This window comes from Cricetulus griseus, chromosome 5, assembly GCF_003668045.3.
Source record: "Cricetulus griseus strain 17A/GY chromosome 5, alternate assembly CriGri-PICRH-1.0, whole genome shotgun sequence".
NCBI classification, from domain to species: Eukaryota; Metazoa; Chordata; class Mammalia; order Rodentia; family Cricetidae; genus Cricetulus; species Cricetulus griseus.
Window position 1 is genome coordinate 64,521,071 of NC_048598.1, and position 1,153,433 is coordinate 65,674,503.

The 1,153,433-nt window shown below is 38.5% G+C and overlaps 1 protein-coding gene, 1 non-coding gene and 3 pseudogenes across 2 annotated transcripts; 4 read left to right on the top strand and 1 right to left on the bottom strand.

Annotated features, from left to right (window-relative positions):
* Positions 1–366,824: 366,824 nt before the first annotated feature.
* LOC103161587 lies at positions 366,825–368,377 on the top strand (annotated as a pseudogene).
* A 19,133-nt stretch (positions 368,378–387,510) lies between these two features.
* Positions 387,511–899,786, top strand: Dpp10 (dipeptidyl peptidase like 10). Its single transcript, XM_035445836.1, has 26 exons — positions 387,511–387,761; positions 391,280–391,354; positions 404,332–404,466; positions 498,366–498,513; positions 534,612–534,686; positions 741,792–741,844; positions 741,942–742,023; positions 786,893–787,013; positions 797,884–798,038; positions 807,470–807,567; positions 816,694–816,817; positions 826,666–826,704; positions 831,069–831,176; positions 845,743–845,834; positions 846,418–846,465; positions 853,735–853,856; positions 855,189–855,236; positions 864,356–864,454; positions 864,562–864,631; positions 878,880–879,074; positions 880,295–880,349; positions 888,208–888,307; positions 888,545–888,603; positions 888,726–888,798; positions 892,605–892,678; positions 897,736–899,786. The coding sequence occupies exons 1-26, from the start codon at positions 387,511–387,513 to the stop codon at positions 897,868–897,870; spliced, it is 2,634 nt and encodes an 877-aa protein (XP_035301727.1). The 3' UTR covers positions 897,871–899,786.
* Positions 738,931–739,034, top strand: LOC113835985. The gene has a single exon (XR_003485890.1). It is a non-coding gene; the product is annotated as a U6 spliceosomal RNA (small nuclear RNA).
* A 64,691-nt stretch (positions 899,787–964,477) lies between the features above and the next one.
* Positions 964,478–965,477, bottom strand: LOC113835938 (annotated as a pseudogene).
* A 93,719-nt stretch (positions 965,478–1,059,196) lies between these two features.
* LOC100762041 lies at positions 1,059,197–1,062,740 on the top strand (annotated as a pseudogene).
* The last annotated feature ends 90,693 nt before the right edge of the window (positions 1,062,741–1,153,433 follow it).

Below are 1,153,433 nucleotides of genomic sequence, written 5' to 3' on the forward strand. Positions count from 1 at the left end.
CCAGTGGCCCCATAGATTGTCCAGACATCCAAACTGATCTCTTCTTTTACGGGATCTGGGACAGTCCTATGCTGATTTCCCAGCTGTCAGTCTGGGGTCCATGAGTTTTGAGACAGGGTTTCTCTGTGGCTTTAGAGGCCATCCTGGAACTAGCTCTTGTAGACCAGACTGCTCTCGAACTCACAGAGATCGGCCTGCCTCTGCTTCCCTAGTGCTGGGATTAAAGGTGTGCGCCACCACTGCCCAGCTTCATTCATTTGTTTTATTGATGTAAAAATTATACTTGATGCTTTTATGATCTTAAATTTCGTATCAGTGAGGTAAAAATTTGAAAATGATTTTAAGGTCTTAACATTAGAGAAATCTGATGTAAGGCATTCATTTTCTAAAGTGTAATTTCTGTTTCTCTGGTGCCAGAAAATAATTTTATCTTCATTCATTTCACAAGTACCCATATCACCAATCAGAAAGTGATTGGTTACTTCCAGAACACTCCTGCCACTATTGTGACAGTGGACATATCATTAGACTTCCACACAAATGTTATAAGATGTATGCATTTGCACTCACACACATGATCTCCCATACAAACACATATCACACACACACACACACACACACACACACACACACACACACACACACACACCAAACAAGAATAACAAAATAAAGGAAGAACATTATATTAAATTAAATACTCAGACACAAAGGCCAAGAAAAATATGTAAACTTTTAAGGAGTTAAATTCTTTCTTCAGAGTTCATTAGCTTCATATTAAACCACAAAAATCAAATGAGTATTTGATAAACCATGTCTCTGGAAGTTGTCCAAGAGTGGTTTGAAAGTAATTCATTTCAATTGCTAGTTGAACTGTTGTAATATCCATCATGCATATTTCTAAGATTTAATTTAACATATTTACATTAGAAGAAAACAACTGGAATAATTTATGTGATACCTAAACCTAGGAAAAAATTTAGATGTATCTTTTATTCAGTCTACTCTACAAGGAAATTTTTCATAATTCTTTATTTAAATACTTTAAAGGGGTGGGTGGGTGGTGGTGCCCACCTTTAATCTCAACACTCAGGAGGCAGAGGCAGGTGGATCTCAGGGATTTCAAGGCCAGCCTCACCTACAGAGTGAATTTCAGTCAGCTAGGGCTACACAGAGAGACTCTCTTGAAGAGATTTTAAATGTTTCACAGTCATAAACATTAGCTACTATCATGCATTTTCTACAAAAAAAAAGCATACAATGTATGTGTTTATATACATATATAGATTATATTTAGATATAGATATATAGAAAGGATATGCATATTTCTGCATATATATTAATATATATCAAATAGCATCTAGTGTTTTAGTGTAACTCATGAAGTATGCAAAAAATTATAAAGAACATAATAGATAGAACTTTGATACAAGCTTGATAAATAAAACATTTCCAAAGGTCAAATATACTTTGTTTCTTACTTCAGAACATCTCTGGGAGAAATAAACTTGTTTTGATGTTTGCTTTTGCTTTCAGAAAATATGTCGATTATGGCAAGGAACAAAATAGCCAGGAAGCAAGAAAGTGATAAATTATTCAAGTCATGACTTCGAAGATTTCTACTTTATAAAGATTTAATGGAGAATTGGACAATAGGATTACACCAAAATCGTTAAATTTGGGATTTTGAGAGAGCCTTTGTGCTTTACTTAGGACAACACTTCCAAGGGACAACGTTTTATTTCAACTTCTCTGTAAAAAATGTCATCCAGCCACACCTCCCAGTCTGGGATAAGCTTGAGTATGTGTGGGATTTTTGAGTAGGACTGGACACAATCTGCATTCTCTCTGGTTTCTTAACAAAGCATTAAATAAGGAGGGTGGACTCTAAAGGATTCAGGAATGTTTGGTGTCTTCACAGTGAAACAAGTGAAAAAGAGAAATATCTTTTCTCATGTTTGTGTGCTCAGTAAAAGTCCCCTTTTGTCCATTCGGTATTCCATGAACATGATTTCTTTTGTTCTGAGAGGTTCTGTGTAACATCCTTCATAATGAGTAGTTGACAATTTCCTAGAATTTTCAGTTTGGGCACCCACTTCTCAGCTTTCATCTTGTAAGCAAGGCTGTGTGGGAATCCACAGTGGCAAGAAATACATTCTCTGAAGATTCTTAGTTTCTTCTGCTTTGTTCTCAGCCCTTCTTTTTAACCATACAAGGAAGCATAGTGTTCCTTAGTTTCCACAGGACTGTGATCAAATATCTGACAAAATAAACTTAAGAGACCAAAGGTTATGTAGGCTCATAGTTCAAAGGGATACAGTCCATTTTGGAGGGAAGACATGGCAGCAGGATCCTGAGGTGACTGGTGTCACTGCTCCCACTGTCAGGAAACAGAATGTGAACAAAATTTGGGCCCAAATTCCTTGCCTTTTTTTTTTTTTTTTTTTTTTTTGGTTTTTCGAGACAGGGTTTCTCTGTGGCTTTGGAGGCTGTCCTGGAACTAGCTCTTGTAGACCAGGCTGGTCTCGAACTCTCAGAGATCCACCTGCCTCTGCCTCCCAAGTGCTGGGATTAAAGGCGTGCGCCACCAATGCCCACTTTAGTCCTTGCCCTTTCTATGTGACCCCTTTCTTCTTCCAAGTTTCCACCTTGGAAGTTCCACAGGATTCCCAAACAGCACTACCAGCTGAAACCAAGTGCTGAAGCAGTAAAACCTGTGGGGACCTTTCACATCCACACAAAAATAGGTACATTTTCAATGTCCAAATCCTTTCCCTATTTTATTTTCCATCTGAAGTGACAAAGAAAAGCCATCTCTTTTGCAAGATAACTTTTTTAATTTCTGAATAAATTGCCTTCTCCACAACAGTTTCCAGGCATGGCCTTAATACTGCCATCTCCAGGTCCTGTAACACAATTTCCCGTTCCATTGTGTTCACCAGAAAGAATTTTCTCCAGTGTGTCATTGCCGGTTATGGAACACAGCTTTCCTAGTAAAGTCATTAGAGACCTAACCACTCTCCTAGACTATCACATCTTTGCTAGGAATTACCCATGTGAAGATTGGAAAATCTGTACTCATGGTAGTTACTGACTTAAATTTGTTTTAGTTTTTCTTTTAAACTTTATAGTGGTCTAAAAGTACATGTATTCATTAGAAACAATATTTTAAATTTGTATCTTTTACTGAGCTAGCAATATGTGGTATTACACTTTATGACAGTACAGGGAGAAAATATTTGTCTATTATTTACCAATCATCAATATATCTGTCTTTCAACTATTAATCATTTACCAACTATCATCTATCTTTTTATCTAGTAGCTACCTATTTTATATCATTTATCATTTATCTTTCTTTCTGTCATCTATCCTATTATCTCTCTCTATATATATCACCTGTCTGTATCTATCTATCTATCCATCTATCCATCTATCATCTATTATATATCTATAAATCATCTTTCCATTATCAACCTATCATATTTATCCATCTATTGTACATATAGGTTGTGTATTTTTCTCATAAAACAAGTTGGTGCTTTAATTTCTGTCCCTTCTTTCTTTAATCTATTTTCAAATAAATGAAAATATCCCAATAGCCTTTCCACCCAAAGACTAGAAGGCTCTTTGCATTTTGTATTATACTATCTGTGTGTATTTAGACACTATATTTAAAATATATCAGACTTAGTTATTTTCCTTTCATAAATATGAAATACTTTGAGTCTATCCTACCCATTTTTTTTACCTTTCAATAGTACAAAATGTTCCTTGGTATTGATACAAGGCTTCTTTCATAATAAATCTGCACAGTATACTTTTCTTACTATTTTATTTTTACACTTTCATACAACATTGAAATAGGATTGAGATTGTTGTTAATTCAGTGTCTTTTATCTTTTTGTGAGATTTGTTTTGTCTAATAGGACTTCTGATCTATAATAGCATGTAGGGTATTTAACAGTCTTCTTCCTAAGGTATTTCGTACTTTCTTCCTTATGACTAATTCATTTTGTTTTCCTAGACTCAGTTCTTTTTCTCACTTTTTTCTACTTCTCAAACTTTTGTCATTATACAATCAACTAAACAGTTGCATATATAACATTAAGATGTTGAAAAATTGTGAATTTTTATTAATGATATTAAACAGATGTATTAGTATCTATTTAGAAAAATAACTGGAGCATAGGTTTTTCCTATATACTTTCCCTATTGCATTCTTACCAAGTCAATTTTCATGTTGGTTCTTTCTGGCTTCCAGAAAATATAATATTTTCTCATTGTTTCTAGATAATGTCAAATAGTTATGTTGCATGCTTTTATTATATATTCAAGAAAATATTAATTTTTGAGCTCATCAATTTTCTTTGTGGCTCTAGTTTTCCTTGGTTCAGCCTCTTAATCTAGAATCCATATTATCTATTTAAAATTGGAAATTAAGAGTTGAGATCAAATGCTTAAACAGTAGTGGCTTGGAATGTACCAGAAACAGAGACATAAGTAGAGTCCAGTCTGTGCTGATCACCAGCCTGGCAAAGAACCAGGATGCCCTAACCTTCCTAGTATCAAGGGCTCTTCTTGAGACATATCTACACTACTGAACCTAACAAAAACATCTGAAAATGTAAGTTCAATTCTCTACATGTATCTCTTCATATTACCTGTAAGTTTCCTTTTTTTGTTATCTAAAATCATTTTATTTTTGTCTTTTTCTGAGTTTTTCTTTGCATTATAGTTTGTGAATTACCAAAATACAACTTAACTTCCTTTTTAAAATATTAATAATATTTATGCAGTTTATTTTTAATCTGTTATGAAAGGCTTCACAAAAAGGAAAAAATAAAGACTATAATTCTATGTACATCTATATAAACTTGTTGTGCTATTGGGTTGTAGACCTACCAGACTGCAAGCCAGTTTATTAAAATACTGTACTTTTCCCTTTAAAAGCTATTTTTTGTGACTTTACAAGGTGTAAATTTACAAAATATGTGACAACATTTTTTCCTTTTTTGGGGGGGCGGGGCAGGTACAGTTACATCCTATACAGGCATTTTATGCTTCACCAGAAATCCAATTGGATAGGTCTCCACTCAGGGTTGAATATAATTTATAATTCACCACTCCCACCCCCTAAATATACACAAGAAGCTTAAAAATTTACAAATGGATGAAGAAAGTCAATAAATAGCTTTGCTTTAAAAAATCAAAGATTCATAGTTGAATTGTGTTTTGATAATTCACAAAGAAAACCCATTCTTTAAACATGGTTGAATCTTCTCCTTTCCCTTAGAACATTCCATTTAGCGGTCCTCCGATAGGCCCTAGATCTAGGCTGTTTTTCGAATAATATTTTTCCAACTTGGCCAGTATGTGCTTCCCACATGTATATTTTCAAAGAGTAGTAATGTGAGGTCGAATCTTATGGATGTAAGTTTCCTTTTCAAAGGGTTGCTTCTGATTTAGCAGTTCTTCTAAATGCCTAGTCTGCTAATGACACTCATCTTCCCTATGCTCATTTTAAAGGTATCTGTGTATTTGTGTGGATGTGAGTGTGTGAATCGGTGAGCATACATGTCAGTGTATATATGTGTGTGCCTGTTAGTATGTGTGTGTGTGTGTGTGTGTGTGTGTGTGTGTGTGCATATGTGTTAATGTGTTTCTAATGACTATGCTCAGTCATCCTAATACACTCTCTTCTCCCCCCGTTTTTCTCTCATGCTAATTTCTCTGGTTTTCCTTCTTTCAAGTAACCTTAAGACATAACAAAGTGAAATCATAAGATTAATTTATTTCTTTGGACCAATTTCTACTTCACATTCCAATTAATTTTACATTTTTGATCTTTTAGTTTTCATTCAAATATATATGTCAAAATTCTCCAAATTAGCCAAGTAGTAGTGCACACCTTTAATTGAGAACTTTTTGGTTTATCCAACAAGTTTCAGGACAGCCAATGCTATACAAAGAGATCCTGTATTCAAAAATAAAAATGTTTCAAGTTAATTGAATTCGTAATACTTGAGTTTGTTTGATGGGTAATCTTTTTATCTTAATGCAGGTTACTTTCTCCATTCTCACACCTATGCATTTCATTCTGTTGTTCCTGAATCAGAACCATAACTTAATTATAATATATTCTCAGATTTACTTTTCATATAAATGGTTTATCATTACAGGTGGCATGATTATTTCCTGTGATTAAAAACTGCATATGTAAATATTACAAAGCAGAAACTATGTACAGTAGTTTGATATAATATTGACATCACACATAAGAATTTATTATGTAGGGATATCACAATTATAGAAAGCTTGTCATAGAATGTAAAACCTAGAGATCAATTTCTACCAATGCAAAGAGCAATAACAACAGAAAAAATAAAAATAAATGAAAGCTCAGTAATATTACAGAAAATACAACATATAAATGTGTGATTAGGTGTTGGGGAGATGATTGAGAGTATAAATTGTATACAGCTCAAGCATGAGGATGGAATTTTGCATCCACAAACTCCATGGAAAAGCTTGGCAGGTATGGCAGCCTCAGATAATCCCTGCACTTAGAGACAGAGGAAACTGGTTAGCTAAACCAGCCAGAAATGGTGAACTCTATGTTCGGTGAGAACCATCAAGGAAGGCATCCAAAGTCAATTTAAAGCTGTCCTATGCAAGTGTACATACACGAGTCCACATATATTTGATAATACAGACATATATGTATAATTGTAGTTGCTTTGTTGTTGTTTTTGTTTTGTTTTTTGTTCTTTTCTTACTTTTTTCTCTTTGGGAGGACCTTAGCTCTTTTGGGGGCCTGCCACCCAGCTCCTAAATAAATACACATGAAGGCTAATCCTTACTTATGAATGCCAGGCCTCAGCTTTGCTTGTTTCTAGCCAGCTTTTCTTAAATTATCCTGTCTACCTTATTACTTTGGGCCTTCAACTTTCTCTATTAATCTTTACTCCTTAATCTTTCTTTCAAGGCTTCTCCTTCTATTTATTCTCTCTGCCTGCCAGCCCTGACTATCCTTTCTCCTGCCTTGCTATTAGACATTCTGCTCTTTATTAGACCAATAAGGTATTTAGACAAGCAAAGCAACACAGCTTTATAGAGTTAAACAAATGAAACATGTTTGCCTCATAAAAATAAATGTAGCACATCATAAAGAATATTCTACAACATATAATACACATACATAAACACATATTCACACTGTATAATTATATGTGCACAATTATTTTTCTGGTGTGTTGTAAAGTATTGGCTGGCTGGGATAAAATATCAGGTGTAATATTATTGACCAGGAACCTGCACAAAGGCATAAATTACATAGAGATATATTTGCTCTAATTTATTTCTTTGTTTCATGAGTAGAGTTATAGTCAAGGATATTCAAAATGGCAGGAAGATTCAAGTTAGGAGCAGCAGGCGGTCATTTAGACTCACTTGGCCTAGTGTTGCATATTATTCTAAATTTTTTTGTTACCATTTTCTTAATATTGAAGGTAAATTTTTTTGTCTTTTATTTTTGTTCTTTTCAAGACAGGGTTTCTCTGTGTAGTCCTGGCTATCCTGGAACTCACTCTAGAGACTCTAGAGACTCTAAAGACCAGGCTGTCCTTGAACTCATAGATGCACCTGTTTCTGCCTCCTGACTGCTGGGATTTAAGGCATAGGCCTCCACCCCTGGCTGAGTGTTAGCATGAAAATGTATGGCCTGGGGAGATGACTCAGTGGTTAAAAATAAATGCTGTTTCTGTAGAAGCCCAGAGCTTACTTCACAGAATTCATGTTTGGCTGCTCATAATTTCATGAACTCTATCTATTTTAGCCTATGTTTTATTGCTGTGAAAAGACACTATGGCCAAGGCAACTATTATAAGAGAAAATATTTACCTAGGGATTGCTTATAGTTTCAGAGGTTTTGCTTATAGTCCTGAGGCCTACTGCTCAGTGGTCTATTGTATATTCAAACCATAATGATGAATATGGGGAAATTAATAACAACAAAATTTTATGTTTCTGAACTTTATTGTGTTATAATGTAAAAAAATTTTAAAAATTCACATTTACAACTAGAGATATAGATCAGTAAAGAGGATGTGCCTAGCATGAACAATGCACACTGTGAAATATACTTTACATTTTGCTTTATCTTATATATACAGAGAGAAAGACTAGATCTCATGTATCCAGAGCTGACCTGGAGCATAATATGTAGCTCAGGAAGGTAGAGTCCAGGAATACACTACCATACCCAGTTTCTGTGGTGTTGGGGATTAAACCTCAGGCTTTGTGTATAATAGACAAGCATTCAATGAACTGAATCACACTCAGCTCCACTATGCTATTTTGATAAATAATCATATAATCCAATGATTATTACAATCAATGAAATAAACATATCCATCACCTCACAGGGTTCCTTTTTTCCTGTTTATCTGTTGATAACAATTTAACTCTCTGTGTTAGCACAGTCTGAGTATTTAATAATCTTATTTATTATAGTTACTCTGGCACCTCTTCCTTCTATACAATTCACTTTCTGCCCTGGGTCAATAGCTCGCAATCTCTTCCACCTCCAGGATCTTGGTTTCAATCACTTTCTTCTCTTCCTATACTGCAGCTCTGTCAGGTTGTGTAGCAGAGTGAACCATGCAGTACTTATCTTACCATTCCATCTTATTTCTTTTAGGGTATCTGCCTATTTCATCCATGGCATTTCAGATAACAGTGTTTCTTATGAGAGGAAAGATGCTCCGTGTGTGTGTGTGTGTGTGTGTGTGTGTGTGTGTGTGTGTGTGTGTGTGTGTGTGTGTGTGTGTGTGTGTCTGTGTGTGTGTGTGTCTGTGTGTGTGTGTGTGTCTGTGTGTGTGTGTGTCTGTGTGTGTGTGTGTGTGTGTGTGTGTACCATAGTCTTCATCTGTTCCTCTATCAATGTTTAGGCAGATTGCATATCTTGGCTAGTTATAGAAAAGAGTGTTACAGTGAAAAGGAGACTGAGATTACATCTTGACATTTCATTTCCATTAACTCTATGCTCAGAAAAGTAATCTTTCTGGCACATAGTAGTACAATTTTTAACTTTTTGGAGAATCCACATACTATTGTCCTTCATGGGTGTGCTAATTTAATTTCCAATTAGTAGTGTGTGATTTTTTTCCACTTCATATTTTTACCAATGTATGTTAGTGTTTGCTCTTCTGTAGTGTGTGTGTGATTCATACGTATATATGTGTTTTTGAAAGTGTATGTGAATGCATGTGGAGGAGGCTAACATCAGATGTCTTCTTCCATCACTCTCCACCTTGATTCTGAGATTAGAGTTTTCACTGAACCCCATCTTGCCACCCTGGTTGTCATGGCTTCCCAGCAAACTTCTTGGATGCTCCTGTCTCTGTTTCCCCAGATCTAGGGAAACAGATAAATGCTAATTTATGTGTGGGCTCTGCAGATCTGAATTCAGAGTCTCATGCTTTGAAGGCAAGCACCTTACTCATGGAGTCATCTCCCAAGATCCCCGGCTTGTCCTTTTGAAAGTATGCATTCTTATTCATATGATGCAATGGGTTTACATTCTCTGATGATTCTTAATACTGAATATTTTCTCATATAACTGTTATTCATTTGTATGCCTTTTGTAAAGAATTGTCTATTAATACCTTTGCATATTTTAGTTATTTCCTTCTTGTCTTTAAATTGATTGCCATATATAGTCATATATACAACTACACACACACACACACACACACACATATATATGTATATACGTATATACATATGTATATACATATATATATATATATATATATATATATATATATATCACATGCCTAGTTTGAAAATTATTTATTTCATTTTACATGCCTCCTCTTCAGTGAAACTGTTGAATTTGCTGTGAGGAAAACATTCAGTTTAATACAAATATTTTAGTGGTTTTTTTTAAATGTCTGTGTATATTTTAAGAGTAATTCAAGGGGCTAGAGAGATGGCACAACAGTGAAAAGGACTCAGTTTTGGTTCAGTACCTACATCAGGTTGCTCAACTGCCTATAACTCAAGCACAGGACATCTGATGCCCTCTACTGCCTTCTGTGTGCATTGCATGCATATGTGTATACACACATGGACACATACACATAATGAAAAATAGAACAGCTCTTTTAAAGAAAAACAGATGTTGGTCTTCAGCATGGTGCTACTGTTGAATGGTGTAACCTTCAGAAAGTGGGGCCTGCTAAGAAGTCTGCAGGTCATTGGAGCATGCTGATAGCCAGGGTTTTGTGAACTTGGTCTTCTTTCTCCATGCTGACATGAAGCTTAATTCTTACTTTCCCACATACCCCTTTCCATAATACACTGTTTCACCTCAGGCCCCAAGCCCACAGGGCTAAACAACTAATGAGAGATACTGCCATGAACCAGAATGGCCTTTTTCTCTTTAGAAGCTGAGACTCTTTAGTATTTGTTCTTCTGACGGAAAGCTGAGTAGCCAAATCCTGACAGGTATCCTCCACATTGCTCGGTTACTTCCTCGCTGAAATCAGTTTGATTCTCAATAACCACAGCAGATTGCAAAGACAAATGGAAGTGCACAGTGCCTTTGTTTGTTAAAGTAGAGTAGCTCAGGATCTCTCAGTTTGCTGCAGTTGGAAAAGATTATGGGTTTTGACATTAGGAATTCCAGTTGTTTTCATAATGACATGCTGATAAACTTAGTCATTTTTAAATGGGGTAGTGGGGGGCAGTTGGCTATTGGTAAAAGCACTTGCCTCTATGCCTCAAACCTGACTACTATTCCCAAGACCCATGTAATGGAAGGAGAGAGCTGACTCCTGAAAGTGTCCTCTGACCCCCATTTGTTCACCATGACATTCACATGCTTGCCTTTATGCACACATATACACACAGTGTGTCTTATTTGAGTAAATAAGTCAAAGTTTAATAAAATTTAAAATAAAAGATAGTGCATATGTTTATGAAGCACCAAATTTCAGAAAGATTGATTTGAAATTAACCAGGAATGTCAGATTTTCATTACTGTAGTATGTTAGGTTAAAATGTGTGTACTCTAAAATAAACAGAATCAATCCTACAGGTTCATGAAAGTATAATGAGAAACATATGATGTAGTGATAGCATTTCACGCAGATGTGACATTGTGCACCTCTTTGTGTTGTGGAACTTGCTTGTCAGCTATGCAAATGCCAGCCATTATTTCTTGACTTCCTCTGATCCCTAGATAATACAAAGAATCAGATTCTCTATTTCACTTGTTTAAATCATTATGTTATATATTTTAGAGGAAACCTAAAAGAACTAAAGGCTATTACCACATTTAGTCAATTTTCAGAATAAATCCATGTAGAGAATTATTAAGCAGAACTTCAAGCTTACTTCTTACAAATGTGATAGATTATCCATCACCATGTCAAGCCACATAAGCTAATTCACATAGGATAGGTAACAACAACAACACAACAAACTATGTTTTTTCCCCAAGTTTAAATGATGGGGGTAAGTTATTAATTATTGGACACATTTATTAGCACAATAATCACTAGTTTCCATAGAACTGGCCATCTGGTAGTTTAAAAGTTGTGATGATAGGAAAAAAAATTAGCCATTATTTACAGCACTTGAGTTATTTTAGTCTAAGAATAATGACTATAAAATAAACATAGACAAACTAATTTGCTAATCAAATGTTAAGAATTGTGGGTTTCTACTGATTAGTTCTCTTTGCCTTCCTGGGTTCTAAACAAAAGCCAAATAAATACACTGTATAACTTAGAGCTTTCCTAAATTGTCACTGAACTTAAGCCTTTAATAAAAATGTTTATTTGGCTTCAGTCATAAAATTCGTAGATAGTCACAAGGAATTCTGCCACATCAATGCCTACAATCTTTTTAAGTATTTTGAAAATTAATATTTATGAAAGACTAAAGGTTACTTTTCCAAATTTGCAATTAAATGTCTATTTTATTCATAAATAGAAAATTATTAGTGAATCAATATTTATGCCATTGTCTGCTTACCAGTTTAATTCTGCCTTAGTTACTTGTAAATGGTCTTGCTTGTCAAAGAGTCAGCACATAAGATTCTTTCTTTCACTACTTTTGAAATAATCTTTCCTCTGCCTAACTTTCCCATGTTGTTCATCCTGAAGAAAGAATGTTTTCTTATCCTGTGTTCTATACATGTTGTCCTTTGCTTTCTCCTTTCTCCTCATCCTTCCTTGATTTATTGCTAAATAGTGAGCTGACATGAACCAGTATATTGAGCAGCAAAGGGGCTGAGGCAGATGCCAGGGAAGGAAGACAACACTGTCTCTGTCTCTGTCTCTGTTTCCTCTTTCTCATGTGTGTGTGGGGGGGTGTGGGGGTGTGAGGGGGGTGTCTGTGTGGGGGTGTGTCTGTGTGTCTGTGACTACTAAAGGTTTACCTCAGGACTTTGATTCTCAGTAGTCACCAACCTTCTTTTGACTCAGAGTCTCATACTTTCCTGGAACTTACCAAGTATCCCAGGCTGGCTGACTGGTGAGCCCCAGTGATCCTCTTATCTCTACGTTCCCAGTGCTAGAAGTCTAAGCTCATGTTACCACATCCTGCTTTTTCACATGAGTAGCTGTGAATCAAACTCAGGTCCATGTGCTTATAGAATTCACTTTATTGGCAGAGCCATAGTCCCAACCTGAGAGGCAGCTGTCTGCTTGAGGTTGAAGCTCAACACCTTCAGCATATGAGGCTGACCTGCTCACTGTTCTGCTGAGATGGCACCTAGGAACAGGTTCTTTTCGTTGAAGGATTACGTAAAAATATCATTCAGAAGTGGAGGGCCATTCTCTGCTCTGTAGTCTAGGAACCTTCCAGAAGGCCCCACTTCATTTTTTTGTCACATAAGCAGAAGATAGGTTCTACAAATTGCTCCATGCCGTTATCAGTGTTACTGAGGCAGGGCTTGAGAGAAGAACTTCGAAGGAAAACAACCAAGAAAGATGGCCTACTCCTGCAAATGAGGAAATTGAGGCCAGAGTTGAGATAACTACCCTATTTCTGGGAAGGACATGGAAGATAGAATGAATACAAAAAAAAAGGAGACATGATGGAATTCAGCAAGGGGCTAAAGAAAGGCTAGAAATGAGCCATGAATTGGAAGTGAACAAAAGCACACTGATGCCCTCTTTTCCCACTGTTTCTTTAAAAGCACATACATCACCAATGGGTATCTCAGCCACAGGCCGACCGAAGAGGGTGACAATCAGAATAAGCTAAGCAGACAAGCAGCAGTGCTACAGGGAACAGTTCTAGAAACTGGTTTTATGATTTTGCATAGATATGTCTTTTCTCTTAAAAGAAACAATCTTGGCTTATATTTTATTCATAGAAGCCATTCTTTACTCTGCTGCCTTGAGTGATTTGGGCTGTTCGTGGATTGGATGAGAGTGTCGTAGCTTTAAATTCACCTGTGCCCTTGAAGCAGCAGCATGGAGTGCAGCCAGTATTTCCACACTTAGCCTGCTAGCCTGCCTTTCTGTTCTGAGTCTCCTCATAAAACCGTGTTCTGCCGTTACTGTTGAGTTAAAACTGTTTGAATGTAGACATACATCACCGACCAAATTATGCAGTTAGTTCAAGAACAACAGAAGCAAAAGGCATCTCTGCATGAAGATTATTTGAAGAGTAACATTCCCAGTTTGCCCTGATGAGGAGGCAGAGTGCAGGGATTTTATTAGTGACAAATAAGCATAAATATACTAAACAGGAAGTCATATCATAGCTTTTCTTTCAGATCCAATAATAGTAAGTGTGGTTTTTCTGATTCTCTCCTCTGTTGATGGTTATTGTCTGTCCTATTTACTATTCTTTTGTAGAGAGAATTTCAATACATAAGGGTAGATTCACAGGGAGGATGTTAACTCTTTTACAAAGTTATCTTCACACTGGAGTCAATTTTTACCTCTGTAGTCACACCTTAATTAAACACAGCCAATCATCAGAGAATCTTCTCTTTCACCAGGTGGCAATCAGCACAGACATGTTTAGCTAGTCAAAGTACAAAAATTAATGACTATGACTTCTCAGCACTAAATGGGAGACCTATATCACAACTCTTGCCTCCAAGACTCAGGGAACACACATGAACACACACACACACACACACACACACACACACACACACACACACACACACACACACACAACTCAGCCACTGTCCTGAGATTCAGCACACAGGAAGTGCCCAATGCACATGAACTTCATCCTTGGTTGCTGATGACTTGTCACTTGCCTGCTATGGAGCACAGGCCAATGAGAGTGATGCAGGCAAAGACTAGACCCCTTTGAAACTTTGACAATGGTCCCTACAGCCAAAGGACACCATTGCTATTTTGCAGTTTTCATGGAAGCAAATGTGTTCATTAAACTCTCCTCCCATAATTTTTTATTTAGTAAATTATGTCTAACTTAAAACAATTATCTTTGGCACTGCAGCGACAGGTTTATGACTAAAATGTTTCTCATGAACTCCTAACAACCTGAGTTTAATACTTAGAACACACATTAGAACAGGACAAAACAGTGCCTGTGTCTGAAACCATACTGCTTGCTGGGCAATGGGAGGAAGAAGCAGAAGGGTCCTTTGGAGCCCATAAGGCACAACCAGCTCACTACAGGAGAGACCTTGTCTCAAACAAGGTGGTGGGCAGTACAAATGCCTATGATTGTCCCCTAACCTCTTTACACAGACCATGGCATATGTGTATACACACACACACACACACACACACACACACACACACACACACACACACACACACACACATACATGTAAACACACACACATACACAAATACACACACACACACACAGAGAGAGAGAGAGAGAGAGAGAGAGAGATACAAGGGGGAGAGAGTTTTAAGGGCTCCAAGACTGTCCCCAAGGTTCTGCTGTCATTGTAACTAAAACAAAGGAAAAGAGAAAAAAGAAAACCACATCCTTAAAATTGTTTTCCAGAATTTAGCGTGTCTGTGGCAAGGTGACAATCTAATGCAATGGTGGGATTCTGAGACTATGAACCTGAGGAAAACTAGGAAGCTTCCAAAGATCATAGAGATTACTTTATTTTTTTCATATATATATATATATATATATATATATAATATATATAATAGAGAGAGAGAGAGAGAGAGAGAGAGAGAGAATGTGCACATGGGTGAAGTTGCCTGTGAAGACAAGAAGAGGGTGTCAGATCCTCTGCAGCTGGTTGTTAGACACGACACAACTGAGTGTGATAAAAAGAACTATCTCTATAGCCCTGAGTTTACCTTTTAGAAAAAAAGTTTTAATCAAGCAACCTACAATTCACCATATAATGAGTTAATGGATATTGCTCAATAACAAAGATGATGGTACCAAAGACTAAAGTAGGGTGGTAGAGATGGAAAATTATAACATTATGTGAAGTATTTAGGATGGCCATGGCATTTGAATGCAGTGTGGTGTTGTGTATATTCTATATTAGAGGTAAAATCATCAGGTCTTGAACAAAGAGATTATGTATAATATATCTGACTTCAGCAATCAAATGGAAAATTAATCTTCTCAGCAAAATCCTTCTTGTGTATAGACATGTTTTGATTGTTATATTGTTTAGATGCCTTGGGATTATAAGAGCTAAAGTGTGAGGCTAAGTGCCTGAAGAAGTGACTGTCCCACAGATGACCGGTTTTATTTTAGATCCTTGGGAGATGGCTCAATCAGTAAGTCCTTCCCAAGCAAACATGGGGAACTGAATTTGACGCCCAAGAATACACATTTAAAAGGCAGGTGTGCAGGTGTGTACTTGTTATCTCAGTGCTGTGGAGCAAGAGTTGGGAGGATCTCTAGGGCTGACCAGGCAGTTAGGCTACAACAGTGAGTCTCTGACCACTAGAGAAGGTATCTGAGAGAAAGCCAAGGAGAGTGCAATCATAGTGGTGTTTACTTGGACCACCGCTGGCAGTTGGTGGGAAACAGACTTGTCATGAGTCCTCTGTCTTAGCAGTCATTGGAAATGAATGAAAGTAGAGTTGCTTTGCAAGAACTTCTTCTTGCTCACACTTGGCAGCTGCAAGCAGGAGCCAAAATCTCCAAATAGCTCTTTAATGAAAGACACAGTCAGTACAGAAGAGTCCCACAGAATCCCCAGGTTGAGTGAGTACTTTGGAGGATGCTTCACTGTGTTAGTTTAGGTTTAGTCCAGAGTCCTCAGATTTTAAACCTCTCAAGTATTATTAGCTATGATTTTTGCTAAAGTTATCTTTTTCAAAATTACTTTTGAAAATATGTTTGCCAGTTGTTGTTTGTGAACTGACGTTTAGTTAGTGTTTGTAAATCATTCCTGAACCTTTTATAACCTTACAACTTTGAAACCATCTGAGGCCACTGAGTTTCCTTCATCTAATGGCTGGGATGAAGTGAAGGTAATGGGGCTGTTTTCCTATCTTAGGAAATCCTTCCTACCCCACAATGAGGTAAACAAAACCTGTTGTCATAATTCTGTTTCTATATTACCTTCAGTAGAGTTAATCAACCCTTATTACTCAGAGTCCCTAAGTTGATATGAAACTCTAACAAGTAAAATTGTCTCTACAATTTTCTGTTTGTGGGTGTGTATGTGCATGTAATGTGTGTGTGTGTGTGTGTGTGTGTGTGTGTGTGTGTGTGTGTGTGTTTATGCACCTGTGAAGGCCAAATGATAACCTTTGGTGTTTTTACTCATATATTGTCCACCTTTCCTTTTTTGTAAAGACAGAGTTTCACATTACACTATAAAACAAGTAGCTTATTCTTGGAGGCAGGTAGGCAGGTGAGTAGGTAAGCCCCTCACTGATCTACCTGTCTCCACCTCGCAGCACTGGGATTACATGTGTTTACCAACAGTCCAGGCTGTTTTATGTAGGTTCTGGCGATTTCACTCAAGTCATCATGCATTCAAGGAAAATACTTTATTGTACATGCCTTCTCTCCAGTCCTTATTCTCTTTTTGCTCTGTGTTGAAAGAGATCCATCTAATTCAATCTGACATCTACAGACTACTCCACTCACAGCTTTGCCAGTAAACATTCTTCCCTGTTTCTGCTGATACAAATTTGGTCATTCTGTTTACTTTTATAAATATGGGAGAACATCACCACCCTTTTACATGCCTTGTGGAGCTTACATATGTGGAGGTTAGAGACGTGGGTTATAAACCTGCTCGTGTTTACTATTCCTGTAGTGGTTTTATAAATGTATACTCCCAATGGCTGTGGATAAGAGTCTTGTATTTCTGTTCCTTTTTCTTTCCTTTTCTCTCCCCAACACCTGCACTTTCATTTTTGTGTGTGTTTGCTCAACATTTGTTCTAAGACCTTCACAGATAAGTCCTTGTTACCAGGTGTCATTATTCTACAATATACCAGCAACTTCTTTTTATGTGACCAATTTGTAAACTTTTAGTCACAATGAGTGAACCAGCTATGGTATGAGAAATGGCCATTCAATTCTAACATCTAACTCTGCAATCAAAATTGCATGAATGCAACCATTCATGTACTTCATCTCCTATGTGCTAGAGAATGGCTCTGGGTCAATAATAACAATAACATGGGTGTGCCATTACTTATGAGAACATATGAGATTCACTATGAACTTCACAGAGCACAGTTATACTCTTTGCTTGACTTGAAGGTTCATGTTGACTGTCAACTTGACAGGCACTGAAACTACTTTGGGAGATGAATCTGTAAGCCTGTCTGGGAGAGACTATCTAGAGTAGGTTAATGGAGGTAGCAAAACATATCCTAACTGTGTGTGGCTTGAATCCACCAGCTGGGCTCCCAGACTGCCTTAAAAGACAGAGGGAACTTAGCATCAGCTTTCATCAGCTTCCTGTCTCCAAATGCCATATGGCCAGCCTGCTACCATGATTCCCCTGCAATGGTGAACTGAACCTTCAGACTTTAAACCAAAGTCAACCTGGCATCTGTAAGGTGGCTTCTGGCCAGGTGTTGTTATCATGGCGAGTAGAAAGCTAACTGTTACACTAGGGTTAAATGCATAGCATTCAACAGCACTGAAAAAGTAGGAAGTAGGTCAAATAGTCAAAAAGACATCAGCTCGCAGCTTTAATTCTTCTTGACCTCAAGTCATTTTACAGGAAAAGAGAAGTGCTGACAAGCTTGTCTAATCACCTGATCTAAAATGTGTGCCTTCCCCCCACCCCAAATTATGAGGCAGATACAAGCGAAAAATCCTGACCAAGTTACACAGCAGCGTCTGACCTTGAACTTTTCCTTTTCATTTTTAAAGCCACACTTTATGTAAAGCAATACAAGTTACATACCAAATAATGATAAAATAGAATGTCCTACTAGGCTTTTAGGTAGAAGTAAAGGGGGAAAAATTCAGGTTGCAAAATCTCTTCCCTGAACATTTCTTTTTTTCTTTAAGTCGCTCCTGCTAGATGGTTTCTTGATGATAGGAATCCTAAGACCCTTCAATTCTTATCTGTTGTTTTAGGAAGTTACTCCTCCATGCTACCCTGTCTGGTACAAAGAACCAGAACACAGTGGCTTGATTCCCTGCCTATCATCAACAATGCAACCTTTGTTAGCCCCTTTTCCCATTGCTATGACCAAGTAACTTACAAAAAGAAACTTGAGGAAATGCTCTCCTGGCTTACCTTTTGAGAGTATTTTCTCTATTGTGGCAGAGAAGAGGTGACACTGGTAGGCACAGGAGCTGGCTGCTCCTGTCACATCAGCAATCAGGAAGCAGAGAGTACATCGGAAGAGGGGTCTGGGTAAAAAGCCTCCATGCCTGCCTCCAATGACACAGGATTTCCAGAGGATTCCACACCCTAAAATTTCCACAAGTTTCCAAAGCAGTGCCACAATCTGGAAAACAAGTGTTCAAACATATGAGACTGTGGGAAACATTCCTCATTCAAACCACAAGGCTGCACAGGTCAGTTTTGTGGATATTTTATTTTTCAGGCTTCTTAGAAAATTGCCATTTGTTAGAGGAACCTCCTTAAACAAGAGTAAAAGCATTGTAGAGGTTTTTAAATTTATTTCTTGAGAATTTCACACATATTCATATCCTCCCATTTCCTCCTTCCAACAAATTACTCTCCCAATTTCATGTCCTTTTATTAAAAATAACATATTAGGTCCACTTAGCACTGCTCATTTGTCCACAGGTATGGGTCTACTTTCTAGAAACGGAGCGACTTATCAGTGGTCCTACCAAAAGAAGAACCATTTTCCTTCTCTTGTCAGCCATAAACTGCTAAGAGCTCCTGAACTAGAGTTGGGGCCTCCTGAGCCCCTCCCACACCCAGGTTGGAATTTTGGGATGTGTTGGGTTTCCTTGAAAAACTTTACCAGCCTCCCTTACATAAAGGAACAGAATTGTGATTTTTTTAAAAAAGCAAACCAAAAGACAAAATACATAAAGGTATCTGTTTTAATGTATATTAAGTAGTGTTAAATTATAATGAAACATTTAGGAAAATATATGTGACATTCAAATGAACACCAAATGACTTCACTTTATGCTAGTCAATATTAAATTAACTCATTAAATTACATGAAAATGTTAAACAGTCCTGAAATAAGCAATAAAAGAAAATTATGCTATAATCTTACCAGCACATCGTGGTTAGAAATTCATTCTTAAAGAAAAAAGATTTAGGCAAATATTGTAAAAGCTGCTTTAAACTCAATTATTTTTAAAAGAATTAGAGGGAAATACAGTCACTCCAGTGGTTTCATTGGGCGTTTTAAATTAATGAGCAAGGGCAATCCACTAAAGTGTAGGCAGGCATAAACAAATTGCTTTTTTTTCTATTACACAATGCTTATTAAAGTTTACCTAAGCAGAACACCAAATGTTCAACATATCAGATCAGTGGATGGTAACTTTTGACTTATATTTAAAACATTGTATTGCTAATATAACTATAAGGATCTAATAGCCAATTAACATCCAGATGTGTAATATACATGTTTGATTATTAACTTGAATCAATTAAATAGGTATTTAAATTATTTAAAAATGTAGGCTTGGTTAAAAAATTCCTTTGTTTTCTATACCCACTCCCATTATTTCCATTCTTTCATTCAAGAAAAAAGTTATGTTTAACTATTGTAATAGCTGAAATTACACAGGTGATCAGTTAAGTTGCCCAAAGAATAAAACCATTATCATTGTACAAAAATATTTTAGTTTTTGTCTGTGTTTCTAACCATGTTCAAGAGATGTTTATGAGTTACTTTACTAATGGGTAATTTTTATTTAGATTGATTCTCTGATCAAATTAATGATATCCAGACTTTTTTAGCAAACAATGTAAATTAGTAATAATATATATATATTATAATATATATTCTATTCATTGAATATTTACAAAGGCAAACAAAGGCATAATGTCTGATGGACTGTGCTTGAGAATACCAGGAAATTGTTCTATCAAACCATAGATTGTGTATCCTGTATTAGGAGACACTGCTTGCTGCTAGAAGGATCATGTGGATGGAGTCTTAAAACACTAGCACTTTTCAGTTCAATAAGTTGTAGTTTGTCAGAAAGGATAGCTCAGATAGACACACATACCAGCAGACAGTAGCTACAGTGTACTCAGGAAACCATAATCTCCCATGAAATCTGTGAGGTGAGCATAGATAGTGTGATTGTTTGAATACTGGATCCCTTGTTTAGAAAGGATTGAGGGCATGGTTTTATTAAGGAAGGTATGTCACTGGGGATGAGCTTTGAGGTTTAAAAAGCCTGCTCCTTTCCCAGTTAGCATTCTCTTATGCCCCTAGATCTAATGTGAGTGCTAAACTATTGCTTGAGTGCCATGGCTACCTGCTGCCATGCTCTCAGTCTCAATGATCATAGATTAATCCTCTGAAACAGTAAACTCCCAGTAAACTCTCTATAATTCGCTTTGGTTGGGATGTTTTATACAACTGTAGACAAGTAACTTAGACAAAACTTGCCCCCAGGATATAGGCTATTGCTGTGACAGACCTACCCAGGTTGGTTTTTCAAGGCATGTGGATGACTTTGGAACTTGGGACTAAGTGAAACAAAAAGAAACACAAAAAATACAAAATGAAGAGCCTGCAGAGAAAATAAAAAGGCACCAAGAAAGTCAATGACTGAACCAAGCTTGAGCCAAGGAGATAAGGAGAAGCTTGATATGAAATGGAATAAAGGGAAAGAGCTCACTTTGCTAATCCCACAGTTTGTGAAGGAGAAAAAGTCTAAGGAATATTCTGGCCCAAAAAGCAAAAACAAATCAATATTTATGCAAACGTAGTTTAAGGAGATGGCTTTGCTCCATCCCAAGAAGGAAGCCAAACTTTAGAATCTTGAAGGATACAGAAGTATTCCTAATTGTAGAAACTTTCTCATCAGTTAAGGAAATCCACTGAGGCCAGGCATGTGGCAGGGGAGGGCCCCTGCAGGAATGTCTTGAGAGGCCTTTGCTTGATGCTGTGAAAATGAAGACCAGATTATATTGGATGCCCCAGGATGTTGAAGATATCACAGCCACAGAGAGCTGTGTAAGGGAGTTGAAGCAGACCAAGGAAGAGAAGTGTGTTAACATAAACAAAGCTGGAAGGATGGAGCCATCTAAGTGCTTTGGCACCAGCCATGAGGCTGTAAGATTTGGAATTTGCCTTGTTAGCTTTCAGTGTTGTTTTGGTCTCCTTATACTCCCAGTCCTCCCTTTTGGAACAGTAATTCATATACTGTGCTATTGTTGGAAGTGTGAAATTTGCTTTTTAATTTTACTGGGCATTGCATTTAAGAGATTGCCTTGAGTATCAGGAGAGATCTTGGATTTTTAAATAATTTTGAGACTATAAAAGACTATGGGGCTTTTAAGTTGGACTAAATGCATTTGGCATGCTGGTATGGCTACAAGTCTATGGGATTAGGGAAGGGAAGGTGGTGGTTTGAATGCAAATAGCTCCCACTGGTTATTTGTTTAAATACATGGGCTCCAGTTGGTAGAACTGTTTGGGAAGGATCAGTGGGTGCAGCATTATTGGAGGAGGTGTGTTACTGGGGATTGGCTTGAGATTTCAAAAGCCAATGCCATTATCAATTAGCTCTCTCTGTCTTTTGCTTGTGGATCAAGATGTGAGCTCTCAGCTACATCTTCAGTTCCATGCCCACCTGCCTTGAACCTGCTGCCATGCTCTGCACCATGATGGGCATAAACTCAAACCCTCTGAAACTTTAAGCCCTAAATAAACTCTTTCTTTCCTTGTTGCCTTAGCCATGGTGCCTTATAACAATAGAAAAGTGATTCAGACAGATGTGGTGAGGTAAAAGTGGCCGCAGAACCATTAGAATGTAGAGACTTCACATCTTCTTGAGGGATCTGGGTTTGACCAAAGCTCATTTTAGAGACATAAAATTTGTTAATATTTTCGGTACTTAAATCTTAATTTCTTTTCCGGTTGCTATCATAAGATGCCCCCACCAACACCCCCCCAAGGAAAAGCAAGCTAAAGGAGAATGGATTTACTTTGGCTCAGAATTCACAATATGGTTTTCCTAATGGGGAAGCCAGGGCAACAGGAGCATACAGCAGCTGGACATATATCCACAGTCATGGAGAAGAGAAAAATAAATGCTATACTTTGCTAGCTTTTTCCTTTTATTCATTTCATCAACCTAAGCAATGGAGTGATGCTCTTAGGGTTTCCATTGCTATGAAGAGACACTGTGACCACAGCAACTCTTACGAAGGAAAATTTAAAATTGAGGTGACAGCTTACAATTGAGAGATTCGGTCCATTATCATTATGGCAAGGGTACAGGCAGACATGTTGCTGGATAAATCTTGGTCAGAAGGCATCAGGAAGTGCACCGTGACACTGAACAGGGTTTTTACATATATGAAACCTCAAAGTCCACCTCTACAGTGACACACTTCCTTCAACAACACTGTACTTACTCCAACAAGGCCACACCTCCTAATAGGTTCCACTCCCTATAGGCTTATTACACCAATTACTGTCAAACTGCCATAGGTGATGCCCACTTTTCGGTCTTCCCACCTCAGTTAATCTAAGAAATATAATCCTCTTAGGGCATGCTTAGAGACTAATTTTTCACGAGTGTTCTTGGAAGCTTGCCTGACAAATGATTGCAAATCTTGTCTGGTTGACAATAAATCCCATCAGAAATTAGGATGAGCAGATGAACACAAGAGTACACTCTCTGATAATTGTATAGGCTTTATAAAGGGAACCATCAGTGACATTGTTCATTCCTGGATACGGGTCTCACATATGTTAAACTGCAATAACAAAAGAAATTATGTGAGACTTTTTTAGGAGTGGGGATTTCTTTGTTTATTCTTCTTGGGCTTCCAAGCAAAGCAAATGGTTAGAGATGGAAGTCTCTTAACGCTAAAAGTCTGAAAATGATGGCTGCAGCATATATCCCACTATTTGACTACACAAGTAACATTTTCCTGGAACCCAGACACACTCTTGTCCCACCAATTGTCTGTGGCTGTCTCTATGCAACAAAGGCAGAATATCCTGAGAGTCCAGATGGCACACAAAGCCTAAAATACTCACAGTCAGGCACCATACAGGGACAACAAAACCAACCTCTGACTTTAGACACCACACAGCTCACAACATGGAAGCTCCTCCACACACCTTTCCACTTTTGAGGTCTGCTTTTTGTTCTTTCTTACTTACCTGGAATCAGTTATCTTCTGTGCTAATGCATGTTTCAGGTATCCAATGAAAGTCTGTCCTTGGTACCTCATGCACAATTACTTGTCCAAAAGTGTCAATTCTATTCTTATAGTCATGGAACATCCTTGGGTTATGCTCATTCTTTTTAGAGCATTGTATTGGTGCTTCCTTTGTGGTCTATTTCCAATGTTGTTTAGGTTAATGAGTTAACTGTCAGTGTAGCTCATGTTCCTTTAAAAGCTAACTTTCCTTTTTGTTCACATCTGTCCTGTGAAGACATGTTTGCTCTTAAACTTTTGGCCTTTATTTTTCTTCTTGGGCAGATTCAATTTAATGCATTTAGTTGCACTGGCTTCTTATTAATCTTGTGTAGGATATATGGACTTCTTGATTCTAAGAACATTGCCACCTTTCAGATATAGAAAATTCTCAGACATTTCTCCGACTGTATAAAACATTGTTTTGATGAAAAGCAACTTAAGGGAGAAAGAGTTTATTGTAATTCACAATTCCAGGTTTTAATTCATCTATGTGGGGAAGTCACTGAAGCAGGAGCTTGAGACAGCTGCTCACATCATACCAGTCAGAAGCAAAACAAGAATGAATGTACGTTTAGTGTTCAGCTAGCCTGCTCTACTTTACACGGTTCAGGGCCCAAAAGCAGGCAGTGGCACCACCTTCCATAAGGCTGGGTCTTCCCACATCAATTAAGGTAATCAAAACAGTCTCTTACATATGTACTCACAGATTAATCTGATATAGGCAGTCCCTCATTGACACTCTTTTCCCACATGACCATGTGAAGTTGATGATTAAAACTATCAGAGCCACCATATAACTATTTTTTGTACCTGAGGCCTCTGATCACATTTCCTAAACTTATTTTAGTGACACCATAGTTACTAGCTTTTCTTGTTTGTATTCCTATATGAGTCATTTTTAACTGAAAAGTTAGATATGTCCTTTAAATACATAGTTGTAGCTACCAAGAATACCTTACCTAACTTGAGTTTATTATTAAGCACACTAGCACACTTATAATCTTAAATATTGTGGGTTTTTTTGGTTTTTTTCCTGCTTTCTTTCAATATATATATATATATATATATATATATGTTTGCTCATGTGTGTGCAGGTGCCCATGTGTTTACAAGTGCACATTCACATAAATACCATAGGATATCCTCAGGTGGTTGTTTCCCATCTCATTCCCTACTGTAAGACAGATTTTCTCACTGGCCTGGAAATCACCAAGAAGTCTGGTATGGCTGACCAATGACCCCAAGGACTCTCTACCTTCCTACAGCAGGGATTACAAACACAAGCCACAATAATAGGCTTTTTATGTGGAGTCCAGGGTTGAGAGCCATGTTCTCATGCTTGCAAGGAAATCACTTTACCCCCTGAATGTCTGCCCAGCTCTATTCCTCTATGTATTAGATGCAGTCTGTGTCCTTCTGTCTACGTGTACCTTCTATCCTGTCTGTACCTTCTATTGGGGTTCTATTCCCATTTCTGCCTTTCATTTATTTTTGCATGTTCTCATGAAATCTATCACATATTGTCCCTAGTAATCTTTGATGTGATGAATCCTTCTCTGAAAAAAAAAAGTGTTTTTAAAATTAATTGGCAACCATTTAAAAAAAAAACTAGAATGTTCTATGCTACATCAAACTCAGCACTTGATCCAGGCAATTCAATGACTTGACTAATTCTGCCCACACCCTTGACTCATAGCCTGGTGGTAACTCTTCAGGGGTTCAACTTACCAAGGAAATAGTCCTATTACATTTCATTCTTTTTTTTGTTTGCAGATTTTTTTATTTGAATTAGAAACAAGATTGTTTTACATGACAATCCCAATTGCCTTCTCCCTCCCCTCCTCTCCTACCACCTCCTCAACTAAAACCCTACCTATCACATATTCTTTCTGCTCCCCTGGGATGGTGAGGCCTTCCATAGGGTGTCATCAGAGTCTATTGTATCCTTTGGGATAGGGCTTAGGCCCACCCCAGTGTGTCTTGGCTCAGGGAGTATTCTTCCATGTGTAATGGACTCCCAAAGTCCACACCTAAGCTAGGGATAAGTACTGAACTACTACAAGAGGTCCTGTAGATTTCCAAGGTTTCCTCATTGAAACCCATGTTCCTGGGTTCTGGATCAGTCCCATGCTGCTATCCCAGCTATCAGTCTGGGGAGCAAGAGTTCCCTGATGTTCAGGTCAGCTATTTCTGTGGTTTTCAGCAGCCTGGTCTGGACCACTTGGCTCTTCACTTGTCCTTCTCTGCAACTGGATTCCAGTTCAGTTCAGTGATTAGTTGTGGGTGTCTGTTTCTACTTCCACCAGCTGCTAGATGAAGGCTATATAAGTCAGTCATCAATCTCATTATCAGGGGAGGGCATTTAAGGTAGCCTCTCCTCTGTTGCTTAGATTGTTAGCTGGTGTCATTTTTGTAGATCTCCAGACATTTCCCTAGTGCCTGATTTCTCTGGAAACCTAAAATGTCTCCCTCTATTATGGAATCTCTATTCTTGTTATCTTCTATTCTTCCCCCTACTCAACCTTTCTGCTTCCTCATGTCCTCTGTATCCCTCCTCTTCTCCCCTTCTCATTCTCCTAGCTCCCTCCCCTGCCCGCCCCATGCTCTCAATTTGCTCAGGAGATCTTGACCCTTTCCCCTTCTCCAGGGGACCATGTATGTCTCTCTTAGGGTCCTCCTTGTTTACAAGCTTCTCTGGCATTGTGGATTGTAGGCTGGTAATCCTTTAGTCTATGTCTAAAATCCACATATGAGTGAGTACATACCATTTTTGTCTTTTTGTGATTGGGTTACCTTGCTCAGAATGGTTTCTTCTAGTTCCATCCATTTTCCTGCAAATTTCAAGATTCCATCCCCCCCTCCCCCGCCGATGAGTAGTACTCCATTGTGTAAAGGTACCACATTTTCTCTATCCATTCTTTGGTTGAGGGGCACCTAGGCTGCTTCCAGTTTCTGGCTATTACAAATACAGTTGCTATGAACATTGTTGAACAGATGTTCTTATTGTATGAATCTACAAATCTTTCAAGGAAACAGTATACTTCGTTCTTTAAGGGAAATCTTACTTTGATATTTTTCCCCATTCTCAGAACACCCATACTAGGAAATCAAATACCTTCAGGGCAAAACTCAGATTTTGTGCTGCCAGAAATCCCCAGATTCATTATTCCTTTCCTCTATCTTGGTAATTGTCTACAGGAAGCTTCTTAATTGACATCACCAGAGGTAACTCAATGTAACTCTCATGTCAGAGAGAATAAGAGATTTTATTCTGAAGCCAAATGGACCATGGTGAGAACACAAGTTTAGTTTACCACAAATTTCATGTTTCAGTGTGGTAACAGTTTAGACAAAGCATCTGTAGTAAGAGAACAACGAAAGTCATAAAGAAAGGTACTTTTCAAATATATTGGTGGATACAATGGGTAGGGGGTTACACCAAGGCTAGGAAAGCTCTGATATAGTCCTTAGAGACCATCTGCCCCCAGTCTTAGCCTTTTGGATGTTTGGAAGCTAGGGCTATGTTCATAATTCCAAAAGATTGACATAATGGTTACCAAAATACTAGGTCCTGTATAGAAGAGAGATATAAATGGCTAGTAAGGGACTAAAGACACCACAAGGTAATTAGGCTCTGTACTTACAATGTTCTGATCTCCTACATCAGTGATGTTATAACCACAAGTCAGCCATATAGGAAAGAGGTTCAGGGGTGGGTGTGGCTCCTTTTAGGAATTTTCACTCATAATCTTAGTAATCAGGTCTTTTTCATACTAGGAAAAGAAGTCTTTTGAAAACATATTTCAAAGGTGAGGTATGTTATAAAATTAAGGCTTAAATAAACAAAAGCTCTCTGCTAAGGACAACGCTTGCTCTGCTATCCCGGTAGGTAGTGGGCTGGGGTAGGGAATCTCATCCTTCAGCCCTGCTATGAACTTAATAGTTAAGTGCAGACAAATTCTCTGACTATTTTCCTCCAGCCTAGAAAAGGCCACCAGGTAAGGCTGGTTTTACACCAAAAGGCTGGGCTGCAGCAGCAAACCAAACTGTTGAGAAATGTTCTAGTGGTGCAGTCTGTCCCAAAACAGACAACTCTATGACATTTTTCACAAAATACAGGATGCATGTCTCCAGCCCTTGATTCTGGCCTGTCTTATGTCTCACTCCATGGCTACAGTGCTTCACAAAATGTGGCCATCTATGTTCTCAGCAGAGACTGGTTGGGGAACCATTGGGTTCGTTTGTTCCTTTTTGCAAAGCTCACATAAACAGGAAAGACTGCTAGGGAACAGAATTAATGTGGAAAAAGAGACATTGCTTATCCTACAGTCACAGATCCAAGAGGGGTATCAATGTTCATCTACTGTGACCAACCAGGCCACCCAAGATTCAGGACACAAAAAACTAGTTGCTATTTGAAATCCCTATATCATGAGTGGTTTGATTTGCAAAGTTAATATGTGTAACTATACTACTTTATTTCAATAACCTTGTTAAAATTATAAATGCCCTATTATGTGTAGACTCTATGTTAAATTTAACTGTCAACTTGACAGTGTAGAGTCATTTGAGAGGAACACCTTCAGTTCATTCAGAAGTTGCCTAGCTGAATTTGGCCTTCGGGCATGTCTGTGAGGGACTGCCTGAACTCTTAATTGATGGGTGATGGCCAGCCTACTGTGGGTGTTACCTGGTTCTATACTGTATGAGAAAGCTAACTGAGCCTGAGCCATAAAATGAACCAGCAAGTAGCTTTCCTTCCTGTTTTCTGCTCAGGTTCCTGACTTGAGTTCCTGCCCTAACATCTTTCAGTAATAGATTATGACCTGGAAGGACAAAGTGAAATCTACACTTTCCTTCCCAGGTTGATTTTGATCAGAATGTTTTATCATAGTAGCAGAACTAGAAATAGGTCTTATTTTAGCTCTTGTCTCAAGGACTGTTTTTTAACATTGGACAGAATAATTACTCCAAAAAATATCTCTACCTCTTTGTTACTATGCCCTTGGTCCTTATGTTGGTTAGAATTTCCTTGATACTGATTCTTGTTGCTCATTATAGATTTCCTATCTACTGGCTTGGCCTGTGTTACTATTAATCTTGAATGTTAAGTTGATGGAATTTAGAATCCCCCTGCAAACAAACTACTGGGCATGTCTGTGAGGGAATGTCAAGATTGTACTGAGATAGAAGGTTGGCCCTGAATATGGACCTTACCATCCCATAGGCTGGGGTCCTAAACTGAGTGAAAAGGAGAAAGCGAGAGAGAACCAACATCCATCTCTTTCTGCTTCCTGACTGTATGCAATTAGACCAGCTACTCCATGTTACTGTAGGCCTTGTCTGTTGTTATGGACTCCACTCCCAAACTGTGAGCTGAAATAAATCAGTCTTTCTCCCTTAAGTCAAGTTTGTTACAGCAATAAAAATCAAGATACTGTCCACTAGATTTCATTCTCTTTTCCATTTTTTCCCTACATCTTCACTATCCTCATTGGATATCTACTTTTTTATCTCCACTCCCACTTCTGTGGTTATGCTAACATAACCTACATCTTTATCCACAACTTTTTTTTTTCTGTACTACAAATGTGAATATGTGATCTGACAGAAGACAGGTATGTCACAACTAATGAGTTTCGGTATATTCCAAGATGTGTAAACTCAGTCTTCTGTGCCATCTGCTGGCTGGCTGCCTCCTTCTCAGCAGTATGCAGTGCCACAACTTGTCATGCAATCAGGCAAAGGTACCTAGGTAGAGCATCTGGCTTTCTCTATGCCATCGTGTTTCCATCCTCTTTATTTCTTTCTCACTGTCTGTTTCAGTCTTCTGCTTTGTCTTAAAACATCAAGATTCTGAACTGTTCTCCTTTATTCTGTGAGATTCTCTAATGTCCATTCTATGCTTAGATATGAAAATAAGTTATTGCACAGCCACCATTTGCAGAGACTGAGTACATACAGCAGAAGAGCTGCCAAATACTAACTAGCACATGTGTTATTGTAAGTTTATTTCTACCTCTGACAGCCATCATTAAGTGCTTGGGTCTTCCTGTCCTGTCTGCAATCCAACTCAGCCCTCACCATTGTTCTGGTTGGGTGGGATGTGATATAAAGAGAAAATGATTGATAATAAATTGTAAAGGTAAGTTTTGTCTGTGATGTATCCTGTTGCATCTCAAAAGTGTCCTGAATGGAGTTAAATCAACTTGGATGTATAGAGAGAACTGGACCTCTTAGAGGAGTGGTTCTCATGCTTCCTAATGATGCAACCCCTTAACTCAGTTTCTCATGTGGTGACCCCAACCATGAAATTATTCTCATTGCTACTTTATAACTATCATTTTGCTACTCTTATGAACAATAATGTAAATATCTGATATGCAGAAGATCTTTAACAACCCCTATGAAAGGGTCATTTGATCCCCTAAAATGATTGTTACCCACAAGTTGAGAACCACTGTCTTAGAGAAATCCTGAGCAAATAGTGAGTGGGACTTATAGAACTCCGTCTAAGTGACATCTGGAATAGAAGATTAGGAAGTCTCAAGACAAATAAGTCATCTCTGTGTGTGAGTGTGCATGGGTGAGTGTGTGTGTGTGTGTGTGTGTGTGTGTGTGTGTGTGTGTGTGTTTGTGTTTGAGTGTGTGCATTTGGTATATGTGTGTGTGATGTGTGTTAGTCAGTAATTACCAAAGTTAGGTTTCTGTTTCACCTGAATAATGTTCTAGCTTCCATTATGCTGCCTCTGATCAAAAGTAACTTATGGGTAGAAAGGATTAATCTAGTTTATACTTCCAGGTCACACTCAGTCATTGAGTGAAATCAGAGAAGAAACTGAAGCATGAGCTCAAAGGCACAAACTATGAAGAACACAAGTTGCAGGCTTGCTGATATTTAGCTAGGTTCTTTACCTGCCCACAGGAATGGTTATGTCCACAATGGGCTGAGCCATACTACAATTAATCAAGACTATCCCCTACAGACAAGTCCACATACAGATGTGATCTAGGCAATTCCCTGGTTGAAGCTTCTCAGATGACTAAAGGCTATGCTAAATTGGCAGGCAAGTCTAACCAGGGCAGAAAACAGAAACGAATTTTTCCTTGATTCTACTTCAGAGAATTGACTTTCAGTTCTTCAGGGGTAAACAAACAAACAAAAAGAAAATAAACAAGAAAGAAAGACAAACAAACAAAAAACAACTCCTGAAAAATGTGTTATATTTACACAATGGAGTACTACTCAGCAGACAAAAACAATGGAATCTTGAAATTCGCAGGCAAATGGATGGAACTAGAACTAATCATCCTGAGTGAGGTAATCCAGTTGCAAAAAGACAAAAATGGTATGTACTCACTTATATATGGATTTTAGATCTAGAGCTAAGAAGTAGCAGCCTACAATCCACACTGTCAGAGAAGCTAGGAAAGAAGGAGGACCCTAAGAAAGACACACATGGTTCCCCGGAGAACAGGAAAGGGACAAGATCTCCTAAGCTAATGGGGATCACAGGGGAGAGGAGATAGAGTTAGAAGAAAGAGAAGGGGAGAAGGGGAGGAGGATGAGGACAGGAGGGAGCAGGACAGGAGGGAGCAGGACAATCTAGTCGGGGGAGGAATGGAGGAGAGAAAGAAAAGGGATACCATCATAGAGGGAGCCATTATAGTTTTGAAGAGTATTCTGGCACTAAGGAAATGTCCAGAGATCTACAAGGTGGACCCCAACTAACAATCTAAGCAGTGGTTGAGAGGCTACCATAAAAGTCCTTCTCTGATAATGAGATTGATGATTACCTTATATGCCATCCTAATGCCTTCATCCAGTACCTGATGGAATAAGACACAGACACTCGCAGCTAAACACTGAGTTGAACTCTGGAATCCAGTTGCGGAAAGGAAGGAGTGATGAGCAAAGGGGTCAAGACCAGGCTGGAGAGACCCACAGAAACAGCTGACCTGAAAAAGGGGTTGCTCATGGACCCCAGACTGATAGCTGGGAAACCAGCATAATACTGTTCCAGACGCCCTGAAGAAGGAAGTCAGTTTGGAGGTCTGGACAATCTACAAGGCCACTGGTAGTGGATCAGTATTTACCCCTATCATACAAATGAACTTTTGGAGCCCTCTCCTCATAGAGGGATACTCTCCAGCCCCCTAGACACTGGGGAGGATCTAGGTACTTCTCCAAATGATTTGACAAACTTTGAAAATCCCCCATGGAAGGCCTCACCCTCCCTGGGTAGCAGAAAAGGGATGGGATGGGGGCTTGCTGGGGGGAAGGGGAAGAGGGGAGGGAGAGAGAACTGAGACTGACATGTAAAAGAAGCTTGTTTCTAATTTAAATAAAAGAAAAAGAAAAAACACACTCCTGGTCAGAAGAAACCTATATGTCTAAAATTGGCAGAGGTGGGATTCACAAGTACAATGCCCTTTTACTAAGTGATTAAAGACAGGGTGTTGGTTGGTAATCTACTGTCAGACCCTGAGCTCAAAGAGCAAATTCTCCTGGCATCTTTCAGTCTTCACAGGGTGGTACTGTAATGTGCTGAGTTGATCCTGAGGATATGGACTGGGCTTTCAGAAACACGTTAGTATTTGTTTAATTCTTTGAAGGTGGAGTTTAGGATTTGTTTTGAGCACCTGTAGTGACAAGACTGATTTGTGGATGCTAAGAGATCTCAGATGTGCTTGTCTGGAGTTCATTCAGGAAGAGCATCTGTGCCAAGATTAAGGTGTGAGTGTGTACTCTGTCTTTACATGGTAAGAGCAGAGAAGCACTTTATAAATACTCAATTATTTTTCACTATGTCTTATTGCTACTGTCTTGGTGACATATTTCCCATTGTTGTGTTGAAAACCCTGACAGAAGCAACTTGAGTAAGGAAGGGGTTCTTTGACTCACAGTTTAAGGGTTCATTGTGATGGGGATACCTGGAACCAGGAGCACGAGGCAGCTGATCACACTGCTTCAGATGTCAGAGAAATGAATACTGGTTCTCAGCCTGTTTTTGCCTCTTCAGTTCAGGAGCTCAGGCCATGAGATGGAGAACTCCACAATTTGGGTTGGTTTTCCCACCTCGGTGAGGGTGAGGACAATTTAGAAACTCCCTCACAGACATGTCAGGAAGTTTGTCTTCCAGGTGTCTCATGTTGGCCATCTGTACTAGCCATCATAAATATCCATGGCCTCTCATGCCAGTAATAAGTGACTTTTGAAATCGATTTGAAGTCATAACTTAGAGTCAGTAAGTAAGGCTTATCAATGTTCTTTAAAATATTACCTGGCTCCCTCAATCTTCCTAGATAGATTCACCTCAGGTGTGTTATTCACACAATTGGCCAGCTGTTGCTCTCTTTAGCTGTGAGGGACTTTATTCCTTATAATGCCCTGAGTTTCTTCATGGAACTCTCCAGGTTGTTTCAAAACATTCTGCTAGATTCTAACAAAAAGAGCTGGGCTCTGAAATCATTCTTTAAAAATCAGCCTGAGAGGAGGTTGGTGCTGTGGCTCAGTGGATAGCATGCCTTGGCTAGCACACAAAGCCTTGGGATCAAACCCCTGAACTATGTAATCCAGACATAGTGGTATACACCTGTAAACTCAGCACTTGAGAAATAGAGGCAGGCAATATGCAATTCAAGACCGACCTCAGCTACAGTGAGTTTGAAGTCATACTGGGCTGCATGAGACCCTGTTTATCTAGAAAGAAAGAAAATTCAACCTGAAAAATTCCAGAAGATAGTCTTTACTTCCTTCACATTTTATTGATCAAACCAGTGTTTTCATCCATCCAAGATTTAAGACGAAAGTCTTCTACCTACAAATGAGAAGAGCATCAAAAAAAAAAAAGGTAATTTTATTCTTCCACACTGAGCTCCTGATGGAATGTACTCAGCCAATGAAACATTGGCTGTTACCTGCATCCTATGTGTCTCTTCTGAAGTGTCTATTTCTTCCTACAGATTTTATATAGGAAATAAAGCATTACCTTACCTCCATCATAAATCACCTCTCAATTTTGCTTTTTTTATATTCTGCTTCCTCTAGAAACAATGTCAATCCATTACCCATTCTGTTATTGTGACACTTCTTTAAGATTAAATTCATTTTGTTTTCAGGTGCTCCTGTGTGTACCATCTACACTCGATGGAGTGTTCCACTCCTGCAATCATGTCACACCTGCATGAATTTTTCCAAAGACACCTGCACACATTATTGCTTTTTTGTCAATGCTGCCTTTGTTTGCTTCATTAGCTCTCCATAGGGTCAAGTGTTTTATATTAAACATTTCAAATGAGTTTTATAATTTTTTCATTATAAGATTTTTTACAGTTTTTGAATATTCATTGAGCATATTTTCCCATACATTCTACCATCTTTTTTCTCTTATCTGTCTTTCTTTTAATACCAATTATCCCCCAGACAGTTTTACTTCTACTTTCATGTTATATACATATGTATTTGCACACATATCATATATTACATGTATAAATATGCATGTATCTGTATATATACATGATTTTGTGTACATACAAAAATCTAGAAACAATAGATAATACCAAATATGTGATATTTGTCGAAGAATGGATTAATTCTATCTCCAGCTTTTAGCACAGTCCCTAACAATCAGAGCTTCCGAGTAACTCTAGAATTAAAATATGCATCCATGCTTAAAAAAACACAGAGGGGTCAGAAAGGCAACACAGGAGTTTAGGTTCTTCACTTGCAGATGACCTAAGTTTGATTCCCAGCACTCATGCTAGGCATTTCACAGCCACGTGTAACTCCAGCTCCCGGAAATTCAACCCTACTTTTGACTTCCACTGGAAATTGTATTCACATGCACATAACCCTAAGCAGACACACGGGCACATATTAAAAATACAATTTTCTTTTTAAAGAAATTCAGTGCTCTCCCCACATCCAAGGATACTTAGAAGCACAACATCATTTAGGACAAGACCATTCAGTAACAGTTTCATTTCACAATGTCTTTAACAGCTCCTTCTCCCATCTTAGGAAAGGAGGAAAAGGGACTCTGTGTGGTACACCTTGTCTGCCATGAGGATGTGAAATCAGGATCTCTCCTCTCTGCAGCTCTACCTGGCACCCTGATAATAGTGCCCAAGAAGCTTGCATTTCCCAGGAAGAAAAAGCCATGCTGTAATAATTCAGATACTGTGTTGTGTTCCTGAAACATATGGTGCCAGCTCTGACTTATCCTGGGGAAAGCTGGTCAGGAAGAGGAACTGCTGAAAAGCTGAAATCTCTCCCACAGCAAAGGAGAAAGCGGCAGGGCACTGGCATCCTTCCTCCTCCAGCTCAGGCTGCCTGCCAGTTTGTGGTCCATATGCTGAGCCTGAAGAGAAGTTTTGCTCATCATGATGATTCCTACTTGCTTGGGGCTAACATTTCCCTTAGAGTGTGCTCAAGTTCAAGGCTACACCTATTTTCACAAGTTAAAATTTACAGTCCCAAGTTGGGGAACTGGCTCAGGGTTGGCTTCCATTCTTTCTGCTAACAGTGTTGTAAGCAAGCTTCTGTTTCAACATCCCATAATGTTCAGTTGTGTGAAACATTTTTCTCTGGGGTGAACACATAGCACCAACTGTGGCAATAGATGGCAGTAGAGGAAATGTCAAATATCCCCTGTGGGGTTCTGATAATGAAGCTAAGACCACGGAACTCCGTAGCATTCTGAATCTTCAGTCTAGACCCTTATTCTCTGATGATTTCATTATGATATTGTGTATTTGAACCAACAGTTTGTTCAGGAAATAAAAAAAGCTGATTTCTTTTAGGTGAATTTAAAAATATTATTTCTTCTTTGACAGTTTCATACATGTGAAAAATGAGTGGTGATAATAAGCACACAACTCCCTTTCACACTATCACATCCTCTCTCTCTCTCTCTCTCTCTCTCTCTCTCTCTCTCTCTCTCTCTCTCTCTCTCTCTCTCTCCATCCATCCTTCTGAACCCTAAGTTCTGTTAGAGCTGCCTTGTGGAATGTTGCCTGATCTTGCTGGCTTGATCTCATGAAGATCTTATGCTGGTGCAATGAGTTCATGTAACCACTTTTATGTCCTGAAGACAGCATTGCTCAGCACTCCTCAGTCTCCAGGTATTAAATTATTTCCCCTGTTCTCTTCTTTGAACCTTGATATTCTTTGAACCTTGTTTGTGAGGGGGATGAAAGTTGTGAGAATTCAATAGTCACTTATTTTTACCAGTTCCAAGCTATGCATCTCTACATTAGCAATTAACTACTTCAGAGGAAACCTTCTCTACAACTATAACATAGACACATTTAAAATGCACACACATACACACACACACACACACACACACACACACACACACATGCGCACGCGCACACACACACACACACACACACACACACACACACACACACACACACACACACACGTGTGCTGGAGTATTTGCCTCATTTACTTAGGGACTGTCCCAAATTAAAAATACTAGCTTCCTCTCCTACCCAATCTTTTCCTTGTGCACATGAATACATATATTTATGTAAATATATAGAATATAAGAAATAGCCTTGCTTTCTTGTTGCTATTCTCACACACTGACAACATAATCCAAATAATATTTTCTTTTGTTACTGATAATCATGGGAAAACTTTGTGGCAACAATACAATGTCAGTGTTCATCTCAAAACAAAATAGTCTATGGAATAAACTGAGCAATACCTATCCAAATTCTGAGTTGGTAATTTTTTTTCCTTTTCCAAGTCTTTGTTTTAAGATTTCATCACTTATTCCTTTTTCTTACCATCCACTCTTATACTTCTCCCACATCTTTCCCACAATACCACACACATAAAATATTAATAACTTCTGCCAAACTATTTTTCACTGTACTTGTCTTTATCCTTCCCTATTTTGTACCATCACTGAGTTTTATCCTGTTTTCTTTTTCCTGTGAGTGTGTGTGTTTGTGTGTGTGTGTGTGTGTGTGAGAGAGAGAGAGAGAGAGAGAGAGAGAGAGAGAGAGAAAGAGAGAGAGAGAGAGAGAGATTTAGAGAACAAGAATAGAAGTTGGCACAAAAGCAAAGTGGGATGAGTGATCCCATTTTTCTTTAAATATCTTATCATGACCATGGTTTTATAAAGATAGAAACAAATGAATACAAAGGATCAAGGTCAAGTGATTTTGTATAAAGAGAAAAGGAGAGGCTGGAAAGATGGCTGAGGGGCTAAGAGAACATATGGACCTTTTTTCAAGGACCCCAGCTCTCAGCACACCTGTGAAATGGTTAGCAACTACTTTCGACTCCAACCCAATGGGAATCTGACGCTCTCTTCTGCTGTTCTTAGGCAACACAATTTTTCACAATGCCCCCTCACATACATATTTGACATGATGGCTTATTATTATCATCATGACAGGGGGCATAGCAGCCTGCACGCAAATGTGCTACTGGCTACATCTTGACCAGAAGGCAGCAGGAAGTCGACTGACTGCCATACTGACTGAAACTTGAGAAAAGATCACAAAGCCCACCCCCCACAGTGACACATTTTCTCCAACAAGATTGTACCTACTCTAAGAAGACCTCACCTCCTAATGGTGCCACTCCCTTTGGGGGTCATTTTCTTTCAAACCACCACAGATATTCAACTTAAAATGAAAATATGTTTATCTTAGTTCACAGTTTTGAAGGTGTCAGATCATAGATGGTTGCTATCACTTCTTTTGAGTTCATCATAAGTCATTAGGTATTTAAGATAGAAGACTGATGCTCACCTCATGACTAGAACAGAACAGAAGGTTGTTTCCACATCACCCTTCCCCATGTACATATACCCAATGACTTGAATGCTACTTATACATGCCTCTTAAAGGATCCAAAATTTCCCATTAGTGTCATTGACTAGGAACCAAGTCTCTCTCTCTCTCTCTCTCTCTATATATATATATATATATATATAGATTAAAGGCATATGCCACCACCACCTGGCCCCAAGTCTTTCATATGGACATCTCTGGGACATTCTATGTTTAAATGTTTCCATCTCCTAGTATATAAGATTTCACCATGTGCCTATTAATTTTCAGCTTTTTTCATCTTTTCTCCAACATTGTGGATTATATTATTTAGCAAATGGAACAATGGGGCTCTCCTCTTTCCTCAGTTTAAATATCTGCTGAACTTTACATTTTGATTAAAAGTTAGTCTCTCCTAGATTCTATTATTGAGTACAATGTTTTATTTTATGCTTTATTTATGTATCTCTTTGTCAAATCCTACTCCTGTCAATATAAAAGACTCATGTGTAGTCAGGACATCTATCTGTAATAAAAGCACAATGATAGAGCTGGGGGAACAACAAGGTCAAGAGTACCTTTCAGTGATACTGTGTTGGTTGTTTAGTCATGTTGTTTGTTTGTTTTTGAGACGGGCTTTCACTATGTAGCCCTGGCTTACCTGAAATCCATCCATTATGTTTAGTTTTAACTGGCAGCATGCTACAACCGAGAATCACCTGGAAAGAGAAGTACAATAGAGGAATTACATACATCAAGTTGGCCTCTGTGTGTGTCTTTGGAGGATTACCTTGATTGCTAATTGAGGTAGGATGACCCAGCCCATACCTTAAGAGGAAGGATCCTTGAAGGATACTGGAACTGTGTAAGAGAGGAGAAGGCAGGCTGAGCATGAGCATAATCAAGAAAGCAAGGATATATATGTTTATTCTCTCGCTGTTCTTGACTGTGAATATGATATTTTAGGTTCCCCACAATAATAGCTTATAACCTAGAACTGTAGTAGAATAAGTGCTTTCTTCCGAAATTTGCTTTTTGGCTGGGTATTTTTAATCAAAGCAACAGAAGTGAAACTAGGACAGACACCCTGTATTCAAACAAACAAAAAAGGACAAAAGTATTCAAGTATATAAATGCACATATGTGTAAATAAATGATATATATATATATATATCATATATTTACACTTGCCAGATTTATCTTCACTAATGAGTATCTACTAAATGATACATTAAAAAATGCTCTGTGCCTGTTTCTTCATTATTTATTATTTAGTATTTTATTGAAAATATTTTTTCACACACTATGTTATGATCATAGTTTCCCCACCTTCATTTTCTCTCAGATTCTTTCAGCTTCCCAATCCATCCAACCCATGCCTTCTTTGTCTCTCTGTAGAAAACAAACAAACGTTCTAAGCATATTTCAATTGAAGCGTTCCCGTTTATGTTCAGAGTTTGTCTTCAGGATACACATGTATCTGACAGAAAAGTTCCTTGATATGAAAAGATAACAGCCAACCACATCCCTGTGTGAGGCATAAGACTAATGACAACACAAATGGTAGGTCATCAGGGCACCATGTTCTGTCTTCCTCTCCTCTTCTTTATTGTAGATTTAGGTCACTACCAGGTCACTCTCTTTCCTCCCTGGGAACACCCCAATACTTCTGGATCTTGTTATTAGTCTCTACAGCGTATTTCTTAGTCATCATTACAGGAGCAGATCATTTTGCTTGTGAGAAGTTTCTAGTTGTATGAAGTCAGAGGCAATGAAGAGGGGGATTATTTGGGTACAAATTTTAATATTATATGACATATTTTATTTAATAACATTCCCTTTGATGTTAGGCTCCATTGGAGGAGGGTGATAATGAGTTCACTAGACCCAAGAAAAATGATAAATGGGTTTTTTATTGGGGAACATCTTACACAGACAATAATAAAGAACTGCTGCAGCATTTCTCTGCCCTTCCAATTCAATCTGCGCTCCAACAGAGAGAGAGAGAGAGAGAGAGAGAGAGAGAGAGAGAGAGAGAGAGCCCAAAAGTGAGCCCTGCTTCATGCTTCCCTCTTTCTGGCCAAAAGGTGTGTGGCCATTAAAAAAAATGCACTGGCAAGAAGATGCCACTACTCTCCATTCTTCCTTTGTAAAAGTAAAAAAAAAATGGTTTTGCTTTTTTTAACCTAATAAGTATGGTTTTATATGTTTGATTAGGCTTAAAGGAAAAGATTTAAAATGGCTGAGCTCTAACACTTTCTCTTGAATGTACTTGCCAATTTATATTAAAATTGTCTTTTAAAACAATGTACTATGAACACAAAATAAACAACAGCATCATACCTGTTGCTAGATATGCTTGGTTCTGAGAAAATTTCCTTTTGTGCCATTTATTCTGATGCTTGGTTCCACTGCTTTTTTTCTTGAGTACATGTGTTCTGTGCACCTGCCCGCTGCATTGTGGTATTTAACATGATACATTGTTTTCTTGTTTAGTTCTGTAGATTGACAACTTGTTTGAGATTCTTACTGAAAATGGTCACAGTAATGTTTGGAGCCCATATTCTAGTTGACATTTGGAAAGATGGGGGCAGTACTACAAGAAATGGGACACCTTAGTTCACAGAGAATGTACTGCAAGATCCCAAGTAGACATGAAGAAATTCAGATTATCCTTACATATACTATGAATTCCCTACACATATATACATACGACATCACTAAATTTATACATCAGGCATGGTAAAAGTAATAATAATAATATAAAAATAATATTCTGTAGTAGACATTATATAAATATGATATAAATATGGTCTTTCTCACAAAATATGTTTCTGTTATTGTTTTTGAGATAAAGTATCATTTTCCCCATGCTGGCCTTTAATGCTCTATTTGGTTATGGATGATTTGTTGGTTGTGTTTCTGTTGCTGTGATAAAATACCAAGACCAAAAGCAGCTTAAGGAAAAGGGGGTTTATTTCAGCTTACATTCCAGAGGGACAGAGTCTTCAGTGAAAGGAAAGTTATGGAAGGAAGCTTTCAAAGTGCTAGGGGAAAAAACTTGGCTGGTGTTCTTACACAGGCACACACACATACACACACACACACACACACAGAGGTGGGGGTGGGGAGAGAAGCAGGAAGTTGGACTTATCTATAGAACCTAGAAACTGTCTCAGTTGATGTACTTCCTCCACAAGGCTCTTCCTCCTAAAGATTTCATAACCTCGCTGAGCAGTACCATCAACTTGGAATGTTCTAGTACATAAGCCTATGGAGAAAATTTCTCACTCAAACCAACAATGACTTTGAACTTCTGATCTTTCTGAACATCTGATGAGTTCTTGAATTATAAGCATGTGCTAACTGCTATATGATACTGGGGCTAGAAACTATGACCTCATTCATCCTAGGGAAAATCTCTATTGAGTGATATACATCTTTAGCACAATAAAAAATATCTTGGTGTATTGGTTGCTCACTCTTATGGTGATGGAAGTTATTCTCTTATCAGGATGGTATCTTAGTTACATTTTATTGCTGAAAAATAACACCATGACCAAGACAACTTACAAAAGAAACCATTTAATTTTGGGTTGGTGGTACCAAAGTGTTAGCGTCTATTAGTATCATAGCAGGAAGCATGGTACTGGAACAGTAACTGGGAGCTTACAACTTCATCTATAAGCATGAGGTAGAGAGAGCTACCTGGTGATGCTGTGAACTTTTCAAAACCTCAAGCCAACATCAGTGACACATCTTCTCCAACAAGGCCACCCCACCTAATATTTCCCAAAAAGGTCTACCAACTAGAAACCAAGAATTCAAATATATGAGCCTATGGGAGCCATTCTCATTCAAATTCCTTTCTCAGGGCCCCAGAGAATTGTGGCCATATCATATTGTAAAATGAACTAAGTCCAACTTTAATGTTCTTCCCAATCTTTCACAGTCTCTACACAGTTTAAAAGTCCAAAGTCTCTTCTGAGATGCAAAGCAATTTCCTAACTGATCCCTTAAAAATCAAATAGCAAATTACATACTTCCAACACTCAATGGCCCAGAATATGCATTACAATTCCTAAAGGGATGAGTAAGGGCACAGTGAGGAAATAATGGACCAAAGCAAGACTGAAACCCAGAAAGGCAAATTCCAATCTTCTAACTCCCAAGTCTGAAGTTTAAGGGCTTAGTGAATCTACCATTCCAGTTTTGCTGACCATAACACATTTCTTTCTCTTGGGCTGTGTCTTAGTTAGAATTAACATAGCTGTGATGAAGCACCATGACCAAAAGCAACTTGGGAAGGAATATATATATATATATTTCCACTGAGGGAGCAAAGGCAGAGCTCATACCAGGTAGGAACCTGGAGGCAAGAACTGAGGCAGAGAACATGGAAGAGTTAGGCTTACAGACTTGCTCTTATGGTTGCTCAGCCTGCTTTTAAAGAATATGAGTCCACCAGCCCAAGTATGTCCTGGGACCAGTCTTATCAATTACTATTAAGAAAATGTCATATAGATTTGTCTGCATCTCTGACTTATGGGGTCATTTTTCAGTTCAGGTTCCCTCATTTCAAGTGACTTTTAGCTTGTTCAAATTGTCATAAAACTATCCAGAACTGGTTGGTTACACTCCCTCTATGAAATGTTCCATCACAGCCATCCATGGTTCTGGCATCTCCAATATCCTGGGATCGTCAATGCTATTGAGACTTCATTTTCACAACTTTAATTAATGACATCTCTGAGTCTTCATGCAGAGTCTCTTCTGCCACACATCTGGTCTTAGACAGCTTCCTTAAGCATGGAGGATGATTCCACAACCTTGTGCATCCTTCATGACTTTAAAGCCAGTACCATGTGGCCAACTCTACTTTGTAAATGAGCCTGGCTTCCACTTCAAATCACATTTGTGTAAGCTTTGATTAATTGTTTCTTTTAAGAGACATAAATTGCCTTAGGTTTCTCCTTTTATAAGTGTACTATAAAAATTGTGGGAGGGTAGTGTTTTGCTGTGAGGGCAGCAATCCCTTTGTTTCATTCTAGATCAGACCTCTCTTCATTTATTTCAGCATAAACTTTGGTTCCAACATTACATTTTTGGGGGGAGAGGGCGTTCCTTTTTCCCCTTAAAGTTGGTATTTTGTATTTATTTTGCCTCATTTGTTCATGTTCATTGTAAACAAGGCAGTCTATGGGACCTCTAACAGTGGAGCCAGTGTTTATCCCTATAGCACAAATGGACTTTAGGCACCCATTCCCTATGAAGGGATACTATTGCAGCCCAGATACAGAAAGGAGTGCCTGGGCTCTCCCCCAAATGATGTGAAAGACTTTGATGGTCCCCAGTGGAGGGCCTCACTATACCTGGGGAGTGGATGGGAAACATGGGAGGGTGGGAGCATGGGAGGGTGCGAGGGTGAGGGAATGGGGGATGTATATGTAAATAAGAGTGCTTCTAAAATAAATTTTAAAAAATGTAAAAAAATCTACACCCCAAAAAATTATCACTAATAACCATATAACAATACTAGAAACATACCTAGAATCAATAATAGGCTCTCCTGGAATCTCTGCCAGTGAAATTAGTCTAAAATTCTTAATTTGAGACTCAGGAAGGTTCTTATGACAAAGGCAAAAAGAAGCTGCATTCTTTGTCCAAATATCACAAAAACTGCTCCAGTTGTCAATATTATTCCCTTCTGAAACCATTTCACTTGAGTATCCATAGTCCACATTTCTCTCAACACTAGTCGTAAAACCTTCTATTTTCCTATAAAGTCCCCAAATTTTCCACATTCTTCAAAAACAAAAACAAACAAACAAACAAACAAAAAACCAGCATGGTCCGGTTTGCCACAGCAATATCCTACTCCTGGTACCAAACTCTATTAGTTATTTTTCAGTTGCTGTGACAATACATGACAAAGACATCTTTTAAAAGAAAGCATTTGATTTGTTGTTCACACCTCCAGAAGATTAAAGTCCATGATTTTCTTAGTTATAGTTCTACTGCTGTGAAGAGACACCATGATCAAGGCAACTAATAGAATAAAATATTTAATTTGGGGCTTGCTTACAGTTTCATATGGTTACTTCATGGTCAGTGTAGCCTGGAACATGGCAGCAGGCAAACAGGCATGGCACTAAGGCAGTATCTAAGAAGTTACATCTTTATCCACAGATATGAGACAGAAAGAACTTACTTGGAATAGCATAGGTCTTTGAAACCACAAAGCTTAACCCCTAGTGACACACCTCCTCCAAAAGCCTATACCTCCTAATCCTTCCTAAAGAGTCCCATCAAGTAGGAACAAAGTATAAAATATATCAGTCTGTGGGAGCCATTCTCATTTAAGCCACCAGAGATGATGTGCTGCCTAATTGGTTAAATGAAGGTGGATGATAGAGGTATTGTGATGAAAATAGGTTACTTCATAGGGGTTCTTTGATAATAAAGTCTTCAGTCTGCAGAAAGGTAACAGTTTACATGATAAATGAGGTGGTTATTCAGTGAGTAACATTTTAGTAGTGCCCTTGGAGTGGATACAAAGGAAGAAGAATGGTTCACTTCTTGGACTACACAAAGCTCTGTATTGTATTTTATTGCATTTTATTGTATTGTAACACAAGATTTTGTTCTACCATTCCCAAAGATTTAAAATATTATGGGCCATATGCTTTTGGAGCTCTGAATTTGGTATTTTCAGATGCTAGTCAACTAACCACACAAGAAAAAAAAAACTAAACAATACATAGAGATGACTACTATAGTAATTATCGTGATACGCATTGTGTACATCACACTCTGCTAAAAACTCCACAAATGTTACCATTTCTGCAGGCTTCAACTGGTCTATTATCCCGCAATTGTAAAATAAAGACATTGAATTTAAGAAAATTTAAATAATGACACTCATCAATGGCAATCTCTGTTTACTGGGCTCCAAAGTCTACATTCCCTAATGATACAAAAACTAACACAAATAACTCACTTCCAAAATGCTGCCTGTCCTTTATTAACTCACTAATTGCTTCACTCCGCTTCTCATTTCTAACATGGTTTGGCCTGGGGCTGGAGATGTGAATCAGAGATTAAAGATCTTGCTACTTTTGAAAAAGACCTGAGTTCAGATGCAAAGATCCATCATGGTAGCTCACCACTACCTGTACCTCCAGTTCCAGGGAACTAGGTACCCTTCTCTGGCATTAGTGGATACCCACATTCACATGCAAATACCACTCCCTCACCCACACATACACACAAACGAAAATAAAATAACCCTTTAAAAACTTTTAAAATGGTCTTGTCATTTTTCCTCAACATAAAATATCCTACCAATCCTTAAAAGACCAGTTTATATTTCTTCTTGTATCTCTTTGTACCCTAACTTTCCAGCATAAAGAGATTTCTTTCTCTATTACTAAGTTATGGTTATGTCTGTGTTTAGCACTTACTTGCATATGAGCTTACGGTGGAACTACTTCTGTCATATTTAGGTCTCACAGTCATATAGTCTCTTGTTTGAATTTGGTTCAGGAAGGCTCATTATTTTTGTTTTTTGTGTACTCAAGTTGAATACCTGATGTGAAAAGGGACATATGCTACAGTAAAAGAACACTGTTATAAAAAAATCCATTTTTACCCTTAGCATCTACTAAAAATGTAATATGAGAATATGTGTTAGAGACAAGTAGACCTCAACACTCTCACTGGTAAAGCTGTTAGTCACAGTGAATCTATTGTTTTACTCTTCATGGAGCTTTTAATGGTAGGCAGGGGTGTTTTACGATTCATAATGTGTCATGTTCCTGCATATTGTCATTGATAATGAAGTAACTGATTGATCAGCTGGTTATTTATTGGTTTTGGACAAGTATATAGTGAAAAGTAAAAGAAAATGAAGCTCAGACTGTGAGCTGAAGACCTGCTGCAAGAGTCCTGAGCTGCCTTTCTGCAGTTGGAGTTACCTGGTTCTACTTTGCCTCAGGGATTTTTTTTGTCACCCAGAAAGATGAAAGTTCAGAAGATAAAAAACAAGTAGAGATTACAGGGATGTGAGATAAAAAGCATTTTCGGAATGCAAGGAAATAAACCAAGATAAGCAAAGCCAAGCTTCCCCACCTACAGGCTGGGATGAAAGAAGGGTATATGACTAGCCACACAGAAAAACTAAGCTGCTTAGAAAATATTGGTCCTGGAGCTGCAGAGATGGCACAACAGTTAAGAACACTTGGTCTTAAGAGGATCTGAGTTCAATTCCCAACACCAGCAATGAGAAGTCCTTACAGTTAACTCTGGCTAGAGGGGATCCAACCTGTCTAGCCTCTAAAGGCATGAACACACCTACACACAGACACATAATTAAAAATAAAAAAATACATGTACAAAACAGAAAGTAAAATGATGGTATTGATTCCTGCACATGAATTCCATCTCATATGTGTGACATGTTTAAAAAAAACACTATTACAAATACTAATCGTCATAAACTGTTAGTGCTATCAAGAATTTCTCAGTGTTTGAGCCTTGGTGCTATTGCAAAGGACCCAAGCTCAATTCCCAGCACCCATCTCAGGTAGCTCTTAAATACCTATGACTCCAGTTTAAGGAGTTGGATATTTGTACATTTCTGGCCTCTGCAAGCACCTGCATGAATGTGCACACACACACACACACACACACACACACACACACACACACACACATTATTTTTGTTTTTTGTGTACTCAAGTTGAAGTGAAGGAGGGAAAAGGAGAGGGAGAGAAATATAAAATAAATCTTTAAAGATATATGGAAGAAAAGAAGTGAATTCTGCAAGTTATCCTCTGACCTCCTCATGCTCATTGTGGGTTCACACACATGCACACATTTATGAGCACTCACAAAATGTGGAAAAGATAAGAAAGACTTTTGGCGATCATGAGATATATGTGGTAGAGATTGTCCTATGAAAATGAATGTCTAATTTAAGAGTAAGGTATCATATACATCTCTATGTGATTTAATCTCCCACTCAGTGGGAGACACTAAAGTTATGCCTACTCTTCTCCCATCATACCTACTGGTATTAAGTACCTATGAGTTATTAAGGAGTGAATTGTAGGTAGCAGGTTTCAGGTTCTGCCTCACATGAGGAGGAATATATTTGCACAGAAGCTTTAATCGCTATTGCATTGCACAGTGATGTACAAATTAAAATTGGGAAGCTGTCATTTAAGTCGGCTTAGGAGTTATTCAGCATTAGAAATATGACACCTGCTCACCTTCAATGTGATGCTTTACCCCAGCAGCAACTGCATGAATGCTGTTCAATTTCCAGTGTGAATTGGCTGAAGGTAATAAAAGAAGTTCAATATCTGGTCGGCGATATATATTGTAGGAGATAGAAAATTACTCCTCTTGCCTTGGGCAAACTTTCTCATTGATCACAAGGCAAAAGGGGACCTTCGGTGATTTAATATTAAGCTAACAACTAAAGACTACAAAATGGAATGGACAGGTGATATTCTGTGAGTAAAATGGGTAAACTACAGAATTTTCATTTTTCATGGCTAATTCTTAGGATATTTTTACTCATGTGAAGGTATGTGTGGTTGTGTCAGTGTATGCCTCATGTGTATGGTTAGCTAAGGAGGCCAGAAGAAGGTGTTGGATCCCATGAGGCTGGAGTTACAAATGGTTATGAACTGCCTAATGTGAGTGCTGGAAACGAAACTCAGGTCCTCTGCAAGAGCAGCATCTGCTCTTAATTGCTAAACCGTTATTTCCTCAGCCTTAAATTAAATTAATCTTATAACAGTAACTTCTTTGAAATCACTGGCACCATCTTGTTTATTGAAATCAACAGAATTTAACTCTCTGAATTTGAATGTAGTTGAATTGTCAGCACAATCAATTTAGCTTAAGTACTTTTACCTAGTAACAGCATCAAGAATGACTTTAAAATAAGCACAGGAATAAGTGCAAGTCCTGTAAACATGTGTCATAAAGGGAAGAAAGCAAAAATGTCCCTTAGAGTGTGAAGAAGCACAGTCAAGGTTATTTGGTTGTTTATATAGCATGCTATAACCTAAACTCTGAAAAGCTTGTGGCTGCAGAGACGGTTCAATGGTTAAACGCACTTGATGCTTGCACAAAGTACCTAGTTAGGCTCCCATCAACCACATTCGATGGCTCACAACTGATGCCTGTAATCCCAGTTCTGGCAGATCTGACATCCCATTTTGGCCTCCATGGGTACCCATATGCATATGTGCACACTAATATACTGACTCACACATATTAACATAAATAAAAATAAAATATAAAGCTTTAAATTCACATATGTTCTATATTTTGTCACCTCCTCAATTTAATTTTTGTGTAGTATACTTGAAAATATTTTTCTCATAGTGGACATAATAGTTGCTATATACTTTTTCTGATGATGCAAATAAACACAGTCAAACGGTTTCTGATGATAAACTGGAATAGATTTCTTATGAACTTGGGTCCTTCTCCCATATAAAAATATTAGAAAAGAAAATTTTCATATATGCTGTTATCCTACAGTTCCCTTGTATTCTAACTCCAAGGGATCAAATACCCTACTCTGGCCTTTGTGGATATCAACAGACATGCTGCAATCAATCACACAAACATGTATAGATACACATAGATAATAAAAATAAATCTTAAAATAAAAAAACCATTTTGGAGATTATAATATAATCATAGCATTTCTTCCCTCCTAAAACAAAAGAAAAAGAAGTGAGTGTAGCACAATAAATTGATGGATTTCAAAGACAGGTTTTTAAAAAAGGACATATGTGGATAATAAGAGTCTTTGCTTCCAGGATGTACTAGGAAGGCATGTTCCTGAACATAATAGCTTATTAGATACAGCAAGAATGAGCTTGGGAGAGCCTTCTCTACACAACATTGATGTTCTTGAGGTGTTATGTAACAGAACCTAGCACTTGGAAAGATTCAGCCAGATAAAGTCTCCTTGAGAAATTTTCATCACACTTTCCACAAGCAAATAATGGATCTTGGACCTGCACAGAAAGCTAAAGCACTGCCCTTTAATAGTAAATTCCTGGGTCATTTATGTGACCATTGTGAACTACAAAGGCACCTGGCTGTGTCCTACTAAATGTACAATCAGAGAATACCTGCAATGACAGCAGGCTGTTGGGATGGATACATGTGACCCTTCTTGGCCTTAACTATTTAAAACAGTATTTTAAGTATTTTATTTGTTCTGACAACTTAGTGATTCTATCACTAAGACACTAGGGGTTCCATGAACTAAGGAAGTTTGGAAATCTCTGATGTTGTCTCTATTTAGTGGCTTTATTATTTTGAAATGTCTTACAAACTATTTATTGGAAAGACACAAGTCTGCATTTCCTGAACATGGATGAAGTCCTTTTTGAGGAATTTTTATGATTTCACCAAATACAGGTATATTAAAAGGCAAACAACATGGAGAAGATTTTTACTGTTACTTTAGACTCAACTGCAGCATAGTTTTTAAAGTTCACAAAAGTACATGTTATTGCGTTGGTTATATGCCGTGGCATGATTGTGCAGATCAATGACCAACACGTGGGCATTGCTTCTCTCTTTCTACTGGATAGGCCCTGTAAACTGAAGTCAGGTCCTCAGGTCTGTCAGGTAGTACCTAACTACCTCAGCCATCCTTAGCCCACTGAGCTATCTCACTGGACTACAGCACTGGTGTTTTTTATTTTTTTTTAATGAATAGTTTTGAATTTTAAAAATTCTAGCCAATAGCTAGAAACAGGAAACTAGGAAAAGCAGGTATATTGCTGGCTAGTCCTAAAATTTAAAAAGTAATGTGACAATTGTTTCAGTATGTCACTTCCCTATCAGCTCATCCATCAATAATCCATGAAAGTTTGAGTACATTAGTACAAAGAACAAACCACATCAGATAATGAATGACACAAGTTCTCAGGAAAAAAGCTTAGGCTACAGTCAGCAAACAGGATGGCAGGATAAAGTGCCAACAAGTAGCAAAACATTCCTACCACATGAATATTTCTGAGATTTCAAATGTACATATTTAAAACATGCAATTCATTTCCTGAAATTTCTGAGTACTATATTAATACAATCATTCATATATATATATATATTTGAACAGATATATTATATGGACTAAAAGATCATACATTCCTCAGATTTCTTTCCAATAAATCTGATTATTTTCTGGTCCTCCTAATAATTGGTAGAATCAATTTCTGCAATACTTTAAAAATTGGAAAGCCTCAAGATTGATGTTGGCATTGATAATTAGTGGCTGTAATTTTCTAGACCTAGGACTCTATGCTGCCTGGAAGTATGTCCTTTTATTTTCTTAGAGGGCTCTCTTGAAATCACACAAGGAACAAGTAAATGCTAACTTCTTAAAGACAAGAAGGGAGAGTTCCCAGATCTTGTCCATACCTGCCAGCAGATTCAGCAGTGTGGTTCTCCTGGACTTTAGTCAGGAGAATAGCTGACTATCACTGTACTGAGGATCCAGGGATAGACCTGCAGGAGAGACAGCCAAATAGACTCAGCTCAAATATCAAATGAGCACATATTATGGTGGCCAACCTTATTTAAGTGATGAATTAGTTTGGGCTTGTGGATCATACAGTTTCTTTTGTTAATAGTTCAAGAATAGTTCTGTTGCTATAGGACCAAAGCATATATGAATAATATCTACATACATGAGCAAGGTTGTGTTTTGGTGAAACTACTTTTAGAAGAAGTAGCATGGGGTCTGAGAGATTTCTTAGTAAATAAAGTGAAAACATGAGGACTTTAGTTCAGTTGTCCTGCACTCATAAAATAACTGGGCATGGTTGCATACATTTGTAACTCTAGTGGTGAGGGAGGCATACTTCTGTAGCTCACTGGTCAGCCATACTAAGTGAATAGTTGAGTCCTATGTTTAGAGAGAGTCTTTTCTTAAATATTAAGAGGTAGAAATGACTGATTGAGACATCTATCGACCTTTAGTTTACATATGCACACACTAGCATGCATATCTGCTTAATATGATTTACAGAAATGTATAAACATATGAAGGAGTCCACGATTTATGAAAGGAATGAACAAATAAACACTGAGAAGGAGAATAGGAAATGAAAGTGATGAGTTTAAGATGGCCTGGGTTGAAACTGTGCCATATATTAGTAATAGAAAGGAACCTGAAGAATACATCATACCTGTATTCTTTTTCTGCTTAGTCTGGAGAATGGTGTATTATACCCATAATTTTGGTTTGGGATTAGGGAGTTTATCAAGTGAGTGGCAAGCCAAAATAAAAGAATAAATAGAAAATAACATATTTTGTTATGTCATTATATATAATGTCAATATATATATATTGTATATATATATATATATTGACAGAAGACAGACAGACAGACAGACAGACAGACAGACAGACAGACAGATAATTGATAAATGAGAAGCAGAAAGAGGGAGAGGCGAGAATAAAACATCAAACTAGGTGCTCAGAACATTGAGCACTAGAGTTCCTGGTTGAGAGTTTCAGGCTAAGTAAAGTGTTCCCTCAGATGAGACTTCAAAGTAGAAGATCAAATAGTAACAGATAGAGAAGTAGGTTCATGTGGGTACCATAGCATAAATAGAGTGGGGAAGTAGAGGTCCTCTACTTGAGTTTCTGATTATGTTTTCCCCTGTGACTGAGGTTCCTATGGCTGAATTTGTGGCCTATTTTGCAAACTGTTGCCATGTTCTTGTCATGAAATGAACAACAATCATCTTTTGAAATAGTTTATCATTTAGCTGTTCTCAAGAGAACAATGTGTTTGCTCTTGAGCTGCTTTTTTTTCTCCAACATTTCTGTCACAGAGTTAGAGGATGTGAAACTATGCCCAAAGAATCTCTGTCATTAATATACTTTGGCATAAAGACTAGGGTGGGGAAACCCTGTCAATTTTTCAGTTAAGTTCAAACACGAAAAAATTACCAATATAGTATTTTTACATGTATGTACACACACATATATGTATAGTGACATTCTCAATTTTATGAAATGTGGTTTTCAATTATTTTCTTTTTGTGGCAATAGTTTATATTATATATGAAACACACACAGCTTATGTTATTCTGAAACTTGTAAAATTCTTAAGGAATAAATTTATGAATACCCTACTTCCATCAGAAACATTCCTTTTAGTTCTGTCTCTTAGAAAATACAATGAGATATTTTGTCTAAGCTGTATGCCTGCTGAATGTTGACATTACACTATTGTAAAACATAACAACTCTGATAGTAATAAGTGATCTAATTAGATCATAATTAAGCTGTGAGAGATGTATACTTATTCAGGTGACAACCAGTTGGTCATGTTACCAATATGCAAGATCTTGTAACAAGTTCTTCACAGAAATAAAATGCGCAATAGCAACAGAGTGTCACAACCTGCTGTCAGAGAACTCATGAAATCTTTCTTTCTTAGTAGTTCAGTCTAACTTCATGCTGAAGATTGCCTCTTTGATCTCAGTTAAAGATCAAATCTTAAAAATCTGGGAATGTCATATCGGTGTCTGTACTGAAGCCTGATTATCTTTGCTAGAATGCTTTAAACAGGATTAGAAATATTGATTCTCACTTAAGTACTCTCATATCACCCAAATCTCACTAATGAATTTCTTTAGATAATGACTCCTATTGGATAGTTAACAAACTATCATGAACATGTAATACATTAATCCCTCAATAAATATGTCCTGAAATCCCTGCATTAGACATGTATCACTTTGCTCCAGACTGTAATTGATTAAAGTAAAGCATTAATGAAGCATTCGGCACTTGCTTAATGTTTATATGGTCATGGTTTTTTTTTTTTTAACAAAAGTGTGGACTCCAAAGTACTTAAAAAGCCAATTTTTTCTTTACTAAGATGCTAAATAGAGGTGCAGTTGGGCCACCTTGAGTTGAAGGGAGAATGTACAAAAAATACGGTCCATTCCTTGACCTGGTAGAATTTTTTTCTTAAGGAGCTCTTATATAGTTTATTTTCTATTATGGTAATAAAGATACTCTAACAAAAGCAAATTATTCTAGGTCCCTGCCCAAGGTGAAGCTCATTATGGCTAAAAATCAAGGCAGTAGGAGCTTGATGAGCTGGCTGTATTATGTCTATAGTCAAGAGACAGAGCATCATGAAGGCTTGTCTGCTTTTGTTCAGCTGGTTTTCTCCATTTTTACAGTTCAGGATCCCCTTGCCCACAGGTTGGATCGATCTTCCATCTTGATGAACTCAATTATGACAATTCTCCACAGACAGTTTGGGATGATTCTAGATTTTATCAAGTTGGAGATTTATACTAACCATCACAGTTCTTATTATGATTAAAACATTATGGGCACTGAGGTTGAAATACTGTCTGGTTGTCTTTGTAGAAAGCAAAAATGTGGTTACTGTTTCTGGCATAGTCTTCTAGAAGTTAGAATTTGGGATAGAAATATAAATGAGCAATGCCCTTGGAATTAACACCCACAGAGAGTCAAGGAGTCTAGAATGGCCAGATGAACATAGAAACACGTAAGTCCTCAGCAGATCCCATACTTTTTACTTTTCAGAAGCCCTGGTGCTGGAATACATTTGTAGAATTATTCTTAGACTATCCAATGCATAGATACCAGGTACTTTCCTGTTGATGTGACAAAAGGCTATCACCAAGAGACACTTACAGACCAAAGTATTGATTTTGCCTTGTGGTTCCAGAAGGCAGAGTCTATCATGGGAGCCTAGGAGGAAAGCATGTCATCTGGAGCATGAAAGACAAAGATCACATTTGATCTGCACGCAGGACACAAGAGAACAGGAAGTGAGGTGAGACAATATGCTTTCAAAGCCTATTTCCAATGATCTACCTCCTCCTGCAAGGTTCCTATGTGTTCTGCAACCTCTACAAATAGTATCACCAACTAGGAACAAATACTAGGAACAAATGAGCATGTGTAGGACATCTCACATTCAAACCACATTTAAATCATTACACGTGGGGGAAAACACAAAGTGTCTTAACTCTTTGCATTAATTACTTTTTTTTTTTTTGGTTTTTTGAGACAGGGTTTCTCTGTATAACTTTGGAGCCTATCCTGGCACGAGCTCTGGAGACCAGGCTGGCCTCAAACTCACAGAGATCCACCTGCCTCTGCCTCCCAAGTGCTGGGGTTAAAGAAGTGCGCCACCAACACCCGGCCGCATTAGTTATTTTTGATGTCGTGATAAAATACATGACCCAAAGCAACATATAAGTGAAAGCATTGATTTGGCTCATGGTCCCAGAGGAAGAGAGACAATCATAGGTTGGGATGTAGAGGCAGAGCAGCTGGAGCAGGAAGCAAAGAAGAAGCTTTTTCTTACATTACATGACAAAGACAGTGTAGGGTAGGGGAGAACAGGAAGTTGGATCAGGCCATAAACCCTCAAAGCCCACACTCAGTGACATACTTCCTCCAGGAAGGTTAGACCTCTTAATGGTACTATAAGATCCCTAAACAGTACCACCAATTTGGGATCAAATGTTCAAATACATGAATCTCTGAGGGCCATTTCTCATTCAAACCACTATACTCTGCCCTGCTTACTGCCCTGAGAAAGAATCTGGCCCAGTGTCACCATTTAAAAAGAGTATCAGAACTGGGGTTGGTATGAGCCTTGTTCTTTGACCTAGTTTTATTTCTCATTGCTGTGATAAGTTAGCATGACAAATGTAATTTAAAGGAGGAAGCATATTTTGGGTCACAATTTCCAGTTATAGTTCATCTGTGTAAGAAAGTTACAGTGGCTAGAGCTTCAAAGACCTGGTCACATTATATCCACAAGAACAGGGAGGGAATGAATGATGCATACTCTGGCTCAGCCCACTTTCTCCACTCTTACCCAGGTCATGGTCTCCTGTAGATGGATGTCCCGCCTGGTCCCACAGCTGTTTAGTCCCAAATAAATACACAGAGGCTTATATTACACATAAACTGGCCAATAGCTAAGGCTTCTTATTGTCTAGCTCTCTCTTAACCCATATCTATTAATCTGTGATTCTCCACATGGTCTTGGCTTACCAGTTATGCCCAGACCTCTTCCTCCTTCAGCAGGTACATGGCATCTCCTAGAGACTCACTCTCTGTCTTCCTCTCCCTGAATTCTCCTAGTCTGGTAGCTCTGCCTATACTTCCTGCCTGGCAACAATCTTCCTGCCTATTGGCCAAACAGCTTTATGCATGAACCAATAAGAGAATCATATACTCACAGCATACAGAAGGACATTCTCCATCAGTCTCCTACCTAAGGAATAGTGCTGCCCACAGAGGGTTGAGTCTCCCAAAACTCAATTAATTAAAACAGACTCCTAGATTGCAGGTGAATCTGATATAGATGAATCCTCTTTGAGATTCTGTTCTCTTGCAATTCTAGATTTTATCACGTTCACAACATGGACACCCACACACCTATAGGCTGCACAAATAGTAAACAGCAGCAACCACTATATCCTTCTTCTCTCTGTAAAGGTCAAACCCTCAAGAGTCATGAAGGCTGTCGCATTAGCTACTCTGCTTTTCCTGGAGAAACACACACACACAAAAAAAAATGAAAGATGAGATGAACTGCCACCCATGTGTTTTAGCTAGTCTGCAGTCATGATTGACACTCACTGTTTTACTGCTTTGACATTTCCAGTTTCACCATTAGATGATGCCTCCTTTCACTTTGATAGCTTTCTGGACAGATTAATATGACATGAGAAAACTAAGAGTCTTGGGTATGGATTTTTATATGTGAGTCTCAAAATGAGGTACACTGCTTCTGAGAATATTATTTTGATTGATATTCATATTAATTGTGACCATGCAAAGAGGAAATGAATAAGATTGGCAAGTAGCACTATCCCGAAAAACTAAATTTTTTTCTGTCATTTTCTCACATTATCCTATTGTACTGCTTATATATTACCAATAACAAAATGATCATGTTGTGTCTTTCCTTACTTGCCTTTTCTAGTAATGCATAAGTTTTGTTACAATAATAATTTTATCTTGTTCTGTTTCATCCCCTATATAGTACAGTGCCTAGGTTATAATAGGAACTCAATACAGAATTGTTTAACAGATAAGCAGATTCTGTGCCTTTGTTGTGCTCCACAGATAAAATGATAGTTTTTTTTTTATTTATGTTGCATATGAGAACTGCAAAAGATCCAAACAAACTGATTTTGAGTATATGTGTATACATGGGTGGGTGTGAGTTCAAGGGAGTGTGTGCCCTCTTTTATGTACTCTGAGTTCCCAGTACAAACTCAGTGTCAGTCCTCACATTTAACTTTGATGAAGTCAGGGTCTTTTGTTCTGTGCTTCATATGCCAAGTTAGCTGGCCCATGAGCTTCTGGGACTTTGCATGACTCTACCTTCCATCTCTCCCTAGGATTACAAATACATGCTACCACATTCATGATTTCATGGGTTCTATAGACTCAAACTCAGGTCTAATTCTTTCAAGGCAAGTACTTTAACCGCTGAGCCACCATTAGTTTGCACACGCGCGCATGCACACACGTGTGTGTGTGTGTGTGTGTGTGTGTGTGTGTGTGTGTGTGTATGTTTACAATACCAATCTACCCATATTCTCAGTGACACTGTAAACCATTTCCTTGGCTCTTCATACTGAGTGAGGTATACTCAAGGTTTGAAGGAATATTGCTTTTTTCCCCCTTTTCTTTTCCAATAATTGCCCACAAATATAACATTAGAGCCATCTGCTTACCATGACACTTTCACTATCTATTCTTTCTCCTTGTGGGTAGAACCAAGTCCATTTTATAAAATAAACTTTTTCATGAATTGGTTGGATGTATTCAGGAAAAATTCTAATTTGCCAAAGACAACTTAGAAGTTATTTTCTATTTTATTTTATTTTTTCTAATTATCACTACTTGGGTTGATGTCTAGCTATACCTTAATTGTGTAGGCATAAAATTGCCCCTTTGGATGGTCTTTTAATTAACTTTTCTGTTGCTGTGATAAGAGTACCTTGGCAAAAACAATTTTAGGAAAGATTTGTTTATCTCACAGTTGGAGAGTGTAGTTGAGTGTTTCTCAGCTTCTTATGTTGTGACCCTTTAATAGAGTTCCTAATGTTGTGACCACAAGTACAAAATTATTTCATTGCTACTTCATAACTGTAATTTTGATACTATTAGGAACATAATGTAAGTATCTGATATGCAGAATATCTGATATTCAACCTCTTTGAAAATATTGTTCAACCCCCCCCCCCCCGGGGGGGTGAAACCCACAGGTTGAGACCTACTGGTATGGTCCATCATTACAGAGAAGTCATGGTGACAGTAGCATGAAGGAGCTAGACACATTTTCTACAGTCAGGGATCATAGAAAGATGTATGCTGGTGTTCAGCTTGTTCTTTTTCTCTTTATTCAGTCAATGATCCCAACCAGGGGAATGGTGCCATCAACAATGTGTAGGTCTTCTCATCTTTATCAATGTAATAACAATCAAGATAATCCTTCAGGGTCATGCCCAGAGGGCCATGTCCCAGATGATTCTTCATCTCAAGTTGAAAATCAAAATTAAGCAAGAGATACCCATATATTGACTCTAAAAATTCTTATGATCCTTTATCCTAAAGTGGGTAAACTCAGTGATGGATCACCGACTACATCCTAGAGTCTGTTCAAATAATTCCAATCCTATACATATTAAATATTTATATATTTGAACAAGTCATCTGCTGCAAAGTGCATGTTAGCTGAATCATTCACACTTAATTTTTTATTTGATTACACACATTTTTAAGTATGCAGGCAAAAGACTTCAAATAAGCTAATCCAGGACTTGGAAATAAATATTACTTTTTGATATCAACAACAAACATTTGTGTACTTTTATTTATTTTTCAACAGATTCATACATGTGTATAATGCATTTCTGTCACATGCATTCTTCCACCTTCTTTTGTCCTTTCTCACCACTGCCTTCCTCATACTGAACCTCTACCGACTTTCATGTCTTTGTCTTTGTTTTTTTTTGCTTCATGACCCAGTAGGTCCACTAGTGTACATTTTAATGTAACATATGCTTTTAAGCGCAATCAAGTACTGACATATCCCAGGTATTTACCTGTTGTTCCCCAGAATAAAGATGTGAGCATCCTTGTAATGCCCGTTACTTAAAGCTGTTTGGACATCACTACGATGACCTACTGTACTTTTGCAAATTACTTTATCTTACTTGGTGCTTTGCTATTCTCCCTGTCAGTGCCATACCTCTGATAATGTCACTTTGTACAGTGATTGCACCAATGCTTAGAATTACTGATAATTTCCACAGACAGTATCTGGGAGTGGGAAGGGAATATTTATTCCATTCTGTGAAAGAGCCTTAACAGTGACTGATTTCATACAAGATGGCTTTCCTGGCATCCAAATGCAAAGATTCTAGTCCCAAGAGAAAACCTGTGCACAAAATTAGAAATGCTAGGAAAGCTTTCCTACAACAGATATGAGTCCGGAGATGTGTTCTACTAAAAAAGAGGGGGGATGGGATACACCAATGATTTTCTCTAATCAATAATTAATATTGACAATCATGGCTGTGACCATGGTAGTTTTGAGGCAGTATATTTGAAAGGATTAAACTATAAAGAAAATAGAGACTATTTTTATGAGATCCCACAGTCAGAATTGACTGCTTGTTCAGCTGTATTTAAAAAAAATGACAAAGGTGAAAAGCAAATTGTTTATGGAGTTGGAGAGATGGCTTATTCATTAAGAAATGATATTTCTCTTACAAAGGATCCCATTTGGGTTCCCAGGATGGGCAGTTCACAAACCCCTGTAACTCCAACCCCAAGGGATCTGACACCCCCTTCTGGTATCCACAGGCACCTGCATTTCATGTATATATAGATACATGTAAACACACACATACAACAAAATAGAAGTCAATCTTAAAACAATAAGTCATTCATGAAGAAAAATGGAAAACAGGGTGCTGGTAAACAAGACAATTAAAGAGAAATAATAGCATGGTTTGGGGGTTAGCAATGGTTTCATTCTTTATTGTCTCATTTTACTTTACTTTCAGGAACTCTCAGTAAGACTGACCTTATGCACAGACCTAGAATATTAAATTCTGTATTTTAAAAGCCAGGGACATAAATCTCAATTGATATTCTTTTAAGAATGACATTTATCAAATAGATAAAGTAGTAGACAGACAGAGGTGGCCTTCAATGATCTGCATTAGCAAGTTCAAAGTACTTTATATCAAAATGCTTCCTTTGTGCTGAACATGAATACAGATTGTTTTGTGCCTTTATCTTATACATACTATAGTTGAATAGTAACTCATTAGCATTTATACTCTATTCATTACTGTAAGTAATCTGGAAATCACTTAAAGTGTGGATATAATAAAATTTATGACATTTTTATGTCAAGTTGGGTTTTGTTTGTATAAAATTTTGTAGTTTTTAAAATACTAATAGATTGTATCATGTCCCCCTTTTCTTCCCTACCCCAAGCCCCTCCCATGCATCATACACCAAATGTAGAGTAGACCCTACCAACATTTCAAGAGAACACAAAAGTCTGATTCTTGAATTCAAACCTCAGTTAAACATAGATGACCTTTGGAAATACAGATTGGGAAAGATGTGCTGACGAGCAATCATCTTTTAGCAAATATATAGATTTAGTATAGAAATGACCAATTTTACAATAGGGCGAGTCAAATTTTCATGGATTTTGAAGCCATTTTATTAATTTACCTGCCATTTATCATCTTTTATCAGTCAGTTTTGTCATTCACCTGCACTAGGCCCCATTTGGCTTGTAACCAGTATCAGCCTAATAAATGCCAGTAATCAGCAGAAGCAGGGCTGGCTTTATGGGAGAGAAAGGGAGTGAGAGATTGGAGGAACATGGTTATAGTCTGCATCAGGGCACTTTGACAACTCCCATTCTCTTCCAGTGGTGCAATTGTGCTTCCATAGGAGCATCCACAGCAGGGATTATGTCTGCTCTGGTTAGAGGTAGACAAAGTGAATAGCTGTATTTTTATCTAAGCTATATGGTGGAGTACATGAACTCTGATAGGAAGACATTTCTGGAACAGAGTTTGGGAGTTTCTTGGACTAGTGGTTTTATAGAATTATAGATAGAAAATTGTCAGTAAAAATGTGACAGGGAGGCACAAAGAAAATGCAAAGCTAAAGTGTATTAAAATTCAAGGAATTAAGTCAATGATGTCATGCATGGGGCTAGTCCCTTTCTTTAGAGTAGTACTTCTCACTAGAGGTCATCACTTTGGCCTGTCTCCTGGAGGTACATCGAAGCATCTTCAGTTGTCACATGTCTGGGGGAAGAGTACTGGCATGTAATAGAAGTCAGGAATGAATCCAGTATCCTACAACAGCCAGAGAAAATCTCAGATCAATAGTTGTTTTACCCAACTTGTCAATAATGTCAGGGTTGAGACTGCTTTAATAGAAAAATCACAACCATAAGACCCAGGTAATGTTAATGCCATTTTGAACTTCTACGGATGCCCAGAAGTAATACAGCCACTTGTCTTTCTGCTTTATTTTTATGGTTTTTCAAGACAAGGTTTCTCTGTGTAGCTTTGGAGCCTGTTCTGGCACTCTCTGTAGATCAGGCTGTCCTTGAACTCACAGAGAACTACCAGCCTCTAACTCCCAAGTGCTAGAACTAAAAGGGTATTCCACCACTGCCTGGCATTTTTCTGCTTTCTTATGCACAACCTGAGGACAATAAGATTTAGTTCTTAGTTAATGAGAAGAACTCTTTGCAAGTGCCTGCTGCAATGGAAGACAAAGACCAGCAAGAGAATGCTTAATAACTATGTATTTCTCACCCACCTTCCCCTTTTTCTATCTACTTTAGTGGTGGTGTGGGGGTTTGCTGTTCTGGACTAAGTTTATTTGGCCATCACTACCTTCTCATAGATAGGAGGAGACCTGAACATAAAAGTTCCAGGGTTTGGAGGAAAGGAAACATAACTTTATTTTCCCAGGATTACGTATGACCTTAGGCAAAGCAACTTCTTGCCTCTCTGTTTAGATTTCATAACCATTAAAAAGATGAGTGGACTTTTCCCTTCCCTTCCCTTACTTTACCTGTCTCAGAGATTAAAATAAATGTGGTACTTAGGAAAAGTAATAGTCTGACCAGAGGTGATGGAGAAATGATTTTTACTTCAGCAACATGTGTAAGTTCTTTCAGAAGTGAGACACATTATCAAAATTGAGGGATTTAAGTTTTCACCCAGATTTTCCTTGACAATGTGCTCCTGTTGCCCATGTTCCAGTGAATGGCTCTATATTCATGTGGATATAGACAGGACTAATGGGACTCAGTGATATTTGTGAGAATATAAGAGAACAGAAAATTGGGAGGAGGGCACGGTTGATCGAACAGGTGTGGGAAGAGCTGGAGGAGAAAGTTGAGGTGGATAGGATCAAAACACATTGCACATACAACTGAAATTCTTTTTTTTGCTTTTTTTTGTTGTTGTTTATTTTTTGAGACAGGGAGTCTCTGTGTAACAGCCTTGGATGTCCTGGAACTCACTCTATAGACCAGGTTGGCTTTGAATTCCTAGAGATCCATCTGCCTCTTCCTTCAAAGTACTGGGATTAAAAGAGTGTGCCATCAATGCCCAGCTCTATAATTCTTAAATAATAAATTAAAACACATTTTAAAACATATTAAGGAAATATCTTTGGAACATTTAAATGTATGTTGAAATAAATTGAACATAATTTCAATATAATTCCCAGATGAATCTAAATATTGCTCTCAAGATGATTGTGAAAGCCCATGTCCTTCATATGAGAACACAAAGGTCTGAGGCAGGCAGATTCCTGTGAGGTTAAGACTAGTCTGGTCTGCAAGGTAAGATCCAGGCCCATTAGGGATACCTACAGAGACCCTGCCTCAAAAAAGAAGACAATCTTAAGTTCAAAATTCCACACAAAATATCCATTCTATTCTATATAGTTCATTCCATTTAATATTTTCTCAGTTTTATTTATTCAACTGTCTTTTCAAATTTAAAATTCCAAGAAATTCCCAGGAATCCACAAGGATGACCCCAGCTAAGACTCTTAGCAATAGTGGGGAGGGTGCATGAACTGGCTTTCCCCTGTAATCAGATTGGTAACTACCCTGTCATCATAGAACCTTCACCGAGTAACTGATGGAAGCAGATGCAGGGATCCACAATGAAGCTCCAGACAATCTCTGAAAGTCCAGTTGAAGAGAGGGAGGAGGGATTATATGAGAAAGGGGGTCAAGAGTATGACAGGAAAACCCACAGAGATAGCTGACCCAAATTCCTGGGAGCTCATTGACTCCAGATGACAGCTAGGGAACCTACATGGGACCAAACTAGGCCCTGGGCACGTGGGTGACAGTTGTGCATTGTGGTCTGTCTGTGGGACCCTTGGCAATGGGACCGGGAACTATCCCTGGTGCATGAACTGGCTTTTGGGAGCCCATGCCATATGGTGAGATGCCTTGCTCAACCTTGATGCAGTGGGGAGGGTCTTGGTCCTGCCTCAACTTGATTTGTCAGGCTTTGTTGACTTGTTGACTCTTTATGGGAGGCCTTACCCTTTCTGAGGAGTTGATAGGGGTGTTAGAATTTGGAGAGATGGGGAGGCAGGAGGGAGGGAATGGGAACTGAGGTTGGTATGTAAAATGAATAATTTTTTAAAAAAAACAAGCTTTAAATACCTTTAATTTTTTTTCTTAATTTACTCAGGTTAGAAAACATTTGATTATAGTGTTCAAAAGACTGAATCATGACTTACCCAATCACATATCTTTTCTTTTGCCTGTAAAGATTATTGTTTGTATTATTATTTTAAAACTGTAAAGTTTATAAAATTTACATTTGACATATAGCTCGGGTTGTTTTCCAGTTTTACTGTGAGCTGATTTCAGAGACATAAGCATAATAGCATGGCATTTATTGCTTTAAAAATTATGTAAATAAAATTATGTAGATATATAACTTAAGTGGAACCTATAAAAAGAAATGCAATCTTGTTACTAAAATTCAAATGCTCAAGGAAAATATCCCAAGCACCATCCGTAGAATGCTTTTTTTCTCTAGACTTAGTCTGTCTTCATATATTTTCAATGACAATTAATTTGCAGTCATATTCATCTTCTCATTCTGTCTTCCTGGTGTGCTGTTTTTGTTGCTGCTGCAGATGGCCCTCTTGTTTTTTAACTTTCTTGTTAATTTTCCTGGAGTCGACTGGTTACCTTGGAGTAGAATCTGAAACAGCTTCATGACCAAAAAATTATTTTTTTTGAAGGCAGGATTGTACAAATGCCAACACTGGACTGTAAGGTGGTCAGAGCAGAGGCCTCCTCTGACTATAATGAGGAGCTTCTTGGGGGGAAATGCCTGATGCTCCTTAAGTTTCAATTCTAATTGACACCAAGGAGTAGGCACTGGGTTACCTTAATAAGGGTCATGACCTTGAATAAGGTGAATTTCTTCAACAAGTACAGTGTTGGGGTAGGGGGAAAATAGGGTCACAGATACAAGCCAAGTATGGATAGCCCCAGCAGGTAGTGGCCTATTAATTTGGGGCCTGAAAGTGAACACAAAGCATAATATTTTTGTGTGTGAGACTCTTGAACATTTTTTTACTTATTATTTTGTATATGTGATCACATGTAGACAAGCCTGGCCTCCTGTTGATGATATAGCCAAGAATGACCCTGAGCTTCTGATTCTCCTCCCGCTACCTTCTGAATGTGGGGATTCCAGACATGCCACCACCTACAGTGTGTGGTGTAAGGACGGAACCTACAGCCTTATACATGCTAAGCATGCAGTAAACCAACTGAGGGACATACACAGAATTGTCCTTCAGTATCATAGAAGCTGAGCTTTCACATATACTTCACTGAAGAGTTGGCCCACAAACAATTTCCCAACTATGTCTAGATAATCTCCTGAGCCCTCAGTGTTCTTGACGAAATCCAACAAAGGCTCTGCCTGTTGGACATTTGTTTGACATTTACTATCTATGGAATGACAAGCATTTTTTTTTCGTCTTTGAAGACCTAAAACTTCGAAGACACAGGTCACTCTCCACGCCAAGCTTGCCTATGTGATTCAGCATGAAGATCTTTCATTCTTTTTCGAAACTTAATCTGTTTCCAATACTTACCTCTCTCATTCATCTCACTGTTCTTTGCACATAGAATTCTTTTTATTTTTGTACCTAGGATTCTTGTTGAATAAAATGCAGTATCTTGGATCATTCTTCTCTGAAAAGAATATTCTTTTCTATTATCTTTTCCTTTATCCCTTGTTCTGATTGTCTCCTGCAACAGTTTCTCAACTTTTATTTTCCAGATCATTAGCTAGGTCCTTAGCCTTGTATTATATTTTGGATTCCATAAATTGACTTTCAAAGTGTTCAATTCTTTTCATTTTTTCTTTGTCTTTCTTTTTTCTTACATCCTGACAAGTACAGTGTATAATATCTTGTTCATGTGTTTTAAAAAACATAAACATCATGAAAAGACTAAGCTATACCAATAAACATATATTCACTTACATATTATTTTATTGTGGAAATAACATTTCAAATGGACTGTTTCAAGTCTAAATAATTTTCAAGATTAAAATGCATCTTTAGGAATGCAGAGAGATGAATATGCATTATCTCACCCATGTGTATAATTTACAAAACTGGAGGCCAGAGATTGGTCAGTACTATAAACATCAGATAAGGGGAGGAACAAATCCATGAAATGTAATGTACAAATGGGATAACTATAGAAAATTATTTTTTCATTTTTGATATTCTCTTTTTGTGAGTAATACAAATTCTTAATTTCTTCACGATGCCTTACACTTATTCTTTAGATTTTCTTCTGTAAACACTCTGCTTCTTCTTAGTCATCTGAGTATTCTTTTACATTGGTAATTGTATGCGCACATGTTCATGTGGAGTCCCAAAAAGTGTACCCTGATATCTTCCTGTCACTTTTTTCTTGGTTCCTTTGAGGCATGGTGTCTTGTTGAACTTGGACCTTCCAGTTTTCAGGAAATCAATGAGGTTGAGATTCATTGACAGGCCTTATCTCAAAACTGAGATGAAGAGCAACAGGGGAAGAGCAACAGGTGAGCAACACACACACACACACACACACACACACACACACACACACACACACACATACAAAATGAGCTTGTTTCATTTCAATGGTGCCTTCTCTTATTTAGAAGAAAATAAAATCACACTTCAATGCAAAACCTTTTCATACTGGGATACAGTCAAATAACAAATGCCCTTCACATATTTTCTTTCATTTTATCTAGTGCTATTAACCAATAATGGAATTAACAACCCATTACTTTTGGTACACCTTTGGCCAGGTCATGATGTAACAAAGCAGTGAGTTTTTACCTTGAGATTTAGAGAAAAACCATTAGCACAAGGGTGTCTATTAATTACTTGGTTCAATGAGACATAAATGGTTTGATAGGAATATAGGAACAAAAACATTTTGTGGCCCATGAGTGCATAGTTTTAGTAATGCCCCCTCTTTGTGCAGAGGTGAAAAGCTAGAGTATAGAATAACTAAGGAAGATGCAGGTAGATTTTCCTGTATGCACAATTGTCCTCATGTGGGTACATTAGAGAAGGTTGGCCAATAATATTGTGAAAAACAGCTTTCTTCATAATTTCCCAGAGTCCTCACTAGTCAGCATCACTGAATCCATTGGTAGTACAACACTATTTGAGTAAATAACCCAGCTCTGAGAAATGGGTAAATGACTTGAAAACAGTAGGTGTGAAGAGGTTTGCCTTGGCTTCCTGTGTCTTTCACTCGGTTGCTGTGGCAACCATTGCTAACAAAACAAAAACACCCATGGTAACCTTTATGATTGTGTGGAGTTGTATGTATGTGTGTGGGGGGAATTAGCAAAGAATTTGGCTCATCCATTCTCAGGAGACCCATTCAAATCATTGAAGCTTAATGTCATTTGTCGGCATCTCTTTCAACAAAGTAATCCACATACCAATTTGCTTAAATGGTGGATGCACATGCCAAATCTAATTATCCCTTATCTCACACAGTCATTAATCATTCCTATCCATTATTCATTGGCTACCCATAGCCACTACAGTCTTCAGGACATGAAACTTCAATATATATTACAGTATCTTGTTTGTAAGTGGCATTTGTCTCTGAAATAGAATGTGTAATATTTCTGAGTTAGAGGAAATATTCTTGGCATGGAAGCCAGTGATATGTTTTGTGGCATTATTCTCGTAATCTATAAAATTAATAAAGTGAAGGCAGTATGCTGGAGATCATTGTGAGGCTACAGATGACTATTACCTGGTTGTTGATACAGTGAAATGAAACTACAACCATACCCAAAGATCCCATCTATACAACCTACAATACTACCCAGGTACCCCATCAATACAATTTAAAGCAATATCCAAGGACCCCCTCAATATAACCTGTAACCATACCCCAGGGACTCCATCAATGCAACCTACAAGAATACCCAGGAATCCCATCAACACATCATACAAAAGTGACCAAGTACCCCAATGATATACCTTATAACCCAGAGACCCCACCAAAGCAAACTACAACAAGACCCAGTGATCCTCATAATACAATCTACACCAATGCCCAAGGATCCCAAATATAGTCTACAACAACACCCAAGGGTCTCACATACAACCTACAACAGTTTACAAGACCCTGCTTCATTTTGAAAATACAATTTTATGTGATGCATCAGGTGAATGTCAAATGAAATCTCTTGATGTCTGCTCTTCCCACCCCAGTCGCTTCTATTGCCTTGCCTTTGTCATTGCAGACAATCTGACTGGTGACTGAATAACTGTTAGACCATAACACAGAGTAAATTGCTTAGTTTATTTCCATTTACAAAATACAGCAAATCAAGTAATGTATTTTTATCAGTGAAAAAAAAGGCAAATTGCACATGTTATAAATTCACTATGGAGTTCTGCCTGCTTTTATGAAAGTAGGAAAGGAAAATAGTAGTTTAGCTAGTTTGTCCTGGGGCATGTTTCTAGATCAGTCAGCTCTGCCGCCTAACTCCTAACTCAAACTGTCTTTATATTGTAAAATGTGTGTCTGTACTTCACATCCTTTCTCACACCTTTGTAGGACCAATTTGATCACAGATTCCTGAAAAGATTTGTGTAACACATTCTATGGAAGACAGAGGTACAGAGTCAGTCTGATGTTGAAACAAATAAGAACACAACAAACAAACAAACAAGCAAACAAAATAAGCATAGAAGTACAGGAAGGGGATATAAAGAAGGGAAAATAAATTCAGGTGTTCTTTCTCCCCAACTGAATCCTTTTCTACACATTACTCTTTTCTAAATATGCTCATTTCTTTAAAATATTTATTATCAGGGATCTCCTGGCCTGGGGACGGGAGGCAGGTCGACTAACCTTCAGTGGTCCAAACAACACAGAGTCTGCTGACATCCCTGTGCTAGTCATGCCCCCTCTCAGGCAGAGGTCAACTAGCCCCAGGCAGGTCAACCCATCCAGAGTCTGCTGACATCCATCTGCTAATCCCTTCTCCACTCACCTGTAGAGGGAATGTCTCAGACCCACCTGCACTCATGGTGAGATCTATCAGAGTATTGGACCTATTTGCACCCACCAAAAGAGAAGCTTAGACCCATACCAACAGGAGAGAAAGAGACCCCACCTGGGCACACTGAGGAAGGGATGGGAAGACAACAATAAAAGAACACATTCAACAACAGAAAAACCAATATGATTCCACCAGACTCTAGGGACTCTACACCAGCAAGACCTGAACATCCCAACACAGATGAAGCAGAAGAGAATGACCTTAAAAACTACTTCATGAAGATGAGAGAGACCCTAAAAGAGGAATGAAAAAATCCTTTAAAAATGGAAAAAAATAAATAAAAAATTTAAGGAATGGAGGAAAAGACAAAACAAATCTTGCAAGAAACCATTCAAACAATGCAAGGTTTGAAAGGTGAAATAGAGACAATTAAAAAAAAACACAGTCTGAGAGACTTATGGACTTAGAAAAACTCAGTACAAGATCAGGAACTACAGATGCAAGCATAATCAAGATAATGCAAGAGACAGAAAGGAGAATCTCAGGTGTTGAAGATACACTAGGATAAATAGATTCATTGACCAAAGAAAATCTTAAGTCCAACAAATCGCTAACACAAATTATCCAGGAAATACAGGACACCATAAAAAGGCCAAAACTAAGAATAATAACTATAGAAAAAGGTAAAGAAACCTACCTCAAAGGTGCAGAAAACATATTCAACAAAATCATAGACGAAAACTTTCCCAACCTGAAGAAAGACATGCCAATGAAAGTACAAGAAGCTTACAGAACCCCAAATAGACTGGACCACAATAAAAAGTCCCCTCGCCATATAATAATCAAAACACCAAACATACAGAATAAGGAAAGAATATTAAGGGCAGCAAAGGAAAAAGGACAAGTAACATATAAAGGAAAACCTACCAGAATTACACCTGACTTCTTCATAGAAACGCTGAAAGCCAGAAGGTCCTGGATAGATACTGTACAAACAAAAAGAGACCATGGATGCCAGCCAAGACTACTATAACCAACAAAGCTTTCAATCACTATAGATGGAATAAACAAGATATTCCAAGACAAAACCAGATTTAAACAATAGATATCCACTAATTCAGCCCTACTGAAAGTACTGAAAGGAAAACTCCAACCTAAGGAAGTTAACTACACTCACAAAAAACATAGGCAATTGATAACCCCATTTTACCAAAAGCCAAATGAAAAACTAAATCAACACACAATTCCACCACCACAATACAACCCCAAAAGAAACAAGAATTAACATTCAATGCCCCTTAATTTCCCTCAATATTAATGGTATTAACTCACCTATAAAAAGACACAGGCTAACAGAATAGATACGAAGACAGAATTAATCCTTCTACTGCATATAAGAAATACCTCAGCTTCAAAGACAGACATTAACTCAGAGTAAAGGGTCCAATCAAATGGACCAAGAAACAAGCAGGTGTAGCTATCCTAATATCTAACAAACTAGACTTCAAACTAAATTCAATCAAAAGAGATGAAGAAGGTCAATTCATTTTCATCACAAGAAAAATCCATCAGGATTAACTCTCAATTTTGAACATCTATGCCCCAAGTGCAAAGTTAGCCTGTTCATAAAAGAAACATTATTAAAACTCAAATCACACATAAAAGCTCACACACTTATAGTGGGACACTTCAGCACCCTACTCTCACCACTAGACCGGACCACCACACAGAAACTTACCAAAGAAACAAAAGAACTAAAAGAAGTTATGACTCAATTGGGTTTAACAGACATCTAGAGAACATTCCATTCAAACAAAAAAGAATATACCTTCTCCACACCACATGGAACCTTCTTTAAAATTGACCACATACTGGGCAACATAGCAAAAAAAAATTGAAATACTCCCCTGTATCTTATCAGACCACCATACTTTAAATTTAGAATTTAACAACAACACAAATTTCAGAAAACCTAAAAACTCATGGAAATTAAACAATGTGTAATTGCACAATTCCGGGGACAAGGAAGAAATTAAAGACTTCCTAGAATTCAATGAGAAGGAAAACAAAATATACACAAACTTATGGGACATTTTGAAAGCAGGACTAAGAGGAAAATTCATAGCACTATGTGCCCACATGAAGAAACTGGAGAATAGTCACACTAGAGAATTAACAGCATACCTGAAAGCTCTAGAACACAAAGAAACAAACTCACCCCGGAGGAGTTGACACCAGGAAATAATCAAATTCAGGGCTGAAATCAATGAAGTAGAAACTAGGAAAACATTACAAAGAATAAATTTAACAAACAGTTGATTCTTTGAGAAAATCAACAAGATAGACCAGCCTTTATACCAAACTAACCAAAAAGCAGAGAGAGAACATACAAATTAACAAAATCAGAAATGAAAAGGGGGACATAACAACAGACACTGAGGAAATTCAGAGAATCTTCATATCATACTTTGAAAACCTGCACTCCACAAAATTTGAAAATTTAGAGAAAGTGGACAATTTTCTGGATATATATCACTCACCAAAGTTAAATCAAGAACAAATAAGCAATTTAAACAGACCAATAAACGCTAATGAAATAGAAGCAGTCATCAAAAATTTCTCAACCAAAAAAAGCCCAGGGACAGATGGATTTGGTGCAGAATTATACCAGAAATTCAAAGAACAGCTAATACCAATACTCCTCAAAGTGTTCCACACAATAGAAGCAGAAGGGTCATTGCAAATCTTTTTCCTAGGCTTCAATAACCTTGGTTCCCAAGCCACACAAAGACACAACTTAAAAAGAGAACTACAGACCAATATCCCTCATGAACATTGATGCAAAAAAACTCAATAACATACTGGCAAATCAAATCCAAGAACACATCAGAGAAATCATCCACCATGATCAAGTACACTTCACTTCAGGGATTCAGATATGGTTCAACATACCAAACTATATCAATATAATCTACCAAATAAACAAACTGAAAAAGAAAAACCAATGATCATCTTGCTAGATGCTGAAAAAGCCTTTGACAATATCCAACTTTCATGATAAAGGTCTTGGAGAGAACAGGGATAACAGGAACCTGAACATAATAAAAACAATATACAGTAAACCATCACCCAACATCAAACTAAATGGTGAGAAACTCAACACCAATCCTCTAAAATCAGGAACAAGACAAAGCTGTCTAGTCTCTACATATCTCTTCAATATTTTACTGGATGCTTTAGCTAAAGTAATAAGACAACAAAAGGAGATCAAGGGGATACAAATTGGAAAGGAAAAAGTCAAGCTTTCACTATTTGCAGATGATATTATAGTTTATATAAGCAACCCCAAAAACTCGATCTGGGAACTACTACAGCTGATAAACACCTAGAGCAAAATGGCAGGATACAAGATTAACTCAAAAAATGAGTAGCCCTACTATATACAGACAACAAGTGGGCTAAGAAAGAAATCAGAGAAACATCTTCCTTTACAAAAGCCTCAAACTACATGAAATACCTTGGGTTAATGCTAACCAAACAAGTGAAAGACCTGTATAGCAAGAACTTTGAGTCTTTAAAGGAAGAAACTAAAGAAGATACCAGAAAATGGAAAGATCTTTCATGCTTTTAGAGAGGTAGGATCCACATATTAAAAACGGCAATTTTGCCAAAAGCAATCTACAGATTCAGTGCACTCCCCATCAAAATATGGGCACAATTCTTCATAGACCTTTAAGAATAATACTCAACTTTATATGAAAAAACAAAAGAGTCAGGCTATCCAAAACAACCCTATACAATAAAGGAATGTCCAGAAGCATCACCATCCCTGACTTCATGCTGTATTTTAGAGCTACAGTAATGAAAGCATCTTGGTATTGACACAAGAACACACGGGTAGACCAATGGAATCTAATTGAAATCCTGAAACTAACGAACACACTAAGAAAAACCTGGTTTTTGAAAAAGAAGCTAAAATTAACAATGGAAAAAAGAAAGCATCTTCAACAATTGGTGTTGGCACAACTACACGCTGGCATGTAGAAGACTGAAGATAAATCCATAAATACATACATATATATATATATATATATATATATATATATATATATATATATATATTGCCATGCACAAAAGTTATGTACAAATGGATCAATGATGTCAACATAAATCCAACCACACTGAACCTATTAGAAGAGAAAGTAGGAGGTACCCTTGAACTAATTGGTACTGGAGACTACTTCCTGAACATAATACCAGTAGCACTGACACTGAGATCGACAATTAATAAATGGAACCTCCTGAAACTGAAATGCTTCTGTAAGGTAAAAGACAAAGTTAATAAGACAAAACAGCAGCCCACAGAATAGGAAAAGATACTCACCGACCCCATACCAACAGAGGGCTGATTTCCAATATATACAAAGAACTCAAGAAGCTAGTCACCAAAGCACCAAATATTCTAATTAAAAGTGGAGTACAGAACTAAATAGAGAATTCTCAGTAGATGAATATAAAATGACTGAAAGACACATAAGAAAGTGCTCAACATCCTTAGCCACCAGGGAAATGCAAATCAAAACAACTCTGAGATACCATCCTGTCTGAATGGCTAAAATCAAAAACTCCAGTGATAGCTTAAGCTGGAGAGGATGTGGAGAAAGGGGAACACTCCTCCACTGCTAGTGGGAGTGCAAATTGTACAGCCACTTTGGAAATCAGTATGTTGGTTCCTCAGGGAAATGGAAATCATTCTACCACAAGATCCAGCAATTCCACTCTTAGGCATATACCCAAAATATGAGCATTCATACAACAAGGACATCTGTTCAATGATGTTCATAGCAGCATTGTTTGTAATAGCCAGAACCTGGAAGCAACCTAGATGCCCCTCAGCTGAAGAATGGATGGAGAAAATGCTCCATTTTCACAAAATGGAGTATCACTCAGTGAAAAAAATAAAATAAAACAACAACAATGGAGATCTTGAAATTCACAGGCAGATGGGTAGAACTCAAAGAAATCATCCTGAGTGAGGTAATCCAGTCACAGAAAGACAAACGTGGTATTATTCACTAATATATGAATATTAGACCTAGAACAAATTGCCTTTGGGTTTTTGTTGTTTGTTTGTCTTTTGTTTTGTTTCTTTTGTTTTGTTTTGTTATGTTTTTCGGGACAGGGTTTCTCTGTATAGCTTTGGAGGCTGTCCTGGAACTAGCTCTTGTAGAACAGGCTGGTCTTGAACTCACTGAGATCCACCTGCCCCTGCCTCCCAAGTGCTGGGATTAAAAGCATGGGCCACCACCTACTGGCTACAAATTGCCTTCTTGATCAGAGCAATGTTGATGACACCTTGGGTGGATGAGAAATAGCTATTTGGGAGGCTATACCTCAAGATACTTTACTCTGGACCTGAAAGATTCCAACTATTTATTATCACTGGTAATGTGAATCATTCAGTCAACCCTTCTAGAACATTTCATGTAGGACTGGATTCTCAGAATCTTCAGTTCATACTATATCTCCTATCAAACTCCTCACTGATTAACTAAGTGCTGTCAGGTCTATTTCTAAGGTTTTTACTAAAAATCAGAAACAATTATATTGCTTTAATTGAGTTACTACAAATGTTAATGTCTGTTTATGTACATGCCCCTGAAGAGAATTAGTGTGCAGGAAGTACTCCACAAATATTAGCTGTTACTATTATTATACGCAGTGATCCCAGGAGATGCTAAATGCATTTGTGATGATTCCCCCTTTAAATGTAAACCATATTATCATTTCCAATTAATTCTGGAGTAAGTTTAAAAATTCTTTTTTTTCTCAATGGTTTGAATTTAATTAAACTTTAGGTGAAAGTCTAGAGAAAAACAAATACATAGAACATGTACAATTTTTAATATTGTGAAAACATAGTCATCTTAGAGAAGAAATACACAAATAATAGTTTTTGTTAAAGTGCTTCATGCTACTCTCTCTGATCTTAATATTCGTTATAATGATAAAATACATACAGTTTTATAATTAATTTATTAATTTTTGCATAGTATATTTAGTAAAAGTATAAAAGGCATTTGGATTTCTCCAATATCTCTTCCATTCCATCTCCCATGTCCTGACTCAGTGCAGGGTAGCACATTGCATTTTGTCATCATGTCCTCTCAGTCAATTTCAGTCTGTCTCTGCCTTTATTTGTTTCACTGTCATGACTTGAGGATAATTGAGATATTTCTTTTAGAGTGTCCCACAGTGATTGCTTGGCCATGGTATTTATGGGTAGACTAAATGTGCATGTTCATGGAGGATTTCACAGAGGTGGTATGTCCTTTCAGAGCTTCATATCACTGATGTCACGTGCCATTACTCAAGGTATTAACTATGACATTATTGTCATGTTTAAAATTATCAAAAATTATTGATAAAGTTCTAAGTGAACCTTCAAGGTTCATCCTCTCATACCATTCTAGTGCCAACTGGTTATTTTCTATGCCAACTCCACTCCCTCTCCCTTTATCCCTCTTGACCCACCTCTCCCTCTTTCCCCATCTCTCTCCCTCCCTCTCTTTTTCTGCCTTTCTCTCCACCCCTTCTCTCCCTGCCTCTCTCTCCTGCTCTCTCTCCCCACTCTTTCATTATTTCTAACATCAATGATTTAGTTTAAATTTCTTGTGCTCTCAGGACTCATTTTCATCTAAACCTTCCTGTGTGCAGCTCCGCTTCCCCTTCTTAGACTGGATTTCCATTTGTCTTTCCTTCAGTACTGACATTCTTTCAGAAACCATTATTGTATGATATGATTATGTGACTACTCAAGACTAAATCAAGTAAATCGGGTCTCCTCTTTTTGGCAATTTTAAAATATCTACAAGTGCAACTATTTGGTTACTTACGTGATTATGTACCTTAGTTTTTCATGTAAATTTCATTTGGTTATTTTTTTTTTTTTTTTTTTTTTTTTTTTTTTTTTTTTTTTTTTTTTATTTTATTAGTTCTAGTTAGGGAACAAGCTTATTTCAAGTCCCTTCTCCCTCTCCCTCCCCTCACCCCCAAACTTTCTCCCCCACCCCCAGCCCATCCCCCCAACCCCATCCACCCACTACTCCCCAGGCAGGGTAGGGCCCTCAACGGGAGCTCAGCAAAGTCCACCAAGTCTTCCTATGCTGATCCTGGGCCCTTCCCCATGTGTCCAGGGCCAGAGTGTAACCCTTCATATGGGATGGGCTCTCAAAGTCCCTTCTTGCACCAGGGAAAAATACTAATCCACTACCAGAGGCTCCCTGGAGTGCAGAGGCCTCCTTATTGACATCTATGTTCTGGGGTCTGGATCAGTCTTGTACAGGCCTCCTGGACAGCATCTGAGGTCGATGTGCTCTCCCTTGTTCAGGCCAACAGTTCCTGTGGGTTTCTCCATCCTAATACAGACCCCTTCGTTCTTCATTCCTCCCTCTCTTCAACTAAATTCCCGATTTCGGCTCATTGTATATCTGTGGATGTCTGTCTCTGTTTCCATCAGCCTCTGGGTGAGGGCTCTAGGATGGCATAAAGAGAAGTCATCAATCTCATTTTAGGGGGAGGGTTTTTAGGTTATCCTCTCCACCATTGCCTGGATTGTCAGATCGTGTCATCCTTGTAGGTCTCTGGAGATCTCCCTGGTTCCTGATCCCTTCTCGGGCCTACAGTGGCTCCCTCTGATATCGTTTCTCTCATCTTGCTCTCTTTCCTCTATTCTTCCCCCAACTCAATGTTTCTGCCCCTCCATTTCCTCTCCTCTTCTCCTCTTCTCTTGCTCTTATTGTAGCAGCTCCTTCCCCCCCCACCCTCATGCCCCCAATTAGTTCGGGAGTTCATGCCATTTCCATTCCTGGGGACCATTTAACCCTTAGAGTCCTTCATGTTTCCTAGTTTCTTTGGTGAAGAGCATTATATACTGGTAGTCTTTTGTTCTATGTCTAAAATTCATATATCAGTGAGTACATACCTTGCTTGTCTTTTTGTGACTGGGTTACCTCACTCAGGATGGTTTCCTCTAGTTCCATCCATTTGCCTGCGAATTTCAAGATTCCATTGCTTTTTTCTGCTGAGTAGTACTCCATTGTATAAATGTACCACATTTTCTCAATCCATTCTTCAATAGAGGGGCATCTAGGTTGTTTCCAGGTTCTGGCTATTACAAACAATGCTGCTATGAACATGGTTGAACATATGTCCTTGTTGTAAGTACATGCCCTATTTGGGTATATACCCAAGAGAGGAATGGCTGGATCTTGAGGTACACTGATTCCCATTTTTCTGAGCAACCGCCATACTGATTTCCAGAGTGGTCTTACAAGATCGCACTCCCACCAGCAATGGAGGAGTGTTCCTTTTTCTCCACATCCTCTCCAGCATAGATTGTCATTGGTGTTTTTTATTTTAGCCATTCTGACAGGCGTGAGATGGTATCTCAGAGTTGTTTTGAGTTGCATTTCTCTGATGGCCAATGATTTTGAGCACTTTTTTAAGTGTCTTTCAGCCATTTCAGATTCCTCTGTTGAGAATTCCCTATTTAGTTCTGCACCCCACTTTTTAATTTCGTTGTTTGGTGTTTTGGTGGCTAGCTTCTTGAGCTCCTTATATATTTTGGAAATCAGTCCTCTGTCAGATGTGGGATCGGTGAAGATCTTTTCCCATTCTGTGGGTGGTCGTTTTATCCTACTGACTGTTTCCTTTGCCTTGCAGAAGCTTCTCAGTTTCAGGAGGTCCCATTTATTAATTGCAGACCTCAATGTCTGTGCTTCTGGCGTAATGTTCAGGAAGTGGTCTCCTGTGCCAATTTGTTCAAGGGTAGTTCCCACTTTCTCTTCTAGAAGATTCAGTGTGGTTGGATTTATGCTGAGATCTTTGATCCATTTGCACTTAAGTTTTGTGCATGGTGACAGGTATGGATCTATCTGTAATTTTCTGCATGTCCGAATCCAATTGTACCAGCACCATTTGTTGAAGATGCTGTCTTTTTTCCATTGTATAGATTTAGCACCTTTGTCAAAAATAAGGTATCCATAGGTGCGTGGGTCGATATCAGGGTTTTCAATTCGATTCCATTGGTCTATCAGTCTATTTTTGTGCCAATACCAAGCTGTTTTCAGAACTATGGCTCTATAGTAGAGCTTGAAGTCGGGGATGGTGATGCCTCCAGAAGATCCTTTATTGTAAAGAGTTGTTTTGGCTATCCTGGGCTTTTTATTTTTCCATATAAAGTTGAGTATTGTTCTTTCAATGTCTGTGAAAAACTGTGTTGGGATTTTGATGGGGATTGCATTGAATCTGTAGATTGCTTTTGGCAGGATTGCCATTTTTACTATGTTAATTCTACCTATCCATGAGCATGGGAGATCTTTCCATTTTCTGGTATCTTCTTTAATTTCTTTCTTTAAAGTCTCAAAGTTCTTATTGTACAGGTCTTTCACTTTTTTGGTTAGTGTTACCCCCAGGTATTTTATGTTGCTTGTGGATATTGTGAAAGGTGATGTTTCCCTGATTTCTTTCTCATTGGATTTATCATCTGTGTATAGTAGGGCTACTGATTTTTTTGAGTTAATTTTGTATCCTGCTACCTTGCTAAAGGTGTTTATCAGCTGTAGGAGTTCCCTGGTAGAGTTTTTCGGGTCACTAATGTAGACTATCATGTCGTCTGCAAATAGTGAAAGTTTTACTTCATCCTTTCCAATTTGTATCCCTTTGATCCCCTTTTCTTGTCTTATTGCTATAGCCAGAGCTTCAAGTACAATATTGAAGAGATATGGAGAGAGTGGACAGCCTTGTCTTGTTCCTGATTTTAGAGGAAACGCTTTGAGTTTCTCTCCATTTACTTTGATGTTGGCTATTGGTTTGGTATATATTGCCTTGATCATGTTTAGATATGTTCCTGTTATTCCTGTTCTCTCCAAGATCTTTATCATGAAGGGATGTTGGATTTTGTCAAAGGCTTTTTCAGCATCTAGTGAGATGATCATGTGGTTTTTCTTTTTCAGTTTGTTTATATAGTGGATTACATTGATGGATTTTCGTATGTTGAACCATCCTTGCATCCCTGGGATAAAGCCTACTTGATCATGGTGGATGATTTTTCTGATATGTTCTTGTATTCGGTTGGCCAATATTTTATTGAGTATTTTAGCATCGATGTTCATGAGGGATATCGGTCTGTAGTTCTCTTTCTTAGTCATATCTTTGTGAGGCTTGGGTATCAAAGTGATTGTAGCCTCATAGAAAGAGTTTGGCAATATCCCATCTGCTTCTATTGTGTGGAACAGTTTGAGGAGTACTGGAATTAGCTCTTGTTTGAATTTCTGGTAGAATTCTGCAGTGAAGCCATCTGGCCCTGGGCTTTTTTTGGTTGGGAGGCTTTTGATTACTGCTTCTATCTCATTAGGGGTTATAGTTCGATTTAAACTGTCTATCTGATCTTGATTTAATTTTGGTAAGTGATATTTATCCAGAAAGTTGTCCATTTCCTTTAGGTTTTCCAATTTTGTGGAATACAGGTTTTCAAAGTATGACCTAAAGATTCTCTGGATTTCCTCAGTGTCCGTTGTTATGTCTCCCTTTTCATTTCTGATTTTGTTAATTAGCATGCTCTCTCTCTGCCTTTTGGTTAGTTTGGCTAGAGGCTTGTCTATCTTGTTGATCTTCTCAAAGAACCAACTCTTTGTTTCATTGATTCTTTGTACTGTTTTCCTAGTTTCTACTTTGTTGATTTCGGCTCTCAGGTTGATTATTTCCTGGCGTCTACTCCTCCTTGGTGAGTTTGCTTCCTCTTGCTCTAAAGCTTTCAGTTGTTCTGTCAATTCTCTAATGTGACTTTCCTCCAGTTTCTTCATGTGAGCACTTAGTGCTATGAACTTCCCTCTTAGCACTGCTTTCAGGGTGTCCCATAAGTTCGGGTATGTTGTGTCTACATTCTCATTAAATTCTAGAAAGTCTTTGATTTCTTTTTTTATTTCTTCCTCAACCAAGGAATGGTGCAATTGGGAGTTATTCATTTTCCACGTAAATGTAGGTTTTCTGCAATTCGTATTGCTGTTGAATTCTAGCTTTAATGCATGGTGGTCTGATAAGATACAGGGGGTTATTTCAATACTTTTGTACCTGTGGAGGTTTGCTTTGCTGCCAACTATGTGGTCAATTTTTGAGAAGGTTCCATGTGGCGCTGAGAAGAAGGTATATTCTTTTGTGTTTGGATGGAATGTTCTATAGATATCTGTTAAACCCAGTTGTGTCATAACTTCTTTCAGATCCTTTGTTTCTTTGTTAAGTTTCTGTCTAGTAGTTCTGTCCAGTGGTATAAGGGGGGTGTTGAAGTCTCCTACTATAAGTGTGTGTGGTTTTATGTGTGGTTTGAGCTTTAGTAATGTTTCTTTTACAAAAGTGGATGCTTTTGTATTAGGGGCATAGATGTTCAGGATTGAGACTTCGTCTTGATGGACTTTTCCTGTGATGAGTATGAAATGCCCTTCTTTATCTCTTTTGATTGCTTTCAGTTTAAAGTCTAATTTGTTAGATATTAATATTGCTACCCCAGCTTGTTTCTTGAGCCCATTTGATTGGAAAATCTTTTCCCATCCTTTTACTCTGAGGTATCGCCTGTCTTTGAATTTGAGGTGTGTTTCTTGTAAACAGCAGAAGGATGGATTCTGTCTTCGTATCCATTCTGTTAGCCTGTATCTTTTTATGGGTAAGTTAAGACCATTGACATTCAGGGATATTAACGTCCATTGTTCATTGGTTCTTCTTGGTTTTGGATTTATTGTTGGTGGTATCATTGCGTGTGGATTTTGCCCTTCTGTTTCTTTTTGTGTTTGGTGAAATTCGATTAACTACTGACAGTGTTTTTGTGAGTGTAGTTATGTTCGTTGGGTTGGAGTTTTCCTTCCAGAGCCTTCTGTAGTGCTGGATTTGTTGATATGTATTGTTTAAATCTGTTTTTGTCGTGGAATATCTTGTTTTCTCCATCTATAGTGATTGAAAGTTTTGCTGGGTACAGTAGTCTGGGTTGACATCCATGCTCCCTTAGTGCTTGTAGGGTATCTATCCAAGACCTTCTGGCTTTCAGAGTTTCCATTGAGAAGTCGGGTGTGATTCTGATTGGTTTGCCTTTATATGTTACTTGGCCTTTTTCCTTTGCTGCTCTTAATATTTTCTCTTTATTCTGTAGATTTGGTGTTTTGATTATTATGTGTCGGGGCGACTTCTTTTTGTGGTCCAGTCTGTTTGGTGTCCTGTAAGCTTCTTGTACTTTCATAGGCATATCCTTCTGTAGGTTGGGGAAGTTTTCTTCTATGATTTTGTTGAATATGTTTTCTGTACCTTTGAGCAGTATTTCTTCACCTTCTTCTACACCTATTATTCTTAGGTTTGGCCTTTTTACGGTGTCCCATATTTCCTGGATATTTTGTGTTAGGGTTTTGTTGGACTTGAGGTTCTCTTTGGTGGATGAATGTATATCCTCTAGCGAGTCTTCAGTGGCTGAGATTCTCTCTTCCATCTCTTGAATCCTGTTGGATACACTTACATCTTTAGTTCCTGATCGTTTATCCAACCTTTCCATTTCCAACATGGTCTCATTCTGTGTTTTCTTTATTGTGTGTATTTCAGCTTTCATGTTTTGAACTATTTCAAGAGCTTCCTTCACTTGCTTGGATGTTTTTTCTTGGCTTTCTTTGGATTCTTTAAGAGATTTATTTATTTCTTGAATTTTTTGGTTTGTCTTTTCCTCCAATTCATTTAATTTTTTGTTTGTTTTCTCTTCTATTTCTTTAAGGGATTTTCTTGTTTCCTCTTTAAAGGTCTCTATCAACTTGCTGAGATAATTTTTGAGGTCCATCTCATCTTCATGCTCTGTGTTGGGCTTTTCACCTCTTGCCGGAGTGGAGTCCCTAGGTTCTGGTGGTGTCATGTTGGTCTTTGTGTTGTTGAGTGAAATCTTATTCTGTCTTCTCCCCATATCCTTTTAGTGGGTGCGGGTGGGTTCTCTCTATCTCCTCTTGTGGCCCAGTGGTGTGTGGGGGCTAGGAATTCGATGTCCACAACTCTAGATGATCTCGAAGCTCCTGGTGGTCTCCTCGCTAGTTCCTAGTTTCTTGGTCGTTCGGCGGAATGGAAGAGTGGGGTGCTACCAGATTTGGGGCACAGGGAGCTCCTCCCTGCCTGGGCTTGTCTGGCCCAAGCCGGCAGGCTCAGGAGGGGGTGGTGGGATGGGGGTGGTGGGGTGTTCTGGCCTGGAGTCGGGAGCGGGCAGGAGCTCACTCACCTAGTTCCAGGTCAGTCTGCGGCGGCGGAATGTAAGAATGGGGTGCTAGCAGATTGGTGGGGCAGGGGGCTCCTCCCTGTCTGGGCGTGTCTGGCCCAAGCCGGCAGGCTCAGGCGGGGGTGGTGGGATGGGGGTGGTGGGGTGTTCTGGTCTGGGGTCGGGAGCGGGCAGGGGCTCACTCACCTAGTTCCAGGTCAGTCTGCGGCGGCGGAATGTAAGAATGGGGTGCTAGCGGATTGGTGGGGCAGGTGGCTCCTCCCTCTCTGGGCGTGTCTGGCCCAAGCCAGCAGGCTCAGGCGGGGGTGGTGGGATGGGGGTGGTGGGGTGTTCTGGTCTGGGGTCGGGAGCGGGCAGGGGCTCACTCACCTAGTTCCAGGTCAGTCTGCGGCGGCGGAATGTAAGAATGGAGTGCTAGCAGATTGGTGGGGCAGGGGGCTCCTCCCTCTCTGGGCGTGTCTGGCCCAAGCCGGCAGGCTCAGGAGGGGGTGGTGGGATGGGGGTGGTGGGGTGTTCTGGTCTGGGGTCGGGAGCGGGCAGGGCCTCACTCACCTAGTTCCAGGTCAGTCTGCGGCGGCGGAATGTAAGAATGGGGTGCTAGCGGATTGGTGGGGCAGGTGGCTCCTCCCTCTCTGGGCGTGTCTGGCCCAAGCCGGCAGGCTCAGGCGGGGGTGGTGGGATGGGGGTGGTGGGGTGTTCTGGTCTGGGGTCGGGAGCGGGCAGGGGCTCACTCACCTAGTTCCAGGTCAGTCTGCGGCGGCGGAATGTAAGAATGGGGTGCTAGCGGATTGGTGGGGCAGGTGGCTCCTCCCTCTCTGGGCGTGTCTGGCCCAAGCCGGCAGGCTCAGGCGGGGGTGGTGGGATGGGGGTGGTGGGGTGTTCTGGTCTGGGGTCGGGAGCGGGCAGGGCTCACTCACCTAGTTCCAGGTCAGTCTGCGGCGGCGGAATGTAAGAATGGAGTGCTAGCAGATTGGTGGGGCAGGGGGCTCCTCCCTCTCTGGGCGTGTCTGGCCCAAGCCGGCAGGCTCAGGAGGGGGTGGTGGGATGGGGGTGGTGGGGTGTTCTGGTCTGGGGTCGGGAGCGGGCAGGGCTCACTCACCTAGTTCCAGGTCAGTCTGCGGCGGCGGAATGTAAGAATGGAGTGCTAGCAGATTGGTGGGGCAGGGGGCTCCTCCCTCTCTGGGCGTGTCTGGCCCAAGCCGGCAGGCTCAGGAGGGGGTGGTGGGATGGGGGTGGTGGGGTGTTCTGGTCTGGGGTCGGGAGCGGGCAGGGCCTCACTCACCTAGTTCCAGGTCAGTCTCTTCATTTGGTTATTAGAAATAGTATGTGTATGGGAAATGTTCTCTTTCTTAAAAATTGTATCACTTGCATCTAAACCATTACCTGGCATCTAATTCTGGTAACATTATTTGTAAATAAATAGACCAGAGAAATACATTTAGATTTGCTCTGGTGCTTTTTTCCTCTTCTAGTGATTTGTCCTAGATTCAATAACTAGAGCTTGCCTCAGAAGTAATATTTATGGCTTAGATCTGAAATGTCCTCTGCAGTCTCATGTTTGAATGTTTATGCTTTGAGATATTGTGGAGGTTTTAGGAAATGTCCCTAAGTGGTGGAAGTAGAAAAGAGGGGCTGGGCTTTGGCAGGTGACAGCCCAGCACTTTGTACAGATGTTCTCCTCTTCCCTGGTCCAACATGTTGTGAATAGTCTTGGACTGAAACCTCCTGAAAAAGCAAAGTATTTCCTCCCATGTGTGTTGCTTCTGTTTTGTAGTCACAGTCCTAGCTAGCAAAGCAAAGTAACTGTCCGATGTAAAAGCAAAATGAGATGCCCCAGCCCTCTTTTATCAAGAATTCCATTGTTTCCCTTTCTGTTCACTGCGCTTTTAACTCAGAAATGGTCATAATCAACCTATTGTTAAGTGGTACATTGCTAAGAGAGTTAGTGTGAGGTCCCAAATGCAATTTTTTAACTTTAAAAGATTCGTTTATTTGTATTTTATGTGTGTGCATATTTTCTTCCATATATATGTGTTCCATGTTTATTCTTGGTGCCAATAGAGACCAGCAGAGGAAATGAGATGTCCTGGAACTGGGGTTACAAATGATTATGAGCCATTATATAAGTGCTGGGAACCAAGCCTGGGTCCTTGTGTAGAGCAGCAAGTGCTCTTAACTACTAAGTCATTTCTCAGATCTCCAAATTAAAATATTTGAATTAGTGAGATTGGTAAATTTGGCTTAAGTATATATATTGACATGTCAAATTAGGATTAAGTATATACACATACATATATAACCATAAATGATTTATTAAGATTAAACATACATTTATGGTGAAATCAAATCTAAGTGTTAGTGTTTCTTCTACTGCAGCTTATTAAGATAAGTCTTAGGCACACACACACATACACACACACACAAATGTAGTTTTTTTTTTTGAAGATTTCTTAAATTAACTACAAACTAGACAAAACAAGATTTAAAAAAAAATAGTGGCCTGGTTTAGGCCAATGCCCAATGTCAGGCCAATTCATACCCTTTCTATTGTAGCAAGAAGTGATGACTCCAATGTGAAGAATGCTGGAAATGCATAAGTAGACATCTTTAAAATGGACATTTGTTATGAGTATCTTTTCTCCACTGCCTTAGTGAGGCATTTGGAGCAAACAGGTCATAGTTTCCTTAAATGTATTTAAATTGGTTTTAATAAGTTGTATTATTAGGCTAAATAGTTGGTACCCCTTTCAGAAATTGGATTAAATATGGGCTGGGAAGAAGGCTCAGGGGTTAAGGTGCTTGTTATGTAAGCAGGAACATCATACTTGTCCAGAACCCACAGAAATGCTGAGTAACCTTGGCAACATGCTTGTAACTCCAGCCACAAGAAGTGGAGATGACATTCCCAGTGAAAGCTGGCTAGTCATACCAGCCATATTAGTAAGCTTTGGGTTTTAATGAGTAAGGTGGAGTACTATTCCTGCTATCAGCTGCACAACTCCACAGACACAGGCCCTCACTAATGGTCACCACACACATACATACAGATTCATTACATATTTTTATAATGAATGAGAGCAGTCTTCTCTAACCAACAACAGACTCAAACCTACTTGGAATAAATTGTCCATGAGCTGAATTTCTGCTATCATTATGTCCTTTGCTGGGGAGGTTTTGGTAAAGATGACAGAAGCAAGAATTATCTGGAAAGAATGACCTCAGTTGAGAAAATGCCTCCACCTTATTAGCATATAAGCAAGCCTGTGGGCCATTTTGGTTAATGACTGATGTGGGAATGCCCAGCCAGCTATGGATAGTATCATCCCAGGGCAACGGGCCCTGAGTTGTATAAGAAAGCACACTGGGAAAGGCATGGAGGAAGCCACTGAGTAGCTTTCCTTCATGGTGTCTGCTTCAGTTCACCCCTCCAGGTTCCTGCCCTGCTTGAGCTCATGCCTTGACTTCCCTCAGTGATGGACTGTGATCAAAAGTTGTAAGATGAAATCAATCCTTTTCTTCTCAAGTTGTTTTTTGGTCATGTTATTTTATCACAGCAATAGACAGCAAACTAGGACATTCTTCACACACTGTAGAAGTGTATCCATGTCCTACTGCTTTTACATTGCATCATGACTTATAAATCATCTAAAATTCATTTAAAGCATAGAAGGAAAGTGCCTATTCCATATAAATACTGTGTGGTTTTATATATATAAGAGTTGATAGGTGAAGAGTCCTGGAATGCCAAAGGATAGCTACATAGATTTTTCAAGACCTCTATTTGTTGATCTTTATTATAGCTCTTGTTAGTGGTGATGGTGGTGTGGGGTGATGAGGTCATACACGTGGAGGCTACAAGACCGCATCAAGAAGTCAGTTCTCTTCTACCAATCTGGTTCCTGAAATTGAACTCAAGCCAATAGGCTTGTGCCCACAAGAGCTTTTATCCCTGAACCAGCTCACTACCTTGGTTGAATATTTCTCTTTCATTTAATACTTTGTAGTTTGTAGTCTACACCATCAATGCTGCTGACAAAAATTGTATTAGCACTCCCTGTAATTTCAAGTTACTTTATGTTTTCTATACTTAGGCAATATTGACCAAATATAATGTGCTTTGTCAGCCTAGGGAAGTTGAAACATATTTAGTTAAAAGCAGTAATAATGATATAAATTAGTACAAGTACATTATGACCTGGAAAAGAATTTTCAGATGAGAGAAAGGTTTACATTCGAAATGATTTATACTATATATATATATATATATATATATATATAGTATAAATACATGTATATGCTGTGTATATATGTATATACAATACCTTCATATGCATACAATCATCTTTTATGTTTGAATTCAACTTCATTTTGTTCTTGCTGTTTAGATGATCTTTCTCTTATTCTCTTTGTGTGTCAGAGACATTTATACTTCTCTGTTCCCACTCTAACCTTTTCCTGATTACAGGCCTTGAGCTAATTAGTCATTGTGATTCCAAAGTTCATCACAAACAGCTTTGTTCCCACTCTTGCAAAGGCAGGAAGACACATCAGTATTCAGAGGGGACCCCTTGAAAACAACCCAAGATCATCTGGGACTAGATCTTCCCTTTTGAATCAACACAGCATACATTCACCATTCACCAAGTATAGTTTTGAAATTCTGTAGACTTTCCAAATGAGCCCTATTATAATGAAATATTCATAGTATGAAAATAGAAGCATAAATAGCATGAGGCCACATATAAATGATGCAGATTCTAGTAAGTAAAGATGCTTATTACTCCTGGACTTTAAGATTTCATGCTAGAGTGCATGTCCAGGAATAGCTCCCTGAACTGAAAGAGTCAGGAAGTTCAGGGCCAGCAAGGTTGTTCAGCCTGTAGAGATGCTTACAAAGCCTATAGCTGTGTGTGTAGTCCTGAGATCCATATGGGAGTAGGAGAGAGCCACTGTTGCAAGTTGTTCTCTCACCTGCATATGTGGGCTGTGACACATATGCATGAATACACAGGCATGCACACACGCCTAAAATCCAAGCAAGACACGGTTTAAAAACTCTGGGTTCTAACAGCATATCACAGAAGGCCTGCATTCCTAATGCGTGTCTTCTATTGGAGAGAACAAAGGCTCCTGACTCTGCATCCTATTTCTGCTGTATAGCAGCGACTGCAACATGTAATTGCAATAGAAGGAAGGGCTTTCCCAATTAGCTAGTCTCACCTCCGTCATTGCTTTTACACTCTGAAGCTTCAATCTCTACTGCTTTCCTAATTTTCAACTTGAAAACTGTTTTTTATCTACTCTTATTTTATCTATTCTTGTGTAGCCATCAATAGTAATAAGATTTAAAGTGAATCTACATGACTGCCTGTATCAGAGAGTATTTCTTTGTGAAAGTCAAGAGCATACCATATTTTTAATTTATAATGCATCCGTGGAAGAGATTGCATCTTTGCCATCCTACCCACCCACTTCGATATATTTATTTATATTAGCTTACTTGCTTCTTAAGTTAGTTGAAGCACAACAGCTGTAATAAGTCATATGTAGTAGGAGCTGAGCTGGATGAAAGGTTTGAAAATGTGTAAATTCTTAGAATAAAATGTCAAAGGACTTATACCTGGTCTATTTCTTTATCTTCTAGTGAGGGTCTGGAGCCATGCAAGCTTTCATGTATTGTGTGTGTGTGTGTGTGTGTGTGTGTGTGTGTGTGTGTGTGTGTGTGTGTGTGTGTGTCTGTCTGTCTGTCCACATTCACATGTGGAAGCTAAACATTGCCTATTTTCATTGATTGATAGATTGATTCTCTACCCTAATTTTGATTTTTTTTAAGGCAATATCTCTCACTGAATCTTGGCCCTAGTGATTTTCTTGTCTCCATCCTCCAGTTCGGAGGTTACAGGAGCACATCATGATATATATTATGTGGGGCTGATGACACAAACTCAGTTCCTCATGCTTGCACGGCAGTCCCCTAACTGGGCATCTCCAATCGCTTCCTCTGTTTACTTCCTCATGTTGCACATTTTTAAGTATGTGCTTGTGTTTTTTGCATGTTTACTATGTATGTATTTGTTTCATCAGGGGTCTGATGCATGTCATAACACACATGCGAAGGTCAGAAAGCAATTTGTGGTAGTTAGTTTTCTCCTTTCATTGAGTGGGACCTGAAGGTTGAACTCAGAGCATTGGCAGCAAGTGCCTTAACCTGCAAAGCCATCTCACGAGCTCTGCTTGTTATTTTTTAAAACAGAGAAATGATAAAATAAAACAAAAATAGTTATGAACAAGTAGAAAGCCAAGTATAGTTGGACATGGTGGCTCATTTGTAATTGTAGCATTTGGGGGACTAATGCAGAAGTATTGTTATTGATTCAAGGTGAGCTGAAGCTACACATAGAGTTCCAGGTGAGGTTGGATTACAGTGTGAGAGACTGACTCAAAAGTAAAACAAAAAATAATCAAATGAATCCTAACTGCATATTTCCTATGTGTACCCTTCTGGATGCAATTAATACAGACTTGGGGGCTGGAGGGATGATTGCTTGGTTAAAAGCCCTTACTTCTATTGGAGAAAACACACGTTCTGTCTCCAGGACTCAGTCAAGTCAGGCAGGTCAAAATTGCCTGTGACTACATTTTCACTGGACCCAATGCCCTTTCCTGGACTCTGCAGGAACCACTGCTCATGAGCAAATACTCATACACAGGCATGCACATACATACAAGTTTTAAAATAAAGTAGGATCTTAAAAATGATTTCCAGTCAGTGCAGCCTTTAGTATTCATAGCTCCTCTATTCAAGGGCTAGTGTGATCAGCTTCCCCAGTTAATTTCCACTCAGTCCAAACCCTGCTCTCCAGGCATATCTGTTTTCTCGTTGTCCCTTGAACACACCTGAACTCTGAGCCATTTCCCCTTCAACATTCCTATCTGTTCTGCTGACCTTCTTAATGCCCATCCCTTCCCAGAATATCTTATGGATACTTAAATTAAGAATCTCACTCCAGGCCAGTTCACTCTATTTATAATGATTTTCCAAACTTGGTAAATTGATACCACCCTTCCTAACTGGATACTGTTTTTACAAAGGACCTGAGTTCCATTCCTGGAAGCCACAATAGGTGACTTCCAACCATCTGTACCTCTAGCTCCAGGGTGGCTTCTGAGAATACCTAAAACCACATTCAAAACACATGCACATAAGCACACACACACACACACACACACACACACACACACACACACACACACACACTTAAATACAAAAGTAAATGTTTTTCTAAAAAAAAAAGAAAGCAAAATATTCAGAAATCTTTGGTTTAAATAAAGATGGTAAGCCAGAAAGATGGCTTGGTGGGTGAGGGTACTTGTCACAAAAATCTGACAATTTTAATTGGATGCCCTGAATCCTCAGGGTGGAAGCACAGAACCAACTTCCACAAATTGTCCTCTCATGGTCACACATGCACTGTGACATGTATGTATGCATACACAGGTACAACACACAGTGTAGATAAGTGTAAATTTTTCAAATTAGTAGAGTCAGACTTATTTGCTGCCTGATTTTGTACAAGCATTGCAGCCTGCATGCTCTCCTATGAACAAACATGAAAAAGTTTTGATATAGGATACAGGGTGGAGGGGCTTGATCCATCCTCAACTTGGTATATCAGACTTTGTGACTCCCTAAGGCCTTAGCCCTTCTGATGAGTTGATGGGGGTGGAAAGGGTGGAGGCAGGGGGAATGGGAGCATGAGAGGAAGGGGGAACTGGGGTTGGTATGTAAAATGAAAAGTAATTTTAAATAAATAAATAAATAAAAGGTATTGTGCAAATTCTTGTCAACTTCAAATTGTCTTTCATCTGTTGTTTTCTAACAAAATTCAGAAAACATTTTCCCTTTTATTGAAAGTAAATTCTTTCTTCATACAATATAACCTGATTATGGTTTTCCCTCCCTCCCTCCACTCTTCCCATTCTTCCTCATCTTCCCTCCTCTCTAGATCCACTCCCTTCTGGCTCTCATTAGAAAAGAACAGGCTTCAAAGATGACAAAATAACACACAAATAAGATGAAGCAAAAATTATCATACTGAAGTTGGACACAGCAACCCATCAGGAAGAAAAGATTCCCAAGAGCAAGCAAAAGAATCAGAGACCCACTCATTCTCATAATCAGGACTCCGATAAAAATACTAAGCAAATAGATATAGAATATACATACAGGAACTGGTACAGAGTCCTGTAGGTCCTGTACTATAGGGCCTTGTTCTTCTGGTGTCTTCCACTTGCTCTGGTTCTTACATTCTTCCCATCTTCTCTTTTAAAGGAGTCTCTGAGTTCTGAGGCGAGGAATATGATGGAGACCTCCAGTTTAGACTAACTCTTCATTTAGTGTCTGGCTGTGGGTCTCTGCATCTGTTCCCATCTGCTGCTGAAATCAGCCTCTCTGATGATGACTGGATAAGGCACTAATATGATTATAGCAGAATACCATTAAAAGTCATTTTATTGATGCTTTTTAAAAAAATCAATAGTGTTTGGTTTACCCTAGGTTTTGGGGGATATTTAGTTTTGAGTTCTTGGTTACGCAGGTAGGGTTGGGTATGAGTTCCTTCTTGGTGAGGGGGGCCTGAGTCAAATCAGACATTGCTTGGCTACTCCCACATGTTTCAAGTTCTATGCCACCATTTCTCTAGCATATTTTGCAGACAAATGGTTTTGTGGCTGGATTTGTGTCTACATTTTTCTTTTGGTAGCCTGAAGAGTCCCTTCCCTCACCAAAGAGACTAGAATGTAGGAGTGAAGTTTCCTGGTAGGCTCCAGCTCAACTTTTCCAATTTCAATGGGTTGGTTGTATGGGTGCCCTTCTGTCAGTTTGCAGAGAGCAAACTTATGTTTTAGCAATAGTCTGGGTTGTTTGGGGATTTCTATGGAGCTTCTTGGTTTACAACTCTATTGAATGTAAATCAATCCCACCACGGGAAGCCTTGCCTGGTGATAAGAGATGTTGCTTCTCAGGTCCTGGCTTTGTGGTAGGCATAGCCTATGGATTAGTGCAGGTGCCTGCTGGAATTAGTGGCCAGGAAACAGCAACATAGTGGAGGGTGGAGATTAGGCGATAGTGTGTGGGATCCACTTGAGATGTGAACAGGGTGGGGCAAGGAAGACTACAGCTGGTGTTTTTTTTTGTTTGTTTGTTTTGTTTTGTTTTGTTTTGAGCAGAAGGAGAGAGGAAATAGTGGAGAGAGAGAAAAGAAGTGGGAAACGGAGAGAAAGAGAGAAAGGAATGCAGCTGGAGTTCTGTTGCAGTGCTAGAGATGAGATTGGGAGACTTGTTTGGGAGGGGAAGGGAGTGGTGAGGGTCTTCACTTAGCTTACTTGTTTCCCTGTTCTGCAAAGCTGGTGCATTCACAGTGAATGCCTGCTGGTGGTGTAGGCTGATATGATGGGACGGATTTAGGGATGGGAGGCTAAGGAAAAAGGATTGCTGTGATCTTTTGGGTATTAGGACAGAGAGGGAAGGGAGACCACAGTGTGTGTGTTTCCTGCTGCAGAACTTCGAATAAGACTGACAAAACATTTTCTTAGAGATGACTTGGGACAAGGCTGGTTGTCCCAAGTAATGTAGGTTTATGTTTACTTATTTTTTCATAATCTAGCTAACAAATGCCTTAAAATACTAGGTATATTACTAAAGAGCACTCATGCTCCAAAGTTCTTAAACAACTCTGAACTCACTCAACAACCACATGAAGGTAAGAAGGGCATCAGAAGTTCACTGGCTTTTGGTTAAGATATTATTGTAATAGCAAGGGAACCCTGAGGAAACACTCAAAAAGACACCAGCTTCCTCTGAACAGTTAGCAGTTCCCTCTCTATAACACAGGCTCCTGGCTTCTCTACTGTTTGAACAAAATGATTTCAGACTCATGTTTCCTGCAGCTCTCCACTGTGAAAGAGACTCAGAGAGATAAGATGACTGCCATTCAAACTGCAACCTCATTTTTCCCTCTCTAGCTCACAAACTGATAGGAAGTTTACATTTGCCATGTCCATTTTAGAAGATGAGTATATGACTGGCAGATGACAGTGCAGTTCAATATTTAGTCAATTTCAAATTGAATGATAAGTTGAAAATCTTCCCTAAAGTCATGATCTAAAGAAATATGGAAGTTGTCTGTCTGTCATGTCTAATGGAATTGGCCTTTATATTTTAAGTACTTATGCATCTGTAATATATTCATAAAGAGGAATTTTCTTTGTATTCTCCCCTATGTATTATACATGAAAAGACCCAGAGATCCAACTCAACATCCCTTGTTCTATGATCTACAATGGAAAAACATTTGTAGGTAAGATAAGAATTTAGAATATACTAACTTAGAATGTCAAATATGTGAAGACAAACACAGCATCACACATTTGTAATTCCCAGGTACATGGGGGTTGATCAAAAGAGACACAAGTTTGAGGTATTCTATATAGCCAAGAGATAATTTATGGTAACCATATCTTCAATTTTCAAAGAGTGAGTATATAAGTATATAGCAACCCAAAATAAGAAAATAAGTAGCACATAAGTAGACAGACAAGTACATATATAGATGATGGATAAGTGAATGGATAGATAGATGATTACTAGATTCGAGATAGACAAATTATAAATAGATGATAGAAGATGATAGCTAAATAGATGATAGAATATAAATAAATGAAGACCTGATAGATGGTGATAGGTAGCAGATAGATAGATAGATAGATAGATAGATAGATAGATAGATAGATAGATGATAGATATTGGGAGAGAAAGAATAGATTTGATTTAGCTAAGGTGTGGGCTCAAGTCCAGCCAAAAGAGTTCTTTTTCCATTTTTATTTTGTGAGATCCTCCTGGCCCAGGTCCAGGCCTCTGGCCCCATTTCAACTTCTCTCTATCTGTGGTGACTGCCTATAGGAAGCTGGGCTGAAGGAGCAGTTTAAGAACAAGGTAGCATGACAATAGCTGGGATTCTGAGTCAAAACAATTTGAGGCTCCCTGGAGCCCCATTACAGGATGGTATGAGAATACCATCAAAGAGGAGGCACAGCATTCTCTTGTTAAATACATGGAGTAGGAAAGGCTTCACCTGCCAACCCATAATCTGTGCTGTGAGAACTCCCAGACTGCATACTCACTGAGTTGATTATTTTAAGTTGACTATAGTCTTGCCATTCTATGATTGGCAGTTATTCAATGATGCTTAACAGATTTGCAAGGTATTCATTTATTTATTTGGTATTCGGTATGTACATATGAGTTCCTGTGAACAAGTGTGTGTGTGTGTGTGTGTGTGTGTGTGTGTGTGTGTGTGTGTGTGTTTGTGTCTGTGTGTCTGTATGTCTGTCTGTTTGTGGGTGGCCAAGCACTGTATGCATAATGATGTAAAGAACAGAGGTCAATGATATAGAGTGCCCTCCTCTATTAACCTCCAATTTATTTTCTGAGACTGGTCTCTCATTGAGCCTGAAACTTAGTCTTTCAGTTAGACTAGCTGGTCAGTTAATTAGAGGAGAGATTTTTCTCCCTCCTCTCAGTACTGGAACTATAAGTCTTAGCTTTTTATATGGGCAGTGTAATACAATAACTTGTATTACAATAAGAAACACCCCCAACCTTTCCCATTTTCTTTTTTGAAACAGGGTCCCATGTCTCCAATATTTCAGCTCACCATGTAGCTAAATATGATGTGGAATTTCTGGTCCTCTTCATTCCACCTCTCCAGCCATGAGATTAGAGGTGTACCACCTGGTTTATCTGGTCATGGAGACTGAACCCAGGGCCTTGTGCATACTAGGCAAGCATTCTGCCAATTGAGCCTGTCCCTTGTACCCAAAGCAATATTTCCTTGGATGGCATTTGATAGATTTTCTACATATTACTATGTATTCTGTTTACAATAGAGGAGTTCATGTGTAAACTTGAGATTTAATTATGAGGATCTTGATCCCATCAAATCACAGATTATTATATGTATTTCGTGTGCCCTCATTAAGCCCTTCTACTTGGGCAGGGTTGGGAGCCTATTCAAACTGGGAGTCAAAGTCAGTAGAATCACTATACTATTTTCACAGAAGCAAATATCCTGTGTGCTATTTCTTATGTGCTCTAATACAAAGAGAACCAAGCCATCCATTAGTACTCTCTGCTTCCCTAGAACAAAAACATAATTATTAGCTCATCCATTATAGATGGTATTAATGGATAACACATAATGAAAAACTTGGCCAAGGACATTTCTCTTCAGAAGCCTAAAGTTCAAAGAGCTAAACTTATACTCAGTACTCAATAAGGGCACAGGACATATTTAGGTTCTGCTTGAGTCTTTAGATATTATCTTACTTGCTCCTCATAAAACCCTACAAGGAGGTGTTGATGATAGAGGCAAAGTGGGGAAAATAACAGCAACCAGGTACTTTCTTCATGCCAAGAATGCTAATGGACCAGGAGCTGCCTTTTATATGAAGTTAAATTGTAATGGGGGACTGGTGCTCTGAGAAGACCAGTGACTTGCTCTTGAAGAATCAACTCAAGGTTGACAATACTAGGCTTTTCTTAATTGATTTTAAGGACAAACTAATTTCACTACAACCATTTGCAGTGGTGCATGTGTGAGAGTATTGTATATAATTGTTTGTGTGGCTATGTACATGTGTATATAGGTGCTTGCTTGTTCAGATGTTGGTTGGAGGCCATCATCAAGTGTCTTTCTCCATTATCTTCAAATTTATTTTGTGGGGATAGTGTCATTCTCTGAGTCTGGAGCTTACCTATTGATTAGACTGTTTGACTACTAAGCTTTTGAATTCACATATTTCTGTACCCCTATCTCAGCAATGGGGCTTCATATGTATGCCACTGTACTTAGATTTCATGTAGGTACTGGGGCTTTGGAATTTAGTCCTCATGGTTACACAATAAACACTTTGTACAATCTTCCTATTACAATTGTTAAGGTAAATGAAGACCTTGGGGGCATAGGAGAACTAAAGTACTTAATATGTTTCAATGAGGAAAATTTTTATTCCAGATCTTTGTATTTACCCCATACTATCTAATGCTGTGTTGTACCCACAATTGATAGATAAAGGTAAACTGAGGAGCAGTGAGCAGCATATGTTAATTATACTAATGGAAAACTGGCTATGATATAGTTTTTAAAGGAAATAACCTTATTCCTATTTGAAAATAAATGTTTTAAAATGAGAATATTTTTATCATTTCGTTTTTGTTTGAAGTTACTGGTCTTGCACACAGTTAAATACCCAGAAAATTAGGAATGACTGTAGGAAAGATATCCTTCATAAAATCCCATGAAAAATAGTCACTCTGATGCACAGATTAAATAAACACAAATCCTTCCAAGGAAGCAAGTGGTTTATTGTTTATGTTTGTGGGTCATGTAATTTTTTTTTTTTGTGTGTGTGTGTGTGTGTATGCACATGTGTGGAGCTGCATGTGTGTGCACTATGATGCATGCGCATGTGGTGGCCAGAAGCTTATGCCACATTTTCTTTGATTTCTTTCCATTTTATATATTGAGGGCAAGTCTTTGACTTGAAATTAGATCATTTCTATTCAGCTAGTCAAGCTATCCAGCTCACTCTGAAATTCCCATCTTTTGCCTCTGTGACTGAAATAATAGGCAAACTTCTATGCCCTTCAGACATTCATATCTGTTCTGGGGATCTGAATTCAGGTCTTGAAGCTTGCAATATAGGTGTCTTAACCACTAAGCCATCTCTGTTCCATTAAATAGTATTTCTTGTGATAATTTCACCTATATGCACTTGTTAACTTCAAATGAATGTACCACCTGCATTCTATTGTGAAGAGTGAAAGAAAGGTGGCAATAGCTTACATATCTGCTCTATATGAGTGGTCTTCATTGATACACAGAGATGTTAGTTGATATTCAACCAGCTATCAAACTTAGGGGTCACAATCCATGCCCCAACTCAGGTCTAGCCAAAGAGCCAAGCTAAAAGTGGAAAGCAGAAAAAGGAGATTTATTCAATGTGACCACACTGGGATAAGGAATAAAGAGATCCAGTGACCTTCTTCACCACCCCCCACCCCCAACAAACTCTGGTGTCCTAAAATAAGATCACAGATTAAACAGAGTGCCAATGATATGCAAATCTAAGCAGTCTTGTCAAGGTATGGTCCTTCCCACCATGGAACCATCCTTGTCTGGGCTTCAGTCTCATCCTGTAAATGTGTGACATCTCTTTCTGAGAGGCAGGTTTCCCCTCCTTGTTGTCCTCTCAACCTGAGATTACTGAGGAAATTACCATTTCCTTTGGGGGCCATTGCTTCAGTGGTCTGATGGTCAGGTCTGTTTCAAAGCCAGTATATGAACAATGAGTGACTATAACCAGTTTAAATGGAGAAACTGAGGGGTGTTAATTGCCCATCTCATTATGAATGTGTTTAGACCTGAGCTAAAACCTGCTTTTCAGACCCCAAAATCCCTGTCCAGTATCCTTCAACCATGCCACTTACAATACCTCAAAATATAAGGAAAAGCAAGTGATGCAAATTAAGCCTCTGCCTGAAAGCATCAGCATCACATCATAATGGATAATAAAATATTTACAATATCAACAGGGTCAATGATAAGTGCACTTTTGAACAACAACAAAAAAAATGGAAGGAAGAAGCATGGTGGTATCAGTGGTTACATTATATTTTGTTTTGCTATTTTAGTAATGGAATTTTTTTAATTCAAAGCAGGAAAAGTACATTGTAGGACAAGACTGTACATTAGGTTGAAATTCTGGGAGAAGTGCAATGGGAAGCCATTTTCTGATGCTCCGGTGTGTAGACACAGGCTTTGGCATATAGTTTCGAGCTCAGAGATGAAAATCTTAACTTTGTACCCAGGTTAGGAAAAACATCCATGTATGGAGTAGAATACTGAAAAGAGATGTGAGGAAAGCTTTCACCTATGACCTTAAAGAATAGTGACTGACAGATGCTAAACTTATCAGACTGGACTTGACCTAACCTTGCAGGTGGAGGACCAAATGTGTAGGCAAACCTAATGTGCTGCAACAGACAATGCCCCCCACCCCTTCCCTGTGCTTGTAGGGTTCTGACTCTGTGGGAATGTTCTAAAGCAGGGCATTTGGGCTCTCTGGTTTAAAGTGAAGCATTTGAAAGCTTATATCATTAGTGCAGTACATGTGTGGTGACCTATCATGACATGGAAGTGTACATGAGTGTCTGTGAGTGTGAGTCCCGACATTAAAGCACCAGCTTGCTCCAGGTAAGTCCATGTGTGCCTTTGAGACTGGATATTCAACTCCATGAACTTGACACAAAATTCCTTATCACCATTATACAAAGGGCTGCTTGGGGGACTGTGGCAAAGATCAGAGGCAAGTTTTTTTTTCAGCATGATTCTTATGCTGAGGATGGATATGTGAAGGTGACAGGCAAGATCACAGCTTCCCTCCTAAGTGTCTGTTCTGAACAGTCAAGCCTGCTAATCTCACCTTGTGCTGTCATTCTGAATCTTGCTCCAAGAAAGACTTGTGTTTGTTTGTTTGTTTGTTTGTTTGTTTGTTTGTTTGTTTTGGAGAAGCAAAAGAGAAAACACTTAAGTAGAGAGATTGTGTTATTTTTGTGTTTGTTCTTAGTTTTTCTTATGCTTTTGAGACATGTACCTTCTCATTGTAGGCCTGGCTGGCTTGGAACTAACTCTGTAGACCAGGCTTGTTTCAATCTCACAGAAATCTACCTGCCTCTGCTTCTCTGGTAGTGTGAATAAATTGTGTACCACCATGCCCAGATGAATTCTTTATTTATTTATCTATTTTTAGAATATTTATCTTCCACACATGTGGAGAGTGTTCACAGAAGTAAGAAGCAAGCATCAAATAACCTGGAGCTTGAGTTACAGGCAGTTGAAACCTGGCCAAGCTGGATTCTAAGACCTGAACTCAGGTCCTCTGCAAGAGCAGTAAGCACTCTTAACCATTGAGGCTTCTCTCCTTTCTCCAAGTCCTTTGTTTCTAAGAGGCAGGAGCAACTGGGAAGGAAAGGGAAATGTCTTGAGTCTTTGATGAGTCTACCATTGAGGAAACATTAGGACACAAACAGCAAAACAGCAGCTTCCTGTTTCTTTCTGGAAAAGAACTGTGTGAATATGAATCACAATGTCACAACTACTGTGTGTGCCTAGCTTCCTCTAAGCAGGCCTAAGTGTCTTAGATGTTCCATTAGAGAAAATGTGTTTTGGTCTGTGAACAGAAGAGTGCACCTGTGTGAGCTCTGTCTGTCTCTGTGATGATGTGGGTGTGCTATTAAGATATTAGAAGCAAATGGCAATGTTTTTTTTTCAACCCTGATGTGATGCTCATGGTCTCTGCAGGAACACAGCAAGTGGTCAGAGAAGCAGGTAGGAACTGCTGTATTTCAAAAATCAATTATTCTTAAAAGTCCCTGCAAATATTCTCAAGAGGTGACCCTCAGGCAGGCAGCCATTTCCAGTAGTTAAGCTTTGGTTTGGGTTTCTGTCATCACCTATTCTGCCATACACGGTTTTCTTGTCTGGTAAGTCAAAACAGATTCAGGGGAAATATATGTAATAGAGACAAAATGATGCAAAGGGGTTGACAGGAAAGTCTCACAGCAGATGCAGTGATTTACAGCAAGAAGCAGTAAATGATTTTATATTTCAGGAACCAAAAGCACACCATACTCAAATATCTTCAGGGGCATAGAACACACATGCAAAAGGATATCCTAAATGTAGGTCCAAATTATCATATTGAAAATCTCCAGGGAGTTGTACATTGTGGTTTATGCTGGAATCCCAGATCAATGGAAGATGAAGCATGAAGATTGTGGGTTCAGGCCCATTATGGGCTATATAGCAATGCCTTGCCAAAAAAAGAAGGAGGAGGAGGAGAGAATAAGGAAGAGAAGGTGAAGGAGGAAGGAGGAGGAGGGGAAGAAGAAGGAGGAGGAGGAGGGGAAGAAGAAGGAGGAGGAGGAGGAGGAGGAGGAGGAGGAGGAGGAGGAGGAGGAGGAGGAAGAGAAGGAGAAATAAGTTAGTCCTAAAGTAAGAGAAAGGAAAGAGAAGTGTATGGAGTACTACTCGGTGGAAAAAAAAAAAACAATGGAATCTTGAAATTCATAGGCAAATGGATGGAACTAGAAGAAACCATTACGAGTGAGGTAACCCAGTCACAAAGACAAACATGGTATGCACTCACTCATATATGGATTTTACACATAGAGCAAAGGATTAGCAGCCTATAATCCACACCACCAAAGAAGCTAGGCAACAAGGAGGACTCTAAAAGAGACATACATGGTCCCCCAGAGAAGGGGAAAGGGACAAGATCTCCTGAGCAAATTGGGAGCATGGGGGAAGGGCAGAGGAAGCTAGGAGAATGAGAAGAGAATAAGAGGAGGGATGAGGCTTTCCGCAGACTGATCTACAAAGAGAGCCCTCATCCAGTGGCTGATGGAAGCAGAGACAGACATCCACAGATATACACTGAGCTGAAATCTGGAATTTGGTTGAAGATAGGGAGGAATGAAGACCGAAGGAGTCTGTACCAGGTTGGAGAAACCCACAGAAACAGTAGGCCTGAACAAAGGAGAGCACATCGACCCCAGATGCTGTCTGGGAAGCCAGTACAGACTGATCCAGACCCCTGAACATGGATGTCAATAAGGAGGCCTCTGCACTCCAGGAAGCCTCTGGTAGTGGATTAGTATTTTTTCCCTGGTGTAAGAAGGGACGTTGAGAGCCCATCCCACGTGAAGGGATACACTCTGGCCCTGGACACATGGGGAAGGGCCCAGGCCCAGCACAGGAAGATTTGGCAGACTTTGCAGAGCCCTGTTGAGGGCCCTACCTTGCCTGGGGAGTGGTGGGTGGATGGGGTAGGGGTAGGTTGAGGGTGGGGGAGGAGGGATGGGGGTGAGGGGAGGAAGAGGGAGAAGGGACTTACATGTGAAACAAGCTTGTTCCCTAACTTGAACAACAACAAAAAAAAAAAAAAAAAAAACAAAAAAAAACTAGATGGTGGATGGTGGTGATGCATGCCTTTAATCCCAGCACTCCAGAGGCAGAGGCAGGCAAATCTCTTAGTTCCAGGACTACACAGAGAAATTGTCTCAGAAAAAAAAAGAGAGAGAGAGAGAGACACCAGAAGACAACAGGCAACGGGGAACAACAGACAAGATAAATCAAGTTTTAGCAAATGAAAACCTGATGAAGGATTTAAAACTACAAAAGCAAATACAAAGCAACTTGCAGAAAATTTCAACAAGAAAAAAGCCAACTCAGGCAACAAAAATCAGAATGAATGGGGAGTTTGAAACACACCACACAGGCACAATGAGGCATAAAGCTAGAAACATGGAACTGAGTGAATTTCTGTATGAAAAAATATTCTCAGGTCCCCTCCCTCCATGCCATTTGACTAGGTGATGAGCCTTTTCCAGCCCCAGCAGGACACATGTTGTATGAAATGGAGAGTACAAAGTCTAAGAGATCAGTTTTTTGTTTTTGTTTTTTTTTTAAGTGAGGGAGGCATAGTGAAGTCAAATTAAAAGTTAAAGGAATTCAGTAAAAATTCTGAAGCCAAGTATACATCCTTGGAAGGAAATAAGATATCTATAAAACCCACAGAATCAACTAACCAGGGCCTCAGAGGAACTCAATGTAGACTGAACCAACAAGCAGGCGCTTGCATGGGGCTGACCTAAGCCCTCTACATATTTGTGAAGTTGAATAGCTTGGTCTTCTTGTGAACTCCTAACAGTGAGAACACGGACTGTCTCTGACTCTTTTACAGGCTTTTAGGACCCTATTCCTCATATGGGATCCCTTTGTCCAGTCTTAATACATGGGGATGTGCTTGGTGTTACTGCAACTTGATATGTCCTGTTTTGTTGATATCTATGCCAGGCCTGCCTTTTTCTGAAGAGAAATGGAGGAGATTTGGGGCTGGAATAGGGGTATAGAAGGAAGGTGGGAGGGAGGGAAGGAAGGAGAAACTGCAGTTGGTATGTAAAATAAACAAATTTAAAAAAAGAGGAGGGGTGAGGAGGACATGAGGTAGCAGGAAGGTTGTGTAGGGGAAGAGTAGAGGAGAGCAAAATAAGAGATACCATCAAAGAGGGAGCCAGTATAGGTTTAAAGAAAAGTCAGGCACTAAGGAAATGTCCAGAGATCTACAAGGATGATACCCACTAACCATCTAAGCAACAGTGGAGAGTCTACCTTAAATGTGCTCCCCTGATAACAAGATTATCACTTATATACTCCATCCTAAAGCCTTCATCCAGCACCTGATGGAAGTAGAAGCAGATACCCACAGCTAAACACTGAACTGAACTGGAATCCAGTTGCAGAGAAGGAGGAGTGATGAGCAAAGGGGTCAAGCCAAGGCAGGTGAAACCCACAGAAACAGCTGACCTGAACAACAGGGAGCTCTTGGCCCCCAGACTGATCACTGGGAAACCAACATGGAACTGATCCAGACCCCTTAAATGTGGGTGTCAGTGAGGAGGCCTCGGAAATATATGGGGCCTCTTGTAGTAAGTACATCAGTACTTATCCCTATTGTAGGAATGGACTTTGGGATCCCATTTCACATAGAGGGATACTCCCCCCAGCCTAGGCTCTATCTCAAAGGATATGACAGACTCTGAAGACCCCCCCCATGGAAGGCCTCATTCTCCTTGGGGAACAGAAATGGTATTGGTTAAGTAGGGTGTTAGTAGGGAGCAGGGGAGGAGGGGAGGGAGAGGGAACTGGGATTTACATGTAAAACAAACTTGTTTCTAATTTAAATTAAAACATGATTTAAAAAATCTGTCAAATTTAATAGTGATCCACCTCATAATGTAAAACACACAAATTCTAAAACACCAGCTGGCTAAAAGAGACAAGTCTTTCAAAAAGAGAGAGAGAGAGAGAGAGAGAGAGAGAGAGAGAGAGAGAGAGAGAGAGAGAGAAAGTTTAGGGCGGAAGATGTAACTCAGTACTAGAGTACTTCCCTAGCACTCGAGAAGACTTGAGTTTGACCCTAAGATTCCACATACAAAAAAAAAAAAAAAAAAAAAAAAAAAAAAAAAAAAAAAAAAAAAAAGACATAATGTCATATACTTACAACCTCAGTACTGGGGAAGTGGAGACAAGTGTATCACAAAGATTCTTTCCTCAGCCTAGCCTACTGGTGAGACAGAACAGACCTCAAAAATATTTGAAGAATGACATTAGAGGTTGTCATCTGGCCAGAACATCCATGCACTTACATGCAAGCACAAATACATGTACTCGGGAACACACACAAACACACACACACACACACACACACACACACACACACACACACACACACACACACACGATAATAGAAAATAAATACATAAAAAATAGGTTTTCTACTATCTTATATTTTAAAGCTAGTAGAGCTTAAACAAGGTATTTCTTTTATCAGTGATAATAAGATAAATTGTTATTCTGTTCATAATTCAGTTTCACTTAGCAGTAGCTAGAGATGAAAGTCACTCTCTTTTGTAGTCCTGATGAATTCATCGTGTTGCCACAAGGGACCCTGAATAGTTGGCATATAAACCAGATGCCAGTTTGTTGGGGAGATGTAGGGAGAGGATTTCAAATATGCTAATGGAAAATAAACTCAAAGTGTATCTCTTACATCATCTACATTACATGAAGGGAATCTACTCAGGATTTACATTTTCTGGCAACATGTCATATGTTTGCAGCTAACAGAGTAAATGAATGTCTTTAAAGAGTGACACCTACACTGTCAACTGTGGCAGTGATTGGATTTTCTCTAGTGTACCTATTTGATGAAGCCATTTGTTATGGAGCCTGTGTCAGAACAGCCAAAGGTGTAGCCTGGAGTTAGATTAGAAGAGGTCAGGGTGGCAAGTGAAGGGTGTGGTGTGGGTCAGTTGCCTATTATTAGAAATTTACTAATAAAGAGATGGAGAGTTGTCCCTGATTCCCACCAGCTGCAACACTCAGGAGAGCAATTCCTCCACTTCATCAGGACAGCACAATAGAGCCAAACCTGTTAGAGGAGGTGTGAGTGAGCCAGTCTCAAATTTGAGAATGGGAGCACAGACCCCATTACTCAGTTGTCCTGTGCCAACATGGTTGGGGGAGAGATGCCAGTCCTCATCAATGCCTGAGGCAGGTGAGAGAGCTGGCCCTGAGGTCACCTGCTGTGCAAACATGAGGGACTGAGTTCAGATTACAAGAAGCTAGACACTGGACATTGTCTGTAATCCAAGCACTTTTTACCAAAAGATGGCAGGCAGAGACAAGAGAATCCATATGGACCAGGAATATGTAGAGGTAAACAAGAGACCTTATGTTGGAGAGGGAGGCTCAACACTAGAGTTTGTCCTCTGATCTCCACACATGTTCTGTGTCATAAACACTGGTACTGACATACATGAAGATATACAGGTACATGTATATGTACAAACATACCATACATATACATACATATAGGCACAAAAACAAATTTATTAAATTAAATAGGGGAATCAAGATGATGATGTATTTTAAGTGCAAGGGTAGGTACCATTCAGACACCCATGCTAATAAACCGTAATAACAAAACTCTGATATTTAGTCTGTTAGTATTTCCCACTAGTTCCCACTGGGGTAAGCCAGCCTTACACAGAAAAACCAGAGTCATCACCACAACACATAAAAAGGCCAAAGCTAAGAATGGAAAATGAAGGGTGTGAAATAAGGCCAGAGAGACATTGGTATACTTCATACAGAATTAAGATGCATCTTACAGTGCTGGGTCCAACACATTTTTATTCTAATTTGTTTTCTAAACATTATATGCATGAACACTTTCAATGCCTCATTATGTACCCAACATGGGTGTCTAGGATGGCTATCTGGAGGTAGAAAGTAAAGAACTTATCAATGTTATTTCAAAAGTACTGTATTGAATGCATCACTGCATTTTAATCTGGGACAGAGGGTGGAAAATGGCATCTGGTTAATCAGGGGTTCATAGATTATTCGGTGATACAACTTAATGATGCTGAGATAAAATGAGGAATTGTGTATCTTCCCTGGAGCAGCATTATAAAGTATCCTGCCTGGTACTTAAAATTGATTGTGCATTATATTGGTTAAAGAGTAGCATTTGGAAAATAAAATTAAGGCTGATTTGCATTGCTGTAGAATACTTGAACATGCATTTAATAAGACAGTTTGTTTTGCTTTTGCTTTTAAAACACATTTAGAATTTGGATCCATTTATATTTATTCAGTGTCTTATTGAGTGAATGAATGTGTGTGTGTGTGTGTGTGTGTGTGTGTGTGTGTGTGTGTGGTGTGTGTGTGTGTGTGTGTGTGTGTGTGATGAGTTGAAATACCTACAGAAACCAGAAGAAGATATCAGATCCCCTGGATATATAGTTATAGTGTGTCTTGAACTACCCACCATGGGCCTGGGAACTGAACTCAGATCTTCTGCAAGAGCAGCAAATGCTCTTACCTACTGAGTTATCTCTCCATGTTACCTCTGAAGTTGCATTAAAGGACACAGAAATATGAGTATAATTGCTCATGGGAAAAACATCCCTCATGAGTCATATATTTCATTTAGAAACCTTGTAAAATGCAAATGTACATTTCATTAATTGGGCCACATACAATAATGCAGCAAATGTAACTAGATGGTGTTTCCAATCACATTTTAAAGATTTACTTTTATTACTTTTAAATTTATATGTCAGTGTGTGAGTATCCTGCATGGGTGTAGGAGGCTGTAGAGGCCAGAAGAGGGCACTGGGTTCCCCGGAGCTGTAGTTTCAAGGGGTTGTAAACACATGGGTTCTGGGAACAGAACTGGAGTCCTCTGAAGGAACAGCAAGCAGTCTTACCTGAGGAGCCATCTGTACCACTCTCACCCCCATTTTGAAAAAAGTGATTCTCTATTTTAATTGAAAGTTTTGAAAAGTATTGGAAGCATTCTGTTACTCAATTTGACATCTACAATCACCTGTCTGGGGTTTCCAAATCCTTGATTGACTTCTGTTGATTAAGTTTTAAGCTACAAAACTTTGTTATGCTATGTTTAATTTATGTGTATTTCCTTGCTTTGCATGCCATAGTAAATTTTTACTGCTTAGATCTTGGAAAATTTGTAAAATTATCAATAATGTTTAGGTAGTAGTATTGATGTGAGTGAAAATAAACTGCCGATTTAACACAGAGAGACTTATTAGCTAAGTAAATTATTCCTCCTTCAAATATGATTGAAAGTTATCTTATTTCTAGAAATTCTATTTTCCAGTGGGGTATTTGTGAACACAGTAGGAGTTAAAATAGCAAAGACCGGGGCTGGAGAGATGGTTCAGTGGCTAAGAGTGCTTGATACTCTTGCAGAGGATCATGGTTTGATTCACAGCACCCAAGTTAGGCAGCTCACTATTACCTGTAACTCCAGTTTCAGGGGATCCAATGGCGGCTTTCACCCTCTGTAGGTACCTGCATACACATGCTCATGCCCTCACAAAGACACACATACACATAATTAAAAATTAAATACATATTTTGAAAAGGAGAGCAACTACTCAAATAGTTACAGTGAAAATATATGCAAATGGACAGAACAGACATCTGTTTTAATTTATGGTATATTACATTATCTCTGAAAGGGGCTCAGGGGAGTTTTGGTTTCAGCATTTTAATCTTCTAAGTGAGATATATATATATATATATATATATATATATATATATATATATATATGTATATATATATATATTGATGTTATAGAATTGGTTTTGCAAATTGATATTAGAGATAAAATTACCAATGAAGTTTGTGTTTTTCTTTTCAATGTTTTTAGTTAATGTAAAAGATCAATAAACACAATAAATCTTCTCTTCTCTCCTTACCCTTATTTGCCCACTCTCTTGGAAGATTTACATTTTAAAAGGCCAGGCAAATACTACAGAGGCAGTGAGCGTATATCAAGGACCTAGTTGTAAATCTAAAGATAATCATCTAGAAAGATTGGTTATAAAATGAACATTTTGGGCTGAGTGTCAAAGATTTAATAAATTAAACTTTGTCAGGCAGAAGAAGGGATTGAGTTTCAAAGTGGCTCAGAGGTACAAAGCAAGCATCAAGAGAATTATCTCCCAAATACCCAGACATCAGTTAAAGACCCTTCAATGAGTATCAAATCTGAAAAGTGAACACAGCCGACAGGATCTTGAAAGTATTGTGTGAAAAAAAATAACCTGATGCTTCTGTGTTAAGGAACCCAAAACAAGTTTATCTTTCATGCAGTGAACTTGCTTTCATGTTAGCCTATTGTGCCACATGAATGGTAGACAGAAATTTGAGTTCTGGAAGATGAGAGCCTTTCATTTGTGTATTATGTTGCACATATGTTATGTGCCAAATAACCATGTTTTACATTGTGGTGGCTTTGCCTTTAATCCTAGCATGGGAGAGGTATAGATACATAAATCTGTGAGTTCTGGCCTACAAAGTGAGACCTGTACTAAAAAGAAAAAAATATAAAAAAACATAACAAACATGGTGCTATAGTTTGGATTATAAGTATTTCCAAAACACTGTGTATTAAAGACTTGTCTCCAGCATGAACTCTTGGGCTGAGGTGTAACTTGTAGAAAGAGGAGCCTAAGGAAACCTCCAGTTTCTTGGAGGGTGGCTGGGCAAGCATTGTCTCTTCCTTCTCCTCCTTTGCATCCTGACTGATCAGTTATCTTTCTTGTTGCCATGACAAAAGAAGTTTCAGAAAAGAAAAGTTTATTCTGGCTCATGATTTAGGGGTGAAGTTCATTGTGCCTCAGAAAGCATGGCAGTAGGAGGGTAGAGTGGCTGGTCACAGTGCTTAAGTCAGCACACTGTGGAAGGTAAATGCCTCTACCCAGTTCACTTTGCTCAGTTTTATCCAGTCTCTGACCCCTGCATACAGAATGACACCTCAACAAGTGGGTGTGCTTTCCAAGGTTAGTTAAGCAAATCTAGAAATTGCCTCACAGACACAACCTGATGTGTGTCTCCTAGGTGATTCTAAATCCTGCCAAGTTGACAATCAATATTGATTCTCATATTAACTGTAGATCACATCACTTTTGCAGTCCTGGCCCTGATGTTGTAGACTCAAAGCCACCAGATTATTGAGATAAAACTGATAAGACTGTGAGACTGAATAAACACCTTCTCTTTGTATGCTAGTTATCCTGAGTGATTATTGTAGCAAGAAAAATCTGACCAACACCCAAAGCCAGGAATAGAGATAGTAACAAAGTGCTATTTCTTAGTAAGTGGCCAGGAAAAATCTTCCAGGAAGAGGGGAATTTCACAGAGACTTTTTGGAAGGGAAAAGGGAGCCACATACATTTTTACAAAGAAATATACTGTTGTCTAAAGAACCTGCAGAAATGATTCAAAGTTCCCATGGAAGGACAACAAATGGCCAGAGGGCTGCAAGGCTGTGAGTAGAAGTGATAGGAGATGGTTTCTAAGAGCTGGTAATGGCATATGGCAAGGTGGATGATATTGTTTAAGAAACAGAGGAAGAGATACTGGTCTTCTTTTCTCTGAGACAAGAGTCTACTAAACAGTATTTGTTTGTGTTTCTATGTATGTGTGTGTGTGTGTGTGTGTGTGTGTGTGTGTGTGTGTGTGTGTGTGTGTGTGTATGCTTGTGTTTGTATGTGTACCTGCATGTGTCTGTGTGTGTTGCGGAATTGTGTGCTCATGGAATCCAGAGACTGATGTTTCATCTTCATTCACTCTCCATCTTACTTTTTTGAGACAAGATCTCTCACTGAATCAATTCTAGCTTGCCAATAGACTCTGGAATCCTCCTGTTTCTGCCTCCCAGCACTTTGTTACAGATGCTGTGCCCCCACTCCCAGTTTTCAGAAGATACTGAGAATCTGACTTGAGCTTTAATTTTGGTTTAGGAATCCCTTTACCTCCTCCCCCTACCCCAGTCCACGCCAGTCCCTACTGTAGAGTTTTTGATAGAATGATGGAATTCAGTTTCTCTTGTAAATAGCTGAGTTTACCTTTTCTGTGCAATTTGAGAGGAAGCAACCTTGTAGGAGAAGATATCAACAAGCTTCTTACGGCAATCCAGACAAAAGATTCAAACCATTCCAGACAAATTTTTAGAGGCAGAAGTAGCAAGACATAAAGATCTATTTTGAAGTGACAGTCAACAAAGATTAGATGTGTTGTAATAGGGAGACTGACGGGCAGAAAGAAGAAACTATGACTGCTTTTTTTTACTGCTACAAGTAATTTTTAAAATGGAGCTGCCAATTACGGAAATTGCATAGATGATGAAATGGGGATAAGTCAGGAGAAGCTTTGGGGCCCATAATCATGTTGAGATGTTTGTTAGTCATTAAGAGAGAGAGCAAGAAAATGCAAACTATTTATATTAGAAGGTAAAAGAATGAATGGACTAGAGGAATGCAATGTGATTATCAGACAGCTGGGGCTACAGAGATGACTCGTTGGTTATGAGAGCTTGCTGCTCTTTCAAAGAGCTCAGATCGTGTTCTAAGCACCATGCTGTGAGGCTCACAAGTGTCTATATCTCCAGATGCAGCCTCTTCTAGCCTCTTTGGCACCTTTACAAGTGTGTACATACAGAAATACAGAGAAACACCATAGACATAAAATCCAAAGATTATCAGGCAGTGTTAACTATCCATATCCATCATAGATTGCTATATTCCTCAGTGGACTTTAGTTTTTCACCATGAATGAATATAATCAAGTTAAGGCAAGAAAAGAGGAATGTTTAGTGAATTCTTTGGTTAATGTTTAGATAGATGACTTGGAAGCATTTTTCCATCTATCCATTGTAAGGATGGCACTCAATGACATGATGTGCTAATTTGTATGGATTGAGAACTTTCCTCATTGATAATTTAATAACTGTTTCCCCAGACAAAAATTGCCAATTGATAGAAACGTCGAGGATGTCCTACCAGCTTCTTTTGGAAGCATTCTCAACCACACAGAACATAACAGTTTCAGACGAAAGGGAAAGGATATTAATCTATGGAATGTCCTGTGTCCTCTCTGTTTTACTTATTTTCTTAATTAAACTTCAAAATACATATTTTTTGTTTTTGAGATAGAAATCTTTGTTTTAATTTTAGAGAAGAATGTAAAAATAAATCTTGGCTAAGGAGGTAGTTCAGTTAGTAGAATTTTTTATTTTACAAGCACACGGAACTTAGTTTGGCTCCAAGAACGGATGTTAAAAACAACAAATTAAAGTATTAGATATCACCACAACATCAGAGGTGCATGGTGCTATAAGACTATCCTGACTGGCCTTGGATGAAAGAGAGAAATAATGGGAGGGAGAGTACATTCATCAACACCTCCTGCTCTCCTATCTGTTGGGAAAATGAAACTTGGTCTTTTCAGAAACTTGAAGCAAAATCAAAGAAAGTGCAGAGATAGCTAGAATTTATGGTTTATTAGGGTAATTAACACATACAACAATAGCAATGACATTCTCCAAACTAAGGAGATATTTAAGGTATTGTGCAATATCTGGGCAAAATAAAACTGTCAATAAGGTTGGAAAATGTATAAAATCCCAGAGGAAAGTGGCTTTGAAAAATGGGTGTGATTGAAGGATAGGTCACTTATGGTTATGTAGGATAACTTCTATAAGGCTATGAATTCTACCAGATCCACTTTATGACAGGAGAAGCATGAGAAATCTAAAATATATCAGACTCTAAATATGCCAAAGGCCTTGGGGAAGCATTAGATTTGGTCCTGCTGAAGATGGGTCTAACTAAACAGAGCTTAATCTTGTGCATGTCAAATCATTTGTATAATTTAAAGTCATAAACATGAGAGGCTTCATGGGGTGGGCTGGACACCTACCTTATTGAAACAAACTTGCCAGTTGCCTAAGGATTCACTGGCACATTCTCTTCAAAGAAAAGGAAGCAGGGAACTCTGATAGGTGGCTTCTACCAAAGGCTGTATTTCTTTTTGTTGTTGTTTTGTTTTGTTTTTTGTTTTTCGAGACAGGGTTTCTCTGTGTAGCTTTGGAGCCTATCCTGGCACTCACTCTGGAGAGCTGGCTGGCCTCGAACTCACAGAGTTCCGCCTGCCTCTGTCTCCTGAATGCTAGGATTAAAGGCTTGTGCCACCTGGCCCAAAGGCTATATTTCAAGAATGACATTTTCTTCACAGCCTAGTTGCAAGTGCACTGTAAAATATAGGAAGCAAAATAGCAAGAAAATGCAACAACACTTCCTCAAGAGTAAACCTTGGTTTTGTAATGTGTCAGAGAATCTTAATGCCTTAAGGAAAATATAGGGTAGAGCTATTTGTTTTGTTTTCCCACATTTAAGACAATGAAGTGTGTGTGTGTGTGTGTGTGTGTGTGTGTGTGTGTGTGTGTGTGTGTGTGTGTAAGAGAGAGAGTGTGCATGTGCACACACACACACACACACACACACACACACACACACACTTGTACTCTGGTATGCATGTGTGCATATGGGTGTCAGAGTACCTATGTATGGACACCAGAGATAGACACCAGGTGTCTTTATCAATCACTTTCTATACCATTTCTTGTGACAATGAAACACAGAGTTCCCCCTTTCTTCTAGACTGGTTGACTAGAGAGATTCATGGTTCTTCCTGTCTTTGCCTCCCCATTGGTGGGATTACAAACACAACACTTCTGTGTCTGGTTTTTATTTATACGTTACATTTTTTTTTCTTTTAAATGCACTTACTAAACACAATTGCTCATAGGATAACTTATACTAAAAATACTAAAATATATATTAGGCAGTAGTGGTCTTTCTCCTGATTGGTAGATGCTGTAAAATATTCTCCTTGCTGACTTCCAAGATTGAGAAAAACTTAGTAATAAAAAAGGAAAATCAAAATATAACAAACCAAACCCACCAAGGCTGATTGTCACAGACCAGTGTTCCTCTGTTATAATATGAATGTCTATATCCTCCTCAATTTCATGTTAAAATCACAACTCCCAAGGTAGTGTTATAGCAGATGGGACTCTGAGACATGGGTAGGTAGAAATGACCTCCCCTCTATTTTTTTTAGTACCCTTATGAAGAGACTCTGTTAGTTGCCCTTCCACCACTCAAAGATACAAAAAAGTCATCTCAGAACCAGTGTTCCCACCAGATGCCAAATCTACCAGCCCTTTGATTTTGAACTTTAGAGTTTCAATGAATAAAAATTAAGGCTTCTGTTTAATCATACAAGTTACAGTATTTTTGTTATAGCAAAATGGACTGCTGTCCTTTGTGTTAGAGAAATTGCTTAAAAATCATCTAAAATATATCTAGTATGACCTGCATATGGTCATCCATTAACTTTTATCAAATATCCAAACCTAATATTCATATATAATAAATAGATGATAGAGAAATCAAAGATAAATAGATGGTTGATAAATAGAAAATAGGAAAATATTAGATGGATAACAGATATTTTGTTGATAAATAGATGATTTAATACATAATGTAATATGTGAGAGATGCTTGATATATAAAAGATAAGTAGGTGATAAACAAATAGATAGATAGATAGATAGATATTACATTGATAGATAACATATTTCATAGCAATTTCAAGCCAAGCAAACAGTTGATACAGCAGGCACTGTATGACATTTATGGATTCAATACACATTGTATATTTTTATATCTTTTAACTTAAGATAATACATCACTAAGTTTATAAGCAGCTGATTATGTGCTCTAGTTATGCAACCTTGCACATGGATTCTTTCAGGTCTTGGTGTTCTGACTTTAAATGGAAGCAAGGATAACATCTTCGCTCCAGAGTTATTGAATGAAAAGCACTAGATGGTGCCTGCTCACATCAAGCACTCAATAAATGTGAGCCATTATTGTTTTCACTATTATTATTATTCACAGGAAAAAATGCAAAACATGAAAATGGATTCAGTAGACTGGTGGAGTGGAAGGAATATTCCAATGGTTATGTGGTAACTAATGGCATGAGGCACTAAATGGCATGTGAGAAATGCCTAAGTAGAAATCAAGTGCCCTGCGAGTGGAAAACAGAAAACATTTCACTGAAGTAAGGATCGTGTAGCTTCTTGGAGGAGTCAGAACTAGAGAATGTCTTTATATGGAGAGACTATACCTTTGAGCAATCACCTTCAAGGAGGCAAAAACAGGATTGTAGCATTTCTTAGCAAATGAGAAGAATCCGTCAGACAAGACAGTGTACTAAGACACAGAAATGTGAGGCCAGGTGGTGCCAAGGTGGGTGCTATAGGTGAAGGAACCTTGGGTGTATGAAGAGGAGATGACTTTAAGAGTAACTAACTTGTTTAAATAGCATGCCACATACCCATTTATGACCGAAAAATTGCAGGCTGTGGACTCCAGCTCTTCAAAGACAAATAAGTCACCAAGTTCAGAGGGGTAAGAGGCATGGTCTCCTGAAAATATAGATGCTACTAATGGAGGTATTACTGTTCTCTGGATCATAGAGCTTGTGTCATTCTCTTAGCAGTAAGAGTGGACTTAGACTGTAACCCCTTTCTTTTTCCAGGTTTACCTGGAATTGAACACATTGGCATTTGTCTGCAATAAACTTGAAATTGAACAAATAGACCTCAATCTGCAATCTTTATCTATAGTGCTGAACCCAGGCTACATCGATAGTTTTTAAAAGCATGTAAATGAGTTAATGGCCTTGAATTGAGGTTCCACAGCAACATAAAACATCACCCTCTTATGTGTTGGTGTTTACTAACTCCGAAGACTTCTAAAAGCAAGGTTGACATCGGCTTTCAATGCCATAAACACATTTTGAAAAGGCGGGGGCAGTTTTATAACTGCATTCGCTGGGAAGAGAGTTTGACCCTGAAGAGCTGAAATCTCAGTTTTACTTTAAAATGGCATAGAAAGCTAGTTCTCAGTGTAATCACTGTATTTTACTTTATATTCTTTAATAGCTTCCTTATATTATGTGTTTAGTAAGAGCCAGGAACTCAATTAAGCATTTTTAAAACTTTTATTTTAAAACAAAATGTAAGTACACACACACACACACACACACACACACACACACACACACACACACACACACACACACACACACACACACACCACAAGAATAAAACACCACTGGCCTCCTAGAGAACTATCCACATGCTCTGACCATTCTCCTTCCAAAACTATCTACTATCATGAACTAAATAACAGCCATTTTGCTTGAGTTTCTTTACAGCTTATATTTAAGTATACAACCTGAAGCACTATAGTTTCATCATCACTTTTCATACTGAAATGTCTTTTAGCTATAATCTAATCAACATGCTAACCTTTCTCTCCCCTCGGACTTCTTTCCTTGAAATGAATCAGTTGCAATCTTGGGTTTGTTGTATTTGGAAGTCTGCCCTACAGTGGATCTGATGTTTGTACATTCCTTGTACCAAACTATACATTCTTCTCTGTAGTTACTACAGAGAAGACTCTCGATTAGACACAGCTTGGGACTTTGGCAACACTATAAGTAACTTGTACTTCCTTTACTCAGAAACTTATTAACAATGTATGGATCAATTATTTCATTAGACATTCCAAAGTGACAATACTTTAACTTCAAATTCATTGTTTCTATATAATGTATTGAATAATTTTGCATCTTGGACATGCTTCCTGTTATCCATGATATGGTTATCCAGGCCAGAATTAATGCTTTATCCTGTCCTTTTACCTGTTATTTATGATGGTAATTAATTGATTCCCCATTTCAGAAAAGTATCAGCATTATAAAATAACTGATGGACACCATCAATTACAGCACTTATTGGAGACCAAAACTCTCTATCTTTGCCTTAACAGAGCCTTGCCATAGTCAGTTTTACTTCTCTGGTTGGTTAGCTTTGATAGTATTTAGACTAGATCACATCAAGATATTCAAGGACAGAAATAGCTCTTATCTTCAACTAGATTTTCCCCCTTTTTTCTGAGAAGCCTTGACATCTTTTATCACCCCAATCTTTGTATGAGATCTGCTCATTTTTCCTGTGTTTGGCAGATATACTAAATAAAAATACAGGATGCCCAGTTCAGTTGAAAATGCAGATTAACAAACTTGAGATGTTCTTGTCATAAAAAAGTATATACACTGAAATTCATAAATAAAATTTCATTAGAAACCATGAATTCTATTTAACAGCTGATTGGGACTGGTTAGTCACTGTCTCTAAATATGTAAGTCCAAATCCTCTGAGAAGTAGGTGCAAATGGATATACAAGAGAGCAGCTGATAAATACCTGTTTGGTGAGAAATGTCCCCCACTCTCATGTGTTTGAAGATCTAACCTGCTGTTTGAGGAGGTTATGAAACTATTAGGAGATGGCACTTAGCTTAAGGAAGTATCAGGTTACTGGGGATGGGCTTTTAGAGCTTATATCCTGGCCCCACTTTTTGAACACTCTCTCTCTCTCTCTCTCTCTCTCTCTCTCTCTCTCTCTCTCTCTCTCTCTCTGAGATGAAATGTGATCTCTCTGTTTCCTGGTTGACAGGCTGGCCTCAAGCTACTGTTACTGCATTCTCTCTCACAACTAATTCTGTTCCTTTACAATTAAAGGCCAAAATAAGCAACTTTCTCCTCTAAGTTACTTTTGGTTATGGTATTTATTCACAGCAATAAGTAAGTTCCTAACACTCTGTCTACAAAGGAAAAATGGAAGGAATGGCAGATGTGGCTTCACATTGGCTTGACCACTGTCAAGAGGGAGAGAAGAGAAAGTTCGACAGGAACATCTTCAGATTATAGAACAGTTCTAAGAGAATTGAGGAGTCCTCAGGCTAAGGTCACCCATTCCAGGAGTCCAACAGATCTTGTGAAAAAGGCTTGAGCAGTATCCCTGCTGCACAATCACATTATTTGTGTGGTAACAGTTGTAGTCTCACTTGGAATGCAATTTGCATTCAGCACAAGGTAATAATGAGATCTCCAAATCAATTAAATGTAGGGGTGGTATGCTTTTAAAATGAAGGCTCTTTTGGAGCCTTCTTTGGGGATATTGAGAATCTTTTATTTTGAATTATTTTGTTTCATTCTTTTAAATGTATGTGTGTGTCCAAATGTGTGAATATGCATATGAGTGATGATATTCACAAAAGCCAGTATATGTATATGACTGCTGATGCCCATAAAGGCCAGAAGAGAGTTGCAGATCCCTTGGAACTAGAACTACAGATGACTGTGAACAGTCCACTATGGGGTTGGAAACCAAACTCTGATCCTCTGCAACAGCAGCAAGAACTGTTAACCACTGAGCCATTTCCCAGACACACTAATAATCTTGATTGTTATGACCTTTGAAATTGGGGAATGAGAATATCACATAATTGGCCATTTAGCTTCTAATACTACACATTTAATTTACTATGCTTTAATCTTTGTGTGTTGCCTGGTGGTGGTGGCACATGCCTTTAATCCCAGCACTCAGGAAGCAGAGGCTGGTGGATCTCTGTGAGTTCGAGGCCACCCTGGTCTCCAGAGCGAGTTCCAGGACAGCCAGCCTCCAAAGCAATACAGAGAAACCCTATCTCAAAAAATAAAAACTTTGTGGTTTGTGCATGCATGATATAAGTGTGTGTGCATTGTGTTGTGAGTGTAGGTGTGCCTGTGTACAAGATGTGCATGACACAGTATGGATCTGGAGATCATATGACAACCTTTGGTGCGATATATTACCACACTTCCATTTTCCTCTATTTTAATTTTGTTTCATTTATTTATTCATTCACTTATTTATTTATTCATTTATCTTTTGAGATGGGACTCTTACTATCTAGCCGCAGAGGGCCTAGAACTCAGAGATGTAACTGCTGTTGTCTCCTGAGTTCTGGAGTTAAAGGTGAGTGCCACCACACCCAGTATTTTCCACCTTCTCTGACAGAAGATCTCTTGTTGTTTGTGATGCTTACTCCAGGCTAGCTACTAAATGAGATTGTGAGAATTCTGTCTTTCTCCCACCTCATTTTAGGAACACTGGGATTACAAATGCCCACTACCATGTCTGGCTTTCCTTAGGTACTGGGGTCCAAAATCAGGTCTGACAGACTTTACACACGGAACCATCTCCTTAGTCCACAATGCACCATTTAATAAAAATACATTAATGTAACCAGCATGCATTAGTAAAATTAAAAATGGTACATTTTTATACATAACATCTTTGCTATTCTCCATGTGTAGACTTTGGTTATGCTAAAGTTACATGGTCAGAACTCAAAACTATTATGTGCTCTTATTTAATCATGAATTTATATCAATTCTGTAGTACCCAGACACATAACACACTCTGAATTAGTTTTCCTATTTATTTAAATTAGAAACAAGTTTGGTTTACCTGTCAATCCCAGGTCCCTCTACCTCCCCTCCTCCCCTGTCCCCCACTGACCCCATATTCCACCCCCTTTCTTCTCCACAGGGAGGGTCCTTGGTTAATACCTTCTCTGGTGGTGCGGATTGTAGGCTGGTAGTCCTTTGATCTGTGTCTAAAATCCACATATAAGTGAATACATACCATGTTTCTCTTTTTGTGGCTGGGTTACCTCACTCAGGAACGTTTCTTCTAGTTCGATCGATTTGCCTGCAAATTTCAAGATTCCATTGTTTTTTTCCTGCTGAGTAGTACACCACTGTACCACATTTTTTTTTATCCATTCTTCAGTTGGGGGGCATCTAGGTTGCTTCCAAGTTCTGGCTATTACAAATAATGCTGCTATGAACATACTGGAGCAGATGTGCTTGTTGTATGAATGTGCATCTTTGGGTATATGCCTAAGAAAGTAATCGTTGGATCTTGTGGTAGACTGATTACCATTTTTCTGAGGAACCACCATACCTATTTCCAAAATGGCTGTATGAGTTGGCACTCCCACTAACAGTGGAGTAGTGTTCCTCTCCAGCATAAACTGTCATTGGTGTTTTTGATATTAGCCATTTGGCCAGGAGTAAGGTGGTATCTCAAAGTGGTTTGGGGTTGCATTTCCCTGATGGCTAAGGATGTTGAGCACTTTCTCAAGTGTTTTTCGGCCATTTTGGATTCCTCTGTTGAGAAAATTTAGTTCTGCACTCCAACTTTTAATTGCATTGTTTGGTGTTTTGATGGCTAGCTTCTTGAGTTCATTGTATATTTTGGTGATCAGCCCTCTGTCAGATGTGGGGTTGGTGAATATTTCTCCCATTCTGTGGACTGTTGTTGTGTCTTGTGGACTGTATCCTTTGCTTTACAGAAGCTTCTCAATTTCAGGAGGTCCCATTTATTAATTGTTGATCTTGGTGTCTGTTCTAGTGGTGTGATGTTCAGGAAGTGATCTCCTGTACCAATTCGTTCAAGGGTACTTCAAATTTTCCCTTCTAAGAGTTCAATGTGGCTTGATTGATGTTGATGTCCTTGATCCATTTGGAATTAAGTTTTGTGCATAGATATGGATCTATCTGCAGTATTCTACAAGCCAGCATCCAGTTATGGCAACCCCATTTGTTGAAGATGCTTTCTATTTTCCGTTGTATAATTTTAGCTTCTTTGTCAAAAATCAGGTGTTCGTAAGTGTGTGGGTTAATATCAGGGTTTTCAATTCAATTCCATTGGTCTACCTCTGTATTTTTGTGCCAATACCAAGATATAGCTCTATTATAGAGCTTGAAGTCAGGGATGATGATGCCTCCATAAGTTCCTTTATTGTACAGGGTTGTTTTGGGTATCCTGGTTCTTTTGTTTTTCCATAATATGTTGAGTATTGTGCTGGTATTTTGATGGGGATTGCATTGAATCTATAGATTGTTTTTGGCAAGATTGTCATTTTTACTATGTTGATCCTACCTATCCAAGAGCATGGGAGATCTTTACATTTTCTGTTGTCTCCTTTAATTTCTTTCTTTAAAGACTCAAAGTTCTTACAGGTCTTTCACATTTTTGGTTAGTGCTACCCAAAGATATTTTATGTTGTTTGTGGATATTGTGAAGGATGATGTTTCTCTGATTTCTTTCTCATCGCATTTATCATCTGTATATAGTAGGGCTACTGATTTTTTTAGTTAATCTTGTATCCTGCCACTTTGCCAAAGGTGTTTGTCAGCTGTAGTAGTTCCCTGATAGAGTTTTTAGGGTCAGTTATGTAAACTATCATATAATCTTCAAATAGTAAAATGTTGACTTCTACTTCTCCAATTTGTATCCCTTTCATCTCCTTCTGTTTTCATATTGCTCTAGATAGAACTTCAAGTACAATATTGAAGAGATATGGAGAGACTAGACAGCCTTGTCTTATTCTTGATTTTAGAGTAATCACATTGAGTTTCTCTCCATTTAGTTTTATGTTGACTGTTGGTTTGCTGTATATTGCTTTTATTATGTTCCTGCTATCCCTGATCTCTCCAAGACCTTTATCATGAAGGGGTGTTGGATTTTCTCAAATGTTTTTTTTTCAGCACCTAGTGAGATGACCATGTTGTTTTTCTTTTTCAGTTCATTTATAAGTGGATAACATTGATAGATTTTCATATGTTGAACCATCCCTGCATCCCTGGGATGAAGCCTACTTGATCATGATAGATGATTTCTGTGATGTGTTCTTGGATTCTATTTGCCAATATTTTACTGATTATTTTTGCATCAATGATCATGAGGGATATTGGTCTTCAGTTGTCTTTCTTAGTGGGGTCATTGTGGGCTTGAGTAACAAGGTAATTGTAGCCTGGTTTAAACAGTTTGGTAGTGACACTTCTGTAGTAATAAGTCTTTGCTTCAAAGCCACCTGAGCTCTGCCATCACATGGGCACTCTCTGCTAGACTGCCTGAGTTCTGTCCCCTCCCATGGTAATGTTGCAAGTAACAACAGAGACTTATATTAGGTACAAATGCTGCTTGGCCACTGACTAGGATTTTTCATTTGCTAGCTCAGTCTTAATTTTCATAAATCTATATATTTTATAAGACTTATTTTATTAGACGCCTTCTCCTGGGGCCCTCTCCTGCTGGAGGATCACATGGTGACTCCAGAACAGAGACCAGGAGGCAGAGAGAAGGGAAATGACTTCCTTCTTGCCCTTGCTTATATATGAGTCTCCCTGCTATGTCACTTCCTGCCTGGATCACCACTTCTTTACTACATTTCCCAGAATCCTCCTTGACTCCTAGTCCCGCCTAACTTGCTGCCTCATTGGCCAAACAGTACATTATAATCCAATAAGACAAACACATACACAGCAGCACTTCCCCCATAACCCTTCTGCTTTTATTGTATGGAACACTTTGAGGAGAATTGGTATTAGCTGTTCTTTGAATTTCTGGTAGAATTCTGAACTGAAACCATCAGACCCTGGGCTTTTTTTTTTTTTTTTTTTTTTTTTTGGTTGGGAGACTGTTGATGACTGCTTCTATTTCATAATGGTTTATAGGTCTGTTTAAATGCTTATATGTTTTTTTATTTAATTTTGGTAAGTGGTATCTATCCAGAAAAAAATGCCAATTTCCTTTAGATTTTTGAATTTTGTGGACTACAGGTTTTCAAAATATGACATGATGATTCTCTGGATTTTCTAATTGTCCGTTGTTATATCCACATTTTCATTTCTGATTTTGTTAATTTGCATGCTCTCTCTCTCTCTCTGATTTCTGCTTAGTTTTGAAAAAGGTTTGTCTATCCTGTTGATTTTCTCAAAGAACCAGCTCTTTATTACATTGATTTTTGTGTTGTTTTCCTAGTTTTTACTTTATTTATTTCAGCCCTCAATTTGATTATTTCCTGGTATCTTCTCCTCCAGGATGAGTTTGCTTTTTTGTTCTAGACATTTCAGTTGTGCTATTAATTCTCTAGTGTGACTGTTCTCCAGTTTCTTCATGTGGGCACTTAGTGGTATGAACTTTCCTTTTCACACTACTTTCAAAGTGTCCCATAAGTTTCAGTATCTTGTGTCTTCATTCTCCTTGCATTCTAGGAAGTCTTTAATTTCTTTTTTATTTCTTCCTTGACCCAGGAATGGTGTAATTGTGCATTTGTTCAATTTCCATGAGTTTGTAGGTTTTCTTCAGTTTGTGTTATTGTTGAATTCTAACTTTAAAGCATTGTTGTCTGATAATATACAGGGGGTTATTCCAACTTTTTTGCACTTATTGAGGTTTGCTATATAGCTGAGTATGTGGCCGATTTTAGAGAAGGTCCCATGAGGAGCTGAGAGGAACATATATTCTTTTGGGTTTTGATGGAATGTTCTCTAGATGTCTGTGAATAACAATTGGGTCATAACTTCTGCTAGTTCCTTTGTTTCTTTGTTAAGGTTCTCCCTGGTAGTGCTGTCTAGTGGTGAGAGTCGGGTATTGAAGTTTTTGACTGAAAGTGTGTGAAGATTTATGTATGATTTGAGTTTTAGTAATGTTTCTTTTATGAATATGGATACCTTTGTATTTGGGGCATAGATGTTCACAATTGAGACTTCATCTTGATGGATTCCTACAGTGATGAATAAGAAATGACCTTCTTCATCTATTTTGATTAATTTTAGTTGAAAGTCCAATTTGTTAGATATTAGGATTGCTAAAACTGCTTGTTTCTTGGGTCCTTTTGATTGGAAAATCTTTTCCCAACCTTTAACTCTGAGTTACCATCTGTCTTTGAAGTTGAGGAATGTTTCTTGTATGCAGTAGAAAGATGGATTCTGTTGTCATATCCATTCTGTTAGCCTGTGTCTTTTTATAGGCTAGTTAAGACCATTAATATTGAGGGAAATTAAGGACCATTGATTGTTAATTCTTGTTTGTTTTGGATTTGTTGGTGGTGATGGTATTTTGTGTGGATTTCTCCCCTTTTTTCTTTTTGCAGTTGGTAAATTGGAATTATCTATTGACTATGTTTTTGTGGGTATAGTTAACTTCGTTGGGTTGGAGCATTCCTCCCAGATATTTCTGTAGGGCTGGATTAGTGGATATGTATTATTTAAATCTGGTTTTGTCATGGAATATCTTGTTTTACCATCTATAGTTATTGAAAGCTTTGCTGGGTATAGTAGTCTGGGCTGGCATCCATGGTCTCTTAGTGTTTGTACAATATCTATCCAGGACCTTCTGGCTTTGAGAGTTTCCATGGAGAAGTCAAGTGTAATTCTGTTAGGTGTGCCTTTATATGTTACTTGGCCTTTTTCCTTTGCTGCTCTTAATATTTTCTCTTTATTCTGTATGTTTGGTGTTTTTATTATGGACCAATCTATTTGGTGTTCTGTAAGTTTCTTGTACTTTCATTGGCATATCTTTCTTTACGTTGGACAAGTTTTCTTCTATGATTTTGTTGAATATGTTTTCTGCAACTTTGTAATGGGTTTTTTCACCTTCTTCTGTACCTATTATTCTTAGGTTTTACCTTTTCACAGTGTCCCATATTTCCTGGATATTTTGTGTTAGGGATTTGTTGGACTTGAGATTTTCTTTGATTGATGAATCTATTTCTCCTAGTGTATCATAAATGCCTGAGATTCTCTCTTTCATCTCTTGTATTCTGTTGGTTATGTTTGCATCTGTAGTTCTTCATTGTTTACCCAGCTTTTCTATTTTTAGCATTTCCTCAGAATGTGTTTATTTTTAATTGTCTCTATTTCATCTTTCAAACATTGCACATTTGAATTGCTTCTTGAAGTTTTTGGTTTGTCTTTTCCTCCATCTTTTGAATTTTTTGTTTGTTTTTTCTTCCATTTCTTTAAGGGATTTTCTCATTACCTCTTTGAGAGTCTCTATCATCTTATAAAGTTTTCTTTGTGTTGTTTTCTTCTGCTTCATATGTGCTATGATGTTCAGGTCTTGCTGGTCTGGAGTCTCTCGATTCTGGTGGCATCATATTGATCTTTCTATTAATGACTGTGTGCCTATACTCTCGCCTTCCTGTCCCTTCTCCCAGTGTCTACTGGTGTGGTCTCTGCCTCTATTGGTGGGTAAGGGACCAAAGTTCTTCTCCAGTTGGTACAAGCAGGTCTAAAACTCTGATTGCTTGCCTCATCCAGTGGTTGGAAGCAAGACTAGTACTGCGAAGTTGGCAGACTCTGGATGGGCTGTTCCACTGGGAGTGGGTCCCCTGTGTGCAGGCCTCAGAGCCTCAGGAGGCTCCAATCAGGGCACTAGAAGGCTAAAAACAGTCCCATTCTTACCTCCTCCAGTGGATGGAGGTGGGATTAGCACCTTGATGCTGGCAGACTCTGGATGGGCTGGTCTATTGGGATGGGTTCCCCAAGGTGAAGTTCCCAGGTCTCCCTGAAATATTTTGTTGTTGTTGTTGCTATGATCAGTAACTTAATAAAAGCACCTTAAGAGTGGAAATAATATATTTCAGCTTACATTTCTGTTTATCACTGTGGTAAGCAAGGACAGGAACTCAAAGCAGTAACCTGAAGTTACGCTTACTTGCCATTTCTCTACATTATTACCTCTAGCCAAGGAATTCACCCATAGCCGGAAAAAAAAGTACAACAGGAATCATGAAGCGTGTTCCTGGCTGACTTTCATGCAGTTGTTCATGTTTAGCTAGCTTTCTTATACAGCCTAGGACTACCAACCTAGGGAACAGTGCTGCCCACAATGTGCTGGAACTTCCTAAATACATTAGTATTCAATATAATCCATACAGAAAAATATATAGAACAATCACATCGGCTAAATCCTTCAACCATGACTCCCTTCTCAGGTTCTGCTAATCTGTGTCAAGTTGACAGGTAAAACTGACATTCAGATTTACTGTAGGAAACTTTTGTTCCACCTTATCTTCACTTGAATTTCTTAAGTATACCACTTCATTTCTTCTCAGTAGAATAAGTGTTGTATCAAAGCAAAAATAATCTAATATTAATTTAAAAACAAGTGTTTCCCATCCTTTTCTTGACTTCAGCATATTAAATTTTGCTTATTTTTGTTTGTTACATGCTAACATTATACAGTATAATTTTTCAAAGAGTTTTTTTTTTTTAAATTTCAGAACTGTTATCTAAATGATAGAGTTTCTTTCTAAGTTGTACGTATTTTTGTACTTGGTATTTTTGCTCTCTCTCTCTCTCTCTCTCTCTCTCTCTCTCTCTCTCTCTCTCTCTCTTTCCTCCTTCTTTTATCCACACAGGTCATATTAGTTCTATCAAAATTATTTCTGGCTAACATTGAAATGTAAAATTGGAGGCCAGTAATAGGTAGGTGAGTGCACTTAACTATATGACAGTAAAAAATTATTTACAAACAGGATTTGACTTATGAGCTGTATTTGAATTGTTAGCTAGAATTCCATAATCCCTGGTGTAGAGGGATAGTACCTGTCTCTATTAGGGTCTCTATTGCTGTGCAGAGACACCATCATCATAGCAACTCTTATAAAGAAAACAGTTAATTTGGATTGGCTTACAGTTTCAGAAGTTTACTCAATTATCTATATGGGGGCATGCAGTTAGACATGTTGTTGGAGAAGGAACCAAGAGTTCTGTATCTTGATCAGTAGGCAGCAGAAACAACTGTGTGCTACTGGGTATTGCCTTAACATATACGCCTTCAAAGCCTACCTCCAGAGTGACACACTTCCTTTAACAAGGCCACACTTGCTTATAATGACACTCCCTATGAGCCACGCATTCAAGCATATGAGTCTATGGGGGCCATTCCTATTCAAACCATCATAGTCCCTTTCTGTTTTATTTGTTTGCTTTTAAGTCTTTTTTATTAATTTAAAATTAAGTTTATTATTTAATGTGCATGAATGTCTATGTAATATGCATGTGTATATCAGAATATGAGGGTAGAGTTTAGAGGAGATCTTAGAAATGTCAATTCTCTTCTACCATATGGAACCTGGGATTTGAACCCAGTTTATCACATTTGGCAGCAAGCACCTTTACCTACTGACCTACCGCATCACTTTTTATTCTATTTTATTGGTATCAATCTTTACATGGTATTTGATCCTGATGGTATTATGGGACTTATTTTTTTAATTAATTTGTTTCTTTGAATTTATATGTAATTAAAAGTACTTCCCAACTGCAAATTGTCTACTTTTCTCTTGTTATCATATAATAGCAATATGAAAGTATGTGTGGTAATTTACATATTAGTATTGTATATAATTAACATATAATAAATATATAATAGTAATATAAATATATGTGTGTAACATATAAATATACACATATGTATATGGCTTACTCAGTACAGTTGTAAGCATGAACGCCTGTGTTAGATCCTCAGAATAATATAACAAAGGTAGACATGGTTGTGCATACTTGTAATCCCAGAGCTGGGAGGCATATACAAGGGAATCCTTAGGTCCATTTCAATAAACAAGGTAGATGGTTCTCAAGGAATGATACCCTAGGCTGTCCTCTAACCTCCAAATTACAGACACAGACACAGACACAGACACAGACACAGACACACACACACACACACACACACACACACACACACACACACACAAGTACCAATTAGTATGAGAAAGGTAACAGACAGGTCAGTATGCCTACATGGATCCTATGGTATTCACTAAACTGAATATTATCATACGCTAACACTAATGTATGGAAACATACTGCTTGTAATCTTGCCTTGGATCCCAGCATTCAGGAAGCAGAGGCAGGAAGATCTCTAAGATAAGGTCCAGACTAGTCTAGATAGCAAGTTTCAGGGCAGCCAGGGATAAACAGTAAAGTCCTGCTTCAGAAAAAGAAATTGTATGTAGAGGACATAAAACAAAGATAATATGATTGAGCATAGTTATGTATGTGGGCCTTGTGATACTTTTAATTCTATATGGACAATCTTCAAGCAACGAAAGTGCACTAAGGACCACAAAACAACTCAATACCAGTGTGGATCTTTGTCCTCCAAATACTCATAAAACATGTGCATTAGAGGAGAAAGGAACAAATTAGACGTAAATATTGTCATTGCTGCTACTCTTCTAACTTGTTTCTGAGAGTTTGCTACAGTGGTGTTTAGTATTTACCACATAGTAACTGACCACAGCCTCACAAGCATAAGCATAAGAAAATGCCAACTTAGCTCATCTTAAAATAAAGTTTACTCTGTGTGTGTGTGTGTGTGTGTGTGTGTGTGTGTCTGTGTGTGTGTGTGTGTGTGTGTGTGTATGAACATGCAAACATGTATGTGTCTTCCACAGAATGTATGTAGAGGTGAAAAGACAACTTTTGGGAATTGCGTCTCATCTTCCACCAAGTGGGTTTCAGGGATAAAACTCAGATCAGCAGTCTTTACCTGCTGAGGTATCTTAACTGACTTTCACTTATTGTTTTGCAGTCAAACAAATCTGACAGGCTCTTAGTCATAACCATCATGAGTATATAAGACAAATCTCAACATCATTGAGCCCCTACATGCTAAATACATGAACACGATATATTGTAAATCTGGAGGATAAACATGATATAGTTTATATATCTAAATCGGGAGCAATGACAATTTCCCCCTTTGGTGGCTGTTTTAGTTTTACTTTGTTGTCAGATAAAATACTTACATGGCTTACAATTCCAGGTTATGCTTAGTCATTGTGTGAAAGTCAAAGAAAGAAACTGAATCAGCAAATTCCATCCACAGTCAAGAGCAGAGAAGAAACCTTGCATGCTCATGCTCTGCTCCCTTAATCTACTCAAATAGAGCCCAACCCACAGTGGGCTCTCTCTTAACCCAGTTAAGAAAAGTCCTTCAGAGACATGCTCAGGGCCAACCTGATGTAGATAGCCCATACTGGATACTGTCTTCCAAAGTGAGTCTATATTTTATCAAGCTAATAATATAAAGTAACTATAACATTATCTCACAGTGATTCTTTTCAATAAAATTCAAAAACCAAAACACAAACCTTCACATTAGAACCTGATGGAGACTAGTATTGAGATAGTGAGAAAAGAATTTTTCTGTCAGGGGCATTCCTTACAAGTGCTTCTCTGTCCAGGTGTTGCATGCCTTTAATCCCAGCACTTGGGAGGCAGAGGCAGGCGGATCTCTGTGAGTTTGTGGCCAGCCTAGTCTCCAAAGCGAGTGCCAGGATAGGCGCCAAAGCTACACAGAGAAACCCTGTCTCAAAAAACAAAAAAAAAAAAAAAAAAAAAAAAAAAAAACAAAAAAGTGCTTCTCTGTTTATTTAACAAGGAAAACAGTTAGGCTCCTACCCAGTACTACATGCTAAAGACAAACAAACAGCAAAAAAAATACCCACAACAAAACTTTAAGCCCAGTTCCCCTCAAAGACTTGCTTTCTTCTAAGAGTTATAATTTACTGCACAAAGTAAGATTTTATTCACAATTGTGGTGCTAAATAAGTCAGTCCAGAAGACAGGTATGATTTACAGCGTAAGCAATACCCTATAGGAATAGTTAGTTAAAAAAAAATCAAGTGGACTTTAGAGTTCATGGATTGATGTCCATAATCATTGGGATAGATGGCAAATACACAGTCTGCTTCTCCATGGGGAAGGTAGGAGACCAACAAAGAGGACTACTCATCCATCCAGGAAGTGTGAAGATTAAAAATCCCTACTGTAAGTCAGTAAAAAGATAATTGCAGAGTCTTTCCCTAGTGGTTGATTTTTATGAACTGAACTATTCCTTACATATTCTTTCCACCTCCTCCCCTAGTCCTTATTGTCTGGTTATTACATTTACCAAATGATAAAATATTACAAAAATGTTAAGCTTGAAATTAATTGGTAATTTCAACTTCAAATCACCTGCAGGAGAATGAGAAAGTTATAAGCAATACTGTAAATTACAGAATTATACAGATCCATAGCATATACCCAATGTCAGAAACAATAGTTTGGAATTAACCAATGGGAGTCATTAATTTTTGATATCTTTATAATAGCATTAATAAAAATGTGAAAGTCGAGACACCCTAACAACTTCAGAATGTATAATTTTGTGCTCTACCTTTACTTTGCATCCTCCCATCCTAACTTGTCTTTTCCTCCTCTTTTCTCGTTTCTTTCTGTGACTGGGATAAGGGCATTGACATTCATAGATATATAGATTTATAAATTTAGATAGACTTAGATTATCTATTATTCTAAATTGATACAGACAGGTGGGTGATAAATAATTAAGCATGAACTCAGTTAAGTAGATGAATTATTGATAATGACAATTAGATTATAGATACACAGATATGAGTAGACAAATTATAGATAGGTAGATGGATAGATGAACAGATAGATATAGAGGAATCGATGATAGATAATTTTAGAAAGAGCAATAGATGATGTTTGAGATCCACAGTAAGTGATGGATAAATAGAAGGTAGGCAGAAAGAGACACAGATAGGTAGGTAGACAGATGAATAATGATAGATATAGGTAGATATATAGATAGATGATAATTAGATAGATGTATGGATAGATAGAGACAGACACATAGATAGATAGATAGATAGATAGATAGATAGATAGATAGATAGATAGACAGATAGATATGAATCTAAGAAGAGATCTCTATCACCAGAAGGAAACTAATCAAGATTCATAGATTAAATAAAAGTAAACATGACAGCAATTAGATAGGAATTTTAATGAACTTGATTACAATACAGTCTGTCTCAGGATATTCTGATGCTAGAGTTTTATCAATCTGAACAAATAACTGTGTCTGGAGAACTTGTCCCAAAACCTTGGCCTCCAGTTTCCATTGGAGACTATAGAGAAATAATCACCAGCCTTAGAAACCCTGCAAGTGGAAAGTGTCAGGCACAGCTAATCTGCACACAGCAGATTCTGAGAGGCCTTCACATGCAAATCTGAGGCTGCCTCTTGGTTTCTGGAAGAAAATTCATCTGATTATGTGAGTCCAATAGCAAATATTTAGTAATAAACTAAGCATGGTAAATGTAACAGAAAACAAAATATTCTCTCTACCTGCCAATATGTAGTCATGATTATACATAGAGTTCTCCTGTAAAAGAACACACATATGTAGCTAGTTCCCAAAGACAAACAGAAGACATATTTGAACTATTAGAAAAGTCTAATCTTGTTTAGGGAAATGGGAAATACCAGTTTCAAAAAAAAAAAAAAAAGGAGTCCATCAAAGGTAGGCATTATCTGAAAATGACAAGTATTTTCTTAGTGTTACTTAACGCTCATGTCTAACAGCCTTTCTGCCATTTGTACACAGAAGCCTTGCCTCCAAACAAACATGAAGATGAAAAACAAAAATTACTGCAAATATCAGCAAAAAGGAATGAAAATTCTTTTGTTTCCTGTGCCAATAGCCAATCATTGAATGATGTTCTTTGAATTGTGCCAATGAGGTGATTCAAGTGAAGAAGGCACATGCAACTGAGCCTAATGACCTGTGTTTGATCCCTAGTCCACATGGGGTGGAAGAATAGAACCAGTATCTCAACTAGTCCTCTGACCTCCACACAAATGCTGTGGAAAGTGAGCACCTACACACCCACACACCCACACCCACCACCACCCCCACCCCCACAGAGATACACACACACACACACACACACACAGAGAGAGAGAGAGAGAGAGAGAGAGAGAGAGAGAGAGAGAGAGAGAGAGAGATCCACATGCCTAGGCGCCAATGTTTGTCTGTTTTTTAAAAGTAAACTATGGCTGTGAAGATGTCTTGGCAGGTAAAGACCCTGAGGACCAGCACTTGCACCCTCAGCATGAACTTAAAAGCCATGATGTAGCAGCCTGCCTATGATCCCGGAACTCAGTTGATAAAGGCAGGATATCCCCAGACAAGCTACCTAGCCAGGTTAAACAAGAAACCCTTCCTTAATACATAAAGAGAAGAGAAATTTTGGAAGACACTCAGCATCAATGTTATGCCTCCACATACATGCACACACAATTGTACCTGCCTGCACCAACATGTTCCCCCAGATATTTATTAACATGCTTACACCCATGCATACATATGTCACACACACACACACACACACACACACACACACACACACACACACACACACACACACACACACACACACGATGTAGCAAAGTGATTATAAGGTCTACTTGGGCTTGTAGTGGGTAAAGCAATAAGAGATGATATCTTACATTTGCAAGTCATTTCGTTGTCACAGCTCAGCTCCACATAGAAAAATCATCCCCAGGAAGAAATCACCTGCACTGTTTTATTGCCTCAATGGCCTTATGTATGTCACCAAAGACTGTGAGGTGAAAGGAAGACGGTGAGGTGTGTAAATATAACAAGCAGAGAGGCTCCCTCAGACTGCAACTCAGTATGAATGAGCTGTTTGTCAATATCCCCAGGTCTCTAGTGAGCATCGGGAATGGCTCTGAGGATATTGCAACTCTGTCTCCTTCCACCAGAGATCATAATTGGGCTATGAATTTTTATAACAGGAGAGTCTTTCTGTCGCAGACAGAGAGTGACAGAAAGTTTAGTTAGCAGCAAAAGAAGCCCTGAACAGGATGAGTTGCCAGCATAGATATCACTTAAATAGGCAATGCCTCTTTTTTCCTGTCTTCATCTCTTTTTTCTTTTCTTTTAAAACAAACATCTGTTATAGTTTACTAGCTAAAGCTTCTGAAATATAAGCTGGTTTCTGAATGTTGCTTACTGTACTGTACTTTTTTTTTTTTTTTTGCCCAAGGACATGAGAGGTTCTTTGGCACTGTGGGGGAATTCGAGAAGCTGGTGAAGGTGAGGAGAGGTATTTATAAATCGAAACCAAATGATAGCAAACGGTGTGGACTAAAGTTGTGTCTTCCTTCATGTGCAATGAGCTAATTGGACCCATTTCAAGCCCTGGTCTCTGAAGCTTACCTCCTGAGCCCTGTCTCCCTGATGCTCTGCTCATTACAGACACTCAGTGGGGGACCAGCTTTTGCTGGGGAAAGCCCTCTGAAGGAAGGTTGTTTGTGACAAAGCAGATTTACTTCAGGAAAAAGAAGGGAGAGAGCGAGCAGCCATGCAAGTAGCTGCTTTCAGGGTCACATTTGTTTTATCTAGTTTATCTGAATTTGAAGAGTTTGTCTCTGCTCTGCACTGTAAAATCTCAAGGCATTTTTGTCTTTCTCTGACATATCAGAGTTTAACTGGTCCTTATTTATTACTTGGTTGCTGGTAGAGAGTAAATTTTGCTTCTTTGTCCCTGTGCCTATACTTTGAAATGGAAGATTAGAACAGATAAGACTTGCCTATTTCTGGAACAATCTATCTCTGCCACCGATGCTGCAATATTTTAATGATATCATGAGCCAATTCATTCATTATCTACTTTCATGACCTGTTCTCAATGATTCAACTTCATAATCTAAGGGGAAAGGGTGACAGGTACAGATACAAAATATAGATGTCTGTATTTCCGTACCTGGGAAGGTTTTGGGGTATCTCTAGCAACCCCAGTAAGTATATGGAGAAAGCAGCTTTGCAAATTTTTTCTTCCAAGGGATTGGAATCTGGAATCTGGAGTCATTCTGTTTTCATGGTGCAATGGTGGAGCTGTATTTGGTAAATTTTTTCTGAATGAAAGGGTCAGCTATCTATTGCAATCAATGTACATCCCTTAACAGGCATATTTTACTGGTGGCCTCATCCAGAGTTTAAAGTTGTGACAGCATGATTCCACATCATTGCAACTATAAATAACCCTCATTACCTACTCACAAGTATTGTAGTGTCCCTGATTTAGCTCCTCCTTGAAACAAAATAAGTAATAGTATTCAGAAGTACTGCAAAAACTCTTTCATTATATTTTACTTTACTTTAGTTGTGTGTGGTGTATGTGTATGCATGGGTTCCTGTGTGTGTGTGTGTGTGTGTGTGTGTATGTTTGTGTATGTGTAGTGTCCAGCAATATACATGCACCTTTGTACTTTTGTGAAGAGGCCAGAGGTCCCTATCTGGTGTCATTTTCTATTGTTTTCTGCCTTATTATTTGAGACACTGTTTCTCCCTGAACTTGTAGTTTGCTGATTCAGCAAGGCTAGCATCCAGAAAGCCCTCAGATCCTCTTCCTTCTACTTCCCCAGCACCCAGATTACAGGCATGGAATCCCACTTGCGACTTTCTATTGAGGGCATGAGATCTGAACTCAGGTCCTTGTGTGCTTGTGCAGCAAACACTTGCTAAGTAACCATTTTCTTAACCTCAGTTTAAACCTTTTAATTTTCAGTATTGTTTTGTTAATTAAATTTTAATTTTATGAATCCTAAAGAAACTAATAAAACAATGTAATTACCATACAAATAAGCCTAATAAGAACCAACTGGAAAATTTACAGGTAAGGCTCTTTTGTGAGCTAACTCATCTTTTTAAATTTAATTTTTGATATTTCGAGAATTCCATACATGACTACTGCATGGACATTACCACCAACCCTCCTTCCTCCCTCCAATTCCTCTCATGGCCCTTCCCTCCAAAATTCATGATCTTCTTTAGTTGATATTTAATATCTAGATATATACATACATCTATATACACAATCGAATTTTATTTTCCCCAATAAGTTTTAAACAGGAAAATAGTTTATCCCCCAAAGATATTTTCCTGATTTTCAAAACTCAACATATAAAACCATGAAGTTTTAGAGAAAGAAGGAATCTTTTTTCTTTTTATTTACTTGTCAATTTTATTAACTTTGTTCATTTATTGTACATACCAACCACAGTTTCCCCTCTCCTCTCATTTTCTCCCTCAACTCCCATCTACCCCCTCTCCATCCACTCTTCCTCCTCTTCTCCATTCAGGAAGGGGCAAGCCTCCCATGTGCTTGAACAAAGCATTGCACATCAAGTTGAGGTAGGATTTAGCTCCTCCCCTGATTCATCAAAGTTGGGAAGGGAATACAACACTGGGAACAGGTCCCCAGCTAAGTGCCAGGGACAGGTCCTGATCTCACTGATAGGAGCCTTATAAAGAGACCAAACCACACAACTGTCACACACATGCTGAAGGCCTAGGTCGGTGTCATGCAGGCTCCCTAAGTGTTGGTCCAGAGTCCATGTGCCCCCCCACACAAGAGTTCAGCTCAGCAGTCTCTGTGGGCTCCCCAGTCATGACCTTAATCCCCCTGGCTCTTATAATCCCTCCTCCTTTTCTTCAACAGGATTCCAGGAAATTGGCCAAGTGCTTGGCTGTGGATCTCTGCATCAGTTTCCATCAGTTACTGGATAAAGACTTAGAGAGAATCTTAATAGTGGTCCAGTGTGAAAATTTTAGTTTTACTATATAACGAAGCAGGAGCAGGTTACCCCTGGCTCCCCCTTGCTCTTAGCTCTACAATGATGCACCAGCAGCAACCCATCTGGGGTGGGTATTTGTCATAGATGCCTTTATGGATATTTGATTATGAATTACTGTTTGTGGCTTTGTCTTTAGTGACACCATAGTCAGAGACCATAGTAACCAGAATGGCAAAAGTTTCTTAGATGGAAAAGTCTTCTTTATTTTTTCTTGAACTCTATCTTTCCCTTCAGTAAGAAATTCAGTTGGAACTAGAAAGGCTAATATTGGATTTCAAGGGTCTCATTCACTTAAATTTCAGAGACAAAGAGAAATAAAGAGAGAGAATATGCTACTTGAGAAAATGAGTTTACATGTGATTAAGTTTCCAAAGTTTAAACTATAGGAATCCATCACAAAAGACAAAGACACAAAGAAGCTGTTCTTAAACATATGATTCTCTCCTAGGTGCCACAGTTAGTAAAGCATGTAGCAATTTATGTCTTGATTTGTAAGAAAAGTAAATTTTATGCTGAAAGCTAAAAATGGATGCAAGTCCAGCCATGGACTTCAATCCAATAAGTTAGTCTAAATGGAAGCTGCTATTCCTGCCGTGTGCTTGCCCCATGTGAAAGAAATCTGCCATAAAGTAAGTTCCCTTGTGTTGAGCAAATTGTCCAAAGTGGAAACGCTCGAGAAGACTCATACTCTCCAATAATGAAGAGAAGAACAAAATGTAAAGATGGAAGCATTTTCTGAATAATGCACTCTCTCTCCCCAACCACTCAAATGATATAGGAGGGGGAAAATATCTGGGTTGTCAGATTTATGGGCTAGCTATTTTACTTGTATTTCATTTTTATATGTGCTTTATACTTTTACAACACGTAAAATTATTCCCATCAAAAAGTTATTTCCAGTGAAACAGAAAAAATAGAACATTCGCAAGAAACCTGGGATCACAGATGTTTGAAAGGTAAAGGTTTCTCTTCACCTGAAATTGTTATGACTGCTTGCAGTAAACATAATTTTTGTAGTAACACAATTAACAAGACAGCCAGACAAGTGGAGACTTGATGGCCAGAATAACTGAGAAAGAAAGGGAGGCAGCCCCTAGTTAAACACACCTACGCACAGCTGCCCTATACCACCCTTAGGGGCTCTGCTCTTTTCTGCTGGACTGGTTTACCCCTCTCCCGGTACTACTGAATTTATCAACACACCGGCTGGCAAGATGGCTCAGCAGGTAAGGACCCTTGCTGAAAATCATGACCACCAGAGTTATAGCCCCAGAACTCACTTGATGGAAGGAGAAGCAACGCCTGAGTATTTGCCTCTCTCTTGCCTCTTTTACTGACAAGCAATCCTCAGTGGACCCAGAAATCAGGGACTAGGACACTGCTTGTGTTCCATTTACCAAAAGCATATTCCTCTGAGCACCTCGGACAGAGCCACCTGCAGGTGCACGTGGGTGAAATTAGTGACCTTTGATAATTATAGCCCAAAGTGCTCCACTTCCAAACTAGGCTGACTTTCTGATTTGTAATGCTGCTCCAAGTCCCAGTCTCCATGCTCTAGCTTAAGCTCTGCACACAGGTGGAGGGCGAATAGAGAGGATTGGCGCCTTAATCTCGCCCTTGTTACCCCCACCCACCCACCCACAACCTTATGTTTCTTGTGTTTGACCCAAGGCAGGCTGAGGGAAACATATTTGGAATGGGAATGGCTGGCATGGCTAGGAAGGACTTAAAATGTGAGGGGATTTTTTTTTTTTTTAATGAATCCGGGAGAAAGGATGTGGAAAGAAAAATCATGTGTGGTTAATGTCATTTTTCACAAACCTTTGGGGATTCCATTGCGTTACCCAGGCAGCCATCTGGGGAATCCAGGCTGGAGGTTAAAGCCTTTCTATTGACTTAAGTCATCCGGCGCACAGCCGTGGGTCACCATGCAGGACAAATGTCTCCGGTACAGACAGGTGTTGCACACGCCCAGTGGGGCTCCAGGCGGGGATCTCCCACTACCCATGCGTTCTCAAAGTGCTGGAGCATGCCTAGTGGCCGCTCTGGAGCCACCGAGGGTTTTTGCACAGGCTCACACTCCGCTTCTCCGGGTTTTATCCTGAGCCCGCGTGGGGTGGGGGGTGGAGGGCTGGGGGAGCCCGCAGAGCCCGGCGGCCTGGGCTACAGGAGTAGGGAGCGCGTGCGGGGCTGTCTCTCCCGCGCGCTTTACGGTTGCTCGGGAGATGCTACAGTGCAGAGCCTGGCTGCTGCTGCTGCTGCTACTACTGCTGCTGCTGCTTCTGCACCTGGCGCGCTGAGCACCGCGCAGGGAGCCCCCGAGGGCCGGTGGCGGTGCGGGTGCGCGAGTGGCGGACTGCGGTAGAATGAAAGCCTGGCTCCTCCGGCGTTGCAAGCCACCGCTCCGGCGCGATCAGGTGCTGGCAGCCAGCCGCCCGTCGCTCCACTAACTTGCCACTTGGTCGCGTCTGGTGTCTGCATTTTCGGGTGGCGGTGGGGGGGCGGGGACATTGGGGAGTCCGAGGATCTGCGGTAGCCTAAAAGGGATCCTGCAAAAGGGGGAGTCAGCTTGCCTCTGCTGCCGTTCTCCGTCCCCTCCCTGGCGCTCGCCTTCCCCCACCCCATCGCTGCTGCCGCTCTTCTCTTCCGCCAATTCCGAGAGCGACGGGGCGTCTGTGACATGCGATCGCTTGCCAAGTGACGGTCCCCGAGTGTGAAGTGCCCGCGAGGAAGTGTGAGCTCTGACGCGGGCGGCCAGGGGATGACAGCCATGAAGCAGGAGCAGCAACCCACCCCAGGGACCAGGGCAAGCCAGGCGCAGCCAGCCGACCAGGTGAGAGTTGGCCTCTAGGGACTATCCTTCCCGGGAGGGGTGGCTCCACTTAGCCATCCCTCCTTGTCCCTCAGGATGGGTTCCCACGCTTGCCTCTCTTCATCCTTTCCCCCACCCCACTCTCAGGCTCTGCTCGCCTCATCCATGGACCCAGCAGGAACTTAGAGCATCCTAGTGCGCTCTGGGCCAGGCGACGGGATGCGCAAGGTGGAGAGTCGCGGGGAAGGGGGCAGAGAGGTAAATGCTGTAGATGCCCCCAGGGAGCCCCAGCGGGGAGGCCGACGTGGGAGGGAGAGTTGATCTGGTTTCAGCCGTGGGGAGTCTTGACCTCTCATGAACGCGGTTTGGATGGGTCTAGCGCGATCCTGGAGACTGTCTCTTGCACAGGTCCAGCCCTGTCTCACTGTGGCTCGGACGCGCGCTGGCCAGAGATAATGAAGTAGGCAAACGACCTTTAAGGCATCAGAGTTTCCCTTCTATTTTCTTTTGAGGAGACCGAGATGGGAAAGCTAGGTGGGGGAAGAGACGGACTCGGCTTCTCTAGAGTGGAACTGAGCGTGGGGGAGTAGAAAGACATTTATCATTGAGGGGGGCAAGGAAGACACTGGCTTTGGTGGTTTGTTGGGTCTGGATGTATCGTGTCTGCAGAACTAAGGGACCCTGTGTTGGCTAGTTTGTTATTCCTTTCCCTTTTGAGTCCTTCGGTATCTGCCACCCTTTTTTGGTTATTATTGTTTGGGTCTTTAGAGAGTCTGTAGCCTGATGTTAGGTTGATATGTCTGTCTCCTCTGTGTCTGGTTTGTGGGAGATTTGAGAGTTGGGTCATGCTTTTTCCTAAAGTTGGAAGGGTCAGGAGCGTGGCGATGCTCCATCGAGGAGGAGGGAGGCTGTGAAGAGCCTGCTGGAGACGCGGTCACGTTTACATCAATTACAACAGGACTACAAGAGCCGGTACTTGGTCCGCGGTATGCTGTGGAGCTAGAGAACCCCTGAACAGAGATGCTGGAGGTGGAGCGCCAAGTGCTCTCTGCCCCAAGAGAGCACTGCCAGTCGAAGGCTGCTAGACGCTTTCCAGGCAGCGACACTCTCAGCTCATGGTTAGAAGTGGGGTGACTGGGCCAGGGACAGTGCACAGCAACTAGACCCTAGCTACTCAGACCTTGATATTCTAAACACCGAATCCGCCTTGGAGGAGCTGCCCAAATTGCCGAGAAGATGCTGAGGCACAGGAAGGATGTCAGGGATGCTGTTATTAATATTCCAGTCTTGGTCATCTCTCCTGGCTTGTGGTCTCTTTCCTCCCATTCTCTCTCCTTCCCATTTCCTGCACATGTATTTCACACAGGTGGTGGAGATTTTTCAGTGGTTTATCCCCTCTCTCTGTCTTTCTCTCTCTCTCTCTCTCTCTCTCTCTCTCTCTCTCTCTCTCTCTCTCTGTCTCTCTCTACCGAGGTAATGTTGAAGATTTAATAAACTGTTTTTTTTTTTTTGCCATCAACTGTCCAGTCTCTTTGCCCTTAGACAAGAATGTAAAGATTTAGAGCATTGCTCCATAATGTTTCCCTCTCTATCTCTCTTCTGTCCCCATCCCCCATCAGCACACATTACCATGTAGAGACTGGTTGTTAGACTTTTAAAATATACTATTTCAGGAGAGGAGCACGTATGTGACATTCCCCTTTCAGGCTGAAGCCCTTACATTCCATCACCAAGCCTTAGCTCCTCGACTGCTCCTGGAATGATACCACTGTAAGAATGACTAGTCAGAAGAGAGTCCCCACATGAAATTTTTGCTCACTAACCTGTGACACCAGCTGGTAACTTGAGGTGCTGCAGACAGCTTCTCTACCGGGTGGGGGTGGGTTGCAAGAGGCAAGGCAGACATACAGAAGAAGCACATTGTATATACGTGTGGTAAATGGATTTAATCTGACACTTAAAATTCATGTGGTAAAGAGCTTCAAACTTGAGTCCATTTATTTCTTAGTGTATATTTTGTGGTGGCTATTTCAGATACTCAGAGAGTGGTCATCTGCAGAACTCTAGTTCTAAGTAGGTGCTTTTAAGACATTCTGTGACTGCACATGATTCCTAAGTGTCAATGGCATGCATTCTGTGCATGCATTAGAAGAGGCTGATTTTGTAAATGCAAAGTCACATGGGTCTAACTATTGCAGTAGCCTCCTGGGAGGCTTTCACAAACTCCTGGGGAATCCCTATAGCTAGCATTCTCTTTGTCCAAAGATTAATATATGAAATGATGGCCATATAATGTGGGCAATTGCTGTGAATACTTAAGTTAGAGTCTGAAGCCCACAAAGCATTGAATAGCTTCAGTCACTATGACTTGAATTTCAATTATCAGGCAACTTACATACAATACTAGATGTGCTGGATTAATTCCGCTGGCTGCTATATAATTCAAAATAAAAAATCATCAATTTCACTTAAAATGGACCTTTATGAAATTCTACTCTGTGGTTAAAAGGGAGGCACATTCTGTCCACTCACTCATTGTGTATTGATTCTGAATGATTTAGGTTTTTGAATGTTTTCCAAAAGGTCGTTCACTTTCTGTGATAGAGATCTTCATAAGATTCAGAGATGCCCTGTCCTGTGGCTTCTGACACCTATGTGCATTTAACGCTGGCAAGAACAGTCAGTTTTCCTGGGAATGGCAGTGTTTGGGGCCATGGAATCTGGTTGCTATCAGACTGTAAAGGGCTTGCTCTCTCTGCTTCCTCTTGTCACTTGCTGTCACAGAAGCCCTGACCAGAGGTAGGCCTCTCTGAAGAAAGCAGCATGTGCTGAACACATTTTTAATACTTGCAATCATTGCTAATACATTTATCATTTTAGTCATCCCTCTTTTCAGATAGCCATTGATTCATTTATTTTTTAAAAAGATTGATTACAACATTTCCAGTAGCTGTTTTTGTTTTCATAATATTCTATATCTATAAATGTTCAGAAATAAAAACTTCAACATGGCAGGTACAATCTTCCGTTCTGTTGCTACTTCCACTGTAGAGATGATACAAAATGCCCCTTTTTAAAAGTTAAGCCACTTAACCCATTTTGTCATCAGAAATGGTGAAGTAACAGGGTTTGGCTTATTTAAATATGAAGTCCCACCTTCTGAAAACACAATCAGGACAACATCTTTTTTATGAGAACCAGGGAAATGATCACAAACTTTGCTTTGTACCTGTGTGCACAGATTATCTTGAAAGTTTAATGGGTTTAGATCTCTTTAAAGCATCAGCCACATACGTAAATGTTATCTCTTTAAACGTTGAAGTTAACTAGACATGTCCTCAAATAATCTAGATACTTGAAATAAATTATATAAACCATCATAAATATATTAGGAAGTTTAAATAAAGCTTCTATCACTGGTCTTTAATAGTGAGGGGATTCTCCTTTGTGAATACAGTCTGCAAAGCAAGGTTTTGAATTTTTTCTCATCCCACCAGGTGGAGCCCTTCTGCTGACTCCAATGGGGACAGATATGCCTAAATGCTAGACTGTCTTCTCAATGCCAAAAAACAAAACAAAAACAAAACAACTGTGGGCACACACAAGACTCAAATAAAGCAAAAGCGCACTCTCACTTTCTGGAATATAACCCAATTGTACTTTTTAAAGCAACTATTTGGCAGCAATAATAAAAATTGTCATGCATTTTTCTTTTAAAAATGCATGTTTGGTAGAAGACCAATTTTTCGAAACTCATACATGCAGGTCTCCTGATAACTAACTTATGGTCAAGTTATGATAATGTAAGGCATGTATGAGAAGAATTAGGCAAATATAGGTATTCTACTCTTGGCCATTAGGTAACACTATTTGAAAACATTTTGATAGGGAAGTTGCCATTCAATGTTTTTATTGCAGCTTTGTCTAGCAAGCTGGATTAAAATGTGAAATGTACACAAATGACAAAGTTTGTCATGTTTCTTCTACTCATATATAAACATGTCAAAATTTAGTAAAAAATTATTCTTTTTAGCATAGAGTCTTGAAACACTTTGGAAATGATTCTGATTCTGAAAATCTTATTTGAAACCAGGTCTGTAATCAGAGCCCAGGGGGACCGAACCAGGAAAATCAAGAATCCAGGCCAGTCTGGAGCTTAGAGTAAAGAGCTTTCAAAGCAAACACAACACAACAGCAAGCCCAAGTGACCCCATGCACAAACTATATAGTGGACACATTACCTTTCTTCTAACCAATGATTAAAATATACCATGATAGATCTATATAGTTTGGCTAGAAAATATAATTTTTGATTGAATAAGGATCAGCTACGATTTGAGACAGAATGTAAATTCTCTATTCTTTGCCCCCTTTTTGGTGTGTGTGTGTGTGTGTGTGTGTGTGTGTGTGTGTGTGTGTGTGTCTGTTTTTGTGTCTGTGTGTGTGCAAGATGTCAATGTCCAACATCTCCCTCTATTGCTCTCCACCTTAGGTTTTGAAGACAAAACATCTCACTGACCCTGATACTGGATCTGGCCAACTAGATTAGCTAGCCACCAAAGGCAAGTCATCCACCTGCCTCTATTTGCCAGAATTTCTGTTCCTGGATCGCATATGTGTGCTGAGGATCCCAACTAGGATTCCCACACTTGGTCATCAGGCAGTTTACTGACTACTTTAACCTAACCCCCTATTTTGGGTGCTTTTGAAATAGGGTCTTTTTATGTAAGTTTGATTTGAACTTCCTGTGCATCCAGAAAGACCTCATGATCTTCCCTCCTGAGTGCTGAAATAACAGGTATGACCAACATACCTGGAATTTTACTATCTCTTAATTTCTTATTTTATTCACTTAAACATATAACATTAAACTACTAAAAGATACAACATAAATATTTTATATATAAGTCATTTTATCTACTGAGTTAAGAACATACCACAAAAATTCCATGCTGAGAATTATCTGGTTTTATATCTATTTATTTATTTCAAGGGATGAGGAAATGACAAGTTTAAAAAATTAAATTATATTAAAACACATTAAAGGAAATTGTGCTGTTAAATATTAATGCTACATTATCTTATGCATATTTCACTGAAAACAAAATGTTTAAGCTAAGTATCTCCCAAACTGAGGAGGTAAAAATGAAGCCATTTCTAAATTTCAGTATCTTGAGTTAGTTATTATTGTAAAATATTTTGAGCATTTACTATGCAAAGGCATATTTCATGTATTTAGCATTTATCATGCTACATATAGACATCATCTATCGTGATGGCGATTGGGAACTTTTGCACCACCAATTACTAGTATTTACTAACTTTTGAGTGTAAATATTTGCTAGAAATCCTAAGTTGAAGGTTGTATGGACCTAGCTGCAATTTTCAATTTGACAGAAGCTAGAATTACCTGGGAAGAATCTCAATGAAGGATGCCCAGATCAGGTTGGCCTAAGGGAGTATCTATGGCTAATGTCTTGATCACCCTTGGTGATGTGGGAAGTGGGTGGTACCAACCCTTGGTCTTAGGCTCTGATCTGCAGAAGAGTAGAGAAAGCTAGCTGGGTACTAGCCATGCAAGCATTCATTCCCCCTACTCATTACTGTGGATGTGATGTGACTAGGTGCTTCAAATTCCTCTCACCTTAGCTTCCCTGCAGTGATGGACTGAAACCTATAATTATAAGGCAAAATAAACCCTTCTCCTGTGGTTGCTTTTTATCAAAGCATTTTATCACAGCAGCACAAATGAAGCTCAGACAGAGAGAATGACTTTATGTCTTCATTTCTTCTGTGAATGAAGGAGACTATTGGAACTTTACATGCTTCTCTGGTTGAATGAATGAAATAATATGGAAAAGAAGAATCCTCTCATTAATGTGTGGTCTGTGGACAAAAACCCAATCAAAATTTAAAAAGTAAAAAGAGAATCAAAAGCCATCTCAAACAGACACTATATTTCATAAACTCTCAGTGGGCATTTTTTTTATTAGTTCAAATTAGGAATGAGCTTGCTTCACATGTCAATCCCTTCTCCCTCTCCCTCCACTCCCCCCAAGCCCCCATCAGCCCCCACTCCCCCACCCCTCTGCTCCCCATGGAGGGTAGGATCCTCCACTGGAGCTCCCCAAAATCCACAACATCATCCTGGGCCAGGCCTAGGCCCTTCCCCATGTGTCCAGGCCAAAAGATTATCCCTTCACATGGGATGGGCTCTCAAAGTCCCTTCTTACACCAAGGAAAAATACTGATCCACTGACAGGGGCCCCTTAGAGTGCTGAGGCATCCTCGTTTACATCCACATTCAGGGGTCTGGATCCGTCCCTTGCTGGCCTCCCAGACAGCAGTCTGGGGTCCATGTGCTCCCCCTTGTTCAAGCCAGCTGTTTCTGTGGGTTTCACCAGCCTGGTACTGACCCCTTTGATCTTCATTCCTCCTTCTCTGCCACTGGGTTCCAGAGTTCAGTTCAGTGTATAGATGTGGGTGTCTGTCTGCCTCTGCTTCCATCAGCCACTGGATGATGGCTCTGGGATGTCATATAAAGTAGTCATCAGTCTCATTATAGGGGAAGGGCATTAGGGTAGTCTCTCCACCGTTGCCTAGATTGTCAGTTGGTGTCATCCTTGTAGATCTCTGGGCATTTTTATGATTACATAAGAGTGTGTGTGTGTAAGTATCTTATGTCTATTTTTGCACTTGAAGACAATCAGGTTTCAAAATATTTTTGTTGCATCCCAGAATCCAATCAATCAAATCTCATTTGGTCATTCCATTCTCTAATGGACCAAGTTGAAAAATAAATACAGGCTAGTTCCCTAACAATATAATTGGGAATCAAATATGTTGCATAGAGTTTCTGATGTAATTCACTTAGTCAGACAATTGGTATGAGAGGAAGTGTTTGAAGAAATGATGTGATTTATTGAACTATATCCTAGGGACACAACCATTGCACTCAGGAACTCGAAGCAGTTGTCTTCAAAGGAATGGGGCAATAATAGCACTATCAATATAACACTGGATAGGGGAAGGACACTTGAGGCTCTACCCTCCCTTCACTGAAGAACTGTTGGCAGTTAATAGTTGCTAAGGTGAAGAGGGGACCATTTTTCTTTCTACTTATTCTTTGAAATTTTCATATATTCACACATGTATTTGATCATATCCACCCTTCACTCCCCTCCTTCAACTCCTCTTGAAACCCACCATACCATCTTCCTTGAAACTTTACGTCCTTCCTTTATAATTTTTAGAATTAATTTGTTTTCCTCACCCACTAAATCCTACTAGTGCCTCTTCTTGGTGCATGGTCTTTGGGTCATCCACAGAGGCATAGGCATAGGCATGGAGAACTTATAAGTGGTACAGTTTTTGTTGTTGTTGTTTTGGTTTTTTTTTTTTTTTTTTTTTTTTTTGGTTTCTCAAGACTCAAGACAGGGTTTCTCTGTGTAGCTTTATCCTGGCATTTTCTCTGGAGACCAGGCTGGCCTCAAACTCACGGAGATCCGCCTGCCTCTGCCTCCTGAGTGCTGGCATTAAAGGCATGTGCCACCAACGCCCGGCTAAGTGGTACACTTCTAACAAAAAGTCACTCTCTGTCCCCTGGAAGCCATCAAGTGCCAGAGGGCTGAGCCATTTTATTTCAGTGGTTTAGCCACTGGTCAGTTGCCCAACATCCAATAAAAAAACCTCACACTCATGCACTTGCAGTTAACCCTAAGTCAACTCTATGGGTCATTTATGAAGACCCATACTTCTTGGAGAAAGAAGGTTTTGGTGACATCATCAAAAATGTGTTATACATATGTATGAAATTGTCAAAAGCAAATAATATTTACAAAAGAAAAATGTGTAATGAAATATTTTAAAAGAAATGTACCATGGGATGAGATTTCAGTGAGTATCCTGAGAGGTGATGTAAGGGAGCCTGCAATATCCCAGAATGAATGTCTCTGGTATCACTGGTGTTGGAGCATTAGAGTAAGCATAGAAAAAAAAAAAAAAAACATTTCCCACATGAAATTATTCACAATTGTTCCAATGCAATATATATATATATGTATATATATATATATATATATATATATATATATATATATATCATATACTATACTGATATTCTAATTTGGAAATTACTCCCATGTGTTTTCCTATTTGCCGAATGACTTTTTAAAGATGCTAACCAAGTCTATGTACTATATTATTATTCTCAGCACAGTATTTTTTTCAAATTACTTTAAAGATTCATATTATTATTTTAGTGTGTGTGTGTGTGTGTGTGTGTGTGTGTGTGTGTGTGTGTGTGTGCGTGTGCATGTGAATTCGGTATCTTCAGAGATTAGAAGAGGGTGTCAGATATCCTGAAGCTAGAGTTACAGGTAACTAGGAGAGTACCACCGTGAATACTGGGACCTAAACTCACATTCTACACAGGAACAGCAAATGTTTTTAAGTACTGAGCAATCTGTCTAATCCCTACTTTCAAGATTTCATTGGCCTCACTTCCGTAGTTTTCAGCAGTAATCAATATATCTGTATGGTGTGTGTGTGTGTGTGTGTGTGTGTGTGTGTGTGTGTGTGTGTGTGTGTGTGATGTTAGATTGGTGTTGGGTAGATGTATGTACACATCCATGTAAGAATGACCTCACCAGAGTAGATGTATATTGAAGTCACAAATCAGCATCAGATACCTTCCCATCTTCTCTGAGGTCTTTCAAGGTGCTTGATATTTCATCTAGCCTATCTGGCCGCCAGGCCCCTGGCATCCACCTGCCTCTGCTTCTCTAGAGCTGTGCTTACAGGTACATTCCACCACACTCACTTTATCACATGGGTGCTTGTGGTCTGAACTTGGGTCCTCATGCTGACATGCAAACATTTCACCCAGTGGGTCATCGACTCAGCTCTGAGTGAACCTCTTTTTCTCATGTAAAAATCATGTGATCTCTAAAGCATTTAAATCCATCTTCCCACTCCCTGGTAGGTAGTTTTATGTACATAAGGGGCATATAAACTTCATTTAACTAAGGGGTGATTATCATTCCTAGGCTCACACAGAGATAAGTAATAGGGTTCTGGGACATAATAAGATAGTTGAGAGATATCTGTCATATATTCATCTTTTGTCAAGCTATCCTGAAGACTCAGATTATTCTATGTAATAGGAAATCTAATATCTGTTGCCACTCCAAATAGTTACCTCTATGAAAGACTGCCATTTTTTATTTTGAATTATTTTGCTCAGGAATTATCATTCAAAGTATTTATTGTCATGTCTTTTATGTGATAAAGTGATTTTATGTTTACCATGACATTGTTTATCTGAAATGGTAAAAATGTTAATCCTTTTCCACAATAATTCAGGTAATATGCTTATTTAACTGAAAAGAGCAGAACACCTTTGTACAAACAGAAGAGGAAAACACTAAATGATTTTTTTTAGATTTGGTTATTTGGAGGCAGAGAGGTGAGACAAGATGAAGGATTAAGAGCAGAGTTAACAGATTTCAGGTTGAAGCCATCCTGTACTACCTATGGTACCAAACACAGCCCTTCTAAAATCCACATTATAGCTTCAAAAGAAAGAGGGTGAAGAGAAAAGCTGAAAAGATTGCTTGTATGGCTTGATAACAACCGAGCAAGAAAAATTAAGATGTTTACTCTTAGTATTACAAGGCTTTCAGACGTTTAGATTTAGACATTTACTTCTCTGTCCTCTCTCTGTCTCATGAGCTCTCTCCTTCTCTCTGTCTCTGTCTCTGTCTCTCTGTCTCTCTCTGTCTCTCTCTGTCTCTCTCTCTCTCTCTCTCTCTCTCTCTTTCTGTGTGTGTGTGTGTGTGTATGTGTGTGTGTGCGCGCGTGTGTGTAATGTGTGCACTCGTGTACATGTAGGTACATGTGTGGTTGCTAGAGTTCTTCATTTTGAACATCTTCCTCTATTATTCCTCATCCATTTTTTTTTTGTAGCAGAGTTCCTCCCTGAATCCAAAGCTTACTCTCTCAGTTAAACTTTCTGTCCAGTAAATCTCAATGATCCCCTAATTTCTGCCCCACTCCATAGCTGAGATGATAAAAACCCACTGACATACCTGGCTTCTAATGTGGTGACTGGAACCCAAACTCACAGTACATTCTTTTAAATTTGGAGATTTTGTCAAAAAAAATTCTCAGTAAATATGTTTTCATCTTGAATGCATATATATCATCACATGCATATATATATATACATGTGTGGTATTGAAATACCCTCCATATTTAAGTCTCCATTATTATAGAGGGTTGGAGAAAATCAACTTTGCTTACTTCCACTATTTTTGGATGTACAATTACCTGTTTTCCTAAAAGGTTCAATTAAAATCTTTGATTAAGTATTCTTGGTTGAATAGTCCCTTTCTAGAAGTGTAGGTCACAGAAATGACAGATTTTTAGTTGAGAACTTGTAATATATCTTGTGTAAGTTTCAGAAAAGTTAGTCAATGGGCTGAATAAATAGTTCAAGTAAAAAAAAATGCTAATTGTTCTACCAGAGGAGCAGAGTTGGCAGTCACAGCACCTGCATCAGACAGCTTACAAATGCTTATAACTTCAGCATTAGGGCTCTGAATTCCTTGGGGAACCCCTACACACAGAGAAAAAAATGTAAAAACCATTCAGAGAAAAGTTAGCTGAGTTCATAATAAAAACTGACTCTACATTGGGAAATGTTCTCCCAGCAAATTCCATACTATCTGACTTTAATATCATTGCAATTCCTCATACCTATTGATTTTCTTGGGTTGGAACAAATAGCTATGCATGAGGTTACAAGAAAGCAAATGAAGACAAGTGAGGGAAACAGTCATTTTTATTAGCTTCATACCCATCTCCTTTTTGAGAGCTAAATGAACATTCGATTTTTTTTTTTTTATTTCATTCGGTGGGTGTCTACTTTGAAAAGAGCAGTGTGACAAGGCTGGGTTATAATTGAGAACTTGAATGGCAGGCTAGCTGGTGGTTTATTTAGAAACTGTGAACCGGGGAACCCAATGAAAATTGCATTGATGAAGCGAGCAGGGGACTGTAAGCACCCTTTTATTGGAACATGAGGTTGTGTGCAGCAAGAGGAACTGAATAAGTAAACACCTTCAGGCTCATGCCTCTATTAACTGCTCTTCAAAGGCAGAAATAAGTTAGAAAATGCATGACATCACATTTTATATTTAGAAAAATTAGAATAGTTTTTCCCTGTATTTTAATTTTTTTAATATGTGCATTGTGTGCCTGTATGTGGGTATGCACATGTAAGTACGGTGCATGTGATGAGGTTGTCAGAATCCTTGGAGCTGGAGTTACAGGTGGCTATGAGCTGATAGATGTCGGTGCTGGGCCCTTAACCGCTCAACTTGGGCCCTTAACTACTGAGCAATCTTTCCATCCCCTTGTGTTTGTATTGATGTATGTGTTTCCTAAACATATTTTAACTGAAAAGTTCACAGATTTGCCAAACAACTTTTCTCACTTAAACAGAATAAAATTGGGAAGAAAGACCACATTCAAACTGAACTTAAAAAAAGTAAATGTTGGGAAACCATGTCTCGAAACACTCCCCCCCCCAAAAAAAAGTAATTTTTTTTAATACTGGTTCACTGAGGCAGGTTCTCATGTAGCAAATTGTTCTCCAATTTGGTGTGTAGCCAAGGATAATCTTGTATTTATGACCTCTTGCTTTTACCAGAAGTGCTGGGGTTACAGGTATTTGATACCATGCCTGGTTCCACATGGTACAGGGTTTAGAACTAAAGGATTCACACATGTCAGGCAAGGACAACCAGCTAACTTATATTTCCAACACAAAGGATGTCTTTTTCCCCAACATAATATTTTATTAGTTATTTGTTAATTTCATACAATGTACCCCAGTGTCACTTCCATTTCCTTCATGGTCCACCCTCCCACTCATGCACCCTACCCACTTAAGTAAAATGAAACAAAACACCAAGTCCAATTTGTGTTGTGTCAAATGAGTGGCCAGCCTCTTAAAGAAAATAAGAGACAGAAACAAATCCAAAGAATTCTGTAATTTTGAAATAGAATATTTGTTTGGCTACATTACTCTATAATTTGAACTTCCAGGAATCTGGGTATTTACAAAAAAATTTATATCAAGTATCTTATTCTTGGGGGCTTTATTGGAAAACACCAGACATATTACTTACTTGGTTTCTTTTTAGTGCTATAAAACTAGTACACAGATGTTCAAGAAGCTAAGTAAGTATGTGTTTAATTACCCACTATCTTATAAAATATGCACTATTTTAATTCTTTGAAATTTCATACATGTAAACAATGAGTTTTTATCATATTTAGTCCTACTTCTCCCCCAACTCTTCCCAAATCCACCCCTACTCCCTACCACCTTCTAAGTTTATGTGTCCTCTTTTCTCTCTTTTGCTTTGTTTTGTTTTTTAGTTTTGTTGGTTATTTTTATAATCAACTGAGTCAAGTTTGTGCTGATCACATACTCAGTGGAGCTGTATGTTGCAGTGCAGTCAACCTATGAGGGGCTACATCCTTAAACAAAACTCTCTGCTTTCCACAGAAGTGTTAAATTTCACTAGGTTCTGATTTGGGTGATAGTTGGTGAGCTTCTCTTCTCTCTCTCTCTCTCTCTCTCTCTCTCTCTCTCTCTCTCTCACACACACACACACACACACACACACACACACACACACACACAGAGAGAGAGAGAGAGAGAGAGAGAGAGAGAGAGAGAGAGAGAGAGAGACCATGACACACTGGTGGAGGTCAGAGGACAACTTGAAAGAATCTGTTTTATCTTACATAATGTGGGTTCCAGGTATCAAATTAATGTCATCAAACTTGGTGGCAAGCACCATTACCAACTGATCCATCCCATAAGCCTCCATTCAGCATCTATAAAAGGGTTTTTCTCTCTTTTGATCCAAGAATTGTGCATATGGTACTTCTTTTTTGTTGTCCTTAGATGTTTAAATATACTTTATTCGTACATTTTGTGAAGATGTCATGTCTTATCCTCAGAAGAATAAAATTGTCATTTAAAAAGTGCTGCAAATTAATTCAGTAGACATTAAAATTAACTTAGAAATAATAACATTAGAGCAAAGTAATGTACATAGAATTGATAAATGCAAATATAAGTAAGAGAATTAAAATGTCAAAAGTAGTGAAAAATAAAGTCAAAAGTCAGTTGACAAAGTAAGACAAAATGTGGAGATGACGATTGGAAAATCTCAAAGTACTGAGATTAAGAACTATTCACTTATTTGAATTATTCAGTGTATGCTGCTTCTATTAAATATTTGGATATATCTGTTTACTTACTTGAGTGGGGACACACACGTGTCAGTGTGCATGTGAGTGGTCAGAGAACAAGTTGTGGGCTTGTTCTCTTTTCAAAGCTAGCACCTTTTCACCTGAGCCTTCTTGCTGGCCTCAATGTAGGCTTCTTGAGGAACAGCAATAAGTGTGTGTGATTCCAACATGATATTGGAATGGAAGTGATTCACTTTGGTTATGAATTGCTGTATGATTGGGGCACCCAACCTAGTGCTTCTTGTGGTAAGATGAGGAGTTTCTTCTTACCCTTCACAGAATAAGAACATTAGAACTGTAATTATTGTTTTAAGATTGTGTGTGTGTGTGTGTGTGTGTGTGTGTGTGTGTGTGTGTGTGTGTGCACGTGCACTCTCCCATGTGTTGTGTGATATCTATGTATATGTAGCACTCTGCCTATTTCCTTGAGACTGGGATCACTGAACCTGGAGTAAGGCTGGCAGCCGTGTTTCCCTCCTATAACTCTGAGGTGACAGATGCAAGTGCAACTATGCCTGGCAATTTAAATAGATGCTTGGGATTCAAACTTAAGTCCTCATGGTCTTGCAGCAAGTGATTACCTATGGAGCCATTTCTAGGAGTCTCAGAACAATATATTTCTGATTTTTGTCTTCCTTTTTACATGTGCCATCACTAAACTCAAGTCAAGTTTCTTCTATTTTCTTAAGTTTCTGAAATTTATTTTCTACCAAATTTGATCTCCTGGCATAAGGAAGGAATATCTTGGTGTCACTGCCAGCCTTTCTTTCCCAAACTCCTCCTTGGAAATAGCCCAAACAAGAACAACAACATTCAGAGTCTGAGAAATACTTCTGTCCCTCAGTCCAAAACAACCTGGTTATCAAATTGGTAACATGAACCAGAAGTGAACAGACTGTCTCAAATCATGTACTTGTTTAGAGTTAGAAGTTGTGTTTGGTCCTGGATGTCTCTTTATGTGACAGTTGGTTGTTTACATGGATGGTGTCAGAATGCAACTTCCAATTTGCTTAGCTCTTGACATAAGTGTGACATTTTATATAAAAATGAATTATAAAGAAAGGTATTCAGAAGATTTATCATTTTATTTTTATTGTGTGTGTGTGAGTGAGTGTGTGTGTATGTGTCTGTGTGTGTGTGTGTGTGTGTGTGTGTGTGTGTGTGTGTGTGTGAGTTTGGCTATGTGCATGTGATGCAGACCCATGGAGGACATAAGAAGGTGTCAGATCTTCCTGGAGCTAGAGTTACAGGTGGGTGTAAGCTGCCTATTGTTGGGGCTGGGAACGAAATTCTGGTCTTCTGAAAGAGCAGCAAGTGCTCTTAGCTGATGAGACATCTCTCAAGCTCCATAATTTGACAGGGTACACATATAGTTTTACCATGACATTTATTAACAATGAAAGCAAATTTTCATAATAATGAGATGGATGTGCATGTGTTTTATTTTCTTTTTATTAACATAAATTAATTATAAGACACACAAAAAGCAAAAACCAACATGACAGAATGTGAGGAAATACAATGGGAGGGTATTGAGATTAAGAGGACCAGGCAGTTTGCAAAAGAGATAATGGGAAGTGAATGGGCTAAAAGTGTATTACTTTTATGAAATACCATAATGAAACTTGTTATTATGGATTTTTTAATGATTTTGTATATGTATTTGAAACGTTCCAAGTCCATAGGCAAACTCATTGGCATCTCTGGAGTCCTTACTTTCGGTGGAATAAGTCTAGGATAGTATACTTAGTCTTTTGATGATCATGAGCTATAACCCTTCATAGAATAGCATATGTGTGTCATCAATTCAGTGGTGACACCCATCATTCCAAGAAATGATGGTGTCCCCTCTATTCATATAGAAGTGATCTTTCTTAGGCTTCCTGTCTTGTGTCAGAATCCACTGATCTCCACACTTAGCCTCTTCATAAAACATTCTTATGTGTATGGCATGTGTACTGATTTGTGTATTTTAGTGAAATTTCACACAGCCCACAGTGTGGGTGTGGAAATCAGAGGACAACATCAGGTGTTGGTCCTTGCCTCCTACCATGTTTGAGACACAAGCTCTTATTGTTTGATGCTGAATTCACCAGTCTAGTTGGCATGCTGTTCTTCTTAGGCTTCTGTCTCTGCCATTCATCTCATTGTAGGAGCAGAAGGATTACAAATATACTACCACATCTGGTGTTTTAACATGATTCTTGGAGTCTGAACTCGGATGCCAAGCTTGCATGGCGAGCATGTTACCCGTGGAGTTGTTGGCTATTTGCAGTTAGAATTGTAACTCTTAGGAACTCTGAAAACTGGTATATTTTAGGGTTTTCCTAAGCCATTTATGGGACACAAATATTAACAGATGTACACACAAACACACACACACACACACACACACACACACACACACACACACACACACGTACAGACTTCTGAAACAGAAGCATGTGCATACACACAGGAATAGATGTACATGGACACACAAACACAGCCCTGAGTAGATGGGCTTCTTAGCAGGTATGATTTCATTGAAGAAACTGATTATTTTTATTTTGGAACAGAGTTGTCAGGGAACCAAGTTCCAGTACCAGGAATGAGAAATGTTTATGTGCTGAATAAACCAATCTCTATAAAGAATTTTTGAGTCACGCAGAATCCGTTTTGGTGGAAAGAACTGGGGAAGCCTATTCATTTAAGTGCACACTGAACCCCAGAAACTTGACTTTCTAGATAGAGCTCATTTACTCAGTCTCTCCCTGAATTTAATATTGTGGCTGGAAGTAAAATGGTGCTGTCTTCATAGAATTGTTGGGAGGGTAGACCATGGAGGTGCTTTTCACCTGGGAAGGACTGACAGATGCAGTATTTATCATTTGATTCTTAATGCGATGTCTGCTTGAGTGGCTCTCTGCAGTGTGATGGAAAATCAAATTGTGCTGAATGCCGAGGTTCCCAAACATGGGGGCACGGCTTTAAAGAGCCTTTCTCCATTTCTTTGACTAAATCAGAAACAGAAGGTCACCTTTAATACTGAGCTCCTATTTTGTTGATATGAAGATTATGAGGAGTCATCTCTGCTCCAGAGCAAACATGCATTGGGAATTGGTTAAGGGAATATGTAGCATTCATTTATATATTCCTTATCGGTGCCAAGAAGTCAACAGAGTTTGGGCGTTGAAGGTGGCAAACTGCATATGCATTGGCCCTCCTGAGTTTGTTATTTCCTCTCCTCATCTCATGGATAAATTCCATCTCCTGTTTATCATACATTCCATATTCGAAGTGTTGCTTCATTCCTTCCCAGAGCTACAGTCCTTGATCTGTAACAGTGAAGCCAAAAAAACCAATATGGAATCACAGATGGTGCAAATATTTGGAAATAGGTAAATACAATCTAGGATTAGCTGCCTGGGCTGGGAAATGTCACTTTCGGGTTGCTTATGGGTCACACAGGGCAATTTTTAGTTAAGACAAACCCTGGGTAAATGCATCAAGATAGAAAATTGTTGGTTTGGAGTTGGACAACTAACAAGCCCAAAATTGTTATATAAACCTCAGAATGAGTCACTCTGTATAACAAGGAACAGGTATTTCAGAGAGGTCATAACACACAAGAGGTTATACAGGGGATACAAATTTAAACAGACAGCAAAACAATGTCCTGCCATCTGCTGACTTCCCTGCAGCCCATTTTTAAAGAGAAATAGCCATTCATTTGGGTGTGTTTAAAGCAGGGAAATATGAAATGACCTGGACTTTGGAAGAAACAAACAGGTCAGTACAAAATCTATATATGTTAATTACTATTAGCAGGGGCTGTGAGTTTCTATTTCTGTCCTTGAGAGTTTTAAGAAGGGATTATGATTGTATAATTTCTCCAAGTAGTATATACCTTTTAAAAATATTTATTTTATTTTTATTTATTTGTATGTGCATGTGTTTGTGTATGGATATGTGCACAGGGGTGCAAGGGCCCATTGAGGCCAGTAACGGGTACCAGATACCCTGGAACTAGATTACAGGTGTTATGAACTGCCTGGTGTGGGAGCTGAGAACTCACTGTACCGTCTTCCTAGCCTATACTTAGACCTCTTAAAAGCCTCTTGGAACTGATCATGTGAGTGTCACCTAGTTGACTGATATGACACAGACAGTAATACCTACATAACCACAACATTGATGGATTTGGTGGATTGGTCCTCTCCCAGAGCAGAAGTTGGTAGAAGAATCCTTCCATCATCAAACAAATAGAAATCATTTCTGGTTGTCTTTGAGGCTTTCAATAAAAAAACAGTCAGTGAACATTGAAGTGGGAAGTTTATGGACAAGTTACAATGTTTTAAATAATTGCACTTATTTTCTAGAGAATAGATTTAATATGATCAAATTATATATATATATATATATATATATATATATATATATATATATGTATGTATGTATTCTGGAAGGAATAAGATCAGCTATATCATGATTTATGGAAGCTTGGGTTTATGTACAGTCTCATTTCTTAAGTAGCAAAGAGTAGGAAAACCAGCTTGAGTTCAGACAATAAGAAGGTATTTACCCATGCATGGCAAGGAATGGCTCCATTGGTAAAGAGTTTGTCTCACAAATATGAGGATATGAGTTCAATAACCAGAACAAGCATTTGGGGGGGGGATGCAAGATGTGGTGGCAACTATTTTTAATCCAAACATTGAGGAAGTAAAGACAAATGGATCTCTGCAGCCCTCTGGCTGACCATCCTAGCCTATCTGGCATGGTCCAGGCCACTGAGAAACCCTGTCTCAGGAAATGAAGGTTAGCAGCACCTGAACGGTTGACTTCAGACCTCCACACTCATGTATATATGCATCATGTACACATACATACATATACATATACATGAATGAGCCCACACATACATATACACACAAAGTCAAAAACAAACCAAAAAAGAAAACTAACAAAAACAAAGCAACAAGCAAAAATAAAAGTATCTCTCATGTAAGGACATAGCAAATGTAACTAAGTATTTAACTCATTGACACAAGAAGCATCAAGATGGCAAATTCAGCTGAAACAATTTGAGGAAGAAACACAGGAACAGAATAGCTTAAACATTTCACAGAATTGGTTCTAAAGTAGTTAAAACAAACCAGAGCATTTGAACCATGAGTTCGTGCTTGCTTTTCTGGTCTAATGAATTTGCTGCTGTTGCAACTTCTATATTATTATTATTATTATTATTATTATTATTATTATTATTATTATTACATTGTGAATAGATACGTGTATAATTATATTGAGTGGGTCTGTGTACACAGGTGTACATATACATGTGTGAAAGATAGTATCTAATCTCAGGAGTTTACACCACATTTTTTTCAGACAGCCAAAGTTGGCTGACCAGTGAGTTCCAGGGATCCACTAGTTTCTACTATCCCAATGATGGGATTACAACTTTGTGACACAATGCCCTGCTTTTCATGTGAGTCCCAGAAATCAAACTCAGTTTCTAATGCTTGCAAGACAAGTATTTTACAGAAGAAACCATTTCCCCAGCCTGCAACTCATCTGCCTTCTGCAATTAACATCTAAATTTATAAATTCTGAGTCTGTGTTAAATAATGAATAGTGAGTACATGAAAGTTCTTTAATATATTAACTAGCTTCCAGAATCCACCTGTCTCTGTGCCCAGCACAGCCCTTATATGAGCTGACTAGCTCATCCTCTTGACTGGATCTGAAAGGAAGGACCTGTTCATGCTTTATTTGAATATTTATTTTTATTTGTATATTTGTATGATTTTTTGGCATTCCTAACTTTAGAATGGGGTGCATTGTGGGCCTACATCTGGTGTCACAGCTAGCTTCTTCAGCAGTTTTATCAAAGCTCTCTACAAGCCCCATGGAGCTTCAAGTGTCAGATTTGATTCACAAACACTGAGGTCCTGGAACCCAGCCAGTCAGCCAATACTACTGGCCACTTCCCCCAAACAAATTGGTCCAGGTGTCTTTGAAGGACAGAGGAGAGCAGTATGCTCATCTCGGATAGCTTCTCTAGAGAACATGAGATGGGGTAATTGCTTACAACAGGAAGAACAGCCATTCTCCCAAACTAAAGTTCAGATCAAATTGCATGGAGCTATTGTTCCTGGGGATGGTTGTATTCACAGCTGCCGTAAGGAAGAGGGAGATAACTCACCTACCTTACCCACATGGTCAGACTTAAGATACATAAGTCTTCCTTCCTTCATGACAAACTTCCCTGGATGACAGTACCTAGTATGTTCTTCTCATCCATCTTCATATCTGGAATCCACTATGCTGCCTTCTTTTGTTCCTTTAATTTAATGTCTAGCAGAGGATTTTAACAACTTACATCTAAGTTTTGTACTTATTTCCGCATGATAGCATGGCATGACCTGTCGTCCTAAGAACTAATATTTAGGGGCAGCAGAAAATGTGGGAGTTATGAATGTAAGGTACAGAACAAGAGTAAATATTAAAATAGGGCTGGGAATTTACAAAAAGGAAAGACTATATAAGGAAGCAAGCACCTTCCTTCCCTGGCTCTCTGCTTGCTTGTATAACCATCACAGCTGTGGTTTTGTACTGGGTGTGTGCGAGTGTGTGTGTACACATGAACATAAATAAGTGAGCATGTGCGTGCATGCGCGCATGTCCGTGTGCACTTACTAACATGGGTATGAAGAGGCCAGAGGTAGACGCTGAGCATCTTCGTCAACCACTTCCCCACCTTGTTTTTTCTTTGAGTCAGAGTTGCTCAGAGAACCTAAAGCTTACTCATTCATCGAGATTTGTTGGATAGCAAGCCCCCAGAATTCCCTTGTCTCTGTCCCCCAGCATTGGAGTTACAGGCATGCATATCCATACCCAGCTTTTGCAAGGATGCTGGGGAATATAAACTTAGGCCTTCATGTCTGTACATAAAGCACTTTACGGACTCAGCTAATCTGCCCAGACATCTGTGTTTGTTTCATAAATACATTTTGATGATCATTTGCATACTCTACACAAAGAGGTTCAGTGAATAACTTGGGGCTTAAGAAAACTTACCAAATTATCAAAACTAATTTTTCTGTTACACCTTTTAATTTCTCAGAGAAACCTATCTTAGTGGATACTGAGAAATGTTATTGTATATTGACATTGTCCAAAGATGCATTCTAGAACAAGAAGTGTTATCTGTCTGTATATTCTATTCTGGTCACCACCATCCACATGTGTTACTGAACACACTGCTTATAGTTTGTTCTACTCAGAAGATGAGTTTTTCTAAAGATTTTTAAAGAATTTACTTATTTTATGTACGTGAATATTTTATCTGCATGTGTCTCTGAACCATGTGTGTATTGTGGCTGGGTAGTCCTGTAGAGGGGATTAGATGCCCTCGGACTGCAGCCCCCAACGCCAAGAACTTGAGTTTTCTATTTTATTTAGTGTGTTGGTTAGTTTTAATTATCAATTTGACATAAAACATAATTACTTGGGAAGAGATTCTTAACAATGGCTTCTTTGGATTGGTTTGGCATGTGTGCAGTTCTGTAGGAGACTGTCTTGATTGTCTTAATTGGTAAAGGGAGACCCAGTCCATGACAGCAATATCATTCCTTGGGTTTTTGTTCTTACTGTACAAGAATGCAGAGCATAAGTTTAGTAGTAGCACACATGCATTCATCTCCCTCTGCTCTTGACTTTGGACGTGAAGTTGCTTCTCCCTTGAATTTCCGTGATGAACTATAGCATGGACCTGTGAGCTAAAATAAACTCTTTCTCCCTTAAGTTGTTTTATGTCATGACATTTTAATCGAGGCAACAGAGATGAAGCTAGGATGCTCAGTTTTAATTAATTTTAACTTAGAATTGCTGTACACAGCTAGTTAGTGTATTGTGGAGTCAAACTTAAAATATTAATTATCATGAAAGTCACATGGAGATACTACCAAAAAGAAAACCTTTAGCTAAAAAAATTGGGGTGGAAATCTAAGACTCTGCATTTCCATCATGTGTCCAGGTGATTCGTGATTTCCAGACTTTATGGTCAGAAGGGAAGCTGAATTTCATACCAGCAATAATTTACTAAGCTTCATTTATATTTTTGGAAAAGATGAAGTATGTTATGAATGATTCTGAAGAATATACTATAAAATGCTTTCTTTCAGGAAATGAAAATAAAATAAATATTAGTGATGGCATTACTATCTTTGTTATCATTGAAACCAGGTAAACATTTGAATCTATACAGTCCCTACATAACATACAGTACTCAAGGCTAAATCATATTTAATCCCATGAATATCTCTTGTTAAATAGATGCTACTCTGATTTATCAAAATTGCTTACTTTAAAGGTGTTTGTCACTGAGCCTGAAAACTTGAGTTTCATCCCAGAGACCTACAGAACCCAAGGCAAGAACTGACTCCTGCCAGGCTTCCTGTGAGCTTCTTATATGCACCATAGTACCCCTCTCAAAGACACAGTCACATAAACACAGCTACAAGCACAATAAATAATTATGTCTGATACCCTGGACTTGGAGTTACCTGCAATTGTGAGCCTCCTAACATGGGTGCTGGAACCAAACAATCCTTTTACATTGCCACAAGGGTACTTCACCACTGAATCATCTCTCCATCTCCAGAAGCAATTTTATTGCAGCATCACAAATGTGGATCTGAGGTTATGGTGTTCCTATGAGCATGGCTAGTAGGTACAGATGCTGTCCTATAACAGGCAAGCATACCCACCACATTAGCCACCTTAACTGTAAGAAACAGTGCAAGAATTTCCTGTTGATGGGAGATCAACATGGCATTTGATTAGGCAGAGGAAATCAAGCCGAGATAGGCAAATCAGATGCATCAAACTGAGAAGCTTCTGCACAGCAAAAGAGACAGTGACAGAATGACAAGAAAAACACACAGAATAAAAAAAAATCTTAAAAATTTTCACCTAAGCTATAGAATATTGACAAAATATTGGGAATCTGATAATATAATTAAATACTCGCCTAAACAATCCAATTAAAAATGAGCCATATTGGAAAGTAGAGACTTTCCAAGGAAAGAAATGCTGATGGTCAATAGACTGACAAAAACAAAGCAAAAAATTTTAACTTCCTTAAATGTTAGGGAAAAAAATTCAGGTCACAATGAAGTTTGGCCTCACCTGAATTAGAACAGCTATTATCAATAAGATTTTGGGTCATGTAGAGCCTAAGCTGGTTAAAGTACTTGCCATGTAAGCCTGACAACCTGAGTTTAATCCCTAGACCCCAGGTAAAGATGAAAGGTGAGAAGGGAGTCCTCAAAGTTGTCTTCTGACCTCCACATGCATGCCATGACATACACATGTCCACACATATACAGGATACACCCCCAAAGTAATGGTAATACTAATATGAAAATCCCTACAAATGCAACTGTCTTATGATTCACAGCTCTTACTTTTGGATACAGACACAAAGGAAATCAACCAGCATATTGAAAAGTTACCTGGGAGGCCCTGTTTCCTTTAGCTCCATTCATCTATTTATAATCACTAAGAAATGGAATCAAACTTGGTGCCCAGCTGATATCATTTGTAGCAAAATGGATTTGTAGAACATTGTGTTAAAGAGTTAGGTGCTCAGTAAATTCCTCATGCTTTCTCTCACAGACAGGCATTAGAATACATTTACCAGAATGTTTCATAAAGTCAGGGAAGTGGCTCAGTGCATATAACACTTGGTACATATATGAGGGCTTGAATTTGAGTCTCCAGCACACACATAAAGCTATACACACAATGTACAGGTGTATAAGACTGGTACTTCTATAACAGCCTTGGTGCAGTTGTACAGAAACATTTGTTAGCATACAGAGGACAACAGACATGCTTTATCTGAGAACAGGATATGCCTAGTGGTGATGGCAGAAGCAGACTCTTGCAGTATCAGTGCTGTGAACTCCAGAGATTAGGCATGTGGGGGTCAGGCTGGGTCCTCCAAAGTCAGACTCCTCGAATTCACTGGCCTCAGCTGCCTTACCTATAATGGGAGAACAGCAGCGCAATCCAGTACAAGGGGCTCCTGCTGACATTCCTATACCTACTGGTATGTCTGTCCCTATTATGTCTGTGAAAGAAGACTAACTATGATTTATTCATCGGCAGTCAGTTGATCAGTCAGCATTATTAATGATCAAATCATTAGACTTAGTTTAATAATGAGAAGAGGGCTATGGTTATTAGTACCTGTAAAATGTGTGTGACCCAAGGAAGCCTTCTGTATTTCCTAGCTGTATTTCCTGAAATCTCATAACTTTGGAGCCTTTGCTTATCAACTAAGATAAACTCAAGGAGCTAATTCGCATATAGAAAGTTCTCCAATGGCTTTGCTCCTGTGTGAGAAACTTTGACTGCAACGTTTTGTTAGATTTACAGATAGAAATAAGCTCTAAGAGATGATGCTTCAGTTTGTTAAAGCTTTATACCCCATCTCCCATATCCCTACTCACACTAGAAATGTAAACATTTGCTTGGCCATTCCTTGGGATTCAAATTATCATATGAAAAGGTGATGGCATCTGAGTGCTGTTATAAGCTGCATCCATAGTCCAGGGCAGAGGTCTGGCATTCTTACTAATAAATATTTATTTACTCTTTAATAATGAAACCATGTTCTTTTCCTTCCCAGAAGCCTCCTCTCAACACAGATGCTTGTAGCCACTTTCATAATGAAGTACCCACAGGTCTTTCTGACTTGGGATTCAGAAAGGGGTAGCTTTTGCTTTTAACCTTTTCCTTCCCTTTGGCTAAAAGCTAAACAAGCTTTTCCTGGCACTCCAGGCTTTTTCCCTATTTCCTTGAGGCCTTCTCATCTTTTGAGAAGGCTACTTGCCTGCCTGTGGAATGCCAGCCTAACCCTTATAGCATACTGCTCTCTCTTTCCACCTCTCTTCTCCTGGCAATTACCAAGAACTTCAGCGCTTACTTGCTCTGTTATTTCTCTCTTTAATTCTAATAAAATTATCCTCTAAATTCCTCTTGAATCATTTCTGAATTCTTTTATTAATGAGACTAAAAACTCCAAAGGGAGTGTTGGTTTCCCCAACAGTGGGGTTTGGGAAGAGGAAGCTGAATTCTCAGGAAATAAGCACGGGGAGAACATTTGATCACTGGCACCCCCCCTTTCCTCTGCTTACCAGGAAGCAACAGTTTTGCTCTGCCACAGGCTCTGTTCCCTCCCTAATCACATGCCCCAATCAATCAGATCTAAAGGCCACAGCTCAAACACTGAAACTATAACTTAAATAGTTTTCTTTCTTCTAAGTGGACTATGCCATCAGTTTATCACAGTGGTAGGAAGATGACTGTCATCAAATGTCTGTTGGTATTCACTTCAATACTGTGTATTGTGTATGTGTATATATGTATAAGTATGTAATATGCCTGAGTATCCTCATCTCCATAGCACTGGCCTACATATTTTATATGTCTATTATAATAAAGAAAATGCCTCTGTTCATAAATATTAGACTTGAAAAAATGACATATTTATGTATTCCAAAAATTTGAAAAGCATTGATGAGCTAATCCCAGTGGACATGTGAAAGGGCAGGGACTGTTGACATAGTTAAAGAGAGAGGATACTGTGCTTTATGAAGTATTCATGTTAAAGAGATTGTTCTTGAAAACAATAATGTGAAGTTAATAGCAAGGACCTTATATTTTCTACAATAATAGATGTAAGGATACAGATTGACCATGTGATTCCCAAAGCCTGCCTTGGACAGGTTCTAACATTGTGCAATTTTATACTATTATTGAAGACTATGAGAATCCTCCACATAAGATTATGATTTCATCAAGAGCATTTTCTTATATTTTGTGAGTCTAACACAATTGATAACTGGGAACATTTATTTGAATAGCTTGTCCTGGGTCAGTGAGGTGGATGGCTCAAAGGTTAAATCTTGCCAAATAAATCTGACATCATCAATTTGACACCCCAAAATCAGTTAAAAGGGGCAAAGAAGCAACTCTTCAAAGTTGTTTTCTAACCCGCACAAATACACTGTTGAGTGAGTGTCCACTCCTTACATCATTTACACGCACGCGCGAGCGCGCACACGCACACACACACACACACACACACACACACACACACACACACACACACACACACACAAATTAAATATATCACTCTCCCAGACATGTCTTATTTAACCCCAAATGGCTCCATTTGTTCAAAACCATAGATGATTTTTCAGTGAACAAGAAAGAATATTTTGTTGAGGGAGAGATTAGAAGCTTTAATCTTTCTAGTATCCTCTTTTATTTTCCAACAATAATTCAAAAATTATCAACTCCTATGTGACTCTCCTTCTTCCTAGGGATCATTGGCTGCATTTGTCCACTAGGAGTGGGGAACAGGGTTCAGGACAGCTAGGAATGGGGTTTGGGATGGCTGTGGATACAATGGAGACAGTCCTCAGGAGATGACTTAGGTGAATCAGCTCAAATTTATTCCAGAGTATAAGGAATATATAGGATTGGGGAGCCTGGGGACAAACCCTAATTTGCATTAAGTGGCATGCTCCTATCACAAAGCTGTGTATGTGGCAGTAGGTTGCTATCAAAATGGCTAGAGCATTTGCCTGATTACCATGTGAAGAATATTTTCAGGGAACTGTGTCAAGGATCAACCTTGAGATAAGTCAGGTATCCTGGGTCTAGAGACTTCCTCTAGAGAAGGCTAAGTAGAGAGCTGGAAGCTTTTGCAGGTGTGAATTGGGGGGAGTCCTCCATGCTGCTGGATTTAAAGAAAGCTGCCAGGCTATGGTAGACTGCAAACTCTGACCAGCAGAGCCTCACAAAACTCCTGGGTTTTTATGCCCTTTGCACCCCATGTGCTTAAGAAGCTGAGACTATTTTAAATATATTAAAATATAGCTAGCTTTTTATTTTATTTTTTTCAAAACACCAGTTGTACCAGGCAGTTCTAAATTTTATCATTAAATATGCCAGGAAGAAAAATTGCAGTACTGGAATGTTTTATTGGTCCATTAATGAAGACCACAAACCATTTCACAGAAGGAATTTTTAGTTAAACTGTTTTGGCATTTCAAAAAATAAGCTTTCTGTGAATATTACAAAGTTAAAATCAAATAACCCCTTTTCTCTAAATATATTATGTATTTCTAAATAGGTATATTTCTACAAATATATCTATATGTATTAACTCTGTAAATGGATATATATGCATATATACACATACACATATAGGTACATGTTCCAATCTGTGCTACATTAAAGCATACTTAGTAGTAGATAATATATTAACACTAAAAGGTATATTCAACTTCTGAGCCAGGGATGTAGTTCATTGGTAGAATACTTAGGTGGCATATATAAAGCCTTGGATTCCATACCCAGCAAGGAATTGACCCAGTCATTTAACTCAAATACTTGGGAGGTAGAACTTCATACTTTGTCTCAAAAGAAGCTCAAAACAAAGCAAACGAAAACCAGAAAATATTTACTTTCTTATGCTTCTAAAAAAAAAAACATGTTATAGGGGCAGGAGATATGACAGAATAATAAGGCTAGGAGCATTTCATCTCTTCCAAAGGACCACAGTTCAGTTCCTAGCACCCCCTGCTTTAGATGGCTCATAGTTGCCTGTAACTCCTGCCACAGGGCATTCTTATGGCCTCTTCCACCATTTGTGGGCAGCTCTCCCACCACCAGAAGCACACACACATACACACATATGTATAAAAATAAAAACATAATGTCCTTTTGCTTGTTTTTTAATTAAAAGTTTTACATATTTTGATCATGTTTTTCTCTCTCCCACCTCCTCCCAAATCTTCCCCACTTTCTTATCATCACTCATTCTCTCTCTCTTTCAAAACAAAACTAAAAATCCAAATTAAAAAAAAACAAAAAGTAATAAACAAATAAACAAAAAACCCCACAAAAACAAAAATCAAAACAAACATGCAAAAGACCAAGAAGCCAAAAAAAAATGCTGAAACAAAGTATTCAGAACAAAAAATGCACCAAAATGCCACTGAATTTTGTGATGACCATTGACTCCTGGGCATGGGAAATGCCCTGAAATCTGGTTACTATACTTAGGGACACTCCATTAGAGAAAACTGATTTTCCCTTTGTCAAGAGACACCAATTGCAGGCAGCTTCTTGGCTGGGGTGGGACCCTGTGTCCACTTCAACCTCTCAGGTCTTTATGCACACTGCCACAGTTTCTGTGAGGTCTTATGTGCATCACCCTATTTTGTTGAGGAGAAACCCTATTTCCATGGAATCATCCATCATCTCTGGCCCTTATAATCTTTTTATTTATTTATTTATTTATTTATTTATTTATTTATTATTAGTTCAAATTAGAAACAAGTTTGTTCACATGTCAATCCCTTCTCCCTCTCCGTCTCCCTCTCCCACCCCTCTCTGTAACCCTCTCCCCAACCCTCACCTGCCCCCCACCCGATCCCCTTTCCACTCCCCAGGGAGGGTAGGGCCCTCGATGGGGGCTCCCCAAAGTCCACCACATCATCCTGGGCCTTCCCCCATGTGTCCAGGCCAAATGAGCATCCCTTCATGTGGGATGGGCTCTCAGAGTTCCTTCTTATACCAGGGGAAAATACTAATCCACTACCTGGGGCCTCATAGAGTGCCAAGGCCTCCTCATTGACATCAATGTTCGAGGGTCTGGATCTGCCCCTTGCTGGCCTCCCAGAGAGCAGTCTGGGATCCATGGGCTCCCCCTTGTTCAGGCCAGCTGTTTGTGTGAGTTTCACCAGCCTGGTCCCGACCCCTTTGATCTTCATTTTTCTCTCTCTGCAACTGGGTTCCAGAGTTCAGTTCAGTGTATAGCTGTGGGTGTCTGCCTCTGCTTCCATCAGCCACTGGATGAGGGCTCTAGGATGGCATATAAAGTAGTCATCAGTCTCATTATAGGGGGAGGGCATTTAGGGTATCCTCTCCACCATTGCCTAGATTGTCAGTTTGAGTCATCCTTGTAGATCTCTCCTCGGACCTATAATGGCTCCCTCTGTTATGGTATCTCTCATCCTGCTCTCCTCTATTCTTCCACCGACTCAACATTTATGCTCCTCCATTTCCTTCTCTCCCCTCCTCTTCTCCTCCTCTCATTCCTCCAGCTCCCTCTCCTCTACCCTCATGCTCCTAGTTAGCTCAGGAGATCCTGGCCCTTCCCATTGGTCCTTATAATCTTTCTACCTCTTCTTCACAGCTCCCTGAGCCCAGAGGGGAGAGCTTTGATGAAGATATCCCATTAAGGACTGAGTGCTCTCACTCTCTGCCCATTAGGCAGTTATGAGTTTTTGTGTTAACTGCAATCTACTGCAAGAAGCAGCTTTGCTGATGAGGATTTATGGATACAGTAATATTTCACTAGGAATTTTTGATTGCTAACTACTTTTAAGAGAATAATGATATCATCTTTTCCCCTCCATCCATAGCCTCTGGAGTCTCAAGTTCTTGGCCACTTTAATAGTATCATTTGTGTACGAGTTCCATCTCATGGAGTGGTCCTTAAACACAATAAAAAAACTGGTTTCTGGAGCCTGGAGAGATGGCTCCGAGATTAAGAGCACTGACAGCTCTTCCAGAGGTCCCAAGTTCAATTCCCAACAACCACCTGGTGGCTCACAACCATCCGTTATGAGATATGGTGCCCTCTTCTGATGTGCAGATATACATGGAAGCAGAATGTTATATACATAATAAATAAATAAAATCTAAAAAAAAAAAACATTGCTTTCTTACTCCCATAACATTTGTGCCACTATTATACCAGTATATCTCGTAAGCAGGTCACCATGGTAGGTCACAAAATTTGAAGTTGGGTGTTATACATAATATTTATATAAAAATATATAAATATGTAGTAATATAAATATATAACATGATGATATGTAAAATATATCTTTTAAAAAGAAAGAAGCCACACAGCACAACAGAAAGTAGCATTTAGACATCTGGTCATTGGTGTCTCCCAGGTATACCTGGGGGTTCTATTAAGAGAGTACACATTCATGAAAATCAACTAAGACTCCGGTAATTTCTTTTTTAAAATTTCTCTAAAGGGCTTAGAATACATAAGAAGCATGAAATGACACTATCAGAGACTCTTGTTTGTTATCAATACTGAATGAACAGGATTTAAAGTACAGCTCTATGAAAAACTAATCACACCTTCATACATGAGGGCCAGGTGTCATTCTCTTTAATGAGATAGAGGCAAATGACATTGAAGGTCAAGGTGACCCTGAGAAATTGATTATAATAATCAACATCTTACTCCCTGCCCTAGTCCCGTTCTCTTTGCTCTCCATATCTCCCCTCTCTTCCTCTGTTCCTCCTCTACTGCTCTCTTTCTCTCCTCTCCCACTTCTCTATCCCTCCCCTCCCCTCTCTTTTCTGCAACCTCCTCTCATCTCTCTATCCCTCCTAATCTCTCCTCCTCATCATCTCTGTCTCTCCCCTTTCTTTCCTTTCCTCATTCTCCCCTCTCCCCTCTCTGTGCTATTCTCTCCCCTCACTGTGTTTTCTCTCTCTCCCTTCCCTCTCATTCTTCCTTCCTTTCTTCCTTCCTTCCATTCTTTCTAAGTAAATATGAATTTGAGTGAGACAGAATCTTTTTCTCTTTTTCTTCTTCCTGAAGTTGTGTACCATTTACCTGGGCCCACCACACACACACACACACACACACACACACACACACACACACACACACACACACTCCAGTTTGTGAATATGGAAAATTATAAATCACATTATAATATAAAGCATCTTCACCTTTCACACTAAGACCTTGCAAGGCAAGGCACATCTGTTCCTTTCATTCTGAAGCATGAAAAAATATAGTTTTGGCATGAAAATTCTTAAACTGAGCAATTTTCATTGAATTGTAAAAAAATCACTAAGAAAAAGTCTGGTGAAACATTGTGCCTACCCACCTATATTGAGACAAGTGTTTAGGCAGATTGTGTTTGATTCTCTACCTCATTATGTATGATTAAAAGATCTAGAAGCTAAAGCTAAAGCCATCTCCATCTTATTTGAGAAATTTTATCTGGGTCTGGGAATGTTGTTCCATTAGTTGGTAAAGTACTTTGCTAGCACATGTGAAGACCTGTATTCCAACTTCAGAAGCACACAAGCAAACTGAGAATGCACACACCAATAATACCAACCCTGGGGAGATACAAGTAAGAGAAAATTTCAAAGTCATTATTGGATATACCAGGAATTTGATTCCAGCCTGAAATATATGAATCCCTGCCAAAAGAGAGAGCTGAGGAGGTGAATGAGAACTCAAGAGCAAGATTGAGCAAGGAGAGAGGAAGACAGACAGAATGACAGAGAGAGAGAGAGAGAGAGAGAGAGAGAGAGAGAGAGAGAGAGAGAGAGAGAGAAGACAGACAGAGATAGACAGAATGGAAGGAGAAAGAGGGAAAAGATGAATGTAGGGAAAGGTTAGGGTTAGAGCTAGAGTACATAGCGCAAGGAGGTTTAGGTGCTGAGCACACTGTAAGCATGAAAGGGGCCATATGGTGTGACTGCTGTTCTTGGCCATAGGCCATTCATCATGAGCTCTTTGGAATGTGAAATGAGTTATAATAGACAGAGAGCAGACAATCTTGCTAGTGTTACTTATGAGTGTCAAAATTCATACTTCCACTTAAAATAGACATAAATATAAAACAATCACTTTTATTGATCTTATAGCCCAAGCATGTTAATTTGGTAGTGAATTTAATGCACTGTATAAATGAGAAAGTAGTGTATTCTAAATAATATTAGAAAAAAATAATTTACTTGCTAACTTATTTATTTATTGGCAGGGAGCATGAATATGAAATGGTGCACATATGGAGGTCAGGGGACAATTTGCAAGAGTTGGTTCTTTTCTTTCAACATGTGTGACCTGGGGATCAAACTTAAGCCATCAGTCTTGCAGGCAAGAGACATTACCCACTGAACCATCTTACCAGCCCCTAAACTAATCTTTTAACTTCATGAAAGTAAGCCATCCACAGTAATTTTATAACATAAAGTAAAAAACGCAGACTTTTGAGAAAATGCACTTCATTTGTGAAAGAAGAATCTGTGCCCTGTAATGATTGTCATGCATAGGAAGGTAGGAATGTGTAATTACCCTGATGAATCTGGTTACTGTGAAATCTGGAATATTGTACTGTAAGCTAGAAAGAGCATCAAAGCCAGGAGTGTTGACAATCCAAAGTTTTCACACAGAGACTCCTCCAATAGGGAAGTGATTTAGTAGAAACTTGCCGGGTCCTCAGGAAAGTAGGGATATTCCTTCTGGAATATTTTGCTAATACTCCTTCTGCCCCCACTTAGACATAAAGAGTACATGCAAGCAGTTGTTCTAGGCACTTTATGTTTTTAGTTGCTTATTACTTTTTTAATTATATGAATGTGTGTGTGTGTTTGTAGATTATGTGCATGTGGGGTTGCAGGTACCCACAGAAACAGGAAAGGGGCATCAGATCCCATGGCACTGGGTGCTGGAAAACAAACTCAGGTTCTCTACAATAGCAGTACCCAATTTTTACTACTAAGATACCTTTCCAATCATGGTGTGACCTGTTCAAACAGACTCCAAATGAAAGGATGGTTATTCCTGTCCATATCCTGTAGCAGATATAGACATAGATGGAGTCAGCATATCAAACCCGTGTTCAGGAGTCTGAATGACCTAAGCTTTGGCTGTTATTATAGTTAGGGTTTTTTTACTATAATGTAGATTATCAAAAGGGAATTCTACACACACACACACACACACACACACACACACACACACACACACACACCACCTGTTGAGAGTTACTGGGTTATCTGCACACTTGACCCCACTGTGCCAGACAGACTACTTTTTGTAAGAAAAAGAAGCAATTTCAAATAAAGCTAGAAAGTGAAGTGTGAATACTGAGGTGACACATGTGAAATCTTATATTCTGATTCTGGTGTTTTCTGAGATGATAGCAGAGGCCTGACAAGTCTAAAATTCTCTTTGGAGGCTGCCCTTGAGGCGTGCTCCCATTCATCACAGCTGCACAGGAGTCACCCATGGGAAAACTGCAACAGGCGAAGTCAAGTCAGCTGTAATGAATGACCAAGGTCAATATTGGCCTCTGCAGTATTTGGATATTAATAATTGTTAGATAAGAAAGACAGCTATTTATCTCATCACCCAACACACCTTCAAACATTTGTACAAGAGACAGATATCTGAATGTAAGCATGTGCTGCCTCTCATTGTTTGAATCTAAATGGTGAGTGGGGACAAGTAGGTGCCCTGAGTAAGCTGTGCCATTAATAGTCTGCAAGGTGTACATTTGCAAAAAGAAACAAATTTACCACTGCATGGATGATACAATGAATATTAAAGATTTTAAGGGATAATTGATGATCAGTTTCATCACTGATTGCGGAAAACTAAGTTTTATATAGCTGTCTTTATTGTTGTAACAATCAAATTATGGAATTTATGGTGGTATAAAAAGGCATTGTTTGACGTTTTCATTTTAGAATTGTGTTAGGTATATCATATGAGGAAGATCATAGGTGGGTTGACCACTAGGGTAGTCAACTCTTAAGAATAATATAATGGCATTGTCGTATTGTGTTTGAGGCTTAAAACTGCAGTGTGCTGGATGTCTCTACAATTTTCTTCAAAGGACTGCAGAACCTGGAAAAGCTGTTGCTGCTATTGATGCATAATATATTGCCATTATTGCTCTTTTTATATAAATATAAATATATTTATATATATGCTAAAAAACTCATTTCAGGTTGCTATTTCAAGATCTTGTTTTCATAGGTGAAGATGGGTTCTACAAACTCTTAGATTATAATCATATAATGATTTTCAAGACCTCTACATTGTTCTAATATTATTAGATGCTTAACTACATCTTCTTTAACTTTGTTAGTTTTTTTATTTAAATTAAAAACTATCTTATTTTACATACCAATCCCAGCTCCCTCTCCCTCATGTCCTCCCAGTCCCCTACCATCTTCCCATCCCCCACCCCATATACTCACCAGAGATGGTGAGGTCTCCCATGGGATAGCATCAAAGTCTGTTACACCATTTAGGGCAGGACCCAGACTCTACCACCTGTATCTAGGCTGAGAAAGTATCCCTCCATAGGTAATGGGCTCCAAAAAGCCAGTTCATGCACTAGGGATACTGTTTCCACTGCCAGTGGCCCCATAGAATGCCCAAGCCCCGCAACTGGCACCCATGTACAGAGGGCCTAGTTCAGTCTTATTCAGGTTCCCTAGCTGCCAGTCTGGAGTCTGTGAGCTCCTACTTTCTCAGGTCAGCTGTTTCTGCGGGTTTCTCCAGCATGGTCTTGACCCCTTTGCTCATCACTCCTCCCTTTCTACAATTGGAATCCAAGAGTTCTACTCTGTGCTTATCTGTGAACATGAGGATTCAGGAAGGCCAAGTTGGGGAAAGAACAGAGAAGGAGAGCAAGGAAAGAGATTCCTTGATTGTGGGATTAATGAGAAACCTGGCTGATGGGGAAATTTAGTAAAGAGAGAGTCGCCTTGTGGTCCCAGGAAGAGAGGACATATGCCACTGGTGTTGTCACCAAGATAAGTCTTTAAAACATATAGATTAATGGTTATGTTTGATAACCTAGCTTAAGACAGAGCTAGCAATAAGAAATCCTAGTCATTGGCCAGCAGCATTGTAACTAAATATAAGTCTCTGTGTGTTATTTGGGGGCCCTAACGTGGCAGCAGAACACAGGTGGCTGGCGGGAAAGAGTTATCATTACAACTGGAACCAGGGAAATTTCCAGGAATCCACAAGGATGACCCTAGATAAGAATCTAAGTGCAATAGTGGAGAGGCTACCTTAAATGCCCTTCCCCTATAATGAGATTAATGACTACCTTAAATGCCACCATTGAGCCTTCATGTAGTAGCTAATGAAAATGTAACTACATCTTATTCATGAGAAAACTTGACAATTTAAATTTTGTGGGGGATTGGAGCATGTAGACAACAGAATTTGTTATATAAGCATGGAATCCTGAGTACAAATCCACAGGATCAATGTAATAAAATCTCTCTCTCTCTCTCTCTATATATATATATATATATAATATATATATATATATTCTACACACATATAATTTTACATATATCTGTTGCCCTGGTACTGTTGAGGGGATGAGCCCACAGGACAGCTAGCCTTTACTGCCTGTCATCCTAACTCCAGGTTCAATAAGTAACCTTGGCTGAACGGAATGAGTGGAGACAGATAGAGAATGGCACTTAACATCCTCTTCCTGCCTCTGTGTGCACATGGCTTAAGCATCCTCTCACATGTCTGTAGCACAAACACACACACACACACACACACACACACACACCACTTGCACCCCACACAGGAATTTTAAATTTCAACATACATTGACTTATATTTAGAGCATTTCAATAAAGAAATACTAAGTGACAAAATTTTTAATTGATCTGGCGAGCAACTGTACTAAAAGAGAACTCACAGAATATTAATGAACCATTTCACCAAATTCATTATGCATGAAAAATTAACCACTAAAGTCTTAAAAATGATAGGTTCTTTCCAAAATCAGACAGAAATGCATAAAATTTAAATGCTTATTGAGGCATATTTTAACTTTATGTCACCCTATATTAAATTGGTGAGTCTGCTGAATTTATGGAAGAAACTAAAAGAAATATGTATGTGGCTTTAGGATTATAATAAACAAACTACAAAAAATAACATAAATATAAGCATTTATTCTTGTCTAATTGGGTGTGGTGATAACTCTAGAAAACTAGGAACATTTTTCTTATGAGTCTAAATTCTTAAGGAGAGATGGTGTGAAACCATGGAACTGATGGAGTGTTCTAGGCTTCATCTGTTCAGTGGGAGAATGTTATCCAGGAAAGTTTTTTCTATTATGTATTGATGCAAGTCATGTCTATATATTCATATATATATATATATATGCATACATATTTATATGTTTGTGTGTGCTTGTGGAAGGAAACATATATATGGATGAAATAAAATATATATGAATGGAGGCCATATTTTTATATAGAAGGAAGTAATTTATATGTACATGTGTGTGTTTAATTCACACACACACATATAAATGTATATATATACATATATATATGAAAGGAAATCTTATATATGGATATACATATGCATATATATGACCAGAAGTCAAAAGTCATATAAATATAAATTTGAATAGAAATTGTCCATATATGTACATCTCATATGGAGGAGGAGAAGTTCATCAAGGTTTCCAAAATCAACTGATTAGAACAATTGGTATAAAAATCAGGACGGAGGCATCAAAGAATTCAGTGAAGTATGGCTACAGCAGGGAGGAATTTCCAAGTTAAGAATCAGAGAGAGAGTTATGTTAGAGCCAGATCTTATGGTATTTAGGGAAGAAAGGGTAAAAGCAACAAAGTGAAATGTCAAAATAGTTTCACAAGGAATAGGAAAAGAGTGAGGAAAGGGGGGGGGAGATGGAAGACATGTAAAAGTCATACCCGTGGTTCCTTATTTTCAGGATAGTGCAATGAAGGATGGTTGTAGGTTTGAGGTAATATCAGATGGTCTGAGTTTGGAAGTGTGGAAGAAAGTGAAATATAAGAAGGCAGGGTCATGGAGAATGTCTGATAGCTAGATCCTTCTATATAAAGCTTAGGCTAATTTCTAACACACATTATGGTGCTAAATGTTCATTGAATTTAACTAAAAGAGGCCATTAATGGAGCAATTTTAACCCTGCAGAGATACATTAAGAATGCAAATGGTACTGCAGAGTCTTAGTAAGGATCAGACTTTGTCAAAATACAGGAAACCCATGAGAGTTCAATGTAGAGAGTGGACAGGAAAGAGGAAACCTATGTGCCTCATAACCATACAGAAAGATTCTTACATCTGCTTATGAAAATAGAAGCAAAAATTTGAAATGCCTTCCAATAGCATTAATCAACTTTTGGATTGGCAAAACTCCAAACATTTGATAATATGCACACAGTATCATTGGGGGTTGGTATGAGTACTAACTGGCAGTAACCAAAATGAGGAGACAATTGGTAGCATCTGGTAAAACTGAATGTACTTTTATCCTTGAATGCATCAATCACACCTTTAGAAATCTATTTTGAGCATTGGAGCAAATATTAAAGGAAACATATTTAAGATTATTAATTGTAAATAATATTAAAGAACATCTTCACAAATGAAAAACTCTTGAGTCTAAAAATAATTAAGAAATATAGAGCACCGGGCAGTGGTAGCACAGGCCTTTAATCCAAGCACTTGGGAGGCAGAGGCAGGAGGATCTCTATGAGTCTGAGACCAGCCTGGTCTACAAGAGCTAGTTCCAGGACAGCCTCCAAAGCCACAGAGAAAGCCAGTCTCGAAAGACAAAAACAAAAACAAAAGAAAAGAAAAGAAAAGAAAAGAGAAGAAAAGAAAAAGAAAGAAATATATTGCACTGCACATTCAGATCTATATCTGATGGCAGAGAAAAGTCATGCAGTCAGGAATAGATGAGAGTTCACATCCTGATCCACAATACCAAGGCAGAGAGAGAGAGAGGAGAGAGAGAGAGAGAGAGAGAGAGAGAGAGAGAGAGAGAGAGAGAGAGAGAGAGAGAGAGAGAGAGAGAGAGAGAGAGAGAGAGAGAGAGAGAGAGAGAACACTGGGAATGGCCTGATACTTTTGAACTCTCAAAGCGACATGCTTACTCCTCTTATCCTTTCCAAATATTTCCACCAACTATTAAAACCAAGTATTGAATACCAAGTATTCAAACATCTGAGTCTATGGTGGTCATTCATATTCAAACTACCACACCTAGCATCCATTTAGCCCTGGGTTTGATACCCAGTACCATGCAAACCAGGAGTAATAGCGAACACCTGTAATCCTAGCCCTGGAGGAGAAGGCAGGAGAGCCACAAGCTCAAGGCCACATTTGGCTACATAGAAAATTGAAGCCTACTGGTCTGCCTGAATGCTGTCTCAAAACCACCCTGAAAATAAAATAGTATTAACACACTATGCATAATCATCCATGTAAGTTGTGTGGGTCAAGGGATATCATAAAGATGAGGATGTATTTTTTCCTTGAATATATGTTATCTTGTAGGATTGCTTTTTTCATAATTTTCATACATTTGTTTATGAAAATTTAAATTGGAAACCAATCCTGAATATTAAAAATATTAAAAGACAATAATAGGCCTAGACATATGTATGTATGTATATATAATTTTGTCATCTTATGTCATCTTTTGACATAAGATGACAAAAACTCTTTTAATGGTTTTAAAATGTAGTAACACAGGAATTTGATATTTGATGCAGATTAGAATATTCTTTGATCAAGAAAAAAATTTGCCTGTAAAGTAATATCCACTTATGTTGGTGTATTTTTATTTATATCTACATATTTATTGTGTGAGCATATACTATTGCACTCAAGGGAAGTCTGTGTTCTTTTTCTACCATGTATGTGTCTTAGTGGAGTTCAGCTAGTCAAGCATAGCAGCAATTGCTTCCACTCTCTGAGCCCTCTTGATGGCCCCTTTTGAAGTGTTATTCTTATGTCAGAATTTGTATGTGTGAGGCCAGCTGGGTATCACTGGGTATCTCATGGGGATAATGATACACACACAAACATATATATTTAACCCAGATCAGAATAGGATCTGACTCTCAGGCCAGTGAAATCTTTGTTGTTCCATGCTGTTGCCTATAGCAATGTTGATTATCATGTTAGACTGAGACAACACCTAGAAAATTAGTAAAGAACATATGTGAGTATCTGTGAGGATGTTTTCAGAGAGGGAGAGTGAAAGGAGGCAGACATACCTGAAACTGCCAAATAGCCTGGTGACCTGGTGGATTCAAAGGGTAATAAGGTGGAAAGCCAACTGGAAGAGCTCACCTTCTCTTTACCTCCTGCCACCATGATTTGAGAATCACTTTTCATCTTGCACTCTTGTGGTCATTATGTTCTCTGTCCACCCATAGGCAGAGGGCAGGGATCTAATCAACCCTGTACCTATACCAAAGCCTCTGAAAGTGAGTGAAATAAGTGCCTTTGCCTTTAAACAGCTTCTCCAAGGTTTCTGGTCAGACGAATGAGAACTTTAGGCTAATGTATCGCCTATATAGGAGTGTGAAGAAATTTTTTTTCAAGCCAATCTTTCCTGCTGCTTTAAAACATTCTGTGAGCCCTTGGGGAATCGGGATGATGTGGGAGTAGAATGGACTTGTATGTGTGATGCTTGGCATAGGGAAATATATTTTATACAACTCAAATCATACAGTATTTCTTGTAAATTATTCTTGGTAGTTACAGTGATGGTAGTCCCCCAGGATGGCAGCTCCCTCGTGTTGAATTTCCCCTCTCTGATGAACTTGAATGAAGCCTCTGTCTGCTGGGGATGAGGGGGTAAACTATAAATACTTAGTGCATGTTAATTGTCTTTTAGACTTAGTAAATGTATGATGAAGGAATAGCAGAGTAATTAGAGAATGCGAGGCTCTAATTCATAACCCATTTTGGACTCCTGAGATATTATAAAAGCATCTACTTCTGACCCCAGGAGGCTTTCAAGAAAGACATTTCTCTACAATGATGTGGTCTTTGCTCCTTTGTGATATATCACTATAGTCTACTGTGAAAGATGTTGGGATCACACATTATGTATATTCAAGTAATGAAAACACCATACCACATTACCAACAACTCTCAAAAGAAACATTTGGTTGGCCTGACAAACTTGAATCCTAGGTGGGGAAAATAAAAAACCTGTGAGCATTGATAGCCTGTATCTCTGTTTCCTGTCCATTATATGGTAAGCAACTTTGCTTCCTAATGGGAGACCTTGCTCCACTAGGGTCTGTCTCACTGGAGGCTCACAGATATAGGGGGAGCCTATTCTGCTTGTGGAATGAAGATCATCTGTCTCTTAAAATTCTGAACTTATTTCTGATGGTGATTTTAAGCATATGCCCCCATTTCATTCAGTTGTTGATTTCAATATACATGGAGGATGCACAGCTTTGACTTCACCTTCTCAGGTATTAATGTGTAAGATAACACTGTCCTGGGGCTGGGCAGCTTGATCAGTGTTTAAAGAAGTTGCTGGAAGACTTTAACGAATTCCCTGGAACCCATTTAATTGCCAAGTGACCCAATTATAATTCTAACCTTGGAGGCTACAGTGGCAGAGGACCCCAGGGCAAACTGGTTAGTGACACTACCTGTGTCTAGTAAACTGGTTAGTGATACTACCTATGTCTACAATCTCTATACTTGACCGGGAGACCCTCACTCAGAAACTAAACTGGAGCGTAATCAAGGAAGATTCCCAACATCAACCATAGGCCTCCACACACAAGGATATGCACATATACCTGCAAATACACATATTCACACATGTATAAACACAGGCAATACACTCTACACATGCATGTGGAAAGAAGAAAATGAAAAATATTGGTGTGAGAAGACATGAGAAATATATTGTGTATCCAGAAATTATTATTGCATTTTGTTCTTACTACTCTAAGTTCGATAATGAACAAAACTTGGGAGAACTTGGTCTCATGTAACACAGTGTAGCGTCAGATCTACCATATAGCTGAGACTGTCTTTGAGTAGCTGATCCTCTACCTCTACCTTCTGAGAGCTGGGAGTAGAGCCTTGCACCGTGCCTAGTTTCTGTAGTGCTGGTGACTAAATCCAGTGACTAGTATCTACTAGTGAGCATGTTTTCATCCCCAGCCCAGGGTGACTGAATTCTTAGCAACACCTTCTGTCCTGGTTCTGCTTTGTGGCTTCCCATCCTTTAATAGCCAGGATAAAGATGCACCACTCTCCCTTAACAGCAACAGGCAACAGGCTAGAATATCCTTTCATTTCTCTACATTTATCCCATTAACAATATGTAGTACGTCCTCTACTTCATTGCTTCAAGTTTGGTGAAAAACTGCATTTTCTATGACAAGTACATATGTATAGGAAGAGGAGGCTGGATAAAAAACACATCTTGAAAGGAGTCCACAGGTGCAATATCTCATGTCAATCTGAAGTGTTTTCAGAATTGAGGAAAACATACGTCTCATCCAAATGTCATTTTTCCCCAGGAACCAGATGTTCATTTTATTTATGAATTGCGAACTATCCATCAAGCCCCACAATATTTTCCCAGTGATTTCTCCCTGTGGTTTTCCAATTTATTTGACATGTAGGATAAAAAAGAATCACTTCAGCTACAACAGAAGAATTTGAGTTCAACTTAAGCATCTCTGATCATTGTAATATATTCTTCCTAAAGATGCCCAATGTTTATCAGAATATCCTTGGCTTGGCTCTGCCTGGCTTTGGGACACACCCTTCATTTCCTAGACAGGCTTGACATATTGATAGTGTCCCACTAGATAACCATTGAGGAGTTCTTCTTAATCTTGTGAAAGAACATTCTAAAGTTATCCCTGCAAAATACTTTCGTTTTCAAAACTTTTCAAAGTAAATAGGTTTCTAAGTTTGGGGTTTCAAAATGTTTACAGATTTATAGACTTCATTTACAAAGTTTTAAAATATCTATAATTGTTATGACTGAACTTGAAATTTGAAAACTGTATTTTCCTTCACTTTAGCAGATTAATTGGACCAATGAATAAGAACCTGAGTGTGGCTGGGGAGTTTGGTGGGAGTGCATGCATACATGGCTTAGGTATGGAGGTCAGAGTAGAATGTAAAATATTTCCTCAGTCACTTTCTACCTTTTATTTGTTTGAGGATCTCTTTGGCTTTGTACTTTTTCACATCAGCAAGACTAACTGCTCCATGGACCCTATAGGCATGAATAGTGCCCAGCTTCTTTACATGGATTTTGGAGATCCAAACTCAAGTCACTCTGTTTGCAAGGCAAGAACTTCCCCAACTGAGGGAGCTACACAAAGAAATCTTTAGAAAAGATTGGTTTAGCATTTGTTGTCAGTATAAGTATAATGAGGTATGACTTTTGAAATTGCAAGGAACTGATAATGTTTGTGGACCTATCTGTCAGCTCACAGCTTTCATGCATGTTAGAACATATGAAGGTGTGAGTGTGGTGTATAGTCAGACTGCTCGGAAGCAGACTGCCCAGACGCATGTTTGGAGGCCAAGCACGGTGCAGCTGAAGCACAAGGGTGACCAAAATCACAGGCTGTGGCTAGCCATGTAGAGAAAAAAGAGGAGCATTTCCTATTCCAGAGCCTAATCATTTGTTGCAAATCAATGAATAAAACATAACCTAAATATTTGTGTTGTAAAGCACATTATTGGCAAATAGAGATAATATAGGGAGAAGCTTAAAGACAGAATATTAGGAAACAAAGAGAAGATTAAGTCTTTTAGTAACTGTTCAAGTAAGACTACCAGTGTAACTCCAATTCATTCTAATCTAATTGGAGTTACACTGGTAGTCTTACTTGAACAGTTACTAAAAGACTTTTACATCAGGAAATGATCAACCACAATTAAGTAATATAATGCTGCTCTACATCTGTCACAGCTGTGTGTAGGTGCATGTTCACATTTGCATTGGAACCCAGAGGTTTATTTTACTGTCTTTTTTGATTAATCTTCATTTCATTTATTGAAGCATGATCTGTCACTGACCCATTGCTCTATGTTCAGCTAATGTTGCTAGTCATCTTGCTAAAGTGAACATCTGGCTTCACCTTCTGATTTCTTGGATCATAGGCAGGCTATCATTCCCACCCAGTACTCCCTTGGGTTTGGGGATACGAACTCTTGTCTTCACACTTGCATGGCAACTCCTTCATCTACTAAGCCATCTCCACAGCTCCAATATCAATAATTTCAACACTATAATTTAACTAAGAATTCACTTTTGGGGTTCAGTACTTCAGACAATGACATCTGATATTCTCACTGTACATAGAGCCTTCATTGAACCCCAGCAGGTGATTTGATTTGTCTTGATGCTCAGAAGTTGCGATATCAACAACTCTTGGCTATAAAATTTGATTGTTAGAAGACTAGAGAGATAGTTTAGTTGGTAAAGTGCTTAGTGTGCTAGCATAAAGACATGATTTCAGATCATCTGCATCATATAGAAGGTGGGTGTAATGTGCATGTCTATAGTCCCAGCTGGAGGACAGAGATAGGCAAAACCTCAGGGCTTTCTGGCTAGCTAGTCTAAACAATCAGTGATCTGCAGATTCAGTGTCAGACTTTTTCTACAAAATAAGATAGGAAGTAACAGAGAAGAACATCCCAAGTGTACCTCTGGCCTTCACGCGTTTGCGCGCGCGTGTGTGTGTGTGTGTGTGTGTGTGTGTGCGCGCACACACACACACACACACACACACACACACACACACACACAAGTGCATCCATTAACACACACATATGCACACACAAATGTCTACAAACAGGTAGAAAAAGGAAAAAATTGATTGTTGATACAGACCAGAAACTCTTTACTTTCTCTGGATGTGTGTATCAAGATGCTGAAGTTTAAAAGTATACTTAAGATGACGGCTACACTACATTTCTAATCGATGTGAATTGGAATTTGAATAAGTAATTCCTGTCCTTGGACTCTGCCTTATTTTGAGTCTTTGTACCACTACTTGCAGAATAGTTTCAATAATTTATAGAGAGCCTATGGCCACAATAGTTGATGATAATTTTCTGTGGCTTTGCATACACACACACACACACACACACACACACACACACACTCCACAGAGTGATTTTGGAGGTCAGAGGAGAACTCCAAGAAGAGCCATTTCTCTCCTTCTACCATATGGATCCCAGGGATTGAACTCAGAAAATCAAGCTTGATGACCAGCTGCTTCACTCATTGAGCCATCTCACCATCCCCTCTAAGATCTCAAAAAATAAAACACCCTGATCTTTTCAAATTCCTTCTCCCATCCCCTCCCCCCTGCTATCTCTCCCTCTCTTTGTATTAGGTGAGCATGTGTATGTGGTCATGTATATGTATCATGTACATGTATCTTTGAAGACCACAGGCTGATTTCTTCATATGTAACTATCCACCCAAATTTTTTAGATAAATTCTCTCAAGAAGCGTGGCCCTTACTGCTGTGACTAGACTGGATAGTCTGTGTTGCAGGAATTATTCTGTCTCGGATGACAGACACCTAACATCATGCTCAGGGCTTTTGCTTTTATTGGCATGTACATGTGCGGGTGTTTGTACATTATGTGTGTACCATGGGGTTCCAGTAGAAGTCAGAGTGTAACTTGTGACAGCCAGTTCTCTTCTTTCATCATGTAAATCTAAAGATCAAACTGGTGGTTAGGCTTGGCGGCAAGCATCTTCGCCTACTGAGTCACCTAATTGGCCTCAGATTCACAGGAGTCTCCAAACCTGTTCTTGAAAATTATCTATTCTTTGTTTTTGTGGGGCATTGGCATCAACATCTCATTCCATTAGAACAAAAGAATAAAAACAAATGAACAAACAAAACAACATCCCTAAATAATTCTCTTAACACATTCTTGCTTAGATACTATAGGTAACATTTTGTAAAGAGAGCTCTTAATCATTGATGTTGCTGCTCATGAATTCCACTTGGATATGAAAGATTTAAGATTTCACCATTTATTTAATTGATAAATGATAAAGCAGCATGCATATAAGTATAATGAAAAGCCAAACAAAAACAAAACACAGTATCAACCATCATTGATAAGAACAATGCTTCAAGATGTCTACTTTTATTATATTAATCCTCACTAACATTTCTAGGATAAAAATCTTATAACCTGATCAAATCCCATATATATGTACATATATGTAGCATTCACAAATAGATATCTTTGTTTTCTGCCTTTGAAAAATCACTATCATTATTTTCTTTGGTTGGGAATAAAAACAGAACAAAGCAAAATCACTATTCCTTTAATGAAAAAATGTCCTTGTTATAAGCCTTCATATCTCAGGTTTGCTGACATTTGTTCCTTCTAATTTTAGTGATGAAGTGGGATGCCCTGACAAAAAAAAAAAAAACAAATTCTATTTGCCTTGAAAATTTATCTATTCTTATAAGCATGTATATATATACCCATTTTTAGCTGAGATCTATTATACATTTGAACACTGTAGCCAGGAGAGTACTAGTTGCAGACATTCCATGAATTCTTTTGTAGTCCACTGACTTTTGGGAGCTAAGTACACAAACTATAAAAGATAGCTATTAATTGGTCAACTGACTTTCCTTTAACCTTCTGTGCTAAAGAAACCACTCCTGGAATCCAGTTGCAGAGAGGGAGGAGTGATGAGCAAAGGGGTCAAGACCAGGCTGGTAAAACCCACAGAAACCGATGACCTGAACAATGTGGAGCTCATGAACCCCCAGACTGATAGCTGGAAAACCAGCATAGGACAGTTCCAGATCCCCTGAATGAGGATGTCAGGTTGGAGTCTGGTTAATCTATGGGGCCTCTGGTAGTGGATGAGTATTTATCCTCAGTACATGAAGGGAATTTGAGAGCCCAGTCCACATAGAAGGACACTCTCTCAGCATAGACACAAGGGGCAGGGTCTAGGCCCTGCTCCATATGATATGACAGACGTTGGAGATACCCCCATGGAAGGCCTCACCCTCCCTGGGGAGCAAAAAAGAAATGAGTCAGAGTGTTGGTGGGGGGCAAGAGAGGAGGGGAGGGAGCGCCCACTGGGATTGGCATATAAAACAAGCTTGTTTCTAATTTAAATTTTTAAAAGAAAAAATGAAAACTCAAAAAAAATGTTCCTCAGGGGGGAAAAAAATCTCAAAAGAAAGGAAAAGCTTCATGTAGTCAGGCTGTCTCTAATTCTTGTTGCCAAGAGGAGCGAAGGGACTTCCTAAGAAGGAATGTCCATTCTGATAGGACTGAAGAGGGGCATATTTAGTTCAGTTGTACCCATTATTGGAAGGAGAGTATCCAGCTACCTGCTACCTGTAGCCATCCTTCTTGAATCCAGGAATCTAAGGATTATGTTAGAGAATTAGAGGTTCACAGACAGGCTTTCAGGAAGGACCTTGTAAGTTTTTTACAGTAGTAAGAAAGAGGCTAGGGCAGGTAGGTAGGCATGGCCAGTGAAGCCCTTTATCTCCAACCTAAGAGTCCCACTTTCTCCTGTCATCATTGTCTTTCAGTCTGCAGCACTGTGCTCCTTTTGCCTCTTAAGTACAAGGAAGAGATGGTTAGAGAAGTAGTCACCATGTTATGATTGGCTTCTCATCCTTGTCTTTATGGGATGGTTAAAAATATCTGGATTTCCTAGGGCATAATTTACAGGTATAACTCTGAGTTTAGGTACATGTCAAATAATATGTGAAAACGTCAGCTTGATATACTGAGCAATGAAACACTGTCATAACACTGGGCTTTAAAGTAAAATAGAGGGGCTGGGAAGACAGTTCAGTGGGTAAGAGTACTCTTAAGCATGAGTACCTGGGTTTTGATCCCTAGTGTCCATTTAGAAAATCATCTGTGGTTGCCCATGTGCTTCTAGCCCAGGTTCTGTAGGGAAGAGAACCTGGAGAATAAGAAAGAGGAGATAGAACAAAACACCCAACATCCCCCTCTGACCTCCATGTGGCCACAGGTGTGTGTGCATGTGCACACACACACACACACACACACACACACACACACACACACACACACACACAGAGAGAGAGAGAGAGAGAGAGAGAGAGAGACAGAGACAGAGACAGAGACAGAGACAGAGACAGAGGCAGAGACAGACAGAGACAGAGAGACAGAGAGAAACAGAGAGAGAGGCAGGGTTTCTGCCTTCTGAACAGGTGATCTATAACCAAGAGATAGTGAATAAAGTATACTGAGAGTGGAATGATTGTTTCAAGCTGAGATTATGTGGAGATGGCAGTGGCTTGAATCCACGTCCAGTGTTACTGCATAAGTTGGTACATGGGGGAATCAGAGTTCTTTTGGTTGTCCCCATCCCAGGTCATTAGTTTGAAGAAAGGATGTTTAGGGCTGCTGCAAAACAAACTGGCTTTGCAGCTGAATTCCATCTTCTCTGACAGACGGTTAATTTGGGCATTTTTTCCCACTCTGAACATTGTTGTTTCTCAAGAATGCCAGCATTGAGAGCGATCATTTGTTGTATAGACGCCTAGCCTTCAAATAACCCTACCACTGCCAATTTCTGCTGTAATTCTTGAATCTTCTATAGGTGTACAAGAAGGCCTGTGGTGAGATTAAGCATTCAGTAAATATCCCCCAAGGTCCTGAGGCACCTCACATTTAATCTTTTATATATGCAGACTAAAAATGGAGTTTGACTAAGTAACAGCAAAGAACTTCATTCAGAAATGAATCTCTGGCATTCTCTTTGGTGTGTTTGGTGGAAGTGAATAATTTATTAGGGAGGATATGACTTTATAAGAACATTGTTTCTGGAACCAGGCAGAACCCTGCAGGAATGTGAAAGGGTCTGCTCTGTTAACCAAGTTCTGCTCCTCTTTCTGTGATAGTCGTTTGGCATGTGGTGACAGAACACCCTTCTAGAACTGATATAGGAATTTTGAAGTGACTTTGAGTATGGCAGTTCCCCTCTTACTGATGAGCGAAGGTTCTGGAAAATCCAACAGCCATTAAAACCATCCTGAGTCAGTACCCCAAAGGGTACTTGCTTCATGAATTCACAAATTCATGAAGGTGAGATTCACAAAGGGTGAGATTTAGAGAGTAGTTTGTTATAGATTCATAGGCAGGGGGAGGCAGAGACAGACAGATACAAAGAACAGTTAGGGGTAGGGGTTCCAGGAAATAGAGTACCATCTAGTTGTTAGTGTAAGGGATTTTACTGGACTTACAGCAAAAACAAGAATAAGTTATGAGGAGGGTTGGGCTGGTCAGCCCAGTTGGCCCAGCCAGGTGTCCAGGTATCTCTGTGAGTTTCAGTCATGTAGTCACACAGCCCATAGACAGCATTGTTCATTTAAGAGGCATCAAAAAACAGGAACCAGAGCTGTCTTTTGGCTTTTGTTTTTTACCTCTAGCAAGGACATCTTCAGGACCGCAGCTTTGGGGGTCCCTGTCCTATCTGATCAATTTCTGACTCCTGTTCTCATTAGAACCACACTCTGGAATACATCTCAGCTTCTTGACCTTTCTTGTTCCAGTCATGATGATGAGAGTCCATGAATCTTGATGCTTTTCTATTTGAATATTTCCACATAATGGGGCAGAGTATGTTTTATATGAATTTAGGCTAACATACTGCTGATTGACCGAATATATTTCCATTTTCATAAGTAGTTCAGAGCTCTATCCCCAAGAAATTACCCTAACAGTGAAGAAGCAGGCATGCTAATTCTTCATTAGGAAATGAAGAAAGAGAACATTAATATTTGGAAATAAAAATGATTCCCTCTGTCCTTGAGTCATAACATTAGCCTGCTCCTATTTTAAAATTCTCACTTAACTGTGTTAAAGGACTAAATGGGTAATTTTCAAAATGATAAAAGAACAAACTTGGGAAGCTTTCACCATGGAGTGATAGAAGTTTTGGAAGGGAGATGTTTACACAGTGTGTTTTTCAAATGTGTTTTAAGAAGTAAAATATTACAAAACTTGGGGCCACAGTGTGTAGCCCAATAATCCAGGTTTTATCATCCATCCTTCAGGAAGCAAAATTGGGTCAGCCAAATTAATACTATAAAACAGGAAGGGAAGATTTATTCCATGTGGCCACAATCTGAAGTGGGGGAAAGATCCAGTTGTTTCCCCACTCCTGTCCATCCTTGGTGTCCTGAAGGGAGATTAAAGTCTACACAGAGGACAGGGCTGTGCACATCTAAGCAGGTGTGGTCCTGCTCACTGTTGTTTGGACTCCAGTATCTCCTGCAGGATGATCTGACAGCCTGCCAGAACTGTGTGAAATCTCCCTCCAGGAGACAAGCTCCCACTCTGGCAAATGCCAGATTCAGCCTTTTCCTCCTCCTAGCATGAGATTTCTAGAGCAATTTCCATTTGTTAGGGTCCTTGTCTCAATAGTCTGAGGATCAAGTTGAGGTTCACAGTGAGTTTTTGATTTTTTGTAACTTCTTTATTGACTCTTTAGAAATTTCACATTATATATCCCATATCTGCTCACCTCCTGATCCCCCATATCTTCGCCTTATCCCTGCCATGTCTCCCCCACATAAGGAAACAAATCAAAGTAAGCAAGCAAGTGAACAAAATTTAAGAAAACTACAACAACAGAAAAATCTTTCCTTCCCCTTCTATTCTGCTTCTCCAACTCCTTTTTTTTTTTTTGTTTATTTATTTATTTATTTATTTATTTATTTATTTATTTTCTGAGATAGGGTTTCTCTGTGTAGTTTTGGAGTCTGTCTTGGAGCTTACTCTGTAGACCAGGCTGGCCTTGAACTCACAGAGATCTCCCTGCCTCTGCCTCCCGAGTGTTGGGATTAAAGGTGTGTACCACCACCGCCTGGCTTGGCCTGGAACTCTTAATGTACACATGGCTGTCCTTGATCTCAGAGAGCCATCTGCCTCATCGAAGGGATTAAAGGCATACACACACCTAGCCCTATTAATTAATATTAGCTCACTCAACAAGTACATTTTGGAGTGATTCGAAAACTTCTTGGTACTGAGGATAGACAGACGATCATTTCCACTTTCATAGAAAATCGTCTTTACACTGCTCAATGAAACTGTCACAGCATTACATTAACTATGGATTTATTACTTGTTGTTTGAACCTTTAGATTACTCCTTATTATGATTTCATTTTGAATAATGTTGCAGTGGATATCCTTGACATTCATTTTCATGATTTTCTGATTTTTTTATGGGGGGCAATAGAGTCACAAAGCTTATAAATATTTGTTAAAGTTGGGTGTAGTGGCACATGCCTTTAATCCTATCACTTTGGAAGCAGAAGCAGGCAGTTATCTGTGAGTTCAAGGTTAGCTTGGTCTACAAGTGAGTACTAGGTCAATCAAGGTCACATAGTGAAATTCTATCTCAAAACTCAAAACAACAAAAAGTATACAGATTTTAGGGTTTTATACGTGTTCATAAACTTTCTTCCAAACAGTATAAACTTTCTAGTTTATCCTTACTCAGGAGTTAGAGGATAACCCATTTTCCTACATTGTTACTAATACTTGAAATTAACAGTTTAAAAAAGAAAGACAGAAAACCCTGTCAATTTGTGGCTTGAAATAAATACCTCATTTTAATTTGCATTTATTTGATTAGTAGTGTCAAATACATTTTAATCCACATGCATTTATTTACTGTTTGCTTTTCGAGATGTGCCTATTTTATGTTCTGTGTAGTTCATAGTTGCTTTTTTCCTTTCTTTGAGACAGGGTCTCAACTGTGTAGCTTTGGCTGGACTGGAACTCAGTGATCCACCTACCTCTGACTCCCAAATGCTGGGATTAAAAATCTTTCACTGTCACGCCTTACTCATGGTTGCTTTCTTACTTCATATACAAATGTAAAGAATTATGCTGGGTGGTGATTGGGTACGCCTTTAATCCCAGCACTCAGGAGACAGAGGCAGGTGGATCTCCATGAGTTCGAGGCCACCCTGGACAACAGAGTGAGCTTCAGGATGGGCTCCAAAGCTATACACAGAAATCCTGTCTCAAAAACCTAAAATTAAAAAAAAGGAAAATATAAAGAGTTTTATAACAAACACTCAAATTCGTACTACCAAAAAGAATATATTTTTTATCTTACTTAGTTTCTTGTTTCAGTTCTGAAGAATTAAGTGTTATAGGTATAGCCATTCTTCTATTTTTTTTGAGACAGAGTTTCTCTGTAGCTCTGGAGCCTATCCTGGCACTCACTCTGTAGACCAGGCTGGTCTCGAACTCTCAGAGATCCGCCTGCCTCTGCCTCCCAAGTGCTGGGATTAAAGGCATGCACCACCAGCTCTTCTACTCTGTTTATCTGCATTTGTGTGCTTACATTTTGTAAATGCTAGTGTAAAGTCAACATGGTGGGTGTCCCTACTGGCTAAATTTGTTTATTTTTTAAATTGAGATACAATTCACACACCATAAAAGTTACCTCTTTCCAGTATACAATTGAGTGTATTTATGATATCCAGATTGTACACTCATTGCCACTATATACAAGAATACTTTTATGAATGAATACTTTTGCATCTTGTTTGTGCCTTCTCTCAGGATGGTGTTTTTAACCTAGCCACCTTTCAGCTATAGGAGTTGATTCATTCTTTTAATGTTCTTTCCCCAGGATCTTGTCATGGGAATACGTTGTGTAGTTGGTTTTACTTTTCCCACATTAAGGAAGACTATGTAGGTCATTTTCTGTCCTCTACAGTGTGCATCTTTGCACCTTACTTTGTGTACATGGACTGAAGTTGGTAAATCAGCCTAGAAGTAGTCATTGATTGCTGACATGTCTATCTTTATTTGTACTAGATGTGTTCAGAAATGTGTTTCATTTTTTCCTCTACATTTTTGTTAGTGTAGGCTATTTATATGTTATTTTTGATGTATTTTGATGTATAATAGAGATGGAATATTTTTGTTTGTGGTTAGTTTTTGTTCATATTGGAAGTATTTTAGGCACTTCTACAGGTTGTTTACTGATCATATTTTTACTTTGTTTGGTTTTTTTGAGGCAAGACTTTGCAGTGTATTTTAGGCTAGCCTGGAACTCATCTCAAACTTGCCTTCATCTTGCCATCATGCCTTGCTTCTAGATTTTTTTTTTTTAATTTTATTTTATTTTATTAGTTCTAGTTAGGGAACAAGCTTATTTCAAGTCCCTTCTCCCTCTCCCTCCCCTCACCCCCAAACTTTCTCCCCCACCCCCAGCCCATCCCCCCAACCCCATCCACCCACTACTCCCCAGGCAGGGTAGGGCCCTCAACGGGAGCTCAGCAAAGTCCACCAAGTCTTCCTATGCTGATCCTGGGCCCTTCCCCATGTGTCCAGGGCCAGAGTGTAACCCTTCATATGGGATGGGCTCTCAAAGTCCCTTTTTGCACCAGGGAAAAATACTAATCCACTACCAGAGGCTCCCTGGAGTGCAGAGGCCTCCTTATTGACATCTATGTTCTGGGGTCTGGATCAGTCTTGTACAGGCCTCCTGGACAGCATCTGGGGTCGATGTGCTCTCCCTTGTTCAGGCCAACAGTTCCTGTGGGTTTCTCCATCCTAGTACAGACCCCTTCGTTCTTCATTCCTCCCTCTCTTCAACTAAATTCCCGATTTCGGCTCATTGTATATCTGTGGATGTCTGTCTCTGTTTCCATCAGCCACTGGGTGAGGGCTCTAGGATGGCATAAAGAGAAGTCATCAATCTCATTTTAGGGGGAGGGTTTTTAGGTTATCCTCTCCACCATTGCCTGGATTGTCAATCGTGTCATCCTTGTAGGTCTCTGGAGATCTCCCTGGTTCCTGATCCCTTCTCGGGCCTACAGTGGCTCCCTCTGATATCGTTTCTCTCATCTTGCTCTCTTTCCTCTATTCTTCCCCCAACTCAATGTTTCTGCCCCTCCATTTCCTCTCCTCTTCTCCTCTTCTCTTGCTCTTATTGTAGCAGCTCCTTCCCCCCCCCACCCTCATGCCCCCAATTAGTTCGGGAGTTCATGCCATTTCCATTCCTGGGGACCATTTAACCCTTAGAGTCCTTCATGTTTCCTAGTTTCTTTGGTGAAGAGCATTATATACTGGTAGTCTTTTGTTCTATGTCTAAAATTCATATATCAGTGAGTACATACCTTGCTTGTCTTTTTGTGACTGGGTTACCTCACTCAGGATGGTTTCCTCTAGTTCCATCCATTTGCCTGCGAATTTCAAGATTCCATTGCTTTTTTCTGCTGAGTAGTACTCCATTGTATAAATGTACCACATTTTCTCAATCCATTCTTCAATAGAGGGGCATCTAGGTTGTTTCCAGGTTCTGGCTATTACAAACAATGCTGCTATGAACATGGTTGAACATATGTCCTTGTTGTAAGTACATGCCCTATTTGGGTATATACCCAAGAGAGGAATGGCTGGATCTTGAGGTACACTGATTCCCATTTTTCTGAGCAACCGCCATACTGATTTCCAGAGTGGTCTTACAAGATCGCACTCCCACCAGCAATCTCCAACTCCTTTTAATTCATCCTACCAGCAATGGACTCTTCGGTATGCCACATAATCCCATCAGTTTTCTTAGCAAATGTTTATTGCAATGAGTAACTGGTCTGGTTCAAGGCCTCTGGTTTCTGAAATATCATCAGTGGATCCTCACTGGAACTCCTCTGGGATATCCTGTGGCTGCCACGAGTCTTGGAGATCTTGCAGGGATTGTTCTACAGGGATTGTTCTACAGGACCAGTTCCTTCACCAGCTCCATATGCGGTAGATGCTAGGGTGGGTCAATCCAAGACCTGGCTGTGGGCCTGGATATTAGCCAAGATGGCCAGTCCAACCCTTGTAGCCACCCACCTCGAAGGCTAAGGTGAACTGACCCTGAGGATATGCACATAAGTGAGCTGACTCCACAGTGACTCTTTGGATTAACTTCACTTCGTTCAGACCAGACTTAATAGTATGTCTTAAGACTAGGCATCTGTGAGCAGAAGGGTTCCAAATTTGACCTTAATATACTGTTTAGATATTCTTTTAAGATTTATTTATTTCATGTCTATGAGTGCTCTATCTACATGTATGACTTTATGCCAGAAGAGGGCACCAGATCTCATTACAGATGATTTTGAGTCACCATGTGATTGCTAGGAATTAATCTCAGGACCTCTGGAGGAGCAGCCTGTGTGCTTAACCACTGAGCCATCTCTCCAAACCCCTGTTTATATATTCTTAACATGGTAATCATCAATATGATTTTACATTTGAATAAAATCAGCCACGGGGTGGAGGTATGGCTCAGTGGTTAAGAGGACTTGCTGCTCTTCCAGAGAACCAGAATTCAGTTCCAGATTCACCTATAACTTCAACTGCAGGGGATCTGACATCTTCTGGTGTGTGTGTGTATGTGTGTGTGTGTGTGTGTGTGTGTGTGTGTGTGTGTGTACAAATAAAAATTTAAATCACAAAAGATCTGTTTTCATTATTTGCAATAATTTTTAGAAATAAAGGTTATTGAGTATAAATTAAGTAGCTTTCTATGACCAAATATCACAAGCAAAATTGTCCCTAGTCAATCACAAAATAAAAATACCTAGAAAAATCATTGGTTGGTGGCTGGAGTTCCTTTTCAATTTTATGATTAAAAGCCCTTGGAATTTTAAGTTAATCTAATTCAGTTTGTATTAAAAACTGCATAATTACTTGGCTTTAGTCTAACTGCCTGCACTGCATTTATTTGTCTCCCTCTCTCCTTTTTAATTGGGAACTCTATAACTTAGAACATTGTATTGTCTAATCAGAATCCTTTATATTCTCCAGTTTTTCTTCTTTCATTCAGAACAACATTTGATCAAACTACAAAGTAGCACTAGTTAGATATATCTGTGTGTGTTGAGAAATACATTTTATCTGTTCAGTATGTATGTGAAACCAAGAACCACTTGGAATATCGCTGGTGTCTTAGTTAGGGTTTCTATTGCTGTGATGATACACCATAACCAAAAAAGCAAGTCCAGAAGAAAAGGGTTTATTTGACTTATACCTCCATATCACTGTTCATCATTGAAGGAAGTCAGGACAGGAACTCAAATATCAGAAGAACCTAGAGGCAGGAGCTTGGAAGCAAGAGCTGATGCTGAGGCCAAAGATGAATGCTGCTTAGTGGCCTGACCCTCATGGCTTGCCTAGTCTGCTTTCTTATAGAACCCAGGACAATAATCCCAGGGATGGCACCACCCACAATGGTCTGGGCCCTCATCCATCAATCATAAATTTAGAAAATGCTCTACAGGCTTGCCCACAGCCTGATATTATGGAGGCTATTTCTTAATTAGGTTCCCTTCTCTCAGATGACTTTAGCTTGTGTCAAGTTGACATGAAACTATCAGTACAGTTGGTATAACTGAATTAACAGAATTTTGTATTTTGTCAAATAGTAGCAAGATTAAGTTGAATATGTTAATAATAATGTCATAGAAAAATTCCATCCCTCCAGGGAATATCTTTAAAGTGACAGAACTCAATAGAAGTTAACTTAGAGCAAGAGACTTCTTCCTCTGGGTTACTATGCATTTTCCTCTGTTATCTGATCCAGGCCACTTGTCAAAAGTAAATTTCACTAATTAGTGAAACTGTCTTCTACACCTAAAAAAAAATCCTTTACACTTTGCCCACTTGATTCTTCTACAATATAAAGCAGTGTATGGGCGGGCATCCTCTGAACACAAGGTGGCTTCTCATTTGTGACAGTCTGACAACACAGGTAAAAAAAAAAAAAAAAAAAAAAAAAAAGGACAACTCAGTTGGCTCCAGGAAAGTGGCTCTCTCAACAGGAGTCAAGCACCTGCTGCTCACAATTCAAAGCTAGATAAAGCTGAGTAGGCTTCGTCTTGGAACCATAGCTGTTTCTAGGTGAACCAACAGACCATGCAGGTGCATTTTGTAATAGTAACAGACAAATAAAATCATTTATTGTGACTTACTGTTTCACATTTCCGAAATTGAGTGTGGAGGTCAGAGGATTACCTGAGGAAGTGGATACTCAGGAGACTCAAGTGCATTTGGCCTTTTTTTGTTTTTGTTTTTCCTTTGGCTTTTTTCTCTTTGGTTCTTGGTCTTGAACCCATTGCCTTTGTATGGCAGGCAAGCACTCTGCCAATGAACCACATCCACTGCACTTATTGTGCCTTCTGAAAATGCTGGGATTTCACAGGGTGCATTGTAATAACCATTAAGCCCCCACAGTTTGTGTTTTGACTATCCCTTTACCGGTGGGCATTTTGTGGCTAAAAGAAGTGCTCTTGAAAGATGAATGCCTTGGTCTCTCACATTGGATTTAGAAAGAAAGAGAGAACTATCAATACTTGAAGGCAAAGCAGATCACAGGAGAAAAAAGAAGAGGCTACATTTAATCTCTGTGATTGTTAGTTTTGTCATTTTTGACACAATGTAGGATCAGCTGAGAAGAAAGTCTAGGTGGAGTGTGGTCTAGATCAGTTTTCTCTGTGGGTCTGTTGATGGCAATTTTTGTGATTATGTTAATTGATGAGACAACCCACTGTGGGCTGCATCATTCCTTAGGCAGGGGTTCTTTTGTAGAAATGGGCTAAGCACAAGAAAGCATGCAGGCATCCATTGCTTTCTCCTCTTGACTTGACTGTGGATGTGATGTGACAGCTGCTTTAAGTTCCTGCCTTGGCTTCCCTGCAATGATGGACTGGAATCTGAAATTGTGAATTACAATAAATACTTTCTACCTTAAGCTGCTTCCCCCCACCCGGGGTATATTACTACAGCAACAGGAACAAGACTAAGACTAGGACAATCTTGTGCCTCTAATCAAGTAAAGAACTGTCTTCCTCTAGAAAACAGGGAGGATATTTGTCAGTGACCAGGATCCAGAGAGAGGAGAAACTACTTTCTCCAGAGGGAAGAAATGGCTTTCCACTTCCAGGAAGCTCCTGTCAGGAATATTTTCATATGAATACAGATATTTTACACATGTGCTTAGGATAATATGGGGATAAAGATAGGTATTCTTTGCATCAGATGACAAGTCTTCTAAATGTATGTGCCAGATGGATGACATGTATGTTAGCAAAAGGCCATGAAGTAGATTTCACAAGAAAACCAATTTTAATTTTCCTTGAAAATATAACACGTTAAACCAATGTTGTCTAACATAACTTCACATTTCAGTAATTATTCTCTGAAAAAGAAGTTCATGAGGAGACCTATAATTGTAGAAGTATGTAGATGAAACATGGAATAAATAACCCCACCTCCAAATCTCTAAACAGTGCAGAAGTAGAGAAACCATAAGATAATGTTTAAAGCAAGTCTTTCCACATTGTAAAATGGGGTTGTGTTTTCTGGCCTATGTGCCTAAGTTAACCTGTGACCACATCTGATTAACACAAAACATTGAAAAGAACATGAGCTAGCTTGGTGGATGCCATGCTCAGTCTTAGGGCATGGGAGAGGGGCCTGGCCCCACCCAACCTATTGTACCTGACTATGCTGACTCCACATTGGAGCCTTAACCTGTGAGGAGGAGTGGGCTGAAGGGGGGCTAGGGGTGAGTTGGGGTGTGGGAAGAGGTGAGGGTGGTGGGAGGAGGGGTGGGAGAATTGTGGTTGATATGTAAAATGAAATAATGAAATTTAAAAACAGGGGAAAAAAAGAAAAGTACCTTTTTAATGATTCCCCATGGAAGGCCCCACCCTCTCTGAGGAGTGGATAGGAGGTGGGATGGGGAGATGTAGGGGGAATGGGAAGACAGGAGGGAGAGAGATTGGTATGTAAAATAAGATTTTGTTTTGTTTTGTTTTGGTTTTTGGTTTTTCGAGACAGGATTCTCTGTGTAGCTTTGGAGCCTATCCTGGCACTCACTCTGGAGACCAGGCTGGCCTCAAACTCACAGAGATCTGCCTGCCTCTGCCTCCTGAGTGCTGGGATTAAAAGCATGCGCCACCGACGCCGGGCCATGATTATTTTAAAAAATAAAAAAATAAAAATTACAAAAATGAAAGAAGAATGCCTCTCTAAACCAAAGTGATAGGGAGGTGGCTCAGTTGTCAATTCTTAAATATGTTTCTACCCACCAACCTGGTGAGTCTCAGATATCAGTGAGAGACTGTCCAAAAACAATATGGATGGTACCTAAGGAATGGTGCTCAAAAATGTATGTGTACATGTACTCATGTATGTGCACACAGGGGCGCACACACAATAAAGAGTTCTGTGAGGAAGTTAGGTATCACAGTGAGACCAGAGCAATATCTGTGGGAGAAGACAGGTTGTGGACATCCATGTAACAGCAGTACTCAGCAAGGCTTGCCCTTGTGTTCTACAGAATCTAGCAGCAAGAGGCTTTAATGATTCATTTTTTTAGAGTAGCAAGAACAGTTGCTCTTTTATTTACATTGTAAATGCTTAACCGTGTGAGATAGCACTGTCACAGCTAGGCATGTCTGTGTGCTTTGTTCAATCTCAAACCGGGTTTTGTCAAAGAATTGATGATCTCAGCAAGAGTGAAGGTGCTGTCTCTCTAACAGGAGATTTGTATTTGGCATTTAATTGCCATCATCATTTAGTGTGGAGTACAAGAATAATTTCTTTAACAAACTTCAAACATATGATCATAAGACTTGTGGAATGAGAAACAGTACCAAGGGAATATGACAGTTGGCAATGCTTGAAACTGCCAACAGGCATTCAGTTGACTGTTCAGACTTTGAAAAGTGCTGCAGCTTCAACATTTGAATCTCCTTTCTGTGTGCACAGTAAACATTCCAGCTCTCTGTAATTTTAACTAGCCCGAACGATGCTTACACTTTCCAGATACCAGCTGTTGAAGCAGCAACTTTCAAACAATTTTGCAGATCGGCAAACACATTATATCATTGTGCGTGTTGCAGCTGTCTCGCTAGTTACTCTGGCTTTGCATTTTGGAGAGTAACTGGTGGATAGTTACAGAAGAGTATTTGTTTTCCTCCAGCAGTCTTGGCAATTAGTGCTTTCCTAGCTCCAATTTTTCTTCAGTGCAATAGGTACATTGTGTTGTGAGGCATTTTACAAACCAAGGTGATGACTTTCACGTTGAAAAAAAGTAATTACTATACTCTCCAAAAAGAAAGGAAAAATGCTCTGTTCCGGCTTGAATCATTTTTTTTCCATCTCTTTTGTGTGTAGTGTGCAGGAGCATATGCATGATATTTGTCGTGTGTTTGTGTGTGTGTGTGTGTGTGTGTGTGTGTGTGTGTGTGTGTGTGTGTGTGTGTAGGCATCCACCTAGAGGCCAAAGATTTATGTTTGGATTGTTTGGATTGTTCTTTATTGCTCTTTCACCTTACTTTTTGAGGCAGGCTCTCTCAATAAAATTCAGAGCCCACAGGTAAGAATGGTATTGCTTGCCACCTTACTGTAGGCATCCTGTCTCCATCATCAAAGCCTGGAATGACAGGTGCGATACTGTGCCCACTTAACATGTCAGCAGTTACTGTGTCACAAATGTGGTCTTCAAATTGTTGCAGCAAGTGATTTAACCACTGAACCATCTGCACAGCTCTGGAATAATTTAACATGTATTTAATCAATGAAAATTTGAATGTTTCTTGTGTTTAAGGAAGTCAGCATTGTTTTTTACATCCCTTGAAGATTAAATAACAGAAGTCATCTTAATAGACAACCATGGATGTGTAGTTTGTTCTATGGACACCAAATTCCATAGGTAAAAGAGTGCATAATAGTTTATGAGAAGAGTAGGTTCATCAAAGGGAGTTCAGCTTTAGACCCTATCTCAGAACTGAGACTATAAAGGGGTGGAAGACTGTGTTAGAGTGTGGAATGGAACTGCCATTAATGAAAATCTTTTGAAGAATTTGTAACCGGGTAATACCAAAGCCAGGCTGGTGTTCCTAGGAAAAGAACACTCAAGAGACACAGGAGAAGAAATAGCATCAGATCATCCTAGTTTAAAAAATTAGGAAGGATGTTTTTTCCAGGCTGTGTGCAGTGTGGTAACAAGAGGTTTGGGGAAATGGAGAATCCTAGTTCCTTGTATGTTCCTCTTGCCTAATATGCCGCTATTGGTTAGAGAATGATAACATTTTAGAGCCTGGTCACCCATTAATTCAAGTGTTTAGTTTAAGATGCAAAAATAAAGTCTTGGGATAACTAAAATTTTTTGTAAGTTGTATGTGTGTGCTTAATCATATGTACAAGTCCCTGTGGTATATATGCAGAGGTCATAAGTTGGTGTCCAATATCTTCTTTAAGCCCTGAACCATTTTTTGAGACACATTTCATTGAAGCCTGATAATTACTGTTTAAGCCAGAACGTCCCAGAGATCTACTTGTCTCTGCCACCCCTGGAGGCTGGGATTGAAGATGCATGTACCCAGAATATACATAGGTGCTGGGAATACAGGTCCTCATGTTTGCACAGCACAGGCATCACCCACTGGGCCATCACCCCAGCCTCAAAATTGCTATTATTCTTAAAGCTAGTTAGTGGCAATTGCTAACTTCAGTATTCTCATCTGTGGATGTCTTCTCTATTTCTAATTTATTTTATGTTTTATTACCATCATCACTTATTTTTAAACACACCATATGGAGTAGAAGAATAATTTCCTTTAAAATAATTATTAGTTGCTAAAACAAAGATCCTATAGCAGAGAAAGGCAGAGCCTCTGGCCCTTGGACTTTGAGTGATGTTTTCATTTAGATCCAACCTCTGCTTTATATTCTTTAACTACCTCACTTGTCCACATTACTCACTAAGCAAGTATTGATCACCACTTGTGTTCCAGGGAATGTAATAGGTGCTGTGTGAGAACGCTAAGACAAGAGCTGTCCTTGAGATTCTTACAGAATAGAAGAGATGGTGTGGGAGGGAAATTAGGCATAGGGGGATCTACAACTGCAGGAGCCAGATACCCAGATTTCTGGGCACAAAGAGCAGCCTTTGGGAATATGGGCTTTATTAATATTATGGCTGATGTTACAGTTTCAAATGATGTGAAATGGCAGGTATCGATCAACTTTGCACAGCTATCAAGATAAGCATAGGTCATGTCATATCTAACAATAGAATGTCCTGATTATGTCTGATACATAGACTCTGAAATCCTTTTTGAGCTTTGCCTCGTGTATGAACGACAGTTCAGTTGTCAGAACAGTAAGTGCTTGTGGCTGTTCAACCATCTCCCCAGTTCCTTTCATAACAACTTAATTAAGTATTTTAAAGATGTGGGCATGAATCAAATATGTTAAAACAAATTACCTATGAAATATTTGACTGGAGTTTTGATATCTTTTTTAGTGACACAACTAATTCTTGGTGTAGATTTGCTACATTTGGTTGTACTTTGGTGATTAATGTCTTTTTATCTTTTATACATGTGTGTTCATGTGAGTGTGTGAGGTATGGTTCTCCAGTTGTCAGCCTAACCTAATGGTTTAGCTTCAGGCCTGTGAAAGGGCTTGTCTCATACAAAAAAACAAACAAAAGTAGAAAGTGCCTGAAGAACAATGGCTGAGGCCATCCTTTAGTTTCTAAAAGCACCTACACATACACACCACACACACACACACACACACACACACACACACACACACACACACACACACCAAATAATAAAGTAATAGACTGAATAAGCCAATTACTGTTTTCTTTACATTTGATGTGAGATAGCCAATGCTTTATTTGGGTGTTTAAATATTTTTTCTTTTCAATTTATTATTCCATCCCTTAACAAGTAAATACTAGTTGAAGCTCTTTGGTGTTCTGCTTAAGTGCTCATGCAAGAGACAGGTCAAAATCATTTGATATGTTGAGTTAACAGTGTGCTATGCAAAAGCAGTAACCCACATTGCATATCTCTGACCTTCATCTGCAATTATTTCTCAATGAAGTTCTGCCCTACCAATGTCTTTGTCAAGTACCCATGCTTTAGCCACAAATGAGCTAATTTTCAGGTTGTAAGGTTAATCTTTATCTATGTTACCTTTAAACTAAATCCTTATTGTTCCCTAAAGCACTTTAGCTCTTTAGAAAACAGGTTGAGGTAGACGTCCTTTCTGAACTCTGTTACGGCATGAGCCCTCATTCCAGAGTGTTTTGAAGATGTGAGGCAATTTAATAGTGAAAAGTATCAGAGCTGCCTGCCTTCTGGAAAGTATCAGCCCCATGGACATGAGAAGCACTAAACAGTTCTCTTTTTCAAGAAGCACACATTAATCATTGACATCACAGAGCCTGGGTTAGCGTGGTCAAAATATTCCCTAATGATCTGAATCTTTCTGGATTCAATGAACACTTTAGAATATCTTTTAAAAGTCTATTGTGGTTCTCAGAGAATCCTTAAATATTTTTAACATATGAAACAGCATGATATCAATAGGTCATCATTGTGTGTTTAATGAAATTAATGCTAATTGCATGATACCAATTTTGTCCATGGTACCTACATGAGACTTACGTATGCAAAAATCCCTTGTAACTGTATCACATATCAGGCTGGGAAGACAGCTCAAGAGATAAGTGCTTATGGAGATCTGAATTACATGCCCAGAATCGTGTAGAAGTTGACTGTCCTGCTATGTATCTGTAACACCAGTGTTGGTGTCCAAGCAGAGAAAGAGAATCTGTGAGGTTCACTGACCAGCATTTCTTGTCCAAACAGAAAAAAACATGAAGTATGAGAGAGAAGATACCCAACCTTGTCATCTACCTACACACATCCCAGGCAAGCATACCTGCACATGTGTATATTCACATGTGTAGGTATACCACACACAGGCACACACAATCATAATAGATATAAGAGTAATAATATCACATGATACTATATGTAGTTATATTTGTCCATCTGTTTTTCAAATAGCTTAGTTTATATGCTCCCTCACAACTAGATTCAATATTTCATTAATTTACTCTGAAAATGTGATAGGTATTCACACTGTTTGTTACATGTGCAATTGGAACAGTATTTTACTTCCTTTGGAAAATAATGATATAAAATTCATGGAAGAGAAGGGTGAGAAGAATGTAAGAGTCAGTGGATTGGGAGGAGTGCTGTGCAATGCTGTCCTTTGGTCATGACAAAGCTGTTGCATCCAGATCTCAGCCATTACTATTTGCATAAGACTTGCACAAAATCCAGCCAGGGAAGGAGGGTCACTCCCCTCTGTGTTCATTGCTCCTGGTAGGTTGTCAATGTCTTCTGTATGACCTTCTATCTTTGGACATGTGGACAGACTGATAGGGCTTAGCATATTATTAATTTTTTTTAAAAAATGACACAAACAATGAGGGGCTCAGGATGGGGCACTAGGTAGAGTTGTAGAAGGTAGTGAAGGATGAATATAATCAAAATATATAAATATATGAACATTTCAAAAACTGACTGAAAAGCATTTTTACATATTTGATTATGCAAGTACATAATAGAGATTTACTCCATGTTCAGCCTTAACCATTTGATACCATATAAGTCATTTCATCAATTCACCTGATCATAAATCACCCAAACAACAATCCTAGATCCTCAGTTTTAAACTGTCTTCATATGGATTCTTAAACATAACCCTTGTAAGGTTACAGAGTACATATGGAAGAAGTATAATCTGCCCTAGTGGGAGATGGTTCTATAAAGTTTGAAGGGCAACCCCAGTGAGGGCTCATTGCATTTATTTTTATCTTTATTTTATGAAACAAGGTCTCATTTAGGTCAGGATGGTCTTGAACTTGCTCTGTGGCTAAAGGGTGCCTTGAATCTCTGAGCCTACTTGATTCTCTGAACCTCCTGTCTCTACCTCCCAAGATAGTCATGTGCCTCTATACCTTGTTTGTATAATTCTGGGGATAAACACTAAGAAAACCTTCTACCAACTGAACTGCATCCACTGCCGTGAGTACTCATTTTAGATACATATATTCACAACAGTGCAAGATGCCAAACATTTTCACTCATCTCTTGTTTTTGACATTATGTGTCTGAGAACAGGAAGCAACAGCTCTTGAAGCTTCAATATGGAAAGTAACTGGCAAAGTCAAGACTATTAGGTGTCCTTTGTACACCTCTCTTATTCAAAATAAATACTGTATCTTACCCACTGTCCAGCCTAAAGATGAAGTCTGTGGTAATAGTTCTTAGTACCCATCCTTGTGACCTCAATTAGGTTTTGTTTCGTATCAGGTCTTCTTATATCCTCTACATAGTTTATCCCTTTATTTTGGCTGATCACATACAGTTCACTTCTCTTTTCATGCTAAATTGGTTTTTCTTTCTTTTTGTTTACTTCACGGAAGTTCTCACTTAGATATCCTTGCTCATGCAGTTTTCTTGAATGAATACATACAAGTGTGTGAGTGCTCACATGTGTGACCGAAAATAGGGCAAATGTGAGCCCTCCTTCTTGTTCTTTGAAATAATAAGCCATGTTTTGTTTTCATTCACTTCCTGATTATTCTTTCGTCCTCTTTTCAGTTTCACTGCTGTAGTTAACCTTTGTTTCCTAATGCCCATGTGTATTAGTGTGCTCTTAATGGATATGAATGGATGTATTGCACTGTACAGTACACACAGAGAACTGGTGCACACTGTTGCAAGCGCTAGACAGTAGTACCTAGACTGCTTTCATTTTAATACTTACTACAACCACTATATAAGCATGCTAAGGAAGTTTATAAACATAGTGCTATGTACAAATAACAACAGAATTTACAATGTTCTCTTGAACAAAAATAATGGGATGAAATAATTCCTGTAAATGGCATTTGATATTTGTTATTTGCATTTTTGTTTGAATTCTGGTGTTTGGGGATACAGCCTCCCAGGAGTCCGTGTTGGGAAGGAGGCCTGGGATGGAATTATAACAATCCAGGCAAATGTGGCTGGTGAGCAGGGAGTGCCATGCGTACTGAGAACTGAGAACAGTTGTGTGTGCGTAATGAATGGGGGTTTGGTCTATGTGCCAAGTAAACGTAAGGAATAAAAGCTACAGCACATGAAGATGGTTTAGTGACAACTCTGGCTTTCAGCAAGTTGATGAAAAGCTTGATTATCCTAATTCTGTGGCAGTTACAGGCGTCCTTTCTGGGGTTAAGCAGACCCAAGAGTATTACCTCATTTCCCAGTCCATTACAGGGTTTGAAATTGTTTAACGCTGCAGACTTTTCAGCAGACTTTTTGAAATGATCTCTGTCAACAGAAGTGATGTTAAGATGCACGAGCTCATTTGGAATTCATGGCAGTTCAGCTGACATTGAGAGGTACCAATAAGGGAATATTGATATTACTTCATTGGGTAAGTATTTTATGCTAGTCAGTAATTACTTAAAACACTAAACATGCCTTTGCCCACAGCCAGTACAGTGTTGTTTGCGACTTCCTTTTCTCTGTGTGTATGTATATGTACATGGACATGCCTGTTCATATGTGTACAGAGACAGCTGTGCATATATGTGGAGGACAATGGTGCCATTCCACAGGCAATGTCCAGCTTGTCCAGATACAGTTGCTCATTTGCCCAGAGCTTGCCAGATAGGCTAGATTGGCTGCCAGTGAGCCCTAGGGATCCATATATTTTCACTGCCCCTGTATTGGCATTTCAACTGCACACCACTATGTTTGACATTTTTCCTGGCCTCTGGGAATCAAACTCTGGTCCTCATATTTAATCTGGCAAAGAGTTTACCAGCTAAGATATCTCCCCAGCCTCAACATCATTTATTTTTTCTCCCATTGCATTCAGTGGACCTACACTGTTCTTAAGATGGGATTGGCTCCTATCTCTAAGGGTATATAGTCTTCAACCTTACTTCTCTATCAACTTGAACAGGCAGTGACATTAGCAAACTTCTTTCCTCAATATGTTATTTCTTCCCTGACAGAACTATGACCCGGACATCCTTCTGACCTCTGGGTGTTCAACATACTCTCTCTGATGGTTCTTTCATTTGCAGTCCTGTGTATCTTGCCTTTCTGTTCTTGACTATTTTGTTGGCAGCTAGACTGATAACTATAGTATAGATTTAAGTATATTAGCTATTTGTCTTGTTGCTGCAGCAAAATGCCTGATGCAAGCAACTTAAGGAAGGAAAGCAGAGTTTATTTTGGCTCACATCCTGAGGTAGCAGACTATCAGGATAGGGAAGAGAAGGCATAGCAGCAGAATTGCGAGACCACCAGCCATATTGTTTCCACAACAAGGAGGCTAACAGCTATGAATAATCTTGCTTGGCCAGCCTTTCTCTGTTTAATTCTATCCAGTACCAACCCACTCATTGTGTGATGCACACATCTGAAGTGTGCCTTCTCACCTCAGTTAATGCACAAAGTAACTTACACACAGACAAGCCTAGAGATGATTCTGGAACCCTGGTAATTAGCAATCTTATTGAGTTGATAATCAAGATTAACATCACAGTGATTTAGATCAAAAAAATCAAGAGAAGTTGTTTTTTTGTGATTTTTTTAGAAGTTTTAATCTGCTCTGTTTTGCTGCTTTATTTTTAAAATATGTGCTTTTATTACATAAGGGGTAATTATAGTCTATTTCTATACTAACTCTTTGATGTATGTTTGTAATGTCAGTACCCAGGACTGTAGACAGAAGTTTCTGTCCTGCTTGGTCCTATAGCGGTTTAGTCCCAAATAAACACACAGAGGATTATATTAATTATAAACTGTTCGGCAGATGGCTTCTCATTGACTAGCTCTGCCTTAGTTATTAACCAATTTCTATTAATCTGTGTATTCCCACCTTATCTTGGCTTACTGGAGAATGCCCAAGCCTCTTTCTTCCTCAGCAGCTACATGGTCTATCCCTTGAGACTTCCCGTATTCCTCTCACCAAATCTTTCTAGTCTGGTGGCCCCATCCATACTTCCTGCCTGGCTACATCCTGCCTGTCCATTGGCCAAAAAAGCTTTATTCTTCAACCAATAAGAGAAACATATACTCACAGCATACAGAAGGACATCCCTCATTATCTCCTCCTTTCTGTCTAAATAAAAAGGAAGGTTTTTTTACTTTACTATATTAAAATTATATGTAACAAAATAGTTATCAAGCAAGAACTATAGTAAACAATAATTTATCCACTAACATTTGGCACAATTCAGAGAAAATTTTCTACCCTCTATCTTATCTTGTGAGTTTAAAAGTTTTATGTGTAACTTATCTTTTTATCATAACTAAGAAAAAAGCATAACCATAACTATCTTCAACTCCATCAAAGACCCCAGAAGGATAATATATAAACTCCAGAATTGACAGAGACATCTTACTGCCTGTACAGTCACCCAAAGTTCTCCTATAATGTTAGATCATCCCTCTTCAGCCTATAGGCCCAAAATGTCTGGCAGACTTTTCTGTGAAGCAGGAAGCTTGAAGGACAATTTTGTCCTGGAAATGATTCTGGACCCATGGTGATTCTGAAACTTACCAAGTTGATAGTCAAGATTAATCATCAGAGTGATTTAGATCATAAAAGGCAAGAGAAGAAGTTTTAACCTTTGTTTTCCCACTTGGTTAATTTTAAAATATGTGTTTTTATTACATAAGGCATAATTATAGTCTATTTCTATAGTAACTCTTTTTTAATTTAAAATACACTTTTAATATTCCTATAAGAATAAGCAAACTGAAAGGGGATTCTTCATTATTGGAAATAAGTTGTGAGACAATTTGGTTAACAGATACTTATTTACTATTTTTATATCATTAAACATAATTGCAAACTAAATAATATGTACATCTTTGCTTCAAAAAAAGTCTCACAAACACATGAAGTTAATATCACACTTCATTTTTTTAAAAATATTGTCCAGCATAACATTCCGGAACAAAATCTGTTCTACTTAAGAAATAAAATTAAGGATATTTGAAGCAATTCTTGAGTTCCCTTCAAATTCCTAGACAATGAAATATTCAAAGCAGGTGAGTAACTTGGGTTATATTTGACATTTGATAAATATATATATTTGACATAGTATAGTCAATATGTGTACTTAATAATATATGTGAAAAAATTCACAACTGATAGGCCCCATTTTTCCTTCCACTATCAGCTATAGAAATATGTGCATTGAATGTCAATATTTGATATCATTTTATTAGAAAGAAAATTATTTTACATGTCAATCCCAGATACCTCTCCTTCCTCTCCTCCTCTGCCTCCCCCCCACCCCCCCACCCCCCGCAACTAACGCCCTACCCATCCCGTACCCTTTCTGGAAGGGTGAAGCCATCCATAGGGGGTCTTCAAAGTTTCATATTCTTTGGGATAGGGCATAGGCCAACCCCCTTGTGTCTAGGCTCAGGGAGTATCCCTCCATGTGGGATGAGCTCCAAAAGCCCATTCCTATGCTAGGGATAAGTACTGATCCACTACAAGAGGCCCCATAGATTTCCAAAGACTCCTCACTGACACCCACATTCAGGGGGGTCTGGTTTCCTAGCTATCAGTCTGGGGATCAAGAGTTTTGCCTTGCTCAGGTCAGCTGTTTCTGTGGGATTAACCAGCCTGGTATGGACCCCTTTGCTCATCAGTCCTCCTTCTCTGTATCTGGATTTCAGTTCAGTTCAATGTTTAGGTATGGACGTCTGCTTCTACTTCCACCAGCTGCTGGATGAAGGCTATATGATGGCATATGAATTAGTCATCAATCTCATTATCAGGAGAGGGCATTTAAGGTAGCCTCTCCTCTGTTGCTTAGATTGTTAGTTGGTGTCATCTTTGTAGCTCTCCAGACATTTCCCTAGTGCCTGATTTCTCTTTAAACGGATAATGTCTCCCTCTATTATATTATTCCTTACATTGCTCTCTTCTGTTCTTCCCCCAACTCAACCTCCTTGTCCCATCATGTCTTCCTCACCCCATCCTTTTCTCCCCTTCTCATTCTCCTAGTTCCAGCCCCCAATGATCCCAATTAGCTCAGGAGATCTTGTCCCTTTCCCCTTCTCCGGGGGACTATGTATGTCTCTCTTAGGGCCCTCCTTGTTTACCAGCCTCTCCAGCAGCCTGGGCTGCAGGCTGGCAATCCTTTACTCTATGTCTAAAATCCACATATGAGTGATTACATACAATGCCTGTCTTTTTGTGACTGGGTTACCTTGCTCAGAATGGCTTCTAGCTCCATCCATTTGCCTGAGAATTTCAAGATTCCATTGCCTTTTTCCCCCCGCACTGAGTAGTACTCTATTGTGTAAATGGACCACACTTTTTCTCTCCATTCTTCACTTGAGCGGCATCTAGGTTGCTTCCAGGTTCTGGCTATTACAAAAAATGCTGCTATGAACATAGTTGAACAGATATCCTTGTTGTAGGAATGTGCTTCTTTTGGATATATACCTAAGAGTGGAATTGCTGGATCTTCTGGTAGACTGATTCCCATTTTACTGAGGAATCGCCATACAGATTTCCAAAGTGGCTGTACGAGTTGGCACTCCCACCAGCAGTAGAGGAGTGTTCCCCTTTCTCCACAACCTCTCCAGCATAAACCGTCATTGGTGTTTTTGATTTTAGCCATTCTGACAGGTGTAAGATGGTATCTCAGAGTTGTTTGGATTTGCATTTCCCTAATGGCTAAGGATGTTGAACACTTTCTTATCTGTCTTTCAGCCATTTTCGATTCCTCTATTGAGAATTGTCTATTTAGTTCTGTTCCCCACTTTTTAATTGGGTTGTTTGCTGTTTTGGAGACTAGCTTCTTGAGTTCTTTGTAAATTTTGGAGATCAGCCCTCTGACTTCCGGAGGCATCACCATCCCTGATTTCAAGCTCTATTATAGAGCTATAGTCCTGAAAACAGCTTGGTAATGGTACAGAAAACAGACAGGTAGACCAATGGAATAGAGTTGAAAACCCTGTTATTAACCAGCACACCTATGAACGCTTGATTTTTGACAAAGAAGCCAAAGCTATACAATGGAATAAAGAAAGCATCTTCAACAAATTGTGCTGGCATAACTGGATGCTGGCAAGTAGAAGACTGCAGATAGATCCATGTCTATTGCCATGCACAAAACTTAAGTCCAAATGGATCAAAGACCTCAACATAAACCCAGCCACACTAACTTATTAGAAGAGAATGTAGGAAATACCCTTGAATGAATTGGTACAGGAGACTGCTTCCTGAACATAATACCAGTAGCACAGACACTGAGATCTACAATTAATAAATGGGACCTCCTGAAACTGAGAAGCTTCCATAAGGCAAAGGACACATTCAACAAGACAAAACAACAGCCCACAGATTGGGAAAAGATATTCTATAGTAACTCTTAAATGGATGTTTGTAATGTCAGTCCTCACAAGTATATTAGAAGAAACACCTGGTGTTATAATCTATGCCGACAAATACATTGTGCATCTGTTTGTGCAATTTTAAAGAGTAACTTAAGATATTGTATCAAATTTTTAAAGTATTAAAGAGCAACTTAAGATATTGTATCAAATTTTTAAAGTATTTTAAGGGCTGGAAAAATAGTTCAATGGTTAAATGTAATGACTTCTCTTGCAGTGGATCTGTGTCACAGATGCCTGTACCTTCAGCCACAGATGATCTGATATCTTCTGACTTCCACAAATAGCAGCATACATGTGCACATAAATGCATACATATATACAAAAGAATAAAATAAATCTTAATGTTTGTTTACTGCCATCATGGTTTCCTTCACCAATTATTTCAAGTTACTTGGTCAATTTGGTTGAGAGATGGTATAAAGAAAGAGGAGACAGTTTTTTTTTATATCTTCAATGTTCATGCAAAATTCTTAAATTAAAATTAAGACATATGCTACATGGCATCTTAGCTGAAGTATGTAGAGGAAAAATATTTTCCAAAGTTTATCATAAGACCATGGGACTTAGTTTTAAGCAGCTAATTTCATATATATATATATATAATATATATATATATATATATATATATATATATATTTGTAGCACAGTCCAAGCCATGCTAGCATATACTAAAGAGTTCAATTACATGCACTTTTTGATTCATTGTTTCATATACTTAGACCTATGCTTTTAGAGAAAGCTTGTAAGCTGATATTCGTTATGAAAGTCTCCTTAACTCTTTTCCCAAATTCTAGCATAGAGTTTCATGAATCCTCATATTTTTAAGTACAGAAAAAAGTAAAATAAATGAATAAATAAGTAAAAATTCTGGATCAAAGAAAAAGACAGAATAACAGATAATTTAGTTTTGAGTCTTATGTCCATCATTCACCAGTTACTTGGCCATAGGGTAATCATCTAAAGGCTTTAGATTTTAATTCCTCCATCTTTAAAGTAACTAATAGCTATTTAAATTTATCTAGTCATTTTTTGTGAATGTTAAACACTGTGCCTGGCTGACGCATATAACATGTTTACTTCATTAGTGTCATTGGATATTAATTCTGGGTTTGTGGATGATGAATATTATTATTGATTTAGAGACTAATATTTGGTGTGTGTGTGTTTGTGTGTGTGTGCATATTTAAATGTGCCTGTATGTATGTTCAATGTCAGATGTAGTATTCAATCACTTTCCACTTTATTTTTTGAGGCAAGGTCCCTCTCAGGTTGAACCCAGTATTTACAAACTCAACTTGACTGACAAACCAACAAGCCCCAGGGAGTCTCCTGTATCCACCACCCCAGAACTGGGATTATAAGTGCATATTACTCTGTGTGGCTTTTATGAGGGTGCAAGCAACTGGCCTATGCTCATGTTCCTGGCATTTTACCCGATGATCTATGTCTAAGTCTCCTTGATACTTGCTTTAACCATTGGCTTCCATGTATACTCTTTCATGTCAGTGAGGATTTGCTATAAGTCTTGCCTTAGTATCTGACACTAATCATAGGCAGAATAGCTGTTTAATTCATTTTGAGTGAATCAATGAAGAATACCATTTCAATGCCACCAAAGTGTCTGGATAGGAGACAGAAAACATGAGGTAGGTTCTAAGCACCCATGTCAGATATCAGGCAATTCACAGCCATCTCTCCAGCTCCAGGGGATCCAATGCTTGCTTCTGACCTTCAAGGGTTACTGAATTTACATATGTACACACACACACACACACACACACACACACACACACACACACAGAGAGAGAGAGAGAGAGAGAGAGAGAGAGAGAGAGAGAGAGAGAGAGAGAGAATTAAAACTAAAACTAAAAAATAAAAGTCACCAGAAGGACTCAACAGGAGGACTCTGGATTTGATTTTGCTTTGGTGTCTCCGATCATGGATCTTAAGCCATTTGACCTTGTTCTTCCCTGAAATGTCCCTCTGGTGTTCACTATATCCCTGATGTTGGTAGTTTTCACTTTCCCTCATACCTATTTATATGGAATCCAACAATGCAAAACATAGTTAGAATGTACACATCTTTCTGCTGTTGCTCTTGTCACTATTGATCCCTCAAGTCTAAAGTTGTCCTCACTTTATATTCTCTGATCTTACTTACTCAAGACTCACTTCCAGTATCACTTTTGCTGACACCTCAATGGGAGTTTAGCCAAAGAGAGATGCTCTTTAGGTAGTCAGTGTGTTGACCATTTTCTTTGTAGCTGAGAAATAAATATATGATGAGCAATTCAAAGAAAGAATGGTTTATTTTTGTTTACAATTCAAATAAGTACTGTCAGTGGAGTAGGGAAGGCAGGGCATCAGGCACATTGAGGTGGTTGGTGATATTGTCTCTCCAGTTAGGAAGTAAAGGGACAACAGAAAGTGTGGCTAGGTTATAAAAACTCATAGTAACTCACTTCCTCAAACAATGCTCCAACTCCTAACAGTTCCCAACTTTTCAAAACAGTAACACCAGCTGGGGAGTAAGTGTTGAATACATGAGCCTATGGGGGATGTTCAAAACTTAATACTCTTAGTCTATTGGCCATATGTCCCATACCTTTCATTTTTCTTATTTGTTTTTATCTCTGACTCAGGAGATTGCATTCTTTTCAAGAGCAGATGCAGTTCCTGTGACTTAATTAATTATGAATGTCTTGCCAGGGACATATTTAGTATTTCCATTACAGGAATCAGTAAACACATGTTGAACTGAACGAATGTTTTGTGTAATTTTTCTTTCTGGCTTCAGCTTCTTGACTTGCATTCAGAAGGATACCATTTGTGTATTTGTATCCTAGCAGCCAAGTGTAATTAAAAACTTGAACTCTAGAGATAAGGAGTACTGAACTGAGTTCTTCAGAATGGAATGTAAAAAGCCTTTAATTCCACTTGAAACACTGTTTCTGGCTTTATTGAGATTTTCATTTGGTTGTTTTTATCTTTTCATTATGTATTATTTGTTTATGTATTTTGTATGCCTGTATGTGAGAGAGAAAGAGAGAGCAAGGCAGAGAAACAGAGAGAGATGAAGTCAGCACCTAGGACATGTTATAGCCAATGATAAGCTACCAAGCATCTACAGCCTTCAGTTATCTCCCATTTCTAAAGTCTCCATCACCTCCCAGTAGCCTATTAACTTAATCCATTAATAGATTATCACACAAATGATATCAGAGCCTCCATGATCTCCTGATCCATCACTTCCCAGATACCCCACCTCTGAACACTCCTGGGTTGCAGTCAAGCCTTTCACTCCTAACACTTCATGAGACATTTTAAACAGACATTAATGATTTTTGTTATGGTTAGTATTAGTTCTCAACTTGTGGGGATCTATTACCACCTGAAAGATGGTCTTCTGGCCATGCCTGTAGGGGATTACCTTGGTTGAGTTAATTTGGTGGGGAGACTCATCCACACTCCCTGGTTAGGAGCCTAGACTGCAAATGTGGGAAAAGTGAGTACAACAGGAGTATGCATTCATTGCTTTCTGCTTTGTGCTTATGGACGTGACAAGATCGCCACAAAAAAGCCCTTTCTCCCTTAGCTTGCTCTTGTCAGAGTATTTAATCATAACAACAGGAAAAGAAACTAACTCAATTTCCTGTATCTAATGTTTGGTTCCTGACCATCATGATATCTGAAAATCAGTTTTATGATCATTGGTTTTCTGTCCAAAATTTGGACCCCAAAAAATCTTACTAAGGTTATAAATTCAAGATAGAATTATTAAATATTTTTACACATAAGGGTCAGTATCATGTATTCCAAGGAATATCACAGTTATCCTATTTGTTTCAGAAGTATAAATATCATACATCCTAGTACTTACCACAGCTTCCCACCAAATTTTGTTGAGTGCATCTCTCCAATAGGTTCAGTGTTCAGTGATAAAATGTATTACCTTATTTCTCTAAGTAAATTAAATAATTATGTTGTCTAGATATCAAGAAAGACACATAAATTTGTTATATTTGAAGAAATGTATTTTAGAAAGTAAAAACAACTTATAAATTATAATTTTATTATTTGTGCATATGATTTTGTATAGGTACTTGCATGCTTGCATGGCACACCATGCATGTGAAGGTTAGTCCACTTCTCAACACTTTATAAGGGTCCCAAGAATTGAAGTCAGGTATCCAAGCTTGTGTAGCAATCACCTTTAACACTGAGACATCTTACTACCCACTGAAAACAGGTTTTCATTCTTCCTTCCAAAGTAGGTACATACAACCCTTGCTAGACTTCTCTTCACACATAGATTCAAAAGGAAGAAAAATTGATATCTAGACTGAACACTATGAAATAAGCAAAAATGTATTGTTATTTATTCTTCCCACTTTCTATTCATGGCAGAGACACATTTGAATTTTGTCTCCATGTTTTCATGGCCTATTCCAAATCACATGGTCCTACATTTCCAATTTTGATTATGAGTGTTTTTTTCATATTCTAGTTACTTCAGTTTCAGGTCATGGCTCTATAACTCTACTCTTAAACCTGTCCTAATTTATGCAGACAAGAAGCTGTCTCATGGAGAACTCAAGTATGATCATTTTAAAAGCTTATTTGTTATTGAACTCTCTACAACATAAGCATTGGGACCTGATTTTGGACCTCAAGCAGCCACCAAAAACACCATGTACATACCTATAATTCCTGAACTTGAGAGACAAGAGCAGGATGATCTCTGTGGTTTGTTGGTCAGTCCTTCTAACCACTTTGGCAAGATCCTAGTTCAGTGGGAAATGCTGTCTCAAAAAGTAGGTGGAGAATTAACATGACACCTGGGTGACATTTGATTTTCACATATGTGAGCATACACTTGCACACACATCTACCCACCTCTACACACACACATTTAGAAAAAGCTAATAAAATGTTACTGTATTCTCCATCATCAAGATGATTGACAATCATCACATATAATACTTATCATAAGGATCTTTCTACATCTTGATATCTTATCCTAAATTATGAATTAGAAACTGTGGGAACAGTTATTAAAAGAGTAAAATAACCTCAAACATTATGAACTGTAACAGGGAAATAAAACTGAAGGAAAAAGCAACTGAACTGCCTTTTTCTCATTCTGTTCAATGATGGTTTCTGGATAACTCTTGTATTAATAATTATAAAATTGGATATCTGCGGAGATGACTAAGTGGGGTAAACCATTATTACAAAAATGTGAGGACTCAAGCTCAAATTTCCCAAATACATTCATAGTCTGCCCATATCTGTAATCCCAGTGATCCTACATGAAGATGTGGTATGAGGCAGGAGAATTTCAGGGGCGGGGGGTGGGGGAGATACAGGACAACTAGGCTGGCAATCACAGCAGCTAACAAGAGACTACCTTGGTGAACAAGAAAGAAGAAAGCAAAGACTGACAACTGAGGTTCTCTGATCATCACATGTGCATTAGCACACATACCCACCTACACTCACACTTTTCATCATGAGAAATATGAATGGCTGACACTTTTGTCAGAATTTATAATCTGGTATTAATAACTAGGTATTTTTGAGCCAGTTAGTTAGCTTATCACACTGAAAGGTGTGATAGGATGATGCGTAACATGAATAATAAAAACCCAGAGACAGATATTTGGGTTGAAGCTGAAGATCAGAGAAGCAAAGCAGCCAGCCCACCAGCTCTTAACCCCTACTTCAGACTGAATGAGCCATCCTTTCTCCACAAATCCTCAGATTGAATTTCCAGATTGCACTGTTCCTCACCAAATCTCAGACTGCTCTTTGAGACTGCACTGAGCTCCTTATATACTTTCCAGTGCTGGATTCAAAGGAGTGATCTCTGTTACTTGTTTAGATTGATTCACTCTCATGTAGCCTTGGGTGGCCTTGAACTGACAGAGATCCATCTTCCTTTGTCTCCTGAGTCCTGGGGATTAAAGGAGCATGCCATCATTGTCTGGCCTCTGTGGCTGTCTAGGTTGACTGGCTTTGCATTCTGTTCTTCAGTGTCTTTATTAGATCATAAACAATGTATCACTATAATGAGAGTGATTGTTACCATAACAACAACTTGTATTTACTGAGTTTTCCCTGTGATCTTTTGAAGCACCCTTCAATTTCATTTGACTTCCTTCCCATCAAGACTGAAGTTCCGATTTGAAGGCAAGGACTCTGTTGCTCAGGGAGACTTAGCTACCAGTTGTCCTTGGCCAAGAAGGAGTGGCTTGATGCTATGTCAGGCTACATAACAGTAATCTATGCTTTTAGACATTGTTCTTCCATTGCTTTCTTTTTTGGTCCATCATTGAATCTATGTGGAGCTGTCAAAATCATGGCCATTAGCACTACCAATGATGGCTTTTATGAGTCTGTGTGAAATGCAAAACAAAAATAATGCAGTGTATTTCCAATTAGTGACCTTTAGAGAGCTTTTTCATTTGATCTTGCAGAGGAAACCTTGAGTTTAATGATTTACAAAGAGAAATAAATTCAGGAAAATTGGTACCACAGAGCAGTTTGTTTGCAAATTAATATATGTAAAGTAGACATATAACATCCCGTATAGGGGAGCTGTATGTCATTTACACAAATTAGCTTGGGAAACTATTAGGCCTGCCTAAACTTGGAGTTTACCTAATCGATGGTGCTAAGAATGAGAGGAAACTTTGTGTTCATTCTTGAGGGATTCAAAAAAGAAGCTATAGTTCAGTACTTATGCACTACAATAGCTCATGAGGCTTACTTGTAATCACAATATCCATACACTCACATACATGTTTTATATGCATGTATAGATTATCTACACATATACTGTCTATTTATATGTAACTAAAATATTTTACAGTTAATGAAGTAGAAAACTACAAATAAACTCAATTAATTTTGATCTCAAAACAAATCTAATGACAGTAAGTTTCAGACGGAATGGCACAAGTGCAATATATATTGCATATATATTTCAATTTGTTTAGTTTTTGTTTTTCCAAGTGTTATATTTTGTAGTGGTGAAGCTGCAAATGTGTTGACAACATTTCAAAGTGAGGCTATTTCATGAGAAAATGGATATTTTTTAAAATTTCTTAATGTATTAGTAATCTAGCAACCTGAGCTCAATTTATTGGCTAAAGCAGATTTGTCTTTAAATAGGAATGCTCTCCTTAGTATACTGTAGTAACCACCTGGCTCACTTCATGCATCCATATCATCATATGTTAATATAAATTAGCATATGCTAATATGGATCCCTGTAGGACTACACTCAAATGAATTCAAGTAGGAATCAGCAAATCATGGCTCACAGAGTCAGTGTGCTTCTAAATCTGAACTAAGGATGACTTAGACATTTTCAGAGGGTAGAATAAAGAAGGGACATGACAGAAATTTCAGTAAACAACACTATATGGACATATGGACAGCACACTTCTGTTTATCTCTGCTAGTTAAGTCAGATCTGGGCAACAAACGATAGCTGTTCATTTCTAACTGCTCGTTTGAAGCTGACAAAATGTGTTATAAATGCTAAGTGTGACTAAGCAACTTTACTTTTAGTCTGGACTTTGGAGAGACTTGCCTTAGCTGATGGAAGGGATAATCCAATGGCTTTCTGGCTAATAGATGTTTAGGAATGCATCAGAAAGCAAGGTCAGGGCCCGGGGAGATAGTTTCATGTTACTGGTAACAGGCTTACTACACAAACATGAAGACCTGAGTTCGGATCCCCAGAATCCATGAAAATCTGAACATGATAGCCTGGGTCTGAAGTCCCAGTGCTAATGTGGGACTTCAGGAGACTAATAAGGACTAATAGGAGATGGAAATAAGAAAACGCCTGAAGCTTGTGGGTTACCTAGTCTAGAACACACTTCAGTGAAGAAGAGACCTCACTAAAAACAAGATGGAGTATAAGGACACATCAACATTGTCCTCTGGGCTTCACACACACATTTAAAAAGTAAAAAAAGAAAACAAGTTCATTAAGTGTGACGTTGATTATTGTGCATGTTACTTTGTGGGGGTGAAGATCCTCACAGAGGCCAAATAGATAATATAAATGAATAGAAGGATCCCAGAAATGAATTCCATGATGCATATATTATCCAAAGGCATTAAAACACAGAGGAAGCCAAGTAAATGGACTGTGTTCACCAACCAAATGGCTCCCTATTTCAGTTGAGCGGAGGTTTGTAGGTTGTAATTTCTAGTTTATAGTCATGATCTCTGATAAGTAGGGTAAAAGATATGTGAAGGCAATTTAATCCATCTCCATTTCATAATCAACTGAAGAAATAAAGTCCACATTTAATTAGTTTGCCCTGAGATGTGCACTTGAGCACCTATCTCTTCCAATGCAAATTTTGGGCTCTTTTCATTACATCCTCTGTGATTCCAAGGATGTTTTTCCCCTGAAGAAACTAATAAAAATCAGTTGCCTGGGTGATTCTGTACTCAAAGGCAAAAGTCTTAGCATGGGTAATCAGTTTAATGAACATTTATAAGTCTAATTGTAAATGCACTTTGACTCATACAAATAGATGCTATATATCTGCCAATAATCTCTCAATGTCTTAAGGGATGCAACTTGCCTGGGGAAGAGTCTGCTAAGTACAAAAGCTGTTGCATTATCAGTAAGACTCAAAATAGGTCATTTCAAGATTTAAAGAAAAAAAAAGAGAGAAAAAGAAATCTGTGAGAAGGCCAAGTTACCTAAGATTTTTCCCTCCAGTGAGTTTAACTTTTGCTTAAAAGTTTAATCTCAAATGAGTCTACTTGATTTTTAAGTGTCTCTATCACCATGCTTTATTAAAATTGATTAATGTACTATTCTTTAGATTATCAGATCTTGCATGCCCATGGGTATATATTTGTTGCAGAAGAAGAAAAACTTAATCAATCAAAGTTTAAATATGTTCCCTGAAAGTTAAAAATTAAAGAGGAGAGAGAGAAGACTAGAGGGAAAGAGTGAGGAGAGGAAAAGAATACTTAATTTTGTAATAATGTATACAAGAGACAGAGACCCTTGCTAAATTAAGGTTCTCCTATTTTTTCACCACTGAGATTTGGAGAAGTAATTTCAGTATGAAATTCATAAAACTGCCTAGAAATAAACTACCAATCCTTGGTACATACTACAAAGCATATAATAAACAGAATATTAGAAAGCATATGTCAAAGCCTTTATAGAAAAAGAGACTGAAGAATTTTAATAAACCATAAGTAAGTTGATTTGGGGTATTCAATGTATCCTACTGAGAAGACAGAGAAGGATTATGCTAAAAATATAAAAACAAAAAAGAACTGGTAAAAAAAAATCCTGTGCAGCAACAGGAACATCCTAGAAGTCTCCAGGACACCCTGAAAAATGAAATACTGCTGAGATCAGACTGAATGGGGGAAAATAAAGGAATCTAGTTTGCAAATTTTCTATGAAAATCATTTCTAATATATACAGATATGCCACACACTAGAATCAGTTATGGAGTATAGAAGCAATGTCAGGTCAACAAAATGTGTTGCACCGACAAACAATATCAATAATTTGGAGGAATTATAAAACCATTTGAGATGATTGTATGGGATTGTTTACCTTAATATCAAAACAGTAAACATTCAGGTAATGTATGCAATAAACCTTTACTGAACTCCTGCCAGGTTAACCACCATTATAAGGAAGAAGAGGCAAGAAGTCCAACCAACACCAACATTTTAAGCAGATATTCTATTGAATGGAACATTGACTGTCTTAGTTTCTTTAGCTGTTGTGGTAAGATACTCTAACAAAAGCAACTGAAGGGAGAAATGCTTTAATTTGGCTGATAATTCAAGTGTATTCCATCTTGGTGGGAAAGATACGACAGACAGTAGGAACTTGAAGCCCCTGCTCACATTACATCCACACCAAAAAGATGAGAACTGTGAAGACATGTTACTTCTCAGCTCTCTTTCTCTATTTAAACAATCTGGGATCCCAGCCAGAGAATGGATCTACCCTCTTTAATGAACACTATCAAGACAACCCAGCAACAAACAAGTCTGTAGGCTTGTATCCCAGGTGATTGCTGATTTTTTGATATTAACCATCACACTGTTATTAATCATGCATACATACAGACTAATGTGTTTACAGTTATAACCATGAAAGCTCTCTAAAAATAAATGTGTGGCTTTGTGAAAGAATGCAAAAAGACTTTTTCTATTTAGGGGATAACCTCAAATCAGAAAGATGAAGATGTTATGAGCTTGCTCTATGAAAGTTTTTATATTTCCTTGAAATTTGCTTGAGGCAAAATAGGCCCATATATTTTAAACTCTAGTGCTTCGGAATGTATGGTTGATTATAAACTTGAGCAAATAAAACAACTGTGAACTCTCATATAGTACAGTAGCAAGCAATCTCGTTCTTAGCTACAAAATGCTTAATAATTTAGAAATGGCATTCTATCGAGTTCTATCTGTAATGGAGTTTATTAAAATGCTCATTTTGACTAATAACAGTTGTATCAAGTCAGTAGCTCTACTAGCAGTTAGAAGAGCAACAATTTAATTAAATTATCTGGAAGGGGTAAATTGATTTCAGAGCAAAAACACTTATTTCAATTTACCTTTTTAGACCTCCGATTTTACTTGTTAATTGAGTTACCTTTGTATATGCATTTGTAATAGTCTATGCTGTTGATGATGGGTATAGTAAGACAAAACAAGAATTTCAAAACCAAGACACAAAAGTATTGACTACAGACATAAAGATATGTTTCATATCTATTTTAAGAGGTACAAAACACATTGAAATTGTCATATTCCTAGGATGCTCCTGTTAGGCAAAGTAGCAAACATTAAGTATTTTCTTTTCTTTTTTTTATTATCATCAGCCCTGTTCTGCACAATCTTATTTTATAAACCAATCCGAGTTCACTCTTCCTCCTGTCCTCCCATTACCCCACTAATCCCCACCCCTCATCCACTACCCAGGGAGGGTGAGACCTCCCATGGGGGATCATCAAAGTCTATCGCATCATCTGGGGCAGGACCTAGGCCCTCCCCAGTGTATCTAGGCTGAGAGAGTATCCCTCCATAGTGAATGGGCTCCAGTTCAAGTGGTCTGGTTTGGTCTTATACTGGTTCTCCAGCTGTCACTTGTGAGCTCCCACTTGTTCAGGTCAGCTGTTTCTGTGCATTTCCCCAGCATGGTCTTGACCCCTTTGCTCATCACTCCTCCCTTTCTACATTTGGACTTCAGGAGTTCTGCTCAGTGCTTAGCTGTGAATCTCTGCTTCTGCTTCCATCAGCTACTGGAAGAATGCTCTAGGATAGCACTTAAGATAGTCATCAATCTCATTCTAGGGGAAGGGCATTTAAGGTAGCCTCTCCACTATTGCTTAGATTCTTATTTGGAGTCATTTTCTTACTATGAATTCAAGACAAGGATGAGACTAATCTCCTAAGATTTAATTTTACACTATTGCTTAGTGCCATAATGAAGGATACATTTTCCTTTTTCTTTTCATGATACATTAAAAAGTCCATATGGATTAAAATTGCAGACATGTCAGGTATTTCAAATTTAAAGGGCTCTTTATTTATTTAAGTGTGTGTGTGTGTGTGTGTGTGTGTGTGTGTGTGTGTGTGTGTGTAGGTTTTTGCACTTGAGTTCAGGTGCCCACAGAAGCCAAAAGAAGGTGGGTCCCCTGAACCTGGAGTGAATAATGACAGTGAGCTGTTCACTGTGGGTGCTGAGAACTGAATTCAGGTCCTCTAGATGAGAAGTACACACTCATAACTGTTGAGCCATCTTCTTAGCCCTGAGGTATTAGGGATATAATGAAAATTTTAAAAAACTGGTGTGTTCATCTCAATAAATATTACTGTATGCATATGTATGTACTAACAGATACTGCTATCTGTAGTGGCATCTTGGAAGAGAACTTGTAGAGTGGCCACACCCTTTGTGTATGGTTTCAGGTTCAGCTCCTCTACATTAAAAGGGTCATGTCTGCACCTGAAATCTTACCCAAAGGGTATGGCCACTACTATAAGTTCACTGGCAAGGCAAGATGCCACTCCAGCTATCAATGTGATGTTGGCTTTCTAAATACATGAAATCATTTAGAAATATTTATCTTGTAGTAGAGGAAGACACTGAACCTTCCAGCTGGAATTCAGACTCCTCAATTTCCCTTTGTCCTATTGTCAAGACTTTGGAGATGATACATACCATAAGCCACTTTGTTTTACTGAACTATTGAGACTTTCCATGCAGCCATATAATGAGCCTCTCAATTAATACATAAGACACTTCCTAAATCCCCTTTGCCTTTCTCTTGCCCTCTGTTTAATTCAAAGTGCTTAGTAGACAGTGCTCCCTTTCTGTTCATATTGCCATAGACACATTTACAAATAGCACAGTATGTCCCTTTCAGTGACAGGTATCTTTAACGGGAAACATTTGTGTTCCGCGAGATCGTCTCGCCAGCAAGAATGACACAGGACACTCGGATCCTTCTGCAGTAAAGCTTTAATGCATCTGGAGAGACAGATGATCAGCTTCCGATTAGGGAGACCCTGAGCCAAGAATCCCATCCCCTTATAAAGGCTCATAAGCTCCGAGCAGTGTGTGTACAGCTGGGATAGGTGGAGAACTCATCACCCTATATGACGCCACGGGAGAGGCAATATGAGGCAAGTGGAAAAACACTGGGCACATGAGCATCAACATTGTTTACTTGATCCGGCAGTGGATGTCAGCGCCATCTTGTAATGGCGAATGTGAGTGGGGCTCCTCACACATTTGAAACTCCTCCATGCTGAAAGTACACCAATAACCCCTTTCTTTTTAATGGTAGATGCTATCTGCTGTGGAATTAAACCCCAGTTGGCTTATATACTTTATATTTTTATTTATAAATATAAATATTATATATTGTGGGTAGTATTTCTGCTACAAGTATGAACAGTCTAATAACTTTATAGTTTTACTGTATATTTTATCAATATTCTTTTATGTATGTTTATGAAATTTGGTATCTCAACACACACATATGACACACACTGATCAGTTCAGGAGATTTATTGATGCTTTTACATATCAGTTTTTTTTCTTTAGAATTTCCAAGCTTCAGTTCTTCATAAAATATACAATTGGTTAAATCTCTCCAGTTTCCTTCCACTTTGAGAATGCCTGTGTCTGTAATGCCTGTTCTGTTATTGTTTTGCCTAATTACCATTTTATCATGTTTTGTTTTGTTTTCTTTCTCTCTTTCTTTTGTATGATTTATTTTTATGTGCGTGTGCAGACATAAAAGTGCAGTTGATTCTGGAGGCCAGAACAGGGTGTTGGATTATCTGCTTACTGTGGCTGCTGTGAACTAAACTTGAGTTGTCTGCAAGGGCAGTAAGTGCTCCTAGTCACTGAGCCACCTTTCCCATCTCCTTCCTTTGATTTTCTACTGAGACTTTTTCTAGTGAGCTCTCATGATTTTAGTCTTTAGAAAGAAGGAGCCTTCTTTACAAAATGTATTATATGTAAGCATTTGCGGGCATGTTTCATTTAATTAAAAAATTATGCGAGGAAGGATTCTATTAAAACTCCAAGATTGAGCAATAATTGATTTGCTTCAGTCTTCTGAAATACTTTTGTTTTGGGAACCAAATCAATGGAGAAATTGGACCCCACACATGCATTCTAACTTCAATTGGAGCTTGCTGGAGAAGAGATAAATATTTCCCCCCTTAATTCTCCCTTAAAGATTGAAAACTGCTGATAAACCCTACACAAGTACTGGGGACTGGGCCTGCAGACTTCTGCATCTCTTAAATTTTCCAGGTGACTTGTGGATGTAGGGTGAGCACCTGCTCTCGACCACTCATGTAAGATTCTTGCTGTTTACTCCATTGATGTTGTGAACATAATAAGCCTTTGGAATCCCTGAACGGAGTCACACTTTGCACCTTAGTAATTAAAATCTGCTGCCTAACCTAGCTGTAGAGCACTTCCTCCAGCTCCTTTGTGGGAGGCAGTGTTTTGCTCTTGTAGCCTTGGTATAAACTTCTTGTTGCTTCTCCTGAAATAGAATGGTGTGTGACTATTTTTTTCTTTTTTTCTGGATGAAAACTGTCAGAGAGGTTGATGAATTCTTAGCATAATCCATAAACTCTATGTGTAGAGTTAATAATGTAGGGTTTGATAATCTGACAGATTGACTTCCAAAATTTCCTATTAGTTCTTTTTATATGAAATTAGTTTGTGATGCTCTAACCATCTATTTATGCATGCACATGTGTATGTCTCTGTCTCTCTCTCTCTCTCTGTCTCTCTCTGTCTCTCTCTCTCTCTCTCTCTCTCGTGTGTGTGTGTGTGTGTGTGTGTGTGTGTGTGTGTGTGTGTGTGAACACGTGTGTGTGTGTGGTGTTCACACACATATAGAGTGGGTATGTGTCTGTGTACGTGTGGCAGCCAGAGAAGGACTTCAGATGTCTTCCTCTAGCATGTACCCATTTCTTTGATACTGGGTCTTAGTGAACATGGAGCTAGGATGGAAGCAAAGCCAAAAGATACTAATGTCTGATACTCATATGTGCAGCTATGCTTGCTTTTATTTGCTAAATTTATGTATTTTATGTGTGTAATTGTTTTGTTTGTAAGTATGTAGGCTACCATATGTGTGCCTGGTGTTCACAGAAGTCATCAGGTAATGTTACAGATTCTCTACAATTAGATGGTTCTATGTCCCCATGTGGGTCATCTGCAAGAGCGACAAGTATTCTTAAACTCTGAGCCATCTCTCCAGCCTCCACCACTGGATTTTTACAAGAATGGTGGAGATATGAACTCAGGTCCTCATGCTTGCCCTCTTTCCTAATAAGACCCTGCCCCCATTTTTAATGCTTATGATGATGATGTTCTGGTTGTCTATTCTGGGCATATACACACCTTAGTCTCTAGTGGTGACTCCCAGGTACTCTAGGTCCCCTAGTTTAATGTTTCCTTTGAACATGGGAAGAATTGTCAAGCAACTTCTGTGAAGAAAGACATTCTTCTATGATGGAGGATTCCAGGTGTTCTGTTATGCTCTTACAAGGCAAAGAAATTAACTTTATTCCTTGTCATAACAACCACACAGACTCCCCTAAAATGCACACTGAATGAAGTGAATGCTCTCATTTTGAGCTCTGAATCTGTGTACACATTAATATTTCTCCATAATTATAAGAGCAGTTGGTGCTAATCTGGTAGTTATTATGTGCTGGCCTCGGTGCTGAGTCATTTATGCATATTGTCATCACTGACTATCTTCAAACAATTGTCCAAGATGAGAGCTAGTTAACTTCATTTCACATATGGGACAATTTTAATATGTGACATCATGTTATATTTTGTGATACCTCATAAGTACCAGAGCTGAGTCATTCTGATATAATAATAATCCTAGATCTGTGTTGTTTTATTAATATTTATGGCTGTTAATATTAATACATGTGAATGAAGAAACTTACATGCTACAATATACATGTGGAGATCCAAGGAATACTCTTGGCTCTCTCCTTCCACCATGGGTACCACAGATTGTCAGGCATACAAAACAAATGCTTTGTGCCTTTACCTTATGAGTCATCCAACTGATACATGTATGCATCTATACAATGTATGTGAATGGACTTAAAATAACAAGTGAGTCATCACAATGGTATATTTTAAAGATTTAACAGTCAATCAGAAACAACTGATGTACAAGATCAACAAGAACAACTGTGTGTGTGTTTGTGTGTGTGTGTGTGTGTGTGTGTGTGTGTGTGTGTGTGTGTGTGTGTATGTGTTTGTGTGTGTTTGCTTATAAATAGTCATCAGAGGCTACATAAAAACACTATCTTATCTGGTGATTGTTTTTTTAGATTAGGAATCAAAGCCTGATCCTGTAACATTTCAGGTACTTATTTAAATAAGAATCTTATGTAGTTTTGTGGTTGTTTAGGTTTCTGCTTGTATGTTGGTTTAAGATCTGTTTCTGGAGTATGGTCTTGGGTACAGTATTGGTTCTGGTTAAAAAGTGGTCATTCTCCTAAGCTTCCCTCTAGTACATGAAGAGCTACTCCATGGAGAAGTTGGGGAAAATGTCTGCTTTTCCCACTTGCTTCCTTCACTCTTGGCTTTCTCCCCATGTTACACTTCGTGGATGACACGTAAGTGTTTTTCCTGTGTAGTGCATTTTACAGATGTCTTTGAGATTCTGGGTCTCCCCTCCAGAATTTCTTTCAGCACAAATTCAATCTCTGCCAAGAACAGTCCACAGAGGGCCTACCAGTGATGTAAACTTTCTGTGTTGGCAAGCTCTGGTGGATATGAACTTGAATCTGATCCTCAGAGGATCTGACTGCATCTTGCTTACTCTTGGAATGATAATGTACCTTGGCTCTGTTCCATGCAGGAATGTAAGTTCTTATGTCCCAACTCTCACAGTTGTACCATCTCTGCTCTCCAGTTTCTTCCCTGGTCCTTCTGCTATTTGTGGTATCAAATGGAACTTAAGCTTTGGAATCAGTTCTAACATCAGCAGAACAGAATGGGAGAGATCTTTTTTATATCAGGCCAGTCTTGAATAAAAGAATGGGTTTTCCTAAGTGACAAATGAAGGGGAAAATGGCAGCTTTCTCTCACATTCATTTACCATCACTCTTCATTTATAGAGCAGAGTTTATTGTCTTTTCCTGATCCCCACATTAAGAAACATTCTATATGAAAATCTCTCTCTCTCTCTCTCTCTCTCTCTCTCTCTCTCTCTCTCTCTCCACACAAAATGTATTTTTTAAATAAACAACATACTGTTCTATACTAATTTTCATGTTGTCAGTTCTGTTAGTGTTTAAACCATTTCTTACATGACCTACTATGCTAATAGTATTATCTGACATAAGTCAAATTTCACAGTGCGTAAAACAGCACCACTGCAGCAGGTAAAAGCAATGAATATGCGTGCTGGCCTTTCTTCTCGATCTATTTTGATAACCATTCTTTTGTTTGAGTTTATTGAATAGGTTTGAAATAGTGCATTTATGGAGCATGTAGCAAGCAAAATTAAAAGAACAAATAACATGTAGCAAATAGAGGAAATAGCAGACACAGCAGAGCACATCAAATCAGGAGTAAAATTTTTTTCAAGATTTAAAATATAATATTTGTGTGTATGCGTGTTCCTCTGCATGTATGAATACTTGTATATGGGTGCCTGAGAAGATCAGAAGAGGGCATTGAATCCCCTGAAGCTGGAGTTATAAATGGTTGCATGTCTCTTGACATGTGTGTCTGGAACAAAATAGGTTCTTTGCCAAATCACTGAGTGCTCTTAACCACTGGACAGTAGCCCCTGAGTTTAACTTGCTTCATTTATTTAGTGTGTGTGTGTGTGTGTGTGTATTTACAGCATCCAGAGACAACTGGAACAGCCTGATGGATAGAGATTATAATGGTACCAAATGTAGCATTATCAAATGGAAGACTTACAAACATTCAGCAGATATCTACTAGAGAAGCTAAGGCAGCCAGCTGGAACTTCTAGTTGAACTTTCTCTGCAAGGATGAGCTTTTTACTTCCCTTTCTTTTTGTGGGAAATTTTATACCATGGGATAAACAATGGCATCTGCTGGAAAGGTTTGCTTTTCTTTCTGGTCTTGGGGACAAAATGTTTTCAGTGTCCTAAGCTGCTTGATGTTTCCTCATGCCCCTTACAGAGCCAGTGGCAGTATGACCTAGAAAGGGGAATTCGGAAGGAAACTAAGGATCAGGTTTTTGCTCACAGTGTCCCCTTTCTACAAGTATAAAGAGCACATCACATTTTAACAACATAGTTTAAATTATACTCCCCAGCCCAGTAAATTATCAGGTCATTAGCAGGACTTTCTTAAAGATGGTCCCAGAAGTTTCAGTATTGCAGTTCTCATGATGAGTTACCTGTGCTGGAATGTTTGCAGCATCAGGAACGATTGAAAACAAGAGAAATAGGTTCTTACAAGACAGGCCATTGTCTCCCGGTGTGTGTTCCAGGTAGAAGGAAGCTCTTTGTGTGTATATTTGCTATTATGGAAAATTTTTATTGTTTTATATGAATGTGATAGTCATCTCTTAAAACTGTTCTGGGTGTTAAGGACACCCAGTCTAGTACACTGTTGTTTTTTCTTTCTTTTTACTCCAGAAGCTCATTACCTTCCTACCTTTTTTCCTTTTTACCTCCCTCCCTTCCTTCTTTTCTTTTCGTTTTTATTTTTTTCCCAGTCAGAGTTTCTCTGTGTAGTCCTGGCTGTCCTGGACCATACTCTGTAGATCAGGCTGATCTTGAACTCACAGAGACCCACCTTCCTCTACCTCCTGCATGTGTGCCACCACCGTCTGGCTCTGGCTCTTTTCTGGTTGTCCTCACAGTGTTCATCTCTGGGTGAAGTGGGCTGTTGCTTTCATTGATCCTAGCACCTTTCTCTTTGCTTTCTTTTTTCTTTTTATTTAAATTGCAAACAATTATATTTTACACATTAATCCCAGCTCCCCCTCTCTCAATCCTCCCATGCCCCCCACCCCCAACCCCACCCCCATCCACTCCCCATGAAGGGTGGGCCTTCCATGGGTATCATCAAAATCTTTCACATCATTTGGGACAGGGCCTAGGCCCTCCCCTGTGTGTCTAGGCTGAGAGAGTATCCCTCCATTTGGAGTGGGCTCCCAAGTCCATTCATGTGGGCTCCCAAAGTCCATTCATGTTTTATGCCACTTTTAATTTGATTACTTGATGTTTTAGTGACTAGTTTCTGTGAGTTATTTTTATATTTTGGAAATCAGCCCTCTGTCAGATGTGGTGTTGGTGATCTTTTCCCATTCTGTGGTACAGGAGACCACTTCCTGTACATAACGTCAGTAGCACAGACACTGAGATAGACAACTAATCAATGGGACCTCCTGAAACTGAAAAGCTTCTGTAAGGCAAAGGGAAGTCAACAAGACAAAACGCCAGCCCAGAGAATGGGTACTTTTTTTTTTTTATCTCAATGGGTACATGAAAGCATGAGGACCAATCCTTAGCACCACATAAGAATGCTAGGTGTGATGGTTCATACATTTGCATTCCAGTTGTGGAAAAACAGAGACAGGAAGAGTACTGGGACTTGCTGTCAGCCAGCCTAGCCTACTGCAGGGCATTGGGAGATGCTCAAAAACAGGGACCAGAGTTTCTGAGGATGACATCTGATACTTCCTTCTTTCCTCCACATACACATGCACACAAGTACACACCAACACACACACACACACACACACACACACACACACACACACACAGAAAGAGAGAGAGAGAGAGAGAGAGAGAGAGAGAGAGACCTTAACACATGCACACATACATCCTCATTAAAAAAATAAAAATTCCCACAAGTTTTCACTATCCAAAGTAGCGTACTATTTCCAGTGCTTGGGCCATACACAGTTTCTTTTTATATATGCTTAACTTTTAGTATTCATTTCATTTCAGGATACCCTTATATTTTCCAAAAGTTGATTGTGATGAGTTGGAAGAACTTGACATAGATTGCAGCCCTTGCTCTCAAGTTGTAGCTGGTATCTCCCCATTGCTCAGAGGGTAAATTTATGCTCCCTCCAGGGTGAGAACTTGATCTTCAGACTCAATTAGCTTTTCTCCAGCTTCCTTCTCTGTAACTCGAAAATGCTTAGGTTTTCCTTATTTTTATTTTTTCAAGCTTTTATTGTCCACTTCTAATTTTATTCTCAGTGTGACCTCTTGGATATCTACAGGGAAAGGCAAATTGCTGTAGAAAACTCCTGTGAGAGAAAGTGAAGAGAAATAAGTTTCTCCTCATAGGAATAGTTGGGCTAGATATGCTTCCTGGGAGCACATACTCTGTCGTGTGCCTTAAGGAGGACAGGAAAATAGAATAACATGGAAGCCTTTTATTTGGTTGTATAAAGTAATTTCAGTAGTTAGTGAGCTATCCCTAGGTCTTAGTTCTCTGATTTAATGTGGGGAAAGAGTCTACTTGTGGCATACCTGTAATTGCAGCACTTTGGAGGCAGGTGGGTCATCCTCAGCTACATCACCAGCTTCTAAAGTTACCGAAGACCCCACCTCAAAAACACCTGTTCAGTTTTAGTTCACTTTTCAGTGATTCTTTGATGAGAGAGCTAAACTAAATAACTGGTATGCCTTTGTTGCCCTGAAACTTGTGTCACAACACTCAGTTACCTGTTTGACATGATTTCACTGGGAAAACGTAGAAACCGGTACTGTTTCTGGTATGCTTAAGACTGACTTTTGTCAATCTGCATGCTTAAGTATTCTAATAGACACTAACAGTTTCATTGTACTTGGAGAGACATGTTTCCTATGCATTCCTTCTTCCTCTCCTCCTCTTTTCTTTTTCTCCATCCCTTTGAAACACACACACACACACTGCATTTCATGTCCTACAACCTCAAAATCATGTTTTGTACAAATTAATGATGCAATGCAATGTGAATTTATTCAGAAAATCAAATGGATGTATACAGATTTTGTGACTTGCAATTAGCCAGTAACAGCACATTGATTCCTTTCCTCTTCCCACTGGCTTTGGCTCTGCCCATGCCAGGAATTCTACGAACTGTGGCATTGTAAGTCATTTATGGTTCCCTCAACTTTTCACTACATTCATTTTGACTTTGTACAATTCAAAGCCACTTCATACTTAGGTATGAAGTTGTGCTGATTTTAAATTAATTTTATTCTTTGTTAATTTGTTGACCTCAGCCCAATATCCCAGTCTTTCTCTGCTTCAGAAATTTGTCTGGAGAATGGTATGCTAAACCTGTCTTGAAATTGTAGTAGAGATGTTAATATTCTCAAAAATAATCCAGTGGGTGTTAAGAGTGTAACATAGAAAGACTGGGAAGCCCATCCTTCTCAATGCCCCAGTAAAGACAGGGAATTCTAAGGCATAAACCCTTTGCATACAAACTAACCTCCAAAGGGGTGCAGGATGTTGCTGCTGGAACTTACATTGGTGGTATTGAGCTAATGACACTTTTTGCTGCCAGATTCTGGCTACAATTAGTACTATGAGAAACAGAAGAGAAATTAAATTCCAAATTTAAAACTTCTCCTATACCATCATTAACTTGGCATTATGTCCAATGCTGGGAAATTTCTTGTATATTGAACATGTTAGGAGTTTTTGTTTTTTTTTTTTTTCATGAAAACCAATTTTCTAGTGTTATTGTGATCCTGTAATTACATCCATTCAATTTCTTGTACTAAAATTAAGGTGTTTATTTCAAAACAATAGAAGCCAACATGGAAAGTCAGGACCAGAGATGCATCTCAGTGGGAAAGAGGCTTGACCAACATGCAAGATGCCCTGAATTTAATCCTCCTACAATATAAACTAGGCAGGGTGTGTACACATGTAATGCAACAAATACCAGCAAGGATGTGGGGACAGGAGAATCCTTTTTCACTCCTGGTGAGAATATAAACTTGTGCAGCAACTGTGGAGATCACCATGGAAGCTCTGTTGCAAACTGAAAATAGACCTACAGGTACAACCCAATGCAGAACTGCCCCTGGCTCTGTACCTGGAGAAGCCAAAGTGGAATAAAATAGAATACTTCCTTCAAGATGGAAGAGGCATAAAAAAAACTTCTGCATGTGTAAATGTGACAATGGAGGTGTTAGATTTAAAAACAATTGCAAAAAGCTAAATGATATTAAAATAGGCCTTTGTTTTGGATCAAACAATGGCCTGGTGTGGTGCTTTGGATGAAAAAACTCCAAAAGTTTATATATTTGAATGTTTGGTCCACAGTTGGTGAAAATGTTTGGGAGCGATTGGAAGATGTAGCCTTGTTAAAGGAAGTGTGCCATTGGGGGTGGGCTTTGAGGTTTCAAAAGCCTATGGCACTCTTTCTGCCTTGTGGTTATATTTCCAGATGTAAGATCTCTGTTACTGCTCTAGTGTCATGTCTGCCTCTCTTCCACAATGGCCATGGAATCACCATCAGAATCTATAAATCCTCAATAAACTCTTCCTTCTGTAAGTGTATTTGGCAGTGATGTCTTTTGGTAACGAAAATCATTACTTACCTTTTAAATTTTATTTTATTTGATGTGTATGAGTATTTTGCCTGCCTGTATGTGTCTCTGGTGCCAGTAGAGGTCAGAAAAGAGCTTCTGGTCCCCTGAAAATGGAGTTATTAATAGTTGTAAACTACAATGTGGTTATTAGAAACTGAACCCAGGTCCTCTGAAAGAGCATCAAGTGCTCCTACAATGTTAGCCATCTCTCCACCCTTGTTTCTTAATGAGCAAAAGTAACAGCTTGTGAATGTTTCAGAAATTGAGATTGAGTGAGAATATGTCACACTTAAAGACTGAAGAAATGACATAGAGGAATACTCTCTCAGCCTAGACACATGGGTGAGGGCCTAGGACCTGCTCCAAATGATGTGACAGACTTTAAAGATCCCCAATCACCCTCCCTGTGGAGCAGAGGTGGGGGGCAGGGGAGGATGGGAGGGAGAGGAAACTGGGATTGACATGCAAAACATGATTGTTTCTAATTCAAATAAAAAAGGAGAGGCAAAAAATGACAAAAAAAGAAAAATTTGAAGAAATGAATAGACAATGTAAGTCCTGTGTCTCATGCTCTTCTTGTAATTCTGCTTCCATTTTAATGAGCATGGAATAAATTTAAAGCCAAGTAATAACATAGGTAATAGATATAATATTTTTCAAAGTTGCATTCCAGAATCGCCTGCTTCTTCACTGTTGTTTTATGTAGATGGTTGCCAGTGCAGATGCTCTGATACAGCAGAAACATGTTGCTTTTGTTGCTGACATTTGTGTTACTGGTTTGGGTCTTGTAAAAGCAACAAATACTACTGAGTCATCTGGCCTCCTAATGACTATCTCAAAGGGACCAGTATTAAAACATGTCATTAACTGAGTTTATGCCTGAAATGTGTAAATTATTTCAGATATAACATGTGTTTAAAATGACCTTTCTTACTTCATTTTTTCAGAGCTGTATACTCTATTAGTGTCATTTCCCACTCTTTTCTCTTACACACCCCCTCCCCCATCATGCTCTACCCAGATCCAAGTCAATTTCATGGTCTCTTTTACTTTAATTAATATTGTTTTACACACACACACACACACACACACACACACACACACACATGCTTATGTATATACAAAACCATCCTGCTTATTGAATTTAAATTTTGTCATATGTATAAGCCTTTAGGGCTAACACATAGTATTGGGCAGTTAATTAGGGGATTCATGGCTTGGAAAGATTGATTCTTCCTCTTTCAGCAGTAATGAATTGCTTGTAGCTCTTCATCTAAGAGTAGGGCCAGTGAGCTTTCCGCCATCAACAATGGCAAGACGACTACTGCCGTCACTATTCTGGTCCTGTTTAGGAAGCCATGCTGTTGAAAGTTCATTTGTGCAGCTTCCCTGACATATGTAGAAGACTCTCTAGTTCTCTAGTTCTTACCACCTTTCTGTCATTTCTTTGGTGTTCCCTGAGTCTTAGGTGTAGGTGTTATATTATAAATGCTTCTGTTGGGACTGGACATCCCACATGTCACTCTGTCTCTATACTTTAATAAGATATGGATTATTGATAAGATATGATTATTGATTTAATCTCAGTCTGCTGAAAAGGGAAGCTTATTTGATGAAGGGTGAGAGCTACACTCATCTGTGGGTATAACTATAAACATTTAGAGATTCTACTGGTTTGGGAAAGTACCAGTAACAGATTCTCCTCTAGGTTCCATGTCAATATCAGCTGAGGGTATTTGTTTAGATTTATGGTACCAGGCATGAGTTCCTTTTTATTGAGCAGGCCTTAAGTCCAATTAGGCAGCTGTTGCCTACCCCAAAATAGAAGGATCACCACTGAACTTTTGGTGATAGTTGTTTTATACAATATATATATATATATATATATATATATATATATATAGTGTGTGTGTGTGTGTGTGTGTGTGTGTGTGTGTGTGTGTGTGTACTTCCACACACACATGCAAGCATGTGTGGCACAGTGTGTTTGAGGCATTCAAAGGACAACCTGTGAGATGTCTCCCTTTTATTCACCATGTGAGTCTCAGAGATTGAATGAACTCAAGTTGTCAAGCTTGTTGCCAAGTGCCTTTACCCTTGGAGCCATCTCATAATCCCATTAGTTTTAATTAAGAGACCATAATCAACTAGCTCCAAGAGGTAAGCTTGAACATATTATAAGAAACAGATGGATATTGAATAGAAAGCCCAAAAGATGTACACTTGAAAACAAACTATTTTTAGAGTGGAGAGATCCAATTTTTATATTTAATAATATTTAAAACCTCTCCCTTGGCAGATGATTTACCAGAGTAATTATATGTTCTTCTGTCCCCAGCTACCCACAGAACTATTGCAGTTCTAGAGTACTGCCTGGGCATATAGGGATAGTGAAGCTCACTGGGAAAAACACTGGCAATGTAGATCATTTGTTAAACATGAACAGTGGAGTTATCAAGGGGTTGGCAGCAGACATCATCATGCATGGGAGAACATCAGGATTATCGATGGTCACTCATCATTGTTTCTAGCCTTACAATAGTTGATGGGCTATTCCAGGTAGAGTCGTTACCAAGAACACCAAAGCTGATGCTCAGTGTGATCAAATCCATGCCCTGAAATGGCCTAGCCATGAAAGGAAAGATGACCACCAATTACAGAATCTGTGGCAGTAGTTTAGATGAGACATAAAGAACAGAAGACAGGCGTGTGAAATGGGTGAGCAGGAGGAAGTTATAGAACAGAGGTACTCATTGTGTAATACATGACAAAATTTGAATGACCTGCCTTCCAGGAGCCTGCTTTCTTCAACACATTATGATTGATGAGAGAGACAGTGATAGCCCACTCTATGAGTGGGCAGCAGATGACCAATAGAGAGCCTACAGTCTCTAAGACTCACACTATTTATACCATGCAGCTTTATTATTCATGAAAGTAATATGTAATTGGCAATAGCTAAGGGCCAGGAGATGGCTCAATGGCCAAAGGCACTTGCTGCCAAATAGGATAAGCTCAATTTCAGTGTTCATATAGTAGGAGAAAACTGACTCCTCTAAGGGCTACTATGACCTATACACACATACACACACATACACACACACACACACACACACACACACACACTTGCGTATGTGTGAGTGTATATACACATACAAATGTTTTTATTTAAAAATGAAGCAAAATAAATAAATGGTAAAATAAATAATGTTAAAATGGTGGCAAAGGTATATGATTACTAGGAATGAGTGGAAATGGAAATGGGAGAAAGGAGACATTGAGATCTTCATCAGCTTTATTGAAATTGTTGCCAGCTGATAACAACCTATGCAGCTTAAATAATAGAAGGGAAAACTATGAGAAATAAAAGGAGAGCTAAGATACTGTCTGATTTTGTTTTTGAGTGTAAATGTAACATGCCCGGATGTCCTTGCCATAGAACTTCAATTTTTTTTCATAGGCAACCAATATACATACATATATATATTATATGTATGTATGCATACATGATACACATACAAACTATATAAATATGTATTATAAGTATATACAACATACACTATAAATGTATATGAATTTATACATGAATGTACTTGTGTTAGATAGACAGATACATACATATGTGTACACATATAAATATATGCATGCACATCCACACACGTGCTAGGTTATCAATACACATGTGTGACACTTGCATGTATAAACAGGATATGGTCCCCAGGAAATTGTGCTCATATGTACCATGATTTAAAACTTAACCAGGAAATGTAAAAACAAAAACCCCTATATGCTATGTATTCAATTTTTGGACAATATCTATGTAAGCAACTCAGATTACCCCAAACTGAACAAATTAAGGCTCACTGGCAATAGAGAGTATATGGGAAGGTAATGACAAGAAAGCTGTAAGATGGGTCTTGCTGTCTGGGGGAAGAAAAGAAGTTGCTGACCTTGCCCTTGCTATTCTGGTGATACTTTTCTTTAGCTGTGGTGAAAGCTAAACACAGGAAAATGGGTGCAAATGCTAATAGACAGGAGGAAATGTAATAGGTTTTCAAGGTGAGTGTGGAAAGCTGAAATGAACAATAAGCATATGAAAAGAACACTGAGGCTCTTTGAAGTTTACCTGTGAAACTGCGGCAAAAATGTAGCACAGTTGTGTATATTCCCATGCTAGTACGTCTCCTGGAAAGTGAAGGTTATGTAGCCTTCTTAGCAATTTCATCCTTTGAATCAAGTGGTATCCTGACTGAACATGTTAACTCACTTGGGTACTTTTCTTGGTTCTGTGGCAAAATATTTGACAAAAGCAATTGGAGAGTGTTAGGGCTTATTTTGGCTCACATTCAAGGGCACAGTCCGTCCTGGTGCAGAATGTGTGACAGTGGTCACATGAGGCAGCTGATCACATTTCACAGCAGCTAGGAAGCAGAGATTAATGCTGGCATTCAGCTCACTTACTCACTTTTCCTTTTTGTTCAGTCTGGGTCCCCAGCCCATGGATGGAGCTGTCCATATTCAACATGTCACCTCCCCTCAAACCTCTTTAGAGACACCTTCACAGACACCCCCCTGCAAGTGTGTCTTCTAGATGATTCCAAACCTGCCAAGCTGGAAATCAAGAGTGGCTATGAAGGATACCATGTCCCTTTTGCTATCAGTGGGTGGCAACAATTGTGCATGCTCATTGCAACATAGTTATCTAAGATACTAATGCACTTCCCTCCTTATGTACTTTCCTTTAGATGCTGATGCTGTCTCCAGAGGAGGTCATAATGTCTCTCTAGCACCTCTAAAGCTTTGCCCTGTGCTTTCAGAGTCTTTTAGATATTTCTGCAAAGCAGCTTTAGCTCTTTATTTTCTTTTATGCTTCAGTGCAATTTTCTGTCTCTGGGACTCAGGGATGTGTCCTGCAGGAGAAAGGCTGGCAGATGTATTAAGTGCTTGCCTGTGAGCCGCAGCCCACCTTTCTTTCATTCAGAACTGACTCCTGTTCTGAGGTGTACCTGTCTACCCTGGCTTTCTTTTTTCTTAGAAGACATTTCTCATTAGGGGATTCTTGTGACTGTAATTGCAGGCTTCTCTGTTGAGTGTCAGTTCCATCTGTGCATCAAAAACACAGAAGTTACAGTTGGGGAGAAGGTTCAGTCTGAAAGGTGCTCACCATACATACACGAGGACCTGAGTTTGGATTTCTAGCATCTATGTAAAATCCATGTAAGAGCTCAGGTTTGGTAAGAGACTGTTACCAAAACTAAGGTGGAAGAGTGGATAAGAAAACACAAGAGATCAACATTTGGCATCTGTGTGCATATGCACACATCAACCATACCTATGCACATGATATGCATATGTTCACATACCATATAGATATGTACAGCACACACATATGTATACCACACACAAGCAACACACACACACACACACACACACACACACACACACACACACACAGAGGTATACGTGTTTGGCAACAAACAAGGATAGCAGTACCATGATTAATTACACACTGAATTAGTGAGTGGGTCCAGTTCAAGCTGCTGTGAACTTGTTGGCATTGAATTAAATGGAGGTATAGTAAGAGAGGACGAAAGCCTTGCCTATTGTTGGAATGAAGAAGAATGCTACTTCCATGACTATCTAATGAAAAAGGATGCTACTGACATGACTATCTAATGAAAAAGGCCAAGCATGGTGTTTAACTTTAGGCAATAGTTGAGTTTCCATATGCAATTCTTTGGATGTTTATCCTGTAAGCTGATCAAACTCTGAAAAGACAATAGGCATAGGAAGTATTTGGCTTGTGAACTCACTATTTCAAGAATTCCTGAATGTCTTCTTTTTTTGTATTTATTCCTTTTCTTCCTTTTCGTATTTACCATGTGCTCACTACCCATGGTTGAGGTGGATGCTTAGAATGAACAGGTTTTCTCACATGCTTCAGGAGCAGGAACTCATTTTATGGGCCCCTTATCTCACCACAGTGATCTCACAAAGGTTTCCTGAGGCTATCAAAATCTCTAGTTCAATAAGTCCTTTATCTAAAGCAGTATCATGGATTAAGTACTTGCTATGCAATAGTAAGTCCCTGAGTTCAGATCCCAGGGATGCATGTTAAGCTAGACATGGTTGTGGAACACTTTGTAAGTCTAACATCCTCTGACATCTATAAAGGGCAGCTATGTCCACCACATGCCTATGCTTGATCACACATTGCACATGTACATAAAAATACATACATATTAGATAAACAAAATGGAATTCTACCACCGTATAACTAATGGCTAATTTAAGTCATCTCTAGATTATTCAAAATACTTGATATGGGGGAGTGTATGCAAGCAGTTCCTATACATAATAGTTTAGCAAATCATAAGAAACATCATACATATACAAGCACAAACATGTTTCTGAATATTTTCCCCACAAATGTGTTTGGTTATGTACATGGTTGAGGAACCCAAAGATGTTGACACGTCACTTTGCTCTGTAAAGCAGTTATTTACAGACTGGGAATGCCAGGTTCCTACCTCTGATCAATAACCTACTTAATAACACCTGATAAGATAGATTTTATAACATTTCATAATTTTATAATATCTATAAATATTATCTGAAACAGATCCCAACTTAGTGGTAGTTATCAAGAGCAAAGGTTTGTCTTAAAGAGAAGTCACAAGGAATATGTCAAGCCACATACAAAGATGAATAACAAGAGAAGGGGACAAGAATGGAGCAGAAACATATGATGATTGTCATTTCCTGTGATGAAATACTCTGAAAAGATCAACTTTAAAGAAAAGAGGTTTTGTTTAGTTCATAATTCCATCACTGAGGGAAGTCAAGGCAGGAACTTGAAGCAACTGGTCATATCCACAGTCAGAACAAAGGGAATGTATGCATGCATGCTATGCTATGCCCAGTTTCTCTTTCACACAGTCTTGTACTCAAACTCAGGGAACAGCACTGTCCACTTGTAAGCTGAGTCTTCTCCCCTCAATTAAGGTCATCAGAACAATCCCCCCACAGGCATGGCCACAGGTCAGACTGATCAAGAGACTCTATCTCTGTCCAGGAGCCTATAGATTATGTCAAAGTGATGACTAAAATTATTCCACAATGATCCATGTAGGGAACAAGGACTCAAAGCACAATGGCCAACTATGAGGTCAAGTGCTATGTCAATTGTCTGAGCTCTCATAGCCTTTATATTGGTTTTGGTTCTTAGAGAAGCTTACAGGAAAAAAGTTGATTACTATATCCTTATTTACAACTTACATATTTTTTTAGCCAAGTCCTGTCTCATAAATCCTAGAATTACCTTGTGGACAGTTGTGATGTGCCTTTATAGATATGGCTTTTATTTTGTTTTTTGTCAAGACAGGGTTTCACTGTGCATTAGCCTTATCTGTCTTTGAGCTAATGCTGTAGACCAGGCTGGCCTCAAACTCATAGGGATCTGACTGCCTCTGTCTCCCAAGTGGTGGGAATAAAGGCGTACACCACCACCACCAGATATGACTTGTATGATGAGATGTAAACAGAATTTCAATCAAGTGCCAAGTTCATATATATCATCACTATGATAGAATTGAATATACTAGATTATTTCAACGGGTGGGGCTTCAATTCTACAAAATTAGCAAAAGAATCAAAGCAAGGGGAAGTCAAGTAACTTCTGGAAAATTGTGTCATGTCTTCCCAGTGGCTTTGAGAAAAAGTTGAAAAATAAAGAGTTGTGGGGAAAAAAAGAGTTGTTGTGGAAAAAGTTATTAGAAAAAAATAGAACCTGGGGACTAGAGAGATGGCTCTGTGGTCATTTGCTTGCTCTTTCAGAGAACCAGAGTTCAATCCCCAGCGCCCATGTCAGGTCACCTGTAATTCCAGAACCAAGGAATCTAATGCTCTCTTCTAGCCTCCTTGGGCAACTGCATACACAGTGATAGAGTGCCTGTCAACCAAGAATAAGACCCTGAGTTCAATTCCTAACACCAAGATGATGAAGAGGAAGAGAAGTTAACAAAAGTCCTAAATACTACGCATCCTGAATGACTTGTTTCTACTCTTTTATTTCCTCTGAAATCCACAACTTTTGAAACACTTTTCCTCTCCCCCATTTCCAACAACTTAGCTAAGGAGACCTCCACAGCATTCCCTAAGGAAGAATGAAGAGGAGGTGTGGTTGACCTGATTTATTAAAGACAGTTTTAAAGCATGTTGAGACTGGAGAGCCAGGCTGTCAACGTGAGCTGAAATAGCTCACTTCCCCTGACACCATCTTTCATAGGTGGGGATATGTCTTTCCTGTCTCCGGTTAGCTGTCTGTGGGTTCTTTGTTGATCTCTAAATTCAGCCACAGGGGAAGAATGAGCTTATTATAATCCTCTTATTCAAAGCTCTTTCTTGAACCCCAAATCCCCCAAATCTTAACTCTAAGTCTCTTCAACCTGTATCAATGGGGGCTAATGGAAGTGCAAATTGTATGAGAAAGAATACAAAACAAAAGTGAGGAGGGTGACAGAAAGAGAACTGTGTATTAGGAGACAGCATTAGAAAGGGACAAGTCAGTGTAGCAGGATCTCTATGTGTCGGCCAGGGTTATCCCTGGGTCATTAATTAATGAGTCAGAGACTTGGTGAAGAATTCTAGAACAGACAGCAAGAGATTAGGAAGATGGTGGAAATGGTTCCCATGTCCTAGCTGGTGCCAGTGTGTGTGTGTGTGTGTGTGTGTGTGTGTGTGTGTGTGTGTCTGTGCACAGTGTTTGTGTGGCTGTGCACAGTGTGTGCCAGTGAAGGGCAGAAGACCTGGTCAGATCTTCTGGAGCTGGAATCCCATGCAGTTCTGACCCACTACACATGGGTTCTAGTCCTTCTGTAAGAACAGCAAGTGGTGTTAATTGCCGAGTCATTTTCCCATTCCAATTCCAAGTTACTACAAGTGGCCAGGGTTGGAAATGTTACAGTAAGGTATCCCTGTTTCAGGTATTTTCACTGCTGTCTTAATTTCTGGCTATTACTAAGGAAACTAACATTGAAAAATTGCTAGAACATGAGCCTAGTAGCAATATACACAAAAAGGCATCCTTCCCTGCCTATGGACCATGCATTAAATAATATATACATGTGATGTCTGAAGTTCAATACATTCCCCTTAAACAGAATGTCATAGAGGGTTAGTATTCTCTAACAAGGCACCTTTCTATTTTATTCAGAATACCTTTCTTTTTCCTAATAATATACATAGATCAGTATGTTATGATCTAAGTTTTGCCAGAAATCCTAATTCATTCAATAATGAATGTCATTTGCCCATGACAGGTGCATATATATGTCTGAGCAACTTGACTTTTACTTAAATGGTTTGGATAATTGCACCTTTCTTATCTTATTGCTATAGGCTCTCGACCTATATCCTTGTAGGTTTGATTACACCAGAAAGTATTGTGTGTATCCTAGTTGATTTTCAGCTGCATTGTTTTTGTGTGTTAATGTAACATTGTGACATTGTGGTTGTTAGCTTACCCTCTCACTCGAGCAGGTCAATTCTGGTTTGCAGGGTATGGACTTCTTCCTGTTCCTCTTTGATCAAGTTCTGGGAGGATAAATCTGGTAGACTTCATGTTCACTGCAGGTGTTGCCCTTCAACAAGGAAAGATTTTACTTGAATTTTGGATTTCACTATATAAATTATCATATTTTTCTTTAGGTATAGAAATGACTTTTGTCTAAAGCCTAAGATTGCTCTAATATTGTACTTTTCTTCCTGGTTGCATTTATGAAGATATACCTATATACATGTATATATTTCTGTTTCTAGTCATATATCTACATGTGTGTATATTGTATCTATCGTGTGTGTGTGTGTGTGTGTGTGTGTGTGTGTGTGTGTGTGCATGTGTATGCAAGCATTCATGTGTAGATAAATACATTAAGAGATTTACTAAAGCCAAAGTAATGAACAAATATTTTATTTCTTGCACTTGGCTCCTATTTTCTTTACATTTAAAAATGTACACAGACATTCTGTATCTCAGTATATATGCTATTTTATCAGGTAAGTATAGAAACCTAAGGAGAAACTTTGAGTGTTTAAGAGGTTGTTGAGGTTTTTGAAGGCTTCAGACTATCACATGCATCAATCCTTTTATATAATGATTTCATTGTTTTGAGAATATAGTCTGTAGTGAAAATTATTAAATGGGTTTTTAAGTTAGTAAACAGTAATTTATAAACAGTTATTTAAAAGAACAAAATCTAGGGAGATGGCTCAGTGGGTAAGGACTTGTTGCACAAGCATGAGATCCCTAGTTTGGATTCACATGGTGCATGAAAAGCGGGGTTTGGTAGCATTCTTCTGTAATTCCACAATTCATCTGGCAGATGGGAGTGGGAAACAAGATAATCCCTAATAGACTATAAGACATTCAATTTGGACTGTACAGTGTTGAACAAGAGATGGTTTCAAGAAAGGTGGAAAGAAGTACCAACACCTGAAGTTATCTTATGACCTCCATATAGCTCCCATGGTGTGGTGTGTACCCATACAGGTGCACACAAACACACACACACACACACACACACACACACACACACACACACACACACAGAGAGAGAGAGAGAGAGAGAGAGAGAGAGAGAGAGAGAGAACTCCCATCTGCCAGATGTCAAAACATTTAACATTATTCAGCCACTAATTTAAATACAATACAAATGTAGAGTATTAGACTGTTATTATTAAGTCATTTTATTTACTTATTTATTATTTTTACTGAGACGAGTTCCCACTGCAAAGCCTGACTAGGCTAGCCTCAAACTCACAGATCCACCTGCCTCTACCTCCTGAGGGCTGGGTTAAACGAGTGTACCAACATACTTGGTTTTAGGACATTTCTTTAGTATCAGTGTGACTTACATGTGAATTAGGATGTTAGAAGTAACCAATTTCATTTTGTTTCTCTTTCGTGCTATAAACATTTTTGTTTCTTTAGAAACAGGAAGATTGGATTGATGTTTCTTGTTCATTTGTGGGTCAGATATCCCATTCAACAAAGACTTGCTATGAGTTAAGTTACTGTTCTTTGAAATGACTCCATGAATGCAAGGCACCTGCCCCACCTAAAACATAGTATGTTGCTACATTTCACCACACCTCAGTGATGAAGGCCTTGCTTCCTTAAGTACTATATGTGTCTGTTTGTGATTCTTTCACAGTTTGTAGAGCTAGCTTTCAATCACACTCCAACTATCCTGTGATGGATGAGGCAGAAGTTTCAGGTATTAATTTCTCTTGCCTGTCATCAATACAGAGAGTGAAACATCTATTCAATGGATTGACTTCATTTCTCTTCAACACATAGCCAGTAGTGAGGTTACTGCTCTTTATGGTAAACATACCATGATCGTTTTTAAAGCAGTTTTATGTTTTCTTCTAAGCTAGCTTATAAATTAGCAGGTTCCAAATATCCTTTTCATACAAACTTCGTTCTGATTCATTCCTAGCCCTGATTCACCTCCACCTGTTTTATTTCAAGCATTATTTCCTTATTTAATATCAGAAGTGTTCTATTGCCTTCCCCACTTCCTCCTTTGAAGCCTCTTAGAATTTTACTTTTCCACTCCCATGAGTCCATTTCTAGTTTTCTGGACTTTACTTGCATTTACTCCCACCTGGATACCTATATTTAGTTAGAAGCTAGGATCTGCATATGAGAAGAAACAGGTAATATTTGTCTGTATCTGGGTTAATATATATGTTTTGTAGTTCCATCCATTTAAATTTAAATTTTCTTTGTAGCTTAGTAAAATTCTGTTGTGTGCATATACCACATTTTCACTATCTGTTCACCTGTCAATGGAAATCTAGATGTATAATTTGAAAAACTCCCTTTCAGAGATATTCTCAAGAGTTGCAAGTTACCTTAGTTTATAAACATCTAATTTGGAAGTGGTTTTATGAAAAGTAAAACTAAATGTGTGTGTGGAGGCCGGTGAGGGGAGGTGCTGTTAAAGTCAGAGTTTCTCGTGGAGTTTATTAAATTAGGAAATTAAAAGTGGAAGAAACTGACAAGGGAATTGGAACTTGCCATGGAATTATTCTCAAAGCTAACCAGGAAATCAAAATGGTGTCAAAGTCATAATTAGTACACACCCTTGAAGTGTCCTTGCTAATGGAAGTCAAACAGAAGAAAATGTTGCATAGTAGTATTATCTGGAAACTATATTCAGAGCCAGTAAATCTAAGCTACTTTATTTCATTGTAATTAAGAAGAGGGGCTGTAGGTTCTTATTTGAAAATATTCTTTAAAAAAAAACTATACTATAAGTGTTTGTTTGTTGGTTTGTGTATAGGAGTGTAGGGACCTATAGTGACCAGAAAAGGATGTTGGATTCTCTAAAGTTGGTGGTAGAGGTGACTGTGAGCCATCTAGGTGTGGCTACACCACAGTGACACAGCAGGCTGAGAAAGCCATAAGAAGCAAGCCAAGCAGTAGCTTTCCTCTATGGCTTCTGCTTCAGTTCCTTCTTCAAAGTTCCTTCATTGGATTCCTGCCCTGACTTCTCCCAGTGATGGAGTGTGACCTGAAAGCAGTTAGATGAAATAACCTCTTTCCTCCCCAAGTTGCTTTTGGCCATGGTGTTTTATCACAGCAATAGAAACCCTAGCTAAGACATCACCAAAACGATCATCCCAACGTGGGTGACTACTTGTCAATTTCTGCAAGTCTGACACCCTCTGTTCTCTGAAGTTCTGCAGGTCAGGATCCTCCCCAGCAGTTGTTTACTCCTTTATAAAGCTGGAGAAGGGCATTCCAGGATCATGCAAGCTTTTGTTTGCCTCCTATGTCCTGTGAGCCTCCTTCTTCTTCCTGAATGGAATGTCTGCATTCAGAGGAAACTGCTATACAACACGGAGGTTAACGATTAGTACACTTAAAGAAAAGGACAGGTAGCTCACGTGCATCTGATGTGAATTCGAGGTGTTGTGGTCAGGACCTGTTGGGTTGTATCACATATAAATTTGCTGACAAAACATGACAAAACAATGGGCCATGAAGATAGCCTAGTAAAGTACTTGCCTTGCAAACATGACAACCTGAGTTCCATCTTCAGAGCCCAGGGAAAGAGCCAGGAATAGTGATGCATTTTTAAAATCCCAGAAAAGTTGGGATAGAAGGCAAAATAAAGATAGTCAGACCCCTAGGATTAAATGAGCAGCAAACCTAGTCCACTTGATGAAGTTCCAAGCCATTGAGAGTTCCTATCTCAAATGACAGTTGAAATACACCTGAAGAAAGACACCCAAATCTCTTTCTTAAATCACATTCATGTGCAACACACACACACACACACACACACACACACACACACACACGGGGGGGGGGCAATCACAAGAGAATGTGCCACAGAGAACAGGGTGAGACTATTTAACTCGAAAATAATGTGGGGCCTTTGGTTGTTGAGGAATCAACTTTAAAATATATTGATGCTCACTGTAGATATTAGACTTTGATCATATTACTGCAAAATCATTCTCAAAGCAATGATCCAGGAAGCCACTGACTGTCAATCATTTAGCTTAGTTATTCCCTTGTATTCATTTTTTCTTCTTTTTAATTATTTTTTGAATGGTATGTGCACTTGTATATACATGTGAGTACAGTGCCCATGGAGGACAGTAGAGGGTGTTAGATCACCTGGAGCTGGAATTGCAGGTGGTTGTGAGCTGCCCAATGTGAGTGCTGGGAATTAAACTTAAGTCCTCTGCAAGAGCTTCAAGTACTGTTATTGGCTGGGCCATCTTTCCTGCTGCTGTGTTTGTTCTTTGTATTATTAAATTAACATATGCTTATCTAGATCCTGTAAATTATGTGTCTTTATTTCACTTTGGGGAAACAACAATTTAGTATAAAATGTCAGAATAAATGGTGCAGGTATGCCCAGCACATCCAAACTTAGTCCTCCACTTACTAGAAGGCTGTGGGGGTGCTCCCTTGGTCAGAAATGTTTTGCAGGATGTAATGGTTAATGCAGAGGTCATTATTATGCAGAGTGCTGATTATGAGAGACTGTGAGTGCTGAGTTTTAGATTATCTGCTTTATTCCCTCCTGCAAGGCTCAGGGGACCTCCTAGAAGAGGAAGCAGGGGGAAAAGAAGCCAAGAGCCAGAGGATGGTGGCTGAGCCTGCCTACCTGTCAAACAATACCTGAAACAGAGTGTGAGGATTAAAGGAAAAACAAAGAGACAAGACAAAGAGTTATACAGAAGAGGACTGTCAGTGAATACTGCAGCCCTGAGTTTTGTTGCAATGCTTCTTCCTGGTTTCCCACCAGCCTTTGAGCCCCCCTCTTCTCTGTGGAGATGCTGAACAGTCATCATGTAGCAGGCAAAGGAATTGCAGGTCCAGCATTCCCTGGTAACCTGAGACAACATGGAAATACATGGACTAATAGAAATGGGTTAATAATTAAGACAGAACTAGCAAATAAGAAGCTCAAGCCATCAGCCAACAGTTTCATAATTAACATAGTGTCCTTGTGTTCTTTTGGGGTTCAAGGGTCCCCAGACCTGCCAGGCCAGAAACATTCATGTGGCAGAGTATATTCTCCACAATGCTTATATACAGCTCAGAAATAGGCAACATTGTTTCAAATTTCTTTACCTGAAGGTACTCAGGATTTAAAACAGTTGCACCACTTCAAAATATCCTGATTTCAAGGAGGTAACCCGTGTATTGTTTTTCTTGGCAAAACGTTCTGTTGGTCCTATTTCAGGAAAGCTTGAGCAAAACAAGTATGTACTTTCACCTGTCAGACCAAGATGGAGTCACTAAGGCTTCTACAGGATGGTGTGGAGTCCTGTGCCACGCTGACTTTTGGACATAACATGGCTTTTGCACTCATGAACTCCCAGCAGCCAAATTACTTACACTAGATGAAACCACCCTACAATGTAGGAGGGAAGGGCTCCAAAGCCTCACCCCTATATGAAGAGCTAAGGCTGCTGGGGGAGGGAGAGTGTGGCTACAGGTAGTTTTCCCATGCCCACATAAATGACCCTACACCCACATACATGTAGACAGCACAAATTGGATTCAGTGAGTTAAAGAAATCAATGTATTTTTCCAACCTGGGTCCAGCAGAATGGGTATCACAAACAAGGATAGTGAGAAGAAGGTCCGTTCTGCCATCAACGAGGTGGTGACCCTAGAATACACCATCAACATTCACAGGCCCATGGCGTGGGCTTCAAGAAGCATACTCCTTGGGTACTCAAAGAAATTTGGAAATTGTCATGAAGGAGATGGGGACTCCAGATGTGCCTATTGATACCAGGCTCAATAAAGCTGTCTGGGCCAAAGGAATAAGAAATGTTCCATACCATATCTGTGTTTGTCCAGAAAATGTAAGGAGGATGAGGACTCCAAGTTGTACATATTGGTAACCTACGTGCCTGTTACCACATTCAAAAATCTAGAGATAGTCAATGTGAATTAAATCTAACCCTCTGAATGTCAAATAAAGTTGGAGAACTGTCTTCAGGGTTTGGTTTTCCTTTTTGTTGCCTGCCCCACCAGTGGCATTTTTGATATTATTTAGAATAGGATTTAAAGGGAATTGTTGGGGGTTATTTAAGAATCACTGTTCTGGGTATGTACTTTTCACAGAAGTCAATGTGTAAGAATTGTGGTTTTACTTTTCTCAAGACAAGGTTTCTATGAGTCACCCTGACTGTCCTGGAACTTGCTCTGTAGAACAGGCTGGCCTGGAACTCACAGATCCATACACCTCTACTTCCCCAGGGCTGGAATTAAAGGCATGAACAGCCATGCTTGGCTTGTTGTGGCTTTTAACAAAGAAGATACGGTGTTATGTCTCATTTTACTTCTGGGTGTATGTGAGCCTAAGATTGAAGTATGGGGTTATAAATGTTACTTGATACTGAAAATTTGTGTTGTCTGGATCCTGGGAGTTGAACTTAGGTTGTCAGCCTTGACCTTCTAGCCATCTTTGCCAACCAGTTCAACCAGTCCATTCCCTTCCCTGGAACATGCTATACTCTTGGGACAACATTTTGTTTTGTTTTGATTGAGACAGTTTCTCTATGACAGCTCTGCAGTCCAGGCTAGCCTAGAATGCAACATAGATATGCCTACCTCCTGAGTGCTATTGTTTTGTGGGGCTATTTGTTTATTTTCAAAAGTTGGCACAAAAAGAAAGAATTTTATTAAAAACCTTGGGGGCCAACATTGAAAAACAAAAAAGGGAAATCAATGCAAAAGAAAGTCATGAAGATTGGAATGAGATGACATAGTGTGTGGTAGAGAGAGTTGGAGAAAGGGAGTATTGTTTTGGTATGACATATTATATACATGAATGAAATTGTCAGAGAGCGATTAAAATTTCTCAAAATGTGTGAGTCCTTTCTATCATGTTATTGCAGCTCAAATGGGGTTTGCATTAGGTATGGGTACAATACCAAAAATCTATTGCTTATGCAGAACTAATATTTTTTTTCTTAAAGGAAACTGAATCCAAATTGATTGGTTTGATTTGGACAATTTTAAAGAATTATTAACTACATCCTATTTTCCCTTTTACAAACTACCACTGACATTTTAAGAAACCTGGGTGCTTTACTATCTGGTAAGGTTTGAAGTAAGGGGAGTTTGACAGAACTTTGAAGATCCTTCTTGATCATTTCAAACTGTGAGAACTGTATGCCTTCTTAGGAATAGACTTTAATGTCACACAAGGGATCGTGCCAGATATTGCCTTCTGGAAACTCTGCTCTGCAGGATGTTACATTTCCTTTCTTTAGTGTTGAACATTCTCTTGTAATGCCTTTTTTTTTTTTTCTTACTGGTTTCAGTCATGTGATGACAAGTTTGAACTCAGAAAGGATAACTCATAGAGATCCCAGATAGCATGGAACAGTTATGATGTCTTTTAAAAATGTTTATTTGGCTGCAGTAGAACTTCAAAATCTATCAGAAAAATGAGAATTTAACTCAGAAAACAATCAAACTTTAAATAAACTGTAGGTAGAAAAGACTGGAGTAGGAAAATCAGAACAAAAATACTTTGAATAATAATACAGTGGTTTCAGTAGAACAAGTCATAGTGTGGGCATCTTTATTTTAATTTAGCAAATAGTAATAAAACTATAATGAAAAGCAGGCACTTTTTTATTATTTATTTAGCCTCTTACTGTGTCTGTGGGCACTCATGCCAGAGCATTCATGGGGAAGTCAGAGGTCAACCTGTAGGAGTCAGTTACCTCTCTCTAGCCTTGTGGTCAAACTCAGGTCACCAGGATTTGTGCCCAGTGCTCTTACACACGAAGTCATATCATCAGACTAGATACAGGAATTGCATGGTGATAGTAAAGATGGGCAATGTTTTAGATTATTCTAATGATTTTTCTTGTTGTGAGAATATCACTTAATGAATCAAATACACATACAATATATCATTTCATCTTCACTTGTTTTAAGGCAAACACCTTAATGAATCAAATACATGTGAAAATTTCTAATCGATCTTAGACTTTTAATGAAGGTGCCATTAAAGGAAGGACATATAGCCAATCAATAATTATATGTGCATGATTTTCTAGAAATAATCTGCTAATGATGAAATACATTTGGCAGATGCATAATAACACTGAATAAACAAGATGCTCAGATAAACAGATGCTGCCATAGCACAGTTGTCACTGTTGGTGTTATTCTCTCTGTCTCCTTGATCTTCTGCCAGGCTTCTTTCTGGAACTTACCAAGCTCACACTGACAGCTTGTTTGGGGAGGTTCACAAGCAGGGGTCAGTTAGCTTAGATCAGAGTGTCTTGAAGGTCACAGTGGCTGAGATTGCCAGAGTGCCCTATGCTCATAGTTCCCAGAGTGGTTTCTCCAATTTTACACTTGTATAACTTGTGGATATATGTAAATGTTAAAGCAGTTCTCCCTTTTGAGTTGGAATTTGTAGTCTTTGAGGACTACAACTGTAAGGGCTGAGGAGAGGCTTCGTAGACAAAGTGCTTGCCACACATGTATGGGATGGAAATTTCCATCACAAGGGCCCATGAAAAAGCTGCAGCTATGAATCTTTGGAACCCCAGCACTCGGGACGTGGAGGCAAGAGACTTAAGGATGAAGTTGGCTAGCTTGATCCAGAAAATTCCTGGCTACTCATGAAATCTGCTTCAGCAAATAATGTGGACAGCGATTATGGAAGACACTCAGAATCAACTTTAGGCACACACACAGGAACACAGATAGCTTTATGCATGCACACCATGCACACATACACACAAAACATGAAAAAATGTTAGGTTTATATTAAACCCAAACTTCTTTATACATTGAGCTACTAAAAGTCAAAACAAACATCAAGACTTTTAAATTTTTACATATTTGGAGGACAGACTCATTCATGGACTTCATTGATTGGATCCCCAGAAAATTCATTAGTAAAAGTGGCCATGTGAAAATGACTAAATTCACATTCCCATAAAACATCACGAGTTTCAACATCCTTTTTCCTTTTTGAGTGGCTTTAGTTGCCAGTATAAAGGTTGAGTCTTTATCCCCAACATCTGGACCATGTTAGGGTTTCTGCAGAAGAAGGTGTACTTAGCAAGTCAGGGCCAAGCTATGCTGCAAAGATCACACCAGACTAAAGATCTCACCCAAAATATTAATGGGAGTGGGGTCAGGGAGCGAAAGACTGCCTTGAAACTGGGGCAGGAGAGAGAGGGAGAGAGACAGAAACAGAGAGAGGAGGAAGGGAACCAGGGAGAGAGAGACAGAGACAGAGACAGAGACAGAGACAGAGACAGAGACAGAGACAGACAGAGACAGAGCCCGAGAGAAACAGCTTTTCGGAAGGAACCTTTTGATGGGGTATGGTGCATGCTCGTAGGGAGGATGCTGAATTCACAGTCAGAGAGTTGAAACCTGTAGCTTTTGGTGTCAGGTAATGAGTAGGCTTATGGCATTGAGCTGCTAAAGGCAGCCCGTGGGGACCACCTGGTTTCTAACACCAGCTTTTTAAAAATTACTTTTAGATGTATATATTGTATATGTGTGAGTGTTTCACCCTCACGGATGTCTGTGTATTACATGTGTACCTGGTGCCTGCAGAGATCAGGTGTCAGAGCCCCTGGAAGCAGAGATAGAGGTGGTTGTGAGCCACCATGTGGGTGCTAGGAACCAGCCCCGAGTCTTCTTGCAGCAGCAACAGTGCCCTTAACTCCTGAGCAGATTATCCAGGCCCTCATCCTAGCATTTTTCTGATTGCTCCACTAAATGAAAATGTCAGAAGTATACAAGAGGCAGAGGCTATTATATTGGACTTTTCTTTTTATTTCACTTAGGAGCAAGATCTAAAATGCTTCAGAGTTAAATATTTATAAGTTTTGAGGTGATGTCAAATGATTATAGAAAAGGGGGTACTGGGCCGGGCAGTTGTGGCACACGCCTTTAATCCCAGCACTTGTGAGGCAGACACAGGCAGGTTTCTGTGAGTTTGAGATCAGCCTGGTCTTCAAGAGCTAATTCCAGGACAGTCTCCAAAGCCACAGAGAAACCTTGTCTTGAACCCCCAAAAAATAAAGAAAAAGGATTCCTGTTAGATTAGCACCACTGTATTGGTGTTGGGGGGTAGGACTTGCTGGCCTGTGGCAGTTACTGTTCAGCTGTTCTTGATAAAGATGAAGAAGCACATATCTTAGGAAAAGGGATTCTTTATATATGTCATTCTGAAAATAGGTGTCTAGAGGAGAAGCAGACAGACAAGAAGTATATATAAACTTGGGCTTGAGCCTTTAAAAATGGTCACATTTTGTTTTACACCAAAAGTTGTTTGGATGCTAAAATGTGCAGTGCCCTTTTTGTGTAAAAGATGGCAATTTTCCCCCACTTTATTCTTTGATTCATTCGTTCTGCCTATGCACTTGAGTGTTCTCTTAGCAGTGTCTCAAATGGCCAAAATTATACACAGTGAGGGTTTGTCGTTGTTGTTGTTGTTACTTTAGACCACACCACTTAAAGAGCACTCACTGGTAGCTAGCATTTATAACTGCTTCCTGATATAAAATAAATATGATATTTCAGAACATGTTCCTGTATGCAAGGGGGCGCAGTTCAGAAACTGCTGAAAGGGCTGCACCATTACAGGAGGAAGGTTCACATTGTGAATAAGAGAGAGCAAAAAGATTCAGAGGCAGCTAGACGAGTGCTGATTAGGAAGAAAGAGAAGTAGACTGGATATGGCCAGGCTATCTGCAAGAAAGGGACAAGATGAGAGACAGAGACAGGAATAGAGGGGCAGAGATAAAGAGAGGGAGAGAGAGAGAAATCATAAGGATTATAAAGATTAGGAGTTGCTTGGAGGAGACACTTCTGGGGACAGGAAACCTGTTTCCCAAGTTCCTGAGGAATTCTGGCTTTTATTTAACCATCAGAAATCTCTCTATAGCCCAGCTTGAGCTCATTTCTAGGTATATGCACTCCTTGAGACATAATGGTCCCCGGCAATTTGTGACGATGATTTGAAAAACCGTGAAGAGTGATGCCTTTCTATAGTTTAATAGAAACATTCATTCTGAAGATTGCATTTAGGTAGGAGGCCTATGCAGTATTCTCTAAATTGTTTTGAGTGGAACACTGCTGTCTGTCTTCAAAATAGGATTCCATGGCCAAGACTTTAGGAGTCATCAAGTTAAAACACTCTTAATAGGATGGGAGATTCCCAGTGAGCCACTTCCTTTTCTCATCTACACTTTCGAAAATCCCTAGTTAGAAGTTACCTGTTAAACCATCCTGTGTGTGAATGCAATTTCTATTCAACTAATGAGATAACTATCCCTGAAAAACAGAACCTGATCATTTTATCATTTTAGTTTCTCATTATTCTTCTCCATATATCAGGGTACAGGTTCAGGTGCATCTAAGTATATGTATGTGGTGGCAACCTTGGAGACAATCCACTTTAATTTTTTTCTTAAACAAAATTTCTCATTGGCCTGTCACTTTCCATGTAGACTAGGCTAGTGAGCCAGTGAACAGGAAGGATGCATTTGCCTCTGCCTTCTGCTCTATCTCTTCCTCCTCCTTTGCCACCTCATTCTCCTCTTCTTCTTTCTCTTATTCATGCAGGTTCTGAGGACTTAACTCAGGTCCTCAGGCTTGCAAGCCACAGTGACAGAACTGACAGGGTTATCTCTTTACCTATCTGTTTTCGTTTTAAAGGTAAGTATGGAAACTCATACTCAAGGACCCTCTCATTTCACATGGAAGTGTGTGAACACTGGAAACCCTGCCATAAACCCAGGTCTGATTTTTCACGTGCAACATTGTTACCGCACCCATCTCCCTTGTTAAATGAGAAGAGAACTTTGACCTCTCATTTGCTGTTTATCTTGCGGTCTGACCAATGGGCTCCCCTCCCCCTCCCTGCTGATTTTCATTTTTGTTTAATGGCAGAGCTCTTCAGAGACCTGATGGGCAGCACAGTGCAACACACACACACTGCCCAAGGAGCTAATAAAAAATTTACACACTGGAGCCTCACTTACATGAATTATTCATTGACAACTATCCATCAGGGAATTAGAAGTTTATGGCAATAGGAGCTGTGGAAAATAGAAGGAAAAACTAGTCACCACCAACTTTTAAAACGGAGCATTAGAAACTAAGAATTTATAGTTAACCCATTCATGTGGGAAGGTATTATGTGAAACACTGGAGGAGATTACAAATGGCATAACTCCACTTTTTATAAGTATATAACCAGCCACTAAATAGCAGGCATAATACCCTTCTTTCTTGCCTTTCTCCTCATCAAGCATATCAACATGCTCAGAACAAGCAGTGTTTGCTGACTGACCTTAGCATCCCTCTTTAACCTCACTTAGGTACAGCACCTCAGCCAGAGTTCCGGGCCCAAAATAGAACCCTGTTTTGTTTTCTTTATTAGAAACAGCATGTTGCATCCTGACAAGGTCTTATGAACCTGAGAGGAGAGGCCAACCATTTAAACCAGCTTAGTAAGCACAACATATAGGAATTGTTTCCTGACTTTCTGAAATGACTTTTAACAGCCAACCATAATTGAAAACACTTCCTGAATCAGATGCTCAAAAACACAGGGTTAACCTGTTCTGAAGGAGGAATGTTGCTTATTATTTTTGACAAGTAATGAGGGGGGAGAGAGAAATGTCAACTGATTGAATTCACTGATTAAACAGCATATTCTCTCTGTCTCTCTGTTTCTGTCTCTGTCTCTCCATTTTCACAAAGATATACCTGGTTAAATGTATTTTTTATGTAAATAATATGCTGATAAAGATTAATATATAATGGTGGCACTGAAGAGATGCCTCAGTAAATTGACTGTTGTGCAAAGTTTAAGACACAGAACCCATATGAAAAACCAAACATGTTAGTAAGAGACTTAAATCCCAGTGCCGCAAAGACAGAGAGAGTTGGATGCTTGCTTATTGCATTCAAAGCTCTGAATTCAGTCTCCTGCACCAGTAAGTAGGACAAGTTGGTGCACATATGTAATGTGTGCACTTAGGACACGGAAGGTTCAGAAGTCCAAGGTCATCTATGACTATTTAGAAATTTCAAGACAAATCTGGATTAGGCACCCTGTCAAAGTAAAACAAAAACAGAAAGAAAAGTAAAAATAACTTGCAAGGTGATTGAAGAAGACACCTTGGGGCTTGGGAGATGGCATCTCAGTTAAGATCCCTTATTACTCTTCCAGAGGACCTGGGCTCAGTTCCCAACACCCACAAGATGATTCACAACTGTCTATAACTCCGGTTCCAGGAGATCTGGAACCCTCTTGAGGCATTCATAGATACTGCACAAAAAATGATGCATGTGCATAAATGCAGGCAAAGCACCCATACACGTAAAATGTAAGTAAGTAAATCTTTTCAATACAGAAAACACCTGACACCATCCTCTGGCCTCCTCATATTCATGTCTATGCATACATGTACACAAATAGATACACATTAACCGCTCACTCAGAGTGATAGTTGTGTACTCAGCAGTCATATTTAGAGTACATGGTTTCCTATACACTCAAATTCTTCTTACATAATAAATCTATTGACATGTGTAAGCAGCTTATTGCTATTTCAACACATTTAGAATATATTATCTCATACATGATTTCAAAAGTATACAATAAACATACTATTAAAATTATTTCATATACAATAAAACTGATATTCAAAGAATTAAGATGCTTTTTAAAATTCTTATTCTGAGATAAAAAGTAACTATATGGATAATGTTCACAGAAAAAGCTCATTTTTTTGTGGCAGTAATATAAAAATATGTAGCATATTGGTGTATAAATTTAAAACTGTGTTTCTAGAGCCAACTTTCACTTTCTATTATCAACTAGTTTATACTCTCTTGGATCAGAAATGCTTCATATAGTTGACCTAAAAGTGGCTAATATAAACCACTAATTTTAAATTATTTTATTTATGCTGTGTGTGTGCACATGTGTGTGCATGAGCATGCTCTCTCTCTCTCTCTCTCTCTCTCTCTCTCTCTCTCTCTCTCTCTCTCTCTCTCTGTGTGTGTGTGTGTGTGTGTGTTTGTGTGGCATGACCATGCATGCACATGTGCATAGCATATGTGCCCCAGCATGGATATGGTGATCAGAGACCATCTTTCAGGAGTTGGTTTTCTCTTTTCATCTGTGGATTCTAGAGACCAAACTCAGGTAGTCAGGTTTGCATGCCAAGTGTTTTTACCCACTGAACCATCTCATTGCCCTTGCCCTCTATTTTGAAGTGGCTATCTAGAAATGACAGTTGTATTTTCCCTCAGGTTTTTGCTGTTGCTCAGAAAAATACTCAAATGTCAGGTAACCATTTGGAGTGGATGAGATAAAGATTTAGCAAACTGCCTTAGCTGTGTTTTCACTTCCCATATTTGTGATCAACTATGGTCCAAAATATTAAATGAAAAACTATAGAAACCAACAGTTTATTATTATGAAATTTCATGCCATTCCAGTAACACAATGGTAACCCACAGCATCCCAGGTGTCCTATCCAGCACACAAATGACCTTGTTGATTATACACATACAGTAGATGCTACCTGACTGTAGTTATTTACTTGTATTCTGCTTATCAGACCAGTTACCATAGTATCATATTGTCCATGTTAAAGCACTGCATATCTTCTTTTATGATGTTCTCATATCCCAAGAACAGTAATGCTGGCATTTCACACATACCAGAGAGAAACCACAAAATGTCTTTTCCTTGTCTGCATTGTAAAAGGGAAAAATAGATACTGAGTTTGCCAAAACCCATAAGATAATGTCTTGGGAGTCTACACTTATGCAACTTGCATTGTGGTCTATTTTTATAATTGTTGTATCTTTTGCTACATATGTGTATATGTTTTAGACAGGGTCTTTCTGGGTAGTCCTGGTTTTTCTGGAGCTCCCTGTGTAGACTGGGTTGACTCCAAATTCACAGAGATCCTCCTGCCTCTGACCACATAGTGTTGGGATTAAAGGTGTACACCACTACACATGGCTTAATTGCTGTGTTTTATTCCTGGGGAAATGTGCAATTCATAAATGATACCTTGCCAGAGGTGTATATTCATGAGTGAAAAAGTATGCAATGTAGAAGACTGGTTGCCACCATAGTTTCAAGCATCCACTGCCGCTTCTGGAATGTGATCCTCTTGGATACAAGTTCTCCTGTGCATATGACCTGAGCAATCTAAATTTGGGAAACCAAGTTTTAAAGATATTTTTAAATAATGTGACATTTATATTAAAGAAACAGGTATGTTCTACTTCTGGAAAATTCAGAAGAGAAAAAGATTACCTAGAGATGCATCATAAGATAAATGCAATCAATACTGTCATGTTATGCAAAAATATTTGCATATACTTGTTCCATAATTGTTTTTTGTTTTTATATATTTTGCATTATATTTTAATTTCATTTTAGATAAATTCATTCGTCTGTTTGTAGTTTTACACACAAATGCAATGGATCCTGATTACTTCAACTCTGCTTCTGTCTTCCAGCTCTTCCAGGATCACTCTTCCCACACCCCCTTACCAACTTCATGTCTTCCTGTCTCTTCTTAAAAATAAGCTTTTACATTTTCCATTGTCAAAATTCATTGTATATGGTATTTTCTCATATTCAAGTATTCCTTCCAGTCATATATTGGGCAGTGAACACACAACAGACAACCAATATTTAGGAAATAAGAAGTTGTCTACAGTTGCCAATGGATCCTGTCCTCTCACAAAGAATCATGGGCCGGAACACTCACTTTTCTCGGATGAGTTAACCCACATTATATTGAGCTATCTTTTTTGTTTTAATTTTCAAAAGTCTGCTCTTATGAGCCCATGAGCAAATCTATCCTTTTACTAAGTATGGGCAACTGCTTTTGCACTAAACCCATTCATGTCAGGGAGAGAGCTACATTAAGTCAAGTGGTCAGGTGTCCAAGGGGACACTATCACAAGAACTGGGATATTAATGAAAAGGAGACATTACATCAAAAGAAATTAATGATGCCATTTGTTTCTTGGTGCTCAAAGGGACAGCCCCCATTAAGATGGATTGCTTTTAGGCCTTTATTGGTGTCACTGTAAAGAGAAGCTGGGGAAATTTGGCAAGATCATCGTTTTACTCAAGAGATGCACTTATCCAGCACTGTCCCCATCTTTATTAGGGCAGTTGTGAAGACCCCCTGGGATCTTGTTCATAAAGCTCTCAGCTGAGGAAGTCTGCTCCTGACCCTTGCTCCTCTATGGTTGTTCATTTAGAAAATATCTCCACATAAAACACATGCCAAAAACCTTTCCCATTTAAAAAATTAAGATCTGCATTTCTTTCTCATTTTTCCTTGAAGTATCATAAACTGAAAATCTTGAGCTATCTCAGTGAGAATGAGAAACTATTATATTTTAAATATGTATAGTTTCATATATATATATATATATATATATGTGTGTGTGTGTGTGTGTGTGTGTATAAATGTAGATATTTTAAAAACAAGAAATGTCTTAAGCATACATTAATCAATTATTTACTTGTGAGAATGGGGTGTGTGTCACAGTGTGCATTTGGAAGCCAGAGAACAACTATAGCAGACATTCTCTGTCTCCTGAGTGGGCAGGGAAATGTATTCAGCCTGCCAGGCTTGCCAGAAAGTGCTTTTACCCACTGGACCATCCCACTAGTCAAGAAGTAAATTGTTTCTTTTAATTTAAAACATTTTAGACTTTTCAATTATGTGTATGTGTGATAGGGGGTGAGCAAGTGCATGTGAATTCATGCAGTGCTCTGAAAGGCCAGAGGGGACAAAAGACCCCCTGATTCTCACATTGCATGTGGTTGTAAGCTGTCTTGTGTGGGTGAGAGAACCAAACACAGGTCTTCTAGAGCAGTTAGAGCTTTAAACTGCTAAGCCATTGCTTCAGTCCCGGAAGTACATTCTTAAAGACGATGTTTTCTGTTTATTTCCTACCTCAAAGCTGAAATATATGCTCAGAATAAAATGCTACCGGAGGCTCCTGCAGTAACTGACCCCTGGGTCACTGAGGCTGGGGTGCCTGTGAAGTGGACAGGGCTCCAGTGCCTGGCAATGAGCACCCTTATGGAACGTCGTGCCCTCAATTTTCATTGTGAAGACAACACTATCTTTTTGCTCAGCACACCTTTGAGCTGAGTCTGGAGGTGAAAGAAAATGATAATTTCCCTTAAATCCTGTGAGATTGTTTTCTTCTGTTTTGCTAGACTCTGTAGTGCTTTCCTTATACTCCACACATGACATTATGTTACAGGGGGGAAAAGCTTTATTAAATGTTTATGAGCTGTTTGTCTCTTTAAGCACTGTTTTTCCCATCCTTATAAGAGAATAAATCATTTTATAGTAAAAGTCATCCTAACAAACTATGTTATTTCTTGGTTCATTCATATTTTTCTGTTGTAAGTTGAGTTTCAATGAAAATATAGCATGCATGGACAGCAATTTGTGATGGCATTTCTTTCCAGACAAGTTAAGGATGTGTTATGAACTATGTTGGACATGCAGGATGCTTGTGAATGCATGAAGCCATTTTGTAACATAGACTTTTAACTTTTCAGAAGTTCATTGGTTTTTAAAGTTTCTTTCTAACTTGTGTTATTAAAGATAGCAGAAAATAAATAGGGGATGATAAAGGTTTGGGGCAACATTGACTTCTGTCAAAAACCATACTCGTATACACAGGTATACACAGCATAAAATGGGTGTTACATTTTCAGCTATTTCTAAAACTGTGGGGAATTCTGTTCTGATTTCAAGCCAAAATAAATTATATATATTTCAAAACTTGGATGGATGACTGGAACATCAGTTGTTAAAATCAAACATTCTTACCACAATATAATCAGAACATAGACTGCATTGATATTTATCTGCTCTGAAATGATAGGAAAATACTAAATGTCTTAGTTTTCAGTCATTAAACAGCCATGTTTCTATAAGCCTAACAAATTAGAAATCTAGAGTTAAAACACTGTAATGTGTTACATACTTTGACACTGCAGCCAGTGTCCATTGGTCTGAGGTACTGCAACACGCAGAGTGTACAATGTATATGTTGTGTGTGTAAACCCAAGGGTGCAGTGAAGTCATAGGATACAACATGGCTTAGCACTGTCAGAAACACTTTGGATTCATTATGAAATCGGTTTTGAATTACTCTTTGTTATACATTCAGAAACATCTCATTATTTCCAGTTCTTTTGTCACATTATATTATGGGGCTCCACGGGGATCATGATCTATAGTTTAAGAAACTGTACCTTGGGAGCCGGAAAGATGGCTCAGCAACCAAAACCACAGTTACTCTTCCAGCGGTTCCTGATTGAATTCTCAACACCAACATATCCAACTATCTGTAACCCTAGTTTCAGAAAATACAACACTCCATTCTGGCTTCTGTGGGTGCCAGGCATACAAATGATACACAAACATACATATAGGCAAAGCACTCAGATGAATAAAACAAAATAATAATGAAAAGTTTTTTTAAAGGAAGAAAAAGAAACTGTGAGTCAGACTAGCCAGATTCCGAATGGGCAGAAATTTGACCTGATGGGTGGCAAGCTTGTCACTGGTCCCCTCTTAGCAAAGGGGGCTCAGACCGAAGAGTATGTGGTTGAGCTGCCTTTGGCTAGCAAGATTCTCTCAACTAACAAAACATTGTTTGGCTTTATATTATACAGCTGTATGATTGAATACCAACATTTCAATAGCTTTTTGTTTGGTTGATTCTTGCTACTCTATGTCTTATGTCTATATAATGCTCAGTGGGAAAGATGGTTTGTGCTCAGAGTATTGGTTGAATTCATTGTAGGGTAAGTAGTTAAGATTCTGAATTTTGAATTAGAGGTTTTCTTGTATGAAGAAACATTATTTTAAAATAAATTTTAATATGATTAATTAGAATGTATGGAAATGGACATTTATGTTTGGAAATACTGAAAATAGACAAAATTTATTATGATTTCAATATATGATAGCCAAAGCTTTAATTTCTGTGTCATACACCCTATGGAAGGCCTCACCATCCAGGGGTAGCAGAAAAGATATGTGATAGGTAGGGTTTTAGTTGGGGGTATGGTAAGGGAGGAAGGGAGGGAAAGGGAACTGGAATTGTCATGTAAAATAATCTTGTTTCTAATTCAAATAAAAAAACTACAACAAAAAAATTTGTGTCATATACTTTCAGACATGAAGGTGAAAAGACTCATCAATTCATAAACACATTTAAGATATTATTACTATTTGAAGATTTTCTAAAATAATGTTTATGGATGTCTGTGCTTATTAAGGATGTGAGTGCACTTGCTTATGGGAGCCAGAAGAGGGCATCAATCGCTCTGAGCTGAACTTTGGTTTGGAGCTATTCAACTTGCATTCTGAGAATTGAACCCAGGTCCTTCTGAAGAATGACTTGGGCTCTTAATGCCTGAGTCATTGCTTGTTCCAGCCTCCAAAATATTTTGTAATCAGCTTACAAAGACGCTGTTTTCCATATGGTATTTTTGTATATATTATAATTAATTCCCATTATCATTTCTCCCCCCAGCTTCTCTCCACCATCTTCCTGCCTTCCCGGTAACCCATGTCGTTTTTAGCACCCTCCCACTGTGTTCCCCCTTCCACTTTTCTATCAAGTGTATTGCTCCCTTCCCCTTTCATCTCCCTTAAGTTCACTTTACCCACACCCCAGGGTCCCCACTCTAGGTTCCTTGCTTCTACACATACTTCCACATATATACACACACATAACAATAAGAAGATTGAATCTGTGTGAGAAAGGCAGTTTTTAAAAATCTAGTCAGGATTTTTTTCTCATGGAATTGCTATATATTTAAACTTTTCTCACAGAGGTCATGAATTATTTATTTTATTTTATATTTATGTATTTGAATGCATGTGTACACATGCACACACTCTCTGTGTAGCTTTGGAGCCTGTTCTAGAACTCACTATGTAGACCAGGCTGGCCGTGAACTCACAAAGGTCCACCTGCCACTGCATCCCCCGTGCTGGGATTAAAGGAGAGCACCACCACATCCTAGCTGAAAAGAATCTTCTGCCATCAATTAGCATACCCAATCTCTCTCACAAGCATGCCCAGAGACCCATATCCCAGGCAATTCTAGAATTTGTTGAGTTCACAACTAGCATTATCATCCCAAATAGAGCCACTTTTCCTTAAATCTTACTTATTCATGGTAAATCACACAAGAAAATTCCATGGCTATTTTAAATCCACAGGAGTAGACAGATTCCCTAATTTTATATCATGTGCTAATCTGATGTCTTTCAGTTTTTCACAGCTGATGATTCTTTTTTGGGGGTTGGGGGTTTCTAGACAGGGTTTCTCTGTGGCTTTTGAGGCTATCCTGGAACTAGCTCTTGTAGACCAGGCTGGTCTCGAACTCACAGAGATCCGCCCGCCCGCCTCTGTCTCCCGAGTGCTGGGATTAAAGCCATGTGGCACCACCAACTGGCCAGCTGATGATTCTTTTGAAAGTGTGTCAACAGTTTCGTACTTTTTTATATAATAAATTTTAGCCATTTGCTTTCCCATTCCCCTCCTTCACCCCCTTCCTGCCCATCCTCCTTTGCTCCCTTTGGCGCTATTCTCAACAAGTCCCTCTTGAAAGATAAAAAAAAAAAAAAAGTCAAAGTGGGTACCTTTCAGTGGGCCCTGCCAAGGTATGCAAGTAAACGAACCCCCAAGTGCAACAGAGTTACTGCAAGAGGTTTATTGAGTGATGGGAAGAAGAACGAAAGGCTATCTCTGAATAAGAGAGGCAGTCAGGTAGGCCAACAGACAGATAAGAAAGCAAGAGGAGCAAGAGACAAGTAAGTCAAAAGTGAGAACTGTGCCTGGGGGATACATTTAAGGGGTACCCAGGTGATGATGTGACTGCCTAGGTGGCTGAGGCATGATGCTGCCATGGCCAGGACTAATTCCTCCTCCTGTCATATCTTCTCTCTGTGTGTGGCTCACTGAGTTTAGTGTCACTTTCCAGAGCAAGGGTGGGAAGCTATTCCGTGTAGTAAGGAGAACATTTCTGTGGCTCTGCCACTGAAGAAAGTGACATCTCTCTTTCAACAAGTGTTAACGGCATTTAGGCACTCCAATACATATGGGGCTTCATGGATCATTGCCTCCTCCTTGATGAAATGTTGATGGGCCCAATCTTATGCAAATCTTGGGCAGATGGCTATGGCTGCAGTTGAGATACTGTAGATTATGTGAGGATTCTCTCCAGTGTTCTCTGAAGCACAAGTTCTCAACCCGTGGCTTCCAATCCCTGGGGTTTGCATATCAGATACCCTAAATGTCAGATACTTACATGACAATGCATAACAATAGCCAAATTACAGTTATGAAGTAGTAACAGAATAATTGTATGGTTGGGGGTCACCACAACATTAGGAAGGTTGAGAACTACAGCTCCAAGAACTATAGATAAGGGTTGCAGAGGTAGCTCAGTAGTTAAGAGTGCTTGCTGCTCTTGCAGAGGACCCAAGATCAGTTTCCAGAATGAGTGTTGCAGGGCTAATCAGCACTGGGACTCCACCGACAGGGGATCCCATGCCTTTTTTGGCCTCTGCAGTTCACATGCATTTATTTCATATGCATATTGCATATAGACACACTCTCAAATAGATGTGTATATGTGGGCATGTGATAACTATACCATTTGTATCCTTAAAGTGTAGAGGTCAATGTAGAGAGAAGACACTGGATATGAGGCTCGTAACAGATCCAATAGAGTCTCTGAAACTTTGGATTATTCCTTCTAGTTTTTATGTTTGTCTAGCTACTCCCTCAAACTTGTGTTTCTCTTCTACAGTCACCTCTTTGCAGATAGGGGAGATTTTGTGTTGTTTCAGTAGAAGATAGAAAGAGATGCTTTTAATGAAGGAACTTCTCAACCCATCTGAGAAGTGCTGCATACAGCTTTTTCTTTTTTTCTTTTTTTTAATTCTGAAGCAGGAGTAAGCCTTGCAATCACTGGTGTGTGTTCTGTAGATCCCTACCCCTCACAGCTCCTACTAGTTAGCAGTGTCACAGAAATCCCACTGAGTAATTGTGTCTGAGACATCACAGACAGGAGAGCTGGCAGAAGACGATGCTTCTTCCTCAGAGGAGCTCATTTGATAATGCTGCGGGATGGATGCAGGTGTGAAGTGAAATTCTCCTTGCAGCTGTGACTGTGAAATCATGTGACCCCAGAAATAGGATATACCCATAGAAGGAAACATGGATTCTCACTTTGGCAAAATGCCTGCAGTCATAACTTTTTTTTTTCCTTGAGAGAAGGTCTTGTGTAGCTCTGGATGGCCTTGAACTTGATGTATAGCTGAGGATAATATTGAGTCTCATCTTGCTGTCTCCAGCTGGATTACAGGGGTGTACTGCCACACCCAGTGTATGTGACCTGGGGTAGAAGCAAAGGTTTCATCATGGCACTTTACCAACTAAGCAGCCTTCTGGCCTTGTCTAGTCTACCTTACAGATTTTGTCATTTTAATTGTGATTGATATATTAACGGTGATATTTGTCCTCATCAAAGCCAAACAAGAAAGGTTATTTGATAAATAGTAGTTGGCTGAATGAATACAATAACTTAATTTATATGCTTCCTAAGACCTATTTTGGTGGATGGGAGTGGGGATTAGCTCCCAAAAAGGATGTATGCAGTTGGCAGGGGGCAGACAGGATCTGAGGGTAAATTGGGATAGCTGTCCATAGTGTTTACTGAAAAATGGATAGTCTTTTATACTCTAGAGTGGCACATAGGGTTAAATGGGAGAAAGGGGCATGTGAGCTGGGATGTGGCTTGAGGAATCTAGCATTGACCTTGACACTAGGCACCAGTCATATGTTAAGGGAAAGGCTAGGAGTTCCTCTTGTCAGAGATAAGGAGAATGACTGCTCTAGAAAGCAGGAACTTTCCTCAAGCCCCCAGGGAATGGAGACCCTTATCTTAATGCCTGACCTTGAGGAAAGGACTTCTTCTGGGGACCTGATACTACACTACAATTTAAGAGCAATTTTCATTCCTTAAGGAGATAGGTACTGAGTTATCTTGTAAATGTGAATATGTGTGTCTGAGTCTTACAAAATGGGCCTGTTCCCCTCATATGCTCCTAAAAGGGAAGGTCCTGATGTCCTACCCTTTTCCCATTATTGAGTACCATTCTGATTTTCTCTATACTTATTAACTGAACTCTTGCCCTTGATGGCCTCAGGCTTTTGATTTGAATTGTAGGCATTTCATCCTTGGGATCAGGTGTGTCTAGTAAATGTCTTACTTTCCTGTTCTTGGTATAATTAAGACTGCACAATGGAATTCCAGGATCTGAGGTGGCAGGAATTTTTTTCCAAAGATTTATTTTGAATAGAGAGGCTACCTTTCATTCTTTACGAAAGCCCACACAAAATTCCTGGGGAAGGACATTAATAGTGAGAATCATTAAAAATGAAGTTAAAAGGTGCTGGAGAAATATGGTCTGCAGTGTCAAAATGCTGGAATTTTGTCAAGCAGCGATGGTCACCATGTGGTCCATGCCACAAAATACTACCAAACTAGTTGTGAAAAATTAGCACCACTTTTAAAGTTTAAAACATGAAATTCTCATAATCAGATATTCTTTAATGCTGTGAAATTTATAAAGTAAGACAAAGCTCTATGACATCGATTTCTTACTCAGGAATAAGATGATTGATTTTTAAAGACATAGTCCATGACTTAGCTGAATTAATGTAGTAATTCTAGGCTCCTTTCTCTAGTCCCAATGCAATCTTCTGAATTAGTACTCATGCCATCTACAAATAAGGGTTGCTTTTCAATCTTTTGCTTTCTGGATATCTGACAGGTACATAATGTGCACTATATATATATATATATATATATGTATGTATATATACATATATATACATATATATATGTATATATATATAAAATCACATTTCCTTTCTTTAGTAGGGGTAGAAGTGTATGCTTTGATGTGTATATAAATTCAAGACAATTTGTAGGGATTTGCTATTTTCTTCTTCCATGCCATCACCCGGATTAAACTCTGGTGACCAGGCTGAGCCACCTTGATAATATCTCATCTCACATTTTATATTTATACTTTTATGAAAATAGAAATTGGAAAAACAAGTTCTTTTGTGGTGCTATCTTGTTTGTACTCTAACAAATAAAGTTTGCCTGAAGATCAGAGGGTGGAACTAGCCACAAATTAACCTTAGAGGTCTAGAGATCTGTACAGACAGATAGGAAATGAGATGGCTTGGCAGAGACAGGAATATATAGAGGAATATAGGAGCTCTGTGTCTTTTCAGTCTGAGGATTTTTGTAGAGGTAAGAGCTCTAGTGGCTGGCAGTTCTCCTTCTCTGATCTTTCAGCTTTCACAGCCTAATATCTGGTTCCTGGTTTTTACTATTAAAACCAATTAGAACTTGTGCTACATCTGGGGCCCAATGTGGGGTACCAAATGTAGCAGAGAGATATTTTGTGTACTGCCTCATCCCACAGCTGTTTATAAAATAATCACTCATAGGCTGATGGCTCAGGCTTACTATTGGCTAGCTCTCACATTTAAATTAACCTGTTTTTACTAGTTTATATTTTACCATGAGGTTCATGGCCTGTTACTTCACCTCTTGCTTCTCCAGTGGTTTCTGGAATCTCTTCTACCCTGTCTTCTTTCTCCATGGATTTCCCATCTAGCTATCTTCTGCCCTGCCATGGGACAGAGGAGCTTTATTCATCAACCAGTAAAAGCAACACATATTCAAAGCATACAGAAGGTTATCCCACCCCATATCAGTCTTTTTTTCAAAACAGAGTTTCTCTGTGTAACGGCTCTTCCTGTTCTGAAACTTGCTTTTTAGACCAGGCTGGCCAGAACTAATTCACTGAGATCCTCCTGCCGATGCCTCCCAAGTACTGGGATTAAAGGAGGGTACCACTACCACCTGACCAAAACAGGGTCTTTTAAAAGGTTATTTCTTTCATGTGGTGTACTAGCTACCTTTTTGTTGCTGAAATCAAATACCATGACAGGAAGCATCTTGAGGAAGAAAAATAAAACTTAAGGAAAAAAGTTGCTTTTGGCTCCTGGTTCTAGAGTGAGAGTCCATTACAGTGTGAGAGTCATGGCCAGAGGGTTGAGATATCTCATGTCAACCACATATACAGGTAGCAGAGAGAGAGAACTAAGCAAGGTTATAACTCTCAAAGCTCCCTTGGTAGAGTACTTCCTCCAGCAAGCTTCCACATTCTGTTTCATAAGCTCCCTCAAACAGCCACAGCAACTGGGGACCAATGTTCCAATATATGAGGCCACAGGGGACATATTTTATTAAGCCATGACATGTATTTACTGCTGAGGTTTGCATCTAAGAAGAGTATAACCTTGAATGTGATCCTCCTCTGCAAATTGACTATCTCATACCTTCAGGCTTTCCTTAAAATTACATGAAGTGTACCAGATCCTGCTGAAATATCAATGGCTCCATGTTCTTTGGTTGGGACAGAAGATAAATTCTACTTTGAAGCCATTGTTTTTAACATTTACAAATTTTGCTCATTTGTCTCATTGGTAAAATGCCTTTTCTATCTTGTATCCTGTTTCCCAGATTGAACAGCAATGTGTGAGCCCAGTCATGAAATACTAAGGCTCTCATTTCCCCTCCACTGACACATTAGGCTCTTGCCAAAACAAAATCCACACAGGCCAGAGAGCAAGCTTCTCTGAGAGCACTTATAGTCTTGTTTAACATCTATTTCTTAATAATGGATCCTCTTCAAGTATTTTTTAATTCTTTGATTCTTTGCATTTATTTAGCTGTGTCTGTGTGTATGCACATGTATGCTTTTGTGTTTGCTCATGTGTCAAGGTGCTGGCTTGGAGGACAGAAAACATGAAAGATGAGGTTCTCCCCTTCTACCATAAGGGACTAGGAATCAAAGTCAGATGGTGAGGCTTGGTGTCAAGTGCCTCTATCCACTGAGACATCTTTCCAGACTCTCTCCTTTTCGAACTAGATTTTATAAGCTGAGCATACGTTCTCTCTTAGGCATGATCCTAGCTCAGTTTATTCTACTCAGATCATATTTCTGACCCCGACTTTTCACAAGCTAAGATAATGCAGCTTGCCATTCCTGGGATTGCCCAGAGATTATGCATGTCAGTCAGTGACCGTATTCCAGGTAGTCATTTTGAAGAATGCAATTGAAAAATCAACACTCAATAGTGTACTTTATCTCATGTGCACACAAAAATTAATCAGTGGAAAGCTTTCCAAAATATAGCATTCAGTTTCTCAATAAACAGTCTGGTTGAAATATAAGCAGTCCACAAGTGAGGTTTGGAAAAGAGAATGCCATGATATATATTCTCCCCATGCTAAGTTGTTAATTCTTGATTGTATATTGCTTTCTAATGATTGAGGGTTTTGTAATGTAGAGATAATAAGTATTCATTCTTATTATCTATTTATCATTTATAGGCCATGAATATTGGAGATTGTATTTAATTAAATATTTATGTTCAGGTTAATGTCAATCTGAAAGGTGTTACTAGGTAAGGAAAGAGAAAAATAACTGGGCTGATTCTTTGTATTTTTTAAGGTTAAAAAATGTGTGTGTGTGTGGGGTGTGGGTGTGGGTGTGCGCCTGTGTAGGTTAGAGAACATCCATCTGTTCTCTCCTTATATCAGTTGGATCTGGGGACTTGAATTTGGGTAATCAGGTTTGATATCAAGTCACTGTACCCATTGAGCTTTCATTCAGAAACTAACAAGATTGGTTTCTAATCAATCTGGTATTTTTCACACACACACACACACACACACACACACACACACACACACACACACACTTGATTTGTGATGATTTAACCAGTTCTCACTTACAAACAAATGAACTGTCTGTTTTCCTCATAATCTCAAGCTCTTATATGATTATAAAGAAAAAAACCCATGAGGAGAATAAAACATTAATTTCCATGAAATTTCTTCATAGTTTCTTTGTACTCTTGGCTATGAGTAATATGCTCTTAATTTGCGGTCATGAAGTTGAAGTTACTTGTAAATCCAAGATTCTCTGCAGCATTCTGATTTCCTTAAACTAGTCATATTTCAGTAAGACCAACTCTACTGAGTCATAGTTCATCCTCTCTCAAAAACCCTATTAATATATTTTTGATAATCTCTGTGTGGCCTCACTAAGTCATAGCTCTTCATTTTCTAACCCTTCAGAGCTTCCGGCATCAATATTTTCCCAGACTTTTAATTATCATTGCATGATATTATGAGGGAAGTATTTTAACTGGTTGCTTTGGTTTCTCTTCTTGGTGCTGTGATAAAATACTTTGATAAATGATACTTTAGGGAAAACTATTTGCTTACCTTATAGCTCAAGGTTACAGTCCATCTTGACAAGGAAATCAAAACAGCAGGAACCAATTAGTCAGATGACTTCTGTAGTCAGTAAGCAGATGGTATAGATGAATGCTAGTTTTCAGCTCTCATTCTCCACTTAGCTCAGGATTTCAAACAGGGAATGGTGCCACCTACAGTGGATGTGTCTTCCCACTCAATTAACATGATCAAGAAAATACTCCACAGGTATGCCCAGGTGATTTTATGTTTTATCAAGTTGATAATTAACACAGACCACCACATCAGATGTGATAAAATAGACAAAACCAGTTTAGAGTTCAGGAAAAAGAAAAACAAGTACATTTTGAGTGGTTGTGTGTGTGTGTTGTCTGTGTGTTTCAGTGTGTGAGAGAGAGGAGTACAAAAGGCGAGAGAAGAGAGAGAAATGGTGTGTTGTCTGTGGAAGAGTGTTCAGATGAAGCATGGGAAAGTGATGCTCAGGGAAGGAGATTTAAGCTCAGGCTTAGATCACGTGTCTTATAAACATGTCTCCAAGGTACCATGGAGAGAAAGAAGCACTGTAAGGACCAATGGGTGATCAATGAGCTACAGGAATTGGTTTTAAATCTTTGTCAGATCAATTTCTCATTTATTCTCTGGATCATTTACCTTTATTCTTCTTTCCCTTAGTGCGGATCATGCTCTAAAATTGAAACCATTCCTCATAATTTTATCAAACCCCCAGCTTCTCATGGTATTTCTAGCTCATTGTAGTTTTTATAATTAATTAAATGTATTATTTGACAATTTCAGATATATATATATATGTAATATATCCTGATTAATCTCATCCTTCACTCTCTCTTATTTCCCTCCCTCTCTTTTCAACTTTCCTTCTCCGTATATGTGTATTTCTCACACTTGTTATTTTGTGATAGCACTTTCCCACCAAGTTTAATCAGGGCCATCTAGCTAAAAAATAATGGCTCCCCCTTAATGCTCTTAATATCCTTAATTCCTCAGGGAGGGGTAAGGCTCCGTGAGCTGATGGGACCAGTCTTAGGCAGGCCCTGTGCAAGGAAACATAGCCTCTGTGAGGTCAGTGTTGCAGTGGCTGAGTCCTGCCAAAGCTAAGAGTGTCACAACCATTTTCCATACCACTTGGTGGTTCCAAGTTTTCCACCCCCTCTTTTGTGCTAATCTCTGAGATGATGAAAGGATGTCATGTCCTCTTTAGGGCGATCACTTATTCTCAACACCTTGAGCAGCACGTGGCTCTGCAGTTACTGTTCACTGTGTCCCGACAGCTGACGTGTGGGTTTGTAACTAGGTTTCACACAGAAAACTTTTCTTTCTCTTTTTCTTTAATTAATTAACTCATTTATTTTGGGTGTGTGAATGTGCATAGTGTATGCCTGTACACGTGTGTCTGTAGGCACATGCAGAGGCCAAGGAAGCATATCCAGCTCTATCACATTCCTCTTCCTTCCCTTGAGGCAGTGTTGTTATCTCCTTGATAATAGAGCTAGCCTGAAAGCCTGCAAGCCCCAGTGACCCACCTGTCTCTGCCTCCTGGGGTTCTGGAGGTACAGGTACACCTTGCAACACCCGGCCACACCTGACCAGAATGCTTAAATAGGAAATACCAATACCTACTGAGCCACTTCTGCAGCCTCGATATCAGTTAACCTTATACTTAGCGTCTGCAATATCCCAGTGTTTTAAGGACTTGGCTCTCATTATCTTATTCACTTCCCACCACACTCTGAGGTTAACAGTGTTCAGACTCTGCATGAGAGGGATAATACTTGAGGAATTTAGCCACTAATTTGGGATAAGTGGCAGAATAGACCCAATAAGACTTTCCACAGCCACATCCATACCCCCACACCGTACCGGCTCTAGCATTACCCAGGAAATCCCTACTGTGCAAATTGTTTTGTAAAAGGAGAATCAACACCTGATGTGGTGAGAGGAAGGATACAGTGCTATTGTGTTGGAATCACCCTATATCGATATGAGAATAGTACAGAATATGCAACACAGAACAAAAGGGAGGGTACATTAGGAAGTGTCTTTGTCTCTCTGTTGATTTGTTCCAAAAATCCCTATGATGTGAGCAAGTTCCTAGGTGACCTTTCTGCATGGAACTCCAATGAGAAAAAGCATCCCATTGTGGGTGGAAAGGCTTTTCATTTCTAGCATACAAACTGCTCCACACTCAGCAGATTAAAGATCGATTGCTCTCAGCAAGTGAAGAGCAACCTTAAGTTGGTTAGTCCCCCTAGCTGTCTCTCTCATTCTGCCTAAGAATGGAAGAGCAAACCTCCCTGTCTGTTGTCCTGCACTGGAGGATCTAAGAATGAAACTGTGAAATCAAAACCCAAGAACAATTAGGTCGTTGTTCCCAAGTGTAATTATATTATGGCCACTTCTCTTTGCTTTATATCCATACATACAATTTATGACTCAAGTATTAGTGGGAATGAACTAACGACATGCCATAGTTAACGAAGCACCTTCTCTATCTGTTGTTTCTTTTGTGTTTCTAGTTTGTTTTGTTCAACAGAGTAAGATGTTTATGTTAATTTTTATGCATGCTGTAGTTAGGTTTCTATATATTATTTAGGGAAACTTCTACATTAGTGCTAATAAATAAACTGTTGGGTTTTAAATCATGGTCTTTGCTCTACTTAGTTTATTTATATTTATTCCTTTTTCATTACTGCAGGAGGAAACAGAACCCATGCTTTATTTTTATAATAAAACGCACTGAGAAGAGTTATTATGGACCCTAACACGAGTATGTAAACATCATTAAAGTTTACACAGCCAAGGTTTTTAATAACATTTGGGGGAGATTTTGGCTCATGGAGTTTCTGTACTAATACTTCTACATCAGGATAAGATAGCTGGATTTTATCCTCACTAGGAACATGGAAAACACTCGTGTTATTTGTAAATGGAGACTTGCCAGTGTTTAATCAAACTTTCTGTTTGAAGTATACATAGCAAGGCACATCTTTTTCACTTTGGAATTTTAAAATATGGTTTATCTTTCTGTGTCAGGTAGCCTGTGGAGTTTAAAATATAAAGTAAGCAGAGGGCTGGAAGTTGAACCAGTATTGACTTGTTTTAACTGGTGACAGGCATCGAGGTTTGGAAAGAAAATGGAGTGGGCATGGAAGAGGAAGGTGAAGCTGTGGATTCAGTGTTGTAGAAAAGAGATGACAGGAAAGGAAGAAAACAGGTATAATATTAACTTTTTTAAAATAAAAGGTGTTCATGGGGCTGAACTAGCCCCATCAGTAAAGTACATACTTCACAGGCATGAGAACATGAGTACAGTTTTCCAGCACCCAGGCATGGTTGTGTGCCTGCAAATACAGATTAGGGTAGCAGAGGCAGGTGGATCTCTGGGATTTGCTGAGCAGCCAGTGTAGCCAAATCAGTGAGCTCCTAGTTCAATGAGCGATCTTTCAAAAAAGTATGTGAAGACTGAAAAAGACAATCAATATTGAGTCCTGACTCCCCACCACAGATGCACACAGAATTGCATGTACATGCACCCCCCTCACACACACACACTACACATTCACACACATGCATGCACATGCATTCATTTTAGCCTTAATTCACTCATTCATTAAATGCTTCTTACTTTGGAGGAATTTCAAGACATTAGCATATCTTATCCCAAAACACTTCAATGTGCCTAATAAAAACTGATTTCATATTTACCCATTAGGTATAAAGTTTTTGTGGCAAAATTTTACATAGAATGTAATATGTGCACCTTATACATTGCTTATTTCAAATTTCAATAAATGGCTCCTCTGCTACTACCCCTTGTCCAATTTCTGACATACTGGGATGGGCACATGTGTTGTTCTCTCGACCTATATACATAATAATTTCCCAAATATTGATCAATAGTATTGTATTTTCTGCTTCTCCAAAGAGGAGAAGGCCAATGATTAAACACCCATTAATTCTTGAGTTTTAGAGATACATATTCAGTTTTAAATACATATTTGATTTTATTAAAATATTATTAGTACTACTTGTTATTATGAGTTTAAAATATTTTAAATGGCTTGTGTGTGTGTGTGTGTGTGTGTGTGTGTGTGTGTGTGTGTGTGTGTGTGTGTTTATGTGCATCTAGGTAAGGAAATGTAGTAAAGACTTCTATTCAACTATTTCAGAAAGGAAGCGTTAATTTAGAATCTAGGAAATGGCACTCTATATAGTCTCCAAGTATTTTCCATGTTTGAGAACTTTCATAATATGTCTCAGTAATAAAGTTAAGCTACCTGAGACAGTGGTTTAAAAGATCTGTAAGGTAATATCTTGAAGACAAGATTTACTGAAAATTAAGTTATTTAGAAAAGTGTTTTAGTGAAGTCATGTATCTATAAACAATATTGACATCTATGAAGTCAGCTGTGTTCTGACCTTGTCAAGATCTTCACCTGGAGACAATATGCATTTGATCAAGGCTGTCCAATTTTGGGGCTGTGTATGATGTTCACTGGTAGGACACCTGCCAAGTGTCCATGAGACAATGGATTTTAATCCTTAGCTTGGTTAGAACAGACCAGGAGAGGGAAAGGTAGATGAAGGGAGATGGGGATGACAGAGAAAAAGAGGAGCAGGAGAGGGGCAGGAGGAGCTAGTGAGAGTAAGAGAGAAAGAAGAGTGAAAGGAGAGACAGAAGGGATAGAGGGAAATAATACTCATTTTATACACTTTTAATACAAAGTGTCTTAGTTAATTTTCCTATGCATGTAATAAAATATTCTAAAAAAATATTTATAAAAGGAAATGTGTATTTTGACTCACAATGCAAGAGGATTCAGTCCATCATGGCAGAGAAGGCATAGCAGCAGGGGCAGGTAGCTGGCTGGTTATATCACACCCCCTATGAGGAAGCAGAAAGCCAACAGAAAGAGGATCCTCTTCCTTCAGCAGCTCTCCAACTTCCAAAGGAGTGTCAATTTTCCCAAAAAGTGTAAACAACTGGGGGCCTACTGTTCAAACTGTCCACATGGGACTTTCCACATTCAACTCACAACAGAAAGTATTTCTAATTTGTAATTCTTTGTTAGAAAATTACCTTAGGCCACATTTCATTGATCTATTGCAGACCAGATATATAACAACAATATTTTCATTTGAAGTCCCTGTTTGGGGCAGAGATGTCTATGAGATGACTGGCTACCATTTTGAAGAGTTATTTAAGTCTAGAAAACTAAATTTGTATTTGGGATGCATTCTAAAACAAGGATGAGAACCAAGTTGAAAATAGCATCTAAGTAGAAGAGATTGTCTCAGCCCTAAAATATCACTGAGGCTGCAATGTAAGCATCTCTCTTGGGTGATGTAGTGTATATTTAGGGGAAAGACATTTATTTCTCTTTCTCTCTAAATCATGATATGTTAATAGTCTTGAGTACGCAGTGACATTATTAGTCATTTCCTGAATACCCCAGTGCCATCTGAGAAGTAGGTTATTCTATAGGTTCAGGGGTGTTCTCTCTCCTTAAATAAGATGAAGATAATGCCCATTGAGGCAGCTTCTCTGAGGCAGGGGCTCCTCTGCTGACCTCATTTGCTCATCACTCTTATCTACCATAATCTACATAAGAAGAGTAGAATATGCCACAGGACCACAGATGGATCTACGGCCATCTCTATCTTGCATCTAATTTCTTTCACCTTCCTGGACAAGGTACTCAAGGTCATTAACTGGATGTTATTAAATTTGACCATAAAATTTCTAACGGAAACCTTTATTAACCAACGTAACATATTGAATTTTCCTGCTCACAAATTTCAAGTAGCTGGTGAATTAACAGTGTGTTTTGATTTGCATCTTAAAAAGGAAGAACTGCCCAGATATATGCCGATGTCACAATCTTCATCCTCATGAACAATTTATATGGCTGGTGTGTTGATGTTCTATTTATCTACAGACTTTTCTACCTCCACTTTTACTTAAATGATGGATGTGTTGGTGCTAAGCCCATTCATCAATAAGAATAACTAGTACTGGGGAAGTTTTGTGAGTTTTATAGCCATGAGAATTTCAGAACCAGCCTTTTGTGACCATAGAATGGTCTCTGACCACATCCTTATTGTATACTCATTACTTTCCAACACATTCATCAATACAAAGGCCTTGAGGGTGACTGGATTTTACGGATCTGTAACACCATGCCACCTTGCAGCTCTAAAAACCCACTATGTATCGTGGACCATGCTTTCCCCAGCTGAAGACTGGGAAATTGATTGCCTTTCCCATGAGCTTATGTAATTAGAAAAAAAAACAACTAGAAATGGAAAGATTTTAGGCAGTATTCAGGTTAAATATTTGCTTATTTAAAGAATTTTTAAAGCATACGTGATAGGATGCTGGGGAGATGGCTCAGGGTCTAAGAACAGTTGCTGCTCCTGTGGCAGACTCAAGTTCAATACCCACAGCCCACTTCAAGTGGCTCACAACAGCCAGTAACTCCAACTCCAGGAGATTTGACTCCATTTTCTGACCTCCTTGGCCATCTGCACATATGCAGAATGCACTCATGGACATACATGCAAATAAATAAAAATAATAAATGAAACTATCCGGGACAGGCAATGTCAGGTTGCTTTTGAAAGGATTTCTGGATTAAATTTTAACTTGGGAGGGAGGAGAGGAGGTGGAAGGAGGGAGTGGGAGGAAACTGGAGCCCAGATGTAAAATAAATGAATATATTTAATTAATAAAGAAATAAAATAAAATCTGTAATTGAAAAATAAGCCCATTTAAATAATGTTACATATGTGTCCAATTCTTTCTTATGGACTGTGTTTAGTATTCCCTTTACTGCAGGTTCCCTCACTGGAACTGAAGCTAGGCTCACAGACATGAAGTCTCAGCTATCCTCCTGTCTCTTCCACTGACAGCCTGACTTGTAGGAGTATATGCAGTGACAGCAGGCATTTTACAATACTACTGGGAATTGGAACTCGAGTCTTCTTGTTGCTCAGCCAGCTGTCATACCTACTGAGTCATTTCACAGTGTCTTAGATACTGTTATATTGCTGTGAAGGGATATCACAATCAAGAGAACGTAGCATTTAGTTAGGGTCTTGCTCATAGTATCAGAGGGTGAGTTCGTGATTATCATGGCAGGAAGTATGGCAGAAGTGAGGCAGGTGTGTGCTGGGACAGTAAGTAACTCAGTAGCTAAGAGGTTACTTCTTTGTAGCTAGCCTTTCTCTATCCTGCCAGCCAGCTCCCAAATCATGGCACAGAAACTTATTAATTAAGAAAACTTGGTCGATAGCTCAGGCTTGTTTCTAACAAGCTCTTGCAATTTAAATTAGCCCACATCTTTTAATCTGCATTCTTTTATGTGACTCAGTTACCTTCACTTTGTAATATCCACACTGCTTACTCTGCAACTCTTGGTTTCTCCTGGAGACTCTGCCCTTTTTCTTGAGTGTCCACCGTGCCTGAAATACTGCTTAGCTATTGGCTGTTCAGCTTTTTATTAAACCAATCAGAATGACACATTTTTCACAGTATACAAAAAGAGTATGCCATAACACATTTTTCTGAAAATTGGACGCAGAGAGAGAGAGAGAGAGGGAGAGAGAGAGAGAGAGAGAGAGAGAGAGAGAGAGAGAGAGAGAGCCTAGCACCTAGCATAGGCTTCTGAAACCTCAAAGCTTACCCCTAGTGACATATGTCCTCCAACAAGACAATACTTCCTACTTCCTAATCCTTCCCAAAACAGTTCCACCAGCTAGGGTGGCCGTTCTCATTAATACTTCCATCTTCAACCTCTGAGTTTTTATAGTGCTATTAATATGTTAAACCTTTCTTCTAAAACTTGACATTCAACTACACAGATTTGAGTTTTTCCTAATGTCATTTCACCATGCTAGACTATGTATGTGTGTGCAAAAATGAATGGAAATATCATTAATTATATTTTCACTTAGTCATTTTTATGAAAATTTTCCAGCTTGAAGTCTTATAATTTTGTTTTAAAACAAAATTCTTTTTCACTAAATAGTAGCAGGAGTCTCTAAATAAATAATGACTATATCTTGAAATGTCTAAACTACAAGATCTGAATGTCTTTAAGACATATCAAATGGGATTATTTTACTCATTTCTCCATATTGAACTTGTGCCTTGTTTAAATCATTGCCGTTTAAGTTACTAGAACACTTTCATACACCAAATGCTCAGGCATAATGGATTATCCTTACCAATGATGTCTACCATGTGTCCCTGCTACTGGTCCAGATCTGTTGATCACACCTTCAGTGGGTTGCAACACAATAGAGTCATAAGTTAACCTAACAATGGGATATGGTCTTTGAAAGGTTTCATCAGACAACTTCATCATAGTGTAGACACCATACAGTATGCTTACCAGGTGTCTTAACCTCCTGAATACCTGGGTTGTCTATTGTATATGAAAGATCTAACCTGTAGTTCCCAGAGCCAGGAGACTAAAATCAATCCCAAAAGACTATGATGTAGTCAAGAGAGAAGATAAACACAGCTGCACAAGGCTGCTGGAGTAAAGCAGCATGTTTCTGTGCAGTAAGATTTTCTTTTAAAGGAAGGACTGTGATGTGATTAACAATAAAATATTATACAATAAATATATGAGTCAATAAGTACAACCATGTATTTTGAATCAGTTGTTATACGCTATACATAGTTATATATGGTACATACTTGGCAGCATCACCCAGCAAGAAAAAAAAATCTAGTTTCATTACAATCTTCTATGTTTTTAATTTCATGTGCATATGTGCACTTTAGTGGTTGTACATGGGGTCAGAAGACAATATCAGTCTCATCCTTTATTTCTCTCCACTATATTTTGAATCAGTGTCTCTCACTGAACCTGATGTTCACTGAGTAGCTAGACTTTATGAGCAGCAAGCCCTAAGGATCTTCCTCTCTGCCTCCTCAACTCTGGGATTAGAAAAATACATGGCACTATACCTGGCTTTTTCAGTGGTTTCTGGGCATCCAAGCTCAGGACCTCATGCTTGAGTAGAAAGCGGTTTACTGACTAGGCCATCTCCACAACCATAACTTCATCATAATCATATGAGCCATTATCATAGGCATAGTCCTCACAGCCTTAAATGTTGATGCTGTTTTATAAAAGAGAGTTTCCTATAACTGTGAAACATGTGATTGTCCAGTGGAAACACTTGCTTGAGAATCTTGTCACAATCTAGAAATCTGCTAACTGAGCACATTATTGAAGATGCTGGCTGAAACCCTGGTATGTGTCTACTGTGACAGTTAAAAGGCAGGTGAATGTGAAGGTCAGACCATCACTCCGTCATGTCAGATGGCTAGACAGCACAATTTCTCAAAGCATCCCTTTTATATTGATGGATTCAGCTAGGTAGAAGGGCTGCCAATCTGCTTTGGGGCCCAGGAACTTGAATGATATACACATGTTTAATGGATCCATCTTTTGGGGACAGACTCACAGTAACAAAAGTCACAGGAAATACTGAATAAATTATATTGCCAAACTATAGATTTATAATTAAATAAAAAGAAAATAGATCTTGCAGGCTATAGTCTATGGGTGAGTCCAGTCAAGGTCTCCCCTGTCAGGTGGTTAGGGAAGCTACAACAACAATTACAAATAATTTAGTGAACATGAAAGAAAATAGCATTGTGTCATGTTATGATTGGGTATTCCGGGGGGGGGGGACTACTATTCCCTTAGACATTTCTTTTTTGAGTAGGAACATGTATAGTTTAGGAATCACAGGATAGGGAGGGCCTCTTTGCTGTTCCCGTCTCAGTCTCCACAGCTTCTCTAGATATTTGAGGAGCATTTTGGAGGCATAGCCTGTTCCTTTCTTTGTATATTGGACCCTTTGTAGCTGTGGGTGTGCGCGTGCGTGCATGAGTGCTGCGTGCGTGCGTGCGTGCGTGCGTGCGTGCGTGTGTGTGTGTGTGTGTGTGTGTGTCTGTGTGTGTCTGTGTGTGTATTTATGTGTGTGTGTCCATCCTGTTCACGTGAGTTTGTATATGTACATGTGTGTGAAGGGCAGAGATCAATGTTCACTGTTTTCTTTTATCATCACTCCCCCCACCGACCCACCCATAGCCTTTTATTTGAGAAACTGTCTCTCCATGATCCTGGAGCTCACTCCTTGCCTAATCTGGGTGGCTAGCAAGCTTCAAGGATCCTCTTGTCCCTTCTTTTCATGTACTGTGTTTTGCTTGTATATGAATATCAGGGACTGAATTTAGGACTTTATGGTTTCAAAGCAAGCATTTTACTAACTGAGCTATCCCCAGTTCCTTGTAGTATTCTTCTGTTTTCTCATTTCATCACCAAGTAATGAAAAAAGACTTTTGGTAAGAAATGAATAGATTGCATTTGTTCACTCAGAAATGGGAGGCTGGAGGAGCAGGGGTAGTGATAAAGAAATGCACTCTATAAGCAGAAACAAAAGAACAGTGAGTTGTTGGTAGTAATAAAAACAGTGAGAAAGTGGCATTGGTGGTGCATGCCTTTAATCCCAGCACTCAGGAGGCAGAGGCAGGTGGATCTTTGTGAGTTCCAAGCCAGCCTGGTCTACAGAGTGAGCTCCAGGACAGGCTCCAAAGCAATACAGAGAAACCCTGTTTCAAAAAGCAAAACAAACAAACAAACAAACAAAAAATAGTGAGAAAGAGACAGAGGATGATTGTGTTAGATTCTTATTTCCTATAAAGGCTCATGCATGGTCATTGCTATAGTTTGGATGTACTTAATTCTCATCAATATGAAATATGGGTGTAGGATATTGAGAGGTGCTGGGGACTTAAACAATGATGATTTATTTTCTGGTTGGGGTGAGCCCTTGCTCTTGATGGACTGTCTTCATTAACTTGGGTTGCTATGAAGCATGACTGGCACTTCTGTTTCCTTGGATACCTGTATTCTTCCCCACAAACCCATGTCCCCATATTGTTCTCTTTCCCTATTTCCATTGTAAGTTGGGCCAACCTGAAGTACTCATAGATACCAAGATGATGCTGTTGGTCCTCTGGTCCTCACTACATTTAACTATATAAAATCTTCCTCAAAATGTGCCCAGTCTCAGGTATTTTCTAAGAACATCATAAAACGAGACTGAACTCAGAATCAATTACCAGTAAACCCTTTCTCTATTTTTCTCTCTTCTCTTTCTCCTCTCTCTCTCTCTCTCTCTCTCTCTCTCTCTCTCTCTCTCTCTCTCTCACCCCTCTCCTTTTCCATGATTGCTTGTATACCACCTGGACACCACCTCTCCAGTGCTTGAACTACAGACATGCAACACCAGACCTGGTTTGCTTCCCTCTGTTCTTAAAGAACTTGGCAAGGTTATAGAGATAAAACTTAATTCCACATCCATTTATTTCCTCTGATAGCTAAATAAAAGCAAAGAAATAAATAGTAAAAGGAAATTATAACATGAAAAAATTGCAAAAGAGCATCTGGAGAGATAGCTCAGTGGTTAAGAACAGTTGCTGCTCTCACAGAGGACTGGGTTCACTTCTCAGCAGTTAAGTCATATGGGTCACAGCTACCAATAAATATGGTTTCAAGGTACTCTTCTTCTGTCCTCTACACATACCCCAAACACATGCACATACCTATACATAATACTTTTTAAAAGAACATTAAGGAAAAATAGCAAAGGTAATATACTATTGGAAGAGAAAGTACTCAAGCCCATTATGAATCTGTATTTCAGGTCCTGCCAGCCTGCTCAATTAATTTGCATTGATAAAAGAGACTGTGGTAGAAGAAAGCCATGAAATTAGATTCACAGATTAAGTTTGACAAGAGGCCCTATAAAAATCACCAGTGTATGCTAAGCAGTGTTGAGGGAGACTGTGTCTAGCATTGGGGGGTGGGGGTGGGGGGCTGGCGGTCAATGTTGCTCCATGCTGTGAAAGTGGCTTTCTTGTCCATAGCCAAAAGGTGATTGTGATGAGAGACACACATTAACAAGAAGGTTGAACTATGACAGAAATATGTATCTATCTGATTTTAGAGATGAACGGTGTGTGTGTGTGTGTACACAGATGGCAGATGGAGACAGAATTGCTGAGCCTTGCTGGCCACCGACCTAGTTGTAGGTTCTGTGAGAGACCATGCCTCAAACTAATAAGCTAGAGAGTGGTAGAGCAGTGATGTCCTCTTTTGGCCTCCATATGTACACACACACACACACACACACACACACACACACACACACACACCCTTGTGAAAATCAAAATCATAACTGACAAGAAGAAAAGTGACCAGATCTACAATGGTAAACTGATTCATTGTATTGGTTTACTTGAAGGTTTTGTGCTTATGTGTTTATGACAGAGAAGGTTATAACAGAAATGAATCAGCTATTAAAACACCAACTTCTCTGAATGCTGCTGTTATGCTAATAGGCATCAACTCAAAATGAATCCTTTCTCTTGTGACCAAGCACTGGTAATTTTACAGCAGGGACAGACTTGGGATTTGTTATCTTTTCCTAACAGATGGGGCCTCACTCCCTGGTGCCTCCTCCCCCAAGGCAGACATTAGACAGAATTTGTTCTCCTCTTATGGAATCTGAATGTTAAAAAAGGAAATAAAAAAATGAAGGGATACTATTAATTTAAACAACCTGTGGTCTTATAATTCTTGCAAAAGGACACTTCGGAGCAGTTTTCCTCTAAAAGATGAATGAGGAAAGGTCTACTTTTAAATTGTTGAATGGAGGGGACATTCTCGGGACTGTGGAGAATTCTGGCTACTCTATTCACAGAGAATGGGGAAAAAGAAGGCTCTCTTCCATCCATGAATGGAAACATTGACTGGTTTGAGGCCACTCCTTGCCTGACTTCTCATACAAAGCATTTCAGCTAGAGGGACAATCCTCTAGGCAGGGCATAAATGATGTGTGCTGTATACTTGTAGGAGAAATTAAAACTCACCTAGAATTTATTTAATTATTCCTGATCCATGGAATTTCTCAAAAGTATTCAGAGAACTACTTTATTCTTGATTTAAATGAGAGTCTGTATAAACTTCTGTGTTCTGAATTGTATAATGTGTGTGCAGAGTGCTACTGTATTAGAGCTGGCTGTGATCGTGAGAGTGGTGGGGCAGTTAACAAACACATGTTCTATACACACATAGAATTTAGACCTATAGGATCATGGAATACTGATATGTATGATAGGTACAGCAGAAATGTAATTTGAAACATTCCTCCTTTTAAAATATCTGCACGGAATGGATCAACATTTTAATAGCAAAAGCAATAAAGATAATTAAAAGCACATTTAGTGTCTCTTCTGCCCTATTTCATTAATTTCTGTTTATGTTTTCCTCTTGGAGGAAAAGATTTAGTTGATATCTTACCTTTAGCTGTCCTGTTAAGGTACTTAATTTCTTTATATAAAATAGTATCAGACATAGGGTCTCCGATATAAATTCTATGTGTAAATTTAAAAGGAAATGTGACTCTGTTTCCATCTCTTTGCTATAAAAGGCAGCACTAAAATTTTAACTTTTGATGCAATATTTTGCTTTAAAGTATATTATGTCTGGTTTGTTTGAGAGTTAAACTGGTAGGTGTTTAATACTTAAATGCATTAGGGAAACAATGAATTATAAAATAAACTCTTTTAATATTGGTTTTGACTCATGAGAATGTTATAGGTCCTAGTGAAAAGGAGGACAACTACCTACCCACAGCCTTTTGCTGGATCTGTCCTCTGAGGCTTGGCACTATGCTGAGAGACCAATCGGATCCAACTAAGAAGGTCTTGGCTTACAAGCTGTGATGGTTGAGAAGTACAGTTAGTTACGATGAGAGCAGGTTTGCTGCCAAGTGCCCCTCCCCATTCTCAGTACCCTCTAAAGGTCAGTTCTGTTATGAAGAACAAATTAATAATGCCAGCCTTGAACTCGGCTGGGAGCTTCAGGGCTCCTTGGCCATCTCTAGCAGTCCTATTTTGCTTAACCTTTGTTTGGGATCTTAATTTGACTCTTGGGCAATTACAACCTTTAACTTACTAGCAGAAAAGGAAACACATTCAACATTACCTTGAAAAGACCATGGAGGGATAGGGGCTGCTTCAGCTAGGGTGACATTTATCTACTTTTTACATCCCACTCTCCCCCTCCCTGTCTGAAACCAGGGAAGGATGAGAACAGATGTGATCTTTAGCATACTTCACAATGAACTCCACTAGGGACCTCTCTTCCCTGATTCCTTTCTCATTTAACATCATACTCCATGGAGATGAGTATTTAAAAAATATGTCCCTCTTTTCATGATGAATGAACTATTAATATTCCCACAGAGTATCCTTTATTTGATGGCAATAAGCTCATCTGTAGTCTCTCCCTCCATAGCTCCCTTTGTCCTTGCCCTCCATTCTCCCTCCCCTTCCTCCACGTCCTTCTTCCTTGCCACTGTCCCCTACTTCTTCCCTCCTCCATCAAGTCAGTGCATGCAGACATCTACTTGAACAACAGTCTGAATTAAACTTAGACTTCAAAAACTATACGTTTATTGAGGATTAAAGAAGTCTTAAAACTGTTTCACAGGACCTACATTTTCTTGCCTTAAGGATCATTAATCCTTATGAACAACTTCATACAGTTGCTATTCCTTTATTTAAATTAACCGGTTATGGTTACAGAACTTACATTGATAGACCAAAGAGCTCACAGGCCCTTTTCACTACATTGGTTTGTGAAAAAGCTCACAGAAATGAGAGCAACACAAGCTCTATTTTGTGTGTGAGCAATGTGTGTTTCACGGAGGAGTTTTAACAAAGAAGTGTGAATTCTGTCACATCTTGGCTACATCGAATAATAACCAATGGCATAAATTGGCTCCACATTGTTCTTCTTGTTTTATGCTTAAAAAAATAAAAGATTTATCTTAACTCACACAAGTGATTATTAATGAGCTGACTGGTAGGCAGGCCAAGCTGACAGTGTTTCTGTGTTCTCTCATAATGAATATCCCACATTAAATGTGGATAATCTGTATTCAACTGAGCTTCATACTTTTTTATAGATTCTTAAAGTAATTTGGAAATACATTCTCAAAGTAACTTGAAAGTAAATTTGACATATGAAACAAAAAATAACCATTTTATTTGTTTAATAATATATATATATATATATTTAGTTTAATTAATTTAGTTAATATAGATATTCAACTAAATAATTAAATTTAATTGCCTGGTCTGTTAGCAATATAAGAGGGCTAACCAAACCAGAGATATAGAGATATAGGGCTGCTGACCTAGTTTGTAGAAGAGACAATTTTCCAGTCTTTTTCCTATCCCTCCTTTTTTCTTCCTCTTTCTTTTGGAGGCAGGACCTCATGGAACCCAGGATTGCCTCCATCTCACTACATAGTTGAGGATGAATTTTAGCTCCTGATCATCCTGCTTCCACCTCCCAAGTGCTGGAATTACAGGTGTGTGCTACCACACCCTGTTTGTGTAGTGCTATGAATAGAATTTAGGGCTTCCTGCACTGTAGGCAAGCACTCTACCCACTTAGCCACACATCGAGCCGCTCCCCCCCCCCAGAATCCTATATACTGCACAAAACTGCTCCTGAGATGAACTGTCAGCTGACCATATTTAAATGTCTCTGAAATTCCCATGTGGTTGATGACTGCTTCCCCAAGGCTTCACATTGTTGACACATACAGTTGTTCTTTATTCTTAAAGTAAAAAGCCGAGCAAATGCTTCAGTATAGATGTTTAGAGAACATTTTGTGTGTATGTTCCTACCTCACATGAGTATGAAAGAGCCTCTAAACAGATGGAGCTCAGTTTAGAGTTAAATACTCCATGAAAAAGTAGCATGTGCAGAAGAATATGAATCAGCCTGATCTGGTGTCTTATCGTGAGTAGGTAAGTTTATAGTTCTGCTGGCAGAGATTCAGACAATTGTGCATGAACTGAGTTAGTAAGTAGATGAGTGGAGAATAAAACCCAGTTGTACTAAGTGTGCAACCACTAAGCCATTATGGTAATGCAGATAACACCTTGCCCTGAGTCTAAAATAGATCATATTAACTTGAACATTTCCATTCTTTCTTCTGCACAGGAATCATCTAGATTATCCTTTTGTTGTTGCAGTTTGTTTGTTTGTTATTTAGCCTTGGCTTGTTTCTAATTCATCACACTGGACTATCTCGAACCCCTGTTTCCACTTGCTTAGTTCTGGAGTTACAGGCATGCATCAGCACACCCAATTTATCAGGCTCTGGGGATAAAATGCAGGAAATGATAAATGCTAGGCAAACACTGTCTCATTCTCCAACTGAGCTGCATCCCAAGGCCCTCACCTGGGGAGATTTTTAAGAACAAAGATTAACAGGACTAGCAAGAAATTCTTTGCACCTGTACATACATGCACAGGTGGCAGTGACCTTGGTTAGAGTAGCCCCATCCTCAAAGAATGCTTCTTCAGTACACAGCAGACTCCTCTGGAGAGCCAGGGGAAAGCTCTTCTGGGCTCACTCTGGTCCTGGGAATTTGCAAAGTCTGGGATTAGTTGAGTAATGTTTACTTCAAAGAAGATTTCAGGCAATGCTGATAGTGCTGTTCTGCTGACGACACCAAGGTGTGGTAAAGAATGGTCTAGAAAGGCAGAGAACAACACACTGCTGAAAAATAAGATTTGGAAAAGCATAAAAGTTCCTATCAAGTTACACAATCTAGTTAGCATGGAGTCTGCTAATTAGATGTGCAAAGAGAAGCAGAAAATTGAAAAGTCTAGGTCTCAAAGACCATATTAAGAAGTAGGTACTATTATTGGCCCCGGTATACAAGGCTGCTCTTATAGGCAGGAGAAGATTATGCTTTCAGAGAATATAGGAGTTATCTTTAGCTTTCTGGGTTCTTAGAGTTACTCTCCTTTGTGTTTTAGGCATCATTCACATTGATATAGAAAACTGGCAAAAAATTTTAATAACTTAATAATGGGTTGGGGAAGAGGCTGGGGGATTCTGGGAGAGGGACAGGTATTGTCTTTAGTTATCTAGCCAACAGTGACCCTACCAAGTTCTAGTGAACTGTTCCAAACCCATGGTCACATAGATGTCCCTGGTTAAACTTAGTGAATCACAAAACAAAATAAAAATGATGAATGTGGGGAAAGGATTTTTAAGGAGTTGGGTTGGTTGGTATGTGAGGGAGATCAGAGAGATTATGGGTGAAAAGTTTTCAGGATATGCTGTATACATATATGATATTATCAAAGAGTAAATTTAGTTAATTAAAAAACGGAGTCACTTATGAAGTGCTATTGATGAGACCTCTAGATTAAGTTTATGTAGAGAAGTAAGGGAGTAAATGGGTGATGCCCCCAGAACTCCAAAGCCTAGAGAAGACAGGGCAATGAAGAGGGTGAAGTCTTGGGCACTGTGACATCACAGCACAAAGAGGAGCTCTGAGAAAAAGACTTAGAAAAGAACTTGGATCAGCTGGCAGGAACCATTATGAAGTAATGGGAAAATTGACATAGCACAGCTGATAGCATGACATACCTATTTTCCTTCTTTAAAGATTCAGTGTGTGTGTGGGGGGGGTATATGTGCGTGCGCATGCATACACACAAACATGAGGACAATTACTCAAGGAAGTCAGAGGAACTCTTGAGCTAGATTTACATACAGTTGTGAGCCTTGTGGTCCTCTTCTAGAGTAGCAAATGCTCTTAAACTTTAAGCCACCTCTACAGCTCTGATGATGTCTCTTACTGGAGTGTTATGTGAATTCTCAGCTGTCCTTCCTTGTTGAGAGATGATAAAGTCAGAATCAATACAAATCAAAAGAGAACCAACTCTACTTATCTGTGCTTCAGTGTTTGAAGTACCTTTCTTTTCTTTAAATTTAGTTTTTCTTCTAATTCTTTTCTTGATAAGCCATCCCCCTGGTTGTTGCAGGTACTTGTGTGCATACAAAGGCCCAAACCAAGCTGTTTTCAGCAGGTGTTATCACACTTTCTGTGTCTTTGAAGGAACTTGGGCTTGCCCCAACAGGGGTGTTTCACACCAGAAGAGGGCACCAAACCTCATTACAGATGGTTGTTAGTCACCATAAGGTTGCTGGTAATTGAACTCAGGATCCTCTGGAAGAGCAGCCAGTGCTCTTAACCACTGAGCCATCTCTCCAGCCCTGAAAGACATTTTGTTTTTCATACAATATAGTTTGGTACATGATATTTAGTTATAAAAATTGCAAAAAAATTGTCATGTTTTTATTACGTTTATTAGTGTTTCATTGGGCTTCTTTCCTGTGGCTTGTGGGCTACAGGTTCAATACAGGTGGTCAGTGCTCCTAGATGGCTACTTTCCCAACTTTATATCTGATTGTTTTTATCTTTGTTACACAGATTTCTCTCTCTCTCTCTCTCTCTCTCTCTCTCTCTCTCTCTCTCTCTCTCTCTGTGTGTGTGTGTGTGTGTGTGTGTGTGTGTGTGTGTGTGTGTGTGTTGCTGCCTGCACCTATGTGCCTAGGTGTATGTGGGTGCCCTCTGAGGCAAGAAGAGGATGTAGGATCTATAGTCAAAGACAGTGTGCTGATATAGGTGCTGAGAATTAAACTGAGATCCTCAGAAAAAAAGAGCAAATGCTAATAAATGCTGAGCCATCTCTCCAGCCCCTGTTTATATCTTAATTACTTTGAAACTAATTTTAGCTGTGGTTTGGAACTTTAAGTACCACAGATGCTTAGCCTCATCTAAGAACTCCTAAGTTGGGACATTGAAAATGTAAATTCATGATAGAGTGTGTTGGTAATTATCCTTGTTTCCCTTCTGTCTCAGATAGGATTTGTATTGCTGTGAAGAGACACCATGACCACAGCACTTATATACAAGAAAACACTTAATTGGGGCTGGCTTACAGTTTCAGAGGTTTCATCTAGCTAACATCATGGTGGTGAGTAGGCAGACAAGGTGCTGGAGAAGGAGTTGAGTTCTACATCTTGATCCACAGGCAATGGAAGCAACTGTGTGCCACACTGGGTATAGCTTAAGCATAGGAGACCTTAAAATTCAGCCCCACCTCAGTGACACACTTCCTCCAAAAAGGCCACACCTACTCCAACATGGCCATACCACCTAATAAATAGTGCCACTCCCTATGGGAGTCAATTTCTTCCAAACTACCAAACCATCTAAATTAATGGTGTTCCTGCTAAAGCATGTCATCCGCAATTATAATTATTGGGGGAGAGGTGAATGACAAATGGCAAATGATACAATTTCCATTTCTTTCAGAAGCTAAGTAATGGTGAAAAAGAAAAACAAAGTGTAACAAAAAACGTTAAAACAAATAGCAGCCTAGGTCAACCTCCTTGTGTCTAGGGTCAGGGAGTACCCCTCTATGTGGGATAGACTCCTGAAGTCCATTTCTATGGTAGTAATAAGTACTGAGTCTCCTCACTTACACCCATATTCAGGGGGTCTGGATCAGTCCCATGCTGGTTTCCCAGCTATCAATCTGGGGACCAAGAGTTTTCCCTTGTTCAGGTCAGGATTTCAGTTCAGTTCAAGGTTTAGCTGTGGGTATCTGCTTCTACTTCCACCAGCTGCTGGATGAAGGCTATACAATGGCATATGAATTACTCATCAATCTCATTATCAGGAGAGAGCGTTTAAGGCAGCCTCTCCTCTGTTGCTTAGATTGTTAGTTGGTGTCATCTTTGTAGCTCTCCACACATTTCCCTAGTGCCTGATTTCTCTTTGAACTTATAATGTCTTCCTCTATTATATTATCTCTTTTCTTGCTCTCTTCTGTTCTTCCCCCAACAGAACCTCCCTGTCCCATCATGTCTTCCTCACCCCTCCACTTCTCCCCTTCTCATTCTCCTACTTCCCTCTCCCCTGCCCCCATGCTCCCAATTTGCTCAGGAGATCTTGTCCCCTTTCCTTCTCCAGGGGATCATGTATGTCTCTCTTAGAGCCTCTCTGGCAGCCTGGACAGCAGGCTGGCAATCCTTTACTCTATGTCTAAAATCCACATATGAGTGAGTACATACAATGCCTGTCTCTTTGTGACTGGGTTACCTCACTCAGAATGGTTTCTTCTAGTTCCATCCATTTGTATGACAGACTTTTTGAAGACCCCCTATGGAAGGCCTCACCCATCCTGGGGAGCAGAAAGAGGATGGGATGGGTAGGGCATTGGGGGGGGGGTGCAGTGGAGGAGGGAAGGCAGAGGGACCTGGGATTGACTTGTAAAATAATTTTCTTTCTAATAAAAAAAACAAAAAACACAAAAAGCAGCATAAGGCACTCAGTCCAGATGAGTTAGGCTGCAGCCGTTAACTTAGGTCACTGAGGTACTCTAAAGTTCTTACAAAATCCAGATTACACTGCAGCTGTTAGCTTCACCCCATCCTGTCCAACTGCATTTATTTGTAATAAGCATGTTTTTAAAAGATGTATAATTCAATCTCTCTCTCTTTTTTTTTTTTGTATTGGAAAAGGAAGGTGCCTGTACCTCTAGACCCAGGGAAGAGGTGTCTGCACCCTCTTCTTGCCTCAGAGGGCACTCATATACACCTAGCTAAAATAGGCATGAACATACATACTGGGAAGCAAAGAAAAAAATCTGGGTAATGTGTGTGGAGTAGTGTAGAGGACAGGAGTTGATGTTGTTATCTTTCTCTAATGCTTCCCACCTTATTTTTCAGTCTCCCACTGAACCTGGCACTCATGTATTCAGCCAGACTCTGCTGGCCAGTGAGCTCCGGGGGTCTCCTGTGCTTCCTAGTGTTCCCAGTGCTGGCATTAGAGGCACACTGACATGCCTAGCATTTTTATGTTGGTTCTGGCCAATGAATGCATGCCCTTGTGGCTGTGCTGCACATACTTTACTGACTGAGCCATTTCCTTGGCCCCTAATGTGATAATTTATAAAAAAATATTCACTCTAATTTCACAGAGTCCTCTCCCACAGAGAGATTAAATGGGAAAATTGTGAATGCACATGAGTACACTACAGAATTTTAAGAGGCATTGGACACTATTATTATTAACTGAAATTTAAATTTTAGAAATTATTCGCTATCATATTTTGTTATGAATCTTAGTTGATTATTGCTTATTAGTAGACTATTTCACATTATGGACTATTGACATTAAACTTGAATTTGAAATTGATTTGTTTAAGTTGACTTCTAAATTTCTATTTCAAATTTTTTAATTACATTTACATTTCTCTGTGTGTGGGTATATGCATACATGCATACATGTGTCACAGTGCACATATGTGAGTTAGAAAACACCAAGGAATATGTTCTCTGTTTCCACCTTTTGGGTCCCATGGAATTGATTTCACAAAGTCTGTCTTGGTAATAAGTGCCTTTACTTACTGAGTCATCCCACTGGTCTTCAGAATTTCTTTTGTGCTATTTTTAAAAGCATACTATGAAGATAATATGAACATAATTTTTAAGCTATGCTGAGTGGTGTATGTATGTAATCTCAGGTACTGCAGTTGCTTTGACAGGAGGATCAGGTTCATGGCCAGACTTGGTTAGTGGTGGGCTGTCTGAAAATAAAATTAAAACTAATACAAATGAATGAATGAATGATTTTATTTAGTGAAACTAACCTATGAGTTCAGTTCCCAGTACCACACACGAAAAATGCTTTAGTATTCTAGAAAACATTTACAATGATGTCAAAATTAGTAGTTTCTTGTAGACACAACACATAACCCTGGGAGGGTAAGATCACTCGTGGGAAGAGGTGCTTGCTGTTGAGATCCCTCACCAGGACACACCCAGGTGGAAGGAGAGAACTGACTCCTGCAGGTTGTTCTCTCTCCTCCACATCGTGCCATAGCGTCTGTGCCCCAACACACATGTACACATCTTGGAAAGAGAGAATGAAGTCAAAGATGTCTTCTCTCTTACCTTCACACTTGAATACACACACACACACACACACACACACACACACACACACACACACACACACTAATAAATTTATTTTTAAGAAACATTAAAAATCTTTAGTCCTGTATGTTTTGGGATTTCCTTCAATAGTATCTCAATTTCTTTTTCGTTATTTGTCTAGTTTAGCTTATAAATTATGTCCGATTTTCTTTCAAAATAAAAGAAACACACAAATCACTGAATTTTCTTAACATATAAATATTAGTTTTAGATAGACTTTCCCCTTAAAAAGACTTCCTCTGATTTATAATTCCGGATTTGGAATGACTTCAGAATTCTGCATTACCCCATAGCCACTACCAGACTGCTTCTGTACTTGTTGACTATGCATAATGATTACTTCATGTCAATTTGAAGAAATTGGTGACGTTACTCATTTCTCACAGTTGAATTTGTGGGAAATGATCAATTCAGAATATTTCTAGGTTATTTTCATATTGCCTTGTGTTATATCAGCAGTTGCCAAACTGTTGGTTGTACTCTATGCTCATTAGACACATAATATCTTAATGTCTTTCCAGGTAAATCTTGTGTAATGCTCTTACACTCAGAACTCAAGATCACGCCAGACCTTTTGTGAAATGATACAGGGTGGTTGTTTTGGAAATCTGGCTACTTGTCAGAGTTCTATATTTAGAGATTTTTTAAAAATAAGATTTAGATAAACATTTTCTTACTATACCTTACAAGCATCCCAAATGAACTGAAGTTCAAAGCAGTTGCTTTATAAAATATTACATCTAAATTCTGTTTTTCTGATATGAAATAATATAGAAAATTTCAAATTGGTTTTATTACATTTGTTTATTGTTTTTATCACATTGTGTGTGTTTATGTGCATGTGCACCAGTGTCCCACAGTATGTGTTTGGGAGTCAGAGGACAACTCTCAGAAGTTGGTTATTTTAACCACTTTTAAAGATATTTTCAGATTGTTCAGTAAAGCAATAAATTATATGAAAATATCTCATAATTCTAAGAGAATGGGGATTTTGCTAGACCTCACAGCCACAGTTTATTCATTTTGAGACTATATAAGACTTAAGACTGCTCTGTACCTATCCTGTTTGTTTAACTAGCCTTTAGCCGAACAGGGGAACAACCAACTTTAATTGTATTGACTTTTTGATGTAATCCACTCTTACAAGCCAAGCTAATGAATAGCTATAATTTTAAAATGTGCACTCTTCCAAGCCCCTGATGCAGAGAGCAATGCTTGGTTATTCATAACTGTGTTAGGACAATCATTGAGTGAAAACAACAACAACAAAAAAAAAAAAACATGTTGAAAGCAACCTTAGAAAATGAATATCCACCATTGCAGGGAGAGACCTTGATTACCTGTACTGCTGGACACTCCCATTTGGGAATAGTCACAGGTACCTAGAAGGGTGTAGGATAAAGGGAGAGGAGGAGCCAGGTGCTTTCTCTTGGCGGGGTTCAGCCAGCTTTGGGAAGCATCTGGGACTAGACTTCTCAGAGTGCTAAATCTGGTTACTGATTCCTCGTGTGAGTATATATATTTTCCAATAAATTACCAGTTAATAAACTATCTAGGGTTTCATTCTTGTTTCTCATCACACCATGAATGCTGAATTTAACATATAGATATTGCTTGATAAACAATGATGCTTGTGATATTGTTTGTTGTCTTTCAGTTGGGGTCAGATGTAGTCAGTGACTTAATTCCTCACAAAACTCAGTTAACGATTTCTGTATAGTAGTCCATTCCTTTCCCAAGTGAGGCTTTCCATGCTGTTCAATAAAGACAGAGCACAGCCCTTTGTTAGGGACACACACAGAAACAGATAGATTAGGAAAGCGGCTTCCAGACAGGCACAGATTCAGACTCATACAACAGATAGGCAGGGTCAGTGGAAGACACAAGGCAAGTGGAGAATTCAAATTTAGGCTTCCATGTAGTCAAATAGCACAGGGTGAAAGTGTTTGAATTCTTTCCCTAAAGTGACACCAGGACATTAGTAGTGATTCAGAGTTTATCATTAATGTATTAAACCAACTGAATTTGGATGCTCAATGAGAGAACAGGAAGAATCTCAAATGTGCTAAATCTACACAATTTAGTGTAAATGTCCTTGGACTACTTGTGACCAAATCATCTTTGAAATGATTTGCAGTTGAAAATGTGAACAACACTGACAGAAGAGAAACAATTCAAATAAAAATAATTTTAAAAACTTCAGCTTCCTAAGAGGGAATGATTTGGTACAATCTGTTGCCCCATTTGAAATAATTTGGACTTTTATGGGGTTGGATTTTGGGAGACTTCATGCTTGTATTTGCAGAATTCAGCACATAGGAAGGTTATTGAAGCACCGAAGTAAATACAGGGATGAGATAAAGGGCAAGGACTTTTGTTTCGGAACAGCAGGTGACTGTTCAAAGACAGACTGAAGAATCAGTGAGATAAATGCTCAGACTTTAAGCCCCAAGTATTAGCATATCTTCTTAAGCAAGAATAATGATATTAAAAAAAAATCTCCCATGTGTCTTAGACATATGGTTAAAGAAAACACTTTTTAAAGATTTATTTATGTGTGTGTGCACAGATGTGTGTTCAGGTGCATTTCCATGTGGGTGTACAAGTGTGAACATGCCAGTGATAAACATTCATTGTCATTCCTAAGAATGAAGCTCACCTTGGTTTCTTGAGGCAGAATCTCTGGCTGGCTAGTGATTCAATGATTTAGCTGGTCAGCAAGCCCAGAGATCCTCCTGTCTCCACAACCATTCCAAGAACTGAGTTTAAGTATACCAGCATCCCTAGTTACTTTTATTACATGGGCACTCTGGACCAAATGCAGATCTGCAATCCTCACGCTTCAAAGGAAACATCTCCAACCTTATCTGTTGTAATACAGGCCAACATGGCCCAGCCCTCTCACCCATCTGCACACGGCAGGTATATGTACCCTGTTTTTAAAAGAAAGGCTCCACCTACTTCCGCTGTCTTTTTACCTGTTCCTCTTGAGAGGGCAGACAGGACTTTAACTGTCTCTCCTTCCCTTTTTTCTCTTCTGTTGTCTCTTTGTGTCTGTGTCTGTTTACCTCTTTTCTCTTTACTTCCCTTATTTTCTTACTTCCCCCTCAGTAAAACTTTCATTATGAATCAGTTCTATAGGTCTCTCTTTCTCCATCTGCCCGCTGTAGTCTGTCATCCACTGTGGGAACACTGTGGGAACACAGGAACACCAGGAACCTGCCACTTGCTGTCCCAAGCCATTATGCTTTATTCCTAACATTATCTGCTTGTCCTTGAGATAAGTATTTGGTAACTTGCAGAACATTTGCTGTTTTTGATTCATGGTAGTGATTATTCCTGTCACTGTCTTTTGAGGAGCATGTGAGCATTACCAGAGAGATTACCGATCATCACATGAACTTCTTCCTATAGATCAGTGGCTCTCAACTCTCTTTATGCCACACCCTTTAATATAGTTCCTCATGTCTTGGTGACCCTGAACCATAATTTTTTGTTGCTACATCATAATTGTAATTTTGCTACTGTTATGAGTTGTAATGTAAATATCTGATATGTAGGTTAAGTGATATGTGACCCCTGGATGGTTCTCAACTTCCAGGTTGAGAGCTGCTGTCGTGTAGATGGACACCTTGAAAAACCTGTGGAATACTCAATTCCAGGGAAGAGTTTGTCATCTGTCATCACCTATTATTTGTGTTAGCTAGTCTAAAATGAATGATGCAGTAAAACACCCATTTGATTTAGGTGGAAGAAAATTAATAGAAATTCTCACAAGTATAAGAGAAAGAGAGAGCTTAGAAAACTAGAATACAACAATGTTCATAGCAACATTATTTTTAATAGCCAGATCTTGGAAACAATCTAGGTGTTCTTCAATTGAAGAATGGATAAAGACAATGTGGTATATTTACACAATGGAGTACTACTCAGTAATAAGAAACAATGACATCCTAAAATTCACAGGCAAATGGACAGAACTAGATAGAAATCCTAAGTGAGGTAACCCAAAACCAGAAAGACAAATATAGTATGTACCAACTCATAAGTGGATACCAGACATAAAGCAAAAGATATCCAACCTACAATCCACATCCCCAGAGAAGCTAGAACCCTCTTCCAGAAACAGATGGAAGCAAATGCAAAAATCCATGACTAACCAATGGGCCAAGCTTCTGGAGTACAATTAAAGTGAGGTAGGAGCAAAAATATGAACAAAAGAGTCAAGACCATGAAGGGAAAACCCACAGAAACAGCTCACTGAGCTAGTGAGAGATCACTGACTCAGGTCTGACAAATGGGGAACCTACTTAAGATTGAACTAGACTCCCTTATTATAGGTGACAATGGTGTGACTGGGACAATATATGAGGCCACTGGCAGTCGGACCCAGATCTAGCACTAATACACAAACTGACTTAGTGGAGCCCATTCTATATGAAGAGAGATACCTTGCCCAGCCTAGACACCAGAATGTGTGGGGTGGAGAGGTGCCTTGGCCTTACCTTCTCCATGGAGCAGATGGAGGGAGGAGGGAGTGGGAGAAGGGGGAGGAGAGGAGGGAGGGGAACTGGGATTGGAATGTAAAAAAATAAATTAATTAAAAAAAGAAAACTAGCATAGTTTAAGGCTAGGGAATGAGGCTCAAGGGTATGAGAACTGGGTGCAAAATTATGATGTCCTGAGTTCAGGTTCCCAGCACCCATGTAAAAAGCAGGATATGGGTATACATGCCTGTGACAACTATGAAGTGGGAGACAGACAAGAGGATGATAGGAGTGTGTGGCTCCAGCTTCGTCAAAAAAAAGTATCATGTTCAGTAAGAAACCCTGCCTAAAGGTAATAAGAGGAAGAATAATAGATTGGAACCTCTTATGACCTTCTTTAGCTTCTGCAAATGCAGTCACATGTAGGAACATGTACATCCACCCACACATGTATCACAAATACAAGCACATCATTCACACACAAAAAGAAAACAAGCAGAAGTTGAAAATTTGTGTGTGGAACGTCATTGTAATTTTTCCTCACATTGAAAGACAAATTTACTATTGCTAGGATGGCAGCTTTAAGAAGGAGAATAATTCACCATATAGCATTTCCTGTGAACTGATTTCTCCTTGTCCCAGTTGTTAACATAGAGTGTTTTTATGACAGAACTCAATGCTATAATCACAATATGAGAATTAGTGCCAGTGTGGTATTCTTTAAGAATATTTTTAGTGTGTGTGTGTGTGTGTGTGTGTGTGTGTGTGTGTGTGTGTGTGAGAGAGAGAGAGAGAGAGAGAGAGAGAGAGAGAGAGAGAGAGAGAAAGTTAAATCTTTCTTTTTATTTAGACAAAAAAAGGAGATGATGGGGGATGTTCTCTATATATGCTTCTCTTATTAGTTGATGAATAGAATACTGATTGGCCAGTAGCCAGGCAGGGAGTATAGACAGGACTACCAGACCAGGAGTATTCTGGGAAGAGGAGATGCCAGAGAGAACTCCATGTAGCCACCAAAGGAGTAATAGGTCTGGACATTCTCCAGTAAGCCAAGACTACATGGAGATACATATTTTAATAGAAATAAGTTAATAATTAAGAGAGAGCTAGCCAATAAGAAGCTTGAGCCATTGGCCAAACAGTTTACAATTAATATAAGTCTCTGTGTTTATTTGGGCCTAAACGGCTACGGGACCAGGCAGGAAAGTGACTCCATGAGAGAGAGAGAGAGAGAGAGAGAGAGAGAGAGAGAGAGAGAGAGAGAGAGAGAGAGAGATGTGCATGTGAGTGTGTGTACAGAAATGCAGGAGACTGCAAAGACCAGGAGAGAACATTGACGCCCTTGGAGCTGGAGTTACAGGTAGTTGTGACCTACCTTACATAGGTGCTAGGAACAGAACTGAGGTCCTATACAAGAGCATTAATTGCTCTTAATCCCCAAGCCATCTCTCCAGATCCAGGTTCCATATTCCATAAAACTATTTCAATGGAAATCTGGCATTCATTTCCAACTTGTGTGTTCTGGACTTTGCTTTAGCAAATTAAACTTGTGCATTTCTAGGCAACAGGGTAAAACATAGGTCACTTGGAAAAATTAGCTTGACTATGTGCGTTGTAAGAGATGTTCAAGTTTACCCTATATCATCAGTCTTATCTCTTGCCAATACCTGCACATTGCCCAGTGAAAGAATTTTTTAACCATTCATATGGAAGAACTTATTTAATTAAGCTACTATACTCTGATCTTAATGACTGTTGGAGAAACTATTTGAAATAACCTGCTTAATTGACAAATGTAATACTGTTTGATGACAAAGAACATTTTAAATATTTTTCTTTTTTCCAATCTTTTTTGCTCATACATTCAAATTAGCAGCTGACAATACTTCAAGAATAAATGTGTATGTAATTTTGTGGTATCTTCTGCAGTGATGGCAAATGCAAGTTGACATTGTTGTTCACAGCACTTTACAGAGTCTTTTGACCACAGATAATGAATAGAAACACCATCTACACCAAGACAGCAGATAAAAAACTTCGCTGCCTTCTCTGGCAGGGAAAGAATTTTCCCCATCTATCCCCAAAGAAATCCACTGAATAATTAAAGAAGTTGTTGAAGAGAAAACTGATTCTAATCAGCTTTCAAACTGTGATCATGACCATGCTGAATTTTTTCTTTATGAATGTGTTTTTCCTGGAGTATGTACAATCATGAAATGCCTTTTCTGTCTCCATAGGAACTGGGAAGTAACAGTCCTCCACAGAGAAACTGGAAGGGAATTGCCATTGCCCTGCTGGTGATCTTGGTAGTATGCTCACTCATCACAATGTCTGTCATCCTGTTAACACCAGGTAATCTATCACTGGTCCTTTCTTTGGATGATGCTATGGTGGATGCTAATGATACATTAAGAAATTGGTGGTTTCTGGTTTATTTGGGCAGATTAACACAGGCTGCATTTATTGTTTGCTTGTATTTTGAGACAGGGTTTCTCTGTATTGCTTTGGAGGTTGTCCTGGAACTTGCTCTGTAGACCAGGCTGGACTCCAACTCACAGAGATCTGCCTGCCTCTGCCTCCCAAGTGGTGGGATTAAATGTGCGAGCCACAAATTCCCAACAGGCTGGACTTTTTAAAAACACAATTAGACATTTTTGCCAATGGCATGGAGAGTATTGTTGCTTGAATGATATATGGGCATTTTGGGTGAAGCTGAAACATGAGATAGACAAAATGAGGCTGCTAAGAAGATAGGTGTCCTGTGTTACTACCAAAAGACAAATATTTGTTGGTTTTACAAATGTCTAAATCATGTGACTCTTTTTTACATTCCAATTTTTTAAAAAAAGTTGTATTACAAACCACCCCAAACTATAAATGAACCATGTGCTATTGGATTAAGGTCTCTTTATTTCCAAGCACAGCCGGGTGAAACACAGGCCAGAGCTAGGTTAAGAACCCAGCCAGCGCAGCCAGAACAAAGAGAGAGCGCGGTCCCCACGTGCAGTCCTTTAAGAAGCCCCCTTTACGTCATCCCGGCTTTCCTTCACCCCGCCCTTATGGGCGAGTCCCCAGGTCCACCTGGTACCTGCCCCAGGACTATTGGGCGGGGCTAGGGTGACTCCCTACAATGTGCCCTTCAAGTAGATAATGGATGGAAAAATATATAATAGAATAGTAGTCCACAGAGAAATAAGTCAATGCCCAACATATATTACATACACAAAGCAACATGTGTGTATAATGCTATGTGAAAAATCTAACCCCCCAAATATTATGTATTATACATACAAATTTGTATGAATGGCATTCATTAGGCTTTCTCAAAATGGGACCCATGTGTCCCGCGCAATCGCCTCGCCAGCAAGAACGACACAGGACATTCGGATCCTTCTGCAGTAAAGCTTTAATGCGTCTTGAGAGGAGAGCATAAGCTTACCAGAGCGGAGACCCCGAGCCAAGAATCCCGTCCCCTTATAAAGGCTCACAAACTCTGAGCGATGCGTGTACAGCTGGGATAGGTGCATGACTCGTCACCCTATATGACGCCATGGAATAGGCGGGGCTAGGCAGTGGAAAAACACTGGGCACATGTATACCAGCGTTGTTTACTTGCTCCGGCAGCGGATGTCAGCGCCATCTTGTAATGGCGAATGTGAGTGCAGCTCCTCACACCCATGGATATAGTTCAGTTAGGAGAGGCCCTGGATCACAGCAAGCACTACATAAAGGAGAAGTGGTGGTGCACAATATAATCCCTGAGGCAGTGATAGATACACTAAGGTTAGAAGTACAGGATTATTCTCTGATTCATTGGTTCCTGTCAGTCCAGGATACCCCCAAAGGAACATGATCTTAAGAGAGGGGCTGAGTTTGAATCTGGTAACCATATCATCCTCAGCGTTGATTGAGTTGGTTCTGAAGTCCTTTGTAAATGCAGTAAATTGGGGAGATATTAGACTTTCATTGTGAGTTGAAGATGGAAGGTGTGGATTCTGGATCTGGATTTACAGGGATGATAACCCAATATATAGACATAGAGAATCTGAGAGAGGTAGAGATAATATCACAAGAGAGTAAGCAGAACATGGAGACCTTTTCTCCCTTTTCATTTATGGTGTCTTGATACTGTAATGAGTATTGCCCTGCAATACTCTTTGGACAGGATCTTTAGACACTTTGATATGGAGATTATCATGGACTTAGTTCTTTCATTGGTACTACTTCAATCCACAGGAGTTTTGGTATTCTTTAGTAGCTATTAGTAAAGGAGGCAAATGTAGTGGACTCCTCAAGCCATGTTCCAGAAAAGGACAAAGCTGATATGCTTCTGTAGTCCACTCGAGTATCTTTTGTAAAGATGAAATAATTGTGCTTGGTGTCATGGAAACGTAGTCATTTCTTGAATAGGATTGAGTAACTTAAGTCTATTGAAGGAACAGAGTTGTGACCTGTTGCTGAGTGCTTGTATTTACACTTCAGCCCCTGCCCCACATTCATCATTATCTAAACCCATAAAGACAGTGAACTTATTTCCTGTTGAAGAAAATGTGATTAACAAGGGCTCCATTTCAGAGTCATTTACTTATGTAATTATAGTGACTAATTACACAAATGACAGTTATCAATCACTTCAGTGAGGGACTTGGTAAAATATTCCATCTTTGTAAAAATAGTGACTTTCAAATGTGTAAACTAACAAAAATAAGTAGCTGATAGATTTTATTTATCCTCTGGAGAGACTGAGAAAGGAAGGAAGGGAGCCAAAGGGAGAGGAAAGATGAGAGAAAGGTAATTGAAGAAATAAGAGATAAAAATAATTTCCTGGAAAGAACTGGCTTGCCTGGTATGCTCCATGGAGCCTCCCACTCACTGCCTCATTTGTGCATCTGTGGTTTGGTGTAATTGAGCAATGTGATGGCTCTAATAAGTGACTGCAACATGCCAAGAGGCTCTGCTCCAGGAAGAGGAGCTTCTGTTCAGATGGTGTTTCACTTAAACATAAGAATTTGAGCATAATTACAAAAAATGAACCACTTGCTCTTGCTGTCTTGAATGGGTGCCTATTACCCAGATGCGAAAACCTGGTCCCACTTTTCTGTGCTTCTTTTGAACTCATCCTTCCAATCTGATTCTACTACATTTGTCTAAGTGTTTCATTCTTTCAGATATTTTCCTCATTAATTAAGTGAATATGTATATGTACAATGAGAATCATTAGAATGGCTTACACAGTATGGGCCATATAGTCAAACATGCTGCTTAACACTGAAAGGTGGGGAGCCTGGTAGTTGCTTAGTCCCATTCTGCTGCTAAAGGCCTGGGCAATTTCAGGGTAACTGATGGTTTACAATCCATTTTGGAAGCCCAATGAAGTTTGTTCTAATATCAGTCAAAGAAGGCTGCAGCAAAAGGATACAAGAGTGTATAGATGTGGAGAACACAAGCTCTGAGTTTGATTGGCATTGCCTGTCTTACTGAATAAAGTAGAAAATAGAAGAAGACTTCTGATCAGCCTCTACCATCCAAACACATATGCACACATGTGTGCTCACATACAGGGAAACATCTATGCACATACATGTACCCCACAACATACACAGGAGAAAGGAGAAAAACCTTTGGTAGATGGATGTGGAGTTTATAACATATTCTAGATACTCAGGTGTTGGCATGCTCACCTGCTGTTTCAGATTTGAGACCTACAATCTTCTCTTCCTGTCACACAAACACAGAAGTCTAGATAATCTCCACACATACCCAGTCCAAGCACTGAATTGCATATGACATTAGGCATATGAGTGAGAGCAACAATTATTGTTTTTAATTTATGATTTTCCATGTGTGTTCCACATATTCAAATGCTATTGGAATTCCATGTTATTTTTGGTAGAGATATTATGAAATTAAAAGCAAAGTCTTTGAGGTGGATTATGGTGCTTTAGTGAATAGACGCCTATGCTACCACCACTGCCTGTTTACATACCCAAAGGGCTGAGGAGGAGATATGAGTGGTTGTAATGAATATGAATATTTTCCCCTGGCCTGGCAGGAATGAAGGTATTCTAAAGAGATACGTCTGTCCCTGCTGTTGGCTGTCAGACTAAGAAACAAAGCATGCCAGGGAACTGAAATTTACCTATGTATCACATTGTAGGATGAGGAAATGCTGAGGCCTGGTGCCAGCCATAGGAGAAAGACAGAGACAGGTGGACAGACAGACAGAAATAGAGACAGACAGTGGGTTTTCTGAGCTGTGAAGTGGTCTTTTGCTTTTGTTATTATTACATCTCAAATGCTTGTCACATATCCTAGTAAGAAAGACAAGAGCAATATAATGATGGTAACCAGTCTATAGACATATGCAGACCTAGTTTGCATACTCTCTCTCTGGGTTATATTTCACTTTGAAAAACATTGTATTTTGATTTCTATATGTGAACACATACAAAGATCACCAGAAGCTGTTTTGCTCAGAACAGCCTCCAAGTCTGCAGGTAAATGCTGAGGAATACAAGCCTATTTCCAGACAGGCACGTGTTCATTGTAATTTTGGTTTGATTACAGATTTATTACAGTAGTAATTTCAGACAGGTGCCTCAGTATCCAGCTTGTCAGAATCATCTGTGCCTTTGTGAAGAGAAGACTTGATTTTGAAAACTGAGTCAACCAATCAAGTATTTTCTTTAAAATGAATCATTTCTGAAAAGAAAGAAAAAAAACCTTACTCAATATTTAATTGAGGAGTCAAGTACTTAGGTATATTAATCAAACCTATGTACTTTTTTTGCTTGTGTCAGGTTTAAGAAATAATGGGTCTCCATGCTTTTAATTTCAGCAGTGGAAAGGCAGAGACAGGTGGATCTCTGAGTGTAAAGCCAGCCTGGACTACATAGGGAATTACAGAACAGCCATGACTATCCTACATATAGATGCACTGTCTCAAACAGATGAATAAAAAACCCAAAGGAAGAGGGAGGAGTAGTGGTTTTCACTGTAAGAAGGCAATGAATATAATGACAACAATTATACTCTACAAACATGGTACAAATACCTTTACTTAAAGGCATAGCAAACATTTAAAATAAATACATTTTCTTTCTAGTCCCAGCTTTATATCAAATGTGTAGCAGTGGCCCGAGGGACAGCTCTTTTGTTAAATCACTAGCTTTGTAACCTGTAACCATGAAGACCTAAGTTTGATGTCCACAATCTGGCAGTGGTGCCATATTCTTGTTATCTAAGCACCAGGATGGTTGGAGACAGCAGAATCCCTGGGGCTCTAGAACTATTCTGTTTCACTTAATTGTTGGCCTTTAGACTAATGAGATACCCTGTCCCAAAGGACAAGGAAATGGAAGATGTTCTTCGAGAGAACATTGGAGATTGTCATCTGGCAACCACACAATGAGCGCACACACACACACACACACACACACACACACACACACACACACACACACACACACGTGACCTTCTCACACATATATCAACATACTTGTGTGTGCACACACAATTTATTTTAAAAATGTAGAATGAAAATTACCATGTTCTGAAAAGAATTTTATGAGGAATATGGTTTACCAGTTTTGCCATACTTGTGAAATGGGTATGCCAAGTTTATTTGTTTATATTTTTAGTCATAATGTTTTGTGAAGAATATCCAACAAGTTCTTCAATTTGTCTGTCTTGTTGAAATAAAACCCTGTGGGTTCTTTATATGACACCATTATTCAGCCTCAGTGGGCTGTTGCCCTTGATTTCATGTTTTTTTTTTTTTTTTTTTTTTTTTTTTTTTTTTTTTTTTTTTTATCATGTCTGACTAAGACTGAAACTGTAGATTGCTGACACAGGGTCTCTGATGTTAGCTCTAGCTGTCATTCCTATTGGAATGTTTTTAACACTTGGTACTTGGTAGACTAGAATCTGACATAGATATTTTTTCAGACAAATCAGAAGATGAAAAGTATCAGACATTCATTTCTGATCTCAGCTTAACCAAATATTATCTGGGAATACCTTCGTTTCTACTTGCTGAAGCAGTCTCATTGATATGTGGTTCGAACGCCATGTTAGGAAATAATTTACAAAATCCTAGACTTAGCCTAGCCAGTGATGATAATGTTTAGATAGAATAGTGCTACTGATGGGGGAGGTCCTTCTGTGAATATGTTAATCATATTGGTTGTTGTTGAATAAAGCAATGAGGCCGCAAGTTAGGCTGGACTAGGAGTCAAGGAGAATTCTGGGAAATGTAGTCACTCTCTTCCTCCTCCTCTCTTCTCTGTCCCTGCTTATATTCTGAGTCTGTCTGCTATGTCACTTCCTGCCTGGATCACAAGAGTTTACTATATCATGCTACCTGGTAGAGTCTAAAACCCATCAAGCTCAAGTAGTTCACAGTAGTTAAAGGCTAGGACTGAGAATAGAGGAAACCAGCCAGATGCTCACGGCAATCATAGAACCAAAGTTGAGGTCAACACTTAGGGAATCATGCCTTTGTGTAAAGGAATAACAACTATGCTTTTCATCTCATTAAACATGTATAAAATAGAATGTTAAACAAAATAGAAGAATTTAACTTTCCTACTTCAGTCATTATTACAGCTTACAGGGTTCACATCTGGGTAAGACTGGTCATGATTTTTGTCTCCAACAGTCTGCGTAGAACTTTCCATACTATGAGAGATATCCAGCAAGGAGGAAGCTTGCTGGTCAGTACCAATGTGATTTATTTATGTCCTCTGACCAAAATATGTGCTTGTCTTAAACAATTGACTTCTATCGCCAAGTTCTGGTGGAGAACCCAGAGTGGGGGGCAATATCCTGTATTGTTTTGGTAATATCTGGAATATGACTGACTGACATCTCAAGGGGGGATTATCCCACACATGACACTGGGCATTGTATTTAGAGCAAGATAAGAGATTCCATAATAGAGGGAGACATTATAGGCTTAAAGAGAATTCAGGCACTAGGGAAATGTCTGGAGATCTACAAAGATGACACCAACTAACAATCTAAGCAACAGAGGAGAGGCTACTTTAAATGTCCTCCCCTGATAATGAGATTGAAGACTAACTTACATCCCATCCTGTAGCCTTCATCCAGCAGCTGGTGGAAGTAGAAGCAGACACCCACAGCTAAACAATAAAATGAACTGTAATCCAGTTAAAGAGAAGGAGAAGTGATGAGCAAAGGGGTCCAGACCAGGCAGGTGAAACCCACAGAAACAGATGACCTGAACGAAAGAGAGCTCTTGGTCCCCAGACTGATAGCTGGGGATGAAACTAGCATGGGAATGAACCAGATCCCATGAATGTGGGTGTCAGTGAGGAGACCTCAGAAATCTATGGGGCCCCTTGTAGTAGATCGGTACTTATCTCAAGCATAGTAATGGACTTTGGGAGCCCATCCTGCATAGAGGGATACTTCCTGAGCCTAGACATAAGGGATGAACTAGGCCCTATCCCAAAGGATATGACAGACTCAGAAGACCCCCTATGGAAGGCCTCATCCTCCCTAGGGAGCAGAAAGGGTATGGGATAGGTAGGGTGTTAGTTGGGGTGGGGGGCAAGGGAGGAGGTGAGGGAAAGGGAACTGGAATCTTGTTTCTAATTCAAATAAAAAAATTAAAAAACATAACTTCTAAAAGGAGCATTACCTCCTGTATAGGGTAAATTCAGTTAAACTTTCATATGGGAGTTTTAGAGAATTGTTGTTCTAATAGGGATTTTTCAAACCTCCATAGCACTAGTTATTCCTTCCCTATCCTGTCCTCTGTCATACTCTCCTATCCCTCTGCACACTTAAGCCTCCCTCCCCACTGATTTCTGCTTTGATTTAATGCTGGTTCCACAGGAGAAAAAACATTGCTGGGTACTGCGAACCTGGCTAAAAACCTGTAGCTGATAAGTTCACAGGTCCTAGGCATGAACATACTACTATTCTTTCACAAAATAAACATGATATCAAACTGCCTCCTAAATCCCCATATCTATACTTATAGATTAGTGCAACTCTCAGGGTCCATTTGAAAAGTGGCTTTGGTGTTCATAGTGAAACTTACAACTTATCAAAATACAGAGAATAAATGCTAGTAACTTGTTTAGCCGCAATTGGGGCCTCTATTTTATTTCTCTGCCCAACAGCCCCTAACGGCCATTGTAAAAAAGGGGAGTGAATGATAGTAAAGGCCAGAAGTTGAGAAGGCCCAGCGCCAAACAATGTCTTCTAGGCATGTTGGAACTCTTATGCTCATGAATTCACAGCAGCTGTACATGTTTACACAACATGTAGAATATCAAGCCAGTTAACATTCCAACATGGATAAAGGAGGGGTTTGTGAAGGCCCCTCCTAACTGAGGAGCTATTGACAGTTGATGGCCTCTGTGGGAGTGAAAGTCAGTTTTATTTATGGGTACAGCTCCTGGTAGTTCAACTGTGCTCCAGTGGCTGGGCCAAGACCTCTGAGTTTATAAACTGGAACTCCATGGGATCTAAAAGAATTAAAGAGAGTACATGAAGTTGGGAGGGAAGGAGGAGTAGGTTGCATCTGAGGGGAGTGGGAGGTGAATATGATTGATGTACATAGTACGCATGTAGAAAATTCTGAAAGAACATAATATACATACATACACACATTTACATATATACTAAATATAATATATATCGTGCGTATGTATGTTCTTGTAACATTTCATTGAAAACAGAAAAAAAAAAAAGAAAATAGCCAAGACAGCCGATGAAACCCTAAAACAACTATCCAACATTAATGTTGCCTGCCTTTTAGATATAGTTTCATAACATCTGTATGCTATTCTGAGGCAGTTGGGTGACTTTTTCCCTAATAAACTGTGTTACAGAGTTCTGTAGAGAATCCATCATTTCTTTCCCATGCAGTGTTTTCTGTGTTGTTCAATAAATGCTGAGCAAAGTGTTTTGTTAGGGAGAAACAATAGGGACAAAGTCAGACACACACCCCCAGACAGGTTACAGACATGCCAGTAACCATGAACTATAGGGAAATGGAGATACTATGCAATAAATTTGGAATTCAAATTCAGACTCATTCTTAGTCATTGTAATTCAAGAGCCCACCAGTGTTTTCATTCCTTAATGTGACAGTGATGCATCTTATTGTTCTCAGAGTTTATATTTAATATATGACATGATACCAAGCCTTTCTGTGTGTGACACTGAAATGAAGAAGTCTTCCTGTGTCTACATACTATGACAACAACCAGAAAGAAGCAAGTACCTTGAGCCCTCACAACAAGAACTTTTATAAAACAGGGCCACTGCACATTTTATCACGAACTGCACCCACAAGAGTAACCCTTCTTTAGGGACAATAGGCAATTGACAATTGGAGGAGCTGGGTCATTTTCTTCAATGGTGTTCACCAATGGTAAATTGCCCTTGCTTTAAATTCAGTGATCACACATAAAAGAAGACATGGAAGTAGAGGGGGGCCTTATTGAGAAGAAGGAGGCTAGTGGGGGTGGGACAAAAACAAGGGAAAGAGTCAATAAAAATGATTAAAATTCATTATAGAATTATGTAAATGTCAATAGGAAGTATTTAATTATAGTAAAACTGCTCTCTAAAATAAGGACACTCCAATATTAAAAATGCATACATTTGCTTCTGTTTGGATAAAAGTAGAGAAAGACATCTATCTATCTAAGCATAGCATTTGATGGCATAAGGACTTCATTGGACATGTGACAGATGATTTGTTTTTGTCATGCAGAAATCCAAAGTGGGTTCATACCAATGACTATTGTTTGCCATCACAATAATAGATCCTGCTAACAGTTAGTTAGAATGTCATGTTAGATTAGGCTGCAAACAATTTCTTGGCAGCTATAATTTAACAGGTGTCATTAAAGAGTGTGACCTGTGTCTTAAAATGTCAAAGCAGCAATTAAACTCTCTCATTATGCTTTTATGAGGGGAAAATAATATTTTACAGATTTTGAGATTTGCATGACCCACGCATAAACATCAACATCAAGCAAGATGCAATTTGTTTGTTTTATTTTGTTGAATTAGGGAAGGAGATTATGTTATGTTGATAGGAATTATGGAATGTCATTGCTTGTTTACTTCTCCAGGAACAGCACAGATGAGCACACAAGAATGTCACATTGCTCAGTACGATTAGCCTGCCAAAGAGAAAACAATAACAGCCTAACAGTTTCCCTCGAGTAAACTAATTGTTATTTTTACAGCTTATTCATATTTTGTATGCTTGCATGCTATGTGTCTGTGTTTGCAGTTACACACAGAGGTCAGTCAGTAGAGGGTATCAGATCTGGAGCTGGAGTTACAGGTGGCTGTAAGCCATCCAGTATGGGTACCAGGAATGAAACCCTGCTCCTCTGCAAGAGCAACAGGTGCTCTTAACGCGGAGCCATTTCTCTGAGTCTTATGTTGCTTGTTAATTAGACATATTTCTTACAGCTAATAAAAGTAGAGTGAGAATAGTTACAATTTATGTTTGTTTTACTATTGCATTTTTCCTAATATTCTTATATTGTCCATAATGTAACAGAAGGAAACATAGTTTATATAATGACGTGTTTAAGTTTGCAAAAGGTCAGCAGAAATTCTGTTTGAACACATAACATTTACTACAGTTTGCCACATCCCAGATGCTGTACTAAGTGCTTTCCATGTATGGTTTTATCTAACCTTCCACCACTAACATGAAGAAGAATATTGATTCATATTCTGTAGTACTTTCTTGAGTGTTATAAATTATGATAGTTAATATTCAAATGAAAGGTTTCTATTTTATAATTTTTATTTATTATTATTTTGTGTACCACAAAATATTTTGAAACCAACATCTGTGTTGATCACTGCAACCTTCATAGTTGCAAAGAAATGGAACCAGTCTAGAAATCCACCAGTGGATGAACATATAAAGAAAGTATGGAATTTTATGTACACAACAGAATTTTATGTGGCTGTGAAATATATGTTGGAAGAATGAATTCCTGATATTTGCAGAAAAACAAATGAAAAGGGAAATTATGATGCTAAGTGAAACAAACCAGATTCAGAAAGAAGAATCCACCTCATGATTTTCTCTCATACGCAGAAATAGGTGTGTGTGTGTGTGTGTGTGTGTGTGTGTGTGTGTGTGTGTGTGTGTGTGTGTGTGTGTTTGAGTTTGAACATGAAAGAACAACCTTGTAGAGTCAATTCTCTCCCCTTACCTTTACATATTGATCAGTCACCAGCCCTGACAGGGTGGAGAATCAGAGCAGACATGCATCTGGGTCCATCTTTGAGGGAGTACTTGGATCAGATTAACTGAGGTAGGAAAACTCACCCATAATGTGGGCAAGAGATTTCCATGCCCTTGGGGCAAGACTAAATAAAAAGAAGAAAGTAAGCTGAGTACCAGCCTTCAGCTCCTTTTGCTCTTGCTGTGGATGCAGTGTGAGCATGCCCTTGCAAACACGACATCCCCTACATGATGGACTGCAACTTCAAAATGTGAACCCAAATAAGTTCTCCCTTCTTTAAGTTATTTTTGTTGGTTTTTTTGTCACAGCAACAAGAAAAAAGCAACCATCTACATTGTTAGCTTAATGACCCATGTTCATGAAAAAATTCAGAGAAGTAGAAGCAATATCCCAGGCTTTGGGGCTGGACCATGTGTTTAGGCTTTACAAAATAGCTTGTGATTCATTCTCCTAAAGGAAGGAATATAGGGGCCAATATATTCCACAGAATAAGTAAATACACAAGCCAAGCTCTGCTTTATTCTGTTCCCCACTTTTTTTAATGAGTAAAAGTTAATGTCTAAAAGCAAACACATTGTGGAGAAATTCAATGTGACAAAGGAAAACCGAGAATTGAGAAGCTGAAAACTATAATGTGATTTTTTATTTTACCTGTCATAATTTTACTGAAAGGTCAACTTTCCCCGATGAAGTATATGTATAATATAAACTACATTGTATAAAATTGTATATCACAGTACAGTTTTATATGTTTTCCCATACTTTTAGTCTTTTCCTCTAAAATATTTTTTATTTTATCACTAGAAATATATAATGGATGGATAGAAGATAGCAATAAATGATAGATGACAAGTGAGTAGTGCATAACAATTATAGATGATACTTCAATAGACAAATGAGAAATCTATTCCCCAACCTTAAGAGTTCTTCCTCCTCTATTATGGTCACCATTCTTCATATATGTCCTACATGTATGTGCATGAACAAGCACACGCATGTGTACACACACACACACACACACACACACACACACACACACACACACACACTTCTATTTCTGCATATGACAGAAAACACGAGGTGTTCTTTCTGAATCTGGCTTGCTTCACTTAGGATAATGATTTCTCATTCTGTTTGTTTTTCTACAAACATAAGCAATTCATTCTTCCAACATATATTTCACAGCCACATAAAATTCTGTTGTGTATATAAAATTCCATACTTGCTTTATATGTTCAACCATGCATGGATTTCTAGACTTGTTGCATTTCTTTGCAACTATGAAGAGGGCAGTGATAAACATGGATGTGGGTAACCTTGTGGTATGTTGATATAGAGGCTTGCAGGTACATACCCACGAGTGGTATTGCTGGAACTTATAATACTTCTATTTCCAGTGTTCTATTTCCAGTGTTCTACAGTGATTTACATAGCAGCTTCACCAGTTTATATTCTCAGCAACATTATGGAGAAACGATAGTGGGCAAAAATGATAGGGACGTCTGTGGAATAGAGGGATAAATCCAAACAAAATACAAATAAGTATACTCATGACAATGTCACAAAAACCCATTGTGACATGTGCTGAATTATAAAAAAAACTGAATTTAAAGAATAGTGCTTCTAATAGTTTTTTCCTATATTTTATCTTTGCTCTGGAAAATGACAAGAACAACTAGAATGATTTTGATTGTTTTTATCATTTGGGCATATATATTCACATTATTTCCCATTTTCTAAATTTCTCAGACAAGCATAAATTCCTGCCCCATTCAAGAAATGTTTAGAGAAATGTGAATCCATGAGAAGGGACTTGGGGGCATCCTTCCTTAAAGGGAGAACAGTGTGCTTGTATCTATGGATCACAAATTGACTTCTTCATGCCTGACCCTGCTGCAGTATACACAGCTACAGCCTTCTGCATTTTCCTGGAGAGAAAGTCTCATAAGTAACTATAACTTTAGGAAGACAAGGCTAATGCATTTATGTTCTATGTTTATAATTCAGGAGTTGAGAATCCTAATCCTAATGATTTGAATTCCTGTCTCTCTTCCCATCACAATCTTTATTTTTTCTTCTGTGACACATTCTGGGTGCTGGTGATTTGTGTATATGACTCACACTCTGAATGATGGGATTTTTTGGGTGTGTGTGTGTGCACACACACGTGTGTATGCTTAAGTTACATATCATACAACACAGTACTTGCAAGTACTCTTTGAATGTAGCTGCACATACTTTTGTCTTTGTAGTATATACACACATATGTGTAGCAGTGAGCTTGTGCAGAATCAGAGAAGGAGATCATGTAACCTGTTCTTTCACTCTACACTTTGTTCCTTTGAGACAAGGTATCCAGATCAAACTCAGAACTCTCTAACACAGCTATTGCTGTTATCCACCTTCTACTTGTGAAGGCCGTAAACCTTCCTTCCACGGCTGGAGTGGAAACCTTCCAGATGCTCACCTGGCATTTACCTGGGTTCTGGGAACCTGAATTCAGTTGTCTTAATTTCCTGGCAAACCCTCTAGCCAATAAGCAATGTCCCAGCTCTTGTGCCTGTCTTCATTGTTAATTTCTCGAATCTCCCAGTAGTGCACATTTTCTGATTACTTAGAGTTGTAATTTAGTACTTTAGCTATCCTCTCATTTATTTTTAAATTACTATTTATTTTTCATGTATGGATGAGGCAGCCTAAGTTGCCTCTGATCTCTGCACATGCACCATGGCACATGTGTATCAGCACTCTCTCTCTCTCTCACACACACATATATACATAATTTATTATGCACATATACACCACACACGAAGACAAATAAAAAGGAAAGATACTGGGGAAATGACTTACTGGATAAAGGGCTTGCTGTACATGCACGAGAATACCAAGTTCAGTTCAGATCATTGGAGTACACATAAGAACTACATGCTACAGCATTCACCTGAAACCCCAGTGCTGTTATGCAGAGACAGGTAGATTCTGTTTGACTCACTTGTTACTCAGTTTAAACAAAATGGTGAGCTTCAGGCTGAATGAGCAATGCTGCCACAAAGGTAAAGTGAGGAGCAATAGGGGATGACATCTAACACTAATCTCTCATGTTCATGTGTGCATACAGGTGAGTGTGTACACATGTGCATATCCATGCACACACAAAATAAAAATGGCCAACTGCATACAATTTAATAATAAAGAGGAAGACAGAGTTTCTGTATCAACCTTCCACTTGGAAATAGGTTCGAGAAGAAAAGCATGCATTCAAACATGCTGTTTTAGAAAATGAATTTAGTTAGATGTTTTTTTTAAAGTTAAAATGTTTAATTTATCTTTACATACCAACCACAGTTTCTCCTCCCTCTTGCCTCTCATTCCCACCTCCTACCTCCTTTCTATGCCCTCCAGTGCACTCCTCAGAAAGGGTAAGGCCTCCCATGGAGAGTCAACAAAGTGTGTCACATCACATGGAGGCAAGACCAAGCCCCTCCCCAGGGCATCAAGACTGAGCAAGGCATCCTGCCTATTTTGGGAATAGGCTCCAAAAACCCAGCTCATGTGCCAGGGACAGATCCTGGTTCCACTGCTAGAAGCCCCAGAAACAGACCAAGCTACACAACTGTCTTCCACATGCATATGGCCTAGATTGGTCCCATGCAGGCTCCCTAGCTGTTGGTCTAGAGTCCATGCACTTCCCATGAGCTGAGTTCAGCTGTCTCTGTAGGTTTCCCTGTCATGATCTTGACCTCCCCCTTGCTCATATAATCCAGCCTCCCTTTCTTCTACTGGACTTCAGGAGCTCAGCCTGGTTGTTGGCTGTGGATCTCTGCATCTGCTCCTATTAGTTACTGATGAAGGCTCTGTGATGAAAGTGTAGTCACTAATCTGATGACAGGAGAAGGCCAGTATACCTTCCACTATTTCTAGGAGTCATAGATGTGGTCATCTTTGTGGATTCCTGGGAGTTAGATGATTGTGTGTTATATTATATAAAACATCAAAGTTAAAAGGCTTAAATTAGAAAATTGTTGAAGAATTTACTAATATCATTTTCTTATCTTTTTAAAATAAGAAATCTATTGTCATAAAGAGAAAAAATATGTAGAAATGGTTTAAGAAAAGAAGAGTAACATCGTAAATTAAACTCCTAATACATCAGAAAAAGCAAGTTGGATTTCCAGGGACTACACACAGATGTAGCTCTGTAGATTTATAGACCATTGCTCTTGGGATTGTACTTAAGTGGGTAACTTAGAATTTAACATGGCCTTGTCAAGAAGCCTAAAGTTTCTTTCACACATATATCTAATCTACAGGTTATTATTTGGATTATTCATAACTGGGGCCTATCAAACTGAGAGAGCTTAATGTTCTTCTTCCTTCAAAAAACAGACACCTGGATGAATGTTCCAGTTTAAGGCATTTACTCATAAATTATTAAGAGCTGTTAGATACTGTGTTAGATGGTGTGGCAATACATTTTTATGAAAACATCTTTTACAGTCTAAGAGACTGGAACTTCTGCTGGACCTCACAGCTGAGTTAACAACACATTTTGAGGTCATTTAAGATTTGATCTTAAGACTGCTACATATTCAGCCTGTTTGTTTAACCTACCTCTGGAAATAATATGCAACAACCAACCTTACTTTCCTTGGATTTCCTGTGCAGTCAGCTTTTACAATCTATGCTATTGTATAGCTTTAATCATAAATTTTGTATTCTTCCTTGCCCCTGACTCAGAGCAGTATATGTGTATGCATGTGTGCTATGGTAATCATAAACTGAAAACAGCCAAAGGGTTGAAAGAAACTTCACACAGCGCACATCTGGCATAACTGTTGAAATCAACATGGGGCTACAGTTTAATAATAGTATGTTTGCAGTAGCGTTTTTTCTCTTGGTCACTTGGGGTCAGTTAGAGCCAGTAATTCAATCCCTTTTAATATTTTGTTAAAGATTTCTATAAAGTGCCTCATTCCTTCCCAAAACTTTCTGTGGTGTACAGTGAATACAGAGCAAAGCCTCTGCTAGAGAGACACAGGCAATAGGAACAGATCTGAGCTACACAAGAAACAGACTACAGAGAAGCAATGCCCTCTGCTAGAGAGACATAGGTGATAGGAACAGATCTGAGATACAGATAGGCTGAAACCTGCAAACTGCAGACTGGAAGCAGGGGGCAGAAGGGGGATGGAGAATGCAGATTGGGCTCACTCTTGGTCAAATCAGGCCAAGGGAAAATGTTGAACTTCGATGTGACACTGACACATTTTGGTGCATTTGAAGTTACTTTTAACATTTTTATACAATGGATAGTGATTACAAATCTGAGACAATACACAGGCATGTTTTAACTACAAAAAAGAAATAAGCCGGGCGTTGGTGGCGTACGCCTTTAATCCCAGCACTTGGGAGGCAGAGGCAGGTGGATCTCTGTGAGTTCGAGGCCAGCCTGGTCTCCAGAGCGAGTGCCAGGATGCGCTCCAAAGCTACACAGAGAAACCCTGTCTCGAAAAGAAAAAAAAAAAAAAAGCAAAAAAGCAGGCTACATCCTGCCTGTCCATTGGTCAAACCAGCTGTATTCATTGACCAATATGAGGAACATATAATCACAGCATACAGAAAGACATTCCACATCACACATCCCCACTTCCCTCTTCCTGTCCCATTATTCACTTTAACCATTCCAGCCACTGGGCTCTATCTCTCTTCCCTTGAAGCCCATCCCATTGTCACTAATTTCCTGATTTCTATGGGTATTCCAAACAGAAAACAAATCTCTAAAAATTCAAAGTTAATATTTATAAAGGGGAGAGAAAATGTACCATCATTCTTTCTAGTCCTGGTTACCAGTTCCATCAGTTTACCTGTAAATTCCTTTTTTAAAAGCTGAGCAATAATCTATTGTGTAAATGTACAACACTTCCATTATCCATTCATTATCTGATAGACATCTAAACTGTTTCTACTTGTTGGTTGTTTTAAACAGAGAAGCAATGAACATGGATGAGCAGATATCTCTGTGTTAAGATGTAAAGTCCTTTGAGTATGTTGCCAAGAGTGGTATTTCTGGATCTTGTGGTAGATCAGTTTTCAGCAGTTGAGGAAACCCCACACTGATTTCAATAGTGGCTATAGCAGTTTGCACTTTTACCTGGAGTGAATAGCGTTCCTTTCCCCCAACATCCACTCAAGCATTTGTTGTGTTTGTGTGTTATTTTGTTTTGTGTCAGTTTTCACATTGTCTTATCCATTCGGCCTGGGGCAAGATGAAATTACAGAGTAATTTTAATTTGCATTTTTTTTCTGCTGGCTAAAGATATGGAATGTTAAAAGAAAAAAATCTGTATGTGTTTTATCTTTTGATAATGATGTGCTTAGTTTCATGTCTCATTTTTTATTGGGTTGTTTATTTGCTTGTTTTTGTGTATGCATGCATGCACAAATGTTGTCTGTGTACCCTCAGAGCATTTATGGAGGTCGAAAAATCTTCTTGAGTGAAGCCAGTTTGCTCCTTCTACCTGTATGTGAGTTCCAGGAATGGAACTTAGTTCTCTACGCTTGTATAGCAATGGACATTACCTGCTGAGCCACCTTGATGGTCCTGTTCATTTTCTAATAAATTAGGTAACATGAAGAACCATTTGTGGGGCTAGCAAGATGGCTCAAGTAGGTAAAAGCACCTGCTGCCAAACCAGATGGCCTGAGTTCTAGTCCCAGGACTATCATGATAAACGTAAAGAGAAGAAATGATACCTGCAATGTCACCTGATCTTCAGTCATGCACTCTAGCATTCAAAACCCACACATGCATTTATGTATTCACAGATATAAAAATAAATTCAAGTATAATAAAAATTTAAGAAAACAATTTGTGATGCAAATTATTTCTAATCTGTAACTTTTGACAGTTGTTAGTCTGCTGTGTAACATTACATTCAATAGTGAGAGAAGATAGTACAATAAAAACAAAGAGTAAGATGAAAATTAGTACTTTAGCTGTCATATACAGTATCAGTCAAGTTTGATTGGCTGATTAGAGGATATACAAACACCAAGTGTTTTTTTGAAAATCTGGAATATAAACTTGGCTGCTATGATGTGTGTTCTACATTTTCAGCCAGTTCTGAAGAGGGAGAAGCAGGGAGATTTTCCTTGTCATGTAAGAAAAATGCCTAAGGACTGGCAAGAAAGCTCAGTAGTTAAAGGTGCTTTCCTCAAGACAGTCTGAATTTGAGTTCCAGAACTCACATGGTGGAATGGGAGAACTGACTCTGCTAAGATGTCTTGAGATGTCTCTGACTTCCATATGAGTGACATGTCTTCTTACACACTCTCCCAATAAATACATTAAAAAATATAATTACAAAATGTTTTCAATTGGAAGCACATTGCAGGAGGACTAACCTGCTTCAGCACTAGCCAAGGGGAATGTAAACAGTCACATTGAAACACAAATGCCTAAACTATAGCAGAAGGCACTGGAGTTGCAAGTTAACTGGAAGACAGATGGAGGGACAATCCCATGCATAGGAAGCAGACTGGCTTTTTTCTCCTTGAGAAGGATACTGAATAACTTGATTAGATTTTTCCTTTTAGTCATGTTTTAGCAGGAAATTATTTCAAATGGGCTTTTAAATTAAAAGAAATATTTCAGAACCTCTGATATCAAGAATAAAGCAGATAAAAGTAACACAATTATTTCCAGTAAAGAGAACCATAGAACTGAAAGTCTATCAATTAGTATTTTGTCTATTCAATACTGAAGGATGTAACTTTTCTCTTCTGAGATTATCCAGTCAACTCATTTCAGAAGCCCATTTAAGAGCAAGATTGGATTCCTTTTTGGAAGGAAGAACAGAAATACCAATAGCAGTCTATGATCTTAAATAACAGACTATAGCCTAAGAAAGAACACGGAGTGAATTTTTCAATTTTTGTTCTAGTACTGAATTCACATTTCCAAAAGGAGCAATTTAGCTGCTTCTATACCCTGTAGCTATTTGAAAGTTATGAGTCCTTTTTATAGGTCTGTAAATACTGTTATTATTATTATATTCTCCATTTCTCTGGAGTTTTGTGGTATTCATAACCATAGCATAGTCTTGCATGGTTAGGAAATATTAATCACTTTAATAGCAATGATTATCCTGTGATAGGTTTTCAAACTGTCATGCATATATAAACACAGGTGCACACACATATAAGTGGGCTACTTTGTTAGTTTAAAACCTCCTGGGTCTTAAGGAGTTTCCACCAGGATGGAAAAACATTTCATCAGGAGGATTTTGCTATACAACAAGTGGCCAGAAGGGAAGGAAGTAGGAATACAGGAAAGAGAAATAGACGAATGGAGGAATGAAGGGATAGGGAGAGGAATAGGAAGGGGAAGTGGAGGATGTGGAGCAAGGAAGAGGAGAGGAGGGGAGGTTAGGAACAGGATATAGACCCAGAGGGAGTCCCTGAATATCTACTCCCTCCAACTATGTATTGCTTCCTGAATGCTCACATATCACCAGCACTAGATGAAACCATGGGTGAGTCAGAATTATCATGATCTAAACACTGGGTCAAAATACTTGGGAAAATCACATTTTAAAAAGGAAAGACTTATTTTTCTCACAGATTTATAGGCTTGTAAATAAAGACTCATGGTGTTTCTGACTCCTGTTTCTGGAGTATTATAAAAAGACATGGTAGAGCATGTGGGGTGCAGAGTTTCTGCTCACCTTATGCCTGTGATGTGCATGTGTGACTTTTCCTAGGAAGGCATGAACTCCTCTCAGATATGGAACTAAGTCAAGTCAAAGTGATTCTATGAAAGTCCAACATGGAAAACCCATAAGTATACCAGTATTGTAGAAATGTGACTGGTTGCTTATAGCAGCATGGTTGACAAGGCAGTGGCATATACAAAGCCAACCCTAGCATGTGTGATGACTCACAAATGCTGCATCCCAAGAACTCCATGAACAACTTGTAGGCAGATTCATAGATTAGTCTCCTCTTCCCAGTGGTCCTTACTGCTTATAAAACCTTGGGGATGAAAGAAGCTTGTTAGTCTTCTAGCTTTCAGGGACTTCCTGTGTTGCTTGAGTTGTTTACTTGCAAAGTCTTAAAGACTTCAGTTTGGAACTTTGTAACTATCAAGGAGCCCTCCTCAAGGGTGAAAGATTTTCATTTTGGAGGGTGTTGTTATAAAGCAAAAGAATATAAAGAAGAGCATGAAAGAAAAGGTTGAAGAGCAGAGGAATGAAGATGGAGGAAGGGAGAACAAGAGAGCAGAGCAAGGGAAAGAGGGAGAAGGGGGAAAGAGTGGGGAGTAAAAGAAGGAAGGGTGAAAGAGTGGAGGAGATGGGGATGGATGAAAGGAGGAAGGACCAGGGAAGAGTAGGAAAGGGGATGGGAGGAAATGGAAAAGTGTGGAGGGGGAACAAAGGGTGTGAGGTTAAGAGGGGAAGCTAGGGACATGATATAGTTCTACAGGGAGTCCCTGAAGATCTATATTCTTCAACTAGATCTTCTATAAGTTTCCATCACTCTTGACATTCATGTTATAAACCCAGCACTAAATGAATCCATGGGTAATTTAGAGTGTTCATCATCCAATCACTTCCCCAAAGTTCCTTCTCTGAATTCTACTGCCCTGGTATCACTCTTTCAACATTAAGAAATATTTTTAATTTTCCTATAGCTGGTCCCTTATAGTTAAATACTAAATAGTTTAAGAGATTTATGTTCAAACAAACTTACCAAGAAAGACAAATCCCCATAGAAGTAAATACTCAATTTCAGCAAAGATTTTTATGATTTTGGGGTAATTTAAAACTCTCCACTGAAGTTATCAATGCAGGAGCTTTGCATAACAGAGTGATATGCAATCTAATTCCAGTTTGCTTTTGGGCCATCTTGCAGTGTCCACTTCGAGTGACTGAGGTACCTGAATGGCATTCAAGATTCTCTGCTGTAAATTAGCTTTGCAATTAAACCACTGAGGCACTCATTAAAATGAATGAAATACTAAGCATTTTCAATGTAACTCTCCTTGTGTCTGATTGTCACTTAAGTTCATGAGGAATTAGGTTTCAATGTCAGTTTATATGTGTTTCCTCTTTAAAAGATGGTTCATTTATTACATTTTGTACATACATGAGTGTATATGCATGTGTATTGTAGGAAACATGAATGTGTATGCATGTGTATTGTTAGAAACAAAGAACGATCTTGATTTTATACTAAAGAACAAATGAAGAAAGTGAAATTAGCTTAGTAAGGCATCTTTTTGTTAAAGGTTGTGCAAGAGGCCAGTAAGAAAAAAATGTGAAAAAGGCAATATGAGACAAAATGTCTACAAAAATATCACTGAGTTTGTTTTGTCCTGGCCATGTACTGCTAATCATTGTGCCTACCCTTAAGGGTGATTTGTATGCCCAATGAGACTGCACTGAACAAAACTATTTTTTTTCCTTTACAAGGTATCAATTAAAGATAACTTCTTGGTTACAGATTGGAACCCATGTCCACTCACCCCTCTCTAGCTTAAACTTGTGCAGGTCCTGTGCATACTGTTCCAGTCTCTGTGAGTTCCTATATGCATCAGTAGTACTGTTGTGTAATCCGTTCCCTCTAGCAATTACAGCATTTCTGCATTTTCTTCCACCTGAGTGCTGAGGGGAGGAGTTTAATGAAGACAACCCATTTAGAACTGAGTGCTCCCATACTCTTCATTCTCTGCACATTGTCTATTTGCAGATCTCTGGGTTAGTCCCCATTAAATACAAGAGGAAGCTTCTCTCACATTCATCTATGGATGGAGCAGAATTTTCTTAGGAGTCATTTTATTGTTGTGTTCCTTTTAAAGGAACAATAGTATTAACTGGAAAATTTTTATTATTTTAACTTGACATATATTGTTTCTACATGGTACCAAGTTCCATGTAAAAATGCATAAAATACTTTGAACATATTTTCCTTATGACACCTAGGCTTCTATTTTACTCACTTCTTCCTCACATTTGTTCCTGCTGTTACTTGGATAATTCCATTTCATGTTTATACACACAGTACCTTAAGTAACTGTAAATTTCAGGCTCCATATATAAGAGAAGGCTTATGAAATTGACTTTTTGAGACTGACCTAATATGCTTATTATAATCATCTGTGAAGAATACTGGCTGCCAAAGGCAGTGGGTGGGTAGAGTTAATGAGAGGAAGAAGGTAAGGGGTTCATGAGACCCTTCTGATAATTCTTCTGCATCTTGACTGGCATGGGTGTTGTCACCAATGGCATAGAACTAAATACACTAAATGAATACATACAGTGAAGTCAATAAGGGGCATGAAACTAAACATTTCAATCCTTTTCTCTGCTCTGATTTTGCAAAATGTGTTCCATGGAGGGAAGATGAGTGAAGAGTTTTCCATTAGAATTACATATGAATCTATAATTACATGAAAGATATACATTAAACAACAGACTGTTAAAACTTAATAAAGAGAGAATATGAAAAGCTATTCAGATATGATGTTACTGAATTTCAGAAAAGTAAAAGATTCAATTATCATTAATATTTGTCAATAATTTTCCTTTATCCTCCTGAATTTTATACATATATGAATTTCTGACTTTTTGTGAAATAATACATACTAATCTTATCTATAATAGTCCCTTGCCATTGGGAGAATTCTGTTCTCAATAACATGAGGCTATTAGCAGTAAATACAATGGGAACATAAATTACATGAGAAACCAAAAATGATATATTTCAAATCTAAGAAAATGTGAGAGTGGTTGAATATCTAAAGGTTTTGAATTCTATTTTTATATATTATTTATTTTTATAATGATAATTAGACCAATTTTAAATTAGAAACAAGCTTCTTTTACATGCCAATCCTCATTTGCTCTCCTCCCCTCCTCCCCTACCTCCCCATCCTAACTCCTATCTGCTCCCCAAGGAGGCTGAGGCCTTCCATGGGGGATCTTTAAAGTCTGTCATATCATTTGGAGCAGAGCCTAAACCCACCCTGTGTGTCTAGGATGATAGAGTATCCCTCTAGGTGGAGTGGGCTCCCAAAGACCATTTATACACAAGGAATAAATACTGATCCACTACCAGAGGCTCCATAGATTCCCTAGAATTCCAAATTGGCATCCTCATTCAGGGGGTCTGGAACAGTCTATGCTGGTTTCCCAGCTATCAGTCTGGGGTCCATGAGCCACCCCTTGTTCAGGTCAGCTGTTTCTGTGGGTTTCATCAGCCTGGTATGGACCCCTTTGCTCATCAGTCCTCCTTCTCTGCATCTGGATTTAAGTTCAGTTCAAGGTTTAGCTGTGGGTGTCTGTTTCTACTTCCACCAGCTGCTGGATGAAGGCTATATGATGGCATATGAATTAGTCATAAATCTCATTTATCAGGAGAGGTCACTTAAGGTAGCCTATCCTCTGTTGCTTAGATTGTTAGTTGGTGTCATCTTTGTAGCTCTCCAGACAATTCCCTAGTGCCTGATTTTTCTTTAAACTTATGTCTCCCTCTATTATATTATCTCTTACCTTGCTCTCTTCTGTTCTTCCCCCAACTCAAACTCCCTGCCACATCATGTCTTCCCCACCTCTCCTCTTCTCCCCTTCTCATTCTTCTAGCTCCCTCTTCCTTCCCCAATGCTCCCAATTAGCTCAGGAGAACTTGTTCCTTTCCTTTTCTCCTAGCATTTCTGGCAGTGTGGATTGTAGGCTGGGACTCCTTCACTCTATGTCTAAAATCAATATATGAGTGAGTACATACTATTTTTGTCTTTTTGTGACTGCATTACCTCACTCAGGATGGTTTCGTCTGGTTCCACCCATTTTCCTTCGAATTTCAATTTTTTCTGGTGAGAAGTACTCCATTGTGTAGTTGTACCACATTTTCTCCATCCATTCTTCAGTTGAGGGGCATCTAGCTTGCTCCCAGGTTCTGGTTATTACAAATAATGCTACTATGAATATGGTTGAATAGATGTCCTTGTTACATGATTATGCATCTTTTGGGTATATGCCTAATAGTGGAATTGCTGGATCTTATGGGACTGATTCCCATTTTCCGGAGGAACTGCCATACTGATTTCCAAAGTGGCTGTATAAGTTGGCACTCCCACCAGCAGTGAAGAAGTGTTCCCTTTCTCCACATCCTCTCCCACATAAGCTATCACTGGTGTTTTTGATTTTAGCCATTCTGACAGGAGTAAGATGCTACCTCAGAGTTGTTTTGATTTGCATTTCCCTGATGGCTAAGGATGTTGAACACTTTCTTATGTGTCTTTTAGCCATTTTAGATTCCTCCATTAAAACATCTCTATTTAGTTCTGTACCCTACTTTTTAATTGGATTATTTGGTGTTTTGGTGACTAGCTTCTTGAGTTCTTGTACATTTTGGAAATCAACCCTCTGTCAGATGTGGGGTTGGTGAATATCTTTTCCCATTCTGTGGGCTGCCACTTTGTTTTGTTGACTGTGACCTTTGCCTTATAAAAGCTTCTCCGTTTCAGGAGGTCCCATTTATTAATTGTCAGTCTCAGTGCCAGGGTTTGAATTCTTGAAGGCAATGGCAATCATTCTGTTGCTGGGGTTTTCTGTGGCAACTTGGGCAAGATATGTTCCAGGTCTCTCAATTTCCTCAGCATCCTGTATCCTTAGTCCCCTTCTACCACAGGGTTTGTTTTGTAAATGTAAGCTCCTAGGAATACACAGGTCACCTGCTTCCAGGAATACTTGTTATTTGAAACTTTTCGTTAGAATTCAGAAAGTTCCATGTCTTTAGAGTTATTTTTATTCATATGTTTTTATAGTGTGTATCACGTGTGTACAAGTGCCCATAGAGGTGAGGAGAGGGCATCAGATACTCTGGAGCAAGAAGTCTTGGGCTCTCCATTATGGGTGCTAAGAACCAACCTTGGGTCCTCTGGAAAAATCAATGAAGTACCCTTAAGTGCTGAACTCTCTCTCTAACTCCAAGAAAGTTCAAATTTTGAACTTTCTGATGCCTAGGTAAACAATCAAATGTATGTCTTTGTCTACCATATTCTTTTCATATTTGCATATAATCATTTGTGGTACTAAAGTAGAAATCAGATAATTCTCACACTTTAAAAAAGTTATCTTGGCAGCCATATTGTTAGTTAATGGATACGTTGGATTTTTTTTAAGGAATTTATTTTTACGTTATTAATTATTTTTTTACATTCCAATCCCAGTTCTCCCTTCCTCCTCTCCCCCCACTCCCCACACTTCCTCCCAATCCCAACTTCCATCTGCTCCTTAGAGAGGGCAAGGCCTCCCTTTGGCATTGTGTTTTAAATGAGTGACTGTGCTCCATGCTGCAGAGAACCACAGCAAGCCCTTGGTACAGTAAATGCTGAACTTTTCAAAGATAAAAGCGTGAGATTAGTACATATCTTTGACATTTTGTTTTCAGCCAGAGGGAAGGTCATAGCTAAAAGGTCACCAAGAAGAATCCACTCATTCACAAATAAACAATGCTACCATTTTGCAAGAAAGTGACAAATTGCTTTCTATAGCCATGTGAATGCAAAGGAGTGTTACAAACACATCTTTGTAATTCAAGCCCCACTTTTCCATTTCCTGGTTTTGGAATGTAGAAAGAAATGCAGTCATGCTTGATTTTCTGAGGGTTAATGTGCAATACTTGATTTCTTTGTAGCTTTTTCCGCTTTGAACTTGGCATTTAAGAATATGATTCACTTATCATTTGCTATGTAGTAATTGTGTGGTAGAATTTTGTATTCATTCTATTTATTTGTATTTTCTTGGATTAGGATGTTCTCTCTTACCTGTGAATTGCCCTCACCTCTTTCTTATATTACTGTTTTACAAAAAGGCTACATTTTCAGTTAAATAATGTGGAAAAGCAAGGAATAGCTTATGATTAAAGATGTAAAGGTGGGTCTTGTTGAACAGTATAAAACAGTAGTTCTTGGCTGTTTTTATAGTCTGTGTGCCAATGTACATCTTGGGATAAATCTATTAAATTGATGTCAAACTAAAACAATTTTATATTAAAGCTCTATGGTTTATTTAAAAATGTGTGGTCAGGTGTGGTAGGTAGTGCATTCCTAGTATGTTAGCACATGGGACTTGAAGGCAAGATGATAGGAAATTTAAGGCCAATCTCAATTTCATAAGACCCTTTCTTACAAAATAAAACAGTCAAGAGACAATCTTTGAGTGTCAAAATCTATTTCAAATGCTCAATTCAGAGTGATGGCTAGTTAATACATATATTGAAGCAAAATATTTTAAATCTTAAGTCTCATTCTTGTAAGAAAACATCACAAAAAATTCCTGAATTTGCATTTACTTTCTTTTCAGATGAGCTAACAAATTCTTCGGAAACAAGATTGTCGCTAGAGGAGCTTTTGGGGAAAGGATTTGGACTTCATAATCCAGAAACTCGGTGGATCAACGGTAGGTGTAAAATTTTCCTGCATTTTGTTAGCTTTGAATTCCCTCTAAAATGAAAAAAAAAAAAAATGATGCTTGAAGTGAATGTACTGCTGTAATGCTTTGAGATTCACAAATGTGTTAATTAACCAGCTAAGAACTTAGGCTCATCCTAGAGAGAACCAGTTTCTCAACAATGCATCACTATAGCTACAGTTGTCTTCTACCTCTAAAACTGACTGTGGTGTATCTTCTATTCTTTGTCCTTTTTTCTGCCCAAGAAATGAAACTTCTTCAGCTTTTCTTAAATCTAAGTTTGGTATTAAATAAGAAAATAAAACAAAACCACTATGTGTGGTAACTTGAACATTTGTTTGTTTTAATGGATGTTAATGAGAGTAGTTATTAGCTAAACTAGCCAGAAAAAAATGTATTTGTGAGGATAGTTGCAAGTCTTCTTCGTGTGTGTGTGTGTGTGTGTGTGTGTGTGTGTGTGTGTGTGTGTAGCTAATTTGTCTGTGCTAATCATCTCAAGTATTAGATGTAATACTTCATTTATTTTCAACAGAAATCATTTGTATGATAAATCCAAATTTTTCCTTTTTATCAGATAAAAATAAATTTATTAGTGATTTATTTCTTCTCAAATTTTCTAACAAATCTTCAGAATGGCTATTCTAAATTTGTAGAACTATTTTCATTGGGATGTATAGATCTTGGGTTTGGTTAATTTTGCTTTATGATATGATGTTTTTCTTGCAGGTTCTTTATAATAAAGTCTTAAAAATAAGAAATTAGCCATTAGTTTCTGGACCCTATTAAAAGGATATATCTGAACTCATGAGGGCAAGGGTCAAATCAAACTTGTTTAACTGAACTCAAGATAATTGCTGGAAAGAACCAGAACATGGATATATCTTTTAAATAAATGAAAGAATGCCTTTACTTGACACCTACTGCCATTTTTTCCTAAACATATGTCAGTTAATATTGGTTGGAATATGATTGTGTGTCCTGGTGTTTGTATTATAGGTGTAGACTACAATGCAGGGATTTTCTTAATATATTTTTGCATTTCTCTTTGTAATTGTTCATAAATTTCAGCAGCTAGCTAAAGAATTTTGCCTTTTTTCTATGGTTATTAATATTGTATAGTTTTATCACAAATGAGTATATTGTTAAAGATGGCTTATAAAATATGTTATTATCGAGGACTGTCCTGATGCATGGGTGTCCCACTGATCATTATCCCCAGGGTGTGGTTACAGTTATGAAGGTTGTCCATATAATTGTCAACATTTGTTTTCATCAAAGGAGCTGATAAAAGGAATGATTCCAAAATTCTATTCTTTAAATGTTACTGTCTTTGCAAATGATTAGATTTGAAGAAATGACTCCCCCTCCTTTCTATTAATCATGATTTTGAATCAAACTGTAGACATTACTGTAGTCAGACTTTACAATGGAAGAAAAAAACATAGCCTTTAATCCCCTTCTCAGACTAGCTTGTACTGTTTAAGCATGAATTCTAATTTGTATAGAATTGACACTGTGGTATCATAACACTTAAGTCAAACAGCCCAGCAAAGAACTGTATGGTAGGTTGAAATATACTTAGTATCTAGGACACAAATTTTGCTTTTATACTGCTCAAAGTTTGAAATTCAGTGTTAATATTTTGTTTTGTAATTTCCTCCACCATCTTTGATGAACTTGATCTTGAGATGGTACATGGGGGCAGGCAGCTCTGCAGGGCTAAACCACAGCTATGACATTCTAATTAATTTAAGAAATAGTGTCTAAACTGGGTAGTAGTGGTGCATCCCTTCAATCCTATCACTCAGGAGGCAGAAGCAGGCATATCACTGTGAGTTCAAGGCCAACCTGGTCTACAAAGGTATGCAGAAAATCTGTCTCGGGGACATGGAGAATGAAAAAAGAAAAGAAGAATTAATGTCTATGAAAGGATTTGATATCAAAGTAATCCCTGAAATTGGAATACAATACACAGAATCTAGGTTTTGAGAGCAGGCAATCTGTGCAAATACCACTGAAGGTATTGCCATATTATCTGCAGCTTGTCAACAATGATTGTTTTCAGAGTTGTAGTGTTCCTGGAGTTATTATTATCAGAGACTGGGTCCTGACATTTCTCTGTAAGCCAGGTTAACCTACTCAGCCTTAATAATCTGACTAAACAAACTAGTAATAACAAAAAGAAAAGAAATTATTCAATGTGGTCACGTTGAATCTTGAAGTACGTTCCTTCCCCAGTCCATCCATCTTTCAGGTCCTCACATGAGGATTAGGCATAAATAGACAGAAAGAAATAGATCTGTAGCTAAAGGTACTGGTCAAGGTGGGATCTTGTTCATTGATGTTTCATCATTGTCTAGGTTCCGGTGTCTCATGCAAGATTCTAAGAACTGTGTGAAAATCTCTCTCTCTCTCTCTCTCTCTCTCTCTCTCTCTCTCTCTCTCTCTCATTTCTGCACATTTATCTACATGATCTGATAAGAACATGAAGCATTTGGAAAAGGTTTATTTTTAATTAAAATGTCTTTTTTATTTTTAATTACTTGTATTTCCATATCCATCCCCTCATTCCCTCACCCTACCATCCTCCCATGTTCCCCACCCGAACCCCCTCCCACAGGGATAGTGAGGCCCTCCAACAAGGACCTTCAAAGTCTGCCATATTGTTTGGCGGAGGGCCTAGGCCCTCCTTGCTGTATCTGGATGCAATAGTATCCTTCCATAGGGAATTTCCCAAAGTGAAATCTCTTTCCTTTGAGACAAGTTCCTCTTCTGTGGCATTACACTTTAGCCTTTTCCTTCTTTCATGAAGTTCATGAGGAAATTCCAAATACTTTGGGGTTCATTGTTTTAAAACTCTGATAGTCAAATGGAGGGACACAGTATCTCTTTAGAATACTCATATTCCTTTAAAACAATATTTTTCTTTGAAAGTTCCATGCATGTATAGAATGTATATTGATTGTGCCCATTGAGCACTTAGCCACCTCATATCTCATCTCCCTGACAGATTCAGTCTTAGTAGGACAGTAAGGTGGGTGGATCTGTGCTTTTTTCAAACTCACTCTCCTTGTTAGCAGTCACTAGACACTAATGCTATTTATATATTCCACACATACCCAAAAGAGTTGAATGGGAACTACCATCACAGAGGGGGTAACTTTGAACTCATTATGAGCAATTATATCTGAAAGTGAAAGATGGACTTTCTCTTTACTTTTATGATTTTCCTAACATAAAAGTCACCTGATGAATTCAAGCTCAGCTCATTTTGAAACTTCATTTAATTCTTGGAGGTCATCCTATGAACGCTTAATGCATTATCAGTCAAGAGAAGGAGGGTTGCCTGGTTGTCTCTGGCATTGCATTGTCATTATATATGCTGGTTCTCCAATGATGTATCTGAGGATGTCACTGTAGCCTTGGACCGGTGGTGGTCCATGGTTAACTAAACAATTGGCTTGTCCCAAGTTTCTTTTGTCCTTGAGATCTCCATATTTATAACATCTTCCTACTTATATCACCTTGAAGCCTAGTAATCTATCTGCTTTTTAAATTGTTAATCTCTGCACACTTATTTGGTGATCAATTTGAACACCAGTGAAGGATCTAATACTGAATGCTTTCTCTGTGCAGCACTATGATAGATGATGTTACACATGCTGCATGTAACAACAGTAGGTAACATGAAATTCTCCTGGAAACCTGAGGTTGAATCTAGAAACTTTTTCACATACAGGAACAAAATAAAGCCAGTCTTATTTTATTTCACAATATGCTAAATTTATTCTTTGAAAATTTTATACATATATCCAAAGTATTTTGTCAAAATTCATCTCTTTTCCCCTTCCTAATCCCAGATCCTCCCACTGTCCTCTGACCCCCTCTCCCAACTTTGTGACCTTTTTGTGGTGGTTGCCTATAACCAACCAGGTTCAGTTATGGCTGTCCATATGTTCATTGGCATGGAGTCATCTACTGGACTGTTATTGATTTACCAAGAGCCATACCCTCACAGAAAACTGACTTTCTCAGCCCAGCAGCCATAAGGTGTTAACAACTACTCAGCTAGGGTTGGGGCTTCAGCTTTGCAAGCTCCTTCTACTTCTGGGGTTAAATGTTGAGGGGTTTGATGATGTGAAGGTATTCATTGTGGCACAACGTATTTCAAACACATCTCTGACACACAGACTAGCCTTACCCATGACAAGTTCACTTTAGCGTGCTTTCACTCCATTCATGAATATTATAATGATGTCCCAAATTCACCAAGTACATCCATGTATATATACAATCAGTAAAATTGACATGTCTTTAATTATGTATTTATTATAGAAATCCAACAGCAGTGTCAATGTAAAAATGGAACTTCCCTCTCCCAGAATATGAGAATTTATTCTGGGCCCAAGTGTGACTGAATATGGTCTGGGAAGATCAATTTAGATTACCCCAAATTCCACATTCCAATGTGGTAACAGTTTGATTAAATTTGTGTAGTAAGAGGCCAAATAAAGTTATAAACATAAAAAGATACTTTTAAAATACATTCATGGAAATATTAAAGGGACAGGTTATATCAAAACCAGGGGGACTCTGACCTAGAGGCCTCAGATGTTATTCTTAGTCTTTGGGATGGTGGCAGCTAGGGTTTGTTAAATCAATACATTTCAAAAGGTTTTATTTATTATGGCTACTAACAGGACTAAAGATAACCCAAGGTAATTAAAAGATAACCCAAGTAATTATTCTCCTGAACCTGGACACTGCAACCTCTTCACAGTCATTGAAGTTCTTATCAGTTAAGCAGACTTACTGACATTTCAAAGTCTGAAATGACACTTTGTTTTCAGGAATTTTCATGTACCATAATGACTTCCACACAAAGCATGGCTTAGGAGCCTACACTATTACATGGCAGTGACTTGTGAAGATTATCTTTGTTTCTCTTTATTTTTTTTATTCTCAGTTTTCTTCAATAAACACATCAGTGTATATCATTTTAAAACTACTAATAAAGAACACTATCCTCTTCTCTTACAGTTTCATGGATCCCCAATCTCTCAGCAGTCTGCTGTCATACAAATATCTGAGTCCCATCAAGGAACTCCTAAGGTGCTTTTCACAGCACATGCCCGTGACCTAAATGACTGTTTCTGCTCAGATGCTCCAACATCCCTGGAGTCTGGGCACTCACCCACATTCTTTTCACTATCTGGAATCTTTTCCAATATCTGGTAGTCTAAGTTGCATACTGTAATAATATCTGATGTCCATGACAGCAACTGCTCTGTCAGTCATAACAGCATCTCTGTCCTAGTTAGTTTAGTTGTCGGCTTGACACAGGTTAGAGTCACTTGAGAAAGGATGTCTCCACTGAGGGGTTGACCAGAGCAGGCTGACTTGTGGGCATGTCTGTGGATTGTATTGAATGTTAATTTATGTTGGAGGGTACAGCCCACAGTGAGTGGAAACATTCCTCAGAGGTAGTCCTGGACTGGATAACCTTGCTAAGCACCTTGAGCAGTCTAATAAACAGCATCCTCTTTGGTTTAGACTGTGCATGAGGTTCCTGGAGAGAAGACCTGCTCCAAAGAAAAGCAATCAGCCTTTTCCTTTTGGGTTCCTGTCTTTAGCTCCTGTCCTGATGTCTCTCTGACCTGGAAGTGTAAGCCAAATAAACTCTTTCCTAAGTTGCTTTCCAATGTGTTTAACACAACAGAAGAAAGTAGAACACCCTGCCACAACACACACACATGCTCTCTCTCTCTCTCTCTCTCTCTCTCTCTCTCTCTCTCTCTCTCTCTCTCTCTCTCTCTCTCTCAGCTCTAATGTACTCTGTAGCACAGATTAGCTTTAAACTCATGGTGAACTTCCTGTCTTAGACTCTCACGTACTGGAATTCCATGCTTAATCACTATGCCCAATTTCTCCAATACAGAAATACTTGTACCTGGAAGGGCTGTAGCCTCACAGATCTTTAAATGGGAGGGGCATGCAGTCCTGTCTCTAGAGATATCTGGAGATCTGATATTTCTTTATAAATCTCCTTTGCAGCTTCTCTCCTAGGATGGGAAAGTCATGGTTATCACTTTTATGAAAAATGAAGTGCATTAATCTAAGTAGTAGCAATATTATTTGCTATGATTAGAGATCTCAGCACTGGGAAAAGCAAGCAAATACATTTACACTGCCATTGTTTGTGTTGAATGACTTTACTGGCCTCAGACTTTTGTTTGTCCCCACAACTTGGTAGAGTTATAGAATCAGTTGAACATTACTGTCCTCCTTTTAACCTCACTTAGTGCTCAGCTAAATTGTCATCTTTGATCTCTGCTTTTATCTCCTTAAGCATTCTTTCATTTTTATTCATGGGTTTAAGTTCAAGCATTTTTATAATATTTATCTATTCTCTAAGAATTTAACACAAGTATACAAAGTATAATGACCATATCTACCCCTATTTCCACCTCTAAATCCACAAAGCTGTAATTTTCATAATTATCAGTCATGCTGACATTAACATAGGGCAGAGATGAGTTTATATCTTGATGTTTTTGGAGGTGTCATGGATTTTATGCAGTGTAATTTATAAAGGCAAAAATAGTACATAGATTCACACACACAAACTTAAACATGGGCTAAGTAATTTTAAACTATATTACTGAGTGTTGGACTGTCAAAAACAATCATTTGAAAAAGCAAGAACCTTAGAAGAAGCTCACAATAAAATACTGAATGAAAACTCCACTATATATGAGTATGTGCACACTCTTCACAATTATATTTCATACATGTACATATCTATTCATGCAAATACCAGAACAGAATATGGTAAATATTAAATCCAGTTCCAATGCCATGATTATGAGTTGCTTCATTCATTCATTCATTCATTCATTCATTCATTTATTCCATACTGGCCACATTTTCAATAATTGTGCCATTACATTTTAACAAACAGAGAGTTACTAGAATTCAAATGCTAATGTAAGTAGATTCACCTATTCAAAGAATAATTTTGTTCTTATTCATGAGACTTGTTTATTCTTAAAAAAAGTTAGAGATAAGTATAAACATAAGAGTCAAGGACTGACAAGGTAGCTTGGCAGGTAAAGATGCTTGCCACATGGTAGAAGGAGAGATCTGACTCCTATAGCTTGTCCCCTGACCTCCACACATGTATGCCATGCAGGCATCCACAAATAGATAAATATTTATAATAAAAGTTTTAAAAGAGTGACAGAAAGTGAATTATTTTTATGAGGGCCATGGATCCTCTCAGAGTTATAAAAGAAGGTATTAGAAATAAAGCTTCAAGACTAAAGAGTTGACTCAGTAGTTAAAAGTGTCTAGTGTTCTTGGATCACCCATATCAGGCATCTTGTAATTGCTTGTAACTCCAGCTCCAGGGAGGTCCAATGCCCTCTTCCAGTCTCTGACTCAATATGCACTGCCTTCTCCCTCCAACATATTTGGAGAATTATGAAAATGATGCCATCCTCAGTTGCTGAATCCCATCTCAGAAAGTTAAAAATCAGGTTAGGGATCTGGCAAAATGTTCTCATGACTTACTTTTCTCCTTAGAGTAATGTGTGGCAAAGTACTTCACTAAGGACAGTAGACAAGTTATTAGCAAAACTAGCAAAAGACTAACAAAAGTGCACTATTTAGCACATTTACACCTTTCAAATGGCCAGAAGTGCTTATTTCTTTATTATTTGTTAAATTTTAGATTAAACTGCTTGAAATGACAAATATAATCGTTTACTACAGAATCTCACACCCAAGTCATCTTCCACATTAGCTGCAGAGAGTCAAACTTTTGTTTGAAATTCAAATCTAAATAGTTTGCTTAAAGCGAATATTGTAATGAATCCAGTTTATCTTAAAATAACAATGTTTACACTAAACCCAAAGAGAGAATAAGAAAGAATTGAGTCATCAAATATACTATTCACATTTCAGATTTTTAAAAAAAGCTCTCAGGAAGAGAATACATATTTGTGTGTTTTAGAGGTGAAATGATTGAAGAATTTTAGGGGAACTGGAAATGTAAACTTAGCTTCAAGAGAGCTCCATGTTCCCTTCCTTGTGTTTCTTGAAATAGAACATTGTATTTGGATAATTAAAGAAATCAGAATGAAAGTCAGCTTGCTTAAACAGGATGGCATGGGAGTGTTTAGACAGAGAATTTGTTGATTTGTAGCTGTGTGCCTGATTTAGAATATGTTGACATAGAAAGTTTTTCTAGTGAAGTAAATCATGTCCATGAAGTCCTGTGTGATCCTGAACAAGCATGCCTGGTCTCCACTGTGTTGGTGCAATAACTGGATTCCCTATTAAAACTGTAGAGTTGTAGATGCATTGAACCCAATGTCTCTATTTTTATATATCTATTTATATGTACATATGTGCCTGTTCTTTGTGTTTATCCAGTGTGTATCTGTGGTCATAGCCAAGACATTTTCTTTGTTCAAGTTTATAAACAGAAATAAACATTCTTCCTTCACTCAATAAAATTGTGAATATAAAGATTCTTTTTAAGTCATGCACCATACATTTTCATATGTCTTAGGCTTTATAAAATGAAATGACTAGTCAGAAAGGTGAGCAGGGCAGAAAGCAGAAATACATGAATTGCAGGAAATGTCCAATTCAAGTTCTGATGAGGTTTGATGAACTTTACTTCCCTCTAAATTCTAAATATGCTTCATTGCACTCATCATGCTCTCTGTCCATTATAGCATGGGACACTGGGCACATTTCCTTATTCTCTCTGACTCCTTTTCATTTGCCATTGTCTTCACATATCTGCTAATGATCATGAATCATACATCCACGTATCACTGATGAGATCAATAGACTACAATGAGGATTCTTAGAGAATATAACAGCTACATGAACATAGGGACCAAAGAGATGTCAGAGCAGATAAGAGCACTTAGTGCTTGCTCTTGCAGAGGAACTTAGATGAGTTCTCAGCATTCATGTTTGGTGGCTCATAACCACTTGTAACTCTCGTTCCCAGGGATACAGTGCTCTTTTCTAGACTTTGTAGGAACCTGCATTCATGTGCACCTACCCACATACAGAATCTCATAATAATAGAAATGAAACTAACTATATGAACCTATTGTTCTGAAGCAAGTAGACAAAATTTAAGCTATAAATGTGGAGGATACTTTCACAAACATATCGTTAGAACTATAAGGACATATTGGGGAAATAAAGAACAGCTAGCAGTCTTTGTAGAAGGGTTGGATTTGAAAATTGGTAGAGGTAAGATGTGCTTAGAGCATGAATGACAGCATTCTGGCAGAAAAAACAAGGATGTAGGAACACATCCACAGTAACTATCACGCTGTATAACGCTGGCTAAAAGAAACATGCTATGTGTTGGAAATAGAAACAGTGAGTATGCTTAGCAACTTGGATTGACACATGGCTATTTTACTGTAATTATTACACACTGATCCTCAGGATATTGATGCTTTAGATTATAATTTTGAATCAAGCAAGGTTGAAGTTTGGCTGATGACTGTTAGCTATATTGTTGCCAAATTAACATAGGAGGTTCTGGCGACAAATATCTACCTCTAAGCTTACAGTGTATCAGAATTGACATGTAATTCTATATTTCTAGAACATTTTCATGTATGGTATTTTCTTGCAGTTCTTTGTAAAGCCTTGTTTGGAAAATAAGAGCAGCATTATTTTTAGCTTTTAAAAGAGTAAATGGGACCCAGAGAGGAATCTTTTACCTCTATGTGATCCACAGGCTGTGACCATCTCTGGTTAGAAGCAAGGTCTTCCTTGCTGGAAAGGACAGGTGGGAGGAGGGACAATGTCTCATGTTAGTGCACTGAAGTATGATGACCTATGCTGATGTTAGATACTACCTATAACTTATAACCCTAATAGCTTAAGGAAACCTAAGGGGAAGGTAGATAATAAAAAGGAAAGATTTCTGGAATTTTTTGAATCATTATTAGAATGTTTTTCTCTGACTATATTTAAATGATCTTGAGAAAAATCTTATCATTTATGTATTTTTAAGAGAAAGTCTTTGTAATCAGTCATAACATTAAAATTCCTCATATAGGCGAAATATTTCCATATCACTTTTTATAACATAATTCTCTATTAATTCCTTGGGAATTTCACACCATGCAACCCAATCTTGCTTACTTCCTAGGTCCTCCAAACTCTCTCCTCGACCCTGAAGCATTTCCCCCCCAAAGAAACCCCCCTAGATCAATTAAAAACAAAACAAAATAACAAACAAACAAAGAAATCCTTATGCTTCTGTCTTTTCAAAACCTCTTCATTCATCTTAGTGATATTGGGTGCTGATCCAGACATTGCTCTTAGCCTTGGTGGCTAAGAATATGCCTTGGTAATATGGCCTTGGTGGCTCATATTACTCCTTAATTCAGTTAACTTCATCCCATGTTTCCCTCTTTCTATGTATGTATGTATGAATGTATGTATGTATGTATGTATGTATGTATGTATCTCTAAAGTGTTGCTTTTACTTAATCAAGTCATTTAGTCAATTTCAATAGTCCATTGAGACCTCTGAATAATGTAGAGTCAAATATTTCAGACATGAAGTTTATATTAATTTAATACATGACTTCTGAGATTATTAGCTGGAAAAATAACCTGAGACAACATTATTTACCACTCTGTGGTTTAATCATTTAAAGCCAAACATTTAGTCATGTGGAATATTCTACCATATTCACAGTGTTTTTTTTTTTTTTTTATGTATTTTCAAAGAAGTGCTCACAGGACCGATCTAACACATCCATTCTCTTCTCCTTTCTGCCTAGATTACCTGCGTGCTCGCAGTGAGAAAGGAAACACTGTTAATATTTGCATGGTACTGTAAGAATGTAGAAAAAGGAAGGTTACCATCTGCCTTCATTGGGTCATTATTATGCTTCTGACAACTGAAGTATTGCTTTGGGGACCTCCCTGGTAGCCGGGCACCACTTCCTGAATATTTAATTTGTCATAGATAATGTGTAAAATTCTCTGAGTTTGAGTACAGCCATGCTTATTTTATAAACAAAGACCTGCAGTTTAAAGGAAAAGAGGAACATGGTCAAGGCCACAGTACTGGAAGGGAGCAAAAAGGGAATTTGAGTTCATGTATTCGCTCTTAATGAGCACAGTACCTGTGATCAAATAGAAGCTCAAGGACCAGAATAATTAGGGAAAGATAAATGTCAGGAAGAGAAAATTACCTTGAGATATAGCATTAAGTACTTAAAGTATAATGTAGGAAAAGTGCAGCTTTGATCAACTTACACAAAAATTCTGAAACACAATGAACACAGAATAAACCTTTAAAACTGAGAGTGGAATGGGAGCTATGTATAACACCAGAATTCAGGGGACTTGTTCTCAATACTGGGTGTCTACACAGAGAACACTCCTTTCCTCCCTGAAGCTCATTTGTAGAGTGTTGCTTGGGTAATATGTAATATAGTTACAGTTTTCTTTATTTTAGAATTATCCAAATCTGGGTGAAATAGCCCAGTAGACAATACATGAGGCACATATTGGAGTAGATCTGTTCATTCTAAATTTCTCATTGTCTCTGTTGAAAGGGAAGCATGGTGGAAATCATTAACACTGTTACTGTTTTGTAGTTCTTTGTGGTCATTCATAGAATTCCCACCAATGCTTCTCTACTCCCAAAGCATTTTATTAAATGAAATCAAATATGTTAATGACCTCAATTTTAACATCATTGTTATTACAAAGTTTTTTGTTTTAAAGTCTCTCTCTCTCTCTCTCCCTCTCTCTCCCTCTCTCTCCCCGTCCCCCCCCCTCTCTCTGTGTATGTGTGTGTGTGTGTGTGTGTGTGTGTGTATGCTGGATCATGTGTATGTTGGTGGGTGTATGCCCTAAGCTAGTAGCATTAATGTCCACTGGAGTTAAAAATTGTTGAATTTCCTTCAATGTGGTTGTATTTGGAGACATATTTCTGGTTCTTAAGAGCTGCATGTAGACTTACACACTAAGATACCACTCTAGTTCCACACTTTTTTTAATGCTCACTCATGGCATAACACCTCTAGAGTCCTACATGTGCGGTGATTTAAATGTTAGTTAGTACCATTTCCAGTTAAAATGATCATTTTCAGGAGTGTTGGAAGTCCAACATAGGATATTTTAATTATGTTTTCATTTTGCCAAACTATTGTTGTGAACTTTCCCATTAAGTGTTCAGGTGTGAAGTATATGCATGCATCTATTACACTCATGTCTCTATCACCTGTTTATGAATGACTCCCAATATTTTACAAATCATGTCTCATGAAAGGATATAATATGAGTTAGAACATAGAAACAATTTAACAGGAACAGTGATTAGACACAGCATTGTGCTGGGAAATATGTTAAATGAAGGGGTTCTTTGCTGTTTACAGCTAAGGTCTAGGATCTGTAGGCAGTCTGCTAAGAACAGCAGATGCAGGGCTGCAGGATTTAGGCATTTTCAAAGAGATAAGAAATAGAAAGAGGGCTGTTTGAGAAAAGGAAGGAAACCACCTTGAAAACACAGGGCTGGGAGAGTGATATGGGCAAACATATTCACAGTATGTTATATAAATATATAAAATGATAGTGAAGTCCATTATCTTATACCATTATCATAGGCTAATAAAAGTAAATAAATTAAAATTTAAAGATGTGGGTCCTGGGAACAAAACTTGGGTCTGTTGCAAAGCAGTTCATACTCTTAATCAAAGAGCCATCTATGCAGTCTCAACTAAGACCTTGCTTTCAAGTGAAGTTTTCCCCAGCTTTAAATTAGACTACGATAGAAAGGAAGGATTTCTCAATCCTTCCTTTTGTCTGCTAGCAGACAAAAATGTTTTGAGTGACTCTGTGATGGTGATGCTTTATTTAATGAAATTATTTGTTTATCTATCTATCTATCTATCTATCTATCTATCTATCTATCTATCTCCTTCTATCTATTCTGTGTGCACCTATTGTGTCACTGTGTGCATGTGGGCACATGAGAATGTGCATTATGAACATGTGCATTGAAGCCAGGAGTCAACATCACTCATATTGTCTAATCATTCTCTATTTTATGAGACAGGGTTTCTCACTAAACCTGGGGCTTCCCCATTCAGGTAGACTGGCTGGCCACCAAGACCCAGGTATCCTCCTGCATCGAAATTACAATCATGTGCAGACATTTTCAGCTTTTACATGAGAGCTTGCCATTCAAATTCAGGTCCTCATTCTCGTAAGAAGTGACTTTAGTTACTGAGCCATATCACTTCCTATATAACTTATATGTACTTGTAAGAGGCATAATCCCATACAACTTGAGTCCTAAGAGTTTGCCATGTAATTTCCATACCTACAGAAAGGTTGCTTTCACCTACCACTTTAGCTGTGCTTTGGCTTAGGAAAAGAATTTAGAGTTTTAGGAAAACTTTCATAGAGTACCTTCTGATTCTCCTTACCAAGTGGGGAGAGGAGAGAAAACTGATAGGAGACAGCTCTCTTCTCTCTATGCTTTAACTGGACACAAGAGACGTTAGTAAATCATTTAAAACTGATCTCCTTTCTAATTCTAATCTGTAACACCTAGCCATGAGCATGGTGCTGTCAATACCCATGTCGGTTTAATGAGCTGTGACACTCATTACAAGAGCTGTATACCTAAGCCATTACTGTGTCACCACTGCCACGTCTTTACAAATAGCATTCAAAGCAGATCCTTTGCACATACCTTTTCTCTGTTGATATTGCATTTGCACAACAAAATGTACCAATTCATTGTTTACACATGCACCTCCAATGAGGGACACCTCATTGGAGTTAGAGCATTTTCTTGATCTCTGCCATTTATGACACCGCTAATCTTTAATTTGTTCATTATAACTCCATGGTATGATAAAATATTTTGATTTTATGATGTACTCGTCAGCTTTTAAGTTACCCCAGGATCCTGATATAGTGAAAGGATTGAAAATCAAGAGACTGTTTATTTACACATGTGAATGGGACCTTTGTGGAGGCCAGTGCATGCTATTGAGTGGCACATCTTGGGCATTTCAGCTCTGTTACTGTTTAAAAATCACACATCTCTCAGGTGGAGTGAGTAAGTGAGCCTGTCTGAATGGAAGCATCATGTTTCCAGATGTGGGTTAGAGTTTTCAGTTGGGTCACCATGGTTCACATGTACCCAAACTCAATGTGGTCATATCATCACTTCTACAATTGAAAGGATAATTGTTTGTTTGTTTGATGTTTAAGAACAGAATTCTTAAATTAGTTTTCTCCAAAGTACTTACAAAGCTTTCAGATTGTCTTTTTCTCCCAACCTTTTATATCAACCACAGTGTGTCCAATCTATCTCACCTCTTCTCCCTGGCCGCCATCTTTGAGAGCTTACACTCTTTCCCTTGCATTGCTTACTCTTCTTTTCTCCAATAAAACTGATCCTAATTTCAACCCCAAGTATCCTCAACACACATACTCACAGTATTAGTTCCCTGAAGTATTTCTCTATAGACTGTCTTTTTTCCTTTTATTTCAGATTCAGATATTATATTTCAGTTAATAAACAGAATATCAGGTTTGACGGCAAACACCTTTACCTACTGAACCATCACACCAGGCCCCCAAAATAAGGTTTTAGCAATTCCCCAGGATGAATAGGACTCTGAATCTCTGATGCAAATTAAAAGTGGGAAATCAGTTCAACTTTTCTTCCTCAAAAGGATAATGATTATTCATAGAAAAAAAATCACTAATCAAAGTTGGTTTGTCTTTTTATAGTACATACTTGTGTTGTTTACTTGATATTGTACCATGAGCTTTTCATTGTCAATAATATAACTGACTTCAATATTTTTGAACCAGAAATTAATACTCTATAAAAATTCAAATGGACAAAAATGTATTTGTCATTTAAAGTTTTGGATTAGAACATCAACACTTCAATTTGTAAATAATGTAAAAAAAATACTGTCCATATTATAGTTCTTCTTGCACCCAGTATGTAATTTTGAATATAAAACTGATTTATTATAAGCAATGTGATATAACTGGAAGCGATTAATGATTTGAACATACCTTGTGTTTAGCCCTTATGGTTGAATACTGTCAGTGATCGTCATTGAAGCTTTTGCTTAATTCATCACAGCACTGGATTTCTATCTCTTCTCATTCTGAGTGCTTCAACCAATGAAAGGGAGGAGGTGGAGCAAGGGATGAATAGAGAAAGGGAGGGTGGGAGAAAGGGAAAAGAAGAGGGAGGGAGGGAGAGGGAGGAGTGAGAGAAAGAGGGAGGGATGTGGAAAATGGAGGGAGGGAGAAAGAGAATGAGAACGAGCATATGAGTAAAGCTTTGAGTCCACAGGCATGCTGCCTGGAATGTACCATGAGTCCTCCACTTACAGCATAGATTTCAGCATTGTTTTTATGTTTTAAATTTTTCTTATCTTTCGTCAACAAAGTATGCTTGATAAATATTTCAAACATCTCATTGTATAGAACTTACACTTCATTTTCCGTGGATGATTTGGGTCAGTATTCAAATTAAAACAGTAATTTGAGTTGTGTTTGCTCATGGAAATCAAGAAATATTACAGGCATCACAGGGAGCAAGCTCATGTAAGAAAGAACATGCAGTTTCTATCCATAGTGTTTTGTGGATATAAGTCATTTAACTGGCCTGGAGCTCACAGTGCAGCCCAGACTGGCTGGCCAGTTAGTCCAGATATCTGTTTGCCTCTGCCTCTCAGCACTAGGATTACAAACACCACACTGCATTTTTCTTTTTCTTCACCATGTGTTTTAGGTATCAAACTCAGGTAGTCATATGTTTAAGACAAACAATTTGCCAACTTAGGTATCTCCCATCTTTTTAAAACTATTTTTAAAGTAATGTTTGAAGGGCCTAGATATATGGGTTCTCATGTAAGAGTACTTAGTACTTTTGCAGTGAATCAAAGTCCCTGTACCCAAGCTGACCAGCTAACAACCATGTCTAACTCCAGGTCCTGGGGATCTGACTATCTCTTCTGGCCCCTGTCAGCACCTATATACACAGGGCAATGTCCACTTTCAGGCACATACACATAAGCAAAAACAAAAATTAAATATTTAAATAAAATCTGTCAATCTTCTGGAAAGTTTGGAAGAACTATCTCTGAATAACTTACAGGTCAGAGCCAAGTTACCAGATGAAAAGTATACAAATTTCTTAAATTATTATGCATTCCATAGCTATACCAAATATGAAACCCAGTGAGAGGTCATATGGTTTATATTTGAAAACACTCTTCAAGGGTGAGGAAACCCAGAGGAGTTGCTAGCAACTTTATAGAGTTATAAATTACTTTCATGGTACAGAATGAGCCCAGAGGATAGACAGTGATGCTAGGACAAAGATCCTTGGGGTCACTATCTTTATTTTCAGTATCTTCCTCTGTGTTATGACTTTAATCTTCCTTATGAGAGCCAATGGGATATCTTAGCAAAGGGCTTCTCTTGTAAACTTAAGGTCCTGAGTGAGTTTGATTTCCAGAATCCGTATTAAAATGTCAGACATGATATTGCACAGTTGCAGTTCCAGCACTGGGGAGGCAGAGACAGGAAGATCCCACAGCTCACTGGTAACCAAACTAGACTACTAGGTGAGTTCCAGGACAATGAAAATCAAGCTATCTGACGCTTAAGAAATGACACCCATAGGTTTATCTTTTACCTACACAAAATGCATACCCATGCATCTGTACAAACAAGTATGGTGATGCGTATGTGTGAACATACAAACATGTGTACACACATACACATTCTTGATGAATGAAGCTTCTGTGGGATTGATGACACTTAAAGGTAGTTCCTCATTGATGGGTCCAGTGCTGCATTGGTAAGGGGACTTCAGGGAAGGCCTGTTTCTGTGTTTCAGGAGAGAAAAAGAATCAAGAGACAGGGGCTGGTAAGATGGCCCAGTCAGAAGGTTTCTTGTCATACAACTCCTGTAGCCTCAGTTTTCTCCAATGAATGTAAATGAAGATGAAAAGAGAGAAACAAATCTACAATATTCTCTGGCATCTATGTATACACTGCAGCATGCACATCCCCCATTGTGCACACACACACACTAATAATAAGTAAGTAATGTATGAAAATAAAATTTATTTTATTTAAAATAAAAATTACAAATTTAAAAATTTAAAAAGAAAGAAGGCTGGCAAGATGACTTAATGGAAAAAGGTTCCTGATAACAAACCTGATGACTTACTTGTACAGCTCATCAGGTCAAAGAGCTCTGCTTTGTGGTTTGTTTTCTGACACCTCATATCCTACAATATCTGAAAATTCTCTTGATACTGTTTTTATTCAACTGAGAGCTGATTATTCTTCCTAATCAAAAAACTGTTTTCTATTCATGTTAACTCTTGTAAATCCATCAGCTTCACACCACACACACACACACACACACACACACACACACACACACACACACACACACACACGAGAGAATACAGTATTGGGACACCTCCAAATGTCCTGATTCAAGGACACTAGTTTAAAATTTTTTAAAGATTATTTTATTTTTAGGTATGTGTTTAATGTTATTTATTTTTATATGTATGAGTGTTTTTTCTGCATGTGTGTCTGTATACCATGAGCATGATGAGCATGTCTGGTACCCAAGGAGGCCAAAAGAGGACACTGAATCTCATGGAACTGGAGTGACAGATTGTTGTGAGCTACCATGTGAGTGCTGGGGAATTAAACCGAGGACAGTTTAATTAATAAGAGCAGTAAGTGCTCTTTACCACTGAATCATTTCTTCAGTCAGGATTTATTTAATTTTAAAATGTGTGTGTGTGTGTGGGGGGGTCTGGCATGCGAGTATAAGTGGCAATGGAGGGCTGAAGAGGGTATTGGAATCACTGGAGCTAGAGTTACAGGCAGTTGTGTGCTGCATGACAGGGTGGGTATTCAACCTGGGTTTTCAAGGGAAGTAAGTACAGGATTTTAACCACCGAGTCACTCTGTAGCCTCCCCCAAACTAAATTTAATATAAACATCTTCCCTTTTGAAAAGAAATATCATTCATTTACAAAACATGCACATGTTTAACTGAAATATCCTATCAAAAACATCAACTTGTGATTGTTTTTCTTACTTGATCCATTCTAAATGATAGAATTGAGATTTTGTTTATAGACTTGGGAACACTTATCTCTTGTAATTCATGTATATTTACTTGAAGGTCATTCATCTACACTCCATGATGATTGTAGAAAATGTCAGAGAAATAGACACAGCCATTGATCATGAAGAAACGCATGCTTGACTGTGAATGGTGTAATGTATGGACGGGGATAAAGAGTAAGGAGAAGGACAGGGATAGAGAAAGAAGCATATAATCTGAGCAAAGGCTGTGCCATGTCAAAGCCTGGCATACCCGACCCTATTCAATTCTTAGTGAAAGTATCAAATGTGGCAGGGGTGTACATACAATGAGAAGAGAGATCTTAATTTCTGGATTATATGACCCATGAAGAGGGAAGATCATTTTAAGCTAGCAATGCATCCTGGAGTCTTTCCTTGTCTGTTTCTCCTAGCATGAACAAAAGTAGAGAAATCAAGATACAGCCATGACACCAAGCCTTTACACATATGATGGGTATGATTAACATGGCTTGTTGGGGCTTCCTCCAGAGCTACCAGGAAAGGAGTCAAGTGTGAGGGTATGAGAGCTTCATCCCTAAGTGTCAGATGCATCCCTAAGTGTCAGATGGTGCTCCTCATCAGGAGAAGAATTATAGCTAAGGTGAGTGAACCACATGACTTTGAGTTTCTTAAACCCATGTCTTTTTCTCTCTGAAGAGTAAGATGCTCTTTCCTATTGAATCAATTCAATACCTTTATTAAATCATTTAAAAATATAGTTAAAGAAGTGTTACCAAGCTAATACTTTGCTCTCATCTTCGACTCACAGACTCCTTCCTACTGTCAGTTTTCATAAAATACGATTAGTTTACACTTTTAATGTATTCCTCATTTTTGCTTTATTTGTATCACATCATGTTCAATTATTTTGCTTCTGTGACCTGATGGCATATTTACATTTCTGATGCTGTGATAAAATCCCCTCACAAATAGCAAATGAAGGAAGGAAGGAAGGGTTTCTTTTAGTTTGCATTTCTAGATGAATAGCACCCATCATTGCAGAGGAGGCCCAGAAGCAAGAGTTGAGGCTATTGATCATTTTTTTTCATCCACACAAAGGAAGCAGAGAGAGAGACACACAGACAGAGGGGGAGGCAAGACCTTCATAGCTGGCTCTTGTGGTAGGTTGATTGCAAGTTTTCTGAAGAACTGCCACACTGACATCCAAAGCGGGTATACAAGTTTCCATTCCCACCACCAATGGAGGAGTGTTTCCCCTGCTCCACATCCTCTCCAGCATGAGCTGTCACCTGTGGTGTTGATATTAGCCATTCTGACAGTTGTAAGATGGAATCTTGATTTGCATTTCTGTGATGGCTAAGGAAATTGAACATCTCCTTAAGGGTTTCTCAGCCATTTTATGAAATGCTTAGAATTAATGGGTTTGAAATTATCTTTAAGTTGTTAGATATCCATTTTCTCCCCTTAATGATTTCCAGTTATTTTACCTTCATCAACTGTTTTACATCACAACCGTTCCAGATTATTTAAATTATATATAAATATGTATGTATCATTTTCCTCTATCAATATTAAGCTTTATTAAATCATATTATTATCTCTAATCAAAAAATACTAAAGTGTTGCATGGAAGTAATACCCACAATCAAATCTTTTATAGAGGGAGACATTTTAGGTTTAAAGAGTAATCAGGCACTAGGGAAATGTCTGGAGATCTACAAAGATGATACCAACTAACAATCTAAGCAACAGGTCACCTTAAATGCCCTCCCCTGATAACAAGATTGATGACTGACATTTATGCCATCCTATAGCCTTCATCCAGCAGCTGGTGGAAGTAGAAGCAGACACCCACAACTAATCAATGAACTGAACTGGAATCCAGTTGCAGAGAAGGATGAGTAATGAGCAAAAGGGTCTAGACCAGGCTGATGAATCCCACAGAAACAGCTGACCTAAACAAGGGGTTGCTCATGGACCTGAACAATGGAGAACTCTTGGTCCCCAGACTGATAGATGGGAAACCAGCATGGGGCAGATCTAGACCCCAGGAACATGGGTTTCATTGAGGAGACCTCGGAAATCTATGGGGCCTCCTGTAGTAGATCAGTACTTATCCCTAGCATAGGTGTGGACTTTGGGAGACCATTCCACATAGAGGAATACTCCCTGAACCAAGGCACACAGGGGTGGGCCTATGCCCTTTCCCAAAGGATATGATGGACTCAGATGACCCCCTATGCTTCCCTCACCCTCCCTGGAGAGCAGAAAGAATATGTGATAGGTAGGGTTTTAGTTGGGGGGGGGTAGTAGGGAAGGAGGGAAGGGAGATGGATCTGGGATTGACATGTAAAACAATCTTGTTTCTAATTCAAATAAAAATATCTGCAAAAAAAAAAAAACCCTTAAAACCTAGGACATATTTTGGCTTTCTTAACTATCAATGGAGGAAATATGAGGAAGGGATTTTTACCTACATATATAAGAACATCTAACAACAACAAAACAGTGTATGGTGTCATTCTCCAAAATCCCTGTCAATTCCACAGAATGACAGACAACTCTAAGAAATGTTTTAAGGGTTTGAGGAATGGAGATGGTATTAGTGTCCTTGATCCCTCTTAGCTCTGTTCTTGGCCTTATGTGTTCAAATATTTTTCCATAATTTTTGTTGCTGTGAAATGTCATAAACCTTTGAATTTCCTTAAGTATTTAGGCATAAAATCCACCCAGGTTTTCCACTTTAGAAAACTCATCCATAGATGCAATTGTCTTGATTGTGTTGCTTGAAGTGTAGAAGAATTAGCAGCATGACTTCATGAGTAACAGAAGTACAACTAAAATGGAAATATTAGCCAGGAGAAGGAGAAGGCATACATGAAACTTTGAAGGAGTTTGAAAATATGAAGATCTGATCTCTTGTGGAAGTCTTCCTGAAAATTTGCAATTGTTTGGCTAATTCTTCCTGCCTCGAGGCTTCACTTATGAAAGTGAATGGGAAGGAAATCATTACCCTGTAGAGGTAGGGAGCTCTCTGCAGGCTATATGAACTCGACTTTATTTCAATAAGTATTAAAAGGGTCTCTAATTTTTCAGGGTTCTGCATTCATGAAAGGGTAGGATTGACTCTGTTCTGAACTCAGCGGGACAAAGCTCTTTGCAAGTGTGAAACACACTTAATTGGCACACATCCTCTCCTTGGGATGATCACACAGCCAGAGGCCATTACTTGAGGTAACCGGCTATTGACTCAGCAACTGGACCAGAGGAAAAGGTCATTAATGAACCTTGATCAGAGAACACACTAGTTGGCCAGGTCCTGAAGTTTATAATCTGAACTGCCATGTGGAAAAAGTATATACAATCACTGAAGTCAGAATAAGTTAGTCCTGCTCTCTGAGTTCAGGTGGGTAGGTTGGTGTGCCAGTAATCAGTGTGGTCATGAAGCTCTGGCTTTGTTAGTGTTCTAACCTTGAATTTTATGTTGAGTTTTTCCAAATTATTTAACTTAGGCTAGCATCTAGAGACAGGAACACAACAAAGACCAAGCAACAGCCCAAATTTCAGGCATATTTTACTAGCATAGTAGTGCGTGTTATGGTCAAGCTATTACTATTGTCATACATAATTCATACTCTAAGACCTTTAGGTTGTAGAGGATCATGCTGCTATGCTGGGGTATTTCAGTTGGCTTTGGGTATCATGGGAGGATTTGCTGATGAAAACCATTGCGGAAAGCATCCCTAGGGGATCTGAAACCAGTGGCAAAGTAAAGGAAGTAGCTCTTTACCAGTGATCTATTGATTGGTGCATCTTTTGTGTAAAAAACCCAACAACCCATGAATGAGCTAGTTTAGTGGGACAACCCAATCAAATAGGAATAGCATTGTTTCTCATATTAAAAATGAGAACATGAGTATTAGGGAAGTTCTGTAAGATTATTGCTTATACCATGGATTGAAGATGAGTTAAGAATCAAAACACACATGATGTGCCAGCAATGATGCAGTACTCTACAGAACTGTGAACAAACAATTTGCAAATCTTCCTATGGCATGGATATGGGAGTTGCAGAATGGATTATAGTAACCTCTATGTGGTAACCCATCTTTGCATTGACAGTCTGTATTAACCCATGTCTGTGCCTGAGAGAGGGAGTGTGGATTGAGAATGGCAGATAAAGATGGTAGGGAACAGACAGAGACACAGAATAGAGTTAGGAGGGCAAGCCAGTGAATATTGAATGCACCAAGTTTATTCTTCATTATTTTTATATACCCCAACCAAAAAGAGAAAATACAAGGAAGAAACAAATATTCTTCCTTAATTCTCCAAACATTTAGTAAACATACCTTAGATTAAATCTCTTGTTATTTAGATAGAAATCCGAGACTAAGACCAAACATCCTCAGCCACATGTTAGACCTTTAGATCTTATGACTTTAACCTTGGAAGAGTAAGGATAGTTTTGAACTCTCTGACCTTAAGCCAAGATGAAACAAAGCCATTTTTATGGGCCCCGATAATGGATGAGAATATCAATCAAGATCAGAGATGTTAAGAGAGAGCCTTTTGTACCTTACTAGGTAAACCCCATTGCAATAGAAATTGAAAAGAAGAAAAATGAGCCAAGTATTCTAGTGGATAATTAGAGTGGGAAGAATGTTTGAAACACAGCATACTCTGTAGAGACAGGTAGTATAGGAAGTAAAACATGGAGGGAAGTGAAGTGTGATGGGTATAGCACTTTTCAATTTACTAGTAGTGGTTTGATAGAAGACTATTCATTTGACTATTGAGACTAAAAGCCTAGAATCAAGGGATATATTCAGAAATGGCCAGATGGAGAAAGAGGGGTCAGTAGATGGGTATTCTAGAATCGTACTTTTGAAAATAGAGGAGGCAAGATACTGAAAAGAAATAGCATTTCTGTTTGTTTCTCTTTGGCCAGGCAGTTTTCAGAAGCTTTCCTGTTTTTGCTCTGCTGTTTCAGGCATGAATCTGAGTCTGGTGTGCAAGTACTGGAGTTTCCAGGTTCTTAGGCCTCTTCACCATTAATTGTACTAATCCTCTTGAATTGCTACTGGAAAAGAGATTGACTACCTGGAGTTGCACCATGCCTCCTATCTAGACTGAGGCCTGGCTCCAAGAGAACTACTCGGGGGACTGGAATAGGATCTGTGGTGGTCTTTTATGGATCTTCATCATAGCTCCCACCTCTCCCAGGTTTCTGCAGGACGGACTTTGCAGAGAATGCTCTTGTTGATTGAATGTAGCTCAGGGAGACTGAAGGCTGCAGTCTCTCTACTGACACCGTCTTGCATAAACCCATCTCAGGAACCTCCTCCACTACTGTTTCTGTTTTCTTGTCTCAACAGTACTTTGTTCTAAATTTTGTGTGTTCTGTCAGCAAAATAATATCAGTTGTATGGAAGAATTATTTAAAGTTTTGTTAGGAGTTGACATCTTGGGCTGCCCCAGGGGATTAGAAAGTCTAGCATTTAAAATATTACCTAGAATGTAGTTTAGGTTTCATATGTACTTTTAAATCTCTGCTTCTCCACACTGGAATCCAGAATCCAAATGTCACCAGTGAGGTTGGATTTAATTTTTTGTCTTGCTTTCTGTTCTTTTTCATTTCCCTCATAAAACTGTTTCCTCCCGGTAAGTTACTTTTCACCCAGTAGTGGTATGAGGTGGAAGAGTGAATTTTACACTCTTAAGAAGAGCTCCACTTGGGGAAAAAAAAGCAAGATATGAAGCCAGTTTCTCCTCTCTGTTACGTTTTGGGGTGTGGTGTGTGTGTGTGTGTGTGTGTGTGTGTGTGTGTGTGTGTGTGTGTGTGTGTGTGTGTGTGTGTGTGTGTGTGTGTGTGTGTGTGTGTGTGTGTGTGTGTGTGTGTGTGTGTCTACAGGCTATTCTTTTTTTTTTTTTTTTTGTTATTGTTGTTAGACAAGACTATTCCCCAGCCTGGAACTTGCCAAGTAGGATACGCTGGCAAGTAGGACAGCCAGTGAGATCCAGGAAGCTGCCTATTTCTGTTAGTGCCACCATGTCGGTCTTTTAAAATGTGTGTTCTGTGTTTTACATGACTTCTAGGGATAAAACTCCGGCGCCCATGCTTCCAGGGAAAGCACTGTGATGATAGAGCCATCATATTCCCAGTCTCTTGTGTTCTACCTTCTGCCCATGTTTGTCCACACTCATTCAATAAAAATAATGAAAGATGCTGAAGCACAGAATGGGAAAATTGAAGCCATGCCAGGAATGGAGGGAAAGACACTTGCGACTGAGGTGTAGCAACAGGCAGTTTAGGAAAGGAGTAGGAGTCCCAGGCTCTTCAGGGTGTACCTCCCTGCTTCTAACAGTGTGCTGGAGTAGTGCCTTCAGTATCCTCCATTGTGGGTGCCATCTTCAAGTGTTTACTTCTCAAAGACGAGAACAGAGGGAAACATGATGAGAAGAAGAAAACTGCTATTTCCTAAGTCTACTCTTGGAAGAGAATGAATGGACTCTCATCTTCAAGCAAGAATGGAGAAAATAAAACAAATTAACAACAATGCCCTTAGTCCTTGAATTAGAAAATCACAATGAGTATTATATGGAGTAAATATAAGTGATGTGGCTCAAGCCTGGAGTCTTGTTCTTCTTAAGCTTCTTCTATGTGGGTCTCTATGGAAGTCAACCAAATTAGTCTTCACAAATACACATCTTAGCTGATTTTCCTATTGCTATAATAAAATGCCCCAAAAAAGACAACTTAGGAGAGAAAGGTTTATTTTGACATTTCGATCTAGGATAATACAGTTCATTAGGGTGGAGAATGTATGTGGCAGGACAGGGAGACATCATATGTTGTCAGGAAGCAGAGAGTGAATATGAAATGGAATTCGAAGTATGTCCTAAGTGAACAACTTGTCCCAGTGGGTGTCCACCCCCAAAAGGTTTCAGGAGCTCCACAAATGGCACCACTATGTGATCCTAGAGGGGATATGTAACATTCAAACCACAATAGATGTTTAGTTGAGGTTTTCCTCACCAATGTATGTGGATGGGCCTGTTTTACCACAGTGTGACAAATTCATATACATATAATAATGTCATTTATAGTTTGCATTTCTTCTATAAAAACTCCTTGGACATACAGTGTTAAGTAAATTCATTTTTTTTATTCAATTTATTCTAGCATTTGCTCACAGCATAACTAGAAAAGGTCATAGTGACTTTCCAGCTCTCTTGTTGGAAATGTTCTTTCCTTGATTTTTTTTAACATTAACTGTAAAACACAAATTAAGCATAAGAAACTTGTCCTAACTATTATACAGAGATAATTAGAATTCTGCATCATTATCCTATATCTACACATTATATAAAATATTTGTTGTTGTTTCTTTTCTGTGACTTTGATAGAATATCCCAATGCAAAGTGCCTTAAAGGGAAAAGTATTTATCTTGGTTCAGATTTCCAGATCACAGTTAATCACTGCAGGAAGTCAAGGCAGGAACTTAGAACAGCTAGTCACATCCCATTCACAGACAGGAGCAGAGAAATGAGTGCCAGGGCACTCACCCTCAGCTAGCTTCCTCTACTCTTTTAAATGTCCTGGTTGCAAAAACCTGGGAATAGTGCTACCCATGTCCAGGTTTTTCTTTCCACATCAAATAAGGTAGGCAAGACAGTACCCACAGACATGCCCACAGATCATCTGGTCTGAACAATTTTTCCCTGAGATACTCTGGGAAGTCCCCCAGGCTGTGCTTTGTTTCTGTTCTTCCAAATTCTTACCCATTATCTTGCATTTTGTTGATATTAAAAAATGTTTGTTGAATAAGAGGCAGTTTTTCAAATATTATGCTTCTTTATTGAAATCTTTTCTATGGGTGTAATTCTTTATTCTGCCACAGTGACAGAATAACAGATGATCTTAGCAAAGACAATTTAGGTTAGCACATGATTGAAGTTATAACCCATCACTGTGGAGACGTCAAGGAAGTGGTGACTTGAAGTAACTAGTCATCCAAATTCAAGAGCAGGGAAAAACTAATTACTACATACATGCCTACTCCTAAGCTACCTTCCTTCACTCTTATACAGACCCAAACCCAAACCTAGGGAATAATGTTATACACAATGGGCTACATCTTTCTCAATTAACTAGCATAACCAATGCAACCCCCGGGACATGTCCACAGGACAACCTCATCTAGACAGTCCCTCCTAGATTCTCACTCCCTGGTGATTCCACATTGACAGTTAAAACAAAACATCACAATATGATAGACATTTTCCTAGTTGATAATCAAGAAAGTTTAATGATATTTTAATACTACCACCTGGGAGCAAACTTGACCATGGAGGTAGAACTGAATATTAATTAGGCTTCATCATATTGATTTTAAGTGTTTTAATTCTGTTCACTAATTAGGAGATAGACAATTTGTGTATCACATATTCATTATCCAGAATCCCCTAGGAAATTAATTTTATTAGACAAACTTTATGAAGAAGGCCAATGTAATTGGATACTACTAATTAATTAAAAGGATCAAGTGAAGAAGATAACTAGGCAACTTTCTTTTGAGTAAAAGCAAAAGATTCTATGTTGTGGAATACTGCTGCAAGACACCAATTTCTTTCCTCTCACCAGGACTGGGCTCACCGAGTGGAGCTCTGCAAATAGGGCTGAGGAAGAAAGAGTAAAGATAAAGAAAAAATGTGTCTTGTTTGCCTTGGTTCTACTCAGTGATGCATAAATCACAAGGGAGTCTTGGGTGCAAACTAATAGAGCACCTTACTAAAGAATATTTTATAGCTCTTATACAAATTATGTTGTAATAACCAATTTCAGTTTTGATAGCCACTAACTCCAAGTAAGACTAATGTTTGAACTTCTTGCCTCTTCCTTCTTCCCACTCTCCCTCCTTCCCACCTTGCATCTAATGTGTGTAGGTATGCATTTGTGTACGAACAACATACATATACTTTTGTGCTTTTTTTGTAGAGACTACAGGTCAATCAACTACAGGTTGATGATTCTAAGTCAAATCCTCAGGCTTGCATTTAACCTACTGAGACATTTTCCTTGCCACAAAGAAACACTTTTATTTTTGCAGATTGTTGACTTATGACATTAGACTTGCAACTCAATAAATTAATAAAACTTATTGAATAAGGAAACGATAGAATGAGCTGTATATTTCTGAGCCTTGGTATTTTAAGGTCAAGTCTGAAGTCTCCTTGAGCATTGAGAGACAAGTCTGGTTAGGGGAGTGAATTTTAGCCTTCCCCAACAATAGGAAACAATTTACAGGCTTCTCATTTCAGCTCATGAAGAGTTTGAAGAACTCCTTAAAAGTCTGGAGCATACCTACTGTTCCCTTAAGTATAGTACACAATGTGTGCTCATCTTATATCCTGTCTATTTAATACATTCTTGTTAAATATAGCAACTTCACAGAAAGAGACACCCAGTCTCCTCTATAAGTGATCACTCTTTAATTTGTTTTTTAGATTTAACTTTTTCAGTTTATGTGTATGTGTTGGTCAGTATGCATACTATATGTGGATGTGCACTAGCAGATAGAAAGAAGGTGGCAGATACCCTGGAGTCACAGAATGTTATGAGAAATCTAACGTGAGCTCTGGGAACCAAACTCAGGTCCTTTGGAAGAGCAGCAAGTACTCTCAACTGCTGAGTCATCTCTCAAGCCTCCAATTCTTTCATGATTTAAGCATAACAATTTATTGTAAAACACCTTTGTAACATCAAAGCTAATTGACTCTTTATTCCCCACAGATAGCGAGGATATAGCAAATTTTGCTGTTAGTGGTGAGTGAACTAACAACCTCCAGCAAATGTCCCCTTTTTAATAACCATCTCACATTTAAAAATCTCACACCACTCCATTATATCAGAGACCTTGTAGCGTGTCTATATCACTCAGGCGACATTTCTTTTAGGATGAATAAAGACACAGCCCTTGCACAGAAATTTTGTGTTTATGTCCCCAGAAATACTTGTTGACTACACACAATCACCATTCCTAACCATAATCATTCAAAGAAATAAAACCAAGCTAGGATGATTGCTGCAAGGGCTAATTTTAGTGGTGAATAATTACATGTTAGCCAACTGGCATTTTCTACCAAAGGGGAGATGACATTTCTGTGGATGACATGTCCCATGGCTCCAGCTGCATCTTTGTGACACTACATGCTCCCTTTGAGTCTTTGCAGAAGGAATTAATTATATGATCTTACTCTCTTTTTTGTCATTGCTCTGTCCTTTTGTACCACTTGATGGCAATAGTTTTTAAACAGTTTCCTCTGAGTATACCAGTTTTGTCCTTAAACGCTTGATTGAATGTTGACAGAGAAGTAAGATGGGCGCATCAAATTTATATTACTATATCTTATCCTGAGATGGCCAGTTTACAGAGAGAAAACATTTGTATAATTAAATAATTAAAGATTACCCACGAAAGCCAAGTGGTAATGGTGCACGCCTTTAACCCAGCACTCGAGAGGCAGACACAGGCAGATCTCTGGGAATTCGATACCAGCCTGGTCTACAAGAGCCAGTTCCAGGACAGTCTCTAAAGCCACGGAGAAATCCTATCTCAAAAAACCAAAAAAAAAAAAAAAAAAAGATTACCCATTGGAGTTCCACATGTATAAGTATCTGGCTGAATGTTAAGTTGAAAACAGAAATAATGTTTTAACAGTGTTTCCTTTGGTTTTCTAAATGAATTTGGGGGAAGAACAAGGTGGAAAGTGGGGATGGAAATGGGAGGAAGTTAAAATGTCTTTGAAATTAACAACTTATTATCTTCTTTCAATGATATTAAATAGATTTCAGTGAAATAAGCTAATATACCGTTAGTGTCCTGTAAAGGTGTGCACTGCTCTAATGAGCAGGAACATGAATTCTGTCTGTGAGTACCTGTATGAACCTAGAAACTACTACTTGTGTGCTGTCTTCTTATCTGTGTAGTAGACACTTGGTCTTAATGGTCATTAAGTCATTTTCTGGGAATTAATGTTTGACAATAGGAAACTGCCTCTATTTTTTCTTCTCTGGACAAATGGGAAGTAAAGTACTCACATTTTAATGAGATTTGATTAATCTAATTATTCATTTATTTATTTATCTCATGTGTATGTGTGTGTGTATTTGAGGTATATCCATGTGAGCACAATGACAAGTTGGCTAGCAGCTAGAGTGACAGGCAGTTGTGAGCCACCATATATAGGCGATAGGGATAAGACTCAGGTCTCTGCAAGAGCAGTATGACTCTTAACCACTGAAATATCTTTTCAGCCCTTTAATTCCACTTTAGATAATTTTGTTTTCTTGACCCTACAACCTATATTTAGTGGCAATCATCAAAGAACATTAAAGGCCTAAACATTGGGAAATTTGAACTTTATATGATACAATGCATTTTATTGTTAGTAACTAATGTATTTTATAGAAAAATAGTTTTGTTTCATGACAAAAAGGTCAAGAGGGAGAGAGAGGATATATATATATATATATATATATATATATATATAGAGAGAGAGAGAGAGAGAGAGAGAGAGAGCCAGGGAGAAGGCTCAGTGGTCCCAGCACTTACTATACAAATATAGATCTAGTTGGGAAGACTCAGGACTCATGTCAAAATCTGAGTATGAACTCATCAACTCATCAGCCTATGACTCCAGTGTAGTGGGGAGTAGAGATAAGAGTGTTAGTAGGGTTTTCTGCCTGCCATTCAAGTTCCAGGTTCAGTGAGAGTGTTTGTCTTAAGAGAATCAAGTCAGGGGAAGAATAGAGGAGAACAAGAAAAGATATACCATAATAGAGGGAGCCATTATAGGTTTCAAGAGAAATCTGGCACTAAGGAAATGTCAAGAGATCTACAAGGATGATCCCAAATAAGAATCTAAGCAATAGTTGAGAGGCTACCTTAAATGCCCTTCTTTGATAGAGATTGATGACTACCTTATATGCCATCCTAGAGCCTTCATCCAGTAGTTGATGGAAGCAGAATCAGGCACCCATAGCTAAACAGTGAGCTGAACTCTGGAATCCAGTTGCAGAGAGGGAGGAGTGATCAGCAAAGGGGTCAAGATAGGGCTGGAGAAACTCACAGCATCAGCTGACCTGAACAAGGGGTTGCTCATGGACCCCAGACTGATAGCTGGGAAACCAGCATAGTACTGTTCCAGACCCCCTGAATAAGGATATCAGTTGGGAGGTCTGGTTAATCTATAAGGCCTCTAGTAGTGGGTCAGTATTTATCCCTAATATACGAATGGGCTTTGGGAGCCCATTCCACAAAGAGGGATACTCTCTCAGCCTAGACACACTGGGGAGGGTCTCGGCCCTGCTCCAAATGATATGACAGACTTTGAAGACCCCAATGGAAGGCCCTATGCTCCCTGGGGAGCATAAAGGAGATGGGATGGGGATAGGTGGGGGCAGGGGAGGAGGGAAGGGAAAGGGAACTGGGATTGACATTTAAAACAATCTTGTTTCTAATTTAAATAAAAAAATACTTAAAAAAGAAAATATGACAGAGAGTGATAGTGGAGGACACCTGATACCCTCTGATCTCCGTATACATGTATGTGTACATATACCACACACACATACATTGTGTGTGGAAAAATCTCACTGCTTTATTGTTGTGAATCTCTGAGTTACACTTTAGTATTTTTAGTTTTCCATTTCTGAACTTCAATATTACATCTATAAAAGCTGTGCTTTTCAAAACATAAGTGTAGAATATTTCTTGAGAATAACAAAAGACAGGAATTATATATAATACTTTCAGGGTAGATATGCAATGCTAATCTTAGTAAATTTAATTCCATTGAATATTTTCAGAGTATGTCACGAATCAGGAAATCCTATTAAGTAGACAAGCTAGCTTATAAATCAAAATATGTTTAATGTAGCTATTTTAATTTTTTCTTTTAATTTCATTGTTCATCAATTAATTTCAATGACCCTAAGTATCCATACAAAATTCATTTTTCTGTATCAAGTGATTCTTTACAGGCTTATTCAACATTTAATAGAGTGTTTGGGGTGCAGTGAAAGGAGTGCTTTTTATGAAGATGCTTTAAAAAGATAGTCCTTGACTTTCTTTTAAAATGCTTGTTATATTTACAATAGTCATACTATTTTGTCTTTGCTTCCTGTGAGAAACTAAACATTGTTTTGATTCATATATGGAAATTCTCTTTGCTATTTGCTTTTTTCTAAGTCTTTCAATAGTATAGGTGAATAACTAAGAGTAAAACCAAATCTCTCTCATACTTATAAACTGCACAACTAAAAATGGTAGTTTTGTAAGGACAGGATGGACAGAGACCACTCTGATCATAGGCTACAAACAGTAACCATCTGTTGGGGTCAGAACTTCAGCCCTGGTGGATAGAACTCTACCCAGAATCTGTAAGAACTGCAGTTTGAGTTGCTATAGGGAGTGTCTTGTCAGGTGCTGTGGAGAAAGGTCATTGGCTTTTCTGAACCACTGTGCATTTCATTGACTTTTCTGAACCACTGTGCATTTCCAGGTATATCAGTTTCTTTTCATTTTGCAATGGTAAAATACCTGGGCAAATCATCTGCCTTGGTTACTTTTCTATTGCTATGATAAAACACCATGACTAAGGCAACTAAAAAATAAATAGTTTGCTTGAGGTTTACAATCTTCGATGGTTAGAATCCTTGAACATCATGGCATGGAAAATTGTAGGACACACTCATGCATGGTGCTCAGGCAGTGATGGATCCACAAGCAGTATTCAGTCACAGCTAACTGGAATTGGCATAGGCCTTTGAAAACCCAAATGCCTGCCGCCAACCCACTGACAAGCCTTCTCCAACAAGGCCACACTTCCTAATCCTTCCCAAATAGTTCCACCAGCTAGAAACCAAGCATTAAAATATATGAGCCTAACAGTAGCTGTTCCAACTCAAACAAAGGGAGAGACTTGAGAGACAAAGGGAATATTTGGTTTAATGTTCTAGGGTGCATTCCTTTATGGTAGAAAGGATGCTGTAATCACTATGAGGCATCTGGTCATATGGCATCCATAATCAGGAAGTAGAGATGAATGCTGGTGCTTAGTTCACCTACTCCTTTTGATTCAGTTTAGACCTCAGCTCATGGAATGATTCCACCTGCATTTAGGGTGTGTCTTCCAACTTCAGGAAACCCAATTTAGAGAAATTCTTCCATAACCATCCCCAAATGATTGTCTCAAAGGTGATTGTAGATCATGTAAAATTTAGTATTAATATTAAATATCACACTAGGGAAAAGGAGAGGGAACATTAGGAACTGTTACTTTTCCCAAGTCATAGTTCATGGAAGGCAGACCTTCTCTTTTCTAACATGGATAAAGACACAATTACTAGGCTGCCCCAGTCCTAGACCTGATCTGCCTGGATGGTTTCTAAAAGCAAGCAGATTATGAACTAGGCAAGATGCATGGATGGAAACTGACTGGGCTAAGCATGTGGGAATAAATATTAGATCACTTGGTCTGAAGAAATAGTACCCATGTAGGGTCACAGTTGGGAAGCACAGTGGAGAATACTAAGACTTGAAATAAGTCTTTTGTTAGAAGAATGTAGACATTGAATTTGTTAGATACAAGGGCAGGGACTGTGACCAGGTTAGAAAAGTATTCAAAAATGAATTATAGGCTACTTTATCACATGGATAAAGACATTTGGAGTTTATTCTAAAAGGCATAAAGAACCCATTGTATTCATGTGGCAAGTGATATGAACAGAGTTCCATTTATAAAGCAGGAACTTGCAACTCTTAGAGCCTTTGAAATTTGGCTTCTCAAACAGCCAAAGGTCATATTTGGCTCACAGACATTTTAAATGGAAATATGGTTCTCCAAATAAGGAAAAATTGGTTGTTTCTAATAGATTCTTCTTTAAAATATCAATGAAGAGATGTATATGGAGGCAAGCTACTACTTCTGAGGGAACTCTTTAAGGGATATGGAAATTAATATCTTTTTAAAAATAAAAACTGCATTTATAGGCTGGTATGTGTGATTTAACTCTGTACAAAGAAAAAAATCCCTATTAGATATTATATTTCCATAGCATTAATGATATGGGTGGATAAAAGATATTAAAAGCATTTATCCTAGCAGTTTAATTTCTATTTTAAGATTTAATTGATGAATTAAAGCCACTTTAAAAATACTTCCTAAGAGGTGCAATTCTTTTTCCTGAGTAACAAGACTAGGATAGGATAGGAGTCTAAACAAACAAATGTTTTCTTCTCTCTCTTCCTCTCTCTCTCTCTCTCTCTCTCTCTCTCTCTCTCTCTCTCTCTCTCTCTCTCTCTCTTGCTCCTGGTAGCAAATGAATGTCAAATCACCAACTATCCTTTCTGTTTATATGTAGTTTTCAGTAATATATTTAACCACCTTAAGTATGAGACATTAATGGCACCATGGGTAAAGTGTTTGCCATGCAAGCAAACCTTAGTTTGATTTCTATTTTTTCTTAAGAAGATTTCTTCTATGCCTGAATGCCAGAAGAGGGCACCAGATCTCACTGTGGATGATTGTGAACCACCTTGTGGTTGCTGGGAATTGAACTCAGGACTTCAGGATTTTGGGAAGAGCAGCCGGTGTTCTTAACTGCTGACCCATCTCTCCATCCCCTGAGTTTGATTTCTAGAATTCACTTAAGAAAGGCAGACTTGTGGTATGTGCGTGTTTGCTTTATTTTATTTGACTTTGAGATAGGGCCTTGCTGTGTAGCCTTGGTTGGAACTCACTTGTAAACTGGCTGGCCTTGAGCTAATAAAGATCTGCCTGCCTCTGCCTCTGCCTCTGGAGTGTTGGGATTAAAGGCAGGACTGCTCAAACTTGTAATTTTGGTACCCAGAAAACAGGAGACAGCTGGATCCCTGGGCCTATTGGCCTTCCCTTCCAGTTACCTTTTAGAGTTCCTAGCCAATGAGAGAGCCAATATCAAAAAATAAAATGAAAATGTATTTGAAGAAGACACTCCATATTAAACTATGAACCCCAGCATGTTTCCTCTAGAACCTCTCTTTTTGTCTCATGGCTGCCTGTTTCTTTACTGTATCATCACAGGTCATTCTTTCATAGCTATAGATTTCAGTGGCTTCAGTCACTTGTTTCTTTGGCCACCTTTCTTCTTTTAAGAATATCTAGTTGGAGCTGGGTGGTGGTGGTGCACGCCTTTAATCCCAGCACTCTGGAGCCAGAGGCAGGCAGATCACTGTGAGTTCAATGCCAGCCTGGTCTCCAGAGCGAGTGCCAGGATAGGCTCCAAAGCTACACAGAGAAACCCTGTCTCAAAAAAAATAAAAATAAAAATAAAAAAATAAAAAGGAATATCTAGTTGGAAAGATCTTTTATTGAGTAAGGGGCTTATTATGCATGTGTCAGGACCTGTGTTCAGTCTCCAGCAGCTACATAACAATCAGGGCCTAACGATTGATGATTATTATCACTGGGTAAGCACAGGTGGGTCCCTTGATGTATTGGCTACACAGCCTGACCAAAGCTGAGCTCAATGCCAGTTAGAGAGCTTGTCTCCAAAACAATGTTTATGTTGCCTGAAGAATAACATTCCAGGTTGACCTAATGGATCCACACAAGTACACATATGCACTACCATTCTGAGATATTCAAGTTTAGGGCTTCAACATAAGAGAGTGGAATCTGGATGGCTAGTGAGATGGCTATCAAGCATGAAAGATTTTTGGAGCCACATGGTAGAAGATAAACTTCTTCCTACAAGTTATCTTTTGACCTCCACATGTATGTTGTTGCACATACGAAACCTCCCAATTAATTGATTAGGAAAGTAAGCAATTAGGGCTGGAGAGATGTCTCAGCCGTTAAAGGCTAGGCTCACAACCAAAATTGTAAGAAAGTAAGCAATTAACTAATAGATCAATGCATATTTGAGGCAAGAAGGGTTGTTATTTTGTTGAAAACAGATCATTCAATCAGAGTTTATTACAAATTCAAAAATATTTCTGACCTTCTAAACTAGATTTTCTCATTTTACCTTACCTCACTAAAGCATGCTAATTTTTAATAAAATATTCTTTTTATTTTTTCACTTTTTTTTACCTTGCATTGAAAATATTTTTCTCACATAATATATAATGACTATGGTGTTCTCACCCTCTACTACTCCCAGCTCCTCACCGTGTACTCTCTCATCTCCATCCCATCTCATTAGTAATCACACAGTCTTCTAGGGATTATGATATAACATGAATAACATACTAAACTGTAATAAAATAAAACAAAAAACTAACGCACAGAATTGGACAATACAAACAGAAGGATGGGCGGCCAAGAGAAGAAGGGACTCAGTCATGTGTACTGAGAAATTCCCTGAAAACAAAACCTGGAAGTGCGAAGGACCTGGTGCAGATCCTGTGCATGTCAGCATTTACACATGAGGTTTTTATTTTCACAATACAATTGTACCATTTTTATAAATTATAACTGGACCTGGATTTACGGCTCAGCTTAAAGTGTTCCACACCCTCCCATTTTTTTTTCATATTTTGAATTTGTCTTTCCCATAGATAAACAGGTTTTCACTTGTTTTTTTTCTTTTTTTTCTTTTTAAATTACTACTCATATTTACATATCCATCCCCCCATTCCCTCGCCCTCCCATCCTCCCATGTTCTCCACCAACGCCCCCAAACTCATTCCCAAACTCCTCCCTAGGGATAGTGAAGCCCTCCACTAGGGACCTTCAAAATCCGTCACGTCATTTGGGGGAGGGCCTAGGTCCTCCTTGCTGTATCTGGGCTACAATAGTATCCCTCCATAGCACATGGACTCCAAAAATCCATTTGGGCTCTAGGGATAAAAACTGGCTCCACTGTTAGAGGTCCCATAGACTGCCTTGACCTCCTCGATGGCACTCAGATTCTGAGGGCTTGGTTCGGTCCAATGCTGTTTCTGCCACTTTATGACTAGGGTCTCCATCCTCTCACTAGGTCAGGTCAACTGTTTCTTCGGGTTTCTGCACCACTGTCTTGGCTTCTTTCCTCATCCCTCCTCCCTCTCCACAACTGGATTCCATGGGTATGGTTCAGTGCTTAGCAGTGGGTGCCTGTTTCTGCTTTGAACAGTCTCTGAATGAAGGCTCTAATTTATTGAGAATTTCATAAATCAAATAATCTAATTTGAACACACACACTGCCCCATGCATCACCCTAACTCTTCTCAAGTTTGTTTTCCTGTCTCTTCCCAGCTTTCTGTTTTGGCTGTATTTTTATTTATTTATTTATTTATTTATTTATTTATTTATTTATTTATTTTTATGAGCCACTAAGTCTAATTTCTGCAGTTCACTGGAGTGTGGTTAGCCTATTAGGGGGCACACTCTTAAAGAAAACTGACTTTCTTCACCCTGCCTCCCCTCCTCCACACACACAAAGCCCTCAACTATCCATTTAGTGCCTCATTTAGGTGTGAGAGCACCTGTGCCTCCTTGTCAGAATGCTGACTAGCATAATCTCGGGTGGATGTTGTACAGCTACAACAGCTGCTGTGAGTCCATGAGTCCAGCAGTCTGGACTCTGTCCCTGAGAGTTTTGCATTCTTTTTCACTGTGTTCCATATATTTCTATTATCTTTCTACGTTCATTCTCATTCATGACAATGTGAGTGATGTTACCGTTTCATATACTATTTGTGGTACTATAACAGAGAGTTGTGAGCATGCTACAGTGCTACACATTCTCCAGTGTGAATTTATGAGTAGAGAAATAGGCAGATGCCAAATTCCCTGATTTTCTGATGCTTTGAAATAAATACATGAATAAAAACACATATTCAAAAAATTCTGCATGTGTGCATACATTCTACAGTGTGAAGGTCTGAGACAACTTTCAGGAGTTTTGTTTTACTTGGGGATTGGGACTCAGGGATTGAACTTCGGACATAGGACTTGGTAGCAAGTGACCTTACTCACTGAGCAATCTTGTTGTCCCTCTGTTGATTGTTCAGTGCTACTTTAATAACCCTGGTTGGCTCATCACTTGCAGCTGCTATGTGATTTTGTAGTCCTGAGTCCGTCAGGAGTGGGCTGGATGTACCTTGCTTTCCATAGCATTCTAGCAATCTAACAGTTGCTGTTCTCAGTTACCTCATGGATTCTCAAACCCCTGTTGACTGATGAGGATGGTTAAGAGTCTCTGGCAGAGCCATTGTGCACATATACCAACGAAGGCAAAATAAACTGAAGAGACTGTCAATCCTCCATTAGTCAATGGCAACCTAAGAAAACTCTCAGCACTTCACTTGAGGAAAAGTACTCCAATTTTGTTAATAAGCAACAAAAATTAAGAAATTAGTGCTCTAAGTGGAAGTATTAGCTATATTTTCATTTAAAAAATAAGTTATCTTTAAAATGTTTTTCTTTGAGGATAGGAGAGTTGGCTCAGTGGTTAAGAGAAAACATTGCTCTTGTGGAGGCTGGACTTTACTTCCCTACTTTAATAGACCTAATATTAGGTCTATTTAAGAACATAACAACCACTTATAACTACAAATACAGAAGATCTATACCCTCTTCTGGCCTCTTCGGTCACCAGCAGTCATGAGCACATATCCTTACACAAATACACACATATACATACTTTTAAAAACTGCAAAATTGCCTAAGGCTTCCTGGTATGTGCCTTTCCATAAAGATGTCATTACCTGATACAGTAGCATGTTTTTAGTTGTATTTTCATTTTTTCCTAATAATTAATCAACAGTCTTTGTGGCCAACTTGTACTTCACAAATACTTTGGACTGTTATTAGTGAAATGAGAGATCATGCTAATTTCTATGAAACATGCAAAATGATTATATAATAAGGTTAGGAAACAAATTTTCCCCAGATCTTAGAATCCAATAGCTGAAGCAAATGCTTATTTTCTCTTTCCATTTTTCATGTGTATGTGGTGTGTATCCATGTGTTCACATGTGGGTGGGCATGCATGTCGAGGCCTGAGGTGGATGATGGTAATCACTATGGACCACTCTTCCAACTTCTTTTTTTTGAGACAGGCAAATCCAGACCACTTCCATATGGCTAGTCTTAGTAGCCAGCTAGTGTATCTACCAAATATATACATGGATTGGGGGATATGAACTCCAGCCATCATGATTGTACAGCATGCACTTTAACCACCAGGATCTCTCTCAGGTATTTCTTAAAACAGAAACTATCATCTGGCTTCCACCTTGGAGTGATGACATGCCAAATGAAGGAAAGGCCCTTGGTAATTATCCCTTCATTGTTGCTTATTCACTGTTTTTGCATAGTCACTTACTGAGAAAAAAATGCATAAGGCAAAAACATACAATGTCAATAGCTCCCACTGCATTTGATTTTACTGTCCCAACATATGCCCTAAGTTTAAAGAGCAATAAAAGGCTGCTGCTTCCACAGCCATTAGCTCTGGTTGCTACTGCCAGTCATGCATAGAGGTCAGAACTCTATCATTGCAACTTCACTTCTAGCCACTGTTCTCATTTATCAATGGAGGCACAATGAACTGAGGAGACTGCCAAGATTTCAATTTCAAATGTAGTATAAGAAAACTCTCACCACTTCAACAGATGAGACTTAACAAATTTGTGATGTACACACATAAAAATTAAGAAACTAGTTCTAGGCAGCTGGAAAGATGACTCAGCAATTAAGAGCAGTTACTAAGTTTTCCAGAGGACTATAGAGGGTTCCCAGAGTACAGTTCCCAGCACCAGATAGGGAAGCTCACACCTGCCTGTATCCCAAACTCCAGGAGATCCAATGCCATCTTCTGGCACCCACAGCTATCTGTACATATGTATGCAACTTGATTGTGTTAGAGTAGGCCATGATAAGGCCAGCCAATGGAATTATTTCAGCAGAATATTTTCTGTTATACCTATAAGGTCAACAAGTAAGAGAAAAATAAATGTTTATAATGTTTGAGTTTCCTGCTGGGTTGTGTAACATTGATGTAATTTTCACCAAACTAAGCATTTTTAGTTAGTAGGATTATTGTGGAAAAGTATATTGGAAGCAGACATTTTATCATTTCATGTATTTCATTCTCTAGGTTCAATTTAGCTCAAACACACATTGACTATACAGTTTACAATTTGCAGATTATTATGAAAAGGACTATAGTAAAACAATCTTATAATATAGCAAGGGAGTTATAGCTCCTAAGTCTTTGGATATTTGATGAATATTCTATAATTAGATATGTATGTATTATGCTTCCGTAAAGGAATATGTACTGTAAAAGGAGGATTTATTAGACTGACATATATGATTTAGGCTGAGTAGCCACAACAACCTGGGTCCTTCAGAATGGCCAATCTGGCATGGAGGATTCCTGGGGACCTCATGGTCCTCAGTCCATATAAAGGCCAAAGGATGTTCTGGTGTTCATAAAGGCCAGTGGCAGGAGTAGTAACAGGACAGATGCACTTGCCAACAAAAGGCAAAGAAGGCAAGCAAACAGCCCTGCTTTTCTCTCTTCTTCAGGTCCAGACGCCTTCTAGAAGGTTCTATGAACTCTAGGACAGGTCTTCTCTCCTCAGTTAATCATTCTGGAAAATGTGCTCATAGATCCATTTGGAGACAAGCTTTGAGTTGACTGATTTGACAATAAAGAATAAATACCACACCACAAGAAGGAAGTTACAAACCATAGGTTTAAAAGTTGTACAGCAAAACAGAGTTGTGAACACTACATTCATGTGGTCTCATCCTACTGGACACAGATTTCAGCAGAGTATCCTTCACTGGCCAGAAAGAATGGCAATGTGTTCATTGGAACTCACATGCAGCCTCTAGCTTAAACTCTAGTTAGTGTCATCTCATGCCAATCTTGTGTGTCTTGCCAGAAATGTTCTGATTATTCAAATTACAAATTACTTACCACTTTGAGTTAGGCTGTTCAGGATTAGTGTTGGTACACTTATGATTTTCTGAAGTTTGGAAGCTGTGCTGGGTATTTACCCACAAGCATGCTATCTTGTAATTTATAATTTGCATATGTCCCCATGTCTGTCCCATTCATGTTTCACTCCATAGTACATTGCTGAATTCTTAGTGTGAGAATCGATCTGTCATCCCTGAGAACAAATGTTCATGTCTGTTGTCTATTTATAGTGTTGCAGTGTGTGTGTACTTTGCTCAGAAAATAGCTCATCAAGTGTGATATTTAGTATTAATGGCAATATGACAGAATCTAGAATCACCTGCAAAAGGAGCCTCTGACCATGCCTGTGGCTGGTTTTGTGGGTCACGTTAATTGTGGTGAAGAGACCCACCAACACTGGCAGGAATCCTAAACTGTTCAGAATGGAGAAAGGGAATTGAGCAGTAGCCTGCACTCATGGCTCTCTGGGTATGACATTGTCCTCCAGGCCCACTATGACTTCCCCACATGACTGGGAACCAAAATGAATTTTTTCTTTCTTAAGTTGATTCTTTCAGTGTATTTTGTTACAACAATCGAAAAACAAACCATGGCATCACACAAAGAATTACAAATGATCTCAAGATCTACTCATGAACTTGTTTCACTTGGTTTAGAGGGACTTTTGAGTGTGTTTTATTGAACAATTTTATTGGATGAGAATGTTTTCTTGTTCCGTTTCTTCTTGGTTATATGAATCTTCTTTAGAAGGTAGTACTTAAAATATTGGAATATCTCTCACCACATAAATGTGTGATAGAATTCATTACAGCTTATATGATTTATTAAATGGAGTCACCCCTGAAGCAAATGCATTATTAACTAGTTAAAAAATTCATGACGTGTCGGTAACACACTGAGAATACCTTGGAGGCACTCATCCATCCCATAAATATGTGTTTAACAAAATTGCTTGAAATGAATCTCTCCATTTGTTCTTATTTAAGATATATATATATATATATATATTATATATATATATATATATATATAAAACAGAATACATTTTCCACATAAGGTTGTGGCTTGTTGTTGAATGCAAATAGCCACAGCTTTGTCTTTATAAGTATATAATAAAACATGTTATTCCTTTATTAATAGTGGGCGGTGATGATGTAGAACACATTCAGTGTGTGGCTTGTAGTTAATACCCTGCTTGGAAGTCACTCCACATCCATTTTTGACAGCATATGTATTATGATAGTTGATCTTGTTTAACAACATGACTGGATCTGGTAGCAATTAATAGACTCACCTTTGGGTGGGTCTGTGAAGGCATTTCCTGGAAAGATTAATGAGGTGAGAAGACCTTCCCCTGGAGTGACATTGTGTTCCTCTGGCAGCCCAGATATAAAGTTCAAGGCAAAATAGTGCTGTCTGCCATCATTTCTTGCTGGAGAGTAAATTGGACCCATTGCTGCTGCTGTTACTGTCTGATGCTGTAGGAATCTAGTGTCTTTAGTCTTCCCACATAGTCTGAAGACAAGGAGCTTTCCACAACACCCCCAGGTCTTGAGTGTCATTCTGGAACTGTTGAGACACTCAGCCTTGTGGATGGGGAGGCTACTGACTGGGTTTTTAGCTTCTGAAGTGTACAGACTAACCATTATTAGAGCACCAACTTATACTGTGTAAGCCTGTCTCATAAATTATTCTTAGCTATGTGTGCATGATATCAGTTCCTTGAAATTTAGAATAACATGAGCATTGGAAATCTTGTATGATTTCTAACTGTGCATACTGATGTTATGGAAAGGTATTCTACTGTGGTCAATTAGGTCAGTAGCAACAACAAGATTGTGATACATTAAACCTGATTATTGTCTCTCTGTAGCCTAGACAGACAGATTGATAGTATTGATAGTCACCTGTCTATGTTATACATACATACATGCACACACACACACACACACACACACACACACACACACACACACACACACACATTAACAATGAGTCAGACACACATATCTCACAGGAAAATATTAAATAATTATTAAATAAAATGTTAAAATAAATATATTTTTAAAAGAAATGATATGCCACCATAGAGCCTTCACTCAGTGGCTGATGTAAGCAGAGGCATACACCCTCAGCTAAACACTGAACTGAACTCCTGGAATCCAGTTGCAAAGAGAGAGGTGTAAAGAGCAAAGGGGTCAACACTGAGCTGATGAAACCCATAGAAATAGCTGACCTGAACAAGGAAGAGCTCATGGACCCCAGACCAACGCCTGGGAGGTCAGCATGGGACTGACCCAGACTCCCCTGAATGTGGGTCAGTGAGGAGGCCTCGGCAATCTATGGGACCTCTGGTAGTAGACCAGTATTTATCTCTGGTGTATGAATGGACTTTGGGAGCCCATTTCATGTGGAGGGATGCTACTTTCAGTCTGGACTAATGGGAGAGGGCTTAGGCCCTGCCCAGGATGATATGACAGACTTCGGGGATCCCCCATGGAGGGCCTCCCCCTCCCTGGGTACTGGAGGGAGGATGGGATGGGTGGTTGGTGGGCAGCAGGGGAGGAGGGGAGGGAAAGGGAGCTGGGATTGACATGTGAAGCAGACTTCTTTCTAATTTAAATAAAAATAAATTAAAAATAAAAGAGTGCAAAAAGCATATGATTAAAAAAGGAAATAAATAGTGTGTGTAGCATGAAAAAAGCAAAAGAATAAATGTAAATCCCATCTCTTTTCTGAACACTGTATCAGAAATTGGGAGATTACAGAATGGATAAGAACTAGAGATTTTGATATCACCATGGGAAATGAGATTCGCTTTGGATTAGAAGATTTAAAAAAGGCCTTAGTTTATATTTATGTCAAGTAATGAGGAGATATAAGAGAGCTAGAACTTCTAAATTCAAATCAACACAAGTATGCTTTATTTCTTGCTTGTGTCTATATACAGTGTGTGCATGTGTGTAGGTGTACTTGTGCAAAAGTTTGCATGTGTGTGTATGCATGTGGAGGTGACAGGTAAATGTCCATGTCTTTCTGGAGCTCTTAGATTACCGAGAGACCATTGAACCTGCCCAGCTTTCCCATAGGTGCTGGGGAGCAGGACTCTATTCCTCAGTCTTGAGCAACAAGCACTTTTACACACTGAGCCATTTATTTCCCCAGTCCCTCAAAATACATGATGAATCAGTATTGTTAATTATAAAGAATACTTTCTCAATAAAAATGCAGTCTGTATATGAGAAAATTAGAATCATCTTGAATAGATGCAATTGTAGTGTAGACCTTTTAGATTCCATAAGCCATAGGATCTCATTAGCCCCACCTTGTGCATGCTGTCACAGTCTCTGAGTTCATATGTGCACCAGCCCTGCCATGTTTAGAAGACCTTGTTTCTTGGTGTCCTCCATCCCCTCTGGCTCTTACAGGGTTCTGTCTCTTCTCTACAAGGTTTCCCAAAGATCAAGGGGATAGAATTAATGGAGATAGGCCATTTAGAACTAGGTGTTTGGAAGGTTTCTTGCTCTCTCTATATTGTCTAATTGTAGGTGTCTTTATTAGTTGCCATCTACTTCAGGAGGAATCTTCTCTGATGTAGGTTGAGTGAGTCTCTGATCTTTAGATATAGCAGAAAGTCATTAGGAGTCATTTTATTGTTATACTTAATTTAGCAGAACAGTAGGAATCAGTTTTTCCCTGGGTCTATGGCCTATATAGTTTCAGGTTCTTGGCCCCCAGACCCAAGCAACGTTGAGGATGGGTCTCATCTCATGGAATGGACCATTTACCAGTCAGATATTGGTTGGTGACATCTACAAGCTTTGTGCCACTGTTGCATTAGCATTTCTTACATGCAGGTCACCATTGCAATCAAAGAGTGTTTAGTTGGGTGGTTTCTACCTTTTTTGGCAGAATACAGAGTGCCCTCCAGTACAATGAACAGTGGTCAGTAAAGGTAAAGACTTTGGTAGGCACTAGCCTGACTGCTATATTTAATGAGTTTGGTAGGTGTTGTCTTTAGCAAGAGGGCTTCACTATAAATTTGCAGAAAGGTATAGCCTAGGTTGTTTGAAGGTTCCCATGAGGTTCATTTGGCCAATAACTGGATTAGATATAACTCAGTCCTGAAACTGGAAGCTTCACTTGGACATGAGAAGTCCAACTGGGGCCCCATCTCCCCTGTTACTTAGCAATCCCACATTCATATATGTTTGTATTTTAGGAAATGCCTAGTGTATTAGGTTTCCACTGAGGAGAAGTGGACACAATCCCACATTCCCTAACCCAGAAGCTCTCTCCAATGGATAACTGTTTAAAAATGAAAAATCAGTTTCCTCCAATGGAGTCTTACTGGATGTACAAACCACTCTTAAGGCCATGCCCCAATGTCCAGCAGTAGATGGCCAACACAAACAAACTCAATGGCATATTTAGAGATTCATTTTCTCAGAATGCTTTGCCAGGTCTTTTGTTTTTCTTGCAGGTCCTTTGCATGTAAATTATGGTTTCCAATTGTGTGTTTTTATCAGATTTCTGTATATGAGAATGTGTGTGTCTCTGTACCTGTATGTGTTTCTTTGGCTCATTTTTTTTTGTGGTTTCCTTGTTTTGTCCTATTCTGTTTTCTTTTGATTTTTAAATCAAATTGTTAATATTATTACCATTATTATTTTATATGCCTGTTTATATCCTAATCAGAGAGAGAAATAAAGGGTGTTAAGAAAAAGTGTTAATTTGGTTGAGTGGGGAAGCAGGAAGGATCTGGGAAGAGTTGGAAAAGGAAAACCTCAGTCAGAACATATTGTATTTTTTTTTAAAATCTATTTGTCAATTTAAAAAAGATTCATAGAGCAAAAACCTATCAAAACTGGAAAATAGAGATGTTTTAATAATTATAATTGAGATTTTAATACTCTCTCTGTAATTGACAAAACAAAAGCAATGTAAGTAAACAAAGATGAAGAATCTGGAAAAATATTGGAACAATCTCAAAGAAACACTGTATTTGAGACCCTAGATATAGTGTCAATATATTTTGAAGGGCAGGAATCCTCAGGAGTGTCTTCTCTGAACCCAGAAGACCATAGCAGCATCACAAGTGGCTATTTGATGATTTGAATGCTAAGCCATAAGTTTCTATGTTCATTGTCAAAGAATGTCTCATGAGAGGTACTAGACAAAGCATTGATATCAGTTTGATTGAGAACAAGAAATGGCAATATTTATGGAATTCTACTAAACTGGTGCTTAGAGAGAAATAGTTTGAAACATTAACATCACAAAAGAAAAATCCAGCATTCTAATTCTATTTAAAAACTGAAACAAAAACCCAACAGAAATCAAATTCAATGTAATTACAAGTAAATAAAAAGTAAATATCTGGTGGGAAATAATAAAAAAGATGTAAAATACTAGAGATAGGCATTGTGTTCATGCCTGCAGTTTGCACTGCTTTGCACTTGAGTAATTGAAGCAGGAGAGATTTTGAGCTCAAGGCCAGCCTGGAAAAGAAAGGAGGAGTATAAAATAACAGTAAAAATGTCTGGGAAAGTCATAAGGTATCATAGTATTCTCTAGCTACCTAAAATGCCTATAATACATGTAAGTTTGTATCTACATATTATATTTTCCCATCTGATATTGCTGCCCCCAAGAACAAACTACTTACTAACAAAAAAGCCCAACACCTGGCAAGATATGCCTTTTTTGAGCTGTTTCTCAGGTTTGTCCAAGAATCTCTTATAACATCATATCCTATTGTTATTGCTATTGGTAAGCCTCAGAGATGTAAGGTAAATCTCTATTGTTGAAGATGGAATTACTATTGGACACAGGACAAAGAGGATCCAAGCTGGATTAGACCTAAAAGCCTCCTCCTTTAGGACTATCCTTAATGGTGCGATAAGGCAAGTTCAAGCTTCCAAAGGAGGGAAGCAACCAAAAGTCCTACCTAGCTATGACATTTATGAATAACCACAACAACCAGCATGGCAGGATAAACATAAGGGTGCACTGGTGTTGTTTATACTTGGCAGTAATCAACAGCTCTCTAACTTTACTTATGGCCAGCTCAACAATAGGGAAATCATGCCTGATACTGAAGCCTACACAAGCATTCAGGGATAGTGAAGTTGTAGATTTAGAGGAGAACCCTACTATCTCCACTTTACTAAACCAGCATCACCTCTAGATAATTCCAATGATTATCCTTATATGTCCACAAGTAAGTCCATTTCTTACCCCTCATCAAGGGTACTTCTCTTAGAAAGGGATGGAAACCATTGCAGAAAATCACAACTAATCAAAATGCAAACTTGTGGAGACCATCCTCAAGGAAAACATCTATAAAACAACTCCCACACCTAAAGTTCAGGCATCATTACAGAAGAGGGGGCAGAAGGACAATAATAGCCAGAGGAAAGGGAATTTTGCTGTGAGGTTGTGTCTCCTAAAAATGCCAGAAAAGCTACACACCAACATGCTTGGCTAAAAAAGACCAAAGCAAGAATGACAGCAATAGACACCCTAATTTGGGTGAGGGAATGAAAGCTCAGGAGAACTCAGTCCTGGACAAAGTGTGAGAGGAAATAGTCTTCCCTATGGAAGAGCTCACTAATTGGTTATCCAAAACCAAATGGTCACCCATGAAATAATAATACATGTATTTACATGTGTAGAAAACACTACACTACACTACACACACACACACACATACACACACACACACACACACACACACACTTATACAACAACAATTATTGATAAAGAAACATGAATTTGAGCAAGATCAAGGGGGATGGGCTGGTTGGAGGGGGAAAAGTGAAGGGGAAAATTACATAATTTTATTATCTTAAAGAGCATTTTTTAAAGAACAGACTAGCATGGGTACCAAAACTAGTGAGGTTTTGATTTAAAAAAAATAGAAAAGTTATTAAAATTGCTAACACTTGTCAGTCTTTAAAAATTAAAACATTAAAAAATTAAAATATGAATTAAAAACCATTTTCTAGGAAAAATATAACCCTGGCAATGAAAAGGGATCTTATTATAAATATGTCAGTAAAAGAAAAATATAGGAATATTATCAAGCATTTTAATTACAAAATTGTGAGAACTAGATGAAAAATACAAATTACCCAAATTAACTTAAGGAAAAAATATGGAGAACTTAACAAACAAAATGATTAAATTAATATACAACAAGCAAAAATTGAAAATGAAGTCACTTAATGAAAGATGATATATGAATGACAAAAAGAACACAAACTATGTTTCATTTCCTAGTTTGTAGAACTTTCACAAATATTTATACTTTAGATTTTCTCTTTTCTCCATTGGAAACAGACTTTTCTTTCATATCATATATTGCAACTACAATTTCTCCTCCCTCCACTCCTGCTAGCTGCCCTCCCCTGCCTTTCCCCAGATCCACTCCTCCATTTTCCTTTCAGAAAAGAGAAGGCCTAAAAGATGGCAGTCAAACAGGATAAAACAAGATACAATAAGACAAGGCAAAACTATCTTGTGTAGGCTGAACAAGATAACCCAATAAGAGGAAAAGAGTCTCACCAACAGGAAAAGAGCCAGAGACACACATGCTCCGACAAAAACACCAAGCTAACAGCCATAACATACACAGAGAGACCTGGTGTAGACCCATGTGGGTCCTATCTTTGCCTTTTGAGTCCCTAGTGCCTATAGGGGCCATGCGTCATTGAACTGGTGGATCATGTTCTCTTGGTGTCCCCCATCCCTTCTGACTGTGACAATATTCCTCCTTCTCTACCACAGGGTTCCCTGAGCTACCAGGGGAGGAACCCAATAGAGAACTCCATTTTAGATTCGCTTACCACATAAAGTTTGGCTATGGGTTTCTGCACCCATTATTGTTTGCTGCCAGAGGAAACCTCTCTGGTGATTAATGGATAAGAAGACACTGATCTATGAATAGATCAGAATATCATTTCAATGAGTCTTTTTTTAAAAGATCATTTATAGGATTCTACCCTATGTCTCTGGCTATCCAGTCCTTGGTTTCTGGCCAGAACAGCAGTGTCAGGCAAGGATTTCCTCTTGTGGAGGTTACCTTGTTTCCCTCTTGGTTACCACTTCCATATGTTCTGTTCCAGCATTGCCCCAGTACATCTTACAGGAAGGATAGATTGTAGAGTGAGGGTTTGTGGCTGGGCTACTATCTCTCCCTCTAATACCCCTACCTGATTGTTCCTGCTCCCATAATCAACCTGCAAGATCTATACTATTTCTCCTTCCCATGGAGATCCATGTGTCCTCCCTAGAGCCATCCTCTTTACCTAATCTCTCTGGGTCTCTGTAGCTTGATTATCATTTACTTAAGAAATAATATCCACCTATATGTGAGCACATACCATATTTATCTTCCTGTATGTGGATTACTTCACTCAATGATGATTTTCTTTTAGTTACAAAATTTCGGGATTTTTTGTTTTGTTTTGTTTTGTTTTGTGATTTTTAATTTTTTTGTGAGGGTTTTATTGTGCTTCAGAGTTTTTGTTTCTTTTATTTGTTTTTTAAATCATTTTTATTTGAATTAGAAACAAGATTGTTTTACCTGACAATCCCAGTTCCCTTCTCCCTCCCGTCCTCTCCTACCAACCCCCAACTAAAACCCTACCTATCACATATCCTTTCTTCTATTCTTCCCCTGACTCAACGTTTCTGCTCCCTCATGACCTCTGCATCCCATTCTTAGGCATATACCCAAAAGAAGCACATTTCATACAACAAGGACATCTGTTCAACGATGTTCATAGCAGTACTATTTGTAATAGCCAGAAACTGAAAGCAGTCTAGGTGACCCTCAACCAAAGAATGGATAGAGAAAATGTGGTACATTTACACAATAGAGTACTACTCAGTGGAAAAAAACAATGGGATCTTGGAATTTGCAGGAAAATGGATGGAACTAGAAGAAACCATTCTGAGCGAGGTAACCCAATCACAAAAAGACAGGCATTGTATGTACTCACTCATATGTGGATTTTAGACATAGAATAAAGGATTGCCAGCCTGCAGCCCAGGCTTCCACAGAGGCTGGTAAACAAGGAGGGCCCTGGAGAAGGGGAAAGGGTCAAGATCTCCTGTGCAAATTGAGAGCAAGGGAAGATGGGGGAGGGAGCTAAGAGAGAGAAGGAAGTAGTTATAAAATTTCATGTTGTCCTTTTGTTTGAACTTCTGAGTAATACTCCTTTGTGTAAATGTAGCTTATTTTTTATCCATTTTTGATTGAGGGACATCTAGTTTCCAGTTTCTTGCTTATGAATAAAACCATTATGAATGTAGTTGAGCAAGTGTTCTTGTGGTAGAATGGAGGGTCCTTGGAGTATATGTCCAAAAGTGGTGTATCTGGGCCTTGAGGTAAGCTTATTCACAATTTTCCGAGGAACCACCATGTTGATTTCCATAGTAGCTGTATAAGTTTGCACTTCTACCAGCAATGAGGGAGTGTTCCCCTTGCTCCACATTCTCCCCACCATGAGCTGTCATTGTGTTATTGACCTTAGCCATTCTGACAGGCATAAGATGGAATAACAAAGTAATTTTGATTTGCATTTCTCTGATGATGAAAGATGTTGAACATTTCTTTAAGTGTTTCTCAGCCATTTAGATTCCTCTATTGAGAATTCTGTTTAGCTCTGTACACTCTTTTAAAACTGCATTATTTGTTTTTTAATATCTAGTTTATTTTCTTTATTTATTTTGGCTATTAGACATCTATTGGATGTGAAGTTTGTGGAAATCTTTTGGCATTCCTAGGCTGAGGAAGCTGGGGTACCTGTGGGTGGGAGACTTTGAAGATAGTGCCAAGGAAGCTTTTGGGGAGAGGGTGACTAAGACACCTGACACAACCACAACTAAAAAACCAGCAAGGTGGATGATCTGGACAAGAGCAACATAAGTGTGTGTGTGCGTGTGCGTGTGCGTGTGCGTGTGCGTGTGCGTGTGCGTGTGCGTGTGCGTGTGTGTGTATGTGTATGTTCGTGCGCACACGCGTGCATGCATGCTCATGTACTTTAGGCCCCCACCAGTTGCCCTGTTCTCATTGGTAAGCTTGAGAACGTATACAGCAATGGAAAGCCTTTCAACTCCTCCTGCCATTTTTTGATACCAAATGAACACTGAAGAGCACCAAAAAAGATCACAAGCTCCACCTGGAGTACACTGGGCCATGCAAATACGTCCCTGACTGTCTAGCTTCTGAGGTGACCGAGTTTCCCTAGAGCAAACCTGACTGGCTTAAGAACGTCCTGGTCACCTTGTACAAGACAGATGAGGGAAACAAACTCCCCAGTGAGAAGGAGAAGCTACATGTGAATAAGATCTATGGAAATGAGAAGTGTTCGGAGTCCAGAGAGTTAAACCCTTTGGAGCTGCTGGCCCAAGACTTTGAGAAGAATTACAACACATAAATCTTCCCTGTCCACTGGCACTTTTGCCAGCTGGAGCAGTACCCCATTGCTGGGCACCTGTCCCACACTGAGCTGACCACACTGCAAACTCCCTCATCCCCATTGTGTACTGCACCTTATGCTTCTTTGACACCTATGGCCTCAGCAACAAGTACATTGACCTGCGTGAGTATGCCAGCTAGATGGCATCAAGTAGCAGGGCATCAGCATGGATCTAATGATGTAACTTCACTCTTTCTACAGTCCAGGATTCTCTCTCTCTGATGTTCCTCCTTCCATCTCTCCTTCTTTGTTTAAAATATTCTGCCTGGGGATAAGGAGCTAATGTAGATTAAACTGAACAAATTAACAGTGCTTTCAAAGCGGCACGCAAGGGAGGGGTTTCCTATTCAACTCCACTCTGAGGCTGTGGCCCATTCACAGCTCCCTCAGTGCCCCCTGAACTACCCAGGAAATGGTGTTGTAGATGCTTGCCTTACACAAATTATCTTTAGCTTTTTTTTTTTTTCATTTTTTTCACCACTTGAGTCTTAACACATACCCAGTAAGACATTTTGCCTATTTCATTTCAGGATGTGGGATACCTTCAGAGAGAGAGAGAGAGAGAGAGAGAGAGAGAGAGAGAGAGAGAGAGAGAGAGAGAGAGAGAGAGAGAGAGAGAAAAGAGAGGAAGAGGGAGACATAAATAGCTCTGTCTACCCCCTGTCCAGGGGAATGTCAGGAAAGAGAGAAAGAAAGAAATCAGAAAAGAGAACGGGTAAAAAGAGAGAGGAAAGAGAGGAGTAGGAAAGAGAGTGTTCAGTGGGCAGGGATCTTTATTTTAAAGGGACCCTTTGCACCTGCGTGCACACTAGTAGTCATGGAACCCTGGGCTGACCAGGGTGCTGCCTGGGTTCATTCTGCCAGGTAATAGGGGCAGGTCAGCATAATGCCTGAATCCATTCAATACTCTAGGTCAATGGCTCAAAGAATATTTCACAGCTGTTATGGACATATGCAGACTCCCACCAGCCCAGATCTTGCTATCCTCTTCATTATTCAGGCAGTTTCTTTCCATGTTCACTCTTGGTTCAAATTTTGGCAAGCCACAGGACTAGAAGCAGAACATTCAACGGGATTCTCCTATTCCACTTTCCATGGGATTTCTGGTCTCTTCGTGGGAGTTCCAGACTGGTAGGCTATTTAATGAAAGTGAGACTCAAGAAAAAGACAAAGAAAGTTACAAAATAGAGAGAGTGAAGCTGATGTATTGGTTTTGTTTTTCACATTTAGATGACTGCCAAAGTTTCTAGCATGTCTGTCCCCCCAACCCCTTTAAATCTTCTACTCATCAAGAGAAAGTTCAGTCAAGGACTAGTCAGATCTCACAGCCTGAGAACTTGCTCACCACCAAGCATTTCATGGAAAAGCTGCTTCTTATTAATCATGCAAGCTCTCATGGAGATGTGAAGAGCTTGACAGAGATTTCAAAATAAACATAATGACTAGGAAACAAAAATAATAAGTCATAATCATTTATCTGTAAACAGGCAAATTAAAAAAAATCAACTTTTTCAGTTGGGTGTCACTTTTTTCATGGAATATTATTAGAAATCTTGGCTAATTTTCCAGATAGTTAACAGATTAATTTCAAGATATGGTAAGTGTAGAAAACAATAATTATAGCAAGGCACAGTGGTACCCACTGGTATTTGGGAGGCTGAAGCAGGAAGATTGATTATTTGAATTGGAGCACAGTCTGGACTACATAGCAAAACTCTGTCTTTGTCTCTCTGTGTTTCTCACTCTCTTTCTCATACTCTAGAAAACAACAAAAAAGCACAACAAAACAATCAAAAATTTATGTTAACAATGGTAATATGAAATTTTTGTATTTCCTCAACATTGTGTTACACAGTGTTCCAACATTCAATTGAAATATTACTCATATATTTTACACATTTCTAAACATGTTAAAATGTCTTCCTTTATTGGAAAGCAGTAAGAACATTCCCGCTTTAAAAGGTCAAGCCAATACATTTCCCCTTTCATTTTGTTAAGTGTGTATATTAATGACATGTGGTGTCCTCTGTCTTTCTCATTCTCTCTGATTTGGTCTTTTCCAGTGTCTTTATCCTCCATCTTTTCCCCTCTCCTCTGAAAATTTAACTATTTATTTATGTGTTTACTGATTATGTGTGTTCATGTGCACTCATGCACACTTCTGTGTGTGTGTGTGTGTGTGTGTGTGTGTGTGTGTGTGTGTGTGTGTGTGTTTGTCTATACTCATGAATGCTAGAGTGCCCATCAGAGGGCAACTTACAGGAGTCAGTTCTCTCTCCTGTATGGGCTCTGGAAATCAAACTTAGGCTGTCAAGTTTATCAAAAAGCACATTTACATGATGTGCCGTCTTACCAGCCCCTCCTCCTCAACAATGTTTTACTACCAGTCACAATTTCAAACTAAGAGGGAGTTTGTCCATGCCAAAAGTATATTCCTTTTAGTTGGATATAAAAAGATCATACCTGGCATTGGTGGCTCACACCTTTAATCCCAGCACTCAGGAGGCAGAGACAGGCAGATCTCTGAGTTTGGGGCCAGCCTGGTCTCCAGAGCGAGTGCCAGGATAGGCTCCAAAGCTACACGGAGAAACCCTGTCTCAAAAAATAAAAAAAATAAAAAGATCATGTATAGGGGATTTAAGGATGGACACACATATACACAATTGAAAGTCATGTATATATGTGTTTATGTGTGTGTGGGTATATGTGCATGTGTATGTAGATAGATGCATGCATCCAAGTACATGCATGAACACCGGAGAAGGACATCAGGTGTCTTGGTCATTTATCCTCTACCTTGTTCCACTGAGGTGGTCTTTCACAGAATCTGGAGTGAATCTGTGGTACACCAAGCCACAGCAATCCTCCTGTTGTTCCCCACCACTTCGCTGGAGTTACATGCATGCACAGCCATGCCCTGCTTTATATGTGGGTGCTAGGGATTTGAAATCAGGTGCCCATGTTCGTGCAACAGGAGCTCCTACCCTCTGAGCTATTTCCATAGCTTTTTTTTTACATAATTAAAAATAACAAGTTACTGTTAACATTCAAGATAAAGTGTGAGCTTTATCCTAATGAGTTTCCTTTCAATTTCTATCTCTTATCTTACCTTGAAATTCTTATGTCTCTAAATATTTACATATTACTCATTTCTATAATCCTATAATATTCATACTTGCTTCAAAATTATAATACAGTACAAATATTAAAATTCAGAAATCCTGTAAAGGAATTCAGACAATAGTCTTCTTAAATAACCCATTTGTTAAAATAAATTAAATATCACAACAATTTTCATTTCACCATTGCATTAATATTCTGATAGAAAATTAGATTGATTTGTTTGGCCTCTACTTTGTGATTTTTCTTTGCTTCATTTTGATTTAATTATATGTAAATTGTAAGACTTTCACATGGTGCAAATCTCAAAATATTCATTGAAGTGAAAATATACATGGATAATTCTATTGGACTCCATTGTGAATAACAGCTGCACAAAATTCAAATAAATTGGTAATTAAGGAGGAAAGTATACATTTTTACATGGGCAAAGCACATGAACTTCATAGAGTTTTAGTAGTATCTTGAAGGAAAGAATTTAAGATTCAGTTGTCTACAAGATTTTGGAATATAGTTTAAAAAATAAGTGACTTCAAAGAACTTGAGTAGGGATGGTCACAGATTCTGTTGCTCTGAGGTAGTATCTCACGTAACCAGGGCTGTTTGAGAATGATGACCTTGGATCATCCTTAGTACTTGGATTACATGCTTCCACCATTTTACCAGGTTTATGCAGTCATGGGTAGCAGACTTAAGGCTTCCTGTGTGTTCCAGATGTGCTCTTCCAGGGGAGTTCCTTTCCCAGCTCTGACCAAACATATGCTAATACTTTCTCTTTGGTTGACTCAGAAAGATGAATATTTTGTGGAGACTTGGAAAAATCTCAAGGACTAAACTACCATTTTATGTCTATCATTGATTTCTTTATTTTGAGACCTGGAGTTCCGAGTACTCAATATCCAAGTGTTCTTCTATTGAGCTTCCCTCTCATGTGGTCCACTGAAGAGCTGACCATTCATCTTCAATGAGATTTTTGGAAGTTCTTGACATGAATTTTCTGATTGCTATCTACATGGGCAAATTTTCTAGAAGAGTGATGTCTGCTTGATGGATGTACTGAAGGCAAACCCTGGGACTACAGACTTTATTTCTTGCAGTGTACATGGCTTAAATTTGTAGCATATGGTTTACAATCATTATTTCTTAGATGGAGGGTCTAGGTTCTCACTTTGAACTCTGGCTTATTTCCTCACATGTGTATGTTGAATTTTGTTGCCTTCATTATTTCACTAATATTTTAATTAACAAGAGACAGCACATTCTTTTAAAGACTTTTATTAAATGACAAAGGATAATTACCTGGGCACCTGCTTTGAGCATCCTGTGAGAATAGACCTTTGTTTGAAAAAGAAAAATGACTGTCCAGTCTGGTGACTCAAACCTGTATTAGCAATACTGGAGAGTCTGAGGCTGGAGGATCTTAAGTTCTAGTCTTGGATATAGTGTGAGCTCTTATATCAGAAGAAAGAAAGAATAGGGAAAGGAAAGAAAGTATGGGTAAGAGAAGGAGAGCGGGAGAGGGAAAAGTAAGGAAATAAAAGAAAAGAAATGCCAGGCACACTGGCACATGTGTCTAATTCTAGCACTCAAGAAGCAGAAGCAGGCAAGTTCTGTGAGTTTTAGGCTCACCTGTTCTACACAGAGAGTTCCAGGCCAGCCAGGGCTGCATAGAAAGAGCCTGTCACTATTCAGATCTCCATCCTAACTGTGAGTTTATCCTTCTTTTTCCATATCACTGCCTTCATTTTGTCTTTAACAAATACACTACTTACTATCATTCATATATATATATATATATATATATATATATATATATATATATATCCCATAAAACATGCATGCATGTGTGTACATTGTACTTTTTGCTCCTGAGGAATGTTATGATAAAGTTTTCACTGAACCCTTTAGTTATTGGGATGGAGTTTTCCTATTCAAGAACTGTATTGCAAAATTCTTAAAAACATCAAGATTCATTCCTGTGAAGTGAATTGAGGCCCTCCAGCCCACCACAGGCTGTCCCTAAACTGAGAAGTGCCCAGAGGGTGTCTATGTAGACAGAGCTTTCTTTGTGTTTTCTGAAATGCTAAGACTTCTACACTCCACATTGTTACCGGTCTACAGGAGAATAAAAAGCTTCTTAGATGATTGTTAAATCACTCCTAATTCCAAATACAATTACTAAAGCCTCAAAATTACAGCTAAAGGAAGATAGTAGTGACTGGTGATGATTTGGGAGGGCAGCAATGATCCTACCAAGGACATGAAATTAACTGCATGTAGATAGCTACTACCAGCTTTGATAAAATGTTTACCAATATTACAGCTTTATTATAACATAGGGAGAAATTAAATTGGGTCATAATGTATTATTTATGTGGATTTTAATAGCTTGGTGATTAAACTATAGATTTTTATATTCATGAAAAATAGATCCACTTTAAGTAATGTGGCTAAAAAGACAGACCTTAGAATTCAAATAAATCACTCTAAAACCAGGTTTGTTTATTATGGGTTTGATGGAATTTAAATTTGACTGAATGTTTCACACTGAGTTTTGAAGGAAGTACATCTTATCTGAATTCTTGCAATGTGATTTGTCCATTTTTGGAAGTGATCCTGAACAATCTGCTTTGAGTGACATCGTCTGACTTCCTCCACACTAGTCCATTGGTGGCTCCTTTGTTTGCTCTATGATGCTGAAGCAATTGGATTAGGAAATTTGCTCGGAATAAGAGACTAAGGCATTTTTAAAGTACATTCAGTACAGAGAAAATCTGTGTTGTTCATCCTTACCTATTTAATATATTGAAAGGCTTTTTTCTCAATCTTTGCTTTTGTTATCTGAGAGAATGAAGACACTAAAATGTTGCTGGGAGGGGAAGATACTTTTTTATTCCTACAATATGGTTACTCACTCAATGTAGACATAGTTGGGGGTTGCTTGAAGTGTGTTGCTGAAAATTCAGTAGGCAGTCCCTATTATAGCAAGCACAATGAAACATTTGTAGTTGTTAATATTTTTCTCTATGTTAAAACTGTAATTTGGGCAAGTGAGTTGGCTCAGTAGATAAAATGCCTTGCCATCAAACCTTTTGACCTGACTTCAGTCCGCAGAATCCTCATGGTGGAAGAAGGATACTGGATCCTATAAATTGGCCTCTGACCTCCACATACATTCTATGGCTCAAGAACACACACACACACAGAGAGAGAGAGAGAGACGAGAGAGAGAGAGAGAGAGAGAAGAGAGAGAGAGAGAGAGAGAGAGAGAGTTTGGGGAGAGGTAAAGAAAATAGATGTTATTTGTAATGTTGTGATTTTTCTTAAAATATTAATGACATCAAGGTTTCCAGGACCTGCAAAAGTTGTGTTCTGGAGCACGCAGTGTCCATGTCCCACATTTTGTGACGAGTGGTCACCAGCACTGTGTTGTCAAGTATTAGCACACTAGCAGTGGCTCATTTTCAAGAGGATGTCACCTGAGGAAAAAACAAGTTTCTGTAGCGTGGTTAAAGTATGAAGTAAACTGACCCCACATCTCTGTCCCAAAAGCTCCCCCTCCAATGCAGTGACTGGACTTCTATTCAACTACCCTTGTAATGTAGAGAAATGACACAGAGAGAAACACAAGAAACAAGTGATCAGAAAATGAAGGCTCTAAGTCAGTATAACTCAATGTACTTGAAGGATGTGGATGTCAGAGCAGCAAATAGTGTGGTCTCCAAGGTACTCAGACCCTAGAGTAAGTTGTCTATGTCTATTATGGTGGATATTGTATTGGTTTGAGTGAGAAAGCCCTCATAGGCTCATATATTTGAATGTGTGGCCTACAGTTGGAGGAACTCTTTCTGGAAGGATTAGGAGGTGTGTTTGAGGAGGTATGTCATTATGGTTGGCTTTGAGGTTTCCAAAGCCCATGGCAGACCCAATCTCTCTCTCTTTGCCTCCTGCTTATGGATAGTACGTAAGTCCTCATCTACTGCTTCAGCACCATGCCTGTGGGTCTCCTACTATGCTCCCCACCAATGATGATCAAGGATTCAACCTCTGAAGCTACAAGTAAGCTTCCAAATTGAAAGCATCCTTTATAAGTTGCCATGGTTGTGGTGTCTCTTCTCAGCAGTAGAAAAGTAACTAAGATAGGCATAAATTAGATTTCTTCTGAAAGTGCTCTATATTTTTGAAAACCATCACAATAAGTTAGTATTACTTTTGTGATCACAACAATATATTCACATAACACAAATATATCTGGATTAGAAAAATCCTATCTTCATTAAACTAAATGTTAAATGTTTACACCATGACTCTGCAAATGCGGCTGCATCTGTTGCTCGATGAATGAAATGCTGATTGGACATCAAGAATGTACTTCCCAGATCCACTGTGTATAGGCAACTCCAGGTCAGCTTAGTTTCTGACTGAAATCCAGGTGTGGTGGGCAGGAGACAGTTTGAGACGGGAAGAGCTTGTGTATTATTAGTCATCACTTTCAATGTTCAGGTATCTAAAGTTCATTTGACTTTATAGTTTTTTTTAAAAAAGTAATCACCTCTTAGTCCTCCCCTTCATACCTAATGCCTCTGGTACTCTGTCTGCAGCTGAAGAATTTTTATACATACAAATGTACAGATACATATGCACATGTATACATACATTCTTACACTGACATATGTATATGCATCCTTTCATGTATACCTACATTCACACACACACACACACACACACACACACACACACACACACACACGTAAAAATTTACAAAACATATAGATACACACATACTTATAGGCAGATTCACATAACTTTTCATACACATGCTTGCATGCACATTTGTATACATATAAAGCACATTTGTAGACAAACATAATAATGTAAAATGCATGTACCATATATGCATATTCATATATACAAACATTGATATATGAATATATTTACACATACATACATATGTACAAATGCATCAAATGCTTTTATTTCAGGGTCTAAGGTTTTACAGACACACATGTTACTGTGAGGAAAAGAATTGACCATTCCCTTTCATTTTACAAACTGAATGTGGCAGGTTTAGGAAGAGCTCTTTGGAATTGTGTTAATAAACTGTCTCATTTTCATACAACAAATTGTACTTATGTAGGATGAGATTTCAGTATCCTATTTAATTCTTAAACATACTGACTTTGTAAAATGATGTGTCTGACCTGTCATTGTTGGATGAGTGAACACATTCTAAGACAAGGGAAACACCTTGCCTGAATATAGCAAAAACAGCAATGCATACCATAGAATTCTATCTTCCTGTCAGAGTCTAGCCCTGCTAACTTCTAGGAGGGGCACTTTGTATTCATCTTTTATCCTAACATTTATGCGTTTCCAAGCATATAGCAGGGGACCAGTTAATTCCACTTAAATGGATACTGAGCAGATTTTGTACCCTAAATGACAAAAGAAATTTTCTTTGGATGAGCTGTTATTTCCACAATGTACATTTTTATGGCAGTTTTGATGCACAGATGCATTTCATATCAATAGATATTCATTAATATATTCGAGTTTGTCCCTGGAACTCTGGTAATATCTGTATAAAGAAAATCTGAAATTGGCTTTGCTTTAATAGTTAATACCTCCCATAAAGTCCAAACAAAAGGAAGAGTAATTTTAAAAGTGAGTAAGGAATCTTTAGGCTGGGCAAAGAATGTATCAGTGATCACCATACTGTAGGGAAATGTCCCAAGTCAGATCTCAAATTATAAGGTTGACTGTAGATGAGGCTTTGAAGCAAAGAGTTTAGATTGTCTTAATTTCTAATGGGAGGGCACATTGGTCACCATGGGACAGACCCCAATATTTCAGATGCCCTTCCTGGTTTCCATCCCTAGTTTGGGGACTTATTGTACAGCCCTTACTCAGCTGATTCCCAGGTAGAGGAGGATTTTATTGTCTCGCTCTTACTTCCCTACTGGCCTCATGCATCCTTCTTTCCCCTTGTCTTCTTTCCATTCTTCTTTAATCCCCTCCTCTTCTTCCACCTTTTTTCCTTCTTCCTCATTGTCCTCCTGTTCCTCATCTTTCTCATCTTCATTTACTTCCTCATTGTCATCTTACTTTTTGTCTTTCTTTTGCTGCTGCCCTTCCTCCTCCCTCTGTTAGTACTCTTCTTTTTTTCTCATCCCCTTCCTCTTCTCTCTTACATTTAGCTCCACTCTTCAGGCTGTGTCTTGGTCAATTCCATTGTTACTATTACTTAATTTGCATTACTACCTATACGAACATTTCAAGTCTTAATGCTGCCAGGGTGTTTGCTGGCCTCATTTCAGACCAAAGATTCACACTAACTGTTGCTTCTGTTTCTGTCTTGGCATTAGCACCTGTGTACATCAATCCTTTCTCTTACTAGCCATTTCTACAGGGCTCATCGTTAGTTTGTCCTTGAGTATATGATCATGGGCAAAGGGAAGTGGCAAGCACCAAGGTCTGCATTAATTAAAAGGTCCATTAAGGGCTGAATGCCAGAACCTGAACAGATGAAAGCTTGCCAAGTGCACAGGTCCAGAAACTTAATGGCACCTTTCTTTAGCTTGAGTTCTATGGACTGCAGTAATCAAGTACATGGCCTTCCCTTAATTTTCTGCTAATGCATAAAATCATGGTCTTGCTTGTCTTTGTTCTTGTCATTGACCTAAAATATTTGCAGGCTCAACCTAAGTGGAGTTTACAAATGTGTATGAGAAAGTAGGGATCTGGACCTGATGTCAGTGGAAAATAAGTCATGATATAAATGAATCCTTTTGTTCAATAAATTTTACTCAAATATGAATACTGTCATTTTTATTTTATTTCAATAGTCCAAATGTTTAATAATTGTTGTATAATATATACTATAAATTGTAGGGGTTTTGGGGGGCGGGGTCCAGACTGCAGTCTTCCAAATAACAACGCAGAGACTTATTAATTGTAAATGCTCAGCTGATAGCTTAGGTTTGTTACTAGCTAGCTTTTATATCCTAAATTAACCCATGTTTCTCATGTATGCTCTACCACAAAGCAGTACCTTTTGTCAGCATGGCATGTTCATTTTGCTTCTTTCTGAGTCTCCCCAAGACTCTGCCCTTCTTCATCTTCATATTCTTTTTCCCTGCCCACATGTTTTACCTAACATCTTCCTTCTTAGATATTGGCAATTAGCTCTTTATTAAAACCAATAAGATCAACATATCTTCATAGTGTACAAAAAGACTATGCAGTAAACATAAATTTGTAATATTTTAGAATAAATTTTAATTATAATATTTACCTCTATATCATGTATTTGTATATCAATATTTATTTATCATTTTAAGTTTAGAATTCTACATTATCTTTGAATGCTTCAAAAAGTATACAGATTCTGCAACTAAAATGGTAGCTTTGATTAGATTAATACATTAAATCATTGGCATTTATCTTCTGTTAATGTCCAACTAATTAATTTTCAAGGTATCCTTCCAAAATTGTAAATATCTTTTTTCTATTCACTACGGGGATTTCATTACAGACTTTATTGCCAAGAAACAGTCTCTCTGGTGGTTGGCAAGTAGACAATTTCCTTAGCCTACTCACAGATGTAAGTAATCAGGCAGTTTCAAGTTTGATTAAATCCAGTCTTTTTGCCTTCAATCTCAAGTATCATGGAGTGTACTTTGGGATTTCAGAGGAGGGTTAATTGGAGTAGCTCTCCCTTCAGATTGTCTTTACTTTCTATTGCCTTGATAATAATCATGTCTAGAATAAACTTGGGGAGAAAATGGTTTATTTCATCTTAGATCTTACAGTCTTTTATGAAGTGAAGCCAAGGCAGGAACTGGCATAGAGGCCATGGAGAAGTTCTGATTACTGGCTTGTTCTTCCTGGGTTTCTTAGCCTGCTTTCTTTTGCCACACAGTGCTACCCGCCTAGGAGTGGTACCACGCATAGTGAGATGGTGCTTCCCATAGCAGTCTAATGAGGAAAATACCCTCCAGACTTCTTTACTTACCAGGAAATCTGATGGAATAATTTTCTCAATTGAGGTTCTTTTCCCAGATAACTCCAGCTGTGTTAAGTTGATCTAAATAAATAAATAATAAACAAGGAAACAAACTATCCAGGACACTGATCATTGGCTGGTGCAAACATAATGCTTCTTTAAGTAAAAAGCAACTCAGCTTGAATCAATAGTTTCCTTATTAAAAAGTTAGTGCAGCTGGTCCAGTGACATGGGAGGGGCCATGGCTGAAATTAGTTAAAGCAAGTTGCCCTATTCTGATAATGAGATTGATGACTAACTTGTATGCCATCCTAGAGCCTTCATCCAGCAGCTGATGGAAGTAGAAGCAGACACCCATAGCTAAACACTGAACTGAACTGGAATTCAGTTGCAGAGAGGAATGAGTGATGAGCAAATGGGTCCAGACCAGGCTGGTAAAACCCACAGAAACAGTTGACCTGAACAAGGGGGAGCTCATGGTCCCCAGGGAACCAACATAGGACTGATCCAGACCCCAGGAACATGGGTGTCAGGGAGGAGGCCTTGGAAATCTATGGGGCCTCTTGTAGTAGATCAGTATTTATCCCTAGTATAGGAATGGACTTTGGGAGCCCATTCCACCTAGAGAGTTACTCCCTCAGCCTAGACACTCAGGGGAGGGCCTAGGCCCTATCCCCAAGGATATGACAGACTCTGTAGATCCCCCATGAAAGGCCTCACCCTCCCTGGGAATCAGAAAGGGTTTGGGATAGGTAGGGTGTTAGTGGGGGCGGGGGCAGGGGAGGGAAAGGGAGCTGTGATTGACATGTAAAACAATCTTGTTTCTAATTTAAATAAAAAATAAATTAAAAATAAAACAACAACAACAAAAAGCAGGTACATGAAAAGTTGGTAGGAACTTCCTTTTTTCTTAAAAAGCACTGTACTAATCTTGTTAAATCACAAACATACTATTGGCTTCTTCAACTCTGTAAGTTCTCTGAGTCTTTATGCCTCTCCTAGGTGGAGCTTAATTTCTCTATTAATTTTTGCATAAGCCATATGTATTTTATAGATAAAAAGTAAAGCCACCACTGTGGCTATCCCACTACTTTAGTTATGTTCTGTATTATTTGTCTGGTTCCCTAGAAACACTGATCTTTTCCTCGCTACCATTTGTGGTTTGGGTCTTGAAAGTCTGACAGATCTACTTGATAAAGTTCATGGTAGCAATGTGAAGACTGGCCATCAATCTAAATCATTTAGAAGGTAGAGTTGACAAAATCCCATGATAGATTGGAAATGATGTGTTAGAGAAACAGGAGACTCAAGGAAGATTCCACAGTATTTTTATTGTTTGTTTGTTTTTGTTTTGCCTTTTGTTTCTATCTGAGAAGGTTTATATTAACTACTGTAATATAGAAATTGTGGGCTGAGCAAGTGTTTACTGCTCTTGTTGGCAGCTGCACCTGGGAGAATGGAGCCTATAAATGAGGCAATAGCAAACTTTATTCAGAGCACCAGACAACTTATCCTTTGAGGGTTAAGGAGAATCACCTGAGTAAAATATACAATCACAAGGACAAGCCACATGTGGCAAAAAATGTTTTTTCCTGGGATGTATCTAAGTGAATGACAATTGCCAGTTGTGGTGAGTAATCTGAAGTAAACTCACTCTGATCTGCTGCACCTGTGAGGGGCAGAAAAGCACATTCCAGGAATGTTTTGAAGAAACTGAGGTCAGCAGACTCTTGATTTCTTGGTGTTTACTCACAAGCACCCAGAAATCCCAGAAGACACCATTCTTGGATCGTGTTCTAACAAGCAAGCTTACAGGAAACAACAAGAACTTGTTTTTTGGCAAGCTTATCAGTTTTCTCTCGATTAGCACAACTAATGAAAGAAGTGAGGTTAATATATAAATATGTATATTAATCTCTCTATGCTTATAGGCATATGTACATATATACACATACATGTTTATATACAAATATATAATATATACATATATATGAAAACATAGAAATACATATTTAGAGATATGAGTGAGAAAAAGAGGGAGCAGGAAGGAGAGAGATGGGGAAGGACAAGAATTCACAATTAATTTAAAATCAGCTCAAGAACTATTGGGGTAGTAGGTGACAAACCTAAACCTTTCAGATAGAGCCAGTGAGATGACTCAGAACGCAAAGTCCTCTGCCGCTGAACTTCACTTCCCGAGTTTTAGCACCAGAACCTACATAGTGGAAGGAGACAGCTAACTCCTAAAAGTTGTCTTCTGGCCTTTATGTGTACACCATGACACACATGCATGCATGCAGACACTAAATAAATAAAGTGTGATTTTAAAAAATCAATATGCAGGAGGCCAATAAGCTATAAATTCTGGCAAGAACGGTGTTGTGTTCTTGACTCCAAAGGCAGCCTGCAAGAAGGATTCATTATTCTTCTGAGACCCCCAGTCTTGAATATAAAACATTTGAATAATAAGGTATGATCACAATATAATATAAAGTAATTTGTTTTAGTCATGGTATACTCATTTAAATATTAATTGCATCTTAAAAAATAACAGCAACACCTCCAATCATGTGTGATCAAACACCTGTGCTGTACAACTTAGTCAGGTTAGTGCATAAAATCGATTACCTTTCAGAGGATATTTCAGATGCCTGACACATCCAAAGAAGAATGTCAGATCACTATCAAAATATATGTATCTACTCACAACGGAGGAGATACAGGTCCTGGCTCAATGTAGTTGCAGTGCTGAAGCCTTGCCTCAGAATCCAACAAAAGAATATGAATACAGCAGGCCAAAGCTATCTTTCTTAAGGTTGCTTCAAACAGGACACAGTCCTGAGAACAGGACATTGATAATACTGCCATAGAGATCATGATTCTGAGGTTCTCCATTAAGTCATAACAACATGATTAAAATGGAACCAAGAAAAGGTGAAAATAGAGAAGAATTAGAATCAATTATCAAGAAATTTCCATGTAGGAAGGAACAACAACAACAAAACATGGTGGCTGTTATTGAACATGGATATAGGTCAAATAAAAAACATTGTATTGATTGAGATATTGAAATATGACAATATCCTTTCCTAGTTTCCCCCTCCAGCTCCTCCTGGATAACCTCGGTCTATCCCATTCTAATTGATATTCTTTATTTTAATACAGTTAAGCAGTTAAGTTATTGCTGCTTATATGTGCATGGGTGTGGGGCCATCCACTAGATTATGGTAAAGTTATCACTTAATGCACCTTCCTTTTATGTTGAGAAGACATAAAATGCCAATAGCTCCTCTTTCATTATTGCTGAGATTTTGCCCACTTACTCCTAAGTATCCTCAATTTCTGTGAGTTCATGAGCACAGTAGGCATGTCATGTTCAGAAGAGGGCATGTCACATCATTTCTCCTGATTTCCTACTCTTACCATCTTTCCATGATATTCTCTGAACTTTAGATGGCTGGAGACTGATAAAGGCATACTATTTAGAACTGAGCATTTACAAACATGTATTCTCATTTCTTTGACCAGTTAGGAATCTCTGCATAACTGCAGAAAGAAACTCAGCTAAATTTTTTTAATAAAGTGCATTTTATCATGTATTATCTCAATAGGTATCATGTATTATCTCAATAGGGAGGCTTTGCTAATGAGGTGATATATTTGTAATAAGAAATGACAACAATTGCTAGATGGTCATCCTTAAAGATGTTAAAAGGGTGGAATTTAGTTCATACCATGAAATGTTTTTACAGAAGATTACCGGATAGTTTATAACAAAGTAGCGGCAAACCTACACAGAGCTGGGTGCACTCAGAGGCAGTGGCAGGAGGGAAGAGCTCTTCTGATTGCCTCCATTTTCTCTGTAGGGCCATACCATCGAGAGAAAGTGAGAGAGGAAGCTGGCATAGAGAACTGTAGGCAACAGGAAATGCATGATTTGAGGAAGTAATGCATTTGTACAATTTGGAAATGGCCATTCTTTCAAAGGAGACTGTCCTGTCACCTTGGAGAAATTGTCAGGGTGTGTACATGCGTCTACAAACATTATGAACACCAGCAAAGGACATCTGTAGTTAGTGGCACCCTGCAAATACATGTTAAGTCTCAGTGCTAGGAAAATATAGTGAGAGAGACCAGTGTTCAACTGCTGAATGAAGAACATCAACCATATAATGAGCATACTCTATGACAACTAATGAGACCCATTGCATTTCAGGAGGATATAGAGATTCTGAGAATAGTTTCCTCTTTAAGGATATCTGTATTAACACAGGCATTAAGTGAAGGAACCCACCATTGTCACCAGGATTATTCTGTGTTTTCTTCCTGTCAGAGCAGTATCCACTGTGCTGGAATAGAATTTCCCAGTTTTATTTAAAAATATGCCATCTCTTTCTCTTCTACATAACTTAAATGAGTAGAACACACCACATACACACACACACACACACACACACACACACACACACACAATCATTTCTATTAAAAAGAACTAAAATACCTTTAAAATATATTAATGGTCCATTAAAATGATCCCTGGTGATGTTTAAAATGAGCTATCACAAACTTGTTGGAATAGTATGTTAATAATGTGGAAATGGGCTGAACCTTTTCTTGGATTCTGGAACTTTCCATCTCCAGTGATCTATATTCAAAGACGACACAGGTTATTAACTGGAGAATGAAAAATGTTTGGGTAAAGTATTTTTCACTCAGTTTCTAAGGGTCAGGAATGTCTGACAATTTGATAGAAAAGTATCCCTTGTCAGGAAAGTAACTTGTAAGACAGTCTGTCTCATGTGGATGAAAAGGATATGTCTGGGGATGCGACATATTTAAGAAAGAACAATTTGGGGTCATTTGTTCTCATAGGAAATGAGTCTGTTGAGGTTTAATAGGAAAGGCTTTGGGTTGAGGTTGGACTTCCCTTTGCGTAGACCTCACAAACACTCCTCCCCCATTCCCTGCTGCCATTTGTCACTCTCAAATAGCCTTATGCTAGAGGCTAATACAGAACTGGATACACAGGAGTCAGGGAAAGACTTCTGTCATTATACATAGTTTAAGACTAGGGCTTGACCATGTTCCAGTAAATACCCACCCTCTGTGCTCATGCTAATGGTCCTAATTAAACTCAGTGTTTCTCTCTCACACAATAAAATTTAGAGAGGTACATTTTGGGAAGAAACATTTTAGGAAGAGAGTAGAGAGGCTAATAAAGAGTAGTGGGGAACTGTAAAAATTACCAGAATTCATTATATACATATAGGAAATTATCAACAAATAAATTGATAGAAATTATCTAAAATAATTATACTTCTAAATAAATTACAAAAGTAACATTAAAATAAAAAGGCCAGAGCTTGAAAGCTAGTCTCCTGGGTGTGTTGGTGGGATTGTAGAGAAAATAGTTTTCTTCTCTTGGACATAAGACATGTGTTACTCCCCAGTCCATAGTTTTTATTTTGTTGAGCAAAGCTGTAGAAGCTAAAAGTACCAACAATGGAGGTTTCCTGTGGGATAGAAGCTGAAGGTGTGATCTTGAGGAAAAGAAGTATTTAGGTGTCCTTCTAGCAAGGTGATGGATAGTAAGTAAACAGTATAAAGCTCACAGCAGCAGGAACTTTAAGGGACAATGAAAATAAAGGGATCAGGAAAGAGTAGATGGTAATCTACATAAATCCTTAGATTAGATGACAGGGATTATAAAAGGCCTAAGAAGTCCCAAATAACTAGAAAATAACTCAAAGGCCATCATGATTTCACAATAGTAGGTGAAAATGAAAGTCAGAAATACTTAACTAGGGGCAGATGGGCTCATCAGTTAACAGCAAGTACTCTTCCTGCAGAGGACTCAAGTTTAGTTTCCCGAAGCCATATGGAGCAGCTTACAACCAGCTGTAACTCCATTTGTAGGGGATAATGCATACTCTTCAATGCATACTCTGTGAGCACTGCCCTACCCTTAAGTGAACATATCCACGCACAGACCCGCACACTCATGCACACATAATTTAAAAAGCAAAGGATAACTTTTTTCTATATTTCTTGAAAATAGACGTTTTTATACTCTATATTCTGATGATTCGCCTCTTCCATCACCCCCCACCTTCCCACCTCCCCATCCACCCAAATCTACACCTTTTTGTTTTCTCTATCATTGGAAAACAGACATCTAAAAATTAAATTGAAGGAACCAGCTTCCCTTTCGGCAGCCATAACAACTGAACACGTGCTTGCCATAAACCTGCCTTGGTCACTTAGAGGTCAGATGCCTGTCTCGTGACAAGGAACCCATCAGAAGTTAGTCACTAGAAAGTCAGAAGCCTGTCTTGTGACAAGGAACCAATCAGAAGTTAGCTGGTGGCGCTATGCTTTACGACCCTGGGTGTGCTTTACCGACAAGCGCAAAGCAATGACGTAGAGAGCATAGCAACCACCCTGGGAGGGCCTATGGGCCATAACAACCAGTTGACCAATCAACACAGGGCAAGCCCTCCAAGCCTGGAGGCACACCAATCATGAGCCTGTGCATACCCCTAGACACTCCCCTTACGTTGCCCTATAAGATCTTTTGGGAGCCATCCGCCATGGCGGGTGGGTGAAAGACCGAGCTAACATGGGGTTAGCTCGTTAAATTACAATAAAGCCTCGTGCAGTTTGCAGCAAGCTCTCGAATCCGCCTGGTGATTGGGGTGACCACGAACGTGGCCTGGGACCCCGGATACTTGAGTTTTCGGGGGGTCTAACAAAATAAAATATAATAAAATCAGTCAAACCAATAGACAAAACAAACATAAAGAATAGGCAAAGAAAAAGCACAGGGAGAAAATAGAGATTCAGAAACATATTTATACACACAAAAATCACATAAAAACACAAAAGTAGAAACCATAATACGTAAGCAAAAGACATGTAATATTAAAAATGAAAAACCCAGACAAATAATTTAAAAAGTTATATGTATGACATAATTTGGAGATGTTTCTTTCTGGGTTTACCAGAAGTTAGAAATCGTCGCAATCACAGATTTTCTAGTTTAGGAGGAAACTGCAAAAATGGAACCATGATATGTTGGCTCCATTTAGGTTTGTTACTGATGCCATTTCTCAATGGCATTTAATTAGCTGATTTACTAATTTTTACCATGCTCTCACCATTAAAAATTTCTATTCTTATATATTACTGGGATGTCAAAACTGAAAATGATCACCAGTAATGTTAGTTTATATGAATGTGAAACAATTAAATGTAGAAAAATAACAAAATCTTGGATAGAATTCTGTAAGATATGCAAGACTAGATGTACAACCCTAATTTCTTTATACTTATTGAAGTATATGGATGCCTAATTGAGGGTCTGATTCTATTTGAAGATTTTTTTTTCCAATTCAAACATATTTAAATGAATTCCCCCATTGTCCCGCGCGCGCTCTGTATTTTCTCGCCAGCAAGAAATCACACACGGGACACTCGGATCCTTCTGCAGACAAGCTTTAATGCATCTTACCAGAGCGGAGACCAGAGCGGAGACACTGAACTAAGAAACCCATCCCTTAAAAAGGCTGGCCAGCCGCCTGGGACGTGTTACCCTATGAATGGCTTTAGCTCCTCAGGCCAAATGAGCCATGGGATAGGCAGAGATCAAAGGAATGGAGATTACCCAGCGCCTGTGAAGTAATTTACATCTTGGTGTCTTCAGGCACCATTATTGTAATGGATAATGCAGGAAACGGCCCCTTACATATCCCCCTTTTTTTATTAATTAATGAAAAGGCTTTATATTTTTACAAGCAAATAGGTCACCCATATGTTGAGGGATAGAGGCAGAGGTTGAACCTTCCCAAAATCAAACATTAAGACTGTGTACAAGAGTCGCCATCAGGCTGTTAGCTTGACCCGAAGCGCTCTTGACCTGTCCTCTGCCGTTTTTCTGGGAAAGGGAGTCTCGGGCAGGTAACCCTTATGCAGGTCAACGTACCTCTCAGAGAAGCCTGCATAATAGGCAACTCTGTGCGATGCCTTTGCTCAGCATCCCTCATTGGGGCTGCCCAAACCAGACACTCTACCCTGTGCAATGAGCCTAGGCTCCGGGTGTGCAAGAGCTGTCTGGCCGGCGGCCTATTGCTTAAGCATAGTTAGCCAAAATATAAGCGCTTGGGCGATCTCTTGGTTTGAGCCCTGGAGCTTACATGCCAGCCAAAAGTAACATCAATCCGCAAACGGCTGCATCAAACAATTCCACCCCCACCCCTTTTCTCACAGACCAGCCAAAAATAACAGCAATCCGCAAACGGCTGCATCAAACAATCCCACCCCCACCCCTTAAGCAGTGGCAATCTCTCCGCCAAGGACAGGAGTTAATCTGGATAACAATAGCGGCTCTCAACTCCCGGGGAGAAGGTGGAGTTCCGACTTTTGAAGGTCCAAAGAGGCTCTTCGGGTGAGTCTTTCTGGGATCCACAGAGGATTTTCTTCATCCTGTGGGAAAACACAATATCGCTCCCCTGGATCTTATGAGAATAGGATCCGGGCCTCTCCAAAGATCAGTTAAGATATCTATCCATTTTACCATTTCCTTTTGGCCTTTTAGGTTTTGAGGTGAGACGCTTGGCCCGAGCGTCAATGTTTATGAGGCTTTAAAGCCCCAGGCATTCCAGGCCTTTAAGAAGTGTTGAATAGCAGGCATGGCCTTTTCCCCTATCAAAGACTGGGAAAGCCATCTGTAATTTTTTCCGCTCCTCTGATGGTAAGAAGGAGTCGGTACCAAATAGTGGGGGTGCTGATGGAAGCACACCCGCTGGATTAATAGGCGATGGCCTCATATTTGTTTTCACTTTTGGCAGCCGATATCTATCGGGGTGGTATCGTGCTGTCTCCTCTAGCTCTGCTTCCTTGCTAGAGTCTAAAATCTCAGAGTCTGAGCTGCTCAGCTCCAAGGCCTCTAGTTTCGTTGTAGGGCAGAGGCTAGGTTTTGAGTCTTTATTTCTCTTAAATTTACCGGGGTGTGACCGGTTATCCCCTATTTTCTCTCCCCCTTTTTTTATATCCTGGGGAGGGCCTTTTTTCTTATTTGTTGTTGTTCTTAACAAATTATTCACTCCCTTGTCACTAGACATCCCGGGAGGTCCTTTTTCCTTATATTTTATTGTTAGGCGCGCCCCATCTCTCACTACATTCGGTTTCTGATATGTAATTCTGGACTTCTTTAAGATTGCTACAACAGTGAGAAAAGTCAAAATAGCTCCTAGTAAAAGCATAGAAGCCTCTATATTAACCTCCCACAATAGCAACATTCCCAAGCCAAAGTCCAGAAAAAACATACCTCTCCGAATTTACCACCCTGCAGTTCTGAATCCGCCTTGTAGCCAAGGGGTCTCCGCGGTGCCGGAGATGTTAAGCTTCCCGGGTTTCGGCACCATATGTCCCGCGCGTGCTGTATTTTCTCGGCCGGCAAGAAATACACGCAGGACACTCGGATTCTTCTGCAGACAAGCTTTAATGCATCTTACCAGAGCGGAGACCAGAGCGGAGACACTGAACTAAGAAACCCATCCCTTAAAAAGGCTGGCCAGCCGCCTGGGACGTGTTACCCTATGAATGGCTTCAGCCCCTCAGGCCAAATGAGCCACGGGATAGGCAGAGATCAAAGGAATGGAGATTACCCAGCGCCTGTGAAGTAATTTACATCTTGGTGTCTTCAGGCACCATTATTGTAATGGATAATGCAGGAAACGGCCCCTTACACCCCATTGTGCTGGAGAGATGGCACACAGGGTGAATGCTTCCATTTAAGTCCAAGGACACAATTTCAACCCCAGATCCCATAGAAAGAAACAAAATGAGAATAGAATTCACAAACTTGTCTTCTGACCTCTATACCTGCAGTCTAGTACACTTGCCTCCATTCTTGTAAGCATTTTTCATTGCTTTGTATATGAGTGTCTGTATGCATGTATGTTTATACACCTCATGTATACAGTGGTCACAAAGGTCAGATTATGGAGATAGGGATGATTTTCTAAGCAACAATGTGGGTGTCAGGAGCCAAATCCAGGTCCTCCAAGGGCTGTGTTTTTCCCAAGCCATCTCTAAGTCCTGTTTAAATATTTTTAAAAGCATCCCAAGGTGCTTTATGGATCTGGCTTATAAATAAGACTTTTATCTACGTAGGTTTTATTTCTGGAGCAAGTGAAATGTGACAGTTATGTGGTAAGATATCAGAGATTACTAGTGACCTTCAGGGAAATACAAGTAGAAACTTGTTGGTGCAAGCCTAGTGCAAGGGCTTTTTTTATTCTGAGGTTAAGTCAATTTTCCTAGAGACCACCTACTGTGAGAAGCAGTGTGGAAGTTATCTAAATGTCCTAGGATGTTGTGTTGATACTTGTAAAATAGCCAGTGAGGAGTTCTAAAGTTTGAGCCAGTGTTTTCTTCTGCTTAGCTTTAACAGTCAATTTGAGACAGCCCAGTGCCATCCAACAGGACAACCTTAACTGAGGAATTGCCTAGATCAGGTTGGCCTGTGGGTGTGTCATTGGGAAATTGTCTTGATTGTTAACTGATATAGAAGGACCCAGATCACTGTGAATAGGACAACCTTCAGGCTTGATGTTAGGTGGTCTGGAAGTGTCTAACAAAACTAGCAGAGTATAATTCAGTTTTTTTGTTAGGTAGCAAGCAGCATCCTCTTTGGAGCATGCTGTACAGCTTGACTGTGATGTGAGTCCCTTGGTTAGGGTTAATGCTGTATAAAATAGTAAAACTTGCCTTCAAGTACCTGCAATGAGTTCCTGCTGTGACTTCTCCCAATGATAGAATGTTGATATGGCATTGTCTGAAGAAATAAACCCTTTCATATAAATTGCTTTTTTTGTCAGACTGGTTTCTCATGGCAACAGAATAAAAAAATAAAAAACCTATATTTATTTATTTCAACCAATATTGCTTAAGAAAGCATTTCTATATGAGGGTTTCCTTAGCTTGGTGGTCCAGGTAAGAAATCTGGTTCTAGGCCTCTTGGAAAAAATATATACACACATGCCAAAAGTCAATTTCGAACTAATAAATTTATTTTTACCGTATGCAAAATATTACTATCATTAAAATGTTTAATTATCATTTAAAGGATCTTATTTTCTTATCATTTTACTCAAAAATATAACTTGTTGTATCTAGAACATTTTGTGGATCCACTCCTTCCCAACTTCATGACCTCTTTTTGGTTTAGTGTATCAGGCTTTCTTGGACTACCAGCTCTGAAATCATTACACAGAGAGTTATTATCAGCTATGAATGCTCTGCCTTAACTTATGTTTATCCCACCAGCTCTTATAGCAATTTAACCTATTTCTCTTCATCTACATTTTTCCTTGGGGCTTTTTACCTTTCTTTTCTTCTGTATGTCTGGTGGCTGCCTGGCTGCTTCTCTCTAGGCATCTCCTTTTCTTTCACCCTTGTTTCCTCTCAAGCCTAGATTCCTCCTACTTATTCTCTCTGCCAGACAGCCCCACCTATCCCTCTCCTACCTAGCCATTTGCTGTTCAGCTTTTTAATAGACCTAGCAGTTGCCCTAGGCAGACAAGGTGAAACAGCAACCAACCCATTTTTACATAATTAAACAAATATAGTATAAAAATATGCAACACACCTTTCCATAGATAATGTACTGCAACATAAACAAATATAACATATCTTTACATAGTTAAAGAAATGTTCCACAATTGTTCAGTTTTTTGTTTGTTGACTTTCAGTTTCTGAAGCTCATGCATTCATGAGTATGGGGCCACCCACTGGAACATGGTTGACTTCCTATCCTTAAAGAAAGTTGAATATCCCTCTTCTTAGAAAACATCAACTGTCAAAAACGTTTCTCAGCTAGGGGTGGCGGCACATGGGTCCTCCACGCTGGAAACTTGACTGGCTTTATCCAGTGATTTATCACTCTGTCTATACCTGTAGATACAATTTCTGCAGTGGAGGAAAACTGAGCAACTCCGAAAAGAATGACATTGACTTCAATAGTGGCAGCGAAAGGTGACAGAATTGTTGCCTGAACACTAATTAAGAAAAAACAAACAAAGTGCCAAGCCCCTGGAGCTGCTGCTGAGACATGCTGAGATGTCTCTGCTCAGTGAAGTAGCAGCATTTGAGCTTCAGAATTCCTCTACCTGCTTTACTGCTTTGTGTGGTTTTAGTTTCTCAAGATCAGTTGTGATCTGAGACTATTTAATGGAAAATCCCAGAACTATTCATTAAGCATTCAATTGAACAGAATTCTGAATTGTGTGTTAGTCTTCAGTACCCCTGCTGTGCTTGGACAAGAATGTGGGTCATAGGGTTTCCAGTATGTCTTCACTATCTCTCCTCAACTGTCGCTACTTAGTCCTGTGTTCCCAGATCAACTGCCACTGTGTCACCGTGCTGTGTGGTGCAAGTAGCTTTGTTATACTATAGTGTCATAATTGTTCTCTCACCACTGTTCTTGATAATCTTCTACTGTACCTAAGCCAGGAGTTAAGCTTTACTCATCATTATGTATATAAAGAATGTGTAAGGGTCGATAACATGAATGGATTCAGGCAGTTCTAGGAATGTTGCAATAAAACTTCAATAGATAGAAATCACTTAATTGCCATCTGTTATTATCTGAAATTGTGTCTGACAATCTACTTACCTTACGGTAATTATTTTCATAGGCAAGCAAAAAATATTTTATATTGGCTTAGCATTTTTTTTTAAATTTTTACTTGCATGAGTTTATTGTCACCTGAAAGGGATAAAAAAAAAAAAGTTACAAACAATACACAGTTTTCAGTGTGATGGAATCCCAGATGCAGGCACTAAATACCAGAAACCTTTGCCACAAAATGACCCAGAATTTACACAAGGAGCTAAATAGGTAGCTCAACAGTTATATTTTCTGATCTTCTACAAGATGCAAGTTTAATTCCAAGCACCCATTCATCAACTTACAACCTCTTGTAATCCTAGTTCCAGGGTATCATATCCCCTCTTCTGGACTCCAAGGCCAATTCCATACACATGACACACTCTCACAGATACAGATACACACAGACACAGACACAGACACAGACACAGACACAGACACAGACACACACACACACACACACACACACACACACACACACAGAGAGAGAGAGAGAGAGAGAGAGAGAGAGAGAGAGAGAGAGAGAGAGGATCTAAACAAAATCTCTCTTGAAAACTAGGCACATACAGTTTTGTTGGAACCTGTAACTTCTTTCCACCATGTGCAGTAATAAGATTTTACACAAGAAATGTTCTTTATAAAGGAAGTCAAAGCAATTAGCATCCAAAAGAGTTCAACACCAGTCTAAATGTAGTCCACATTGTTTAGTTGTCAATTCCACCAAAACAGGGGTAGTACAATATTTTAGGTTTAAGTCCTGTGTGGCAGTCAGTTTTACATTTAATCATATGTCACTTTTATTTGGGGGATATTTAGGGTTTTATAGAAATTTATACTGAAAGAGTGCATTGAATTATGATGTCTTTCTAAATAAAAAATTTGAAAGTTTATCTCAATGTCAATTTTAATATTTTTAATTACAATTTATTGTTTGATGAATTCATGTGTTTTGATTAAACTTATTCCTATTCTCTCTCCATTTAACTTTTCCTATACCCACCCACCCATTCCCCTCCCAAACTCATGGAACCTGATTTTTGACCCATTGAGGCTGCTTGTTAGGACAAGAATAATTTACATGTTCCTCAATGGTACACAAAAAGCTAGTCATTTAGTCAGCCAATTTCTGCTTTCAAAAAAGTTTCACGGAAACCCAGACCTAGCTAGTGAACACACCTAAGTAAAATGACCTGTTTTTTATTCCTTATACTGTTGGTGATTGTTCTTTATCTCATTAGTGGGAGCTAGACTTCACTGGTGTGTTTGGCTAATAAGTACAAATGGGAAAGGGGAGATTAAGAAAATATTGCTCATTGGGCTGATTACCTTTTATGAAAATTCTCATGTTCAGCTTCTTTTATTTTTTTCTGTTCATTTGTGTGTATTGTTCAACATTTAATGTTACCATATGCTAAAATGTCTGTGGTATGAATGTTAAACTAAGTATCTTTTGCATGCTATGCAAATTATTACCGAGCCCCATCTCAAGCCCTACAATGTTCTTTATTACCGGTCTTCATCTGTTGGTAAATTAGCATGATGAGTTTTATGTGCATAGGAAGAAATAAAGTATAGTAGATAAACTAAATATTATATAAGTAAAATTTTGATATGCTTTCTAGAAGTGTGTTTCAACTTTCTACTTTCTAGTTATTTTGTTTGCTCTGTTTTTTGTTGTCAACTGCACACATGATATATATATTGAAATGTTTAGATACCTGAATTTAGATAGCCCATGTATATGGTTATTAAGGTATGCCTCTCTGTTTTGTTGGCACTGGTCACTAAGATATAAGCTGTATTATTTTTGGCTGAGTTTGATTTAAGCAATTTGTGAGGCTGAGTAATAGTGTATACTCAATTGTCCATAGCAAGAGACTATATTGTGTCTGTATTAATGGACTACTTGCATTCAAGCTCTGCCTTGCCTGACTCCTTGGAAATTTAAATATATGAATGTGCAGACTAATAGAAGAAGGCAGTAGGTAGCAGAATTCTAAATGGATGGGAAGGAAAGGTGCTTTGGGAATGCAGAGTGCATCCTGGGGAAAGCAATCCCATTACCAGTTCCAAAAGAAAACATGACTGGATGGATGAGGAACCCGAGGCAGACTACTGAGGCTGGAGGTGCTGACCTAAAAGAGACTGATTCTGTTACGTAATTGGCTACTCTCAGGAGAGGATAACAGGCTCCTAAATTGAATAAGAAGAAAACAACATACTGAAGGACTATTGGGAAGCTCAGCCTAATAAGAGTTCTAGAAAGTGCTCCAGGCCTGGGTCCTGATTTTGATTTGAATGCAAGTACTTAAGATACTGGATAATCAATATAGTGACCTCATCGAAGAACATCTTTTTTCTCTGTAGACACCTCTGCAGAGAATATGTCATCCTTTCAAGATTATTTACTAATACCTTTCAATATACTGCTGTCAGAAGTAAGGCTTCCCCTTTCTGCATTCATATCAGTTTTGTTCTTTATGGGTTGGTGATGATGATGTATAAACATACATATATGGTGTGTGTGTGTGTGTGTGTGTGTGTGTGTGTGTGTTATAAACATTGGAACATTGGTTGCAGGCTACATGTTTTTTATCTGTAACTGAACTAGGCTAACTGAGCAAGCAGCAGAAAAGAAGCTCTAACTCTTTTATTCATACTCTAATTTGTAAGAGACACCGAGGTGATAAAAATCAAGAGAGGGGAGCAGATCAAGAATGACTTACAAATTAAGGTTAAGAATACAGGATAAATAGCTTTCTGTGAAAGCATAATTTTGTGTGGTTGATTTTATGATGTAGGGAGATTCCATACTGCATTCTCTAGTGTGTGTCCTTTAGCACTTAAGAAAAATTGAACTTCCAAACTTCTTACATTCATTAGCATGTTTCCTGTAGTGCTATTTATATGAAGGAGGAATTGTTATTTTAAGAAGATTTTCTTAATTATGTGCATATACACATAGGTGTTTGTAGAGTACAAGAGTGGGTTGATTTTCCTAGAGCTAGAGTTACAGGTGAGCCTCCTGATATGCCTGCTGTGAACCAAACTCAGGTCCTCTGCAAGAGCAGCCAGCACTGTGATCACTAAGCCCTCTGTCCAACCCCAAAGAGGAATTATTAGGAACTTTAGTTTGCTGACAAGTGAGTATGCAAAAGCATTAGACATCTTCTCATAGATTACTATTTTACGTTCAAATTATTAAGTATATTTATCACTTTGATAATTTTATTTGAACTGGGCAGTGGTGGCTCACACCTTAAGCCCAGCACATGGGGCGGGGGGCAGAGGAAGAGGCAGAGGCAGGCAGATCTCTGTGAATTCAAGGCCAGCCTGATCTATAGGGTTAGTTCCAGGACAGGATCCCAAGCTCCCTGTCTCAAAAAAAAAAAAAAAAAAAAAAAAAAAAAAAAAAAAAAAAAAAAAAAAAAAAAAAACCAAAAAACCAAACCAAAACAAAAAAAATTATTTGGATTTGTTTTAAAGGAGTATTATTGCCTTGAAAAAGGCAATTATTCTGCAAACTTAAACATATTGGCATTTCCTTCCTCATGTAATTAGTTAATTAATCTATTTATGCATATGTGGTGTGTGTGTGTGTGTGTGTGTGTGTGTGTGTGTGTGTGTGAGAGAGAGAGAGAGAGAGAGAGAGAGAGACAGAGAGAGAGAGAGAGAGAGAGAGCATGCACATGCATGAACTTGTACAGTTATAGGCATGTGAAATTAAGCCTAGCTTTTACATGGATTTGATGGATCTGAATTTAATCTTCATGCTTGCATAGAGAGCCATTTCTTCAGCCCATTCCTCCCCTGACTTATAAGCATGTGATTTTCATTCTCTGCTCTGCTAGATACATTAGGCTCAATATATATATATATATTATATATATATATATTATATATATATATTAAAATATATACTAAGAAAGCTGGAGAGAAGACTCAACACTTAAAAGCATGCACCATTCATCTATATTAGGCAGCTCACAACCACCTGCTACTACTGCAGCTCTAGGAGATTCAATCGTCTTCTGGTCTCTGAGGGCAACTGCATCCACATAACCATGCTCCCATAGGTATACATACACACACAGACACACAGACACAGACACAGACACACACACACACAGACACACACACACACACACACACACACACACACACTTGAATTTTTTCTTTTAAAAAGAGATCAGATTATATAAGAGTAGGAATCTGGGGTTATAATTTATACCAGGGTATCAGGGTACTTTAATTTTTTCATTAACCTGCATCTTATACAATAGGTAGAATGAAGGAGTTCTATACTAAATTGTCGATGATTTTATCTAATTATAGAAATTATAGATTTGAATATTAAAGATAGTTCTGAGATGTTCCCAGAATCACAGAGAATAAGCAATTGAAAGCAACTTAACTATTGAGAAATAGGCAAATATTGACCTGCAGTGGGTGCCATCTACAAAGAATAAATGACCAAGTGAAGGACTCAATGGATAGAAGATCAATGTCCACTGCAGGGTCTTAGCCCAACCATGTAAGGCTGAGCTGAGTACGAGGAAGTGTAAGGGAGCTGCTTGCCAATCCCTGGCCTCCTAGGATCTCAGATGCAGCAGGGAGTCTAGTCAAGCAGGAACTCATTTATTGTCCTACAGCTAGCATCTTTTAAAGCAAAAATCCTCAGAGCAGGAAAACAGCCAGCCAATGATTGCACAGATCAGTCTATTACATGCTTAGATGCCCCATGCTTTACCTAGTGAACATGAGGCATTCATGCAGTAGCCTCATCTGCTTGGATCTTGGCTACCAATCACCCTTTTTTATAAACATCTCAGGACTTGCCCTCCTGACTTCCCCTTGGTGCCATCTTTAACTGTCTCATGTGCCCTACAGTCTACCACGGGAGCATGACCTTATCTGAGGTTAAGCTGGTCATCAGATAATGCCAATTACAAATTCTGTATATAAGAAGGCTGGGATGTGGATCAAGGAGGAAATCCATGTGTCTGCCAAGAACAGACTCTAATATCATTCTTCTCAAGGATTAGTGGCCCCTAGATAGGGACTGAAAACAGCCAAGGATCTTTTAGCTTTAGAACTGGAGTCTTAAGCAAGGTAGGGAAAAGGTAGATGTGCAGGATTGAGAGTTTAAGGCAATAATTTTCAACCTGAGGGTCACATATCAGATACCCTGCATAGCAGAGAGTTACATTGCAATTTAATTAGAATAAAAATATTAGCCATACTCAATATTAAACATGGATAAAACACAGTTAACCAATGAAATGGGTCTCAAACTATATGCTTAGCATTTGTATTCAGTTTATTGGCTGAGACTCATTTTCTATCCTTGCCTTTCCTGAGAGGTCAGCCCATGGATAGATACACTTAATCATGTTAGCTGACATTCTCAGATTCTCAACAGGGCTCAGTTGTGACTAGTCTTTTGTTTAAGCTATTATAGATTTATCTAAAGTCTGAATGAAAGAAGAGCAAATTTCTAGTAGGGAACAAAGCTTGAAATTAAACTTGGTTCCAAAGACAGAAGCTGTATGATCCTAGAAAGGAATGATACTTGGGTTTTCCCAGTGGCTACCTGTACTAGGGGCATCAGTCAAGGCTTAAAGTAGTGGATATCTGGGCTTCTTTACCTGTGATATAGAAGGGCGAGGATGACAACTTAGAGGTATCACTCTTTCTATTGTCCTATATATATTCTTTATGCATTGACAAGATAATTGGCTGATTGGGGTTAATTTTGTAACCTTTAAATCACTAAAATTTACATCTGTATCCTTTTAAAAAAGAATTTTGTTTAAATTTTTGTATGTTCATGTAGGCATGGGTTTGTGTATGGACACATTCATGCCATGGTGTGAGAATGAAGGTCAGAGGACAACTCTCTGGAGTCCTCTTTTGCCTTCTGGTGAGATTTGGGGTAATGTGTTTGCTCTGCAAGTATGAAGACCCAAATTTGAATCCCGGGACCCATATAAGTGTTTGGTGAAGTAGCATATATCTGCAATCCCAGTGTGGCTATAGAGAGATGAGGGCCAGAGACAGGAGTATCCTAAGAAGCTTATAAGTCAGCTAGCTTGGTGCCTGCAGTAATGAACAACAGAGAAACTCTGCCTCAAACAAGCTGGTAACTGAGAACCAAAACAAGAGGTTTCCGCTAACCCCATGCATGTGCCATACTACATGTCTACTTGTGCTCAAATGCAAGAACATGCATCCATATATGTACACAAAAAACTGAAAATGTGTGTGAACACACATAATAAAATGAAAACACTTAAAAGTAACATGCAATTTTCTATATTTCTATGAAGTCACTAATAATATCTGCCAGAAATCATTCTTTAAGTGTCATACATATTATATTCTAATTAGGCCTCCATGTTCTTTAATTGTTCAGTATTGCTATATTTTCCTTTAAGGACTAAAATATCAGGCTAACATGGAACTATCCTTTACATTAGTGTGTCCCATAGAACCACACAGAGTGAACACATCCATGATTTTACTCTCAAATCTTTTATTAGTATCATTCATTCATTCTCCTCTCTCCAAATGACAAATGGTCTCAAGGATATTATCTAAAGTAGCTTCCTCTTTAAATTAAAAAAAAAGAAGTATGCACATCTGCATACATGCACACGTGCCAGAAAAGAATGTTGAGTCTACCAGAACTGGAGTTACAGGAAGTTACAGTGAGTCGCCCAATGTGAGTCTTGGAAACCAAACTCAAGTATTATCCAAGAATAGTAAGTACTCTTAACAACTAAGCCTTCTCTCCAGCCTTGCTTTCTTGAGCTTTTAAGATTCACTCCTTATGTAGCAGTCATATACCATGCCTACTATGTTCTAATATAAATGCAAATTGCTATTTTATAAGATTCTGTATGATTCTGGAGACAGACTTTCTAGCCTAACTCTCACAGTTATTATACTTGTATCTCCTAACAAACACTGTATTTTATGATATCATGGTCATAGCTTTTTACTTGATTTGCATCACAAATGAGTTCTGGTAACACATTCTGAACAGCCTCTGAAATATATTAGCAGCAAAACCTCATATGGGGCCTCTGGCATCAATCACATTAGCTCTAAAAACAGGCAAGTATCTTGGGTACAGTGTTTAGTAAAGTAGCTTTTATAAAACAAGCCTATTCCACGTAAAAAGGAGAAATATATTAATAGCTATAAATGTGAGTTATGGTACTAATGTAATTCATATGTCAGATAGCAAGAGCAGCAAGGATAAAATTGACCAGAAAAAATGAAAACGGAATGCTGTGCTGTGCAGAAGCCTGGTAATTTTTGTTCAGGATCCTATTAGTATTTGTTTGTTTGTTTTTGTTTTTCCAGACAGGGTTTCTCTGTGTAGCCTTGGAGGCTGTCCTAGAACTTGTTCTGTAGACCAGGCTGGCCTTGAACTGACAGACATCTGCTTCCCAATGCTGGATTTAAAGGCTTGAGCCACCATAGCCTGGCCCTATTAGTAATTTGTAGTTATGAAAATATGTATTTCTATCTTCATTATTAAGCTGGGGTACATGGCTTATGTATAGAAGAGTTTATCATGGTATTTTTCATTTAAAGTTAAAGTGGTCAGAGCAACTATTTTTCCCACATTGAATTAGGTCCTAGATATACAATGAACAGTCACATTGGTTCCGTATCCCCAGGTCACTGTTCTTTCAGTTGAAATAGGTTGGCATCCACAAAAATTATCATTTCTAGTTAAGAAGCCCGTGCAAGCACTTCCTTGTGAGTAGTGAGTGCTCAAGACAAATTTCACTTAAATAATAGACACTATGAATATTTGAGTACACTCCTAACTCCAAACTATGGTCTTTTTAAGCATTTTTTTTTCTCTAAGTGTTCTAATGATTTCAGGGATGGACAGGTAGGATTGCTTCCTGCCTTGCCTGAAAATCTGATTTTAAGCTTTAAGAAATGATAGAAGGAGACCATCTACTCCTGAAAGTTGCTAAGTGACCTCCACATCCTGAACTATACATAGGATAATAATAACACTGATAATAATATATTTTTAAAACCTCTTTATGGTCACTCCAACACTTTTGATACTTTTGTAATTGAGAGTGCTCCATGATAATGGTCAATTAAGATTTTTGTTTTAAAAGCCATCAAGAATTACTTAGAATTAGTGATTATACATAATGAAAACACCTATTACATTCCTTTAAGGTTAATGGTAAGTGAAGTATTTTCTGTTTTGTAGGAGGATATTTTATTTTGAAAAGTATCTTTGTTAAGATAAAACACCACCACCAAAAAACAACTTAGGGAGGAATGTGTTTATGTCAGCTTGATCTCTGAGGTCATACTCCATTACAGGGTAGGAACCAGGATAGGAGCCTAGAGGAAGGAAATGAAGCAGAGTAAGGCTGCTTTCTAAGTTGCTCCCTATAGCTTTCTCAGTATGCTTTCATACACAACTCAGGGCCACCTCTCCAGGGGTGGCACCACACACAGTGGGCTAGGAACTCTCACATTAGTCACTAATGAAGAAAAGTCCCCACAGGCTTACTTATAGATTGATCCTACAGAGTCATTTTCTCAACTGTGATTACCTCTCCTCAGATAATTCTAGCTTGTGCCAAGTTGACTAAAATGAATCAGCACTTTGAGAAATTGTACTTTCCCATTAGCACAAGGACATTGACAAATATACAACTGGATATATATGCATATATATTCTCTCTCTCTCTCTCTCTCTCTCTCTCTCTCTCTCTCTCTCTGTGTGTGTGTGTGTGTGTGTGTGTGTGTTATGTAGGTACATATGTATGCAAGTGTTAGGGACCAGAAGAGCACATCAGAGGTCCTACTCTATCATTCTCTACCTTAATCTTTTGTGAAGAGGTCTCTCACAGGTGTAGATATAGCTGACCAACCAGAAAGGAAGAGCAGTCTTGCCCACCTCAGCATTGGGGTAACAGGAATGCAGGGTTTTTTGTTTGTGTATGTTGTGTTCTTACCTACTGAGCCATATCTCTATCCCTATATGTGTGTAGGGCTTGAAATAACTCAGTAATTTGAAGTGTTGATAATTATATTCCTTATAAGAAAATTAATAAAGCTAATTGAAAAATATCACTTTTACTAAGAGGCATTTTCATGTTTGTGGACTTTAAAACTATTACACTGTTTGGAAAAGCAGCCCTTTCATAATTACACCAAAATAATATTCCCCACATGCTAGAGTAAAAGAGTAATAAAAGTTCCATTAATTTGAAATGTAACAGGTCATATTTTTGAATTTTTGAAAAATAAAACAAATGTGCTAAAATGATGCTTTTAACAGATAAAAACTCTTTGGAGCACATTTAAAAGAATGTTCTCCAAGTGATATATTTGAGGCACTGTTCCCTCAAAAACCAAGGGTGTGGGCTGGATTCTGAGTCTCAACCTGTATCTAAGACAAATGATTTAGGAGTCCAGACTCTGGATGTCAGTGAACTAGGGTTTCAGTTTTTATAAATCCTGGGACCAATTATATGAAATTTTTATTGCTGCTTAACTTCTCAGTGCTTTGTGTTTTGGTCACTGACTCTGAACTCTGCAGTCTAGTCGCCTGTCTGGAAAAAGAAAATAGATTTTCATCATAGGTATAAGCTGGGATGAAACTCTTCTCAAGGAAATCTACTGACTCTCTGGGATAGATCCCTGGTTATGTAGCTCTCTCTCTCTCTCTCTCTCTCTGTCTCTCTGTCTCCCTCTCTCTCTCTCTCTCTCTGTGTGTGTGTGTGTGTGGTGTGTGTGTGTGTGTGTGTGTGTGTGTGTGTGTGTGTGTGTGTGTGAGTGGTGTGTGTGTGTGTGTGTGTGTGTGTGTGTGTGTGTGTGTGTGATGTGTGTGTGTGCGGGGGGCAGAGTGGCTGTCAGAGGTTAGACTCAGGTGTCATTCCTCAAGAACACTGTGTCAGCCTTATTTTTCAGGTAGAGTCTATTTAGCCTGGAACTCAGCAATTAGTCTAAGCTGTCAGGCCAGCAAGCCCCAGGTATCTACCTGTCTTTGCCTTTTCAGAGTCAGGTGTGCATCAGCGAACTTAGCTATTTTACATGAGTTCTGGAGATCAAACTCAGGGCCTCATGCCTGCAGGGTGTATTAGTTACTTTTCTATAGCTGTGATAAAGCACCATGACCAACAGTGACTTAAAATTGGCTTTCCTTTGGCTTACATATCTAGACAGATAAGAATTGAGAGTAACAAGGGGCAGCATGCAATGTGCTGCATGTATGGTGGCAGGAGCAGGAAGCTGACAGTTCAGCTCTTCAACTGAAACCACAAAGCAGCAAGATCAAGTTGGCAGTGATGCCAGTTTATAAACTTTCAAAGCCTCTACCCAGTGGACATACTTCCTCCATCAAGGCTACACCTCCTTAACCCTTGTCAAATAACACCACCAACTGGGACCGGATGTTCAATGCCTGGGCCTATAGAAGACATTTGTCATTCAAAGCAGCATGCAAGGTGATTATAAACTTGTCATATCATGGGCCAGAGAGATGTTTCTGATGTAAGGTACAAATAAAGAAGGTTATAATGAGGGGGGGAGCATGAAGGTGTTCCAGAGGGAGTACCATGGACTTTTAATTTAACATTAAGACAATTGTCAGATATTTTATGACAGATAAGGCATAAAATATTGAATGTTGGATTCAAAGTCAAAATTAGAAATATGTGTGACAATTGAAGGAGCAGAAATGGCACTGTAAATACTTACATCACACTTGAAATAAAGTTTGGCAAGAGCTGTTTGAAATGCACTTGATATGCTTCTTACTAAACAGAAAAATCTCAATCTTTAAATTTCAATGTTTCTAGGTTTTAAATTATATTGAATAAATGTTGGTTTTCTATTTGCCATTTTACCATGTTTCATTTAATAGTTTTAAAAATATTTACAAAATTATTTTGACAACTTTATTATATACACACACATTAATTGAGTGAAATTTCAAAACATAGAAAGTATTTTGATATGCCATGAATCAATTTGAGTTTTACTCATTGACCACTGAATATAATTTTAGCTTTCAAAGCCATGTTTAAAGTCCCAGAGTAAACTGACTTTATATTCTTAAGTGACTTTATAAAAAATACAACAAGGGGCTGGAGAGATGGCTCAGTGGTTAAGAGCACTGGCTGCTCTTTCAGAGGATCCGGGTTCAATTCCCAGCACCCACATGGCAGCTCACAACTGTCTGTTACTTCAGTTTCAGGGGATCTGACCACGTCATACCAATACACATAAAATAAAGTTAAATAAATTATTTAAAAATACAACAAATGTCAATAATTTTTTGTAGATCATGAACAGAAAAATAGTGTCAGCCTGGAATCAGCAAAATCCACAGATCCTGATCTTTGAGACTATATAGGCAAGGGCATACTAGATCAGTTTGTTCTCAACCCACGGGTCACTGCTCTTTTGCTAAATCTCTATTTCCAAAAAATATTTACATTAAAATTCATAACAGCAGCAAAATTACAGTTATAAAATAGCAATGATGTGGTGATATTTTGTTTGTGATCTAACAAATAAAGCTTTGCTGTAGATCAAAATACAGAGCTAGCCACACTAGTTATCCATAGAGGCCAGTCAGTGATGGCACACACATTAAATCCCAGCAGTTGGGAGACAGAGGTAGATGGATCTCTGTGAGTTCAAGGCCACCCTGGGCTACACGAGAGTGATTGATCCAATCTGAAAGAGAAACAGAGCTCACACCTTTGATCCCAGCACTTAGGATCACAGGACTTAAACTCCAGCATTAGGGAGTTGGAGACAGGATTGATATGGTTGGGTGGAGAGAGAAATATAAGGCAGGAGAAGACAGGAGCTCAGAGGATTCATAGCGACAGGATCCTGACTATTTGGTCTGAGCATTAGGAAAGGAAAGAACTCTAGTGGCTGGTTTCTCTGCTTCTCTGATCTTCAGGCAAGCTTTATTTGTTTAGATCACAAGCTAAATATCACCACACAACAAAAATAATTTTATGGCTGGGGTCAACACACCACGAGTTAAAGGGTTACAGCATGATGAAGGTTGAGAACCACTGATACAGAGAAAAGGAAAAATATGTAAGAAAGGCACCATACGACTGTGGTCTCAGCAGAGGGAGTATTGGTACAGACTGGCCAGGAATAGGAGGTGAAATACGGAAAGAAATGAGTTTCTGAGATTCCTTTCATCTAGCAGATGAATTTTGACTAAATCAAAAGCATTTGGAAAAAGCAATTTAGACAGATGTTATCAAGAATAGAAATATTGCTTTTTTGCTTTCTGAAACAATTCTGGTCATTGTAGATACACGAAGTCAAAGAGGAAGAAAGGCTTTGCAGAGGCATCAGTCAAAGTTCTATTGCAACGCAAAATACAGGCTCTGTTGTGTGCAAAATGGGAGAAATCTGGACTCCCGGTAGAAAATGTTCCCTCTACACAGTAAGTTATGGAAAACAAATGGACTGTTCTATCAGGATGGGTAAGCTGATAGAAATGGACACAGTTGACATTATCCGGCTTAAATTTCTTTCTACAAATTCAACTCAGAAAGTTTATTTGCTTGGCTCTTGTCATTTTTTAATCTGGAGACTAGCAAAATGCAAACTCTTTTTCTGAATGTCCCAAACCTTTGAGTATAACTTACAGAAATCCTATGCCAAATGCTTAGGTGGCATAGCTTAAAGATTAAGATGTTGAATTTAATGTTCAACTGTAAGTTTCTACTGAAAGATGCCTGATTTCACATAATGGATGGATTCTTATGGACATTAATTAAAGCTCAAATATTAGATACATTCAGTCAACTACTTCTGAATATTGTTAAGTGAGGTCCCTTTGGACTCTTGATAGAATTGATTGACCTAGCATTTTGTAAAAGAAATGATGTATTACTTATGTTCCTGGTACTTATTTAAACATTGCAACCAATGACATTTATTTGGATTTACAGTTACACACAGATAAGAGCACATGCTTATAGAGCAGGAAGAGGAAGATGAGATCACAAGCATGAGGTAGAGAGAGTAAGATGCAAGTATGACAAAGTTTAAAGATATCAAAATCCACCCCCAGTCACATACTTCCTTCAGCAAAACTGAGTCTCCTAAGCCTCCCCTAAACAGTGGCATCAGCTGAAAACCAAGTGCTCAAATGCCAAGACCGTGGGGACACATCTCATTCAAACCACCACAGATACACATGAAACATCACTGTTGAGTCATTAGAATCACAAGAATACATTTCTATGAAATGGAAAGTGACTGGATAGAAGTGACTGATAGAAGTGTTCCCATTCTGAAATTCCTTTCAACTACTATATACTTGGTTGTATGTGAAGAATTTCAAGCCATATTAAGTCCAATTAACTTGTTATATCCACACAATACTTCCTAATCTATTATATGAAGTTATTTATTTTTATTTTAATTTTTTTTTGTTTTCTAAGTCTCACTAGGTAGTCCTGGCTGTCTCGAAACTCCCTATGTAGACTGTGTACTAGAATCATCGCTACCTCTGTTTATTGATTCCTGGTTTTACAGCCATGGGCTACTACACCCAGCCTAAAATGTGGGCTTAATAATATATGAGATATGTCAGGTTCACAGACTATAAGGTATGGTTTTCTCCTAAAAGCATAGTCTCCTTGCTTATTTAAACACTTGACTCTATGACCTTGAATACAAACATCACCTGGCTTGATGGTGAATGTCTATAAACTCAGCACAAATGAGATAGAGGCAGAAGGATGGAGATTGAGAGATTTGGAACACATAATAAAACCTGTCTTAAAAAGGTAAAAAGTACAGATAAATACTCCCAGAGCCAAGACACACTGGGATGGGCTTAGGCCTTATCCAATGGATAAGATAGACTCTGATGACACCCTATGGAAGGCCTCACCATCCAGGGGGAGCAGAAAGGATATGTGATAGGTAGGGTTTTAGTTGGGGGGGTGGTAGGGGAGGATGGGAGGGAGAAGGGAACTGGGATTGTCATGTAAACCAATCTTGTTTCTAATTCAAATAAAAAAATCTGCAAAAAAAAAAGGTAAATAGTAGAATGCCCTTTATATGGTATGGTAATTGCACATCATAGAAATTCAGCAGTTTAGGCTCATGAGAGGTTCCACATGTCCCCTAATTCAGCCTCCATGAATAATTTTATGAAAGATTAATGTACTTGACACAGATGATGGTTAGTATGGAAAAGATACTTCTTTCTATGTTTGAGAACACACCTCATTAATCATCTTCCCTAGTACTTAGATCAAACAACAGCCTGAACTGTTTTTCTCATGTGTAGCTGTTTTGTATTCACACAAACCACCCCTTAATTGCGAGTGCAAAGGTTTCATTATTAGAAAAAAAGTGCATTTGCCCATTTCTACACTTCATAGTGAAAACTGAAACCACCACCTAGTATTCCACTCACTCCCATTCTCAAGACCAGATTCTTTCTTCTGGTGTGAATACTGAGTTTGAACAAAATGCATATGGTATGAGTTTCTAGAGAGTGCTCTGAGCTCTCCCATAGACACTGAAGTCTTACTAGAAATATACAGTTGGGGTCAAAGTGCATGTGCATCAATGTCAAAGAATATTTTCATAATACTGCATATTGTTTCTGGAATTGTAAACACTGATCTCAGTAGGAGAGATGGCTTAGTGGTTAAGAACACAAGCCCCTCTTCCAAAGAACCCAAGCACCTATATTGGGTCATTCAAAGCTGCCAAAACTCCAGCTCCAGGTGGTTTTGTGCCCTCTTCTGGTGTCTGTCGGTACCTGTACCCACATGCGCAGTTGCCTCTACCCCATCCAGAGACATATACAGAATTTAAAAAGAAAAGTAAATCTGATAATCAAAGGATCTAAGTGCATGGCAGTCTCGTAATTCAGATGATAAAGTTGTTCAGAACAGCTTCAGTTCTGAGCTACTTGCAAAACTCTCATCTTATAAACAAATGTCTATCAGATGTTTTTATAATTAGAAAATGCGGCTGGATAGATAAAAACAATTGGTGATATATATTAATAATCTAGACACCCCTTGCCTTCATCAGGTGGCATAAACAACAGCTTGCCCTTCAGAGTATGAACTCACATTAAGACAGTGACCAGAATGTCTAACTTCACTCACTAGGAAAGAGGTGGCAATGTTGAAAGTGACAAATGACTCTCATGGAGGTATTATGAGAGCTGTCGCCACAAACACAAAAAGAAATTGTGCTTTAATGCATCCTAATTTTCACACAAATATAGAGTAATTTCCTCGGTAACATACATTTTACTTTATTGCATGTATTTTTGTCACATATTGAATAGCTGACATTAAAACATAATATTTGTGCACACATGCTTTAAAAATATAGCATGCATATTAGTTGCCTTTCTGTTGAGGAATTGTCCTGAAAAGTGCATCTCTGGTGAGAAAGAGTTTATTTTGGGTATATTTCCAGATATTCCATCATGGCAGGGAAGGGATAACAGAAGGAGAATGAAGTTGGCCTGTCACTTAAGAAGCAAAGGGAACACATTTCACCCTTGTAGAGGAAAAAGAAGGATAACAGGAAGTAGTAGCAGATGATGAATCCCCAAAGCCAGTCCCTGGTGACACACTTATTCCAGCAATACCACACATCTGAAAGATTTGATAACTTTCTGAAACAGTGCTATCTACTGAAAGCCATGTCATCAAATACACCAGCCCCATGGAGAACATTTCTCCTTGTAACCTCAACAGTACAAGTTTGGTGGCTCAAGAAGAAGGAAGGAGGGAGGCAATATATAGGTCTTTCTTTGTGGATGGAATATTAAGTTAAACAAAAAATTTGAAAACTTGCTTGATTAAGCATGTGAAGATGCATGAGTGATGTTTTCTGGGAAATGTAGTAAAGAAGAGATTCGCCATGTGAGCCCGGGGAAGAGAGGATGCATACCATTGGCATCTTCCATAAGATTAAGTCTTTATAAATATATGGATTAATGGTTAGGGTTGATACTTAAGACAGAGCTAGCAGATAAGAAATCCTAGTCATTGGCCAGCAGCATTGTAACTAAGATAAGACTCTGTGTGTTATTTTGGGGGCCGTCACATGGTGGCAGAACTTAGCTGGCAGAATGAGTTATCGTTACAAATGGCACCCACATGGTTTTACGAACTTCCACATAAAAACTTCACAAAAGATTAAAAAGGAAAGACAGTGTCTAAAACAGACATGACTTTAGTTTTAGCAATGTTGTTTAGGAGGTGAAAAGCTTGTGGCCAGAAAAAGATAAAGATTTACAGTAAAGAAGGATTCAGATGAAGAAAAACCTCTAAAGATTTACAATGTGTTTAAAAATATATGTAGGCTTGTGAGAGAAAAGAAACAAGATAAAGTAATTAAAGGAAGGAAGGAAAGAAAGAAAGAGAAGCTGGGCGGTGGTGGCACAAGCCTTTAATTCCAGCACTCCAGAAGCAGAGACAGGCAGATTTCCACAGAGAAACCCTGTCTCAGCAAAAAAGAAAAAAAGGAAGTAAAAGAAATAGAATAATAAAAAGCCAGGTAAAGATGGAAAATACTCATAGTCTGGATTCTATATGTTATACTGCTGCCTTAAAATGGTTTGGTTGTCAAAGAAAGAACTACAGCTGCTAAAAGATATTTGGTTATAAGTGCTGCTAAATTAATCCAACTCATATATTTTATAAATGCTTTGATTTCTAAATTTAAATGTAAGGACAGGTTACTTGGGATTTTGCTTATGTTTTCACAGAAAATGAAAGCTATGGGTTCCTTCCAAACTAATATGGTTTGATGAAGCAAGACCCCCTGAAACAGTCCCAGGTGATCCAACATCTAAAACAGCTGAGATGATACAATCTTACAGACTACAAAAACAAGGACCTGGTCAGGTTTCTGTGTTTTATCATGATCCCTATGGTATGGCCATCGCCCCCAACCAGCAGGAAGCAGTTTGGAATGAACAATGCCTGAATTCCCAAATATTGTTTATAGATGTTTGCTTTCATTTAAATGGGGTTGTTTATAAATGGTAATGATCAAAGTCAATATCTTCTTAAATGAAAAAAGGAGAATAGGATATAGAAATGAATACTTTACATTGGTGGATTTTCATTTGTTGATATAAATTTAAGGTTACTTTTGTTATATGTAAATTTCTCCTCTTGTTTGTTATTGTGTTTCTACAGATCTTTTAAAATGTAATGCATAATTAAATACAGATTTATATAGTCAGGTATAATAGTCAAAACTCAAAGTTAGGTTAGTTATATTTTCTACATATACAAAAATGTATTTGAGATTGATAGATATCAAAACTTTTAAAAACTTACAGAATATATGGCATTTAAATGGTTTAGGATTTTTCATGACAGTGAGACATAACTGCTCCTGGCACATCAATTACATCAGAAAGGAAGATGGGCATCAAAGAATCTTGTTATGAGTTTGCCTTCAACATGGCAAGATGAACCATTTGGGCAAGGAAATGCTCTTGCCTGGACTGTTTGATAAACTGGACATGCAGGACCCACAGGAAAGTGACTTCTGAACTTACAACACAAGACGGATAGTCCTAAAGGGTTCCTGCTTCTTGGAAGAGTCTGCCAGCCAATCTACAGGACAAAGAAAAATGACTGATAAACTGCCAATACAGATGGGACAGTTTCAAATTTCCTGCTTCACTGAGAAGCCTGCCAGACATACTGTGGTCTGTAGGCTGAAGATGAAGGCCCCAACATTACAGAGAAATTTTGGGTGACTGTCCAGATAGCGAGATTTCTCTGTCAGTTCTAGAGTTTATATATTATCCTTCTATGGTCTTTGATGGAGCTGAAGACAGATAGTTACGGTTATAGTTTTCTTTAGGTATTATAAAAGATAAGCTACATATAAGACTTTAGACTCACAAAGATAGGATAGATGATAGAATAGTCTCTTTAAAATCTTACTAAATGAGTTAATGAGTTAAATGAGTTAAATCTTACTAAATGTTAATGAACTAAAGATTGTAACTATAGTTCTTACTTGATAACTGTTTTGTTACACATTTTACTATGTTAATGTTAAAACCTTTTTTTTTATTTAGACAGAAAAGAGAAGATGATGTGGGAAGTCCTTCTTGTTTATATGTTGTCTTACTGGTCGATAAATAAAGCAATGTTGGCCAATAGGGAAGCAAGATAGGTGGGGCTAGGAGTCAAGGAGGGTTTTGGGAAATGTAATAAAGAAGAGATGTGCCATGTGAGCCCAGGAAGAGAGGACACATACCCCTGGCATCCTTGATAAGATAAGTCTTTATAAAATATATAGATTAATCGTTATGGTTGATATTTAAGACAGAGCTAGCAAATAAGAATTCCTAGTCATTGGCCAGCAATATTGTACCTAAGATAAAACTATGTGTGTTATTTGGGGGCCCTAATATAGTGGTGGGACTCAGGCGACTGGCAGAAAGAGTTATCTTTACAGATGTTTCTTAGTGAAGTAGTAACTAAAACCACAATGAGACACTACTATACATCCATAAGGATAGCTTCTATGCAGATTAATTTTCTAATAACAATGGGGCCTCTGGTAGTAGATCAGTATTTATCCCTAGTATAAGAATGGAGTTTGGGACCTGTTTCCACATACAGTGATATTCTATTAGCCTAGACACATGGGAGAGTGCCTAGGCCCTGCTTCAAGTGGTATGACAGACTTTTAAGATACCCCATGGAAGGCCTTATCTTCCCTGGGAAACCAAAAGGGGATGGGGTAATGGGTTAGTGGGGGGGCAAGTGAGGAGGGGAGGGAGAGGGAACTGGGTTTGACATATAAAACAATCTTGTTTCTAAAAATTTCTAGTAACAAATGGTTCAAAGGAAGTGGGAAGATAAAAACTTTGCTTTTAAACTGCTGGTGAAATTTAAAAAACATCATAACTAACTTCATAGAAAAGATAGCGCTACACAAAGGAAATATAGAATTGAAACTGGATGAGGTGCTGCCTGCAATCCCAGAATCAGGAAGGTATAATCAGGACAATAAGACATTCAAGGCCATTTTCAACATTCAAAACAGCATAGTGAGTTCAAGGCTAGCCTGAGCTACATGTGACTGTCTCAAAGCCAAAAAGAAATAAAAAGGAAGGAATAAAGGAGAATTGGGGAGAGGAGGGAAAGAGGGAGAAAAAGAAAGTGAAATAGAGAGAAAAAAAGAAAGAAGGAAAGAAATAAAGAGAGAAAGGAAGAAGGATTAGCTCAACAATTTAGAGAGCCTGTTGTTCTATGGAGAGCCTGAGTTTTGACTCACCTCTGATGGCTTATAACTGCCTCTGGCATCAACTCCAGTGCATGTGACACTTTTGCGTGCATGTGCACATAGTGTGTGCACATGTTCCCACACATGATTATAGGTAATTAAAAACAAAATATTTTTAAAAAAGAAAAAAATAGTGATAAGAGCAGCATGATACAGGAATCCAGTTATGATCAAACCCAGAATAACAGAAAGTAAGAAGGGAACAGACATTCTCACAACACTGATTGTATCAGTGTAACTCATAACAGTTATCATGGTGGACACAGCCAGTGCCTCTACTGATGGACACATGGGACAGCAGCACATACTGCATACTCCATAGCTACATTTAGAGGGAACCATGCTGAGGCATGGTTTACTCATGAAGACAGTCTGCTAAATGAGATGAAGCAGGCACAAAAGAAAACTAGTATATGGTGAAATTTTAATGTAAGGTATAGAAAATACGTTCATAAAGGCAGGCTGGAGAGAGGGCTCGGCAGTGAAGATGGCTGTGGCTATTCATGCTGAGGACCTGAGTTTGGTTCTCAGCACCCACATGGGGTGTGGTTCAAAATCATCTATAACTCCAATTTCCAGGAGCATCTACAATCATGTTTGCAGACCGCCCCCCCAGAAATCAGTCAATCAATCAATCAATATGAAAAGAAAAGGTCTTAAAATCAATAGAGACAGACTGATAAACAATTACTAGAAGACCATGAGGAAATAGGAGGAAGTTACTATGTAACAGCTAGAGACTCAGTTTTCTTTGTGGACTAATTAACTTTTAATTAATAGATTTGTCTTAGTGTCAGATGATTCCCATAAAAGAGACTAATTGCAGTATAGGAATGTGTCATTTAGATAAAATTATCAGAAGAGGGACAACAAAATGGCTTGAGTTTGATCCCAAAAACACAAGGTGGAGAAAGAAACCCAAATACCTTGAGGTGTCCTCTGACCTCTTCTTGTATATTGTGGCACATGAGCATCTTCACACTGAAGAAATAAGTAAGTAAATGTTTATTTAAAATATCAGTGGTGTGTGTATATATGGGAGTATATAATACTGCCACGTATTTCATGACAAGATGTAAAGTGATTGCTGTGAAAGCTTAGGACTTTGAGTTTACATCCCTGAAACACATATAAGGCACTTGTGGCAGTATGTACCTGTAACCTGAGCATAGGGAGAATGTGGGATTTGTTTCAGAAATAGAAAGGCCCATGAAATTCTTGGGTCATCAGGTTTAGATAAATCTGTGAGATTCAGGTTCAATGAGAGAAGTTGTCTCAGAAAGTAAGGCAGAGAGAGACAGGAACAGACAGCCAGTGTAAACTCTGTTTACATATATGGCTGTGAGTGTGTACAATAGAAACATAAACATACACAACACACACACACACACACACACACACACACACACACACACACACACACACACACACACACAGTAAATTATCAAACAATTTTTTTTGCTTTTCCAAGACAGGGTTTCGGTGTATTGTTTTGGAACCTGTCCTGAAACTTGCTCTGTAGATAAGGCTAGCCTTTAACTCACAGAGATCCTCCTACCTTGGCCTCCCAAGTACTGAGATTAAAGGCGTGCACCATGAATACTCAGCATAAAACAATTTTTTTAAATTGAAAAAGCTTATTTTTAAAAAGGGTATTCATTTAAGTAAGATAAAAATGGACAGCATTTTTGTCTACAAGAATTCATTCATGATGATTCACAGTATACTCAACTATATAATCCATATTGCACACTTGCATTTATTTTATTCTCTTCTTCTACTTAAAACATTTTTATTATTATATATATGTGATATATTCATGATGTATATCTATGAGTGTAACAAGCTGCAAGCATTTGGAAGTCAAACAACAGCACGACTGCCTTAGTTCTCTTTTTGTACTATGTGGTTTCTGAGTAATGTATTCAGGTTGACATACTTGGTGGCAAAGGGCTATTATCAGCTCAGCAACCTCACTGGCCATCATAGGTGATTTTTTAAAATAAATTATATTTAAATTAGAAACAATCTTATTTTGCATATCAATCCCAGTTCCCTCTCCCTCCCATCCTCCCATGCCCCACACCAACCCCCTCATCCCATCACACATCCATTTTCCAGGGAGGATGAAGCCTCCATGAGGGATCATTAAAATCTGTCAAGTCATTTGGGGCAAGGCCTAGGCCCTCCGTCGTGTATCTAGTCTGAGAGAGTATCTCTCTATGTGGCATGGGCTCCTAAAGTCCATTTGTATTCTAGGAATAAATATGGATCTACTGCCAGAGGCCCCATAGATTTCTGAGGCCTCTTCACTGACACCCATGTTCACAGTTTCTGGATCAGTCCTACGCTGCTCTTTCAGCTATCAGTCTGGGGACCATGAGCTCCCTCCTGTTCAGGTCACTTGTTTCTGTGGGTTTCTCCTTCCTGGTATTGACCACTTTGCTCATCACTCCTCCCTTTCTGCAACTGGATTCCAGTTCAGTTCAGTGTTTAGCTGTGGGTATCTGCTTGCACTTTCATCACCTGTTGGGTGAAGGCTCTAGGATGTCTTATAAGGTACACATCAATCTCATTATCAGGGGAGGGCATTTAATGTAGCCTCTCCAGTGTTGCTTCTATTGTTAGTTTGTGTCATCTTTGCAGATCTCTGGACATTTCAATAGTACCAGATTTCTCTTGAAACCTATAATGGCTCCCTCTATTATGGTATCTCTTATCTTGCTCTTCCCTATTCTTCCATGACTCAACCTTTCTGCTTCCTCATGTCCTCCTCTCTCCTCTTCTCCCCTTCTCTTCTTTTCTAGCTCCCTACTCTCCATGCTTCCAATTTGCTCAGGAAATCTTGTCCTTTTTGCCTTCTCTGGGGAACCATGTATGTCCCACTTAGGGTCCTCCTTGTTTTCTAGCTTCTCTGGCATTGTGGGTTGTAGTTCGGTAATCTTTCACTCTGTCTAAAATTCATATATGAGTGAGTACATATATTGTTTTTCTGTGACTGGGTTACCTCACTTAGGATGGTTTCTTCTAGTTCCATCCATTTGTCTGTGAAATTCAATATTGCATTGTTGTTTTTTTTCTTCTGCTGAGTGTTACTCCATTATGTAAATATAACACATTTTCTTTGTCCATTCTTCTGTTGAGGGACATCTAGGTTGCTTCCAGTTTCTGGTTATTACAAATAATGCTGCTAGGAACATAGCTGAACAGATAACCTTGTTATATGAATGTGCAGCTTTTGGGTATATGCCTAAGAGTGGAATTTCTGGATCTTGAGGTAGACTGATTCCCATTTTCTGGAGGAACCTACATATTGATTTCCAAACTGCCTGTAAAAGTTTGCACCCTGCCCTAGCAATGAAGGAGTGTTCCTTTTTCTCCACATCCTGTTATGGGATTCCCATCTGGGTCCTGTTGCTCCTTCAGGGCCCCCAAATAACACACAGAGGCTCTATTACTTACAGTGCTTCTGGCCAATGTCTAGGGCTAACTCGGTCTTAAGTATTAACCCACAACCACGAATATGTGTACTTTTACAAGGTCTTATCTTACCATGAACACCAGACTCATGAATCCCCTCCTCTTGACATACATGGTAACTCCTTACTACCTTTCCCAGAATTCTACTTCTCTCCTAGTGCTGCCTATCTTGTTTTCCTATTGGCCAACAGTGTTTTAGTAATTAACCAATAAGAGACACATATATTCAGAAGTACTTCCCCCATCAAGATACTCTCCAGCATAAACTGTCATTGGTGGTTTTGATTTTAGCCATTCTGACAGGTGCAAGATGGTATCTCAGAGTTGTTTGGATTTGCATTTCTCTGATGGCTACAGATGTTGAGCACTTTCTTATGTGTTTTTCAGCCATTTTAGATTCCTCTATTGGGAATTCTCTGTTTAGTTCTGTACCCCACTTTTTAATTGGATTATTCTGTGTTTTGGTGACTAGCTTCTTGAGTTCTTTGTATATTTTAGAAGTCAGCCCTCTGTCAGATGTGGGGTTGTTGAAGATCTTTTCCAATTTTATGGGCTTTTTTGTCTTGTTGACTATGTCCTTTGCCTTACAGAACCTTCTCAGTTTTAGGATGTCCCATGTATTAATTGCCAATCTCAATGTTGTGCTATGGGGGTTATGTTAATAAAGTGACCTCTTGTGTCAATTCATTAAAGGGTACCTCTTACTTTCTCTTAAAAGAGATTTAGTGTGGCTGGATTTATGTTGAGGTCTTTGATCCATTTGGACCTAAGTTTTGTGCATGGCAATAGATATGGATCTATCTGCAATCTCCTACATGTCCACATCCAATTATGCACCATTTATTGAAGATGCTCTCTTTTTTCCATTGTATAGCTTCAGCTTCTTTATAAAAAATCAGGTGTTCATACTTGTATGGGTTAATATCAGGGTCCTCAATTCAATTCCATTGGTCTACCTGTCTTTATGTGCCAATACCAAGCTGTTTTCATTACTATAGCTCTACAGTAGAGCTTGAAGTCAGGGATGGTGATGCCTCCAGAAGTTCCTTTAGTGTTGTTTTGTCTATCCTTTGTTTTCTGCTTTTCCATATAATATTGAGTATTGTCTTTTCAAAGTCTGTCAAGAATGTTGCTTGGATTTTGATGGTGAGTGCATTGAATCTGTAGATTGCTTTTGGTAAGATTGACATTTTTACTATGTTGATCCGAACTATCCAAGAGCATGGGGGAATTTCCATTTTCTGGTATCTTCTTTAATTTCTTTCTTTAAAGACTAAAAGTTCTTGTCATAAAGTTCTTTCACCTGTTTGGTTAGAGTTACCCCAAGGTATTTCCTGTTGTTTGTGGCTATTGTAAAGGGTGATGTTTCTCTAATTTCTTTCTCTGCCCCTTCTTTGTCTATGTATGGTAGGACTACTGAATTTTTGAGTTAATCTTGTATCCTGCCACTTTGTTGAAGGTGTTTATCAGCTGTAGGAGTTCCCTGGTAGAATTCTTCCATTCACTTATGTAAACTATCATATCATCTGCAAATAGTGAAAGTTTTACTTCTTCCTTTCCAATTTGTATCCCCTCGATCTCCTTTTGTTGTCTTATTACTGTAGCAAGAACTTCAAGTAAAATATTGAGGTCTTGCTTGTGTAGAATTCCTAGACTCTGGTGGCATCATACAAGTTTTTCTGTTGTTAAATGTTTTCTTAGTCTGTTGTCTTCCCATCTCTTCCAGTGGGTACAGGTGGAGTCTCTCCCTCTCTTGGTGGGTATGGGTTCAAGGTTCTCTCCTCTCTTCTCTCCCAAAGGTGTAAGGGCAAGATAGGAATGCTGGCAGATGGTGAATGCTTTGTTCTGCCTCCAGGTCTCTCTGGGGGTTTTGGTGGCAGGAAGGGTCTGGCAGCCACAGGCCACGGGACTGGAAGAAGGAAAGGTGGACTGGAAGAGCCCCTGGCATTCATCTGTCTCCTGGAAGGTAGAGGGGCAAAACACATATTTTTTTGTGTGATTTTTGTGGCTTTTGAAGTTCCACTCTTAAATAGATACCGTCCTTATCTAACACAAAAGATAGAAATTTATTTTGGTGTACTTATTTTTTGTTATTTGTCTGCATTTGTGTATGTGTATGTGTCTGTTTGGTTATCTGTTTGCCTGTCTGCCTGCCTGCCTGCCTGCCTGTGTGTCCATGGTGTGTGTGCACTGTAGATGTCAGAAGAAGTCAGACGACAACTTAGCAGAGTCTGTTCTCTCCATTCACTTTCATGTGGATTCCATGGGTTGAGCTCAGGTAGCCAGACTTCTGTGGCAAGAGCCTTTACCAGAGGAGACATCTTACCTACCTGGCATGATCATTTCTTTTTCTTTCTTTCTTTCTTTCTTTCTTTCTTTCTTTCTTTCTTTCTTTCTTTCTATTTATTTATTTTGGTTTTTCAAGACAGGGTTTTTCTGTGTATCTTTGGAGCCTATCCTGGCACTCACTCTGGAGACCAGGCTGGCCTCAAACTCACAGAGATCTACCTGCCTCACCTGCCTAGTACTGGGATTAAAGGCATGCACCACCAATGCCCGGCCTGGCATGATCATTTCTATCTAAAGTATTTTCATTTATATATGAGATTGTGTGGTAGTTTATGATGTACATTATATAGACTTGGTAAAACAAAAGCAGGGGTCAGACAGGGTAAAGGAATTCTGATTTTTCACCAGGCAAAAAGAAGATATATATATATATATATGTGTGTGTGTGTGTGTGTGTGTGTGTGTGTGTGTGTGTGTGTGTGTGTTTTGACACAGGGTAGCTTCGGAGCCTATCCTGGCACTTGCTTTGTAGACCAGACTGGCTTAGAACTCACAGAGATCCTCCTGCCTCTGTCTCCTCAGTGCTGGGATTAAAGGCATTGCCATCAATGCCTGGAAGATGCTCACTTTAAATATGGTTGATGTTCTAACTTATGTAAGATATCTCATTTAAAAAGAAAGTACTATTGCTATGTAGGCAATCTTCACAATTTTGTTGTTGTTTTGAGTCAGTGTCTCATAGATTCCATACCTATCATAAACTCATAATGTCATAATGTAGCTAAACATGGTATTGAATTTCTGATCCTTCTGCCTCCATCTCCTGAGTTTATGGTATAGAGATATGGGCCATGACAAAAATCTTATGCCATGCTAAATATGATAAAAAAAATAGGTGAGGGAAGCCCTCAGTCACATGGGTGAAATCTCAGGTCTTTTCATCTTTGTTGTTGTATCAGTTTTGGTCTCAGATTGAGTGAAGAATGCAAGCCAGATTCTGGGTGAGTAGGGCTCCACCCCCTCATGGTCCCTTTAATGTTTACTATATTTTTTGTCTTGCTTGACATTTAGTCTAATAAATTGATTTATGATGAAAATAGGTAAGTGATTTGCTGCTGTTTCATGGTTTGGTTGTTTTCCATGCTCATGCAGTGTCTGAGGAAATGGATGAAGCACCATCCAAGGTTATTAACATTCAGGTCTTTAAGCCTGGGTTACTGTTATTTTAACATAATATGTCTACATATGAAAGGAATGGTAATTTTGTGTTGGCCCACATTTCAGTGAATATTGTTAATTGTGTAAAAACTTTCTCAAAGCTGATAAGACAGTTTTAATCAGACTCAGGAGCCCACTCTCTTCTCCCATCACTGTAAGAGCCTTCCTTATCTTCCCTTCCTTACTCTCACATTGGGATACAGGACTAGGAGCTGAGTATATGAAATAAGCTGCAATTAAAAGCAGAGATTACTACAAGTTATAGCAGCCATTCATCTTTCTATGTGTGGAGCTATATATCCACTGTCTCATATGGCTACTATAGGGGTGAAGGGAACCGCCATTCCACTTTCTGTGGGTTCCATCTTGAATTTGCTGAAACAAACTGACAATAGACAGCATAAGAGAAGGAAGATGCACAAGCTTATTTCATGCACAATTTGCTACTCTCACACACCACATGCACACAGACATATATATGTATACACAGAGGAACATGGGGTGAATAAAGAGGAATATTTCTTCTGTGTAGGTAATATGTGAAGTATTTTTTGTTATTGTATCAAAATTCTTGACTCTCAACCTGAAAGAAACTTAAATTTGTTCCCAGGTTTAGGCATTCTTTTCTCTTCACAGATCCCTTAAATTTACTCTGTGTTCTCCCCCCTACACACTGTCTCTTTGTGTGTGTGTTTGTGTGTGTGTACGTGTTTGTGTTTGTGTGCGTGTGTGAGAGAGAGAGAGAGCAAGAGAGAGAGGTATGCAAGTGTAAGCTTTGTATACATGTATGTGAATGTGCATACTCATGTGTACACAGAGACCAGAGGAGGGTCATAAATATCCTCTTTATCACTCCTCACCTTAATACTTTGACACTGTAATGATAAGTCTTTCTGCCAAGACACCTGAGTTCTGCCCTCCATGTTGGGGCCCCAAATAACATACAGAGACTTATATTAGTTACAATACTGCTGGCCAATGACTAGGATTTCTTATCTTCTACCTTAGTCTTAATTATCAACCATAATCATAAGACATATTATGGAGGATGCCAGCAGAATATGTCCTGTCTTCCTGGGATCACATGGTGGTTCCAGAGCAGAGAGCAGGAGGAAGAGGAAGAAAGCAATTTCCTCTTTGTCCCTGCTTATATTCTGAGTAAGCCTGCTATGTCACAAGACTTCTTTTTACTACATTTCCCAGAATCCTCCTCAACTCCCAGTCCCACCTATCATTCTGCCTCTTTGGCTGAACAGTGCTTTATTCATTAACCAATAAGAGAGACATATACACACAAGGACTTCCCCCATTATGACACAGGGGCTCTCCAGTTTTTTGCTGGGCAGCCAGCAAGTCCCAACATGTGCTATCCCAGGCTCCGTCAACTTAGTATTTGGAGTAGAATACCTCAGAGAATCATTTTCTAAACTGTAATATATAATTTTTTTGTGTCACATACAGCAAGATATGCATTTAATGGTGTCATGGTGATCTGTGTTCCACGCCGAGGAGGTTCCCCAAGCACTTTTACTTAGAGGTAACTGAGATCTTGAGTCAAGTTGCAAGTGTTTCACATTGAAGCAAAATAGATGTTTATTCATGGAAGGATGGTGGTGCATGCTGATGTGTTAGGGTTGAGGGCCCTTCAGTTCCTTTCTTCAAGGAATAAATTCAGGCAAGATACAGGGACAGTTTGTGCAGCGGAGAGAAGCAAAGCAAATGCCCCTAAGAGATATTGTCATGGACTGCCCCAGGTAGGGGAACAACATTGTTGGTTATGCTTCATGTTTTTGCAAATATTTATGAGGCAAGTGACATTTTTATCAGAGAAGGTGACTCTTTTTCTGCCCCCAATTAGGGTTGATTGGATCTCCCATTTAGAGTGTTTCCTGTCAAGGTCTTCACAGAAGGGAGGTAAACCGAATGAAAGTTATATGATAACAATGATGCCAGGTCTCTTGAGGATGCAGACTCTTCCATAGTGGAAGTGAGTGTGTGACTATCACAGTGCCATAGCACATATGAGTGTAGCTGACTGTCACATACTGTGCACTTGAGTGTGGGTGACTGTTACAGTTCCATAGCGCATGTGACTGTGGGTGACTGTCCCATACTGTAGTGCATGTGAGTGTGTGTGACTGTTACAGTGCCATAGCGCATGTGAGTGTGGGTGACTGTCACAGTACTGTAGTGCATATAAGTGTGTGTGACTGCCACACTGCCATAGCACATGCGAGTGTGGGTGACTGTCACAGTACTGTAGTGCACATGAGTGTGGGTGACTGTTACAGTGCCATAGCATATGTGATTGTGTGTGACTTTCACAATCACTCAGTCTTTGATTTATCAGGAGCTAGGTAACTGCAGAGTAACACTGTTCTACTATAAGGGAGCCCCTGAGATCAGGAGGAGCAGCTACCCAAATGCAGGGCCTTGAAGCTCTCTCCATGCCCTAGTGTGCCTCCTTTCTAACAGTGATGATGCCTTTCTTAGAAACCATCCTTATTTAAAGTTTAGTCTGTTTTCTCAAAAGCTGCCGTCTTAAAGGTTTGAGGGAAAGGTACATTAATCTAAGGAAAGATATTTCTCCTATTTGTCTACCTACAAGGAGTGCCTGGGTCCCTCACAGTCTATAGTCCTGATGACAAGAAATGCCTAAACATAGCTTGCTTTCACAAAGAAAGTTCAAAACAATTCTTAGTATCTATAGGTCACAAGACCAAGACATATTTTGATTGATATTGGTGACATATTTTTCTTAGGAAAGAACAGATTTACAGGTCAGAAAGGAATGTGGTACAGTTAAATTCAAAGGTCAAGTATGTTTTTAATTTTTAGAGTGATGCAGTAACTGTTTGCTCTCCTCTTGGAAGCATCACTCTGTCTCTTATAAAAGAGAAAGATATCTTTACATTAATTTTTATTATTGTAAAAATTTCTTTACTAACCATAGTAAGAGACTTAAACTTGATCTTGGGGTAGAGGCATTCTTTTCTCTTTCCATAACCCCTAATAATGATTATCCCTACTGTTTTCTTTCTCTATGTGTGTATGTTTGTGTAAATGTGGAATGTGTGTATGACATATATTTGTGTATGTGTGTGGCATACGTATGCGTGTGTATACACACCTATGTATGTGCAGAGACCAAAGAAATGCATTGGGAAGCTTCCTGTATCCCTCTCTGCTTTATTACTTCAAAGCAGGATCTCTTCCAGAATCTGAAACTTCTCTTTTTCAGCTACACTTATACAGGTCAGCTCAAGTCCTTTTCCTTTCTCTGCTTCCCACCACTCTGGGCTTACACATGTTCAGCCATGCTTAAATTGTCATGCTGGTGGTAAGGATTTGAATTCAGGTCGTCATACCTGTGCACTCAGTGTTCATATTAACTGATCTGTCTCTTCACTCTATGTATTACCATGTTCTTTTCTGCCTCACAAACATCAGCTGCCACATGCATGATGGCATGTTGATCACATTAGTTATGTTGGCCCCCATCAAGACCCATTTCTCATCAACATTTATCTGACAGCAGCTAGCTGCTGCATGTCAGTGAGTCTCAAGATATTTTATTTGCTCAATAAGAAACTTGTAAACAGAATGACAGTAATACTTTTTGATACTAAAGCATAATAAGCATGATGACTATAGTGACAGTTATGGTAAATAATGTGTAACCAGAATAAGAATCAGAGAGCTCTGCTTCAGAGTGAGGGAATTTATAAGATTAGGATAGTTTTATAACAGACATTCTGAAAAATATGAGAGCCATGTGGAGCTGGAGTAAGTACTTCCAGAGGACTGAAGTTCTGTGCCCCACACCATGTCAGGTAGCTCATAACCATCTATATTCAAGGGACATGACATCTTCTTCTGACTTCCATATTCACTGCACCTACATGTTATACATTTATTTATACATGTATGTGTGTGCATACACATACACAATTACAAATAAAAGAAAAAAAAAGAATGCCCACCCATTGTGGCACACACTGATAATATATCTGAGTGTGGCAAATCATATCTTTGAATAATGGGAAGGTTATGGGTACAGTCTCCAGAAATGTAAAATATACACTTATTTTTAATATAATATTACTCATTATTGAAAAAAGCATATGTTATAAATTCCTAATCAGTCAGAAGAAGCCAAATATTTATTTTAAAAGTTACTATATAAAAGCAAGGTAACCAGACTGGACTGAAGGCCTAGTGGGTAAAGTGTTTATTTCTTTGACATGAGACTATAAATTTAAACCCCCCAAACCAGACACACACACACAAAAACGCTAGCTATGGTTCCACATGCCTATAACTTAATAGTGTGGAGACAGGATGATAGCTGGAGTGTCACTCCTTTAGTTTCAAGTTCAGTGAGAGACCTGTCTTGAGACAAAACAGAGAAGGATACTCATGCCCCCCTTAGGCTTTCTTACACTGACCTCCAGATATGCACATACACCATGCTCACCTATGTATATACACAAGGACAAGGTACTTCATAAACATCTATTTTAAGAGCGCCTCAATTTTTATTCAAATTCATGTATGTGAACACACACACTCTCTCTCTGTCTCTGTCTCTGTCTCTGTCTCTGTCTCTCTCTCTCTCTGTCTCTCTCTCTCTCTCTCTTACACAGACACGCGTGCGCACGCGCACACACACACACACACACACACACACACACACACACACACACACACACAGATTAAAGTGATATCAACTGAATTTCATTCTCAGTAAGGGATTTATGTTTAGGCATTGTTTTCTGGGATAGCTTCTAGCTAGCTTCATAGCAATCATTGGTTCTAGAGGTTATTCTTTAAATTTCATTTATTTTTAGTATCTTCCACTTGAGTAAATATACTAGGCATCCAGTAAGATACTTGTTTTTCATTTGCTCTCTCTCCTCCTTAAAATAGTTCTAGCCAATTAGGAAGTCCGCTATAAGCTGGACATTGTGGTTCCTGGCTGCTGCAGTCCCAGAACTGGAGAGGCTGAGGAAGAAAGATGATGAATTCAAGCCCAGCCTGGGTTACACAGCAAGAGGCTGTTTAAAAAATAACAATAACAGCCAGACAGTGGTGGTGCATACCTGCAATCCCAACACTCAAGAGGCAGAGGAGGTAGACTTCTCTGATTTGAGGCCAGCCTATTCTACACAGTGAGTTCCAGGACAGCTGTAGCTGTTATATAGAGAAACTTTGTCTTGAAAAACAAAAGCAACCAAACAAAAAAGCCCCCCAAACCCAAAACAACAACAAAAACAGTAACAAAAGCAAAAACCCAAAGTAAACAAGCAAAAAGTATTTAATAGTTCAATAAATACTTGTTGAATAAATAAATGAATTGATCCATGTAAAATATTTGAATGAATTTTCATATAAGATAAAAGTTACTCACTTTGAAGAAAAGTAAATTACACTTTTTAAAGATTAGTTTTATTCATTCAGTGTGTGTGTGTGTGTTATTTATATGTATGCATACTGGGAATAAAACTCTGAACTTCTGAAAGCATAGCAAATGCTCATAGTGACTATATCACCTCATCATCCCCTAAAGCATAATTTTGGGTAAGACTAATTATCCTCTACTTTGTTAAGAATCACATTATTTGGCTTTTGTGGCATAAGGACTAATATAAGTTCAAGCTCAGCCTAGTTTACACAGCTATTTTCAGGCCAGACAATGCTAAGCGAGACTGTCTGGAAGGCAGGCAGGCATGCAGGGAGGTGTAGTTTATAGCCATTGAAGCCATTTTCACTAGTAAAATGGTAGAACAAGAATTATTTTCTAAATAAATCAGCTAATATGTTTTGGAAAATATTTGAGCAATATTCATTGGGAGAGAACCACATGCCTTTGAGGAAAATCCATTCCTGTTAAAGGTTGAAAATTTCAATAAAACAGTAAGATTATTGATGTTTCTATTAAGAAGAATTGTAAGAGCAAAATGTACCACAAAGCCCAGTGAGAGAAAAGCAGGGCTGCTTGCTTGTAGTAGCTGGCATCATCTGCTCATGTGATGGATTGTATTCTTCTTTGATTTCTGGGCATGTGCTATACTACTGTGCCACCTGCCATTGAGCCCCCTTTGTACCCTTGCTTTGATAAGAGAGACAACATTTCAGCATGTGGCATTAGATAAGAATTAACTCTCTTTATTTTCCTGTTAGGATCAATATGGTATTTCTGTTATGCCTAAGTTTCTTGACCTGTTGATTTGATAAAATACCTGACCAAAGCTACTTGAAGAAAGGGCTGATTCTGGTTCTTAGTTAACTTACAGCCCATCATGGTGGGGAAGTTAAAGCAGCAAGAGTGTGAAGTAGCTGTTCCCTTTGCATCCATATTCAAGAAAGGAAAAATAAAAGTTGAATGAACTCATTGTATTTGCTAATCAGTTCCCTTTCTCCATTTTAGCAATCCAAGACTTTCTTTTCTAGAAATGATCCTACCCACTCATCAGGTGGATATTTCTATGTCTGAGTAATCAGTACACTCTATCACTGGCTTGTCCAGAGACACATTTCCGAGGAGATTCTAGAGTCTGGCATGTTGTCAATTAACACAATCTTTACAAGCTGCATATATCATACGCATGAATGTTTAATCTAGCTAAGCATTAGTACCTGTAGTGCCTTGGGCATTAGACTTGGAGTTCTCATGTGACAGTAAAGGAATGAATCCTATAAAATTAAAAAGAGTGATCACATGCTCATAAGGAACACAAAAGTGTTCATTTTCATCTATGTTTTGTTGTTTCAGTTAGGTTGAACAAAGAATTAATTGGAGTCTAAGGACACATACATATAGCAGAATTAAAACTACAATAACTAAAGTATATTCTTCTAACACAAATGCAAGCAAGCAAGATGTTACTCAAGGAAACCAATGGGATGTACTTACTACAATTGGACTTGGACATGAAGTAGTCACAACTGGGCAATACAAGTTTGAATCTTCTATTTGCATGATTCTGGATGTGAACTGTCAACAATGTTTTCTGTGTTAACTGTCTCCTTTTTTTATTTTGAGAGCCAACATCATGACATGTTATTGTTGTCATCTCTTTCTCCCTTCTTGCTTAAGCACATGTCCTGGTAGAGCCTCACCTGCGTTCCTCTGGACCTAATTTGGTTTCAACCTAGCTGAACAGTAGAACCCAGCTTGGAGACACCACATCAAGCATACCGGTGTTCTCTCCTACCCATATCTTAGCTAATGACCTATGTGGGGCTGGAGATGGTTTAGCAGTTGAGAGAACTTATTGTTCCTACAAAGGACCCAAGTTCAGCTCCTAAGACCTGTGTTGAGTAGCTCACCAACAGCCTGTGACTCTAATCCCAGGATTGATACTCTCTGGCCTCTGCAGACATCTGCATTTACATGTTTCATATAAACTCAAGTAGGCACATACACATAAACATTAATCCCTGAAAAGAAACATACAGGTGACATTTTATAAACTGAATATGCTATATTTAGGAACATACCTGTGTGTATATATATGAACACTTAATGATAAAGAGGCCAGAGATTTGAAGGAGAGTGGGGAGAATTTATGGGAGGGTTTGGAGTGAGGAAAAAGGAGGAGAAAAATGTTGCAAATATGTTATAATCTCAAAATTAAAACTAAAAGTAAAAGAAATTGAAAGAACTAGACTCTTTTGGAAAGGAGACAGACCTTGTTACCTACAATTAATCTCCTAACAAACTGACATGCTCTACAAAATTATACTGTTATCATGAGAGAGTAAGATACAGACCCTCCATCAGATCCTAACATTCCAAAGGACCCTGTGACAGTAAATATTAAGGCACTCACAGAAGTTAGATGAAAATTTGATATATTAAATTATACTAATATCGATGATAAAATAAAGCCTCCAATTCAAAGTCTTCTAGGCTAGAATGATGGCCCTTTTGTATTTCAGACACAATGGAATGAGTTCTTTTCCCCAAGTCTCAAGGACTATGTATTAGAAACAGAAAGAAATAGAAGCGTCCAGACCATTGACATATAGGCCTCTGAATTTAAATGTAAAATCTTGGTTTGAAACTAAACAAAAACAAAAGGAACAAAGCTGTAAACCAACACAATGCAATCAAAAGGAAACTTTCTCAGTAAGGCTCTGACAATGAGGATATTATCAACTACATAATTATGTGACATTTAATTATTTATTTTTAATTTGCTTTTTCTCTCCCTTGTTTTGTCATGTTTGCTTATATATTGTTGGAGCAAGTAAGGCCAAAATGCAATGAAATACATATATAGTTGATGACTTGTTGTTGTAACAATATAACAAATATTCCATTATTCAAGATGAAAAATTAAAACTACCCCTCAACAAATCCTAGATACCTACATTTCTTCATATGGGATTTAAGCCCTAAAAGGCGCTTCTGTTTCTTGGGAAAGTGATTCAAAGGCCATGTGGGAAGGATCCCCAAAGGTCTCCAAGTCTACTAATATCTACTAATACCAACAACACACACAAGGAACTAGCTCAGCTGTAAACAAAATGGAAGATTTAATATTTAGAGGCAAATGTGAGGAAATAGAGATCATTTTGTTAAACAGAATAAGGCAAATGCTGAAATACAAATAGCATCTTTATTTTCACATACAGAGTATAGAATTTTTGTGTGTGCATGCACATGTGTTTGTATGAGTGTTTGTGTCAGTGTATGTGCACATGTGTTTGTGTGCTTGCATATGCGGGGTACCTATATTCATTCATGTGTGTACATGTTTCTGTGCATGTACATGGGTGTGTGCATGCGTGCACATACCCACATGTATGTGTGTTTGCATGTGTGTGTTCATTCATGTGTGTGTGTGTGTGTGTGTGTGTGTGTGTGTGTGTGTGTGTGTGTGTGTGTGTGCTTGAGGTAGAAGGGACAATGAAAGGAAAGGAAGAGATCGTAGGGTAGACCAGAGGAAAAAGAGGTAACAAATACATTTGACATGCAACCAAAAAGGGGTAATATTTGGAGGAGATAAAGAACACTAATAAGTAAAGGGAAGAGGGATTGAGGAAGAAGAAAATCCAGAGAAAACTTAATGATATGTATTATGAAAATGCCATAAAGAACCATTGCTTTGCTAATTTACAAAATTATCATTTAAGCAATATGATTTGTTCTTTAAGAAATTTCTAATGAAGGAGGCTCCTTTTTAAATATAAAAACCACTCCAAAATTTCAATGAATATGTTAACACACTGAAACATTTTATCACTCTGCCAAGTTATACATATAAAAATATACCTCTTTGAAAGCATCTGCTTCTTGTCTTTAAAGTTCATTATGTAATACTCCGTTTGTAGGGTTATTACAAAATTATATGAATGCTATTCTATTTGAAATAAATTACTTAATTAAAAATATCTCATTGGAAAATGCTGAAAAAATGAGAAAGTGTGATTAGCTGCTTAGATTTAGGTATCATGGCAACCATGTCTGTTAGTTTCTCAGTCATAGCCAATGAAATATTTGGTTTGAGAAAAGTTTATTTTAATTTATGAAGGAAAACATAGAATTATATAAACAACAGTAATAAAAACTAAGATACTATAATATTCATGTTTTTACCTAGGTAAAAATTGAATAAGGTTTTTTTTCTCTTTATTATTTTATTTGAATTAGAAACAAGATTGTTTTACATGTCAATCCCAGTTCACACTCCCTCCCCTCCTCCATTACCAACCCCCCCAACTAGTACCCTATTTATCACATATCCCTTCTGCTCCCCAGGGAGGATGAGGCCTTCCATGGGGGAGGTCATCAGAGTCTATCATATTCTTTGGGATAGGGCCTAGCCCCACCCCTGTGTGTCTTGGCTCAGGGAGTGTCCCTATATGTGGATTGGGCTCCCTAAGTCCACACCTATGCTAGTGATAAGTACTGAACTACTACAGGAGGTCCTATAGATTTCCGAGGTTTCCTCACTGAAACCCATCTTCCTGGGGTCTGAATGAGTCCCATGTTGCTATCCCAGCTATCAGTCTGGGGACCACGAGCACCCCTTGTTCAGCTCAGCTGTTTCTGTGGGTTTCAACAGCTTGGTCTGGACCTCTTTGCATATCATTCGTTCTTCTCTGCAACTGGATTCCAATTCAGTTGATTGTTCAGCTGTGGGTGTCTGCTTCTACTTCCACCAGCTGCAGGATGAAGGCTATAGGATGGCATATAAGACAGTCATCAGTCTCATTATCAGGGGAGGGCATTTAAGGTAGCCTCTCCTCTGTTGCTTAGATTGTTAGGTGGTGTCATCTCATCTTTGTAGATCTTCAGACTTATCCCTAGTACCTGATTTCTCTGTAAACCTAAAATGTCTCCCTCTATTATGGTATCTCCATTCTTATTATCTTCTATTCTTCTCCCTACTCAAACTTTCTGCTCCCTCATGTCCTCCTCACCCCTCCACTTCTCCCCTTCTCATTCTCCTCGCTCCCTCTCCCTACCTCTCTTGCTCCCAATTTGCTCAGGAGATCTTGACCCTTTCCCCTTCTCCAGGGGAAGATGTATGTCTCTCTTAGGGTCCTCCTTATTTACTAGCTTCTCTGTCAATGTGGATTGTAGGCTGGTATTCCTTTACTCTATGTCTAAAATCCACATATGAGTGAGTACATACCATGTTTGTCTTTTTGTGACTGGGTAACCTCACTCAGAATGGTTTCTTCTGTTTCCATCCATTTTCCTGCAAATTTCAAGATTCCATTGTTGTTTTTTTTCTGCTGAGGAGTACTCCATTGTGTAAATGTACCACATTTTCTCTATCTATTTTTCAGTTGAGGGGCACCTAGGTTGCTTCCAGGTTGTGGCTATTACAAATAGTGCTGCTATGAACATTGTTGAACAGATTTCCTTTTTGTATGAATGTGCAGCTTTTGGGTGTATGCCTAAGAGTGGAATTGCTGGATCTTTGTGGTAGACTGATTCCCATTTTTGTGAGTAGTCACCATACTGATTTCCAAAGTGGCTGTACCAGTTGGCACTTCCACCAGCAGTGTAGGAGTGTTCCCCTATCTCCAGATCCTCTCCAGCATAAACTGTCATTGGTGTTTTTTATTTTAGGCATTCTGACAGGAGTAAGATGGTATCTGAAAGTTTTTTTTTTGATTTGCATTTCCCTGATGGCTAAGGATGTTGAACACTTTCTTATGTGCCTTTTAGCCTTTCTAGATTCCTTTATTGAGAATTGTCTATTTAGTTCGGTACCCCACTTTTTAATTGGAATGTTTGGTGTTTTGGAGACTTGCTTCCTGAGTTCTTTGTATATTTTGGAGATCATCCCTCTGTCAGATGTGGGGTCGGTGAATATATTTTCCCACTCTGTGGGTTGCTGTTTTGTTTTAATGACGGTATCCTATGCCTTACAGAAGCTTCTCAGTTTCAATTGTTGATCTCAGTGTTTGTGCTATTGGTGTAATGTTCAGGAAGTGGTCTCCTGTACCAATTAATTCAAGGTATTTCACACTTTGTCTTGCAATAGGTTCAGTGTGGCTGGATTTATGTTGAGGTGTTTGATCCATTTTGACTTAAGTTTTGCGCATGATGATAGATATGGATCTATCTGCAGTCTTCTACATTCCAGCATCCAGTTATGACAGCACCATTTGTTGAAGATGCTTTCTTTATTCCATTGTGTAGCTTTGGCTTCTTTGTCAAAAATCAAGTGTTCATAGGTGTGTGGGTTAATATTGGGGTTTTCAACTTTATTCCATTGGTCTGTCTATTTTTGTGCCAATACCAAGCTATTTTCAGGACTATAGCTCTGTAATAGAGCTTGAAGTCAGGGATGGTGATTCCTTTAGAAGTGCCCTTCTTGTACAGGGTTGTTTTGGCTATCCTGGGTCTTTTGTTTTTCCATATAAAGTTGAGAATTGTTCTTTCAATGTTTGTGAAGGATTGTGTTGGGATTTTGATGGAGATTGCAATGAATCTGTAGATTGCCTTAGGCAAGATTGCCATTTTTACTCTGTTAATCCTACCTATCCAAGAACATGGGAGATCCTTGCATTTTCTAGTTAATTTCTTTCTTTAGAGACTCAAAATTCTTATGGTACAGGTCTTTCACTTTTTTGGTTAACTTTACCCCAAGGTATTTTATGTTATTTTATGTTATGACAATTGTAAAGGGTGATGTTTCTCTGATTTCTTTTCCATGAATATATCATCTGTATATAGTGAGGCTACAGATTTTTTTCAGTTAATCTTGTATCTAGCCCCTTTGCTGAAGGTGTTTATCAGCTGTAGGCATTCCCTGGTAGAGTTTTTCGGGTCACTTATGTAGACTACCATATCATCTGGAAATAGTGAAAGTTTGACTTCTTCCTTCCCAGTTTGTATTACCTTGATCTCATTTTTTGTCTTATTTCTCTAGCTAGAATTTCAAGGACAATATTGAAGAGGTATGGAGAGAGTGGACAGCCTTGACTTGACCCCGATTTTAGAGGAATTGCATTGAGTTTCTCTCCATTTAATTTGATGTTGGCTGTCAGCTTGCTGTATATTGCTTTTATTATGTTGAGGTATGTTCCTGTTATCCCTGATCTCTCCAAGACCTTTATCATGACGGGATGTTGGATTTTGTCAAAAGCTTTTTCAGCATCTAGTGAGATGATCGTGTATTGTTTTTTTTTTTTTTCCTCAGTCTGTTTATATGGTGGATTACACTGATGGATTTTCATATGTTGAACCATCCTTGCATACCTGGGATGAAGCCTACTTGATCATGTTGGATGATTTTTCTGATATGTTCTTTGATTCGATTTGACAGTATTTTATTGAGTATATTTGTGTCTTTGTGTGGCTTGGGTATCAAAAATATTGAATCCTTGTAAAGAGGTTTGACAATGACTCTTCAGCTTCCATTGTGTGGAATATTTTGAGGATAATTGGTGTTAGCTGTTCCTTGAATTTCTTGTAGAATTTTGCACTGAAGCCATCTGGTCCTGGGCTATTTTTTGGTTGGGAGACTTTTGATGACTGCTTCTATTTTATTAGGGGTTATAGGTCTATTTAAGTTGCTTATCTGTTCTTGATTTAATTTTGGTAAGTGAAATCTGTCCAGAAAAATTTCCATTTCCTTTAGATTTTCGAACTTTGAGGAATACAGGTTTTTGAAATATGACGTTATGATTCTCTGGATTTCCTCTGTGTCTGTTGTTATGTCCCCCTTTTCATTCCTGATGTTATTAATTTGCATGTTCAATCTCTGCCATTTGGTAAGTTTGGATAAAGGTTTGTCTATCTTATTGATCTTCTTAAAGAACCAACTCTTGGTTTCATTGATTTTTTGTATTGTTCTCCTCGTTTCCACTATATTGATTTCAGGCCTCAGTTTGACTATTTCCTGGAGTCTACTCCTCTGTGGTGTATTGGCTTCTTTGTGTTATAGAACTTTCATTTTTGCTGTTAGTTCTCTAGTGTGATTATTCTCCTGTTTCTTCATGTGTGCACTTAGTGCTATGAACTTTCCTCTTAGCACTGCTTTCAAAGTGTCCCATAAGTTTGACTAAGTCTGAGTATCTTTAATTTCATTTTTAATTTCTTCCTCAACCCAGGAATTGTGAGATTGGGCATTACTTAATTTCCATGAGTTTGTAGGTTTTCTGCAATTTCGGCTGTTGTTGAATTCTAACTTTAATGCATGGTGGTCTGATAAGATACAGGGGGTTATTTCAATTTTTCTATACCTGTTGAGGTTTGCTATATTGCCAAGTATGTGGTCAATTTTAGTGAAGATTCCTTGTGGCGCTGAGAAGAAGGTATATTGTTTTGTGTTCGGATGGAATGTTCTATAGATGTCTGTTAAGGCCAATGTGCCATAACTTCTATTAGTTCCTTTATTTCTTTGTTAACTTTCTGTCTGTTGCTCTTGTCCAGTGATGTTGAAGTCTCCTACTATAAGTATGTGAGGTTTTATGTGTGATTTGAGTTTTAGTAATGTTTCTTTTACGAATGTGGATGCCTTTGTATTTGGGGCATGAATGTTCAGAAGTGAGACTTCATCCTGATGGATTTCTCCTGTGATGAGCAGGAAGTGACTCCCTTCATCTCTTTTGATTGATTTTAGTTTAAAGTCCAATTTGTTGCATATTAGGATTGCTACCCCTGCTTGTTTCTTGCATCCATTTGATTGGAAAATCTTTTCCCAACCTTTAATTTTTAGGTACCATCTGTTTTGAAGTTGAGGTGTGTTTCTTGTATGCAGGAGAATGGATTCTGTCTTCTCATCCATTCTGCTAACCTGTGTCTTTTTATAGGCAAGTTAAGACCATTAATATTGAGCAATATTAAAGACCATTGATTGTTCATTCTTGTTTGTTTAGGATTTGGTGGTGGTGGTGGTGGAATTATGTGTGTGTTTCCCTCCTTTTTTCTTTTGGCTGTTGGTAAAGTGAAATTATCTATTGCCTACATTTTTCGTGTTGTAGTTAACTTTCTTGGGTTGCAGTTTTCCCTTCCAGAACTTTTTGTAGGTCTGGATTGGTGGATATGTAGTGTTTGAATCTGGTTTTGTCATGGAATATCTTGTTTTGTCCATCTATAATGATTGAAGGCTTAGCTGGGTATAGTAGTCTGGGCTGGCATCTGTGGTCTCTTAGTGTAGGTAGAATATCTATCCAGGACCTTCTGGCTTTCAGAGTTTCCATGGAAAAGTCAGGTGTAATTCTGATAAGTTTGCCTTTATAGGTTACTTGATCTTTTTCCTTTGCTTCTCTGAATATTTTGTTTATTCTGTATGTTTGGGGGTTTGATTATAATGTGGTGAGGAGACCTTTTTTTTGGTCCAGTCTATTTGGTGTTATGTAGGCTTCTTGTACTTTCATTGACATGAGTTTCTTTAGGTTGGGGAAGTTTTCTTCTATGATTTTTGTTGAATATGTTTTCTGGGCCCTTGAGGTGGATTTCTTCACCTTCTTCTATACCTATTATTCTTAGGGTTAGTCTTTTCATGGTATCCCTTATTTCCTGATATTTTGTGTTAGGAATTTGTTGGACTTAAGATTTTCTTTGGTTGATGAGTCTATTTCTCCTAATATATCTTCAACTCCTGTGATTCTCTCTTCCATCTCTTGTATTCTCTTGCTTATGCTTCCATCTGTAGCTCCTGATGGTTTATCCAGCTTTTCTATTACCAGAATTCCTTCAGATTGTGCTTTCTTTATTGTCTCTATTTCAGTTTTTAGGTCTTGAAGTGTTTCCTTGAAAGATTTGTTCATATCTTGTATTTTTTGGTTTGTTTTTTTCTTCCATTTCTTTAAGGGATTTTCTCATTTCCTCTTTGAGGCCCTCTATCATTTTCATGAAGATTTTTTTTTAGTTTTTTATTTTTTCTATATAATTGAATTATAAACAAGATTGAATTACATGACGATCCCAGTTCCCTTCTCCCTCCCTATGTTTTTAAGGTCATTCTCTTCTGCTTCATCTGCATTGTCGTTCTGGTCTTGCTGGTGTATGGTCCCTAGTCTCTGGTGATGTCATATTGGTTTTTCTGTTGTTGAATGTGCTTTTATATTGTCTTCTTCTCATCCTTTCTTTTGGCAGGTGTAGCAGGAGTCTTTTCCTCTCCTGGTGGGTATGGGACCAAAGTTCCCTTCTGGTAGATGCAAACAGTTCCAATACTTTGATGTCTGTCCTCTTCTCCTGGATGGAGGCAGGGCTGTTACTGTGGCCATGGGAGTCTTTGGGTGTGCTGGGGCCTGCCAGCTGAGTTCAGATCCAGTGAGCAGACCTCTGGAGTCAGGAGAACCCAAACTGGAAGCAGCCCCTGTCCTACCTGGGCCCTTGGATGGAGGTGGGACTGTTACTGGGGCCTTGACAGTCTCTGGGTGTACTGGAGCCAGCTGACTGAATTTGGATCCCCTGAGCAGTCCCCCAGCACCAGGTGTCCTCAAGCAGGGCAGGGGAACCCCAGGTTTTCAATGAACTATGAAGTCTATAAGGAAGTATATCTCTATGTGTGTATTTACAGGGGAATGGACATTCATTAAATTTCTGAAGGTTCAAATTCTCTTTTGTCTTAGGTTTCCTTTTCCTGTGAAAAATTTTCTGACAAGGGTATCTTAAAGAGAAAGAATTGGTTTGAGCTCACAGGTCCAAGGAAATGCAGCCCTTTATCGCAAGAAAGGAATGATGGCAGGAGTGGGAGGCTGGCCAGTCATAGTGTGTATATTCCCAGGGGGTAGAGCATAAGGCCAGGTTACAAAACTTCAGGGCTAATACTCATTGATCCAATTCCTCCAACAACAATCCACTTTCTAAAGTTTTATGACCTTCCTAAACAGCAACTTCTGCTGGGGATCAAGGTTCCAAACACCAGTAAGTGGAAGGCACTTCACATTCAAAGTACTTGTGATGTTTCCATCATTTTAGTGTGCCTAGTCCAAGCTAGGGGACTTTAAGTCCACTTCTTGAGGTAACAGTTTGTCAGTAGCAGAGCTCAACTCACAATAGAGATTAGCTTTCTTTTGTTTTTCTGGTTCATCTTCAGTGTTATTAACATAAAATTTATTTGCAGATTGCTTGTGAATTGTCATGTGTGTGAGAATTCTATTACATCTGACCTCAAATGAGTTTAGTGGGTGGCATTTCACAGGAATAAGGCACTTTTTTTGTTTAATGGGCAGATTGCTGTATGGCAATTTTCAATGATGCCTTGCCAGTGCTGTAGGACTTCAATTTAAACAATTTGCTTTCATAGGGACAGCAACCATCCAACACTGTACTAGTCACTTGTATCCTTGCTATGAAAAAAAATGCTAACAAGAGAAACTTAAGGAAGAAAGGGTTTTTTTTTTCATAGTTTGAGGGTACAGACTACCATGGAAAGGAAGGCCTGGTGGCAGGAGCATGAAGGAGATGGTCACATTTCATCAGTGGTCAGAAAACGGAGAAAGGTTAATGATGGTGCTTGGTTCCTTCCTTTCTTCTCTTCCTTCTCCTAAGTTACTATGTTTCATTGTGTGTGTGTGTGTGTGTGTGTGTGTGTGTGTGTGTGTGTGTGTATGTGTGTGTACACATGCTATGATATAGGTGTGAAAGTAGGTGCATAATATATGGGAGGCAGTTTTCTTCTCCCCCATGTGAGACACAGGTATTGAACTTAGGTTGCCTTGGTTAGCAGCAAGAGCCTTTCCCTACTGAACCATCTAGTTGGTCCCGCTTTCTTATTTTCATTCAATCTGTGATCCCTAGTCCATAGAGTGGTGCTGCTAATATCTAGGATGTGTCTTTCCTCTTCAATTAAGCCATGAAAGAAAATTACTCAAAGATATGCCCATATGTTTGTCTCCTAGATGATTTCCAATTTATAATTTTAAAATTTATTTTATTCATATTAATGCTTTGCATGCTTGTACATCTGTATAACTCATGCATACCTAGTGCTTGAGGAAGTGGTGAGCCTCCATGTAGGAACTGGGAATTGATGCTGGGTTTCTTGTAACAACAACAAATGCTCTTAACCACTGAGCCAACTCTCCAGCCACAATGCTACATTTACAATTAATTAAAAGCATCACACTATCATCCACTTGACTTTTCTTTTCCACCTTGATGTGCTTGAATAAGCTTGGTTCATTAAGAGTAGGATTATTTTTGTAAACTGTCTTTTGTGGGCTTTGATGCTCAAGACCATGTCTCATAGTAATGGAGTTCTGTGTGTGAGTAGAAACACTCTTCCTGAGTATTTAGATTCTTATCAGTTCCTTCCTATTTGTTCTTTCTGAATTCATGAAGTTTCTTTGATGTACCATATAATCATTCCCCTGTTATTTTCATGGGTTCATATTATATTTCTATATAAATAAAATGATTGTAAATTCATATAATATTCATCAGTAATTATGAAAAATAAGTATGTTTCAAATGAGGCATGCTTGTTATGTAGGCAAGGTATTCCATGTAATTATAATACTTACCAAAGAACAAATTATGTATAAAAAATGATGTACTGGTTATTCCTTTGTATATACAAATGGAAGAGTTTTTGCTTTAGGCTAAAATCTTGGGGAGATCTCTCAGAGGAATTCTTTGGAGGGTGATAGACCAGGACATCTGATGATATGTGCAACTACACACATATGTGCTATTATACCAAAATTCTCACACACAAAATAAAAATATGGAAATTAAAGTAAAAAGCAACACACATTACTTTCACAATAGTCTGCCACACACACAGACAGCTGACCTGAATAAGGGGGAGCTCATAGACCCCAGACTGATAGCTGGGAAACCAGCATAGTACTGACCCAGACTCCCTGAATGTGGGTGTCAGTTAGGAGGCCTGGGCAATCTATGGGGCCTCTGGTAGTGGATTGGTATTCGTCCCTATTATATGCATGGACTTTGGGAGCCCATTCTACATAGAGGGATACTCTCTCAGCCTAGACACACAGGACAGGTCTAGGCCCAACACCAAATGATGTGACAGACTTTGAAGATTCCCCATGGAAGGCCTCACCCTCCCTGGGAAGCAGAAAGGGGATGGGATTGGGTGTCAGGGCAGGGCATGGGAGGAGGGGAGGGAGAAGGAACTGGGATTGACATGTAAAACAAGCTTGTTTCTAATTTTAAAAAAGCTTCCAACACAATTGAGATAAAAGAGAACATTTTAAACCAAAGCATCTAAATCCTTCCACATTGATAAAGATAGACTATGTCCCATTATAGTCTGGACTGACACAAGAATGCTATTGCTTATTCTGTTCAAAATTAGATTGGATGATCTAGCTATCCTCCAATCTAATTTTGGAGGGAGGAGAAAAACTATTAACAGCATGAAAATTGAAATGGAAATGTAAAATTATTATAACTCCTGGCTGATAAGATTCTTTTTGCACAAAATTCAAAAGAATGCACATTGAAATTACTTGATTTTCTAAATGAATCTGCCAGTGTCAAAGACACAAAATCAGCTTAAAAATGAATCACACTCTGCATTCTAGTAGGAGAGGACCTGAAAATTAAGTTATGAAAAATAGAAAAATGTTTAAGAATAAGATTATCTAAAAGAACAAAATTTGGGGTCAAAGTTACAATGGATTGCTGTGACAAATTAAAAGCTTTCTCCAAATGAACCATGCCATGTTCATTAATTGTAACATTCAAAATTGTTAAAATGTTGGTTCTGTCAAATTCAGTCTGTAAGTTTAGTGCAATTTCAATCAAAATTCAGATAAGTTTCATTTTGGGAGCTAGAAATTGATGAATTGACCTGAAAGCCATATGAAGATTCAAAGCCATAAAGTAGCCAATATAATTTTCAGATAGAAGAAAGAGACTGGAAAAATTACCTTAACTCATATTAAACATTAGTACAAAGTTATAGTCATCAAGATGTTTGTAAACATATCAATCAGTAAAATGGAATTCTAAGTACAGAATAAACTAGGTTTACAAAGTGAAGATAGTAAGAGATTTTGAGAAGGTAAAAGTATTTCAATAAGTTTTCATAAGATAATCACGTGTAGCAACTTGTAAAACTATAGGTTTGGACCATTTTAACACATTTTAAAAGAATAATTAAACAGGGAGTTTTCTGTGAGATTGTGTCTTCCAGAAATGTCAGAAGGTACACTAAAGTTGAAGGGACATGGTTACCTAAATATAATCTGAACAAGGATGATGCCAACAGACATGCTATTGTCAATAGGTGAAATCCCACATTACCTCAATCCTGCACAAAGATTACAGACAACTGAAGAATGCTGAGATATTGACAAATAGTTATCCCTAGTGGAAAGCACATCAATTGGTTATCAAATACAAAATGGGCAGCCCTGAAACACATACATAACATTATATAGATTGATCAGCTTGTACTCATATGTTGGGAATGTTTAATAGGTTTACATACATGTATATAACAATAATTAATAAAAAAGAGGTCATGACTTTGAAAGAGAGCAAAGAGAGGGATATGGGAAGGTTTAGAGGGAACAAAAGGAATGGGAAGTTGACCTAATTATATTATAATCTTGAAAATGTATCCATTGTCTTAGTTAATGTTCTATTGCTGTGAAGAGACACCATGACCAAGGCAACTCTCTTGACATACTGCCTCCAACAAGGCACACCTACTCTGAAAAGGCCAAATCTCCTAATCCTTTTTAAAAAGTACCATTCCCTGATCACTAAGCATTCAAATATATGAGCTTATGGGGGTCATTCTTTTTCAAACCACCATATTGCCCTCCCTGGCCTTCATAGGTTTGTAACCACAAAACACTGTAAAATGCATTTAGTTCAATTTCAGAATATCCCATCATCTTTCAGTCTTAACACCTGTGGTAGTTTGAATGTAATTAGCTCCCAGAAGTGCATAAGGAGTGGCACTATTAGGAGGTATGACCTTATTAGAGTCAGTATGACCTTATTGCAGGAAGTGTGTCATTTTTGGGGCAGGCTTTGGGTTCTCCAGTGCTTAAGATACTGCTTGCTCATTGTCTCAGTTTAAATCCTGTTTCCTGTCAATCAAAGATGTAGAACTCTCAAAGATGTAGAACTTTCCAGCACCATGTCAGCCTGAATATCAGTCTGTCCAACTGTGATGATAATGGACTGAACCTCTGAACTGTAAGTCACCAATGTAAATGGTTTCCTTTAAAAGAGTTGCCATGGTCATGGTGTCTCTTCATAACAATAGAAACCCTATCTAAGACAGAAGTAGGTAAAGGGGACTTGGGTGATTTTTTTGTTTTGTTTTTTGTTTGTTTGTTTGTTTGTTTTTCGAGACAGGGTTTCTCTGTGTAGCTTTGGAGCCTATCCTGGCACTCGATCTGGAGACCAGGCTGGCCTCAAACTCACAGAGATCCGCCTGCCTCTGCCTCCCGAGTGCTGGGATTAAAGGCGTGCTCCACCAACGACCGGCGGGTGATGCTGTAATAGGAATGTTGACCATGCTTGTACTTGAAGGATTATGGACCTCTGGACTGTGTATTAAAAAAACAGTTGAATGTTTTTTAAGTGTTGCTTAATGGGCCATAGTACTGGGAGTATGGAATACAGTGGTGTTGAGTGTGGTTTGAACTGTGGGGGTCTGGATCAATAGGACATGAATTTCAGAGGTAGACATGTTAGGGAAGGGTCTAGAAGAAGATGGGGATTTGGGGAGCAGATATGATCAAATGTATTCTGTGTATATGTATGAAATTCTCAAGAATAGAATTTTAAAAATACTAGATACTGAAAGTGTGATGCCACACAGATTCGATTGCAAACACCTGTTCTAACTGTATAGCAGTTCACTGAGTTGTGTAGACTTCGAGTTTAGATAATTTTGGTATATGATGCTTTTATTTATTTTCAAGGCTTGTTTGTTTGTTTGATTTTTGAGACCGGGTTTCTCTGAGTCTCTGTGTAACAGCCCTAGCTGCCCTGGAATCCACAAGTACATTTATTTTTTAAATTTTTACAAAATTATAATTTCACATAACAATCCCTTCTCCCTCTCCAACCCTCCCCACAGGCCCCATCAGCCCCCTGCCCCCTCCCCCTCCTGCTCCATGGGGGCTCTCCAAATTCTACAACATCATTTTGGGACAGGCCTAGGCCCTCCCCCATGTGTCCAGGCCAAAAGATCATCCCTTCACCTGGGATGGGCTCTCAAAGTCCCTTGTTACACCAGGGAAAAATACTGATCCACTACCGGAAGATTCAAAGGGTGCCGATGTCTCCTTGTTGACATCCACTTTCAGGGGCCTGGATCAGTCCCATGATGGCGTCCCAGACAGCAGTCTGGGGTACATGTGCTTCCCCTTCTTGAGGTCAGCTCTTTCTGTGGGATTCACCAGTCTGGTTCCGACCCCCTTAATCCTTATTTCTCCCTCTCTGCAAATGGGTTCCAGAGTTCAGTTCAGTGTATAGCTCTGGGTGTCTGACTCTGCTTCCATCAGCCACTGGATGAGGGCTCTAGGATGGCATATAAGGCAGTCATCAGTCTCATTATAAGGGAAGGGCATTTAGGGTAGCCTCTCCACAATTGCCTAGATTGTCAGTTGGTGTCATCCTTGTAAGATCTCTGGAAATCTCCCTAGTGCCAGACTTCTCCTCGGACCTATAATGGCTCCATCTGTTGTAATATCTCTCATCCTGCTCTCCTCTATTTTTCCCCTGACTCAACCTTTCTGCTCCTGTATTTCATCCTCTCCCCTCCTCTACTCTTCTCATTCTGTCAGCTCCCTCTTCCCTACCCTCAAGCTCCCAATTGGCTTAGGTGATTCTGGCCCTTCCCATTCTCTGGGAACCATGCATTTTTCTCTTAGAGTCCTTGTTTCCTAGTTCCTTTGGAGAAGAGGATTGTAGGCTAGTAATTCTTTGTTCTATATCTAAAGTTCATATATGAGTGAGTACATACCATGTTTGTCTTTTTTGTGACTGGGCTACCTCACTCAGGATGGTTTCTTCTAGTTCCATCCATTTGCTTGTGAATTTCAAGATTCCCTTGCTTTTTTCTGCTGAGTAACACTCAATTGTGTAAATGTACCACATTTTCTCTATCCATTATTCAGTTGAAGGACATCTAGGTTGTTTCCAGGTTCTGGCTATTACAAACAATGCTGCTGTGAACATGGTTGAACATATGTCCTTGATGTATAAATGTCCATTATTTGGGTGTATGCCCAAGAGAGGAATTGCTGCATCTTGAGGTAGACTGATTGATGTTTTCCTGAGCAACCGCCATAATGATTTCCAGTGTGGTCTTACAAGATTGCACTCCCACCAGCAATGGAGGAGTGTTCTTTTTTCTTCACATCCTCCCCAGCATAGATTGTCATTGGTGCTTTTTATTTTAGCCATTCTGGCTTGTGTAAAATGGTATCTCAGAGTTGTTTTGAGTGGCATTTCTCTGATGGCTAAGGATTTTGAGCACTTTCTTAAATGTCTTTCAGTCATTTTACATTCTTCTGTTGAGAAGTCTCTATTTAGTTCTGTGCACCCCTTTTTAATTTCATTGATTGGTGTTTTGGTGGCTAGCTTCTTGAGTTCATTGCATATTTTGGAAATCATCCCTCTGTCAGATATTGGGTTGATGAAGATCTTTTCCCATTCTGTGGGCTGTTGTTTTGTCTTATTGACTGTGTCCTTTGCCTTACAGAAGCTTCTCAGTTTCAGAAGGTCCCATTATTAATTGTAGATGTCAATGTCTGTGCTACTGGTGTTATGTTCAGGAAGCAGTCTCCTGTACCAATACGCTCAAGGGTATCTCCCACTTTCTCTTCTAGAAGGTTCAGTGTGGCTATATTTATGTTGAGATCTTTGATCCATTTGGACTTAAGTTTTGTGCATGGAGACAGATATGGAACTACCTGCAGACCTCTGCATGTCTGAATCCAGTTGTGTCAGAAATATTTGTTGAAGATGCTATCTTTTTTCTCTGTATAGATTTAGCATCTTTGTCCAAAATCAGGTGTTCATAGGTGTGTGGGTTAATATCAGGATTTTGAATTTGATTCCATTGCTCTAGCTGTCTATTTTTGTGCCAATACCAAGCTATTTTCAGGACTATGGCTCTGTAATAGAGCTTGAAGTCAGGGAAGGTGATGCCTCCAGAGATACAGGGTTGTTTTGGCTATCCTGGGTTTTTGTTTTTCCATATAAATTTGAGTATTTTTCTTTCAAGGTCTGTGAAGAATGTCGTATGCTTAGGTGCTGGCTACAGGTATGTCTGATCACGCCTTTGAGGGCGTGGTCAGGATAAAGTAGAGTGAGAGGTTCAGATGGCTGGGTTTCACTTTCAGTTTTGCTTTTTGGCTTACTGTATAGACTGCTGCCACGCTGGCTGGCTAGATCGTTCTGTAAGTAAGGCTTTTCCTTATTAAATACCCTTATATTTCTACTTGGCTCCATATTGGTAATTTCCCACTTTAGAATGTGTTGGGATTTTGATGGGGATTGTGTTGAATTTATAGATTGCTTTTGGCAAGACTGCCATTTTTACTATGTTGATCCTACCTATCCAAGACCATGGGAGATCTTTCCATTTTCGGGTATCTCCTTTAATTTCTTTCTTTAAAGACTCAAAGTTCTTGCTGTACAGGACATTCACTTTTTTGGTTAGAGTTACTCCAAGCTATTTTATGTTGTTTGTGGATATTGTGAAGGGTGATGTTTCTCTGATTTGTTTCTCATTCTGTTTATCATTTGTATATAGTAGGGCTACTGATTTTTTGAGTTAAATTATATCCTGCTACTTTGCTGAAGGTGTTTATCAGCTGTAGGAGTTCCCTGGTAGAGTTTTTTGGGCCACTAATGTAGACTATCATATCATCTGCAAATAGTGAAAGTCTGACTTCTTCCTTTCCAATTTGTATTCCTTTGATCCCCTTTTCTTGTCTTATTGCTCTAGCTAGAACTTCAAGGACAATGTTGAAGAGATATGGAAGTAGTGGACAGCCTTGTCTTGTTCCTGATTTTAGAGAAATCACTTCGTGTTTCCCTCAATTTAGTCTGATGTTGGCTGTTGTTTTGCTCTATATTGCTTTTAACATATTTAGATATGTTCCTGTTATTCCTGTTCTCTCCAAGATCTTTATCATGAAGGGATCCTGTATTTTGTCAAAGGCTTTTCAGCATCTAGTGAGATGATCATGTGGTTTTTCTTTTTCAGTTTGTTTATAGGGTGGATTACATTGACAGATTTTTGTATGTTGAACCATTCTTTCTTCCCTGGGATGAAGCCTACTTGATCATGGTGGATGATTTTTTTGATGTGTTCTTGGATTCCATTCACCAATATTTTGTTGAGTATTTTTGCATCGATGTTCATGAAGGATTTTGGTCTGTAGTTCTCTTTCTTAGTTGTGTCTTTGTGTGGATTGGGTATCAAAAGTATTGAATCCTTGTAAAAGGAGTTTGACAAAGACCCTCCTGCTTCAATTGTGTGGAACTATTTGAGTACTGATATTAGCTCTTGTTTGAATTTCTGCTAGAATTCTGCAGTTAAGCCATCTGGCCCTGGGCTTTTTTTGGTTGGAAGGCTTTTGATGATTGCTTCTATTTCATTAAGGGTTATAGGTTGATTTAAACTGCTTATCTGTTCTTGGTTTAATTTTGGTAAGTGATATCTATCCAGAAAATTCTTCAATTCCTTTAAATTTTTGAATTTTGAGGAGTACATATTTTTTAATGTATGACCTGATCATTCTTTGGATTTCCTCAGTGTTTATATCCCACTTTCATTTCTGATGTTGTTAAATAGTATGCTCTCTCTCTGCCTTTTGGTTAGTTTGGATAGAGGTTTGTCTATCTTGTTTATCTTCTCACAGAACCAACTCTTTGTTTCATTGATTCTTTGTAATGTTTTCCTAATTTCTACTTTATTAATTTCAGCCCTAATTTTGATTATTTCCTGGCATCTACTCCTCCATGGTGAGTTTGCTCCTTTTTGTTCTGAAGGTTACAGTTGTTCTGTCAATTCTCTAATGTGACTATTCTCCAGTTTCTTCATGTGGGTACTTAGTGCTATGAACTTTCCTATTAGCACTGCTTTTAGAGTGTCCCATAAGTTTGGGTATGTCGTGTCTACATTCTCATTCAATTCTAGGAAGTCTTTAATTTCATTTTTTTTCTTCCTTGACCCAGGAATGGTGCAATTGGTTGTTATTCAATTTCCATGAATTTGTAGGTTTTCTGCAATTGGTATTGCTAATCTTAAAGCATGGTGGTCTGGTAAGATACAGTGGGTTATTTCAATTTTTTTATCTGTGGAGGTTTGCTATGTTGCTGAGAATGTGGTCGATTTTAGAGAAGGTTCCATCTGGCGCTGAGAAGAAGGTTTATTCTTTTGTGTTTGGATGGAATGTTCTATAGATGTCTGTTAATCCCAATTGGGTCATAACTTCTGTTAGTTTCCTTGTTTCTTTGTTAAGTTTTTATCTGGTGGTCCTGTCTAGTGGTGAAAGCAGGGTGTTGAATTCTCCTACTGTAAGTGTGTGTGGTTTTATGTGTGGTTTGAGCTTTAGTAATATTTCTTTTACAAATTTGGGTGCCTTCATATTTTAGGCATAGATGTTTAGGATTAAGACTTCATCTTGATGGACTTTTCCTGTGATTAGTATGAAATACCCTTCTTCATCTCTTTTGATTGATTTTAGTTTAAAGTCTTATTTGTTAGATATTAGGATTGCTACACCAACTTGTTTCTTGGGTCCATTTAATTGGAAAATCTTTTCCCAACCCTTTACTCTGAGGTAATGCCTGTCTCTGAAGTTGACTTGTGTTTCTTTTATACAGCAGAAGGAAGGATTCTGTCTTCATATCCATTCTGTTAGCCTGTATCTTTTTATAGGCATGTAAAGACCATTGACACTGAGGGATATTAATGTCCATTAATTTTTAGTTCTTGTTTGTTTTGGATTTATTGTTAGTACTGTCATTGTTTGTGGATTTCACCCTCCTGTTTCTTTTCTTGTTTGATAAATTTGGATTATCTCTTACCTATGTTTTTGTAAGTGTAGTTATCTTCATTGGGTTGGAGTTTTCCCTCTAGGGCTTTCTGTAGTGCTGGATTTGTGGGTAGCCATTGTTTAAATCTGTCTTTGTCATGGAATATCTTGTTTTCTCCATGTGTTGTGATTGATAGCTTTGCTGGGTATAGTAGTCTGGGTTTGCATCCATGTTTCCTTAGTGTTTGTAGGGCATCTATCCAGGCTTTAAAGTTTCCATTGAGAAGTAAGGTGTGATTCTGATAGGTCTGATATGTTACTTGAAGTTTTTCCTTTGCTGCTCTTAATATTTTCTCTTTATTCTATAAGTTTGGTGTTTTGATTATTATTTGGAGAGGAGAGTTCTTTTTGTGGTCCAGTCTATATCTTGTTCTGTAAGCTTCTTGTACTTTCATAGGCATATCTTTCTGTAGGTTGGGGAAATTTTCTTCTATGATTCTGTTGAATATGTTTTCTGTAGCTTTGAGATGTATTTCTTCACCTTCTTAGATTCAGCCTTTTCATGGTATCCCTTTTTTCCTGGATATTTTGTGTTAGAGATTTGTTGGACTTGAGATTTTCTTTTGTCCTTGAATGTATATCCTCTTCAACAACTGAGTTTATTTCTTTCAGCTCTTGTATTCTATTGATTATACTCACATCCTTATATCCTGATCGTTTATCCAGCCTTTGTATTTCCAACATCTCCTCATTCTGTGTTTCCTTTGTTTCTATTTCAGTTTTCATGCCTTGAACTGTTTCCAGTGTTTCCTTAACTTGTTTGGTTGTTTTTTCTTTAGATTCTTTAAGAGAATTACTTATTTCTTGATTTTTTTGTTTGTTTTTTCTTCTATTTCTTTAAGAGATTTTCTTGTTTCCTCTTTAAGGTTCTCGAACATCTTCATAAAGTAGATTTTTAGGTCTGTCTCTTCTTCTTCCTCTGTGTTGTGCTTTTCAGATCTTGCTGGTGTGGAGTCCCTAGATTCTGGTGGTGTCATATTGGACTTTCTGTTGAATGTGTTCTTATTCTGCCTTCTTCCCATCTCTTCTTCCTATGGGTGCAGGTGGGGTCTTTCTATTTATTCTTGTTACTTCGGGTGGGGGTGGGGTGTTGGCCAAGACTTGAATGTCTGTAGCTATGGATGGTCTTGCCTCTCTTGGTAGTCTCCTCACTCAGGAGCGGTCAGGGTGTTAGAGGGAGAAGCAAGAGTGAGGTATTTCCAGATTCAGGGAGGCCCTTCCTATCTGGGCAGGTCCACTCTAAGCAGGCACAGGCCCAGAGAGATCCTGGGGTGATTGGGGCCTTGGGCAGGAGTAGGGCTCAGGAGAGGTTGGGGCAGTGGAGGGGGAAGGCAGAGTGAGCTCACAAGTGCCTTTAATCCTAGCACTTGGGAGCATAGACAGATAGATCTTGTTGAGTTCAAGCCTAGCCTGGTCTACAGAGTGAGTACCAGAACAGCCAGTGCTGTTATACAGAGAACCCCTGTCTTGAAAGTACCCCCTGAAATTCACAGGTTCTTATAAATAACCTACACATTTATCAATGGATCCTGTAATTCTATTTCTAGGCAAATATTCATTTAAAATATCGTATACAGTTATGAAAAACATGATGCTACATTTTTTTATTGTAGTCTTATTTATATAATCAAAAGAATATGGATAATCCCCAAATCTGTCTTTTGGGGAATGGTTAAATTGTGTATACCTGACATCATATATATATATATATATATATATATATATATATATAATATATGTATATCCCCTCTCTATATAAATATATGTATATATAATTATGTAGTGTAAATATGTGTATGCACATATTATAAATTGTGAATGGAAGGAATAAACAATAGATATAGTCTACATAATATAGATCTCCAAAGATTTTTGTTGAGAAAAAGAAGCAATATGATCCCTTTCATTTGAAAGGAAAGCATTCTTGAGAAAATGAATAGGTTCACATTGGGAGCTGATCATACATTAAAGGGACGACAGACTATTTGCAAGGTTGATGTAAATGACTTAAAAGTGGATTATTTTCATTATGGCCCAACTTTGAGCTTATTAGCAATAATTGAATTTCACAGATGTGATATGTGAATTTTAGGGTGTGTGCAACACAGTCACAGACAGGGAAGAGTGGAGAAGCAAAACCTTGTCCAGATGCAGTTCCAGCCTCTCAGTGTGGTGGAACCACAGTTTCCACAACATGATTATTTATATCATGACAAAAGGAAAGCAGTGCCGGAGCTGAGGAGATGGTTCAGTTGGTAAGATGCCTGTGTTGCAAACATGGGAATCTGAGTTCTGATTCCATATGCTTGAAACCCCAGTGCTTGGCAGAAAGAAACATGAGGATCCCTGGGGTTCACTGGCCAGCAAGCCTACACAAATCAGTGGGTTCCAGGTTCACTGAGAGCCATGATCTCAAAAATAATGTTGAGTGATTAAGGAAAACACCCAGTGTACAACTTACACACACATGCATACATATGCACAAACATGTACACACACTCACAGAGAGAAAGAGACACACATATAAGAAATTTAAAAATTCTTTAGGATTAAGCTCTGGTTCAGTTCTGTTTGATTTAAAACCTCAGACAGCTACATTTAAAACTAATGTTTTTTGAGACAATGTAGTTAAACTGTCTTTTTTGATAGAAAAGAGAAACATGTATAAAGTTCTATTTAGTGGTGAAAAACTTTCAACAATTTATTTTCTTTGTATTTAAAAAAACTTACGTGTCAGTGTGTGTGTGTGTGTGTGTGTGTGTGTGTGTGTGTGTGTGTGTGTGTGTGTTTGTGTATTGCATAATATAACAGCATGTGTATGGAGCTTATGGGCAACTTTTACGAGTTTGTTCTGTTTCCACCATCTGGGTGGTTGGGACTAAACTCAGGACAACAAGCTTGGCAGCAAGTGCCCTTGAGAGCTAAAGAATCTCGCCTGCCATATCTTTCTATTCTTAATATTTAACAAAGTAGTAATGTGAAAAACGTTATGGTAGAAGAATTGATTTTCAAATGACAAACTGCCTAAATACGAATCAAGTACTCAAGACTTTGCTGTATGTGCATAACTAAGCTCTTGAATGATGCCTTAATTTACATGCACATTGTGAGTGTCCTCAAGATAGGGAAAATCAAGTCAATTTAAAGAAATTATCATGTAAATAATCAGAAAAAGGAAATACACTTTTAGTTAAGAAGATGCATTACACTATGAACACATTCATTGCATGGTATAGTTAGATTCATTGAATATATAGTAGGAAGATCACATTAAAAGGAAGCATAGAAAACATACACAGAGTCATACTTTCCTATTGCTACAATGAAATACCCTAGCAACGTAACTTAAGGGAGAAAGTGATACTTGAGCTCACAGAACCAGAGCCCTATAGTTAGCTGTGATAGGGAGGACATGGCAGCAGGCAGGGAAGGCACTTCAGCAGGGACAGGAGTTGGCTGGTCATACTTCACCCACACTTTCTCACTCAGGAAGCAGAGAAGGATCCCTTTGCTCAGCTGCCTTTGTCCACCCACATAGTCCAGGATCTCAGCCAGAGCCCTGCGTGTAATTAAGATGGATCTTATCACTTACCAAAATAATCCCCACAGGCATGCCCAGTGGCTCATATCCCAGCCAATTGTAGATTCTGTCAAGCTGATAATTAACACTAACTTACTAACCGTCATACACTAGTAATATAATATACTTTGTTTATATTTTTCTGGGCTGTCCTCCAATCACAGGGATTATTAACCTAATGAAAACAGCTTTGATTTTTACCTGTATTTTTGCAACAAAATTAGAGACAGTGCAGCAACATTCTTCCTGTGTGATGGAGGCTTGCAATTGACAAGCACCTTGACAGGAACTAGCACCAGTTAGCCTTTGTTTTAAACCTTGTTATAGATTTTCTGTAACTCAATTAGTAATTTGGGTGGACATGTGACTTTCAACGTTCTATGCTTAAGATAGCTTTTTTAAAAATAAGTGTAACTTAATTGATGTTAATGCAAACTCTTTCATTTATTTATTATTAAATTTGCCTTGGGCATTTTATATCAACTACTGTTAGCCCTATGCTATACTATACTATACTTATGTTTATAAGTGATGTAAATTTTTTGATTCAGTATCATATCTATAGTTGACATTTGTGCATGGGTTGTAATACTAGTTGTAGTGGTAAACACCTGTAATCCCAGGACTTGCCAGGTAGAGGTGTGACCTCAGGAATACAGGACATCCTCAGATACATGGCAAGATCAAAGTACTGTAGGAGATCTCCCCCCCCCACACACACACAAAAAAAAAAAAAACAAGAATGAAATAAAAGGTGACTACACACAATTTTAAATGTGATATTTATTTACCCATAAAATATGTTAAACTGCCACTAACTGACTAGTTTCCATCTGTTTTAACTTTGGGGACTTAATGTGAGTCCTGTAAGTAGAGCTTAAAGAAGGTGGAATGGACTACTCTATTTTACCATCATCCAGTAGAATTACTCTCACAGTGTTCCTCCAGAGATGTACAGCTTGGTCACAGAATTATGCTAGATGCTGGAGCTACAGAGAGTGGAATAAGAAATTTGTCCTCAAGGATCAAAGCTACATTTAATTTCACTCGTTCTCTGCAGCAGTAGCAATAAATGTAGTAATTTTCCTTTTAAGAATTAGTAACCATCGTGTTCACTTGAATATTGAGTGGTGGTGGGAACTTCAATTTTTAGCTTTATAGGCCTTTCTTAGTGACTGATAGTATAGATTTCAGAGGCCCATTAACTCTACTTGGTGTCCACATAAGTAATCATGCTCTCCATAGTATGAATGGATTACATTTTTCATAACAACCTACAAATATAAAACATTCCTTTCTCTCCCTATTAGTTATTCTCTCTGGGCACATGAGTGCAAAAGACATAATGAAGCTTCAGGAGGTTTATCTATTTGAACTCAAGTAATATCTCCCAAGGTGACATTCTCATGTTAAGAGTTGCAGTGGGTCTCAGCTTGGTGTTTTACAACACTTATTTAGATGGAGATATTTTTGGAGGGATGTAGAAACACTTAATAAGTCTGATGATGTGTGGGCAGATGGCTTTGCAGGTAAAGCACTTGCTACACAGTATGAGGATTGGAATTTCAACCCCAGTACCTACATAAAGCCCAGGGGCTGTGGTAGCCCACCTGTAATGTAAGATCCAGGCAAACTGGCTAGCCAGATTGGCCGAATTGCTTAGTTTAGGGTTCAAGTGACACAGTGTATAAGGCGAAGTCACTCTGAGCCTCCATATGTACCTGCATATGCATGTACGTTCATCCACACACATGTGAACATGATTCAACATACCATAAACACATACAGACTGAAAACATAACTTGATGTTATGCATTACTATTTTTAAATATATTCTGGCCTTTAAATTTTCTAATCTTTAGGCCACTTGCCTATACAATTCTATAGGAACGTTGTATCATGGGGACTGGATAGGTGCTGTATAGAGATACTCCTACTGTGTGCTTCTGAGTCTGTCTCATATGTTTAGAGAAACAAAACAGAAGGGTCTATGGAGAGACAGACTTTCTGACCAAGTCAGACCTAGTTTTCTTTCTGTTGCTGTGATAAACAACAATGCCAAAAGCAACTTGGAGAGGAACAGGATTACTTTAGCGTTTACTCCCCCATCACAGTCCACCACTGAAGGAAGCCAAAGGGGGAACTTGGAAACAGGAACTGAAGTTGAGACCATGGAGTAAAACTGCTCACTGATTTGCTCTCCATGGCTTTATTTCTTCCCCACACCCATTTTTTTTAAAAAAAATTAAATTAGAAACAAGATTGTTTTACATGTCACCAGTTCCCTCTCCCTCCCCTCCTCCCTGTCCCCCCATTAATACCCTACCTGTCCCATACCCTTTCTGCTCTCTAGGGAGGGCAAGACTCTCCATAGGGGGTCTTTAGAGTTTGGCATATCCTTTGAGATAGGGCCTAGGCCCTCCCCCATGTGTCCATGCTCAGGGAGTATCCATCTATGTGGAATAGGCTCCCAAAGTCCATTCCTATGCTAGGGATAAGTACTGATCTACTACAAAAGGCCCCATAGATTTCCGAGGCCTCCTCACTGACACCTACCTTCATGGGGCCTGGATCAATCAGTCCCATGCTGGTTTCCCAGCCATCAGTCTGGAGACCAAGAGCTCTCCCTTGTTCAGGTCAGCTGTTTCTGTGAGTTTCACCAGCCTGGTCTGGACCCCTTTGCTCATCACTCCTCTTTCTCTGCAATTGGATTCCAGTTCAGTTCAGTGTTAAGCTGTGGGTGTCTGGTTCTACTTCCATCAGCTGTTGAATGAAGGCTCTATGATGACATATAAGTTAGTCATCAATCTCATTAACAGGGGAGAGCATTCAAGGAAGCCTCTCTCTGTTGCTTAGATTGTTAGTTGGTGTCATCCTTGTTGATTTCCAGACATTTCCTATTGCCTGATTTCTCTTCAAACCCATAATGGCTCTCTCTATCATGGCATCTCTCATCCTGCTCTCCTATATTCTTCCCCTGACTCAACCTTCCTGCTCTCTTATACAGGAACTCCTGCCCAAAGGTGGCACCTTCCATGGTGGCCTGGTCCTTCCCCACATCAACCATTCATCAAGATAGTACTCAGAGCAATGTGATAGAAACAATTCCTCATTTGCAGTTCCTTTATCCCAGGTGACTTTAGTTTGTATAGTTGACAAAAACTAACTGGCACATGCAGACTGAGTCCTGCATTGAGCAAAACTGAAGGATCTGATGAGTAATTACAGTTCCATAAAATGAATCTGACAAGGAGGTGTGGGTGACACACTTCTGCCAGCACCAGTAAATACATGTAATTATTACATGACCAGGAATCTCTTTCATAATGAGCTTAGGGATATGTGTATTCCAGATAAAAATCCAGAATTATGGAGGATTGGGTGTACTGAGGTTTCTGCAGGTATATTGTGAAGCAGGAGAATTAAATGCAATGGACTTATGTTCAAAATTTGTTCTTTAACCAATTACTATTGATTAGCTCCCCATGTAGAGTCCACATTAAGAGATATAATGCTGAATAAAAACGTATACTTTCCTTACTTCTTATCTTCAAAACCTAATGTACCCTTGAAGTTAGTAAGATTGTATTTTTTTCTTTTTCAGTCAATGTAAAACTTCTCAGAGACCTAGGGGTAGTAGAGAGGCTTTGCATTGACATTGTGGTGGTCCTTACATGTTGGTATATATTCTAATATTACTTTTATTTTTAATTTACATTTTTTATTTGTTTTGTTCTGATGCATGGATGGCAGCAGATGCCTTTACCCACTGAGCCAACTTGCTAATCCTTAATATGTTTTCTGAAATCTTAAGATTTTTGTGTGTGCCCAGTGCTCCTAGCTGACATCCATGCAGTGGAACCAGGATGTATCCCTGGTGCACAAATGGACTATGGGAGCCCAAATACATGGTTTGATTAAGAAAGATAACTTATCAGATGATAGTATACTCAAAATCCTCTATGATATGAAACTTGACTAATTTTCCATGGAAATTAGCACAATCAACTTGTATGCAGTAATTGGGATTCTAAAATATAATTACCTTCTTTGTACTTTAATTTCTTTTTTAGAATAGAGATTTACTTTACTTACATGTATGTTTGTAGGAATGTATGCCACATGTGAACAGTGCCCTAGTTGGCCAAAAAAGGGCATCAGATCCTATGTAGCTGGAGTTATGGATGGTAATGAACCCCCTAAGTGGGTACTAGAAGTCAAACTTGAATCTTCCAGAGAGCATACAGTGTTCTTAACTTCTGGGGCATTTCTATAGCCTTCCAAAATAATTTAAAAGTCCTTTGTCTTCCTCAGGAGAATAGTTGGCCAAGCTTAACATGTCCTCTTGTTCTGTTTGCATCCTTTCATAAATTCTTTCCCATACTAATTCATGCCTGAGTATTCTTCAGTCAGCTTGCCACCTAACATATTATTGGAAAATGATCAATAGATATTATGGCTTGCTGTGATTCAAGCTGATGGGCTTTTCATGCTTCAGACTTTTGAAGGCTAAGGCTTAAAGATCAATACACATGGCTATGCAGAGATACTTCAGTGGTGAGAGCACTGGATGCTCTGGCAGAAGACCTGGATCAATTCCCAGCACTCACACAGTGGCTCACAACTTCTTGTAACTCCAGTTAAAGGGGATCTGACATCTTCTTCTGGTTTCTGTTGACTGATATACACATAGAGTACACACGAACACATACAAGCACATAGACTTGAAAATAAATATTTTTTAATTATAAAGATCAATGTATCCCAAAGAGAGAATATCTGGTTCTCCAGAGACATTCATTTTTAGTGTAGCTTCCCACAGTCAAATGACCATCATTTAAAATGTGAGGATTCTCTTTGGTCCCTGAGGGTTCCCTTTCATTGGAAATGAAAAAACTACATGTGAAGGGTTGTGGGACTATGAGCAGTTCTTTTATTTATACATACGCACATATACACAAACTTTGAATATAGATGTATTTATTCATATTCACTGCTTTTACTTTCTCTCCAACATATAGAGAAGATGTAAATTATTCTTTTCTTAACTGACTTTTTTTCCCATGAGCTGATTATTGTGAAATGTCTTAATTAGGGTTTCTAATGCTGTGAAGAGACATCATGACCATGACAGTTCTTATAAAGGAGAATATTTAATTGTGGTAGCTCACTTATATTTCAGAGTTTTCCTCCATTATTGTCATAGCAGGAAGTAAGGCAGCTTGCAGGCAGATGAGGTGCTAGAGAAGGAGCTGAGAGTTCTACATCTTGACTCATAGGCAAAAGGAGGTGGTCTGTTTCACTGGGCATGGCTTGAACAAATATGTGACCTCAAAGCCCACATCCACAGTGATACTTCCTCCAACAAGACTACATCTACTCCAATGAGGACACACCTCCTAATAGTGCCACCCACTTTGGGGGGCATTTTCTTTCCAACCACCAGAAAGAGAGTTCTTTATTTTGGTCCATTTCCCTCTGAAGTGAAGTATTAAACTATCAATACTGAAAATCTAGCTATCTCTTTAAGTGATTCTGTCTGTCTGCATTGTGTCTCCTGATCAGTTCTAACATGAACATGGGAAGGGGTTGATTTCTGACCTTCAAAGTGATAAGAAGATATACATGCATGGCAATAGCCTTCAGCCTGTGAGACTTTGTCCTTTTTTCTTTTATTCCTTTCTTTTCAAATCTTGTATCAATCAATCCCTGGTTCCTTCTTCTGATCCTTGTACCTGAATTTCTAAACTAGCTCCAGAGTGAAATCTCCTGTCTGGCTGGAGGATGGGTTGGCCTCTGTTTTCACATCCCTCTTAAATTAGGACTGCTACTGAGGACTCCCAGAACAACACTGTTATTCTTTTACTTAAATTAGAAATAAAAGAAGAGGCACAGGATGACACACAAGACTAAGAGACATATTAAACATATTAACCAGATTATTACAGGCCCAGCAGAGTAAAGAGACAAAATGAGAAGAGGAAAAGGGTTAATGGCTGACTGCCATGGCCAGTCACCATAGAGAGGCAGAGAGAGCATAGGTAGGAGAAGAGAAGAGCAGAGAGCAGAGAGAAGAGTAGAGAGAGCGTAAGTGGGCAGGGGTCTGTCTTTTAAAGGGGTCCTCTGCATCTGCATGCAGACTTACTTCCCATGGAACCCTGGGCTGAGCAGGGTTCTGCCTGAATGGATTCCACCAGGTAACAGGGGCAGCCCAGCATAATGCCTGAAACTTTCAATCCCACCTTTACTTATTATTTAAAAAAAAAAGGTGGGGTGTTAGATATGGCAGATTAAGGAGTAAGGGCATTGAATTCTCAAGACTGCTTCTTGCTGACGTTGGGGGGGCATTGACCCTGGCTGACCCTGCCCCCTAACCATGGGCAGGGCACTCACAAGAAAATGTGCTATGTCATCACCACATCACCCGCTATGCATTACAGCCTGCATGAGGATTCTGTGCATGTGTGAAACCTCAGTGCGCATGTGCAATCTTCCTGTTAAAAGGTCCAGCCTCGCCCCTTCTCTCTCGCTGTCTCTTCTTGGGTTGGCTGACAATCCAACCCCATCCTTCCCCCTCTTCCTGTCAATAAACTACATGTGGGTTGTTCATCTGTAGTTTCTTTACACCGATAGCTGCAGTGAGAAAGTTTAACAAACACCACTTCTTGTTCTTGTTCTTGTTCTTGTTCTTCTTCATGTTCTTGTTGTTGTGGTTGTGGTTGTTGTTGTTGTTTTTGTTGTTGTTGTTGTTGTTGTTGTTGTTGTTGTTGTTCTTCTTCTTCTTCTTCTTCTTCTTCTTCTTCTTCTTCTTCTTCTTCTTCTTCTTCTTCTCCTTCACTTCGCAAGACAGAGTACCCTTGTATAACTGTATAACAGCTCTTGATGTTCGGGTAATCACTTTGTAGATCAGGCTGGCCTTGACTTCACAGATATCAACCTGCATCTGCATGCAGAATGTTGGGATTAAAAGCATACACTTCCAATTCCCAACACATCTTCAGTCTTTGTTGAGTCTGGATTCTTCAACTTCTGGGCTACATTAATTTCTCCCTGTACTCAAGATTTCCTTGAAAAGATTCAGGTGATATTACATGCCTATTGCTGGGAATGAGGGGAGGGGCAGTAGGGATCAGAGCTGGATCAGTAGTAATGTCCTTCAAGCTAGAGGACTAACATAATTTGAGCTATGGAGATGGGTAAATTAAAAGACTGCTTATAGGATAAGCACAGGGGCCTGAGTTCTTTACCCAGAGAACTTATGAAGGAAAAAGATACAGGTGTAGTGATACTCATTTGTAATCCCAGGGAAAGGGAGGTGATGGAGATGAGAAGAATCGTGGGCTTGTTGGCCACCAAACCTAGATTATTTGTCATGTTCCAGAATAGTGATACTCTTTGTTTTATAAAATAAGCTGTGTAATCCCAAAGTAGTTGAGGATGTTCTCTGGCCTCTGCATTGAAACAAATACACACACACACACACACACACACACACACACACACACACACACACACACAAATATAAGTATGAATACAGACAGCTGTTCCATCAGATATTTTACTCATTAAATCATGATGAATGACTATTTCTTAAATGCATTATCATTTTATCTTGAAAAAAATATCACATTACCTAGCTGAAAAACAAGGCTTTAAATTTTAAAGCTGACTGTGATAGCTACAAGGAAAATGAGTGTCACTAAAGAACCAACCCCTGATTCCTTGAGAGTATTGATACTCCTCCAGAAAACTGATGTACCTATCTCAGCATGAAGGTGGAAACATGGAAGGGTCAACAGAGGGCAAACCACCCACTGTAAGGAAGAAAGATCCAGCTCAGAAGCCATGGAGGTTTAGAAGGTGAATCTGCAAAGAACTGCCAGAGTCCTAGACAACTATCAATGGAATTCAGATAGGTCACTACCAATAGATAAAAGCGGTATTTCATTAGTATAAAAGTCATCTTCCATAGCTACCATCTCCACCCTTGTTGAAATTCTGTTATGTTGAATGATCCAGTCTAGGTCAACTTTTGTATTTTTAAAGGCACATCAGTAGTACAATTTGCCTTCAAACAGTAAGTATTTTGGCTCCATTTATAGTAGAAGAGATTCCTGTTGGCAATTATAGAATGAGAAGATATTGTTAAGTATGGGCATTACATTTTTTTCTGTCACATATATAATCATTCCCATTGCATCTAGATCATAGTAATATGGACTCATAAAGTCAACAGTGTACTGTTCTAGCCTGGAAAGGGCAGTCTGGATTATACCTTTAATGGGGTACAGTTTTCAGGACTGAGAATGTAGCTGAATTACTAGAATGCTTGCTTATCATGTACAAGGCCATGAGTTAATTTTTCAGCACTGCAAGAACAAGATGTACATGTTCCTGTAATGGCAGCATTTGGGAAATGGAGACAAGACAATCCAAATTTTAAGATCACCCTTGTTTACATAACTGCTCCTAAAAAATAACGATAGTGTTGATGAGATGGTTCATTGTTGAGAGGCACTTGCCGTACAATCCTGCCAAAATGAATTCAGTCCTTGGATACCTATAGAAGAAGAGAACAATTATTAAATGTCCTGTGACCTCAACACACAAGCCACCATATTCAAACACACACACACACACACACACACACACACACACAAATCACACAACACACAACAGATCATATACACATATTAAATTACAAAATAATAAAATTAAAGTTGAAAGTATAGTTGTCTTAATATGCAGTGTGAATTTTAGAGTAAAAATTTATATAAAAACATGCTAGAAATGAAATATCTATTCTTTTCTGCTTAGAAGGGGAAAAGCTATCAAAATAAATTGTGCAACATCAAAATACTAAGTGTAGATATAAGCACAAATGTCAATATTCAACAATAGTCAAATTGTCTTGCCAAAGTAAGAGAAATGAAAGTTAAAACTTGAGGAAATGATAGTGCTGTTGGAAAATGTTCAATAATCAATCAGTAGACCACCTGTCATTTGATGGCAGTCCATGGGTTTTGAAGTTTCCATTAGAATAGCACTACTTTTTTCAAAATATATTTGTTTTCATGATAATTTTCCATTTGAACACTTAAGAGAAAATTCTAACAAAAGTTGATTGCTGCTTAATTTTTTGTTTCCCCCCTTTTCATGTGTTTGTGTGAGTATAATGTCTGCATGTGTAGACATGTGTATATGTGTGCACATGTGCTCATGAAGGTGTACTAACCTGAGCTTAGTGTCAGGAATCATCCCTGTATCACTCTTCCATCTCATTCTTCCCAGTCTCTGTCCTACAATCAACCCCCAAACTGACAAGTTGGGTTTGCCTTCCTAGCTAGATTTCTTAGGTGAATCCTTGTCTCTGACATTCATGTTCTGGGATAACAGGAGTGCTGTACTCTTACCACAGCTCCAAGGATTGATCTGATTGAGACAGAGAGGGAATCAAGAAGAGACAAATACACAGACATACAGAAAGCTGTGGCTGGGTGAACTGTGCTCTATGATGGAGAAGCCACAGCAACTAGGCTGTTGCTAGTGTGTTTATTATATACTGTACTGCAAATTTATTGTATACAGGTGATCAAGGAGGTAGGCATAACTAATCTCAGTAAGAGCAGTAAACATCTGGGGGATAATGCTATGGTGGACTATCAGCATTCACACATGGACCAGGGGAAGGCTTTGTCATCCCCCAAAGTTTCATCCAGGGAAGGATTTACCACTAACATGAGTATGAGGAATTGATCCTAGATATAACCAGATGATGTTAATAAGATAGTTCACTCATGACTTACACACTCAGGGGTGTATCCACTCCTCACACTGACCCAGTATTTTACATGGGTTTTGGCCTCTAAATTGTAGTTCTCTTGCTTACAAGGCCAAGTGTTTAACTACTAAACAATTAACTGCTTTTATTTAAGAATGATTTTTTTCATTAGTAGATAATTATGAATATTGATTTCGTAGTGCTTAAAACTGTTTGAATATGTATTACCAAGTTGTGACACTATAACTTTCATTATGCATTTTCTATATCTAAAGTTGGCTGAATTCTGATTTATAGACTCATGAAAATGGCAATGTAGGCTGGGCATGTTCAACCCAACTGTTCAACCCTCAGAACTAGGAAGGTGGCAGGAAGATGTTGAAACCATCTGCAGCTATAAACTGAATTCAAATGAGGCCAGCCAGGACAACTCAAGAATTTCAAAACCAATGGTTCTCAACCTTTCTAATACTGAGACTTTTTTTTTTTACAGTTCCTCATACTGTGGTGACCCATCAACCATAAAATTGTGCTGTTGCTACTTCATAACTGTAATTTACTACTATTATGAATCATAACATAAATAACTAATATGCATGATGTCTGATATGCAACCCCCAAAGGGTTTGCAACCCACATTTGGGAACTGTTAATCTAACCCAACAACCAAAAACCCTAGACACTCATATTCCTGTCACTAGAGCCTCCTCAGCTTCTTTAATATGCTTTTCAAATGTTTATGGGGAGATATCAGTGCATGTTATAAGACTATAGACCCTATAACATGGAGACATATAGCAATTTTATGAGTTAGTATTCCTAAGGACATGGCTTACCTTTTTTTGTTTTTCAGTTAGGTTGGTTGCTTTAAAAAAATGGTATCTCACTAAGTAGCCCAGGGTAGCTTCAAACTTGTGGTCGTCTAGTCTGTGCTTCCCTAGTGCTGATATTGCTGTCATGTGCCATTATGCCTGGCCTAAGAACACAGTTTGAGATCCTTTTGGTAGATACATGCTCTATAAAGAGGTGATTTCAAAATCTATTAGCATTCCCCCAAACACAACTAAAAGCCTACTGCTACTGGATTCATCAATTATAACATAAGTTATTTCAGTTATTAAAGATTTATATCCAAACTCCTTTGCTGTAAAAATATCCTGTAATAAAATCAGCATTTTGTCTGGAGTTCCAGTAAGTTATACAACATAATTAACCATGAGAGATGACAGAACAACATTATGTTTTATTTGTGAAAATAGAGCAAAATATTTATTGTTTAAAAATTGACTCCCAAAGAGCCTAAAACATTATGATACAGCACTGAAGGGTAGATATTATCAGAATTATAATTTGATGATAGGCCCTGTAAAAATGAGGAAGGTGACTAGGTAGACAATATTTCTGAGACTGTTTACTCATAGATTTGATGATACTTATTTTCATCTTAAGAGAGCTGTGATCTTCAAGATATGAGGTAGGCAATTTGCCTGCCCCATGGAGGAAGCATTATACTACCCTTATTTTATAGATGTAAGTGGTTTTAACTTTTTTGCTGAGAGTACTTCCTGCTGATAGTAAGGTTCCTTAACAACAGCAAAGAGACAAAACTCATGTTCTCAGGGAAGGGAAGGAACCATTCTGTCTACTGTGGTTATAAGATATCAAAAGTTCTACCAGAAATTTAATAAAACTAAAGAAAAAATTAGAAGAGAGAAAAGAAGAAAATCAGAAATATAAATAGACTTGATGACCATGGAAAAAGGGAGAAATCCATGCACACATATGCATGAACACATGCACAAATCTATTTCTAAATATCAGGCAGCTAGGAGACATGCAGAAGAATGAGAAGAATAGCATGATTTACTGGAGTTCAAAGAAGTTCTGGGGCATTATAATTTGTAATGGTACAATTAAAGCTGCCAGGTTTGAATCAATTTTGATAGTAATTAGAGCAATGACTAATGAGCTACAGATTTTGACTTTTGCAGGAGGTTTTATTTTGTAGAACATTTTGTACATATATAAGACCTTAAGAAACACATTTTTTATCTAAATGATAAAGAATGACTGCAAAAGGAAACTAAGACAAGTGAGTCTGAATCTCTAACAAGTTTTGAGTTTCAGTTTTGCTGAATATATTTGTCTTGGTTTCTTTTCTGTTACTGTGACAAAACGCCATAAGAAAAGCATCCAAGAAAGAAATTTTAACTTTATCTCACAGTTCCAGACATAGTCTATTATGATGGGGAAGCCAAGGCAAGTGTAGTTTCAAGTAGTGGGCCTCAATATGTCCATCAAACAGTCAGAAAAGAATGAGGCAAGTCACTGCTCAACTCCCTTTCTCCATTTACACAGCAGAGAATGTCAGCCCTAGGAGGGTGCCTCCCCACCCCAACAAATGCAATAATCCCACAAAGACATTCTCAGAAGATAAATAATATTTTACAGGTATTCTAGGAGACTTGTCCTAGGAGATTCCAGATTCAGTCAGCTTGAAACTTAACACTAGCCACCAAAATTTGTTAATAGATTTGAAGAAATAATAATCAGTATAAAATGAAATATAAAGTGTGTTCAAATTAAAAATGTCTTAGGGCCCAGTGATAAGATTCTGAGAGGGTAAAAGTGATTGAAATTAAGATTTATAACCTGAATTCCATCTCTTACACCTGAATTATAGAAGGAACAAATGGATGAGCTGTGCAAGCCATCTCCTGACCTCCATATGTTCCCATGGTAAATGCATGCCCACATACATGCACATGTGCAACATAAAAACATACACAATTTTGAAAAAATTCAACCCCAGATACTGTAGCTCACATCTGTAATCCCACTGCTTGGGAGGCTGATGCAGGAAGATGAGCTTTAGAGCCTCGTGGGGTTAAGAAAAAGTTCAAAGCTAGTTTGCACAAATTGAGACTGTGTCTTAGCAAACCAAGGTAATGACACTATACAATTCCAGAATTAAACTTAGTGCCATGTAGCTTATTCAGTGATGGATGATAATGTATGAAATGCAGGGATAAAATTATCTGAGAACACTTACTATTTGTCATTCCATACAGCAGATTTTAGCTTCTGGTCAATTTTAAAGGTCTGCTATTTAGATGGTATTGGCTCTTTACCATTACAACTAAAACCTATTTTACTTTAATTTTATCTCTGTTTAAGGAATCAATACCCTTTCAGAAGTTCTACAATTGCAGATTGAAATTACTTTTGAAGACAAGATTACCTTTCCTGGCTCCTACTTAAAAGACTGGTTTCTTTAGAATGTGGGCATCACTTAAGGTCTGTGCTGCTAGGTATATTTTAAATTATTTGAAGCAAGGCTTTTAGAAACATGTCTCAAGGTGAAGGACTCTGATGGAAAAGAATCTTTGTATCCTCATATGTCTTTGAACTTAAGTATTTTCAAGACATAAATTTGGTTAATTAGACTAAACAAATTGCCCCACACCATGTTTTTTTTTTTTTTTTTGCAGGTATATGCATACCAAGGAATGAGTGTAGGAATTAGAGGACAGCCTATTGTGTTGGTCCTCACCTTTTAGCTTATTTGAGATGTGGTTGTGGTATCTTTGTTGTTCACCACTTTTTACTTCAAACTGCCAAGTCCCGAAGCTTCCAAAAGTGCTTCTGTCTCTGCCTCCCATATTAGTGTGGGAGCACTTTAATGACAGACATGTGCATAGGTGTCTGGATTTACATGAATTCTGAGGATGTGACTTTGGTCCTAATGATGTATGGCAAGTGTTTTTACCCACTGAACTATCTCCTTAGCACCATCACAATGTTTATCTCCCAAAGTATACTGGTCTAACTGAAGTCTTTTGAATTTAGACATTTATTTAAACTTAAAAAAATCTTTCACTTGATATTCTCTTAGCTACTGTGGGTTTCAGTTGCTTGATCTCTAAGAGATTAAAGAATGAATTTCAGAGCAAACATGTGAGTAGAAGGACTGCCAAGAACAGGGGCCAACCAGCCTTTCAGGGTGAAGAAGCTCATTCATCATGCTGTCTCTATTCTATCTCTGTCCAGTTTCATAATGGAACAGGGCTTCATGGCACAGACTGAAACCTGCGCATCCAAACACAGCACATGAACAAGTAGAGAGTTGAAATGTTGGAAAGCATAAATAGACTTCACACCCTGGGCACATGTGAGAGGTTTAGGTTTCATTATTTGTAATTGCAATTCAGACCAAGAGAAAACTGCCCAAATGAGACAGGATTTGAATGCCTTTGTGACTTAGTATTTGGACACTGTCACATTCCATCATGGTTTACCTGAGCATTTTATGGTCTAGTATCCCAACATCAAGGCTACAATGGCAGGATTTTTTCCCTGTAATGTGTAGTCTATGAGGTGTCTGTCTCATCTCCATCCAAAAAAGTCTCACTTGGGTTTGTAATTCAATATATGATATGCTAGTTTCTTTTCTTGCTGAAGTTGTAGAATACCTGACTAAAGTAACTCAGGAAGGAAGGGCTTGTTTTGGCTCAAGGTTCAAGGGCACATTTCATCATGGCAGGGAAGGTATGTTGGCAGGAGTTTGAAATAGCTGGTTACTGTTTGTTAAGGGATAAAACACTATAACAAGTGACTTAGTATAACATGAATTTTAAAATATTTTTCTTTCTTGTTTATTTCATATCTGAAATACTTTAGAGTAACAACACTTGTCCTTTTTTAGAAATTAAATTTGACTTCATTTTAAAGCCACTGGCTTTCAGTGTTATGGTCAATACTGAAATATAATGCACTAAATGGACACAAATGACCCATACAAAGTATTCTATAACCCTTGTTTACTTATTTATTTTGTTTATAGGTTTAGGTACATGCATAGCTCGTGTATGCCATGATGGATAGATAAAGGTTAGAACACAATTTTTAATAAATCATTTTTCTCTGTCTAACATGTGGGTTCCAGGGACCAAATTCAGGTTGTTAGACTTCTTAGCAAGTGCCTTAATCCGCAAGCAATCTGGTCAGCCAGAGAAGTATTCTAATAGCATGCTGTAGTAAATAAGTAAATACCTATTGTAATATCATCCCTAGGTAATGTATACTCTGCCATCTTCATAGAGGTTGACATATATGTTAAATAATGTCCTTGTTGGTGTGACAATAGATTCCTGAGTAGAAGCAACTCAAGGGAAGAGTCTACTACAGGCTCTAGATCCAGAGGATATAGTTTACTGTGGCTGGGGAGTTATGGTGGCAGAAGCTAGAGGCATCCAAAGTCAGAAGCAGTAGGTGATCAGAATGTGGGACAGGACTATAGAACAAACTGGCCCACTTCCTCCACCAAAGTTCTACTACCTGGAGGTTCTATAACTTAACCCCCAAAGTTCTACCACCTGAAGACAAAGTGCTCAAACACATTGCCTATGGGGGATATTTTACACTCAAACCACAATAGCATAAACCTGCTGGTATCTCTGCTGTGTTTCAAATGTTGTAGAAAAGACAGAATAGCAAAAAAGAATCATCAGAGTTGAAGCTTTTCCATCTATTACTGCGTTTGCTTGTGGGGAGAGGCTCCTCACATAAATTTAAGATACACAAAAGCCTGTCTGTAATTTAGTTTAAATATTTTTTGAATGAGAATATGTGCACAGAGGGGGTATTGCACATATGTGTAGATGGATGCAGAGACCAGAAGAAGTCATTGAATTTCCTGGAGCTGGAGCTACAGGTGATTGTAAACCATCTGATGTGGGTGCTAGAAACCAAATTAGTGTCCTTTGCAAGAGCAGAAAGCTCTCTTAATTACCGAGCCTTCTGCCATCCATTGTCTTTCATTTTTATAACATTATTTTGCATTTATAACTTAATTCACATTTACTTCTAACATTACCTTGATACTTATTGTCCTTACCATAGAACACTATAATGGCCCACAGTTCTGAGACAAAAGGGAAGTTATTCAAGTAAACTTTGCTACTTTTCTTCCTTCACCTATTGGGATATCTCTTTGATTCTGTTCTATGCTTCCATTTGGAATGTTGTCTGTTGAGTATAATAAACATCAAAATCTTAATCAGAATAGTTAAAATTACCCACAAGAGGCCCTCAGGATCTAGGCCCCTGTCTAGTCAGGGAACTGAGGAAGGCCATTAGATCCTCATCTGATATTCTAGCCACTCCCTCCTACATATTTTCCCAAGCTGCATTCTGTCCCATACATGTGGGGACTCTATATACTAGAGTATATAGAGGATGGAGGTCACCTGAAAGCTGGGTTCCCTCTGTGTAGCCAAGTTCATCATTCCTGCTGTGGTGAGAATTTTCAATAGTGCAACTCTTTTGGGGTCACACACACTCACCTAAGTATCCCCACAGCTGTACCTCTTTAATCTCAGTTAACTCATTGATTTCCCACAGTAGACTTCAATGCAGTATGTGTTTTGGTCTGCCATTGGTGCCAATTCCAGTGGACAGATGTCTGTACACAACTCCCCTGGAAAAGTTTACACAGCAGTTATCAGTAGCTTTTGAGTATTTGTAATTCATCATGATCATAATAGAATCTGAGCATGGGCATCTATGCTCCATTTCTAAAATGTGTTTTCATGAAAGATCTTATGGTAGCTAATGCTATATGGATACAAGATATGGACACTGGTTAATTTCTTACTCTCAGTCTGTAGGAGGAGAAACGTAGGCACAGTCACCAGAGCCCTTGCCTTGAGACTCAGCTAACCAGGGCATAGAAAACACATTTGCCCTTCTGAAACTCTATATTCATTCTTGAACAATCTCCTATGTCGAGACCACCCTTGACCAGCAAGAACGATGCAACACCAAGGAATCTTCTTCTCACAGTTTTACTCGGGAAACTTGATTTACAGGGAGTGGCCCCGGGTAATGGAAGACGGGGCCTGATATAGTCTACATCTACCAATCACCTAACCCCACGTGGTGCGCCAAAATAGGTTGTCTCCAAGCAGAATTAAGAGGATACGTGGCCTTTACCAAATTAGGAGTTGTTTACCACAGAGAGCACTCACCATCGGGCTGGCAGAAGGCAGAAACCGGCGCCATCTTTTAGGCTCAGTACTCTGCAGCTCCCAACACTCCTATACAACACGCTTTAGTCTCAAAGAGTTTATTATCTTTGTATATCTAGCTACCTGTCTAGCATAGTTCAGTTAATTTTAAATAGGTTTGGGAACATATCTGAGTTGGTAGAATACTTGTTCCACATGCATAAGGCCATGTATCTAATCCTCCAGCAACAAAGAAGCCAGATGAGGTGATACCTACCTATAATTCCAGCACTCTGGGGATAGAGGCAGATGGATCAAAAGTTCAAGGTCATTTTTGCCTACATAGTGAATTTGAACTATGATCTCAGAAGAAGACTAAAACAGAATGAAGAAACAGAAAGAAATTGAATAGGCAATGTGTAATTTCAGTTCTTTCTTACAAAATGGGCGCAATGCTCTGATTTCTCTTTCTATCACTGCTTCTATTTGACTTGCCATCTTGGTTAGAATGTGAAACCAGTTTCATTTCTTGGAATGAAACACTGGGTCCCCATTACTTCTCATTGACAGTGGATATTTCCATATGTTTGCTTGCTCATTATATAATAAACGTATGTATTAATTGAATATGTAGCATTATTTATCCAACATATATATTATTTATTCTACATAAAGTAGTAATAGTTTACTAATAGTTTTTTTACATGGTTCAATTGTGTCTGCGACAACTTTGTTTCTTCTTTTTTTGTTTTTTTGTCAGATTCTGTACTCTATATAAGTTGAAACTGAGGCCATAAAATATAACTTGCCTCAAGTGTCAAAACTGATAAAAAGATAAAATGACTTTTATTGACTGAAGGAGTAACATCAGAATCTCTAACATTTTCTAACTAAAATCATTGAACTAAAAATTCAAATCAATTTCCAAATACATAACTTACAAAAATGAATTAGGTGAAATCAGTTGTATTGATATAATTTAAGAAAAATTTTTTAAATATAACCAATATAAAATGCAGAATAATGACTCACTAATGTGGGTATTACGTTTACAATATCAAATGTGTGGTTTTTTTGTTTTTTTTTTTGTTGTTGTTGTTGTTTTTTGGTTTTTCGAGACAGGGTTTCTCTGTGTAGCTTTGGAGTCTATCCTGGCACTCACTCTGGAGACCAGGCTGGCCTCAAACTCACAGAGATCCACCTGCCTCCCAAGTGCTGGGATTAAAGGCGTGTGCCACCACCAATACCTGGCTTCAAATGTGTTTTAAGACAGGGTACTTGGAATTAAACCCCAGGGTATCAGGCATTTTAGGCATTCTCCTACTAAGCTACATTCCCAGGCCCCAAAGAGAGGGTATTTTTCAGAGAACAGTTCTCTATCAGGATTAGCATACAGCACTTCTAATGACTGCTTTCACTCTTAATCACAGCACTCACCTATGTACAAAAAAATTTGCTCGTTTACCTCACATATTAAAATGTGTACTTGTTTACTTTGCATAGTTTGTTAACTCATGCCACTATTCATTGCACATAGGCTAATGATTGACAAACAATAATGAACATTAAGAGTTTGGTGAAGTGTGCTCCTGGAGCATTGCCATTCCTTCAGAGCACGGAGATTTATGGATGCATGTTTTTCAGAAGCATTGAGTTGATTCAACATTGAGTGATTCAAAGATCTTGGGTACATTTCTAAAAGGCATCTATTTATATTCCTGAGCAGGTCCTAAGAAGGCAGAAGACACCAGGACATTGCTTGCTAAGGGTACTCAAGTTTTTGCTTGAATAATAATCTACAGTTAATAACTAGTGTGGGGAAACATGCTTGTTATCTCAGCACTAGGGTGTTGGATGCAGGAGGATCATAGACTATAAGATATCCATGTTTATATATCAAGACTTTCCTACCCCTCCAAAAATAAAAAAGAAACAAAACAAAAAGAACATATGTAAATTCTGTGAATATCATCACATTCACTAATACCACATTTTATCATAATTGAAATGTGGTCTAGAACTGTTCTCTAATTGTACCCCATTATTACAGAATCATCTCTTTTGTTCATAATCATTTGGTAGAACTAGGAGGCCATAGTTAGCAGTACAATGCAATGTTTGGTACAAGTGCCTTCATACCTCATGCAGAATAGATACCTGGAATGTCACTCACTAATTTATTCAAGCCAGGTTGGTAATCTCAACTCATGCAGGTGTTGATTATTTATGTCAAAACTGAGCCAACTTGCCTTCAATTGGGACAAGCTGTGGCAGTTCCTTCAGATGAACTCCATTATAGTAAAATTGTTCCATCTGTTTTCCCTGAATGAAAGAAGCCTCCCTTGCTGCTAGTCAGGGAAGGAATCCTTGACTCAGGACCAGATGAAGGCTGTACTGTAGCCTTGTGCTGCAGACCAATTACAGTCTTGGCAGCCTGTAAGGCTCAAGAGGCAAACTTTCTTATAACAATTATCAATATCAGCCAATTTCTGAGAATGGGCAGGAATAAACACCAATGGCTCCAGGATCAGTCTTCTGTCTTCCAAAGACTCCCTGGCTGACTGCCAAGGAGAATATGCAGGAGTAAAGGCTAAAGTTTATTTAACACTGGAAATCCACTAACTCTACTTCCATATTGGTTGTTTCGAGTTTATCATTGTAGATTAACTATAGTATTTTAGAATAGGATACTGTTTTAGTGGTATATGGACACTAATTTTGCATGTGATATTTCATTTCCCATGCAGAATTGCATGTGTATCTGCCTGTGGACAAGAGTTGCACAGGGAACTCTATGTACATTTTCTAAAAAGGCTTATATGTTGGCCTGTTTTCTGCTTCTCTATAAAAACTGTTGATGGAAGGCTTAAGAGATGGGTCAGCACTGCATATTGTTCTTGCAGAGGGCCAAGTTCAGTTCCTATATCTACAATGTGGCAGCTTACAGCTGCTTGAAACTCCAGCTCCAGGAGTTTGGATGGCCTATTCTGGTCTGGTAGACATCTACACTCATGTGTATGTACCTACAAACAGTCACTCACATACATATAATTTAAAATAAAGTAATTCTTAAAAAATAAACTTTTAGTGAAGAAAAAGCATATCATGGGAATGAGCTGCTAGCTCAGTGTAAACCTGGATTGGCAGGTTGGCTTATGGTCTGTTGTGTGTGTTCTAGGGTCTGGAGATTCTACGAGGAGTTGGAGTTTATGGTAATAGTGTATCCTTGAAGATAGAATGTCAAATCTTATCATTATCTAGCAATTTTTACAATTTGTGACCTCAGGTGGATCAGCCTCTAAGGTAAATGCCAATTGTAAATATATTTTATTTTAGTATCCACAGAGTGTCTGTAATAAAAAAAGAGAATTTTCCTAAGTCATCAGAAGGCAGCTAGATACTTTTTAAAATCAAATTTAAGTGAAGGTCTTATTTTTCTCAATTTCTAAAACTTAGTACATGCTTTCTTTAAAAGCTAAAAAAGAGACAAAGTGGATATGACAAAAAGAGTCCCAGAGTTACAAAGAGCCCCCCTATCCACTGCTGTTAGCCAATTAAAGTAGGTTTAGAAGACAGCAGAGGTTACAAGAATTTGAGCCTCTTCAGCCAGAGACTCTAAGGTCAGAAGAACCAGCTCTGGTTTAACCACAACCTTCACCACGGTGATCCTTCACATTTGGAATTGATTTGTTTTGTAAAACTATAGACAATAAATATGGATTGTTTTCTGAGAAGCTAACTCCCTGAATAAAAGTTACACTTGGATGTCTAAGAATTATAACTATCATTTCTAAAATAATCTATCACTAGTAAAACAAACAAGGGTCTGGAGAGATGTTTCATTCAGTGCTTAAGAGCTCTTGCTGATATTGCAGACCTACCTCCTATCCCATATTCACCAATAATCCAAACTGTACTAAAAATAGACTTGCCTATTTTAGAACATGTTATCCTGCCTGGTCAGTACTCACACTTTAAACTTAAAAACATACTTCAAAGGAAGTGTAAATCTCATAAAATTCTACTTGTAACTTTTTGATTATATTCAATGGCTATAGAATATTCATTAATTATGTAAGTATTTGCTGGTATATATTATCCTACTCTTATTTCTGCAGAGGCAAGTTATCAGTTGTTATGTTAATAAATGCTGGACTATTCCTATGCATGTTGTACCCTAGAGTATGCTATAATATATAAGAATAACATAAATGAGAGTTTAACAATCTGCATGAAATTTTATTATTTTATGAAATTTAAGCATAACAAAGCCCATATGTATGGTGTAAACTTGAGTATTAACATAATAAAAGCATTAATGATGGTACCTTTGGATATAAGGCAGGTAATTCATTTTTTGGGGGGTGAAAAACTATCTATAGATTGTAAAAATCAGCGGTAAAATCACTTAAGTCTTTATAGCCAGGGAAGGAAATTTAGGGAAATAGCAGAGCAGGAGTACCAGGAGTGTCTCTCTACCAGAAGAAAATTTCATTGGTCTGTCTGGGAAACCATTTTGGAATTCTGGAAGCTATAGAAAGCTTGCTATTTCAGAATAATGTTTTCAGTGGAGAGAATTCTGGTTAAGTATTAGTGGACTTAAGCTGCAGTGAAGCAGCAGCTTACTCTTTTCAACCCCCAACCAGCCTGATAAATTTGCCTGCAGTGTGGAATCATGGTGGATTATGGTATATATGTTTATATCCTTGAATACATACATTAATTTTTCCTTATGTGTATGCAGAATATATTTTGTGAATGTGTATGTACAGTACATGCACATGAGTAGAAAGTATGCCTTTGGGTGCATGCATGTTGGGGCCAGGGGTAGACACTGTCCACCACATTCCTTTGAAACCGGGTCTGTCTTAAACAAGAAGCTTGCTTTTTAAATTAGAGTAGCAGTTAGAGAGTTCCCCAGATGCACCTATCACTTTGTCTACAGTGCTAAGAGTATGGGAATATACAGCCTTGTACATCTTTGTACATGGGTGCTAGGCTTTTGAATTCAGGTTTTCATGCATTGCTAGTGTTCCTACCCATTTATCCACTTCTACAGTCCACAAATACATTAAAATACTTAGTCGAGACAACAACAACAACAACAAAAAAACCTTGTGCCTTAAAAAGATACAAAACTGGCCAGGAGTTGGTGGCACATGCCATTAATTCCAGCACTTGGGAGGCAGAGGCAGGCAGATCTCTGTGAGTTCGAGGCCAGCCTGGTCTCCAGAGTGAGTGCCAGGATAGGCTCCAAAGCAATACAGAGAAACCCTGTCTTGAAAAACCAAAAAAAAAAAAAAAGGTACAAAATTGTTCTGAGAGAAACCAAAACAACGTAAGCAAAAGAAAAAGAAACATGTCATTTTATTTGGAAGATTTATTGGCAGATAATTCCTTAAAATATAAACTATTTCCGAAGTAATGCATAATATAATCTGTCCAATATATAGTGGGTATTTTTTTTGGTTTGCATGAGCAATCTTTCTCTAAAGTGTATATGCAATCTCAAGAAAATGCAAATAGTCAAAATAGTCCTTAAAAGGGGGATAAGATGAGACAACTCCTCCTTACATATTTTAAAACTCAGGAAGAATATAAACTACTGTCATCTGAAGAAGTCATGGGTGTAGCACACATGAAATCAGCGCAACAGAAATTTCCTATATAAGACCTGCAGGGGATAAAGTCCATGAAAATTCCAGCAGGGAGCAGGGAGAGCTTCCTAAAGTCCTTACCCTGGCTGAAGAGCAACTGGCAGCTCATGGCTTCCAGGGAGAAAGAATAAGTTTTCTTTATGATGTGGACCTGCTGGTTGCCCAGGAGCTGGTGGATAACTCATATCCATGTGCATATGGACAGCACTAATTGGACCCAGGATATTATTTAAAAAATACAAAACAGAAGATATACTGCTGAGAGGAGATATATTGGAGAGAGAGAGTGGATGAAAATGGTAGGGATGCATTGTATACACCTATGAAATATACTAAGAATGTACTTAAAAATACTTAAAATCTGGTTAAACTTTAATACAGATCCTCATATTGTGGTGACCCCCATCATAAAATTATTTCATTGATGCTTCATAACTATAACTTTGCTACTGTTATGAATTATAATATAAATATCTTATATGCAACCCAAAGGGGTTGCAACTCACAAGTTGAGAACCACTGCCATAAAGGAATACATTTTAATACTTTGCCAATAGTCCTGATCTCTCTCTGTGTTTTTTTCCTTGTGTGTATAACCCTATTATTAATGTTTAGTTTATAAATTAGAGACTTAAGAGATTTACAATAGTAATAATAAAATAGAATATTTGTAACAAAAATTCTGGTTATAAAGCTTGAGTAATTGAGATAGTGGATGCTGAGATCCAGAAAACAATGGGATGGGATGGAGAGTCCAAAAGGTACTGAAGATCTCCACAGTTAAAGGAAGTCTTTCCAGCATATGGTAATAGGGAAACTGATGATTTGCATGGAATAAAATGGATTCTCATCTGATGCCTTATATAAAAGCAAAGAAGAATAAATCTATGACCTGAGTGTAAAGCTGGAAAATTCCAAGAATAAAACACAAGATCAATGCCTTAATATATATAGTTGGCAATTTTATTAAATAGCTATAGCGGCAAAGTCATTAATAAGTGGACATATTGACTTATGAAAAAATTTCAAATATGTCTTAAAACATAACAGATGGCTTAGCAATTAAGGTTGCTTGCTGCTCTCTCAGCGGACTAGCGTTCAGTTCCTCCTGATGTTGAACAGCTCAGAACTGCCCATACCTACAGTTCCAGGGTATCCGACTTACCTTGAACTCAAAGGTGTGCATAATAAATAAACATTAAAATTATTTTTAAAAACACTAACAGAATAAGAAGATAAATCACAGGAAGACATCTTTTGGACTAAGTGAATTAATCTGTTACTATGTGAATACTATCCGGGGAGCTGGAGAGTTGGCTAAGCAGTAAAGAACACTGGTGGTTCTTCCAGAGGACCCAGGTTCAATTCCCAACTTCTACATGGCAGCTCACGATTGAGATGTTGGACTTTCCTGATAGACTCAACGTTTCCATATGAAAATAGTTTTGGAGATGGGTTGTGATGACAGTTATTAAATAGTGTAAGTCTACTTAATATCATGGAATTAACAAAAACATCTTTATGCTTATCTTTTACCATAACAAGTGAAACATATTGGGAAGAAGGGGGATTTCATTGTCAAGGGAGGGAAGGAGAGAGAGAGAGAGAGAGAGAGAGAGAGAGAGAGAGAGAGAGAAATGGTGGAAAATCACCAAATTTTATTCTACATATTCATGAAATTATTGAAGAATAAAATACCCTGGAATGTACACAATTCTTTCTTTTAAATTTTTTTTATTAGTTCAAGTTAGGGAACAAGCTTGTTTCACATGTAAGTCCCTTCTCCCTCTCCCTCCCCTCACCCCCATCTCTCCTCCCCCACTCCCAACCTACTCCCCACCCCATCAACCCACCACTCCACAGGCAGGGTAGGGCCCTCAATGGGGGCTCTGCAAAGTCCACCAAATCTTCCTGTGCTGGGCCTGGGCCCTTCCCCATGTGTCCAGGGCCAGAGTGTATCCTGTCACGTGGGATGGGTTCTCAAAGTCCCTTCTTACACCAGGGAAAAATACTAATCCACTACCAGAGGCTCCCTGGAGTGCAGAGGTCTCCTTATTGACATCCATGTTCAGGGGTCTGGATCAGTCTTGTACTGGCCTTCCAGACAGCATCTGGGGTCGGATGTGCTCTCCTTTGTTCAGGCCAACTGTTTCTGTGGGTTTCTCCAACCTGGTACAGACCCCTTTGATCTTTATTCCTCCCTCTCTTCAACTAAATTCCAGATTTCAGCTCAGTGTGTATCTGTGGATGTCTGTCTCTGCTTCCATCAGCCACTGGATGAGGGCTCTAGGATGGCATAAAGAGTAGTCATCAATCTCATTTTAGGGGAAGGGTTTTTAGGTTATCCTCTCCACCATTGCCTGGATTGTCAGAACATGTCATCCTTGTAGGTCTCTGGAGATCTCTCTAGTTACAGATCTCGTCTCAGATGAAAGTGGCTCCCTCTAATATGATATCTCTCATCCTACTCTCTCTCCTCTATTCTTCCCCCAACTCAATATTTCTGCTCCTCCATTAACTCTCCTCTACTCCTCTTCTCCTGCTCTTATTGTGGCAGCACCCACTCCCCTACCCTCATGCTCCCAATTAGCTCAGGAGATCATGCCACTTCCCATTCCTGGGGTCCATTTATCACTTAGAGTCCTTCATGTCTCCTAGTTTCTTTGGTGAAGAGGATTATAGGCTGGCAATCTTTTGCTCTATGTCTAAAATTCATATATGAGTGAGTACATACCATGTTTCTCTTTTTGTGACTGGGTTACCTCGCTCAGGATGGTTTCTTCTAGTTCCATCCATTTGCCTGCGAATTTCAAGATTCCATTGCTTTTTCTGCTGAGTAGTAGTCCATTGTATAAATGTACCACATTTTCTCTACCCATTCTTCAATTGAGGGGCATCTAGGTTGCTTCCAGGTTCTGGCTATTGCAAACAATGCTGCTATGAACATGGTTGAACATATGTCCTTGTTGTATGAACATGAACTTTTTGGGTATATACCCAAGAAGGAATGGCTGGATCTTGAGGTAGACTGTTTCCCATTTTTCTGAGCAACCACCATACTGATTTCCAGAGTGGTCTTACAAGTTCACACTCCCACCAGCAATGAAGGAGTGTTCCTTTTTCTCCACATCCTCTCCAGCATAGATTGTCATTGGTGTTGATTTTAGCCATTCTGACAGGTGTGAGGTGGTATCTCAGAGTTGTTTTGAGTTGCATTTCTCTGATGTTCAAGGATTTTGAGCACTTTCTTAAGTGTCTTTCAGCCATTTCAGATTCTTCTGTTGAGAATTCTCTATTTAGTTATGCACCCCACTTTTTAATTTCATTGTTTGGTGTTTTGGTGGTTTTGAGCTCCCTATGTATTTTGGAAATCCGCCCTCTGTCAGATGTGGGATCAGTGAAGATCTTTTCCCATTCTGTGGGCGGTCGTTTTGTCTTACTGACTGTGTCTTTTGCCTTGCAGAAGCTACTCAGTTTCAGGAGGTCCCATTTATTAATTGCAGACCACAATGTCTGTGCTACTGGCATAATGTTCAGGAAGCGGTCTCCTGTGCCAATTTGTTCAAGGGTAATTCCCACTTTCTCCTCTAGAAGATTCAATGTGGCTGGATTTTTGGTTTGATCGTTGATGACAGGTGACAGGTATGGATCTATCTGCAATCTTCTGCATCTCCGAATCCAATTGTGCCAGCACCATTTGTTGAAGATGCTATATATTTTGCATTGTATAGATTTAGCACCTTTGTCAAAAATAGGGTGTTCGTAGGTGTGTGGGTTAATATCAGGGTATTCAATTAGATTCCATTGGTCTATCTGTCTATTTTTGTGCCAATACCAAACTGTTTTCATTACTATGGCTCTATAGAAGAACTTGAAGTCAGGGATGGTGATGCCTCCAGAAGATCCTTTATTGTAAAGAGTTGTTTTGGCTATCCTGGGTTTTTTATTTTTCCATATAAAGTTGAATATTGTTCTTTCAATATCTGTGAAAAATTGTGTTGGGATTTTGATGGGGATTGTGTTGAATCTGTAGATTGCTTTTGGCAGGATTGCAATTTTTACTAGGTTGATTCTACCTATCCAAGAGCATGGGAGATCTTTCCATTTTCTGGTATCTTCTTTAATTTCTTTCTTTAAAGTCTCAAAGTTCTTATTGTACACGTCTTTCACTTTTTTGGTTAGTGTTACCCCAAGATATTTTATGTTGCTTGTGAATATTGTGAAAGTTGATGTTTCCCTGATTTCTTTCTCATTGGATTTATCATCTGTATATAGTAGGGCTACTGATTTTTTGAGTTAATTATATAACCTGCTACTTTGCTGAAGGTGTTTATCAGCTGTAGGAGTTCCCTGGTAGAGTTTTTCAGGTCATTAATGTAGACTATCATGGCATCTGCAAATAGTGAAATTTTGACTTCTTCCTTTCCAATTTGTATCCTTTTGATCCCCTTTTCTTGTTTTATTGCTCTAGCTAGAACTTCAAATACAATATTGAAGAGATATGGAGGAAGTGGATAGCCTTGTCTTGTCCCTGATTTTAGAGGAAATGCTTTGAGTTTCTCTCCATTTATTTTGATGTTGGCTATTGGTTTGGTGTATATTGCCGTTTATCATGTTTAGATATGTTCCTGTTATTCCTTTTCTCTCCAAAATCTTTATCATGAAGGGATGTTGGATTTTGTCAAAGACTTTTTCAGCATCAAGTGAGATGATCATGTGGTTTGTTTATATGGTGGATTACATTGATAGAATTTTGTATGTTGAACCATCCTTACATCCCTGGGATGAAGCCTACTTGGTCATGGTGGATGATTTTTCTGATATGTTCTGGATTCGCCAATATTTTATTGAGTATTTTAGCATCAATGTTCATGAGGGATATCGGTTTGTAGTTCTCTTTCTTAGTCTTATCTTTGTGTGGCTTGGGTATCAAAGTGATTGTAGCCTCGTAGAAAGAGTTTGGCAATATCCCATCTGCTTCTATTGTGCAGAACAGTTTGAGGAGTACTGGAATTAGCTCTTGTTTGAATTTCTGGTAGAATTCTGAAGTGAATCCATCTGGCCCTGGGCTTTTTTTGGTTAGGAGGCTTTTGATGACTGCTTCTATTTCATTAGGGGTTATAGTTCGATTTAAACTACTTATCTGTTCTTGGTTTAATTTTGGTAAGTGATATTTAACCAGAAAATGTCCATTACCTTTAGATTTTCGAATTTTGTGGAGTACAGGTTTTCAAGGTATGACCTGAAGATTCTCTGGATTTTCTCAGTGTCTGTTGTTATATCCCCCCTTTCGTTTCTGATTTTGTTAATTAGCATGCTCTCTCCCTTCCTTTTGGTTAGTTTGGCTACAGGTTTGTCTATATTGTTGATCTCCTCAAAGAACCAACTCTTTGTTTCATTGATTCTTTGTACTGTTTTCCTAGTTTCTACATTATTGATTTCAGCCCTCAGGTTGATTATTTCCTGGCATCTGCTCCTCCTTCGTGAGTTTGCTTCTTTTTGCTCTAAAGCTTTCAGTTGTTCTGTCAATTCTCTAATGTGACTTTTCTCCAGTTTCTTCATGTGGGCACTTAGTGCTATGAACTTCCCTCTTAGCAGTGCTTTCAGAGTGTCCCATAAATTTGGGTATGCTGTGTCTACACTCTCATTAAATTCTAGGAAGTCTTTAATTTCTTTTTTTTTTTATTTCTTCCACAACCCAGGAATGGTGCAATTGTGTGTTATTCATTTTCCACAAATATGTAGGTTTTCTGCAATTGGTATTGCTGTTGAATTCTAGCTTTAATGCATGGTTATATGATAAGATACAGGGGGTTATTTCAATTCTTTTGTAACTGTGGAAGTTTGCTTTGCTGCCAATTATGTGGTCAATTTTAGAGAAGGTTCCATCTGGCGGTTAGAAGAAGGTATATTCTTTTGTGTTTGGATGGAATGTTCTATAGATATCTGTTAAAACCAGTTGGGTCATAACTTCTGTCAGAACCTTTGTTTCTTTTTTTAAGTTTCTGTCTGGCGGTCCTGTCTAGTGGTGTAAGGGGGGAGTTGAAGTCTCCTACTATACGTGTGTGTGATTTTAAGTGTGGTTTGAACTTTAGTAATGTTTCTTTTACAAATGTGGGTGCCTTCATATTTGGGGCATAGATGTTCAGGATTGAGACTTCATCTTGATGGACTTTTTCTGTGATGAGTATGAAATGCCCTTCTTCATCTCTTTTGATTGATTTTCGTTTGAAGTCTAAATTGTTGGATATTAGGATTGCTACACCAGCTTGTTTCTTGGGCCCATTTGATTGGAAAATTTTTTCCCATCCTTTTACTCTGATGTAACACCTGTCTTTGAAGTTGAGGTGTGTTTCTTGTAAACAGCAGAAGGATGGATTCTTTTTTCGTATCCATTCTGTTAGCCTATATCTTTTTATGGGTAAGTTAAGACCATTGACATTTAGGGATATTAATGTGCATTGTTTGTTGGTTCTTGTTTGTTTTGGATTTATTGTTGGTGGTGTCATTGTGTGTGGATTTCACCCTCCTGTTTCTTTTTGTGTTTGTAAAATTAGATTATCTATTGCCTGTGTTTTTGTGAGTGTAGTTATGTTCGTTGGGTTGGAGTTTTCCTTCCAGAACCTTCTGTAGTGCTGAATTTGTGGATATATTTAAATCTGTTTTTGTCATGGAATATCTTGTTTTCTCCATCTATAGTGATTGAAAGTTTTGCTGGGTACAGTAGTCTGGGTTGACATCCATGCTCCCTTAGTGCTTGTAGGGTATCTATCCAAGACCTTCTGGCTTTCAGAGTTTCCATTGAGAAGTCGGTGTGATTCTGATTGGTTTGCCTTTATATGTTACTTGGCCTTTTTCCTTTGCTGCTCTTAATATTTTCTCTTTATTCTGTAGATTTGGTGTTTTGATTATTATGTGTCGGGGGGACTTCTTTTTGTGGTCCAGTCTGTTTGGTGCTCTGTAAGCTTCTTGAACTTTCATAGGCATATCCTTCTGTAGGTTGGGGAAGTTTTCTTCTATGATTTTGTTGAATATGTTTTCTGTGCCTTTGAGCAGTGTTTCTTCACCTTCTTCTATACCTATTATTCTTAGGTTTGGTCTTTTCACAGTGTCCCATATTTCCTGGATATTTTGTGGTAGGGATTTGTTGGACTTGAGGTTTTCTTTGGTTGATGTATGTATATACTCTAGCAAGTCTTCAATAGCTGAGATTCTCTCTTCCATCTCTTGAATTCTGTTAGTTATACTCACATCTTTAGTTCCTGATCATTTATCCAGTCTTTCCATTTCCAGCATTGCCTCATTCTGTGTCTTCTTTATTGTTCTTTATTTCAGCTTTCATGCTTTGAACTGTTTCAAGAGCTTCCTTCACTTGTTTGGTTGTTTTTTTCTTGGGTTTCTTTAGATTCTTTAAGAGTTTTGTTTATTTCTTGAATTTTTTGGTTTGCCTTTTCCTCCAATTTGGGTATTTTCTTTTTTGCTTGCTTTTTCTTCCATTTCTTTAAGGGATTTTCTTGTTTCCTCTTTAAAGGTCTCTATCATCTTGCCAAGATAATTTTTGAAGTCCATCTCTTCTTCATGCTCTGTGTTGTGTTTTTCAGATCTTGATGGTGTGGAGTCCCTAGATTCTGGTGGTGTCATATTGGCCTTTCTGTTGTTGAGTGAATTCTTATTCTGTTTTCTTCCCATATCTTCTTCCAGTGGCTACAGGTGGGGTCTCTCTATCTCCTCTTGTGACCCAGTGGTGTGTGTGGGCCAGGGATTCAATGTCTGCAGTTCTGGATGGTCTTGCCTCTCCTGGTAGTCTCCTCACTCTGAAAAAGTTAGGCCTCCCTAGTGGAATGGGAAGGGAGAGTGGGGTGTTTCCAGACTCAAGGAGTTCCTCCCTGTCTGGGCAGGTCTACTCCAAGTGGTCACAGGACTAGAGAGATGGGGTGAATGGGGCTTTGGATGGGAGTTGGGTAAGAGCAGAGGGTCACTCACCTCATTATGGACCAGGTCAGGGGAAAGGGCCACAATTCTTTTAAATGAAAATATAGGTAACCCTGAACCCTCAATCAAATATAAGACCAGGGTGCCTTGATAGAATGTCTCCAATCTCCCTTTCTTATTTAGCCCCACAAACTATCTCAACCCATTTTCACTGAGTTCCAGAGGTATGCATTGCAGTCCATCAGGGACAGACTTGGCTCTTGTTCAGCTGCTGTCCCCCTTCAGTCTCCCTGAGTTTGACAAGATGGAGAGAACTGGATACTCTTGAGCTTGACATGTTCAGACCTTAGTTCTCTTCTGCAACACAGCAAATGTTACTAACTGTAAGAGTGGGCAGGAGCTGCCCCTATACTGATACTTCATCATATTGCCAATCAATGCTAGGTGGGATACCTAATAGAAGGGCACAGGAAGTCACATAGAGTCTATTTTATTGCTGGCTTCTCCTCAATGTTTTTCCCCTAAGAATAATGTCTCTCTTTTTAAAGTTTATTTTTTAATTTAATTTTGCATTCCAACCACAGTTCTCACTCCCACCACTCCTCCCACCCCCTTGACTCCTCCCTCAGTTCACCCTCTATCTACTCCTCCCACATGGTAAGGGCTCTCAAGAGGGGTTGACAAAGCCTGGCCCATTAAGTTGAGGCAGGACAAAGGTCCTCCTCCCTGAATTAAAGCTGAGCATGGCATCCCACCATAGGGGATGGGCTCCAAAAAGCTATCTCATGCACTAGGGATAGATACTAGTCCTTTGGTCAGGGGCCCTCAGATAGATCCAGCTACACAACTGTCTCCCACTTATGGAGGGCCTAGTTCATTCCCATGGAGGCTCCACAGCTGTAGGTCTAGAGTCATGACCATCCAATAACAGTCAGTATTGTAATAAAACAATGATTAGCTGGATGTCTTTCCTGTGGTTGGTAAAGCAAATGCCAGTCACTCTCAAACAACTGTATCTCATCATTGTTTACTTCCAGATTAGATTTTCACATGACCCTTTCTTCCTTATTTCCTTGTCCCATGAAAATCACTTTTCAGATAGTTGCTTGACACTGGGGTACATCCAGTGCACTAGCCTGCTACCTCTTTGTTTTATTTGAACTGGTGGATTAGAACAAAGCCCCTGTGAATAGTGTTGACACCACTCTGTGTCTGCATAGACATCTACCTCCTATATTATCATGGCTTGCAGCTGTGTCCCAGAGAGAAAACGAGAAAATTAGCATGCAGGAGAAGCAAGGCAGGGCAAGGGGCTTGAACCTCTTCTCTATCTAATGATGTGGATAGCGAATCCCATGTTTCAGGAGAGAAACAGGGGGCTTGTCTTTTTGAGGAAGAAACATAATGTTCAGGAGAATGTGCATCAGATCATGTTTTGTAAAGAATGGTGAGAGGAAAGAAACAGAAATGAAATGCTTAAAGAGTAACATCTGTTCTCTTGGGGTCTTTGACCTGCTTTCAACCCAGAGAAGTAAAAATGCAGCAACAGTTTAACTGGGATGATCTGTCAGGTCTGCGTCTGTGGCTCTCACATAAAAGTGAGCAAGCCACCGTCTGTGCAGACAGGTGGCTAGAATTAAGTGGGATTCAGAAGACTGAGTAAACAGAATATAAAATTAGGAAAAGTCAGCAAGCATTTAGCAAAAGGAAATATGCAACCTGAGTTGAGTGTTATCAATATGTATTGTAACAGCCCTAATCTTCTCTGCTCCACACGTGGCTGGTAACTGTCAACAGCATGTTCAACCCTATGGATATAGTGACAGAGAACACTGTTTCTTTTTCACCCCATGATGGACTGCTGCAGGGCAGCAAGGCCACTCTGATCCATTGAATCATAAGACAATCATTCACTCACTCTGTTATGTCATGTGATTTAACAGTGACTCTTTACCCACTAAATACGAGTCAGAGAGATGATTCAGTGAGTAAAGGGGTTTATCATAAGCTTGGTTAACTGAATTATATTTCTGGGTCCCATATCATGGAAAGAGGGGAATCAGTTCCCAAAAGTTGTCTTCTGAACATTGCATTCATGCACTAGGATGCCCAAGCACACGCACATGCATACAGATACATGAGAGCAGCTGGTGGAGAAAGCAAAGAAGGAAATGTGTGAGAAATACTCTAGAAACACTAGAAGTTAGGCTGGGAAACAGCTCATTGGTATCTCCTTTGTACATATGGGGATATTTCAGATCTGTTGAACCCATATACAAAAAGCTGGTTGTGGTAATGTATATCTCTTACTTCAGAATTAGAGAGGAGGAGACAGGTGGACCTTTGAGGCTTGCTGGAGAGTTTTGCATGAAAGAGAGAATCTCAAAAAAATGGTGGTCAGTAAAAGGGGTGATACCTGCTATCCATCATCCAGATATATACTATGTTGCATGCACCTGTTCTTATGTGTACAAAGACACACACACACACACACACACACACACACACACACACACACACACACACACACACTTGAAGTTCTGTAGAAAAGCCACTGTTATATTAATAGGATGCAAGAATATTAGCACCACTCAATCACAGTATTTCAGAGACTGACATGGGATTCCTATAATGAAACCTACAAGGGCTTAAAGTTCTCTGGAAACCCCATTTCTTCAGTAGGTCTGAATATTAGTTTTAAGTGTTGTGAAAAATCATAAGAAACCAATTTTCTCTCATTCCCAGGATCACATACTGGGTAGCTATACAAAGAAAGATTCTGCAGGTAGAATATGTATTGTAGCATTTGATCCTTTAGATATTTGGGGCTTGTATGTTTTTGTTTTTAGGTTTCAAATATAAAAAAAAGAAAATTCCAAACAGCTGGGGTGATTAGCCCAAACATTTGACAAGAAAGATTTAGTTAACCATGATCAAATGTGGACTGCTGCCACTAGCTTAAGGAAAACAATCACAGCTTGCTTTAAACTGCACTCTCAGACTGGCCAAAGGACTCAATGGATAAACATGTGTGTTGCCAAGACTGATGACCTGAGTTCAGCCCCAGGGACCCACATAGTACAAGGGGAGGTCTCAGTTCTGAACAACTCAAGTTGTCCTCTGTCTTCTGCATGGACCGTACCACTGTACCATGTGCTACTAAATAACAAATGTGCTTTTTAAATACTTTAAAAATTATACTTAACATTCTAGCATTCTCACATGGAGTGATAGTTTGTGAATAGAAGACTTAAAGCTTGTCCATGTTGGCAGGACTCTCCTGTAAAATGAATTAGTACATTTCAAGTCTGGAAAGTGTACCCCAATGAAGATTCACTCGAGAGCCAAAAGGAAGACTCTCTCTCTCTCTCTCTCTCTCTCTCTCTCTCTCTCTCTCTCTCTCTCTCTCTCTCTCACACACACACACACACACACACACACACACACACACACACAAAGAGGGACTAGTTCTGTCCCATTCAGGTTCCCTAGCTGTCAGTTCAGAGTCCATGGGCTCCCAAGAGTTCATGTCAGCTATTTCTGTGGGTTCCTCCAACATGACCTTGACCCTGCTGGCTCCTACAATCTTTCCTCCCTATCTTCAAGAGGACTCCTGGAGTCCGGCCCAGTGTTTGCCTGTGGATCTCTGCATCTTCTTCCATCAGTCACTGAATGAAGGCTCTCTGATGACAACTAGGGTAGTCACCATTCTGATTACCGGAGAAGACCAGTTCAGGCACCCATTTCACTATTACCAGGAGTCTTAGGGAGGTCAACCTTGTGAATGGATGGAGTTTCCCTAGCACCAGGTTTGTCCCTAATCCTGACTGCTCCTCCCCCATTATGATATCACTTTCATTACTCTCCTGACTGTCCCACCCATAAACTGCCCAACCTGATCCCTTAGGTTTCCATGCCCCATCTCTCTCCTCACCCCAACACTCAGTTTACCCAGGAGACCTCTTCTATTTCCCTTTCCTAGGGAAATCTATGTGTCCCTCTTTGGGTTCTCCTTGTTACCCTGGCTTCTCTGGGGCTGGACACTCACCTGCTTATAATCAGTTGTGCTGAACTTTCTCATATGAGTGAGTTACTATGACAAGGGAGTAGAGGAACTGTTTTAGTTACAACAACACACTTCTTAAGGAAAAGTAATTATCAATAGTACAAGTACTGTAGATAGATTGTTTATGTTTCCAATACAAACTTCATGGTTTATGTATTTATGTATTAATTTATTTATTTTTGTATCCAGAAAATAGTTATTATGTGCCTTAGGAAGTGGTACATACTGGCTACATATTCAGCTCTTGTCCAGAATAGATGTGGTATGACTGCTTCTGGAGAGTCTACCTTGTTTTCCGTGACAGGATGTCACGAAAATTCCTTTGGAATTGTGAGCCAAATAAACCCTTTTGTTCTCTCAGCTATTTTGTGGCGGAACAGTAACAGAAATGAAACCAGAACACAGCAGTTAAGGAAGATATCCAGCTTTGGTCAACACCAGTTTCCACACACATGCCCAGGGAGCCCATACCCACTCACAAATGGACATGTATGCCACACATGAGCATATGCCCCTACACAAAACAATGGTTTAAAAGTGAAAACTGATGAAAGGTTCTAGATGCATCTTTGAATCAAGTGAAAGGTTGAGGACTTCCAAAAATATTCCAGTAAGATTGTACCATAGTCTCATTTCAGCATTAGCCTTGAGTCTCTCATGCCTAAATTTTACTGATCTACAGTAAAATCATTTGGGGGACTAAGTCTTTCTGTCTTGGATCATTTGATACTTACAACACACTCATCTGCTTTTCCCTTATTACCTATCCAGAAACTGAACACAGGAGTAGTCGTTTAGCCATGCTTTTTAACGGCTCAATGTCCTTTTAACAGCAGAAACTTTCCTCATAACTGCTTGTAGTCAGTTTCATCACATTCCAGACAGAAGACAGAATACAACTAAACCAACTATGTGACTGTGGAATCATCAACTGTTTCTTCAATCAGCAGAGTTTTGACAGGATTCAAAAATTAAAGAAGTAAAAGAATGCTTAACAAATAATCCACCCTCCCCCGAAAGAAAAAAAAAATTACTGTCCAAAATTCCTGTCTCATTTTCTCTGAACTTAGTCTTAAATTTAGCTATAGTTCTTTTCCATTTTTATTATTATTTTGTATATATATGGGACATATATGTACATGTTTGTGTGTAACAGTATCCATGCATACATACAGGTGCAAGCACCACACATGGGTAAGTCAGTAAAGAGCATCATTTGTCCCACTCTGTCATTCTTCACTTTGTTCCTTTAAGGCAAGTTCTCTCTCAGAAACTAAAGCTAATGTTTTCCAGCTATTCTTGTGTAGCCAACAACCCTAGGTGGTCCTCCTGTGTCTACTTCCCTGAGTAAAAGGCATGCATGGGCATCAGGATCCAAACTCCTGTCTTCATTCTTGTGAAACAAGTGCTCTTAGCCATTGATCCATATACCAGTCAAGTCCCTATTTACAGTTTTCTGATATTGGTAAATATCCTCTAACTGTTCTAAAACATTCTAAAAAGTATTTCTTCTCTTCATCTCAGGGTCCAATTGTCTTTGAGAATTCAAATTTCAATCATTCTTCTTGTCACTTCTTTCAATATTTTTAAATCAATGCAGCATTTCCTCCAATTTATTCAAGTAAATCAATTTTCTGTTCAATTGTGTCTTAACCTAATGATTTAATTACATACTTGTTGGAGTGCAGTGATCAATTTTGCTCTTTAGAGGTTTAACTGAAATATGCAGAAATTGATAAACGTCTGCCATTATGCATTTAAAGAGTCACAGCATCTGTTGTTTAAAAGCATGAATTAATTTGTCAGACAACAAAACCTTCACAGATACTTTATATACTTATGTTCACAACTATATCATTGGTATTTTCTTTTTTGTCTTTTATGTATTACAACTTTTCCACATCTATATTCAATGATATGTTTCAATGTGTTTTTTTTTTCCAAATAGTGCCAGTGGTACGGGGGTTGGTCATTTCAGGAGTGAAATATAGGCAATGAGAAATTGTGTGAGCAAGTGTTCATATCTATGAGCATATGAGCATGTGACAGTGGAGGCCAGAGTTTGATGGTAGGTGTCTTTCTCATGCTTTGGAGACTGACTCTCTCTCTGAACTTGTAGCTCCCTTGTTCTGATAGGTTAAAACTGGCCAGCAGCACTGGAGATAGAGATATAAAACACAGCTAAGTATGTGGGTTCTGAGAATAAAACTCGTGTCCTCATGCTTGGGAGACAAACAGTTTACAGATTAAGCCATCTTCCAGCTCTCTATTTCTGTTTATTCTTCTTTAAACTGTGTCCATCTGGGTACATAGTGTTAGGGTTTCAAAATAGATAGTGGAGATTTTGAAGAAACAGGAAGTTTCTAGCCTACATTTTATTTTTCTTTTTTTGTCATTGAAGGAATTAAACAGTGTATTCCACATGTTAAAGCATGCTTTACCACTGAGCTACTCCCCAAAATCCAAAAGCATAATTTCCAGGGAATACATTATTATAAGATACTAATACCTCATGTGACAAGAAATCTCTTGTGGTTTTAAAAGAAAAACATTAAAAGTTTCATTTATTTTCCTTTGATAGTTTCTTTTTGCAGTTTTCTCTGTAGTGATTATATATTTCTTTAATATCAAGCTAGAATGAAGATATTGTCTTTGACCCCATATCTCTTTTTCTTTTGTCATCTTGGGTACGCTGATATTATACATAGCCAGAAGGCAAGAAAACAGGCTTAAGAAGCTAAAGAGGTAGTCAAGAGCATATGCTGTTCATGCATGAATGTCTGAGTTTGAATCCCTAGTATGTAAGATGCTGGGCAAGGCTACATGTGCCCGTAATCCCAGAGCTGTGGCGAGTAATGAAGTCCACAATGTCTCTGAGGCTTGCTGGCTTCTGATGTGATGTGTTCAGTGAGGCAGTTTGTGTCAAAGGAATAAGATGGGAAGTGATAGAGCAGGACATCTGATGCTCTTCTATAGCCTCTACATATTCATGTTCACAAATCTCTCTCTCTCTCTCTCTCTCTCTCTCTCTCTCTCTCTCTCTCTCTCTCTCTCTCTCACACACACACACACACACACACACACAGCATGCTGCCAATAGACAGACAAAGTTACAACATTCCATTTTTTGTTCATTTGGTAGACTGATTATTCTGCATCATGGTGGAAGGCTGCTGATTTTGAACAGCAAACACAGCTGGTATGACTAAACTTCACATATTATCCATGAAGGATTCAGGGATGTGATCAAAACAACTAAGCTAGGGGTAGTTCCAACTCTGCCAATAGACATTTTAACAACAGAGTATAGAATTTTTGATGAAAACCATCATGATTAAATATATAGAATTCATTATGTCTCTAATTTTTAAGTTCAACAAGGCATTTTCTAATTTATGATTAAGGAAATATCACTGTGAAATTTAATTAGTAGTGTCAAAATTAAGAAGTTTGAGAGGAAAGGGATGATTAGGATTTAGGGCTGATACCTTTAAGTGAACAACTGGAAAGCATAGATCTGAAGTTTCCTATTTACAAAGGAACAAGTGACCCTGACAAAATTTGTGTGTACAGGAATGAGGATTTTGTAGCCTAAGAGCATTTGTTACAGTTTTAAACAAGTTGTCAGCAACAGTGGGTACCACTGTCCTAACCTGCAGCCACTAGCTGTCTAAAGAATTCTTTTCAGGCCTACAGATGCAGTTTACTCTCTGGCAACATTCAGTGTTCTTTCAGAGGCCCTGGCTTTGGTTCCTAGCATCCGTAAGTTGACTCACAACAATCCATGACTCCAGTTCCAGGGGATTTTTCTCAACTCCACAAATGCACGGCATGAACATGGTGCACATACATATATGCAGGCAAAATATTCATAAAATAAAATAAATAAATCTCAAATTATTTTTCAAAAGAACTGTTTTCTAGGATTTCTACTCAGGTGAAATGAAGGAGTACTGTTGGTTTTACTTTTTATTTGTGTGTTTGTGTGTGTGTGTGTGTGTGTTGTGTGTGTGTGTGTGTGTGTGTGTGTGTGTGTGTGTGTGAGAGAGAGAGAGAGAGACAGAGAGAGAGAGAGAGAGAGAGAGAGAGAGAGAGAGAGAGAGAGAGATTGGGAGAGAGAGCAAGGTTGATGCTAAGAATCTTCTGTAATCATGTCTCCACACTATCATTGAGGCAGTATCTCTCCATCAATGCACAACTCCCATGTGCAACTTCTACCCTGCAGATGTAACTCATTTGGTAGAGAACTTCATCATGCATGAAGTCAGAGCTCATTGTCCAGACCACATAAAATGGACATGCTGGTACACCACTATAATCCCAGCATCCAGGATTTGGATTCAGTGGCCAAGCAACAAGGAGCGCAAGTTCATTCTCAGCTATGTAGTGAGTTGGAGGTCAGACTGGCATACATGAAACCATGTCTCAGTCAGTCAAAATGACAGCAGTTCCAGCCATACAATGAAGAAAGACATGGGCTTCTCAAGAGAGAGCTTTGTGCTCATTTATCTGGACAACAGCTATACACATTATTTTCATGGCTTTAAAGTTATATTGTTCAAAGTAAATAACAAATTAAATACTAATTGGAATGCTTTAAAGTTATTCTTATCGAAGAAGCTTATTTTTTCTGTAGTGTTACCACAGCATGCTGTCTGAGGTGCATTGTACATTGCATGCCCATGAAATAAGGCAGAGATTAGAAGTCAAAGCGTTCATTATTATATGGAGGTCATAAGAGCCAAGGTATAGGTTTTGACTGGTAATGTTGGTAGTCATCTTGTTTATATGCAGTTGTCTCTATTGTCAGCCTAACACATTAAGGAGTTCCTGTCCTCTCCATTTACCCTTAATTTATTCTGTCTTTCCATCTTGCCTCAGTGTCACCAGATGTTGTGAGTGTCACATAGAACCAGCACACACAGTGGAATGCAGTACTGGTGTGGTATATGAAATCTGAGATTCCAGCTTTTCACAAAAATATTATTTTTGTTTGTTTTGGGGATATGTGTGGATGCGTACTCCTACAGTGTGTACTTGTAGAGGTTAGTGGACAGCATGTAGGAGTTGGTTCTCTCCTTCTACCCTGTGAGTCCCAGAGATAAAATTTAGGTCATTAGACTCAGCTGTAAGTACCATTGCACATTGAGACATCTACTGTGCCTAGAAAACACTCATTTTGTATAGGACACATGGTCACCTGCCTGTTCTCCTGTGCAACTGAAAAATGGGATCCATTCCATTTATTCTTTTCAGATGAGAAAAAGCAAGGAAAAGAGTGGTATACACAAAACAAAAACAAAGCAGAAGAGAAAGGGAGGTTATTAGTCTATCTACCTAGCTTTCTTTACATATTCATTTATTCTATAATTTTTAGTTTGGATATGAATTTAATGTAACTGTCCTGTGTAAACCTTGGTAGTGATGATTTCTTGGCCTTTAAGACCACATAAAAATCACATTTGAATGTGTATACATGTTCATGTGTGTGTCTGTGTGTGGGGAGGGACTGTGCCCTTGTGTATGTAGCCAAAGTCAATGCTAGGTGTCTTCCACAGTCACTCTTTTCTTTATAACTTCTCCAGACAAGGTCTCTCACAGAACATGGATCTCATTGATCTGTTGGGCTGCTGGCCAGCAAACTCCACAGAGCATCCTTTTTACACCTCCTTAGAGGCAAGATTACAGGCATTCACAGTAGCACCCATGTTTTCACATAGGTTATAGAACTCAAAACTCAGGTCTTCAGGCTTATGCTTCAAGCCCTTTGCCATCAGAATTTTCTCTTCAGCCAATGAGCAATGTTTATGATACGCGAAAAGGGGATCCTCACTCCATAGTAATAGCACTGGAGACTAAGAGTAGGGAAGGTGAGGCAGTTAATTTTACATCCAGGCAAAGCCTAGCCAAGGCAGGATACTAATTGAGGCAGAGAATATAATGCATATAAACTCTACAGCAAGCAACCCACTCCTGCCTTTCCCCTTGGCTGAATAATCAGTGGGGAACAATCTTCTACACCAGCTCAGCCTTACCTTTACCTCTGCTGCTCATTGGTCTTTTTCTCAACTACATAAGAGTTTGTCTCCTCTCATAGGGTATTTTAAAACTTACCAGATGCATGACCCTGCCTAGTCTGCAGGTCATTAGGCAAGCTTGGCTCCTGGTAATTTTTCTACTCTAAACTTAAAGTTTGGGTGGTAGGGGAAGCTCTACTAAGTGGTTTCTAGTAGTTACACTACTATTAGGGGGCTAGTGTTTTCTGTTTATCTGTAATTAGACCTACACTGACCCAAGACAATTTTATTTTGAAAACGAGACAAGATTTTTATTTCTTGCGATGTTCATCTGACATGAGATGTTTAACTAAGAGAAAGCAAGACTCTGTGTAAGCCTTCCTAATGCCTGCTGATTACAACAGACTGTACACTTACGCAGAGGCCTTTGAGTGTATGTGTTTGAAATTAAGAAAGATTTGGGCACAGGTGTTGCCTAAAAAAGTTAAGGACCATTAAAGCTGTGCTAAAACTACTGTTGTTTAAAAAGACATTTTGGAGTGGGTGGGGAAAAGATGTTTAGAATTCTAGAGGAGTTTATTTTCTTCTGGATTGTTTGGCAAATAATCAGAAGAATAAAATGATCATGTGACAATTACTGCTATTCATAATTTAGTCCAAAGTCAGATAGACATCATAAGTTGAGTAGCTCTCAACAGTCCATTATGTATCCTGGAAGAGTTCTTTGTCATAGGAAGGTCAATTCAGTGGGTTGACACTTGTGTATAAATTAGTATTAATTGCTTACAGTTAACACTTTAAAATGAAGATGACTTTTCTTGTGGTAACCCTTTAGTAAAATATATTTGTGTTCATGGATTTATATTTTGATTATAGGAATTTGAATCATGAAGGTAAATATGTGTCTAATTACCTCTTGCTCCCCACCAAAATACATAGATATTTTTCAAGTGCAAATCAACTGCCCCTTGGTGGCAATGGATACTGTCCTGATCATCTAAGGGTCACCTGAGAGGAGGAACTTCAATTTAGAAACTGATCTTTGGTCTATGGGGTCATGTCTATGGGGATGTTGTGAAAATTGATAGTCTCACCCTTAGTTGGATTGGCCATCCTACCTCATTTAAAAATAAAGACAGACCCCTGCAGATATATTCACAAGCTAATATGATCTAGTCAATGCCTTAATTAAGATGATCCCCTCACAGGTGTTCCTAACCTCTGTCAACATGAGAGTTCAAACTAACTAGGAAAGCAGGTTACAGAAAAATAGGAAAATTTTTGCTATAGGTATCAGATGCTATCTAATGCCATTCTTAGCTCTTGTGTTAGAGGCCTGCTAGGTTGATAAATTCCAAAGCTGTTTTGTTAATGCTGGCTTTTGTTTTTCTCCCTGATATTGAAAGACTGGTAGGCCACACATAGAGATGAACAATGAAAGGATTTTAAAGGGACTAAAGATAGTACAAGATAGGGTGACTAAAGATCACCCTATCATGCCAGTTATACATAATCTTGAAGTTCTAATCAGACTTTTATTTTTTGCCACCCTGGGAACTACTATGGAAAAATAAATAAATCTTAGGGAGAAGGAATAAGATTTTTGATTACTTTCTCTGGTGTTTACAGCTTAATGTATGTCAAAGGTAATAAAAAGTAACATGGGACTATAACACCCCCTTTGGTATAACAAAAAGAAACAAGATATGGAAGAAAGAAGAAGAAAAGAGTATCACTATATCCCAACTCCAAGTAGCCAACTTTGGAGAAAGAAGCCTCTTGCTTGGAGGAGGAGCAAATACTTAAGTCCATGTCTTCCACTTGTAACCCAGTACTGAGCAGAACCCTATGACCCATACAAGTAGGCCAATCGATACAGGTTGAACTCGGAGAATTCCCTCAGCCAAGACATTTGACTGTAGCATCTACCCCTCTTCCAATCTCATGGATTTAGTGAAGGCAGTCTCCACAGCTTGAACAACAGGTCATGGAAGCAAGCATGAGGCTTACATTGTTACCTCATAGACAAGTGCATCCTCAATAAGAGATACACCCAACACCAGCTAAAGGCATCTTACATACACTCCAGAGCTTACAGTCTCCAGACTAGCCCAGGCCTAAGGTGGAGACCTGTGTCCCAGTGGATGAGTGTTATCTTTGAGTGAGGTCATTTCCATCCTTGGAGTAAACCTGGGTCATACCTTCCCTCCATCTGACATTACGCAGGCCTCTTAAACCTTTTAAAAGCAAAATGTCTCTGTTCAAAATAATTTTAAACAGCTTCTTCGTAAGTGTCTGAAGTTGTGGAAAACTGAAAACAAAGGCAACAAAGCTAAATAAAAATAGTAAAAATATTGAAAGAGATGATATGATCAAATATTAAATGACCAGTATAAGAGGTCAGATGATGGAGTTACTATGTGATGACATGAGGACTTATAAAGACCAGGAACATAAGGATGATTTGAAACAGACAAAAAGTGGACCTGGGGCATGTGTGAGTGAACATGGCAAGTAAATCAGAATGGAAAGGCAATCTATGATGTGGGGAACTTCAAAAAGCAGATGACACAAATATCTTTCTGTTATTGGGTGAATGTAAACATGGGAAAATGTGTTGAATGTAACTCTTTAGTTTTAGGGACCATAAGACTTTGGTTCATGACAGACAAGAAAAATGATTATGTAGAATATGATGGCATAGGCAGTGGGAATCACTGGGGGCTAAGTTGTCTTGCTGCTGACAACCATCCAAGTATGAAAAGATAAAGAACAGTATTTATAGAGGAACCAAAGAGGCAGAGTAGTGGGAAAGAGCATACACACTAGCAATTGTTTCTTACTGCTGCATAGAAAATTACCTGACAAAGCAGTTTAAGGAGGGAAGGCTTAATCTGGCTTAAGGGTACTGGGTGATAGAGTTCATCGTGGAAGGGAATCATGCAAACAGGATTGGGAGGCTTGGTGATCAACAATCAGGATGCAGTGAAGGAACAGGAAATGGATCTGGGGGCTAAAATCTTAAGTACCATCTATCTCCAGTGATCAACTTCCTCTGGCAAGGCCTCATGACTTAAAAATTCCTCAGCTTTCTCAAACAACGCCACTGGCTGCTCCAACAGAGGAGTTACAGGAAATATCACACTCAGATCAAAACTTACATATAGGCAATTTAGAGACTGGAGGTAGCTAAAGGTACAAAACATTCACTTTTAATCTACTCAATTTAGTGTACATGTTTTTAAACAATTGATTCAAGAATCAATATAGCAAGGTGTCAATAAAATGTCAGAGAAAAGCTGGTAGTCAAATATTAAAGCCTATAGCTGAGCTTGGAAGGTATCTTCTGAGAGAATGGGACCTGTAGAGATGATTCAAGAGAGAATACCCAAGCAAGGCAGAGTTCAAAGGTAAGAGAGAGATGGCTTAAATCTTTTTATTCATCTCTGTGAAGCTGAGTTAGGGTAAATTGAATGTGAAGGAAGCACAGGTTGGAATTGATAATTGAAAATCCACAGTGATATTTGCAGTTTTCAATTTTAGGAGAGAACGCCACAACTATACTACAAGAGGTATGGAGACTAGTTTGGGTAAAAGACACAGTGGCACATAAATCTTTTACATAACACTGTTATATAAAAGGTTTATTGAAAAAGTGGGAAAACTGGTGACAGAGAAGACCTAGATTAACAGGCTTCTGATACTTTCCAATATAGAGAAGTATATTCTCTATGAAAAGTATGAGTGGTTGGTCACAAGCCTTAGAAATCAAAGATATTTAAGAACATAGACTGAATTGATTTAGTTGGGGGACACTTTTTTTATTTTTTGGCAATTGTACAAGGTTTTTTTTCCCAAAATTTTGGCAGGGGATGGGGGAGAATGTGGATTTAACAAAAATTTCAAGTAGATAAATAGATGAAGCTGTTTCTTGTAGATGGTAAGGAATTATCACAGTTCTTCAAGAAGTGTTTTCCACTAGTTCAATGAACATCCTGCTGTGCTCCAATCATGAATGGCTCTGGTCCTTGATTGATCCTTGAGATGCTTAATTAAGGAATGAAATCTTAACTCAATATTTAGTAAATCATTTGTGAAATAGTTTGACTTTTTTCTGTGAAAGCAGACAATTTTGTCATTCTATAATTCCTAGCTTTGATTTCTCAGGATATTGGTTCTGTGTTTTCTTTAATAAGATAGAGTAATACAGAAAGCTTATCTTACACATATAAAAATATAGTTTTAATTTAAGATAAACGTTGGATTCAAATGCTTCAGTAAATCTTGCAATTTCATTCTATACTATTATTTCTTAATTTTTCAAAGAATTATTTATAGATAGATTTAATATTATTCTTTAATATTAAATAAGCAGATTACCTTGCCCAAACTAAACACATACTTGGATTTTTAGTAAGAAATAAAATAACCTCAACGAATGAGGTGACTTTATGCTAATACAGACAGATGCTAAATTTTTTCAACTGTCAGCTTCCCATTAAACCACCGTTATAATATATTCATGGATTGGGATATATTATTTGATACTGTATGTGAGAATATCATTTTGAAAATTCAAGACATCTGGAGGCAGGGAATTTGTATTCTGCATTAGTTCTTTTCCACATTGCTGTGACAAAGCAGCTTAAGGAAGTTTAAGTGTTTGGTTCAGTGCACAGCTGAAGGGTACAGTCCATCATGCCTAGGAAAACATAATGGCAGAAGTGTGAGGCTGCTAGTCATACTGTATCCACAGTTAGGAAGCAGAGGGAAATGAATGTTCCCATTAAATGGTTTCTCCTAAGATGTATCTTCTCAGTTAACCTAATCTAGAAGGGCCCTCATAGATGCTGGCAGAGCTTTGTCTTCAAGGCGTTTCTAGCTTTGTTCATGTTTATGATTGGTATAAGCCATCACAATTACATCCCTGTCTATTTGACATTCAAACAGATCACTTTTAAGCTAATATATTTCATGCTTTGTCCACATAGGTTCATAACTAATTCCATAATACAAAATGCATTAAAAACATCATTGGTTTTAATAGTCCAACGCTGTATAAACATTTAAAATGGAAATTTCCTCCGAGATATAAGACAATCTCTTAAACTTGGGCTATAAGATCAAGAACAACTTTCAGGGTTTCAATAGCATAGAATAAATCTCCCCACTCCAAAAGGGTGGGATAGAAAGAACAAGGAAAGATCAAAGGCAAGAAACAAGCCCAATAGGGAACACTCCAAATCCTTCAGACTCATGAGGGAATTGCCTGTGCTCCAAAGGGCTTTAGTAACCTCACCAAACTGGCTCTGCTGCCTTCATCACACATAGCATCTATCTTGGGCCAGTTTCTAGCTTCTTTCTATGCTTTGAGCTTTCCTTGTTGGACCACCCCATAATTGTGATAGTGATGACATCCTAGTGTCTACATTTCAACATAGGTTTTGTCTTCATAACTTCATGCAATGCCCCTTACCCCAGTACATCTCTTCAGAGAATATGAACCTATAATATAATACATAAGTGTTCTCCACGGCCTTTTGGAAGCTTTGTGTCTATGCCTCCATGATCCCATCATTCTTCCATGTCTATTAGCCCAGTACTCTAATGATAGTGATGCCATATTCTTCTGCCAAGTAGACATGTTACCTGAGCTCCATTGAATCAAAGTAACATCTATCTGCCTAGGTAACATCTTAGTTCAGAATCTCTCTTTTCAAATGTTTTTGTTTTCTTCTAAGTTATAATTTTTAACTAGTACACTCTCACTCTTAGGATATATTCCTATTGTCTATGACTTTTAATTTTCTCATACTTCTTTCCTGGAAAAACCTTACTTTTTCATTTTTTCTTTGCTCAATCCAACTATAGATATGAATAAACCATGCCACAGCCTGAATGTGATGTTGTCTCAAAATTTCTTCTGCAAAGCAATTGGTTTGCAAAGCAATCACTTGTTTGAAATTCAGCCATATACAAGTTCTCAGGGCATGGGCAAAATTTAACCAGATCCTTTGTCCATATGTGCAAGAATGGCCTAGTTACTCATAAAGTCCTTGTTACCCTTTAATATTCCATGAGCCAACCCTCCCCTACTTACATTTCTCCTGAAGTCTAGCCTTACAAACTCCTACAAGGATGACATGTTAAGATCTTCTTAAAATAATCTAGGTCATTTCTAGTTTTTACAGCTTTCTGCTGCAATCCCATTCAAAGGCTTGCAAATGACATCATCAGTTTATCAAATTCCTAGTCCCACTTCCCAGGCCAGATTACTGTACTAGTTACTTTCCACATTGCTACTTCAGATGTATGAAAAGAACAATTTCCAGGATGAAGAGTTTATTTCAATTTGCATTTCAGGGGATACACTCCATCATGATGGAGAAGATGTAGTATTGGGAGATGAAGCTCTTCCTGACACCTGCTCAGAAAGCAGAGATATATGAATTCTGGTGCTCAGCTAACTTTTAACTTTTAAAGAAATCTTAAGCCCATAGAATTGTGGGCTCTCACAACTTCAGTGAACCTAACCTGGAAAATCCCTGCCTCATTTTTACCTCTAAGGTGTTTCTAGATTCTGTCAACTTGTCAAGCAATATACATTTTCATAGGGGTGATATGAATCTCTTTGGGGATTGGAGTTTAAATATCCAGGGTAGCTGTTTCAGTGTGAAAGTCTGATTCTTTGAGATACATTTCATGAAATTTTACAACTGAGTTATCTCCTAGGTCCCCATGCTGGAATTATGTTTCTACCACATTGAGAGTGAAATTATGTGAAATGCTTGCTCACAGCTTTTCATACAAATTACAGGGTTTTTACCTGAAAAATCTTAAACTAGAACATACTGGTATCAATTTCTTTTCAAAAATACTTTTGTTTTTTATCTATTGGTGTTTTACTGAAACATATGTCTGTGCACATGCAGTACCCATGGAACCCAGATCTTTTGGAACTGGAGTTACAGTTATGAGTACTATGTAATTGTAGGAATTGAACCTGGGTCCCCTGAAAGAGAAGCAAGCACTTTCAACTGTTAAGCCATCTCTCTAGCTCCTGCTAAGTATTTCTTTTTGTTATTCAAGTTATAGGGGGAAAAGTATTGGCTGATGTGACAGCCATATTTGTTTATGAGTGTTAGAGACTGCAAATGTAATCACTTAGGATTGGAGAGATAGACAGTGAAGCTATCCCATCAAATATTTTCCTTTTAGGGAAATGATTGAGTTGAATATGTGTTTAGGATAATTGGCTCTTAGAATTCAGGGAGCTGAAAGGGAGGAAAGATTATTTAATCAAGGTACTGTAGAGGCATGTATAAAGCTGTGTTTTAAGGATGCTTGAAGCATACCTAGCTTAATCTTCACATGGTAAGGTACTTTAGTCATTGACAAGCCACTTATATTTCATTGCCTAATATCAAACAAGGTATGAGGCAGTTTATAAATGCTTTTGCCACAGTGCTGCTTGTTAATGTAGCAAGAGAAGTTCTGAAACCAGCGGGTGGATTCTCTAGTGATTACAAGTAAAGCAGTAAGAGAGGATGAATGCAAAGACCAGAAAACTAGATTCCAAAGAATGGCTTGAAAAACAAAGAATACACTGATTAATACAATGATATTAAATGGCTTTGTATTATTTCATAATATCGTTCCATATTGAGCTAAAGAATTACACATAGATTTAAAAAGGAAAGTTTTTCCTCTAATGAAATGTAAAGACCAGGAGTAAAAATTTGTGGGCACAGCATGAAGAGCTAACAGTATTCACAAATCTCAAATCCAATTATCCAATAAAATTGACTTTAAAGTAATCAATGTTAAGTGTAGTCCTTATCTTCTTAAGCTTCATTTCCTTCTACTTTGGTTTTAAGAGAAATAATGATTAATATTCCTACCTATATTCTTAATTAAAAAAAAACTTGTATCTTAGTGTTTTCTCTGTGAGAGCCCACATAGCATGGGTTATGTTCTCCCTTCCTTTGGCCTAGGACTGTTCATAGGGAAAGTATACTTTCAGATCTTCTTTATCTCTAGCATCTCAGGCATCATCCATGCTTAAGATTCTCCTTTGTGTTTGAGGATTTAGAGGCTATATATCTCTATGATGAAAGAGGAAAGAGGTATACAGGGTATATTAATGGTTGATAGCACAGTAAGAATCTATGGAGACATGTTTGTTGAAGGCATCTATTTTGTTCTTCTTACCAATCTATAATGATTTGCTCATGAAAATCAAGGAGTCTAGAATAGATCCATCAAGAGGAAAATATTGAGTTGTATGGGAATATAGTTATTTAATCAAGTTCATGGTCATTGAGCATGGCAAAACATGGGATTGGATCAGTAAGAACAAAGAATTCACATAGCTTGTATTGCTTTTTACAGTTTAGGAGAGGAAGAAATGGAAGAGAAGAAAGGAGCAGAAAATACCCCATGAATGCTTAATCTTAAATTGAATATGCCATTTGCTTTGCATGGATACAATGTTTATATGCAAAATGAATACTATTAATAACCAGTTCATTGTCAGTTGATTGCAGAAGCTAAGGAGGGCTATCGGCCACTTTTGGATTGATGATTGATATAGGAGTGGGAGGGTCTAGTCCACTGTATGTAATGCCACTTTGGGGATTGTCCACAGGCAAATCTGTGAGAGGCAATTCCACAATAGAAATTACCTTTTACCAGCTGCATATAGCTATGTTTCAAGTTGACAAAAATTAAAATGTAAAAATTATCCATCTAGAAGCAAAGCAATTATTTCAAATAAAGACTATCTTCTTGCTGGGTGGTGGTGGCACACACATTTAATCCCAGAACTCAGGAGGCAGAAGCAGGTGAATATCTGTGAGTTCGAGGTGAGGCTATTCTACAAGAGCTATTAGTTCTTGTAGATAGTACTAGATAGTTCTTGTAGATAGTTCTAGTTCATCCTCCAAAGCCACAGAGAAACCCTGTCTCGAAAAAAAAATACTATCATCTAACGTTCTCAAGACAGATAGGATGGTATGGGGATAGCCTTGGTGATTTTTATCTGTGCATATACAAAACTAGTAATATACCAGACAAAGGATTCTTTGAACCAAGGAGGGTGCAGTTGAGTGGGAATCATATGGAGACAGATGGCTGTAAAGAGACCCAAGTCTGCTTAAGGGTAGTTCTGCATGGGCTGGCAGCATTGTGAAATTACAGTAAATCAGCAGCTCTTGTAAGTTAAACACTGGGTTGTAGATAAAAAGAATGGCTTCCTTTGGAAGCTGGAGGGTGTTCCCTTTGCTTTCTTCCTTTAAATGGGTGGCAGATTGCCATATTATAATTAATTTCTATTTGTTAAGCCATGAAAATGAGTATCCCTCTCACTAACCCTGTGTTCGTTGCACAATCAAGCATGTGTTAGGCAGTTTTTCTGATACTTTCAAAGGATTAATGTGAGCCAAGAGCAGAAATCTGCTGGGGTTATTGAAGGCTGACAATGTTGTTTCTGGTATGTGTTCATAATGTGCATTTTCTCCCTTACAGATATTTCATTATCATGATGTATTTTCCAACTGGGTATGTCTTTGTTGTTGCAGATACAGATGTGGTATATAAAACCGACAATGGACACGTCATTAAGCTGAATACAGAAACAAATGCTACCACATTGTTATTGGAAAATACAACTTTTGTAAGTAATGAATAATTAATTTGTGATGTATTCCACTACTCATCAGCAACCTCTCTAGTGGTACTTACATATCTGTAACTCATCTCTATACCTGCACAGAATCTCAGGTAGAGAGTTGGAACTAGGATATCATAAGATATGGATAAAATGCTCTTCTCATTTGTTCCATCTTCTCCCCTAATGGGTAGTTTCAGTTTTTCCCATGATAATGCCAAATTTCCCCAGCACATTTGTTGTAGAGATGCCTTTTCTTGTCTAATGTTTGGCTTTTATGCCCTAGTAAGGGATAGCTGGCAATGGTTCTGGGATTTATTGCTGGGGCCCCTATTCTATTTCATTGATATGGATGACTGTTTTTCTATTAGGGCCATGGTGGTTTGGTTAGTCTTGTAGGATAATTTGAGAGCAGGTACTGCAATGTTTATGACATTTTTCTTGATGTTTAATATTGCAGTGCTGTTGGTGATCTGTGTGCTTATAGGAACCTTAAGTTTGCTTTTTCTTCTAGTCTTTTGAAGAATTCATTGGAATTTCTGTGCTGATTGCCTGGAATCTGTAGCTTGGTTTTTGGTAATGTAGCCATTTTTACAATATCAATCCTGATTATCAATGAGCAGATGTTTAGTGACTTTTTAATTACTTTCTTCCATGTTTTGAAGGTTTATTGTGGCAGTCTTTCACCCTTCTGTTTAAATTAGATTATTATGCATCCTCTCTCCTAAAGTTAGTTTACTACTCTTCATTTCCCCGCCTCTCTCTCTCTCTCTCTCTCTCTCTCTCTCCTCTCTCTCTCTCTCTCTGTGTGTGTGTGTGTTGTGTGTGTGTGTGTGTGTGTGTGTGTGTGTGTGTAGGCCAGGGTTTGACATCAGATGTCTTCTTCCTCAATTATTTTCCACCTCATAATCCCTTCACTAACCCTGAAGCTCACCAGTTTGCTAGCCTGGAAGGACAGCTAGCTCCAGAAATCATTGTTTCCTTCTAGCCCTGGAATTACAAGTGTTCATTATCACATGCATCTTTTTACAAGGATATTAGGAATCTAAAGTCAGGGCCTCATGTTTGCAAGGGCAACATTTTACCAACCAAGTAATCTCACTTGTTAAAAGTGTTCTTCAGACCTAAGATTTTCTGGTGTAGATATTAGAGCCTTTGAAGCATCAGATTTTGTCACCAGGAATAGGAATGCTTTTAGTTCTTCCTTTCTTATTTGTTCTGTTTTTATTTTCTGATGTTACTGCTATAATTGACTTTTGAGCATTGCATTCACTGAAACTGGAGGAAATAGACAGTTTTGTGTTCTTTATGATTTTAGTGGAAATGCTTTCAATTTCCCCATTTGGCATAGGGTTGGATATAGTCTTTCATGGGGCCTTTTTATGTTGAAGTACATTCCTTTTATTCCTAGTTTCTTCAGGGATGTTACGTGAAGCAGTTTGCCAAAATTTTGTCAAAGCTTTATCTGCACTATTGGATCATGTGATTTCTGTCTCTAATGTGTTGCATTTCATTTATGTATTAGCATATTGCTGAACTAATATTGAAGCCTTAGAATAAAAGTTACTTGGTCATGGTATATTGTTCTAGTTGTCTGTCTATTGCTGTGATAAAGTGCCATGACATAAAGCAATTGAAGGAAAGAAGGGTTTCATTCTCCTTAAAATTCTAGGTTGCAGTCCTTCATTCAAGGAAGTTAAGAAAAGAACTCAAGGAAGAACTGAAGGCAGGCCTGATTGCTACTCCACACTCCATTGTGCAAGGAAATCACTTCACAGCCAAAGTGAGGGAGGACCATCTAGGATGCAGCTTGCTGGCTCGAAGGCAGATTTATGTTCAGCTAGATTTTATGTACATAGTACATGACCACCTGCCTATGGAATGGAATTCTCAGAGTAGCTTGCAACCATCTACATATCATTTAATAATCAAAACAGTCTCCTGTAGCCTGGCCCACATACCAGCCTGATCTAAGTAATTCCTCACTCCAGGCTTGCCTTACAGCTGTTTCTACGTTATGAATGTTGAAACTTAAACCTAACAAGGACATTTGTGGTCTTTCTATTGTATTTGTGAATTTGTTTCACAAAAGTTTTATTGGAAAAATTTCACCTGTATTTATCTGGTTGATTGTACTATATACTTTCTATGTTGAATCTTATCTAGTTTGGTGTAATATTGTCTTTATAGGAAGAATTTGGTGATATTTTGTCTCTTTGTGTTTTACAATACAACATTTCAGTGTTAAGTCTTAATGCTTTGTTAAGATTCGGCAGTGAACTCTCTTGTTCCAGGGTTTTTCTTTGCTGCAAGGCAATTATTTATGCTTGAATCTCATTGATTGCTGTGAATATGTTTATAATTGTTGGTGTTTATGCTGGTTAGTTTCATTTTCTTGATACATCCTAGAGTCACTGTGCAAGAGAAAACCTCAAGTGAAGTATTGTCACTAGCAGATTGGCCTGTGGGCTTGTCTCTGGGGCATTTTCTTGATTGATATTTGATGTGGGCACGGCCATACATTATGGGTGTGTCTTAGTTGGGGTTTCTGTAGCTGTGAAGAGACACCATGACTCTGGCAATTTTTATAAAGGAAAACATTTAACTGAGGTGGCAGCTTATAGTTGCAGTAATTTAGTCCATTACCATCAAGGTGGGGTGCATGGCATCCTGCAGGCAGACATAGTGCTGACTACACCTTGATCAGAAGGCAACAGAAAGTGGATTGAAACACTGTGTAGTATCTTGAGCATAAATGAGACCTCAAAACTTGCCTCCACAGTGGCACACTTCTTCCAATAAGACCACAAATACTCTAATAAGTCCACCCCTCCTAATATTGTCATTCCCTACAAGATTATGGGGGCCAATCAAATTCAAACTATCACATTCCACTCCATGGTCACCATAAGCTGGTAACAATATCATAATGAAGAATGCATTTAGTCCAACTTCAAGAGTTCCCATACACTATCACAGTCTCGACAATGTTTAAAAGCCCAAAGTCTGAAGTCTTTTCTAAGATTCATACAACATTTTAACTGTATTCACCTATAAAATCAAAATTAAAATAAAATCAGAATACATACTTCCAACATTTAAAGGCACAGACTATACATTACCACCCAAAATCGTAGGAAGTGAGCACAGTGAGTAAATCCTGGACCAAACCAAAATAAAAATCCAGCTGGGAAAACTCTAAAGTCTGCACCTCCATGTCTGATATTAAATTACTCTTCATATCTCCAACTCCATTCCCTTTTGTTGACTGCAAAATACTTCTTTCTCTTGGGCTAGTTTCACTCCCAGTTATCAGCTCTCCTTGGCTTGTATCCCACTATCCTGGTATTGCTAACATATTGGATTTTCCAAAGCAATCTAGGTTTCTCCTTACTGTTTCAGGCAATGGGCCCTCTAGCCATTCATTCAGGAATACCCCTGACACATGCCTTGCTTCAACAGTTTTCCTTGGGTATAGAGGCAAATTCTATAACCTGTTTCTTCTATCCTTAACTATAAAGCCACAATCACATGTTCAAAGCTTGAACTTGGTCCCCTCATTCAAATATATCTTCACCAGCTTTCTGGTTTGATTGTTACCCTTGCTTCCTAAGCTTGGTTTTCCTTGATCATGCTATGTAGACCAGGCAGGCCTCCGACTTAGAGATACATCAGACTCTGAGTTTCAAATGATGGGAATAAATGTGTGTACCACCACACCTGGCTCTAAGGTTTTCTTCAATTCCTTTTCACAAGTTGAAAAATTAGCTGGGTGGGATCTTACCCAGAGGTCATCCCTCCAGTGATTCCATTTCTTAATCTGTTTATCTCCTTGAACACAAGATTTAGCTCCATTCTACTTCCTGGTTCCCTTTTTACAATCTGTACATTTTTTTAAAATCTTTTTTATTTTTATTTTTGGTTGTTCATGACAGGGTTTCTCTGCGTAACTTTGGAGCCTGTCTTGGCACTCACTCTGTATACGAGGCCTGGCCTTGAACTCATAGAGATTCACCTACCTCTGCCTCCCGAGTGCTGGGATTAAAGGCATGCACAACCATTGACCAACTCTCATTCTAAATCTTTATCAGAGTTAACAATAACAGCTACAGGACAAAGTCTATCCTAGACTGTTTTGAGATTTCTTCTGCCAATGGAATTAATCCAAAACTATTCACTTTAGCCTCAGACAGTCTCTCTTGCTTTGGACATGGGCAAAAAGCAGTCACGTTCTTCACCAAAATACCACATTTGCATCTTTAATATCTTGGATTTTGCAAGACAATCTAGGCAGCATACTAAAATTCCTCTCCTCCGAAACATCTTGATCCAACCCCCTCACAGTTCAAATAACTCTTAGCACCACTGTTCTTCCATGCTCTTACTAGTATGACACATTAAGCAGTGCTTAAAGCATTCCACTGCTTTTCTAACCCAAAGTGCTAAAGTCCAAATTCCTCTAAACAAATACATGCCCAGACCAGTCATAGCAATACCCCTGTCTTTGGTACCAACTTCTGTCTTAATTAGGGTTTCTATTGCTGTGAAGAGTTACCACAACCATAGCAACACTTATTAAGAGAACATTTAACCAAGGTGGAAGATTACAGTTACAGAAATTTAGTTCATTTTCATCATGGTGGGGAGCATGGCAGCAGGCAGGCACTCCTGGTGCTGGCTGCATCTTGGTCGGGTAGCAACAGAAAGTGGACTGACACACTGGATGATATCTCAAGCATAAAGATACCTCAAAGCTCACCTCCACAGTGACACACTTCCTCAAACAAGACCATATGTACTTCAACAAGGCCATGCCTCCTAATAGTGCCACTCACTATGAGATTATCGGGGTCGATTATATTCAAACTACTACAGGGTTGTACTGGATTATATACTAAGGAAGGTACAGTGGTTAAGAGCATTGGATGCTATTCCTGAGGAATTGGGTTTGATTTCAGTCATCTATGTGGTGGCTCCAATCTATTTAATTCCAGTTCCAGGGGATCTGATGTCCTCTTCTCACCTCAGCATGTACCATGCGTGTATTTGATTCTTGGGCGTACATGAATATAGATAAAATATCTACATATAAAATAAACCTTTTTTAAAGGAAAGAAAGCTGAACAAGCCATGGAGAGAAACCCACTAAGTAACCAACAATTTTAAGTGTGTGTGTGTGTGTGTGTGTGTGTGTGTGTGTGTGTGTGTGTGTGTAAATAACTGAGACATTAGGAACATCAAGATAGATTGGTAACATGCCCAGTTCATGAAGACCCATGTTTCATCCCCACTGGGACCTACATAATGGTAGGAGAGAACTTACTCATGCAAGTTTTCTTCTGACCTCCAGGTATCTGACATCCACACACATATGAACATTCACAAACATACACACAAAAATAATAAAAATACAATAAAAGTTGAGTTAGTAAATAAGAGAATAAAGACATTTTGTTTTAATGATAATAAATCAGTTCATACTTATCTAGGAATAATTGTTGCAGATCCCACACTTCCTAGTATTTAAGTGAGAGAAAAATTATATAAGACTGCCTACTCTCTAAGAGAATGCACCTTGTTTGGGAAAATAGTGTAAACCTTCATGAAAGGTTGTAAAAAGCAACATAGGACAGCCATTAGTATTTCTTTCTTCACTAGATGAAGGACCACTGCTCTGCAGAGACATGAAAGAAGGTACAACAACCATTGAGAGATGGTATCATAGTGGAAAAGAAGGTCTCCATAGTGCACGACAGTGAGGAGGAAGAGGAGGTTGGGCAGGGTAAGGGTATGACCATGACATCCTATATGAAATGACTGGGGTTGATTTTCTTCAGCATTCCTTTAGGGAGCAAGGATCATACACATTTTCATTGCTTTCTTCCCTATCTATAACCTTTGTAAGAAGCTTGTTGTCACAATCAAATCTGTGAGATTAGGTATAGAGCTTCAGTGAGGGAATATTCTTGTGTGTGACTGATTCCTGCTACTCATGTGACCTAGTTTAGATGAATGAAATACTTGTTTTGATCACAAATTGTTTTTATTCCTTTAGAATTTATTAGTTAATTTTAGTGCTCTTAACACCTCAAGAAAATAACTGTTTATCATTATACTATACCAATTTTTATGTTGTCAGTACATAGTCTTCCATCTCACCTCATTAATATATAGTCTATGTGAGAATTAATTAGTGAATAGTATTCCACCTCATCTCATTAATATAATCTCCAAGTAATAACTAATTAGTGCATGGTATTCCATCTCTTCATATTAATATATCTCCCATTTGATAACTAATTAGCTTGTAGTTTTCTATCTCTCCTAGTTAATATATAACCTCCTTGTGCTAGTAAATTAGTGCATAGTATTCCATCTCATTAATATATCCTCTATGTGATAATTAATGCAATTTATCTATGCTTGTGTATTTATTCTTTTAAAATTCCTTTTATGTGTGTTTGTATTCTCCTCTTTGTTACCTGTAACTCATTTTTTGTTTTGTTTTATTTTTATTTAAATTAGGAACAAGCTTGTTTTACATGTCAATCCCAGTTTCTTATCCCTCCTCTCCTCCCCTCCCCTGCCCTGACTATCACAACTGCTTTCTGCTCCCCAGGGAGGGTGAAGCCTTCCATGGGGATCTTCAATTCTGTCATATCATTTGCAGCAGGGCCTAAGCCCTCTACCATATGTCTAGGCTGAAAGAGTATCCCTCTATAGGGAGTGGGCTTCCACTGTCCATTCATATACTAGCGATAAGTACTGATCCACTACCAGAGGCCCCATAGATTTCCCAGGCCTCCTAACTGACACACACTTTCAGGGGGTCTGGAACAGTCCTATGCTGGTTTCCCAGCTATCAGTCTGGAGTCCATCAGCTCCCCCTTGTTCACATTGACTGTTTCTGTGGGTTTCTCCAGCCTGGTCGTGATGCCTTTGCTAATCACTCCTCCCTCTCTGCAACTGGATTCCAGGAGTTCAACTCAGTGTTTAGTTGTGGGTGTCTGCCTCTGCTTCCATCAGCCACTGGATGAAGGCTCTAGGATGGCATCTAAGGTAGTCATCAATCTCGTTATTGGTGAAGAGCATTTAAGGGAGCCTCTCCACTGTTGCCTAGATTGTTAGTTGGGATCATCTTTTTAGATCTATGGACATTTCCCTAGTGCCAGGTTTTTCTTTAAACCCATAATGGCTCCCTCTGTTATGGTATCTCTTTTCTTGCTCTCCTCTATTCTTCCCCTGACTCAATCTTTCTCTCCTCTCCTCTTCTCCCCTTCTCTTTCTTTGAACTCTCTTTCCCCTGCCCCCATAATTCTTAACACAGCCACCTTATCAAATGTTTCAATTATTATTCTTATATGATGCATAGGCTCCTTAAATTCATATGTGACACAATGAGTTAAACAGTTGATGAGTCCCAAGGGAGGTTAGAATGCAATGAAGAGAAGGGAGAAAAGTAGAGGGTAGGAGAAAAGAAGATGGTGTTTAGCTGCAACTAGTTAACCTAAACGAGAGAGAGAGAGAGAGAGAGAGAGAGAGAGAGAGAGAGAGAGAGAAAGAGAATAAAGATATGATTTCAAAAAAGTTTTTTTTTTTAAAAAAAAAACATTTCTTTCCAGCTCTAAGATAGTATTGTTAAGGGCAATTATGTTTTGAAAGTTCATATTAGGTTAATATTTTGATTTATCATCTTCCCTAAGTAAATGGATTACAAAGAATTTATCAGAATTAAGACGTAATTTCTTTGTATAATGAGAAGTATTTTACTTATAGTCACAATTAATCCTGATACTAATGGTATCTGAAAGGATTCTAATAAAATAATAGCAAATCAATAATTGAGAAAACTTGCTGATAAATATTGTTTTCCAGTTTATTGCAGAATAGTCTGGTATTTAAAAGACATGTTACACTGACATATGGCAATTTATCTATTTAAAAATATTTTCTTTAATTTTATTCCTGTTTCTATGTGTATGCCATTAATATTCATTGCTCACAGAGTGCAGAAGAGAGCATTAGATCCGTGGAGGTGGAGTTATCGGTAGCTGTGAGCTGCCTGATGTGGTTGTTGGAACCAAACTTGCGTCCTTTACAAGAGTAGGAAGTGTATGTTACAGACATGTCGTATCTAGCTCCTGATTTCCTTTTTAAATTAAGATAATTTGATACCATCTTTCTTCCATATTTTAAATGTATCTTGAATATTATTACTGCTTATTTTAAAGTTATATAATGGTGGGTTGAATAATCTGAATCAGAATTATATTTTACATAGCTGTCAAAAACATATAAATGTCATGAAACAAATGGCCCCACAGCGTTCTTTGTGATTTGAGGTAGGTGAGCTTCTAAGGAACAAGAGTTCTGAAAAGCCTTCCTCTCCGTAAATGTGAAGATGGAAAAGCGTTTTATCTCCAAAATTGTTACTACCAGTCTAATCATTTAGAAATGTTATTTCTGGAGCCAGAAGTAATTCATACAAAAGATCATACAGATCAACATCACAAACATCACCTAAGTGCCAGCTATGATTCTTTTTATTATTGATAATGTGAACATTGGCAGTGGTCTTAGACAAACAAACAAACAAAAGCCACATGTCATTCTGTTCAATCACTTTCTGAAATTAAAAAGGGCTTGGAAATATATATCTAAGTCATGTACCTAAGTATTAAGAGGGTTACTACTATGGAAAGTAATAGCCAAGATGATAATGTGTACATTTTAATCTTTTAAAATACATATTTAAGGGACTAGAGAGACAGGTTAGTGATTTAGAGCTCTTGCTGCTCTTCCAGAGGATGCAGGTTTGTTTCCCAGAACTCATATCTGGTGGCTCACAACCTTCTGTAACTCCAGCCTCAGGGAATGCAATGCCTCTGGCCTTTGTGAATATCAGTGTTTGTGTGTAAATACTCACATATAGACACACATATCAATCACATTCCAATATATAAACCAATGAAAATAAATCTTAAAAATACATGTTTAAATAAAGTCTTTAAAACTAATCTGAATCAGAAATAAAATCATATATTGAAAGAGAATGAATTCCAAGAAAAATTATAGCTAGACAGACTTGGTCCAAATGTCTATTGACTATTACAAAAACAGTAACACCACCTAAATCTAGTGAGTGTATATCTTTGTGGTATGTATAAACAGCATCATTCTACATTAAGACCCTCGGCTTATGACTTTCATAATGGTTATGATTTTCTTCATTATTTTCTTTGTTGCGCCATTGTGAATATAAAATGATTATGATCCTGTTTTTAGAATTATGAACATAAAAGCAGGAAAATCAGTAGTGGAGGTTTTGCTCTCCTAACACATCTTGAACACACACTAATTTTAAAATTTAAAAATGTGAGAAGACATTTCAGTTGTCTCCATGTGTTTCAAGGACAGTGTTATAGCCTTGTCTGAGTTATGCATAGAGGTCTCCCTTTGAGGAACATGGGCTAAAATATCTCCAATTATTCCACCCTAAATTATCATTGAGAATAACCTGGAGGCTAGATTTTATCTACTGAGGTATCATTCACAGGGACAATGCAGTTGGAGTTATTCTTAAAGGCAGGTAACATGAGTCTGGTAAAGAGGTTTGCATGAAAGCCTGTAAACCTGAGTTCTCTCCTTAGGACCCATGTAAAATGCAAAGAAGAAAGGACTCCACAGGGCTATCTAATGTCCTCCACACAGATGCTATGGCATAGCCACCCAGATGTACCTCTCACTCTCTCTCTCTCTCTCTCTCTCTCTCTCTCTCTCTCTCTCTCTCACTCACTCAGTACTAATAAATACATTTTAAATGAAAACATTATCAGTAGCTGTTTCTGGATCCTAACATCTCCCTTAACTTCCTCCAAATAGTGTCCATTATTGCTAATAAACACAGAAAATAGGTACATTTGAACATCTTCCTTTGATCAAAACAAGAGGTTGGAATTAACATCATTTTCCTTTATTAGACATGGAGTGCTTAATCATTTAAATGAGAGTTTAGGACGCCTCCTTCCCAGTGTTATCCTGGAGACATCCTCACATTTCCATCAATTGCCTTGGCATAGGTCTCCCTTTGATCCATTTGAGGTTGAAAGTGTGCATCCGGTCAGAGCTGGAAGATAACATGAGTCAGAATCTGACATTGTTTTTATGTTAACCTCCTGAGAGGCCTGCATGCTGCTGTGTAGCCATAGCCAGTCAGTCTATTTAGAGCAATTTGATGTTGAAGTTACACACCTTTGGGCATCTGATGGCTGGTTCTGCCTTTCATTTCACTTCTGAATAATTTCACATATGGCTAACTCCTAGTCATGGAAAGCTAATTAAAACTTTTAAAGAATGTTCACCAGAGGAAGTTTTAGTTAGACAGGAAAGTAAGTTCTTAGATTTATTGCACAGTTGGATGATCACAGTTAATGATAATAGTATTTCGGAATTATGGAGGATTTATTTCTAATGTCTTACCACTAAGACTAAGAGATAAGTTGGCAGAAAATTATGTTAACTATCTTGATTTAGTCTTTGCAAAATATACATTTGTAACAAAACACTGCATTCAACACTGTAAGTACTTGTGTACTTACAGTGTGTACATATGTGTAGTCGCTGAACTATGATAATGACAATATCTGGACATGATAACATGCACCTGTAATCCAGGACTCAAGACCCTGAGAAAGGGAAATTAGAATAAATTGCAGGTCAGCTTGAGATACAGAGTGAGACACTGTCTTACAAAGAAAAATGAAAAATGATAATTAAGACAATGAAATTAAAAGCTAATATTAAGTATGCAGTCACATATCAAATTTTATATTCATTTATGGTGATTTAAGCAAACAACATACATTTTAAAGAGACGATTGTGAGTTCTGAAGCTGGTAATGCGACTTCTCCCTCCCTTTTGGCCTTTGGGGATGTTCAGCCTCTGCAGCTAAGTGATGCAGAACTCTGTGTGGGGGTCAGGGAGGGTGGATTCTGAAACTTCCTAGTACAAAAATGCAGACATTTTGATAGCACAGTGGAAGCATAGTAAATTAATATTGAATCTTCTTGTGAGACACATGAGTTCAAGGAGGCTCTGTTTTTTAGCAAGCACAGATTGATAATAGCAGTCCATCATACTGTCACAAAGCTTTCTCAGCTCCCACTGCTGTTTATCAAGAAATTGAGGCTCAGAAAAACAGACATCTAGAGCAGTCTTGAGAAGAAGGGGAAAAAAATGCCTTGACTCCTGATCCACTGTTACTTCTAACACACACAAACCTTACAAAGTCTTTTTGTTTTTGCTTTTGGAGACAGGGTTTCTTTGTGTAGCACTGGCTGTCCTTTGTAAACTCACCGTGTAGACCAGGCTAGACTCATTCCCTGGCCTCTGCCTCCCAAGTGCTGGAATTAAATGTGTGTGTGTGTGTGTGTGTGTGTGTGTGTGTGTGTGTGTGTGTGTGTGTGTGTGTCCAATTCCAGGCTTTCAAAGTCATTTTTTAAAAAATATAAAATTAATGTTTTTGTTTTTGGTATTTTAATTTTTCTTATTATTGTATTTGATCTTTATAATGCACAATTACATGAGTGAAGCCCTTTATATACCTGGCACTGAGCTCTGACATTCAACAGCTCCTAGGTAACTGCTACACAGTCTCTACTTTCAAGAGTTTGTAACATAAGAAAAGAAATTGCTTTTTAAGATTTAATTTGTCTTTCATGTATATGGGTGATTTGCCAGAATGCATGTTTCTGCACTGTGTGCATGTATTATGAAAGGAAGGCAGAATCCCTGAAACTAGAGTTATAGATGATTTTTAGCCAGCATATAGGTAGTGGGAATTGAACTCAGGACCTGTGGAGTAGCAGCCAGTGCTCTTAGTCACTGAGCCATCTATCCAGCCAAGGAAAAGTTGTGTTGTGTTTGTTTGTTTGTTGTTGTTGTTTGAAAAAATAAATTGCCACAATACTTTTTGTGAAAATCAGAAAGTGTCTTTGAATTAAATACATTTGCACACACACACACACACACACACACACACACACACACACACACACAGAGAGAGAAGAGAGAGAGAGAGAGAGAGAGAGAGAGAGAGAGAGGTTAGGAGGACCAACATTAGCTACCAAGATAATCAATAGATAACAGACAGATGATAGACAGATAGTCCACTTAGAGGTATATAATAATAGAACTATGTGTTTTATCACCATCTAATTAGCAAAATATGACCACACACATTTAAGAGAGAGAAAGGTAAAAGCATGATTTTAATGACCTCAGTTGCCTTAATTTGACCAAACTGCATTTTTCTCATAATTTAAATTTCTCAGTCTCTACTACCCATGTCATGATTTTTTCTTTCAAATAGCTTTGAGTTTTTTGTGTGGTCATTTTCTATATTTCTCTTTTTTTTCTTTGTCTCATTTTGTCTGTCTCTGTGTGTCTCACTCTGTCTCTTTTTCTCTCTGTCTCTGTTTCTCTCTTTATTTATCTTTCTTTCTCACATAAACAGGCATACTCAAACACACACTCATGAACACTACACCCCTACCACCACTCTGAATATCGATTACTGCTCATCTTCACTCGTGTATCTTTTTCATTCCCCTGTGTAGATCTGAAAGAAATAACCTAGTTTTAATATGAGGTTTAGCTTGGTATAGATGCCCTTTCCTGTCATCCAGCATTCAGTCTTGGCTACTTGGTGTATTCTGGGCCAGTACAGACTACAGACTTTTCTCTGCTTTGCAGTAATGGAGGGCACATTCAGTTCACATCTTCTGACCACAAATGCTATGCATTTGCCCGACTCTACCCATAACTTCTGCTGTGTAGGGTATGCATGCATATAGAAAGTTGATTCTTCCTTTAGTTCTAAGCAACTCAACTTGTGCATATTTTCCTTGTTGAACTGAAAATTTCCCCATTTTCTCCAAAAGTAACACTATTATAGCTACATTCACATATATTCAGTGGCTTGCTTCACTGCTGTTGAACAATGAGTTCTTTCTTAAATAAAACCAGGGTGACCTGAACCCAAGTGTAATAGTTACTTTGCTATTGTTGTCATAAAAAACCTTGGCAAAAACAGCTTCAGTAAGAAAAAGGTTTATTTTGGTTTTTGGTTCCAAAGGCATAGAGTCACAGAAGCATGGAAACAGTAATAATGTGGCTGGTAACATTTTATCCTCATGTAGTGTTTTTGTTAGCGTTTCTATTGCTGTGAAGAAACACCATGACCACGGAAACTCTTATAAAGGAAAATATTTAATTGTGGTGGCTTTCTTGCACTTCAGAGGTTTAGTCCATTATTGTCATGGGTAAGCAAGGCAGTGTGCAGGCAGACATGGTACTAGAGAGGTAGCTGAGTGTTCTACATCTTGACTCACAGGCTACAGGAAGTAGTCTGTCTAAGTGGCCATGACTAGAAAATATATGAGACCTAAAAGTCCAGCTGCATAGTGATCCACTTCCTCCAACAAGACAACCCCTACTCTAACAAAGCCACTATTCGTAATAGTGCCACTTCATTTGGGGACTATTTTCTTTCAAACCACCACATATAGGAAATAGGAGAACATAAAATGTGGTTACTATCTAAAAATAACAAATCATGAGTTCAAAGGTACTTATTCTATTTTTAGTTACCTTATTATTTATGCATATTATAATTTTAGTCATATTCTTTGATTTATTTTGAGCTCACTCTTGTACATGATGAATGGGAAATAAAATCATTATTATGTGTTTAAGACACAGTATTATTTGAAAAGAATATTCTTTGCCACTGAATATTTTTACAGCTAAGTCATACACGAATCATTCAGAAACGTATGGATTTAACTCTGGACTCTCTTATGTTCTTATATTTCTACACATGTATATGAATTTACAGCCAGATATTTTCCCCACCCCATCTTTATTTAGCTATACCCTCTCAAGATTAGTATGTTGACTTTTAACTTTTTATGCTTGTCAGTGTATTTTCTTTTTCTTTTTAAACTATACTTTGTCTTCATTTTTAACAATTTTATACAGTGTACAGTGAAAAATAATTATATCCACTTGCCACCTCCCCAACTACTGCATCATCCCCTATCATGCCCCTTTTCCAAATTTGTTTTTTATAACACACTCACAAACAGCAATTAATTCAGCCCATATGTGTATGGATGTAATGCCACCCACTGGGTCATTAGAAACCTATCAGTGGCCACCCATTTTGACCAAGTGTGATTCTCTCTCCTCTTACAGCTATCAGCTGGCAGGAGCTGCTCAGTATGGGGTGTGTATTGGAGAGCATCTCTGATCTTGTGTAGGTAAACACAGCTGCAGTGAGTTTATGAGTGCCATGGATATGTCATATCCACAAGACACAATTTCACAGCACTACTCTTCCCCTGGCTCTTATATTCTTTTTTTATCACCATATCTGCAATGTTCCCTGAGCTTTGAGGAGCAGGGCAGGAGAGTTGATATAGATGTTCCCTTTAGGGTGGAGGACTCCCTCTCCTATTCTAAGCATTTTGACAAGGTCTGATCTGTCCACTTTGCCCACTGCAAACAAAAGCTTCTCTGACCAAATCTGGGAGAAACCCAGACCTATAAACATAAACTCAGAAAGCAATTTGATAATGTTTGTGATGTTTTCCTTGACAGTGATTATATTGGTGAGTGTTAGTATCTACATCATCGTGGAATTTCCAAATTCCTTTCTCTTTTTCATTTTCCAATGTAATTCCACTATTGTCAGAAGATATATTTTCATGCTTTTAAGACAAATGCTTATGTGTTTTTTAAGACCTGTTTGGGTGTTTGTCTTTACTATAATTAGTGAAGAAGACCTTATACTGTACCTTATACTGTCATTTTAGATTTGTTTATATCATTTATATCTCACTTCTTTCCTGTTCTTTTGAAAGTGACATTTTCTACTAAATCTTTTAATTATTTTCAGTTTCTATTTAGTCATTACTTTTGGAGTTTCAAAATGAGTTAATTATTATATGAGAGGGTAGGGTATCACATTCAGTATCCCAGGCTACTCAGACATTCACTGTGTATCCCTCAAATTCACGACAATTCTCCTGCTTCAGTCTTCCAAGTGCTGGGGTAATAGACATGAATTACAACATCTGGCTCCACAAGCAGCATCTTTCTTTTACATTTATTTATTTGTATATATGAATGCATGCATTTGTGTGTGTGTGTGTGCGTGCGTGTGTGCGTGCGTGCGTGCGTGCGTGCGTGCGTGCGTGCGTGCGTGCGTGTGTGTGTGTGTGTGTGTGTGTGTGTGTGTGTATACTGGTGTATGATCATGACACAGCGTATGTGTGGAGGTCAGAAGATGAAGATGATATGTGGGAATTGTTTCTTTGCTTCCATCATGCAGGTCCTATAGATCAATCTTGGGTAGTCAGAATTAACAACTTTTCCTATTAGAATCCACAAGTAACATCTGAAATTAGACTAATTTAAATCCAATTAAATATCTGCTTCAGTAGTACACAAAATATCCCTCAATCCCTCCATTCCATCTCTCTTCTCTGTATTAATACTTCTATCTTTGTTGTGTATGTATGCAATACAATAGAAAACCAATACTACCTTGTAATTAGTGATTATGCAGCTATTGCCTATCAATAGAAGAAGGCAATTATACCAAAGTGTTTTCTGCCTTCCATAAATGCATGTAATTTAGTTTGCATCTTCTTGTTACTGAAGCTGCTGTCCTGTGTCCCCTCCCACTTCCTCTGGGAGTCACTCACTGGATAGGTCTGATGGTCATGAGTACTCTAAAGCTTTGTATATCTATAAAGCACCTACTTTCCCATTTTGAATTCTGCTTTTTTCAGTGTCAATTTCAGTGTAAATAATATTTTTCATTGAATACTTAAGAAATGTATTGCATTTCCCTTAGGACCTAGATGGCTTCTTACTCGAGTCCTCATCTGTTAATCTTACAGGGATTTCATATATGTGTTGTCATTTTCTCTTCCTCTTTTCCTGATTATTTTTTGTTCAAATTTTTTTCCTTTTGACTCTCACAGGTTTATTTCAGGATGTTTTTAAATTTTGATCAATTTTGAATTTGTTGACCCTCTTGATTAGGACAACAAGCAGTCATTAAAAGGGAAATATTTGTCACAAGTTTTTGAAATTTCTTTTTGCTCCTTTTTCTTTCTCATCTCTTGTCTCTGGACTTTTTGTTCATTTTTACTCTATAATATTCTTTAATGAAACAGAAATTTAATTTTTCAGCTCTATAACTCAATACAATAATCTTTTTGATATTTGATGTTTTCTGCATAATAACTGCAACAGCAATTCCATTCTGTTTCAGGCATTCTGAAATAAAATGCTTTAGATGTAGCTAAATTGAGTGCTGTGTGTCGTCATCATCATCATCATCATCATCACCACCATAGTCTTAGGGTTTCTGTTGCTATGAAGAGATACAACAACCATGACAACTCTTAATTGAAGTACTAGCTTACAGTTCAGAGCGTTAGTCCATTATCGTCATGGTGGGGAGCATAGCAATGCTCAGGCAGACATGGTGCTGGAGAAGGAACTACTACATGTTGATATGTAGGCAACAGGAAGTAGATTGTTTTTCTGAGTGTGGCTTGAGCATATCTGAGATCTCAAAGCCCACCTCTATGGTCTCATACTTCCTCCAACAAGACCATATATACTCCAACAAGGTCATATCTCCTAATAGTGCTACTCCCTTTGAGGCCAATTTTCTTTTAAACCACCACAGCCATCATTATCATCATCATCACTTAGTTCTGTCACCATCATCATCATCAATCATCATTATTGTTGAATCTGTTCAAGTTAGTTTTGTCAGCTTTACCAAGCCTAAAGTTATCTAAGAAGAAAATCTTGTTTGAGGAATTTCATGACTCAGATTGAAATGTGGACATAACTGAGCAGACTTGTCTTGATTATTAATTGATGCAGGAGATCCCAGCCCAATGTGAGGGAAAGCATTCCTAAGCAAGTGATCCCAAGCTGTAAAAGAAAGCAAATTACATGCAAGCCTGTGTGTGAGCCAGAAACATCATTCTTTTTCCACAGTTTCTGCTTTATTTCCTTGCATGCGAGTGAGTTTTGTCACATGTAGCCCTGAATATAATAACAGGCAGACCTCCTTTTGAGTTCCTGATTTAAATTCCTTCACTGACTTTGTTCAGTGATGGACTATGACCTAGAAGGATAAGATCAAATAAAACTGTTCCTCCTCTAAGTTGCTTTTGGTCTGAGTGTTTTATCACAGCAACAGAGAGGAAATTAGAGTTGATGCCTTTGAGTTAACTGACTCATTGCAACCTCCTCAACCATTGTAACAGAAAATCAAAAGACAGCAACATGACTTAGGAGAGACTAAGGAAAATCCCACCTAATATCAGCTCCACAGTGTGACTTTATGAACCTTTCATAGCCTCTGTAAAATTCCTGGAGAATCCTCACATTATTTTTCTAAATTTGTATTACTATTTCAATATGCCCTTTAGAACATATGTGTTGTAAATCTGTTTTATCTTGGCAGTACAGGGGATTGAACCCATGGCCTCAGGTATGCTAGGTAAATGTTCTAGCACTGTTATGAGCCACAGCCTAAAACTATTTGTGTTAGTGCACTGGGTGATTGCATTTTTTCCTTTAAGGAGTATAAAAGGAAAACAAAAGTATCTAGGGGAAAAAGTACCTCTGGTATGTACCACTGACTTAAGCAAAATGTCAAGGAAGAAAAATGCCCAAGTTAAATAAATCATTGCATTATGTTTTAAGAAATTATGGAAAGCATTTTTACCTAAAGATGTATAATTATAAGCAGTGGAGAGTGAGGAAGGAGTGACTTGATTATGAGCAAAGATGCCAGGATTGTGTCAATTATAAAAAATAAAGTTCTCTTGTGCATGCCTAGATAACCATACATTTGCATACCCCCTTTTATGGTATTTTCCAAATCTACCCAAATAAAACAGATAATATGCACTATAAGCCCACATTTTCAGAAAATAAAGGACCCATTTGTATAAGCCACAAACAAACCTAGGGTCTATATTTCATTTGTATTTCTTTCTTTCTTTTTGGTGTTTGATAATGCACAATTTCACCCATAATTAAGTGTTGGCAGTGAAGATGGTATCTGGGATTTGCCTCAGCTGGTAGAGTGCTTGCTTAGCATGCATGAAGCTCTAGTTTCATGTACAGCATCATATAAACCAGACATGGGGGCACCTGCATACAATCCCAGTCACTGAGAGGTAGAGGCAATAGGATCTGAAATTCAAGTCATCCTCAGATACCTAGTAAGTTTGAAGCTAACCGAGGAGCATAAGAATCTGTCTTTAACAATTCAGAATGAAGAACTGGTAGAAGTTTCCAGTTCAGAGATCCAAAATACTAGTTTTATAAGTTTGGTTTTCATCTCCAGAACATTTCAGACTTCACAAGAAGTCTGTTAAACACAATTGGTCAAACGCATATATAACAAAAATATTTTCCTTGTGGTCTCTTAGTACACATTTTTGAAGGTAATTTTTGTGAATATCTGTACCTCTCTACAATACTTGTACATAAATTTGTCTGAATATGTCTTCATAGGTTTAAATATGTACAGTATATCAAGATCTATATGCTCATATGTGGACATGCACATTTTGTTGTGTATTTGGATTTGGTGGTATTACTGATGTCTGTAATGATAAGTCTTTATGCCAGTGCCCAAAATAACACACAGAGATTAATATTAGGTACATTGCCGCTGGCCAATGACTAGGATTTCTTATCTGCTGTCTATGTCTCAAGTATCAACCATAATTATAAATCTATACATTTTATAAGACTTATCTTATTGAGGACACCAGCAGCATGCATCCTCTCTTGCCGGGCTCACATGGCAGCTCCTAAGAAGAGAGGATGAGGAAGTGGAAGAGGAAGAGAAAGAGAGCAATTTCCTGATTCTCCCTGCTTATATTCAGAGTCTCCCTGCTATGTCACTTCCTGCCTAGATCACAAGAATTCTCTTACTACATTTTCCAGAATCCTTCTAGACTCCTAGTCCTCTCACTTTCTCCATATACCCCCTCTCTTTTTCAGGGTCTCATCTATTGTAGGCTTGCCTTAAACTCATTGTGTAGCCAAGGATGACTTTGAACACTTGATCTTGCTTTCACCTTCTGAGTTCTGGGATTACAAGTGTGTATCACTGTAGTCAATTTATGACATGTTGGAATGTAAACCAGGGCTTTATGAATAATAATCAAGCACTCTACCACCTATCTTGATTCCCTCAGTTCCTTCTATTCATTTACACTTAGTACTATATGTTACATGTATACATTTAAAATATTTAAAAATATTTTTCCTTTCAGTAGCATTTCATAACTGAGTAGAATTTCCTTACATGATGTATTATCATTACTTTACTTACTTATGACACAGCTTTTTCACACACAAGAGATTGTGGATACTATTTTTAAAATATGTTTGTAAGTTCCATTCATAGCAGAGTTATTGTTAAACAAAAGGAAAGATGAACCAGAAATTCAGTGTACAGTATCAAGATGCATTGACCACACCTAAGAATAGCATTTCCTATTTCCTGTTACTAGTGTCCCAGAAGTAACATAAATTCCCACAGTCATTCATTTCACTGAAGGCATATGATTTCACTCTGGCAGTGAAATAAATTCATTTAATTGTGAGATTTATCACAATTTCTACATGCTGTGGTGACTTCACTAAATTCTCAGGGGTAACTCTTTCATATTGGATTCTATGTTCTATACTTTTTTAGGATGTTTTCATTTATTCTGAAACTCATTAAAATCCTTCATTCACTAACAAGTTAAAAATCTCTGTGAGCTAGGGTTATGGTTCAATAGTTAAGAGTCTTTATTGCTCTTACAAAGGACATGGGTTTGTTTCCCAGCACTCACACTGGGCTGGTCACAACTATCTGTAACTCCTAGAGATCCAACCTACTTGTCTGAAGTTTGTGGGCACAATACACTATGGTATGTTCACACACAGGTACACATACATAAAATTATTTTTAAACCAATGAAATAATTGCCTGTGTTTTAATTCTCATAGTAGACCAATAACTGACATTCATTAGTATAAAATAAGAAGTTAGTGAAAAAAATGGAAAGAAGAATGGTGGAAGGGATTGTGTCCATAATAAACTAATTCAACTATCTGTCTGTGGTGGTTTGAATGTAATCGGCTCCCATAATTTCATAGGGATTGTCATTATTAGAAGGTGTGACTTTGTTGGAGTGGACATGGCTTTTTTGGAGGAAGCATGCCACTATGGGAAGCAGGCTTTGAGGATTTCCTTGCTCAGGATACTTCCCAGTGTTACAGCTGACTTCCTATTGCATGCAAGACAAGATATAGCTAACATCACATCTGCCTGCATGCTGCCATGCTCCCTGACATGATGATAAGAGGCTGAACATCTGAAACTATAAGGAAGCACCCTCAATTAAATGTTTTCTTCATAAAAGTTGCCATGGTCATGGTGTCTCTTCACAGCAATATAAAACCCTAAGACAGGTACCATGAGTTGGATATTGCTGTGATAGATCAGACCATGTGCTTTTTTTGAGGAATCTGGACTTTAGTACTTTTCATTGAGAAAGCAGTGGAATACTTTAAGTATTGCTTAATGGGCCATTAAGGAGTTTGAAGGACAGTGAGGCTGAGTGTGATTTAAAGAATTTTGGGGGACCACCTCAAGATGTTTCAGAGGAGAAGACTTTTAGTATATTGCCTAGAGAAAGTTCTTGTGATATTTTGGTAAAGACTGTGACTGCCTTTTGCCCCTGTCCAAAGAGTCTACCTGAAGCTAAAGTGAACAGTTTTGGATTAATTTCATTGGCAGAAGAAATCTCAAAACAGTCTATTAGAGACTCTGTCATGTGATTTTATTGGTAACTATAATGAAGATTTATAAAAAGAAGGTAATATATAAAAATTATGTGTTCAAGGAGATAAACAGATTAAGAAATGGAATAAAGGGAGTGGCAATCCATGGGCAAGCTCCCAGTGAGCTACCTTTCAAAATTGTGGAAAGAAACTAAAGAAAAGCTAAGAGTAGGGTATTTTGGGGCACACCTTGAATCACAGCACTGGGAAGGTAGTGGCTGGAAGATCTCTGAGTTTGATGCCAACTTGATTTACAGGGCAAGTTTCAGGACATCCAAGCTTAGGAGGTGAAAGTCAGAAAACTGGGGAAGATGTAATTGAACTAGGGAGGCATATTCCAGCCCCAGTAAGCAGCAGAACTTGGTAGCTTTGGTCACGTGATTCTGAATTGAGGTAAGGATAGAATAAATGGGTTATGGAATTTACCTTCAGTCCTAAAGAAAGCTGTTGAGGCCGGGAATGTGTCAGGGGTATCCCTGAATGGAGTCCTAATAGAAAGGCCAATGCATGAAACTGTGAAGTTGAGGCCTGGAGAACCTAAGATGCTAGAGATGCTAGAGTTGTGGGATACCTGCCAAGGAGAGTTGCCAGTAGGGAATAGAACCAGTCGAAGAGAAAGAAATGGGTTGTAATCAATGAATCTGAATGGCTTTAGAAATCTGAAAAACATTTTAACATCAGACATTGAGATGAGGATTTTGGGATTTACCCAGATGGATTTGGTCTTGCATTGGTCCAATATATCCTCACTGTGTCCTCCTTCCTATGATTTGGTGACTGTAATGCATACCCTGTGACATTATATGTTGGTTTTATTTTATTTTTTTATTTTATTTTATAGGTAATTTCAGTTAAAAGATTATATGGATCTCAGACTTTAAGTTTTGGACTTTTAAACATTGTTTAGACTGTGATAGATTATAGGAACTTTTAAAGTTAGACTAAATTAATTTTGTATTATAATATTATTCCATGCTTATGGGGACCAGGGCATGAAATATGGTAGTTTGAATGTAAGTGGCCCCTGTAATCTCATAAGGAGTGTCACTATCAGGAGGTGTGACTTTGTTGGAGTAGGTATGACCTTTTTGGAGGAAGTGTGTCACTGTGGAGCTGGGCTTTGAGGTCTCCTGTGCTCAACATACAGTTGACTTTCTGTTGCCTGCAAGCCAAGATGTAGCAAGTGCTATGTCTGCATGCAGGCTACCATAATCCCCATCATGATGATAATGGAGTGAACCTCTAAAACTTTAAGTGAGCCACACAATAAAATGTTTTCTTTATAAGAGTTGTTGTGGTCATGGTGTCTCTTCTCAGCAATGGAAACCCTAAGTCATTATCTGACTCAAGTACATCTGTGATAAGTACTTGGCAATGCAATATTTAAATGTTTCCTCAGCTTTGCTAATGAAATAAATTTTAAAACAGTAGAATTAAAAATCATATAAGCTAAGTAACTTATGCAAACCTTGTACTTCATTTGAGTTTATATATTTAAACAGAGGGAGACAGAAATTAAACTTACCATCTGTCTATCTCAGTGTCTGTGCTACTGGAGTTACTTTCATGAAGTGATCTGCTGTACCAATTCAAGGGTAACTACCACTTTCTATTCTAAGATTTTCAATGTGGCTGGATTTATGTTGAGGCCTTTGATTCATTTGGACTTATGTTTTGTGCATGGAGACAGATAAGGATCTATCTGCAGTCTTCTGCATGTCAGCATCCAGTTATGCCAGCACCATTTGTTGAAGATATTTTCTTTTCTTTTTTTAAATTTTATTTTAGAGGCACTCATATTTGCACATCTATCCCCCAGTCCCTCAACCTCCCATCCCCCCTACCAACCCGCCCTCACCTCCTCCCCAGAGATAGTGAGGCCCCCCACATCAAAGTCCATCATAGCATTTGGGGGAGGACATAGGCCCTCCTTCCTGTAAATGGGCTACAATAGTATCCATTCATAAGGAATGGCTCCCAAAGTCCATTTTTGCTCTAGGCATAAACACTGGCTCCACTGTTAGAGGTCCCATATACTATCTTGGCCTCCTCGCTGGCATCTACCTTTAGAGCGCTTGGTTCGGTCCAATGCTGGTTCCCCAGCTTTATGACTAGGATCTTGTGCTCTCACTGGGCCAGGTCAACTGGCCTGGTCTCCAGCATGGTCTCGGTTCCTTTGCTCATCTCTCTTCCCTCTCTGCAACTGGATTCCAGGAATCTGGCTCAGTGTTTAGCTGTAGGTGCATGTTTTTTTTTTTCCTTCATTTTATAAGTTTAGCTTCTTTGTCAAAATTTAGGTGTTAATAGATGTGTGGATTAATATCAGAGTTTTAAATTTGATTTCATTGGTCTACCTGTCTGTTTTTGTGGTAGTACCAAGCTGTTTTCATTACCTTAGCTCTATAGTAGAGCTTGAAGTCAGGGATAGTGATGCCTTTGGAAGATCCTTTATTGTACAGGGTTGTGGGATTCTGGCAAATCTAGACCATGATGTGGAAATAAATGGTGTACTGGTTATTCCTTTGTGTATACATTTGGAAGAATTTTTGCTTTAGGCTAACATCTTGGGGAGACCTCTCAAAGGAATACTTTGGAGAGTGATAGAACAGGACATCTGATGATGTGTGCAACCACACAAATATGTGCTATTACACCACAACTCTCTCACACACAGTAAAAATATTGAAATTAATAATATTAAAGTCAACACACGTGACTTTCACAATAATCTGCCACACACACAGACAACTGACCTGAACAAGGGGAAACTCATGGATCCCAGACTGATAGCTGGAAAACCAGCATGGGACTGACACAGCCCCCCTGAACTTATACTGTTTCTAAACACACACACACACACACACACACACACACACACACACACACACACACACTCATTTTTCTCCTGTGTCTGTGGTATTTACACTCATGTATGCAGGTGCACCTGCTGTTGCATGTAGACGTGGACCCAAAGCTTAACATGAGTGTCTTCCCCAATTATCTGCCCTGCCTTGCTTTTAAGACAGTACATGTAGAGCTACCCACTGGAACTACCCACTTCAACTAGACTGGGTGGCCATTTGAACCTTTGATCCCCATTTTCTCCTCACAAGTGTGTATGAAAAGAAAACCTGGCATTTACATGTGTGCTGGTGATCTGAACACAGTTTCTTGCTCTTGTGTAGTCAGCATATTATCCACTGAGCTATCTCCCCAACTCCTTACTCCCTTTTTGTGTACTCTATTATTTCAATGTGCTTGTGCTTGAATGTAACATAGCCATTTAGGAGAAAAATAGATTTGAAATATATTAAGCATTAAGATAATTTGAAAAGTCATTAGAGCAACACAAACTGAATTTCAAAAAAAATAACTTACATGAATATGCAAGTCACAATATTCCTGTCTCTCTTCAACCAGAGCCTTTGCAGTTTGTCAACACTTTCTGGTAGAGAAATGCTGGCATATTTCCCTTCAAAGTCACCCTGCTTGCTCTACTTAAGATATTGATAGAGCTTGGTGACCATTAAGTTTTACCTCCTGTTAAAAATAAAAATTGTATAGGATAGTATATGGCCTATGATCCAGATCAATAGAACATTATTATGGCTATTCACTTTTATTGAACAATGGGGATTTATGTGAAATATCCACCGTGTGTTACTAAGTATAGATTTGCTAATATGAAAACCAGAACACCTGGCCATGGAGCTGAGAATATAGCTCAGTTGGTGAAGTTACTTTTATTTTAAAAATCCATGTTTAAAAGAATAAACTGGACATGATAGTGTGTTTATAATTTCAGTATCAGGGAGACTGAGGCAGGAACATGTCCATTGTCCTATATGCAACATGCCTAGCTTACTTGCAAGTACCAGGCCAATGACAGATCCTATATGAAAAGGAAAGGTGGACAGTAATAGCAGAGGTTGTAGTCTCTACTTGCATATTTACGCAACGCACCCCACACATGTTAAAAAATGAATACACATCATTCAATATTACCTAGTTGTAAATGGAAATGTCTACATTATGTTGTTTTACAAAGAGTGCAGTATCCATAAAATGTTAAGTGCCAAGAGGAAGTCAACAATAGAGACTGATATGTTTAGTAATAAGACTCCATATTTGACAACAAAATATGCTTTTGTTTTGGAAGTTTTTCCATCTTTTATTAAATTTTTTCTTAATGTATTCTTTTTATTCATAAAGATTTCACATTCATTTATTGTGTGTGTGTGTATGTGTGTGTGGTGTCTGTATGGGTGTGTGTGTGTGATTGTGCATTTGCCACATGTGTGCTATAAAAAAGAAGTTTTGATACATGATTACTTACAGAAAAGGGGAGTATATTTCCTTCAGAGACATGGGTGTTGCTAGGTCATCCATACTCTGGTGGATGGCTTTACACCCATGCACATATGAGTAGTACTAAATAGATTCAAATTAAAAAAATTATATATATATATATATATATATATATATATATACATATATATCAAAAATGTGTATTTTACCAAAGAATTTACTGCTTTACATACATTTCCCAGTACAGAGAGCTATGGAGGATACTGTGGAAATGCCCTGACTATTTACTTCTGCTTAGTTTTGTATTGTATAAGGTGAGATAGTTGTACATGCTTTTTTAAAATTTAAATTCTTTAATTACTACTCATATTTACATAGTCAGCCCCTCATTACCTACCATGTTCCCCCTAACCCCCAACCCTTGCCCCAACTCCTCCCCTGGAATATTGAGGTCCTCCACGGAGGAACCTCAAAGTCCATCATATCATTCCAGGGAGGGCCTAGGCCCTCCTTCCTGTATCTGGGCTGCAATAGTGTCCCTCCATAGTGAATGGGTTCCCAAAGTCCATTTGTGCTCTAAGGATAAACACTGGCTCCACTGTTACAGGTCCCATAGCCTGCCTTGGCCTCCTAGCTGGCACCCACATTCAGAGGGCCTGGTTCAGTCCAAAGCTGTTTCCCCAGCTTCATGACTAGGGACTCCATGATCTCAGTAGGTCAAGTCAACTGTTTCTGTGGGTTTCTCTAGCATTTTCTTGGCTCCTTTGTTCATCTCTCCTCCCTCTCCACAACTGGATTCCAGGAGTATGGTTCAGTGCTTAGCTGTGGGTGTCTGTCTCTGCTTGGAACAGCTACTGGATGAAGGCTCTAGAAATGGTAACCAAGGTAGACATCAATCTCATTATAGGCGAATGGCATCTTCTCTACCACTTCCTGGATTCTTAGTTGGGGTCATCCCTGTGGATCCCCAACATTCCCCTTTGCCAGACCTCTCTCCAAACCTGTACTGTCTCCCTCTATCAAGGTATCTCCTTTCTTGCCCTCCTCTATTCCTCCCCTCTCTCAGTCCTCTTGTTCTCTTCCTGCCTCCACTTCTTCTATTCCCACCTCCTTCCTCTCTCCCCCCACCATGCTCCCACTTTGCTCAGGGGTTCTTGTCACCCTCCCCTTCTTCGAGGGACTATGCAGTCTTCTCTTGGAATCATCTATTGTCAGCTTATTCCAAAAATCTTGAACAACACTTACCCCAGTTGAATAGTTCTCTAATGTAGTTTCCTAATATTTAAGGCCACCACATCTTTCTTACCAACTCTTAATTTTAATCTTTTTCCTGGTTCTTTCCATTCAGTACTTTTCAGCCTAGAGTTATAAAAATGTATATGTTCCATTTCCTGGAACTTCTGACATTTCGGTTTGTGTTAAGTGATTTCTTGCTGTGATCTTCAGTATCTGACATGTTAGAACACTATCATTATCCTGTTTCTAACTCTAGTTATAATGTCTGTGACAAAGTGAATTATTGCAGTGAAGCCTCTTAGTAGAGGCATTACTGTGGCAATAAAATATGTAAATTGCAATTTCAAACAATCTACAAGAGTGACGATGGAAACAGTGATCAATCCTTTGATGAACTGCAAGTAGAATTCTATTTGGTGTGGTCAGATTTATCACAGGCTATGAAGAATAGAAAATAGTTTCTTTTAAAATTTTTAAAAATCTTATCTCTCTCGTGTGTGTGTGTGTGTGTGTGTGTGTGTGTGTGTGTGTGTGTGTGACTCTGTTTGTGTGTGACTCTGTGTATATGTATGTAGTTGCTGACAGAGGCCTAAAGAGGGCACCATTTCCTCTGGATCTAGAATGTGAACCACCCAAATACATGATGGTAATCAAACTCTTGTCCTCTGAAAGAGTGGTACACAGATAGGAATGTAAATAAGGAAAGTTAAAACAGGAGTTTAGAGAAATACTGTTTTTGGAAGGAAAAGGGAGAGGCAAAGTTGTAGAAAGTGGCGATGAACATGAGTGAGGAAAAGATAAAAAACTGTTGTCATGGTATCCACCATCTCAAAACAAAATGATTACCATACTCAAAGTACCTCCTCATTGCTTCCTGTGTATTTTTCCATCCATTTTCCAAATTCCCTCTCTCTAAGGCTACTTCTTCTCAACTAGTCTTTGATTCTGCCCCTTGACATAATGTTTGTTTTATTTAATTCTTGCTGTCTTGGGGTTCACAGTGTGATCAAATATGTTGCCAAACTGTAGCTTAAGGTAGAAATATGAGTTTGAAGACAGCCTGGTCTATGTAGAGAAACCATGACTCAAATACTATAAATTATGATATGAATAAATAAGATAGTAGTAAACAATGTTAAGAATATCTGTAGTGTTATTGATCTTACTACAGACATGTTTGCAGAGTAAGAAATGTTGCCCCCTTTTACAAAAGGGGAATTGGACTTGAACATGCCCATCCATGTAAACCTCACCCATTAAAGATGAGGCTTGCAGATAGCCCTGTTATATACATTTTTTAATATATCATTCCAAAATGTTTTGTTCTGATATCTTTCAGACACTCAAGCATACCATAGCAAAAATTGATAAATGTGGGATTAGGGAGAGGACTCAGAGATAAATTAAAGCAGTTACCTATAAGCTTGAAGTCTTAGTTTAGATACCAGAATCCATGTAAAGAAACTGGGCACAGTGTCATGCCTCTATAATTCCAGTTTTAAGGAGGTAAAGATAGGGAAATCTATAGAGATGCTGGCTAGCCAAAAGGGCTGTATTGGTGAACTCCATGTTCAATAGGAGCAGCCAAAACAATTGAAAACTACTTGAGGATACAATTCCAAAATTGACCTCTACCCTACACACTGCACACACACACACACACACACACACACACACACACACACACACACACCACTCACAGCTTACACATATATGTAAAGAAATAACATACTGTGAAAATGACACATAAACTTTTTTTTTATTTTTAATGGCAGCATTGACTTAAGAAGTTCTGATTGATCCTTCAACCACTTTTTTTTCCTGCCCTAAAATACAAATCAAATATATTGTTATATTTTCTATGTGTCTGCTGTTCAAGTCCTCACTTGTCTGTGCCTGTCCCTCCTTCCATAATGTCTTGACATTGCTTGTGTGGCTTGTCACAGGTCCTCCTAATATATAGGGTAGCCTGAGATCAATTTACTTTCAATCTATTTGCCAAAATAGAATTCTATATACAAAGCAGATTTTACTTGCTCCTTGGCTTTGCTGTCACTACTCATGATAACCTCTGCCCTAGTCAAAGAGTTGAGAAGGTGGTTTCTATATGACATGGTATTCTATGCTTTCATCTCCACCTTCCCTGGAAGCTTCAAAGCTAGTTACATGCTATCTAGAGGGTTTTCTCATAACATAATCAATGACTTCACTGAAGTGAAAAATAATAGATCATAAATCTTCCAACTGAATTTTCCAAGTATGTGATAGGTTTAGGCTTTTTTCCTTTTTTTCTTCCATTTATTTCCTTTGTTTTTTTAATTAGTTCAAATTCGGAACAAGCTTGTTCATGTGTCAATCCCTTCTCCCTCTCCCTCCACACCCCCAAACCCCACCAGCCATCCACCCCATCCCCTCTTCGCTCCCCAGGGAGGGGAGGGCCCTCTGTGGGGGTTCCTCAAAGTCTACCACATCATCCTGAGCCAGGCCTAGGCCCTCCGCCATGTGGCTAGTCGGAAAGAACATCCCTTCACTTGGGATGGACTCTCAAAGTCCCTTCTTACACAGGGGTAAATACTGATCCACTATTGGCTCCTAGTAGAGTGCTGAGGCCTCCTCATTGACATCCACTTTCAGGGGTCTGGATTAGTCCCGTGATGGCCTCCCAGACAGCAGTCTGGAGTCCATGTGCTCCCTGTTGTTCAAGCCAACTGTTTCTGTGGGTTTCACCAGCCTGTTCCAGACCCATTTAATCTTCATTTCTCCCTCTCTGCAACTGGGTTCCAGAGGTCAGTTCACTGTATAGCTGTGAGTGTCTGCCTCTGATTCCATCAGCCACTGGATGAGGCCTCTAGAATGGCATATAAAGTAAAAATCAGCCTCGTTATAGGGGAAGGGCATTTCGGGTAGCCTCACCGTTGCTTAGATTGTTGGTTGGTGTCATCTTTGTAGATCTCTGGAAATCTCCCCAGTGCCATGTCTTTCCTGGGATCTATATTGGATCCCTCTGTTATGGTATCTCTCATCCTGCTCTCCTCTATTCTTCCCCTGACTCAGCCTTTCTGCTCCTCCATTTCCTCCTCTCCCCTCTTCTTCTCCTCTTCTAATTCTGCCAGCTCCCTCTCCCCTACCCTCATTCTCCCAATTAACTCAGGAGATCCTGTTCCTTCCCATTCTCTGGTGTCCATGCATTTTTCTTTTAGAATCCTTCTTGTTTCCCAGTTCCTTTTGGTGATGAGGATTGTAGGCATCCTGAGTGTGGTAACCTAGTCACAAAAAGACAAACATGGTATGTACTCACTCTATGAATTTTAGACATAGAGCAAAGGATACCGCTTCTATTCTTAAAACTTTATCAATGGCTGCTTCCCTCTCACCCATCCTTCGGGCCATTATAACATTCCCATAAGTGAGCACACTGCCAAATCTATCCTTCCCCCATAATGAAAACTGTTACAAAGCAATTTCATTTTTAAAAACATGAAACTTTTAAGTTAGCATCTTGATTTCTAACTGTTCTGGAAAAAAGAATCAAAAACAGAAACTCTACACATTTCCCATAAAGTGAGTAAGATCTAGTGCTGAGTGCTTCTTCTCCTTTAAGCAAGTCCACTCAGCCGTTCTCACCTTGGCAGCTAAAGCCTTGCTTGAAGTGCCTTGTCTCTGCAGGTCAGCTCTACATTGGACAACAGGGGCACCTGATGCTTATCTTACTCTGCCCAATATGCCATGAAAATCCACCTAGTAGGGTTCACTCTACCTTGTAGAGCCTTCAGAGTCCTTGATGCTTGTCCTACAGTGAATGACCTTGTGTCAAGTTGAGTGGTATAAGATGTCTGAGAGGCTACACATGATTCTCAAGCACCTTATAAATTGGTTTGTTAGACCATGTGCATATCTGATTTTCTTGAGCCTATCCTTTTGTCACTCTTTAAAGGAAATTATTTGTTATATAGAAGTCATGCCTCTTAAAACTCTCCAGAACTCTTGGCTGAAATAGTCACTGGTAGGCCTTATTGTTTAAAAATGGTATACACATACCAAAATCTCTTGTTCTTCTGGTTAGGTGACTCAGTCAATAAGCATTAGAACCCAAATCCTATTCTCAGTACTACAGAAATGCCATGCAGGTGTTGCATTAGTGAAATGGGACATGGAGATGGGGTATTCTTAGAATATACCACCAAGTTAGCCCACCCTAGTTGGCTACGTTCTGGGCCAATGAGAAACACCAATGCAAACAAAAAGTAGGAGGGACCTGAGGAGTACTTACCATTACCGGATGCTGTGTTTTGGCTTCTATGTCCAACCTTCAGAGGCCTATATACCTATAGCAAATCTTTTCTATGGCTCTTCATCTCAACAAGAATTATTTGTGAGGGAAGCATAACAGTTACTATAATAAATTCCCCCAAACTCAGTTTTTTTAATAGATTTATTTTCATCCATGTGTTGGCTGAGGGGTTGCCTATGAAGTCAGAAGAGGGTTTTGGATCCCTTGGAGCTGCAGTTACAGGTTCTTGTAGATGCTGAAAACAGGACTTCAGTTCTCTGGAATAGCATAGATCATGCTTACCTGCTAAGCCATCTCTCCATTACCACCCCTAACTCTAACTTGAAGTCCTATCCAGTTAAGACTTACCAGAATTATATTAAAATCCCTAATTAAGCCAATGTCAAGCAGCTCTCATTACTGTTAGAAAGAACTTTTCCCTCAGATTCAAGAGATAACAACCCAAATGCTTTAGAGTAGTGATTCTGTTCTCAACCTTTCTAATGCTGTGACATTTAATACAGTTCTTCATGTTTTGGTGTCCACCCCCACCATAAAATTATTTTGCTGCTACATCATAACCATAGCTATGCTACTATTTTGAATCCTAAGGAAAATATCTGATACAAAGGATGGCTGATTTGTGACCCCAAAGTTGAGAGCCATTGCTTTATAGTAACATGAATTTGTGTAAGACCTCCAAAGTTCCACAGATAAATTACCATCTTATGGTATATATGTGTGTGATAGGGGGTGGGGGGGTATGTGCATGTATGTGTGCAAATGCAAGCAAGATTAGACAACCTAAAGTGTCCTGTTATAGCACTGTGTCTTATTCCACCCAGACAGTCTCTCATTAAACCTGAAGCTGACCTTGCAGGTAACAAGGCCCAGTATCCTCCTCCCAATTCCACAGTGCTAGGATTATGGGTACACATGGCAACACCAGCCTTTTATGTGGGATCTGGGATTTGAACTTATTTTTACAGTGAGTATTCTCACTCATTGAGATACCTCTGCAACTCTAGAATGAGTTTCTTATTTTATGCTCACATGAAGGATTCTTCCATTCTAGATGACCAGTGCTCAACTCTAGACTCAGCAGCTTGGGCCCCTGAAAAGACCTTTGGAAGGCTTCCCAGTTTGTGCGAAGCCTAAGCTGGAAGGAGTACAGTGATAATTAACCAAGTGTCAGACTGGATAATGGTAGGAACTGTAAAGACACTAAAATGTTGTTACCAAGGCCCAGACACACCTGTGAAAACAGGAAGTTAATTTGTGTGAAGAACATCACATGGGGGTGGAGGGGATAAATCATGTGAGATTCCCTTTAAATAATTCATAACAGACAGGGAAGAAAAGTCTCTGCAAAAGAGAATGAAAGCAAGGAAGAACAAACAACACCTTCTGGCTGGTGAGATAATTCATGGTCTGTTATAGGAGCCTTCCTTGATTCCCTTTGCCTTTCTATGACCTTGAAACAACCTGATCATCTATGATATTAGGGATTTCTAATCCCTGGGACAGAAGTGCTAACATTGTTCTGATAACAGGATTTTAAATAGCAGTGGGGCATAGGATACTGTTCATTTAATTGTCTCTTAAAACAACAGTATACTTCCCAGGACCGCAGTGCCCAGGTCAGGTGACTTTGTGATTGGATGTTAAGTTCCTTGTAGGCTAGTCCCTGTCAAATTTCACAAATGAAAACTAGGTAGAGGATGGCAAATGAGGGAGAGTTGACAACCAGGACCTGGTCACATTGGATTACCTTTCGGACCATTGGGCATCACTGACAATCAATGAGGACTGGAGAATGAGCATGTGGTGTGGGCTGCCTGATGAGAAGAAGCTGCTGAGTGGAATGTTGTTATTGTCCATCATTTTAAAATTAATCCTTTGTGAGTAAAAATAGAATTGTGTGATGCTTTACTGCCAGTGGTTATTAAGGCAAATGGTGGATTGTGGAGAACTTCTAAACATCATCTTTGTGCTATGTTGATGGCCAATCACCTAAGTCACTCTATTCTATTCATATAGCTGACTTGGGATGAACAGACTAAGTTATTTCTAGGAATGGTTCTATGCTCATGTTAAATAACAATAATAGGGCAATAACAACAAAAATATTTTTTTTACTAGGCTGTTGAATGTCAGTGAATTTGGTAAAAGTAAACAATTCAAAATTAATCAAAATTAAACTTCCAAATCAAAACCTCACCTGAATTGAGATAAAAGGAAAGATCAGCAAATCGTCTCAGAAGGACATTCCAAATATAACCTTAATAACCTTCCCTAGCACCTAATCTTCACAGGAGAGGTAACATGAGGTCACCTGATGTGAACCAGTCAGGGTTTTAATTGTCCTGTCTATTCCTGTTTCTGCTCTTAGTGATGGTGATTTGGAACTACAAGTACTTTTTCATAGTTCCTCATTTCAGCTTCTTTTTAAAGGCCTTCTGGATCCTTGAAAACAAACCCTTTGCCCCCTACTATTGGATTCCTTCTTATATTTATATGGTGAAATGTAAAATTCCAGAATTGGAAATAAAGTTATTTATGCTCTTAAATATTTTTGTTCTTGACAATACCAAACTAATATCCCACAATTCCACTGAATTCTGAAAACATGTACTAGATGCCACAACTTGAAGGGCTCAGTGATACAAGATGGCCACCCTTAGATTCTGGGTACTAATCTCATACTCCACAATCACCTGTATTCTATCCAGCTTGACTGCAAGTTGGGTATTGTCTTTACCTCTCCTAATTCTGATAAGGACTTCAGAGGTACTGGATTTTAGTTAGGAGGAGAAGGATGGAGCTTCAGGGAAACACTGAGTAATTGTCTTTCAGGCAAATAATTTAAGAATGTTGACAATATTCAGACTGGGAGAAAGGAATTTGCAGTCCTCACCCACAGACAAATCATGCTGTCCCCTTTTTAAAAATTCCAAAGAAAGGGAACAGGGGAGTTTCCAGGGTGAGGAGAAATTAGCACATTGCCTGTGCTCCAAGACTCAGGAAGGAGAAATTGGCATATGTGATGTAAGAGCCACTCCTTCTTGGGGTAGAAGAGTGGGGCTTGGTTTCGGTGTCACCCAGGCAGTGTGACAGTGGTCAGGTTCTTGACCCCTGGGCTACAGGAGTCTGCCTTGTTCATATCTTGCTTGCAGCCCTTTCTGCTTAAAGCCTTGAAACCTGCAGTGCCTGGGTTCTTCGACAAGGACTCACAGAGCTAAGCAGAGGGCAAGACTGAGAACACTATCACACAGAATGAAAATTCGGAGAAAGATGAAGAAATCTGAGGGAATGGCAGGCATGGCCTGAGCACAAGAGCCTCTGTCTTGGATTTGGAATGTATTATCTTCCTGGTAAATTGGCATTATCACCACCCAGAAGACTCCTTTAATCCTCAGCATGCCAAGTTAGATGGTTTATTTGGTTCGCATCCTTGTTTTCAATTCAAATATCATTATCAAGACAATTGAGGCTTAAATCACTTTCCACAGATTGAATGGAAGCCTCCAGCTTCCCATATCTTGGAGGTAACAAGGGGAAGGGGAAGGGTAGGGTTGGAGGAAGGAGGAAATGGAATGAGGAGAAACCTACTTTTACCCTCTTCTATGTTCCATAGAGAGCTTTGTATGGCTGTTACCTTTATATAATATGTACAAAATTATTTACATAGGCATGTCTCTGCAAATAACAAGCAAACAATCTGGTTTGCTTAAAATACCCAGACTATTTGTTTTTGTTCCTATCAACTCAATTTTCCTGTCTTCCCCTTTGATACAAATTCAACGAACACCTGTATTTCCTGTAAAACCATTTCCATTTCTCCCCCTTCAAAGTACTTAACTTTCATCATGCATTTTAAATGTCTTCTGTCACTAGATCTCGTCAGTTGTTAAATTGTAAGCTCAGAACCCATCAGGTACACTGGAGTTACAGTCATGGTTTGGTGTAAAATACAATTAGTTATTATTTGTGCTTTACCCTGGGGATTCCCTTTAAAGAAAGTTTGTCTTTGATGGATCTTTACATACAAATGCTTAATGAATTAAACAGAAAAGCACAGACAGAAAATTGCAGTATACAGAATTTCAATGTACCTTTTCTTTCTATTAATTGAGCATGTAACTGTAAAAGTATTGTGGATGCTTCAGGATTTCAATGAGCCTTTACCTCAGTGCATGCATGTGTGTATGTATGCATGCATTTGAGATATACATTTATGTGGGTGTGTCAAATATAAGTATATATCCCACAAATGCACATATAGAAAGCAACATGAGTCTCTATGTGCATTTGTATGTGTAACCAATACAAACATATCTTACAAATCCATCTATATAGAGACCAACCTACAACAGAGAAAGGGGGTAGAAGAAGAAAGACAGGAGAGCAAGAGATTGTATATATCCCAGGGGGGACATCATGTTTATCCTAGGCTAGCAATGAATTTGGGAAGCAGTCTTTCTGTTTCAATATCCCTAGGGTTGGATTTACAGGCATGGCACACACACTTGGCTCAACAATTTTTCTTCTGTTTGTAGACAGTGTCTTTTATAACCCAGAATCACCTCAAATGTGATAAATAGTTGAAAATGAACTTGAATTGTGGTTATCTTACCTCTGCTCCCTGAGTGCCCACTTTTGCAGTCATGGGATAATCCAGGGCTTCTTTCATGCAAGGCAAGCTCTGTATCAAATAAACATAATTCTAGCCCTATTTTTCCTTAATTATAAATAGACTGTTTTTTATGTATTTGCACATAAAATGGCTGTTTTTATGTCTTTTCTACTGAAATGTTAGTGAAGTTTTATCAAAACCATGATTTAAACATACAGTGAGTATGGCAGTATACACAAGACCAATACTAACCCTGGCCATGCAAAATCCCAGCATAGAGGGAGGGAGGCGGGCAAAGAAACTCTTCACTAGCTGAGAAGCTATTGGTATGTGGAGGCTCCTGGGAGAATGAGAGGGAGCTTTCTTTAAAACTTGGTAAATGAGCCACAAAGACTAGCTGGGCAATACAAACTGGACTCTATGGGAAAAAAATGAAATTTAAATGTTGAATCGGAAGGGATGGGAAAGTAGAATGGATGATCAGGGAAGGAATTGTTGGGGAAGTGAGTTAGTTCAAATTATATTGTATGAATTTCTCAAAGATTAACAAAATTCATTTTCAAAACAATGACACTATCCATTTCAGAAGAGTATGTTGACAATTTAGATTTCTCCCATATTTCATATCAATATTCAAGTCAATTTCTGTGTTATTCATTTCCTTAAAATAATCAGTTCTGTTTTTCTTTTTGTTCTTCTAGGTAACTTTTAAAGCATCCAGACACTCAGTTTCCCCAGATTTAAAGTATGTTCTCCTGGCATATGATGTCAAACAGGTAAAGGAACTCTTATTCTTCCTGCAGAATCCTTTTTCTGTGAACACTGAGAAGGCAGTTCCTAGTTATATTTAGAACCACTTGGGCATGTTGAGTGTGCTTTTGTAAACAGATTGCTGGAGGCAAAAGAGTTGACTAGCCAATAACTAGAACAAACTGTCTGGTGACAGTGACAAATGCATTAGCTTTTAGAAAATATGACAGAGGTGTGCTTGTTTCGTGGATAAGCCTATCAGCACCAGGGAAGTGTCTTTGGTGTATATAGGCCAGAAACTTTCCTACTAGCTATGTTCTGGGCTCAGTGTGTATACAAGGAGACTATTGTGTCAAATAATGGATAGCATATACTTTGGTGGTATGTTTAAGGTTCTTTCTCTCTCTCTCTCTCTCTCTCTCTCTCTCTCTCTCTCTCTCTGTGTGTGTGTGTGTGTGTGTGTGTGTGTGTGTGTGTGTGTATGTGTGTGTGTGTGTGTGTATGTGTGTGTGTGTGTAGGCATCTATGTTTTACAGAATAGTTGTGATGGACAAAGGACAACTTGAGAGAGATGGTTCTCTCTAGCATCTGGGTCCTGGAGATTGAGCTCAGGTCAACAGTCTCAGAAAAGTGTCTTTACTCACTCAGCTGTCTTGCCAAGCCAGAATTGTTTTTTTAATGTTTCATGGATATTGTGAAGAATCTGTAAATTATCTACTTGTGGCAAGTGGGGGTGTTCACATTCTGAGCCATTTGGCCAGCTGGTGGTAATTTAAAATATTTGGTGTGTGTGTGTGTGTGTGTGTGTGTGTGTGTGTGTGTGTGTGTGTGTGTGTGTGTGTGTGTACACATAAATGTAAGTGACCACCTATGTATACACTGGTATAAAGGCAGATATGTTCATGCCGGGAACACATGGATGTTAGGCACAATCTCTGTGTTAATCATCAACTTCACCTTGTGTGAGAAAGGATCTCTTTGCTAATTTCCTGCATCTATACATCAGATTTACTGTCTGTGTACTTCTTTGGATTCTCCTGTCTCCTTCCCCTATTTCCAAAGAAGAAACCAACATACAGACTTGTATTATGTATCTGTTTTTGCTGAGGTTCTAAGGATTCAAACTTGTGTTCTTAGGTTTTCACAGCCATGACTTTTACACATTGAGCCATCTACCCAGAACTGTTGTTCCCATTTGATCATAAGCTATGTAGTCTCAGAAAATACCCTAAGTAGGACAACACAAGAACTTAACTTTAAGTAAACATAATCTCAGTCACTGATTCATTATTCTTCTCCAGCTTTAGAGTACAAATAGAACATGCATATGGCAAGTGAGTGTTTTGTACATAGATAAAATTTGAACAGTTAAAAACCAAAGTAAGTGTTAAAAGGCAATTCAGCACATTAGTTTCTGTAGAGAATAAATGATGGGAGATTATTCAAGGAAGTTTTATGAGCTTTAGGACAGACAATAAAAATTTATGGAGTTAAGGCAGGAAGCCTCATATAATGCATCAAAAAACTCTGAACACATGACATTTCACAGTTCAGAAGACTTGATGTTTAATGCGTTAGCCTTTTTGATTGCACATCTGATGTGTATCTTTAACATTTATATTTTTAACTGAATATAATTTATTCTGAAAATGACAGTGAGATTGTTATTACAGGCTTATGTCCCTGTTGCGTATCTTTGCTCTCTCTATTTTCTTCATTTTCAAGTTTTGTAAGAGATATGTAACAGTGAGAAAATATATCTTTTATATGTGAAAAATAGAAAAATATTAAATATACTATATGGTTATAAGTTAATGTTTCCTAGAGGAAATTTAAATTTGCTCTGCCATATAAAAGAGATAATTAAATTTTATTCTTTTGATTATATGTTTGGTGTGCGTGTATGTGTTTCTGTGTGTGTGTGTGTGTGTGTGTGTGTGTGTGTGTGTGTGTGAGTGTGTGTGTATGTGTGTGTGTCATGGTACATGTGTGGCAGTCGGAGGAAAATTTTTGGAGTCTCTTCTCTGTTTCTACCATGTAGGCCTCAAATTTTAAATCCAAATCATCAGACTTGGTGTCAAATGCCTTTACACACTGATATCTGCTGCCATGATTCTTCACCATGATGGAAATATATCCTTCTGAAACCATAGCCAAATAACTTTTTCCTTCCATAAGTTGCTCTTGGTCATGGTGTTTTATTGCAGCAATGGAAAGGTGACTAATACAAGCAACAGACATAAATGATTTTCAAAATGGAAAACTTAACAGCAGGGAGAAAACAACTAGAAGAAAAGAAAAGTGACCCACACATAAAAAAAAAATCACAAGAGATGCTGTCCATGTGGCTGATCATTTCAAAGTCATTAGGACAAGTCATTAGGACAACCCTCTTAATGCCACAACTAACATCAGTCACCACATGTCTGTAAAAATGGATCAATTATAAAAAATATCAACAGTGTTAGCACTAAATGATAACAAACACAAAGAGAAATTAGATCACTTCAATATTGATGATAGGATTGTGTAAGAAGGTATAGTTTATCTTGATCATTTTTTATGTCTTGATAGTGGTGTCTATAAAAATAAAACTTGTGATACCACCCAATCCAGCAGGTGTGCACGATGGTATTTTTTCTAGTGATATGAAACTTAGGTTCATACATAGATATTTATGTATATCCTTACAGCAATACTTAATTATTTACTTTTTTATTTGCCTGGTTGTATGTACATAAGATCATACTATGTAGCCGAGGATTGCCTTGAAACTGTGTAACTTTATTTTTAATTATTATTTGAGGGGCCTCAAATACTATAGTTCAGTCCATAGAGTGCTCTATTAGCATATACAAATCATGGTATTTAATCACCAGCTACCACATAAATGAAGAATGATCATGCATGCTTGTAATCCCAATAGTCAGGCGTTAGGGGAAGAAGGATCCTGAGTTCTAGTTCCTTGGCAACATACAGTTTGAACACAGCCTTGGATATATGAGACCCTGTTTATCATCTTAAATAGCCAAGATATTGTTTCACTGATGAATGGATAAATTGCTGTACAGCCATATAATATTATACAACTCATGAATATGAAGGAAAACGGTTGATACGTGCAAGAAAATGGGTGAATCTTCAGTCTTACAAACGAGTTTTTTTAAAAGGCAATCCCCAAATCTATTACATTTATATAAAATTATGGAAATAAGAAATTTGAATAATGGAAAGAGGGTAAGAATTTCTCAGGCATGAAAAGAAAAAGTAAGAATGTGTCCCTTTATTTTGTGTACAATTTAGTTGTTCGTGGCCAGGAGAGAAATGTTCTGGGTCTTTCCTTTGTACCTATCAGTATCCTGGAATCATATATTAAATGTTTGGCTTATTATTTAAGTAATTTTAATCAAGTGTCAATCTATGTGCCTGTCTACCTGTCTGTCTGCCTGTCTGTCTGTCTGTCTGTCTGTCTGTCTGTCTACCTATCTATGCATGTGTGTATGTAGAACAGTATACGCCATGGTACGTGTATGAAAGTCAGAGGACAACTTGCAGGAGTCAGCTCTCTTATTCTACCACATGAGGCTCAGGGATAGAACACAGATCATGAAGTGTCAAGCTTCACTCCCCATGGAGCCATTTCACCAACTCTTGAACTATAGTTTCACATTGGGTGAAACTAGCAGAAGGATAAATGGCATCTCCAAGTTTTTTTATAGCTGCATATGAATTTATAATTAATTCAAAATGAAAACATCTAATTAGTGAAAAGGTGTATTGGAAAAACGTTTCTAAAACTTAAAATTTATAAAAATCCAAGTTCAATTTATTTAATCAAATATGTAAATTATATAATAATCTTTGAACTTGATGCTACTGTGAGTTGCTAGAAATAGATGAGAAAGATTTTCTGTACTTGTTTACATATTAAATTTTTCATGCAAATCTGATAGAATTTTAAAGATTTGTGAATGAGGGTATGTTAAAAACAGAAAAGAGGGTCAGATACTAAACACACTATATTATCACATATATTCAAAAAGATCAACATAAATTGAAACAAATATTTTTTAGAGCTTTATAGATTTTTTATTGATTATGTTTCAAAGCATGTTAAGGGAGAGGTGGCTCAGTAGTTGAGAATGCCACTGCCTTCCTGAGGACTGGAGTTCAGTTCCCAGCACTCATGTCAGGTGACTCATAACCGCCCATAAATGCAGCAATGCAGCTCTAGAGAATCTAACATTCTCTTCTGCCATCTGAGAGCACTGCACATGTGTGTGTGTGTGTGTGTGTGTGTGTGTGTGTGTGTGTGTGTGTGTGTGTGTGTGTGTCTGTGTGTCTGTGTGTGTGTGTGTGTGTCTGTGTGTCTGTGTGCACTCATATGGGCCAAAAATAAGAAAAAATAACCTAAAATACATGCTAAGTGGACTTGTTATTTTACACTATGGGTTTCTTCCTTATTATATTTTATGTTTGTGGCTAGACACTAATTAGATGTATTTAGCTGTTTCAGTGTAATTGCAGTGGTCTTTTATGCACCACAGTACATAATATCTTCAAGAATTAGCCCCTTCAGAATACAAAAGGAACAGCTAAAAGATTCCTTTACATGTGTCTAATACTGAGAATACATGGTGTCTGTGTGTACACATGTATACTTGCATTCATATGTGTGCAGTTACACGTGGAGGCTAGAGTCAACCTGTGTGTTAGGTCTTAGGAACCATCCATATATATTGTTTTTGAGATAGGGCCTCTCACTAGCCTGAGTCTTGCCTATTTTGATAGGCTGGGTTGTCCTACTATTACTACTTCCCCAGCTCTGAGATTACAAATGTATACATCACACTAGGCATCTTACATGGGTTCCGGGGATCAAACTCAGGCCTTGTGCTTCACAAGCAAACATTTTAGCAATTGAGCCATATTCCCAGTTCCAGAAATATGCCACTTCTCCTCTGCTGCTTTTGGCATATCGCTGTCTGTTCTCCACACTACAAGCTCTGAAGAGTGGATGTGCTGTTCTCCAGACTTGGCTGCATCCACACTATCCTGTAGATCTGTAGATAAAGTCCTCTTTATGATAAATATCTATTTTAACTAAGACGTAATCGCTGTAAAATGAATCAGGCACGCACTACTGCTTGAAAAAGTAACTCTTCTCTAGTGAATTATCTAATTAAATTCTGGGTCTTAATACTTCAGTGCTTTACAATTATGCAGACATCTTTAAGAAGTCTGTGGGAGTAGAGTCTGGCCATGGGATTGTCTAGGCCATTAAGCTTCATACATTTGGGTTGTACTGCTATTTTGACTAATACTCTTAATGATAAACTTACAGATAGATCTGGGAAGGTGGTGCAGTTGATTATATTATTTTCTGTATAAGTATTAGGACCTGAGTTTAGACCTCCAGCACCCACTTAGAAAGTCAGGCAAGGCTATGCATCTACATTTAACCTCAGTATTCAGAGTGGAAGTAGAGAAAGGAGGATACTGGGGCTTGTTGGATGCCAGCTTAGCTGCAGTTTCAGTGAGAGAGACTGTCTCTTAGGAATAAAGGAGAGAATGATGGACCAGGATGCCTGATGCCATATATATATTATATATATATATATATATATATATATATTATATATTCTCTCCATTTTTTATTTAAATTAGAAATAAGATTATTTTATATGTCAATCTCAGTTCCCTCTGCCCCCCTTCTCCCCTGCCCCCAACTAACATCCTACCTGTCCCATACCCTTTCAGCGCCCCAGGGAGAGTGAGGCCTTCCATAGGGGGTCTTCAATGTCTGCCTTATCCTTTGGAATAAGGGGGTGCCCTTCTGTCATACTCAGGGAGTATCCCTCTATGTGGAATGGGCTCCCAAAGTCTATTCCTACACTAGGGATAAGTACTGAACTACTACAAGGGGCCCCATAGATTTCCGAGGTCTCCTCACTGACACCCACATTCATGGCATCTGGATCAGTCCCATGCTGGTTTCCCAGCTATCAGTCTGGGAACCAAGAGTTACCCATTTCTTAGGTCAGATGTTTCTGTGGGTTTCACCAGCCTGGTCTGCACACCTTTGCTCATCACTCCTCCTTCTCTGCAACTGCTGAGGGAATGCCTGATGTCCTCTTATGTCCTCCTGGTATGCACACTTGCAAGCAACTTCATATACATATGTCCATACACAGACATATAAAAAGACATATAATAACAAGTTAGGCAACATACACTCTAAGGTAGTGAGTATATTCTATACATGGGGCAGTTTGTACCTCCTGATATCTTCCTATCTTCCCTTTCTTGTTTGTAGCTGCTATTGTTAAATTGTTTGCCTAGTACACTTTCTCCTTACTGAAGCAAGGTTATAAGACAGGAGCAATGTTAGTATAGATTATGTACACATGCACATTTGTAAAAATATATAGCTATATGAAAGAATGTAGGGAATAAAGGGTACAGAAGAATTTGAAGAAGAGTACTGGAAGCTGCTGGGCATTTTGTGAAATAAGTATTCATATATTCATTATTTTACCACAAATGTAACTACCTGATGTGAAGTAGGACTTACCATGTTTTAAAAATGTTTATTGCATTTACTTGTTTAGTTTTGTGCATATATGTGGGCAATCATGCCTGTCATGTTGCATGTGTTAAATCAAAGCATATCTTGTAGGAGTCTGTTTCATCCTAATATCGTGTACGTTTGGTGACTGAACCTGGGATGTAAGACTTAACAGCAATTTCCTTTACCCACTGAGCCATTTTGCTAGCCTTGGTTTGTCTTTTTATAACTTATGGATGGATATGTGGGAATCTGAAAACTATCTGCTTATACAACTTTGCATATGCTACAACAGTCAGGTAACTCTATGTAGGCATTGCTATAACAGGCATCTACATATGTAAATATACGAATTTATTTTAATTAAGTGAATCCCTATATGTGTGTGTTTGTGAGTGTGTGTGTGTGTGTGTGTGTGTGTGTGTGTGTGTGTGTGTGTGTGTATGTGTGTGTATACACATGTGCATGAGCATGTTGAAGCGAAGGTTCATGTTCTTTTTTTGTTTTTTGTTTTTTGTTTTTCCAGACAGGGTTTCTCTGTGGCTTTGGAACCTATCCTGGAACTCACTCTTGTAGACCAGGCTGGTCTGGAACTCACAGAGATCCATCTGCCTCTGCCTCTCTGCCTCTCTGCCTCTCTGCCTCTCTGCCTCTCTGCCTCTCTCCCTCTCTCTCCTCTCTCCCTCTCTCCTCTCTCTCTCTCTCTCTCTCTCTCTCCCTCTCTCTCCTCTCTCTCTCCTCTCTCTCTCTCTCCTCTCTCCCTCTCTCCCTCTCTCCTCTCTCTCTCCCTCTCTCCCTCTCCCCTCTGCCCCTCTGCCCTCTGCCCCTCTGCCCCTCTGCCCCTCTGCCTCTGCCTCTGCCTCTGCCTCTGCCTCTGCCTCCCGAGTACCACTACCTCCCGGTAAAGGTTCATGTTCTATATCTTTCTCAATAACTTTTTTTCCTATTTTGTCTTCTTGAGAAAGAGTTTCTGTCTGAACCTAGAATTCATCAGTTATGGTAGATTATCTGGTCAAAGAGAACCAGGATTTGCCTGTCTCAACTTTCCAAGTTCTAGAATTAAGTGTTTGTGTATCATCATACTCAGCTTCTTACATGAATGCCAGAAATATGAACTGGGACCCCCATCCTTGCAAGGAAGCACTTTACAGACAGAGATATCTCTTGGCAGCTCTGATTACAGAAATTTTAGTAAATGAATATATTATAATTCATTATGTGAAAGAAAATACATTCATTGTGTCCAAAGTTTACTAGTGTACATACTATTTATCTATGATTCATCTTACCATGTATCACTTTGAAGTTAACAGAAGAAACAATAAAATATACCATGGGTGGCCAGGTGGTGCTGACATGCCTTTAATCCCAACACTCAGAAGGCAGAGGCAGGGGGATTTCTATGAGTTCGAGGCCAGCCTGATCTAAAGAGCAAGTGCTAGGACCAGCTCCAAAGCTACACTGAGGAATCCTGTCTTGAAAAAAAAAAAAAAAACAACAAAAAGAAAAAGCCCCAAAATGACAACAACAACAACAAAAAACATATCCTGGCTAGGTAATACTAAATTAGCAAAATGCTATTATCCTATAAAATAAGGCTGTTTTGGCTATGCATCCTGACTCCAGACTAATACATTAATTTATCCTTTGAGTTCTTTGGGTATGGAATTTTTGAACGACTTGGCTTTGGAAGGCCAGCATGGTATAATTTCTGTGACTGATGACAGAGGTGACAGCTGTGACCATTGTGTACCTTGACAGAGATGAAAGAAGGGCACCTGCACTCCTTTCCTCACAAAGTTGACAAGTAGAACTGGCTGCCAGCCCAGAGGCTTGGTTGTTTCATGTGAACCTCTCCATGGGCCACTTGAGTGTCCACATGGCAAGGCATCTGGCTTCTTCCAGAGTGGTGATTTGGCAGATCCAGGTGGAATCTGCAGTGTCTTAAAATATTATCTAGCCTTAAAACTCATTAATTATTCCTACCATTGCACTCTGCCATATAGGGACAGCTGTGCTTCCAGGTCGGAAATGCTATGAGAAGATATAGAAATTCAAAGGATGACAGCCATTGGTGACTCTTTTCGTCATCATCAATTCAGAGACAGAGTGATTGAAGTGTACAAAGTCTCAGTATAGCAAACCATGGGATCACCATGTCACAGGAAAGGCAGACACAATGATAATTTAATTAATGTTTATGTCTTTCAATTTGAGTAGTAGACTTCTGAAACAATGGACTCAAGAAATGAGAATTTCAGCAGAAATTTTATACTGAAAGGAGGAAAAGCCTCCAACAAGGGGGAATACTTCTTTCCGAGAAAGACTTACAATGTGTTAGACAAACTTACAGGATGAGACAGAAGCCCAGACAATAACCAGTCAGTAGTGTACGGGACCACACCTAGACTAGGACTATTTTAATGTTCGTATCACTAGTGAACTAGTGATTGATTTAAAGCCTGGTGTCACTGCAGGACTCCGAAGATGGATTTTGAGGGTCACTGAATTCCTTTCCTTCTCTTGCCAATGTGGCTCTATTAAATAAAATCTCTTTATTCTCACTATTACTTTGACTGTTTTAAAAATATATGTGTACGTGTGTTTCTCTGTGTGGGTTTGTGCATGTGAGTGAAGTGTCTGTGAAAGCCAAAAGAGGACATCAGATCCACTGTAATGGAGTAACAGGAAGTTGTAACCCTATGTGTATGCTGGGAGTTGAACTGAGGTTCTCTGCAAGAACAGTACACTCCCTTAACTGCCAAGCCATTTCTCAGCCTCCTAACTTACCTATGTTAATTGGCTTCCCAAAGACAGTTTGCCAGTCTGTGCTTCTTGGGATCCAGACTGTGATGACAATTGGGTAACATCTGCAAAGTGAGATATAGATTCCATGGTAAATACTAGTGAAGTGAGGTAGTCTGGAAGCCATCTGAGCAGTCATAAACAGAATGTGTTTGGTGGGTGTGAGGTCCATTGCTTATCTTCCATGGGTGCTGTTTTCATGTCGTGTGGGTGGGTGGGGCAGGAGGGGGTGAAGTTAGTTTAAATAAAAAAGGGTCATCACAGGATTGAAGCAGAGATGATTTAGTAGAATATAGAAGTAATATCATGTTTAATTGAAAAGTGGTAGTTCAGGCCAAGTTAATGGTGAAAGGCTTGCTGTCTGAACTTCAAGGATAATACTGAGCCAGGTTTTCCTCTTTAGGTAAGAGATGTATTAGAAGAGATGTTAATGCCAAGGAAAAGACAGATAACAGCCTAGCAGCAACTTCAGAAGAGCTCAGGCCCATGTGGCAGATATGTGGGCAGGAAACTGAGAGTTTCCTTCTTGTGGCCCACAGTTAGCTATTGCTGATGGTAACCAGTGGTTGCTCAGTTAAAACAGCCATTCCGAGGGCTCAGTATGTCAGGTAGACAATGATCTAGAAAAACAAGTTGCCTTAGTTCTGGACACAATATTACTGTAGTTACAAAAATTGTCACAGTTCAACCAAAATAATGTTTTCCTAAGTTAATACATCCCAAAAGTCTTCACCTGATAGTTGCAATTATATTAAAGCAGACACTGATGTGGGAAAAAAACAAGGCAGAATAAGGCCCAGGATAAATTGTAATTTAATTCTGGAGCTGCAGCATTCCAACTGCACCACAGTCCCTGAAGTTCTCATCAGTTAATCAGCCTTACAGGTGGATCAGTGGAAGGTGAGGATCTTTCCAGAAACTTTTATTCACAGAATCTTCAATCTAGAGCCTGCCACAGAATAGAAATGATACATACATTTTATTCACCAATAAAATCGTTCACATCAAAGTACTGCTGGTGTAGGTTGGACACCTGCTGAGATTTTCAGTTTCTTGTGTCCTGGAACAAAGAACTGGACCAGAGATACATGGATGGTGATAGAAATAGAGATGGTTTATTAAAAAGGAGAAAGGCACTCCTGAGTGTGGGAGGAAACAGACCAGAGATCTGGGAGAGGTGAGAGGCTCTGATGACTCATCACCTCCTAAGATGAGCCTTTTTCAGTAGGTCTAGATGGGGGCATTGCTTAAGCATGCTCAGTTTTGTCCTCTGTAGCCCCATTTGGAAAAGATTTCCAGGTCTTCTGCCATCTGCTTTCTTTCCTGGGTTAGAGTTTATTGTCATCCAATTCTATTGCCAAAAAAGGGCAGCAGGAAGTTGGAGTTGGTTACACACCAGGAAGGTGTCCCTAACACTGCCATAGGACTCTGTGGATGTGGCAGTCCTACTGTGTTACCTCTAATGTGCACTGATATCTGCCCATGCTAAATGCAGGGCAACAGGATCTTGAACGTCTGTCATAGTAACATACAGCCAGGGAGAAAGTATGTCTTTTCAACTAACATGTCAAGTTTGAAATCCTACAGATCCGATAATTCTATCCACAGTGTTTAATCAGAAGGGACAGATTGTTCTATTTTAGTCGTATTCATTTTAAAGAGCATCAAATACAGAATACCATGTCCTAAATGGGTGACAATAAAAATTCTTAGTGGGAATGGAAAATCTCAAGTAAGACACAAAACAATACAGAATATGGGTCCATAGTAATAAATCCAGGAGCCATATTTTCTGATTATGCCAGCACAGCAGTGTTTGGATTTCTAATTGGAGTTAACACTAATTAACTTTGTACTGCACTGATGTTGCCTTTTAAGAAAGAAAACAGTTAAAGATTTTGTTAGGGAAATAGCTAGCTCACAGGTAGTGATGTAGCCTGGAGGGCATCTTCATTAGCCAAATGGAGAAAACCTCAATGTTTCTGAGGAAAGAGTGGGTGAAGACTATAATTAGAGTCATAAGGTCAACGTATTTTTAAAAGCCCTCAACCATAAAATGATCAAAGTTTATTGTAAAATGAATTTGCTTTTGGGCCTGGGGAGGCACAGTAGACAGAAACATAGGATCTGCTTTTGAATCTACATTGCACATGTGAACAGCTTTGGGTGCTCATGTGTTCCTGTAACACCAGCTCTGTGGGGGAGGGAACCTGGCCGGCTTGTTGGCTGTCAGCCTAGTTTAAGTTTCAGTGAGAGACCCTTCCTCAAGGCAATAAGGAAGATACTGACATAGAAGGATTCCCAAAGTCCCTCAGTGGCTTCTACACAGGAGCAAACCGGTCCACACCAGGCTGATGAAACCCACAGAAACAGCTGACCTGAACAAGGGAGAACTCTTGGTCCCCAGACTGATCACTGGGAAACCAGCATGGGACTGATCCAGACCCCCTGAATGAGGGTGTCAGTGAGGAGACCTTGGAAATCTATGGGGCCCCTTGTAGTGGATCAGTACTTATCCCTAACATAGGAATGGACTCTGGGAGCCCATCCCACATGAAGGGATACTCCCTGAGCCTAGATACAAGGGGCTGTGCCTAGGCCCTATTCCATAGGATAAGACAGACTTTGAAGACCCCCTATGGAAGACCTCACCCTCCCTGGGGAGCAGAAAGGGTATGGGATAGGTAGGGTGTTAGTTGGGGTGGGGGCAGGGGAGGAGGGGAGGGAGAGGGACCCGGGATTAACATGTAAAATAATCTTCTTTCTAATTAAAATAAAAAAGAGCAAAGGCTCAGGTAAAAGTCCCTGCCCCCCATTCACATACAGAAAGAGAAAGACTGAGTTGGGGGCAGAGAGAAAAGGGGAGGGAAGAGCAGGGGAGAGGACAGGAGAGGACAGGACAAGAGAGGACAGGAGAGGACAGAAGAGGACAGGAGAGGAGAGGACAGGAGAGGAGAGGACAGGGAGAGGACAGGGAGAGGGAGAGAGGAGAGGGAGAGAGGAGAGGAGAGGGTGTCTGGGTCACACAGCTTACTTGCTAAGAGTACTTTCTGGTCTTGCAGAAATTCCAGGACTGGTCCCCAGCACTCATATCCTGGAGAGTCAGGTAGCTCACAGCTGCCTTTCACTCCAGCTTCAGGGAATCTTATGGCCTCTATGACAACATCATTTATAATGCACCCAGACCCACAGATATACACATAAATAAAAAGAAAATTAATCTTTCAAAAAGAAAAATCAAACTTTATTTGTAACATCAATGCTTTCATTCAGGTATGAACTTTTATTTAAGGTACAGAAGTACAATCAGGTATCTCTTGTACTGTTTGATTCTATTTCATTGTGCTTCATTTGAATCTGAACGCATTCTTCTCACCCTGAGCCACTGAAACCTTGTACAGGCTATGCCTGACCTTCAATCTGGGTGTTACCTCTATGTCAATGTGATGTATATGAAGATTTTAGTCTTTTGTGTATCACATGAATATGTAAACAACAGGACTGAATGTAGCTCAGGGGTAGAGTGTGTATTCACATACACACATGTAAAAGGTATGGTTTCAATTCTCAGCACTTAAGATTAAGAACTCTAATGCAGAAGGCTAGGGGGCTGGCCCAAGGGCAGCCTTCATTCTCAAGAAAACATCCTGGACATTAGAGATACATTCCAGGCTCAGGATATGATAATGACATCTGTGTGCTTGTTGACATCATAGAGATACACATGGAGAAATTTTCACATGTAATTCATTCCTTAAACTGCTTTGTGAATCTATAACTTTAAGTTCCTGAATAATGTCAGTTTTAAAATGGCTTATCATTTTTCTTTTTGTACAAAAATTATTTCTGTTCATGATACTCCAAAATAAAGCATCACTACATCACATCATGGTCTAGATTTGTCAGAATCCATTTTCCTTAGAACGTTAAAGGGGAAGATTTGATGTTTTCTCTTGGCAATTCTAGTTCATTTAGGGTATGTGCCAATCAATACAATAGCATTTCCTCTGAGGGAGGGAAATTTGTTAATAACTTACAATATTGAATTTTGTATATTCAATAATTCAACAAAAACAAAATAACAGGATACATGATTACTTGTCTTCCCTCATAATTTTTGAACAAAATGAGTTTTATATTTATTGGTGTAATGCAAAATTGAGACTTGTTATGATAGTTATTTTGGACAAAAGGGGTTTTCTAAATGATATTGTGGATAGCGATGAGAATTAGATGTTTATGTTTGACTTTTATATTATTATGAGCAAAGGTAAATTTAGTTATTAAGTGGCAAGAGACCTGTGTTTTAGGAAAAATACTTCCCACAGTCATGCTGCAATACAGAAAGCATGTCTCTTTTTACCTGTCAGTGCACTTTTGTGACATTTCCAGTTTTGTCTCCTGTGAGGATTATTGCATTAGAGTTCTAAGAAATGATTAGATCAACAGACTAAAGCATATCCTTATACTTCTTTCTAAGTAGTTTGCCTTCAATAACAATTCTCCCTGGTATTTATTAGTGTATTATGAGTTTTAATCTTATTTATTTAATGGCAGAAATAGAAATTTATTACATGTATTGTGAACATCTGCTGTATGGAAGACAGTTGAGGGCAACTGTCTACTCTATGAGTGCAATACAAATAATAAAAATGCAGAGACAGATATTGTGGTTCAAGCTGAATAGCAGATAAGCAAAGCAGCCAGCCACTTGACAGTATTCACTTCTACCATCGCTCAGACCGAAGTGGTGAACCAACTAAGCTCAGATTCTTTTTCAGACTACATTGCGTTTCACCTATCCTCAGACTGCTGCCTGAAAGTGCAGTGAGCTCCTTATATTCTCTATAGTGCTGGGAATAAAGGTGTAATCTGTTCCTCTTTTAGACTGATTCACTCCCATCTAGCCCAGAGTGGCCTTGAACACACAGAGATCCACCTGCTGCTGTCACCTGAGTCCTTGTATTAAATGTGTATGCCACTACTTCCCAACTTCTATGGCTGTGGCTAGCATTAATTACATTCTTATCTCCAGGCAAGCGTTATTAGATCATAAACAATATATTACCATACATGTGCAATTTTAACAATTATTCCATTAATGGTACCCTGGTACATCAATCTGTAGAGCATAGGACTTAAACTTTGAACATCAAATTTTGGTATAAGAAAGCCAAATATTTCAAGTGAATTTTTTTCTTCAATAGGATCAAATACACAGGCCACATATTTGATATAATGTTAAGATGTTTTCATACATAAAACATTATATACATGAATTACAAATTCTTCCAACCATTGTCCTAGGAGGGTTTTGTGCACCACATTTAAGAACTGAGCAAAACAATGACTCACACAGGCGTGCATGTAGATGGAAAGAGACTATGAAGAATCAGTTATATAAAGAATCACAGAGTGGTAGGCGAAAGGACAATGCTTGGTTTTTAATTTTTAACTTCTACTTTCAACTACAGATTCATATGAACATGTAGAGAAGGAGTTTCCCACTGTGACTACAGCACCTTTGTGCTTTGACTGTGCTACTCCTAGTGGGCATGAGGTTTGATGAAGTGTCCCAAAATCATAATCAAAGAGATGAAAGAAAAGAGGGTATGGAAAACCCAATAAAATGAGACAACTGGGATGGAGAGGAGGCCAAATGCTAAGAGCACTTCTTCTTCCAGAGAACCTGAGTTCAGTTCCCAACACCCACATCTGCAAACCAGATCACAACCACTTGTAACTCAAATTCCAGGGGATCCAATGCCTTCTTCTAGTCACCATAGGCCCCTGTATTCACATACACACATGTATATAAATAGATTAGTTTTTTAAATGTAAGGACAGTCAGTATTCTATTGAATGTTGTTTCCCGAGTTAAATTTGTAGATGATGTACTCTTGAAATAAATGATAAGTAGTAGAGAATAATAGTGGTGTGTGTGTGTGTGTGTGTGTGTGTGTGTGTGTGTGTGTGTGTGTGTGTGTTTGTGTGTGCATGTTTGCTGGTCATAGGTATCAAACTCAGGAGACAAGTGCCTTTTATTGCTAAGCTATCTTGCCATCTCTTAATTAATTGTGATTCATGGATAAGAAGAACACTGATAAATGAAAAGCAGGAAAAAGAAGGTAATAGATTTGTGGAGTTCTTTAGATCTCAGAGGACTAGGAAGCAAAGTGTTCATCTAAGGAATTGAGAAAACATTCTTGAAATTACATGGGAGGAAAATTTCCAAGGTGGAGGCTCTCTTCTTTAGCAATGGTTTGGAATGCCAAGGAGGTTGTTTGGGAAGGTAGTGCATGGGTCAGAGATCATGCTGGAGAGGAGGGTTGCCAGAGTCTAGTCAAGCCTTGAAAACTATCCTTGACCAACCTGACTGCTGGATGACTATGCATGCAGGAGTGACCCAAAATTTACCCATAATTTTATTTCTAAGAATTGAGACAAAGTATGTTTTTTTCTTTCCTAGCATGAGGAGCTTTCTTGGAATTTAACTTTAAAAATGACTAAATGGGCTTCATATTCAATATGTGAAATGTTTGTGTTGATTTATATCAAACCTTTAAGAGATACAGGCATGAAAAGAAAAGCACAACTATTCCATTAGTTTTCATCTTCAGTAACAGCTCCTGCCTTTAGAGCTCAATCCAGGGCACAAAAGGCATAGAATTTTCAGGAAAAAAAAAGTTATCTCCTGTGACTCAGAGGATAAGTCATCAAGGTGGGGTTCCCCAGCCCATCAAAGAGCATCCTAGCTGGCACCAGAATGCAGATGAAATCTTGCTTAACAGATGGTATCTCTGGTTCTTTGAGGTCATGTCAGATGGCAAACACTAAGTGGGCCTGCCAGAAAATTCCAGTCCATTTGGGAAATTATATGACTTAAGCCAAGTCTGAGTCTTTTACTCTGTCAAAGAATAAAAGGGGTGGAAGTCGTTTTGACAGGTCTCAAAAGCATCTTAGTAAATGAACAAAGCAGAAGAAGCCACAGTTGCTGATGTTAATGGAAAGGCTGGGCTGAACTTGAGTGGGAGTCCAGGAATCATCACTGGACATTAATACATATGCACTAACAATAAAGCATAGAGTGAAATCATCCAGAAACATAGATATTCTAGATAGTCATTCATTTCAGTAAAAGCAAAAGTATGCTGCCACAAAAATATGCTTTTTGCACGTACTTGTATGGGTATGCTCATTTGGGGGAGGGGAAGCAGATATATGCGATGTGTGCACATGTGTGTGGAGTTAAAGGTTGACTCCAGGTTTCATTCCTCAGGTGCTTTCTAAGTTTTCTTGTGGCTATTTCTTTTATTGCTCTAGAATTTGTCAAGTAAAATAAACTTCTTGGTAAAGAACCCCACAGATCCACCTATCCTGCCTTGCTGACTCTGGAATCAAAGCATATGTGACTACACTAGGCTTTCTTTGTTACATGGGTTTAAGGGATTGAACTCGGGTCCTTATACTGACAAAAGAAATTTCAGTAAACAGGGTGTCTTTCGGTTGTCCAAATCGAATTTCTTTCATCCTGTCCTGTTAGAAACATGCCCTGTGATATTTAATGTTGTGATCCCACCGCTGCATGTAGGTTTGCTTCAAGTATCACTATGTGTTATACCCTTTCTTTGACATGCCTACTAAGTGCAGAGTATAATTCAGAGCAGTGAGCATTCTGGCCTGATTTGGGAACATGCACGCTTCTGTGAATAATGCCAGACAATGGTTCTGAGGAGCAATCACCTCTCATTACTCTTCTCCCTAGATAAATATAGCAGAGGATTAGGAGATGGTATCTCACACAATACTTGAGAAGAATCATGGTTCTAATTCCTATGTTGCTGTACAAGTTACATTAATGTTTTGGGGATTGTGTGTGTGTGTGTGTGTGTGTGTGTGTGTGTGTGTGTGTGTGTGTGTGTGTGTGTGTGGGGTGTATATGCATGTGTGAGTGCAGGTGCTTGCAGAAGCCAAAAAAGGGGGTATCAGATCCCTTGGAGTTGTAGGCACAAGCAGCTCCTATAGGCTGCTCAGTGTGAGTGCTAGGAATTGAACTCCAGACTGCTGGATGAGCAGCAAATGCCCTGAACCCCTGAGTCACCTTTCCCACCCCCAGTTACATTAAAGTTAAATAGGTTTTCAAAAGGAACAGAATTTGCAAACATGAGAAAATGAAATTTATTCATTTGTCCTTTCTCCCTTCTCTCCCTTCGTCTTTCCCTCCCTCCCTTCTTCTTTCCCTCCCTACCTTCCTCTTGCTCTCTCTCTCTTTCTTGTGGTGTGTGTGTGTGTGTGTGTGTGTGTGTGTGTGTGTGTGTGTGTGTGTGTGTGTGTGTGTAGACTACATACTATGTGCTAAGGTTAGACAACATGTAAATTCCTTCTACCACATGGGTTCTGGGAGGTAAATTTGGGCTGTCAGGCTTGACTAGAAAAACTTTTGTCATTCAGCCATCTCCATGGTTTTTCCAAGACACTCTTCTTTCTGAAAGTAAAAGAAACCAAGCATTTGAGAAATAGGTTATGATGTGCTCCTTAATGTCGTTCATAACATTATGTGAGGAAGAACAATAAAGATAAAAGTTCTTGATGCCCATTTGTAGGATATTAAAGTGCCCTTAGGAGACTGTTGATAGAGTCACCTTCTGGGATTCAAATATTTGTTTTTCTTGATAGAGTTGGCGTTTCTTGATTTTCCTATAAAACCCCATAGCTACCTGTTGCATGTATCTAAGATGAAGGATGAATATTTATGAATTCTGCAAATTCCTTCATGTGAAGATGACCTTTCTTACTTACTTTTTAGTAGCTCCAAACACAACAATTTTGAATGTGAGATTGTATTGGAAAGCATAACCTCCGGCAAGCTAAGTTTGGACTATACCTGTGATGTCACTTTATGATTGTCCCAGAATTCATTCCACATGTAAGAAAGCTCTTTATCCCATAAAGAGAAGAACTGTAGATGCACACTATGTCTGGCTTAGTTTAGGATCTGGCTCATGTGGTCAAAGCCAAATTCTTTCACTCATAGTAAGACAAAGTTACTTAATACATTTCTGTCCTTAGGGCACCTGAACTCATGACATTGATAAGCATACTCTGCTGAAAGCATGTACTCCACATGTATAGGTGTGTCAATCCATCCTTGCTGCTACTAGAGGTGAATGGAATTGTATTGTGGATGTACCTGCAATTATGGTCTTTTCTTTTGTTTTCTCTTATAGCCTCTGGTTGATCAATGGGAGGAAAAGAATGCTGATGCACTGAAAGCCCCTCCCATCTATCCCCTGGTTTTTGTTATGTTTTTTTCTTTCTCCAGAAGGTTCCCTAAGATAGTCATCAAGAGATGACAGCAGTTGTTCTTTTATTCCTTAGAAAATTAGGCCTCAGAAAGTCCAACGTGAAATCTAGGTGGTGGCAAAATTTGACCTAGATAAAGTCTTTCAAATTCTCAAGTAAACTATGTTTCTACCACACTGTTCTTTAAAACTTTCCATTTTATGCCAAGAAGGGGACATTTTAATTCCTCTAAAATGCTATAAAAAATCTATCTTGATCTCTTTCAAATGCTAATTACTTTGTATTTTTCACACATTTTCTCATTTATTTCTAAATAATTAAATATCAGGAAATGTGCAAGGTACCAGGAACAAAAATAGTTGTGTACACTTTTGCTTCCCACTTGAAGACTACAAATAGCAAAGGAGAAAATGTATATAACTCCAATGTTAAATACATTAAAATTAGCTAATTCTCCACATACCAATCTAAGGACATGAAAACTTTGATGAAGGTTAAGTTGGAAGTTATAATTTAAACAGCCAAACAAATAAATATGTAGGATGATGCTTTTAAGCAAACATAGGATGGAGTCATGAAAGGTCCCTGGATGCAGCAGAGATTTGCTGGGTGTCTGACTGCTGCAAATGAAGCACAAGTGAAGATCACCTTACACTGAGATGGTTAACACTGAATGTCAGTGTGAGAACATTGGAAATCAGCCATGAGACAATCTCAAATCATATCTGTAAAGGCATTTCTAGATTAGTTAAAACTGCAATGCTTGAGTTAATTTTTAAGTATTTATGTTTGAACTCAATATTTAATATATATCTCTGTGTTTATGAGTGAATACATGAATGCTTTTTGTAGTCAAATGAGATTTTCATTTAACAAGAGAACTCAATCTGATAAACCTTCAAACCAATGTCTTCTAAAATGTATTTCTTTGCATCATAATTCACTTCAGATTCTCCACATCACTTCTTTCATTTCTTTGGAAAACATTTGTTTTCTCATTTATTTCACTCTTGATCATGGCTCCTGAGAGGATCATCTACTCTAGTTAGTTCATTCTGATCAGTTAGATAGCCATGGTCTGTATAAAATATATCTGCTTTAGTAGCTAGTGAGATGGCTCTTTAGGAAAAGGTGTTTGCTACCAAACATAATGACCTGAGTTTGACTCCTGGAATGTCATGATAGAAGAGAAATGACTTTCCCCAAATTTTCCCCTGACTTACACATGAGCTCTTTTTTTTTTTTTTTTTTTTTTTTTTCTGAGACAGGGTTTCTCTGTGTAGCTTTGGAGCCTATCCTGGCACTCGCTCTGGAGACCAGGCTGGCCTCAAACTCACAAAGATCTGCCTGCTTCTGCCTCCCAAGTGCTGGGATTAAAGGCGTGCACCACTAATGCCCGGCTATGAGCTCTTATATGTACAAATAAATAAGTGCTTTTATGTTATTCATGTGTGTGTGTGTGTGTGTGTGTGTGTGTGTGTGTGTGTGTGTGTTTGTGTGTGTGTGCCTTAGTGTGTACCTTAGTGTGCCTTAGTGTGGCGAAAACAATGAAGAAGATCTTCACAATTGTACCCAATGGCCATAGAAATGCATTCACATCTTTTCTTTACATATAGGAAAAGTTGTAAATGTTGGTTGAGTTTCTACAAGTCTAAATCCTTAGAAAGTGCCATTCAAGGCAGATGATATCATAGGCAACACAAATATAACACTCACCTTGGGAAAATTCACTTCTTATTCCATTATTTCAATACTGCCAGTCTTTCCAGTCCCTCTTTGCATAATTATAACACTACCACAAAAATAAAAGTGTAATTTAATACAAGCATTAATTGTTGGACATCAGCTGATGAAACATACACCTGCTAAGATTCTTGAGATATGCATATGGAATCCTTGGAAGCTGTGACATGGTCTCTGGGAAGTTTAAAATTAGATATTCTTTCCTTGCTTTGGCTCTGTCTAACACCCTTTATTCCTGATAACAAAAGCCACTCATAACCATTGTCATCCCACTGTTGTTCTACAAAAAACCTCAAGACATGAATGATCACTTCCTATAAAATTCCCAGTGAGGTCATTCTTCACCTTTCATCGAGTTGAATAATTATAGAGCACTATTTTAAAAGCCGTCTGGCTACAACACATAAAACAGTTTCGCTGAGATGCATTTGCAGAATTATTGCACAGAAATCTTTTTTATTAGGACCTCAAGATCTTCGAAATGTCTCTGTACATGAGAATATTTAAGGCTTCCATGATATAGTAGTGGGGTGTCATAAAAAGAACTACAATGCTATGTTTCATTTGCCTTTTCTAAATTCATTTCACAATTCTTTATCAGATAGACTTTTCCTAAAATACCCTCGGAGTGATTATTAACTCAAAATATTAGTAGATTTGACATAGTTTCATAGTTCTTCACATGTCAGGAAAGCATTCACCAGCCAGTCCTGAAGGGAACTGGAATCTTAAGTTAGAATAAAATCCATTTCTTTTATGCCTAGTTGTTCAAATGCATTTTACTTAATAAGCCAATTAGACTTGAAAATAGTACTACAGCAAATGTGTGATTTTAACTTTTGCACAATAAAACCTTGATTAGTCAGATCAGAGCCAACAAGAAATATCAATTAGCCAGAAGGAACAAAATTATAAGGCATCTCAGAAGTATCTGGAATTTAGACAGCCATACCATAGAGATTGTTAGAGGAAGTGTGCTGAAGGTTATAAGCAAGCATCTAATCTAATCCCTTTGTCTTTTATGGTTTTATAATCACTATCTGGGTTTTTAAATCTTCTGGGATCATTGAAGCACATTCTTTTCTGGGCACTACATTCTTCTGACAAACTAGAAAAGTGGAATTAAGTTCCAGTCATTATCATCAAGAAAAGCTGGAAGTTTCCTACAATCCCTCAGGTAAATCAAGACTATCAGAAGCTTATTCCCTGCTGACAGACTGCAAGTCCATAAATAGACAGATGCTTGTCTCAGAATAGAGCAAGCAATGCTGAGGGTTTCGGATACGAAAGGACAGAGGGAGGTGTATTCAGGGACATTCCTCTAACTTTGTTGTAGAGAAGTCAGAGCTGGAGACAGCCAGGTGGCTTCTCAGGTCGAAGCACTTGCTAGCAGGCCTGAGAAACTTGAGTTCAATACCCAGAATCCAAAAATAGTAACAAGAAAGAACTGACTCAGAAGTTGTCCTGTGAACTTCAGGTACACTGTGGCATACACATGACTGCATGTACACACACACACACACACACACACACACACACACACACACAGAGAGAGAGAGAGAGAGAGAGAGAGAGAGAGAGAGAGAGAGATACTAATATAAATATATAAAAACAATTTTAAGGAAAGCAAGTGCTGCAGTGAGTAGCTTTGTGTTGAACCTTTAATTACATCAATTTGTATTATTTAGAACAGATTTTAATAAATTTAAAAATACATTATTTTATTTACATGTACATGTGTGTATGTGCTCATGAGAGTACAGTGTTGTACAGGCCTAAGGGTAAGCTAGAGCTGCTTGACATTCATTCCAGGATCCAGTGCTCCAAGAATGGTACCCACTCTTCAATGTTGAGTCATCTTTCTGGGCCCTAGTAACTCCTAATTAGTTCTATTACACTCCATTTTCTCACTGAGTTTGCTCTCTAGTGATGGATAATGGAATGAGGGTAGCTACTGAACTCCTAACAAAGTCATGACATTGACGTGTCTACAGTGCAATTACAAGTACACTTTGAAAGAGACATGTATGTAAGTGATAATAAATAGCACTTGTCTTATCTCAATTACAGTTTGGGGATGTCTGGCCTAGAAAGTGAGGTGTTTTCTCAAAAAACAATAACCACAGTTGGAGAGATGGCTCAGTGGTTCAGAGTTCATACTACTCTTTCAGAGCACTTGAGTTTGTTTTCCGGAACCCATGTCAGAATTCTCACAATTGCATATAATGCAAGTCCAAAGTATCTGACTCCCTTTTCTGGATTCCACTGCCACCTGCATTCACAAAGAAACAGAGGCCCTCTTCACATACACATATATTTTTAAAAATAAACAAAATGAAGACAATGAAATGTATGTATAATTAACCTCTTTATATTCACCAGGAGAATACAATTTTGTGGATTTTTCTGCTTTTGTTAAAGTCATCATTACCTAACAAAGTGCAAAGACTCATTCAGTAGCACCATGACTGTCATTAAATTGAGCAAACTCTTCCCATCTATTTCTACTACAAAGACTTCCTAAGACCCATTCAGTCCCCTCTTAGCAGTGTCTCCAGAAGCCATGCCTCTCTGCTGATGACCTTCAAACCTTGTAAGATTTGATGTTTTTATTAGAATATATTAATTGACATAATAGTGGGTTCCAGTATTTCCATGTATGTATATAACATATTTTTGTCATATTTGCCTCCTCCATTACTCTCTCTTGGCCCCCTTCCATTCTCACTGATCCTAGTCCCCTTCCTGAAATAGTTCTTCTACTTTTATGCCCCAGCCTCTGTCTAGGCTCTTTCCTTTCAAAGGGAAACCAATTCGTTCATACTTGCAGGAACATGGGTGGGGTTATTTATAGGACTGTGGGTGATGGGAAACTAACTTATCAGTGGTTAAACAGCTAAAGAAAATGTAAATTCCTCAACCTAGCAATCATTCCTTTTATAACCTCTGGTAGGGGTAAGGGTAGGGGCACAGGGATTTCTCTTGGCTTCCTATAAACTCTCATGTGCCTCTCTCCCTGTCAACTCTTAACTGCTTATAAAACCTCAAGTGTAGGAGAGTTCTCACTTGATAAATTGATGACTAGCTCAGGTTTATATATTTAGTAATATATACCATATCAAACATATAGCACAGGTCTTATGTGTTTAATACCAGCTACTGAGATTCTCATGTTGCAATAACCACATCATGCAAGGAGGACATCATTCCACAACACCCTACTCCTTTCTTCACCTTTTATATTCTATCTGCCCTCTCTTCCGTTCTGCTAGACTTAAAGAAGTCCCAATGTTATGAAAAATAGAAGAGTTGATAGTTAGGCTAATAGAAAGCTGTGCTAAAGCCAACAAGTCCTCTTACATAATTATGGAGGATTTTCTTTGGGTTTGAAGTATAGTGATGAATGTAATAAAATCTGAGGAAAAGATGATGTGAGCTTATTACATCTTATATGTGTATCAGTACAAAAGCAAACGATGTTAGCATGCTTCTTTGGTCTAGTTGGAAGTATTTATTCCTAAATCATTACATCATCTATAGTTACATCTTGTCTCTAAAATATTTATTTAAATTGATAACTAAAATGAAATAAACAAGACTCCCAAAGTGTGTTCAAAAGTATGTGAATAGGCATATGTCTAAAACACTATTCAGACATGAATCCAAGTGCAGATTCATGACCCACAAACATCTCGATGATTTTCTAAGTATTTTTTTCTGTAGAGACACTGACCCTTATTCTCAGTTTTGCATAAAATTCACAGTAGCCATCTGCTTAGGCTTTGACCTATTTTCTTTCTCAAGTTTTCAGTTAAAATGAAAATCAACTTTAAAGCATATTTAAAGGCATATGGAAAAGCTAAATATGGGGTTGCAGCTGGTTCAGGCTTTCTGTTGAAATTCTAGTGGTCTGGTACAATTTAAGATCTATTTATGCAATTGTCATGAAAATGTAAAAAACAATCAGAGAAAGCTGTGTGTTACATCATTTTTATATATATCATTGTCTTGGTATTTTGCTTAAATGGTTTGACTTCAAAATAGTAAACTAGCTAAGACTAGGCCATTCACACATGTGTTTGTGTTGACCTTCATAGTGTTGGCACATATAATGGCTTCAAAATCCAAAATTAAAAAAAGTCTCAGCTGTCAACATTTAAAAGATATAAAATGTTTTATAAAATATATTTCATTTTCTTTTATCCTTGAAAATCTGATACTGTAGGCACACTGAGCTGGGATTTTCTCAAACTGACCATTTAGAACTGCCAAATAGGTGATACTCCTTGTCATGACGCATCACAATTCTTAATATATTTCTTACTTTATGCTTTAATTTCGTATAGTATTTTACCTACTTCTGTACCATTTTCAGATGTCACAGTGACTTTGAATAGTACAAACCTCTAAAACAAAGGATTTGGTAAAAAAAAATAAATATGTCAATTTCTAGATTAAGAACAAAATATTCAACTGAATAAATCCAATCTACAAAATAAATGAATTGGAGACTTTTGTCAATGTGGCATAAAGCTCAAGAATGCCCTGATGTTGCCATCCTAGCTACTTAGGAGGTAAAGGCTAGAGGATTATAAATTCAAGACCTACCAGGGCTATGAAATATAAAATGAGTGTAGTGACAACATGGACAACTTTAAAAAGAGAAACTTGTCTCAAAAAAGTGAAGACTCATACTCCAGTGATGACTCAGAGGTTAAGAATATTGGATGCTAATTCAGAGGAACCAAGTTCAATCCCCAAATCCACATGGTGGCTCACTACTAGCTGTATAGTTATAGGGGATCTGACACCCTCTTCTGGCCTCTAAAGGAAGAGGCCTGCAAGTGTTGCACATTCATGCTGGTGTAATTCATACAAATAAAATAACATTAAAACCTTTTTAAAGGTGGGGACTCATGGGGAAGAGGAAAGATTTCAGTGGGAAAGGGGGAGTGCTTAATAGTGAGAAAAACTTAAAATAAAATCATCATATGCATGAAAAAACTAAAAAAAAATGATTGAGACAGAAAGATGGGTAGGTAGATAGGTAGGTAGATACATAAATATAGGGAGGCAATTTGCTTGGCTTATAGGTCAGATATTGAATGGTTGCTTATCCTGTGTGCAGTACTAGGTTCAGTGCTGGGTTTGATATGCAAAAAATAAACCTCCAATTAAACAAACAAAAAACAGACATCAGGGTGTAGCTATCAATTTCATATAGAAAGACATCAATGGAAAATATATAAAGACAGCTAGGGAATTTCATTCTGTAACTGCATGACAACTGAGCTGAACCTATTTGATATCCCAAACTGAGGGGAATGGAATCATTAGTCAATGACTGTCTTTACGATGCTAGTGCCCTTCTACCATGCAGAGAAACATTCCCATGAATCCCTGACTCTCTGATATTAGGAAAAGCACATTGCTGTTCAGGGTGAATGGGTTGCTGATGTCTTTGGGATAATATTTGGCTCCCACCACCTGAGTTTAAGTTTTTATTCCTGGGTTTTTGCCATGTTGAGAATTGGAGGGCCATGTAGACAACTGTGTCTATGATAGATAAACTGTCACTTAATTCTTCTCTGTTCATAGGCAATCTCAAACACTTTCACTGTAAATTTGATCTTGTCATTTAGGAAGGCTCCTTTTAAGATAGTAGTTCTCTCACTCATACACATTTGTCAATGTGATCAATATATTCTGATAGCTAAGACCGCTGAGCTATGCATTCTGTAGGCTTCACTTCTTTTTCCATTTTATCTCAGATTGTCGTTGACCCTGACAAGTGACAAGTATGTAGAAGGCAGCAGCAGAATTTTCCAAGGTAGTATCATTTTAGGATATCCTTGGGAAACCGTTACCTTATCTTTATTAATGTAAATTACACTGTCCAGTTTATACATTGGACATTCAACAGGGAATAATTGTACCAGTTCAGAAAATCCATGAGCATGGTTTTATATGGGATGATGGTTAAAAATACATTAGCTACAAAAACATGTAAGAAGGTCAGTATCTATTTCTGACTATTGTCTTTAAAATATTTCTTCTTTGGTTTCAGGCAAGAAGAAATTAAAATACAGAATTGAGATTTACTTACAGTTTAATTTTCTAGATTTTGAAGCATTGGTTTTGAAACAATGTCTCGATGTGACTCAAAAGATAGACAGAGAAAGACTTGAGTAAAACCTTCATGGAATTGTCATAGCCTATACTTGGAGATGAATGGAGTTAAAGTGAATTTGCCATGCCAAAAATATTTCAGAGAAATTGAATGTGAACATTTCAATGTACATTGCTGCATTATTCATCTGATCTCCAGACATTACATTTTTATATGCAAGTCTAGCATCATTTGACATTCAAAGGATATCCTGTAGATATCTTAGGTCTGATATACTGGGTATAAATTGTAAAATTACACTAACCCATTTCCGTGAAACTTTATATTCAAATGCAGATTATTATAGCTATCCACACTGTTCTTATAGATAATATTAAGCTACTGTAAACTACATTTGTAAATGAGAATCATCATGGTTTTAGGATAAATAACTTTATTAACTTAACCCAATTATTTTTTCAGACATCATTTTACTTGTTTTAATCCATCTTAAAGAAACACATAATTCTGGTTTTACTTGAACCTCAAGTGAATGAATCCAATAAGCTTGCAAAAAATATTCTGATTATTGGGTATAATACATTTCCATGAACTTTTCATAGGGAAAACACAGAATCTTAATTGGGTGAGGACATTGATTAAATGAACTAAAAAACATATAGCATATTTCACTTTATCCATGCTATGATTATCACACCAAAAGAAAATATTCTGATTTGAGTTGATGAATTGGAAGATAATAACAAAATCTCTCCTGGAACCCCAAGTTATTGTGGATGTGCTTTGCCTCAGTATATATTCAGTATCTTATTCAAACCTCTTCTCAAATAAACCATAACAGTGACTAGATGGCTGTCTCTGGCTATTAGCATATATTGCCCTTCCAAAGGACGATTTGGAGCTACCACTTCAATTCCTCAAAACCACATGTAACTCCAGCTTCAGAGGATTCAATACCCTCTTTTCTCTTGTGGGAACCTGCACTCGTACACAAATACAGACATATACACCACACATACACACACACACACACACACACACACACACACACACACACACACACACACACAGACGGGGGGCACAGACAGAATTTAAAACAAAGTGAATCTTTTAAAAATAAGCTTAGTTGTGCTTTGATACAGGAAGAGTGTGTCATATACAGCACCATTTTAGCCTGTGAGCCACCTTTTTTCTCCACTTCTCTCTCACACAGAGACACAGATTGTAAAAACATTCAGCTTTTGCAGCAAATTGTCTATAAGCATCCCCATTGAGTAATCCTGACTTCCCCATGATCACAGAAATAACCTTATTCAAAATGTATTATGTATCTACAATTTTTGCATTATACTTGACAAAACCCAAGTTCAAGTTGATCAGAATTTCTAAAATTATATCGCGTGAGAAAATTGACTTTAATCACAATTCACTCTCATAGCCATTTACTATAAGGAAATTCAGATAAGAACATCATCTCTCTTTTCTAATTCCATTGTCCTAGTCTCCCACAAGCACAGAATTTATCATTTTGAATAAAAAATAGCCAAGTTTAACATCTTGGGTAAGTATCCAAACACTAATATTAGTTCATAAATATCAGCAATTTGAATTTGGGGGAGGTATGTCCATCAGATGTGTTCGTTCCATACATAGAATCATCTCATGCATTGGTCAGAATAGGCTGGTATATGCTGCTTTCACAAATCAGTCTCACTCTCTTGGGAGCTACACGTAACTTCAGACTTCAGAGCTTATTGCTGTGGGCAGATGCTCATGGATCCTTCCATATCATGGGCCCTCCATTATAAAGAACTATACATTTATACCAATATATTCTTCTTCTCAATAGAACTAATGTACAACGATTCTATGGACTTCCTCATATGCCCTAGTTTCCATATGCTATCTTCCCATAATAAAATGTGGGTACAGTATCTTCATCATCAAACTGTTTAAAAATTATTGATTGGCTTTTCTGATAGTGTCTGCAAAATACCACTTTTCCCTATAAAGTAGCTATCTGCCTCAGGTTGACTATGTGCAGATGCATGTTTTTGTATGCATGTATTTGAGGTGCTGGGAACTGAATCTAAGGCATTGTGCATAGTGCACAAGCCTGCTATAACAGGGAGCAATGAAATGTACTCATATCTGAACAGAAGAGTATTCTTCCCAGAAACCCGCTCTTCTATTATAGAGGCAGATCTGACTCCTTGATGATTTGTGAGGAGTGGAAGAAAACATCTAATGTCTAGATGTTCATAATTTCATAACACAGAGGAGAGGTGGCTGGGCTGATACCAGCCACTCATTCTTTTCCTCCCTTTGGTATCTCATGTTCTAAGTGAATATTGATGATGTGGGAATTTGCTCTCGATCAAAGAATTGAGCTTTACTTGCACATCTAGATTTTTCTTTCTGTTTCATAAAGTGTTTCCTGGGAAATTAGAAAGCATTAGGGGATATTTCCCTACTCCTTACATCCAGTAGCTGAGGCCTTGAATTATAATGGTCTAAAAGAATATTAATGGAAAGAAACCATGTATTCTTATTGATGGTATTTTTTCATATTACTCTTTTATCTTTCTGTATGAATGTGTGCTGGTTCATGTGTATGAATATCAGAGTGTGCCAGAGTACACATGGGAAGGTCAGGAGACAAACTGAGATGTTGTTCCTTGCCTGTCACCTTATTTTGGACAGGGTCTATGTAAAATAGACTTGCTGGCCCATCAAATTCCAGTCATTCTCCTGTAACTGCCTCCCATCTCATCAGAGGAGGGCTGGGATTGCAAAATATGCTGTCATGTGCAGATTTACAAGGGTTCTGGGAATGCAAAATCAGCTCTTCATGTTATTGGCAAGTATTTTTGTCAGCTTCACCCTTTTTTGTATACATGGAACTTCAAAAACAACAACAAACTAGTAGAGATTCAAAGGGGCATTTAAATTCATTTTACTATAGGGTGATAAATTCTATGATGGGCATTATAGTCTGAGAAGTTATTAGAGCATATTTGGGAAAATTAATAATAGAAAAATACTTGTAATTTTTTAAATAAAGTCTCATTTTAGTGCTGTCTCTTTTTCTGATCATGGGTGGTTCTTTTCTCCTGATAAGACAGAAAAGATCCCCTCCATGAGACGAATTTTTGCCCTGCCTTTGGGGAGACTGCAAGCTCCTTGTAGCCATTTCTCTCCACTGCCTTTGACTAGTGATTTTTAGACTGAAATGTTGAAGTTTCTCTTTCTGATCTGGAATCCACAGCCTTGAAGGCATCCCTCACCAATTCAAAAAGCCATCCACATTACTACATAAGGAAATCCTTAGGAAATTTTGAAGCACAGCCCTAAGGAGACATACATCTTTGCTACCATGTGTGGTTGAGAGATCTTGTGGGAGATTATTCTGTAGTTCCTCATGGACTCTGTTATCAAAGAAGGGGTTTCTATTTCTGCACTCTTCAAAGTCATTGTCATTAGTATGTCCAGACTCTAGAGGTCCTGGCCTCATAATTTTTCATTTTTAAAATGAGATTTTTGCTGAAGGTATGGCTCAGTTTATAAAGTGCTTGCCATACAAACTTGAAGGCCTAAGTTCAATTTCCAAAACCCACAAAAAAGGACATGCATGTTGGTGTTTTCTTATAATTCCATTACTCAGGAGGTGGCATAGGGAGATCCCTGGAGTTAGCTGTCTAGGCTATATAGCTTAATAAGTAAGTTCCAGGCATGCGAAATCCTGTCTCTAAAATAATGTGAACATGACCTGAGAAGGAATAGCCACAATTGTCTTCTGGCTTCCATATTTACATGTATACCCATGTGTATGAATATCCCCATATATACCAACACATACGAAAAAGCATTCTTTATAATCTTAGTATGAAAATAAAAATATAGAAAATCAGAGAAACCTTGAGAACAGAGGTCTTACTACACTGAAGAACATGTTTTCTTCACAAACAGTGGGAATGCTAGGATCCTAATCATGTGCTCAAAGCTACAGTGCTGGTAGAAAGTGTCATGTTGCACATGACCTGTGGATAAGATGCTCATTCTGTAAAGATATATGCTGTTAAGCGACATTCCCATATTTATTTAATCCTTAGAAAACTTTTGTCCCATCCACCCATCCATCCATGCAAGGCCATTCTGAATAAATATATTTATTTAGTAAGTAACTTAATCTAGCATGGAGACATTGAATGTTTTCTCCTTCAAGGTAATATGAAATTTAGAGAGACTTCCAGTGTTGAGGTTGAAAAAGCATAATACGGATTTCTGTTTTCTACTTTATGAAAACTTTTATAAGGTTAGAAAATGTAGGTATTTCCCAGCCTTGTGATATGAGTACTCTTAATGCTATTTTCAAGTGAGAATAACAAGATATTGTGTCACTTGGCCAAGGTCACAAACCAGTGCTAACAATTGTCACCATTCTTTTTAATTGAATGCAATGACTATTCATTTTGGTAAACATACAATGAAATGAAATGCCTTTCCAGTTGCAACTTAAAGATAGTCTGAGGATTGCACAAGCAATAGCTTGTGTTCCATTAAAGTTAACTTTTATTAGATATGCAGTATGGGTGTGTATTCATGTGTGTGCTTGTGTTTGTGTGTGTATTAAAAGATAAATGGAGAAATAGATAAATACATAGAGAATCAGAGCAGATATAATTAAAAACTATAAGAGGTGTTCCAACTAATATACACGCATGCATACATACATACATACATACATACATACATACATACATAATACATACATAAATACATGCATACATGCATACATGCATGCATACATACATATGCAGGATCACATTGTATAGCCCTGCCTGTCCTGGAACACATTGTAGTAGATTAGGGTTTTCCTGCTTCCGCCTCTTGAGTGATGGGATTAAAGTATGAGCCATTACAGCTGGTTCATTTAGTTGTTGCTATAAATTTGAAATTTCCTACATTGCTCCAAAGACATAAAGGATCAAATAAGTTTAGAAGCTTTCCAAAAGTACAATAGAGGTTTCCATATAGTGGCAGGAATCAAATTCAAGTGTTTGGGTGTATATATGCCTGTGGTAGTATGAATATGGGGGTGGAATATATATATATATATATATATATATATATATATATATATATATATAAAATCAGATGACAATCTTGGCTTTCCTTCTTCAATGACTGTGTACTGTGTCTTCTGAGAGAGTGTTTCTCACTGACCTGGACTTCATTAATTAGGATAGGACAGCTGATGAGTGAACACCAGTGGTCCTCTTGTTTCTGCCTTCACAGTGCTGGGGTCACAACTGATCACCACTCAACTGATCACCACCAGCTTTCGGCTGGTCATGGTTCTCATGATTGTGAAGGTAGCCACTCACTGACAGAGTTCCCTCTGAACTTTTCTTTTATGAAGCAAATTACCAAACCAGTGTCATTTGATTTGGCAGGGTATCCATAGAATACCCATCATCAAGAATTTCTTCATCAGGAACTGTGTCTTTCTTACTCCTCTTTGCAGATTGCAGCCTCAAGTGCTAGTTGATCCAGAATCTTCTCTAAAACCTTGATTATGGCTTCTTTATTCTCCTTTCATAAACTGCCCTTCCTGTCTGTGACATTTTCTGTAACCTGTTGAGCTAGCTCTAAAGTTTATGGGAGTATTTGCTATTTTCTCTTAGATATAACCAAACTTCCACATGTTCCAGGGGTCATATATACATCCTGGATTGTAAGAAGGTAAGACAGATACAACACAGATCTTGCCCCCAGCATCATTATTCTGAAACACGTAGAGAGATTCTCCCTTATCTTGTTTTCAGGCACTTATAATATTCAGGAATCTTTCCACTGTGGTGAGTTTTCTAGCCTCATCTTAAAAGCAAGGATGGGAAAGACTATTGTGCAGTGACAATAGAATACCAATAATTTTGTGCTTAGAGAATTTAGAGTCAAGCAATGAAGACTTTACTCATTATCACTGGCTACTCTCAGGGCCATATGAGTGCATAGGATTTTTTAAATTATTGTTAATTATTTGCAAGCATGTTGGTATGTGCATGTGAGTGAAGTAGCTACAAAGCCTATAAGGGAATATAGAATCTAGAGCTAAAGTTGCAGGTTGATGTGAGCTGGCCATTGTGAATTCTGGGAACCAAGCATACGTCCTATGCAGGGCATGAGCAGTATATGCACCTAACTGTTAAGACAGCTCTCTGGCCCTTTTAGGAACGTTTCTCAGTGGGATGAAATACATATATTTTATAAAACATGTATATAAATTAAAGTGTGATCATCTCTAGCATATTGTGGTATATGCATGTGCATACATGTGTTTTCTTACCAGAAGCAGAGACAAGATGCTTTGTTTATATGTGACAATGTTTTATAAGGGAAAAATATCTGAAAATTCCAGGGGAAAAAATGACAAAAGCAGGAAAGCCCCTAGCTCTTAGTGTAAAATTAATAGAAATGAAAGGACCAATGAAGAAGGGTTTTCTAGGAGGGGGCTTTGCCCTTCTCTGAGGATCTACAAGAAGTTCATGCTTTTCTAGAAGATGAAGAACCAAGAGACATTTTCTTCAGTGGGTATCCATTGGTATGGTGCCAATGATTTTAGAAATAGCCTCCCACCCATGGTCCTATAAGCAACCACAATAAAACTCATTGAGTCACAAAACCCAAATGGACACTAACAAAAACAGGAACATGAAAGTAGAAAGACTAGTTGGAAAGGGGAAGGGAATCAGTGGGAGTGGAGGAGACACAAGAGGGTGACAAAGTGAACATCATCAACATACTTTGTATACTTACATGAAAATGTCATAGTGAAATCATTATTATGTGAAACTAATATGCTGATAAACATATGCTGATAAAACTAAGTAAATAACCTGTATATAGTAAATATTTTACAGAAATTACATCTAACTATATGTCTAACAAACTTCCAAGTAGGTGGCCAGCCAGACCCATTTTTTACACTAGCCCTTGAAGAGAGTCCATTGTGAGAAACATCTTTCCCTCTTCACTCCTAATAGCAGCCTTCAGATAGGCAGGGTCTTGTGAGTACAACATTTGGTCCACAGGGGCAGCAGACATACTGTGGTTAACTGAGCTTCCAAAACAGATCCTCAGGGTTGAGGTCTGAGTGAAGTGTTTTAATGTAGAGAGAGGCGGGGGGGGAGAAGATGGGAGAGAGAGAGGTGGGGGAGGAGATAGAGATAAAGTGTATGTATGTTGGATTTAGATTGGGAAGATTGACAAGGACTCTAGAAAGTTCTCCAAACATCAATGTCAAATAATGGTAGGAACAGTTATTAATGAAAATGCCTGTCGGCAGCTTTCAAATGGTAGGGTGATGGGAACAGTCAAAAGTTTGCTAAAATGTAAATTCCAGATTCAGAAATTATGATTCAGTATTTGCTAGTAATGATGAATAATATTCATCCTAAAAGCAGCCAAGGGAAATCTGAATGGGGGAACTTAAAAATATAAGCTTACTTAAGTTTGTTATATAGAACACACAAAACTGTGTTCCTTATGTGATGCAATGTTTAACAGCCTTTAAGTATTATGTAACATGCTCAATCTTTAAAACTCCATTCTGTCAGCAGGTGAGATAGCAAAGAGCATAAAGTGCTTGCCACAAGTGTGATGACCTGAGTTTGGATCCAAACATATCAAACTGGAAGTGGTCACATGTAACTACAATCTAAGTCAGTGTTCTGTTCCTTAGGTGTATTTGGAGTTAGAGACAAGGGCAAGCTTAGAAGCTATGAACCAAAGGTTGTATCTCAAACAAGGTGGCCAGGGCGGAGCCATGCCCAAGGTTGTCTGACTTACACATACACAGGTTGGTGGACATGTGGTTAGACACACATACTTGCACACACACACATACACACACACACACACACACACACACACACACACACACACACACACACACACCTATTCTATGAAATTAAGAGTTATTTCCTTTGCTTAGACTATCTTATGTATTATATAATATGTAATTGGAGCATCAATAGATTAGTAGATTTATGAATGTGCAGAAGGACTGTAGGTACTGACAGCTCTCCAAGGACTCCCTTTCGTTCTGCTGCTGCTATCACTCTGCCACAGTGGGTTCCATTATCTGCTTTAATCATAATGAATCATGGGAAGAGCTGCCTTTGTGATAGGCAGGCACTTACTTATGCAAATGAACCGCCACACTGAGCTATTTTAGTTGATCAAGCTTTCCAGGTCAAGTAGGACTTTCTCCCAGATCAGATAAATCTCTAGAGTGATACAGAGGAAATCATTAGACTCTGTCATTTGATCTAAAATTCCACAGGGTGCTTTTGTTCTCATTTTTTCTCAAATATTGATCAGGGGCACTAAGAAAATACTTGGGACTCTATTATTTTCCTGTTTTCATAAAAAGATATGAGAGTCAGGCTCAGTATAATTGCAAATGCTTGTTAAAATACAGCACAACACTCTGAAAGAGATCCATTTAATGGGAGCAAAATCCTTTCTCAAGTGTCCCTTCATGTTAGCAATCCTGTAATTCTTCAGTACTCTGAAATAGTAATTAGTGACAGATATTTAGCTTCATGACAATGACTTTCTTAGCCTGGGATCATTGAGTCACCTAATGGGGGAAATTCTTATTTGTTATATAATTTCATTTCTGTTTTACAAACTTGAGTGAGAGACTACTTCCTTGCTACATTAGACTTCAGCTCCTACCAATGATCAACACTATTATCTTGTGACTTACAACCTTATTTTATAGCTGAACAAAAATAATTGTAAATGCATTTTCTAATGATGTGGCCCTTGGTGAAAGGCTGCTGTTAACTTCATAGAGGCAGAGTTCAGTCAGCATCTTGAAATTTGCCCTCTGTGTAACAAGGTCAAATGGTGAGGAAAGGCAGGCTGCTCAGTAGACACTGTCATTTGTCTAGACATGGTTTAGCTCTTCTGGGACCTTATACACAACATTTCCAGCATCCCGACCTAAGTCTGTTTTAGACATTCTGTCAGACAATGTTCTACAAAGGTTTCATGGTGCCCTGGTTTTACAGTACTGGCTTTGACCTATCTGTGGGCTTATATATACACAGGCATGTAAAGAGAAAAATAATTTCCTTCCATGAGAGTTGGTAAACTCCATCTGCTTCACACACCAAACATTAGGTTTCTGGTTATTGTTCAAAGAATCCTTTGACACATGGCACATAGATGCTTTGTAAAATGATAAGGCAATATTTTATACATATATATATATATATATATATATATATACATATATGTGTACATATATATTTTTTCAAGAGGAAGTGTATTTAGTCTTTAAAGTTTGTCATGCTGATCTGAGTAATTAATAAAAAGAACTTCATAAACCCAGCCTCTGGGGAGTTGTCTTTGGCATAAGAGCTACTAAACATCATTACAGATCCTTGCTGCTTCCATGCTGATGAGTCACAGAAGAACATTAAGCAGAATGATAGGTATGCATGGAAAAGGCATAGAAGAAAGAACATGTGCTTTAATGTTCTCTATAAATACATCTTTAACGCTAATCAATTCTTTCCTTCTGAAATATGTACTTTTGAAAACTCTAGTTTCTCTCTTTCTGATCTCTGTCTCTCTGTCTCTCTGTGTGTGTCTCTGTGTGTGTCTCTGTCTCTCTGTCTCTCTCTGTCTCTCTGTCTCTCTCTGTGACTCTGTCTCTCTCTCTGTCTCTCTCTGTCTCTCTCTGTCTCTATCTATCTATCTATCTATCTATCTATCTATCTATCTATCTATCTCTCTATCTCTCTCTCCTTCTTCCTGTCACAGACACTTGGATAGCCTGAGTCCACAGAGAAGTCTAACCACTCTCACCTTCTAACAGAGAGCTCAAGAGAGCCCAGGGCCCAGTGCAGGGATGTCTCTGTAGTACCAAGGCCAAAGGCTGCAGGGATTAATCTATTGTTGCTAGTCTGTGTCCTAACTGGACCTCTATGAAAATAAGCCCATTGTCTACAAAGCTGACAGATGTGCCTGGTGAAATCCCAAGGATTACTTACTTCATACAAAACAACACTTCCACTCAAGCTTTATTTTCAGGAAATTAAAATAATTTTATGGGAAATTATTTGGAAAACATACCATTTTTTAGAAAATGTTTGTTTTACATTTATTCTGTGTATAGGATGGCATGCACATGGATGGAGCAGCATGCATCAGATGTCAGAATATTTAGCAGGAATCTGTTCTTTCCTAACACCACAGGAAGTTGTCAGTCTTGACAAAAAAAAGTACCTTTACCAGCAGGGTGGTGGTAGCTAACGCCTTTAACCCCAGCATTTTGGAGTTTAAGGCTAGTATAATATACAGAGCAAATTCCAGTACAGCTAAGACTACACAGAGAAACTCTTGTCTCAAAACAAATGAAAATTAAAAAAACACAATCAAGCTTACAAAAACAAAGTACTTTTACTGTCTCCAAAATTAACTTCTCATTTTCAACATTCTTTACTTAAGAAAATAAAGGGTTTCACACAATATATGTTTGAAACGTAAATATTCATCTACTTTATTTGTTTGAGGTACAGCCACATATTCAGGCTTAAATCTCTGATACCTTTGCCTAGCTTCTCGAGTGATGGGGATCTAAGTATACAATATCATTCTTAACAACACCTAAGTATTTATGTGTAGAAATACAGAAAACTATTGAGACAGTGAGGATATTCTTTCAAGCTCACAAAGGTTTTTTTTTATTTATTTATTCACTTTGGGACTCACTCTGCCTATTTGAGGTTGGCTGCATACCCAGGAGTGAGGTGTTACATGATCAAGGGTAACTTATTGCTGACAACACCAATGAGAATATGATTCCCCTATATCCCTTACATTGTTATTCTTCATGCCCTATCTTCTAAGATGTTCCAGGAGCCTTGGAGAAAGTGTTATAGATGTCCCATTAGAGGATGAACACTCATCAGTCACAGATTCTCAACCCTTTGACCAATTAGAGTCTCTGCATTAACTGTCACCCAATGTAGAAGAAGCTTTTTGACCAAGGCATAGAGCAGAACTGGCCTGTGAGAGTAAACATAACTCTTCTGAAGCTAGGTTGACATGAAGTCATTTTCTCACAACCTGCCCAGCCATGCGCTCTTGACCAGTGTTCCAGTACTGGCCATGAATTCTCTTCTACATAGCAAGAATCAAATACAGAAAGTGACTAATCTTACTAATGAACAAGAAAGGCTTTAGATAACATGAATGCCTCATGTACACCCATTTTGTTTTGCTGTGGTGATTTTCTTTACGGACTGAGAATATATGAACAAATTTAATTTTTGAAATAATCTGGTAAAACCTGTGTTTATGTATAGATATATGTGCATTTAGACATGCATTTATGTATTTGGAATTAGTCACTCTTCAAGATTCTCTAGAGCAAGCACAGCAAATGTCTTCTGAATCCTTATAAACCTTTCCCTGATTTCCAAAACTGATCCATACCTTTAAGTTCTTCTCTAGATACATCTCATGCGTCCTTTCTTTCCCTGAAAGTTGACAGTTGTTAGTCAAAACCATAATCTCTGTGGGCATTTCCAGATGCTGGAAGATGCTGACAGTGTTCATCTGCATCCTTACATGGTACAATGTAGCTATATATCTATACTTCAATGGACATGTGATATATGTGTATGTTCACAGATCTTTATAACTCTATATCCACCCCTGTATATCTATAAAGAGAGTGAGAATGGTCAGAGGATATCTTTCAAGAGCCATTCTCCCTTTTCTCCAGGTTAAGACAGGATCTCTTGTTATGATACCATGGTTCTAGTAGGCTGATTCGTGAACTTCTTCTCCTGTCTCTGCCTTCCACCTAACCACCGTAGGAGTTCTAAGGCTATGGATGTATGCCACCACTTGTAGCTTTTTAAGTGTATTTCAGGATCCAACTTTGGTATCTAGGCCTATATGTCAAGAGCTTTTATTCACTAAACAATTTTCCTGGTTCTGCAATCAATGTTTTTAAGGTATTAAAGCCAATTTATTCAGTTGGGCTATGTGATATGTTCTTATGATGAGGATCAGGCTATAGAATTTTGGCAGAAATGCTAGAGCAGTCTCTCAGAGTATAAAAAACCAAGAGTCATGAGGTCATTAAATCTCCATATCCATACATCTCAATATCTCTCTCTCTCTCTCTCTCTATATATATATATATATATAGATATCTATATAGATATATAGATATATATAGAGAGATATATAGATATATAGAGAGAGATATATAGATATATAGATATATATAGATATATATCTATATATGTATATATAGATATAGATATAGATATAGATATAGATATAGATATAGATATAGATATAGATATAGATATAGATATAGAGAGAGATTGAGATAGAAGAGAGAGAGAGGCAGAGAGAGTTCCTCATCTAGAGATAGTCTCACTATGTAGCATTGACTGGCTTGGAACTCCCAGACAGATCTGCCTACATGTGTTCCCAAGTGCTAGGATTAAAGGTGTTCACCTTGATGTTTGACTCTATAGTTTTCTTTACTGCTGTAAAAATCACTTCAATCATTTAATTAAATAAATATTTGAACAGAATACACTGCATCACAGCAGGCTTGGCTTCCCATTTGATAAGCTTTAACAGTCAACAGAAACTCAGTTTGAGTAAAGTTTATCTACACCCTCCTTTGCCTAATCCTCCCCCAAACTTATGAGGACTATCTGTTTCTACATGATTTTCTAAAATCTAAATGATAGATTTCTGAACAAGGCTTCAGAAACCTATGGGGCCTCATGTAGTAGATCAGTACTTATCCCTAGTATAGGAATGGACTTTGGGAGTCCATTCCCCATAGATACTCCCTCATCCTGGACACAAGGGGGAAGACCTAGGCCCTATCCCAAAGGATATGACAGACTCTGAAGACCCCCATGGAAGCCCTCATCCTCCCTAGGGAGCAGAAATGGTATGAAATACGTGGGGTGTTAGTGGGATCAGGGGAGGAGGGAAGGGAACTGGGATTGACATGTAAAACAATCTTGTTTCTAATTTAAATTAAAAAATTGGGGTAAAAATCTAAATGATAGGCTTCAGAAAAAAAAGTGATACTGGTATCTGGAGTCTACCAATAGATGATAGAACTAAGTAATGTGGTAGATTACACAATAGAATTTTATTCCAATACAATGAAATGAATCATATCAGCTGCAAGAAAATGGAGAGGATTATATTAAGCAAAATAAGCCAGATAGAATATATTCATAATGTATTCCTTATTCTTATAATTGCTGTAATAAAATAATGACAGTTGCAACTTTACAAAGAATGGGTTTATTTTGGCTCACAGTTTGGACATACAATCTATGACATCAGGAACATAAGGTGCTTCTTCACATTTTACTCATGGCCAGAAAGCAGAGAGATGAATGCTGATACTTAGTTCACTTTCTCCTTTTTATTCAACCTAGGATCCTAATGCATGGGTTGGTTAGTGTTACCCATATTTAGGGTGGGTCTTCCCACCTTGGTTAACCCAATCTAGAAACTCCCCTACAGACATGATTAAAAATTTGTCTTCTGGATGATTCTAGAGTCTGCCAACATGACAATGAACAGAAACCTGCATTCTATTAGTGTGCCTGTATGCCTGTGTATATGTCTATCTAGCTATCTGCATTGATATTCAAATACACTTAACTCCTACTCTGATGTATGTGAGAGAGTTGCCTATATGCTGTTTTGCTTGTCAGTGTCTGTGTTGCTGTGAAGCAAACTTGTGTACTCTCCATTTCTTCCAAACTCAGCAGACATTCAGTACTTCCTTTCTTCTCTCATTCTCTGCAAAATTTTCTTAATAGAAAGAGCCTTTTCCTAAAAAATCTTGCATAACATTAACCAAACTTTACCAGAATAAGATGATACAATACTACAGTGAGTCCTCATGAGGGACCATAACTCTTTTTATGGTGTTTTGTTCACTTTATTCCATTTTTATCCTCCTTAGGTTTCAACACTTTTGTGTGATCACCTGAGAGTTTTCCTAATTTCTTTCTGTGACCCATAACATAAGCATGTCTACTGTCCATTCACTAGATGTTAGAAGTACCCTAGTGCTGTACCCTTTTTTCTTGTGCTAGGTCTCCCATATTTTACAACATCCCAGGTTATAAGGACTTTTTCTAATTAATAGCAAAAAAAGAAATAAAAACAGAAAAGTAGTTGTGAGTGATAGTTCAGTACAGTGCTTGCTTTGCAAGAATGAAGTTCTAAGTTTGATTCTTCAGAACTCCAGAAGCTAGGTAGTGTGCATTTATAAACTGAATGCTAGGGCGGTGGGGGCAGGAAGACTCTATGAACTCACTGGATAGCCAGCATAGCCAAATTATCAAATACTAGGTCCTGTTTAAAAAACAGGGTGGCTACCACCAGGGAAGCTAGGAAAAAGAAGGACCCTAAGAGAGACATACATGGTCCCCAGGAGAAGGGGAAAGGGACAAGATCTCCTGAGAAAATTGGGAGCATGCAGGGAGGGGAAAGGGAGCTAGGAGAGTGAGAAGAGCAGAAGAGAAGGGGAGAGGAGGACATGAGGGACCAGGAAGGTTGAGTTGGAGAAGAATAGAGGAGAGCAAGATATGAGATACCATAATTGAAGGAGCCATTTTAGGTTTAAAGAGAAATCTGTCACTAGGGAAATGTCCAGAGATCTACAAAGATGACACGAGCTAACAATCTAAGCAACAGAGGATAGGCTACCTTAAATGCCCATATATGATAACTACCATATATGCCTTCATCCAGTAGCTGATGGAAGTAGAATCTGACACCCACAGCTAAACACTGAGCTGAACTCTTGGAATCCAGTTGCAGAGAGGGAGGAGTGATGAGAAAATGGGTCAAGATCAGGCTGGTAAAACCCATAAAAACAGCTGACCTGAACAAGCCGGAGCTCATGGACTCCAGACTGATAGCTTGGAAACCAGCATAGGACTGATCCAGAGCCCCTGAAAGAGGATGTCAGTGAGGAGTCCTCAGAAATCTATGGGGTCTCTGGTAGTAGATCAGTGTTTATTCCTAGCATATAAATGGACTTTGGGAGCCCACTCCACATAGAGGAATAAGCTCTCAGCCTAGTCACACAGGAGAGGGCCTAGGCCCTGCTCCAAATGATATAATTGACTCTGAATATCCCCCATGGAAGGTCTCACCCTCCCTGGGAAGCAAAAAGGGTATATGGGATAGCATGTTGCAGTGGGATGGGGGCTGGGGGTTAGGGGAGGAGGGGAGGGAGAGGTAACTGGAATTGACATGTAAAACAAGCTTGTTTCTAATTTAAATTACAAATGGAAGAAAAACAAACAAACAAACAAAAACAGGGTGGTCAGTACCTGAAGAATGATAATGCAGGTTGGCATCTGATCTCTGTACACACATGCATACACATACACGTACCCATGGACACACAATCACACATGCAAATCGAGCCAAGAAAGCTAGAATAGTGAGTCTGTAGATATAGTTATTATGGGCAAGGTGCTAGCACAGCAGGTTGATTTTAGACAGATGCATCAAGCCAGTGATTGATATTGTATGTGATTGATTTTACAAATATGAAAACACATAAGATCATTTTCTGAGCTTGAAAAGCCAACTACATTATATGTTGCAAATACATTGTATACAGTGTTAATTAAAATGATGATATTTGAGTGTAGTTCATATTTAAAATGATTACTGTTCTGTAGAAATATCATTGATTTTGAAAATTAATTGATACTTTATTTGATATAACAAGATTAATTATGCCTGGTAGAGGAAAAATGAATAAATACAGAATATTAAAGGCCAAATACATTGGTTTATTATGATATACTTAGTTCATATCTATGTAGTTATGGGATACTTGGGACATATTCTGTGGAAGAGTTATGTGATGAGATGGGAAATTATCACTAAAGGATGCGCTTTGATCTAATGGAGTTTATCTGGCCTGAGCCAGTGTGAATATGAATTCACAGCCATGTCCATATACCTCATACATATTGACCTGACCTGGAAGGCATTGTGAAGCCAGGGCAGAGATGAGGACATGCTAAGAAATGACCTGTTTCTTAATAGGATGAACTGCATTTTTATACTCTGACAATCCTTGACTTTTGAAAATTGGAGTACAAAATAATGGGTTTCATGATGACATTTTGATGCATATATCTTACATGTTTTGTTCATATTTGAATGAATTACTTTTAGTGAACTAAAGTTAACATGAACATTGGAGTACTTTGGGATTTCCTACTGTGTTAGATAGTTTTCCAATTATCTTGTTTACTGCTCCATAGGGATGATTGAAACACTATCACCAAGGCAACTTAAAAAATGAGCATTTTATTGGAATCTTGCTTACATTTTCAGAGGGTTGTCAATGGCCATCATGGCTGGGACCATGGAGGAAGGCTGGCATGGTGCTGATGCAGTAACTGAGAGCTTATATCTGATCTGCAAGTAGTGGAGAGTGAGAGACAGAGGGAGAGAGAGAGAGAGAGAGAGAGAGAGAGAGAGAGAGAGAGAGAGAGAGAGAGAGAGAGAGGAGAAGGACGACGACTGGCTATGGGCTTTTGAGTTTTCAAAGCCCACCCCAGTGTCACAATTCCTCCATCAAGACCATAACTCCAAATCCTTCCCAAATAGTACAATCAACTGGGGTCCAAGTATTAAAATATATGATTCTATAGGGGTCTTTCTCATTCAAACCACTACACCACTGCTGTGATAAAATACTTGACAAAAGCAAATTTATGGAAAGAAGTGTTTATCTCGTCTCATTGATCTAGGGTACAATACATCACAGTAGATATGTATATGTATTAGTACCCTGATTTCTTTACTGTTGGAATAAGAAAGTATATAAAATTCTTATATTTTATATTTTGGAGCCTACCACTGAGAGATTTTGAAATTATAGAGATTTCATAGTTTGCAAAAGACTTTGTAGTTTCAGAGAGATTTTGGAAATTTTAAAGAAATTGCATCATTAGAGATGTTTGATCTTTGAAAGAGATTGGATATTTAAAGAAACTGAACTTCTAAAGTATCTGAATTTCTAAATATATTGGTATTTTAAAAGATGGAATGTGATAGTATTATTAACATCAAATCTTGATGATAAACAACAGAGACATGATTATGCCTTAACAATAATGTGTTTCTGTGTTAAGTTGGAAAGGGGTCAATGCTACTGCTTAAATTTTGTATCAACTTGATAAAAATCAGAAGCATTTGGGAAGATGGAAACTTAATTAAGAAAATGTCACTACCAGATTGTCCTGTGGGCAGGGCTATGATGAATTTCTTCAATTAATGATTGAAGTCAGTGGGCTTACCTGATTGTTGGTGGTACCACTACTGGACAAAGGGATCCTGGGGTATACAGGATGTGAAGCTGCACAACCCTTGAGGAGCAAGCCAGTAAGCCATGTTCCTCTATCTACTTGAGTTCCTGACTCATGGTTCCTGCCCTATTTTAGCTCCTTTCCTCACTTCATTCGATGATGGACTGTGCTGTGTATAAGCTGAAATAAACCCATTTCTTCCTACATTGCTTTTGGCCAGTGTTGAACCCAAGCTATAAAAGCTAAGTAACTATAGTAATTAAGATAGCATGGTAGGATGCTGGGCATTGGTGGTGTACACCTTTAATCCCAGCACTCAGGAGGCAGAGGCAGGTGGATCTCTGTGAGTTCGAGGCCAGCCTGGTCTACAAATCAAGTTCCAGGACAACCTCCAAAGCAATACAAAGAAACCTTGTCTCTCAGGAAAAAAAAATATAGCATGGTAGGAAGTTTGAAACAGCTGGCCCTATTGTGTATGTAGTCAGGAAGCAGAAAGAAATAAAGGCTAATAGTCTGTTTTGCTTTCTATTCTGAATTCATCCCAGAAATCTAGGTTATAAGATAATACTATCCACATTTAAGATCTTTACACCTCAGTAAAACTAATCTAGAAACCCCCTCATCATCATGCCCTGAGGTTTGCCTCCGTGATTCTAGGTCCTAAGAAATTAAGAGCTGTCATTACCCATTACAGATACCACAGGCAGGTGCTAATTATTCAACATTAAATAACTAAAAATGAGAGTCATTTTTATCATCAAATCTAGGTGTGTCTCATGGTCATTTGTATTGTCAGATAATGATATGTGTCATAAATGGATAAAACACTAGATGAAAGAAAAAGCCATATAACACAATTCTCCTGGCATTAAACTGTTGCTTTCTGAGGGATCTTGATTCCTGCAGAAAGATCATAACAATTGGAAGACACATGTCAACATCAGTAGCATTTTCATATATTGTTCCAGTGGCATCTATTACTGCCAATTAATATAAACTGAGCCCTGCTTAAAAGCTTTAAGAAAGCATCTACAGAATTTTAACCAGAAAATAATCCCATGAACTCATCTAATCAAGGATGAGGGAGGAAAATCTCAAGTTTGCACTCACCTAAGCTTGCCAAAGCTTGCAATATGAATCTTGTGAAAACATGGCATTTTCCCTTGAGAGACATTGCCCATATGTTTGATCATGGATGAAATATGTGATTGGCACTTTTAATATTAAATATTTTGATATTATAAATAGTCTGTGCATATGATTGCAGGTAAGAATCTGTACCCAGAAGTTTCTTTCTGTGCCTACCTGTTGTCAGAAAATTCAGAATGGAATCTATCACAGACATTTCTTCTTAAGGAACTCAGTGTTTCTCCATATGCCACCAGCTCTGAGTTTTATGGAAATTCCAATCTCTTAGCTACACTAGAATTTGTAGGGTCAGAACTTGGGCCCAGGTGTATTTAACTAACTATTGTCAACATACCAGTCAAAGGCATAAATAGCAGTAAAAAAATAAAGCATAAAAAAGAGATTATTCAGTGTCATTACATTGAACAGATAGATACAGATGTCAAGTGACACCTTCAAGACAATTTGGGATCTGATGTAGGGTTTGGGTTTACAAGGATATCAAGGGATATACATAGCTAAGCAGTCGTGGTCAAGGTGTGGTCCAGACTGTCATCATCACCATCTCTGTCCCAGTATCTCCTGCAATGTTTGTGTCTCTGGAGTCTTAAATTTTTCCAGGAGATGGTTTCCCTTTGGCCCTGGGGCTCAATCTTTTCCTTTTCCCATCATGGGGTTCCTGGAGAGACCTTGTTACAATAGTCTGGTTGTCAAAGGCAAGGGTACCAGACTATTGTAACAAGGACTCCCCAGGTATCTTTAGGAAATCCTCATTCCTGCCAAGATATTATAATGTGACTGTGTCAGTTAATAGTACACAAACATAAAATAAGGAAATGGGACATGAGAATAAGTGCATTCTGTTAGAAGAATAGATACAGAAATGTTTTTTCCTTAAGGATAAAACTAGAAAATGAGCTGGGCAGTGGTGGTGCATGCCTTTAATCCCAGCACTTGGGAGGCAGAGGCAGGCAGAACTCTGAGTTCAGGGCCAGCCTGATCTACAGAGTGAGTTTCAGGACAGCCAAGGCTATACAGAGAAACCCTGTCTCAACTTCTCTTCCCCAAAAAGAAAACCTGGAAAATGATGGAATGATTATGCATGGCATAAGCTTCAAATGATAAGATTGAAAAAAGATTAAAAATCACCACTAAGAATACTGGGATGCTGTATATGACTGTCTACTTGGCTACTATTCTGTTGTGTTTACGTTGGGGAGAGGATGGTATGTACATATGGTGTGCATATACACATGCATATGGAAAACAGAGAGCAATCCAAAATGTCTTCCTGAGCTATACTCCACATTGTTGTTTGAAGCAGTTTCTCAGCGGCTTGGGGCTCACCAATTCTGTATAGTGCCTGCCTGGCCAGAAAGCTACAGCAATCTCTTGTTTTTGCCTTCCTAGAACTGGGGTTACTCTCATCTTTTTAACATGATTTCTGGGATCAAACCCAGATCATATGCTTGCAGAGTAAGTGATTTACTGACTAAGCCATCTCCCCATCCCCAGGATAATTCTCTGCAGAAATGGGATCACTGTTCATGCACTGGTTCCCAAGACACTGCTGAGAAGGGGGCTGATATATGTGAGCAGCACTGTAGCTCTGTGTGTGGAGCTTCAGAGACCATTGCTTGCCCTGGGCACCTTCACACCTGCTTCATGTCTGATGAAACCAGAAGCTGTTCCTATGTTGCAGACTCTCTGCCCAACGCTGTTTTCCTAGACTTGCTCGGAAGTCCAATAAGGAGACCCATGGAGATATTCGGGTTGAATGGAGGTGGTGAAGATATCATGGTACCCAATCACTCTGTTCATGACTCCTTCCATCAACATTAATCTAATATGCAATGTGTAGAAACACAGAAGGGGCATCATTCTCCTTCACTGACCGTCTCTTTGCTCTGCTGTTAAGAAAGAACAATGCCTAAGAGGGGTTAGCCTGTTTTTATTCAAGAGAACTTGCAGATAATTATCATTGTACACGTTTATTGATATTTAAAGTATTGTACATTGTACTCACTTGAGTAACAATGGAATCAATAACTTTAAAAATATTTTTTATTTATTCTTTGAAAGTTTCACACATCTAAATGATGTGTCATGATCATATCCACCCCTTTCTCTCCTCCCCCAGCTCCTTCCGAGTGACCCCAATAAATCTTCCTCTCAAATTCGTGTCCCTTCTTTGCTTTACTATAATCCACTGAATCCCATTAGTGCTGCCAATATGTACATGGATGTAGGGCCATCCACATAGGTGTGGAAATGCCTCCAAAAGAAACCCTGCTCTTCCTCCACAGTCAGACATCAACTGCAGAGGGCTCCTCGGCTAACACAAGGAACCTGTGAACAGCTTACCACAATGTAAAGAACGCCGTTCTTGATTTTGACAAATAAAACAAAAAATCTTAATAACTTCAATAATCTCACAAAATCTGTAGAAGAATTTTTATACACTTTCCTCCAAAACCTGGTGTGCCTGTTTGAGAGTTTGTGTGTGTATGCTTGAGTATGTGTCTGCCTGTGTGTATGTGTGTTTTACAAGGAAAACTTGACATTCACAAAGGGGTTGTGAAATAAATCATTTTCACCTTTGCAACCTAATTTTCTAAAGATCATTTTTCTATAAAACAATCACATCACTCTGTTTAAATAAAAGTTCTTTCCCAGTTATTGTCTGAACACAGCAATACTGTCTAATTGCAGTATTATATATTATGCTTGTTAAAAAGCTTGTTATATTTACAGATCAGAGCATGTAATGCCACACCTGGGTTGCTATAGAGATGTCTAAATTTTATCCAAACAACAAAAGCCTGCCTTTAACAATAAATGCTTCTGTAATATGTCAGCTAAAAAATATCTTACCATAACTTGAACACCCACATTAGTTTTGCATAAATACAATAGGGAAAAATACAGGTGCAAGATACTCTGTGCCTTTTAATTAGTTGTATTTTCTAGTCTCTTAACTTTTGTTCTGATGTATCCTCTTCCCTGACTCATTTCCTTGATTTATAACTGCCCATGAGGCAAGCTACTTCTTTAAGAAGTCTTTAGACTTGGCTTGTCAAGTGTATAGTGTGATGCCTGTGCCCATCTTCAGGGACTGAGGCTTGAATAGAGGGCAGGAGGCATTCATAGCTAAGCAGTTCTAGTTACGATGTGATAACACCCATCCCTGACCCATCATTGTCTGCGTTCCATCCTCCTCTGCAAGGTGTTTTGAGAAATCCCAGCTTACTTGTGGTCCATACAGCCTTTCTCTTTTGAGCTTGATTTCTAAGGAAATCCTAGCTGTTCGTGCTCAATTGTTTCAATAGTCTGAGATCTATGGGAAAGACACCCATGTTAGTTTAGTATTTTTATTCTTATGTCAACAGTTACAGGTTTACTAACCTCTACTCCAAGCCCTAAGAGGCTTCTTATTTTTATGATTTACTTGCCCTCTTTTTTCTATGAATGCTACTCTCTCACCATAGTAATGTACCTTTTAAAGCTACTGGAACAAGAATCTGGGGGGATTATTCAGCAGTTAAATCTTGAGGCGCAATGAGGAACCAGATTTCAGATCCCCAGAACTCATATAAATGCTTCCTAGAAGAAGCAGCCTATTGTCATTCCAGCCTCCTCCAAAGGCGACAAGAGATCTTCAGAGAAAACTGGCTAATGAGAGTAGCCACATGTGCAAGCTCTAGATTCAAGTGAGAGACCCTGCCTCAAAAAGAGTAAGTAGAGAGTGACTAAGACAGAATCTCATTATCAGCTTCAGGCTACCACAGGCACACACCCACATGCACTCCCACACATATGAAGGGGAATGTGAATGGGTATGCACAAGCACACCACCCCTCACATACAAATAAAAAGGGGAAAAGGAAATAAAATGAAAAAAATAAATGCACCTATTTTTCTACTACCCACTCTATTTGATATTGTCCCCCATGTTTTTATTTGACATCCGAGTCATCTAAATAGGATGGTGTATTCTGATGGAATCCTTTCACAATTTTTTTAGCTCCCACCATGATCTTAGACACCATTATTTCTGTGGCTCCAGATTTAGTTCCTTCCACAGATTCAGACAACTCTCCTCACCACTATCTCTAGACTCTCTTCCTCAGACTTACAAACATTTCATTGAATGCTCATTTTTTTTTTCATGAAGACTTTCACTTTTACTTATTTTTAAAATAGTTCTTACAATATATTGAGTCATATTCTTTCCCCTTACACGACTCATTCCAACCTCCCTTTACTGCTTATTCTACTTCATATTCTTTTTTTCTTAAAGACAAGACTGATATTTGTTGTTTATATAAGAGATTTTGTGGGACTCCTAACAGTAAGATGAGGGTGCCTCTGACTCCTTTGTCTGCACTTGGGAGCCCTTTCCTCCTACTATGTTGTCTCCTCCAGCTTTGACTTGATGGTTTGTGCCTAGTCTTATTGCATCCTATTATTCCATACACAGTTGAGATCCCTGGGATGTCTGTTCTTTCCTGATGAGAAACAGATAAACAATGGATCTGTGAGGGGTAGATTAATGGGAGACTGTTTTTGGAATGTCTTGTATAAGAAAATTATATTTTTTAAAAGGAGGAAAAAGTGAAATCAGTAGAAAAACACAAAAACACAAGACCAAAACACAAACACACAAAAATACCAAGTGTGCATGTGCACACACACATGTACACTGCAAAAATAAATAAATAAACAAAACAAAAAGAGAATAAAAGAAAGCAGGAAGTTTCTTTTATGTTGGCCAATTCTTTCTGAGCATGCCACCTGCCCTGTGATATGGTTAATATATCCAGGGACACCCTGCTAAAGAAAATTGATTGTTTTCCCTTTTCTCAGCAGGTATCAATTGCAAAAAGCTTCATGATTGTGGGTAAGAGTCTGTGCCCACTTTCACCTCTCAGGGCTGGATTATGTCTGGTTGAACGTGTGTGTAGAACTTACAGGTACTGTAGTCTCTGTGCATTCATTCTGTGAATGAATCATTCCTATTTTATCTGGAAAATGCTATTTTCTTGAAGTCATCTTCCACCTCTGGCTCTTACAATCTTTTTTTACTCCTCTTCTGCATAGGTCTCTGTGTCTTGAGGGAGCAGTGTGATACAAATATCCCATTTATAGCTGAGTGACCCATAGTCTTTCATTCTTTGTGTGTTGTCCAGTTATAGGTCTCTGGATTAATTACCATCTATTAAAGGATTTTCTCTGATGATGATTGAGAGAGGCATTAACCTCTGGACATAATAATATCTCATTAGGACTCATTTTATTACTATTTTCATTCAGCACAATAATAAGTTTTCTCCTTGGGTCCATGGCCTATCTAGTCTGAAGATCTTATCCTCATTAACAGTGTTGGATATAGGCTCCAGATGATGAAGCAGAAGTTAAATTTAATCAAAAGGTGCTTGGTTACACTTTTAACGCATATGCCACTATTGTTCTAGTAGGAATAACTTACAGGAAGGTCACTGTGTATAGCTCACAGGGTTTTTAAAGGTTAATAATTACTTACCTTTCAGCACCATGAATGCTAATCAGAAGGGTGAAGCTTTCAGTTGAGTACCATCCTGATTTCTTCATGTTTTATGTCATAAATCTATTGTGTCTTCATGAAAACTTTCCTAAACCTGCTGATTTAATTCTATTCCTGTCTTGCACATCTGTATTTCTGAAATTTGGCATATATTTTTTCTGAGCAAATGGCTTAATTGTCTAGTTAGGTAAGTAGCTCATTAAAGTAGTAGCTATCTTAGACTTCAAACAAAAACTGGAAATGCTTGGGATATGCCAGTGACCAGTAAATATTTGTTGAATGAATGTACAGTAAAGGTGTACTCTTTAGATTAAAATGACATCCTGAAGTCTCTTGGAGTGTCAGTTTGGCCCCATTGATCTTTGTAGGAAGGTTAACTCTGGCAGTATATTTACCTGCTGCACCACACCCAGTTTGTGTCTGTCACTGGACCCATGAAGTTGAGAGAGAATCGACTCAGAAAAGTTTCAAGTGGAATGTCTGTACAGTAAGTTGAACACTTGTATGGTTTCCCTGAGAGACCATGTTACTAAAAAACACATTTACACCCTATTTTTCATTCTATTTATTTATTCATTTGATTTTTATTAGTTTTCTCTTTGAAGACAGTGCCTCATGTAATGTAAGCTAGACTAAAATTTTCTATGTAGGTTAGGATGACCTTGAAATACACTCTTATATCCATCACCCCAGAGCTGGGATTGTAAGTATGCAATGCTGAGACTCTAACTCAGGAATTTGTATGTTAAGCAAGCCATTTACCAACTGAGCCACATTCACATGCTTCTTCATGTTTATCTGTAAATACCTTCCAATTTACTTTCTGCAATTGGCCATGAATTTAGAAGAAACCTTCCCAAGTTATTTATCTTTTCTCTTGTGTAAGAAACAGTTGAGAAATAAATGTTCTGATACCAAGAGTAGGGGCTGCACAATTGGGGCAGTGTGATTCAAGGCATGTGTCACCTACTCCATCAAAGTGTTCATAGACAAGAAAACAACAACAAATAAAGAAACATTCTCACTGGGCAGTGGTGGTACACACCTTCAATCTCAGCAGTCAGGAAGCACAGTCAGGCAGATCTCTGTGAGTTTGAGCCAGCCTGGTATAACAGGCTAGTTACAGGAGAATGAAGGCTGCACAAAGAAACTATGTCTTAAAACTATTCTGTTCAGTGGTACAGCCACTGGCAAGTTGCTCAAACTCCTATAAATAATTTCTTACCCTTAAAACTCATTGCTGTACACACATAAACACACACACACTCTCGCGCGCTCAAGCACGCATGTACAGACCTCATGAAAATAAAAGATGTACTGATGGAAAATAGGGAAGGAAATAGCAGGAGTGGAACAGAGATGGGAAAAGTGAATAAGAAGATACATTTTTAACATTTCTTACTCATTTATTTTTATTTTTTATATTTTAATTATTTATCTTATTTTTAGATACTAAAGGTTAATATTTTTGCTTTTTGAGACAGGATATCAGATACTCCAATACTTCCAATGTAGTTGAGGATGACCTTGAACTTGAACTCTTACCTCCATCTCCTGAGCATACATTATAAATATATATGAAAATGTCTTGACACAGCCCTTATTCCATATAATCTATGCCAACAAATCAAATAAAAAATTGCACTAAAGATAGGAAAAGCTTTCCCTATACTTTGAACTTTTATTTTTAATTTATTATATGCAATTCAGTTTTAAACTTCTTTATAGAAAAATGAATGCTTGGTTCTGTTTTAGAGTTTAAACATGAAAAGGGTTTCAAGAGTGCAGCACTGGCCTTCTCTAGAGACACTTCCTATCAACATTGTTAATGTTAAGTGGAAGGGCCTGTAGCTCCTTTGCATTTATCACTCTTATACCTGAAGGATCATATGTGGTATTTCTTTGTACATTTCCCCAGGAAGTCTCAGCTCACTGGCTGAATTCAACCTGTGCTCCAAGCTGTTTGAACTAGTCTCAGAACTAACCAACCCAAGACCTACATTCTAATCATTCTAGCTAGATAACTGTGGTAGGTAGGGTGATCCCTAAAATGACCTCACCATAAACCCCAGAAGTAAATTTGATATATAGTAAAGGGAATTAAAACTGAACACCAGTTAATCCTTAAACAAAAAGAATAGAGTCACATAAAGGATTGAAAGAAATGTTTTCATTGTTGTTTTTGTTTTGTTTCTCTCTCTCTCTCTCTCTCTCTCTCTCTCTCTCTCTCTCTCTCTCTCTGTGTGTGTGTGTGTGTGTGTGTGTGTGTGTGTGTGTGTGTGTGTGTGTGTGTTTCTCATTAAAACATGAGCAAATCCCTGTTCATTCCAGATAGGACACCAGTGATAGACTGATGAAAATTACATATAAGTTCAGCTTTTACACCAGTGAGTTTATCAGGGTTCCTTACAGGAGCACAAGTCCCTTGAAGGAAGCTGAATTACTGGAAAGCTCACCCCAGCATAGGTGATGACTCATAAAAGCTGCATCTCTTGAACGACTTACAGGCAGGGCCACTGAAAGGAGTCTATTCTTTCTGTATCTTTATTGCTTATAAAACCTCAGGGGCAGTGACTTGTGAATCTTGTACTTTCTAAACTTCCTGAGCTCTGTGGGTTACATGAAGTATTCGTCTGCCTCTGTGAGGGAATGTTTCAATTTAATACAACAACAAAAATGGCTTCAGAACACCTAAAGAGGAAAATTCATTCTAAGAGATGTGACAAAGATGCAGAAAGCTCATCATAAACCAGGAAGTGTGAGCAGCCTCTAGATATGCCGAGAGATGCCTTCAGCTTGTGCTGGTCCAGGCAGGACTGAAGATATTTAAAATGGTTGCTTGTGTCCCTCCCTTTGTCTATCACACCACTGAAAAAACAGATGCCAAGAAATTGGCTTTCCTCCATAAATCTCACATTGGGAGAAGGACACAACTGTGCCCCTGATTTCAAACAGAAAGGGAGCTTGTCTCCTATAAGGAAGACTGTAGAATAGACTGAAGCAGAGAAAATAATGATGGGTGGGACAACAACGATGACCAGGTATTAGTTATGATTCCTTCTATTTAAACTTAAATATCTCCTAAGCCACCAAGGGGAATAGGTCACTGAACTTCTTGGTTCCCCTTCTCAAGATGGCCACATTGACTGAATTTCCTATGGTGGTTTGAATAGGAATGGCTCCCATAGACTCATATGTTTAAAACACTTGGCCTATAAAGAATGGGATTACAAGGAATTGTGGCCTTGTTAGGGAAATTTTGTCACTGTAGGGGCAGGCTTTGAGGTCTTACATGCTCAGGCTATATCCCATGTGCCAGGGTCCCGCCTTGGCTTGGGTTCAGGTCCTGTGACAAGGAAGGGGCATCAGCACAAAGAAAACTTCTGATCATCAAGTGGATTGCACTCCAGTGACCCTGAATAGCTTTATTTATACTTAAACATAGTTTTGTTTTTTTTTTCTAACCAGGGTTACATAAACAGCTTTTTTATGGCTTCTATTTTTGACTTTAAGAAATATATCAAATTTAAGGAATACATCTTGATCATTATCAAAGTCCTCATTGTTCCTGTTTTGTGCTTCTCCAATATACCTTCCCACCCCATGGTGGCTTAAGTAAATATTGAGACAGACACATCCTGTTCTTCCAGCACTTATATCAGCTGGCAGCTACTTGCTGTTGCAATTTTAAGAAGTAATAGACATGAGCACAATGCTTTAAAGACAACAATATTGAAACCCAGACAATTATTTCATGTCTGTAAGATATATTTTACTACAGTTCCCTTTTCTAAAAGAGGGTCCCATGTCTCAGTCTCTCTGTAAAATGCAGACAAAACACTTTTCTCCCACTCATTATACCATGCTTCTTCCCCCAATATAAGCTCCTATGTATGATAAAGATGGATCTATCCATACTATATTTCACATCACTTTATTCCCATCAGAATACACAAGATCTTATTATTGATTCTATATGATTGGTCCCCAAGGAACTTAATTTTAATAGTTGGCACTGTGTGTATTCCTAAGGCCTTTTCCTTATTCTGTGTATGTCCTACTCTACTTTCCAGAACTGTGAGACATGGTTAATGTTCCAAGTGGTGTCATTCCATATGTACCTAACTATCTCCATGGAGTCAGAAACATTCCCAGGAGTAGGACTTGTAATTAGTAATTCCAGACAAGAGATTTGAGAAACATTAGCCCCCATTGAATTTTAATGGCAAATACTTGAAAAGGAACAGAATTTCCAGGGGAAATGACAGCTGTTGTATTTGTGTCTGACAAAGTAAAACTAAAAACCACCCAAAGAATCACCAATCTAATGAGAGAGAAAAGAGCCTTCAAGCTGCATGAATTTTGCAAATTCCTACAATGTCCCATGGGGTCGTTGCCAAGTGAGAGTCCATTTCGAGAGATTCTTTCCCCTGTGGAAACCCACTGGACGGGTAGTCTATACTTATCTGAGACTAGGCAGCATGGCTCCCACCAAATAGGGGACTCAGTTCACTTCCTGTTGGCTGTGGATCAAGATACAGAACTCTCAGCTCCTTCTTCAGAACAATGTCTGCCTACATGCCACCTTGCTTCTTACTACAATGATAATGGACTGATCCTCTGAAACTTTAAGCAAGGCCCAATCAAATACTGTCCTTTGTAAGAGTTGCTGTGGTCATGGTGTCTCTTCACAGCAATAGAAACCCTAACCAAAAAGTCTCCTTTTACTGTTTTTCTCCTTTACTTCTCTTCTTAATTGCAATTTTCAGGAAGATAGACTAGGCCAGGTAGCTCCCAACTCCAATATCAAATTAATAGTTAGCAAAGACAAGAGTGCCTTAGTATTGTAAGAGTGAAGAGCTCAATTCTGCCATTGATCTAAATAATAACAAGGCTGGGAAAATCAGGGTCCCATACAAGAGGTATTGGTGATAAAAGAATTTAAGAACAGGTTCAGATGGAAGCTCAAATAAAAATTTTTATCATTTAAAGGAACAACTCTGGGGCACTAAGCTGTAAGTCTTGGAAGCTGCCCAAAGGAAAACATAGAGAAGGAAAAGAGAAAAGGTGATGCCTTTGGAGTTAAACAGAAGTCACCTATGTGACAGACAAGCAGTTACAAAGTGGGTACAATGAGAAGCAGTGAATTGAGAGGAAGTGGATGAAGAGGCAGTATACTGACAAACGGTGCATTGAGAAGCTGTTCACTGTGAGGCAGTGCACTATGAGGCAGTGTACTGACAGTGTTATGAGAGGCAGTGTATTCAGAGGCAGTGTAATGTGCGGCAGGACACTGAGTGAGACACAGTGTACTGACAGGCAGTGTACTGACAGGAAGTTTACTGCGAGACAGTGTACTGAGAGGCAGTGGACAGACAGGCACTGTATGGATAGGCACTGTGCTGACAGGTAGTGCACTGAGAGGCAGTGTCGAAAGTCTCCCTGTTCACATGGCTCCAGGAAGGCAAATTCCTTGGAGCTGGAGACTCAAGAAAGCCACAAAGGATAAAGAAATCATGACACCATATAAAGATGAAGATGTGGCTAGACCTTCTGTATTAGAACTTCTAAGAATAGTGCTTTTTTATCCATTACCAGACCTCTTAAGACTTTAACTTCATTTTTAATGAATTTTGAAGACTTATTTTATTAATTAATTAACTAACTAGTTAATTAATGAGTGTTCATGTGAACATGTGCAATCACTCATCCAAGGAGGCCAGAAGAGGGCATCAATTTCCCTGAATCTGAAGTTCCAGACAGTTGTGAGCTTCCTGATATGGGTACTGGGTACTGAATTCCAGCAAGCTTTCTTAATCCCTGAGCCAATCTTCTTTTTCCTTTCCAATGTTACTGTTATGTAAACTTTTCTTGAGGAGATAATCAAATAACTACTTAGCCAGATAGGGCACCAATGAAATACGAAAGACATGGTTCCAACGAAGTCTACCTCAGTGAACCAATGATTTTATTTGGGTTACATAGAAGGACCATGGGTCAGTATTTACTTACAAGAATATGGGGAGTTTGTTGGCTACAACAATGAAAGTAAAAAAAACGTATCACTCATAGCAACCATTAACTGACTATAATTCCTTGTGAGGTAACAGGGTCCTATGAGTTCTTTTTTTGAGTGAAGTAAATGGGCCCAATCTTGTGGGGTAGAATTGAGTTATTACATGAATTAGCTTACAAAAGGCCAGTTTCTTCTTTGAAGACATTCCTCTTTAAGTTTTGCATTTGAGTATGGATTTCAATGAAACCACACAAAGTAATGTTGCAGTGATTATTTTTATTTTAATGTGTTAGAGTTTCTATACTAACACTCCTCAAGCAGAGTGGCTTAGGTAACAGAAGTTTATTTCCTCATCATACAGTGTCAGGCTGTCTAAAATTACCATGTCTGCAAGAATTGTTTCATGTGAGGCTTCCTGCTTTGGCTTCAATATGGCCTTACAATCCTTGTTCTCTCACACGACTTCTCCTCTGTACATATACATGACCAAAAGGCCCCTTCCTATGAATGGAACAATCACATTGAAACAAGGCCCACTTGAATGATGTGATTTTAAGCAATCTCTTTAAAGAAACTTTTCCACCACACACACACATTTGAAGTTAGAAATGCTGATTGGTTTTAACTGTCAACTTGACAAAATAAACAGTCACCTGAAAGAGTCTCAGTGAGGAATTATCTAGATCAGGTTCACCTGGGGGAGGTGTCTTTGGAGAACAGTTTGTTATCTGACCCAGTCCAATATGAGCAGCGCCATTCCCTAGGCTGTACACTGAACTGTGTAAGAGTAAAGAAAGTTAGGGGAACATAAATAGCAAGCAAGCACACAGTGGGTGAATTACTCTTCAGTCTGTTCTTGACTGTGAATATAATACATTCTTTCCTTGACTTCCCCATAATGATAGACTATATAAAGAATTGTAAGTCAAATAAACCCTTTCTTCCTGAGTTGCTTGTAGTTAGGATATTTTATCCCAGCAGTAGAAGTGAAACTAAAGCACTAGGTCAAGCTTCCACCTGTGAGCTGAGAAAAAATGCAGTTTTCCCACAGTTATTGTTACTACGAAACTGTGAACTTCAGTTCAGTTGAAAAATACATTTTTGGGGATTATAAAACTTTTAACTGTCATGTGTAAAAACGTTCATCAATATAAAAGCAAATGGTGACTAGAGAGCCGTTTCAGTAGTTTAGAGTGCTTGCTTCCCTTTATAGGACCTCCATTTACTCCGAGCATTAATACTGTGGTAGCTCAAAACCCCCTGTAGCCCCAGTTAGACAGGATCAGATGCCCTCTTCTAGCCCCTGAAGACACCAACACCCACATACTTCCTACACATATACAAATGTAAAGTAGATCCTTAAGATATAATAATAAACAAATAATCAAATGTCTATTTGTTTTCTGGAGGTTTCTTAGAGGTCCTAGTGTTACCGAGTCCCTTAACTGTGACAGGTCTCAGCATCTAAACTTTGAACAAACAACCATTTGAGTAGGTACTTCTGCCTTCTTGGATTTTGTTCCTTTACATGTAAAAATCATACCCAAATTATACTACCATTTTAAAAATATTTATTTGTTTAGGTTTTTTGTGAGATAGGGTTTCTCTGTGTAGGTTTAGAGCCTGTCCTAGAACTCGCTCTGTAGACCAGGCTGCCTTCAAACTCACAGAGCTATGCCTGCCTCCACCTCCCAAGTGCTAGAAATAAAGGAGTGTGCCACCATGTCCAGCTACAACATTTTTATTTTTTTAAAAAATATCTGTGTGTGTGTGTGTGTGTTTTGCCTTCATTTATGTACATGCCTGATGCCTGAGGAGATAAAGGAGAAGACTTCAGTTCCCATAGAACTGGAGTTATAGATAACTGGGAACTGTCATGTGGGTGCTGGGAATTGAACTAGAGTCTTCTACAAGAGCCACAAGTGCTCCTAGCTGCTGAGACATCCCTCTAGCTCTTATGGTGCTGTATTGTATATAATGTAACTCATCCAGTGCAACTGTGAAAATTGACTCTAATGACAAAATAAATATGGAGAAAGCAACAGATTTCATAGCACTTCTAAATTCCCTTCTGGAATAAAAACACACACTGTAAAAATCCTCATGTACAATTGGCATTTTTCTCCTAAAAAAATTGAAGTTGTATTTTTTATGTCAGAGCTTGTCTCATCCTTGGTAGAGTGTGCATTGGCTTTTCAGGAAAAGAGATGTATTCCAAAGTCTCAACGGCCCAGTTATACATACATTTTAGATATGCCATTATATAGTTAGAATTCTGTCTCCATCCTGGGGAATCTGATCATGGAAAAATGCTACCTGGTTATAAGCTGAGAAAAGCTGTATATTTCGATCCATCATTCTGAAACACTAACTACAGAAACATGCTTTATTGGTTCATTTAATTAGATTTGTTTGTGGAATCTCCCATAAGGTTTCTTCAGTATTTTACAGTTATAAGGCTCTAACATGTTCAGTAAGTTGGGCTTTTCGACATTAACAACACCGATGGATTCAGTTCATCAAGTCTCCTAATATAAAAACAGTGGCTTTACAAAGTGGCAGTCTTGAATTACCTGAAGACCTTACTAAGATGCTGCAGAGACAGGAGACTTGAATTAAGGCTGGGGAAGATGTTTCAGTGTATAAAATAATTATGGTAGAAGTTTGAGGGCCTGAGCTTGAGTCCTCAGAATCCACACAGAACCTGATTACATAGCATGAGTGATTGCAATACCATTGCTTTCACAAGTGGTATTTCACTAGATAAGAGGCAAATGAGAGACTCCATAGTAGTTAATGGACTCACTATCTTGGTGTACAGAACCAAGAACAAGAAGAGACTAATTATCAAGTAAGGTAGGTGAAGACTGGCAGCCAAGGTTGACCTATCACCTCCACATGCACACTGTGGTCCTTATATCCATATTCACAACCATGAATGACAATACAAGCACACATGCATACATACTCAAAAAATACATGAGAGCCAGAGAGATTGATTCTAGTACATTTGGTTTTGAGTATGATAGATAATTGGCTCTTCAACGTATGTATCTCCATTTCCACTTCAGGCAATTTTCTTTTTCTTTTTTTTTTTGTTTTTTGTTTTTTCAAGATAGGGTTTCTCTATGTAGCATTGGAGCCTATCCTGGCACTCACTCTTAGACCAGGCTGGCCTTGAACTCACAGAGATCAGCCTGCCTCTGTCTCCCGAGTGCTGGGATTAAAGGCATGCGCCACCAACGCCTGGCTGCAATTTTCTTTATGCAATTTTCTTTATGTCATCAATACTTTGAATGTTTGTTATGGATCAGACATGTTTGTAAGCATCTTATAAATGTTAACTTATTTCAAGTCATGAAACCCCATGTCTTTGTTAGTCATATTTATGAAAGACAGAGGCAAAATTCATATCCTAGAACAACAGTAGTAGGTGTGAGGATGGTATCTGAATCATCATGATGAGTTCCTGGATATAAGACCTTGGTCACTGTGTTCCATTGCTGCCTAATTCTGATGCAAGAGTTTTCTGGACACCCATTTAGAGACATCACTGAAGACTATTAGCATAGATGAAAACTGACCTTTAAAGAAAATCTTGTGGAGGGGATGGAGATTTGGTTCAGTGGCTACAACCAAGTTCTGCTATTCCAGAGAACCCAAATTCCAACACTACAATTTTAAGTGGGTAGAGTGGGAGGGAGTGAAGGAAGGAAAGAAAGGGTAGATAAAGGGAAGAAAAGAAGAAAGGGATAGAGGAAAAGAAGAGAAGGAAAAAGGGAAAGGGAAAGGAAGAAGAAATGAAGGATGGAAGGGGAAGAAACAAAAGGAAGGATAGATGAAGATATAAACTGTGACATTTTAATAGAATCTATATATAGGTATAAAATATCAATATATTTGTTCCCTTAGAAAAAGTATGGCAATCAAGTTGGTGTTGTAACTTACAGCATTTACCCAGTGTGCAGAAGTCCTGGGTTTGATGTTCAGCACCACGTAAATCAGGCATGATGATGCACAACCTACTATTCCAGCAGCGGGGGTGGGGGGGTGTAGTAGAGGTGACCTAAACACATAAAATGCAGAAGAATGCCAGTCAACGATGATCAGAATACCAGTATTCAAGAGCTGTCACATTCCAAAATGACTCTGGACTTGGAAAGAGTCAGGATAGGTTTTATAAAGCTCTGCCTGGAACAGATATGGTGGCAGAAGTTTCTCTTAGCAATGTTTCAAAAGATCCAGTTTACTAAAACAATTGTATTTCTGAAACCTACTGGTGTGGTTTGACAAGAATACAGTTAGTGGGGACCTATCAGGTAAAGAACAGAAAAATGGAGTCAACTTAAGCAAAATGGTTTCACCTCAGTCAGTTGAGAAAATTAAGAATTCTAACTCATCTTGGATACAAAGGAGTTCAAGGTTACCTTGGGGTACATGAGACTTTTCTCCAAGAAATTAAGGAAGTTTGGTAGGCATTCCTCTACCATCCCCACTATTTTGCTTAAATCACCAATGTATTTCCTAGTATATGATGAACAGTTGTCAGCTGTATGAACATATGCCCACTGATATTTATGATGTCCCATGGGCTAACATTATACTCAAATTATCCATACTAGTGCAAGTATCATAGTAAAACTATATTAGAACTCAACTATTACTTGAGTCTGCATGTATTTTTTAAATGAGTAGTTAAGAAAAAAGGTGATGATTCCAAGGCTCTGGGGGGGGGCAGGATATGCGTTACTAAATTCATTTAGAGAATATTTTCTAAGTTCTTAAAGCAGATGTGGGACAATGAGTAAATTAATCATTAAGGATTACCATTAACCAAAGTTCTAATGGCCTTCATTGTAATAAATTGCCATAATTAACCCAGACATAATTTCTGCTGCATACATGGGTAATCCAGATAAATGAGATCTTGGAAAGATACACTAAAACAAAAGCAGTACTAAAATTTGTAGGCACCTTTATATTTTATTAAGACAATTCATCAAATCTTCTGTTGAGTGGGCTAATTGAAGTGTCATCCATGGACATTATCTCTGTGTTTAAGGTACCACTGAAGTCCCCTGGCCAAAAAAAAAAAAAAAAAAAAAAAAAGAAAGAAAGAAAGAAAGGAAGGAAGGAAGGAAGAAAAAAGAAAAAGATAAACCAGGCAAATTCCTCATTTTCATTCACTTTTTATTTAACTGAAATCTATTTGGATACTTAAGATAAAAATGACTACAAAACTCAGCTTCAAATCTCTGAAATCATGTGTCTATGATGTATGAATATATATGCACATATCTATGGGACTCCATGTAGAGACCAGATGCCAGTACCAGGTGTTTTACTTTATTACTCTTTGCAATATATTTTGAGACAGGATCTCTCATGTTTACTTAGAATTCATGTATTAAGTAAGGATGCCTGGTTATCAAACCCAGGGTGTCCCCCTGTCTGTGGTTTTCCAATGTGGTAAGTAAAAGCCTACACAGTGGATTCTGAGGCAAAGTTGTAGCTCATCACACTTGAGTAACAAGGACTTTACACATTGAACCATGTCCCCATGGCTCATAGTTTCTTTTTTCACTAATTGCTGTGTTTAGACAGTCATTACTACTAGAGTACATTTTCATTTTAGTAACACATGACATAATATTTTCACTATTTAGGAATGATATATAAATTAATGGATTTGAAGGGATTGAAGTGATGTTCTGTGAGGTGTACTATCACAGCCTCAATGGGGAATCAATTAATCTGTATGAAGAGCAATAGATGGGTCTAGAAGATGGCTCAGAGGTTAGAGGTGCCTACCACCAAGCCTAACCACCTGAGTTTGAAACTTGGCATAAGGTGGAAGGAGAGAACTGACTCCTGCAATTTATAACTGATCTTAACTTTTGGAACATAGTACATGTTTAAACACACACACACACACACACACACACACACACACACGCACGCATCATTTTAAAAGACTACTTGAAATCATTGTAGAATTCTTCTATTCAGGACAGTCTAAACAGTCTGTGAAAAAACCCAGGAAGTACAGAAGCATAAAGGCAACATAAATCTCAAGTAGAGTACAATTCCTGTGAATTCTACAACCAGTATTCACAGTGAAAAGATTCAGTGTTGGCAGTAGAGCTGGGGAGGTAAAGAATAATTGAACTCTCAAAGATTGACATTGTGCATTTCAAAAGCATAATTCCAAGTACACATGAATGAGAAGATGCAGTCATGGGTCCACCATTAAGTGTTTAAACAGAACATCAATTGGAATTGATGTTCAATAACTCAAAGGATATACTGTAGGAGTCTCATTGACCACAGTCTATATAATTACAAAATTCTGGTTGATTATCTCTGCCACATGCCTCACCCCATACCATAGAAATAAACACACATGAGTACTTTACTCACAGATACACATTGACTCAAAATTTTAAAGTGTGAGCAAAAGGCATGATGTTGACCCTCTTCATATGCTAATGTTCTTTACTGTGCTTAAAGAGATTTTCTGAACTTGTCCTATGTTGATTTACTGATGATTAAATATATTTAAAAAAATGGGTGGTAGTGGTTCTGGTTGCCTACCTACCTACCTGCCTTTTTTTTCTCCTCACTCCCTTCCTTTCTTCCTTCCTTCTTTCTTTCCTTCCTGCCTTCCTTCTTTCTTCCTTCCTTCCCTACCTCCCTTCATTTCTTTCTTCTTTCCTTCTTCCCACTGTTCTTCCTTGACCTACACTTGTATTGCCTACTCTACTCTCCCCCATCTTCTTTTGCCCTCCCTTCCCATTTCCAGCCATCTGTATCTTCTGTCTTTTCTTCCTCCAACTTTCTCTCATCTGTCTCACCTCCCCTTCCCCTTTCTTTGCTCCTCTTCTCTTCCATTTCTTTCATTTTAACCCATTTTCTTATTTTTTTATTTGGATAATCTCTATTGATAAATTTTGCATGCACTGGTCTTTTTCCTCTGTCATCACCAACTCCCATGAAACTCTTTTGATGACTTTTAGATGTTTGATTCAGTTATGACATCTTAGATTGTTTCTTATTTAATTTTCTAAGTATCTGTGGTGGTTTGAAAGAAAATGACCCCTGAAGAGAGGCACTTTGGGGAGGTATGGCTTTGTTGAATTGGGTATGGCATTGTACGGCTATTTCTCCACATCATGTATGTCTACACACTGCATATGAGAGATTTCCGACTAGCATTTATCACATTTTATTTATTTATTTGTGAGTTAGAGTTTCTCTAAGAGGCTGAGACTAACATCAAATTACTATATACCCCAGGCTTGCTTCAAACTCAGAGTCCTTCTTTCTCTGTCTCCAGAGTACTGGAATAATAGATGTGTATGTATTTCCAATACCCATGTGTGAATTTTAATGGATCTTCCAGAACACAGATATATATAGTAGTTAATTTTGAATTATATATTAGGCATTCACAGTTTGTTCATGTAAATTCTGTCCTATCTTGCCCCTCAATATGAATAATGATTTTAACTTTGGTTTATACTGCATCAGCCATTATTCAATCACAGATTCTACACTTCTAGTTATTTCTGTAGATTTTTCAGAAATCTCCCAGGAACCTCATCTTAGTTATTATACCAACTAAATATTTTTCTTTGCTGTATCTTTCCTTTTCCTATGATCTTGTTGGTAATCCTTCTTATTCCACTGCTTATTATGACCAGAATTCCTTCTTTTAGCCTGTCTATGCTGATATGGTAACTTCTCTATAAGTAAATCAAAATTCTATGCTAGCCTGTATTAGACAGGGTTCTCTAGAGGAACAGAACTGATAGGGCAAGTATGTATTACAAAAGAGATTTATTAGACCAGCTTACACAGTAAGAATTGTATAGTTCAACATTGGCTGTCTATACACTGATAAGGCTGAGAACACAGCAACTGCTCAGTTGCAAAGCGGGATGCCACAGTAATGTTTACCTGGTACTTAAGGCCTAAAGACTCCTAGAGAGCCATTGATCTTTGGTCCCAACTAGAAGCCAAATATTAACATGGCACCATTGTCAGCAAGGATGGTGGCAGAAGCAATAACAGAGTAGATTCACTCACCAGCAACCAGCAATGGTGGTTACACCAGTGCACCATGGATATTTCCCTATCTAATGTACTAAGATCCTATCAATGTTAACTAATGTACAGTTCAAATGTTGTTTTGTTTTCAAATTTTATTATATCTATTTATTTTTCTTTCTTCTCTCTCTCTCTCTCTCTCTCTCTCTCTCTCTCTCTCTTTCTCGTGTGTGTGTGTGTGTGTGTGTGTGTGTGTGTGTGTGTGTGTGTGTGTGTCAGGACCATGGCACACATATGGAAGTCAGACAACAACTTGAGGAGTCAGTTCTGTCTTCTATGATATAGGCCCTGAGGATGTCAGAACTCAGGATGTCCCACACCTTAACCTGCTGGGGCCTTTCCCAGCAACTGCCAGCAAGTTTTGATACCTATAGGAACCCCCCTACTTACATCATTCTCTAAAACTCTTGCATTTTATTCAGTATTTTAGGGCTGTGATATGTGAAGATGGATCTTGTCGAAGCTTATTCTCACTCTGAAATGCACAAAGTTCATGTTCAACAATTTTAAGATAACTAAAAAGGCCATGCAATAACACTCTCTGAATGATAAATATTTAAAGACATCTTATCAGATGAATTGAAATACATTTTGACAAGGAACAATAGCTTCCATTCTTTCCTGAAACTCTCATTTCTGTATCAATCCTTTTGAATGTGATATTTGATTTCTGTAAATATATTAAGAAAGCACAGGACCAGAGTTTTCAAGTCATTTGTTCTTATGCATCTTCTCAGGGAGGAGATTTCAGCTTGAGTGCCTCTAAAGCATGGCTCATTCACATTTAATTGTCTTAAAATGAGGATCGTTCTAACATTAATCCACAAAGCTGAATCTGTCATTTGTAAGAAAAGCCAACTTTGAAGCTGACATTTCTTTTCTATCAATGAGCTCTCAGCAGCAGATGAACCACAAATGGCAAATTATGCAAAGTAAAAGTTTAATCATGAGGGAAACTTCAGTTGGATACTTCTGTTTGATTAATATTCTATAAAGAGATAACATCTAATATAAATCTATACAAAATCATAACTACTGTTGAGAAACTGCTGTCATTAACAATGACATCCATGGAATGCCCCTCCCCCATCATCTGCTCTCGCCAGCTAGCATAGTCAACTCCCACATGAATTAGCTTTTGAAGAATTAATGGCTAGAGAGTTGAAAAACAATAAAAGCTTTATTTTATCTATGCTATTTATATCCAACTCTGGCACTTATCTTTTCCAAATTCTTTAGAGGTCTTTATGAGGCTGAAATTATTTTTTAATTTTGTCCCAGATACATATGCAAAAAATAGCCATTCAAAATTGTTAAACTCTGGCTGATACTTTTTGTGAGAGTTCTAATTTTTCAAGAAATCAATTCTATATAGCCATTGGAATTGCTGTCAGAATTTATTCAAGTAAATGGTTCTGGATTTTTGTAAAGTTTGGACTTCAAAATATTATTCACTTGTGTAAGATTGGGGTTAGGATGTATCTCAGGTGGCAGAGTGTTCCATTAGCATGTGAAACCCCATGTTTAATAACCAACACTGCATCACCAAGTGTGGAGACAGCTTGTAGTGATGATTCTTGATAGAGAGAGTATCAGAAGTTCAAGGTAATATTAAGCTTCATAATGAGTTGCTTAGGGGCTGGTGGCTTGGTATTTATGAGAATTTTTCTCAGAAGTCCAAACAAACAGTAAAGAAGAGAAAGACAGAAAGATAATTTTCCTAGATTTGATTCTTTGGGGAGTAGAATGCTTTAAAAAACACACACACACAACTTTATTTATAGTATCAATATGAACACCAACTACTCAAGTGCAAACAAATAATTGGAACTCATGCATAGATGTGTTGCATTTTTTAGGTTGCATTTGTTTAACTTTGTGAAGCTATGTTATTTTGTCTTCCTAAAACACCTTATTGGTCTAATAAAGAGCTGAATGGCCAATAGCAAAGTAGTAGAAAAAAAGGAGGGGCTAGCAGGCAGAGAGAATAAATAGAATTAATCTTGGAAAAGGTGATCTAGGGATGAGAAAATGAGGAGGAGAGGAGGACATGAGGGACCAGTCACCCAGCTACACAACAAGCCACAGAATAAGAAGTAAAGAAAGATATATAGAGATAGAAAAAGATAAAGCATAAGAGGCATAAGGTAGATGGGACAATTTAAGTTAAGAAAAGCTGGTTAGAAACAAGCCAAAGTGAGGATGGCCATTTATAATTAAAACAAAGCCTCTTTGTGAGAGACAAAGAGTAAAAAAAAAAAATACAACCCTGTCTGTCTTGCACATTAAATACTGTCATGTAGAGCGTATACTATTTCAAATTCTAATGTTGACAGATACTTCAGTCTATGATCATCTTGCCTCAAATAAAGCTTATCAAACCTGATATTTGAAGCTAAGCAGGGCTGTAGCTGGTTAGTATTACGAATAGGACACACATACTATATATATGTTGCTATTAGTGCTAATTGTACCTTGAAAATGTCATTTGGTCAAATATCTATCTAGTAAATAGATACTTACAGAGAGAAACAGAGGATTAATTATTTGCACTAATGAGCTTTAGAAGATATTATAGTTTTGAATTTTAAAATGCATGATACTCATAACCCATGCAAGTGTCTAGTCTCTATTCTTTCAACTGTAACATTAAAAATGTTGTGTATAATGAGAGTAAGTGATGGGAAAATGCACAGTCCTTAGTGGGAAACCTCTAGCTCCCTTTCATACAGGGAATATTGAGGAAGAGAGCTAAGAATATAAAAGCAGAGGATTCTGAGCTATGCAACAAAAAGATGCTTTTAGGACATGACATCGTCATAGTGGTCATGAACTCACCTGTATAAAACCATCACAAGATTGGGTCCCTTCAGTGTTTTGTAATGGATGGGGAATGGATCATGAAATGTCACTTCTCCTCCTGGAGGGCAATATCAACTATTAATGCTTAGTGGGGAAGGATTGTCTTCAGTGGTATTACCACTGATACATTGTTCTTCTTCCGAGCCATTCCTTTCAACTCATATGCAAGCTAGAAACCCAACAAACACAGAAAGTCATGAAAGTAGGGTACAGAAGGAGATGTTGAAAATAAGGCCTCCAGCAGAAGAAATGTGATGACAGATGGTACTTGGGGATTGAAATTCCTAAAATTCATTGTATACCTGCATGAAATTGTTCAATAACAAATTGATTTAAAATTGCAATATGTAAAATACTTATTTCATATTGAAAGACTTGAAATTTAGCAAAGAAATAAAGCCCAGATTAGGAAACTCCCCAAACAGAATGTAGGGCGGCCTGACACTGAAACTGACCAAGGCCACTATGACTTAGTGCCTGGAATTTACTAGCCGCCAGCAATTACTCCCTTGCAGGCCATAAGATAGCTGGGTACCAAGAATTCCCAGATGGCCACCCTCCCCCAAGGGGCTCATGAAGGAAACAGATTGCCCCACTGGCCAATGTGTCAACAATTAACAATTAGGGTCCCTATGAAACAAAGAGATAGCTACAACTACCATTTGCTCAGGCAAGATTAGTTAGCACATCCTAAGGTCTTCGGGTTTTACAACCGGTGGATCAGGAGGCCATCTGATTCCCAGCCCTCCTCTCAAGACATAGGGCCTCCTAGGAACCCTCGACTTGGGTCATGTACTCAATGGCCAGAGGGTCGAGGCCCCTCCCTAAGCTTGTGGTTTTTACCTTCAAAACCGTTCATGCCTAGAGATCGGGGCTTCTCTCTAGCCCGTGTGCTGAGAAGGCCCGTTTGTACAAATGTTCACCTTTCATTAAAACCTCTTGCTGTTTCCATCTAGTTTCTGCCTCTGCCTGGTGATTGGGCTGGCCGAGGTCCTGGGAAAAGATCCTGGGGGCCTGAGCTTCCAGGGGTCTTTCAATATATACAATATGTATATCTTTTATTTGATAAAATTTACTATGAAATTCCTTGAAAATATATCAAATCATACACCCAAATTAACCAGACCCAAATTCTAAACAACTCAGTGGATTTCTATATAGTTGGAATAGGCATTTGGAGCAGAAACTATGGAGCTTCACATTAAATTTTATACTTTTACTAATGAATATATAAAGTACACAAAATGTTTTTTTAAATCACCTCAAAGTTCCATGTTTCCTCTAAAAATTGATCAATAGAAATAATATCCCTGGATAGAAGCAGAAGTGTAATAGTTGTCAAGTAAATATTTGTCTAGCTGTAGGCCACAGGCTGTAAACAATGTGGTTCTCATGGTCAAGTTAACCTATATACAGCATGTGCATATGGATGCGCATTTTGTGTGAGTGTACAAGTGTCTATGTGTGTGTGGAGGTGCGCATGTTCATGTATGTATTGCATGTGAAAGACATATATAGATATCAGGTATGATCCTCATTTACTTTCATTATTTGTGATATAGTTTCTCTGGCTGGCCAGCCTCAAGGAGTTCTCTTGTCTTTATCTCCCGACTAGTGCTATTAAAAGTCTGTGCAATACACCTTCCTTTTTAACTGAGTTCTATGGCTCAAATACAGGTCTTCATGTTTGTGTATCTCCCAGCTTACCAACTAATCCACCTCCTCAGCTCTTGCATATTTTGAAAGGTTTGAATCCAGTTGAAGAAAGGGAGGAGTGATGAGCAAAAGGGTCAAGACCAGGCTGTAGAAACCCACAGAAACAGCTGACCTGATTAAGAAGGAGCTCCCAAGATTGATAGCTGGGAAAACAGCATAAGACTGATCCAGACCCCATAAATGTGGGTGTCAGTGAGGAGGCCTCAGAAATCTATGGGTCCTCTTGTAGTAGATCAGTACTTATCCCTAGCATAGGAATGGACTTTCAGAGCCCATCCCACATAGAGAGATACTCCCTGAGCCTAGACACAAGGGGGAGGGCCTAGGCACTATCCCAAATGATATGACAGACTCTGAAGGTCCCCCATGGAAGGCCTCACCCTCTCTGGGGAGTAGAAAGTGTATGGGATAGTTAGGATGTTAGTGGGGGGTAGGGGTGGAGGGTAGGGAGAGAGAACTAGGATTAACATGTAAAACAATCTTGAGTCTAATTTAAATTTTAAAATGGAGAAAAAAAGAAAACCCTTAGCTTGAGTCTCCATCCTGAGAGTTGACTGTTCTTAGCAGTAAAAATGTTAAACTTATGAAACATGGCTCTCCAAGGAATGTGTTCATTCTATAAAATAAAAGTCATTTTAGCACCTATTTTTTTCTTTTGTTTTGATTTTAGTTCTTTTTATTGTATTTTTCCTTTTTAAATTTAAATTAGAAACAAGCTTGTTTTACATGTCAATCCCAGTTCCCTCTCCCTCCCCTCCTTCCCTGATCCCCACCTATCCCTCATTGTATCCCCTTTCTGCTCCCCAGGGAGGGTGAAGTCTTCCACGGGGGATCTTCAAAGTCTAGCATATCATTTGGAGCAGGGCCCTCCTCCATGTATCTAGGCTGAGAGAGTATCCCTCCATAGGGAACGGGCTCCCAAAGTCCATTCCTATACTAGAGATAAATACTGATCCTTACCAGAGGTTCCATAGATTCCCCAGACCTCCTAACTGACACCCATGTTCAGGGGGTCTGGATTAGTCCTATTCTGGATTCCCAGCTATCAGTCTGTGGTCAATGAACTCCCCCTATTTTTATGATGAACTCATATTAAAATTTAAAGCACATTACCTAATTATTTTATTTTTTATATTTTCTATCTTTATTTGACCATATGGGGTCTAAACAGATCTTTTAAAAATTTTGTCAGTACTCCCATTGCTCTTCTGAGTTATGAAGTCTTTGCTTTCTTGTTTTCATTTCAATATTTTCTTCTATAGAATATTGCTTATCTTATGATGCTAATATGTTATGAATGAAAGAATCATTTTCCTCTTAAGCCAAACTCTCTGCAAAAAAAACACACATCTATTAATAAGGTGGCAGCATATTCTCCAGTGAGCCACAATTAACACAGCCTGAGGACATGCACTGTTGAGCTCCAGAGCTTAAAAAATGGTTTTAACCAGATTCCTGGTGATACACTCAGCATACTGAAGAAGGCTGTGAATCACTGCTTTGGGGTATATGCCCCTTTTATTGCACTAGAAATAAATGTGTAATTTTTATCCCACTAAATGTTATGCAAAAGATATAAGAGAGTTGAATATTACTATGATTTTGATATTTATTTGAATTCTGTTTTCAGAAATTAACATATTTATTATTATAATGTTTAAGAATCATCCTTTTATCTAGATCAGAGATTCTGATCCTTCCTCATCTTGTGGCCTTTGAATACAGTTCCTCATATTGTGGTGACCCCTCAAACATAAAGTTATTTTATTGATAACTTTATAACTGTAATTTTGCTACTGTTATGAATTGTAGTGTGATATGCAGTATATCGGATATGAGACGCCCCAAAGGTTGCAACCCACAGGTTGAGATTAAATGATCTAGATCAACATGCAAGATATTGATTGTTTTAAATTCATGCTGTTACAAAAATAAACCACCTTGATCAAAAGCAACTTAGGGAATGAAAGAGTATATTTCTTTTTACACTTCAATGTCACAGTCTATTAATGACTAAACTCAAGGCAGGAAGCTGAGGCCAAGCCAGTAGACTAAACCATACAACAGTACCGTCAACTGGAGAATTTACTCATAGCCAAGGAAGTACAAGAAGAACCATGTAGGGTGCTGCTTGTTGGATGACTGGCTCCCTGGCTCACTATCAATTTATTTACTGCTTAGTTATCCTTTTACCTATCACAAGACTGCCGGCCTAAGAAATGGTATAGACTACAGCAGTTTGACCTTCCTATATTAACTAAGTAAATCAAGACAGTCCCTCACAGACATGTCCACAGACTAACATGACAATCATATTCCTTAAAGGAGATAGTTTTCAAGTGACTCTTGACTGAGTCAAGTTTATGGTTAATTCTATGTAGTACACTAACCAATTAATCAAATAGTAATTTAATACACAAACTTGCATGTAAATTTTGCCATTTTGCAAATCTCTATATTCTTTTAGAATAAAATAAATAAGACAGTGTCTGATCCAAATTTCTGTGGTCAAGATAGAATTTGACATCTTTCATTTTCTGCAGTAGGTCACAACAGCACCATATTGTGCAAATAATAATCTCACCAAACAAAGAGTACTATTTCAGCCATGAGAGTGGCAGTGACAAGAAAACCAAAATAACAGTCTGTTCTGTCAGCTTTCCGTTCTTAGAATCCAAAGATGCAAGTAGCATAGAATGCTAACCTTGTGCATGTGGAACATTTAAATTTTGCAAAGCTTGGTGGGTAGAAGTTGATCTCTCCTCAGCTTTGATTGCTTTTTTGTTTTCAGACAGCTCTGACTGTATGAGCCTAAGTATAGATAGAGGAGACACAAAAGTGGATCATTTGCCCTTGTTCTGTGCCAAGTATCTTTTTCTCTAGTTTTCCCTGTTCAGTAAAAAACAGTGAGGCTATAATTTCTTGTGAAGAAATTATCTACTTCCGAGTTAAGGTTAAATTTTCTTGACCTGTGTTGACTTTTCAGGTATTAAGATGTATTTTTGTAAGCATTAGGACCTGAGTTCCATACTTTTGATACAATTTTTTAAGGTGGGTGTGGTAGCATGTGTTGGTAATCCCAGTACTAGAGGGATGGAGACAGGAGGATCTCTGGGAATCACTGGTTAGCACACCAGTTTATTAGTGTTAGCACACACACACACACACACACACACACACACACAGCCTGAGCCTGATACATTACTCACATTTGATCTTCTATAAAACCACAAAAGATCTTTGTCCCCCTATTGCTTTGTCAACTCCACACAGCACAAGTGCTCACCTAGAGTGAATGGCTTGTCTACACCAGTTCTGTGCTTTCAGAATAACTGCCATCATGACTGATAAGCATTATCTCCTTCATTTAAAGATGATTCCAAGGTTTACCCTGTCTCTTTCTACTTCAATATCACAAACAACCTAAATCTAGATGTTGCTAATTTTACCACCCAACTTCAGCAAGATCTCCTTTTTTTCTTAAAAGGAAAGCATTTAATTAGGACTGGTACAGTTCAGAGGTTTAGTCTGTTATCATCATGGTGGAATAAGGTGGCACACAGGTAGACACAGTGCTAGAGAAGGAGCCGAGAATTCCAGACCTTCAGTAAGATCCCGTAACTGTTATCTCTTCTTCTGCTGAACTAATATCAACATCATGGGCTATTTTTATACTATTCACAGGCTCTTTTGTTTTTACATTTATTTAGAGTATATGTATATGTGTGTGTGCACACATGCAAACCAGAGGACAATTTTCAGGGCTTTATTCTTTCTTTCCATGGTGTGTGTTCCAGGGAACAAACTTAGGCCATCAGGCTATCTGACAAATACTGAGACATCTTGTCAAACCTCACTTGATATTTTGTACACACTAAGTAGCTATTTCTTTCTTGCTGTATTAGAAAATCTTTGCACAAAAAATTTGTAGTTTCTAAGCCCTCAAAATAACCAATTTCTTTTATTGTACATAATAGAAAAATCTGGAATCACTTTAGTTTATTATAAGAAATACTAATTGTTATTAACTTTAAGCTGCATTTACCTTTTAATTTTAGAGTGTTCATTTTACTTTAATAGTTGACTTTATGGCTCACTCTTTATAAACTACTGGTTAAAGAAGAGTTTGATACAGGTAATTCTGATCTCATAATGCAAGGTGAGAATGGCTTAATGATAATGAACTCAAAGGAAAGATAATCATGTGTTCATCATTTTTCAGAATTAGGTCATGAGATATTTTTGGAAACCAAGGACTTGAAGGATTCAGGGAAAGAAAAAGTTTGCATGTAATATGCACATGTGAAATCAAAAATGTTACAGTTTATGGTTAATAAGAAGCATTGTATTTGCATTATTTTTCTCATTCTGAAGATATTAACAAATTAATTTGCCTTAACTTTTCTGACATTACAGCATTCATGAGCAAGAAGTAAAAGACATATTTTTTCTGTTTTTGAAGAAACTCTGTGATTTCAATAGTAGCTGTGTTACCATACTCAGCACACAATTTGTCCCCCAAGAGCCAAATTTGGACTCCATTCTGGAGAATCCAATAAAAGAGAAAAGGTCATATGAAAAGGCAGAAAAAGAAGGTATATTTCATGTGATCCAGTGACCCTCTTCAGTCTGTTCTAGAGTCCTGAAGTGAGATTAAAGTTTAAATAGAGGGCCCAGGGATATGTACAATTTGTTGAAAATCTAGTTCTCAAGTTCTTGATTTTGAGCTACTTAAAGTTTTTCCACATGACTTTATTTAGCCCTTGAAAATTGAAGTATTGCTATATATTTGGCTTGAAAGTTGGAATACTTTGACTAAGAACTAAAATTTCTGATCTAACTTATTTTTATCACTTAAAATATTTAAAGTACAATCAATTCTTGAAAAAAAATCTTACAATTCCAAAAGGGAACAACAGTGTTAGACATTCACCTACATGTTTCTGTCAATGCTTCTTTGGTGTATATACTGAATTTGCAGAGCAAATAATACTTTTAAAATATTTATAATTTCTGCTGAAGTTGGTGGCATATGTTTATATTTTCAGCACTCCAGAGTCTGAGGCAGGGGTATCACAGGCCACTCTGGGAAATATAGTAAGATATTATCACAAAAGTAAAAAAAAAATCAAAATTCAATAATATCTCAAGAGTACTTTATTTAGATGAAAATATTAAACTTTACCTCAAGAGGATAAGATATACTTGAAGTGCAGAGCAGTAGTTAGAACAGATTTTGGTAGAAATGATCTCTGCTCTTGTCTGCTTCAACTTGTGTAGCTTCTCACTGAACACTGATTAACATTTAAAATGAGTGTTCTTTGTTTTTTAGAGTTTAATCATTGAGCATAACAGTAGAACATTTATCCACACTTGATAAAGGCACTCTCAAACTCTTTAATGGACAAAGTTAAAACGAAACTGGATGCTGGAAGTTACCTCGCCTTTTCGTGTGTAGGGAGCTGGGCTGCCTTATTGAGTAGGCCAAATTTTGCTGCTGCAAGGAAGTCACTATTTTATAGTACTTGTTTACTGACTGCTCTCAAAGAGAATCCTCTTAACCAGCCTAGGGACAGAGACAAGCCCTTATACAACAAAAAAAGGTAGTTCCATTCTTATTTCCTAAACCATAACAATCCTTTCTTTGCCACTTTGAGAGATAAGATGTGGTGAAAAGATCAGGTAAAGGAAAGGCAAGAATGGGAGCTTTGAGTCCCTTTTCTGCATGGTTAGAACCACTCAAGTGTCCTTGACCATCTCAGGTGGCGATTGCTCTCAAGTGGTCTGCCATTCCAGAAATGAAGAGAGTTCTATGGAGAAAAGCAGTCTATAAAAATATGGATGTGGAAAGAGACTCAGTCAGTATAATGCTAGCTTTGGAAGCATGAGGACTTGAGTTTGATCTCCAGAACCCATGTCTTAAAGAAAAGTATCTGACTACATTCTGAAATTTATGAACTAAAGGGTCAGAGGGTAAAACAGCTGTCACATAGATACACATATTTCGGCTAATGAAATCAAAATGACACCACCTGTAATGATGTAATTAATGGCTGAATAATGGGGGTATAGAGATGACTCAGCAGTTAATAGCACTTACTGCTCCTGCACCGTATTCAAGTTCAGTTCTCAGCACTCAAAGTAGGCAGCTGCCAAACCTGGTAACACCAGATTCAGATGTCTAACTTTCCCTCCTGCCTCCATGGCAATTGAACCTACATGCCCCCTCACAAAGAAAAGTAAGACATACAATAGATAGATAGACAGACAGACAGACAGACAGATAATAGATAAATAAATAAACATGAAATTATGATAGTAATTCATAGCTAAAAGAATCTGTCCTATACTTGTGCTGATGGATGAGAATGACAATGGAGTGTTTGGTGGGAAAGTGAGTGTTGGCTCTTCCTCTCCATGAGTGGGAATTCAATAAAGAAAATATAAAACTTCAAACACCAAGTGATGCTTGCTAGTTATAAGTTGCTTCAAGATTATTTAGAATTAGTACTCTAAACTGACTAAAGATTGACTATCACACAAGTGTTCTGTGTTAGGATTACCTGAATGGTTTAAATGTGTAGAATGGGTTCTACTAAGGTTCAAGTGGAGATATAAGCCAGTTACTAACACATTCGTATTCACTGAGGTGATGCTCAAGAGATGACTTTGAAAATGAACCTTCCTTATAGATAGCAAAGCACTGAATACAGGCAAAAGGCCTCAGTTTTCCCCTAGTGAACCAATATAGGAATTGCCTTACCTCAGGTAAAGAGATTCAAGAAAGCTTAAAAGAGAGAAATGACTGGTTTTATTTTCTTTCTACAGTCACAATATGCTATAATTTTCTGAGATTAACCCTAGGCACCATGAGAGACATGAATAAGGATACGAGGAGCAGAGGACCTTGCTAATATTCTCTCTGTGTGTGCATGCATGTGTATGAATATGTAAGTATGTGTTTGTATGTTCAACATACAGTCTACCCTAAAGCAAACCCTAACCACCAATGAAAAGTTACAAGGTCAGCCACATTAGTCCTTTAAAAAATAGCATGTTTAATAACTATCGATTTGAAAGGGGCTAGGTATCCAGTACCATCTCCTGAAACGTGGGTATGCATCGATTTGCTACATTGTCTTGCTTTGTTATCATTAACAGAACTCTTGATTTACTCAAGAGTGAACTAAATGCCTCTTCTGTATCTGCTGTTGGCATGCAGACTGCTAATATGATTCATAGTGTGCACAAGAGAGAGTACTTACAATTAACTGTTTTGTATTGACATCTTTAAGAGAACTGCAAATTCCAAATTGCCAGAAAAGAAAAGCAGACACTGGAAGATGGGAGAGGAGAGAAAATAATAATATTCAAGGTGAATGTTTTTAGAAATAAAATCCTCCTCCACAGTAGAGTATTGATAGTTCTATACACAGCAGGAAATTAATCCATACTCTTGATAATGGCTGAAAACTGGGATGTCAAGACTGAGGTCTTCCCTTGCATATCTGCCTGATAACAGATTGGTGGAGTTAGCATTCTCAAAGAAGACAGGAAATAGAATTTTAGCAAAAACTGGACTGTGTGACTAATATTCTTGAATTGTAGTGCATGGAACACTCTCATGCAGGAAATGAAAAGAGGAAAAACCAGCCAGGATTGTAACTTTTCAGTGGGGTAGTGAGATGTGCAATGATAGAAAATGGATCACCTTCACATTAGCATTCAGCACTTAAGGGTGAAAAGCATATTCTCCTCCTGAATAGATTATTTGGGAACACCTTTCTAAAATCCAATCTTCATCTTAGCAATGAACATTTTCAATAGTAAATTAATGTCTTCACGGAAGCAAAATACAGCACACAAGGGAAGTATACTCCTGTGGGATAGTGATTATGTCTTTGTCAACATGCTCTGCAATGTTAGATTCTGAGATGTTTTGCTGTACATATGTCCTTAGAAAAATTTACAATTAGAATGTACTCTTTAGCAATTTCACACATTTCAAATATATTTATATCACATTCCCTAATACCTCTAACACTTCCCAGGTCCCTCACTTCACCATCTACCCTGAACTCATCATTGTCACAGACACTCTCATCCTCTTCTTTCTCTTCTTTTATACTCCACGAAGTCCAGTTCATGCTGCCCATGTGTGTTTATTGTATATTGCCTTTCTTTGGAGAATGGGCAGCTGACTGTGGGCCACACAACTAAAGGAAACTGACTCTCCTATCTCAGGCGATGGCTATCAATTTCTTATATCTTCCTCAACTAAGGGTAGAGCATCATGAGCCTCTTTCTCTGTGCTGGGGTGTTGACTGGCTTGGTCTTCTGCAGGTCACAGCTGGCCCAGTATTTTAATGATAGTATTGAATGTCGATCCCAGATCATGAATGTAAAGTTGAGCTGTTGTTTACTTCTTCAGGTGAAACTCCTTTATAAAACTATGCTTTTCTCTCTCTCTCTCTCTCTCTCTCTCTCTCTCTCTCTCTCTCTCTCTCTCTCTCTCACACACACACACACACACACACACACACACACACACACACACAGTCACCAAATGTTTTCTGGCTGCTTATAATCTATTCAGATTCTCAGAGAAAACAATATTGCATGACTGTGAAGCTCTAAAGTTAAAATTAAAACATGTTGCTCAGGTCATATTATGAGAGATATGTGACCTTAAATATTTATTTGAAAACTGATAGACAGTTTTCTACTGTCAACTCTTTTTTCCCATTTTTATTTAAATTAAAAACAAGATTGTTTTACATGTCAATCCTAATTCTCTCTCCCTCCCCTCCTCCCCTGGCCCCCACTAACACCCTACCTATCCCATACCCTTCCTGCTCCCCAGGGTGGGTGAGGCCTTCCATCGGGGTTGTCTTCAGAATCTGTCATATCCTTTGGGATAGGGTCTAGGCCCTCCCTGGTGTGTCTAGGCTCAGGGAGTATCCCTCTATGTGAAATGGGCTCTGAAAGTTCATTCCTATGCTAGAAATAAGTACTGATCTACTACTAGAGGCCCCATAGTTTTCCAAGGCCTTCTTACTGACACCAACATTCATGGGGTCTGGATCAGTCCCATGCCTGTTTCTCAGCTATCAGTCTGGGGACCAAGAGCTCCCCCTGTTCAGGTCAGCAGTGTCTGTGGGTTTCATCAGCCTGGTCTTGACCCCTTTGCTCATCACTCCTCCTCTGCAACTGGATTCCAATTCAGTTCAGCGTTTAGCTGTAGGTGTCTGCTTCTACGTCCATCAGCTGATGGATGAAGGCTCTAACATGGCATATAAGTTAGTCATCAATCTTATTATCAGGGGAGGGCATTTAACGTAGTCTCTCCTCTGTTGCTTAGATTGTTAGTTGATGTCGTCTTTGTAGATCTCTGGACATTTCCTTAGTGCCAGATTTTTCTTTAAAACTATAATGGCTCCCTCTATTATGGTATCTCTTATCTTGCTCTCCTCTATTCCTCACTCCTTCTCTTCTCCCCTTCTCATTCTCCTAGCTTCCTCTCCCCTCCCCCCATGCTCCCAATTTGCTCAGGAGATCTTGTCACTTTTCCTTTCTCTGGGGGACCATGTATGTCTCTCTTAGAGTCTTCCTTGTTTCCTAACTTCTCTGGCAGTGTGGACTGAAGGCTAGTAATCCTTTGCTCTATGTCTAAAATCTGTATATGAGTGAGTACATACCATGTTTGTCTTTTTGTGACTGGGTTACCTTGCTCAGAATGGTTTCTTCTAGTTCCATCCATTTGCCTGTAAATTTCAATGACTGAGTGTGTCCTAGCCATTGACTGACTCCCTATGTTGTACAATTTTCATAGTGATTCAGGTGAGTGTGTCCTGGTCATTGGCTCTTCATGTATAATTTTCATGATGAATCAAAGGGTGTGCTTCCATGTAGCACCTCATTCTTCCAATATTCTGTCTTTGTTTTCATCCCAATCCCATGACTTCATCTTCATGCATATCCTAAGAGCTTGAAGAAAAAAGAATAAAACCTCGTTAAGCTGAACTCCTCCTCTGAGCAGATTTTACACTAATAGTCAATAATTTCAATATATGTTTCCATAAAATGACACCCAAATCATGCATTTGTATATAAGCAGAGTGCTTTGTAAATGACCCCAAGAAACACTCTGTTGATTTTACCATTACTGTGATAAAATATTCTGCAAAAAGCAATTTAGTAAACAAAGGGTTTATTTGGGCATTAGTTCAAGGTACAATTCATGTTAATGGGAAGGTCTTGGCAGTGAGATCTTGAGGCAATTGGTTTACTCAAACCCACTGTCAGAAACACGATTGATGAATACTTATATTTTGTGCATTTCCTCCTTCTTAAATGATCCACGATCCCAGCCCAGGGAATGGTGTCACCCTCAGTGGTTGGATCTTCCAATTTAAGTTAACCTAGCCAAGGTAATCCCCTGCAGGCATTTCCAGAAACCTGCCTTCCCAGTGATTCTTGATGTTATCAAGTTGACAACTGAGATTAACCATCACAAACTCCTCAAACCATGTATGATGGAATGAAAGGAAAATAATGGCATGATGTCGAGCATGTTAGTGACATGGGTGATAGGAATTTATTCTTTCTGGTAAGCTCCCAGGAATAAATGGAAAGAAGTCCACATGTTAGTGTGAACCCCATGGCTGTGCACTGATGTGAGAAAGATGGACTCAGTACAGGGTTAAAACCCATCTCACTGACATTAGCTTATGTGGACTCCCAACGATGAGTTTCAGGGGAGTCATGATGGAGACACACATGGGTTTCATAGTGGAATGCAATACATATATGGTGGCATCCAGAGAGCATATCTAAAGTTCCAGCACCAATCAAAACTTTATTATAAACATCCCTGTAGAGAATTGTAAAGATGGCTCCGCAGTTGAGAGGACTTTCTGCTTTTTCTAGTAAACCAGGAATCAGTTCCCAGAACACATATCTGGCGGCTCACGACTACCTGTAACTCCAACTGTGGGGAATCCACAGCTCTCTTCTGGCCTTCATAGGGCACACATAATGCATGTACCTTCACCCAAGTGCTGGCACGTGCACACACACACACACACACACACACACACACACACACACACACACACACACACAGGAAGAAAAATAAAAATAGGGAATGGAGAAATGACCCAGCAGTTTAGAGTGCTTGGTTATCTTGAACCCAGATGAGCTGGGTTCAATTCCAAGTACCAAAATTGTGTGACTCACAATTGCCTATAACTCCAGTTCCAAGGTATCTGACACCATTTTCTTTCCTTCTGGGTTACATGCATACATATACAGACAAACACGCATGCACACAATAAGATTAAATTTAAAAAGTCTTTAAAATTCTCTGTAGTCAATTTTACAATAAAAATCTATGTTACATGTAAGTTCACAGTTTACAACTCTTAAAGAAATTATTGACAGTATTTAGGTGTGACAATTATTCCCAGAGGAGCTGTGTATTTGCATTCCAAGTGAGGTCATAAAGCATGTAGTCTTCAATTCAATTATTCTGGCTGCTAAGAATATCTGAAACTTTCAACCTAGCCCTGACAGCAGTGTGACCAATGGCAAAAACTTTCTCTAAACATCATAATTTTATAAGGCATAGAAGTCACACTTTCAAAATATAAGAGGCATTTATAAAAACTCTCAGCACCCAGAAGGCAAGTCCCCTGAATTCTCAAAAGGACAGAAGTCATCACTTTGAGAGGCCATGTCAGAAATATTTTCTACCTGAAGGTAGTAAATGGCACATACAAAAAACCATGATTATGTAATTATGTAAACAACACTGTTTACATATTTAAGGAAATGAAATTATTTTATACAGTAATCTCACAGCTTTCTGAAATTTTTTTACTCTTTATTATATGCATCATAGCTCAAGTAAATTGAATCAATTTAATATTACTACAAATAAGCATGCATGACCAAACTGTAAGAAGATAGACACCCTCTCATACACATAGAAACACAGACAAAACAACAGCATGAAAATAACACATACACACACACACACACACACACATACACACTTGTGCATACAGGAGAAAATATAAAGTTTTGGAATTGCCATGCTGTTGTTACCATAAGGTTAAGATGAAACTGGCTTTTATTCTCACAAGCAAAACACTTGCACATCTGAATAACTTCCCCTAGTCAGCAAATGCATTCAGAGCATTTGTAGCCTCCAGGTGGATGATGTGGTAACCAGTATGTGCATGGGCTCTTAAGTTTCTAGAATCTGTTTGAGATGGTTGGTAAGATAACGAGTGATGTGATTTTCTTTTTCTTTTTAAAATTTTACTTAAATTTTGATTTACTCTTGGTAGTTTCTTAATCTAGTGCAATGTATTAAGATCCTCACCATCCAACTTCCTGCTTTCCATTCCTCCTCTACATGTTCTTCACAGCTACATATCATGGTGTTTTGTAATTCACTGAGTACAGTTAAGGCGACTCTTAAGCATGGGGATGCAATATAATATCCATTGGAGCCTGGGAGCCCAACATGGGCTTTGTGGCTGCAGAAAACCCACTCTGAAGTGAAAATGCACTTTCAAGTGCATTTCCAAACAACACTATCTCACCTTTCCTGCTTTCTCTTTTGCAGGCTCTTTTCTTTCTCTTATTAAAGTTTCCAAAGGTATCATTGATGCTTAAAAGAGGTAGTCATCTATGCAGTCTGAGAAAAATGATTCAGGATTATCAAGTTAGAGTGAAATCCAAGATATTTTTGGAGAAAATTAGGAAAATTGAAATCTAAAAATAGAATATTGGCTATCACATTAACAGAAATACAAAGTTAAAATTAGGTAACTGGAGTTTCCAAATGAAATAAAACTTTTAAAGTATTTTTTTCACCTTACTACAAAATAAATTAAATAAATTTAGCTATTGCAATTTGTGAAACCTACCAAAAAGAAATGCAAATGTGAACAAATAATTGTAGTTTTATAGATACAAAGCAGACCATATTTTATCATATATGTAATTTTGTCAACAAAGAACTGCATTATCAAGCACCTTTTACATACACATTAGTTTTTCATTTTACACTATCTTACTTCTAAAATTTGTGACTCACATACCTTAGAAGAATGTTACTCCTCAAAACAACAAATTCTAGAATAGCATAGAATAATGACTGTGTTGTACTTGCCTTCATGGCCTGTGCAGAAACATACCTGGCTCATGGGGTTGCAACATGAGTTCCCATTTAAAAATGCTGAGTGTAATGGCATGTGATTGTAATTCCAGCCAGCTCTGGGGAGGTGGATAGAAAGATCCATGGGGTTCCTTGGTCAGCCAACTTAGCTGAATGACTAAGATCCAGGACAGTGTGTGACACTGTCTCAATATACAAGATGGATGGCAACCTCAAGAAAAACTATGTTCTGGCCTCCAAATGTACACACACATGCACGCACTTGAGCACGCACATGTACACACACACACACACACACACACACACACACACACACACACAGAGAGAGAAAGAGAGAGAGAGAGAGAGAGAGAGAGAGAGAGAGAGAGAGAGAGAGAGAAAGAGAGAGAGACCTGAGCACTCACAAAAGCACATGGACACAAAGATTTCAACATCAAAAAAACAAGTCCTCTTTTGAGTGCCTGCAATTATCTTTTAAAACATGCATCCAAGCAGAAGGATGATCAGTGAATACAAAGGGCCAGGTAATATGTGTCAAAATGTAAAGAATTTGTGAAAATAGTTAACTTATGTGAGGCAGAAAGCAAGATATGATAGTCTCACATTGAGAAGCATTATTGAGTTGATACCAAGGCAGTTATTGGTGAAGATTAAGAAACTCTGACAATTCTAATATTTTATAAAAATGAGGGCTCAATTAATTAATCTGAGGTAGGTGGTTCTTTTGGGAATCCTATTCCTTTTGCTGTTTCAGATGGGATTGAAATTGAGGTTATATCAGAGAATTGCCTTTGACAGTTCATTTAGAAAGACGTAATGTTCTAAATATTAATTAAATAGAGGTGACAGATGTGTGAAATGAGTCATTAGACCATTCATTTTAAAAATTAGATACTTTCTTCTCTAATCCAGGACTTACGAATTTATTAACAATTCTAAGATTCTCAGACTTACTGGAAATCCAAGAATTGTACTTGGGCGTAGTTATGCATGCCTGAAATCCCACCCAGCACCTAAGAGGTGAGACAGGAGGGTCTGGAGTCCAAGGTCATCTTTTCATCTATATAGCAAGTTCAAGGTCAGCCTGTGTTACATGAGACAATATATCAAAAACTTTAAATTAAAAAATTCAGTGTAGATTAATAAATTACTCAGATTTTATACACTGTGTAAAATAACCCTGAAATTCCAAATTTGAACAATCTTTATTTTTTTCTGGCTTTGTTAGGATGTTCCTACCCTGGACCTCAGGTGTATGTGTCATGGGGGCTTTACACCCCAGCTCTTCAGGAGAGCTTAATGAATTTGGTCATGTCTTCTCTCTGGGTCTCATTATTCCACTGTCTTCAGAACCACTAGACTTCTGAATCTGATCTCTGCCAGGTAATGGTCACTTCTCTGATTCATCCACAGACTTCTTGTCTTAGAAAAGAAATGTTGGTGCTTCTCTTAAAAACAATTTTAAAGCCATCTTTTGCTGGATTACAACAACACAATTTGCATATTAAATAATGCTGTGATATAAATATTTTTGTTAGTTGACTAAAAAAGAAAATCTGGCATTTTTTTTCAGGATTCAGAACTCTTTCCCCCAGAACAAATTTTTATTCATTTTGCTTTTTTTATTTTTGATAGTATAATATAATTATAACATTTTCTCTTGACATTTCAATGCACAAACCATCCCATATACCCATTTTGTTCTCTTTCAAATACATGCCCTCTGCTTTAATTAATTGTTATTGGATTCACACACACACACACACACACACACACACATACACATACACACACACACACACACACACACACACACACACACACACACACGAGTTCCCAAATATAACCTGCTCTGTCTGTGTAATACTACTGAAGGAACCGGCTTTCCTTTTGGCAGCCAAAACGGTCGAACATGTGCTTCTATGACCTTGCCCTAGACACTAGAAAGTCAGATTCCTGTCTTGTGACAAGGAACCAATCAGAAGTTAGCTGGTGGCGCTATGCTTTACAACCCTGGGTGTGCTTTACGGACAAGCGCACAGCAATGACGTAGAGAGCATAGCAACCACCCTGGGAGGGCCTATGGGCCATAACAACCAGTTGACCAATCAACACAGGGCAAGCCCTCCAAGCCTGGAAGCACACCAATCGTGAGCCTGTGTGTAAGCCTGTGCGTAGACACTCCCCTTACACTGCCCTATAAGATCTTTTGGGAGACCCTAGGAGCTGTCTTTGCTAGCCATCCGCCATGGCGGGTGGGTGAAAGACCCGAGCTAACATGGGGTTAGCTCATTAAATTACAATAAAGCCTCGTGCAGTTTGCAGCAAGCTCTTGAATCCGCCTGGTGATTGGGGTGAACACGAACATAGCCTGGGACCCCAAATACTTGAGTTTTCAGGGGTCTAACACTACTTGTATGGATGTATCCAGGGTTGACCATTTGGTCCTGGATGACCAACTGGTGAGCTCTTTCATAAAGAAGACCATTTCTCTAGCTCCCAGCTTTCTTCAGTTGTCTATAGTTCTTTTTAAGATCAAGGCCACATGGTATTTTCCATGTCCACTTTATCATGTCCATCAGATTCATCCTTTCTCAGTTCACATTAGGGAAGTCATGCTTTTGAGATTTCATGGGTTTAATTTCTGTCATTTCTAGGAGACAGTGTCACAACAAACTCCTGAATCCTGTAGCCTTTCTAATCTTTCCATCTCCTCTTTTGTCATGTTGTATGAAACTTAGGGACATGAATGTTTTGTAGATGTGTTCATTGATATTGAGCTCCACAACTGCATTTTGTTGGGTGTGTTTTTTCTGTAGTGTTATATATATTTTGGAAAGTTTTCTTTATGAGGCTTGAAAACTACACTTATCAGTATGCCTAAATATAAATATTTAGATTATTGTTAGGGATAATGCTGGTTTAGTAAATTAATAGTTATATATTCTCCTGCAGTCACCACAATTCAACCAGCACTGAGTAAAAACCATGGCTAAACAAGCTTATTTGTTGTTAGATATTGACTTATTTAGGTATATGCCTAAGAATGATATAGTTGGATCTTGAGGTATATGGATTCCCAACTTCCTGAGGAACTAGCACAGTGATCTCCATAGTGGCTGTGTAAGTTTGCACTTCTATCAAAAATGAGTAGGGCCAGTACCCTACATTCTTGCCAGAATGACTTTTCTTTTGTTTTTTTTTTGTTTGTTTGTTTGTTTTTTTCCAGACCTCTGTCTTCAGGACTGTGAACAGAGCCAGCCAAACAGTCCTGGGTCTGATTCTGAGTGGGGGTGTGTGGACTAGGGAAATCTAATTACCCAACAATGCTAATGATGAGACAGGAAACACCATATCATCTCAGGAGGGCTCCCAGCTGTTGCCAAGAAGCCATGGTTTATTGAGAGGTCCACTTAAATAGTCTTCCAAGAGCAGGTGCATCATCAGGGTGCATCTATTATGATGTATATAGTTGCTGGCATTAGCAATACAATAGTGGGCCAGAGCTTTCCTGTGTTCCTGATTACTGAAGCTGGAGGCTGGACTTTAAGACATTCCATAATGGAACTTTTCTATGGTTCCGGACAACACCTCTCTCCTAAATTAATAAAAAGAAACTCATGCCTCTGCACCGGGACAAATGACTGTGCCTGTTGTAGGAGGTTTCCTTCAACCTACCAGGGGTACCCATCATGGAGTCATGCATTCTGTCATGCGTGTTCTGTCTTAGGATTCTCTGAAGGCAAGAAAAATACCTGTCTCTGTAAAACAAATAAGGTTAGTGGGGGATGGGCCATGGTCTAGTGCTGAGGAGTTCTGGGAGGTAGCACCTGAGCTCTCACAGCTGCAAATGTTCTCCTGTGGGATGGAGATGTATAAAGGTTAAAATGGCCTTTTAAAATCTTCCTGGGAATGAAAGTTTGCTCTCTAAAACATACTACTATCCTAAGGCTTGTAAATTACATGTTACATTCCTGTTAGAATGAACTCTGACTTCTAGTTTCTAATAACATTTGCATATCATATATAACAAGATCACAGACATTAACAATCTCATTCATCATGAGTTACAAATAGGATCAAAAGACAATAAGATATTCTCACGATCTGTGGGGTGTGAACAATTTCATAATTCTAAACCTTTTTCCTTTATTTCCTGCCTGGGACAAAATGGCCCTTGAAACTTTCTATTTCTTGCTTAAAGTCTGAAGTTCTGACATCAGGTTCCTAATATCAGTCTTTGAATGTTAGCTGAAAAGTCTTTTGTCATTGTCTTGTTTAAGCATTGTGAAGGAGCTTCTGCCACTCTCGTTTATGCCAGTATCCAACTGTCCTAAATGGATCCTTTTGCCCAATGGGAAAACTGGCAAAACAGTTTTGTGTGTCTGTTTGTGGCCAGAAGGCAAGCTGTTTGTTCTTGGCTAGAGTAGTCTCTGAGGTTGGACCATCTAAGCTAGCTACCTTGAAATTGTCCTGAACAATTTTTAATTCAAAGCCAATCTTTGGGTGGTTTCTGTCAGCCTACTGGTATAAACACAGTCCTGGTCAAATCATCATTGTTGTGGCCCCATCATCCTTTTGGAGACTTCAAAGGTCACTATTAGGCATGGTCCTCGTTCACTGCAGAAAACTTACAAATATTTTAAATATCATATGCAGCAGATCATGTAGAGGTTAAAGGACCATAAATTTTTATATACTTTTAGAGTGCAAAAACTTAATTCCTACTTAAGTGATAGAGACTCAAACCGTACAGGAAACTAGATGAAGCCCTTTTCTAAAATTAGTATTCTATATGGCCATTCATATCATGAAAAAAGATAATATTCATAACTTATGAAAAGTTTGAAAGACTCAAAATAAAGCAAAGAGTTTAAGATAATATTCATAACTTATGAAAAGTTTGAAAGACTCAAAATAAAGCAAAGAGTTATGAGACAGTAGCAATAGAATAGTCCCTTAATTTTGATTTTCTTCTGCCCATATCAAGTTGCTTTTCTGACATAATACAGAGATTTTACATTTTCCTTAAACAAGCATTCTTGGGTTTAGAGAAGGAAGAGATCCACGTCTCAACTCCAACGTCTGCTCTAATTTTTCATTTTTTGAGACAGGGTTTCTCTGTGTAGCTTTGGAGTCTATATTGGCACTCAGTCAATTGACCAGGTTGACCTCAACCTCAGGAGTTCCACCTGCATCTGCCTCCCAAGTGCTGGGATTAAAGGCATGTGCCTCCAACTCCTGCCAACTCTAATTTTTAATCAAACTGGGACTACAAACAGACTGATTGCATTATATGTCTGCATAGCACAGAAGAAACAAAAAAATTGGGAAGATATATAAGATTTTATTCTCTTGGAGATGTGATATATCAATGGGAAAATTTATTCCTTTCTTTGAACAATATTTGTGGATGATTTGTTCCATTTCTTCAGATGTGTCATTTTCCCAGTGATCTTCAGATTCCTTATCTTGATGCCCTTATTCTCTTGGAAAATAAAACCCTGACCCAAAGCTAATTTCAGAGGGGTTCCCTTTTAGAAAGTAATATCTGATCAAATGAAATGCATTTCTTAGTTTTATAAGTTAATGTAGATTGAATGGTCACTCTGTTCTAATCTAATCTTTATAATATTTGCTTTATGGTTTCTCCCAAAGTTTTTCTTTTGTCTTTGAAAACTGTTCTATCATTCAGAGCAGTATGTTGCTATTTGGGTGGGGGGATGTTTTGTTTTTTGTTTTTTTTGTTTTGTTTTAATAATAGGAATTACATTCTTTAATTGCTCTGGGAAAAAGTTTCACTCATGGTGATAGGGAATTACTGAACCAAATTTAACTTGGGGCCCTGTGAGAGACCTCAAATCATTTCCAGATGGCAAAGGGTTACCTTGTCTGTACCATGTTGATCTACATTCTTTAGTCTAATGTCAGCCTTTACCACACCTTCTTCATAGCCCTAAAGGGAGGGGTATTCTGTTTTGATTATTCTTAGAACAACAACAACAAAAAAAATTGTTTCTAGCAATACCCTGCCTAAAATCCTTTTTTAGGTGACCTTGTTTACAGCAATTAAATTACCTGACATTTGGACTTTTCCTCAAGCCCCTGGAAATCACCTGTCCTATCCATCCAAGCATCATCATGGTTATGAGATTCAATATTGAGTGCATCTCAGATTCATTCCTCTATGGGTGCTGATCTTGCCTTTAAAATTCTAATTACCCATTCACATTGTGAATTAGCATTTTCAAGTGCCAGAGATTCAATTATTATTTGTTTACCTTCTGAATTTGGTATCAGTATCTTTACTGCTCAAGTCAATCTTTGTAAAAAAATAAATCAATAAAGGTGTCTTTTGGGCCTTTAGTAAATGACTCAGCTCTCTTTTTGACTTCTTCAATTCTTTCCCAAGTATTCAAAGTTGCTGCAAGTAGTAGAGACAGGGTGTGGTCACTATGTATAGATTGTCTTTGAACATCACAAAATCAACTTCTCCAAAAAGTTGGTTGGTCTTGGGAGGTTTCAAAACCTTGTTCAATGGTCTTAGCCTCATCTTTCTTCTGGATCCTCCAGTGTAATAGAGTAACAAGCTCTGATATTGCTATACCAAAGTCTTCACAGTCTTGTGGGATAATTCTGTTACAAGTTGGCCATGTGTTTAACATCTGCTTCACAAAAAGTGGATGTCTACCATATAAGACAATCACTTCCTTAAATCTCTTGAAATCTAACGTTCCACAAGAATCCGTTAAGCTCTTACATAGCTTTGGGGGATACTTGTCACTTGGCAGCTCCTGCAAGGTAACTGAATAAATTATTTTTGGTTGTTTGAAAATGTTGGGCTGTTCCTTTCCAATGTCATAATGTAATTCTGAGACTGTTCTTTAAATTCCTCTGTATGGGTCTGAATATTTCTGTGATCTTGTTTAATAACTTCTTCTAAGATTTGTATTTTGGCACTCTTGTCAACCAACTTCTTTTAGGATAAAAAAGCAACAATGATCAAACCAATAATGTTTATAATTGACATTATGTAATATCTTCTATGTAAATTAAACCTTCATTTAATTGTCCAATTTTTAAAATAGCCTTTGTATAATCAATACAGAGACCTAGCTCCTTCCATCTTAATAGTTTTTTTTTTCTCAATTTTAACATGGGAAAAAACTCACTCTCTCTTTTTTTTAACTAATTACCCCCTCTGAGAATTCCCAATTGTCTCATCAAATCTACTGATAATGACAGTAAAAATGATGTTGAAAATGGCAATGAAGTGTGAGGTTGACTACTGATGAGTAGAACAGTGGAAGCTGGAATGGATTTTCAAGGCTGCTATCTAGTTTGGCAGTAGCCCAAGAAGGGGGTCCAGGAGAACCTATAACCCAATGAAAAAGGGAGCCAACTGTCTGAAAAAAATGCACCTAGGGGATTTTTTTGGGGGAAAGCATGTGCAGTGAAAGTTGCCTAAAGGCAGAGCTGGACAGTGATGATGGGCTAACTCCCAAATGCCTATGGAATTTCATGCAGAGGCAAAACAGAAAAATCCCAGACTAGTTCAGGGGGCTTGGTGAAAGGGGGATGTGGAAGTAAAACCTAGGCAGTGGGATGGTGACCCCATCCCTGTACAGTTCTGGCCTGTATCTGTGGATGCAAATCCATAGGCAAGCAACATTTTGCCAAATTTGTGCCCCAAAAGTTGGATGCCAGATGAAGTGTGATCCTAATTGGTCTTATCAATAAAAATCTGGAGTCAGATATTAGGGGGTGAAAGATGAAAGATCACAGAAGCAGAGCAGCCAGCCCCTAGAGTTATTACCTCTCTGAAACCTCAGACCAAAAGGGGCCAAGATCATATCTATGCCCACCCTATCATTTCCTGTCTGCACCCCATCTTGTCCCTTCCTTTTCCCTCTCTATAGAGACATCCATGGTTTACTAATGTTCATCTCTGCTCTCTGATCTCCAGGCAAGCTTTATTTGTCAGAATACAAACAAAATATCACAACAATGACAGATTTGAAATTAGAAAATAAATTACCTTTGTATCCTTTCATGACTCCTGTCCTTTTACCTGTATTCCATCCTTCTTCCTTACTTAATAGTTCCCTTTCTTGGTCTCTTTTCAGAATTTTGTAATTTAGGCACACATAACACTTGTTTATACATACATATTATAGGCTAGAATCTGCCTATGCGAAAGAACATTTCTTGTTTAATTCTGAGTTGCAGTCGCCTTGCTTAATATTATGTTTCCCAGGTCATACATTTTCCTGCAAATTTCATGATCCTTTTTTTCCTTGATCTCCTTAGACCATCTCTATGTTGTCTTTCTCATGGGTATGAGCAGTCACTACCCCATGCTTTTGACTCCATTTCTGACTCCATCCAGTTATGCTACAGATGTGGATGACTCCTCTGTCTGTCTGCTGTACATTACCACTGAGAGCAAGTATCTATAACATTGGCCTTCTCTGATCCTGAAAATCTGCTCCTTCATCATCAGTATTCATTCTAGAGTCTTGAAATTTTGCCTTGACATCACATTCTTTGTTTTATTTTATTTATTTAAATTAGAAACAAGCTTGTTTTCACATGTCAATCCTATTTTCCATACCACATTCTTTTACATATGTCCCATTACTAAATTTAGTCATCTAAATATTGGCTTACCCACTCATTATTAAGAATATTGGCACATACTCAGCCTGTAATTCCAGGTACAGGGTTGCTGTGTGAATTTCTAGATAGATGTGCACATCTATTCACTATAGTTAAGGCACTGACAACAGACAAAAGAAATGATTTGACCACATTTATCTTTTCAAGGAACAAACTTTGTTTCTTTGATACCTGTAATGTTTTTTCAATTGATTTGTACATAATTTCTTAAGCTCTTGAGATGTAGAATTAAAGTAGTTACATTGTTCTTAATTTTTAGTTTTGGGAATCACAGTCTTCTCTTCCTCTTAGAACTATCATGGCTGTTTCAAAGCTTTAGCTAACTTATATTTTCATACTGATTAAAAATTAGATTGGTTGGTTGTTTGGTTTGGGTTTTTGTTTTTGTTTTTTTCCTTTTATACTGGTTTGGCCTGCTTGTGATCCAAATTCCATTGTCTCTATTTGTCTGTACAATTTCTTTATTTTCTGCTTGTGTTGGTTTCTTATTTTATTCTACTCTGATGTCATGAGGTATAAGAGGATATTGAAATATATAATGCTGTGCTTTTCTTGTCTTTCAGAGTTTCTGCTGGAAAGTAATTCAGATGAGTTTTCCATTGCAAATTGTTTTGTGTTTTATTCTTACAGCCTTCCTTACTCTTTTTCTTCTGTGCCTGAGCAATTTAGCTACAATATGGCAGGGAAATTATTTCTTGTTTGTGTCTGTTTGGAGTTCCAAATGCCAACTTCTCTTAGACATTCAACCACCTACACACAAACAACCCTCACATTTGAGGAAATTGCTGCTACAATTACATTGAATGTTTTTCATACCTCCGGTTTATATCTTGGCTCCAATACATAGATGAGAGGTGGTAAAGGGAGAAATCTTAGAAGTGCATGGTGCATCTAACATGGCATATGCAGTGGTGAACAAGAAAACACATCTCAAACAAGGAGAAAAGACAAACACCTGAGGTTGTCTTCTGACCTCCAAATGTCAACTATGCCACACATGTGCCTGAGTGTGCATACTCTATCTCTATCTGTCTGTCTGTGTGTCTTTCTGTCTCTTTCTCTCACAAAAGTACCCATTACAGAATACAAATACATATGTATATATACATATATTGTTTATTTCCAAGTAATATAAACCTTGCATACTTCCTAAAACTGAGACAATTCTTAAAACATGATCTGCCCATCCTATTTCAAAACAGAGTGGTCACCATCCACGAGTAGTAAAACATTGATTGAACTTATGTGTGGTTTGAAATCTTCTCCATAACTTTGCTTGCTGAGACCAAATGGTACATTAGCACTGAATTTTTGTGTTTGAACATTTCTTTCTTTGAAGATTTCTTCTTGAATCACAGAATAACAATTAACTTTTAAACTATTTTAGATGCCATTGCCAACATATCATTTTGGAGGCATCTTTTTAACTTAGTGTCAGTTCTCAGAAATTGAAATGAACATAAATACTGCAATTATCCTTGTATTATAAAATATTCCAATCTTAATGGTAGTAATTATTTTCAGTGACAAAATTTCAAATGCATGGTATTTTACTTGTCTTTGATAATATATTGCCAATATTTTCTGACACATGGATAACACAATACATAGAACATATCTAAACAGGAAAAATTAGAAAATGAGTCCCATTAATTTTTGTGTTATTTTCAGTGACTTTGCTTCCTATGGGCTTCAGATTTCTTTATGCTGTGTACCTTTAATTACTTTTTAAACAATTATATTTGCATGTATTTGTGTGCATTTTTGTCTATGCACTGTGTATGTGCCTGGTGGCTGCAAAGACCAGTAGAGAGCATCAGTTACCCTAAAACTGGAGTCAGAAAATGTGTGTGAGCCACAATGTGGGAGATGGAAATTGAACCCAGGTATCCTGGAGAGCAGCCAACATTCCTCAACGTTAAGCATCTCTCCAGCACCCATTGTATACTTTTGATAGCATGAAGGAAACTTGGCACATTTGAATTTTATTTACATAGTGGCATTCCCTTATGGAACCATCGGTATTGATAATAACAATATTAAGCTGAGGTCCAGCAATGTGTCTGCAGAGGGCTGTATTGTGTTTCTGGATAATCTGTAATACTGGAGGTCAAAGCAGCTGGCTTTCAGCAGCCATCAGCTTTGTATTCTTTCCTGTCTGACATGCTTGAACTCTTTCTGCAATGGAAATAAAAAAAATATTTTATTTGTATATTTGTCCCTTTCCCTGCTAAGCTTTTTTTATGTAAAGAAAAAGGAAAATAGATAATGTCCCAAAGATAATGGGTGTCTGTGAGAATGCCTTTTTTGTTGGTAGTGATGATGCTTGTATAATTATTATCAATATTATTATGTGAACTAAAATAAATTCACTACTTTTTGTCTTATTTTTGCCAGGGGCACACTAATATTCACTTTCTTTGACCTATGAGGAAAACTGCCTCCATATAGGAGGCATCACTTTGAAAAATTCTTATGTACAAAAATAGCACACACAAGGACAAACATATTTTGCAAATACAAAATGTGTTTTGAGAAAACACATGTAGCAATGCCAGGAACTAAAATAGAACAGAAATCCATTTTATAAAAATACAATTTTAAAAATAAGGAAGCATTTTCAGAAGTATCTCAAGAAGGAAATGCCAATGACTGACCAAAGAGTAACTCTTGCTGTTAGTTTATATGGTTTCGAATATATGGTTATAGTACTTTGTTACTGATTATGAAATTGTGGATTCTCTTTAGAACCCTTTACCTGAGACTTCTGGTAATAACCAATAGCATACATATCCTGTTGCTCAGTCAGTCAGCTAAAAGTAAACCTATTTCTACTGCAAAGAAGAGAATGTGTGGTGATATATTATTTATGATTTATTAAAGCTTGTCTAAGAATTCAGAAAGCAAAATCAGTCACAAGCCAGGTACACACCTTTATTCCCAGCAGCTAGAAGCTAGGAGGTGGTGGTACACACCTTTAATCCTAGGACTCAGAATTAAGAGGTGGATCTTTCTGAGTTCAAGGCCACCCAGAGACACACAAGATTGAATCAGTCTAAAAGAGATCACATGCTTTTAATCCAAGCTCTAGAGGAGTATAAAAGATACAAGCAGGTTCCTCACTACTTAGTAGGAAACATTCATTCTCCAGCAACACAGAGAGGCAGAAGTTTGAGACTTGGTTAAGAGCTCATGCATAGATCAGGCCTTTTTAGTCTGAGCAAGAGGTGAGAATTAGTGGCCAGCTGCTTTGCTCTTCTGAACTTCATCTTCAACGTTGAACCCCGGTATGGGTCTCTGGGTCATTTATGTTTCATGTTATAAGAATTCCTTGTGGTACTGGGTAGACAACCCCACTTTCTGTGTGGCACCCTACCTGGTCTATGGCCCCATCCAGTAAGCAGCAGCTACTTTCCTTGCCCTTAATATTTATTTAGGTTATAAGTAGAAATATCTAAATACAAGTATTAGATATTTTCTTGATGGAGAGGTGGTTAGTAATATGTTGGTAATTTTTTAAAAACATTGTGTATTATCATAGACTCCTTTGAGACTATTGTCAACCTGTGAAAAGAGAAAAATGCAAAAAATATATAACACCCCATATTTGCATATGAGTCTAGAGGCTGACTGCCCTGAGCCATCTTTGAATCCAAGATTTCCAGACTGAGCTAATACAAGTAATTTTTTCTAAGCATCATGATTTTTGAAGAAAAAGTATTACAGATAATTGACAGTCCTAAAACATGCTTTCTTTTAACAATATCTAGTACTGCCATTGAGGAGATTCAATGGGTAAAGGCGCTTGCCACCAAATCTGATAACATGAGTTAGATCTTCAAAACACATGGTGGAATGAGGCAGCCAATTTCTGCAAGCTGTCTGTCCTCTGACCCCCACAGGTACTCTGTAAAAGCAAAATATGTAAATAAAATGGTAGAGAGAGGGGGTCAGACATAAATGTGTGTGCCTTTTTTCAACCCCACCAGCAATGTTAGAATATTCTATTTTCTTCACATTCTTATCCTTTTTTGCATAGTGCACAACTTATTCTAGTATGTCTATCTGTTCTTGAAAATACAATGTTATTAGAATAGAGACACACCCATGGGTTCCTTCTAATCATTCCTGGATGCTCTCAGAGAGTCAAACAACAGACAGGCATCACTCACAGAGACTGAGACTTCCTTCTTCGTCCAATAGAGATGAAGTTTTCCAAATCAAGCGTTAATAAATCAAAGACACACATCCTCATTTTATTACCAATCAATTTCCATATCTCGGATACTTAGAGTTAAAAATGAATCTCATTATACATGGATGGAATGATTGAAATCATTTTGTTTGAATACATCTGTGAATTTGTGATTGGTGTTAACTTTCTATTTATTCACTTACTCACATTCACTCAGTGTGTTTATTAAATATTCATTTATTCAATACCATCATTAAAGTCTTAGTATGTGTCAGTGGTTGTGTAACGCTCTGAGGATAATGCAATAAGACTAGATGAGGCTCCTTCCTCAGCTGAGCCTATATGTTATGTAAGTATTGCTCTTCATAGGAAGAAAATGGAAAATCTGGGGCACAGAATGGAGAGGAGTGACTGTGCAAACACATTAATGGGGAAGAGCCTTAGGAGGGAGCATTAGCATAGTATTTTCTAATGTGTGGATATTTTGTGTTTTGAGAAAAATATTTTACAAAGACCACTAGGGATTGATGATGTAGCTACTTGGTAGACTGTTTGGCTACCATGCAAGAGAGAACTCTGGGCTCCATCCCCAGCAATATGCACACTGGGTGTGGGCACACTATACCATCAGGCATGCTGTCACACACCTCTAATACCAGCACTAAGGAGGCCAAGGCAGGAGTATATGTAGGCCATTTCTGCATCATCACTCAAGTGTTTAGTATGTGAAAGGTGCACCATAGATGTAATACAGGGCTTCCTAGGTGCCTGACAATCCCATCTCATAGTTTGATGGAGCACGTTATAGCAGCTTCATGTAGCCTAAAATACGACATGGAACTTTGTTGGCCAATATATTAAGTAACTGATAAGAAGATTCGTAACTTCTGGAAACAGAATGAGACTGAATGCTTCACACCTGCAGCTCCATGGTGCTTGGTAACCTATTTGGTCCTGCAAGATTTCCTTGTGTAGATAGATGTTAGGTCTGTAATTAGGATGGTAATGCTCCATTCAAGGGAGCTTTGAAGTCTCCTTTTCTTTTATTAAGACTACCCTTTCAGATGTGGGCTTTTTAAAGCACCTTCAAGATTATGGAGAAGAAAGTTCAAGGAGAGATAATATAATAGTTATTCTTCCTTGGGCTCTCAAACTTGTGAAAAGATTACTTCCTTTTTGTTAAACTGACTTAGATGAATTTTTCAAAGTGGTGTGTTTTGGTGCTTGAAGGCTGAGAGCAGCCTTTGATCTTCTTTCTATTCTTTCTAACATCTTCCTTCTTTGACCACTGCGCAGTTGGGTAACAATCTCTGTAATATTAGCATAATTACCTTGTGAATTTTTGTCAGCCCCTCTCTGTTGGTTTATACTGAATGTAGACTTGGAAGGACATAGGATCACCTATGAAAGAAGCCTCTGGGCACATCTGTGATGAATGTTTTTCAATTATGTTTATTTACATATGAAGGCCCATACTAAATATGGGTAGCACTATGTCATGGGCTGGGGTCCTAAACAGAATAAAAAGGAGAAAGCGGTCTGAGCACCAGCATTTATTCTCTCTGCTTCCTAAGGGTATTATTATGTGAGCAGCTGACAGCTGGCTCACCCATCCTGCTGCTATGCCTTCCCCACAACATGGGTCTATACTCTTAACTATGAGACAAAATAAAGCCTTCCTTCCTTGAGTTGCTTTTTGTGGGTGATTTCCATGGCAAAGATACAAAGAAACCAAGACACGACCATAAAGACAAAAGTCAGCCTGACAGTCTTTACAGCAAGATGTGATGGTTGGATGTGCTTATAGTAAACAATCAGTAAGATCACTTCCATCCCTACTGTACACAACCATTCACAATTTTATACTATGAAAACTCAAGATCCATTTTCTCTTATTACCATTTGGCACCTGTGAACTTCCCATGAATAAGCACCTTTTACCCAGAGCTCAACTTCCTCAGTGATAGAATCAATAGTGTTAACACAGCTACTGTAAAGTTATGAGTGCAAGAAAATTTGCAAAAAATGTAATTGCTCACCTATGGCACTGGCCTAACAGATAAAAACTTCTAGGAAGATGGTGTGTGTGTGTGTGTGTGTGTGTGTGTGTGTGTGTGTGTGTGTGTGTGTGTAGCTATCAATAGTTAATCTAAGAAAGATGTGTTACAAGGAATGGCTGTACATGTCTTTAATTCCAGCACCCTAGAGGCAGATGCAAGTGTATTTCTGTGAGTTTGAATCCAGCTTGGTCTACATAGAGAATTCTGTGACAGCCATGGTTACATAGGAGACTTGCCTCAAAAAAATAAACAAATAAATATTTATCAGCCTGACTATACCAGAATGCCGGATGGATGGATACATTACTAAGATACAAACCTCAATGAATATTGGTTCCTAGTGTTATATGCATGAGATTCAGAATAGTTAGGCTCCTAAGTGACTGAATCTCTACTTGACAGAGGTGCACAAACTTAGATGAATTTTCTGTGTATTCCGTAAGTGTTAGTGTTCTTAATGTAGCCCAGTGAGCACATTTGTGAATATATATGCATGTGTGTACTAATACATACATTAACAAACACATATTATGTGTGTATAATATATATATGTGTGTGTAAATGTATACATAAAGGCATAATTTAAAGAGTACAGGAAATATATAAAGGCACTTTAATCAAACACATGAGTATATACTGAGAGCAGGAATGAGTTGATAGATTAAGAAACACAATGGATCAGGCAGTGATGGTGCATGACTTTAATCCCAGAAATCAGGAGGTCCAGGCAAGTAGATCTTTGTGATTTCAAGGCTAGCCTGGTCTGAAAAGCAAGTTTTAAGACAACCACGGCTATTACACAGAGAAACTCTGTCTTTAAAAAAAAATTTAAAAAGAAAAAAGCAACCAGCCAACCAACCAACCAACAAAAGACTATACAGAATCATAATCATTCCATACTATATGGCATGATATATCTAATTTATTGAGAACAAAGCAGTAAGAAAATGAAAGTCCATTATACTGTGTGTAGTGGCATGAGCTTGTAATCTCAGTCCTTGGGAGACAGACAGAGGCAGGGAGGGGCACAGTCCTGCAAATTTAATGAGCTGCAGGTCAGTGAAACTTCTAGCCTTAGAAAATAAATTGTATAGTTCCTGAGGAATTATAGCACAGGCTCCTCTGGCATCCACATGCACCACCCCTGGCACACACACACACTCTCATGCACACGCACATGTACATGCACACACATACACACAATGGGTATGGAAAACTTTCTTGTGAACACTTGTGAAATTTGGACTGTAAATGATCTTATTTAATTCATGTTTTCTTTCTCAGGCTTGGCATTTTAGCCTTATTTTCCTGATAAAAGCATGCTGCAATATGCTTATACAGTCTCATTAGGACATTTGAAAAAAAAGTTTTATGTGTGTGGTATTCAAATAGAGAATGATTGAAGTAGGTATGGCAAGATACTCAGCATTAATGAGTCAAAATGGTTGTTATTAGTAATCACGATCTGGTCTTTCAGCCTTTTAAAGGTTGAATATCCCAAAGCAAATAAGAATTGTAATTACAGCTTAGCTGAATATGGTAACATCATTTCTCTTTTTAAACAGATTATTTTCAAATTTTTTATTTATGTGTCTTTGCCTGATTGTAGTTACATGTGTATGCATGCAGATGCCCTTGGATTCCAGAAGAGGGTGCTGGATTCCCTGGAGCTGGAGTTACAGGCAGCTGTGAATTGTCCTACATGGAGGCAAGGAAAGTGCTTTTAAAAGATGAGCCATCTCTCCTAGAAATATTATTTCTTATGGAGAAATAACATAAAATGGGAGAAGACATCTGTCCACATGGCTTATCATGATAAAATTGCAGAATCAACTTAAAAATGACACCTTAAAAACATTTTGAAGAAAAGATAGGCTACAAAAGCTGGACAATTTAAACAGATCTTACAGCAATCAAATTGAGATGCTCAAGTGTAATTGAACAGTGTTTGACACAAGATAACTGGGTTTAAAATGATGTATTCAGCAAATACATCTTCATAATGAAAAACTTTAAATTGAATATGAATAAAGAAATACCAAAAGAAAATAATCAACAAATGAAATATATTCTATACTTGTATGAAAGTATCATAATGAAACACATTAATATTTGTAATTAATATATACTAATAAATTAAAGAATAATTACTAAAGCATTAACATAGATATAAATGGTACCACAGAGAAAGGCTGAAATAAGTGAAAAAATTATGAGCTGCTCTTCCAGTCTGAATCTCCAAATTAAAAATTATAATTAATTCACATCTTAGAAAATGGTTAAATATAAATAAAAGTTACATAAATTTGCAAGAATGTAACATACTGAGAGTAGGAAAATAATCTTCAAAAACTGTTGTGGAAATTATATTACCACCGCATTATCACAGCTCACACTATTATCAAAATGAGTAGGGATGCCAGTAAGTCAGAGCCTATAGGCTCTGCATATTTTAGAAAGTGTATAGCTTGATCATTTTAAAGGCATTAATCTAAGTTACAATAATAGCAAAAATAAGGTAAAAATACTTGAAGGCATGTAAGAAAATAGGATAAAATGAGAGAGACTGAATTGATCACTTGAAATTTGAAAAATTCCAATTGAGGTGGTACAGGAAAATTGAGCAATATAAACATTGGACAGAATGAAGGATGGGGACCTTAGGAGAATCATTTGAAATATATCATTAGGGTAATATCTTCAACATGTCCAATAGACTCAGCACCTCCAGATACAATAAAAATTTTCACAGAACTGGAGAGTTGGCTCAATGGCTAAGAGTGCTTGCTGCATAATTACAGAAGCTGAAATTAAGATCCCAACACCTACATAACATTCAGATCATTCCACAAATGCCTATTATTCCATGTCTAAGGGGTTCCATACCTTCGTTTGGTCCCTGCAAACATAAGCACACAAGCACACATGCATGTATGTACATGCAAATATGTGTGTGTTTGCTTGTACCTGCACACACATAAATAAATAAATAAATAAATAAATAAATAAATAAATAAATAAATAAATTTGGTTTATGGAAATTAATATTACTAGAAGTCCCTGGTGAAACACCAAGTTGAATCTGTCTCCTACAATTAAATTGCCCATTTCTTTTTGTGTGCATATGTGTGCATGTCCATTGGAGGGGTGTCTACATGTATGTGCCAGTATAGCCGAGTGTGTGATTGGATGACAGAAATCAATCTTGGTGTCATCCCTCAGAGGCTATCCACATTGTTTATTGGTCAGTTTGTTTGTTGAGCTGTACTCTTTTTCTGGCCTGAAGCCGACCAAGTAAGCCAGGCAGGCTCAGCCAAGAGACCCAGTGATTCATCTTTCTTTACCTCTCCAGCACTGTGGTTTTAAGTACCTGGCACCATGTTCAGTTCTTGTACATTGGTTCTGGGTTTTGAATACTGAGTCCTCATGCTTATGTTGTCAACACTATACTCTAAGTGCTTTCTCCCTAGCCACAAATTCCTCTTTTATTGGAGGGGGAAAGATCATGTGACCTTCGGTCCATTTATACTTAGAACTAACTGTTAGGGAGAGCATATGAGTACAAAGAATCTGGTATGGAGGCTAACCACTCAGAGCACTGCAGGCTGTGACCTCCAGGGGGTATCATTCAGCCACTGACAAGTTCAGAACATCAGGTGACAAGGGTACCTACCATTTAAAATGATGATCAGAGAAATCTGACTCCATGAAAGATAACTTTTTAGAATGTAGATATCTTATTTAATTTCCAGATCCTAGGAGAAAAGACAAATCAAAAGACAAACTATGAGAGGGATAAGATAAGCTATTAAGGGTTGACATTTAATTTTTTAAAATTCATTTTAGCTATTGAGACTTTTATACAGGTGTAAAATGTTTTATACATATACAAAACATATCACATTCATACTCCCTTTCCCTCTCCCCTCTCCCATACCTCCCCATGTTATAATCTTTGTGTGTAGGGATGGGCTGGGGGATGTTAGCCCACGAAGTTCAATTAGAGCTTTTCATAGGCTCTTGAGAACGTGGCCACTTACAGGAACACAGGAAACTTCTAGAGGCTACATCCCTAAAGAATATTTATTATGCCCCCTGCAGCAGCTATTAGCTGCTCATATCTCTTGCACTAAGAGTTGGGGACTCTGGTTCCCTGATACCCATGCTGGTTCCATTGGCTTGCTTGAGCTTGTGCTGAGGTCTTTCATGATTAGTGCATGCTAGTTTTAAGTTTAAGAGAGGTGAAAATCTAAGAGCACATAAATCTTCAGAATGCAGAGACCAGATGTCCTCTGAGTAAAACCTGGAGACTTTCTATGTAGGTGAAGGTTCATGTGCATTTATGATTTTGCCCAATTTTAACCAGTATGCTTCTGTGGTTCTGTTGAAAGAGAGTAATAAAGGGATTTAAAATATATCCGTTGATTGTACATTTCTTTGTTAGTCGAAAGTACTTAGAAGTAATGTGTACATTTATGAAAACTGGCTTTGAAGGACTTGTAATCGGCAATCCCTTGTGACTGCAATCTGAAAGAATAAGTCTATCTACTTTGGTGATAGCTAACCATTCACTGAGAAGGTTTGCACAATTAAAAATGGTAACTACTCCTTCAGCACATTTCACTCAACCATTCATATTTGTTGTTCAGTCATCTTTGGACTTTATCTCTAAGAACATCCTCATGTCTATAAACAATAAGCTTCCTGAGGCAAGAATTTGGCTCTGTATTCTATCACTTCTGAAATTCTACAATAGAATCATAGGGACATAGTTCATGATTGGCATATCAAAATTGATTTCCAGAAATACAGTAAGAAGTCCTGAGGGATGTGTGAATTTTACCCACAGACCATTGGGATAACCTAGTGTGATACTAAAAAACAAAATGAGCTTGGCCTTAATTGTGCTATTGAGTTCTTTGGCCTCCCTTGGCTAGACTTAAAATGTGAAGAGCTGGCAGAGGTGAGATAGTTCAGTCAGTAAAGCATTTAACTTGCAAGGTCAGTAAAACATTTAACTTGCAAGGGAAAAGATCTGAGTTCTATCTCCAAAAGCTATGTAAAGAAATCCAGACATGGAGATGTATGCTTACAATCCCAGTGATGGTGAGGAAGTACAGAAAAGGAGATTGCTGTAGTTCACTGGCCAACCATTCTGGCCTGCTTGCATTCCTGTGGGCCAGTGAGAGACTGTCTCAAGTTAAAGGATGGATGAATCCTACAGAATGATATCCAAGGTCTTCTGATCTTTACATATACACATATGTATGCACACCTGTATACATACATTCCACCATCTAAACACAAACTTATGCACATAAATAAATATACACATATGTACCTCAATGTGCATGTATATACACACACAAACACACACACAGTGTGCAGAGTAAGTGTTGAACTAGTTTGGTATTTTTACTAATCTGACTTCAAAGATGTTCATATTACCTCTGGACACAGCATTGTTACAGGTACTAGTTCTCACACAAGTGTGAGAGCACCAGACAAAGTGATAATGAGTGGGGGTTTCTAGGGTGACTACAGAAGGAAGTAATGTCTCACTTATCTTATGAGCACTGGATTTGGCAGTCAGGTCAAGACTCAGATCAGACTCCCCAGAGACTGTCCATGTTTTACATCTACACTGAGAACACAAGATGAAATGGAGCAATGGATACATGAATGTAAAGTTTAAAAGACCAGTAGAGCAAATACTGCAGTGTTTCAGAGAACATCACCACTGTGTATGGCAAAGAGATTATTCTCTCCATGTATCTCCTGAATGACTAGGCCTGTATTTTAATTCAGATCTATTTGGCTTCATGTTACTGGGAGTAACTGGCTTCCAACTTGTTGAATCCATCAAATACTTACACAGAAGGTATAACTGAGATGTTACAGGGAAGGAAAAGTAATGACAGTTTTCAAGCAATGTAGGCACATAAAGATATCTAAGAAAAGTTGGGGGCCAAGATTATCCAGAGCAAGAGGGTAAATAGCAAGTAAAGGGGAGGATAAAGAGGACACTCACAGCGGAAGTCAGAAGCAGGAACCTCCCTGCCTCTACCCCATCTCAGATACAGTCTCTCCACCATATTTTTATCTTCTGCAGTCCCATTCTTTCTTTACTCAACCCTTTCTTATCTCCAGCTACCCTCCATCTCTGTCTGTCGCTCATACATACTGTCTCTATATATGCATGTATCTGTTTGTATAGATATAGATGATATAGATAAAGCTTACATAGATCTAAATATAGTGTTGATAACAGCACACACATAGATGATGATACAGATAGACTTCTTGGTGTAGACTAGTTATTGATATCAATAAATTTCTGTCAGTATTCCCTGTTTATATTCTCTACAGAATCCAAGTTTAGGCAAATTATTAGTTATTGATGTTTAGTGTGGTATTAAATCTCCCCATAGTTTGTCCACATATGTATTTAGTTACTTCTACTAAATGTATTGTCTCTGTCTCTCTTTACTGAAGGTCTATCAGAAGTTTACTACTATGACTTAAGGGGCGAACATTTATCAATGATGTATTTTGAAGTTGTTAATCTTAAACTTGCTCTAATAAAGAAACTCAATTCAACCCACCTCTGCAAATTTACAAGTCAGAGTAAGTCTTGTCCCTATTTGGCTTATAGGGACATGTTGGAAAGGAACAAATGAAAAAATGGAAATGGCAAGGGTGAGCCCACTAGTGTTCAATGGTATTGATAATGGTCAAATCTACAGGGCTTACAGTTATACACACAAGTATTCATTGTAGATCAAAGTCATGTTCAATGAAAGTTTCCTTCCTAAATCCTCAGGACCCTCATCTGTGGCATAGGCTACTATCGCTGTAATAGCAAAGAAACATTTCTTTGTGTTTTTATTTTGCATTCAACAGGTAATAAAGAACCTAAGAAAATTAGAGAGTGAATCTATGGGTCCGGGGAGTGTCCCTGCACAGATTGAGGTGGAGTCCATATTCTGTGCTGAGATTAGAAAATGGTGCTTTAAAAAGCACAAGATGGAGTACCACAGTGAAGAGTGTCTGATTCGGCACTAAGAGACATTAGGGGAATAGAACAGATCTGAGGGTTTATGAATACAATTGCTTGCCCACGCCCTTTTAGGTTAAAATATATTATTTGTTCTCTAGCATTATTTTTCAGTTTCAGATGTGGCTGAATTCAGCTTACTTTTTGGAAAGCTCATCATACGGCTCTAGGTTCTGATCCCACAGAATGCTACTTACTGTACCCAGGGCTTTTGGTTTCCCTAAGGTATCCATTTTGGTTTCCCAAATGTATGTTTCTATTATGACATAGTTTCATATGGATTTAACAGTGGCTTTATTTTTTTTTCTGTTGTAGTTAGTTCAGGAAAAGTCAAGCTATCTTCTGATCACACCAGTGTGGAATTTTGGTAGAAGTCCTCTTGGCTGTGTCACATGTGGATCTGGGAAGGTGACAAACAAGCAAAACATTCACCTAATGTAGGGAAGGCCTGATGCTGATGATTGATTGATCTCCTGCCTGAAGACAGGAGAGAAGGAAGAGAGAGGGCACACATCAGGGAGGGAGGGGGAGATTGAGAGAGGGACAGAGGGAGGAGGAGAGGGAGGGAGGGAGGGAGGGAGGGAGAGAGGGATGGAGAGAAAGAGAGAGATAGACAGAGACAGAGACACACAGAGACAGCAAGACAAAGAGGCAGAGACACAGAAAGGAACTTGGATTCTTTTATGAGCCTCTGCAAAAGTCTAATCCTTGCTTCACACTGTATTCCAACTGTAATTTACTATTCTATAAATCGAAAAACACACTTAGCTGTCAAATACATACAAAGCAAACATTTCTTTAATTTTGCTAATTGTTGATCTGAAATGTTTGACTCTGGTCAACATTTCAGGCAGTGAAAACAAGTCCCAATTTGAAGTGGTTAAGTGAAGATGTAATCACATGTACTGAAGCATACATAGTTGGAGTCTATGTTTCTTTGGGATAGAAACAAGTCCCAGAAAACCCTGGAGAACAGCAATGTCTGGTGTTGAAGGAAGTAGCACTAGAAACACGGTCTGGGCTCTCTAGTGCTTTGTTAGGTCATGGGAAGTGTTCTACCTGGTGGTAACATGCAGTGGTATCACATAGAAAGTATCTGCATGATGGAAGCTGGGAGTTGACTCACAAGCTTGTCCTATGGTCTTCAGACATTTTATACACCCACATGAAAGTGTATATATATATATATATATATATATAAATATATATTATATATTTATATATATATTATATATATATATATATATATATATATATAAAATGAGTGAATGCACACACACAGCAAATGTGTGCACATGCATACCCATGCTTGCACAAACACACATGCATATATACACATATGTATATGCACACACAGAGTAACACACAGGCATGTGCATGTACACATGCACATATGCACACACATACCTATACACACATATGCATAGGTATGTACACACACACACACACACACACAGTCCAAGAAGTCTGGACTGAGATTTGGTCTTTGGTCATTTGTGCTACGACAACAAATGACCCAGGCTGAGTTAATTTATAAAGCTAAGAAAGTTTCCTCTGGTAGTTCTGGAGGCAGAAACGTCCAACTTCAAGCCACTGGTAGCAGTTAAACTAGTGAGACCTACTTGTATGCATTCTCACAAGACAGAAGGCAGAAAGAGCAAGACAGCAATGTATTAGAAGGTAGCAGTAAGCCTCTTTGTAATGGACCATCATTCCACAAAATGCCTCTCAACATTGACAGTCACATCATGAACAACTGACTCTTGGGAGAAATTAGGTCTGTGTGACCTGTGAAGGTGAGGGAACCATTTAATCCACAGCAGGATGTGATGAGTCAAGTGAAGAGTCATCCCTTGTACACTATTGTAGGAATGGCGTGCTTAGTTTATGCTGGTAATTTTAGTCCATAAGTTGTCCAGGCAGAGCATCCACCTTGCTGGAGAAAGTAGGGCACTTTGATCATCTAGAAGATAAGGAATAGAAGCCACTACAACAGGAGTAAAGAGCCTCTAGTAATCATTTATAATAATACTTTCTATGTGAATCTTGTGGGGGAAAGGAACTCATTGAGTCACAGTAATCTTGCTTGGTAGGGCTGGAGGAAATATGTGTCTGTGTTGGCGGGGACATTGGAGAGATGTCATTCAAAATTCAAAGCTTGGATTTTATAGGAAGGATTTGTTCAGTTCCTTTTGTGCAACTTAGTAACCTATATATAGTCAGTGACAATATAGTGTTTTCTTAAAAGTGCTGGAAAAGGGAACTACAGGTGTACTCACCAGGAAAAAAAATCTGCCACTTGTGAGGAAAGTCATAGATTAAGTGCATCAGCTAAGATAGGTTAGGAGATAGCTGGCACAGTGTTCAGATAATTTCCTGAGGTCACAAAGTACAGCCACTCCAAAGTTACCTTCATATGTCTTTCTGTCATGTTTAACTAATCCATTAATCTGTGCACAATTTTAGACATTAATTTCATAGTCAAAACATGGAGATAATAAAACATTAATATAGTCCTTTTTATAAAATATTATTTAGGAAGTAACCAATATTATTTTCTTCTTTTTGAGAGCAGGATCTTATTATAAAGCTCAAGCTGGCTCAAACTTGCTATTCTCCTGCCTCATTTTACAAAGTGCTAGAATTGTTGCTTTCTAGAGCCTCCAATGGGATTGATATTATTATAGTCATCTTACACCTGATTTTCAGGCTTGTACAGTGTTTTTTAAAACATCTGTTCTAGGTGATAGAACTCAGTCCTCATATTTGTATAGCATCTTTATCATCTGGGCCATCCCCTAGCCCCAGCAACTATTTATTAATAGCAGGAAACAAAACATCTTTCTTGGTGGGATTAGGAAACTAATGTTTATAAATGGCCATGGTACCTGTGTCAAATATCCAAAATAAACAAGCCTAGCTACTCTTCTGTAACTTACTCTGACTGCATCAACAACCAAAAGATTGACAAACTTTGAAAAGACCATGAACATTCTAAGCAATGTGAGGGTTTATGACAGGATATTCTAGGAATAACACTGAGTTCACAAAGTACACTTTAGAAACAATGCTCACTATATTCATAATTTTTGAACATGTGTTTTTATTATTTTTCACTATGCATATGTGGGAGGATATATATGTGAAGGTATGTGCCCTCAGTGGAACTGAAGTTCCACGTACTGGGAGCTGTCAAGTATGGGCACTGACAACTAGGCTCTGGTCCTCTGTAAAAACAGCAAGCACTCTCAACAAGTGAGCTATCTCTCCAGATCCTGTATTCTTATTTTTTTTTTCTTAATGATCACTACTTCTTTGAAACCAATTTATTTATATATTTATTTTTTTAGTTCAAATTAGAAACATGCTTGCTTCACATGTCAATCTCTTCTCCCTCTCCCTCTCTTCCCCCCACCCCTCACCAGCTCCCAAACCCCATCTGCCCTCGTCTCCCCAAGGAGGGTAGGGCCCTCTGTGTGAGCTTCCCAAAGTTTACCACATCATCCTGGGCCAGGCCTAGGCCCTCCGCCATATGTCCAGGCCAAAAGAACATCCCTTCACTTGGGATGGACTCTCAAAGTCCCTTCTTACACAGGGGTAAACACTGATCCACTACCAGGCGCCCCATAGAGTGCTGAGGCCTACTTATTGACATCCACTTTCAGGGGTCTGGATCAGTCCCATACTGGCCTCCCAGAAAGCAGTCTGGGGTCCATGGGTTTCCCCTTTTCAGACCAGCTGTTTCTGTGGGTTTCACCAGCCTGATCCCAACCCCTTTGACCTTCATTCCTCCCTCTCTGTAATAAAGTTCCATAGTTCAGTTCAGTATATATCTGTGGGTATCTGCCTCTGCTTCCATCAGCCACTGAATGAGGGATCTCGGATGGTATATAAGGCAGTCATCAGTCTCATTATAGGGGAAGGGCATTAGGGGTAGCCTCTCCACCATTGCCTAGATTGTCAGTTGCTGTCATCCTTGTAGATCTCTGGAAATCCCTAGTGCTAGATCTCTCATCTGACCTATAATGTCTCCCTCTGCTATGGTATCTCTCTCATCCTGTTCTCCTCTATTCTTCCCCTGACTCAAACTTTCTGCTCCTCCATTTCCTCCTCTCCCATCCTCTTCTCCTCCAATCATTCTGCCAGCTCCCTCTCCCCTACCCTCATGCTCCCAATTAGCTCAGGAGATCCTGCCATTCCTATTCTCATGGGTCTATGCATTTTTCTCTTAGAGTCCCTTTTGTTTCCTAGTTCCTAGTTTTGTTTCCTAGGTTGCTTCCAGGTTCTGACTATTACAAACAATGCTGCTATGAACATAGGTGAACATATGTCAGTGTTGTATGAATTTACATTATTTGGGTATATGCCCAAGAGAGGAATTGCTACATCTTCAGGTAGACTGATTCCCATTTTCCTGAGAAACCACCATACTAATTTCCAAAGAGGTCTTACAAGTTTGCACTCCCATCAACAATGGAAGAGTGTTCCTTTTTCTCCACATCCTCTCCAGTAAAGATTGTCATTGGTGTTTTTGTTGTTGTTGTTGTTGTTGTTTTGTTTTTCCATTCTGGCATGTGTAACATGGTATCTCAGAGTTGTTTTGAGTTGCATTTCTCTGATGTCCAAGGATTTTGAGCACTTTCTTTTTTTTTTTTTTTTTTGGTTTTTTGTTTGAGACAGGGTTTCTCTGTGTAGCTTTGGAGCCTGTCCTGGCACTCGCTTTGGAGACCAGGCTGGCCTTGAACTCACAGAAATCCACCTGCCTCTGCCTCACAAGTGCTGGGATTAAAGGCGTGCTCCACCACGCCTTTAATCCCAGCACTTTCTTAAGTGTGTTTCAGCCATTTTGGATTCCTCTGTTGAGAATTCTCTATTCAGTTCTGCACCCCACATTTTAATTTCATTGGTTGGTGTTTTGCTGGCTAGCTTCTTGTGTTCATTGTATATTTTGGAAATCAGCCCCCTGTCAGAAGTGAGGTTGGTGAAGATCTTTTCCCATTCTGTGGGCTGTCTCTTTGTCTTACTGTCTGTGTCCTTTGCCTTACAGAAGATTCTCAGTTTCAGGAGAGCCCATTTATTAACTGTAGGTCTCAATGTCTGTGCTACTGATGTTATCTTCAGGAAGCTGACTCCTGTACCAATTCGTTCAAGGGTATCTCCCACTTTCTCTTCTAGAAGCTTCAGTGAGGCTGGATTTATCTTGAGATCTTTGATCCATTTGGACTTAAGTTTTGTGCATGGTGACAGATATGCATCTATCTGCAGTCCTCTGCATATCTGAATCCAGTTGTGCCAGAACCATTTGTTGAAGATGCTATCTTTTTCCGTTGTATAGATTTAGCTTCTTTGTCAAATTCAGGTATTCATAGGTGTGTGGGTTAATATCAGGATTTTCAATTCCATTCAATTGGACTGTCTATTTTTGTGCCAATATCAACCTGTTTTTAGCACTATGGCTCTGTAATAGAGATTGAAGTCAGGGATGGTGATGCCTCCAGAGGTTCCTTTATTGTACAATCTTGTCTTGGCTATCCTAGGGTTTTTGATTTTCCATATAATTTGAGTAATGTTCTTTCAAGGTCTGTGAAGAACTATGTTGGGATTTCAATGGGGATTGCATTGAATCTGTAGATTACTTTTGGCAATACTGCCATTTTTACTACATGGATCCTACCTATCCAAGAGCATGGGAGATCTTTCCATTTTCTTGTATCTTCTTTAATTTCTTTCTTTAAAGACTAGAAGTTCTTACTGTACAGGTCTTTCACTTTTTTGGTTAGTGCTACCCCAAGATATTTTCTGTTGTTTGTGGATATTGTGAATTGTGGTGTTTCTCTGATTTCTTTCTCATTTCATTTATCGTCTGTATTTAGTAGGGCTACTAAATTTTTTTGAGTTAATTTGTATCCTGCTACTTTGCTGAATGTGTTTATCAGCTGTAGGAGTTCACTGGTAGACTATCATATCAATTGCAAATAATGAAAATTTGACTTCTTCCTTTCTAATTTGTATCCCCTTGACCTACTTTTCTTGTCTTATTGCTCTAAATAGAACTTTAAGTACAATATTGAAGAGATATGGAGAGAATGGACAGCCTTGTATTGTTCCTGATTTTAGAAGAATTGCTTTGAGTTTCTCTCCATTTAGTTTGATGTTGGCTTTTGGTTTGCTGTATATTGTTTTTTATCATGTTTAGATATGTACCTATTATCCCTGTTCCCTCCAAGATCTTTATCATGAAGGGATGTTGGATTGTGCCAAAGGCTTTCCAGCATCTAGTGAGGTGATCATGTGGTTTTTGCTCTTCAGTTTGTTTATATGGTGGATTACATTGATGGATTTTCATATGTTGGACCATCCTTGCATCCCTGGGGTGAAGGTGGATGAGTTTTCTTATGTGTTCTTGGATTCAATTCACCAATATTTTGTTGAGTATTTTTGCATCAATGTTCATGAGGGATATTGTCAGTAGTTCTCTTTTTTACTTGTATCTTTGTGTGGCTTGTGTATCAAGGTAATTGTAGCCTCATAAAAAGAGTTTGGCAATATCCCTTCTGCTTCTATTGTGTGGAACAATTTGAGGAGTACTAGTATTATCTCTTGTTTGAATTTCTGGTAGGATTCTGCAGTGAAGCCTCCTGGCCCTGGGCTTTTCTTGGTTGGGAGACTTTTGATGACTGCCACTATTTCATTAGGGGTTATAGGTCGATTTTAACTACTTATCTGTTCTTGATTTAATTTTGGTAAGTGATGTCTTTCCAGAAAATTGTCCATTTCCTTTAGATTTTCAAGTTTTGTGGATACAGGTTTTCAAAGTACGACCTGATGATTCTCTGGATTTCCTCAGTCGCTGTTGTTATATTCCCATTTTCATTTCTGATTTTCTTAATTAGCATGCTTACTCTCTGCTTTTTGGTTAGTTTGGATAGAGGTTTTTCTATCTTGTTGATCTTCTCAAAAACCAACTCTTAGTTTCATTGATTCTTTGTAATGTTTTTATAGTTTCTACTTTATTGATTTCAGCCCCCAGATTGATTATTTCCTGGTGACTACTCCTCCATGGTGAATTTGCTTCTTTCTATTCTAAAGCTTTCAGTTGTTCTGTCAATTCTCATGTGTGACTATTCTCCAGTTTCTTCATGTGGGCACTTAGTGATATGAACTTTCCTCTTAACACTGATTTCATAGTGTCCCATACGTTTGGGTATGTTGTACTTTTATTCTCATTAAATTCTAGGAAGTCTTTGATTTCTTTTTTTTTTTATTTCTTCCTTGACCCAGGAATGGTGTAATTGTGTGTTATTCAATTTCCATGAGTTTGTGGGTTTTCCGCAATTTGTGTGTTGCTGTTGAATTCTAACTTTAAAGCATAGTGGTCTGATAAAATACAAGGGGTTATTTCAACGTTTTTGGATCTGTCTAGGTTTGCCATGTTGCCAACTATGTGGTCAATTTTAGAGAAGGCTCCATGTGGCACTGAGAAGAAGGGATATTCTTTTGTGTTTGGATGGAATGTTCTATAGATGTCTGTTAATACCAAATGGGTCATAATTTCTGTTAGATCATTTGTTTCTTTGTTAAGATTCTGTCTGGTGGTCCTGTCTCGTGGTGAGACTGGGGTGTTGAAGTCTCTTACTATAAGTGTGTGGGGATTTATGTGTGGTTTGAGCTTTATTAATGTTTCTTTTACAAATGTGGGTGCCTTCGTATTTGGGGCATAGATGTTCAGGATTGAGACTTTATCCTGATGGACTTTTCCTGTGATGAGTATGAAATGCCCTCCTTTTGATTGATTTTAGTTTGAAGTCTAATTTGTTAGTTATTAGGATTACTACACCAGCTTGTTTCTTAGATCCATTTGATTGGAAAAATTTTCCAACCCTTTATTCTTATGTAACTCCTGTCTTTGAAGTTGAGGTGTGTTTCTTGTATACAGCAGAAGGGTGGATTATGTCTTCATATCCATTCTGGTAGCCTGTATATTTTTATAGGCAGGTTAAGAACTTTGACATTGAGGGTTATTAATGTCCACTGATTGTTTGTTCTTGTTTGTTTTGGATTTATTGTTGGTGGTGGGATTATCTATTGCCTATATTTTGTGAGTGTAGTTATCTTCATTGGGTTGAAGTTTTCCTTCCAGAGCTTTCTGTAGGGCTGGATTTGTGGCTATGTATTGTTTAAATCTGGTTTTGTCGTGGAATATCTTGTTTTCTCCATCTGTAGTGATTGACATCTTTGCTGGGTAAAATAATCTGGGTTGGCATCCATGTTTCCTTAGTGTTTGTAGGACATCTATCCAGGACCTTCTAGCTTTCAAAGTTTCCTTTGAGAAGTCGGGTGTAATTCTGATAGATCTACCTTCATGTTACTTGACCCTTTTCCTTTAGTGCTCTTAATGTTTACTCTTTATTCTGTAAGTTTGGTGTTTTGATTATTATTTGGTGATTGGACTTCTTTTTGTGGTCCAGTCTATTTGTTGTTCTGTAAGCTTCTTGTACTTTCATAGGCATATCCTTCTGTAGGTTTGGAAAGTTTTCTATGATTTTGTTGAATAAGTTTTCTGTACATTTGAGCTGTATTTCTTCACCTTCTTCTATACCAATTGTTCTTAGGTTTGGCCTTTTCACGGTGTCCTATATTTCCTGGATATTTTGTGTTAGGGATTTGTTGGAGTTCAGATTTTCTTTGGGTAATGACTGTGCATCCTCTATCGAGTCTTAAACAACTGAGATTCTCTCTTCCATCTCTTTTATTCTATTGGTTATACTTACATCCGTAGTTCCTGATTGCTTATCCAGCCTTTCTACTTCTATCATCCACTCATTCTGTGTTTTTTTTTATTGTTTCTATTTCAACTTTCATGCCTTGAACTGCTTAGATTGTTTCCTTCACTTGTTTGGTTGTTTTTTCTTGCCTTTCTTTAGATTCTTTAAGAGAATTATTTATTTCTTGAATTTTTGTTTTTTTTCTTCTGTTTCTTTAAGGGTAGCAGGGTTGGGAAGGAAGAGTAATGTGTTTCTGGACTCTGCTCTTACTTTTTGTTTTGATTCTTTATTCTTCCTTCAATGTACTCTAAGTATAGAAACATGATTTTAGAAATTTATCAGTTAATGTATCATTTATATTTTATTATTTTATATGACATTATAAGATAAAAGGAATTTCCTTTGAGACAATCTTAATAATAACTTTTGGATTTAGCTCAGTTATGCTTTCCAATAGTGAAGTGAAAAAAATTTAGTTAAATATTAAATTCCTATATTGTATGTGTTTTTACACACAGGTGTACTGTTCATTTTGCTGAGTTATTATAGTGGTGTGTGTGTGTGTGTGTGTGTGTGTGTGTGTGTGTGTGTGTGTGTGTGTCTGTGTGTCTGTGTGTCTGTGTGTCTGTGTGTCTGTGTGTCTGTGTGTGTTGTAAGTGTAGGTCCCTGTGGAGACTAGGAGAGGGTATCAGATCCTTTGGGGTTCCAGGTGATTGTGAACTAAGGGTGTGGGGATCTTAACTCAGGTCTTTTGAAGAGAATAAAGTGTTCTTAACATTGAGCCACTTCTCCAGGCCTCTGATGGACTGAATGTTTCATTCTGTATTATGTAACTAGAATGGATGCTTTCTCAGTTTCATAATATTTCATTTTTATTTTTTTTTACATTCTAAATGATACAGCAAACAAGAAATATGGTTTCATTCTCTTTCTTGATTCTTTCCTTTATGGTTCATTCTCAACCAGACACCCAACATTCCATTTACTTTTAATGGCAATGAAAAGCACTGGGTGTCTTTAAGTTCACTTAGCAAACAGCACATTCCCCTCCATCAGGGAAGAATTAAGGCATGGTGGTTGTTGTTATCAATGTGTTAATGCCAGTTCAGAAAGTTTGTGATTCTGTTGTCAGAAAACTGACTTCAAAGCAAGTTTTGATAGTCTCCAGGAACAGTGCTGATATGTTTGTACAAAGAGTTTCATATTATAAAAGATTTTCAGACATCCTAAAAGATGAATCTATAAGTAAAGATACTTGTATCCAAGTCAAGACATGAATTTGATCACTGGAGTCCACATGATGGAAGGAGAGATTAGGATCTTAGCAAGTATCCTCTGACCTCTACATACATGCTTTGTTATATGTATGTCCACATGCTTGCATACATATAATAAATAAATGAATATAGCTCAAAAATTTTAAGTCTATGTAGAAGCAGTTAAGAGTAGGGACTATCTTGAATAGGACAAGAATTTGAATCCCAGCACACATCAGCAGCACACAAATCCCTCTAACTTTAGCCCCAAGGGATCTGACATCTTCTGGCATTGCTTGGCACCTGTATATATGCACATAGACCATACATGTGAATAAAATAAAATAGATGTTTTAAATGGAAGGGGGCAGAAGGATGTTTTAGTGGTTTAGAACATTTTCTGTTCTCCCCTAGTATCTGGTTTCAGTTTGCAGTACTGTCATGGCAGTTCACAACCATCTGTAACTGACTTCAAGGAAATAAAACATTTTCTTCTTACTTTCTTGGCTCTGCACTCACATTGTGTACAGACATACATGCAGACAAAACACCCACCCCTACACATAAATTAAAATGGATAAATCTTTTAAATTGAAAATTATAAATAAATACTTCATTTCCTCTTTGATGTTATTACCATGAAAATATATTTTAATACACAAATCTTAGCCATCATTGTGTTTTTACTCCCAGCAGTTAGTAAATAATTCAAAAATTATATGTGTTTCATTCTCTCTCTGAGACAAGTGTCTCCCTTCAATTGTTGGAATTATAGGTGTATAGCTGGACACCTGTATTTCTAAAGTGATTTCCAATCACTTGATCTGATCCTAAATGCAGGTGTTGTTGAAATATTTCCTACTGAGGATGCTTGTTCTAGGGTAATTTCATTTTGTACTCAGTAATTGTGACAATATCTGATTTCCTTAATCTTTGGAAAGATCAGCACCAAGATAAAGGAACAATGGAACACCATCTTGGCATGGCTACAAGAGGAGGATTAGAGCACTTGACTCCAGCAGGGATAAATGTGTCTTTACTGTTTTTAAAAGCGAGGTAGCAGATAAGCCTTATTACAATTATAGTTATCCCTTTATATCTTCACAGATATTATTGGCAAGTGATGATTCTGTTACATATAATTTATCTTGTGTTGCCCCTGCTGGAAAAACAAACAGATTGGCTTGCTGTTGTGTCTACAATTATTTATATTTTTAGACTTTTGTTCTTAGGGTTTTACAAATCCTCTATCATTATGATCCCTATTTGGTCCAGGGGCCTCATTCACCCTCTTCCCTTCATGTTTTCCAGCTAACAGTATTGAGCTAGCTAGGCTAACATAATTCATGCTTCCCAGGTGCACAGCTTTAGTCAGGGTCTTTGCATTCTAACAACATTTCGAGGAAAGGGGAAGGATTAGGAAGCGGGGGTTCAGAAAGGAAAAAGTAGTGGGAAGAAAGGAGGGTAGGAGTGAGAAGAAAGAATGGAAAAGTTAGGAGTGAAAGGAGAGAAGTGAGGAAGGGAAACAAGAGTGAAAGAGAGGGGTGGGGAAGGGAGCTGAGCAGACAAGACCTAGGCATATGGGAAGAGAGGACAGAAGTTAGAATGGGTAGGGCACAGGAGGAGAGGGAAGCAGAGAGGAGAGAATTCACACTCACATCTTCAGATTACACTTCTATGTTCTCATCTCCACTCTTCATCCCATCCTTTGAGTATTCCATCCCACAGCACTCTAACCTGTGTTGCTGCTCCTTGGAAATTCATGTGATATTGCAAACATCTAAAACTTCTCTGTCCCTGAGAGAGAGAAAGAAACAGTCTTACTGTAGGTCTCTGTCTCCTATCACTTAATTACAATTCAGGACAAGGACTGTTTAGGAAAGGAAAATGAATGAAACCCCAGGTTCATTACATAGAAAAATCAAAGAGGAATGTATTTTTTCAGTACTGTGTGAGGACTAGAAGCAGACACCTAGCAGATTCTTTCTACTGGGTAAATTGGAAGAAAACTAAAGATGCAGAAAATGAAGGGCCTGGTGCCACATCAGAAACTTTCAAAGGAAGTGCTAAAACCCCTTACCCTTGTTTTGTCCACCTTTACTGCTGACAATGAATTATTGTCTGAAACACCTCAATGGAGTAGAAGGTTGGTTTTTATTAAACAATTAGAGAAATAATAATAATTTTTATTTTCAAGGCCAAAAGAAGAGTTGTCAATGGTAAGTCATTTAGACTCAATTAGATCAACACAGGAAGAAGGAACATGCTAAAGAGAGTTCAAGGAGTGATGTAGTACTGTCAATCAGAGTACAGACAGACAGACAGACATGCTCCAAAAACTCTCATCCTAACTCATATCAACTGGAAATGAGAAATCTGTCCTTATGCATATGTAGTGTGTGTGTGTGTGTGTGTGTGTGTGTGTGTGTGTGTGTGTGTGTGTGTGTGTGTGTGAATGTACTTCATAAAACCACAGTGAGTATCTGTTGGAGTCCTCTGAATTTTAGTTTGCAGTCCCATGTCTGGATAGTGGTCTGAGGTCTGGAGTAGATATGTAAGTCTCCCTTTGTGACAGGACTTCCTTTCTACCTTATTTCCATAGTGTCTCTAGGCCCAGATGCCTGACATTTTTTGGAGGATGACCTTTCACAAAAGCTCCCTGCCTGGGAATTTGAATGGGGTCATCATTAACATTCATCTGTCCTCATTCAGCACCACATATGTAAATTAGGTAACTTTCCTTCTTGTTTGTCACTCCCCACACCATTTAGTCTATATGTGTTGACCCCCATGACTTTAATAAACTGAGCTGTCTCACTGAAGCTGAATCCTGGAAGTTATTTCCATCATGCTCACAGCCATATGAACTCTGCTCTCTGCTCCTGCTCCCTTTCTCCTCTTGTCAGTGGCAAATGATGGGATGTCCCATAATACCTACCACTAGAAGTGAGAAGTAAGAGTTTAAATAAGGGATGAGGATAATAGATAAACATGAAATTGGAAAGGACATTCTGGAGTAAGGGTGGAAGCATACAAACAGGAGATGAGAAATAGGAAAGAAGAAGAAAAAGACTCAGTAGATACAAATTATGTGTGGAAAGAACACAAAGTTTAATATTTTGTATACCGTAAAAAGTAAAAATATATATAATGAACCCAACAAGTAAACAAAACAAGAAGGAAATGATGAAAGTATTTATATATAAATAAATGATGATTTTATAGAAGAAATAGCAAACTCTCCTTCTTCCAATATTCAGTTTCAGTCAGTCTCATTAGCTTTATTAGGTAGCTTTAAAGGCAATGCATTTGTCACATCACTTGGAAAAGTATTGCATAACTCCCACTATCTCAATGGAATGTAAACTCCTCTAAATCACAGTAAATGCCCCTAGAATTTCCTTTTCTCCTTACTTCTGGCCTCATTTTCTCCTGCTATCTTCCCATGGACATTAAATTTGATTTATATTTTACCAATGAGTAACCAAAGATATGACATGAGTGCTCTTTCAATTCATTTCTTCTCTCATCTAATGATACTATCTCCCTTTTCCAACTGGTCTTTTTAGTAGAAGACAAGTCTATGTTGATAAACTGGACATAGCAGCATACCCCTGACATCCCATCACTTGACAGGTAGGCAGGGGGACTAGAAGTTTCAGAACATCCTTTGCTACATAACAGGTTTGACAGCAGCCTACCTCGTCTACCCAAGATACTATCTCAAAAATCTATTACGCTGATAACAATATCAAGAACTACAGTAACATGTAGAAGATGTAGAGAATGACAGTGGCCATGAATCTTTTCTATTGATTATCTTGTTTGGCTAAAGAAGCCCTATAAAGGATAACTTGTTCACTTGCCCATTAGAAGGGAGTATAGTGCTTTTTAAATTGATTATAGACCAATCAATACCTTTCAATCCTCGTGTACAACCTCTTTGTCATGTTTAAGAAAGCAGAGGGCAAAAGCAGTGTACTTAATGTTAGCATACATAAGATGAAGTAGCTGTTAGACTCATTAGAGTAATTATCAGGGTAGAAAGTGCAGCCTCCCAATATCAATTGCCACAACTTTGACCATTCCAGATTTTCCCATAAAATGCAATCCAACTTTTCTTTGTTAAAAAATTATCTAGAACCCTGGCTTGTACTTTTAGCCAGCTTCCATAGTCTGAACCAGGCCACAGCTCCCTGCAGCTCTTTCAGTAACAGGGACGTTAAGAAGCAATGTCCTTTGCTTTGACTCTATAGCTTTCAGTTTATGGTACCTAACTCCTCCCTGCTCCTTGTCACATTCACTCTTCTGAACTCAAAGCATGATGTGAAACTTGCTCTGACCATTAAAATGTTAGGAAAGGTCATAGGATTTCTTTGTTCTGGAAATTGGTAGAAGGATCCCTGAGAAGACTGCTAAGATGTTTGATTTGGAGATGAAGGTTCATCTCTAAAAAAGCATCCTAGATTGTGATAAAGTGATGAATCCCATTACCAAAAGATACTTTAGGGTGGAAGAGTTTATTTGGCTTAGACTTCCATGTCATAGTACACCATCCAGAAAAGACATAACCTGAGGCAGGAACTGAAGAAGAGACCAAGGCAGAATGCATCTTATTGGCTGGCTCTCCATGGTCTGTTCAGTTTTCATTCCTATACAACCTACTGCCACTCACCATAGGGTGGCCCACATCAATAATTCATCAGGGACATACCCCCACAGCCTTCTATATGGGTCAATCTGATGGAGGCATTTTCTTAATTGAGGCTCTCTCTCTTCAGATGACTCTAGCTTGTGTCAAATTATCAAAAACAACTAATTAACACTATTGACCCTTTAACAATTTGACATATAAATACATCACTATGAAACCATAACCTCTCCTTTCATGTGTGTTCATAAAATCTCATGTTAATATGAAGATATAAATTAGAGCAAAACTTTAAAGTTCCACAGTCTTTTAAAAACTCACCCACTTGGAAAATCAATGAATGAGGAAGGGGCATCATGAGGAAGATGGAAAGAGGGGAGGAAGTCTACTCTCTCAGCCTAGACACACATGGAGAGGGCCTAGGCCCTGCTCCAAATGATATGACAGACTCCAAAGACCCCCATGGAAGGCCTCACCCCCTTCCTGGGGAGCAGAAAGGGGATCTGTTGGGGGTCAGGGGAGGAGAGGAGGAAGAGGGAACTGGGATTTACATGTAAAACAAGCTTATTTCTAATTTAAATTAAAAAATAGAGGAGAAAAAATGAAAAAATAGGGGAGGAATTAGAGGAAAATGGAATCCATGTTATTATAATTTTTGAAAACACAGCTCCCATGCAACAGAGTTCAAACAGAGGTTGTTTTTTTTTGTTTTTTGTTTTTTTTTTTTTAATTAGGGGAAGAGGATCATAAAAAGGGGAAAGGGGAAGGGGAACCAGACTCCAGGGACAGGGACAGGAACACACACACACACACACACACACACACACACACACACACACACACAGAGAGAGAGAGAGAGAGAGAGAGAGAGAGAGAGAGAGAGAGAGAGAGAGAGAGAGAGAGGAACAAAGAAAGAGAGAGGGGGATGGGAGGTGGGCAAGGCCCTTTTAAAAGGGGGCATAGTGAATAGGCACAGGTGGTGCTCTTAGTGGCAGCAGCTGAGAAAATAGCCTGTTAAAACTCCAAAGGCAGGCCAGTAAAAATGCCAAAATACTAACACATGTGACATGGAAACAATAGGGAGGATTATTTGTGTAGCAAAAAGGAACCAGAGATGTCAGCAAAGAGGATAAAGGAAGCAGTGTGGGGAAGGAATGAATAAGAAGGAAGCATAATGGCACACATTTGTGAAAACTCCACAATAGAGCCCACCCCTTACTTTATATACTAACTTAAAGCAATTAACAGTTAGGGCTGTGGATTTCTCAGTGGTTAAAACTGCTTGCTGCCAAGCCTGAAGTCCCCAGTTTGTTCCATGGGACACACACGGTGGAAGGAGAAAATCAACTCCTAAAAATTGTCCTCTGACCTCCACATACATGTTGAGGCACAGAGATGCATACATACACACAAGATGAATAGAATAAATGTATTCCATTAATAGTGAATGAGTGAGCAGCCATACAATGTACATGAATATAACCAGTGTTGGAGTGATGGTTTGCATTGTATAGAGGTGTAGATGTTCTGTGTCTGACTTTCACCTTTACTTAGTTCATGAACTACTAAAATAGTTTTCTATGACAAGTGTCATGGATTTGTCTTAAATTGTAAATATTCCCACCCTAAAAATAATTAGTGTTTGTGATGCTTCCACATTGCCACAAATCCTAAATGTGCACAATATGCATTCTGTAGAAGTACTGTTGCATCATCTTTTGAAATTCAATGTAAAATATTAGGGGAAACTGACAAGAACAATTTTTCTCAGAAAATCAAATAAAACCTGAAATATAGATGTCTAAAAGACATGCAAACTTCAAAAGTCTAAAACAAGACATTTAATAATTATGCCATTGCAAATTTCATTTTAGTGTGTGTGTGTGTGGTATGTAAAAACATGGGTGTTAAGTTACGTAAGTGTATAAGCGAAAGCCAGAGGTATATGCTGTGCTTGTTCCTCTCTCACTCTCCAACTTATTTTTTAACTCTTATAAAGGAAAACATTTAATTGGGGCTGGCTTATAGTTTCAGAGATTTAGTCCATTATCATCACAGTGGGAAGCAGGGCAGCATGCAGGCAGACATGGTGCTGGAGAGGTAGCTCTCCAACTTATTTTTACTTGGTGTCTTTCAATGAACCCAGAGCTCACTGGCTAGACTAGCTGACCAGTGAGATATGGTAATCCACTTGTCTCTGCCTCACCACTATGTTTGCTGGTGTATACCATTACACATGGCTTTTATGTGGGTTTTCGGATCTAAGCTCATGTCCTTATGGTTGTAGATCAGTCACTATACTGACTGAGCCCTCTCTTCAGTCTTGAGCCATCTCGTATTCCCATTCAGTATTTATTGTAGAGTGTGATTCAGAAATTACATGCAAGATAGTTCAGTTATATGAGTTGGAAATGTTGTAGTTTTTCCTTGTTCTTTAAGAATATTTACTCTGTATCTTGCTTGTATTCATTTCCCTCTCTGTAATCTTTACACTTCCCTTTTCTCCAGTCTTGCCTTGCTTTTCTGGTTTACTGTACCATCTTCTTCTAATTCCTGATCACTCGTTGAAAACAGCTACTTCAGGACAAAAATTCACAGCAGCAGTGACCGCTTGTTATTTTCTTCAGAAGTTTGTGTTTTATTTAGATGTTTCTAAGCAATCTAAACACATGGGAGATGTAGAATTACAGCATTTTAAAAAGAAAACTGATTGATGCTGTAATTTGCATTACATGCATGCTTATGCTTTTCCCATATGAATGGTAATTAAAAATAAATAGCATTCAACAGTTCCCTTGAAGACTTTGAAAACAGGCACCAAACTTCTCTAAATTAATATTTAAAGATGCATATCTGAAGAGAACCATTTTGGGGAAATTCAAATGCTGTCCTTTGTTGATTCAATATGGGCAGAATTATATATGAGATCTAAACCTTTTATTAGCTCAGATAATAAATACAAGGGTATTTTATATAATAGCTTTCTGAGATACATTGTATAAACTTTCATTGGAAAGAATTGAGCTAACATGGATTTGTAAATTATACATATTCTCCAAGTTTAGTCATGTGGATGTTGTCTAGATCTGTTTAAGTGGAGCATAATTGATTACTAATTCACATGAAGTTTGCAGGGCTTCTTCCCACCTCATTTGCATCTTCTTGTTAATTCTGACTAATGCTCTTGGATGGACCTACTTACTTGCCCTCTCTCTGCCTCTCTCTCTCTCTCTCTCTCTGTCTCTAATTTGTTTGGTTTGATTGACAACCCTTTATTTTTTATATGAACTAGGTGATTTAACATATCTCTCTCTTTATATTTATTTCACTTTGTCAGCAAGCATTAGTTATAGCATGCTATAAGTCACTCCCCAAAGTGTTAATCCTATCCATAAATTTTGACAGATAGTAGGCACGTAGGCTCCCCTTGTTATCAATCACTGGGGAATAATTGATGCTGATTGAATCCAATAAATGTGATGTTTACTGAGCCAGGACCTTGTCAATCAACTTGAATAAAAGAAATCTAAGAATCTATAGAAACAGAGCCCCAAAAGCATTGTTTTCCATTTATTTTGAAAAAGTAAAATAGCCTTTGCTTTGAAAATGATTTTCTTTGCAACATGGAGCAGTCTGAAGCCATGCAAAAACTATCTTAGCTAATATCTAATGGAACTAGCTCAATGCAGATTTCTCATCCTATTTGTCTTGAAAGAAGGCTTGTTTAAATTCCCATTGCATAAATATTATCAAGCCAACAGATAAAGTAAATCAAGAATTTAGTGAGTCATAAATCTCTTTTCCTACCTACACCCACTCCCAACAAATGGAAGTATAGGTATATACATATATACATATACATATATATATATATATATATATATATATCCTGACAAAATTGTTTGAAATTAAATCTATTTCAAAACTGTTATATAATTCAAATTAATGGCTGGAGATATGGCTCAGTAAAATGCTTCTCATGAAAGAAGATCTGAGATGAGAACACCAGTGCCCACCTGGAAATCTGCGCACACAGGTACACACCTGTAATCCCATGGCTGGGATTGTAGAAGCATGAGGATCATTGGAACTTTCTGGCCAGGTCTTCTAGCTTAAACAATGAGCACCAGACTCAGTGAGAGTCAATCCCTCAAAAAAATTATAAAATAGAAGGACTACTTAGGAAGTTACTAAATTGCAACCTTTGGCTTCATTATCCATGCACACAACCATGTTTACACACCCATATATGCATACAACACACATACATCAACATATGAACATGGACATATATATAATATAAGCTTGCATTTATGTGCATCTATAAAGGCCTAAAATTATGCCTGGCACTAAAGACTGCATTCCTGAGAAGTGATTATGTGGATTGACCTGGACACCAGTGATTTAAGTTAAGCATGTTTCTGGCCCATTGTATAGTGAACTTTATATTGAGTTATTACTTCCTTAGGATCCACACAGACAAAATATTGTGGTCTTCGAAAATGTTGGGAGTTTTTCCCATTTTGTGCATGTAATTCATGTGTGTGCATATTTGCATGTATGAGGGGAGGATATGCATTCATGTAGAGGCACTAGGTTGATGTTGGGGACCATTCCTTGTTACTCTTCCACCTCATTCATTAGAGCATTTTCTCTCAGTAAAACCAGAGTCTTATGAAAAGTCTAGTCTTGTTAGTCAGCTTGCTCTAAGGATCCTCCTAGGATGGAACCATGGGAGTCAACCATGCCCATTCAGCATTTATGTGATTTCTGGGGACCTGAGTTCCAGTCCTTGGGCTTGTGTTTTTATCACTGAGCTACTGTGAATCTTCCATATGCTGATAATGAGTTTTAATATACCTAATATACTGAAAACTGTTTGCGGACATCAACTCTGATATAAGAAATTCAGTAAGAAATTGTAGCCAGGAGAAAAAAAAATCCTTAGCTTTCATTTGTCAATTCAGCCAGCTCCAGGAAAATCACCTTCTCTTTTGCTTTTTCATTAATTAACCATATCCTGAGTTCTAAAAGCAGTTAGTCATTTGTAAAATGAATCTGTTTTCATATGACATCATTCCTAGTTTGATCATTTTGTACTCAACAAACAAACGATAAATTAACTATGTTATATAACTATATACATCAATCACATAGGACAGCAATAAAAATAGTTGTTACTTTTATTTGTAATAGCTTAATCTATGGGAAACCCTCTTGTTTTAGTGAATAAGAAGGATATTTAGTGTGTACACTTATCAATTTGTAACTGGCAACTGTTCAAGGATTATTGAGTTGAAATCTGTTCATAAGTAGAATACCAAATAGAGGATCTACACATCTGAGCACCTAAAGTTAGGAAGGAAGATCAACAAGTATTTACCTCACAAGCAGGAAGGTCAGTTATATCCTCATTCTGTCATGTACCAAAGCCAGATGTCCTGGCATATGCTTTCAATCAGAGACAGGAAGATCTCTGGGAATTCCTCAACAAATAGTTCATGTAAAGTGGGGAGCTACAGGTTTAGGGAGAGACCTTTCAAAAAAAGTGAGGTAGATAAAAACTGAAGAACATATCTGATGGTGACTCTAACCTTCACATTCATCTGTACCCTCTTGCATGTCTGAACACATGTACATACACACACACACACACACACACACACACACACACACACACACACACAAGTGAATACAAGGTTCAAGTTAAAAAAGACTAGTGAATCTACCTGGCAGCAATCATTTGAGTGGTCTCTGGGCCTGAATCTTGAGTTTTTACCTTTCCACAGACTGATTTGTTCAGCAGAAACTATAGTTGTAAGTAAATGACCCTTTTAACGGCTGCTGACATCAGCATGGGTACAGTACATGGTCTTAGAGCAACTGGGGTCTATGTTAATGTACATGGCCTGTTGTACCTCCAAAGGCCACCTAAATATTTGGAGACTGGGTTACCACCTATATTGGCCACATTGATGTCTAAGGGCCACAGTGCCATGACCAGGGACATGCAGATCTGTGTGGCCTGCTCTGCCACTTAGGGCCATAGTGCTCTCCAGGCCTGAGCTGCCTGAGGGTCATGTTGGGCTGCCTGGGCATACAGCAACCAGAATCTATGTTGATATCTGTGGCTCTTGTTACCACCAAAGACCATGCAGATATTCAGGGAATAGGCCACCACCTGAGGCCATGTTTTGGTGTTGAAGTGTCATGCTGCCACCAGGGCTATACTGATCTGAGGGGCCTGTGCTGCCACATAAGACCATGGCGACATCTAGCCTGAAGCTGCTTCAAAGGACCATGTTTGAAATCTGAGAGCAGTGCTGAGCTGGCCCTACCCCTTCACTGGCCCTGGGAGATCTGATCCTTCCCTTCAATGGCTGTTGTAGTGGGAGAGCTTGTTCTACCCCTCATGGAGAAAGCTGTCCCTGTCCCACATGGCAGAGTGGAGCCCAATGACCATACCCCCAGCCATGGGAGATTGGTCCCACCCCTCATCTTAGTTGTGGAAGAGCTGACCGTGATGGTATTGACCTAGGAAATCTGGCTCTTCTCTTCTCCTCAGACAGGTTGTCCCAGCAGAAGCCCAAACTGCCCAACTTAGTTACTACCCAGGCCCTCATCCAGTATTTTGAGTTGTCCCTTTGCAATATCTACCCTGTCTATGGCCTGTTGGAATGTGTGAAGTGCCTGGTCCTCTGGAGCCAGAGGGGCAGAACCACCATGACTCTTGGCAACAGCCAGATACCCAGGAGGAATTTTATTGACCCTTCAGTACTGATGCTGCATCGTAAGCCAGAGGCCTTGAACCAGACCAATAACTCATTACAATGAGCAAATGCACATAAAGCTGTCTGAAGAAAAAGGTATCCTGTGTGACACACCATAGCTCCCAGTGCCACTAGGAGGAATGAAGTGGTGATGGTGAGATGAGAAAAATGGAGGAGTGAAGTTTTTTTTTATTGTTTCTATTTTCTATTTTCTTTGTTGTGAGACACTGCAATGGTGAAGGGAGGATATGAAAGGGTTGAGAAATAAGTGAGATTGGCATGCATGATGTGAAATTTACAAAGAATCAATAAAAGGAATATACTAAAAAAGATTGATGAGATGCATAGCATGCGTACAAACATGCATGTGAGCACACATATACATATACACACATATGATTATTCCTTTAAGTTAGGATTAGTTGAAAGGAATAATTTGAGTGGTTAAAAAAAGCACTGCAGTAGGCATTTATCTCCTATTCCTTCTCCCTCCCCTGACATGGGATATGTGTGTGTTTCAACATTTATATAAACAGTTAGATCTATCTTGAGGCCATGATGTTGTAGAAGACATCCTCTCTTCAGATAGACCAACATGGAAAGCTCTTTACTCTTGTTACTTGTGTATACAGGCACATTGCTTGGCAAAGGCTCTTCCTCAGGGAGAATGTGGCCAGGTCAAAAATAAGCACAATACACATTTGTTTTCTGGCACCATTTATTTCCTCTACTGTATTGTTTGTGGTATAGAACACATTGCACAACTGAAAAGTCCTGCTGTGTCTATAAGCCATCTGGGATACAGTTGAGTCTCCATATAGGCAGGTCTGCATCCACAGACCATTTCTGGGGAAACAAGAAGTCTTTGATAATAACATTTATTGATTATACCATGACAGCACATTATTTCAGTTGTTTCTTTGTACCGCTTATTATTTTCATTAAAAGCCAAATGTCTTGTATGTGGCATTAGAAACTTAAACAAATAGATTTGTGGGGTTTTGTTTTGTCTGTTTTTTTTTAATGGATTTGCTTTGCATGCATATTCAAGTGTTGCTGATAAGAGATTCCACATCTAGCAGTCCAACCCAGGGCTTCATGCATGCAAAACCACTACTACCTCTCAAACTATATCTCCTTCCCTAAAATAATATAGTTGTAATTGAGATTTCGAGTTCAAAATTAAATGTGTTTGCATTTCTCAATCAAGGTGTAGTTGGTTACTTGGCCACTTGTAGAGTGCTTGTAAAATGACTATTGACACACATTGTTTTGTGTTTGTATATATTCAGTTAAATGAAAGCTGTCTTTAAAATATATTGCAAATGGGCTGGAGAAATGGCTCATTGGTTAAGAGTACTTACTGCTCTTTCAGAGGACTATGGTTTGGTTTTCAAAACCCATATCAAAAATTCATACCTGCCTGTAATTCAAGCTCCAAGGAATTATTCAACCTCTTTTGGCCTTTGTTGGTACCTGCCCACATGTTCAGATACACACATACACACACACACACACACACACACACACACACACACACAGAGAGAGAGAGAGAGAGAGAGAGAGAGAGAGAGAGAGAAAATAATAAATCTTAATAAATTATAACTACTTAGTTTTTCATGTTGTTACCAGAAATATTATCTATTTCCTACTTTGATAATATTCTGCTAATTTTAGTCTCTACTGGTATAGCCTAATCCCCGCATCTAGGAATTAAGAAACTCTACTGGACTCTATATTTTTATGCTAAAACCAATATATTTAGGTACCAATATTTAAAATAATTGATTTGAAAATCATCTTCTTTCTCTTAGTTAACTATTATCTCTGGCTGACATTTTCTTTAGCATTTGTAAAGAACATGGAAGTTACTAAAGAACATCAATTGTTACTTTTGGTACTGGAATGGAATAAAGATTTCATTGTGTTCATATTCCAGATATTTATAATCTTCTTAAAGCCATGTGGTGAGCAAAAAAAAAATGCTAGATGAGACTGCCTGCATTACTCTACTCAATACTCAGATCACACAATGCTCAATGCCACTAATATGTTTGCTCTTATGTGATGATTAGAAAGCAGAAAGGAAAATATGACTACTGTGTGTCCCAGTTATACCACTCCTGTGTCCTACAGGCATGTGCACAGCATGCCCACTGCTACTGTTTTCACACAAGGAAATGGAAACATCCTAGACGTTCATCTATAGATGAATAAACAATGAAAATATGGTGTATATACATATGCACAAAGGAACTTTATTCATCATAAAGGAAAATGAAATTTTCAGGAAAATGCGTAGCATTAGAAAAGTAGCGTTAATATTAAATATAATATTAAATGAGGTTCCCAAACTCTGAAAGACAAATACAAAACTGGCTTTCTCTTAAATAGGCCCTAACCTCTAACTCTGTAAAGGAGAGGAAACAAGAAGAGACCCTTAAGACTGGAAATAAACTGTGTGGAAGTGACTTGGGAGAATAGAGAAAAGTGGAAGAGGGAATATAGAGGTCAGGGGTCAGCAGGGAAAGGGGGGGCAGGGAAATGGGATGGGAGTATCCAAAGAATTGATCAAAACTCTGTAGGAAAATATGTGACATATATGAAAATGCCATATGGATAAGTAATTTTCAAGTTAATTTATACAATAAAAGTTAGAATAAAAAGAAGCAGTGTCCACCAAGGGAAAACATCCTATCCCTGACAATATTCCATGCATTCTTTCATGGGCCTGAATGTGCCATAAAGGTGGTATTTAAGCTACCTCTTGTTTTTATGTATTTGCTTTATTCAGTCTGTTTTGTTGTTTAAACAAATAGCAATGTTTGACTAAAGTGATATTTTGGTATCATATTTTATTATTTATATATTGATTACATAAAGAACTGTGATCTAAATTTATATGGTTTAATTGGATGTTATTATGTGTGAAAGTCCTTACAGTATGAATAATTCGTATGCATTCATGGGTAGGAATAGCACAGGGAAGAGTAAGCTGCTTACAAATAGTCTTGAGCACAACGGCCTGTGACATCAGGCCTTAGGACCAGACTGTTTCATTTTATCTTTCTGTATGTGGCTTGATTTCCTATTCTTCTGGTTATTTTTATGATCTGTATTCAAAGACCTGGTGTAGTTATGTATAGCAGAGTTGGAACAGTATTTCCCATGTCACTCCTATATAATGGTGGAGCTAAGATCTGCCTATGTAGCTCCTGAAAAAAATATCTGGGTAAATCATTTTCCCCAGTCATAGCTTTGAACACACTCGTTCATGGTCAAGGTCCCAGTGTAGTAAAACATCTTTGACTATCACTAATGCATCTGGATGTAATTTTACTATCTTCATGGCAATCCTTTATTCAACATGAGAGTGGGGTAGTTTAATTGTTTACCAGACATTGTTACATATAATTGACTTGCAGTCATGAAGAATGTGTCCAGAGAGAAATAGGACTGGCTGAACTAGAATTTTTTTAAGGCTTAAGATATTATTACATTTGTCTATCAAGTGTGTGTGTGTGTGTATGTGTGGGGGTGTGTGTTGCATAACAAGGCACACATGTGGATGGAGCTAAGTGTCAACTTGTAGAGTCAATATCTCTGTTCTTCCATGAGGTGTCTGGGTTGACAGACTTGGTCACAAGTACATTTACCTGCCGGGCCACCTCATTGGTCTATAAGGAGTTCTTACCACGCTTGTTCTTCTTCAATTATTATAATCTTGGATGTTGCAGTTAAGCAAGAATTTACTGATTAAGGATATGCCTAAGATTTCTCAGATATTTGTCTGATCAGAATTTTATTATTTAAAATAACTAAATTAATTGCTCCTACATAATTAAAATTCTAAGTAGTCAAGGAATAATTTAAAGCAGGATTTTCCTAATAAATATAATAATACTACCCAACATTCATAGGATATTTATGATATATGAAGATTTCACAGGTTATATTTACCTAAATCCATTGAATGGCTTAATTGGGTCTTATTCTTAGAGATAGGTTCCTTAATCATCCTTAGCTTTTTTGGCTATGAAACCTAGTGTTTCCCACGTCTGCAATATATTCATCTATATTTAATGTAAGATGCCCCTGAGAAGATGATCCAAGACCTTATCATATAGTGCCTTAGCCAAATAATTGCAACAATTGAATTTCTCCTGAGCAATCTTGAATTATCTCCTTGTTCCTTATGTGGCGGTACTTTCCAAATTGCATTTCCCATGTTATTCCTAAACTTTCTTCAGTTGCTTTTCAAGTATCCAAGTATTCCCTACACCAAGCCTAGATTTTTCTCTGTCTTTGTATGTTACAAGAAAGATAGATATTCTTTCATGTTTCTTGCTTTTTTCCCATGATATATCATTAGAAGACGTTGAAGCCTCATACAACTCCCTATGTGACCTGATTTACTATCATCTAAGCTACAAATTTCTATACTTTGAATATCATCTCCAAAATTAACACTTGAAAGGTTCACAATTGAGATCTCACAAAGAAAGTCAGGCAGATGGATGGAGAAGGGATGGAAAGAGAGATACAGAGGGAAACTAAAACTTTCCCCCAAATGATTTCTTAATGACTTAAGGAAGTATATAATTTTGTATTGCACTCTGTTCATATTTGTCCCCATTGAACACAAAAGTGACTATTATTTCATATAATGGAATAACATTAACCTAAATAACCTTCCCCTCTGTCCTCTCCCTTTGTTTCTTTTCTCTTCCTTTTATTTTAAATACTGCCTTTTGAGAGCTTAATATATGAGCATTCTATATCACTCCTACTTCCCTCACTATAAACCTAATACTTCTCATTTTCTTTCTTTCCTTTTCCCACCCTCCATTCCTTTGTAATACAGGGGCTTAAATAGTCCAGGCTGTCTGTGAACTCTCTCTCTCTCTCTTTTTTTTTTTTTTTTGGTTTTTCAAGTCAGGGTTTCTCTGTGGCTTTGGAGGCTGTCCTAGAACTAGCTCTTGTAGACCAGGCTGGTCTCGAACTCACAGAGATCAGCCTGCCTCTGCCTCTGCCTCAAGTGTGCCGGGATTAAAGGCGTGTGCCACCAACGCCCAGCTTGTGAACTCTTTATATAGCTTGGGATGACTTGATCTTATGATCTTCCCACACCACTTCATAAGTGTTGAGAATACAGGCATATATGACTACATCCTTCAGGAGGTGCTGGAAAAGCAAAGGATGGCTTTATGTGTATGAAACAAGTACTTGACCTCCTGAACCTCATCCCCAGCCCAGAAATCTATTCTTGTCTACTGTCATCAAACTTCTTCAGCCCCCAAATTTTCTGTTAACTTTTGTGTAAATAATGGGGCTTTTACTAGTACCAAGGAATACTTTGTAATTACAGCTGACAATAACTGTGACTCCAGACCCCAGGGACATGTGCATTTCTATGTCTATTTGAATGTAACTCCAGGGAATCATGTATCTATTTAATATTTCTAATGATTTCCAAGGTGAAAATTTGCATAACATCAGAGTAGGCTTTCTGCAGAGAAGGGAAAGAAAATGTAGGGTCATAAGAAGCAAACTTGTTAATGTTTAATAGTGGAAAGGATCAGCAACTGATACACAATAGAAAAAAAAAGATATATCTCAGTTCTCACATTCTTTTTTTTTTTTTTTTGGTTTTTCAAGACAGGGTTTCTCTGTGTAGCTTTGAAGCCTATCCTGGCACTCACTCTGGGGACCAGGCTGGCGTCAAACTCAGAGATCCGCCTGCCTCTGCCTCCCGAGTGCTGGGATTAAAGGCGGGCACCAGCAACGCCCTGCAGTTGTTCACATTCTTACCTGATCTTTTTTCTCACTTTTCTTAGTTATTAAAGAATTTTATGCAGTGAATTTGATCAAATTCACTCCTCCCTGAACTCCTCCCACATCTACCACTACTCGTGTATATACGCACAGTTTGAATCCTTTAGAAATTCCAGGAAAACTGGTGCTCCTCAGATATTCCTAGGTAAATGGCCTTCCAGTGGTGGGTCTTCATCCCACAAAGGGCTATATCCTTAAATATAGGTGACTTTCCTTCTCTCAGCAACTACCAATTGCCAATAAATAGCTTCTTAGGTGTGAGTAGAATGCAGCTGTGCCCATGCTCCCCTCCTTGCTGCGATATTTTCTGGCTTGAGATTGTGCAGGTCTTGTGAACACTGTCACAACACTCACAACACATAAGTACAACTTCACTTTTATGTCCATAAGCACTGTTGCCTTGTAGTCATCCACTGTCTCAGGTTCTTACAGTTTTTCTATCCCCTTTAATACAATGTTGTTTTCCTTGATCTTACTTTCACTATGAGCATTGCAACCATGTCACTTTTTTCATTGCTCTGATATGTTATTGGACAAGAGAAAGTTAAGAAAGGGTTTATTTTGACTCACAGTTTAAGGGTACAGTCCATAATAGTTGAGAACCCATGGCAATGAGTGTGTGAGACACCTTATTATATACCATCCACAGACAGGAAGCAGAGAATTGTGTCCTAGTTCTTAGCTTCCTCTTTTATATTTTTATGTCCTCTGAGACCCAAGTCCATAAAGTGGTGCTACCCTCACTCAGTTAAAGTGAGTCTGTCCACATGAATTAACTTAATCTAGAAAGTTCCTCACAGACATACCCAGAGTTCTCTCTCCTATGTAATAAGAGATGCTACCAGTTTGGCACCATGAGCCAAAGCAAATATCCATCCCCCCTTGCAGTTAGTAATTGCATGCTTGAGACCACTAACCCAAGAGGGAAAAGTGCAGTCCCTGAACCTCTGACCCCTTTGTCTGCTCAACTCAATGTTTTATGGAATGAAGGAGTTGGTATCTTCTAGATTTACTTGCTGTGTTGGAGCTTTGAGCTGAATGTTTCGCTGCTTCAAGAGTGTTTTGCATTTAATATTAACTGATATAGTGGGGCCGTGTTCCAGCTGTGTTGAATATACATGAGGTAGTAGATGGGGCGAGTCCATTCCTTTTCTATTTGAGTTTCCTACCATCAGAGAACTTACAGAAGGGAGAGGTCAGATGGACTTTTATGTTGAAAATCAGTTGAATGTTACCTTCACAATGGAAGAAAGCAGCATTCTCCAGATACTAATGTCACCATTAAAGTAATTGCTTAGTAAAGATCTGTCCCTGGAGTTTTATTTCCTGTTGAACAACAAACCTTTCTCGTCACCTTAGTATTCAGCTCATTTTTCATAAGCAGCATATAAAGAACACATTAATCTTTATAGATGTCTGACTGTATTTTTATTCCAAGGTTAGTTATTGTCATATCTTTTCAACCCACAATATTTCCCCTTGCCAAGAGCTTTTCTCTATTGACTTCTTCAATAACTTCCTGGCCTTTAAAAGAAAACTATTTGTTTTACTTGAACACAGTATCATTACCAGGAAACTGAGGCAAATAAAATTAAGACACACATTTCCATATGCACTCAGTGCTGGGTCCAGGGATCCACAGCTACTCACATCCTTGCTATTGTACTACACTGCAGTCTTGATTTTCATGGTGCTGAAACAAATTAATTAAAATTATAAAACTTCACATGGCAATCCATGGTCAGGAAAGATGGGTAGTTATTTTGGGGAAAATATGTAAGGTTTTACATTTTAAAATAATATTCTAAATAAATCATGCATTAGATGATATTTGAACTTTTAATTAAATAAAATACAATAAGATAACCATACGCATTTAAATAGGCAATATTTAGAATCTATCTGTTGCAGGAAGATGAAAAATGTACTAATTTTTATCAGATATTGTGGTTTTGGTGTCAGAGATGTAGCTTGATCAATGTCAGACCTATGCTTGAACAGATCTGGTGCATGCAACTGTAATTGCACTGAAGTCATGATTGCAATGGCTGTGCCATGGCTAGAATATAACACTACACCCTTTCTACCTGTCTTCTGAACTCTTACATTCATTTTACACTTGTAATTTTCATCCTTTCCGCTCTAATTTCCAAGCTAAGTAGAATTATGGTTGGGCATTTGTCTTTCATTCTGCCCTAAATTTCTTTCTACACCAATATGCTGGAAAGAAAACTAATTTATAGGAAGTGAGACAATGTTAGAATTTATTTCCAAGTAAATTGAAAACCTATTTATGCTGTCAGTAATTGACCTTTAAGAGATGTTCAGGTTATCCAACCACATATTTTCAAATGATGGTAAGTGTGAAATAGTTTAATGTCAATTGATGTGGAAGTTGCTCATTTGCATTAATTAGTGAAGAAAGGTCTAGCACATGAAAATATTTTATTACAAAGAGAGGCATTTTAAATGAGGCTGTGCTTTGAGTTAGCAATACATCCTGGTTAAAGTTATGTGTTAAATGAGAATTATAAGGACTGTGGATGTAGAAGTACTTGCTTAGTATGCATAAAGCCCTGTGGTAAGTCCCTGGCAAGCACATGAGAAACTTGGAAGGGACACATACATGTAACCCCACCAATTGGGAGGTAGAGGCCAAGAAGTTCAAGTTAATCCTTGTCTACATAATGGATAGGTTTGGACCAGTTTGGGCTACATAAGACATATTTTAAAAATTAATATTAGAAAACCTAATATAGTAGAATATCTTTGAAATGAAATTGTGCATTAAAATTAATATACTGTCCTTGAAAATGCTACTAAGGTTTTGCATCACTATATGTGAGTTATTGGTCCATCATTTTTGTTAAGATAAACAAGGTACATGAAACAATGATTAAAAAGTCACAGTAGGAGGTCACCATTTACATTTCAACATTGTTGCAAAAAACATCAGTATTCCTATGTTATAAATAGAAATCTATGTTATGAATAAAAATGACAAAACATTATGCAAGACTTTCCAGTGCAGCTGAAAAGCACAGTATTGTGATGGTACATATACACCATTCTGATAGCACCACCAAACACTGTGATGACATTATAACCCCTTGTTTTGCCACAAGATAGTACTGTGATGTCACAATGGGACATTTTTATGGCACAGTATGATACTTTTGTGGTACAGTTGTTCACTGTGATGACACAATAGGACACTGTGATTGGAAAGTAGATCATTGTGACAACTCAATAGCATTCTGTAATAACACAGAAAATTCTATGGTGGTAAATTAGGATATTGTGTAATAGCACAACAAATGCATTGTGATAGAATTGTGATTTCACAAAGGGGCACAGTAATAACACAATAGGGAACTTCAATGACACTCTGTGGCACTATGATCCCACCATGGAGTACTATGAGTTGAAAGGAGAGCACTTTAATGGCCCAATAGAACTATATGATCACATACGTGAGCACTGACTTGACACAATAATACACTGTAATATCAAAATGGGGTATTGGGATGGTATAACAGGATACTGTGATGCACAATAGGACATGGTCATAACACAATACAGTACCACAAGGGGACAAAAAACATTGATTGAACAGAAGGGCATGGTGATGGAAAAATAGAGTACTATGAAAGCACAATAGGGTAACGGTGATGAAACAATAGAGCATTATGAAAGTAAAATAGGATAATATTAGGGCACAATAGGACAGTGTAATGTCACAACATGGCATTGTGGTAGCAGAATGATGCATTGTGACATCACAATAAAATATAATGGTGTTACAATATAGCACATTCATGGCACCACAGAGTAGAGTGATGCTACAACAGGGCTCTGTAATGCAACAATATGTCATTCTGATGGTACAATAGGACATGATGATGGCAAAAAAGACATTGTGATGACAAAAATGAGACCTTGTTATGGCCAAACAGCATTGTGTTAGTAAAATAAAGAATAATGATGGCACAATAGAGCATTGTGAGGCATAGTATTGCATTGGGATGGTTTAAGAGAGGCCCCATAAAAGAACCATAGACTAGGCCAGGTGTTGCTGATACATTCCTTTAATGCCAGACCTCAGGAGGCAGAGGCAGATGGATCTCTGTAAGTTGGAGGCTAACCTGGTCTACAAAGCAAGTTCCAGAGTTGTACTGAAAAACCATGTTTAGAAAAACCAAAATACCAAACCAAAGCAAAACAATTAAAAAAAAAACATAGACAGCATGGTCATGGCATGTTAAGGCGTTGTAATGACACAGTTGGGGAGTGTTAGTGCACAATAGGACATTGCATTGATACACTAGGTCACTGTAATGACACAATATATATTGAACACAACAATGTCATAGCAGAAGAATTCATTGTGATGTCACACAGGGCATCCTGATGCCACAATTGTGCACAGTCATAACACCATGGGACATTGTTATGGCACAGCAGGCTAATTTGAAAGCACAATAGAGCTTTTCAGTAGAACAATAAGGCACAGTCATGGTACAGTAGAACACTGGGTTGAGCTGGCACAGTAAAGAATTTTGATGTCAATTAAAACACTCTGATAGCAAAATAGAGCAGGTTGTCATTGTGCTTTATTGTTATGGACATTCTTATGGCATAATACAACATCATGATAATAAAACACAACATGACAATGGCGCAAAAGGGCACAGTGGTGGCACAATAGGACAGTGCTATGGTAAAACTGAATGGTGCTGTCATATTAAGGCATTGTGAAGAGTCAAGTGATGTGATGTCAGTGTAGGCACTATGATGGCACATTAAAGTACAATGATGGTACAATATGATATTGTGTTGGCACAATAAAGAACTGCTTTTCTATAATTGTTACAATTGTTACAATTGCTCAGTGATGCAATGTCATGGAACAATAGGTCACTGTGAAAACACAGGAAGACACTGTAATGATACAATAGCATGTCGTTATAGTACCGTGTTATCATATTAGATCACTGTGAAGGCAAAATAGGACACCGTGATGGTAAAATAAGCATTGTGAAGCTTAATGTTGGATGTGCTCCAATGACAAAAAAGGCTTTTCTGTTGGCACATTAAGAAACTCTGATGTCACAAGAATGCTTTGTAGTGGAGCAAATGAAGATGATGAGATAACACAGCATGGCAAGATGATAGCAAAACAGAGCATTTACATAGTACAGTAGAGTCCTGTTATGAAACAATAAGCCATAGGCAGATGAGGCTCAGTAGGAGACTGTGTAAAGGGAATGTGATAGTCATTATAATACAGAAAACATACAGAGTATTAGGGCACCTTGAAGGTAAAACTAGGTACTATAAAACAATGTAATGGCAAGAAGGCCTTTTGATGGCACAATAGAACATTATTATGGGACAAGATAACATCAAACACAATAATTCATTGTGGATGCACAATAGGAACTCTATGATAACATAGTTGGGTACTGGAGGGCAAAGTAGGGTAACACTGTGTTGTTACAAAAGAACATTGTGATAGTATAAAGCAGTATAGTGGTACCACAATATGCCATCGTGACACAATAAAACATAGTGATGTCACAATAGGACAATGTGAACACACAACAGAGCTCATTCATAGCACAATAAAACACTGATGATACCACAGGACACACTTATGTCACCAAATGACATAGTGATAACTCAAGAGAATATTGTCATGTTACAATAGGGCCATGTGATGTCACAAAAGTATATATTGATGGCACAATTGGTCATGGTGAACATATACGAAGAAAATTTGATAGGACAGTAGGGCTCTATGAATGCAAAACAGAGCACTTTGGTTGCTTAAGACACTGTGGTGACACAGCATGTCCTGATGATAGGAACATATGCCATTTTGGTGATATAACAGTGCACCATATAATAGGGCACAGACATGACCCTATTGACCTGTATTGACACAGAAGGAGACTTGGAGGAACAATTACTGGGCACCATGGTAGCTCAATGTTATATATGATGATGTGATCACACCATAGGGTACTATGTTAGAATAATAAGACATTTGGTTAAAACAACAGATAACACATTCAGTTAATATAACATGACATGGATACACAAAAATGTGGCAGTCATGATGCAACAAAGTGCTCTGATATCACAAGTATAATACAATATTGATCATAGGGCATAGGCATCACACTGAACTGACACAGTAGAGTGCTTAAAGGCTCAACTGAGCACTGTGATGAATGGAAAGTAAATGTAATGATACAATACAAAACTCGTGTCAAAACAGGATACTATGATAATACAATAGAGCATTGTATTGACACAACAATGAACTGGAATAGAACATTAGGGCACTAAATACACCACAGGATACTTTGATGGTACAAAATGGTATTCTGATAGTCCAAAAAGAATTCTCATGGCAGCAATGAACTGGAATACAACAATAATTCAGTTTGTTTTCACAAAGGGGCACAGTGATGACACAGTAGGACAGATTAGTAGAACCATAGGACAATGTAAAAGTGCAATGCAGCACTTTGTTAGCAAGTAAGTTCATTATGATGATGTAGTATTACATAGTGATGGCAAAATGGGGTGTTGTCATGCAATAAAGTGAGGTAATAACAAAATAGGGCATATGCTTGGCATAATAGGACACTGTATTGACACATTAAAACACACAAAGCATGACAGGGAATTGTGATAACAAAAAGGTAAATGGTATGGTACAACAGGACACTGTGATGTCACAATAGGGCAATGATAGCACAATAGTGCTTTGTGATGCCAAAATGGAACATTGCATTGCCATAATAGAGAACACTGATGGCAACAGAATAAGGCCCTGTAGTGAGCAATAGAGCACAGATTAGAGTGATGGCAAAATAGGACCTTATTTTGGTAAAACACAATATTATAATGACTATACAGGATTTTTGTGTCACTACAGGACACATAATGACATAGTAATTATCACTGTGATGACATAAAAGTTCCATATGATGGCACAATTGGTAACTGAAATGGTAATATAAGGCATTATGGCATTAAAGAGGGTGTGGTTATGGCATAATATAGCCCTGTTACCGTACTATAGGATATTGTTTTGGCACATGATAGAGAAATTTCAAAATAGGAAATGCTGATGGCACAAATGTGCTGGTATTGTAGGACATAGTAATGGCACAACACAGCATTACAATGTCACTATTGGGCATTGTGATGGCACTATCAAGCATTGTTATGGCACTATCAAGCATTATGATGGTACAATAGGGAACTGATGATACCAAAGGACACTTAAGTATCATTTAAGTAACACAGCATGGCGTTGTATTGGGAGTATCATCATGGAACAATAGAGCCATGTGATAGTACAACACTCACAATAATGATACAACAGGAAATTGTGATGACACAACAGGGCACTATGAAGGTACAATAGGACATTTTGGTTGCATAAGAAGACATTGTAATGCTATAACATGGTAAGGTCTTGACAAAATAGGACATTTTATCAGTACAATAGAGTACTCCAATGGCATAATAGGGCATAAGCAAGGCACAATACGGCACTGTGTTGACATAGTTAATGACAAAAGTTAAATGTGATGGCACAATAGGGTGCTGTGATGGCTTAATCAGGTACTGTGATCCAAAACAGAACATTGCGTGGTCATAATAGATCACTTTAATAACACAAGAGAACATTGTGATAGACAATAGAGCATTGTATGAGCACAACAGAGTTGAGTGGGTGCATAATAAGACACTGTAGTGGCAAGACATGGCATTTTGATGGTACTATAGAGGATTATTATGAAAATATAAAGCACAATGATGACACAAAATGGTGCTGTCATGACAAAATATCGCAATGTAAAAGCAGAATAGAGAATTGTCAAGGCATATTTTGGCATTTATTCTTAAAAAAATTAGGCACTTGGATGGCACAGCATTGCATTGTGATGCACTCTTGATCATCGTTATAGCATAGTAAACCAAGGTGTTGGCACAATTTGGTATTGCAAGCAAATAATATGTCACTATGACAGTCAAATAGGATGTGCGGATGGCAGAAAATGGATTTGTGATGGTATGTTAGGACGTTGTTATTGTAAAAAGTAAAAATCTTCTCAGGGCTGTCATTATCAAACACCATTATGGAACAACGGACACAGTAATGGTACAACATTGCATTATGATAACCCAATAAATCATTATGATGGCAGAATATGTCACTTTTGTTGCATGGTAGGTTATCATAATTTTACAGCATAGCATTATTATCACATAATAGTGTCTTTGTGTGACAACTGGACTTTATATTGGCATAAAAGAACACAATGGTAGGACACTAAGACATCATTACATCATTACATGACATTCTAATGACAATACAATTCTGTGTAGTTCTGTGGGCACAACAGAGAATTGTGATAACAAACTTGGCAAGATGGTGGGGAAAAGAGGGCAAAAGGCACTGTTAAGGCACAACATACCAATATGAATGTAATATTGCACATTATAAAACAGGGCACAATGATAACATAATAGCAGATTTTGATGGGACAATATGTCACTGACAGTACCACAGAACATGTTGTTGGCACAACATGGAAGTATCAGATTCTAAAAAATCATTGTCACGGAACAACAGGGCTCTGTGATGACATGATTGCGCAATGCAATATCACAGTTGGCCACAATGATGACACAAGAACATTGTAAACATTCCATGGTGATAAAAAAAAATAGGGAATTTTAGTGGTACAGCAGAGAGTTCCAATAGTAAAATAGTGCTCAGATACGACACATTAAGGAACTGTATTAACAAAATAGAGGACTTGAAGGCATATATAATCAGTAACTTAAATGTGATGATGGGATGGGCCACTTTGAAGTTACAACAAGGCAAAGTGATTTCATAATAGGAAATTTTCATGGTACAACAGGGCATTATATTAGTGTAGGAGCTCATTGTGCTGACACACATTAAGGCACTATGATGACATAACAGGTTACAGTGATGCCACTATAAGAAAATGTGAAGGCATAATAGGCCATGGTGAGATCCTAACACAGCATATTGATGGCAAAATAGGGTACTGTGTTGATACAACTTAGCATAGTTATGGTGCTATAGGATATTATCATGACACAGAATCAGATGATAGCAAAATATTTTATCTTGTAGATAAAGCAGGTCTGTGATGGAATAATGTAGGATACTATGTGGGTATTTGTGATCCCTGTGAGTTATAATTGGTTATTTTCCTGGGGTAATAAGGCAATTTTCTTGCACAGTGGGGTACAAACCAAAGGCATCACAAACTAATTGAACATTGTATTGAAATGATGTTAATGCATTTTCATAGTTGGTCACTGTGATGGCAAAAGTACACTCTAGAACACTTTAGTGACGCAACATGGCATTCTCCATAGCTCAAGTATGAATTATCATGGGATAATATGGTTCCATGATGACACACCAGCGCACTGTGGCTGCACACTTTTGCATGGTGGTGACAAAAGAGGATGTTGTGCTAGAACAAGAGGAGACAGTGATTGCAAACAAGGACATGGTTATAGCACGAAGGAGTAGAGTTTAGTACAAGAGAACATTGGAAAGTCTCTTTACAGCAATATGATGACACTATCAAGCACTCTTATGGCACAATACTATGAAGGCACAATAGAATTCTGAGATAATAAGCATTAAAATGCTAAAATTAGGCATGTTGATGGTACAAAAACACTTTTATGTCACACTAGGACATTTTATAGCAGAACACAGCATTATAATGTCACTCTAGCACTATGATGACACCAGAGAAGAGTGTGTTGTTACAGTATAGTATTATGATGTAATAATATGGCATTGGGATGACAAAGTGGCCCATGGTGATGGAAAAAAGGAAACAATGATGGTACAACTGGACATTATCATGGCACATCACAGCAATATGATGGTACACCTGAGCACTGAAGTGGAATATTGGGGGCTATGACATCACAACAGGACTATGGTGACATAATAGAACACTTGAATTGTCACAATAGACAACCGAGAGCATCGTCATGATACAATAGGATCCTGTGATGACTTAATTATGCAATTGTATGTGAAAATTAGAGAAGGTAATAAGACCCTGTGATAGAACAATAGGACATAGTGAAGGCATAATAGGACTTTGTGATAACCCAACATTGAATCTTGATTACAAAATAGGACATTATAGGGTTACAGTAACATGCTGTACCAACAAAGTAAGCATAAACATGATACAATAAATTGAATTTAAAGATTAGAACTCTTGAAAAATGACTGGGAAGTGTGGTTACCAGCAGAGCAGAGCAGAGTGATGATATACTAAGACAAGTGGATACCACAATAATGCATTGGGATGGTACAGCAGGATTCTCTTGGCACAATAGAGCATTTGATGGCATAATACGATACCATGAAGGCACAGAATGGCTGTGTAAGGTGGGTATTATAATAATATAATTTTATATTATGATGAACTAATTGGGAATTGTGATGAGAAAATTGAACATTATGATGGCACAGTACAGCATTGAGTATACCCTAGAACACTTTAGTGACACAACATGGCATTCTCTTAGCTCAAGAATAAATTATCATGGAACAATCTGGTTCTGTGAAGACACAACAGTGCATTGTGATTGCACAATTATGCATGGTGGTGACATATAGGATGTTGTATTAGGGCACAGTGATGGCAAACAAGACATTGCTGTAGCACTGAGAGAGAGAGTTTAGTACAACAAAACATTGGAAATGCTCTTTACACCAATATCATGACACTATCAAACTCTCTTATGTCGTATTAGGATACAGTGACAACAGGGCACTCTAATTACACACAAAACATTCTTCTGGCAGAACATGGCACTGTTATGGCCATGATATAGCATTGTGATGCCACTAGGTCTCTGTCAAATCACAATAGGGCAATAGGGCACTGAGAGAGAACTGCATGACATAAGGATGACATAATGTGGCATCCTTTGGCATAATGCAGCATTGTGAAGGCACAATAGGGCACTGGTGACACCTTGGTAGCCCCAAATGGTATTCTAATAGCAAAAAAAAAGTATTTTCATGGCAAAGAAGGACCCTATAGTGAAACAGCAGTGCACTGTTACGACACAGTTAGTTATGGCAATAGCATGAGAACAATGTTGTAACAGAATACAGTGAAGGTATAATTAGCTGTGGTAGTAGCACACAATCCAGGCATTTTGATGACACAATAAAAGAATCTATGGTGGTTATTATCAATGAAGCCACTAAATAACTTATTCTGGAAAAAGTACTTTACTACCATTTCAGGAAAATGCATACTTATACCTTCATAGAGATTGCAAATGGCTGTATAGTGCCCTATAATGCCATAAGTATGTTTATTTTTCCATCACAGACTTTTATGTTGTACAAATAAAATGACATATTTTGTTATTACTATCCCATGCTGTGTCATCATAATGCCCTATTTTTCCATGACAGTACTCTGCTATATTAATCACAGTACCCTATATCACAGGGAAACATTGTGTCATCACAGTGCCCTGCTGTATAATTACAGTGCCATGTTGTGTCATCATAGTGTCATATTGTGACATAGTATGATTATGATATCTCACAGTACTCTATTATTCCATAACATTGCCTTGGTGTGATATCACAGTGACTTCTTCTGTCATTGCAATATTGTATTGTGCCATAACTGTGCATATCTCTCAATCTCTCATCACAGTTCCCTTTTTGATATCAAAGTACTCTATTATGAAATAAAAGTACCTTATTGTATCATCATAGTACCCTATTGTGACACAAATTTTCTTTTCTATCATTATAGCTACCAATTATGACAGCAATGTATGTTATTGTAACAGAGCATTGCTTCATTTTGATAACATGGTTACCTATTATGAAAATGTGATGCCCTCTTAGAATATCACAGTGACCTGTTCTATCAGCACCATGGCCTGTACAACATTAGTGCATCTAACTATGTCATCACAATACCCTATTGTTACATCACTGTATCCTATCGTGACATAACAATGACCTTATATTATATCACAGACAACACAGTGCACTATTGTTTCATGATGATGCCCTTTTGTTACACATAACAGTAATTTATTGTGACATTACAGTTTTCTATTGTGTCACCACAATTTCCAAGTGCAGCATCACATTACAGGGCATTTTATTTCATCACAGGGCCCAACTGTAATATCATCATGCCCTATTGTGCCTTATTGTGACATCATAAAGCTTCATTGTCCCAAAATACTCCCAATTGTGATATCGCTTTTTCCTGTTGTGCTGTCAGAGTGCACTCTGATGATTAGAATGCTTTATTGTGCTGAAGAACTTTATTGTCCTGTTGTGCTTTTGCCTTGCTCTATTTGATCTATCCAAGTAACCTGTTTTTGTGAGACAACACCCTATTGTGGCAGCAGAATACTCTGTTGTACTATCACAGTACTCTATGGTGTTATAACCATGCCCAAAGTTTTGTGATCCCAGGTGCTGAGATCACCTTTGTGTAAGCTGTTTTTTCTAAGACTGGATCAATTTTGTGTAGTCATTTTGCCCTTGAACTAACAGAGATCTGTCTACCTCTTAATCCAGAGTTCTGAGATTAAAGGTGTGAATCACCATTGACTGACCTCTATAGCTTTTGTCTCACTTTGCTTTCTGAATCCTCAGGCAAATGTTAATAAATCATAAAAATGTATCACCACAATTCCCCTTTTTTGTCTATTAGAAAAAGAGGACTACAACTAACATAAGAAAAACTATACACAATAAGTGCAATAAGTATATACAATATATACAGGCAACAAATTCATCAAAAATATCTAGTCCCTTTGGATTTGACCAATTCAGTGAAAATACTTTGTTATCTATCCTACCTTGGTGAGTCCAAAGTCTTGTGCTTAATTAGTTTTCTATTCTAATTTACATTATCAAATTATCTTTTTATATCTCTCAAATTTATATACTTTACATTTCTTTTTGTTTTTTGTTTTGTTTTGGTTTGGTTTTTTTAGACAGGGTTTCTCTGTGTAGCTTTGGAGCCTATCCTGGCACTCGCCCTGGAGACCAGGCTGGCCTGGAACTCACAGAGATCTGCCTGCCTCTACCTCCTGAGTGCTGGGATTAAAGGAGTGCACCACCAACGCCCGGCATACTTTACATTTCTTTAGTGAGATTCCTTTCTGAGTCTGGTAATCAAGGAAAACTGTAACTATAACTATTGAGTCTTCAACTCCCTCAGAGACTCAAGGAGGAAATAATATTAACTAAGTAAGCAGAAAGTACAAATAAGCAACCTCAAAGAAAATGTAAGAAATGATAAAAACAGCTGGTTGCCTGGACAGTTACCCAAGGTTCCTCTGCAAAACTGTAGCATCCATCTGTACCTACAGGCCTAGGATACAGGACAGACTTTTCTGTGAAATAGGATTATTGAAGGACTGTCCTGCTTTGTCTTGGCAACATTTTGCAGTCACTCTCTTTTGTGTCCTTCTTTGGACACTATGCTGTCAACAATTGAGGCAAGAGCACTCTCTTGACAGTGGCTTACTTTTGCCACAAAGAAAGTAAACTCCATGTGGAGTTCCTTTAATGTCCATCATCTTCTCTGTAGCAGATTGGTGCTGTCAGGAGAAGATATGTCTCCTTGTCATAAAAAAACTATGCTATTAAAAACCTTTTAAATTCCATATTCTGTACAAGTCTGAAGAGTTTGAAGATGACACGTCTTTCTAAAATATATCTTCTGACATTGAAAACATGCCTAATGTGACTACAAGTTCGATAGTAATAGGTGACTAATTACTATCCTGCATTTCCTTATTATCCTATATAGTTGGTAATAATAACTTTCAAGGACTAGAAATTTGCATTACATTGATAAATGAGTTATATAGGTACAATACATTGAACAATATTAGAAATATATTTACAGTATATTTTAACCAATTAATTTCAAATTTTTATCAATATACAATATTTGTATACAATATACAAAAGTCCAACCCAATGTAAATTTTTTTATGGTTTAGTTTAATTTTCTTTTTTTTCTATTTTTTCATTTAAATTAGTAACAAACTTGTTTTACATGTCAATTCCAGTTCCCTCTCCCCCCCTCCCTCCCCTGCTTCCCACTAACCCCCATCCCATCCTCTTTCTGCTCCCCAGGGAGTTTGAGGCCTTCCATGGGGGAGTAATTGCTTTTGAATACTAGATTCAATAATTATCTTTTTATCTTATTGTAACTATATTCTCCTTTGTTTCTTTTCTGAGTAGACTCAATATGTATCCTTTTATCCTATCATATCTGTATCCTCTTTCTTTCCAAAACATGAACCCTGAATCTAATTTCTTTGTTTAGCTTTTTTTCCTGACCATTACCAATAACAACTTGTAACTAATTCCCCTAAATAATGAGAATTATCCATAACATATTGAATTACCAAAAAATCACCATTCCCACCTCTTAGGAATATGGGCATTGTGTTCTTAAAGTTGTTTTCCACTGTCTGAGAGTGACACAATTTTTAGCAGATCCTAAATAGAAAAATTTGCATTAACTATGAGGCTGTATTATTTTTGTCCACTCAATGCATAATGGGAAAGTGTAAGGCTTGTCTGAAGTTCTGACTAGAATAGTCTGTGAGGCTGCATCATCTAAGCTAGCCACCTTGAATTTATTCTGAGAAGTGTCGGGAGACTGGTTCATCTCTGCTGGCCACCTTGAAATTGTTCTGAGAAGTTTTTAGGCCTAAGCTGATCTTTAGTTTGTGTTGTTCAATTTAATGGTGCTGTCATAATCCATAATCCTTATGGAATTGTCTTTGTGGGGTTCTATATTCTTTTTGTTGTTTTCTGGTTTTGTTTTTGTTTGTTTTTTTGTTTGTCTGTTTTTGAGACAGGATTTATCTGGGTTAATAGTCCTGACTGTCCTAATACTTACTTTGTAGACCAGGTTGGCCTCAAACTCACTGAGACCCATCTGACTCTGCCTATCAAGTGATGGTATTAAAATGTGTGTGGATTCAATCTTCTTTTTGGAGAGTTCAAATTAGGTCAGATTATTTCTTTTCTTAGTAAAATTTTCTGGGTAGTTCTCTCTTCTTCCTTGGATGTTTATTTGTCCAAAGGTATTTAAATTCTTCAAAATGGTTGTTTTTATTTTCCTGAAAAAACAAAAACAAAACCCTTCCCAAACTCTAATTTTGGGGAGGTTCCTGATCTAATATTTATCAATTTTGATTTATGGTTTCTCCTGAAATTTTTTTGTTTCTATTCTACCATCCAGAACAATGTGTTTTCTTTTGATAGGTATTAGGCTATTTAATTGTTCTGTGAAGGAGCTTCATCCACAGTGGCAGGAAATGTCTGAACTTGTTTTGGCATAGGGGCTTTTGAGAGGGCCCTCAAGGCGTGTCCCAAAGACAAAAAAATTCTTCAATAATATCTTATTGTCCTACATTCCTTTGTCCAATGCCTGCCTTTGCCATACCTTTTGCATAATCCAGAAGGGAGGGGTGTTCTGTTTCAATTATGTTTATTAAAAGAATTGTTTCTAGAATTGTCCTGCTTACAGACCCTTTTCAGGTGACTTTTCTGCCACAATTAAAACATTTGACATTTTTAAAGATAAATCAAGAATTATCAAAACAACAACAAAAATTATCAAAATGATAATTAATAGTATGTCAATCCCAGTCAAGTTGATTATCTGTTAATTTAATTGTTCCATTTTAACTCTCTTTTTTAACTATTCCTTTCCTAAATAGTTTCTATTTGATTTACCAAATCTTCTGGCAATGTCAGTAAACTATGAGGTATAGCACATCTGATCTGAGAACTGGCTTGTGGCTGTTAGCTAAGAGTTCAGCCCAAGGAAAGTGACTGTAGGAAAAGCAGCCTGAAAGCCTCCCAAGTTCTGGTGGCAGCTAGACTGTTTAGAAAACCTACAACCAAAAAAATCCCATAGTCATGTTGGTGGAAGTGTGAAGAAAAGACTTAGGAATTGTGGCCTTGTTTGAGAAGGTATTCTTTTGAGATTTCAAAACACCATACCATTTCAAGTTAGCACTCCATCTGCTTTATGGTTATTTTCTCAACAGTAAGCCCTCAGGTACTGAACCAAAGGCTTGCCTACCTTAGTCTGTTGCCATGTTGCCCACAATGATGCTGCTGATGGACTTACACTCTGAAACTTAGGCAACCTGCCAAAATAACTGGTTTCTTTTGTAATTTGCCTTTGTCATGGTGTCTCTTCTTGCTCATGTGTCAGTATTTTGGTAAAACATGGTATAGTGATGACACTGTCAAGCTCAGGTATTTCATAATACAGAACTTTTTGGCAAAATGCACATTATTTTGCACTGTTGCATAACAGGGCACTGTTATGACATATTAGAGCATTGTGATGTCACAATTATCACTATGATATCATAATGGTGCACAGTGATGACACAATAAGGCAATGCTATGTCACACTAGAACACTATGATGACACAATAGAGCACTGTCACAGTGCTATACTGTGATGTCACACTAGGGTACTATGATGAAACAATAGGGAAATAGGACAGGTACGGATTCAGGAAGATATTTCCCTGCTCCCTGCCATGATGATCATGCCTCATCCTCTAAAACTCTAAGCAAGCTAATGTTGTAAGGTGCCTTAGTCATGTTAACTCTTCAAAGCAATATAAAAGTAATTAAGACAACACAATCATAGCACAATAGCACAAAGTGAAATTGTAATTGGTCATTGTAATGAAATGATGATAAAGCAATGTGTTTGCAAAATAGGTGACTCAGATGTCAATGATTACTACTGTGATGGCACAATGGAGTACTTGGTAACATAAGGCACTATGCCAAATCTGATAAAATAGGGGGATTTGAGCTCAATACAACATAATGATGCTACTATCTAGATGGTGATTTCAAAATTGAGCAATTCATTGGCGTGTAATACATCGTAAGTAGGATGCTGTGATGTCAAAAATGGGCACTGTAATGATAGTAGAGTACTGTCACAATAATACATATGATGTTGCAGTGCTAAACTATGATGTCACAATAGGTCATTGTGAAGGCACAATGCCACTCTGTGGTGTCACAAATGGACACTGTGATAATACAAAAGCAGCTTCATATTATAATGCTACAATGTCACAATAGGACACTGCAAGGACAATATAGAGCACTGTGATGTCACTATACAACACTGTGTTGTTACAATAGGACACTGTAATGACACACAATAGGGTACTGTGATTTCACAAAGGGGTACTATGATAATAAAATAGTGCATGGTGATGCCATAGTGTTATCTTATGATGTATCAATAGGATACTTTGATGTCATAATATCATACTGTGATGTCACATTAGTGAACTGTGATGTCATAACTGGACAATGTTATATAATGGTACAACACTATGTTGACACAATATGGCATTATGATGGCACAATAAGGCACTGTGAAATATTATGTCACAATTAACTATGATGTTACGATATTACACTACTATGTTATAGGGCACTTTGATGTCACAATAGGGTGGTGTGATGATACAATAATAGGACACTGTGGTGTGATATTAGGGTATGGTGATGTCACAACTAGGCCATGTGATGACAAAATATGACTGTAATATCATAATAGGGCACTGGAATGTCAAAATAGGCCACTTTGATAGCTCTTTAGGGCACTGTCAGGAAAATATAATATGATTATACAACATGGGATCAGGAAAGCAATTAAGGGTATTTGTTTGGTACAACAAAAGTTTATGCTGGAATAATGGGATACAGTCATGACATTACAGGGTATGTAATATTTGTACTCTCTATGAAATCATAATTTACTATTTCTTGAAATGATACTCTAATGTATTTACAGAATAAGGAATTTGGATGGTTTGAATGATGGTGGCCATGATAGGCTCTTTTATTTGAATTCTTGATCCTGGTTGGTGAAAATATTTGGAAAGAATTAGGAAGCATAGCCTTGTTGGAGAAACTGTCACATTGGGATGTACTTAGGGCTTTAGAAGCCCATGAGATTCCCAGGTAGCTATCTCTCTCAGCTTCTGAACCAGGGCCTTTTTTGCTTGCCTAGTACCATGATCCCCATCATGATCACAGACTCACCTTTTGAAACACTAAGCAAGCTAGCAAATTTAAATGCTGTCTTTTGTAAGTCAAATTGTCTCAGCGTACCAACAGAAAAGTAGTTTAGACAACGACTGTCATGACATCGTAGACCACTATGAAGATTCAAGTGGTCATTGTGATAAGAAAATAAGTGAATAGTGAGCACATTTATAAAGTAGAACATGGTGATTGCACAGGTGACTAGTAATGGCACTACTTAGACATTAATATATACACTGAGATGCAAAAATAGGATATGTCATTGAGCAAAAGAGCAATTTAAGACACAATGTGACATTATTTGGGTTCAAACAGAATAATGATATCACTATCAAGCACAGTGATTTCATTATAGAGCAGTTTCTTGACATAATACGCTGTTTTGATGCAAAAATACAGCAGTGTGATGACAAGTTCGGAGGATAGTGGCAGAAAAGTGCATTGTGATGACAAATAGGATATTAGTATCATATCATGACAACATCATAGCATTATTGAATACTGTTATATTATATGATGGCTCAGCCAGGTACTGTTATTAGATGGCAGAGTCCTCTGAAGTCACAACAGATACTGTGATGACAGAACAGATTTCTGTGATGTCATACTTGGGCAATGTGATGTAACAATAGGTCAATGTGATAACCAAAGAGGTCACTCTGATATCACATCAGGCCAGTATGATGGCAAAAAAGGGTACTGTGATATAATCAGGCATAGGCAATTTGCAAAATGACATAATAGTGCAATGTAATCACATAATAGGACAATTTTATTTCATCGTAGGGCACTATGATTGCATACTAGATCATTGTGATGTAAAAGAAGGAATTATTGATCCAAAATAGGGCACTATTATGTCACAATATGAAAACGTAATGACACAATAGGGGCATTATGGTGACCCATTAGGGCACAGTTACGTCACTCTAGGGCACTATAATATCACAGTAGTTATTATGAAGTAAGACATTGTGATGACCCAATTCGACACTGTTATTACACAATTAGGCACTATATTAACACAATAGGGCACTATGATAACACAATAGAACTGATGTCATAATAGAGCATGGTGATGACACAATAGGGCATTCTTAGGTAACAATAAGACACTATGATGTCAAAATAGGTCAGTATAATGATACAGTTGGACAGTGTGATGGCACTATAGGACACTGTGAGATGACACACTAGAGCACAGTGCTTAATGCCACAGTTATATTACAACACAAGATAGGGATACCATGATAGGATACTGTGTTGTTAAAAATATAGTATTGTGTTGATGTCACAGTATGATAATGATTTCATAGTAGGATATTGTGATGGCACAATAATGAATATATATCATAATGGGACAGTGTGGTACTAAAATTGGGCACTGGTTTCAAAATCACACACTGATATATTACAATAGTACAGTAAGATTTAATAATAAAGCACTGTGATGATAGAGAAGGACACAATAATGTCCCAGTGGAGTACAGTGGTGTGAACATGATTATTATTTCAAAATTGGCAAATGTGATGTTACAAATTGGCACTACCTTTGTTCTTTTCTTCAGGGCAAAGTAATGCTAAAATAGGACATTATGAGGACAGTTCATGATTTGGTGATAACAATTACGGACAATTGTTTGGTATACCAGAAGTTGTGTTTTAATAACTGGACAGAGTCATGACATTATAGTGTTCTATTTCGATGTCAGTGATCTCTATTGAGTCATAATTATGCATTTTCCTTAAATAAAGGTGTAATTACTTTGCACAATAAGGCACCTCACTGGTTTGATTGAGAATACACCCTATGGGCTCTTTTATATGAATTCTTGGCCCCTAGGTGGTGGAAATATTTGAAAAGGAGTAAGAGGCATAGACTTGTTGGAAAAAAAGATCTTACAACTGGGATATGCTCTGGGCTTTAGATGCCATTCCCAGATAGCTTCTTCTTTCTTCTTTCTGCCTCACAGTTATCTCAACAAGTAATCTCTTGGTAATGCTGCAGAGCCATTTTGCCTGTCTGGTGTCATGCCGCCCATCAGCATGATTATGAGTTCAACTTTTGAAAGTTGCTAAATTAAATTCCCTTTTGTAAGTTGCCTTGGTCATGTTGTATCATCAAAACAATAGAAAATAATTAATTCAGGTACTGCCGTGGCACAGAAGAGAACTGTGGAAGTGAAATTGATCATTGTGAAAATACAACGGCTCAACATGTTTGTACAGTAGGTCATGTTATTGGCACAGGTGATACTGTGACAGGATGATGGGGTTCTGACTTGGTAATAAGTCATTATGTTACAAAATTTGGACATGTTGATAGTCCATTAAAGTAATTTGGCACACTATGACTTATTTTGGCACACACGGAATAATAATGGGACTATTAAGCCCTGTGACTTAATAACAGCAATTTTGGCATAATGCACTATTTTGGTGTATTAATACAGCATTTCAATGGCAAGATAGAAACAGGTGATGGCACAAAAGTGCACTGTGATGACACAATAGGACACTGCTATAACTCATCATGACTCCACAATGGCATTATTGAGCAGTTCTATGGCATATTTTGGCATTGTGATAACACAATCAAATCCTCCAATGGAAAAAGAGGATACTCTGATGACTCAGTATGGAAGTGTGGTTACACAATAGAACACTTTGGTGATTGCATTGTATAGCATGATGAAAACAAGAGTCCTGTTATGTGATACCATGGCAGGTTGGTTAGCATAAATCACTATAAAAGCAAAACAGGTCACTGGTGATACCACACCAGGGCATTCTGGGAGCACAGTAGGGCACTATGATGTCACCATTGCTCACTACTTTGTCAAATAGGGTCTTTGGACAAATACCCTATGATACATGACAAATGGCACAATAGAGCACTTTAGGTCACAAGAGGATATTGTGATGGCACGGTCTAGCATGTAGGGCATAATGATATCATAATAAAGCACTGTTATTATAGGAAGCTATGATACTCAGTAGGCAAAATTTAGATCACAATATGACTATAAGGGCACAATAGCCTCTATGACGATATAGTAGTACACAGTGAAGATAAAATAGTGAACTGTGAGAACACAGTATTTTCATGTCATAAAATGACAATGTGATGTCAAAATGGGCACTGTGATATTTTTTGGGTCACTCTGATGCCAAAATAGGGCATTAGGATGATACAATGTAGAATGATGATTAACAATTTAGGACATTTGATTGGACAAATAGAAGTCTCTGCTCAAATAAAAGGACATATTCATGGCATTTTATGGGTACTATTTTGATATTTGTGATGTCTATGAAGGCATAATTATGAATTTTCCTGAAATGACAATGCAATTTGATTGCTCAATAAGGCACTTTGGAGGTTTGAATGAGAATCGCCACCATTGGTTCTTTCATTTGAATTCTAGGCCTCTAGTTGGTAGAAATATTTTGGTAGAATTAGGAGCTGTAGTTTTGTTGGAGGAAGTATGCCATTGAGGGTATGCTTTAAGATTTCAAAGGCCATCCCATTTCTAGGTATATCTCTTGCTCCCCTTCTGTGCCATAGTTGTTTTAACAAGTAATCTCTCAGATACTAATCCAATACTATTTTATCTGCCTGGCAGCAGTATTCCTACCATGATGGTCATGGACCCATCCTCTCAAACGCTAAGCAAGCTGCCAAATAAATGCCATTTTTCTAAATTGCTTTGATCATGTTGCTTCTTCATAGCAATAGAAAAGTAATTAAGATAGCCATTGTCCCAGCACAAAACAGCACTGTGAAAGTGTAATTGGTCATTGTGATGAAATAACTCAATGTGTTTGTACAATAGGTCACCATGATGGAACAGTTAACTAATGTGATGGTACAATAGAGTGCTGAGTTGGTAATATAAAGCACTGTGATGCAAAATTAAAGCATGTTGATGGTAAAATAGAACACTTTATGGTACAGTGTGGCATTATTTTGGAACAACATGGCATAATAATGGCACTATCAAGCACTGAGATTTCACAATAAGGCAATTTGCAATTTGTACATGATTGTGATGCAATAATACAGAAACACTTTTGTGTCAAGTAAGTAAAAGGTGATGTCATAAAAGTGTATTGTGATGGTAAAGTAGGATGTTGATATGGCATATCACAACTATATGATGACATCCATTCAACACTGTTATGGCATATTAGGACACTATGATGGCAGGAAAAAAGGCATTGTGATGAAACAACAGAGTCATCTGTGGCATAATTGAGTACTGTCATGAATAAAATAGGGTATTCTGATGACATAAACAATCACTGACATATCACAATAGGGCACTGTTATAATGTACTAGGGCACTGAGGTGTCACAAAACTATACTATGATGACATGATAGGGTACTTTTAAGTTGCAAGATAATGCTTTGTTGACACAATTGTGCAGAATTCAACTGATGCACCACAAAGCAACACTGTTACGATATAATAGGCCACTGTGCTGTTATAATAGAATACTTTAATAGAGCACTGAGATAATACAATATGACGCTGGGAATTCATATAAGGCACTGCTATATCACAACAGGATATTTCGATGTCAGAGTAGGCATTGTGATATCACAATAGGGCACTATTGGGTTATGGTAGAGCACAATTATTGCAATAGGGCAGTTTAATAAATTGGGACACAGGAGTAGACTATGAAGGTCAATAGGGGCACTGTGATGATAGAGTAGGACTTCTTGATGACATTATAGGGCAGTGTTATAACATTATAGGCCACTGTGTTCAAACAATATAGCAATACTATGTGACAATATGACAGTGATGACACAAAGGTGTACTTTGGGTTTACAATAGGGCACTCTGTTGACACAATAGGGCACTGATATTACATAAAATGACACTGTGATGACACAATAGGTCACTGTTATGACAGAATGGAGCTCTCTTGAATCACTATACAATAATGTGATATCATAAAAGGGAACTTAATGAAACATTTGTACAGAGTAAGGTAATAACAGAACACTGTGATTATGCAATAGAGCAGTATGATGATGCAATAAGGTTTTATGATGACATAAGCTACTGTTATGTTAAAAAAGGGACAGTAATATCACAATAAAGCATTGTGATGACAACACAAGGCACTGTAGTGGCACGGTAAGTTCATTACTATGTCACAATAATACACTATGATGTCACAATAGGGGACTATATAATAGGACACCTTAATGACACAATAGTGCATGTTTAGTCCAAACTAGAAGCTGTAATGACACCATGTGACACTGGGATGATACAGTCAGTAGGACACATGAATGACAAAGCCAGCACTACAATAACAAAATAGGTTACTGCAAAGTCATGATAGAACACCAATTTCAAATTAGTCACATATTATACACTATGTTGACCCAATAAGGTACTGATACCTTATAAAATGATACTGTGATATCACAATAGGGAGTGGTAAAGACACATTAGGGCACAGAATATCACAATAGAGAATTTTATTTCACAATAGGACACTGTGGTGTCACAAAATGGCACTATGATGATACAGTAAGCCACTGTGTTGACAGAATACAGCAATGCTCAGTGACAATATGATACTTTGATATGACAATAGTACACTGTGATTTCATAATAGAGAACAGTGATAAAACAAGTGGTTTCTAATAAACTTATAGAGTACCATTATATGAAAATAGGATACTGTGGTGTTAGAATAGGACACTAGAATAATACAGTAGGACAATGTGGTAATACAATAGGGCACTTTTAGTTCACACTTATATTGTGGTACAATAGGGCATTGTTGTATATTATGGGACACTAATGTCACACAATGGCACTTTGGGGATACAATAGGATATTGTGGTGACAGTAGGACATTGTGTTGACATAATGGTGTACTGTTCTATAGAAATTCAATTATGCCATAGGGGGCATACACAATTGGGCAATTTGATGTCATAAAGGGGAGCTATGATTATTCAATTAGGCTCTATGATGACAAAGTAGGCCACTGTTACATAACAATAGGATACTGAAATATCACAGTTATTCATTGTTATAATACAATAAGACAGTGACTTGATATGATAGGTCACTCTTAGGTCATAATAGAATAATACTGTGATGGCATGATAGGGCATTATTTTGATTCAATAGGTCACTGATATGTCACATAACTACAATGTGATATTACAATAGGGGACTGTAATGACACATTCAAGTGCAGTAATATCACAAGAGGGCATTGTGCTATTGCAATAAGGTACTGTAATGCATGAGTTCACTGAGATAACACAATAGGGGACTGTGATGGAAACAGAGAACTCTGATGTCATTATAAGGCACCACTGTGCCACAAAAAGATACTGGAATGTCATAATAAAACACCGTAATATCCCAAGAGTGAAATACAGTGATTGAACAAAGTAGAAATGTAATAATGGACTAAGACACTGTGATGACATAATAGAGCAGAATTATATCACTATAGGCCACTCTGTTCACACAATAGAGCACTGTTGTGTGTCAATACAACACTGTGATGTCACAAAAGGACACTGTGATATACAACTGTGCCCAAGTATATCAGAGTAGAAAACTGTGGGGTCAAGTTAGGGAATTCATTTAATACATTAGGAAACTGACATATCACAAAATCCCGCTATGATGATAAAGTTGGATACTGATGACACAATTGGACTTTGCATGGATATGTCACTGTGATATTACAGTAGATCACTGTGATAAAGTAGGGGGATATGACGACAAAGTAGGTATTGTTATCTCACACTAAGAGTGTTGCCTTGTCACAATAATGTACCGTGTTGGCAACACAGGGAAATGTGAAGACACAATAGGACACTGAAATTTTGGAATAAGCCACTGTTATAATCCACTAGGACACAGTGTTGACACAATAGGGCAGTGTGATGACACAATATGGTACCACTATATCACAATAGGATCTTAAAATATCTGCATTACATCACTACTCTAATACAAGAGTACACTGTTTTGACACAATAAGACACTCTCACTTTACAAGAGGAAACTGTGAAGGTACTAGAGGTCATTGTGCTAACTCAATAGGGAACTGAAGTGTCACAAAATGATACTGTAATGTCACAATAGGACACTGTAAGACACATTACAGCACAGTAGAATGACGCAATAAAGCATTGTGATACCACATTTCAGATCTGTGATGGCACAATAGGGTACTGTTTTAATAAACTGTGAGGACACAATAAGACATCAGGGTAACACAATAGCAAAGTGAATTGACACAATAGGGCATTATTAGTTCAAAATAGGACACTGGGATGGCACAACAGGGCATTGTATTGATCTGAATGACACTGATATCTCACAAAATGACACCTATGTCACAATAGGGCACTGTGATGTCACAATAAGGAACTGCTATAACAGGACATTGCAATGTTAGAATAGGGTACTGTGATGACAGAATAAGGCACTGTTGGGTCAATATAGGAAACTATAATACTGTAATAACGCACTCTTATAATGAAATAGAATACTATGATGATGCAATAGGACACTGTGATGGCAAAATAGGACACTGTAATGATAAAGTAGGGTAACACAATGACACAACAGTGTTATGGCACTACAAGGCCACTGTGCTTATGCATTGGGGAACTTTTACATCACAATATAAAACTCTGATGACATAATAGATCTCTATTTTAATACATTAAGACACTTGATGTCACAAAATAACTCTGTGGTCATGCAGTAAGATACTGTGGTAACATAATTGGACATTGTGTTGACAAAATGGAGCACCATTTGACACAATAAGGAACTGCTATGTGAAAATGCAACACTGTGATACAATAATAGTCACTGTGATGTCATAATAGGGCTAAGAGACAGCACAGTTGGTCTCTGGGATGTCACAATAAAGGCCTGTTATATCATAGTAAGACAATGTAGAACTGCAATAGGGCTATGAAATAATACATTAAGACAAAGTGGTGACACAATAGAACACTATTCTCATATAGTAGGTAATTATGATGACACAATTGGGCACTTTTAGATGCTAATATGACTCTGTTATGGCACGTGAGGGCACTATGATCATATATAGTAAGGTATTGCATTGACACATTAGAGTGCTATTACAACAAATACAGTATTGTAAGTTCACAATAGGACACTGATAGAATGAAGGGGGCACTGTGTTGATACAATAGGGTACTGTTAGTTCATAATTGGACATTGTTATGGCATGATAGGACAATGTGTTGACCCAAAAGGCAGCTGATATATCAGAAAATAACACTGTGATGTCACAATAAAGTATTGTAATGACACATGGGCACAGAAATGTGCCACACTGTGATGGCACAATGTGTTGTTATAATAAAGCACTGTAGTAGTATACTAGACACTATGATGGCACATAAGTCACTGGCATATTACAATAGGACACTGTATTGTCAGAATATGGCACTGTGATGTCCACCAGTAGGGCAAAGTTAATGTAATAGTTCAGTCTAATATTACAAAAGAGTATTCATATGTTACAATAGGAGATTGTGATATCATTTAGATGCTATAGTAGGACTCTATGATGACATAATAGAACATTATGGTGGCACTGTCTTGACACAGTAGGTAACTGGAATGATAGAATAAGACACTGAGAGTTCACAATTGGACACTGACAGAAAAATAGGCACATATATATCACTAAAATGACACTGTGATGTCACAATTAGGTGTTATAATTACACATTCAGGCACAGTAATGCCAAAATATGATGCTGTGATGACACAATACTATACCATGATGTCATAATAAAATACTGCTGTATCAAAAGGACATTGTGATGTCACAATAAGGTCTGTGATACCAAACTATAGGGCACTGCTATGTGACAATACAACATTGTGATGTAACAATATGACTCTATGCTATGATAGGTACAGTGGTGATTTAATTTATTTCTGTTGTGTTACAACTGGTCACTATAACATCACGGTAAGATGTGACACTGTGGTGTTACAACAGAATACTGTAACAGCACACTAGGACAATGTGATGACACAATCTGGTACTTTTGATTCACAATAGGATACTGTGATGATACAACAGGGCACTGTAATGACATAATGAGGTCCTGTCTTAACACAATACTATTATGGCATACTACGATGTTAAAATAGGAGACTGTTAATATAGTAGTAAGACTAATAGAGCACTTTTCGATCACAAGTTAGGATGTGAGATGGCACAATAGTGTACTTGATGATGGAGTAGGGTACATTGTTTACAAAATAGATCTCACTTAAGATACCATATGGCATTCTGATCACAACTGCAGTGACACAAGAGATCAATGTTACCTCACAATAGGACACTCAAACATAATGATAAGCTAGTGTTGGAATACAGTAGGAAACCATGTCGATATAAAAGGGCACTGTGTTGGCAAAATAGGTCACTGATCTGTCACAAAATGATGACATAATCAGCATAGTGATTTCATGGAATGTTCTGCTATGTCACCCTGGCACACTGTGATGACAGAATGTCCCAGTGATTTTATAATAGTGCATGTTGGGTCACAATAAGACACTATTATTATAGTAAGGCACTGCTATACAGTGAGGCACTGCAAGTATTTTATAATAGGACACTATGATAGCACAATATGGCATTGTGATAAAAGAGTAAGACACTGATGACACAACAGAGCAATGTTGAAACACTGCAGGGCACTGTGTTGACTCAATATGTCTCTGTTATGTGTCAATATGACACTGTGATGTCATAGAATGACAGAGTGATATCATAGTAGAGCACTGCTTTGACACAATGGAGCATTGCTTTCATATACATAGACATGGTGATGATAGAACAGGATATTGTATTGGCACAATAGTGCACTGTGATGTCCTAACAGGGCACTGTGATGACATATAGGCACTATGATGACACAATAGAAGCCACTGATGTCACAATAGGTCAGTGCTATATCACAATAGGACACTGCAATGTCACAAGGCACTGTTATAGTAGGAAACTTTCGTGCCAATATTTGATTACAATAGGAATTCTAAGGTAACACAATAGGGCATTTTGATGACACCAAAAATAATTATGATGGCAAAGTAGGGTACTGAGATGACATAATAGAGCATTGCTATGTCACAACATGACACCAAAATATCCCTATTAGTCACTGTTATTGACACAATAGGGCAGCACATTGACCTAATAGTGCACTGATATGTCACAAAACAACACTGTGCTATAACAACAGGGCACTGCAATGACACACTAAGATACAGCAATATCAAAAGGGGACACTGTGGTGATACAGTAAGGCACTGTTATGAGATAGTATGCCACTGTGATGACACAATAGGCCGGTGTTATGATGCTAATCAGTATTCACACAACTGGGCCCTGTTATGTGACAGTACAATGCTGTGATGTCATAGAACACCATGATGTAACAATGAGGCGATTTTAAAACATACTATGTATCTGTGATACCACAATATGATACTGTGATGCCACAGTTTGACCCTGTTGATAAAATATGACAGCATGGTGGCAATAAAGGTCACTATGTTGACGCAATAAGACACTGGCATGTCACTGTTTTAATAAACTAAGACATTATGACATCACAATAGGGTACTGTGATGGCACAACTGATCACTGGTCATAATAGGACATAGTCACAACAGGGCACTGTAATGATACCATAGGACACTGTGGTGGCACAGTAAGTCACTGCTTTGATACAATAGAGCACAATGCTCACACTACAGGTTATTGTTTTGTTTCAATATGGCATTGAGATTTAACAATAGGACATTATGATGCCACAAAAAGGCGCTGTTATGTTACAATAGGGAATGTTACAACTTGGAAACTGTGCAGTCACAATAAAGCACTTCAATGACACATTAAGGGACAGTTGGTACAGAAGAGGGCACTATTATTTAAAAATAGTACATTATAATGGTTAAAATAGACCATGGTAATGACAAAATGGAAGAGTGTTGTGACGCAATAGGGCACAGTATTAAGAAAATAGGTCATTTTAATGACACAGTAGAGCACTGTGTTCACACAATAAGGCACTCCAATGACCAATATGCCAATGTATCACAATAGGCAACTTGAATTATATAATATATACTATGTTTTCATAATAAGGAACTGCTTGATAACTGGTGATATCTTGCTTGTACAAATAAAGCCTATCTGAAGGTCAGAGCATCGAGCAGGCCATTAGATAACCACAGAGGTCTGGATGTCTGTACAGACAGGCAGGAAGTGAGGTGACTGGGCAGAAACAGGAAGTGAGATAGCTGGAATGAGAGATACTATAAGCAGGGAGAAACAGGAACTCTCTTGTGTGCTAGGACACTAAGGAGGTAAAGTGTGGTTGTGGCTTGCTCCTCCTTCTTTCTGATCTCCCAGCATTATCCTGTATATCTGACTCTAGGCTTTTATTTATTAGACCTAGTAAGAACTTCTTTTACACTTAACACAACCAGTTTCTATGAGGGCACAATAGGGTAATGTTATGTTATAATAGAAGGCAGTAATATCACAATAGGGCACTGTTATAATATATTAGGACAGTTTTATGTCACATTATGAAACTGGGATGATGTAATATGGCATTTCCAGGTCACATAAGGACACTAAAGTCACAATAGAGCACTGTGATGATACAGTAGGACATAGTGGTGGTGGTGTAATAGGGCACTGCAATGATATAATAAAACACTTTCCTGTCACAAAAGGATATTGTGTTTTCACAATAAAGCACTGTGATGATATAATAGGGCACAATTAGATCATTACAGGACATTGATATCACAGAAATTATACAGTTAGATATGATAATGATATAATAGGACACTGTGCTAACAAAATAGGACACTGTGATATTATAACATAGCACTATGATGTCACAAAAGCACTCTGAGTGATCATTTAGGAACTGTTAAGTCAAAATAGGACACTGTTTAACACAACAGGGAATAGTGATAGTAAATTAGGGCATTTGATTGGTACAACAGAAGTGTGTATTGGAATAATTAGGACATAGCCATGACTTGGTGGAGTACTATATTGCCATTTGTGATCTCTATGGAGGTGTAATTGGGTATTTTCTTGAAATTAGAGTTTAACTTGTTTCCAAAATAAAGCATGAGGGAGATTTGATTGAAAATAGTCCCCATAGTTATTATTATTATTATTATTATTTGAATTCAAGTTGGTGGAAGTGTGAAGGAAAGACTTGGAGGTGTGGCATTGTTTGAAGAAGTGTGTCACTGGAGATATGTTTTTTGGGTTTCTGAAGCCCATGTCCTTCCTCTCTCTCTCTCTCTCTCTCTCTCTCTCTCTCTCTCTCTCTCTCTCTGTCTCTCTCTCTCTGTCTCATGGGTTTGTTTTGTATCAAGAAGTAAGCTACTAGGTGATCCAGTGCCATTTTTTACCTTCTTATTATCATAGTCCTGCCATGATGACCATGTATTCACCCTCTGAAACTTTAAGGAAGCTACCAAATTACATGCTTTCTTGTGTAAGTTTCCTTGGTCCTGTTATGTCTTTGCAGGAATAGAAAAGTAACCAATACAGCCACTGACATGGCATGACAAGGTAATTGGTCATTGTGATGGCATAATAAAGCAATGTGTTTTTATAATTAGTCACTGTGATGGTGCACTAGAGCTTGGGGATGACAGAGGATGGAACTTTTACTTCACAGCAGGATACTGTGATGTCAAATTAGTGCAGTGCTATAACAGACTAGTGCACAATGATGTCCTGTCACAATAGGGTGTTCTGATGACACGTTGGGGCTCTGGGTAGTTACTGTGTGTCACAATATGACACTGTGTTTTCACAATATGGCACTGTTATCTCAAAATACAACATTATGGCCAGGCGTTGGTGGCGCATGCCTTTAATCACAGCACTTGGGAGGCAGAGGCAGGCGGATCTCTGTAAGTTCGAGGCCAGCCTGGTCTCCAGAGTGAGTGCTAGGATAGGCTCCAAAGCTACACAAAGAAACCCTGTCTCGTAAAACCAAAAAAAAAAAAATTACTATATTATGATGTCTCACTGAGATGATGAAGTAGGGCACTGCCATGACATAATAGGACACTGGGATGCCACGATAGGGTGTTTTTATATCCAATGGACACTGAGTTTTCATGTTAGGGCTCAGTTACTCACAATAGGCACTATGATAACATCAAAGGGCATTGTCATGGTCTGATATGACAATGTGATGACACAAGAAGTCACCAAAATGTCACACAACAGCATTTGCTTGGCACAATATAGCACTTTGTTCATTCTGTAGAATATTGTCATGGCAAAATACACCATAGTGATGACACAAAATGGAATGGTTATGACATTTCAGAATAATATTAGTCTTATAGAACATATAATTAATTGGGTGCTGCTTCAACATTTGTGACATCTATGAATGCATAATCCAGCATGTTTCTAAAATAATAAAGTAATGTGTTTGTATGATAGGGCACTTCTTCGGTGGTTTGAGTTAAAATAGATTCCTTAGGCTCTTTTGTTTGAATTATTTTATTTTTAGGATATATCTTTTTTATTTTATGATGGGGGATGTCCAATCATTTGCATTTGCATTGATTAAATAAAATTAACCTTGGGTTGGGAGGCTGAGTCAGCAAGTAGTTGACAGGAAGTAATCATAGAGTATCAGAGGGCATCTGGAAAATAGAGAGATATATCAGAAGTAATGGGGGGTGGAGTAGTGCAGGGTTTTTTGTTTGTTTCGTCTAGCAGAAGGATAATCTATTAGGATGACACCAGCAATGAGAGAAGAATAGCTATTTGCTACTTAGCCTCTCTGACCTAGCAAGTTTACACCCCAATCTTTGGATATTAGGGCTTATTTATAAATAGAATGATAGATATTTAGTTAAACCTATCCTTGGGAACAGCAAAATAGCCAGTGCCTATGGGAACAGAATTTTCTCCAGGCTGTAGGGTAAGTGGCCAGATTACTACCTTAGAAGCAGTACAGTAACTAAAGAGTCATAATTGGGGGGCTGGAGAGATGGCTCAGAGGTTAAGAGCACTGGCTGCTCTTCCAAAGGTCCTGAGCTCAATTTACAGCAACCACATGATGGCTCACAACCATCCATAATGAGATCTGGTGCCCTCTTCTGGCCTGCTGGGACACATGTAGACAAGAAAACTGTATACATAATAAATGAATAAATAAATAAATCTGAAAAGAAAAAAAAAAGTAGAGTGTGCCAAACTGAAAACAACACTTTTATTGAAATATTACCCTTTATTGATTCTTTTCTCATATAATATATCAAATTCACAGTCCCCCCACACTCCTTATACTTCCTTCTCAAATCCTCTCCCATCTAGATACACCTACTTTCCGTCCCTCAATAGGAAAAAAAAAAAAGCTTTTAAGAGATAATAGCAGAACATAACAAAATAAAATGTAATAAGATGAAACAAAATGACCACATTGGAGTTGGACAAGACAAACCAATAGAAGGAAAAGAGCAAAAAGAGAAGACATAAGAATCAAAGACCCATCCATTTGCCTGCAAATTTCGATTCCATTACTTTTTTCTGCTGAGTAGTAATCCAATGTGTAAATGTACATTTTCTCTATCCATTCTTCAGTTTAGAGGCATCTAGTTTGCTTTCAGGTTCTGGCTATTAAAAAAACACTGCTATGAACATGGTTGAACATATGTCCTTGTTGTACGAATGTGTATTATTTGGGTATATGGCCAAGAGAAGAATTGCTGGATCTTGAGGTAGACTGATTCCCATGTTCCTGAGAAACTGCCATACTTATTTCCAAAGCAGTTGTACAAGTTTGCACTCCCACCAGCAATGGAGGAGTGTTCGTTTTTCCCCATATCCTCTCCAGCATAGACTGTATTGGTGTTTCTGATTTTAGCCATTCCGGCTGGTGTAAGATGGTATCTCAGAGTGGTTTTGAGTTGCATTTCTCTGATGGCTAAGGATTTTGAGCACTTTCTTAAGTATCTTTCAGCCATTTCAGATTCCTCTGTTGAGAATTCTCTATTTAGCTGTGCACCTCACTTTTTAATTTCATTGATTGGTGAATTAAATTAATTTCATTAATTTTGGTGGCCAGCTTCTTGAGTTCATTGTATGTTTTGGAAATTAGCCCTCTGTCAGATGTGGGGTTGGTGAAGATCTTCTCCCATTCTGTGGGCCTTCCTTTTGTTTTACTGACTGTGAGAGTGAGGTAACCAGGTCACAAAAGGATATACATGGTATGCACTCACTCATATATGAATTTTAGACATAGAGCAAAGGATTACCAGCCTATAATCCTTATCACCAAAGGAACTAGGAAACAAAAAGACTCTAAGAGAAAAATGCATGGACCCCAGAGAATGGCAGGACCTCCTGAGCTAATTGGGAACATGATGGTAGGGGAGAGGGAGCTTGCAGAATGAGTGGAGAAGAGTAGGTGAGAAGAGGAATTTGAGGAGGAGAAAGTTTGAGTCGGGGGAAGCATAGAGGAGAACAGGATGAGCGATAAAATAACAGAGGGAGTCATTATAGGTCTGAGGAGAGATCTTGAACTAGGGAGATTTCCAGAGATCTACAAGTATGGCACCAACTGACAATGTAGGCAATGGTGGATAGGCTACCCTAAATGCGCTTCCCCGATAGTGAGACTAATGACTATTTTATATCCCATCCTAGAGCCCTCATCCAGTGAAGGGATGCTCTCTTGGCCTGTACACATGAGGGAGGGCCTACGTGAAATTTGGGGAGCCCCATAGTGGGCCCTAACCTCTCTGGGGAGTGGAGGGGAATGGGGTGGGGGGCATAGGGAGTTGGGGAGTAGGGGAGGAAAAGGGAGAAGGGATTGACATGTGAAGCAAGCTTGTTTCTATTTTGAACTGAAAAAAAAATAAAAGCCTTAAACTAGCAAACAAACAAACAAACAAACAAACAGAATCAGAGACCCACTCATTCACACACTCAGAAGTTCCATAAAATAAAAAAATAGAAGGTTATAATACATATGCAGAGGACCTGATATACACCACTGTAGACCTGGTGGTTGCTGTTTTGGTATCTGCATGTTTATATGAGCTTTGCACATCTGATTTAGGGGGCTTTGTTCTCCTGGTGTCCTCCATTTTCACTGGGTCTTAAAGTCTTCCTGCTCCCTCTTCTTTTTTGAACCCTGAGGGTATGGATTTGATGGAGACATCCCATATATAGCTGTGTATTCTACAGTATCTTTATGAAACTTATGCCTATGGATCTCTGTATTTGTTCCCATCTTCTGGAGGGAGAAGCTTCTCTAATGGCTGAATAAGTTTCTTTTCTATAAGTATAGCAGAAAATCATTGGGAGTCATGCTATTGATATGTTCTTTTTTTACAACAGAAATATTTGACTTTAGTTTAGGCTTCCGAGGTATCAAGTGTCTGGTTTTTGGTCACCCAAGCAGTGTTGAATATGGGTTCCCTCCATGGAGGGAGACTTTAGTCAAATCAGACATTGATTGGTTACTTCTATGATCTTTGTGCCACCATTGCCCTAGTTTGTTTTCCAGGCAGGAGATATGAATGTTTTGGGGGTTGGCATTTACAATTCCTTTTTTTGTTATTCCACAGACTACTTTCCCATACTAAAGACTCTAGAACATTTGGATGACGGTTCTATATAGGAAACAGCTTTACCTCTCCATGTTCAATGAATTGTGGATGTTGTCTTCAACTCTGGGGCCTTGCTGTCAGTTTTTGGAGAGCAACTTATGGTCTTGGTAGCAGTCTGTTTTGTTTGATGATTTTCATGGAACATCTTTGATCAACAACTCAATTGGATGTAAACCAGTGCAGCTATTACAAGATTTATTTGGTGACAAATATGGCCAGTTGGGACTCCATCTCCCTTATTATTATCATTAAATAATATCTGTCATTAGAATCACCTTCATATATTTTAGGAAGTTTCCACTATAATAAATTTCTGTAACATTCATCAATACCCCTCAATTATATCCATATCTCTCCACATTCTCTCCTTCAAAACTATATCCCCTCCATCTCCCTCCTCCTCCTCCCATTTCCATTTTATCCAACCCCATGTCTACCTATAGAATCTATTTTATTTCCCCCACCCAGGAAGATACATGCATCTCCCCTAGTCTCTTCCTCTATACCAGTGGTTCTCAAGGTTTAGTTCACTACCCCTTTGGCAAACTTCTATCTACCAAAATATTTATAATTACAATTTATAACAGTAGCAAAATCACAATTATCATGGAACACCAAAAATAATTTTATGGTTGAGGGTCACTACAGCATGAGAAACTATATTAAAGAGTCACTGGATTAGGAATATTGAGAATAATTGCTCTATACCTAATCTCTCTGGATCTATGGATCGTAGCTTGATTATTACTTATTTAACAGATACTATCCACATATAAGCGAATACATACCATATTTACTTTTTGGGTGTCTTTATTTTCTCACTCAGGATGATTTTTTTCTTGTTCCACTCATTTACCTACTAATTTCATGATGTTCTATTTTCTTAACAGCTGAGTAATACTCTATTAATTAAATGTACCACATTTTCTTTATCCATTCTTCAATTAAAGGACATGTAGGTTTTTTCTGGATTCTGGTTAATATGAATAAAGATATATAAACATAGTTGAGCAGCTTTGGTAGGATGTCCAAATGATAGGATGGAGCATCATTTTGGGTATATGCCTAAGAATTGTACAGCTGAGTCTTGAGGTATATTAATTCCCAACTTTATGAGGAACCATTATATTGATTTCCATAGTGGCTGTATAAATCTGCACTGCTATCAACAATGTAGTAGTGTTTCCCTTACTCCATATCAAGAAACTTTATGTCAAAAATAACAAATAATCCTATTTGAATTCTTGATCCCTAGTTGGTAGAAATATCTGAGAAATATTAGGAGGCCTGGCATTGGTGGAGGAAGTGCAAAACATGAGTTATGGGTTTTGTTTGTTTGTTTGTTTTTCAAGACAGGGTTCCTCTGAGTAGCTTTAGAATCTGTCCTGTAACTTATTCTGTAGTCCAAGCTGGCCTCAAATTCACAGATATCTGCCTGCCTCTGCCTCCAGAGTGCTGGGATTAAAGGCATGCACCACCACCTCTGGGTATGGGTTTCTTTTTGATGATAACAAGCCATTCCCAGTCTCATTTCTCTGTCTATCTTTCTCTATCTACGTGTCTGTCTGTCTCTGTCTCTTTGTTTCTGTCTCTCTGCCCCCCCCATATCATTATTGCCACAACTTTCATGTTCTTATCCATGGTTACTTTTGCCCACCTGCTTCCATGCCTCTACCATGATGATGATGATAGTCTCACCCTCTGAAACACTAAGCAAGCTGCCAAATTAATTTCTGTCCTTTGTAAGTTGACTTGGTCAAGTTGAATCTTCACAACAATAGAAAAGTATTTGGGACAGACCTGTCATGGTGGTATAATACACTGTGAAAATATAATTGGTCTTCTTCTAGCATAATATGTGGATTTGTTTGCATAATAGGTCACTGTGATGATATAGGTGACTAGTGTGAAGGCACAATAGAGCACTGAGTTGGTAATATATGGCATTGTCATGTTAAATTTTGGCATGTTTATAATAGAGCAGATTATGGCACACTATAAAATTATTTTGGCAAACAGGACATAATAATGGCACTATCAAGCACTGTTATTTCACAGTAGAGTAGTTTGTTGGCCCAGTAAGCCATTCTGATGCAATCATAATAGCACTGTAATGGCAATGTAGGAGACAGTAGAAAAAATACTCTCTGGTAGTAAAATAGGATACTGGTATGGAACATCACAGATCTTTGATAGCATTATTGAGCATCGTCATGTCATATTAGGGCACTGTGATGGCAAAAAGTCAATGATAACTATGATATGCAGCATACTGTGTAACCAATATTACTGTGATAACAAAACAGAATCTCTGAAGGCACAGCAATTACTGTGATGATACAATAGGGTAGTGTAATGATAAAATAGTGGAATCTGATGACACAACAGATCACTTGATATCATACAAATGCAATGTGACTTTACAATAGGCCAACCTGATGACAAAAGAGGTCACTATGATGTCACAAGGCAGTGTAATGACATCAGAGGTCACTGTGATGATACAAAAGGGAACAGATGTATCACAAAATGACACTGTGGTTTCATGATTGGGCACTGTTGTTATACAATAGGACACTGATGACAGAAGAGGGCACTACTGTGATAACAATAGGACACTGATGACAGAAGAGGGCACTACTGTGATAACATAAGGCACTGTCTCGAAACAATAGTGTCATGTGTTTTATATACAAGAGCACTATGATATCACAGTAGAATGCTGCAATGACAAAACTGGGCACTTTTAGGTCACAATAGGGCATTGTAATGTCACAATAGGGCACAGTGATCATGTAGTAGGATGTTTGGATGGCATCCTACTACACATAATAGGGCACTGACTTAACAGTATAGGCTATTGTTACATCATAGTATAACACTGTGATGCCATAACAGGAAACTCTACTAATATAGCACTATGAAGTCAAAATAAGACGCTGCTATATCACAATAGAAAAGTTTGATGTCACAGTAGGGAATGGTGATGATAAAATAGGATACTGTAATGACAAAATAGGACATTGTGATGATATAATAGGATATTGTGTTGACACAATAGGCTATTTCTATGTCCCAATAAGATGCTGTTTAAACACACGAGGAGGAGACAGTGATGTCATAGTATGGCAGTATTTTGACATAATACAGTACTGTTGGGTTACAATATGACATTGCTATATAAAAGTATAATGCTGTGATGACAACATGGTGCTATGATATCACAACAGGATATAGTTAGGTCACAAAAGGGTAGTCTAATGATACAGTAGGTCACTGGGATTATTGAATATAACATTTTGATAACACAATAGGGCAGTGTTTTGACAAAATAGGGCCATATTATGTCATAATATGATACAGTGATGTCATATGGAACAATGTGATGACACAATCAAATATGCAATAGGGAACTATGATGACACAGTATGCACTGCTATCTCATAATAAGGCATTGCTTTTTATGGCACTGCCATAGCAATTTAGGATATCACATGATGAAACATGAGATGGTGATAACAAATTAGGATATTTGATTGGTACAACAGAAGTCTGGTATGAATAAACGGACAGTCAGGAATAGTTTTATAGGGTACTATTTTGTGATTTCTGATCTCTATAAAGGAATGTTTGGAAATTTTCCAAAAATTACAGAGTGAAGTGCTTACAGAATAAAGTGTTTTGTTGGTTTGATTGAGAATGACTTCCATGGGCACTTTTATTTGAATTATTGGTCTCTAGGTGGTGGAAATGTTTTGGAATTATTATCAGGCTTGGCTTTGTGGCGGAAGTATGTCTCTCAATGTATTATGTGAAGTTTCAGAAGCTTGTGCCCTTATGAAATAGTTCTATCTCTATTTTTTGCTCAAGGTTGTTGTTTCAAAAAATAAGTCTTCTGGTACTGATCCTGGGTCATTTTTGTCTTTCTGCTACCAAACACCCCACCATGATGACCATTAGCTCCCTCTCTGAAACTGTGAGCAAGGTGTCAAATTAAATGTTGTCTTTTGTAAGTTGCTTTGACCATGATGTCTGTCACAGCAATGGAAAAGTGATTAAGACAGCAATTGTCATGGCACAAGAGACTATAAAGGTGTACTTGCTCATTGTGATGGCCTGATATGGCAATTGGTTTGCACTCTTGGTTATTGTAATGGCTCAATAGAACACTGTGATAACATAAGATGGGTATTTTTATGTCACAACAAGATATAAGATATTGTGATACCACAATAATGCACCAGTATAATAAAGTAAAACAAAATAATGTCACAATACAGGACTATGATGACAGGACAGAGAATAGTTTTTTAACAACAGAATGCTGTGAGGTCACAATAAGGCATGATTTGACACAATACAAAACTGTGCTGACTCAGTAGGAACCTATGTTTATCCAAGGTCATTTTTACCTGCCTAATGCTACTCATCATGATGATCATAGACTCACCCACTGAAATTATTATTTTGTTCTGGTTTTTCAAGACAGGGTTTCTCTGTGTAGCTTTTGGAGCCTATCCTGGCACTCGCTCTGGAGACCAGGCTGGCCTTAAACTCACAGAGATCTGCCTGCCTCTATCTCCCAAGTGCTTGGATTAAAGGCGTGTGCCACCAACACCCAGCTTCACCCACTGAAAGTATAAACAAGCTGTCAAATTAAATACTTTCTTTCATAAGTTCTTTTGTTAATGTGACTTAATGAGAATAGTAGAGGCGCAATAGAGACTTTGGAAGGGTAATTGGTCATGTAAGGACACAATTGATGAATGTGTTTGTATAATAGGGCACCATGATGGCACGGGTGACTGTGATTGCACAACTGAGTACTGAGTTGGTAATATTAGGCACTGTGAAGCAAAAATTGGGGGCATGTTGATGTAATATTAGAACAATGCATGGGAAACTATAACATTATTTTGGCATAGGATAAGTTTAGCACTATCAAGGTCAGTGATTTCACGATTTAACAGTTTGGCACAATATAGTACTGTGACAGCAAGTTAGGCAATGTGATTGGTATGGGACATCATGACTATGATGGTGCTAAAGAATACTAGTATGGCATATTTGAACTATGTGATGGCAGAAAAAGGCATTAGAATGACCCAAGAGCATCATAACAAGGTACAGTAGATACTGTGATGACAAAATTGGGTACTGTGATAATGCAACAGATCCCTTTGATGTCATGCCAGTGCAATATCATTTTGCGATAGCTCTATGTGATGACAAAAAAAGTCACTGTGATATCATACCAAAGCAATATAATGGCATAATAGTGATCAGAGTTATCATAGAAGGGCAGTTTTGTCACAAGAATACATTGTGATGTCACAATGATGACACAGAAGGGCGATTTTACATCATGATAGAACACTGATTGCAAATTATGGCACTGAAATGATGGGACATTGATGACTTTATAGGGCACTGTGATGACAAAATATGGGCCTGTGTTAGTATATTAGAGCACTGATAGGTTACAATCAACACTATGCTGACACAAAATGGCATTATATTGACGCAACAGGTAGTGCCAATTAAGAATGGTGTTGAGAAAACAGATCATAGTCATGTTATAAGATACTATTGAATATTAGGACATATTAATGTAATCATAGGGCACTGGGATGACACAAAGGAGCTCTATTAGGTCACAATAGGGCACTTTATGTCAAAATAGGGAACTGTGACAATACAGCAAGACACTGTGATGGTGCCCTAGGGCATTGTGGTGACATAATATGACACTTTATGTCACAATACAACATTATGGTATCAAAATAGGGCAGAGTTTTGCGACAATATGGACTGTCTAGTCACAATAGGACACATTTATGTAACAATACAGCACTGTGATGACACAATAGAACATAGCCATTCTTATCATATCACTGTTATAACATTAGGAAATTTTATGAAACAATAGAGAACTTTAGATGAAAATTTAAACACAATTTAGACCACAGTTAGGGCACTGCGATCATACAGTAGGACATAGTGATGACACAATAGGGCACTGTGATGACAAGACAAGTAACTATGATGACAAAATAATGCATTTTGAATAAACAATAGGACACTGCTATGTTACACTCATGTTACAATAGGAAATTTTCCTTCCTTTTTTGTTTTATTAACATTTTTTATTAGTTCAGAACAAGCATGCTTCACATGTCAATCCCTTCTCCCTCTCCCTCTCCCTCCCCTCTTCCCCAACCCTCCCTCACAACCCCCCACCTGTCCCACCACCCCATCCTCTACTCCCCAGGGAGGGTAGGACCCTCCACAGGGCCTCCCCAAAGTCTACTGCATCATTCTGGGTGGGGGGCCTAGGCCCTCCCCTATGTGTCCAGGCCTAAAGTATATCCCTTAACATGGGATTGGCTCTCAAAGTCCCTTCTTGCACCAGGGAAAAATAATGATCCACTAGCAGGGGCCCAATAGAGTGTCAAGGCCTCCTCATTGACATCCAAGTTCAGGGGTCTGGCTCAGTCCTGTGCTGGCCTCCAAAACAGCAGTCTGGGGTCCATGTGCTCCCCTTTGTTCGAGCCAGCTGTTTCTGTGGGTTTCACCAGACTGGTCCCGTCCATATTGAACATCTTTCCTCCATCCCTGCAACTGGATTCCCGAGTTCATTTCAGTACATATCTGTGGGTGTCTGCCTCTGCTTCCATCAGCCACTGGATGAGTGCTTTATGATGACATATAAAGTAGTCATCAGTCTCATTATAGAGGAAGGGCCTCTAGGGTATCCTCTCCACCATTGCATAGATTGTCAGTTGGTGTCATCCTTGTAGATCTCTGGAAATCTCCCTAGTGTCAGATCTCTCATCAGACCTATAATGGCTCCCTCTGTTATGGTATCTCTCATCCTGCTCTGCTATATTCTTCCCCCAACTCAAACTTTCTACTCCTCCATTTCCTTGTCTCTCCTCCTTTTCTCCTCCTCTCATTCTGCCAGCTCCCTCTCCCCTACCCTCATACTCCCAAATAGCTCTGGAGATCCTGCCCATTCTCCAAGGTCCATGCATTTTTCTCTTAGAGTCCTTCTTGTTTCCTAGTTTCTTTGGTGAAGAGAATTGTAGGCTGGTAATTCTTTGCTCTATGTCTAAAATTCATATATGAGTGAGTAAATACCATATTTGTCTTTTTGTGACTGGGTTACCTCACTCAGTTCCATCCATTTGCCTGTGAATTTCAGTATTGTGTTGCATTTTTCCACTGAGTATTACTCCATTGTGTAAATGTACCACATTTTCTTTAACCATTCTTCAGTTGAGGGGCATCTAGTTTGCTTTCAGGTTCTGGCTATTACAAAAAACACTGCTATGAACATGTTTTAACAAATGTCCTTGTTGTATGATTGTGCATTATTTGGGTATATGCCCAAGAGAAGAATTGTTGGATCTTGAGGTAGAATAATTCCCATTTTCCTGAGGAAACCTCCATACTGATTTCCAAAGTGGTTGAAAAGTTTGCACTCCCACCAGCAATGGAGGAGTGTTGCTTTTTCTCCACATCCTCTCCAGCATAGATTTTCATGGGTGTTTTTGACAATTTTAGCCATTCTGGCTGGTGTAAAATGGTATCTCAGAGTTGTTTTGAGTTGCATTTCTCTGACGGCCAAGGATTTTGAGCACTTTCTTAAGTGTCTTTCAGCCATTTCAGATGCCTCTGTTGAAAATTCTCTATTTAGCTGTGCACCTCACTTTTTAATTTCATTGATTGGTGTTTTGGTGGCTAGCTTCTTGAATTCATTGTATATTTTGGAAATCAGCCCTCTGTCAGATGTGGGGTTGATGAAGATCTATTCCCATTCAGTGGGCTGTCATTTTGTCTTACTCACTATGTCCTTTGCCTTATAGAAGCTTCTAAGTTTCAGGAGGTCCCATTTATTTATTGTTCATCTCAATGTCTATGCTACTGGTGTAATGTTCAGGAAGCAGTCTCCTGTACTAATTTGTTCAAGGGTATCTTCATTAGGTTGGAGTTTTCCTTCCAGAACTTTATGTAGGGCTGGATTTGTGGATATGTATTGTTTAAATCTGATTTTGGAATGGAATATCTTGTTTTCTCCATCCATAGTGATTGAAAGCTTTGCTGGGTACAGTAGTCTATCTAGGTTGACATCCATGCTCCCTTAGTGTTTGTATGATATCTATCCAGAACCTTCTGGATTTCAAATTTTCCATTGATTAGTCGGGTGTGATTCTGATAGATCTTCCTTTATGTTACTTGGCCTTTTTCCTTTGATGCTCTTAATATTTTTCTTTATTCTGTAGGTTTGGTGTTTTGATTATTATGTGTTGAGGGGATTTCTTTCTGTGATCCAGTCTGTTTGGTGTTCTGTAAGCTTCTTATAGTTTCATAGGCATATCCTTCTGTAGGTTGGGGAAGTTTCTTCTATGATTTGAACATGTTTTCTATACCTTTGAGCTGTATTTCTTCACCTTCTTCTATACCCATTATTCTTAGATTTGGCCTTTTCACAGTGTCCCATATTTCCTGGATATTTTGTGTTAGGGATTTGTTGGACTTGAGATTTTCTTTGGTCGATGACTGTATATCCTCTAGCTAGTCTTCAACAACTGAGATTCTCTCTTCCATCTCTTGTATTCTGTTAGTTATGCTCACCTCTTTAGTTCCTGGTCGTTTATCCAGCCTTTCTATTTCCAGCATCCTCTCATTATGTGTTTCCTTTATTGTTTCTATTTAGCTTTCATTCCTTGAACTGTTTCAAGTGCTTCCTTCACATGTTTGGTTGTGTTTTCTTGGCTTTCTTTAGATTCTTTAAGAGATTTGTTTATTTTTTGAATTCTTTGGTTTGTCTTTTCCTCCATTTCATTTAATTTTTGCTTGTTTTTTCTTCTATTTCTTTAAGGGATTTTCTTCTTTCCTCTTTAATGGTCTCTGTCATCTTCCTAAGATAATTTTTAAGGTCCATCTCTTCTTCATCCCCTGCATTTTGGCTTTTCAGATCCTGCTGATGTGGAGTCCCTAGATTCTGGTGGTGTCATATTGGTCTTTCTGTTGTTGAGTGTGTTCTTATACTGTTTTCTTCCGATCTCTTCTTCCAGTGGGTATAGTTGGGGGTCTCTCTATCTTCTCCTGTCACTGAGCTGTGTTTGTGGGCCAAGACTTAAATGTCTGCAGCTGTGGATGGTCTTGCCTTTTCTGGTAGTCTCCTCACTCAGTAGAGGTAAGGCCAGGAGAGGGGTAAGGAAGAGTGAGGTGTTTCCAAACTCAGGGAGATCCCCCTTGTCTGGGCAGTTCCACTCTATGCAGTCTCAGGCCCAGAGAGATCCAGGGGTGATGGGGACACTGGGCAGGAGTAGGGCAGGAACAGACTGTACACTCACCAGAGTAGAGGTCTGGTCAGCAGAGGAGCTACAATAGGAAACTTTTAATGTTCTTTAGGGCATTATGCTGATACAGCATGGGACAGTGACAAAAATTTAGTACATTTGGTTGGTAAAACAAACTGCACTAGGATAATAGGGCATAGTCATGGAATTATATTGTAAAGTTTTAACATTTGTATCTCTATGAAGACATAGTTACACATTTTTCTAAAAAGATTTTGTAATGGGTTTACAGAATAAGGCAATTTTGTGGTTTGAATAGGATGGATCCCAAAAACTCTATTTTGAAATCTTGGTTCCTAGTTATTGGAAATAGTATAAGTATGTCACAAGAAGTATGTCAATAGAGAAGTATGTCACATGAGATTTCAAAATCCCTTGCCATCCCCAAATAACTCTCCCCTTCATCTCTCCATTCCAACCTCTCTCCCTCCCTCCCCATCCCTCTCTGCCTCATGGTTCATGGTTTTTTCAACAAATAAGGTTAATACATCAATGTAATCCACCACATAAACAATCTGAAAAAGAAAAACCACATGAGTAACTCATTAGATGCAGAAAAAGCCTTTGACAAAATTCAACACCCTTTCATGATAAAGGTCTTGGAGAGATTAGGGATAACAGGAACATACATATCTCTTCAATATTGTACTTGAAGTTCTTGCTAGAGCAATAAGACACCTAAAAGAGATCAAGGAAATGCAAATTGGAAAGGAAGAGATAAAACTTTAACTATTTGCAGATGATATGATAGTTTATATAAGTGATACAAAGAATTCTACCAGGGAACTCCTTCAGCTGATAAGCACCTAGAGCAAAGAGGCAGGATGCAAGATTAACTCAAAAAAAATTAGTGGCACTACTATATATAGAATATAAAGGGGCTGAGAAAGAAATCAGAAATATCACCCTTTACAATACCCACAAACAGCATAAGATTCTTGGGGTAACTATAACCAAACAGGTGAAAGACTTGTATGACAATAACTTTTAGTCATCAAAGAAAAAAACTTAAAGAAGATACCAGAAAATGGAAAGATTTCCTATGCTCTTTGATAGGTGGGATCAACATAGTAAAAATGGCAATCTTACCAATAGAACAGATTCAATGTAATCCCTATCAAAATCACAGCACAATTCTTCACAGACCTTGAAAGGACTATACTAAACTTTATATGGAAAAACAAAAGACCTGGGAAAGTCATAACAACCCAGTACAATAAAGGAGTTCAGGAGGCATCACCATTCCTGACTTCAGGATATACTATAGAGTTACAGTAATGAACACAGCTTGCTATTGGCACGAAAATAGACAGGTAGACCAATGGAAATGAATTGAAGACCCTGATATTAACACATACATGTATGAACACCTGAAGTTAAAACTATACAATGGAAAAATGAAAGCATCTTCAACAAATGGAGCTGGCATAACTGAATGCATGTAGAATATTGCAGATAGACCCATATCTATCTCCATGCACAAAACTTAAGTCTAAATGAATCAATCACCTCAACATAAATCCAGACACACTGAACCTCTTAGAATAGAAAGTGGGAAGTACCCTTGAATGAATTGACACAGTAGACCACTTCATGAACATAACTCAAGTTGTACAGACATTGATATCAACAATTAATAAATGAGACCTCCTGAAACTGACACAGTTCTGTAAGGCAAAGGACACAGTCAACAAGACAAAACAGCAGCCCACACAATGGGCAAAGTTATTCAACAACCCCACATCTGACAGAGTGTTGACAAAGAACTCAAGATACTAGTCACCAAAACACCAAACAATCCAATTAAAAAGTGGGGTGCAGAACTAAATAGAGAATTCTTGATAGATGAATCTAAAATGGCTGAAAGACACTTAAGAAACTGCTCAACATCCTTAGCCTCAGGGAAATGCAAATCAAAACAATTCTGAGATATCATCTTACACCTCTCAGAATGGGTAAAATAAAAAACACCAATGACAGTTTATGCTGGAGAGGATGTGGAGAAAGGGGAGCACTTCTCCATTGCTGGTGGGAGTGTAAACTTGTAAAGTCACTTTGGAAATCAGTATGGAGATTTCTTCAGAAAATGGTAACCAGTCTTCCTCATTATCCAGCAATTCCACTCCTAGGCATATACCCAAAGGATTCACATTCATACAACATCTGTTCAACGATGTTCATAGCAGCATTATTTGTTATAGTCAGAACCTGGAAGCAACCTAGATGCCCCTAACCTGAAGAAAGGATACAGACAATGTGGTACATTTACAAATGTAGTGCTACTCAGCAGAAAAAAAAATGGAATCTTGAAATTTTCAGGAAAATTATGGAAGTAGAAGAAACCATCCTAAGTGAGGTAACCCAGTCACAGAAAAACAAACATGTTATGCACTCGCTCACTCATATATGGAAATTAGATATAGAGAAAATTATTAGCAGCCTACAATACACACCTCCAGAAAAGCTAGGAAACAAGGAGTACCATAAGAGAGACATACATGGTCCCCCAGTGATATGGAAAAGGACAAGAGCCCCTGAACAAAGTGGGAGCATAGGGGAGGGGGAGAAAGAGGAAGGAAGAAGAGGAGGGGGATGAGAACACGAGGGTTCAGGAAGATTTAGTCAGGTGAAGAATAGAGGAGAGCAAGAAAAGAGACACATCAATCAATGGAGCCACTACTGGTTTAAATAGAAATCTGGCACTAGGGAATTGTACAGAGATTCACAAGGATGACCCCAACTAGGAACCTAAGCAATATTGGAGCGGTTACCTTAAATCCTCATCCCCTATAATTAAAATGATGATTACTTTAAATGGCATCTTAGAGCCTTCATCCAGTAGCTGATGGAAGCAGAAGTAGAGATCCACAAGTCAGTACTGAGACAAACTCCTGGAATCCAATTTCAGAGATTGAGGAGTGACAAACAAAGGGGTCAAGACCATGCTGGGATATCCCAAAGAAACAGCTGACCTGAGCAAGTAAGAACTCATGGACCCCAGTCTGGCAGCTGGGGAACCAACATAGGACCAAACTATGCCCCCTGAACATGGGTATCAGCTGGGAGCACTGGATAGTCTATGGGACCTCTAGCAGTGGAACTAGGATATCCCTAGGTAATGAATGGACTTCAGGAACCAATGGAGGGATACTCCCTTAGCCTAGATACACAAGGAAGGGCCTATTCCCTGCCCCACATGACTTGACAGATTTTGATGATCCCTCATGAAAGGCATCACCCTCCCTGGGGAATGAATGATGGATGGGATGCAGGGGTCAGTAGGGAGTATGGGAGTATTGAAGGGAGAGGGAACTGGGATTGATATGTAAAATAAGATTGCTTCAATTTAAATAAAATTTATTAAATAAACAAACCAGAGTGAGTGCCAGGATAGGCTCCAAAGCTACACAGAGAAACCCTGTCTCGAAAAACAAAAACCAACAAACAAACAAAAAACCAAGTAAGCTCTCCGGTACTGATACAGGGTCATTTTTGCCTGGTGCTATCATGTTTTCCAAAATGATTATCATGGACTCAGCATCTCAAACTTTAAAAAGTCAGATTAAATGCTGTCTTTTGTAATTTGCTTTGGCCATGTTGTTTCTTCATAGCAATAGGGAAGTAATTACGCAGCCATTGTTATCACACAATAAGACACTGTGAAAGTGTTATTGGTCAGTATGATGATACAATAAGCCAATGTTTTGACACAGTAAGTCCCATTATGGTACAGTTGACTACTGTGATGCCACAATAGAGTGCTGAGTTGGAAGTATAAGACAATATTATACAAAATAGGGCATGTTAGTGATAAAAGAGAACAGTTAGTGGAACAAAATGACATAACTTTGGAAAAATATGATATAATAATAATAAAACTATCAAGCTTGGTGATTTCACAATACTGTAGTTTGTTGTTAGAATATTTGATTGTTAAGTTACAGCATAGCACTCTTATAGCCAGGTAGGAGAGTGTGATGTCACAAAGGTGCACCGTGTTGGCACAATAGGACATTGGTATTGAACTTTCTTACCATATGATGGAGTTATTGAACAGTGTTAAGACATAGTAGGGCATTGTGGTGGTAAGACAAAGCATTGTGATAGTCTAATAAAATCCTATGATGGCACAGAGTGTGCTCCAATGAAACAATTGTGCATTGTGATAGACAATATAGCACTGTGATGGCAAATGTAGCACTTTGGTGACCCAGTTGGACACTGTAATGACACAACAAATGATCATAATATAATACCAATATAAGTGTGATATCATTATAGAACACTGTGATGATATAGTAGGTCACTGTGATATCACACCAGGACAATGTGATGATACAACAGGGCACTGTGGTGTCACATTTGCATACAGAGTAAAGACTCAACTTGACACTGTGATAACACAACAGGGTACTGTGATGATAAAATAGGGCACTTGTGTATCACAAAAGACATTGAGGTAGCCCACTAGAGCACTGATACATCAAAATAGATACTGGGGTTTCATAATAAGGCTTTGTGATAGCACAATAGTGCACTAAAATGATACAACAGGATACAGTAAGGTTCCAGTCAATCACTATTATAATATTTGAGGAGACTGTGATGACACAACCAGGCATGTTTAAATCACAATCAGACTCTGTGATGGCACAAGGAGGCATTGTGTTGATATAGCCAGATGTACTAATGACATATCATGGCACTATGATGTCTCAATAGACCACTATAAAGATGTAAGAAAGCATTCACATAGGACACTGTGATGATAAAATATGACATTGGGATAGCATAATCCGATACTGTGATAATATAAAAGGACACTGCAATAACACAATAGGGGACTAAAGACCATTGTGTGAACTCTTATGTGGTGATAGTACAGCATTGTGATATTACAATGCAGCACTCTTATTGTACACTATGATGGTGAGATATCACGATTGGGCACTGTGATAATGCAATACCACATGGTTATTATACAATTATGTTCTATAATGACAAAATGGTACACTGCTATGCCACAGTAGGAAATCATGAGAACTCAATAAGTCATTATTATACTATACTAAGATACAATAATGTCACAATAGGGTACTATTATGACACAATAAGGCACTATGTTGACATATAGTAACACCATGATGTCGTAACATGACACTGTGATGTTAGAATAAGGCACTATATGACACTATGATATCACAATATTGCACTGTGATCATACAGTAAGGCACTATGATATCATAGTAATACACCGTGGTGATACAAAAGGGTCTGTGTTAATATAAGGCATTGCTCTGTGATGATAGGTCACAGTGACTATCACAAATAAAAATGCAATGTTCCAATCAAGTTCTGTGATGACACAATCAGGCACTGTTATATCACAGTAGGAGACTTTGATATCATGATGGAGTACTTTTTAAATACCCTAGGACATGGTGATGCCACAATAGAGTAATGTAATCACACAATAGGGCACTGTTAAAATTAGGCACATACAATAGGATACCATGATGATACACAAGGGAACTGCTGTGATAAAATATGACACTGTGTTGACACCATAGGACATTTGTGTCTCAGTACGACACTATGATGTGAGAATAGGGCACTACTATATCAAAATAGAATACTGCTATAACATACTAGGACACGGTGATATCATATATGTCACTGGGAAGACACATCAATTAATGAATTTAGGTCACAAGAGGACACTGATTTCCAAATAGGACACTGTAATGTCACACACTATTATTTCATAGTAAAGCTGTTTGTTGGCTTAATGCACCATTGTGATTCAACCATACAGCTCTGTGATGGTGCAGTAGGAGAGGTTGACAGCACAAAGGTGCACTGTAAAGCCAAAACATCACATTGGTATGATACATCATGACTCTATGATGGAACTATTGAGCACTGTTGTGTGACATTAGGGGACTGTGAAGGCATAACAGGTACTATGATGACACAACACAGTCCTCTGATAGCAAACAGGATGATCTGATAACACTTAGAGTACTAAGATACACTATCAGGTACTGTTATGACCAATAGAACACTATGATAGATGAACTGAACACTGATGTCACAACAGATCTGTGTGATGTAACATTAGAGCAATCTGATGGCAGGAAAAGGCACTATGATGACACAACAGGTGACTGAAATGTCACTCCAGAATAATGTGATGGCACAATGGAGCACTGTGATGTCACAGATGAACACTGCTATGTACAAATAGGTCTGTGAAGACAGAACAGTACACTGTGATGACATAATAGAACACAATGATGTCACAATAGGGCACTGTTATAAGGATAAACTGATGAAACAGTGTATTGTGGTGATACAGGAGAGCACTGCGATGATGAAGCATGGTGTTGTTATATAACATTGAGACAATAAAGGGTCATAATAGGACATTGTTATAACAATAGGATACTGTGTTTAAAAAAACAGAAAAAGGACCTTGTAATGGTAGGAAACTGTTAGGTTACAATAGGACACTGTGATGATACAATACGGCACTGATAAGTCACCTAAAAGATATTTGATGTCACAAGAGGTCAATGGATGATGCAATGGGGCACTGACATACCACAACACAATACAATACTGCGATGTCATTATAGGGCAATGTAATGTTGCAGTACAGCCCTGTGATGACCAAATGGCAGTGTTATAACAAACAAGGCTCTGTGATGACAGAATAGTGCACTGTAATGGTAAACATGCAGCATGTGGGGGGTCCCTGCAATCTCCACTCTACTGCTATCAGAGAAACAAACCACAAAAGGGAAAAAGGAGTCATGGTCCAGCACAGCTTAGTCATTCTGGCTCAAAGTTGGAGTCTTACACCATGCACTTTACATTTTGCACATTTAAACATAGTACAACTTTGGGGAAAGGATTCCTTATGACAATGATCACAATAAAGCTTAGGGAATGGCTACATCAAAACTCCTTTCCACATATGTGGATTTTAGACATAGAGTAAGGATTACCAGCCTACAATCCACACTGCCAATGAAGCTAATAAACATGGAGGTCCCTAAGAGAGACATGCATGGTCCCCTGGAGAAGGGGAGAGGCTCAAGATCTGCTGAGCAAATTGGGAGCACGGGAAGAAGGGGGAAGGAGCTAAGAGAATGAGGAGAGAGGAAGAGGGATGCCGAGGACATGAGGGAGCAGAAAATATGAGTCAGGGGAAGAATACACGATAACAAGAAGGGAGATATAATAGAGGGAGACACTTTTGGTTTACAGAGAAATCAGACACTAGGGAAATGTCTGGAGATCTACAAAGATGACACCAGCTAACTATCTCAGCAACGGAGGAGAGGCTACCTCAAATGCCCTCCCCTGATTATGAGATTGATGACAGGCTTATATGCCCTCATCCAGCAGCTGGTGGAAGTAGAAGCAGACACCCATAACTAATCACCGATCTGAACTGGAACCCAGATGCAGATAGCTGGAATACCAGCATGGGACTGATCCAGACCCATGGAACATGGGCTTCTGTGAGGAAACCTCGGAAATCTACGGGACCTCCTGTAGAAGCCCAGTATTTATCCCTAGCATAGGTGTGGACTTTGGGAGCCCAGTCCATATAGAGGAATACTCCCTGAGCCAAGACACACGGGGGTGGGCCTAGGCCCTATCCCAAAGGAAACGAAAGACTCTGATGACACCCTATGGAAGGCCTCACCATCCAGGGGGAGCAGAGAAGATATATGACAGAAAAGGTTTTAGTGGGAGGGGGGGTAGGGGAGGACGGGTGGGAGAAGGGAAATGGGATTGTCATGTAAAACAATCCTCTTCCTAATTCAAATAAAAAAGTTGGAACAAAAATAAAAAATAAAATACAAAATAATGACTGTTGAAAAAAAGATAAAAAACAAAACAAACTCCTTTCCAAAGCACATCCTTTGCAAAATCTCTGTGACCTCTTCCACAAGAATGGATTCTATTGAATGAGCAACAATGTTCAGGATAAGGGTGATTAAGGTGAAGCCTGGCCCTAGAGAATGGCAAAAGATCACCACGGTATTAAATGACTTCCACTTCCAGCCTTTCTAGATAGAAAACACACACACATCACTTTCACTGAATAGGAAAGTCTGTGTATTTAACAATTCTGGCTTCTCTATTTCTATCTGCAAGCACAAGGAGCTTGTGTCCTTCTCTAAGTGTACTGTTATACTTTAGAATACTGTGATGTTAAAATAGGACACTGCAGATACAGTAGGGCACTGAAATGACATAATAAGCCACTGTTATACACTAGGACACGGTGATTCCGTGCCACACTAGGGCACAGTGATGATACAGTTGGACAGTCGGAGGGTTCAATAGGTCCCTAGGATATCACACTGGAGCACTGTAATGATACAGTTGGATGCATTCTGATGACACAATAGAGCATAGTCGTGAAACAATGTGGCACTGTTGTGTCACAACATGGCATTGTGGTGAGACAATAGAAAACTGTGATGATACAATAGGACCCTGGAATGATCCAATAGGGCACTGGTATATCAGAATAGGACACTGAGATATCACAATAGGGCATTTTGTATGTGCTGTAGGATACTGTTGTATCAAAATAGAATGCTATGATGACAAATATGAGATGGTGATAAGAATTTAGGATATTTGATTTATATAACCAATTCTATATTGACACAATAGGGTAAGGTAATGACATAAAATGGTGGAATTTTCACATTTGTGATTTCTATGATTGTGTTTACAGAACAAGGGACTTTGGTGGTTTGAAGGAAAGAATGGGTCCCACAGGCTCTCATTTGAATTCTTGCTTCCCTATTTGTTGGAAATATTTGGTAAGAATTAGAAGGAAGCAGATCCTTGGTGGTAGATATCTCTCATGGGAGGTATGTTTTGAGGTTTCAAAAGCTCATGTCATTCCAAGGTAGTGTTTTCTTTCCTTCTCCCTCCCTCTGTTTTATGGTGGTTGTCTCAAGAAGTAAGCTAACAGGTACTGATCTGCCACCATTTTTGCCTGTCTGCTGTCATCGTTCCCAAATGGATGATAATGGACTCACTCTGAAACTCTGAGCAAGCTTCCCAAATTAAATGTTGTCTTTTGTAAGTTGTTTTGGTTGCCTTCTGTATTCAAATGAATATAAAAGTAATTAACATGGCATTGTCACTACATACTATAGCAGTGTGGGTGTGTAATTGATCAGTATGATGATATAATAGAGCAATGTGTTTGCACAGATTACTGTGATGGCACAGGTGACTATTGTGATGGCAAAATAGTGCTGAATTGGTAATATCAAACATTGTGGTGCAAAAATAGGACATTTAGAAGATACAATGGTGTAATTTATGGCATAATATACCATTATTTTGGTAGACATGGCATAACAATAGCACTATCAAGCACTGTGATTTCACTACAGAGCAGTGCGTTGGCACAATACACCATTGTAATGGAACAATACAGCACTGTGATAGCAAGATAGGAAAGCGGGATAAACACAGTGTAATGTGATGGTACAACAGGATGTTGGTATGACAACTCACAATTGTATGATTGCACACACGAACCCTGTTAGAGCATATTTGGGCACTGTGATGGCAAAGGAAGGCATTGTGCTGGCATGTCATCTAATGGCACAACAGGGTGCTGTTATGACAAAATGGGGTACTGTGGTACGCAATATGGCACTAAGATGACAAAACAGGGTACTCTGTTATTTTACAATATGACACCATGATGTCACAGAGGTGCAGTGTTTGGTCAGTGCAATATCACAATAGGACACTGTTAGAATATTAGGACACTGTGATGGAACAATAGGTCACTGGATATACAGTAGCATACTGTGATGATACAAGAATTTATTGTGATGACACAAGAGGGTACTGTGTTGTCACAATATAACACTGTGAGTTCAACTTTGGGCACTGTGATACACAATATGATACTTTTATAATGTTTAGGACACTTTGGTGACACAATATGGCACTGAGTTTACATAAGATGGCACTTTTATGCCACAAGAAGACACTGTAAGTTCACAAAAGGCCATTCAGTTGACATAATTGGGCTCTGTAATGATCATAATGATCAATAGAACATTGTATTTCATAGTAGGTCACTAAGATGTGACAAAAATGGTAGTGTGATGACACAATAAGGCAATATAATATACTAATATGACCGTGTTAGGTCACAATAGGACACTGTCATGACATAATATGAAACTATTATATCATAATTCAACACAGTGATGGCACAATAGGCCACAGTCCTGTCATAAGAGGACACAGTCATGTCTAAAAAAAGCACTGTTATAGTATAGTAGGCTATTATGATGGCACAATAGGACACTATGAGGTCATGTAGCAAGAAAATAGGGCTTTAATATTAGAGAACAAGACAGTGCTGAAGCAATAGTGCATTATGATGACAAATTAGGGCACTGTGATGTCACAGAAAGGGCACTAAAATGAAACAATAGGGGATTTTTTGGTCACAATAGGAAAGTGATGATATAGTTGGACAGTCTGATAATGCAATAGGGCACTGTCATGACACAGCATTGTCATGACGCAATAGAACATGGTGATATCACAATAGGAAACTATGATGCCACTATGATTCAGTAATGACAAAATAGGACACTGTGATGTCACAAGAGGGCAATTCAACATCATGATACAGCATTGTAATGATACAGAAGATACTATGATGACATAATAGAGTGTTGTCATGACACAATGTATCATTACATTTATGATATGATACTGTGGCATCAATAAGGACACTGTGATGTTACAGAGGTACACAGTAATGGCAGAATATGACACTGTCATGATATAACTATTTCCTATGTTGTCACCCCAGGGATTTTTGATAGCATAGAATGCACTTTGATGTTGCAAAAGGGCACTGTGATTGTTGAATAAACACTATCATGTCACTATTATGATCATACAACAGTGGATCATGGTAATAAATTAGGACATTTTGTTGATAAAATGGAAGTTAGAATCATAGGGCACAGTTACAGTATTGTTGAGTAACATTTTGAAATTTATGTTCTCTATGAAGAACAATTTCTTATAATACAGCATAATATGTCAGCACAATAAGTAACTTTGGTGGTTGGAATGATGATGGATCCAATAGACTCTATATTTAATTCTTGGTACCTATTTGGTAGAAATTTTTTGTCATGATTAGATGGTATAGCCTTTCTACAGGAAGTGTGTCACTGAAAGTATGCTTTGAGGTTTCAGAAGCCCATGCCATTCTGAGGTTTCTGTCTCTTTATCTCTGTCTCTCTCTACCTGTCTTTCTATTTGTTTATGTTTCTGTCTGTCCCTCTCTGTCTTTCTGTCTCCTGGTTGTTGCCACTACATAAAAGCTCTTGGATACTGGATCAGTGCTAGTTTTGAGTGTTTGTTGCTATGCTCCCTATCATGATAATCATAGACTCACTCTCGGAAACTATAAACAAGCTGGCAAATTAAATGTTGTCTTTTGGACAAACATGATATGTACTCACTCATATGTGGATTTTAGATATAGAGTACAGGATTACCAGCCTACAATCCACACTTCCAGAGAAAATAGTAAACAAGGAGGACCCTAAAAGAGACAAACATTGTCCCCTGGAAAAGGGGAAAGGCTCACGATCCCCTGAGCAAATTGAGAGCATGGGAAGAGGGGGGGAGGGAGCTATGAGAATGAGAAGGAAAGAAGAAGAAGGATGCAGAGGTCATGAGGGAGCAGAAAGTTTGAGTCAGGTGAAGAATAGAAGAAAAGATATGTGATAGGTAGGGTTTTAATTAGGGAGATGGTAGGGGAGGACAGGAGGGAGAAGGGAACTGGGATTGTCATGTAAAACAATCTTGTTTCAAATTCAAATAAAAATGGAAAAAAATATTATTTTCTATCTAAAAAGAAATAAATTCTGTCTTTTGTAAATTGCCTTGATTATGTTGTCTCTTTCAAGCAACAAAAAAGTAATTTAGTCAGTTACTATCATAACAAAATACAGTACAATTAAGGTGCAATGGGTCATTGTGATTACACAACTGGGCAAGTTCTTTGACTAACAGATCACTATGATGGCACAGGTGATGAGTGTGATGACAAAATAGAGTACCAAGCTGGTAATATAAGGCATTGTGATGCAAAACTTGGGCATGTGGAAGAACAACAATTTATGGTACAATAAAACATTGTTTTGGCACAACATAGAATGATGATAATACTGTCAAGCACTGTGACTTCACAATAGAGCTGTTTTTTACATAATGCACGATTGTGATGCAAGAATATAGCATTGTGAAAGCAAGGTAGGAAAGGGTGATGGCACAAGAGTGCACTGTGATAACCTGATGGGACATTGTTATGGCACATCATGACACTTTGGTGGCATTATTGAGCACTGTTATGGCCTATTTGGGCACTCTGCTGACAAAAATATAGCACTGTGATGTCAAACAGAGTGCTCTTATGGCAGAGAAGGGTACTATGATAACATAATGATGTACTGTTATATACAATAGTACACAGTGATGACAAAATAGAGACCTTTGATAACACTCTTGGACAATGTGATGACATAACAGATCTCTGTGTTGTCTTTCCAGGGTAGTGTGATATCAGAATAAGGCATTCTTATCATATAAGAGGGCATTTTGATATCACTATGGAGCACTATGATGACATAATAGGACACTGTGATGACAAAATAGGGCACTGTTATCTTTTTCTTATTATTATAAATAAGCTCGTCTCATACAGTGCATACTAACTACAGTTTTCCCCCACTCTTCCCTACCTCCCCTCTCCCCAGCTCCTCTCCACCTGTCCTCTCTCCCAGATCCACTCTCCCTCCTTTTCCTTTCAGAAGAAATCCTCCAAAAGAAAACAACCAAATATAACAAAAGAGGATACAATGAGACAAGGCAAAATCCCTCATCTTGAGGCTGGACAAGGCAACCCAATATGGGGAAAAGAGTCCCAAGAGCAGGCAAAAGAGTCAGAGCCATTTCCACTCCCACTGTTGGAGATCCACAAAAAGCATGAAGTTAACATTCATAATATATATTCAGAGGGCCTGAATGCTTGCAGATTCAGATCCTTGCAGGCCCTGTGCTTGCTGTTTTAGTTTCTGTGTATGGGAGCCATGCTTAGTTGATTCAGTGGGCCATGCTCTTCTGGTGTCCTGCATCCCCTCTGACTCTTACAATTTTTCTGTCCCCTCTTCTACAGGACTCCCCATGTTCCCAGGGGAGGGACCCAATGGAGAGCTACAATTCATATTCTCTCTTTTTACATAATGTCTAGCTGTGGGACTCTGCACCCACTCCCTTGTGCTGCCAGAGGAAGCCTTTCTGATGATGACTGGACAAGGTACCAATCAATAAGTATAGCAGAACATCATTAAGAATATTTTTGAAATCATGTTTGCTTCTATCCTAGAGTTCTGCACTATCAAGTCTCCAGTTACTGGCCATCTAGACAGTATTAGACATGAGCTTGCTTTCTCCTACCATGGACATCAAGTTAAACCAGACATTGGCTGGCAACTTCCACAAGTTCTGCTACATCATTTCCACAGACAATCTTGTAGTCAGGAGAGATTGTAGGTCCAGGATTTTGTTCCTGAGTTGGTATCTAGGTATCTCTTTACATTGCCCAAAGAGTACCTCCCAAATACTATCATGCCAAAGATACTAAAACACAGTGGTGAAGGCTCCATACAGGCATTATCTTGACCTACCTATGTTCAATGAGCTGTATGGATATTATACTTGGCAATGAGGCCTGCTGTCAGTTTTTAGAGAGTGACTCTCTGTCCCCGCTTCAGCCTGGGTTGTTTAGAGATCTCCATAGCACTCTCTCAGCCAGCAACTCAACTGAATGCAACTTAATCCTACCACTGGAAGCCTTGCCTGGCTACAAAAGATGGACAGTTCAAACTCTGTACACTTCAATATTAGGAGTCCTCACTTGGGTCACACTCATAGATTCCAGGAAGTTTCTGCTGCACTGGGTTTCCATACTGCCCCCATATATCCCTAAATTCTAGCTGTCTCTTGATACATTCTCTCCCTTACTCCTTCTACCTTATTCCTTCTATTCCGGTCCCCACCCTCACCCAGTTCTCCTAAAAAAATCTATTATATTTCCCCCCCTATTCTCTTCTTCTATACCTAACCTCTCTGTGGATTGTAGCTTTATTATCATTACTTAACAGATAATACCCACATATAATTGAATAGATACCACATTTGTCTTTCTTGATCTGAATTAGCTCACTTGGGACATTTTTTTTTAGTTGCTTCCATTTGTCTGTAAATTTCATAATGTCATTTTTAAACAGGTGAGTAATACTGCATTGTACAAATATACCACTGATTCTTTATCTATTCTTCAGTTGCATGACATCTAGGATATTTCAGGTTTCTGGCTACTATGAATAAAGTTGCAGTGAACATATTTGAGCAAGAGTCCTTGTGGTAGGATGGAGCATCCTTTGAGTATAATGCCCAAGATTGGTACAGCTGTGTCTTGGGGTAGATCAATTCCCAGTTTTCTTAGGAATGACCATATTGATTTCCATAGTAGTATGAACTCCCATCAGCAATGGAGGATTGTTTCCCTTGATCTGCATCCTCCTCAGTATGAGCTGTCTCTTTTGTTATTTATCTTATCTATTTTGACATGTGTAAGATGGAATCTCAAACTAGTTTTGATTTGCTTTTGCCTGTTGGCTGAGAATGTTGAACATTTCTTTAGGTGTTTCTCATCCATTTGAGATTCCTGTATTGAAAATTCTGTTTATCTCTGTAGCTCATTTTTTTAAATTACAATTTTTGATATTTAGTTTAATTTTTGTTTTCTTTTGTGGGGGATTTTTCAAGACAGGGTTTCACTGTGTAGTACTGGCTGTCCTGGAACTCATATATAGACACACTGGCCTTGAACTCACAGGTATCTACCTGCCTCTGCCTCCTGACTTTTGAGATTAAAGATGTGCACCACTACTATATGGTGATATCTTCTTTCTTGAGTTTCTTATATATTTTGTATGTTAGTCTTCTATTAGATGTAAATATCAAGTTGAAAAGAACCTTTCCCAATTCTGTAGGCTGTCTTTTTGTCTTATTGATGGTGTGTTTTGCTTTGCAGAAGCTTTTCAGTTTCACTAGGTACCATTTATTATTGATCTTATGACTACACTGTCAATATTCTGTTCAGAAAGATTTTTTCCCCGAACCATGTGTTATCACTTTCTCTTCTATGAGCTTCAGTGTGTCTTATTTTAAGTAGAGGTCTTTGATCCACTTGGAATCAAGTTTTGTGCTGGGAGATAAACATGGATTTGTTTGTAGCCTTCTACATGAAGACATTCAGCTTGACCAGTACCATATTTGATGATTTTGTTTCAGTGTTCATTTCTGGCTTCTTTATCAAAAATACGGTATCCATAGATTTGTGTATTTATACTTTTATTTGATTCCATTGATGAACATGTTTGTTTTTATGGCAATACCACATGATTTTTACTACTATAGCTCTGTAGTAAAACTTGAATAAAGGATGATGATACCTCCAGAAGTTTTACTGATCAGAATTATTTTTTGCTATCCTGTTTTTTTGTTTTTGTTTTTGTTTTTGTTTTTCCACATCAAGTTGAGGACTGTCCTTGTAAGGTCTGTACAGAAATTTGTTGGAATATTGATGTGGGTTGTGAAAGAATTGTAGACTGCATTCAGTAAAGTAACTATTTTAACTATGTTAATCCTATTAATTTATTAACATGAGAGTTCTTTCCGTCTTGTATTTTCTTCTCCAATTTCATTCTTCAAAGACTTAAAGTTTTTATCATATAGATCTTCATGTTTGGTTAGAGTTACCTCAAGATGTGTTATATTATTAGAGGTTATTGTGAAAGGAGTCATTTCAATGATTTCTGTCTCAGCCTTTGTCATTTGTATATAGGAGGGGTTCCAACCTCTTTGAGTTTAATCTTATAACCAGCCACTTTGCTGAAAGTGTTTATCAGCTGTAGGAGTTTCCTGGTAGAGTTTTTTAGGGTCGCTATCATATCATCTTCAAATAACAATACTTTGTCTTCCTTTCCAATTTGTATTCCCTTGATCTCCTTCAGTTGTGTTATTGTTAAAGCTAAAACCTCAAGTACTATATTTAATAGATATATAGAGAGTGGGTAATCTTGTCTTGTTCCTGATTTTAGTGGAATTACTTTGTGTTTCCTTCCATTTAATTTGATGTTGGCTATAGGCTTACTGTAAATTGCCTTTATATTATTTAGACATATCCCTTAGATCCCTAATCTTCCAGTACTTTTATCATGGAGGAGTGTTGGATTTTGTCAAATGCTTTCTTACATAATGAGATGATCTTGTGATTTTTCTTTTAGTTTATTATATAATAGATTAAATCTGCTCATTTTCATATGTATCTCTGGGATGAACCCTACTTGATCATGGTGAATGATCTTTCTCTCTCTCTCTCTCTCTCTCTCTCTCTCTCTCTCTCTCTCGCTCTCTCTCTCTCTCTCTCTCTCTGTGTGTGTGTGTGTGTGTGTGTGTGTGTGTGTGTGTGTGTGTGTGTTGGATTGGGTTTGTATTTTACTGAGAATTTTTGGATGTATGTTTGTAAGGGAAATTGGCTTATAATTATCTTTTTCTGTTGAGTCTTTATGTAGTTTGTGTATCAGGGTAACGGTGGCCTCATAAAATGGAGTATGCAATCTTCCTTTTGTTTCAATTTCATGGAATAATTTGAGGAAAAATTGTCTTATCTCTTCTTTAAATTCCAATAGAATTCTGCTCTGAAACCACCTGGTCCTGTTTTATTTAGACAAATAGGGAGATATGCTGTGGAATGTTCATTTACACTGTGTGAAGTTTTGACACTAAAATTGGTTTAATTGATTTCATAAAAGGTTGGCTGATAGCCAGGCAGGAACTGTAAGTGGGAGAAGCAAACTAGGAGAATGATGGGATGAAAGATGAAGTCAGGAGAGATGCCAATCAGCCAGCTGGGGAAGCAGGATGTGTAGAAAAGGAGGTAACAAGCCATGAGCCACATGGCCAAGCATAGATAAGAAATATGGGTTAATTTAAATTTACGAGTTAGGTGGTAACAACTCTGAACTATCATGCAGCATTAATAATTTACATTAGGTCTTTCAGTCAGTTATTTGGGAAGCAGCTCCTGGCTATTTCTGAATAGGTGGTTGGGACAGAAAAACTCAGCCTACAGTTCTGGGTTTGTTTGTTGTTGTCACTGTTGTTTGTTTGTTTGGTTTTTATTTTCGTTTTGTTTTTAATTTATTTATTTAGTTTTGACTTGGCAGACTTTTAATGACTCCTTCTATTTCATTATGATTATTTAATTTATTTATCTTATCTTGATTTAACTTTGGTAAGTTGTACCTATTGAAAATTATCCTTTTCTTTTATACTTTCCAATTTTGTGGAGTGCAGGTTTTTAAGGCATGACATTATGATTCTAAAGATTTTTTCAGTGTCTTTTGTTATGTCCTTCTTTCATCTCTAATTTTGTTAATTTGGTTCTTCTCCCTCTGCATTTTAGTTAGTTTGGATAAGGGTTTGTCTACCTTATTGATCTTCTCTATTAGGCAACTCTTTGTGTCATTGATTCTTTGTATTGTTTTCTTTGTTCTTATTGTTATTGATATCATCCCTCAATTTCATTATTATAATCCTGTTGGGTGTACTTATTTCTTTTTGTTCAAGAGTTTGTGGGTGTACTGTTAAGTTGCTAGGATGAGATATCTTCTGTGGTAACATAATAGCATATTATAATGACATAGTAAGAAACTATGATGACATAGTCTCAGAAGTCCAAGATGTGTATTACTGGCTGCCATGAAAGAGAGCAGGTTCCAAGTTGTAACATCACATCCAGTACTGCCTATTTCTTAGTTATATCCTTCCATTCTCTAGTGCCTATGAACACTGCAGTAACCACATGAAAATGAGCTTGTCAGAACATTTGAAAAAGGGAGTTGTTCTGAATAAGTCAAAGTGCTTGCTTCTGGTACTTACTGTGAAGAAAATTAGATTTGGCTTATAATAGTCTCGACACTGTCTGTTTTGTCAGTACTGCTCTCCAAAAACATGGAAAGAATAAAAAAGAACTGAATAATTTTTAGATAGGTACAACTTATCAAAATTAAACCAAGATCTGATAAACAAATTAAATAGACATGAAACCCATAGTGAAATAGAAGCAGTACTCTTTTCAGTACTCTTCCTGTCTCAGTTGGGGTTTATATTGCTGTGATAAATATGAAAACTAAAAGCAACTTGGGAGTGAAAAGGTTTATTGCAGCTTACACCTTTGTTGTATTTCATCCAGGAAAGTCAGGACAGGGACCCAAGGCAGGAATATGGAAGGCAGAACTGATTTGCAGGTCATGGAGTAGTATCATGGAGTAGTGGTTCTTACTCTCTTGCTCATCCTCCTTTCCAATGGTACCCAGGGGCACTAGCTCAGGAGTGGGTATGATCACAGTGATCTGGGCTCTATCACATCAATAATCAAGAAAATTAACCACAGATTTGTCCACAGGCCAATCTGGTAGGGATATTTTATCAGTTGTGTTTCCTTATATCAAAATGACTCTAGCATGTGTTGAGTTGAAATAAAACTAGCCAGCACAGCCTTCTTAATAAGTCTCTCCTAGTTTAAAACTGAACACAGGAAGATGCTTACAAGACCAAATCTTAGACCCAGCTTTACCACTACACGAGGTATGAGATTCCATCCCCTAGAGTTTGTGAGATCTGCATTCACTGTCTTAAAAGAAACCATCATAGACTTTGAAAAAATTCTATTCTGTAGCCAGAAAAGTGTTTCCTTGGTTGACTCATTGAGGGACGTAATCTACTTCTGTGCAGCACATCTATTTTCAATATTGTGTGTTTCTAAGCATGCAGAATTTGGTATGTGTGTACCCAGTACTATCAGTAACAAGGCCTGACATTAGGACTTGATAAGGAAAACATTCCCAAGCTTAAAATGGAATCTTCTGGTTGCACTTATTAGATCTTACTAAGAGGTTAATCTTAGATCCAGCCTCACCAGTCTCTCTAAGAATGCATTTCTGAGTGCCTGCGAACACTGGCATTACTAGAAGAAAAGAAAGGCTAATATAGAGTTTGAAAAAGCAAAGTGTTCTGAAGCCAGTTAATAGGTTTCCTACTCTTATCACTGAGAAAGGGAGTTTATCCTGCATCATACATGTATCCTTAATACCATCTGTTCTTTGGGTAGTCTTTCATCAGTAAAATTTGCTTATTGTTTACTATGGTACTTGCCTGTTCTAAAACCCAACAAAGATTCTCAGAAGCCTAGGCTGGCATCTTAATTATGATTTATTTTGTTGTGATAAAACAATAAAACCAAAAGCAGATTGGGGGAGAAAAGGTTTATTTCATCTTGCATCTTATAGTTCATCATTTAGGGAAGTCAGGGCATGAACCTGGAGGCAGGAGTTAGTGCAGAGGCTATGGGAGAATGTTTCCTACTGACTTTGCTCCTCATGACCTCTAACCCTGGTTTCTTATTGTACCTGAACCACCAACCTAGGGAGTTCACCATCCACAGTGAACTGCGCCTTCCCCATATCAATCATCAACCAAGAAAATGCACCACAGCCTTGAATTTTTTTATTCTGAAATTTTTTCATAAAAATATTTTTATTCTTTAATTACTACTCATATTTACATACCAATCCCACATTCTCTAACCCTTCCATCCTCCCATGTTACGCACCAACCCTTCCAGCCCCCCCCCCATTCCTCCCCAGGCATAGTGAGGCCTACCACCAGGGACCTTCAAAGTCTGTCAAATAATTTGGGGGATGGCCTAGTCCCTCCTTGCTGTATCTAGGTACACTAGTATCCCTCCATAGGGAATGGACTCTAAAAGTCCATTGTGCTCTAGGGACAAAGACTGGCTCCACCGTTAAAGAGCCCGTAGACTCTTTTGGCCTCCTACCTGGCACCCCCATTCAGAGGGCTTGGTTTGGTCCAATGCTGTTTCCCCAGCTTTATGACTAGGGTTTCCATGCTATCAGTAGGTCAGGTCCACTGTTTCTGCAGGTCTCTCCAGCTGCATGGCTGTGAATTTTATCAATTAAAGTACCCCCCTTTCAAATGACTCTAGATTGTGTCAAATTGACATAAAACTAGCCAGCACATTTTTCTCCTTGTCAGCCTCACATGCAGAAACATCAATTCAACTTGAACCTTTCCTCTCTCCTTGTCCCAAAGTGCCTTTGGTCATGGTATCTTCTTATAGCAAAAGGAATCCTAACCCAGACATATGGGTGCTCATGTTGTACTCAGAAAGAGAAGGCACTAGGAGATAACTCTTTTTAAAAATAATTTATTTTCATTTTATGTGCATTGGTGTTTTACCATGGGAGTCAGGTACCCTGGCACTGGAGTTACAGACAGTTGTTATATTGAGTGTCATCGATGTCGGAGTGATTGTTTTTTGTTCACTAAGCCTGCTTATGCTGATCAGGGTATTTAAAGAATCAGAAGATCTGAGCTAGTGAATGTGTTTTCTTTCTTTTTTTTTTAAATTCTTTGGGAGGTTTGTTTTTGCTGTTTTTTTTTTTAACATGGAATGATATTCATGGAGCAATATTCATGGATGTGACATCAGGAAGTCTATGAGCTTACAATACACAAGTTGGTTTTTATTAGTAAAGTCACTGTTAGTTTAATTGATTTTAAAAAAGAAATACCTTTATTTGTTTGTTAGCAGTTTTAATCTTACCACCTTGAGTAGTTTACCACATCTGTGACTTATAAATGTGAGTGAGTACAAAAGTGATTGGTGGTTCCCATGCTGAAACGTAGAGAACAGGAAGCTTGCACTTTTCTTTTTTTATTGTAGCAGAAGGAATGTGAATTTTAGAGTCGGCAATAACTTTGATCCAATCCTGGCTTATGTGGTATGTGTACACAATGCACTTTTATCTGTCCATAAAGGAATATGAAATTTGCAGGAAAATATCTGGAAATGGAAACTTTATTAGGTGTGATAACCTTGACTCAGAAAGACAAACATCAAATGTTCACTCTCATATGCATATCTGAATTACATTTTATAGACATGTATTAACATGAATGTGAGGATGTATAGAAGCCAGGAAACTAGAATGGGCCAATGAGAGAGAAAGAAAGCTTTAAGGCAGAGGGCTAGGGAGGGTGATATAACACTTGTGATAAGAAGGTGGGAGGGGCGGGCATTGGTGGAGCATGCCTTTAATCCCAGCACTCAGGAGGCAGAGGCAGAGGCAGGCGGATCTCTGTGAGTTCCAGACCAGCCTGGTCTACCAGAGCTAGTTCCAGGACAGTCTCCAAAGCCACAGAGAAACCTTGTCTCGAAAAACAAAAAAAAAAAAAAAAAAGAAGAGAAGGTAGGAGTGGAGATAGGAGAGTCGGCAGAGGAGAGGTGAGGTGGTTAGATCAGCCAAAACTGAGTGAGGATTTATGAAAATGCAACAAGGAAAACTTCTAGTTTGTAATATAATAATATAATAAAGTAAATATAATAAAGTAAATGAGTATGAGAAAAGTTAGGAATCTAATTTTAAATGTTGATGAACGTTTATCGAAGTTTCCATTATTTCCTGCTCACTCTCCCTTCTATCCAGTGTTTGTTCCAGATTCACAGAGCCTCTTTGTAATAGATCTTTGAAGGAGATTTTTGTAAAGCTGTTGCTTACAATGTTATGAGCCATATTTATGACAGGAAAGACAGAACCCTCATGGATCCTGCTCTTAACACCACAATAAAAGTAAAGCCTTTCAATCAAAGGGTCACCACTAACTCCTCTTCAAAGGTGTCGCTAGAATAAACTTGGATGCATTCTATCACCAAATTCCAAAAGAAACAAATACACTTTGGTCTGTGCTGTCTGCTTGCTGTGTCATTCTCGTTCTTTATAAATGCTATTGATTCAGGCTTACTTTCCCACAGTTCAGTTTCCCTCATTCTTTGAGTTGATGGAAAATCCATAATCCCATTTGAAATATTCTCTGGATCATGAAAAAAACCATCTAATTTATATCAATTTAGCAGCTTAACAACAGTGCAGAGAAAGCTTTCCTATACCAAGATACCAACTCTGGTTCAGGCAGAAGTTATCCTATCACCTGCTCCCTTCTTCTTGTGAGTCTAATTCTCCTTGACAAAAATCCTCACAGATGAGTTAGGCAATAACTGATATTCAAAGTGTAAAATGACAAAAAAAAGCTAAAGGAAGATGAGGCCTAAGTGTTTAATCTAATATATTAAATCATCTTTCTAATAGTGAAATCTCTCTTAATTTGATAATCACAATTAATTCATGCATAGTCCTGTTTATGAATTTTTGAGCCCCACTGTTACAATGAGAATATTTTTCTACAGAAAAATCCTTGCTTACTCTACGCATGGTTTCTGGAGTTGTGGCCCTGATCATCCTGGTAAATCAAGTTTAGCCATCCATTCTCAGTATTCAAACTAAACAAACAAATCCCAGTGAACATCAGAATAAGGAGATTTATTAAGTTTGGTCACGCTGGGAAGACAAAGAGGTTCAGTGACACCAAAGTTTATCTTCCTGGTCCTATAATGGGGTTTATTTATTTTTTATACCTTTTTTTCTAATTAGTTCAAATTAGGAACAAGCTTGCTTCACATGTCAATCCCTTCTCTCCCCCCCTGCCCCCAGCCTCCCACCAGTCCCCCACTCCATGCCCCCTCTGCTCCCCAGGCAGGGGAGGGCCCTCCATGGGGCTTCCCCAAAGCCATGGGGCTACCACATCATTTTGGGCCGGGCCTCGGCCCTCCCCCATGTGTCCAGGCCGAGGGAGCATCCCTTCACGTGGGATGGGCTCTCAAAGTCCCTTCTTACACCAGGGAAAAATACTGAACCACTGCCACGGGCCCCTTAGAGTGCGGAGGCCTCCTCATTGACATGCAGTAAAGAGGTCTGGATCAGTCCCATACTGGCCTCCCAGACATCAGTCTGGGGTCCATGTTCTCCCCCTTGTTCAGGCCAGCTGTTTCTGTGAGTTTCACAAGCCTGGTCCTGACCACTTTGATTGTCATTCCTCCCTCTCTGCAACTGGGTTCCAGAGGTCAGTTCAGTGTATAGCTGTGGGTGTCTGCCTCTGTTTCCATAAGCCACTGGATGAGGGCTCTAGGATGGCATATAAAGTAGTCATCAGTCTCATTATAGCAGAAGGGCATTTAGGGTAGCCTCTCCACCATTGCCTGGATTGTCAATTGGTGTCATCTTTGTAGATCTCCGGAAATCTCCCTAGTGCCAGTTCTCTCCTCAGACCTATAATCGCTCCCTCTGTTATGATATCTCTCGTCCTGCTCTCCTCTATTCTTCCCCGACTCAACCTTTCTGCTTCTCCATTTCCTTGTCTCTCCTCCTTTTCTCCTCCTCTCATTCTGTCAGCTCCCTCTCCCCTACCTTCATGCTCCCAATTAGTTAAGGAGACACTGCCCCTTCCTATTCTCCGGGGTCCATGCATTTTTCTTTTAGAACTCTTCTAGTTCCCTAGTTCCTTTTGGTGATGAGGACTGTAGGCTGGTAATCCTTTATGTATAAAATTCATATATGAGTGAGTACATGCCATATTTGTGTTTTTGTGACTGGGTTACCTCACCCAGGATGGTTTCCTCTAGTTTCATCAATTTGCCTGAGAATTTCAAGATTCTATTGTTTTTTTCTGCTGAGTATAAATATTCTCCATTGTATAAATATACCACATTTTCTCTATCCATTCTTCATTTGAGGGGTATCTAGGTTACTTCCAGTTTCTGTCTATTACAAACGACGCTGCTATGAACATGGTTGAACATATGTCCTTGTTGTATTTGGGTATATGCCCAAGAGAGGAACTGCTGGATCTTGAGATGGACTGATTCCCATGTTCCTGAGAAACTGCCATACTTATTTCCAAAGCAGTTGTACAAGTTTGCACTCCCACCAGCAATGGAGGAGTGTTCCTTTTTCTCCACATTCTCTCCAGCATAGACTGTCATTGGTGTTTGATTTTAGCCATTCTGGCCAGTGTAAGATGGTATCTCAGAGTGGTTTTGAGTTGCATTTTTCTGATGGCTAAGGATTTTGAGCACTTTCTTAAGTGTGTTTCAGCCATTTTAGATTTCTCTGTTGAAAATTCTCTATTTAGCTCTACACCGCACTTTTTTATTTCATTGATTGGTTTTTTGGTGGCTAGCTTCTTGAGTTCATTGTATATTTTGGAAATCAGCCCTCCTTCAGATGCGGAGTTGGTGAAGATCTTTTCCCATTCTGTGGGCTGCTGTTTTGTGTTACTGACTGTGTACTTTACTTTACAGAAGCTTCTCAGTTTCAGGGGGGGCCCATTTATTAATTGTAGATCTCAATGTCTGTGCTACTGGTGTTATGTTCAGGAAGCAGTCTTCTGTACCAATTCATTCAAGGTTATCTCCCACTTTCTTTTCTAGAAGGTTCAGTGTGGCTGGATTTATGTTGAGGTCTTTGATCCATTTGGATTTAAGTTTTGTGCATGGTGATAGATATGGATCTATCTGCAATTGTCTGCATGTCCGAATCCAGTTGTTTCAGCACCATTTGTTGTAGATGCTTTTTTCCATTGTATTGATTTAGTTTCTTTGACAAAAATCAGGTGTTCATAGGTGTTTGGGTTAATATCAGGGTTTTCAATTCAATTCCATTGGTCTATCTGTCTGTTTTTGTGCCAATACCAAGGTATTTTCAGGAGTATGGCTCTATAATAGACCTTAGAGTCAGGGATGGTGACGCCTCCAGAAGTTCTTTTATTATACAGGGTTGTTTTGGCTATCCTGGGTTTTTTTCCCATATAAAGATGAGTATTGTTCTTTCCAGGTCTGTGAAGAACTGTGTTGGGATTTTTATGGGGATTTCGTTGAATGTGCAGATTGCTTTTGGAAAGATTGCCATTTTTACTATGTTGACCCTACCTATCTAAGAGCATTGGGGATCTTTCCATTTTCTTGTATCTACTTTAATTTCTTTCTTTAAAGACTCAAAGTTCTTACTGTACAGGTTTTCACTCTTTTGATTAGCATTACCCCAAGATATTTTGTGTTGTTTGTGGCTATTGTGAAGGGGGATGTTTCTCTGATTTCTCTCTCATTGCATTTATCATCTGTATAAAGTAGGGCTACTGATTTTTTGAGTTAATTTTGTATCCTGCTACTTTGCTGAAGGTGTTTATCAGCTGTAGGAGTTCCCTGGTAGAGTTTTTTGGGTCACTTACGTAAACAATCATATCACCTGCAAATAGTGAAATTTGACTTCTTCCTTTCCTTTTTTGTCTTATTGTTGTATCTAGAACTTCAAGTACAATATAGAAGAGATATGCAGAGAGTGGACTGCTTTGTCTTGTTCCTGATTTTGACATGGGGTTTAAATAGAGGGCCAGAGTTATACATAGTTAAGTAGCTCTGATCAAGTTATACCATTTCCAATGAAGTCACAGGTTCTTGCATCCAGATCCAAGGAGTTGGATGGAGACAAATGGATATTAATTTAAAAGAGGGGCAGAGTAGAGACAGATACATTTGCAAGGAAGGAAGCAGCTGTATATAAGATAAAGCTTGGCAACCCAAACAGACCCCATGTACAAACAATTAAGTGGCATTTATGTCACATTGTATGGAATTTTAAGGTTGTTTGGATTGCATGGACTTTGGGGTTCATCTGCATAGCATGGGATTTCTTAGATTTGCTCTTTCTACTATACATAGTTCCACATACAATCTCATGTGTGTGCTTTAGTATTATAATAAGCCATAGGTTACCTGCAGAGATTTCATAAAACTGTGCTATACCAGTGGGATTTAGCTAGCCTTATCCAGAGATTCCCGGCTTTTCTCTTCTCTGACTGGTTTCTTTCCGATATTAACCTCTCTGTGACCATGGACCTCCCAGACCATCCCAGCCTCCCATCAACTCTACCACCTCACTAACTTTAGGTGGCTACTAGATTACTCCTCAGTGTGAAGCTAATTTGCCTTGCCCATAAATGAAGGAAGCCAATACTAAAAGTAAATGACATAAATGTTAAACAATACCAGAAAGATTCCTTAGTGGAATTTAGTTCTTTGTGTAGGGTTAAGACTTCCTAGGCTTTTCCCCTTTCAATGAACATTATTGTGCCTATTGTTACTGTTCTTGTTCTTGCTCTGTTTTTGTTTAACCAGTCATGATGGTGAGACTTTATGGAATTAGCATCTGATATTACTAGGAGACACAAACCTGCATAAAACTCCCTAATCCTTCTGCTCTTGCAATCTTACTGTTCTCACTTCTGCAATAATTCCAGAACATAAGGTTTGGGAATTGTATTGTAGATGGATCCAGTGGGACCTGGATCCATCATTATGTGTTTTGATTGCTTATAGTTTTTTTTTGGTAATGTTCTCTGTCTTGTGAAAATAATGTAATTGTATTATAATCTCAAAAAAAGAAAAGGAGGAATTTTTAAAAGGAGTACCAGAAAGAAATATTTGAAGACAAGAATGTTGTTGAAGTCATGATAAGAGGTAAATTTAGAACAGTGCCTTTCAGCAGATGTTTACTAAAGATAAGTACACATCTCGTTGAATAGCCTGCTTTTTAAATTAATCCACTATTTTATAAATGGAAAGAGAGAGAGTGTGCATATTCTTAGCCTTATTTGAGACCTTCCTTCTTATCATCAATACTCTATGTTCTACGCTGGGTATAGGATCTGATTTTAATTCTACAAAGTTGTACCACAAGGCATATTTGAGATACAATGAGTGAAATGTACATATGGACATGCCCAGCCTCATGCATTGTGACAAAGGACACTGAACTTACAGAAAAGAGCTCTAACCTGTGTACAATGCTGGAGTCTAAGCTATTTTAGAAACTTCTGGCTTTGCAGCACATACAGATTGGCTCAAACCCTGTATTATTTCAACCTGCTATAGCTTTACAGACAAGTCAGGGCTATAAACTAAAGATAATTTAGAAGTGATGTGCCACCATGACATACCTGTAGAAAGAAAGAAATGTTATAATGGACTATGAATCAGAAAGCACATTTTTCCTGCTTTCTAATTCACACTATCTGAACGGCAGCTAAAAATTTTGCCTGTTGTTGATTTTCCCTATGTGCATGTGGTTTACATGTGTGCATATGGATGATTTGTGTGCATGTTCAATGCATGAATGCTTGCGTGTGTGTGTGTGTGTGTGTGTGTGTGTGTGTGTGTGTGTGTGTGTGTGTGTGTGTGTGTGCCTGAGTGTATGCATCTGTGCATTTGTATATACATGCATGGGAAGGTCTATCACTGATGTCAGAAATCATCCTCAATCAATATTTCATCTTAATTATTAAGGCTGGGGCTCTCAACAAACCTAAAGATCACCAAGATGGTTAGCTTTCTTATCCAGCTTGAAATTACAGGTAGACTGCCATATACAGCCAACATTTACATGGGTTCCTGGGGCTTTGAACTCTGATCCTTTTGCTTACACAGCAACAACTTTAGTCTTTGAGTCATTAAGCCAGCCCCATCTACGTATTTTTGATTCCCCTATAAGAGATGGCAACCTCTAGACTAGCTATTATAGAAAGAGACCAAGATTCTTTGGCTCTACCAACTCATGTTTCAGTGATTACTTTGCTGGTGCTGGTCTGTTTTGCTCCAGATGTTAATACAGAGGAAATGTTGCTTGAATGATTAATGTGGGGCTAGAAACCTGGGCATGTGTGCTGAGTGATCAGTGGTAAAGGTGAATGACCATATGTGCTGGCTGATCAGAGGTGAATGGCTTCTTTGCACTCATACCACAGCTCACACATTTATCTGCTGTGAAGAGAAATTGCTCGTTGACAGGTTGCTTTGGTGAATAGAACATGTAGAGATAAAAGATGTTGACATAGGCAGGCATATTTCTCATCTCTTTGTCAGCTACAATGGTGGATCCACAGTTTCAAGCTTGAAATCATCTCTTGCTTTGGCAGAATATGTGCTAAAATTGGAAAGATGCAGACAATATTAGCATGGACCCAGTGTAAGGATGACATGCAAACCCATTAAAAATTATCTTATCATTATAGTAAGGAAAGTGGCAGAGTTGGAAAAGCTGTTGCCACATAAGCATGGTGACCTGGATTTGTTCTCCAGAACTCAAATAAAGCTAGACACAGGGCCATAGAGATCTCTCAGTGGTTAAGCATAATGGCTGCTCTTCCAGAGTATTCAGGTTTGATTCCCATCATTCATATGGTGGCTAATAGCAATCTGTAACTCCAGTTTCAAAGAATCTTCTGGTCAATGTATGTACATTGTGCACAGAAGCACATCCAGGCAAACACTCATATGTATAAACAAAAATATAAATACTTTTTAAAAAGCTAGGGAAGAGGGAGCTCATGGACACCAGACAGACAGTAGGGAAACCAGCATAGGACCAAACCAGGCTCCATGCACTTGGGTGTCAGTTAGGAGACCTGGGCAGTCTATGGGGCCTCTGGTAGTGGAACAGTATTTATCCCTAGTGTACTTTGGGAGCCCATTCCCCATCGAGGGATACTCTCTTAGCCTAGATACATGATGTGAGAGACTTTGATGATCCCCTGTGGAAGGCCTCAGCCTCCCTGGAGAGCAGAAGGGGAATGGGAAGGGGGGATCGGTGGGGGGCATGTGATGATGGGAGCCAGAGGGAACTGGATTTGATATGTAAAAGTAAGATTGTTTCTAATTTAAATAAATGAAAAAGAACAACAACAACAGCAAAAAGCTAAAGAAGGTAGTTTTTTCCTGAAATCCCAGTGCTGAGGATTCTGAGACAGGAGGATCCACAGGGGCTAGTTGGCCAGCCAGGGTAGTTGAATCAGTGAGCCCCAGTTCAGACACAGTATCTCAAAACACAAAGTAGGCAGAGACGATTTTTTCAAGTTGAATAGCAACATACACACACATGCAAGTTCATGTTCAACTGCATACACACATGCAGACTGTCTTCATGCTTGCATGGCAACTGCTTTATGAACTGAATCATTTAAGGAGAACACCAAAATAGCGTGAAGAAGAGATTTAACAATAGCCCAGAAGTTCAGAGAACTTGATGTTTTTTATTTTTTTCAGGGAATCTGTGATCAGTTCAGAGAAGCCATGTTGGGTGGCTTACAACCACTTGTAACTACAGCTTCAGGAGATCCCACAACTTTTATATCCTCTGGGATCATCTGAACTAATGTACACATACTCCTACAGATATACCTTTTATGATAAATCTTTCCACCAAAGCCGCCCAGCCCCTCTGTCACGTGTGTACTTTACACCAGCTGCCCGCCCAAGTTAGGGCCCAAATGAATACACAGAAACTCACATTAGGTACAAATGCTGCTTGGCCAATGACTAGGATTCTCATCTGTTAGCTCATTCTTAATTATCATAAATCTATATATTTTATAACACTTATCGGACACCTTCCATTGGTGTCCCTCCTTGTTGGTGGATCACATTGTGCCGCTGGAGGAAGAACGGAGAGGAAAAGGACACTTCCTGTTTCTCCTTGCTTAAATATGAGTCTCTGTGCTATGTCACTTCCTGCCTGGATCACCACTTCTTTACTACATTTCCCAGAATCCCCTTTGACTCCTAGTCCTGTCTAACTTGCTGTCTTATTAGCCAAACAGTACTTTATTCAATAATCAATAAGATGAACATACACAGTACATTCCCCACCTGCATATATATAATTAAAAATGAAATTAAAAGAAATTATTGAAGGTTACTAATCAGCAACCAACTGTTTCATAAAGCATCACTATGCAATGGCAAGAAGACATTGACCCAATTTGGTTTTACTAGCAAACACTTTTGCAAAAAAATTGTGTTTTTCCCTTTTAGAAAGATTGTTCAATGAATATCATCGGAGTATTGTGTGTAAGCATAATGCTATCTAGTTAGATGAGCTTGAGAAAGTCATTAGTTCTTGTATCTGGGAAAAGTAGGTATGCTTAAAATATTGATACAATTAACCTTAAGCAATGAAGATTGTCTAAGAACCTGGGAGTAAAATATATTTCAGTGTAGTGTCACTATCAGCAGCAAGGACGGGCTGTACCCAAAGGAAATTTCCACCACTGTTGAGGATACCCTAATTCAAAAAATAAACAAATAAGTTTAAAACCATGTACATGCATGACCCACAGAAAAAGTGAATTTAATTTGCATGACACATAGGCTAGGCATGTGAGATAGAGCTGATGGGGCTGAAGGACATATAGAAACTGAAAGATGAAAGTTCTTGAGTGTCAGAGAGAAGCAGGAATGATATGGGGAACAGAGAATAAGGTAAGAGAGTTAGTAAAACTTACAAAACAGACAAGTTTAAGGAGGCTCTGCCTGGGGCACATTTCAGCCAAAAATTGGGACCAGGGGATTAGTCTGCTTCAAAAGCCATTAAGAAAATATAGATAGCACCTGAGGAACTAGAGCCTATGTTGACCTCAGGTTCCAAAGTGTAATTCACACACTTGCATGCACACACACATACACATACAGACACTCACACACACACACACACACACACACACACACACACACACACAGAGAGAGAGAGAGAGAGAGAGAGAGAGAGAGAGAGAGAGAGAGAGAAGAAGAAGAGAGAGAGCACTCAGGACAGGCAGAATGGATAATAGGAAGATGTGTTTACTGGTTAAAAAGGCACAAAAACTCAATAAACACCTTAACTGGCATATTTCATGTCTTATATTTTCCCTAAAAAGCCAATCTTTAGTGTGCATTAGGATCAATACTTTTCTGAAAACAATGATTAATTACGCTCTTCTTTTTATTTCAGATTTTTCATTATTCATTTACTGCTTCATATTTGATTTACAACATTCACACTGGGTAAGTTCTTTGCTTTTCTGCACTTTATGAGTCACTGTCAGGCTAAGTTGTCACAGATGTCAGTTTGTTCACATGAAAATATTTACATCTTTTCAAGGGAAGTGTGGGAGCTGAATCCTCCAGAAGTCGAGGACTCGGTGTTGCAGTATGCGGCCTGGGGTGTGCAAGGACAGCAGCTGGTAAGCATGCTCTGCCCAGCCCCTGTCCAGTGAGGCTAAATGAAAGGTCTTTGTAGAACTCATATCCCTGTGCAGTTTTACTGCAACCCTTGTCATTTCTCTAAGATCCTCTGCATTGGTTATCTTAAATAAATATTTCTTTATTTAAAACATTTTTCTTAAGTGCTTTCCTAAGAGTGTGTCAAATGAAGAGTGGGAGGCAGCTCAGTGGGTAAAGCCAAGAAGCATGAGATCCTCAGTATTAACTCCACTACCTATTAAAAAGCTAGGTGTGATGGTGTGTGCTTGGAACCCCAGCCCTGGAGAGAGACACACAGCTGGATCCCTGAAGCTTCTTGGCCAGCCAGGATAGCCCATTCAGTCAGTTCCACCACTTATAAAATATGTTTTCTCAAAAAAGGGTGACTGGAAGTGACATCCAAGTTTGACCCCTGGCTTACCATACACATACACACATACACACACACTGGTATATCCTCTGCTACCTGTGCATATGTGTGAACACACACACACACACACCACCCCATCACCCCACACACATGAAAGAATCTATCAAATGGCACTAGTAGTACTTGCTATTTGACCAATTTAAAAAGTGTTTAGCTAGCAGGTACTAGATGGTCAAACCCATAATTAATAATGAAAACAGAAGAAAAATCTAGGATATTAAGTCTTACTTCCACACAATTCCTACTTCCAAGTGTTGCCAGCTCTTTTGCGAAATTAATTATGAAATTCTTTATTACTGAAATAATGGAGGCAGAAATATTTGACAATCACCTGTGTATTCATATACTTACTTTGCTGTTGTATTTCTTTTGTTTGTTTAGTTTTGGACATAAGGTCTCTTTTAGTCTAGTCTGGTCTTAAACTACCTGTGTACACAAGGGTGACCTTGATGACCCTCTTGCCATCCTCTCCTAAATGCTGGGATTGCAGTCATAAACACATAAACACATAAACACATGGTTTATGAGGTGCTGGGAATCAAATTCGGGGCATATCCAGCAAGTGCTGTACCAACTGAGCCTCAACACCGTTCCTTAATACTACATTAATTTTAAAATTGTTTATGATTTGTGTGTGGGGGGTGCACATGCATGCCTGTGGCTGACTTGTGTAGAGGCCAGAAAACAGCCTGTGGGGCTTGGTTCTCTCCTTCCAACACGTGAGCCCCAGGAATCTTCCTCAGATCATTAGGCTTGGAGGCAAGCACCTTCCTGCAGCAAACTCCAGGCCCAATGATGTTCACATTCTATTTTTACTTTCTAAGACAAACATAGAAATCTCTAGAGTTCTCTAAATTCTATCTAATCCCTAACAGGTACACTTGATAATAATGTTTTAGTAAGATTTAGTTTCATTTTCCATTGTGATGTCTCCTTTCAGATGGATTAAGTTAATACTTACTTTTTAACTCATGGTGATACAGAATTGGTGTTAACACATATTATTTAGAAGCTTTTCTATACTTTGAATGTGAGATGACCTTCATGCTTCATAGTACACATTTTGATGAATGTGCTATAGGGATAATTGTGTAGATTCCCCAGTGGTGGATGTATTTCTCTACTGAGCCTGTTAGAACAATCTCAGTAATGATGCCCCAATTCATGCTTACTTGCTACTCATGTTGGGTGTGTGATATCTTTCTTTGGGGTACTGTCAATTTTACATGATACAACTGAAATATGCGCCAAGAGTAAGGGGATTTTAAGATGATTATTATATCTCTAAAATGTGAAATTTAATTCATGATGATTTAATCAGCATGTGTTTATCTTATTTATAGGCCTAAATTTAACCTTTAAAAGTCTTTTAATTGAGTTTAGAAACATCTAAATGTTTTACAAATTAAAATTGATAGTTCAGCATTAGCCAGATGGGCTGAAGTATTTTTCTGATTTTCTATGTTCCTCAATTTCTTCATTAATAAAATGAAAACATCTAATCCATCATATCACAACAAAAGTTTGAATACTATGACTCTTCCTTTCAATATAACACCCAATATTGCTGTTTTTATGAATAATTCATTGCACCATTTATAAATCCAAGAAATAATTTCTAACCCTGCTAGGTTTAAAAAAATGAAATGGCATTAGCAATTTCACAAGTAGGCTACAGGGAAAATCATGAAATTGTCTTGAAATAAGCAAGCATGAGATGAGTGACTATGGCAGAGGCTGATCATTTGACCTCAGCCAAGTCGTTACTTTCACCACTGCAAAAATTAAGACATTTAGCTTTGCCTTCAAGCCTTCCTCATTTACAATACTATATTATTTTAACTTTACATTAAAAACAACAGTTTAATAGTTTTATTTTTGTAATCGTGAGCATAGTGAGGAAAGAGTAAGGCAGGTTGGAAGGAAAGTTAGAGACCTGCACCATCCGTTCGTTTTGACAATCACAGTGTGGCACTCAGCAATATTTAGGTGTTATCTGTTTAGAACCAAGCCTCGATACATAATCAATATTACTGACAAGTACACTTTTGTGGTAACGTGGTGGATGTATTTATTCCCTGAAATGGAAACTGAGAGTTAAATATAATGTTTGAGTCACCCGCTCAAAATAGAGAGAGAATGCACTGTTTTCTACATTTTTAGCATAGTTTTATGGATCGATGTGAGAGCTAAGTTGAGCAAATAAAAGGTTTACTTTAAAATATTGAGAAATGTGTATGTGAGTATAATAGTCACTAAGTTATATTTCACAAATAAATCCTCCAAAATATTCTATATTCACTATATTTTCTACATTAAATAAGTGATTAGGCTTTTTTTTTAACTTTTATTGATTCTTTGTGTGTTTCACCCCATGCACCTGGATCTCATTCATCTCCCCATCTCCACCCCTGTGCCCTCATGACCTCCACCCCAAAACAAAACAAAATTTAAAAGTATAGTCAAAAACCAAAACATAAAAATATCAAACAACAACAACAAAATCTAGGTGTGAAATCTGTAGTGTGGCCCAGTGAGTCACACAGTATAACCCTTTGCCCTTTACATCTTTTCAGTGCAAGGATCATTGGTCTGGTTTGAGGCCTCTGGCTTCTGCTACACTATTGATAATGGACTCTCACTGGTACTCCTCTTGTATATACTATTGTTGCCTTGTTTCATGAGATCCTGTAGCTTTGGATCTTTAAGCCCAGCACCTTCACATCCTCAAAGTGGTTCATAGATGATGTGGAATATTGGAGTGGGCTAACTCATAGCCCTGGTTCTGGGCCTGGGTGGTACCTGGGTTTGTCAGCCCTCCATCTTTCTCTCAATAGATGACTAGTTGAATAAATCATTATGAAGCAAACGAGCCAGTGATTTAAAATGAAAATGAAATTCAGCTGCCTGGATACCAGTGCCATCCTTGTATGTTTGCATTTACCCTGCAGATACTTAGAGAAACTTAGAAACAATGCCTTTACTCCTCATTTATACAACTGTCTCTACAGTCACTTTTTTGCAGTAGTACAGAAAGGTGACAAAATTGCCTGAGGGCCAGGGACAAATATGCCTGTTGCTCGCAGAGCAAACATAATAAAGGTGTTTGTGTGTAGCCACAGGGACCAGAAGCAGGAGTGTTATATAGGGGAGCAGATAGTGTTAGCAGGATGTGGGCAGTCACCCAAATCTCAGTGCTTCAAGTTGGCAGCATGAACAATCATGCTGGCCATTTTTTCCAAAGTCAGGATCAATGAAATACTTGAACCTAGAAACAATCTAATTTCATGTTTCTTGTGAATCCTTAGAAATTCATTCAAACATTGGCTAATTTCAGTGGCATTCATTTTCCAATTCTGGGAGAGACCTATTTATATCTGCACTAAAATAATGTCCCTTTGGTACTGTCAATGATGTATTAATTATTTTATCTCATAATTCTTAATAATTAATTTTTCTACATAATTCTAAGATCATTATTAAAAATATTCTTGTGTCCTTTTTAGGCATATGGTGCATAGACAGAAATGTAGGCAAAATACCCAAATGCATAAAATAAATATTAAAAATTTAAAAATTAAAATTATATGTTCTCTCATGAAAGTCATTCATGAATGGTTCTAACTACTGGTAACAACAAACTGAAGTATAGTGTTTATTTTCTTTCTGGATTTCTTTTATTTTCCATTTGGCTTACCTTTACTTTTATATTTTTTGACATGAGATTTTTATTTTTATTTCTAAGATTTCATTTTTATTATTTTTGATTATGCATAACTGTAGGGGTGCAAGCATGTATATGTGGCTGCAGGTGCTTTAAGAGACCAGAAGAGTCTGCAGTTATGGACAGTTCTAAGTCTCCCAATGTGACTTCAGGGAACTGAATTCAGATCTCTAGAAAATTATAGGCTGGTAATCCTTTGCTGTATGTCTAAAATTCATATATGAGTGAGTACATACTATGTTTGTCTTTTTGTGACTGGGTTACCTCACTCATGATGGTTTCTTCTAGTTACATCCATTTGTCTGAGAATTTCAAGATTCCATTGCTTTTATCTGCTGAGTAGTACTCCATTGTATAAATGTACCACATTTTCTCCATCCATTCTTCAGTTGAGGGGCATCTAGGTTGCTTCCAGGTTCTGGCTATTACAAACAATGCTGCTATGAACATGGTTGAACATATGTCCTTGTTGTATGAACATGCACTATTTGGGTATATACCCAAGAGAGGAATGGTTGGATCTTGAGGTAGACTGATTCCCATTTTTCTGGGCAACCACCATACTGATTTCCAGAGTGGTCTTATAAGTTCGCACTCCCACCAGCAATGGAGGAGTGTTCCTTTTTCTCCACATCCTCTCCAGCATAGATTGTCATTGTCATTTTTGATTTTAGCCATTCTGACAGGTGTGAGGTGATTCTCTGATGGCCAATGATTTTGAGCACTTTCTTAAGTGTCTTTCAGCCATTTCAGATTCCTCTGTTGAGAATTCTCTATTTAGTTCTGCACCCCAGCACTCACTCTTAACCACTGATCTGTCTCTCTAGCCTTTTCCTTTTCCTTTCTACTTGGCTTATTTTTGCCTCACTGATGAAGAGCTAATAGCAATGCCTTCCCAATCACTTTTGTTACTTAATCCATTCATACAGATAGAAGGCACTCCAAATAATACCTGCTATAAGTAGTTTAGTTGTTAGTTTTTATTGCTATTTAAAAATTATGAAAGAAATGGCTTATTGAAAGCAATATTTAATTGAATTTTAATACAAATTTTTATTTAAATTAGAAACATTCTTATTTTACATACCAATTCCAGTTCACTTCCTGCCCATTCTCTAAATTGGGTGGGATTTTAAAACCTGTAGATTTGTGGGATCTAAACCACAGTTCTTCAGACTTTTTCAAAAGCATTTTTAAATGTCTTTTATAAAACTTTTGTAAGGAAATCAGTATATATCAAGGTTATGTTTTTGTACATGAAAATAAAGTAAACAACATGAACCAAAAATGAGTAATGGTGGATTTCATATGGGTATGACATCTTTGTCAATATTTGAGGCTATCAGCAAACTTAGCAGTGTGATTTTATGACTGTTGTGCCGGTGCAATACTTTAATTAGTTATGGATTCAATTAATTAAAGAGTCCTGGATTGTATACTTACTTGGGGATAATTAATTCCTGATCCCTTGTCTTCATTTTCTAATCTTATTTGCTATAAAAAAATAAGATCTTGGTTATGCAGAAGACTAGGAGAGTCATATGATGTGTGTAATAAAGCGGGTTTAAGTTAGTGCTTCATTGCTTGGCCAGGGTCTTTAATTGCTTTACTGTGATTGAAGAGATTTTGGATGTGGCAAATGTTGTGAAGAAAATACCTTGGAAGCAGCAAACATATACATCTTCTGAAGAAGATGGTAATTATGAACACCACTTTAACTTCAACTCTTGTTTTATTAGAAGAAACAGAGGACTCTAAAAAGAGGGAATATAGGAAGCAGCAGATTTCCATCTTTCTACTGAGACAGCCATTATACTAGTAGACATGTAATTATTCAGATCTCTAGAGTCTGAACGTTTGAAGATCTGTAAGAAGATCTGTAGGTATAAAGCTATAGTTAATTTAGATTAATTTCTGCTTTTGGCTGGACAGAAGATCTCTTACTCATTCAGAGTAGGTTGAAGTATATGTGGTCTTGGAGCATGCCTGGAGCATATGAGAACATTTTCATCTGAAATCTGAATAATGGAATTTTATTCTTAGTACAAAGTTCCGCTTCAGGTCTGAAGTTGCATAGACCAGGATAGGTAGCTCTCATTTCAGGCTCCTAACTACCACTACTGAAAGCCCTCTCGCCTGCCAAGTTAATCTTCAGAAGGATGGAAGAGCCCTTGACTTCTAAAGATTGTGCTGTTAGGTTGACAGGAGGATCAGCTACACATGCTGATGTGTGGACGATAGGGCTTTTAGGAGGTCATAGCACAGAACCCTAATCCAAGTGATTTAGTTGTTGCCTTAAGTGATGCATTGAATGGGAATGACCCCAAAGTCTTATATGTTTGAATTCTTCATCTCTAGTTGGTGGAACTGTTTAGTAGCTATTAGATGGTATGGTCTGTTGAAGGAAGCATACCATTCAGGACTGATTTTGAGATTTCAAAATCCCATGTAGAGTGGTTTGAGTAAGAATGGTCCCCACAGGGTCATACATTTGAATGCTTAGTCACCTGGTAGTGGCACTACTTGAGAAGAAATCAAAATACTACTGCACAACTGCTGTTAATACTAAGTTGCTGTGACCCACTTTGATTCGTTAGAATGGTTTTGTGTCTGTGTTCACTTTTTTACTTGAGCAACTTCATCCTTCTTCATCGTAGGCAAACTCACTAAATACTAATGGTTTGTGAATCTTTTATATGTTCCTTGAGGTTCAGTAATTTTCTCCACTGTGTTAGTTACTTTTCTTTGTTGTAATAAAACACCATGACCAAATGCAAGTTAAAGAAGAAAGGACTTATTTTAGCCTATGATTTGAGAAAGACACAGCCTGTGATACTGAGGAAGGCATATCAGGAGCAGGAAGCAGAGAGGTCACATTTCCTCATACCTGGGAAGGTAAGAGAAAGTACAGGAAGTGGGGCAAGGCTAGAAACTCTTGAAGCCCATCCTACAGCCTAAAGATTCCTTAACTTCACAAAACAGCATCCCCAACTGGGGACTGAGTGTTCAAATATATGGGCCAGTAGAAGATATTTATCCTTCAGTATTATGACATCTATTGTATTTTTATTCTCTTTTCCATTTAACTCTGCTTTAAAATGTATTGTTAACTTTTAGTTGCTAGTTTGGGGTTTAGCTTTTTAGGCTTTGTTATTGTTACTTTGTTTTTATGTTTTCTTAGTTTGTAAAACTGCATTGTTGGTCTGAGATTACTTTTGTTTTTTTTTAATCAAGCTTTTAATGAAAAGATCATAAAATAGCAGTTTCTCATCACTGTGCATTAAGACTGCACGCTTTTGAACGGAGAGATCAGTCATGGATAAATCACTCTGACATTGGAGAGCTGCACAGCTGCAGCTCTGACCTGAATGCATCCATCCAGACTCTGGGGAAGTAAAGTCAATGTGATGAGTGGCACTCCTGTCCTGGTCACCACTGTTGCCACTTTTGTTTTTTAATTTGAGATTTAGTTTATATTAGGGCCTGATGGCACACACCTGTAATCCCAGTCCTTGAGAGATAAGGCATAATATTAAGTGTTCAAGATGAGACTGAACTACATAGTGAAACCCTCTTAAGAAAGGCATTAGTTTTCTTTGGCTTCCTCAATAAAAGCTCAAAGACTATGAGCTTAACAACGAAAATGTATTTGCCTGCATTCTAAATTTTTTGCAACTAAAATATTTGAGTATGGAAAAGAAGGGCAGGTAAATGGAGTGTAGGAGGGGGAGGAGAGAAAGATAGAGATTGCTTGCTCCCTCTTCTTATAAAGTATGTTGGTTACTGTTTAATTGATGTGACAAAACACAATGACCAAGGCAGGTTACAAAAGAAAGCATTTAATTTGGGGCTTTTAGTTCAAAGGGTGTCTGTGACCATCATGGCAGGGCTGTAGAGATAATTTAGCAGATAAGAGTGCTGGCCTCTCTTACAGAGGACGTAATTTCAATTCCCAGAACTCAAAATCTCGATTATCAGTCTTATAATATTTTCTATAATTTTTAATCAAATGTTGGATTATTCAGAAATAATGAAGCAAGTAAAACATTATATTTTTCATTTGTTTTTCTACCATACAGTGAAAGCATTCTACCATCTCTAATTATATTCTAACCTTCATGTGAATTTCAATAGTTAATTGAAGGTGATTCAGCAACATAGTTTTCCTACTTGTAAATCAAGGTCATGTGTAATTCAGTGCACTCATATTTTGCATGGCTGCCACTAAGCAAGCCATTTAGATGGGACAACCATGTAAATGATAACTAGGAAACATTTAATACCAGCTCTTCCCATTTCATTGTAGCTCTTGCATAACTGTTATTCTTGCATCTAACTGTACAAGGATCCTGCATAATGATGTCAAGACTGGGTCAGTCAGTTGTCTAAACAATAACTTAGGAATATATTTTGCAAGATGAAATTGCTTATTATATACAGTCCCTGGGGTGAAAATATCTCAATTTAGAATAATCAGCATTTTAACAAGCTAGTAGGTTTTGAGAAATGGCATGCAGATAACTCCTTGAGGGACCCATCTTCTGTGTCAGTGTAAGGATAGTTCTCTCAGAAGTGACTCCAGGTGTCATTCAGACTGGGAGCTTCTTCCCAATAAAGAAAACAGAAATGTGAGAAGATATTCATACTTAATGATGTCACTGATAAGCTACAGCCCTTTCTTTCTTATTTAACTTTGGTCTTCATTAGTCTATGGCGTAAAGGGCTTAATTGTGTAAGCAATGTGGGAGAGCAGTGGGAGGATAATCAAACACTACAAAGAATACATGAAAAATGCCATCTCATAGACTAGGGGTTCATATGCTTAAAAAGAGAACACTAAAAATGAGGTGGGAGTACTGTAGCCAGGAGAGGAAAAGGGAATCAATTAGAGTTGAGAAGAGCATGAGAGAAGCTAGTCAGGAGGGAAACAATGAAAGAGAATAAACAACAATATCAACATGATATTGCTGCCATAATTGAATGTGCATGAGTCATTTTGCCTACAGGTATGTATGTGTACTACATGAATGTCTAGTGCATGCAGAGGCCAGGAGAGAGTGTCATGTCTCATGGAACTATAGTTAGAGACAAAACCTCCCATGTGAGTTCTGGGGACCAATCCCTGGACTTCAAAAGATCAGCAAGTGTCCTGAATTAATCTCTCTAATCCTCCCTGATTCCTTCAGAGTCATTCAAGAGGGTGTATTTTCTACTTCCCCTGCATTTGTTCTGTTTCTGTAGTTTATCTTATTATTGATTTCTAGTTTAACTGATAAGATAGAAGAGATTACTTGCACCTTGATTTGTGGGATAACCTACGGTTTACATTGAAGAATCTTCCATCAGATGCGGAGAAGACTGTAGATTGTCTTTCTTTTAGATGGGATGTTCTGTAGACATCTTCTATGATGACCATATGTGGTGTAGTCTAGTTTCTTTATTGATTTTGGTTTGAAAGATCCAGAGATGAGAGTGCAACATAAAACTCTCCCACTGTAATTGTATTAGTATCTATTTGATTTTTATGCTCACTACTGTGTATTTTATGACACAGAAAAATAAAAAGAATTATGTGGAAAATATAAAAAATAATAATTTAATAGAAAAAATATTCAGAAATTTATAAATTGATAATTTTCACTGGTCATATAAACATTTGCTTTGTGTGGAAATATAGGGAAATGAGTGAGGTTGCAAAGAACTTGATCATTACAGCCAAAAACAAATATTTGGCATTTATTGAAGCCAGTGTCTCTGGAAAGAAAGGAAAGAGAACAAAACAAAAAACAAATAAGCTCTTCTCCAAGACTCATCTGTATAGAATTTTTATGGGGTGTTGGACAAATTTTATTAAACATAAAAGACCCGAAATCACACGGAATGTACTCTATGACCATGAGCAAATTAAATTAGAAATGAAAACCATAAATTATATATATATATATATATATATATATATATATATATATATCATACATATGAGCGAAAAATACACTAGATAAAAAAACTACATGCATAACCAAGTATTGTGACTCAAATATATAATCCCAATATTTGAGAGACTGAGACAGTAAGACTTCAAGAAATTTAAGGTTAGCCTGGGCTATATATTTAGTTCAAAGTCAGCCAAAGTTACAAAATGAAACAATGTCTAAAAAGAAATCCAAATTAAATCGTATGTGTTTTTGCATATGTGCATAAGAGAACATGTGCATACATATCTATCTTCACATGTTTGAAAGCCAATGGTTGACTTCAGAAATCTTCATCAATTAATCTCCACCTTAATTTGAAGCAGAGTCTCTCACTAAACTTGGAACTCACCATTTCAACTAGATTAGATGGCCAGTGAGCCCTAGTGATCCTCCTGTCTCTGCCTTCTGAGTCCTGGATTTACAGACACATGCTTCTCTACTTGGCACACTATAAGTAGATGCTGTGGGTCTAACCTGGGTATTTGTTTAGTAAGCATTTTAATGATACAACCACCTTTTCAGCTCCTATAATGCCTCTTATATACATAAAATAATAGGAATATCACATTAGGGCCTTTTTGGATTTTCAGAGCCAACTGGGATTATAAGCAGAACAGCAACAAGAGAAAACACAGAACGTAGCCCAATGAACAGAATTTATTCTGAAGAACCATGAGAGGTTTAGAAATAAGAAGAGCTAGAGTCTGGGGAACAGTAGGAAAGCTATAGCGGGTGTGTCACATGTTAACTGGAGTCTGAGGAGAGGACAGAAAAGCCAAGAAGAAATATCTGAAGTAATAAGAAACAGAAATTCCAAAATTTCATATAAGTCAAAACATGTATAAGCAAGACGCCCACTGAACACAAAACATAATCAATTCACAGGAAGCCACATAAAGGACTTATGAAAACTACTCAAAACTAAAAGTAAGGATGACATGTTGCCATGGATAGGAGAATAATGAAAATATACCTAGTGACAAGTGTCCAAAAGCCTATGGAATTCCTCAAAGATATGGGAGAGAGGTATCATACAGAAAGATTCTGGTTGAAAAGACATGGAGGACACATACTATAAGATTTTGCTCTTGTCACATCTTCAATGTTCCTTCAACTTCCCATCTTGCCAGTATAAAGAAAAGTGACACCGGAGGAACCCACATCTTCAGGATGCAAAGATGAACACTGAAAATGATAGATCCATGAGTAACTATAAATCACTCAGTTTCCTCTTTCCATGTAAAATATATTAATGTCAAAGCCCCAAAACAACAATTTACAGGCTGATGAGATTTCCAAAATGCTGGCAAAGTACCTGATTGCAAATGTAAAGACATGAAATAGATTACTCAAAACTCATGTTAAACAAGTGTTTGTAATCTCAGAGATGGAGAGGTGTGATGTGGAGACAGTTGGATCCCTGGAAGCTAGATCATCCTACTTGGCAAAGATGTAGTCCAGTGTTAGACCTTATCTCAATAGATACATCAGTTACAGAGGAATGATACCCAAGATTGACTTGTCATGTAATATGCACATGTACACCCACACATACTCTTGTATCCCCACATAAACATGTACTCTATCTCTGCGTACACACACACATACACACACACACACACACACACACACACACACACTCATAGGTACATGTGAAAGACCCCCGAAGAGACACTTTCGTAGAGGGAGACCCACACACCCAGGAATCAGCGAGGCCACGAACTGGATGCAAAAAACAAGAGGCTTTATTGGAGACGCGGGTACCCGGGGCGACTTAGCCTTTGTGTGGCTAAGCGCGCCAAGCCAAGGGAAAGGGGTCCTTATATAGGGAAAAAGGCGCAAGCTAGGAGCAGGGATTCTATTGGATAATTCTAATGAGGCATTGTACAGAGCTATTCCCATTGGTCAATGTATATGAGGCGCTATACAGGGTTATTCAAATGAGGCAAAGTACAGAGTTATTCAAATGAGGTGAAACATAGAGTCTTTCAAATGAGGCGAAATACAGAATCATTTCCATTGGATGGTTCAAATGAGACACAGAGCCATTCCAGATCAGCATATTCTCAAGGTCTGGTGTCTGGTACAACAGACTCAATTCCCCCTCCCTCCGCGTCCAGATGGCTGACCTTGGGGGCGGAGACCTTGGGACGGAGTGTTTCTCATCGGGCGGGGCTCAGGGGCAGGGCTCCAGGCCGGCTCCCTTGGTGTTCGTTCTCGTGCCGGCCCACCTGGTGCTCGCCCTCGTGCCGGCCCACCTGGTGCTCGTTCTCGGGCCTGCCCACCTGGTGCTCGTTGCTCGGCCCCAGCCCCGAGGCGCGGTGCCAGGCGGGGCGGGCCGGGGGCGCGAGCCCTGCCGGGGTGAAGGCTTGGGAGGCCCCGGCAGCTTCGGGGCAGGGGGCTCAGGGGCATTTCGAGCGGGTCTTTCACATGTACATATGAATTTACAATACTTCCAATTTTTGGCAGAGGTTAATTTATTTATACAGGGATCTGAAGATTGCAAGCAGACTGAAAAAAATTAGGTACATGGTAAAAATAAATAAAATAAAACTGAGAATGTATGGTATGTGTTAGATATGGTAATTCTTGTCCAACAATAGGTTGAATAATGAATTCATAAATTATTTCATACATATTTTTATTATTCCCCATACACTTGAAGAGCTGAAGAAACTTGTGAAAGGTCTTCCTAAAAGATTAATGATGTAAAGTCACTTCAATTTTTTTCTGCAATTCTGTGAACTTTTGAGGTATTGGGGTTTTCTTGTTCTTATACATAAAAGTGAAGTCGTAGTCTCTTGGTAGCTAATCTGCTTTTAATTATGCAGCTCTTAAAATATTTATTAAGTAATTCGGTGTGTCTGGTACCTAGTGTTACTATAAAAGGTTATGACCTTCAAGAATTCAGTTAATAAAGTATGGAAGTTATTCCCTGTAAAGAACTGAAGAGAGATCCTGAGTTTTTTTCTAAAAAGAAAATAAGTTTGATTTTAGAATTTATAATGTGGTATTTACTCTGTAGAACTCAGTTGAAGTGAAAACAAAGAGTTGCTGATAGACTTACAATTTAGAAGTAAGAATGGGGAAATCTGCTCAGTGGGGAACAATGCTTGCACTGCAAGCATGAGGCCCCTAGCTTGAATTCCCAGCACTCCTTTAAAAAGTGTGGTTTCATGAACCTGTCAGGCCAGTGTTGGTGGAGGTAGTGTTCAAATTTTCATTTTTTCCTTTTCATTCATTTATTTGCATTTTTAATTTTTATATTATTCATTTTGAGATTTCCCTCAGTTTGGATTTTCATATTGATTCTACTTCCATTTTGATGTCTTGTACTGTTTTCTTCATTTCATTCTACTGTTTGTGTTTTCATAAATGGTATTATTCATACCCTCTTTAAGGAACTTGAACATATTCTTCATAGCTGTTTTGAAGTCCTTGTCTTGTGCTTCAGCTATGTTGCATTTCTCAGAGCCTCCTATAGCAGGGTTTCTGGGCTACAGTGGAGATGCATTGCCCTGTTTATTATTGTGGATTTTATACTAGTTTCTAGGCATCTGAGTTTGAAACAATTATCATTCTGGGTGCTGATATCTGGCCTTGTCTTTGTTGGTTGGGTGTTTTCTTCATTGATCTCTGTTGCCCTCTGGTACTTAGGAGATTATCGTAACTGTGAGTCATCTGGTAGGGAATGCTTGCTAGGATCCTGCCGGTTGTGGGCACAGGGGGGCAGGTAGAAAGCCTTTGTAGGTATTGGGAGCCAATACTAAGGAATGGGGATGGGCTATTGGAGGGCATCTGAAGTTTCCACAGGAGGGAAGAAAGCTGCATGTGCTACTGGAACTGGGACAGAGAGATAGGAGAGGTCCCAGGGGTGGTTTGCTACAAAACTTAGGATAAGACAGGGGATTCTAATAACAGGGCAAAAGAGACATCATCTCTTACCTGATTCACTTGTCTCAGAATGGCCTACCTGTGACCTCCGTGGAGGTTTCCAGATAGTGCTTGCAGGAGTTGTGGTTGTTAAATGGGAATTGGAGGCAAGATGATAGGCTACAAAACTGGGATAAGACTAGGGGTTTGGAATGTCAGGACATCAGGGGGAGTAAAGTTGGCTTACCTGATAGAAGTCAAGATTTCTTAATTTAGGTTTAAAATTAATGTCCTTATCTTTGGAGAAAATAATTATTCTATTTTAAGTTTATTTGCAAAGGCTGTGTGGGAAGATTGGATATATTTGAATACATGGTACTAAGGGCTGAGGGAAACTCTGGCCTCCACAAGCACATGCTCATGTACAACAAACTTGAAAACTCTCTCTCTCTCTCTCTCTCTCTCTCTCTCTCTCTCTCTCTCTCTCTCTCTCACACACACACACACACACACACACACACACACACACACACACACCAACTGAACTCAGGACTTCTGTGAGAGCAGCAATTGCTCTTAACCACTGAACCAGGTCTTTGCCTCCTGATTTTGTATTTTTGTTGCTCTCTTTTTTGTCTCTTCTATCATGATAACATTATAAACAACAAACTGGTGAGAGAAGCAGCCATCACTGAATACATGGGCTTTTCTGCTTTATTTTCACCTGTAACACCAGGAGACCAACCTAGAAAGACCTTGAAATGTTTGGTTGGAAATTTCCTTTTGCCTCAGTTGTTAATATTAAAATAGTATTGGGATGGATACCATCTCCTTTCACTTTCTGTTTTTCTACTGAACAAAAGAGTCTAGAATCCGTGGGTTGTTGTTTTGTCTTGTTGACTGTGTCCTTTGCCTTAAGACAAAACGACAACCCACGTATTGGGAAAAGATGTTCACCAACCCCACATCCGACAGAGGGCTGTTCACAAAAATTTACAAAGAACCAAGAAGCTAGTCTCCAAAACACCAAATAATCTAATTAAAAATTGGGGTACAGAACTGAATAGAACTGAATAGTTCTAAATAGAGGAGTCTAAAATGGCTGAAAGACACATAAGAAAGTATTCAGTATACTTAGCCATTAGGGAAATGCAAATCAAAACAACTCTGAGATACCATCTTACACCTTTAAGAATGACTAAAGTCAAAAACACCAATGACAGTTTATGCTGGAAAAAATGTGGAGAAAGGAGAACACTCCTCCACTGCTGGTGGGAGTGCGAACTCGTACAGCCACTTTGGAAACCAGTATGGCGATTCCTCAGGAAAATGGGAATCAGTCTACCACAAGATCCAGCAATTCCACCCTTAGACATACACCCAAAAGAAGCACATTCATACAACAAGGACATCTGTTCAATGATGTTCATAGCAGCATTATTTGTAATAGCAAGAACCTGGAAACAACCTTGATGCCCTTCAACTGAAGAATGGATAGAGAAAAGGTGGTACTTTTTCACAATGGAGTACTATTCAAAAAAAGCAATGGAATCTTAAAATTCACAGGCAAATGGATGGAACTAGAAGAAACCATTCTGAGAGAGGTAACCCAGTCACAAAAAGACAGGCATGGTATGTAATCACTCATCTGTGGATTTTAGACATAGAGTAAAGGATTGCCAGCCTGCAGTCCACGCTGCTGGGATAGGCTGGTAAACAAGGAGGACCCTAAGAGAGACATACATGATCCCTTGTAGAAGGAGAAAGGGACAAGATCTCCTGAGCAAATCGTGAGCATGGAAGGAGGGGAGAGGGAACTAGGAGAGTGAGAAGGGGAGAAGAAGAAGTGTGAGGAAGACATGATGGGGCAGAGAGGTTGAGTTGGGGGAAGAACAGAAGAGAGCAAGAAAAGAGATAATATAATAAAAGGAGACATTGTAGGTTTAAAGAGAAATCAGGCACTAAGGAAATGTCTGTAGAGCTACAAAGATGACACCAACTAACAATCTAAGCAACAGGGAGGCTACCTTAAATGCCCTCTCCTCAATCCTATACATTCTTTATACTCTGGAACAAAGTTGGCTGATTCACTGAAATCTGTCTCATGGAAGGCTGTCACCATTTGTGTTCATGGACCATGTACAAAGCTTTCTGTCATTGCTACTGCCTCTTGCCCTCTCAACCTGGTGGCCAACATGCTGAGAGAGAAAGAGGATCCTCCACAGTTTCCAGATGGAACTCATCTTCAGAACACTATTCCCCAGGCTTAATTGTCTCCATTGGAAAGTAATTGCCATACAAGCATGAAAAACTGATTTCAATTCCCAGCACCTATATATACTAAAGCAAACAAATAGAAAAACAAGTATGGGGGCACTGAAGTTTGTAATTCCAACATTGGGGAGAAATACACAGGTAAATATTTGGGCTTTTTGGCCAACTAGCCTAGCCAATCAGTGAGCTTCAGATTCAGTAAGAGGCAGTGTCAAAAATAATAAGGCAGAGAAGCAATTGAGGTGGACACAAGCATGTTCACACATAAAAATGAATGATGCCATCCCAAATATACATACCAAAAGGAAGGGATGTTTTAGGTAAGGAAGTGGGTCAGTCAATAATGTGCTTGCTATGCAAGTATGAACAGCTGAGTTGGTCATAAGTGGCATATGCTTTATAATCCCAGCACTGGGAAGCTAGAGACAAGAGGATCTCTGGAACTTTTTTTCCAGACTTTTTTATTTGAATTAGAAACAAGATTGTTTTACATGAAAATCTCAGTTCCCTTCTCCCTCCTGTCCTCCCCTACCACCCCCAACTAAAACCCTACCTTTCACATATTCTTTCTGCTCCCCCTGGATGGTGAGACCTTCCATAGGGTGTCATCAGAGTCTATCATACCCTTTGGGATAGGGCCTAGGCCCACCCCTTTGTTTTTTGGCTCAGGGAGTATTCCTCTATGTGGAATGGGCTCCCAAAGTTCACAACTATTCTAGAGATAAGTACTGAACTACTACAGTAGGTCCCGTAGATTTCTGAGGTTTCCCCACTGAAACCCATGTTCCTGGGGTCTGGATCTGACCAGCCAGCCTAGTATACTTGGTGAATTCCAAATGAGTAAGAAATCCTATCTCAGAAATGAGGTGGACAGTCTCTAGGTAATGACAGCCAATGTTGTCTGCTGGCCTGCATATGACATGAATGCACAAGTGAATACTCTCTCTCTCCCTCTCCATCTCCCTCTCTCTCTCTCTCTCTCTGCCTCTGTCTCTGTCTCTCTCTCTGTCTCTCTGTCTCTCTCTGTCTCTGTCTCTCTGTCTCTCTGTCTCTGTCTCTCTCTCTGTCTCTCTCTCTCTCTGTCTCTGTCTCTCTCTCTCTCTCTCTCTCTCTCTCTCTCTCTCTCACACACACACACAGGGTCTTCTCCTCCTTCCTCTTCCCCTCCATCTCCTCCTTCTTCCACTTCTTTCCCATTCTCCAGTGAAACTTTCATGCGTCCAAACTGCTCTCATTCAATCTGACAAAATGTATTTCCTTCTATATCTGTCCTCCACCCCTCCTATTTCTGTCTACTGTGTTATAGAATCTCCTGATATGCTTTCCTCTACATGAACTCTCTGCCCAGCATCTCTGGAGACTTCTATACCAGGTTCCTTCTTATGCCTAATCCAAAATCTTTCCTGGCTCTGCCTCCCTTGACAACATGCTCACCTTCTCTTGTTCTATATTTAGACTTCAGTGACACTATCCTTTTTACTTTATGTTAAAATATTATAATTTTTAAACTAACATTTACAATCCTTATCTTTCTTGTGATAAAAACTGAATTTGTTACCACAGATTTTAGTGTTGGAGCTTGGGTTCTGGCAGTCTAACAGTCAAGACCTTGTCACTCATTCTCAATAGGCCAATTAAACAAAGTTGTAATGAAAATACAAAATGGGATTTATTCAATGTGGCAAGACTGGGAAGATATACAAAGAGATTCAGTGACTTCCCAAGTCTATTTTTCAGGCACCTGGCATAAGTTCTTATTTAATATAGGAATAAACCTTCAAAGTATGATCATACCCAACACTGAGCCATCATTTTCTCAGTTCCAGTCTCTCTTGCTTTTGCTCTGACAAGTTGTCAGAACTGGGTGAAATCTCTTCCAGGAAACAGCCCCCCACTACACCAGAGTTCACCATTTCCCTTTTCCCAGAATTAGATTCCTTGGGAAATTCCATGGCTTGAGGACCATTACTTCAACAGTCTGTTAACCACAGGGAGGAACACAAATATCTTTAGGATGTCTTCATTACTACTGGGATGGTTACAAGTTCATTAGCAGCAGGGCCACAGTGTAGTGGCAGTTGCCTTTCTGATATGACACCACAAAAATGCAGCAAGATTTGAAGTAAAGTGGATACCTCTGAAGTCATCAATCCTCCATGTAGAACCCTTCCATGGGTTTCTTTCTTCTTCCCACTATACACATTCTTCATCACAGGTTTAAAAATGGTTTGCCCAAATTGCAAATATACATTACATGTTTCTGTAATTAACATGAGATTTACCACATCATTAATTATTATCAGTTAATAAAAGTGCCATGTTACCAGGAGGTCTATCTAACAAATGTGTCCAGGTTATTTTTTTTTTATTTTGTGTGTCAGTGTTGCCTAGGAGAAATAAACAAATAAAGCCAAGACATGAAAACTCTTGGTTTATATCTTATAATAGCAAGTGGATGGAATTTGCTAAAGCAGAAGATAACTTATGGTGGATTGAAGAAAATTCTTCCAGCAGTTCATTTCTCCTTAGACATTGGTCCTTTCTTCTTTTTGTTTTTGCATGATACAGAATTGCATAGAACCATTTTCAGGCAATTATTTGTTATATGTTAAACATGTTCCCTCCTTCTCCAAGGAATAAAATTGTTTGTTTGTGTGTGTGTGTGTGTGTGTGTGTGTGTGTGTGTGTGTGTGTGCGCGCGCGCGCGCGCGCGCGCACGCATTTATTTAATGTATGCCATCACAGTAAAAAATTCCATATTAGACAGACAAAAGTGTAAAGTGAATGGAACAAGAAATGTGAATGATTTATTATAAATAAGCAAATATAAACTAATGTAATGGCTATTGGTTGTCAACTTGACTACCTCTGGAATGAACTAAAACCCAAGTGACAGACCTGTGTGGGACCTTTCCTTTTTTCTTTCTTTTTTTAGACCTTGTTAGCCTCAAACTCACAAAGCTCCACCTACCTCTGCCTCATGAGTGCTGAGATTAAAGATGTGCAACAATACACCTGCCCAAGGAGTTTTTCTTAACTGAATCACTTGAAGTGGGAAGATCCACATTTTGGGGGTTGGAAGATCCATTTTTAGTCAAGGCCATACCTTCTGTTGGCAGTCTATATGAAGTACAAAGAAGAAGGAAGCTTGCTTTATTTGCCTCATTTCCCTCACTCTCAGTGACAAGTCCATTCATTTCCTGTCATTAGAGCCTACTTCTTTAGGATTCCAGAGTATACTGAATAATAGCTGAAACATACAGTCCTGTGGATTAAATAACTACTGGATTCTTAAAACTTCTGTTAATAGAGAACCACTGTTGAACTTGTTGTACTACAGCTTGTAATATATTCTAATAACTATATATATATATATAGTTGGATAAACTATATGGAATATATATGGAAATAAACTATATATATGTATATATATTGGAAATATATATACATATATATATATTGGAAATATATACATATAAATAAATATATATATTGGAAATATATATATTTCCAATAAACTATATGGAAATATGTATATACATATTTCCATTCTATAGGTTCTGTACCTCTGGAGGACTCTAACCCATACATCCACAAATTAGAAATTTCTAGATTAAATTACTTGTTCATGCTTTTTCTCTATCAAAGAATTATTATATTATGTCACAGCATAGTAATGCTTATTTCACAGGTAAGATCTATTCAGTTTTTATCATAATAGAGAAACACAATTGCAAGGGACAAGCCACTCTTGAGAACCTCAGGAGGGAAACAAAATGATATCCAACTTTGTTTACAATGAACCACCAAATATTCGTATATTTAAATGATCCCCATCCTCAACTCATCATTGGCTCAATTACATTTAAGCTCACAAAGCTATATGAAATAAATAGCATAATTCTGGATGTAGGTTTTTCCATGAGTGAGCCTGAATTACTATGGTTATTTTTACAAGTATCCAGTCATTTTGAAGGATATACTAAAAGAAGTATTGGAGTGTTTCTGCTCTGCAATAAAAAAAAAAATGTAAAACTTTACTTCATTTGTGGCCAAGGGTGAGTTAAAATTGCAGAAAGTAGAATAAAGAGCCTGGAGTAGCGAGAGAAATGTGCATGAGAGATAGCCAAGCCTGGTTCCACTTTCTGCGTTTTTCAATTTGTTTTCTTATCAGCATGCCCATAAACTGGAAAGCACTGGGCTCAAACTCACTGATAAGCATATGGGAATTTCTTCCAGTCATCTCCACTCTCTGTAGTGCAAACTCTTATTTTAAGAGTTGTGGGCTTCCTATTTGAAATAAAAGGAGTTATTATAATACAAATCTGAAAATAAACTATTTTCACCACAAAGCCTAGGTGCATAGGTGCATCACATTGTGGCGATCTTTAGATGAGTGGTTGTGAGGTCACCTAGCTGAGGAAAAGATGTTAGTCAATTCAGCTTACTGCCAGTCTAGTGACCCGTCCAGCAGGCCAGGTTATTCGCGGGTCTCGAGGGGGTTGTCACCTAAAGGGGTCATGAGGGCGAGAGAGGAGAGAGACCTTGCGGCGCAAGAAAGGACAAGAGTCCGTCTGTGCAATGTCAAGGTCTCGTTTATTGAAAGGTAAAGCTTGCTTATATGCAGGGGATTTTTACTCAGGGCGGGGTAAGGGAGCAGGAGGAATGGAAAATTTTCAAGAGGAAATAGAGGCAAGGTAAATCTTAGCCCATGGTCCCATTGTTAGCGAACCGCAGCTATTTCTGAGAAAAGGGAGAACATTTTGCAACATGTATTGTGCAGCTTAACCGGAAAAAACATCTTGTAGTCGAAGCGATTCTGGTCATCTAACAATGATTAACTCTTGATTCAGTATGAGGCCCCTTTTGGCCCTCGACATCTCCCCCTTCTGTATACAAAAAGGGATGATGAATCTTATTATCAAGAGAGCCCCTGTCTTAGGCCGCATAGGCTGCGCCCCTGGACAGGCAACGTGCCTTGTTGAGCCGGTCTTGACGACCTCTGTACGTTGTTGCCCCCTGTTCCAGGACCTATGCATACTCCCGTCATTGAGTACTCCCTTGCTGCATCAATCTTAGCATGTTGAGTTATTAAACCTGAGTCCTTGATTACTGAACCTGAGCTCTTGCTGCGACCCTCGCTCCTCCCCCGGGTCAGCTGCTACTAATTTGTGGTAATGGACCGAAATACTTTTAGGTAAGGCCGAATCAATTTGTCTTTTAATAAGCTGGGTTAGCCGTTGAAGGGCCCATGGGCCAAAAGAAAGAAGCAATAGGAAAACAATTAAGGGGACTATAATAGTTGGGAGTAAAGTAGACAACCAGGGGGATCCCTGTAGCAAATTTGAGAACCATCCTTTTTGGTTCTCAAACTCTCTCTTTCTTTTAGCCAACCGTTCTCTCAGGATTTCCATAGACTCTTTGACAATGCCAGTATGGTCAGCATAGAAACAACATTCTTCCCTTAAAGCAGCGCAAAGGCCACCTTCCTTAAGGAACAGGAGATCCAGCCCTCTTCTATTTTGCAAAACCACCTCGGATAGAGAGGTCAGCGATTTTTCCAGAGCACTGATGGATCTTTCTATGGCCTCAAGATCCGTGTTCATAGCTATTTGTAATTGCAACAGTTGATTGTTTTGTACAAGGGCAGCTGTTCCGGTTCCTATACCGGCAACAAGGCCACCAATCCCCAGCATAAGGGCAATGGTCATAGAGACAGGCTCTCTTAGCACTCTGCGCTGTGCCTGTGAGACCAGGATCTCCCCTGAATAGTATTTGATTTGAGGCAAAAGCTGTACCAAAACGCAATAATCTTTATTCTCTAGAAACTGAAAGATGGAAAAAAGGCAGTGAGTCCCTGAGAGCAAGCAAAATAAGTTCCATCAGGTGCAGCTACATATGTAGATGACTGGCTAATAATGATAGTTTGGCTGTACATTGGCTGTAAGGGTTCTGGGAAATGGAGTTCCGGTCCTCTAATACGGAGGCCTTTGCCTGAGACCTGACTTAAGGTCAAGCCCTCATGATTCACGGAATGCCATCTTAGTGAGGAAGTCTCATTAGTGAAGAGAAGATTTTTGAAAGTTAGCATGTCCTCATAGAAGGGTGGCTTAGGGGAAAAGCAAATCCAGCATTCCTGATGGTGAGAATTATTAAGGGACTGTAAGGCTAAAGCAGAAGCATTTACCATGGATTTAAGGCCTGAGAATTCCAGTCCTTTAGGACTGTGGGGGTTTTTATAGTCGTCAGGCAGCTCAGAATCTAATGCCTCTAGGAGATGGTAGAGGACTAAAAACCAGTTTTTCGAGGATGGCGTCAATCTGAAACTTAATGAATCTGGTTAGTTTTTGAAAAGGTAGAGGTGACAATTTAAGTAGTTAATCTAGTAGAACAGGCAAGGTAGGAATTAGTAAGCACCTGCAATTCCCTGATAAAGGGGAGGGGTGGAAGAATAACAGACCCAACAGTCCTCTATAAGGGAGTGGTTGGCTTGATGAAGGGGCTGAACAGTAGGGTTAATTAAGGAGAGAATAAGGTCATCGGAGGAGGGAGGTCCTGGGGGGAAAATGGTCAGGGGTTTCCCTAGTCTGGAGAGGCGCCTAAGGCTAAAGCACATAAACCAACTATCAGGGGGGAATAGGAGGGGGTGGTCGTAAAAGTTGTGGAAACATTGGCAGCATCACTGGCTTGGTTGAGGATCGTCCAGGTGTAGTTGTAGATCTGATAAGGGCTTCCAGCGGCAATGGCAGTTGAAGGTGGGAAACATAAGTAGCCAAAAAGACAGCATCTTTTATCTAGAATTAAGCAGAATTAAAAGGCTTCTCAGGGGCTTCCCCTGGGTGGATTATTTATTTTTAAAAGGCATTTAGGCAACCATCTAGCATTATTGGCCTGAGTATCAAAAATCCATGCATGTCCTTTTCCCCAAATGAGGACTGGATCTGATCTGTGCCATTTGTAAGTTAGGGGATCTTTCCATAAGGCTTGAGTACAATTTTGAGCCATTGATGGATGCCAGAGGCTATCCTCGGCTGATTAAGGCATGCCCCACCACTGCCTGGCTTGTGGGCTAGCCTCATATCTGGCCACTGCTACAGAAGCATGGAGGCAGGCGTTTCACTCCCCCAAGTCAGCGGCGTGCTGCGTCCCCAAAGGCCCAGCCATCCCAAGTTGCTACAGGCTCGGCAGGCAGGTCCATGCACGCTGGGCGGGACTAGGCCACAAGGACTGTCCTGGTAGCACCGGTCTCAGGAATTAAGCACAAAATTGCTGGAAAGCTTTGTTAGTATATCCAGACCCATTATCTGTTTTTATAACTTTTGTCATTCCCATGTAAGCAAAACATCTTAAACAGTGACTTATAACATGCCTGATGGCTTCTCCTGTTTGTGGAGTGGCACATTTTTAACTTGCCAAACTCTGTAATGTGAGTCACATCCATTTGCCATAAATGGTTGGGGAGCAGGCCTTGAGGATTCATCCTTAAATTAGCCATAGCCATATTGTGGACCTATTTTACATTGTTTGATGATTTGACCAGCAGTCTCTCTGGTTAAGCCAAATTTCTTACTTAGACTTTTGCTATTATGAAGAAAGTTACAAGCCTGTCAAGCTTTTTCTATTTGAGGCAAATCAACTGATTTTGTTAATCAGTTAATTCATTCCATTTGGCCAGTAATCAGTGAAAGGCCTATTTAATAGGTTCCCAATGTGACCCATAAACATGATAATTCTCTTAGGTGAATAACGTTTTGAATTTGCTCAAATTAATCTAATATTGGATCCTATGTATGGAATTGTCTCTATTGCCATAAGATCCTTGAAGACATAGTGACTGTCAGAATATAAATTAAATGAATTATTTACCAGGATTTAAAAGACCATTATAACAGCTTGCAATTTAATTATTTGAGCTGAAGTCAGAGCTGTCTGCTCTATCTATTTCTTTGTATTAATAACCTATATAAGTGACTCTCCCAATAGAACCATTGGTAAAAATTAACATAGCATATTTTTATAGGACTGCTTTTTACAATTTTGGAAATATAAAAATGCATTAGTGCAAACTGTAACAGTTCATGAGCTAGAAACTGATTATTAATTCTTTCTGAAAACTGAGCAAAGACAATCACCCATAAATCATTGTTCTGAAACCATCAATTAAACTGTTGCTTAGAGTAGGAGACATGTATCATACTTTGTTCTCTTTTAAAATACTTTCTAAAACATTGAACAAATGCGCATTTGGGTGTCAGCAATATCGGGGAAGCTGCACACCCCAGCAAGGGTTACAGGCTCCTTATACAGAAAAAAACACAGATCAGCATACAGGCAAGAGGCATAAAGTGATTGATTACAAAGTATGATCTCATGTTAGAGTGGTCACCCAGGTGTGACTTGCTTTTCTACAAAGGAAAAACCATAGAATGTACTCTGGGAAGTCCTTGATTGTTTGTTGGCCAGCCAGGTGTGACCCAAAGAGGATTGTTTTGGCGATTGCCCCCGTCTAAACCATAGGACGTGCCCAGGGTTGGGGCCAACCCCCTTGTAATGGGCCAAGGCCTGTGGGAAACTTTTTCTCTCTGTGAACTAAAATCTTTTAAAACTTTTTCTCTCAGCAAACTAAAATATTTCATTCCCCCATCTTTTTTTGTGAGGTTTTAATCCTAAAACCCATGGTCCTGCTTATTGCCTGAGAGCCTGATATTGCTGATTAAGAACTAGGGCTTGGGTTATGGATAAGCATTCTTTAATAAATCGGAGTAGGTGATTAAGAATATATAGCCCAAAAGTAAGCAGCAGTAAAAGAATAAGTAGGGGTCCTAAGAGGGTGGAGATTCCTTTAAACCAGCCTTGTTGGAACTCCCTTTCCTTTCACCAATGGTTGAGTCTTTCTCTGAGCTTGGCCATGGAATCCCTAATAACTCCAGAATGGTTAACATAGAAACAGCACTCCTCTTTTAGGGCAGCATAGAGTAATCATGGAATTGTTGTCTCTCCAGCGTCCCCATCAAGGAGTGAGAGATATGAACTTGTCTACCTTTCTAGTTAGTTGTTTAGGTATATCTGGATCATTATCTCCTTATAGAATTTTACTTAAAGGATTTAAATCATCATTAGATATCCAAAAAAAATACTTAACCAATGAATATTTTATAACAATTTCTAAAAAACTCATTTAAAAGATTTTTAAATTATCTTTTCTAATTGTTATCTATTAAGCCCCAATTTCTTTAGAATATAACATATGTCTTTAACAGTTCTCTAGATTTATTTAGAGTTTTTGAGTAGCCTTTTCTAATCTAATCTTTGAGGCTGACAAGCTGATAAGACCTCACTTGCATGTTAGCTGACCTGCCAAGCTGTGAATCTAACAGGTTGGCTCTTTTTTGAGGCTTCTCATAAATCCTTCTCAAAATCATGTATCAACCCTTATTTTCTAGATGTCCTTTTTTAACCATAAAATTTTAGTAAGACCTACATCCTCTCATCTGCCAAATTTTATAGTATCATAGATTCCTCATATCTCCAAGCTAATGCTATAAACTTTTGCTAACTTTTTAATTGACTATCTCCTAGGGCTCAAATCATAATTTTTCCTGTTAAGACATTGACTCATTAACTGGATGCTCTTTTGACTCTATTAAAGTGATTTTGATATTTTTTAAACAATATCCAAGGCAATGTAAATATCTCTAATCATATCCAAGGCAATTTAGGCATTTCCATTTATCCGCATTCATAAATTTACAATCACATCACGCATCCAGGTGTGGCCACACCGTTTATTTATAACTTGCATACGTCTCACATTTCTCCTTTTGCCTAGGTTATGATCAGTTTGTAGAAAAGAAAAATCCTAATTGAAATTTTTAACATAGTAGCTTATAGTCAATCATTGAAATATGAGCATCCAAAATTTGAACAATTCTAAGCTTAAATATGTTGCCTTTTCTTTTTTATAAGTCTCAAAAACAGTTTCTGTCTGGCTGTATCAATAGCATTTATATACATTAATTAGCCATCAACCATGGTGGCATCTCCCAAGGCTGTAAGTTGCAGCCTTCAAGCTTGACCGCCTCTAAGAAATGCTGCCAGCAACGAGCAGACCAGTGAGTCCTCTGTGGCTTGCAAGTATGCAGAGCCCCGGGAGGGTGAGAGCACAGGCTGAGGGAATAGGGGAAGGTCAGTCATTGGCTTCTGTACATGACAATGGTCGCGACTTCTGAAGGAAGTCTTTAACAGTCAGCAAGAGGCGAGACCTCTCACCAACGAGTTCAGGGCTCTGAATGACGTCCCTGAGAAGAGCCCAATAATTAAGAATAACTTCAGGAACATTTTTTTTTTTTTTAGGGGGGATTTAATTAATGGCGGAGGAGACTTAATCAATGGGGGACTTAAATTTTTTTCCTGAATATCCTCATCCATGAGAGAAGGTGTGCGTGACTCCGAGGGAGGGCCTTTAGCTTTTGTTTTTGTGCCGTCAATCTGACTCCCTTTTGTCTCATAGTTTTCAGACAAGTCATTCAGGAAATCTTCTGCTAGAGCAAGCAGGTGAGAAACCTTTCCTTCTGTCTCAGATTCCTTAAGAATATCTCTAATAACTCCATAAAAACTAAAGAAGGAATCTGGGATCTCCTCTCCCTTTTTGAGGAGACCATTAATATCCTTTCCCACTTTATTCCAACTTAGTGGATGAATGCCAGGCCCATGAATCACCAGCCAAGGACATTTCTCCTCCACAAAACAAACAAACAAAAAAAAAAAAATTAAAGAGATCCTTTTTCTTAACTCTACTTCCTCTCTCCCTAAGACTACTCTTTATTTCTCTGATAAAGAGGGCCTCCTTAGAGGCTGAATTGCCCATGACGATAATGGGACAGCAGTACTTACCTCGAGACAGACCGGTGCACGAGCGATGCAGGGCGTCTCCATTTTGGGTCGGCTAGCCTCTTCTTCTCTTGGCGCTGTCCGGAGACCACCGTACCTCGAGCCCCACGTTGGGCGCCACTTGACCCGTCCAGCAGGCCAGGTTATTCGCGGGTCTCGAGGGGGTTGTCACCTAAAGGGGTCATGAGGGCGAGAGAGGAGAGAGACCTTGCGGCGCAAGAAAGGACAAGAGTCCGTCTGTGCAATGTCAAGGTCTCGTTTATTGAAAGGTAAAGCTTGCTTATATGCAGGGGATTTTTACTCAGGGCGGGGTAAGGGAGCAGGAGGAATGGAAAATTTTTAAGAGGAAATAGAGGCAAGGTAAATCTTAGCCCATGGTCCCATTGTTAGCGAACCGCAGCTATTTCTGAGAAAAGGGAGAACATTTTGCAACATGTATTGTGCAGCTTAACCGGAAAAAACATCTTGTAGTCGAAGCGATTCTGGTCATCTAACAATGATTAACTCTTGATTCAGTATGAGGCCCCTTTTGGCCCTCGACAGTCTAGAACCTGGCAAACAACTTTCTATCCTGCCTTATTATGTTTAAATGGTTTCTTGCGACCTGCTAATTAAGATTCTGTGACAAGCCACTCTGAAGTGCTGCTGGACTTCTGGGGACACATGAGAAAATGTCTGTTCTCTCAGATAGAGCCAAGATCTGACCCAAGTAACAGTTCTACCAAAGGTCAGCTTGGTGAACCAATGAGTTTATAGGGGTTACTTGCGGGAGTAGGGGTGAGAATTTCCTTCCCTACAGGAACATAGCTAAAATGATGAGCATTGAATCACCAAAAAGTTCACCCCAGGATAGGTGACGACTTAGGAAAGCAAAATCTCTATAACTCTGCATTACTTGGGAAATAAATGGTGGAAAAGTCTGCAAGCAGCTCAGGTGTATAGAGGTGTCCTTTCCCCAGCAATTGCTTATGGCTGGTTTACCCTTAGGGGAGTGTACTGTGAAACTTGCATGCTGCAGCTTCCGGGGAGGTGGAAGTTTTATTTTCTTCCTGACTCTTCATGGCCTTTCTCCTCTAGGAGGGGATCATTCAATTTGGAGGAAAGGGAGGCTAGAATTCTTGAGTTGAAAAGTGAACAGAAGGCAATAAAGGCTAGGCAATTTGGATACTAGGAACTTCTTGAGGAAAAGTTGTTTAGAATACTACCTCAAAATCTGAAAAAGCGGCCTGAACCCCCATCTATACCCATGGCTGCCACTGAGGGAGCCTCTGAAGGACTGTGGATGAATTTTTGTTTGTGTGTTTTGTTTAGTGTGACAGGGTTTCCATGTGTAGCTACGGAGCCTGTCCCAGAACCATCTCTGTACACTGGGCTGACCTTAAACTCACAGAGATCCATGTGTCTCCTGAGTGCTGGGATTAAAGGCATGCACCACTGCTGCCTAGCCTGTGGATGATTTTTTGTTCTCAGAAGCATCTTTCTATTTCCTCAGTTCTTGGAGTCAGGGGAAGGGAATCTTAGAGAGCAACACGGTATCTACTGGTTGGATTAGGATTGGATGTCTGGATTTTTACCCACATTCTAGAACACCCCAAACTTGAAATCCAACTTTCTTCCAAAGGAAGAAGAAAATGACCTTAAATAAAATCTCTCCCCCTCCCTGTTTCTGTCTCTCTCTCTGTCTCTGTGTTGTCTCTCTCTGTGCGTGCGTGCATGCGTGCGTGCGTGCGTGCGTGCGTGTGTGTGTGTGTGTGTATGTGTGTGTGTGGTATGTGCACATTGAAGCCTACAGGAGACCTTAGGTGTTCTATTCTTTCCCTCCCTACCATATTCCCTAGAGACAAAGCATCTTACTGCACCTGGCAGTCAGTAAGTCCCAGAAACCTTCTTCCTCCCCCTGAAGCAGAGTTACAAGTTTGTGTAGCTTTTACACCTTTTTATGTGAATCCTGGGGATTTGAACTCTAGTTTTCATGCTTTTGCATGCTTTTATCTTTTGAGAAGTCTCCTCATGCTGCCAGGTACTGTAATTCATTAATTAAAAATCAAATATCTATGGGCTCATGTCTCTATAATCTGCTTGCCAAATGGAATGACACAAAATGTGTCTTCAAAATATCTTCATTCTTGCCAGGAAGATGACTCCAATCTGGAGAAATGACTTGAGTCCTAGACCTCTGGGAGAAATACTAGAATGACAACTACAAATAATGAAACTAAAATTTAGAAAGCTGAAGTCAGCTCACTGTTCAATACCACAAAAATTGGACTTGAGAGGATTATAACCTCAAGTTTCTTTGATAGAAATCTCATTTGAGGGTCTGGGGATATAGCTTCATGGGAGGGCAAGTGCCTCACATATACATACACGATGTTGTTCTTGGCCCTTGGCACCCAATACAAAACAAAACAAGCTACAAATTCTCTCTCTCTCTCTCTCTCTCTCTCTCTCTCTCTCTCCCTCTCTCTCTCATTCTCTCTCCTATAGGGTCAAGGAAAAATAATAGTGAGTTCACTATAAAATTTTCATATTTTTGGTGTTCCTTTTTGCTGCATTTCTTCAATATTTTAAATCTTAAATTTAATTTCATGTTTATTTTCTGGTTTAACTTCTAGTGTCATTCATATTGGGTACTTTCTGGTTTTCTTTAGCATTATCTACATGAATCTACATTGATTTGCCTGGCCCTTGTGATGATTGATATTATCAACTTGACAGGATCTAGAATACTCATAGAGATAAGTCTTAGGCATGTCTGTGAAGAGAACTTTCTAGATTAGAATAACTGTGGTAGTTAGATTAATGAGACCAGCCCATGGGTTGTGGTAGTGAATTAAATAGGCGAAACTGAGATGAGCACCAGGATACATATTTCTGCTTTCTGTCTGTATGTAATATAATCAGTTACCTCAAAATCTGCCTTTATACTTTCTGCACCATGACGGACCATAGCCTGAAACTGAAGCTACAAGAAATATTTCCTTCTTTAAGTTGTTTTTTCCCCCAGGTATTTTGTCACAACAGTGAGAAAAGTGACTAAAACACAATTCATTGGAAAGATCTAAATTAAAGTCCATGAACTATTTTTTCTCTTTGTATGTACAATACCCAAAGATTAGCCTGGAATTAAGTCAAGTGGATGGTATGGTGAGGGAACAGTGAAATAAAGAAAAACAAAGGGGAAAACGAACACAAAACACCTAAGAAATAATAGCTTTAAGTCCTGGATGATTATTGATACTAGGGAATATTTTATAGTAGTAAAATACACGTGATGATTATATCCTCTGGATTCTAGTTAATTTATTCAGATGCATAAATATGCTCATTACTGTCTTATCCAATGTGAAATCTTCATAGCATGGCCTTTAAAAAAGCTAGGTGAGTTTTTTGGACTGGTGTAGAAGGACTTGCTCACTTCACTGATTTTTATCTGATATTCATTTGTCTTCTGAAAAAAAAAGTGTGTGGGTAAAAGATTAGGCTTTGGAGTATGGAACAATTAAAATTCACAATTAAAAATTTATTGCACATTTTCTAAGTTTGTGCTATTCTGTGAAGGTTTTCAGAGTGTAGTACTTTGAAAGGGCTTTCTAAATGAAAAATCATGCATGTTGAAGGATGAGAACTACTGCATAGTGACCCTGTTTTCAGAATGTCAGAGATGGATGCCCAGTTGACATGAATGATTTGATTGGGCTGTTCTCTATCCCAGAGATGGTCTTGTAGCAAAATGAAAGTAGAACTTTATAACCAACAGAGAGATTTATTAAAGGCCAGAACATCGGAGGTAATCAAACTATTTAACTTGTGCTCATAGCTTGACTTATCACTGAGAAATGGATGGTAGGAATTTATCACATACTGGAAAATTAAGGTAACAGGATTTCATAAAGAGAAAAGCTGATGGCAACATTGAGGCTTCCAGTGAAATACTGATACAATTCTTCATGGTCATACTTAAAATGAATGATAACTACAAATAAATCCCACATAACATTTTCCTTTGCTTTAAATTGATCTCAGCACACATCCAGCAAAGTATATACAGTCAAGCACTTTAACACCCCACCTGGATGGTGGTGAGAGCAGAAAAGCAACAGGGCTCACATTCCCAAGGGTTCCTATTGTACCCTCCTTTGGGAATCATCACTCTGAGTTGAAAATGTATGGTTTGCTCTCATAAGTAGTACTACCAAATAAGATTTTGGATCTGTCTTCTTTTTGGTGATATTTGAAAAAGGTCTTATACAGGCCAAGTTAGGCTTATAATTGCTGTGTAGCTAGATGACCTTAAACTCCAGAGATTCCAGCCTTTATTTCCCAAGTGTCTGGATTTTAGCCATGCACCACTATTCCTAATTTAAGCTGTGCTAGGGATCAAACCCAGGGATTTGGGCATGCTAGGCCAGCACTGTATACATTGAGCTGTATCCCCAGATCAAGATATGCATGTTACACACAAACAAAAATACAGAAGTCTATCTGTCTATCAGGTTAGGTGCCAATCTATCCACATACACATCTCTGTTACTAATATGCTTTGGAGTGAGGTTTATGTAACATTCTGTTCTACAGATGTTCTGATCTGTCAAAAGCCAGTGAGATTTAGAAAATACACAGAGCAGTTCACCTTTCCTAAGCAGTGCATCAATTTTATTCCCTTCATATGTTTGATAACAGTTATTTTCTCATTTGTCTATTTAATTATATTAATTATAAGACCTAAGCACTTAGATTTTGTTTATTTGCACTCTTTCATATAAGCAAACTAAGTTATAAAAATCAAAATAAACTTTCATTTGTTCATGACATGTTACTTCCTGGTGTTAACCAGTAATTCCTCTAAACTTTTCATGAAAATGTTATGTTGTCTGTGGCTTGGCAAGGTCATTTTTCCTTTAATATTGAATGAAATCTGATCTGTCAAGGAAACATGACTTAAATATTTCAAAGAATTTTTCACATATTAAAAAGGTTTGGTGTTTAAAAGAACACCTCCTAGGTGTTATTATAGCTAATGACAACTACTGCATAGTGACTTGGCTTTAAGAATGTCAGAGATAGGTGCCCAGTTAACATGAATGATTTTATTGGTCTGTTCTCTATCCCAGAAATATTCTGTAGCAAAATGAAAGTAGTACTATATAACCAACTAACAGTTAGTTGCTTATAAAGTAGAGACAGTTAAGAGAGCTTGCATAGTGGAGAGGCTATCTTAATGAGATTGATGACTACCTTAATGTCATCTTAGAGCCTTCATTCAGTAGCTGATGGAAGCAGAAGCAGAGAGTCACAGCTAAGCACTGAGTCAAACTCCCAAAGTCCAATTGTAGAGAAGGAGGAGCAATAATATGAGCAAAGGGGACAGGACCATGTTGGGGAAACCCACAGAAACAGCTGACCTGAGCTCATGGACCCCAGACTGACAGCTGAGGATCCTTCATATGACCAAAATTGACTCCCTGAATTTGGGTGTCATTTGAGGATCTTGGGCAGTGGAACTGGTATTTATCCCCAGTGCATGAACTGGCTTTTTGGACCCCATGCCCTATGAAGGGATACTCTCTCAGCCCAGATACAGCAGGGAGGGCCCTGGTCCTGCCCCAAATGATGTGGCAAATTTTGATGATTCCCCCATTGTAGGCCTCACTCTCTCTTAGGAGTGGATGGGGAGATGGTGGATCACACTTTCTATGATTCACACAAGTATGCATATATGTTCTAATTTTGTTTTAATGCTGTCCATATATTGTGTTTTCCCATTTAGCAAACATATTGTAATTATTCACATTAATGGTCACAAATTACTCCAGTTTCTATAATTTCTGTAATTATGTGTGTATGTCTGTGTGAGTGTACTCCACTTCTATAGTTTAATCACTGTAGTGTTTTCTTTCCCCCTTTTTATTTAAATTAGAAACAATCTTCTTTTACATGTCAATCTCCTTTCCCTCCCCAATCCTCCTCCCCTGGCCCCCACTGACTCCCTATTCTAACCCCTTTCTGCTCTCCAGGGAGGGAGGCCTTCCATGGGGGATCTTTACAGTCTGTCATATCATTTGGAGCAGGATCTAGACCCTCCCCAGTGTGTCTAGGCTGAGAGAGTATCCCTCTATGTGGAATGTGTTCCCAAACTTCATTTGTGTACTATCGGTAAATACTGACCCACTACCAGTGGCCCCATAGATTGTCCAGACATTCAAATTGACCTCCTCCTTCAAGGGTTCTGGAACAGTCCTATGCTGGTTTCCCAGCTATCAGTCTGGGGTCCATTAGAAACCCCTTGTTCATGTCAGCTATTTCTGTGGGTTTCTCCAGCCTTGTCTTGACCCCTTTGCTCATATTATCAGTCTTCTCTCTCTGCAACTGGATTCCAGAGTTCAGCTCAGTGTTTAGCTGCGGGTTTCTGCTTCTGCTTTCATCAGCTACTATGAAGGCTCTAGAATGGCATATAAGGTAATCATCAATCTCATTATTGGAGAAGGGAATTTAAGGTAGCTTCTCAACTATTGTTTAGATACACTGCAGGGTTTTCATAAATCTCATTTACAAAATGGCGTGTTACAAGGTTTGTTCTTTTTCTTTCTTTTCTCTATATAAAAATGATATAACCTTCTGTTTTCTTCGTTGGTCTTACACTTGTGTTCCTCCTAACTTCATCTTGGTGTTGAGATTACGGGTATGAAATTATAATTGAGATTATGTACAGTCATGGGAATTGAACCTAGGACTTCATGAATGCTAGACAAGCATTCTACATGCTGTGGTAGAGCCCCAGACAAGCATTGCCACACTATAAGTGCTTAAAGAATTGACAAATTGGTATTCTAGCTTTATTCTGATGCTGGGGCAAACCTTTTGAACAAAAGCAATTAGGGAGAGGATAGAGGTTATGGACTTACATTTCTAGGTCATCTTCCATCATAATAGGAAGTCAAGGCAGGAACTCAAGTAGGAACATGAAGCAGAAACTATATGCAAAACTATCTGTTGACTCTTTCATGGGCTCATGTTTAACTACCCCCCTTTTAAGATTTTCTTTTAAATTTAAAGTTTATCTTATTTATATGAGTGTTTTATCTGCATGCTTGGTTCATACAGAGGCCAGAAAAGAGCATCAGATCCCTCCTGACCTGAGTTATAGATGCTTGTGAGCAGTCATATGAGTTCTGGTGATCAAACACGTTTTTCTGGAAGAGCAGTAAGTGTTCTTAATCACTGAAGCAGCTCTCCAGACCAAAACCTATCTTTTTTATGCAGCGCAAAACTTCTCAGTGGAATAGGTCCTCTTACATCAATTCACAATCAAGGCAGGCCTCCACAGACCTGCCAACAGATGAATTTGATCTAGGCAATTCCTTAGTTAATTCTATTCACTCAGAGGCCTGTAGACAATGTCAAGGTGATATTCAAGATATCAATGGCAGCTATGGTAACAGAAAATTAGTGTATTATTATTGGGAAAGACCAAGCGGTTCCATGCTTATATTGAAGGACTATTTGAACCATAAAATGTAGTAAGAGTAGTGTATAGACCATTGAATAAGAGTTAAAAGAAATACAAGATTTGGTTGTTTGAATATTCAAACCAATATGTTCTGAAGGATGAAAGACTCAAAGTGGACCTGATTTGAAGTATATACAACCAGGACTGAGAAATCTTGCTGGACAGATTTCTATAGAGTCTTGAAAAGACTCAACTTGCTGAACTACTACACACCTCCCTCTGCACTGGATAAAGGCTCCTCTTTCCCCATGTTCTCTCAGAATTTACTGTTCTTGGTTTTATACATGAGTCATTCTTACTGGAGTGTGATAGTATTTTAAAGTTGTTTTAGTTTGTTTCCCTGAAGACTAAGGACATTGTACACATTTAAATGTATTTATTGGCTGTGTGTGTGTGTGTGTGTGTGTGTGTGTGTGTGTGTGTGTGTGTGTGCCTTTTAAGAACTATCTGTTCATTTCATTGGGACATTTACTATGTGGTAGTTTCATTTTATTTTCATGATTTTTGCTTTTTGCTGCTATAAGACTCAAAAGACTCTAGATCCTATGAGATGCATGCACATCCATATTTATTGACGTTCTAGTCATATTAACAAGACAATGTAGTCATCTAATGTCCACCAACAGATGAATGGATAGAGTAAATGTAACACAGATAAACAATATAATTTTATTCAGCCATAGAGGACTATTAAATTATAAATTTTGTAGAAAATTGTTTAAAATGAAATGTCTTATACTAAGTAGCTAACTTAGCTTCACTTAGAGTAATGAAAATTGCATGTTTGTTTTTATGTGCTGATCTCTCTTCTGATTTCAAAACATGTGTGTTACAGGGGAGTGACTGTGCTTGTAAGTCATAAAACCAGAGGAGAAGCCCGATATGGGAAAAGAGACTTAAGGGAAGGGTGTGTGTACATGTGTGTGTGGAGGGGCAAGGCATGCTACATGAAAGTGGAAAGGAGGGTTGGCAGGGACACAGGTAAGATGCTGAGGGTAGAAAGCAACAATCATATTAAAGAATATATGGAAATGCCATGAAGAAATCTGCTACTTCCCATGTTACTTAAAACAACTCTAAAAGAACACCAAATAAAAGGTACTAATACTTCACCATTAGGACTCTCCATACCACAGTAAGTGTTTTTAGACATCCATTAGGAAAAAATTATTTAATTTGCACAATTACCATTGCTATTCCACTGACTATTTGGACTATCCTTCTGCTAGATGTCCTCTAGGTTCATTATTTAATCAAGTCACCAACAATTATTTTCCTAAGCATTTCCACATTCTTATTCAAACAAAAGCAAAATAAAAGAAAAACCAAACAAACAAAAACACTACTCCGTCAGAAGAAAATGGTTTGGTGTAGCAACCTGGTGGAACCAGGTTGGGATTTAGTAAAGAATGATGCACAAGTACACAATGGAACTCTGTCCTTAATAGCCCCACACTTGTAAGGCTTTAGCTCTTTTGCTCCTCAGCCAGGATGTTCATATCTTTCTCTTCAAAACCATGGAATCCCTGCTTGCCCTTTAGAGTGCACCCTCAATTCTGTATCTTCAAAGTCATGATGAACCAGACCACTCATCACGTCTGCATTCATGGTTTATCCTTGTAAGCAATGCTTTTCACTCACTGGCATTTAAAGGTTTATCTTAGCATTTATTCTACCATAAGATTGTATTCTTCTTGAGCATAAGGATTACTCATGAATAAATCCATAAAACCCAGGAACACTGAGCAGTGTTTTCAAACAGCAAAATATAAATGATCTTTTAAAGGCTTGGAGAAGTATAGAACATTCTTGGTCAAAGAATTCACATAACTCTAAATTATTAGTAGTTCCCTGTTCAGGGTGATTATGGACTTGCTATTCCAGTCAAGGGACATAACATAGAAAAATGTCTGGACACCATTTGATCACCAGTTACCTTTTGGGTTGCCATGATGAAAAAACAACTTAAGAGAAGCATTAATAAATGCTTACAGTTGAAGGAGTACAGTCTCTCACGGTTAGGAAGTCATTGTGGAAAGAGTGTGCAGCAGCTGGTCATATTGCATCTCTAAGCAGGAAGCAGAAAGACAGAGATATATGTGAGTGCTCATCTAGCTTTCAATTCTTTTTATGCAGCCTTAGACCGCAGCTGACAAGATGGTGCTGCACACAGGGTCTTCTTCTCACTTCAGTTAACCTAATCTAGAAAATTCCTCAAAGAGTACTTGGAAACCTTTAAGAGAATTCCAGGGCTTTCCAAATTACAATCATCATAATAAGTAGGGTACTGAAATCAGGGATGTAGTTGAACACACTTTCCTATAAAGGAAGCCAAGAGTTCTCTTTACTAAATATAAGGAGAACCAAGATTGAAAAATTGCCTTCAAATAAGAATATAGATTAATTATCATTGTTTTTAATAGGAATATGAAGAGGCTGGAGTATTGGTTCACTGGTTAAGAGTGTGTACTGCTCATGCAGAAGACCTGAGTTCAATCCTAGCACCCATACTGGACAGTTCACCACCACCTGCAATTCCATTATCAGGAGTTCTGAGGCCCTCTTTTGGATTCTGCTGGCACCCATACTTGTATATGCATACTCTCACATGTACACACACCAGTAAAAATGAAATATTTAATTTTTATAATTATTAAACATCTGTTATACCTTAGTCTATGTACTAAATTAATTTCCGCATCACAGGGATCATTCATCTCTGAAATTAGCATTGGCAATTTATTTACAGACATAGGGAGCATCTCTAATCTACATACAAATATAAATATATTCATCAATCATAACAGAAATAGCAATCAAAATAACAATGAGATCTTACCTCATACCTGAATAACTTCTAGCGAACTAACCAACTGATCAAAGAACACAAGTACTGACTATAATATGAGATTTTCAAACATATGCATTGCTTGTATGAATGAATATAGGAGTTCTCTGGGTAACAAAGTGAAAATTCCTCCAAAAATTAGAATAAAACCTCATTGTGATCCTAATAATTTCACTTCTGTGGTGGTTAAAATGAGAATCCCTTCACACATCTCCATAAGTTTTTAATTTTGAATACTTGGTCCCTAGCATGTCTGTTTTAGAATGACTGGGAGGTGTGACCTTGTTAAAGTTGGTATGTTACTGGAGGTGGGCTTTGAGTTTTCAAAAGCCCATGCCAGACCCAGTATTTCTCTCTGCTTGAGGATCAGGATGTAAAGCTCTCAGCTACTATTCCAGCACCATCCCTACCTGCCTACTGTCCTGCTTCTTGACATGATAGTCATGGACTAAACTCTATAACTGTAAGCAAGCCCCCAGGTAAATGCTTTCTTTTATAAGATTTGCCTTGGTCAAGGTATGTCTTCACAGCAATAGAACAATAAGATGAATTCTTAGACTTGACTTGAAAGAAGAAAGAGGAGGATTACCAAGAGACAGGCAATCCTTTGCTGAGTGCTGTTGGGAACATTTGGTTCATGGAAACAAGCTAAATACTCATCAGTAAGTAGGAGGGTGAAAGAGACATTCTTTATAAATAAAAGAGATTTCACCAGGCTTCATTAATTTCCATGTTGGCAATTGCTGGCATCTGGGGTTGTCTTTATTTACACATTTTCCCAAACAGCAAGCCAAAGTGGAAGATAGTCCAAACACTTTCCTAGCTGCAGTGTATCTTTATGGATTTCTCAACAGCATTACAGTCAGCAGGTGTTTTTTTTTTTTTAACAATTTGTTTTTACTTTTAATGATGTGTGCTTGTGGGTTTGTGTATGTGTGTCTGCATAGTACAGAACAGGGCATCAGAGGCCTAGAGTTGGGTTTATAGCTCCATTCCACTCACACTGTTATTTTCTTTTAAGTTTGATATTGATGGAAGATTCTCTTTCAGCCCACCAGTTCTCAAATAACCACTCTAAGGATTAATATTAATTATAATTGTTTGGCCAGTGGCTCAGGCATATTACTAGTTAACTATACATATAAATTAACCCATTTCTACTCTTCTCCTTTTTTCCATGAGGTTGGTGACATTTGCTACCTCATATCTTGCTTCCCTGGGCTGCTACATGGCACCTCCTTGACTCTATTTTTTTTCTCTCCACATCTTTGTTTGGCTTTCCTGCCTGGCCCTATTCTTCCTGGTCATTGGTCAAAATAGCTTTATCCATCAACCAATAAAAGCCACATATTTGCAGCATACAGAAGGATATCCACACCAGTTCAAGATAATGCTACCATGAATACTACATACAAAAAAAGCATTGTTGCTGGTGGAATCCATAACAACAGACTGAGACTGTCAACACTGTGATCATTCTCTTAGTTCATTTCATAGTCACTCTGATGGGCACACTGCTGTAATCATGGAAATAAATAGCTGGGAGCAAGAAGATGAATTGAAAGGCATCTTGTAATATACAACGTGTGCCTGTCACTAACTAAAGCCATTGTTTCATTTCTTGTTGTATGGCCATCTAAGTTGGGTTGCTCATAACCATTTTCCCACTAATAATTCAGGATGTTCAGAGGTCCAGCAAAGGTACTATCTGTTCCTGAATATGACAAGAAGAGGAAAAGACAGTAAAATAAAACTGGTTCATGAGGTTGGAAAGATGATTCAGTAATTAAGAGCAACTGCTGCTCCTTTTTAAAACCCCAGTTTGTTTCGAATAGCACAATGGTCAGCTCACAACCAACTGTTGCTATAGCTGCAGGGGTTTGGTTCCCTCTATTTGGCTCTGCAGGTACTTACATTCATGTTTACAGACATGCACATACACACATAATTAAAAATAAATCTTTTAAAATGGAACTTCTATAGATGCTCTGCTGTCTAGTTTTATGTCAATGTGACACAAGCTGTGGTCATCTGAGAGAAGGGAGACTCATTTGAGAAAATGCCTGCAAAAGATCAGGCTTTAAGCAGGACTGCAGGGCATTTTTTTTTAATTAGTGATTGGCTGGGGAGGCCCTGCCCATTTTAGATAATTACACTCCTCAGCTGGTGGCCCTAGATTGAATAAGAAAACAGTCTGAGCATGCCATGAGGAGTAAATAGTTCCCATCTATGGCCTCTACATCAGCCCCTGCCTCCCAATTCCTGACCTGCTTGAGTTCCTGTCCTCACTGCTTTTGATGATGAACTGTTATATGGAAGTGTGAATAAAATAACACATTTCTCCTCAAATTTTGGTCATGGTGTTTCATCACAGCAATAGTAATCTAAACTAAGACAGATTCCTACATTGGAGATGTTGAGCTTGAATCTACTTAGGCTATATAGTAAAAGTCTATCTCAAAAATTTAATGGTAACTCAATAAACTCTTCTCATCAATACCAGGTTACACCTAGTCACTTGTCAGTGAATAGTATTGACAAACCCATGGTTTAAATATTACCTTACATATTTAGTAACAGCAAAACTTTGACACTGTTTTGGTTGTACCCTCACACCCTTTAGTGGATGTAACCTTTTAAGTTATTTGGAGGTAAATTAAGAAAACTGGTCTTGCAAAGCTAGGAAGTTGACATGCTCTATGAATTTGTGACTTATCAAAACAGCTATTACTTCCTGTTTTTTTTGGCTGTTCAGGTGGCTAATAGAATGATTTAATTAAAGATCTCAAATATGGCTGTTTAATCAGTGATTTGGGGTTAAATAGTAGCAGGGAGTTTTACATACGTTTTCAGTGTGATTTAAATTTATGTGGGGTGAGACATGCATAGCTAAGTGGTTAAGAGTGCTTGCTGCTTTTGCAAAAGACCCCAGGTTGGTTCCAAGCACCTAACTCAGGAGGTTCATGACCACATGTAAATACAGCTTCGGGAAATCTGAAACCCTCTTCTGGCCTTTGCAGGCACCTCCATTCACTTTCACATGTCCCTCCATGCCCCCATGAACCCCATGCACACACAAACACACACACACACACACACACACACACACACACACACACACACACACACACACACACCATAAATAAAAAGAAAATTGAATTTAAAAAACCTAGCTGCAGCTCTCACGGATGCTCTTAGGATTCAATTTAATTTTGTCAGACTGCCCAGATGGTACCTGGGAGAGGGTGCAGCTTTCAGTTGCTAAGGAAGTATCTATGGCCTGTGATTATTAGTGGAAAAACACCAGTTAATTAAATTAAAACACTTGACAGTTAAAAATTGATTAAATTTAAATGTGCACTTTCACAAAGGCATCCACTAATTTATTTTCATCCACTGGAAAATGACAATGTAAGGGACACTCTATGGACTTGCAGCTTTGGATAGACTAGTGTTAATATTGCTGGTTCCATGTTGGTTTTTCTTCTACTATACTGGAAAAGGCCTTAGTTGCATATGGATCCTAAACCACCTCCAGTCTCTTCTTTACATATAAATTCAATTAATGGCCAATATATTTAAATATTTTATGTATCTGCTGAAGTCATTGATTTTTTATTAATTATTAGACTTGGAAGGTTTTTTTATTTCTTTTTTGAAATATAAGTGTTATTTGACTCTCCATGGAGTGAAATGAATAAACATTAAGTTTCTCTGTAACTGGCACTGGTTACAGAACAAAGAAATAACTTCATCCAATAAGACGGAGTGAACTGGTGAGTTTTCTGGGACTACATATAGGAGAATTAGTAAAAAATTACTTACATAAGAACGGGTGATTCAAAGGCAGTCGAATTACCAAAAATTTTCACCCAGTATGAATAATGCTTCATGGCATTTATACTCCTAGAACTCTCTTTAGGATTTGCATGATGGAGAGTGTTTTCTACACAGCAGTTTTCAATGCTCATATAATCTTGGGGAGGAGCATTGTAAGTCTTGTATTTTTCAGGAGCTTCCTAAAACTTATCAGTTTTATTTACTTCCTGAGCCTTTGAAGTTTAGTTTAATTCCTGATTGTTAAGAATGGAGAGATTCAATTTAGAGGAAACATCATATAGCAATAAAGATTTAAAACCATACTGCTTTATGTAAGACCTCTAGATTTCCCCAAAATAGTTTGAATGATAAGATGTGTGTGATTTGCCATCATCTTTCACAAGTCATTATAAAAGCTTCAGATGTAAAAGAGAGATTTTATCTGAGAAAGACTGTGAAAATTTCTAGAAATAATAATAATAATAATAATAATAATAATAATTAATAATAATAATGGCATGAAAGAGGTGCAAAGCTTGGGGTTCAGTTATCTAGAATAAAATAACTCTATTTTTTCTCTCTCACAGTGGAAATTATTGAAAGTTCTGTCCATTGCTGGGACACATGACAGAAGTTGGAATTTTTATGGAAGTCTAATACACTTGTGGTGGGGGATTTCCTTGTGTATATATATGTTTCTCTTATTAGTTGATGAATAAAACACTGTTTGGCCAATAAGGCAGGATGATAGGTGGGACTAGGAGATGAGGAGAATTCTGGGAAAGGTAAACAGGAGAGCCTGCCAGAAATCAGATGCCATGTAGATCACAAATGAGTAACAAGTCTGGGCATTCTCCAGTAAGCCAAGACCAAGTAGAAATACATAGATTAATAGAAATGGGTTAATAATTAAGAGAGATCTATCCAGTAAGAAGCCCTAGCCATCAGATACCAGTTAAACAATTAAAATAATTCTTTGTGTGTTTATTTGGGGCTGAGAAGTGTGGTGACAACTGGCAGGACAAGAAACTTATATCAGCATATTTGCTTTCAGTAGTGACTATTTTCCATTAGCACCTGAAAATATCATGGAAATCCAAACAGTAGATATAACTTCTTAATCTCCCTCTTTAGAAATTTTCATACATTTACTCTGTCCTCACTAGTGCTGTTGGTTCTTTTGCTCCTATTATACTACTACTACAGATATAAGCAGCTTATGGACATTTGGCCAGTTCTTGGGCTAATTTAGTTTGGAACATACAGCCTCCAAAAATTTTAGAATTTTTAAATGTACTGACATGTATGAAGTAAGAATTATGTGTGAGATAGGCATTGACGTTATGTCTTGTATATACAGAATCCCATTTATTCTTCACAGTAAATCTGTACAGTCTATAAAAATCTTACATACTTTTTATGTAACAGATTTAAAATATGGGAAAATTGATTCAAGTCACTAAGATTTTAAAACTAGATACCCTGATTATAGGAACGCTACTCGAATTCTATCCCCACCCCCATGAAAATATTTTCATTATTAGACTGTCATTGTTATGATCATATATAAGATGGAGTTATTCATTACATTTACCTACAACCAATTTTTCAAATTCTCCACATCATAATAGAGTTTCAGTGGTATTTTTTATGGTTTTTATTTCATTATACACAGAGGTATCTGAAATACAGATAAGTATTATTCAGTGAATGTTTTTGTTGTAAAATTTTCGAGTTTTCTTTACTAGCTGTTGTGTGTTTTATTATTGTAATATGCTGGGTACATGAGTACTGGATTCATAGTTTAATAGAGAATATCAATTAGTAGACATAATTATCAATTTCGTCAGTTTTAGACTCTGCTAATATGTGGAAGAAATGTGTTTCTATGAATGGATGAACAATTTCAAACATTTGGCATTAAAGACATTATCAATAATGAATAATTAACAGTTTTGTCCTGAATTTTCTGCAACAAAGACATATCATTTTTGTAAGCACTGTTGATTCTGGTATTATTATGTTTGAAATTATTTTGTAAGACTTCATGATGTATTCAAATTAAGACTCATTGGAGGCTGGGGAAATGGCTTGATGAGTAACTTGCTTGCCTTGAAATTATTAGGACCTGATTTCAATTCCCAAAACCCACTTATAAAAGTTGCACATAGTGCCACGGTTCTAGTGAGGTGGAGACCTAGAGACCACTTTGGCTTGCTGGCCAGCCAACTTAGTTGACTTGGTACATTCCAGGCCAGTCAGAGGACCAGTTTCAAAAAAATATGGACAACTCTTGGGAAAGACATGGGAGGTTGTCTTTTAGTTTCAGCGGGTTTATTCAACACATTCACTCTCATTTGAACACACAGAAGCTCACTCATAATAAAATTCTTCAGCTCTCAGTCATGAAGCTATATTAATACTATGCTCTGAAAGGACATTACAAGACCAAGTTCTCAGCATAAAGGAGATTTATTTATGCCAGAGGGAAAGAGCAGGGAACAAAGACAGGAGATTAAGAATGAAGGAAAAGGGAACAGGAACAATGGATGGTGGGTAATTAACATGGAGGGACAAAGGATTGCCTGCACATAGAGAGGAGACAGACAAGGCCCATAGGCAAATGGCAGTTTATAAAGGTAAAAGGGGGAAAGCATATGTTATGATAAGGTGTTTAATTTTGATTGGACAGGTTAATTAGGGTATCCAAAAGGGGAGCTTATCATTGCTGGACTTCAATAGTTTAATAGCCGAATTGCGGTGGTGGTCAGTTTTAAGGGGAAGAAGTGACCAAATAAAGGTATAGACCTTGGTGGCTAGCTTTAAGAATGTAATATAGGGCTTTGTAGCAAGGCAGAGGGCATTGGAGGAGGGCAAGGCTTCCCAGAACCATCTTTGTCATGCTAGAGCTTGCTAGAGCACCTTCATGCTCTTGAAGGAGTCACCAAAGGATATGGGTTTATGGAAAGCTGTGTTTTGTGTACCAGCTCAAAGGAATTTTGTTGCTGCTTATCATTAGTGAATCCACGAGTCAACATTGATAGAGTCAGGCAGAATTTCCCAAGATTATTTTATTGATCACCAAACACATTTATATAGATGCAAACACCTCATATTAAAGCTTTGCAAAGTCAGTTTGCTGTTATTAAAATAGCATTTAGTGGCAGAAATCAGTCTCTTTGAGTTTGTAAAATACCATTTTGCAGACAAAACAATTTGGCAGTATGGAACAAGCATTATTAAGCAGAAATATTATTAATGAAAATACGGATTTGAAAGGAAAAAATGCTATGTAATTTTCAAATGGCAGCCTGATACTGAAAAGGTCAAGAAAGATATAGGTATGAGTCTTTCAATGCCATATGAATATGAACATAAATGACATCAGTTTGAAAGCAGGTACAGAATAAAACCATCAGCTATCCAGGCATCATTCCCTGACACAAACATTAAGAAAGGCACATTGATATGTTTGGGTTTTCATTTCTTTCCTGTTTTCTAATCCAGATTTATATTTTTGAAAACAATATCTACTATCAACCTGATATCAAGAGCAGTTCTTTACGCCTGACATCTTCAGGAAAAGAAGGAATTGTTTTTAATGGGATTGCTGACTGGTTATACGAAGGTGAGTTGGACAATTCTAATTCCCAAATGACGAAATGACATATCTGTACATAAAGTCCAAGAATGAGCTGCTCATTACAGATGTCCATTGCCTCTCTGGTTCTTCTCCACTTTCTTTTCAAGACCATCATGCTGTCTTATTGCATGAGCTTACATGCTGCCTGATTGTGGTTCATTTATTCCTGTACACTACACTTTTTATGTTGAGTAGGCATGTGCAGATTTATTTACACTGTGCTAGACTGGTTTCAGTGCTGATGACACTTAACCTGTACTTGTAGATGGTTATATTAAGCGGGAACTAGATGGGGGAATTTCGCTCTTCTTTGGAAAAGAAGACATAAAGTCCTACTTTTTAAAAATTGCACAAAGGAGACTAGAAAGATGGCTTGGTGATAAAAAGAATGCATCGCTATTTCTGGGTACATGAGTTCATTTCCTAGCACTGATATTAGGTATCTCACAATTGTCTGCATCTTCAGGCCCGGAGGCATCAAATTAGTGGTCATCTGCACTCACATTAACATTATTAAAAATAAAAAATAAGGAGCTGAAGACATGATTCATCACTTAAGTGCAATTGATCCTCTTCCAAGAGATCTATGTTCTGGTTCTAACCCACAGGGTGGGTCACAGCTTTCTTTAAATGGAACTCTAGAAGATCCAATGCTATTTTCTGGCCTCCATGCATTGTTCAGGTATGTGTTACACATAAACTAAGGCAAACACAAACTACATCCATAAAAATAAAAAATGGAAAATTTATTTAAAAATTTTAAATAAAACTAAATTTTAAAAATTTCACAAAAGACATTTGATTTTAGTCCTTTTCATTAGGAACATTCTGTCCTGTTCTAATAATTACTACATGGGAACAAAAATGGAGTCTAACTGATGATTTATTTTTCATACTGTTAAATCAAATTTTGATAATAGCTGAGGATATCAAAGCAAATTAGGCAATGAAAACCTCTGTCCAGTTTTGACCATGGAGTAATTATTAGCTAGCTGTGTTATAAGAATTAGAGATCAGGCCTGTGTTTAATACTTACATTTACAACTATTCAACCAAGCATGACAAACTATGTCAATATTGAAAGCAAGTCAGTCTCCTTGATTGCAAATTATAAAGAAAGTATAATTGAGAATCAATTTCTCTTAAATTTTCAAATACAAATGTTCCAGTCTATATTTGATCTTTTTTCACTTAGAGAATACTTTATTTTTTTCTGTTACCAAACCCATGTAAGTAAGATGTTACATTACATATTGTGTTACCTCTTTACAAACAGGAGTTCTTAACTTTTCTACACCAACATTACTGATAACTCCTAACACAGCTGCTTCAACATTAGACAAGAGAACACTTGCTTCCAAAGTTGAAAGTTCAGCTGGAGACACTAAATATTCCAATTACACATATATTAAAAGTAGTTTATATAAAAGACCAATAATGACTTTATACTGTGTATCAATAATTGTAACTTTTTAGTAATTTGAAAATTGCAGAGATGATACATTCTCTTTAAAATTAAAAGTGAATTTAAAAAATCTCAATAAATATCAATATTCAATTACTAATATATTATCTAAAACCAATTTTTAAAAATTTCAATATTTATTTATTTTGTGTGTGTGTGTGTGTGTGTGTGTGTGTGTGTGTGTGTGTGATGTGTACATGCTACATCATGTATATGGCAATCAGATGACACTTGACAGATACAGTTCTATCCTTCTCCTGTGTCGAGTCTGGAGATGGAACTCAGGTCATCAGGCTTAGTGCAGGCACTTTTACCCATTGAGCTATCTCAGCAGTCCAGACACCACTGCTTAAATTCCATTCTCAGTGCTAACCAGGAATGAAAACACTGTAGAGTAAGATAAGAGTATACCAAACATCCAAACATCGTGATAAAGCAGGTATATCTGCTTATCACAAAGTGCTTACAGGATACTTTGTATTCCCAGCAGTATGAGAGCATACCAATATTATTTGTTGTAAAATAAAAGCAAATTATTCAAACATCCATCATTTATCCATTTTCTCACTCAAAGGTTATTACTGTTAGTCATCTTATCACAACTATATTCTAATAGTTCAGGACTACCTATATGTGTAAGTTACTATGTGGCCTTGAGAATCCTACATTCAATAAAAGACTAAATTGATCTCTCTTATTGAGTTGTAGTCTTTCAAATTTAGATGTATATGTGTGCTTAGTTGAGATCTTGATATGTGAGTATACTTGTATATACACATACATGTGTACCTACATCATATATAAGTATAGATGTGCATGTGTGAATAACAAATTTTCATATACATGCAATTATCAGGAAAAACTTTTTGCACATAACTCTATCTCGAGAAGTAGTAAGAGCTGTGGTGAATGGTTGTATCAGCAATAGTTACAGCATGAAAGAGTAAAAACAAACATGAGAGAAATACACACAATGCAAAACTAGTTCTTTGATGAGAATGATAGAAACTGACCTCAAATTTTCTCTCTCAAAGATAAATTACTAGAGATGCTGAGGATAGCAGTGGTTAATGAAGCAGGTGCAGAACAAGCCTAGCTATTTCAGGTGTTCTAGAAGACATGAACTAAGGAATAACTTTGCCTGGAGAAGCAGAGAAACTCCAAATACGGGAGACAGTTGTGAAGCCTGAACTATGTGAGGGGGCTCTGGCAGTAGGACAAGGATCTAACTCTGGTATATGAGCTAGCTTGTTGGAGTCCACTCCCCATGGTGGGATGCCATGCTCAGCCTTAATGCATGGGAGAGGGATTTGGTCCTGCCCCAACCTATTGTGCCAGACTTTGTTGACTCCCCATGGAAGCCCTTACCCATGAGGAGGAGTGGACTTAGGGGTGGGCTAGAGGAGAGGTGAAGGAAGGGGGAGAAGGGGTGGGAGGGAGAACTGAGGTTGGAATGTAAAATGAAACTTAAAAAATAAATTATTTTTTAAAAAAACATTCTCAATACTATTGCAAACTCTGAAATGATAATGAAGCCATACCCAGCTCCTAAACCTTAGTAAATGTGGGTTTGTAAATAAGAAAGCTGTGAGTCTTCACACACTCTAGGAATTTGCAAAGCATTTTCCAAGAAGGGAGTCCCCTGAGAAGATATGGAAAGATTAAGAACGATTGTGCTTCAGAGATGTGGGTAAAACACTGGCCACACAAGAATTAGAACCTGATTTAGAAACCCCAGAACCTATGTAAATCTAGTGTGGAAACATATACACAACTGTAATTTTATTGCCCCTAACAGAGACAAAAGAATATGTGGAATTTGATGAGCCAGGGAGTCTGCAGTACACAGGTGTGAACATGGGAAACCTTTGTCAAATCATATAGAAGAATGGGAAACCTTTGTCAAATGAGGTAGAAGATGAGGACTGAATTCTACAGCTGTACACACAGAGGCATGGATACACATGGACACACACACACACACACACACACACACACACACACACATACATACACACACACACACACACACACACACACACACACACACACTTGCACATGAGAAGGAAAGTCTCACCCCAGGAAACAGCTTGAAACCCCTTCTAACCCAGGAAAGGGTTGAAGAGATATTTGTGTCTAGAGAATTCAAATTGCCTTGACAGCAATGGTGTATAAAATGAGACAGAAGGGGGCAGTAAGAACCAAGATTGGCAGTGGCATGTGACTGTGAGCTAGGACTTCAGAATCTTGTTAGTGGTGTGTAGGGAGATGAGAGAAGCTGATACAGCAGCTTCCACACAGACAGGTATTTTTGGTGATGGTGTAGAGTGTGGGTCTAATGGTGGAAGAGACATGTGAACAGCTATTATATAAGGAATGTTCTGTGTTCAGCCAGCAGATAATGAGTCATAAAACTGGGGCTAAAGCAGTTAGTGGGAGGGAAGGTTCTAAAATTGATGAGGCAGTAGCATGGTTAGGTCTTAGTGGCTAAGCAGATGGGTGCATGAGGAAAAATGGAGTCTATTGCTTTGGGTTGGGGTCGCTAATGAACAGTGGTGTGATCTAGTGAGAGAACAGAGACAAAGCAAGGCAATCCCACAGAGGAGAGGGGTTGGTGTAAGTACAGACATTTCACAGCCTGTTGGCATGCTATGATGGGTGACACTTTGTTATTCTTTTAAGCCATCAAGGTAAATACTCAATATCTCTTGCATAGGTTTCTCTGCCTTGAACATAGATACCAGCTTTCTTAGGAATTCTGCGTGGAGATTGTAGCCATTCCAATTTTTGTGAAATTTTAGAATTCATATTAAAGTTTGTGTTTTGGATTTACTTGTTTGCTTACTTATTGGGACAGAGAGAGAGAGAGAGAGAGAGAGAGAGAGAGAGAGAGAGAGAGAGATGTAAAATCCCCATTGACTGTGTGTGGATGTCAGAGGAAAACTTTTATGTGTTGTTTCTCTACTTCTATCATGTAGATTCTGCAGACTGAACTCAGGACATAGGTTTTGGTAGTAAATACTTTTTACCTGCAGAGCGATCTCAACAAACCTAAAGTCCTCTACTTAATGTGATAAGAAAACTCCATGAGTGTGGATGGAATTCTGTTGGTATAGCACTTGCCTACCACACAGAAAACTCTTGGATTGTTCCCCAGCACCATAAACACAGGGCAAGCTGATACTTGTCTATAATTCCAGCACCTTAGAGGTAGGGAAAGAAAGACTGGGAGTTTAATGACATCCCCACCTAAAAAGTAAATTCAAGGCCATTCTGTGATACATAAAACCCTGTACATGTATGAAAATGTCGTAATATAATCCAATGTTATATATAATTAATGTATAAAATACAGATAAATAATATAAGCATATATGTAAATATCAGCACATGAACTAACATAAGGTAATAAATTAAAAATCAATATATAATTAAGATTGATATTGAAATAAATAATGAAAGGATTATAAATAAATTAACATAATGTAATTATATTATAAACCACATAAATAACAAAGAAATAATCAAGTCATTAGTTTACAAATCTGACTTGAGCATGAGCAGTGTGGGAGAGAGCCCAAGGAGATCAAAAGGAAACAGGTCACAGATTCCTTTCTGATGTCACTGCAAATCTGACACTTTGCAGAAGGAAATCTATACAATGACAGGCTTTGCCATTCAGGTTAAACTTCATCCTCTGGCTCCTTCACCTTCAGATATCACTAGAGGTTTCTTCAGCCAAAGGCTCTTACTGTTACTGTCCATCAGTTGCCCAGTTCTCACTCAGTTTCCAACAGGAATCCTACCAAATAGCCATCTCAAAGGATTGGCAGTGCGGATTAGGCAATTGTTGATTTCCCCAGCCTGTGTTTCCCATTGTCCCTTTGTTTCTCCATTGTGCCATCAGTCCCTACAGTCCAGCCTTCTCCTTCCTCTTCAGTATACCTCTGCACAATGGGTGGTCCTTGAGGATGCGTGCACCTGAGAGGCAAAGATTACCTTCCTCATGCTTCACAGAAAGCTATTCTGATCAAAATCATCTTATCTGGGAGATTCAGAAGGGGCATATCATACTGTCAGTTTTCTTATGTTGAAACTTGACTTTTCTAATGGCTTTTCTATGGTGGGTGGGAATAATGATAACTCACATAAAAGAGGACACAAGTTTTAAGTTAGATGGCATGGTATGCTTCTGCACTTGGGAGGCTGAGGCAGGAGAATTGAAAGTAAATCAGTCTCTGCTGTAGGGTAAGTTCCAACCACATGAGCTACATAGTAGCACTCTATCTCAAAGTAAAAGCAATTTGTTTTATGACAAATTTTAAGATGGGGTATGTTCTGTTCACTACCACATCACTTTGTGAGCACAGTATTACTGTTGCCCAGAAACATTAAGTGGAGTCCTTATACATCTTTCAAAGTGTCATTTTAAGTCTCTTTGCTTCTACTTTTATAACCATTTGATTCACAAGAAAAATATAAACACCTATTTGAAGATTTATTGAAATTCACAGAAATATACAAAATTGCCAAAATATAATACAATTTCAAATATTGTACTTATTGAAAGTCATTCTAATCTTACTCATAAACATCTCTGATTTGATATGGAAATGCAACTAAAGACACTATGTCAAAGTTTCTTTGAAAGAACTTCTAAACTGAAAAAAAAACAAGAAGAATGTAAAGCATACAATTGCCAACTTGACAGCTTGAATTGAGGGGAGAATTAAGAGAAGATAATGGAGTAATGTGATCAAAATAAAAAATATGTATTATTTGTAACTATATAAAAGGGAAATATTCACTAAGTACTTAATTTATTAGAGAAAGGTGTCTGTTACTCTCAAAAAATTGGAGTGTGGTGGGGGTCTGGAGATATGACTCATTGGATAAGGGTGCTTCCTGTTCTTCTGGAGAACCCGAATTTCGTTCCTGGCACATCAGATAGCTCTCAACTGACTGTAGTACCAGGTCTAGGGTATCCAATGCCTTCTTTTGGTCTATGTGGGCACCTGCACTCATGTTACACATAAACCACACACACACACACACACACACACACACACACACACGTAAGAATGCAGACACACATGTACCTACACATATGCTAAAATAAAGAAAATATTTAAGTATATGGAACAAGAAGATCAATTTTGCCTAAATTATTTATCATGTGTTTTAAGGGACCATTCTTTGAAATTCAATGTACATCTATAGAATGCACTCATCTGTCAGATGTGAGAACAATACTACATCAGTGGATAATAGTATTGTTTGGAATATTTACAATTCAGTGAACTGACCAGCTATGAACACCTATTACTTCTACTAATGGTAGTCAGAAGCATGAAGAAAAGTCAGGCAGGTCAGCTTATTAACTAGATTTATAAGCAGATCCCAGTTAGGTGACGTAGAGGAATTTAAGGTGTTCTATAGATGAAAAATGGTCCTTGATTTGGTCTGAAAGAACAGCAAGAAGAAAGATAAAAAATATAGTATGAACAATATCTTTTCACACACTGTTATATCAGTTTCATTAAAGAGGACAGGGCAAAATGTCTGTGTTTTTGCTACATTTTTAAGTTCTCTTGGCAATGTCTTCCTCATCAGTTTATCAAATCCTGGGCACTTGCTGACTGCCAGTGAAACTAGAAATAGAAAATAAAACAAAATCAACATAGGAAGACAGAGAGATGCAGAATTATGAACAATGTGGGTTCTCTGTGGATTCTGAAACACCTAGTGGATTCACTGAAACACCCCTGGAGACCTTCCCTCTTACACCAAAACGGGACTGCAAAAGATGGGAAAGAAAGAAGGAAGTGGGAAGGGCGTAAAGACAGATAATTCCCACAAGAATATTGACAGTAACACGACAAAAATAAGTGGGACAGAACAACCACAGAAATTGCAGTGGTGCCTCAGGTAATTTTGTCTGTCTAAATTGATTACAGGTGGATAAAAACCAGCTTGTGTTTTAGAAGAGCCTATTAATCTGAACGAAATGATTGTATCTTAGATTTGGGGAAACACTTAATGTTTGTGGCTGTGTGTTCTTAAGTGACTGTGATAAAAAAAAAATGTGTTGAAAACTCCATCTGCTCTACAGTGAAATTCTCTAAATCACAGAAATATTTTTAGAAAAAAAGCCCAAACTACACTAAATTAGAATGTCGTGTGATTCATAAAAAATAAATTGTTTGTAAATAATATAATATAATTAGCATAGGAAGCTACAATCTTTAAATAAATGCCCAGCTACTTGCAATTTAAGAAATGCTGCCTGAGGATGCCTGTTGAGGAAATTATGTTAAAGATGTTCATGTTTACCCGCTTCATAGTGTAGATGTTGGTCCTTCCTTTCAGTCAACTTGGTTGAGAAAGTCTCTGGATGTTCATTACTTAAGCATAAACCAGGAAAGATGAATCCCAAGAGTACAGGGATTGCCCATCTCCTCCTCTAGTCTCCCTAGACAAGATCTGGAATCACCAATGTCAGGGCAAATGTATCAGGCTTTTACTTGGTTTCTGGGGATCAGAAGTTGCATCAGAAGCACTTTAATTACTGAGCCAACTCCCTAGAATTTTTCCCATGTATAAGCACTAAGGGACAAAGAAGTATTTTTGAGTCACTTGTTTTGTATAGTAACAATATACTTCATTTCTGGCAGATAAGCTATATCATCAGATCAAGCAAAGCGACTGTGCTTTCTGTTAGGTTTTGGTTTTCGTTTATTTTGTTTTTCTATTATATTGAGGTCAAAGTGATTTCAAGGGAAATTTGAGCTTCTAATTCAGAGGCCTGGACTTGTGAATATGTTGCATTTGGAGTCATTATTCCTTCAGGCAGTAAAACTTCTAAACTATTAGGAGAACAGGAAACATACTATACCATGGGTTAGTGTAGTCACAGTGATAGTACATTTCCATCCCTGTGCTTTTGGTAGAATGTTGTCTCATTTTAATGTTGTTAAACAAACAAAAATACAATATTTCCATAAAACAAATGAGCCTCTTCACCCACTATTCCAGAAACATAAAGCAAATACAAATAGGATAAGACCACCGATTCCTATACTGAGTGACCCTGTGGTACTTCTTCATAAAATTTTGCCTGTTTATAGGCAGTGTAGCATAGGTAATTAAGACAAATGACAGATATTTTGGTAATGTTCCATATAGCTGTGTCCACAGACCTATAGACAGCAAATAAAGGCAACTCCCAGGACATGTGCCTCTATTTGACACAGATGCTACCTCACTGAAAGAAAGGATTCCTGTTCTGCCACTCTGGTACCAGATAGCTGTCTAGTTTAGCAGGTAATGTTTTACCAGGGACAGGGTTGTAATTACAACCTTTGTGTGTAATGTGGGAGCTAAAGACTGACTAATGCTCTAAAGGTTATATTGTCCATGTGATTATTGATAGCAATATTGATCATGGGTATCATCTATTGACATTACATGACATTCATATCCTCATAAACACATTTGTATGTAATTTATTCCTCCTGATAATTCTTCCCTACATTTCTCTGCCTCTAAATTTCAGGTTTTATTCTTCCCATATGTCTGATCAAGTGGACATTTAGTAGTTATTATCTACAGGTCAAAGCTTTTTCCATAAACATGGAAATACTTTGTTCATATTCTGGAACTAGAAGGATATGCTTATTATTGTACTTTCTTGTCCATCCTGAGTCAGAATATGGTATAGTTCTGATCCAATTCCAGCTTGCTCACGGAACTATGCTCAGGGACTTGCCTGCACTTTAAACTTGCATCCATTCCTGACTCATATTTGGAAACACAGCTTGAGTCACTGATGGGAAATGAGGCAAGTCAGAGACTGCAGTACTTTAGGCAATCCCATGAGCTCTTTCGTCCTAGCCCCTCGCATATCTAGACTTCCAATTTACAGTGGACTGGTGCTGTGTGTTTTTAGTTAGGATAATTCATAAAGGGAAGTTTGGATTACATTGTCACTTGATAATCCATTGTCAGGGTGATTGTTTTATCTTCTATTACTGGCCTTTCTTGGAACTTAGCTCTTTTTTCCAATTGCAAAAGAAATGGCCTATTCCTATGATGCTATGGGAAACTTTGTTCTACATGTGTGTTTTCAGCTTCAACATCTCTTTTATTGCTATGACATTCCTTTAGGTTTTTAGAAGAAAGCCATGTTTTCTATCTTTATGATCAGCATTTATTTTGTTCCAATCATCTTACATAAGGGTTCATTGACCTCTACTGGCATGTCTTCCCAGGTCACCACAATGACAGCTGATGACTCACAACTACATCTTGTTCTATAAATTGCCCATACTTTATTTCTTCCCTCAGGAAAAAAAGAATTTTTGCAGCACACACACACACACACACACACACACACACACACACACACACACACACACACCATAACCAAAGATACCACCTATTCTCAAAACTATAATTTCAAATATACATTTTCTGAATCTCTTTTCTAGTATTAATTACTATCTCAGGGTCTCCAAAGGAAAGACATGTCTTATTTGATAAAATGATTTGAAGGTGCCTTGTTTACAAAGAGATTCTTTACAGAGGGAATACATGGCAAACCACAGAGATTCATGCTACAATCTAAACTAAGAGCAGCCAACTCATCATTGTCCCCAAGAACATTGTGATGACCTGTTCCCAGACACAGAGTCATACAGTATAGTTATGAACAGTGGTGGCAACATCATTTAAAGTTCACAGCTGGCCTGAGGTGACATTCTAAGATGGAGCTATGAAAATAGATTACCTGATTTTACTTACTTCCTTCTAAGTGTCTATGCAGAAACCATAATAGTCACACACAGAAGGAGCCAGAGGGTACATAATATGGGGACTTTTGATGTGGTTCCTACAAATTAACTTGCTGAGTCAGAAGTATATAGTTGATCTTATGTTATATGAAAAAATGTCCCTCTTTATATTTCATTCTCTTTCCTTGGAGCTAAAAAGAATGTAACTATTATAGTGAGTCACCAACTTGTTTGATGAGAGAAAAGAAAAAAGTTGTCTGCAAATATGCTTGAATGATATCATGAATGGGCATGGTTTTAGCTGTATCTCATCTTCACTCACAGTTCTTACTCTTTTTACTCCAGCAATTCTTTCATGTGTTAAGTCCATGCTATCTCAAACCCCAACTTTGCTGTTCCATTCTCATCTTCCTCTCTTTCTGCCTTCCCTGGGATTCAAACAGCAATTTAAAAACACAGACATCTTATAGAAGTGGATAAAATCTAACATGCTGTCTAGAAAATATTCATGCCCAATGAGGATTTCAAGGACAGATGTTTGTGGGTCACTGAGCCCACATCTCTACAGTCGTTCTCAAATAACACTCATTTATTCTAGAGGAACTTCTGCATTCTCATATCGCCCACTGGTGGTCACCTGATGGAGAGAGACTTGCCTTTCTGATGATAAATGACTCCTTGGTGCCTAATATGGTCATACCTCGGTTTACTGGAGCACTGTACCCCAAAGCAAGGCAGTACCCATATCCCAAGGTAAGCAATACAAAAGAACTATTCTTTCCTTCTCTCTGCATCGGTGGCTTGATGGACAACATGCTTGGTTCAGGAAAAAGTGCCTCTGAAAGAGAGGTCTCCTGTCTGCAAATAAAGCCATCATTCTTAAGTTTGTCACTTGAAGTCAAGAGAAAGAGTGTGCGTAGAAAAAGGTTCAAGTGGGGCTGGAGGGCTTTTTCAGACAACAAATCACTTGTGCGAGCAGAATGACTTGAATTTGATCTTCTAGAAACCATGTTAAAAGCCATGCTTGCCTGTGTTATTTGTAATACCTTGGATGGAAAGATGTATATAGATGTACCTCTGGGATTCACTGGCCACCTAGACTAAAGCTCATGAAGAGTTCCAGGTCAATGAGAAACTCTATCTCAAAAAATAAAGAGGATAACACCAGAGGAATGGCAATAAGAGATTACTTCTGACCTCCATACAAATGCATATACATGCACATCACCTGAACTCACAACTAAACACAAACAATCACTCACACACAAAAGTACACAGAGATTTATCAGTTGTACAGATGATGGAAAGTATGAGACATATTGCTATACTTCTTCCCTTTTGATGTTAATTTTTGATTTTTTATCTCATCTACTGAGCTGAAAAGAGATTGAGAAGAGATGAGAGACAAACCTGGAATGAGAACAGAAGTTTCTCCAAAGAACATTCTTGGAGTTGTGAATAGATATTATAATAATATTATAATCCTACATAAGTTAGGATTTCTTAGTTTCAAAAGTTTTAGTTGCTTTTAGATGATTTCTTAGGGCAGTTAATGTACTATAAGTTAATATGTATTTTAATTCTCTCATAAAAATTGACTGAGCATAAAAAAATCTCCAGTCAAGAATAGATGAATCATAAAAGCCGTGAGTAAAGAATAGAATAAGCATAAAAATTTACTAGTAAGTGTATTCATATCAGCCTTATTTTGGCAGAAGCTGATATGGAATATGGCTTATGAAATGCTGCTGTTGAGTCCTATCCAGGGGTAGATAAGATAGATAAAAAGATTTTATAGGGCAAGAAGTGCTTGGAAATGTTGCCTAGACAGCAAAACTATTTTCAAGTGTTGAATGAGCCCTGTAGGACAAGGATATAAAGAATTGGAAGCACTCGGATGTTTCTTATAGGCCCTCCTTAATGCCTCAAGGCTTCCTGTATGATAGTGGTGGGAGGATGGTTAGTGAAGGTAATGTTGCTGATGGTTGTAGTGATGGTAGTGGTGGTGGTGATGGTGGTGCTGATAGTGGTTGTTGTGGTGGTGGTGTATGTGTGTGTGTATGTGTGTGTGTGTGTGTGTGTGTGTGTGTGTGTGTGTGTGTGAGTTATATATGCATGAGTGTGCAAAGGTATATATGGAGCCCAGAGGCAGGATGTTACATATCTTTCTCAATCACTAAACACCTTATTTTTGAGACAGCATAAATCACTGAACCTGGAGCCCAGCAATTTAGCTGGGCTGGCTGACAATTTGACTTCAGGGATACTGTAGTCTTAGCCTTTCCATATACCCCCTAAATATCAATGGCTGTGAGCAAGTTTTTGGTTAATGTGAGAATCAAACACAGATCTCCATGCTTGCATTACATTTTTTTCTGACTTAGCTATCTCAGGACACTCAGATTTGCTTAAAAAATGTAATACTGTTTATTTCGTTTTTGATTTGATCATATCTAATCCCTATTACCTAACTACAAATTCTGCAGAACCCTGCTCCAACAATTCCCCGACACAACATTGTATTCTCTTCATTTTTATAACCCACTGAGTTAAATTAGCATTTCCCATATGTTCCAGGGTATGAGGCTATCTATTGGAGACTGAGGAACCTATCTTGGCCACACTACTAAAGAAAAAACAATCTCCTTCCACTGTTGCCACCCACTGCCCATAGCTCCTCTACCACTGGTGAGGATTGACTTGGTCTTCTGCAGTCCACCTCTTTTTTAAACACCAGGTTCCTCAATAAATAACAGAGAATAAGCTTATGGTGAGGCCATTTATGTGCTGATCATGGAAAGTGGTCTTCTGAAAATCTTATTAGTATATTTTACCTCTTAATTATGCAAACCAAGAAATGGTTTTTACTCTTGGTAATGGGTAGTGGTTGCCACAGCACGAAGCTATGAAGATCAGAGGACACTTTATAGGAGGGGTATATTCTCCCTTTCCAACATATAAGTTCTAGGAATCAAACTGAGGTCATCTTGGGAGGTGGAAAGCCCCTTTATCCATCAAAACAGCTCCCTGACCACAAAACAACCCTGTTTTTGAGCCAGTGATATGGAAAAATATCTTTGCTATCCTTGAACTTGTTCATTGCATTGTCCATGCACATGTACAATATCCAGAAAAAGAAGCTATCACACATGATAACACTTGCTAGGTCTACTGAGAAACACAGAAAGATTGGAATAAGTTTTAGGCTACTTACAAGTCCCTTTTCTTAAACACTACACTCAGAAATTGTAGAGGGAAAATAAAGTTTGAGTGTGGAGAACCTTGGAGAAAATGAATACTGCTTCAGGAATAGAATGTCTGCATATCTTGATGTCACCTCATCCTTCTTCTGATGGTTGTAGTGTTAGAGAAAGGATTGACAGGAATGAGCTTCCATGATTGGAAATGATATTCTTGATATCTCTCAATAGAGCTTAGAAGGCACCATGTCAGTGCACTTCAAAAAAATGGTAATCTGTCCGTACAACAAACGATATCTGTTCACAAAATTTACCTTGTGATTTTTTCACAATTATAAGTTTTTGTGGATGATGGTTTGAGCCTGTAAACTATACAAGTCCTTTTTACTCATTAAAGACACTGAGCCTTTTTTTTTCACCATATTATTCCTTTCCTTGCTTAATTTAGTAATGGTGGTGAAATATTATCTTTTGATTATAAAAAAGGTAAAGAACTAGTGATATAAGCAGCTAGCTGTTCAGTGCACAAAAGAATTGGTTCAGCCTCATGGAAGAGATAACACAGTGATTTATTTCTCAAAAGTGGGAATTGCAATTGCTTTTCATTTTTTGAAAATAGTGTGCTTAGATGTGTCTTCAAGTAACCCTCTCAGCTATGAACAGTGCCAGGTCTCATCATGTAAGAAAACTTCATAAATAGAGAAATATAAATACTTAAGAAAATTAAAATATATCACCATGAACTTAGACACAAAACCACTATAGGTAGCTTATCATTTAATCATTTTTGGTTTCATTAATCATGATACTGTGTCACGGGTACTAGTAGACATTTTTTGTTTTATTTTGAGAGAGGCTACCATTTTCCCTCATTTAATCTTCATTGCAACCACTTACTTTTCAAAAACAGGTAAACTGAGATTTTAAAAGGTTAAGTGCTCTATAAAAGGCATAGCTATGAGCTAGATAGATGAATCAGCAGTTACCAGCACTTGTTGCTCCAACAGAGGACCTGGGTTCAATTCCTGTCACCCATGTTTGGATATAGCTCACACCTGCTTGCAACACCAGCCGAGGGGTACTGGTGTTACCCTCTGTACTCTGCAGATACCTGTATATAAATGCACACACACACATAAGCACAAACCTATATGTATAGGTATTTTTTAATATACATCTTTTCTTTAAGTCACAGCTATTTCATGACAGGAAAACAATGTAAACAAAACTCCTTAGAGCTTTTCTTAGAGGCACAGAAAACCTGAAAACATGCCTGTCAATCATAGATACTGGCTTATGTCCATTTGCACCACAAAGGTACATATACAGACTCAACTATATATAGGCAGCAGGGATTCTCACCTCATCAGCACAGGAGCACAGTGTGAGGAAGGTCCTGAGTGGTTACTGAGTGTCAACGAAAATAGTAAAAGTAAAACCTGGAGCTAGGGAGATAGCTAATCATCTGCATGCCGTGCATGGGGATCTGACTTGGAATATCCAGGTTTACCTGGATTATCTAGATAAAAGGATCCAGACCTAGTCTTGCAACCTTGTGATCCTAGCACTGGGGAGGTAGAGGAAGGCAGAACCCTGAACTCATTGGCCAGCCTTACAGAACTCCAAATAATGAGTGACTCTTGTTTCTAAGGTTGTAAACCATGTTTCTGAGGATGACACCCAAGTTTGTACCTTGTCACATACATACATACACATACATACATACATACATACATACATACATACATACATACGCCCTTTGTGCCATATGCATGCCCACATGTCTACATACATAAAAAATAAAAATGAACAAGCATTCTACCAAACAAAACTAAAGGCAGTACCCTTGCCTGGATATTGCTTCTATGTGGTATAACCACCCACATATTTAAGACATCAGTTTTCAAGAAAGAAAGTTGTGGTTTGGGTCCTTGTAATCACAAATAATTTCAGCATCTTTTAGAGTATACTGTTTAATTTTGAACCTACTTTTTTCTATCTTAGTTTTAAATGATTGTTAGTTTTCCCATAACAAAGGCAGGTTCAATTTGCTTGCATACAATAAACTTTCAGAAAGTGACACTTTAGAAATGGAGATAATGCTGAGTTCATGCTAAATTGCTGTTTGAATTAAGTTAGATTTAAAAACTGGTGCAGCAATACTCAGCACGGTCAGATGCACTGATGAAACACTTACACCAAACAAATATATTTGGATTTTATTTAATTCAGCATGATTTGGTGCTCATAAAATACCCTATCATTAGCTACTCAGCACAAAAGTGATGCGGAGTTCTCTCTCTCTAACCTCAGGTTAATCTTCTTAATTAAAACATTATCTCGTTTAATGACAATTTAGTTGCCAGTAAAACAAGGTTAATTATTATTGAGGCTTGCATTTCAGAATCATGGAGGAAGGGATTCTGTGGATTTGCAGTCTTTGTGGCAAATGGGACTGTTGAAAGCAAGGAGATGAGCTCTCTAATTTGCACAATCTCTGAATGATTCGAATATTAAAGGGTGCAAATGAACTCTCTAGGTTTGCTTAATTCCAAACCCCACGGAAAAGTAAAAATGTAACTGAGATTGTGAAATGCTGAATAGCCAAATTTATGAGGCAGCCTGATGCTTCACTGAGGTACCTTTATATAAAAATGGCCTCATGTGTACAATTTTTAATTTGGAAGCTGATTGGGGTATCAGTCATCCTGCACAGGTGCAAATTTACAGTTTCAGTGGCAGAATGATCTAAGTTTGTGTGTCTTTTACAAGGTAAAACATAAACTATTCGTAAGAGTTCACAGAAAGATCCAATCTAACTTAATATCCTTATTTGTCAAGTTAGTGTATTAAATTATAAAATATAAGCACAAATTTGTCTAACAATAAAACACAAATCATTTTAGCACATTGCCATATCCTCTTTTAGATAGCTTATTTAGACATCTCTTTGTTAGTTAATATAACAAAACTATGACATTTTATCCAAAGAAAAAAACATTTTTTTCCTCATGGTATCTGCTTTCTGACACATTCTCAGAGGACTAGTTGTCTCAGTTTTTAAAACTAAGTAAATTGTGCATCAGAATTTTAATCACATACTTTATGGTACGTTAGAGAAGAGCCAACATTTGAATTTAGATTCCTCTGACTCACATAAAACACGTTCCAGTCATAGCAGTGATCATGTCAACTATGTGCTGAAGGTAGGCATCATTCCCTCTGGAACATTCTCATGAAAACTAACTTCTAACAGATAGTGAGGTGTGCTTAGATAGAAAAATGACAGGTATATTTATGGATAGATGATAGATAGACAGATAGATAGATAGATAGATAGATAGATAGATAGATAGATAATGATATAGCAGCTAATATTTGACAGAGAAAGGATAGGCTGTATAAGATATGTAGATGAGATAGGTTATAGATGAGACATATTGGAAGATACTGGTAGATAGATTGATAATAGATGATAGATCACAGAGAAATTATAGTGTGCTGAATAGTTTTATGTCAACTTAACACAAGCTTATGTCATTTGAGGATGGAACCTCAATTAAGAAAATATCTCCATCAGATCAACTGGTAGGCAAGCTTAAAGGGCATTTTCATAATTAGTAATTAATGGGGGCTTGCCCAGCCTATTGTGGGTGGTGGCATCCCAAGCTGGTGGTCCTGGGTTCCATCGGAAAGCAGGCTGAGCTAGCCAAGGGGAGCCAGCCAATAAGCAGCACACTTCTGTGGCTGCTGCATTAGCTTCTGCCTCCTGATTCTTGCTTTATGTGAGTCACTGTCCTCACTGCCTTTGATAATGAATGGTTATATGGAACTGTGAGCAAAATAAACTGATTCCTCCAAAAACTGCTTTTGGTCATGGAGTATCATTACAGTAATAGTAATTCCAACTGAAACAGATTATATATGGTGAATAGAGAATAATATTTGATAAATAGATGTCAGACCATAGATGAATGATATTATGTGATGGATTGATAGACTATAAATAGACAACTAGATAGATGACAGATGAAACATAATAGATAAATTGATGATAGATAAATAGAAAAAACAAAGATATAATAAGATATGACAGATACAGATGATTTATGTTATAGATATGTTAGATTGTAGATAGTTGACAAATAGTAAATGTGTGACTTGGATAAAAGATTAATATGTGGCTAATATATGATGAACAGATGGTAATAGGTGAGTGACATTAGATAATAAATGACAAATAGTTGATAAATATATGATACAGATAATAGATGGTTATAGGTAACAGATAGAGGATATAAAACTTTTAAACAGTTTATTTTATCACAATAGGTTACTGATGAGGTGGCTCTGTAGTTAAAACACAGATACTATTGCAGATACAGCAACAAGGAGGGCATAGGCCCTCCCCTGAATGATATGATGGACTTTGAAGGTCCCCTGTGGAGGGCCTCACTATCCTGGGGAAGGAGTTGGGGGAAGGGTTGGGGGGGTTGTTGGGGAACATGGGAGGATGGGAGGGCAAAGGAATGGGGGGATGGATATGTAACTATGAGATATGAGTAGTAATTAAAGAATTTAAATTTTTAAAAGGTTAAAAAAAAAACAAAACAGATACTTAGTTCCACACCTGGACATTCTGATTCTGGGACCAGGACTTCTGGCAATGAAGAGTCTGTATGTTCAAGTTACAAAAGAGAACTTTAAATTTTACTTGATCCACCTTGGGAAATAATAAAACAAAAACATAAATTAATTATAGTCCCAAAAATTGTCTCATTACTCATGGCAATCCTTTAGTAAAAGCCTTTCCTGACCACTTTTTTTGTTTGTTTGTTTTGGCTCCAAAGTTCTAGTTTGCTTGTGACACATGTGAAGAGATGTGTCAATCTCCTGTGGTAACCAAATCAAACAGTCGCTAAGGGGCCTACACACTCTGAGTGGAATACATCATGTTGTCTCAAGCTTTGGCTTGTTTCAGACTTTGTGTCAGTCCCTTGAGCATGGATTTTTTTTTTTTTTTGCAGTCCTTAAACAAGCTAGATCTCCTTCTTGCAGTTTTTAACTCGTCATTTTTAATTCTTTTTCCTGTTCTCTATATCACATGCACTCTTTTCAAGCCTCACCACACCACGAGGATAGTTGCATATGGTTTAGCACCATGTTAGGCTAGATCAACTGTTTTGATGCATCATTTATCAATGCGGACACACTTTTTTTAGGTTTCCTTTACCATTTTTCATGTGTGTGTGCTGAGTGCATGTGTATATCTCTGCATGTTTCGGATGCATGTGTATATGTATGCAGAGGTTAGTGTCAGATATCATCCTATATTGCTCTTTCACCTTATTCATGGAGGTAAGGTCTCCCGATCAAACCCAGAGCTCATTGAAATGGCTAGAGTTATCTGCCAGCTTTTTCTGTGTATCCCTTTCCATTTTATGTGGCTGGAATTTCATTGCATTAATGGGCCCAATCATTTTTTTAAGCTGTACTGATTACAAAATAGATGACCAATATATTTAAATGATCCTTTGAGGGGCAGAGGTACCCCTCTCTGAGTCTGTGTAAAGAAGAGATGGCCACAAAACATTCCTGGTATTTATTTAGGTTTGGGGGAGACAAACTCATGTACTCAAGTTTGCTTGACACATGATCTAACCACTTAGCAATCTTCCCAGGCCCAGCATGAGATCATTCTTTCATTCCCCAATGCAAGTTGGTTGAGATTATTTGAGAGAGTTCACCTTAATTTGTCTATCTAGCTCATAGAGTATTTGACCACCATTTTTTTTGTCATGGCTTGGAGTTATAGAAGGCACAACTAGTATGTGTGTTTAAGACTCAGTTCTCTCAGTATTAGGGATTATACTTTAGCATCTCTATTTTCATCTAGAGAATGATTAGAATAATCTTTGTACTGAAGTAGGGATATTTAGTGACAAATCTAGGTCATGAGCCTTTAGAACATGTCACAAACTAGAAGTGTACCAACTACCATATGTTGTAGCTATTGTTCCTTTAATGGAATTTTGATTAACTGAAACCAAATTATATATGCACTTCTACTTTTCCTGCCACAGACTCAGTGAGGGCTGTTTCTGCACCTCTCAAGGGTCATTTAAAAATATGAGTCACCCATTTAGTAATCAGTAAAGCTTAAAGAGAAAGATGGCACATTAATGCAATGGACTACTTTATACTCATTTGAATTTTAAACATGTGGTATCTGATGCATGTGGGTAAGATTTTTAATATTTCTGCATTTATTTTAAATTACATTTTATTTATATCTGTGTGTGCATGTGTGTGTGTGTGTGTGTGTGTGTGTGTGTGTTGGTACACATGTCCCTTGCACATATATGGGTCAGAGGATAACTTGAAACAACCTGTTCTGGGTAAGATTTCTATAATTCTGGTGGGTGGGATTTCCCTTGCTTTCCCCCCTCCTGTACCCTTCCCTTTTTTCCCTGTCCCCTTCCCTTTCCTCTCTCTTTATATTTTCTATTCCATTTCCTTCCTTTCCTCTCATCTTTACAACTGACTTCTTTCCCTTTTGCTTTTCTTCCCTTTTCTTCCCTCTCCTTGTGGCCAGTGCAAAGCTTCGTACTCCAGTTCATGTGACCAGTCACTTGGTATACTGGCTGTTTTGCCTGCTCATTCCTTCTGAAACTCTCAGAAAGGAGCACAGACAAACCTCCTAATGAATGCAGCCACTCTGATTTCCTATAACCTTTGTCTGACAAAAATGCTCCAGAAGCAGCAATCTACAAAAAACAATTGAAAGTAATCAAGTGGTTGAATGTGAAAACCATTTCTATTTCAGAGAAATTGAACTTTTCATCCCCAGTAAAATACACACACACGTATACACACACACACACACACACACACACACACACACTTTAAAGTTTCTCTTCTTTCTTTGTTTGAATGTAGTCTAATGCTTACATATTACATATTACAACTTTTATTTTCTCAAAGGCAGGTCAAGTGAACCCAACAGTGAAATTGTACGTTGTAAACCTATATGGACCAACTCATACTTTGGAGCTGATGCCGCCCGACATTTTTAAATCAAGGTAAGCAATTTCAATTCCACTTTTAAGCAGAAATAGATATTTTCCACCCAATTATCATTTTGTTGCAATTTAGAAAATGATGTGATCAGTGCCACAATTCCACTTGAAAATGAAGTGGAGGTTGCCTCCATCGGATGGGAATGAAGTCATTCTGGTTGTCTGGCTGCTCCTAAGAAGTATTTAGTTTCAAGGTGACTAGAGGTACCACAAAATGACGAAAGCTGTTGATGATTGGGTCTTTGGCTGGAGATGTGAAGGAGAGAATAGAGAGGTTAATTTTCTACTGAATTTTCTTCTAGAGAATAGTTGTTCCATTCTTTTTAAATGGCACTCTTCAGAAGGCTGGAATCAGGGACTGGGACTGCAGCTCAGTTGGCAGAGTGACTGCCTGACACGGTCAAAGTTCTGGTTTGTGTAAATCCCTAAAAGTAACTATATATACTGATACATAGCTACAGTCCCAGTCCTTGAGAAGGGGCACTGGGATGATTAGAAGTACAAGATCATCCTCAGTTACATAAGGAATTCTAGGTCAGCCTGGGCAACTTGAGCCCTGGGGGGAAAACTAAATTAAAAGAACAAATTCTATCTGTAATGTATATAGCTTACCTTACTTTATCCCACAACTTTCCAATACACTACTTGGTGTTCTTCTGTAAGCAGAATGTTTAAATGAAATATGATTTATTTTAATATCAGAAGCCTTTATATTTATAATGTTTGAACAGGACCCAGGGAGATGACTCAGTAGGTAATCTCATGAACAAATGGTATAGATCCCCAGGACACATATAGAGATATATGTAATAATGTGTGCCTGTAGTCCCAGTTCACCTGCAGTGAGATGGGAGCCAGGAACAAGAGCATAACTGGAAGCTCTTGGACCAACAAGCCTGGAGGCCATGGTGGCAAACAAAAGGAGGGCATGCTTCAAACATGATACAAGGAGGTGAATGGCATCTAAGGTTGTCCTCTTATCCCCTCCACCAACACATACACTATGGCATGCACATACCTGAATGAGCACTGAAAATAGGTACATATGATATGTGTCCAAAGCATAAATTTTGGTATTGGAAACATCTTCAGCACCAACCAGGTGATTACTTATATGTTGAAGTCCTAAATGTCTCAAGCTTCTAAAGAGCTTCATTCAGTGTCATAGTCAAAGTCCTTGAGATGAATATAGTAGTTAATCTTGAAGAGTGGTCTCACTATTCACATGTAATATGCCTGCCTTTGTCCTTTTCAGTCTATCAAACAACCACTTTTGTGTAGGTGTGTGTTGTTTGCATTGAAGTTTCATATATATATATATATATATATATATATATGTGTGTGTGTGTGTGTGTGTGTGTGTGTGTGTGTGTGTGTGTGTGTGTGTATGTGAGTAACATAGTCCACACTCTGTGTGTGTTTGTGTGTGTGTGTGTGTGTGTGTCATAATCTACAATGTTTTAGGTGAGATGGAGCTAAGCTTAATGACTTCTATAATCAACCCAAAGTTTCTTATAGTAGAGAAAATGATTTGAATGACATATTTAGGAAAATTTAGTCAGAGTTGGGCATATTTACAGATAACACACTCTAATATATATGGAAGATATTTAAAAACATAATAGAATTCATGTAGCACTTCTGATTAAAGGCCCTCTTTATTTTTTTAATTAATGGAGAAGATGAAACTCAGAAGGAATGAATGTCTGTGATAGAATCTTAGCCTCAATTGGGAGCATAAGTCCAAAGAGATAACACCATTTCATCTAGTTTCAGAGTACTTTATCCACTTTAAAGTGAAAGCAACTTAAAGTTCAGGATTGAAAGATATGATGTAGTAGGGCTGAATGAACAAAACAGAAAGTTCTGTTTCTGGGTTTGATCTACCAGTCATGAGTAAATTAGTCACAAGAAGCATGTACACCTGTGAAAGATAGAGCCAGCTCTCATCTTATCACAGACTATACCAGGCTTTCTTTTCAGCAACCAACCAGCTCCCAAATTATGACATGGAGAAATATTATTAGTTTTGAATGCTCAGCCTTAGCTTAGCTCTTATTTTAATCTGTTTCTCTTTATAATTTGCTTTGAGAATTTTTACCCACCCTCTCTCTCTCTCTCTCTTACTCTCTCTCCATATATAAATATATCTTACTTTCCTGCTTTCTCCGAGACTGGCTGGAAGCCATGTGCATCCCTCTCTCTCCCATATTCTCTCTTCTTTTGTCTCTCTTGAGCCTGGATGTCTCCTCCTGTTTATACTCTCTGTCTGCCATCCCTGAGTAGCCCTCTCTTGCCTAGCTATTGGCCATTCAGCTTTTTAATAGAACTATCAGGGGCCTTGGGCCGGCAAGATGAAACAAATGCAACAAATATTTAGATAATTAATTTCAGGACAAACAAATGTAACTTACCTTTACATTGTTAAACAATTGAAGCATAAACCTTCACATATTTAATAAACATTCTGCAGCATAAACAAATGTAACACATCTTTGTCTAGTTAAAATAATATTTTGCAACAACAGACAGGGAGGGGCACCATAAGAGTAACCCAGCAGCCCAGGAACTATTGGTAGGCAATAGCTACTGAGGGTAAAGGAGTCACTTTCCTTAGGGGATGAGGCTTCTGAGTGTATGGCAGGCTCCCATAGGTGATCGTATAGGCATGGACATGGAGGCAGCACTAAGGGGGTTCACTGAGATTTTTTAAAATAACTTGAAGCTGGCAAGGAAATGTAGTGGGGTGGGCAGGTGAGCAATTGGAGGGGAAGGAAGGGGGTATTGATTTTAACAAAATGCATTATATATATATATATATATATATATGTGTGTGTGTGTGTGTGTGTGTGTGTGTGAGAGAGAGAGAGAGAGAGAGAGAGAGAAATTCTCAAACAATAAAAGGTGAAGCAATGCTAGAGATTATGATATATATATATATATATATATATATATATATTCTTATGTATATATTAAGTTTAAGTCCATTTCCCCTTTTCCTTGGTTGTTTTACAATCAAACTAAACAGATAATGCAGCTGTCTTGATAGGCCTTCCCAGCATTCATGAAGTCTTTGGTTTCATGATAAACACCACAAAATAGAGGTGTGGCAAGCCATGCCTGTAGCTCCAGCCTTGGGATATGCAAGCAGAAGGTTCTCAGAAGTTCAAGGTCATCCTTGGTGTTCTAGCAAGTCTTAGTCAATCTGTGATATATGAGACCTCATCTCAAAACAAAAGAAATCAAAATGACAATGAAGATGAAGGGAAAGAGGAAGAAGTTAGGGTGGAGCCCAGGGAACTTAGAAAGGGGCCACTGTGGGTGGAAAGAAATGTTGAGGAAGTGGTGTGGAAAGTGAAAGAGAGATTCCAGTTGGGAACAGCAAAGAGTTGGGGGCGGGTGGGGGGGATGCATGTAGGGCTAGCAAAAATGAACTGATGGTTGGGGTGTCTGAAAAATGACATAAGGACACTTTTCAAGACCCTTAATGGTACTCTGTTCCCATCAATTCTTAGCAGTCAACATTCCAGCTTGCATCAGGGAAGGGCTCACAGGCTCCATCTATAGTTGAAGAACTCTGGGAATTCTATGTCTGCTGAAGGAAGGAGAGTCAATTTACATCAGGAATGAACAAAATTAGGTTTCTCATATTCAAATGATCAGCCCTATGCCCATTTACATGCAGGCAGTATCAGCTGGACTCAATGGTGTGCGTGTGAGTGTGTGTGTATGTGTAGATATACAAACAAATAGAAGACATGGATTTAAGAGGAGCATGTGGGGATTCATAGAAGAGCTGGAATTGGAGAGAGAGGGGGGGTATGATAAATACACATTACACTGGTGTATTAAATTCTAGAAAGCAATTGAAAATAAACTAATTTACATTCAAGACAGTATTTGGTAACTTGGGGACATTCATTTTTTTTTCTATAACCTCTACCTCCATTTCCCTTCTTCATTTTATTTATTAATTTTCACTTATTCATTTTGTGTCATCAAGGTACATGGACCATGCATGCAGGATGTCTTCAACATCAATTATTTTTGTACACATTGTATCATTATTAAGCTTATCCCTATTTTAAATGCAGCTGTGTTGGTTCTGGATAGAATGTAGCTCAAAGGGACATAAAGTAATTGCCCAATTCCCTTCCAGTATCCCCAGAACCAGACCCAGTGGGAAGTGAGATGGTGCATATCACCTGGAGAAGTAGAGCTGTTTTCCAAATGCTTGCACTATTAGCTAAAAGTATTTCAAACACTAGTTGCTGTTTCTAAAAAAAACTTAGGTCAGAAGTTCAATGTATTACTTTAGAGCTAGTAAAAATATTCTTTTATGGTGAATCTTGAAGACATTAGTAACCATCACATTCATTTGAGAAAAATATGAGTTGTCTTTTTAAATTTTTGTTCTGTGTATACACATGTGTGGAGATGTTTTGTAGAGGCCTGAGGACATCTCTGGAATTGGTTCTCTCCTTCCGCCACCTGGGTCCTAGGTATTGAACTTTAGTTGCCACAGTTGGCAGCAAATACATCTACACTCTGAGCTGGCTTGCTGGCCCTGCATCATTATCTGTTTGGTTCTCCTCACTCAGTGTCTTTTAGCATGCATTTACCTATTAAAGGTTTTCTATTATCGCCTGCATCACTGATGTGACTCTAGGACTGTGCCTGTCATCTGTGCTTAATGGTGCTGTGCTGTCTCTTCCCACTTCCTTGGCATATGTCTAGACTGAATTTCTAATTCTTCCAAGAAGTGTCTGTACTTTTGGGAAAGACTAACTCATTCATTTATCTGTTTCCATTAATACAACTGAAAGGACCTTTTTTAGAGTGATGTATAATATTAACAAAACTTAGGATGCATCTACTCTGAGTCTGTAGGGAGAGCCATTATAATGTACTTAGGGTAGATTTCCTTCGCACGCTTAAAGACAATGGCATGTATAGGTACACAGATATTGGGAAGAGACAATAGTGATTACACAGTAAACTAATGACAATACAAGCATGAGGCTGGGGAGATGACTCAGTCAATAAACTGCTTGTTCTACAAACAGGAAGGTCTTGAGTTTGATCCCCTGAACTCAGATTAAAAAAAAAAATACAGGAAGAGTGGTCCATACTTATAATCTTAGCAATGATACAGCAGAAAAATGCAGATCCCTTGGGCTTGCTGGATAGTCTGAATTGGTGAGCCCTTGGGCTACTTAGAAACCCTGTGGCAAATAATGACGACGATGATGATGATGATGATGATGGAGAGTGACTAAGGAGGAAAATGAAGGTTGAATTATGTCCCCATCATACATATTATACTCATGTTTACACATCCACATACTTATATCCAGATAGGAAGGAAGGAAAGAAGGAAGGAATGAAGGAATGAAAGCAGACAGTACAGAAGACTGCTAACAGAGGTCCAATTGCCAGCACACCCATTTTAAAGTGATTCTACCCATCCACAAACTTATATGCAGAAAAGAAAAAAGGAAGGGAGGGAGGGTAGAAGACAGGGAGAGAGGGAGGAAGCAAGGAAGGATGAAGGCAGACAAACAGTAAGAAATACAGCTAAAAGAGATCCAACTACCAACACACACCCATCTTGAGGTAATTCTGCGACTCCATTCCACATACCCTTTGGACAATTCTGTCTCCTAAGCCAGGACACGCTGTGATAGAAAGTCACCAATGTGTAGAGTAGTTTCCTTTTAATCTTCTTGTCTTTGTTCTATGACTCAGTCTATGTTTATGATTTAACAGAGTGTCTGATAAAAATCAAGGTGAGTTGTGAACCTGAGAACTTAAGGTCAAATCAGTGTGGAATCAGGAAGTGATTCAGCTAGTATACTCGTATTTCCTCAATTCCTAAGTGTCACGTGCTCTAATTTCCATGTTGTGTGTGTGCAACAATTTAGTGAAATTTCCATTACTTGGAAACTGTTCCTTTTAAAACTGCAAATTTGTATTCAGAAATAGTTGTTCAGATTTTAGATGTCAAGTAGAAAGTGCTGCTTATGTATGAATACGTATACTAGGGTAGTCGTATTAAATTTTTGTAAGCACGAGTAACAGGTATAAAATAATCAAATCATTTAGTCAAAGATCAATATAAGTGTTGGATCACAAAATACTTTATATTGAATTTTCACATCTAAATTTACATCCACTTAAAAATACCATTTACCAGCAGTGTGCTATTAGGATTTGAGTTGTTCTACAAATATCAAAGCTTTTTTGGAAGTCACATAGACCAGGATATGCAATAAACCAGGATATGCATAGACCAGGATAAAGTGTATCTCTTTCTTTGAATAGATTTTGAAGACTTTTCTAAGAGCACTTCAGACAAATATTTGAATTCTGTTAGTTTTATTGTTTCTTTTAAAAGATATTCATGTTATTTTCACATCTCAATTTGCCCCACATGGTTCAGTTTAGGTAATTGAGACAAAATTTTATGTAGGATCAAAATCAATTTGTTGATATAGACTTTTCTCCCCAAAGCTGTAGACTCTTTGATTTTACAATTATTGATAAATACCTAAAATCTTAATGTTAATTTTAATATAATTTGTGGCACGATTTGTAAATCTTTATGGTATTCATATTAAATTTGATATAACTTTAGCCATTTATAACTGCCATTCAGGAATATCTATTGTCACAATTCAGCCTTTCTTTTCCTGGTTGTATGTGGGACACACAATTCTTTTTTCTCAAAGCATAATTGTATAACAGGTTGAAGCTTACCTTTTGTTTCTGTGTCTGTATATATTGCAATGTTTGTATGTATGAGTGTGTATGACTTCAACTCCCTTCCTGTGTTTCTGTGACACACATTCCAGAGCCACCTCTCCAGAACTTTTAGGCATATTTGAGGTTATAATGCCAAATATTGCATATTCAAAATAACTTTCTTAAAACAGAACATTGAAAGTGGAATAGGACACTCTTCCTTGTAGGACTCTTAGACCAGTGAGTTGGCCAAAGAGTATAACCAAATCAACTCTGCATGTGATTCAGGTTTGCCCTGATAACTACTTAGGGCACATGGTATTATGATTTCTCAGAGTTGCTTAGCAATTTATAAGCAAGTCTCAGCTGGTTGTGGAAGTTTCCAGATGTTTCGAATAGACTTAGAAAACAATATGTCAGACATCACTCCATAGCAAGTTATACTTGTCCTTCTGCTGACATCTTCATTTTGACAGGCTAACATAGTTTTGAGGGAACTGTAGCTGTTCAGAAATGCACAGAAAAAATGTAAGATTCATGTAGCTGGATCTCTTCCCAGAGTTGAACAAGGACAAAATATTTATTCTATCAAGTTTTCCTATCTATAAATAATACTTTTCACCAACTCACACAAAATCAATCTTATTTTAAAGATTTTAAATTATCTTTAAAGATTTAATTTTCTGTTTGTGTATATACACACACTCCACACTCTCTCTGTGTCTCTCTCACTCTGTCTGTCTGTCTGTCTGTCTGTCTGTCTGTCTCTCTCTCTCTCTCTCTCTCTCTCTCTCTCTCTCTCTCTCTCTCTCTCTCTCTCTCTCTCTCTCTCTCTCTACACACACACACACACACACACACACACACACACACACACACACACGTGAGTGCAATGCCCTTAGGGAGCAGAAGAAGGCATTGGATCCCAGAGTTGAAGTTACAAGAGGTTAGAAGCTGTCCCATGAGGGTTCTGGGTACTGAAATCTGGTCTTCAGGATAATGCAGCAAGTACTCTTAATTGCTGAGTCAGTTCTGAAGCCTTGAAAGACAAGTTTTAACACAACAAGCACAGATGACATTTTAAAGCTAATTTCAGTGATGCACCTCTGTTATGGAACTGGATACATATCTAGAAAGGTTGTTGCTTTTTCCTTTTTGTCATAAATCAAACCATGATGGCTGCTTTTTGAGGTGTTGGAGCTAGAAGTTTCCTGATACATTATGTTATTTTTCCAAATGTAAAATAAAAATGTTTTAAATAAAATTTATATTATATGTTTGCAACAATCTTCCATCACTTTCAGGAAACCATACTCACAATAATCAATATTTTCATGCTAAAAATTTAATATCTAGTCAGCCAGATGCTTCAGTTTGATCTCTTTTTTATTTTTAACTGTTTGAGACAAGATGAGTAACAATATTATGTAAAATACTATGACTGAAAGATTGACACCACTTCTTAATCAACAACTGTCTAAAACAAATTCGATTATATTAACTACTTTTCTTGTTATTGTGATAACATACATGATAAAAGAAACCAAAGAAAGGAAGGGTTTATTTGGTCTGATAGTTGAAGAGTACAGTCCATCATGGTGGGGAAGGTATGGCAGCAGGAGCAAGAAGCTGCTGGTCACAAGGCATCCACAGCCAGGAAGAAGAGAGAAATGAATGGCTGTGCTCAGCTCACTCACTCCTTTTATTCCATCAGTAACTCATGCAATGATGACACCCACGTTCCAATTGGCTCATCCCTCCTCAGTTAAAACCCTTTGGAAACAATCTCTTGGAGATGTCAGAGATTTGTCTTCTAGCTGATCCATCTAGTTGATGAGAAGATTAAACATCACACATACCATAAATACCCCTGTAGCCAAGACTTCATATATAAGGTAAAACATGAAAGTGGTGCATAGGACATAACCATTAAGAATAAGTTCTGCATTTTTATGGGCTATCCATTGTTCTTTTAACAAAAAAAAGTATAGCATTATACTATAAACAATAGTGTTAACATTATATATTAGCTTTTCACATGCTAGTCCCAATCAATAAACATTTCTCAGAAAAGACAAGTATCTGCTGGTTTCCATTGTTCCAAAAATTGGTTTTCTGGGCAGTAATTCTTTCTGATATGTTTTCTCACATCTTCTGTATATTTGTCCATACATATATGTTTATATATGTATATATATACAAACACATTTATTTGTATTTGTGAATATTTAAACAAGAATATGTGTGTTTACATATGTACACAGAATACAAAATTCTTATAATGAATGTTTCAGTTTTTGCATATAAAACAACACATGGGTCTTATCAGTAATCTACCGATTCTCAGGCTCTAAACATAAATTTTAATTTTTGTTTCCAAACTAGAGAATATTACATCACCATGGTTAAATGGGTGAGCAACACCAGGACAGTGGTCAGGTGGTTGAATCGGCCTCAGAACATCTCCATCCTCACAGTCTGTGAGTCCACCACCGGGGCATGCAGTAGGGTGAGTTTAACTTACTTCAATCTTTTGTGTAAGGTAAAGTGGTTAGGAGTAACTATTATGGAAACCAGTCCTGGTTAGGGTTTCATATAGGAACTTCAGTCTTTTACTTACAACAATAGTAGCAAAAGTAAGAAATCCTAAATATCTGTCCTTTAGTGGCTGGGGAAATGTCTCAGAGGATGAGGTGCTATTAACATAGTCTTGAGTACTTAAGCATCCAAGTAAAGTCCAGACAAGTGTGGCTGACCCCTTGTAATCCTAGTATTTGGGAGGTGAAGTCAGGGGATTAGCTACAGGTTGGCTAGCTACACTTGCTGAATTACTAAGCTCCACGTTTAGCAAGAGACCTTGCCTCAGTAGGTAACACAGAGAACAATTAAAATATTCAATTTTATCTGACTTATACATGCATATGCACACACGGGTAGGTGAATATGCATACACACACTACACATTTACACATTCAAATGGTAAATAAAAGCACACTATAATCTACTTTCTTAAATTTTCCACTTTTAAGGGAGTGGCATCAAGAATAAGGAGAACATACTCCCTTCTTAATGAAATGAATACAGATTTATAGCACATAGGTGATCTAAACCACATGGAGCTTTTTCCAACTGAGGATTCTGTCCTTATGTTCTCTTTCCCTTGGCATTACTGGAAGCATTCTTACCATTTTCTTTAGAGATGGCCACGTTCTCATATAGCTCATATTAGCACTGTGGTAGTGTTTCCTTCCCTATAGTAAGTAAACGTAGACAAAAATGACACCTGCTCCATTCTCTTGTAACAGGGAGCTGAATTTCAATTTCTAAAATTACATTTTCTAAGGTCTGCAAAAACTTAAATGTGCATCATATTTAAGGCCCTTGGTATAGAAAATTGATCAATGGTATAAATGTTTATATTATATGTTTGATAGTTATACAAAGGAGTCTAGGATTATTTAATAAGAAACTTCACAAATTTCTGCTGTGGAAATGACAGATCAAGCACTGCTGCTTACATCTGCTTCATTAAAACCCTAAGATTATATAAAACAAATGTTTCAGATATGAGATAATGAAGGAAGAGGGAATACTAGCCACATATTCTAGTGATTAATCCCATACTCAGCCTTGTATTGTTAGAGAAAAAGAGGCATAGAGGTAGAATGTAAGCAAACTATTATTGTTTCATTCATCTATGTGATCAATGAGAATCACAGGCTTATCTAGCAAGCCCCACCCCAGAAGTTGGGATGTCTAGGAAAGAATGCCACTGATCTATGAGAAAACATTCTAGTGTTTGGCTGAGTGCTTAAATATTGCTTTTCTATCAGAAGGAATTTTAAGTTTTAAATGGAAAATTAAAATTCAGTATACAATTGTCAACCATGCAAAATTTGTGACAGACAAATATTCTATATGTTTAGATAATTATAATCCAGTTTACTAGTCTGTAAGAACATAGCTTGTATAGCCATGTTGGAGTCAGCATGATTTCTGCAATTAGAAAGAACCTTAACAAATTGCCTTATGAAAAAACAGATGACATTTTCAGTGAAAATATGAAGTATTTGAGATGAAAATGTAATTGGATTAGCCTCATGTTAAACATTGTTGAATAAAGTACAAGCAACATTTAAAAAGTGTGAATTCTTGAGAGAAAAAAATGAAATTCCAATGTATATCTGAAAATTGTGGGAGACTCACAGCAGCCAGAGTTTGAAACAGCTGGTCACAGAATGTCTAGAGTCCAGAGTATAGAGAATAGACATCTGCATACATATTTTCTTTTCTTCTTAACTCAAATCCATGAAAACTTTATTTGCATGTATTGTACTGTAAATTGATATACATGTGAAATTATATGTAGAAAATTCTAAGATGAAGATACTAGAGTAAGAAAAACTGAAAATATAACAATATAACATTTTTCTATTACAAATGTTTCCATTGGGTCCATTGTGTGAAAATATTTGGTAAATCCTAATCAATATAAAAAATAATTAAATAGCTCATAATCAACTTATTACAAATCAAAGACTTAAAGAAAGATATTGAAAGCACTCTCAAAAAAAAACAGCACTAAAGTAAAAGGACATAATTATGACCCTTGTCTGCATTTTTTCAGACATAGGATAAACCAGGAAAGAACAGAATGACAGATTTCAGACTAATACACATCATTGTCAAACTTCCTCAAGTTTGATCTTTCGTAAAGGAGATGGATTTCATAATCACATAGAAAAATGTATTTTAGTTGATCAAACTAGACCAACAGCACTGGACTAGTGCTTGATAGTCACTTGGTCATGAAAGATAGATGATAGATAGAGGTACCAGTAAAGCTACAAAATATTTCAATGACAGAATATGAAAAAAATAGATAGGAAATATGTCCTCTAACAACAAAATGTGACATCTTTTTGTTTTCATAGTCTTTAATGGCTGAGCAACCTTCCAGTCCCAAAGCACATTTTGAGTGCTAAAGAATGTTTACAAGACTCAAATGATTACTGCTTTCTCAGAGGACCCTAGCTGAGTTGGCAGCACCCATGTCAGGGCTGGTGGTAAACACCTGTAACTTGAGCTCTAGGGAATTCAACAAACTCTTCTGTCTTCCACAGGTACCTGCATGCACATGTCCACATCAGACAAACAGGCATACCTGCATACATGTAAAATAAATATAAATATTAAAAATAAACCAAAGTGTGATGATAGATTGTTTATGATTTATTAAAGCCACTGGAGGTCAAAATAGCAAAACAGCCATAATAGTTATCCATAGAAGCCAGGAAGTGGTGGCACTCATCTTTAATCCTAGGACTCAATAGATGAAGGTAGATGGATCGCTCTGATGTCAAGGCCACCCAGTGCTACATAAGATTGAATCAGTCTAAAAGAGTAACAGAGCTCACGCCCTTAATCCCAGGACTCAAGAGAGATGTTTAGACAGCAACACGGTCTCAGAGCTGGCATTCATTCTCCAGCCACATTGAGGATAGGAAGGCACTGAATTCTCTTCAGCCACACTGAGGAGAGACAGCAGTCTGAGGCTTGGTGAGAGCTTGTGGAGACAGGATCAGAACTTTCAGCCTGAGGCAGAGGTAAGAATTAGTGGCTTGGCTGCTTTACTATTTTGATCCCCAGTGGCTTTAATAAATCATAAACAATATATCACCACAGCAAAGAGTCCCCTGTTTAACAATAAAGAGATTAAATTAGAAATATGTGGTAAATCATCAAATATTTGGAAATGAAAAGAAAAAAATAAAAGCAAATCATAGCCTGCTCCTGGTTTGGTGTATGTTATAGAACATATCTGTAATTCAACACTTACAACATTATATTAGGAAAATCATAAGTTTGAGGACAGGCTCACCTCATAATGTGTCTTTGTTTCCAAAGAAAACAGAAAGGAAAATTACAGATGTCTCCTGGATTACAATGTATCACTGTGGGCAAGTCACTGCAGCAATAGATTAAGACAATTGATCTCAGTGCATCTATAGTCCAGAGCAGAGTGAGGAAAGGCCTGGATAATGGTTTGCTTGCTTCTTCCCTTGATTCTATTTTTGCACTCTTATACAATTCAGGATCCCTTGCCTATGGAATGGTGCTGCTTTCAGGTCTTCTCAAATCAGTAACTTAACTAAGGCATCACACACAAATATTCCTAGAAGTCAACAAAACAGGAAAAAAAAACCTTCGTTGAGAATCTTTTCCCAGATTATTCAAGGTTGTGTCACATTAATAATTAAAGTTGAAAATCACAGTAAGTAAGTAGATGTTTTTTGAATAAATAATTAGACAAATGCATAGAGGACATGATACAACCATTTATTATTCAGTCTTTCAAATGAAAATAATTATAGACAATCAGTAGGCAGTGTGGTTGAATCTGAATGGCGTTATTGTAAATTAAATGAATCAGGCAGAAAAAGACACTGAATGGGAGCTGTAACTCAATTTGCTGGGTGCTTATCTAGCATGCATGAAGCCTTGTGTCCTATGTTCAGCTTTTCATAACTTTGGCCTGGTAATAGACCACTCTATCCCTAAGGCTCTGGAACCAGAGGCAGGGCGATTCTAGCTCAGTTGATGCAGTGCTTTCCTGGCTTGCACAAATGCCTAGGGTCAGTACTCAGAACTACAAGATTCAGATGTGGTGATAGCAGAAATATTGAAAGTTAAAGGTCACATTAGGTACACGGGGAGTCAAAGCTACCCTGAAGTAAAAGAGAGCATTTCAAAATATTAATAATGCTAAAAAATAAACAAAAACAAACAGTAAGTATGCCAGTATGTCAGTCCAGATATGATTAAAATTTTCTCATAAACATATTTACAAAAAATGACCTTTAACATACTTACTCTCAAGTATATCAATGCAAATAGAACATGATACATGTTGAGTAATGAGTTTGTCATAGGAATATAAGATTGGTTTAATATGCCTGGATTCATGGAGTATGCCCATCATCCCAGCACTCAGGAGGCCAGAGAATCACAAGCTAGAAAACTCATGGAGTGTAAGGACCAGATCTAGGTACAAGAAGCAACCTTGCCTCAAAATTTAAAATGAGGGGCTGATTGGCGAGACCACCCACTAATTAAATTTGTAGTGTTTGTGCAGTGTTTGAATTTGATTCCCAGTAACTAATTCAGCTCAGAAATTCCTTTAACTCCAGCCTCTGGGAATCAGTCACTCCATTGCAGGCTCCATGGGCCTCCACTCACAGGCATATTCAGCCTCATCTATGAGTTCTGCAAGTTAAAGATACCAATCCCCACCACTTTCCTGCAAACTGCACTTAAAGCGCCCCAAGAGCAATTCCCTCAAGAATGTAAAGAGGTTTTTAAAAATTAAGAAGGGTAACTCTTCATTCCCAGGTAATAATTTTGTGGAAATAAAAACTAAGGAGTCTATATAGACACACACATTCACTGATAACTAAAAATAACTTTTTCATCATTGAAGGCTGTTGAAATTATTTAGAAGAGGAGAAAACATCAATATTAAACAAAGAAGAAAATGTTTAAGCAATTGGTAAAAATGCACAAAGAATGAATTTTCTAAAACTGGCCATATATTTTCTCTAAGTTTAACTTGTTTCAAAATAGAGATTTCAGAAAATGAAACAAAATACATTTTCTATTGTAATAATATTAAAATGGAGGTAAACTAAAATAAGATAAAACATTTAAATATTAGGTATGCTAGGGTAAATTTAAACAACTCAGTATTTAGTTCCGCAACATTATAAAATATATTTTTAAATGCTAAGTAACTGCTCCTGAATTGAAAGGCTTAGTGCTGTTAAATAATCAGTTCCTATTCCATTTTTAACATAGTCCAAGTTAAAGACCCTTCAGTCCCCCTACCCTGGTTCCTTTTAGAAATGTCTTTATGTGTTCTTTGCTAACTTTATTATATAGTGAAGGAAGACTTTGAACTTCTTATCCTCTTGCCTTTACCAAATGAGTGCTGGGTGACAGATGTGCCCACCACACCCAGCTTTTCTCAGCTTTGCTTTCAGTAAAATAAAAGCATCCTTAACATGGTATTCAGCAAAGTGTCTTAGAAAGTAGAGGTGTCTGCTACCAAACTTGGAGAACTGAGTTCAGTTTCCCAGGTTTTATATGGTAAAAGGAGAAAAAACAACAGAAACACTGTCCTTTGAACTCCTCAAATATTTTCACACACACACACACACACACACACATACACACACACACACACACACACACACACACACACACACACACACACCACCTCTCTTATTCTCATGCTAAATATAAAAATGTAAAATAAATTTATTGGGAAATTAATAGATGTAAATAATTCAAGACAATCCTACAGAATAAAGTTAGATGCATTTGTACAACGTGACTGCAAAAATAACCAGAAATCTATGGACTCTTCCTGATGGGAGGCGAGGAGCACAGAATGGCAAACTATCAGTTGAATTGCATGATTTGCAGAAAATGGGCCATCATTTATGGTATCAGTTGATAGCTACCCTACATGGGAAATGAAACAATCTTCAACCAAATGGGAAGGAACTGTTTGCAGCTATTTCATGATAATGTTCTAAATTCAATTTGAGATCAACTACAGCTCAAATCCAAAGTAAGGTAATGTCAATCTTCCACAGGAAAATATGGACTATAACTTAGTTTGTGCTTTAAATATGAAATATTCCCCATAGACTCATGTGTCTGAACACTTTGTCACCAGTTGTTGGCACTGTTTGAGAAGGGTGTGAAATCTTTAGGAGGTGGAAGATTGCTAGGCCAACACCATTTCCTGTTTATTCTCTGAATCCTGAGTGTGGATGCAATGTGACCAGACTGTGCCCTGCTTCTGCTCCCATGCCTTACCAGCTACAATGAATTATATCCCTCACACTATAATCTAAAATGAACTATTTTCTAAGATAAATTTCTTCTTGTCAGGAATTTGATCATAGCAGATGGAAAAATAATACAATTCTACTATATGGAATAAGCCAAATAATAACCAATCATAGAAAAATACATGGAATGTCAATAAAATCAGAAACTCCCCAGAAACAATTATGTAAATGTCTAACAAAACCACAGATGATGAAACTGTTTACTGAAATGCATCTCACACAAATAAATAACACAGTAAATCCATGTACCAGCACAAAACAACAACAAAAATCAACCAATACAACAAAATACATGAACAGACACTTAAGAAGATAATGAATGATTAAAATGTAGATTAAAATCTTAACAAGGGAATGGTACATACCAGGAGAATGACTAAATTAAAACAGCAAAGCAAAGACAGAATTTGTGGTTAAAGGGGCAAAATATTAAGATTTGTATTCTTTGCAGGTTAAATTGAAAATTACTCAATTCCATTAAAATGTATTTTGAATATCAACTGAAATTAAACAAAATGTAAACATGGCATAAATAATACAATATTTTAGTACAGTATATCTATATGTATAACTGCTTGGTCATTACATTATTACGTATTTGCACAAAAGAAAAAAATCATACAATTACAAGAGCACTTGTAGGGGAAATAAAACATTAGCAAAATTTTATTCACTGTAGCTAAAAGGTAGCAGGTAGGAAACAGTCCATTAACAAGGAATGGATTAGAAAAAAATGAGTCATATTTATCTATTTTGTATAATTCCATCTAGCAAGGGAACAGTCACATGGGCTGGAGTGATGGCTCTGTGGGTAAAGTAAGGACCCAAATTCAGATGCCTATAGCCACTTAAGGCCGGATTCAGTAGTGGGCACCTGAAACACCATTTCTCACGTGGAATTATGGGAGATAGAGAATAGCAGAAGCTCACAAGCCAGATACCCTGGTGTGGACAGTAACAAACAAGAGGCCTTGTCTTAAACAAGATGGAAGGCAAGGACTGATACCTAGCATTGTTCTTTGACTTCCAAGCATGTGCCATGGCATATCCACACCTAAAGTCACACACACAGGAATGAACACACACACACACACACACACACACACACACACACACACACAGAGAGAGAGAGAGAGAGAGAGAGAGAGAGAGAGAGAGAGAGAGAGAGAGAGAGACATTCACAAACAAAAACAAAAGTTTCTTTCTAAGAACAAAAATGGAATGCTGGTACAATTAAAAAATAAAACAACGTAAATCTCAAAACTTTGGCACGAAGGGAACCTCACACCAAGAGATACATGCTTTACTTCTTTGATTTTCCACTACCAAACAAACTAATCTATAGGGGAAAAAGAAAAGAATATTGTTTTGTAACCCCCACAAGAGCCTGTAGAAATGGGAGAATCTGAGGCTCCTTATGTTGATAATACATAAATATTTAAAATTGTCAAAAGTACTGAAGTTAAGCACTCCAGATAAGTAAATTTCACTTCACATGAACATTTTAGAAACATACTTCTTAAATATGTTTTCAAAAGAGAAATTACAAAGGCAGCAATTTGTCATAGAATACTTTCAGTGTGGGAAGTGGACAGTTGAAGTTATCATCACTTATTGGATGTCAGTGATGCTGTTCATGTTACATTTGTGTCATTCTAATGTCATCCCAACCATTACGTTCCATCTGTTTATATTATAGATTGACCAGGTCTTCCTCCTGCATTTGAGAAATTATTCTAGATGGGTTGTTATTCAAAGGACAATCTAGTCATTTCAAACTTGTCCTGGACAGAGGTTTTCATGTCCTTCAGTAGTATTGCTTGCCTAGCATGTGGGAGGCAAAGCCAGCATAAACAGAGAAGCCTGTTACTATGCAAGGACTATCTAAATATGTGTACTACATGACTACAAGGATAACTCAAAATGCTACATACCATTACGTTTGTCAGTGTGCTTATTTGAAACCTTATTGAGACTCTGGTAATTGTATGCTGTGTCTGAGTTTAAAAGTTTATCTGTAAATTTAGATGATATGACAAACAACAGCAATGAGAGTTTAGGTCTGATTCGAGTCTTAAGAAAGCTCAGATGTCACTGATAAGCAGTTGTGGCCATTGTTTTATATCTTACTTGGCAGAACGAATGGCCGTTCCTTCAGTGCACATTGAATTAAGGAATAAATTTCTTTAGATATTTTCTCATGTTTGCATGAAATAATATGTAGTGAACCATTGTAAAAACATGCTTGAAAATAGAAAGTGATTGTAGCTGTAATTCTGGTGAGTGGTGAGGAGTGCTTGCTGCTCTTCCTGAGGAGCAGAGTTCAGTTCCCTGCACCAATGTTAGGAGATTCACAACTGCATGTAAGGCCAGCTCTGAGCAGCTGATGCTTTCTTCTAGACTCTGAGGATACTCATATGCATATTCCCACACACAGATAAAACATATACACACATAATTAATCTCAAATCTTTTAAGAAGAAAGGATCAATTATACAGTGTCTAATAATCTATATTTAGAGAAAACAGTGACGTAAGATGGGAATTGATGGCACACACCTTTAACCCCAACACTCAGGAGGCAGAGCCAGGCAGATCTCTGAGAGTTTGATGCCAGCCTGGTCTACAGAGGGAATTTCAAGAGAGGCTCCAAAGCAATACAGAGAAACCTTGTCTAGAAAAACCAAAAGAAAAAATATGAAAATAGTATGAACAATTTGAAGTAATCACTTCCTCCTGTAAGGGAGAACCATGTATAGTGCCATTAGTTTTCTTAATTTTCCCACCTTTTAAAATATGTCTTTGTGTCTTTCAACAAACATGAGCTTTGTGTCATGACAAAAAAATCATTATTTCTAAAATATTTTATCTACTTAACTTGAGATTAATTGGTCAAATTTGGCTTTTGCAGTGATCCTGGCTGTGACCCTTTGTAAGCTATTTCAAAGGAAAATCAAATCTGGCATGTCCTAGGTTTGATATTTTTTCCTCTAACACTGAATGACTACTAATGAGGGAATAAAAGGTTATGACTAAGAGTGAATTAAATAAAAAAAAATCCAGTTTGAATTTTATTGCTGGCTGTTTTCCCAGCTCTGCTGGAGACTTAATTTTGTTGCCAGATGATATCTACAGATGAGAAAAACAGGGTCTGGTGGCTCACAGAATTTTGAAGGAGGCAATAAAACCGAACCAGAGAGTGACCTTGAACCTTTACTACCCAGGTGATGTGCTCTTTGGAGTTGACCTCAGCAAAATGATGTGTCTCTACTTTTCATCCAGTTCAAATCAATATTGCCAAGGGATGAATCTCTGAAGGTATTTCTCTAGTGGAAGAGAGGGGAAATGTCTGAAGAGAAGAGTATATAATAATATAGTTTACATAAATGAATGTTTATGTTGGTCTTAGATGCTTCATGAATTAATTGTTCTGTTTCAGAAATACGAGATGACATCTGATACCTGGCTCTCTAAACAGGTATAGTATAGGTGGCCTGTGTCACTTGTTGACCATTATGAATATTTCCTTCCCATGTTTGTTATATCTAAAAACTGTTATCTCAAGGGACTAGGAAGATGGAGGAGAAGAGTTCCTATTGCAAGGATGCCCAGAATTCGTGTAAATGCCATGTGGGTATGGTGGCCTACATGCAAGGAAAGCAGAGAGGGGATCCCTAGAGCAAGTTGATTAATGAGACTAGTCCTAGGGCTGTGCACTGGATCTGATTGAGAGACTTCCACAATGACAAGTGGCCAAGAGTCACTGAGTCACTGAGGAGTGTTCCCAACATCAACCTCAGCCCTGGACATGCACATATGCACATAAATACAGGAGCACTTACCCACAGTACCTGTCTTCCTGAAAACAAGTGGATGTGTGTACACACACACACACACACACACACACACACACACACACACACACACAAATGGATAATACAGAGACAAGTTTTCCAGTAGTGAGGTAGTGAGACTTTAAGACTTTGGTTGATTTTTTTTTAAAAAAGTGATTCTTTTCCATTATTTATGTTGCCAGACATGGTACCCCATGCATTTCAGAAGCTGTGGGGCAGGGGAGGGAGTGGTGTAGGTCAATGACAGACAACCTGGGCTACATAGCACTTTAAAACATAGCCTGGGCTCCACAAATGCTTACAAAAAACAAGAAGTTTGTGCTATCTATCACTTTCCACAGCCTCATCCTAGAAATTCAGAAAGAAACACAGATATTAGTATGACTAAGTCATTTTCATCAGTTACTCCTCACTAGTTTACATGAAGGGCAATGTGAGGTTGTTGGGTTGGTTTGGGGGTGGGGTGTGTTTGTTTCCCTTTCCACATTATTCTTGTATATTATTGCAAGTGATATATACATCCTTAATTTTAATTTTCATCTAAATATTGAAACTTCCAAGTTTTAGCATCAGGTATTTCAATGAGTTCCAAAGCAACAAGTTCAAGGTTCTTATCTCCTAATCTATTAAAGAAACCGTGAACCCCTCTTGTTCACAGACAACACAGTTTTCTTTTGTCAGTCCTTTCTTTTTATTAGTAATTGCCCACCTAGCTGTTGACAAGGTCTTCCTATAACTGTCTGCTACCTTCACCCATGTATCCAATTTATCATTGCTCTTTAAATGTTTGCTTTCCTGTCAACTGACTTCCATCAGTTCACAGACATTGTCTAAGTTCTGACTGTGCTATCACAGTCCCTCTCAAGTTGACAGACACTCAACCTTTCATTCTCCTGCCAATCTCTTCACCTATGGGTTCACTGAATGGCTGCTCTGAAGTATAGTCTTGGATGTCACTGTAAACCTCACATTCACTTTCCATTCTCACAACTGAAACAACTTCATGTTCCTTCTGGAATTTACAGCAAATCCAACACCCTTTGATGGTCCACAGTAGTTAAAATTGAAAACCATCCAAGTTATACAACATACCATCCTAAAAATCTTTTTCTCCATCCTATTATCATTACTCTCCAATACAGAGGGTATGCTTATGTCCCCTTCAGTGAGAACGAACTTCTCTCAAAAAGTTTCTGGTCCATCTGGTTTGTAAACTTCATCATAAATCACCAATTAAAGTCACCTCCCCCTCCTATGCTAACCATTTCACATCTCCCAATGTAGTTATTTTAAAGTCACATGTAACATTTGTGTAATAAAATCTTTCTCTCTACCAAGATAAAACAACAGAAAGGATATTCTCTGTTGTTCCCATTGAAATATATGTCCAGTGCTATATTCAGCTCAAGAACACTGCCATCCATATTTCATGACTGGAAATGAGAAGGTAGAGAGATTGTTCTTACTTGCATGAATAGATTCTGAGCAGATACACAGACAACTGTACACATTGAGAGAGAAATTTTTATTGTGTGCTGTATATGCATATGCATATACAGCACACAAGAGATTGGCAGGAGCATATGCATATGTTTATTAATACAATTTTACCCTGTTACTATGCAAAATAAAATGGAAATAAAAATTTGAATTTATAACCAACAGGTTTCCATTCAATTATATTATTCACTAAAAATAAAACCAAGAGAAATTAAGAACCCAATGGATATTGATATCTTCTGAATTGTTCTCCTTCACATTTATTAGTCTATCATTTTTTAGAGCTGTGAAAATTCCTAGTAATTTAACAGGCACAACTCTATTAATTTCAACTTTATGAATGCTAAATAGAACACATTTCTTAACAACAAAACACACAGTTATCAAGTTCTCAGTAAGAAAATGCATTTGGTGGTCTGTCAGAATTGACATTTTTTCCTTCAGCAGCACTATGGGAATCTTACCGAATGCTTAGAATTTCATGAAATTGAAGAGCCAAGTATGGTAATGAGTGGAAACACCTTTCTATGACAATTGGGGCTTCAGCAGCAGCACACAGTCACTTTCACGATAGTAGAAAGCAAAGCAGATAATGGACATGGTTGGCCTAACTTCCAAGGGCCTGAAGATGAATGGCAAGTGTGTCAGACACCTGGAAGTTTACAGGAAAAAGCACAGGTCCAGTGCCAGGTTTGTTGTGAAGGATGTGCCATATGTGAAAGCAGAGAGGGAAAGAATGGGGTGAACCCAGTCGTTTGATTTGTGTTCTTATTATGTGTCAAGTTATGTGGTTTTTCTCAACCTTTGCTTAGATGTTATTTTGGAGTTTTCTGCTAACTACATTCAGCAGAACCTATTTCCATGAATATCCACAAAGTGAAAAATGACTTTATCTTGACACTGCTGTTAAGAATGCAGGAGAATGAATCACTGAAGGCTTTAATCTCCTTGCCCCATTGTACACGTGTTGCAGAGCAGTGCTACATGCCTACATGTGTCACACGCCTGTTAACACATGCACAGATATTCAGTGCATGCACTGAGTGCTCTTAGGTGGTGCAGGAAATGGAGAATTAAAGCAGACAAAAGCTGTTGGGGGCAGCAGATGATTATCATGAATAAGGTGACACTGGAGTTAAAACATGCAGACATAAGAGCAGAGATAGACACAGATAAGAAACATACGAAGGCCATGGTGAAGTAGGCATAAGCTCATGCCCAGAGAAAGGAAAAGGAGAGAGGCAAAATTCACGATAGCAAGGTGAGGACATTCGCAGGACCAAGAGGACATTTCAAAGTCTTACAACAGGGGCAGGAGAAATGGTTCGGTGGCTAGAGCACACACTGTTCCTGCAGAGGACCTGAGTTTGGTTCCCTACACCCACTTGGGTGATTCACAACCACCTGTAATTCTAGCTCCATGTGATCTCACAACTCTGGTCTCCTCCGAGACTGCCACATAGGCACATATGTATTATTAAAATAATAAAAATTCAAAATGTTTAAATCTTACATACAAAACCACACTACATACAGAATCATTCTTTATGCAGAAAGGAATGTGAAGCATTATCAGAGGCCAGCTTTCTTACTGTATTGTGTGTGTGTCCACATGTGTCCGTGTGTGTGTGTGTGTGTGTGTGTGTGTGTGTGTGTGTGTGTATACACACATATATGTCTCTGTGTAAAATGAATATATATATATATATATATATATATATATATATATATATTATACATGCACACACATGCACACACGCACACACTCACATGCACACATATGCATGCACCACACAAAACACTGTGAATGTACATATGACTAATATAATGATTTTCAAAACTTAATAATTGTATACATGTATGTCACTGAGATTTAATGAAAAAAAATCACCTGAGTTTCATAGCTGGGAGTGGGAATTTTGTGAGTGTGTTTGAGGAGAAATGAACATTAATGATAGGGGATTTAGAGTAAATGATCTTCTGTCATTTCCAAACTTGTGGCATTTTATTTTTTGTATTTTCAGCAAATGTTGTGTGCACTATCAGAAATGAAGCTCCTGGTAGTAAAGTTGCTCAGTAAAAGATTTTATATAAATGCTTCTTAAAGACTTTTATGATTTTTTTTAAATGATGATCTGGCCTAAATAATTCATTCACCTTTTTTCTTATCTTTACAAGATAAATTACCGAGTGCAAACTTGGGTCAAGATATAAAATTTCTTGTCTGTATTCATTGACACAAGTCTTCACTCTAATTTTTAATCATTTTCCTCCCTCATGCATGAAACTTCCCCATTCTTTCCACTTTTGATATTACTACACATGACATTAAATTCACTTTCTAAAATTCTAAATGCCATGCTTTTTTTAAAGCAATGTTTTTATTTCCCAAAATAATTCAAAATTAAACAATAGCCTATGCATGATGCTGAGTAGAAAGGTTCCCCATCTAAGTTCTGAGATTCTTCCTTGCCCTTCTCTGTTATAGAATGAAGAGCCTGTGTTTTCCAGAGATGGAAGCAAGTTCTTCATGACCGTTCCTGTCAAACAAGGTGGCCGAGGAGAATTCCACCACATAGCGATGTTTCTGGTCCAGGTAGGTACTGGGATCTTTCTTTGATTTAGTGTCATTGTGACTGATGGTTCAATGCTCTCCTTTTATTTGAATTTGTATGTGAACATGAACAATGGCTTACCTTTGGAGTTCAGAGGACAATGTCTAGTGTCAGGTTTTTTCCTTTCACCTTCTTTAAGACAGGGTCTCTTGTTTACAAATTCTGCTTATGTTAGGCCAGCTGACTCACAAACTTCCTGAGGTTCTCCTGACTCTACCTCTCATCTCACCACAGAAATGTGGTGGTTGCAGATGTGTGCTACCAAGTTAGACATGTATATGGGCTCTAGGTTTTGAAACTCATTTCTTCATGCATATGTGATAAAAGCTTTATCTACTAAACCATTTTACATGACCCAGAGGCACAGTTCTTGCGCCACTCAGAGCCTAGAGTGAGTGCCATGAAGCATATGGGGCTCACACATATTTTCAGAAAATAATGCCATCAACACACATCACACATATATACAAGCTGCAATTTTATTTATTTATTTAGACGAAGTCTCATATACCCCAGGGTGGCCTTGACTCACTATAGAGTAGGTGATGACCTTCTCTACTCCTCCACCAGATACCAGGGTTATAGACACAAGTCACCATTTCAGTTTGTGCAGTTTGGGGGATAAAATCCAAGCTTTATGTATACTAAGCAAGCCCTCTACCAGCTGATCTTCATTTCCAGCTCTGGGATACAGAACATTGCTTTGTTTTGAGATAGCGTCTCAATATGAAGCTCTGGCTGTCTCGCTATGTGACCCAGGCTGTCCTGGAACTTGCAATGACACACCTGCCCCTGCCTCTTGAGTGCTGAGATTCAGTGTGTGTGTGTCATCACACCCAAATGGGATGTAGAGCTTAATAACTAAAATTCATCACACCCAACTGGGATATATAACTTAATAACTAAAAATCATGCTAATCTCAAGAGACTGGGAACAATCTAGGAAGGTTTTGTTCATTAAATACATACATCCAATTTTGCACAAGTAACAATCTCCAGGTATTACATAAGTTTTGAATGTTTGGACTGGTAATTTTGCTCAGTAGGTAAAGGGAATTTCCTTGCAGACCTGGTGACCTGAGTCATGGTGACCTGTGAAACCTGTTTAAAGATGGAAAGGAAGAACAGGCTCCACAAAGTGTTGTCTGACTTGCACTTGCATGTCATAAAACGTGCAGCCACACATGTACTTAGTATACACTAAATAATAAATAAATGGATAATATTAACTTGTAAATGTTCAAAACCAAGTAAATTCCCATCAAAATAGATGGTACAATGAAGTGAAAATGCAAGTACAGTTTTTAAAATAAGTTTTAATGTGTTTCCAATGATGCAGAGATCATGCTGTACTTTAAGGACTTCTGGAAAAGAAAAAAGAAATGTTTTTCCTTCTAAATCCCAAAAGCACTTCAAAAGTTTAAATTATTTGAAAATCAGAAAGTTTGTTAATAGCTGATTTAAATATGTCAAGATTGATGAGTCAATTTAAATTTAATTTTCAATAATGAACATTCAGGAGGAAATAAGCATCCTTGGAAGTAAAATAAACATCCCACTCACATAGAGAGAGCTTTATAATGACAAATAATTGTAAGTAAATTAGTAAGTATTACGAGAGCTTCCCGAGCATGTAGCCAAAAGTATCTTTTGTATTTTTTATAAAATTTAAGTGTAAATGTTGCATAAACTCCCTCACAGACTTGGTTTAGTTAAGTTCTCAGGTCCTGCAACCTAAAGCTGATGCAAGCTTAATCAAACTCACTGAACCATACAAAACCAAAGAAGGGGACCTGGCTGGGAAAAGCAATGGTCAGTAGGAGAGGGAGGAGACAAGAGAGTAATGTAGGAGTGAATGGGAGCCACATATACGATGTGTGTTTCTGGAAATGTCACAATGAAGCCCATTATGTATAATTAACATATACTAATAAAACATAAATAGAGAAGTTACTATTATCTATACACCTATTTGTTGTATCTAGCAATTTTTACTTTGGATTCACAAAATTTGATGTCAGTACAACAACATTACCTAGAGTTTGCATTATTAAGCAATCTCCACAAATGTAGTTCTAATTTGAATCATGGTTGAAATAAAAAAAATTAGGACATATGTAATTTTACAGCAAAAATGGAGACTGATTTTCATAGTATATTATTTAGTAAGAAAAGTGGACAAGTTAATTATACACTTGTGAATAATGTGATTGCATTTATTTCTAAATAAATATATACATTTACATATGCATTAATTTCTGAGGCTTTCTGTATCAAACTATTGATTGAGTAGAAGAGTTAGGTAGGATTTTAAGGTAATATTTCCAGTTTCTATTTGAAAAATGGGTCATTAGGAAATTGCTTTATTTATCTTTTGCTAAGTAAACCTTGTGATCATTAGCGCTAGGATAATATTTCTTCCAACAAATTGCACTTTATACATATTATAAATAATCTGGGAACTTTATTGAATCTTTATTTTTAACATTCGTCTTGTCATTTATGTGTATGTGTATGTCTGTATCTGTGTGTGTGCATGCGTGTGTGTGTGTGTGTGTGTGTGTGTGTGTGTGTGTGTGTGTGTGTGCCTGCCCTTGAGGCCTGAAGAGAATGCCAGATTCTCTGGAGCTGGAGTTATGGCTGGTTGTGAGCCAAGTAACATTGTTTCTGGGACTCAAACAGAGTCCCTTTGGAAGAGTTGCAAGTCTTTTTAACCACTGAATTACTTCTTTAGTCTTTCTGAGTTGTTAAAAATGCATACTGTTACATTTAGCTACCCTTTTAACACCCAAGATGATCCCATTGGCAAAGCATCTGATATTTAGGCAAGAGGCCTGACTTTGGATTGTTGACACCTAAAAGCCAGACATGGTCAGTCACATCTGTAATGTTTGAGGGATAGAAACAGGTAGATCACTATGGCTTACTGTGTTCAGGGAGAAATTCTGTCTCAAAAGACAAAGAAGAACTGACTGTGGAAGACATCTTTGTCATCCTGCACACAGAGGTAGACAAGCACAAACACACATACACACACACAAATATGTATGTATGTATGTATGTATGATGTATGTATGGGGAGAGAGAGAGAGAGAGAGAGAGAGAGAGAGAGAGAGAGAAGAAAAGTTTTATGAATAAATTAGAGAATAAAGACTAGAAAATATGTATAATATACTGCAATGTGCAGAGTTCCAAATGAATTCAGTTCTCTTAACATATTTTAAAAGGAACCAGTATCTAGCATTGTGTTGGGAAGCTGGTATCCTGCAAGAAATGGACTTTCACATTTAGTTAAGAGCTCCTCTTTAAATTTTTTTCGAAATTTTTCCTTTATTTTCATATATGTATACAACAGAATATCATGATAGTTCCCATGTTTCCCCCATTTCCCACATTTCATGCCCTCTTTAATACATCCCTTACCTAACTTCATTTTTTGTTGTTGTGCTACAAACACAAAGTCTAGTTAGTGTTGCACATATGTACCTGAAGCATGAGAAACACACCAGTGGCCACATTCTCGAGAAAAGGATGGTTCTTCTCTGGCAACTATCTGCTGCCAATAGCTCCTTAGTATGGAATGAATCAGGAGTCTCTCTAAATGCCTTGAAAGGAATTTCATCTTCTCCCTGAGCCAGCCTGGTGTGCAGTTGCATTCATTATTTCTGCAATGTCCAGAACAACCTCATGGAGCAACTCTGTTGACTTTGTTCATCTTTCATAAAGAGTCTGAAAAAAATGTCATTAAAGTAGAAAACTTTTTGATCTTTTGTGGTTGCCACTCAGGGCTTTTACATTTGCCTCACTGAGAAGAGAACAAGACTACACTAATAGCTGTAAGATTCCTGCCATTGACTCAAATTAATTTATTTGATAGGGAGTCATAAGGTGGTATTTAAGTGAAAAAAGTTTATACTTCATGAATATGCACAGAATTCACACACACATATATGTTCACACAGGTGCAACTTCAAATACACATGTGTGGTCAAACACACATACGTGGTCAAACACACATACAAATATACACAAAAATTGGGGGACATAGTTTAAAACTTTTTGTTTCAATTTAATAACAACTATAAAATTTCTTTATAAATTGTATACAAGTGCTAATATATAATCAACACAATATTTAAAAATAACACCTGACTAAATTAATGAGAGAATAAATAAATAGACTGCAGTGGTGGTATTCCTATTATTAAGCTTTTCATTTATTGATGCATATATTTCCAGTTTCTTTTTACATAAAAATAAGAGCTTTTTCTATTTCAATTAATGTAATTTGGGTTTGCAACATTTAAAGAATGATACATGATTTTTCTGATATCCTCTAATGCAATTTTTAATATTTTGCATTTAGCACATTCTGAAATATGATTTTAATAGAACTGTAGCATTCATTCAAGCAGACTTCTTACTTTTTTGTAAATGATCCATTTTTCATCATTAAAGTTATTCTACTATTTGATAGATTCTCAGTCAAGCAAACTTATGCACAAATACTTCTATTTCCAATTGCCCAAAAAGAATACATTTCTAAACGTTAAAAGAGTCCTAAGTGTATTAGTCGGTGTTCTCTACAGGAAACGAATTGATAGAAAAAGTACATATTAAAAGAGTAATTATAAGATTGTCTTATGTGACATAGTGGGAAGGCCAACAATGGCTGTCACACACTGGACAGGTAAATAGTCCATCACTTTCTCAGTCCATATGGCTGGATGTCTCAGTAGTCTGAATCAGATACTGAAAGACCTGAAATATTACTGGAGAGTCACTTTCACTATACATTTCCTGCCTAAAAATGTTAATTCTAGTTTTAGAAAACAGATGAGACATCAATAGGATAGATGAACTTAGCTGGAAGACTGAAGGCAAGTGGATGAAAGCAAAAGCTCTCCTTTTTGCATGGCCTTTTATTTGGACCACCCCAGGAAAGTACTTTGCATATTTAGGGTGGGTATTTACACATCCAATAATCTGATCAAACTATCTGTCACAGGAATGGTCAGATGATTGCCTTCTGGTCAACTCCAGATCCAGTTATATTGACAGCCCAAATTGTGCACTCCTCCTATTTCACCAAGTCACAGGCATATGCAATGTGTTTGTTTAGGTTTCATATATAGTGTCAAGTGGCTCTTCAAACAAACCGCCAGCCATCATTTATAATAAAAAAGAGGAGTGCCCACTGCATTGCCTCTCCACAGGGCACTGTTGGCCTTGTAGCATCTTCCTGGTCTTGCCTTGGGCAGTAGTCCACTACTAATGGACATGTGCAGAATGCTGGCCATGACGGGCCCTGTTGACATGGTGACCTGCAGTCAGAACAGCTGCCATTTTTGTTTGTGGGGCTCAGTTGTGTCTAGTAGCCTCCTCACTCACTCAGGGAAGGTTCATTTGTTTGAAGTGGTTACTGAATGAGACCAGTAAATCTTTGCAAACATTTTGTTTGCTTTCACAGTGTAGATAAAAAAGTATCAGAGGGCAAGATACCCAAGTACTCTCAAGCTCTCTTCAGTTTGGAGTGTAAGAGTTGTGCTCATGAGCTTTAAGTGGATTTTTTCAGATTTATAGAATTTATATCATGTCAAGGTAATTTAATAAGGAGAAATAATTCTTTTTTAGTCTCCTATTAAATATGATTATAATTTTCTGTAAAAGGCATCTTTACATGATGATATCCTCTCTCTTTTTATCTCTTTCCCCTTCTCTGTGTGCGTATCCACAAGTGCATGTGTGGTGACCAGATGTCAACCTGAGTGTCATTCCTCAGGTTCTACCTACCTCAGTATTTGAAAAGGATTTCTCAAAACTCACCAAAGAGACTAGGATTTTGAACCATGAATCCCAGGGATCTGCTGGTCCAAGAGATGACTAAGTACTTTCCCCTATGGCAAGTTATGATTATTTGCCCCAATTTCTCCCATGGGGAATCAAACTCACATCTTAATGCTTTCACAGCATTCACTTTGCAGAGCATTTTATCTTTTTGCCTTCATGATGATTCTTTTTCATAATGCCAAATAATTATTAAACTAATTCTTTTTATTAGCAGTTAGTTGACTTGATATATCTTTATAATACCAACTGTTTGTTCAGTGTTTCAGTGAGACAATATGCTTAGTGAACATTCATTTGTATACTGAAATATTACTTAACATGTGTTAGTATAATTACAGTTTCTGCACCCAAAGTGAAATGCATGCACATCCTTATATACATGCTTCTAAATTTCTTTCATTATGAATATATGAAAGCAGAATTATGAACAGTTCCTTTAGTTTCATATAGTCTATTAAAACAATATTTGAAAACATTATTTGGAGGGTTGGTGAGGTGACTTGGTGGCTAATAGCACTTACTCCACAAACACCAGAGTTGGGACCCAGAATCCAGAAATACCTATCCCTCCAGCTCTTAGAGTAGTAGGGACAGGATAGACCTTTCTGATTTCCAAACTAGCCATAACAAGTGCCCAGGGCTCAGGAAGAGACTCTGTCTCTGTGGAATAGGAGACAAGTACTGTAAAAGGACACCCAGTACCCTCTTGTGGCCTTCAACCATGGGCATAGGCATGTGCACCTTCACAAACACACACACACACACACACACACACACACACACACACACACACACACACACACACACACGAACATAGTTGTTCTTATGAACACTGAGGATCCATTTTTGTAGAATTTGAAATTGTTCCTCTGTGCGGTTATATGCACATGGCCCCTCTACTCATCACTCTTCTCATTGCTGTGACAAAATACCCAACAGAAGTAACACAAGGAAGGGTTTCTTGGGTTCACAGCTTGGGAATACAGCCAGTGATGGTGGGAAAGCATGCTGGCAGGAGCTTGACATGATTAGCCTCCTAGTGTCCATAGTCAGGAAGCAGAGAGAGATGAGTGCTGGTGTTCAGCTCACTTCCTCTATTTTATTCAGGACAGGACCCCAGATCATGAACTTGAACTACCCACATTTAGGGCACATCTTCCTTACTCAATTAACCTATTCTAGAGACCCCATCATGGACATGTCCAGGGGAGTGTCTCCTAGGTCATGCTGAATCATGTCATGTTAAGAGGCAAGATTAACCCTCACCATACCTTTCCCACTCAGAGAAGGGTGAGCATAATTTCCTGACTGTCATTTTTCAAAACTGTTTTAAGAAAAACAAAAGAAAAAAGCTCATTATTGCATCTGCCTACTTTGTCTGTACAACAAGAAGTTTCACACAGGAGAGTTGATGGTTCCACTCACAATCATTTAAGTTTGCTTATTCATTATAAGTACCATAGAGAATAGCATGCTCCCAATTCATAATCCTATCACCTAATCAACCTAATAAAGGTTTTTCATTAAATTTCCCTAGTCTATCTGATTAGGACATTGTCTGAAAACAATGAGTTCATTTCCTGTGATGAATAGACAGTAAATTAAAGCATGCTATTCTTGAGCAGTACAGTATTTCCCTTATTTAGAGACCATAGACTTTAGGCAGAATTTAATATCAGGTATTTGAATAAACAGGGAGTTATTGGGTGACTAACACAGGCACTGCTAAATGTGCCAACATGCTTCCAGTTTTTGAATAGAAATGCATGGTTCATATTTTGCTTTTCTGCATTAGATAAAATCATCACCAATACAGCATGTGTGTATCTGGTGGCTAGTATCCAATAAAACCACTCTATTATAGATTTCCAGCCCTCTTTTGAGAAAGGATGAAGTCATATGATTGTTTGATGTTTTGTTCTGAATTTAAAGTTTAAAAGCTGAATTGAAAGTATACTGGTATGTTGTAGGCTCTTTCAGAACTACACCCATGTTGGTATCTATGCTCAGTGTTTCTATTCTGCCACGTTTATATAGAAGAGATTATGGATTCACAAAAAGATATTATTAATATGTAATAAAAATTTGCATTCTTTTATACATTTTTAAATTTACATTTCTTGCCCTGAGAATGTAAGACCCCCAGAAGCTCAGGCCTCCAGGATCTTTTCCCAGGACTGCAGCCACCCCAATCACGATGTGGAGGCAGAAACTTGATGCAAACAGCAAGAGGCTTTAATGAAAGGTGGACGTTTGTACAAATGGGCTCTCCCTGCATGCAGACTAGAGAGCAGCCCCATCCCCCAGGCACAGGCATTTTTTTGTTTGTTTGTTTGTTTAGTTGTTTTTTTTGGGGGGGGGTTGTTCGAGACATGGTTTCTCTGTGGCTTTTGGAGGCTGTCCTGGAACTAGCTCTTGTAGACCAGGCTGGTCTCGAACTCACAGAGATCTGCCTGCCTCTGCCTCCCAAGTGCTGGTATTAAAGGCATGCGCCACCAACGCCCAGCAAGGCACAGCCATTTTTAAAGGCAAAAACCACAGCTTAGGGAGGGGCCTCGACTCTCTGTCCTTTGAGTATGTGACCAGAGTCATGGGTTCCTAGGAGGCCCTTTGTCTTGAGGGGAGGGCTGGGAATCAGATGGCCTCCTGACTCACCAGTTGTAAAACCTGCAGACCTCAGGATGTGCCTGAGCAAATGGTAGCTATCTCTTTGTTTCATAGGGACCCTTAATTGTTAATCATTGACACATTGGCCAGTGGGGCAATCTGTTTCCTTCATGATCCCCTCGGGGAGTGTGGCCATCTGGGAATTCTTGGTACCCGGTTATCTTATGGCCTTGTAAGGGAGTAATTGCTGGCAGCTGGTAAATTCCAGGCACTAAGTCATAATAGTAGCCTGAGTCAGTTTCTTGGCTATATTTCTTTGCTAATTTTTAAGTTTTTCAAGAGATAGTTCAAATGGAAAAGCTACTTGTGACCAAGCCTGACATCATGAGTTTAGTCACTGGGGCTTACAGGGAAGGAGAGACATGACTCCCACAGGTTGTCCTCTAATTATCACACATATGCCATGCTATGGACACACACACACACACTCTCTCTCTCTCTCTCTCTCTCTCTCTCTCTCTCTCTCTCTCTCTCTCTCTCTCTCTCACACACACACACACACACACACACAGACACACACACACAAACCCACAAACACACTCATCAATGTTAAAAATGTAAATTTTCTTTCCATGACTTTATGTTTTCTGAAAGTATTTGGAAACTACCCTAAGTTTAGACAGCCCTTTGTGTAAATTTATCAAGTCTCAACATTTATTTTATGTGCTTTATAATAATCAAATATATTCTGATTGGTTTGGAATGAGTTGTTTGGAGTGCCAGGGTCCAGCCTGTATCAGTTCTAAGCTGCAGGGGCCATCTATTCCGGATTGATGTCATTGGTGCTGTGTTCAGAACCAGCTGAACAGCTCCTGGATCTGACCCTGAGTGGGGGAGTGTGGATCAGGAGGGCTCTCAGTCATTACTGGAGACCATGGTTTATTCAAGCATCCTCTTAAATAGCTTTCCAAAAGTGGAGCTATTGGCAGAAGACATCTATTATTATGTATAGAGTTGATATCAAATATTTCCTCTAATCCTAGAGACACACCTAAAACTGCATGTCCTCACTAGCCTTCAGGGTGGACCTACCCTTACTCTGGCCTAGGTCTTTTATTATACAAACTGGAAGCCATTCCCCACCAAGGACAGGCACTGGGAGGTAATCAACCAGCATCTGAAAAACAATAGGCTGTTCTGAACTCCTAGAATTGAGCTGAGGCCTATTTCCAAACATTGGAGTCCATACCCAAGATAATATGTTTACTGACATGGAACATAGTATTCTAATGCAAGCCATGGGAAACATTAGTGAAGCCCTAGGTGGAAAAATGGGTTCATGCTTTCCCCTAGGAGGTTATTTACCTTGTTAAAAATGAAGCAACTGGAAGTGATGAATATTGAAAATAAAGTTAAAAGGTCATGAGCTTCTTACAATGTGCCAACAATAGATTTTTTTCCATAATCTTAAAAGTGTAGTTTGTTGCAGTAATTGTTTAGGTCCCTGAGACACATTTTCACAGTTAACACAGTCTGGCTTTGGATTTATATAGTGCAGTATGTATTGAACTTCTGATCTCCCTGCTCAGCCTTCTATTTCTGGGGCTAAGGGTATGCACCACCTTAACTGGCTTTAAATGTGTAATATTTGGGATGAAATATGTCTTTGAAGTGAAGACTACATGAGTATATTCTTCTGTACACTGTATTCTGAAAGACCCACGGTGGCTCAGGCCCCAGGATTTTGGCCCAGGACCACAGAGACCCCAATCACCAGGCAGAGGCGAAAACTTTATGCAAAGAGCACAAGGCTATATTGCAGTTGTTTAACAAGGTGACCCCATGTTATGTCAGGCGTTTCATCCATCCACCATGTCGGATGGCTGGGGAAAGATGCCAAGAAGCCACATGGATAGAGATCTTATAGGGCAGCGTAAGGGGAGTGTCTAGGGGTATGCACAGGCTCAGGATTGGTGTGCCTCCAGGCTTGGAGGACTTGCCCTCTGTTGATTGGACAGCTGGTTGTTATGACCCATAGGCTCTCCCAGGGTGGTTGCTATGCTCTGTAGGTAATGCTGTGCACTTGTCCATAAAGCACACCCAGATCCGTAAAGCATAGCACTATCAGCTAACTTCTGATTTGTTTCTTGCTACAAGGCAGGCATCTGACCTCCTACTGACCAAGGCAAGGTCAGGAAACCATGTCTTAGGCTGTTATGGCTGTCGAAATGGGGAGCTGGTCCCTTCAACTCAAGCATTTCTCAAAACGTTTGAGTTTTATTCAGAACCAAACTAAAGCAACCCATATATTATATACCAAAACTTACCTAGAACACAAAAATCTGTGAACCAAAAGTCTTTACAAATATTCACAACTATGAAAAAATAATTGTGTTTTCAGCAATTTTTCCCTTGAAATTGAAACTGTAGATGAGCTAAAACCCTGATGCAATAGAACTCTGATCTTGGACCAATCAAGGCAGATCCTGAAGGCAGGTAAGGACAGCTACCTGATGTAGTTTAGGACACCAACCTGGCCTTTGGTGTGTAACTCACTAAATTAGCACAGATTTTCTGTTGTCCTTGCATTTGTACCTTTGGTCTACAAAGACTTAAATCATATTATTGCCTCAGATAGCACATAAATAACTTGATGCAAAGTGAATAGTGACTGGCAAAAGGCCATAGTATTTATAAGGACAACATGCTTTCATTTTTTTTTTCTTTCTTACTTTGAGGAATGTTCTGGTGATATGACCTGGCTTACTGTGTAGCCAGGCTGTCACATAGTTCCCAATCCTCCTGTCTCAGAATTCTGAGCTGATACATTATAGGCATGAACCTATACAGTGTCCAGGAAGATGGTAAAATGTACAAGACTAAGAATATTTTGAAGAAAGATTGTGTTACTGTGGAAACAGAGTGGCATATAGACCATGTATTTGCTTTCTGTTTTAAATAGAATTGGCAGAAAGATGTGGTAAAAACATCCCTCCAATCGTGCATCTATATTCTGAACATAGTTACATCAAAGATACCTTGGGAATATTCCTTAGGTAGTAGAATTCTGTCAGGACAATGATATAAAACTAGGAATTAATAACAGCAATTACAGCTTTTCAAAGACCAAAGTTCTTTTTTTAAAGAACTTAATATATATCTATATAGACATATAGATATAGATATAGATATAGATATAGATATAGATATAGATATAGAGAGATATAGATATTCTTTTATTCCTTTTTTAAATTTAAATTAGAAACAAGCTTCTTTTACATGTCAATGCCTGTTCCCTCTCCCTCCCCTCCTCCCCTGCCCCCCACCGACCCCCTATCTCAACCCCTTTCTGCTCCCCAGGGAGGGTGAGGCCTTCCCTAGGAGATCTTCAAAGTTTGTCATATCATTTGGAGCAGGGCCTAGCACCCCCTCCCCCTGTGTGTCTAGGCTGAGAGAGCATCCCTCTTTGTGGAGTGGGCTAACAAAGTCCATTCATGTTCTAGGGATAAACATTGATCCACTACCAGTAGCTCCATAGATTAACCAGACCTCCAAACTGACATCCTCATTCAGGGGTCTGGAACAGTTCTATGCTGGATTCTAAGCTATCAGTATGGGGTCCATCAGCTCCCCCTTGTTCAGGTCAGCTGTTTCTGTGGGTTTCTCCAGCCTGGTCTTGACCCTTTTGTTGATCAGTCCTCCCTCTCTACAACAGGATTCCAGAGTTCAGCTCAGTATTTAGCTGTGGGTATCTGCTTCTTCTTCCATCAGCTATTGGCCTAGACATAAAATAAAACAATGAATTTCTCATCGTATCATTTATCTGCATTCTAAATATCTTGGTCTACTTTATTTGCTTGTCAATTCTTTAATACAGAACAACATAGATTTTCAAATTTGACTAATTTTTTACATTTATTTCTTTGTGTGTATATGTAGTCACTGAGTATGAGGATGCATAGAATTCAAAGGACAATATTCAAGAGTTGCTACTCTCTCACTATGGGTTCTGGGATTCAAACTCAGGTCATCAGGCTTGTATGGCAAGTGCTTTTACCCACTGAGCAATTCCACTGGCTTTACCTTTTACTTTTTAAAGTATTAAAGGTTCCAAGGTGGGTACGTCTTTCATAGCCCTTACATCAGTGGCTCTCAACCCATGAGTCATGACCTAATTAGGGGTCACAAATCAGATATTTACATTATGATTCAAACAGTAACAAAATTGTAGTTATGCAGTAACAACAAAACAATTTTATGGTTGGGTCACTACAACATGAAGAACTGTATTAAATGGTCAGAGCACCAGGAAGTTTGAGACCATAACCCTGGATGAAAATCTCTGATTGTTGCGAGAGGATGAGTCAGTCCTTTCCAGACAAGCCCCTGCTAAGTGATCTTATATCAAGTGATCAGTATTAAACACATGTGCATGTGAGCAATACTAAATCAACTTATAGACATAAATATATATGTATATTTATATATGGGTGTGTGTATATATATATGTGTGTGTGTGAGAGAGAGAAAGAAACAACAATAATTAAAGAAGTCAAGAATTTGAAAGGTTATTGGAGGCACATAGGAATTGAAGTGGGAGGGATGGTTATAAATAGTGTAAATACACTATTCATTGATGAAATTCTCAAAAATTTAATGAGAACCCCTTCCCAGAAAGATGCAAGCCAATATGTTTAGAGTTCAGATACCCTCCTGTTTCCATTTTGCTTTCAAATGATTCATCAACTAAAAGGAAAAAGAATATATTCAAAACATTGCCCCTCAATGAATTAATTTTATATTTAACTTTCTCAACCTTGTTATATTTTTTGAATAAGTAGAAAATATAGTACTGTTTGACAAAAGAATAAAGGATAAGAAAAAAGTAAGTGTCAAGGAGAAAACATGAAAGATTAAGAGCCAGGGAAGTTCACAATGCCAGTGGACTCTAAATTAGGTCAGATGTTAGAAAAGCAAAGCCAGTAATGCATATTGACACAATATAGCACTCTAGACTCTAGAAGCTGAGTATGTATATTTGTATTTATGTATATTTGTGTCTGTAAACACACATGCATACATATACAGATACACAGACACACAAACACACAGACACACCACACGCACGCACACACACACACACACACACACACACACACACACACACACACACACACACACAAAGCCTATGCAGCACTTCCTGTCATCCAGCCCTCCAGAGACTGAGTCACATGTGGTACCACATGCCTGTCATCCAAAATCAGGAGGCTGAGGCAAAATGATCTCCAGTTTCAAAAACAAACACAAAAAAGTAAGCCATCAGAGGTAAAGAGTGTGTGTGTCTTATCACTAAGAGCCTCACCCCAAGTGTTTTCTATATACCTCTGGAAACAAACATAAGAAAGTTTGATTTTAAGAACAAAAATGTGGATATCATGAATGCAGCCTGAGGGTGCTTTTTGTGCACAGCAGACACAAATCTTTGACTATTTCAAAGCTAATAAGAAAAGTTTGCTAAGGAATGACATGTGTCTGCAGTGAAGGGCAGGCCATCAGCTTGATCAGATCAATGTGTGTTCGACTGGGATGTCTTGTGAGCATGCGCAAATACTCACACAGGTAGAGAGAATGCTTGAGGAGGCAGACAGCACTGTCCTAGTTTGAATATCACACATCTTTCCAAATGTTACAGTGGTACACACGTAACGAAGGTGAGGAATAAATAAGATTGGTAGTTTGGTTGCTGCAAAGTATTTTCTGAAACGTGTGTTATGGTGCTGTACAACTGCATGGCTGCTGCCAGTTTCAGTAGAAGTCTCACTTGGAACCCAGTGCTTCCTTCATGATAACTTGCAGCCACAAGGCCACCTGGCATGAACTGTTTACCTATAGCATAGGGATAAAGGCACTGTCCTGCCGTGGTCTCTTTATTAGAACACCCGTGAGTCCTTGATTTTAATGTAGGAAACTGAATGTTAGTCGAGAAAGAATTAGGTGAGACAAAGGCTGCCAGTATTCTCTTTTGTTTACCGGAAAGAAACTGTTTAAGTAAAAACAAGAAATCAATATTTTCAATTTTTTTTTTTTCAGAGTAAAAGCGAGCAAATTACAGTGCGGCATCTGACATCAGGAAACTGGGAAGTGATACGGATCTTGGCCTATGATGAAACAACTCAAAAAATGTGAATTTTTTTACTTCTCTACAATGGGCTGCCATCAGCATTGTCAAGTGTAATCTTTTCTATTATAAGGGAATAATTTTCTTAGCAAAGTTCTTGTTCAAATAAGCTACCCCTGTAATAATAACCCTTTTTTTGAAAGCATCCTTAAGGACCACATACTGCTCTTGCAGAGGACCCAGGTTCAGTTCCCAGTACCCATATTAGGAGGCTTGCAACTACCTATAATTCCTCCTCCAGGGGAATGTGACGGCCTCTGCTGGCCTCCATGGGCACATACATATACAAATATAAATACAAATACACATAAATAAAAATAAACCTTAAAATTGTTAACTTGGATTCATTCCCAGACACTGTACACAAACCCAGGCTTATCATATACTCTTAAGACTTTGGGAAACATTGCAAAGTCAAGTGATTATTTTACAAAGCAAGATACATCCATTTCCCATTTCCCAGATGAAACAAATTCCCATGAGTGAATAACAATCCAGCCCTTGCCTGTCTTTTTCAAATTCAAGTGAAAACTAAGGTTGACAAAAATAAATATACCTCTAATGCCCTTTCTATTTTTTTCCAACAGTTACTTTCTGAGCACAGAGTTTTCTCCCCGAGGGAGGCAGCTGTACAGGTAGGTGGTGTGTACTCTTTTTCATTAGGTTGGCTTTTCAGAGCCATGAACACAATACAACAGAGGTGTGGGGAAAGTTCAGCTCATTTTCAATATGGCAAGAGAAGTACCAGTCTCCACGACAACCTCACACTCTTGGTCTTTTCTCTTCAGCACAGACCTCAGCAAGTGTAAGGAGCTACACCTGGATTAGGATCTCCTCTGTTGCTGCTTAGACTTTCTTTTAATTTGTTGATGACAAAAAAATAAAAACGACATAGCTTTCACTTTCACTTCAGAGAGAATAAAAGTTTATATTGGAGCCAGACATGAGTGATCATGGCCTGGGAATACAGATTTTGGAAACCCCAAATACAGTGTTCCAAGTGGGTAACAGTTTCACAGAGCTTTTACAGTAATAGGGCAAAGAAAGTCATGACTCAGGATACTTTTTAAGTACACTGGTGATAACCTCAGGTAGACAATTTACAATAAGCTTGTGAAATCTGTGCTATAGGCTCAGATGCTGGGATCTGACAATTCATCTTAGTTTGGATGTTGGCAGAATCTAGAGTTCTGTTCAGATATCCCAAAGGGATTTACCTAATAGTCACCACAATGTCAGTTAATACACAGAGGAAACCAATAAATGGCTATTCAAGAGGCTAAAACAGTCCAAGATAATCTGGCTCTGAACTTGCAACACTCCAACTTCTCTACAATCACTGAAGTACTAAGCATTCAGTCAACTTCTGTTGACTGAATTTAGTTCACATTGCAAACACAGCAATGAAGATATAAGAAAACACGGCTTAGTTTTAAATATGGCCCATCTCTGCAAGGACCTTGCTCTCTTACTCTCTTGTCCTTTGTGTTTGATCTTCTGGGAGCCTGAGGAAAATGCCAAGAGTAGATATTTCAGTAACACTTCTTTTTGTTTATCCACTTTTATAGTTTCACAGTACTTTTTGTGCATATGGCTTTTCTCACCTCCCCACATTACAGACATTTACGTATTTTTCTAGGAATCTTTTCTTCTGGACAATCTCACATTGAGTTTTCTGTATATCAATCAATGTGGCATAAATATAATTTATTCCTGTATAACATAATATAGATGATGGACAGGACTTTGAATATAAATTCTAGCAAGAAATGGCTTCTTTCCATGTCTTTTTCTTTCTCTTTTTTGTTTGTTCTCATTGTGTTGAGGTCATAAAAATAAATGAAATTGTTGGAGAGGTAGCCTTATCTGAGTCTAGAATGTTCTTTGCTTAAGTAAAATGAAGCAATACATATGTGAATATTCACATCTACCCAGCATTCCCAAATGTGAAAGTAAATTCATCAAGGGTTTAAGAGATCAGCTACTCAGCTTTAAAATGTTTCCTCATTCTGCAAGCTCTGAACAGGACCTCAGAAGGATGACTTTTATTTGGGGCAGGCAACGGGCCTATTATTTCTAGACTCTACATGCACTTGCTAATTTCCATTTCACACGCCTATTTTAAACACTTTAAGGCTGCTGTGGTTATTCTCAGTGGAAATTCACCCTGTTTGAAGAAGTTTCACCTCTCCTCCTTATTGAGTAGCCCAGGCTCTCTTTTGAGAAAAAAAAAAAATGTATATTGTGGACAGGGGAGAATGTTCTCACTGAAAGCATGGGGACTGGAATTTGGATTTTCAACTCCTATACAAAAGCTGGGTAGATGAAAATCCTCTTCTGAGAAGTAAAGATGTGGGGTTCCCAGAGCAAGAATAGGCAAACCCTTAGTTCAGAGACAAACTATCCAATTAAATGTGGGGAGCACTTAGGGAAGATACCCACATCAACTTCTGGCCTCCACAAAAATGTATATGCACAGAAACACAAATTCTGGAGAACAGTACCTCTCACAATCAAGTTGGGTCTTATGACATCAATTAAGACAATTAAGAAAACTCCTCAGGCCGGACGGTGGGGGTGCATGCCTTTAATCCCAGCACTGGAGAGGCAGAGGCAGGTGGATCTCTGTGAGTTAGAGACAAGCCTGGTCTACAAGAGCTAGTTCCAGGACAGCCTCCAAAGCCGCAGGGAAACCCTGTCTTGAAAATCCAGAAAAAAAAATATTCCTCAGAGATATGTTCATAAACCAATTAAACCAGATTAATCGCCTTTATGACCATAGGTAATGTGAATTTGACAATGAAAACTAATTTTCACAACTATGAACAATGTTTAGAGATGTAGAAATACTTGATCATATTTTATTCCTTTCATTTAAAATAACAACAAAAAGAAATATTAACACCTATGGACACCTAATTTTTGACAAAGAAGTTAAAACTATATAATAGAAAAAAGAAAGCATCTTCAACAAATGGTGCTGGCATAACCAGATGTGGACATGTAGAAGATCGCAGATAGATCCATATCTATTGTCATGCACAAAACTCAAGTAAAAATGGATCAAAGACCTCAACATAAATACAGCCACACTGAATCTCTTAGAATAGAAAGTGGAAGGTACTCTTGAATGAATTCACACAGACCACTTGTTGAGCATAAAACCATTCGAATAGACACTGAGGTTGTCAATTAATAAATGGGACCTCCTGAAACTGAGAAGCTTTTGTAAGGCAAAGAACACAACCAATTAGACAAAACAGCAGCCCACAGACTGGGAAAAGATCTTCACCAACCCCACATCAGACAGACAGCTGATTTCCAAAATATATAAAAAACTCAAGAATCTAGTCACCTAAACACCAAATAATTCAATTAAAAAATAGGATACAGAACTAAACAGATAATACTCAATAGAGGAATCTAAAATGGCTGAAAAACACATAAGAGAGTGCTCAACATCTTTATCCACCAAGGAAATGCAAATCAAAACAATTCTGAGATATCATCTTCCACCTGTCAGAATGGCTAAAACAAAAACACCAATGACAGTTTATGCTGGAGAGGATGTGAAGAAAGGGGAATGCTTCTCCATTGCTGGTAAGTGTGCAAACTTGTACAGCCACTTTGGAAATCAGTATGGAGATTTCTCCAGAAAATGGGAACCAGTCTCCCTCAAGATCCAACAATTCCACTCTTAGGCATATATGCAAAAGAAGCACATTCATACAACAAGGACATCTGTTCAACTATGTTCTTAGCAGCATTATTTGTAATAGGCAGAACCTGGAAGCAACCTAGATGCCCCTCAGCCAAAGAATGGTTAGAGAAAATGTGATAGATACATTTACACAATAAAGTACTACTCAGTGGAAACAAAAAATGAAATCTTGAAATTCGCAGGCAAATGGATGGAACTAGAAGAAACTATCCTGAGTGAGGTAACCCAGTTACAGAAAGACAAACATGCTATGAACTCACTCATATATGGATATTAGACGTAGAGCAAAGAATTACCAGCCTACAATCCACACCTCCAGAGAAGCTAAAAGACAAGGAGGACTCTAAGAGAGACATACATGGTCCCCTGGAGAAGGGAAAAAGGGACAAGAGCCCCTGAACAAATGAGGAGCCTGAGGGAGGGAAGAGGAAGGTGGGAGAAAGAGGAGGGGGGAAGTGGATGTGGGGGAGAACTTAAGGGATCAGGAAGATTTTGGGGAGAGGAATAGAGGAGAGCAAGAAAAGCGACACATCAATAGAGGGAGGAGAACAGGTTTAAAGAGAAATCTGGCACTAAGGATGTGTAGAGATCCACAAGGATTACCCCAACTAGCAACCTTAGCAATAGTGGAGAGGCTACGTTAAATGCTGGTCCCTTATAATGAGAATGATGACTACCCTAAATGCCATCCTAGAGCCTTCATCTAGTCGTTGATGGAAACAGAAGCAGAAATCCAGAGCTTAGCACTGAGCCAAACTCCTGGAATCCTGTTTCACAGAGGGAGGAGTGACCAACAAAGCAGTTAAGACCACACTGGGAAAACCCACAGAAACAGCTGACCTGAGCAAGTGGGAACTCATGGACCCTAGACTGACAGCTGGGGAACCAACATAGGACCAAACCAGGACCTCTAAATGTTGGTGTCAGCTAGGAACACTGGGCATTCTATGGGGCCTCTGGCAGTGGAACCAGGATGTATCCCTAGTTAATGAACAGACTTCAGGATCCCATTTCCCATGGAGATATATTCTCTTAGCCTAGACACACAGGGGAGGGCCTATACCCTGCCCCAAAGGACTTGACAGATTTTGATGACCCCTCATGGCAGTCCTCAGCCTCCCTGGGGAGTAGGTGGGGGATGGGATGGGGTGTAAGTGGGGGACAGGGGAGAATAGGAAGGAGAGGGAACTGGGATTGATATGTAAAATAGGATTGTGCCTAATTTAAATAAAATTTATATAAAAGAGAAATGTTAGAGACAAGCCTTTGTCTTTGATCAAGATCATTGGATAAACATACTTGAGGCTGTTTACTCTTATTAGTCTAAAGGAGATTTGAAGTACACTAACTGCTTAGATCTGTGTGGTTACCTGTCTCAAGACTGGGGCCTAAGCAGTCAATGGTCCATGACCTGGACTAGTGCAGTGGGCTGTGCTATGAAGAGAATACAATGCTAACATGTATCCTCTCACATGGCACAGGAAGTGCCATTAGGCTTGACAGCAAGATAGAATTTGATCCAGAAAACTCAGTCATTAGCCTGCTTGAGTGTAAAAATGACCTGTGGTTGATTTAATGTATGGAAGAATCAGAACTGTTACCAAATTCAGTGTTTGTATTTTTGTCTGAAAGTGGTGTATTTTTTGTTTCAGGAATGTCATAAACTGAGTAGTGTAAAGGGTGGCTGGGCAGATAATGGGTAAAGACCTTACTGTACAAGTATGAGGATCTGAGTTCTGATCCCCAGCACACATATAAAAAGTGGGGGTATATGCCTATTATAATAGTGCTGGATGGGTTGAAACAGAGTGATGCCTGGAATTTGTCAGCCAGCCAGTATAGCTGAAAGGGCCAGATTTGAGCTCTGTGAGAAAATCTGTCTCAAAAAATAAAGTGGGGAGAAGTAGCAGATGACATCCAACATCAGCATTTGAGTCCTGTACATGAATACAAAGAAGAGTGTTCCTGAATACACATGCATATCACACATGCATACATACTAAATAAATACATCTTAAATACCAATTTGGATCTCTAAAGAGCTTCAATGTGAAAGCTTTATGGAAAAGGACAGGGAGAAAAAGGCTTTAAATCTTAGAGTTACCACTGACAAGGTAAATGCAACCCAGAAACTTTCTAAATCTCTCTGGGATAATGGTTTGACATCACTGAAGATGTATTTAGTAAAACTGAATTTAGCCCTGAAAACATTTAAATGGTAACAAATTCATAACCATAGTTCAAATAACTGTACTTGATTATCTCACAAGTCATCAGAGGGTACATTTTAAGCGCCTAACATGTCTGTGGATTGTGATGATCTCACAGCATTCCAAATATAAAGTTGTGACTCTGAGGGCTACAAATAACACTGAGTCAGGGTCCCTTCTCCCAACCTTGTGTCCCTTCTAATACCTCTTCTATTTTACCCATTATTGTCATTTACTAGGCATCATATTCAATATGGTTATTATTTGTACATTCATGTGTATCTAAATTTGTGAACCATTCTAAAATATGGTTGAGGACACTTTGTTCAAATAAGCTTTTGGTTACTGTATATTAATCATGCATATTAACTGTTATTATCAGATTTTTATAAGTGTATGTATTTTGATCATATTCAGTTATCTCCTCCCCACCTACTCCTGCTTGTCTTTTCCTCTTCTCAAGTCTCCCTCTACTTTGATGTGAGTGTTTGTGTGTGTCAAGGATGCCTTTAGAGTTCTGACAGGAACATGGGTAACTCATCACTGACTAAAACACAAGAAAATGTCTCCCCTTCCCTCAGGAGCCATTAGCTGCCCATAAATCCCCAAAACATCCAATATGAGAACTCTTCTTTTGAGGGTAAAGAAAGCATATGTTTTCTTCTACTGACTAGGCTAATATTGTGCTTGGAACTATTTGTAAAATAAAAGGTATTGGTATGTTGTTTGATCTTCAATGAATTTGTCATGCCTTCTGACCTAAAGAACCATTATCATAAAATAAAGACAAAAAGTTTCCTATTGATCTCATAGGTCAGTAGTAGTTCATGTATTATCACTACACAATTGTGGTTTCTTTATTTAAAATCTCAGTGACATCTTTGATAGCAAAATTTAAGATGCTGAAGTTTAATGTTTAGATTGTTGAGGTTATAAAATTATGAGCTTCATTTGAGGAAAGTTGTAGAAATATTTATTCATCTTTTGGCTGGTATTTATTGAAGATTACTTTATCTGTACATTTGTGAAGATTTTTTTTTTTGACTTCACATACCAATACTTATGAAGAAAATGTAGAGGCTGGAGATAACTCAGCAGTCAAAAGTTTATTTGTCCCTAAGACACAAATGTGCTTTGGGAGCCCATTCCCTATGGAAGGATACTCTCTCAGCCTAGATACACAGGGGAGGGCCTAGGTCCTGCCCCAAATGCTGTGTCAGACTCTGATGATCCCTCATGGGAGGCCTCACCCTCTCTGGGGAATGGATGGGGGCGGGATTGAGATTGGTGAAGGGGATGGGAGGACAGAATGGAGAGGGAACTGGGATTGGTATATAAAATAAGATTTTTTAAATTTAAATAAAAATGTATTTTAAAAAGTTTGTGTTGCACTTGCAGAGTACCAGAGTTCACTTCCCATCACCCCCTTCTGACCTCCTCAGGTATCCAGGCATACCTGCATATACACATGGGCATACACACAAATAAAAATAAAATAAATAATGCTGGGAAGTGGTGGTGCATGCCTTTAATCCCAGCACTTGGAAGGCAGAAGCAAGTGGATCCCTGTGAGTTTAAGGCCAGCCTGGTCTAACGAGTGAGTACCAGGACAGGCTCCAAAGCTACACAGAGAAATTCTGACTTGAAAAACCTAAATAAATAAATATTAAAAGGGGAAATGAGGTTATCATAAATTGTAGTGAATCCCATGGAAATCAGTGAATTTATTAATAGTTATACACATCTACAACATATATGCACATATCATAATTTTAATGTTATCCCCAGAAGAAAAATGTATATAACTTTAATCATAGAAAGTGATTTGGCATGTGTTGGATGAATCACAAGATAGAGGGTATTTCCAAAGGAGCTGTGAGGAAACTTTTCTGTTTCACTGTCTTTAAATGTCGATGCCATGAAATTCAAGTGTTTATATTAATAATATTTCTCATTTTGTTTTATTTTTCCAGTGCTTCTACTGAGGGACAGTTGAATCGTGATTGCATCTCATGCAACTTTATGAAAGATGATTGCACATATTTTGATGCCAGCTTCAGTCCTATGAACCAACATTTCTTGTTATTCTGTGAAGGTTAGATAGTATGTGCTTTTCAATGGGATCCATTGCATATGCTTGGTTTGACCAGTTTCATTGTTAACAGGTGTTTATAAGTTAGATATTTGCTGAGATTTGATGCTTGTTCCACTATTTACTTGGAGAAGGCCAGAAGAGGGCTTCAGATTTCCTGGAGCTGGAGTAGGTGGTTGTGAGCTTTTCACCTTGGGTACTGGAAATTGAATCTAGGTTCTTTCCAAGGACAACATATGCCCTTAACTGCTGAGCCATCTCTCCAGTTTCCTTAGACTAGAAGTCTTTAAGAGTCAAAGTGAATGTGCAATCTATAGAGACATCTGAACCTGGGGAATCTAAAGAGGCAGATAATTATTTTTGACAAAATCACAGCACAATAATGATTTGTCTATTAAGAGAATCAACAGCCACCTTCCTCCTAAACAGTCATTTTAACATTAAGAGATTTAGGATCAGTGGTGATAAAAGAGCCAACTTCATAGGTAAATTACTTTCCTTGTGAAAACGGGGACCTGAATTTGGTCCCCAGAAATAAAACTGAAAAAAGACATTGAGAATGATGACATGTACCTGTTACCCTAGTGCTGGGGAAGACCAGCAGGAAGATACCTGGAGCTGGATGGTATCCAACCTCACCTACCTGGCCAATTCAAAGCTAGAGAAAGACACTATCCCAAAAAAAGATGAATGGCAACTGAAGAGCTGTGCCCAAGATTGTCCTCTGATCTCTAACTATACACATACAGGTGGACCTGCTCACCCATGCATGTAAAGATTTGGAATTATGTGACCTCATCTCCTCTGCTCTCCTTCATTTGGTGCTGAGCAGTACTCCCACCCTTTATTCCTTCTTTTGTTTTAGGACATCATGCCACAGTCCAACATGGATATGTTATGAGACATCTTTCAAAGATGTACTAAAGACTCCTTTTTCCTTTAATGTGGTACTGTACATCTCATATATGAAATGAGATCCATACATACATCCCCTTGAAATGTAATGAGTGACATAAATTCTGTTTAATTTGCTTCTTGTTTTTTCAATTTTAGATGTAAAGTACTTCCATTGGGAAGAAGGAATTCTGCCATGTAGTCCTCATGATAAGCATAGCTTATGTGTCTTTATTATATTTATTTATTTGCTTTTGTATGTGTGTTTGCATGTATGTGTACATGCCATGAGGCATATGTGGAGGTCAGAGGACAAATTATGGGAATCAGTTCTCTCCTTCCACCATTGTCTTCACAACAAGAATCTTTGCCCATTCAAATATCTTCCCAGCCACCTTACACATCTTTAAAAACCTATTTATTTGTGTTTTTAAATTTCAGGTCCAAGGGTCCCAGTGGTCAGCCTCCACAGTACAGACAATCCATCAAGTGAGTACCAAAGAAGACAGCTTTGAAAATTGTGCTTGGCATCTATCATAGGCAAAGTTTTGTTTTGTTTGTTTGTTTTAATTCAGGGTGCCAAACACTCTGGAACCTTATTCAAAAGGATCCTTAGCATAAATAATGCTTTTAAAGGTCTTCATGTTGACTTTATGTATGATAAAAAAGTGAAGGTGGTGTTTTGATAATGTTACAGGATCGGCTACATGTTGACACCTGCTGTGTCTATCTATACCCAATGAAGAAAGATTGGCAGCTCTAAGCATTCCCACCTGCTTGCCTCTGACTTTGTGGATCATTTTTAGCTTCGTATAGGTTATATACAATCTCATGCCTTTTATAAAGATTATCACACTTCATAGATCAAAATATATCTATTTATATTGAAAACATTATTTGCTTATTTGACTTGTGGGTGGGGGTATGAGTTCTCCTCTTTTTTTCAGGGAACAGAAAACATAATTTAATCCACTGGCTAATGTAATATGAAGGTCAGAGATAGTAAAAAAAAGTTTGAAAAAATTATAAAATATTATTGGTTTATTTTCTCCTATTTGTACTAGATATGCTAATATCATATGTATATATTCACATATACATAATTATGCGTGAATAGTCTTGTTTATTCATTTTCATATTCAGCCAACTTTTTTATTGGCCACCCATGTTATCAAGTAATGCAGGAGTGGCTATAATTTCATTAATAAGATGGTTGTATGTTTAAGAACTTGAAATAGAGCTGGGCCTTGGTGGCGCATGGCTTTAATCCCAGCACTTGGGAGGCAGAGACAGGTGGATCTCTGTGAGTTTGAGACCAGCCTGGTCTACAAGAGCTAGTTCCAGGACAGCCTCCAAAGCCACAGAGAAACCCTGTCTCGAAAAAAACAAAAACAAAAACAAAAACAAAAACAAAAAACAACCAAACAAAAACAAAAACAAAAAACCAAGAACTTGAAATAGAGCAAATGAGTAAGAATTTAATTAAGTTAATCTTTTTTCAACATTTATTGATTCATTTTTATGTGTACATATGTGAGTTTGTATGCCTAGTGTATGTACTTACATGATATGCATGCAGATGTACCCATGGAGGCTAAAAGAAGGCATTAGATCTCATGGACCAGGATTTACAATCAGTTGTGAGCTGGCCTGTATGAGTATTAGGAAGAAAATCCAGGTCCTCTGGGAGATCAGTATGCACTCTTACTACTGCACCATCCTTCCAATCCCCAGTTGAGCTGATCTTAGAATGAATTTCCATATTATATTCCTTTTTCAACCCTGTCTTCTATCTTCGTTTTCTACTTTTGTTTCCCAATTTACAAAGTCACAATTCTTGTACTTGAATGACTTATCATATGCTGTATAATCTTTTAATTTTAATTTTATTTATGTGGATATGAATATATGCCATATATGTTCAACAGCCAGTGGAGGCCAGAAGAGGGTGCCAGATCAAGATTAGAACCCATTCTTGACCACTGAGCCATCTCTTCAGCTCTACAAACTATATAATCTTATCATTAAATGCTTGCTGTTTGACTCATTGAAGTAGGAGAATTCCTGAGAAAAATTGTTTTTTTTTCCCTTATACATATAAAGAAACTGAGTCACAGAGAGATTAGACTTGGAAAGAGCTATATTAATATTTAATAGAGCCAGAAATTAAATGAAGCAGTCTGAGCTTAGAACTTTTTTCTGTCACAGTTTTATCCTGAATCACATTTACTGAAGTAGCAATCTTCATTACATGTGACTATGGATGTAAATGTGTAAAACTGTGGGACATGTGCCATTCCAAGAAAAGAAAGCAGCCCATGCTCATCAAGTTTTACCATATTGAGATTCATCACCTGTTCTCACAAAGATAGGTCCTGAATTTGTGTTGTTTTCTTGTATGGCTGAAAGATATTTCAGCATCTATTTCATTTTTTCTTTCCTCCTTTATCCTCATCTTCAAAATATATCTTAAAGGAGATGTAGTAATTGATTGAATCTGCTCACTACTCAGCAAAGATAATTATTTTTTGACAGTGATAATCCTTTTATTTCTGCACATATTTAGGGTCATTTATAAAGTGTGTGAGTTAACATATTCTATATTGAATTAATTTGGAATCACCTACTTACTACTTTGATTAAATTCTATAATATGCATAATTCATAGAAATAATAAATATCTAAAAGCTTCCCATGCCTTCACTTAATGTGAAACATTTCAGTAATCAGGGCATCAGTTTTGGAGAACCTACTTATGAATGCAACATCCAAGCAGAGATGGTTATAACAACTTCAGTTGAGATAACAAAATAGAGAGAAACTTTAATTTTGCACATACAAAATCATTGTAAGAAATGACTCCATCTTCACCTTCTGAGAGCAAAAAGACAGAAGTTACTAGCTTCAAGGATCACTTTCCTTGGAGCAAAAGTGACAAATAAATACATTTACAGTAAGAGATATGTTTATGACCTGTGAGATCTGATAGCTGACAGTTCTTGATGTCACAAGATGATTCAAAAAACAGTCTTGATGACATATGGATTTAATTTTATTCTGTTGTTACAAAGTTATGTTTTTATAACATTACTGACAACTACAGAACATTCCTCCTGACAAGTACTAAATATTTTTTATGTTCCAAACAAGAAGTCAGCTATGATTGCCTCATGATCAAGAAGTAAAATTTTTAATTGTCTGAGTGGACAGAGGATAGATGCTTGCTCTTCTTTCGAAGGAAAATTATTTAGGGAGACAGAGGTTTTATTTAATGACAAATGGGACTAAGCTTGAAACATAGAAGCATACATGAGATAGTTTATCTGTTATCTGGGCTATATGAAGTAAAATATGGCATGAGCAGAAAATTGAGAAAAGAAAAGTAATTTTACCAACATGAAAACCAATGTAAAACAGAGTAAATAAAACATCATCTAATGACTTTCCTTACAAATTGATAATGCAAAAGCTTTATTTTAATAGTGACAATAGGAAGAGGCTCTCATAGTTTTCCATTAGAAACATAAAGAACAATGAACATTTAGGAACATAACAAAATCAGCAATCTCCAATCTTTCATATCTTCTTTTTTCCTTTGGCAATTAAAGCTAAGTAAATAAATCTGAATATAGAGATATTGATGATTGTAAGTCATATAAAAATTGCAAGAAGATGTTGCTAAAGTGTTAGAACACCTTCCTAGCATACACAAAGAGCTAAGTTCAATCATTGGCACCACATAACTGCGTGTGGTGTTTCGAGAGCTTCTGATCCCAGCACTTTGGAAGTAGAGGCAAGAGCATCAGAAGTTCAAGGTCATCCTTAGCTATCTAGTGAGTTCAAGGATCATGAGATTCTGTCTCAAAACAAAACAACAATAAAACAGAAGGTATTGTCTCAGATATTCAGAGATCTCACATTTACTTAGGAACCTTTCATGTAATTTTGTTGTTGTTTCTGTTTTATTATTTTCCAAATACTCTATACTGAGCATGCATTCCAGGTATAATAAAGAAGAAACTTTTGTAGACTTCATATGTGGCATAAATACCACAATTCTACATGGTTAATGTTTGAAACATGCTTTTCATCTACTGCTGTCCATTTTCATCTAGGTGAATCACAGTGAGAAATGTGTGCAGCAGGCTCACTTCTCATAAGGTTTTCAACTCAAGGACAGGGCACCTCAGATCTCCAGCCTTGAGGGTATGCAGATTTTGTTGTCACTTCCTAGGAGAAGTGCATCCCATAAAGGGACCAAGGAATAGGGCAGCTGTCTATCTGTCTGTGTCTTTACTCTGCTTAGGCAGTCAACAGCATTCCATTATGTAGGCTCCCCTTAAACACCATTTTTTTTTTTTGGCCTCTGAATACCATTAATGTATGATTTGTGGGGGCTAAGCTCCTCCATGATTTTGGTAGCTAAATCATGGGAATGGGGCTCCTGTCACTTTCTTTGCCCTATCCATCAGTTCCTTCCATGCTTTTGAATATATCTGTTTCTTTTCCTTTGTTTCTTTCTTTCTATCCCTGATCTTCCATATCTCTTTGTTGCTGCATTTTTATTCTTTTCTTAATTCTTATCATCTTTCATTTCATTTTCTTTACAAATTTCTGTTCTTGTTATTTTCTCTTTGCTTCTTTTTCTCCACACTTAACTAAATGTCTTAGTGTTGCCTCATATTTAAATCATTTGTTGAGAAGAAGCCATTTTTACTAAACCTATTTTCTAAATGTATTGTAATTTATGGTGTGCCAATATTATTTTGAAATGTTTTAAATCTTTTTAAAATTTGTTTTTTAAATGCAATTTAGTTCTCGGTGCTCATAGAGAGACATTTATTTCATGAATAAATTAATTCCATTTAACTTAATACAAAAAATTCCTACTGCTGTTACAGTGATGTAATTGGTTTACTTCTAATTATGTTTTTCCAACTGGTAATTTATAATAAGTTATATGAAATTACTACTATAATACTCTCACATTGGTCCCACTAGATGTTCTTATTTCTTTACTTAATTATTAATTGTAGCACAATAAACTAGTGCACATTTCTAAAACAAAGTATTAAAATGTAATATGTATTTAGAGGTGTAAATACAAAAATTTTACAAATTTTAATGTCATGTCATTTGTGCTAACATTGTCAAGTGATGTTGGCACCTTGTACATGCAAAAATGTGGTTGTTTTATGTGTTCAATGTGCTTTTATATTAGTGTTTAGAACACAAATAGTTAATGTTAGTGGACTATAGAGGGTACGACTTTTCATTTTTAGGAACACAGAGACTTTTCAGTGGGTAAGAGTGCCTGCTGCCAAGCTTATGAGTTCAATTCCCCAGGCATACAATGTGGAAGGAAATGACTACCAAAAGTTGTCCTCTGATCTCCTCATGTGTGCCTTATAGTATGGACCACTAAATATGTAAATAAAAATGCAATTAAAATTTTAAAATATGAATTCACATTTTAAAATATTTATTATGAAAAGTTTTTGATGGTTCTTTGATAATATTTAGAATTTAAATAACAAAAGATGGTTGAGTTTTAGGAAGGTCAGATAGCACACTCTCCACAATTTTTGTTATTGAGAAAAATTTTTAAGAAGTATAAATTAAGAAGTATACATAGAAGTCATAACTCAATTGAATAAACATAAATGTTGATGTATATTCACACTTACAATCTGACACTGATAATAAAGTTAAAATTTGAATCAAGGGGCCTAGTATACCACTGGCTGACTGGAATTAGACATAAAGTTTTGGAGGGCCAGATAGAAGGTACAGTAAAAAATTAGGAGTGGCTTAGGGAGATTGATTTATGTATCTTTTCAATCTGGTCCAGCCTGTAATTTCTCCTCTGTTTTCTTGATCTATGAGGTTTGTATCACAATATTGACTCCTGAGGTTTTATTAATAATAAAATTAGTTAGATAAACACATCACAGAAATGAATTGATTGTGGTAGAGTGTGACCCTTTCTCTTGATTCCTGAGGCTAAGGATGGGAGCCCAGGGGATGAACACTCACTTGGCATGTGTGAGGCCCTGGGCTCCATCTCCAGAACAGCAAATAACAGCAGCACAAGAAGTAGATAATTCAAATATAGAAAATGCCAGTATGGTAAGTAGAAAAGATAGGATGTGATTTTACTAAGGAAATTAATAAACACAAAATATTTGGAATAAAACCAAAATGCAGAGTGGATAATGTCAAAGAAAGTATTGAAATTTATTTACTTGAAATATTAGGAAAAAAAATCTTCCGGAAATACATAAAAAATATGTGAAATCAGTCATGGAACCTCTGTTGGTAATGGACCAGTATCTGCATCTGGCTGTACTCAGACAACAGGAGTTATAAAACTAGATTACAGAATAATAGTCAGAATCACCAAAAATAATCTTATTAAAAAATCAAAGGTTAATAAAATCCAAATAAAGTAAATCCTAATTTAAAAATAAACAACATTAATGAACAGAAAAAACAAATTGCCAAAAGTCCAAAATAAGGGGTAAAAAAAAAAAATCAACAATAGAAAATGGTTAGATCTGCTCCATTGCATATAACAGTGATAAAATGTAACTACATGTGTCTCATCTGACAATAAGTAAAGCAAATACCATATATTTAAAATGCAAATAGAACATAAAAAGCCTTTACTAATGTATTACACATAATTCTAAGTGAATGTACTACTAAATTTACCAAGCTGTTCCAGAAACTACAGACCAAGGCACACATCTAATCCTGGAAGGCAGAAGGCAGACGATCTCAGATTGGAGATTAATTTAGGTTACAAAAAGTGTCCAAATCCAGCATGGGCACATGAAATGCTGTGTGAGAAAGGAAGAAAACCTATCCCATCTATTACCTATATTCCAAATTCAGAACCAAATAAAATTAAAAGAAAATCTTGAGTAAAAAGGCTCCATTGGTGAAATGTTTAGCTTGCCAGCACAAAGACCTGAGTTCAGTCCCCAGAATTGTCTTTTAAAAAGCAGTGCTTTGTGGGAATAACTTAATCCTAATCTGAGGAGGTGGAGACAGGAGGATCCCTGGGGCTCACAGGGCAGTCAGAGACCCTGTGGACAGTAAGAGACCCTATCTCTAACAAAAACACAAAGGTGGACTGCACCTGTTGAAACATGAGGTTGTTTTGTGACTTCTGCAAGATAGATAGTGCGCCCCTCACACTCACAAAACACACACACACACACACACACACACACACACACACACACACACACACACACTCAAGAAAGAGAAAGAGACAGCAAAAAGAAAAGCAAAAGACTAAGATTCTATGATGTTCACTAACATTATACAATGTTTTCTTATTCCCTGTTGCAGAAGCAAGCACCGCTAATCCATGTGATTCACCATAGTTAGATGAGAATCACAAAAGATTTAGAAAAATAACATTTGATAAATTTGACAAACATTTAATAATATAACTATAGCAATTTTAAATGGACACTACAAAAACATGAAAAGAGAATTCCTGAAATTGATGATGGTATCCACAAAAATACTATGCCTGGCATCATGTATGACATTGAAAGACAGATGCTTCTGTGCAATCAAAGGGGAAAAGCTAGCTTTCTCCAGCCCTTTCTCTCCCTTTCTCTTCCACATTCAGTTGGAAGACTCAGCCAGGGCAAAGGCAAGAATAATAATAGCAAAACTGCCTTTATTCTTTATTTGTGTAAGACATAGTTACACACAAGAAAAATTTTAAAAGTAAGCAAAATCCTACATATTGCAAAGCAAACATGATCACAGATATATAAAGTTTAAAAGTAGCTAAAATACTGAGAATAACATTGATGCAATACTTAGAAATAAATCTAGTTAAAACACATGGCCCCTAAAATAAAAACTATATGTCTGGGAGACATCAAAGACTCAGATAAACACACACACACACACACACACACACACACACACACACACACACACACACACACACACACACACATTTTAGTATGTAAACTCTCCCCAGATGTATTTTTAAAATATAATTTTTGAGACATGTTTTCTCTGTTTATCTCTGGATGTCCTGGAACTCACTCTGTAGTCCAGGCTGGCCTTGGACTCAGAGAGATCTGACTGCCTCTGCATCCCAAGTGCTAGGACTAAAGGTGGGTGTCACCACCAGCTATCTATGTTTACATTAAACAAAATGTAAGTAAAATCTAGCAAGTTACTTATGAACTTTCAATAGTAAACTTAAAAAATAGTTACACTTATTTTATTTATTGTGTAACGTCCTCATGTCACAACACATGCATATAGGTGAGGAGACAATTTGCCCACATTGGTCCTTTGTATCAGCCTTAGTTGCTAAGGCTTGGCCACACACACCTTTATGTGCTGAGATATCTCCCAAGACCATAAGTCAAATTTAAAATTTTTGTTTGATTATTAGTATTTGTTATATTTCCAAGTTCATCGTCATCCTCTGCAACATATAATATTATATTGGTCTCACTTGCAATTTTTCTTCTTAGACTATAATTATCATGTATCTCATATTTTGCATGTTTAGTTTTGGAATATGATTTTGTGCTTTTTTCCAGCTTATTGAACAGTTGGTCTATAATTTTAACATTCTCATTTGAGACTGATACTTTGTGGGTCACTTCTGGGTTATTTCTACTGACTACATTTTGTTCTCCTCCTGAGTTTTTATGTCAGTATCTAAATTATTCAAATTTTATCTCATTTACTGCTAGATAATTTTGCAATCTTTTAAATATTCTAAAGGAGAGTAGTAGCATGATCAGACTTTTATTTTGAAATGTAAATGGTAACCCTGATGTACCAGAACAAATGGGAGGAAATTCATTGAAATGATGACGTTCAGTTGGAACAGCCCTGTGCTGATTTAAGAGACAAACTAGAGGTTTCCCTCAATGCCCAGAACAACGCCTGATGAGTAGTAGCAACCTGATGATATTTTTTGGTATTGGATTGATTCCTAGTTATTGGATAGAAGGTAGCTCTTCATATGCCCCTTTGGATTTGCAGAATGCTTAATTATAATGTTTTTATTATTTGAGAATTTCATAGATATGTACAGTGTATTCTGATCATTCTCACCCACCCCCAATTCTCTCCCTAACTCATGACAAATCAAACTCCTACCCTTCATGGACCCCCTTCAACATCATGACCTTTTCTTTTTCTATAACCCACCAATTCCACTTTATGTTGGTCATATACTTGTGGTTGTGGGGACATCCACTAAAGCATGAACAACTTGCCAGAGCCACACCATTAAGGAAAATGTTTTCTCCCTCCAATAGCTTCCTGGCTACAAATAGGGATATTTGAGCCCCTCCACACTCCCTGCTGGAATGTTCACTGGCCTGACCTTGTCCAGGAACTCACAGCTGCTGTGAGTTCATGAGAGCAATGATTTCAGTCATCTGTCATTTCCAGAAGACCCTGCTTCATTTTGGTCCACCTTGGTTTGTGGGTCTTAAAAACTCTCTTTCCCCTCTCTCACACTGTTCCCCAAGCCTTGTGAGGGAAGGTATGATGTGGAGGAATCCTATGGCTGGGTGCTTCACAGACACATATTCTCTGGTTTTCAGAGTATTTCATCTTGGAAAGCAACTCTAGAATGAAAGAAATGATCCAGAAGAAGAAGCTCGCCAAGTCAGAAATTAAGATACTTCACATTGATGACTATGGTAAAGTTTGGCACATACTCCATCCTTCAAGAACAGCTTTCTCTGCATCTTATACTTTTACCTTTAAATGACTCTCCATCTTTAATATTTTGCTCTTTCTTTAAAAGAACTTCCTTTACAGTTGTCCTTCCCCAAAGATTTTATGGAGAAAAACCAGTATGCTCTTCTCTTAATAATGTAAGTATTTTATTTTTTATTAAAATAAATGGATCTAAAGATTTCATAATTATGCTCTTGTGCCTCAGATGGCAGATTTATTAAATGAATAATAGAATTATTCTTGATTAACTAGTGTCCTAGTTCATTTCTGTTTTGGGGATAGAATATTTTGATGAAAAGCAACTTAGGGAAGAAAGGGTTTATTTGGGTAATAAGTTCAAATTGCAGCCATCATTGTCAGGGCTGATAATTCAAATAGCTACTTGTTTCACATCCAGAGTCAAAAGCAAAGATAAATGAATTCCTTTACACTTGCTTGCTTACTTGCCTGTGTTCTGCTGAATTTCTCCACTCTTACTCATTTCCAAACTTGCTGTCTAAGAAATGGCACTGCCCGCAGTGGAATGGGTCTTCCCACATAAATCAGCAAACAGTGCTATCCCTTATAGACACGTCCAGAGGCCAACATGATCTAGATAATTGCCCAGTTAAGACTCTCCTCCAGGTGATTTTAGTTTGTGACAAGTAGATAGCTAAAAACTCTTCACCACAAGCATGAAGGCTATTATCTATACTGCTTCCTTATGGAGACCATCACTGAGTATTGTGTGAGAATGTTTGAATATTTGGAACATATCCATTCCTGTAATTAATTCTTTTACTGAGAACAGTGACACTGGGTATCTTTGTTTGTGTATGTCTGTTTAGGAATTATTGAAGCATTGTGTTCCTGATCAGTATTTTTACAACACTAAACAAACCCATTATTTTTTTTCACTTTTCAACAGTTAGTGATGTCTGCATTACCCTTTAATTTTATAATCCTTGACGTGTGGCCAGAGAAAGCAGGTTTGTGCTTAGGAAGCCTGAATTTCAGAATGTTCAGCCTTACAACTGACTTTTTTCATACTTTTTGTGAGATCAGGATGGTATTGACTTCAGCACAGTGACCCTAGCCTCTTAGGGTAACTGATGTCATGCTGATTGAGCCTTGAATGGCTGAGGCTCATTAGTAACTGATTTACTATGAAGCCTGGTAGCATGTTGACCCACAATGCTGCATATTATCCAAAAATATGTTCAGGGCCTTAATAGGCACAGAAAATATGAAAGGGTCTTGTATTTACTGAGTTTATAGAACACTATTCTGGAGTTTAACATGATTTTATTAAAAGTCTACCTTGCCATTTTCTAGCTGCAGGTCTTTAGGAAAGTGAGCTAACCTCTTCATAGTAATTCAGACTATAACATGCTACCTTATAGTTTGTTGAAATGGAACACACACTTTGTTCCATGTCTTCATTGTGCTTCATCTGATACATACAAATCAGAGAGTTGGAATGATGGTTTGCACTGACTTTATTTAGATGTTTTAATTATGTAACTAATTTGTCACAGTGTGTGTGTGTGTGTGTGTGTGTGTGTGTGTGTGTGTGTGTGTGTGTGTGTGTGTAAGCTAAGGTCAATATTGGTCAGTGTCAGATGTCTTCCTCAATTTCTATCTACCTTTTCTTTTTGGGAAGGCAGAGTCTCTTATTCACCTGGAGCTTACAACATGGGCTAGGGTGGCTGGCCAGCTAGCCTCAGGAGAGATCCACATCTCTCTACGTTCCAACTCTAGGATTCCAAGTGTGGACCATCATCACACTGGTATATAGATTTTGAGAGACCTAGCTCAGGACCTTACAGATTTTTTGACCATCAGAGCCAGAAAGATCTTTAATTCTAGGTTAGCTTTATTTGAACCTCTCATTGCTCTTTGTTAATTCTTCTTTTGCCTTTCCTTTCACTAGTTTTCTGCTATTCGTATGATATATTGAGGAAAATACTAATCACATTAAAATAAGAAAGTCAGGAAAATCAAGCATCTTTTTTTGTCCTAGTTACTGTTGTCATAATAACTTCCCTTGGAGAGACATAAACAATATATAACCCTCTTTCTAATATCTCAAGAACAAACTTGCATAAGATTTCTCCAGTCCCAGGAAGAACCAATGAATTTATTAGGTTTGCTTATAGGGCAATGGGGGAGAGGTTTCACTCAGGAGCACAGGTGACCTTTGCCTTAGTTAGGGTTTTTATTGGTGTGAAGGGACACCATCACAAAACATTTAATTGAGGTGGCTCACTTACATTTTCAGACGTTCAGTCCATTATCATCATGGTGTTGAGTATAGCAATATGTAGGCTGATGAAATGCTGGAACTGAGAGTGCTACATCTTCTAGGCAACAGGAAGTTGACTGAGCAGTATCCTGAGCAAGAGAAACCTCATGGTCCCCAGTACCCATCTCCCACTCCCACTCACCATCCCTGAATCCCTAACCCCACCCCATGACACACTTCTCCAACAAGGCCATACCTACTCCAACAAAGCCACACCTCCTAATAATGCCACTCCCTGTGAGATTATGTTGGCCAATTATGCTCAAACTATCACACCTTAAAGCAGCCACATTGAAAGTCTGTTCCCAGTAGGCTGCATTCCCTTCACCCCCTCCAGTCTATATGTTCTTATACCCCGTCCAGCACCGTGCCAATGTGATTGGATCATAGTGACATGCAACTGGGAAAGGTGGCTGAACACTTGGGTGAGGGTCCCATGATCCTCTTCTCCTCATCATCTCCTATGAGCAGACCCAGCAAAACTGAAAACAGTAGCAGTTTGGCTAGGAATCCTGTATTACTATCACATTGTCCTTTGGTTATCTGAAGTTCACTACATCTAAAGTTTCCTCAGCAAAGAGACCCTAGGAGATATCCTTCAGCTACCAAGACCATTAAGGTGGAAGATAAAGGATGACATTGTGTTTGAAGTGTAGTTCCTTTATTCACATGGATACAAAGGTAGTTATTCATATTTCCATGCCTACCTGATGAAGGGATGAGGCCCTAGCTGTGGGAAGCAGACCAGACCTTCAGATGTTTTATGTTTATCCCTCATTACTTTATGAGGGATGTTAACTGGATCTTCTTGGCTTCAACTTGCCCTTTCTTCTGACTGATTTTGACTACATAAGAATGAGAACCAACATTTAAAACTCTGTTACTTGGAAAGGACCATCTGAGTCTCTTTGAAGAAGGACAGTAGTACACATAAATGCTGGCTGAGACTGTCTTCCAATTGGAGCTCTTAGGATTTCCAATGCACTGCTTAATGGTTCTAAGCTGCTGTTATATTGGAAACAAATTGGGGCTAATAGTGTGTCTTTACATTATGCACAGTGTGCAGTGCATTTTATATTCATGTTATTCATACAAAATAAAAGTGTTGTCTGGGCATAAATGCTTGTACTTAGTGTTTAATAAATTATGAGTATGATCATACTTGCTTAATAAATTGTATACAAACATAATGTTATCTGGGCCATAAACACTTGCAGATAGTGCTTAATAGTTTGTAAGTATAATCTTACTTTTATTAAAGATAGTGATATTTTACACATTTAAATATAACAGTATAAATATGAAATGTGTGATATAGAACCTATAAAGTTATTTAGTATGTGGAAATTCCCTGATCAGATGAAGTCATATAATCAGGCTCACAGAATTTACATTGCTGCATTCCAGCATGCTGAAGCAAAGACTACAAGCAGGTATTTGACTCTGGCTCCTGTTTCTGCCTTTAGGTTCTGCTCACATTATGCATTGATTCACTTTATTCTGCCCCTTGGTTTAAAGCTGTCAGTTCTCAGGAATTGTGCAGAATATTTCACATGTAAACCAATAATTATATTTTAATTTCTATTGATGAATATAATCATTTCTAGAAACTTATGCTAAATCATCTGAATAGACAATGGCAATCATCAAGGTTTTTTTTTTAATCTAGTTTTATCCTTCTAAGATAGATTTAATTTGCCTAATATGCTCATCTCCAGCCATATAAATTTTCCTGAAAGGGACATTAATTCATTTGTTGTTGACAACTGCAAAATCCCACTGCATGGAGAATTGAGTGAAATTGCTTGGGACTGAAGGGCACACTTTTTCCTACTAAGAGTAAACCCTATCTCTAATGATGAAATGGCTTCCCTTTCTAAAACTGTAATAGTTGATTGTGTTTTCCAGTAATCATGAGTTAAACATTGCTGAGCAAAAAAAAAAAAAAAGGCAGGCTTCTTCTACTTGGGCATAAAGGGTTAGGGTTAGCATCTTAAGTTTTGCTGTTTTGTGCATTGGATCTGGTCTACAAAGAAACAGAAATAATTTCTTGGTCTGAGGAGCTGGGTTTACAAATGACTAGGGTGTCCAGAAATACAGTTCAGTTCATAAATTGCTTGCATAGCATGCATGAAGCCTGGGTTCCAGCCCCAGAGCTTCTTAAACTAGGACTTATGGTACAGGCTGTAACTCCAACACTCAGGATGGGAAGACAAAGGATCATAAAATCAAGGTTATCCATGAGCAACATTGTAAGTTTGAGGCCAGCCTAGGATATAAGAGACCCTGTCACAAAAAAATAAATACAACAGTCAATCAGTCAATCAGTCAGTCAATAGCTTGATGGTCATTGAGGTCATGGGACTGTTATTCATTCCTTGATCTTTTGATTGATTTTCTGTCCTGTAGGTTCACCCTCCTTAAAGTCTGTAACCATAGTACTCTGTAACTATCTGAGTACCTCTGTTCCAGGTGTCCACTCTGCTTTTCCCTTGCCTTTTCTATTCTTTAGTGTCCCTAGTCCTCTCTCTGTGTGTTGTCTTTCTGCCCTCTGTGAGGAAAAATGTTGGGACTCTCACACTGGATGATGTGACCCTCACAAACAGCCACCAGAAACCTGGCTCCTCTAGATATAAGAAACCATTTGATCCCAGCCAAATACACCTCTTTGATTTGGGCTCAATGTATATTGGTTTATGCTGCCACAGTCTTTGCCCAACTGAAAAAGTTTTAGTAATATTTAAAGATAAATTTCCAGATAATTCTCTACATGTCCTTGCTTTTAATATCTAAACAAGGCAGAGAATGGTCAGCGTTTCACTGTTCCATCTATTAATCTAGCAGCTCTTTCCTTTGTATCACAGTCATCAGAGCATTATTCAGCCCCATGAATATAGACAGAATGCAAGAGTGAATGCCAAAAAATAAAAAAAAATAAAATGAATCAGTCAACCATTAAGGTTTTCAAGAATGAGTTGAGTTAGAGAAAGATAGGACCGTAATTGATCTGAGCACTTACAACATGCATTAACTCAGTTTTCTGGGTGAATCAGCTTCTTATTTCTTTAGATTTTTTGAATGATGCTGAAAAATATCCATATGCATTGTCTCAAAATTTGACTGTATAATCTTACTATCAAACTTTTATATTTTCAAGCTAGCAAGAATTACCACCAGCTACCATTATTTTATTTTACATGTATCATTATATTTTTTCAGATTTTTTTCATTTGAATTAGAAACAAGATTGTTTTACATGACAATCCCAGTTCCCTTCTCCCTCCTGTCCTCCCCTACCACCACCACCAACAACAACTAAAACCCTACCTATTACATATCCTATCTGCTCTCCCTGGATGGTGAGGCCTTCCATAGGGTGTCATCAGAGTCTATCATATCCTTTGGGATAAGGCCTAGGCCCACCCCTGTGTGTCATGACTCAGGGATTATTCCTCTATGTGGAATGGGCTCCAAAAGTCCACACCTATGCTAGGGATAAGTACTGAACTACTACAGGAGGTCCCATAGATTTCTGAGGTTTTCTCACTGAAACCCATGTTCCTGGGGTCTGGATCAGTACCATGCTGGTATATCAGCTATCAGTCTGGGGAGCAAGAGTTCTGCAATGTTCCGGTCAGCTGTTTCTCTGGGTTTCACCAGCCTGATCTGGACCCCTTTGCTCTTCACTCATCCTTCTCTGCATCTGGATTCCAGTTCAGTTCAGTGAATAGTTGTGGGTGTCTGCTTCTACTTCCACCAGCTGATGGATAAGGGCTATCAGGTAGCATATAAGTCAGTCATCAATCTCATTATCAGGGGAGGGCATTTAAGGTAGTATGTACTCATATGTGGATTTTAGACATAGAGTAAAGGATTACCAGTCTACAATCCACACTGCCACAGAAGCTAGTAAACAAGGAGTACTCTAAGAGAGACATTAATGGTCCCTTGGGAAAGGGGAAAGGGTCAAGATCCCCTGAGCAAATTGGGAGCATGGGAAGAGGGGGGAGGGAGCTAGGAGAATGAAAAGGGGAGAAGAGGAGGGGTGAGGAGGACATGAGGGAGCAGAAAGGTTGAGTCAGGGGAAGAATAGAAGATAACAAGAATGGAAAATAGAGGGAAACATTTTAGGTTTACAAGGAAACCAGGCACTAGGGAAATGTCTGGAGATCTACAAAGATGACACCAGCTAACAATCTAAGCTACACATATCATTTTAAATATGTTTAGATACCATGCATGTGTAATACATATGTGCATGTTCATTTACTAATGGATGCACCTTTTTGTGGGGACATGTAGAATGTTTAAAGTTAGTATCAATTCTTGTTCTCAACCACTCTCCACCTCAGGGATTTCTTTATGAAGTTTTGGCTTAATCTAGTTAGCCAGTTGGCCCCAGGGAATCTGTTTCCTGAATCCTGTGCCCTGTCTCTGAATACAGCCAGGGATTTCAGGCAGGCCACCATGTTGGCTTGGGTTTTTATCTGGGTGCTAGGGGTTTGAACTTTAGTCCTCACGATTGACTGCAAAGTTTTTTATCCACTAAACCTATCCCCTATGCTTAATTCTCAGACAATCATGCATGCACATAATTTGTTCCTATCTTAACAGGAGGAAGCTAAGAATAGAATATGTCATGTCTGCCATCCCCAGAATCATGAAGAGTGCAAAATTATTTCCTCAAATGAAATTAAATTTATTTGTTTATAACAGGCCCTCTGCTTCTTATATTACCTATCATGTCCTGCCAGTGGATTTTCCCTATGATTATCAATGAATATGGAGTTGAATCTGCAGAGTTTTCTGTCTACTCAAGCTCTTTTTTTTCTGTGTTCTTCCCACTTCACAGTAAACAATACTTTGAAGATGACTCTGCAATGAATCTAAGACCTCCCTCTAGACCTTAACGTTTGAAGTTCAAATACCTCCAACTGGTGTCCCTGGATGGGGACCACGACTTTGACACTAGGGCTTTAGGAATTCATTCTAGATCTAAACCATAGCAACACCAAATAACCAAATACAAAAGGCAGGGATTTTAGATGTTTTTTTCTTGTGGTCTTAATGAACTGCTGAGATGGTAACTGTAAGAAATAATATTCATTACCTATATATGATGATGCTCTGGAAACCATTGCACATGAGACACAGTGATGTGTCTTCTATCGTCATGACTACTTCTTTATCACATATGAAACATTCCACACCTGATATGGGAACTCAAGTCATGTCCACATATTTAATGCATGGTTCATAGGACATTTCATTTTCTTGAGAAAGTAATTTTCTCACATACTGGATAAGAACAGGGTAGGTATCATACTTCTTCTATAGATGAAGACAAGAAGATATAGGCAACACTCAATATGGTAGCCATCTATTGAGATTTGAAACATTGTCAGGAAGAAGGGAGCACAGAGTGGGCTCAGTGGGTGAGGATGCTTGCTGGCAAGCCTAAAGAATTCACCTTGATCCCCTGGGTAGAAGGAGAAAGATTATTCCTAAAAGTTGTTCTATGATCTCTATATGTGAACACACACACACACACACACACACACACACACACACACACATGCTAAATAAAAGAGGTAAATGTAGAAACATAGAAAAAGGCTAAGAATAGTGTGGACCAGTGAGGGGTATTCAGCATCTTTATTTCTGAGTCCTTTGCTGGCTAAGAATTCTGGTTTCTTTGCAGAAATGAGTCTAATATGCCTAATATTTAAGTGAATATATTCTGAGCAATTTTTATAATTGTGTTATTGCTTAAAGCCGAAATTATTTAATTATCAATTTACATATTTTCTTTAATTCTGTCTCAATGTATTTATTTGTTAGATAGTTCTGATGTTAGCCAATGGTCATGATTGACATTGTATTGTTGCATTTGTTTGTTTGATACAGCAAAGTAAAATGAGATTAAAAATCCATGTTTATACATTCAGATTTTTATTGATAAATTGATTCCTAGAATCTCTCTAGATGAGTAGGAAACCAGAATGATGTAAGGACCAGAAGTTGCCATGATGCCCTACCTAGTATGAAGTATACTCTCAAGGTTTGAATGAGCACAATAGTCATGGATCTGAGAAACTTTTTTAACATGGCCTGAGTGAGCAAAGTTTGTAGAAAGGAACTAACACACTCCTCAGCTGAGATTTATTAAGAGATAGCTTCATAGTCATGGACAGCCATGGTCATGCCCTGAAGTGCAAGAACTTATGAAGAGAGGCATGAAGAGGACCATGAAAGCAGACAGAATTCCTTTTAAAATCCAGAGAGCACTAGAAGAGATATCTGCCATGTGTAGCATGATGGTAAGTTCTGGAGGAAGAGACAGATCCCTCAATTTTCAAGAACAGATGGAATGTCAGACTCTTATAGGGTGAGAAAAATTTCACAACTTGTAAACTAAGCGATATCTAATGTGTCATGGAGGTGAGCATTGAGTCCCACACTGGGTGGAACTGCAGTTCAAAGTTGCTATGGTTCTAGGAAGCATCCCTCTCCTTGGTTTCTACTTAGGCCTGAATTTTCTAAGAGTCACCGAAGGAAACTGTCACTCCTTTGTCCTAAGTGGCATGCATAAGGGGATTTGGCCTGATTTTTTGGGAGAGGAAAACAGATACCTAGCAGATCTGTAATCTAGTAGCATTTAATTAGTGTCTGTTAATTCAATGTGATCCTGATCTATGTGCTATGAATTGTGTGTTTCAATATTGTAATCACCAAAGTCCCAAGATAAATTAATTATAATTTTTACTGAACTTGTTGAGAAAATTGTCACTTGCTTGTTTTATAAAAGTACAGTCTTCTATTTTTCTTACAAAATTTGGGGTCACTATCTATATGCCCCAGGAAGTCAAGTCTGGACCACCCATTCTTGAGAAGCCAATGGAACATATGAACTATTAGAGGAAAAAACAGAAAAATGAGATATATTCAATATGTTCACATTGGAAAGAGGGGTAAAGAAATCCAATGGCCCCTTCAAGTCTATTGCCAATGTCCTGAAGATAAATTAAACTTAATTTGCTGAGCCAGGGATATGCACATCTGAAGAGTCCTGGCTAGAATGTTGCCATGTCTGCCTGAGCTACCAATTTCTTAGCTCCAGCCTCATCCTGTAAGTTGGTCTGTCAATTTCATAAACCTGTGTGAAATATCTTGCAGGGAGACAAACAGCCCTCCTCCCCTCTGCTCTGGCAGACAATCTTCTCTTTCTTCCAGCCTGACATTCTTCAGGAAATTCCCATTTCATGATGTCTGTTGTTTCAGGACTCTGGTAGATCAGAATGTCTGCATCTCTGCCAGGCTATTCATACTTCCATACTGCCCTGTAAGGTCACAGGCCCTCTGCTGCTATTCTCTCCCTGCCCAAATTTAAGACTGTGGTCTTACACTGGGAAAAGCTGGAGAGTACAAACAGATCTGAGTTGCTCTTAGAGTTGACTTTTTCCCCTTACTGTGGAGAGCAAGGTCTATGAAAGAGGCCTTCATCCCTAAACCCAAGGAAGGAAACACCTGCTATAGCCTGTATTCCCTCCCTGACTTCTGCCGCTACAGGCAAGCCTACTCTCCTGCTGATGAGCACTAGTTGCCCATCACCCCCAACCTTTGCAAAGTTTCTAATTCCTCACCACCCACTGACCAGTAACCACTGGCCAAGCATAACGTACCAAGAATTTTTGCCCTAATGTTTCCAACTTCTGGAATGTAGACTAAGTTGCACAACTTGGAATCATAGAAGAATGAGGAAGTCCCTTTATTACCAGGAACTGAAGGCTTTCCCTTCAGAACCCATCAAACTGCTCATGACATGGTACTGAAAATGCTCCTAATTTGTCTGAGTACCTTTCACTTTAATTTTTTTGCATGTATAAGTGCATCTGTATGTTCGAGAACACATGTGTGTATATGTACATAGAGGCTAGAGGCTGGTATCAGGTGTCTTTCTCGGTTTCTTTCTACCATGTTTTTTGAGACTAGGTCTCACACAATACCTGGGGCTCAGGAATAAAGGGAATAAATTACCATGACAGTCTTTTTTGCATGGATTGTATGGCTTGCACATAGGTTCTCATTTTGTGTGTCAAGTAAATTACTAAGACATCTCCTAATTCACTTCCACATTCTTTTAGCCAATGTATAGAATATTTTCACTCTAATACATAAGAGGTGTACAGTCAAGAAGAGAGTAGATCCTTCCGTCTCTGACCTATTTGTAAATTGTGCTGGGGTACCATTTAATGGTAAGTGATGTAGGTGTAACCCTTTCAAACTGTAAAGGAATTGAAGAAGGATGTTCTATCTCTGGGATGATGTAAATATTTAAACAAATAAAAGAAAAGATCTTCCAGCCTCCTTCTTTTTCTACTACCTCAATGATGCCATTAAAAATTATTTCAGATGGAAATTGGCCAAAGGATAAGAATTAATGTAGTGAGACTTGACAGCAGATATCATTAGAAGATTGTGTTTCCTCTCTGCTTATTCTACATTTTCTGCCTGGATGATGTCCCCCAGGCCCTTTTCTGTTGGTTCTATTCTGTTATTTTCATGTGCTGTCTAGGATGTTTATCCCAAGGTTAATTTTGTGTGGATAATACTAACTGTCCATTTTCTAGTTTTAGGCCTGGCTCATTAATAACCATGCTGTTCATTGTTTGAACCTGTGTAGTGATGAGAGTTCATCTTTTGACTCCTTATTACAATTTGAATAGCAGGACAGAAAGAGGTGAATTCTGCATTTCTTTCATTGCTCTCATGAGAGCTTTCAAACAATATTTGCATCTGACTAAGGAGACAGTGCTGGATCCCATTTAGAGAAAGAGCAAAAAGATATATAATGTCTTTTAAGGCAAGAAAGAGAGTCATTAATGGATAACCACTGGCCCTGTATTGAAGACGTCTGGTCTGTCAATATAACAAATGGGAAATGAGGGACAGGAGGTAGGGAAGAATAGGATAAAGTTTCTATTATACTAATGCACTTTATTTTGTCATTCGTTAATAGCATTTATTTTATTTTTTTTATTTATGTCTGTGTGGGGACGGAATATGTGGCTGTGAGTGAAGATGCCATAATGGCCAGAAGATTTCCAGATCCCCTAACCTGGATTTATGGGCAGCTCTGAGTTTGGTTCATCTGGGAACCAAACTCTGTCCTTTACAACAGCAGGAAGTACTCTTAAATGTTGAGCCATCCCTCCAGTTACCATGTTTTTTTTTAAATAATAGTGCATTGAATAAAATATATTATTAAATTTAAAGCACGAAAAAGGACCAAAATGCCACCATGGTATTCCTCCCCTGGAGTCTTTGTGGCTTTCCAGGTGGTACCACTTTTTCATCCTCATGTGGCATTTGTTCTTCAGCCATTTTTATTGTACAAGTGTCTACAGTATTTTGTTTGTTTGTTTCCAAATTTCAACTTACAAGGCACTAGTAAGACTGAATTCCACCAACCCTAGAAGCCCAGTTTACTTTCTCTGTGCCTTTAAATATTGAGTCTGAACGTAGTCACATCTTGTAGTGCCAGGGATCAGAAATTCACTGTATGAACTTTAGGGGACCAAATTCCTCACATAACAGCTTTTGTTTTGCCCATAACCAATTTTTTCCTTAATTTTTAGTTCCATACTATAAGTGATGGGACAATAAAGAAACCACCAAATGGCTGCTTCATGACTGGGAGTAAGGATTATTGTAGGTAAGAGAGAACAGAGGCATTGGGAAGAGTCCAGAGCAGAGAGGAAAAGAGAAGCACACAGGCCATGACCAAGACTATCTGTTAGAGAAGCAAGAATAGTGGGGTTAGCGGGTAGGATTGTTATTACATAGAGACATAATGGGAGGTGGGCAGTTGGTGAAGTCTAACAGAGTACAGGAGTCGGGATGGAGAGAGAGGCCAGAAGCTAACATGGACTTTGAAATACATAACAAGTATGTGTGGATAGGGACCGAAGGAGCCTGGAGGTCAGTGTGGGTTTTGATATATGCAATCAAGTGTATATAAGGGAAAGAGCCCTTTCTGGCAGGAAAATCCCATTTTGTAGGTTCCTGAAAAATGCTGCATATAGGCTTTTGGCATTCTTTCTATAGTCCAGCTTCAGAAGAGGCAAGACTGTCATTTCTGGGCATCAGCCCTAGCTTTTTGGATTTGGGAAACTGGACTTCCTTTTGGACTTATCTATGCTCAGTGCTTAATGTTCCTGGGGCAGGTTATTGGCTTTTGTTTTTTCCCAGAAATATGGTGACCTAGAAACCTCTTGGTGGGGAATCATAGTGTGTTGGTCTCTCTGTATGAGCACAAATGTGATGATAGAAGAAAGATTATTTTGTGCTTTTCCCTGAAGAGTGAATTGTGGGAGAGGATGCTTAGAATGCGGCCCTGATAACAATGGAGATCTTTTCAAAATGTGGTATTTGGATGCTCTTTAAATCCATCACATGGGTGACTTCTTTGTAACCTGTGCCTAATTTTGGTCCTAGTTAAACTAGATGAGGATGATGATGATGGTATGATGGTAATGACAGTGATGATGGTGGTTATAATGAAGATGATATTGGCAGTGAGTGATACTGATGTTGATAGTTGTATAAACTTACAATATGAACATGATTACTTCATGGTAATGCTAAGGGGAAGGTTTGTATTGTAGATATAGAAGTGAGAACATCCAGAGACATCTGGAACAGTCCAGAGCAGAGAGATAAAATAGTAGAATGAACATGTTCAGCAGATTGGATCTGGCCTTGCGGGAAGCAGTAGCAGAGCAGAGAAAAAATAAAGGTTGAGAACAAAAGAGGAAAACAAAGAGATTAGGGGGAAAAGAGAGGGTAATATGGCGGGAGAGCTTCACTGAAATAACAGGAATATAAAGAAAATTATCAGCTGTGGTCAGGGAGGTCATGAGGAACTGAAGCTTAAAATAGGGATGAAGGCAACAAGACTGAGAAACATTTATACTGAAGGAGACTAGAGATCAGAGTGTGCTTTGGTATGCTAACAGGCACCACAGATAGCCATTTGTCCCTTCTGTGAGTGGTTAGGGAACCAGCTCCTTTGGGTAGAGGGGAACAAGGTTCACAAGTTTCTAAGGAATGCTGGCTTTCATCTAACTATCAAATTGGGGAAAAAGGGGTTTCCTTTGGACATCCAAAAGTGACGATGGTTATAATGATGGTGAGAAAAATGATAAAGATGATGATTTTTGGGGGGATGTGTGCTAGAGATCAAACACAGGGTCTCCTACTAGTTAGACAAGTCCTCTGTGCTGAGTCATATCCCCAGTAGTTGTGATTTTTATGGGAAGCTCCCTTTCCGAATTTTCTATAGTCTACAAAAATACAACAAAATTCAGCACTTGAACTTCACAGTGTAAAATCATGCTACCTCTCCCTAGTGGGGAAATGCTGCAAGAGCTGCAATTTTCCTGTCCACCTTGGCATCTGGCTTTCATATTTTTCAGACATTTGTGTTGCTGCTTCCTTTCCTGGCTGTTAAGCTTGAAGGCTGAAAAAGACTTTTTTTCCTTTACTGTTTGCTTAACTTCTCAGTGAGAATTATATCACGGACAGAAAGAAAACCCTCAGGAAATGTTAATACAATGTTTTCTTCAGAGTCCAACATGCTTTAAGGTTGTACACTTCCTGTTAAATTATATGAAGTTTCCATGGCTGAGTTGGCACTCTATCATACCCTTCAACTCTTGTAAACCATATAGGTAAGACATTTATTTCTACAACCCAGTTGAAGACATCAAAAAAAATAGATTTGTCTGTCAAATTGACATTTTTCAGAAAAGCCTTTACAAGGACCACATATATTCTCCATTTCTTTTGAACTAAACCAGGCTCAGCTATGCAGTTTTAACGCGTGCTTATACCTCATCTTTGAGACTCCTCATTTAAAACTTTATGTAGGAAAAAAAGGTTAGTTATTAAGAATTAACCTTTAGATTTATCAAGAATTAACCAAAGTGTTAATAGCGCTTAGATAAACTCCATACTGGTTAGCCAGTTAGTATGAAGGGGAAACCTTCTTGCACACTACCGGTTGCTCTTCATTTCATCACGTATGCTCACATTTGCAGGGATGAAGAACCAGGAGGCCAGATGGTGACAGATAAGTTCCATGTTGACTGGGATTCCGTTCTTATTGACACTGATAATGTCATTGTAGCAAGATTTGATGGCAGAGGAAGTGGATTCCAGGGCCTGAAAGTTTTGCAGGAGATTCACAGAAGGATAGGGTCGGTAGAAGCAAAGGACCAAGTAGCAGCTGTAAAGTAAGTTGGTGCATGTCTTCCTATTGTTTTTCTTAATTGCAGCATCTATGTGATGTGACACATTACTCACTCAGAGATGTCTGTTTGTGGGTCTATTGATTCTCTAAGTTGAGCATGTAGCTTTCTTGTAGTTTTTTAGGCATCCATCTCACTTAGTGGCATCATGAAAGAATAATCATATTTATTCTCTGTAATTAGAATTTACTTTGGGTTTATGGGAATGTGAGGAGCAGTACACCACTATATTAATTGTTGGCAAAAATCCACACTGTCTCGCAATTAATTAGAAGTCTTCCTTTAAAATATCAACACATATTTGAAAATATATACTGTGTATTTGTGTGTGTGTGTGTGTGTGTGTGTGTGTGTGTGTGTGGTATGTAGGTGAGTACATGCTGTGACACAGATGTGCAAGTCAGAAGACAACTGGAAAGAGTTCTCCTCTTGGACTATGTAGATTGTATGCAGATCATCAGACTTGGCAGCAAGTACCTTTACCAACTAAGCAGCCTCATTTACCCTGAACTCTAATTATTTAGCATCAAAAGGTTATTATTACCGTGGTGGAGTGAAAGGTACCATAGGGAAGGTCACTGCCTCTTAGTATACAGAGAGCAGCCAGGCACGGTATAAAGAAGTTAACCCAGCAGGCCAGGGTATAGCTGAAGATTCTACATCTGTAACAAGCTTCCGAATTATGAAAAACTGCTGGACTACAGCTTTGAGCCAGAGACTGTGGATTGTACAGGCCTTCCATGTAAGGAAAGCATTTCTAGTAAAGTGTTTCAACTGGTGTGTGTGTGTGTGTGTGTGTGTGTGTGTAGGCATACATGTTATCATCAAATGTGGGGGTCAGAAGACAACCCCAGGTGTCCACCCTCCCCTTTTACCCTTTTTGAGACAGCATCTCTTGATGTCACCCTTGTGTATGCCAGGCCACCTTTCCTATGAGCTGCTGGGAAGCTCCTTTCTCTGCCTTCTATCTTTCTGAAGCAACTCTGGGATTGTAGGTGCATCCTACCTTACCTGGTTCTATAAGGGTGCTAGGGATTTGAACTCAGGTCCTTTCACTTCTGACCACTGAGCCATCACCTCAGGCCATAGTGAAGTATTTTTAAAGTTTTGGGGGAATGTTTGTATGTGTCTGTCAGAGTCATAAATTCAGATTTGCTATTGATGCAAGAAGGTATAACTATATATAAATATTTTTGTCCTTTCAGATATTTACTGAAACTTCCATATATTGACTCCAAAAGACTAAGCATTTTTGGAAAGGTAAATAGAAATACTGCATATATTTATCTATATACACACATATATGTTTGTATTATGTTTATCTAATTTCATTAGTCATTATACTTTAATTTTCTGTATTACCCTTTAGAATCGGAGAATACATATTATGTCCATTCACTCATCTAAACGCCTATTTCTCAAGCATACAGTTGATGTCTGGCATTACAAATGAGCAGTAAAGGGGAGAAAAACTTAGGGCTAGGAGCTGGGGGCTGTGGCTCACTGAGGAAAGTGCTTGAGGTACAAGGATGTGAACCTGAATTTTGTTTCTGAGAACCCTGATAAAATCTGAGTGTTATGGCTTGTGCCTCTAATCCCAGTTTTTTGAGAGATAGGAAGATATAGGAATCTTCTTGACTGGCCAGTCTGGCTAAATGAGTGAGCTCCAAGTTCAATGAGAATCCCTGTGATGGAGAGCAGATGACATTTCCCATCATTGACTTCTGGGCTAAACACACACACACACACACACACACACACACACACACACACACACACACACACACACACAGTTGCATTAATATTTAGATGTAACAGCTAAATGGAACTCAGTCACTGAGTAGGCATTGCCTCTAATTGGGTTTTGAGATAGTCTCACTGTGTAGCCTATGCAAGCCTCAAAGTCATGAGCATCCTGCCTCACTCAATCTGTCCCAGTTGGGATACATCTCATTATAGAAATGAACTGTTCGGTTTCCCTTTACCAGATTAGTCCCCACAGTACACTTTACAAGCTTATTGTTATAGTGACTCTGTCTTCTGCTTGTTGTGATTCTGTTATCTCTATGGTGTGTGTGTGTGTGTGTGTGTGTGTGTGTGTGTGTGTGTGTGTAATGATGCCATGCTGGGGATGTAACTCAGTGGTACGTCAGTTCAGCAGCATTTGTGAGGACCTGTGTTCAATAATTGGGATAAACAAAACCAAAACAGAGCAAAAGAAAACTTCTCCATTCTCACAGTTTTCTGTTGTTTTGGGGAATGAACTTGGGTACAGGCTAGGCAAGCATTCTACCGCTGAACTTTTGGGCTGGTCTTTGATTAATGCATACTTATTAGAAGTCCTCGTACTATACACTTTTCAGTCATGCCTTCATGACATGGCCCTTTGCAAACAAACTCAGGGATGACTGTTTTTTGCCTTTCTCATGATTTCTGTGTTTTAAGTGGATTATGTACATACATAAGTCATTTGGTGAATACATTTAAATATTAAACTTGTTATGTGCCATCCATACTATTTTTCTTCAGTTTTTCTCCTTTTTCCATCTTTTCATTTAGCTAGGTTATTGTTTCTTTTTCATTCCCCCTTGTAAATACTTTTGTTTCCTCATTGGTGTCTCTGAGTAGCATTTCATTTTATGCCCATGAAGTAAGTTGTTTATCTGTATCTGTTGCACCCAATGATTAATATTTGAGTTGTTTAACTTTTGGTCTATGAATTAACTTAGTTTGAATGCTTATATATATATACAAAGATTTATTTTACTTTTACGTGTTTGTGTGTATTTGGAAGAAGGTATATATGCACTTTAGTGCAGTGCCTACAAAGTCCAGAGGGGGCAGCAGATCCCCCTGGAGCTAAGGTTACAGGTGTATGTGAGCCACCTGAGGTAAGTGCTGGGAACTAAACTCAGGTCCTCTGGGAAAGCAGCAGCACTCTGACGGTTAACCGCAGGACCATCATGTCTCCAGCCTCAACCTTGAAGATGTAAAACTTATTTGGCAATGTCTCTTGTCATCATTTATTTGATGGCTATCTGTATCCTGAGGCTTTTTTTTTTTTTTCCTGGATTGAGCAGGGAAGAGAGAACAGAACCTTTTCAATGCATGGTCAGGATTTACACTTTTAATTTCCAATAACTGCTCATTTTGTTTCCTGGCTTCACTGGTTCACTAAGTCATCTTTAACATTTGAAACATCTTCAAAATATGCAGATATTAAGTTCTCAGACATCCCTGGTATTACTTGCCCACTAGTTCTGATGCTAATCTTGTATGATCCTTTAATGATAATGATACATTTTAATGTTTTAAAAACAATTTCCTACCTTTAATATTTGGGAAAAATATAGGTCATATTTCCTGTGAATCCTAAACCTGCACTTTCATTACCACTCCCCCATGTTTCTTCTTTTTTCTTTCTTTTTACTATTTATCTATTTATTGCATGTCAAAAACTGTGTGTGTGTGTGTGTGTGTGTGTGTGTGTGTGTGTGTGTGTGTGTGTGTGTGTGCCAGGTCATGTATATGGATACCAGAGGGTAATTTGTGGGAGTCACTTCTTTCTGTTTATCATATGAGTGCTGGTCAAACTAAGGTGACCAGACTTAGAGACAAGCAGATTCATCCTCTACACCATTTCAGTAGACATATTTACCATTTCTGTAAGAATAATTTTGTGGGATTTTTTGTACAATTCTGAAGGATAGAAGTGCAAAAAAGAAGACAGTGAGAGGGTTGCGCTTCTAAGTCTTTTCTACCTAGCTTGAAAATGCATGTTCTATTCTTTGGTGTCAGCACATCAGTTTAAAATTACTTTTTTTATTAAACAATTTTACAATAAATTCCTTTGAGGATAAATAACATATCTACAAGAAGCAGTGTTTACCTAGTTTTTAAATCTTCTTTTGTCTTTCCATTGGAATATTATTTTATATATGTACACACAGGAATAAAGACATATACATAACAAATCTTTTTATTAAAATGTTTGCTCCTAGACACTATGTGTCATTTTATTTTAATGTCCCCATGAATGATTACACTCTCTATTATTTGCTAACTAACTTGTTAGAATAATGAAAAGATTTTAGCAGTTATGAGTTTAGTTGACTTTTTTTTTCACTCAGTAATTAGATTTGAAGCTTGGAATCATGTTAGTTTAAATTATAGTCATTGGAACCTAACCTCACCTCACCTAAATATATAATCATGTTTTCTTTATTTTTAAAAACATTCTTAGTTGTGAAAAGGCACAAAACTCCTGAATCAAAACTTTTCTGAATTATATTCTTTTTGAAAAGTTTGATGTGAATTAGGCCTGCATGAAAAATGTGAGAATTTTGTAAACATCATTCTAGAAAACAGCATTACAATGATAACTTAACAATGCAGGAAATATGTTTAATTTACTCAAGCCAATCCTGTATGCTCCTTCGTACCCAGCACCTTTAACAGAGCTATGTGGGGAAGCAGGAAAGACAGCTCAGCAGTTAAGAATATGCACTGCTCCTACAGAGGACATATGTTCATGTCCCATATCCCATGTCAGCAGGCTCGCAATTGCTTGCAACATCTCCTGAACTCACAAGCACTCACCACCACCACATACACAACCAACTTAAAAATAAAACAGTGTTTAGAAGAGTTAAGTGGACTAATAATAAAACACACAAAAGACTACATTGTTGAATTTCTGGTTGTTATAGAGAAAAAATGGAAGATAAACAATAAGGTATCAGCTGGTATGAGGCAGGAAGACAAAGATGGGTGATGAGAATGCCAATTTAATTTATATATGTTTATTTGGTACTGTTGTGTGTGTGTGTGTGTGTGTGTGTGTGTGTGTTTTGTACTTGCATGCACACATGCTTGCCATGTGTGGTGCATTGTTAAGGTCAGACGACAGCATTATGGAGTCAGCTTTCTCCTTTCAACTGTGAGTGGGTTCAAGGAATTGAACTCAGGTCAGCAGGTTTGCACAGCAAGTGCTTCTACCTGCTGCACTTTCTTTCCAGGAGACACTAAAGTATAAGTCTCTCACAGGGAAACCTGCTGCCATAGACCAAACAGTCAAAATCAAGAAGCATGGCTTCCCAGGACTGGTCTCATGCTTAGAGATAAGACTAACTATAGGGGCTGGAGAGATGGCTCACAGGTTACGAGCACTGACTGCTCTTCCAGAGGTCCTGAGATCAATTTCCAGCAACTACATGGTGGCTCACAACCATCTGTAATGAGATCTGGTGCCCTCTGCTGGTTTGCAAGCATGCATGCAGATAATTGTATACATAATAAATAAAAAAAGTTATAAAAAGACTAACTATAAAACATTAAACTTGACTTTAAAAGAGGGGATCAATATTTATAGTTTTCCCATCTTGTTAATTGCAAAGGAATTTCCTAAAGTTGGAAGCCAGCTCAAGTCATTTCTGGAGTTTGCGAAAATGTACATAATCAGGGCTGGAAAATGCCTCAGTGAGCAAAGATTTGGTCACATAAACAGCAGACTATGAGTTCATATTCTTACCACCTGTTTAAAACTGGATGCAGTAGTCCACAATTGTCAAGTGCACTATTACTACATAGAGGTTGCAGGTAGAGACAGTCCTCAGAAGGTCACAAGATAGCTAGCCTGCCTTATTTAGTGATAACCAGCAGTTGGAAGACCAAGACCCAAAATTGTTCTCTGATCTCTGCACAGGCATAAAAGCAAGGCACTACCTCAAGAACAAGCTTATGTGTGTATATATACACACACCATGAATATATATGTAGATAAAGATATGGGGACTTATATCAAAGAGACAGATTTATTGCAGATGTATACATGGTGATAAAATTGTGTTAATTCTGAAATACCAAATTTTTAAATATATTTTTATTTATTCTTTGAGAATTTAATGCATATATGCCATATATTTTAATCATGTTGAGGACCAGGAGTCCAGACAGATCTCAGGCGCGCAAACAGACAGGGTAAAGGAGGGTCTGGGTATATCAGCACACTTTTCACTTCAATGTATTTAAAATTGCCAACTTCCTTATTCTTCTTTCTCCACCAAACAAAGACTTGGTGACCCTCATTCCAGGAGAACTACTCAGGAGGATGCTCAAATTTCTATGGTTGGGGCTAGAACTCTTGTGAAAAAAACAGCCAGCTTCCATTTCATTGTTTGGGTTATCCAGCTTCCACAGTACCTATAACCAGTCATTTCTCGGGGGGAGAAAAAGAACCCATCTGACTGACATATATACATTATTTTGGCTTTTGCAAAAAACTTTAATTCCAGGTTTTGGTCCTCCGATAAAATTTCTGTGATTGGAAGAGTGTTGATCATAGAATAGTCAACACAGGCATAGTAGAAACAGAACATCCCAAAAGTTGAATGTTTTCCTCCCCATCGAATGCAGGTCAATATGAGGAAAGTCAAACTCAGAATGTACCTAAAGTGTGAACCTTTTGAAAATGAAACCCAGCACATCCTCATCTAGGGAGAGTTCATATCTGACTCTCACTGCCTTCCACAGTCTGTTTTCCAAAAGCTCTTTCAAGTTCAACTTTTGCCTCAGTGAATAAACATGAAATGATTGAGAGGAGGGTGAGCAATTAAAATTTAATTTATTCTAATTCCTGCCAATGTTGATTTTTTTCCCTTTAAAAGTGGAAGTTATTTTTCCGAAATAAATCAAATTAAAGCAGCATTTTAGATTTGATTTTTAAATTCCACAGCTTTCACTATCATTAAGTCTTAAAGATTATTTAGCTTCATTATGTTCCAAATTTTCATATTATAAAAAATGATGAAGCACAGCACCTCAGGAAGCAAGAAGCAAAGGATGTATATGCCTGATGTTAGCTGCAAAACCCTAGCTGTGGTGTCTTCCCAGGCCCAGGGTCTTCTGAAATTCTCATGGAATGGCTTGTTTGCTGCTGCTGTTTCTTTCCTGCCTGTCTTGTTCCATGAATCTAGGGAATTCTGGAAGGAAATAGGAATTTTTTCTGGGAGGCATCTTTATTGTATTAGTTTACCATAAGAACCTACAATTCAAAGTGTTTAAGGGGGTCTGGCAAGATGGCTCAATGACAAGGATGCTTACCACTGTACCTAATGACCTGAGTTTAATCCCTAAGACCTACAATGGTGGGAGGAAATAGTGACTCCTAAAAGTTGTGCTCTGACATACACATGCTCCAGCACAGTGGCATGCATGTACATACACACACACACACACACACACACACACACACACACACACACACACACACACACACAATTTAAAACATAATAACAATTATGTCCAACAGTATCATAGACATCCCCTTAATGTTTGTTTAAACACACCTCTCAGGAATCTGAGGCAGAAGAATCCGAGGTTCAAGGCAATTTATGCTTGTGAGATACTTGAGTTCAGAGAGAAAAAGAAAGAAAGAAAGAAAGAAAGAAAGAAAGAAAGAAAGAAAGAAAGAAGAAAGGTAGGAAGGAAGGAGCAAAGAAAAAAGGAAAGAAAGTCTCTCCAACCTACTGAATTATACCATTACCCATTTACTATAAAATATTGCTATAAAAGGGTTTTTTTTTTCCTGAATAATACTGTCATGAAGATTTAGTGTCTATATACCATGGGGTGATGTCACATGTCTCTATGATGAAGTGATTGCTGTAGTAGAGAGTGAGAGCTGACATCATTGGACACTTCCTCTGTGTTTGTTTGCTTTTGCTTTTGTTCAAAGAGCAGCTAAAACCTGCTCCTTTCATGGGACATTTTGAGCTCACAGTCTCATGTTGTGCATACTTTTCAGGACTCTGTTCCCATTCTACCTATCAGACACTTGTGTCTTCTTCCCTCATGACCCATCTCAGTTTCTACACACTCCCCATCCCATCCCTGCAACTCCAGTGAGCACTATTTAATTGCTTTTGCCCATACAAATTTGAACTTGCTTCTTCACCACCACCCTCATCTCTTCCTATTCCTTTTCTTCTTCTTCTTCCTTTCCTTCATCCCCTCCCTCTTATACTTCTTCCTTTGTCTTAATCTGTGTCTTCTGGTTTCCTCCTTCCATTTTCCTTTCTCTCCATTTTTTCTTCTTCTACTTACTTAAAACCATTCCCACTTGTGAGAATTCTAGAATTTAGGTCTCCCCTCTTAATGGTGTACATGGCAAATATCAACAGATTTCCCTATAGAAATAAATCTTTTGCAACCCAGAAAAATCCTGTCTATCCTATGTCTAGCAGATTTTCATTTCTTCTTTATTAAGTGTTTAGTTTGTATGTTTGATTGTGGAGGCGTGCCTATGTTTGAAAATGTATACATGCATGGAGTCAATTGCAGCTTTTTTTCCTCAGGCACCATCTACCTTGATTTTCCAGACAAGGTCTCTCATTATCCTTAAGTTTTCCAAGGAAGCTAGATTGACTGGCCTGCTAGCTCCCGGTACTCACATGCCTCCATCTCCCAAACACTAGGATGCTAAGTGTGCACCACCATGATTAGTTTTTAAGTTTTCTAATCTTGAGTTTTAGAAGATCAAACTTGAGACCAGAGGCTTGCATGGCAAATACTTTTACCACATGAGCTGTCAGCGCATCCCCAGTAGGCAATTTCTCAAAATTATTGTCTCAAATCATCCTTTTCCAAAGAGGATTATTCATCACATGGCAGCAGAATCTGGTCTCCTAGAGTCACACTTTAGAACCCTTAGCCCCTACAAGGAAATTACAAACAGTATATAGTTGTGGTCTGTGTTTTACTTTTCTTTCATAACTGTATATAACCATCATTGTTACTAGAAATACATACCAAGTTATCTTAAAATGGTGTATAAAGAGTACTTCATTTCCCTTTGTTTCAAGGTATTTGGAGCATTTCCCAGATATGTGGTATGAAACTGACTTTTTGTGATATATAATTAATTTCACATTTTACTTGGTTATTAAAATAGTCTGTTGTATAAATTTTTAAAGAGCTGTTGAATTTCATTTGTACACAGATTTTTTTGTGTGTGTGTTCTATTCTACACCCAGAGATACTGAGACATGTTCATTATTAAACAGCAATAAAAAGGTATAAATATTGTTAGGAATAATTATTACAATTTTATTTTGCTCAGGGGTATGGGGGCTATGTTGCATCAATGATCTTAAAATCAGATGAGCAGCTTTTCAAATGTGGAGCAGTAGTTGCACCCATCTCAGACATGAAGTTATATGGTGAGTACATTCCATGTAGTCCTAATCTAAGGTATTGATTGATGGGAAACAGAATCCCAATGCAGAGAAACTCAAATGATCTCATTTATCATGTGTTATTAAAGCCTATTGTGAGTTACCACATCCGTGATGCAACTAATTTTACCAGAGCATGACAATTACATTTGAAGTGCATAAACAAATAATGAAACAGGGTACAGTTTGTTTCTTCTGATTTTTTTTCTCCTTGGCTCACAGCCTCAGCTTTCTCTGAGAGGTACCTTGGTATGCCGTCAAAGGAAGAAAGCACTTACCAGGTAACTAATCCAAAAATAATAACAAAAGCAAAAGGCACTTTTTTTTCCCATCATAAAGATTAGGTTGAATTCCTTCAATTCATGTCTCTCCACATATAAATATACTTGTGTTTTACTTACAGGCATCCAGTGTACTGCATAATATTCATGGTCTAAAAGAAGAAAATATATTAATAATTCACGGAACTGCCGACAGTAAGTATTGTACTTGTTGCTTCTTTCTGACTGGAGCTGTTCTGTTACAAAGGAACCCATCATACATGTAGGACTTGATTCCAGAGGGTCCTGTAAAGCTGCTAAAGTAGAGTATAGGAAGTGATATGGAGAATGAGATGTCAGGCAGGAAGTAGGAAGGAAATAAGATAGTCTATCCAGTATAACTTTCTGATGTGATAGGGAAACTTAATCTCTAATCTTGCAATAATGCATGCAGAAACCACTGGCCACTTGCACCCTAAGATGATATTGTAATTAATGTTGACTAGGGAACAATAACAACAACAAAAAAACATTTATTGTCAAGATATGGTTAAGTCAGGGCTCAAATGAATGCATGTGGTATATGTGTGTGAGTATGTATGGATGAGCAGGTATATGCCTCCATGTTTGCATATTGTTTATATGTGTGTGTGTTTTAGTTAAAATTAAGTTAAGGAGCTATGAAAATAAAAAAGTGTTAACCTGGTGTCCCACCTGATATAAAAACCAGAAACAGGAAAGTAATAACGAATTCCACATGAAGCAGTTCATGGTTGGTCCTCAACGGCCTTTTGTTTTACTGTGCAAAAAGTCTCTCATCACAATGTAAGATGTAAAAAAAAAAGAAAAGGAAAGAAAAAGAGAGAAAGCCTTGTACAGCTTACACAGGAACATTTTTTTCTATTTACAAATCTTCTAATAATCTATGATTATTTTCCAAAACCTGACAATTATATCAAGCTGGGGAATATATTCAGAAGATTTAGTTAATAGCAGCATTGTATGATGAACAACTGCAGAGAATAACATGCTTCTAAAGGATGTCAAAGTATTAAGACTATCCACATATTTCAGTAGTAGAAAGAGGAACTCACTAATTGTTAACCATGTGTCAGAAATATGCTAAAAGCTCTTGATAATGTCATATCTGTTCTGCCTGACAATGCTGTCCTACAGAGCGACCATTTTCTTAGCCAGTATAGTAGTGAAATAAGTGATGGGGAAAACAGAAGTTTACATGTGTTTGTTCTGGGTACTATGGTCTTATCCCATTCACTATGAAACCTGGACGAACTGAAACAATTACATTTAAAGTTAAATGTTTTTATCTCTAGACACCACCCTAGAAATTTTTAGTACTCTTTAAAAACCCTTTACTAAATGCCTTTTATTGCTGTGAAGAGACTCTATGACCGTGGCAACTCTTACAAAGAAAACATTTAATTGTGGTGGCTTGCTTACAGTTTCAGAGGTTTAGTCTATTACCATCATGATGGGGAGTATGTCGGTGTAATCAGTCATGGTGCTGAAAGCTGAGAGTCCTACCTCCTGCAGGCAACAGGAAGTCCACTGAGATACTGTCCTGAGCATAGGAAACCTCAAAGCCTGCCCCCACAGTGGTACACTTTCTCCAACAACATCATACCCACTCCAATAATGTCACACTTCCTAATAGTGCCAATCTATGAGATTATGGGGGCCGATTACATCCAAATTACCACACTAAGTTGTTGATATTACTGTGAACCATGTTGTTTCCTATTTGATTTGGTTTAGGGTAGGGGCTTTACATACCTCATGCTATATAGAGGTTCAGAGGGATGCCTTGCATAAAGCACAGGTGCATACATGTCCAAACTCACCACACAGCTCATAGAGAAGCCAACTTGCGAGTGTTCAATGGCTTTCACATAGAAAACAAAGCAGCAAACAATAACATGATGTGTTATTGTTGGGAGATGATTCAGTGAGGACATAAGCTTGGATCCCTAGTATCTAAGTAAAACCAGACACAGTAGTGCATACCTGTAATCATAGTGCTCCTATGGAGAGATGGCACTTAGAGACATAAGTTCTGCAAGCTGACACAGGCAACCTAGTGTGCCCTAGCATCAAACAAAAGACTTCTCCCTCAAACATGTTGAAAGGCAAAGACTGACACCCACGTTTGTCCTCTAATCTCTATATATGTGCCCATACTACCTCTCACACACTCTTTCTCTCTCTCACTCTCTGTCTCAGCTTCTTTCACTCTGCCTGTCTCTCTCTCTCTGCTTCCTTTCTTCTTCTTCTTCTTCTTCTTCTTCTTCTTCTTCTTCTTCTTCTTCTTCTTCTTCTTCTTCTTCTTCTTCTTCTCCTCCTCCTCCTCCTCCTCCTCCTCCTCCTCCTCCTCCTCTTCTTCTTCATTCCCCTTCCAAAAATCCATTTACATGACTATGTTTTCAGCCACATCCAAATGTAGACATGATGGAGTCTTTTCCATGTATCTTCTCTACAAAATATGTGCATGAGTCATTTGAGACTATTTTACCTCAGTTATTGCCCACATAAATCTGTATTCAAGTCACATACACATACTAAACTAGTTCCAGTTGTTCAGAAGATCTTACATATATTAAAAATGAATGACTATTTGGAATTGTTTACCCTCTGCTCTGTAGAAAGGTTATTCCACACCATAGAATGAGAGCCTAGGGAGGCTCAAACCACTGATAAGACTGCCCTAGTTCGACAAAGACAGATTCAAAATGTTAGCTTGAAGTTATTTGTGGAAATCTAAATATATGTACAGAGTGAAAGAAATAACCAAGGCAGAATAAAAGCAAACTCTAGCATAGAAAGATTAGTGTAGCAGCGCCAAGTTTCATAACAAGCTCAGAAAAAATTGTCACTAACTACAAAGTTCCTGAGATGTGTATTCCAAAAGCTTTGGGAACTTCCATTCAGACAGCAGAAAGATGGAAGGAAAAGAGAAAAAAAAAACAGTTTTCTCTGCATGAAATACTTAACACTTAGTAATGAGAAACAAAGTTTATCTTTTCAACAAGGGACATTCAGTTCCAGTATGAAATTTTAATTACACACACACACACAGTGTAAATGCTTATGAAGGCATGTGTTTAGGATCAGTGGACAACTTTGGGAATCTGGGAGTCTGTTCTCTCTGTACACCACTTATGGGTCCTGTCCAGTGATTGGTTGTCAGACTTCCTGCCTAGCACACTTTTTCTGATGCACTTTTGCCCACTTTTATTTAAAATAATATTGCAGAGTATCACTGTTCAGCTGAGTCTAGATTCTAGAAATCCTCAAATATGTATATAAAGATATTTCACTGTATTCATGGAAGGCAAGACATACATTGCCTTCAAAGTTTTTCAAGAACAGAATATACAAATAATTTCAAAATTAAGTTATTTCATACAAAATATAGCTAAATGACCTCATACAGATTTGGGCAGGTGGCTCCCAAGTATAAAGACCAGGTTTTGGATTCCCTAGAGTCCACATAAAAAGTAACATGCAGGCATGGTGGCATATGCTTATAATTCCATTCTTGGCAAGATGGTGGACAGAGACAAGTGGATAAAATGGTACTTGTTGGCCAGCTAGGTTAGCTTATTTGTCAAAGTCCCAGGCAATTGAGAAACCAGGTCTCAAATAAAGAGTAGAAGGCACTTGAAGAATTATATCCAATGTGGTTCTCCGGCTTCCACATCATGTACTCACAAGTGTGCATATGCACAACTGCACACAGGAGTAACCACACAAATATACACATATGCATAGAATGCCATTGAATACTTAAATTCAGCTCGTAATAACTCTTGTGTTGGTGGTCTGTTTTGTAATGTGAAATGAAACTTTACTATTTTACCTAACAGCTTTCTAGTTAAAATTAATGATACGTCTTCTGAGTGAATAATGTATGTAAGACACTTAAGCTCTTTGGAAAATATATTAAAAGCTCCTGCTGCTAATGGATTCATTTCTTTCAAATATCATAATTTAATATTTTTCAGCAAAAGTTCATTTCCAACATTCAGCAGAATTGATCAAGCATCTGATAAAAGCTGGGGTGAATTACACTCTGCAGGTAAGCCGCCATTCCAGAAAAGTGTTCTCATCCTCAGCTTTATATCAGGATTTAGAAGGTCTGAGTAGGGCCCATGGCTTTGCCTCTTTGGCAAAGATGCATCACTTTACAAGAGCTCATGGAAAAGTAAAGCAGCTCTTTACAAAAATGTGTGTGCTTGTGTGTGTGTGTGTGTGTGTGTGTGTGTGTGTGTGTGTGTGTGTGTGTGTTTGTGCCAGCCATAGGACTGGTGTGGAAGCTGGAGGACAACAACAGAGAAAATATCAAATACCATAGCTTCACACTCATGATGCAAAGTATATAATGACATCACATTAGTTTCATAGGGCTTGAAAAGATGTGTCCCTGTGTCTTGCTGGGTAATATCCATGTAACTTATTTCTTGAGCTGGCTCTGTTCAGTACCTCTTCCTTCACCAGGGTTTCTGTTAAATCTCTAATTTAACTTCATTGTTCTCCATTGGCTTCAATTTCACAACTTTAGGCATTAACCTTATAAGGGTTGGTTACTGGAATTATCCTGTCCCCCACACACTGATGTGTCATTTTCCTTTGAAACCTGGATAGAAGCCTTCAGGATTCCATAACTCTCCACAGGAGTAAAACCAGAATCACATGACCAACCCAGCTAGTGTGAGCTGTAGCAGGACATGTTTGAACCACATCTGCTCATTCTCTGTTGATGAGTGATTTCAGGGTTTGTCTCAGGAAAACAGTGCCCAGAAGACCCTATGTGAAGCCACAGTGCCCTGGAGCTTTCTCCTCAAGGAAAACTCTCAAAAATTTACTTTTTATGTCTCCAAGCCTGATATAGCAGAATCTTTTCGCTTTTTGACATGCCCTCAAGCAAGTGAAAAGATCCTAGCCTCCTACAGAGACAGGAAATGCTAATCTCCTTTGCATTGTGCATTTCAACTTCTTGGACCCATCATAAAGAAGCATACCACCTTGGTTGTAAAACTGACCAGATTTGTGGGCTTTTTTAAGGTGCATGAAAAACATGATACACAATTGCAAGTTTTCTCAAGTAACTTCTTTATAATTATAATATTATTATTATTATTCGTTCAAATTAGAAATAAGCTTGCTTCACATGTCAATCCCTTCTCCCTCTCCATCCCCTCTCCCCATTCCCCCAGCAGACCCCCACCTTATCCTCCTCTGCTCCCCAGGGGGGTAAGGCTCTCCATGGGGGTTCCCCAAAGTCTGTCATATCATCCTGGGCAGGGCCTAGGTCCTCCCCCACGTGTCCAGGCTGAGAGAGCATCCCTCCATGTGGGATGGGCACTCAAAGTCCCTTCTTACAACAGCGATAAATACTGATTCAATACCAGGGGCCCTGTAGAGTGCTGAGGCCTCCTCATTGACATCCTTGTTCAGGGGTCTGGATCAGTCCCATGCTGGCCTCCCAGACAGCAGTCTGGGGTCCATGTGCTCCCCCTTGTTCAGGTCAGCTGTTTCTGTTTGTTTCCCCAGCCTGATCCCGATCCCTTTGTTCTTCATTCCTCCCTCTCTGCAACTGGGTTCCAGAGTTCATTTCAGTGTTTAGCTGTGGGTGTCTGCCTCTGCTTCCATCAGCCACTGGATGAGGGCTCTAGGATGGCATGTAAGCAGTCATCAATCTCATTATAGGAGAAGGGCATTTAGGGTAGCCTCACTACCATTGCCTAGATTGTCAGTTGCTGTCATCTTTGTAGATCTCTGGAAATCTCCCTAGTGCCAGATCACTCCTCTAACCTATAATGGCTCCCTCTGTTATGTTATTTCTCATCCAGCTCTCCTCTATTATCTTCTTTTTCATAAATTTTCATTCATTGATAAAGCTTTAAGGTCAATTTTGTGATATGTAAATTTCTCCTCTTGTTTGGTATTGTGTTTACACAAATATTTTAAAATGTAATGCATAATTAAATACAGATTATATAGAGTCAGATTTAATAGTCAAAACTTACAGTTAGGTTAGTTGGGCTTTCTAGATATACAGAGACATATTTGAGATGGGGAGATATTCTTCAAACCTTTCAAAGACCTACAGAATATATGGCATTAAATGATTTAGGGTTTTTCAAGATAGTGAGACACAACTACTCCTGACATCACCAATTACGTCTGAAAAGAGGACAGGCATCGAAGAAAATCAACATGGAGTTTGCTTTCAACATGGCAAGATTAGCTATTTGGGCAAGAAACTGCTCTTGTCTGGACTGTTTGTTGCTGATAAACTGGACATGAAGGACCCACAGGAAAGTGACTGCTGAACTTACAAAAAAAGACAGTCCTGAAGGGTTCCTGCTTCATGGAGATGTCTGCAAGACACACTGTCCTATAGGCTAAACATGGATGCCCCAAGGTTACAGAGGAACTTTGTGTGACTGTCCAGGCAGCAAGATGTCTCAAGTAACTTTTTTAAGTAAAGAGAGGTCTAGACCTTGCTTTCTAGGAGAAGCAGAATGCTTGGTTAAGCAGACTTCAGTGTTAAGGCCACAATCATCAACATGAACATGGGAAAGTCTACTATTTTGGTGAAAAAGCCATAATTTAAATGATTTTTTTGTCTTGGTTAAAAAAAAAAATTCCTGAAAGGAACAGCATCTTCTACTAAATCTTCTGTAAGGCTGATGGACTGATTAGAACTTCAGTGATTGTGGAGAGGTTAGAATGTTTGAAATGGCTGGAATCCCAGCCCTGAGTTATCTTAGGCTGCTTTAGCCCTCATAATAGCCATTTTCTCCTCTGTGTGGAGTTAGGTATCTGTGAGCACTGTGTAAATCTTTGGAATGTACAAACAGCTAGTTCCCACTAACTGAAAGTTTAAAAAATGCCATCTGGTAGCATCTATAGCATATGGCAGAAATTTCTCCATTGCTAATGGAAAAGCACAGCCCTTAACTCAAAGGGAATAAGTGATAGTTTGTTGGGGAATCAAGACATGTGTGCCCATGACCTAGGGACATTTAAGTTAACCTGCTTCTAAGTATGCCAATGTGAAAGCAGTTTCATAGTAGTGGGACCCAGAAAGCTATAAATCAAGGAATTTTAAAATACATTAATGGCACCACCAGAGAGGTAGGTTACAACAAGATTGAGGAATATCAGCTATAGGCCCAGGTATTAAATATTCACAGAAAGAAAGAGACTGGCCGGGTGTTGATGGTGCACGCCTTTGATCCCAGCACTTGGGAAGCAGAGGCAGGTGGATCTCTGTGTGTTCGAGGCCAGCCTTGTCTCCAGAGCGAGTTCCAGGATAGGCTTCAAAGCTACACAGAGAAACCCTGTCTCAAAAAAAAAAAAGAAAAGAAAAAAGAAAAAGAAAGAAAGAAAGAGACCGACTGAGCCTGACATGGGGTTTTGAAACTTAAAGTCCAACCCCAGTGACACACTTGCTCTAACAAAGTCATACCTACTCTAACAAGACCACACCTCCTAGTCCTTCTAATCCTTTCAAATAGTGCCACTTATTAGTGACTATGAATTCAAATATATGAACCTATGGAAGACATTCTAATGCATACCACCACATTCTCCTTCAGTGTGATAGGCGTATAGCCATATCATAATGCAAAATTTACTCAGTCCTACTTCAAAAGTCCCCATAATCTATCATATTCTCAACACTGTTTAAAAGTCCAAGATTTCAAAGTATCTTCTGAGACTAATGACAATCAAAAGTCATGGATCAGGGTGTAAAACTCTTAACTACTTCTCTAGGGAGTGGTGTATTGCTATAAAAGGCCTGACCATGCTGTTGTTTGAAGGAATATGGAAGACTGTCAGACTTTGGAGTAGAAAAGCCTTTGAAAGCTTTAAGCAGCATTTATGCAGCCATCCTAGTAGGAGCATGAAGATAGTGTTGCTGAGGGTGATATGGGCAGCTGGGGCACAGCACAAGAAATTTCAGAGGGGAAGAATATCAGCAAGTGGCCTAGAGACAATTCTTGTGATATTTTGTCAAAGAATGTGGCTACTTTCTGCTCTTGTCCTAAAAAATTTCCTCAGACTAAATTGAAGAGTTTTGAATTATTGCTGTTGGCCAAGAAGATTTCAAGATAGCCTAGTACTGTCTGTGTCATGTGATTATTAGTGGTCACTTTTATGCAGATCTACAATGAAAAAGAGAAATTAGAGCAAGGGAAAAAGTACAAAATGTGCAGTTTGAAAAGGAAATGAGCACCATGAAATGTGATGTAGAAGAAAGAAGTTAAAGTGCTCAAGGAGATAAAGTTTAGAGGAAAGCTTGGGGTTAAATGTTATAAAGGCAGTTAAAACCTCAAGGAAGATCCCACATCTGATACCAAATTCTGTCTTAGTCATTGTTCTACTGCCATGAAGAAATACCATGACCAAGACAACTCATAAAATAAAGCATTTAATTGAGAGTTTATTTACAGTTTCAGAGATTAATCCATTATCATCAAGGTGAAGAGCATAGTGACATGAGGACAGACATGATGCTAGAGAAGTAGCTGAGAGTTCCATGTCCTGAACTACAGACAGCTTAGAAAGACTGACTGGTCCTTTGAAATCTCAAAGACAACTCCTAATGACACACTTCCTCCAACAAGGCCACACCCTCTAATGCTTCTAATCATTTCAAATAGCATCACTCCCTAGTGACTGTGTTTTCAAATATCTGGACCTGTGGTAGTCATTCTTATTCAAACCACCACACAAGGGGTCTGACATGGATTCAGACTCTCTAATCTAAGTAGAGACCTTTCTTACAGGTTTCAGAGAAAAGGGAGATGCCCCACCATGCTACATGGCTGATGAGTGTCCTTTAGTAGCTGCTTGAAATTGGTTGTTTCTGATTCCATGCTGCAGGCATGAAAGATTCAGTCTTTCAGCTAACATGTGTCCATAATACCAGATTTAGCTTCTGATTGCGTAGAGAGTTTGGAAATTTTCCTTTAAGGAAGTGAGTATTAAAAACTCACTCACAGGCATCCATAGGAGGATTAGGGTAGAGAGAAGAAGAGGCAGCTGCAGGTAACATAGCTCCAGTAGACCTTAGCACAGCCCAATAGTAACGAGATTTCACCTTTTTCTTCAATGCCATAGGTCTATCCAGATGAAGGTTACCATGTCTCTGACAAGAGCAAGCATCATTTCTACAGCACAATCCTCAGATTCTTCAGTGATTGTCTAAAGGAAGAAATATCTGTGCTGCCTCCAGAACCAGAAGAAGATGAATAACAGACCCTATTAGACACAGTTGAAGGGGATATTGAGGCTCAATGAAACCGAACCAAGAGACTGTCATGTTGTAGACACTCCAGAATTTCAAGGGGAGCTTGAGGAGATGAAACTGGAACAGCACACTCAGAGAGTGAACTAGAACTTGAAGACAGCATCTACTGTGCTGCCAAGGGTGCAGAAGGTGTTTCATTGTAATGGGAAGTTGCAAGGGTTGGTTTCCTGGGAAAAATTAGTTTCACATTAAAGTAGGAATAGTGCATGTTTCCTTCCGTTATCCCCTTTTGTTCTGTGACTAGTTACCCTCACTTTGATTTCAATGGCCACGATCACCTTTGCATAAATTGCATAACGCACCATCAGTACCACAGTCCCTGATCTTTGATGGCTGAGCTGCAATCTAACATGTTAATGTATCTTTATAATAAGTGCAATTCTCTCATTGTCTATTATTATGCTTAAGAAAATATTCAGTTAATAAACAAAAAGCAGAGTATTTTACATAAAGTTTTGTTTTTAAAAGGCATTATTAAATGAGTCAAAGGCTATGTAGAAATATGGATCTCAGCACCTTCCAAAGTTCAGGCAGTTGTCAGTAGATAGAATACCTTTAATTCAACACGCAGGAGTATATGTCTCACAATATAATATATATATATCTATACACGCACGTGTGCATATGCAGACAGTGAGTCTATCTTTACATGTTACTCATGCTACAAAGGGTACACTTTAATGAATTACAATGGATACTCTTTTACAGGCTGCAATGGACGCTTCCTTTAATGAGCCAAATATGATGAGACCCTTTTGTTTCCAGTTCAGATTCTAGTGATTGCTTTCCTATAAATGTTTGGGTTGTGTTTGGTATTGTTTTTAGTGGTTAATAGTTTTCTAGTTGCAGTTTACTTTTTTGAATATGATATCTTGTCACATGTAAATTAGATACTTAAATATTAAATTATAGTTTCTGATAAAGAAATTTTGTTAAACAAATGCAATGCCGCTGAGTGGCTTTTTGCTCTCTTGGTGGAGAAAGCTTTTTTAAAAACTCAGACTTTAAATTCCAGCTCCCAGTGCAGTGAAGTCAATTCTCATTTTCATTATAAAAGCAAAAATTTGAATTATCTCATTGTTTCCAGAGTCAACTTAGCATTCCGTGCCTGCTCGACTCATTTGTTGTTGTTTAATTAAGCCCTTGTGGTAAGGATTCAAAGTGAAAACTTTTTTTTTACTCATTGTCCCCCCAAATTTACAAAGAGCATTATTCGGTATTTCATTTAAATGGAAGACACACAAGGTAACAAGTCCTCCAGCCTGTCAGCTTGCAGCAGTTAGTAAGTGAGAATGGAAAACAAACTTAAATGTATGGTGTTTCAGTCATGAGAAGATAGTGGTAATGACTGAAGTCAGAGTGTGTCCTCAGTCCATGTAAAGCATCTTCCAGGAGATGTTTCAGAGTCTTCAACCAACTCTGAGAAAACCCAGGCAGTCTATGTATGCTGTTCTTAGGGAAAACTGGGTTACCATGTCCTCTGAAAATCAGGAAGGGAATTTCAAAAGTCAAGAGTTTGTCCAGTCATCCTCTGATTCATCAATGGAGCAGCCTAGGATTCTAAGTTGTGGTCTTGGGACTTTGAGGCCAGCTCTCCTACTTTTCTCCTCAGTGCTTTGGATTGTGTCTTCTCTGCTCCATTAGATTTAATTTAATATGGGAAAGATGCCCTCTTTAGAGAGACCCATTTTAGGTCTTTTTCAAGGATAGTGAACACATTTTTTTAACAAAATAGGTTGTAATGTTTCCGAGGAAAGTTTTGCCTATTTTATTAAGATGGGAGTTTCTTTTTAGGCTGATTTGAAATCCAACTGAAGCTTTTTAATCAATATTTTAGATTTCAACCACTAGAGATTTTTATGATGCGAATAATTATGTTGTCTGAAAGATGTGGTTTTATTGAATGTCTATTTGAGTAACATTTAAAAAGTGTTTACCTTTTACTGTTCATCATTTCTCTTGTTTATGGTTATTATCAATGTTTATCTATTTTTTGATTAATTTAATACAGTTTGTAATGTGAAAGTTGCTTGTCTGAGACCACTTTCACCTCACAGTACCGATGGATCTCACATGAAAACATGATGTTTAATAGGAAGACAGAAAGTTGTCCTTTCTGTGATTTGGGGGGCTTCCAGGACTGGGCCATGCCACACAAATGCTCACTGGTGTTTTCTTGTACTTTATGTCATGGAGTTGAGGAACAGGATAGGACCTTTACACTTCTGCCTCAGTTGCATGCCAATGATTTCTATGCATATTTACAAATTCTGAGAGTTTCCTGAACCTTTAATGGCAACCTTCCCACATGATAATTTTTCCTTAATATTAAAGTAAAGCTACAAGAGAAGCTAACAGTTCTATAGTGAGAGATATCAGGAGTATTAACTCAGAAACTAACATACAGCCTTTTGAGGCTATTTTGAAAACAAATATGCTTTTCTCACTTCCATTTCGAGCATTGCTTACTCAGTGAATAGTGAATGAAGAGAAGTGTATTGGTGTATTGCCATGATAAACCACCATGACCAAAAGCAACTTAGGGAAGCAAAGGCTTATTTTGGCTTCCTTCCAGATGCCAGGGAAGGTATGGCTTCAGGAGTATTGAGGCCTGGCTGTTTGTCAGGAAGCAGAGGGATACAAAGAAGTAGGACCAGGCTATAAACCGTCAAATCTGCCTCCAGTGGTGTACTTCCTCAAGCAAAGCTCCACCTCCTAAGGGTTCTATATACCCAACCCCTACCTCTAAACAGAGCTACAAGCTGAAACCAAATGTTCAAACATGTGAACCTGTAGAGAACATTTGACATTCAAACCACAACATACTGTGTTGTTCTCTAAAGAAGGAAAGGATGGCGATACTGTTCAAAACATGGAACTCAGCTCCCTCTGATGATATGTGAGCTCATCACAGACACTACCATTAGGGATCTTGTTTTAGAGTTATAAGAATGAGGAGTCTTAAGCTCTGGTTGGTTACCATGTAGAGAATTCTCCAGTCAGTTGCCCTTCATGTGAGACTTAGACATTGATTTCTACCAGGTAGAGAATTATTTGAGACATTCTCCCCATCCCATATGGTGACTTTAAAACCAGAGTTACAAGACTAGAGAAGTACTATATGGGTTAACAGTACTTACTGCTCCTGTGGAGGACCCAGGTACCCACACTGGGGCCTACAACAGCCTTTAATTCCTGTTCCAGCTGATTTGAACCCTCTTCCGGTCTTTGCAGAAACCTTCATACACCTGGGGCACCTACAGAAAAAGCAGGTGCACACACACACAAACAAAAAATATTTTAGATAAAGTTACCTATAAACATGTTCCTGCCATGTTTCTTGGGTCCAGAGGGCACATAGATTCTATTTGAGAATCATGGTCTCTGTCCTTCCTCCTATGACCTGACAAGCTTTGCCCCTTGTAGCAACCAGCAACCAGCATGATCTGAGTTCTTGGTTGTGACAACTTACCTCCACATTCTGGTTTGGGAATTCTCTAACAGAAATGATGGATGCTACCACCTGTACTCATTACCAAATGCTAGAACCTACCAAATGAAGGTCTAGCTCCTCCACTGAAACCCAGTTATTGGAAGACAGCAGAAGGTAACTATCGCCGCTCCTACATATGTGATGTGTAGTTGTGGGAAGGCTTCCTGGGCTGCCATTGACCTCAGCTGCACATTCTTCTGTTTCCTCTTCCTTTTACTCTTCTCCGCCTTCACTCTAACTTTTTAGGATTCCCTTAAAATTTAACTACACATGTACCACCTGTTGACTAAGGACCTGCTTTTCAGGGGACATTTGCTTTCTACAAGAGTTTATTCTGTGAATAATTTGAAATAAGGAGATATTGAAAATAAAACTGTGGTTTCTTTCTTCCCTTCGTTTAAAAAATATGTTATGTTATTTTATGTTATTAGACAAGATCTCCCATAGTATCCCTGGTGGGCTTGGAATTAATGACATATACCTGGCTGGCCTCAAATTCAGAGGGATCCACCTACTTCTACCTGCCTGCCATATAAGACTCCATGTTCAATTTGAAACTATGGTTTCTTTCCAGATTTTAATTATATACTCTTTCTATTTAAAATTTACATAAAGTGACAAGCACATGCAAAGCAAATTCAATATGACCCGAAATATCAGTATTTCCACATAATACATAAAGAAATTGCATTGTTATTAAGTTTGTAATTCATCCACACTTATATGATGTCATGGCCTGGCATGTCTCAGCTTTAACCCACGACAACCATGAGGTTCTACCTGAGTGGGGGTGTGTGGACCTGGAAGCTCCTAGCAACCCAAGGCGATAAAGACCAAACATAGGCATCTTGTCATCTTTAGAGAGCTCTCAATTCCATGTTGTAGAACTAGAGTCATTTCTTTATTAGCCATCTTTTCTGGTGTTTCTTAACCATCCTGCCAACACCATGGGGGCACCATCTTTCTTTGTTCTCTCTGCTCTCTATTCGCTGGCCCCTAACTCCTAACCTCCTGTCCTCACAAGTTACTCACACACCTCTGCCCTCCCTGCCTAGGTGAGGGCCTATTCAGATGCTTAGAAGCAAAGAGATACAAATTAGGAGGCCTATTACCCTGACGCCATAGTAAACAATAGTAGCCCTACTGGCATTAACAATACAATGGTGAGGCCGGAGCTTCATGTTTACTGAAGCTAGAGACTGGGCGCCAAAATATTCCATAACAGAATTATTCGGTCCCCCACAATATGTCTAAGACATAAATTGGGTAAGTCACAGCCTCAGTCAACTGAGAAGCCTGTGTTCATGGCTGCTCTGCTCCACATTGTTACTAAGTTAATAAGGAAAGAATAAAGTCCTGTTCAGTCCATCTGAGGCACAATGATAAATATTAGAATTTACAGTGTTGGGTTTTTTTTTTTTTTTTTTTTTTTAGAATAACTTATTTTTACTTACAAAAGTCAAAGGCTTGCTCAGCCTGCTCCTGAGGTGTGTTTGGAGTTGTTGCTTGAGTGAATTCCCTAATTTGCAGAGGACATACTTATTATAATATTGACATGTTTGGTAAGAGTTGAAGGGATAAGGAAATGGCTCAGTGAAACAGAAGTCCTCACATAGAAAGTTTGAGGGTCTCTAGCACCCATGGATAGAGCTGAGCTGGGTGGTCAGCTTTTGTAGTCCCAGAGCTGTGGAGGAAGAGACAGACACATGCTCCCTGGCTGAAAGATAATGGGTGCACAACAGGTAAAACTAAGAAACTCTTTCTCAGAAAGAAGTTGTAGAAAGACAGAGGAACATGAACTCCACACACATGAACATGTGGTGGTGGTGGGGAAGGGGAGGTCTTAACTTTTGAACTGGAGATACATACAATTCATCCCTACTTGTGAACTTAGGCTCAAATGGCCGTGACGGTATTTTTGAGGGGTCGCTAGTTAGTACCTTTGCGCAGACATTATTCCAAGTTCATTCCATAGTCATTCCGGGGGGTGCCCAGGACTTGAAGAAGGATGTTTGTTGATAAAACACTCCAGGTTATGAACATGACAATTTCACACCATCTTTATGCTGCACATCCAGAAAAGAGATGTTGGTACTTAGAGCAGAGCAGACACATACAAATTTGCATTCCTTCCCACAGTCAACCACTGAAGGAAAATGATGTCACTGATCAGATGTGTTAACAACAATTTAATTCATTTTGTAAAATTCTAGCAATTGTTACAAAAAAAGTTTTTTAAATAAAATGATACAATACTTCTCATAGCTCAATGGATATTGCACTTGCCACATATGGGGATACATCCATTGAAGCCACAATAAGCTGGACACAGTAGCACATAACTGTATTGACAGAGATTCCGTGGTGATATAGGAGGTGGATACAGGGGAAACCCAGAAGTCCTGGCCTGGTTAGTTTTCTGAACACAATGGAGAACAACAAGATGCTCTGTCTCAAACAGACTGGTCATCAAGAACCAACATCTATGGGTTTCACCAGCCTGGTACTGACCCCTTTGATCTTCATTCCTCCCTCTTTGCAACTAAGTTCCAGAGTTCAATTCAGTGTATATTTCTGGGTGTCTGCCTCTGCTTCCATCAGCCACTGGGTGAGAGCTCTAGGATGGCATAAAAAATAGTCTTCAGTCTCATTATAGGGGAAGGGCATTTAGGTTATCCTCTCCACCACTGCCTAGATTGTCAGTTTGTGCCATCCTTGTAGGTCTCTGGAAATCTCCCTAGTGCCAGATCACTCCTTGGACCTATAATGGCTCCCTCTGTTATGGTATCTCTCATCCTGCTCTCCTCTATTCTTCCCCAAACTCAATATTTCTGTTCCTCAATTTCCTTCTCTCCTCTTCTCCTCCTCTCATTCTGGCAGCTCCCTCTCCCCTACCATCATGCTCCCAATTAGCTCAGGAGTTCCTGCCCCTTCCATTCCTGGGGTCAATGCATTTTTCCCTTAGAGTCCTTCTTCTTTCCTATTTTCTTTGGTGAAGAGGATTGTAGGCTGGCAAACCTTTGCTCTATGTCTAAAATTCATATATGAGTGAGTACATACCATGTTTGTCTTCTTGTGAGTGGGTTACCTTACTCAGGATGGTTTCTTCTAGTTCCCTCCATTTGCCTACAAATTTCAAGATTGTATTGTAGCACTCCATTGTATAAATGTACCACATTTTCTCTATCCATTCTTCAGTTGAGGGGCATCTAGGTTGCTTCCAGGTCCTGGCTATTACAAACAATGCTCCTATGAACATGGTTGAACATATGTCCTTGTATGAATGTGCATTATTTGCGTATATGCCCAAGAGGGGAATTGCTGGATCTTGTGGTAGACTGATTGCCATTTTTCTGAGCAACCGCCATACAGATTTCTAAAGTAATCTTACAAGTTTTCAGTCCCACCAGCAATGCAGGAGTGTTCCTTTTTCTCCACATCCTCTCCAGCATAGATTGTCATTGGTGTTGTTGATTTTAGCCATTCTGGTTTGTGTAAGATTGTATCTCAGAGTTGTTTTGAGTTGCATTTCTCTGATGTCCAAGAATTTTGAGCCCTTTCTTGTGTCTTTCAGCCATTTCAGATTCCTCTGTTGAGAATTCTCTATTTAGTTCTGTACCCCACTTTTTAATTTCATTGTTTTGGTGTTTTTATGGCTAGCTTCTTGAGTTCATTGTATATTTTGGAAATCAGCCCTCTGTCAGATGTGGGGTTCATGAAGATCTTTTCCCATTCTTGGGGCTGCTGTTTTGTCTTACTGACTGTGTCCTTTGCCTTACAGAACCTTCTCAGTATCAGGAGGTCCCATTTATTACTTGCAGATCTCAATGTCTGTGCTACTGGTGTAATGTTCAGGAAGCAGTCACCTGCATCAATTCACCTCCTGATACTGAGAAGGTTCTGTAAGGCAAAGGACAGAGTTGTTTTGGCTATGCTGGGTTTGAAACAGCTGGCCTGTATAACAGGGAGCACATGGACCCCAGATTGCTGTCTGGGAGGCCAGTACAGGACTGATCCAGACCCTTGAACATGGATGTCAATTAGGAAGCCTCCCCACTCTAGGGGGCCCCTAGTAGTTGATTAGTATTTTTCCCTGGTGTAAGAAGGGACTTTGAGAGCCCATCCCGTGTTTAGGGATGCACTCTTGGCCTGGATACATGGGGGAGGGCCTAGGCTTGGCCCAGGATGATATGGTGGACTTTGGGGAGCCCTCATGGAGTCCCCTACCCTGTCTGTGGATTGGAGGATGGATAGGGTAGGGGGGGAGGTGAGGAGTAGGGGGGCAGGGGGGGGAGGTGAGGGAGAGGGAGAAGGGATTGACATGTGAAGCAAACTTGTTCCTAATTTGAATGAAAAAAATTACAAAAAAGAACCAACATCTAGGGTCCTCTGACCTCCATTCACCTGCACACACAAACACAGACATTACACACAAAGATAACAAGAACTATCTCAAAGATCAGACAAACAGGTATGAAAGGAGTGTTTTCAAGTTCCGTTTTGATTATATTTATTTTAGAATACCAGTGGACTTACCATGGGCTGACAGAGGCATCAGAGCCCACTGATGTAACTGTTTAGTTCCTAGGGATGTCTGTGTTGACTGCCCCTCCTGGTCAGTTCAGTCAGACTTAGTGTTAACTGATCTTGAGGTGGTAGTCTATATCCATCCTATTAGTCTCAGATTTGACCACACAGTCTCAAAAAGCCAAATAAATAGGGAGAAAATGCAGATAAAAGAGATTTATTGAATGAGGTCATACTGAGAAGGGAAACAAAGAGACCCATTGACACTCTATTCCACATTTAGCGTCTTGAAGTGAGTTTACAGTTTAAATAGAGGGCTAAGGGTAATCAACATCTAAATAGTAGTGATGTCAAGCTGTGATCCCTCCCACCTTCAACCTATTACTGGCTGGCTTCAGCATCATCTTGCAAACTGCTCTGACAAGTTCTCAGCTCTTCCTTCTGTCATACTACAAGTCACTCCTCTGGCTGTTACAGTGCTCCATTCAGTCCCTCTCTTCCCCCAACATGAGATCTTGAAACAATTCCAGTTCCTCTGATCCACTGTTTTACCAGTCTGATCAGACTGAGGGATACAAGTGTCTCTTTCGAATACCTTCATTTTCTGTCAGTCTGGTTACAGTAGCGCCATTTGAGTTAAGCAATTTGACATAAGTTTCTTGTGAGAAAGCAGAATTCCTTTCCATCAGTAGCACTAAAGCAATGAAGCTCACCTTAGTTCCTGATGTAGGCTATTTGCCACATAACCTCAAACATGTGATGTCTACAGCACTGCCCTCAGATAAAAAGAATCAAGAATCAGAGGGGTTAAACAATTTCTCAGTGGTACCATACAGTGTATCAACAATAGGACTGGTAAATCAAGTCAGTTTGTGGTACTTCTGAGTTCCTGGTCAGTTTTCAGCTAGATTCTGAGTTGGGTTAAACTGTGGAATCAATGGTTCTTTACAAAGAGCTACCATTTCATATTTTCCCAGCTACAAATAAACACATATAAGATTCAAAGTGGCTTAAATTCCTGTGGCTAGGTAGATGCTTGGCTGCCTTCTGAAAATTCATTGCATTTGCCAAATCTCAGGCACCACTCAGTAGGAAAACAGAACTAAAGTCATCTACAAGATCACCAAGTTGAAAAGTATCAGGTGGAGAATTCAAGGAGGGAACTGATGAGTTCTATACTTTTTGGTAAGACATTTACAAAAAGAATTATTAAAGCCAATGACATGGGCAAACAAACAGAAAGACAGCAACTTAGCAGGGCCTCTGGTGAGAGTTCTAGCCACAAGGCAGAATGGGGAAGCTTTCTTGGAGTTCTACGAGAAAGCATTAGGTTTTGCAACACTAGCGTGTACCAAACATCCCTGTTTCTTGGGTGGCATGAGGAGGTGAAGGAATTAAAAGAAAAAAAATATGACTCTGAGGATGGATCCCTATCATAGCTCTCTGATGTCCTGATGAGTCTAGCAACCCAAGGGATGGCAGCTTTCTTTGTTCCTCAATCTACCAAAATCCAGATAACTGGGACATCTATTTACAAGCTCAGAGACAGGCTCTTGACACAGTGTCTATGTCTTCGCTAGCAGCAGGGATCTCAGCCTCAGCTATGAGGATGAAGAGAGGAATGGCTTGTAGAAAGGCTTGACTGGAACAGTATCTGCTCTTGGATTGCAATACAAGTGATGGGCCTTTTATTTTACACATTAAAATTTGAGAAACATTGGCTTAAATAAATATTTATTGCAAGACATCACAAGAGAGTGCAAGGTGGATGTTTCCAGGGCAGGCTTAAAAGATCAAAGGAGCAGAGAATGCTAGCTGTCCTTCTGCTATTTACGCACATCAGCTTCGCTCTGCTCTTTAGTCTTGAAATTTCTTCACACAACTGAGGCATCTCCAAACAAAATCACTAACTCCATACAAGACAGCATTCAAATATATTTAACAGAGAGGTGCTTCCCTTTTACCTATATTTCTCTGCAGAAGCAGAAATCACTTCAGAAACTTCAATTCAGGTTTTGTTGCAAGTTCTCATCTCAGATTGGGGAATTATCTTTCTAGAACTATGGTATTTTTCCTGTAAGTGAACAAAGCAAGAAGAATAGGAGATTACAAAGAAGATAGGAGAATGGGAGGCATGGAATTCAATGATCTGATATGTATGGATGCCTTGTGTCTGGAGGCAAACCTTAAGCTATTCAACAGTAAGCTTTAAATATTTTTATACAGGAGCCTTCTCTTGAAGGTGTCCCACTATCCTGCACCCCAAGAAGATTCTTCCATCTCTTTCAGTCCTTGGTTCCTGAGAATCAGTACCTGCTTCCCCAGTGTCGTATTCTCTTCATCAGTGACATGTTACTCAGGGCAAGCAAGTAGCTTTGAAATTTGATTGCTGCATTATCGGTCCCTTTCTTCAGGCTTTATTTGCTCTAACAAGATTTATGATGCCCTGATTATCTCCATATGGCTTGAATTTCTAGGCACACCATTAATTCTCCTGATTGATGGGTTGTAGAAGGCTTATACCAGTGGGAAAGAAAGAGCCTGGCAATGAAGCACAGGTAACAGGACTTCCCCATTCATATGCACTTTTAGTGAGTGTGATTCCCATTATATCTCAACATCTGTCCTTTAGGACGCTGTGATCTTTGTGCTGTAATTGGATTTTGAGCCCATGGGGAGAAGAATATGTAAAATTCCTTTGCCGGGATAAATAGAAAATTTCAGCTTCAAGGTTGTCTAGCACAAAATACTACATGTCTACTCAATACCATGTTTTCTACTATTTGATACAACCATGTAGTTATTTATTTTAATTTTGCATCTATTAATTTGCTTGCTTATATGTGGATGAAGGTACTACATACAGCAGAGTCCATGGGGAGGTCAAAAGATAATTGGCAGGACATGGTTCTCTCTTCTCACCATGTGGGTTGGGGGTATGGTCATGTCGTGAGGCTGCAAAACAAGCTCTTTTACCAGCCTAGATATCCCCCACCTGTTTGTTTATACTAATGGGTTAATATGAATAACACATATTCAATGTCACTGGCTATTTTGATGCAAAAGCTAGAGTCAAATGAGTCATCATTTACTAAACAATATCAGCATTTTCCATTAGATGTGAACTTTCATTGTATCATATTACTGTTCAGTTACTTGAATATGCTACCCCTGAACCTGTCCCCTTTGAATATATATCTTTTGGACTGAAACTGCCTGTGCAAATCCCAATATTCCTTAACCCGCTTTGGTTTTGGACTGTCTAAATGTAGCTCCCTAGCTTGCCTTCAACTTCAGGGAAATTTCTCTTTAAACACAGCTATATTTTTAATAATTCGATCATGGCCCAAATTGTTTATGACAAAGGGTAATTATTAAAATAATGTGTAGTTTAGCTTGTGTTATTCGGTTATATTTTGGCTTTACTTTAACTAAATAAATGTATCAAGAGTAGAATTCAGATATCTTGAAACAGGAGTGAACCGGAAAAAGGCAATTATTTGCTGTATGCAGGATTGTAGTTCATCATGTACCTCTGGATCTCAAGTGAGATGTTGTCAGACTTGGACATGGAACCAACCTCCTTTTTCTAATTCTATTTTGTTCGGGTTTTCTAATTCCCCAAGTGTAGGAAGCCGCACAAGTGGCATTCTATTCTCTTTCCTTGGTTGAGAGTTCATTCAAGTTGTCAGAGATCTGATGTATGATTCTGATTTGAAAATGATTTTTGTTGGTAGAGTGTTTATGCATGCAATTATATTGTAGTAGACTTGGTAGTCAGGGAACATATCAGCAGGTGAAAATTAAATTAAATTAATTTTCCATCACAGTAGAGGAAAATCTACTAATGGAGCACACTATAAAAGAGTAATAGGTTGGGCACTAGCTAAAATACTACTGTAGCCTAGGGCAATGTGTTGTAGGGAATCTCCTTTGAGAGAAGTACTTTGTATTTGGGGTGAGTTTCTGTATGTGCAGATTCCTGGGACATCATTTTGTACCATGTGAAGAAGAATAGTACAGGCTGGCAGTTATGCAGTTCTGAGAGATTAGTGTAAGCTGCTGTGCATATAATTTATATCCAGTTGTGCAACATCTGGCATATAAATAAGGGTCATGCAAATTGAACTCTTGCAAATCAGGGCCATGCAAATCAAGTTCATGTAAATCATGACAGTTCTGGTTGATAAAAGCTCAGCTCTAGACCAAGGCTGGGCTTTCATGCCTGCAGTTCTTTTGTGTCAGGTTCAGCAATCCCATTCTGGCACTGTGGGAACCATACTTATGAAGATTTCCGTGAGGCAGAATGGTTCCATTGTTTGGTGTTTTATTAATGGTCTGTACTCCATATTTATGAGGTAAAATATGGTTGTTTGATTTATGTATTCAGTAGGTAGTGATCAACTTGGTAATTAGCAAGGTAATTAAGTGAAGCTTCTTAATCTTTTATGGTGAGTTCAGATTCTTCTTTTGTAACTATTTTCAGATGTAGAATCTATTGTTAATCATATTCACCCTGTGACATAATATAGTGGCAGGGATGATGTCTTCTGTCTGTCTGGCCTGGGTTCTAGACACCATTTAGCAACAAAACTAAACAGGTAGCTATTGACTGACCTCTCCAACACTGAGCTGAACTCTCCATTTCCAGGTATCCACTATTTGACTTCTAACTTGTCTGGAATCAATTTTTGAGGTTTCCCCTCAGGAGAAATACCATGAATTTCTGTCTTTCTGTGCCTGGCTTCTGTAACAGCATCTCAGGTTGTAACAGTTCCCTGTTGTCACACCTGACAGGAATTCATGCTTTTTTTTTAATAGTTAAGTATGCTCTGCTGTGTATATATACCACATTTCCTTTACCCATCTAACTGTGACTTTCAGATTCTGTAGTCCAGGTACATTAATTACTAATAGCACCCACAGCAACCCACAGAATCAATGCCATCATCACCAAAATATAAATGTGATTCTGTTTTTCAGATTTTTTTTATTTGAATTAGAAACAGGATTGTTTTACATGACAATCCCAGTTCCCTTCTCCCTCCAGTCCTCCTCTACCACCACACCCCCACTAAAACCCTACCTATCTTTCTGCTCTAGCCTTTCTGCTCACCCTAGATGATGAGGCATTTCCATAGGGTCTCATCAGAGTCTATCATATCCTTTGAGAGAGGGCCTAGGCTCACCCCCCCGTGTGTCTTGGCTCAGGGAGTATTCCTCTATGTGGAATGGGTTTTCAAAGTCCACACCTATGCTAGGGATAAGGACTGAACTTCTACAGGAGGTCTGTAGATTTCCGAGGTTTCCTCACAGAAACCCATGTTCCCGGGGTCTGGATCAGTCCCATGCTGGTATATCAGCTATCAGTGTGGGGAGCAAGAGTTCCCAGATGTTAAGGTCAGCTGTTTTGGTGGGTTTCATCAGCCTGGTCTGGACCCTTTGTCACTCTTCTCTGCATCTGGATACGAGTTCAGTTTGGTGATTAGTTGTGGGTGTCAGCTTCTACTTCCAACAGCTGCTGGATGAGGGCTATAGGGTGGCATATAAGTCAGTCATCAATCTGAAAATCTGGGGAGGGCAATTAAGGTAGCCTCTCCTCTGTTGCTTAAATTTTTAGCTGGTGTCATCTTTGTAGATCTGCAGACATTTCCCTACTGCCTGATTTCCCTGTAAACCTAAAATGTATCCATCTATTATGCTATCTCCATTCTTGTTATCTTATATTCTTCCCCTGACTCAACCTTTCTGCTCCCTCATGTCCTCCGCATCCCTTCTCTTCTCCCCTTCTCATTCTCCTAGCTCCCTCCTCCCCTTCCCGTGCTCCCAATTTGCTCAGGGGATCTTGACCCTTTTCCCTTCTCCAGGGGACCATGTATGTCTCTCTTAGGGTTCTCCTTGTTTACTAGCTTCTCTGGTGGTGTGGATTGTAGGCTGGGAATTCTTTACTCTATGTCTAAATTTTGCAAATGAGTAAGTACATACCATGTTTGTCTTTTTATGCTTGGGTTACCACGCTCAGAATGGTTTCTTATAGTTCCATCCATTTTCCTGCAAATTTCAAGATTCCATTGTTTTTTCTGATGAGTAGTACTCCATTGTGTAAATGTACCACAGTTTCTCTATCCATTCTTCAGTTGAGGGGCATGTAGGCTGATCCAGTTTCTGGCTATTACAAACAGTGCTGCTATGAAGATTGTTGAACAGCTGTCTTTGTTGTATTAATGTGCTTCTTTTGGGTATATGCTTAAGAGTGGAATTGCTGGATGTTGTGGTAGACTCATTCCCATTTTCTTGAGGAGTCACCATACTGATTTCCAAAGTGGGCATACAAGTTGGCACTCCCACCAGCAGTGGAGAAGTGCTCCCCATTCTCCACATCCTCTCCAGCATAAACTGTCATTGGTGTTTTTGATTTTAGCCATTCTAACAGGAGTAAGATGATATCTCAGAGTTGTTTTGATTTGCATTTCCCTGATAGCTAAGAATGTTGAACACTTCCTTATGTGTCTTTCAGCCATTTTAGATTCCTCTATTGAGATTTGTCTATTTAGTTCTGTACCCCACTTTTTAATTGGATTGTTTGCTGTTTTGGAGACTAGCTTCTTGAGTTCTTTGTATATTTTGGAGATCAGCCCTCTGTCAGATGTGGGGTTAGGGAATATCTTTTCCCAATCTGTGGGCTGATGTTTTGTCTTGCTGACAGTGTCCTTTGCCTTATAGAAGCTTCTCAGTTTCAGGAGGTTCCATGTATCAATTTTTGATCTCAGTGTCTGTGCTACTGGTGTAATGTTCAGGAAGTGGTCTCCTGTATCAATTAATTAAAGGGTGTTTCCCACTTTGTCTTCTAATAATTTCAGTGTGGCTTTATTTATGTTGAGGCCTTTGATCCATTTGGACTTAAGTTTTGTGCAAGGTGATAGGCTTTGGTCTATCTGCAGTCCTCTAAATGTCTACATCCAGTTATGCCAGCAGCATTTGTTGAAGATGTTCTCATTGTTCCATCGTATAAATTTGAATTGTTTGTCAAAAATCAGTTGTTCATTGGTGTGTGGGTTAATATCAGGGTTTTCAACTGTATTCCATTGGTCTACCTGTCTAATTTTGTGCCATTACCAAGATATTTTCAGGACTATAGCTTTGTAATAGAGCTTGAAGCCTTGGATGGTGACGCATCCAGAAGTTCCTTAATTGTACAGGGTTGTTTTGGCTATCCTGGGTCTATTTTCTCCATATAAAGTTGAGAATCATTCTTTCAAGGTCTGTGAAGAATTGTGTTTGGATTTTGATGGGGATTGCATTGAATCTGTAGATTGATTTTGGCAAGATTGCGATTTTTACTCTGTTGATCCTACCTATCCAAGAGCATGAGAGATCTTTCCATTTTCTGGTATCTTCTTTAATTTCTTTCTTTAGAGACCCAAAATTCTTACAGTACAGGTCTTTCATTTTTTGGGGGGATAGTGTTACTCCAAGGTATTTTATGTTGTTAGTGGCAATTGTAAAGGGTGATGTTTCTCTGATTTCTTTCTCCACCAATGTGTTATTGATATATAGTAGGGCTACAGATTTTTTGAGTTAATCTTGTATCCAGTCACTTTGCTGAAGGTGTTTATCAGCTGTAGGAGTTCCCTGGTAGAGTTTTTCGGGTCACTTATGTAAACTATCATATCATCTGCAAATAGTGAGAGTTTCACTTCTTCCTTTCTTATTTGTATCCACTTGATCCACTTTTGTTGTCTTGTTGCTATAGCTAGACCTTCAAGAGCAATATTGAAGAGGTATGGAGAGAGTGGACAGCCTTGTCTTGTCCCTGATTTTAGAGGAATTGCATTGAGTTTCTCTCCATTTAATTTGATGTTGGCTGTTGGTTTGCTGTATATTGCTTTTATTATGTTGAGGTATATTCCTATTATCCCTGATTTCTCCAAGACCTTTATCATGAAGGGGTGTTGGATTTTGTCAAAGGCTTTTTCAGCACCTGTTGAGATGATCATGTTTTTTTTTTTTTTTCCTCAGTCTGTTTATATGGTGGATTACATTGACGGATTTTCGTATGTTGAACCATCCTTGCATCCTTGGGATGAAGCCTACTTGATTGTGGTGGATGATTCTTATAATGTGTTCATGGATTGGATTCACCAGTATCTTATTGAGAATGTTTGCATCAGTGTTCATGAGCGATATTGGACTGTAGTTCTCTTTTTTAGTTGTGTCATTGTGTGGTTTTGATATCAAGGTTATTGTAGCCTCATAAAAAGAGTTTGGCAATATCCCTTCTGATTCTATTATGTGGAACAATTTGTGGAGTATTGGTATTCACTCTTCTTTGAATTTCTGGTAGAATTCTGCACTGAAGCCATCTGGCTCCGGGCTTTTTTTTTGGTTGGGAGACTTTTGATGACTGCTTCTATTTCCTTAGAGATAATAGGTCTGTTTAAGTTGCTTATCCGTTCTTGAATCTATTCTGGTATGTGATATCTGTCCAGAAAATTGCCATTTCCTTTAAATTTTCGAATTTTGTGGAGTATAGATTTTCAAAGTATGACCTGAAGATTCTCTGGATTTCCTGAGTGTCCCTTGTTATGTCCCCCCTTTATATTTCAGATTTTGCTAATTTGCATGTTCTCTCTCTGCCTTTTTGTTAGTTTGGATAAAGATTTGTCTATCTTGTTGATTTTCTCAAAGAACCAACTCTTTATTACATTGATTCTTTGAATTGTTTTCTTTGTTTCGAATTTATTGATTTCTGCCCTCAGTTTCATTATTTGCTTCCATTTGTTCTAGAGCTTTCATCTCTGATGTCAACTCTCTGGAGTGACTACTCTCCAGTTTCTTGTGAGCACTTCGAGCTATGAACTCTCCTCTCAGGACTGCTTTCAAAGTGTTCCATAAGTTTGAGTATGTTGTGTCTTCATTTTCACTGAATTCTAGGAAGTCTTTTATTTTTTTTTTTATTTCTTCCTAGACCTAGGCATGATGCAGTTGTGTGTTGTTAAATTTTCATGAGTTGGTAGGTTTTCTGCAATTTCTGTTGTTTTTGATTTCTAACTTTAAAGCATGATGGTCTGATAAGACACAGAGTATTATACCAATTATTTTGTACCTGTTGAGGTTTGCTATATTGCCGAGTATGTGGTCGATTTTAGAGAAGGTTCCATGTGATGCTGAAAGAAGGTATATTCTTTTGTGTTTGGATAGAATGTTCTATAGATGTCTGTTAATCTCAATTGGGTCATAACTTCTGTTATTTCTTCTGTCTCTTTGTTAAGTTTCTGTCTGGTGGTCCTGTCCAGTGGTGAGAGTGGGGTGTTGAAGTCTCCCACTATAACTGTGTGAGGTATTATTTGTGATTTGAGTTTTAATAATGTTTCTTTTACAAATATTGGTGCCTTTGTATTTGGGGCATAGATGTTTTGAATTGAGACTTCTTCCTGATGGATTTTTCCTGGTATGAATGTGAAATGACCTTCTTCATCTCTTTTGATTGATTTTAGTTTGAATTCTAACTTGTTAGATACTAGCATAGCTACCACAGCTCATTTCTTGGGTCCATTTGATTGGAATATCTTATCCCAACCCTTTACTCTGAGGTGATGTTTGTCTTTGATTTGAGGAGTGTTTCTAACATGCAGCAGAAGGATGGATTCTGTCTTTGTATTCAATATGTTAGCCTGTGTCTTTTAATATTGAGGGAAATTAAGGTCCATTGAGTGTTCATTCTTGTTTGTTTTTTATTTGTTGTTGTTATTTTATGTGGATTTACCCTGCTTTTTCTTTTGGGTTTTCCTAAATTGGGATTATCTATTGCCTATGTTTATGTGAGTGTAGTTAATTTGGAGTTTTCCTCCCAGTACTTTCTGTAGGGCTGGATTAGTGGTTACATATTGTTTAAATCTGGTTTTGTCATGGTATCTTGTTTTCTCCATTTATAGTGATTGAAAGCTTTGCTGGGTATAGTAGTCTGGGCTGGCATCTGTGTTCTCTCAGAGTTAGTAGAATATCCATCCAGGTCCTTCTGGCTTTCAGAGTTTCCATGTAGAATTCTTGTGTAATTCTGATAGGTTTGCCTTTATATGTTATTTAGCCTTTTTCCTTTGCTGCTTTTACTATTCTTTCTTTATTCTGTATGTTTGGTGTTTTAATTATTATGTGATGAGGGGACTTTCTTTGGTGGTCCACTCTATTTGGCATTCTGTTGGCTTCTTTTTCTTCATTGGCATGTTTTTCTTTATGTTGGAAAAGTTTTCTTCTATGATTTTGTTGAATATGTTTTCTGCACCTTTTTCTATACCTGTTATCCTTAGGTTTGGTCTTTTCACGGTGTCTCATATTTCCTGGATACTTTGTGTTAATGATTTGTTGGACTGATGATTTTCTTTGCTTGATGAATTTATTTACTCTAGTTTATGTTCAGTGTCTGAGATTCTGTCTTCCATCTCATGTATTCTGTTGGTTATGCTTGCATCTGTGGTTCCTGATTGTTTACTCAGCGTTTCCACTTCCAGCATTCCCTCAGTTTGTGTTTATTTTTTTTATTGTCTCTATTTCAGTTTTCAGGTCCTGAACTGTTTCCTTCAGCTGTTTAATTATATTTTCTTGGCTTTTTTTCTTTTTTCTTTCCTTGATTTCTTGCATCTTTTGGTTCATCTTTTCTTCCATTTCTCTGAAGGATTTTCTGATTTCCTTTATTAGGGTCTCTATCATCTGCATGAAGTTGTTTTTTAAGGTTGCTCTCTTCTGCTTCTGTGTTGGGATGTTCATGTCTTGCTGGTGTGGAGTCCCTAGACTCTGGTGGTGTCATATTTGTTTTCCTGTTGTTGGATGTGTTCTTCCGGTGGGTACAGGTGGTGTCAGTTCCTTTCCTGGTGTGTATGAGTCCGGTGTTCTCTTCAGGTGGTTGCAATTGGCTCTGATACTCTGATGGGTTTCAAGGTGGGTGCAGGCAGGTCTGAAGCACTCCCTCTCCAGGTGGGTGAGAGCAGGACTGGCACAGAGATGTTAGCAGACTCTGGGTTGCTTGGTCCTCAGGAATCCTGTCGACCTGCCTGCAGACCACTGGGCAGGAGTTCCCGAATTGGGCAGGCAGAAATTGGGCCCAAGTCAGGGGCCAATGCAGCTCACCTCCGCACTCTGTGGGGGCCGGAATAGCCCAGCGATCTCAGCAGAGTCAGGGTCCCTGTCAATGTGATTCTTTACGGAATTAGACAAAATGATCTTGATGTTTTAAAGAAGCTACAAAAGACTCTGAACACACAAAGCAATCTTGAAAAGTCTGTGCAAAGCTTAAGGCTTCAGAGGATCAGACTCACTTCTGGGTGCTGAAATGGTTTTAACTTCCCATGAAGTCTATGAAATGTTCAATCATTTTCTTCAATTTGCCCTTATCCAGTTTTATATCAAATCTAGCACAGCTACATCAATTGTTTCTAGCTGCTTTCAAATCCCCAAATTCCCTCTAGTTTTATTTCACTAAATATATCTCATGCACACTTGTGCTAACTTTTTAAAATTTTACAGAGAGTGTTTGTGTGGGGGTCAGATGGGCCTTAAAATCAGGATTTTCCTACCATAGCCCGCTAGGTGCTGGAATACAGGTGTGAGGCACCCTACCAGGCATATGCACTTGTAAATATAAATAATTTATATTCCAACCTACTTACTTTATAATTACTAAATAAAGAATATCAGTCACGGTAGGAAGAAGAATTTGACTACTTAATATTTACTAGGCATTAGAATCTATTCATTCATAGACTTAACATGGAATACAACCACTGGATAGGTGTGATCACTAGCACAATTTTACACGGGGAAACTGTAAGAAAATTTAAGTTAGTTATCAAAGTCTTCATAAGCCATGCTAGAGCATAGTAAGAAAAATAAATAATAATGAAATAAAAGAACCACATTTAAATATGTTGCCAAAACACCACTTCACTCCCACACCCATGAAGTCATCTGCGGCATGTGTGAACTCTTTGATTTGACCAATGAAAGTTCAAGAAGGGACAAGTTTAAGGAGAGCCACAATGTGGGTCTCCTTCACCATCTGTCTAAATTAACACCATAACCTTTACTTGAAATTGATTATTAAAAGCAGCTCAGTTGTTCCGAATTTCCAGCAAATGGCTTGCAGAATTCAGAGGATCATAATGTAAAATTGTGAGAACAGCTCTTATTCTGGATGACAAATATTTTACTTGCTTCTTTCAATCTTTATTTATTTATTTATTTATTTATTTTTAAATTCGAAACAAACTTCTTTTACATGTCAAAGTTCCCTCTCCCTCCTCTTCTCCCATGCCCCCTACTGATCCCCTATCTCATCTTTCTGCTCCCTAGGGAGGGTGAGGCCTTCCATGGGAGATCTTCAAAGTCTGTCATCATTTGGAGCAGAGCCTAGACCCTCCCCCGTATATCTAGGCTGGGAAAGTATACCTCTATGTGTATTGGGGTCCGAAAGTCCATTCCTGTACTAGGGATAAATACTGATCCACTACCAGAGGACCCATAGATTAACCAGACCTCCAAACTGACATCCTCATTCAGGGGGTCTGTAACAGTCCTATTCTGGTTTCCCAGCTCCCAGTCTGGGGTCCATGAGCAACAGGTAAGCTGTTTCTGTGGGTTTCTCCAGTCTGCTCTTGACCCCTTTGCTCATCACTCCTCCCTCTCTGCAACTGGATTCCATAGTTCAGCTCAGTGTTGAGCTGTGGGTATCTGCTTCTGCTTCCATCAGCTACTGGATGAAGGCTCTAGGATGGTATATAAGGTAGTCATCAATCTCATCAATCCCTTAAGTGGAAGGGCATTTAAGGTAGCCTCTCCACAATTGTTTAAATTGTTAGTTGGGGGTCATCTTGTAAATCCCTGGACATTTCCCTAGTGCCAGATTTCTGTTTAAACCTATAATGTTTCCCTCTATTATGGTATCTATTTCTAGCTTTCCTCTGTTCTTCTCCAGACTCAATCTCCCTGTTTTCTACAGTACACCTCTCCCATCCTCTTCTCCCCAACTCTTTATTTTAAGTCTCTCTCCTGATGCTCCCTATTAGCTCAAGAGATCTTGTCCATTTTCCCTTCTCCTGAGGTCCATGTATGTCTCTCTTAGGGTCCTCCTTGTTTCCTAGATTCTCTGGTGGTGTGGATATAGGCTGTTACTCCTTTGCTCTATATCCAAAATCCATATATGAGTGATTACATACCATGTTTGTCATTTTGTGACTGAGTTGCCTCACTCAGGATGCTTTCTTCTAGTCCCATCCATTTTCCTGCAAATTTCAAGATTCCATTGTTTTTTCCACTGAGTAGTACTCCATTGTGTACATGTACCTCATTTTCTCCATCCATTCTTCAGTTCAGGAGCATTTAGGTTGCTTCCAGGTTCTGGCTATTGAAAATAATGATGCTATGAATATGGTTGAACAGATGTCCTTGTTGCATCGTTTGGGTATATGCCTAAGAGTGGAATTGCTGGATTTTGTGGAAGTCGGATTTTCATTTTCCTGAGGAACCACCAAACTTATTTTGAAAGTGGCTGTAGGAGTAGGAACTCCAAACAGCAGTGGAGGAGTGTTCCCCTTTCTCTATATGCTCTCCAGCATAAACTGTCATTGGTGTTTTTGATTTTAGCCATTCTGACAGGAGTAAAATGGTATCCCAGGGTTGTTTTGATTTGCATTTCCATGATAGATATGGATGTTGAGCACTTTCAACCATTTAAAAATTGAGAATTCTCTATTTAGTTCTGCACCCCACTTTTTAATTGGATAATTTGGTGTTTTGTTGACTAGCTTCTTGAGTTCTTTGTATATTTTGGAAATCAGCCCTGTCAGATGTAGAATTGGTGAATATCATTTCCCATTCTGTGGGCTGCTGTTTTGTTTTGCTAACTGTGTCCTTTGCCTTGCAAAGCTTCTCAGTTTCAGGAGGTCCCATTTATTAATCATTTGTCTCAGGGTCTGTGCTACTGGTGTTATGTTCAGGAAATGGTCTCTTATACCAATTAATTCAAGTGTATTTCCTACTTTGTCTTCTAATAGGTTCAGTGTGGCTGGATTTATGTTGAGATCTTTGATCCATTTGGACTTAAGTTTTGTATATGGTGATAGACATGTATCTATCTGCAGTCTTCTTTGTGCCAGCATCCAGTTATGCCAGCACCATTTGTTGAAGATGCTTTCTTTTTTCCATTGTATAATATGAACTTCTTTGTCAAAAATCAAGTGTTTGTAGGTGTGTGGATTAATATCAGGGTTTTCAATTTGATTTCATTGGTCTACCTATCTCTTTTTGTGCCAATACCAAGCTGTTTTTATGATTATAGTTCTATAATTTAGCTTGAATTCAGGGATGCTGATGCCTCTGGATCTTTTTTTTATTGTACAGGGTTCTTGTGGCTATCCTGTGTCTTTTGTTTTTCCATCTAAATTTGAGAATTGTTCTTTTAAGGTCTATGAAGATTTGTGCTGGGATTTTGATGGGGATTGCATTGAATCTGTAGACAGCTTTTGACAAAATTGGCATTTTTACTCTGTTGATCCTACCTATCCAAGAGCATGAGATATCTTTCCATTTTCTGGTATCTTCTTTCTTTTTTTTTTCTTTAAAGACTCAAATTTCTTTCAATACCACCTTTCACTTATTTGGTTACCATTACCACAAGGTATTTTATGTAGTTTCTGGCAATTGAAAAGAGGGATGTTTTTCTGATTTCTTTCTAAGCCCATTTATCTTCTGTATATAGTAGGGATACTGATTTTTTTAAGTTAATCTTGTATCAGTTTCTTTCAATCTTTCTCCAACTCCAGGACACACACACACACATAGAGCATACTCATTCCCATTTTCAACAACAACAACAATAAAAACCCCAATCCCTTCAATTCATAGCCCAAGATTATCCAATAAGCTGATGGAGTCCTCACACAAAAAAATCATTTTTGTGAGGTTGGAAAGATAACTCCTTGGTTGAAAATATATACTGATCTACAGAGGACCTGAGTTTCTTTCCTAGTACCCACAACATCGAGCTCACAAGTGCTATAGCCACCTATAACTCAAGCTCCAGAGGATCAGACACTGTTGGATTCCCCAGACATGTGAACTCATTTACACACCTCATATACAGAGAAAATTAAGAACATAAACATAAAATTTTGGGCTGGGTATATTAGTGCATATTTTTAACCTCAGCACTCAGTAGGCAGAGGCAGGAAGATTTCTATGAATTCAAACTCAGCCTGGTCTACATAGGAAGCTCCATGCAAAACAAGGCTACAAAGTAAGACCTTCTTTCAAAGGAAAATAATTTAAATCATTCATTTTTGTTGGAAGTCTTTTAAAGTTTAAAACAGTGTTGTTTGTCCTATTGTCTTCTGATACACAAAAATAGAGGCTATAATAATTGGAATGAAGAGTCTTGCCTACAATAGGAAGTGTGTTTTTCTGCCTGTGGGGATGACATAGTTCAGCACAGTTTCCTGTTGTATTTAGAAACCCAAGAATCCAAGTCAAGTGGTCAGATGCTACCAGGTATAGATTGTCATATGTACCATGTGGAGAATTAGTTTGTTTCTTACTCATCTAACTTCAAAACAAAGATGGTGATTAATCCAAATTACCTTGTGCACACATGTTAATGATCAGTAGAGGTTTCTGAGGCATACGTCGATATGGAAATGTTGGATGTCCTTTTTTTGATTTTTCAAGACAGGGTATCTCTGTATTACTTCGGAGCCTGTCCTGGAACTCGCTCTGTAGACTAGACTGGCTTTGAACCCACAGAGATCTGCCTGCCTCTGTCTCCCATGTGCTGGGATTTAAGGCATGTGCCGCCAATGCCCAGTGTCTTATTGGGTGTCTTTGAGAATAGCACAATGTAGCTCAAGAAGTAAGGGGTCCAGAGAACTATGGGAGCAAGCTGTACAAGCCAGGGACTTTCCTGAACTTGTGATGTGAATTCAAAGAATTAAATATGTGAACCATTTCAGAGTATGTAGTTTCTGAGTATGCAGAGTATGCAGAGGGGGAGTATTAGAGAGTTTATTATGTGTTCATATGTGAGAACGTAAGGGGCAGTGGGAAGACAGAGGGAAGGGGGTAAGAGAGACAGAGCTGGTGCAAATCTCCACTATAGCAGAAGAGTCCCTGGAAACAGTACACCAGCCAGCTGCTTGTCTGGGGACATTTTTTAACTGAACTTATGGCTGCAACTAGGGTGAGGTATTGGGAGTGGTGGGATGAGCCCAGTTGGCCCAATCAAGTGTATAGGTGCCTCCTGTCACCTTCAATCACTTAGTCACAGGAGCCTTTAGATAGAGACTCTCTTTAAGTGACAACAAAGAAGCAGGAACCATAACGCTCTTTGGCATTCCTGCCCACACCAAGGATATCCTCAGAACTACTGTTGTGGGGTTCCTACCCCACTTGGCCTATTTCAATGCCACATTCTTGCCTACTATATTGGAGTATCTTTCAGGCATGGGCTGCAAATAAGAGCTACTTACAGCAACTTGATTCTGATTGGCATCTCCTGTCCCAGGGAACTTGTTACTAGCTTATTTAACCTACCTACTTGTTTAGGATCAATACCTGCAATTTCTGAACCTTATTTATTATCAATAAATGTGATTACTGAACCTTGAAAGGGCAAGGTCACTGACATTTAAGGCTTGTTCCTAAAATTTACTTTTACTTTTATTATAAATTTTTGTTTTTCTTCTTTTGAAGCAGTGATTTTTTTCTACCTGAATTATTGCTCAAAGTGGCACAATTTCTTACCTAAGCCAGAGAAAAACAAGGACTGAATACAAGGCTTTTGAATTTTAGCACTGTAATCAATAAATAGCAAATCTACCAAGTCTTCTTTGTGCATTTGGTGAAAGATAAAAATCTCTAGAGGAAAAATTCCATGTTGGAAGCAAACAGTGTAACACCAGACAAGGCTGCCAAACCCATTTATCTTAAAGAGTGGGAGGGGGAGAACATGGAATAGCAAGAGAGCCTTATGAGAGAGAAATACTGGCCTTGGGCAAAAGGTACTACAGAAGGCAAAGGTGCCTAATGTCAAACCTTGCAGCTGAAGTTCAATTCCTGACACCTACATGGTAGAGGGAGAGAACTTGTGACCATCATCATCTACCTACACACTTGAGCCTCACCCCCATACCAACTAAATGGTATTCACACTTCTTTTTCTACCATACAGTATTACAAAGATCTGAATTTAACAGCCCTATGGAGAATTGCCTGTTTTCCCAAAAATCATTGATTCAAGGTCTCAGTACTTCTAGGGCAAAAGGAATTTACTTGCTTTGCCTGTCTGGTCTTAAGTACTGTTATCACATATTTCAGGTGGGTAACATGGCTGTTGTAGCTGATAGCAGGATATATGATGGCCTTTTCCCCCCTTATCTGTATTTTCATGACTATCCCTTGGTCCTTAGCCTTTTTTCCCTTCTCCTGGTTCTTGCCTTGAGAGGGCTCTTTCTTCCATTTTTTTCTTTTTGGTGTATGTGCGTGCGTGCGTGCGTGCGTGCGTGCGTGCGTGCGTGCGTGCGTGCGTGCGTGCGTGCGTGCGTGCGTGTGTGTGTGTGTGTGTGTGTGTGTTTGCTGGTATAGCCAGAGGCACACATTGGGCATCCTTCCTTAGGCACAGGTCCCCCTTTTACTCCAGGTCCCCGCTGGTGTCCGTCTCTCCAGTGCTGAGATTACAAATACACACTCCCACAACCAGCTTTTTCAACATTTCTAGATACTATAATCTGGTCTTCATTTATGCAAGACATGCTGTGTACTGACTGAGCCCTAATTCTTTAAAGAAAAAAAATCACTCATGAGATAGTTGTTCTTTTTGTATCTAACCTTGTCTCACTGAACAATTGACAGCGGTGGTGGGTAGTGGTGGGAGGGTGACAAACTTTCCCTCTTTGCAAGAGACAGCTTCAACTCCTTCTAATCAGACTGTGATGAAAAGCCCCTTGCTTCCTCATTGACATGGAGCTTCTTGCTAACTTCACACTATAATCTGATGTGGGATAATGTTCTTGTACATTGTAAATATTTGTCACTCCTATTGGGTCAGTAAAACACCAAATGGCCAATAGCCAGGCAGGTGATATAGATGGGGCTACCAGACGAGGAGAATTCTGGGAAGAGGAAGGTGGAGAGATGCAGTTACTGGCCAGATGCATGGAAACAAGATGAGAATGCCTTGCTAAGAAAAGGTACCAAGTCACATGGCTAACATAGATAAAAAGTTATGGGTTAATTTGAGTTGTAAGAGCCTGTTAGTAGTAAGCCTGAGCGATAGGCCAGATAGTTTATAATTAACATTAGTATCTCTGTGTTTATTTGGGACTGAAAGGCTGCAGCACCAGGTGGGACAGAAACTCCATTTACAGGAGTCTGCAACATGAACTCCTCACATATTCTCCTTCTCCCAGAGCATTCTTTATCTACTACTGTGAGCCGTAAGTTACTTGCTACTACTTCCACACCCCATCTCTATTTACTTTCACGAGAAGCCAACTGTACACATTTATTTCATAACCCTTTTTAACCCAAAAGCTAAGAGTTTGTCTTAATGTCCTCCCATGACTGAAAACAGGAACCTTCCATTGATACTCATACCATAGTGCAAATGAATCCAACTCCTAAATTGATGGCTTACGATTCATTTAGAATTTAATGTCTTAATTGCACAAATTGGGGGAGGAAACGAATATCCAAGTACATTTTACATAATTGCCAGAAAAAAGAAATTCAAGTAAGTAAACAGAATTTAATATGGTCTCACATGCCTTCTGAAGAAGGAGGTGCCTGTTTGGAGGGTGATTGCATTGTCCAGATGAGCACCTATTTGGAACATCTGCTTCTTTAGCCTCAGGAAATGGAAGGAGCTATCACTCTCATTTCCTGCAGAACCAGGTGTTTAGAAGCCCAGGAAAACTATTTCAAGGTTGAAAAGAGTCCTTCTTGCTAGCCTCTGTGTTAGTGCATCAATACTTCCTAAGGCAGCATCCCTGAAGGCCCAGACCTGAGCAAGGCTCACTTCAATATAGACCTTTCCCATTTCATGGAGGTGAAGGTTATGAGGTGGTGGAGATCCACAGTAGCCAGGTCTGTCTTCTTGAGTCTCCTCTCTAGCATTTTCTTCTGGGTAGCACAACTACAATCCCATTGCCTTCTTATTCCTGCTCTGCCTGCTATGGCCTTAATCTCTGCTCCCCACAGCAAACTTAAATTTACTTTTCAATAAAATGCAGTGAGCAAACCTTAGCAGTCACATTTTCCAATGCACATTTCAGCAGTTTCTAATGCATTCACAAAGCTTCACACACACAAAAATCATCATTGGATTTTTAAACTCTGCTCTGAGAGACCATGGTGCATACAAAGTCTGCAGTCACCTTCTATGCCACTGTCCCCTTAAGTAACCAACACAGATCCCCATGACAAATATATTTCTTCAGGAATGAGCACTTCAGTGGGAATGCATACAAGTGTTCATCCCAGGGAACCCAGAGAGAAAAGGACATTTAAAGGTAAGGTGAAACTGGTTCCATAATTTATTTTGGCACAGTTCCCCTTGGTTATAAGAGTCAAATACCTAGGCTGTCCAGAGTCTATAACTAGACCAGGATTGCTACAGAAGTGGCTCCTGTGTGGTGGTTACAGGGACTTCTGTGCATCCTGGCAGACTGGTGGTCCTCATTGTCTTCCATGACAGTTTTTGTCCACATGGATGCAAGCTCTCCCCTCCTTTCTTCCTTCCAGCTCTGCTTACTGTTAGATTTGAGACACATGACTACAGTTTATTTCAGACAAATTTCATATGGTCTTATCCTCAGGTGATAACAACCATTTAGCCACCATTATTTTCTAGAGACTTGGTAATTCTGGATAGTTAGCATAAATGGAGCCATTCATTAAACTAAATTGTTTTTTTTTTTTCAGTATTAGGTTTCTAAGGTTCGTCTTTGTTTCAGCATGTCTTGTAAAAAGTTATCCTCTGAGAATAGTATTGTCAAGCAGCTGTAACTACCAGCAATGACCCTGGGTATGGTGCCAGCTGACAGAAAGAGGGGTTATGAAGGCTCATCAGAACCTCACTAGAAGGTTTTCTCCTGATATGCCTCCTTCCAAGCTTTGTGTAATTCTACCTCAACTGCACAGGGTCTCCTGATTCAGGATCTTGGACATGCAGGAATATATATATATATATATATATATATATATATATATATATATCTCTGTCTCTCAAATATATGAGAGAGAGAGTTGCAGTGCCCTGATGGTTGTCTTTTGGGGGGTGAGGAATGTAGACTTGATACTAATGACCCAGGCATCCTTTGGGAACAAGTTGAAACAAGTTCACAGTTTATTCCAGGAAGGGGTACTCCTGAACCCTGCCCCAGTGGAGGAGGTCCATTGAGCTAGCATCTGCTGAGGTGTTGTGGGCACTGTCCATAGGTCCATGTCATCTCTCATCAGACTCAGCTGCTGTTGTCAAGGCCCTCTGGCAGACCCAGGCTGGCTATTAGGAGATAACAAATGTGCATGTTCTAGGCCAACTGTCAGGCCCATTGAGGCTTAGTTATCCCACTTGTGTGGAAAGGTAAATAGAGAGACTCCATCTACGCAGCTACAGGGAAGTCATCATCCAGGCTGAGTCATGACTTTGTAGTGCTGCAGGGGCACTGGAGTCCTCTAGGCTGCTGTAAGAACTCTCTCACCCACACTTTGTAAGCCCGATGAACTCATTGCTTCACTCAGTTGGACTCTAATGAAACCATTATTTTGGGCTTTGGACTGTACCCAGTTTAAGGCTAATAGGTGCTTATTCATGTCTCTCCAGGAAGAGTAATACAACACCCACTATGTATTAGGACCTTGTCATTATGGTGAAATCACTTCCCCTCACATGGATATCAAGGCATGGAAACTAAGGATTCACCAGACCCAGTATGAATGATTAAGCAAGTGACTGTTGTGGCATTCCTGCTCCAAGAACACAGTCCTGCCTCCTGGCTACTCACAGCATCCTCAGGTGCCCTCCCCGCCCCCTCCAGCCCTGATCCCTGATCCTTTCCCTTTCACCTGTCAAGTCTACACCTGTAACCACTCCCAAAAGGTGTGGCGAGTGTTACTGGTGCCCAGGTGAATACATCATTACATGGATATATCTCATTTATTCTAGAATCATTGGATGAAAAGCTGGGGATGTTATTCAGTGCCTGGTTGGTGACTGCAAGACCCTGGGTTCAATCCTCAGCAAGCAAAGGGAAATAGACAAGATTTCCTGAGAAAACTGGGAGTGTAGTGGGAGGAAGAAGGGAAGGCAGAAGGGGAGGGAGGATCACATTAGGGAACTGGATGATGGAGATGGGGGAAGGACAGAGAGGGAGAGCAAGGAAAGAAATGTCTTGGTTGAGGGAATCATTATGGGGCTAGTGAGAAACCTGGAACTAAGGAAATTCCTGGGAATCAACAAAGATGACCCCAACTAAGACCCTATGCATTAGTAGAGAGGGTGCCCAAAGTGGCCTTCCTCTGTAATCAGATTGATGACTACCTGAATTATCATCATAGGACTTTCATCCAGCAACTGATGGAGGTAAATGTGAAGATCCACAGCTAAGCATTGGGCTGAGCTCCCAGAGTCCAGTAGATACATTTCTTATTGATTTTTAATTTTCACTTTCCTACTGACTGAAGATTTACATCTTTCCAGAACTCTCTGTCCATTTTTATGACTTCTTTGGGAAAATGTCTACTCAAAAATCTGTCCAATTTCTGTTGGGATGTCCAATGTCAGAACCTTTTTTTTATATACTACATAAGAAATAAGTGTCTGATAAGTCAGCTGCAAATAAATTTTACTATTGCGTAGAACTTTTCATTTTATTGATCTCATGTTGGTCAGAGACATTGATTACTTGAGGTGTCGATATTTTCTTATCCTATGTATGTTTTGACATGATATCTCAAGATCCACTGCTTAGTGCAAAGGTCTGCTGAGATGCTAATAAGGTACGGTGTGCCGTGGCTTGTTCCTTCTCTCTGATCACTCCTTATTTAGAATATCTCTATTCAATTCTGCATGTTTTGTGACTTTTAATTCTTAACAGTTAAGCCTTCAGTCTGATTTCCCTGTGTGTTTGTCCCTGTGCATATTCACATATGTGCAATTGTTCCTGCCTATGTGGCCCATTTAATCTGTTTCAAGAAACCTTTTGTGCACAGTATGATAGAGACGCAATATGTCATTTCCACAATATTGCATGTTCATATCCAGTATCCAGTTGTGTCCATAGTTGTTGTTCCTTTCTGAAACATCCTTAGTCCTGTTATAGACAAACTACACAGGTCTATTTCTGGATTCTCCATTAATTTCATTCATCAACATATGTGTCCATATGTAAGTAATGCCAGTTTTTAATCATTGTAATTGGCCAGTAAGTGTTGAAACTGGAAAGAGTGCATCTTCCAAATTGAATACACTTTTCATGATTGCTTAAGTGTTCCCACTGGTCCCTTGCATTCTCCAGGTAAGAGTTGAGATCAGGCTATCAAGACCTACACCAAAAGGTGTATGGAACTTGGAAGAGAGTCTGGTGATTCAAGAGATGATTTTGGTGAATATTCATGTCTAAACCAAGAATGTAGGATGTTTCCAATTTGTTTAAACTTTTATTAAATGCCTTTCAATAATATCGTGAATTTCACTATGTAACTCTTGCAAATACTTGGTTAAATTTATGTCTAAGATTTTGAGTTTTCTATTTCTAACACTAATGTAAATAAAATTTCTCCTTTCTGCTTCCTCTTATTTCTTTTCATTTATACTTTCTCCCTTCCATTCTTTCCCTCTTTTTTCACCCATTAGCCTGTTCCTTTCCTTTCCTGCCCCTTCCCCTCCCCTCTTCTTGACAGGCTGGTGCTATGAAGCTTTGGCAGGCTGGAAAATCACAATTTTCCTGCCTCAGCCTTCAAAGTGATGGTATTATATTATACGCATATGGCATCATGCCCAGGTTTTAAATTCCATTCCTGATGGTCCAGAACTTTTATGTAAAATGGAACTTTGTATTGACAGTGATGGCATATACAAAGTTTTGCTGAACTTATTTGTTAGCTTGGGGAGATTTTAAAGCAATTTTAAGATTTTCTGTATGAAGATCAGTGTGGTGTCACATGTGTTTAACTTCAGAAGTACAGGCAGGCAGATTTCTGTGAGTTACTATTTAGCTTAACCTACATAGTGGTACCCAGGGTTTTTTCTTATGTGAAAAACTCAACTATCAATGAATCTTTTTCATTTGGTCTCATTAGATTTTCCCCCATTTTTCCATGTGGAAACTTTTCATATCTTTGTGTCTGCTTACCCAAATCAGAGTCTGTAGAGGTTAAACAGAAATGCAAGAGCAATATCCTATTCCTGATCTCAGCAGCATGCTTCTAAACTTTCATCACTAAATACAATGTCAGGTGTCAGGTCTCTAGCTGCTGAACCATCTTGCCAGCCCCTTCTCTTTAGCACTTGTTTCCTCTCTTTATTACTGATCAGTCTAGCTAAAGGCTTGTATATTTTCTCGATCTTCTCAGAGAGCCATATTTTAAAAATGATATTTTTTCTGTTGCTCAATATGTATATTTACTACTTATCAACTCAAATGTTTAATCTCTAACATCAATACATCTTTTCCATTGCTCCATATGAATTGGGAAAGTTATTCAGGATTCCAGAGCAGGATGAAATTTAGATTTTCAAGGAAAATAAAAAGTTTTTTTAAATAAATTTATTCATATATTTATTTTACATTCCATTCTCAGCCTCCCACCCCTTCTCCTCCCCAAGACCACATCTGTCTCCTGCTCCAAGCCCCCCAATCACCTCCTCCTCTCTCTCCATCCAAGAAAGGGCAGGTCTTCCACAAGAGTCAACAAAACATGAAATATCAAGTTGCAGTAACACTAAGCACCTCCCCATGTATTAAGGTTGGGCAAGGCAACTCAGTATGAGGAATAGGATACTAAATGCTATTAAAAGAGTCAGAGACAATCCCTGCTCTCACTATTAGGAGTCCTGTGAGGGGACCAAGCTACACAACTGAAACATATATACAGAGTGCCGAAGTTGTTCCCATACAGGTAACCTGGTTATCAGTTCAGTCTCTGAAACCCCTATAAGCCAAGGTTAGTTTATAGTGTGAGCCTTCCCATGATGTCTTTGACCCCTATGGTTCTTGTATTACTCCTACTCCTTTCTCCTCCTCCTCTGCAGGATTCCCTGAACTCTACCAAACATTCAGCTGCAGTCTTCATCTGCCTCCATCAGTTTCTGGGTGAAGCTTCTCTGAAGACAGTTGGGCCATGAACCATTCTGGTCCAGGAGATGGCCACTTGAGGCTACATATCCCCTACTGCTGGGAGTCTAAGCTGGTGTCTTCTCTGTAGACTCCTGGGAGATTCCTCCAGCTCCAGGCTTCTACCCAACCTTGAAATACCCACCTCCAGTGGTCTGACTTTCGGTCTGAGGATTGTAGCATGGTTATCCTTTATTTTACAGCTGATATCCACTTATGAATGAATACATACCATGTTTGTCTTTCTGGATCTGGGTTACCTCACTGAAGATGGTTTTCTTTTTCTAGTTCTCTCCATTTGTCTGCAAGTTTCATGATGTCATTGTTTTTTCAGCTGAGTAATACTCCACTGTGTAGCTGTACCACATTTTCCTTATCCATTCTTTGGTTAAGGGACATCTAGGTTGTTTCCAGGTTTTGGCTATTACAAATAAAGTTGGTGTGAGCATAGTTGAGCAAGTGTCCTTTTGGTATGATTGAGCATCTTTGGGGTATATGCTCAAGAGCAGTATAGTTGGGTCTTGTAGTAGGTTAATTCCGAGTTTTCTGAAAAACAGCCACATTGATTCATGATGGCTGTACAAGTTTGCACTCCCACCAGCAATGGAGGAGTGTTCCCCTTGTTCCACATCCTCTCCACCTTGAGCTGTCCTTATGTTTTTGATGATAGCTATTCTGACAGGCATAATATGGTATATCAGAGCTGTTTTGGTCCATACCCCAGTTTTTAATTGGATTATTTGGTTTGTTAATATCTACTTTCCTAACTTCTTTATCTATTCTGGAAGTCAGGCTCTGTTGGATGTGGGAGTTGATAAAGATCTTTTCCCATTAAGTAGCCAGCTGTTTTGTCCTATTGGAGGTGCCCTTTGTCTTTTTCAACTTCATGAGGTCCCATTTATTAATTGTCAGTGTTAGTGCCTGTGATATTGGTGTTGTGTTTAGGAAGTTGTTTCCTATGCCAATTTGTTTGAGATTATTTTCCATTTTCTCTTCTATTAGGGTCAGTGTATCTGGATTTATGCTTAGGTCTTTGATCCACTTGGACTTCAGTTTTGTGCAGGGTGATAAATATGGATCTATTTGAATTCCTTTGCCTGTCAACCTCCAGTTTGACCAGCTCCATTTGTTGAAGAAGCTTTCTTTTTGCCACTGATTAATTTTGGCTTCTTTGTTGAAAATCAGTCCATAGGTGTGTGAGTTTAAGTCTGCATGTTCAATTTGATCCCTATGACCCACCTCTCAAGAAACAGAAAATTTTTAAGACATGACCCATTTGCATTAAGGGAGAACATTATGGAATGGAGCTGAAGAGGGCTCCATATAGCAAAATTTTACTTATTTGTTTGTAATCTTATTGTTTTATTTTCTTATTGTGTGTATGCACATGTATGAGTATACACTTATTTAGGTCACAGGACAACTTGCTTGTCTAGGTTTTGTCCTTCTGTCATGTGGATCTCAGAGATCAAATGTAAGCCATCAGCTTTGGCAGCAGTACAATATCCTCTAAGTCATCTCCCTGCACCAAAACTTGGAATTTTAAATATTCAAAATTACAAGAGCTCATTGAAAGTTACTGGGTAGTGGTGCAATGTGTTTTTGTTTGTGTTTAATAAAATGAATTCATCAGTTGTGAGGAAAATAAGTTGAGAATATGAGAGAACAATTTGAAAACTGTACCAAAAAGACTGAACTAAAACATTGGTGGAAGACTTAATGTAAGAGGACACATTCAGGATTTATTTCACAACTAAGGCCAGCAGTAACTTGGAGACACAAAGGAGAAGGAAAAATAAATTGAGCTGGGGGTGTTGCTGAGGAATGGGAGTTAATTGATTAGGTAAAAATGGTTAATTTTCATCTTAATTGCTATAAAATTATAATCCCCTGAGTAGGAAGATTCACCTGATGAGCTGTCCTGATCATCTTGACTTACATGGAAGTCCCACTGTGGGTGATACTTTCTGGTGACAGTCCAAATGCAAAGGTATAGCAGAAGGATAATCACCTCTCCCTTGTTCACTTGGCCTTCACTCTTGCTGCCAGTTGATTTTACCTGCTTATCCTGATTCCTTCTCTGTTATCAGAACCAGCATACCCAAGCTTTCATTACGGACTAGGTATCAACCACTCCCCAGGAAACTTCTGTGCTTCTGCTGTCCAGTGTGGAATACTTAGCCACCATGCCCTGTAGACTGAGTAACTACAGTTTGTTGTCCTGCCCCACCCTGCCTCAGTGAAATACAGCTATTAAGGGACTCCTCAGACTATTAAGACATTCAGCCTCAAGGAAAGAGCAACTACTGGGTTTACATATGCAAAGCATGATCTGCTGTTGTTACTATTTCAAAATCAACCTAAAAAATTCATATATACATTCATCACTTTGGTTCTGTCCCTCTAGAGAACCTGGACTAATGCAGTGAAGAAATCTGTTACTTTGAGGAATAGATGAATGTAAGGAAGAAAACATATAGACCAGTGAAGATGGTGATATCAGGTGTTCTGCTTGGAAATGTCAAGCTCAAAATGAGATAACACTTTGAAAGTACATAAAAATTCAAAATGTGTGGATGGGTCTGTCATCCTGGAGATGTTGTGGTTTAATCTTTCAGTTTGTCAGCCATCAGCATCCAGATTATGTTTTGATTTGAGACTACATAACAATTGATAGTTATCACATGAGTACTACAACAATTCTGGGTACCCTGGAACATGCTTTGTAGACCAGGCTGGCCTTGAACTTACAGAGATCCACCTGCCGCTACCTCCTGAGTACTGGGCTTAAAGGCATTGTTTAACAACTGCTCCAAGAATATTTTTTTAAAACAAATAGTACTGTTCTACTATAAACATGGCTGATGGGTCAGAAGACTTAGGTTCAAGGTTACTATCCATTCTCAGGAGTTGTGAGCAGCATTTCCTGGTCCACCATGGTTCATTGATTGTGTGCAGACATTCTACACCTTCCAACCTGTCTCTTAGCACCAACTAGGTAATAGTAGGGTCCTAGGAAGGAACTGAGGAATACTGTACCTGCTCCCAGCACCTCCTACTTTCTCTTTGTAGGACTGACATTAGCAGTCGTGATTTTGTGGCTTTTGTTTGTTGCATGAGGACGTTGCATTCCTATTTGCTATGAAGTTTTATCTGAAACAGCAACTGAATTTTGTCAAATATTTTCTTTGTGCTCTCTGTTAACTCCTGGTACGAAAACATGACCCTTTATTTCATGAACAGGTTGTGTGATGAGTTTGTTAATTACTGATTTGGTATTTGTGTAGTTTTGCATGCCCCTCTCAAACAAATGCATGTGGATAGGTATATTTTATTAATCTATATCTTTGTATTTAACCTGGAGCTAATTGATTCAGCTGGAAGGATTAGCCAATGAACTCCAGAACTCTGTCACCATTCCTGTTTCAACAAGCTTTTATGTGTGTTTTTGGATTTCAAACTCAGGTCTTCTCACTTATGCACTAAGCATGTGATCAGCTGGGCCATTTCTTTAACCAAAACCACCTTCTATTTTTCTGAAGACATATTGTCCATGTTTCAGTAATCTGAGTATTTGTTGTAACTTCCTTTGTTTGTGGCATGACAAACATGCTGTGCCTACATTGTCAATCGTGCTCCATACTTGAACCTCTGTTTCCTCACAGTGTGAAATATTATGTATGTGATATAATTTGAGCAATAGGGGTCTTCAGTGATACTGGCTTGATTATTGTTATTGTTGTTGTTGTTTGATTTTTCCAGTGCACAGAACCATATAATACATTTTAAATATATAAAATAAGTGGTCTGACAAGATGGCTCAGTGGGCAAAGGCACTTGCCACCATGCCTGGCAGTCTTCAAAACATACGTGTTAGAAAGACAAGAGTTATTTATGCAAGAACCTACTCAGGCAAGTTATCCTCTAACTTCTACTCACAAACACATACTAAACAAATGTAAAAGATATTAAGTAGACCACAGGTTCAGTACTTATTTCGGGTCTTAGGGAAACAAACAATTACTCATTTGTTTTCAACAATAATTCAACATTTTAGTCTCAGTGAAATTATATGAACTTTGCCACTGACAATATGATGACTAAAGGTGTTCTTAGATTATTTTCCTTAAAATATTTTTATTTATTTATTCTCTCTCCCCCCCCTCTCTCTCTCTCTCTCTCTCTCTCTCTCTCTCTCTCTCTCTGTGTGTGTGTGTGTGTTTCTGTCTTTTTGTCTGTCCATCTGTCTGTCTCTCTGTGTGTCTGTCAATGTTTGCACTAGTTCAGTGCTGTTGTGACTTCTGGAATAGCCAGAACTATATAGTAAGAACTGCCCACAACATACATACAAAGTTCTTTACTTTTATGAAGATCTGTAGCTGTTTTAGCCACTCTTATACACAGTTCAGGTCATAATTTATAAATGTAGGGCAGATTTCCATGAATTAATAATTAGATTATAAAGTGAATAAATTTTCATTGCTTAAGATTTTTTCTTCCTTCATTGTCATAAGAATAAATTGACTCTTCTCACTTTTTTTTTGCCTTTTCAAGACAGAGTTTCTCTGTGTAGCTTTGGAGGTTGTCCTGGGAGTTACTCTGTAGACCAGGTTGGTCTTGAACTCACAGACATCTGCCTGCCTCTGCCTCTGCATCTGAGTGTTGGGATTAAAGGCCTGAGCCACCAACGCCAGGCTAAACTAACTATTCTTTAAGTCTTATTTTTTAATCATTTCATTCAACATGCCCCCTGTATACTTACACTAAGGAATTATTCATATTGCTCATCCTCTTTTATGTTTTATCAAGCTCAACTTTTACTTCTAAAGTTTCCTTATAAATATTATTTAAAATTTATTTTTTGAAAATACCAAATATTTGCAAAGCATATTTTGATCATATCTATCAACCAATACCTCTTCCAACTCTCTCTAATGCCCTCCACTTCATCTCTCTTTCACTTAATTCTTTTTTGTTATTAATAAGCCCCAGATAACAATTTGTGCTGCCCATAAACAACCAGTGGCTAACTCCCTATAACAAAAATAATTGTCCTTCTGTAATTAGCTATCAACTGCTAATTGATACTCATTAAGGACTTATGGAATTTGTAACTGGCTTTATTTTTCTTTAATTTCTAAGGCTTTCCTAACTTCATAGCATTCCTTTAAATCATTTTATACTTTTTCCTTTTCATCTATTTCTAAGTGTATTACATCCTAATATATGATCTAGTCTTAATTTTTCTTTCGTCATTTTAACTTCCTAATACTTCCTAGAAACATTATAGTCTGAATGTGAATTTTTCTCTTTTCTGGTGTTTGCTGAGTTTTATCTCTAGCTACAGTAATTTTAGATGCTTTCTTTTCAGTGAATGGTTGTTCATAAATAACAGTAGTACACAACATGAAATGCTAAATATATACAAGTACATTTATGTTATATTATGAACTATGTTGTATGTACTTAAATGCTTATTCATTTTATTATAAAACATATTAATAATAGTTCTTACATACCTAAAAGATGATCTTACATATCCTCTTATTGAATATCATAGAGCACCCATTCATAATGTATCTAAAAATGACTGCATTGACACTCATAATGATAGGAAAAAGATGAAATAACTGCTTCTCAAGAATCAAACAAATGGCACAAAACTTGAATTTTGGGGAGTAGAACCATACTTGTCACTTAAAGTTTTCATCCATGCTATCTACATCTTTATTCTCCTGCTTTCAAAAATAATTATGCTTGTTTTAGGAAAATGATGATATTCTACCATCATTGACAAGTATCTTTCTACCATCTTGACAAAATGCTCTTTCCCCATTTACTATCTATTAGGAAAACAGACAGTGTTACAGGACTGCTGCTTGACTCCATGGTGATGCCTTGGTTGCCCAATGTCCACTCAATATAGACCTCAAACTGGACCCTACCTTGAAGTGATATTTACTTCTAGTTCTGTTTATTCAGGTAAAAGCTATCTGCTTCTTCATTAAATAGTAAGGACTGACTCCTTGTGACTTCAATATGATTAAGTATTTTAATATTATTCATGGAAAATTGATGAAATATAATGATTATTATGTATAGTTGAGGTTAATTTTTCAAAAGAGCCTTGAAAAAGAAGATAAGAAGGTAATATATGGCCTGATAGTTTGCTATATACAGATTGAATATTCTTCATTGTTAATAAAATAGAATTGTTACCTGAATTTTTCTTTTTGTTAGGTTTTTCATATGCAGGTAAGAACTCTTGCATTAAAAATGGCATTATCAAGTCAAATGCTCTAGTCAACTGCATCATATGTCTTAACATGTGAGGGTATTTTTATTAACTATGGGATCAAAATTAACTTGTATATGCATATGCATTTTATGAGACCTTGCATGAAGACATCATCTTCGTACGTCTTTGATCTGTTGAGAGCTAGAGGAGATTGACATTCAGAAAATTCCCCATAAAAGTGTTTTGATTTACTGAAATGAGAAACCTACTTGCATTACTGGAAAGTGCATTGAAATACATATACTGAAAATATAATTTATAATTTCACATGTAGTTGAGCATTTAAAATGCGGTGAAACTGTAATTTGTAGAAGGCAAGTCTCATCTCACATCCTAAGAATTTTATTAGAAATACACTTGAGCTCTCTGACTGATGCATGTGTAACAGTGGAGTACTTCTTCGACTTATCTCCAGGTGGGACTATTTAGGCTGAAAAATAAGACTTGTGATGTGAGCAATCTTTCCTGTGAAACCTGAATTAGGAAAAGTATGGGATTTACATGAACAAATGAGCTATTGAAGGCAATTTTTTAAGTTCAATCTTTTATAAAAACAAATCCTCCTTGGAATCTGTAATAACAAAAGAGGAAGATGGATTTTATTAGGAAAACTAACTGGAACCATACCCTATTTGTGTTTTGCCTGTTCCCATGTTCCTAAATTTTAAGGAAAGGACATAATGCTTAAGAGAAATAAGAAAGGGAAGCAGGGAGAAGGAAGAAAAAAAGGCAAGAAGGAGAAGGAAGAAGGAAAGGTAACTAAGACAGGGAGGGAGAAAGAGAAGGAAGGAACAGAGGGAAGGAGAGAGGGAGTGAGCGAGGGAGGGAGGGAGGGAGGGAGGGAAAGAGAGACAGTGAGTAAGGAAGGGAGAAGAGAGATAAAGACAGAGAAAGGGAATATTCTTTGACTCCACATAGGGAACAATGTAGAGTCCCAAGTAACCATTATACCTAAGTGCAACTTGACAAACAAATAAGTTTGTTGAGGCCACTTTCAGGAACAGGGATGGCTTAAAGACAGCTCTGTAACCACAAAAGCCGAGCATATAGCTGGGGACTCAGCAGAACTGTGGGCCTGAAGCTCTGCATGAGTTGGAGGTATCTCTGCTGCTCAGGGTTGCTCCTCCAGGCAAAACAGCTGATCAGAATGCCTCCTCCCCCAGCAGCTGCTTGTGGATTCTACTACTGTAAGATTCTCTGTTAGCTTCAGGAACTGATTAAAACTTCCTGAAACTGAACTGTTTTCTTCTGACTTTCCCTAGCATCTACCTCCCACCCTGGAAAGAAGGGTTCAGCTTGGAGAAGTACTCAACCTTATATGAGTTTCAGTCCAGGCCCAGGATGGAATGTTTCAGCTCTGAGGAAAGTCTTATACATGGGGAGGGAAACAGAAAGTCTCAAGAATAATAGGATGTTTGTGTAAAAAAATATTTTGTCAAATGAACCAAGAGAAAAATTTGTATATTTAAGAAGATGAACTCATATGTTAATAAGTGAAGGAAAGTGCAGATGCTGAAGGGAATTCAACAACATAAGAGAGAAAAGCAAAAATGTCATATAAAATAGCTAAGAGGAGCTGTGGAGATGGATCACAGGGTAGGCTTTATGTGCAAGCGTAAGGACCTAAGTTCAGATCCCTAGCACTGACACAAAAGGCAGGCATGGCAAAGCATGTCAGTGATCCAAACACTATGGCAGGCAGAAAAAGGAGGATGAAGTGCAATTGCTTGATGCCAGCCTAGCTCTGAGAGCTCCTATACCAAGACAATAAGGTGGAGATTGACATGGCAGGCCATGGACACTGTTCTGGCTTCTATCACAGGCATATGCACATGCACACACACAAACACACACATACTCATGCACACACACACACACACACACACACACACACACACACACACAAACACACACACACCAAAATTCAGACTTGCCAAACCCTTAAAAATAGTGAGTGAAAGAATAAATGGCCAAGGTTGGTGTTTGACCCTCTCTATCTATCATATTGCAATAAGAAATTATCTGGGATGGGGGTGATTTTTGGTTGTTTTTTTTTTTTTTTTTCTCTTTCATTTTTACTTCTTAAGAGGAAACTGTAGGGGAAGCTGTAGCCACACCTACTTAGGGGCTGGCTAATGTCTCTGTCAGTTCTAGAGTTTATATATTATCCTTCTGTGGTCTTTGATAGACTTGAAGACAGATAGTTATGATTATAGTTTTCCTTAGTTATTATAAAAGATAAGTTACCCTTCTTTTTATTTAGACAGAAAAGAGGAGATGATGGGGAATGTACTACTGTGTATGTTTATCTTATTGATTATTGAATAAAATACTGTTTGGCCAATAAGACAGCAAGTTAGAAGGAACTAGGAGTCAAAGAGGATTCTGGGAAATGTAGTAGAGAAGTGCTGATCCAGGCAGGAAGTGACATAGCAAGGAGACTCATATTTAAGCGAAAGAGAAACAGGAAGGGCCTCTTTTCCCCTCGGCTCCTGCTCCAGTGGCACGATGTGATCAACCAGCTAGGAGGGATGCCAATAAGGCGTCCAATAAGATAAGTCTTATAAAATATATAGATGTATGATAATTGAGACTGAGCTAACAGATGAGAATCCTAGTCATTGGCCAAGCAGCATTGTAACTAATACAAGTCTCTCTGTGTATTCATTTGGGCCTAACTCAGGCAGGCAGCTGTTGTAAAGCTCACACATAGCAGTGGGGCTCAGGCAGCTTTTGGCAGAAAGATTTATCATAACAGGAAACCACCACAGATTATTTTCCCTTTAAAACTTTAGTGACCAATGTACCACTTTCAGGTACAAAAAGTGACAATACTTAACTGCATTTGCAACTTGTTTCTAAATACATGTTTTGCAGACTAGCTTTAAGGAATAAATTTCTTTTAAAAGAAATATAGTTCTCTATTTTGCATTTTAAGTTTTTCTCTTAAGATTTTTTTATTTATAAAAACAAAACCGATTCCACCGACCGACCTGGGAACTAGGTGAATGAGTCTCTGCCCTTTCCCGACTCCCTCCCAAAACAGCATCCACCCTGACCACCCCAACACCCCCCCACCCCCGCCTGCGACTTTGGGCTTGGGTTAGACAAGCCCAGGCAGGGTGGAGCTCCTTGCACCCTGAATCTTCTAGCTCCCGACTCCTCCATTCCACCGACCAACCCAGGAACTAGTGAGGAGACTACCAGGAGAGTCAAGACCATTCAGAGTTGTGGACATTGAATTCCTGGCCCCCACACACCACTGGGTCACAAGAGGAGATAGAGAGACCCCACCTGCACCCACTAAAAGAAGATATGGGGAGAAGACAGAATAAGATTTCACTCAACAACAGAAAGACCAATATGACACCACCAGAATCTAGGGACTCCACTCCAGCAAGATCTGAAAAGCCCAACACAGAGCATGAAGATGAATTGGACCTCAAAAATTATCTCAGCAAGATGATAGAGACCTTTAAGGAGGAAGCAAGAAAATCCCTTAAAGAAATAGAAGAAAAAGCAAACAAAAAATTAAACGAAATGGAAGAAAAGACAAACCAAAAAATTCAATAAATAAATAAATTTCTTAAAGAATCTAAAGAAAGCCAAGAAAAAACATCCAAACAAGTGAAGGAAGCTCTTGAAACAGTTCAAAGCATGAAAGCTGAAATAGGCACAATAAAGAAAACACAGAATGAGACCATGATGGAAATGGAAAGGCTGGATAAAAGATCAGGAACTAAAGACGTGAGTATAACCAATAGAATCCAAGAGATGGAAGAGATAATCTCAGCTACTGAAGACTCGCTAGAGGATATACATTCATCAACCAAAGAAAACCTCAAGTCCAACAAATCTCTAACACAAAATGTCCAGGAAATATGGGACAATGTAAAAAGGCCAAACCTAAGAATAATAGGTGAAGAAGGTGAAGAAACACTGCTCAAAGGTACAGAAAACATATTCAACAAAATCATAGAAGAAAACTTCCCCAACCTACAGAAGGATATGCCTATGAAAGTACAAGAAGCTTACAGGACACCAAACAGACTGGACCACAAAAAGAAGTCCCCCTGACACATAATAATCAAAACACCAAATCTACAGAATAAAGAGAAAATATTAAGAGCAGCAAAGGAAAAAGGCCAAGTAACATATAAAGGCAAACCAATCAGAATCACACCCTACTTCTCAATGGAAACTCTGAAAGCCAGAAGGTCTTGGATAGATACCCTACAAGCACTAAGGGAGCATGGATGTCAACCCAGACTACTGTACCCAGCAAAACTTTCAATCACTATAGATGGAGAAAACAAGATATTCCACGACAAAAACAGATTTAAACAATACATATCCACAAATCCAGCACTACAGAAGGCTCTGGAAGGAAAACTCCAGCCCAACGAACATAACTACACTCACAAAAACACTGGCAATAGATAATCTAATTTTACCAAACACAAAAAGAAACAGGAGGGCAAAACCCACACGCAATGACACCACCAACAATAAATCCAAAACAAAGAAGAACCAATGAACAATGGACATTAATATCCCTAAATGTCAATAGTCTTAACTTACCCATAAAAAGATATAGGCTAACAGAATGGATACGAAGACAGAATCCATCCTTCTGCTGTTTACAAGAAACACACCTCAATTTCAAAGACAGGTGATACCTCAGAGTAAAAGGATGGGAAAAAATTGTCCAATCAAATGGGCTCAAGAAACAAGCTTGGGTAGCAATCCTAATATCTAACAAATTAGAATTTAAACTGAAAGCAATCAAAAGAGATGAAGAAGGGCATTTCATACTCATCACAGGAAAAGTCCATCAAGATGAAGTCTCAATCCTGAACATCTATGCCCCTAATATGAAAGCACCCACATTTGTAAAAGAAACATTACTAAAACTCAAACTACACATAAACCCACACACACTTATAGTAGGAGACTTCAACACCCCCCTTACAACACTGGACAGAACCACTAGACAGAAACTTAACAAAGAAACAAAGGATCTGACAGAAGTTATGACCCAACTGGGTTTAAAAGATATCTATAGAACATTGCATCCAAACACAAAAGAATATACCTTCTTCTCAGCGCCACATGGAACCTTCTCAAAAAGTGACCACATAGTTGGCACCAAAGCAAACCTCCACAGTTACAAAAGAATTGAAATAACCCCTTGTATTTTATCATACCACCATACATTAAAGCTAGAATTCAACAGCAACATGAATTGCAGAAAACCTACATTCATGTGGAAAAATGAATAACACCCAATTGCACCATTCCTGGGTTGAGGAAGAAATAAAAAAAGAAATTAAAGACTTCTTAGAATTTAATGAGAATGCAGACACAACATACCCAAACTTATGGGACACCCTGAAAGCAGTGCTAAGAGGGAAGTTCATAGCACTAAGTGCCCACATGAAGAAACTGGAGGAAAGTCACATTAGAGAATTGACAGAACAACTGAAAGCTTTAGAGCAAAAAGAAGCAAACACACCAAGGAGGAGTAGACGCCAGGAAATAATCAACCTGAGAGCAGAAATCAACAAAGTAGAAACTAGGAAAACAGTACAAAGAATCAATGAAACAAAGAGTTGGTTCTTTGAGAAGATCAATAAGATAGACAAACCTCTAGCCAAACTAACCCAAAAGGCAGAGAGAGAGCATGCTAATTAACAAAATTAGAAATGAAAAGGGGGATATAACAGCGGACACTGAGGAAATCCAGAGAATCTTCAGGTCATACTTTGAAAACCTGTACTCCACAAAATTGGAAAATCTAAAGGAAATGGACAGGAAATGGGCTGGAGGTGGGGGAGGAGGGTTGGGGGTGAGGGGAGGGAGAGGGAGAAGGGACTTGAAACAAGCTTGTTCCCTAACTAGAACTAATAAATAAATTAAAAAAAAACCAACAACAGCAACAAAAACCCAAGCAAACAAACAAAAACCAATGGATTTGAGAGATGACTCAATGGTTAAAAGTACTCACCACTCTTCCAAAGAACCCAAATGTGATACCCAGCACCCATACTGGGCCAATCACAACCACTTATTTTCTGCAGCTCCACTGGTCCTATCTCTCTCTTTTGGCCTCCGTGGGCACTGGAGTACATGGCATATATTCTCACAAGCATACACACATACTCATAAATGTAAAACATAAAATCTTCCCAAAAGATTTGTATTTTAATTTACCTTATTTTAAAATCTTATTTTATTTGCTGGCCTGGAAAAAAACAAACCAAGTCCAATAGCATTTATTTTTCCTATGTCAATAACACACAGTCAAAGTATTAGCTAACATTTTCCCTGTGCCAGACCTCTCCCCAAACCTGTACTGTCTCCCTCTATCAATGCATCTCCTTTCTTGCCCTCCTCTATTCCTCCCCTGTCTCAGTCCTATTGTTCTCCTCCCCTACCCTTCTTCCCTTCCCACCTCCTTCTTCTCCCCCTGCCAGGCTCCCACTTTGGTCAGGGGTTCTTGTCCCCATCCCCTTCTTCGAGGGACTATGCAGTCTTCTCTTGGGCTCCTCCTTGTTTCCTAGCTCCTCTAGCAGTGTGGATTGTAGACTGGTAATCCTTTGCTCTATGTTTAAAAGTCAAAGATGAGTGAGTACATGCCATCTTTATCTTTTTGTGATTGGGTTATTTCACTCAGTATGGTTTCTTCTAGTTCCATCCATTTGCCTTCGAATTTCAAGATTCCATTGATTTTTGTTTTTTGTTTGTTTTTTTTTTCTGCTGAGTAGTACTCCGTTGTGTAAATGTACCACATTTTCTCTATCCATTCTTCAGTTGAGGGACATCTAGGTTGCTTCCATATTCTGACTATTACAAATAATGCTGCTATGAACATAGTTAACATATGTCCTTATTGTATGAGTGTGCATTCTTTGGGTATATGCTTAAGGGAGGAATTGCTGGATCTTGAGGTAGACTGATTCCCATTTTTCTGAGAAACTGCCATACTGATTTCCAAAGTGGTTGTATAATTTTGCACTCCCACCAGCAATGGAGGAGTGTTCCTCTTTCTCCACATCCTCTCCAGCATAGATTGTGGGATTCACAGGGATGAACCCAACTAAGAAGCCAGGCAGTGGTGAAGAGGCTTCCTTTGATGCAGTTCCCCTGTAATGAGATTGATGCCTACCTTGGTTACCATTCCTAGAGCCTTCATCCAGTAGCTGTTCGAAGCAGAAACAGGCACCCACAGCTAAGCACTGAACCATACTACTGGAATCCAGTTGTGGAGAGGGAGGAGGGATGAGCAAAGGAGCCAAGACGGTGCTGGAGAAACTTGCAGAAACCATGGACCTGACCTACTGATAGCATGGAAACCCGAGTCATAAAGCCAGAGAAACAGCATTGGACCAAACCAAACCCTCTGAATGTGGGTGCCAGCTAGGAGGCCAAGTCAGTCTATGGGACCTTTAACAGTGGAGCTAGTCTTTATCCCTTGAGTACAAATGCACTTTAGGGGCCCATTCCCTATGGAAGGATACTATTGCAGCCCAGATACAGCAAGGAAGGCCTAGACCCTCCCCCAAATAATATGATGGACCTTGAAGATCCCCCATGGAGAGCCTCACTATCCCTGGAGAGGAGTTGTGGGGTGGGTTGGGGGGGCTGGTGGGGAACATGGGAGGCTGGGAGGGCAAGGGTATGGGTGGGATGGATATGTAAATATGAGTAGTAATTAAAGAATAAAAATAGTAAAACAAAGTATTAACTGTTAATTGCTAAGAATGTATTGACTGGGATGGCAAAGGAGTTTCCCAAAGTTCTTGGAACTCTCTTTGGGTTGCATTTGGGATAGTGTTTGGTACGACATGAAGTCGGTCAGACCTCCAAGCCAGTGCTCAAGCTGGATTCTGTTAACATTATTCAGGTGTTAGAATTTAGTCTGTGAATTTGGATAATCCATTGAATCTGATTTCTGTAACAAAATGTCTGACAATAGAAACTTGAGGAAAGAGGCTTATTCCATCTCACACTTTGAGGGTACAGTCTGTCCTGGCAGGAAGGCTGTGGTGGCAGACATAGGAAATGCCTGGCCACATGGTGTCCAGGCAGGAAGCATAAGAGGTAGATACTAGTATTCAACCGACTGTATCCTTTTTATTTAGAGCAGGACACCAGTCTATAAAATGGTGCTATCTGTAGTTGGGTAGGCCTTCTCATTTCACTTACTTGATTTTAAAGTCCTTCACAGACATGCCAAGAGGATTGTCTCCTAAATGACTCCATACCCTAAATGACTCTAGACTCTGACAGTATTAAACACAGTTACTTGGAGTGAATGTTTAGGTCTCCTCTGTAAAATGCTATGTATTCTAGGTTTTTTCTGAGAGGTAGGGAGCTTTCAGAAAGCAGAGGATAGAAATGAGTTCAGCTATCCTGCTCTGAAGAAGGAAATGGATCTTCTTCCTGGAAGGGCACTTTATACTCTTCCCAGTGAATGTCTTCATTCAGATAACAGCATGGCATCTCAATGACCTGGACTGAAATGAGAGCTAGAGTGCCAGGATACAGGACAACAGATTTGTATTAACATGAAAGGGTTAAGATGAAAAGGAAATGGAGGAGGCATGGGAATGGAAGAACAGAATATTCTGACAGAACCAGTCTTTCTGAGCAGCAAAGCCTGGCTGGCTACTAGTTGATGACTTCATGATGACCAAAAGAAGCAGAATGCTGTGAACACAGCAAATGTCAGGGGCTTCCAGTGTTCTGTCATTGGAGACTGGTGTGTGTGTGTGTGTGTGTGTGTGTGTGTGTGTGTGTGTGTGTGTGTGTCCAGCTGCTCTGGCAGAAAGCAGTACAGTCATTGTTTCTTGGCTGTGCTTATGTCCCTCCCTCATCATCACTCATCCACAACTGAGAACTGCTGACTTTCATTACCCTCTACTTTGTTATTAATATCGTGGCTACCTTCCCTACCCATGAGCCAACTCCTCTGTCATAACAATTTTTCTAGGGCTTGTAATGACTTTTTCTACCTATTATCTTATTAATGGACTTTGGTATGAACCACTGAATATTATACATTATGATACTTGGGGTATATTGGATGAAAAATGAACTGAAGCTAAAAAGTACACTGATAAACTTTCCACTCTAATATTTTAATGTGCTGAAATGCAAACATCACTAGTACTAAGAAGTAAAATACAGTTTTTAAATGGTTCTGTACCACACTTGAAAATGGTTATTTATTTCTTAAAAGAGCAAATTTTATTGTATGCATTTAAGCAATACTTCATGATATTATAAGATGTATATACATAATAAAATGGTTCTGAACATAGATCAAGTTAACATACTGGCCATCTTGCATAATTCCTCTTTTTACCTCCCACTGGCAACAGCAGCTATCTCCTTCCCATTCAGCTGTAACTACAAATTCAGTGTGCTATTAGCAACTTCATTCAAAATGTATGTTGGATCTATGACTTTGTCCATCATATTATCTTTGCTACTTGGTCTATGTTGATCTATGCCTTTCCCTTCCCCTCCAAACAAACAAATCTCTGCATATTTTTGACCTTATGTCTTTTTCTTGAAATCTATATATACATGATATTACATTGTATCATTACTATGTCTCATTCTTTTCACCTGCACAGTCTTTCCAGGTCCCTCATATCATAGCAAATGTCAGGATGTCCTCTTTTCTAAGGCTAAATAATTTTTCAATCTCTCACCTCTCTCTCTCTCTCTCTCTCTCTCTCTCTCTCTCTCTCTCTCTCTCTCTCTCTCTCTTTTTCCTCCCTTTCTCCTCTGTGCAACACTTTTTTTTCTTGCTCTGTCAGTGGACACTTGATTTTCTCTGTTTTGAGTAATATAAGGAGCCAGAATTACCAGGGGAAGGTACATGTCTGTGTGAGGTGACAGTGTTATTTATTTAGTTCCTCCCTCCCTTTCTCCCTCCATCCCTTCTTTCAATCCTTCTTTCTTTTCTCATAGAAGACTTTCTGACCACAGTTTCCCCTCCCTATAATCAGCCAGTTACCCAGTCTCCTTTCTCCCCTAGACAGAGCCATGCTACCTGATTTCCTCTTTGGTAAAGAGAAGGCCTCTAAGAGACAATAATATTTTTTCTTTTGATTATGTGTCTGTGGTAGTTTGAATGAAAATGGTACCATAGGCCCATAGTGAGTGATGCTACTAGGAGGTATGGCCTTTCTGGAGTAAGGTGTGTCTTTGTTGGAGGAAGGGGATCCTGGGGCCTGATTTTGAGGTATAAAATGCAGGTTTAGGGTGACATTCACTCACTGCTGCCTACAGATCAAAATGTAGAACCTTTAGCCACCTCTCCAGCACCATTTCTGCCTGTATGCCAGCATGCTTCCTGTTATGATAATAATAAACTAAACCTCTGAATTACATGTTTTTCTCTATAAGATTTGCCATAGTGTCTATTCACAGCATAAAACCCTTAGACAGTGTCCAAAAGAGGGATTGCTGGCTGAAGTAGTATTCCTATTTTAAGTTTAATTGTAATCCAAACAGTTTTTACTGGCTGTACCAATCTATGTTGGAGCTGACAGCTTACAGATTTCTTTTTCCCACATCCTCACCAAAATAATTCTCCTGATTGTGTTTTGTAGTTTGGTTGGATGGCTTAGGCTGTGTGAGCTTATTAGTCTGTTTTGGTGCTAGTACTCCTAAAGGCATGTTCTAGCATTTCGCACTAGCTTTGACTGATATTTCTGACATGATTCCTGATGTTTTAAGTGCCTTCTTCAGTCACTTCTGATTAGTTTTATGTCATTTTTTAAAACAAATATATATTCAAGACCTTGCCAGTTTTAAACTTGCAATAGTGTTGACCTTCAGTTCAACAGTGTTTAACCGACAGAGGGGTGTGGTATTCAAATAAACATTCTGGGTAGTCAGTGGTCGGGATGGTTAATAGCCAGCGGGGCTTGCAAATCCGGAGGGCAACAATACCAGGTCTGTGCCTATCAATGGTTTGAGGATTTCTCTCCACTCAGAACCATTTATCAGAATGACTGTCATTTCCCCATTTTGTATACTGTATAACACGGGTTTTAGTTTCTGGCCTCTGTTCTGTTGTACTCCTCTGTGTATTTTTGTTCTAGTACAACAGGTTTTGGATTATTATAACTATATAATAAAATTATAAATCAGTAGGTAGGGTATTTTCAATTTTTAAGTCTGATTTGCATTGCAAATTTTTGTGGACCCATACATATTTAAAAAAATTGTTCTATGAAGAATTCTTTCAAGATATTGAATGACACAACATGGACTCTATACGTGGCTTAAGTAGCACAAATAGTGTTGACTTTTGGATCTGTGACCCATTAAGTCATTTGTTATAGAATGGTGACATACTTTTTTATTGAAAATAGATATTTTTCCTACAGTATATTCTGATTATAGTTTCCAGATCCTTCCCATTTCCCTACCCACACAATTTCACATTTGTTCTTTCTCTCCCTCATTAGATTACTTTCTTAATAGTAAATTTTACCTTTCCAATATAAATACCTATTTCATGGTATACTTAGATTTATCTAAATATCCAATTTACCAAAATACCTGGAAAATTAACTATAATACATGCATATTGATCATGTATGAAATGATTTTATTTTTGTATTTTCTTTTTTGACTGAGATATCAATGTATACAGGACTTTAATACATGTGAATTCTTATATATTATAAATTCTTATATATTATAAATAACACTGAGTATATCCAATATAATGGGCAAATAATATCCCTAGAAAATAATATAAACACACAAAGTTAATAAAAAAATTAGTATGATGTGGATGGTTTTAAAACAATGGAAGCAACACTACTAGAATTAAAACAACTGATGATCATTACTAAGATTATTTCCATAATATCTTGAAATCTAAGCACAGCACCGCTTCTGTGACACTTTAGTGCTAATGGAAGTTTTATTACACTCAACTATTTACATGTAGTAACTAAGCTTGTATTGCTGTAGATTGACAAATGATGAGATGAAAGGTTAGCTGCAGAGTTGAATGCTTAAGTATGGTTGAAAGGACTCGCCAAACAGCAAGTAACAAGCTTCAAAGCTCCAAGTGTTAGCACACTTTCCTGTTATCCTTGCACCTGGGAGAATGTGGCAGAAGCATTTGAATTCTAAATGGTACTCAAATATGGAGAAAGAAAGATCCTCAGTACAAGGAAAACCCTGGGCTAAATAAGAAGCTCTGATTAAAAAAACAACAGATATCCTGCTGCCATGTCTTGATCCTCTCCTGTATTAGCTAATAACTTGTCTAGACAGCCATTTGCACATATGAGCAGACTAACTGTATTCAATGAGACCCCATGTATATATCTATATGTTTATCTATGTCTATACGTATGAATAGATGAATAAAGACATGGAGTTCACAGCAGGAGTTGCGTTGAAATCTGAATGAGTTGTAGGGCAGAGGTAAGGGGGAAATATAATAAAAAATACATTGTATTCATGTCCAAAATTCTAAAAATGCAAATACTTTCTAAAAATGGGAAAGTAGAAGAAAAGAATATGAAAATAAAGATTTAAAACTGTTCAAATTCTGGCAAAATTTTCACACCATTTCTGTAGACTTTCTCAGTTTGTGTCTGGGAGGCAATCTTATGTTTGGCAACATTTTCATACCACTTCTATAGACTTTCTCAGTTTATGTCTTACTGTCAAGCTTATCTGTGGCAACATTTTCATAGACTTTCTCAGTTTGTGTCGAAGATGGCAATCTTACCTGTCATAGGCACTTCTTTTTGAAGGTCCATGTATTTTTCAGTAAACCTGTCTTCTCTTGTCTCGGCTTTTGACTGTGTGACTTTATATCACCTGTGTAAATGTGACAGGAGTTGACTTGGCTATTGGCAAAGAAAAGAAGAGCTGGTAGTGTGCGCTGGAGGCAAATCAATTTTAGAGACAAACACAAGATCAGCTCAACTTGTTGTCTAATACCTCAGCAAATGTCATACCTTCTAAAGAGCATTGTAACTGGGCATCCCTTCCTTACAGGAACCTTCAACTAGATTGAGAGGCCCAAAGGTGTTCTCCCCTTCAACTTCATCCACCCTGAGCAGAAAAAATGTTCTGGACAAAAATACATATTTCACATTTATACAGAATGATGTCTTGTTCACTCACTGCTAATCTTCTTATAAGTATAAGGAAGTAAGTGTGGGGTTATAAGAAATATCTGAATACTGGTCTCAGACTTGTTGTGTACAGCTTCCTCTAACTAGAGCTATTTGAGGTACAAAGGTGGAAAGACTGATAATAATCACTTGTTGCTTTTGTAGACATGAGTTCACTTCTCAGTACTCACTTGGTAGCTCACAAATACCTATGAGCTAGGGGACAGGCCTAGGGGACAGGGTATCCAAATGCCCTCTTCTGGCACTGTGCTCACATGATACATATACGTGTAAATAATTATTTCTTAAAAGAGAAAAACTGATAACTTCATCTCTCTGGCTTAAAATATGACACTTAGAAGGATGGAATATTGCTGTGGACAGCCACTGAAAAACTCACCTGCTTTACCAATGCAAAGCAACATTTCTTTTCATAATTTCATTTTATTTCTTCCAATTATACCCTGTAACAGTGGTATAACACGTGCCAGTTTCCTATAATCGTTTTCTATTTCTTTGTGACACAGGGTTTCATTGTGTTCTACCACTCTTGTCACCTGGATATCATTCTGTAGAGTAGGCTGACCTTGAACTCCCAGAGATCCTCCTGCCTCTGCTTCCTGAGTGCTGTGATTCTAGGTGTGTGCCACCACTGCCCAGCCTGTTTTCTATAATATTAGTGGTCATAAATTCCAATGTTCAACTCTCAAACTAATACTGATACCTTGTCACTTCATATGTTCAGCTTAAATCTCTCTCTTGATTACTATTTAGAGTAAAATGTAGATTTATGATACAGAGAGATTTGTATAAATGTGTGTGTGTGTGTGTGTGTAAAATGTGTACACATGTGATTAGCATTAGTACTGATCTTGTCTACATCTAAAATAGTCTAGAAGTGCTTAGTTGGTATTGACCATATACAGCTATAACAAATTATCCATCAATTGTGTTGGGAGTATAGCTTAGTTGGCAGTTGGTACAGTGCTTGCCTAATGTGAATTAGACTCTAGGTTCAATCCATAGCCTTACCTGTGCATAATGCTTGATCACTATAATGCTAGCACTTGGGAGGTAGAGGCAGGAGAACCAGAAGTTCAAAATCCTGCTCAGTTACATAACAAGTTTAAGGCTTGTCTGGGGTGGCTGAGACTGTGTTTAAAACAAACAAAAAGGACAAAGACAACCAACAACCAGTCAACAGTAAAACAAGAAATATCTACCAAATCCCAAAGGCAATGCACAGAAAAGGTTTCTCAGCTAGGCTGTGTTATAGAAAGAAGAGTCAAACATGGTGGACAAGTTATGGCAGCAAGAACATGAGGCATCTGGTCACATATCATCTGCAGTCAGGAATCAAGGAGATTAATGCTTGTGCTCAGGTCATTATCTCCAGTGTAGGACTGCAACCCATGGGATGATACTGTTAACATTTAGGTTGGTGTTTCCTCCTTCCTTGATCCAGTCTACAAACACACTCATAGACAAGCCAAGAACTTTGTCTCCAAGGTAAATCTAGATCCTGTGAGGTTTAATGTCAATATTAGTCATCACATCAGGGTTGTATCATGTTTATAGTGACTTGAAATCTGTTAACTGAAAAAAATTATACATGTTCAACTAAATATTTTGTTTGTAAATAGAATTCAGCAAACATATGATCTTTCTTTATAAAGAAGATAGAATCATAGGGAGTCTGAAAACTTGCCAGGCAGACCTTGTGTTACCTCCCTCTATAGAGAGACTGGTGAGTAGGGCTTAGGTTTCACACTCTGAGGATTAAGTCCACATCATAGCTCCCGTTCCCTTCTCTTGCTATGGTGAAACACTCTGACCAAAAGCACCTCAGAGGATAAAAGGTGAAAATACATCGCTGAAATAAGTCAGGGCAGGGTCTCTCACAGAACACTCAAAGGCTAGTGCTCAGCTAGCTTATTCAGCTCAAGACCACCTGCCCAGGGAATGGTGCTGCCCACTGTGGAGTGAGCCCGCAGACATCAACTAACAATGGATAAAACCCTTAACAGGCCTGACAAAAGGCCAGTCTTATCTATATAATCTCTTAGTTAAAAATTGATCAGGTGAGTCTAGGTCATGCCAACTTGTCAAAGATAACTTGAGCACTGGATATGAAATACTGACTTTCCTTAGGTATTATACAAGTTTCCATGTCTACTTTTTCTCATAAAAGAGCCCCAGTACTCTTTAATATGCTGCCTCTTTTAGATGAAACTCTCCGTGTTCCCACTACTGCTGCTTATTATTCCATCCATGTCTTATGCCCATAACCATAGCCTTGATTTTACTGCAAACACATTTCTCATGATGAGTTTAAATTTTTGACACTTAGTTATCATCCTCTCTCCCCTTCTCTCTGCTTCTTTTTCTCTTCTCACTGGTTAAATGTACTTAATGGTAGGTCCCTTAGTTGCATGTGATGGGTGAATAGAACTCCATCAATTTTAGGAACCTTTCCCTAATTAGCTTGCAGACCAAAGGAATTAGCTAGGTTCTCTATGATTAAGCTGATCTTTTTCTTTTGGGCAGTTTTTAGCATTTTGAAGTTTTTAATTGACACTTGTAACTCAGGGCCTTTCTCCTATGAATATTCCATTTGGGGCTGTTGAAAATGTTTTTTTTTTTATAAATTGCAAAATTTTAAATCAATAAGGTTTTTCTGGTCTCTTTTTTTTCTACCCTAGTTACTGGAATACTCAGGCCAATCTCTGTCTATACCAGACTCACACTGTGCACTTGCATACATGCAGGCAAAACAGCTATACACATACAATTTTTAACAATGTGTTAGCCAGCAGTAGTGGTGCTCAACATTTCAGAGGCAGAGGCAGGAGGACCTCTGTGCTTTTGAAGCCAGCATGGTCTACAGAATGAGTTCCAGGACAGCCAAAGCTGTTCCACAAAGACACCCTGTCCCCCCAAACAAATAAACAAAATTTTAATATAATTCCAAGCATAAGAGCTACAAAACAGACACCCAGAAAGAAAGTAAACCATGCCTGAAACCTGGATGTGGTCTTCTCAGAGAATTTTCCAATTCTAGTTTCAGCCAAGATCTTTTTATAGAGCTGCAGTTCACTGATGCAGCTTGAGCCATCTAATTTTCCAAAGGATGTAACCTTACCCAATATTATAGTGCATTATCTGGATCGCCTCATTTTTAGTCTGAGATATTAGTTTTACTCCTCCTGGCTATTAAGCTTAACAAAGAGGATGGAGCTGTGACTCCCAGCCTTTTACTTATGTTTACCAGGTTTTGTCTTCACTTCCTCCTCTTCTTGGCCTCTTCCTCCTTATCTTTTGTATCCCCCATCCTCTTTTCTTTTTTTATTAGTCAGGATGAGAAAGGCCATGCTCCAAATACAAATTCTCAAAAATATCCACAATATTCAGATAACTTTTCTCTCAAAAGGACACTGGTTTCTGTTGAATTTCTTAATTGAGATTATTTTCAATTTTAGAATCAAACAGAACTTTGCATCATAATAGCATGTGTACTGATGAGCCAGGCTGAGGAAGCTGATGTTATATACAAATAGGACTGAAGAAAGCAGAGGCAAACAAAACCCAAGAAACAGTTTTAAGTTTTGAAATTTCCTGGGAAAAGCAGGGCAGAGAGAAAGAATGGGGAAAATAATGGATCATTTTCCATGGATCACTTCCTGTGACCTGTGCTGTATAGGGATGTGTGGGTCACTTCCTGTAATTTGTGCTGTGCACAGATTCATGAAGAGCATTCTGTTTCCATGCCATTTGAATCTCACAGAGCTGTTAAGAAACTTTGTCTATTATCTCTCCATTCTTACTTTCTTAGAAGAGTAAGCCAAAGGCTTAGCTTTAGCGTAACAGTGGGATTTTAGTGCATGAATTTTAGACTTTTCATCCCTGTTGCAAAATATGACAGAAACTCCCTAAAGAGAGAGAAAATGTACTGTGTGTGTGTGTGTGTGTGTGTGTGTGTGTGTGTGTGTGTGTGTGTTATGCTCAGGTGAGACGGTGCATATCAAGAGATCAAAATGCAATCTGTTGGGAGTCAGTTATCTCTTTAATCTTTGGAGGGGGGCAGAGTGTCATGAGGCTTCATAGCACATGCCTCTACCTGCTCAATAATCTTGCCTATGCAAAAATTATTTCTTGTGGCTCATGTGGTTTCTGAAGTTTCAGGCAATAGTCCTTCATGGTATGAATCCTTGGCTTTTGTGTGTATGTGAACATTACACACACATACTCATAATTATTATGATTATTCCCATTAGACAAGACTGTCCATGCTTTCTGTGTTCTACCCTTGTTTTCTGTGCTCTTCTCCTTGTCCTACTTAGGTGGACATTCCCTGTCTACACCATCTTTCTGCACCCTGCCAGTGCAATGGTAATAGACATATCCTGCTCTCAATCCATTTAGCCATTTCCCACACACTTACATCTTGTATGCTGAACTGGAAGGAGTAGATCTTCACTCCCAATCCTCTTTTTATCCTGAACTTTAAGTTCCTGTGCAATTTTACCTTTGTCTTGTTCTGTTTTACTTATTTCTCTCATTTTATATGTGCATGTTGTATGTGTATATGTGCCTATCTCCATATCATGTGTGTTGAGCACCAAGTTTGGCATCTGGAGTCTTCCTCAATTGTGGCTTATCAACTAAACCCAGAGTTTACTAGCATGTCTTTGATATCTCTACCTCAGCCTTCTGAGTACTGAGCATGGGCATACCCATCCACATTTTAGGAGTGTTTGGGGATTAGAGCTCTGGATCTCTGGTTTATATGGCAAGTACTTTAAGCACTGATCCATCTTGTCAGCTCTTTTGTTTTATAAGGAAAAAGGCTATTTTACTTAAGGGCTGGCAGATGGGGAGGAGAGCTATGAAACGCCACCTTCTAGACATGATATGGCTGTTTTATGAAGCAATTCACAACAGGTGTGAATACCTGGGTAAGATCTGTGCAGTCAAAATCACACAATGCAATCTGCCTATCAGAGGAGCTGTTGACAGTCAAGGCCTGCTGAGGGTGGGAAGGTCACTCTGCTTTGGGGATATGACACTGATAGATTGCTTGTACCCCAGTGCATGGCCACACACACATGCACATAAGAACAGCACTAATTGGGCTCAGGACGTTATTAATAGCAAAAAAATAAATAAAAATAAAAAGAGGAAATGAAGCATGGAGTTTGGAGCAATAAGGGAAGCTGGAGAGAGATAATGGTGGGTGGATATGAGCAAGATACATTGTGTACATGTATAAAATTTTCAAAGAATAAAAATGATTAAAAATAATTACAGAGGTGGGGTTGTTTTAGTAGGAAGTTGTGCAGCTAAAACACAGAGTCTTTGTACATGACATAATACTTAGCTATTATCATATCTCATCATCAGATGAATTTGTAACAACTAAGTGAAGTTTCTATTTGTACACCTTTATTTTTTGAAAATATCCCTTTTCTGTTCTAGAACCCTCTTCAGCTGTCATGTTTCCTTAGGGTCACCTTGTCTGCAATTACTTCTAAGACTATATCTGCATGCACAAATAATATATGTAAACAATTTATAATATTTACAATTGTGAGAAGTCCTGGTCAGCTATTTTATGCAATAGTACTCTTTTGAATTTCATTTCAATATGTGTGTGTCTATATCTATCTATCTGTGTGTCTATAAAGGCACATGTGCACATGAATACTCATGGAGGGCGGGGGAGGAGGTCAACATACCCTAAGCCAGTGTTAAAGGCAGTTGTGAAGGTTGTGAGCTTCCTGCCAAATATATAATCAAAGAACTCAGGTCTTCTGCAGGAATAGCAGGTGCTCCTCTGAAATCCCTGAGCTGTCTTTCCAGTGCCTTGATGTACCAATCACAGTATGCTTCAGTATGAGTTATCCTGAGGACTGAATATGATTCATGTTCACCTTGGTGCTTGTCTGGTTTCTATGACTTCTCTTCTGCTCTCCTTTCTGCAGTGTAATTTTTGTTAAGCACAGCCCATGCTTAATGAATGGCCATCTCTGCATTATCACTGCTGGGTTTTAAGTGCCAAATGTCCTTTCAGGTTAATGTATTTGACCATAGGTTCCTAGCAGCTGGCATTGTTTTGAGGAAGCTGTAGAATCTTTTTGACATAGGGTAGATGCAGGATCCTAGGAATATGCCTTCAGAATTCTAGATTAGATACCTTTCCAGAGCTCTCCAGATCTCACTTAGATATAACATGTCACACTATGGATTCCATCACCATAGACCTAGTTAACCAGCATCCCTGGTCACCAGGCCTTTCCTATGTTGAAGAACCAATTACTCTAAATTAAGAGCAGGAATAAATCTTTCCTCCATTGAGCTGTGTCTGACATGTATTCTGTCTCAGAGATATGAAAAGTAATGGATATAAGGCCCTTAACAAAAATATATCTACTTGAATTGTTTGAAATTACCAGCACAAACAATATTTATCATGGATTTATTTACCTGCTAAGTATCCACTTATTTATTTCTGGCTCTCTATTCAATTGTTTATTGCAGCACAGACTAATAGGTATTTATTCTATTCTTGTGCTCAAAACACAGATTACATTGTACTAGCTTGTTCTACCCCCCAAAAAGTGAATGAAGCGACTTGCCTTCTCCCTAGCTCCAGAGAATTCTAAGATGCTTGTCATTACCTGACTTTGTTAAATATATTTCTTATTTATTAATATTAGTTATACAAAGTTAGATATTATTGTGTTTTCATATATACAATGCACTTTGATAATATTCAGCCTGCAACTGTTCTTTCCTTTTCGTCTTCCTCAGTGCCGCATTTCTGCTTCTGAGCTGAGGGCTCTTTCAACCCCTGGAGCTCTGGGATTCTCAAGAGTCCTCTGAGCAATCTACAAGGGAAGGCCCTGCCAGTATTTTGAAAATGAACCCAAGAGTCCAAGGGCTTTTATTTTCTGTTGTTGTCTGCCATGCAAGGAGAATTAAATGATTCAAAAAGAAAGTTCTGGGTATCAGGAAGGAACCTAAGTGTGTGATGCCCTCAGCATATTTTAGTTCATTTTGTTTTGTTTTCTGGCATGGGTGCTGTCGTAGTTTTCATCCTATCTTTGTTCCTAGAAAAAGTAAAACACAGAGAGCTAACGTCAGTGGCCAAAGGGGAAAGACCAGTCCTGATGCACCATGTCATTTATTTGTGTTATCCAGAAGCGTGGCCAACAGTTCAAACATGTAGTCCCTTATCCTCACATCATACTATATGAAGTAAAGGAATCTTTATACTCACTGTCTTAGTAGTTTAGTATCTACTCACTCTCTAATCACTGTGAAATTTAATGTCCATTCCTCCATTATACTAGAACTGAACTTTTAAAAAGAATTGTTTATCATATTTCCCATGTTGGCAAAATCCAACAACAGGACAACATCCTCTGTGTATAATATCCAAGTCCTTTGTGTTTTGTACTATTCAGATGTTCTTCATCAGAAATTCATAAGTTACATACATGTCTCACATCAATATGTATTAGCAAGACACTATCCAGCCCAATATTTTGGCTAACATAGAGTGTCTCTGTTTTATGAATCTTGGTCCACATATGCTATAGAGTCAGCTTTGGAGCAATATCTAGTCAAATTAAGTTGAGATGCTTGTTAATAATGCAGTAGTAATTGAAATCCTGCACAATTTCAAATTCATCACTAGAAGTCCAGTCCATTGTGTCTCATCCCTGACTTCAAGCTCTATTATAGAGCTATAGTCTTGAAAACAGCTTGGTATTGGCACAAAAATAGACAGGTAGACGAATGGAATCAAATTGACAACACTGATATTGACCCAGACACCTATGAACTGATTTCTGTCAAAGAAGCTAAAATTATACAATGGATAAAAGAAAGCATCTTCAACAAATGGTGTTGGCATAACTGGATGCAGACATGTAGAGGACTGCAGATAGATCCATATCTATCACCAAGCACAAAATTTAAGTCCAAATGTATCAAAGACCTCAACATAAATCCAGCCACACTGAACCTCTTAGAAGGGACCCTTGAACTAGTTGGTACAGGAGACGGCTTTCTGATCATAACACCAGTAGCATAGACTCTGAGATCCACAATCAATAAATGGGACCTCCTGAAACTGAGAAGATTCTGTAAGGAAAAGGACACAGTCAACAAGACAAAACAGAATAGGAAAAGATATTAACCAACCCCAACTCTGTTCTGACAGAGGGTTGATTTCCAAAATATACAAAGAACTTAAGAAGCTAGACACCAAAACACCAAATAATCCAATTAAAAAGTGGGTACAGAATTAAATAGAGAATACTCATTACAGGGAATCTAAAATGGCTGAAAGACACTTAAGAAAGTGCTCAACATCCTTATCCATAAGGGAAATACAAATCAAAACAACTCTGAGATGTCCCACGCTAACCGTCTCGCCAGCAAAAAACGACACGGGGACACTAATCAGGATCCTTCTGCAGTAAAGCTTTAATGCCTCTTGAGAGGAAGAGCATCAGCTTACAAAATGGAGACCCTGAACACCCAAAAACCCCTCCTTATATAGGCTGGCAACCGTCACCTCAGAAGTGTTACATTCTAACTGGCTGAAGCCCTCGGACCATGTGACATCAGCTGATCGAACCATATGATGTCACGGGAGGGGCAGAGACTAAGGGCTGGAGAGTTACAAAGTTACCCATTGCGCATGCGCACAGCTTCCAACGGCTCCTTACATACGCACCAGCTCCTAACACTGAGATACCATCTCACTCCTGTCAGAATGACTAAAATAAAAAACACCAAGGACAGTTTATGCTGGAGAGGATGTGGAGAAAGGGAACACTCCTCTACTGCTGGTGGGAGTGCCAACTGGTACAGACACTTTAGAAATCAGTATGGTGGTTCCCCAGGAAAAATGGGAATCAGTCTTACCATAAGATTCAGCAATTCCACTCTCAGACATATACTCAAAAGATGCACATTCATACAATCCTTATTGTTCAACTATGTTCATAGCAGCATTATTTATAATACGCAGAACCTGAAGCAACCTAGATACCCCTCAACTGAAGAGTGGATAGAGAAAATATGGTGTATTTATACAATGGATTACTACTTATCGGAGAAAAATGGAATCTTGGAATTCGCAGACAAATGGATGGAACTAGAAGAAACCATCCAGAGTGAGGTAACCCAGGCACATAAGGACAAACATGGTATGTACTCATTCATATATGGATTTTAGACATGCAGCAAAGGATTACTAGCCTACAATCCATACAGTCAGAGAAGCTTGGAAACAAGGAGGACCCTAAGAGATACATACATGGTCCCCTGGAGAAGGGGAAAGGGACAAGATTTCCTGAGCAAATTGGGAGCTCGTGAATGTGGATATCAGTTAGGAGGCCTGGGCAGTCTATGGAGCCTCTGGTAGTGGATCAGTACTTATCCCTAGCATACGAATCAACTTTGGGAGCCCATTCCACATAGAGGGATACTCTGTCAGCCTAGACACACAGGGGAGGACCTAGGCCCTACTCCAAAGGATATGATAGGCTTTAAAGATCCCCCATGGAAGGCCTCACCCTCCCTGGGGAGCAGAAAATGGGTAGGAAAGGTAGTTGGTGGGGACAGGGGAGGAAGGGAGGGAGAGGAAATTGGGATTGACATGCAAAACAAGCTTGTTTCTAATTTAAATAAAAAGAAAACAAATTCAAATTCACTAATGTTTCAAATTATTAATTCCCTGAAATTTTTGTTTTTGTCTGAGTTATTTAACTTCTTGCTTTGTGTATTAGATATTTGTTTTGTGCATATCTGGGGAATAATTGAAAGCAAGTTCTGTGTGTTACCTAAGTAAGCATGTAGCTTTTTGTAATGTGGAATCAGTATACATCACTTTAATTGATCATTATAATAAATCATCTGTAGCTAGCATGCTTACATGTTGCTCACTGTCTTAAGGAGAAAACTGGATCAGGAGAGATGGCTCAGCAGATAAGAGCACAAATCCTTCTTCCAGGAGACATTTCAGTTCCCAGCACCCTTGACCATGACTCACAACTGCCTATAGCTCTAACTCCAGAAGATCTTATGCCCTCTTCTGGCTTCCATAGACACTACACATATGAATATGTGAATACACCCCTACATTCTTGTAACTATAAATAAAATATTTTTGAAGGAAATTTCCTTTAATCCCCAGTCTCTTCTCACCTCTCATTTCTTTCCTTCTGTAACATAACATTTTTTTGCTGTCTCTCACAATACTCATCTAATTTTTAAATTACTTTCAAGTGAAAATCATGACATCTGTAATAATAATAAAATGGAAATGATCTAATTTCTGAATTTCAAATTATTTCTGTTTGCTTTGGTTTCAGGGTTAATGCAGTCGCCATGGACATCTCTGAGGGAAGACATTTTAAAAGCCATTTGGGTGTAGATTATTAGAATGACTTAAGTTACTTGGCAACACATTTTATATGAGCAGATCCATGAAATACTCGCTGTTACATATCTCTCACCAAAACACCTGAGAAAAAGAACTTAGAGAAGGAGAAGTCTATGGTGGTTCAGGATTCTGCACTGATTAAAGCCTTGTGGTGAGGGAGAAACACTTAGAATCATGAACTATGCAGAGTGCAAGACTGTTCATTCCATAGTAGACAAGAAACAGAGAAAGAGGAAGGCATGGTTACAGCAACCAGCTTCAGAATCTAGCACCAGGACTATTTCTCCAAACTATTGATTGCATCCTTTGCACTTGAGAATCCTGATCCTGGCACAGTGACTTAATCTGAGTCTCCAAATCATTCTTCTCAAGCCATGCATTGTATTTCATCCCAGGCAACTTAGTTTAGCTGTCAAATTACACATTCTATTTAGATTCTTCTGTCTAAATGCTCCTTCAACAGCCTGCATTTTTCATTTAACCTCATGTTTGTTGTGTCCCTTTTTGTCACAAACATTGTTTATATAAGGATGTAAAAACGTTTAGCTGGTCAATTGATAGAAAAATAGAACTAATGGTCTTTGATTGGAACCCTGGCACATAACACATTTTACTTATCAACTGAGCATTTTTTCACTGGATAAACTCTCCTTTTCTCAGTGCTCCGTAAATCTTTCCATCTGGACCTCTTTTTCTTGAGATACCTTTTCCTGATCCTAGGTGTATAACTATATAATGTAGACAGATGTCCTGGTTACTTTATTTGATACTTATTGACACAAGAAAGTGTAATTCAGGAAGAGGAGCCTCAACTGAGAAAATGCCTCCATCAGGTTGGAGGTCATTTCTAGATTAATGATTGATGTGAAAGGGCCCAGCTCACTTTGGGCTGCCATCCTTGGGCTAAGCAAGCCTTGAGGAGCCATTCAATAAGCACAATTGCTATGTGGTCACTGCTCCAGTTCTTACCTCCAGGATCCTGCCTTGACTTCCCTTAGAGATGGAGTATGACCGAAGGGTTATAAGCAGAAATAAACACTCTACAATGAACCCTATAAATTCCTCTACAAGTTGCTTCTGATCATACAGTTTCATCACAGCAATAGAAATGGTAAGGAATACAATAAATTAAATATTTACTGTTAATCATAAAGAAATGTATTTAAAATTGTTCTTATATGTGCATATATATATATATATATATATATGTACATATTTGTTTAAAACCCCAACAAATTTTCTCACTAATAAGGTATATTTTGTTTCTTTTTACAAAAATAATAAATAATGGCTGAGTATTAGATATATTAGAACAAAGAGTATTATTAACATTTTTCAGAGTTAGTCAATATTTTGATTTTCTAATCACCAACTCTTAATTTTCATTTGTTATAAATATGTGATACAAAATGGCAGAAAATAATTTTAAAGCCATTTTGTGAATGTTGAAATGTTTAATTTAATCCAAGATAAATTCCATTTATTTTGTAATAAAATTTAAGTCCTAAACTCAAACATTAAAAAAATGAATTGACCTCATTTAATTATCCATTATATTCATTAATAATTACAGCATCACATCATATCCTATAGTTTATGTATTATTTATCTGCTAAATACTTTAAGACATTACTGTGACTTAAAACATTGTATATAGTTGTGCCGTTATTTATTTTTAATTTTCTCTGTAGTGCTTTTCCCTATCTGAATGACACAAGTCACCCTTAGTCTTGGGCATCTGAATAGTCGTCCCTCAATTGGTGGGGTTGTTTCGGGAGGTTTGGGTGTGACAGCCTTTCTGGAGTAAGAATAATGTTGGAGTAAGATTTGAGATTCTTGAAGGAGTACTTCCAGTTCTCTCTTCCTCCTGCTGCCATCCTGGTTGAGGATGTAAACTTAGCTCAGGCTGCTGCTGCCACGTCTCCCCTACCCACCATGATGGATTCTTCCTCTGAAGCCATGAGCCACAATGAACTCAAGCAAGTTGCTTTTGGTCCTGGGACTTTATCACAACAACAGAATGTTAGTTAACTATTTAACTCACACACCTCTCTTACAATGAGACCAAACTCCTCTTGGTACACAGGAAAATCACAAAATCACACGTAGGGATTTATAAAGATGTGTGTATGTGTGTGTGTGTGTGTGTGTGTGTGCGATGGACACCAGAAGATGGTATTGGATGTCCCAGAGCTGGAGTTGCAGGCTATTTTGAACTACCTCAGATGGATACTGAACTCAGGTTTTCTGAAGAGCACCTAGTGTTCTTAACAACTGAGCCTTTTGTCCAGCCCCCTGCCTCAAGTCCTTATAGAACCCTAGCTTCCCCTTGTTTTGAATGTTTTTTTCTTGGCTTTCTACCTGGCTCAGAATCTCCTTCAAGTGTTTCCTTAAATGTAACTTCCTTGCATCCCTAGGTAATTACCCTACTTAATATTCAAGCTCTTACCTCTAGGTTTCTGTTTCATTCTGTCTCTGTATAGTCCTTGTCACTCAAGCAGTGGTTTAAAAAAAAAAACATTTTAATACAATACAATCCCAAAATAGATTAATTTGGTACTTACATACTAAGGAATGATGGGAGAAAAACTGAAAGTTTTTGTTTCCCAACATTAAGTCACTGTTGCTAGAAGAGTAGAAAACTTTGCACATACAGTAAAGAAATTGGAATTTATAATACAGGATAGACTTGAATCTGATGTAACATCTTTCTAGTAGCATTTGTTGGTATTGCAAGGTATCATCTCATGCACAGGCCACAATGTACTCAGAACCAAGGCTTTGGTGATATCACCATGCCATGATTCCTCATGTGTATCATTGGGAAGGACATGGTCAGATACACGTCAGTGTCCAGGTACAACAATCCACATGGAAATTTAAGGCATTGGTTGCCTGGCTCCCTAAAGCAAACCCAAAGGCTTTTGAAATAGCTTTTCTTTCCCCGGGTTTAGCAATTCAGACTGTATAATAGAACTTCTCTAGAGAGCTACATGTCTTTTCTTGTTGGCCATGTGTGGCAAGTCCTATGCATGTGTGCTCCAGAGTAGGAAAGCTGTTCTCTAGCTCTGCCCTGGCTAAAGGTCCTGTTACTCCACAGACATGGGCTTACAGGAGGAAGCAGAGGGTCAAGCTGCTTGCTCAGCCCCAAACTGCTGTTTCTAGACAGCAGTGTTAACCAGTGGTCACAGAGTAATGCTCTTCTCAGTGTGGCCACCCCTTGTTCTTATGGTTGAATAAGTCACCGCATCAATTAGAAGACAGTGAGCACTAGGGCAGTCTGTTATGTAATTGCAACTGGAGGCTGCTTGCAAAACACAGGATGCTTACTCCATATTCAAAATATCTCTCCCATGATATTTTGATTTTCTCTGTTGCTTTATCCCCCATTTTCCCTTTCCTCACCTTCCCCTCCCCTCCTCTCTCTTCTCTTCTCTTCCCTCCCCTTTTCTCTCTTTCCTATCTTTTTCTCTGTTTTTGTCTGTCTGTATCCATATCTTAGTCTGTATTTCTTTTCCTTTCTCACTCTCTCACTGTCTCCTTCTTTGTCTCCCCCACTCTCTTTCCCCATCATTTCTTTTTCCTTTCTTCCCTCCCTACCACTCCCCTCCCTCTTTTTTCTTATTTATGTAGCTTGGGATGACTCTTAACTTCTTCCTATCTTCAGTGTGAACTCCCAGATCACAGGCATGTTTCACAATACCCACTTTATTCAGTTCTGAGCATCCCACTCAGGGCTATGAGCATGCGAGACAGTGTCCTTCCAACAGAGCTATGTCCAGAATTCTTGTAACATTTTTTGTAAATAAACAAACCAACCAAAAGTTGCATACCAGTTTTTCAGTGTAGCCCTAAGCACCACTGATCCCAAATCATCCACAGAAAAACAATCAAATAAAATCTGCTTCTTTTCTTTTACAACAAACACTCCAATCTGTCTTTGGAGCTTTGCTTATTGCTACATTAATTCATAAAACTCAGATTATGTCATATTTTAAAATTTAAAATGTGAGATATTCAATTTCTTTTTTAAAGAATAAAATAGACATTTTTATTAGATGAAACTCATTTATTTTACACATTAAATTGTGAAAAGAATAAATATGCAACTGCATAAAAAGAACCACTGCCCCACAATTACTAAACAAACAAGAGTGGCCAAAAATAGTTAGATGTAGAATATACCCTAGGATTTAATGCAAAAACAAAAAATACATGCTGTAGGAAAATATTCAGCTTTCTAATTTGACTTAATTCAGTACTCCACTTTCTTGTTAATACTCCTTGGCTTCATTCAAGTCTTTTGTTTTTCTGTTTTTTGTTTTGTTTTGTTTTGTTTTGTTTTGTGTTTGTTTTTTGAATTCTAATATCTGCTGAAGATCAACATTTGCAGAATCTAATCAGTGCTGTCCAGCTGGGATCATCATCCTTCAGGACTCTTGCAGGATCTCTCTGGCTTCTTAACTGCATAGCTTTCACCATCTTCAGCCCTCAGTTGTTCAGTATTTTCATCTTGCTGCTTGGCTTCTTTTTCACCCATCACTTTTTGACTAGTTGCTTCACTGTTCCAGACTTGATCTTGATCAGCTTCATGTGAGTATTTGTAATGGTCCCAAAAGTGCTGTGGGAAAGAGAGGCCAATATATTCAGTTTCAATAATTTTGTGTTAAGTCATTAATTTTAGTATTTCTCCCTAATGTAAAAAAGTCAAGTGTCTGATCACATTCATATGTATGTGCATGTATCTGAAGGCCACAAGACATCTTGACTGTCATCCATCAGAAGCCATCCACCATCTTTTTTGTTGTTGCATTTCTATATTTAGAAATATATTTATATTATAGAATGCACACACACAACACAATACACATATGTAACAATTAATAAAAAGAGGGCCATGAATTTGAACGAGAACAAGAGGGCATTTGTCAGATCATCCACCTTCTTTTTGAGACAGGGTCTCTCACTGGCCTGAAACTCACCAAATAGACTTATCTAACTAGGCAGTGTTTCCTAGGCTTTCTCCTTTCTCCTTACCACCTTACCACCCTCTGAACGGTGTGGTGCCATCTTGCCTTGCCAGTGAACTTATAGTGGTGGCCACACCCTTTGGGCATGGTTTCAGGTCAGACATGACCTATTATAAGGTAGAGGATGGGCTGGCTCCCACTCTCTTGGGTTGCAGAGTGCTTCTGAAGGGCAGAGACTGCTCCTTCTAGAGCAGGAAGTCATGACGGTTATTTACTCTTATCTATGTAAGTGCTTCCCTAATAAGTACCTATTTATCATTTATCTTGGGTCTAGTGGACTCATTTAAACCCTGCCTTCAGAAGGGACTCTGATGGGGAATGTACTGTGTATATTTATCTTATTGTTAAATAAAATACTGTTTAGCCAATGAGACAGCAAGTTAGAGGGGACTAGGAGTCAAAGAGGATTCTGGGAAATGTAGTAGAGAAGTGGTGATCCAGGCAGGAAGTGGCATAGCAAGGAGACTCATATTTAAGTGAAGGAGAAACAGGAAGGGTTTCTTTTTCCCCTTGCTCCTCCTCCAGCAGCACAATGTGATCCACTGGCAAGAAGGGACGCCAATAAGGCGTCAGATAAGATAAGTCTTATAAAATATATAGATTTATGATAATTAAGACTGAGCTAGCAGATGAGAATCCTAGTCATTGGCCAAGCAGCTTTGAACCTAATACAAGTTTCTGTGTATTCATTTGTGCCTAACTCAGGCTGGCAGTTGGCATAAAGCACACACGTGGCAGTGGGGCTCAGTGGCTTTTGGGAGAAAGATTTATCGTAACAGGACTCTAGCCAGCCTAAGCTTGGCTCTGGCAGGCATTGCGCTTCTGCCACTTTCCCTCTGCCTTGCTAAAAAACGATTTGATTACATTTCTAAAACCAAGTCTAGTTCTTTATTTGGCCACTTTCTCCTCCTAAGACTAACTACCAAAGTCCAGCTATGAAAGTGTTAAACTAGACTAATCAATAGACCCCCTCTTTCTCTCCTAACTAACATTCCAAATCAAAATGAAACACCTATCCTAACAGTTCCCCCTTTTTACCTTTATAAAATGATGTTTGCCTATGGGCCACATTTGTCTTCTCTCTATCTAGAGGCAGCTCTTTGTCACCCACCACACCACAAAAAATATCCCTTTTCCCTGCTCTTTCATCCTCTATCTCTCATCTTTGTCTCTTATTCTCTGCCCTTGTCTCTTTGGGGCAGTAAATCTCCTTTGTGCCAAGAACTTGGTCTTTGGGTGTGTTGTATTGAATACAGGTCCCTTCACCATCAGCATCAGGCTGTGACTGACAAAGTTACCCGCAGCCCCTTCATTTCGATCTTAAGATTATATTTTGACATATTTTTTTGGTACTGCTATTGTTACTATAAATGTTTCAGTTTGATATTTTATCTTTTATACTTTGTTTTTAATTTACAGTTTATGTAATTTCTCCTCTACAATTTTGTCAACAAGCATTGTGACATAGTAGGTGGTCCATTTTGTAAAAGTTTGGAAGGCTTGGTTTCATATTCTCTTTTGATAATCTCCGTGTATATCTACTCATCATCTATTCATATGTGTATCCTATCCAATTTATCTTAAAGGTATGGGAAATTTTCACTAATTATATTTCATCTTAAACTTTTGTTTTAGAGATTTTTCATGATTTTTATAAAACCTGTTTTAAAGCTAGGAACATCAAAAGACTGAAATCCCCTTAACCAAACTAATATTTTATTAAATTTGATTTAGTATAATTTTGCTTTCATTTACTACACTCTTACAAATATCTTTTCTTAGTTGTAAATACTCAACAGATTTTATTGAAATTAGATTTTTTTCATTCCACATATACCGATTGTGGTTTCCCCTCCCCTAAATCCTGTCAGAGCTCCCTACTTTTCTATTCACCCAAGTCCACATATTTTCTTTCTCTCCTTAGAAAATAAAGCACTCTGAAACATAATAATAATAATAATAAAATAAGAGAAGATAAAAAACAAACCTGCCAGGAAAGTGTAAAACAAACATTCTTAATGACAAGTCAAACTCATTGTTAACTTTATTTAATTTCTCAGTGGAATGTTTTTGTGTGTAATCGAGGCAGATGTGCTAGTTTCCAAACTGACAGATGTTCAATCTTCCTATTTGCTAAAATAGCCAAGATACTGTCAAGAATCAGACAGGAAAGCACCCATTTCTAGGGAATATGTTCTAATTGCTACTAATCAATTACATTAATGGGGTTCTCTGTCTCCAGTGAGCTTTAGTGACTGTCCTACTAAATAGTACCCTAAATAAAGTGAAAAGGGAAATGCTTGATAAATTCTAGGTAAACTGCTTTCTATTTGTTTCAGATAAATAGACTGAGGCCAGCCAAATGATTCACTGGATTAAGGCACTTGCTGCCAAACTTGACGACTTAAATTCACTCCCCAGGGCCACATGGTAGAAGGAGAAAGCTGACTCCCATAATTGTCTTCTAATCACTACTTATGGATTGTGGCATTCCACCCACACACAAAATAAATAAATGCAATAATCATTAAAAAGAAACCTGTGTTGAGGAGTCCCATATTACTGATGTCTTCAACTTATTTCACGACCTTTTTAAAATTTTTATTTTCTGGTAGTTACGGGAATTACCCTGGAGCCTTATGAAGAGGACATAAGAATTTTATTACCCAGCTACAACCCTTCATGGCCCTTTAAATAATTGACAATAATCTAATTGGCAGAGCTTTAGTGGTCTTCTTGTTACCATATGAGGAAGTACACAATAATCATAATGAAATAGCCCAGTGGTTCTAAAATCACTTAGTTAATTGATTTGATCTACTCCTAAATTTATATATGTGAACTTACCATGAGATTTTTATTTCATAGATACCCTGGCCTTGGTTGTTTTTATTTGTTAAAAACATAGTAACAACAGCATCTGCCTTGGAGCATTGTGAAGGCTAAGTAAGGAAAGAGTTCACTTGCAAATGCTTTTTCCATATAAAGAGCTCTAGTTTGAAGTTCTTTAGTCAAATCTCGAAGGGACAAATGTATCTTACCAAACCAAAACAATAGTCATGAAGACCAAAGAATGCTGCCATTGGAAGTGAGACTTGTACTGATGATTTTGAAAGAACAAGGGTCTGATGTAGGCATGGTTGGGTTAGTTGCAGCCATCTATCCCCTCTCATGAACATTCCTCCCTCTGTTCCTTGTTAAACATGTGTTCCTGATACAGAACATTACCTAGACATCACCCAAGTTTTAGTATTGCTTTATAGGTACCAGTCCTTCCCTTTAACATAAATCCTGCAACAAAGACTTTTCTATTAGCTCTCACCTCCTCTGAAATTTTGTTACTTAGGCATCCTCCAGATGCATGGGTTGGTCAAGTGAACAGGCTGCCTGTAATTCAACATCCTAAGATAAACTTCCTGTTTTTGTGCTGTGTGACCAGGGGGCCTAGGCAGATAGGGCCTTCTGCCTTCTGCTAACCTATAACTTTGTAGAATGTAAGCCAAAGTCTAATTAAGGCACTTTCTGTATTGAAAATGAAACATCATATTTTATTGCCAACAAAATATTATTGTTTTTGGCCGGATGTAAACTAGAAATTATATGTGCTTTGTCTATAGTTTCCCAACCAAAGTTACTTGACAGCAGTTCCCAAGCATACAAATTCTAGTAGAGTGAGCTTAGATGGTATTATCATATATATACATATACATATATGTATATATATGGGGGGGGCTGTGAGAGCTCTTGGAGACAAGAACAGCCTATTCAGCTTGAGGTAGAAGTAGGATGCTAGTGGCCAGATGCTTTGCTTTTCCGATATTTAGCTTGAAGTTTGAACTCCAATATCAGTCTCTGGGTCTTTTATTTATTCATGTTACAATAAAGATAGAAACAAAAAGTTAACAAGGTTTCAGAGCAAGTAACTATTTTATCATGAGATTCAAATAATTTTCATTTTTTAAAAAAATAAATTAATTTTATGTAGGTTTTTTCTGAGTCTCTGTACTGTCATGTATATGCAAATGCATGCAAAGGCCAGAAGAGGGCGTCAGATACACTGGAGCTGGTCATCCATGTAGGTAGTTGTGAACTGCCTAATTTGAGAACACACACACACACACACACACACACACACACACACACACACACACATACACACACACACACTGGACAGAAAGGTGGAATCAGGTAGAGAGGAGTAGCAATTTCTATTCACAGACCTTGGTGAGCTAACCAAGTCTGCCCATGAAGCACTCTCTTTCTGTGTGACCTTGGGCACGAGTTTCCTTGCATCTGTCTTTTCTTTTCTTATTCAGTAAAATTTGATTGACAGTTTCCATACTTATATCAGAGGATTTGTGAGAATTCAATGAAACTCTATGACAACAAATAAAAATAGATCTAAAAAATTCTGGGAAAATACCTGAAAAATAACAAGACTAAGCAAATGGCAACTCCTATTTTTTGCTATTCAGAAGATATAAGGACATATCAGTTGCAGCAAAACTAGATTGTCTTTTAATTTTGCTTATTTTATTTATGTCTGTGCACATGTAGTGTATGTATGTACATGTGTGTGTGTGCATGGTACTTGGTGTGTATGTATGTATGTTTGTGAGAAAGAGAAAGAACAAGTGAGTATGGTGTGTGTGTGTGTGTGTGTGTGTGTGTGTGTGTGTGTATGTGTGTGAGTGTGTGCTAGTATGTGTAGCACAAGTACCTGAGTCTGGGTATGTGCACCTCTGCCAGTGCATACCCAATCTAGAAGAGGATGTAGGGATGATGTGCCACCCTGAATTGCTCTCTGCTTATTCCCTTGAGACAGTCTCTTTCACTAGAACCTTGCTATTTCTGTTGTCCTGAATGGCCAGTGAGTCTGCAAGATGAACATTTTCCTACCACAACAGAGCACAAGTCCTCATGCCCAGCAAATGCTCTTGTCCTCTGAGCTACCACTCCAGCACCTACCTACATTGCCATTGAAAGAGTACCACTCAGTTGGGTCATGGAAAGAACTCTGCTGGGTTTCTGATAGTGCTTTCAATTCATTTGCAACTCTTTCTCACTCTCAAAGAATCACTGCCTTTCAAATATCCAGAACATAGAAGCTGTTCACTTCAGGATGATGCATCTTTCCTTTCAAATGGAAATTCAATCACAGCACATGATTCTCTGGTCTCAAAAGTCTTGAGAAGAAATAAGCATTTGGTTAAAGATGGCCAATCAAAGATTCTATCTCTGAATCTTGATCATGTTCACATGTTCTTCTTATACCAGTAGGTGAATTTACTCAGAGGAGTCCATTTGAAAGGGCTTCTCATCTCTAATCCTCTTGGTGACCTGGAAACACAAGCCTTTCCTTCAAAAGTGTCCACTGCTTGGCATACTAATTCTTCCCCCCAAAGCCAAGCAGAGAAGGCTAGTGTCATAGCTGGCTGGGTGCATGCTTATTTTCCTGAATTCACCCAAATATGTACTTCATCAAAAATCTGAACCATATTCAGTCTGTGTGTTTAAGATCTTATCATGGTGTTCATGTCTTAGGGTTTCTACTGATGTGAAGAGACACCATGGCCTTGGCAAGTCTAATAAAGGAAATAATTTCATTGGGTGGCTTAAAGTTTCAGACATTTAGTTCATTATTATCATGGTAAGAAACATGAAGACAAGAAGTCAGGCATATTTGTGGTGAAGGAGATGAGAATTCTACATTTTTGATCTGAGGGCAACAAGAAGTGAACTGAGACACTATGTGTGGCTTGGGCATATATGAGACCTCAAAGCCCATCTCCACAGTAACACACTCCTTCTAACAAGGTCAGACCTACTACAATAAAGCCACACCTCCTAATAGTGCCACTCCCTTTGATCTTGTGGGGACCAATTACATTCAAACTACCACAGTACATGTGGAGATTAGAGGACAAACTTGCAATTCAGTTCTGTCTTTTACTATGTGGGTTGTGGGTTCCAACAATTGAACTCAGACTGTTAGGTTTGACAGCAAGCACCTTTACCCACTGGGCCATCTCACCAGTCCATACCCAAAAGACTTTAAAATAACTCCAGGTATATAGAGATCTGAAATAAATATACAAATGGATCATTTTCTAGTAATAGTAGTCATAAGAAAATTTATTTTTAATCAATTCAGTAGTATCCATATTTTTATCATTATTTAAAACAAAAACAAATTTGCATGCTAAAGACCTACACGTCTTTTTAGATAAAGAATAGTATGTTGACTGAATGCTTGATAGTAGAGGCTGAAGAATATCTTCAGTGTTTGTAAGTTGTCAACATGGATTTTGTGTGTGTGTGTGTGTGTGTGTGTGTGTGTGAGTGTTTGTGTGTGTGTGTGTGTGAGTGTGTGTGTGTGTGTGTGTGTGTGTGTGTGTGTGTGTGTGTGTGTGTGTGTGTGTGATGCTTCATGTTTTATGGTTACCAGAGAGCAGAGAGGTTGTAGTGAGGAGCCAAAGCTGATTCTGAAAAGGAAATCCATCCCTGATGGCCTTAAAGCCACAACTGCCTGTCCAGTTGTCTAACAATACTGAGGAATAAAGCTAGGTTAAGCAGGCTCTGGTTGTGTGGTGGGCTAGGGAGGCGACTAATGCTACTGTCACTGAATAGGTGTGTCTGGCAACGCAGTGCCTAGGTAGTATGAAAACATTCAGGTCGTGTTTCTCACAGCTTTACAAAGAGATAGAGTTGGTTACTTCCCTCTTTTATATATGCAGCTAGAGCCAATGGAGTTTGGCATTTGCTTGTTCCCAGGTCAATCATATTCTTATAAAGCCCAGTAATTTAGGATTATGCAAATCATATTCCCAGGACTTTAGACTTGTGTTAATTAGCTTCTCCAGAGGGTGCCCCTGCTTAAGAGCAGCTCTCAAGACTCTTAAAATGAGTCTTTCCCCCTGCTCCTGGCAGAAGCACTAGGGCTTTATTTTTCTTTTCTTTTTTCTCTTTCTTTCTCTTTTGTATTGACAGAAAACCTGGCCAAGCTCCTAGAAATAACACTGACCAAGGGCTGGTGCCTGCTGGGATGGGGCAGTGGAGTGTAGAGTGCCTGTGTCCCAATACTGTTCATGGCTAGCTTACAGCAATTATAATTAACCCTTCTAGCATTGCTCCCAGCAGGGGTACCTGGGCCTGTGGAGGTTTCTCAGGTGTCATCATGTTTCTTATTCACCTAGCCTTCTGTCCAGTAATGGGGGCAGGAAGTGGTTGGCTGCCATGCGCAGATCTAAGCTATGCACTTTCCAGTGTGTTTAACTTTCTACTTCTCAGAGCAGAGTTCAGAGATTCCTAGACACACAACCAAAAATGCTCTGCTACATGTTTAGTTTTTAATCTTTATATGTGTAAAGGACCTCAATATTTCAATTTGAGGCTTGTGTGTGTGTCTTGAAAAAGTCAAGGTAATAATTTAGAAAGACTGCTGAGCAACTTCACTGCTAATGAGACATTGATCTTTCAGAAGAGACCCACAAGGTTGGAGGTGAGAACCAACTCCCATAGTTGACCTCTAATCTCCACAGGTCTTTTGTAGTGTGAAGATGGGCAGGCACACACACACACACACACACACACACACACACACACACACACACACACTGAAACACAATCTTTAAATAAATCTATGAATGTAACTATTGCTTTGCACGTTACTGAAATCAACCAGTGTCTTATCTCAAGCTGGTCCTGGTCTGTGATTCTTCATCCTTTCTCCACCCAACCCTTAATGCTGAAGGCTCAGATGTTTAACTTTGAGTCCTGTCAACTGTCCCACCACTGCCTTGAGGCCTCTGTGGGAATCTTGTTTGAGAGAAACATAACAGCTATTTGCTTTTAGAGACTAACAAGATGACATTTTGTCTAAATCAGAGATAAAAAGAAATGCAGAAAAGGCTGCTTTGTGGATTTATTCATTATTCCTCCCATCAATTTCCTTGAATTCAGCCCATGTCCAGGACTGTTCAGTGAAGACATTCAACATTGGGCAAGCACTGTTGAAAACATCATGATTGCCTTGTTTACGTGGACAACTCTTGGGCCACCTATGCATGAAATAAATGAGATAGTGGCTTTTTTTGCCTGGTTGCATTCCTGCTGCTTAATCTATATCAAAGCAGTCCACACACATCAACTCCTTCCTATCTTAACTCAACATGAGACTTCCAAAATTGAGCCATAAATCATTTTGAAAAAGGAATCCAAAAGAGAAATGATTTTTATGTGGGAAGCAGCATTCTAATTGAATTTTCGAAGAATCTTATTGAGGAGTACGAGAGGAGTGATACGCCCAGGAAACAGTGAGCAGCAAACGCAAGGTCACGTGCAAGCAAGGATGAGAAGAGCAGATGAGAGAAATATATCCTGGTGTCTAACGGGAGAGAGACACATAAGCAGCATAATTTGAAAGGCGATCTATAAATTCTTTGTGTGCCTTTGTGTGTTGCCCTTCTAGTTTAACAGCTAAACTATGTGGTGTATATGTTAGCTTTCCACAAAAGCACTGGAACTCAGTGCAGGACTACCAAGGAAGATATCGGTGACTGACCACACTCATGTAAAGTGCTGGCTTTAAACTATATTTACAGAGTAGGGGCGTGTGCATGTGATGAAGACAAGAAACAGCTTTTTGGACTGGAGAGATAGCTCAGTGGTTAAGAGCACAGGCTGCTCTTCCAGAGGTCCTGAGTTCAATTTCCAGCAACCACATGGTGGCTCACAACCACCTGTTATAAGGTCTGGTGCCCTCTTCTGGTCTGTGGGGATACGTGCAGACATATATAAATAAATAAATTTATATTAAAAAAAGAAACAGCTTTCTACAGTAAGTTCTCTCCTTCCACCATGTGAGATTCCAGGCTCTAACTCAGGTCTCCAGACTTATTGGCAACCACATATTTATCTTCAGAGCCATCTCACTGGTCCTGATGTGCATTTTTTAATCCATTAAATTCCATAACAAGGGAGACTTGTGAGAAAGAAAATTTCATAAATATTGGCAAAAGGAATACTTGGGACCAAAATAATATTTGTGGTTGGATCAATCAAACAGGGGTAAAAAATTATATCAGACATGAGTAGATGAGAGATGCTTGATAAATTTTGCTGAATATGATCTCTAGCTATAAGTTTGAGGTTTGCTAGTAAGTTTTGAATCTAATTCTAAAAGGACTGCACACTGGTTACTTTCATCAGAAGAAATTAGAGAGATTTGTAGTGAAATGTAATTTTAAAAAGGGACAAAAAAATCTAATTTCCTGAGTGGACAAGCAATGGGAAGAAGTAAAGGAACTGAGTCTGTGAAGACACCTGTGCCAATTGCTCATTTAATTTGCCTACACTAGATAAAACTTCTAGGCTAGCCCAACACATTCTTTACCTTACCAGAAAGAGTGAGACAACAAATTGCCTACCAGAACTATCACATATCTAAGTGATCTGCTCATGTCCCTTCATCTTTCTAAGATTGGCACAAGCTTACTTGACTTCTAACAGCTGGAAAACCTGCTATTCCTCCTGCAGTCTTCCTCTCTAATGAGCTGGTTTCAAGGGACAGGATCCCAGAGCATCTCTGCTGGGGAATGGGGCCTCTTGCATGCTTGACTGATAAGAGAAGTTGAAGAAACAACATCCCACTCTTCTTGTTCATTGAGTGGGTTACCTGGAAGCATGACCTTCATGATAGCTTTGAGGTGATCTCTAAGTAAGGCAAGGCTTCGCTGATCCCCAGAGGTAGCTCTCCTTTGTCATCGCTCAGAAAGTGAGTTTTTCACTTCGTAAATCACCTATTTGCAAAAGAAGTGTGTTTCAGGATGTAACTCTAGAGAACCTAAGCTAACCTGAAAAATCAGTAAGCAACTTAGTTTGTAAAATGTAACTTGTATGCATAGATGTGCACATGTGGGTGAAGGTATGCACGCATATGTGAATTCGAGTGTGAAATTGTATGCATGATTTAAAATTTTGATACAGTCAAATCTGAACTTGTCTGCTTTTTAAGGTGACATAACCTCAAATACCTAGTAACTACAATGGTGCTAGAGACCACACAGTTGTTAGGGTTAGGTTTGAAATTACAAAACAAAATTGCTGCTGTGGCTGATCCAGTAGAGCAGGCACTAAGGGGACATAAAAGGAAACTTCTATATTACAATGAGAAAAACCACAGTGGGCATTCATTTCTTTAAAAAAAAATGTTAACATTTCAGAATTACCACGGCTCCACTGGAAATAATGGCACGGTTCTGTTATCCCAGCATTTGTGAGGCTAAGGCAGCATTAGAGTGTGTTCCAGGTCACATGGAGCTACATTACAAGATACTATTTTCATACTCCCAACTCTTCTATTGAATTAAGTCTACTTATCAGCACCAAGTTTCTTAAAATTGTCTCAATGTCTCCTTGCTGTTGGAAGAAAAATATAATGCATTTTATTGGTTTTGGGACACTTTTTGACATTTTAGGTGTGTTTATATTGTCTACCTGGGACCTTTTAGAGTAAGCCCTCTTCCTCAGAATATTTGGTAAGGCATCCTTTATCTTCTGGTTAGTAATCAGTAGGGGAAAAGGAAAAATTCTATTTGTTTATTTAATTTTCGAGACATGGAGTCTTTACATATGCTTAGCTGCCCTTGAACTCCCATTCCTCATGCATCTTTTTTTGTGCTGGCATTATAGACCTGAGCCTCCACATATAGCTAAGAGAAGCATTGTTTAATTGTATCTTTTGGTTGTGATTTTCCTAGTCAAGGCCTACTTTAAAGCACACTTCAAAGTGCATGGCTACCATATGGCTGTGCAGGTGTAAAATGGTTTCTCTAAGTCCTAAAGTTCCTTGTAGGTTAATTTGGGATAATTATGAATCTTTCACTGCTTCAAAACACTTGAAATTGGAAAGCTAGACCTTTATGAAAACTGTGAGATGGGAGTCAATCCCTACAGAGATCCTGATTGGCCTCTGAGGACTGTGTGTGTGTGTGTGTGTGTGTGTGTGTGTGTGTGTGTACTCTGTGGTATTTATTAGATGAATATATGAACATATACTCACATTATATATATATGTATATATATATATATATATATACATATATATATATGTGTGTGGGTATATATGTGAGGATTTATATATGTACATATACTAATTATTAAAATTACATAGCATGTCTAATGTGTTGTCAGTTTCTTGCACTCAGAGCCTTAAAGTTCTTTCCTCTTTTGGAAAGATGCATTTTTCTTTTGTTCTCTGAGTCAGCCCAGCTCTTTTGAGGGACTCTCTGCTGTTCCCCATAGCCAGACTGATGCCATGCACAGGTGACTAATCTCCCATTTGTTTTCTTCTTGTTTATTTTTTGGCTGCCCCCCTTTGCAGAGCTTCAGGATTAGAACCTAAGAGGGATAAGGCCTGACATATGTTTGCCTTTCTCCCTGGGGTAGGGAGGATGTGTTGTCATTCTTAGCAGATTTTCTTCTGCTCTCCTGTTGGGACAGTGTTTGTCTCTAACCTTTTACATTGCTTCTCCCGGTCCCTACGGGTTTTGTGTAACAAAACAAACTATAGCATCCTGTCTAAAACATTCTCTCTACTTTACTTTCAATAGAGGATATAATTGGGGTCTTCTGTTTGTCAATATTTCTTTAGCTCTACAGGACTTGTAAGAATCAATCGATAAAAACACCACTGCAGAAAGCATTTTATGATGACAAATACTCTTTATTAAGGTATCTCCATTTTTTACAAGTGTGTACAGTAACTCATGCTAAGCCTTAAGTCAAATAGCCAGGAACATTGTTGTAAATATAGAAAGGTAAAAGGACGACAACAATAAAAACCTTTCTGCATAGAAATCATACCATTACAGTGGGTTTCCTTTCTAAATGTGTGAGTGCATGTTTGTGTGTTTGTGTGTGCATGTACAGGGTACAAGTCAATATCAGGTGTCATTTGTAATCACTCCCCATCTTGGATTTTGAAACAGAGTCTCTCCTCGAGGCCAGAGCTCATTTATTCAGACTGGTTGGGTAGATTTTCAGGAATCTGCTTATTTCCACTTCCATAGTGCTGAGGTTTCCCGTGCATGCTGTGTGCCCAGCATTTTATGTGGATACAGGAAATCTGACTTGGATTTCATGCTTACAAAGCAAGCACTTTACATACTGAGCTATCTTCTCAACCCTCTCTTGCTGTGAATACACCACTGTCCACTGTAGAGTTTTGTTTAATTTTACCAACAGATACAGGCTTTTTAGGGACATGTTAAAGTGGTCTTTGAGATCCTTCTCCAACCACATAGTCTCCCTGCTACAGATTTTAGGAATATCTACTCTCAGGGAAGATTGTCAAACTCAGAGTACTTGAGATTGTTAGAAACTGGGAACGTGTGTGTGTGTGTGTGTGTGTGTGTGTGTGTGTGTGTGTGTGTGTATGTATACACATGCATAAGCATATATATATATATATATATATTATATATATATATATATATAGTGGATGGGAGTGGTGATGAAAAAGAGCAGACATATTGAAATGGTTTAAATCATTTTAAGAACATTTTATCTTTCTGTTGCATTAAAAAATAAAAAGGGAGTATTAATATTGGAACAGTTTGACTAAGAGCAGGCTCAAATTAGAATTCTCCACTCTGTAACTTTGTCTTCTGTCTGTTGTGTGTGGACTGTCTGTGCTATTTGTCTGTTGTGTGTGTCAGGCCTATGCATTGAGCCTGTGTACTGTGAATGCCTGTTGCCTGTCCCTAACAAAGGGCTTTCCTCTGTATTTATTAAGTAGCACAGAGAGCACTTCATGGGAAATTCTTTAAAGGGATCTTTAGCAAAGCTTTACAATAGAAGGAAAAGCTTAATTTGCTTCAACTGACCCAGCATAATGTTAAAAACCTCACAGGGATGCTATCAACATATACCCACATTCTACTTCCAACGTTTATAGGACTTGTTGTTTAAGGTTGTTTTTATCCCAGTGGCTGCTTTCAGCAAATGATCACAACACACACACATACATATTATTCTGAGTAAGGGGAATGGGTTAGTGCACAACTGAAAATTACATCAATGCCTTAGCTTAGGTTGTAAAAGCTGATTACATGGGAAATTCAAGGCAAGTAAGGTTGGTTACATTGTTCTCGTAAGAGCAAGTTAAACTTAAATAGGCAGAGAACACAGTAGGACAGCAGGTTAAGTTCCAATCTTAAATGCTCTCAAGGTGTATTATTAACTTGGATGCAGGGTCTAGAAAAATTCATGATCTTAAAAGGTGAAAGGTATATTCACACGCAAAAAAAAAAAACATATCACCACACTTTTATTGGGTTGGGGGGGGGGCTTGCATACATGCGATGATGTGCTTGTGTAGTTTAGAGGACAGGTAATGGAGTTGGTTCCATCTGTCCAGCCACTGGGTCCTGGGGATGGAACTCAGGTAGGAAGCTCAAGGGTAAGTGGCTTTACCTAGTCTGTCATCTCTATGGGCTTTAAGAGCATGTCTTATAAAATGAGGGATTTCATAAATCAATATGCTATTGAATTCCTGTTATGAAGAGAAAGAGATGTGTTGATGGTGCTTTGGGAGAAAAACTCTAATGCCATCAGGTCCCAGGAAGAAGACCTCCAATAATGAAGGAAGGAATTTAAATGAATTAACATTCCCAGAAACACAAGCACTAAAAATGCACATCAATTGCTCTATGTCTAAAATCCATATGTGAGTGAGTACATACCCTGTTTGTCTTTTTGTGACTGGGTTACCTCACTCAGAATGGTTTCTTCTAGTTCCATCATTTGCCTGCAAATTTCAAGATTCCATTCCCCCCCAGTAGTATTCCATTGTGTAAATGTACCACATTTTCTCTATCCGTTCTTCAGTTGAGGGGCATCTAGTTTGCTTCCAGTGTGTGGCTATTACAAACAATGCTGCTATGAACAGGGTTGAGCAGATGTCCTTGTTGTACAATTCACCTGTACAGAGAAGCTAGGAAACAAGGAGTACTCTAAGAGAGAAATGCATGGTCCCCTGGAGAAGGGGAAAGGGGCAAGATCTCCTGAGCAAATTGGGGAGCATGAGGGGAGAGGAGAGGGAGCTAGGAGAATGAGAAGGGGAGAAGAGGAGGGGTGAGGAGGACATAAGGGAGCAGGAAGTTTGAGTTGGAGGAAGAATAAAGTAGAGCAATATAAGAGACAGCATAATACAGGGAGCCATTATAGCTTTGAAGAGAAGTCAGGTGCTAGGGAAATGTCTGGAGATCTACAATGATGACACCTACTAACAATCTAAGAAATAGAGGAGAAGGCTACCTTAAGTGCCCTCCCCTGATAATGAGATTGATGACTCTCTTTGCCCAGCAGCTGGTGGAAGTGGAAGCAGACACCAACAGCTAAACACTGGACTGAACTGGAATCCAGCTGCAGAGAAGGAGGAGTGATGAGCAAAGGGGTCAAGACCAGGCTGATGAAACCCACAGAAACAGCTGACCTAAACAAGAGGGAACTCTTGGTTCCCAGACTGATAGCTGGGAAACCAGCATGGGACTGATCCAGACCCCCTAAATGTGGGTGTCAGTGAGGAGACCTCAGAAATCTATGGGGCCTTTTGTAGTAGATCAGTACTTATCCCTAGCATAGGAATAGAATTTGGGAGCCCATTCCACATAGAAAGATCCTACCTGAGCATAGACACAAGGGGGTGGGCCTACACCTTATCCTAAAGTATATGACAGACTCTGAAGACCCTCTATGGAAGGCCTCACCCTCCCTGGAGAGCAGAAAGGGTATGGGATAGGTAGGATGTTAGTTGGGGGGGGGCAGGGAGGGGAGGAGGGGAGGCAGAGGGAACTGGGATTGACATTTAAAATAGTCTTGTTTCTAATATAAATGAAAACTGGAAAGAAAAAGGAAATGAATAACATGCCTGATTTAACTATGTTTGTCTTAATGTAATCCAATTAACCCCCCCAAATGCACATCAAATAAAGAAAGAACAAAGTACATCCATTTGATGCTAAACGTGAAATTCAATTTGAAACCAGGGAGTATATAACTTGGCTGCAATTTAACACATCTTACATTCATATATGTTCTTTAATGTTTTAATATGGTTTCATTGTGTGTCTACTATCTGTGTGCTTGTTTCACAAGTATCTTTTTAAATCACTTCTCTGTATTAATTTTTGAGACTGTATCTTATAGTGAGCCTGGATTTCACTGTATTGTGTAGACTAGAGGATCATCAAGATCTAGCTTCGTCCTGCCCTGGGGTTACACAGGAGATGTTGCCACATCCCACTTTTTTACAGGGGTCCTGGGGGATGAATTCAGGTCTTTGTGCTTGCACATTAAGCATTTTATCCAGTGATCCACCTCCCAGGCCCAGTCTCCATTAGCTTTACATGCATATCTTAGGCACATTTGTATTGAAATGCTCCTCACATCTGATTTCCCTTGGTCATGAATTCTGTTTGACTCTATAGGACATGGGTGTTTAAAAAGCTGTCCTTTCTGTCATTTCATCCCAGTGTGTTTCTGTTAGGTGGGCTAGCCATGGATTTGCTATTCAGCTGTTTGTTTGAAGCAGGAGAAATGAAGATGAAAATAAAGCGTACAGGGAGTGTTTAAAAACAAAGTCCAAAATGAAACTGCTCCAATGATAAAATTTTTTAAATTAATTAGTCAGTTATTGAGCATAACTCAATAATTAATTATCCAGAGCCAAATTTGGACAAGGCCAGTGAGCCAGTGATTATGAGGAGGGCGGGAGAGGCATAAAAATGACTAAGATTCCTAATATCAATGAAAGGTTAAGCTATTAATGAAGACAAGCTGTACATAATTACAGAGCAAGGGAGAAAATAACAAGGACTGCAAGAACAGAAGGGAGTGTTTTATTTTCAAACAAGACAGAGCAGAGTTGGGCCTGGTGACTGGAGAACGTTCCAGGTAGTAGATGATTATTCTACAAGGGCACAAGATATGAGAATCCCATGATGGGCACCAAGCCAAGGAACATAGGTTATACTTCGAAACAGCCTGTGTTGTACCTATAGTATATTTTACTTTCTGTAGCTATCATCATATACTCTGACGAAAAGCAATTTAGGGAGGAAAGGGTTTAGTTGACCTACATTTTCAGTTTAAAATCTATCACTGGGAGAAGCCAGGACAAGAAATCAAACAGGAACTTGAAATAGACCAGGAGGAATGCTTCTTACTGGGTTGTTCAAGCTCACTCTTGGCTAACTTTCTTATAAATCCCAGGACTACCTGACTAGGCAATGATGCCATTCAGAGAGGGTGGGCCCTCCTACATTGATTAACAGTCAAGACAAGCCCTCACAGACATAGCTGCAGGGAAAATTGACAAAAACAATTACTAAACTGAGAATCTTTCTTAAGTTGTTGCAGGCTGTGTCAAGTTCCCCTTAACACTAGGACAATATACAGTATAGTTCTCACCTAGGATAGAGATTTCTTGTGCTAACACTAAAATAGCACTCACCTCAAAGGGACAAAGGGGTAGTTTATTGAAGCTAATCATGAGTGAATGTGACCTAGGAGCACAGATTTCGGTTACATCAATTTCATGTTCCAATGAGGTAATAATTTCATTTTGTGACAGAGCAACAAAAGTCACAAATTGGGCACTTTACAAATATATAGATGGAAAAATCATGTAACTGAGTTTTAAGAAAGTCAGAAAACTCCTACTATTGATATCATACCATATCAGATGACTTTCTTACCTTTTGGGTTGGTGGAAGACAAGAGTCTGTCAGGATATTCTGAAAGGATTTATCTCATAGTCACATGGATGTAACATCCCATCAAGGTGGAAAATGAGTGGTGATTAAGAGGCTAAGGATAACCAAAGAGAAACTGTAATTATACTCTGGATCTACAACACTGCAGTCACTGAAGAGCTGATCAGCCAGTCAGTCTTTCTGGAATGTTCAGTGCTGTGAGTTTTCTCTCTGGTTGCTTCAGTTCACATATGGGAGAAAAAGGAACTGTATATGTGCAGACCACATGCAGATGCTTTCCCTGTCATTCTCAGAGTATGACAACTACATGGAATTAACATGTTGCTAGGTGTCAGAAATATTCTGGATATGGTTTTACTTAACTTTTGTTTAGCATCTCTCTCTCTCTCTCTCTCTCTCTCTCTCTCTCTCTCTCTCTCTGTGTGTGTGTGTGTGTGTGTGTGTGTGTGTGTGTGTGTGTGTGTGTGTGTGTGCTCACACATATGTGCACACAAGCACACATCTGTGCTTACTACAGTATGGAGATCAAAGGACAACTTGTAAGAGTCATTTTTCTCCTTCTACTGTGTGGCTCCTTGGGATTAAATTCAAACAGTGCCTTTCCTTTCTGAGGCCTCTTTCTAGCCCTGAAATTTAATTCAAATTATATATGAAGATACACTTAGTTGATATGCCATCACTATGCCAATTTTATATGATTTGAACCTTCTTGGGTTCTGGTCTCCAGAGCAGCTTATTGAACTAATCTTTCATAGATACCAGAGGTAAATAACTAGCACATCCCTGTTCTCTGTGACCATACAGAGAAAACAGTGTCAGAGAATTGTGCTGAAGAAGGATCCTGAGAATTTTATCCTCAGCATACTGTCTGCCACAAAGTGGTCAGACAGATAGTCAGGAGAAAACATTAAAAGGAGAGTACCATGCTGAAGGACAAGCTCCTTTGTAAATAGCCTAGGATAAAGAAGTAACTGGCTATGAAAGTGAAGATGTCTAATGTCCCAGAAAGAAAGGAATAAAAAGTAAAACTGTGATATGGGAGTCACCTGAGTAATTGGGGTTTTATGTCTTTATTCAAGCACTGAATTTTGTTGCTAATTGTTCAGGGAATTGAAGTTTGCTTGAAGCCTGAGAGTCCAGATCTCAGACAGCACAAGAACAACAATATGAGCAGTACAGAGCAACAAGTGCAGACAGTGCTTTGGAGGGCCTGCTGTGTTTGTGAAAGCAAACAGGCTGGAGAAGATAAAAGAACAGTTTCTGGTTCTTTGTCTCCAACATTAACACTAATAAAAACCTATGGATATTTCAGGGTTGTGAAATGATCTTCACAATTTACTGCAAGAGCTAAACCAGAAAAAGGCACATGGTCAGACTGAGAACTAAAGAGGAGTCATGGGCTAGATCACCACTGCTTAAACTTCTTTTATATATGAAACCCTTATAGCTAAGAAACTTAAAAAATATATTACACTTAATTAATTATTGTGTTTATGTGTCCTGGTGGATGTGTTGAGGTTAGATCACAACCTGGAGTCATTTCTTTCCTTCTACCATGTGGGACCAAAGGATTGAACTCGGGTTGGCAGGTTTGGCAGCAAGCACCTTTACCCACTGAGCAGTCCACAGGTACACCCAAAATCCATTCAAGCAACTTCAGGTATATAGAGATATGAAAAAATGTCTAAATAAAATTTCCTGATAACAGGGCATACACAAATCTGTTTTAGTCAATTTGGTATTATACATACAGTTTTAGGATTTAAGGCCAAAGTAAATTTGCATACTAATGAGCCAGATAGCCTTTAATATTTTTAGGTAACTACAATTTGGCTGAATATTTGACACTGTAGGGTGTAGAACATTTTTCATGTTTCTCAGTTGAACAACATTGATTTGGGGAGAGGGCTGGCAGTAGTATGTGTATCTGTGTGTATGCCTGTTCACTTGTGTTTGAGTGCACCTGTCCACACATTTGGAAGCCCAAAGCTGATGTTAAATATCTTCCTCAATCTTCTGCACTTTGTTTATTGAGTCAGGGCCTCTTGCTGAATCCAGATCTCACAAATTCTGCCTAATCAAATTAGCTTCTGCCAGATAGCCCATCCCTCTGCCTCCCAAGTGCTCAGATTGCGGAGGAGCCACAAAGCCTACCAAGTATTTATTTGAGTTCTGGGATAAGAATTCTGGCCCTAACAGGGCATTGGTGGCGCACACCTTTAATCCCAGCACTCGGGCGGCAGAGGCAGGTGGATCTCTGTGAGTTCGAGACTCGCGTGGTCTACAAGAGCTAGTTCCAGGACAGCCTCCAAAGCTACACAGAGAAACCCTGTCTTGAACCCCCCCCCCAAAAAAAAAGCAAAAAGAATTCTGGTCCTCGTATTTGCAGAGTAAAGGCCTTCTACATGAAGCTATTTCAGCCCCAGTGTTTTGATGCTATGGTTGGAAGTTCTGTGAACATCATTTAACCCAAATAGGTATGACAAAAGGTCACAGGTACACTAATACATTTAGTGCCATTTTAAAAACTGGTAATTCATTCTTAACCCCAAGCCAGAATTCTTAAAAATGAAACTAGGGTCAGGAACCAAAGAAGGCCTGTAGGCGAAGTTTTCCTGTCGTGTAAGCCACTTCTAAATGACCACAAAGAGACTTCTATTAATTGGAAATGCTCAGGCAATAGCTCAGGCATATTACTAACTAGGTCTTACATTTTAAATTAGCCCGTATTCCTTATTTACATCCTATCATGTGGCAGTACCGTTATTAGCATGGCACATTCATCTTGTGTCTCTGCATCTACTCTCAACTCTAGCTCTGCCCTTCTTTCTCCCTGTTCCTTCCATTTAATTACCCACCTATACTTTTTGCCTGCCTGTTGGACAATCAGTTTTTATTATTCAATGAGAGTAACACATATTCATAGTGTACAAAAGGATTGTTTCACAGCAAATACCTTTTAAAAACCAAAGATTCTAAAATAATTTCATGGGAAGGTATAATAATTTGATACTCACACTTGCTGATGATTGGTGGTAAGAAAATTTGAAAGGCCTCTGTTTGGTAATTAAAACACCCAGAATTTCTGTAACAACAGAAAACTTCAAATGTATTATAAAAACACTCAAGTTCATGCACACCATAGTCTTGCCTCCAAACACAGACATTCTAGGCATCTTTCACTGGCACTACCTGACATGACTTTTTGTTCAGTGCAGAGTGCCCATGTTGTCTGTCCAGAGCCAAGTCACCCTTAGGTTTTGTGTCATAGTATTTAGACCCTTCCAGATAAACTTTGCAATTGTTACATATTTTATTTTGGATTACTTTTGGGTACTTATGCATTCAGAAGCCTTTTAGAGTTGCCAAATTTTATCACCCACAATCAATTATACAACCATATGAGTGGTTGTGACCCACAATGTAAGAAGCCATGGAATAGATAGTAAAGCCAGACCAGTCTCAGAAGTGAAGACAGTGAGGTCCAGGCAAGATAGCCTCAGAGTATCCCATAGCTAAGCATGCCAGAATTCATATGGTTGTAGTGTTCATTACCCAAACAATAGAGGAAAGTAAAATTTTGCCCAAATTAAAATGAGGTGATTGGTGAGTTTGTTGGGTGAGGGGTTACTGAAAGGGATTGAGTGTCCCTAAAACAGCTACATCATCACAAAGCCCCACCATATCAAGGATGGTGATATCACAAAAGCTATGACATGGCTTCCCTCTTTTCTAACAACATTCCACTTTCAGTGTATTCCAACTTCTCCCAATGTCACTTGTTGGGAAGAGAAATCTCAAGTAAGAGTCCCCTGAATTTCCCTCCCTCCTCTTTCTATGGAGTGACAGTAGCTCCATTACTATTACCAAAAGCCTGCTCTAGTTGCCATGACTAAGGATGGCATTTTAGTATATCTGTAGAAAAACACCACCACACAACAAAATTCTAGAATTCAGAAGACGAGGAAGAGATTCAAAGTCTAGATAAAACAACAGGAATCAAACAGCATAGACATGATAGTCACCCGACTATTAGTGAAAACTAGTATAAACTATAACATTCTTAATAATTAAGGAGAGGAATGACAAGGATGTAGGATTTACTTGTTCCTGCTACACTTTGCTGCTTTGTAGTGATGTTGCTCTGTACAATTTCAGAATTTTGTAGAAGGGAGTTTCTGTCCTGCCTATACCTGCAAATGTTTAGTCCCAAGTAAACATACAAAAGCTTATATTAATTATAAACTGTTTGGCTAATGGCTCAGGCCATTGTTTTACATGTCAATCCCAGTTCCCTCTGCCTCCCCTCCTCCGCAGTGCTCTACCAACCCCTATCCTATCCCATTTCTGCTCCCCAAGGAGGGTAAGGCCTTCCTTGGGGGAATCTTCAAAGTCTGTCACATCATTTGGAGCAGGACCTAGACCCTCCCCTGTGTGTAAAGGCTAAGAGAGTATCCCTCTATGTGGAATGGGTTCCCAAAGTCTATTAGTATACTAGGGATAAATACTGATCCTCTACCAGAGGCTCCATAGACTTCCCAGACCTCCTAACTTACACTCACATGCATGGGGTCTGGGTCTGTCCTATGCTGGTTTCCCAGCTATGAGTCTGGGGTCCATGAGCTCCCCCTTGTTCAGGTCAGCTCTTTCTGTGGGTTTCTCCAGCCTGGTCATTACCCCTTTGCTCATCACTCCTCCCTCTCTGCAACTGGATTCCACAAGTTCATCTCAGTGCTTAGCCCTTCTGTATATTCAGATTGATGACTACCTTATATGCAATCCTAGAACCCTAATCTAGTAGCTGATAGAAGCAGAAGCAGAGATTCATGGCTGAGGCTTCTTATTGGATATATATCTCTTAATTATTAACCCATTTCTATGAATCAATGTATCTCTACATGGTCTTAGGCAATTGGTAATATCCAGAATTCTTGCTTCCGTAGGTGCTGCATGGCATTTCCCTGACTCCACCTATATACTACCTTTCTCTATCCATGTTTGGATTTCCTGCCTGACTATATCCTGCTTGTCCATTGGATGAAACAGATTTATTTATCAACCAATAAGAGAAACATATATTCATAGCATGCACAAGGACATTCCCTATCATCTGCTCTTTTCTGTCAAAATAAAAAGGAAGTTTTTTTTTTCTTTAACATAGTAAACCTATGTGTAACAAAGCAGTTATCAAGCAAGAACTATAGTTAACAATATTCAGTCCATTAACATTTGGTGAAATTTAAAGAAAATATTCTATCATCTATAATATTTTTGTGAGTCTAAAGTTTTATATATAACTTATCTTTTATCACCACTAAGGAAAACCATAGCCATAACTATCTGTCTTCAACTCCATCCCAGAAGGATATTATATAAACTCTAGAATTGACAGAGACATCACTCTGCCTGGGCAGTAACCTAAGTTTCCTCTGCAACATTGAGGCATTTCTTTTCAGCCTGTAGGCCCAGAATTTTTGATGAAGCAGGCACCTTAGGTCATCTATGATTCAAAGCTGTTTGCCCTCCTACATGAAATAGCAGTAAGTTTGCATTTAGAAAGAACTATGTACCCAGTGTATTGCTATCCTGAAGATTCAAGAAGAGTCACAGGATGTTTATTCTGTGATGACTGATCTCTGTTGTCAACTTGAGATTTATAATCATCCTCACAACAAATCTACAGGCATGTCTGTGTCTGTAAGGTGCTTTCTGCATTAGACTAGATGAGCTGGTATATCCATTGCTTTTCCTTCTCAGTGATAAAACATTCATACAAAAGCGACTTAAGGATGAGTTTGTTGTGGCTATGTTCCAGGGGGACACAGTTTATCATGGTGAAGAAGACACGGCATGCAGCAAGAATAAGAAGCAGTATGATCACATTCCATACATACTCAGGAAGGAGAAAGATAAGAGAAAGAGAGAAAGAGAAAGAGAGAGTGAGAGAGAGAGAGAGTGAGAGAGAGAGAGAGAAAAGAGAGAGAACACAGTGGGATAAAGTGATTATATTAGATTCCCTCCTATTGCCATGTTAAGACATCATGAACAAGGCAACTTATAAATGACATAGTTTTCTGAGCATATAATTCTAGTGGATTGGAGTCTGTAATGTCTGAGGGAAGGCATAGTGGCAGGCAGTTGAAACAGCAGCTGAGAGCTCAAATCTAGATCCCCAAGCAGGAAGCAAGGAGAGATTACTAGGAATGTTATGGGCTTTTGAAGCCTTGAAGCCCATCCCCAATAACACACCTCTTTCCAAAAAGACCACACTTCCTAATTTTTCCCAAACAGTTCTGCCAATGGGAATAAAGACATTGAATATACGTGACTATGGAGATCAGTCTTATTCAACCCATCACAATGGTAAACACTCAAATCCTGAATCCAATGCTGTACTTCTTCTAGCATGGCTCCATCTCCTAAAGGGAGTATAACTACACCAAACATGGACAGTAAGTAGAAACCAAATATTCAAATAAATGACTCTGTAATGACCATTACTAATTCAAACTACAACAGGTGGGAAGATCCACCCTGAAAATGCTTAACAACAACCCATGAGCTGTGGTCTCAAAGTAAATGAAAAACAGAAAGTGAACTGTGAGGACAGAGTTTCTGGTCTGCTTGGGTCCTGCAGCCCTTTCATTCCAAATAAATACAAAGAGGTTTATATTAAGTATAAACTGTTTGGCCAGTTGCTCAGGCTTCTATTGGCTAGCTCTCTCTTAATTATTAACCCATTTGTTTTAAACTATGTATCGCCACAAGGCTGTGGCTTACCTGTAATGCTTCAGCATGTTACTCTTAAGGCAGTTACGTGGCAGCTCTTTGGTGACTCTTTGTTTCCCTCTGCTCAGAATTCTCCTAGTCAGGTAGCCCCACCTATACTTCTTGCCTGGCTACGTCCTGCCTAGCTGTGTCCTTCCTGTCCATTGGTCAAAACTGCTTCATTCATCAACCAATAAGAGAAACATATCTGCAGCATTGAGAAGGACCTTGCCCATTAGAATTGAGCACCAGCACTCATCTTTCATTGCTTCCTGACTGGATGCAGTGTGTTCAACTTTCTCATGCTCCTGCCTCTATGCTTTCTCCTCCATGGTGAGCTATATCCACAGATCTGTGAGACAAACCATTCTTCCATGAGTTTTTCCTGTTTACTGATGTTAACTTACCAGCAATGTAATTAGTACATGACCCTAATGAGCCATTTACCCAATGGAGGGAAATCAAATGAAGAATTATTTGCTAAAGATAAGAGATGTCCTACTTTACCTAAACAATCTATGTAAATACCTTTCTTGATAATGAGGAGAAAAAGGACAAGCTGAAGGGGTAGAGCGGTACTTTTATTTTGTACAAACATGCTAACAATTTAATACAAAGCTATAGCTGTTTTCTCTGGATGTGTTTGCTATCCATCTTATCACCTCTACTTACTTTTTACATTCTGACTAGTGCATAGATACATAAAGGCCAAATCAAAGTAGGAACTATTATCCCATCTTAACCAACCAACAGAATGAAAATGTGTGTCCTTCATACAGGTTGGAATTGTTCTCTTTTCCTCTTTTGTCTATGTCACATTTGTTCAACAAAAGAAACTGAGTCTGCAGCATGTGCACAAACTATCTTTCTTACCCTGGAATAGGCAGAGAATCAGTGGCATGATGCTTCCTTAAACTACTAGCAAATTCTGTTGGCCCATTTGTTAACTTAAGAAGCAGAACACGAGGACTCAAGATGATGTCTCATGTCTATGTCTTTTAGAACCAGTAATTCTGGTTCTTAGCAAATAAAATATGATTAGCATTTATCCTAACTAATCAGGTTGCTCAGTTCTGCCTATCTTGAAAAGAGCTTGAAGGAAAATGGAGTTTAAGACAAGTCAGAATTTCAGATATTTCCCCAATTACTCCTGTAACAAAAGCCCATCAACATTTGTTACTCATGTTCCATTGCTGTTGTTGTGTGTACATGTTCATTAGGGTGATTGTACATGTGTGCAGGTGTGTGTGGATGCCAGATAATCATTGTCAGAAATCATTAATAGCTCTCCACCTTGATTTTGTGTCAGGATCTCTCATATCCTTATATTTCACCACCAATTTGGCTGGGTTTGCTGGTCAGTGAGCCTCAGAGCTCCTTCTGTATCTACCTTTATAGCACAGAGATTACAGGTATGACAAACAATGCTCTCTTTTAAAACTTAGACTCTGTGAATGGCACTCATAACCTGGCTTATGTTATCAAGAATGGTGTGAGAAACAGTGAGGAGAGGTCTCAGTTGATAAAGGACTAGCCTTCCATGTATGAGGACATGAGTTCTATTCCCAGAGTCTAAGTCCTCATGGAAGACACATATGTGATGGGTTTCTTCTTAGTTTGATGTGGGAAGGGTACATATAATCTAGGTATTTGAAGTAGGAAGACTTACCTTAATGCAGATATAATCTGGGCTACATCTTCTGCTGTAGACCTATATAAAGACATGGAAGAAGGAATCTTTTTAATCTTTGCCGGCTTGTGCTTTTATTGCTAGAACACCCATTTCTTCACTTGTATTAGAGCCTACTTCCTACAGATTCCAGTGTATTAAAAACCAGTTAAGACATCCAAACTTGTGGACTGAACAATTACTGGATTCTTGGACTTTCTGTTCTTAGACAGCAAAGAAAGGTCTGGTATGGAGAGAGAGGAAGAATTACTGGCTTTAAAGATGATTTCTGGGATGCGGATATGGCTCAGTACACGTGAGGGCCAGTGTTAAAATTCCCAACACCCACATAAGAACCTGACTGTTGTCCCCAGCACTGTTGCTGGTAGAGACAGGGGAATTGCTGGAATTTCTTGGCCAGCCAGGCTAGCTAAAAATGGTGAGTTCCTCATTCATTAAGAGACAGAGTCTCAAATCAACTAACATGGGCCCATAGTAACTCACAGATATTGAACCAACAACCAGGGAGTCTTTTGGGGCTGAACTATACTCTCTGCAGTTGTGTATCTTGGTCTTTTTTGAAACTTCTAACAGTGGTGGAGGGACTATCTCTGACAATTTTGCCAGCTTTGAAGACACTATTCCTTATGCAGGGTCACCCTGTTCAGCCTTAATATTAGGAGAGGTGCTTAGTCTCACTACAACTTGATATGCTATGTTTTGTTGCTATCTAAGGGAGGCCTGCCTTTTGCTGAACAGAAACTAGGAGGAGATGGAGGTGCAAGATGGTGCAGAGGTACTTTTAGGGGAGGAGTGAGGGGAAACTTTGATAGGGATATAAAAATAAATTAATTGATTTTACAAAGAGATAAACAGTCTCAAGTGAATAGGACAGGTAGATAGAGGATGACACTGAACATTCTTGTCTAGTCTCTGTTTGTGGGTGCACAAATCCCCCCACATATACATCAGGTGCACAAATGCACACAACACACATACATGTATGCATATCCCATACCCCGCATATAAATACACCATACACACATACACACATCATACCAAGAAAAACAGACACTACTCCCACATGCACACAAATCCCAAACCCGACATACACATATACCATATGCATATGTAAATATGTACACATCACACTCAGAAAACACATGTATTAAATATATTAGTCAGGGTTCTCTAGAGTAGCAGAACTTATAGAATTAATATACACAAATATGTGTATGTGTTCGTGTTTCTATATGTATATATACATATGTAAATTATGGGATCTATAGGAATATGTAAATATGTAAATGTAAACATTACACATGTGTAATGAATATGTGTATGTACATGCATATATAAATGGGATTTATTAGAATGGCTTACAGGTTGTTGTCTAGATAGCCCAACAATGGCTGTCTACCAACAGAAGGTCCAAGAATCCAGTAGTTGCTCAATCCATGAGACTGGGCGTCTCAGCTGATTTTCAATATATGCCTTATTTGGAAAGAAGTAGTCTTTAACGCCAGTGAAGAAATGGACTTGACAGTGAGAGTGAGAGCAAGTAGGCAAATAGAGAACAAGCTTCCTTTTCCCATGTCCTTTATGTAGGTTTCCGGCAGAAGGTGTGGCCCAGATTAAAGGTGGATTTTCCCATCTCAAAGATCTAGATTAGAAGTCAGTCTTCCTACTTCAAATGCTTCAATTAAGAAAAAAAGACACTCACAGTTGTGCCCAGTCATTTGGGTAATTTTACATATAGTCAAGGTGACAACTCGAATAGCCATCACACCATCACACCATCACACACACACAAACACACACAGTATTCGCACATGGTTTACTACATCCAACATACACATATATTACAAACATACATAGACCATACCAAGCATGCATATTATATCACTCACACACATACATCACCATAGCCAAAAATTACATACACTACAAATACATGTACATCACACCATATACTCAGCACACATGTGCCTGCATACACCATGACAAGTATATATTTCATATGTGATATATACACAATACATGACACCAAACAAAGATGTATGTGTATGGATTACTACACAATAATCAGCATCCATATCACACATACACACAAAATTTTGTGTCATACATTGGACTCAGCAGGTTATTAACAATACGAAAGGATATGAATTTGAATGGGGACAAATTGGAGAAAGCCCAGGGCAATTGTTAGGTGGGTTGTGAGGTGATATGATCCAAGTACATTTCATAGATATATGAAATGCTCAAATACCAAATATTTTTAAATGTGTGTTATACATAATTACAGGCCCCCCAAAAACAACTTCTGCAAAGATATCAGAGAGCCTTTGAAACTCAAGCTCATTTTCTAATTAGAATAAACTTTTCATACTTTTGGAAATGCTAAGGGGCAAGCCCACTGCTTCAGGTTAAGTGAACATCTAAGTGATACTGAGAGAGAACACTTTACTGATTCCCCAATTATTATAGGAACAGTTTGCAGAAGACTGCCTTGGAAAATATCCATGAGAGGATGAGTCAGTCCCTTAAAGGAATGTGACAGCTGCTAGGTAACACTGGAGTTCAGGCTTCTGCCTTCTGCTCATTTGCTGTGCAAAGTCATGATCATCTGCCTTCTGCCAGAATCAAAGAAGCATCCCTTAAGAATGGTAAGAAACTTCAAAATCACTGAAAATTAATAAGAGAAAGTGCAGACTGAACATTTTATTTGCACCTTTTAGAGGAGCCAATTATCAGTCTGGATATTGCATGAGTTTGAATGTGTGTTCGAATGTGTGTATACATGTGTATATACTTGTATAAATGTTTGCATGGTTGAATACCAAAATGCATTTATGTCTCTCTATCCCATTCATTGAGTCAGGCTCTCACAGTTGAACCCTGAGCTCACTGACATAGCAGCTGTATCTAGAAGCTAGCTCCAGGATCTGCTATCCTCTCCCCAGACTATTAGTAAATTTTGACAGTTCAGTGCATTGATTTCAAAGAATGAGCAACAGGAGAATGCTCAGTCCCTTTCATCTTATTTGCTGTCTGGTTCCCTACAGTATGAGATCTAGTCCCATAAATCAATCAAGTAGAACCAGGTTAGATAGTAGATGCTCATTATGTCAATTTTAATTGCACTGCTAATATGACTTCCTTATTATTTGCTTATCTGAGTATCCACCTTCCAATCCATAGATATAATAAAGTTGATGTGTTCAGAGCAGTCATGAGCTCCTTACTCATTTCCTCCTTCCCTGATGCTTGCTGGTCTGTGATTCAGGGAATCATCTTGCCTGTATTGGTGGACAGAAAATGATGGAATTTCCCAACTAGTAAGTAAGTCAGTTACAAAATAATAACACTTTAAAATGAGACAATCTCGCTGAGATTTACCAGATAATTACCTGCCCTCTATTTCCTACTCAAGTGTTCTTGATATTAGAGAAACGAGCAATGAAAAATCTTGAACCCATTAACAAAATGGGTGACAAATATTAATACACTCTTCAGAAAGCTTGCCCACAGTGCCTTGTGTAACTGCTGCACTTGTGAATCATTGCATTTACATTGTGTTAGTTTCTTTTCCTGTTGCTATGGTAAAATACTCTAACAGGAGCATTTTAAAGAGACTCACAGCTCCACCTTACAGTCCGGGTGGCAGAGAAATTGTTCCAGGAGCTTGAGAGAACACATCCAAACTTAAGGGCAGAGGCCAGTGGGTTAACATACATAGGTGTTTAACTAGATCTTTCTTTCATTACTCAGTCTAGGACCCCAAGCCTAGGGATGGTGCTGCCTACCTATAGTGGCAGGAGACATCCTCCCCCATCACCTCCCATAATTAATAAATCCCCTCACAGACATTCTTAGAGACCCTTCTCTCAGGTTATTATAGATTGTATCAGGTTGTAATTAAAACCAATCATCACAGATGGCTTTCTCAAGAATTTCAACTTGAGAAACTGGAAGAGGCCAAATAGTTTCTGTTATTCTGATATAATACCTATGTGGTACTAAAAATCTGGTAGCATATAGGATTCTATTAAATAGAGACAAGCTTACTATGTAATATGTACTACGTACTATGCCTTTCTAAATTGTATTCTAGTCTACACTGTAACGAGCCCATAAAATTAAGGCTGGAGACACAAGCCAAATGGTTAAGTGTTTTCAACCCCTGTAATATCCACTTCATTTGTATATGGCACCCGTACATTAGAAGAAATGGCTAAAATGCCATAAAAGGAGTTATTGTATGGTTATTGAGGGTCTGATAAGTGATGGATGTCTTAATTAGGCCTGTTAATAGTCTTCCTACCGGTGAGTTGTAATAACTGAACAGTCAGGCTGGGAGTTAGGGTCACTGTATTAGTTTGTTGAGTGCCGGTAAATGAGGTTTCCTCTTCAGAACCAAATTATAATTTTATAGCTTGCTCATAAACTTAACTCAGTTCACACACTATTTAAAAGCCTCAGAGAGGTGCTTATTTACCAAGCATTGAGCTGCTATGCTCTAAGCATTAAAACTTGAACTCCAGCTACTACAATACCCAGTCTAGACAATAACATCGTGTGTGGTGTGTGTGTGTGTGTGTGTGTGTGTGTGTGTGTGTGTGTGTGTGTGTATGCATGTAATCTCCTGTATGTTCTCTGATCAGTGTGAATACACAGGGGGTGTGGAGGGCTCTCACTTGTCTTAGGTGTCTTCCTGAAAGGATCTTCACCTTATACATTGAGTCAGGTTCTCTCTTTAAAACAAGAGTTTGATGTTTTGACAAGTGTTGCTAGGCAACTTGACCTGGACATCCCAGTTTCATCTTCCTGAGAGCCTAGGCTAGAGGCAGATTGCAAATGCCTGCTTTGCTTGAGTTCTGGGAATTGAAGTCTGGTCTTATGCTGTGAAGCCTAGGCTGGCCTACTTATTAACTACATAGCCTGTGACACAGTGTCTCAGGGGATGATCCTGAACTCACGATACTCCCACCTCTACCTCAAGAGTGTACTCTAACATGCGTATTACAGTTTTGCCTCAGATAGGTGATGTACTTTGTCTGTATAAACTAACATTTCTTGTACCTAGTAATTTGCCAAACAGTGTTTCATTTACTTGTAACCTTAAGACTTAAGGTTGAATTCTTAGTTATGTGAGATTTTGTATCATGTTATATGTGAGAAAATGAAGGTACGCAAAGGTTAAGTAATACCTGCTAACTCTAGTGGTAATGAGGAAGAGGGGGGCAGAGTTCAAATTGTAACTGACTTTGAGCAGAAAGGAAGGCCACCGGCAAATTTCTTATTTACCTGCAATTATGTTTGTGTCCCCAGCACCTTGATCTTCATCATTATTAACTGAATAAGCAAAGGGAGATTGGTAGACTCCTAGTATGACTACTTTTCACCAGTTTTCTCTGCTGACACATCTTAGTATAAAAGACTTCTCATGTCTCTGGATCACCCTCCACTATGAGATTTGCTCATTCTTCATACCTGTATGAACTTGCAATGAAATAGAGTTATTTAAATGGCATCCTTAAAGTAGTCATTTCTACAAAAGAAAAGTGTGTTAGGAGGCAAGATCTCACAGAGAGACAGCAACATATTAGCCTTTTCAATTAAGCTTGAAAGAAGTAATTTAGAAATGGGGAATGTTAATTTATAGAATGATGAAAACATCACAAGTGGGTAAATATTGGTTCCATAAAAAAAAAAATCTTAACATTAGAACTTGTTCCATTTTGTCTGTTTTGTAACTTGAAAGGAAAGGTGGTACCACAGTGACAGGATTATTCAGTAAAGTCGTTAATTTCAGGGTAGAGATACTTAGAGTTACATAAAATTGCCATATAGAATAAATTGTTTGAACCACCTGATTTCAGTTTCTATTTTCTGTTAACAAAAGCTATTTTTTCTATTTATATTTTTACATTTAATTTTCACCTTAAAAATATTTTTATATTTAGTTGTGTGTGTGTGTGTGGGGGGGTCATGTGTACATGCACACATATGAAGGCCAGAGGACAACTTGCTTGAATTCGGTCTCTCCTTCCATCATCTGGGTCCTGGGAATCAAACTCAAGTCTTCATGCTTGATGGTAGATTCCTTTTCTGACTGAGCCATGTCACCAGCCATAACCTTAAATTGAGATTTAAGCAATCTGTGACTATAAATTGTCAGGATGACTACTATCTATTTATGATTTTCAGTTCCTTCACCTAATCCTGCCCTCCTTAGTACACACTGCCCTTTTCTTCCTCACCTACTTCTTAGGAAGTGATGATCAATGATTTGTCTCCATAGTCTGGTGATTTTATATTTATGATGTCATATACATGTGGCCTATTTTATTTGGATTCCAATATTACATTTCAGGAATTCATTTTATTGTGTATGTCAGTACTTGATTAATTTTTATGGCCAAATAAGTCATTGCATGGACATTCCAAATTTATTTATTCATTCATCACTGCTGAGTTGTGGTTGTATCCACTTTCTTTTACTAAAAAGAATGATTCTAATGATAGCAATACAAATATTCATAGAAGTCTATGTAAGTCTTCTTTCACTGCACGGTGATGGTTGTTATGGGTGGCACTAAAACTACCATTATCCTGAATGTAGTGAGTCAGAAACAAGTCTGAAGTCCTGGAAGGACCATGGAAACAAACTTATCAATGCATTAAAAGATGTCAGTGTCTCACCATCTACCTAATGCCTTTGACTTGTCCACTTGATGACACTTGAGGAGTGGTGACGAAAAATGATGTCTGTGTATTAGTTATTTTCTGATTACTGTGATAAAAAATCCCATGACCAAAAGCAACATAAAAAAGCCAAGCTTGTGTTTGGTGATAGAGTCCACATGGTAAAAGTCTGGCCAAAGGCATGTCTGAACATGGTGACAGGAGCAAAGAACTGGTTGACCACACTTTATCAATTTTTGGAGGCAGAATGTGGAACACCGATTGGGATGAAGCTATAAAATCCTAAAAGTCCATCCCCAGCAACATACTTCCTTTAGCACTCCACCTCCTAAAGGTTCTAAAATATTCTCAAACTTTACCAAGTGCTCAAATATATGCACCCATGGGGTTTGTTTTTCATCTAAGCCAATACAATACAGAAACAGACACTGACTTCAAGCATGCCTATTGTCTCAGAAGTGATTTTTATTGCCTGAAAAAATTCACACATCCCATTGTACACAGTGTGCAGCTACTAATATGGCAAATGTATTTGCTTTCAATTTCAACACCTGTTATGAAGACCACCAAACACAGGGTTCTTTAGCCCATCAGAGCCAACCATACCTCTTCATTCAGGGAAGGGCAATCAATTTTAAAACTACTTGATACTCCTTTGTCTAAAAACAACTTAATTTACTTTCCACCATAAGCATCTTGGCTGGCACAATATGTACAATATTACATTGGTCATGCCTCCTGACAGGAAATAGAAATTTCTCTGGACCAAGGATGCTTAAGTTTTTTGCACTCAACCTGTTTTGTCTCAGAAATTTTACATGGCCCTGAGTATGTAACTCTGGAAATACTTACAGGAATCAAACATAGATTTACAACAAATCATAAATCTATGAATCAGCAAGATGGCTCAGTAGGTAAAGGCACTTACAGTCCAGCTCAATGACTCAAGTTCAATCTCCAAGATACACAGGAATCAATTTCCACACATTTTCTTCTGTCTTACATACAAGCATACATACAAGAGAATGAATGTGCTCCAAATAAATAAAATGTAATAAAATATCTTTAAAGAAATTTACCTTAAAACAACTATTGGGAATACATAAAATGTTATCATTTATTTGAGACAAGGCATCTTTGCATACTAAGAGGTAGACATGGTTGTTTGTTTAGCATTGCATCACAAATTGAAACTTGGCTGAATTTTTTTTTCCAGACAGGGTTTCTCTGTAGCTCTGGAGACTGCCTTGGAACTAGCTCTCTAGACCAGGCTGGCTTCAAACTGGCACAGATCTGCCTGCCTCTGCTTCCCAAGTGCTGGTATTAAAGGCATGTGCCACTACTGCCCAGTGGCTGAATGTTTTATACTGCGGGAAATTGAGCATCATCCATATTTTTCAGAGTTGGTTGATATTTTGATGTTATAATTGTCAATGTGGATAATGTGCCTTCATATGCAAACAGTACAAGATGGCAGAAGCTTGCATATATAGGGGGGTTTCAAAAGTTGCTAAACACTGTGTCTTACTTCCAGACAAAACTACTCCGAGACATTTTAGGAAACTAAAATCAGCCACTCAAAAGTAATGTTTTAAAATCATGTTTCTAACACAATATAATCTGTTGTGGCCTGGTGTGTCTCAGCCCCAAGCCACAGTAGCCATGAGGTTCAGCCTGAGCTGGAGAGCGTGGACTTGGAAACTCTTAGCAACCCAATGGCAACAAAGACCGAACACAGGCAACTTGCCATCCTTAGAGAACTCTCAGTTTCATGCTGCAAAACTGGAGTCTTTCCTTTATTCAGCACCTTCCTGGCTGTTTCCTAACCATGCTTCCCTGACCCTGAAGCCATTCCTCTCTCCTGTAGTCGACCCTGCTCTGCTAGATAGTTCCTACCTCTCTGTCTTCACTTGTTACTTACACACTTCTAGCCCTCTGCCCTTGTTCAGGCCTATTCAAAAGCTTAGTCCTGTAGAGATGCAAACTAGAGGCCATGTTATTCAAAAGCAAATCAGTTAGCATTCACAACTCAATGCAGACCAGAGCTTCTGGTTACTGGAACCGCTGGAAATTTCCTAATGGAATTTTCATGGCTCCTGACAATAATCCAGATATATGAATTTCATGGTAAGAGGAAGCCATTTAAAGTCTTTATTTTCTGAGGTTTAAGTATGATGTTTTGTAAGAACAGAGAACTTTGTATGCAAAGTAAAAACACTGCAATCTGTTAGGTACAATAGGTTCACATCTGGACAGCAGTGTGCCAGGCAGCTTTATTGGCATTGTGGTGTAATGGCATGACAAGTCCAGAGTGCACATGCTAGGTGTTCAGAAGTAAGGCTGTGCTGGAGTTGTGATAAATCACTGCTGAGTGCTGCCAAAAACAGCTCAGATTTGCTACACATTTGATTTTGAATTAATTTGCAGATATTGTGCTTTGAGAAATCTTTTCTTACTGGTATTTTTAAACTCTCATATTGAGTAACACAATCCCAAATAGGGCTGTGACTTACAGTTTAAGAAGTTACCCTCTAGACTTCCCGATTAAGCACTTGCATTTCACAGAAGAGGAACTACCATGGATAAAAACTCAGGGGAATTCTTCTTCAAACATGGCATTATTAGAAGTGTGCTTGGGGATGGCAAGATGCAATTCATCTTCTGAGTAAAAAGACAAATCGTTACATCTATCTTTTCTACAGTCAACACACACATGGCCCTCACCTACAGGACATTTTTTGATTATGAACTGTCTTAGGGTTTCTATTGCTGTGATAAAACATCATCAAAAACAGACCTGGGAGGAAAGGGTTTATTTTAGCTTACCATTACAGGTAGCAGGCCATCACTGAGTAAAGGCAACCCAGGATCTTAAGCAGGACAGGAACATGGTGGTAGGAACTGAAGGAAAATCCATGAAGGAGTCCTACTTATGGGTCAGTTCCTCATAGTCTGTTCACCTTGATTTCTTTCTTTTTCTTTTCAAAAGTATTATTTAACATTTTTCATATAACATTTAGATAATTTTCATCCCATCTCATGACTCCTCCTATATCTTCCTCACCTACCTACCCACCCAACTTCACATTTTCATACTCATTCTGAAAGACCCCCAGAGACTTAGGCACCCAGGATCTCAGACCAGGACAGCGGTGACCCCAATCACCAGGCGGAGGCGAAAGCTTGATGCAAACAGCAAGAAGCTTTATTCAACCGGCGCGCTGGGGTCTGAACTCAAGCTCACCCAGGAGTCAAGAAGTTGGACCCCAAACAATGGTCTTAAGGGCTTCTTAAAGGCAAAACCCACAACCAGGTGGGGCCAGAGGAATGTGGAGAATGCAAGGGTAAACAGTTTTGATTGGCTCTCTCAAGGTGGCCAACCATAATCTCCTAGCCTATGGGGTCCTGGAATGTTCAGGGTGGTGACTTCCCTATCTCCGGGAATCATTTGCAGGTGGAAAAGTTACCAGCAATAGAGATGTAACAACTCAATGGTTCGTTTTGGTAAAGGTCACAAGTTCAGGTTCCTATACATCTGTAAAGAAGACACCACAGGCCAGGTTAGGGACACATTGGAACACATTTAACTCGGCGTCCTTCAATTGAGGTTTTGCATTTGAGCTACACTTCCTTGTTGTCCCTCTGCTTCCTGACTGTGGCTACAATGTGACTTCAGCCTCCTATCCTCTGAGACTTCCTCAACATAACTGGTTATTAATTAATTTTCTGTGGCTGTAATGAAATATTATGACCCAGGCCACTTCCAGACAGAAGACTTTATTGGGATTTATGATTCCAGAGCCATGAAGGCCCATCATCATAATGACAGGAAAGTGTGTCAGAAGGTAGGAATGGATACTGTAGTAGAGAGCTGATAACTCAAACTGTTAGGTCTGAAGGCACCCTTCCCCTAAGATGGCAGTGTTGGTGACATTGTCCTAATCAGAAGACTCTGGATGGATAAACAGAAGGCCTGCTATCAGGTAAACATGCCTACAGGTTTCAGTTTAGCAGAAAAGAAAATCTCCTGAGGCAGATTTCTGTCCTACAGGAACCTCGATTAATCTTTCAGGAATCCCCCATACTTTTCTCTCAAAGGTCAACATCTTTGAGCAAGGGCATTTAGTTTCCAGTAAATCTTACATTCTTTTTTTCCTCCTTTTTTAATTAGAAAAAAATATTTTACATGTCAATCCCAGTTCCCTCTCCCTCCCCTCCTCCTCTGCCCCACCCCTCCAACTAACACCTTACCTATCCCATACCCTTTCTGCTCCCCAGGGAGGGTGAGGCCTTCCACAGGGGGTTTCAAAGTCAGTCATATTTCTTTGAATAGTGCCTAGGACAACCCACTTGTGTCTAGGCTAAGGGAGTATCCCTCCATGTGGGATGAGCTCCTAAAGCCCATTCTTATGGTAGCAATAAGTACTGATTCACTACAAGAGGCCCCCCAGATTTACAAGGTCTCCTCACTGACACCCACATTCAAGGGGTCTAGGTCAGTCCTATGCTGATTTCCTAGCTATCAGTCTGGGGAACAAGAGTTCTCCCTTGTTCAGGTCAGCTGTTTCTGTGGTTTTCACCAGCCTGGTATGGACCCCTTGGCTCATCAGTCCTCCTTCTCTGCATCTGCATTTTAGTTCAGTTCAAGGTTTAGCTGTTGGTATCTGCTTCTACTTACACCAGCTGCTGGATGAAGGCTATACGATGGCATATGAATTAGTCATCAATCTCATTATCAGGAGAGGGCATTTATGGTAGCCTCTCCTCTGTTGCTTAGATTGCTAGTTGATGTCATCTTTGTAGCTCTCCAGACATTTCCCTAGTGCCTGATATCTCTTTGAAATTATAATGTCTCCCTCTATTATATTATCTCTTATCTTGCTCTCTCTGTTCTTCTCCCAACTCAGCCTCCCTGTCCCATCACGTCTTCCTCAACCCTCTTCTTCTCCCCTTCTCATTCTCCTAGTTCCCTCACCCTATGCTCCCAATTTGCTCAGGAGATCTTGTCCCTTTCCCCTTCTCCAGGGGACAACGTATGTCTCTCTTAGGGTCCTCTTTGTTTACCAGCTTCTCCAGAATCCTCGGTTGCAGGCTGGCAATCTTTGGCTGTGGATATGAGTGAGTACATATAATGCCTGTCTTTTTGTGACTGGGTTACCTCACTCAGAATGGTTTCTTGCAGTTCCATCCATTTGCCTGCAAATTTCAAGATTCCATTGCTTTTTTCTGCTGAGTAGTACTCCATTGTGTAAATGTACCAGATTTTCTCTATCCATTCTTCAGTTGAGGAGCAGCTAGGTTGTTTCCAGGTTCTGGCTATTACAAATCATGCTGCTGTGAACATAGTTAAACAGATGTTCTTGTTGTGGGATTGTGCTTCTTTTGGGTATATTCATAAGAGTGGAATTGCTGGATCTTGTGGTAGACTGATTCTCATTTTCCTGAGGAATCGCCATACAGATTTCCAAAGTGGCTATAAGAGTTGGCACTCCCACCAGTAGTAGAGGAGTATTCCCCTTTCTCCACAACCTCTCCAGAATAAACCGTCATTGGTGTTTTTTATTTTAGCCATTCTGACAGGTGTAAGAGGTATCTCAGAGTTGTTTTGATTTTCATTTCCCTAATGGCTAAGGATGTTGAACACTTTCTTATGTGACTTTCAGCCATTTTTGATTCCTCTATTTAGAATTGTCTATTTAGTGCTGTACGCCACTTTTTAATTGGATTATTTGGTGTTTTGGAGAATAGCTTCTTGAGTTCTTTGTAAATTTTGGTTATCAGCCCTCTGTTGGATGTGGGGTTTGTGAATATCTTTTCCCAATCCATGAGTGAAACATCTGCTAGCTTTTCTGCCATTTTCCTCTTCTCTCTGCTCCCTGATAGATGATTTTGGCATTTTGGTTCCTAATACATCTTTCTTTCTGTTCAGGGGTGTTCTAGTTTGGTGATTTCTTTGTACCCTCACTTATTGAACCTGGAACCACAAGCAAGACCATAGAGATGAGATTGAATTGGGAACAGTATGAAACCTTGAAAAGGGGAGGTGAATCCCTATTACACACCCCCTCTAGCAAGGCAACACCTCTTTTTTTAGTTGTATTTATGTTACTTTTTTATTTTTTATTAGTTAAAATTAGAAACAAGCTTGCTTCACATGTTAATCCCTTCTCCCTCCTCTCCCCCAACCCACCACCAGCCCTCCCTCCACCTCATCCCCCCTCCACAGGGGCTCTCCAAAGTCTGTCATATCATCCTAGGGAGGGCATAGGCCCTCCCCATGTGTCCATGCTGAGAGAGCATTCCTCCATGTGGGATGGGCTCTCAAAATCCCTTCTTACAACAGGGATAAATACTGATTCACTACTTGGGGTCCCATAGAGTGCTGAGGCCTCCTCATTGACATGCATGTTCAGGGATCTGGATCAGTCCCCTCGGGGCCTCTCAGCCTGGGGTCCATATGCTTCCCCTGGTTCAGGTCAGTTTTTTTTGAGTGTGTTTCCCCAGCCTGGTTCTGACCCCTTTGTTCATCATTCCTCCCTCTCTGCAACTGGGTTCCAGAGTTCAGTTCAGTGTATAGCTGTGGGTGTCTGCCTCTGCTTCCATCAGCCACTGGATGAGGGCTCTAGGATGGCATACAAAGAAAAAAGCAATGGAATCTTGAAATTCAAAGGCAAATGGATGGAAGAAGAAGAAACCATCAGGAATGAGGTAACCCAGTCACAAAAAGACAAACATGGAATATACTCTATCATATATGAATTTTAGACATAGAGCAAAGGATTACCAGCCTACAACTCTTACCACCAAAGAAACTAGGAAACAAGAAGGACTCTAAGAGAAAAATGCATGGACCCTGGAGAATGGGAAGGGGCAGGATCTCATGAGCTAATTGGGAGCATGAGGGTAGGGGAGAGGGAGCTGACAGAATGAGAGGGGGAAAAGAATAGGGGAGAGGAGGAAATGGAGAACCAGAAAGGTTGAATGGGGGTGGGGGGGGTGAATAGAGGAAATCAGGATTATCTCCTCTGTTATGCAGGATTATCTCCTCTGTTATGGTAATAACAGAGGGGGCCATTATAGGTTCAAGGAGGGATCTGGCACTATGGAGATTTCCAGATATCTATATGAATGACACCAAATGACAATCTAGGCAATGATGGAGAGGCTACCCCTAATGTCCTTCCCCTATTATGAGACTGATGACTGCCTTATAAGGCAACACCTATTAAGCATCCTCAAACAGTGCTACCAACTGGTGACCAACTGTTCTAATGCCTAAGATTACATGGACCATTTTATTCACACCATTAGAGCCTCTATCCCTTTGAACTGAAAGACAGATTAAATCTGTCCACCCTTAAATTGCTTCTTGTTGGATATGGAGGTAAATAACCAATAATCTGTTTGGTGGAAAGTTCAGTGTCTTGCCTCCTTAAACAGTGGAATAAAAACAAAACCAAAAACATGGAAATGTTTGTCTTCTAAATATTTGCCAAATGGTGACTGATCACAGGAGGAATTGTGACATCTGGTTGTTCCTTGGCCTAGTGCTGCCATCACCCCCACCTGTCATCATCCAATGGGATCCTGAATAAAGTTGCCATAATGTTGGAGATGAGAGACCAGAGTATACTCTGTGTATAGCATCATTTCTTATTGAGATTAACCTGTGACACTGTTGTAGGTTAATTACACTGGAACTTCCATCAGGACAGGGCTTTTTTTCTGGCACACAGAGACTCTGGAAAATGAATCTGCCTAGCATGTGAACTCCTCAAGTTGCTGCAGCAATATCAAACTAACCCACAAAGTTCGACTTTGGTCACTTTGCCAATATCTTTCTCACCCTGCTTGAATTTTGGTGATTTAAATATTCTTTTGTTATACTTCAGTGGCTACAGTCTCTCTAGTGAACTACATATGCCTTTGTCTTTTACATTTTTGTATTTGTTGGTATTGTATGAGCATTAACTGCTTTCTTTGATTTACAAGAACAATATGTTGCTTTTGCTGCCTTTTCCTTTGTTGTTTTATTATTCTTGATTTGGTTAATTTTGATTCTTATTTCATTCTTCTACATGCTGTAATTTGCACCCTTTTGGCAGTTTCTTGTATTAAGGAATTTGATTATTTATTTGATTGCTTTCTTTCTTTCATTGTAAGCACTCATTGTTAGGAAATTTCTTACCACTTTATTAGAGGGACCCCTACTCATTTTGACCAGTTTGATTTTACTTTATATATCTTATATTTTACTTACTTTATCTTGTGTATTTTAATTTTTATATACTTAAAATGTGTTATATGTTTTAATATACATGTATATTTTCAAAACGGTTTTGTGGTTTTGAAAAACTCTTTATTAAGGGAGAGGGTGAGCAAATGTGATGGTCAGAGGACAACTTGTGGGAGTCAGTTGTCTCCACCATGTGGGTCCTGGGGATTGAACCCAGGTCATCAGACTTAATGGCAAGCACCTTTACCTGCTGAGCCAACTTGCCATCCCAATTAGTAAATTTTGCCATGAAAATTAGTAAATGATTGTTATTTTGGAGGCAATTAAATGCCCTTCATCTTATATAATTACATTTTTTGTAAGAGCACCCAAAATTGTTCTTAGTCAACTTCCAGTATTCAGTGTTATGTCCCATAGCTCACATGCTGTAATTTAGTTTTCTGGATTATTCTTCCTATATACCTACCCATTGTCATGCCCTCCCCACCCTTACATGTGGTTTTGAACTGCTGGATGTAGGTTCTGGGAACAAAGCTTCGGCCCTCTGGTAGAACACAGATCAGGATCACTGAACCACTGAGCCCTCTCACCAGTCCCCATGATCTATTTTTGAAGACGGGATACATCTCACACTGTGCAAGCATACATGCAGCACCATGATGCTTTATCCAGTGTGTCAATGGCAGTGGCATTCTTTTGCTTTCTGTGGGTATTGTGGAAAAGGAGGAAAGGCAGGCAGGAGCACAACTATCTTTGTGGAGGGTTAATTTCATTTTCTTTGGGAATGTATTTGGCTGAAGTGTTGAGCTCAGAGAACAACTTTGTTGAATTGATCTTTCCTTCCATCTTCATGTGGGTTCCAAGTATTGGACTGAGGTCATCAGGCTTGTGAATCAGGGATCTTGCCTGTTGAACTATCCCACTGGCCCAGTTCTAGATTTCATTTTTGGAAATTTAGATCTGTGCTGTACATAAAGAACATCCATTTTAAATCTCATACATGTGGACATTCAGTTTTCCAAACTGAATTTATTAAAAAACATTCGTTTACTGTGCTGAGTCATTTTTCATAACTTTATCACAGATGAACTGACCATACAGCTGGGATTGTTTGTGTAACTCTGACATTCCATAGTCACATAAACTCTGGCATAAACTCTATAGATTTATAATGTTATTTATTTTTATAAGGCAATATGATTCTTTAACTTTATTTTTCTATTCTCCCATTTCTTTGACTATGGAGTTGATTTTGTATTTGCATTTGTTTGGTAGAAATTATTTTTGCATTTGTGGAAAATGCCTGTGAGCATTTGATAAGGAGTGCACTGAACTTGCATATGGCATTGGGCAGAAGTGGTATCTTAACAATTTGTTTCCTAATCAGGTTTTATCCTTTTTAAGTTTATGAAACTCGTGACTTATTCAAAACTGTCTATTTCATTAGGTTGTTCACTTCTTTCCATACATTTATGTGTGTTGTTTGAATGTATACATGTATGCTCACATGTGTGTACATGTAGAGGTACAAGCTTGACAGTGGAAGTCTTTCTCAGTCGTCACTCTCCACCTTACTCACTGAGAAAGTGTCTCTCACTTGAACCCAGAGCTTACCAGTGTGCCTAGTTTTTAACCAGCTTTTCTGAGTACCCCATTTCCACCTTATGAATGGCACAATTGCAGAAATCAGCCACATCCACCCAGAATTTCTGTGATTTCTGAGGATGTGAACTATCTTCATGTTTATGCAAAATGTGTTTTCATCATTCAGGATGTATCCAACCCTTAATTCCATGTATTTTCATTCTAGATTATCATTACTGGTTTTCAGATTGCTTGCATCATTGAAAAATATATATTATGTCATATTTAAAGGGTTTTCATTCTGTCCAGGATTCTTTGTGACTTACAGTGTGGGCTGTCTTGGTGCATGTTCCTTCTGGGTTTTCTAAAGACTAAAGCTTGTTTGTTCTTGTGTTTGTTTTGATCTGATCTGCTGCTCAGACCTCTATTCTTGTTGACTTTCTAGTCATTTGATCATTTGCATAAGAAAATGTGAAAGTCTGCAGTGGTGATTACAGTATTTTATTTTCATTTCATGTACTTTTGTGTCTCTAATATGGGGCAAATGCCTATGTAACTGTTCTCCTCTTATAACTGTTGACTTATGATTCTATAAGAGACGCATTTATAACAAATATTGTCATCTACCTTATCAGTGCCGGGATTGCAGGAAAGCATTATCTCTGGCTTTTTGCATGGCGTCCTGGTTTCTCTTTTGTTGCAGTGCTAACATATTCTGACAAAAGCAACTTAGAGGAGAAAGGCTCGACCTTCTAAAGTTTCCATAACCTTCCCAAACAGAGCCATCAATAGGGAACCAGGTATTCTAACATGTAAGTCTATGGGAGGCACTTCACATTCCTACCAGAAGACACTGGTTGTGAGGATTTGATCTGTTGCTTCTGAGGCAAGCAGTTTACCAACTAAACCCTCTGCATAGTCCTGCCTTGTAACTATAAAATACCAGTGTCCTTTCTCTACACAAGATACTTCCTTCTTTGCTTGGCTCACAATCTTCCAGAAAATAAGACTTTGGGCCCTCACTCTTCATCAATATATTTAATGTGCAATGAGGAATACATTATTTTGTTAACTTTTTATTGTATAGTAAGCACTTAATCCGGTTTCATTGAATGTGTGAATGCATCTGGAATCAAATTAGATGCATGCTTGGCTGCCAAACCTCTTTGGATTGCATGCCAGTGGGGACCAGGACGTCTCATCAGCTTTTCATCTCTGTGTAGGGGAAAACCTTAGGAGGCAAGTGCACACACATGAGGGGATGCGTGCTTCCCCCCTCTGGCTCCTACTGTGCACTTGATACTCAAACACTAACTGTGATCCCTTTGATACTCAGCATGATTAATAGCTCATAGGAATATCAATTATAAGCTATTCACAGATCTAATTTGGGAGTAATTTCTCAAAACCATAATGCAGTCCTCAGAAAATAGAGTTTCTCAAGAGGGCTGCACACTAAGCATTTTCACTCCCAGCAAATCCAAAATTAGCTAAAACCACATATGTGACAAAGCAAAACAAAAGCCATGTACTTGCTTACAAAAAATGTCACACTTGACTGTTTAGCTAACACAAACAACACCAGGATCACTGCACATCCATCCTAACCTCTGCTAATGGTGTCATCAGTAAGAAGAGATTGTCTCCATCTTCTTCCAACCTAAGAATTCCCTCCTGTGTGGCAAATGCCACCAGGTACAGCATGTGGCCACATAGATACTGAGAAGTTTGGCTGACAATTCTGTTTTGACTACACAGCAGTGGAGAACTGCACGTCTGGCCTGTTTCTCGGCCACTCATTAATGCAGAGACAGGCCTCCCTATTGCTTCAGAGTAATCAGTTCCAGTCACCATTCTTTGTGCTTTCTTTCATTTTTAAAAAATTCTTTCCTGTAATATATTCCAACCACAGCTTCTGCTCCCTCAACCCTTCCCAGGTTCCCTGCCTCCCAGTAGTTTCACTCCCAGACCCTGTCTCCCCCACCCCAGGGATATCAACCCAACAGGGCACAGCAAGATACAATAAAACCAGTCACAATCCCCCATGTCAAAGCTGGGTGATGTAACTCAGTAGGAGGAAAGGGGTCCCAAGAGTAGGTAAAAGAGTCAGAGACAACCTGATACCACTGTGAGGAGTCCTACAAAAAACACAATGTCAACAACTATAATATAAGCAGAGTATATAGTGCAGACACATGCAGGCTCCACAATTGCCACTTCAGTCTCTGTGAGGCCCATGACCCCTACTTAGTTGATTTTCCAGGCTGTATTCTCTTGGTGTATTTGACCCCTATGGCTTCCTCAATTCTTTCCCCCTCTTATGTGTAGCCCCCCAGCTATTATGAAAGTTCCAATATAGAACTCCCACCTGGGATTTCTCTCCATCTGATGTTTGACTGTGGGTCTCTGCATCTGCTGCCAAAAGAAACCTATATGATGAAATCAATTACCATTTTTTTCCAGTTACCATTCTTTTTTTTTTTTTTTTTTTTTTTTGGTTTTTTAAGACAGGGTTTCTCTGTGTAGCTTTGAAGGCTGTCCTGGAACTAGCTCTTGTAGACCAGGCTGGTCTCGAACTCACAGAGATCCACCTGCCTCTGCCTCCCGAGTGCTGGGATTAAAGGCGTGTGCCACCCATGCCCGGCTCCAGTTACCATTCTTAATTTGAAAAGTAGCATGGTTCTTTCTTTTACCAACCACAAAAATCTGTCTCCTATCATGTCTTATTTGCCAGTCCCTTGAAAGCATATTACATAGGTCTAAGCTTTCTACCGAGTGAACTTTGAGTGACCCAGCAAAATTATTTACATCAAGTGCTTACTCATTTCTTATTACAATACATTTGGAATTGGATGACAGGCATAAAAATATATACTTGGAGAAACTCTTTTCCAACTTACAGAGTTAGAACTGTATTTGAATACGAAATAATCATATTACTAATATCTATCAGACAAAAATACATGAGCTCTTTTTTAACTATCAGGGAGAATTTGAGCATAGGACTCCAAATCACCCAAGAGCTATGGTCATGGGTCTTTTATAAATATTTCTACTGTTAGTGTTATGAATGGAGTTCAGTTGGTAGGGTGATTACCTAGCATGCATGAATTTCCACTCCCAGCACTATATAAAATTTCATGGTGTAGGCTTTAATGCCAACACTCTGAGGGATAGAGGCAGGAAAATCAGAAATTCAAGGTTATCTTAAGCTACCTAGCAAGTTGGAAGCCATTAACTTTTTAACTTATAAGCAAATATTTTGTTTGGCTAATGAAGACTTTCAATTACCTATTTTTGGCTTTTGGTCTGTTCTTACAACAGTCCTTACAGAAAGTGTGATTTGTTTAGGGAATACTCTCAAAATGACAGGGACCTAAGAACTCCTAGTAAATTATCAAAGAATTCAACACCTCTGTGACATCAATGAATACTGGCTCTATTTTTTTCCCTCTCCACATGTGGTATTTAGGCCTATCCCAAAGCTGTTAGAGAGAGACCTTGGTTACAGAGGTTGAGATATAGTCAGATTAAGTGAATGGTGTGGTACCTTAAATTTCCACAGAGCCAAGAAAGATGCCCTGTGTCCTTTAATATAAACACCACTGAGTGTACTTCAATATACACATCACTGAATGCTTCAGTATACACACCACTGAGTTTGCTTCAATATACACACCACTGTGGGCTTCAATAAACACACTGAGTGGGCTTCCATATACACACCACTGAGGGTGCTCCCATATGCACACCACTGAGAGTACTTTCTGAAAATGACCGAGTTTTTCAGTTGAAGAGACTTGATAGTCATAACCTCTGAACCGTTTCCATTGCCTTCAAGAAACATAAAGAAAATTGAGGATGATTCCTCCTCACATCTCATCATGATGATCAAGTATCCTGTCATCATCACATTAAACTCTCATTTAGCTGCCTTAAGTATTTTTTCATTTTTATTTTGTGTATACCTGTGTTATATGTACATCTTTGTAGCTCCACCTTATAATCTTGAGACAGGCTTTCTTACTGAACATGCAGCTAGGCTGGGAGGCCAAACAGCCCCAGAAATCTGTCTTTCCCATGTCCCCAGCCCTGAGGTTAGGGGCATACAGAACCATGCCTGGCCTTATACATGGATACTGGGATCAAAACTCAGTTCCTTTTGCTTGCATAGCAAGCACTCTTACCCATTGAAGCATATCCCTACCACTGTGAGAATTATTTTAATCAAATCTGAAGCTATGTATTCTGTCAAATATATTCTTCCTTTGATTTCTCTGAAGTATTACATAATTTATTTTTAGGTACATGCAAGGTCAGAATTCATGTACTCAAGGACTAGTATCCTTCCCATGTGTTCATTTATCATGGGATGACAGTATCTATTCTGTGGGTTCAGGTGTCCAGGGCCCAGGGTACTCTTTCTATGGAGAAGGCATTACTGATGTGTTAAAGATTGGTGAATAAATAATAGAGAGCAATGCAAGTCAATCTCCATGGTGACAGATAAATCCACACCCCCTATTATACACAAATTCTGATATATAATTTAAAATAAGAGACTATAATTAAATACTAAATTACTATCAATATTGTGCAATGGTCATTAGAACCTAGTATTTTCTTGGCTATAAAATAACAAGGGTCACACATAGTCATACTTTAATCTGCTAGAAAAGTGTTGATATAAGCAGTCAAAACAATAGTGACTCAAAACAGTGGTGCTTTGTATTAGCAAAACAAGGCAGAAACCGTCTTTTCTTTCATATGCATACTAATATTTTTTCAATCTTACTCATATTTTTAAAAGTCAGAGTATACAGCTCAGAAACTAGCACAGGACAGAAACAGCCTCCCTGAACATGGATGTCAGTTAGGAGACCTGGGCAGTCTATGGAGCCTCTGGTAGTAGAATAGTATTTATCCCTAGTGTATGAATGCATATTGGGAGCCCATTCCACATAGAGGGATACTCTCTCAGCCAAGACACATAGGGGAGGGCCTAGGCCCTGCCCCAAATGATATGACAGACTTTAAGTATTTCCCCATGGAAGGCCTCACCCTTTCTAAGGAGCAGAAGAGGGATGGGATGATGGTTGTTGGGGTCGTGGGACAATGGGAGGGAGAGAGAACTGGGATTGATATATGAATGAGATTGTTTCTAATTTAAATAAAAAGGAAAAAAAAACCACTGAAGTTCCATGAAGAAAAAAAAAAGTTAGGGCATATAAGGAGGATAAATGTAACTTAAATATGATAGTATTTATTCAACCCTTGGCTTCTTAAGTTCATAACTACAACAGGATTACAAACTGGGAGGGTATGAAACCAAATCACAAAATTGTCTTGGGACTGGGCTTGATTTCTTATCATTTTGTCTATGAAATATGTTAGGTTGTATTAGTTACTTTTCTTGATGTTAGGACAAGATACATCACAATTATAATTTAAAAAGGAAACAGTTGATTTTGCCTCATAGTTATAGAATACAGTCTACCATTTTGGGGACGCAAAAGCATGAAGCAGCTAGCCACTATGCATGTGTACTTGCTAGTTGTGTGCGTCAACTTGACACAAGTTTGAATCATCAGAGAGAAAGGATCCTCAGTTGAGGAAATGCCTCCATCAGATAAGGTGCAAGGAATTTTATCAATTAGTTATTGTCTTATTTAGGGTTTCTTTTGCTGTGGCTTGACACCATGACACAATAACTCCTATAAAAACATTTAATTTGGGCTGGCTTATAGTTTCAGAGGTTTATACTATTATCACAGTGGCACATGGTGGCATGCAGGCAGACATGATGCTAGTGAAGTAGCTGGGAGTTCTACATCTTGATCCACAGGCAGCAGGAGTCTGTGTCCACACTGGGTGTAACTTGGCCTACTCCCACAATGACATACTTCCTGAAACAAAGCCACACCTCCTAATAGTGTTGCTCCTTATGAGCTTATGTGGGCTAATTATACTCAAACTACCACAGTCATTAGTGGCAAAGAGTCCAGCCTAAGTTGTGTGGTAACGTCCCTGGACTGGTAGTGCTGGGTTCTAAAGAAAGTAGGGTGATCAAGCCAGGAGGCAAACCAGTAAGCAACACCCCTCTGTAGCCTCTACATCACCTCCAGGACCCTGTCCTGCTAGAGTTCCTATCCTTACTTCTTTAAGTGATGAACAGCAATAAACTCTCTTCTCCCCTACTTGCTTCATGGCCATGCTGTTTCACTGAAACAATAGAAACCTTAACACAGCATTAACATTCAAGAGTCAGAAAGAGATAATTCTAGTATTCCTCGTGCTTTCTCCATTTTTATATAATTTAGCACACCAGCTCCTGACCTAGTACCACTCATATTCAGGAAGAGTCTTCCTATCTTAATTAACCAAACTGCACCATCCAAATTTAACCTCTAGGATCCCCATGGATCCTGACTCTCACATGTTGCCTTTTGATCTCCACAAGTGCACAATGGCCAGTAAATGTGCATGTGTATGCATAGACACAGGTAAATAAAAGTAAATATAATAATTTTTAAATTTAAAATCTAGACACCCTTCTAGTGCATACCAGTTGCTTCTTCTCACTGCTATCAAAAGTTCAGAATTACAAAAATTGCCAAGTACTTATACTTGCCCTAGAAGGTCCTTTCTTGGCCTGCCCACAATTCTTACCCAAGTAGACCTGAGAAGGCCTGCAGGCTGATTGGAAAGATAATGAGATATGGTTTCTGAGAAGAATTCAGTATGGGTACAGAAAAAAAGTTTTAGTTTTAAGCCTGTTTCATCCATTTGTTGTACCACCAAGGAGAACGGATGTTTGAAGTGATGACCATTGTATAAAGAGAAGGAATGCTACCCTATTGGCTCTGCTTGCAACCTGGCTCACCATTATAGGACCTTTGATCTGAATCAAGTCTCATTTCTTTTACCCCAGCTTCTTCATAGTTGTATGACATGCAGATGATGATTTGTATCTTATGGACTGAGAGGACTGAATGAAGATCTAATCCAGAGAACTTGTCATCATAGCTGTTGCTTGCTGCATATGAATTCCAGTTTCTGTTCCTTCCACATGCCTTCCATTGTACTCTATGCTCTCTGATGCTGGCGTCAACTTGAGTGCATGTCTGTACACTCCATTTCTGTTTCCCAAGCCAGCAGTTGTTTTCATTTGAAGAACTTCTGAATTTTTATTTTCCAGAATGAAATTATGTGTTACACCAGAAACTTCTCTGAGGAATGTCTCTGAACTCTGCACAAGGGAGACAAACTGAGAAGCCCTGGGATCAACCTAGTATAGGAATGTGGGAATGAGTTCAGTGGCCAGTTACTGCAGTGCTATATTGGTGTCCACTTGAGCCAGGTTGGATGTGTGGATGGTTCTTGAGGTTTAATATTGTCCTTTGTAAATAACTTATGATAGTTGTATCAGGAAATCCTATATCATGAGCCTGATGAATAGTGTCCTGGGGGTGGTGGAAAATAGTCCCTAATCTGGAAGATTACATTGCTTGAAAAATTTAAATCGTCAAAAAAGTGGAGAGCTGTCTTCACAGTGACTACTCACTAGGAAGACATAAGGATTCAATTTAGAAGATGCTGAACTCTCAAGCAATTATTGCAATGACACAGATACCCTGTCAACACATTTCCATTAAGCCCTGAGAACAAAAACCAGGATGCTTCCTGTTCTTCTGCTCTTAATAATTCTAATAGAAATCATTTCTGCTTTGGTGCTAAAGGACACTGGATCCGACAAAAAATAGTTCAGCTGCATGTTCCAGGAAATTCTTTTCAAAGAACCAATACTGCAAAGTAGGAGTCACAACTATGTTGCTGGAGATTCATGTTCAAAGTCTGTGTTTCACTGGCTGTGTCATTCATCTGAAGTCCCTAGTCACTCTCTGCTTGCCTAACTTGAGAAGTCTGACTTGTAAGACTTAGTTGTAAGTTCCTCAGCTTAGACCAATGCTTGCTGAAGAGCAGCTCTAGTGTGTCTTTTGGAGGCAAGGTTTAGTTATAGACACTCAGATCCCCTTTCCATTTTATAATGTCTGACAAGAATTTGGAGATGTCTTGTGAATAAGAAAAAACATCAGAAATTAATGAAATAATTTAAATTCTTCCTAAAATGAAATTATTCACAAATTAAGAAGGAAAAAAATTCTGACTATTATTTTAAAGGAACTTGAAAATATCTGGTTATCAATCATGTAAAATCCCTTATGTGTTTCTAATCTTTCTAGAAAAATCTTGAATATAAAAAGGAAGATTAAAATTGCTTTAGAATCAGAAACATTAAATGACATGTAATTATTTTGTCACATTTTTAGAAAACATATGCTCTACCTTGCTAATGTGGATTCTTAAACCAATTATGAAAGAGCTAATTAAAGTGCCCTAGACTTCTATTTCTTCTCTATGGAAATATTATATCTTTTTGTGCCCATAAGTTTAAAATTATTTAAAGTGTATCTGATAAAGGTTTTTTTTTTAAAGTCTAAATCATCTTCTGTCCCAGATTTCAGAGAAACAGCTTTCCTATTTGTCACAGATAGCATTGTCTCATCAGAATAATGGCACAGTATACCTCTGATCTCACTACGGTTTCATACTCTATATGCAGAATAAATTTATATGCTGTCAAAAAATAGTCACAGGGATAGGCAGTTAACTCAGTCCTCAAGTGCTTGCCTTCTGAGCATGATGACCTTCAATAGATCCCAGAACCCATGGCAAAAATTAGCCAGGCAAGGTCGTGCATGCCTGTAGGCCCCACACTGGGGAGGTAGAAACAGACACAGAGAGAGCTAGGGCTTGCTAGCAAAACACCCTAGCCTATCTGAGAGTCCATGCCAGTCTCTCATGAGTCTGTCTCCAAAAGAAGGTGTGTATCACACTAGAGGTTGTCTTCTAACCTCTATATACAGGTACACACACACACCCCCACACACGGTTGCTTACAATGGTGGTTTATCTTATTGTTTAGTTTTACTTAAAAAAATGCTTTGATCATATGTCTTTGAGGAACAAATGATAATTAATGACATTGATAAAAACACAGTAGAATATGGGTCAGAAGGCATCAGCAGTAAAGATCACGTATGCTTAGGTTGTCAATTAATCTTTAATGGCCACTACATATATTCTCATCTCAACTTAGAGGGGCAACATGGTTCACAGTCCCTGGCATTCAGTATACTCTCTGATATGACTGAATAGGAAAAATGAATCTTTGGATGTCAGATGAACACTCAACTTTCATACTTAGAAAGAAAACTAAGGTTAGACCACAGTTTCTCCTTTCATAATTAATTTTTCTCTTTATTGCTTTCTCATACTTCAGCTGTTGCTTTCTTATTTTCTTTCCCTTCCTCCTGTTCCTATGATGCAGCCCTCTTTTCCTCAATATTCACATATGCATTTAAGAGCAAACCTCAAAACTATTCTTTGATATTTTTATGAATTTGCTGAGATTATCTTCGTTCCAGTAGTACAATATAATGTGTTTATGGATATACATAGATGCATTTCTGGAGTAGGATTATGAAACAGAATTATATAAATATATGTCAAAAGCATTGTATAGAATTCTTTTTAGGAGCATGTATGCTTAGTCTGTCCTGAATCAACTGAGAATGTTTATAGATGTCTAGGAAATGTCTTTGCTCTATGGATGAAAGGTGAGATGTTTCTCAATCTGTTGATCCTATCATTTCACAGAGCCATCACTTAGATTCATTGACTCTTTGTATGGTTTTCTTATATTACGTTTCATTAATTTATGTTCTGATATTTGTTCTTTTGTGCAATAGGCTTACATTTGGTTTATTTTTCCCTAATATTTTAGGCATTTAGAGGTATAAATTTAACTCATAAGACTGTTTCTAATGTTCTTCCAGAGTTTTGTTGTGTTGTTTGAATTCTTTGAAAATTCTTTTTTGATTTCTCTTTTGACCCATCCATTGTTCAGTAATGTGTATTGTATAATCACCATGGATTTGTGTAATTATTAGATGTTTATTCATTCTTGTTTTTCTGTGATCAGAAATTATACACAGAATTTTTTTCTGAACTTGCTAAGATTTCTTCAGTGTCCCAGTATGTGATTTATTTTGGACATGTTTCCATGGGCTGCTGATAGAATGCATATTCTTTGCCTTTTGGGTGAGATATTTTGTAGATACCTGTTATGTCTATTTGATGGCTGTCTTAGTCACTGCTCTGTTGTTTGTGAAGACACACCATGACCAAGATGACTCTTATAAAAACATATAATTGGGTGCTTGCTTACAGTTTCAGAAATTTATTCCATTGTCACCATGGAGGAGAGCATGGCAGCAAGCCTGGCACTCATGGTGCTGGTGGAGTAGTTGAGAGCTACATCCTCATCCACAGGCAGAAAAAAAGATCCAAATACACCACTCTTGGGCACATACATACACAAATGAAGCTCCATCCTACCACAAGGACACTTGCTCAACTATGTTCATTGCAGTTTTATTGATAATAACCAGAAACCAGAAACAACAAACAACATAGCTGTGCCTCAGCTGAAGAATGGATAAATAAAAAGTATTATATTTGCACCATGGATATAAATAGAAAAAAATCATCCTGAGTGAGGTAACCCAGGCCCAGAAAGACAAATTTAGTATGTATTGACTTATAAGTAGGTATTAGTTATTAAGTAAATGATAATCAAGCTAAAATCCATGCCTATAATTTGAAGGGAGGGAAGGGAAGCAAGAAATGTAATTATAATCTCAAAATGAAAAGGAATATTTTAAAATTTCTACCAAGTTTATGGTAATATGCACACAGGCCATAGGCACTGGTAGCAAACTAGGACATTTAATACAAGCACATATAAATTCATGTCAGAGAAAGAGAGATTCTAAGCCTGTTGCCTGAACCTTTACTATCAACACTTGAAGAAATCATAAAAATACAAATTCTTGGACAATATATTAACTCAGTCAGTCATAATCTCTATAGCCTTTAGTTTTTCTTCTCCACCCACCTCTATGGCCTCACAGTAACACACACATAATCATTTGTATGACATTTTGAGTCCCTCCAAATGCCTTTGTATCAGATGTAGATGGGGTGACAATTAATAATGTGTATAGATCGATGATTGAAACCTCATATGTAGAGAAGCTTTGGATTTGGAATCTGAAAAATGAGTTTAGAGTTGAATCTTTATTTCCTCTCATGCAGGTTTGGGTTGACTTCTGGTCACTGTACCTGACTCATTTCCAAAATGGAAAGTATCCTTAAACCCTTTACCTGTAGATGAGAAGAACAAACTGTACTGCTATAGGAGGTGGAGGTATGTGCTGCTAAAGAAAGATATGGTGTGTTCTGTGATGAAATACTACAGTTGCAGTTGCTTCTGAAACAAAGTTTAAATAGCAAACATAACAAATTTATATGCTGAATGGAACAGAGAAAAGAGAGTGTAGGTTTATGAGGAAAATTGTATATCACAGAAACTATGTGACCCTATTCTAGAGTCACACTGAAGGAAATTTGCATCAGGAGATAGAAGTATGACATTATTACTATCACTAATAACTTGACCACTGGTTAAAATTATGTAGCTCTGTGTGTCTTGAAGAAAACAGGTAACACTCTCACCATCAAATACAATCCTCGAATTTAAAGATAATATGGAATATGTGACTTTTTCAAACAACTACTCACCCCAGGTAGGCTTCCACAGCAATCAAGAGTGAATATTCCACTTAAGTATAGCTTAGGTAACCACTGAGTTTAGCAGCATTGCTCAAGGAGTTCAGGCAACTGGAAGGCAGCTGCAGAGATAAGTCAATAGATAACTTATAGGCTGCTGGACTGAAGAGGCCTCTGCCCCGACTATAGCTCACTGCTAGTAGAACATTGAGGAGAGGTCTTTTGATTCTTGTGTCAGGAGCTTGTAAAACTTGTTCACTTCCTAAGCCCTCTAAGTTTCATTTATTTCCTGAGTTTGGCAAGTTTCCCTCCAGGAGGAACTATTTCCTTTGGGAAGAAATAGCTACAGAGTATATGTCAGGAACATTTCATGGACTTTTAGCAACTTCAAGAGCTATTATGTGAAAGGATTCTGCACCTCGATAAGCTTCTCTGCTGATGAAACAATCCAAATCAGACCAAATCAAACCGAATTAGAAAAAGCCCATGTTGACATTAATATCCTTAAATGTCAATGGTCTTAACTTACCCATAAAAAGATATAGGCTTACAGAATGGATACGAAGACAGAATCCATCCTTCTGCTGTTTACAAGAAACACACCTCAATTTCAAAGACAGGCAATACTTCAGAGTAAAAGGATGGGAAAAAATTTTCCAATCAAATGGGCTCAAGAAACAAGCTGGTGTAGCAATCCTAATATCTAACAAATTAGACTTTAAACTAAAAGAAATCAAAAGAGATGAAGAAGGGCATTTTGTACTCATCACAGGAAAAGTCCATCAAGATGAAGTCTCAATCCTGAACATCTATGCCCCAAATACCCACATTTGTAAAAGTAAAGCACCCACATTTGTAAAAGAAACATTACTAAAGCTCAAACCACACGCACTTATAGTAGGAGACTTCAACAACCCCCTTACACCACTAGACAGGACCACCAGACAGAAACTTAACAAAGAAACAAAGGATCTGACAGAAGTTATGACCCAACTGGTTTTAAAAGATACCTATAGAACATTCCATCCAAACACAAAAGAATATACCTTCTTCTCAGCCCCACATGGAACCTTATCAAAAATTGACAACATAGTTGGCAGCAAAGCAAACCTCCACAGTTACAAAAGAATTGAAATAACCCCCTGTTTCTTATCAGACAACCATGCATTAAAGCTAGAATTCAACAGCAACATGAATTGCAGAAAACCTACATTCGCATGGAAAATGAATAACACCCAATTGCACCATTCCTGGGTTGAGGAAGAAATAAAAAAAAAGAAATCAAAGACTTCCTAGAGTTTAATGAGAATGTAGACACAACATATCCAAACTTATGGGACACTCTGAAAGCAGTGCTAAGAGGAAAGTTCATAGCACTAAGTGCCCACATGAAGAAACTGGAGGAAAGTAACATTAGAGAATTGACAGAACAACTGAAAGCTTTAGAGCAAAAAGAAGCAAACACACCAAGGAGGAGTAGACGCCAGGAAATAATCAACCTGAGAGCCAAAATCAACAAAGTAGAAACTAGGAAAACAGTACAAAAATCAATGAAACAAAGAGTTGGTTCTTTGAGAAGATCAATAAGATAGACAAACCTCTAGCCAAACTAACCAAAAGGCAGAGATAGAGCATGCTAATTAACAAAATCAGAAATGAAAAGGGGGATATAACAGTGGACACTGAGGAAATCCAGAGAATCTTCAGGTCATACTTTGAAAACCTGTACTCCACAAAATTGGAAAATCTAAAGGAAATGGACAGCTTTCTGGATAAATATCACTTACCAAAATTAAATCAAGATCAGATAAACCATTTAAATCAACCTATAACCCCTAATGAAATAGAAAGCCTCCCAATCAAAAAAAGACCAGGGCCAGAGGGCTTCACTGCAGAATTTTACCAGAAAATCAAACAAGAGCTAATTCCAGTACAGCTCAAACCGTTTTGCACAATAGAAGCAGATGGGATATTGCCAAACTCTTTCTACGAGGCTACAATCACTTTGATACCCAAGCCACACAAAGATATGACTAAGAAAGAGAACTACAGACCAATATCCCTCATGAACATCAATGCTAAAATACTCAATAAAATATCGGCGAACCGAATCCAAGAACATATCAGAAAAATCATCCACCATGATCAAGTAGGCTTCATCCCAGGGATGCAAGGATGGTTCAACATACGAAAATCCACCAATGTAATCCACCATATAAACAAACTGAAAAAGAAAAACCACATGATCATCTCACTAGACACTGAAAAGGCCTTTGACAAAATCCAACATCCCTTCATGATAAAGATCTTGGAGAGAACAGGAATAACAGGAACATATCTAAACATGATAAACGCAATATACACCAAACCAATAGCCAACATCAAAGTAAATGGAGAGAAACTCAAAGTGTTTCCTCTAAAATCAGGAACAAGACAAGGCTGTCCACTCTCTCCATATCTTTTCAATATTGTACATGAAGTTCTGGCTATAGCAATAAGACAAGAAAAGGGGATCAAAGGGATACAAATTGGAAAGGATGAAGTCAAACTTTCACTATTTGCAGACGACATGATAGTATACATTAGTGACCCAAAAAACTCTACCAGGGAACTTCTACGGCTGATAAACAAACACCTTCAGCAAGGTAGCAGGATACAAGATTAACTAAAAAAAATCAGTACCCCTACTATATATAGACGATAAATCCAATGAGAAAGAAATCAGGGAAACATCACCTTTCACAATATCCACAAGCAACATAAAATATCTTGGAGTGACACTAACCAAAAAAGTGAAAGACCTGAACTGTAAGAATTTTGAGTCTCTAAAGAAAGAAATTAAAGGAGATACCAGAAAATGGAAAGATCTCCCATGCTCTTGGATAGGTAGAATCAACCTAGTAAAAATGGCAATCTGCCAAAAGCAATCTACAGATTCAATGCAATCCCCATCAATATCCCAACACAGTTTTTCACAGACATTGAAAGAACAATACTCTATATGGAAAAATAAAAAACCCAGGATAGCCAAAACAACTCTTTACAATAAAGGATCTTCTGGAGTCATCACCATCCCTGACTACAAGCTCTACTATGGAGCCATTGTTCTGAAAACAGCTTGGTATTGACACAAAAATAGACAGATAGACCAATGGAATCGAATTGAAAACCCTGATATTAACCCACGCACCTACGAATACCTTATTTTTGACAAAGGTGCTAAATCTATACAATGGAAAAAAGATAGCATCTTCAACAAATGGTGCTGGTACAATTGGATTCGGACTTGTAGAAAATTGCAGATAGATCCATACCTGTCACCATGCATAAAACTTAAATGCAAATGGATCAAAGATCTCAGCATAAATCCAGCCACACTGAATCTTCTAGAAGAGAGAGTGGGAATTACTCCTGAATAAATTCAGGAGAATTTATTCAATTGAATTGAATAAATTATTCAATTATTGAATAAGTACAGGAGACTGCTTCCTGAACATTATGCCAGTAGCACAGATATTGAGGTCTGCAATTAATAAATGGGACCTCCTGAAACTGAGAAGCTTCTGCAAGGCAAAGGAAACAGTCAGTAGGACAAAACGACCACCCACAGAATGGGAAAAGATCTTTACCGATCCCACATCTGACAGAGGACTGATTTCCAAAATATATAAGGAGTTCAAGAAGCTAGCCACCAAAACACCAAACAATGAAATTAAAAAGTGGGGTGCAGAACTAAATAGAGAATTCTCAACAGAGGAATCTGAAATGGCTGAAAGACACTTAAGAAAGTGCTCAAAATCCTTGGCCATCAGAGAAATGCAACTCAAAACAACTCTGAGATACCACCTCACACCTGTCAGAATGGCTAAAAGCAAAAATACCAATGACAATCTATGCTGGAGAGGATGTGGAGAAAAAGGAACACTCCTCCATTGCTGGGGTAGTGCGAACTTGTAAGACCACTCTGGAAATCAGTATGGCAGTTGCTCAGAAAAATGGGAATCAGTCTACCTCAACATCCAGCCATTCATCTCTTGGGTATATACCCAAATAGTGCATGTTTATACAACAAAGACATATGTTCAACCACGTTCATAGCAGCATTGCTTGTAATAGCCAGAACCTGGAAGCAATCTAGATGCCCCTCAACTGAAGAATGGTTAGAGAAAATGTGGTACATTTATACAATGGAGTACTACTCAGCAGAAAAAAGCAATGGAATCTTGAATTCGCAGGCAAATGGATGCACCTAGAAGAAACCATACTGAGTGAGGTAACCCAGTCACAAAAAGAGAAACATGGAATGTACTCACTCATATATGAATTTTAGACATAGAGCAAAGGATTACCAGCCTATAATCCTCTTCACTAAAGAAACTAGGAAACATCAAGGACTCTAAGGGATAAATGGTCCCCAGGAATGAAAGTGGCATGAACTCCTGAACTAATTGGAGCATGAGGGTAGGGGGGAAGGGAGCTGCTACAATAAGAGTAAGAAAAGAGGAGTAGAGAAGAGGAAATGGAGGGGCAGAAATATTGAGTTGGGGGAAGAATAGAGGAGAGAGAGCAGGATGAGAGATACCATATCAGAGGGAGCCACTATAGGTCCGAGAAGAGATCTAGAACCAGGGAGATCTCCAAAGACCTACCAGGATGACATGATCTGACAATCCAGGCAATGGTGGAGAGGATAACCTAAAAGCCCTTCCCCTAAAATGAGATTGATGATTTCTCTTTATGCCATCCTAGAGCCCTCATCCAGCGGCTGATGGAAGCAGAGACAGACATCCACAGATATACATTGAGCTGAAATCTGGAATTTAGTTGAAGAGAGGGAGGAATGAAGAGTGAAGGGGTCTGTACCAGGTTGGAGAAACCCACAGAAACAGTTGACCTGAACAAGGGAGAGCACATCAACCCCAGATGCTGTCGGGAGGCCAGTACAAGACTGATCCAGATCCCTGAACATGGATGTCAATAAGGAGGCCTCTGCACTCCAGGGAGCCTCTGGTGGTGGATTAGTATTTTTCCCTGGTGCAAGAAGGGATTTTGAGAGCCCATCCCACATGAAGGGTTACACTCTGACCTGGATACATGGGGAAGGGCCCAGGACAGCACAGGAAGATTTGGTGGACTTGCAGAGCCCCATTGAGGGCCCTACACTGCCTGGGGAGTGGTGGGTGGATGGGGTGGGGGGTAGGCTGGGGGTGAGGGACGAGGGATGGGGGTGAGGGGAGGGAGAGGGAGAAGGGACTTACATGTGAAACAAGCTTGTTCCCTAACTAGAACTAATAAATAAATTAAAAAAAGAAAAAGACCATGTTTAATGGATACAAAACTCCTGGATGATTTTCTAGCCCCCCAGAGAGGAGAGGGAAGAAAGAGATTGGAAAACTACACATCTGTTTCCTGGGGGACAGTTTAAATACTCTGTGGGAGTGGACTTCATCATCTCCGTGGGAGGGTTCATCATTAGGTAGGCTTTCTGAAGTGCAGCAATTTTGGAGAGAGATGGGGACAGGGGCTTGGGGGTGAAGCTTCTACCAGAACATTATGTAAAATAGCACCTTAATAGTCTTGCAGATTCTGATACTAACTTTTCACTAATTTTAATTCTTTGCTACATTCATCTCAGTTTCTCAACTTCAGTAGTGGATCCACACAGTGTGTCATGATATTATATACAAGTGTTAAGAGATTATGCATGTTCAATTTTCATTTGTACACATTTTGACTTAACAAGCTGCCTTTATGATTATAAAGTAATTTATTAATTATGTAAACAATTTGAAATAATTATTTGAATATTTGGAAGTTATATTAAAAGGCTAATGTTCCTGGGTCATAGAGTTTGAAACAGTGCCAAGAAAATATTACTTAAATGTCATTTATTGTATTTAAAATATTTTTTCTTTTTTAGTTTTTATATGTGTTTGGATAGCTGTGTGTCTCCTTGTAAATGCACCCACATGTATGTGGTTCTCTTTGGAACTCAAAAGAGAAAGTTAACTCACTTCCAGCTAGAGTTGTAAGCATCTGTGAGTCACTGATGTGGGTGCTGGGACCCAAACATAAATCATCTGAAAGAGAAGCCAGGGCTCTTCACCACTGAGAAATCATTTGATATTTTGTTCTGTTTTTTTTTGTTGTTGTTGTTGTTAATTGAGATTTTCAATAATGTGTTTTGGTCATATCCATCTCTTCCACAAACACTTCCCACTCAAACACATCTCTTCCCCTTTCTACCCAAATTGTATATTCTATATTTTTTCACCCACAAAATCAAATTTGTTTTGCTGGACTATCATTAGATGTATGGCCTTTAATGTAGTGTGGTACATTAACCAGGGGCAACATTCTTAAAACAAACTCTCCCTTAGCAGCAGTCAATTTCAATAGCTCCTTAGCTATTCATGTCTACTTCCTCTCTCCATGCTGAGGTTTGGTCTGCCCTGAATTTGCATCTCCTTCTGTCTGTCTGTCTGTCTCTTTGTCTGTCTGTCTCTCTGTTTCTCTCTCTCTCTCTCTCTACACACACACACACACACACACACACACACACACACACACACACATTATTCTTCTGCTATTACTATATTGCCAAAGGAGGAAGTGGCTTAAAACTTTAAACATTAGCTCTACGTGAGCACTAGAGACATTAGTATCAGTGGTGTGGTAGGTTCCTGAGAAGGACCCTGTAGCCCTATAACCACCAAGGAAATAGAGTCTGATTATTAGTTAATTAATCATCACTTTAATATATGCCTTGTGGTTGGTATGTATGTGTGTATATGTTCAAGTGCACATGCGTGTGAATTTGCATGTGAGAACATATAATGTAGTATCTAAACCTCAGCTGTGGATACTGATCCTCAGGATTTGTCTTTGCTTTTTTGAGATAGACAGTCATTCTCCTTGGACTTGCTCATTTTGGTTAAAGTTGCTGGCAAGCATGATATAGGGACCCTCATGTCTCCACCTCCTCAGCGCTAGGATTAAAGATGCACACCAAAAGGCCTGCCCTTTGTACATTGTCTCTGGGGATCAAACTCCTGACACTAGCATAGCAAGCAATTTACTGTCTGAGCCACCATCACCACCACCACCCCACCTCTCATTCTCCCACCCCCACTGAGCCACTGTCTGTGTCTGTTTACTTGGCATGTGCTAACTTGCTCCATGTGTGCTCAGCTGCAGTGAGATGGAAGTGAGGCTTTTGCTTCCTCCTCTTTCAGCATTTGCCCGGTCTCTGCTTTCCTCCTCCAGACAAATGAGCTTGTTTGGTGTTCAGGGTGCCTTTAAATCACCCATGTTGCAGTTGTACTTCCCCAGCTAGCTGTGAGTGACTGACATCAGTCTATTGCAGCTTGAAGGACTCTTCTATATTTTATCCTCAAGAAGGCTATGGAAGCAGACAGGAATGTGGAGGCACAGGCTTCTCTATGCATGGTGTGCACCTACTTCCTCCATGCTTCTCCTCTCAAAGCTTATGTTTTCTGAGTTAGGAAATATTTGGCAAATCATTTTAGCAGGTACACTAAGGAAAGACTGCCATCTTTTCAATTTAATGGGCCATTCAAGCCTTAGATGATCAATGGATAGTATCCCATTGTCATTTAACTCAGTTTACTACACAGGAGCCTGGACTCCTTGGTACTTCCAACTCTTGCAGCATATTCCAACTGACTCAAAATGACAGTCCCACTTTTAACAAACATGGTGTTTTTTTTCTTTCCAGAAATACTTCTAATCTTCCATACTTTGGGAAAGCATGGAATATGGAGAGTTATAGCTTTAATTGTGTTTCGAAAATCTGAAAAAGTTTAGTAATCATTTAAATATAGCATATCTTAATAAAACAGAATACATGCAGGAGCTGGTGGAATGGCTGGCCATATGAGACCCTAAGTTCATTTGCCATGTTTATAATACAATAACATTACCTCTAAGCATGTACTATTCAACTGTTGACTATGTAAGTGGTAGATTAATTCATATATAGAAGAAATGTGTTTAAGTATATTAAATGTTCCTTGATGATTTTTTAAGAAAATTTATTAACTAGAGAGATGGCTCAGTGCATAAGAATGTTTTCTGCTTTTCTAGGGGATATGAGTTCAGTTCCTAGTATCCATATCAGGCAGCTCATACCACCTGTAATTGCTGCTTCAGAGGATCTGAGGCCATCTAGCTTCCACGGGTACCTGTACATACACCTGAACACAACACATTAATATAAAAAAGGAATACATTATTAAACTGGACTTTTCTTATGAGTGAAAACAAAGCATAGACCATCAATGAAAAAGACCAATAAGGAAATCATCATACAAGTTTTTCAGCTCTTACTTCATCTTGCTTCTAGAAACATGCACTGGGAAGAAGGTCCTTGTAGAGTGTAGGAGGCTTGTGTACTTTCAGCCAGGGTTGGGGGAGCAAAGAGGTCCTTGCTATTCACTTCACTTGCATCCTGGACACTGTGTTTGGCATTTTCTTGAAATTACCTCTGACTGCAGTGCAGGGAAAATTCTCCCTTTCAACAAGTTTGTCTTCCTCAAAATAACTAAATTCTCTGTCTCCTGGTTCAGTCCCCAGAATTAGTGTCACTCAGTGTTGGACATTTGCCTCCTCATGCACACACATGTATGCCCATCCTATACATGAGTAGCTGTCTATTACTCTCTATATGTGTGAACATGCACACACATACATACAAGTCAGTGAGGGACTTCATTTTAATAGAGCAGTTGTGAAGTATCTATTAAAATGAGGATGTTGTGGATTTCTTTGTTGTTTCTACAGTAGTTTAATCACAGTGCATCAGGGAAGAGAAATATATAGGAATAAGAATGTCATATTATGATTTAGCATTAAAAGGCTTTTAGGCTTTGGGTAAGAGCAATTTCATAAGCATGTGGACCTGAGTGCAAACCCAAGTACCTATGTAAACATGTAGGTATGTCTACACTGGCCAGCAATGCCAGTGCTATGAAAGGTGGAAAGAGGAGGATTTGGAGCTCTCCACCTGGTTCCAAATTCAACAAGAGATCCTTTTTTAAAGCAGTAGAGCAGAATGGTGGGGCAGGACACCTCAGAAGGTATATTCATCCCTAAAAGTATTGTGTGAGTTTTATTGTCTTAACTACTTCATGGACTTTCCAAATATACAAAATGTGGGGTCTGCAGAGATTGCTCAACAGTTTAGGGAGTACCCATTGGCTAGTAGAGGACCCAAGTTAAGTTTCCAGCACTCACTAATCCACAACTGCCTGTAACTTTAGCTCCAGGGATATCTTAAATCTCTAACACCCTCCCCTCACTACACACATACACAGTACCGATAGTCATATGCACATAATCACATACAGATACACACTGCGATGGCTATTCTTCATTGTCATTAACTAAAATATCTGGGAAAACCTGTGAGGGATTTTTTTTTTAAAGTGGGAAGACTCATCTCTATTTCAAAACTTTTGAAGTGGGAAGATCCATCTTTAATATGAGCTACGTTTCTGCTGGCAGCTAAGATAAGAACACGGGACAAGGAAGCTTTTGAGCTTTGCCTACTTGCTTTCCCTCCTTAACAAGTCCATTCCTTCACTGATATTAAAGCCCATTTCTTTGGGATTTGGGCATAAAGTGATGACAAGATAAGATATCCAGTCTTATGGACTGAACAACTACTGGATTCTTGGACTTTTCATTGGTAGACAGCCATCGTAGTATTAGATGGACCACAGCCTATAAACCATTCTAATAAACACTTTTACATAAAATGTAATTATTATTTTGCTATATATGTGTAATTTATACATTTGTATATTTCACTTTGAAGTTTAAAGAAATTAGATGGTTAGTCATTTGAAAATATTTTGAAAAGCTAAAACAAATAAGCATGATATTGTGTCTATCAACTTATATCTGATGATCAATTTCACATTGGCTTTTCCAATACAAATAAGCATCCTAATACAAACAAATATATTTATTCCATCAGTTTTGTTCCTGTAGAGAACCCTAATACGCATGCATACATGTAATTAAAAACAAATTTAAGTATATTTATTAAAAAGTGGAAGTTAAGCAAAATTATTTTTAAGGTCATTTCTGCTCATACAATTGTTTAGGATGAACGTTTACCATTTTTGGATGAAGGTTACTATTTTAACCTTCACACATTAAAAATGGCCTTGTGTTCCAAAGAAATATGAGAAAATATTTGCAAAAGGATTTGCAGAAGGACATGGAGTTCATGTTTTCCCTGCTTCATGGAGGCACTGCTGCATCATATTTTTGGGCATTGATTAGTTTCTGACTGAACATTAGAGAAAAATGATACAGAATGACTGCAGAAGTAGCTGTGAAATAAATAGTTCAAACAGTCTCACATGTGCGCATGCTATTTCTCTTCCTTCTTTAACACATATTGAACCAAATATTTCATACTTGTGTCCCAGTCTATTCTCTTGACTCAAATAAATACTGCATTTCATAGATGTAAAAATGATTTTTTTTTGCCTTTCAATGAGAGTTTTCAAAGTTCCAGGGCCTGGCTTCTCAGGTGAAGAAAATGTCTTTTTCTTCAGATGATTTTGAGTGGAGAGCAGTTAAATTGAAATGACATTTTAAAATTTTAAATTAGTTGTAGTGTATCCAGTATTGGCAGTGTATTCCTTTTGTGATATACGTTACTTAGAAAATCAGAGGTCTGTCTGTCTTTGAAGAAACCTATTTTAAAGAAAGAAAATTTGTGAAGGGTAATGTTTATTTGTATTAGAAATTCACAAGTGAATTGAGTATCAGTAATAAGGTGATTGACACAATACCATGCTTATTTGTTTTAGATTTTTCAAAATTTTTTCAAATGATTAAATTTACTTATAAATTTTATAAACATTATAGTGGAATATACAAAATTATCAAAATATGTATTTTTGGCACGTGTGTGTGTGTGTGTGTGTGTGTGTGTGTGTGTGTGTGTGTGTGTTCACATGTGAGCATGTTCACATAAGCCATTGTGTGGCACACAGACCAGAGAAGAGTGTCTCTAGTCCTGTTTTATCACTCTCTTCCTTAAGCTCTGATGACTGGGTCTGTCCTTGAACCTGGATCTGGGTTGTCAGCTAGTAAACCACACCATTCTTGGCTAGAAGATAGGAGGATTGCTGGGGCAGTTTCTGGCCACTGTGGGCTTTTGACATGGGTGAAAGGTTCAGGCATTATGCTGGCCTGCCCCTGTTACCTGGTGGAATCCACTCAGGCAGAACCCTGGTCAGCCCAAGGTTCCATGGGAAGTAAGTCTGCACGCAGGTGCAGAGGACCCCTTTAAAAGATAGGCCCCATTTACGCTCTCTGTTCCCTCTCTTTGTTCCCCCACTCTCCTTTGTCTCTACTCTGTCTCCCACCTATGCTCTCGCTCTGTCTCTCTATGGCGACCAGCCGTGGCAGTCAGCCATTTACCCTGTTCCTCTTCTTAGTCTCCCCATTCTGCCGGGCCTTATAATAAACTTATAGTCTTATGTCTCATGTCTCAGCATTTCTCTTTTCTTCTTTTTAAACAAAGCAATAACAATGGGTCCTACAGATTTGAACTTAAAGGCGACAGATAATACAGCACTCATTACTTTTCACCTTGCTTATTTCACTCTGATACATCTATGTGTTTTTCCATGGTGTTTAATATATTGACATGGATAACTTTTAATTTCAACCACTCTTTCATGTTGTTTTAAATAACACAAAGCAGTGTGATTGTACTGCTGTTGTTGTGCAATTTGATTGCTCCTATTTTAGGGCTACTGTAAGCAACACCTCTGTCAACATTCATACAAGTAAATTTGAAGAACTAGTAAAATTCTGCATGGTCAATTCAGTAGTTAATTTTATAATCTTGCCATGGCAGTGGTTGTATACTAATACATAAATTGAATCCCATTGTCCTATTATCAGTGATTAAAAATGTATAGTTTTACAATTTCATGTAAGAATACAACGCATTTTGATCAGTTCCTTTCGCACCCTCTGCAGTTCTGCTTTGAACAGTGTAGGGTTTGAAGAAAACAACATCCATAGAAAGTGGCACTATGAGGAAGTGAAGGGAGAGCTTGTAGGTTCAAGATACCTTTATTCAGATAAATACCAGCCAAATGCAAGACAGAGCATGCCAGGGGCAGCTGAGCAGCGAGGCCAGGGAGAAGGGGCAGGAGAAGGGGCTTCCATGCTCTCTGCGGCCCCTTAAGAGCCCATGCCTCATCATCCTGACCTCACCTCAGGCACACCTGTAGCCAGCCTCTAACAGACATGGCTTACTGTCCCCTACAAGGAAGTGTGGCACAGTTTAAATAGGTGTGGCCCTGTTGGAGGAAGTGTGTCAACAATGGAGAGGGGGTAGGCTTTGAGGTCTTCTGGGCTCAAGCTAAGGCATGGGACATATTTTACTTCCTATTGTCTGGGAATCAAGATGTAGAACTCTTGACTTCCTTCTCCAGCTCCATGTCTGCCTGCATGCCACCATATCCAACCATGATAAAAATGTATTAAGCCCCTGAAACTGTAAGCCACCCAAATTAAATGTTTTCCTTTATAAAAGATGCTGTGGTCATGGTGTCTCTTCACAGCAATTGAAACCCTAACTAAGACAGAAGTTGGTACCAGGGACCAACTATCTAATATCATAAGCTACAGCTTATGATATTCCTGACCATGCTTTTGTTTGAAGGAATATATACCTTAGAACTGTGGATTAGAAAAAGCAAAATACTTTAAATGATACATAATGGGCCATATTAGTATCAGCATGTGAGACAGTGGTGCTGAGCATGATTTGATGAACTGTGGGTGCTTAGCTCAAAAGGTTTCAGAGGTGAAGAATTTTAGCACTTTGCTTAAAAATCATTCTTGTGTTATAATGGTGAAGAATGTTGCTGCTTTGTACCCTCTTCTGAAAAGTGTGCCTGAGGCTAAAGTGAAGAGATTTGGATTAATCCTATTGGTAGAAGAAATCTCAAAACAGCCTGGTGTAGACTCTGTCAGGTGGTTATTAGTGTTAACTCTAACAACGATATACAATGAAAAGGAGCAAGCTGAGCAAGAAAAAAATACAAAATGTGCAATTTGTGGAGAAAGGGAGCATCAGAAAGTGGAATGGAGCTAAGCCCTGTGTGAAATAAGATAAACAGATGAAGAAATGGGATAAAGGGTTTGACGGCCTCAGGGCAAGATCTCACCAAGCTAAGTTTCCAACTTGTGAAAAGGAATTAAAGGAAAGTTTATAGATGGCTATGGTGGCACAAAACTTTAATCCCAGCACTCCAGAGGCAAAAGTTGACAGATCTCTGAATTTGAGTTCAGCCTGATCTACAGATCCAGTTTTATAACAGGAAATCTTAGACTATAAGGGAAAACATCAAAAACAGAAAGCAGATAACAGAACCTCAGATATGAATACAGACATTGGCTGGGGTAGGGCTACAGAACAAGACATAGCCCTCAGCTGCAGCTCTGGCCCAGTTATCACCATGGCATTGGGTAGCAGTTTATGTCACTCAGATCTGCATGGCCCTAGTGACGTCATGGTCCTCAGACACAAACCTGGACTCAGGTGTTATCAACAAGAACATGTGGATGCCTGGGATCTGGGGCTATATTAGTGTCCAAGGGCCACACTGTGGCTTGGGCTGTGCTGATCCTAGTAGCTGCACTACCAGTCAGTGAAATGGTGACATCCAGACCCAGCTGCTGTTGAGTAGCATGTCTGGGTCTGTGTTTCTGCCATGGTCAGAGTCTGTGTTGAATTCTGAGGCCCATGTTGCCACTAGAGGTTACACAGAAGCCTGAGATCAGGGCCACAACCTGTGGCCTCAATGGTGTCTGGGATCCATGATGCCATCAGAGCCATTCTGGTCTGTGTGACCTATGCTTCAACCTAGAACCTTTATGTTGTGCAGGCCCAAACTGCTGCCAAGGGCCATGTCTAGATCCATTGTCCAGCTGCAGGTGGGATCTGTGTTGATATCTGAGTCCTGGGTCACCTCAGGGGACTATAGGAACTATGTGTGATAAAACTGGAGGGCAATTATGAGCCTGGCAGGCCATTTCCTGGCCCTGGGAAAGCTGGCCATGACTGTTGCTGTACACTGAAGCAAGAGAGCTGGCCCCAACCATCATGGGAGAGTAGGCCTCCTGCACTCAGGAAAGATGACCCCACTCCTCACCACAGGTGAGGAAGAAGTGACCCTAATGGCATGGCCATAAGGGAGCTTTCTCTAGCAATTTATCTGAGCCATCTGCCCCAGTGGTCTGGACTGACCAGCTCAACTACCACCTGGGCTTACAGATGGGCCTGGGGTTGGCCCACCCTAACATCTATCCCACCTAAGACATGTTTGAACTTGTAAAGAGACAGGTTCTGTGGAACCATACCCACAGAATCTCCATGACTCAGGGCAGCTGTGGGAGTATTGATGAAGGTCCAGTGATGGTGGTGTACCAGAAACCAGAGGTCTTGAACCAGACAAATGAGTGGCTCATTGTATTGAATTTCTGCAAATGAAGCTGCTTGATCAAAAGGGCATACTGTATGACACACCTCAACGCCCAATGCCACCAGGACAAATGAGGACATGATGGAGCGACACAAAAGATTGAGGAGTGAAGATTATTTGTTGTTGTTTGTTTGGTTTTTAATTTTTAAAATTTTTATTCTTTTTTATTAGCAAGAAAATTATTTTACAAATCAATCCCAGGACCCCCTCCCTCCCCTCCACCTCTCCTCCCCTTCTTCCCATTCTAAAGCCCTACCTATCCCATACACTTTCAGTTCCCCAGGAAGTGTGAGGCCTTCCATGGGGGTTCAAGTCTGTCATATTCTTTGGGATAGGAACTAGGCCAACCCCCTAGTGTCTAGGCTCAGGGAGTATCAAACTATGTGGGATGGGCTCTTAAAGACCATTCCTATGGTAGCGTTAAGTAATGATCCACTATAAGTGGCCCCATAGATTTCAAGGTCTCCTCACTGACACCCACATTCAGGGAATCTGGACACCTTTGCTCATCAGTCCTCCTTCTCTGCATCTGGATTTCAGTTCAGTTCAAGGTTTAGCTGTGGGTGTCTGCTTTTACTTCCACAAGCTGCTGGATGAGGGCTATGTGATGGCATTTGAATTAGTTATCAATATCATTATAGGAGAGGGCATTTAAGGTAGCCTCTCCTCTGTTGCTTAGATTGTTAGTTGGTGTCATCTTTGTAGCTCTCCAGACATTTCCCTAGTGCCTGATTTCTCTTTAAACTTATAATGTCTCCCTCTATTATATTATCTCTTATCTTGCTCTCTTCTGTTCTTCCCCAACTCAACCTCCCTGTCCCATCATATCCTCCTCACCCCTCCTCTTCTCCCCTTCTCATTCTCATAATTCCCTTCCCCCATGCTCCCAATTTTCTCAAGAGATCTTGTCCCTTTCCCCTTCTCCGGGGGACCATGTATGTTTCTCCTAGGGTCCTCCTTGTATACCAGCCTCTCTGACAGACTGGGCTGCAGGCTGGCAATCCTTTACTCTATGTCTAAAAATCCCCATATGAGAGAGTACATACAGTGCCTGTCTTTTTGTGACTGGGTTACCTTGCTCAGAATGGTTTCTTCTAGTTCCATCCATTTGCCTGTGAATTACAAGATTCCATTGCCTCCCCCCGCCCCGCCCCCGTAAGTAGTACTCCATTGTGTAAATGTACCACATTTTTTCTATCCATTCTTCAGTTGAGGTTTATCTAGGTTGTTTCCAGGTTCTGGCTATTACAAATAATGCTGCTATGAACATAGTTATGCAAATGTCCTTGTTGTAGGAATGTGCTTCTTTTGGGTATATCCCTAAGAGTGGAATTGCTGGATCTTGTGGTAGACTGATTCCTATTTTCCTGAGGAATCACCATACAAATTTCCAAAGTGGCTGTATTAGTTGGTACTCCCACCAGCAATAGAGGAGTGTTCCCCTTTCTCTACAACCTCTCCAGCATAAACTGTCATTGGTGTTTTTGATTTTAGTCATTTTGACAGGAGTAAGATGGTGTCTCAGATTGTTTTGATTTGCATTTCCCTGATGGCTAAGGATGTTGAGCACTTTCATATGTGTCTTTCAGCCATTTAGATTGCTCTATTGAGAATTGTCCATTCAGTTCTGTACCCCACATTTTAGTTTATTTGGTGTTTTGGAGACTTGCTTCTTGAGTTCTTTGTAAATTTTGGTGATCAGCCCTCTGTTGGATGTGGGGTAGGTGAATATCTTTTCCCAATCCGTGGGCTGTCATTTTGTCTTGTTGACTGTGTCCCTTGCCTTACAGAAGCTTCTCAGTTTCAGAAGGTCCCATTTATTAGTTTTGTATCTCAATGTCTGTGCTACTGGTGTTACGTTCAGAAAGAGGACTCCTGTACCAATTAATTCAAGGGCATTTCCTAATTTCTCTTCTAGTAAGTTCAGCGTGGCTGGGTTTAGGTTGAGGTCTTTGATCCATTTGGACTTAAGTTTTTTGAATGGCGATAGACATGGATCTATCTGCAGTCTTCTACTTGCCAGCATCCAGTTATGCCAGCACCATTTGTTGAAGATGCTTTCTTTATTCCATTGTATAGCTTTGGCTTTTTTGTCAAAAATCAGGCGTTCATAGTTGTGCGGGTTAACATCAGGGTTTTCAACTTGATTCTATTGGTCTACCTGTCTATTTTTGTGCCCAAACTAAGCTGTTTTCAGGACTATAGCTCTATAGCTTGAAATCCGGGATGGTGATGCCTCCAGAAGTTCTTTTATTGTACTGGGTTGTTTTGGCTATCATGGGCCTTTTGTTTTTCTGTATGAAGTTGAGAATTGTTTTTTCAAGTTCTGTGAAGAGGTGTACTGGGATTTTGATGGGGATTGCATTGAATATGTAAATTGCTTTTGGCAAGATTGCCATTTTTCTATGTTCTACCTATCCAAGAACATGGGAGATCTTTCCATTTTCTGGTATCTTCTTTAATTTCTTTCTTTAGAGAGTCAAAATTCTGTGATATCTGTCCAGAAAATTGTCCATTTCCTTTAAATTTTCCAATTTTGTGGAGTACAGGTTTTCAAAATATGACCTGAAGACTCTCTGGATTTCCTCATTGTCCGTTGTTATGTCCCCCCTTTTCATTTCTGATTTCGTTATTTTGCATGTTCTCTCTCTGCCTTTTGCTTAGTTTGGATAAAGGTTTGTCTATCATGTTTATTTTCTCAAAAAACAAACTATTTGTTACATTGATTCTTTGAATTGTTTTCTTTGTTTTGACTTTATTGACTTCTGCCCTCAGTTTGATTACTTTCTGGCTTCTACTCCTCAGGGTGATTTTGTTTCGATGTGTTCTAGACCTTTCAGTTGTGATGTCAACTATCTTGTGTGAGTATTCTCTAGTTTCTTCATGTGAGTACTTAGAGCTATGAACTTTCCTCTTATTACTGCTTTCAAAGTGTCCCATAAGTTTGGGTATGTTGTGTCTTCACTTTCATTGAATTCTAGGAAGTCTTTAATTTCTTTCTTTATTTCTTCTTTGACCCAGGAATGGTGCAATTGCATGTTGTTCAATTTCCATGAGTCATTAGGTTTTCTGCAATTTGTGTTGTTTTTGAATTATAACTTTAAAACATGGTGGTCTGATAAGACACAGGGGATTATTCCATTTTTTTTGTACTTGTTGAGGTTTTCTATGTTGCCGAATATGTGGTTGATTTTTGAGAAGGTTCCACGTGATGCTGAAAAGAAGCTACATTCTTTTGTGTTTGGATGGAAAGTTCTGTAGATATCTGTTAATCCCAATTGGGTCATAAATTCTGTTAGTTCCTTTGTCTCTCTGGTGGTCCTGTCTAGTGGTGAGAGTGGGGTGTTCAAGTTTCCCACTATAACTGTGTGAGGTCTTATTTGAGTTTTAATAATGTTTCTTTTATGAATGTTAGTGTCTTTGTATTTGGGGCATATATGTTTAGAATTGAGAATTCTTCCTGATGGATTTTTCCTGGTATGAATGTGAAATGACCTTCTTCATCTCTTTTGATTGATTTTAGTTTGAAGTCTAACTTGTCAGATACTAGGATAACTACCCCAGCTTGTTTCTTGTGTCCATTTGATTGGTATATCTTATCCCAATCCTTTACTCTGAGGTAATGTCTGTCCTTGAATTAGAGCTGTGTTTCTTGTATTCAGCAGAAGGATGGCTTCTGTTTTCATATCCAATATGTTAGCCTGTGTCTTTTTATAGGCGAGTTAAGAACATTAATATTGAGGGAAACTAAGGACCATTGAGTGTTTATTCTTGTTTGTTTTTGATTTGTTGTTGGTAGTGGTATTGTATGTGGATTTATCCTGCTTTTTCTTTTGGGTTTTCGTAAAGTGGGATTATCTATTGCCTATGTTTATGTGAGTGTAGTTAATTTCCTTAGGTTGGAGTTTTCCTTCCAGTACTTTCTGTAGGGCTGGATTAGTGGTTACATATTGTTTAAATCTGGTTTTGTTGTGGAATATCTTTTTTTCTCCATTTATAGTGATTGAAAGCTTTGCTGGCTATAGTAGTCTGAGCTGGCATCTGTGTTCTCTCAGAGTTGGCAGAATATCTATCCAGGTCCTTCTGTGTTTCAGGGTTTCCATGGAGAAGTCCAATGTAATTCTGATAGGTTTGCCTTTATATGTTACTTGGCCCCTTTCCTTTGCTGCTCTTAATATTCTTTCTTTATTCTGTACATTTGGTGTTTTAATTATTATGTGACGAGGGGACTTTCTTTTGTGGTCCACTCTATTTGGTGTCCTGTAGGCTTCTTGTACTTTCATTGGCATTTCTTTCTTTATGTTGGAAAAGTTTTCTTCTATGATTTTGTTGAATATGTTTTCTGCACCTTTGAGTTGGGTTTCCTCACCTTCTTCTATACCTAGTAACCTTAGGTTTGCTATTTTCACATTGTCCTATATTTTCTGGATATTTTGTGTTATGGATTTGTTGGACTTAACATTTTCTTTGCTTGTTGAATTTATTTCCTCTTCAGTGTCTGTGATTCTGTCTTCCATCTCTTGTATTCTGTTGGTTATGCTTGCATCTGTAGTTCCTGATTGTTTACTCAGCTTTTCCACTTCCAGCATTCCCTCAGTTTGTGTTTTCTTTATTGTTTCTATTTCAGTTTTCAGGTCCTGAACTGTTTCCTTCAGCTGTTTAATTGTATTTTCTTGGCTTTCCTTGATTTCTTGCATCTTTCGGTTCATCTTTTCTTCCATTTCTTTGAAGGATTTTCAGATTTCCTCTCTTAGGGACTCTATCATCTGCATGAAGTTGTTTTTAAGGTTGCCCTCTTCTGCTTCTGTGTTGAGATGTTCATGTCTTGCTGGTGTAGAGTCCCTAGATTCTGGTGGTATCATCTTGGTTTTCCTGTTGTTGGATATGTTCTTATATTGTCGTCTTCCTATCTCTTCTTCCAGTGGGTACAGGTGGTTTCTTTCAGTTCCTTTCCTGGTGTGTATGTGTTCTCTTTAGATGGATGCAATTGGTTCTAATACTCTGATGGGCCCCAAAGTGGGTGCAGGCAGGTCTGAGGCACTTGCTGTCCAGATGGGTGAGAGCAGGACTGGCACAGAAATGTGGGCAGACTCTGGGTTGCTTGGTCCTCAGGGGCTGAGTTGACCTGCCTGCAGATTCCTGTGCAGGGTTCCCAGAGTGGGCAGGTGGAAGTTGGGCCCAAGTTAGGGGCTGAAGCACCTCACCTTTGCACTCTGTGGGGCCCTGAATAGCCCAGCGATGTCAGCAGTGTCATTTTCATTGGATTCTTGGAAGTCTTTAATATCTTTCTTTATTACTTCTGAACAACAATTTCAAGTTGTTCAGTTTCCATGAGATGGTAGTTTTTCTCCATTTTGTGTTGCTTTTGAATTATAACTTTAAAGTATGGTGTTCTGATAAGACACAGGGAATTATTACATTACAATTTAACATTTATTTACTGCACGCATGTGTGTGTGTGTGTGTGTGTGTGTGTGTGTGTGTGTGCAGAGCTCAAATATGTGTGGCACATCATGTGTGAGGGGTTCAGAGAACAATGAGTCAGAGTCTCTTCTCTCTTTTCAACATGTGAGTCCAGGGCTGGCATTCAGTTCACCAGGCCTGGCGCTAAGCACCTCTGCCTGCTCAGCTGTCACACCATTTCTAGAATTTTAAATTCTTATAGAAGACAAGAATAAGGGAATGAAAATGCCTCACACACTGTGAGAGAAACTCAAGAGCTATGTTTCTTGGTCTTGAATGGAGCTAATGGTTTAGTGAAGCAGACTGTGTGCACTCAGGATAGAGGTCTTATGGTTCCTATGCAAATAATGAGGTCTTTTGACTATGCTTTTCATCTCTTTATCATTCCCTCTCCCTTTGGTGAATAAGTCATTATTGAACTCTTGCATGAGAACAGATGCTCTCTCAACTTAATTTTAAGCACTATTTGCAAGAAATTTCTAGCACTGTCTTGGTAACCCAAGAATCTTAAAAGCTAGAACTATGTCTGGATTTCTAAGACTCTATTCAGAACACCCTTCTAATAGAATCCTAAATGATTTCACCAGTAGATTGATGAGACTGACTAAAGAAAATCTACAAAATAGAAGAGGGTGCTCATGTCAGAGATGTGGGGGTGGTGTCACTAGTAGTCATAGAAACGGGTATGGTGCCTGGCACAGGCCTTCAAGTGGTAACTAGACTATAATGACACTCATTTCCCAATAACTGATTTTTCTGCGGATAGTATTGTATTTTGGAGATTTGAGTCATTAATTTTTGAATTATCATACCAATTTCTACTTTTTTACTGAACCTAGTTACAAAGTACATATGATTTGGTAAAAAAAAATGTGCTCTCTTTTCAATAAAGCCTTCCTTTCTTAGCACAGAATAATGGATGAAATTGTACCAGAGAAACTTTCAGAACATGGAGCTCAGCAAAAACTTTTTCCCTTTGAATCATATGTTTGTTCAAAGCTTGCTATTTCACAGGTTTATTAACTTAGAAAAAAAAAGACAGAAAGAGAGAGGGAAAGAGAATGAATCACATAATTGCTATGAGTTTTATTGCTGTATTTTACAAATATCCTTAGATATGATCACCTGTAATATGCTATTATTCTGTGACAGAATAGTAATTTTTTACATATTTGTAATTTCCTGAAATGAGCCATCTTATTTAGCTTAAAATTCAGAAAAGATCTATTGGGTAGATGGGTGGGTGGTAGGGGAGAAATATCTCAGCAACTAAGAATGCTTACTGCTCTTCCAGAGAACTAGACTTCTGTTCCTAGTACCCAGGTTATAGCTAACAACAACCTGGAACCCCATCTCCATGGCCTCTGGTGCCATCCTTTGGTCCCTGATGGTACCTGCATAGGTGTGACATGCACAGACACATTCTTTTACACAGAATAAAAAAGTAAAATGACTTTAATCTCAGCACTCCAGAGGCAGAGGCAGGTGGATATCTATGAGTTCTAGGCCAGCTTGGTCTATAAAGATACACAGAGAAAACCTGTCTCAAAAAAAAGTAAAATGAAAATATTGAGTATTCTTTGGTTTAGGAGTGTAAACACTAAGGAAAGAGTTGGGAAAGGGAAGAAGAGATTATGGACTTTTAATTAGGTATTGTGGGTAAATGTTGCTTGTGTGGAAGAAGCAAATTGTCTTGTTCAGTTTTTGAAAAGTGTAACAGAAACTCAGGGAGCACAAGCTGCCCTGGAACTAGCTCATAAAACAAGATCTTGAATATCTAATCCTCTTTTCTCTATTTCTCCAAAGCTGTGATTTCAGTAGTGCACCAACACCTAGTACACACAGTGCTGAGGATCTAACACAGGGCTTTGTGCACGCTAAGTGAGCACTCTATCAGTCAAGCTACACTCCCAGTCCTGAATTGTAGTTATCTTATGGGTAACAACACTACAGATGAGTTTCTGTCTCAGTGCCAGCCGCTCTAAAGTAATTACTATATATCTTTTGACAATTAAATATCTAGATGTTATTTGATGGTGGGACAAGATAAGAATTGCCATTACAATCAACAGAATGTTGCCATTCCCCTAAATATGGCATCTACTGAGGGTTCATCCCTTATATGATGACATGTAGATGCCAGACAGTAATGAAGACATATGGCCACGTATATGGAGCCTGGATTAGGAGATCAGTGACCTTAAGAACCAAGAGGTTGCAGTTTTCTTTGATTATGTGTAGATGAAGCAACAGCAAAGACTATTCTGTTGACGATGCCAACAAAGACTCAGTCTGCAGGCATTTGATCTTGATCTTCCTTCCTAGCCTCTAGAACAGTGGTTCTCAACCTATGAGCTACCCAAGACTATCAGAAAACACCAGTATTTATATTATGATTCATAACAGTAGCAACATTTACGGTTGTAAAGTAGCAACAAAAATAATTTTATGGTTGGGGGTCACCACAACATGAGTGACTGTATTAAAGGGTCACAGCATTAGGGAGATTGAGAAATGTTGCTCTAGAACTACTAGAAATTAGTATTCCACTATTAAGATGTCCAGTCAGGGGCTTGGGTGGCTCAGTAGATAAGAGTGCTTCTGGTTTTGCAGAGGACTGGATTACTAATATCTATGCTGGTCAGTTTAAAACTGTCTGTAGCACCAGTTCCTGGTGATTTAACTGATCAAAACTTCATGCATGTGCACCCACATGCATGCACATAAATACACGTAGAGACATAGGAGCTGATATGCCATTGAAAATAAAAAAAAATAATCTAAAATAATTCCCAGGCTGCCAGGTGGTGGTGGCACATGCCTTTAATCTCAGCAATTGAGAAGCCAAAGCAGGTAGATCTCTGTGAGTTTGAGAACTGCCTTGTCTACAAGAGTTAGTTCTAGGACAGCTAGGGCTACAGAGAGAAACCCTGTCTAGAAAAAAATCATTCTGAGATGGTGGCATTCTTTACAACTCTTACTTGGTGTTGCTTTAAAAATGTGGTATCCCAAGCAGATTATTTCATGTCAATAGTAGGAATTAATTCAATATTCAACAGGGTATATAGTAGCAAACCATCAAACTAAAAAACTAAGTCATAAATCAGCCTACATAAACTGTTGCTGACAGTTTATCAGTGCTCTTAAAAGCCCACCATTCTTGGAATTAGAGGTGTGGCTGTGTGGATAGAGTGCTTGTCTAGTATGCACATATCCCTGGGTTTGATCCACAGCACTAAACATACCCAGTGTGGTAGAACATACCTTCAGTCCAGCATTCTGGAATTAGAAGCAGGATAATCAGGAGTTCAAAGCCATCCTTAGATGTATAAAACATTTGGCAACTGTCATGGACATATTCTATCCTGTCTGGAAACAAATCCATTCTTTTAAATAAAAATAGTAATAAGGGCATTAATTAGTTTAGCATTTAGGTTTTAGGTTGCACTTAAAATACCATCATCAGAATTCTTTAACAAGCAAATCATATAAAAGTTGTAGGTTGTTTCTATTTATGTTTGCTTCTTTTGAGAGAAGGTGTTGCTATAGAGAGCCCAAGCTATCTTTGACTTCACCTTTGTCTCCTGAATGCTAAGATAATGGCCATACACCAATATGCTTTGTGAAAAGCTTTTATGAAAATACTTAAGGACACAGCTGTGGTTAAGGTAACTCACACCTAATTCATAGTTCAACTTAATAATGAAAATTTAATTGATGAATGGCCCTTTTAGGGACCTGACAATATTTCTTTCTATAATTGTGTACTGCCTGCACAAAATTTTGTGCTGCACAAAATTTTGCTTTGTTAAGAAATAACCACTGTGCCAGAGGGCTGGGCATATAGCTCAGTAAGTAGAGTGTTTCACTGACAAGCACTGAACTCTGGATTTCATTCCCAGTCCCACTTAATCCTGGAACGAATGCCTACACTTGTAATCCCAGCTCTTGGAGATATAGAGGGACTCAGATCAGTATTTCAACATTATCCTTTACTACAAAGTGAGTTCTAGACCAGCCTGGACTACATGAGGCACTGTCTCAAAAATATATAAGTAAATGATAATTAAAAACAAGAATCTCCATGCTTGACAATAGAGTACAGTTGCAGTTCTGACCTTATGTTTACAGGGATTTAAAAAAAAACAGGATTTATTTTATTTTTATTTTTGTGTGACTCTCTATACATACACACATTCATGTAGTTATTCACAGAGGCTAGAAGACAGTGCAGGAATCTATAGAGCTGGAATGCCAGGTGGTTGTGAGAAGACTGATCTGAATGTTGAGAACCAACCCAGCCAACCCAGATCCACTGCAAGTGTAGGAAGCACTATTTACTTCAGAGCCATGTCTGCAGCCCTGCCCTGCCCCCCTCTCTCTCTCTCTCTCTCTCTCTCTCTCTCTCTCTCTCTCCTCTCTCTCTCTCTCTCTGTGTGTGTGTGTGTGTGTGTGTGTGTGTGTGTGTGTGTGTGTGTGTGTGTGTGTGTGTTGTTTATATCCAACTACTCTTCCCTAGTTCCTCTATTCATTTAGACTCCAGAGCATATCTTCAACTATTAAATACTGATGTTTGGGACATGAATATATTCAAAAGGTCAATGTATTTCCTCTTTTAATGTTTCTAGGGCATGGTAGAGGCTTTCCTCTGTAGACTCTGCCGTATAGTCTCATCACTGAAAGCATGCCTCTATGTCATGAGGAGGTGTTAGATGTTTTCCTATGTGGACTCTGCTCAGTATTCTCATCTTTGGAAACATGCTTCTGTGCTACTGGGAGGTGGTAGATGCTTCCTTAGGTGGGCGTTGTTGCATAATCTCATTGGAAACCTGCCTCTATGCTATGAGAAGGTGGTAGATGCTCCTCTATGTAGATTCTTCTGTATAGACTCATCTTTGGGAACATGCCTCTATGCTATAAGGAGGTGGTAGGTGCTTTCCTAGGAAGAATCTCCTGGCTGGGCCCATTGTTGGAGGCATGCCTGCGAAGCGAAGTCTGTGATGCCAGCACCTTTTGCTTTCTGTGGGTTCCATATCAACTATAAATTAAATGAGCTTTGTTCTGCTGATGATCCCCTGCTGTTATCTGCAGCCACACAATCAAGGGGCCTGGCCTGGACCAAAGCCTCTGTGACTTTAGGCTGGATGAAAACTTTTTCCCATTTGAGCTGAGTTTGCTGTAGGTACTGAAATCTTACAAATACATTAATATTCTCTTGATTTTTCATTTAAAATAGCTTCCTGTGTATGACTATCTGAGCTGGAAGGTTCTAATCCTCTGTATGACCATTACCTCCCTGGAAGTAGATTGTTCATGCATGGCTTGCCAAGCTAGAATTTATCTAAGTAGATAAATGGCCCTATTTCCAGTCTGCACTATTGGAGTGAAAGTTCACTGAAGAACATTTGAGAATAAAATATATTTCATCACTTCAATTAGAGTGTAAACTTTTCACAGTGTCTCCTACTAATAATTCTCAGTTTTGTAGGAAAGCACAATGGCCTCTACTTAACATCAAAATCAGTCATTATAAGAACACTCATTCTCCTATCCATTTAACTAATATTTCTGTACATGGTAAATGTAATGCATATTCATTCCATATGACCCACTTTTGTATTAGACATTTATTTAGAAACAGGATGATATTTTAATTTTTATTGCATTTATATACTAATATATTATTATTATTATTATTATTATTATTATTATTATTATTACTACTACTATTAGTGGGGTGTGTGTGTGTGTGTGTGTGTGTGTGTGTGTGTGTGTGTAGTGTGTGTGTAGTGTGTTTGTGTATTTGGAGTATGCATGAGTGTGCCATAGCATACCAGTAGAGGTCAGATGGCAGAGTGACAGAGGTGGTTTACTCTTTCCATCACATGGGTTCTGGAGGCTGAAATCAGATCATCAGGCTTGATGGCAAGTGCCCTTACGTGTTGAACCATCACAGCAGCTCTATTGTTTATGTTAGAATTTCTCTCCTGCACATTCAGAACTCTTAAAGTGCGTGAGTTGTCTAAGGCAAATTAACTGGGAACTGGCTGCATTGAAACTACCTTGGTGGTTTAATTGTGCATAGGTCTCCAAAGGGATTTTGTTTTGTTGGCTTCCTTACTGTAGCAAGATGTACATTCACTTTTTTCTTTATTTATATGATTGCCTACCTCCTTTTTCTAGTATTTTTTCCAGATTTTTGTGGTTTGAATATGAAATGCCCCTATAGGTGCAGTGTTTGAGTGCTTGCACCTGATACTCTGGTACTGTCTGGGGGGAGGGGACCTTTATGAGGTAAGGCCTTGCTGGAAGGGGTGGCTCATGAAAGGTTGGCCATGGTTTCTATAGCCCAGCCCCATTTTCTGTTCATAGTTTGCCTTTCTTACTTCAGATGCACTGTGACCAGGTCCCTTCTAGTCTTGCTCCCACATCATCCTTGCTATGATGAACTTTCCCCCTTCAAATTAGCCTAATGAACCCCCTTCTGTCACAAGCTGCTTTTTATCCAGTATATTTGCCACACATGGGTTGTTATGGTCAGTTACATTTCAAATATGATCTGACTATGATTCTTCCCAGATTCCTCAGACACTTAGGAGTTAAAGGGAGACCAATCCCTCACTCATGAAATAGTATGTCTACTAGAGTGTTTTAGAAAAGACTACATTAATTTTTTTCCTGGAATAGTTGAGAAATATTCATTTGAAAGGTGGTACAGTAGCTCTTGGAAGATGAATTCATTTATTGAGAATGAAGATGATGTGGGATGCTTTCCAGGTGGAACATGACCTTCTCGCAGCCACAGAGGCTTGGAAATATATGGTGTTTAGAGAGGATGAGGTTTTAGCTGGCTGAGCAGGTGTGGGCTTGTTCCCTCTTCACAGAGAGGAACTGCTAAGGAGACAACACAGACAGGGATGTCTGCATGGGACAAATTAATCAAGGGTTCTTTTGACATTCTGCTCTGAAACTGGTCGGTTGATAATTGTGTTTCTTATGAATTGCTCTGGGAACATAATAATGAATTCACAGTACTAAGTAGATAAATTTGAGAACAAAATATACTTTTAGGAGCTGTGTGCATTCCCCATGCTAGAAGAAATCTTTGAAAATAAATTACTGAAAGCAGTCACTTAAAAACAGATAAATGGGCTGCAAAGACGACTCAGTGATTAAAAAGCATGTTATTGTTCTTTCAGAGACCAGAGTTCAGTACTAAGCACTCAGGTTGGGTAGCTCACAATTGTCATAATCCAAATCTGGAGGGTCTGCCCTCTTTTGCCTCTATGGAACCTACACACACACACACACACACACACACACACACACACACACACACACACACACACACACACACGTACACACGCCGGAATACACACACACACACACACATACACACTCACACACACCACAAACATACACATATGAAACACAGATTCCTTTGATGTAGTACTTCAGCTAACAAAGCAGTACTCTATGCACTGGTCAAGCACAGGAGCTGATTAGAGCTAAATTGCTCTAGTGAAATTATTATAAATATAATTTTAATTGATTTACTTTCTCTTAATCTATGCATTTTTTGCTGTCAACAGCTCTTCCTGGTCACCATACACTTTTTTTGGAAGTGACAGATGGTTGTCTATCCACTTCTGAGTATCAAAGAACCCTCAGGTATCATCTACTCCTTAGGATTTCTCAGGAAGGGTCACATTGGGCAGGTGGGTGTACTTCTTGCTTATTCCACTTGAACCTGTAGAGCCTCATTAAAGAGCATCATTTAGGCCTAAAGAAAGCTAATTGGTGATTCTCCCTGGGGTAACAGTCTCGGGATTCTGAAAATCCCCCTTGCTGAAGTGAATAAAGCTCACTTTGGAATGCTATAATGAGATATGCAGGCAAGCATCGTGTATCTTTGGGAAGATTTAGATCAGCTTCTCATCTTTAAATAGGGCACTGATATCTTCTAAAGAGAAATGTATCCACTCCTGTGCATATGTACCTGTGCATATGCATATATATATATGTTAGTAAATATATTTTACTAATATATATGTATATATTAGTAAAATAAATAAACAAGAACAGATATAGAAACCCATGAGACATGTTTTATTAAAGAGGAAACGTGAGAAAATGTTCCATTAATAGAGAAACACAAGAATGTATAAATGGCTCAATAGTAAGAACATTTGCTGTACTTCTAGAGGACTCAGGTTCAGTTCTCAGCACCCACAGCAGATGACATACACTTTTTGGGATACCAGGCACAAATGTGTGTCAGATATCCTGGAACTGGATTTACAGACAGTTGTAAGCGGTCTAATATGGGTGTTAAGAATGGAACTTTGGTCTTCTGCAAGAAGAGTAAAAGTCCTAACTGCTGATAAATCTCTACAGACCCTGTCTATTTTTGGTGTGTGTGCATGTGTGTGCCATACACATGTTCAGGGATCAAAGGACAACTTTACAGATGTTTCTGGGATCAAACTCAAAGCTTGGCAGAAAACTCCATTATCCCCTGAGCCATCTCACTGGCCCAAAATTTACTTTTGTAGTGACTGGGTCATTTTACATTTTCACCAATCTCTCCCCAATGCTCGTGTTAGTAATTTGTTTTCCCTTTGAAATTCATACAGTTTCCTAGTAGGCATGAGTGTGTTGCTTAGATTTTAATTTGAATTTCACTTATGATTGGTGGCATTGAATATTCTCTCATCTAATTATCGACTATCCACACATTTGGACAATTAGTCTAGGAAGTGCAGGGCTTTCAGGTTGAATGAGAAAAAGTAAATTAAAAATAGAACTACTATTCAGCCTAGATATATACTCATAGAACTCTACATCATACCATAGGAATGTTTTTATCCCCATGTTTATTGCTGCTTTAGTCACTGTAGTAAACAACTGGAATCAATCCAGTTGTCTATCAAGAGATGAATGGATAATGAAACCTTGGTACATATATAAAATAGAATACTATTCACTGCTCCAGAAAAGTGATTATCACAAAAGTTTACATGAAGATGAATATACAACATTAAATATATCAATCTCAGAAAACAAATGCATGTTCTTCCTCACATGTAGATCCTAGCCGTGTGTGTGTGTGTGTGTGTGTGTGTGTGTGTGTGTGTGTGTGTGTGTGTGTGTGTGTAATGGGAAATGTACAAATAACATAAATGTAAACATACATGCATGTGAATACAGGATAGTGTAACAAAGAGAACAGGAAAGGCTAGTTATTAGGAGATGAGGAAGGACTGAATGCCAGCAATGAACATGGAAATAAGTAATAAATGAGTATATAAAGATCATTGTTTTCTAATTATAACTCTGTCACATGTTCTTCACTTTTTGGTGATAGATCACTTCATGCAAATATACTCAATAGTGAAAATATAAAATCCAGTATGAGCCGGCGATGGTGGCACACACCTTTAATCCCAGCACTTGAGAGATAGAGGCAGGTGGATCTCTGTGAGTTCGAGGCCAGTCTGGTCTCCAGAGCAAGTGCCAGGACAGGCTCCAAAGCTACACAGAGAAACCCTGCCTCAAAAAACAAACAAACAAACAAACAAACAAAAAAACAGTATGAAGTTGCAGTTTTGGAATTGCTGTTCCCTTTAGAAGTTGACTGGGATGCATAGACTTTTGGTCTTCTTAATTTCAGGGCATGATGGATTTTGTTGCAATTGTTGTTTGCTGGCTCTTTATAATATGTTTGACTTAAGATGAATACTGCACCTAAGTGAAGATGAAAAAGAAAGAAATGAAAAGCTGCATTCAGAGTAAGCAAAGGGTGGCTTAGAGGCCAAGGGAAAAATCCAGGGAGGTCTAAAGCTATAGCATCTGGAACAACACAAATGAGAGGCAGAAAGAAAGGGAGAAAACATGTTTGGTGAGTATTTTATCATATTCTTTTTTTAACTAAATATTTTTCTTGATAGAGTGTCTGGATTTTGACTTGTGATGTAGCCCAAGCCAGGTTCAAACTTGTAATTTTCTTGCCTCAGAATCCTGAGTCTTGCCTCAGACTCCATGAATGACTATCGTTATTTTATTTATTTATTTATTTATTTATTTATTTATTTATTTATTTATTTATTTGCAGTACTGAGTATGGCCTTTGTAGCCCTCAAACTAGTCTCTCATTCACTCAGTCACTATGTTTTTACGTTTTTCTTAAAAACTTTTCTTTCATCAATGAGGATGATGATGATGATGATGATGATGATTGTGATTTTTATGATTTTTAAAAATGTTTGTGTGTAGGGGGTACATATGTGTGAGAGTGCCCTTGAAGGCCAGATATGGTGTCAAATCCCCAAGAGGCAGAGTTACATACATCTGTGAGCTGTCCCACATGATGCTCGGAACTGAACTTTGGTCCTAACCACTGAGTCATCTCTCCTGCCCCAATCATTACTTTTGAGATTCAACAGGCTGTGATTCTGATGCAGTTTGCTTTTCTAGACTGTGATTTTTTTCATAGACTTAAGAAGTCTTCTCTTAATCCAAGGTCCTGAATATTTTTACTTAATATAGAAACCTTTGGGAGAGATCTCAAATTCAGACTATAGGAGCTGGCTACCATTTTAAAATTGATAACAACATACACTTGACCATGTGTTTCATTCTATTTGTGGGCTCCATTCTCTATAATGTGTATACCTGTATTTTATTATACAGCAATGTAGCTTGCTTAGTGCTTTCTTCCTTCCAGCCTCTTTCATCTTTTTGTTTTTGATTGTGTTTTCTGAAAGCAGATCTCTCTATTTATCTCTGGATGTCCTAGAACTCAATATGTAGACAAGGCTGGTCTTGAATTCATGGAGATCCACCTGCCTTCCAAGTTCTTTGGACTAAAGATGTAGGCCACTGTGCTCCGCTGAGCAATTTAACTTTCTATGGCTCTTCAGGGAAAACAAAACAAGACAAAACAAAACTGGCCTTGTTACATTCTAAAACTTAGTGCTGAAATTTTTAATAAAATTAGTTTCCCTATAGGATGCCTTGAGGAAAATTTTTGGAGTAGCATTGTGTCTTTCAAACCACAGATATAACAGGGCTCATTTTTCATGTAAATGTTTTTGTTTCTTTCCACAGTTTATGTCCTTTACATCTAAATCTGTTGAATTTCAGTGCAATGATAAAAAGATATTTCAAACTAGAACGTCTAACTTAAATCAGTGGTGACCAACCTTTTCCTGGTCTGCCCTAATCAATATTGTTAATATGGCCTTGGCATTTGGCATTCAGCATTTGTCTGATATGGGTGAGAATCCTACCAAATCAGTTCCATCAGAAGTCCCTGTCTTTAATATATGATTTCTTTTGATATATGATTGAGTTCCCCTTTTTCTTCCAGTATTGGTGATGACTGATAACCCTGGCCTGTTCAAGTTACATGAGTATGTCCAGGGTCTCTTCAAGTCCTGAGATTTCTACTTGGCAATTTTTTGCTTATCCATCCAACTCCATGCCTGGACTATATATTTCCATTTTCCTTTTTGAAATTGGAGGTGAAATCAAATCTGCCCCCCCTACAAAATCTAGTTGCAGTTGTCTCTCATAGATCTGTCTTGATGGTTCTGAAGATATATCATCATAGAATTTTAAAAATATCAAATATATATTATAATACTAGTAAGTTTAAGTGCAATTTATTTGTGTGCATTGCCTTCAATTCTGTGACCTCCTTAAAATTGTGCATTAGCTCCTGTTATTCTCAGACTTTAACAGCTTTTTATAGGAAAGTACATGCTATTTAAAAAATTTTTAAAACTTCTGTCTCAACCTGGATAACTTTTAATTATTTCTTCTGTACTTAATTATCTTGGCTGTATCTCTTACTACAGCATTGAATAGTGAATAGAAGTAGTAAGGAAAAACTACCTTAACTTCTTATCAGCATTGGAAGATATCACCTGTCTGTATTTAAATATGATATTGTTTGTAGTTTTTTATTTGTTTGAAAGGTCTTTTATTAGGTTTAGAAATCTTTATACTTTATTTAAAAAGCTTTAGTCCTGAGGAAATATGGACTTCTGTAAAACATTTCTTTATATCTTTTAAGACAGTCCCATAGATTGTGTTTTGCATATTGATACAATGAATTGTACTAAGTTTTAAGTATTTTTACACAATTTCTCACTTATGAAATAAACTGCAAAATATCACTCTAGGGAGTCATCAAAGGATTAAAAGTAAAATGCACAAAATAGTCGAAAAATCATATCAAGATGCTTCTAGTGTAGCAACAATATTTAAAAATGTAAAAATGATTTATTTTATTTTTATTTATTTGTGTGTGCCTGCATGTGTGGTACCATGTTTGTGTGGGTTCCCAGGAGACCAGAAGACAGTATCTGATTCCTTTGGGCTGTAGTTAAAGGTGGTTGTGAGCTGCTTAAAATGGGAACTTGGAGCTTAACTTGGATCCTCTAAGAGTAGCACCTGGTTATAACTGCTGTTTTGTCTCTGTACCCCCTGCTGTTATTCTGTTTTTGTTGGTTTTCTACAGGTAGTGTATTATATACCATGTTGTGTTTCTCAGATGTGTGATTAGGTGGTGAGGTGAAAAATAACATGACTGAGCATTTTGCTTCTGTGCTGACCCCTTCAGAGTTCTTTTCAACAGAATTACCAAGCACAAACTGGAGCACTGAAAAATACAAGGTGTATGTTGTAGATATCATTCATAGACACAACTTAAACTGCAGAGACAGGTACACATATGAGAAGCACAGCTGGTTATACGATACAGGAGGGGATATATGAAGAATTTAGGAGAATACCACAGAAATGAGCACAAGTGCAGGGGCTACATGCTTGCAGAGGAAGGAACTAACTTCAGATGAAGCAACATACACGGAAATAAAATATATGATTTGATGTTAATTTTCCTGCCTCTAGCCTTAGGGATTCAATATACTGTCTTCAACCATTGTAAAAATTGAAAGTGGCTATGTGATACCAGATTTGAATGGTGTTGGAGTGATTTTTCTCAGATGGCTGAGGATGGCTTTGCTTGCCCAAATTAGGGACCCTTAAAATTTAAGGTAAGAGCAGGTCGTGTTCTTAACCCCTGAGCCATCACTCCAGACCCCTTAATATTTTATAAACTTGATAAATATGACCTGTTCCTATTTTAATGAAGTAAGTTACATAAGTCACAATGCTGTTTTACTGTTTCTCTTTGACCTACCTGAAAACATCTTCTGGAAATTTAAAGGATGAAGTTCTGAAAGTTAAGCAAAGCTGGTTTACTATGTCAATTTCATACACGTCAAAATAGTTAGCATTTATTAAAAACAAGTTCTTATAATAAAAAAAATGTAAGTTAAGAATTTCTTTAAAAAATTATTGAAACAGAGCCCTGGGTCCATCCAGGTCTACATATATGCCTAAGGATGTGTAATTCTTACAGGCTTCCAGACTCTGGTTCTGGTCCTGAGCTCAGTCTTGTCAAGAATTAGTTGATCTCTGGTCCTTTCAGTTATAGTGTTTGCACAGAAGATAAGATACTCAGGAACCAATGTCTGGGATTCCACTCTAGCACTCTCCTTACATAGACATGGTGACTATTTCAAGCCCTGTTTCAATTTTATTTATGCATAAATCATGAGTATGGCTCAGTGACTTTTTTGGGGGGCAGCACATAGATTAACAGAAATGGGTTAAGTTTTAAGAGCTAGCTAGTAACAAGCCTGAGTTATTGGCTAAGCATTTATAATTTACACTAAGTCTCCATGTTGGTTGTTTGGGAAGCAGCTGCTGGGATGGGAAAACTTCTGTTAACAGAAGTATCTGTTCTATAGGCCTCAGAAGTTATATGGTGTCATTCTTAGCCTTTGAATTCGTGGAACAAACTCATTTCAAAATGATTTTACCTGCTAATCACAATGTTACTAGGTCAGACACAGAGTTAGGCAATGGATGACCATTAAAGAGGTTAAAGAAAGTCTAAGATAATTTGTGTATGGAGCTATGACGCTGCAACTCTCCACAATCATGCAAGTTTAATCAATCAATTAGTTTTGTGGAATCTTTACCATAGGTGTGACTTATTTCTTGAAACTTCACCTCAGCGACTTATCTAAAAGATACTACCTTCTCTAATTCTCCACAGGGTCCAGAATATATTGTCCTATCTTCAGAAGCTTACTTCTTACATCTGAGAAATAGTAGCATGGGAATCTGGGGTCTTTTTGGATGCTCTTTTATTTCATAACTGGCATGTCCTTTTAGGATACAAGACAGAGGGAGTGGCTATGCCGGATGGCTTCTAATGACTTGCTTTTTGAGATGTATCCAAGGTGGCTTTGTTGTGACAGTTTTCCTATTACTCCTAAATATTTCAGGGAAGGAGACATCTGGCCAAGCAGTGCCTTCTTGTCCTGTTTTGTTAGACTCTACTAATTAATTCTTCCATGGTGGGGAAGACTCCCCTTGGTTGTGTGTGGCTATGATATAATGTTCTCCTTAGAGAAGTATTAAGTAATCAAATGATCTTTTGCAATGCTAAATTTCCCAAGGATCTACTTCCTGGGCAAACACATTGATATTCAAGAGAAATTACTCTGGAGCCATTTACCTTAGAGAACTGTGCTGAGAAATTTAAAACTCAGAAGGCTACTGTCAATCAGCAAGCAAATGGTTCAGCTTAAACAAGAAAAGCTCCCTCCTTTAATCTGAAAAAAAGAAGAAAGAAAAAAAAAAGAAAATCAGCACACTCTACCAGATATCTCCAGTGCTCATGTCTAAGTGATTAACATCTCCAACAGAACATTCTGTGTGTTTACTTCAGAGCCCAAATGGGATTTGTTTAGCATGATTTTCTTCAAATAAAAATAGAGGAAAACATTGTGCATTTATTAAGACTCTGAAGGACTTCATGAAAAGCAGTATATTTTAATTTCACCTTTGTGAAATTAAGATGAACTTTAAAAAATAGTTTCATATATCTTACTGAATAACAGTGATGATTTGTTGGAGGCTGGCATTGGATAAATAAAGGAAGAAAAAAGAGGAGAGGAAAGGGGAAGAGAAGACAAGGGAGCGAGAAGGAAGAAAGGAAGGGAAGGAGGGAAGAGAAAGAAATAAAACAAATTGTAGAGGTTATCTGTAAGTTTTCTGGTTCTACTCCCAAAAAAGTTTTAGTTTGATATATTGAAAGGAATATGGCTGTCTAAGGTGACTAAAAGTTAATTAGTATTATCATTGTGTTTGACAATCACACCTTCAGTGTCTCTATACATCTGACAATCAATTTTCTGATCATGCTGTCTGTCTAACTACCAAAGAGAGTAGAACTTGCTGCATTTGTTTTAAAGAAAAAGTGTAGAAGACATGAGGTCCTTGTGGTCACAGATAAGCACTAGGGAAACAGGACTGTTACACACAGAGGGTTGTCTCATCAAAGGGAGAGATCTATAATTTGTTCTCTGCCCAGAAGGCTGGGAATGGATGTGGTTAATAGCCTGGTGTTCTCTGTGCTATCTGTATAGCCAGGCCACACTGGCTCCCCCAGATACTTATATTTATATCAGTAAATCTGTAGAGCTATCCTCTCTGAGAGGCTTTTTCATAAGCATTCTTTATCCTGAGCCTATTTTCTGAGTTAATCTATCAAATCTATCTTTATGGAAGATGTCACATATATGTGCAAGAGTTTCAATATAATTGTGCTGGGTAGTTTTATATCAACTTGACACAAGCTAGAGTTAGCTGAGAGGAGGGAAACTCAGTTGAAAAAATGCTGCAGTAAAACCTGGCTATAGGATATTTTCTTAATTAGTGGTTGACGAGGGAGGTCGCAGATCATTGTAGATGGTTACATTCCTGTGCTGGGGCCCTGGGTCCATAAAAAAGGAGACTGAGCAAGTCAGTAAACAACACCCTTCCATGGCCTCTGTATCAGCTCCTGCCTCCAGGTTTCAACCCTTCTTGAATTCCTGTCCTGGTGTCCTCTAATGATGGACTATGATCTAGAAGTGTTAGCCAAATAGACCCTTTCCTCCACAACTTGCTATTAGTCATGGTGTTTCATTTCAGCAATAGAAATCCTAAGATAGATATTGTATCTTAAGCTTTGCTGTACAGATGGGATTGAGTTAATTGTCACTCAGAAACTTTTTAGCCAAATTGTGCTATGCTTAGTTATGCCTAAAACTGCCCAGTGTCAGACTCTAGAAGTTTAAACCAATGAATGCTACTGAGTTGTATTGAACCAAGCTTTCTTCCTGCCTCATGCAGGTCAACCCTCTGTTGGCAATGGTGTTTGCAGAGACTCCCACAAAAGAAAATGAAGCTTGTGAGACTGAAATTCTTCACTCAGGATGATGAAGGATTTAATCAGGATCACATTTAATTTTCCTGTTTGCAATTAATTACTTCACTCCAAGCTCTGTGACCCTTTTCTGTGAAGTCCTCAGATTCAGTCACAGTGGGAATGATGTGAATCTGCACTGATCAACTTTGCTGATAAATAATTGCAAGAAGGCCTTAGGTCTTGGGTTCAAGGGGGGCAGTGAGATAGAGTATCCTTTATTAAAAGATTTATTAGAGGAGTTACTAATGCTCTGACAGGCAGACACATCATGGCAGGAGCTCTGAGCAAAGATCAGGCCGACTGTGGAAGAATTACTTCCTTTATACATTTCAGAAGGAGAAGGAGGTTCTATGTCATGTGAAGATAGGCAGCACATAGTAGAGCTTGAAGTCTGGCTGTCTTGTATTTCTTTCTGGCAGCAGGGAGGAAGAGCTCTGGGGGCTATAATATAAAATGAACTATATCAGTGTGGAGGGCAAGGGTTTAGAAAAACAAGTTATTTTCATTCTGGAAGCCAAATATTTTTTTCATTTGGGGAACTGTCTTTGTCCAACCAGATTGAAGCAGCTTTTATAAAACATTGTAAATGAGAGCAAGAACATGAATGATTTTCTGCACACATTAAACCAATGTTCACCAGAGCTGTACATCATTCCTGTCTTAGCCAGAAAAAGAGACTAGGTGCAGTTGCCAAAGAGGGAAGGTTCCCTGGGGCATTTCTAGGACTTCTGCGAGTCTTATTAGCTGCCAGTCATGTGTGATGTACATCAACAACTGTGCTTGACTGTGTTGTCAGCCTAACAAAGAATTCTCCCTGGCAGCATCACAATGAGTACATGTCTTGCTGGTTCACTGCTGGAGCCCATGATGCCTTACTCAATGTTTCCCTTACTCATCTAGGTGGAATGATTTTTCAGTGAGTTCTAATATGACCATTGAAATTCCTATAAATGTGGTTTTAATACATCATCAAGGCACTAGGTAGGGGAGTGAATTGTCTTTAGAGTCTCAGCAGTGTGGTGGAAAATATTACCAAACTTCTGTTCACAGGTGAAGCCAGGTTAGGCAACCCATCCTCAAAAAGACAATTAGAATTCCCAAATTTATAGTGAAAAGTAAAAAAGAAAAGAAGGATAGGAGGTGAATTAGAGGTAGCCACATTAGGAAGAAGGGCAAAGCGATCCGTCAATCCCCCCAACCTCAAATCCATCTTCAGGGACCTAAAGTGAGGTTAATTTAAATTACAGGACCATACCCTTCCTTTATCTCTTCTTTAAGGTGATTCAACAAGTTGTAAATCTGTTTCCTTTCCCCATTATCTAGTTCAGGTTTTAGATTTTGTCTTCTTCAAGCATTGGGGACTCCAATTTATTAGGGTCCATTATTTCAGTAGTCTGATACCCAAAATAAGGGATAAACATCTCTTTAGATCAATTTCATCATGTCAGGCCTGTCACAGTGGGATGCCAAGCTTTCCTTCCAAAATTTCCAGTGTATCCCAGGGATTCCATCTCTTTGGTATTAGCCTCTTACATCTCTGATCTTGATTCCTCCAGCTGTGCCCATGACCTGTGTTGCCCTCTTTGGTGCTCTCTGGATGCCTTGGTTTAGCTCTTCTCTCTGTTGGGAATGTTTTTCCTGGACCCACAAATGGGCAGACTCACTCTTCTGTGGCAGAAAGACAAGCAGTACACAAAAATGAAAAGAGCTGCTTATGTCAGAGTCTTGTTGAAGCCTCTTGATCTGCTAAAACTCAAGATCCCAGCACAGTTAAGGACATGCTGACATCCATCCCCCTTTCTGGCAATTCTCTAGGAATCTCACTATAAACCCTAAGTACAGGGAAAGGACATGTTCTAAACCCTTTGTGCAACCCTAGTGGACTTTAGCTTCAATTTTACAGATTCTAATCCTCCCTTAATCACCTCCAGATTTTCCTTAAAGTCTCACTTTTCAAGAGAAAGAAAGGGAAAAATGTTTCTTACCAAACTTTGAAATGTAGCTTTATTTACTAAAATGGTCTATGTGACTAAAATGAACAGTACCTCCCTCTGGAGAAGCCTGTGTGAACTCTTAGAGTGTCTTACTCTTTCTTTCAGTGCCTTTTAATCTTTGTTATTACAATCCAAGTTGAAAATGTCTTTTCTTCAAGAAGGACACTCCCATGTTGTCAGGTGTGTTTTGTTCTTTCCCCAACACCTTTCTGTTTTTGTTTGTTTTAATAAATTCCAAAATTGCTTCAAACTAACTCATCCTGAAGTTTGGTGTTTGTTTGTCTTTTGTAAAGAATCCATTGATTTTGTTTTGCCTAAATAGCTGTTTCCAATAGGCTAGGGGAATCCCAGGGCTGCTGAAAGGAATGGTGTGAAGCTGTGCCTCCTTCCCTGCCACCTCTGACACTTCAATGTTTATCTCATCTGTTCCATGAAACATCTCTACATAACTCTCTCAAACTGAATCATCCAAGGCTGGAGTGATGACCTAATTGTTAAGAGTGCTTGCTGCTCTTGCAGAGGACTAGAGTTCAAATCCCAGTACTCATGAAGGGTAACTTGCAAACCATCTGTCATCCAGCTCTAGGGGATGTTATGCCCTCTTCTGGATACAACCGACATTGCATGCACATACATGCATTGGGCATGTGCACATAGACACATGGGCTCAAATAAAATTAATCTTTAAAATAAAAAAATCCCTGAAGCACACAGATGCTCTATGTTTTGCTAACCATTTATAGAGTTTTAAAAATCAAATATGTTGCTTAATTTGTCCTTTATCCTTGGTCTTTATTTGGTAAACAGTAAAATCTTCCTTGGCTGGGACTATCATCATGTAATTTTGGCTTTTGTTACTGCTCTGCTCCTGGGGTCTGAACCAAATGCCTGATCCATGATGCCCTCAATATATATTTGTGACATGAGTGAATACATCCAGGCAGTTTTGTGCATAACTAGTCCCGGGCATAATCCTTTTTGAGGAATGAAGAAAACAAAATCAGTACTAAAGCTCTCTAACAATCCAAGCTAGTAAACCAAAGATATTTCAATGAACCTCATATGATAATAAAAGATTCTGTCATTGGTCATTATGCATTGACAAGAAAGCTGGTTTCATTTTGCTAGTCACATTATTGCTTATAGTTCTAACATTCAAAACATAAAACATAACAGTTGCCATTATCCCATATTATATGGGACCTGAAGTGATTCCCTGATACACATCTTACAGGATTGAGTCTAATTGTCCCCATGATTTCTTAGGTAAGCGTGCCTGCATTTCAGCTTCTATTTGTGGTTTTGTTTTGAGATAGCTTTTAACTCCCTTTGTAGATCATCCTGGCTTAGAACTCATGGATATCTGCCTTTCTTTCCCTGCCAAGTGCTGGGATTAAAGGTATGCACCACCATTCCCCAGCTGTGTTTTACTTTTAGTGCTATGACATATCTCAGTACACTTGGGACTGATAATTATTACTCCTCGGTATCTTGGAATAATTGAATATTGTAGTTTCTGAATGATTGTATTAAGCCATTGCTTGTCTCAATCATCACAAACAAGTACTGTGCTGAGACATTCTGTCAAGAGAATAAAGAATTTCACAGGGCCTGGTGGCATATCTGTTTCTCTTAGCATGGATGTTACTGGAGCTGTCACTGAGCACTCTGACAACACCAGCATCTCAGATACATAGTTGGTACCACACACATCAAAGCCAGTCTTCACATTCTGGTGGAAAATGTAAAAGTGGATGCATGTATCTCAGTAATAATACAGTTAAGCTCCATTTTTTCCCAATGAAACGCTAAGTACAAATTTTGAATTCTTAATACAGAGTTATGCTTTCTAGCTACAGTGTGAATTCTTAAAACAGATAGCAAGGAAGATGCTTACATCAACATTGTGCACCCAACAATAACCATGCACCTACTAACAAAGCCTGACTGCCTTCCAATGCTCTTATTTGATACTCAGTAGGTAACTTTGTGTACAGTTGCATTTTTTTCCCAGACAGGATTTCTCTGTATTGCTTTGGAGCCTGTCCTGGAAATCTCTCTATAGACCAGGCTGGCCTCAAACTCACAGAGATCCACTTGCCTCTGCCTCCCGAGTGCTGGAATTAAAAGCATGCAACACCAATGCCAGGCTCCAGTTGCAATCTTGAAGATATGTATTTACACTATGAAGACAAATCAGGAGTAGAATTTCCAGACAGAATTCAACGAATGTTTCGAGGGAGTTTGAAATATGTTTCCACATTTTTCATCCAAGAAAAAGTAATGCCACACCACCAAAAGGAGAGAGAAAGTTTATGTTCACACATTTGCTGCATTGATTATTGAGATATGAAGCTGAAATGCAGGAGAGTCTCATAAAACTAAACAGAGGGAACATATATGAAGGAATATCTTAGATGAAATTCACCCCTTTCTTCATTTGCCATCAGAACACTTGCTAATATCTTTTTGCAAAAGATGCTCAGCTTATTATCATATGTGTATTTATTTTAGTACATACATGAAGAAGATATTTAATACTCATCTTTAAATAATATCTGACTGCAAGAACATGAGAGAGAGAAAGAGAGAGAGAGCAAGCATGAGTTCATGTGTGCCTTGGCACACATGTGGATTGTGAAAGTCAGTTTTCTCATTCTACCATGTGAATTCTGGGAGGAAAGCTGAAGTGCTTCAGCATCCCCTCTGTACCTTATGTCTAACACATTTCCTTGCTCCAGTGGTACATTTTCAGGTGAATTACAGTGCTTTATTATTAAAAAACCAAATTGATATATACACATTTATATTTCACACAGACATCCATATTACCAGGTCTGAATAATATCAAACTGCAATTTCAATGAACCAAATACCATCACACGATGATAGTATCTAAAACTGTCAGTTTTTTTGTACCTGCATAGTTACTAAACGGTTTATTTTTGTTTCATTTTACAATATCTGTTGAGGATAAATGAATTCCAAGCTTTTAAATTAAGTAATATTTTGTACGTGTTATGAATAAGGAAGGTGGAATGCCACTGTGTGCATGTGGAGGCCAGAGGGAAACTTGAGCAAGTATGTGGTCTCCTCTTGTGGCCTCCATAGACTCTTAGGAAGTGGCACTATTGGTAGGTGCTGGAGGAAGTGTGCACTAAGGGTGGGCCTTTGGGGTTTCAGAGACACAAACAAGGTCCAGTAGCACCCTCTCTTCCTGCTGCTTGCAGATCCAGGGGTAGAACTGTGTGTTCCTTCTCCAGCACCATGTCTGCCAACATGGCTGCCCTCTTTCTCTCCATGAAGACAATAGACTAAACTTCTGACATTCTAAGCAAGCCCAATGAAATGTTTCTCTTTATGAGGGATGGCCTGGTCATAGTGTCTCTTCGCAGCAACATTTTGAAATGCCTCTCCTGTGTGGGTCCAGGGTTCTCAGGCTTGGCAGCAGGAACCCATTGAGCCTTCTCAATGGATTGGATTTTATGTTTTATTTTTACATTATTTCTTTTTCACCTGGGACAGTGAATAAATTCAACCCCACTTTACCTATTCCATACATAAATTGGGGAGATATATCACACCTAACTGATAAGGCATGTTGAAGATTAAAGTAAAATTCTAGAAAACATCTATCTGGCACCCTCATCCCTACCCCATATTGGTCATGTTATTTTGCTATTTCACATCCACTGTTTTGTGTTTCTTTGTATATTTGGTCCAGATTTTCTCTGGGATAATTTTTCTTTTCTTATTGACTTGTAATAGGGAAATTTGTGTATTATGTTTTCTTTGTTATAAATGTATTATAGCCTTTCATAATCTGTCACTTGATTTAAATTTGATAGATTTCCTACATGGGTGTTTTTAATGTTCACATAGTTAAATGTATTACTTTCTCTTTTGGTTTCTGAATTTTAACTAACAGATTTCTAATACTTTTCTTAATGCCTGCATGCAAAACAATTCATCTTAATAAAGTTATCTGCCCCGTGGGTTACAATATTAATTTTGATTTATTTAAAATTCATATATTGGATAATTCAGCTTTTACTAAATTTAAAAGCCATGCTATCATGTTAAAAATTTAGCATTTAGTTTTTGGAAATTTGATTCAGCAGTTTAGAGTATGAACTGGTCTTGCAGAAGACCTGAGTTCCTTTCCCAGCACCCACATTGGGTGGCTCACAACCACCTGCATTTTCAGTAATAGTGGATTTGATCCCTCTTCTAGTCTCTAAAGGATGCTATTAACTCACAGTGGCACATAATAGACATAAGTTAACAAGTAAGTATACTTTTTTACAAATGTGTCTAGAAAACCATCTTCAATTCAAAGCCAAAATGGGGAAGGAGAACACTCATCAACGTAGTCATCATTAGACATGTAGATTTTGGCAAGTCCACCACAACTGGCTATCTAGTGAAACTGAAGAATGAACCATTGAGAAGTTTGAAAAGGAGGCTGCTAAGAAGGGAAAAGGCTCCTTCAAGTATGCCTGAGTCTGGAACAAACTGAACGTTGACCATGTATGTGGTATCACTGTTGGCATCGCCTGTGGCAATGTTATGTGACTATCATAGATGTCCCAGAACCACAGAGACTTTATTAAAGACAAGCTTGAAGGCACATCTCGGACTGACTTGCCATGCTTGTTATTGCTGCTGGTATTGGAGAATTTGAAGCTGGTATTTTCAAGAATGGGCACAATTGTATGCACTCCAGAAGGCTTACATACTGGATGTGAAACAGCTAATTCTCAGTGTCAACAAAATGGATTCCACTAAGCCACCCTACAGCCTAAAGATACATGAATAAATTGTTAAGGAACTCAGTATCGGTATCTGCATTAAGAAAATTGGCTACAACCTTGACCCAGTAGCACATGTTTTAGTTTCTGCTTGGAATAGTGGCATGCTGGAGTCAGTTACTAATATGCCTTGGTTCATGGGGTGGAAAGTCACCTGGGAAGATGGTGGAATGAGTAGAGACACACTGCTGGGAGCTGTAGATTGTGTCTTGCCATCAACTTGTCAAACCAGCAAGCCTAATGACTGCCCCTCCAGAATGTCTATAAAATTAGTGGTACAGGCACTGTTCCTATGGCCTGAATGGATACAGATGTTCTCAAAGCCGGCATGGTGGTTACCTTTGCTCAAGTCAATATCACAACAGAAGTAAAGTTTGATATAATGTACACCATGAAGCTAGGGGGTGGAAGCTTTTCCTGGGGACAGTGTGTTTCAATATAAAGAACGTGTCTTTGAAAGATGTTAGACATGGCAGCATTGCTATAGGCAGCCAAAATGACCCCTCAGTGGAAGAAGCTGTCTCTAGTGCCCAAGTGATTAGCCTAAACCATCCTGGTCTGGCTATGTCATCCTATTGTATTGACACACAGCTCACAGAGCATGCAACTTTACTTAGCTTAAAGAAAAGATTGACCACTACTCTGGTTAGAGGCCAGAAGATGAACCTAAATTCTTGAAACTTGATAATGTATGCATTGATGTGGTCTCAGGCTTCCCATGTGGGTTGAGAGCATTGATGACAACCCTTCACTGGGTTCTTTTGCTGTTTCAAACATGAGGCAGCCAGTGTCTGTTGGTGCCATCAAAGCTCTGAACAAAAAAGCTGTTGGAGCTAGCCAGCAAGTCTGCCCAGAAATCTCAGAAGACTAAATGAATATTCTCCCTAACACCTACAATTCCATTCCCACTCCATGATGGAAGGAGCTCTCAGATGGGTTTGTCACCATTGACCATATAGGTTTAATAGTAAAAGACTGCTCAGTGATAACAATACAACTAGAGCTTCAAAAGGAAGGAAGGGAGAGTTATTTGTGAGCCTTTTTTTGCATGTGGCAGCTTTAAATTGTTTCGAAAATCAGTACTTTTTAATGGAAACAAAATGCCTAAAAATCCATCAAAGAATCTTGAAGACCTATAAAACAAGTTTAATGAGAGAAAATAACTAAAAATCCTTTAAATCTCATGCTTGTGCTTTCAGATCTATATTTTGGTTGAGATATTAACAGTTCAATCAACAAATTTAGTGACTGCTAAATTATAATACTATTTCCTATAAAATACATTATGGATGCTTTAGTTTAACAATTAGAAACATTTCTTGAGTTTTAATGCAAATTCTTACACATTATTCAAAACATCATTGACATGATGGCTAATTTTTAAATGTTTCTTACACATCAATATCCACAAATTCCTTTTATGTTTTCTCACCTATTAAGCAACTAACAATGGCCTCAAGATTGTTACAGGTATACAAAATGGGTTTAGTAGTGAGTTTTGTTTGTTCTGTAAACATTTATTGTCAGAATGAAATATTTACTATGGTGGAGATTTTCTCAAGACACCTGTTATTAATGCATTTTTCATTTCTTACTTATGTGCTTATTTATTTAATTCTTCAATCAAATACTACATCCCGAATGCAGTTTCCTTTTCCTTCCCCTTCCCAGTCTCTTTCCCCCAGATCCACTCACACTCTCCCCTCAGAAAGGAGCAAGCATCCCAGGGACTTCAACCAAATTTGGCATAACAAGCCACAATAAGACCAGGAACATACCATCACATCATGATTGTATAAGGGAACCTAATAGGAGGAAAAGGGTCTCAAAAGCAGGTAAAAAAAAAATTCATAGATATCTCTTCTCCTAATGTTATGAATTCCACAAGTACACAAAGGTACTTACTCATCCATAACATATTTGGAGAGGACCTAGATCAGACCCCTACAGGGCCCCTGATCTCTGTGAGCTCCTGTGAGTCTTAGTCATTTGATTCTGTGGACTTGCTTTCATGGTAACCCTGACCTCTCTGTTTCCTCTGATATTTCCTCCCCCTCCTCAAAGGACTCCTGTAGCTCCTCTGATGTTTGCCTATGGGACTCTGTATCTGTTCCCATTAGTGTTGGATGAAGTCTCTCTGTTTTTTTTTTTTTTTTTTTGGTTTTATTTTTTTTTAGGCTGATTCTGCTATGCTCTTGTCCTGGAACACTATGCAGGAAGGAAAAACTGTAAGTCAGAGGTAACAATTCCTACCCTTGAGTCCTTGCCTGGTAACAAAATATGACCAGCATAAGCTCTATGCCCCCCATAACTTGTACTTTCCATGGATTTCCATTGCACCATGTTTCTATCTCACTCCCCCCAGTGTCCCCCATTATAGTCACTTTTCCCAGTATTTTGTCCCCCACTCCAACCACCTGACCCACTCTGTTCCTAACCCTACCCAGCCCCAGTTCACCCTCAAAATCTATTTTACTTCCCCTTCCCAGGGAGATCTTTGCATACCCCCACCCAAATCCCTCCTTGTTACTTAGCCTCGATGTGTGTTTGGCCATAAAATGATTATAATTTACTTTACAGCTAATATCCACTTTTAAGTAAGTGCACACCGTGTTTGTCTTTCTGGGTCAAGGTTATCTCACTCAGAATGATTTTTTCTAGTTTCATCCATTTGCCTGCAAATTTCATAATGCCATTTTTTAAACAACTTACTACCAGGTTAATGTACCACTTTTTCTTTATCTATTCTTTGGTTGATGGACATGTAGGTTATTTCCAGTTTCTGACTACTACAAATAAAGCTTCTAAGAACATAGTAGAGCAAGTATCCTTATGGTAGGGTGAAGCATCCTTTGAGCATATGCCAAAGAGTGGTACTGCTGAGTCTTGAGGTAGATTGATTCCCAATTTCTTAAGAAACTGTCATATTAATTTCCAAAGTGACTGTACAAGTTTGCACCCAAACCAGCAGTGGAGGAGTGTTCCCCTTTCTCCACATCCTTGCCAGCATGAGCTGTCACTTGTGGTTTATATGTTAGCCATTCTGACAGGAGTAAGATGGAATTTACTGGATTGCAAATGCAAATGTTGATTTGCATTTCCCTGATGGCTAAGGATGTTGAAATTTTCTTCTTTTGAAAATTCTTTGTTTAGATCTGTATACCATTTTTAATGGAATTATTTAGTTTGTCGATGTCTAGTCTCTTGATTTCGTTATATAACTTGTAAATCTGCTGTCTGTCAGATATAGGGTTGATGAAGATCTTTCCCTATTCTTTAGGCTGTAATTTGTCCTTTTTACAGTGACTTTGGCCTTACAGAAGCTTTTCAGTTTCATGATGTCCCACTGATTAATTGTTGATCTTAGTACTTGGACAATTGGTATTCTGCTCAGCAAGTTTTCTCCTGTGCCACTGCTTTTAAGAATACCCTCCTCTCTTTCTCTTCTATCAGGTTCTATATATCTGGTTTTATGTTAAGGTATTTGATACACTTGGATGATAGATATGGATCTATATGTATTCTTCTATATGTTGACATACAGTTAGATCTGAAACATTTGTTAAAGATGATTCTTTGTTTTTCATTTTATATTTTCTGGCTTCTTTATCAAAAGTGGTGATACCTGCAGAAGTTCTTTTATTGTATAGGATTGTTTTACCTATCCTGTTTTTTTTTATTTTTTCCATATGAACTTGAGTTTTGTTCTTTCAAGCTGTGTACAGAATTGTGCTGTGATTTTGATGGATATTACATTGACTATGTAGATTGCTTCTGGTAAGATGACCCTTTTTTGCTATGTTAGTCATACTGACCCATGAGCAAAGACAATCTTTGCATCTTCTGATATCTTCTTCAGTTTCCTTCTTCAAGTGCTTGGATAATTTATCACACAGATCTTTCACTTGCTTGGTTAGAGTTACCACAAGATACTATATATTATTTGTGGCTATTGTTGTTTGTCTCATTTCTTTCTCAACCTGTTTGTCATTTATATATTGGAGGGTGATTGATTTTGATTTTTAGCTAATCTTGTTTCCAGTCACTTCAAGGAAGTTGTTTATCAGCTGAAGCAGTTCCTTGGTATAATTTTAGGGGTGACCTATGTATACTAACATATTATATGCAAACAGTGATGCTTTACCTTATTACTTTCCAATTTGTAAGTCCTTAATCTTCTTTAGTTGTCTCATTGCTATAGCTACAACTTCAAGTACTAAACTGAATAGATATGAAGAGAGTGGCAGCCATGTCTTGTTCCTCATTTTAGTGGAATTTCTTTGAGTTTCTCTCCATTTCATTTGATGTTTTCTATAGACTCTCTATAAATTGCCTTTATACACAAGCATCATCAAAATTACATGAGAGATGGAAGAGAGAATCTCAGGTGTTGAAGATTCAATAAGAGAAATAGATTTATATCCTTTATCTCCCCCAGACTTTTATCATGAAAGGGTGTTGGATTTTCTCAAAGGCTTTTTCAGCATCTAAAGAGATGATCTTGTGGATTTTTTCTTTCAGTTTGTATATATTGTAGATTACACTGATAGATATTTATATGCTGAACCATCCCTGTGTTTCTGGGATGAAACCTACTTAATCATGGTGGATAATCTTTGTGATGTATTCTTGAACTCAGTATTTTGTTGAGTATTTTTGCATCAATGTTCATGAGAGCAAGCTGTCTATAATTTATTTCCTTCCTAAATCTTTGTGTGTTTTGGGTATCAGGGTAACTGTGGCCTCATAATCTGAATTTGCAATGTTCCTTATGTTTTCTGTTTTGTGGAATGATGGAAGAGTACTAATATTCCATCTTCTTTGAGAGCCTGGTAGAACGCTGAGCTACTTTCACCTGGCTTGGGATTTTTTTTTTTTGGTTGCAAGTCTTTTAATGACTGCTACTATTTCCTAAGGGGTTATATGTCTGTTTTATTTGTTTATTTTATCTTGATTTAACTTTGGTAAGTGGTAATTATGGAAAAAAAACAGTTCATTTTTTTTTAATCCAATTTTGTGGAGTACAGGTTTTTGAAGTATGACCTAATGTTTCTTGGCATTTATTCAGTGTCTGTTGTACTATCCCCCTTTTCATTTCTGATTTTATTAATTTGAATATTCTCTCTGTGTCTTGTAGGGAGCACCCTATCCATGCTTCCTAGGGGCTGGCTACAGGTGTGCCCGACCACGCCCAGCAGGGCATGGTCAGGGGACATGAGGGTGGTTTAAGAGGTAGGCCCTTCTTTTTTACTGCTTCATTGGCTTGCACTGCTTACTATGTTTGCTGCTGGCTGGCTAGGTTGCTCTATAAGTAAGGTATATCAACCAATAAAAATACCCTAATCTCACCTGGATACTTATTGGTAATTCATCATTATAGTGTCTTAGTTTGAATAAGAGTTTGTCTATCTTGTTGATTTTCTCAAAGAACAAACTCTTTGTTTCATTGATACTTTGTGTTTTTCCTCCTTTTTATTTAATTGATTTCAGCTCTCAGTTTGATTATTTCATACCATCTGTTCTGCTTGTGTGTGTTTGCTTCCTTTTGTTCTAGAGATTTCTCCTGTGCTGTTAAATTGCTAGTATGAGATCCCTCCAATTTCTTTATGAAGGCACTTAGTCCTAGAAACTCTCCTTTTATAACTGCTTTCATTTTGTACCCTAACTTTCGGTATGTTGTACACTCATTTTCATGGAATTCTAGGAAGTCTTTAATTTCTTTCTTATTTCTGCTTTGACTCTAGTTGTTCAGTAGGGAGTTGTTCAGTTTCCATGTTTGGATGTTTCTGTTGCTTTTGTTGTTGAAATCCAGCTTTAATCTGTGGTGATCTCATAGGATACAGGAGGTCATTTCAATTTTCTTTTATCTGTTGAGGCTTGCTTTGTGACATAATATGTGGTCAATCTGCTGCAATATGTCACTTGGCCTTTTCCCCATGTAGCCTTTAATATTCTCTCTTCATTCCATTTGTTTAGTGTTTTGATTATTATGTGGCAGAGGGTCTTTCTTTTCTGATCCCATCTGTTTGGTGTTTTGTAAGCTTCTTCTACCTTCATGGATATGACATTTAGGGTAGAAAAAATTCTTCTATAGTTTTAGTAATTATATTTCCTGTTTTTTTTGAGCTTGGATTATTTACTTCTTCTATTATCATTATTCTTAGAATTGATCTTTTCATAGTGTCCGAGATTTCCTAGATGTTTTGTGTTAGGAATATTTTAGATTTAACATTTTTTTGGTGGGGGGAATCTATTTCTTGTATTGAATCTTCAATGCATTTGATTCTCTCTACCATTCTTTTCTGTTTATGATGCTTGTGTCTGTAGTTTCTATTGCGTATCTAGATTTTCCATTTCCAGAATTTCCTCAGTTTGTGTTTTCTTTATTGTCTCTATTTCCATTTTCCATTTCATTGTCTTGAACATGTTCCTTCACCTGTTTGTTTGTTTGTTTGTTTTCTTGGCTTTCTTGGTATTCTTTTTAGAGATTTATTTATTTCTTCTGATTTTTTGTTTGTCCTTTCCTCAATTTCTTTAAGGGACTTTTTTCATTTCCTTTTTAAGGATCTTTATCATCTTCATAAGTTGGTTTTAACATTTTTTCTGGTGCTTTGGCTGTGTTGGATATTCAAGTTAGGTCTTGCTGGGCTCTGGTGTTGCCATATTGCCTTAGCTGTTTTTGATTTTATTCTTACACTGACATTTAGACCTGTGGGTTTGGAATGATTATAGATCTAGGTGCTGATTTCTTTGGTTTTTTTTTTTTTTTTGGACAGATATTTTGTTCCTTGGTTTCTGTTTCGTCTTTGATCTTTTGGTCTATTGGCTGCATTTCTGATCCAGTAGAGAGTCTCTGCTCAAGTTGGGGGCTAGACATCTGGCATCTACCTTAGTTTTTGGTGGATGGTAGGGTCTCTGCCTGAGTTGGGGATGGGATATTGAGATGAGAAGGGGAGTGGGACTGGGGACACTGAGTGATTTGGAGGTCCTGCCACAGTAGAAGGGCTGGTGGTGAGATGGCAAGGGTCAGTAGAATAGATCTTTGGGAATTGAATCTAAGAAGTGGGGCAGTACAGCTGGCAGCTGGGTCACTCACCTGGAGTGGCCTGCATATGAGCAGAATAAGTCCCAGAGTTGGGAGTGTGGGGCATGGCATCTTCATCAACATTTTAAAGATTTATTTATTTATTTATTTATTTATTTATTTATTTATTTATTTTACTTGTAGAAGTGCTCTATCTGCTTGTATATCTGCATGCCAAAAGAGGACATCATATCCCCTTATAGATAGTTGTGAGCAACCATGTGGTTGCTGGGAATTGAACTCAGCACCTTGAGAAGAGCAGCCAGTGCTCTTAACTGCTGAGCCATCTATCTAGACACCGCATCCTGCTCCCAACCATCAATGCCTTTTATGGGCTGGATCTATCTCTGCCTTTGCCATATGTACAGTGGTTTTCTGACTTTTAAAATTTGTACCTACTGTGACATTTCAGTGACTCTGTTATTATTTTTGGGAAAATTAATCCTTTGTCTAATATAAAAATGAATTCATTCCTGAAGGGTGGCATAAACTACTAAATTTTAACTTTATCTTTGAAAATGTCCCTGTTTTGGTTTTGTGTGTGTATGTGTGTCTTTTTTTTTCTTTTTTCCTATTTTTATTTAAATTAAAAACAAGCTTCATTTACATTCAATCCCAGTTCCCTCTCCTTCCCATCCTCCCCTGTCCCCCACCTACCCCCATCCCATCGCCTTTGCTCATCACTCCTCCCTTTCTGTAACTGGATTCTAGGGTTCAGCTCAGTGTTTAGTTATGGGTGTCTGCTTCTGCTTCCATTAGCTACTGGATGAAGGCACTAGGATGGCATTTAAAGTAATCATCAATCTCTAATAATGAGATTGATGACTACCCTGTTTTGGTTTTACAAAGAATTTTGTTACATTTCTCTGAGTGTGTGAGGGACAGGGCTCATGCTTGTAGAAGCCATATAAAAACTTTTGGGTACCAGTTCACTCCTTCCATCATGATCATCCTGATCTCAGGGAGTAAATTCAGTTCAATGGTTTTAGCAGCTAGGATTTTTACCCACTGAGCCACCTTGCCGGCACTTCACTTCCTCTTATAGTTTTTAATTTTTTGGCTGTAAGTGTCTTCATTATGTATATCACCTTATGTTGTTTCCTAAGGTTTTCCAAACATTAGTAACTAGTTTGTTAAATTTAGGTGATAATAATTTGAGGTTCAACTAGGTGGCCTGTGTCTACAACAAAAGTAGCAATTGTTTCGTGTTTAGAAAAATATATACATTCTAATATAGGAAATTATATGTTTTCTCCCAGGATCATATTTACAATTGTTAATGTTTCCCTCTCATTCTTGAGTTTTAAAAGTATACAATGTTCTGTTCTAAGCACCCATATTAGGGAGCTCACAACTGTGTGTAACTCCAGCTCCAGGGAATCCATTGCCTATGATCTCTGCAAGGACCTGCATATTAATGCACGCACACGCGCGTGCCCACACACACACACACACACACACACACACACACACACACACACACATACACACAAACTAAATAATAGAAAAACATACAGCTGACTTTGTAAATGGTTTGTAAATGGGTTCTATTTATTTATCATTAATTTTATAATCTAGATTGTATTTTATGTATGAAATATACCACCTATACCTAATAATAACTTCAAAAGGTTTCTGCATTTAGGTTTAGGCGGCCAATTAATAGATTTCCACACACACATTCAGTCTCTCCCATATTTCTAAAATATATTTTTGATGCTCATACTATTTTGTTACCTGGATGTTGCTGTTATTCAGTAGACTAAATTTGTTAACCTTTGCTTAGCTGTTTCTGTACCCAGATTTATTAGTGTATTGAAACCTTCTGCTCATACTATTGGCCTAGAAGGAGTACCCTCCCAAAAATATCCTGCATAGTAGGAAGTGGCAATATGACACTGATAGCATGGAGGGAGCTGAGGGCACACATCATGACATACACAAGAGAGAGAGAGACAGAGAGAAAGACATGCATATGGACAAAGACACACACAAAATTACAAACTAACATAAACATATAAACATAAAGATAGACATATGCACTTATACATTTTGGTTTACTAAGAAGGAAAATGCACCAGCAGGGATAGGGAGGTATATTATGGGTCCTGGAGATGATAGGATTCCTGATTCCATTAGATCGAGTGATTCAATTGTTTGGAAAAGTTAATGGCTTGACAAAAATTTAAACTCACATGACTGAATACATGTGACATGCTGTTGGCACTAAGAGAAGACTGTTCAGGCAAGGGTCATTGTTGACCAGAGAGATCAGTATGTCAGAGAATGACAATACTTATGGTTGCAGCATGTAAGAGTTTTTCACATAGTTCAGAGGATGAATTTGAAATTTTGAATTTCATAACACAATGAGATTGGTCTAAGCCAGGTATGGTGACACATGCCATTAATGCCAACACTAGGGAAACAGAGATAGGTGCACCTCTGTGAGGTTTAAATCAACCTGGTCTACATAATGAGTGTCCAGTCCATCAGGGCTATGTAGCAATTCTCAAAAATAGAATAATAAATACAATTGATCTATTCTTTACTTTCTCAGTTGCTTTTAAAGGGAGTTGGTGATAAATGTATGTGACCTTACAAAATGGAAGTACTTATATATTTCTCTACAACACCATTAAAATAATATGCTTAATGTTTGAATATTTTTAGAATACAACTGTTGTAGAAAATTTAGAATGATAATAGTCTTATTCATTCTTCTAGGATAAAAGTCACCAATCTAACCTGATTGTGGGTAACTTTTAAATGGTTAAGTTTTATTAGGAACCCCTTTGATGTTTAAATGTTTAAATATACTTAGATTCTACAGATACTTAAATTTTTCCTTGAAGAAAATTTACTCCTTTTTTAAATTTTTTAAATTTACTCCATTTTTAGTGGTTGAATCAAAACCTTTGCACACAGCACCACTGAGACTCACACCAACACTGAGGTACACACCACCACTGAGACTCACACCAACACTGAGGCACACACCACCACTGAGACTCACACAAATACTGAGGCACACACCACCACTGAAACACACAAAACCATGGATGCACACACCACCACTTAGCTATATCCAGTGTACAGTTTTCTAGACTTGGAGTTGAGGCTTGCTTATTCGCAGTTCACTCACATCTGTGTTTAGCCACAGGTATCTCAGAAAGAAGCATTTATTTTCCATTTCCATTTTTAGGACATTAATGCTTACTCTATTAATCTTTTCTAAAGATTTTATTTAGCTATTACTTATTTTATTAATTTTAAAGTTTCAGTTCAATATTTTATATCACTTTAATGGTGTTCATTTCCTAATATTTCAAAGAAAATCATTAGCTGGTTTATTTTGTTTGCTGTAGCTTTCTTGAGTTCTGCAGAAATTGACCATGAGATGAGAAATCTTTTGAAAGTAATCTAAAACAGTAGAAACCTGTACGAGAAACTGTTCCATACTTCCAAAGCAGTAGCAATTCCAGGGGTTAGTGAATATCTTCTATGAGATTAAGATATATTTTGTAGTTAATCCCAGATACAGGCCAGTGGACAAGAAAGATTAACTATCCTTACCATCTTCTCTCCCTTTCCTGTCTCTTATGCCCTATTTATTCTACATTCTGTTCATAAGATCATATATCGTGATTGTTTATATTTTATTAGCATATATTAATTATACACAATATGTTTCAATATGGTATTTTTATCCATGTATCTGTGTATTTGTATTGTTCTCTTTCAGCCTGTCTTGTCTTTCTTAAACTCTTGGCAATCTTCCTCCTCTTCTCAACTGATCTGCCTTCTTACTTTCATGTCTTTGTAAAAAAGTATTTATGTGCATATATGTCTTTTGTATTTGTTTTTGTGAACAAGAAGTAGGTACCCATAGAGGCTGAACCCTGGGAGCTGGAGATACAGGTGTTTGTGTGATTTCTGATACGGGTGCTGAGAATGAACTCTGGTTCTCTTCAAGATCAGTAAGTGTTCTTGGCCTCTGAACCATTATTCCTTTAATGAATGATTTAAAACTGATTCTTTAAAAATTGAATAAACCTTTACATTTCTGAAATAAACTTCATTTAGTCATGATGTATTGATCTATTGTATTGCTGGGTTTACATTGTGATTCTCTCTACTTTATAGGAATAATCAGTAAAAACTCAATTGTACCTATATGTCCTTACATTCTGAACACATGCATTGAACTAATTATGTATCAAAATAAGAAACAAACTGTAGTAGGAGTGAACAAATTTCACATCTTTTTCTCTAAATAATATAGTGTTCCATCGTTCCATATACTATTTGCATCAGATTGGATTTAGTTGCCCTAGTTACTTGTATGTCACTGTGACAAAATACCATGACAAAAAGCAACCTAAAGAAAAGAGTGTTTATTTTAGCATAAAGTTCTAGAATTATATATTACATAGTGGCAGAAAAGTTGGCAGCCAGAGAATTTAATAAGGAGATGACATTTCCATCTACACAAGAAATGAGTAAACAGGAACTGGGGTGAGACAATAAACCAGAAGTTCTCAACCATCCTAATGCTGCAACCCTTTAATACAGTTTCTCATAATATGGGAACCTCCAACCATAAAATTATTTTCATTGATTACTTCATAAGTATAATTTTGCTACTGTTGTGAATCCTAATGTAAATATCTGATATGCAAACTCTAAAGGGGTCACAACTTACAGGTAGAGAATCAATGCTAAAGACCCAATCCCGGTGAGTCACTTCCTTCTGAAAGGTTCTATCAACTAAATGTTCCATAACCTTCACAACCAACACCACTGAGAATGAAGTCTTAAGACACATGAGCCTGTGGAGAACATTACTCAATTAAACCACCCCACATTTATTATTTAAGTTTTGTGGGAGATTGTCTGTGCAAACACTACACCATTTGGGCTTATTTTATGCTCTTCTTTCTGGAAGTCTTCTATATCCTCAACATACCCCGAGCATTTTTAGTGTCTCATTTAACAGAGATAAAACAATGTAGAATATAATACCTAGGGTTGGAGGTTTGTGCTTATTAGAACAATCTTTGTTTTATCATGTTAATTAATAGCAGTGCATCTTTATCACAGAAATCAAATGTGTTGAGTATGTCCTGGGTATTAACAAATTCAATGGAATTTGCCAAGAGCCACTTATATTTCCATGTAGCAATTTTTCACACAGACATACACAACCAGGATACAATATATAACAAGATGGCATATAATAGAAGAAAGAGGTTAAGATGGAAATACAGCTACCAAATTTCTACCTAACCTAAGTGGGAGTGGAGTTGACTTTATATATTACTATACATATTTTGTTCACTTAAAATGGCTGCTACATTTATTTATGCATATGAGAGAGGTAGAAGGAGAAGGAGATGGAAAATTGTACCACTGCAATAAGGTAGAAGTCAAATACAACTACCAGGAATTGTTTCTTCCACCATACTAATCCTGTAGTACAAATTTAGGTCACCTGGCTCAGTGGCAAGTGCTTTAACCTGTTGAACCATTTGGCCAGCCCATTATTCACTTAGCTAATAAACACTAATAAAGGCTTTAAGCTACGATATTTATTTTGTGTGACGTGTGCGCAATTTCCCATGCCACCTTGTGTAAATGCGTGCTGTTGACACAGAGAATGAGATCAGAGTGCTCTGCTCTAGGTCTCTCTACCATATTCTATTGAGATGGGGTCTCTCAGACCAAACCCAAAACCAGGCAGCAAAGTCAGGAACCCCCTGTCTCCAGTCACTCTACAGTCCTGGGTTTTAGGTATTTGTGCCCAGGACCAGGATTTTTTTTTTTAGCTGGGTGCTAGGAATTCAAATTCAGGGCACTATATTGTCTTACTCTCTGGCCTATTTCCTTAACCCTTCTTAGAATAAAAAGTCATTTAAAAATAGATAATCTCTGGGCACCTATAATAAATGTTAGTTTACTGAAATAATTGTAGCATAAACCTTCCTGTTGTCCCAGAAATAATGTGCTTCTTTTCTCAGCAGATTCCATGTTTCAAAAATACTGTTACTTTTGTTTTAGATCTTGGTAGTGCCCAGAGCTGAGCATTCATCACAGTCATGTTTTATCAAAAGGTCAAGGTATAGCATCTGGTAACATAATTATTGATAATAGCCACTGAAGGAGACAAATATATATATATATATATATATATATATATATATATATATATTTTACACCCAGGAGAATTGTGTATATCTTACAATTTTAGCATTTGATGAAACATGAAATTAATATCTATTTCCCTGTAATTTACATCAAATTGTGAATTATTATGTTATTATGTAAGCATTTTTTTGTTTCTTAACAACATCAGACTGAATGTAAGTATTGTGAATGACGACAACCCAGTAACAGCTATCATTTTGTGAATTAAAAGATAATTTAAATGCATTGAGGAAAGGTGCTGACCTTCTGTCCTTTCTCATTACTCTTTATAAATCAGGTGCTGAGAAATTCAGGTAGTTGACAGGGTGAGTCTAATTATTTCTTGTTCCTATTTAGCTCTGATCTGCTAGGGTCCTGGGAAGAACAGCTTGCTTTATTTGGCTTCCTTTCCCTTCTGTTGGTGTTCTTAGGTAACACCTCACATTAGGAGCCCTATCAGAGTGGGAAGGCATGTTTCTCATTGTGTAAAGGATGGAAGACTGGAAAGAGAACACTTCAGAACAGGTTGTCTTGGACTAAGACAAAATGACACAAATTTCTGCCACCAGAGGATTCTTGATAGATACAACCCCTAGGTCCGAAGTGTTCATCTTTGATCTTTGGTACTCATGGGTCCTAAAATATATTTCTAAGTGTACAGGTAACCTTGGAGTTAGGACACTTTGTTCTCATTTATGTTTACTTTGACCCCCTTTACCTAGATTTCCTTTAGTTCTTGGCCTCTTTGGAGCTAAATTATATTTTGTGCAAAGTGTCAATAAATATTTCATCCAATATTTCAAGCCCTATGTCATATTTAAAAGACCATTTTTTATGACATTAGTACCATAAGGGTCTCTGTTTGAGAGTTGTTATCAAGAAATAATTAGCCAGAAAGCAGCACAATTCACATGCATATTTTGTAGTAGTTAAGTCCCTCATTCTGGTTTTCAAAATAAAAACAGGTTTGTAAGAACTGGAGAATGTATTATCTGGAAAATGAGTGTGGGTCAATGGACATACTGGAAACAGAGGACAAACAGAATAGCAAACATAAAAAGAGTAAACACTGCTTCAATAGAAGTAGGCTCTAAGTGGAGGAGACACCTGGAACCAAAAGTGGAAGACTGAATGGTTGCCATGGTGAATATGGATGAGAAGCACACCAAAAGGAGGGCATAAAATCATGCATAGAACCTAAGTGATTGCCACCCTTTCAAAAGTTTCATAAAATAGATATTCAGTTATGACAGGTTCACATGTGCCATCTCAAATCTGAAGTACCTTTTCTTAAGAAAGGAATTAGGCAAAGGTACTTCAGAATCCTGTCCCAAAAAACAAAAGAATGACGATAGGGTGGAATAGAGGTGCTGATTCTCTTGTACTACTAATGGAGATGTCATTTTAAGTGGTTGGTTATATTGAAGAACAATGAAAGGGTGATATATTTTGAAAATGTATTCATTGAACTGGTATATAAAAATTATATATGGATTTGATATCCCATGTCAGGTTTTGACACATTCATATTATCTATCTACATCTTTACCTGTCATTCCAGAATATTGGAATTTTTTTTGTTTGAATTCCCTCCATCCAATATTGTTGTTATCCAGAGTCACAGTTCTGAATAGTGGGGGGATTTAAGAAATGATTTCTCCTATATGACTCCAACCTGTGAAATTTCAAGTTCTGTTAACCACTTCTGTTTTCAATTTCCATGAGATCAACATTTTGAGATTCCAGAGGTAGGTAGGCAAGGTCAGTCAAGAGGGTGTTGTGTGCCGTGTGTGTGTGTGTGTGTGTGTGTGTGTGTGTGTGTGTGTGTGTGTGTGTGTGTGTGTGTGTGAGTGTGTGTGTGTATGAGTGATCAAGATACCTCTCTTAAGGCTGAGAATTCTCCACATTTTTTCCCAGTTGGAGACTGTATTAACCATCACCCACCATAAAAACACACTTCTCTAATGATGGCTGAAAGCATCACTAATCAGAGCAAACACATAGATATTTAGAAGGCAGTTCAATACCATGTCCATTCAACAAACAGACATAGTATGTTCTGTGGGTCCCATGACTTCACTAGGCATAAGCTCTTGGCCATATTTGTAGTAATAGTAATGAGTTCCCTCTTACAGAGCATGCTTCAAATCTAATCAGAAAGCAGTTGTTCGTCATAATAATGCTCATGAAACTGTTGTATCAGTCAAATTCCTATAGGTCTTGAGAGACACAATTGAGTGGGATCATTGATAACTTTCATTTCCCAAGTGCTTTCATAGCACCTTCAAACACTATAAAGAAGGGCGAAGGGCCAGCAGGGAGAAAACATCTAATTCAGATCTTTTAGGATGTCACTAAGGCCTCTGTGGTGAAAAGCAGGAAGGTTTCCAACAGTGACATTAGAACTCTCATTTAATAGATTCTCTTTTCTGGGAGAAATATTATCTACCAATGCAAGTTACTACCTTAAGATCTTCTGAATATTAAGCTTTTTGATACACTTATTAATCAGTTTCTATGAGACATTCTTTTTCTCTTTTATGTTTTCTTTTCTCTTTCATGGAAAATATATTTTTCTCACATAATGTATTTTGATTATGTTTTCCCCTCCTTCTATCTTTCCTAATTCCTCCCCACATCTTTCCTTATCCAGTTTCACCCCATTTCTATCTCATTAGAAAACAAACAGGATTCTAAGTGATAATAATAAAATAATATGAAACAAAAACAAACACCTCAGAAGAAGACAAAACAGAGGAAAATAGTCCAAGAAAACGCACAAGAAACTGATATAGACACATGCATCTGCAAATTCAGGAATCCAATATAAACACTATACTGGAAGCCATACTAAATACATAAAGGACCTGCAAGGTAAAAAGAGAGAAGAAAAAGTATATGAATGAATAAATACAAATAATAATAATATAAAATTTAAAAACAAAAAAGGAAAAGCCTCAATATGATATTACGAGACAAAGATCCTCCAAAAAATGCCATTGAATTCATTTTCTTTTGACCATCTACTGCTAGGTATGCAGCCTACCCTTAAGAGTAGTTTGTTTCTTAAGTACCTTTCGGCCATTTTAGATTCCTCTATTGAAAATTCGCTATTTAGTTCTGTAACCCACTTTCTAATTGGATTATTTGGTCTTTTGATGACAAGCTTCTGGTTGGTGACTATCTTTTCCCATTCTGTGGGCTGCTGTTTTGTCTTGTTGACTGTCCTTTGCCTTACAGAAGCTTCTCAGTTTCAGGAGATCCCATTTTATTATCAATCTCAGTGTCTGTGCTACTGGTGTTATGTTCAGGAAGTGGTCTCCTGTGCCAATTCATTCAATGGTGCCTCCCACTTTCTCTTCTTAGAGGTTCAGTGTGGTTGAATTTATATTGGAGGTCTTTGATCTATTTAGACTTAAGTTTTGTACATGGGGATAGATATGGATCTATCTGCAATGTTCTGTGTGTCAGCATCCAGTTATTCCACAACCATTTGTTTAAGATGGTTTCTTTTTTCCATTGTATAAGTTTAGCTTCTTTATCAAACATCAGGTGTTCATAGGTGTGTGGATTAGTATCAGCATCTTCAATTCAATTCTCTTGGTCTACCTGTATGCTTTTGTACCAATACCAAGCTGTTTTCATTATTATAGCTCTATAGTAGAGCTTGATTTCAGGAATGGTAATGCCTCTGGAAGTTCTTTCATATGATCCAAAGAATCTCAGCAATAGTGGAGAATATACCTTAAATTCCCTTCCCCTATAATGAGATTGATGGCTACCTTAAATGCAATCACAGAGCCTTCACCCAGTAGCTGATGGAAGCAGAAGCAGTGATTCATAGCTAAGTAGTGAGCCAAACTCCTGGAATCCAGTTGTAGGGAGGGAGGAGTGATGAGCAAAAGGGTCAAGACCATGCTGGGGAAAACCACAGAAACAGCTGACCTGTGGGAGCTCACAGACCACAGTCTGACAGCTGGTGAATCAGCATAAAACTGAACCAAACCAGGCCCTCTGAACATGGGGCGGCTGGCAGTGGACCCAGCTTTTATCCCTAGTGAACTAATGGGCTGTAGGAGCCCATTCCCTATGGAAGGGTACTCTCTCAACCTAGATACACAGGGAGGGCCTACGTCCTGCCCCAAATGATGTGACAGATTTTGATGATAATCCATAGGAGGACTCACCCTCCCTGAGGTATGGATGGGGGAATGGGATGAGAAGTTGGCGGTGGGGGGAGGGGATTGGAGGACAGGAGGCAGAGGGAACTGGAGTTGGTATGTAAAATAAGATTGTTTTTAATTTAAACAATAATAAAGAATAATTTGTTTCTCTAAGTGAGTCTCCCTTGGAAGAAACTAAATTCTCATTTTCAGATGGTTTAATTGGAGATTGTTTCTGACTTAGGAATGGGAACATGTGTCCCTGTCTCCTTTCTTCTCTGTGACCCTATGAGGTGCAGAATCCTGTAGACCCTGTGCTTGCTGCCTCTGTCTCTATGAATGCATATGTATGTCAATCTTATTGATTAAGAAGATTTTGTTACCTTTGTGTCCATTCTGCCTGGTTCTTAGACTCTTTCCACAGCCTTTTATGTAGGGTACCCTGAGCTACCAGAGATTTAATGATGATATCATGTTTAGGGCTGGCTGGTGCTCCAAGGTCTCTCACTTTCTGCATAATGTCTGTCTGTGGGTCTCTGTATTTTTTCCCTTATGATTCAGTAGGAAGCTTCTGTGATGATGGCTGAGAAAGGCATTGATCTGTAAGTATAGCAGAATGTCTTTAGGAGACATTTTATTGCTATGTTCCTTTAGTAGAATAGTAGTATTCAGTTTTACCCTAGGTATTTGGGATACCCAGTCTTGGTTTCTTGGTCACCCAACCAGTATCAGTTGTGGGTTCCATCTTGTGGAATGAGCCTTAAGTCATATAAGATGTTGGTTGCTTACTCCATCAAGCTTTGTGCCAACTTTGATATATGTCAAAGAGTGGAGTAGCTGGATCCTGAGGTAGATCACTTTCTTTCTTCCTGATGAAACACTGTATTGATTTACATAGTGTCTGTACAAGTTTACACTCGTCCTCAACCTCACCAGTATGAGCTATCATTTGTTTTATTGATCTTAATCCTTCTGACCAGTGTAAGATGAAATTTCAAAGTAGTTTTGATTTGTATTTCCCTGGTGTCTAGGGACTGTGAACATTTCTGTGTTTCTTACCAATTTGAATTTGTGTTATTTGTTTTCTTGATAGCTAGTTTTGTAAAAGTTCTTTTACACATTTTGGGTGTTAGGCCTCTATTGGATGAGAGGTTGGTAAGCATCTTTTCCCATTCCCTAAGTTGTCTCTTTGGTTGATTGATGATGTCCTTTGCTGGTATAGAAGCTTTCAGTTTCATAAGGTCCCATTCATTGTAGATCCTAGTGCCTCAAGTATCTGTGTTGTATCCAGAAATTGTCTTCCTGTGCCAGTGAGTTCTAGGCTATTTTCCAGTTTCTATAAGGTTTACTGTATCTGGTTTTAGCATTGGAACTTTGATCCATTTGGAGTAGAGTTTTGAACAGGGTGACAAGTATAAGTCTCTGTGTATCCATCATGCAGGCATCCAGTTTGACCATCACAATTTGTAGAAGTTGCTTTCTTATTTATAGGATTTATTTCTGGCTTCTTTATGAAGCAAAACTGGCATATGTAAGTATGTGGACTTACATTTGGGACTTCAGTTGAATCCATTGATCAATATGTATGCTGTTTTTGTGCCAAAACCATGCTATCTTACCAAGTATTGCTGTAGTGCTACTTGAAATTGGAGATGGTGATACCTCCAGGGGTTCTTTTATTGTTCAGGATTGTTTTAGCTATCCGTGTGTGTGTGTGTGTGTGTGTGTGTGTGTGTGTGTGTGTGTGTGTGTGTGTGTGTTTCCTTGTGAAGAAGCTGAATATTTTCCTTTCAAGATCTCTGAAGAATTGTGCTGGAATTTTGATAGGGATTGCATTGAATCTGTAGATAGGCTTGGTGAGAGGGACATTTTTACTATATTAGTCCAAGAACACAGGATATCTTTGATCTTTTGATATCTTCTTCAATTTCTTTTTCAATGTCTTAACTTTTATATTATAAAATCTTTTATTTGCTTTGTTAGAGGTAGCCAAAGATATTTTATAGTTTTGAGGATGTAGTGAAAGTTATTGCTTGCTTGATTTCATTGTCAGTCCCTTTTTCATTTGTATATAGAGGGCTACTCACTTCTGTGTGTTAATTTTTTATCATGCTACCTTGTTGAAAGCTGTATGAGTTTTCTGGTAGAATTTTTAGGGTCACTTCTGCATACTATCATTAAGAAACATAATCTGGTGCAAAAACAGTGTATTTATTGAGAGTTATCTCCGTCTGTCAAGATGGCATCAACAGCAGTAGCAGCAGGAGGAGGAGGAGGAGGATCAGAGCAGGAGAGAACCCGGGTAGCATAAGGAAGGGATTTTTATAGAGGGGAAAGTTTGGGAAATTCCAAGCCTAATTGCTTGTTATTGGCTTCACCCATTGGGTTAGGGGAATTCCCAAGTTTATAGGCTTGAAATTGGCTCTACCCCATGGGATGAGGGGAATTCCAAGTCCATAGGCTTGGGATTAGCTGTCCCCTCTGGACTAAGATCTGGAAAATGTCTTGTTATGTCTGCAGGCTTGGTATAACTACTTTTATAGGCTATGGGGAGGCATGCCTCTAGAATACAGGTTACTACTTTCCTGCTCAGGGATTTGTTGGTTTTGTGTCGGGGAAGAGATGACTATGATTTCAGGGCCAAACTGTGTTTCTTTCTCTGATTCTTTTATAGCTTTTAGGCTCCAATTGGAGGGTCAGGGCATATTTCTTTAGCTGCATCTGATTCTGAGGGCAAAGTGTGTTCTTTGGCTCTGATTTCAGAGTCAGGTTGTTTTTCCCTGGGTCTGGGTTCAGGGATAAAGTGTGCCTTTCACTGTCTCAGGTCCCAAATCCAGGGTATGTGACTTTCTCTGACTCTGGGCTTCAGAGCTGGGATGTTCAGGGGTGGGCACTAGGGCTACAGATCACAGATCTGCTGGGTCCTGAATCTCTCTCCTACCTCTCTTAAATAAGCCCTACTTGATCATGTTGGAGTATCCTTTTGATGTGTTCTTGGATTTAGTTTGTGAGTATTTTATTGAGAAGTTTTGCATCTAGCTCCTAAGGGAAAGTTCTCTGTGATTGTATTTCTTTGTTGGATCTTTATATGGTTTGGATATCAAGGTAACTAGGTTATAGGAGGCTTAACCTGCTATCTGATCATGATTTTCCCCATTTTTTATTTAAATTACAAACAAGAATGTTTTACTTGTTAATCCCAGTTCCCTTTGCCTCCCCTCCTCCCCTGCACCACATTGAACGTACTACCTATCCCATACCATTTCTGCTCCCCAGGGAGGGTGAGGCCTTCCATAGGGATCTTCAGAGTCTATCATATCCTTTGGGGTAGGACCTAGGCCCTCCCCTGTGTGTCTCGGCTGAGGTAGTATCCCTCTATGCGGAATGGGCTCCCAAAGTCTAATTCTATGTTAGGGATACCTACTGTTCTACTACCCATAGATTTCTGAGGCCTCTTCACTGATACCCACATTCATGGGGTATGGATCAGTCCTATGCTGGTTTCCCAGATATCGATATCAGTCTGCGGATTATGAGCTCCCCCTTATTCAGGTCAGCTGTTTCTGTGGGTTTCACCAGCCTGGTCTTGACCCCTTTGCTCATCACTCTTCCCTCTCAGCAACTGGATTCCATTTCAGTTCAATGTTTAGCTGTGAGTGTCTGCTTCTACTACCATCAGCTGCTGTATGAAGGCTCTAGGATGGCATATGCTATTCATCAATCTCATTATCATGGGAGGGGATTTAAGGTAGCCTCTCCACTATTGCTTGGATTGTTAGTTGGTGTCATCCTTGTAGATCTCTGGAAATTTCCCTAGTGCCAGATTTCTCTTTAAACCTCTATAATGGCTCCCTCTATTATGATTTCTCTTATCTTGCTCTCCTCTATTCTTCCTCCAACTCAGCCTTCCTGCTCTCTCATGTCCTGGTCACCCCTCCTCTTCTCACCTTCTCATTATCCTTGTTCTCTCTCCCCACTTTCATGCTCCCAATTTGCTCAGGAGATCTTGCCCTTTTCCCTTTCTCTGGGGAACCATGTATTTCTTTCTTAGAGGCCTCCTTGTTTCCTAGTTTCTCTGGCAGTGTGGATGGTGGGCTGGTAATCCTTTGCTCTATGTCTAAAATCCATATATAAGTGAGTAATACACTTTTTGTCTTTTTGTGACTGGGTTACCTCGCTCAGAATAGTTTCTTCTAGTTCCATCAATTTGCCTGTGAATTTCAAGATTCCATTTTTCCCCCTCTGAGTAGTACTCCATTGTGTAAATGTACCACATTTGGCATGTATTGAGAACATTATGCATTTCTTTTAGATTTTTCTGTTTGGTGGAATGTAGCTATTAAAAGTGTGTCCTTACAATTCTCTGCATTTCCTTGGTGTCTGCTGCTTTTTCTTCCCTCCAATAGGTAATTTTGTTAAAGTGGATATTCTTTCTCTGCTTTTTAGTTAACTGGGATAAGGGTTCATCATTCTTACTGATTTTTCTCAAAGAACTCTTTGTTTAATCGATTCCTTGTATTGTTTATTTATTTATTTGTTCATTTTTTTATTGATTTCATCCCTGAGTTTCATTATTTTGTGCTGTCTACTCCCTTAGGTCATGATTTCTCCTTTTTGATTCTGAGCAGTGGCTTACAACCTTCCTAATCTGTGACATTTTGAGACAGCTCCTCTTGTTGTGAAGACCCACAACCATAGGATTATTCATTGCCACTTCATAACTGTAGTTTTGTGACTATAGTGAATTGAAATGTGAATATCTGATATATGACACCTGTGTGGTTCACAATCCACTGTTCTAGAGCTTTCAGGTGTGCTGTTACCTTACAAGTATTAGGGCTTTTTCATAAACCTTGGTTTTGGTTAACCCTTCTTCTTAATTCTCTCCCATCCCTAATCTTCTTGCCTGGTATCCCTGTTAACTTTTCTACTCCAGTAATTCCCTATCTGTACTTCAACATCATTTCTAATCTATTATCCATCTTCCCTTAAGGCCACCTTTTCCCTCACTAAACCTGGATGATGACCTTTTAGCTTCCATTTACAGGCACCCCAACTTAAACACACAAGTGTAAAAATCCAAAGTTAAGATGTTCATGTTCATATGAGAAAGAACATGTAGAGTTTGTCAGAGTCTGGGTCATCTCTCTCTCTCTCTCTCTCTCTCTCTCTCTCTCTCTCTCTCTTTCTCTCTCTCTCTCTGTCTGTCTGTCTCTCTGTCTCTCTCTCTCTCTCTCTCTCTCTCTCTATATATATATATATATATATATATATATATATATATATACACACATATTTCAAATAGTTTCCTGCAGATTTCATAGTTTGATCGTCTTATCAGGCAAACTTAAATTCCTTTGTGTATGTGTACCACAGTTTCATTATCCAGGTAGCAGTTGGTGGACATGTGGGTGAGTTTGTTTCCTGGCTATTGTGGAGATCAGAAATGCATGGTTGTATCTGTGTGGTGAGCTATCTGCTATCAGTCTAGGGATGATATAGCTGGATTATATGATTTTCAGTTTTTGAGAAAACTCCATGCATATTTTGTAAAGGCACAGAAACTTCATAGTTTATATAAAAAATTCTTTCTGTTTTTTCTTCATTTCATTTTCTGACATATTGGTGTAGGCTTTCCTTGTTAAAATCCTCATTCTTTTTTATCATTTTTTATTTGAATTAGAAATAAGATTGTTTTACATGACAATCCCAGTTCCCTCTCCCTCCCGTCCTCCCCTTATATCCCTCCCAAATAAAACGCTACCTATCACATACCCTTTCTTCTATTATTCTCCTGACTCAACCTTTCTGCTCCCTCATGACTTCTTCATCCTTCCTCTTCTTCCCTTCTCATTCTCGTAGCTCCTTCATCCCTCTTCCCATGCTCTCAATTTGCACAGGGGATCTTGACCCTTTCCCCTTCTCCAGGGGACCATGTATGTCTCTCTTAGGGTCCTCCTTGTTTACTAGCATTTCTGGCAGTGTGGATTGTAGGCTGGTAATGTTTTACTCTATGGCTAAAATCCATATGTGAGTGAGTAGATATCAGGCATAACAGGAACATACCTCAACATAATAAAAGCAATATACAGCAAGCCGACAGCCAACATCAAATTAAATGGAGAGAAACTCAATGCAATTCCTCTAAAATCAGGGACAAGACAAGGCTGTCCACTCTCTCCGTACCACTTCAATATTGTCCTTGAAGTTCTAGCTAGAACAATAAGACAACAAAAGGAGATCAAGGGGATACAAATTGGAAAGGAAGAAGTCAAACTCTCACTATTTGCAGATGATATGATAGTCTATATAAGTGACCCATAAAAACTCTACCAGGGAATTCCTACAACTGATAAACACCTTCAGCAAAGTGGGAGGATACAAGATTAACTCAAAAAAAATCTGTAGCCCTACTATATACGGATGGCACATTGGTGGAGAAAGAAATCAGAGAAACATCACCCTTTACAATTGCCACAAACAACATAAAATACCTTGGGGTAACACTAACCAAAAATGTGATAGACCTATACTATAAGAATTTGGACTTTCTAAAGAAAGAAAAATCCTCATTCTTAATTCTGCTTTATTTTAAGTTTTGTATATGACGTTCTATTTTCATTTTTCCCAACAAGACACTTATATATTCCTCTTTTTTTATTGATTCATTGCTTTTTTCCAGTAATATATTTAATTTCTATATCTTTACAGAATTTTCAAATTGTCCTTGGTGTTGTTTCTAGTTTTAGTACCTTGCTGTAAGAGTAGATTATAAATATTCTGTGGTGATATTTTGTTTATGATCTAATAAATAAAGTTTGTCTGAAGATCAGAGTGCAGAGCAAGGCACTAGTCAGCAATACAGGCCAGACAGTAGTGGCATACACCTTTAATTCCAGCAGCCACCCTTGTTAGTCATAGAAGCTGGGTGGTGGTGTGTATGCCCTTAATCCCAGCACTAGAGAGGTCTATAAGGTGGATGGAGACAGGGGTGTAGTATATTCAGTCTACAGTCACAATGAGTACAGGATTGCATCTTTTGTTCTGAGCTTTGGTACAGGTAAGGACTCTTTAGGGACTTATCTGCTTTGCTTCTCTAAACTTTCAGCATTAATCTTAATAACTGTCTCTGGGATTTATTATTCATGCTACAATATTAGTCATTCATATTTTAAATTCCTTGAATAATATTTTGTTTTCTGCCTTGTGGATGTCCTTGAAAATGTTTCATGTACTGCTGAGATGTGAATTAAAAGTCATTGGATAGTGTCTTCCCTCCTCAGGTGATGTTCCTGTTTATGTAACCTTTTGGTGGGGTCTTGTGGAGCTTGTAACTTTCTGAGTTTTTCAGCTTTGTTTATTCCATTTGAACCTAACTACAGTCTGTTAGAGAAAATACTTCAATTTGGAGGAAGTATATATACAATGGTCCAAAAGACTGAGTATCTAGACACTTTCAATAGTTACTGGTCCCTGCCCAGTGTAGGGTCTCACAGAGTGGGCCTTTTCCTATATTGCAAGGGCAAAGTCTTCATTTACTTCCCTCCCAATCCTAAATAGTCTCTTCGTGCTGTCTGCAAGCACTTGGGAGTCAGCCCTGGGTAAATTCACTTGCCTTGTTCTTGTGTCTAGAAGCCTCACCCAGCTGAGGCCAAGTTTATCCCAGAGAACTTTGCCAGTATTGGATGAACTTCAATGGTAGAAGGTCTCAGTCTTGGAGAATTGGGAAACATGCTCAATTTTCTAGATTATTTCTTTTCATACACTCCCTAAGTCCTGCATATCCTGTCTTTTCATTCTCCTAATGTGGTTGTTAATTCTTCATCATAAGTTTTCACTTTAGATTAACATGTAGCTTCATTCCCTTGATTGAATTCATAACTGGTACTGAGCACAGAGTAGTTAATGTTGAGAATGATGAATGTCTTGGTCAAAAATGACTAAGATTTAGATTTATTAAGTAGTGATATCATTGATTGACTTAATAAAATATCAAGTAATTTCAAGCAGGCAAGGGAATTGGTTTTAGTTAGATTCTGAACTTAATAAACAACTGCAGAGGTTTCAAGACCAATTTACTGTTGGACAATGAGGTCACATATCTAAAACTGCATGGATAGAGGACAGAATTGAGGTATGGATTTAGAAGTTATCCTCCAAAGCCAATTTGAAATTATGGGGATGAGAACCATAGAGATAGCTCAGTTAGTAAACTTTGCAGTGCAAATATGATGGTCTGAATTCACATATCTAGAACCTAGGTAAAAGGCCATGCATGGTCACATGTTTTTTGTTTGTTTGTTTGTTTGTTTTTCCAGACAGGGTTTCTCTGTGTAGCTTTGGAGCCTATTCTGACACTTGCTCTGTAGACCAGGCTGGCCTAGAACTCACAGAGTTCCACCTGCCTCTGCCTCCCCAGTGCTGGGATTAAAGGCAAGCACCACCAATGCCCAGCCCTGGTTACATTTTTTAATCCCAGTACCAAAGATGTGAAGCCATTGGTTCTTGCTGTCTAGCTACCCTAGTTATGGTAACACCTCCAGGCTCACTAAGAGACTGTGTCTCAGAAATGAAGTAGAAAAATTGAATGTGCCACTTGATATTGACCTCTGGCCTTCAGATAGATGTGTACAGTGCATTCAACCTGCACATATGGGCACACAGATATGTACATACACATATCATCCCCCACAAAAGGGTAATGAGTATGAGACTGATTACTCAAAAAATACAGTGATCAAGAGAAGTGTGAACTCAAAATTGAAATGTATAGAGCACTAATATTTAATAATTCTCATGAATATTTTAGAAGTGGCTGTCAGACGAGACTTAATTTTTCTAATATAGGGAGTGATCAGGAACAGAGTTTCATTAATATGAAACATAAGAATACTAATTAAATTTGGCAGTTCAATTCTATTAAGAAACATTTTAATTTCTTTTACAAGTATGAGAACTGAACAATTATGAATTGGGAAGAAAAAAATGAGGTGAAATGGCAGAGACTTCCAGGCTATTTTGATCCCTGTGAAGCCTAAATGAAGAGAAAGATATCAACAGTATTTTATGAGCGTGATATCCCACATAAAGAGGGGCCTAATTGTTGAGGATTTAATTCTTCAAGAAGATTATTTAAGTTTTTTTTAGCATGATTAGCAAGAAAAAGTAGAGCAATAACTGAAAGAAGAAAAAGACACAGTAAAACTGAAACACAGTCTCTGGAACACAAATGATGGAGGTTGGAGAACATTCAGAATAAACCTGACAGATATGGCAGTGCTGTGCCTTAAACATGAACTGTCTCTACAGGCTCATGGGTCCAAACATTTGGTCTCCAATTTGTGTTGCTATTTTGGAAAGTTAAGGCATATTTAGGAGGTGGAGCCTTGGTGGAGGAAGTATATTCTTGGGCAGATTTTGAAGGTTTATAGTTTGACTGGGCTTCCCGTTCTCTTTCAGTAACCTGAATGCTGATGTATTGTGATCAGCCAACTTCCTTGTGCTGTCATTATGCTCTCCTACTCTGCTGCAATACACTCTATTCCTTTCAACTGTAAGCCTTTTCAACTCAAGTTGTTTTACCCAGATGTTTGTCACAGCATCAGAAAATCAGAAAAGAATTGAGTACAGGCAGTAATTGATTCTTTGTAACAAGGATGTGAGAGATGATTTTGGTTGTTGAAAGTTTATAACAACAACAGAACAAAGTGAGGGAATTCATTGATTCATGTAACAGTGGCTCTCTGAGTCTGATAAAGTATGGGGAATGCTAAAGTACTTTAGAAGACTTAGATGTATAATTGTTGCTGGAATTTCTTTCCAGCCTGGTTCCACTGCTGCTTTGCCCCAAATAAATACACAGAGACTTATAATAATTTATAAACTGTTCGTCGATGGCTAGGAATTTTTACTAGCTATCTCTGTCTTAATTACTAAACCATTTCCACTAAGCTATGTATTTCTGCATACCTTATCTTCCCAGAGACTGCCTGGTATGCACAATCTTCCCAGTCTCTACATGGAGTCCCTTCAAGACACCGCTCTGCCTCTCTCCCTGCCTTCTCCTGGTCTCCTAGCCCCACCTATCTTCCTGCCTCTACTGGCCAATCAGTATTTTATTCATCAACCATTAAGAAAAACATATATACAGATGGACATCCCCCATCATCTCCTCTTTTCTGCTTAAATAAAAAGGTTTTAACTTTAATATAGTAAAATTATATATAACAAAACAGATACCAAGTAAGAACTATAGATGACAATATTTAGTCCATTAACATTTGGCAAAATTTAAAGAAAATATTTTATCTTCTATCCTATCTTTGTGATTTTAAAGTTTTTTCATAGCTTTTCTTTTATCATAACTAATTAAAACCATGACCATAACTTTCTGTCTTCCACTCCATCAAAAATCTCAGAATGATAATATATGAACTCTAGAATTGACAAAATTGTAGCACCCATCTTCAGCCATAGGTCATAGTGTGTCTGGTAGACTTCTCAGCAAAGCAGGAAATTTGAAACTGTCCCACCTGCATTTTCAGTTTTCAGTCATTTTTCTCTCTGTCCTGCAGAATGTCTGGCAGACCCTTCCACGAAGCAGGAACCCTGAAAGTCTGTCCCAACCTGTTTTGGCAAATTAAGCAGTCACTTGCCTGTGGGTCCTCCTGTATGTACAGTTTGGACATCATACAGTCAAATATTTCAGGCAAGAGCAGTTTCTTGCCCAAATGGCTATTTCTGCCATGTTGAAATCAAACTCCATAATGAGTTTCTTCCATGCCCATCTTCCTCTCTGGAGTAATTGGTATTACCAGGAGCAGTTGTGTCTCACTATCATGAAAAATCTTAAACCATTTTAAATGCCATATTTTGTGTGTATATCTAGAAAACCTAGCATAACTATAAGGTTTGACAATTATAGGTGATAATCCATAATCTGTATTAAATTGTACATTATGATTTTAAAAAGACCTACATAAACACAATATCTAAACAAGAATAAAATATACCTATAATGAAATTGACCTTAAATTTGTATGAATAAATCAAAATCCATTCCAATACGAAGTATTTGTTTCTATATCATATTCCCCTTTTTCCTTTAAAAAGAGATTGACTGTTATCATTAACTATTTATAACCAACCTGTATAAATGAAAGCCAACATTTATAAATAATATTTTGGAGTTTGGATGTTTTTACTTCAAACTGCTTCCTGCTATTTGAGCGCACTGTCAATCCTAAGGGGATCCTGAGAAAACCCAGAAACCTGGCCATATCCTGGCTGTAGTAGTCTTAGGCTGCATTGTCTCAGCTGTTTTGGATGTTGGATCACCAGGGCCACTGCTCCAGGGGGTATTGCTTGATCAAACCATAATAGTCTAGAAGAAATCCACATATAATAAACTGAGGAATGTAGGTCATTGCCATGTGAGTCATTATTAAATAAAATGTGATTGAATAAATCATCAGTACTATTTTTGTATTTGCTCCTGCTGTTGCATATGAATCTAGCCAGAATTATTTTCCATATACAAAAATAAAGTAGTTATTCTTGCCAAATATTTTTCATAAATTATAATTAGACAGTTTCCTTGCTAAGTATATCTGAGAGAACCTGTCACACTGAAAGAGTAGCTTCAGGCAGACATGTGTACAGCACTCAAAGTCCAGTTGTAGTACATGTCTTTAGCTAAGTATAAATGCATCATGAGAGCCAATGACATGTCCCTGAAGGCTAAGGTGCTTGCTGCATATGCTTGGAACTTGAATTCTCTCCCTGGAAGCCATGTAGAGATGGCAAGAGAGGATTGGATCCAACAAGTTTTATTCTGGAATATACACATGTGCTGTAGCATATTCTCTCTCTCTCTCTATTTCTCTCTCTCTCTCTCTCTCTCTCTCTCTCTCTCTCTCTCTCTCTCTCTCTCACACACACACACACACACACACACACACACACACACACACACACACACACAAAAGTTAAAGAAAGGAGCAGCATACAATGATAGGTAAAACAACATGTTAGCAGACTCCATACTTTTCACTCTTTCATTTTCAAGCTGTGAAATTGCAGTTTCTTCTAAAATCATCAGATACATAAATATTAGAGTCCCCTCCCCCATCTTTGAGATATCATCTCATTTTGTGTTCAAATCTGACTATGAACTCATAGGTTATTGTTACCTCGTATGTGTGAGGAAAAGGGCAAAAACAAAATTACAACACCAGAAATTTTGGGCAGAGTTCAACACAAGGTTATGAAGTACTATCAAACAATCAGAATATTTACACATGAAGTATCACATATCTGTAAAGAATTACCACTAACCATCTTAGAAACATTATAAAAATTTTGAAGTCATTTCCAAAAACGTAAGATCCATTCTCGGGAATTTTATTAGACCAATTTAATCAAACTCACTCTGATTTCATAGAAAGGTGTGTGGACACACATGCTCATGTGTGTATGCCTGTGTGTGTACAAGTGTGTATGTATTTGTATGCATTTGATTGTGTATGCAGATGTCAACAGAGCCAAGAAGAACATATTTGATCCAGTGCAACTAAAATGAGCCTCTCAGTACTGTGTTTAATCTGCTCTCTGGTCTCTAGAAGAACAGCCAATACTTTTGAACACTAAGACATCTCTCCAGACCCTCACTGATTGTATAAGATAAATTTTGAGGAATATTTACTAATAAAATATTAAAAGTGAAAAAAATGAGCTAGACTTTCACTATGTAACCATAACTAGCTTGGAACGTGCTTTGTAAGTCAGGCCTCATCTTAAACTCATAAAGATACATCTGCTTCTTCCTCTTGAGTGCTGCATTAAAGAAAGCCAGACTGAAAATGAAAATTTAAATCAGCACTTCTCTAAATTTTGATAAATGTTTTAAAGAAATAGTTCTTGCTCATTGAAATCACTTTAGATTTTTATAGAATCACTTTATTTTTTTAATTTCTATTTCTATGCTTTTCGTTTATTTTACTTTATGTGCATTGGTGTTTTGCTTCCATGTATGTCTGTGTGAGGATGTTGGATTCTTTGGAACTGGAGCTGCAGAAAGTTCTTAGCTGCCATGTGGGTGCTGGGGATTGAACTGAGGTGCTCTGAACAAGCAGCCAGTGCTCTTAACTGCTGAGCCATCTCTCCAGCCTGGGATCACTTTATTCCAATTAACTTATGGGAAAAGCCATCACATAGCTTGTTAAGGGAAGCTGCTCCAACATTTGTTGAGTCCCAAGCAGTGTCCATCTCAGTGAAGTACTGTGAGGATAGCCACTCTGTAGCTTCACTCAAGGTTTTTACATTTTCATGATTTACATGCTATTTACGTCTCTATTTTTATGGGTTCTACTACTTCAATACCCAGGATGTTGAACTCACTTATCACTCTGTTGAAATCACTTTGCAAGCTCTTCTGTACAGACAAATTCCCTATGACTGGCTGTCTAACTTAAGCATCATCCAGACCAAGTGTCAAGTAGTTGAGTTATATTGCTTGCACTTCTTGTAAGTGGAGACCTTGATTAAATAAGATAATGATGGAATTTCTTTAATTCATTACTATTTACTATTTGAAAGATTTTACTGTGGTAAAATCATTATAGAAGTCCCTCAAGCATTCTAATTCAGTTACAACTGATGATGAAAAAAGTAAATCTCTGCTATTTCATGTATTAATCAGCTATGTCATACTGTTAAAGTATTTTTTTCTGAGATAGGGTTTCTCTGTAGCTTTGGAGCCTGCCCTAGAACTTGATAAGTAGATCAGGGTGGCCTTGAACTCACAGAGATCTGCCTCCAGAGTGCTGGGATTAAAAGTGTGTACCACCACTGCCTGACTTTACTGCTATAGGTTTAAACATTATTTAATATGACTATTGAAAGGAAGGAAAAATTGAGAACTATTTGTATGTGTGAGTGTTCATGTGTCTGCAGTGCACAAGTGGATGTACACATGTGCACCTGGCTGCCAGAGGCCACGTTCAAATGTCATCCCTCAGGAGCTGTCCATCTTGTTTTTTGAAACAGTGACTATCATTGGCCTGGAAATCACTTACTAGTTTAAGCTACATGAGCAGTGAGCCTCAAAACTAAGTTTAGTTTTGCTTTCTCTGTGCTGTGATTCCAAGAGTGAGTCAACCACACTGGACTTTATTATATGAATTGTGAGGTTCAAATTGGGTGTTATGCTTATATAGCAAGGGCCCCAACAAATAAGGCATCTCCCATTTCCTGTCATTTTTAGTATGGATTTTAGTTGCTTTGCATTTCTGCTAACTTGTTCCATGCATATTTTAAAACTTTGGTTGGTAGGGAATGAAGATTTAAAGCTTGGGTTTCAAAACTAACAGTTATAAGTGACCTTGTAGAATTTGCAAGAGCAGCCTGAGAGCTGCTGTCAATTCAGAGTTCAAACATTTAGGAACAGGGCTGGAGAGATGGCTCTGGAAATAAAGGTTCTTGCTGCTAAATCTGAACTTTGTTGTACATGGTGGAAAAAGAACACCCATACAAATTCTCTTTTGTCACACACACACACACACACACACACACACACACACACACACACACAGGTTCCTGACCCACTAAATAAAACTTAACAAAAAGTAAGTATCCCCCAAACCTTATAAAATATCTATGTGAGTGATTTGGGGAGAGAAATAAAAAATATCAAAAATTTCATACCATAAAGATTAAACACAGAGAAAGTTCAATGTTGCTCCCCTGAGCACTTCTAAACAGAAAACACGAAAACTGTAAGAGAGCATCTCTCATTTGCTCTCACTTTTGTGTAATGACTTTGCCAATAAAAGTGGTATAGAACTTTAGTCTTTCAGAAGAAAAGATACAGATTGTGTTTGATTGCATTGGCACATTTTTCTCTTCCTTCTGAAATTACTTAGGAGGTGATGTGGAACACATTGATTCTCCCTTGTAATGCAGAGATGTGTGTTTGTTTAGTACCACTGAAAACAATTGCACTAATAGACTTTGGAATTTAGTTATAGAGATGAATAATGTGCTCAAATTATCCATGAGAAAACTCATTATCTTGTTCAGTGTTAATTTTATATTTTTCTCATATAAAATTATGCTGTATCACAAATCATTGTACATGTGCATAATTACTATATTTTGAAAGTCTATTATACATTAGATATTCTACATTTGTTCAGTTTTCGTGTACAAGAGGTGTTCTTCATCTTTTTATTATCTATGTGAGGATCCTGAGACTAGATATATCATTTGGCATGTAGAAAAATGTCTGAAAAATATTTAAATAATATACCCAACATCTACCCTAGTAGACAATGATTATCATCAAAATGAATGACGTTACTCCTGCTTCTGAGACCCTGCTTCTTTTAAAGAATAACTTTTTAAATGTTTATTTTAATTGTGTGTGTGTACATGAGTGTGGGTACCTGAACCATCCAGAAGTGGCCATGAAGCTGTAGTTGCAGGCATTGAGAGTTATATGAGCTGGGTAAAGGGAATTGAACTCATACCCTCTGGAAAAGCAGCAAGCCATCCTTACCACCTGGCCAGCACTTTGATTATACTATTCTTACTGTGAAACTCTTCTTTTCTCATCATTGTACCTTAAGCAGCTTTTCATGGAAGACAGACAGAAAGACAGAAAGGTACGACTGCACGTGCATGCTCATGTGTGCAAACACACACACAAACACACACACACTGAAAAGAATCTATTTAATAAACACATTTTGTTTTCAACTTCGTTGCTTATTATTTGTGTGATGTCTACTTCATTGAAGCTCTTACAAGGCTGATTTTTAATGAATTTTTCTTCATGAAACCATGTTGACCTGCATTCATAATTACATTGGAGAAACAGAAAGGCTAATACCGTAGTTAGAGAGGAAGGCACAGAGTCAGAGAACTGCACATCCTGTCCTATTAGAATCATCCTGTTTTGTTTTGGACAAATAAGTGTTTTTCCATGTCTCAGTTTCTCAAATGTAAATGGATGACACTAGGATGACTTAAATATAAATGGATGATATGATACTTACTCAACAAAAAATTGTGTCACTAAACATCTGGTTCCATAAATGTATTTGAAAGCATATTTTTAAGTCTATTAGTCAAGCAAAATTATGTACATTTTAGTCACGTGACTATCATTAGTATTGTAATATATATACTATAGTACTGATATATATACATATGTATATGTATATATATATACTGATATATATATATATATATATATATAGTACTGATAAATTAGAATTCAAAAGTCAACATACATGTTTTAATAGAAAAAAAATGAGACTTCTTGAGGTAGCAAGACAGCACTGATTTTTGAAGAATCCTAAATTCCTCACTTTTTCTGCAATGAAATTATGTATAAAAAAAAGAAAAGAAAGGTAATGTTTCAAATATTACTTAATTCCTGTTATGTCCTCCATAGGTTTACATGTTGAACACTTGGTCCTCAGCTGGTTGTGCTTTTTGTGAATATTATGGGACCTTTAGGAGATGGAGCATCACTGTAGGGAGAAGGCCCATGGGGATTAGCCTAGATGTTCAATAGCCAGGCTCTACTTACTGTTCTCTCAATGGTTCCTGACCACTGGTGTAATGTGTCCACCTGGTTTTCTGCTTCAGATACCATGCATGTGCTGCATTAGTGGTCTGTGGCTCCTTGAACTGTAGACTTAACGAAAATTCTCCCTCCTAAAGGGACAACTTCCTAAGTCCTGACCACTAAGTGTCATAGTTAAGAAATCAAAGTGGCATTTAGGAAACATGAAACATTAAACAAAAAATGAACAATAAATCTATTAATTTTCACATGTTTATTTCTGTCTGCCATAGGAAATGGCTGATAGTAAAACATCGTTTAAGAATATATGTTCAGTATACAGTAAATTTATTGCAATGCTATCTGAGATTGGATTTAGAGAAACAGATTTTCTAAACTACATAACCTTTTCTAAAATATGCACCAGAGTGATTCTGTTTTCTTTCCACTTTTATTTATTAGGATGACTAACTTTGTTTCATAAATAGATTCATATGTGAGTTTAAATTATCCTTTTACATTTTATTTATTTGCATGTAGATTTTATATATAAATCTAGTTGCTTTGGGAGTCAAATAGCAATTTTTTCCAATTCACTGTTTATTTTATAAGATTTATCATAATATTCTCATATTGAGCTTTCTGAACAGAACTCAACCCATAGTTCTCTTCTAATTAATAGTCACCAGTGGTTACTTCACTACCTAAATGATAAAATCAAAGTCTTAGATTTAGCCTTCTGGATGTTTCATAGTATAGTATTTGCTTATTGTTCTCACTTGATTTCACCCTGTTCCTCATTTTATGCTCCTGCAACTCTGAGTTCTCAGCTACAGTCTTCCTAGTTTCTGACCACTGGCCTAGGTTATTCATCTTTCATTCATTTCACATATTTCTTGGAGATTTACTATGAATAAGCAATCAAGTTTTCTGATGGGAACATTTTAAATGTGTGATTTGGGGCTGGAAATTTGTTGAGCACACATATTGCACTTATGCATGACCCAAGTTAGGCTCTCATACCTGTGAAAAACTGCTCAAGTTGTTTTTGTTTTGGAATTAATACCAAGCTCAGTCAGACAGTATCCCTCCCATGGGTCTGCTTCTCTGACCTTGTCCCCAACACCACAACCCACAGGACATGGTAGTGGTGTAAAGAAAAAATATGAAGCCATTACTCTGAAAATGAATCCAATGATATTTGGCAGACATTTATGAAATTGAAGGTCTTAGGATATGTCTGAAGATCCATTTAATTCTTAATAGCCTAGGGATTCCTTGAGGTCGTCAGATTGGTAGATTCCTGTGTGTAAAAGTGACTGGCATCTGTATCTGACACATGTCTTTCTCATAAACAAGATGTAGGTGGGGGATTGACAAATGGCTCTCCTTTATCGGATTTTCTACTTAAAATAGCTTTATAGATTGAAGTACATCTGAATCCATCAATTTTCTGATCGAGCTATAAATATGTCAAGATTATATTCTTCAAAGTCAATCCTACTGTCATTTTTTATGATATTTTCTATTCTTCCTTCAAAAGTTATTAAGCTTTTCTCTCAGGATTGTAAAATATAAAGGAAAAAATCCAGTTAGCCACTTTGAGTTTCATGTTAACTTTCTATCTGTAGTTACTGCATTACTTTCATTTCTCTTAAGGAAATAGCAATAAATTGGCACATCAATGGCATTTTAGAAATACTATCATAAACAATGACTGGAAGTCTAATTTCTATTATAATGATGATTCACTTTTGAAGCCCTTACATAATTCTCATGGAGAAACTTGCTAGATGGCAATGCCCTTCCCCATTGCCAGTGTTTATTGTCTTTCTTGAGTATTTCTGGATTAAAGATTTTCACAGCCTATGGCCTTTGGGTCTTGTTATATGGCCTTCAAAAATCACATTTTATACCACATGCACACATCCCTCATTATTCTTTGTGTTTTGTATGCTTCATAAAATAAATTATGTATATCTAATTAGAATATCATATTTTAGCTTGTGATCTTATATTTATCTGAACATGATTATTTTTATCTTCATACTATGTATGTGTTGTATGGCATGTGCATTTGGTTGATCTGAATACATGCTGTAGCACATGTATTCAGATCAACCAGCAACTGCTAGTATTTTTTTTTCTTTCAACATTGAGACTTTGTCTCCAGTTCACACTATGTTCACGTGGTTAGCTAGCCCTCAAGGATGTGAGGAATTCATGAATCGTTTGAGGATTCTCCTCCCTCCACTGTCGTTCTCCCCAGTGGAGTACAGGGGTTGTAGATATCCAGCTTTTACATGGGTTTGGGGAATTCAAACTTGTGAACCAATGCTTGCTCAGGATGCTCTTTACTGAATGAGTCATCTCCCCAGCCCTAAATGGGAATCTTTTACATTGCTCATCTGGATTTATCTGTGCTGTGTATTTAGTAGAAAAAATGACTTTTTTTTTCAAAATTTATCATTAAATATGTCTTAATTTTCTTACTTTATCTCTGGTTTTCAAGCCACATTTGTTTTTATTTTATTTCATTATTTACTTGTTATTATAGTATTGTGCTTTTTTCCTCCGCATTTTCCATCCCTTTGCCAATGTTCAATTTATGGATAGGAGAGGGAAAATTCCCGTTCATGTCAGAGAGAACTGAGTTTATACTCTTTAACAGATAATGCAGTGCCCAGCTGAAACATGAAAGCTAATTGACCAGTGTAAGACAAAGAGCAAATATCAGTTCTCAGCCCCTCAAAGAAGGAAGCCAAGCCAAACTCACAAAGGCAAAGCAACAAATGGGACTGTAACAGCATGCCTTGCCCACATTATAATGTTTGTTTTGTATTCACTTTGGTAGAGAAAATTAAGAATCTTCTATAATTATTAACATAAAAAGTAAGTATATTTAATTTTTCTTTATTCTTTTATATTAGTTTCTTGGAACTAACATTTTAGTATAAACTAGGAGGCTTAAAGTGTCAGAGACATAGTCTTCAGAAATCTTTGAGGCCATGTTTATTATAATCATGGTGACACCAGGATTCTATCTATCAGAAGCTCTCAAGGACCCTGCCCCTGTCTATCTCCTGGCTTCCCCTACTTTCTGGTAACCATTGATGTTTCTGGCATGTCAATATCTGTTCTCATTTGTGCTTCTATCACAACAAACTTCTCTCTTGTTCTTCTATGATTCTCATAATTTATAAGGACACATGCCATTGTATTTATGGCCCATTATAATTCCAGGAAGATCTCAAGATACTTAGTGTGGTCTAGAAGATGGGTCAGTTGGTAAAGTGCTTCCAAGTAAGCATGAGGACTCATTTCACATAAAATCTGAGTATGATGACCCATTGTGAAGCACTGGGAAGCAGAAGACAGCTGGAAACCTAGGAATCACTAGCCTGCCAACCAACCTCACCTAATTGTTGAGCTCCAGTTCAGGTGAAAGACCCTGCCTTCTGGCTTCTATACATGCAGGCACACACTGCTAAATGAATACATGCTTGTACACAAACTTACATAATAAAAATTCATATATCATAAGATCACAATTATGGTTTCACATTTTTAGAGGACCACAATTCAATTCATGACATACACATACCTTCCATCCTTCTCTTTTTCTCTTGCTTTATGCTTTCTCTGGACACACTCTTTTGATAGATCACAACAATTCTTCTTGAATCCAATGAATATTCTTAGCACCTTTATATCTGACTAGCAGAGAAAGGCTCATTTTCCAAGGTTCATTTACTGCATCTCCTATAATTCAAATATTGATAATTTGAATCTTGCCCCTTAGGTCACCTCTTTAGGACATTAAAACTTTGACTACCCTGGTCATTATCATTATTAATAACCAATTTAGACTGATCCTCACTTCATTACATCTTACTTCCCCTGTATCTTAAATTAACCTTGTTCATAAATATGGCAATCCATCTGTGAGTTACCATTGATTAAAGTAGCTTCCATTACACAGCATTGTTGAATTTCATGACAATCATATTCAGTAATTGTCTATAGAACTGATGGTAAGTGCAGAGCTGCTCAGACACTGCTTGTCCTATTGTTTCTGAGAGGACTGCTAATAAAAAAATAACTTAGGAGCTTTTTGAACTAGCAGTTTATAGCACAATAGAAATACCTATGATTTGGCCTTAGAATAAATAATCCAGTAATAACTAATGAAAATAGGGGGTCTGTGGGGCTAGGGAGATGGTGCAGTAGGTAAAGTTCCTGCTGAGTAAGCATGAAAACCCGAGTTAATTCCCTAGAGCAGTCTTTTAGAAGCCAGGCATAGTAGCAATATGCAGTGCTTAGGGAAGCTGAAACAGGATGCCTGTTGAGTCAGTAAGCACAGAGTCCAAGTGAGACTCCAATGGACAGAGTCACTGAAACAATACCTGAAACTGACCTTTCCCTGTAACTCCAGCCCTGTGGCGAAAAAAGATAAGAGGATTCCGGGGTGTGGAGAGAGTGAGAGAGAGAGAGAGAGAGAGAGAGAGAGAGAGAGAGAGAGAGAGAGAGAGAGAGAGAGATCCTCCATACCTCAGGCAGGCAATCTTTTTTCCCTAAGAAAATCAGACATATATCTAATACATACATAGATAAATGATACTTTTAGAAAAAAACTGTACCAGTCTACAATCTACACTGCCAGAGGAGCTAGGAAACAAGGAGAACTCCAAGAGAAGATTGCATAGTCCCTCGAGGAAGGGGAGGGGGACAAGAACCCCTGAAACCCCTGAACAAAGTGGGAGGACAGGGTGTGAGTGGAAAGGAAGGAGGTGGGAAGGAAGGAAGGGGAGGGGGAGGATAACAAGAGGACTGAGACAGGGGAGGAATAGAGGAGGGCAAGAAAGTAGGTGCCTTGATAGAGTGAGATAGTACAGGTATGGAGAGAAGTCTGGCACAGGGGAAATGTTAGGGGATCCACAGGATGACCCCAACTAAGAATCCATGCAGTGGTGGAGAAAATGCTCTTCCCCTATAATGAGATTGGTGTCTACCATCCCTAGAGCCTTCATCCAGTAGCTTTTCGAAGCAGAAACAGGCACCCACAGCTAAGTACTGAACCATACCTCTGGAATCCAATTTTAGAGAGGGATTGGGAATGAGCAAAGAAGCCAAGATGGTGCTGCAGAAACCCGAAGAAACAGTGGGCCTGACCTAGTGAGAGCATGGAGACCCTAGTCATAAAACTGTGGAAACAGCATTGGACCAAACCAAGCCCTCTGAATGTGGGTGCCAGCTAGGAGGCCAAGACAGTCTATGGGACCTCTAACAGTGGAACCAGTCTTTAACCCTGGAACACAAATGGACTTTGGGAGCCCATTCCCTATGGAGGCATACTGTTGCAGCCCAGATACAGCAAGAACGGCCTAGGCCCTCCCCCAAATGATATGACAGAATTTGAAGGTCCCTGGTAGAGGGCCTCACTATCCCTAGGATAGTTGGCTGATGGGTTGGAGAGTTGGTGGGGAACATGGGAGTATGGGAGTGCTAGGGATTGAGGGAATGGATATGTAAATATGAGTAGTAATTAAAGAATTTAAATTAAAAAGAAATAAAAATAGTGGTAAAAAAGAAAATATTGTAAGAGAATTTTACTGTCTGATAAAGTGAGAAACACCTACTTTGAAGGTTCATCTCACAGTCAGTGGGTACAGATCCAGAATCATTCTGCAGGAACTGAAGTTAGGTACAGGAGATCACAGGAGGCAACTGAGACTTGGAAGCCACCACAGACACCAGTATAGGCTAAGTGTCACGTACCAGACAAAGGCTCTCAGACTTCTTGCAGGTCATATGTTACTGCATTTTTGTCTCTATCTCTGGAAAAGAAATCAGGACTACAGGGTGTCTAGGAGAAAATGGACGAGATCTGACTAGTGGAGAGTTGTGTGTGCAGGAGCTGGAGAAGTCAAAATAGAGGAAGCAATGCTGGCCTTGGAAGTGGGGACAGAAGGAAAGCAATTGAAGCTGCCAGAAGTGGAGGGAGAAAAAAGAAGCCATTTAGATGTTAAATCCATCAACAGCACTCACGCACTCACATTATGCATGGGGACTAGAGTGAAGGGACAGGAACACTGGGAAACACTGTAGTAGCATTTGTCCCTCCAAATATAGACAGTGAGGTTTGCTGGTAAGATGGGAGCAGCAGCAGGTCTCATACAGAGATTAGCAACTTAGGTTTACTATATTCATTTCACTATCCTGTTTAAGATGTTCGGGTATTAGAGAAATAGTGTGTCAACTTGGGGTTTGACTCCATTTCCTTCTTAGCTTTTCTTAGAGTAAATAATGACCAAATAATCACAGTGCTTCTAATTCTTCATGGGATTTTTCCTTACAGTATCATAGAGAGACAGTAATATTAAATCTTGTTATGATATGTGTGATGGTTACTGATATGTGTTAACTTGACAGGATCCAGAATCACTCAGGAGACAGACCTCTGGGGTTTCTAGATTTTAAGAACTGAGGCGGGAAAATCCACTCTAAATATAAATGGCACCATCCATCATATAAGTCTTCTCCCAAGCAAAGAAGAAAAAAAACAAGCTGCTCACTGGTTTATCTCTCTACTTCCTGGTTGTAGATAGCATTCACCTGAAGCTTCTGCCATTGTGTCATCCTCTCCATAACAGACCATCCCCTCCCCTCCATGATGGAACATGCCTCCCTCAATGATGGACAGTATCTTCAAATTGGGAACCAAAGTAAGCCTTCTGCTTTTGTCAGAAATATTTCATAGCAGTGATGAAAATGCTGTCTACTCCATAATAATTTGGATGCTTCTAAATGTAAACAACCACACACTAAAAACAAGGAAATTTCTTTGCTTACATTAAGAAAGAAATTCAGAGGTAGGGTAGTTCAAGTTCCAAGTTGGCCAGTATTATGGCTCCATTTTCTTTAGATTCTTTTAACTCCTTCATGTTGTGCTTTCATAATGTAAACCAGCTACTATGGTTTCAAACTTAATACTTGCAAAGCAGGCCATCTGTCTTAGTTTCATTTCTTGTTGCTGCAATAAAATATTATGAGAGAAGCAACCTAGAGAAAGAGTTTGTTTTAGCTCAAAATTCTAGATTGCAGTTCAGCACTATAGTTACGTCACAATAGCAGAAGCTTGAGTTAGTTGATAACCTCATATCCACAGTCAAGAGCTGAAAGGGAATGGATGTGTGCATGCTCTCACTCCTTTTCCTTTCTCCTCTTTTACACATTCTAGGACCCAAACCTAGGGAACAGTGCCACATGCTTTCAGGGCAGATCTTCTCATATCAGTTAATATAATCAAGGCAATGCACACAGACATTTCCACAGACCACCCTATATTAGATTTTCCCTCATTGAGATGCTCCTCAAAGGTAATTCTAGATTGTGTCAAGTTGACAACTAAAATGAACTATCCAAGACAAGGAGAGGTCAACTTCATTGTAGAATTTTAACCTGAGTCCTGAGAATTAACCATCTAAGACTTTGAGCATTGCAGCCTTTCTAATGTCGCAACATGTAGTGACCCCCAATCATAGAATTATTTGCATTATTACTTCATAACTATAATTTTACTACTGTCATGAATTGTAATATAAATTTTTTGGATGTAGAAGTTTTCCAGAGGGGTTGCCAGTCACAGACTGAGAACTACTTCTTAGAGTGTGTGTGTGTGTGTGTGTGTGTGTGTGTGTGTATACATTTGGGGTTAAACAGGGTCACAGCTTACAAATTCCTGCTATTCCTGCCTCCTTTCTTACCAGGATGGTATTCAGGGAGTAAATATCTGCTTTTGTCAGATATTTAATACAGAGGATAGGATGGGGCTTTAAAGACATTAGCATCCCAACATTTGTGGGTCAATTTTATATTTTTCAAGCTTACCTCCACTGCTAGTGATTCTCAAGAACTAGTGGCAATAGATTCATTCTGACCCCATGTCATTGCCAGTTCTGTCTACTCTCCCATCAAGTGTTAGCCTTCTACTTCGATGTCTTGCTGATACATACACTGAGCAGTGAAAGCCTGGGAAATAGGGTGAAGCTAAGTCTTCTCTTCACCAGAGACTGCTGCTCACTGTCCCCCACACTGAAAAGAACCACCTATTTCCTTTGATTTCTCTACTGGAACTGGGTGGGAGTCCTTGGGAATCAGGCTTTACCCTGGCTTCACTCCTCAGTCCATCACAGTTGACTTTCCTCCTCTGCCAGAAGTGTGGTGAGGACTTGAGGTGACAGATTTCTTATCCTAATCCTTCAGTTACCCTAATGTCACAGTCTCATCAGCAGAGTCTACAGGCCACAGAAAACTACACATCTTCCTGTGCTTTATTACAACCAGTTTCAAAACTGATCCTTAACATTGTGGTTGTATTTACAAGGGTTAGGAGTGTGGCTCAGATGGCAGTGTGTTTGCCAGGCATGGAAGATGCCACAGGTTCAGTTCCTAGCACTGAATTATCTAAGTCTCAGGACACACAGCTATAGCCCAAGTGATAGGGTGGTGGAGTCGTGGTGATAATGTATTTGTAATTTGAAAAAAAATGGCTCCAGAGAGAAAGAAGCCACACCAAAGAGTCCGCAGAGTTCATGCAGAGGGGTTTTATTAAGGGAAAAGGATCATAAAAAGGCAAAAGAGGAGTGGGGAGACTGGCCTCTCGCAAGTGGAGCCCCAGGAGAGAGGAAAGAGAGTGCGCACACGAGAGAGAGAGAGAGAGAGAGAGAGAGAGAGAGAGAGAGGGAAGAGAGAGACAGAGAGACAGAGAGAGACAGAGACAGAGAGAGGATGGGATGTGGGCAGGACCCTTTAATAAGAGAACATAGTGAATAGGCACAGGTGGTGCTCCTAGTGGCAGCAGCTGAGGGTGTACCCTGTCAGAACTCTGAAGGCAGGACAGCATAAATGCCTAAATACTAACAGTAGTCATGGTCATTCTTGGCTAAAAAGAAAGTTGTGGACAAACCTCAGATACATGAGATCTCTTTCAGCAATAAAGTAAGAAGAAATTATTAATATTATGTCTTGGTCCAGAATGTGGTCAAAGGCAAGATGGCAAACTCTAGGAAAGCCCAAAGCACACTGTGTGTGGTGTGTGTGTGTGTGTGTGTGTGTGTGTGTGTGTGTGTGTGTGTGTGTGTAAATTCTTAGAGTAGAAGATATAGAAACCTGTAGTAGGTCCAAGTGGAGCTAAGTGTGAGCAACTGGAAGTCCAGAGATAGCAAAGAGCCCACAATGGGGAAAACTTCTTGTCTGTGTGCTTATTAAGGTCCATAGACAACATCTTTCTGGCTATGCAGAGAAGAATGTGTTTTGCATAACTGAAATGCTTCAGCAGATAGAACCTTACTCACTTGGCTTTTGTTGAGCCTTGTGTTCATCATAGTCAGCAGCTGTCTAGAATATTTGGTTTGAGGTTGGGGAAAGGAAGAATAGATGTTCTTGTCTATAAACTGCTTTTTTAGGAAGGGGGGATGCTTTAAACAAACCAAAGGTGATGAACTGCAACTGAATTTAAGGCAGTTTATGTCAGATATAATGATGGATGTCAAGGGACCAATTAATACAAATTTATTTTGATGTCTAGTTTCTTGAATTCTTTATTTATTTTGGAGATCAGCCCTGAGCTGAACCTGGGGTTGGTGAAGATCTTTTACCATTCCATAGGCTGTCATTTTGGTTTTATCTCATTGACAGTGCCCTTATAGAAACTTTTCAGTTTCAGGAGATTCCATTTATTAATTGTCAACCTCAGTGTCTGTCCTACTCTTGTTACATACAGAAAGAAGTCTCCTGTGTTAGTGGCAGAGGAGCTTGATCCTGCCTCAACTTGATGTGTCATCCTTTGTTGATACCCATAGAATAACTGCCTCTTTCTGGAAGGAGAGTGGATGGTGAAGGGTGGTAGACAGGAGGTGGAGGGAGGGAATGGGAGAAGAGGAGGGGGGAATTTGTAATTGGGATATAAAATAAATGAAAACATAAAATTAATACAAAATATTATGACCAGTTATTGGTCCAGGAAGGAACTCATTCTTGTTTTCCTAATGTAGAGCAATGATCAGTAATTTCTTTTCTCCCTTGAGAATTGTATGACCTTCCTATCCAGGTTTCTGAGTTCCTGTACATATGTATGTGTGAGTATGTTGTGTATGTCTGGGTGCAGCCTCATGTGCCAGGGTGAGGGTAATGAATTTCCTGCTCTATGGCTTTATCATATCCTTGAGACTGAGTCTCTCACTAACTCTGCATCTAGGCTGATGGTCAGCAGGCCCCAGAGTCTGTATTTATACCCCACAACACTGGAGTTACAGCTATATATGGCCATGCCCACATTTTATACAAGTGCTGTGACGTAACTTAGGTCCTCACGCTTACACAGAAAGCACTCTTACCCCATCCATGGCCCTATCACCTCAAGATTTCAATTGAAGAAGTCTCTTTTACAACAGTCTCTGCTGCAAGTAAGTGTTTTTAAAAAGTGGGGATTTATGTACACAATCCTCAGCTCCAACTGAGTTGAACTATAAATGAAATTAAAGATCAATAGATAGGAGAATACATGTCAGTACTCGAGCTTTGCTCTATTCTGTTGATTCTTACCTCAGCAGGCTTATCTTTCTCCACAGTCCTGAGCATTCTTAAGGATAAGTATACGGACTTATATGTCTTATTGTGTTTTGTGAATATTGTTTTCTTATGTTCTCATTTTCACTAATAGAGAAAGGTCAAGTGGCTTGAGAGATAACTCAGTGATGAGGAGGGCTTCCTACTCTTTCTGCAGATTGTAGCTCCACTGTAAGCTTCCACATTGGACAGATGAAAACTACATGTAACTTCAGCTCCAGGGGATCTAACCTTGTCTTCTGTTTCCAAGGACACTTGCACTCAGGTAGCATAAATCCATGTAGACACAGCAAACATATATGAAGATGGAAGTTTCTGTCCCACCTGGGCCCACAAACATTTTGCCACAAATAAACTCCAAAGACTTATATTTATTATAAATGTTTGGCTGATGGCTCAGGCTTTTTATTGGCTAGCTCTTTCTTAATTATTAACCCATTTCTATTAATCTATGTATTGCCACGAGCCTGTGGCTTACCGGTAATCAGCATGTTACTCCTTGGGCAGCATGGCATCTTTAGGTGTCCTCTCTATCTGCCTCCTCTCTGTAGAATTCTCCTTGACTCATAGCCTACCCTAAACTTCCTGTCTGGCTATTGGCCAATCAGTGTTTTAGTCATCAACCAATAAGAGAAACATATATACAGAAGGACATCCCTCATCACATATACATGAATAAAATACAAGCACGTCTTAAAGCAAAGCAAGAAGATCACATGTCTCTGTTAAGATTGTGACCAGCTTGGTGGGATGTCCATTTGGAATTACACCTAGATTCATGTTCCATTCCTAGAGCTCCAATGCATCCCTTTGAGAACTTGTTTAGTGGACAACAGAAGTTGTGGTAGCAGCCACATGGCATCTACAGCAGGTATTCATAAAAATTATTTTCCCAAGAAGAGGACAATCGGGACATCCCTGTGGATCCCTGAACATTAAGAATCTAGGTAGTAGTTAATAGGCTGCCTTTGATACACTTCACCTATAATGAGATTGGTGACTACCTTGGTTGCCATGCTAGAGCCTTTATCTAGTAGCTGATTGAAGCAGAAACAGACACACTCAGCTAAACACTGAGCCTTACTTCTGCAATCCAGTTGTAGAGAGAGAGGAGGGATGAGCAAAAGAACCAAGATGGTGCTGGAGAAACCCACAGAAACAGTTGACCTGACCTAGTGAGAGCACAGAGACCCTAGTCATAAAGCTGGGGAACCAGCATTGGACTGAACCAAGCTAGCTAGGAGGCCTGGGCAGTCTATGTAACCTCTAACAGTGGAGCCAGTGTTTATCCCTAATGCACAAATGGACTTTGGGAGCCCATTCCCTATGGAAGGATACTATTGCAGCTCAGATATATGAAATAGAGCCTAGGCCTTCCCCCCAGGTGATGTGACAGATTTTGAAAATCCCCAGTGGAAGGCCTCACTATCCTTGGGGAGTGTGTGGAGGGTGGGTTGGGGGGCAGGTCTGGGGCATGGGAGGGTGGGAGGGCAAAGGAATGGGGGTTGATATGTAAAATAAGATTGTTTCTAAAATAAAAATTCACAACTCTGAAGAAATCGAAGAAGATATCAGGAGATGGAAAGACCTCCCATGTTTATGAATCAGTAGAATTTAGCATAGTAAAATTTCCATTATACCAACAGCTATCTACAGATTCAATTCAATTCCAATAAAAATTTCAACATAATTATTTACAGATCTTTAAAGTATAATACTCAATTTCATATGGGAAAACAACATATGGGAGTGCAAAGGAATGGGGGATTGGTATTAAAATATTTTTTTCTAAAAGAAAAGAAAAGAAAGGAAAAAAGAAAATGAAAGAAGAGGACAATGTGTTTTGGGGGTTTAAACACTTAACTGACTAGATTTGTTTTGTTTTGAGATGGGGAGGTCTTAGAAATCAATATGTAGCTTAAGATGACCTTGATCTTCCTGCATTAACCTCAACAAAGCTGGGATCAAAGGTATGGGCTACCAGACTTGATTTTGTGCAGTTCTATGGACTGAACCCTGGGCTTCATGCATGCTAGGAATAAGTTATTCCTACAGAGATACATCCTAGCCCAAAATTAGCAGATTGCCATGTTAAGTAAAGTGGGACAACAGCTTTTCCTTTGGTTCCAGTACTTAATGTATTTAACATTTCCAGTATTTAACACATTGGACCTGTGTATACCTTCTCTGTGTCCTGTCTTGAGATAATGTCAAGGGAGTCTGCAGGGTTTTCATTTCTGTCTATGGACAAGGCATGTGTGGTCATACATTATTATTGAATGAGTAGTCATACATTAAATGTAAAGATGTTATTCTGTGGTTTTCTCTGGAATTTTACTGATTCATTTGTAACCTTTCCAGCCCAGATGCTTTTCTTTCATTATCCACTCTTCTGAAAGATTGAGCGATACTTTCAGTTTTATAAGTTTGTGCATTTTAAGGTCTTCAAATAAAAAATGGGCATGAACTCCTTTAAAAGTTTATGCAAAAGTTGTGTCCTTCTGAAATAGTCCTTCTTCACTTTAATGGTTCTCTCAATGCTAAAATTGCAATAATTACTTCAACTTTTGTGTTTCTAAATCACAGGCAACTGAATAAAATGTGGTTTTGATGTCAAAATCCAAGTCTATCTATATTCAGTCATTTTCTCTGTTCTCTTATAGTGAAGCAATTCTTATCACAATATCTAAAGTGTTGTATGAATCCTTCTCTGGGAAACATAAGCAAAGTCTACACATTCCTCATAAGGTCCCAATACCAAGCCAAAGTATGATGCCACCCACGTTTACCCTGGACAACTAGGGTGGGGGTAATTGGGCTTTTTGTCAGAACATGGAGGACACAGCTTGGATGATATCTTCCCTATAATCACACAGGTGGAGTCATATTGTAGCTAATCCTCTCCAGGCTTAACCCTTCCCAATACTCTCTTATGGCACATGCAATTAGAGCAGAATAGCATACAAATACCTGGGGGAGTACCCAGAGTCTCAGATGAGGGCCCAGTGACCCACCTCACCACTCTTTGTGAGGGAAGGCCAATAGTCCAGGTCTTAGTGGGATTGGCTCTTGCCAGCAGGCACAGTGCCTGTTTGCTTAGGGGACTGTACTCTGTCTCACAGGGAATTTAGTAACTTTACATTTTCCTCTCCACCTATCTGCTCAAAGTCACAAACAGCTTTGTGTCCTAGTTTGCTTGACGCCTAACAAGGTTTATATACCCGTGTTTGAAAAACACTTTCTTTTTCAAAAGCCTTTTATTAGTTTTTTTTATTATGTATGTAACCGATTGGGTCCTTGTCTCTATGCATATGTGAATGCTGGTGGGCACAGAGGCCACAAGAGTGTGTCAGATTCCCTGGAGCTGAAGTTATAGGCAGGTGTAAGCAGTCTGACAGGAAGTCTAGGAACTGAACTAGGATCCTCTGAAATAAGCAGTACCAGTTCTTAACCCCTGATCCATCTCTCTACCAAGACCTGCCCCCTTGTTATTTAAAATACTGTCTTAGGTCTTCCATTGGACTAGAGCATGCCAAGTAGACTAGGCTGGTCTGGCTGGCAAGCAAACCTTAGGGATCACTCTTGCTCTCTAGAACTGGAATTGCAAACCTGCTGATGGGGGAAGTCCTTCTGTGTATATGTTTCTCTTATTGGCTAATGAATAAAACACCGATTGGCTGATTGGCCAGGCAGGAAGTGATGTAGCTGGGCAGAATCAGAATATGAGCAGGGACAAACAGGAAATCGATCTCTTCTCTCTATGGAGAAGCTGAGCCGACTCGATTTAGACTCCAATGGAGTAAGAGGCCCAGACCTTTTCTCCTATAAGATAAGGCCATGAGCAAATACATGGAATAGTAGTTATGGGTTAAGAATAAGAAGCCCAAGTTGCCAGCCAATAGTTTTATAACTAATATAGAGTCTGTGTGTTTCTTTGCGGCAGAGAAGGGCAGTGGGACCCAGCCACATCAGAGAAAACTCACATTACACCTGCACTACTATGCCAACATTGTTCACATGGGTTCTGGAGATGGAAATTAGGTCTTCATGCTCCAGAGGCAATCACTTTGCCCATTGAACTAACTCCTAGCCCATCATGGTACAGCATTTATTTTGAAGACGGCACCCTGAATTGGCACTACATTTTGTTCCTATCAAGTAAACAGAATGTAATGTTTGCATAGTCTAGTTGTGCTGAGAAGAATGCAAAATTATTGAGTATACCATCAGAGGAGGAATGTGGTATCAATGAGAAAAGTCATCTTTTTATCTATCTTCTTAAAATGACCAATTTAAATATTATAATCAAACATATTTTGCATTCTTAATTACCTGGAAGGATCTTCATTGTTAAGTGAAGAGCTCATTTGTAGTTTTATAGGTCACTCTGTTGAACTCTGGGGTTTGTCCCTTCATTGTGTAATGTTGAGGGACTATTTAATATCTCTCTGCTCCCTTATTTTCCATGTAAGATGAGGTGATTATAATACCTGCATGGGTTTTTCCTCCAAGGAAGATTCATGTATATGATGTGAACAGGATTTCTGGAACAGAAAACTCAGTGGAGAAGTAGACTTGCCCTGACATTACAATAGTCAAAAGGGGACCAGAGATACAGTACTTAAAAGATGTGTTACCTGCTTTATCTTCGACATGTGCCAAACATTCAGTAGTTTCTGTTGTGTGTAGGATATTTTCTGTTTATTTTTTGAAGTTTATCTGGCAACATTGGGGAAAAAAACCAAATTTTTCTTGTTCCAAAGCTAGAAAAATGTATACGAAATAAAGATTGATCAACCAGTGAAGAGAAAAAAGTTTAGAATTAGTCAGCAAGTAGTTAAAAATAATTGAATGACAAGGTAGATAGTCACAGTCATGCTAGGTTGAAATGTGCTTTACTTGCATCAAGTCAATGATAAACTACCCACAATCTACAGGAGCATAGAGGTTAAGTATAGAGTAAGGGACTAGGGGGACAGATAGAGCTCCCTAGGGAAGAGAGATAACATAGTTAAGGATTAGTAATGGGGAGGAACTGGAATTAGAGTATGAACTGGGGAGCAGGGAGTGAAGAGAGAAACAAGGGGAGTGATGAGGGTTGTCCTTCTGTATGCTGTGAATACATGTTTCTATTATTGGTTGATGAATAAAGGTGTTTCATCCAGTGGACAGGCACAATGTAGCCAGACAGGAAGTATAGGCAGGGCTACCAGACTATGAGAATTCTGAGAGGAGGAAAAGAGAGAGTGAGTTGCCGTAGGGGCACCATGTAGATGCAGAGAAAGAAAGAGGCAGGGCATCTTGGTAAGCCAAGACCACGTGGAAATACATAGATTAATAGAAATGGGTTAATAATTAAGAGAGATCTAACCAATAACAAGCCTGAGCCATTGGCCAAACAGTTTACAATTAATAAAAGGCTTCTGTGTATTTGTTTGGAATTAAAGGACTGCAGGACCCGCCAGGACAGAAAGTTCCATCAACAGGGCAGATAAATGGAGAAACCATTAAAATTTAGGCCCATTGAGGAGTAATGTGGAAATATAATACAGTAAAACCTCCCTAAAATAAATACAAATATGAAGGCAATCTAAAAGAAGTTGTCAAATAGTAGAGGAGATAGGGCCTTAACTGGTCATGTCTTTTCACCAAAGGAAGCTTCTAATTCCTTGAATGTGTCACATCTAACTGAGGTATTGGTGAAAGGGGTCCCATGGACTCCCCAAACAACATAGGCTGTTGCCACAATTATTGGTTGCTCTCCACAAAGTAGCAGCAAGGGACCATGGTGAAGAAAATATCAACACAACTGACTGAACATGGAGAAGTCCAGCTCCTACCTATCTAGAGTCTTCACCCCTATTAACTAGTGCTCATGATAGTGGAAGTTACATTATGCACATTACCAGAGTAAGGTAAAGACCAATCCACCTGCAAATTCTTTGACCTACAATGATGTCTTGATTGTAAGTTATGCTAGTGAATTGGTGGCATGAAACTTGATGGAGTAAACATCCATTATCTGATTTTACTTAAGGCCCACACCATGAAACCTATACCTGACACTTCTTGGATGACCACAAACTTGAGACTAGATAGCCCAGGGACCAAGGGTAAAACTAAATACTATTGTTTTACTAAAGGAATGAATATAAGAAAATGACCTCCAAGACATTCTGCTCTATGCATAGATTAATGCCTAGCTCAGCAGTACTTCCTCCAATAGTATATGGGAACACAGAGACCTGACATTAAGCAGAGACTGAGAGACCTTGAAACATTCATCCCTAAATAGGATGTCCCTATCAAATCCTTCCCCTCAGGATTCAGGGAACCCTGTGGAAGCAGACTCAGAAAAAATGTCAGAGCCAGAGGGGATGGAGGGCACCAAGAAAACAAGGTCTTTTAATTCAAGAGGACAGAAGCACATATAAACCCCTAGACAAGCAGCATTTGCCAAACCTACATGGATTTGTACCAGATGGGGTCTTAAGAGAAATGTTCACTTGCCCTCCCCAGCCCAGAAGCAATATCCATTTGATAGGCACTTGCAAAAGAAAATTTAGTTTTACCTAAGGGAAAAACTGTGAAAACAAACTACTCTTAAGGGCAGGCAGGATGCCCAGTAGTAGATGGCCAACAGAAGTGAACTCAAGAGAGCTGGCTGGCTGACCAATACTGCAACTACCCAGTGTAGGGAGACATAGTAACCATGCTTCCTAAGGGCTGGCTACAGGTGTGCCTGGCCACACCTATCAAGATGTGGTCAAGGTGAGGTCAGGATTATTCCTGATAGGTTTTTAAGGGGCTGCAAGGCATATGGGGGCCCTTCTCTCTGGCCTATCTGCTTTGCTGCCCCTGGCAAACTCTGGCTTGTGTTTGGCTGGTGTTTATCTGAATAAAGATATCTTAACCTTATGGATTACAGATCAGCTCTCGGTTCTCATTATACCTGGTGCCCTGAAATCCACAACCCATTCCAGCTTCCTGTGGCTTCCTGTGAGCCCGCTGGGACAGCCCAGAATCTAAACTTCAATTCCTGGAGGGCAGTTTCCATGCCACCCAGATGCTAGCTAGAGATGATCATATTAAACCGTATAAAGGAGCAGTCACAGCAATTCACAGATTCGATATCATGCCTAGAATCTTTTATGATTAAAGAGATTGAAACTTTTCATAAGGCTATCATTACTAGACTCAAGGATAGTTGGGATGACACAGGGACAGAATCACTCTAATCCGAGCCACCTACTCCACCCAGGTATCTTGATTATTCTAAAGTCCTTAGGCGTACACCATTGGTCTACTCAGCAACATGGAAGAAAAGCCACCAACTAAAAAACACCCCCCAGGGACAGGTGGTTTATGCATGGCAACCTATACAGCTGAAGGATCTTAAGCATATTAAAGAATCAGTTGTCTCATATGGTCTTCATAGCCCATACGTAAAACAGCTATTACATTCATGGACAACCTTTAACATGGTGACACCCACAGATTGGGTAGGGCTGGTATCAGCTGTACTTGAGAATTCTTGTCAAATCCAGTGGAAGTCATTAAGAAGGAGGAAGGGCAGCTTCTTGAATGTCAAGCCATTAAGGACAGTTATGATGTTCCTCTGGAGAAGATTCTGGTGGGAGTATTTATGCTGACCCACAGGTTCATGCCGAATATGATGACCATATACTGTCCCTATGCAGGAAGGCAGCACTAAATGCCTGGGATAAGGTTCTTGAGCCAGGGGAATGACTGGAAGCTTATACCAATATAGAACAGGGACCAACAGAAGTATTCCAGGACTTCTTAGACCGGTTGACCAGGGCAGTAGAATTACAAGTAACAGATCCTGCAGTAAAACATTTGATTGTGTATACAATAGCTTATGACAATGCAAATCCAATATGCAAAAGAATACTTTTGCCTTTAAAGATCAGATCAGCTCTGCTAGAAGAATAGGTTTTGCATACAGCCCACACTGACTATAGTATGCAAGATGCTGGAGTGTGGACAGGAGAAGCTATCCCAAGAGGTTTCAAAAGGCAGCAGAAAATTAAGAGTTCCAGAGGTGATGACCCAGAAGGGCTTAGGAAGGAGAAACACCTTACAGGGATCGACATAGGTACCAAGAGGCCAGGGTTCATCACTAGTGTGAACCAGAACATCAGGTAGGAAGAGCCCAATCCAGGAGACCATGGAAGCATCAGGAACCTAGATGTTTCATCTGTGGTAGATTGGGACATGTGAGGAGAAATTGTAGGCAAAGAAATTCTAATGATCCCTCACACTAAAGGCCACTGCCTTCTGGATTGTGTAGGAGATGTGTTAAGGGCAGACAGTGGACTAATGAGTGTAGATCGACTAGTGACATGCAGGGGAACCTGTTAAGGCCAGGAAACTCTGAAGGGAGGCTCAAGAAATCCCCCATATCATAAAAGGTCCAGTAGTTTCCACTAACAGTGGAAGACAATCTCTAACAAGATGAATAGATAGTTCTTTGTCTATTGTGAAAGACACTACTATAGATGGTAATTTGACTAGTGATGAATAATCAGATAGACTGCACAAGACAGAAAGCACATATTTTGGCAGATCGTCATCAAAGGTAATAGGCCTCATTTAAAGGTAAAAATCAATAATAAAATTATTAACGGCGTTGTAGACACGAGCACGGATGTCACTATTATTACACAAAAGGAATGGCCACTCAGGGAAGCAAATGTACAATTTTTAGGAATTGGAACTCTATCTAGAGTTCAACAGAGTGTTCACTCGGTGGTCTGCATTGGACCGGAAGGATAGAAAGGGAGACTAAAACCTTACGTGGCAAATATACCTATAAACCTCTGGGGTCGTGATCTCTTACAACAACGGAAAACTCAAATTAACATCCCCCAGTGTCAAAAATGAATTATGTAAATCGCTAGATAGTAGAAAAATCTGGTAAGATGTTATGGGAAATGGTTATCAACCATACAGGCTGTACAAAAACTAAATGCAAATGATAGACCTTCAGAGGAGCCAAAGGCTCTGCCATTAAAATGGCTTACAGATTAACCTGTCTGGGTAGGACAATGGCCTTTGACCTCTGAGAAGCTAGAGCCTCTAGGAAAATTAGGACAGAAACAGCTAGAGGCTGGAAACATGGAGGAGTCTACCAGCCCTTGGAATTCTCCTCTATTTGTTATCAAAAAGAAGTCAGGTAACTGGAGAATGCTGACAGACCTGAGAGCCATAAATAAGGTAATTCAGCCTATGGGCTCTCTACAGCTTGGAATGCCATTGCCTTCCTTAATACCTAAAGGATGGCCAATCATAGTAATTGACCTGAAAGACTGTTTTTTCACTATACCATTACAAGAAAATGATAAAGATAAATTTGTTTTTACTGTACCAACTCTTAATAACTCACAGCCAGTTCGAAGATATCAGTGGAAGGTTTTGCCTCAAGGGATGCCAAATAGTCCTACATTATGTCAACACTTTGTATAACAACCTTTGGAAAAATTCATAAAAAATTTTCACAATCTCTCATTTATCATTACATGGATGATATTCTTTTATCAGATTCTAACAAGGAAACTTTGGAAAGTATGTTTGACGTGGTGAAGGAAGTTCTGCCTAAATGGGGGTTACAGATTGCTCTGGAAAAGATACAAAGAGGAGATTCTATTAACTATTTAGGTTATAAGATAGACTTACAAAGAATCAGGCCAAAGAAGGTACAAATTAGAAGGAATCGGTATCAAACTCTTTATAGTCTTCAGAAGTTGCTAGGAGAAATTTCTCAATTACAGACGATCCAGCAGAAATTATAGTACCTTTAACTAATGAAGAATTTTCCTCCTTATGGGAGGGTAATGAATATTGGCAAATAGCTCTTACTGACATTTTGGGAATGATTAGCAACAACTATCCCAAAACTGACAGAATTAAATTCATAAAAATGATATTCTGGATTCTTCCACGCATTGTAAGACAAACTCCCATTTCTGGAGTTCTTACATTCTACACTGATGCCAACAAATCAGGTAAGGCAGGTTATAAAGCAGCTGAGGTAAATGAAGTAGTTCAAAGTCCATATACATCTGTACAGAAGGCAGAATTATATGCAAATCTCATGGTGCTTATGGATTTTACAGAACCTCTTAATATAGTTACTAATTCCCAATATCCAGAGAGAATTGTCTTACACATTGAGAATGCAGAAATCATTCCTGATAATACAGAATTAACCTCAACATTTCTACAATTACAGGAAACAATCAGAAACAGAAGTAATCCTCTATACATTACACATATCAGATCCCATATGGGTCTGCCAGGCCCAATAGCACAAGGCAATGATGAGATTGATCATTTATTATTTGGAAGTGTGCTAGAAGCCTCAGAATTTCATAAAAGCATTATGTAAATATGGCAAAGGTTTAAAGAATTGCTTCATCACTTGGCAACAAGTCAAGGAGATAGTGAGAAACTGTCCTACTTGTTCTTTTTATAGCCAAAATCCACTGCCAACAGGCAGTAATCCTAAAGACATTTAGAGGAATGAGGTCTGGCAGATGGATGTCTTTCACTTTACAGAATTTGGAAATTTGAAATATTTGCATCATATTATAGACAAATTCTCAGGGTTCAAATGGGCTACTGTTCTCAACTCTGAAAAAGCTGATTCTGTTATTACACACCTGCTAGAGGTGATGGCAGTTATGGGTATACCTGCACAAATAAAAACTGACAAATGCCCTGGTGTTTGTCTCCACAAAAATGAAACAGTTTTTCAAATATTACAACATGAAGCATGTCACCAGTATACCACACAATCCTACAGGAGAAGCAGTGGTTGAGAGATCTAATAGAACACTTAAGGAAATGCTCCATAGACAGGCTGGGAAGTCAACACCCCCCTCCAAGCATAGGTTGCATAATGCTTTATTGGCACTAAACTTTATTAATGACAATGAAAAAGGACAAACAACTGCAGAAAGACACTGGACTATGGAAAAACTGCTGAAGTGAATCAACCAGTATACTTCAAAGATATACTAACCTCGGTATGGAAGCATGGACATGTGTTACTTTGGGGTAGGAGTTTTGCCTTTGTTTCCACAGGAGAAGAAAAACTTTGGACACCATTAAAGTTGAACAAGATATGAGGTGAAAAAGACAAACCTCTCGACAAGGACAAGTGACAGGTATTTTACTGAGGTATATCTCAAACATTAAATAGAAACCTCCCAAAGGAAAGGAAAGTTTTTTGCTTCTATCTTCACAGGAAAACTCATCTCTAGAAGTCCAAGAACACTTCGTGGGTAGATATTCTGACCTGTAGGACATCGACCTGAGTAAGAGAGTCGGGGATAGGGAATGGGGACAATAGACACAGAAAGAACAACCACAAGACAGGATTCTGATCAAGTGGCAAACTTTAATTTTCTCATGCTAGCTTATATAGTCAGGATATGGGGAGGGGCAGAATGGGTTGTTTGTGGGCCAGGTGTTAATATACACAGAATATTAAGAAGCCACAAAGAGGATGTTTGGCAGGGTAAAGAGTTCATGAGTAAAAGTCCAAGAAGGGGTTGCCTAGGTGACTGAGCCTGTGGGTGCAGGACTGGGTCAAGTAGTTTCTTTTCTTGAGCTGAGGTTCTAAGGAGCTGCTATGTAAAGGTTAACTATGTGGCCTGCCAAGCAAGGCCTAGGATCTCATGCCAAGCCCTGAGATTTGGCTCCCAACAGGTAGATGCTTAATAAGAGAAGGTAGCTATAACTATCAAACAAAAGGAGCATGCCATATGGTAAACTTTACAGTTGTCTCTCAAATAACTCTATTTCTCTTTATTTTTCTAGTCCCTATTCAAGTAAATCAATGCTGGATTTAGAGTTGGATTTGGATTTCCTCCTCTAAAAACCAAGCAAGTTGTTTACCTAAACTTTAGAGTTTCTGTATTGTATCAAGAAGCCAATTGATGTAATACAGAATGAGAGAATTTGAGGATTTCAATCTAGATCATCAATCAAGCAAACCTCATCTAATATGGACTGGATATAATCCATTAGAGACTTCCACTATACTAACATTTTCTTCCCCCAGGACCCCATGAGGGTACCATTGTTCCATTTCAGCAGGAAGTAACTTGGAGAATGCTATGCCCCCTTTCCTCCATTGTTGTCACTAAGGATAATGTACACCTAGTTAAGGCTACTTTCCTATTGTTTAGGGTTGGATTGGAAGGAAGCATTCAGGCTTGGAGACTACCTTTCAGATGACTTTAGGGTTTAGTTGATGTAGACATGGTAAGGATGTGTCATAACAGATTATTGTATATTCTTGTATTTCTCTTTTATGATTGTTAATTTTGGATACTGTACACTGTTAAGTTTTAATCCTCTTTTAGACTAAAAGGGGAATTGTAGGGATATACCATAACCATGCCTCCTAAGGGCTGGCTACAGGTGTGCCTGACCACGCCTGTCAAGGAGTGGTCAGGATGACAAGCGATAGGTTTTTAAGGGGCTGCAAGCACATGGGGGACCTTCTCTCTGGCCTGTCTGACATGCTGCCCCTAGCACGCTCTGGCTTGTGTTTGGCTGGTGTTTATCTGAATAAAGATATCTTAACCTTATGGACTATGGATTGGCTCTCAGCTCTCATTATAACCCAGGCCTGGAACCAGGGTTATGTGTTCACTCTCCCCAATATCCACCCCCTATGTGATCTGCAAGACAACTTGACTGCAGGTTATCCATGAGACAGGGCAGCAACAAAATGTCCAGAAAGAGTCCCAGTACGGGCCCAACATTGATGGTGTAGCAGAGACCAGGGGCCTCCAAGCAGACCAATGATTCTTTGTGATGAATGCATGCATGTGAAAATGTGTAGATAAAGAGATTCGCTGCAGGACTCACGGTATCACATTGTAGCGTCCAGGATGCCATTTTCCATTTCTTCCTTGTTTTTCTTTTTTCTATTAAATTTTATTTTGCTTCATCTGGGGAGGGGAGATATTAGTGGGATCAGGAGGCTTGATGTGAAAGACACAAAGAATAAATAAAAAGAAACAAAAATAAAAGAAAATGAACTCAAAATCGTTTTTGGAGGTTCCTTGTCTCATGATTCTATGTCAGGGTTTTTTCCTTTCCTTTTCCTTTGTTAAAATTTTGTGTCCCCATTTTTTACCCTATACATCCTTTGCATATACATTATGACTTCTGGATTTGTATATTCATGGTATTCCTGAGTGTATGAATCAGTGTATCTTTGTGTCTGTATCTATTTCTTGTGCCTTTTCTGGATTCTTTTCCTCTGTTCATTTGTTTTGTCCTATTCCAATGTGTTTGCTTTTTCTTACTATATTTTATTATTATCCCTTTGAAGCCTGTTTGTTTTTTAATGAGAGACAGAATGGGAGTGGGTCCAGATAAGAGGGGAGGTGGAAAGGAATGGAACAGACTAGAGGGAAGGGAAACTCTAAGCAGGATATATTATTAGGGGAAAAACTATTTTAAATGAAAGATTCAAAAGAAGTGTGCCATCTCATCTGCATGCACACAGAGAACAGGATGGTCTTTTCTGTTTCTTACCTGGTTTTGGGGGGAACTGCTGTTTTCAAAGGCAACTTGCTTGTTGGTTCAAAGGTAGTCAATTGAATTTATTTAATAAATCACCATTTTTAAATTAAATCTATTTTTATTATACCAATTTATTTCTAGTATGATTATGGGTACCCAGTCCAAGGAGTGAGAGTGGGAATCGGAGGGTAGCTTGTAGGAAGAGTTTCTCTCCTTCTACCATGTGTATCTTGAGGATGCAACTCCAAACACCAGGCTTGGCAGCAAATGCCTTACCCCTTGCCCCATCATGTCAGAATTTACTGCTCTAAATTACATTGCTGAAGTCATAGTCCTATTGGAATTATAACACGCTGGTGGTTTTACTGTGTCATTTCCCAGGGCTACAAGTCTACCCTAGGCCATGTTGAGATGAGTACCTCCTCCTCCACACTGCAGCACACACAGCTTCTAGGATAGGTCAAGCATACATCACACCAGCTACTCTTTGGAAAACCTATACCTCAGGTGTTTGATCTGGACTTGATTCTTTTTTAACCGGGGTCAGCTTCATTTTATACATAACGTACAACATCCTGCCACCCTCATTTTTTTTGTAATTTTTATTAGTTTAAATTAGGAACAAGTTTGTTTCACATGTCAATCACTTTTCCCTCTCCCTCCCCTCCTCCCTACCCCTCCTCCTGTCCCCAACCTACCCCCCACCCCATCCCCCTCCACTCCCCAGGGAGGGTAGGGCCCTCCATAGGGCTCCCCAAAGTCCACCACATCATCCTGGGCCGGGCCTAGGCCCTCCCCAATGTGTGCATCCCTTCACATGGGATGGGCTCCCAAAGTCCCTTATTACACCAGGGAAATATACTAATCCACTACCAGGAGCCCCCCAGAGTATGGAGGCCTCCTAATTGACATACATGTTCAGGGGTCTGGGTAAATCCTGTACTGGCCTCCCAGACAGCATTCTGGGGTCCATGTGCTCCTCTTGTACAGGCCAACTGTTTCTGTGGGTTTCACCAGCCTGGTACTGACCCCTTTGATCTTCATTCCTCCCTCTCTGCAACTAAGTTCTAGAGTTCAGTTCAGCGTATATCTGTGGCTACCCTCATTTTGAAACCACCATGTGATCCTATCACCTGGACACAGCACTGTTCTAAAATCATGTCTTATAAGACTCTTTAATATAGATGTAATTGGTTCTTTTAGGGAAAGTAAGAAAAGCTCAATGATGCATTTAATGTGTTGTGTATTGTGCATACTTGTATGTGTAATGGCCTGAGTATGTATGGGTATGTATGCTCAGAGGTTCATTTTAAATATTTCCTCTATCACTCTACACTTTTTTCATTATGTATTTATTTTAATTTCTGTGTCTATGTCCACACATGCATGCATATACACACAGAAGTCAGACGAGGGTGCAGTTCCACTGGAGCTAGAGTTATAGGCTTCAGTGAGCTTTCTGACATGGACCAAACTTGGGTCCTCTGGAGCAGTAAGTATTCCTAACAGCCAAACCATCACTTCAGCACTCTACCTGAGTTGTTGAGACAGGATCTCTCAAGGAGCCTGGATCCCAGTGATTTGATAAGACTAATAATCATTTTGCTTTAGTTTTATATCATTTAATTACATTGTTCTTACTTTAAATTACATTTAGCACCACTTATTTCCTATTTAAAGTTAGCAGATGAATGGACAGATGAACATATGATGGATGGATGGATGGATGGATGGATGGATGGATGGATGGATGGATGACATTGGAGAGAAGGGTTAGCAGTTAAGAGCACTGGCTTTCTTTGTAGAAGACTTGAGTTGGTTCCCAGCATCCCTGTCAAGAAACTCACAAACCTGTTACCTTCAGGTCCATGGGATTGCCACCCTCTTCTGGGCTTTGCAGGTACTGCACTCACATGTACCTACACAGACAAAACAGGTAAACAATCATAAAGACACATTTTTTAAAGAAAAAAATTCAAATATAATGTCCCTGTGGAGAAGCATGATCTATACTCCCCAAAGGCTCATTTTGTTATTTCATGGATTGCATGGGTTTTGTTGTTATTGTTGCTTTGCACTTTTGTTTGTTTTGTTTCTAACTCATGCTTCCATTTTGGTCACTTCTGCCACTTGAAGCAGGATTCTTTGGCTTCTTCCATTTTTTCACCTGTTAAAAACCTTCAAGATATTCCTTCAGATCTTGAGAAAAACTCTGAATCTACTTTTCTTCAAGATAAAGGCTTCTCTGACAGGCTTTTTTTCTGCCTCCATTTGAACTCTCTTGGTCTGCTTCTCGGCTGCTTTTCCTGGCTTCATGAATTCACATTCTACTTTTAATTGCCCCAGACTCTGGTTTTCCTGACACATCCTCAGGGGGGTCCCCGAGGGCATGAAAGGAAATTTTATAAAGCTCTCATGACACAGAATAACTTTATTCTGCCTTCTCAGTTACCGAGTCCTGACAAAGTATTCTATTCTGTGTTGAAAATATTTCCTTCTCACAGAGCCAGATTTTCTTTGTCTCTTGCATTCATTGTTATTAAAAGAAAATGACAACACTATTGCATTTTTCATGTTTTCATAATGACTTTGATTATCCTTGAAACTCAGAAATAATCCTAGGAAGAAATAGAAGGGGCTGGAGACATGTTTCAGGAGGTGGGAGGCCACAGTCGTCTTCCAGAAAACCTGAGTTCAGTCCCCGCAATGGCTGCTGACAACTGCCTGTCACTCCAGCTCTAAGGGATACAACGTCTACCTCTGAATTCCATGTGCACTCACATACATGTATATTTCACACACAGACACAGGCACAGATATAGGCACGTAATTAAAAACCACAAAATCATTAACTCCTTTAAAAATAAATAGAATTGATCACTCTAAAATTTCAAATTTGTTGCTGTGCACCTTGTTTTACTTCGACTTCCTATTTCTTCAACAACTGTCTCCCTCGATCATTTTTATGCTTGTCTTTCTAAAACCCCTGTGTGCTGGTATTTCTTGTCCCTTGACTCCTGCCTCATCTACTGCAGTCTCCTGGTCCTCTGCTCTGCTGCAGCTTTATTCTCTCATGTCTGCTGTTGGCTTTCTCTTTCTCATATATTTTTTGTTGTTGTTTTTTGAAATAGGGTTTCTTTGTGTAATTTGGAGCCTATCCTGGCACTCATTCTGGAGTCCAGGCTGGCCTCGAACTCACAGAGATTTACCTGCCTCTGCCTCCCAAGAGCTGGTATTAAAAGGCGTGTGCAACCAACTCCCGGCCTCTTTCTCATATTTTATTGTCTACTTCTGTGCTATTTTGCCTCTTAGGTTTCTGGTGTTCTTCACACATGAAGTTTATACATTTAATTTATGGAGTGTGTGTGTATGTGTACAAACACTCATATGCACATGGAGGTAAGAGATCAAGTTAGGTAGGTAGGTAGCTAGGTGGTTAGGTAGTTAGTTAGTTAGTTAGTTAGTTAGTTAGTTAGTTAGTTAGTTAGTTTTCAAGACAGGGTTTCTCACTGGACTGGAACCTGCCATGTACAATAGGTTGACTGCTCAACAAACACCAGAGATTGTCCTTCTCCACCTCCTCAACACTAGGATTACAAGCACTCCCCACCAAGTATGCTTTTAACATGAATTCTGAGACTTCAAATTCAAGTCCTCAGGCTTGGAAAGCAAGCACTCTAACAAATGAGCTGCCTTTGTGTCCCCATGGGTGAATTTTTTTTTCTATTTTATTATCCATCTCATTCATTTTATAGGGGCTTCTTTATTTTCTTTCAATATTCCATGGAGTCTTTATTTGGAACTCAAATATAGGTGTGAAAAAGAGGAATGGCCAAGTTGTTCATTTTTCACAGATGGACTATTGCTTTAGTAAGGGTTTTATTGCTGAGAAGAGACATCATGACCATAGCAACTCTTCTAAAGAAAACATTCAATTGACATGGCTCGATTTCAGTTTCAGAGGTTCAGTCCATTACCATCACAATGGAGAGCATGGCAGCATGCAAGCAGATCTGGTGCTGGAGTCAGCAACAAGAAGTCAACTGACTTACTGGGCTATATTCCGAGCATAGGAAGCCTCAAGGTTGGCCCTGCAGTGACACACTTCCTCCAACAAGGCCATACTCACTATGACAAAAGCCTCATCTCCTAGTGGTGCCACTCCCAATGAGATTATGGGCACCAATTACATTCAAACTCCCACAGTTATTAACAGTTACTTTGAAAAGGGAAGGTGATTTCTATGATGTGAGAATGGGGAGGGTTCTCTCCTCAGGACCCTTGTCCTCAATATTAATTAAGATCATGCCTATGTACAAATTTCTTTTTTTCTAAATAAAGAATTTTGACTACCAGGTATTTCCTGGTAGATAGAATTTTCTACTAATAATCATATTTGACTAGGTTCACATTTGAAGCCTGAATGCTTTCCTTGGCTGACATAATAGTCAGGATTTGTGAACATAGTTTCTGAAGCTTTGATGACAGATGTTCATGGTCTCTGATCATTGCCCTGTGCACCTACTCAATGACGAATCAAGATGCTTTCAAACTCCTTAACACAATAATTCTGGACTGGGAGATGGCTCAGGTGGTAAACCTTTTCCTTGGAAGCATAGATATCTGGGCTCAATCTACAAAACCCAAAACAAATCAAAGGGCCCACCATGAGCATAGTGATTTCAGTAATGTATGATATTAGGATATGTAGGCAGTAAGATCCCTGACACTCATTGGCCAGCCAATCCATCTGTGTGTGTAAGCTCTAATTTGACCTCTGGCTTACACACACACACACACACACACACACACACACACACACACACACACACACACACACACGTTTGTTTTATTTTGCTTTCCTGATGCTGTGATTAAAACCTTAAAAGCTGTAATTTAAAAAACCCTCAGGTAAGAAAGGCATTATTTCACAATGCCATTATAGTCTGTAATCAAGGAAACACAAGGTAGGAACTTGAAGGTGAAACTACAGAGAAATGCTGCTTTCTGTCTTGCTCCCAGATCCAGGTTCAGCTACCTTTCTTATACATCTCAGGCTCATCTGCTAAGGGATGGTTTGCCCCACAGCAGACTAGACCCTTCTGCCTCAATGAGTAATCAAGACAACCCTCCCAGATATCCCCATAGGATATTTTCATGCAAGCAATTCTTTAATTGAGTTTCCCTTATCCCAAAATATCTTTAAGTGTTTAGTAGACAATAAAATTTAACCAGTAATAGATGAGATAGTATCAGGATTTGTAAAAATATTTTCATAAGGGATTTTTCTAACATTTTAAATTATAACTATGTTTTAAACCCTAAGATATTATGGGCCCCTTGTAGTGGATTAGTACCTTTCCCTGGTGTAAGAAGGGACTTTGAGAGCCCATACCACGTGAAGGGATGCACTCTTGCCCTGGACACATGGGGAAGGGCCTAGGCCCAGCCTAGGATGATGTGGTGGGCTTTGTGGAGTCCCCATTGAGGGCCCTACCCTGCCTGGGGAGTGGAGGGTGGATGGGGTTCAGGGTAGGTCTGGGGTGGGGAAGGAGTGATGGGGATGAGGGGAGGGAGAGGGAGAAGGGATTGACATGTGAAATATGCTTGTTCCTAATTTGAACTAATAAAAAAATTAAAAAATATGTAATGGGAATAATGCTCAATATTTGAAAAAAATGTATTGCTAAATTAAATGACAGGGACTATATTGCAATAATCACAATGCTGGCCTTTTCTATTTTTCTGGTATTTGTGGCCAGGGTGAAGGTTATAAATCAGTCCAGGCATGGTAGTTTTCTTTGCATTGCAAGCTCTGTAAAAACAGCAGTAAATCTGGTTGAAATTTAGAAATGACCTTTACGGGTGTATTTTATAAAGATTCTTTCTTTTCTGTTCACATGAGGTTTTTTCTTTTGCTTTTTGTTTTTTCAGACCAGTGTTCTGTTTTTCAAAGTTATATCTCATTGAGCATGGAAATACATATGTGTTTCATTTTGGAATGGTAGTATAGTGCATTGTGTCTATGGGGATTAGAGATCAAAAGAGGTACAAGCAACCTAAATAAAAAAATGCAGTAAAGGTTAACTATAAATCTGAACATATCTCGATTTGCCTCATAAGTTCTGAGTCTCTGTGGGGGGAGTAAAAAATGCTTTCAGTCTCTCAAATTTTCATGTTGCTGAAGGTAATTTTATGTAAACTATAAATCCCTGCATCCACATGTTAGAGTCCCCAATTACCTGAGTATCCTTTCCTCCAAAGTATAATGACTGCCATTGGTAAATGTGCAAGAATTCAATGTCAAAAGATGCAAGTTGGAGGATCACAAGATATCAGGCGTATCCCTTATCATCCATCATATCTTGATGGCCAGACCACAGTGATTTGGGGTGTTATGCACACTCAAGACTGAGCACCTCATGCACACACCACAAACGTGTCATTAAAGTTTGTATTTTTCATGAGAATGTCATCCATTCACTTTGACTGTATTGTCATAATAAGCTTACCAAGGAGTTGCAAACAGGAATAGAAACCCCTCAGATGCCCTGTGATTGTATTTTCTTATACAATTGCACACTAGAAATGAGAGGTGATTTGCTTTTTTTATTCCCCAAGGTATTTTCTAAAAAGGCAAATAAACTGTCAAGCTTTTTTTCTCTCACCTGTTTTTGCCACCACCATTCTGGGAGTGATCTCTGTCTCTAGCAACAGAACATTTATTTCCCCACATTTTCACCTCTGGAAGTAAGTTGCTAAAAGGACCCAGGAATGTCAAATGGGGGTTCTCATAGGAGAGACAACACAGAAGTAACATGGCTCTCACTCTATCAGTGATATGAGGTATCCTAGGGGAGAAGGTGACTCTCATCAAGAAAGCCTTCTGGCCCATTTTCAGTGTCAAGAGTTCCTAGAAAAAGGCTTCAAAGGAATCATAAAACACCTTGTTAAAACTGTGCAGGTGTCAGGGATGTGGCTCAGTTTGTAGCATGCTTGTCTTCCACTCATGAATCTTTTAGTTCCATTGACAGCTCTGTATAAACGTGATGTGGTGGCCCTTGCTTGTAATTACAGCACTCTAGGAGTGGAAAGAGGAGGATCAGAGGTTCAAGGTCATCTTTGGATGAATGGTGAGTTCAAGACCAGCCAGCCTGGGCTACATGAGACCTTTAAAAAATAATTGCACTTAAGCACATAGATATTAATTCAGTTTATAATTGCTAGTTTTTTTTTAGCTACTGTAGATTTTCTTCTATATCTTTTCATTGGGGTTTTAGTGTTGTCCAAATATCTAACTGCAATTGACACCTTCCTTTGTCTTGCTAAGTGTTGCAACAGAAATGAAAAGATTGCTTCTGGAGGAAGAAGACTCCAATCTTCCAAAGAAAGTGTTCAGTGTGTTTGACAGTTCTGTTGGTATGTCAGCAGATAGGAAGAAGACACAGCTTTCCTCCACAAGCAACGTATGTATTCAGAACAGAGTATTTGAACCAGTTCTAAAAGCACAGTGTATATGTTTCCAAAGGGATACTGTAACAAAGTATAAAAAACACGGAGGCTTAAAAATAAAGGAAAAGTTTTATCTCTCCAGTGAAGGGAGAATTCTCATTGGGGTCAATTCCTTGTCTGGGGAGAATAGATTTTTGAAATCAAATCTCTGTCTGTGGCTATCTAAGTGAGGATACACTTCATTTGGGATTAACTTTCTACCTTATTTCAGTGTGGACATGAATCTTGGGGCAAACACTGTTAACACACAAATTGATAGACAGGTCTGTTGCATTAGTTTTCCTGCCTAGTTATAACAGTATGGAGAGTTCGAGTGATGTAACATGAGTATCTGCATTGGATCACCAGATTGTATATAAAGAGTTCAGTGTTGTTTTAATCCCAGGGTTGGGGAAGTGTGCTAAACTTGAAACAAGTTAGAGTCATCAGAGAGCAGGGAGTCTCAATTGAGAAAATGCTGCTGGCTGTAGGTAAGTGTGTAGATCATTTCCTTAATTAGTGATTGATGGGGGAGGGCCCCGCAGATTGTGGGTGATGACATCCTGGGCTGGTTTTCCTGGGTTTTGAGCAAGCCAAGAGGAGCAAGCCAATAAGAAGCATTTCTCCAGGGCCTCTGCATCAGCTCCTGCTTCCAGGATTCTGACCTGTTTGAGTTCCTGTCCTGACTTCCTTGATAATGTACAGTGCTATGGAAGCATAAGCCATATAAACTTTCCTCCTCAAAAATTCTTTGATCATGATGTCTCATCACAACAATAGTAACCATCTGTCACATGCTGACTTCTGGCTACTGGATTCCTGCTTATCTGCTAGAAAACAAAACAACTAGCTGATTGTTAACTTGGATGAATTATTTTGACAACAAAGACAGAAATTCTGTGTTTAAGTCTACACATAGAGCAAATGATGAACAAACAAAAGCAATTGCCTCTGAATACTAAAGATTTCTGTATATGGTAGAGTTTTGGAGGAAGGGGTAAGAATGGCTGCTACAGAACTAAAATTTTCACTTAATGGCTTGTTTGTTTCATTATGACTCTTGTGCTATCAAAATAATAATGATATCATCATCATCATCATTTTTTTCCTTTTAGCTATCTTCATGTTACAAGTACAATGACTGATGTTATTTATCTACTTACTTATTTTACAACATTTGGATAACAACTCCATTTTCAACATGGTTGGCTGAATTATCTTGATTTGTTAGAATATAATATTATTTGAGATCCAATATGCCTTGGGCTCTGTGAATTCATGGACATCTGCCCTGTTGTGTTTAAAAGGCCTTTTTTATTTGATGTCTTCCATCTCCACTGGCTCTTATAATCTTCCTGCCTCTTCAAGCACTAGGTTCACTGACAGGAGAATTTAATGTAGACATCACATTTAGGGCTGATTATTACAAGGTCTCTGTCTGTCTGCACTTTGTCCAGTTAGGGGTCTTTGTATTTGTTCTCATCTAATGCAATGTATCTGTCTTTATGCTGAAGTTTATGATCCATTTGGACTTGAATTTTGTGCAGGATGATAGATAAGAATCTATTTGCATTCTTCTAATGCTTTCATCCAGTTGGACTAGCAATGTTTGTTGAAGACGCTTTTTACCATTGTGTATTTCTGTCTTCCTTATCAAAAATCAGGTGTACATGGGTGTGTGGATTTACATCTGGGTCTTCAATTTGATTCTATTGATCAACCTGTTTTGATACCAATATGTTGATGTGATTTTTATCACTATTGTTCTGTAGTGCAGCTTGAAGACAGGGATGGTGATACCTCTGGAAGTTCTTTTTTTACACAGGATCATTTTAGCTATCAATTTCGTTTCCCTTGTGGAGTTCCTTTGACTTTCAAAGTCTGTAAGGAATTGTGTTTGAATTTTGATGGGGATTACACTGAATCTGTAGATTGCTTTGGTAAGATGGTTATTTTTATTATCTTAATCATACACATCCATGAACATGGGTTATCTTCTGTCTTCTAATATTTCAATTTCCTTCTTCAAAGACATGAAGTTTTGTCATACAAATCTCTTACTTGCTTGGTTGGTGTTGCCCCAAGATATTTTATATTATTTGTGGCTACTGTGAATGGGGTTATTTCTTAATTTTAATTTCTTCATCACCCCATTTGTTGATTGTAAACAGCATGGCTACTGATTTTTTTTTTTAGTTAACTTTTAATCCAGTCACTTCGGTAAAAGTTTTTATCAGCTGTAGGAATTCCCTGGTAGAATTTTTTGAGGTGTTTCTGTAGTGTAGTGGTCATCATGCTTCTCTATCAATCGGGTATTGAGATGTCAAAATACTATACTTAAATATCGCAACGGGATATTATGATGGCACAACAGAGCACTGTGATGTCATAATAAAACAGTGTAACGACACAACAGGGCACTGCTGTGTCAAAACTCAGCACTGTGATATCATAAAAGGTTACTATGATATTACAATAGAACACTATGATGAAACAATATGGCAATATTATATCACAATATTACACTGTTATGCCACAGTACTGCACTAAGATGTCACAAAAGACCACTGTGATGACACAGAATGACAATATTAAATCGTAGTGCTACATTGTGATATGACAATAGGGTACTATGATGATACAATAGAACACAGTAATGTCATAATAGGGCACTGTGATGAAATAATGGGGTATTATAATGATACAATAGGACACTGTGATGTCAAAATAAAAATGGTGATATATTAATAAGGCACTGTAATGTCACAAAATTGCACTATGATAAAATATTAGGGCAATGTAATGTCAAAATACAACACTGTCAAGTCACAATACTCTACTGTGATATCACAATGGGGCACTATATTGACAAAATAGAACACTATAATGTCACATTAGGGCAGTGCATGTCACAGTGCAACACTGGGGAAACAGTAGGGCACAATGATGTTACAATAGGCACTATGTTGAAAAAACAGGTAATGTTATATCATTGTGTATGTACTTTGGTGTCACAATAGGGCACTGTAATAGCATTCTCTAGTGTCACAGAATTTATGAAATGAATCTCTTATATATATATATACATATATATATATGTAAATATATATTATGGGATGAATAAAGGTATGAATTTATGAATATATATTCAATATGATATTTTCTTCAATTAAAGAATTATATATATATTCCTTATATGTTCATTCCATAATTAATTCCAAGGACTTAAGGAATGAAAATCTGTCTCTCTCTCTCTCTCTATATATATATATATATATATATATATATATATATATATGAATTTATTTGGAATGAATTATAGGATGCAGTCCAACAGTGGCTAGTTGTGAATGGAAAGATAAAGAATCTAGTTGCTGCTCAGTCCCACAAGGCTGGGTGTCTCAGCTTGTCTGTTGTATATACTGGAATCCCAAATAAGTGTCCTCCAATATCAATAAAGGAATGGATGTGCTGGTGAAGCAAGGGCAGGCAGATGAAGAACAAACACATCTCTTTACTTACTCACTTGTCATTAAATAGGCTTCAGTAGAAGGTGTAGCCCGGATTAAAGGTGTACCTTTCATCCTCAATGTCTGAATTAAAGGAGTGTGTCATCTAGTCTCAAGATCCAGATCACAAGTGTGCCCACCATTTCTGGATAATAGTTCATTCCAGATACAGTCAAGTAGATAACCAAAGATAACCATCACAATCTACCCCTTATCACCTTGACACACAATCATGTCTCCTTATATCATGCTTATTTTCCAAATGAAAAACCACAACCAGATCATAATTAATTAATTACACAATTACACCTAAATATAATATAACTGTACCACATACAATTGCAACGCATTATATATCTAACCAGGTCAGAATGATGCCTAACATCATATAACTCTCCCTCATACAACCACAAACACATTATAAATTTAGAATAGTGGCAGTATCCCTTGAGGAACATCCTTGTAATATCTCAAACTTACATATGATAGCCATCAATAATCTTTTAATTGATGTTGCAACATATGATAAGGAAATTGAAAGAATAACACAAATATCTATACAAACACATTTTGAACAAAATATAACAGAAGTACTCATGTCAACTATAATCCTTTCTGAAGCTGATCACAGAACCTTAGATGACATTTAGAACTAATTTCCTGTACTGTCCATTCTGTGTTTCTTTCACTCTCTGCAAGCACTTTAGCAGGCCTTGGCTCTTTTTCTAGAAGAATAATCCATACCTTCATACCTGATGGGTCTTTGCCCTGTCATCTTTCTGGATTAAGCTGTTGTAGTTTCCCATTAACTTTAATCACAGGTCATGATAGCCCCAAGAGATATAACAAAGGATGTTCTGCCCTCCAGACATAATCCTTCTTACCTTCATTGTGGAGAAGCAATCCAATTTCCCCATGGTAATCTGGATCTATCACCCCTCCTAACACTGTTATTCCTTTCTTAGCCTATTGGTTTAAGGACATTAGAAATCCAAAGTGACCACAGGGAAGTCTGAGTTGCCAGTTTGCTGTGATGATGGCAAGAACACTACTCCCCCTCCCCGCACACCCCCCCCTGCTCTGGAACCAAAACTTGTAGGTCAGCAGAACTTAGGGTTACAGGAACAGGAAGCAAAATCTTTCCTAGTGGGTCAATGGGGATGATCGTAAGTGGAACTTTCCTTTTTCTACCCTTTTATTCCTGGATCTGTGAATACTAGGTATATGAGAAACAGTACCATATATTTGATGCAGATTCAAAGCATATACTGCCTTCTGGAAAACCGACCTTAGCCTTCCATGCTTCTGCCACCTAATTGATGCTGTAACTCTGTCTTCTAAAGGTCATTCCATCTTTCTATCAGGCCAGCTGCTTCAGGATAGTGGGGGACAAAGTAAGAGCATCGGATTCCATGAAGTTGGGCCCCTTGTCAACCTTCTCTGGCTATGAACCAAATTTCTTGATCAAAAGCAATACTGGGTGGAATACCATGACAGTGGCTCAAGCATTCTGTAAGTCCATAGATGTTGTTTTGGGCAGGACCATAACGAATAAGAAACGAAAATCCATAATCAGAATAAGTACTTCAGTAATGTCAAAGCACTGTCCTTTCCAGAGAGGAAATGGTCTAATGTAGTCAATCTGCCATCAGGTTGCTGCCTGATCAACCCAGGGAACAGTGCCATATCTGGAGCTCAGAGTTTGTCTCTGTTGTTGGCATATCTGTCATTCAGCAGCAGCTGTAGATCGGTCAACCTTGGTGAATGGAAGTCCAGGTAGTTGAGGCCATGGACAACCCCTATCTATGCCATCTCAGCTACTTTGTTCATGGACCCATTGGGTACTTAGAAGGATTGCTGGGGAAAGAGACTGACATGGAGCAGGTCACCCTATTTACTTGATTATTGAATTGCTCTTCAGTTGAAGACACTTTCTAGTGAGAATTTAGATGGGAAACCAGTATCTTCACACCTTTTCCCCATTTGGAGAGATATATTCATATACTTCTTCACCAGATGTCTTTCTAGCATGAGTGGATTACCTCACTCAGGATGTTTTTTTCTAGTTCTGTCTATTTTACTGTGAATTTTAGGACATCATTGTTTCTTACTGCTGAGCAGTACTCCATTGTGTAAATATACCACATTTTCTTTATCCATTCTTCAGGTGAGGGGGCATCTAGGTTGTTTCCAACATCTGGCTATTTTTGACTTGAGATTTGTGCATGACAATAGATATGGATCTACTTGAATTCTTTTGTATGCTTACAGACAGTTATACCAGCATCAACCATTTGTTGAATATCTTTTCTTTTTTTTCCATTTTATAAGTTTAGCTTCTTTGTCAAAAACTAAATGTTCAAAGGTGGTGGGTTGACATCAGGGTCTTTGATTTGATTCCATTGGCCCACCTGTCTGTTGTTATGCCAATACCAAGCTGTTTTTGTTACTATAGTTCTATAGTAGAGCTTGAAGTCAGGGATGGTGATACACCCAGATGGTCCTTTATTGTACAGGGTTGCTTTGGTTATCCTGGATTCTTTTGTTTTTCTATATGAAGTTGAGTATTATTTTCAAGGTCTGTGAAGAATTGTGCTGGGATTGATGGGAATGTCCAAAAAAGTTATCTGCACAAACAAGGAAGAGGCATCTTAAAGGACATGTGCCTCTGCTCGCCACCAGCAAATAGGGCCCACCCAAGAAAATGCAGCTATCAAGAAGTATAGTGGGAAATTACCAATACAGAGCCAAGTGGAAATATAAGGGTATTTAATAGGGAAAAGCCTTACTTACAGAGCAACCTAGCCAGCTGGTGTGGCAGCAGTCTGTATGCAAGCCAAAAGGGGGAAACGAAACTGAAACGCAGCCCTGACCCTCTCCCTCTACGTCACCCTGACCACACCTCAAAGGCGTGGTCAGGCAGACCTGTAGCCAGCCCCTAAGCAGGTATGGCTACAGGTTCACCTACAATTCCCCTTTTAGTTTAAAAGAGGATTAAAACTTAACAGTGTAAGTTATCCAAAATTAATAATCATAAAGGTGAAATATAAGAAGACACAAAAATCTGCTTATGTCACATCCTAACTATTTTAACTAAACCCTAAGGTCAAGTGAAAGAGGTGTCCAAGTCTGAACACCTCCTTCCAATCCCAACCATAAACAATAGGAAGCTATCCCTAACTAGGTATATATACTATCCTAAAGAAGCTGTTCTTGACTCTGTCCTCTTGTGTGTTTGGAATCTGCTTTTTAAGCTTTCTCAGGTTTTATGTACAATTCTTGCCAAACATTCTAGTGACATATCTTTATAGTGTACAATAGTATTATTCCACAGCGTTTCTCCTTCCAAACAAGTTGCATGATCTGCTGCCCACAGTAAATAACGGAAATATATTTGATACTGAAGTATGAGAATTAAATTTAAAAAAAAAAGATTTGCCTTAAACTTTCACAATCATTTTTAATTATTTACTTTTTGAAAATTTTCAAATGTGTATTTTGATCATATGTTACCTCCCCCAATCCTCCAAATCCTCCATAGTACCCAAAATATTTCATTTTCCTTCTCTTCAAAAAAACCCAAACCTCAAAGCATGTGCATGAACACACACACACACACACACACACACACACACACACACACACACACACACACACACACACCAAGTTGTGAACTCACAGAGACTGTGATAGCATGCGCAAGACCTGTCCAAGTTCAAGACAAATGAAATTGCAGCATGGGAGTCAGGGTGGAGAGGATCTAGGCACAAGTGCTACCCTTAGGCAAGAAGCTATTCGTTGTTGATGTTGGGATCAAGCCTGACTCAAGACATTCTCAGATGCCCTGATGAAAGGACAAAGGGCATGTTATTTCTGTGCCCGTGTTCAGGAACAGAATTGTCAAGGTACAGTATGTGGCTGGAGCCTAGGACTGGAAAGAGTTAAGTTTTTGGTTTCTGGGAACAAGGATTTTTCCCCTGAAGGGCTGTGGTTATCAGTCCTTGAGCAGCTGTGTCTTGGGTAGTCCATGTTTCTTTGCCAACACTGTCTGATTTAGCTATCTACTGACCTTGGACCATTTTCCCTTGTAAACAGTACATAAGATTCTGTAGATAGTAAACTTATTTGGCATATGTCAATCATCTTATGCAAGATGACCTGATACCATCAATTGCTCTGGTTTCCTTTATTTTTCGTATTCAGTCCTCCTCACCCAATTCCTCATCAGTCAGGACTTTAATTGTTGCAGGTTCAGGTCAAATTTATACTTGCTTGAAGAGGGAAAATCAGTCAATGGACTGTTATGGGACATATTAAACACACTGGATGGTGAGTGCATGTTTAGGAGTAGTTGATCTATACTGAAAGTATAAAAATTAATATAATGTTCCACAACTTCCATTCCAAAGTTCTATTTTAACTGTATAATGGTGCATAGACACATTTTAAGGAAAAAGGTGAAATGAATTATCTCACTGCCATGAATTTAAAAATATGTGTCTTTAAAAAGGTTTATTTCATTTTTAATTATGTGTATCATGGATGCACATAAAACACATGTATGGATTTGTACACATGAACACAGGTGCCAGCATAAGCCAGAGGTGTTGAATACACTAGAACTGCTGTTGCAGGTGCTTGTCCAGCACTATGAAGGGGTGCTGAGAACTACACTCAGATCTCAAAGGCCAGTACAGGCTGGGCCAGATGAACCATCTTGTCAATCATTTATACACAGCTCTTATTTCCTGTAGTTACTTTTCATTTGTGTATATTTTGTGTTTACCTTTACAAACTACTGTTCTTGTGTTTCCTTTCAGATAAAGCAGAGAAGTGCCTTAATGTATCATTTAGGATCCATAGTTTCTCACTCATGAATTTTGTATTCCAGAATTCACTTCTTTTTCTTGCAAAAACTCACCATGGAGCTAATATTTGGGGCAGGGGATTGGTACTAACTCACCTCTTTCTTAACCTTGTATTTCTTTACCCTGAAGGAAGTCATGGACTAATCCATAAGTTCCATACATTTTTTAATTCTTATATGCACTGATCTTCACTGAAGCATTGATATATTGGTGATATATTTTTCTTTATACTATTCTGAATACATACATACACCAATGTTTATTTTCATCATGGCATTTGACTGAGGGTCTTGAAGATGAAGAATAATCCATTTAGAAAATTTTTCCCCTTAAACGTTAAACACAGACTCTGCTGTCTTCTGTTACCCAGAAACATAGAGAGAAAGCTAAACTGCACCTTTTGTCTTTTGATAGGAAAGTAGGTATGCTGAGTAAAATGAAAGTGTTATGGGTTACCATCCTAGTTAACATTCAATGGCTGTGATAAAACACTGGACAGAAAGCAAGTTGCCAGGGAAAGGGTTTACTTAATTTTATAGCTTAGAGTCTATCGGGCATTGAAGCCAGGAAGGAATCAAAGTAAGGGATCTAGAGACAGGAACTGAACACAGAATAGGGAGGAAACTACCTCATTCCACAAGGCTTACTCAGCTTGCTTTCTTAGCCACCCCAGGACCACCTGCCCAGGAATGGCACCACAAACAGTGATCTGAGCTCTCATACACCAACCACCAATTAATAAAATGCTCCTGCAGACTTGCCTATAGGCCAATCTGATTGGTTCATTTTCTCAGTTGAGGTTCACTCTTTGTAGATGACTTAGTTCGTGCCCAACTGTCTGGGCATATCAGTGAACCTCTCATTTTATCCATCACATTTATGCTTTGAGGGGCCATACTACAAAGTGAGGAACAAAATGTTCTGAAAGGAGCTTCCTTGTGTGTGATGTTTTTGGTTAAAATGACCTTTTATGTGTAGTTATATGGGGGAGAGTGTCACAGTGAGTCTGTAGTCAGAGGACACTTGTAAACGTTGGTTTTCTGCTTCTTCTATGTGAGACCTCCCTTACTTTGTTGATCTCTCTTTCCTCCATCCCTCCTTTCTTTCTGCCCCCTCTTCTCCTCCTCATCCCTCTGCCCCCATGTCTCTCTCTCACATACAAACACATGCATTTTCTTTTGTTCAGAGTAACAAGCCATGTTTAAGACAACAGTTCTGAGGTTAGGAAAAGGGTCAGCAGTTAAAGTTCTTGCTGAGCATCCCTAAGGAACTGAGATCAGATTTCTAGCACCCATATAAAAGTTTGGCATGGCCTTCAACCTACAATCCCAGCATGGATGGTGGAGGGAGGATAAAGATGGCAGATCCCAGGTGGAGGGAGGATGAATAAGGAAGATCCCAGCAACTACCTGCTCAGGTAGTCTCTCCAGAATGAGTACCAGATTCAGGTGAATCTCAGGTTCAGTGTAGAGATGCTGTCTTTAAAAATAAAAGGAAGATAGTGACAGAGGGAGGCACCTGATATTGACAACCAGCCTCTACTCGTGTATAGAAAGGGAGAGAGGAAAATTTTCAAAACATGGAAAATAGAACTTGAGCTCTGTCTGTGCCAGTAGGATCTAGAAGTTGTAAGATTTATTTCCATCTAAAGGGAGTGGTAATGAATCCTAATTTGTTAGCAGAAAGAGCTATATCCATCTAGCCTTAAAGGGTGTAAGGCTGGTGTTTGCAGACTCATAGGATCACAAGTATCTGTGGATAATAAGTGAGCTCATCTAGAGAGAATGTATTAGCAATGTATTGTGTGACAGTCTGTTCTTATAATAAAGTGATGCAGGAGGCTGGAGTGCATGCTTCTTTAAATAACACATTGCCCTCATTACTGTCTGAAAGACAAACTCTGACTGAAAATCTCAGAAGAGAGGTTTGCATGAGATCATAGAGTCTCTTCTATGGGTTTGTTTGCTTTCTGTTTTTCCTCTGCTGTTGTTGGTACTGGCTCACAGTAGTTGGCATGCTAACCCCAGCTTCTGCTCCTGAGTCTCATATCCAGTCCTTCGACATATTCTTTGTAATTTTCATTCTTTTGAGCTATTTCATGATCATTTGATTGATGTACTCAGCCCTCTATCAATGCCATTAACCATTGTTTCTTTTTAGTACTTAACAGAGCTTATTACTTAAGAGATATTATCTTTGTATTTCTTTATTGCATGAGTGAGTGTGTGTGTGTGTGTGTGTGTGTGTGTGTGTGTGTGTGTGTGTGTGTAAATGGATCAGTATGTGTAGAGGTGCTCATGGAGTTCAGAGGTCAACCTCAGATGTCATTAGAAAGTTGTTTTCTACCTTGTTTGGGGGAAGCAGGGCCTCTTGTTTACCTAGAGCTTGTGAAATAGGCTAGGCTGTCTGGGCATTTCAGTGATCCTCATATGTCTTCCCCTCCAACCCTGGGGTTCCAAGAGAACACCCCTACACCTGACTTTTCTACATATGTTCTGAGGACCAAATTCAGACCCCCTAATGTTTATTTCTTGACTATCCCCTTAACAGTGTTTTGTGTATTATGAAACCAAAAGACCCTGACATCTTGACCTAGAAATCAACATTTAATGTGTTTTATAAACATGTCCAGTTGTTTCAATATGTAAAGTGTTCAAATGTAGAACTAAACCATTGTAGCAAGAACCATTGGTGAGTTACTTTATATTCTTGTCAAACAACTCTATCTAAGGGTTTAAAACAGCTTCCTGTGATTTTTATATGTTGAAAACAGCAAGAAGCAATTTTCAAATGACCATCAATAATATTTTTTCCATTAACTCATTGTAATGGCTGTTGAAACACCAGAACAATCAGTTTAGTGGATGTTAAGAAAACTCATCCTAAGGGGCAGCAGTCACATACTGGGATCCCTGTTTTATCAGCTCTTGACAAAATGACACAAGGGAATTCACTTCTTTCTGTTCTATATTTTCTCTTTTGCAAATAGAAGTAAACTTGATTTGGGACTTTTGTGTTCAGATGTGATACTTTGGGATCCCATTAGTCTGAGAGTTCTGGAATCCCTGAATTTCAGTTCACAGTAGGAACAGGACAACAGTATGACAAAGTCCCAAGTTGATTATACTTTGAAATTACTGTAAAAGTCAAAATACAATTTTGGGTGTGTACATTGGATTTCTTTCTTTCTTATTTTGGTTTTTCGAGACAGGGTTTCTCTGTGTATCTTTTTAGCCTATTCTGGCACTCGCTCTGAGACCAGGCTGGCCTCGAACTCAAAGAGATCCCCCTGCCTCTGCCTCCCGAGTGCTGGGATTAAAGGTGTGTGCCACCAACGCCAGGCGTGTATATTGGATTTCTATCACTACGATAAAACATGAAGGTCAAGAAGTAACTTTGAGGATAAAGAGATTTATTCTGACTTGGAGAGGCATCCATCATGGCATGGAAGGCAGAAAGCCGGATGAGCACAATTTCATTGTCATGCAAGGAACCAGGAGAGAGAAAGAGAACAAGAAGTGGGGTGAGGCTACAATCTCTCAAAGCCCAGCCCTAGTAATGTACTTCGTTCAGTAAAACTGTACCTTCTAAAGGTCCCATAACCTTCTCAAGTAGCAACACAAACTGGGTTCAAGTGTTCAAATTCAAGAGCCCATGAAAAACATTTCTCACCACACTTAGTCTTACAGAAGGTGGATGTGAGCACCATCTGTCTTCCAGATAGTTTTTCTGTTTTAACTCTTAAAATAGACTTGTTTTGCACTTTTCCTTACATAAATCTCATGGCTTATGGAGATACAGAACTTTATGCAGAAGCTTCTAAATTGGACCCTGCAGGACAAATCTAGTCAAATGTTTTATATTATCTTATTCTGTATTTGATGCAAAATACAGAATTTTGTCTCATTGTGCACAATCACATTTGTCCCTGTTGAATTCTTCCATGACCACCTGTTCTTTCCATCTGCAGGCCAGCCAGAAAACCATTTTATTCTCCCAAACTTTGGCCTTACACACATTCCTTATGGTGTCAGCAGACATTTTCTCAACTTCAGAACTGAATTCATCCTTTACCATGTTTTCTAAGCCACCACCTTTTGCAACTTGCCCATCCATAACTCATCTGCTATTATCTGGGCAAGTCTCCTTCCAGTTATTCTCCAGTATTGAGTTACTTCTTAGAGAGCTCTACAAAGGTATGAATTGGGCTAATACTCCACCTCTTCAGCTTCTACATAGAAGACAGCTTTGGGGGTCTGTTTAGTTGCATACTTGCATGTGTGTGTGTGTGTGTGTGTGTGTGTGTGTAGGCTAGTGGTCAATGTCTCATGTCTTTGTCAGTTGTTCTCTACCATATTTTTGTAGAAAGTTCTTCTCACTGCATCCGGTGTTCACCGGTTGTCTAGAAGAGCTGATCAGGAAGCTCCAGAATATGCCTGTATCTGCACCCCTCCCTCCACAGCTGTGGTTATAGGCCTGCACTGCTAGATCAAACTTTATGCATGGGTGTGGATTCAAATTTAGGTCTTTATACATGTGCAGCAAGCACTTTACTCACTGAGTAATCACCAGCCCAGCCCTGATAGCACTTTCACACTTGTATTATTGGAAACCTAAAAAAAAGTCCCCTTTTTTGGTGGTTAGCTTATTGATGAATATATATATATATATATATATATATATATATATATATATATATGCACAGACTCAGCCAAGAACTTATTTTACTCAGACAGAGAAGATGGCCCTCAGTGTCAGGGTCAAGGTTTGGGGGAAGAAAATAGAAAAGAGGGTGATAGGTATTTATATATAATTTCCTTGCATGTATGTTTGAGATAGTTTCTCATGTAGCCCCAGCTGACCTGTATTTACTGTGTAGCCAAGGATGACCTTGAATTTCTGATATCTGATTCTTTACTTCCTGAGTGCTAGCATTCTAGGCATGTGCCATGCACCAAGATAAAAATGACACTTCATAGAGTACAAGTAAAGAAATACACCTTGGAGACACAAAGTGAAAATAAGAGGAAAACAAAAAGAGGGTGTGTGTGGTGTTTGTTTCTGGTAATTTTTATTATAAATGATAGAATGAGTCCTGAATGTGAAAGCAATACCCCACTTCTTTGGAAAAATCTTGATATAAGAAAATCTGCCTCATATTTTGCTTGATGGTTGAAGCAGAATTGAAGGAAGTCACTGCATGTATACACCTGAAATTATCACCGCATTAAGATAAGGCACACAGGAATCCCTTGAAAAGGTAAATCCGCAGCCTCTCTCTACTTATAAAGAATGTGATTGAGATATACTCTAAAATAGCATTATACATGAGAAGTAGGTTGGTGAAGTTGGAGGTTTCTGTCCTGCCTGGTCCCAGAGTCGCTTTGCCCCAAATAAACACACAAAGATCTATATTAATTTCTAAACTGTTGGCTGATGGCTAGGGCTTCTTATTGGCTAGCTATTAATTACGTAATTAATTACTAACCAATTTCTATTAATCCATTCATCTATTAATCCATTCATGTATTACCACATGGCTCTAGCTTATTCATAACCCAGCATGTTGCTCCTTCAGTGCGTGGTGTCTCTTTGCAGCCCGCTCTGCCTCTCACTCCAGCATCGTCCTCATCTCCTAGCCCTGCTTATCTTCCTGCTTCTTCTGGCCAATCACTGTTTCATTCATCAAGCAATAAGAGAAACATATATACAGAAAACACCCCCCATCAGTTAGGGCTCTTTCTAAATGTATTAGCTATGGTGGCTGGGACAATTCATCTTGAACTTGCTGAGCACATTCATCTGTCAGGATCCCTTTCCTCCTTGTAGTAGTATTGACCTTGTTGGTGTGGAAATTACAACTGAAAAAAGCAATTGAAGAAAGGAAGGATTTCTCTTTGCTCAAAGCTTGAGGATTTATTCGATCACAACAGGGAAGACATGTGGCAAGCATAGAAGCAGTTGGTCACATTGCATCTGTACTCTGAAAAAAGACAGAGATGAATGCAGGTACTTAGCCTATTTTCCCCCTTTTATGGAGCCCAGGACCTCATATGATAGGATGCTACCCCCAAAATACAAAAGGCCTTCCACCTCATTTAACTGAATCTAGGGAATTCCCTGCAGTAAAAATCCTAGGTGATTATAGATTTTGTCACATTGACAACAAAATCAACCTTCACCAATCAATCAGTCCTTACACCAAGGGGCTCGGAAAATGGATCAGTACTTAAGAATGCTCATTGATCTTCTAACTGACCGGCATTTGGTTCCCAGAACCTATATTGAGAAGCTCGCAGCAACCTCTGACTATAGCTTCAGGTGACTTGACACCCTTTTCTGGCCTTTGGACACTTGCAGGCTGCAAGTACATAAGAACACACACACACACACACACACACACACACACACACACACACACACACACACACTCACAATAAAAAAATCTTGAAAAAATGTTCACTGATAGTATTTATGTCAAGTTTACAAGGGAGACTAAATGGGACTTTGCAGTAAATCCTAACAATCTCCAGGAGAGCAAAAGCAAACCATAGATCTGATGAATATCTCTACACAGGCTGAGTCACTGACAAGAGAAAAGAACTGAGCACACCACAAGGATCATCCCAAACACAGGACTCCTCCCTAGAATATTAACCAATTCCCTTCAGTGCAATGACAATGGCCTTCTTTTAAATAGCTTCCCTTTAACAACTGAAAGTTACTGTGCCTGTGGTATGTGCATATGTATAGATGCATGTGTTCATTTGTATGCATGTGTAAACATGCATGTTTAGCTAGAGATGGAGTCTAGGTCTCTTCCTCTGTCTCTCCTTTGAACTTAGAGCTCACCAATTCAGTTAGTCTAGCTACCCATCTTGTGCCAAGAATTCTGTATCTGTTGTTCACTTGCTGGTATTCCAGAGCTCTTTCACTCTCCCTTGACATGTACATGGGAGTTGGGGATGTGAACTCTGGTTTATGAAGCTCTAAACCCTTGTATGTCAAGTGCTTGAGGCACTAAGCCATTTTTCCTGCCCTTGAAATTAAATTCTCAATGAAGATATTATACTACTTCCTTATATTTTTTACTCTGATTATTGAGGCCACAAATTGGGCTACCTTGGTTAAAACTAAAACCTCAGATGGATTGCAATATAATTACCAGATTTTATTGAAATAATTACATTGGATTTATAAACAGTTTTCATTCACAGTTTCTGTCCTTGAGCTGTCACTCATGTATTTCAGTACAGTCTGTTACTTTGTTCCAATTTCAATACATGGCTCCCACTTACTTGGATGTCTGATATAGGAAGAGAGTTTCAACTACAATGTATAGGTACTAGGCAGCTGAGTTCTCTCTCTGAGTTATTTGTACTATTATATTCCATGTACATTTCCATTAACAATTTTCAAAATCTTGTATTTAATGGTACATAAAGTTCTGATGTAGAAAAAGAGGAAGAGAAAGAAGATTGAGTCATACCAAAAAAAAAAAAGTCATTACAACTCTAATCCTAAAACTCTCCATGTGTATGTGAAGACAAGAGATTAGGCTAATTGTGAAGATAACAGTTTCAGGGAGTGTGATGGGAAGAAGAAGCAAGACAGTGCCTGGAGCTAGAGATTTGACACAGTGGTTAAGAGCCCTTATCTCCATTTTTTTTGTTGATATTTTGTCTATTTTGTTGTTGTTGTCATTTTGAGACAGCCCTGGCTGTCCTGGAACTCTTTCTGTAGACCAGGCTGATCGCAAAGTCATAGATCTTCCTGCCTCTGCCTCACAGTTATTGGGATTAAAGGAATATGCCACCATTCTGGGCATGGGCTGCTCTTAGAAAGGATCTCAGTTCAGTTCCCAGCACCAATATTGGATGCCTCATACCCATGTGTATCTCCAGCTTCAGGGAATTCAATGCCCTCTCTGGCCAGCACAGGTCTGTATACACACACACAAAATAAATAAATAAATAAATAAATAAATAAATAAATAATACATCTTGTGTAAAAGTGCTTGGTACTTGAAGCAGTAGAAATTTAGATAGGGCCTTTTAATGGAAGGTGAATCTAAGTAAGACTAAGGATGTTGCCTATGGAAATTGTTAAAGTTGAATGTAGTTAATATAGATAAAAATTATTGAGCAGAAGTATAGTTAGGCACTGAAATTATGGGTGATATTTTTCTTTCCTAGACATTTTTATATTTTTAAAATTGTCTTAAATAAATATGTACTACTTGTGAGATGGGAAGAGAAGTTTGAAAACCACAGGTAGTCTCTTTTTGCTTAAAAAACCTTAGAACCAATTTCACACACAATTTAACTTTGAAATAAAACGATCCTTAATTCTACAGAAAAAAAAATAATTTAAATAATGCAGAGTTCGTAAAAAGGTCCTTTCCTATTTTGTTAACTACAAGGACTTATTAGCATACATCATCCTATAATTTCTAGTCTAGAAAGAACATGGAAAGGTCATCCCCTTAATTTCCTTATTATCAACTGAGATGCCTTGAAGTTATAAAAGAAAGATTAGAGTCCATCCTATCTTAGAACCTTTGAGAAGTTGCCATGTATTCCTTCGCTGTTGCTTTTTACCACTTAATAATGCTTGGTTGAAAGAGTATTTTAAAATCTGTATTTAATAGCAGTCTGAACAAAAGTTAAGAAAGAAGGGCTGATTTGTAAAACTAGAGAATATTCTTAGCACCAGGGTGAAATTTCCCGATGGCTTATATCTTTCTTCACTATCGAGTCAATTTTCCACAAAACTAAACCCTTCCTCTTTCCTTAAAAACGAATTTTTCTTCAGTAGCTGAAATTCACTTTTACCCAGGGACTCTTTCTCCACAGCAGATTAGACCCAGGGACAGGGACAGGAAAGGAAAGCAAAGGAACCTTGACTGTGTACCCAACTTGGGGCTGGCTTAGTACCAGGCTCATTCTGCTGTGATCTTTGACTCTCAAACAATTCATTCCACATAAATGTATTTAACACAACTTGTCTTAATTACTTTTCTGTTGCTGTGACAAAAAATGTGACAAAAGAAGCTTGAGGCAGCCAATGTTAATTTTGCCTTTTAGTTTGAAGGTTAAGTCTATCATAGTAGGGAACTCCTGTTACCAGGAATATGAGGCAGCTGGTCAAATTGCAGCAGCCACCATCAGGAAGCAGAAAATAAAATTAATGTTGGTACTAAACCTTCTCTCTCTCTCTCTCTCTCTCTCTCTCTCTCTCTCTCTCTCTCTTTCTGAACACTTAACTCATGGGAAGATTGCTGCCCACATTTAGGGAGAAGATTCTCACCTCAACCCAATCTAGAGACTCCCACAGATGTGCTGAGAAGCCAATCTAATGTATGATTCCTTCAAGATGTACTTGGAGGCTAGTCTCGTATGTGATTCTATATCTTGTCATGTTGACTTCAGTATCAATCTTATATCACTCTGAAAACTAATATTTATCAAGGACAAATGTTATCTTAATCTTCTTTAATAGGACCTTGGAGAAAGAGGGAGAGGGCATCTTTCACCTGCATCACCAGCCAGAATCTGCCTCAGCCTTAGCTCTGGGTTTGGAGTGTTCCTCACAAGTCTTAGGTCTTCCCAGTTGACACCTCTCACCACAATGCACTTCTTAATTTGAAAATGGAAAAAGGGTATGTGTGCTTTGATTCTTGGTTAAATGCCACCTGTTTCCTTTGAAGGCAACATGGGTGTTCTTGCCACTTGCTAATGAGTTCATCCCTGTCCATTATGTAATCACCATTTCTAAACTCTAACCAAGAGCCTTGCTTCTTTCATGAGAATTAGGAATACCAAGTGTGTAACGATAAATTTAGAAACATACACATAATAGAGACTAAGGAGATACATGTTGAGTAAGTTATTAGACAATGTGTGAGCAAGTATGAGTGAGTGAGTGTTTGTGTGGACACAGACATGTGTGTGTGCTAGCAAGGGGTATAAAATAGACAAATAAGTCTAGAGCCATGCACATAGTTGATGTTTGTTATTTTTTGAATAAGTGGATGGGGAAGGAGAGTGAGAGATGTAAGGGGAGAGAGAGATAAATTAATAAATTGCCGCAGGGCTTGTCATTGTAGCTAGAAATTACTGTTTTTCTATTAGTCATCATTCTACAGTATGGCATTTGAAAATGTCTGCTTGGTAACTGATGAATCAAGACAAAAAAATACAAACCACAAAATGGCCAGATTATGTGTCTCCTCCTAACCCACATGAGGAACAGCTGTTTCTTTCTCACTCAGAACTTTAGCCTTCTTCTGCTCTTTTTTCTTCTTGAGTAAAAATTATGGTACTTTGATTTTTCTATTTGCTGTTTCTATAAAAATATCTCACACTGGATGACTAGTTATGGAATGAATGTACAAGAGTGTGTTCCTAGCTTCTGGGTGGCTCTGCTTAGGGTACTTAGCTCAGATCACATCACAGAGGAGTTACTACATGTGGAAGAGATCAGATGGTGAGATGGGAGGCTGGAGAGACAATTCTTTCTTGAGGAAACTGACTCAACCCATCTCTTAAAGATCTATCACTTCTCAGTAGCAACAAGCTGGGTAATAGAACTTCCATGTTGGGCAATACATTTATCTCGTGTATTATACAATCATTCCATTCTCTAACATTCCATGCAGAACTACAGCCAGCCTCCCAAATCCTTGACAAGTTAATTCACATAAGCCACACTGCTTTCTGCATCCTTACATCTTCTTTGACAGTCCATATCAGGCCATTATTCAATTACCAGTATATTCCTAATCATCACAGTTGAATAGTATTACCATAGCGACAGATGTTTGTCATATTACATCAATATTTTTGTCTTTGGGATGACTACTTTCTCCTCCTTATATTTGTATTAGTTTTATGTTCTTATAAAATATCTTGGTAATAGCAACCTACGGGAGAAAGGGCTTGTTTGGTTCACAGTTGCAGAGGGACTACAATGCATTATAGTGGCAGGAGCTTTAGGCTGCTCAGAAACCATGAAATGGAGAAGAGAAAGTGGGAAGATGTTATAAAATCTTAAAGCATTCCCATATTTACACACTCCTCCACCAATGTCTACTTTGTGAAAGTTTAACAACCCTCCCAAACATACTACTATAGGGGGATCAAGTGTTCAAACACATAAGTTTTTGTCTGACATTTTTCATTCCAACTACAGTTACCTGGCTTCTAATAGTAACAATTGTCTTCATTATTTTTCTTCCATTATTACCCTGCTCTCTGCTGGGATCACTGTGAGAGAAAAGCACCTTCCACTTCAGCAGTTATGAATTCCCACACATGCTCCCAGCACTGGGAGTCTAAGTGACAGTGTCAATTCTAAGCTCTGGTGAAACCCACAGAAACAGCTGACATGAACAAGTGGGAGCTCTTGGCCCCCAGAAAGATCACTGGGAAAACAGCATGGAACTGATCCAGACCCCATTAATGTGGGTGTCAGTGAGGAGGCCTCTATGGGGACTCTTGCAGTAGATCAGTACATATCCCCAGCATAGGAATGGAATTTGGGAGCCCATTTCACATAGAGGGATAGTCCCTCAGCCTAGACACATGGGGCAGGGCCTAGGCTCTATCCCAAAAGATATGACAGAGGCTGAAGACCCCCATGGAAGACCTCACTGTCCCTTGGGAGCAGAAATGGTATGGGATAGGTAGGGTGTTAGGGGGCCACGGGAGGAGGGGAGGGAGAGGGAACTGGGATTGACATGCAAAACACACTTGTTTCTAACTTAAATAAAAATGGAGGAAATAATAAATTTTGAAGGCATTCTGTCTGTTTTTGTTGGTCAGTGAGGATAGAACTGCTTATCTCAAGTTACAGGAGGCTAAGTGGAATGTTTGAAGTCTCAGTTCTCTATACTTTTATTTCTATACTTATTTATCTGGTTTGGAGAAAATATGTGAATGAGTGCTATGATGTGTAGTTGTAAGCCTGAGGACAGACAGCTTGGGGAGTAAGTTCTTTCCTTCCATTACATGGGTTAAAGTGTTTGCACAGCCAGTGCATTTACATACTGAGAATCTCATTGGCCCCTGAGTTACTACGTTTATGTCTACTGTAATAAACATTCCCAAGTTTTCATTAGCCAAAACTGATAACAATTTGTGGCATATGTCATTCATTTAGGGGAGCTATTATTTGAAGTCAGACTTTTTTTTGGACCACCAGCTCAAAAATAACAACACAGAAACTAACTATTAATTAAGAAATCTTGGCCTATAGCTTACGCCTGTTCCTAACTAGTCCCTATAACTTAAATTAACTGATTTTAACCCATTTATATTAATCCACATTCTAACATGTGGCATTACCCATCTTCAATCTTGCACTGCCTGTTTCCTTTCTGAGTCTCTTGGAATCTCCCATGTGCCTTATTGTCTCCTCCTACTTCTCTCTGCCCAGAAGTCCTGATTAAGCCTCTTGCCTAGCTATCGGATGTTCAGCTCTTTATTAAATCAAACACATCAGCCACGCGTTGGTGGCGCACACCTTTAATCCCTGCACTCAGGAGGCAGAGGCAGGCGGATCTCTGTGAGTTCGAGGCCAGCCTGGTCTTCAGAGCGAGTGACAGGATAGGCTTCAAAGCTACACAGAGAAACGCTGTCTCAAAAAACAAACAAAAATAAACCAAACACATCAATACATTTTCACCCTGTGTGCAAATATCATATAACAAATATTTATCTCCTTTAGGAAGGTATTCTTGGAAAAACTTATTTAGAAAGCATTTTTACTTCAGTCATACATGAAATTTTTGTACTCCCATTTCTTATTATAATACATGGCCTCTTATTACCAATTTTTACAAAGATAAAGTGATATTTGTAAATTAGCATCCTTTCCTGTGCATCAATATTACAAACAAGGACTAGTTAGATAGTTCAGTGGGTAAAGGCGCTTGGTGCCAAGCCTCATAAGCTGAGTTCAATTCATGAGACCTACATGGTAGAAGGAGAGAATTGACTCTCAAAGTGGTCCATTGACATTAGCATACATGCAATGGCATATGTGACCTCCCGTTCTTTACCACACACACTCACACACACCCATGCTTACACAAAATATAACTGTATTTCTTATTGAAAAACTGGTGAATAATGTAAGTCCAAGAGTACAATGGTTAAGTTAGTTGGGTCTATGTCAGCAGCAACAAGAAGAAAACAACAACAACAAAGATTAAGAGCAAAGAACTTAATGTGAAAGCTGAACATGACCCTAAAGTATTTATATGTATATATAGCATAGGGCAATTAAACATATGTATGCACAACACAGGGCAATTAACCAAATTCTAACATCAAGTCATAAAGGCATGATTTTTATTTTCTTTTTAACTTTATTACATACTTTTTAATAAAAGCAATCACATTAATCTTATTTGTGTGGGGGAGGTATACAGGTGAAATGCCATGCCTGTGGAGGGCATCAGATCCCCTTAAGCTGGAATTAAAAATGTTATGAACTTTCTGGCATGGGTGCTGGCAGCCAAACTGGGATCTTCTTCAAGAACATTATAGATTCTTAATCACTAAGACATTTTCTCCAGCCTATATATGAACTTTTCATGAGTGTTGCCAAAAGTAAAAGGAGCAGAATGTAGGATGACTCTCTGTAGTTTGCTAGTAGGCAACACCAGGATTTGATTTGTGAAATACCTGATGATCTCTGACCAAGTATTTTGTGTGATTCCCAGTAGGTTTAACATGTTTGGGCATGTATGGGAGAAGAAATCTGAACTCCCAGAGTAGTTCTATAAAACAGTTAAAAATAGTTTTGAAAAGTAAAGTTGTTTGGACTTTAGGTGAGTGAATCCTGATATTTGTGTTGGACATCAAGTGACTGTGGATAGCCATCCCCTTTCCTCCACTGATCTGGTGGAGCAGGAACCACTTCCTTCAAACCTGTCATTTAAATCAACAAGTCTTTATCCAACACAGAGCACATTAGAGTAAACAATAGTGCTATTATTAATGACCACTGGGGAAGTCTCCAAGGGCTGGGTTTCCTAAGACAAGTTGAAAGTCAATCCCTTTGTTTCTTACAAGTATACACAAGAGTGGAGTGTGAGTCTTCTGAGTTTCCAGATTGCCAATTTTGATGGATTTCATTGGGGTATATAAAGAGATCACAACTGAATGTTTCCACAGCCTCCATCAACCTTATCTGATAGAAATCCCATTTTATTATATATTTGCCCCTTTAAGATCCTGATATTGGGCCTGTAGAATCAGCCTAGCAATTAAGAATGCTTGTTGTGCTTCCAGAAGTCCTGAGTTCAGTTCCCAACACCCTCATCAGGCAGCGCACAATTGTGTGTAAACCACAACTCCAGTGGATTCAATGTTCACTTCTGGACTTTGCAGGCAGTTGCACTCAAATGCACATACACTCATATATACAAACACATGGACATGAATAACGTAAGTGGTAAAAGCAAACATTACAAAGATCATGGAAAGTACAATGAACATAATGAAGCCATACTTGATATTTAATGACACAATGTTGAACTATTACTGAATTATGAAAAGAAAAAACAATCTTTACAATAAAGTAAATGTTTAGACTATCTACAATAAAGAACCAAGTGTTTGTAACAACATAAAAGAAACAAGTTCAGAGTCAAAATTGTAAGATAATATTAAAATAAATATCATTCTTTTTGATATTTTATTATTATCTCTAAATTAATACATTGACTTCTACACTAGAAATCATGCATTGCTATAGCTGTAACATGTCTACCACAGTACAGTTCATGATATATTAATTGCTATAATAAGGTACACTACTTTCCAAGTTGATATTTAAGGCCTTGATTATGTTTGTAAAATTAGTGGATAACTTTACTTTGCCACCCAGGATTTTCCCAAACAATTTAGCATATATAAAGCTCTGGAAGTGTATTTTGTTTTACCTAAACTACAGACTTTGCTTCTTGACGCTGATATAAATACACACATGGGGACATCTCATGTGACATTCTTTTTCTGTACAAAGGGTAACAATCCAGTTTTATATTAAGGCCTGAACATGGCAGAGCATCCAAACTCCTGGGTGGTGGTGCAAACTATGCAATAAATGTTCCTATTCTTGGTGATATACAATATTGACTTGAAAATTTTCATATATATATTGTGTGTGTGCATGTGTGTGTAGTATATATGTGTGCACACATGCATGAGTGCATGCATGCAAGTATGAATATGAGATGGGGGAAGTCCTACTGTATATATGTTTCTCTTATTGGTTGATGAATAAAACACAGTGTGGCTAGCTGCCAGGAAGGAAGGATACACAGGGTTACCAAAGTAGGAGAATTATGGGAAGTACATGCAGGCAGGAGTCTTGTTATTAGCTCTGGGAAGAGAGGATGTTTCAGGCATTCTCCAGTAAGCCAACACCACATGGAAATACATAGATTAATAGAAATGGGTTAATGATTAAGGCAGAACTAGCCAATAAAAAGTCCTAGCCACTGGCCAACAGTTTAATAATTAATATATCATCTGTGTTTATTTGGGGCAGAGAAGGGCGGCAGGACCCTGCAGGGCCAGAAAGGTCTTCGTAACATATGTAGTGTATGTGTACATATGGAGGCCAGAGGTGGAGGTCTTCAAAAACTCCCCACTTTATATTTTTCAGGCAGGATCTCTCTCTAGCCCACTGGCCTTTGATTGGGATGTTTTGGATGACCAGAAAACTTCAGGGACCCTCCTGCCTCTGTCTACATTTGCACTAGGGTTACCTTACTCACCTTTATATTTGGGGCTAGAGATGTGAAGTCCAGTAATCATGCTTACATGTTCCCCACTTTACCAACTAAACCATATCACTAGTCCCGTTCTTATGTACTTTAACCTATGGACTTGTTTTATTCCTCTGACACCTAAAGAAGAGGGGAGAGTTACCATTTGCAGATCAGAATGGCCCTGAGTCTCTTAGGTCTTATTCCAAGACCTCAATAATCTCAGTCTCAGGATGAGAAAAACACTGTGCCCACCCTTACTGAAGAATAGATTACAGTACATTGAGCTGTACTTCTCAAACTGCCAAGGCAATGAAAACCCTGAAAGAACTAACTGAGGGGGAGAGTAATGAAGGAGATATCTTGATACAGGAAGCCATTTCTGGACTAGGGAGGAACCTGGTACCAGGGAAACTCTTAGGAATCCACAAGGATGACCCCAGCTAAGACACCTAGCAATAGTAGTGATGGTGCCTGAACAGGCCATCCACTCTAATCAGATTGGTGACTAGCCTAATTGTCCTCAGAGAGCCTTTACCCAGTAACTGATGGAAACAGATGCAGAAATCCACAGCCAATCACTGGGCTGAGCTTGGGGACCCCTGCTGAATAAAGGAAGGAGGGATTGTAAGACCCTAAACAGGAGGGTCAAGGTCATGACCCACAGAGAGCTGACCTGAGTTTGTGAGAGCCTAAGGATCCTGAGCCAACAGTTAGGGAGCCTGCATAGGACAGACCTAGGCCCTCTCCATTTGTGTGAGAGTTGTGTAGCTTTGTCTGTTTGTAAGTCTCCTAGCAGTGGGATCAGGACCTATCCCTGATACTTAACTGGCATTTGGGAACCTGTTCCCCATGCTAGTTTACTTTGCACAGCCTTGTTGCAGGGGGAGGAGCTCATTCCTACCTTGGTTTTGTTCAAGCCATGTTTTGTTCAAACCAATGGGGTGCCTGCCCCTTTCTGAATGGAGATGGGAGAAGAGTGGATGGGGAGAAGGTTAGATGGGGGTGGTATGGGGAAGGGGAGGAGAGGAGAGAAGGGAAATCGTGATAGGCATGTAAAATAAATGAAAAATATTAATTAAAACGTCAAAACTGGAAATGTACTGGAAAATGTGACCATTAAACTAGAAACCTCATTAAGAAAAATAGAAAAAAAAAAACAGACAGTAGAGGAAAAGGAAGGGTAGTTGACTAGTCAATGGATGTGATTCTGTGGGTGGATGCTGAATAGAAAAGGGCATTATTGGGCACACGATGACTTCTGAATTGAGTCTGGGGTTTGGAAGCATGTCAGTCTTCATTTTGAGCAATGTACCTTAGCACACATAATATCAAGGATAATATTAGCAAAACCCAAGACTGGGTGCTGAATTTAAAGCACTCTTTCTTCCATCTTGCAGCTGTTCTATAATCTGAACTTGTCCCAAAATATGTTTACTTAAAAACCTAAGTGGGGAAGGCAGTACCTGGAACAATGAATGGCTCAGTGATCAAGAGAATGAAATGTTCTTCCAGAGGACTCAAGGTTGGATTTATTGCAGGACCCAGCAGCTCACAACTGCCTGTAATTCTAGCTCCAAAGGATATATTGCCCTCTTCTGGCTTCAGCAGGTACCAAATTTGCATGATCATACCACAGAGATACACATCTTTACACAATTTTAAAAAATGAATCTAAAAATAAAAGTGCTGACAATTCATCATTTTTTAATCAA

Excerpts from the sequence above, each read along its gene's own strand:
- Dpp10 (XM_035445836.1), top strand. The coding sequence starts at position 387,511 with ATGCCAGCCAAAAGTAACATCAATCCGCAAACGGCTGCATCAAACAAT. Across the intron at positions 498,514-534,611 it reads TATTGGAAAATACAACTTTT|GTAACTTTTAAAGCATCCAG; the intron begins GTAAGTAATGAA and ends TTGTTCTTCTAG. Across the intron at positions 864,632-878,879 it reads TATGCTCTTCTCTTAATAAT|GGATGAAGAACCAGGAGGCC; the intron begins GTAAGTATTTTA and ends TCACATTTGCAG.